This window comes from Hyla sarda, chromosome 6 (assembly GCF_029499605.1).
Source record: "Hyla sarda isolate aHylSar1 chromosome 6, aHylSar1.hap1, whole genome shotgun sequence".
NCBI classification, from domain to species: domain Eukaryota; kingdom Metazoa; phylum Chordata; class Amphibia; order Anura; family Hylidae; genus Hyla; species Hyla sarda.
The window spans coordinates 101480922-102634354 of NC_079194.1; the positions used below are offsets into that span (position 1 = coordinate 101480922).

A 1153433-nucleotide genomic window follows, 5' to 3' on the forward strand; every position below is an offset into this window, starting at 1 on the left:
CATAAAATGTTACCACTAAGTTAAAGTAGAATATGTCAGGAAAAAACAATCTCGTAATCAGAATGATAACTAAAAGCATTCCAGAGTTATTAATGTTTAAAGTGACAGTGGTCAGATGTTCAAAAAATGCTCTGGTCCTTAAGGTGAAAAAGGGCTCGGTCCTTAAGGGGTTAAATATATAGGGGGCACCGAAGGGAGGGGTATTTACAAATATATATGGGGCACCAAGGAGGTCATTAACAATATATGGGGAAAAATGGGGGGGTTATATATATATATATATATATAGGGGGCACAGAGCGGTGTACATATATATACAGGGGCAGAGAGAGGCACAAAGTGGGCACTATTAATGTGTGCATCCATACACATGAGGCCTTGAGCTGTGTAGGAAGCCCTGAAATTTCTGATGGCAGCCCTGGGTATAGGCAGAGTTACACCCCCCCCTCTTCCCCATAGGTATAGGCAGAGTTACCCCCTCTTCCCCATACGTATAGGTTGAGTTACCCCCTTCCCCATAGGTATGGGCAGAGGAGGCAGAGCGGCAAGGAGATGAGAAGAGACTTGGTGGCCACATGCGTTTGCATCGCGGCATGGGAACCGCTACAGCGCCGGAAGCAGAGAGAGGGATTCGCTAACTGTAACATAAATTAATTCTTCCAGTGTCTTCATATAGATCCTGACAAAGTTGGCTGCAACCTGTAGTCCTAAAGGGGTACACTGGTGGAAAACATTTCATTTATTTATTTATTTATTTATTTATTTATTTATTTAATCTTAATCCTTCCAGTATTTATCAGCTGCTCTGTGCACCACAGGAAGTTTTGTAGTTATTTTCAGTCTTACCACAGTGCTCTCTGCTGACACTCTTTTTTATTATAAAAGAACTAAACTTATACAAAAACACAAAACAAGCTTAACCAGCAATAACATAAATAAGAAATACACTGGTACCAAAACACAAAAACAAAACCCTGCCTAACCGGCCAGCCCAGCTTTACAAAAACTTAAAATATGCCAACTCACCTAACTGAACCAAACAACACACTCACACACATACCAAAAAATGAACATAAAAATAGCACAACTTGGCTTATCAAAATATGAAAATAAAATTTAGCACTACCTGGCTACAACTCAAAACCATCCATACTCGGGAAACACATACACTATACCAAATAAACTGAAATAACAAATATATAAACAAAATACATAAAAAATCACATGAACATAATAATATAGTATTTAAGTAAAAATAAATATATACACCACAGAAAACCTACAAAAACAATAGAACACCCTACCAAAATCCCTACACTAAAACTGTACCCTCTCCAACACCACCCCTCCTGCACATGGGTCGGAGTCCATTCCGTTCATACACAAAGTCCTGTCCCTAACTGACCCAGGTCAGGTCCCCAAAAGAAAAGCAAAACACCACCACCCACAAATACACCCTCCCCACCTAGCACTCCTCCCAACCAACTTACACACAAACTTATACATACTAACATATACACACTGAACCAAAACCATCAATTTTTTAAGGCCCAAGTTTGGTCGCCTGTAAGCCCTTCTTACCATATCAGCTTAAAACAAAACAAAAAGTTAGCGTGCACATGCATTAGCCCACCAGGAAGAAGGATGGCAGACTTGATACATGAAAAGAATTTAACCCCTTAAGGACATAGGGCGTATCCATATGTCCCCGTTTCCAAGCCCTTAAGGACCGAGGGCGTATGGATACGCCCTGAGCATTTCCGCCCCCCGCCGCTAGCCGGAGGGGAGCCGGGGCCGGATGCCTGCTGAAATCGTTCAGCAGGTATCCCGGCATATCGCCCAGGGGGGTCATTATGTCCCCCCATGTCGGCGATTGCCGCAGATCGCTGGACAATTCAGTCGAGCGATCTGCGGCGGATTCCGGGTCAATCGGGTCTTCATTGACCCGATGACCCGGAATTACTGGCTGATTGGGGCCGTCAGAGACGGCCCCGAACAGCCAGAGCCAGCAGGGGTGAGGTGGCACTGGTGCCACCTCACGATCGCCCTGATTCGTCGGCCGGTTTTCCGGCCGACCAATCAGGGCGCCTGCTGCGGGTGTCACTCCCGCAACCCGCTCCGCCCCTCTCCCAGTGGACGTGAGCTGGTGTGGGCAGAAGACCCCGGGTGCCGGGGACCCTGATCCCCGGCGTCCCTGTTGGGATCGGGGCCCCAGGAGCGATGGTGGCGGCGATGGACTGACATGTGCGGCGGCATCGTGGAGCAGCAGCAGGAGGTGAGTGACAGCCTCCTGCTTTTGCTTAGCAACAGTTGCTAGTTATGCAACAGCAGGAGGCAGACCACCACAACTCCCAGCATGCCCTTATGGGCATGCTGGGACTTGTAGTTTTGCAACAGCTGGAGGCATATTTTTCTATGGAAAAGTGTACCTTCAGCTGTTGTATAACTACAACTCCCAGCTTGCACAATCAGCTAAAGTGCATGCTGGGAGTTGTAGTAGTGCATCTGGTGGTTGCATAACTACAACTCCCAGCATGCCCGTTGGCTCTCGGTGACTGCTGAGAGTTGTAGTTTTGCAACAGCTGAAGGCGCACTGAGTTAAGTAGCAAACCAGTGTGTCTCCAGCTGTTGCATAACTACAATCCCCAGCATCCCCAGCCAAAGTAGTATGCCTCAAGCTGTTGCATAACTACAAGACCCAGCATGCCCTTCCGCTGTCCGTACATGCTGGGGGTTGTAGCTTTTGCAACAGCTGAAGGCACACTGGTTGAAAAACACTGAGTTTGTTACCAAACTCGGTGTTTCACAACCTGTGTGTCTCCAGCTGTTGCAAAACTACAACTCCCAGCATGCACTGATAGACCGTACATGCTGGGAGTTGTAGTTTTGCAACAGCTGGGTGTTTCCCCCCCCCCCCCCAATGTGAACGTACAGGGTAAACTCACATGGGCGAAGGATTACAGTAAGTATCCAGCTGCAAGTTTGAGCTGCGGCAAATTTTCTGCCGCAGCTCAAACTGCCAGCGAGAAACTAATGTGAACCCCCGCCCGTGCGACTGTACCCTAAAAACACTACACTACACTAGCACAAAATAAAAGAAAAAGAAAAAAAACACTACATATGCACATACCCCTATACAGCCCCCCTCCCCAATAAAAATGAAAAATGAAAAAAAATGTTCTGGCACCATAGGGGCTTCCTAAATGCGGCATGCCCCCAGAGCAAAATTTGCTTTCAAAAAGCCAAATGTGACTCCATCTGTTCTGAGACCTGTAGTGTGCCAGCAGAGCACTTTTCACCCCCATATGGGGTGTTTTCTGAATCGGGAGAAATTGGGCTTCAAATTTTGGGGGGTGTTTTCTGCAATTACCCTTTTTAAAAATGTAAAAATTTTGGGAAACCAAGCATTTTAGGTAAAAAAAAAATTTTTTTTTGACATATGCAAAAGTCGTGAAACACCTGTAGGGTATTAAGGTTCACATTACCCCTTGTTACGTTCCGGGGGGGGGGGGGGGGTCTAGTTTCCAAAATGGTATGCCATGTGGTTTTTTTTTTGCTGTTCTGGCACCATAGGGGCTTCCTAAATGCGGCATGCCCCCAGTGCAAAATTTGCTTTCAAAAAGCCAAATGTGACTCCTTCTCTTCTGAGACCTGTAGTGCGCCAGCAGAGCACTTTTCACCCCCATATGGGGTGTTTTCTGAATCGGGAGAAATTGGGCTTCAAATTTTGGGGGGTATTTTCTGCTATTACCCTTTTTAAAAATGTAAAAATTTTGGGAAACCAAGCATATTAGTTAAAAAAATTTTTTTTTCACATATGCAAAAGTCGTGAAACACGTGTAGGGTATTAAGGTTCACATTTCCCCTTGTTACGTTCCCCGAGGGGTCTAGTTTCCAAAATGGTATGCCATGTGTTTTTTTTTTTTTTTTTTGCTGTTCTGGCACCATAGGGGCTTCCTAAATGCGGCATGCCCCCAGAGCAAAATTTGCTTTCAAAAAGCCAAATGTGACTCCTTCTCTTCTGAGACCTGTAGTGCGCCAGCAGAGCAATTTTAACCCCCATATGGGGTGTTTTCTGAATTGGGAGAAATTGGGTTTCAAATTTTGGGGGGTATTTTCTGCTATTACTCTTTTTAAAAATGTGAAATTTTTGGGAAACCAAGCATTTTAGGTAAAAAAAAAAATATATGCCATGTTTTTTTTTTTTTGCTGTCCTGGCACCATAGGGGCTTCCTAAATGTGACATGCCCCCCAAAAACCATTTGTCTCTCCTTCCCTTCTGAGCCCTCTACTGCACCCACTGAACAATTAACATAGACATATGAGGTATGTGCTTACTCGAGAGAAATTGGTTTTCAAATACAAGTAAAAATTTTCTCCTTTTTACCCCTTTCAAAAATTCAAAAATTGGGTCTACAAGAACATGCGAGTGTAAAAAATAAAGATTGTGAATTTTCTCCTTCACTTTGATGCTATTCCTGTGAAACACCTAAAGGGTTAATACACTTACTGAATGTCATTTTGAATACTTTGGGGTGTGGTTTTTATAATGGGGTCTTTTATGGGGTATTTCTAATATGAAGACCCTTCAAATCCACTTCAAACCTGAACTGGTCCATGAAAAATAGAGAGTTTGAAAATGTTGTGAAAAATTTCAAAATTGCTGCTGAACTTTGAAGCCCTCTGGTGTCTTCCAAAAGTAAAAACTCATAAATTTTATGATGCAAACATAAAGTAGACATATTGTATATGTGAACCCAAAATTTTTTTTATTTTGAATATCCATTTTCCTTACAAGCAGAGAGCTTCAAAGTTAGAAAAATGCAAAATTTTCATTTTTTTCATCAAATTTGGGGATTTTTCACCAAGAAAGGATGCAAGTTACCATAAAATTTTACCACTAAGTTAAAGTAGAATATGTCAGGAAAAAACAATCTCGTAATCAGAATGATAACTAAAAGCATTCCAGAGTTATTAATGTTTAAAGTGACAGTGGTCAGATGTTCAAAAAATGCTCTGGTCCTTAAGGTGAAAAAGGGCTCGGTCCTTAAGGGGTTAAATATATAGGGGGCACCGAAGGGAGGGGGATTTACAAATATATATGGGGCAACAAGGAGGTCATTAACAATATATGGGGAAAAATGGGGGGGTTATATATATATATATATAGGGGGCACAGAGCGGTGTACATATATATACAGGGGCAGAGAGAGGCACAAAGTGGGCACTATTAATGTGTGCAGCCATACACATGAGGCCTTGAGCTGTGTAGGGAGCCCTGAAATTTCTGATGGCAGCCCTGGGTATAGGCAGAGTTACACCCCCCCCCTCTTCCCCATAGGTATAGGCAGAGTTACCCCCTCTTCCCCATACGTATAGGTTGAGTTACCCCCTTCCCCATAGGTATGGGCAGGGTTGCACCCCCCCCCCCCTCTTCCCCATAGGTATAGGCAGAGTAACCTCCCTTGCGTCCCCATAGAAATAGGCAGAGTTACACCCCCTCTTCCCCATAGGTATAGGCAGAGTTACACCCCCCCTCTTCCCCATAGGTATAGGCAGAGTTACCCCCCTCTTCCCCATAGGTATAGGCAGAGCTACCCCCCCCCCCCCTCTTTCCCATAGGTATAGACAGAGTTAAGAAATAAAATAAATGATGCTCACCTGATGTCCCACACAGCGATCTCCTCAGCAGCAGGGACCCGCGTCTTCTCCCCTCCACAGTACAGGCGCCGATGAGTGACGTCATCGGCACCTGTACTGCGTGTGCGTGGGGGCGGAGGTCACGTCTCCTCTGTGTAAGCTGCAGATGTGGCTCAGAGGGGACGCCTTCTCCTGTATGTGCGTGTATCACGCATACCGGAGCAGACAGCACTGTCCGATCGGACCAGCCAGTCAGTCCGCCCCTGGCTACCTACATATATTCCCCCCCCCCCCCCCGCTGTGCTAGCTATGTATATTGCCCCTCACTGCGCTAGCTATATATATTGACCCTGCCGCGCTAGCTATATATATTGCCCCTTGCAGCGCTTACATATGTCCTCCCCCTCGCAGCACTATCTGTAAATTATCATGTGCATCATGCTGTTGGCCAGGGAAGGCAGCTCAAAAAAATAAAGGGAACACTTTAAGATAACACATCCTGGATCTGAATGAATTAATTAATTAATTGTATGACATGCTTTCGTCTTTACATAGTTGAATGTGCTGACAACAAAATCACACAAAAATAATCAGTGGGAGTCAAATTTATCAGCCCATGGAGGTCTGTATATGGAGTCACACTCAAAATCAAAGTGGAAAACCACACTGCAGGCTGATCCAAGTTTGATGTAATGTCCTTAAAACAAGTCAAAATGAGGCTCAGTAGTGTGTGTGGCCTCCACATGCCCGTATGACCTCCCTACAACACCTGGTCATGCTCCTGATCAGATGGTGTACTGAGAGATGTCCTCCCAGACCTGGACTAAAACATCTGCCAACTCCTGGCCAGTCTGTGGTGCAATGTGGCATTGGTGGATAGATCGAGACATGATGTCTTAGATGTGCTCAATCGAATTCAGGTCTGGGGAACGGGCGGGTCAGTTCATAGCATCAATGCCTTCCTCTTGCAGGAACTGCTGACACACTCCAGCCACATGAGGTCTAGCAATGTCTTGTATTAGGAGGATCCCAGAGTCTCAGTGTGAACCTGCTGTTATCCAGTGGCAAATTTTACGATCTTGGTGTTCTCTGGCAAATGCCAAACTTCATGCACAGTGTTGGGCTGTAAGCTGTAAGCTCCTCCATGCTCTGGACACTCCAGACACGGCAAACCTTCTTGCCACAGCTTGCATTGATGTGCCATCCTGGATGGGCTGCACTACCTGAGCCACTTGTGTGGGTTGTAGACTCGGTCTCATGCTACCACTAGAGTGAAAGCACCGCCAGCATTCAAAACTGACCAAAACATCAGCCAGGAAGCATAGGAACTGAGAAGTGGTCTGCAGAACCACTCCTTCGTTGGGGGTGTCTTGCTAATTGTCTATAATTTCCACCTGTTGTCTGTTCCATTTGCACAACAGCATGTGAAATTGATTGTCAATCAGTATTGCTTCCTGAGTGGACAGTGTGATTTCACAGAAGTGTTATTGATTTGGAGTTACATTGTGTTGTTTAAGTGTTCCCTTTATTTTTTTTTGAGCAGTGTGTATCTGTCCCCTGCAGCGCTTCTATACACATATTTCCCTTGCAGCGCTATCTGTGAAGTATACTATCAGCAGCGCTTCTGCCAGCCAGGAAGTGGGTGGCATTGTGCTGCCTTCCCTGGCCAGCAACATGATGCGCTGTTGATAGTATAATTTACAGATAGTGCTGCGAGGGACATATGTATGCGCTTGCTGGGGGGACATATGTAAGCGCTGGGGGGGGCAATATATATAGCTAGCGCAGCGGGGGGCACTATACATAGCTGGCACAGAGGGGGCCAGACATATAGTGCTCTATGTCTGCCCCCCTCTGCGCTAACTATGTATATTGCCCCTCGCTGCGCTACCTATAGATCTTGCCCCCCTGCAGAACTTATATACATACGGTCCTTCAGGGCATCAGGGCAGCCGGAGGGAATGCAGCGCAATGTGCAACATTACAATTCTCACTAATGACTTTAATAACCCCGCCAGGAGTTCTGAATGGCTCCTCGGTATCGGCCATTCAGGGTTCCTGGCAGGGTATTTTAAAATGAAAGTAAAACACGCACAATCTACATCACAGGGGAGCAGAGCATGCCGTCTAATAACTTCTGATCGCATCGGGTCTCAGAAGTGAGTCATGGTGTAATCAATCCCTCAGCCCCTGTACTACTAGGCATGTGCAGTGGCAAAAATTTTTTAGTTATGTTTCATATAATTTCAGATTTAATTTTTTTCGTTTATAACGAATTTAGTTATGTTGTAGGTTCTGAATCGGGTTCGGAATCGGATTCACATTCGGATTCGGATTTCCGATTGTTCGTAATTTCCGATTGTTCGTAACTCCAACGTATTTCGCACAATTATTCATACGTAGCAGAATTTCCATTCTTAGGGTTAAGTAAGTAGTACTCTTATAAAAGTACATGCCTGTCACTTTTGAAAAAAAGTCCCTTATCCTGATGGTTTCGTTTTTGCAATGAAATCTTAAAAAGTGAAATAATATCCAAAATCTCCATTTGGGTTTTGAATACACCATGTGACCATAGAGTCTATTTTTTAACCAAGAGATCACCTTCTAAAAGAACCTTGAATACACTTTACTTTCAAGTAGCTCCTTCACAGAGAAATGCATTCTAATCTCTGTTTGAAAAACACTGCTAGAAGCCCTTATATCCTGTAGTGTTGCCCAACAGTGGCGTTTGAACCCTAGCAGTTGGTTGGGACTCGGGAGCAAATATTCTGATCTCTCTCAAGCACTGACATTATATCTTTCCTTATTTTTAACATGTAAAATGTAAATCCTTTCTACAGCTAAAACATAGATGCCGCCCATGTTATCCACCTTCTGAACATTCATCAAAATTAATTATAAAATGCCTGCCTGTGGCACAAAATTACTAAAATTTACTAAATTAGTACACCCCACTAGAAAAGAATACCTAGAATAACTAAACCCCAAAATAAGAAAATAAATGTGAAATGAAGGACACGGATGAGGGTGAAAAAAGCAAAAAGAACAAAAATCTAATCTCACAGCGCAAAAAAACTGAAAATAATAAACAAAATAAGATCCTCTCACTCACTACAACTAAGATAAGTGAAAAAAAAACACAAAATAAACTAAGGATGGCAAAGATAAATCTAAGTTTTTAGCACAGATCTCAACAACACTTCTCTCTCTATCCATTTCTCTAACCCACAAAGAGCAGTCACATGATAACCCACAATCCAACCACCAGCAGCTGAAAAATGCATGTGATTGATTAGAAAGTGCCAGTCACGTGTTTAATCGTGTCTTCGGTTGTTTGAACGAACGATCGTTTCTAAAATCGGTTCGCTTGCGATCATAAGTTTCGTACGTTTCAAAATCGTAAAAGTGTTCCGATTCCGAAATTTGCACCCCGAAGTTTCGGTTTCGTATGATTTTGGACACATTACAAGTCAGATTTTCGGAAGATTCGTCCGATTTTCGATTCGGAACTAAAAGAATCGCACATATCTATGTACTACTACCCCCAACATGGAACAGACTCTGTTCCATGATGGTGGTAGTAGTACAAGCACTAATGTAGTCTCCCCAGCCACCCGCAGACTCCTGCAGCTGGGGGAAGTACTACTCCCATCATGGAAACAAGTCTCTTCCATGATGGGAGTAGTAGTAATCTCACAACACTGCAGGAGTCTGCTGATTTCACCTCTTCTGAGCATGCTCAGAAGTAATAACGGATAGAATAAACCGGGGGCAAACGGATGACATTAGGCCATCTGTGGCCAAAAACAACTTATCCCCTATTCACAGGACAGCGGATAAGTGTTTAATCGCGTGGGTTCCAACTGCTGGGACCCCCTGCGATCTCCTGCACGGGGCCACGGCTCTGCCTAAAGAGGTCGACGGTACGCCCCCTCCCCATACAGTTCTATGAAAGAGGCGGGGAAGCATGAATGCTGCCTCCCCACCTCTCCCATACAACTACTTGGAGGAGGCGTGACAGCCACAACGTCATGCTTTGGTCAGCACGACTCCTCCGTGTAGTTTTATGGGAGAGGCAGGGAGGCAGCGTTCGGGCCTCCCCGCCTCTTCCATAGAACTATATGGGGAGGGGGGTGTACCGTCGACCTCTCTAGGGTGCTAATGCGGGGGCCCCATTCAGGAGATCACGTGGGGTCCCAATGGTCGGACCCCCCCACGATCAAACACTTATCCCCTATCCTATAACCCACACATTCACACAAACACTCTACTTTAGGATCTTACAAAAACAAAAATTAGCTAGCCCAGCAAACAGCTTACTGTTCGGGCACTGTGCAAGCCGCGGTGACATGATTGCTACTGGTAATAAAGGGTTGATAAAGAACTTCGGCTATTAACATAAGGAAAAACTTTTCTGCTCTAAAAAATGCTTTTTTAAGCAAGTTTGAGGTATTTACTTACGTGCGATTTATTTACCAAGGTCGTGTGAATATTTGATAAATAGGTCGCACGTAAGCAAAACTATGTAAAAAAAAAATTGTCATATAAAAGCCATACGTTTGAAAAGACTAAATCTCTATGAAGGTGATAAATCTCTTTCATAGTCACATGAATCACAAGTGAATGACTTTGCAGAGGTGACTGTCAGACTTTTTATCTCTACATCTTAAGAACGTCATTCGTCTACTGTTTGGTTTCAAAGGGTTTTTAGAATGTGTCAATTAATACGCAGGGACACGAGAGTTAATTCACTAAGTGATAGACATTGAGGTGGCTTTGATTCTGTATTGACAGCAAAATTAATAAATAGTGGAGCAAACTGTACCCTGCCTACTGTAGGGCCTTATCTGTTATACACATTGACAAATGTACAAGGGAGGGCTACCTATAGCAAAGAAAAGACTGCGCTCCCAATTATGGTAAGCAGTTTTACTATCCAATAAACAAAGGCTTGGTGTTTGTTTTACTCATCACATCCTTTCCATAGGGACCAATTATTATTGTTTGTTTGAAACTATGTAGTTTCTCTGCCCAGGAGAGCCCTACATGAGTTCTCATCTACCCAATTGGAAAGGGGGTAGACTAATTAGGATAAACTAAACACAAATAAACCCAGGTGAGTCTAGGACTATTTTAACAATTAATCACAATTGTCCCAAGGCTCTACCACCCCGGGAGACTAAGGTCCCAAATACAGGGAACTCCTGAAAAATGTAACTTTTATTGTATTGGAAGTAAAATAAACCCTGTGATTTAACACTGTTAAAATTCACGTCACTGTAGCCTATATATAAGGTGCAGATTGTATATAGTAATTCACTAATGTGGCTTGCATGTGCTACCACCATTTATATCAAACAATGCCCCTAATCTGTTAGGTGGGATAGGCGCTCTTCCACCCTGGGCACTAATTAGTTTAGCAGCATCAAAGACCGCATATATCTTTGGTGGAGCCACTGGCTTTTCCACCTATCTAAGTGGGGCCTATAGGCTCTTCCACCATGTACACAATCACTTGCTGTAGGTACTACTAGTGACGCAGTTAAAATGAAGAAATGTTGCCCCCTCCACATGTTTTGGTGACTCATCTCCATCTTCAAGAGGAAAACACAAGGCAAACAACCTACCATGTGCACATTGCTGGTATATAGAATCACCCCATCTGTTATCATCTGGCGTCTCAATTGATCCAATCTCCACCATGCATCCATCAATTGCCATGGAAACGTACAACCTGGTCACTGGCTCACCAATCATATCTTATACACGGACTTCCTCTTACGTACCTAATATCCTATTACATCATAATGCTGCGTCCTTACAAAGTATTGTGAGATTACCTCAAGTCCCATGCATGACCGCGGACTTGTGTTCTCTGTATCTCTATTACCCTGTCAGGAGCTGCATATCGGAGCACAGCCTTAACGCATGCGCTGTTGTTCCATGCTATCATTTGTTTATTTAAGTTTTTGCTCATGTCTGTGGACCTAAGCGTAGGAACCCTCAGGTTCTCACGCATGTCTGCGGATTTAGAGAATCTCATTGCTATTATTAATACCATATTCACTCTCAATAATGAGCAAAGGATTAATAAGCTAAATCAGGATAAAGGTATGTAATAATGTTATATAGTGAATAATATTTTAAGCTCAAGCATATTCAATAAATTGTCCCAACATTGTTAATTGGCAAACAAACATTCAATCTGAGTAATAAAGTATATATAAGTACACATTCTTCATAATATAGGATTCTTTCCAATAAAAAAATGATAATCTAATGGATGCATGGTTAGAAGTATTGACCTGTTCTTCTCTTAAGGTGTTATATCAATCCCAGATTAATGTGACAGATAATTGTAATACCTAGGAAAAATTTATGATAATGCTACAACTGGTAGATAGAGATCTGTTATAAACCAACAAATGACTACAAAATCTATTATGATGATAATAATAACACAATTAGCTGCAAATGAAAAACCCTCATTCAATCCTGAGGGAGCCATACATTATAATCTGTGGATCCAATGTGCTTCTTCTTTGAGTAGAAGAGCATCAATATTCCCTCTTCTTGGACCCAACTGTAAGTGGCATAAACCTATGAAGCATCTTCATATCACTGTTGTATATCAAATGTACATGATGTGATAACAGAGTGTTTTTTTTTGTCTGGATTGTGCTCAGATGTTGTGATATCCATCTTTTAAAGGATTGCATAGTTTTACCTACATATATCTTCTGGCAAATACATATTGCAATATATATGATGTTTTTACTGTTGCAAGTAATGAACTGTTGGATCTGATATTTTAAAGAGTCAATCGATTTAGTGAATATTTTCGTTTTGACAATGATGGAGCAAAAAGTACAATGACCAAACAGGAATGATCCCATGGGTTTACCGGATAGCCATGTTTCTTTTCTTTCTTCAGTTTCTAGATGACTATGGACCAAATGGTCTCCAAAACTAACTAGGACTGGGCCCCTTCTACCTATGAGCCCCATAGCAGCCACGTAGGTTGTACTGTACACTTGATTCTAGCTCATGTTGTTGCTTTGCACAATACTGTTATCATGCATTATACCTAGGGCTGCAGCAATTAATCAATATTATCAATAAAAATAAATAATGGAAATTGTTGTAAAATTACTATTACATGGGCTTTTACTACATCCCAATCTAAATCCATAGACATTCATTTAGAGTGGCTTCCTCTTTTCCAGATATAACAGATTCCACTCTTCTGGGAAGACTTTCTACAAGATTTTACCGTAAAGTGGTGGTGTGCTTTAGTCCACTCCATTTAGTACTTTGTAATTCTTGATGTAAAGCTGGCATGCATCTGCTTGGTCATGGAACCCCATGCCATGAAGCAGTTTTTGTGCTGATTTTAATACCAGATGAGGTTTGGACTCCATTCTGCAACCTTACTTGGTCTCCACTTCATGACTGGGTTGTTGTGGATCCTAAAGACATCTACTGGAAGATCTACATAGAAAACCTAGAAGGGAAGACATTTAATGAACTGACTTCTTGCACTGGTGGAATCCTATTATTGTACAATGCTGGAATTCAGAGAGCTCTTTAGAATGGGCCATTCTGTCACACTTGTTTGTAAAGACGATTGCATTGGTAGATGCTGGATTTTATTTCACTGTAGCAACAGGGCTGAATGAAACAACTATAACTAAATGATGAAGAGGAGGGGACCAATACTTTATTGAGAGCACCTGTGCCCCTAAGGCTGCCAAAACAGTTATGACCTGTCTATCTCAACAAAGACTTGTTTTTCCAGCACATCCTACAAAAACTCAATCAAACTGAGATCTGACAGATTTGGAGGCCAAGTCAACACCATGAACTTCTCACATTGTTCACCAAACCCTTTCTGAACAATTATTTGCCACTGTCATTAGGGAACTCCAGTAAGGGGGCACTTGGTCTGCAGCAATGTAGGTGGTACATGACAAAGTAATATTTCACCTTGCCCAGGGCATCACACAGCCCCCACCGACTTGTCTTCTTCACATGTGATATCTAGAAAACTTGAGATGGCAGTTTGTAAAGTCTTTTTGCTCTTACCCCTGGATTCTTTCATGCCTTTTTTTTCAGAATATCCTCCTGTGCTTTGTAGTGATCTAAGCAGGATAGCAAACATGAAGGGGAGGCCAGGGATCACAGTAAAAAGTCTTCAATTTATTTGGAACTTTAAAATCACAGCTTGACCATCAGGACAAATAAATAACTTGCAAAGAGAAGATAGAATTGATGTGTTTGCGCGTTTGCGTTCTGCGTTTGCTGTGAGCCCCAGGACGCACCCGCATCTGAGTCCCGTGCGTCCTTTCAACTCCTTGCTCCTCTGCTCTCTGTGTCCGCCAGCACTTGTGCCCCCGCCTCATAGGGAGCGCGTGTGCCGACTCTGTAAAATTTAAAGGGCCAGCGCACCATTAATTGGTGCTTGTGTAGTTTGATCCTATATAACCCTCACTTCCTTTAACCCTTGCCGGATCTTTGAGCTTAGTGCCCTAGAGAAAGTGTTCCTGTGATTGTGCCTTAATTGTGTTTCTGCAACAATTAAGTAAAGGGGGGCTCAACTATATATAAGAGTACAACCAGTGGCGTTGCTAGAGTTGGTGTCACCCGGTGCGGTAGAAAATGGTGTCACCCCCATACGTACCCCCTCCCCCCAGTAAGTTTTTAGCCTGTTGTGACAGACACCACTGTTGTAGTGCATTGTGAGAAATTCCAGTATAATAATCAGATATACCAGTTGCCACAGAATGGGAAAGTGTTAAAGAAGTTTTCACCATTGAAATATACAGCTCCCAGAATTACTTAAAGGGGTACTCCACTGGAAAACATTTACTTTTATATCAACTGGTGCCAGAAAGTTAAACAGATTTTTAAATTACTTCTATTTAAAATCTTAATACTTACAGTACTTATAAGCTGGTGTATGCTCCACAGGAAGTTGTGTAGTTCTTTCCAGTCTGACCACAGTGCTATTTGCTGACACCTCTGTCCATGTCAGGAACTGTCCAGAGGTGTCAGCACAGAGCACTGTGGTCAGACAGAAAATAAATTAAAAAAGAAAATAACTTCCTGTGAATCGCTTATACAGCAGCTAATAAGTACTGGAAGGATTAAGATTTTTAAATAGAAGTAATTTACAAATCTGTTTAACTTTGTAGCACCAGCTGATTAAAAAAAATGTTTTCCAGTAGAGTACCCCTTTGAGCAGTGGTGAGGTTATGCTGGGAGTTGTAGTTTCACTGACCTAACTGTAGAACTGACAAGTGACTACAGCTCTGATAGGACATAGAGAGGAGAATGTACAATGATATCAGTGACTACAGGTGATGTCTTCTCTATAGTGAGGAGAATACACAATGATATCAGTGACTACAGGTGACGTCTTCTCTATAGTGAGGAGAATACACAATGATATCAGTGACTACAGGTGACGTCTTCTCTATAGTGAGGAGAATACACAATGATATCAGTGACTACAGGTGATGTCTTCTCTATAGTGAGGAGAATACACAATGATATCAGTGACTACAGGTGACATCTTCTCTATAGTGAGGAGAATACACAACGATATCAGTGACTACAGGTGACGTCTTCTCTATAGTGAGGAGAATACACAATGATATCAGTGACTACAGGTGACGTCTTCTCTATAGTGAGGAGAATACACAATGATATCAGTGATTACAGGTGACGTCTTCTCTATAGTGAGGAGAATACACAATGATATCAGTGACTACAGGTGACATCTTCTCTATAGTGAGGAGAATACACAATGATATCAGTGACTACAGGTGACGTCTTCTCTATAGTGAGGAGAATACACAATGATATCAGTGACTACAGGTGACGTCTTCTCTATAGTGAGGGGAATACACAATGATATCAGTGATTACAGGTGACGTCTTCTCTATAGTCTTCCCTTATCTAATTCAGATGGTACATCCCGCCAGGACTTGTTCCAGCTAAAACTTCTCTCTGCAGAATGTGACGCCCAGACGTCTCCTCACTATGTCAGCGGATTCTCATCCTCTATATGAAAACAATTATTATTATAAACCTGACAGACACTGTATCCTCTAAATATAATACTACTATACACTACACTCTTTGATTATAAACCTTCAATACACCATACCCACTGAATATAATACTACCACACACTGTACATTCTGAATATAATACCAACACATACTGTACCCTCTGAATATAAATCTGCCACATACTGTACCCACTGAATATAATACTACCACATACTGTACCCTCTGAATATAATACTACCACAAACTGCGCCCTCTGAATATAATACTACCACAAACTGCGCCCTCTGAATATAAATCTGCCACATACTGTACCCTCTGAATATAAATCTGCCACATACTGTACCCTCTGAATATAAATCTGCCACATACTGTACCCTCTGAATATAAATCTGCCACATACTGTACCCCTGAATATAATACCGCCACATACTGTACCCTCTGAATATAAATCTGCCACATATTGTACCCTCTGAATATAAATCTGCCACATACTGTACCCTCTGAATATAAATCTGCCACATACTGTACCCCTGAATATAATACTGCCACATACTGTACCCTCTGAATATAATACTTAGAGATGAGCGAACTTACAGTAAATTCAACTCATCACAAACTTCTCTGCTCAGCAGTTGATGACTTTTCCTGCATAAATTAGTTCAGCTTTCAGGTGCTCCCGTGGGCTGGAAAAGGTGGATACATTCCTAGGAGACTCTTTCCTAGGACTGTATCCACCTTTTCCAGCCCACCGGAGCACCTGAAAGCTGATCTAATTTACGCAGGAAAAGTCATCAACTGCCAAGCCGAGAAGTTCGTGACTAATCGAATTTACTATAAGTTCGCTCATCTGTAATAATACTACCACAAACTGCGCCCTCTGAATATAATACTACCACAAACTGCGCCCTCTGAATATAACGTTGCCATACAGTGCACCCTCTGAATATAATACCACAACCGCAGTAACACCCCTCAACATCCGTTAGCTGATGCTATTACCACGGGAGGGGGGTATTGGTGGTGTTGCTAGTGGATGATGGGGGTGCTACTACTGGGGGGGGTGTTGCTGGAGGATGATGAGGGTGCTACTGGCCATCCCCCCTGGCAGTATCACCCCCATCATCCATCCGCAGGATCATCCTCCTGGCAGGAGCACCTCCATCATCCACCATCAGGATCTGCTGATGGAGGTGCTGCTGGGGGGGGGGGGTGTTGCTGGTGGATGATGAGGGTGCTACTGCCAGGGGGGGGAGCATTAGGTAGGCAGCAGTGCCCCCACATTAGGTCGGTCGCAGTTTCCCCACATTAGGCAGCATAGATTCCCCACATTTGGTACCAGTTCCCCCACATTAGGTATGTTCCAGTTACCCCACATTAGGTAGCAATTTCCCCACATTAGGTAGCACAGATTCCCCACATTAGGTAGCAATTTCCCCACATTAGGTAGCATAGACTCCCCACATAAGGTAGCATAGACTCCCCACATAAGGTAGCACAGATTCCCCATATTAGGTAGCATAGACTCCCCACATTAGGTAGCATAGACTCCGCACATCTGGTAGTAGTTTCCCCACATTAGGCCGCAGGTTCCCTTGCAGGTTCCCCACAATGCGTCAAAGTCTCCCCACAATAGATCGCTAGTTATACACACACAACCCCGCCCCCCCCCCCCCCCCCAACACACACACACACAAAAAAAAACACATACAACACAGAGACAAACACACAGTCAGAGAGACAGACATACGTACACAGAGTCACATACACACACACACAGTCACACACACAGTCTCACACACACACAGTCACACAAGCATAGATAGAGACAGACACACACACACAGTCACATACACACACACAGTCACATACACATACACACACACACACACACAGTCTCACACACACACAGTCTCACACACACACAGTCACACAAGCATAGATAGAGACAGACACACACACTCACCCATCCAGCGCAGCACTCCTTCTCACCGGGCGCCGTGGGAGTGACGTAACTCACGTCCTCCTGCGCGGCCATGCGGTGTGACGTCAGGCCGGCGCAGACGTGGGAGCGGAGGACGGGCACAGTGCTGGTGAAGGTGAGGGGGGGTGTGATGACGGACGGGCGCAGAGTGAAGGTGAAAGAGGGGGGGGTGATGACGGACGGGCGCACCGCACACACAGCGCAAGGGGGGGGGTGCTGACGGATGGGAGGCCGGTCGGGCACAGATGGGGGGGGGTTCTGCGGAGCGTCTTGGTGTCACCCCATTAGGTTGGTGTCACCCGGTGCGGGCCGCACCCCCCGCACCCGGGTCGCAACGCCACTGAGTACAACCAGGGGGTGCTGCTCCAGTGAAGCAACATAAGACAACCACTGTACCAGAATATTCACAGGAAAAAAGTGGCGCACACCACCAAACAATGATCAGAAATACAAAAGTCTTTATTAGAACATATATTTAGAACATCACATTTTCAGAGACATTATTACAAACAATTAAAACAGCTCAAAAAGAGCATAGCACAACCCTGGGGAAGGGCCATGAACCCCCTCCCACAGGTAAGTGACCCCGTCCTATAGTAAACAAACTATAAAGGGAATACAACACAGTGTATATAGAATAGCAGTATATCACAGCCACCTATCCTGCCCTACAGTAGCAAACAAATCACAGTTACAATTATTACTCAATGATACTTAGGCAAGGACAGAGATGGGTATCCAATAGACAAGGACGGGGTCACGCCAGAGCCCCACGCGTTCCTGAGGAAGTCGCTCTGCGACGGAACGCGTGGGCCTCTGACGTGACCCCGGCCTCGTCTTCAAAAAATCATACCTCTTTTATATTTTCATCCACTAGTACGAGGGCTTGTTTTTTGTGCGACCAGTTGTCCATTGTAATGCCATCACTCACTTTACCATAAAATGTATGGCGCAACAAAAAAAATACTATTTGTGTGGGAAAATTTAAAAAGAAAACCGCAATTTCACAAATTTTGCAAGGTTTTGTTTTCACGCCGTACAATTTACGATAGATATGCCATGTGTAATTTATTCTTATTCATTACGATTAAAATGATACCCATAATAACATACTTTTCTATTACTGTTGCGCTTAAAAAAAATCGCAAACTGTTTAACCAAATAGTACGTTTAAAATCCCCCTATTTTGAAGACCTATAACTTTTTCATTTTTCTGTATAAGCGGCGGTATGAGGGCTAATTTTTTGCACCGTGATCTGTACTTTTTGTTGATACCATATTTGCTTATCTAAAACTTTTAATACTTTTTTAATTAATTTTTTTTGGAATAAAATATTATCAAAAAGCAGCTATTTTGGACTTTTTTTTTTACGTTTACACTGTTCACCAAACGGTATCATTAACATTTCATTTTAATATTTTGGATATTTACGCACGTGGCAATACCAAATATGTATATAAAATATTTTTTTTTACACTTTTTGGGGGTGAAATAGGGAAAATGGGACAATTTACGTTTTTATTGGGGGAGGGTGTTTTTCAATTTTTTTTTTACTTTTTTTTTTTTTTTTTCCTGGTTTTGACTTTTATTTTTACACTTTAATAGTCCCATAGGGGACTATTTATAGCAATCATTCGATTGCTATTACTGTTCAGTGCTATGCATAGAACATAGCACTGATCAGTATTATAGGTCATCTTCTGCTCTGGTCTGCTCGATCGCAGACCAGAGCAGAAGACCCATGGAAGGCAGCGGAGGCAGGAACCAAACTTTCGATGCCTTTATTTATTGGGCAATACACCTGTAAAAACCCGTACAATTAGCTTTTGAAGATGTCATTAACATTGTGTTTCACTAAGGCTTGGTTTACATCACGATTTTACTATCTGATTAACAGACAGTAAAATCAGACAAAATCTGATTCCCTTAAATTGTATACAATTGTATTCTAAATATTTGTTTGGCATCCAATTTAAAATCGTATACAGAAAATGTCATCCCATTTTGACAAAAAATTCTACAGATAGAAGTTTCTATTTACATAGCCCATAATAATATAAAAATCGACATTTCAATCCGATTTTGAATATGGACAAAAAATCGTGGTCAACTACGATTTTACCCTCGACATAAAATCATGCAAAATCGGATGCGGATGAAAACTGATGCTTGTGTTGGATATTATTTCTCAATGGAATACAATGGATAATAATTGGCATACAGTTTTGCATGGTTTGAAGGTAAAAAATTGTGAGAAAGAGTAGGATGGTAAAATTGTGATGTGAACCCACCCTTAGTTTTTTCCCTTCATTGTGGATGTTTCTCAGTGTGCTCGATAAAATACATGAACAATAACAGTACAACTGTTTTCATGTTGTTACCTTAGTTAGATTGTGTTTGTCTATAATTATATAACACTACTCAAAAAAATAAAAATAAAACTTAAACAACACAATGTAACTCCAAGTCAATCACACTTCTGTGAAATCACACTGTCCACTCAGGAAGCAACACTGATTGACAATCAATTTCACATGATGTTGTTCAAATGGAACAGACAACAGGTGGAAATTATAGGCAATTAGCAAGACACCCCCAATAAAGGAGTGGTTCTGCAGGTGGTTACCACAGACCACTTCACAGTTCCTATGCTTCCTGGCTGATGTTTTGGTCAGTTTTGAATGCTGGCTGTGCTTTCACAATAGTGGTATCATGAGACAGAGTCTACAACCCACACAAGTGGCTCAGGTAGTGCAGCTCATCCAGGATGGCACATCAATGCGAGCTGTGGGAAGAAGGTTTGCTGTGTCTGTCAGCATAGTGTCCAGAGCATGGAGGCACTACCAGGAGACAGGCCAGTACATCAGAAGACGTGGAGGAGGCCGTAAAAAGGCAACAACCTAGCAGCAGGACCGCTACCTACACATTTGTGCAAGGAGGAGCGGGAGGAGCACTGCCAGAGACTTGCAAAATGACCTCCAGCAGGCCACAAATGTGCTTGTATCCACTTAAATGGTCAGGAACAGACTCCATGAGGGAGGTATGAGGGCCCGACATCCACAGGTGGGAGTTGTGCTTACAGACCAACACAGTGCAGGACGTTTGGCATTTGCCAGGGAACACCAAGATCATCAAATTCGCCACTGGCACCTTGTGCTCTTCACAGATGAAAGCAGGTTCACACTGCGCACATGTGACAGACGTGAGAGACTCTGGAGACGCTGTGGAGAATGTTCTTCTGCCTACAACATCCTTCAGCATGACCGGTTTGGAGGTGGGTCAGTAATGGTGTGGGGTGGCATTTCTTTGGGGGGGCCCCACAGCCCTCCATGTGCTTGACAGAGGTAGCCTGATTGCCATTAGGTACTGAGATGAGATCCTCAGACCCTCTGTGAGACCATATGCTGGTGTGGGCGGCCCTTGGTTCCTCCTAATGCAAGACAATGCAAGACCTCATGTGGCTTGAGTGTGTCAGCAGTTCCAGTAAGAGGAAGACATTGATGCTATGGACTGGTCCGCCCGTTCCCCAGACCTGAATCCGATTGAGTACATCTGGGACATCATGTTTCGCTCCATCCACCAATGCCACGTTGCACCGCAGACTGTCCAGGAGTTAGTGAATGCTTTAGTCCAGGTCTGGGAGGACATCCCTCAGGAGTTTATCCGCCACCTCATCAGGAGCATGCCCAGGCGTTGTAGGGAGGTCATACGGGCACATGGAGGCCACACACTCTACTGAGCCTCATTTTGACTTGTTTTAAGGACATTACATCAAAGTTGGATCAGCCTGTAGTGTGGTTTTCCACTTTGATTTTGAGTGTGACTCCATATCCAGACCTCCATGGTTTGATAAATTTGATTTCCATTGATAATTTTTGTGTGATTTTGTTGTCAGCACATTCAACTATGTAAAGACGAAAGTATATCAAATGATTATTTAATTCATTCAGATCTAGGATGTGTTATCTTGCAAATGCAACGTTTCAACTTGTTATAGTCTTTCTCAAGCAAGTTGAAAAGTTGCATCTGGTGGAATGAATAGAAGATTTTGCCATATATGGACAGCTGGGGTCTTCAGTGTGGTTGAGGAGTGCACTTTTGCCTATGGGTCATTTAAAAGTTAGATTCTGTGCAGCCGTAAACATAAAGGTTTAGATCAAAATCTAGTGAAATAATACTGTTATTAAGTATGACATGCAGATTAAAGGCATCACCATTAGAATCCCTGTTGCAAAGTGGCACAATGACAGAGCCTAAAGGTGGCATCAGTATGAGGAGACCATATAGTGGCTGAATGACATAGTGTGGAGGTGGCGGAAGCATGAGGAGACCATATAGTGGCTGAATGAATCAGCTTGAAGGTGGCAACAGCCTGACGAGACCATAGGACCTCACATTTGAAAAGATTAAAGATATGTTTTAACATTTAAATTGAAGATTTAAGGAACCTAAAAAAGTTTTAATTAATGTGCCAGCATTATGAGGAGAAGTCATAATGAGGAGACCACTTGGCGGCATAGTGACACAGCCTGGAGGTGGCGGCAGCATGAGGAGACCATAATCTGGCTGAATGACACAGCCTGGAGTTGGCTGCAGCCTGGAGTTGGCTGTTTTCATGTTGTTACCTTAGTTAGATTGTGTTTGTCTATAATTATATAACTTACACTGCTCAAAAAAATAAAAATAAAACTTAAACAACACAATGTAACTCCAAGTCAATCACACTTCTGTGAAATCACACTGTCCACTCAGGAAGCAACACTGATTGACAATCAATTTCACATGATGTTGTTCAAATGGAACAGACAACAGGTGGAAATTATAGGCAATTAGCAAGACACCCCCAATAAAGGAGTGGTTCTGCAGGTGGTTACCACAGACCACTTCACAGTTCCTATGCTTCCTGGCTGATGTTTTGGTCAGTTTTGAATGCTGGCTGTGCTTTCACAATAGTGGTATCATGAGACAGAGTCTACAACCCACACAAGTGGCTCAGGTAGTGCAGCTCATCCAGGATGGCACATCAATGCGAGCTGTGGGAAGAAGGTTTGCTGTGTCTGTCAGCATAGTGTCCAGAGCATGGAGGCACTACCAGGAGACAGGCCAGTACATCAGAAGACGTGGAGGAGGCCGTAAAAAGGCAACAACCTAGCAGCAGGACCGCTACCTCCACATTTGTGCAAGGAGGAGCGGGAGGAGCACTGCCAGAGACTTGCAAAATGACCTCCAGCAGGCCACAAATGTGCTTGTATCCACTTAAATGGTCAGGAACAGACTCCATGAGGGAGGTATGAGGGCCCGACATCCACAGGTGGGAGTTGTGCTTACAGACCAACACAGTGCAGGACGTTTGGCATTTGCCAGGGAACACCAAGATCATCAAATTCGCCACTGGCACCTTGTGCTCTTCACAGATGAAAGCAGGTTCACACTGCGCACATGTGACAGACGTGAGAGACTCTGGAGACGCTGTGGAGAATGTTCTTCTGCCTACAACATCCTCCAGCATGACCGGTTTGGAGGTGGGTCAGTAATGGTGTGGGGTGGCATTTCTTTGGGGGGGCCCCACAGCCCTCCATGTGCTTGACAGAGGTAGCCTGATTGCCATTAGGTACTGAGATGAGATCCTCAGACCCTCTGTGAGACCATATGCTGGTGTGGGCGGCCCTTGGTTCCTCCTAATGCAAGACAATGCAAGACCTCATGTGGCTTGAGTGTGTCAGCAGTTCCTGTAAGAGGAAGACATTGATGCTATGGACTGGTCCGCCCGTTCCCCAGACCTGAATCCGATTGAGTACATCTGGGACATCATGTTTCGCTCCATCCACCAATGCCACGTTGCATCGCAGACTGTCCAGGAGTTAGTGAATGCTTTAGTCCAGGTCTGGGAGGACATCCCTCAGGAGTTTATCCGCCACCTCATCAGGAGCATGCCCAGGCGTTGTAGGGAGGTCAAACGGGCACATGGAGGCCACACACTCTACTGAGCCTCATTTTGACTTGTTTTAAGGACATTACATCAAAGTTGGATCAGCCTGTAGTGTGGTTTTCCACTTTGATTTTGAGTGTGACTCCATATCCAGACCTCCATGGTTTGATAAATTTGATTTCCATTGATAATTTTTGTGTGATTTTGTTGTCAGCACATTCAACTATGTAAAGACGAAAGTATATCAAATGATTATTTAATTCATTCAGATCTAGGATGTGTTATCTTGCAAATGCAACGTTTCAACTTGTTATAGTCTTTCTCAAGCAAGTTGAAAAGTTGCATCTGGTGGAATGAATAGAAGATTTTGCCATATATGGACAGCTGGGGTCTTCAGTGTGGTTGAGGAGTGCACTTTTGCCTATGGGTCATTTAAAAGTTAGATTCTGTGCAGCCGTAAACATAAAGGTTTAGATCAAAATCTAGTGAAATAATACTGTTATTAAGTATGACATGCAGATTAAAGGCATCACCATTAGAATCCCTGTTGCAAAGTGGCACAATGACAGAGCCTAAAGGTGGCATCAGTATGAGGAGACCATATAGTGGCTGAATGACATAGTGTGGAGGTGGCGGAAGCATGAGGAGACCATATAGTGGCTGAATGAACCAGCTTGAAGGTGGCAACAGCCTGACGAGACCATAGGACCTCACATTTGAAAAGATTAAAGATATGTTTTAACATTTAAATTGAAGATTTAAGGAACCTAAAAAAGTTTTAATTAATGTGCCAGCATTATGAGGAGAAGTCATAATGAGGAGACCACTTGGCGGCATAGTGACACAGCCTGGAGGTGGCGGCAGCATGAGGAGACCATAATCTGGCTGAATGACATAGCCTGGAGTTGGCTGCAGCGAGAGGAGACCAAATAGTTTCTGAATGACACATCCTGGAGGTTGGGGCAGCATGAGGAGACCATGTAGTGGCTAAATGAAACCACCTGGAGTTGGCGGCAGTAAGAGGAGACCATATAGTGGCTAAATGACACAGCCTGGAGCTGGCATCAGCATGAGGAGAACATATGGTGGCAGAATGAGACAGCCTGGAGGTGACATCAGCATTAGGAGAACATATGGTGGCAGAATGAGACAGCCTGGAGGTGGCAGCAGCAGCATCAGGAGTCCTGAAAGTGACCGGGACAGAGTGGGGCGGTGGGTGGCAATACCAGTACCCGGTGACGAAGGTGGGTGAAAAAAGGAGAACTTGGCATCAGATGTGTGGCATCAGGCGGGTGACAGGATCAGAATAGTAGCTGAGGCAGGTAGGCAGAAGAAAACTGTCTCTTTTGTAAAAGTGTTAGTGTGCACAAGTAAGTATTGAGGAAATGCATTAGGTAAAACTTAACTTTTAGTAATATTCTTAGGATAAAATATATGTACCCCAAATTTTTATTTTTATTTAACAAAAGGAAAGGTGTGCAAAAAACACCATGTGCCACCTACACCACCAAGTATTGATGTGATGCAAAGACCTCTAAAAGGTGGAAGGGAACAAAGTATGGTCCATTGTAACCAGTGGGGGTAAAAACTTCCCCTGTAAGGCCCTAATCGCACTATTAATTCCCTTTTGGCAAGTGTTAATTGCCTTAAAAAGGGCAGCCCCACACAGGAACCTCTCCCTATTTCAACCTACAAACACTGCCATTTCCCAGGGTTTTTAGGTGGAAATAGGGAGAGGTTCCTGGGTGGGGCCACCCTTTTAAGATTAGTAACACTTTCCTTGAAAAGGTGGAAGGGAACGATGTATTGTCCATAGTAGCAGGTGGGGGTAAAAACTTCCCTTGTAAGGCCCTACTCTTGCCCTATTAATTCCCATCTTGGCAAGTACAAAATGGTACACAACGTAGATGTACGTACGTGGTGTGCACTTATGAGGTAATACAATATGCTCCAATACACTTAAAACAGTATTTGTCTAGAACAGCAGGTGTGTACTTTTGACTGGCCTTTCACAGTAACTAGACCCTTGGAACTATAACAGGAACAAAATGGTACACCACATAGATGTACGTATGGGGCATGCACTTATGAGGGGAGTACAATACGCTCCACAACACTTAAAACACTATTTGTCTACAACACCAGCAGGTGTGTACTTTTGCCTGGCCTTTCACAGTAAATAGGCCCTTAGGACTACAACAGGAACAAAATGGCACACCATGTAGATGTATGTACGTGGTATGGACTTATGAGGGGAGTACAATACGCTCCACTACACTTAAAACAGTATTTGTCTAGAACAGCAGCTGGTGTGCACTTTTGGCTGGCCTTTCACAGTAACTAGGCCCTTAAGACTTTAACAGGAACAAAATCGTACACCACCTATGTATACACAGGTTACACTTAATAGAGGACAATACGCTCCACTACGCAACCTGTATTAGGCACTAATAGCAGGTGATTATGGCTTTTAGTGCTCTGCTCACCCTAACTGGCTTGTTACTATTAGCTTTTCAGTTGCTGTAGCACATAGTCGCTGTGTAGTACATCCAAAATTGCACTCTCTCTCTCAACCTCTCTCCCTTCCCTATCAGTGCTTCTAGGCTGGATTTAGGCTTGAGGTGAATCACTGCTGTAAAAATTTTCTGTGCCGCACACACTGCTCTCTGTCCCTCTTTCTCTCTGATGTGACTGGCCGCAAGATGGCTGCCTATTATATAGGGCAGTGACATCACAGGGCTGGCTGGCTGCTGATAGGCTGCATGCTGCATGGGATTCAGGTGCGAGTATACACATCAAAGCGTATCTGCTCGTAGCGGAGGATTCCATTGTCGGGGAATCCGCAGCGTAAAATGTGCTGGGGATCCACCCCTGAATGTGCCCTTAGGGTACGTTCACACGTAGAGGATCTGCTGTATATTTTCTGCAGATTATTTTGCTACCTATTGAAGCTAATAGGTTGCAAAATCAGCTGCACAAAATATGCAGCAAAAATATGCAGCAGATCCTGTACATGTGAATGTACCCTTAAGGGGTTAATGATAAACTAGCAGTGTGTTCACATGTTGTCCTTCCAGAGGGGTCACTTTACCTCCTCCAGTGTCCACAGGTCTCCAACAGGTCACATTAGCAGAATAATTTATGGAAAAATCGCGGCAAAAATTGCGTGATTTTACGGCGATTTACAAAAAATTGCGGTAAACCCGCGCAATTTTGCCGCGATTTCCCCCCAAAAATTGTTCTGATAATGTGACCTGTGGACACTGAAGGAGGGAAAGTGACCCCTCTGGACTGCTACTATACACTGTTACGCCTAGCGCTCCGGGTCCCCGCTCCTCCCCGGAGCGCTCACGGCGTCTTTCTCCCTGCAGCGCCCCGGTCAGTCCCGCTGACCGGGAGCGCTGCACTGTTTTGGCCGTTGGGGATGCGATTCGCACAGCGGGACGCACCCGCTCGCGAGTCGCATCCCAGGTCACTTACCCGTCCCGGTCCCCTGCTGTCATGTGCTGGCGCGCGCGGCTCCGCTCTCTAGGGCGCGCGCGCGCCAGCTCTCTGAGACTTAAAGGGCCAGTGCACCAATGATTGGTGCCTGGCCCAATTAGCTTAATTGGCTCCCACCTGCTCCCTGCCTTTATCTAGTCTCCTCCCTTGCACTCCCTTGCCGGATCTTGTTGCCTTGTGCCAGTGAAAGCGTTTAGTGTGTCCAAAGCCTGTGTACCTGAACTTCTGCTACCCATCCTGACTACGAACCTTGCCGCCTGCCCCCGACCTTCTGCTACGTCTGACCTTGCTTCTGCCTACTCCCTTGTACCGCGCCCATCTTCAGCAGCCAGAGAGGTGAGCCGTTGCTAGTGGATACGACTTGGTCACTACCGCCGCAGCAAGACCATCCCGCTTTGCGGCGGGCTCTGGTGAAAACCAGTAGTGGCTTAGAACCGGTCCACTAGCACGGTCCACGCCAATCCCTCTCTGGCACAGAGGATCCACTACCTGGAAGCCGAATCGTGACAGTAGATCCGGCCCCCAGCCGGCATCGTGACAGTAGATCCGGCCATGGATCCCGCTGAGGTGCCGCTGCCAAGTCTCGCTGATCTTCCCACGGTGGTCGCTCAGCAATCGCAGCAGATTGCCCAACAAGGACAGCAGCTGTCGCAGTTGACCGCCATGTTACAGCAAATTCTGCCCCTGCTACAGCAGCAACCATCTCCTCCGCCAGCTCCTGCACCTCCTCCGCAGCGAGTGGCCGCTCCTAACCTCCGCTTGTCCCTGCCGGACAAATTTGATGGGGACTCCAGACTCTGCCGTGGATTTTTGTCTCAGTGTTCCCTGCATATGGAGATGTTGTCAGACTTGTTTCCTACAGAACGGTCTAAGGTGGCGTTCGTAGTAAGCCTTCTTTCAGGAAAGGCCTTGTCTTGGGCCACACCGCTCTGGGACCGCAATGATCCTGCCACAGCCACAGTCCAGTCCTTTTTTGCTGAAGTCCGAAGTGTCTTTGAGGAACCTGCCCGAGCCTCTTCTGCTGAGACTGCCCTGCTGAACCTGGTCCAGGGTAATTCTTCCGTTGGCGAGTACGCCATACAATTCCGTACTTTTGCATCTGAACTATCCTGGAATAATGAGGCTCTCTGCGCGACCTTTAAAAAAGGCCTATCCAGTCGCATCAAGGATGTGCTGGCCGCACGAGAGATTCCTGCCAACCTCCAAGAACTCATCCATTTGGCTACCCGCATTGACATGCGTTTTTCTGAGCGACACCAAGAGCTCCGCCAGGAAAAAGACTTAGATCTCTGGGCACCTCTCCCACAGCATCCTTTGCAGTCTATGCCTGGGCCTCCCGCCGAGGAGGCTATGCAAGTGGATCGGTCTCGCCTGACCCAGGAAGAGAGGAATCGCCGTAGAGAAGAAAATCTCTGTCTGTACTGTGCCAGTACCGAGCATTTCTTGGTGGATTGCCCTATCCGTCCTCCACGCCTGGGAAACGCACGCACGCACCCAGCTCACGTGGGTGTGGCATCTCTTGGTTCTAAATCTTCTTCTCCACGTCTCACGGTGCCCGTGCGGATTTCTCCTACAGCCAACTCCTCCCTCTCAGCCTTGGCCTGCTTGGACTCTGGTGCCTCCGGGAATTTTATTTTGGAGTCCTTTGTCAATAAATTCTGCATCCCGGTGACCCGTCTCGCCAAACCGCTCTACATTTCCGCGGTCAACGGAGCCAGATTGGACTGCACCGTGCGTTACCGCACAGAACCCCTCCTGATGTCTATCGGACCCCACCACGAAAGGATTCAGTTCTTCATTCTCCCCAGTTGTACCTCTGAGGTCCTCCTCGGTCTGCCATGGCTCCGGCTTCATTCCCCCACCCTTGATTGGACCACCGGGGAGATAAAGAACTGGGACTCTGCCTGCCATAGGAAGTGCCTCTCCCCCCCTCCCAGTCCCGTCAGGCAAACCTCTGTGCCTCCTCATGGCCCCCGTCCTGGTGTCACACTGCCCCGTGCCCGGCTTCGCCCTCTGCCCTCCCTCCCCATTCCCACTCCTGCTGTACTGCCTGCCGTTGAGGAAACCCTCCATTCTTTCCCGGGGTCCTCATCCCAGGGGAGGCAGTTGCCGGTCAAAGAAAAGGGGAGACCTAAGGGGGGGGGTACTGTTACGCCTAGCGCTCCGGGTCCCCGCTCCTCCCCGGAGCGCTCACGGCGTCTTTCTCCCTGCAGCGCCCCGGTCAGTCCCGCTGACCGGGAGCGCTGCACTGTTTTGGCCGTTGGGGATGCGATTCGCACAGCGGGACGCACCCGCTCGCGAGTCGCATCCCAGGTCACTTACCCGTCCCGGTCCCCTGCTGTCATGTGCTGGCGCGCGCGGCTCCGCTCTCTAGGGCGCGCGCGCGCCAGCTCTCTGAGACTTAAAGGGCCAGTGCACCAATGATTGGTGCCTGGCCCAATTAGCTTAATTGGCTCCCACCTGCTCCCTGCCTTTATCTAGTCTCCTCCCTTGCACTCCCTTGCCGGATCTTGTTGCCTTGTGCCAGTGAAAGCGTTTAGTGTGTCCAAAGCCTGTGTACCTGAACTTCTGCTACCCATCCTGACTACGAACCTTGCCGCCTGCCCCCGACCTTCTGCTACGTCTGACCTTGCTTCTGCCTACTCCCTTGTACCGCGCCCATCTTCAGCAGCCAGAGAGGTGAGCCGTTGCTAGTGGATACGACTTGGTCACTACCGCCGCAGCAAGACCATCCCGCTTTGCGGCGGGCTCTGGTGAAAACCAGTAGTGGCTTAGAACCGGTCCACTAGCACGGTCCACGCCAATCCCTCTCTGGCACAGAGGATCCACTACCTGGAAGCCGAATCGTGACATACACATGACCCAGCCCCAGGATAGACTGCTGATAAGGGGGGAGAGAGGGAGGACACGTGACATCACTCACCTCACATGAAGCTGCTCTGTGTTCTGGAGGCCTGTCAGCTCTCGGCCCCCATCCTCTCCTGTGCTGGGGGCGGAGCCATCATCAGGTACCTTCATCCCTGCTCTCCCTGTCTCTGCTAATGTTACGCAGACCAGGAGGAGCAGCGCAGGGATATCCCTATTTATTTTAAATTGGGGGGGGGGAAAGGGGGGGCACGGCCTGATCTAGGGGGGGCCATGGCCCCCTCTGGCCCCCCCTAGCGACGCCACTGATCACACCTGCCCGATCCTGAAGTGCGAGAGTCCGTTGTTACGCCGAGCGCTCCGGGTTCCCGCTCCTCCCCGGAGCGCTCGCTTCACCTCCTCCGCTGCAGCGCTCCGGTCACGTCCTCTGACCCGGGGCGCTGCGATCCTGCTGCTAGCCGGGATGCGATTCGCGATGCGGGTAGCGCCCGCTCGCGATGCGCACCCCGGCTCTCCTACCTGACTCGCTCCCCGTCTGTTCTGTCCCGGCGCGCGCGGCCCCGCTCCCTAGGGCGCGCGCGCGCCGGGTCTCTGCGATTTAAAGGGCCACTGCGCCGCTGATTGGCGCAGTGGTTCCAATTAGAGTTATCACCTGTGCACTCCCTATATTACCTCACTTCCCTTGCACTCCCTTGCCGGATCTTGTTGCCTTAGTGCCAGTGAAAGCGTTCCTTGTGTGTCCCTTGCCAGTGTTTCCAGACCTTCTGCCGTTGCCCTTGACTACGATCCTTGCTGCCTGCCCCGACCTTCTGCTACGTCCGACCTTGCTTCTGCCTACTCCCTTGTACCGCGCCTATCTTCAGCAGCCAGAGAGGTGAGCCGTTGCTAGTGGATACGACCTGGTCACTACCGCCGCAGCAAGACCATCCCGCTTTGCGGCGGGCTCTGGTGAAAACCAGTAGTGGCTTAGAACCGGTCCACTAGCACGGTCCACGCCAATCCCTCTCTGGCACAGAGGGTCCACTACCTGCCAGCCGGCATCGTGACAGTAGATCCGGCCATGGATCCCGCTGAAGTTCCTCTGCCAGTTGTCGCTGACCTCACCACGGTGGTCGCCCAGCAGTCACAACAGATTGCGCAACAAGGCCAACAGCTGTCTCAACTGACCGTTTTGCTACAACAGTTGCTACCACAGCTTCAGCAGTCATCTCCTCCGCCAGCTCCTGCACCTCCTCCGCAGCGAGTGGCCGCTCCTGGGATTCGCTTATCCTTGCCGGATAAGTTTGATGGGGACTCTAAGTTTTGCCGTGGCTTCCTTTCCCAATGTTCCCTGCATCTGGAGATGATGTCGGACCTGTTTCCCACTGAAAGGTCTAAGGTGGCTTTCGTAGTCAGTCTTCTGTCCGGAAAAGCCCTGTCATGGGCCACACCGCTCTGGGACCGCAATGACCCCGTCACTGCCTCTGTACACTCCTTCTTCTCGGAAATCCGAAGTGTCTTTGAGGAACCTGCCCGAGCCTCTTCTGCTGAGACTGCCCTGTTGAACCTGGTCCAGGGTAATTCTTCCGTTGGCGAGTATGCCGTACAATTCCGTACACTTGCTTCAGAATTGTCCTGGAATAATGAGGCCCTCTGCGCGACCTTCAAAAAAGGCCTATCCAGCAACATTAAAGATGTTCTGGCCGCACGAGAAATTCCTGCTAATCTACATGAACTTATTCACCTAGCCACTCGCATTGACATGCGTTTTTCTGAAAGTCGTCAGGAACTCCGCCAAGATATGGACTCTGTTCGCACGAGGCGTTTCGTCTCCTCGGCTCCTCTCTCCTCTGGTCCCCTGCAATCTGTTCCTGTGCCTCCCGCCGTGGAGGCTATGCAGGTCGACCGGTCTCGCCTGACACCTCAAGAGAGGACACGACGCCGTATGGAGAACCTCTGCCTGTACTGTGCTAGTACCGAACACTTCCTGAGGGATTGTCCTATCCGTCCTCCCCGCCTGGAAAGACGTACGCTGACTCCGCACAAAGGTGAGACAGTCCTTGATGTCTACTCTGCTTCTCCACGTCTTACTGTGCCTGTGCGGATGTCTGCTTCTGCCTTCTCCTTCTCTACAGTGGCCTTCTTGGACTCTGGTTCTGCAGGAAATTTTATTTTGGCCTCTCTCGTCAACAGGTTCAACATCCCAGTGACCAGTCTCGCCAGACCCCTCTACATCAATTGTGTAAATAATGAAAGATTGGACTGTACCATACGTTTCCGCACGGAGCCCCTTCTTATGAGCATCGGATCTCATCATGAGAGGATTGAACTTTTGGTCCTCCCCAATTGCACCTCGGAGATTCTCCTTGGACTTCCCTGGCTTCAACTTCATTCCCCAACCCTGGATTGGTCCACTGGGGAGATCAAGAGTTGGGGGTCCTCTTGTTCCAAGAACTGTCTAAAACCGGTTCCCAGTAACCCTTGCCGTAACTCTGTGGTTCCTCCAGTAACCGGTCTCCCTAAGGCCTATATGGACTTCGCGGATGTTTTCTGCAAAAAACAAGCTGAGACTCTACCTCCTCACAGGCCTTATGATTGCCCTATCGACCTCCTCCCGGGTACTACTCCACCCCGGGGCAGAATTTATCCTCTCTCTGCCCCAGAGACTCTTGCCATGTCCGAATACGTCCAGGAGAATCTAAAAAGGGGCTTTATCCGTAAATCCTCCTCTCCTGCCGGAGCCGGATTTTTCTTTGTCTCCAAAAAAGATGGCTCCCTACGTCCTTGCATTGACTACCGCGGTCTTAATAAAATCACGGTTAAGAACCGCTACCCCTTACCCCTCATCTCTGAACTCTTTGATCGCCTCCAAGGTGCCCACATCTTCACTAAATTGGACTTAAGAGGCGCCTATAACCTCATCCGCATCAGAGAGGGGGACGAGTGGAAAACGGCATTTAACACCAGAGATGGACACTTTGAGTATCTGGTCATGCCCTTTGGACTGTGCAATGCCCCTGCCGTCTTCCAAGACTTTGTCAATGAAATTTTTCGTGATTTATTATACTCCTGTGTTGTGGTATATCTGGACGATATCCTAATTTTTTCTGCCAATCTAGAGGAACACCGCCGGCATGTCCGTATGGTTCTTCAGAGACTTCGTGACAACCAACTCTATGCCAAAATTGAGAAATGTCTGTTTGAATGCCAATCTCTTCCTTTTCTAGGATATTTGGTCTCTGGCCAGGGACTACAGATGGATCCAGACAAACTCTCTGCCGTCTTAAATTGGCCACGCCCCTCCGGACTCCGTGCTATCCAACGCTTTTTGGGGTTCGCCAATTATTACAGGCAATTTATTCCACATTTTTCTACCATTGTGGCTCCTATCGTGGCTTTAACCAAGAAAAATGCTGATCCCAAGTCCTGGCCTCCTCAAGCAGAAGACTCCTTTAAACAACTCAAGTCTGCCTTTTCTTCGGCTCCCGTGCTCTCCAGACCTGACCCTTCCAAACCCTTCCTATTGGAGGTTGATGCCTCCTCAGTAGGAGCTGGAGCTGTTCTTCTACAAAAAAATCCTTCCGGGCATGCTGTCACTTGTGGTTTTTTCTCTAGGACCTTCTCTCCAGCGGAGAGGAACTACTCCATCGGGGATCGAGAGCTTCTAGCCATTAAATTAGCACTTGAGGAATGGAGGCATCTGCTGGAGGGATCAAGATTTCCTGTTATTATCTACACCGACCACAAGAACCTCTCCTACCTCCAGTCTGCCCAACGGCTGAATCCTCGCCAGGCCCGGTGGTCTCTGTTCTTTGCCCGATTTAATTTTGAGATTCACTTTCGTCCTGCCGATAAGAACATTAGAGCCGATGCTCTCTCTCGTTCCTCGGATGCCTCAGAAGTTGATCTCCCTCCGCAACACATCATTCCACCTGACTGCCTGATCTCCACTTCTCCTGCCTCCATCAGACAGACCCCTCCAGGAAAGACCTTTGTTTCTCCACGCCAACGCCTCGGAATCCTCAAATGGGGTCACTCCTCCCATCTCGCAGGTCATGCGGGCATCAAGAAATCTGTGCAACTCATCTCCCGCTTCTATTGGTGGCCGACTCTGGAGACGGATGTTGGGGACTTTGTGCGAGCCTGCACTATCTGTGCCCGGGATAAGACTCCTCGCCAGAAGCCCGCTGGTTTTCTTCATCCTCTGCCTGTCCCCGAACAGCCTTGGTCTCTGATTGGTATGGATTTTATTACTGATTTACCCCCTTCCCGTGGCAACACCGTTATTTGGGTGGTCGTTGATCGATTCTCCAAAATGGCACATTTCATTCCTCTTCCTGGTCTTCCTTCTGCGCCTCAGTTGGCTAAACAATTTTTTGTACACATTTTTCGTCTTCACGGGTTGCCTACGCAGATTGTCTCGGATAGAGGGGTCCAATTCGTGTCTAAATTCTGGAGAGCTCTCTGTAAACAACTCAAGATTAAATTAAATTTTTCCTCTGCATATCATCCCCAGTCCAATGGACAAGTAGAAAGAATTAACCAGATCCTGGGTGATTATTTGCGACATTTTGTTTCCTCCCGCCAGGATGACTGGGCAGATCTCCTTCCATGGGCCGAATTCTCGTATAACTTCAGGGTCTCTGAATCTTCCTCCAAATCCCCATTTTTCGTGGTGTACGGCCGTCACCCTCTTCCCCCCCTCCCTACCCCCTTGCCCTCTGGTCTGCCCGCTGTGGATGAAATTTCTCGTGACCTTTCCATTATATGGAGAGAGACCCAAAATTCTCTCTTACAGGCTTCTTCACGCATGAAGAGGTTCGCGGATAAGAAAAGAAGAGCTCCCCCCGTTTTTTCCCCTGGAGACAAGGTATGGCTCTCCGCTAAATATGTCCGCTTCCGTGTCCCTAGCTACAAGTTGGGACCACGCTATCTTGGTCCTTTCAAAATTCTGTGTCAAATTAATCCTGTCTCTTATAAACTTCTTCTTCCTCCTTCTCTTCGTATCCCTAATGCCTTTCACGTCTCTCTTCTCAAACCACTCATTCTCAACCGTTTTTCTCCCAAATCTGTTCCTCCCACTCCTGTTTCCGGCTCCTCGGACGTCTTCTCGGTCAAGGAGATTTTGGCTGCCAAAAAGGTCAGAGGAAAAAATTTTTTTTTAGTAGACTGGGAGGGTTGTGGTCCTGAAGAGAGATCCTGGGAACCTGAGGACAACATCCTTGACAAAAGTCTGCTCCTCAGGTTCTCAGGCTCCAAGAAGAGGGGGAGACCCAAGGGGGGGGGTACTGTTACGCCGAGCGCTCCGGGTTCCCGCTCCTCCCCGGAGCGCTCGCTTCACCTCCTCCGCTGCAGCGCTCCGGTCACGTCCTCTGACCCGGGGCGCTGCGATCCTGCTGCTAGCCGGGATGCGATTCGCGATGCGGGTAGCGCCCGCTCGCGATGCGCACCCCGGCTCTCCTACCTGACTCGCTCCCCGTCTGTTCTGTCCCGGCGCGCGCGGCCCCGCTCCCTAGGGCGCGCGCGCGCCGGGTCTCTGCGATTTAAAGGGCCACTGCGCCGCTGATTGGCGCAGTGGTTCCAATTAGAGTTATCACCTGTGCACTCCCTATATTACCTCACTTCCCTTGCACTCCCTTGCCGGATCTTGTTGCCTTAGTGCCAGTGAAAGCGTTCCTTGTGTGTCCCTTGCCAGTGTTTCCAGACCTTCTGCCGTTGCCCTTGACTACGATCCTTGCTGCCTGCCCCGACCTTCTGCTACGTCCGACCTTGCTTCTGCCTACTCCCTTGTACCGCGCCTATCTTCAGCAGCCAGAGAGGTGAGCCGTTGCTAGTGGATACGACCTGGTCACTACCGCCGCAGCAAGACCATCCCGCTTTGCGGCGGGCTCTGGTGAAAACCAGTAGTGGCTTAGAACCGGTCCACTAGCACGGTCCACGCCAATCCCTCTCTGGCACAGAGGGTCCACTACCTGCCAGCCGGCATCGTGACATCCGTACTGTTTGAGGGCTCGAACTTCCGGGTGCCCTCAAACAGGACGGACGCTCGCACTCCAGGATCGGGAAGGTGTGATACATTAATTAAGTATCTTACTGGCGTTACTATTGGCCCATTCACATATAAAAGCTATGTTTTTTTCTGGATGCGGACACCCCCGGACAAAGGTCTCCGGACTGAAACATGTCTTGGGGTGGTGGCATCCTGGGATGCACAGACTACAGTGTGGTTGGTATTAACATCTATGATATGGTGTTCTGCTTTTTTAGATGGCCAGTCTCAATATAGCAGCATAGTATTTTTTGCATTTGCACTTTCTTTGGCCTTTACCCTGAGTGTGCAATGTTTGCACATGGTTATAGTAATTAGTAATTAGACATTATCATGCCTTTACTACTTTCCATGCTTATAGACTGCATGGCCCCCTTTTTTTCTGGTATAGTCCTTTACTATTTTACCCAGATTGTCCACACTGCGTTTCATAATTGTTTAGCACTTGTAGGTATTTATTATACATGTCCCAGTCTGCCACCTTCTGTTGTTGTATTCCTCCTTGCTTTTAATATGATTTTTTACTGTTATAAACTATGTTTCAATAAAGATTGTCTATTTTTTGCATATCATTTCATGTAAATAGCTCCATTCTTTATTTGGGTATAGTTATAATACTGTAAGAATTAGTTCAAATTGTAGTATAATCATTGGAATTGTTCCCTTTCCATACAGCATGTTCTTTAGAGTAAGAAACCTGACTGCCAGCCTGTATTTAGGTCTACCAAAGATAAGTAAAAATATCTAAACCACTGTAGCCTTCAAGAATAATATTATATTGCTAACAAAAATAAAATCATCCCATGTAAAAATCTATGATGTAGAAAGACTGTAAAATATTGGGAAATGCATTGTCTCCATCATTGACACCAAAGTACTTGGTAAACACTGTTAAAAGTTCTGTTTAATGGAGCAAAACTACAATCTCAGGCACAATTTGAGCACAGGTATGGTTGTTTTTTCTTTTTTTTTTAAAGTAGACATGATTTTTAACCCCTTCAAACTTTAATGCATGTGACATCATAAGTGAGAGAGAGGGAGAGAGAGAGAGAGATGGAGAGAGAGATGGAGAGAGAGAGAGAGAGATGGAGAGAGAGAGATGGAGAGAGAGAGAGAGAGAGAGAGAGAGAGAGAGAAATATTTTTTTAAGGCAAACATTTACATACACTAGAATTACTATGGCTTTAAACAATTGGGGAAGCCCATATGATGATGTCCTGTCTTTGGAAGCTTCTGATTCTGGTTTATTGGCAACATCTTAGTTAATTAGACACACACCTGTGGATGTATTTTAATGCACACCAGAAACACACTGCTTCTATGTGTAACATCATGGGGAAGTCTAAAGAAATCAGCCAAGATATCGGGAAGAGAATTGTGGACTTGCACAAGTTTGGATCATCCTTGGGTGCAATTTACAGATACCTGCAGGTGCCTCGTTCATCTGTACAAACAATTCTATGCAAGTACAAACAACATAGGAATGTCCAGCCATCATATCGCTCAGGAAGGAGACTGGTTCTGTGTCTCGGAGATGAATGTGCTTAGGTCCGACATGTGCATATTAACCCGAGTACAAAAGCAAAAGACCTTGTGAAGATGCTGGCGGAAGCTGATAAGATTGTGTCATTATCCATAGTGAGACGTGTACTGTATCAACTTGGGCTGAAAGGCCACTCTGCCAGGAAGAAGCCATTACTCCAAAAGAAAAAAAGGAAGGCCAGATTAATGTTTGCGTATGCACACAGGAACAAAGACCTACATTTTTGGGGACATGTCCTGTGGTCTGACGGAACTAAAATTGAACTGTTTGGCCATAATGACCATCGTTACTTTTGGAAGAAAAAGGGAGAAGTTTGGAAGCCTAAGAACACCATCCCAACTGTGAAACAAGGGGGTGACAGCATCATGTTGTGGGGTTGTTTTGCTGCAGGAAGGACTGGTGCACTTCACAAAATATAACCCAAAGCATACTGCCAAACTGGTAACAAAGTGGCTTAAATGGGCACTGTCAGATACAAAAACTTTTGATATGTTGTAAAGCATGCAATAGGTTTTGCAATTGCTTTCATTAGAAACTTTTCAGTATTTCATACAGAAAAAGCCAGTCAAACAACTGCCCCCCTGCCTGCTTGGACACATACTAGTCCTGCTGTGTCCATGCATCATCACCTATGTCATGGACACACTCCCTTGATTGACAGCTGTGAGCACAGGGCTAGCAGCTGGAGGAAAAATCCTCCCACTGTCAGCTTGTGTCCCGCTACTATAAGGGAGGACAAGCTGGGAGTTGTAGTTTTGCTATTGCTAGGGGAGATGTGAGCAGACAGCATACTGAGGGAGGGGCGATGACCTGCACAGTGAGGCCACGCCCCCTCTCTTTGAGAGGAATTCAGAATAGTGAGCTAAATTAAAAGTGTAATAAAAAATAAAGGTGCTAGACACATAAAAATTACATGTACATGGTCAGGCTTAGGTACTTAGTCAATGTTTTGGAGTGGCAATCACAAAGCCCTTATCAAAGCCCTACAAACATGGCTCAGTTAAACCAATTCTGTCAGGAGAAATGGGCCAAAATTCCTACCAACTATTGGGAGAAGCTTGTGGAAGGATATCCAAAACGATTGACCTAAGTCATACAGTTTAAAGTGTACCTGTCATCAACAAAAAATGTTTTATATAATGTAGATAATACCATTATATGTATATTTGTAATATACATTGGTTAACATTTTTTATATATTTTTGGGTGAAAAAATGCAGTCTCTGCAGCTATTGCATGTGTGTCTCTATGAGGAGTCCAAATGCAGAAAGTGATTGCAGGACAAGTATGGCTCTGTGCAGGCTCCTGGCTTGTCAATCATCCTAATGTGTGAGCCAGGAGCATGTCATAGAGCCTCAGTGCATAGAGCCCTGCTTTTCCTGCCTACACTTCCTGTATTTGGTCTCCTAACAGAGACACACAGACAATAGCTGCAGGGACAAAAATATACATATTTTTTATCCAATGTACCATATTTATCGGTGTATAACACGCACTTTTAAAACTTAAATTTAAGGCAAAAAGCCGATAAATTTTCTGGTCACTGATTTAAAGCGGCCTCAGCAGCAGCTGCTTGTTAAGTATTAGCAGCACGGCCGCGGCCACTTTAAATCAGTGACCAGCGGCGTCTCCTCCCCGCTCTGGAAAACTGTCACTTGTTTTCTTCCGCACTATCCACAGGTACTGGTGGATAGTGCGGGAGACGCTGATTAAAATGAGCTCTACCTTTCCCGGATCTGCGCCGCCGTTCTCCCGCAATTGTAGTTTTATTATGTGTCGAAATTTTCCTGTAACTGGCATGGGTGGGGCTTCGGCGCTTAACTGGCACTGGCGTCAGCGGCGCTGACTTCAGTGCCAGTTAAGCGCCGAAGCCCCGCCTGTGCCAGTTACAGGAACATTTCCACAGATTATAAAACTACAATTGCGGGAGAACGGCGGCACAGATCCGGACAAGGTAGGGCTTATTTTAATCAGCATCTCCTGCACTATCCACCAGTACCTGGAGAAAATGAGTGACAGTTTTACTTTAAATTTTTCTTAAACCCCCCCCCCCCCTCCTTCATCATTTCCCCTTTTCCCTGCTTTTCATAGTTTTTCTTTATTTTCCTTACCTGGCTGCGCTTCGGCAGGCCAGGTTAGGTGGGGGGTCTTGCGGGCTGTGGTCAGTGAAGCAGATGAGTGACGTCCTCTCCAGGCTTCTCTGCACGGCATCAGTGATGTCACTTTTCATTTCCTGTAGTCGCCGCACTCCGAACTCTGACTAGCGAAGGTTACAGGAAATGAAAAGTGACGTCACTGATGCAACGCAGAGAAGCCGGGAGAGGACGTCACTCATCTACTTCACTGACCGCAGCCCGCAAGACAGCCGAAGTGCAGCCAGGTAAGGAAAATTTGAAAAAAAACTATGAAAAGGAGGGAAAAGGGGGAATGATGAGGGAGGGGAAGAATAGCATAGGAGGAACATGATGAGACGGGGAAATGATGAGGGAGGGGAAATGATGGGGGGATGATGAGACAGGTTGGGGTGATGATGAAACAGGGGGAAATGATGAGGGGGGGAATGATGGGGGCATGATGAGACAGGTTGGGTTGGTTGATGAGACAGGGTTGGGGGATGATGAAATGGGAATGATGGGGGACATGATGAGACAGGGTGGGGGGATGATGATGGGGGACATGATGAGACAGGGTGGGGGATGATGAGACAGGGGAAAATGATGAGGGGGGAATGATGGAGGGATGATGAGACAGGGTGGGAGGATGATGAGACAGGGGGAAATGATGAGGGGGGAATGATGGGGGGACATGATGAGACAGGGTGGGGGATGATGAGACAGGGGGAAATGATGAGGGGGGAGGAATGATGGGGGGACATGATGAGACAGGGTGGGGGATGATGAGACAGGGGGAATTGATGGGGGGGGAATGATGGGGGGACATGATGAGACAGGGTGGGGGATGATGATTGGGGGAGGCACTAAATGCTTAATGTCTGTATGGCTAGTGGTGGTCTATGACGGGGAAATGATGAGACATGGGGGGATGATGAAACATGGGGGTGGCGATGAGAGGGGTAAATGTGGCACAGGGACTGATAAAGGGGAAGGAATGATGTGGCAGTGGAGGGGACGGGATCAAACTGAGGTGCAGAAGAAAACGAAGTTGGGGGGATGATGTGGCATTAAGTCCAAGTCTTTTATTTTACATTTCATTTTTTTTACTTAAATTTCCCTGTTAAAATGGGGGTGCGTGTTATACGCCAGTGCGTGTTATACGCAGATAAATACGGTATATTAGAAATATACATAGAATGATACAATCTACATAATGTAAAAAGTTTTTGTTGACGACAGGTACACTTTAAGGGCAATGCTACCAAATATTGATGCATTTGGCAAATATAAATAATATTGGTAATCCTTATTGACCTGAAACTGGTAAGGTTTTTCTGATTTCATGTCAGATAGTGAGAAAAAACATTTATATGTGTCTTGTTATATAGTTTATGGAAACTTCTGGTTTCAACTGTATAAAAGCTTTCTAAAGAAAAGACTGCATGTTAAATCACTGTAGAAAAATGGTCTGTACATACTACCTGTTCTGCTCTGCTGCACATCTATAACACTAAAATCTAGTTATCTTTACAACAGGAAAACATTATTTTTCTTCAAGTGGACTGGAATTAATCCAGATAACTCAATAAAGTTGTAAACGGCATTGTAGCTTTTTAACCCAATTATAAAGCGGCCACTGAGGAAAACTCACTTTCACACCACGGAGCTTGCATGGTGAGGGCCACACCAAGAGTTAATTTTTTTCCTGATCTGGAAAATTTCCTCCCAAGATGTAGGACAGTCTTGTAGTTTAAACATTTAATCTCAGCAGTTATGTCCAAGGAAATGCTTCCTCAGTTGATAAACCACGACCTCTCCCAGCCAGAAACTGTCATTTGTATATTCATCACTGAAGAGTTCAGGAGGAAATATAGACCGCAGGGTCTCTTATGATAAGACCCCACTGTTTAACTTATCAATGTGCTGACTTGGGCTTCTTGGGAGCTTGCAAGATATGTTTCCAAATGCCTTTGTTTTTTTAATTCTAAATAAGGTAATATTTCATATTAAGGATATTTAACAGACTTATTAGTCATCTCACATAAGGCTTCCTGTCTAGTGTTCCAATTATCTAATTGATTGTACAGGCTTCTGCCGAATGGTGGCTTCGGGGGATATAACTTAAAGTTCCTGGGCTCCAATATAAAATATGTGGACCTTGTAAAATTTGCAATACTGGTAAGGCATGGTAAGTCAGGGCCAAAGTCAATTTCTACTTTTACAACCTCTACATGAGTGGCGGCTACTACCAGCAGCGCAAATTACACCATACTGGTTTAGACATAAGCAAAGCTGACTGGATAATGTTTGATGGGGGTCATAATTATTGGGCTTATTTGTGTGATGCAGAACTCTTTTGCCTTTTTTGTTGGGTTACAAAAAAAAAAAAAAACCTTAAAGGTGTACTCCGGTGGAAAGCAATTTTATTCATATCAACTGGCTCCAAAAAGTTAAACAGATTTGAATATTACTTTTATTAAAAAAAAGTCTTAATCCTTCCCGTACTTATCAGCTGCTGTATGTTCCAGAGGAAGTTGAGTTGTTCCTTTCTGTCTGACCACAGTGCTCTCTGCTGACACCTCGGTCTGTGTCAGGAACTGTCCAGAGTAGGTTCAAATTCCCATGACAAAACTATCCTGCTCCGGACAGTTACTGACATGAACAGAGGTGTCAGCAGAGAGCACTGTGGTCTGGTCAGACAGAAAAGAATTACTCAACTTTCTCTGTAGTATACAGTAGCTGATAAGTACTGGGAGGGTTAAGAATTTTTAACAGAAGTAATTTACAAATCTGTTTTACTTTCTGGTACCAGTTGATGAAAAAAAAAAATGTTTTCCACTGGGGTATTCATTTAACCACAAATGTAATCTTGCTATGGGTGTTACTACCTAGTTGTTATGACACCTTTAATGGGATGGGTACTACACCTATGAGTGCTGTGATTCCTCCTGAGCAACAGGCAACATGGGAGGGAAAGAGGGGAGCAGTTCTGAAACTCCCATTGACTTTAATGGAGCTTGAGCACAGATAATTGCAGAAAAGAAGTGGCCCATGACTTCTGTTTTCCCTGGTATCATTGAATTCAATGGGTTTGTGGCTTAGAGGGGGGGGGGGGGGCATGCTGTTCTTAGGCAGAGGTTGATGCATTTCCAAGTCAACAACAGCTTCTTTTGTCTATGTGAGCATACCCTAAGAGTTGGTGATTTCTGTGGATGATAAAGTTAGGGTAAAATCGTCTGGTGGAGGTGGCGGAAGCATGAGGAGACCATATAGTGGCTGAATGACACAGCGTGGAGTTGGTAGCAGCATGAGTAGACCATATAGTGGCTGAATGACCCAGCGTGGAGGTGGCGGCAGCATGAGGAGAACATATGGTGGCAGTATGAGACAGTTTGGAGCTGGCATCAGCATGAGGAGAACATATAGTGGCAGAATGAGACAGCCTGGGGCTGGCATCAGCATGAAGACAATGTATGGTGGCAGAATGAGACAGCCTTGAGGTGGCAGTAGCATCAGGAGTCCTGAAATTGACCCGGTGACAGAGTGGTGCAGTGGGTGGCAATACCAGTTCCCGGTGATGAAGGTGGGTGAAAAAAGGAAAACTTGGCATCAGATGTGTGGCATCAGGCGGGTGGCAGGGTCAGAATAGTAGCTGAGGCAGGTAGACAGAAGAAAATAATCTCTTTTGTAAAAGTGTTAGTGTGCACAAGTAAGTATTGAGAATATGCATTACTTCACTTTTAATAATATGCTTAGGATAAAATATATGGAACCAAATATTTTTTTTTTATTTAAACGAAAGGAAAGGTGTGCAAAAACACCATGTGCCACCTACACCACCAAGTATTGATGTGATGCAAAGACCTCTAAAAGGTGTAAGGGAACAACGTATGGTCCATTGTAACCGGTGGGGGTAAATCTTCCCCTGTAAGGCCCTACTCTTGCATTATTGATTCCCTTTTGCCAAGTGTCACTCGCCCTAAATAGGGCGTCCCCACACAGGAACCTCTCCCTATTTCCACATACAAACACTGCCATTGCCCAGGGTTTTTTAAGTGGAAATAGGGATTGGTTCCTGTGTGGGACCGCACTTTTTAAAACAAGTAACACTTTCCTCGAAAAGGTGGAATGGAACATTGTATTGTCCATTGTAGCAGGTGGGGGTAAAAACTTCCCCTGTAAGGCCCTACTCTTGCCCTATTAATTCCCTTCTTGACATTTGTTACTCACCCTAAAAAGGGCAGCCCCACACAGAAAACTCTCTTTTTCCACCTAAAAACCCTGGTAAATGGCAGTGTTTGTAGGGGGAAATAGGGAGAGGTTCCTGTGTGGGGCTGCCCTTATTAGATCGAGTAACACTTGCCAAGAAGGGAAATAATAATGCAAGAGTAGGGCCATACAGGGGAATTTTTTACCCCCACTGGTTACAATGGACCATACGTTGTTCCCTTCCACCTTTTAGAGGTCTTTGCATTACATCAATGTAGGTGGCACATGTTTCCTTTTGTTTGATTTCAAAAAAATTTTGGGAACATATATTTTATCCTAAGAATATTATTAAAAGTTACGTTTTATGTAATGCATATCCTCAATACTTACTTTTGGTCTGATGTGGAGGGATGTCTGTAACTGGGGAGCAGCGCCTTAAATATGTTTAGCACTATCCATATTTGCGAAGTGTTGGTGTGGCACCATGGTCAATCTACTCTGATGCATCAGGCATTGGTGGGTGGAAATCCTGGCTGATCCGTTCCTGATTCATCTTCACAAAGGTCAGTCTCTCCACATTTTTTGTGGAAAGATGAGTTCCTCTTGGGGTTACTATGGCCACCACCACACTAAACACCCGCTCTGATGGCACACTACTAGCCGGGCAGGACAGCTTTTCCGGGGAAAACTCTGCTAGTTGTGGCCATAAATCAAGTTTGGCTGCCCAGAAGTGTAGTGGATCTTCAAGGTATGTTGCCATGGTCATGTCAAGGTATGCCACCACCTGCTGGTTCAGGTCCTGCTCCAGGTTTACCTGCTGCTGATGAGTTGCTTCACTATGCGGGTGAAGAAAGCAACTCATCAACGTCTGTAGACTCAGGCTGCTGCTGATGGAGCTGGTACTGCTCCTGCCACTCCCTCCCATCCCAAGCAGCCATGGCAGTGGAAGGTGAGCGCAGAGGGCCCCCCCGAGTCAGGCCTGCAAGAGGATGGATGATGGCGCAGATAGGCATTGACCAACTGACTACGTAGGATGTCTCTGTAGTAGATCAGTTTGTCCTCCCTCTCAGTGGGTGTAAAAAAGGCCCCCATTTGTATGCCTGTAGCAAGGGTCCAATAAGGTGGAGAGCCAGAAGTAATCCCGCTGCTGAAGGGTGACAATTCCGTGGCCACTACGCAAGCAAGTTAATATGCATTGTGCTATTTGTGCAAGTGACTCGGAGAGACTCTCTGCCTACATCTCCACTGCATACTGCCATGGTGTGTCTGCGTCCTTTGTCTCGACTTCCTTATAACCCCCTAGCTCCTCTAGCAGCTCCTGCTCCTCCTCTCCTGTCAAATGACTAGAAAAACCACCCATCTTGTGAAACCTAAACTGCGGTCCACTGTGCCCCATCCCCTCCTTCTCCAGTTCAGCCCCCACAGGGCTCATGTGGCCGTGAGATGTAGGCATCACGTCTCCAGTGCCCTGACCAGCCATCGTTTCCAACATGTGTTGTAGTAGATGAAGCAGTGGAATGACGTTGTTCCTCCCATAATCCTGAAGACTGACTAATAATGTGGATTTCTCAAAGGGACTGAGCAAACGGCAGGTGTCATGTATGAGCTGACACTGATTCACTTTGAAGTTACACAGGGGAGTCCCCCTATCCGCTTGGATCATCAAGAAATCGGTGATGGCTTTTCTCTGTACATATAGTGGGTCTAACATATGGAGGGTGGAATTCCAACATGTGGAAATGTCGCAAATCAGACTATATTGGGGGATGCCGTTCTGACGCTGCAGCTCAAGGAGGGTGTGCTTTGCGGTGTACAAGTGGCTGAAGTACATGCAAAGTTTCCTTCCCATTGTTAGGATGTCTTGCAGATGGGGGGAACACTTCAGGAACTGCTTGACAACCAGATTGAACACATGTGCCATGCAGGGCGCATGGCTCAGGCTTCCTTGTTGCAGCACAGGCAAGATGTTCTTCCTGTTGTCGGTTACCATGGTTCCCATTTCCAGTTTTCGTGGAGTAAGCCACGATTCGATTTCTTTATGAATGACTTTTATCATTTCCTCCCCTGTGTGGCTCCGTTCGCCAAGACAAACCATGTGAGGAACAGCGTGACACTGCCATGCCCTGCACACATGGTATGCTTGAGGGGCACTGAGACTTGTCCCTGCAGTGGAGGCTAAGGACACGGTGGAGGATGAGGAGGCGGAGTCGCACACTGTCACAGGACCATCGCATCGCATCGCCATGGAAATTGGAGGCGGAAGTGGCGTGACCAGTCCAACTTGTTGCTGTGGCTGTGCAGGAATCCCATTCACCCAGTGGGCCGACATGTATTGTCCCTGACCATAGTTACAGCTCCAGACATCGGCACTGCCAGGCACACCGGCAGGCTCAAGGACTGCCCAACCTTCTGTTCCACAAAATTGTGCAGGGCTGGTACTGCTTTCTTCGCAAAGAAATGATGGCTTGGGATTTTCCACTTCGGCTCGGCACAAGCCATCAGTTCTCTGAAAGGTGCAGAGTCCACCACTTTAAAATGGAGGAACTGCAGCACCAGCAACTTGGACATGAGCACATTCAGCTTCTGCGCCGTTGGATTAGTGGGCACATACTATTGTCTCTTGGACATGGCTTCATCAATGCATTGCTGGCGGAATGACTGACTCGAAGTAGGAGGAGCAGGATCATCTGGAGTGACAGAAGATGGGTATGACACACAGCTCCATTCGGCTGAGGTGGTGGAGCCTTGGCTGGCTGAAACAGGGAGCGGCGTGCCACTGGTTGATGCAGCAGGCTGGACCACCACATTAGAGCCACAGTTCTCCCAGACCACTTTATGCTGATTTTGCATATGTTGACACAGGGCCATGGTGCCAACTTTGGGACCCTGGCCACCCTTCAACTTTTACCGACACATCTTGCATGTGGCCATGTTAACCTCCATCGGAAGCTTGATGAAAAACTGCCACACCACCGAGTAGCTGATTTTCCCACCAACAGTCCGCACTGATTGACTGCTACTGCTGCCAACTCCAGGAACCACTGTTTCACTACCTCCCGGGAAGGTAGGCTGCCACAAAGCAGGTGGTCTACCCTGGGTAGAGGGTCTACCCTGTGGGCGAACTACAATGTTCAGAAGAGAAGGAGCGCTATTGGGCTTTTGGAGATAAAATTTGTCTGGAATTGAAGGCCACATGTGTTTACAAAGCCCCCATAGTGCCAGAACAATGAACCCCCCCACACACATTTTACCCCATTTTGGAAACTACACCCCTCACTTAATGTAATCAGAGGTACAGTGAGCATTTACGCCCCACAGGTGTCTGACAAATTTTTGGAATAGTGGTCCGTGAAAATTTTATTTTTCATTTGCACAGCCCACTGTTACAAAGATCTGTCAAACGCCAGTGGGTGTAAATGCTCACTGCATCCCTTATTAAATTCCGTGAGGGGTTAAGTTTCCAAAATGAGGTCACATGTAGGGGGTCCACTGTTCTTGCACCACGGGGGCTTTGTAAATGCACAAGGCCCCCGACACCCCCAAATTCTCTCTCTAAAAGCTCAATGGCCCTTCTTCTCTTCTGAGCATTGTAGTGCGCCAGAAGAGCATTTGACATCCACACATGGGGTATTTTCATACTCAGAAGAAATGAGAGAAATGGATCCAGCGCAGACCTCGTGCAATAGAAAGCTTCTTTATTCAGGTACCAACAAGGACAGGATAGACTAGCCTAACTCATACTAAAAATTGCGTGGATACAATGAACTTAAGTAGGCGGACCATCACCCAAAAAACAGGTGCACCTGAACTCGTCAGGATCACATGTTCGGAGGACGATGCGCGCCCCTCAAGGCCAAGGTTACATAGGTGTTTAGATAGTTTGAACAGACTATGGCATTATATGCATATTTATGCAGACTTTATATTTTCTTATCCGCACAGTCTGTTCCCCACATGGTACACTAGTTTTCAATAGTTATTATAGTACATATGTACTTGTTTGTTCCCATGGGGGAATTTTTATTCTCCCATGGGGTTATTTAAATGAACATACTTGTATTTGCTTTTGTTTTAAAGTTTTTTTTTCCTTATACATTTTACTTGCATTTGTACTTTTTCATATTGCTGCATATTTTCAGTTATGTGTTTTTATATAACTGTATACTTTGATGTTGGAACAACTATGTAACCTTGGCCTTGAGGGGCGGGCATCGTCCTCCGAACATGTGACCCTGACGAGTTCAGGTGCACCTGTTTTTTGGGTGATTGTCCGCCTACTTAAGTTCATTGTATCCACACAGTTTTTAGTATGAGTAAGGGTAGTCTATCTGGCTGAAACGCGTCACTTTTATCCTATCCTTGTTGGTACCTGAATAAAGAAGTTTTCTATTGCACGAGGTCTGCGCTGGATCCATTTCTCTATTTTAGTTTTCCCCGGTGCTGGGCCGCACCTGTCCGGGTGCGGACACTGAGCGTGATCAGGGGTGAGCTGATGAACTCTATTTCTCTATCAGAAGAAATGGGGTTGCAAATTTTGGGGGGCATTTTCTTCTATTACCCCTTGTAAAAATGTAAAATTTTGGGAAAATCCAGCATTTTAGTGAATTTTTTTTATTTTATTTTTCATTTACACATCCGACTTTAACGAAAAGTCATCAAACACCTGTGGTGTGTTAATTCTCACTGTACCCCTCGTTACATTCCTTGAGGGGTGTAGTTTCCAAAATAGTATGCCATAGGGTTTTCTTTTTTTTTTTTTTTTTGCTGTTCTGGCACCTTGCTAAATGTGACATGTCCCCCAAAAACCATTTCAGCTAAATTTGCTTTCCAAAAGCCAAATGTGACTCCTTATCTTCTGAGCATTGTAGTACCCCTGCAGTGCACTTGACATCCACACATTGGGTATTTCCATACTCAGAAGAGATGGAGTTACACATTTTTGGGGACATTTTCTTCTATTACCTCTTGTAAAAATGTAAAATTTGGGGAAAAACCAGCATTTTAGTGAAAAAAAAAATCATTTACACATTCAACTTTAATGAAAAGTCATCAAACACCTGTGGGGTGTTAAAGGGGTTATCCACCATAAGGTGATTTTAGTACGTACCTGGCAGACAGTAGTGGACATGCTTAGGAAGGATCTGCGCTTGTTTTGGGGATAAATAGCTATGTTGTGAGATTACCATAACACTGTGGCTAGCTTTTTGTGAACTTGTATTTCCTGTTTGACTTTTCTTTTTTTGACTACAAATCCCACAATTCCATTTTCCTCCCTCCCACACATCAGCCACCCCACCCATTGAAACATGAGACCTGTGGTTTTCATCAAAAGACCTGTGGTTTTCAATCAGGGTGTCTACAGCTGTTGCATTAGTTACAGATTCATCTCTATCCCACCAAGCGATCCCTCCACCCATTGAAGCAGACAGGCTCCCTGTCATCAGCTGACTAGTGAGTCAGGTCTCGGCCGAATTGCAAGCTGGGTAAAATCTGAGACAACAGCAATTTTATACGTTGTTAAAAATAAATAGTGGGGTGAAAATCACAGAAGAAGTGTGAGAAAACCGTCACACACAGGTACAGACACTATATTATGAACTACACGAAATTTACAGCCCCTGTAGCATATTTGAATAAAGAAAAATCCTGGAATACCCCTATAAGGCTCAATGGACCCCTTGTTACGTTCCTTGAGGGGTGTAGTTTCCAAAATAGTAGGCCATGTGTTTTTTTTTTTTTTTTTTTTTGCTGTTCTTGCACTATTGGGGCTTCCTAAACGGGACATGCCCCCCCAAAAATCATTTCAGAAAAACTCACTCTACAAAATCCCATTGTCGCTTTTTCCCTATTGAGCCCTCTAGTGCACTTGACATACACATATGAGATATTTCCTTACTCGTGAGAAATTGGGTTCAACATTTTAGGGAGATTTCTCTCCTTTTACCCCTTGTAAAAAATTCAAAAACTGAGTCTACAAGAACATTCTTGAAAAAGTGGAGATTTTGAATTTTCTCCTTCACTTTGCTGCTATTCCTGTGAAACACCTAAAGGGTTAACACGCTTACTGGATGTCATTATGAATACTTTGATGGGGGCAGTTTTTATAATGGGGTAATTTATGGGGTATTTCTAATATGAAGGCCCCTCAAATCCACTTCAAAACAGGACTTGTGCCTGAAAAATTCTGAGTTTGAAAATTTTATGAAAAAATTGAAAATTGCTGCTGAACTTTGAAGCCCTCTGATGGCTTCCAAAAGCCAAAACATGTCATCTTTATGATGCCAACATAAATATATAATTTATTTGGGATGTCAATTTTCCTTATAAGCAGAGAGTTTTAAAGTTAAACAAAATGCAACATTTAAAAAATTTTCATCAAGAAATGATGCAAGTATCGACAAAAAGTTACCACTAACATAAAGTAAGATATGTCACGAAAAAACTTTCTCAGAATCAGAATGAAAAGTAAAAGCATCTCAGAGTTATTAATTCTTAAAGTGACAGTGGTCAGATTTGCACAAAAGGGCTGCATCCTTAAGATGAAAATGAGCTCCAGTAAGCTTTAAAAAGTATTTGTGTAAAACACCAGCAGTACACACCTGTGCTACAATACACAGTCGTCGTGTACTACACCCAAAATTGCACGTTCTCTCTCAATCTCACTCCCTTCCCTATCAGTGTTTCTAGGCAGGATTTGGGCTTGAGGTGAATCGCTGCTGTTCTGTGCAACACACTGCTCTCTGTCCTTCTCTCTGTGCAACAGAACGCTGATGTGACTGAAAGGTGAAACGCTGCTGGAAAAAAGCTTTTCTATGCAACACACAGCGATGTCTGTCCTTCTCTATCTCTTGGCAATAAAAGGCTGAAGTGACTTGCCACAAGATGGCTGCCGATTATATAGGGCTGTGACATCACAGGGGTGGCTGGCTGATGATAGGCTGCATGTGATTCAGGGTCATCCTGCCTACTCTTGTTCCCGCCTTCCCAGGATTCCTTGCCCAATGTCCTCAAATGTGGATCCGCCATTTTAGATGCCCTGGAGCCTGGACCGCACTAAATGGAGTTTAATGAAGCGATTCATCCGATCGAATTATGGCGATATTCGTATTCATTGCGAAACAAAATTTTCCGGAAAATCGTAACAAATTCCGATTCATTAGATTTTATTCGCTCATCCCTACTTCTATACATTGGGGATGTTTTGTATGCTGCATATAGAGTATAATTTATTGTTTTAATTACAAAGTGCAACCACTTCTAAGACCTGTGATGTGGAAAGCAAAATAATGAAAGCAGCCCCCTCAGCCCAGTGATCTTTACGGCACACAGCCTACTACATTTTCACAAAAGAAATGTATTATAAAAGTGGCCATGAAAGCAAGTTGTTTTATACTAATACAGAGTTTTTACAAAATATTGAGAAAAACTTCTTTTGTAGTGTTCTCTAAAGGTCACATCTATCTCTACTATTTGTTAAAGTGAAGAACTGTATATTTTGAACTGCAGACCTTAAAGTGCACCTGTCATTTGTGAAAAATCTTTTATATAATGAGGAGAATAATATTTATTTGTAATACACATTGGTTAAAATTATTTGTATAATTTGGGGTGAAAAAAATACTGTCCCTGCAGCTATTGCCTATGTGTCTCTGTGAGAAGTCCAAATACAGGAAGTGAGGGCAGGACAAGTATGAATCTGTGCAGGCTCCTGGCTTGTCAATCATCCTGCTGTGTGAGCCGGGAGCATATCACAGTGCCTCATACACAGATCCCTGCTTGTCCTCAGTGTACAGAGTCCTGCTTGTCCTCAGTGTACAGGGCCCTGCTTGCCCTCAGTGTACAGAGCCCTGCTTGTCCTCAGTGTACAGAGCCCTGCTTGTCCTCAGTGTACAGAGCCCTGCATGTCCTCACTGCACAGATCCCTGCTTGTCCTCAGTGTACAGAGTCCTGCTTGTCCTCAGTGTACAGAGCCCTGCTTGTCCTTAGTGTACAGAGCCCTACTTGTCCTCAGTGTACAGATTACTGCTTGTCCTCAGTGTACAGAGCCCTGCTTGTCCTCCGTGTACAGATCCCTGCTTGTCCTCAGTGTACAGAGCCCTGCTTGTCCTCAGTGTACAGAGCCCTGCTTTTCCTCAGTGTAAGGAGCCCTGCTTGTCCTCAGTGTACAGAGCCCTGCTTGTCCTCAGTACACAGATCCCTGCTTGTCCTCAGTGTACAGAGTCCTGCTTGTCCTTAGTGTACAGGGCCCTGCTTGCCCTCAGTGTACAGAGCCCTGCTTGTCCTCGGTGTACAGAGCCCTTCTTGTACTCAGTGTACAGAGCCCTGCTTGCCCTCAGTGTACAGAGCCCTGCTTGTCCTCGGTGTACAGAGTCCTGCTTGTCCTCGGTGTACAGAGCCCTGCTTGTCCTCAGTGTACAGAGTGGATAAAGTAAGCAGAGTCCAGCGCAGTATCAAAGCAATGCATGAAGTTTATTCAGACAAAGGCTACTTACCGTAGCAGAAGCGCGTTACCTGTTCTCCATGTTGGCTGATTGCTGAAGAAACTTCACGCATTGCTTTGATACCGCACTGGACTCTGCTTACTTTATCCATTTGATTTTTTCTCGATGTTTTATGTTTTAATGTTTTATGTTTGTAGATCAATAAAGAAGCTCCAAGTATAATTATGTTTATATTGACTATATTTTGGGTCTCATCTGGAGTCTGAATTTATATTAAGATCTCATCTGGGATCTGAATTTTGTTTCTTGTTTGGTCTTTTTGTTTTTTGCCCATATAATACACACACACCACCAGTATTCCTGTAGTTCCATCTGTTTCATCCCAGCTCCACTGCAGCTATACAATTTATTGTTGTAACTGGGTCATGTGGCTGTTATTCAGACAACCAGAAAATTATAGTGCCGAAAGTGTCACGAGAAGTGGTCTGTCCTGGTGTTACCTGACATCCTGTGAACTACATGAGTACATGTTATTACCTATTAGATCCTTCCTGGCAACTCTAATCCCTTTCCTTTCACTACCTCTCTATGGGCCTTTTATGCTACTGAAGCTCTTAGATCTGCCCTAAGAGACATGGGGGGACATGTATCATTATTTGTGTATGGTAGAAGCAGTATACCCCTTTTGCCAAATTCTAAATCATGCGCAGATGCGCTAAATTTATCAATCAAGCGCAATGAGCTTCATACATTGCGGGCAAATATAGTAATTTCCTTATACCTCCACTCTTTGAAAAATGAAATTGATGATTTAGAGCATCTTGCTACATGCAGTCCAAGATGGCTTATATTTGCGTTAAAAATATGGTCATTGCGCAAGATTTCTGCGGGTAAATGAAATGTACGCAGTTAATAAATTTGTGCATACTAAATATGTCACTCCAAGGTACACCGAAACCTACACATCTGGAGGAAATGCTCCACCAGAATGTACGCAAAAAAAAAAAAAAAAAAGACGCAAAAAAACCAGCTTGCGTAAAATTTTGTGCAAAAATGTAAACACAAAACAGGGGTAAAATCTTTGATTCATGTCCCCCAAGGTGAGTCCATACATTGAACACATGCAGAGTTAAACAACCAATCACACTGCCCTTGGCTCCTGGGTGCAGAATGTGTAGTGACCAGGGACATAACTATAGGTGATGCAGAAGGTGCGGTTGAACCTTGGCCCAAAAAAGGGACCATATAGTCTCCCCTTACTATGAGGAAATAGCCCCATAAATGAAGCATTATAGCTGTGGGTTCTGTTACAGATTTTGCATTGGGGCCCAGCATCTTTAAAGGATTACTGCAGCGATAGACAACTTTTTCCCTATTCGCAGATAGGGGATAAGTGTCTGCTCATGGGGACCCGGCACTGGGACCCGACACTGGGATCCGCCACTGCTTAATATTTTTAATAATTCCATATGCTGCACTACTTAAGTAAATAAAGAGTTCCTGGATTGTTTCTTTAATTTTGGGTTCTCATCTGGCGTTTAAAGGCATTTTGGGGGAGATTTATCAAAAACCTGTAGAGAGGAAAAGTTAACAAGTTGCCCATAGTGTTGAGCGGCATAGGCCATATTCGAATTCACGATATTTCACGAATATATGGACGAATATTTGTCATATATTCGCTAAATTTGCATATTCGTAATATTCGCGTTAATTTTCGCATATGCGAAAATTCGCATATGAGAAAATTAGCATATGTGAAAATTAGCATATGCGAAAATTAGCATATGATCACTGTGATGTGTACTGTGAAGAAAAAAAATGAATAAAAAATAAATGTATATTCATAATTGCGAATATATAGTGCTATATTCGCGAATATTCGCATATTTGCGAATATGTGATATTCGCGAATAAAATTCGAATTGCGAATATTTGCGAGCAACACTAGTTGCCCATAACAACCAATCAGATCGCTTCTCTTATTTTTTTAGAGGCCTTGTTAAAAATGAAAGAAGCGATCTGATTGGTTGCTATGGGCAACTGGTCAACTTTTCCCCTATCTCTCCATAAATTTTCTACTTATATGACTGCTGATGTGCGTGGTACCATTGTCCCAGCATTCTCAGTTTTTTGTCAGGTCATACCGGGAGTTGGTGTTTCAAAAGAGTTGATACCTGTTTTGTCAAACTACAATTCCCAACAGTCTGATGATAATCAGATGTCGGGCTACGCTGGAAACCCTCACAATTGTGCTCTTTACCATGACTCTGCCGGCAAGCGTGTCCTGTTCCTAACCTAACTAATTATGCCCCTAAATCAGTGGTCTCAAACTGTCGCCCTCCAGATGTTGCAAAACTTCAACTCCCAGCATGCCCGGACAGCCAATGGCTGTACGGGCATGCTGAGAGTTGAAGTTTTGCAACTTCTAAAGTATACCTCCCAACTTTTGCTAAGTGCAAGGAGGGACAAGCCACACATCTAACCACACCCTCAGCCATGCCCTAACCACGCCTGCAGCTTCAGAACGGGAATACGTCTTTAGGGTTTATTCACACGTACAAGTATTCTGCACAGGAGTTGAAGCTGTATTGACTCATTTAATTTACATGGAAATCTGTAGCAGAAAATCTTGTGCATCAAATTTGTGCAGAATACTGTTCGTGTGAATATACCATTAACAGCAATATAGACCTCCTATACTGACAACAAACCCCATCATTACCACTACAGACCATGCAAGCGATTACATACAGTTATATCAGGTGACTGACAACAACCCCCATCATTACCACTATAATTAACTATAATGCCCCAAACTATAATAATGCCCCCCCCCCCTAGTATAGTGGTTAGCAGCACATGTCCCCCACATTAGTTAGGCAGCAAAAGACCCCCATACTAGGTTGCCAGCAGAATCCACCCATAGTAGGTGGCAGATATCCCCCCCCCCCCATAGTAGGCAGCAGATTGCCCACAGTAGAGCAGCAGTGTCCCCCACAGTAGTGCAGCACTGTCCCCAAGTAGAGCAGCCCTGTCCCCCACAGTACAGCAGCACTGTCCCCCACAGTACAGCAGCAGTGTCCCCCACAGTAGAGCAGCAGTGTCCCCCACAGTACAGCAGCAGTGTCCCCCACAGTACAGCAGCAGTGTCTTCTTTCTGACGGCTCCCTCAGCATGGCTTCTTCTTTCATCTTCCTCTGCGCTCCAGTGTCTGATGATGTCACTCATACACCAGGGCACAGAGGAAGAGCTCTGCCCAGCTTCTTGTGTTTCCTGGCTAAATGTAGCCAGCGAGGACAAGAGTGATTGACAGGGTGAGGAGCCAATGGCTCTTCATCCTGTCAAACGTCGCACCGACATATACCTGTAGATGCCTCATAAGAGGCATTTACAGTTAAAAGTGGGACATGTGGGGCCATTTATGAAAGGCGGGACATCACCGCAAAAGCGGAAATGTCCTGCCGAATCCGGGACAGTTGGGGGGTATGTCTGGAGGGCCACAGTTTGAAACCACTGCCCTAGATGAAGCCCAAAAATGTCTGAATTGCTAAGGTTCACATAGGGGAACATATTGCAGTTTGGATATAGGCACTCAAATGGAAGGAAAATGAATCTGAGGATTATGGTTGAGTTTTTTTTTTTTTAACTAAAATTTTTTACTCAAAAAAAGTATTTTGTGGTAAATTTCTGTAATTATTTGACAATGGTGACTATCTAGAGTCCATGGAAATGATAGGGGAGGGGGGAGGGGTATTACCATGCAGAGGAAAAGTTGCTAAGTTGCCCATAACAACCAATCAGAACGCTTCTTTAATTTTTCAGCGGCCTTTTCAAAAATGAAAGAAGCAATCTGATTGGTTGCTATGGGCAACTCAGCAACTTTTCCTCTGTGCAGGTTTTGATAAATCTCCCCCATTGTAATTATGTAGGTATCTGCTTTGGCTTTCAATGATGAAAAAGTCAGAACAAATAGCAGCAAGGGATGTGTTTTGTTAAATTGATGGCTAACTTATTTCCTTGTTGTAAGCAAAGTTCACGCTCAATCTGATGATTGTATCATGTGGCTTAGAAAAGATTCATTATCGTGTGGCCTGTCAGCTCCAGCATTGTGGGTGGTCGCATCGTCTTCTCCGTATCTCTATTTCATGGTCAGAAAGTTTCCTTTTAAGTTACAGCTCGGTGTCTGCTAACCAGTCCAGTGTGGAGCTGCGGTTCTGCTTTCGTGCCCTAGGGAATTAATGATCTTTAAGATGTCTCTGCTATTCCCATATGAAACTGCTGTGCTGTATTTACAACAAACTTCCTGGAATTATTCGATAATAGCCACGGTATTGCATGTTGAGACGATCTTGTTGTGTAAACTAAGCTGAAGGATTTCTGTCTTGTAAAAAGTAAACAACATGTTGAACCAAAGTATTGACTTACCATAAAAAGGTAAGGGTGAGGGTATTACTTTTATTTGAGGGAAGCGGAATAATGATTTATATATATATATATATATATATATATATATATATATATATATATATATATATAATGATAGTTGTTATGATTAAATAGCGGCAATGCAACTGATGCTAAAAGGGTTGTCACAGCCTGATATATTAATAGATTCTTGTTCATGGTCCTGATGGCGCTATTGCTAACATGAACAATTATGTTATTTTATGTTTTAAAAATAAAATAACCCCTAGCTCTATACGGGTCAATATTTGGTATTGGTAAAGAATACCATAAAAGTATTGTTCCAAGTTCCGATCACCACTCCCCGTGTCTGGTGTGACTAAATATTCAGTGTAGTTGTAGATACAGTAAGATCTCCCTTAGCAGACACTTTGCAATAGGGGACACCTTTCAATAGCGGACAGTTTTTCATTCCCCTGCAGAGTCCCATCAGACTTAATGTATTTGACCCTCCTGATAGGGGACATTCCCAAAAGCGGACTTGGACTTACCCAATAGGGGGACAAAACACATCCAATAGGGGACAAAGCACTCCAAATAGGGGACAATACACATCCAATAGGGGACAACACGCTTCCAATAGGGGCAATCAGGCTTATGTGCTGGCCCTACCATGTACACAGGGTTGCTGTCAGGGGGGTACAGCGATACCCCCGTAAGGGACCCAGGCTCCCCAGCACAGAAGCAGAAGACTGCTGTTTAAACAATGGTCTCTTGCTTCTGTACATCCACCGGCCACATCATTTGCAAAGGGGGAATAAAGTGGAAGAGGGAGTAAATAGGGAATGAAATGGCACAGGGAGAAATAAATGGCACAGGGGTGTTAAAGAGGGGTTATGAATTTGTACAGAGGGAAATAAAGGGGGAATGAAATGGCACCAGGGGGAATAAAGGGTAAATGATATGGCACAGGGGTTAAGGGGGGGGGGGGTTATTTGGCACAGGGCACTGGGGGAATAAAGTGGCAAAGGTTTTACATGGCATCAAAGGATTCAAAGGAGGAAGAATGAAGTGGCATTGGAGAGATCAAGAGAAAGAATAAAATGGCACTGAGGGGGAGGGAAGTAATGGTACAGGGGTGATTAAATTCCTGACTTGTCAATCATTCTGTTGTATGAGTCGGGAGCATGTCCCAGAGCCTCAGTGTACTGAGCCCTGCTTGTCCTCAGGGCACAGACCCCTGCTTGTCCTCGGTGCACAGAGCCCTGCTTGTCCTCGGTGCACAAAGCCCTGCTTGTCCTTCGTGCATAGAGCCCTGCTTGTCCTTGGTGCACATATACCTGCTTATCCTCTGTGTACAGATACCTACTTGTCCTTGGTGTACGGATCCCTGCTTGTCCTCAGTGTACAGAGCCCTTCTAGTCTTCAGTGCACAGAACCCTGCTTGTCCTCAGTGTACAGAGCCCTACTTGTCCTCAGTGTACAGAGTCCTGCTTGTCCTCAGTGTACAGAGCCCTGCTTGTCCTCAGTGTACAGAGCCCTGCTTGTCTTTAGTGTACAGATCCTTGCTTGTCCTCAGTGTACAGAGCCCTTCTAGTCTTCAGTGCACAGAACCCTGCTTGTTCTCAGTGTACAGAGCCCTACTTGTCCTCAGTGTACAGAGCCCTGCTTGTCCTCAGTGTACAGAGCCCTGCATGTCCTCAGTGTACAGAGCCCTGCTTGTCCTCAGTGTACAGAGCCCTGCTTGTCCTCAGAGCACAGAACCCTGCTTGTCCTCAGAGCACAGAGCCCTGCTTGTCCTCAGTGCACAGAGCCCTGCTTGTCTCAGTGTACAGAGTCCTGCTTGTCCTCAGTGTACAGAGCCCTGCTTGTCCTCAGTGTACAGAGCCCTGCTTGTCTTTAGTGTACAGAGCCCTGCTTGTCCTCAGTGTACAGATCCCTGCTTGTCCTCAGTGTACAGAGCCCTGCTTGTCCTCAGTGTACAGAGCCCTGCTTGTCCTTGGTTTATGGATCCCTGCTTGTCCTCACTGCACAGAGCCCTGCTTGTCCTCAGAGCACAGAGCCCTGCTTGCCCTCAGTGCACAGAGCCCTGCTTGTCCTCAGTGTACAGAGTCCTGCTTGTCCTCAGTGTACAGAGCCCTGCTTGTCCTAAGTGTACAGAGCCCTGCTTGTCTTTAGTGTACAGAGCCCTGCTTGTCCTCAGTGTACAGATCCCTGCTTGTCCTCAGTGTACAGAGCCCTGCTTGTCCTCAGTGTACAGAGCCCTGCTTGTCCTTGGTGTACGGATCCCTGCTTGTCCTCACTGCACAGAGCCCTGCATGTCCTCAGTGCACAGAACCCTGCTTGTCCTCAGTGTACAGAGCCCTTCTTGTCTTCAGTGCACAGAACCCTGCTTGTCCTCAGTGTACAGAGCCCTACTTTTCCTCAGTGTACAGAGTCCTGCTTGTCTTTAGTGTACAGAGCCCTGCTTGCCCTCAGTGTACAGAGCCCTGCTTTTCCTCAGTGTACAGAGCCCTGCTTGTCCTCAGTGTACAGAGCCCTGCTTGTCCTCAGAGCACAGAGCCCTGCTTGTCCTCAGTGCACAGAGCCCTTCTTGTCTTCAGTGCACAGAACCCTGCTTGTCCTCAGTGTACAGAGCCCTACTTGTCCTCAGTGTACAGAGCCCTGCTTGTCTTTAGTGTACAGAGCCCTGCTTGTCCTCAGTGTACAGAGCCCTGCTTGTCCTCAGTGTACAGAGCCCTGCTTGTCCTCAGTGCGCAGAGCCCTGCTTGTCCTCAGTGCACAGAGCCCTGCTTGTTCTCACTGCACAGAGCCCTGCTTGTCCTCAGTGTACAGAACCCTGCTTGTCCTCAGCGCACAGAGTTCTGCTTGTCCTCACTGCCCTGCTTGTCCTCACTGCCCTGCTTGTCCACCCATACTTTCTGCATTCTGTCTATACACACAGGCAATAGCTACAAGGACAAGACAGCATTTTAACCAATGTATAATACAAATATACATTTAAATTTTATTATCTACATTATACAAAAGATTTTTTTTCAAATGACAGGTACACTTTAAAGTAAACGTTATAGTATATTAGAGAGATTATTTGACAAATGATTAGTTGGGTAATTCTACGTATTTTACAGATTTAGCCATTACCTTTAATTGTGGGTAATCTATGTGCACTGCAGATTTAGTCATCAATTTAAAATAGCCCTCTCTACCATGCCTACTGTTCAGATAAGGCACACCGGATAAGGTGCATCTTCTACCTCAGCAACCTGTAATGCTACACCCTTGCTTTGTATTGATGAAAGTCAATCCTATTTTTATTGTAACATAGACAAGAATAAATCCCTTTGTTAGTTCACTGACCTAATTTTCTCAATGTCAATATCCAAAATGTATTTTGGAAACTATCTGATTACATCAAATATTCATATTTAAGTAGATAAATTGTATTCTTAAGTTGTGCGATGAACAAGCACTGTAGATTTATGAATTACATGGTTTATTGTGAAGGTCATGCATTCAAAGTACACATGTAGCAGAGCTAAATTAGTCATTTCTTTGCTGTACAATTACAACACTCAACAGGACAGTATCTGACTGACAGCCAGGTCGGATGCCAACAGGGCCAGACTGGGACCAAAAATAGGCCCGGGCATTTTAGACTAAGCAGTCCATCTTAGTCATGGGTGTGGCTATGTGAAGGCGGAGGCACAAAAGGGAGGGACCAAATGTCAATCATATTTGGGTATAATAGAGCACATAGCGAAAAAAATGTATATATATCTGTATACTGAGACCAATATTACCAATAATACCAGTATACAAGGAGAAACATTGAGGGGAATTCAACAAGCTATTTAGAACCTTTTTCAGTCTTAAATTGTCGCACAAAAAATCTCAGATCACTTCCCATGCAACTTTTATGTGATTTTTGCTTTTGATCATATTTGAAAGTGAACCACCATTTGCAGTGTTTAAGACTAGTTTGATGCAGTGGGCACTGATTCATTATGTGCGACTTTTCTCGGAAAGGTGCAAAAAAGTTGCAGGGGCCTACACTCATTTTTTTTTAGCTCAGTAAAGCAGTCTAAATGGGTACCATGGGCGTATGAGCCGGTAAATTAAGTGGCGAGCGACTTTTGATGAATTTGGCGCAGGAAGGTAACATTAAACGCAACTTTTCTGCTCTAAAATAGTACACATACTAGACAACAATTGATCAATTCCCCTCATTATTACGATACACATTACCATCATACTGTTACTGATCAAATCCTCTATACTGAGACCAGTATTACCAATAATGCCAGTATACAAGGAGGAATATTATCACCATACAGATTACATCATACTGATCTAGTCAGTAGGGTTGTAAATAGTGCAGTCAGTGTATAGCAGCAATGTCCTGAGCGTCACACTATTCTACAACAAAGTTACACTTCTACCTAATAGTGGTAGCTCCAAATCTGTGCTCGTTGCAGGCTCTCTCACCCTCCTTGTGACTCCTCCAGCAAAATAGTGAATACAGCTCTGGAGTATAATACCGGACATAACACAGGATCAGTACAGGATAAGTAATGTAAGGTATGTACACAGTGATCCCACCAGCAGAATAGTGAGTACAGCTCTGGACTATAATGCAGGATATAACACAGGATCAGTAAAGGATAAGTAATGTAATGTATCGGAACAGTGATCCCACCAGCAGAATAGTGAGTACAGCTCTGGAGAATAATACCGGATCTAACTCAGGATCAGTACAGGATAAGTAATGTATGTACACAGTGACCCCACCAGCAGAATAGTGAGTACAGCTCTGTAGTATAATACAGGATATAACTCAGGATCAGTACAGGATACGTTATGTAATGTGTGTACACAGTGACTCCACCAGCAGAATAGTGAGTAGAGCTCTGGAGTATAATACAGGATATAACTCAGGATCAGTACAGGATACGTTATGTAATGTATGTATACATTGACCCCACCAGCAGAGTAGTGAGTACAGCTCTGGAGTCTGGCCACTAGAGGGAGCATCTTCCTGTGAGTCTGCTGAGTGTGGAGGAAGTTGTTTGCTGGATTGTTTGGTGTGTGTGCACTCTGAGCTCTGCCGTGTCATCTGTGCCGGAGAACGTTCTTCCTTCCCCAGAGGGAGGGCGTGTGTTCAGGCATGAGCGAGGAGAGGAGAACCCCAACACCTGCCCCCCGAATCAGGTCCGCGGGGGGCAGGGGGAGCCAGCGACCAGGTGTGGAGGGACCAGCGTCAGGAAGTGCATCAGAGGTCTCCGGGTTGAGGCGCTCTGCCAGGAGGTGCAGCGATGCATCTCCAGCCACCCCTTAACCCGTAGAGACAAAGAGCAGCCGCAAGGCTGGCCCTGCAAGTTGTGGGACTACAAGTGCAAGAAGTTCCGGAAGCACAGGTACTGTGACAACAAGGCCTGACAATGTGGACTGTGATACTCCTCCTGGAGAAAAGCTAAATGCCCACTGATGTGTGGAGAAGGATTGGGGGATGCCTAGGGCCCGGGAGTCTGGAGTCCCCCATAACTCTCGTGTGGCAGAACACATCCGTGGATATGAGGAAGCAAGGGGCAGCTTGTATAGGCTCCAGGAGGAGGTACGGGAAGCAAAAGCCCTGATGGAAACTGCGGCGAAACGACAGAAAGCTGAGCTGTCAGCCCGGATTAAACAGCTGAAAAATGAAATAAGGATACTGGAGAAGAAGAGAACTTTTATTTTAGAGAACAGCGGGCCATTTAGGGAAAAACTTTTAAATGAAGACCGCTTTCATACAATGGAGAGAGAGAAGCAGAGACGGCTGAGGGGGCTTCAGCCACGGGTGGAGGAGGAAGGAGACGCTGCGGAGGCCGATAATGTTGAGACAAATCCACCCGGGGGTCTGCAACATCTGACCCCATACAGTGGGCTCCCTGCAGGGCAAGTGGCGATGTCATCTGGCCGTGGCTCTGGCGGTTCGGGGGATGAGAGCAGCACCAGTCACCAGGGAGGGGCGCTGATGGCCCAGATCCAGCTCCTGGAGTCCCCAGGTCGCCTCCAGGACTTCACGTTTGGGGATGAGTTACCACCTGGGGGAAGGAAAAAGAAGCTAAAGAAGACCAAGCTCCAGGAGCAGGTAACATTTGTATATAACCCCCTCCCTTAGCCCCCCGGACTGGCCGCAGGGTCAGCTCACTGTGTGAACCCCATTTCTCAGCCCAGCCTGAGTTCTGCTGTGGACTCAGTGCAGGAGAGTGGGGAGAGTATGGAGTCTAGTGTGGCGGTGAGCTCCATCGCTATTTGTAGTAACAGTGGTGGAGCAGACAATGTATCGGCTGTGAGGTCGGACAGTGATATTTGCCCAGCGATGGGCATGGATGGCTCTGGCACATTGGGCTGCTCCCTAACGGGAGGGGGGGGCGGCTTTGTGCCAGAGTCAGCTGCGGGAGCTCTGAGCGTTGGCACTGCTGTTCCTTTGGAGCAGCGGTGTCATCGTGAAAGAGCTGCTGGGGCCAAGATGTCTTCGCCTCCCAGAATGACTGGACTAAAACCTTTATTTTGTATTGGCGCCACTTATCCAGAACAGCGGTGCCCAGGAGCAGAAAACTCCAGTACTGATGAGGCGGAGGGTACCAATAAAAACAGGGCTGGGGCCACTAATAAACAGGCTAGGCAGGCTTCCCGGTCCTTGTATAAAGGACCGGTGACCTGTCCTGTGGCGGTGGCTCCAGCTCTGGTACCCAGTGATGCTGATGGTAGACTATCTGCACCAGAACGCACCGGTCCAGCCAGTATGAATGAGGAGGTTAATGTTGGAGTGAATGGTAGTATGGGCTGTAGCACGGGTGGAGGTATGGGGGGCACATCAGCTAAAACAGGCAATAATGGTGTGAGTATGGATTATGTCGAGGAGGGTGGTGAAGGGGCACAGATTAGTGGTGGGGATGTAGGGCCTGGTCCAGTTGCACCCCCAGCGGTGGCAGCACCGGTATGCAGCTACGCAAATGTCACCGCTGGGGGGAGGGAGGCACCTTCCTCGTCTTCTGGCTCTGGGGGGGGGGGCAATTTGCAGCAGCATCTCCTGGGGGCCTTAAGGAGAGGGGAGAGATCAATCAATGTAGAGGGTAGGGAGGTTGATCTATCCTTTTGGTTAGAAAGACATGGTTTTTCAGCCTTCCGAGAGGAAAGAGGGGGGATACTGTGTGGTCCCTCCCAACAGCCGGGCCAGGTGGTCTCCGAAGGAATGTGGTCCGGCTGAGGTGGAGAGGCAGTGATACATGTCCTCCAAGATCTAAAGTTGTTGAGCTTCTGCTGAAGTTGGGCTTTAAGGCAGCTGACATCTATGCCTTGATACATCCTTATGGTACCCCTGAGTTCGATATCAGCTTTGTTCGGCCAGAGGGGCTTGAGCTCTTCTGGTCGAATTATGAGCTGGTAAAGAATGAGCCCGGCTGGCGAGACTTTGCCATTCAGGCGGTGTCTCGCCAAAACAATGTCAAGAAAGTGACCGTTTTAACCCGTAACGAATCACTTTCTTGTATTGACATCATGAAGTGGCTAGGTCGGTATGGAGAGGTGGTGGAGGTCCCAAAAAAGAACAGGGATGAATATGGCATCTGGTCAGGGGCCTGGACGTTTATGGTCAAGCTTAAGCTTTCAGGAAACACCGTTACCCATATACCATCTGCGACCTTCCTCGGAAGGGATCGTATCCAGATCTTCTACCAGGGTCAGCCGAAGCTCTGTCACAGATGTGGTGACCCCACACATTTTAGTGCCAATTGCACTGTGCAGAAGTGCACTCTGTATGGGGAAATAGGCCATCTCACTGCATCTTGTGCAGAGATTAGGTGTCACCTGTGTGGTGACTTAGGTCACCCATTCAGTCGCTGCCCTCGTTCCTTTGTCAACGCGGTTGTTGCCCCAGTGAGGGTAAGCCGTGAGGTGAACTCTGCTGGGGGGATGGCTGGCGGGGATGAAGGGGTGCAGGGGCCAGGGAAGAAAAGTAAGCAGAAGACGCCTGCCCAACTGAGGCGTCTCAAGAAGCGTCAAAGGGATAGGGAGATTCGGGAGTCACAGGAGCATCAACCAGCTGAGGTGGCTTCTGATCCTGTCCCTGCAACCAGTGTTACTGCTGAGGCCCTGGGGGATAGTGAACTGGATGAGGAGACTGGAAGGATCCACAAAGAGGAGGATGCTGTCTCCTCGCTGTCCTCCCATGGTGAGAGCGCGGATGAGGACAGAGGGAGATGGGCAGAAACAAAGCGGGGTACTCGGAGGAATAAGAAAAAGGGAGATTTAAAATCTTCTCCCACCCGCCAGATGCCAAAGGAAGGTACAACTGACCCCCCTCTGATTGGTCTCTCCAACCGGTTCCGAGGCCTCCGCGACATTTCCTCTTCGGAGGAGGAGGCTGGGGGTGAGGTTCCGGATGTTGCGGTGGGGCCCACAGGGGACCCTGAGTCCTCTCTCCCTGGGGAACCTATGTCTTCAGGGGGGGGCTGGCTCAGAGTCAGGGGACGAGGAAAATGTAAATAAAGGGAAAATGGACACATCCATCTCACTAAAAAGGGGTAAACCATCATCTGATGAGGAGGGTGGTGGGGTGGATGGGAAGGATGGTGGGAAAAAGAAAGCTGTCTAACTCAATCACCCTTGATGGCGGCACCCTCTCCGTTGACTCTGGCATCCATTAATGTTGCCAGCATAAAGTCAGATACGGCTCGATTTGCGGCCTATGATTTTTTTGCCCATATTAATGCTGATATTTTATTTTTGCAAGAGACCAGGCTAACAGATATGTCATCTACCTACAAGGCTAAAAGAGAGTGGAGGAATGGGCCCTCCTACTGGTCTCTTGGGACCGAGCCGTATAGCGGAGAGGCGGTCCTTTTTACCGCAGCGGTAGAATGCCGACGGGTTATCGAGTTAGAAATGGGGAGGTGCCTGATCTTAGATGTCCTCATGAAGGGACAAGAACTTCGCCTTATTAACATCTACGGCCCACAGTCTAAGTGGGAACGGAAGTGTCTCTTTATGGGGATCAAGCCCTATCTTTTTACAAGTCGGCAGGTGGTCTTTGGAGGGGACTTTAATGCTGTCACGAGGCCCCAAGACAGGGGAGGTGCCAGAGACAAGCTGACTTATGATAGCGTCGCCCTAAATAGCATAGCGAGTGAGGCTCGTCTGGTGGATGTCCACATCCGGCACACCCCAGGCCACGCAGGATTCACCTATCATAGGGGTAGTTGTAGGTCTAGGATAGATAGGTTTTATATAAAGGAGGAGGCCATCTCTTCAGCAGTGTCTGTTGTTGAGGTGGAGTTCTCCGATCACTGTTTAATTTTGTTTTCTCTGAATGTTACAGAGACCCCCCGGATGGGCAGAGGCTATTGGAAGCTGAATTTGTCTCTCTTGGAAGAAGCGGAGATAAGACAGTCCTTTGAGGATTTTCTTCAGAGCCAGGTACCATTGCTGGGCCTTTGTAGCAGTAAGTCAGAGTGGTGGGAGATCTTCAAAAAAAGGGTTGCGAGATTCTTCCGCCAGCTCTCAGGCCTCAGAAGCCTAAACAGGTACCGTTTGTACCAGGGCCTGAGGAAGAAACTTGAGCACCTTGTCTCGACTGGAGGTAGTCGTGATGATATCTCCAGAGTGAAATCCTTGCTGATGAGGTGTCAGTACGATAGGCACGCATCTTTGGTTTTTGAGAGGGATTACGGGAAGTACCGCTCGCCCGACCCTTACAGAAACTGCAAGATGTCAGTGAAAAGTAAGGTAGTCTCAGGACTGATTGATAGTACGGGATCCTTGAAAAGGTCCAGATCAGGGATCTTGGAGGTCGTCAGATCCTTTTACTCGCACCTCTTGGGAAGGAAGGATCTAGATCGAGATAAGGTGTCAGCTTTCTTGGCTGAAACCATCCCTGAACTAGGAGTAGACCCCTCTCTTGACGTTTTGACACAGATGATCCGGGAAGAGGAAGTCAGGATGGCTATTGATGGGCTTGCCCTCAACAAGTCACCCGGTCCAGATGGCTTAACATCTGAGTTCTATAAGACCTTTAAGGACACTTTGGTTCCCCTGTTGACCGAGGTATTTAATGAGTGTCTATCCTTGGGCACTCTGCCAAAGTCAATGAGGAGGTCAGCGCTGATCATCCTTTCAAAGGGAAAGACCCGTTCCACATTGAGAATTGGCGTCCCATAGCGCTTCTCAATGTGGACCGAAAGATTCTGGCAAAAGTGCTGTTTAACCGGCTGGTGGAGTTTGCACCCCGGCTCCTTTCGGGGGCTCAGCATTGCTCTGTTCCGGGCCGCAGTACATTTAGTGCTGTGCTCAGTGTCCGAGAGGCTGTGGAGCAGGGTAGGGCTGGCCACTGGAAGGGGTACTTGCTGTCCTTGGATCAGGCAAAAGCGTTTGATCGGGTTAACCATGAGTACCTCTGGTCTGTTCTTCTGAGATATGGCCTGCCGGGGGGGTTTGTTGATTGGCTTAAGACCTTGTACGCAGTGGCAGAGAGTTTCCCGCTTGTGAATGGTTGGATTGGCCGCTCTTTTGAGGTTGGGTCTGGCGTCCGTCAGGGTTGTCCTTTGAGCCCGTTGCTGTACGTGTTTGCAATTGATCCTTTCCTTAGGAGGATTGATTGTGGACCGTTGGCGGGGGTGAGAATGGACCTGGCGGTGCCGGATTTGGCTCTGAGGGCGGTAGCGTATGCTGATGATGTCACCGTGTTTGTCTTCTCACAAGAGGAAGACCAATGGGTGATGTCAGAGGTGGACCGCTACTCGGAGGCATCCGGGTCCAAGATCAACCGGGATAAGTGCGAGAGTCTCTGGCTGGGAGGGGGAGATCCTGGTTTTGATCTCCCGGACGCCCTTCCAGAGCCCCAGGAATCTGCAAAAGTTCTCGGCATCGAATTTGGCCAAGGAGATTACCCCAAACAAAACTGGGACAGCAGGCTTAAGATCGCCGCTCAGAAGGTGGATCAGTGGAAGGGTTGGTCTTTGACCCTCCGAGAAAGGGTTAACCTGATCAAAACATTCCTGCTCCCTTTACTGATATACCTGGGCAGTGTATGAATGTTGCCAGAATCTCTTTGGACCCGGGTCTACAGTGTGTTCTTCCAGATGTTATGGGGGAACAGACTGAACCTAGTGAAGAGGGAGGTTACTTACCGTACAAGGAGACTAGGGGGGTTGTGTATGGTCAACCCCGTGGTATTCCTAGTGAATACCTTCCTTAAGACCAATATAGCAAACCTCTGGTCAGAGAGGGCTCCTCCGTGGGTATCCTCCTGTAGGGGATGGTTTTGGCCTTTCTTCCAGGAATGGGAGACAGGAGGGCAAGTGAAGGATCTTCGCACACCACACGGGCATCTCCCGGCTTACGCTACCCCGGTTCTGAAGGTTATTCGTCGGTGGGGTCTGGGGATGTGGGAGATTAGGACTCTGTCGAGGAAATTCCTTGACAAGAGGGTCCTGTCTTCTCATTTCCAGAGGCCATTGGCGCTCAAGGTCTGCCCAATTCGGGATCTGGAGGTGGGTTTAGAGCTTTTGAATTCTATCAGGATCCCCTTGAAGTTTTGGGAATTGACTTGGCGCTGCTTCCATGGGAAACTGTGTGTGAGGGACAATCTGTGCAGGAGCTCTGATGACCGGGGATGTCCCCACGAAGAGTGTGGAGGCATGCTGGAAAGCATGGAGCATTTTCTGCTTCATTGTCCCTTTAACACAGAGGTTTACACCAGGGTGGGCGCTTCCATTGGTTGGCCTCGGCTGGCCAGTCTCTCCTATCAGGAATGGGCCTATGGGGCATTCAGAAACCTTGGAGGCTGGGACCGGTGCACTTTATTCCTAGTCATCTCCGTGGTTAGGTACTACACGTGGAACGCATGGTGTTTAGTGTCGACGCAGCGTAAAATCCTCCCTGTGGATGTGGTGGTTAGGAACATTCTCGGTGACCTGGTGAAGGTGCGTTCTCTGGAGTACGAGAGGCTGGGTGCTGGCAGGGCCTCTCGTCTATGGAGGGGCTCTGCCTTTAAAGTGCCTTAGCCTGTTGTCTCCCCCTGGTGGTGGGCTGATGCTGGCACATTAGTCTTTTTGTTTTGAGCAGTTGGTTTATGGTAATATAGTGCTTGCAGGCGCTGAACTTGAGCTTTAGGGGTTTGTTGTTTGGCTTATAGTGTTATATGTATTTGTTATTGTATTTATTCTTGTAGTCTATTTGTATACTTATGTATTGTACATATTGTTAGTCTGTGTATATTTTATGTAATGTATATATTGTATATATTGTGTGATGCCACCTGGGGTTTGGGTTTAGGTTAGGTGGTGGGTTAAAAAGGGGGGAGGGGGTTTGTATGGGACTTTTATATATACAGAAAATCCTGGACTGGTTCATGGACGTCTGGTAACATGTACTGGGGGCATGGGATGCGGGACCAGCTCAGGGCCGAAAAAAAAAAAAAAAAAAAAAAAAGTGGTGTTATTTTGTTTGTGTTGGTTTTTATTATTTTGTATATATTATTATTGTTGTTGTTGTTATTCTTTTTGGTATATTACTGGTATTGGGTTTTTGGTATTGCAACTGGACCAGGAAATTCACATTTAGTATTAGTGTATATTAGTGTATATAGTTTATTAGTATGGTATGGGTATTATGGGTATTATAGGAATATGTCTTTTGTAAATATTGTATATATTTGTTTGTGTGCAGGAATGAGTGTGGGGTGGACCGGTGTTGTATTTTATGCTATGGTGTTGGTTTTATGATCGTTATATTGATGTGTTCTGTCGGATATGATATGTTTATGTTTTGTAATTTTTTATTGTTATGTTTGAAATTTTAATAAAAGATCTACAGGATATAACTCAAGATCAGTACAGGATAAGTAATGAAATGAATGTACACAGTGACCTCACCAGCAGAATAGTGAGTGCAGCTCTGGGGTATAATCTATATATATATATAACTCAACGTGTGTGTGTATGTGTGTGTGTATGTGTGTGTGTATGTGTGTATGTTCCAGCAAACGGCTAAAGATATTAACATGAAACTTGGCACACATGTTACTTATATGTCAACAACAAACATAGAATAGGTGATTTAACCCTTACTCACCCCCATTTGCCAGGGGTGGGATTTATGTTTAAAGTCCCATACAAGTCAATGGGAAATATATATTACTGCATAACTTCCAAACGGCTTGAGATATTTCAATAATACTTGGTCACATGTTACTTATATGTCCACTTAAAATATAGGATAGTTAATTTAACCCTTAACTACCCCCATTTGTGAGGGTCGGGATTTTTGTTTAAAGTCCCATGCAAATCAATGGGAAATGTATGTTCCCACATAACTTCCGTACGGCTGCAGATATTTCAATAACTGGTACGCATATTACAGGTCGGGATAGGAGGTCGACATAGGAGGTCGTGATAGGAGGTCGGGATAAGAGGATGGGATAGGAGGTCGGGATAGGAGGTCGGGATAGGAGGTCGGGATAGGAGGATGGGATAGGACGACGGGATAGGAGGTCGGGATAGGAGGTCGGGATAGGAGGTCAGGATAGGAGGTCGGGATAGGACAACGGGGTAGGAGGTTGGGATAGGAGGTCGGGATAGGAGGTCGAGATAGGAGGACGGGATAGGAGGTCGTGATAGGAGGACGGGATAGGAGGTCGAGATATGAGGATGGGATAGGAGGTCGTGATAGGAGGACAGGATAGGAGGTTGAGATAGGAGGACGGGATAGGAGGTCATGATAGGAGGACGGGATAGGAGGACGGGATAGGAGGTCAGGATAGGAGGACGGGAAAGGAGGTCGAGATATACGGACAGGAAAGGAGGACGGGATAGGAGGACGGGAAAGGAGGTCGAGATATACGGACAGGAAAGGAGGACGGGATAGTAGGACGGGAAAGGAGGACGGGATAGGAGGACGGGATAGGAGGACGGGAAAGGAGGACGGGAAAGGAGGACTGGAAAGGAGGTCGAGATATACGGACGGGAAAGGAGGACAGGATAGGAGGAAGGGATAGGAGGATGGGATAGGAGGACGGGAAAGGAGGTCGAGATATACAGACAGGAAAGGAGGACGGGATAGGAGGACGGGATAGGAGGACGGGAAAGGAGGACGGGAAAGGAGGACGGGAAAGGAGGTCGAGATATACGGACGGGAAAGGAGGACGGGAAAGGAGGACGGGATAGGAGGACGGGATAGGAGGATGGGATAGGAGGATGGGATAGGAGGACAGGATAGGAGGGCGGGATAGGAGGACAGGATAGGAGGACAGGATAGATGGACAAGATAGGAGGACGGGATAGGAGGATGGGAAAGGAGGATGGGAAAGGAGGACGGGAAAGGAGGACGAGATAGGAGGACGGGAAAGGAGGTCGAGATAGGAGGACAGGAAAGGAGGTCGAGATAGGAGGAGGGGAAAGGAGGACGGGAAAGGAGATCGAGGTATGAGGATGGGAAAGGAGGACGGGATAGGAGGACAGGATAGGAGGACAGGATAGAAGGACGTGATAGGAGGACGGGATAGGAGGTCGGGATATGATGACGGGATAGGAGGTCGGTATATGACAACAATATATGAGGGCGGGATATGAAGTCAAAAGCTTCCTCCTTTGTTTATTTTCCTCCCCAACAAGGATTAGGAAGGAAAAACCGGGCAACGCTGAGTACTCAGCTAGTCTATATATATACAACTCAACGTGTGTGTGTGTGTGTGTGTATGTATGTTCCACAAAAACTTCCAAACGGCTAAAGATATTAACATGAAACTTGGCACACATGTTACTTATATGTCAACAACAAACGTAGGATAGGTGATTTAACCCTTACTCACCCCCATTTGCCAGGGGTGGGGTTTATGTTTAAAGTCTCATGCAATTCCATGGGAAATATATGTTACTGCATAACTTCCAAACGGCTTGAGATATTTTGATAATACTTGGTCACATGTTACTTATATGTCCACTTAAAATATAGAATAGTTAATTTAACCCTTAACTACCCCCATTTGTGAGGGTCGTGGTTTTTGTTTATAGTCCCATGCAAATCAATGGGAAATGTATGTTCCCACATAACTTCTGTACGGCTGGAGATATTTCAATACCTTGTACACATATTACGGGTCGGGATATGAGGACGGGATGGGAGGTCGTGATAGGAGGTCGAGATAGGAGGTAAGGGGTGGACAGAGGGGTCTGAAGAAGTACAGTAGGGTTTGTGGGTGTGTGGCTTGTCATGGGTAGGGTTTTTTTTCCAGAATTTTCCCTATATATTGTCCTTGCTGTAAGGACCTTACAGTGAAGACAATACAGATAGAGAAGACAAAACACAACTGCCATTAAAGTTTTTTATCAGCACGGATAGGCATTTAAATCCAGACCTGCATAATACAGACTGTAGTTTTACCCACTCTGCACAATTCAAACCCCAGTAAAACATACCATATCACCCCCCCCCCCCCCCCACATAATACAGACCCCATAAGACAGACCCCAGAATCACCCTCCCTAGTCATTCACTCTTCCTTTTTTTCTCCATCTGGCTTCGACCTCAATGAATAGTTCTCCCAGCTATGACTTGTATCTGCAGAATCTGATGGACACACATTTTAGGCTCCTTTCTCCAGCACCACCTCCACCTCTATACAAACTCTCCATCAATAATGCCCACTTTGTGCCCCCATACACACATATTGCCCCCTCACATGCGTGCACATATTCTTCATACCCCCTTAAGGACTCAGGTTTTTTTTTTTATTTTGCACGTTCCTTTTTTCCTCCTCCCCTTCTAAAAGCCATAAAACTTTCAATTTTTCACCTACAAACCCATCTGAGGCTTGTTTTTTGCGTCACCAGTTTTACTTTATAATGACATCAATCATTTCACTAACAAATCTACGGTGAAACAAAAAAATTTTGGGGGGTGAAATGGAAATTTTTTTTTTTGCAATTTTGGAGGCTTCTGTTTCTATGCAGAGCACTTTTTTGTAACAATGACACATTATCCTTATTCTGCAGGTCCGTACAATTAAAGTGATACCCAGTTCATGAAAGTTTTGTTTTAATTCACTTACCTTTACTTTTTTTTTTTTTTTTTTTTACAAAAATAATTTTTTTCCGCATCTGTAGTTATTATCAGTACAATTTTTGTTTTTGAGGGACTTTCTGATAAATTTTTTCTGGTATATGAAGTTACCAAAAATGCCCAATTCAGGAATTAGCTTTTCTTTTTTAACGTGTACGCCATTGACCATGCAGTTTAATTTAACATTATATATTAATAGTTTGGACATTTATGCAAGCGTTGATATAACATATGTTTATTTACATTGTTTTAACCTGTTAAAGGAAAACAGTTACACGTTCACCCACACTCAACCCAATACACCGGGTTATTGTGCGGGTGAACAGGAGACCGATGCGGGGTCTCTGACTTATGTACATACCTGGAGTCCGGCACCCGGTCCCTCTGAAGATCTTCTCCTGTGTTCTCTGATCTTCTCCTGTCTTCTCTGATCTTCTCCTGTCTTCTCCTACTGAGCACTCAAGTGACCAGCTATCATGAATATTCAAATCCAGCCAGTGGGCCCGCCTCAGTGCGCAATGTAGAGAAGACAGAAGAGAATCTTCAGAGGGACCAGGCCCCAGACTGCAGGTATGTATATAAGTATGAGACCCCACATTGGTCTTCTGTTCACCCGCACTATAACCCAGTGTATTGGGTGACCATAAGAAAGCAGGGCATACCTTTAAGGAAGCAGGGCATACCTGTACGCCCTGGTCCCATTACCAGGATTTGAAGCGTGCTCACGAGCTGAGCTCTGCAGCCAGGACCCAGGGTCAATGCCAGGCACTGCTGAATGGGCTGATGCCTGACATCAACCCTTTAGATGCTGCCACCAAAGTTGATTGCGGCATCTAAAATAAAAGTAAAATGATACCTGCAGCTCAGTGGAGCTGATCAGGACCATTGCGATAAAACCGCAATATTCCAATCAGCTGTGTGGACAACGGTAGGGCCCTTTCCTGCCCCGTTGCCGTCCGATCGGTCCCCTGATGCTCCAGCCAGGTTCCGCAGGCTGGAGTAGCAGAGCACTGATAACACTGATCAATGCTATGCTTATTTTTTAAATAAAATAATGTAATTAAAAATTAAAATAATCATGTGGAACTGCAGCATTCGTAAATGTCCAAACTAAGTCCCATCAAAATAAAAATGGTACTGATAAAAATTACAGATTATGGCACAAACAAATTAGCCCCCATATAGCCCTCTATGCGGAAAAATAAAAAAGTTATAGGGGGTTATAGGAAGATTATAATTTTAAACATACAAATTTTGGTGCATGTAGTTATAATTTTTTTAAAGTTGTAAAATAAAATAAAACCTACATAAATTGGGTACCCTTGTGACTGTATGGACCTACATAATAAATATCAGGTGTCATTTTTACCGAAAAGTGTATAAAGTATATAAGTGTATAAACCGAAGCCCCCAAAATGTACAAAATGGCGTTTGTTTTTTTGTTTGTTTTTTCATTTCACCCCACTAAAGTTTTTTTATTTTGCCACTGACTATGTTATAAAATAAGTGATGTCAATACAAAGTACAATTGTGACCCATAAAATAAGCCCTTATTTGGTCTGTAGGTACATAATTAAAAAGTGTTATTATTTTTAGAAGGGGAGAAGGAAAGGGGTTGAAGGAGAACTGTAGTGCAATATAACTTATCCCCACCTGAAGGATAGGGGATAAGTTATAGATCGTGGGAGATCCGACAGCTGCGGCCCCCTGTGATCTCCTGTACCGGGCCGTGGCGGTCTACAGGAAGCACCGCGTCATCCCCAGCAGGAAGCCATGGCAGACATAGACATGCCCCTTCCATGTATTTCGATGGGATACATGGAGGGGGTGTGTCGGACAATGCGTCATGCAGGGATGGACACGCCCCCGTGCAAGGGTGGGGGTGGGTTGGTTGAAAAGGGGGATAAGGTAATACACATACGCAGCCCCATATACACATACACAGCCCCTATACCAGTGTTTCCCAACCAGGGTTTACCATTTCCCAACCACCATTTATAAACAGAGATGGCGGCTGCAAGTCCTCCATTGCGGCGCTGAGCAGGGAGAGGGATGGACACGACAGCCAATGTCATTGGCCGGCGTCTTCTCACACTGGCTGCAATTTATTGACGTGCCACGCGCTGGCACATCTCATACTAGCAGCCAGTGCTGTAACACTGACTGCATCGCGGCCCCGGCCCAGCTCCCCATTCAAGGCCAGAGCAGCCCCAGTGATAACTAGTTTAAATGAAAAAATGTTACGGCAGCCGCCCCCTCTCTGCTTGGGCAGTGCTTGACTGCCTGAACAGTCTGTCCACTGCCCACAGACGGTCCGGCCCACCAGGCAAACACCTGGCGTGCCTGATGGCCAGTCCGTCCCTGGATGTCACCAACGGTGGGTTAGGCACCTGTGGGCAGGCTGGGTTTTTGCATACCACAGCCCTATCATGGTTTGTCAATGGTACAGGCATGAAAGATTCCCACAAGTGTGCTCTGTCCCTATGGTAGAATGTAGCAGGTCTGCTATGGTGTACACGAAATCTAACAGGTTTAAAAGTGGAGGACGACTGTAAAATAATGGCAGACATCATCCGATCAACAACAATAACAATTCCTACACAATACAGACATTAGCACTTCTAATTTTGAACATACAGTACACCAAAATACTTGAGCAAGGGTACTCCTAGTTATTAACTTATAGGGTATTTGGGGGTCTCACAATTTCTTTACTTAGCAAGGAACAGGTTACATTTGTATCACACATTTGTATAAGCCTCCTCCAAAGAAGCACAGGTTGCTTTGTCAGTTAGCTCCTGACATATAATCCTGTTACTTTTAGTCCCTCTGGACAAATATATTACCCAGCTATGTGGTGTAGATCCTTTGGAGCCTCACAAGCCACGCATAACTTGACCAGGCCTTGCTAAAAAAAAAAAAAAAAAAGTGGATCCGCTGTACCTGTGTGGAAGATGACGTGGGCCGTACCAGGGAGCGGAGTCTAAGGTGCCGCTGGTTTTCACAAGAGCCTGCCCCAAAGCGAGATGGACATGCTGCGGCAGGCGGCACCCAGGTCGCTACCCCTGATACGATTTGTCCACACAGGCGGCCGAGATGAAATGTGGTACTGGAAGGATAAGGCAACACGTAGTCAGGACAGGCAGAAGGTCAGGGCAGGCAGCACAGAAGCAAGGTCAGGTCACGTAGCAAGAGGTCAGAGGGCAGGCAGCACAGGAGGAAGGTCAAGATACGTAGCAATAGGGTCAGATACACAGAAAGGCAAGACACAAACTGAATGCTTTCTCTTAGGCTGATATGACACAAAGATCAAGCAAGGGTCAAAAGGAAGTGCTTGTACTTATAGGATCATGGGACAGCAAGAATCAATTATTTACATACTGTCTCTTTAAATTTCACAGAGTCGGCGCACGCATGCCCTAGGAGGCAAGGACGTGCGTGTTGACAAGCAGGAAGCACACGGGGATGAGGAGGAATGTGAGGAGTGGAGGGCTGAATGCGATTGCATGATGCGCATCGCAGCAGGGGCAGTACGGGCAGTGCTGGGCAGTGGAGGAGGAGTGTGTCCACGGCCAGCATGTCTGACCGCGGCGCGACTCCTAAGAACACCCCCCCTCCCCCCCCCCATTGTTCTCCCCCTCTTTTTAGGCTGGAGAAACCTGAGCAACAGATCCCTGTCTAGGATGTTCTCTTCAGGTTCCCAGGACCTTGCCTCAGTACCAAAACCCTTCCAATTAACCAAGAAATACCATTTCCAGCTGATGGTCTTGGTAGCGAGTATCTTGCGAACTTCAAACACATCAGAGGCCCCGGTAACAGGGGTAGGAGAGATATTCTTCTGAGATAAGTGGTTAAGGACCAACGGCTTGAGGAGGGAGAGGTGGAAGGAGTTTGAGACGCGCAGAGGGGGGAGATGTAACTTGTATGCAACTAGATTGATGCATAGGACTTTAAAAGAACCAAGAACCGCGCACCCAATTTGTAACTAAACGGACATACTTCGCAGGGAGCCAAACTCTCCGGGGGAAAAAACTGGTGGAGATCTGCTCTTCTTGTCAGCCTGGGACTTCATGCGGGAGTAGGCGGCAGCTAAAGAATGTCCCGAAGCAAAACATCAACTACTGGTACTCCAGAAGAAGCAGGTAGAGGAGGAGGAAGTTGATGACCATAAACAATGAAGAATGGAGAGGTACTTGTAGACTCGGAGTCATGAAGATTGTGAGAGTACTGAGCCCAGGGTAACAGATTGAACCAGTCTTCTTGCCAAACAGAAACAAAATGGCGAAGATACTCTCCAAGTTCTTGGTTCACCGGCTCCACCTGGCCGTTGGTTTGCAGATGGTACGCTGAGGAAAAGTCCAATTTGACTTTGAGGTGAGAGCAGAGGACCCGCTAAAAATTGGAAACAAACTGAACCCCTCTGTCAGAAACGATGTGAAGTGGAAGTCCATGCAGGCGGAAAATATGTCAGAAAAATGGCCAACTGTGGAGCAGTAGAGGCACAAAATGAGCCATCTTAGAGATACAATCAACTACCACCCAAATGACCATGCAACTGGAAGAGGACGGCAAATCAGTGATGAAATCTATGGCAATGTGGGTCCACGGAGACTCAAGAACGGGTAAAGGCTGTAAAAGACCTGCCGGTTTCCTGCGAGGTGTGTTATCTCGAGCACAGATTGAACAGGAATGTTACGTTAAGCGCTCCGGTCGCACACGCTGGCCGTGAGCGCATGGTCCCCTTACCTGCTGCTGCCATCGCGGGATGCGCCCGCATGCGAGCCCCAGTCCATCACTCACCTGGTGCTTCTCCGGCCCCGCCTCTGCTCCAGTGCGTGTGTCCCCGTCCCATAGGGCGCACACGTGCCGGAGCTTTAAGATTTAAAGGGCCAGTGTGCTCATTGATGCAATTCACCTGTGGCTCATTGATAAATTCCTCCACCCTCCTCACTTCCCTGATGGATCTTTGTTGCCATGTGCCTGGGAGAAAGCATTCCTGAGAGTTGCCTTGCTATGTATCTGATCCTTTGATCTGTGACTTGACCTTGCTCCTCTGCCACCTGTCTATTGACCTCCTGCTATGTCCTGATTACGCTACTGTGCCACCTGCCTTGACCTTCTGCTATCCTGACTATGAGCTGCCTTATCCCTCCTTTGCCTTGCATCTCCTCAGCCACCTGTGTAGTCAAGCCGTGCTAGCGGTAGCGACCTGGGTGCCGCCTGCCGCAGCAAGTCTATCCCGCTTTGCGGCTCCGGTGAAAACCAGCTGCACCTTAGACTCTGTTCCCTGGTACGATCTGAGTCATCTGCCACACAGGTCAAGCGGATCCACATCCACCGGAGTTCCTGTCTTCTGAAATGGGAGTGTTACAAGGAACAGACAAAGTCGGCAACATTGCGCTCCACTTTCAGCCACCAGTAATGACAGGTAAGATGACCGGCCAATAAGTTAGAATGTCCCCAGTAAAGCACCTTATTCCTAAGGTGAGTTGGTGCAAATGTCTTCCCAGGGGGAACTTGCTGAAGATTTACCGCTGCTGCTGAAACCAAATGATCTGGAATCACCCACTACGCGGGAAGCTCGAGAGAGCATCAGCTATGACGTTCTTGTGTGCAGGTCGAAAATGAATGAAAAAATTAAACCGGGAGAAGAAAAGTGACCACCTGGCCTGCCAGGGGTTCAGATGTTGAGCAGACTGTAGGTAAAGAAGATTTTTATGGTCCGTAAAGATATTGATAGGATGAGATGCTCCCTCTAACAAGTGACACCATTATTCCAGTGCAAGCTTAATGGCCAAGAGTTCCCGATCACCGATGGTGTAATTCCTCTCAGCAGGAGAAAATGTTTTGCCCTTGGAGGATTTATGAGTCAAGACTGCTCCAGCTCCTACAGAAGAGGCATCCACTTTGAGGCAGAACGGCTTATACAGGTCTGGTCTTGCCAGAACAGATACGTAGGCAGAAGCCAACTTCAAACGAGAAAAAGTTTCTTCCGCTGTAGACCGCCAGGACTTGGGATTGGTGCCTTTCTTAGTAAGAGCCACAATCGGGGCTACCAGGGTGGAGAAATGCAGAATGAACTGCCGATAATGGTTGGCAAAGCCTAGGAAGCGTTGAATAGCCCACAGACCAGTAGGTCACAGCTAAGTTAAGACTGAAGACAGCTTCTCAGGATCCATTTGAAGGCTTTGGTTAGAGACATTGTAGCCGAGGAATGGCAGAAATGACTTCTCGAAGAGACATTTCTCGAGCTTGGCATAGAGGCGGTTGCTCCGAAGGCGTCTCAGGACCAGACACACATGAGTGCGATGATCTTCAAAGTTGGGCGAGAAGATCAAGATGTCGTTGAGATACACCACAACACAAATGTAAAGGAGATCTTGGAAAATGTAATTGACAAATTCTTGAAAAACGGCCGGGGCGTTACAGAGACCAAACGGCATCACTAGGTACTCATAATGACCATCACAGTTATTAAAAGCCATCTTCCACTCGTCTCCTTCCCGAATTCTAATAAAGTTATACGCCCTTGCAAGTCGAACTTGGTGAAAATCTTGGCTCCCCGTAGGCGGTCAAATAGTTCAGAGATCAGTGAAAGGGGGTACCAGTTCTTGATGGTGATCTTAATAAGTCCCCAGTAATCAAAGCAGGGATGGAGAGAACCGTCCTTTTTCTTTACAAAGAAAAAAACAGCTCAGGCTGAAGAGGTAGACTTCCGAATGAAGTCCTTCTGTAGATTCTCACTGATGTATTCAGACATGGCCTGCGTCTCAGGAGCCGACAAAGGATAGATTCTTCCCCGAGGGGGCAAAGAACCTGGCAGAAGATCAATAGGATAATCGTAGGCGCGATGAGGAGGAAGACTCTCCGTTTGCTTCTAATAAAAAAACACATCAGCGAACATACGGGGTAGGCACAGCCGGCAGAGAGGGACAAGGAATAGGATGCTTCAGTTAAATTGTCACCAGACAGCGGTTTCGGCAATCCTGACCCCAATGGGAGACTTCTCCGGGTTGCCGATCAAGAACTGGTGCGTGGTGTTGCAGCCATGGCAGACCGAGGAGAACCGAGGTAGAACAGTAAGGAAGCACATGGAACTCGATCCACTCCTTGCACATAGCGCCCACTTGCATGTTCAGAGGTTCAGTGATAAACTTCACAGCAGAATTCAGGCACTCTCCATTAATATTAGAGATGTACCGAGGCCTTGCGAGCAGTGTGACTGGGAGATGATATTTATGGACCAGAGAGGTATCCACGAAGTTCCCTGCTGAACCAGAGTCCACAAAAGCAGAAATAAAGAATGAGGAACTGAACGAGGAGAAGAGTTGGACAGGCATGTATAAGCGAGGAGAGGAATTATTCACACCTAAGGACGCCTCTCCCACGTGCCCTAGGTGCGTGTGTTTCCCGGTCGCTGGGGCCGAAGAGGGCAGTTATTGCAAAAATGCTCCAGGCTGGCAGAGTACAGACACAGACTCTCTTCCCACGGAGTGACCTCTCTTGTGGAGACAGGTGAGCTCTATTCACTTGCATGGGCTCTTCTGAAGAAGGCAAAGAAGTAGGCAGAGGTGGTCGCTGAAACACTGGAGTCAAACGGGGAAGAAGATGTGGACGGGCAGGTTCATGTTCTTGACATAGCTCCTCTTGCCTCTCAGAAAAACGCACATCCATGCGGGTAGCCAGCAGAATCAATTCAGACAGGGAAGATGGTGGGTCCCGTGTGGCCAGGGCATCCTTTATTCTGCTAGAAAGTCCCTTTTTGAAGGTGGCACACAGGGCTGCATCATTCCAGTCCAATTCAGAAGCTAGAGTACGGAATTGGACCACATAGTGGCCAATGGAGGAATCACCTTGACAGAGATTCAGGAGCGCGGTTTCTGCCGAGAAAGAATGTGCTGGCTCCTTGAAAACACTGTGGAATGCCGACAGGAAAGCTTGCAAATTGGTTGTCACTGGATAATATTTGTCCCGGAGAGGAGTAGCCAAGCCAGAGCCTTACCGGAAAGAAGGCTCACCACAAAAACTACTTTAGCACGTTCAGATGGGAACTGATCAGACATAAGTTCCACATGCATAGATCACTGGGTAATGAAGCCTCTGCACGATTTAGGGTCCCCCTCATACTTGGTGGGCTTAGACAGGCGAAGCCTTGGACCAAGGGATGCCCTGGAAGTTGCTGTCCCCAAAGAAGCTGCTGGAGCAGGTTGCCGCTGTTGCTGCTGCTGTATGGTGAGGAGCTGCTGCATTATGGTGGACAGCTGATTCAGCTGCTGAGCCTGTTGAGCCAGCTGTTGCAACTGCTGAGCCACAATTGAGGAGATATCCTCGACACTGGGCAGTGGCACCATGGCGGGATCCATGGCCGGCTCTTACTGTTACGGCTGAGGTGAAGTGAATCCGCTGTACCTGTGTGGAAGATGACATGGGCCATACTAGGGAGCGGAGTCTAAGGTGCCGCTGGTTTTCACCAGAGCCCGCTGCAAAGCGTCGCTACCCCTGAACGACTCTTCCACACAGGCGGCCGAGGTGAAGCGTGGTACTGGAAGGATAAGGCATCACATAGTCAGGACAGGCAGGAGGTCAGGGCAGACGGCACAGTAGCAAGGTCAGGTCACGTAGCAAGAGGTCAGAGGGCAGGCGGCACATGAGCAAGGTCAGGATACATAGCAATAGGGTCAGATATCTGGCAAGGCAAGACACAAGCTGAATGCTTACTCTTAGAATGATAAGGCGCAAAGATCCGGCAAGGGTCAAAAGGAAAGCAAGCAAGACGCCGGCAAGCAAGAAGAGGAAGCTGAGGAGTGGAGGGCTGAATGCGATCTCATCGCATGATGCACATCGCAGCAGGGGTAGTATGCGCAGTGCTGAGCAGTGGAGGAGGAGTGCGTCCTTGGCCAGCATGTCTGACTGCGGCGTGACTCCTAACACTAAATAAAGGCTTTTGACCAAGTTAAGCTCCTCCCTAAACAAAAACAGTACATGACTATAGCATTTGCTTTGTCATTTCATTTTTTCTTTAGTAGTTATCACTAACGTTCAAGTAATTAAATTATGAAATGCTATTCACACAAAAAGTATAGATAGCCAATAGTTCAATATTAAAAAAAAGTGTAAGAACAGGATTACATTGACTCTTCAAATACATCTGTTGGAGTTACACAGCTCAGCTAGAACCCTGTCATTCATGTAGTGGGAACCTGCACAATGGAATTTTTTTCAATTAAGCTTTCGCACAAACTATATAACTCTATAACTTCCTGATGGCGGGACTTGTGAAGTACCTAAGAGATGATGAGCGCTACAGTGCAGGCTAGCTGGAAGTAGTGGCATTAATGATGTGTCACACGGCAGGGTGGTGAAGCTAACCTGGTCCAACAACCCTTTTGTCAATTGAGCTGATGACTTTATAGTCACCCAGCACTATCTTAGCTCACTGAAGAGATAAGTGTTACAGAGGGACCCTGGTAGAGCTTCTTTTTCCTCTAAGACAACACTTTTTTATGGAGCTGAAGACTTGAAATGTTTTATTCTGACTGCATGGACTGGAACAGGACAGCATCTTGCTTGTTCTCGGTTCTATGTTGAACAGGATTAAATTTATAAGTAACACTTTTTAGGTCTAGGTGTACGGATGCTCTAGCAAAAACAGAGCTGTGAGATGTTTCTCTGGGTCCACTCTTCTCCTGGAAGAGGAGGCTGGACTGTGCCCTTCTAGATGTTTCAGTGCAGTATGTATAAATTCTGGGTTTAATCAAACACATAGCATTTCTACCTGTGTTTAACATACATTCACATTAAAATGATTGAGAGTGAAAGGTGACTGACAGTTTCTCCACCACTTACCTAATAAGTGAGTACCAAATCACAGCAGAAATATAACAATACCCTCTAAACCTTTTTTAATTAATGGTTGGCAGAGGAAGGGATAGAGAAAAGAGCCCCACTGCCATGTCCTCTGCCAGTAAGCATGTTGGTGGCAGTAGAAGCTCTGTGGGCACCACCCATTTGCCCAGGCCCAGTAAAGGTAGCAGCAGCCCAGTGCCTGGTGGTAGAAGTAGCTGCAGCTGCAGCCTCAGCAAGAAAAAGTTGTCATGGTCTTTCAGAGGTTGTGTGGGTTTGAAGGATATTACAACCCTTGTAGACTAATTCTTGGTCATCTGTGGAGAAGCAAGATTCTGACAATATGACGTTGAGCCAGATGTCAGTGGATTCCTCATCATCTACAGTTACATAGGACCATGCAAGTGGCCTTTCTAGACAGTCTGTTTTATTATCTTTATCTTTGCTTCCCCCCAACTAGAGGTGAGCAGAAGAATAGGCACGAGGAGAAGGAGGAGTTTGAGTACAGTCAGCCTTTTGAATATGCTGCAGAGAAGGTGGAATCAGTGGGCGAGCATAACACTAGTGATCATTGTAGCCGTGGTGGGCATACTGTAAGGTATCATGGTGGATATACCGAGGGGGAGCAAGGAGCCCATGGTCACACATCAGAAGTTCATACTGAGAGGAGTGGTGGGGATCATGAGGAGGAGTTTGATGATGTCAGTGATGAAGAGTGGAGGCAAGGTAGGGCCAGAACATCTGTCAAACGTAGGCCTTCTGGTATGATCAGCTCAGGAGCAGGTGACAGTGATGCTGCTACTGCATGCTTTAGAATAAAGCCTTCTACAGTCGGGTGGGGGTGTTCCTATCTCTTGGTATTCTGCCACATAGAAATCCTTTTCACAGTGCCATCTCTGCAAAAAGAAAGTAAGGCTTAGCTACGGTCTGAGTTTAGGAATTACAGTTCTACATAAGCAAATGGAGCAGCACCACAAGGCCTAGCTACAAATAAAACTAGTCCACCACCCCTGCTGTGTGCTTACAACATCAACTACCACCAGTCCACCACTGCCAACTATCCACTGGGGCTACAGTTAAAACAAAAAAAGGGATAATTGTTTTTTATTGTTTTTATTTTGCTTTTAAAGTGTATCTGTCGTCAACAAAAACTTTTTATATAATGTAGATAATGCCATTGTATGTATATTTGTAATATACATTGGTTAAAAAATGCGTATATTTTTGTCCCTGCAGCTATTGCATGTGTGTCTTTATGAGGAGTCCAAATACAGGAAGTGAGGGGGGACAAGCAGGGCTCTGTGCACTAAGAAAAAGTAGGACAGTGTGTACAGAGGCTCCATGACATGCCCCTGGCTCATACATCAGGATGACAAGCCAGGAGTCTGCACAAATCCCTGCTTTTCCTACCCTCGCTTCCTGTTTTTGGACTCACCATAGAAACACACAGATAATACCTGCAGGGACAGCATTTTTTCACCCAAAAACATACACAATTTTTAACCAATGTATATTACAAATATAAATATAATGGTATTATCTACATTATATAAAAAAGTTTTGTTTACGACAAGTACACTTTAATATAAAAGCTATTTTGAGATACCAATCCTGTTGGTGTCCCAAAAAGTGAGACTTTTGATAATTTTTCCAACTATTTAATGTTTACAAAAGTTTTTTTGTAACTATTTTGAGACACCAATCCTGCTGTGAATTACAACTTTACATAACCACATGGCACGACATCACAAAGCTTAGCTACAACAATCACTAGAGCATCAATGTCTACTGTCCGCTGGCTACAATTACTACTAGTTCACCGCTACTCTACTCCCTTTGCCAGAAGTACCCCTGCAAGAGGTTGTAGCAGCAGCAGCATTTTCACATTAGAGTAAATTATGACACTGTTTTTTACATCCAGTATTCCAACCTGACATGAAGCTTCACCAAAGGGATGTACTGCTACTTGCCAGGCCTACAGACACACAACCATGATCCCAAATGGATCATGTCTCTACTTGAGACACTATTTTGTGTCACTAGCTGATTCTTTTCAGAATTTTTATGTTTACAAAAAAATATTTTTTTCTTCATTTTTTTGAGACACCAAACCTGTTGTTACTCCCAAAAATTTATAATTTTTCCAATGCTTGGAAAAAGACATTGCATATTCTGATACCTCTGTGTGCATTTTTAATACCGACAGGCATCTGCTGCTTTATTTAAGTGTTAAAGTATACAAAATTCACTAGCACATTGGGTTTTTAAACAAGTTGTAAGTTACCATGGGTCGCCAATACTTTGACTTTAACTTAGCCTTAAAACTAATTTTAAACTACTGTATTTTCTCATGTATAAGACGACTTTTCAACCCTAGAAATGTTCCCAAAAGTCGGGGGTCATCTTATATGCCGAGTGTCGTCTTATATGCCAGGTGCTGCAGTCTGCTGGGACTGCCGACTGCAGCCGCCGCCCTGTTGCAACCCCCCCCAAATGAATTTCCCCGTCACATTCAGGACATTCCTGTGTCCAGAAAGATCATTTCGGGACACAAGGATGTCCCGGTTACCTTTCTGCAGCCAGTGTTAACTTGAAAAACGCAGGGACCACCGGGAGGTAGCGCACGCAGGGATGTCACTGACATCCCGTGCATATGCCCATGGAATCAGCAGAGCGGAGTGGAGCAGCGAGGACGCGCACATGGTAAGTTACCTGCGGCACGTCCTCTTCGGTGCTCTGACCTCCGATCCTCAGGTCCCAGGACCTACTGCCGTGGCCTATAGGCCATATCAGTAGATCATGACCCCTTACCGGAGGAGCGGTGGTCGGAGCACTGAAGTGGGGCAGTACACAGACATACAGCCTCCAGCCATACTCTGTATATGGGTGAAGGCTGTATGTCTGTGGGGGCCTCTGCCTACCAAATGTGGGGGGGAACTATACTGCCAACCTAATGTGGCGGAACTATACTGCCAGCCTAATGTGGGGGAACTATACTGCCAGCCTAATGTGGGGAAACTATACTGCCAACCTAATGTGGGGGGAACTATAATGCCAAACTCATGTTGGGGAACTATGCTGCCAACCTACTGTGGGGGAACTATACTGCCAACCTAATGTGGGGTAACTATACTGCCACCCTAATGTGGGGGGAACTATACTGCCAACCTAATGTGGGGAGAACTATACTGCCAACCTAATGTGGGGGGACTATGCTGCCAACCTAATGTGTGGGGAACTATGCTGACAACCTAATGTGGGGCGAACTATGCTGACAACCTAATGTGGGGAAACTATGCTGACAGCCTAATGTGGGTAGTACCTAGAGGGGTAGTCTTATACGGTGGGTATATCCCAAACTCTATATTTTAACTGTAAAAGATAGGGGTCATCTTATACGCAGTAAAATACGGTACTTGAATATATTCTTAGCAGTATCATACATGTGTTTTGTCGCCTATTTCATTGTTTGCCACAATACAAGCTGTTAAAAAAAATGGTTAATTCTAGAATAGATCACTTTCAAATAAGGCAAGGTTACATGCACATTTTACATTCAAAAATGATTTTTACAGTGGCATACTTTATAACAATCAATGGCGAATAATGGTTTTATTCTTGATTTTGCTTACATTTATACCAGCAATTATTATCTTCACTCTTTTTTGCAAGCGTTTCCTACATTTCTATGAAGAGAACACCGATAACATAATGGAAAGTCTTGTGCCAGATGACAGACTCAGCTTTACAATGCGGAGGAACTCTTCCGTGCCATATCTGTATTTTCTTCTGCTAGAAAATAATAAAATGGGAAAGAATTTCTTACAATATCACAGCCAGAACAATCTTTGTTTTCCATTAGTGTAGTTTGTCTTTGTAAATGTTTAGTCATCACATTTTGGGTCTCTATGTTTGCTGAAACTGCTCTACACTGTTTATCTCCCCTAGTTATCTGTTTTCAGGCTGACAATGAGTTCTACTAGTTACAAGCTGGCAGTGCATCTGCAAATTGAATACTTATTTTGGCATGATAAGCATTTTTAGAGAAGAATTTAAATAATCATAATAAATGTGAGAATGATAAAAGTCACAATTATAGAAGAGTTACACAAGAAATATATCAGTCACAGGTAGCTACTAGTGTTGCTTGCGAATATTCGCAGTTCGAATTTTAATCGCGAATATCGCATATTTGTGAATTCACGAATATTGCGAATATAGCATTATATATTTGCAATTACGAATATTCCAGCTTGTGTGGTCTAAAGAAGGCTCTAATACTATATTCGCGAATATGGAGCCCTCCCTTCTTTAATGTTATAGGGAACTAATGGGCTAGTGTAGTGGTCTAACCTGCGGACCTCCAGATGTTGCAAAACTACAACTCTTAACATGCCCGGACAGCCATTGGCTGTTGTAGCCATTGGAGTTGTAGTTTTGCAACATCTGGAGGTCCGCAGGTTGGAAACCACTTCACTAGTGCATTAACTCTGTGATTTTGTTTGCCTATTGAAACCACTAGGCCCAATGTGGTCTATGGGGATCTCACAGTATGTAAAATTGTAAGATAAGCAGGAGGGTCTCAGCAGTACAGTGGATGGGAGACCGTGCAGTGTTTCACCCGTTATGGAGTGTTACAGTGTTGTGGTTCCACTTTTTTACTTGTGATTGACAAATGTAGGTCAAATGGTAATTAAGAAATCCTTTGAACCGTGGGAACTCGGTCAATTGGCAATTAACTGAGTATTTGAACCGTTGGAACTAGGTTTATGGGGTACCAAATATGGGTATTGGGGTTAATTGAAAATGGATGTAATGTGTAAGGCTGGGTATAAATGAATGAATGGGAGGTTAAGGAACATAATGGGATATTTATCAATACCTGTGCAGAGTAAAGGTTGCCCAGTTGCCCATAGGCCTTTTCAAAAATGAAAGAAGCAATCTGATTGGTTGCTATGGGCAACTCAGAAACTTTTCCTCTGGACAGGTTTTGATCAATATTCCCCATAGAGGGAGATTGATCAAAACCTATCCAGAGGTAAAGTTTCTGAGTTGCCCATAGCAACCAATCAGATCGCTTCTTTCATTTTGCAGAGGCCTTATGAAAAATGAAAGAAGCAATCTGATTGGTTGCTATTGGCAATTCAGCAGCTTTTCCAGGAAAGTAAAGTTTAACCACAACACTGTAACACTTTGTCCCGTGGCACTCAAACCACCAGCAGTCTCCCATCCACTGCACTGCCAAGACCCTCCTGCTTATCTTACAGTTTTACATACTGTGAGATCGCCATAGACCACAATGGGCCTAATGGCTTCAACAGGCAAAAAAATCACAGAGTTAATGCACTAGCCCATTAGTTCCCTATTAAGAAGGAGGGCTAAAAATTTGCGAATATGCGCATATGCGCATCGATTTACGCATATGCACATACATTTTCCTATATTTACAATTTACGCATATGCACATAAAAAAGCAAATATAACGAATATGCGTATTTCAGGAATATATGACGAATATTCGTAAATATATTTGCGAAATATCGCGAATTCGAATATGGCCTATACCGCTCATCACTAGTAGCTACGTATATAAATCTGTGTACTGAGCTTCATGACTGAAAAGAGGTAAGAATAAAGCATCCTGTGAAGAAAAAATGGCAGATAACATGGAACAATATATTATACAGAACTACACAGAACAGGTAGACTTTATTGCTAGGCTGGCAATACACAAATTAATGTCAACCAATCCCACCAATTTTAGCAAGAGATGCCAAACATCTTCTGACTCAATGGGGAGGAGAGAGGATTGGGCAGATGGACTTCAACATGCCTGATCCTTTTATTTTAAAGAGTGATCTGTACCAGAGGTGTACATATGTATTGGTGGGGACTGAAGATATAGCAATCTACCGAACAGTTATCTAATGTGTATTGCCTACCTTAGTGTCTCTTTGTACAGTAAAAGTAAGCTGAAGTAAAACCCCAGTATGGGCAAAAGGTAGGATTTATTCTGTATTGGTTCTAGCAATATTACTGTATGTTAATGCAGACTATTCCCAACATTTGTGTTTCTGTCAACACAACCGGGAAAATTAAAAACTGCCTACTAGAAGTGTAAAATACACTAGACTTACCTTCCAGTCTAGCGTTGGTGCTCTGGTTCACCTTGGAGCTACTGTTTACCTACCCTAATGATGTGCACTCCTTACTCTACTGCTGATGTTCTAAACATTCTGCAGTCAATAACAAAGGTTACAATTGGTTTGGGCAACAATGATTTAAAGGGCTGCACAAATGATCCAGTGATCGAACATATGGCTCGGCTGCACATCAATTGACCAATGTAATTTCTCTGCAAGCGTGTGCGATCGGCTCAGTCTGTGTAAAAGGGCCTATATTCTTAGGCCTTTATAAAACATGTACACATTCCAATTTTAATTGCATTACAGCTTTTAGTGGTTGTTTTGTTTAGTCTTATATTTAAACTGTGCACGCATCTTATTCACCTATAAGCACACTAGGCACACACACATTAAAGGGGTACTCTGGTACTCCAAAGGATAGGGGATCAGATGCCTAACCGCGGGAGTCCTGCTGCTGGGGACCTCCGTGATTTTGCACATGACACCCCATTTGTAATCAGTCCCCGGAGCACGTTCGCTCTGGGTCTGATTACGGGGGCGACCACAGGGCAGGCGGCGTGTGACAGCTATCACGCCCCCTCCCATAGGCTTGCATTGAGGGGCTGAGCGTGACGTCACACGGGGGCGCAGGAGTGACGTCACACGCCGCCCTCCCTATGGTCACCGGTAATCAGATTACGCCCGCACTAATCTACTGCGCATGCGTGCGCCATGAGACACTAGAGGCCAAACTGCCAGTGGTCTGCACTTTAATCACCTATGAAATGAAATATATGAACAGATGAGATGCGTTTGCAGGGAGACAAAGAGAAGGCAGAAGAAGAAGAAAAAAAAAGGAAGTGATGAAAAGGGGCCAATATGAGTGTATGAAGACATGATAAATAATTCTAAAAATAGAATAAAATATATTTACATATCAAGTGATCAACCATTTAATTCAGTGTCCTGTGTTTAAAATTTTTTATCCTTTTTCATTTTTACCCTTTCTAATTTCTACTTACCGTATTTATCGGCGTATAACACGCACTTTTTAGGCTAAAATTTTTAGCCTAAAGTCTGTGTGCGTGTTATACGCCGATACACCCCCAGGAAAGGCAGGGGGAGAGAGGCCGTCGGTGCCCGCTTCTCTCCCCCTGCCTTTCCTGGGGTCTAGTGCGCTGCTGTCTGCCCTTCTCACCCCCTGGTTATCGGCGCCAGGGGGAGAGAAGGGGCAGCGGCACCCATTGCCGGCGCCGCTGCCCCGTTGCCTCCCCCCATCCCCGGTGGCATAATTACCTGAGTCGGGTCCGCGCTGCTGCAGGCCTCCGGCGTGCGTCCCCGGCGTCGTTGCTATGCGCTGAACGGCGCGGCGCATGACGTCAGAGCGCCGCGCCGTGCATAGCAACGACGCTGGGGACGCACGACGGAGGCCTGCAGCAGCGCGGACCCGACTCAGGTAATTATGCCACCGGGGATGGGGGGAGGCAACGGGGCAGCGGCGCCGGCAATGGGTGCCGCTGCCCCTTCTCTCCCCCTGGCTGTCGGCGCCGCTTCTCTCCCCCTGGCTATCGGCGCCGGCACCGATAGTCAGGGGGACAGAACGGGCAGCGGCGCCGATAACCAGGGGGTGAAAAGGGCCGACAGCAGCGCTCTAGACCCCAGGAAAGGCAGGGGGAGAGAAGCGGGCAGCGACGGCCTCTCTCCCTCTGCCTTTCCTGGGGGTATATCGGGGTATACACGCGCACACACGCACCCTCATTTTACCATGGATATTTGGGTAAAAAACTTTTTTTACCCAAATATCCTTGGTAAAATGAGGGTGCGTGTTATAGGCCGGTGCGTGGTATACCCCGATAAATACGGTAATTTTCTAAAAATGTTTTAATGTCTAATGTTTTACTTTCTATTTTTGTTTCCCCATTTTTGAAAATGTTATTAAGATCTTATTATGATTTTTCAGATATATATTTTGTACACTTTGTTATAAATTTATATAGAGATGAGCGAATCAAAGCTGACAAACCCGAATTCATTACAAATTTCATGAAATATTCGATTTGTAACGAATGCAAATATCACTGCGATTCTATCACGCGAATCGCTACATTAAACTCCATTTAATGCGGTCCAGGCTCCAGGGCATCTAAAATGGCAGATCCACATGTCAGTACATGGGACAAGGAATGCTGGGAAGGTGGGAAGGCAAGGCAGAAAGGGAAGTAGGCAGGATGACCCTGAAACATATGCCTATCAGCAGCCAGTCACCCCTGTGATGTCACAGCCCTATATATTCAGCAGTCATTTTGCGGCTCGTTATATCATTCATTACACTGCAGAGAGATAGGATGGACATCGCTGTGTGGGTGTGAGTTACACAGAAAAGCTCATTCCAGCAGCGTTTCACATCCTAGTCACATCAGCATTCTGGTGGACAGAGAGCAGTGTTTTTTTTTCACTGAAAAGGATTTTTACTGCAGCCATTAACCTCCCAGTCACTTTCTTCAGCATTGTATAACAGAGAGGGGCAAATAGCTGTGTGCTGTATATATTTCAACAAGCTGCCTCAACTTCATAAACCTTAGCAGAGGAGTCAGGAATAATGTTTCAGCGCAATTCTGTGTCTTTGTTCCACAAAAAATCTGCTGGTTATACTAGTCTATAGAGGGTATAATACCCAACAGTCCATTCCTATTAGTCTCTGACAGGGTGCAATTTTTGGTTTAGTACACAGCTTTTTGTGCTGCAGCACTGTTGTGTACTGCTGGTGTTGTGCAAAAATAAGCTTTTTTTAAGCATACTGTACCGCATTTTCTGCCCCCATAAGTGCATACCACATACGTACATCTAAATAGTGTACTATTTTGTACCTGTTAATCTGTCAAGGGCCTAGATACTGTGAAAGTCCAGGCAAAAGAAATCGCCGGCTGGTGTTTTACTAAAATACATTTTTTTAAATGTACTGTACCTCATTTTTCTGCCCTCATAAATGCATACCACATACATACATCTAAGTAGTGTACTATTTTGTACCTGTTAATCTGTCATGAGCCTACATACGGTGAAAGTCCAGGCAAAAGTACTCACCGGTTGGTGTTGTACTCAGGTACTTTTTTAAGTGTACTGTAGCGCATTTTTCTGCCCTCATAATTGCATACCACATACCTACAACTAAGTAGTGTACTATTTTGTACCTGTTAATCTGTCAAGGGCCTATATACTGTGACAGATAGCCAATAGTGCACACCTGCTGCTGTTCTAGACAAATAATGTTTTAAGCGTTGTGAAGCGTATTGTACTCCCCTGATATACGCAATAAATATGTCAGGCAGAGTAGTGCCAGGACATGCACAGTGGAGAGGCAGAAGCCAAAATTCATCAGGCGCATGCAGAGGTCACAGCAGAGTAGGGGCATTTGGCATCCGGACTTGTAGCGAGAGGTCTGAGCTCCCGGTGTCAGCTAGCAGACCAGCAACCGAGCAGCCATGATTGATCGGTTCACTCGGTCACCCACTTCCCCCCAAGTGACATCCGACACCGCCAGTCAACAGTCGGTGGGTTCCTCAGACTCAACCCTCAGTTGGCATGGCCCTCATGCTGCTGCTGCCACCTCAAGGCTCTGTCATTATGCTGCTCTATGGTTTCCTCATGCTAATGCTACCATCTCAAGGCTCTGTTATTGTGCCGCCATATGGTCTCCTCATGCTGATGCTGCCACCTCCAGGCTCTCTAATTTTGCTGCTCTATGGTCTCTTCATGCTGATGCTGCCACCTCCATGCTCTCTAATTATGCTGCTATATGGTATCCTCATGCTGATGCTATCACCTCCAGGCTCTCTCTCATTGTGCTGCCATGGATACTGCAAAACATAATTAAGGTGCGGGTCCCCATTTTCAGAAATTCCTCATGCTTTAGCCAACTCCAGGCTGTGCAATTCAGCCACTATATGGTCTCCTCATGCCACAAACTCCACTATATGGTCTCTTCATGCTGCCACAAACTCCAGGCTGTGCCATTCAGCCACTATATGGTCTCCTCATGCTTCAGCCAACTCAAAGCTGTGCCATTCAGACACTATATGGTCTCCCCATGCTGCCACAAACACCAGACAGTCATTCAGTCACTACATGGTCTTCTCATACTGATGCCACCTCCAGGCTCTGTCATTGTGCTGCCATGTGACTCCTTGTTAAATTTGGTCCTTTGTACCCACACGCTGGGGCCCGGGACACTAAAACTTAAAGTTAGAGTTAAAATTTCAATTTCAAAATCTTAAATTTTAAAATCTTAAATTTCATTGGTCTCCTCATGCTTTAGCGCCCTTCAGGCTGTGCAATTCAGCCAATATATGGTCTCATGATTCATCCACCGCCAGGCTGTGTCATTCAGCCAATATATGTTTTACTGATGCTGCTGGGTCTGGGTCAAAAATTTTTATGGTAGGTAGCACTAGCTATCATAAATATTCTATTTAAATTTCAAAATTTATCTTTTCATCTTAGGGATTGTGAAGCCCTGGAGTCTATTCATGCTGCTGCCAGCTCCAGGCTGTGTCATTCAGCCACTATATGGTCTCCTCATGCTGCCAACACCTCGACGCTGTGTCATTCAGCTACTATATGGTCTCGTAATGCTTCAGCCAACTCTAGGCTATGTCATTCCGCCACTATATGGTCTCCTCATGCTTCAGCCACCTCCAGGCTGTGTCATTAAGCCAATATATTGTTTACTGATGCTGCTGGGCCGGGGCCTAAAAAAATTCTATGGTAGCACTAGCTACCATAAATCTTCAAATTAAATTTCACAATTCATCTTTTAATCTTAGGGATTGTGAAGCTCTAGTGTCTACTCATGCTGCTACCAACTCCAGGCTGTGCCATTCAGACACTTTATGGTCTCCCCATGCTGCCACAAACTCCAGGCAGTCATTCAACCACTATATGGTCTCTTCATATTGATGCCACCTCCAGGCTCTGTCATTGTGCTGCCATGTGACATGTGACTCCTTGTTATATTTGGTCCTTTGTACTCACACGCCAGGGACCAGGACACTAAAACTTGGGAGTTAAAATCTCAATTTCAATATCCTCAATTTCAATGTAAAAATCTTAAATTTCAATGGTCTCCTCATGCTTCTACCAACTCCAGGCTGTGCCATTCAGACACTATATGGTCTGCTCATGCTTCAGTCAACTCCAGGCTCTGTCATACAGCCAATATATGGGTTATTGATGCTGCTGGGCCTGGGCCTAAAAATGTTTATGGTTGTACCAGCTACCATAAATCTTCAATTTAAATTTCAAAATTAATCTTTTAATCTAAGGGATTGTGAAGCCCTAGTGTTTACTCATGCTGCTGCCAGCTCCAGGCTGTGCTATTCAGCAACTATATGGTCTCCTCATGCGGCCAACACCTCCACGCTGTGTCATTCAGCCACTATATGGTCTCCTCATGCTTCAGCCATATCCAAGCTGTGTCATTCAGCCACTATATGGTCTCCTCTTGCTGCCAACACCTCCATGCTGTCTCATTCAGCCACTATATGATCTTCTCATGCTGCTAACACCTCCACGCTGTGTCATTCAGCCCCTATATGGTCTCCTCATGCGTCAGCCACATCCAAGCTGTGTCATTCAGCCACTATATGGTCTCCTTATGCTGCCAACACCTCCACGCTGTGTCATTTAGCCACTAAATGGCTAAATAATTTTTATGTATACATGCATATGTGGTGTCCCGGTACCGCATTACATACGTTACCTTGTGGTGAGGTCCCCAAAGTCAGAGTCCCTAGGAACAGTGGGGTCCTCTTCCTTAGTTAACTCCTTGTCACCCCTCAGCTAGAATTTATGTAAATATAAATGTAAAGATGTATATTTAATATTCCTACCTTGTTCGCGTCGCGGGACCGACGGGTCATGTGACCGGGTTACAGAACTCTATGGTTTTGCTAAAGGACCTTTGTTGGTTCTAGTCAGGTGATCAGCCACAATCCATTGTAACGGTGAGTGACAGCTGACACTAAAACTTGGGAGTTAAAATCTCAATTTCAATATCCTCAATTTCAATTTAAAAATCTTAAATTTCAATGGTCTCCTCATGCTTCTACCAACTCCAGGCTGTGCCATTCAGACACTATATGGTCTGCTCATGCTTCAGTCAACTCCAGGCTCTGTCATACAGCCAATATATGGGTTACTGATGCTGCTGGGCCTGGGCCTAAAAATGTTTATGGTTGTACCAGCTACCATAAATCTTCAATTTAAATTTCAAAATTAATCTTTTAATCTAAGGGATTGTGAAGCCCTAGTGTTTACTCATGCTGCTGCCAGCTCCAGGCTGTGCTATTCAGCAACTATATGGTCTCCTCATGCGGCCAACACCTCCACGCTGTGTCATTCAGCCACTATATGGTCTCCTCATGCTTCAGCCATATCCAAGCTGTGTCATTCAGCCACTATATGGTCTCCTCTTGCTGCCAACACCTCCATGCTGTCTCATTCAGCCACTATATGATCTTCTCATGCTGCTAACACCTCCACGCTGTGTCATTCAGCCCCTATATGGTCTCCTCATGCGTCAGCCACATCCAAGCTGTGTCATTCAGCCACTATATGGTCTCCTCATGCTGCCAACACCTCCACGCTGTGTCATTTAGCCACTAAATGGCTAAATAATTTTTATGTATACATGCATATGTGGTGTCCCGGTACCGTATTACATACGTTACCTTGTGGTGAGGTCCCCAAAGTCAGAGTCCCTAGGAACAGTGGGGTCCTCTTCCTTAGTTAACTCCTTGTCACCCCTCAGCTAGAATTTATGTAAATATAAATGTAAAGATGTATATTTAATATTCCTACCTTGTTCGCGTCGCGGGACCGACGGGTCATGTGACCGGGTTACAGAACTCTATGGTTTTGTTAAAGGACCTTTGTTGGTTCTAGTCAGGTGATCAGCCACAATCCATTGTAACGGTGAGTGACAGCTGATATGGACCAATCCAAAATGGCCAGCCCCTGCCCATATAAGGGAGCTGCGCCATTTTGTCTCTCTATTGGGTTGCTGACTCTGGACGAGGTAGGACCTCCGCAGATTTCAATTTCTAGGCCAAAGCCTTGCGGCCTAGGCCTTCACTAGAGACGGATAGTTCTTACAAATCCCTGCTATCTCCGCAAGACCTCTGGACCTAATCTAACCCCTAAATCAAGTGAATCTATGCAAGTACAATCCTCCTTATCTTAAGAGAACTCTCTGGTCCTAAGCAACTGTCAGTCACTGCTGTGCTGTCTATATAGACTCTGTTATCTGGACTGTTACCTATACTGCATGTACAGAAAATCTTCAGTAAAGGTTCTGCAAGTTTTAAGTTCAGCACTGCTGTGAACAATCCATTTATTTTACACTCACCTATCGCTCTTGGGAAGGGTGGCAATAGGCCCAACATCACTACAGAGTTTTAACCCTCACCTTGGCATCACGAGTGACAAGGGTTAACAGCGCCCTTTATTATATTGAACAGCAACACCCCAACTACCCTACACCCCCACAAGGCTTTCCACATAGTGCTTCACCACAAAGCCTTTTTGGCGTCTGACGAACAGGATTCAGGTGTGTGCCTGCTGCTGTTGCCACTAGTGAAACTGTACTCCCCCAATATAACAGACTTTATTCATGTGCTACAAACCGCATTTCTGTGTACAAGAGCGGTGCGCGTGGTGTGCTATACCAGGGGGCCACGCGAAAAATAAGGGGGGAGGCGAAAATTTATTTGCAGCAAGAATGTGCAAACTGCAAAATGAATACATGCTACGATCCTCTGGTCCGGTCAGCACAGGAAGAGTTAACCTGCTGCCGGAGAAGCGCGCAAAAAAGTTCCGCGCTGCGCCACGTCCCGCCCCTGGGCGTGGCTGTCAAGTTGCTGTATCGCAGCCGAAAGGGAACTTGGAAACAGAGGAGTTGTTTCTGGGAGGACAGGGAGTCGGGGCTGCACTGATGACGTCCTTCCTGCCTGCCGCCATTTTGGGGAAGCCCAGTATAAAAGGACACCCTGCACAGTGACCTCTTCAGTCTGCACAAGGAGCCGTAGAGTACAGACATGGAGGTGAGCAGCGTTTCACGTGGTGAGAACAGCAAAATAACGCTGGAGCAACGGAAAGTTTTGGCGGTCGCAGCCCAACTATTCCAGGATATTGCTGATATTTTTGCCTATGCATATGGTGTTCTCTTCATGTATATATTCTTTGATGTACATATAATATAAATTCCATGTGCTCCCTCCCTGACATATCAATTGATTTATTTCTATCATTATTTTACTATTATTACTATTTTGCATGCACTTATCAATGTGATTTATTTATTTATTTATTTATAAACCTCAAAGGACAAGGGGGCACTCCGTTTGGAGAAGAAAGGGTTTAGTTTCAAGGGGCGACATGCCTTCTTTGCCATAAGAACTGTGAATTTATGGAACAGTCTACCTCAGGAACTAGTCACAGCAGGAACAATTAATAAATTTAAAACAGGGTTAGATACATTCCTGGAACAAAATAGCATTAATGCTTATGCAGAAATATAAAATCCCATCCCTTCCCCCAATATCCCACCACACCCCTACCCTTCAATTCCCTGGTTGAACTTGATGGACGTATGTCTTTTTTCGACCGTACTAACTATGTAACTATGTAACTATATTCAATCACCTACAGTCATGGCCATAAATGTTGGCACCCTTGAAATTTTTCTAGAAAATGAAGTATTTTCCCCAGAAAAGGATTGCAGTAACACATGTTTTGCTGTACACATGTTTTTTCCTTTGTGTGTATTGGGAATAAACCAAAAAAGGGAAGGAAAAAAAGCAAATTGGATTAAATGTCACACCAAACTCTGAAAATGGGCTGGACAAAATTATTGGCACCCTTAACTTATATAAATATATATATATATATATATATATATATATATATATATATATAAAATCAACTGGCTCCAGAAAGTAAAACAGATTTGTAAATTACTTCTATTAAAAAATCTTAATTCTTTCAGTACTTATGAGCTGCTGAAGTTGAGTTGTTCTGGTGCTCTCTGATGACAGGTGTAGGTGTTCTCTGATGACACCTGTCTCAGGAACTGTCCAGAGTAGAAGCAAATCCCCATAGCAAACCTCTTTTACTCTCTGCAGTTCCCTCGACATGCAGAGATGTCAGCAGAGAGCATTGAACTCAACGACTCAACTTCAGCAGCTGATAATTATTGCAAGGATTAAGATTTTTTAATAGAAGTAATTTACAAATCTTTTTAACTTTCTGGAGCCTGTTGAGATATATATATATATATATATATATATATATATATATATATATATATATATATAAAGTTTTTTTTCATGGAATACCCCTTTAACCCCTTAAGGACGCAGGACGTAAATGTACGTCCTGGTGAGGTGGTACTTAACGCACCAGGACGTACATTTACGTCCTGTGCATAACCGCGGGCATCGGAGCGATGCCCGTGTCATGCGAGGCTGATCCCGGCTGCTGATCGCAGCCATGGACCCGCCGGCAATGGCCGACGCCCGCGATCTCGCGGGCGTCCGCCATTAACCCCTCAGGTGCCGGGATCAATACAGATCCCGGCATCTGCGGCAGTGCGCGATTTGAATGAATGATCGGATCGCCCGCAGTGCTGCTGCGGGGATCCGATCATTCATAACGCCGCACGGAGGTCTCCTCTCCTTCCTCCGTCCAGCTCCCGGCGTCTCCTGCTCTGGTCTGTGATCGAGCAGACCAGAGCAGAAGATGACCGAAAACACTGATCTGTTCTATGTCCTATGCATAGAACAGATCAGTATTAGCAATCATGGTATTGCTATGAATAGTCCACTATGGGGACTATTCAAGTGTAAAAAAAATGTAAAAAAATGTAAAAGTAAAAGTAAAAAAAAAGTGAAAAATCCCCTCCCCCAATAAAAAAGTAAAACATCAGTTTTTTCCTATTTTACCCCCCAAAAATGTAAAAAAATGTAAAAGTAAAAGTAAAAAAAAAGTGAAAAATCCCCTCCCCCAATAAAAAAGTAAAACGTCAGTTTTTTCCTATTTTACCCCCAAAAAGCGTAAAAAAAAATTTTTATAGACATATTTGGTATCGCCGCGTGCGTAAATGTCCAAACTATTAAAATAAAATGTTAATGATCCCGTACGGTGAACGGCGTGAACGAAAAAAAAAAGTCCAAAATTCCTACTTTTTAAATACATTTTATTAAAAAAAAAATTATAAAAAATGTATTCAAAGTTTTTTATATGCAAATGTGGTATCAAAAAAAAGTTCAGATCATGGCGCAAAAAATTAGCCCCCATACCGCCGATACGGAAAAATAAAAAAGTTAGAGGTCATCAAAATAAAGGGATTATAAACGTACTAATTTGGTTAAAAAGTTTGTGATTTTTTTTAAGTGCAACAATAATATAAAAGTATGTAATAATGGGTATCATTTTAATTGTATTGACCCTCAGAATAAAGAACACATGTCATTTTTACCATAAATTGTACGGCGTGAAAACGAAACCTTCCAAAATTAGCAAAATTGCGTTTTTCGTTTTAATTTCCCCACAAAAATAGTGTTTTTTGGTTGCGCCATACATTTTATGATATAATGAGTTAAGTCATTACAAAGGACAACTGGTCGCGCAAAAAACAAGCCCTCATACTAGTCTGTGGATGAAAATATAAAAGAGTTATGATTTTTAGAAGGCGAGGAGGAAAAAATAAAAACGTAAAAATTAAATTGTCTGAGTCCTTAAGGCCAAAATGGGCTGAGTCCTTAAGGGGTTAAAGGGGCAGTCCAGTGGTGAAAAACTTATCCCCTATCCTAAGGATAGGGGATAAGTTTGAGATTGCGGGGGGGTCCGACCGCTGGGGCCCCCTGCGATCTCTATGTACGGGGCCCCGGCTCTCTGCCCAGATAGCGGGTGTCGACCCCCGCACGAAGCGGCGGCCGACACGCCCCCTCAATACATCTCAACGGCAGAGCCGGAGATTGCCGAAGGCCCCCTTCTCGCAGGCTGTCGGGGCTCCGTACAGGAGATCGCAGGGGGCCCCAGCGGTCGGACCCCCCGCTATCTGCAACTTATCCTCTATCCTTAGGATAGGGGATAAGTTGCTCACCACTGAGTCACCACTGGACTATTCCTTTAATATTTGGTTGCACACCCTTTGGAAAAAATAACCAAAATCTGTTGCTTCCTATAACCATCAAGAAGCTTCTTATACCTCACAGCCGGATTGTTGGACCATTTTTACTTTGCAAACTGCTATAGGTCTCTCTTACTGGAAGGGCGCCTTTTCCCAACAGCAATTTTAAGATCTCTCCACAGGTGTTCAATGGGATTTAGATCTGGTCTCATTGCTGGCCATTTCAGAACTCTCCAGCACTTTGTTGCCATCCATTTCTAGGTGCTTTTTGACGTATGTTTGGGGTCATTGTCCTACTGGAAGACCCAAGATCTCGGACACAAACCCAGCTTCCTGACACTCGGCTGTACAATGCAACCCAATATCTGTTGGTGATCTTCAGACTTCATGATGCCTTGCACCCATTCAACCACAAAACATCATTGAACATCTACCATATTTCACTGTAGGTACTGTGTTATTTTCTGTGTAGGGCTCATTAAATTTTCGGTAAACAGTAGCTTTCTCTTGGTCTCATCTGTCCATAAGCATAAGCGAAAAATAGCAAACATGGATCTTTGCAGGCGCATAGACAGCAGAAGATAAAAGTTCATGGAGTTTTCAATACATATAGATGTTTATTTTAAGCACATAAAAGCAACGCGTTTCCTGCCCGTAGCGGGCACTTCATCAGGTAAGTGGGAATGAATACAAGTATCAGAAAATTTTTTTTTTAAATAAACGGTCCCTAAGTACAATCAGAAGGTCAAATCAATTGGGCTATTCTGGACAGATTACGGAGTCCAGACAAGCACAGTTACGAAACAGAACATCATACAAATGTATAAAAAAAACTTATCACAGGTGAGAGTATCACAGTCTCTAGTAGATACAGGGACACAGAGGGTTATGCGATCAAAGAAAAAAGAATGTATAGTAGCCGCAGAGTCTCCAAGCGCTGGCTAAACAGACTTATCTGAGTTCCGGCTCTATAGCGCCGCTCATTCTTAAAACCAGACTACTCCAGCGCTTTTTATACATTTGTATGATGTTCTGTTTCGTAACTGTGCTTGTCTGGACTCCGTAATCTGTCCAGAATAGTCTAATTGATTTGACCTTCTAATTGTACGTAGGGACCGTCTATTTAAATGTCTTTTTTTCTGATACTTGTATACATGCATACTTGCCTGATGAAGTGCACGTTGCTTTTATGTGCTTTAAATAAATATCTATATGTATTGAAGACTCCATGAACTTTTATCTTCTGCTGTCTATGCGCCTGCAAAGATCCATGTTTGCTATTTTTCGCTTATGCTGTTTGGACCGGTGAACCAGAATAAACTGGAGGATCGTGGCTGCTGACAGACCTAACCTGATCAATACGCTGTATGGTGCTGTGCCCTTAGAGCAACACTCTGTGGTAAGTGTGACCTTTATTGCACTTATTCACTGTTTAAAACGTATCACACTAGGGGCGTTTTTTCCCTTTTGTCTCTGCATCATATGTCCATAAGACATTTTCCCAGAAGGATTTTAGCTCACTCATGTTCATTTTGACAAAATGTAGTCTTGCTTTTTATGTCTCTGTGTCAGCAGTGTGGTCCTCCTTGGTCTCCTGCCATAGCGTTTCCTTTCATTTAAATGTCGAAAAGTTCGAGCTGACACTGATGCTTTCTGAGCCTGCAAAACAGCTTGAATATCTTTGGAACTTGTTTGGGGCTGCTTATCAACCATCCAGACTATCCTGCATTGACACCTTTCATCAGTTTTTCTCTTTTGCCCATGCACAGGGAGATTAACTACAGTGCCATGGGTTGCAAACTTTTCTTGATAATGTTGTGCACTGTGGACATAGGCAAATCTAGATCTTTGGAGATGGACTTGTAACCTTGAGATTGTCGATATATTTCTACAATTTTGGTTCTCAAGTCCTCAGACAGTTCTCTTCTCCTCTTTCTGTTGTCCATGCTTAGTGTGGCACACACAGACACACAAGGCAAAGACTAAGTGAACTTCTCTCCTTTTTATCTGCTTTCAGGTGTGATTTTTATATTGCCCACACCTGTTCCTTGCCCCAGGTGAGTTTAAAGGAGCATCACATGCTTGAAAATCTAATTTTCCACAATTTTGAAAGGGTGCCAATAATTTTGTCCAGCCCATTTTTGGAGTTTGGTGTGACATTATGTCCAATTTGCTTTTTTTCCTCCCTTTTTTGGTTTAGTTCCAATACAAACAAAGGGATTAAACATGTGTATAGAAAAACATGTGTTGCTGCAATCCTTTTCTGTGAGAAATACTTCATTTTCTAAAGAAATTTCAGGGGTGCCAACATTTACGGCCATGACTGTATATGCACTGTCACTTTTTTCACTTATAATTGATTATTTTGTATTAAATTAATCATTTATCACGCACTTATTTTGGTCCCTTTTCATCACTTCCTTTTCTTTTCTTCTTCTTCTGCCTTTGCTTTGTCTTCCTGCAAACACATCTCATCCGTTTATATATTCCATTTCATAGGTGATTAAAGTGTAGACCACTGGCAGTTTGGCCTCTAGTGTCTCCTCATGGCGCAAGCATGCACAGTAGATTAGTGGGCAGCCATTTTATTGTGGTCCTGGTCCTGGCTTCTATAGAGGTCATATGATCGTTATGACGCATACATCATGTGCCCTACAACATGATGTGCGGGAGTCTGACGCAGCTTCCGCTGCAGGATTATAATTGGCAGATGTGGTGTTTTAGTTTCATATCACTCCTAGATAAAGCTTTCTTAGCAAAATGTGTCAGAGCGCTGGAAAGGTGCTGGGGATCCCTGTGTTGTATGTATTTGCTGCCACTTAACTTTTTGCACTAGATTTTGCACTGTCACTTTTTTACCAGTTTAATATGTTTTTGGCACTTACACACTTTATATTTTTATGACTAGTCAGCACACTGTTGCATTTCCCACTAATTAATGTTGTGTTTGTGTTGGCACATATTTATTTCTGTGGCTCTTTTTAGCGTGCAGCAGCCTGTGTATACACAGACTGACATACTAATACATACTTTTGTCATATCCAAGATTATTATCTATAATGGACTCCTTCACAGCCTCCATATACTTTTTTTTACATACAATATATATATATATATATATATATATATATATATATATGTATATATATACCTTTTAACTCAGCTGATTAATTCTATTCTGTCCTTGTGTGTGTATTGTATTTTTTTTTTAAATAACATTAATTGAAATCAAATATTTTTATACTATGTTTGTATTTATTCTTCACCTCTTGTTTGGGGTTAATGTGTGTGCGCCTAGTGTGCTTATAGGTGAATAATTTGTTATTTTCCTAACCCCCATTTGTAATTTATTCATGCGCTGAGCCGAATTTGGGAAGGGCAGTATAGGTTCAATTGTATTTTCCTTTCTGTTTATTAGTGTTGCTCGCGAATATTCGCAATTCGAATTTTATTCGCGAATATCGCATATTCGCGAATTCGCGAATATTCGCGAATATAGCGCTATATATTCGTAATTACGAATATTCTTTTTTTTTTTTTTTTTTTTTTTTTCACAGTACACATCACAGTGATCATCCCTTTCTGCTTCCAGCTTATGTGGTGTAAGAAGGCTCTAATACTACTGTGTGAGACTGGTGTGCGGATTTCCGCATATGCGAAGATTTGCATATGATAATTTACGCATATGCGAATTTTAGCATATGTTAATTTTTGTATATGCAAATTTTCGCATATGGAAATTTTCGCACACACGAATATTCGCATATGCGAAAATAAAACGAGAACATTACGAATATGCGAATATTCGCGAATATGGCGAATATTCGTCCATATATTCGCGAATATTCGCGAATTCGAATATGGCCTATGCCGCTCAACACTACTGTTTATACATATTGGCTTTGTTTGTTTCCCCTCCCTTGGCATTCTGTGATGGACTACAAGAGCAGAGATGCCCTTTGGCTTGAACAATCCCATAACATGTTTGATGTTGGAGCCACACAGGGAACAGATTTAGTACACAAGGCAACTTTAAAGAAGAATATAAGAAGTTTACTTCATAGACATACACATACATGGTGGAATCGCACCTTTTTACAAAAGTATTTGGCGGGTGACCTCCTACCTAGGGGCCTCCGCATTCAGGTATTTTCCTCCTTTTCAATAGAGGACAACCAATGTAAGACCAAATGGGAAGAAGCCTGCAATAAATGCTCTCAGACATTTTTAGAACTATTAATCACACATAATAACCATACTCTTGAGACACTGGAATGGGAATTGGAGGAAACACGTGAATCTCACTAGTGAATGCTCCAAGATAGAAGTGGAGACTTTTAACAAGATTACAGCCTTAATGCGTGGGAGAAAGAAATCCAAACCACTAAGAGTAAGAATTACCAACATGACTCAAATGATGCACAGACCGAAAGGATCAAACAAAATCAATAAACTCAAATGCACATGTTCTGTATCCTCAATAGCATTGACAGGTGCTGAATCCACAGCATCATCCACATACAGATGACAATTTGTAGGTAGGAAAATAAAAATGGACTATGACACTGGAAGGAATTTTCAAAAGAGACGCAACTACACCGAACGAGAGAATAACCAGGTAGGTACTAAAGTCATTAATCTAACTGATCATAAACTAACTGATGCTAAAAATGAGGTTTTAAGCCTAGGCATGACGTTTTGCCTCTTGGCTAAGTTTGACCTTTGACCGCTTGCCGAGGATTAAAGACTTACAACTTTTTGCCAGGAAATTGGCTTTTAACCCCTCGAGGACCAAGCCAATTTTGACCCTAAGGACCAGAGCATTTTTTGCAATTCTGACCACTGTCACTTTAAGCATTAATAACTCTGGGATGATTGTACTTATGAATTTGATTCAGAGAATGTTTTTTCGTGACATATTCTACTTTATGTAAGTAGTAAATTTTCATCGATACTTGCATCATTTCTTGGTGAAAAATTCCAAAATTTCATGAAATATTTGAAAATGTATCATTTTTATAATTTTATCATTTAACTTTGAAGCTCTCTGCTTGTAAGGAAAATGGACATTCCAAATTAATTTTATATTGATTCACATATACAATATGTCTAATTTATGTTGGCATCATAAAGATGACATGTTTTTACTTTTGGAAGACATCAGAGGGCTTCAAAGTTCAGCAGCAGTTTTCCAATTTTTCAAGTAAACGTCAAAATCTGAATTTTTCAGGGACCAGTTCAGTTTTGAAGTGAATTTGAGGGTCTTTATGTTAGAAATACCCCATAATGGACCCCATTATGAAAACTGCACCCATCAAAGTATTCAAAATGACATTCAGAAAGTTTGTTAACCCTTTAGGTGTTTTGCAGGAATAGCAGCAAAGTGGAGGCGAAAATCTCGATTTTTAACACTAACATGTTCTTGTATACCCATATATTTTATTTTTACAAGGGGTAAAAGAAGAAAAATCCCCCATAATTTATGTAACCAAATTTCTCTTGAGCAAGGAACTACCTCATATGTGGATGTAAAGTGGTCTGTGGGTGCACTAGAGGACTCAGAAGAGAAGGAGCGACAATGGGATTTTGGAGAGCGAATTTAGCTGAAATGGTTTTTGTGGGCATATTGCATTTAGGAAGCCCCTATGGTGCCAGAACAGTGAAAAACTGTTGGCATACTATTTTGGAAACTACACCCCTCAAGGAACGTAACAAGTGGTTCAGTGAGCCTTAACAACCCACAGGTGATTGACGGCTTTGCATTGAAGTTGGACATAAAAATAAAAACATTTATTTTTTCACTAAAATGCTGATGTTACCCCAAATTTTTCATTTTCACAAGGGGTAATAGGTGAAAATGTCTCCCAAAATTTTAATTTGTAATTTTAGAAAGGAAATACCTCATAGGTGAATGTAAAGTGATCTGCAGGTGCACTAGAGGGCTCAGAAGAGAAGGAGCGACATTGGGCTTTTGGAAAGCAAATTTTGCTGAAATGGTTTTTGGGGGGCATGTCTCATTTAGGAAGCCCCATGGTGCCAGAGCAGCAAAAAACATCCCACATGGCACATTATTTGAGAAACTACACCCCTCAAGGAACGTAACAAGAGGTGCAGTGAGCTTTTACAATTGTGTTAAAAATTTTGGGGATTTTTTTTCCCTTTTACCTCTTATGAAAATGAAAAGTATGGGGCAACACCAGCATGTTGGTGTAAAATATAAAAAAAATTTACACTAACATGCTGGTGTAGACCCCAACTTTACCTTTTCATAAGGGGTAAAAGGAGAAAAAGCCACCAAAAATATGTAGCACAATTTCTCCATAGCACAGAAATACCCCATGTGTGGCCCTAAACTGCTGCCTTGAAATACGACAGGGCTCATAAGTGAGAGCACCATGCATATTTGAGGTCTAAATTAGGGATTTTCATAGGGGTGTACCCGGATGCAAGCGTTACACTTGCCTCCTCCACCAAAAATACTGTTCTTCCCAAACAGGGTGCCTCCAGGCAACAGTGTAAGGGTGTAGTGTATATGTAGTGTTTTACTCTTTATTTAGGGTTAGTGTAGTGGAGTGTAGTGTTTTTAGGGTACATTCACACGGGCGGGGGTTTACAGCGAGGTTCCCGCTGCAGCAGAAAATTTTACTTGAAGCGGGAAACTTGTGTGAATGTACCCTGCATGCACTGACAGACCGTACATGCTGGGAGTTGTAGTTATGCAACAGCTGATGGCACACTGGTTGGGATTGGGAAACACTGAGTTAGGTAACAGACTATCGCAGTGTTTCCGCACTACTGTCTGTTTCCTAACTCAGTGTTTTCCAACCCATGTTCCTCCAGCTGTTGCAAAACTACAAGTCCCAGCATGCATGGTCTGTCAATGCATGCTGGGAGTTGTAGTTTTGCAACAGCAGGATGCACACAGGTTGGGAAACACTGAGTTAGAAATTAGACAATGTTTCCCAACCAGTTGTTGCAATACTACAACTCCCAGCATGCCCAGACAGCCGAAGGGCATGTTGGGAGTTGTAGTTATGCAACAACTGGAAGAAAACAGTTTGGACACCACTGTGTAGTGGTCTCCAAACTGTAGCCCTCCAGATGTTGCAAAACTTAAACTCCAAGCATGCCCAGACTGCCCAGACATGCTGGGAGTTGTAGTTCTGCAAAATCTAAAGGGCCAGATGTTTGCTAAACTACAACTCCCAGCATGCCTGGACAGTCTCGGCATGCTTTGAATTGACATATGGAGCGCTACAGTTTGAATACCACTGAATACTGGTCTCCAAACAGTGCCCTTCCAGATGTTGCAACACTACAACTCCCAGCATGTTGTGACTGTCCAGGCATGCTGGGAGTTGTATTTCTGCAACATCTGGAAGGGCACAGTTTGGAGACCACTGCACAGTGGGGGGGATTTGGGTTGGGACAGAGCATGGGAAATCAACTTTCACCATGCCCTGCGATTCGGTGGTCAGTCCTGATCGGCCAATCGCAGGGGTTAGGAGGAGGTGGCACCCTGCCACCTCTCTCCTATCCTTCAGGATGATCAGAGACGTCTCTGACAGCTCCGTTCATCCCTATTTTCCGGGCTATTGGGTCATCACAGACCCGATCAGCCCGGAATCGCTGCAAATAATCAATATGAATTGATCAGCGATTTGCGACCATTGCCGACATGGGGGGGGGGTTCAGGACCCCCCTCCAGGCATTTGCACGGGGAGCCTGAATGATTTCAGCAGGCATCCCGGTCCGATCTCCGTCTGGCTAGCTGTGGGGATCGAAATTCCCACTGGCGTACAGGTACGCCCTTGGTTCTTAAATACCAGGGCACAAGGGCGTACCCATACGCCCCTGATCCCCAACAGGTTCGAAAAATCATTAATCAACGTCCTGACAACATTTGTCCTGGTTTTTCCACTAGGACTTAAGATTGCTGTTGGGAAAAGGCACCCTTCCAATAAGAGAGACCTGGAGCAGTTTGCAAGGGAAGAGTGGTCCAACATTCCGGCTGAGAGGTGTAAGAAGCTTATTGATGGTTACAGGAATCAACTGATTTCAGTTATTTTTTCCAAAGATTGTGCAACCAAATATTAAGTTAAGGGTGCCAATAATTTTTTCCAGCCCGTTTCAGGAGTTTGGTGTGACATTATGTCCAATTAGCTTTTTTTTCCTCCCTTTTTTGGTTTAGTTCCAATACACAGAAAGGGAATAAACATGTGTATAGCAAAACATGTGTTACTGCAATCCTTTTCTGTGAGAAATGCTTCATTTTCTTGAAAAACGTCAGGGGTGCCAATATTTACGGCCATGACTGTATATGTACTATGTCACTTTTTCACTTATGAAATTAATTATTTATCATGTCTTCATGCACTTAACGTATTTTCCGGCATATACGAAGACTGGACGTATAAGATGACCCCCAACTTTTACAGTTAAAATATAGAGTTTGGCATATGCTCGCCATATAAGACTACCCCTCTACTGCGATGTACGGTACCTTACCAGTGATTGGCTGGTTGTTGTATACAAAGCCTGCTTGGATTGGTCAGCTCTCCCTGCCTGCCCAGCTCTCCCTTTCTCCAAGACTATCAGAGCCTCTCATCTGGACTGCCATTATATCCTATTACCGTACCTCCTTCTCTGCCTCTCAGATCCTGCACATGCGCCATTGTTCCCCCAACATTAGGTTGTCAGCATAGTTCCCCCACATTAGGTTGTTGGCATAGTTCCCCCACATTAGGTTTTCAGCATAGTTCCCTCTCATTAGGTTGACAGTATAGTTCCCCCGCATTAGTTTGGCAGCATAGTTCCCCCACATTAGGTTGGCAGTATAGTTCTCCCACATTAGGTTGGCAGTATAGTTCCCCTCACATTAGGTTGACAGTATAGTTCCCCTCACATTAGGTTGGCAGTATAGTTTCCCCCATATTAGGTTGTCCGCATAGTTCCCCCCACATTAGGTTGTCATCATAGTTTCCCCCACATTAGGCTGGCAGTATAGTTCCCCCCCCCCACATTAGGTTGTAGTTCCCCCACATTAGGTAGGAAGTGGCCCCCACAGACATACAGCCTTCAGCCATAAACAGTGTATGGCTTGAGGCTGTATGCCTGTGTACTGCCCCACTTCAGTGCCCTGGCCACCGCTCTTCTGGTAAGGGTTCATTATCTACTGCTATGGCCTATAAGACATAGCAGTAGGTCCCAGGACTGGAGGAGCAGTGGTTGGAGCACCGAAGATGACGTGCCGCTGGTAACTTACCATGCGCGCATCCTCCTCCAAGCTGCTCCACTCCGCTCTATTTCTAATGGTGCATGCACGGGTCATCAGTGATGTCCCGGCATGCGCTACCTCATGGCGGCCCCTGCATTTTTTAAGTTAAAGCGAAGCCGCAGAAAGGTAACCGGAACATCCTTGTGTCCCCAAAAAATCTTTCAGGACACAGGGATGTCCCGAATGTGTCGGGGGAAATTAATCTCGGCCAGGACGCCCGGGGTATGGTTAATCCATACCCTGGGTGTCCCGGCCAACTGCAGCACCTGCCCTAAAAGACGGCACCCAGCGTATAAGACGAACCCTGACTTTTGAGAACATTTTCCTGGGTTAAAAAGTCATCTTATACGCCGGAAAAAACGTTATATTGGCCCCTTTTAATCACTTCCTTTTCTTTTCTTCTTATTCTGCCTTCTCTTTGTCTTTCTGCAAATGCATCTCAGCCATTTATATATTCCATTTCATATGTCATTAAAGTATAGACCACTGGCAGTCTCATGGCGCACGCATGCCCAGTAGATTGGCGGGCGGCCATTTTATTGTGGTCCCGGCTTCTATAGAGATCATATGATCACTATGACGCACACATCATGTGCCCTACCACATGATGTGCGGGTGTCTAGCGTAGCACCGCTGCAGGATTATAGTCGGCAGGTGCGCACTCAGGTCCGAATTGGTTACCTGGTTTATTATTAGTGTGATGTTTTAGTTTGATATCACTCCTAGATAAAGCTTTCTTAGTGAAATGCATCAGAGTGCTGGAGAGGCGCTGGGGAGCCCTGTCTTGTATGTATCTGCTGCTGCCGCTTGATTTTTTGCACTGGATTTTTCCCTGTCACTTTTTTACCTGTTAAATATATGTTTTTGGCACTTACGCACTTTATATTTTTATGACTAGTCAGCACACTGTTGCATTTCCCACTAATTACTGTTGTGTTTGTGTTGGCACATATTTATTTCTGTGGCTCTTTTTAGCGTGCAGCAGCCTGTGCATACACAGACTGACATACTAATACATACTTTTGTCATATCCAAGATCATTATCTATTTTGGACGCCACTCCTGACGTGAGACAGAGATTTAAGTAGACCATTTGCACTCCGTGGGCACCTGGGTATAGTGGCTGGGTGAGAGGCCTCTGACTAGCTAAACAGGATCAGTATTTTCCTCGGGGAGAGGACGCCACTCCTGACGTGAGACGGACTGATCCCGTTTAGCTAGTCAGAGGCCTCTCACCCAGCCAAGCCAGATAACCCTGCTCTGTACTGACGAGGGGCAAGTACCCCGAAACAGCTGTCTGCAGATGCGTTCTCTTTCCTTCTGGAGAGAGTTCTGGCTTGGCATAAAATCCCAATCAGTTCTGAGACTTCTTAACTGGAGTCGGAGCTGGTTGCAGGACACACTACCTGTATAGGGGGTGTGGTGAGCTCATTTGAATATATATACATTTTAACTCAGCTGATTAATTCTATTTTGTCTTTGTGTGTATTGTATTTTTTTTTAAATAACAAATAATAAAAATATTTTTATACTATCTATGTATTTATTAATTCTTTACCTCTAGTTTGGGGTTAATGTGTGTGTGCCTAGTGCGCTTATAGGTGAATAATTTGGTTTTTGCTAACCCCCTTTTGTGATTTATTTTATGTGGTGAGCTGAATTTGCGCAGGGCTGTATAGGTTCAATTGTACACACATCTTATCAAAAAAAGTCTAATAGATTATTTGAGAATCATTTTTATAAGAAATAGACTCTAGTGGTAAGTGATTGTCTACAAAGTCAGCTCTTAATATTGTTGTCTTCTACTGGAACTTTGGGGCCCATTACTGTGTCAGATCCTGGGACTACTAGGGGTTCCTCAGATGGTCCAACCTGATCCTGCTCTTCAATATATTTTCACATCACAATGCCAATTCTAAAAGTTGTAATAAAAGTTATAACGCAACAGTAAAGGTTTTCCGAGCATATCTTGTATTAAAGATCTCAGTACAGTTGTTTTTCGAAAGCAGCAAGATAAATAATACTAATGTTTCCTTTTGTAGACATAAAAGTGTTCTTCCAAGATTTCCCATTAAAAAAAGTAAAAACACAACAAAATAGAACATAAAAGTGTTTCATCTTCAAAAGAGATGTGATTACAAAAACACTGCAGACAACTTCCATTTTCTACTTTTTTTTAGTCAGTTAAAGACCCTGATCTCAGTGCTCTGCAATTCTTTGAAGACAAAATTGCTGCCTAGAACCACATTTTACAATTGATTTACAGTGGGGCGTAAGATGTTAAATACTTTAATAAAAACCTGCCTCATACATAGGGCGCATGTAGATGGCACTTCATGAATTGTTATACTAAGCTATAGCTACTATATAAATATGTAAATTAAAGTGGTATCACCTTGTGATATGACATTCTGAATACTAGAAGATGAGGGAGGGGTAATGGTAAAAGTCTCAGGACTCCATAATATGCCAAGTTTAGGAAGTGCCATGGCATTCTAACAACATGAATCTTTAATACAATAGTGTGCATAAGCTCGTAATATAGAGAACACCCTAAATTTCTCACATATCATACTATTCTCCTCTGATCTTCTCCTGTATCAGATTGCATTGAATACTATAAGAGCTATATCAAGAATCAGGGTTTATTTATATGGCAGAATTTCCATTTGCAGAATTCCGCCTGAAAATAAAGCCTATAGACTTCTATGGGATTCCGCACTCCCATTCACACTTCTGAATTTCCGCTTGTGGAATTCCGCAAGCAGAAATTCAGAAGTGAAAATTGGAGTGAAGAATCTATGGGCTTTAATTTGAGGCAGAATTTCACAAGCGGAAATTCTGCCGTGTGAATAGACCCTTCTGCTATACTGCCTCCGTAGATCAATCATCTCCTATCCAACTCATTCTCTTAAATGGCCACTGTCACTTTAAAGAAATATTTTACCTGTTGTAGAGACATATCAAAAGTTTTGATTGGTTGGGGTCTAAATGTTTAAACCCTGATCGATTGCTAGAATGAGCCAGAAGAGTGCACTAAGGGAGACAAACTAACACTGTAAGTCTATGTGATTGTCTCAATTGTGTGGCTCAGCTGGGAACATCTCTCCTAGTGATCGATCGGTGTCTGAATACTCCGATCTCAACCAGTTGAAACTTTTAATATGTCTCTAGAGCTGCTGTTCATTGTCTGGCTCAGGGCTGATGTCTCATACAACCCCCCAGGGACCCAGTTACAGTCTTAATGCTGAAGACTCACACAGCCTTCACAGTCTCTCAGAGCTAGCCCACATGGGTAAAGTTTAATGACTGTCTCTCTGTGAACCAAGACTCAAGAAAATCTGGACCACCAGGAATCTTTTTAACCTTAAGAAGACCTCCCCCCCACCTTTCATGTGCTCCTCATTGTCACTTGCTCTACCCTCCATGAGGACAGGCTCAGCCCTGTTGCTTCTTCATGCACAGGTACACCATTCATCTAACCAGGTGAGCACCCTGCCTCAGGTACCACCTCTTGTGGACTGCAAAGGGTGGCAATTTATAGGAACCCTGCTAACCCTGCATTCAGCAGAAGCAGCACAGAAGAAGGCAGCTCTACTTCTGGTAAGAAGGTGAGGTGTGCAGGGGTACAGAGCTGTTAGAGACAGATAAATAGCAGATGAGAGATTGTACAAGAGGGCAGGTCTGTATGGAAGGTCTGTATGGAAGCTATAATGACATAATGTAGCTGCCCAGCTGTCCCATTCTGCTTCTGTGCAGGAATATCTCTCTGCTGCTGCTCAGCATTAGGCAGATGAAAGTACAAGCCTTATTAACCCCTCATGTCCTAGACCTGCAAAGTAAGTGCCTATTAACCTGTTCCCTTCCCCAAAACAGCAGAAATATTTCCTACAACCTTCCTAATTAATCTGGCCCATCAAGGATCTGCCCTTCCTAACTTAAAATCACCAGTGATCTTCCTATTAACCTTTTTTTTTTGCCCTAGACCAAGTTTTTCCCCATTAAGCCAACTCTGCTCTAAACCACCATATATCTGGCCATTAAAGGAGTTATTCAGTCTAAAAAAGTGTTGCCTATTCACAGGATAGAGGATAAGTATAAGATCACGGGAAATCCGTCCACAAAGACCCCCACGATCTCTAGTCCAGTGCTCCGGCTCTCCAAACGAATGAAGTGTGTAAACCATGGCACAAAGCAGATAGGAGATACGTTTTTTTTTTTTTTTTTAGACTGTACTACTCATTTAACTTCTTCCTTGTATTAGAAGTAAATGACATGTTTATGAACCCCTTCTCTGTACTGCCGTAGACTGCTAAGGATGTGCTCAGTAATCCCCTCATTGCCATGGTTGATATGACGATTAATCCCTTTGCTGTCCAGACCACCCAGCCAGTATTCACATTAAAAGCCAGGTGTCAGAAAATGTTTTATTTAAAGGTACTTTTTAGACACTGTAGAACTGGACCCTTTTAAACAGTCTTGCCAGCAAGAAAACAGACCCAAACAGGTAGGTTCACAGTTCAGTAGTTCTGGGTTTATTGTAAAAATTCACATACAGCAATAAGTTCCATTTGCAGCATAAAAGAAACTTAAATGTCCTTTACATCAGGTTCTTTACATAAACCTCTGGGCTACTCACCCAAAACTTGTCAGGTTCAGTTCCAAAGCCCACCTTTTTGGGGCAGTGTATCAGTATCCAAGATAAGCCAGACAAGCTGATCTTGCTTTAGACCATCTCCTCTCTGCTGCCCTCTGGCTGTGTTCACACACCTGTAAGATCAGATTCAGGACTCCAACAGCACCAGAAATGGAGTATGGGATTGGCTTTATCTCCAGAACCTTTAATTACTCGCAAAACACGGACCCAATCTCCAGTCTTATGTGACTGAAAAAGCCTATGATACATACCTCCCATCAACCATTTTACCACCATATTCAGATAAATGGAACTTATTTCTGCAGTGTGCATACACCCTAATGGGAACGCTTTTGACTTTCAGGTGAAGGCTTCTCTATTTAAAGTTTTTAGCTTTCTCTTTTCTTCTCTGTTTGTTCCAGACCTCCATGGGGGATTTCTTCTTGCAACCAAATAGTGAAAACAATACTGAGATGACCCAAACAGGATGTCTGTGTTCACACATTGAGGTACCATATCTACTGTGTGCGTGTTTGTCGAGAATTGGCAAAATCATTTTACTTATTTTTTTACTTTACTTATTCGTGGCAATAACTCACAGAGTAAATAGATGCAATACTGCAACAAGTGAAAACAGCCGAATAAGTGACCCAGATAGTAATAGAGATCCACTCACTAAAATCACCCTAGTTTGTGCTTCACATAACCATAATTCCAACTTCTCTTTAAGCCCCCCCTCCTGCACCCTGTGGAATTATGTACATTCATGTATATATTATGGAAAATAGTTTATAGGTGTTCATGTCAATCCTGTAGTAGACAAGTAAAACATTGGGGGTCATTTACTAATATTACCATTTATGTGATTTTCCATAGTGATTTTTTTCCATTTATCTCTTATGTTTATCAATGAGTTTTCACAAACGATCACGCATTTGAAATGCACCGATTTGCGCAAAACTCCACCAAAGTTTTTAAACTCCCCATTGAAAGTGAAATATCACAGCCAAAAAAGGTGATCAACTTGATAAATCACTGGGATTGTAAAAAAAATATCTACTTGACTATGAGAAAGCCTTGAGAGGCGGCCGTGTGGCAACTAGTTACAGTAACAGTAGTACGGTATATAAGCCTTTGGCCATCACAGAGAAAGTTTCAGCATCACACTAAAAAGCCCAATAATACAATGCTTTAATACTCTGTAGATAATAGCAGATGACATTACATTGTGCAGCACTGTTCCCTGCCTCTGTGTACTTCTATTATCTGTTAATAGCCTGTCTGCTAAGTATTGTTCTCTAGTGACAAGCTATTAATTATATAAAAATTTTCTTCAGATAAATGTCACTTTTTTGCATTTGAGAACAGCCACAAGAAACACTCAGATATACTGAGCTGCATGTGAAGCCAGGTTCATTTTAGGGTTCTCCTCAGATTATCTATGGTTATCAAATTTCTGCATGGGGTTATTTTTAAGAAGAAAAAAAAGAGCTCTTACAGGTTAATGAAAAAAAGCTGAAAGAAATGAATTGGCCGGAGCCGTTTCAGGTGCTGTGTACGTGGTGCTTTAAAGATAAAGAAAGGAGACTTTGTTTAACACCTGTCAACATGTCACATAAAGTTCATTCATAAGAGTAGGTGCAGGTATTATTGACTAATGCAATCAGGAAAAAAGAAATACAAGAACCTATGGACCATTTTCAAGCCTAGACGGACAGGACTTTATACGCACCTTTATTATTAAAGGGCACCAAAATGAAAATGAAAATCAAAGGACACATGGCTCATTTCCCTTGCTTAAGCCACTTACTAGTCTAAGGCCATTGTTCACACAATGGAATTTCCAAATGGAATCCAGCAGAGTAATTCCACTTGAAAAGTAGTGATAAGCGGCAGGGGCCATATTCGAATTTGCTATATTTTGGGAGTATTCATCCTATGTTCGCAAAATTCACATATTCACTATGTTCATTCTCTTTTTTTTTCATGAGGAAATTCGTAATGAAATTTGAATAATGCCGATCAATGTCCTCTGACTGGAAGTGCTGATATTCGCAAAAATTTGCATATTTGGCAATATTCGCATTCAAAAAAATGAAAATTCATCATTACAAATTCTAAATATTCGCAAAATTGTGAAGTGCCAATATTCACAGTAAAAATTAGCATTTCAAATATTCGCACTCAACACTATTGAAAAGTCTGTTGTGATTCAGATATTGTTTTCAATGGGATTCTGCTGCACCGTGGACACCGTGGCACTTCTAAAAGGTCCTAGCACAGCTAGGACAATGGCCAGATATTTTACAAAAATCCTGCCAAGTTAACATGGCCTAAAAGTGAACCAAAATATGTAGTTACTGTCTATCCTATTTTGGAGTGTCATTTAGTCACCCAGTCCCCTTCTGCACATGTGTATGCAAAGACATTTCTCTCCTTCTCTCACTCTCTCTTGTGTCTTCATGTCTGTGAGTTTTGTAAAAGCTTGTGCACAATAACTAAAACCTATACATAGGCCCTGTACTGGCACCTGTAGGCACTATCTATGCCATCATATGGCTGGCACTATGAAAAAGGCTAGGCAATTGCATAGGAGCCCATCCCCAAAGATCCTCCTGGAGAACCGGGCTGCAAGTATGTGCCTTTGAACTATAGTTGTGGCTTCAGGTAAGGCCATATTTACAGCTGGTGCTGCCCTAGACACTTTGGCTAAATACACCCCATTATGGTGAAAAATAAACGAAATGCAGATCTTGCTACGGATTCTCAGTGAGTCTCACCCCAGTACACAGAAAGTGGTGAGATCAATCACCAATCCAAAACATAATAAGGGAAAGTTATCGAAATCCGCATAGAGGAAGAGTGGTATAGTTTCCCCTAACAACAACTACAGCACTCTTCCTCTACACAGGTTTTCATAAATCTCCCCCAATGAGCGTCTGCAAATCTGCAGGGAAATTTCACAGTAGTACTAACCCATATGAATTCAACAAAAGGGGCAAAGTTAATCCAACCCCCACCCCGTCCCCCCAGAACACAGTATGGCGGCAGAAGTCATAAGTAGGCCCTCAGGTGGTCTCTGAAGAATGCTTGTACAACTGAGGTTTGTGCCTCATAGCTGGAAGTCACGGGACAAAAATACTCACAGCAGTTGTGGCCATGTTACTACTTCTATTGAACTCAATAGTAAAAACATCTGTTTCTTCATATACACTTTACTTTCACAGCTGTGATGTTAACATCTGTAAAACTATGTTTTGTGGCCTTTTTGGCACATATTTTGAGGTGTACCTGGCTTAAAATATATCCCAAATGGAAACAGACACTTTTTTTGGTGTTCCTATGGATGATGCAAAACTACAACCTCCAACATGTCTGGACAGCCAGTGGCTGTCCGGGCATGCTGGAGGTTGTAGTTTTGCAACCTCTAAAGGTCCACAAATTGGAGACCACTGGCCTATAGCATAAGCTATAGGCCAAAAGTATGGCTAAAAATAACAGTGGATTCTATTTGAAAAACGGGCCACCAAACATCCCAATAGCCAAAAAATGTAATTAAAGAAAAAATGATGGTTTAAAAATATGATGTGTGAACATAGCCTTATAAGGATCTGCAGTGTTCTACCATAGCACAAGCCAGATGGGATTTTTTTTTTTAAACCTCAAAAATTTGCAGCAAAAACGTATTTGGTTTTGATCTCTACTTTTGGCCACCCAGGAGGAACCAATAAGTGTATTAGCATTCTTAATTGCCTATTTTAATGATTAGTAATTAACCATTTTTGATTGGTTGTGAAGGCTTCTATGGCATTAGACGTAATTAACTGGTGTTGATTATTTGTACCCAATTAATAAAGTATAGGAGGCTCGGTTTACCAACGTCAGCTCATGTGATGCGTGTGGGAACAGAGCAAACTACTGACAGGGTGACATTAATAATTACCTCAGCTGAAAGCCATAGAGTCCCACTCATGAAAAGGATTCTTTTGTCAATGACAGGAAAGGAGAAAGGATAATGTTATCTTCAAAGCAAAAAAAAAAACCTCTAAGTATGAAGGGAGAGAAACTATTCTACACAATCTCTTAGTTTTTCATTGCATTGCTTGTTCTCAGGCACTTGACCAATCTTACTTAACTGGTTAATTATTAGTTGGACAAATCAAGTCTAATACATTGTGAACAGGGGCAGGATTACTACGTGGTCTGGAATATATGAGGACAGGGGAAGCCTGGACCTTCTGAGAATGATCATGAAGATACTGTACATAGGGAGAATTCTGGAGTGTGCAGTTGCCAAGACACCAGAATCTGAAGCATGGGTCTTATTCTACTTAAAGAAAAACCTGTGAGATCCCCCCCCCCCCCACCCACACACACACATACACACACACAAAAGAGTACCTAATCCTGACCATGTACATCTAATTGTATGCCTATGTCACCTTTAAAAAAAAAAAAAAACTCTTTTCATTAGCTCCCAGTGTTATAAATCCTCTCAGGGGAAGGGTGTGTGTCCCTCCTTTAGTGGTCGGAGGTGATTGGTGCATCTGCTCAAACAGCCTTGTCCATGAGTCATCTCTTGTCTATGACTCATAGACGATCCTGATGCTGCTGCAGGACTGGTTAGTGTCCCGGTAGGAATGGGGACCCCTAGTGGTGGGGTTTTCAGAAGTCATTTTCTTTATTAAATATTCCAAAAAAATTTAAACAGCCAGATTACAAAAGGTCTTTCATTTTCATCAGTAACAACATAAAAAGTTTTTGGATCTGACAGTGCCCATTTAATAGAAACCATGTACCGGACTAGGGCTGCAGCTAACAATTATTTGTAAAATCGTTTAGTTGGCCAATTATTGGTTAGATTAATCAAGTAATCAGATTTTTAAAAAGGGATTAGGGGACCAGGGAAGGGTTAAAGTCAGAAGGGAAGGAAGTGGGGACCGCATTGTTAAGAGTTAATAGAGGGGAAAGAGAGGGGACAGCACCTGAACGGTTAACAGAGGGTAAGAGCGAAGGGGCAGCAACTGAAGGGCTAACGGGAGAAAAAGAGGGGACAGCACCTGAAGGGTTAAACTATGAGCCTCGCTGTAGGGGAGAAGAAGCACTTCACAAACCTTAGTGATGGCTGTCTCCCTGCACCAGGAAGAACTGTCACTGCACAGAGGATGGAGAACGGAGCTTCTAGATAAGGGGGCTCCTGCAATGTCAGGACCGGAGGCTTCTTGTGACCAGAAGTGCCAAGGACAAGAAGGCAGCACTGGCTTCCGGGCTGCACTCAAGGCTGTCAGAGAGTAAGGGGAGACAGAGGGGAGCATTTAGGGGCAGACTGAAGGACTGAAGGGCAGGTAAAAGTAGCAAAAATAGTCGGTATATTATGTCATAAGGCCACGCCCCTAACAACCAAGACCATGTCACCTAACAATCGATTAATTGATAATTGAAATCGTCGACAACGATTTCCTTTATTGATTTTTATCAATGATATCAATTAATCATTGTAGCCCTACATCAGATTTGCTAAGTTGTGCTTCATCTCTATTTGCCACAATTTCACAGCACTTTGCATTAAACCAAGGAAATTTGTGGTGAACCAAGGGTTTGCTAGAGTTACTGCATATGATCAACACATATAGTAATTGTGGTTCATGTACAGGCACCCTGACACTCTGGGAGCTCATGAATCCACAATAAGAACAAATTGACTACAACTGGAGAAGATCTTTAAGGGGTTGTCCACTTTGGATAATCTCTAGTCTACAATAAAACTCAGCAGCACTACCTCAGGGGAAATTAAGCATTACACTTTTCACTTTAAAATCAATAAGCTATCCATGTAAAGCACATAATTGCTTGGTCCTCCAGAGAGAGAGAGACACTCTTTGTAGCTGTATCTGCTAATTGATGAAGGTGCTAAACACCCTCTTCCCTATTAAGTAGAAATTCATTAACAATAAACTTGACAATGTGGTTTATGAACCAGACAATCTCTTTAAACTTCACAATAGAGCGTGGACTGCCAAAGTTACTTAAAGGGCATGGCAACAATTCATCAGGAACAAAAAAGGGAACTGGGCAAAAATAACATAACAAAAACCTGGAAGACCAAGTGCAACATTAATAACCCTAGAACAAAAATATAAGGACAAATTAAATAATTTGGGAAAATGTTCGATGGAGCCATGAAGGGAATTCTTGTAACAAAGTAATTTTGCGTATATACAGGAATACATAACAATGAACATAATCATACTTATACTCCAAATGAAAATAGAACAGGGAAACTCCAGCCCTGTTCAAATAAGCAAAAGAGTGTAGTGTCCCACAATAATATACACCAAATAAGAAAACACTATCACCCGTATTATAAACAAAAATATCAAAGAAACTTTATTGAAAATAATATTTAAACAATAATAAAAAGTCATATAAAAGCAGAGGCACCAATAACTACCCCTGAAGTGCACATAGCATTGGAAAGCTGAGATATTAACATCATATGAGTAATACAATGAATTCACCAAGGATAAAGCATAATCTGTATACAATACAGCATATAAGTACTCAGTAGTAAAGCCAAGGTGGAGATGTTAGAGTTACAATAACAATCCCAATGTCTATAAAGCAAACAAGCCTTACCAACCATTGTGTAGACCTTGGCTTTACTACTAAGTACTTATACGCTGTATTGTATAATGATTATGCTATATCCTTGGTTGGTTCTTATGATGTTAAAATCTCAGCCTTCCAATGCTATGTGCACTTCAGTGGTAGTTATTGGTGCCTCTGCTTTTATATGACTTTTTATTATTGTTTATGAAGAAACCGTGGTTGGAAGAACTTCCCAAAAAAAAAAAGGGGGACATCAGACTAGTAATGTGGAATATATGGATATAAGGTGCAACGCTAAAACAGGGAGCATTTCTAGCCTGGACCGGGCTCTTCATCAGGCAATAAAACAATGTGGAAGACACAGTCAGATAAGACATTACAGTTTTTTGCTTCCGGGTGGATCCCCGGAGCCATCAACCAGAAGCACAACAGGTTAAAAGTAATCATAATAAATCCATAATAATGACCAAAAGAGTATAAAAATCGAACAAATAAGATAACAAGCAGTAATAAATAAAAAAAAGCACTAATAAAATCATTCAAATGCTCACCTTAATGAGATATGTATGGATACAGGGAGCATGCGCAATGAGTGTAAGACCGAAAGAGTGCGTGAAGGACATAAATGATGAAGAACTGTGACGCATGCGTATTGGCAGTGTAAGACAGATTTTATAAACGATAGCAACCAGGTACAGGAACAATGAACTCAATGAAACCGGATTCATACAATAACTTCTCGGACTTCGTTAAGGCCATGCGGGGACAATGTATGCATCTTGTAAATCCAAAACACTTCAAGCCTTTTGAGTTTTTCAAATCGGTTACTCACAGTCGCTGGAACTAAGTCTATCGGAGTAATAGAGATGGAATAATCGCTATCCGGATGAATAAGAGCCAGATGTTTAGACACCCCATGCAGTAAGTACTTCTTTTTCAATTTTTTTTTTTTTTTTTTTTACTGCATGGGGTGTCTAAACATCTGGCTCTTATTCATCCGGATAGTGATTGTTCCATCTCTATTACTCCGATAGACTTTGTTCCAGTGACTGTGAGTAACCAGTTCGGCACTTTATCTGATGTCCCCTTTTTTATTTTTGGAAGTTCTTCCAACCACTATTTCTTCATTACCGGCACCAGCCTCCTGCATCGGATCACCAGAGGGACTCAGAGGCTGCGTTCTCACCTACATGCTTCATTAGATGTTATGCGTTTAGCATAACATTTAAAGGTAAAGGGCCACTCATACGGCTCTCTTCTTTCAATTTTCATTTTTCTACTTGGGTAATTTGCACAAGGTGCGCACCATTTTTTCTTGTATTTCTTTATTATTGTTTAAATATTTATACTTTTATACATATAGTACTGGTGATAGTGTTTTCTTAGTTGGTGTATATAATCATACTTCTGTAAGAATAATGGCTGGTGTATGTTTCTGACTAGGAGCTGGCATAGAATTCAGTCAAAATGTATGCCTGTTTGCAGGCATAAGTTTTAGAAAATCCAGTGGTAGACCATACCTTTTTATGCTAAGCCCCACATACTGTCCAAAAAGCTCCACTCACTTGGTGAGCCCAAACCATTTTAAAGCCGAATGCACCTTAGCCTATGTTCACATTGTGGAAAATTTCTGTGTGGACATTCCACTGACAGCGGAGTGCCGACAGAACATGCCAGGGCAAGGATCGCTTGGAAATGCGATGTCTCTTAGGCGATAATACATTTCCGTGCAGGAAGAATGAACAGGACTATTCTTTCTGAGGAATCTGAATTTCCGAGCCAGAAACATCTGTCGCAGAAATTCTGCTATGTGAACCATGCAGCAAAATCCCATATAAATACATGGGACTCTGCTGATGCGGAATGTCTGTGCGGCATTCTTCTGTGGAAATCCGCACGGAAATTCCATTGTGTGAATATAGCCTTACTGTTACAGAATTAAACCACTCTACACAAACCAATATTCTTCCATTATAGTATCCACATAGTGGGTAGTTAAGTAGGTCCACTCATTAAATAGGCATATCCCCCACAGTGAACAGATAGTTTCCCCATTAAGTATGTATATTTCCCAAAGTATTTAGTTCCGTTACATAGGTGTGTGCCCCCAGTAGGCCGGTATATGATTAAGTAGCCCCCCTCAACACTAGGCAGGTATGACATTAGGTAGCCTCTCCCCCACAGTAGGCAAGTATGTGCTTAGGCAGCCCCCACCACCCCCACATAGATAGCGGGAAAATGTTTATATATATATATATATATATTACCTACTCTGCCCTGTAGAACCACCAGGCCGCATCCATACTCTTCTGCAATGTGGACCTAATGAACGACGTCATTGTACCTGCAATGGGGGTGGAGGTTACACTGAGCAGTTAGTGTGGGTCAGACATTGACATGCTACATATTACAAGCCAATCACAATGTAAGAAAGAAGAAAAGGAGGCACAGTTCAAACTGTTAGAATTAATGTGTCCAGCACCTGGGGACTGGTTCCATGTGACACAGCTCAATTCTGATGAGGTCGGATGGTGCTAGTGGTGCACGGATAAATAAAAAACATGAAAACTACAGCGATAAAATGAGAAATGTATCCCGCACTCACCGCGTCCACCACTGCAGGAACGGAGGCTTCATGGAGGGGTAAGACGATTGACGGGGCTCCATTTGGAGTCCCCGTCAATTGTCTTACCCCTCCATGAAGCCTCCGTTCCTGCAGCGGTGGACGCGGTGAGTGCAGGATCCATTTATCTTTTTATCGCTTTACATATTACAAGGTTAGCTACCTCCAATAGGTGGCACTAGAGAAACTACTTGCTTCTTTCTGGTAGATTAATTTGCATACTTATTTCTCAGGAGATACTGATTGGAATAAAAAAAGCCTCACGCCAGCTTGCAGTAGGGAGAAACACCACTATCCAAGATGTTTTTCTAGTCTAAAAATCAATATACAATTTTGATAATGAAAAAATATTCCTCCAATGGGATTTATATATAATATAAAATTTCACCTAGATAACAGTGATTATGCAGGGAATAAAATGTAATATACAGCACAATGAATTGGAATATGTTTGGAATATATATATGTACAATGTACATCCCTTATATTCTTTGGGGAATTTTTTTTATTTTTATTAAATGTCATTTGTTATCATCTACCTCTTGTCAAAGTAATATCAGAAATATTATATGATTATTGTTGTTGTTTTTTGTTGTTGTTTATGACGATTGTGTTTTATCAAAGTCATGGAAGTACGCATCGTCTAGAAAGTCTATGTAGCTGCTATGGAGATTAGCTACAAAGAGTGCCTCTCTCTCTCTACCTATATATTTCACTAGTCTTGGGGACCTGGCAAGTCCAAGCATTACCCAATGAATGTATAGATTTTTTTTATTTAAAAATTTATTTTGCAATACTTGATTTTACCTGCAGGGGCACCACAGGGCAGTTGTGATCAACTCATGATTGAAAAAATCCTCCTAACAAAAAAGAATGTCCCTCTTGAGCGCCTGGCAAGTCCATGTATTTCACAAGTACATCGATTTTTTTTTTTTAAAGAGAATTTTGTAATACATCTTTTTACCTGCGGGGGCACCACAAAACATTTGAAGGCTAAAGGTTTAAGCAGTGGGACACAATGTGATCAGCTCATTTTTGGAAAAATCTTTCTAACAAAAAGTAATTTTCTACAGCGGACGACTCCTTTAGGTAGAAGACCGGCGAAATGATTGCAATTTCTAACAATTACAGAAAGCCTGTAAAATATAGTAAATTATCCAGAGTGAAAACACTTCACGCAGAACTCTGTAATGCTTTGTGATTAATGAGTACATTTCTCAGCTCTGAAGAATCACCCATCCATATATATTTAGCTCGGGGAATAGAAATGTACACAAGTCTGTAATGTATGACTGTGTTTCCTAATTATTTGCCTCAAATCTCCAGATTATTACATTATTTCTCGTAATTTTTACAACATATGTTGAAGCATCCATCACGCTGCACTAAAGTACATCGTAACCTGTCACAATGAACGATGCTTATACGTCTGGCATATTTTCACTACAAACAATTTTTAACCACCATCTGCGTACCCAGAATTCCCTGGTACGTTTTGTTCTAGTCGCTTTCGTCAGTATTACTACTCTCTGTCCACTCTACGTCTGTCTCAGAACCCTAAGCCCTCGGCTTGTGTAAGGCTGCCTGGGAACATCCCATATGACGTCCAAAAATCTTGCTTGTTTAGTAACAGTGGCCTAGCTGGGTTAAGGAATTCACAGGGCCTGGCTAACTTGTCCAACCCTCCTTCTGCCTGATGTAACAATAAGGGTGTCAGTAGGTCATATTGTTCACTAGCTGCCAGTCTGCATTACTAAGCTGTACCTGGATGGGTATTAAACTTGCTTAACACCACGGTGCCCCGGAATGTTTCATATTCATTACCAGAAGTCAGTAGGGAAGGAGTTAAAGCTTTGATGTCAATGCATTCCTTTGCAGCAGATATAAATATTCAGTAACTGTGGATGGGATGGGGGAGATATATTTCTCACGGAGTAAAATAAACTGTCATCAGCAAAAGTTGTGTGACCGAAATGTAGTGAACAGAAATGTTTTGTTTACTATCATTACAAGGGAGGAAATGCAGGAGCAACAAAAGACTAGATAGTAGCAGACACTATTCACAGCCTATCGGTGAAGGCCCTTCAGGGCGAAAGCACGTGAATAGAATGCTTTAACCACAGTTAAGGCTGACACAAAAGTAAAAATGGAGGAGAGTAGGTGAAAATCCCTGTGCAACAATGCAGGGTCTGTGGAAAGCTGAGTCATAATCCACTGTAATAAATGATAGTAGAGATTGTTACCCAAGACTTGTTACCCATGTAGGAGACCAAGAACACTTAGAAGTAGCTGCATGGAATATTAAATGACTTCACACTAGAAGACAACCCTAGACACACAGGCAGACTGTCACCTGCTTGTGCCTACAGCTTACCGACGCACCCCTAATTGGACCAGCTCAGACCGACTTCTGGTTCCCTTTGCACCTCATGCAGTCTCATCACATACTCTCTTTCTGGTGAGAAATATTATCTCTATATAGACTTCTCACTAACCAACTAGAATTATGGTGCACCATTTTCCCTTATGTGATGTAGCTTCTATCACATTCCATTTATTTTCCTGTAGAGCAACTAGTGTAGCAGGCTATATCCATCTGTGAAGAGCAGCTCTTGTAGCAGGCTACCTCTGCGCAAAACTGCTCTTGTAGCAGGTTGTCTATAGCTATGCAAAGTGGATCCTGTAGCAGGTTGTCTACCTCTATACAAAGCAGCTCATGTAGCAGTACCTTAATGCAAAACAGCTTTTGTAACAGGCTGTCTACCTCTATGCAAAGTAGCTCTTTTAGCAGGTTGTCTACCTCTATGTAAAGCAGCTCTTGTAGCAGGCTGTCTACCTCTATGCAAAGTAGCTCTTTTAGCAAGCTGTGTACCTCTAAGCAAAGCAGCCCTTGTAGCAGGCTATCTATCTCTTTGCAAAGCAGCCCTTGTTGCATGCTGTCTACCTCTATACAAGGCAGCTTGTATAGCAGGTTGTCTATCTATATGCAAAGCAGCCCTTGTTGCATGCTGTCTACCCCTATACAAGGCAGCTTGTATAGCAGGTTGTCTATCTATATGCAAAGCAGCTCTTGTAGCAGGCTCTTTACCTATGTGCAAAGCAGCTTTGTTCCTGCGTCTTGAGGAAATGCACAGCTCAGATGTGTTACACGTTAATACTAGTCCACAAACAAAAGACACCTACCGTTCTTAGCTACACCTCCTTAAATACACAGTAATTCTTTATTAGGACAACCTTTCAATGACAAACAAAAGGTTAGACCATTAATACACTACACTTAAGTAAAATAAAACATATGGTTTCAACTTGCCAACTTGGCATGGTATATACAATATCTAGGAGATGAGCAGCATCTTATGTACTGCTACTGACAATTGTATAGTCATCAGGTTTGAACACCAGAATTTGATTCGTATACAAATATTATTTACAAACCTATCTATAGGAAATTTCCATTCACATGAATACTATACAGGATATTGCATTTAATGACATGGTTTAAAACACCGGACAGATGTGTCCTTGATACTGATTGTTAATTGGTAATCAGTGACCACCCAATTCCACCCCAAGACATTTACGATGACTGGTTAAGTGTTGTACATGTGACTTGACTCTACCAGGGGAATTGTTACTGGTAAGTTTATTTTGCCATACAATCAGACCTCCGTCCTGTTCCTCTCATTTGATCTTTTCCTCTTATAAATAATTTATAGGACATGTAGGTTATTGCCCTTGTGCTGGATATCTATGGCTACTGTTACATAAAGTGAGGCCCAATTAACAGGATGCAGCTGTGCTGTAATTTGTTAAACATTCTTCTGTATCTGATACCGAGATTCCAACATCTTGTAGCTCGGAGAGTCAAGGTTAAGTGTCGTGGGAGCCGTCCTCAGTGTCTGGAAGTTGTGATATTCAATACTAAGCCTTCACCTTATGACCTTCATCATCCTTTGTTACCTGTCAATGGGATTTACAGTAATGGTTAATGGTCCAGCTTCCTCAAATTCCAAGGTAGCCCATGGCATCACAATATGTTCACTTTTGTTATAGGCTGAGCTGAAATGCCAGCAAACCAGGAACAATCGACGATTTACAGCCTCCTATTCATGGAATCACTATAGGTGATAAAGGTCATCTACATTCACTTTAATTGGGTTGAACTACAACATCAGAAACATCTTATAATCAGATATGGCACTGTTTCTTTAAAAAAAAAAAAAAAAAAAGAAGATTCTATTTTCTAACATTTGACAAATCTCTTACAGAAGTTATCCACATTTTGAAAAAATAAAAAAGACCCACAAATGCAATAAAACAAGAAAACCTTTACTCCCTTTTTCAAACCTATGGTGATCTAGTTTAGCAGTATCTGTGGGAGCCCTGACCTTTCTTTACTAGTGGCTGGCATAAGACGAATGCAGCTTATCAATGGCCTCAGTGGTCGTATGTCATTGTACTGGCATCTGGGCTCCCATCATAGTAGTATAGCAGGGCACCTCTGATTGTCTGCAAGGGTTTATATGCTGGCTCCAAATACTGTAAGGAAAGAAAGTGTTATCCATTAGAGCTCATATGATACATTTTTCAAAATGTGGATAACCCCTTTAAGGAACTGCTAGGAGATACCCTGAGAGACAGGTGATGTCACATACTCTTGACAGCAGCTTCTCCCATGATCATGGTGTTTTGTGGCAGCTGGATATATACTGCTAGGTGGCTCTATATGGGTGATGCCAAGGTACTGTGAGGGTGATCAGGTGATCTCATGCAGGCATTTAGCACTCAGTACAGCAGTTCTTACTGACAACTACTTCTGCAGGAATAGCATCTAAGACTTTGGTTCCTTCCACTTACACAGAAGATGGCGGCACTACTTTTTATTTTTTTTTATTTTCTTTTATTGGTATTTAATATAATAACACATTTACAAAGGACGGGAATAATGCAAAAAAAAAGAACACAGAAAACATAAAGAAAAAAAAAAAAACAGAAACTTCCTCCATCCTAATAAAAGAAGGGGGTATGGGAGAAGAATAACATAGACAGAAATTCTGTCCCAACAGCCAAGCCTTAGCAACCATACCTACATTCTCATCTATTCTCATACTTTCCTTTCACTTCATTCTTACACTCCCCCGCTCCCCAAGTCTTTGCATCGGTGTTTATTAACCCTAGACAGCTCTCAATACTCCTATTTCCTTTATCCAGTGTTCCCATATTTTACATTTACTATCCTGTATAGGTGTACTATCCACTTTGTCCAATCTTAATCTCTCCATAACGCATGCATGGCTTAAGAGATTTAGGATTTCTATTGTCTTAGGAGTGTTGGGTGACTTCCAATTAGATGCTATTGCTGAGCGGACGACGGATAGTAAGTGAAAAGTTATAAGTCTGTCCTTATATGGGAGGCGTTCTAGCCCTATATTTAAAAGGGCTAGCTCAGGGCCCAATTCTATTTGTTTTGCTAAGATGTTATTTAACAGGGTATTTATCTCTTCCCAGACTTTCTGTATTAGTGGACATGTCCACCAAACATGTATAAGTGTGCCCTCTTCCTGTAAGCATCTCCTACACAATGACCCAGACTTGTCTTTATTATACATTTTGGACATACGTGTCGGTGTAAGGTACCAACGGTACATTAACTTTCGAGAACTTTCCAAATGGGAGACACAGTGCGACAGGTTTACAGGAACTATGTACATTTGGGACCAACATTCAGGGAGAATTTGTTTACCAAGATCTTTTTCCCATTTTAATTGAAAATTTAGGATGGGGTCCTGGGAAATAGCCTGACAAGCTTTGTACGCTTTTGATATACCCCCCCCTTACCTCCCTTGGATGTAAAGAAATACTTTTCAAACTTTGTTTTCGGTGTCTGTGTCTCTTCTCTATGTGGCCCTAATAAATGCCGTATTTGTAAATATTTTAAAAAGTCGCGCGGCTGTATTTTATATTTATAAGAGATATAATCAAAAGGTTGTATATGGTTTTTACCGTAAATATGTCCTATCTTGGTTATGCCATTTTTGACCCACAGGGAGAGGTCCGTGTCAGGTGATTGATCGTTAAGCATTATTTAAGGCATGCTGTCATAATTAATGTTGTTTATAAGGTGTTTAGATAGCACATAATGCCACACCTCCATGCTTGCTCTCGCTGTGGGGCTTCTTGTAGAACTTATTGATTTATTTAATGAAATTTGGCAAAGGGCTGCATCCAAACAGACTGAGCTAGTCAGGTAATCCTCTATTTCTCTCCATTTTGCAGAGTTGTCATTATGCCACCACCTCTGTAGCTGGGTTAAGTGGGCTGCACGATAATAATTTCTCAGATCAGGACACCCAAGTCCCCCCTGTTTAATACTCCTGTAAAGAATTTCTGATTAAACCCTAACTGTACTATTTTTCCATATGTATTTTGTTAAAATGGTTTGCAAATGTTTAATAGTAACAGCGGGGATCTTAAGTGGGAGATTGCGGAATAAATATAATATCTTGGGGAGTAGAACCATCTTTATTACTCCTATTCGTCCTGTCCAAGAAATTGGGAGTCTAGAGAAGTCTTTAATATGTAAATTTAGACTTAAGCGCAGCTGCTCTATGTTGATGCGTATTGTTTGTGTTGGGGAGGAGGTTAACTTTATACCTAGATAAGTAAGTGAATCTGACCATGCAATGGAAAACTGGGTAATCAACTCCATTTTGGTATCCGTGTCTATAGATAATGGGAGAACTGTCGATTTTTATACATTTAATTTGTAATAGCTTATTCTAGAGAATTGTTTAATTATGGCCATTAAATGGGATAATGAATTTCTTGGGTCTGAAATTGATAAAAGAACATCGTCCGCAAAGAGTCCTATCTTGTGCATGTGCGGACCTACTGATATCCCTTTGATTTCTTGAGACTCATGGATAGTCTGGGCTAACGGCTCTATTATTAAGGCAAAGAGAGAGGGCGATAGGGGGCACCCTTGCCTAGCACCATTTGTAATATCAAAAGGATTAGATTTAACCCCCCCATTGCTCACCCTAGCGAAGGGGCTTGAGTACAGGGCCATAATTGCAGTAACAAACCTATCTGGCACCCCAAACCTCTCTAATACCAGCCGCAGGTACCTCCAGTGTACCCGATCGAATGCCTTCTCTGTATTCAAGGATAGGAGCAGAGAAGGCACTCGATCGGACACAGCCTTTGCAATTAGATTCAAAAAGCATCTGTCACGATGCCGGCTGGCAGGTAGTGGATCCTCTGTGCCAGAGAGGGATGGGCGAGGACCGCGCTAGTGGACCGGTTCTAAGCCACTACAGGTTTTCACCAGAGCCCGCCGCAAAGCGGGATGGTCTTGCTGCGGCGGTAGTGACCAGGTCGTATCCACTAGCAACGGCTCACCTCTCTGACTGCTGAAGATAGGCGAGGTACAAGGGAGTAGGCAGAAGCAAGGTCGGACGTAGCAGAAGGTCGGGGCAGGCAGCAAGGATCGTAGTCAGGGGCAACGGCAGGAGGTCAGGAACACGGGCTAGGAACAGACAAGGGAACGCTTTCACTAGGCACTAAGGCAACAAGATCCGGCCAGGGAGTGCAGGGGAAGTGAGGTAATATAGGGAAGTGCACAGGTGATCACACTAATAGGTAATTGGGAAGATTGGGCCAGGCACCAACATTGGTGCACTGGCCCTTTAAATCGCAGAGACCCGGCGCGTGCGCGCCCTAGGGAGCGGAGCCGCGCGCGCCGGGACAGGACCGACGGAGAGCGAGTCAGGTACGGGGACCGGGGTGCGCATCGCGAGCGGGCGCCACCCGCATCGCGAATCGCATCCCGGCTGGAGGCGGTACCGCAGCGCACCCGGTCAGTGGATCTGACCGGGGCGCTGCAGCAACGAGGATGAGACGAGCGCTCCGGGGAGGAACGGGGACCCGGAGCGCTCGGCGTAACAGTACCCCCCCCCTTGGGTCTCCCCCTCTTCTTGGGGCCAAAGAACCTGAGGAAAAAAAACTCAATTTTTCCGTGATGAGGTCCGATGTACATTAGGAGGGGTTCTGTGCGGAAACGCACGAGACAGTCCAATCTTTTATTGTTAAAACAATAGATGTAGAGGGGTCTGGCGAGACTGGTCACAGGGACGTAGAACCTGTTGATAAGAGAGGCCAAAAAAAATTTTCCTGCAGATCCGGAATCCAAGAAGACCATAGTAGAGAAGGAGAAGGTAGAGGCAGATATCCGCACAGGCACAGTAAGGCGTGGAGAAGCAGAGTTGACATCAAGAACTGTGTCACCTTTGTGCGGAGTCAGCGTACGTCTTTCCAGGCGGGGAGGACGGATAGGACAATCCTTCAGGAAGTGTTCGGTACCGGCATAGTACAGGCAAAGATTCTCCATGCGGCGTCGTGTCCTCTCTTGAGGTGTCAAGCGAGACCGGTCAACTTGCATAGCCTCCGCGGCGGGAAGCACAGGAACGGATTGCAGAGGACCAGAGGAGAGAGGAGCCGGGGAGAAAAAACGCTTCATGCGAACAAAGTCCATATCCAGGCGGAGCTCCAGACGCCATCCGGAAGAACGCATGTCAATGCGAGTGGCAAGATGAATGAGTTCATGTAGGTCAGCAGGAGTCTCTCGTGCGGCCAGAACATCTTTAATGTTGCTGGATAGGCCTTTTTTAAAGGTCGCGCAGAGAACCTCACTATTCCAGGACAACTCGTAAGCAAGAGCACGGAACTGAATGGCGTACTCGCCAACGGAAGAAACACCCTGGGCCAGGTTCAGCAGGGCAATCTCGGCAGAAGAAGCTCGGGCAGGCTCCTCGAAGACACCACGGACCTCAGCGAAGAAGGACTGGACTGTGGCTGTGGCAGAATCATTGTGGTCCCCATCAAATTTGTCCGGCAGGGACAAGCAGGGGTTAAGAACGGCCGGTTGCTGCGGAGGAGTTGCAGGAGCCGGCGGAGGAGATGGTTGTTGCAGCTGTAGCTGTGACTGAAGTTGCTGTATCTGCGGCAGCAGCTGCTGTATCTGTGACTGAAGGCGCTGTGTCTCGGAGATCAAGTATGCCAGCTGTTGATCTCGTTGGGCGATCTTTTCGCCAAATTTGTCCGGCAGGGACAAGCAGGGGTTAGGAACGGCCGGTTGCTGCGGAGGAGTTGCAGGAGCCGGCGGAGGAGATGGTTGTTGCAGCTGTAGCTGTGATTGAAGTTGCTGTATCTGCGGCTGCAGCTGCTGTATCTGTGACTGAAGACGCAGTGCCTCGGAGGTCAAGTATGCCAGCTGTTGATCTCGTTGGGCGATCTTTAGGGCTAGCTGGGCGACCAGTGTAGGATCTTCAGCGGGATCCATGGCCGGATCTACTGTCACGATGCCGGCTGGCAGGAGGTGGATCCTCTGTGCCAGAGAGGGATTGGCGAGGACCGCGCTAGTGGACCGGTTCTAAGCCACTACAGGTTTTCACCAGAGCCCGCCGCAAAGCGGGATGGTCTTGCTGCGGCGGTAGAGACCAGGTCGTATCCACTAGCAACGGCTCACCTCTCTGACTGCTGAAGATAGGCGAGGTACAAGGGAGTAGGCAGAAGCAAGGTCGGACGTAGCAGAAGGTCGGGGCAGGCAGCAAGGATCGTAGTCAGGGGCAACGGCAGGAGGTCAGGAACACGGGCTAGGAACAGACAAGGGAACGCTTTCACTAGGCACTAAGGCAACAAGATCCGGCCAGGGAGTGCAGGGGAAGTGAGGTAATATAGGGAAGTGCACAGGTGATCACACTAATAGGTAATTGGGAAGATTGGGCCAGGCACCAACATTGGTGCACTGGCCCTTTAAATCGCAGAGACCCGGCGCGTGCGCGCCCTAGGGAGCGGAGCCGCGCGCGCCGGGACAGGACCGACGGAGAGCGAGTCAGGTACGGGGACCGGGGTGCGCATCGCGAGCGGGCGCCACCCGCATCGCGAATCGCATCCCGGCTGGAGGCGGTACCACAGCGCACCCGGTCAGTGGATCTGACCGGGGCGCTGCAGCAACGAGGATGAGACGAGCGCTCCGGGGAGGAACGGGGACCCGGAGCGCTCGGCGTAACAGCATCTAGTCACGTCCAATGACTGTCTCCCTTGAACAAACCCTACTCGGTCTGCGTTTATTAAAGCCGGGAGAAGTCTGTTTAACCTATTAGCCAGTAATTTAGAGAATATTTTAAAATCACTGTTTAGAAGAGATATTGGCCTATAGTGATTTGGTTCTGTTGATTGTTTCCCGGGTTTTGGTATTGTTATAATAGTTGCTTCTAACATTTCTTTATTTACCGTGCCGGTATTTAATATGTAGTTAAATAAGTCTGTTAAATATGGATGAAGTGCTTTTAGATGTGTTTTATAAAATTCATTAATTATACCACCCGGACCAGGGGCTTTGGAGGTCTTCAATTCCTTAATGCAGGATTCAACTTCTGCTACCCTAAAAGGGGAAGTTAGTGCCGTGCCCTCTGCCTCGGATAAGGCAGGCAAGGATATCTTATTCAAGAAGGAGTTTATTTCATTTATCGACGGCTGGATGGCGGCACTACTGATACAACAGTTCACCATCAAACTACACAGGGGATCTCATCCTGTAGAATGAAACAACAAAGTAAAACCCAAGCAATAATGGACATTTCTTAAAAGCCTCCACACTTTATATGGAGGCAAGTGATGGTTATTTAAGGTACATCCAGGGCTCAAGTCCTGCAGGAACACATGTGAATGGAGTTCTTGCACTTTCTCCAAAGCAGAAACACTGTATTATAGGCCAACCCTATGATACAAATATAAGAGTTGTCTGGGTCCCTAAGCTAGAATAATTATAAACACTCAGCGTTATATTGCATGACAGAAGAGTTAACCCAGCGCAGCTTGTATCTAATTTGATACAGTATATTAGGAATTGCTATGTATGCATTGTCCTATATGTTCAGTGGCGTCAACGCTAGGGGCTGGCATTTTGTCAAAATGTAACGTTATACAAAACATAATGATGATTCATTTACTAAATCGCTGATGTCCCTTTATGCCTTGGCAGATGATTAATGGAGAAATAGCGCATTGTGCTGTACACAGCCAAACCAGGCTGAACCGCCTAAAAACATGCTCAGCATGCTCTGCCGGGCAGATGTGCACTTAAACACTGAAATGCAGAACTGGTGGTCTTAATAGGCGGTAGACAAGTACCATGTGAGGTATGTATCCAGCTGTCTGTATGCGCAGAGAGTCCAATGGTCTGAACGCCAGTTATCCAGCAGCTGCGACAAAGTGAGATGTCAGGAAAGAACTGGAACTGATGCTTTGCATAATCACAGGAACACAACACTATTCACGGCTGTGACATAATTTGGCAGCAGCAGATAAAGATTTGCAGCTGTATATAAATGTACAGAGTCAAGCCAAGCCAGGCCAGCAAAGAAGACACAAATCTTGAAACCAAGAAACTTTTCTTAAAGTGAAAGTCAACTGAAATATATTACTATACCATAAAAATGCTGTAATGTAAGGGACACTGTATTTATAAAAATATTGTGGCACATAAAAAAAACAGCATAGGAAAGCATTAACATTGTATAATTATTATTATTATAGGCCATCAATAGCTCATGTGGTGGGGGAAGGGGGGGTTAAAGGAGAAGTCTCATGCTGAAAAACATACACCACACACAAAGCGGTGGCCGACACACCCCCTCCATATATCTCTAGTGAGAGCGAAAAATAGCCAAATGGCTCTTCCAAGAAATACATGGAGGGGGCATATTCACCGTAGCTTCATGCAGAGGTCATGACGCGACGCTCCTGGGGGGAGGCGGGGCCCCGTATAGGAGATCCCGGGGTTGCCAGTGGTCAGACCCCTCATGATCTAAAACTTTTCCCCATCCAAAGGATAGAGGAATGATACATTTCCTTTAACCTCTAGGAACACGGCACAACACACAAGTGAGCATCACACTCCTTAATTTGCATGGGCACATTAAAAAGAACATGTAGTCAGTTCAAAAAATATATTTTTTCTTGTAGCTTTGGGTGCCCTGATTCCTGAGTCCTGATGTGTTTTTACTTTTCTTGCTAAGCCCCCAGGTTCCCAAGATATAGAGATTTAAGTATTTTGTTGACTAATTGTGCTTTTCTTTTAATAGTCAGATGGGCAGGAATGTAATTTCCAAAACTTTTGTGAATGCAAGATTAAGTGGGTTTGATTAGCAGCTTTACAATAACACCCAAATGATTCATGCTCCCCGCAGCCTCCTAACCACACCCCCTGACCCTAGCATTCACATCCCTTTTTGAAATAAAGTCCCTGCCCTTTAACTATTCAGTGTAAAGCACAAATGAACAAGTAAATAGTAAAATTCTTATATCTTGGGAATTTGAGTTGTTGTAGCAAGAAAGTAAAAAAACACTATTGTCTACACAAGATGACCAACATTATTATTATTATTATTATTATTATTATTATTATTTTACACATCACAGGTGTTTAACTAGTCTATACAAACAGTCTATACCTAATACTGGTTAACAGTAGTTACAAAAAGGACCTATTTTGCTTAAGGGCCCTGGTCTTTGCAACTATTACACAGGCAGTTGACTCATTTTAATGTGGCTATGTAATGCTCCAGTTCCCCTGTGGGGGCACTGCAGAAAAATGTAGTACTTTTCTCACACATTATAACTGATTGTTGAGATTCTCACAGTGTTATATTCTGTTATATTTTTCTATCTGGAGACTTTTCAAATACAAAGGGACTGTCTAAAGTGGACAAACTCCTTAATAGATATGATTTTAAATGGTTTGCATATATTGGTTGCATTTAATTGACATAAAGGAACATGCATATATCAGAATTTTCTGCTGCTCTACATATTTTAAATTGTTCTTCTTTTAATCTCCTATTTCTAAAGACCCAATTACAGGTACATTCGGAGGTCTCATTACAATTTGTCAGACTCATGTCCAAGGAATGGCTGTGCTTATCATTTTCCGCTCACATAGAAGGTCCGCTTATAGTAGCAGAATCCTTACATTTTATCAAGAACAGTTGAAAGATCCCTTCAGGTTGTTCTGTAACATGTAATTAGAAAACTGACATAAAGTGACAACCCAGCTGAAAATCATCCCTCTGTATATAAAACAAGACATTGTTTGGAATGCTGACGGTTACCTTACAATTAAACCCTTGTGTTGGTGGGTGAATCACATTGCTTTGTGCCGTAACACCGATCCTCTCCGTCAGTGAGGAAATTAATAGAACCTTATACCCATCATCTCAATTTATTTTTATTTTTTTTTATGCTGGGGTTTGAATGGTCCAGATGTTGCTCCAGCTCTATGGCCATGTGTCTTTTATTAGCTGGTCTGCTGGATCAGTTTAGTTCCTAATTGCAAATTAATTTTGAGCATTTTTGTAACTGTAGCTTAGCATGAGCTAGACGTGTCTCCTGAGTACACTGTGGCCTATAAAAATGACCCCAGCTTGACTTAAATCTATATTTACTTCCCTATGGACCCCTATGGAAAATGAAGTACTACAATTAAGGGGCCCAGGGTTGATCGGTGATTACAAAGTGCTTTTTAATTAACAAAAGCAAAAGAACACCTGAAAATAAAGTCATAAAATATTTCCTTTGGCGATGTGAAACTTATGCAATTTGATGTGATCCAATATTACTAAATGCAAATAGTATAGAAATATCAGAGCCACATAAAGGATATAGGCACAGATTTATCAAACTTTGTGAGAGAAAAAATTGAGTGAGAACCCATCACAGCTCAGCTTTTACTTTACCAGAGCTTGTTAGCTGAGCTGTGATTGGTTGCTGTGGAAAGTTTACTCTATTTTTTCTCGCACACAGTTTGATAAATCTGGGCCATAGTCTAGCAATAGCCCTGTTGGTTGATCCCAGACAACCCTTTTGTATGTATATTGTAATGTACTAAAGTTGAAAAAGACCACAAGTACATCTAGTTCAGCACAATTTCCTTGGGTGGTAAACCAGAGGAGAGGAAAAAACAAACAAAAAAATTAAGCCATGGCATTAACCACTTGCAATTGAAGGTACATTAGAAATCTATGGATGCCTTACTATGGTGGTACGAGCCATACATTCACTTGCATGAACCCTGATGAAGTGCGATTGTGCAAGTGTAGTAATTTCTCAGCTGATCACAGAAGACTAGACCATGTCCTCAGGACTACTGGGAAGGGGGGGGGGGGGTCTTTTAACCCCTTAAGGACTTAGCCCTTTTTCAACTTAAGGACTCGGACGTTTTTTGCAATTCTGACCACTGTCACTTTAAACATTAATAAATCTGGAATGCTTTTACTTATCATTCTGATTCCAAGAAAGTTTTTTCCTGACATATTCTACTTTAACATAGTGGTAAATGTTTGTGGGAAATTGCATCCTTTCTTTGTGAAAAATCCCCAAATTTGATGAAAAAAATATTAAAATTTTGCATTTTTCTAACTTTGAAGCACTCTGCTTGTAAGGAAAATGGATATTCAAAATACTTTTTTTTTTTGGGTTCACATATACAATATGTCTACTTTATGTTTCATAAAATGTATGAGTTTTTACTTTTGGAAGACATCAGAGGGCTTCAAAGTTCAGCAGCAATTTTCAAATTTTTCACAAAATTGTCAAACTCACTCTTTTTCAGGGACCAGTTCAGTTTTGAAGTGGATTTGAAGGGTCTTCATATTAGAAATACCCCACAAATGACCCCATTATAAAACTGCACCCCCCAAAGTATTCAAAATGACATTCAGTAAGTGTTTTAACCCTTTAGGTGTTCCACAGGAATAGCAGCAAAGGGAAGGAGAAAATTCAAAATCTAAATTTTTTACACTCGCATGTTCTTGTAGACCCAATTTTAGAATTTTTGCAAGGGGTAAAAAGGAGAAAATTTTTACTTGTATTTGAAACCCAATTTTTCTCATATGTCTATGTTAATTGCTCGGTGGGCGCAGTAGAGGGCTCAGAAGGGAAGGAGCAACAAATGGTTTTTGGGGGCATGTCACCTTTAGGAAGCCCCTATGGTGCCAGAACAGCAAAAAAAAATAAATGGCATACCAATTTGGAAACTAGACCCCTCAGGGAACGTAACAAGGGGTAATGTGAAAATTTTTTTACCTAAAATTCTTGCTTTGCCAAAGATTTTACATTTCTAAAAAGGGTAATAGCAGAAAATAACTCCCAAAATTTGAAGCCCAATTTCTCCCGATTCAGAAAACACCCCATATGAGGGGGGGGGAAAAGTGCTCTGCTGGCGCACTACAGGTCACATTTGGTGTTTTGAAAGCAAATTTTGCTCTGGGGGTATGCCGCATTTAGGAAGCCCCTATGGTGCCAGAACAGCAAGAAAAAAACACATGGCATACCATTTTGGAAACTAGACCCCTCGGGGAACATAACAAGGGGTAATGTGAACTTTAATACCCCACAGGTGTTTCACGACTTTTGCATATGTAAAAAAAAACAAAAAATTACCTAAAATGCTTGGTTTCCCAAAAATTTAACATTTTTAAAATGGGTAATAGCAGAAAATACCCCCCAAAATTTGAAACACAATTTCTCCTGAGTACGGCGATACCCCATATGTGACCCTAAACTGTTGCCTTGAAATACGACAGGGCTCCAAAGTAAGAGCGCCATGCGCATTTGAGGCCTGAATTGGGGATTTGCATAGGGGTGGACATAGGGGTATTCTACGCCAGTGATTCCCAAACAGGGTGGCTCCAGCTGTTGTAAAACTCCCAGCATGCCTGGACAGTCAGTGGCTATCTGGCAATACTGGGAGTAGTTGTTTTGCAACAGCTGGAGGCTCCGTTTTGGAAACAGTGGCGTACCAGACGTTTTTCATTTTTATTGGGGAGGGGGCTGTGTAGGGGTATGTGTATATGTAGTGTTTTTTTACTTTTTATTTAATTGTGTGTTAGTGTAGTGTAGTGTTTTTAGGGTACAGTCACACGGGCGGGGGTTCACAGTAGTTTCTCGCTGGCAGTTTGAGCTGCGGCAGAAAATTTGCCGCACCTCAAACTTGCAGCCGGATACTTACTGTAATCCTCCGACCATGTGAGTGTACCCTGTACATTCACTTTGGGGGGGGAACATCCAGCTGTTGCAAAACTACAACTCCCTGCATGTACGGTCTATCAGTGCATGCTGGTAGTTGTAGTTTTGCAACAGCTGGAGGCACACTGGTTGTGAAACACCGAGTTTGGTAACAAACTCAGTGTTTTGCAACCAGTGTGCCTTCAGCTGTTGCAAAACTACAACTCCCAGCATGCACTGATAGACCATACATGCTGGGAGTTGTAGTTATGCAACAGCTGGAGGCATACTACTTTGGCTGGGGATGCTGGGGATTGTAGTTATGTAACAGCTGGAGACACACTGGTTTGCTATTTAACTCAGTGTTTCACAACCAGTGTGCCTTCAGCTGGTGCAAAACTACAACTCTCAGCAGTCCCCGACAGCCAACGGGCATGCTGGGAGTTCTAGTTATGCAACCAGCAGATGCACCACTACAACTCCCAGCATGCACTTTAGCTGTTTGTGCAAGCTGGGAGTTGTAGTTATACAACAGCTGAAGGTACACTTTTCTATTGAAAAAATGTGCCTCGAGCTGTTGCAAAACTATAAGTCCCAGCATGCCCATAAGGAAGCTGGGAGCAGTTGCTAAGCAACAGCAGGAGGCTGTCACTCACCACCTACTGCTGCTCCCGCACACATGTCGCTGCCGCCGCTCCTGGGGCCCCGATCCCAACATTGACGCCGGGGTCCCCAGCTCCCGGGGTCTTCTTCCCGCTCACGTGCTCCGGAAGAGGGGCGGAGTGGGTTGCGGGAGTGACACCCGCAGCAGGTGCCCTGATTGGTCGGCCGGTAAACCGGCCAACGAATCAGGGCGATCGTGAGGTGGCACCAGTGCCAACTCACCCCTGCTGGCTATGGCTGTTTGGGGCCATCAGAGACGGCCCCGAACAGCCTGTAATTCCGGGTCACCGGGTCACTAGAGACCCGATTGACCCGGAATCTGCCGCATATCGCTGGGCTGAATTGTCCAGCGATCTGTGGCCATCGCCGACATGGGGGGTCATCATGACCCCCCTGGGCGATATGCCGCGATGCCTTAAGGACTCGGAAAAGGGGCCGTTTGAGTACGTCCTGCGTCCTTAAGGGGTTAAGGTTTTCACCAAAGTCTTCTTTTGACTTTACTTAAAGGGGTACTCCACTGGAAAACTTTTGTTTTAATCAACTGGTGCTAGAAAGTTAAATAGATTTGTAAATTACTTCTATTAAAAAATATTAATCCTTCCAGTACTTATCAGCTGCTGTATGTATGCTGTATGAAGTTATTTTCTTTTTGAATTTCCTTTCTGTCTGACCACATTGCTCTCTGCTGACACCTCTGTCCATGTCAGGAACAGTCCAGAGCAGGAACAAATCCCCAAAGCAAACCTCCCCTGCTCTGGACAGTTCCTAAATGGACAGAGGTGTAAGCAGAGAGCACTGTGGTCAGACAGAAAGGGGAAAAAATCTTCCTGTGGAGCATACAGCAGCAGATAAGTACTGGAAGGATTACGATTTTTAAATAGAAGTAATTTATAAATCTGCTTAACCAGTTGATAAAAAAAAAATAAAGTTTTCCAGGGGAGTACCCATTTAAGGGGTGATGCTTCTCATCATGGACTGGCAATTGGAGTAGAATGTTTAAAAGGTCAGGCAATGCTCCCTGGGAAAAAAAAGTATACAAATTGTCTTTCCAGTCTCCACCATAAGAGAAAAAACTGTCTCTCTAATGTAACCTTTTCAAAGTAGCTGTGTGGTGGTTACTGAGAGGATGTTATGGGTGATGATGAGGATAGTAGTCCCTGAAATGCAATGTGCAACTGTTAATTGTCTGCCCAATGTAGAACTCAATATATGCCTGTTATACACACTTTATTGCCCAGCAAATCTTTTAATAGCTCAGCTACCTGACTAGTCTAGGTGTAGCAGTTGGTACAGCTTGTGCCGGGCCACCACAGTTATCCTCATCTGAATCAGGATTACAGTCCCCTAATAAGGGGTCCTTGCCCTCATTAGTACAGAGCAGGGTGCTAGTTGGCTGGGGAGAAGCCTTTATTGTGGGGCTGAGGGGGAGTTAATGTTCCCCCTTATAAAGAATACCCATAGGTAGCATTAAAGAGACAGAATTCTTCCTTATGTAGGAGAGCTAATTTTTTGTATAAGTAATTTTGTGTACAGAACAGTATTTCCCAGTCAATGTTACAAAGGAGACAAGAGTAACAGCAGAGATTTCCCTTTTATTGTAGGTATGGCAAAATATTTCAGCTTGCTAATGATGAAGAAAATGTGGCAGGCAAAGCAGTCAATATAGTAGGGTTGCCCTACAAAGCTATTCGCAGTGCAGATGTAGCAGAAATATCTGGGCCCATTTTAAGGGTGCAAGTGCCTCTCTGCCTCAAAAATCTCTATTACATATAATGTCATAGCTGGGGGACCTATTATATATTTTTTATAAGGGCACTGGAGCTACAGTATAAGTTACCCCCCTGGGCCTACCGGAGATCATAACACTGTAAATGTATGGGAGTTATGCCATGAGTGGCAGCTGCCGTGATGGAGGAAATAGCAAAAAGGAGCTGGGGTTCTTCTTATTGTTATTTATTATTTTATGAATATTATCTATATAAAATAGAGCTAACCAATCACAATGGAGATGGGAATCCTCTGTCTCATCCAGACAACTGACACAAAACATAAATTTGCTCTAGATCAGCCATTTTTTGTATGATTTCACTAAGGCTGAACTACACAGTGGTTAAATGGTTACTGTCATCGAGACATAAGTCAGTCGGAGTACTGGGGAGAATTCTTAACACTAATATGGAAGATTTGTAACCTAATCCTTCACTTACATTTTCTGGTGGTGTTTTTCAAGTCTGGGATTTTTCATGGTGAAATGATTACCTGCCTTTTATCAACAGATTCTCCTACTTTGTACTTGGTTGACCTTTGACCTAGTGTTATGCGAATATCACTCCCCCAAAGGATGTAAGAGCACAGCAAATGCAGGCAAGCATTTTATTAACGTAATCATATAGCACAAATGTCAAGGGTCATTGTAGACATTTTTAGCTTAGCTACATCAATTCTTTTAAATGTAGTTCTTTGCATTGTAATAAACTGGCTTAATGGGATTGTCCCATTTGAACAATCCTTTTTCTGAGGGTGTATAGGCAATCGCCTCTCCACCACATGACTAGCACCTGAAAAACCCATATTACCTGTGTCACTAGAGGGTACTGTGGGGTAATATATATTCATGCTGTATATAGTCACAAGCTTATAGAGGGGTCATGAGCGCACCTGACCAGTACCTTTGTGGCTGTGTTGCTGATTTTATATCACCATACACTCTTGTCTTGTGTCTGTGCACATGTCTGGCTTTTACCAGTGTTATGTCTATACTATAGTCGGTGTTTTCATGAACAGCTTTGTATCTATTTTGTAAACCTGTGTCTTGGTTGGTGTTCACACATCTTTCTGTAAATCCTGAATCTTTACCTGTGTTTAGATGTGTTTGTATTTTGCATATTCCTTCAAGGTTGAGTTCTGTCTCATATAGCAAACAATAATAGCAAAAATCCAGCTCCAAAATAAAAAAAAATATTTAAAAAAAAAATCCAACGTTTAATAGGTGATCTTAAAGTCCAAAAACTGAAAAACAAACAAACAAGTGAACATAAAAATCACAGAAACGCCGACGAGGAATGAATAAAAACGTACTTACTTATATACAATATCTGATGTCCAGATATCCCAGATGAGAATGCTATAACACAGGAAATTACTGTGATGTCATATCCTAGGTGGAGACCATGGTGAGTAGAGGTATAAACCCTTCATGTGACTATTGATATTCATGTGCGTCTGATCAATGACCAAAGTTGTATTGCAAGAAGTATAATAGTACCATCTCTATTGGGTTAGATCCACACATGCATTGTAACCCCAAATAATCTCCATATATATGAAAAAACACAGTTCAGACTATAATAGCTGAATACGCAAAATTCCCGATGCAAAAGTATCTATCACCTTACATATATCTGTTTCATATAGCTGGGTGCTCCTAACTTGGAGTCTATTTGGATCTAGAATTTTGTGTCCCTCCATGTTCGAAGTTTGGGTTTTGTAATTTATTCAGCTCTTATGGTTAGAGCCATTTCCTGAGCTTTGCTACCTAACATAGGAGTCAGCTTGGTTCTTGTTTTTAGTGCGAATTAGTTCTGTGTATCCTGATCTTGGTCTGTGTTCAGACCTGTGGGTCTTCGTGCGTTTTTGCGTTTTGTGTTTTGTGATTTGGTTCTTTTGCATCCCTGATGTATATAGTGCCTTACTTTTAGTTTAACCTGGTCATCCCCTGCATACCTGGTCTTGTCTTGCCGTGATATATTTCAAGTTATCCTGTTTTGTTCAAATTATCATACTTGCTGTTTATTTTGTTTTGGTTCCTAGGCTGTTGTCTGTACTCTATATATCTGCTGCCATGTTTCCCTGATATCTGCATGTACTACTTTGTATTCCTGCCATTTATCAGTATTCCAGTTTCCTGACTTGTGTACCCAAATTTGTACAGTTTGTGTTTATAGTTTTGACCATGGTGGCCCAGCACTTTAGTTAGTGAATAGACTATTGCTTAGCTGTAGAGTAACATTTTAGGGTGGCTATGTAAGTAGGCAGAGAAAAAGGTTCAAGGTCAGCTTAGGGCTCACTCTTCCAGTCCTACATGACCTGACATAATCATGACAGAGGGGCTTATAATGGAGTCAACCCTTTAATAACCCAAAATAAAATGCCCTAATTCAAAAAAACTACCTGCAATCTGAAATCTGGCTGCAAATTGTTCTGCTTTTCTGTTAAAAACTATGAGACACCATTGTTTGAATCAAATTGTATGTTAAAGTGTAACTGTCATCAACAAAACTTTTTATATAATGTAGATAATAACATTATATGTATATTTGTAATATACTTTGATTAAAAATGTGTCTCTGTGAGGAGTTCAAATACAGGAAGTGAGGGCAGGACAAGCAAGGATCTGTGCAGGCTCCTGTGAGGCTCCAGTATCAGGGCATTCCATCTATTGCCGAGGACACTTTGCTTCTTGGACCTGCAGTACATATTGTCATGACGAGCGCTCCGGTCTCTGCCTCTGCACCGGACCGCTCGCCTCCTGCTGCAGCCATGCGCGCCCCAGTTCTTCACCCTGACCGGGGGCGCAGTGTCCCTGTGGTCTCCGGCGGGGATGCGGGTTGCGTCGCGGCTCGTCCCCGCACGCGATCCGCATCCCAGTCTCACTTACCTCTCCCCGCTCCTGTGTACACCGGCCACGTGTCCCGGCGCGCACGTCCCTGCTCTCTGGAGCGCACGCGAGCTATGTTAAGTTTAAAGGGCCAGCACACCAATGATTGATGCCTGGTCCAAATGGTTAATTAAGGGCCAAATATAAAAGTACCCTGCCCCTTCCTGCCCTTGCCGGATCTTTGTGCCCTTTTGCCTCTGAGAAAGCGTTCCCTGTTGCCTAGTATTGCCTTGCCTGTTGCCGTACCCGTTGCTACCGTCTACTCGCCTCTTGCTGCCAGCCCTGACCTCTGCTACGTCCGACTACGCTTTTGCCTGCTCCCTGTGTACTACGCCATATCAGCTGCCAGAGGTCGAGTTGTTACTGGGGGACACGACTTGGCAGTTACCGCCACAGCAAGTTCATCCCGCTTTGCGGCGGGCTCTGGTGAAGACCAGTAACTGCTTAGATCCGATCCCTCAGTACGACCCGCACCATCGCCTCTCTGGTCTAGAGGATTCACTACCTGTCCTGTCGGTTCATGACACATATGATCTGCAGCTGATGTAGCTCACGGTGCCAACTTATCAATCACTGAAAGAGGTGGGGCACCGCTGTGGCAATGTGAGCTACATCAGCTGCAAATTATATGAACTTCAGCTCCGAAAAGAAAAGTGTCATCAGAGTCATTTCTGGAAAATGTCATTGATTGGACATGTCTATATAATTTTCTCACAGCTGACAATGCATACCAAAGCAAAAACCAAACCATGAGGTGGAAAGAACTGCATGTAAAGCTCAGAGAAAGGATCGTGTGGAGGTACAGATCTGGAGAAGGGTACAAAATGTTTTTGCTGCACCAAAAGTTCCCAAGATCACAGCAATCTCCATAATTCCTAAATGAAAGAAATTTGGAACAACCAGGATTCTTTCTAGAGCTGACCGCTTCACCAAACTAAGTAATTGAGGGAGAAGGGCCTTATTAAAAGAGATGACCAAGAACCCAATGGTTGAGCTCCAAATATGCTGTGTGCAGATAGGGGTAACTTCCAGCACAATCTGGGCTTTATACCAGAAATATGCTTCTCCTCAGTAAAAGACACATGAACGCCCACCTAAAGTTTTCAAAAATGCACCTAAAGGATTCTCAGACTGTGAGAAACAGGATTCTTTGGCCTTATAAAACCAAGATTGAAGTTTTTGGGCTTGATTCTAGGTGTTATGTCTGCAGGAAACCAGGCACTGCTTATCACCTGCCCGATACCAATCCTACAGTGAAGCCTGGTGGCATTATGGGTGGGGTTTTTTCAGCACCAGGAACAGGGAGACAAATCAGGGTTGAAGGAAAGTTGAATGGAGGAAAGTACGAGATATGATTTTAAAAAACCTTATCCAGTGTCCTCTTGACCTGGGTATAAGTTTCCCCTTCAATCAAGAAAATGATCCTAAGCACACAGCCAAGACAACACAGGAACGGCTAAGGGACAACTCTGAGAGCATCCTTGAGTGGCCAAGCCAGAGTCCTGACTTGAAAACATCTTCCACCAACATTATCCATCCAATCTGACAAAACTTGAGAGGATCTGCAGAGAAGAATGGCTGAAAGTCCCCAGAACCAGGTGTGTAACATAATCCTCAAGAAGACTGGAGGCTGTAATCTCTGTCAAATGGGCTTCAACTTTTTACTGAGTAAAGGGTCTGAATACTTTTGTTTTTTCTTCAATAAATTAGCAGAGAGCATAGATTTCTAACTTTCTTTATTAGTGGCTCTGAATCCTGAGCCTGGGATCATCCTTTCAAACATCCATGTGCCTTAAACATGAAAAGGGGTTGTCATGAAAACACCAAGATACACTGAGACATATGGCTTAATACATAATACATGAGGATTTCTCTCATATTCTAAATAATATGCAATATATGTTGATCTCTCTCTCTCTCTCTCTCTCTCTCTCTCTCTCTCTCTCTCTCTCTATATATATATACATATATATATATATATATATATATATATATATACACACACACACACACATTTTGACTAAATGACTGAAAATGATGGCAGATATACTTTCAATACTGTTAATAGTCTGTAGGTGTCATTGTATTCAGTGGTGTATAAAGAAACTGAGCCCAAAAAGTTTTCAACTGACCAAAACTGCAACAGTGACATCTATTGGTAGAATTTAGTTCCTGTAGTCAAGAAAAACATTTTGTAATACTGCAGTAATGAGATTATACATACTTCATACTATTTATACAACACTAACATTTTCTACAGCAGTTAACAGTTCAGTCATTGTTAAGCTGTCTGTGCCCATAAGAATTATGTTGACAGATCTCAAAAGCTTCAGTTTCATAAAAAAAAAAAAGTAATGTAAACTAAAAAAAATTATAGGATTCATAATTTTATGTTTTTTTTCTATTCAAAGTAATTTGGCCAATAGAGGAACATGGGTCAAAAGCTAACTTTTTAGGAGCAGTATGCGTTGTGGTTCTAGGACAGAAACTGAAGGGGTTCTGTACTTTTAAGGTACTTATGGGAACATTTATTGAAACCTGTGCAGAGAGAAAGTGGAGCAGTTGCCCAAAGCAACCAATCACATTGCTGCTTTCATTTTTAACCAGCCCATTTTCACCTTAAGGACCTGGGCATTTTTTGCACATCTGACCACTGTCACTTTAAGCATTAATAACTCTCTGATGCTTTTACTTTTCATTTTGATTCAAAGATTGTTTTTTCATGACATATTCTACTCTATGTTGGTGGTAAAATTTTGTCAATACTTGCATCTTTTCTTGGTGATTTTTTTTTTTTAACTTAGATCTCTGTTTGTAAGGAAAATGGAGATCCTAAATAAATTATATATTGATTCACATATACACTATGTCTACTTTATGTCTGCAACATAAAGTTGACATGTTTTTACTTTTGATGTTTTTACTTTTGGAAGACATCAGGGGGCTTCAAAGTTCAGCAGCAATTTTCCAATTTTTCACAAAATTTTCTAAATCTGAATTTTTCAGGGACCAGTTCAGTTTTGAAGGGGATTTGAGGGGCCTTCATATTAGAAATACCCCATAAATTACCCTATTATAAAAACTCCACCCCTCAAAGTATTCAAAATGACATTCAGTAAGTGTGCTAACCAGGGCTCAAGTCCTGCAGGAACTCATGAGAACGGAGTTCCTGCACTTTTTCCACAGCAGGAACGCAGTTCCCATTAGCAGGACTCCTGCAGGACTAGCCCTTAAAGGGTTACTCCGCCCCTAGACATGATAAGATGTCTGATCGCGGGGGTCTCGGCTGCGGCACCCCAGACATCCGGTGCACGGAGGGAACTTCGGATGACTGGTGATGCAGGGCAGAGCCTCGTGACGTCACAGTAATGCCCCCTCAATGCAAGTCTATGGGAGGGGGTGTGATGACCCCTCCCATAGACTTGCATTGAGGGGGCATTACTGTGACATCATGAGCCTTTGTCGCTGCACAAAATTAAAAGATCAATTTCAAAATGTAATCTAGTGCTACCATAACAAAAATTTTATTCCCAGGCTCAGCAGAATCAGTAATCCATATATTGCCTGAATGACACATCCTGGAGTTGGCTGAAGCATGAGGAGACCATAAAGTGTCTGAATGGCACAGCCAGGAGTTGGCAGCAGCATGAGTAGACACTAGGGCTTCACGATCCCTAAGATTAAAAGTTGAATTCTGAAATTTAAACCAAAGATTTTGGGTATCTAGTGTTACCATAACAATTTTTTTCTTCCCAGACCCAGGCCCAGCAGCATCAGCAAACCATATATTGTTGAAGTATGAGGAGACCATGTAGTGTCTGAATGGCACAGCCTGGAGTTGGCAGAAGCATGAGGAGACCATTGAAATTTATGATTTTTAAATTTAAATTTAAGATTTTTAAATTTAAATTGAGGGTTTTGAAATTGTACTTTTAACTCACAAGTTTTTGTGTCCCGGGCCCCGGCGTGTTGGTACAAAGAACCAAATCTAACAAGGAGTCACTTGGCAGCACAATGACAGAGCCTGGAGGTGACATCAGTAGGAGGAGACCATATAGTGGCTGACTGGCACAGCCTGGAGTTGCCTGAAGCATGAGAAGAGACCGTATAGTGGCTGAATGAGACAGCCTAGAGGTGGCATCAGTATGAGGAGACCATATGATGGCTGAATGACTGCCTGGAGTTTGTGGAAGCATGGGGAGACCATATAGTGTCTGAATGGCACAGCCTGGAGTTGGCAGCAGATGAGGAGACATTAGGGCCTCACAATCTCTAAGAATAAAAGATGAATTTTGAAATTTTCATTGAAGATGTATGGTACCTAGTGCTATCATAATCATATATAGGTAATGTCCTAGGCCCAGCACCATAACTAAGCCATGTAGTTGCTGAATGACACATGGCTGAAGCATCAGTAAACCATATATTGGATGAATGGCACAGCCTGGAGGTGGCTGAAGCATAAGGAGACCATATAGTGGCTGAATGACACAGCCTGGAGTTGGCTGAAACATGAGAAGAGACCATATAGTGGCTGAATGAGACAGCCTGGAGGTGGCAGCAGCAGCATCAGGAGTCCTGAAAGTGACCAGGTGAAAGGGTGGTGCGGTGGGAGGCAATACACAGTGACGAAGGTGGGTGAATAAAGGTCTGATGCGGAGGAATGTTTGTAACTGGGGAGCAGTGCCTTAAATCTGTTTGGCACTATCCAAATTTGTGAAGTGTTGGTGTAGCACCATGGTCAATCTACTCTCATGCATCAGGCATTGGTGGTTGGAAATCCTGGCTGATTCATGCCTGATTCATCTTCACAAAAGTCAGTCTCTCCACATTTTTTATGGACAGACAAGTTCCCCTTGGGGTGACTAAGGCCCCCGCCGCACTAAACACCCGCTCTGATGGCACACTACTGGCCGGGCAGGACAGCTTTTCCAGGAAAAAATTTGCTAGTTGGGGCCACAAATCAAGTTTGGCTGCCCAGAAGTCCAGCGGATCTTCAAGGTGTGTTGGCATGGGCATGTCAAGGTATGCCACCACCTGCAGGTTCAGGTCCTGCTCCAGGTGTACCTGCTGCTGATGAGTTGCTTCACTATGCGGGTGAAGAAAGCTAATCATCAACAATTGTAGACTTAATCTGCTGATGCTGGTACTGCTCCTGCCACCCCACCCCTCCCAAGCAGCCATGGCAGTGGAAGGTGAGCGCAGGGGTCCCCCCGATTCAGACCTGCGAGAGGATGGACAATGGCACCAATAGGCATCGGCAAACTGAATACATAGGATGCCTTTGTAGTACGTCATTTTGTCCTCCCTCTCAGTGGGTGTAAAAAAGGCCCCAATTTTGTGGTGGTAGCGAGGGTCCAATAAGATGGAGATACAGAAGTCATCCCGCTGCGGAATGGTGACAATGCGGCTGTCACTACGCAAGCAGGTGGGTATGCATTGTGCCATTTGTGCAAGTGACTCTGAGGGACTCCCTGCCTCCATCTCCACTGCATACTGCCACGGTGTGTCTGGGTCCTCTGTCTCGCCTTCCTCATAGCTCTCTAGCTCCTCTGGCTGCTCCTGCTCCTCTGTCAGATGACTAGAAAAAACGCCCATTTGGCGAAACCTAAACTGTGCTCCCCTGTGCCCCTCCCCCTCATCCTCCTCATCCTCCAGTTCAGCCCCCAAAGGTTCATGTGGCTGTGAGATGTAGGCGCCACATCTCCAGTGCCCTGACCAGCTATCGTTTCCAACACGTGTTGTAATAAATGAGTGGAATGACGTAGTTCATCCCGTAATCCTGGCAACATACTAATAATGTGGCTTCCTCAAAGGGCCTGAGCAAACGGCAGGTGTCAAATGTGAGGTGCCACTGGTTCACATTGAAGTTTCACAGGGGAGTACCCCTATCCGCTTGAATCATCAAGAAATTGGTGATGGCTTTTCTCTGTTCGTACAGTCGGTCCAACATATGGAGGGTGGAATTCGAACGTGTGGCAACATCACAAATCAGACTATGTTGTGGGATACCGTTCTGACACTGCAGCTCAAGGAGGGTGTGCTTTGCGCTGTACGAGTGGCTGAAGTGCATTCAAAGTTTCCTTCCCATTGTTAGGATGTCTTGCAAATGGGGGGAACACTTCAGGAACTGCTTCACAACCAGATTGAACACGTGTGCCATGCAGGGTGCATGGCTCAGCCTTCCCAGTCGCAGCGCATGCAAGATGTTCTTCCTGTTGTGGGTCACCATGGTTCCCATTTCCAGTTTTTGTGGAGTAAGCCATGCTCTGATTTCTTAACGAATGACTTTTAGCAGTTCCTCCCCTATGCGACTCTTTTCGCCAAGGCAATCCAGGTAAATAACAGCGTGACATCGCCGTGCCCTGCACACATGGTATGTTGAAGGGCCACTGAGACTTGTCTGGGCGGAGTCGCACACTGTCACAGGACCAACGGGCTGAGAGAGTGGTGGAGGAAGACGTGTGACCTGTCCAAGTTGGGGTTGTGGCTGTGCAGGAACCACATTCACCCAGTGAGCCGTAAAGGACATGTATTGTAATTGACCATAGTTATAGCTCCAGACGTCTGCACTGCCATGCACTTTGGTACACACCGACAGGCTAAAGGACTGGACAACCTTCTCTTCCACAAAATTGTGCAGGGATGGTACTGCAATATTCGGAAAGAAATTACAGCTTGGCACTCTCCGCCTCGGCTCGGCACAAGCCATCAGTTCTCTGAAAGCTGCAGAGTCCACCACTTGAAAAGGGAGGGACTGCCGCACCAGCAACTTAGACAGGAGCACATTCAGCTTCTGCACCGTTGGATGAGTGGGCGCATACTGTTGTCTTTTAGACATGGCTTCGCCGATGGATTGTTGGTGGAATGGCTGACTAAAAGTAGGAGTAGCAGGAGCATCTGGAGTGACAGAAGGAGGGTATGACACACAGCTCCCTTCGGCTGAGGTGGTGGAGCCTTGGCTGGGGGAAAGAGGGAGCGGTGTTCCACAGTGTGATGCAGCAGACTGGACCACTACATTGGAGCCATGGTTTTCCCAGGCCGCTTTATGGTGGCAAAACATATGTTGACGCAGGGCCGTGGTGCCAACATTGGGACTCTGGCCACGCTTCACCTTCTGCAGACATATCTTGCATGTGGCTATGTGAACCTCCTCCAGATGCTTGATGAAAAACTGCCACACCGCCGAGTAGCTGATTTTCCCACCAACAGTCCACACTAATTGACTGCTACTGCCGCTGTCTCCAGGATCCCCTGTTCCACTACCTCCCGGGAAGGTAGGCTGCCGCGAAGCAGGTGGTCTCCCCCGGGCATGTTTGGCTCCAGAATTTCCACTTCTGCCACCAGTTGACTGCCAACCATGCTACCACCTTGCTGGCTCAGCTGCTGCCTCATGGGCAACCTGCAACTCTCTTCTCCTGATGATGATGATGATGATGAAGCCCATCCTGCACCTGGCTCCCAATTGCGATTGGCTTCATCATCATCAACAAGTGTCTGCACGTCACTGATGTCCTCCTCAGGTTCCTCAACAGTGTCTGCTTCAGGGCCTTGAACCCTGGCAACACCACCTCCCACATCACTCTCCTCATCCCTACTTGCCCACCTAGCAGAGGAAGCGGCGGATGTCTCCTTCACTTCTTTGCTGGGCAGTAGATGCTGACTGTCCTTTATTAGATCATCCTCAGTGAATAGTGGAGCTGAACCCACAGCATAAGATACTTCTGTAGGGGAGGAAACAGCATAGGACAGAGGCAATTGGAGGACAGGGAATGCTCCTGGGCCATGGCAACTGAGGGTTGTGTCTGAGGAACCCACCGACTGTTGACTGGGGGTGTCAGATGTCACTTGTGATAAAGTGGATGACCGTGTTAACCAATTGATGACGGCAGATGGGTTGCTCGTCGAGACACGACCGGTAGCTGATAACTGGAGCTCAGGCATCTCGCTGTGACTCCGGCTGCCACTCGCCCCTAGTCTGCTGCGACCTCTGCCTGAAGGATTTAGGCCTCTGCCACTGCTATGTGCACATCCTGGCACTTCTCTATAACAGCAGCAGGTGTGCACTTTTGGCTGTCCTTTCACAGTATGTAGGCCTTTGACAGATTGACAGGTATAAAATAGTACATTACTTAGATGTAGGTATGTGGTATGCACTGATGAGGGCAGAAAAATGCTCTACAGTACACTTTAAAAAGTATCTGAGTACAACACCAGCCAGTGAGTACTTTCGCCTGGAATTTCACAGTATGTAGGACATATTAACAGGTAAAAAATTGTACACTACTCAGATGTACATATGCGGTATGCACTTATGAGGGCAGAAAAATGCACCACAGTACTCCTAAAAACTCTGTATTTTTGTAAAACACCAGTCGGTGATTACTTTTGGCTGTCCTTTCACAGTATGTAGGCCCTTGACAGATTAACAGGTACAAAATAGTTCACTACTTATATGTAGGTATGTGGTAAGCACTGATGAGGGCAGAAAAATACTCTACAGTGCACTTAAAAAAGTACTCACCAGCCGGGGAGTACTTTTGCCTTGAATTTCACATTAAGTAGGACCTTGACAGATTAACAGCTAAAAATGAGTACACTACTTAGATGTACATATGCGGTATGCACTTATGAGGGCAGAAAAATGCACCACAGTACTCCTAAAAGCTCTGTATTGTAAAACACCAGTCGGTGATTACTTTTGAATGTCCTTTCACAGTATGTAGGCCCTTGACAGATTAACATGTACAAAATAGTACAGCACTTAGATGTATGTATGTGGTATGCACTTAGAAGGGCAGAAAAATGCACTACAGTACCCTTTAAAAAAAAAAAAAAAACACCAGCAGTAAACAAAAGTGCTGCAGACAAAAGAAGCTGTGTACTAAACACAAAATTGCACTCTGTCAAAGACTATTAGGAATGGACTGCTGTGTATTATATCATCTACAGGCTAGTATAACCAGCAAAAGATTTCTTGTGGAAAAAAAACATTGAATTGTGCTGAAAAATTATTCCTGCCTCCTCTGCTAAGGTTTATGAAGTTGAGGCAGCTTGTTGAAATGTATGAGGCAACACATCGCTATCTGCCCCTCTCTGTAAAACTATGCCGAAGAAAGTGACTGGGAGGTTAAAGGGGTATTCCAGGCAAAACATTTTTTATATATATATCAACTGGCTTCGGAAAGTTAAGCAGACTTGTAAATTACTTCTATTAAAAAATCTTAATCCTTCCAATAGCTATTAGCTTCTGAAGTTTTCTGTCTAACTGCTCAATGATGTGTCACGTCCCGGGAGCTGTGCATGATGGGAGAATATCCCCGTAGGAACTGCACAGCTCCCGGGACGTGAGTCATCAGAGAGCAGTTAGACAGAAAACAACAACTCAACTTCAGAAGCTAATAACTATTGGAAGGATTAAGATTTTTTAATAGAAGTAATTTACAAATCTATTTAACTTTCCGGAGCCAGTTGATATATAAAAAAAAGTTTTGGCCTAGAATACACCTTTAATGCCTGCAGCTGCAGTAAAAATCCTTTTCAGTGAAAAACAATGCCCTCCGTTCACGAGAACGCTGATGTGACTAGGAGGATGTTAAACATTGCTGGACTGCACTTTTCTCTGCTGTAACACACACACAGGCTCTGCATTCTATGAACCTTCTGCAGGGTATTCTGATAAAATGACTGGCTGCAAGATGGCTGCCAATTATATAGGGCTGTGACATCACAGGGGTGACTGGCTGCTGATAGGCTGCATCCTGCATGTGATTCAGGGTCATACCACCAACTTCCCTTCCCATCTTGCCTTCCCAGCATCCCTTGCCCCATGTACTGACATGTGGATCCGCCATTTTAGATGCCCTGGAGTCTGCACCACAGTAAATGGAGTTTAATGAAGCGATTTGCGCAATAGAATCGCGGCGATATTCGCATTTGTTGCAAATCGAATATTTACAGAAATTAATAAAGAATTCGGGTTCGTCAGCTTCGATTCGCTCATCTCTACTTAACACCCCACAGGTGTTTGACGACTTTTTGTTAAAGTCGGATGTGTAAATGAAAATGCAGCTTTTTTCCCCAAATTTTACATTACAAGGGGTAATAGGAATTTGTAACCCCATTTCTTCTGAGTATGGAAATACCCTATGTGTGGACGTCAAGTGCTCTGCTGGTGCACTACAATGCTCAGAAGAGAACGAGCACCATTGAGCTTTTGGAGAGAGAATTTGGTTGGAATAGAAGTCAGGGGCCATGTGCATTTACAAAGCCCCCCCCCCCACACACATTTGACCCCATTTTGGAAACTACACCCCTCACAGAATTTAATAAGGGGTTCAGTGAGCATTTACACCCCACTGGCATTTGACAGGTCTTTGGAAAAGTGGGCTGTGCAAATGAAAAATGACATTATTACATTACAGGAGGGGTGTAGTTTCCAAAATGGGGTCACATGTGGGGGGGAGGGGGCATTGTTCTGGCACTATGGAGGCTTTGTAAACACAGGAGCCCATTGGCGCTCACTCTCTTCTGAGCATTGTAGTTCCCCGCAGAGCTCTTTACATCCACATATGGGGTATGTTCTTACTCAGAAGAAATGGGCTTACAAATTTTGGGAGGCTTTTTTTCCTATTTTCCCTTGTGAAAATGAAAAAATTAGGGTAACACCAGCTTTTTAGTTAAAACATTTTCTTTTCATTTTCTCACCCAACTTTAACAAAAATTTGTCAAACACCTGTGAGGTGTAAAAGCAGAGCCAAGAGTATAGCAGATTGCAAGGACCGCTCTAGTCTTGTGAGACCCAAAGAAAAGGTTGGGACCAACTCGCATAGAAAACACAACTCTGGAGAATTTGCTGGCAGACCAGTTTTGCCTAGCACAGTCCACAATTCAGAACCATAAAAAATATAATATATAAACATCTACACCTACTGAAGGATGATGAAAAACTATCCAAAATTCTGGCATCTGGATTGTCAGTGGTACCAAAAAGAGCTGCCACACTAAGGGATAAGTTATCCCCCAGTTTAATAACAACAGAAACGCCAAGTGTGAAGAGGTGGTTGGACTGTGTTGGTTTCTACAGATGTGGAGAGACACGGTGCAAAGCCTATGGAGTGGCACAGATATGTAAAGAATTCAAAAACTCAGCAGGCAGCAGTACACACAAAATTAAACAATATTTAAATTGTAATTCCACCAACGTGGTTTACATTATTGAGTGTGTTGCCTGCAATCTGAAATATATAGGATGCACAACCCATAAATTAAAGACCAGAATTCGGGAACACCTCAATGATGTAACAAGTGTGAATATTAATCGAAATAAATCTGGAGCTTCCATGCACTTTAGGGAAACACACAATGCCAGCGTTAGTAGTTTCAGAATGTATGCCATTGAAAAACTATTTCAAAAAAGGCGTGGTGGGGATCTGCAGTGCAGGTTTCTGAGCCGCGAAGCGTATTGGCAGTTTGCACTTCAGACGAGAGCACCACATGGATTGAACAAGAGAAAGGTACCATTCATGAACCATTATTGAACCATGTTCACATTGACTTCCATATGTGCATTTTGCTATAGTTTATAGTTGACAATTTTTAAGGCTGTCATTTTTTTATCTTAGCCACACGCAAGTGCAATACCATCTGTGCACACCATACATTCTGTCTTTCTCTACATGCCTCATCTACTGATACATGAGCACAATACCAATATCCACTCCAATGTCACAAGCATGCATTGCAATTTTCTTTTATATTTGTGGTTCATGTCTTGTTTTTTCTTTGTTTTAACTTTTGTACCTGTCTTCGTGAAGAAATAATTTTATACATTTGTTGACATGTCTTATCTTAAATGGGATCCTCCTCCCCTTTTTACTCCGCATAAAAGGAGGAGGTTGAGCACAGGTGTTATGGTGATCAAGAGCGCACATGCGCTCGAAAAGCGTCCATTTTGCTGTGAATCACTGGCCAGGTGGTGTGTGGTGAACTCTATCCATGTGGGATATTTTATGCTGCTGAATAACCAATAAATCAATGTTTTAGTGGAATTGCTGGATTGACTTTCCTCCTTCTTTGTAAAAGCTCACTATACCCCATGTTACGTTCCGTGGGGGGTGCAGTTTCCAAAATGGGGTCCCATGTGGGTATTTATTTTTTTGCGTTTATGTCAGAACCGCTGTAAAAACAGTCACCCCTGTGCAAATCACCACACCTGAGCCTTGTTGTGCGCCCGCAGAGCATGTTATGCCCACATTTGGGGTACTTCCGTACTCAGGAGAAATTGCATTACAATTTTTGGGAATCTTTTTTTCCTTTTACCTCTCGTGACAATAAAAAGTATGGGGCAACACCAGCTTGTTAGTGTAATATTTTTTTTATTTTCTTACACTAACAGGCTGGTGTAGACCCCATTTTTTCCTTTTCATAAAGTTAAAAGGAGAAATAGCCCCCCAAAATTTGTAACACAATTGCTCCTGAGTACAAAAATACCCAATATGTGGCCCTAAACTGTTTCCCTGAAATACGACAGGGCTCCGAAGTGAGAGAGCGCCATGTGCACTTGAGAACTAAATTAGGGATTGCATAGGGGTGGACCGAGGGGTATTCTACGCCAGTGATTCCCAAACAGGGTTCCTCCAGTTGTTGCTAAACTCCCAGCATGCCTGGATAGTCAGTGGCTGTCCGGAAATGTTAGGAGTTGTTGTTTTGCCACAGCTGGAGGCTCTGTTTTGGAAACACTGCCGTATGATACGTTTTTTTATTGAGGGGGACAGTGTAAGGGGTGTATATGTAGTTTATTTACCCTTTATTATGTGCTAGTGAAGTGTAGTGTTTTTAGAGTATATTCACAAAGGTGGGGGTTTATGGTGAGTTTCCCGCTAGGAGTTTGCGCTGTGGCGCAAAAATTTGCCACAGCTCAAACTTGAAGCAGGAAACTCACTGTATACCCATACCCTCTACATTCACATGGGGGGCAAACCTCCAGCTGTTGCAAAACTATAACTCCCAACATGCACTGACAGACCGTGCATGCTGGGAGTTGTGCTTTTGCAACAGCTGGAGGCGCACTGGTTGGAAAACCTTCAGTTAAGTTCTGTTATCTAACTCAGTATTTTCCAACCAGTGTGCCTCCAGCTGTTGAAAAACTACAACTCCCAGCATGTACTGACAGCCGAAGGGCATGTTGGGAGCTGTTGTTACACAACAGCTGGAGATACGCAACAACTCCCAGCATGGCAAGACAGCCGTTTGCTGTTCGAGCATGCTGGGAATTGTAGTTTTGAAAGATATAGAGGGCCACGGTTTAGAAACCACCGCACAGTGATCTCCAAACTGTGGCCCTCCAGATGTTGCAAAACTACAAATCCCAGCATGCCCAGACAGAAAACTGCTGTGTTAGCATGCTGGGAGTTGTAGTTTTGCAAGATCTAGGGGGCCACAGTTTAGAGACAGTAGTCTCTAAACTGTAGCCCTCCAGCTGTTGCAAAACTACAAATCCCAGCATGCCCAAACAGCTCCCGATCTGCTATTGGTAACAGAACCTAACTAAAGGTTTTCCAACCAGTGTGTCAGTGCATGTTGGGAGTTGTAGTTTTGCAACAGCTGGAGATTTACAGGGTACATTCACACAGGCAGGTTTACAGTGAGTTTCCTGAATCAAGTCTGAGCTGCGACAAATTTTCCGCCGCAGCGAAAACTCCTAGTGAGAAACTCACCATAAACCCCTGTCAGTGCGAATGTACCCTAAAAACCCTACACTAACACATAATAAAGGGTAAAAAACTACATATACACCCCCTTACACTATCCCCCTCCCCAATAAAAATGAAATAGTATCGTACGGCAGTGTTTCCAAAATGGAACCTCCAGCTGTTGCAAAACAGCAACTCCCAGCATTTCCAGACAGCCATCCATTGACTGTCCATGCTGGGAGTTTAGCCAAAGCTGGATGCACCCTGTTTGGGAATCACTGGCGTAGAATAGTTTGGATAGCAGAGCCAATTGTAATGCTTGCATCCGAGTCAACCCCTATGCAAATCCCTAATATAGTCCTCAAATGCGCATGGCGCTCTCTCACTTCGGAACCCTGTCCTATTTCAAGAAAACAGTTTAGGGCCACATATGGGGTATTTCTGTACTTGGGAGCAATTGCTTTACAAATTTTGGGGGACTTTTTCTCTTTTTACCCCATATGAAAAGGAAAAGTTGAGGTCTACACCAGCCTGTTAGGAGTAAAAAAATTTAAAATTTTACACCAACATGCTGGTGTTGCCCCATACTTTTCATTTTCACAAGAGCTAAATGGAAAGAAAGACCCCCAAAATTTGTAACGCAATTTCTCCTGAGTACGGAAATACCCAATATGTGGAGGTAAAATGCTCTGCGGGTGCACAACATGTCTCAGGAGTGAGAGCGCACTATGTACATTTGAGCCGTAAATTGGTGATTTGCACAGTGGTGGCTGACTTTACAGCGGTTCTGACATAAATGCAAAAAAAAAAAAAAAAAAACACATGTGACCCCATTTTATAAACTACACCCCTCACGTAACGTAACAAGGGGTATAGTGAGCCTTAACACCCCACAGTTGGAAGTTAGAAGGGAAAATGAAAAAAATGTATTTCACTAAAATGCTGGTGTTACCCTAAATGTTCCATTTTCATAAGGGAAAATAAGAAAATGTAAGAACATACCCAATATGTGGATATAAATTGCTCTGCTGGCACACTACAATGCTTAGAAGAGAATGAGCTCCATTGGGCTTTTGGGAAGAAAATTTGTCTGGAATTGAAGGCCGCATGTGTTTACAAAGCCCCCTGGTGCCAGAACAATGGACCCCCCCACATGTGACCCCGTTTTGGAAACTACACCCCTCCTGTAATGTAATAAGGGGTACAGTGAGCATTTACACCCCACAGTTGTCTGACAGATTTTTGGAACAGTGGTCCGTGAAAATGAAAAATTTAAGTTTTCCTTTGCGCAGCCCACTGTTCCAAAGATCTGTCAAATGCCAGTGGGGTGTAAATGCTCCAAAATGGGGTCAAATGTGTGTGGGGGGGGGGGGGGGTCCACTGTTCTGGCACCATGGGGGCTTTGTAAACGCACATGGCCCCCGACTTCCATTCCAAACAAATTCTCTCTCCAAGAAATTACAAAGGAGGTTACAAATTTTGGCGGATGCTTTCTCCTATTACCCCTTGCAAAAATGCTAAATTTGGGGGATAACCAGCATTTTAGTGAACATTTTTTTTTTTAATTACACATCCGACTTTAACAAAAAGTCATCAAACATCTGTGTGGTGTTAAGGCTCACTGTACCCCTTGTTACGTTTTTTTTTTTGTTGTTGTTTTTTTTGCTGTTCTGGCACCATACGGGCTTCCTAAATGTGACTCCCCCCAAAAAAAACTTTTTTTTTAAATACCAAAGCAAATGCATGTTACACATGTTCCCTGGGCATCACCTTTAATTTACAGATTTATTAACAGGAGGGGGATCACTTATCTTCTTTCTACTCCTAGTTCTGAAGGGCTGTCAAGTACTCATGAATTAGTACCTCCTGACACAGACAATCTGCACATCTCTAAAGAGCACTGGATGCTATCCAGGGTGGACAGACTGTTGACTCATAGCTTTTATCAGACTTTGAAATGTCTAGATACCATTAAATATGGCTACTACTTCTTAAGAGTAGTACTTTTTTATTATCTCTTATTTATATTGTGCTAATATGGAAACTAAAGAGGATGCAGCCAAACCTCTCAAAAGTGGAGCTCACCATCTGATTTCGATACACTGGGCACATGCAATACTGAAACAGAAGGGAGATTTCATAAGATGCCAACAGGATGAAATTCGTAATATGGGAAGTAATTCTTTTGTACTCTGCCTATGCTCCTCACCGTGGGGCAAACAAGGATGGACAATGGCCAATCAGTGAGGAACGCCAACAGCTTGAGCAATCATACACAGAACATAAAGCATCAAATATAAGGAATGTTTTAAATTGCAGCACTGCTGTATTTACTATATATAACAATTTGATGTTGTTGTTGGTGCACATATTAATAAAACTGTGTTAGCCCATCCACCCTAAGCAACCTCATCTCGATGGTTCCCTACCATAAATAAACTAACCACTTTTGGGCATAAGCCTCCAAAATGAACTGCCTTACTTAAAAGAAACCTATTATCACTTTCATACTGCCTTATCTACATGTCAACAGGGTGGTCCCCAGTAACCTCTGCCAGCCCTGCCAGCCATGGCTGATAGATCTATACCCAAACAACAAGAGATATATCAATCAAGGCTGGCAGGGCAAGCAGAAGCCACCAAGAGCTGCCTCAATGACTTATGGTTCAGGCAGCATGAAAATGATGACATGTTCCCTTTCACCCCTTTTCGCCCCAGAAATTTTAAAGCCATAGAAAAATTGAGTAAGGTAGTTTTACAAATTAAAAATCATTTTAATGCTGGATGTTGGTATCACCATTTTACTGAGAGGAAGGAAAGAAACAACAATTTACTAACCAGGTAGAAAATAAGAAAACATTATCAGTGATTGGGGAGAACATTATCTATGATGGGGAGAACATTATTTGTGATGGGGAGAGCATTAGCTGTGATGGGGAGAACATTATCTGTGATGGGGGAGAACATTATCTGTGATGGGGAGAACATTATCTGTGATGGGGGAGAACATTATCCCTGACGGAGGAGAACATTATCTATGATGGGGGAAAACATTATCTCTGATGGGGAGAACAGTATCTTTGATGGGGAGAACATAATTTGGGATGGGGAGAACATATCTGTGATGGGGAGAACATTATCTGTGATGGGGAGAACATCATCTCTGACAGGGAGAACATTATCTGTGATGGAGGAGAACATTATCTGTGATGGGGAGAACATTATCTCTGATGGGGGAGAACATTATCTCTGATGGGGGAGAACATTATCTGTGACAGGGAGAACATTATCTCTGATTGGACGAACATTATCTGTGATGGAGAGAACATTATCTGTGATGGGGAAAACATTATCTGTAATGAGGGAGAGCACTATCTGTGATTAGGGAGAACATTATCTGTGATGGGGAGAACTTTATCTATTATGTGGAAGATATTATCTGTAATGAGGGAGAACACTATCTGTGATTAGGGAGAACATTATCTGTGATGGGGAGAACGTTATCTATTATGGGAAGAACATTATCTGTGATGGGGAGAACATTGATAGGAATCAAATAATTAATCAATTAATGTGAAGTAAGGCCTGAGAGGACAGAAACAATCAACTACTGTTATACCAACAATCAGTTTATGTATATCAACAAGATGGAGCCCACCCACAACCAAACTAAACTGAAATCTTTCTTTCTGTAGCACCCTTATAGACAGAAATGCATATTTCTCTTCTTTAAAAATTGTATGCTCAGTATTTGAATTGTATTCCATAGTATTTGCTTGTCTTCAGGTGAGACTGTAGAACTTGCAAAGATTCTCAGATCTTTTATGAAGGTCTAAATGTTATGAATTATGAACACTATTATCATCATAAAAGAACATATTCTATACTCAATTTTTTCTCCAATATTCTAAGGAAAAATCTCTTCCCTTTGGAGCAGGATCCTGCCATGATCCTGTTGCTTATGCAACGGTCAACCAGCTGATGTCAGTAGCCAAAGACCACTGCAAATAGCCAAAATGCGTCAATCTATGCTGCTGACTATTAACCCTTTAAAGCACTGCTGGCAGCAGCATCTAAAGGGACATTTAAATGGACTTTGGTGGTGCAGTGACTTGGATCCATCGTCATGCCTTAACTGCTCCTCCCCCCTACTTTAAGGGGCATGCCTCTTAATTAAGTACATATTTACGCCAGCAAATTTATGTTTAGACTGGCATATGAAACACCAGTCTAAAGTTAATCTCCCTCAAAAAGTTTAGTAAGCAAAATTCTGCTCGTAACTTTTTGCTATATTTAAACATTTCTTTGTTTTTGTTCACAGTAAATGACATGATGAAAACCATGGCCGCTGGTGATTTACAGGACTTTTACAGTTCATCATTTGTGCCAGGTTTACGCTAAGCAGCTATTGTGAATGAATCGTATTTGTTATACTTGGCCAGAACTTATTGTTATCAGTACAATTAATGTTCCTGGCACGCTTACAAAGGCTTTAAATTGAATTAAGGCAAATGCTTTTAACAAACGATCTGATTTCCAAATGGTATACAATGGTAAATTAAATGTAAAAGATATTCAGGCTAGACATAGAAACTGACTTCAATGGAGAATATAATAAAATAAAAATGATTAAGGCTTAGAAATTAGTTGAGTAATTACTGTTGGTTTTAATGTAAAATGAGGAACATGTTTACTTAACTCATTACATGTTGTTGTTATATAAGATGGGTTCAGTATGTTCACACGAATGAGGATTGTCATTGTGAACATTTCAATTCATCACGGTAATATAATTTTACTATGAAAATGGGAAACCATGACCCCTACCCCTAAAAACACCTTGAACTATCAGTCTGTCTTTGTATATACTTCCCATAAGATAACAATTCTAAAGCTATTTATCCATTATTTCTCCTGGAATTGTATGAATACATTAACACACACAATTCACAGTTCATCAATTCTATAAATGGCCCTGACAGTGTCCTTGGACTAAATGTTAGCAACACAGTGTCAACTTGACTAAACTCTCAATTGGTTGATTCTACTAAGATGTGTTTCTGCATAGTCGGGAACTGTCATCATAGATTAGATAGAGTGATACTATAAAAGAACACACTTTACTGACAATGGAAATAATAAACAAATATTGTCAATTAAGTCATTAATTTCCAGGAGGAATAATAGAGTAATGTCAACACAGAGTATTAATAGAAGATGGTCTGACATTGTTACTTTATGAGAAACAACTTTGCCAAGACAGGTGACTGGTCCTCTCTACAGTGGTTGACACAATGATGAAACCTATTTTTACCTGTCTAACAAATTAACTACCTTCCTGTGGTCTTTTGTGCTTTCCTTCTCCATTTGGTACAAACTGTCTGCTCTGTAGTCTTCATTATTCCAGCTTCCTGTTTAGTGTACTTCCTGTAACTGACTTCCTCTTATTGTTGTACACCCTAGCAAGAATTTCAGCAAACCTTATCTCCATCTACACCTTCTTAACTTTATACCCTACCACTACGTGCACAGTAGCTTCCCACATAGTAGAAGGTTGATAAAGCTGGCTGAATTCCTGGCTAGAGTGTATATTAAGGAAGTTGGTCACAGAATGTACACTGGTCCGGAAATGGGTCGATGAAGATTACATAAAAAGCAGAAGAAAAGAATGAAATACCCCAGAAAGGTAGTAAAACATTTTCTTTTTTTACAAAGATATGTTTATTTATTAAACAGTTAAAATTGGACGTCATCATTAGAAAATCTCTTTATAGGGGTTGTCTCATAATGACAACAATTTTTATATGCCATTTATGGATATCATGGTGGTTCTAAGATGTACAAGTCAGAGTAGAGAGATACTACAAACATCAACTTCCATTTTGATGGGGACAATTGTTGTCTAGTACTTTAAACAGTAGCCTTCATACAGAAAGATGTATGTAGCATTCCTTGGTGATTATTTAATTGCACAAGAATTTATATGCATATGTTTATTCCCGGTAGAGAAGGAGCACTTTCAAGGCTGGTCTTTTCCCCATTTTAATGGGAACCATCCAAGGGATGCATTAGCACACAGTTTTAGTAAGAAAGGAAGTAGAACATGTACTTGAAACACAAAATTGAATTAGGTTTACCAGATCTTCCTGTCACAAGTGGCCAGGACTGTGGGGGCAGCAAGCACCTACTAAAAGGGGCCTTATAAGTAAACTGGTGGCTTCAAACCACCTCAGGCCCAACCAACTGGATCTTCAGGAGTAAATTAAGAGAAGATGAGCAGCCACATGTAGCTTTTGATATTACACAATCATATGCAGTTAGTCAAACTGAACTAGGAATATATCATAAATCTGCTTCCTATGCTGGGGCCATTTAAAGACAGAAAATGGTTCTGAGTTGACTATTAGTGTTTGGTCATGTGGAGTTCTTCTAGTCTCTATGTTATCTTTGGTTGCTTTATATCAGTTTATTATGTATCTTTATTGTTGAAGATTTTGTGCAAGTCGCAAGTAAAAACTAGTGAATGCTCACAGAATGTCCAGTCGCTGATACTTCTGCTCAAAGTTTAATTCTGCAACAGGACTCAAAGAGACCAACTGTTCCTGGTTTGGTATTGATCTATATGTTGAAGTTGATCTCCCTTCCTTCTTGTTATCATAATGCTCCGCCTGGATAAGTATCACAGTATTTTTGGTATTATATTCTTCAACCAGGAGCTTAGGATGAACAGTAAGTACTATTTGTAACCTCTATGTATTATTTTTTGTGTTGCTTGGATTTGTGGAATTACAAACTGACATTTGAGTAGTTGAATGAGATTGGAAAACATACTGCATTCTTTATGTGACAGCATCACTCTTCTCCTATGGTTATACCTGGTATTACAGCTCAGTCCATTTTTTTTTACACTGGCTTGTGCAGCATGATAAATTTAAAGTGTCTTTAGACAATTTTTTAGCAAATATTGGTTGGCTTATTTTGCATCAATATTATACATCAAAATTTTAAAGCAATTTGGCCATACTTTGTCCCATTTTATGCTGCATGCCCTTCTTGCTAAGCTTTGACCCATTGTGAGGCATGAAAAGTGTCTAAAAATAAATAATAAATATGGTAAAAACATGTCTAAAAATAGATACTCCAAAATCGAATAGATTTTAATGTACAGATGTAGCCATGGTTTTCTTGTACACATTAACAAACATCTGTGTTGGGATATCCCGATGCCCCTGAGAATATGATATTACTAGCAGAGTACTCGATGTTTCGCAGTCTTCCGACCTAAACCTTGTGGAAGAGGAAAAAATAACAATAACGTTATTGTCCTTTTATCCCTTGTGGGAGGGGCATGGCTTCCCATGGGACTTTAGACAAAACTCTGACCCTCGCAAATGGGGGTGGGTAAGGGTTAATTTAACTATCTTATATTTTTAGTTGACATATAAGCAGGGCTGGTGCAAGGATTTTTGCCACCCTAGGCAAAAGCTAATTTTGCCGCCCCTTCACTCCTTCCATTGACATGCCCCACCTTACTACTGGGGTGAAATACTGTAACAAACCTCCTCCTCATGTAATCTCTTTACTACTGGGGGGACACACTGTAACAAATGAACTCCTCAAGTAATCTCCTTACTACTGGGGTGACACTCTGTGACAAACCTCCTCCTCATGTAATCTCCTTACTTCTGGGATGACACACTGTAACAAACTCCTCCTCATGTTATCTCCTTACTACTGGGGTGACCAACTGTAACAAACTCTCTCCTCATGCAGTCTCCTTACTACTGAGGTGACACACTGTAACAAACCCCTTCTCATGTAATCACCTTACTAGTGGTAAGTGACAGTTTTGTGGCTTTAAGGACCTGCAGAAATAACTTTTTTTTGCAGAGGGCAGAACGGTGCCCCCATCAAGAGGGCGCTCTAGGTGGCTGCCTATTTTGCCTATAGGTGGAGCCAGCTCTGCATATAAGGCACATTTGTACCAAGTTTCATTGAAATATCTCCAGCCATTTAGAAGTTAAACTAGAACATACACACATACATATTCGCATATATATATATATATATATATATATATATATATATATATATATATATATATATACTTTTTTATTTTTAAAGCAACATTGGTTTGGATAATTATTGGGGTAATGTAAAAACAGGTTTTTGCAATGTTATAGGATAATTTATTTCCACTTCCTGAGTACAGTACATATCTTAAATGCACCAGGGATCAAGATGATATATACATAAGCAGCTTGCTTGCTTGGATGCATGGCTCGTTGAAATGGGAAATATGCTGCTATGTACCACCAACCACCACCCCCCTTTCCTCCAGGATAGGAAAACTACTCAGTAAGGATATCTTGATAAGATAAGCTATAGTAGATGTTATTTCTTCCCATATAGGATGACCGCAGAGATATCTCAAAAGAGGAAGGACAAGCACAGCAGAGTCGTCTCATTATCATTAGAAGGTGAGGGATTTTAATGACAGATTTCATCTCTATTGTCCTGCTGAGGTCTGGTTAAGGCAGAGGATAGCAATACTACACATAGATGTACTCTTTCTATACCCTGAGTTAAAGTAGAGCAAGCTTAGTCTATGGACACTTTCCTGTCCGTAAACTCCCATTGGAGCTTTAGAGGTCCCTGAGACTGACTGCACCCATTCACAGTCGGCTTGGGAGTGCTGCTCTTCAACCTATATATGGAACCTGGTCACCAGAGCGTTCACCACCAATCATGGATCCACCTTCAGCTACCGGTACGACCATTCCATTTAATACGTTTTCTTATTCTACTGGGGACATAGATAGAATTTTCTGTGACGTTGGAATTGACACAGCTGCCTTTCTACAAGTGCCATCCATTAGAAACCTGTCAAGACAATACGAATTTGAATCAAAAGGTCTCTTATCTCTGAAACTGCACCTTGCTACGTTATGTCAATACTACCGAACCCAGATTATATCTAGAGGTCTTAGATCACAACCACGGGATAATGTATACGGTTCGGATACGGATTATAGCTCTACGTTTGAATTAATTTCCAATAAATATGCCTTCGACTTAATTTTGTTGAATATTGAATTCCTTCAAAAGGACATTTCAGCAACATCCATACATCTTGCTATGGCAGAATAAACTTTATCTGCCTTTAATAAGGATAACTTTGACAAACTGGTGGAGAAACAATCTAAATTTCTGGATAAACTGATAGGCGAATTGGAACAAACCAAACGCCACAAGTGGCACAAGGACACTACGGACTATACAACGGGAAAAGTTTACACTTGGGGATCATCCAACGCAGTACAATCTAGACGACAGCGCAAACCAAGGGACACTTCATCAACTACTTCACCACGAGAGACTTTACCTAATGATACTAACAATATGGACAATGCTAATAACAATTCTTTTTTAGGATTGGGTCTACACAGAGACGCCGACCAACCCGTCGGGGCGGTCGACGCCATCGACGTTCCCGTACAAACCAGAGCTCAGAGGACAAACAAGTCAACACAACGGAAGCCAGACCCCAAACGGAGATGAACAAGCCGATTACGGTAAATATCTCTTCTACCATTCTTTCTGATCACCAACTAGATTTACTTGCCAAGGGACTTAGTTTTTGCCCACAATCCAACACAGACTGGTTCCAGCTGGAATTGGATTTTATCCAATTCATTCGCCGTTTAAAACTTAAAGTATGGTTTCACCAACATCCATATGAGGGCCAAAAATATGTACCATCTTCTGTACCTGATGTTGTTGGGGACAGTTTTCTTTTCTCAGACTATGAATTACATTCACCAAGTCATTTTAATCCTACCTTTACTAATAGTGCGTTAGACACTTATTGCAATTTAGTTAAGCAAGAAATTGCACACATACAAGAACATCCAAAATCTCGTACTTTTCATAATCTTACTATAAATCAAATGGAGGCCCTCAATTCCCTGATCCATGACCACAATTTAGTGGTGAAACCCGCTGACAAGGGTGGAGCCATCGTGGTCATGGATCGGGGAAAATACATCAAGGAGGCGGAACGCAAACTTGGTGATACAGCCACATACTTCAAGTTGAGTAGAGACCCAATACACGCAATAAGTCTGAGAATTAAGACCGTCCTCGACAATGCTTTGAGTGAGAACCTGATTGACAAAAAACTGTATGACTACCTACTTGTTACCCACCCTATTACACCTTTACTTTACTTGCTCCCAAAGATCCACAAGTTGATGGTGGACCCCCCTGGCAGACCGATTGTGTCTGGCCGGGGGTCCATCACCAGCCACTTGTCGATCTTTGTGAAGCAAATTCTACGCCCCTATGCCGTTAGGGCGAGGTCCTATTTACGTGACACATCTGACTTTTTGTTGAAAATTGCTGACATTGTACTAACACTGGGTGCCATTATTGCCACGCTGGACATCGTGAGCCTGTACACCTCCATCCCCCATGGTGGGGGTGTGCAGGCTGTGAGGTCCAGCGTGGAACAAGATTTTCCCACTCACAAGACTAATTTCATTATTTCCCTCCTGGAGTTGATTCTTAAAAACATCTACTTTATGTTTAATGATTCCTTTTATCTCCAGACCTCCGGCACAGCCATGGCGTCTATATATCCCACCCCTCCAGCAAATTGCTGGGGTAGTGGAGATACATCGATGATGTGTTTTTGGTTTGGGGGGGGGGGTGATATGGACCACCTACATTCTTTTCATGCTTATTTGAACACACTAAATCCTAACATTAAATTTACGTTACATGCATCCGAGACGGAAGTATCATTCCTGGACACATTGGTCAGGATTGATGCTGATCGTCTTGGTACAGAACTTTATGTGAAGGAAACTGACTGCAATTCAATTTTACATTTCTCCAGCTGTCACCCTCGCCTGAGGGTGCGATCCCTGCCCACCAGCCAGATGCTGCGGGCAAGACGCATCATCGGGGTGGAGGAGAAGCTTGAACCTGCATTGGATAAGATGATCCATAATTTTACACAACGAGGCTACCCTCAAAAACTATTACATGAGGGCAGATCTCGTGTTCTAGTCCTAAACAGACAGGACATATTACAAACTTCTAAGAACAAGCCTAAAAAAATCTAATCCTCGTATCCCGTTTGTGTCCACATATAGTGGCCATTCTAAAGAGATTGCTTCAATACTCAATAAACATTGGGGTATTTTACAAAAGAGCTTTCCAGATATCCCCGAATTCCAAATTCGCCTTCTATTATCATACAGACGAGGTACTAACCTCAGAGACAAGCTGGTAAAATCTGATGTGTCTCTGAAACCTAATCCACAAAGGTACCTTAGCGTTGCCGGCCGGGGTTCATACCCCTGACGACAATGCGTAAACTGCAAATATATGATTAAGGGCCCTAACTTTACACATCCAGATACAGGTAAAATCTACAGAATTAAACATTACTTAACCTGCAGCTCAGATTTTGTCGCGTATGTCCTGGTCTGTCCATGTGGTCTCCTCTATGTGGGGGAGACCACATGTGATTTCAAGACCAGGATAAGTCAACACAGATTTAGTATTCGGAAAAAACGTATGGACCTCCTTGTGGCTAAACATTTCGTGGATGCTAATCACAATGAGCAAGACCTCAAATGTATCCTAATTGACCATATCCCTCCTCTAAAACAGGGAGGTGACCGTATTAGTCTTTTAAAAAAGAGGGAACTCAAATGGATACATAAGCTTCAGTCTTTGCGACCAAAAGGTCTAAATGTTGAATTTACGGTCACACCGCAGATTTATACAGCCTAAATTATGGCACGTTATTCTGATTATTCTGTCCCCATTAGATTTGATTATCTGTTGTGATTTTGTTATTAATGATATTGTTTACTGATATTTTGTTCTTTTTAATATTTTTTTAGAATATTTATTGGAACAATGGCGGGCGCTATCTAACAGAGGAGAACATGCAGAATTTTTTGTGTCTAACACTAATGTATCATATATGTCTATTAGTCATTATTTTAGTATAACATTATTTTCATTTTTTTATATTTTCTTCTCATATACTTTTTTCCCCAAATAGAGTTGGTACACCGGGCAATCACAGACATATCTGCTGTTGTGCACCACTGTTTACACACTATGGTCCAATAAACTTTATAATACTTATTTTCATTTTTATTATTTCATTGATATGTGGCTGTCTTTCCCACTGAATGACTGTTATATAAGAGTGCAGCACTTTCCACACATAAATATGTGGCCCCGTGATGTTGCAGCATGACCATCTTGTCCCATTAGGTGATATTTTACTCCACCATGTGATAAGATTCTTCTGCCTCCCCACCCAGTCCTGGGAGATAGTGGCGAAGCATGCAAGTGATGGGGTAGGGAGATATTGTGCTGAGTTGCTTGAATGCGAGTGTCGTTGGTTCAAGACCAGGCATACAACGTTATTATTTATTCTTTTCTTATTTTTGTATTCCTTTATTTATTTCTGTTTTTTATTTTCACACCTATTGGATCATGTTATGTATGTGTATACTAAATAGACTACTTGTGCCCGGATGCTATAACTAGCACATAATACTATGCCTATGCCCTTTTCATATATGGGTGTACGGGACTCCCGATTCCCTGTCACGCATGCGCGAATTACGTGAGCTGCACGTCAGCTGATGCTGTGATTGGCCGGTGATACCATCCCGGAACTGGGAGCAGCGTGGACGCCGCTGCACTCCGCCATACATCACTGTATGGCGTTTATTGTTTACTGTAAACTCTCTATGCGGTAAACCCCGTCTTTATTTTTATTCATACCACCTGATTTTCTTGATTTCCATTACGTGATTATGTGTTTTTAATGCACTATGGTCATTTTTTATTGGCGATGCACTTTTATCACATGTGTATATTGTCTTTTTGGCATCTTATACTGTATCACTATTTACATTTTTATCATGTACACTGTTTATATGAGATTACTCACTGTTAATTATGTATGACGAGCCCTTTTATGTGCGTAACTATTTCAGGCTCCCTGAATCACTCAGTTGTCGCTTGAAAATGTTGGTATGAGGCCACAGAAATGTTGCCTGTATTAATCCTGGAATAAACCCTTTTGCACATTGATTTGGAGTGTTGCGGTCGCCTTCATCGTCTATATAGTCCTTTGGACCTAGGACCGAGGTCCCTGAGACTGACTGCACCCATTCACAGTCGGCTTGGGAGTGCTGCTCTTCAACATATATATATATATATATATATATATATATATATATATATATATATATATTATTTTTTTTATATTTTTTTTTACATTTAACCCCTTACATTCTACACCTTAGGACCAGAGCATTTTTGAACATCTGACCACTGTTACTTTAAGCATCAATAACTCTAAAACGCTTTTACCTATCATTCTGATTCCAAGATTGTTTTTTCGTGACATATTCTACTTTATGTTATTGGTAAAAGTTTGTCGATACTTGCATCGTTTCTTAGTGAAAAATTCCAAAATTTGATGAAAAAATTGAAAATTTTGCATTTTTCTAACTTTGAAGCTCTCTGCTTGTAAGGAAAATAAATATTCCAAATATTTTTTTTATTCACATATACAATATGTCCACTTTATGTTTGCATCATAAAATTTACGAGTTTTTACTTTTGGAAGACACCAGAGGGCTTCAAAGTTCAGCAGCAATTTTCCAATTTTTCACAAAATTTACAAAATCACTATTTTTCAGGGACCAGTTCAGGTTTGAAGTGGATTTGAAGGGTCTTCATCTTAGAAATACCCCATAAATGACCCCATTATAAAAACTGCACCCCCCAAAGTATTCAAAATGACATTCAGTCAGCATTTTAACCCTTTAGGTGTTTCACAGGAATAGCAGCAAAGTGAAGGAGAAAATTCACAATCTTCATTTTTTACACTTGCATGTTCTTGTAGACCCAATTTTTGAATTTTTACAAGGGGTAAAAGGAGAAAATGTATACTTATATTTGTAGCCCAATTTCTCTCGAGTAAGCACATACCTCATATGTGTATGTAAATTGTTCGGCGGGCGCAGTAGAGGGCTCAGAAGCGAAGGAGCAACGAGGGGATTTTGGAGAGTACGTTTTTCTGAAATGGTTTTTGGGGGGCATGTTGCATTTAGGAAGCCCCTATGGTGCCAGAACAGGAAAAATACCCATGGCATACCATTTTGGAAACTAGACCCCTTGAGGAACATAACAAGGAATAAAGTGAGCCTTAATACCCCACAGGTGTTTCACGACTTTTGCATATGTAAAAAAATGTTAAAAAATGTCACTAAAATGTGTGTTTCCACCCAAATTTCACATGTATGCAAGGCTTAATAGCAGAAAATACCCCCCAAAATGTGTAACCCCATCTCTTCTGAGTATGGAGGTACCCCATAAGTTAACCTGAAGTGCACTACGGGCGAACTACAATGCTCAGAAGAGAAGGAGTCATATTTGGCTTTTTGAGAGCAAATTTTGCTCGGGGGCATGTCGCATTTAGGAAGCCCCTATGGTGCCAGGACAGCAAAAAATACCCACATGGCATACCATTTTGGAAACTAGACCCCTTGAGGAACGTAACAATGGGTACAGTGAGCATTTACCCCCCACTGGTGTCTGTCAGATCTTTGGAACAGTGGGCTGTACAAAATTTTTAATTTGCACAGCCCACTGTTCCAAAGATCTGTCAGACACCAGTGGGGTGTAAATTCTCACTGCACCCCTCATTACATTCCGTGAGGGGTGTAGTTTCCGAAATGGGGTCACATGTGTTTTTTTTTTTTTTTTTTTGCGTTTGTCAAAACCGCTGTAACAATCAGCCACCCCTGTGCAAATCACCTCAAATGTACATGGCGCACTCTCCCTTCTGGGCCTTGTTGTGCGCCCCCAGAGCACTTTGCGCCCACATATGGGGTATCTCCGTAGTCGGGCGAAATTGCATTACAATTTTTGGGGGGCATTTTTCCCTTTTACCTCTTGTCAAAATGAAAAGTATGGGGCAACACCAGCATGTTGGTGTAAATTTTTTTTTTTTTACACTAACATGCTGGTGTAGACCCCCAACTTCACCTTTTTATAAGGGGTGAAAGGAGAAAAAGCCCCCCAAAATTTGTTAGGCAATTTCTCCCGAGTACGGCGATACCCCATATGTGGCCCTAACTGTTGCCTTGAAATACGACAGGGCTCCAAAGTGAGAGAGCGCCATGCGCATTTGAGGCCTGAATTAGGGATTTGCATAGGGGTGGACATAGGGGTATTCTAAGCCAGTGATTCCCAAACAGGGTGCCTCCAGCTGTTGCAAAACTCCCAGCATGCCTGGACAGTCAACGGCTGTCCGGCAATACTGGGAGTTGTTGTTTTGCAACAGCTGGAGGCTCCATTTTGGAAACAGTGGCGTACCAGATGCTTTCATTTTTATTGGGGAGGGGGGCTGTGTAGGGGTATGTGTATATGTAGTGTTTTTTTACTTTTTATTTTATTTTGTGTTAGTGTAGTGTAGTGTTTTTAGGGTACAGTCACACGGGCGGGGGGTTACAGCGAGTTTGAGCTGCCGCGCAAAATTTGCTGCATCGCTAACTTGCAGCCTGATACTCACTGTAAGCCCCTGCCCATGTGAATGTACCCTGTACATTCACTGGGGGGGGGGGGACCTCCAGCTGTTGCAAAACTGCTACTCCCAGCATGCACAGTCCATCAGTGCATGCTGGTAGTTGTAGTTTTGCAACAGCTGGAGGCACATGGGTTGGGAAACACTGAGTTAGGAAACAGACAATGTTTCCCAACCAGTGTGCCTCCTGTTGTTGCAAAACCACAACTCCCAGCATTCTCAGGCATGCTGGGAGTAGTAGTTCGGCAACATCTTTGGAGCCAGATGTTGCCGAACTACAACTCCCAGCATGCTTGGAGTTGTAGTTTTGCAACACCTGGAGGACTACAGTTTGCAGACCATTAATACAGTGGTTCCCAATCTGTGCCCCTCCAGATGTTGCAAAACTACAACTCCCAGTATGCCAAAACTGTCCAGGCATGCTGGGAGTTGTAGTTCTGCAACATCTGAAGGGCCAGATGTTACAGAACTACAACTCCCAGCATGCCTGGACAGTAAGGGCATGCTGAGGATGTGTAGTTTTGCAACATCTGGAAGGGCACAGTGGTCTCCAAACTGTGGACCTCCAGATGTTGCAAAACTGCAACTCCCAGCATGCCCAGACGCCAAGGGCTGTCTGGGCATGCTGGGAGTTGTAGTTTGCAGGGTCCCATTACAGCAATGCATGTCGCTTTACGACGACATGCATTGCTGTAAAGGGCCTGACCGCGGCTGAAGATCAACTCACCTGTCGCCGCTGCCGCCGTCTCTGCCGCCAGGATCCGGGTCTTCAGGGACGAGGTAAGTACCGGGGCCGGTCCCCAGCACTCCCCCGTCCCCCGCCGCGTCCTCTGGTCTTCCTCCCGTCCTCTCCGGACTTCAAGGGGCCGGGCAGGGCGGGAGGAAGTAACCGCCCCCCCCCTGCGATTGGTCGGTTAGTTAACCGACGGATCGCAGGGGATTGGAGGAGGTGGCAGGCTTGCCACCTCGCTCCTAGGCTCCAGCATGGTCCTGGCTGTCTGTGACAGCCGGGATCATGCGAAATTACCGGGCGGTCGGGTCCCAGAGACCCGATCAGCCCGGTATCGCCGCAGATCGCAAGGGCGATTTCCCTTGCGATTTGCGGCGATCGCCGACATGGGGGGCCTACGTGACCCCCCTCGGCATTTGCCCTGGATGCCTGCTGAAGGATTTCAGTAGGCACCCGGTTCCGATCTCTGCCCGGCGAGCGGCAGAGACCTGAAAACGCCATGACGTTGTGGAACGTCATTGGTCCTTAAAGCCCAGGGTGCCATGACGTTCCACAACGTCATTGGTCCTTAAGAGGTTAAAGCAACATTGGTTTGAATAATTATTGGGGTAATGTAAAAACAGGTTTTTGCAATGTTATAGGATAATTTATTTCCACTTCCTGAGTACAGTACATATCTTAAATGCACCAGGGATCAAGGTGATATATACATAAGCAGCTTGCTTGCTTGGATGCATGGCTCATTGAAATGGGAAATATGCTGCTATGTACCACCAACCACCACTCCCCTTTCCTCCAGGATAGGAAAACTACTCAGTAAGGACATCTTGATAAGATAAGCTATAGTAGATGTTATTTCTTCCCATATAGGATGACCGCAGAGATATCTCAAAAGAGGAAGGACAAGCACAGCAGAGTCATCTCATTATCATTAGAAGGTGAGGGATTTTAATGACAGATTTCATCTCTATTGTCCTGCTGAGGTCTGGTTAAGGCAGAAGATAGCAACACTACACATAGATGTACTCTTTCTATACCCTGAGCTAAAGTAGAGCAAGCTTAGTCTATGGACACTTTCCTGTCCGTAAACACCCATTGGAGCTTTAGACATAAAGATGGTAGGGATTACGATCATTTTATTTAAAAAAAATAAAATAAAATTTGTAACCAATTTATTATGTTAGTCTACTCCTAAGGCTAGGGCTACATGGTGACTTTGGCTCTGACTTGTCGTGATATCCATTGGGATCGGTCATAGTGTCTGTTTAAACTGAAAACATAGCACCACATGCTGAACTTCAATTTTATTTTTTTGGTGAAATGTGAACAGAGCCTCCAGGGCAGATCTAAACAGAGCCTAAAAGTTAGAAACAAAAGTTCTCAAGATGCTAATATATTCCTTCTTTTTGCTGGATAAACCCAAGCCTATAAGACTTTATACTGAACAAAGATTAATAGCAGAAATTCAAGAAAAACAAAATCAGAACAGAAAAAAACATCATTAAATGTAACAGAACAGATTGCAAACAGACTGGGGACCAAAATAACTATGATTTAAAATCAAATGAAAAACTTGCATCTTACAAGTACAGCTAATAAAAGTGTTTATCCGCACTAATTTACTAAAATGTGGAGGTTAGTTAAGAATACTATTCTAATTGTGTATTGGTGGTTTTATATTCCATATGGTAGACAGTGCAGCATTTATTTAATGTGTGATAGAGAGAGAGAGTTTTATAGTTAGATTATTGGTCAGCAATGAAGACACCTATATGTAATGCTATTCCATAAAAAAAAACTTGACATGCTTTAACACCCACTTGCAGTTCTGATGGTGGCCATTGCCGCTCTTCTGCCCACCATCAACATGTTTCCTCCTACCATCCCTGCATGGTGTCATGGTTGCCACTGCTGTCTTTTGGTTGCAAGTACTGCTCCTAGCCAAAAAGCTTTTTTTCTGTAGATCAATCACCCTAGGCTACTTAGGGATACTGGGGGAGATTTATCAAAACCTTTTCAGAGGAAAAGTTGCTGAGTTGTCCATAGCAACCAATCAGATTGCTTCTTTCATTTTGCAGAGACCTTGTTAAAAATGAAAGAAGCGATCTGATTGGTTGCTATGGGCAACTGGCCAAATTTCCCTCTGTACAGGTTTTGATAAATGTCCCGAAAGTTCCTGTTATTCATTACCAGAGAAATAAGGTTCCTAGGTCCCTGTGATGTGTAAGAGTGTTCCACTTTTCTCCCGACCCAGTTTCCTAATCTAAATCACCTTTCCTATGCTCCTATGGATATGTTCACAAGGCAGATTGTCCATGCGGAATTGTGCAGGAATATTCAAATGTGCGAAATGTCCACCTGTGTTCTCCGTGCGGACATTCCACACAAATTACGCCTTGTGAACATGGCCTTACTGTGTACTGTTACACGAGAGCTTCGTCAGACCTGACCTTCTGTCTGTCAACCTCAGCAAGGTGGTTACCATCAGGCCCTTTGCAACACTACCATCAGCCTGTAACGGTCATTCTATACATTGATGAGTTATAAGCCCAACATTCAAGTTGACCCATCTTACACTACTGATCTTAGTGCTAAAATTGCCTAAATGTTTACTATGTTGTTAACCTGTTGGGGACGAAGGGCGTATGCATACGCCCTTGCGTCCTGGTACTTAAGGACGAAGGACGTATCCATATGCCCATGGGAATTTCGGTCCCCGCCGCGCGCCGGGCGGGGACTGGACCGGGGTGACTGCTGATATCTATCAGCAGGCACCCCGTGCAAATGCCCAGGGGGGTCATTAGACCCCCCCATGTCGGCGATCGGCGCAAATCGCAAGTGAATTCACACTTGCGATTTGCGCCGATTCCGGGTCATTATGGGTCTATGGTGACCCTGTGACCTGGAATAGAAGGGGGATCGCGGTTGTCTAAGACAACTATGATCCACCTGAAGCGATAGGAATGATGTGGCAGGGGTGCCACCCCTCCTATCCCTGCTATTGGTGGTCTAGACGCAACCACCAATAGCAGATCGGGGATGGAGGGGTTTACTTTCGTTTTCCCCGTCCTGCCCACCCACAATAGGCGGGGTAGGACGGAGAAACAACGGGGACCGAACGCCGAAGGTCCACTTACCCCTCCGGAGGCTGCAGGCGATGGTGATCGGCGCGGGCAGCGTGCGGCAGAAGAAGACGGCTCCCTGGATCCTACGGAAGCCGGTAAGTTGCCTAGCAACATCTGGAGGGCTACAGTCTGAGACTGTAGCCCTCCAGATGTTGCAAAACTACAACTCCCAGCATGCCCAGACAGCTGTTTGGGCATGCTGGAATATGTAGTTTTGCAACAGCTGGAGGGCTGCAGTTTGAGACCACTATATAGTGGTCTCTAAACTGTATCCCTCCAGATCTTGCAAAACTACAACTCTTAGCATGCTCAAACAGCTCTTTGCTGTCTGGGCATGCTGGAATTTGTAGTTTTGCAACATCTGGAGGGTCACAGTTTGGAAATCACTGTGCAGTGGTCTATAAACTGTAGCCCTCCAGATGTTGCAAAACTGCAAATCCCAGCATGTTCAAACAGCAAACAGCTGTCTCACCATGCTGGGAGTTGTAGTTGCGTAACCTCCAGCTATTGCATAACTACATCTCCCAGCATGCTCTTCGGCGATTAGTACATGCTGGGAGTTGTAGTTTTGCAACAGCTGGAGGCACACTGGTTGGAAAATTCTGAGTTAGGTAATAGAACCTAACTGAAGGTTTTCCAGCCAGTGTGCCTCCAGCTGTTGCAAAAGTACAACTCCCAGCATGCACGGTATGTCAGTACATGCTGGGAGTTGTAGTTTTGCAACAGCTGGAGGCACACTGGTTGGAAAATACTGTTAGGTAACAGAACCTAACTGAAGGTTTTCCAACCAGTGTGCCCCCAGCTGTTGCAAAAGTACAACTCCCAGCATGCACGGTATGTCAGTACATGCTGGGAGTTGTAGTTTTGCAACAACTGGAGGTACACTGGTTGAAAAATATTGTTAGGTAACAGAACCTAACTGAAGGTTTTCCAACCAGTGTGCTTCCAGCTGTTGCAAAACTACAACTCCCAGCATGCACTTTCTCCCAGTGCATGCTGGGAGTTGTGGTTTTGAAACAGCTGGAGGTTTGTCCCCCCATGTGAACGTACAGGGTACATTCACACAGGCAGGTTTACAGTAAGTTTTCTGCTTCAAATTTGGTCTGCGGCAAATTTTTCGCCGCAGATGCAGATCAAACTCCTAGCGGGAAACTCACCGTAACACGCCAGTGCAAATGTACCCTAAAAACACTACACTACACTATCACATAATAAAGGGTAAAACACTACATATATACCTCTTTACACTGTCCCCCCCAACAAAAATGAAAAACGTATTGTACGGCAGTGTTTCCAAAATGGAGCCTCCAGCTGTTGCAAAACAACAACTCACAGCATTTCTGGACAGCCACTGACTTTCCAGGCATGCTAGGAGCTAAGCAACAGCTGGAGGCAACCTGTTTTGGAATCACTGGCGTAGAATACCCCTATGTACACCCCTATGCAATTCCTAATTTAGTCCTCAAATGCGCATGGCGCTCTTTCACTTCAGAGCCCTGTCATATTTCAAGGAAACAGTTTAGGGCCACATATGGGGTATTTCCGTAATCGGGAGAAATTGCACTACAAATTTTGGGGGCCTTTTTCTCCTTTTACCCCTTATGAAAAGGAAAAGTTGGGGGTTACACCAGCCTGTTCGTGTAAAAAAAAAAAAATGTTTACACTAACATGCTGGTGTTGCCCCATACTTTTTATTTTCACAAGCAGTAAAAGGAAAAAAAGCCCCCCAAAATTAGTAACGCAATTTCTCCTGAGTACGGAAATACCCCATATGTGGGCGTAAAACGCTCTGCGGATGCACAACAAGGCTCAGGAGTGAGAGCGCACCATGTACATTTGAGGCCTAAATTGGTGATTTGCACAGGGGTGGTTGATTTTACAGCGGTTCTGACATAAACGCAAAAACATAAATACCCACATGTGACCCCATTTTGGAAACTACACCCCCCATGGAACGTAACAAGGGGTATAGTGAGCCTGAACACCCCACAGGTGTTTGACGAATTTTCATTACATTTGGATGGGAAAATGAAAAACAAAAAATGTTTTCACTAAAATGCTGGTGTTACCCTAAATTTTTCATTTTCACAAGGGAAAATAGGAAAAAAGCCCCCCAAAATTTGTAACCCCATTTCCTCTGAGTAAGAACATACCCCATATGTGGATGTAAAGTGCTCGGCGGGCGCACTGCAATGCTCAGAAGAGAAGGAGCGCCATTGGGATTTTGAAGAGAAAATGTGTCCGTAATTGAAGGCCACATGAGTTTACAAAGCCCCCATAGTGCCAGAACAATGGACCCCCCCCCCCACATGTGACCCCATTTTGGAAACTACACCCCTCGTGTAATGTAATAAGGGGTAATTATTTTTCATTTGCACAGTCCACTGTTCCAAAGATCTGTCAAACGCCAGTGGTGTGTAAATACTCACTGCACCCTTTATTAAATTCTGTGAGGGGTGTAGTTTCCAAAATGGGGTGACACGTGGGGGGTCCACTGTTCTGGCACAACAGGGGGCTTTGTAAACGCACATGGCCCCTGACAACCATTCCAAACGAATTCTCTTTCCAAAAGCTCAATGGCGCTCCTCCTCTTCTGAGCATTGTATTTCGCCCGCAGAGCATTTTACGTCCTAACATGGGGTATTTCCATACTCAGAAGAGATGGGGTTACAAATTTTGGGGGGCATTCTCTCCCATAACCCTTTGTAAAAATGGTACAGTTGGGGAAGAAACTACACTTTAGTGAAAAAACATTTTTTTTTCATTTACACATCCGATTTTAACGAAAAGTCGGCAAACACCTGCGTGGTGTTAAGGCCCCTTGTTACGTGCCTTGAGGGGTGTAGTTTCCAAAATGGTATGCCATGTGGGGTTTTCTGCTGTTCTGGCACCATAGGGGCTTCCTAAATGTGACATTCCCCCCAAAAACCATTTCAGCAAAATTCTCCAAAATCCCATTGTTGCTCCTTCCCTTCTGAGCCCTCTACTGCGGCCGCCGAACACTTGACCTGCACATATGAGGTATTTCCTTACTCGAGAGAAATTGGGTTACAAATTTTGGGAGGCTTTTTCTCCTATTACAACATGCGAGTGTAAAAAATTCAGATTTTGAATTTTCTCCTTCACTTTGCTGCTATTTCTGTGAAACACCTAAACGGTTAACAAACTTACTGAATGACATTTTGGATACTTTTAGGGGTGCAGTTTTTATAATTGGGTCATTTGTGGAGTATTTCTAATAGGAAGGTCCTTCAAATCCACTTCAAACCTGAACTGGTCCCTGAAAAATTCTGATTTTGAAAATTTTGTGTTGTGAAAAATTGGAAAATTGACACTGAACTTTGAAGCCCTCTGATGTCTTCCAAAAGTAAAAACATGTCAACTTTATGATGCAAATATAAAGTAGACATATTGTATATGGTGAATCAATATCTAATTTATTTGGAATGTCTATTTTCCTTACAAGCAGAAAGCTTCAAAGTTAGAAAAATGCTACATTTTCAAATTTTTCATCAAATTTTGGAATTTTTCACCAAGAAATGATGCAAGTATCGACAAAAATTTACCACTACCATAAAGTAGAATATGTCATGAAAAAACAATCTCGGAATCAAATTTATAAGTATAAACATCCCAGAGTTATTAATGCTTAAAGTGACAGTGGTCAGATTTGCAAAAGATGCTCCCGTCCTTAGGGTTATAATGAGCTCTATCCCCAAGGGGTTAAACCATAAATTGGAACAACCATAGATTCTTTGCAATAGTGGATCACTTCTGTAAAAACTGCCTCGGCTGCACCTCTCTATCAACTGGGGAGGGGGTACCTCGTAATTTGGGAAACACTCAACTAATATGAGTTTGTCTCAATAGTTTTAACACTATCCTTACAAAACCAATATACTGGAGGAGTAATTGATATTGCAGATAGTAGGAATCTACATCTCCATTGCTTGGTTGAGCCTAGCTGTCAGTAAAACATCTCACTGTGTATGGTGAGATTTACAGCTGTCCATAAAATGGCCATTTGTCAAGGCCTTTCCTACATTGTAAATGGACAAGTTTTCCTTTAAGACCATTAAAGATAAAATAGCTATTCTTTTTTGTGTCCTGATCCAGGATTGAAAGTGATTTTCCACATATTGACTGCACCATCGACATACACATCAATGAGCGACAAGACAAATCCTCACAGATAGAGATCAGGGTAAGCCGTATTAGAAGAAAATATAATATTTTATATGATTTTATTTTACGGGAACAGATAACGTTTATTAACAAGTGATTCTGGATTCTTAAAAGGTTTGTTATACTCCGGGGAGATTTTAAGGCAGATTTTATTGTCAAACAGTACAAAGTGGAGTCATCTGCGGAGTCTACAAAAGCTCCATAAAAATGAATCTTGCAATAGAAAATGAACATTGGCCATTTCTAGCAACACTCATGATTTATAGATTGTATTATCTACAGTACATCAGATAGAGGTTTGCGGTTCATTAGAGTGTCGGAGGAGGGTTACTCTTCATATGGAAAATTTTATTACTATTTCAGTGTAACTTAAATGGGGATGTACAGGATGAAAAAACATGGCTGTTTAAAAAAGAAAAAAAACAGTGCTACACTTGTCCACAGGTTGTCTGCGATATAGCAGATCACAAGCCTTCACTTCAATGGAACAGAGCTGTCCTACCATAATCTATGGTAAAATGAACAACATGACAGAGAAAGAAGAACATACAGGCACTTATAGAAATGCTGCCAGTTACATATTTCTTTCTGCATTAGATGCCATCCTTGCCAGGAATTGTCTGATCAGAATTCTATAAAAACTGAAACAAGAAATTGAAAAATAGGAGGAAAAAGGGCACCTTCTTGGCATATTTACATGAGAACCTACAAGCTCAAGATGACCGCCATGGCTGAACTGCCCCTCTGGCAATTCCGACAAATGTCAGATGGGCAAGTGTTGGGAGTAGGCTGCCCAGTCACTTATTCCCCATCATCTCTTTACTCCTTCCCGGAAATGTTCTGCTTCTCTATCTATTTATTTAAGAATAGGCTTTCTGGCAATACATTCTGGGACTTGGTGACTGTTAGAAGAAATGAATGGAGTCGCTCTCACTCGAATGTATTGTCAGCAAAGCAAATAGGAAGAGATTTATCAAAGCCTGTTCAGAGGAAAAGTTGCTGAGTTGCCCATAGCAACCAATCAGATCACTTCTTTCATTTTTGAAAAGGTCTCTGAAAAATTAAAGAAGCTATCTGATTGGTTGCTATGGGCAACTCAGCAACTTTTCCTCTAGACAGGTTTTGATAAATGTGCCCGGAATCTTTATTTCTAAGACATAGCGGTGAAACAGATGAAACAATGTTACATAGCGGGGAGCGAGAGCCGGCAAGCTCTCGGACACGTGTCACACCAATGAGAGGCAACTAGTTTCACGTCACATGCGGATGCTTCTTCCAACCAAGGTGCACTATTCTGGGACTTGTACTACCTCTTTGCTCCAATATGTACTTTTTTGTCACCAGTTTGTAAGCAGGGCCAGCCATAAATAACTCCTTATGTGGAATTTCTGTTCTAATATTTCCAAATTACCAATCAGTAAAAACAGATACCTTAAAGGGGTACTCCGGTGGAAAAAAAAATTTTTTTTCAATTAACTGGTGCTAAAAAGTTAATCACATTTGTAAATGACTTCTCTTAAAAAATCTTAATCCTTCCAATACTTATCAGCTGCTGTTTGCTCCACAGGAAGTTGTATTTCTTTCTGGAGTTTTTTTTCAGTCTGACCACACTGCTCTCTGCTGACACCTCTTCTTTCCAGAGTAGGAGCAAATTCTCATAGCAAACCTCTCCTGCTCTGGACAGTTCCTGACATGGACAGAGGTGTCAGCAAAGAGCACTGTGGTCAGACTGAAAAGAAATTCAAAACGAAAAGAACTTCCTCTGTAGTATACAGGAGCTGATAAGTATTGGAAGAATTAAGATTTTTAAATAGAAGTAATTTACAAATCTGTTTAACTTTCTGGCACCAGTTGATTTGAGAAAAATAGTTTTACACCGGAGTACCCCTTTAATTTTACCACTCACCAACAATTATAATCATGCACCTATACACACACACACACCAAAAACTACACATATACTGGACACACACCACACATATAACATATGTTCACATATACTGCATACACTTTTACGCTGTGTTGAGCTATTTGAGTGATTTTACGCTGTGTTGAGCTATTTATTTATATTTATTTGGCATGTAGGAAAAGAGTCGGCAACTCACTATGGCTTCTTTCTCCTCACTTTATTAACATATGCACAATTACAGTAAAGGAGAGGGACATGTGCAAACGGGGGGGGGGGGGGGGGCGGGGGGGTCACAGCAAGGCAACAGCAGTCGTTTCGCTCCGTTCAGTGCTTCAGACTGTAATTGTATGTTAACCCTCTAAGGGCACAGGGTTTTTAAGTTTTTGCACTTTCGTTTAAAAATCATAATGATTTCAATTTTGCACAGACCCATATGAGGGATTTTTTTTTGCGCCACCAATTGTACTTTATAATGACATCAATCATTTCACCACAAAATTTATGGCAAAACCAGAAAAAAAATATTTGTGGGGCAAAATTGGAAAAAAAAACTGCCATTTTGTAACTTTTGGGGGCTTCCGATTCTATGCAGTGCACTTTTCAGTAAAAATTACACCATATCTTTATTCTGTAGGCCCATACAATTACAAGATACATACAGTCTTAAAAAAAAATTATAACTACATGCACCAAAATTAGTATGTGTAAAATTGTCATCTTCTGACCCCTATAATTATTTTATTTTTCCGTATACAGGGTGATCTGAAGTTTTTATCGGTACCATTTTTGTTTTGATGGGACTTTTTGATTGCTTTTTATACATTTTTTTTAGGGCATATAGTGTGTACACAATTTTGGACTTTGGAATTTTTTTTATGTGTACGCCATTGACCGTGTGGTTTAATTAACATTATATTTTTATAGTTTAGACATTTAAGCACGTGGCGTTACCACATATGTTTATTTTTATTATGTTTACATATTTATATATGGAATTTGGGAAAAGGGGGTGATTCAAACTTTTAATATGGAAGGGGTTAAGGGGTGTTTTTTTTTAAACTTTTTATTGAACTTTTTTTTTACACTTTTAGTCCCCTTAGTTGACATTTAGGTGGAATCATTAGATTCCTCATACAGATCAATGTGCTTCCATAGAACCACATTGATCTGTGTGCTCTGCACCTGATTGATAATGGTTCAGCCAGGCTCTGTCAATCACAGAGCCGGGACAGCCGCAGCAGGAGAGGTAAGCCCTCTGGCTACCTCCACAGTGCATCGCCCACCCGCGATCGCGCTGCGGGGAGTCGAACCACCCCACTGGACCACCAGCAATGGTTTAAATGTCCCTTCACACTCCGCTGTCAGCTTTTACAATGGTGATCTAAAGGGTTAATAGGATTAATTAGGAATCAGCTGGGGGCCAGCCGGTATGGTGCGGGCTTGAGTCAGGATCCCGCACCATACACTGCTTGCTGTCATAGGACGAGCTGGCTCATCCTTAGATGGCAACCGGTTAATAATGTAAGAAGAAAGAAGAATCCATGTTGAGTTGCCGACTACTTTCTTTTCCTACATGCCAGTATTGAACGGTTCTAATTAAGTCAGAGTACCGCCACTCAAAGTTTTTGAGCAGATTCCTCAATGTTCATATTGAAGTCTTTCCGAGGTGATGTTTATTGCAGAATGTATTCTGAATTGCCGTATTTATATTTATTTATACAGCATAAAAACCACAGCATCAAATCTGCAGAAGATACAGTATACAGCAGGGGTACTCAACTATTTTTAATGAGCATCCGCTTATTCATGTCTGCCATTCAGTAAAGGTCTTAGCTGAACGCTAAGGCCTGGTTCACACCTAGCTGCCTCAGTGCCATGAAAGAAATAGCAAACAAGCAACTGAAGTGTGAAGGATATATGACCTGAATACTGCCACACACTGCACCCCTGAATATAATACTGCCACACACTGTACCCTCTGAATCAGGGGCAGACATATCGCCTGTGCAGCCAGTTGAGCTGCACAGGGGCCCAGTGGGCATTAGTGAATCTGCAACCGGCCGACCCGGGTCTGAAAAGGGACGTCGCGCAAGTGACGTACCTCCGCAGACCTGTGCAGGAGGATGTCAGTGACATCACTGGTCAGGCCGCCGCCGGAGAGGAGAAGTGCTGCGCAGGCCAGGTAAGTATGTGTGTGTCTGTGTGTGTGTCTATGTGTGTGTCTGTGTGTCTGTCTGTGTGTTTGGGGGGTGGGGGGCTATGCTACCTAATGTGGGGAAACTGCTGCCTAATGTGGGGGATATATGCTTCCTAATGTGGGGAATCTATGCTACTTAATGTGGGGAAACTATGCTACCTAATGTGGGAAATCTATGCTACCTAATGTGGGAAAACTATGCTACCTAATGTGAGTTAACTGCTACCTAATTTGGGGAAACTATGCTAGGTAATGTGGGGGAACTACTGCCTACCTAATGCTGCAGATTATTGGAAGTTGCAGTACTATTTTTAGGCATAGTACATTCTTTGCTCAGGGGCCCTCTGCTGTCTTTGTCCGCCCCTGCTCTGAATATAATAATGCCACACACTGAGCCCCTGGTATATTACTCCCACACACTGGGCCCCTGGTATATTACTGCAACACACTGTATGCCCTGGATATACTGTAATTCTGACACACACTGTGCAACCTGAATATAATTCTGCCACACACTGCCCGCCTTGAATATATTACTGCCCCACACTGTGCCCCTTAATATAAAACTGCTACACACTGTGGCCCTGGTATATTACTGCCATACACTGTAGCCCTGAACATAACACTGTCACACACTGTGCCCCTGAAAATTATTCTGCCACACACAGTACCTCCTGTATATAATACTGCCACACACTGGGCCCCTGGTACATTACTGCCTCATACTATGCCCTAGTATATTACTGCCACACACTATTCCCTTGGAATGTTATTGGCACACGTTATTCCCCTGCAATATTACTGCCACACGCTGCCCCCACAGTGAATGATGCCACTGTGCCCCCAGAATTAATGATGCCACTGTGCCCCCAGACTTAATGATGCAACTGTTCCCCCAGACTTAGTTATGCCACTGTGCCCCAGAATTAATTATGCCACTGTGCCCCAGACTTAATTATGCCACTGTGCCCCAGACTTAATTATGCCACTGTGCCCCAGAATTAATTATGCCACTGTGCCGCAGACTTAATTATGCCACTGTGCCCCAGATTTAATTATGCCACTGTGCATAATTATGCCAAATATTTGGCTTTGAAAATCAGAACAATGTTTCATAATTTTTTCTATATTTGAGCCATAAGCCCGTGTAGATCAGGACAGCATGTGTAATAGGAGAGTATGAACTCTAGTAGTGATGTTTATTACTATTAATATTATTACCTTTGGTCTCCACTATAGGATTTTGGTTTTATTGTATCTATCTCTTGCAATTATGATTTCCTTGTTTGCCGTTTTTTGTCCATGTTTTCTGCATTACACAGATGCTTTCTGAGATCCATGCCATGTTTTCCAGTTTGTCCTACATCTAATTGATGAATGGTCATGTGACCATAACGTTTTATATATATGTATCTCCTTTTTACTGAATATGTATGCCATGACTAAGGACCGAGTGTAGGTCCGAAACACGTCGGCTTATTTGTCTTGTCGGAACTGACCCAATAAAAGAAGAAGCTGTTTTTTACCTGCAAACCTGTGCTGGACCGTTTTCTTTACTCTGTGCATACATCTGGTCAGGGACGCTGCTGATCAGGCCCGCGCACAGGTGCAGGGAGGAGGAGGTGAGCTGTCGTTCTGATTTACTCAGCATTTGCACAGCGTTGGACGTGCTCCCTCTACCAACGAGCAGCAACATAAAGCTCAAGTGGGATCTCCTTTTCCAAAATGGAGACAAGACATGTGGAGGCTGAAGTGGGTGCTAGCAACACTTTACCCAAAGAGGACTTGGATCGTGCCGCAAAAGCGAGTGAGGTCTTTGGCACCGAGCATGCAAGTACTGCCACCCATGCCTCCCAGGACTTTATCGATATGATGAGGAGCCTGGAAAATGTTAAAATCAAAGAAATGAAGCTATGGTGGGACTATAAGGCACTCTCTACCTATCTGGACAAAAATATGGTGCCTCGTGGACTCCGCTTGAAAAAAAGACCTACCCGAGTCTTCTCCTCCGCTTTCCAGAATAAATGGGATTTGGCCTTGCTGGACTGTTCCAAAAAAAATAATTGGATATATAGTGGAGGAGGAAGAAATGGAATTAAGTAGTCTTCAAGCCGAGATACAACAACTCCAGACAAGTTTGGAGCCATACCGGGACTCTGAGGACTATGAAAAAATGAATGAAAAAATTAATGAAAAGATCAAGACCCTGGAAAATAATATTATGGATACTAAAAAAGAAAAATTTAAAAGGGACTTGACAGATTACAAAGAGGATTCTGTTCTTTCCTGGACCAATCCCAGAAACCCGGTAACTCCTTCCACCCCACGCTCGATTTTGCGCTCCAGTGCCGAAAGCCGCAGCAATAAAATAAAAATAAAAATCGCAATCGAAAGCGCAGGAATGCAAAACGGCAAAGACAAGTAAGCTTTTCTGAGGTGGATACATCCCGAGATGCCTTATCGGATACAGAGGAAACTGCGGGCAGCCTGATAGCGGGGATAAAAAACCCGGGAGCCCCAAAGGACGCATCAGGAGAGCGGGACGAAAGCACAAGATATCCGCTGCGATCCCTAACACCTCGCAAGTAAGCCTGTCTGTCATTAACTTGTCTAGCTATATTGTTACCGACACACAAATTGCGGTTTTAAGTCGAGGTCTGAACTATGTCCCATCATGTGATTTCAGACTTTTCCATACAATACTGGACATTAACCGGTGGGCTCGCAAGGTCACGCTTAAAAGACATTTTGCTCTATGTGAGAAGAGTAACGAACTGTCGGTGCCACCAATACAAGTTCCCAATCGTAACTCACCTAGGAATTTGCCCCAACAGCATGAAATATGTTTAGATTTCTCTGATCAATGTAATACAATTTCTTTGCATGCACTTGAAATTGAGTCTCAGCCTGTTTGTGAAGGGGGTCTTGGTTTCACGGTATCCAATCCCGGTTTCTATCCGGTTGCTTCCAGACCTGGTGCGCTAGATAGATACCAGGAATTGGCAGAAAGGGATTTAGTGCAATTGAGCCATAATGTGAAGAAAAACGACCCACATTCTAACATATCTGAAGCTGAACGTAAAGCCTTGACAGCGCTACGGGATAACCCCGATTTGATAATTAGAAATGCGGATAAGGGGGGATCCGTGGTGCTGCTCAATGCTGGGTTATATAGGAAATTAAATGAAATTATTCTGAAAGATGAGACTACCTATGTCAAACTTGATGGAGACCCTACAGGTACATGTCAACGTGAACTGAGCAGGTTGCTGGATGTAGGGGTTAATATGGGTGTGCTTAACCAAAAAATCAGGGATTTTCTTTGTGTGGGTGAGCCTGTAACCCCAGTCTTCCACTCTCTCCCCAAGGTACATAAGGGGGAGTTTCCTCCCCCTATGCGTCCGATCGTGGCAGGGATCGGAGCCTTGGGGGAGAGACTGGGAGACTGGGTGGACAGCCACCTGCAACCCTTGGTGGGGGCAACCCCTACCTATTTAAGGGACACTAAACATGTATTGGAGATCATGCAACATATGGAGTGGCAGGAGGGATACGGTTGGGCCACATGTGATGTGGTCTCGCTGTATCCCTCTATTCCAAACCAAGTAGGTTTAAAAGCACTTACCAGACACCTAGAAATATACAGCAACTACTCCACGGACCTGAAGCGATTTATTATAATGGCTACAGAATTTCTCTTGAGCAATAATTTTTTTATGTTCAATTAACAATTTTTCCTTCAGGTCCGCGGAGCTCCAATGGGTGCGAAATACTCCCCGTCATATGCTAATATATATATGACATATTGGGAGGAAGTATATATTTTTGCCCCCAGCAATCCCTTCCATTCAGACATCAAATGGATAGGTCGATATATCGACGATCTGATTCTGATATGGAAGGGGGGTCCTAATAGGTTTGAAGATTTCATCCAGTATATTAATCAGAATGAAATAAATTTGAAGTTCACTACAGCTATTTCCTATGTTAAAATTCCCTTCTTGGATGTGGTCCTAGAGGGAAAAGGTGAAAAGGTGGTAGTCTCCCCATATCGTAAAGAGGTGGCTGGGAATACCATCCTACAGGCAAGTTCTTGTCACCCTCGCCATGTGGTACGTAATATTCCGTATGGCGAATGGGTACGCCTGAGGCGGAATTGTACTGACCAGTCCACTTTTGAGGAGGAATCTGACATTTTACATCAGAGGCTAAAAGAGAGGGTATGATGAGGGAACTTTACAGGAGGCCCACAGAAAAGCGAAAAATCTAGATAGAGGGAATTTAATTAAAACCAATAACAGGAGACAGTTTTCAGATGACCCCCAGAGAAACAAACAATACTTGCCTAGATTTATTACAGCCTACAGTAAACAATTCTATAAAATAAAGAACATTATGAAAAGATACCTGCCCATACTGGAACAGGACCCGGTCCTTCGTAATTTTGAGGTATGTTCCCTACAGGCTGTGGCGAAGCGAGGGCCATCTTTAGGCTCACAATTGTCTCCCAGCCTGTTTGTGGACCCCGAAAAAAACAAAAATAAAATCAAACCTACTTGGTTGAATTTTCCAGGAAGTTGGAAATGTGGACATAAAAAATGCATCACATGTGGCCATATGGAGGTAACCAATACTTTTGTTTCATCTAGTACTAATAGAAGTTACAAAATTAAAACTTATATCAATTGTAATACTACCCATGTAGTCTATATGGCCACATGTGCTGCATGTAATATACAATACGTAGGCTGTACCGTGAATGCCCTGAAGTGCCGGATTAGGAGACACATTTCAGATGCGAAAGGGACTGGTTTCAATGTGTCTTCTTTGTCCAGGCACTTCAGGGACTTTCACGGAGGGAACACAGATTCTCTGAAAATTATGGGCATAGAAAAAGTATTCAGGCACACCAGAGGAGGTGATCACCGGAGGACCCTGCTAAATAGGGAATCTTTCTGGATTTTCCAGTTGGATACCCGTCAACCGCAGGGCATGAATCTGAGGCAGGATTTGATCCTATCATGCTGAGGTGGCAATATGTGGCAAAAAATGCCACATATGGCTCTCTTGCAGATAGGTTTTTCCTCCTTTTTCCTCCTCTGTTTTGTTTATTTAATAAATGCAACAAATTAGTGGAGTATTTGCATGTCCCCGTACGGGCTGAAATATTTGGCTTTGAAAATCAGAACAATGTTTCATAATTTTTTCTATATTTGAGCCATAAGCCCGTGTAGATCAGGACAGCATTTGTAATAGGAGAGTATGAACTCTAGTAGTGATGTTTATTACTATTAATATTATTACCTTTGGTCTCCACTATAGGATTTTGGTTTTATTGTATCTATCTCTTGCAATTATGATTTCCTTGTTTGCCGTTTTTTGTCCATGTTTTCTGCATTACACATTTGCTTTCTGAGATCCATGCCATGTTTTCCAGTTTGTCCTACATCTAATTGATGAATGGTCATGTGACCATAACGTTTTATATATATGTATCTCCTTTTTACTGAATATGTATGCCATGACTAAGGACCGAGTGTAGGTCCGAAACGCGTCGGCTTATTTGTCTTGTCGGAACTGACCCAATAAAAGAAGAAGCTGTTTTCTACCTGCAAACCTGTGCTGGACCGTTTTCTTTACTCTGTGCATACATCTGGTCAGGGACGCTGCTGATCAGGCCCGCGCACAGGTGCAGGGAGGAGGAGGTGAGCTGTCGTTCTGATTTACACTGAATATATTACTGCCCCACACTGTGCCCCTTAATATAAAACTGCTACACACTGTGGCCCTGGTATATTACTGCCATACACTGTAGCCCTGAACATAACACTGTCACACACTGTGCCCCTGAAAATTATTCTGCCACACACAGTACCCCCTGTATGTAATACTGCCACACACTGGGCCCCTGGTACATTACTGCCTCATACTATGCCCTAGTATATTACTGCCACACACTATTCCCTTGGAATGTTATTGGCACACGTTATTCCCCTGCAATATTACTGCCACACGCTGCCCCAACAGTGAATGATGCCACTGTGCCCCCAGAATTAATGATGCCACTGTGCCCCCAGAATTAATGATGCCACTGTGCCCCCAGACTTAATGATGCAACTGTTCCCCCAGACTTAGTTATGCCACTGTGCCCCAGAATTAATTATGCCACTGTGCCCCAGAATTAATTATGCCACTGTGCCCCAGACTTAATTATGCCACTGTGCCCCAGAATTAATTATGCCACTGTGCCGCAGACTTAATTATGCCACTGTGCCCCAGATTTAATTATGCCACTGTGCGCCCAGAATTAATTATGCCACTGTGCCCCAGACTTAATTATGCCACTGTGCCCCAGAATTAATTATGCCACTGTGCCCCAGACTTATCTATGCCACTGTGCCCCAGAATTAATTATGCCACTGTGCCCCAGACTTAATTATGCCACTGTGCCCCAGATTTAATTATGCCACTGTGCCCCCAGAATTAATTATGCCACTGTGCCCCAGAATTAAGGATGCCACTCTGCCACACAGAAATAATGATACCATTGTGCGCCAGACTTAATTATGCCACTGTATCCTTGAATTAAGAATGCCACTGTGCCTCCAGACTTAATTATGCCACTGTGCCCCCAGACTTAGTTATGCCACTATGCCCCAGAATTAATGATGTCACTGTGCCCCAGAAATAATTATGCCACTGTGCTCCAGACTTAATTATGCCACTGTGCCCCAGAATTAATTATGCCACTGTGCCACACAGAATTAATGATACCACTGTGCGCCAGACTTTAAGGATGCCCTGTGCCCCCAGAATTAAGGATGCCACTGTGCCCTCCAGCTCTCCAGCTATTGCAAACTACAACGCCCAGCATGCACAGACAGAAGGTCATGATGGGAGCTGTAATTCTACAACAACTGGAGAGTCACAGGTGGGGGAACACAAATTTTTACCTGAGAGCTTGGCTCCCGTCCCAGGTCCTGCACTGCTCCGCTGCTCTTGCCTCTTCTTGTCAGGCCTGGCCAGAGCAGATGATGCAGGCAGCTCTATTTGAGCTGCCTGCATCACAGGAGAAGCGCGTCCAGGTACAGACAAAGCGTTCCCTTCCTTCAGCCGCAGCTATTCATTTGTTTCGGTGTCTTAAAGACACCTCTACAAATTAATAAGGGGAGAGGCAGCGGGCAGTACGGGTGACTGGCGGCCACAGTCTGGATCTGGACTGTGGTCCGCCAGTTGAGTACCCCTGGTATACAGTATGTGAAAAGTTCAATATTCCTCTTCTGCAGTGTTTGGGAGGTATGGACAGGTTTTACAGCAATGAAAAGTGCTGCAATCCACATTTCTCAGTCAGAGACAAAACTCAGATACATTCGGAAAATGACCCAAAACATAGTCCCTAGCTGACTATGCTGGGACTATTGAAATAAATGGAGCACATGCCTGTCTGACCATGGACACGTTGACAAGTCATTTTGACATTTTCCAGATGTATCTGTGCATCAAATGCTAAAATTATATTGGGAACGAGGCCTTAGTCTAAAACTAACTGAGTATATGTTAGGGTGGGTTCACACTATGATTTTACAGTAAGGGAACCGGACCGGGCCCATATCTAATTCATTTCAATGAACCGACTGGAGTCAAATGTTGACTCCGGTTGGCTCATTTTTGCCCCCGTATCCGGTTTTCTGACCGGACCTAAAACCGTGGTATGCCCGATTTTCACCCCCCCCCCCAGCAAGATCCGGTTCCACTACTGTAAAATTGTAGTGTGAACCCACCCTTAGCATACCTTTCTGCCAGTAATTTGACATATACCTCCAACATATTTCCTGAATGTAGCATAAAACCTGTCTTGGTTATACCCACCACGCAAATCATTACATGGACAAACAATAAATGAAATCCTTGACATCCATTATGCTATTATAAAAAAAAATAACATATGCACATAAATTAACTTTTAGTAAACTTTTAGTATTTGATTAATGAGATTCTGCTCCACTTACTAAATCTGGCAGGACGGATGGTACAAAGAATATGAGCTGGAGTCTTTTGGGATAATTTGTTTATCTCACCTAGCTCTTTAATATTATTTTCTCTGCTGGGACCCGGTTCTGTCTGCAAAGACATGTTGTATTTCTTTTTAAACCCTAAACCTATGGGAGAGCCCCCTAATTGTTTGCTGGTGCTGGTCTCCTCAGGAGGCGATTGTTCCTGGACTCAGAAAATTCTTCTATCAAAAGGATCTTTTTTCCTTGGTGTTTTGCTGCCAATTTTCTAAGTTTTTGGAATTGTCAGGTTAATTGACTTTCTATATTATTATCTAATTCTGCATACCTGGGAACTTATAATAGCGTTTCCTTTCAAAGCCTAGATCTAAGTCTATTATGTACTCTGCTTTTATTTTCAGACACCTTTCTGTTTACTTCACCTCTTGTTACTTCATCTTGGTTGGGGTGCATTCACACCATGTTTTGGGGATATGGCAGCCGTATCCGGCGAGATAATTAAAAAACCAGCAGCTGCCATATCCCCGCCAGACGTGCCCTGCACCCTATTGATTTGAATGAGACAGATGGAGTCACTATCTGCCTCATTCAAAATTTGTATTGTTTTGTTGTTGTTTTTTTTTTTTTTTTTTTTTCCTATTTTCACCTGAAACCATTGCTATATGGTGGCAAATCTTCATGGATTTCTTTATGTATTACTTGATTTGTCCAGGCATACTAGTAGTTGTAGTTTTGCAACAGCTGGAAGCAGGGACGTGCACACATAGGGGTAAAAGGGGTCTGGAGCCCCTGCCCTTTTCCTCACCTGCCCCTCTAGTGCCCTCACAAAAGGAGCTGCAAACTCAGGGTGATAGGTGAAGTAAAAAGGATCCATTGCTGGGGAGATTTGTATGTGGTTTAATGGAGGGTGCTGTGCCCTCCCTGCAGCAAGGGGGCGCCACTTTCCCTGTCATTATCTGCCATTTCTCTGCTTCTCTCCACACGGAGGAGACAGAAGCAGAGGAGGCAGAGAGAAGCCCCGCCCACAGCATGTCCGGCCACAAACTTCAGTCTATGCAGCCCTTACTGTAAGTAACTGTAAATTAAATATATGTGAGTGATTGTATGTCAGTGTGTGTGTGTATACATATGCGTGTGTGTGCGCGTGTGTGTTTATCTCTATGTATGTGCCTGTGTGTGTTTATCTCTATATATGTGCCTGTGCAGAGAGGGATGGCTGGGGCCTTGTGTAAGTGACTGTGTATATATTCTGTGATTGTATGTCAGTGTGAGGTGTATATATGTGTGTGTGTGTGTGTGTGTCTATCTATCTCTATGTATGTGCCTATATATGTGAGCAAGTGAATCTATGTATATGTGTGTGTGTATGTGTGTATGTATGTGTGTGTGTGTATATATATATAAATATATATATATATATATATATATATATATATATGAGCAAGTGAATCTATTTATATGTGTATATATATGAGCAAGTGAATCTATGTATCTGTGTATGTATGTATGTGTGCGTGTGTGTGTGTGTGTGTGTGTGTGTGTATATATATATATATATATATATGAGCAAGTGAATTTATGTATATGTGTATATATATGAGCAAGTGAATCTATGTATATGTGTATGTATGTATGTGTATATATATATATATATATATATATATATATATGAGCAAGTGAATCTATGTATGTGTGTATGTATGTGTGTGTATATATATATATATATATATATATATATATATATATATGAGCAAGCGAATCTATGTATGTGTGTGTATGTATGTGTGTGTGTGTGTGTGTGTGTATATATATATGAGCAAGTGAATCTATGTATATGTGTATATATATAAGCAAGTGAATCTATGTATGTGTGTGTATATATCTGTGAGTGATTGTATGTGTGTACCTGTATGTATGATGTGCTTATTGGCTATATCTTTTAGTATATATTCCATGTTATATGTGTGTCGGTGTATTTATGTTTCTTAATGTATATTTGTACTTGTATGTATGTGTCAGTGTCTCTATGTATGTGTGTATATTTCTTATGTACTGTATGTGCCTTTATGTTATGTGCTTGTATTTATTGTATGAAGCACATTATTAGGGAATTATTGGAGGAATGTAAGCACGTAAATGAAAGCACAGTATATAGGGAATTTATGGAAGCACAGTATATATTTCATTATATTGGAACATTATATTTTTTATGTATGCTAGCACTGTGTATAGATCCTTAGGGTGCGTTCACATGTGCCTATTTTTGCTGCAGATCTGCTGCAGATTTTGCTTCCCATTGACAATGGTAAGAGAAATCTGCTAAAGCAAATCTGCAGCAGATCTGCAGCAGAAAATACACACGTGTGAACGCACCCTTAGTGGTGGCACAATATAGTTAAATAATAGTGGCACAGTATATAGTTCATTAATGGTGGCACAGTATATAGGGAATTAATAGATGAATGGTGGCACAGTATATAGTTCATTAAGGGGGGTACGGTATATAATTAAAGGGAAACTGACAGGCTGTTTACTCGCACTAAACCCAATACACTAGGTTACAGTGCAGGAGAACAGGAGAAAGATAATGTTATACTTACTAAATGTGGACCAGCCGTTTTCTAGGTATTGCCCCACATTTCTAGTATGCGAAGTCAGTCTTGTGCGCAATGGAGGCGGAGCTTCCCTGCCTCCATCCTGTATGCTGTGCTATGCCTGGCCGTCTTTGTATATTTATAATTCTTCTTTCTCCAACTCTTGTATATTGTAGACTGTAAGCATATATTAGTGTGGTGTCCCTCTCTTCAGTGTAAGAACCAGAGCTGTGTGGAGATTCCTGTATAAAGTGGGTGCTGGGTGATGGGTGATTGGTGCTGGGTGATTGGGGATGGGTGCTGGGTGATTGGTGCTGGGTGATGGGTGATTGGTGCTGGGTGATTGGGGATGGGTGCTGGGTGATTGGTGATGGGTGCTGGGTGATTGGGGATGGGTGATTGGGGATGGGTGATTGGGGATGGGTGCTGGGTGATTGGTGCTGGGTGATTGATGCTGGGTGATTGGTGCTGGGTGATGGGTGCTCGGTGATGGGTGCTCGGTGATGGGTGCTGGGTGATGGGTGCTGGGTGATGGGTGCTGGGTGATGGGTGCTGGGTGATTGGTGCTGGGTGATTGGTGCTGGGTGCTGGGTGATTGGTGCTGGGTGATTGGGGATGGGTGCTGGGTGATTGGTGATGGGTGCTGGGTGATTGGGGATGGGTTCTGTCATATAGAGCTCAGGTGGGGCATATAGGGGGAGATTTATTAAAACATTTGCAGAGGAAAAGCCCTCTGCTAAACGATCTGATTGGTTGGTATGGGCGACTGCACCGCTCTTTCTCTGCACAGGTTTTGATGAATCTCCTCTATAATACAGTATATTATAGGGCAGCTGTCACATGTTTTCTGTAAATAAAACTGGTAGCACAGCCAAAGTGTATATACACATGGCAGACCTTCATAGAAACTGTTCTTGACTTTATTTTACAAAAACACCAACTTTTATGGGGGATAGGAATGTCGAAGAGGCCAGGCGGGAGTCCACTGTGTCCCTGGGCCGCAGCACATCTGCCCATTAAGTTTGGCAGATGTTTTTTAAATTATGAAATGTGCCCTCTTTTTTTACTTGAGCCCCTGCCCTTCAAAACGTCTGTGCACGTCCCTGGCTGGAGGCACACTGGTTGGGGAACACTGATCTAAGTATTGAATCCCTTATAGATAAAGAAGATCATTTACGCTGTGGGACACCTGAGAATTAGGAAAGGAAGAAGCCTTTTTCAAAGCGCCGTAACACACCAAACAGTTCTTCCATTCATCAGTACAAAAAATAAATAAAGATTATTGTATACATAAAAGACCAGATGTTCAGTTCCTGATCAAAATTTTTTGTTTAAATTGTTTATTTTTTATGCACGTGAATATGCATAGGTGACAAATATTAGTAGCCAACCACTTGGCTAATTTTCCTTAAAGGAGTAGTCCAGTGGTGACCCAGTGGTGAACAAATTATCCCCTATCCTTAGGATAGGGGATAAGTTTGAGATCGCGTGGGGTCTGACCGCTGGGGCCCCCTGCGATCTCCTGTGTGGAGCCCCGACAGCCCGCGGGAAGGGGGCGTGTCGACCTCCGCACGAAGCGGCGGCCGACACGCCACCTCAATACAACTCTATGGCAGAGCCGAAGCGCTGCCTTCGGCAATCTCCAGCTCTGCCATAGCGATGTATTGAGGGGGCGTGTCGGACGCCGCTTCGTGCGGAGTTCGACACCCGCTATCTGGCCGGAAAGCCTGTCCCCCGTACAGAGAGATCGCAGGGGGCCCCAGTGGTCGAACCCCCCGCAATCTCAAACTTATCCCCTATCCTTAGGATAGGGGATACGTTTTTCACCACTGGACTACCCCATTAAAGGGATTTTCAACAATTAACACATAAAGTGGAATTTTGGTGTTAGATATCTATATTTGGTGGTATGTCTGTGAGCATAACATACTGCTATTCATTATATGTCGAGGAGAAGTAGAAAGCAAGGAAGAGAATTTATCTATGTATGTTGTATTATTGTTTTATATGGCTGGCATTAAAGTCAAATGAAACTGTATAAATCTGTATTCAATGTAACCCACTGGAATTATTGTTATGCATTATCCTGCATGAAATGAACTGAGTAGTGACTAAAGCTTGGAAAGGAGCAGTTTTTGTGGACATGTGCTCATAGCCATCTTGAATTTTACAGTTACAAAAGAGCAATAAGAAGACACAGAGGGACAGCAGGGACAGCATGTGAGGGATCCTGGTTTAACACCTTAAGGACCAGGCCCATTTTGGCCTTAAGGACCAGGCCAATTTTATTTTAGCATTTCCATTTTTTCCTCCTTACCTTTTAAAAATCATAACTCTTTTATATTTCATAAACAGACTCTTATTAGGGCTTGTTTATTACATAATCAATTTTACTTTGTAATAACATCACTCATTTTACCATAAAATGTATAGCGCAACCAAAAAAATATTGTTTGTGTGGGAAAATTGAAAAGAAAACTGCAATTCATGAAATTTTGGAAGGTTTTATTTTTTTCACGCTGTAGAATTTATGGTAAAAATGACATTGTTTTCTTTATTCTGTTGGTCAGAATAAAATGATACCCATGTTATATGTTATTTTTTTTATAATTTTACTGCTTTGAAAAAAATCCCAAACGATTGTAACAAAATTTGTATGTTTATAATTTCCCTATTTTGAACACCTATAACTTTCTAATCTTTTCGTATACGGGGAGGTATGAGGGCTAATTTTTTGCTATAATCTGTAGTTTTTATTGGTACCACTTTTTATGTCCCCATAGGGGACTATTTATAACAATCATTTGATTGCTAATACTGTTCAGACCAGAGCAGAAGACCCCTGAAGATGGCCAGAGCAAGGTGAGGGGACCTCCGGCCACCATGCTGGATGATCGGATCCCCACGGCAGCGCTGCAGGCGATCCGATCATCCATTTTAAGTGCCACATATGCCGTGATCTGTATTGATCACGGCATCTGAGGGGTTAATGGTGGACATCAGCGCGATCGCTGATGTCTGCTGTTACCGGCAGGTCCCTGGCTGCTGACCGCAGCCGGGACCTGCCGTGCATGATGCCAGCTCGGTCCGGTACTCGCGTCATGTACATGGCGTAAATGTACGTCATGGTGCACTAAGTACCACCACACCATGATGTACATTTATGTCCATTGCCATTAAGAAGTTCAAGAGTGCCTACAGCTGCTGGGAGGCATCTGCTATCAGGTTGAATAAGATGTACTGTTGGTAGCAGGAAAGCCTCTATGAGCAGTGAAGAGAACTTGAAGCTGGACTGATCTGATTTACAGCCTGTGTAAGGGTGCATCCAAAACGTTCCTTCTCTGACCCACAACAGGGCATCCTGAACTCACATGCTGATAAAAAAAAAACCTTGAGATCTGTTTGCGGACATATTGAGAGTTTCAGCCTACTACTATCTTTTAAAGGATTACTATGGTGGAGTTTTTCATTATCCCTCTATGCCCAGGCTGCAAAACTAAACAAAACAAACTTTAACTCACCTTCCTACGTTCCCCCGTTGTTTGTTTTGTTTAATTTTGCAGCCCGGGCACAGAGGGATAATTAAAAACCCCACCATAGTACTCCTTTAAAGGTGCACCAACTGAAGGTACCCCCACAGCCACTAGGCTAAAGATTAGGGTGAGCTGCAGGTGTGCTTTTGGGTGGTTGGGACCTATATACACATTGCATTTGTCGGATTTTTTTGCTGTACCATACATATGTTATGCATGGTTGTTTTCCTTCATGCAATATAAAGTTAGTCTTATTGTGTTCTCAAAGATGTTCCCAATGGGACCCCACATCCATACTCCCGATGATCCGTTGGGCTGAGGCACTGTTGCAGAAATGTACCCCAGTTCCCAGGTACTGGAGTCTCAGGATTGGCCTGCCTAGTGCAGAGAGATACCACAGGACCACAGAGATATAAGTGGACACACCCAAAAGCCTGATAAATCAATATGCTCCCTTGCGTGATTCCAGCAGCTAGCCATTATAGCAGTCACATGCCCTGCATATATATATATATATATATATATATATATATATATATATATATTAGATGAATACCCGGCATTGCCCAATTTTTCCTTCCTAATCCTTGTTGGGGAGGAAAATAAACAAAGGAGGAAGCTTTTGACTTCATATCCCATCTTCATATATTGTTGTCATATGCCAACCCCATATCCCATCCCCATATCCTGTCCCCATATCCCATCCTCATATCCTGACCTCATATCCAAACCTCATATCCTGTCCTCAAATCCCATCCTCATATCCCAACCTCATATCCCGTCTTCATATCTTGACCTCAAATCCCAACCTCATATGCCATCCTCATATACTGTCCTCATATGCTGTCCTCATATCCTGTCCTTATGTCCCATCCTCATGTCCTATCCTCATATCCCGACCTCATATCCCATCCTCATATCCCGTCCCCATATCCTGTCCTCATATCCTGACCTCATATCCTGACCTCATATCCCATCCTCATATCCCGTCCTCATATCCCATCCTCATATCCCGACCTCATATCCCGTCCCCATATCCTGTCCTCATATCCTGACCTCATATCCTGACCTCATATCCCATCCTCACATCCCATCCTCATATCCTATCCCCTTATCCCTTTCTTATGTCGCATCCTCATATCCTGTCCTCAGGTGGGACTGATTTGTGATTAAGATATTGTAAGCTGAAAATGGAAGGGGATGTGGCTTTGTGGGACTGGGCGTGATTTGCAAGCCAGACCGATGCACAAATTGGGTAGAGAAGTAAAGGGGTCGGGCTTAAACAGTGGGCGTATCTTTGTGAGATGGGTGTGGTTTGCAAGCCGGACTAACATATTCACCAGGAGATGCAGAGCGAGTGTTACGTTATGCGCTCTGGCCACACATGCTGGCCATGAGCGCATGGTCCCCTTACCTTCTGCTGCCAAAGGGGCTGGGACTCGCATCACATGACACGCCCGCATGCGAGCCCCAGTCCGTCACTCTCAGGGTGTTTCTCCTGCCTCTGCCGTCCCCTAGGGGCGCACGCGCCGGAGCTTTAAGATTTAAAGGGCCAGTATAATCATTAGTGTAATCCCCCTGTGGCTCATTTACAAATTCCTCCACCCTCCTCAGTTTCATGCCGGATCTTTGTTGCCTTGTGCCTTTGAGAAAGCGTTCCTCTGTATTGCCTTGCCGTGTATCAGATCTCTTACTCTTGTGACGTGGCCTTGCTCCTCTGCCACCTGTCTACTTAACTCCTGCTTCACTTTGACGCTTCACTTTGACTACGCTACTGTGCCGCCTGCCCTGGCCTTCTGCTATTCAGACCACAAGTTGCCTTATCCCTCCTGTGCCTCACATCTCCTCAGCCACCTGTGTGGTCGAGCCGTGCCAGGGGTAGCGACCCGGGTGCCGCCTGCAGTAGCAAGACTATCCTGCTTGCGGCGGGCTCTGGTGAAAACCAGAGTCACCTTAGACTCTGCTCCCTGGTACTGTCCGAGTCTGCCCCACAGGTCCAGCGGATCCACATCCACCGGCGTTCCTGTCTTCAGAAACGTGAGTGTTACAGCGAGTTTGTGGAGTAAGGTACTCGAAGTCCCATATACTTGCATGGGACTTCAATCAAAAACCCATCTTTTATATAAGGGTGTAGGTAAGGGTTAATTTAACAATTATATATTTTTATTTGACATATAAGTAATATGTGTACCAGGTATTATTGAAATATCTCCAGCCGTACGGAAGTTATGTGGGAACACATTTTCCGTAGATTTGCATGGGACTTTAAACAAAAACCCAGACCCTCAAAAATGGGGGTAGTTAAGGGTTAAATTAACTATCCTATGTTTTTAGTGGACATATAAATAACATGGGACCAAGTATTACCGAAATATCTCCAGCCGTTTGGAAGTTATGCAGTAACATATATTTCCCATAGACTTGTGTGGGACTTTAAACAAAAACCCCGACCGTGGCAAATGGGGGTGAGTAAGGGTTAAATTACCTATCCTATGTTTGTTGTTGACATATAAGTAACATGTGTGCCAAGTTTCATGTTAATATCTTTAGCCGTTTGGACGTGATACTGGAACATACATAAATACATACAAACATTATAGAGTTTTATTTATGTACTAGCTGAGTACCCGGCATTGCCCGGTTTTTCCTTTCTAATCCTTGTTGTGGAGGAAAATCAACAGAGGAAGCTTTTGACTTCATATCCCGTCCTCATATATTGTTGTCATATCCCAACCCCATATCCCGTCCTCATACCCCGACCTCCTATCTTGACCTCCTATCCCATCCTCCTATCCAGTCCTCCTATCCCGTCCTCCTATCCCATCCTCCAATCCTGTTCTCCTATCTCGACCTCCTATTCCGTCCTCCTATCCTGTCCTCATATCCCGTCCTCATATCCCGTTCTCATATCCCGTTCTCCTATCTTGACCTCCTATCTCGGCCTCCTATCCCAACCTCCTATCCTATCCCGTCCACCTATCCCGTCCTCCTATCTCGACCTCCTATATTGACCTCCTATCTCGACCTCCTATCCCGACCTCCTATCCTGACCACATATCCCAACCTCCTATCCTGACCTCCTATCCCATCCTCCTATCCTGTCCTCCTATCCCATCCTCCTATCCTGTCCTACTATCTCGACCTCCTATCCCGACCTCCTATCCCAACCTCCTATCCCGACCTCCTATCCCGACCTCCTATCTCGACCACCTATCCCGGCCTCCTATCCCGTCCTCATATCTCAATCTCCTATCCCGATCTCCTATCCCGGCCTCCTATCCCGTCCTCCTATCTCGACCTCCTATCCTGACCGCCTATCCCATCCTCCTATCTGGACCATCCCGACCATCCCGTCCTCCTATCCCGACCTCCTATCCCGGCCTCCTATCCCGGCCTCCTATCCCGACCTCCTATCCCGACCTCATATCCCGACCTCGTATCCCGACCTCCTATCCCGTCCTCTTATCCCATCTTCCTATCCTGTCCTCCTATCTCGACCTCCTATCTCGACCACCTATCCCGTCCTCCTATCCTGAACTCCTAACTTGACCTCCTATCCTGACCTCCTATCCGGACCATCCTGACCATCCCGTCCTCCTATCTCGACCTCCTATCCCCACCTCCTATCTCGACCTCCCATTCCGACCTCCCATCCCGTCCTCATGTCCCGACCTGTAATATGTTTACCAGGTATTTAACCCCTTAACGACCATGGACGTGTATACACGTCCAATGGCCGTTACCGAGGTATGACGCGGGCTCCCGACTCGAGCCCGCGTCATACCGGCCGCCACCAGCTGATTCTTGCAGCTGGGGGCCGGTGTTAATAGCCGACATGCGGCGATCGCCACGGCTGGCTATTAACCCTTTAGATCGCCGCTGTCAAAGCTGACAGCGGCGTCTAAAGGTGCCTGTATTCAGTCCCTGGTGGTCCAGTGGGGTGGATCGCTCCCCCGCAGCGCGATCGCGGGGGAGCAATCCACTACTGAGGTAGCCTGAGGGCTTACCTCTCCTCCTGTGTCAGCTCCGGCTCTCTGAATGATACAGCCTGGCTGGACCAGGCTTTATCAATCGAGCACAGAGCACACAGATGAATGGGATTGTATGTAATCCCATTCATCTGTATGAGGAATCAAATGATTCCTCCTAAAAGTTCCCTAAGGGGACTAAAAGTGTAAAAGAAAAAAAGGTAAAAAAAAGTTTAACACACACACATTAACCCCTTCCTTATTAAAAGTTTAAATGACCCCCCTTTTCCCAAATTCCACATAAATAATATATAAACATAATAACAATAAACATATGTGGTATCGCTGTGTGCGTAAATGTCCGAACTATAAAAATATATTAATTAAACCGCACGGTTAATGGCGTACGCGCAAAAAAATTCCAAAGTCCAAAATAGCGTATTTTTGGTCACTTTTTATATCATGAAAAAGTGAATAAAAAGCGATCAAAAAGTCCGATCAATACAAATATGGTACAGATAAAAACTTCAGATCACGTCGCCAAAAATGAGCCCTCATACCGCCCCATATGCAGAAAAATTAAAAAGTTATAGGGATCAGAAAATGACAATTTTAAACGTATACATTTTCCTGCATGTAGTTATCATTTTTTCCAGAAGTACGACAAAATCAAACCTATATAAGTAGGGTATCATTTTAATCGTATGGACCTACAGAATAAAGAGAAGGTGTAATTTTTACCGAAAAATGTACTGCGTAGAAACGGAAGCCCCCAAAAGTTACAAAATGGCATGTTTTCTTCAATTTTGTCGCACAATGATTTTTTTTTTCCGTTTTTCCGTAGATTTTAGGGTAAAATGACTGATCTCACTGCAAATTAAAATTGGTGGCGCAAAAAATAAGCCCTCATATGGATTTTTAGGTGCAAAATTGAAAGGGTTATGATTTTTAAAAGGTGAGGAGGAAAAATGAAAGTGCAAAAATGGAAAAACCTGTGGTCCTTAAGGGGTTAAATATACATTTCCCATTGATTTGCATGGGACTTTAAACAAAACCCCCGACCCTCACAAATGGGTGTAGTTAAGGGTTAAATTAACTATCCTAGATTTTAAGTAGACATATAAATAACATGTGACCAAGTAATATCAAAATATCTTCAGTCGTTTGGAAGTTATGCAGTAACATATATTTCCCATATAAAACCCCGACCCTGGCAAATGGGGGTGAGTAAGGGTTACATTACCTATCCTATGTTTGTTGTTGACATATAAGTAACTTGTGTGCCAAGTTTCATGTTAATATCTTTAGCCATTTGGACGTGATACTGGAACATGCACACACATACATACATACATTATAGAGTTTTATTTATATACTAGCTGAGTACTAGCGTTGCCCGGTTTTTCCTTCCTAATCCTTGTTGTGGAGGAAAATCCACAGGGCAAGCAAACATATACACACACTTATTGAGTTTTATATATATAGATTAGCTACATTATTTCTTCCAGGTAAGGTATTGGTGCCTCTTTTGCCTGCAAATGGTTAGGGTTTCCAACTCATGGGCATACTCTAATGCCATGTTCTGACAAGTCTTGGTATAGTCCAGCAGATTATAAATATTTAGCAACATCACTAATAATATCACCTAATGTTAAGGTTTACCTTGAGCAGGGGTTTGTGCCTAAGAGTTGAGATGAGACCCATGTGACCAATGGGATAAGCACCACGAGGGGGAAGTCAACAAGCAACTCTTGCTGGCTAGGGCATTTAGCTGAATGTTTGCCCCTGGTGGGTATAGAATAATTCTAGAACAGTGTTTCCCAACCAGTTTGCCTCCATCTATTGCAAAACTACAACCTCCAGCATGCCCGGACAGCCGTGGGGGTTGTAGTTTTGCAATAGATGGAGGCATACTGGTTGGGAAACACTGCTCTATAGCGTCACTTTAAGGTAATGGGACAAGCATATGATTGATAATATCACATTCCTTTTAGAAACAAAAAATATTTTCTGTTTTGTTTCATACTTACACTTTAACAGTCTGTGCTGGGGAACGCACTTATTTTAGACTGCCAGAAAGAAGACTTCTATGTTGTTAACATTGCACTGCCCTCTAGTGTCCTTTGCCCTTGAACATTTATGGTGCATTCTATAAAGACTTATTCTCAAGGCTGGAATATCTGCTTTATCAAGATAACAAGATGATGTACAGAACTGGTAACCTTCTCAATAAAGGGATACTTAGAAATATAAAATTTTAGCCGATCTATACAAAAAAAAAAACCTTCATACTTATGTAACCAGGGTCAAAATCAACAAAATATAAATGCTACTCAGTAAAGTAGAGCCAAGTTTATTTTAACACAACTTACAGTATAGAAACATATATGTATCAATTTTTAAGAGATACTTCCTGCTAGGAATAATTTATGCCCCCACTCTCAAATATTGACCATGTCTTTCCAGGCAGCAGCATTGGCACCATGTCAATCAGATACTGCTAGTCCATCAATGCAAAATGTCTGAAAAACCCCATTAAAGTGCATAAGTTGTTATGCCGAGCGCTCCGGGTCCCTGCTCCTCCCCGGAGCGCTCGCGGCGTTTTCCTCTCTGCAGCGCCCCGGTCAGACCCGCTGACCGGGAGCGCTGCACTGACACTGCCGGCGGGAATGCGATCCGCATAGCGGGACGCACCCGCTCGCGGGTCGCATCCCAATCTACTCACCTGTCCCGTTCCCCGGCTGTCACGTCCTGGCGCGCACGGCTCCGCTCTCCAGGGCGCACGCGTGCCAGCTCTCTAAGATTTAACGGGCCAGTGCACCACTAATTGATGCCTGGCCCAATCAGTGTAATTAGCTCCCATCTGCTCCATGCCCATAAAACCCCACTTCCCCTTCCTGTCCTGGCCGGATCTTGTTGCCTTGTGCCAGTGAAAGCGTTTTGTGTATGTTCCTAGCCTGTGTTCCAGACCTTCTGCTGTTGCCCCTAACTATGACCCTTGCTGCCTGCCCTGACCTTCTGCTACGTCCGACCTTGCTCTTGCCTTGTCCATCTGTACCACGCCAGTCTCAGCAGTCAGTGAGGTTGAGCCGCTACCGGTGGACACGACCTGGTTGCTACCGCCGCAGCAAGACCATCCCGCTTTGCGGCGGGCTCTGGCGAATACCAGTAGCAACTTAGAACCGGTCAACCGGTACAGTCCACGCCAATCCCTCACTGACACAGAGGATCCACCACCAGCCTGCCGAATCCTAACATAAGTCACCTAAACTGACCCCTTTAATGTAGCCTCTAAGCTGAAAAGAAGCATAAAATGGACTTTGTAAGTATGTTACCAGTGTCCTGAAGGCAGGCCAACGGGTCCAAAGCTGTGCTGCTCCAGCATGTCTCTCTCCCAGATGTCATCAGCCTCTGATTGATACACAAGGCTACCTGGTCAATTTGCAGTCTGCCTATACTCCAGTACTGTGGTTTCTGGCGCACACACAGTAAAGCTTTCATCCCTGTCGGTCGGGTTTGAAGGCGGTTACAGTCATTATCTATGACGAGCTCTTTACATCTAGTCACTATGGTGAGTGGGCTAGTCAACAGGGGTCAAACAAGGGAAAACACAGTACTGAAGCACACACAGACTGCACATACAGGACTTCTGCCAGCTGGGTAGCTCTGTGTGTCAATCAATGGCCGGTGATGTCTGGGAGAGAGGAGTGTCTGATTGGTGCAGCTCCGTACCCACTAGCCCCACCTCCTAGACACTGATAGTGAACTTACAAAGTTCTTTTTTGCTTATTTATAAACAAAAAGGTATCTTAGGAGAAAGGAGTAGATGCTTATGGAGCTACAGTATAGGTGACATATACGCTTAAATAATGTCCACATGCAAAAAAATATATATAGACTCTTCTTTACAGGGATCTGTGACCGCGCATCACGTGACTCAACTCCGGAGTCCCTTATCCTGCGCAAGCGCTGTGGAGTATCACACTTTAAACATTATTAGGATGTGAATGAATATGGTGAGTGAGTGATCAAAGTGTCAACCGTGCTCAAAAATAGTGCAATATGGTGCAAAACTGTGAACATGCAAAGAAGTGATACTCAGCAGCCTATAAATATTGTATTGTGTAGAAAATTGTATAATTAATTCATATATCAGGACAGTACATAAAACCCACAACTAAATTCATAATAAACCATGTGTGGACTAATGATAAGTTGTGAAAAATTATATGTGAAAAAATGGTGTAAAAGAGTATAATAAATAAGGTATAGTTGTGTCAGTGTATGTAGAATTATAATGAAAAAAATTATATTGAATAAATACAAAAATAAATATAATATTCACATATGCAAATGGGAAAAAGCGAATATTCGAAATTTCAAATATATAGCGAATATTTGCAAATTTGCGATATTCGCAATAAAAATTCGAAATGCGAATATTCGCACCCAACACTAATCAGAAGCATATTATTTTACTGAAAGAGTAGAAGATGCTTGGAATAAACTTCAGATGTGGTTGGTAAAAATACCTCGGATAAACATATATATGTAAAATAACAGGTAAAAGTAAAAAGAAAATAATATGAGAATATTATATGATCATAAGCCTGAGAAAGCCATAAGGTGTGAAATTGCTGTAGCCCCATGTATGTTTGAACTTCTCATCTGACTACAATGACTCCACACAGGTCAATGCCTCTATTGCCATTTACATCTGCCATTCCAGGTACGGTTGTTGGAACTGTACAAGTTATGTGCCTTCCCTGTGGATGAAGTTGAGTAAAATTAACCCTGTTGAAGCGACACCTCGAGTCCAGGAGTCTTGGTTATTTACTACACATGTGCAACCCAGTGCCTTCCCCCTACCATTAGCCAGGAGGACATTAGCTAAGAAGTGCCCTAGGGGGACAAAGATTTTACGTCCATGGTGCCCACCCCTCTCCTTTTACATTTGTAGTGACTCCAAGAAAAACACACAGGATACAACTGGGACATCTCATCTATAATAGTTTGGGACTAAAAGTATCAGCTGCCCTACCATCATGTCTGCCTGGGAATCACCGCAAATGCACACAATAATATCTCACCATGGCATATAACAGAGATAATAATTACAGTGATGACACAACTAAAGGCTAGGGTACATACGAATATCAGAACACACAAAATAAACAGCTTTAAAATATAATGATAATAAATCTAGTGATGTCCTATTATAGAAATAATAAACACTGACATGTAGCAGAGTGGCTATTAAAGGGGTATTCCAAGTTAAAACACATCCTCTATTTCAAGAACAGAATCCAACACCTTAACAAGGATTGGCGAGTTGCACATACCTGCCGCTGCTTTATTCATTGTCTATAAGGCTTCAAGAAATAGCCGAGTAATGTAATCTCCAGCAGCTGATACTCCTTCGGAAAACGTATGAATAAACTGACACTTAGTTGTTACTCTCCCTCTTTTAAAAAGTACCTGTCATCAAACCATATTTTCTAAACTAACTCAGATTATATTCCCTAACTACTCATTCCCCCCTCCCTGCACTTAAAAACTTTTCTGAGCTTTAAAAAGCTGTGTATTATACCTTTTCCCTTGCAGACATACTGTGAGCTCCCAGTAGGAGAAAGTGGGCGTTCCCCAGCAGGCGCTATATCACTGAAGCCTGTGAGAGCTGTGCCTCACCAAGCCCCACACGCACTTCCTGAGTTTGGTCTCCTGCCAGGCCGGGAGGAGACCAAACTAACTGTTTGACTTGCTGCAGGGAACAAAACAGAGCCACCTAGTGGCTGTTTTTTCAATCACATTAAAAAGATATAAAGGTTGAGAATTTTAACCCCTTAAGAACCAGGTCAAGTTAATTTTTGCATTTTAGTTTTTACCTCCTCGCCTTCTAAAATCCATAACTCTTCTATATTTCCATCCATAGACCTATATGAGGGCTTGTTTTTTTGCGTGACCAATTGTACTTTGCAATGACAGTTCTCATTTTACCATAAAATGTAAGGTGAACCCTAAAACATTTTTTTTTTGTGAAGAAATTTAAATGAAAACCACAATTTTGCAAATTTTGAAGGTTTCGTTTTCATACTGTACACTTTACGGTACACATGACATGTTTTCTTTATTCTGTGGGTCAATATGATTAAAATTATACCTATGTTTACATACTTTTCTATTATTGTACTGCTTTTATAAAATATCTAACTTTTTGTACAAAATCTGTATGTTTAAAATCGCCCAATTTTGACCACCTACAACTTTGTAATTTTTCCGTAAATGGGCACTGTCAGATACAAAAACTTTTGGTATGTTGTAAATTATGCAAAACCAATAGGTTTTGCAGTTGCTTTCATTAGAAATTTTTCAGTATTTCATACTGAAAGAGCCAGTCAAACAACTGCCCCTCCTGCCTGCTTGGACACATATTAGTCCTGCTGTGTCCATGCGTCATCACCTACGTCATGGACACACTTCATTGATTGACAGCTGTGAGTGCAGGGCTCACAGCTGGAGGAAAAATCCTCCCACTGTCAGCTTGTGTCCCGCTACTGTCAGTGAGGACAAGCTGGGAGTTGTAGTTTTGCTAATGCTAGAGATGTGAGCAGACAGCATACGGAGGGAGGGGGTAGAGACCTGCACAGTGAGGCCACGCCCCCTCCCTTTGAGAGGAATTCAGACTAGTGAGCTAAATTAAAAGTGTAATAAAAAATTTATAAAGGTGCTAGACACATAAAAAGTTGATGTACATGGTCAGGATTAGGTACTGAGTGAAACCATTTTTTTTTTACACTTTTTATGTCCCCATAGGGGACTATCTGTAGCAATCATTTGATTGCTAATACTGTTCAGTGTTATGCATGAGCATAGCACTGATCAGTGTTATCGGCGATCTTCTTCTCTGGCCTGCTCGATCTCAGACCAGAGCAAAAGACCCCTGGAGACGGCCAGAGAAAGGTCAGGGGACCTCCGGCCGCCATTTTAGATGATCGGATCCCCGCAGCAGCGTCGCGGGTGATCCGATCATCCATTTAAACATGCTCATTGCTGCAGATGCTGTGATCTGTATTGCTCATGGCATCTGAGGGGTTAATGGCGGACATCAGCGCGATCACTGATGTCCGCCACTACCGGTAGGTCCCTGGCTGCTGATAGCAGTTGGGACCTGCAGTGCATGATGCCAAGAACCTCTACGATGCTCGCAGTCATGTACAAGACGTAAATGTATGTCCTAGTGCTTGAAGTACCTCCGCACCAGGACATACATTTACGTCCATGGTCATTAAGGGGTTAACATGCTGTAAAAGTGCATCCAAACCTGGAAAAAATTCCCCATGTGAAAACCCTTAGGAGAAGAGAATCCCAGTTATCAAAACATCATTGCTGATTCCTATCTCAGTGTGTCTCCTGCTCCTCTCAGGCCTCAGATGTCTGTTTACTTGTTTCCTTGCTGCTACCAGCTCACCTGCTTCCATCTGTACTTGTCAAATGTCACAATGTTTATTTGGCAGCGGATTATGGTATCTCTAACCATACATCTGAGCATCAGAGAAAGCCAGTATTGCAGATGTAGCTGGCAAATTTAATGCTCACAGCTTGGCTAGAATCAAAGATAACTAAATCTGACAAGCAGGTGAGCCACGTGATGAGACACAGGTTGCTTTCTGTTAAAGTATATTTAACAGATATTCGCTACACTTAGGGAATATAGTGCATAATGTTAAAAAAAGACCAGAGTCCATCAAGTTCAACCTACAGGGTGGGCCATTTATATGGATATACCTTAATAAAATGGGAATGGTTGGAGATATTAACTTCCTGTTTGTGGCACATTAGCATATGTGAGGGGGGAAACTTTTCAAGATGGGTGGTGACCATGGCGGCCATTTTGAAGTCGGACATTTTAAATCCAACTTTTGTTTTTTCAATAGGAAGAGTGTCATGTGACACATCAAACTTATTGGGAATTTCACAAGAAAAAACAATGATGTGCTTGGTTTTAACATAACTTTATTAGTTCATGAGTTATTTACAAGTTTCTGACCACTTATAAAATGTGTTCAATGTGCTGCCCATTGTGTTGGATTGTCAATGCAACCCTCTCCTCCCACTCTTCACACACTGATAGCAACACCGCAGGAGAAATGCTAGCACAGGCTTCCAGTATCCGTAGCTTCAGGTGCTGCACATCTCGTATCTTCACAGCATAGACAATTGCCTTCAGATGACCCCAAAGATAAAAGTCTAAGGGAGTCAGGTTGGGAGACCTTGGGGGCCATTCAACTGTCCCACGACGACCAATCCACTTTCCAGGAAACTGTTCATTTAGGAATGCTTGGACCTGACACTCATAATGTGGTTGTGCACCATCTTGCTGGAAAAACTCAGGGAACGTGCCAGTTTCAGTGCATAAAGAGGGAAACACATCATCATGTAGCAATTTCGCATATCCAGTGGCCTTGAGGTTTCCATTGATGAAAAATGGCAAAATTTGTTAACTTCACCATTCACATAAAAGTTTGCCTCATCACTTAACAAAATCTTCTGCGGAAACTTAGGGTCCTGTTCAATTTTTGTTTTGCCCATTCTGCAGCACCTGAAACTACGGATACTGGAAGTCTGTGCTAGCATTTCTCCTGCAGTGTTGCTATCAGTGTGTTAAGAGTGGGAGAAGAGGGTTGCATTGACAATCCAACACAATGGGCAGCACATTGAACACATTTTATAAGTGGTCAGAAACTTGTAAATAACTCATGAAAGAATAAAGTTACGTTAAAACCAAGCACATCATTGTTTTTCTTGTGAAATTCCCAACAAGTTTGATGTGTCACATGACCTTCTTCCTATTGAAAAAACAAAAGTTGGATTCAAAACGTCCGTCTTCAAAATGGCAGCCATGGTCACCACCCATCTTGAAAAGTTTCCCCCCTCACATATACTAATGTGACATAAACAGGAAGTTAATATCACCAACCATTCCCATTTTATTAAGGTCTATCCATATAAATGGCCCACCCTGTATATCCCTACTGTGTTGATCCAGAGGAAGGCAAAAAACCCTTATGAGGCTGATGCCAATTGCCCCATACCAGAGGAAACATTCCTTCCAGACTCCAAACATGGCAGTGAGAAGAAATCCCTGAATCAACGTTCTGTTTCTATAAATCTAGTATCCATAACCTGTAACATTATTACTCAACAGAAACACATCCAGGCCGCTCCTGATCTATTTTATTGTATTTACCATGACCACATCCAGGAGATCCAGAGTCTCACTGATCTTACAGTAAAGAATCCCCATCGGTACTGGTGTATAGAACTTATTTTCTTTAAGTGTAAAGAATGCCTCCTTGTTATAGATACAGTCCTGGAAATAAATAGATCATGGGAGAGATCTCTGTACTGTCCCTTAATATATTTATATATAGTTATTAGGTCGACCCTAAGCCTTCTTTTTTCTAAACTAAATAACCCCAATTTTGATCATCTTTCTGGATACCGTAGTCCTCCCATTCCCCCTATTACCCTGGTTGCCCATCTTTGAACCCTCTCCAGCTCCACTATATCTTTTAGGCTTGTGCAATTCGTTTCCGACGAAATTCGTTTTTGTCCGAATTGTTCATATTTCATACATTCGGATTGATCCAAATGTAAGAAATATTTAAATGAATCCGAATTCGTAACAAAATGAATTGTACATGCCTTCGAAATTGTGAAAAATGAATTTTATTTTTGTTAAAACTAAATTTGTTTTCATTTAGAAGCAATGACCATTTCATAAAGTGTGTGTGTTTCACTTTTTTTCCTCTATTTTTAAAATTTTTTAGGTAGTACTACTACTCCCAGCATTGAACAGACTGTTCCATGCTGGGAGTAGTAGTGCCTGTACTAATAGACATATCGCCCCGGGTATCAGTCTGACACCCGATGCGATAGTCCATAATATAGTAGATATGTGGAGCGGCTCTATACAGCGCTCGCATCTCTGCTCTGTACTCCAGTCAGTGATGTGAATAGAACATCACTCATTCATATTTTCTGCCCAGAGTTGGGATTGGCCAGATGGTTGCAGCCAATCACAGCTCTGAGGGAAATCTGAATGAGTGAGTGGCCGGCTGGAGTATAGAGCAGACATGCGAGCGCAGGAGAAAGCCACTCCATCTCAGCAATAGACAGGACGATCACATTGGGTTTCAGTAGTGATACCCGCTGTGATCTGTTCTTACCTGCAGGTACTACTACTCCCAACATGGAGCACACTCTTCGCCATGCTGGGAGCTGTAGTACCTGCATTAATAGACAGATCGCAGCAAGTGTAACTTCTGACACCTATTGCGATCTGTCTATTAATGCAGGTACTACAGCTCCCAGCATGGAGCAGAGTGTGGTCCATGTTTGGAGTAGTAGTACCTGCAGTTAAGGAAAGATCACAGCGGATGTCACTCCTGACACCCGCTGTGATCCTCCTGTATAATGCATAGATTCGGCTGGCGCTCTTCTATGGTCCCCTTCACTGACGTATATATACACATATTCATATATCCCACAGAGAGTTGTGATTGGCTGGAACCATCTGGCCAATCACAGCTTTCTGCGGGAAATATGAATAGGTGTATATATACGGCCGTGTAGGGGACCATAGAAGAGCAGCCGGCCGCATCTATTCGTTATACAGGAGGATCGCACTGAACCCCAGTGATCTGTCAATTATTACAGGCATTACTACTCCCATTATGGAACAGTGTGTTCCCTGCTGGGAGTAGTAGTACTACCTAAAAAAAAAAAGTGAAAAACACACACACACTACATTTTTATTATTGTTGGCTACATATTTAGTGCCCTGCCCTCTCACATAAATTGACCCCTGTTTAAAAATTTATAAAAAATTTGTTATAAAAAAGATAAATTTCATTATAGGACTGAAAAAAATATATATGAATGCATCCAAAAACAGAATAAAATGAATTACTGTATCCCGAAGGTTTAACAGAACCGAAAAAATTTTAGTCTGAAAAAAAAAAAAAAATAACGAAACTAAACAAAATTTTTGGTTGTGTGCATGTCAAATATCTTTCTTGTACACTGGTGCCCAGTACTGTACACAGTATTCTACGTATGGTCTGATTTGTACAGCGGTAGAATTATGTCCTTGCCGTGGACATCTGTGCCCATTTAGATGCTCCCCATGATTGTATTGGCCTTGGCAGCAGCTGCCCGACACTGGTCGCGACAGGTACATTTACTGTCCACTAAAAGTCCTTTTCCCTGTCAGTTGTCCTCAATGTTTTCCCATTTAATACATAATCCCAGCCTTAATTTTTCCTCCTAATGTGAATAATGTTACATTTATCAGTGTTGAACCTCATCTGCCACCTCTCAGCCCAAACCTCCAACCCATCCAGATCCATTTGTAACAGTGCACTGTCCTCTATTGTGTTAACCACTTTTCAGAGCTTAATATCATCTGCAAAGATTGATACTTTACTATGTAATCCCCCTACAATATCATTAATAAATAGAACAATATGTCCCAAAACTGACCCCTGTGGTACCCCACTAGTAACAGTCACCCAATCAGAGTATGTACCATTATACCTACCATGTGATTCCTATCTTTGAGCCAGTTACTTAAAAACTTACCCACATTTTCCCCAAGCCCAATATTCCCATTAGACATATGACATCCAGTGATTCTTCCTTGTCCAGTCTGGAGCTCACCTCCTCATGAAAGTTGATCAGGTTAGTTTGACAGTACTGATCCCTTGTAAACCCATGTGAAATGGAGTCACTTTTTTGTTTCATTTTAAGCCCGCATTTTGTGACGTTGGTCTTGCATTGCTGCGCTTAGGCCGGAGTTTATGTCAGGAAGGAAGACAGCGCAGCACCAACAGGCACATACCGTAAACAATAGTGAAGCCAGAAAAAAAAAAACATCTCAGTACGTTACCCACCCCAAAATGTGCATGAAGCTGTATTACTATGGATGTTTCTTTTTTTTAAGGAAAAATTTTAGTGGCACATGGGTTATTTACTTAGTCTGTAAAAATTCTTACACAATTATTTTGTGCCTTATTCTATTTTAACACAACAATAATTATAAAATGTAGTGGGGACGTCAGCATGAACGTGTTCTAAAATTAACAAGGTGTGCAGTGTATATTTTCAACCTTAAAATGAATAGAGTTAATAGTTATATAATAAATTTTTTTCTATAATTAACATTAACATTGATGTAGTAGCTTTGTTTCATGATGCAGAAAAAGAACAGTTGTTAAAGTAGGTGTTAATGTCCTTTTCTGCAGATATATGCACTTTCTGTAAGCCAGGTTGGACCTGGAATACATATGAGACTTTAAATACAGATGCAACTTTCTTTCTTAATAAATAGCTGGAAAGTAAAAAAAGAAATTACTATGTGAGCAGATTCCAGAAATGTGCTTTGGAATGAGCAAAAATCAAAAAGTCGCAGCATGTATAGAAAAGTCGCACATGCGCAGGTACGTGCAACTATTTTACGCAAAAAAATTCTACTATGGAGCTTGATAAATCTCCTTCATACCGACTGGAAATAGTGAAAATTCAGTTGCACACAGGATGCAGGACCATGCCAGTATGATTCTCTCTACTCTAAAAGGCCTATACAAGTTGGCTTACTGTGGTGCAGATACATTTCCTCCTCTGACTGGTAGATACTTCTTGGAGCGTGAACTTGCACAATGCCCACACAGCATGTACTGGAGATCCTCTAAACTCTGTACACTGCCATTCTCACTGCGGTTATGTTCACATGTATTATCTTTGCTGTTGATTTCCAGCTTCCTGCCTGACCTACATCCATGGACAACTAAACACCACCTGCCCTGATCCCAGCTTACGCAAATTTGTATCCTGTCTACACTGTTGTATGAGAGACTACCCCGAGGGTAGCAACCAAGGAATTTCCTCTGGAAAAGTCAATACCTTCCTGTAGGTGTTAAAGGTGAGGCTACACATAATCCCTTAGACTCTGCTCCCTGGTGTAGCCCTACGCCAATTTAGAAAATAACCCAGGTAATTCAACACAACTGCCAGGTAGGCTCTATGAGGTAGTGTAGGTTCTGTACTTCATCACTACCTGGAGACTTTAATTTTCTATTACTTTTATCTGTCAACTGCCCTTATTCATTGTTTGGTGGCTTAAAGGGGTACTCCGGTGGAAAACTTTTTATATATATATATATATATATATATATATATATATATATATTTTAATCAACTGGTGCCAGAAAGCTAAACAGATTTGTAAATTACTTCTATTAAAAAATCTTAATCCTTCCAGTACATATTAACTGCTGAATACTGCATAGGAAATTATTTTGTTTTTGGAACACAGTGCTCTCTGCTGACATCATGACTACAGTGCTCTCTGCTGACATCTCTGTCCATTTTTGGAACTGTCCAGAGCAGCATATGTTTTCTATGGGGATTTTCTACTACTCTGGACAACTCTTAAAATGGACAGAGGTGTCAGCAGAGAGCACTGTGGTCATGACGTCAGCACAGAGCTCTGTGTTCCAAAAAGAAAAGAATTTTCTCTGTAGTATTCAGCAGCTAATAAGTACAGGAAGGATTAAGATTTTTTTAATAGAAGTAATTTACAAATCTGTTTAACTTACTGGCACCAGTTGATTAGAAAAAAAAATTCCACCGGAGTGCCCCTTTAAGATTGTGTGTATGTAGACTTATGGGTGTTGTGAGTATGATAAGAGTTTGTGACACCAGGAGTGTTAACCACCACACTCCAAGGATGAAACGGTTACCGGTGCCAAGTGCTGGGTAAGGAATACCACAAATACAAGGTTAGGGAAACCACTTGTGAACTTTACTTCAGGAATTGCAACAGGATAATACACATAGGACAGGTCAATTTCAGTGCAATATTTGATGAAGGATGTTAAAGGGAACCACAATTGCTGTACTGGCACTCTGGGTCTTGTAGTCCTCCTCGACAAATATGTGACTTGACTTGTCTGAACTTGTCATGGACAGACTTGACTGAGCTAGCCTTGAGGTGACTAGGATTACTACTGACTAAGACTTGACTTTAATTGGCTTGACTATTACTTGAGAGCTGGCTATCACTGACTCTTGCTACTTCACTGTGTGGAATCCAATGTGGGTGCCTACCGCCAGGGTGGACTTCTACGGACAGGAGTGGCTAAAGGATCCTCACCCACTCAGGGCCAGATCATCATTGGCGCTCATGGAGCGCCTGCTCCGGGCCCTGTGTCCGCAGGGGGCCCCCATCACATTTGGGACATCCCTGTGTCCCGCAAAAATCTTTTCAGGGCACAAGGATGTTACATCTCTGCGGCCCCGCGTTAATTTTACAAACGCAGGGGCCTTTGAGAGGTAGCGCACGCAGAGACGTCACTGATGTCCCGTGTGTGCGCCCATGATAACAGCAGTAAGTAGCGGAGAAGAGAGGAGGACGTGCACGTGCATGGTAAGTATCCAGCACCAGATGGCAGCACGTCATTTTCAGTATTCCGACCTCCAGTCTTCTCCGGTCCCGGGACCTACTGCTATGGCCCATAGGCCATAGCAGTAGATCGTGACCCCAGACCGGAGGAGCGGTAGTTGGAACACTGAAGTGGGGCAGTACACAAACATACAGCCTCCAGCCATACACTGTATATGGCTGAAGGCTGTATGTCTTTGAGGGAACTGTACTGCACCTAATGTGGGGGAACTATCTGCACCTAATGTGGGGGAACTGTACAGCACCTAATGTGGGGGAATAAACTGCCCCTAATGTGGGGAACTATACTGCACCTAATGTGGGGAAACTGTACTGCACCTAATGTGGGGGACTATACTGCACCCAATGTGGGGAACTTCACTGCACCTAATGTGGGGGGAACTATACTGCACCTAATGTGGGGGGAACTATACTGTAGCTAATGTGGGGGAACTATACTGCACCTAATGTGGGGGAACTATACTGCACCTAATGTGGGGAACTATACTGCACCTAATGTGGGGAACTATACTGCACCTAATGTGGGGAACTATACTGCATCTAATGTGGGGAACTATACTGCACCTAATGTGGGGGAACTATACTGCACCAAATGTGGGGAACTGTACTGCACCTAATGTGGGGGAACTGTACTGCACCAAATGTGGGGAACTGTACTGCACCTAATGTGGGGGAACTGTACTAAACCTAATGTGGGGGTACTGTACTGCACCTAATATGTGGAACTGTACTGCACCTAATGTGAGGAACTATACTGCACCTAATGTGGGGGACTATACTGCACCTAATGTGGGGAACTATACTGCACCAAATGTGGGGAACTATACTGCACCAAATGTGGGGAACTATACTGCACCTAATGTGGGGAACTATACTGCACCTAATGTGGGGAACTATACTGCACCAAATGTGGGGAAACTGTACTACATATAATGTTGGGGAACTGTACTGCACCTAATGTGGGGTTACTGTACTGCACCTAATGTGGGGGGAACTGTACTGCACTTAATGTGGGGAACTATACTGCACCTAATGTGGGGAACTGTACTGCACCTAATGTGGGGGGACTATGCTACACCTAATGTGGGGAAACTGTTCTGCACCTAATGTGGGGGAACTGTACTGCATCTAATGTGGGGGGACTATACTACACCTAATGTGGGGAAACTGTTCTGCACCTAATGTGGGGGAACTGTACTTCACCTAATGTGGGGGAACTGTACTGCACCTAATGTGGGGAACTATTCTGCACCTAATGTGGGGGACTATAATGCACCTAATGTGGGGGGACTATGCTACACCTAATGTGGGGAAACTGTTCTGCACCTAATGTGGGGGAACTGTACTGCATCTAATGTGGGGGGACTATACTGCACCTAATGTGGGGGAACTGTACTGCACCTAATGTGGGGGAACTGTACTGCACCTAATGTGGGGGACTGTACTGCACCTAATGTGGGGGAACTGTACTGCACCTAATGTGGGGGAACTGTACTGCACCAAATGGGGGGGAACTGTACTGCACCTAACGTGGGGGAACTACAACCTAATATGGGGGAACTATACTGCCAACCTAATTAACTATACTGCACCTAATGAGGGGGAACTGTCGGGGGGGGGCATCATAATGAAGTGCTCCATCTTCAAGGCAGCCTTAATCTGGCCCTGCACCCACTTTATCCTATGCTTTGGCACTTGTCCTTAAAGTTGACATGAACTTGACTGGACTAACAATCTGGTTGGCAGAATCCTGTTGGAGGAACAAAAATGTCACTTAGGCCTGTACTCATATGGTGAGGTACAGGACCCACAATAGAGGTCTGGAAAGTAAAGTGACATCCACCTGATAGGACATAGTATGTTCCGCATCGGGACACCATGATTTCAGATGCCATAAAGTATACACACCCTACTGCACTGCCTATAGAGGAGGAAAGTGTGCGCCTCCAATATGGCTGCCCCCTAGGAAAAAAAACCACAACTACAACATGTAAAAACTGAATAAACACATCATATCTCCTCTCCAGACTCACATCTGTTAAAAAACGAAAGTTACATACTCGAGGCATTCTCCTTACGAAGTGCTCTGGTTTTAGAGGAATATAAAAGTTTTATGTCGGTAATGAAGAAATGAACATATAATATTTGGAGTGACGCTCAATTATTTAAGTACAGCGGGAGGCAACAGAAAAGAGGTCACTTCCAGCATTACCACTTCTGAGATGTTGATTTGTTTTTCTAGGGTTGAAACAACTTCTGGAAATGCGTAGGAAGGCGAAGAGGAACTTGAGGACAATGCACAGTTTTAAATAGATTTTCAGAGCAAAATGGAAAAAAGGTGATGAATAATGTAACTCGATAAATTAACAACAACAAAAACAATAGTTACAATCTGTATACAAACACCGATCTGTATGAAAATAATTATATGAATAAAGGTCTCAAAAGATCCTGGATTGCACCATATTGTTAACATATAAAAAAAAAATCCAGGCTGATATATTTATACCCTGTTTGCAAGCCCCATACTATCAGAAAAATATATGCCAATAATGCAACAATACTATTGTAATATTAGTAATTAGATATTAAAAACTTATCCCCTTATAAATTTAAAAACGTATCCCCTATCCTAAATATTGGACCCCCACCGGTCTCCTGTACGGGGCCCCGCCTCTGCTTCTAAATGAGGCGTGTCAACCACAGCATGAAGCAATGGCCGACACGCCCCCTCTATGCAGCTATATGGGAGAGCCAGATATTCCCAACTCCAGCTTTCCCATAGAAATTCATTGAGGGGGCGTGTTAGTAATCGCTTTGTGCGGTGGTCAACACCCCCCATTTAGGAAGAGAGTAGGGGTCCCGTAAAGGAGATCATGGGGGTCCCAACGGTCAGAGCCTCCGCAATCTGACACTTATCCCATATCCTTAGGGGATACGTTTTTATATCCCGGAGTACTCCTTTTAAGGTCAATTACCTGTGACCATGTGGGGAACTACATCGATACTTGTTTCGTGGAGTCCCAGCTATCATGGAACACTAAGGCTGTTTTTGCTGGGCACCACAGGTGTTTGCATGTGTTTATGGTCTCTTTGGATAAACTCTACTTGAGTAGCTGGACCAACGTTTTCCAACCATGCCCAAAATATTTGTATTTATTAATTTACTCGGGTGTGCTCTTCTTTACTGTTCCAATCCGTTTTGCTATTTGGAAAGCCTTTTGTCGTATACTAAGTAGCCGAATGTTAGGCCAGGTTCACACATCAGAATTTCCATCCAGAGTGCATTTCTATACCGAGTTCTGCTAGCGCTGACTGATTCAGGACCGCACTGACATTGTCGTCCCCATAGAGGGTAATGTTCTGGCTAAATTTTTCAAACAGATTTTCCGGCCAGAAAAGCTGCCTCGAAAACTCTGCAGTGTGTACTTTGCATCAGAATCCCATTCGCAACAAATGGACTCTGCTGCACCGGAATTTCCGAATGGAATTTCAAAATTTAATTCTGGTCAGAAATTCCATAGTGTGAACCCGGCCTTAATGTATCCAATTGAGCACTGAATCTTATGATCTCTTGCTGTGCTCGGGAATTATCCATTTTATATTCTTTAATATTGTATAACTGTTTTGTTTAATAACAAAACAGTTATACAGTTTTCCTCTATTTAAAAATAGCATTGCACTGGATGCCATGTTTTGTTGCATACAATATGGAGCACCTATAGCTTTATATTATAAAGCTCAGAGACTTTGGGGGATATTTATTAAAGGATTTTCCTGTCTAAATTTGTCGCACAGAAAGTTACAGTCTAAATATGTGCGACTTTTTTGCGACTTTTGCTGTAGAGGATCTTTAGAACATGATGCATGCTAGTCTCTTTTAGACAGAAATACATTGGAAAATGCATTGGTGCTGAATTTATCAAAAGCGACTTTTCAGCGACAAGTACGCCGAAATGTCAGACCATGTTGGAGCAGGTTTAAATACAGTCTAAAGTATAGATCACAAAGTCTGTGCACAGAATTTATCAAGAGCCGTACGCCTTTTGATAAATTAGGCGCACAATAGACCAGCCTAACCCTCTGTAGATTTATCTATATTGATACGTAACATAGACAGCTTTGATAAATCTCCCCCTTTGTGTGTTGAAACACAACTTTTTGCACTTTGGCTTGCCAAATGGATAGGCCCTAAATATCAATATCTCACCTACAGCCAGTGCTTGGCTGCAGTGTCACACATCTGTGCTGAGTAAGATCAAGATATATGTAAAGAAAAAAAATGGGAGCGACAGACTGGTGCGCTAAGTGCTGTTATTGCTGGTGGATGAGGCTATACAGGGGGTCAAGAAATGCACTCTGTTGATGGGGTTGTGTTAGAAGTTCCATCACCCATGATGTCATATCAGTATGATAGATGTGTTGTCAGTACGATTGTCTCATATAGAGGCATGATGTCCCAGCACGTATTCCTAATGGTATGTTGATGTAGAACCACAAGCTATAAGTTAGATGGGACAAATTTAAGATGGTGGCCACCCTACAATGGGGTCCATTACAGCTGTATTGGCTGTCTCTATGGTTCAAATACATTTGATGTTGTCTTTTTCTGAACATAAAACTCGAAGGCTGTATGTGAAATTAGGCATGATATCTAGGACTCATTTACAGAGCAACTAATGGAATTTACATACACTGCTCAAAAAAATAAAGGGAACACTTAAACAACACAATGTAACCCCAAGTCAATGACACTTCTGTGAAATCACACTGTCCACTCAGGAAGCAACACTGATTGACAATCAATTTCACATGATGTTGGGCAAATGGAACAGACAACAGGTGGAAATGATAGACAATTAGCAAGACACCCCCAATAAATGAGTGGTTCTGCAGGTGGTGATCACAGACCACTTCTCAACTCCTATGCTTCCTGGCTGATGTTTTGGTCACTTTTGAATGCTGTCAGTGCTTTCACTCTAGTGGTAGCATGAGACGGAGTCTACAACCCACACAAGTGACTCAGGTAGTGCAGCTCATCCAGGATGGCAAGAAGCTGTGGCAAGAAGGTTTGCTGTGTTTGTCAATGTAGTGTCCAGAGCATGGAGGCACTACCAGTAGACAGGCCAGTACATCAGGAGATGTGGAGAAGGCCGTAGGAGGCAACAACCCAAAAGCAGGTCTGCTACCTCCGTCTTTAGGCAAGGAGGAGAAGGAGGAGCACTGCCAGAGCCCTGCAAAATTACCTCCAGCAGGCCACAAATGTGCATGTGTCCACTCAAACGGTCAGAAACAGACTTCATGACTCCATGAGGGTGGTATGAGGACCCGATGTCCACAGGTGGGGTTGGGCTTACAGCCCAACACCATGCAGGCCATTTGCCATTTGCCAGAGAACACCAAGATTGGCTAATTTGCCACTGGCACCCTGTGCTCTTCACAGATGAAAGCAAGTTAACACTGAGCACATGTGACAGACATGACAGAGTCTGTAGACGCCGTGTAGAATGCTCTGCTGCCTACAACATCCTCCAGCATGACCGGTTTGGGGTATGTCAGTAATGGTGAGGGGTGGCATTTCTTTGCATAGCCCTCCATGTGCTTGCCAGAGGTAGCCTGACTGCCATTAAGTACCGAGATCCTCAGACCCCTTGCAAGACCATATGCTGGTGTGGTTGGCCCTGAGTTTCTCCTAATGCAAGACAATGCTAGACCTCATGTGGCTGGAGTGTGTAAGCAGTTCCTGCAAGAGGAAGGCATTGATGCTATGGACTGGCCCACCCGTTCCCCAGACCTGAATCTGAATGAGCACATCTGGGGCATCATGTCTCGCTCCATCCACCAACGCCACGTTGCACAGACTGTCCAGGAGTTGGCAGATGCTTTGGTCCAGGTCTGGGAGGACAGCCCTCATCCCGCCACCTCATCTGGAGCATGCCCAGGCATTGTAGCGAGGTCATACGGGCACGTGGAGGCCACATACACTACTGAGCCTCATTTTGACTTGTTTTAAGGACATTACATCAAAGTTGGATCAGCCTGTAGTTTAGTTTTCCACTTTGATTTTGAGTGTGACTCCACATCCAGACCTCCATGGGTTGATAAATTTGACTTCCATAGATAATTTTTGTGTGATTTTGTTGTAAGCACATTCAACTATGTGAAGACAAAAGAATTTCAGATTATGTCCTTCTTTGCAAACATTTTATTATTGTCCCAAAGTGTCTTGGTTTCTACAATGAAATAGAAAAAAAAGAGAAAAAGACCGAGGAACGGCGCCTCGTGTATTAATATCCAGACTACAGTCAACCATTCTGGCTATATACTGATGCCAGTTTTGAAGGTCTAGGAGCTGTCCTGTCCCAAGTTCAAGATGGACAAGAGAGAGTGATTGCCTACGCCAGTCGAAATCTGCGAGGGGCAGAGAAGAACAATGCCATTTGCAATTTGTTCAAACTGGAACTTCTTGCCCTGGTATGGGCCGTGACAGAAAAGTTCAAAGATTATTTGGCTGCATTGCCATTTACTGTCTTCTCGGATAATAATCCTTTGGCCCACCTGAACACTGCTAAATTGGGCGCCCATAAACAGCGATGGGCTTCCAGGTTAGCTAACTACAGCTTCACTATCAAATACAGAAGCGGCAAGTCGAATGTCAATGCCGATGTACTGTCTCGGATGACCCCCGGCGAGCCACCTGTCCAAGACGAGTGGAAAGACATGGAGAATGTTGTTACCGCCCTCATGGACGGGGAAACCATGTCTGAAAAGGTTAAAGCAGACCTGTACACCTGGAAGACTCTCCAAGATGAAAGTCGAGTCATGTGGGATCTGTTGGACTACCTTCTGGCGAAAAAGGTACAAACCCGTCTACGCCGGGCCCATAGTGATTACGAGATGAAGCGTCTGTGGCGACAGAGGAAGTGACTGTTTGTGCACAAAAGACTGTTGTACCGAAATTCTTTGGATCCGTTCTCTGGTGATCAACTTCATCAGATTCTAGTTACCCAAAGAGACATTGCGATGGTCCTCAACGCATATTATGACCAGTCGGGACACTTTAGAGTCCACAAGACCAAAGCCACTCTCCTGCAAAGATTCTACTGGATTGGAATGCGGAGTGACATTGAGAAATAATGCAGTGAATGCTCTGTCTGTAACTTCACCAAGAATGTGTGCAAGGACGCAAGAGCACCCCTCCACTCCATCTAGAGTGACAGACCCAACCAATTGGTTGTGCTAGACCATGTGAAACTGTCTCCTACCTGGTCCGGGTATACTTATGCTGTCACCATGGTGGATCCCTTCTCCAAGTGGGTTGTTGTTGTTGTTGTCCCCGTCAAGGATCTCACAACCAAGACGATGGCCCAGATGTTCTACTCTAAGTGGGTGCAAACCCTTGGATGTCCCGAGTCTATCCCTGGAATGGCCTTTGAGGCCCAACTCTTTTAAGAATTTTGTCAATTCCACGACTGCAAAAAACTCAGAACTACCTTCTATCACCCTCAAGGGAAAGGGCTCTGTGAGCAGATCAATTAAGTCTTCATTCATATGCTGCGAGCAGCCTCTGTGTCACAACAAGAAGAATGGCCTCGGTTACTACCTGAGCTGCTGGAGATTTACAACAATACTGTGCACTGTTCCACTGGATATACTCATTTCTACTTGATGATGGGACGCCATGGGCAGCTACCTAAAGATCGGACATTTGGGTTGCAAGCCCTGATTAACAATTCTCCTCAAGCATCCTATGAGTGGATTTCTGAACACCAACGACGGATTCAAGAGGCCAAAGAGATCCTCAGTAAGAAGATGGGCGAGGCCTGGCAAAGGCAGCAGGATGACCACAACTGCCATGCCACAGCCAAACTACAGGTGGGTGACAAAGTCTGGTTGAGAAAATTCCTGAGAACAGGCAAGTTGGATTTCATCTTGGAGACAGAGCCCTACAGAGTGACGGCTATCCCCTACCCTGAGTCCGATGTTTATGAAGTCCAGAAGCCTGGGTATGAGCCACAGGTTGTCCACAGAAACCATATCAAAATCTGTCAAAAAGATCTTCCAGTGGCCCCGTCACCCCCTCCTCCATGTGTCAGACCAGCAAGAGAGTATGTTCCTGGCGAAGGGATATATCTATCTATGGACATCCCTATGTTCTCACCGAGTCAGCCAGTGTTTATTTGTCTACCTCCAGCACTGGAGTTGGCCCCTCCAACTTTAGTCAGTGCACGGTTCCTGTTCTATCTCCCCTGGCTCCAGTGTATGTTCCAGCTCCCAGGATTCCAGAAGTATTTCCAACCTCTCCAGTGCATGCACCGGTAGTCCCTGTTCAGCTGATCCCTGATCAAGTTCAAGCTTCAGTGATTGTTGAAGAAGTACCTACGGAGTTTCCAGAGGTCCCATCAGTTCCTGATTCTCCAGAGGTTGTGCTGCGCAGGACCCAGCGGTCTACTCAAGGCCAACTGCCCACTAGATACCGTGAGCAAAGTACTCATGTACATAGAAGTCAGTAGTCAAAAAACTTACTATTGTCTAGTCACTAGAGAGTATCTAATTCTTGAGTAATTTCATGTACAAAAGTCATTGAAAATATGTACAATAGTCAGTACTGTACATAGTATATTTTGTGTACCTAAAATAGTTGTATGTCATATTCAGTTAGGACTGTAGCCATTTAGTTAATGTATATTCAGTCCACATTAGTCATTAAATGTCTAATGTTTATTATTTTCTGTTTACAGTGCACAGGGTTCTCTTGTGTCCAGAGAGATCACCTGATGGTCGTAATTAGCACATATAAAAGTGGCAGATCTATTATGTACATATGTAATATTGTCATGTGTTGTAAAAGGGTAATTAAGTGCTAACTAAATGTTATGGGGAGAAGTAGCTTAAGCCAATGGGCCCCATTGGCACAGGCATCAGGGTAGAGAGTAGAGATGAGCGAACTTTAAAAAGATTTGATTCGGCCGATTCGCCAAATTTTTGGAAAAAAAAAATGAGGTTAGATCCGAATTTATTTGCAGCCAATTCATATTAAAAATGGCTATTTCTGGACTACAGAGGGCTCCAATAGGGGTGTAGAACACTTTGCTTTGTTCTAACATGCAATAATACTGTTATTCAGTATAACATGCAGATTACAGGCATCGCTTTTAGAATCACTGCCGCAGAGCAGCACAATGACAATGCTGTGACAGCACACCTGATCTGAGGAAGAGGGGAGTCACCCTCGAAATGCGTAATCTGTCTGTTTGTTATTTTAAAATAAATATTCGTGTATACAATATCTTAAAGTATACATTGCATTATTCTGCGCACCATCTGATGACCACACCGGCAGCGCCTGGACGAAGGAGGTTTTTTTTCATTATCCTATTGATGTCTACAATGAAATGGCTTTACAAAAAGCATGCAGCATTGTGCATACTTATGTGTCTCTACGGTTAGGCTAGGATTCTACTTGGTTTTTTTTCCCGTGTTTTTTTCACAGAAAAAAACCCCCAGAAAAACGCCAGAAAAACACGCCAGTGCAATTTCCTGCGTCTGATGTTTTTTCTGGCATTTTTGCATTTGAGTGGAAAATGCATTTTTGGCCCCTTTGGCAAAAAAGATGCAGTAGGGATGGCAAAAAATGTATTTACCCAAATTTTTATTTTTATAACAAAATTTTTATTAATTTTTAATAAAGTGTGTGTGTTTTACTTTTTTTCTGTATTTTTCAAATTTTTTAGGTAGTACTACTACTCCCAGCATGGAACAGAATGTTCCATGATGGGAGTAGTAGTACCTGTACTAATAGACTTATCACCCCGGGTGTCATTCCTGACACCCGATGCGATCGTCCATAATTGAGCAGAGATGCGGAGCCGCTCTATACAGCGCTCGCATCTCTGCTCTGCTGCTCTGTACTCTGGCCGGCCAGTGATGTGAATAGAACATCGCTCATTTATATTCCCCCCCCCCCCCCCATAGTGGGGATTGGCCCGATGGTTGCAGCCAATCCTCTCTCTCTCAGAGGGAAATATGAATGAGTGATGTTCTATTCACATCACTGGCCGGCTGGGGTATAGTGCAGAGATGCGGAGCGCAGGAGAAAGCCACTATGCATCTCTGCAATACATAGGACGATTGCATCGGGTGTCAGGAGTGACACCTGCTGTGATCTGTCCTTAACTGCAGGTACTACTACTCCCAACATGGAGCACACTCTTCTCCATGCTGGAAGCTGTAGTACCTGCATTAATAGACAGATCACAGTGAATGTAACTTCTGACACCTGTTGAGATCTGTCTATTAATGCAGGTAATACAGCTCCCAGCGTGGAGCAGAGTGTGCTCCATGTGGGAGCCATAGTACCTGCAGTTAAGGAAAGATCACAGCGGATTTCTCTCCTGACACCCGCTGTGGTCCTCATGAATAGGTGTATATATAAGGCAGTGCAGGGGACCATAGAAGAGCGGCCAGCCGCATCTATAAATTATACAGAAGGATTGCAGCAGGCCCTGGACGATCTGTCATTTAGTACAGGTACTATTACTCCCATCATGGAACAGTGTGTTCCATGCTGGGAGTAGAAGTACTACCTAAAAATTTTAAAAAAGAAAGAATAAAAAGTGAAAAACACACACACTACATTTTTATTATTGTCGGCTACATTTTTAGTCCCCTGCCTGCCCATATAAATTGATCCCTGTTTAAAAATTAATAAAAATTTTGTTATAAAAAAGATACATTTCGATGAATATGTTTTTTTCCATCACTAATGTATCTTTTTTTTATTTCTTTTTAACGGTACCCTGCAAAATGTCATTAAAAAAGGTATCTTCATCACTTTTTTGGATTGCTAAAGTCCAAAAAAGAATAAAAATCGCCTGCAAAAACGCCAAAAGTTAAAACTCACATGGCCTTTTACACTTCTATGAGAGAAAACCGCCACAATTTCAGGGGGAAAAAAACGCCATAGGCTCAACAGGCTGCGATTTTTCAAACCGCCAAGGAGCTGAAGAAGAGTGAAAAGACACCAAAAAGATTTTAAAAAAGCCAAACTGAAACTTGGCGTTTTTGCTTGGTGTTTTTCCCCAAAAAAATAACTAATGGAATTCCAGCCTTATAGACTACAGGGACATTTTTGTAGTCGGAACTTGCAATTAAGTTTTATTTCACACCCTATTTCTGTTAACATAGACAGTATGAGGCTAGGTTTCCCTAGCCAGAAAAACTGCTGCTTTTTCCTGCGTTTTGGCAGTTTTTCTGGCAGTTTTTCTGGTGTATGGAAACAGCCAATTTTGTACCCTGTGGCAATTTTTTCACTGCCTTCAGGTTACCATTCTGTGGGTCCGATGAGCGCCCGCTCCACACAGTGTAGGGAGATGAGGAGTGATGTATAGCATCACTACTCACCTCTCCCAGCCGTATAGTATACAGGGGGCATAGTGTACCCGTGTATACTATACAGGAGCCGGGAATCCCATCACTATACTGACAGGACTCCCTGCTCCTATAGCTTCAGTGATTACGTCATTAGGGGCGGAGCTACAGCCATGGTGGTAAGTGTGAGGCTATGTTCACATTGTACATTTGTATAATGTGAACAGACAATTCTAGTAATGTCTTCCCAAACAGGGAGACTCTAGCTGTTGCTAAACTACAACTCCCAGCATGCCCAGGCAGCCAAAGGCTGTAAAGGCATGCTGGGAATTTTAGTTTTGTAACAATTGGAGGCTCCCTGCTTGGGAAGTGGAATTCCAACCTAAGGGAGGCAGCAGGATCAGATTACACACTGGGTATATTTGTAGTTCATAAAAAGACATGACGTACTTCACCTCTACTGGGCATTTTCAATAATCCTATTTAATCCTACCTGCCATAGAGTATTCAATATAAATATTCAAAAGGATTCTCCATTTATTAATCTCCTGTTTGGCATGGATTCTGGGATCACCTCAATAATGGCTAAACTAAGCACATCTGGAATGTTATCATGATGACTCAAACAGTGCCTAGGTATACTATGATTCACAAACCAGCACTTCATTTATGAGTTACGCTCTTTTACCTTTCTGACGCATTCTGCCTATTTAACATTAGATGTGAGCGCCTTGTACTCAAACATATTGGGAGAAAGACAGCTTGAAGCTACCGTTTATTATCAAACTTTGGATGAATATTTGAGACTGGAGTTTTCAGTGAACAGCATTAGATTTATCTTGAGACATAGAATCTTTGGGTTTAATGATATGATTTTGGGGCAGACTTGGGGCTGTGCAATGGGGACTTGTTTGGCAAATGTGTTCATTGGGTGATTTGAGTCTCTTTTTCTTGCACAGTCCCTGGAGAATTGCTAAGTAAATTGCTTATTATAAAAGGTTTATTGATGACCTTTTTATCAGATGGCTTGGCACAAATAATCAGGCCGTCCTTAGCAGATTATTTAAATGATAATGACTGGAGTCTTATATTTACAGAAAATTATTTAAATATTATTTAAAATGTACCTGTCGTTTGCAAAATTTTTTTGTATAATGTAGATAAAACCATTATAAGTATATGTGTAATGTACATTGGTTAAAAGATGTGTATACTTTTGGCTTATCAGTAAGCCTGCTGTGTTTCTTGTCCTCCTTGTCCACCCACACTTCCTGTATTTGGTCTCTGCACAGAGACACACAAGCAAAAGCTGCAGGGACAAGACAGTATTTTTTTTACCAAAACAACATACACATTTTTTTTAACTCAAATTAAATCAATTACAAATATACATATAGGCTCTGATTTACTATTGTAAACCCGACATAGTTTGTCGGGTTGTGCGCCAGATTCTGGCGCCTTGCACCAGAAATTCTGTCCGCAGCAGAATTTGCACCAAAATTAGCAAAAAACTGACTAACTCTCCAATTTACTTCGAAAACCTGAAAAGGGAAAGTGGGCTTGGGCCTTCCCGGCATTGTCACAAAAAACCAACATATTTTCTAAATGTTTCCACAAAATATGTAGAGGATTTGAGCTGAGGAAAACCCGACAGATCATCATGTATAAAAAAAAAAAAGCAAAATCTAGGGAAAAGTGTAAAATGTAGGGAAACCTTAGTAAATAACGTAGGGAAAAAATAGTAGGGAATTAAAACCCACAAAGAAAACTCCACAACACTATGTTATTATCCACCTTATATAAGCCATTTTTTTTTACAAATGACAGGAACACTTTAATATAAATTTTTCAATTTGTTGATGTGAACAGTTTTTTTTAAACAGAAAAGTTACCATTATCCAAAGAGACTTCAAAATGTCCCCTTCTGACAACATCAACGTACATGGAAAAACTGTAATAAACATTAAAACAGGTTTTTATTTATATTTTGCAAAATATTTTGCTATAACCCAGAACATGGGAAAAAGAAAAGGTATGAAAAAGAAAACAAGTAATAAATAAGAAAAAAAAAACACTCAAAGTTTAAATATGATTTTATTACCAGTTTTAATGCCTTAAGGACCAGGCCAATTTTCACTGTAGGACCAGAGCGTTTTTTGCACATCTGACCACTGTCAGTTCAAGCATTAATAACTCTGGGATGCTTTTACCTTTCATTCTGATTCTGAGATTGTTTTTTTGTGACATATTCTACTTTATGTTAGTGGTAAAATGTTGTCGATACTTGCATCATTTCTTGGTAAAAATTTTTTTTAAAATTAGGGAAAAAATTGAAAATGTTGCATTTTTCTAACTTTGAAGCTCTCTGCTTGTAAGGAAAATAGACATTCCAAATAAATTATATTTTGATTCACAAATACAATATGTCTACTTTATGTTTGCATCATAAAGTTGACATGTTTTTACTTTTGGAAGACATCAGAGGGCTTCAAAGTTCAGCAGCAATTTTCCAATTTTTCTAAAAATTTTCAAAATCAGAATATTTCATGGACCAGTTCAGGTTTTAAGTGAATTTGAAGGGCTTTCTTATTGGAAATGCCCCATAAATGACCCCATTATAAAAACTGCACCCCTCAAAGTATTCTAAAAGTATTCAGTAAGTGTGTTGACCCTTTAGGTGTTTCACAGGAATAGCAGCAAAGTGAAGGAGAAAATTTTTTACACTCTCATGTTCTTGTAGACCCAGTTTTTTATTTTTTACAAGGGGTAAAGGGAGAAAAATCCTCTCAAAATTTGTAACCTAATTTCTCTCGACTAAGGAAATACCTCATATGTGTATGTAAAGTGCTCTGTGGGTGCACTAGAGGGCTCAGAAAGGAAAGGAGCGACAATGGGATTTTGGAAGCCTCTATGGTGCCAAAACAGCAGAAAACCCCCACATGGCATACTAGTTTGGAAACTACACCCCTCAAGGCACGAAATAAGGGGTCCAGTGAGCCTTAAAGGGGTACTCCGGTGCTAAGACATCTTATCCCCTATCCAAAGGATAGGAGATAAGATGCCTGACCGCGGGTGTCGCGCCGCTGGGGACCCCCGTAATCTTCCATGCCGCACCCTGTTAGAATCAGCCCCCGGAGCGTGCTCGCTCACGATCATGGGATGGAGGGATGGAGCATAGTCACATCACGGCTCTGCCCCGTGTGACGTCACGCTCCGCCTCCTCAATGCAAGCCTATGGAGGGGGCGTGACAGCTGCCATGCCCCCTCCATAGGCTTGCATTGAGGGGGCGGAGCCATGACGTCACATGGGGCGGAGCCGTGACATCACTATGCTCCTTCCCTGTGATCGCTAGTAATCAGACCCGGAGCGAGCACGCTCCAGGGGCTGATTCTAACGGGGTGCGGCGTGGAAGATCACAGGGGTCCCCAGTGGCGGGACCCCCGCAGTCAGGCATCTTATACCCTATCCTTTGGATAGGGGATAAGATGTCTTAGCGCCGGAGTACCCCTTTAACACCCCACAGGTGTTTGACGACTTTTCGTTAAAGTCAGATGTGTAAATGAAAAAAAAATGTTGCCACTAAAGTGCAGTTTTTTCCCAAATTGTAACACCTCATCAATAATGAATGTACGAGTATCTGTTATGCCATGTCTTTTAAACTGTTTTTTTTCTTTTCTCTGAATAAAAGTAAATTGTTTTACAAAAAGAAAAAACACATGGCATACTATTTTGGAAACTACATCTCTCAAGGAACGTAACAATGTGTACAGTGAGCCTTAATACCTCACAGGTGTTTGACGACTTTTTGTTAAAGTTGGATGTGTAAAAGAAAAAAAAAATTCACAAAAATGCAGTTTTTTCCCCAAATGTTACATTTTTACAAGGGGTAATAGGAGAAAATGACCCACAAAATTTGTAACCCCATTTCTTTTGAGTATGGAAATGCCCCATATGTGGATGTAAAGTGCTCTGCTGGCGCACTACAATGCTCAGAGGAGGAGCGCCATTGAACTTTTGGAAAGAGAATTTGTTTGGATTGGAAGTCAGGGGCCATGTGCGTTTACAAAGCCCCCCGTGGTTCCAGAACAGTGGACCCCCACATGTGACCCCATTTTGGAAACTAAAGCCCTCACAGACTTTAATAAGGGGTGCAGTGAGTATTTACACTCCACTGGCATTTGACAGATATTTGGAACAGTGGGCTGTGAAAATGAAAAATTTTATTTTTCATTTTCACGGACCATTGTTCCAAAAATCTTTCAGACACCTGTGGGGCATAAATGCTCACTGTACCCCTTATTACATTACATGAGGGGGTGTAGTTTCTAAAATGGGGTCACATGTGGGGGGGGTCCATTGTTCTGGCACCAAGGGGGGCTTTGTAAACACACGTGGCCTTCAATTCCGGACAAATTTTCTCTCCAAAAGCCCAATGGCTCTCCTTCTCTTCTGAGCATTGTAGTGCTCCAGCAGAGCACTTTACATCCACATATGGAGTATGTTCCCACTCTAAATGGGGTTACAAATTTTGTTTTGGTTTTTTCCTATTTGCCCTTGTGAAAATGATAAATTTAGGGTAACACCAGCATTTTAGTGAAAAAAAGTTTTTTTTTTCATTTTCCCATCCAACTTTAATGAAAATTCCTCAAACAGATGTGGGGTGTTAAGGCGCACTATACCCCTTGTTACATTCCGTGAGGGGTGTAGTTTCCAAAATGGGGTCACATGTGGGTGTTTATTTTTTTGTGTTTATGTCAAAACCGCTGAAAAATCAGCCACCCCTGTGCAAATCACCAATTTAGGCCTCAAATGTACATAGTGCGCTCTCACTCCTGTGCCTTGTTGTGCGTCCGCATAGCATTTAACATCCGCATATGGGGTATTTCTGTACTCAGGAGAAATTGAGTTAAAAAATGTGGGGGTCCTTTTTTCCTTTTACCGCTTATGAAAGTAAAAAGTATGGGGCAACACCAGCCTGTTAGTGTAATTTTTTTTTATTTTTTACACTAACAGGCTGGTATAGCCCCCAACTTTTCCTTTTCATAAGGGGTAAAAGGAGAAAAAGCCCCCACCCCTAAATTTGTAGTGCAATTTCTCCCGAGTACAGAAATACCCTATATGTGGCCCTAAACTACTTCCTTGAAATACGACAGGGCTCCGAAGTGAGAGAGCACCATGCACATTTGAGGACTAAATTAGGGATTGCATAGGGGTGGAAATAAGGGCATTCTACGCCAGTGATTCCCAAACAGGGTGCCTCCAGCTGTTGCTAAACTCCCAGCATGCCTGGACAGTCAGTGGCTGTCCGGAAATGCTGGGAGTTGTTGTTTTGCAACAGCTGGAGGCTCCGTTTTGGAACCACTACTGTACAATACATTTTTTATTTTTATTGGGGGGGGGACAGTGTAAGGGGGTGTATATGTAGTGTTTTACCCTTTATTATGTGTTAGTGTAGTGTACTGTAGTGTTTTTAGGGTACATTTGCACTGGTGGAGGTTTACAGTTTGCCGCAGCTCAAACTGGCGAAGGTTTACAGTTTACCACAGCTCAAACTTCAAGCAGAAAACTCACTGCTAACCAGCCTGTGTGAATGTACCCTGTACATTCACATGGGGGGGGGCAAACCTCCAGCTGTTTCAAAACTACAACTCCCAGCATGTACTGACCGACCGTGCATGCTGGGAGTTGTACTTTTGCAACAGCTGGAGGCACACTGGTTGGAAAACCTTCAATTAGGTTCTATTACCTAACTCAGTGTCATCCAATCAGTGTACCTCCAGCTGTTGAAAAACTACAACTCCCAGCATGTACTGATTGCCAAAGGGCATGCTGGAAGATGTAGCTATGCAACAGCTGGAGGTACGCAACTACAACTCCCAGTATGCCGAGAAAGCTGTGTGGGCATGCTGGGATTTGCAGTTTTGCAACATCTCGAGGGCTACAGTTTAGAGACCACTGCACAGTGATCTCCAAACTGTGGCCCTGTAGATGTTGCAAAACTACAAATCCCAGCATGCCCAGACAGCGAACTGCTGTGTGGGCATGCTAGGAGTTGTAGTTTTGCAAGATCTAGAGGGCCACAGTTTAGAGACCACTGCACAGTGATCTCTAAACTGCAGCCCTCCAGCTGTTGCAAAACTACAAATCCCAGCATACCCACAAAGCAAACAGCTGTCTGGGCATGTTGGGAGTTGTAATTTTGCAACATCTGGAGGGCTACAGTTTAGAGACCACTGTATAGTTGTCTCAAACTGTAGCCCTCCAGATGTTGCTAGGCAACTCACCGGCTTCCGTGGGATCCAGGGAGGCGCCGATTGCCTCCTGCTGCCGCTGTTGATGGGTAAGTGGACTTCGGCGCCGGTCCCCTTCGGTTTCCCTATTCCCTATTTTGGGTGGGCAGAACGGGCCCCCGATCTGCTATTGGTCGTCGGTTCTAGAGGACCAATAGCAGGGATAGGAGGGGTGGCACCCCTGCCACCTCACTCCTATCCTTTCAGGGGGGGGGTGTCTTGGACAACCCTGATCCCCCTTATTTTCTGGGTCACCGGAGACCCGTTTGACCCGGAATCACGCAAATCGCTGGTGTGAATTTACAATGTATGATGACCCCCTGGGCATTTGCACAGGGTGACTGCTGATTGATATCAGCAGTCACCCCGGTCCGGTCCCCGTCCGGCATGCAGCAGGGACCGAAATTCCCACGTACGTACGGGTACGTCCTTGATCCTTAAGGGGTTAACTGTGCATCAGTAGAGATTAGAAGTTTAGGTACCAAACACTGGTCTATTTTCTTAAATGCGCACTGTCAGGTTCAAAAGCTTTTTATATGTTGTACATCTTTGCAAAACATTAACCTTTCTTATATATTTCACAAGAAAATGTAATTTCCTTTTTATAGAAATCATGGCTTATGAAAAGTGGTCCATAATCCTGTCCGGCTGCAGCATCATCTTTGTCCAAGCAGAAGCACAAGCATGGACAAAGTCTAGTAAGTGAGGGTTGGACTAGTACTCCTCTGTGCTCCCTCCTGTCTGTAAACAAATAAAAGGGGGTTATGGGGCAGCCTGCAGTGATTAGATGAAGATACCCAACATGGTAAATTGCCCAAGGTGTACATATAGGCCCTCATTTACTAAGAGTGGAGTGTCGGTTTCTTTGTGGGTTTTAATTCCCTACAATTTATTTTCCACAGTATTTACTAAGGTTTCCCTACATTTTTCTTTTTTTTTTACACATGCTCTGATCCGTAGGGTTTTCCTCAGCTCAAATCCACCACATTTTATGTGGAAACCTTAGTAAATATGTTGGGTTTTTGTGAAAATGTCAGGAACTCGCCCTTTTTCTGAAACCATGCCCCTTTTCCCAGCAGCCACGCCCCTTTTTCGGATTTTCTAAGCAAAATGGAGAGTTAGTCTGGGTTTTTTTTAAATTCTGGCGCAAATTCTGGCACAAAATCTGGCGCAGACAGAATTTTTGGCACAATGCGACAGAATCTGGCGCACAACCCGACAAAACATGCAATAGTAAATGAGGGCCATAGTGTTGTTTGATGAAGAGACGCAGGACAGCGGACTGAGGGAGCAAGATGAGTCACGCAGAGTGAGGACACGCCCCCTACAAAGGATGAAACGCAAGTAAGCAAGAAAAATAATTTATTTGTGGGAGAAATATGGGAGTTAGACACATTAAAATTATATTTACATGATCAGGATTTGGTGCATTTTTTTTTGTGGGATATGACGGGCTCTTAAAGCATATAGTACTTAAAAAAAATCCTCGTATAACATTTTGCAGTGCATGTAACTTTCAGCATCACCTAGTGACAAGTCATCTAAAAACTGGTTGCTGGCTATAGATTGGAGGAGTCAAGTGTCAATTTAGAGGGCTCTGCCCCTACCTCCTCTTACTCGTGTTTCCACTGTGGCTCGTTAAGGTGTCTCTGCTTTAACCCCTTAAGGACGCAGCCCTTTTTCACCTTAAGGACTGAGCCCTTTTTTGCAATTATGACCACCGTCACTTTACGAATTAATAACACAAAAACGCTTTTACCGAATATTCTGATTCTGAGATTGTTTTTTCGTGACATATTCTACTTTACTTTGGTGGTAAATTTTCGGTGTTAATTGCATCCTTTTTTGGTGAAAAATCCCCAAATTTCATGAAAATGTAGAAAATTTTGCATTTTTCTAACTTTGAAGCTCTCTAATTGTAAGGAAAATGGATATTCCAAATAAATTTTATTTTTCTTCACAAATACAATATGTCCACTTTATGTTGTCATCATAAAATGGACATACTTTTGCTTTTTGAAAAAAATTTGAGGGCTTCAAAGTAGAGCAGCAATTTTCAAAAATGTCATGAAAATTGCTAAATGTGAAGGGACAGATGTTACAGAACTACAACTCCCAGAATGCCTGGGCAGTCGAGGCATGCTGAGAGTTGTAGTTTGGCAACATCTGGAGGGCTACTGTTTGGGCACCACTGTAACAGTGGTCTCCAAACTGTGACCCTCCAGATGTTGCAAAACTACAACTCCTAGCATGCCCAGACAGCCTTTGTCTGTCTGGGCATGCTGGGAGTTGCAGTTTGGCCCCCCTAGTGGTTGCCACAGTAAAGATCGTTTTACTTTCCCCCCCCCCACTGTTGATTCCCTACCTGAGCAAAGATCCAGCAGGCTCCAGCGAAGATCCCAGGTCCCCAGGCATCTTCTCCTGCAGGTATGGACTCCATCTTCTTCCCAGATCCCCTCAACATCCAGGGGCGGGCAGAACGGGGGGTTGCCATGGCAACCCCCTGTCCTGCGCTGCCATTGGTCAGAACTCCGTTCTGAGTAATGGCAGGGGATAGGAGGAGATCGCAGCTTTGAGACCTTACTCCTATCCTTTAGGCTGATCGGGGCTGTTGCTGACAACTCCGATCAGCCCTATTTTCCAGGTGATCGGGTCACCAGAGACCAAATCAGCCCGGAATTGGAGAAAATCGCATGTCTGAATGGACATGCGATTTTCTCCGATCGCCGACATGGGGGGGGGGGGGGTCTCAGGACCCCCCTGGGCGATGTGCCGGGGTGCCTGTTGAATGATTTCAGCAGGCATCCGGCTCCGGTCCCCAACCGGCTAGCGGTGGGGACCGGATTTCCCACGGGCGTATGGATACGCCCTCGGTCCTTAAGGACTCGGAATGCAGGGCGTATCCATACGCCCTGTGTCCTGAAGAGGTTAAAAAAATCTCATCTGAATGTAAACCAATGTCAGGGTATGAGGTAGTTTTAAACTGAAGAAACAAGGATGATCCAGCATAGGCTGGGTTCACACTACGTTTTCTCCCATACGGGAGCGCATACGGCAGGGGGGAGCTAAAACCTCGCGCTCCCGTATGCCTTCGTATGCGTTCCCGTATGTCATTCATTTCAATGAGCCGGCCGGAGTGAAACGTTCGGTCCGGTCGGCTCATTTTTGCGCCGTATGCGCTTTTACAACCGGACCTCAAACCGTGGTTGACCACAGTTTTAGGTCCGGTTGTAAAAGCGCATACGGCGCAAAAATGAGCCGACCGGACCGAACGTTTCACTCCGGCCGGCTCATTGAAATGAATGACATACGGGAGCGCATACGAAGGCATATGGGAGCACGAGGTTTTAGCTCCCCCTTGCCGTATGCGCTCCCGTATGGGAGAAAACGTAGTGTGAACCCAGCCATACTGAGTTTTTCGGTCTGCTGGATCATCCTTGTTTCTTTAGTTTGTATCTACGCACTCAAGTCGGTGGGGATCCGGCCACAGGAATACTTTGGTGGGTGAGCTGGCCTCCAACACTTGTATATAGGAGGTACTTTTAACTGCTCATCAACATATTTGTTTGCTTGTGTTTGTGGTTTATAGTATGCGGTCCACACTGCTCAGAGAGTGCATGCTCCCAGTTCCCTCCAGTGTGACTGAGCACACATACAATGGGAGGAGGGAGAGACAGGCTACAAGCCCCACCCAAGTTGGCTGATATAGGTGCATGGCCTCACAGGTGCAACCTTAATGCTGCCTGGAAAATGTTCAATGCGCATTAACATATGGAGTTTACATACTTCCAAGTATAAATTTTTAAACAACAACAAAAAACGTGGTCTCAAATGGCTGGAGGTGCTCAACCCCAAATGCAGTTGTGCATTTAGACTGGGGGAGGAGATCCTGCCCGTGTAGTCCGTTGCTAGAGGCGATCCCCAGCATAAAAATGCATACAATGGAGGATGCCTGCAGCGAACTACAAGTGCCCCAATAGAATCCTACACCAGATAAACAGTGTGGATGTGTAACAATTAGAATACTACAATACAGAAATTTAGGTGCACTACTGTGGTAGATGTATACAATTACATTGGCTAACCCTCAACACTGATGTTAAAATTGAGACATTCGCCAGTGTATCCTTATATGAAGGACACACCAGAGCCCACACACCAACGCCAAGGTTTCTGAAATGGCGCGGGACCTAACGCTAACCTACCTGTGCGTAATAAGCAAAAACCAGGGGCCAGTGGGCAATTACAGTAGCACTAGGCCGACATGCAGCCTGCTCCCAGTTCCCTCCAGTGTGACTGAAGAGGAGGGAGGAGGAGGGAGAGACAGGCTACAAGCCCCACCCAAGTTGGCTGATATAGGTGCATGGCCTCACAGGTGCAACCTTAATGCAGCCTGGAAAATGTTCAAGGCACATCAACATATGGAGTTTACACACTCTGGTGGGCTCTGGTGTGTCCTTCATATAAGGATACACTGGCGAATGTCTCAATTTTAACATCAGTGTTGAGGGATAGCCAATGTCATTGCATACATCTACCACAGTAGTGCACCTAAATTTCTGTATTGTATTATTCTAATTGTTACACATCCACAATGTTTATCTGGTGTAGGATTCTATTGTGACACTTGTAGTCCGCTGCAGGCATCCTCCATTGTATGCATTTTTATACTGGGGATCGCCCCTAGCAACGGACTACAAGGGCAGGATCTGCTCCCAAAAGTCTAAATGCACAACTGCATTTGGGGTTGAGCACCTCCAGCCATTTGAGACCACGTTTTTTGTTGTTGTTTAAAAATTTATACTTGGAGGTGTGTAAACTCCATATGTTAATGCGCCTTGAACATTTTCCAGGCAGCATTAAGGTTGCACCTGTGAGGCCATGCACCTATATCAGCCAACTTGGGTGGGGCTTGTAGCCTGTCTCTCCCTCCTCCCATTGTATGTGTGCTCAGTCACACTGGAGGGAACTGGGAGCAGGCTGCATGTCGGCCTAGTGCTACTATAATTGCCCACTGGCCCCTAGTTTTTGCTTATTACGCACAGGTAGGTTAGCGTTAGGTCCCGCGCCATTTGAGAAACCTTGGCATTTGTGTGCAGGCTCTGGTGTGTCCTTCATATAAGGATACACTGGTGAATGTCTCAATTTTAACATCAGTGTTGAGGGAGAGCCAATGTCATTGTATACATCTACCACAGTAGTGCACCTAAATTTCTGTTTTGTATTATTCTAATTGTTACACATCCACACTGTTTATCTGGTGTAGGATTCTATTGGGGCACTTGTAGTCCGCTGCAGGCATCCACCATAGTATGCATTTTTATGCTGGGGCTCGCCCCTAGCGACGGACTACAAGGGCAGGATCTGCTCCCCCAGTATAAATGCACAACTGCATTTGGGGTTGAGCACCTCCAGCCATTTGAGACTACGTTTTTTGTTGTTGGGGGAAATTATCTATACAGAACAAGAAGTCTCAGCTTAGTTTTAGAGCTAGTGACCAAAATGGAAACTACAAGATTTTATGATTCATTTGTCATGAAAGGGGACAGCAGGGAGTTAGTGAGCCCTAACTGTTCTTAAAACTGCTGACCCTTCCTATTGCCCATCGACCCTAAACAATGGATCGACAACCAGGAGGACAGTGCCTATACTGCACTGTGAAAGTGAATGGGCATCAAGTCAAACAAAACAAACAGAATGGTACATGTCGGGGAACAAGTCAGGAACATAACAGGAATGCTACAAAGCAACAAACAGATAATACATGGCAGGACAAAGCAACAGATAATAGACTAGATATGAGGATAAGTATACAGCAGACAAAGCTATGAGATGCAGGGGGTGAACATGTTAACTGAATTTCAGAACACTAAACAGGTCAGGATAACAAGAGCACTAAACACACTAGACAAAAAGACACCCAGCTCCATAAAAGCAGTGGACAGCAATAATAACTCCAAATGGACTCCTTGCTAGCTGCACACTCAACAGTGGGGAATGGATGCAATGCAAGGAGGAAACATAATTAAAAGTACATGAAACATGGGCATAGACTCAAACATACTCATAGATAGACAGATTAGCACAAAGCTTAGAACAGAATTCTATCCTAGGAGATCCAGGAACCAACAAGGTCAAATAGGACTGATGCAAAGACATAATGTAAACAAGGACTAAGATTCACAAAACTCAGGCAAAACAAAATACAATCTGAACACGTGTGTAAATAGGGAACACTAAATATATGCAATGCAAGAATACTTAACCCGACAAGGTACTAAACAAAGCAGGAGATAATCCAGATATGAAAAACATAGACAGGACAGATAACCATGGTCAAGCTCAGGAAATGTGCTCAGACAGACAAAGGTGCATAAAGAGACAAGGTCAGAGTAACAAGTAAAATGACCAGCCAAGAGCAGCACCTGAAGAACCTTATATACACTCCCAGTGCTGAAGGGCTGGAAGTATTAACTCTTACATTACCAGAGAGAAGTTAACGCAGAAACTGTTCAGACATAAACTGCATGTCTGAACAGGACCTAAAACAGAAAATACCAAAATACAAATAAAAGGACATTACATAATTTTAATATTTATAGTAAATTGAAAATATAAAAGAAATATCACCAAAAAATTGGATCTAGCATTGTAAAGGGAACTCTACTTTGTGAAATGGAGGGGACACATCAGATGAGTGGACTAGATAGATAAGTAAATAGATATTAATTTTCTTCTTTTTTTTTGTTCTTTTTTTTTTTATTGGGAGGGAGTGTAGTGGGATTTAAAAAGGTGGTTGAAATGTATATGCGTATACACTTATATAATCTAAGTAAAGTGTAAAAAAATAGATAAGGAAGAGATGGAAAGATATAAAGATAGATAGATGATAGATAGATAGATAGATAGATAGATAGATAGAACTAGAATTCCTATCCGACAAATTTAATAGTTGAAAAGCCTCAGCGCATATGCAATGACAAGAAGACAGACCGATACATTTAAAAATATTTCGTTATTTTTGTTTTGCCAACCTATATTTTTAATTAACATCTAAAAATATGTGTTTTTTTCCCCTAAAATGGCAATTAAATGACAGTGCATCATTGCTCTGAACTGCAACCAGTGATATCATATTCTTGTTTCCATAACAACGACAGAATGCACATCAAGGTCACACAGCCCACTTCAGTTTGGCCTGTAGCAATATCTCTGATGCTCTATGAAGTTAAATTTTACTGTAGCTAAGGGAAGAACTTGTAAAGAAAAATAGTGGCTGTGCACAAGCGGGCCTTAGCTGCACACCTGTGGAAGGAATTGGTGGATTTGCAACCTACATCTTTTAAATACTGTCGCACCATCCTGGGGAAAATGGTCACTCATCAGCTGGCATACTCCTCTGTCTTCATTACCTTCCTGATACAGATTTGTCCCAGCAAATATTTAGTTATTCTGTCCTTGGATGAATTATTAGCTGTTTGCTTTCTAAAACTGAGATGAAGGTCACCACTGATCATAGGAAGTTCTCCGCAGACAGCAGAGACTGGTAAAGTTATCACCCGGCAAACGCAATGAACTCAATCTAATTAAATTCTGCCTAAGGTCACTACAGTTCCTACTCCATTTTCTGGTTGACTTTGATCAAAATCGTGTAAAGAAGTGATGGGCAGTAATGCCAATGTTGTTTCTATGGTGATGTTTCGAGATGCCTCTGAATGTTAAAAACAGTTTTCTTAAGGTCCATTTTCCAATGATAAATTTAGTAAACAAACCACAGGGAGTAAGCAATGAAAAGTTTTCACAGCAAAATTATTTTTAGCCCTTGCTTGACTCACTAATTTCAAGTCTCGATACATTTTGATGATAAATATGAAGACTGTATAAGAATATATTTTATATCTACATTTCTGCTTTTTTATCTGATGTCTATACTTACCTTTTGTCTCTAAAATTGGGTTACTATCCATCTATTAAAAACAATTATTTTAAATCTTAAATGCTTGAACAACAGTTGAACAACTGATCATATGACTAATAAATGTTTTACAGATGCCGTTATAAATATTTTAGTCCATATTGGCCATTAAAGTTCTTCAAATTGGCCATTCAAGGTCTATGACACCAGGCAACAGCCGTACAATCTTTCTAGGAATATTCTAAGAACGTTCTAGGAATTTTCTTTCACAAACAATTGTTTTTGAACAATCTGTTGTCTGAGTATCTTTTGAAAATTTCAAATTCAGCCAGTTTCTTTTTTTACAATATTGGTTGGTCATTGGTTGGCTAAAAACAATCTTTCATTGTTAAATTTCACCCAGTGAACAATCGTTTCAGTTGATATTTTTCACATAGATCAACTTTTATCTAAAATGTATGGACATCTTTGCACAGATTGTCATATAATCAGTAACCTCTTTCATATGGGAACTGCTGCAGCAGTAAGATAATCCTTTGGTTGGGGGAAGATGCAGCAATCCAATGTAGATAAACTGTAGAATAACATGATAGCTATTACAATGAATAATAATCCATATGAGACATAGACAACACAAGTCTGGCTTAGGCTCAGAAAAGGGAATCCCATTTCATAGTAATATAGTAACATAGTTCATAAGGTTGAAAAAAAGACCAAAGTCCATCAAGTTCAACCTATAACCCTAGTGAGTCCCTACTGAGTTGATCCAGTAGGTAAAAAAAAAAATCATACTAGAGGTAGAAATTCCTTCCCGACTCCAATATGGCACTCAGAATAAATCCCTGGATCAATGTTCTGTCCCTATAAATCTAGAATCCATAACCTGTAATGTTATTACTCTCCAAAAATGCATCCAGACCCCTTTTGAACTCTTTTACCAAGTTCACCATGACCACCTCCTCAGGCAGAGAATTCCACTCACTCCAGTCCAGTCTCACTGCTCTTACAGTAAATAACCCCCATCTGTTCTGGTGTAGAAACCTTTTTCCTCTAAATGTAGAGGATGCCCCCTTGTTATAGATACAGTTCTGGGTACAAATAGATCATGGGAGAGATCACTGTACTGTCCTCTGATATATATATATATATATATATATATATATATATATATATATATACAGAGTTATGAGGTCTCCCCTAAGTCTTCTTTCTTCTAAACTAAATAACCCCAATTCTGCTAATATTTCTGGGTACTGTAGTCCTCCCATTTCCTGTATTACTCTGGTTGCCCATCTTTGAACCCTGTCCAGCTCCACTATATCTTTCTTGTACACTGGTGCCCAGTACTGTACACAGTATTCCATTTGTGGTGTGACTAGTGATTTGTACAGCGGTAGAATGATTTCCTTGTCGTGGGCATCAATGCCTGTATTGATGCACATCCATGATTTTATTTGCCTTGGTAGTAGCTGCCCCACACTGGTCACTACTGCTTAGTTTACTGTTAACTAAGACCCCTAAGTCCTTTTCCATGTCAGTTGTCCCAAGTGTGTTCCCATTTAATACATAATTCCAGCCCGGATTTTTCTTCCCCATGTGCATTACCTTACATTTATCAGTGTTTAAACTCATCTGCCACTTCCCAGCCAACCCTCCAACCTATCCAGATGCATTTGTAGCAGTGCACTGTCCTCTATTGTGTTTACCGCTTTACAGAGTTTAGTATCATCTGCAAAGATTGCTACTTCACTATTCAACCCCTCTGCAAGGTCATTAATAAAAATATTAAATAGAACAGGACCCAAGACGGACCCCTGTGGTACCCCGCTAGTAACAGTCACCCAATCAGAATAAGAACCATTAATAACCACCCTCTGTTTCCTATCACTGAGCCAGTTACTTACCCACTTACACACATTCTTCCCCAGCCCCATCCTTCTCATTTTATGCACCAACCTTTTATGTGGGACCGTATCAAATGCTTTGGAAAAATCCAGATATACGACATCCAGCGATTGCCCCTGGTCCAGTCTGGAGCTCACCTCCTCATAAAAACTGATCAGGTTATTTTGACAGGACCGATCCCTCATATAGCCATGGTGATATGGAGTCATACATTTATTTTTATTAAGATACTTCAGAATTTCATCTCTTAGAAAACCCTCAAACAATTTTCATAAAACGGAGATTAAACTAACAGGGCTATAATTCCCGGGGTCACCTTTTGATCCCTTTTTAAATATTGGTAACCATATTGGTAACTGCCATGCTCCAGTTCTGGGGAACAGTACCTGTACTATAGAGTCCCTGAATATTAAAAATAGGGGTCTGTCTGTCACATTACTTAATTCCTTTAGAACACGGGGGGGTGAATGCCATCTGGACCTGGTGATTTGCCTATTTAGATTTTTTGTAGGCGGCATTATACTTCTTCCTGGGTTAGACAGGTGACCTGTACTGGGAAGTTTACCTTATCACACTGTATTTCACCTGGCATTTCATTTTCCTCAGTGAACACAGTGGAGAAGAATTTGTTTAACCCCTTAACGACGAGCGCCGTAAATGTACGTCCTGGTGAGGTGGTACTTGACGCACCAAGACGTACATTTATGTCCTAAGCATAACCGCGAGCATTGAAGCGACGTCCAGCAGGTCCCAGGTCCGTAATGGCGGACATCCGCAATCCCGCGGATGTCCACCATTAACCCCTCAAATGCCGTAATAAATACAGATCACGGCATCTGCAGCATCGCGGTCACTAAAATGGATGATCGGATCGCCCGCAGTGCTGCCGCGGCGATCCGATCATCCAGCATGGCAGACGGATGTCCCCTCACCAGGCTCCGCTGCCTTCCCGTTGTTTTCTGCTCTGATCTCCCTTCCCGCAGACCAGAGCAGATGACCGATAATACTGATAAGTGCTATGTCCTATACATAGCACTGAACAGTATTAGCATTCGAGTGATTGCTATAAATAGTCCCCTATGGGGACTATTAAAGTGTAAAAATAAAAGTAAAAAAGTTAAAAAATAAAGTTAAAAAAATGTGGAAAACCCACTCCCCCAATAAAAACGTAAATTGTCCTCCCATTTTCCCTATTTCACCCACAAAAAGTGTTAAAAAAATATTTTATATACATATTTGGTATCGCCGCGTGCGTAAATATCTAAACTATTAAAATAAAATGTTAATGATACCGTACGATGCACTGCGTGAACATAAAAATAAGAAAAAGTCAAAAATAGATGCTTTTTTTCTAACATTTTATTCCCAAAAATGTTTATTAAAAATGGATTAAAAGTTCTATATAAGCAAATATGGTATCAATAAAAAGTAAAGATCACGGTGCCAAAAATGAGCCCTCATACCGCCGCTTATACGGAAAAATGAAAAAGTTATAGGTCTTCAAAATAGGGGGATTTTAAACGTACTAATTTGGTTAAAAAGTTTTCGATTTTTTTTTAAGCGCAACAGTAATAGAAAAGTATGTTATCATGGGTATCATTTTAATTGTATTGACCCACAGAATAAGGATCACATGTAATTTTTACCGTAAATTGTACTGCGTGAAAACAAAACCTTTCAAAATTAGCAAAATTGCGGTTTTCTTTTTAATTTCACGACACAAATAGTATTTTTTTGGTTGCGCCATACATTTAATGGTAAAGTGAGTGATATCATTACAATGGACTACTGGTCGCACAAAAAACAAGCCCCCATACTAGTCTTTGGATGAAAATATAAAAGAGTTATGATTTTTTGAAGGCGAGGAGGAAAAAAGGAAAACATAAAAATTTAATTGTCTGCGTCCTTAAGGCCCAAATGGGCTGCATCCTTAAAGGGGTATTCCAGACAAAAACTTTTTTTTATATATCAACTGGCTCCGGAAAGTTAAACAGATTTGTAAATTACTTCTATTAAAAAATCTTAATCCTTCCAATAGTTATTAGCTTCTGAAGTTTTCTGTCTAACTGCTCAATGATGATGTCACGTCACGGGAGCTGTGCATGATGGGAGAATATCCCTTGCATGATGGGAGAATATCCCCATAGGAGCTGGACAGCTCCCAGGACGTGAGTCATCAGAAAGCAGTTAGACAGAAAACAGCAACTCAACTTCAGAAGCTGATAACTATTGGAAGGATTAAGATTTTTTAATAGAAGTAATTTACAAATCTGTTTAACTTTCCCGAGCCAGTTGATATATAAAAAAAAGTTTTTGCCTGGAATACCCCTTTAAGGGGTTAATATATTTGCCTTTTCCTGATCTCAGTTTATAATTTCTTCCTCATCATTTTTTAAAGGGCCCACACTTTCATTTTTTTATCTTTTTGCTATTTATATAGTTAAAGAACATTTTGGGGATAGTTTTACTCTCTTTGGCAATGAGTCTTTCTGTCTCTATTTTTGCGGTTTTTATCTGTTTTTTTTTTTACATATTTTACTTTCTTCTCTATAGCTTTTTAATGCTTCCTCACTGCCTGTTTTAGTAGTTTAAATGCTTTATAGTTGTCATTTATTGCCCTCTTAATATTTTTGTTAATCCATATTGGTTTTCTTTTATTTCTGACCCTTTTATTCCCATAAGCTATTTTTAAAAGTCTCCCATTTAGTGTCAGTATTCTTGTTTTTGAGGACATTATCCCATTTTATATTGTTAAGGGCTTTTCTGAGTTGATCGAACTTAGCTTTCCTAAAGTTCAGCAAAGACAGGGACTTCTGTCTATGCTGTCCATGTTCTAATAAGGCATAGGGACAGGCGTCCCTATCCCTATGCCACATACAAAACAGTGATGTGTCACTGCCCATCCAACAGTTAATATCACTCAGTGTAAATGTTGATTAGCTGATCGCCTCATTAAAACCTGCTAAAAAATCTTTCACTGTATAATAGGAAATGTGCGGCTAACAAATAATGGAAGTTAATGGCCGCAAAAATCCAGTGATCCAGTGATTGCTCATGTGGTCCTCTCCACTCAAGAGTTGAGCCTTGAAAGAGGCTCAGTAAAGTCTGAGTGCTGATCAACAAGACTGGTTTCCATTGTGCATTGGTGCATGTAATAGGGCCCTAAGCCATGTCCTTTTATATAAACCACTTAGCTGCAGACTGCTTCTCAGGTATCGCCCTGTGAAGCAGTACATGTATAGAACTTTATTTTTTATTGTCTTTGCAGTTAGCTTTCCTTTAAACACATTCCCCCCCATATGTTTATTTAGCTTAAAAACTAAATGTTTTGAATGTTAGTTTAATTTATTTACCACCATTAGCTACTTCATTTGTGAAAACATGGACAACAGTAACAGTGAAGAAGGTTATATCCCATCTGGATACACACCAGCCACTTGTAAAGGAGTTAATAGCCTATATGGGATGATATCAGCATAAATGATATCAGTTAAACATAAAGGAAGCATCTGACAGATTTACTACAAATTACACCAGAAAAGTACAGTATATTGTAGTTGAATTCTGCGCTACAGATAGCCATGAATGTGACTAATGTATTTTAACCTTTTATATATTAAAAGTGGTGTGTAAAAGACTTGCATTAGAGATGAGCGGATTTTTAAAAAATTTTATTCGGACAATTCGACAAATTTACCCCCCAAAATTTTTTCGGTCCAAATTTATTTGCAGCGAATTGCTATTAAAAATGTCTATTTCTGGACTATAGAGATTCTTACTAGGGGTGTAGAACACTTTGCCTTGCTGTAACACGCATAGGGTGTGTGCTGGGTTAGTGTAATAAGACTGTTATTCAGTATGTCATGCAGATCAGAAGCGTCTCTATTAGAATCACTGTCGCAGAGCAGCACAATGACAGAGCCCGAGGTAGCATCAGTATGAGGAGACCATATAGTGGCTGAATGACACAGCTTGGAGTTGGCGGCAGCATGAGGAGACCATATTGTGGCTGAAAAACAAAGCCTGGAGTTGGCGGCAGCATGAGGAGACGATATGGTGGCTGAATGACACAGCGTTGAGGTGGCGGCAGCATGTGGAGACCACATAGTGCCTGAATGACAAAGCATGGAGGTTGCGGCAGCATGAGGAGACCATATAGTGGCTGTATGACTCAGCATGGAGGTATTGGCAGCATGAGGAGACCATATAGCGGATGAATGACACAGCGTGGAGTTGTCGGCAGCATGAGTAGACCATATAGTGCCTGAATGACACAACGTGGAGGTGGTGGTAGCATGAGGAGACTATATAGAGGCTGAATGACACAGCGTGGAGGTAGGGGCTGCATGAGGAGAACATATAGTGACTGAATGACACAGCCTGGAGTTGGCGGCAGCATGAAGAGACCATACAGTGGCTGAATGACACAGCGTGGAGGTAGCGGCAGCATGAGGAGACCATATAATGCCTGAATGACACAGCGTGGAGGTGGCGGCCACATGAGGAGACCAAATAGTGGCTAAATGACACAGCGTGGAGGTGGCAGCAGCTTGAGGAGAACATATAGTGACTGAATGACACAGCCTGGAGTTTTTTCGGCAGCTTGAGGAGACCTCATGGTGGCTGAATGACACCGCCTGGATTTGGCGGCAACATAAAGTGGCTGAATGACACAGCCTGGAGTTTGCGGCAGCATGAGGATAACATATAGTGGCTGAATGACCTAGCATGGAGGTGGCGGCAGCATGAGGAGACCATATAGTGGCTGTATGACACAGTGTGGAGTTTGCGGCAGCATGAGGAGACCATATAGTGGCTGAATGACACAGTGTGGAGGTGGCTGCAGCATGAGGAGACCATATAATGGCTGAATGACACAGCGTGGAGGTGGCGGCAGCAATAGGAGACCATATAGTGCCTGAATAACACAGCGTGGAGGTGGCAGCAGCATGAGGAGAACATATAGTGGCTGAATGACACAGCCTGTAGTTGGCGGTAACATGAGGAGACCATATGGAGGCTGAATGACAAAGCGTGGAGGTGGGGGCAGCAGGAGGAGAACATATAGTGGCTGAATGAAACAGCCTGGAGTTGGCAGCAGCATGAGGATAACATATAGTGGCTGAATGACCCAGCCTGGAGTTGGCAGCAGCATGAGGAGACCATATAGTGCCTGAATGACACAGCGTGGAGGTGGCGGTAGCATGAGGAGACCATATTGAGGCTGAATGACACAGCGTGAAGGTGGGGGCAGCATGAGGAGAACATATAGTGGCTGAATGACACAGCCTGGAGTTGGTGGCAGCATGAGGAGACCATAGAGTGGCTGAATAACACAGCGTGGAGGTGGCGTCAGCATGAGGAGACCATATAATGGCTGAATGACACAGCGTGGAGGTGGCGGCAGCATGAAGAGACCATATAGTGCCTGAATTACACAGCATGGAGGTGGCTTCAGCAATAGTGTTGCTCGCGAATATTCGCAATTCGAATATTATTCGCGAATATCGCATATTCGCGAATTCGCGAATTTCGCGAATATAGCGCTATATATTCGTAATTACGAATTTTCATTTTTTTTTTTTTTTTTCTTCACAGTACACATCACAGTGATCATCCCTCTCTGCTTCCAGCTTGTGTGGTGTAAAGAAGACTCTAATACTACTGTGTGAGACTGGCGTGCGAAAATTCGCATATGCGAAAATTAGTGTATGCTAATTTTCACATATGCGAATTTTCGAGTATGCGAATTTCCTATATGCAAATTTTCACATATGATAATTTTCGCATACGCGAAATTTCGCATATGCGAAAATAAAACGGAAATATAACGAATATGCGAATATTCGCGAATATATGACGAATATTCGTCCATATATTCGCGAATATTCGCGAATTCGAATATGGCCTATGCCGCTCAACACTATTCAGCAATAGAAGACCATATTGGGGATAGGCTTCTTTGACGCAGCGCGTCCAAGATGTTCTTCCCATTGTTGGTCACCATGGTTCTCATTTCCAGTTTTCGTATAGTAAGCCATGATTTGATTTCTTGATGAAAGACTTTTAGCAGGTCCTCCCCTTGTGACTCCGTTCAACCAAGGCAAACCATGTGAAGAATAGCGTGAAATTGCCGTGCCCTAAACACATGGTATGGTGGAGGAGCAATGAGACTTGTCCATGCAGTGGAGGCTGAGGACACAGTGAAGAATGAGGAGGCAGAGTTGCACACTTTCACAGGACCAACGGCCTGAGAGCGTGGAGGAGGTAGCGGTGTGGCGAAGTTGCTGTTGTGGCTGTGCAGGAACCACATTCACCCAGTGGGCCATAAAGGACATATATTGTCCCTGTCCGTAGTTACAGCTCCACATGTCGGTGCTGCCGTGCACTTTGGTACACACCAATAGGCTCAAGGACTGGCCCAGCTTCTGTTCCACTAAATTGGGCAGGGCTGATACTGCCTTCTTCGCAAAGAAATTATGGCTTGGGACTCTCCACCTCGGCTCGGCACAAGCCATCAAGTCTCTGAAAGGTGCAGAGTCCACCACTTGAAAAGGGAGGGACTGCAGCACCAGCAACTTGGACAGGAGCACATTTCTTGGACATGGCTTTGCCGATGGATGGCTGGCGGAATGACTGACAAGAAGTAGGCAGAGTAAGAGCGTCTGGAGCGACAGAAGATGGGTTCCTTCGGCTGAGGGGGTGGAGCCTTTGTTGGCTGAAACAGGGAGTGGCTTGCCACTGGGTGATGTTGACGCTGGGCCGTGGTGCCAACATTGGGACCCTGGCCACGCTTCCCCTTCTGCCGACACATCTTGCATGTGGCCAGGTTAACATCCTCCGGACGATTGATGAAAAACTGCCACACCGACGAGTAGCTGATTTTCCCACCAACAGTCTTCACTGATTGACTGCTACTGCCACCGACTCCAGGAACTGTTCCACTACCTCCCGGGAAGGTAGGTAGCCGCGAATCAGGTGGTCTACCCTGGGCACGTTTGGCTCCAGTCTTTCCACTTCTGCCACCATGCTGACTGCCAACCATGCTACCACCTTGCTGGCTCAGCTGCTTCCTCACGGGCAACCTGCAACCCTTTTCTCCTGATGATGATGAAGCCCCTTCTGCACCCGGCTCCCAAGTGCGATTGGCTTCATCATCATTGAGTTGTGTTTGCACATCACTGATTTCCTCCTCAACAATGTCTGCTTCAGGAGCCTGAACGCTCACAACACTACCTCCCATGCCACTCTCCTCATCACTACTTGCCCGCCTAGCAGAGGAAGCGGTGGATGTCTCCTCCAATTCTTGGCTGGGCAGTAGCTGCTGACTGTCCTCTAGTTGATCGTCCTCGGTGTATAGTGGATCTAAGCCCACAGCATGCAATACTTCTCTGCGTGAGGGAACTGCATAGGACAGAGGCAATGGGAGGACAGGGAGGACCGACTGTTGACTGGGGGTGTCAGATATCACTTGTGATGAAGTGGATGACCGTGTTAACCAATCGATGACTAGTGTTGCTCACGAATATTCGCATTTCGAATATTCGCAGCGAATATCGTATATTCGCAAATTTGAGAATATTACGAACTTCACGCAAAAAAATTTCTATTACGAATATTTGTCTTTTTTTCAAACTGTTTTAAAAATTGAGCACATTGTAGGGATCTCCTTCGACTGATAAATGCAATGCTTGTATCATTAAAGACCCAGGGATGAGACTGGGAGGCGAAAGGTTTATACAATGCGAATATTCTTTGAAATTCCGCCCTACTTATGCCTGTGAGCCAATGAGAGTTCTGCAAGCACAGTTGTCAAAGCTTAGCAACATCCCTAGCAACCAATATAGATAACACAGTGATAACTCTCACAGTGAGTACAGATAATGTAGTAGATGTGACCTGCAGTCCTATGTAACACCACAGATAACACAGTGATAACTCTCGGAGTACAGATAATGTAGTGGATGTGACCTGCAGTCCTATGTAACACCACATATAACACAGTGATAACTCTATGAGTACAGATAATGTAGTAGATGTGACCTGCAGTCCTATGTAATACCACAGATAACACAGTGCTTCAAAGTGAGAGCGCCATGTGCATTTGAGGACTAAATTAGGGAATTGCATAGGGGTGGACATAGGGGTATTGTACGTTAGTGATTCCCAAACAGGGTGCCTCCAGCTGTTGCTAAACTCCCAGCATGCCTGGACAGTCAATGGCTGTCCGGTAATACTGGGGAGTTGTTTTGCAACAGCTGGAGGCTCCGTTTAGGAAACAGTGCCGTACCAGACGTTTTTTAATTTTTATTGAGGAGGGGAGGGGGGCTGTGTAGGGGTATGTGTATATGTAGTGTTTTTTACTTTTTATTTTGTGTTAGTGTAGTGTAATGTAGGGTTTTTAGGGTACAGTCACATGGGCGGGGGTTCACAGTAGTTTCCCGCTGAGAGTTTGAGCTGCAGCGCAAAATTTTCTTCAGCTACAAACACACTGTAAGCCCCTGCCCATGTGCATGTACCCTGTACATTCACATTGGGGGAGAGGATGCAGCGAGTTGCATGCAGGGAGTCCTAGTTTAGCAACAGCTGGAGGCACAATGGTTGCGAAACACAGAATTTGCTACCTAACTCAGTGTTTCATAACCAGGGTTCCTCCAGCTGTTGCAAAACTACAACTCCCAGCAGGCAGGGTCTGTCAGTGCATGCTGGGAGTTGTAGTTTTGCAACAGCTGGAAACACACTGTTTGGGAAACACTGCTATCTGATCTTATATCATAACTTTTAAACTAGTCTAAAATGCAGTTAAATATAATGAAATAACAGTGGTGACATTACTTACCCAAATCAGCAGTTTTTCCTCACTTGGTGAAAAGTTACTCCCCACCATCTTCACTTCGCAGGGCAGCAGAAAATCGCAATGCGAAAAGCAACTGGCAAAGATCCAGGAAATGATCTCCGTTCTCGCATGATGTCATAGCGCACATGCACAGACGAGCGAAATTTTCGCAATAGCAAAATTTCGCAATGGCGAAATTTCACAATGGAAAAAAAACCTCACGAATATCACGAATATTCGAATTTCACAAATATGGGACGAATATTCATCCTCATATTCGCGAAATATCACAAATTTGAATATGGCATATGCCGCTCATCACTATCGATGACGGCAGATGGGTTGCTGGTCGAGACACGACCGCTAGCTGATATCGGGAGCTCAGGCTTCGACTCCTGCTGCCACCCGTCCCCTAGTCTGCTGCGACCTCTGCCTGATGAATTTAGGCCTCTGCCTCTCCTCTGTGCACATCCTGGCACTTCTCTGCCTTACATACTTAGTGTGTATATGAGGGGAGTACAATACACTCCACTATGCTTGAAACAGTATTTGTGTACAACACCCGCAGGTGTGTACTTTTGCCTGGCCTTTTACAGTATCTAGGCCCTTAAGACTTTAACAGGAACAAAATAGTATACCACTTTGATGTAGGCACAGGTTACACTTAATAGAGGAAATATGCATTTCACTCCCTTCCCCACCAGTGCTTCTAGGCTGGATTTGGGCTTGAAGCGAATCACTGTTGTAAAAAAGCTTTTCTGTGCAACACACTGCTCTCTGTCCCTCTCTTTCTGTAATAGAACGCTAATGTGACTGAGAGGTGAACCGCTGCTGTAAAAATGCTTTTCTGTGCAACACACACTGCTGTCTGTCCTCCTCTCTCTGTAATAAAATGCTGATGTGACTGGACGCAAGATGGCTGCCAATTATATAGGGCTGTGACATCACAGGGGTGACTGGCTGCTGATAGGCTGCATGCTGCATGTGATTCAGGGTCATCCTGCCGACCCTTGTTCCTGCCTTCCCAGGATTCCTTGCCCCATGTCCTAAATATGATTCCCCCTACATAGACACAGAGATGAATGATACAGCTCATGCTGCTTAAAGCAACTACTAGGACAGATTTTGAAGTTTACCGCATACTGTTAACTTATGGAGAGATGTATTTGCCATTTGGCACACAGGGGCCTGTGCCTAGGGAAGCAGTGTTGAGGAGGGCAGCTCTTAAAGGGGTACTCTGGCACTGAAACATCTTATCCCCTATCCAGCGGCGGGACCCCCACAATCTTGTGTTCGCTACCAACCTGTTTGAGCTGCATGTCGCAGCGTGCAGCTCAAACAGGTGGGTGGCAAATACAAGATTGCAGAGGTCCCCAGCAGCGGGACCCCCGCGGTGAGACATCTTATCCCCCATCCTTTGGATGTCTCAGGGCCAGAGTACCCGTTTAATTAAGAAGAAAAAAAAGGATACATACATAATGTTCCCCGTGAATCCATATAGGTCAGAACTGTAAAATTTTACCTGCATTTTGCAGCCACAGCATTCATTAGATTGTGGATTTGAGATTAATTTGACCACGTTTTATGTTTAGAGATGAGAACCATGGTAAATCTGAAACAAAATCTTCTTTGTGACAGATTTGCCTGAAACAAATTCAGGGGCATGTGGAATTACCCTCATGGGTAAATATAGCCCTGGTAGCAGATGATCGGTTGGCATTTTATTTTGGGCTGTTTTCTTAAAGATTCTTTTAAAAGAGAGTTATAGCAAATGTCGAAGAAAAAAGAAACAGAGCACTCACACTGCTGCTGGAAGTCTTCAGTTCAGGCTGTGTTCACGAAGGTCCAGAGATAGGTGATCATTGCAGGGAGAGACAGATGGAATCAGGGGGAAGCTTTGCCGCCGTCTGAGCTTCCCCCTGATTCCATCTGTCTCTCCCTGCAATGGTCACCTATCTCGGGACCTTCGTGAACGCAGCCTGAATTGAAGACTTCCAGCAGCAGTGTGAGTGCTCCGTTTCTTTTTTCTTTGATATTTGCTATATCTGTTTTGAGCTTTTGTATGTGAAGCACCACCAGTCTTACACGCCGGGTCAGTTACCTCCTCCCCTTCCACCTGGATAGAGTTGTGTACATATCTTTTTGCACCAGTGCCAATGTTTTCACTGCTTCCTTTTTTCTGTGCTTTTTTCTGGTAGTCAGAGTTAAAAGAGAGTTATATACTTGTTTCATTACCATCCAGAATATCTTTTGATCAGGCTACCAAGGTGGTCATTTGATTCTCATTCAAAGAAATGTAACAGTAGGTATGTTGAATCAAGTTGTATACCGATTTAATCCTACTCCTGAATGCTTTATTTCTCTACAAAAGTATAATCCATGTAAAACATATTACACAGCCCTGGCTCACTGTTATGTACATTTTTGTATTAAAACCCATTTTTGTTACTATGCCTCATGCAGACATTCCTTGTGATTTACAGGCATTGTTATCCACTAAAAATAGATGGCAGCCTATCAAATGGCTGACAGCCCCTGTCCAGGAACAATGGGGGAAACTGCATAAAACTGTAATCTGGTTTGTATACTGTCTGTGCAGAATAAGATGAGCTGTGTTATTCTATTGAGCAGTTCCAATGATGTATCACAATAGAAATACAGCGTGTCTCATTTCAACATTTCTCTCATCAGGCTAAAAAAATTAGAGAAACATAGTAATAAACTAATCATAGGAAATGGTACTATATTATTGCAGGTAAAAATAAAAAAAAACTTTTACAACCTGTGTAAATGTGTATGGGAACATGGTCACATGACCTACACATAGCACACAGGATACTAGGGTCTTCTAGAGAGTTCTGTTGAAGGAGTCCCCTAGTCTAATCCTCTCTCCCCCAGGGGGCTGGAACCAGTCCAACCTAGACAGCTTTAGCCTGGCTCAGGCCAGTGAAGGAACTCCATAGCAAGCTTCTTGCCAGCAAGCCTGATGTGTAAAAGATCAACTAGCCCTAGCTTTGCCAGAGAATCCTAATCCTATTCAGGTTGCTTTCCAACTTAAGTCAGCTCTGGGTCAATCACAGTGAACCACGATATAATGTGGAGTTAATGTACACCTAAGAACTGTCCCCAGTACACGCTGAAGACCTATTTACTAAATCTGTATTCCTATTCTGAGAAGAAGATTCACTTTAAGTCAGAAGAAAGACTGAACAAGTGATCTTCTACCACCACTGGACCCTTCATGGGTCTCCATCCAGAATATTTGAAAAGTGACTTTTCCACCTTACATTCTGTGATAGGGTATTGTAACACAACTGTGATTAACAAAAGTATTCATTACCATGGGCCAAGCTGTAAGGACCCTTCTCAGTAGTTTATCTAAATGGAGTATCTACTACTCTCATCCTCCCTTTGGTCTTCACAGTAGTTCCTTGTTTTCCCTAGCAAACACATATACAGTGTCACCTTCACCCATCCATGTCTAAGGGAGAAGGCATGACGGCCATATGTGCCCCAGGCTTCCGTGTTCGTGAACGCAGCAGTGGCGGCCCAGAGATCAGACATGTTATCCCCTATCTTTTGTATATGGAATACCATGTCTATGGGCTGAGTACCCCTTTTAATGTTGCACTGTCGCAGGTCAAAGTTAAAACATCAAGAGTAAGGAAAAACAAGGTAAGTGAGGAGTAGAATGCAACAGGTAACCATACTTTATTCAGCAATAAATCATCCACATACATGGAGGCACAGTTCTTAAAGTACACTTCCAACTCAAAGAAGGCAACACCAGACGGTACAGGTGGAAAATAGTTAAGTTGTGTGTGTGACTTCAGCTAATTTCGAGATGCTGATGTCCCTTAGGTGACAGGGAGATATCACACTGGTTGGCTCACATGGTGAAATTGATCCCAACTCGGCTGAAGAACCACTAAGGTTCCGGACTGCTAAGTGTTCCTTGAAATTGATACCCTTTCTAGACAACTCTTTACAAACATTTTTTTGAAAAAAACTCTGGATGCTTTTGGTTAGCATAGGATCCTGTTTCACAATCAAATGCAATGTCTCTGAAATTCAGAAGCGTAATTTGTCTATCTTTGTCAAATTCTTACAAGCAGGTTCTTAATCAATGTCCGGCCTAGTAAAATGGCTCTTTATTAGACTTAGGCTGGGTTCACAATACGTTTGTAGCTGGATCCGGTTGGGTGGCGTATCCCAGCCGGATCCGGCCAGAACCTCATTCATTTCAATGAGCCGATCGGAGTCAAACACTAACTCCGGTGGGCTAATTTTTTCCCTGTATACTGTTCTCTAACCAGACCTAAAACCATGGTATACCACGGTTTGAAGTCCGATGAAATCTGCATATGGGACAAAAATGAGCCGGCCGGATCCAGCTGGCATACGAGAGTGGACGGTTTTCTCTTCTCCCAACTGGATCCGACACCGTACACCACAAACGTAGTGTGAACTGGCCCTTACAATCTCTTCACATTATCAGTTACACATCGAATGCCCTGTTTTTGAGTATACAGTCAATGCATCTCTTCTTATTGCTCATAAATCATTATACTCTATTTGAAGGGGTTCTCCGGTGCTTACACATCTGATTACAAACGGGGTGCCGCGTGCATGATCACGGGCATCCCCAGCTGCGGGACTCCCGCGATCAGGCATCTTATCCCCTATACTTTGGATAGGGGATAAGATGTTTAAGTACCGGAGAACCCCTTTAAATGCAGATATTACCATTTTTCTGTTCTGATACAGCAGCCATTTTTGTGAAGAAACTGACTACAAGAATTACAGTCATTTTAGTTTTCACCTTGAAATGCCTTCTCTTTGTGATCAATAAACAACACAGCAACAATTTTACCATCCATTATTGAGAAGACAACATGGATTGACTTTTTGTCACACAAAAATGGCTGCCACAACTGCACACGACATAGCTCCAAAAAAGGTCACTAAATGTTAATTTTCATTTAGGGCCAAAACTCTTTTTTGACTATCATTTTTAAAGGGGTTTAAAATATATAAAAATAGGTTCATACTGTAAATAGTTTAACAGCGATAGAAGTCCATAAAATTTCATTAACTGTTGGTCAAGTGTTAGTCTGACACCTCTCACCTGATTTCCCCATACACATTAATGTTTTCTCTGTGGGAATGGCCATGGGAATGGGTAAGCCACAGCTGTTTTTATTTTTTATTTTTTATTTTAAAGCATTAGGGACCAGCATTAAAAAACCAACATACCTAATTTTTTACTCCATTGAAATCATCTATCGGTGTAGAGTTTGGAGGCCACCATACATTTTAGACAGGTGGCAGAACCTCCTAAAGTTAGTGGGTTCACTGACTTTAGTCAAAGGTGTATGGACACCTTTAGATATAGTAAGATCAGTCTCTTGGCAATGTCCCTAGTTTTTCTGACTTATTTATGGTCTATTCACACGTACAGTATTCTGCGTAGATTTGATGCGCAGGATTTTCTGCTGCAAATTTCAATGTAAACCCAGATTGAAATCCTGCGCATCCTGCATCAAATCTGTGCATCAAATCTGCACAGAATACTATACGTGTGAATAGACCCTTAACGTTCAGAACACAGGACGGAGGATATGCCTATTATCTTCACTATTTTATGAACTTTTATTTTTTTTATTTATCTTTACATATAAAAAGCTTGTTTTTGTGCAACAAGTTGATATTTCCTTGCCATTATTTAGGAGTGCAAATGTACATAAAATCTTGTTTTTAACTCTTTCTGAGGGAAAAAACTATTTTTTTTTACTATGTTTACAGTGCAGTATAGTAGACATGTTAACTTCATTCTGTGAGTAGCCCTGCAGCTGATTATTGTATATACTCATCCACTATATCACTGCTCGCCTGTTCCCTTAGATAGGGAAGTCAGTAGCGCAGTACTGACTGACCTCATGTCTTCAAATTGTCACTGTCATTGTCTATGTTCTCAGATGGCATCACAGTTACAGTAATAAAATGTATGAATTTAGCTGAGCTCACAGTGCTTTGTTAAAGAAAAAAACTTTTTTTTTAACAATTTCCTTTCCATATGTTTTCAAGCAATTAGATTGTCGGTTATATAAGAAGTCACTGGTATAAGACATGAAGCCATACATACACATTATTTCATTTATAAAGAGTAAATGAATACATTTACAGTAAATCACAGTACTGAGCTTGTGAAGCCCAACATTAGTGTTTATGTACCCCAAAATGTGTTATGCAATTGCTCCTTAGTATAGCACTGCCCCATATCTGACCATAAACTGCTGAGTACACAGGAGGGCTCAGAGGGAAGATTTTACAGGAATAATTATAGGACACATTGTTGCTAGAGATGAGCGAATCGAATCGTACGAATTCGTTATGAATTTCCTGAAAAATTAGATTCATAACAAATCCAAATATTGCCACGATTTGGTAAAACGAATGGCTTCTATAAACTCTGTGGTGTCCCAGTACCGTATTTCATACCGTACCTTGTGGTGAGGTCCCCAAAGTCAGAGTCCCTAGGAACAGTGGGGGTCCTCATCTTTAGTTAACCCCTCGTCACCCCTCAATTAGCTAAAATTCGTGTAAATGAAAGTGTAAATATGTATATTTAAAATGCATCCCTTGTTAGCGTCGCAGGACTTGCGGGTCATGTGACTTGGTTCACAGAACTCTATGGTTTGCTAAAGGACCTTTGGTGGTTCTAGTCCGGTGATTACCCACAATCCTGTGTAACGGTGAGTGACAGCTGTATGGACCAATCCAAAACAGCTCAGCCCCTGCCCATATAAGGCAGCTGCAGCCATTGATCTCTCTCTTGGGTTGCTGACACTGGATGAGGTAGGACATCTGCAACTTCCAAAGACAAGTACTAGGCCTAAGCCTTGCGGCCTCAGCCTCTGTGAGACTGTGAGTTCTTATAATTTCCCCGCTATCTCCGCAAGATCACTGGACCTAAACTTACCCCTAAATCCAGCGGATCTATGCTACAAAATTCCTCCTAAACTAAAAAGAACTTACAAGGTCCCAACCACCTGTCAGTCATTGCTGTGCTCTATATGGACTCTTATCTGGACTGTTACCGTTACTGCATGTACAGAAAATCTTCAGTAAAGTTTCTACAAGTTTTCAGTTCAGAACCGGTAGTGGACAATCCATTATTCGAAAATCACCTGTCGCTCTTGGGAAGGGTGGTGATAAGCCCAGCATTACCTCAGAGTTTTAACCCTCACCCTGGCATCACAAGTGACAAGGGTTAAATTAACCCCTCATATACTACAGCAACACCCCAACTACCCTACACCCCACCAAGGCACCACAACTCCATTTAGTGCGGTCCAGGTCAGGGGATCTAAAATGGCGGCTACACATGTGAGGACATGGGGCAAGGAACTCTGGAAAGGCGGGTAGGCGTGATCACCCTGAATCACATATGGCATGCAGCCTATCAGCAGCCAGCCCTGTGATGTCACAGCCCTATATATTTGGCAGCCATCGCTGCAGAAAGAGAGGACAGTGTCTGTCTGTCTGTGGTACTGAGAAAGAAGATCTTTACAGAAGAGAATCAATTCACCTGAAGATCATTGCAGGCATGCAGATAGACAGGGACAGTAGAGAGAGAGAGAGAGAGAGAGAGAGAGAGAGAGAGAGAGAGAGAGAGTACACTTTATGTTGCAACTGTAATGGGGTGCATTACTCTAAAGCTAAAAAGGGAAAGTTAGTGTGAGCACTAAAAGACCTAGTCACCTGCTTTTAATGCCTAATTCAGATGTAGCCGAACTGGGGCAAATATTGCTATCCTAAGTGTAGCATATACGCACTCAGCGCTTTTACGTTTTTTTTTTGTTAAACTCATAGGGGCCAGTTATTTTTTAAGGCTAGAAATACCTACATACCTGCTTTTAACGCTTAATTCAGGTGTAACCGTACTGGGGCTTATTTTCCTATAGTAGATGTAATATATATGCACTCAGCTGTTGTACAAGTATGTTAGGCAGAGAAGTGCCAGGACGTGCAGAGAGGAGTGGCAGAGGCCTACATTTATCAGGCGCAGGCAGAGGTAGCAGCAGAGTAGGGGCGTGTGGCAGCAGGCGTTGCCTTGAGAGGTCTGAGCTCCCCGTGTCAGCTAGCGGTCATGTCTTGACCAGCAACCCAGCAGCCGTCATTAATTGGTTAACTCGGTCATCCACTTCATCCCAAGTGACATCTAACACCACCAGTCAACAGTCAGTGGGTTCCTCAGACTCAACCCTCAGTTGGCATGGCCTGGGAGCAGTCCCTGTCCTCCAATTGCCTCTGTCCTATGCAGTTCCCTCACACAGAGAAGCATTGCATGCTGTGGGCTTAGATCCACTATACAGCGAGGATGATAAACAAGAGGACAGTCAGCAGCTACTGCCCAGCCAAGAATTGGAGGAGACATCGGCCGCTTCCTCTGCTAGGCGGAGAAGTGATGAGGAGAGTGGCATGAGAGGTGGTGCTGAGAGCATTTAGGCTCCTGAAACAGGCACCATTCATTAACTTGAGGATGATATCAGTGACGTGCAGACACAACTCAATAATGATGAAGCTGATCGCACTTGGGAGCCGGGGGCAGAAGAGGCTTCATTCTCATCAGGAGAAGAGGGTGGCAGGTTGTTCGTGAGGCAGCAGCTGAGCCAGCAAGGTGGTAGCATGGTTGGGAGTCCGCATGATGGCAGCAGTGGAGGTCTGGAACCAAACGTGCCCAGGGTAGACCACCTGCTTTGCAGCAGCCTACCTGGCCGGGAGGTAGTGGAGCAGGGGTTCCCGAAGTCGGCAGCAGTAGCAGTCTGTGCAGACTGTTGGTGGGAAAATCAGCTACTTGGCGGTGTGGCAGTTTTTATCAAGCATCTGGAGGATGTTAACATGGCCACATGCAAGATGTGTCAAGAGAAGGTGAAGCGTGGCCAGGTTCCCAATAATGGGACCACGGCCCTGTGTCAACATATGCAGCGTCACCATCAAGCGGCCTGGGAGAACCGTGGCTCCGATGCAGTGGTCCAGCCTGCTGCAACAACCGCTGCATCACCCAGTGGCATGCCGCTCCCTGTTTCAGCCAGCCATGGCTCCACCACTTCAGCCGAAGGGAGCTGTCTATCATCTCTATCCTCTTTTGGTCCAGAGGCTCCTGCTCCTCCTACTTCTCGTCAGTCATTCCGCCAGCAATCCATCATAGAAGCGATGTCCAAGAGTCAGCAGTATGCACCCACCCATCCAATGGTGCAGAAGCTGAATGATCTCATGTCCAAGTTGCTGGTGCTGCATTCCCTCCCTTTTGTAGTGGTGGACTCTGCACCTTTCAGAGAACTGATGGCTTGTGCCGAACCGAGGTGGAGAGTTCCAAGCAATCACTTCTTTTCTAAAAAGGCAGTTCCAGCCTTCAACAAACATGTAGAACAGAAGGTGGGCCAGTCCTTGAGCCTGTCCGTGTGTGAGAAAGTGCACGGCAGCACCGACATGTGGAGCTGTAACTACCTCTGTAACTAACTCTCCCTCCTCATCCTCTGCCAAGCCCTCAGTATCCACTGCACGGACAAGTCTCTGTGCCCCTCCAGCATGCCATGTGTGCAGGGCACAGCGGTATTACGCTGCTCTTCACATGGTTTGCCTTGGAGAATGGAGACACACAGGGGAGGAACTGCTGAAAATGATTCATCATGAAATCAAATCATTCTCTGCGACAACTGGAAATGGGAACCATGGTGACCGACAACGGGAAGATTATCTTGTCTGCGCTACGTCAAGGAAGGCTGAGCCATGCGCCCTGCATTGCACATGTTTTCAATCTGGTTGTCAAGTTTCACCCAATTGCAACACATTCTAACAATGGCAAGGAAACTTTGCATCCACTTCAGCCACTCGTAAACCACAAAGTACACCCTCCTTGAGCTGCAGTGACAACAATAAAGTCTGATATGCAGCGTTTGCATCCACTGGAATTCCACCCTCCATATTTTGAACAGGCTATACGAACAGAGAAAGAGCATCAATAATTTCTTGATGATCAAAGCAGATAGGGGTACTCCTTTGTGTAACTTCGATGTCAACCAGTGGCAGCTCATACGTGACATGTGGCGTTTGCTCAGGCCCTTTGAGGAAGCCACATTATTAGTCAGTCGCCAGGATTACGGGATGAACAACGTCATTCCACTGCTTCATTTCATACAACAGATGGTGGAAATGATGGCTGGTCAGGGCGCTGGAGACATAGTGCCTACATCTCACAGCCACATGAGTCCTGTGGGGACTGAACTGGAAGAGGAGGAGGGGGACAGTGGAACACTGGCAATGTGTAGCTAAATGGGTGGTTTTTCTAGTTATCTGACAGGAGAGTAGGAGCAGGAGCAGCCAGAGGAGCTACAGGGTGATGAGGAAGACAAGACAGAGGACCCAGACACACTGTGGCAGTATGCAGTGGAGATGGAGGCAGGGCGTCCCTCCGAGTCACTTGCACAAATGTAACAATGCATGCTCAGTTGCTTGCATAGTGACTGTCGAATTATCACCATTCGGCAGTGGGATGACTTCTGGCTCTCCACCTTGTTGGACCCTCGCTACTGGCACAAAATGGGGCAATCTTTACACCCACTGAGAGGGAGGACAACTGACCTACTACAGAGACATCCTACGTAGTCAGTTGACATTTGCCTATCTGTGCCATCTTCCATCCTCTCGCAGGTCTGACTCGGTGGGCCCTCTGCGATCAAAACTTGGTGTAGGTGGCACATTGTGTTTTTTGCGTACCTTTCCTTTTGTTTGATTTAAAAAAAAAATTGGGTCAATATATTTTATCCTAAGAATATTATTAAAAGTTAAGTTTTAGCTAATGCATATCCTCAATACTTACTTGTGCACCCCAAAACTTTGACAAAAGAGACCGATTCCTTCTGCCTACCTGCCTCAGCTACTATTCTGATCCTGCCACCCACCTGATGCCACACATCTGATGTCAAATGCTCCTTCTTTCACCCACTTTTGCCAGCGGGAACTGGTATTGCCACCCACTGCCCCACTCTGTCACCGGGTCACTTTCAGGACTCCTGATGCTCCTGCCATCTCCCAGCTGTGTCATTCTGCCACCATATGGTCTCCTCATGCTGATGCCACCTCCAGGCTGTGTCATTCTGCCACTATATGGTCTCCTCAGGCTGCTGCCACCTCCAAGCTGTGTCATTCTGCAACTATATGATTTCCTCATGCTGCTGCCGCCTCCAGCCTGTGTCATTCTTCCACTATATGGTCTCCACATGCTGCCGCCACCTCCAGGCTCTGTTATTGTGCCTCCATATGGTCTCCTCATGCTGCCGCCACCTCCAAGCACTGTCATTGTGCCACTCTATGGTCTTGTCATGCTGCTGCCACCTTCAGGCTCTGTCATTGTGGCGCTCTGCTGCCTACATAGGCTGCCGCCACCTCCAGACTGTGTCATTGTGCCACCCTGTGACCTCATACTGCTGGAGTAAAAATCCTTTTAATCTCTTCATTTGGGACACCATATGGTCTCCCGATCCTGCTGTCACATCCATACTCATTGTGCCACTGTGCGGCACTGATTCTAATAGCGACACCTGTAATCTGCATGTCATACTGAATAACAGTATTATTATTTTACTACTCCAGCACACGCCCTATGCTTGTGACGCCAAGACAAAGAGTTCTACATCCTTACTGAGGCTCTTTGCAGGCCGGAAATAGCCATTTTTAATAGAGATACGCCGCAAATAAATTTGGATCGATCCAAATTTTTTCCAAAAATTCGGCAAATCGGCTGAATTAAAATTTTCAAAAATTTGCTCATCTCTAATTATTACATAAACACAACTCATGAGAGTCTTGATAAGTGTACTATTTTAGAAACTGCATCCCCAAAGGAGTTAATTTAGGGGTGTAGTGGGCATATTGACCCCACACTTAATGCACATCAAATTTAGCAAAATGAAATTTGCAAATAATAACAGCAGTCCAGTATACATATTGCTGCTCAATGCATGAGGGAGCACCAATGATCCTCATTTTTGAGATGGGTCTGGGTCACAGTGAAAGAACCACCACCAATTCCTTATTATTTATCCTCTGGGCGTGTCATAAATTGTAATTTTGGCACAACCCTGAAAAATATTCTTTGTTTTTCTATATTGCAACAGCCATAACTTTTTTTTCTTCCGTAAACAGATATGTATTAGGGCTTCTTTTATGCAGGAAGAGCTTTAGTTTTTAATGGTGCTATTTTGGGTACATATGACATTTAGATCAGTTTTTTACTATATCTTTTTGGGGGGAGGCAAGATAAAAAAAACATTTATGACATTGCCTGTGCAAAACATTTATACAAAATTCACCGTATGGGAAAAAATACACTGCTCAAAAAAATAAAGGGAACACTAAGAGAACACATCCAAGATCTGAAGGAATTAAATATGAAATTTACTTTCGTCTTTACATAGTTCAATGTGCTGACAACAAAATCACACAAAAATTATCAATGGAAATCAAATTTATCAGCCCATGGAGGTCTAGATATGGAGTCACACTCAAAATCAAAGTGGAAAACCACACTACAGGCTGATCCAACTTTGATTTAACCCCTTAAGGACCAGGCCATTTTACACCTTAAGGACCGGAGCGTTTTTTGCAATTATGACCACTGTCACTTTAAACATTAATAACTCTGGGATGCTTTTAGTTATCATTCTGATTCCGAGATTGTTTTTTCATGACATATTCTACTTTAACTTAGTGGTAAAATTTTATGGTAACTTGCATCCTTTCTTGGTGAAAAATCCCAAAATTTGATGAAAAAAAGGAAAATTTTGCATTTTTCTAACTTTGAAGCTCTCTGCTTGTAACGAAAATGGATATTCAAAATATATTTTTTTGGGGTTCACATATAGAATATGTCTACTTTATGTTTGCATCATAAAATTTATGAGTTTTTACTTTTGGAAGACACCAGAGGGCTTCAAAGTTCAGCAGCAATTTTGAAATTTTTCACAAAATTTTCAAACTCACTATTTTTCAGGGACGAGTTCAGTTTTCAAGTGGATTTGAAGGGTCTTCATATTAGAAATACCCCATAAAAGACCCCATTATAAAAACTACACCCCCAAAGTATTCAAAATTACATTCAGTAAGTGTATTAACCCTTTAGGTGTTTCACAGGAATAGCAGCAAAGTGAAGGAGAAAATTCAAAATCTTCATTTTTTACACTCGCATGTTCTTGTAGACCCAATTTTTGAATTTTTGCAAGGGGTAAAAAGGAGAAAATTTTTACTTGTATTTGAAACCCAATTTCTCTCGAGTAAGCACATACCTCATATGTCTATGTTAATTGTTCGGCGGGCGCAGTAGAGGGCTCAGAAGGGAAGGAGCGGCAAATGGTTTTTGGGGGGCATGCCGCATTTAGGAAGCCCCTATGGTGCCAGGACAGCAAAAAAAAACACATGGCATACCATTTTGGAAACTAGACCCCTCGGGGAACGTAACAAGGGGTAAAGTGAACCATAATACCCTACAGGTGATTCACGACTTTTGCATATGTAAAAAATATATATATATTTTTTACCTAAAATGCTTGGTTTCCCAAAAATTTTACATTTTTAAAAAGGGTAATAGCAGAAAATACCCCCCAAAATTTGAACCCCAATTTATCCCGATACAGAAAACACCTCGCATGGGGGTGAAAAGTGCTCTGCTGGCGCACTACAGGTCTCAGAAGAGAAGGAGTCACATTTGGCATTTTTGAAGGAAATTTTGCTCTGGGGCATGCCGCATTTAGGAAGCCCCTATGGTGCCAGAACAGCAAAAAAAAAACACATGGCATACTATTTTGGAAACTAGACCCCTCGGGGAACGTAACAAGGGGTAATGTGAACCTTAATGCCCTACAGGTGTTTCACGACTTTTGCATATGTAAAAAAAAATTAATTTTTTTTCCTAAAATGCTTGTTTTCCCCAAATGTTTACATTTTTAAAAAGGGTAATAGCGGAAAATACCCCCCCAAAAAAATTTTAAGCCCAATTTCTCCCGATTCAGAAAACACCCCATATGGGGGTGAAAAGTGCTCTGCTGGCGCACTACAGGTCTCAGAAGAGAAGGAGTCACATTTGGCTTTTTGAAAGCAAATTTTGCTCTGGGGGCATGCCGCATTTAGGAAGCCCCTATGGTGCCAGAACAGCAAAAAAAACACATGGCATACCATTTTGGAAACTAGACCCCTCGGGGAACGTAACAAGGGGTAATGTGAACCTTAATACCCTACAGGTGTTTCACGACTTTTGCATATGTAAAAAAATATATATATTTTTTTACCTAAAATGCTTGGTTTCCCAAAATTTTTACAATTTTAAAAAGGGTAATAGCATAAAATACCCCCCAAAATTTGAAGCGCAATTTCTCCCGATTCAGAAAACACCCCATATGGGGGTGAAAAGTGCTCTGCTGGCGCACTACAGGTCTCAGAAGAGAAGGAGTCACATTTGGCTTTTTGAAAGCAAATTTTGCTCTGGGGGCATGCCGCATTTAGGAAGCCCCTATGGTGCCAGAACAGCAAAAAAAAAAACACATGGCATACCATTTTGGAAACTAGACCCCTCGGGGAACGTAACAAGGGGTAATTTGAACCTTAATACCCTACAGGTGTTTCACGACTTTTGCATATGTAAAAAAATATATATATTTTTTTACCTAAAATGCTTGTTTTCCCAAAAATTTTACATTTTTAAAAAGGGTAGTAGCAGAAAATACCCCCCAAACTTTGTTAGACAATTTCTCCCGAGTACGGCGATACCCCATATGTGACCCTAAACTGTTGCCTTGAAATACGACAGGGCTCTAAAGTGAGAGCGCCATGCGCATTTGAGGCCTAAATTAGGGACTTGCATAGGGGTGGACATAGGGGTATTCTACGCCAGTGATTCCCAAACCGGGTGCCTCCAGCTGTTGTAAAACTCCCAGCATGCCTAGACAGTCAACCGCTATCTGACAATACTGGGAGTAGTTGTTTTGCAACAGCTGGAGGCTCCATTTTGGAAACAGTGGCGTACCAGACGTTTTTCATTTTTATTGGGGAGGGGAGGGGGGTTGTATAGGGGTATGTGTTTATGTAGTGTTTTTTAATTTTTATTTTATTTTGTGTGCTACGGTAGAAAATTTGACGCAGCTCAAACTTGCAGCCGGATACTTACTGTAATCCTCCGCCCATGTGAGTGTACCCTGTACGTTCACATTGGGGGGGGGGGGACATCCAGCTGTTGCAAAACTACAACTCCCAGCATGTACGGTCTATCAGTGCATGCTGGGAGTTGTAGTTTTGCAACCGCTGGAGGCTCCGTTTTGGAAACAGTGGCGTACCAGACGTTTTTCATTTTTATTGGGGAGGGGGGCTGTGTAGGGGTATGTGTATACGTAGTGTTTTTTACTTTTTATTTTATTGTGTGTTAGTGTAGTGTAGTGTTTTTAGGGTACAGTCGCACGGGCGGGGGTTCACAGTAGTTTCTCGCTGGCAGTTTGAGCTGCGGCAGAAATTTTGCCGCACCTCAAACTTGCAGCCGGATACTTACTGTAATCCTCCGCCCATGTGAGTGTACCCTGTACATTCACATTGGGGGGGGGGGAGAACATCCAGCTGTTGCAAAACTACAACTCCCAGCATGCACGGTCTATCAGTGCATGCAGGGAGTTGTAGTTTTGCAACAGCTGGAGGCACACTGGTTGTGAAACACCGAGTTTGGTAACAAACTCAGTGTTTTGCAACCAGTGTGCCTTCAGCTGTTGCAAAAGCTACAACCCCCAGCATGTACGGACAGCGGAAGGGCATGCTGGGTCTTGTAGTTATGCAACAGCTGGAGGCATACTACTTTGGCTGTGGATGCTGGGGATTGTAGTTATGCAACAGCTGGAGACACACTGGTTTGCTACTTAACTCAGTGTGCCTCCAGCTGTTGCAAAACTACAACTCACAGCAGTCACCGACAGCCAACGGGCATGCTGGGAGTTGTAGTTATGCAACCACCAGATGCACCACTACAACTCCCAGCATGCACTTTAGCTGATTGTGCAAGCTGGGAGTTGTAGTTATACAACAGCTGAAGGTACACTTTTCCATAGAAAGAATGTGCCTCCAGCTGTTGCAAAACTACAAGTCCCAGCATGCCCATAAGGGAATGCTGGGAGTTGTGGTGGTCTGCCTCCTGCTGTTGCATAACTACAGCTCCCAGCATGCCCTTTTTGCATGCTGGGAGCTGTTGCTAAGCAACAGCAGGAGGCTGTCACTCACCTCCAACGATCCTCGCCGCACAGGTCAGTCCCTCGTCGTCGCCGCCGCTGCCGCTGCTCCTGGGGCCCCGATCCCAACAAGGGCGCCGGGGATCGGGGTCCCCAGCACCCAGGGTGCACGTCCCGCACCCGCTCACGTCCTCCGGAAGAGGGGCGGAGCGGGTTGCGGGAGTGACACCCGCAGCAGGCGCCCTGATTGGTCGGCCGGGAATCCGGCCGACGAATCAGGGCGATCGTGAGGTGGCACCAGTGCCACCTCACCCCTGCTGGCTCTGGCAGTTCAGCCAATAATTCCGGGTCACCGGGTCACTGGAGACCCGATTGACCCGGAATCCGCCTCAGATCGCTGGACTGAATTGTCCAGCGATCTGCGGCCATCGCTGACATGAGGGGTCATCATGACCCCCCTGGGCGATATGCCCCGATGCCTGCTGAACGATTTCAGCAGGCATCGGGCACCGGCTCCGCTCCAGATGGTTGCGGGGGGGCGGTAAAACACATGACGTTCTCATACGTCATGTGTCCTTAAGGACTCGGAAATGGAGAGAACGTCATGTGTCCTTAAGGGGTTATTGTCCTTAAAACAAGTCAAAATGAGGCTCAGTAGTGTGTATGGCCTCCATGTGCCCGTATGACCTCCCTACAGTGCCTGGGCATGCTCCTGCTGAGGTGGCGGTTTCCTGAGGGATGTCCTCCCAGACCTGGGCTAAAGCATCCGCCAACTCCTGGACAGTCTGGGGTGCAATGTGGCATTGGTAGATGGAACAAGACCAGGTGTCCCAGATGTGCTCATTCGGGATCAGGTCTGGGGAATGGGCGGGCCAGTTCATAGCATCAATGCCTTCCACTTGCAGGAACTGCTGACACACTCCAGCCACATGAGGTCTAGCATTGTCTTGCATTAGGAGGAACCCTGGGCCAACCACACTAGCATATTGTCTCACAAGGGGTCTGAGAATCTCACCTCAGTACCTAATGGCAGTCAGGCTGCCTCTGACAAGCACATGGAGGCCACCCCACACCATTACTGACCCAATGCCAAACCAGTCATGCTGGAGGATGTTGCAGGCAGCAGAACGTTCTCCACAGCGTCTCTAGACTCTGTCACGTCTGTCAAATGTGCTCAGTGTGAACCTGCTTTCATCTGTGAAGAGCACAGGGCGCCAGTGACAAATTATCCAATCTTGGTGTTCTTTGGCAAATGCCAAACATCCTGCAAGGTGTTAAGCTGTAAGCACAACCCCCACTTGTGGACGTCGGGCCCTCATACCACCCTCATGAAGTCTATTTCGGACCGTTTGAGTTGACACATGCACATTTGTGGCCTGCTGGAGGTCATTTTGCAGGGCTCTGGCAGTGCACCTCCTTGCACAAAGGCAGAGGTAGCGGTCCTGCTGCTTGGTTGTTGCCCTCCTACGGCCTCCTCCACATCTCTTGATGTACTGGCCTGTCTCCTGGTAGCCCCTACATGCTCTGGACACTATGCTGACAGACAAAGCAAACCTTCTTGCCACAGCTCGCATTGATGTGTCATCCTGGATGAGCTGCACTACCTGAGCCACTTGTGTGGGTGGTAGACATATATTGGGGGTGTCTTGGTAATTGCCTATAATTTCCACCTGTTGTCTGTTCCATTTGCACAACAGCATGTGAAATTGTTGTTTCCTGAGTGGGCAGAGTGATTTCACAGAAGTGTGATTGACTTAGTTACATTGTGTTGTTTAAGTGTTCCCTTAATTTTTTTTGAGCAGTATACATTATAGTTTTATAGGGTAGGTCATTACAAAAGCTGCAATACCAATAAAATATGGATTTTTAATTATTCTTTTATTTTTATTTTATTTATTTTTTTAAATAACAAAGGACTTTATAGACAAAGGGGTGTGTGTTTATTATTATATTTTTATTTAATTAATTATTTATTTATTTTTGCCTTAGGTCGACCTGAAGCGAACATCATCCACATCTGACTAATCATTCTTCCACAAAGAATAATAGTGGTGCTCACAATTTCTTTTCCAATCTTTATTTTTACAGCATCGGATTAAAGCATAGCTTCCATGGGGCTAAGTGCAACTGAATTAGCGACAGCTATTTTGCTTACCCAGATGCTCACTCCTGGCCATGCGTATGTGATGATGGAGGTGTACTACACTGCAGTACTGTCATTCTTCAGCGTAGTAGTTAAAGGAGCACTCCACCCCTAGACATCTTATCCCCTATCCAAAGGAGGTCACGGCCACGCCCCTCCAATGCAAGTCTATGGGAGGGGGCATGACGGCCTTCACGCCCCCTTCCATTGACTTGCATTGAGGGACGTGGCCATGATGTCACGAGCGGGGCATGACTATGACATCACAAGCCTCTTTCCCGCATCACTAGTCATCCGTCACGGAGAAAAGTTCGCTCCATGCACCGAATGTCTGGGGAGCGAACTTTGCTCAGTGACGGATGACTAGCGATGCAGGAAAGAGGCCCAGGCTGTCCAGGCATGCTGGGAATTGTAGTATTGCAACAGTAAGGCACCCTGGTTGGGAATCACTGTCTCACAGGCTTCCGTAGCTGGCCTTAGGCTGACATGGCTTTTTTATCAGTCACAACTAGGCCATGGTGTCCTCTGCCCCCATATTATAGTTGTGTCCCAGCCTGACCATAGGCTTAACCACCCTACTGCATTATATATGACCTAAACTCGCATTCTTTTAGATCCCTAATTTAAGGTCATTAACCCCTTAAGGACCCTTGACGTACGCGTACGTCATGACAACCTGGTACTTAAGGACCCATGACGTACGCGTACGTCATGGAGAGTTCCAGTCCCCGCCGGGCGGGAATCGGACTGGGATGCCTGCTGAAATCATTGCTCAATCTAATGGTGGAGCAGACAAATCTGTTCGCCAGGCAGTTCATCGCCCACCACCCTGATTTTTTTTTGGCCAGGTCCAATGAATGGTGCGCCATTGATGCAGCAGAGATGAGGACACTTTGGGGCCTCTTGCTGCATATGGGCCTGAACAAAAAGCCTAGTGTCAGGCACTACTGGAGCGGGACATCCTATACAAGACCCCGCTTTACAATATGGCCATTACACGGAAGCGGTTCGAGGTCATTCGGAAATGCCTGCATTATGCAGATAATGCGGAATCCCACCTGTGACCGGCTTTACAAAGTGAGGCCAGTCATCGATCACTTTGGGGCCAAATTTTTGGAGGCCTACGTACCGCTCAGGGAGCTCTCGGTCGATGAGTCTCTTATCAGTTTTAAGGGGAGACTCATCTTCCGCCAGTATATTCCCTCAAAGCGGGCGTGATATGGCATGAACTCTATAAACTTTGTAAGAGTACTTCCGGATACACTTAAAAGTTTTAGAGTGTATGAGGGACAAGATTCCCGTATTGAACCCCCAGATTGTTCCCCCACTCTGGGTGTTAGCGGGAAACTCGTTTGGGAGCTTGTGCACCCATTGCTGGATAAGGGTTACCACGTGAACGATGACAACTTTTATACCAGCATCCCTCTCTTCACATCCCTTGCCGCCAGATCGACGTCCGCTTGTGGGACCATGCGGAAAAGCCAGAGAGGCCTCCCTCTAGATTTGATCCAGACACCTATTCCCAAGGGTGAGTCCCGTGCCCTTGCCCATGAAAACCTGTTGTTGGTCAAGTATAAGGGTAAGAGGGATGTCCTTATGCTGACCACTATTCATGGCAACGGCAGCTCACCTGTCCCTGTGCGAGGTACCACAACACCGGTCCTCAAGCCTGATTGTTTTCTGGACTACAATAGGTATATGGGGGGAGTTGATCTTTCTGATCAAGTCCTCAAGCCATATATGGCCATGCGCAAAACACGGGTATGGTACAAAAAAGTTGCGGTCTACTTCGTACAGGTTGCCATGTACAACTCTTTTGTACTGTCCCAGCACGCTGGCAACACAGGGACATTCCTCCAGTTCCAAGAAGAAGTCCTAAAGGTCCTGATCTTTGGCAACCGGGAAAGAGCAGGCCAGAGTTCCCAAGGAACTGAAGTAATAGGTGCCAGGATCGTCCCAGGCCAACACTTTCCAGGTGAAGTCCACCACACTGGAAAGAAGGGACCAACCCAGAAAAGATGCAGAGTGTGTTACAAGAGGGGGATACGGAAGGATACAACCTATCAATGTGACACTTGCCCCGATCATCCGGGCCTCTGCATTAAAGATTGCTTCAGGGAGTATCACACTTCCATGGAGTACAAAATTTTCCCTTCTCATTTTAATTTTCCATAATTTGACCCCAATGTACCAAGTCCAGAGTACATTCCAAGTTTTAACCCCATAAACGACTAAAAAAATGATAAGACCTCTGGGGGTATTTAAAAATAAATGGGTCATGGGTCACTGAGTCACTATCATCGGGGACTTTTTATGTTGCCTCAAATGCGCAGCGCTCTCTCTCCACCTGAGCGGGGTGCACATTTGAGGCAACAGGTTAGGGGCAACAGGTTAGGGACGGCCACACACATCACATTCCCAGAATGATGATTCAGAGCATAGGGTTTGGGGTGGGCATATTTTTTAGTTTTGGCTATGCTCTGGGTCATCATTCTGGGAACATAATTTATAATTTCATGTCCCACTGTACCCCATTTTAGTTATTTAGTGTACCCCAGTTATTTACCCCATGTAATGCCCCTTGAGGGGGGGTCCCACTATTCTGGCTCCATAGGAGAAAGCCAAAGCTCAAGGACCCTGACTGATCTCCGGCACCTCTGAGACCGGTGTGCATGCTGTTTACGCCAAGATATGAGGTATGTCCTTACTCCAAATAAACGTATTTACAAATTTACAATGACATTTCTCCTTTTACCACTTGTGAAAATGAAAATTTTGGAGTAACCCCAGCATTTTAGTGTAAAAAAAAATTGACAACCCACATGAATATTTATCAAACACCTGTGGGGTGTTAAGGCTCACTGTACCCCTTGTTACGTTCCTTGAGGGGTGTAGTTTCTAAAATAGTACGTCATGTGTTTTTTTTTTGTTTTTTTTTTTGCTGTCCTGGCACCACAGGGGCTTCCTAGATGCGATATGCCCCCCCCCCCCCATTTGCAAATGTGACTCCTTCTTTTCTGAGCATTGTAGTGCGCCCGCAGTGCACCTGACATCCACACATGGGGTATTTCCATACTCAGAAAAGATGGGGTTACACATTTTGGGGGGCATTTCTCTTATTAACCCTTGTAAAAATGTAAAATTTTGGGGAAAAAACAGCATTTTAGTGGAAAATAAGAATAAAAAATCGTTTACACATCCAAAGTCGTCAAACACCTGGGGGGTGTTAAGGCTCACTGTACCCCTTGTTACGTTCCTTGAGAGGTGTAGTTTCCAAAATAGTATGCCATGTTTTTTTTTGCTTTTTTTTGCTGTCCTGGCACCAAAGGGGCTTCCTAAATGCGATATGCCCCCCTCCCCCATTTCAGAAAAATTTGCAAATGTGACTCTTCTGAGCATTGTAGTGCACCAGCAGAGCACTTGACGTCCATACATGGGGTATTTCCATACTCAGAAGAGATGGGGTTACAAATTTGGGGGGGCATTTTCTCTAATTACCCCATTTAAAAATGTAAAATTTGGGGGAAAACCAGTGTTTTTGTGAAAAAAAAAATATCATTTACACATCCAACTTTAACGAAAAGTCGTCAAACACCTGAGGGGTGTTAAGGCTCACTGTACCCCTTGTTACATTCCTTGAGGGGTGTAGTTTCCAAAATAGTATGCCATGTGGTTTTTTTTGCTGTCCTGGCACCATAGGGACTTCCTAAATGGGACATGCCCCCCAAAAAACATTTCAGCAAAATTCACTTTGCAAAAGCCAAATGTGACTGCTTCTCTTCTGAGCACTGTAGTGTGCCAGCAGAGCACTTGACGTCCACATATGAGGTATTTCCATACTCAGAAGAGATGGGGTTACAAATTTTGGGGGTCTTTTTCTCCATTTATCCCTTGTAAAAATGTAAAATTTGGGGGAAAACCAGCATTTTAGTGAAAAAAAAATCATTTACACATCCAACTTTAACGAAAAGTCGTCAAACACCTGTGGGGTGTTAAGGCTCACTGTACCCCTTGTTACATTCTGTTCTGGCACCATGGGGGCTTCCTAAATGGGACATGCCCCCCAAAAACAATTTCAGAGAAACTCACTCTCCAAAATCCCACTGTTGCTCATTCCCTTCTGTGCCCTCTACTGCGCCCGCCGAACAATTGACATACACATATGAGGTATTTCCTTACTCGAGAGAAATTGTGTTACACATTTTAGGAAGATTTCTCTCCTTTTACCCCTTGTAAAAATTCAAAAACTGGGTCTACAAGAACATCCCAGTTTAAAAAATGAAGATTTTGAATTTTCTCCTTCACTTTGCTGCTATTCCTGTGAAACACCTAAAGGGTTAACAAACCTTTTGAATATCATTTTGAATACTTTGAGGGGTGCAGTTTTATAAAATGCTAAATTTTAAATTTTTCATAAAATTTGGGAATTTTCCACCAGGAAATGATGCTAGTATCAACAAAATTTTACCAAAGAAACATAAAGTAGAATATGTCACGAAAAAACATAATCTCGGAATCTGAATGAAAGGTAAAAGCATCCCAGAGTTATTAATGTTTAAAGTGACAGTGGTCAGATGTGCAAAAAATGGCCGGGTCCTACAGTGAAAATTGGCTGGGTCCTTAAGGGGTTAAACCTACTGTCGGACCAGGACTCTCAACCATAAGAGAGGCACATAAATATGCTAATAATACACAGGTGTGAGACTGGCCTATTGTATGTTTAATCAAGTAAGTCAATTTCGCAGTTACCCTCTAGGTCGGCGCCTTAATGCATAAGCTTCTGTTTAATCACCAATACAGTATTGAATGCATATATTAGCACAGGGAACATGGCGGGTTATGGGTTAATGAAAAGTCAAAAATTTATTTAAAAAGGCTGTGATTAATTTAAAGAATTACGATAAAAGCCATTATATCAGCATTTCACCAAGTAGAGAAGCAGTGGAGCATTCACTGCCAGATATGTATTCAGGATGAAAAGTAAAAAAAATCCCAACTGATTTAGCTTATTCTTCTTACAAGAAGCACATTCAAATAATCATTCTGTAAAAGGAGCAAATGGTGCCCACTGATAAATACTTGTCTTCTCAAGGCCTCCTATATGCACTTTGTGGGGCTTTACAAAAATGCATCTAAAAACAGCAATGATTTATTTGTGTGTTATGAATATTTTTTCAAAATGTTCCGATTTACTACATGTAATTTTGGTTGTAGTTTGTAGCATTTTTACCTTTGCAAATCATGTGATTCAATGACTTTTCTGAATCACATAAATAGGTATGTGTAAAACACACAAAAAAACATAACATAAAGCACGTTGAAATTCTAGTTCACTTAACTGAAGATACTCCTAAGAGCTACTTGAAAAGAGAAAAAAGAGGGAGGGGGGTAGTAGAAAACTAAACTTTTATTAAATATGATCTATAAAAATGTGTAGCAACAAAAAAAGAAATTATAAAAACAGCTCCAAAAGAACTGTACCAAAAACAAGAGTACCAGTTAAAGGGCTTCATTACAAATCCAGTATTGGCATTTCCATTATTGCATGTTATAAAATAGTAATTAATGGCAGTATAGGGTTATCTAAGACCTTCCCTCACAGTCTCACACTAGTATGCCCTACTTGGCAAATAAGATTAGGGTGGCCTAACACAGGACCTGTGTGTAGAATACCCTCTCTGTCCCTTGCCTCCCTACGCATTTCCTATTACAACATTTGCAAGATTCCTCAGGGGAGAAAAAATGGGGATAAAAATCACTAAGTTTAATCAATAATCATCTGAATATGCACAAATAGCATTAAAACCCGTAAGGGTACAGGACTGTTTCTTAGAAAACCAACTACTTCCCAAACAAGGGATACAAGAGGTTCCAAATATAGAGATTACTCTGTACAGATCATCCAACAGTAGTCACTCCAAGAGATAGCATTGAGAATAAACTTGTTCTACCCCACAAACACAATAAAGGCAGTGGCCATATATGTAAGAATAAGTAAATACATTAATCACCCCTACCAACAAAACACCCCTACCAACTTTTTCAAAATACATGTATACTGAACATTGGCCATAACTGTATAGAAAACACATATCTGTGGAGATATATTTGAATTGACTAAAAAATACTTGAAAGTACACCCATATGTAAACCTGTTGAGTTGAGCTATAGAGGTGATGAGGGCAGGAGCTGTAAGTGCAGTGGCCGGGATCACTGCCTGGCTATCTATTTATGTGTAATAGCTGATCCTGCACAGGGTTTGCTGTACAGCAATGTCCAGATCACACACAGGGGAAGGAGCTAAAAGACAGTCCTATTCAATTAAACGGAAATAAGCCATGAGAAAAGTATATGGGATGCTTTCTGAGCACTCCACTGGGCAGCCTGAAGCATTGATAGCACTGGACTGGAAGCCAATGGAGGGGTAATTCATTTAAAGAGGGTTGTCTAGTTTAAAGCCCCTAAAGTATTAATGGGGTTTTTCGGTGAAAATGATCTTATCCCCTATGCACAGAACAGGGAATAAGTATCTGATGCCGGAGATGCTAAAGTACAACACTTGTGTGCTCCTATTCCTGAGATCCCAGGGGGTCCCAGTGGTTGGACCCCCGTGATCAGATACATATCCCCTAGACAACCCCTTTAAATTAGTCTCAAAGGAGGCAGATAATGAGAAGCTAAAGTTTTGTTTAAAAAGTGTTGAAAAAAATAGTTTTTATGGTTATGATTTTTGTTCATAAAAGTGTGGAAAAACACTATTCCTTTGTTTTAATGACTTCCCTTCTTTAATACAACACTCTAAGGGAAATACACAAATTTAAAGAGCACTGAGTAGACAGCAGCATAATATAATTTTGCGCGTTTATGTAATTTGTAATGCAGTTAAAATTTAATACTGCCGTGCCAAGTTCCATGCAAATAATATTTTACAATATGTAGTCCTTGGCAGAGTTTATAAAGCCTGGACAGGAATATTACTAGTTTTCCTTAGAATAGGTAGTTATATAAATATCATTACACAAGTAACAGCCATTTTTACTGCTTACTTAAATTATGCCAGACACTCGTCTAAGTATGAGCTAGAAGTCTTAGTCGTGATGAAGGAAAGAGATGGTGAAAACCGCAGGATGTCTTTTGGTTAATGGCAAAATTGGTTATATGGCTGTGTTGTGCATCAGGCACATAAAAGGGAACCTGTTGAGATGTTCTATGCCTCTAAATGACCACCATGGCATTATAGTATAATACTATTTCCAAAGATGTCCCTGTGGTGTCCCGGTACTGTATTGTCCTGGTACTGTATTGCCTTGTATGGCGGTCCCCAAAGTCAGAGTTACTACGTTCAGGTAGGGTCCCCCAGGTGGGACAGCCCCTAGTCGCCTCCTCCTTCTCTAATTTTATAATGTTTATGTGTACATATTTAATAATGTATATATTTAATATAATGCATATTAGTGTACTTACCTTTATAGCGTCACAGGACTTTCAGTCATGTGACTATGTTAATTCCTCTATGGTATGTTGGAGGACCTTTGGAGGTCCTTGGGTCACATGTTTACCCATAACCCTTTGTAAAGAGGATTGATAGAAATATTGAACCAATCAGCTTATGTCCAGCCCCTGCCCATATAAGGGAGCTGTAGCCAATGATCGCTCTCTTGGGTTGCTGTTCTTATGGATGCCGGACTAGCAGGACGGATCTGCGCAACTTTCAAAGACAAGCTAGGCCTGAAACCTGCTGGCCTCAGCCTCAATTAAACCGTGAGTCCTAAACTACATCCCCGCTAAAGCTAGCATGACTGCTGGACCTGAACTAAATCCCCCAAATCCAGCGGAACAGTGCATATCAGTCTACGGACTCTAAAACGCTTAAGGTCCCAACCACTGTCAATCTCTAAGAGACTTTGCATGTATAGAGACTGTTCCGGTTATGAAGCTTGCAAAAAATCTTCAGTAAAAGTTCCAACTGTTTTCAGCAAACTCTCAGGTTGTGGACATTCAATTATTCCATACCTCCCTATCGCTCTTGGGAAGGGAGGCGGTAGGACAAGCATTGCAGAGGAGCCCTCACCCTGGCATCACAAATAGAAAGGGTTAATCAGACACCCTTTAGTAACTGCACAGCTACACTCCATATACCCTACACCCCCCAGGCTATCACATAGCTTTTTGGCGTCCCACGAACAGGATACGGGTGTGTGTCTACATCTGTTGCCACCAGTTAAAGTGTACCCCCCCCCCTATATAAAGGACTTTACTTATGTACTGTGAATCTCATTCAAGCTACAGAACTGTGTTTCTGGTGCTATGTGCAAAAAGTGCGCACGAAAAGTAAGGGGGGGGGAGGCGAAAAGTACAGCGGAGCCGCAATTCGCAGCTCAAGGGGTTAAAGGCAGTGCTGGGCCTTCCCGCACGCGCGATCCTGAAACTACGCCCACTGAGGTCTCCGGAGCCGCGGTGGCTATCTTGGCGCAGCCTCAAACAGAAGACCTACAGAAAAGCACAGTCAGAAAAGCAAAGAAACGCAGAGTGTTGCAGATGACTGAAAGCTTTACAGAGCCAGTACAGTATAAAACCCTGAAGTACCAGATCGCTAAGTTAAGATCTTGTCTGGACTCACTCCAACTCCAAATCGTTGCACTCAAGTTCCAGCTCAACGCACTCAATTTCCAGATCAGCGCTCTCAAGTTCGAGATCTACGCACTCAAGTTCCAGATTAGAGAACAGCTGTGTCTCTTAAGGGGACCGACGTTCCAGAGCTTCATTTAAAGGGCCAACTCTGTTTGCCAAAATGTCGGATCTGGCAGCACCAATACCGCTTTCAGGACCTGCTCCACCTCCAGAACCTGCTCTGATGCCTGTTCCATCACCTGCGGCACCTGCACCCCCTATTCAGCAAGATGGTGGTGCTCCAGTGCTTTCATCAGCAGGACCAGCACAGTCAGCAGGGCAAGTTCAACCTGATTCACCTCCAGCTTCTGCACTAATCTCAGGAACCCCTGCTGCCTCACCTGTCTTCCTGGGAAATCCCATCCTTCCAAACTACAACGGTGACCCTTTTACATTTTTACGCTTTCCCCCCTCATCAACAGGTGCAGTTACTTACAAGGCAGTTGCAATGGCCTGCATTAGAGGAGATACGCACCTGGCCACCGGCCGACAAAGCTACAGTACAGAAACTCTTTGAGGGGCTCTATCAAGTGTTCAAGTCTCACCCCCCCCCCCCCCTCTGAGGTACGTCTGAGACTGTTTGAGCAACGTCAGAAGCCAGGTGAGACTCTTCAGGCTTATGCCGTAGCCCTGCAGAACGCTTTAGAAGCAGTACAAAAGCAAGATGGTATTACACCCGATCAGTGTAACAGGGTGCTGATGGACCGGTTCATAGATGGGGCACAGAATAAATGGGATAAGGCCCAACTTAGGATGCTGGCAGCACAGAACCCCAATATGGCTTTCCCAGCCTTCAAGAGTTTAGCCATTAAAAGTCATTGAGTCAGGGCCCGAGGCGGAAGAAGTTAGGCCCCCCTCTGCAGACTCACTGGGGGCCTCGGCCCCGATCACAACCACCTCCTCCGCCTGCGACTGTCTTGACTCCCTCTAGTCCCTGGGCTACTAACCTAACCTATCCCAAACCGCTACCAGACTAACCAAGTATACTTCTATAGCCCAGTTACATCACCTGGACTCTCGAGATGTGATGTCAAAGCCGCAAGTTGCTAGACAGTGGACTGCTCAGGCTGCCCAGGGGGCCGACAAGGGCCCTGTGGAACCCTGGTGGACTCAGTTGCAGATAGGAGACGAAGATACCCCCCAGGACCAAGTTGGAGTCATCCAAGTGGCTAAACAATTCCAGGAAGCCTTTGGCTGGACCACGATGATCCAACATCGGATTCTAACTGGGGATAGCCCTCCCATCAAAGAGAGGCATCGGCCAGTCGTGCCTGGGATGTACCAGACAATGAAGAAAATGCTGCAGGAAATGAAGGAGGCTGATGTCATTTGGGAGAGCCAGAGCCCCTGGGCTGCTCCCTTGGTTCTTGTTAAAAAGAAGGACGGAACCATTCGATTTTGCGTGGACTACAGAAAGTTAAATGATGTAACCCATAAAGATGCCTACCCTCTTCCTAGGATAGAAGAGTCCCTCACTGCTTTGGGATCCGTGGCCTATTTTTCTACACTAGACCTGACCAGTGGATACTGGCAGGTACCCATGGCCGAGGAAGATCTGGAGAAGATGGCGTTTGCAACCCCAATGGGGCTCTTTGAATTTAAAAGCATGCCCTTTGGACTTTGCAACACACGGGCCACCTTTCAACGTTTAATGGAGAGATGCCTTGGACACCTGAATTTCCAAAGTGTTCTTCTTTACCTGGATGATGTCATTGTCTACTCTCGAACATACCAGGAACACCTGGACCCTCTCAGAGAAGTCTTTCAAGTGCTCATACAACATGGACTGAAAGTCTAGCCCTCCAAATGCCATTTATTGAAACCGAGAGTCCACTATCTTGGACATGTCGTCAGTACCAATGGCGTGCAACCTGATCCTGATAAAGTGAGTGCTGTAAAAGATTGGCCTACGCCTAGGACTGTACGTGACATACAGAGTTTCTTGGGATTTGCTGGTTACTACAGGCGGTTCATTCCTCACTTCGCTCAAATTGCTGGGCCTCTGACTGCTCTGTTGCGGGGAGTTGCGAAGGAAAACTACAATGGAAGACTCCTGATACAGTAAGCTGAAGACCAGGAAATAGCGTTCCAGGCCTTGAAGTGCCTCCTTACTGAACCCTCTATCCTAGCGTATCCTGACTACAGCCAGCCATTCCGACTGTACATTGATGCCAACTGTCACGCTGAGCGCTCCGGATACCGCGGCCTCCCCGGAGCGCTCGCAGTGTGCCTCTGCATGCAGCGCTCCGGTCAGCACCGCTGACCGCGAGCGCTGCTCCCGTGTCACCGGAGGGGACGCGATTCAAGGCACGTGACCTGCCCGCTCTCGGATCGCGCCCCATGTCACTCACCTGCCCCGTCCTCCTTCTGTCCCGTCCTGGCGCGGGCGGCCCCGCTCTTTAGGGCGCGCGCCGGCTCTCTGAAATTTAAAGGGCCAGTGCACCACTAATTGGTGCCTGGTCCAATCAGTGCAATCACCTCCCTACACTATATTAACCCACTTCCCCTTCCTGTCCCTGGCGATTCTTGTTGCCTTGTGCCAGTGAAAGCGTTCCTGTGTGTCCTTTGCCTGTGTATCCAGACCCTTGCCGTTGCCCTTGACTATGAACCGTTGCTGCCTGCCCTGCCCTTCTGCCACGTCTGACCTTGCCTTTTGCCTAGTCCTTCTGTACCGTGCCTGACTCAGCAGTCAGTGAGGTTGAGTCGCTATTGGGTGGAACAACCTGGTCGTTACCTTCCGCAGCAAGTCCATCCCGCTTTGCGGCGGGCTCTGGTGAAAACCAGTAACCCCTTAGACTCCGTTCCCCTGGTACGGCCCACGCCATCACCTCACTGACATAGAGGATCCACTACCTGTGTCTATCCGGCATACCACTCCGGATCCTGATAGTAGATCCGGCCATGGATCCCTCTGAGGTCCCGCTGCCCAGTGTCGCCTACCTAACCTCCGTGGTCGCCCAGCAATCACAGCAGATCGCGCTACAAGGACAACAGCTGACTCAGTTGACCGCTATGCTGCAACAGCTTCTGCCTCAACAACAGCAACCATCTCCTCCTCCAGCTCCTGCATCACCTCCGCAGCGAGTGGCCGCTCCCAGATTCCGCTTGTCTCTACCAGACAAGTTTGATGGGAACTCTAAACTGTGCCATGGATTCCTGTCCCAGTGTTCCCTACACCTAGAGATGATGTCAGACCAATTTCCTACAGAACGGTCTAAGGTGGCGTTCGTGGTCAGCCTGCGGTCTGGAAAGGCCTTGTCCTGGGCCACACAGCTTTGGGACCGCAACGATCCTGCCACTGCTACTGTCCAGTCCTTCTTCTCAGAAGTACGCAGTGTCTTTGAGGAGCCAGCCCGGGCTTCCTCAGCCGAGACAGCCGTATTGAATCGAGTCCAAGGGAGTTCTTCAGTGGGCGAATACGCCATACAGTTCCGCACCCTTGCCTCTGAGCTATCCTGGAATAATGAGGCCCTCTGCGCGACCTTCAAAAAAGGCTTATCCAGTCACATCAAAGATGTTCTGGCCGCACAAGAAATTCATGCTACCCTGTCTAAATTCATCCATTTGGCCACCCGCATCGACATGCGTTTCACTGAAAGATGCCAGGAGCTTCGTCAGGAAAAGGATCTTGTTCGCACCAGGCGGTTTCTTCCCCTGGCACCTCTCTTCCAGCGTCCTTTGCAATCTGTTCCTGTGCCTTCTGCTGAGGAGGCTATGCAAGTGGATCGGTCTCGCCTGACCCAACAAGAGAGGACTCGCCGTAGGAACGAAAACCTGTGTCTGTACTGTGCTAGTACTGAACATTTCTTAAAGGACTGTCCCATTCGTCCTCCGTGTCAGGGAAACGCTCGCACCTAGTTAACGTAGGAGAGGCGTTGCTAGGTGTGAATTCTTCCCCTCCACGACTGACTATACCTGTGCGGATTGCCATACCCGCTAATACTAATATTTCCTTCCCCGCTGTGGCCTTCTTGGACTCGGGTTCAGCAGGAAGTTTCATTGAAGCCTCCCTAATCATCAGATTCTATATTCCAGTTACCTGTCTTGTCAAACCTCTCTTCATTTCATCCGTCAATGGAGAGAGACTGGTCTGCACCGTGCGTTACCGCACTCAACCGCTACTCATGAGTGTTGGAGTTCACCATCATGAACATATTGAATTTTTTGTGCTACCAAACTGCACTTCTGAAATTCTTCTGGGCTTGCCCTGGCTCCAACGTCATTCGCCTAGCCTCGACTGGGTCACCGGGGACATTAAGAGTTGGGGAACTTCTTGCCACAAGTGATGTCTCCACCCAGTTTCTTCCTGCCAGGTCTCCATGGCTACTCCATTGCCAGGTCTTCCTAAGGCCTATCAGGACTTTTCGGACGTCTTTTGTAAAAAGCAAGCAGAGGTCTTACCTCCGCATAGACCCTATGACTGCCCTATCGACCTGCTCCCTGGTACCACACCGCCCCGTGGTAGGATTTACCCACTTTCTGCCCCGGAAACACAAGCTATGTCAGAGTACATACAGGAAAACCTCAAAAGAGGTTTTATCCGGAAATCTTCTTCTCCAGCTGGAGCTGGATTTTTCTTCGTTGCTAAAAAAGATGGATCTCTACGCTCCTGTATTGATTACCGCGGTCTTAATAAAATTACTGTAAAAAATTGCTATCCTCTGCCTCTCATCTCCGAACTCTTCGACCGACTGCGTGGAGCTAAGATTTTCACCAAACTTGATCTAAGGGGCGCCTATAACCTCATCCGTAATCGAGCAGGTGATGAATGGAAAACCGCCTTCAATACCAGAGATGGTCACTTTGAATACCTAGTCATGCCCTTTGGTCTATGCAACGCCCCAGCAGTCTTCCAGGACTTTGTTAATGAGATTTTTCGGGACATTCTGTAATCCTGTGTGGTAGTCTATCTTGATGACATCCACATTTTTTCCTCCAACCTTGAGGAACATTGCCTTCATGTCTGTCAAGTGCTCCAGCGACTATGTCAAAATCAACTTCACGCCAAAATTGAGAAATGTCTATTCGAACACAGCAGTCTTCTCTTCCTGGGACACGTTGTGTCCAGTCAAGGTCTTCAAATGGACCCTGATAAACTATCTGCGGTAATGGATTGGCCTCGTCCCACTGGCCTACGAGCTATCCAACAATTTCTCGGATTTGCAAATTTGCAAATAGTCAATTTATTCCCCACTTCTCCACCATTGTTGCTCCTATTGTAGCACTGACTAAAAAAAAAGAGGGGGAGACCCAAGTGGGGGATACTGTCACGCCGAGCGCTCCGGGTCCTGCTGCCTCCCCGGAGCGCTTGCGGCGTGCCTATGCATGCAGCACTCCAGTCAGCACCGCTGACTGCGAGCACTGCTCCCGTGTCCCCCGTCCCGGCGCGCGGCCCCGCTCTCTAGGGCACGCACGCGCCGGCTCTCTGAAATTTAAAGGGCCAGTGTACCACTAATTGGTGCCTGGCCCAATCAGTGCAATCACCTCCCTACACTATATTAACCCACTTCCCCTTCCTGTCCCTGCCGGATCTTGTTGCCTTGTGCCAGTGAAAGCGTTCCCATGTGTCCTTTGCCTGTGTATCCAGACCCTTGCCGTTGCCCTTGACTACGAACCGTTGCTGCCTGCCCTGACCTTCTGCTACGTCTGACCTTGCCTTTTGCCTTGTCCTTCTGTACCGCACCTGACTCAGCAGTCAGTGAGGTTGAGTTGCTATTGGGTGGAACGACCTGGGGGTTACCTGCCGCAGCAAGTCCATCCCGCTTTGCGGCGGGCTCTGATGAAAACCAGTAACCCCTTAGACTCCGTTCCCCTGGTACGGCCCACGCCATCACCTCAGTGACATAGAGGATCCACTACCTGTGTCTATCCTGCATACCACTCTGGATCCTGACACCAGCTTTGAAGGTTTGGGGGCCGTTATGTCGCAGATAAAGGATGGTAAGGAGAGAGTTATAGCCTATGCCAGTAGGCACCTAGGGGGCGCAGAAAGAAATTATGCTTACTATAGCTCTTTCAAGCTTGAACTCCTTGCTCTGGTCTGGGCGGTCACTGAAAAATTCAAGGACTATCTGGCAGCCACCCCCCTTTATGGTCTACACCGATAACAATCCATTGGCCCACTTGAATACTGCAAAGCTGGGAGCCATTGAACAACGCTGGGCCTCTAGATTGGCCAACTACGACTTCAACATCAAGTATCGGAGTGGCAAGACCAATGTCAACGTGGATGTGCTCTCCTGTATGGCTCCTGGTGAGGAACCACCCATGGAAGATGCGTGGGAAGATGTGGAGATGCAGCCTTTTATCAGAGGTTAGTGAGTCAGAGTACACTGACAACTCAAGAAGGTGACGAACCTGGGCCTCCTAAGGTTCCTGAAGATCTGAATACCTGGAAGACCTTGCAAGATGAGAGTAGGGTCATGGGAGATCTCTTGGACTACCTACTGCAGAGGAAGGTACCGACTAGGCTCTGCAAGGCACAAGGAGACTTTGAGTTGAAGCGGTTGTGGCAACAGAGAAATCGCCTTTTCCTCCACAAAGGACTGCTATATAGAAACTCCTTGGATCCGGTCTCCGGAGAATGCCTGCATCAGATCTTAGTCCCTCGAAGGGACACAGCCATGTTTCTTAATGCCTATCACGACCAGTCAGGACACTTTGGGGTCCACAAGACCGAGGCCACCATCAGAAGAAGGTTCTATTGGGTGGGGATGCGTGGAGATATTGAGAAGTGGTGTGCCGAGTGCACCATCTGCAGTGTCACCAAGAATCCTTGCAAGGACGCAAGAGCACCTCTACACCCCATCCATACCGAGAGGCCTAATCAACTGGTTGCCCTGGACCACGTGAAGTTATCCCCTACCCGTTGTACCCGTCAAGGATCTTACCGCCAGAATGGCTGCTCAAGTCTTCTACAACCAGTGGGTCCAACCCTTGGGATGTCCTGAATCGGTCCTCACTGATCGAGGGACTGTGTTCGAGGCTCAGCTATTTCAAGAACTCTGCCAGTTCCATGATTGCAAGAAGCTTTGGACCACTGCATATCACCCTCAGGGGAATGGGTTTTGCGAGAGGATTAATAAGGTGTTCATCCACATGCTAAGGGCAGCATCTGTTTCAAAACACAAAGAGTGGCCCCGACTCCTACCTGAACTGTTGGAGATCTACAACAATACGATCCACTGTTTCACAGGGTACACTCCTTTCTTTCTTATGATGGGCCGACATGGCCAACTGCCCAAAGATAGAGCCTTCGGGTTACAAGCAACTTTCAACAACTCCCCTCAAACCTCTCAAGATTGGGTTTCTGAGCATCGGAGGATCGAAGAAGCTATAGACATTGTGGAAAAGAAAATGGGCGAGGCTCAGTACAGGCAGCAAAAGGATTACAATCAGCATGCCTCAGCTCAGCCACTGCAACTTGAAGACAGAGTGTGGCTCAGAAAATTTCCACATAAGTTGGATTCTCTATGGGAGACGGAGCCTTACACTATTACGGCAATGCCATATCCCATCACGGATGTTTACGAAATACAGAAGGAAGGGTTTCAACCACAAGTGGTCCACCAAAACAGGATAAAATGATTTGCCAGAACCGCCTCCTCTTGCTTCCCTAGAAGCAAGGCCAATGAGAGAATATGTTCCAGGAGAGGGAATCCTTCACTATTCTCCTCTCATCAGCCTGCAATGTTCTATGGCGTACCTTGTCCAGCTACCGCCCAATTGTCCTTGGTCTCCTCGCCCAGCACCAGTTGCACTCCAGAGACAGCTCCAAGTACTCCAGTGACAGCTCCAAGTACTTCAAGACTCTCCTCACCAAGTCTTCTGGGTCCCTCCAGTCCTGTAGAAGATGTGCCTCCTGTTTCCAACCCTCAAGCTGGTCCCTCCGAGATTGAAGTTTCTAGAGAAATGTCCTTTGATGAGGTTCCTGAGAGTCAAGAAGTGGTGTTGTGTCAGTCACAAAGGTCTACACAGGGGAAACCACCCCTAAGTTACCAAGACTGACTTTTAATATAGTACTGTGCACATAGTACCTCAAACTCATCACTCAAGTGTACTTACCTCACTTAACTTAGTACACCAAACAACAAAAATATCTCACAATCAAGTGAACGCTTTAGGAATTGTAGCCTATGTCATTTTCCAATTCCTGCCACTGTTATGTACACTAACTGTTCTCTTCTCTCCCTTACGTGTGCGAGATGCCCTGCCTGGCCAGTAGGTGCTCTTGCGAGCTAAAAATAATACACGTAATCAAAAAGGTAACCTAGGTAAGGTTTATCTGTTGTGTTCTAGGTATAAGAGCGTGTAGCCAATGGACCCTAGTAGCTAGTTTATTGGTAGATAGCCTCAGGCAAGCCGGTAAAACCCTCAATGTACTAAACAGGTAACAATTGTTGCAAAATATGTCTAGTGAGATTCAAAAAATGTCAAGTAGGATGTATCTCATGTATAATAATATCATCCTGTTACTAAATTAATGAACCAAGTAATCTTGTTCATGAGTTTACCCGTGCCTATGTTTATACCTTAAAAAGTTAAATAACCTTGTAGTGTTTATACAGCCTGACTAATGGACATTTGGAAAGTTATGCCCAGGACTGTTATAAAGCAACCTTCACTTCATCCGTTGAGGCCGACTTATCTTTAGTTAGGGGGTTTGTGGTGTCCCGGTACCGTATTGCATACCGTACCTTGTATGGTGGTCCCCAAAGTCAGAGTTACTACGTTCAGGTAGGGTCACCCAGGTCTGACAGCCCCTAGTTGCCTCCTTCTTTTATAATATTTATATGTACATATTTAATAATTTATATATTTAATGTAATGCATATTAGTGTACTTACCTTTGTAGCGTTGCAGGACCTTCAGTCATGTGACTATGTTAATTCCTCTATGGAATGTTGGAGGACCTTTGGAGGTCCTTGGGTCACATGTTTACCCATAACCCTTTGCAAAGATGATTGACAGAAGTATTGGACCAATCAGCTTAAGTCTAACCCCTGCCCATATAAGGGAGCTGTAGCCAATGATCACTCTCTTGGGTTGCTGCTCTCGTGGATGCCGGACTAGCAGGACAGATCTGTGCAACTTTCAAAGACAAGCTAGGCCTGAAGCCTGCCGGCCTCAGCCTCAATTAAACCGTGAGTCCTAAACTATATCCCCGCTAAAGCTAGCGTGACTGCTGGACCTCTAAATCCCCTAAATCCAGCAGAACAGCGCATATCAGTCTACGGACTCTAAAACACTTAAGGTCCCAACCACGGTCAATCTCTAAGAGACTTTGCATGTATAGAGACTGTTCCGGTTATGAAGCTTGCATAAAATCTTCAGTAAAAGTTCCAACTGTTTTCAGCAAACTCTCCGCTCTTGGGAAGGGTTGCGGTAGCACAAGCATTGCAGAGGAGCCCTCACCCTGGTGTCACGAATAGAAAGGGTTAATCAGACACCCTTTAGTTACCGCACAGCTACACCCCATATACCCTACACCCCCAGGCTATCACATCCCGTTATAATCTGCAGATGCTGCATAATGTAAAAACTTACATAGCGTGTATACCAGTGAAGAGTAATCTGGGAATAGATTCATCCAGCTCATCCCTAAACATGACCTTCCTGTCTTAATTGATGTCTCAAAGGCCATACTGGATCTGGCTTATAAGGCACAAAATCCAACGAAAAGTTAAATTAATCCAAAGAAGCCATAAAAATATGTTTATTTACTACCCTTACTCTTCCCTTTTCTTTCCTTTAGTTCCCCCACCCCCCCTTTCTTTTCTTTGTTCTTCTTTTCATCATTTTGTTCCTGTCCCATCTACTGTATATAGGTGCTACATTTAGGTTTTTTCTGTTACTCATTGGGTTGTGTTGTGTTGCTCTTCGGGGACATTTCAGTTATCACTTTTGGTTACTGGGGGAGGAGTTAGTTAGGAGGGTTACCGAGACATATGAGGACGGTTATAGGTCCTCTGCACCGTCGGAAGCTGTTATGACATGTTTTCTCAGTTTCACTCTGATGTTGTTGGGACCTGCTTTTTGGCCGTGACAGTTTTCCCGCTACTATTGTTTCTAATTGACCAGGCCACTATGTTTATGTTTATGGATGACTTTTCAGCTTTGTAATTTCCTAATTACTTGCAATTTTTCCAAATGTAGGGATGGAGGATATTTTCTTTAATCTATTGTGCTGTATTTTCTTATCTTGTTTTATGTCAATAAAACATTGTTTAAAAAAAATTACTTTATTGATGGGAAAAAATAAAAAAATAAAAAAAGGAAGATTTATACAGTATAACATAAAATAGGTATAATAAAAAAAATTCTACACATGTAAGAAGGTAGCAATACACCACATGAGAAGCAGGGTAAAATTCCTAATTGGAGAATGCTTAAAACAATCATAAGTGTGCAATTTTAACCATATGTCAACTTTTTTTTTACTTGGGTTGTTACAATTGTGGCAATACCATGTGTGTGAGGTTAGTTTTGTACACTTTTTCAAAATAAAACTACTTTTTATGGAACAAATATTATTTATGATTCTTTTTTACACATATATATATATATATATATATATATATATATATATATATATTTTTTTTTTAACCATAGAGGAGATATCAGTGATATCCCCTCTATGCGACCATCACAATGCAATCATCTGATGATTTGTAAAAAGCTTTAGCATACTTGACATACCTAAGTATTATTATTATCAGTGTCCAGCTGACAGGGAGTCTATTATTTTGTGTCTCTGGCATACAGTCGTAGCAGGCCTGGACTGGATTGCTTCACTAATACACTGCATTACCTATGTATTGTAGTTAAGTATGAATGTCAGTTCATAACAGGCAGTCTATTAGGCCATGTCTATGTTAGAGGGAAATATGTATAAACTGATAGCAGTTCTTTCAGCCTACTTCAGACCTCTGGCTGCCATGGAAACCCATTGACATCCTGCACTTGGTTGTGGGTATAATGCTGTAGTTGTCCACACCAGCCAGCGCACTGCTCTTCTAGGTAGGCATACCTGTCACTTTTCTTCTCGGCATGTTGCCCGTTCCATGATCCCTCCTGTTGTTGTGCCCATCTTCCTGCCACTGCTCTGCCTGTAGGACACTTGTGCACTCCCTCTCTGCCTCATAGCATGGACTCAATATTGTTCCCCAGCCAATCACCACAGGAAATATGAGCAGTTTCTCCCATTGTATTTTGACTGAGCAATAGGATTTTAGCTCAACTGTGTCCTATAAAGGGGTTTGCATAATCCATGATTCCTCTGTGCTTGGTGATATATATGGCATTCTCTCTCATGTATCTGACCATGGCCTGTTTACGATATACAAACCTGTGTTATCTGCTCTTACCTGCTTCCTTATTCGTTTATCTGCAAACAAATTCTACCAATCTACAACTTGGCTATTGCCCAGAATCCTCTCCTATCTGATTCCTCAGTGTCTCACAGTGGTGTATCTAGACCTAAAAGACATCACCTACACAGACTCCTCTCCTAGAGATAGCAATCTGGTGGTCTCCAGCAGCAAAGTCCAAATCCCTGTACAGGATTTTAAACTAGGGGACTTAGACAATGCCCTCAAAAGGGGTCAGAAGCCAATTCAGTAGGATGGTATAGTAGGTCAGTTGTGTCAGTTGTAAAATGCATGTGAACCCACTGTGTATGATGCTAAACTAAAGTATGGTGGATGTCACCTAGGTTTTTATTGTTTCAGGAACCCAGATCCCTCTGTCTGCTCTTGCTCAAGAAAACCAAAGTGGATAAAGCCAACACCAATACAGGAAGAACAATAAAAACGATCTTCCACCACCTGTAAGTTTCTAACATGTGAGTCAAGGTCTGACTTTTTAAAAGACTTGAGGTGCAACTGGGTTCTCAGTCAAACCACAGACACTTATCCATAGGTAGTACTGTTTTGGACCTGCTTCTCTGTTTGGCTGTGTGAGATTCCTGTGTATTGCCTCTTGGAGGATGATATCCTTTCCTGTTGGTTCAAAACCTTTGGTCTAATGTCTTGATAGATGTAACACATCTTGTAGTTTGGCCACAGGACAACATTTAGCGCGCAGTTTATCTGTACCATAATTTATACAAGTACTATAAACGTCTGAAGGAATACACAACCCAATTAATCACCGGTTGTATTTCATACAAGTAATCGTAGATGGTCTATTAGTCTGAGGAAAAAAGCAAGCAATTTACAGTACTTCATCTCTCCTCAGAGAAATATGACTTCTATACAAGACGCTTCCCTTTGTGTTTTTTTTCTGCTGTTATCAGTGTGAAACAACACCAGAGAAATCAATAAGAGGACAAAAATTGGAATTTAAAAAGTAATTTTCCTCAGAGCATACATATTGCCAGCAAACAAACTGTAATCCTTCTTAAACGGAGCTCTCCATCACTTCCATTCAGAACAAAAGACGCTTTTGGGTCTGTTCAACAAAACCTTCAACAGCCTAAGAGTGACCAATTCTAGGTTTGAAATGGCCCAAAGTATATATTCCATTTGATAAATGACCAGAGACGTGATCAATATATCCTGGCGCTAAAACGCCTAGCAGAAAACCAAAGTGGACAAACTTAGGGAAGTTTACAGTAATATATGATATCAAAGGAGCTAATGGCAAAAGCTTTTTTACTATCAGTCTAAGGAAATAAATGGTAGTTAAAGGAATTTCTAGGAGGAAAAATCATTGTTACTTAAATGCATTCTCACCTGTTATCATGATGCTCGATTTTTTTGCAGTCTCTTATAAGTTTCTGTTGCACAGTGCATAATACTGGGTAACAACTACAATCCTCCTCACCTCTATGATCCGTATGTAATCTACTGTTGCTACTAATTCTCCTTCAAACTGCTTCCTCTTTCCTCTAGATCAGTTTTTCCCAACCAGGGTGCCTCTGTGATGAGCCAGACTAAAATGGCATGCTGGGGTGTAAAAATAAATAGACAGTCATTCGTGACACCAGGGTAGCGTAACTCACCAAGCTCGAAGGTGTAGCAGTCCTCCTGGGCCAAGCACTGAGGTAAAGAATACTCCAGACGCAGGGTTACAGAAAACTGCCTTTACTAAGGTTCAGGACAGATGTAGTAATCATTCACAATGCAGAGCATGGAAGGAAATTCAGAGTAACCCAATGAATCATTTTGCCTTGCTGGTACATGTAGTAGACTTCCTATTACACTTGACTAACTTAGTTGCTAGAGAAGGACTGGTGACTTGAGACAACCTATGCTGACTTGAACTCTCTGCAGAGGTATCCTATTAAAAACTTCCATGGTTTGCCAGGATTTGGACTTTAGATTTATGGACCAAGAGTTGCCTGAGGCTTTCTGTCTCCTAGACTTTCAGACAGGTCCTGTGCAGCAGGACACTTGTAGGTGCGTGGCTGCTGACTTTTAGACTTCTCCTCAGGACTCCTTCAGGTTACCACAGACTTTTCCTTACTCAACTCTACACTGTTACTTCAGCTCTAACTCTCCTAGAACTCACTAGCTCCTCCCCCATACTACTTAAGGCATCCAAATGGGTATAAGGATTACATGGTTTCCTCTGCATTATAACCCCTTAAAGGCACATGCACATTTATTAAGGGCAACATAACATATACATTAGAAATCATGGTACAGTAAATCTGAACACCATACAATATAGCACTTTGAGCAGAGAAACCCAGAACAGGCTGTTAGGCTAGCATCTGAAGCAGCATGTACCTGACAGGGCACATCCCGCACTGGGACACCACACCTCTAGCTGTTGCAAAACTATAACTCCCAGTATGTCCAGACAGCCATAGGCTGTCCGGACATGCTGCAAGTTGTAGTTTTGCAACAGTTGAAGACACCCTGATTGCGAAACACTGCTTCAGATTAAAGGGTTATTCTGGCATTAAAAATAAAATCATAAAGTGCTGGGGTCTCCTGCAGGTCCCACTGCAGCTCCCGTTTAATTCACTTCCAGTCCTTCACCGCTTCTGTCTTCTCCCTGCTTACGAAACTAGACTTTGCAGCAGGGCCTGCCGAATCAGCTCATAACTGGGCAAAACAGGAGAACAGTGTGCCAACATATGCTGCAATGGGTTTATACAGGGAGATATATTAAAACCTGGGTAGATGATAAGTGGAGTAGTTGCTCATACAACTCATCAGATCACTTTCATTTTTAAATAGGCCACTGAAAATTAAAAGAAGCAATCTGGTTGGTTGCTATGGGCAACTGCTCCACTAATCTTCCGCACAGGCTTAACAAATCTCCATTATTGATTTTGATGGCTCAATTGTGGTCTACAAGTGAAAAATATTGAGGGCATTTTTGAGCAAATAGAGGGAAATATATTGAGCAGTGTATGCTGCCACTTGATATAAAAAAAAAGTTGAAGTGTTTTGTGCAATTGTCTTTCAGCACAATAAATAGCATTTTAATGTGTAACTCATTTACTATAATTAACACCAGTAACCAGCGTAAATTATAAAGAAAACTTATTTCTAAGGCTGCTACTTGGGCAACCAAAAAAGAACTGGATTTATTGGGAGATGTGCACCTTTCAATAAATCCAGTTTATTGAATGAGGAGGCTTAAATATAAGAGGGGGAAATACAATGTAGGTCTTTGGAGTAATACAAAATCCCAGTGGGCTTTTCAAAGCTCAGGTAGACACACTTTTTGAGTCCCATAAAATGACAGTATGCACTTAGAAATTGACTGAACATAGGTTTTAGACTCCGTTTAGTTTATTGATCTCAACGGATCCATCTCGAGTACATCACTTTAAACATCGGCAATCAATTGTTAATTAACACAAATAGCTAATTAGCCAATCACATTGGAGCAATTAAATGAATTTAGGCATGTAGACATGAACAAAACAACTTGCTGAACTTCGAACGGAACATCAGAATGGGAAAGAAAGGGGATTTAAGTGACTTGGTTGTTGGTGTCAGACAGGTTGGTCAGAATATTCCAGAAACTGCCAATCTACTAGGATTTTCACACACAACCATCTCTAGGGTTTAAAGAGAACAGTCTGGAAAAGAGAAAATATCAAGTGAACTGCAGTTGTTTGGATGAAAATGCCTTGTTGATGAAAGAGGTCAGAGAAGAATAGGCAAGCTGGTTCAAGATGACAGAAAAGTAACAGTAATTTAAATAATCACTCAACTAAGGTATGCATAATACTAGAGATGAACAAAGTTACAATGATTTGATTCGTCACGAACTTCTCAGCTTGGCAGTTGCTGACTTTAGCCTGCATAAATGAGTTCAGCTTTCAGGTGCTCCGGTGGGCTGGAGACTCTGTCCTAGGACTGTATCCACCTTTTCCAGTCCACCGGAGCACCTGAAAGCTGAACTCATTTATGCAGGCTAAAGTCAGCAACTGCCGAGCCGAGAAGTTTGTGATGAATCAAATTACTGTAACTTTGCTCATCTCTACATAATACCATCTAACCTTGAAGCAGATGGGTTAAAGCAGAAGACTATGTCAGGTGCCACTTCTGCAACTAGGAACAGGGAACTGAGGCTACAATCTGCACAGATCAGCGGCAGTGTTGGTGCTGTGTGCAGAGTAGTAGCTGGACTGTTGCCCTTGGGCTCTAAAACGAAGAGGTATACAATGTGCAATGCTCTGCACATAGACCCATGTCTACTGTATATCAGTGTACAATGTTAGTGATAGTAGGCAGGATTGGAAAAAAGTTAGCAGGAGCAGGTGGGATTGCACACACATGTTGCGGAAGCGGAACAAACCCCCTGCGATCTTTTAAATTTTCATTTATCCTTAGCAGGAGGTCATGGATTAGTAGTGTGTATCCAGGGATTATAATCTTCATAGGGGAGGAAAGAACCGGAGAATAGGACGACATCTTGATGTGGAGTTAAATGTTATCGAGGCAAATAAAATTTAGCTTCCAGTGAAATTGTGACTTTCAGACTGAATCATCAGCTGCCTACGGTGATCACCTGTAAAATAGCTGGCATAAGGGTTTAATAGAACATAACCTTATCGCAAGCTGTGTTTGTTCTCTGTGAAAAAGTCACATTAGCATTAAATGAAATTACCTGCTTCTCCATGTTTTTGAATCAAGATAGAGAAGGATCGTGAAGGTTTAATACTGTAGCCTGAGTGATACCGGCACAGACTGTCATATACATATTCATACCTTTGACACTGCTAGGAATTGTAGGGCAAAAATGGGATGCCGCCTGGCATCTAGGGGGAGATTTATGAAAACCTGTGCAGAGGAAAAGTTAACATAGCAATCAATCAGATTGCTTCTTTTATTTTAAAAAGACCTCTTAAAGGGGTACTCCACTGGCCAGTGTTCCGGCTGCGTTCACAACATTTTGTTCTAAACGCTGTGTGCGCTGCAGGGGTCAGCCACGCCCCCTCGTGACCATTCCATGCCCCTCAATGTAAGTCTATAGGAGGGGGCGGCCACGCCCCGCAGCACGCGCACAGCATTCGGAACTAAATGTTCCAAACGCAGCCGGGACACTGGCCAGTGGAGTACCCCTTTAAGGATAAAAGAGGCAATCTGATTGGTGTCAACTTTTACTTGGCACAAGTTTTCATAAATCTCCCCCTTTGTCCTTAAAGGGGTACCTTGCCCCTAGACATCTTATCCCCTATCTAAAGGATAGGGGATAAAATGTCTGATCTTGGGGGGGTCTGGCCACTGGGACTGCTGAGATCTCCAGGCCGGCACCCTGGAGTTCTGAACATTAATGTTCAGGGGGCATGATGGCTGTGTTCGCTCGTCACGTCCCTTGAACATAAATGTCCAAAACCCCTATAGACATAAATGGAGGGGACTACCCAAACCCCGGGTGCTGGCCCAGAAATCACAGGGGGTCCCAGAGGCCAGACCCCCCTCGATCAGACATCGTATACCTTATCCTTTGGATAGGGTATAAGATGTTTAGGGGTGGAGTACCCCTCTAATGACTCAGGAGCCAGCTCACTTTGTTAAAATATGTCAATTAAGAGTTAATTGTTCTTTTTCAGCATTAAACTCTATATGAAATATATTTCTTGTGACTTGATCACTGTAATTCATCTTTAATGGCTATATAACATCCTGACTACTTTCCAGTCGAATGCACAGTATAAGTTAGAAATGTGCAATGGTTAAGATAATGCTAAATCTCAAAGGGTTACTCCGCTCCCCAGCATCCGGAACATTGTGTTCCAAACGCTGTGTGAGGGATTCCATGTTCAGGCTCGCCCCCTTGTGACATCACGGCCTGCCCCCTCAATGAAAGTGTATGGGAAGGGGGTACGACGGCCATTATGCCCCTCCCATAGACTTGCATTGAGGGGGCTGGAAGTGATGTCACAAGGGGGCGGGCCTGAACATGGAAGCCCGCACACAGCATTCGGAACTCAATGTTCCGGACGCTGGAGAGCGGAGTAACCCTTTAAAATCGTATGTTCTCACTACTGCTACCTTGTTACAGCTCACTGATGACATACTGCAATGGGAGACAATATGTGTGTGAACATTATAACCCCCTTCCTTTAATCCTTATTAGCCACCCATCTCCATATTTAATCTTTCAATAATTCCTTTACTGTTACCAGGAACACAAGGATACTGTATTTGGAGACTAACATAATTCAGAGAACAGATGATCAACAGTAGACATTTGAGTGTCACTCTGAGCCAAAACTCAGATACAGATGTATCCACCCCTACTTTTCCTCAAATTTTGTTAAGACTCCAATTTTTCATGACACAAACTAAAACACAAAATTGGGACATGCTAGCAGAACCCACATGTAATATATATATATATATATATATATATATATATATATATATATATATATATATCCTATTGCAAAATTATGTTTTCTGAGGTGTTTTGCATTAATCATTTCAGGATACGTAGATTGAAACAGAGTGAGTGCTGCAGAAGGTACACGCTCCTTTCACTTCTATGGGAGTGCAAAAGATAACCGAGTATAGCACTCGGGCATCTCCGGCGCTCTCATACAAATGAATAGTATGCCATATCATCTGCAGTACACTCTCACTCTGAAAGTCAGGGCTCTGTTCTGGAGATTATGATTATGGTGGTTCAACTGCTGGGACCCTGTGGATAGGAAATAAGATATTTTTCACCGGAAAACATCTATAGACAAAGACCATGCCTGCTTGCACTTGTCTAGCTTGGATGACAAACATGTAGAGTAATTTCCAAGGACTATTTATCTTCTCTAGCTTGGTGTGATTATCTGGTAATCTAACTGCTGCAAGCAACTCTGCCCTGTTCACTCCACTTGACCACGATGAGTAGAATAGGAGACTCAAGAACACCATTCTGTTGAATTACAGAGCAAACTTTTCTTACATATCCTGTGGATAATATGAACATATGAATAGTGCAGGATCCAGCATCTATGGGACTCCCAGAGAGCGAGAGAGAGGAATCCGTTAGAGGACCTGTGATCAACCCGCCAAAATACGTGATTGAATTATCATTAAATATCTTAATCACACTTTTTTTTTACATTTTGATAATACACCTTCCTGTACCTGAGATATGAGGGTTTATTGTTTGTCTGACAACTTAGGGAATCAGTCAGATGGGAGTGAACTTAATTTTAATAATGGGAGTAAATATGTAACTATGAGGTTAATAAGTAAATATCGGTGGGGTGTATCAGGACTACATGTTCCTCAATGTAAAATTTACAATCTGTACCTTCCTGTAGAGATTGCTTGTAAAAAATGTTTATTGTACTTTCTAGTTATCTAGCTGTTCACAACAGAAACAAAAAATGGCCTTTTCTAAGAAAAGTTTAGGTCTGTTCATTGCTTGGTGCAAGACGCTATACGTTTTCACATAAATTCACGTATGAATTGAGGTTAGTAAATGGGCCCGAGCTGCAATATCCCATGGGCAAGAGTGGTTCCTGGAGTAAGGTCAGATCATTTTTTATTTGTTTTATAGAACCTCTTTAAATAATAAAGACCTTGCACTTAAATTTCACCCACACAATACAACCTTGTCAATTATGCAGACCAGGTAGTCAGCTCACGGACTCCATCGCACAGCTGTTTCTCCAAGCAGTAATAGAAAGCTGACTATAGCCAGCGGCAACTGTGACATCACTTTATTCAGCGATAAAACGTGTATACGAAAGAAGGATTTTAAAAACAATGATCATTGGACATCCAGAAGAACCAGAAGAACAATGAATGCTACCATGCATGATGCGTTTCTGGTCACATGAACCTTTTTCCAATGCACTAGGTAAGCGGAGTGGGATATATGTGGGCAAAAGAGGTGAGGTAAATTATCAAGGGAACAGCTCCACCTATGAAACCTCTAATGTTAGGCTATGACACACAAAGTGACAACATACATTCATCAGCCCTGAACAATAGTGTATAGAGACCAAACATAAATACTAGAGATGAGCAAATTTAAAAAAAAATGGATTCGGCTATGGAGGTGGCGGAGCATGAGGAGAACATATAGTGGCTGAATGACACAGCCTGGAGTTGGCGGCAGCATGAGGAGACAATATAGTGCCTTAATGACACAGCGTGGAGGTGGCGGCAGCATGAGGAGACCACATAGTGGCTCAATGACACAGCGTGGAGTTTGCGGCAGCATGAGGAGACCATAGAATGGCTGAATGACACAGCCTGGAGTTGGAGGCAGCCTGAAGAGAACATATAATGGCTGAATGACCCAGCGTGGAGGTGGTGGCAGCATGAGGACCATTTAGTGGCAGAATGAGACAGCCTGGAGGTGGCAGCAGCAGCATCAGGAGCCCTGAAAGTTACCCAGTATTGCCACCCACCATACGACAGAGTGGTGCGGTGGGTGGCAATACCAGTACCCGGTGATGATGGTGGGTGAAAAAAGGTGAACCTGGCATCAGATGTGCGGTGGGTGGCAGGATCAGAATTGTAGCTGAGGCAGGTAGGCAGAAGAAACGGTCTCTTTTGTAGAAGTGTTAGTGTGCACAAGTAAGTATTGAGGATATGCATTCAGTAAAACTTTACTTTTAATAATATGCTTAGGATAAAATATATGGCCCTATATTTTATTTAAATCAAACAAAAGGAAAGGTGTGCAAAAAACACCATGTGCCACCTACACCACCAAATATTGATGTGATACAAAGACCTCTAAAAGGTGGAAGGGAACAACGTATGGTCAGTTGTAACCGGTGGGTGTAAAAAGTTCCCGTGTAAGGCCCTACTCTCGCATTATTATTTCCCTTCTTGGTAAGTGTTACTCGCCCTTAAAAGGGCAGCCCCACACCGGAACCTCTCCCTATTTCCACCGTCAAACACTGCCATTTCCCAGGGTTTTTAGGTGGAAATATGGATTGGTGTGTGGGGCCACCTTTTATAAGGCCCCATTCACACTACGGAATTCTCGCGGCTGAATTCCGCGAGCGGAGATTCCGCCTGGCGGCCGCCGCTGTGGATGCTTCGGCGCTAGGGCCGCGGGGTACTGAGCCGTCACCATTGACGGCTATGCAGTGCTCGCAGAATCCGCGCAAAGAATGAACATGTTCTTTCTTTGTGCAGAACACTTTCAGCGGCGGAAATGTCCGCCGCTGAAATTCCGCAGTGTGAACGGGTCTCGCGGAAAAGTTCACACCGCGGAATTGCGCCCGCGGAATTGCGCCCGGAAATTCCACAACAACTCCGTAATGTGAACAGGGCCTTAGTGAGTAACACTTTCCTTGAAAAGTGGAAGGGAACAATGTATTGTCCATTGTAGCAGGTTAGGGTAAAAACTTCCCCTGTAAGTCCATACTCTCATCCTATTAATTCCCTTCTTGGCAAGTGTTCCTCACCCTAAAAAAGGGCAGCGCCACACAGGAAACTATTTCCACCTAAAAACCCTGTGAAATGGCAGTGTTTGTAGGGGGGAATAGGGAGAGGTTCCTGTGTGGGGCTGCCCTTTTTAGGGTGAGTAACACTTGCCAAGAAGGGAATTAATAATGCAGGAGTTGGGCCTTACAGGGGAAGTTTTTACCCCCACCGGTTACAATGGACCATACGTTGTTCCCTTCCATCTTTTAGACGTCTTTGCATCACATCAATACTTGGTGGTGTAGGGGGCACATGGTGTTTTTTGCACACCTTTCCTTTTGTTTGATTTAAAAAAAAATTGGGTACATATATTTTATACGAATGTTATTAAAAGTTAAGTTTTATGTAATCCATATTCTCAATATTTACTTGTGGTCTGATGGGGAGGAATGTCTGTAACTGGGGAGCAGCGCCTTATATATATTTAGCTCTATCCATATTTGTGAAGTGTTGGTGTGGCACCATGGTCAATCTACTCTGATGCATTTGGCACTGGTGGGTGGAAATTCTGGCTGATCCATGCCCGATTCATCTTTACAAAGATCAGTCTCTCCACATTTTTTGTGGACAGACAAGTTCTCCTTGGGCTTACTATGGCTTACTATGGCCCCCGCCGCACTAAATTCCCTCTCTGATGGCACACTACTGGCCGGGCAGGACAGCTTTTCCAGGGCAAACTCTGCTAGTTGCGGCCACAAATTAAGTTTGGCTGCCCAGAAGTCCAGCGGATATTCAAGGTGTGTTGGCATGGTCATGTCAAGGTATGCCACCACCTGCTGGTTCAGGTCCTGCTCCAGGTCTACCTGCTGATGAGGAGTTTCTTCACTATGCGGGTGAAGAAAGCTACTCATCAGCAACTGTAGACTCCTGCTGATGGAGCTGGTACTGCTCCTGCAACCCCACCCCTCTCCAGCAGCCATGGCAGTGGAAGGTGAGTGCAGAGGGCCCCCTGATTCAGACTTCGAGAGGATGGACGATGGTGCAGATAGGCATCGGCCAACTGACTACGTAGGATGTCTCTGTAGTAGGTCAGTTTGTCCTCCCTCTTAGTGGGTGTAATAAAGGCCACCATTTTGTGCTGGTAGCGAGGGTCCAATAAAGTGGAGAGCCAGAAGTCATCCCGCTGCCAATTGGTGACAATTCGGTGGTCACTTCGCAACCAAGGGAGGATGCATTGTGCCATTTATGCAAGTGACTTGGAGGGACTCCCTGCCTCCATCTCCACTGCATACTACCACGGTGTGTATGGGTCCTCGGTCTTGCCTTCCTCTTAACCCTCTAGCTCCTCTAGCTGCTCTTGCTCCTCCTCTCCTGTCTGATGACTTTAAAAACCACCCATCTCATGAAACCTAAACTGTGCTCAACTTCGCCCCTCCCCCTCATCTTCCAGTTCAGCCCCCAGATGTAGGTGTCACGCCTCCAATGCATCGTTTCCAACACGTGTTGTAGTAGATTAAGCAGTGGAATTACGTTCTTCTTCCCGTAATCCTGCTGACTCACTAATAATGTGGCTTCCTCAAAGGGCCTGAGCAAACAGCAGGTTTCACGTATGAGCTGCCACTGGTTGACATTGAAATTACACAGGGATGATCAAGAAATCAGTGATGGCTTTTCTCTAATCGGTCCAACATATGGGCGGCTGGGTGATGCAGCAGGCTGGACCACCATATCTGAGCCACCGTTCTCCCAGGCCGCTTTATGGTGATGCTTCATATGTTGACGCAGGACCGTGGTGCCAACAGTGGGACCCTGGCAACGCTTCACCTTCTGCCGACACATCTTCCATGTGGCCAGGTTAACATCATCCAGATGCTTGAGGAAAAACTGCCGACTCCAGGAACCCCTGTTCCACTCCCTCCCGGGAAGGTGGGTTGCCTCGAAGCAAGTGGTCTACCCCGGGCATATTTGGCTCCAGACTTTCCACGTCTGCCACCATGCTGACTGCCAACCATGCTACCAACTTGCTGGCTCAGCGGCTGCTTCCCGGGCAACTTGTAACCCTCCTCTCCTGATAATGATGAAACCCCTTCTGCACCCGACTCTCAAGTGCGATAAGCTTCATCATCACCGAGTTGTGTCTGCACATCACTGATGTCCTTCACAGGTTCCTTAACAGAATCTGCTTCAGGAACCTAAACGCTCACAACACCACCTCCCACACCACTCTCCTCATCACTACTTGCCCACCTAGCAGAGGAAGCGGCGAATGTCTCCTCCACTTCTTGGTTGGGCAGTAGCTGCTGACTGTCCTCTAGTAGATCATCCTGACTAAATAGTGGAGCTGAACCCACAGCATAAGATATTTATGTGGGAACAGCATAGGACAGAGGCAATGGGAGGACAGGGACTGCTCCTGGGCAATGTCAACTGAGGGTTGTGTCAGATGTCACTTGTGATGAAATGGATGACCGTGTTAACCAATCGATGACGGCAGATGGGTTCCTGATCAAGACACGACGGCTAGCACATACCGGGAGCTCAGGCCTCTCACTGCGACTCCTGCTTCCACTTGCCCCTAGTCTGCTGTGACCTCTTCCTGATGAATTTAGGCCTCTGCCACTCCTCTGTGCACGTCCTGACACTTCTCTGACATACTTAGTGCGTATATGAGGGGAGTGCAATACGCTCCGCTAAGCTTAAAACAGTATTTGTCTACAACACCAGCAGGTGTGTACTTTTGCCTGGCCTTTCACAGTGTCTAGGCCCTTATTACTTTAACAAGAACAAAATGGTACACCACTTAGATGTACGTATGTGGTATGTACTTATGAGGGGAGGACAATGCGCCCCAGAATGCTTAAAACAGTATTTGTTTATAACTCCCGCAGGTGTGTACTTTTGGCCTGCCTTTCACAGTTTCTAGGCCTTTTAGACTTTTACAGGAACCAAATGGTACACCACTTAGATGTACGCACAGGTTATACTTAACCCCTTAAGGACCAGGCCATTTTACACCTCAGGACCAGAGCGTTTTTTGCACATCTGACCACTGTCACTTTAAACATTAATAACTCTGGAATGCTTTTAGTTATCATTCTGATTCAGAGACTGTTTTTTCGTGACATATTCTACTTTAACATAGTTATAAAATTTTATGGTAACTTGCATCCTTTCTTGGTGAAAAATCCCCAAATTTGATGAAAAAATTGAAAATTTTGTATTTTTCTAACTTTGAAGCTCTCTGCTTGTAAGGTAAATGGATATTCCAAATAAAAAAAAATTTTATTCACATTTCCAATATGTCTACTTTATGTTTGCATCATAAAATTGGCATGTTTTTACTTTTGGAAGACACGAGAGGGCTTCAAAGTTCAGCAGCAATTTTCCAATTTTTCACAAAATTTTTAAAACTCACTATTTTTCAGGGACCAGTTCAGGTTTGAAGTGGATTTGAAGGGTCTTCATATTAGAAATACCCCACAAATTACCCCATTATAAAAACTGCACCTGTCACAATTCGGCTGGCTGGAGGTGGATCCTCTGTGCCAGAGAGGGATTGGCGTGGACCGTGTCGGTGGACCGGTTCTAAGTTGCTACTGGTATTCACCAGAGCCCGCCGCAAAGCGGGATGGTCTTGCAGTGGCAGTAGCAACCAGGTCGTATCCACCGGCAACGGCTCAACCTCTCTGACTGCTGAGATAAGCGCGGTACAAGGGAGTAGACAAGAGCAAGGTCGGACGTAGCAGAAGGTCAGGGCAGGCAGCAAGGATCGTAGTCAGGGGCAACGGCAGGAGGTCTGGAACACAGGCTAGGAACACACAAGGAAACGCTTTCACTGGCACAATGGCAACAAGATCCGGCGAGGGAGTGCAGGGGAAGTGAGGTATAAATAGGGAGTGCACAGGTGAGGATACTGATTAGGCCTACTGAGCCAATCAGTGGCGCAGTGGCCCTTTAAATCGCAGAGACCCGGCGCGATCGCCCTAAGGAGCGGGGCCGCGCGCGCCGGGACAATACAGACGGGGAACGGGTCAGGTACGGGAGCCGAGATGCGCATCGCGAGTGGGCGCGTCCCGCATCGCGAATCGCATCCCGGCTGGGAGCAATATCGCAGCGCACCCGGTCAGCAGGTCTGACCGGGGCGCTGTGAATAAGAGAACGCTGCGCTCCGGGGAGGAACGGGGACCCGGAGCGCTCGGCGTAACAGTACCCCCCCCCCCCTTGGGTCTCCCCCTCTTCTTGGAGCCTGAGAACCTGAGGATAAGACTTTTGTCCAGGATGTAGTCCTCAGGTTCCCAAGATCTCTCCTCTGGGCCGCAGTTCTCCCAGTCAACCAAAAAGAATCTTTTACCTCTGACCGTCTTGGATGCTAGAATTTCCTTCACCGAAAAAAAGTCAGATGACCCGGAAACTGGAGTGGGAGAAACAACTTTGGGAGAGAAGCGGTTAAGGATGAGGGGTTTAAGGAGAGAGACATGGAAGGCATTGGGAATACGGAGAGAAGGAGGAAGAAGGAGTTTGTAAGAGACAGGGTTGATCTGGCACTTGATTTTGAAAGGACCAAGATAACGTGGTCCCAGTTTATAACTGGGGACACGAAAGCGGACATACTTAGCGGAGAGCCATACCTTGTCTCCGGGAGCAAAAATGGGGGGAATTCTTCTTTTCTTATCAGCAAATTTTTTCATCCGGGATGAAGCCTGTAAAAGAGAATTTTGGGTTTCTTTCCATATGGTGGAAAGGTCTCGAGTCACTTCATCAACAGTGGGCAAACCAGAGGGCATGGGAGTGAGGAGGGGAGGAAGAGGGTGACGGCCGTACACCACGAAGAATGGGGATTTAGCAGAGGATTCGGAGACTCTGAAATTGTACAAGAATTCGGCCCATGGTAGAAGATCTGCCCAGTCATCCTGGCGAGAGGAAACAAAATGTTGCAAATAGTCACCCAGGACCTGATTAATTCTTTCTACTTGCCCATTGGATTGGGGATGATAAGAAGAAGAGAAGTTTAATTTGATCTTGAGCTGCTTACAGAGGGCCCTCCAGAATTTAGACACAAATTGAACGCCTCTATCCGAGACGATATGCGTGGGCAACCCGTGAAGGCGAAAAATGTGTATAAAAAATTGCTTCGCCAACTGAGGCGCCGAAGGAAGGCCTGGAAGAGGGATAAAATGTGCCATCTTGGAGAATCGATCAATGACCACCCAAACAACTGTGTTGCCATGGGATAAAGGCAAGTCAGTAATAAAGTCCATACCAATCTGTGACCAAGGTTGTTAAGGAACAGGCAGAGGATGAAGGAGACCAGCAGGCTTCTGGCCAGGGGTCTTATCCCGGGCACAGACAGTACAAGCCCGCACGAAATCAACAACATCAGTCTCCAGAGTAGGCCACCTATAAAATCGAGAGATGAGTTGGATGGATTTTTTCATGCCAGCATGGCCTGCCAGGTGGGAGGAGTGTCCCCACTTGAGAATCCCGAGACGCTGGCATGGAGAAACGAAGGTCTTCCCTGGAGGAGTTTGTCTGATGGAAGCTGGAGAAGTGGAGATCAGACAGTCCGGAGGAATGATGTGTTGCGGGGAGGCTTCCACTTCAGAGGCATCTGAAGAACGAGAGAGGGCATCGGCCCTAATGTTCTTGTCAGCAGGGCGAAAATGAATTTCAAAGTTAAAACGGGCAAAGAACAACGACCACCTAGCCTGGCGAGGGTTCAGCCGTTGGGCAGACTGGAGATAAAAGAGATTCTTGTGGTCAGTGTATATAATAACTGGATATTTGGATCCCTCCAGCAGATGCCTCCATTCCTCAAGCGACAATTTTATGGCCAGTAATTCTCGATCACCAATGGAGTAGTTTTTCTCCGCCGGAGAGAAGGTCCTAGAAAAAAAAACACAAGTAACAGCATGCCCGGAAGAATTTTTTTGTAGAAGAACTGCTCCAGCTCCCACTGAGGAGGCGTCTACCTCCAATAAGAAGGGTTTAGATGGGTCAGATCTGGAGAGTACGGGAGCAGAAGAAAAGGCAGACTTGAGATGTTTAAATGCGTCTTCCGCTTGAGGAGACCAGGACTTAGGATTGGCGTTTTTCTTGGTTAGAGCCACGATAGGAGCCACAATAGTGGAAAAGTGTGGAATAAATTGTCTGTAATAATTGGCGAACCCCAAAAAACTTTGGATAGCACGGAGTCCGGAGGGGCGTGGCCAATACGGCAGATAGTTTATCTGGGTCCATTTGTAGTCCCTGGCCAGAGACTAAGTAACCTAGGAAAGGAAGAGACTGACATTCAAAGAGACATTTTTCCATTTTGGCATATAATTGATTGTCCCGAAGTCTCTGAAGAACCATGCGGACATGCTGGCGGTGTTCTTCTAGGTTAGCAGAAAAAATCTGAATATCGTCCAGGTAAACCACAACACAGGTATATAGAAGATCACGAAAAATTTAATTTACAAAGTCTTGGAAGACGGCAGGGGCGTTGCAAAGGCCAAAGGGCATAACCAGATATTCAAAGTGTCCATCTCTGGTGTTAAATGCAGTTTTCCATTCGTCCCCCTCCCTGATGCGGATGAGATTATAAGCACCTCTTAAGTCCAGCTTGGTAAAGATGTGGGCGCCTCATAGGCGGTGAAAGAGTTCCGAAATAAGAGGTAGGGGGTAGCGTTTTTTTTACAGTGATTTTATTAAGTCCGCGGTAATCAATGCAAGGGCGTAGGGAGCCGTCTTTTTTTGAAACAAAAAATCCAGCTCCGGCAGGAGAGGAGGACTTGCGGATAAACCCCTTTTTTAAGTTCTCCTGGATGTACTCCGACATGGCTTGAGTTTCCGGAGCAGACAGAGGATAGATTCTGCCCCGGGGTGGAGTAGTACCCGGCAGGAGGTCAATAGGACAGTCATAAGGCCTGTGAGGAGGCAAAGTCTCTGCTTGTTTTTTGCAAAAAATATTAGCATAATCCAGATAGGCCTTGGGAAGACCAGATACCGGGGGAACCACAGGGTCTTGACTGTGAGTACTGGGAGCCGGTTTAAGACAGTCCTTGTGGCAAGAAGTACCCCAGTTCTTGATTTCCCCTGTGGTCCAATCAAGGGTTGGGGAATGGCGATGAAGCCACGGTAATCCAAGAAGAATTTCTGAAGTGCAGTTAGAGAGGACCAAAAATTCAATTTTTTCGTGATGGGGTCCGATGCACATTAAGAGAGGTTCCGTGCGGTAACGCACGGTACAGTCCAATCTTTCATTATTAACAGAGTTGATGTAGAGGGGTCTGGCAAGACTGGTCACCGGGATGTTGAACTTGTTGATGAGAGAGGCCAAAATAAAATTTCCTGCAGATCCGGAATCCAAGAAGGCCATAGCAGAGAAGGAGAAGGTAGAAGAAGACATCCGCACAGGCACAGTAAGACGTGGAGAAGCAGAGTTCACATCAAGAGCTGTCCTTTGTACGGAGTCAGCGTGCGTCTTTCCTGGCGAGGAGGACGGATAGGACAATCCTTCAAGAAATGTTCGGTACCGGCACAGTACAGGCAAAGGTTCTCCATGCGGCGTCGTGTCCTCTCTTGAGGTGTCAAGCGAGACCGGTCAACTTGCATAGCCTCCACGGCGGAAGGCACAGGAACGGATTGCAGAGGACCAGAGGAGAGAGGAGTCGGGGAGAGAAACCGCCTCGTGCGAACAAAGTCCATATCCTGGCGGAGCTCCTGACGCCTTTCGGAAAAACGCATGTCAATGCGGGTGGCAAGATGAATAAGTTCATGCAGGTTAGCAGGAATTTCTCGTGCGGCCAGCACATCTTTAATGTTACTGGATAGGCCTTTTTTAAAGGTCGCGCAAAGGGCCTCGTTATTCCAGGATAATTCGGAGGCAAGAGTACGGAATTGGATGGCGTACTCGCCAACAGAAGAATTACCCTGGACCAGGTTCAGTAGGGCAGTCTCGGCAGAAGAGGCTCGGGCAGGTTCCTCAAAGACACTTCGAATCTCCGTGAAGAAGGAGTGTACAGAGGCAGTGACAGGATCATTGCGGTCCCAGAGCGGTGTGGCCCATGACAGGGCTTTCCCAGACAGAAGGCTGACTACGAAAGCCACCTTTGACCTTTCAGTTGGAAACTGGTCCGACATCTCCAAATGCAGGGAACATTGCGAAAGAAAACCACGGCAAAACTTAGAGTCCCCATCAAATTTATCCGGCAAAGATAATCGGAGGCTGGATGCGGCCACTCGCTGCGGAGGAGGTGCAGGAGCTGGCGGAGGAGATGATTGCTGAAGCTGTGGTAGTAGCTGCTGTAGCATCACGGTCAGTTGAGACAGCTGGTGGCCTTGTTGCGCTATCTGTTGCGACTGCTGGGCGACAACTGTGGTGAGGTCGGCGACAACTGGCAGCGGGACCTCAGCGGGATCCATGGCCGGATCTACTGTCACGATTCGGCTGGCTGGAGGTGGATCCTCTGTGCCAGAGAGGGATTGGCGTGGACCGTGTCGGTGGACCGGTTCTAAGTTGCTACTGGTATTCACCAGAGCCCGCCGCAAAGCGGGATGGTCTTGCAGCGGCGGTAGCAACCAGGTCGTATCCACCGGCAACGGCTCAATCTCTCTGACTGCTGAGATAAGCGCGGTACAAGGGAGTAGACAAGAGCAAGGTCGGACGTAGCAGAAGGTCAGGGCAGGCAGCAAGGATCGTAGTCAGGGGCAACGGCAGGAGGTCTGGAGCACAGGCTAGGAACACACAAGGAAACGCTTTCACTGGCACAATGGCAACAAGATCCGGCGAGGGAGTGCAGGGGAAGTGAGGTATAAATAGGGAGTGCACAGGTGAGGATACTGATTAGGCCTGCTGCGCCAATCAGTGGCGCAGTGGCCCTTTAAATCGCAGAGACCCGGCGCGATCGCCCTAAGGAGCGGGGCCGCGCACGCCGGGACAACACAGACGGGGAACGGGTCAGGTACGGGAGCCGAGATGCGCATCACGAGCGGGCGCGTCCCGCATCGCAAATCGCATCCCGGCTGGGAGCAATATCGCAGCGCACCCGGTCAGCAGGTCTGACCGGGGCGCTGTGAATAAGAGAACGCTGCGAGCGCTCCGGGGAGGAGCGGGGACCCGGAGCGCTCGGAGTAACAGCACCCCCCAAAGTATTCAAAATGACATTCAGTCAGCGTTTTAACCCTTTAGGTGTTTCACAGGAATAGCAGCAAAGTGAAGGAGAAAATTCACAATCTTCATTTTTTACACTCGCATGTTCTTGTAGACCCAATTTTTGAATTTTTACAAGGGGTAAAAGGAGAAAATGTATACTTATATTTGTAGCCCAATTTCTCTTTTGTAAGCACATACCTCATATGTCTATGTAAAGTGTTCGGCGGGCGCAGTAGAGGGCTCAGAAGCGAAGGAGCGACAAGGGGATTTTGGAGAGTACGTTTTTCTGAAATGGTTTTTGGGGGGCATGTCGCATTTAGGAAGCCCCTATGGGGCCAGAACAGCAAAAAAAAAAAACACATGGCATACCATTTTGGAAACTAGACCCCTTGAGGAACGTAACAAGGAATAAAGTGAGCCTTAATACCCCACAGGGGTTTCACGACTTTTGCATATGTAAAAAAAATAAAAAAAATGTCACTAAAATGTGTGTATCCCCCCAAATTTCACATTTTTGTAAGGGTTAATAGCAGAAAATACCCCCCAAAATGTATAACCCCATCTCTTCTGAGTATGGAAGTACCCCATAAGTGGACGTCAAATGCACTACGTGAGCGCTACAATGCTCAGAAGAGAAGGAGTCACATTTGCAAATATTGCTGAAATGGGGGGGACATGTCGCATTTAGGAAGCCCCTATGGTGCCAGGACAGCAAAAAATAAACACATGGCATACTATTTTGGAAACTGCACCCCTCAAGGAACATAACAAGGGGTACAGAGAGCCTTAACACCCACAGGTGTTTGATAAATATTCATGAAGTGGGATGTGAAAATGAAAAATTTTATTTTTTTTACACTAAAATGCTGGGGTTACCCCAAATTTTTCATTTTCACAAGTGGTAAAAGGAGAAAATGTAATTGTAAATGTGTAAATACATTTCTTTGGAGTAAGTACATACCTCAAGTCTGGGCGTAAACAGCGTGCACACCGGTCCCAGAGGTGCCGGAGATCAGTCAGGGTTGTTGAGCTTTGGCTTTCTCCTATGGTGCCAGAACAGTGGGGTAAATAACTGGGGTACACTAAGTAACTAAAATGGGGTACAGTGGGACATAAAATTATAAAACATATTATGTTCCCAGAATGATGACCCAGAGCACAGCCAAAACAAAAAAATATGCCTGCCCCAAACCCTATACTCTGAATCATCATTCTGGAATGTGATATGTGTGGCCGTCCCTAATTTGTTGCCTCAAATGCGCACCCCGCTCAGGTGGAGAGAGCGCTGCGCATTTGAGGCAACATAAAAAGTCCCCGATGATAGTGACTCAGTGACCCATGACCCATTTTTTATAAAAAATACCCCCAGAGGTCCTATCAGTTTTTGTTTTTTTTGGATTAAATATTTTTTTGGCCAATTTAGTGGTTTTATGGGATTAAAACTTGGAATGTACTCTGGACTTGGTACATTTGGGTCAAATTGTGGAAAATTAAAATGAAGAGGGAAAATTTAGAACTCCATGGAAGTGTGATACTCCCTGAAGCAATCCTTAATGAAGAGGCCCGGATTATCTGGTTAAGTGTCATATTGAGTGGTGGTGTCCTTCCGTATCCCCCTCTTGTAACACACTCTGCATCTTTTCTGGGCTCGTCCCTTCTTTCCAGTGTGGGGGACCTCACCTGGAAAGTGTTGGCCTGGGACGATCCTGGCACCTATTACTTCAGTTCCTTGGGAAGTCCGGCCTGCTCTTTCCCGGTCGCCAAAGATCAGGACCTTTAGGACTTCTTCCTGGAACTGGAGGAATGTCCCTGTGTTGCCAGCGTACTGGGACAGTACAAAAGAGTTGTACATGGCAACCTGTACCATGTAGACCGCAACTTTCTTGTACCATACCCGTGTTTTCCACATGGCGTTATATGGCTTGAGGACTTGATCAGAAAAATCAACTCCCCCCATATACCGATTGTAGTCCAGAATACAATCGGGCTTGAGGACCGGTGTTGTGGTACCTCGCACAGGGACAGGTGAGCTGCCGTTGCCATGAATAGTGGTCAGCATAAGGACATCCCTCTTATCCTTATACTTGACCAGCAACAGGTTTTCATGGGCAAGGGCACGGGACTCACCCTTGGGAATAGGTGTCTTAACAAAATTTAAAGGGAGGCCTCTCTGGTTTTTCCGCACGGTCCCACAAGCGGACGTGGATCTGGCGGCAAGGGATGTGAAGAGAGGGATGCTGGTATAAAAGTTGTCCACGTACACGTGGTAACCCTTATCCAGCAATGGGTGCACAAGCTCCCAAACGATTTTCCCGCTAACACCCAGAGTGGGGGAACAATCTGGGGGTTCAATACGGGAATCTGTAAAGCGGGGTCTGGTAGAGGACGTCCCCGCTCCAGTACTGTCTGACACTTGGCTTTTTGATCAGGCCCATATGCAGCAAGAGGCCCCAAAATGTCCTCATTTCTGCTGCATCAATGGCGCACCATTCATTGGACCTGGCCAAAATAGAATCAGGGTGGTGGGCGATGAACTGCCTGGCGTACAGATTCGTCTGCTCCACCATGTGATTGACAAAACTGTCACTGAAAAAATAACTGAAATAGTCAATTTCAGTGAATCCAGAATTGTCAATCCGGATTCTGGAGTCGCCAACAAACTTCGGAACCCGTGGCTGATAACCCTCTGGGGGTCTCCAGACAGGTTCACCGGAAGGGGGCTCCGGTAAACTTGTCTAGGGGGTCGGACTCCTAGTACGAGCGGCATCACCACTCGCACTAGTGCCGGCCACTGGGCCACTATCATGGGGGGTGTGTGGCCTCGCCTAGCGGCGTCTCCGCCGCCGTGCAGGGGGCTCATCATCAGTACTAGATGATAAGGAGGACGATGAAGAACACAGAAATGTTGGATCTTCATCGTCCTCACTGACAGAATCGGAGTCGGAGGCAAGAAAAGCGTATGCCTCCGCTACCGAAAATGCCCGGCGAGCCATCGCCTTTTTTCTACGTGGTGGTGGGGGGGGGGGCGGTGGCGGGGGGGGGAGGGTAGTGTGTGTGTGTGGGGGGTTATGTACTGTGTGTGTGCTTGGTGTATACTATATATAACGGTGTGTGATTAGAAATCACACACCGTTATATGGGGGGGGGGGGGGGGGGAAGCTGCAGCCCAAAAAAAAATGGGGAGGCGCTAATGCAGCGCCCTGAACCCCTAATAGGGCCCGGGTCACACTGAAAAACTGCAGAAGACCCTTGGGGACCTATTAGGGGGTCAGGGGGGGGGGGAATTTTTTTAAAACTTTTTTTAACTTTATTTTTTACTATTTACCCTACCTTTCCCTGGGCTGTATGCTTTCCCTGATCTATGGGGGGCTTCTTTTCTTCTCTGGGGGCTCCGATCTTGGCAGAGGGGGGGGGTCCCGGTCTTCCTCCAGCAGCTCTGACCGCTGACTGAACTCAGCCAGCGGCGGGAGCTGCGGGAAGATGCTGTTAACCCCTCCCCTGCCGGCTGCTATTGGCTGGACGATCGTCCAGCCAATAGCAGCGATCCTGGGGGGGGTGGCGAAATCGCCACCTCCCCATAGATACAGTGGTGATAGTGGGTGTATCATACACCCCCGATCACCTTGTATCTCCGGGTCAGCGGGTCGCACGTGACCCGCATCGCCGGAATAGCCGCAAATCGCATGTGTGAATTCACATGGGATTTGCGGCGATCGCCGACATGGGGGGGTCTAATGACCCCCCTGGGCATTTGCACGGAATGCCTGCAGAATGATTCCAGCAGGCATCCCGGTCTGATCCCTGCCCGGCGCACGGCGGGGACCAGAACTGCCCATGACGTAAATGTACGTCCTTGGTCCTTAAGACCCAGGGTGTCGGGACGTACCGTTACGTCATGGGTCCTGTAGGGGTTAAAGGGGTATTCCAGGCCAAAACTTTTTATATATATATATATATATGTATATATATATCAACTGGCTCCGGAAAGTTAAACAGATTTGTAAATTACTTCTATTAAAAAATCTTAATCCTTCCAAAAGTTATTAGCTTCTGAAGTTGAGTTGTTGTTTTCTGTCTAACTGCTCTCTGATGACTCACGTCCCGGGAGCTGTGCAGTTCCTATGGGGATATTCTCCTATCAAGCACAGCTCCTGGGACGTGACATCATCATTGCGCAATTAGACAGAAAACTTCAGAAGCTAATAACTATTGGAAGGATTAAGATTTTCTAATAGAAGTAATTTACAAATCTGTTTAACTTTCCGGAGCCAGTTGCTATGTATATATAAAAAAATAAAAAAAAGGTTTTGCCTGGAATACCCCTTTAATAGAGGACAATATACTTTTAGTGCTCTGCTCACCCTAACTGGCTGGCTACTATTAGCTTTTTTGTTGTTGTACACACCAGTGCTGCAGCACCCAGTCACTGTGTACTACACCCAAAATTGCACTCTCTCTCTCTCTCTCTCTCTCTCTCTCTCTCTCTCTCTCTCTCTCTCTCTCAATCTCACTCCCTTCCCTATCAGTGCTTCTAGGCTGGATTTGGGCTTGAGGTGAATTGTTGCTGTAAAAAAGCTTTTCTGTGCAACATCCTGCTCTCTGTCCCTCTATGCAATAGAATGCTGATGTGACTGGGAGGTGAATCACTGCTGTAAAAATGCTTTTCTGTGGAACACACACTGCTGTCTGTCCCTGTCCCTCTCTCTCTCTCTCTCTCTCTCTCTCTCTCTCTCTCTCTCTCTCTCTCTGCAATAAAAGGCTGAAGTGACTGGCTGCAAGATGGCTGCTGATTATATAGGGCTGTGACATCACAGGGGTGACTGGCTGGCTGCTTGCTGCATGTGATTCAGGGTCTTCCTGCTGACCCTTGTTCCACCTTCCCAGGAACTTGCTACATGTCCTCACATGTGGATCTGCCATTTTAGATGCCCTGGAGCATGGACTGCACTAAATGGAGTTTAATGAAGCAAGTCACGCAATCGAATTGCGAATTCGCATTTGCTCATCCCTAATAAATACAAAGAAAGAAAAATGTGCAAAGCAAAATATATACATACAGATTACATAAAATGTTCAGCGTAATGATACTACAATGTGAACAAACAGCTAGTAATGCAGGATTAAATCAGACCTCAGGTTCAGACCATGCAGTTGAGAAGTACGTGTTACGGCGAGCGCTCCGGGGAGGAGCAGGGCGTTCTTCAGCGTGCAGCCCCCTGGTCAGACCCGCTGACCGGGAGTGCTGCTCTGTTATCACCGGCGGGGATGCGATCCGCATAGCGGGACGCGCCCGCCCGCGGGTCGCATCCCAATCTTCTCACCTGCCCCATCCTCCTGCTGTCCTGTACCGGCATGCGCGGCCCCGCTCTCTAGGGCGCGCGTGCGCCGGCTCTCTGAAATTTAACCGGGGGTTTTTCCGTTTTTGCATTTTCGTTTTTTGCTCCTTGCCTTTAAAAAATCATAACTCTTTCAATTTTGCATCTAAAAATCCATATGATGGCTTATTTTTTGCGCCACCAATTCTACTTTGTAATGACGTCAGTCATTTTGCCCAAAAATCTACGGTGAAACGGAGAAAAAAATCATTGTGCGACAAAATTGAAAAAAAAAACGCAGTTTTTTGGGGGCTTCCGTTTCTACGGAGTACATTTTTCGGTAAAAATTACACCTTATCTTTATTCTGTAGGTCCATACGATTAAAATAATACCCTACTTATATAGGTTTGATTTTGTCGGACTTCTGGAAAAAATCATAACTACATGCAGGAAAATTAATACGTTTAAAATTGTCATCTTCTGACCCCTATAACTTTTTTATTTTTCCGTGTATGGGGCTCATTTTTTGCGCTGTGATCTGAAGTTTTTAACGGTACCATTTTTGCATTGATAGGACTTATTGATCGCTTTTTATTCATTTTTAAATGATATAAAAAGTGACCAAAAATGCACTATTTTGGACTTTGGAATTTTTTTGCGCGCACGCCATTGACCGAGCGGTTTAATTAATGATATATTTTTATAATTCTGACATTTCCGCACACGGTGATACCATATATGTTTATTTTTATTTTTATTTACACTGTGTTGTTGTTTTTTTTGGGAAAAGGGGGTTGATTCAAACTTTTAATAGGGGAGGAGTTAAATGATCTTTATTTACTTTTTTTTTTCACTTTTTTTTTTGCAGTGTTATAGGTCCCATAGGGACCTATAACACTGCACACACTGATCTTCCTCATTGATCACTGGTTTCTCATAGGAAACCAGTGATCGACGATTCTGCCGCATGACTGCTCATGCCTGGATCTCAGGCACTGAGCAGTTATTCGGCGATCGGACAGTGAGGAGGCAGGTAGGGGCCCTCCCGCTGTCCTGTCAGCTGTTCGGGATGCCGCGATTAGCCGCGGCTATCCCGAACAGCCCGACTGAGCTAGACGGCAACTTTCACTTTTAGCAGCGGCTAAAGGGTTAATAGCGCGCAGCGCCACGATTGGCGCTGCACGCTATTAGAAGCGGGTCCCGGCTTCACTATGACGCCGGGCCCACCGTGATATGACGCGGGGTTACTGTGTAACCCCGCGTTATATCAAGAGAGCAGGACCAAGGACGTACCGATACGTCCTTGGTCCTTAAGGGGTTAAAGGGCCAGTGCACTATTAATTGGTGCCTGGCCCAATCAGTACCAATCACTTCCCACATTATAAAAACCCACTTCCCCTTCCTGTCCTTGCCGGATCTTGTTGCCTTGTGCCAGTGAAAGCGTTCCCATGTGTCCATTGCCTGTGTATCCAGACCTTTGCTGTTGCCCTTGACTACGAACCGTTGACACCTGCCCTGACCTTCTGCTACGTCTGACCTTGCCTTTTGCCTAGTCCTTGTGTATCGCGCCTGACTCAGCAGTCAGTGAGGTTGAGTCGCTATTGGGTGGAACGACCTGGGGGTTACCTGCCACAGCAAATCCATCCCGCCTTGCGGCGGCTCTGGTGAAAACCAGTAACCCCTTAGATTCCGTTCCCCTGGTACGGCCCACACCATCACCTCACTGACATAGAGGATCCACTACCTGTGTCATCCCTGCATACCACTCTGGACCCTGACAGTACATAACAGGTAAATCGAATATACCTCTCTGTTGTGGAGGGCCCTATTACGGTCACCTCCTCTATCTGAGTTGATGACAATTTCAATACCTTGAAATGGAAAACTGGTAGTAACTCCTTGATGTACATCTCGGAAGTGTTTTGAAGCTCTTCCGACATATGTATTTCAGATGCCCCATGTGCTCCTCTGAGATGTTCTTGAATTTTTTTCTTCAGGGATCATAGTACTTCCAATGTATGATAAATTACACGTATCACACCAAATTCGGTATACTACAAAAGTCGACTGACAATTTATGAACTGCCTGATATTGAAGATTTTGCCCTCCGCTCCTGTGACAGATGCAGACTTAAATGCATGTTTGCATGTCACACAGCGGGATAGGCCACACTTGTAAAACCCCTTTCAAGATCTAGCCAAGTGGAATCAGACGTGTTACCACCACGTAAAGGTATAACACTTGGAGACAACATATTTGCTAGGTTAGGGGCACGGCGAGTAGCGAAATTACAGCCCACTTGTAAATACTTATTGAGAGAAGGGTCTTGTTGTAACACGGGAAGGTATTTGGTGATGATTTTTTTATGTTTTTGTATTCAGCACTAAATGTGGTGACAAAAGAGATTTTTTGTACAAAAGAAATGGAAGTCACATTTTGAGGGACTAGGTTTTTGTCTTTCAATAACTCAGAGCGAGACTTCTTGAACACGCATTTTTTGGCCCTATTCAGAGACCAAATGGGATAACAACGACTACTTAGTCTATTACATATATTTCCGTCTCAAGGGAAAACGCATGTTCAGACGAACGGTTCCTTCTTGCCCGAGTTAATTCACCTACAGGTACTGCCAAGATGGTATGTTTGGGAAGACATGATTCCGCTCGTAAAATAGTATTGCCTGATGTAGGTTTTCTATAAGTGGTAGTGTGAACCTTGCCCTCTCTAGCACTCAAGAAGATATCAAGAAACGGAGTGTCACTTTTGTGCCATAACTGTGTGAAAAATAAAGTGTAACAATTGTTATTGATATAGTTCAAAAAATTGTCTGCCTCCAATTGAGTGGATGACCAAATGATAACTACATCATCCACATAACGGCCAAACCATATAATGTTAGTGTAAAAAGGATTGTTCTCACAAAATATATACTGTAACTCAAACAAAAAAACAAAAAGATTTGAAACTGAAGGAGAGGATTTATGCTCCCATTGAAGCTCCAGTCATTTGTACAAAACCTCATTTTGAGAAGAATGAGACAGTATTTAATAGTGAAATTCTGCAAATCAAAACTGTATGTGGAAAATTGTGTCATGTTGTCAGAAATAGCCTGTAGTGAAAGAGAATGGGAAATAGAACAGAAAGTGATTCAATGTCCGAAGTGAGCAAAGAATAGGAATCTAACCAGTTAATGCTGTCCATAATGGAAAGTAAATGTTGTGAATGTTTAATGTGGCTGGGACAAAGAGACACCAGTGGCTGAAGAATCAAATCTACCCATTGGCATAACCTCTCATTCAAAGAACCGATTCCCAACACGATGGGTCGAATGGGTGGCGGGAATCGGTTCTTATGAATTTTGGGTAGGAAATGAAATGCCGGAATAATAGGTCCATTGACTAATATGTCATCAAACTATGGCTGGGAGATAATATTTATAGCCAAACCGTGTCTCAAAAAGCACTCCAAATCCCTCTTGAAACGGGCTGTAGGGTCAGAGGGAATTTTGCAGTATGTCATGGGGTCACTGAGAATTTTTTTGCTCAACATACAGTATAGATCAATATCATGACAAATGACTGCACCCCCTTTATTTGCTGCCCTAATGGTCTAATTCCCATTTTCTCTTAATTCACATAAGGCTAACCTTTCTGATGAGGATAAGTTGTCATGACCTTTGCCCGTGGATCTACATTTCAGATCAACCAAATCCTGCATAACAAAATCTTGAAACATATCCATAGCTTGACTCCTGGAACTAATCAGGTAAAACCCAGGATTATTTGTTTTGAAGGAAGGAGACAATGAAATAACCTAATTCTGACATCATGACACAATTTTCCACATACAGTTTTGATTTGCAGAATTTCACTTTAGATGCTCTCTCATATAAACTGTCTCACAACTATTTTTCTTCTCAAAATGAGTTTTTTGTACAAAAGACTGGAGCTTCCATGGGAGCGAAAGCCTCTCCTTCAGTTGCAAATCTTCTTGTTTTTTGGTTTGAGTTACAGTATATATTTTGTGAGAACAATTCTTTTTCCACTAACATTAGTAGTATAAAGTAGTCATGGTTTTCCCACTTGGTCTTTGAATAGGGCCAAAAAACGCATGTTCAAGAAATCTCGCTCTGAGACAAAAACCTAGTCCCTCAAAATGTGACTTTTAATTCTTTTGTGCAAAAAAAATCTTTAGTCATCACTCACCATATTTAGTGCTGAATACAATTACACAAAAAAATCCTCACCAAATACCTTCCCGTGTTACAACAAGAATCTTCCCTCAATAAGTATTTACAAATGGATTGTAATTTCTCTACTCGCCGTGCCCCTAAACTAGCAAATATGTTGTTTCCAAGTGTTATACCTTTGTGTGGTGGCAACACGTCTGATTCTACTTGGCTATCTTTAAAGGGGTTTTACAAGTGTGGCCTTTCCCGCTGTGTGACATGCAAACATGCATTTAAGTCTGCATCTGTCACAGGAGCGGAGGGCAAAATCTTTAATATCAGGCAGTTCATAAATTGTCAGTCGACTTTTGTAGTATACCGAATTTGGTGTGATATGTGTAATTTATCATACATTGGTAGTACCATTAGATCCCTGAAGAAAAGAATTCAAGAACATCTCAGAGGAGCACATGGGGCGTCTGACATACATATGTGGGGAGCCTCAAAGCACTTCCGACATGTACATCAAGGAGTTACTACCAGTTTTCTGTTTCAAGGTAATGGCATTTTAAACACCTCAGATAGAGGAGGTGACCGTACCTGTTACGTACTTCTCAACTGCATGGTCTGAACCTGAGGTGTGATTTTATCCTGCATTACTAGCTGTTTGTTCACATTTTAGCATCATTTCTATGTACATTTTACTTGATCTGTATTTATATATTTTTCTTTGTATTTATGTTTGGTCTCTATACACTATTGTTCACGGGTGGTGAATATATGTTGTCTCTTTGTGTGTCATGGCTTAACATTGGAGGTTTCATAGGTGGAGCTGTTCCTCCCCTTGGTAATTTACCTCACCTGTTTTGCCCACATATATTCCACTCCCCTTACCTCGTGACATTTCATGGGAAAAAGGGTCATGTGACCAGAAACTCGTCATGCATGGTAGCGTTCATTGTTCTAATCTGGATGTCAGATGATCATCGCTTTTAAAGTCATTATTTTGTGTACAGGTTTTATCGCTGAATAAAGTGAAGTCACAGTTGCCGCTGGCTATAGTCTGCTTTCTATTCATGTCAATGATGGGCTGGTTTACAAGAAAGATAATGGTGAGCGCGAGTGTAAATTTCTAGTTAAGTTGGAAGAAGGTGCTTTGTAAAGGTCAAGGTATAATGCAATGGCCAGCCCCACTAGGCATCAGAAAATGGTTTTGTAACTTTTGTTCCTTTTTGATCCACTCTAGAGCCCTGTGCAAGACTGATTTCTTATTCCCACTCTCACTGAATTTTATGACCATTACCCCCGTTCCCACAATCTGTGTTACAGTCCCAACGGCTCCAACATGTGTGCCCAATACTGCTTGCTCCCACATTGTGTGGTGAACATTTTGTCACAGCTTTTAGAGATAGCCTCTGTGCCATTTCATCACCCCCTGCGCCATTTCATCACCCCTTTATGCCATTGCATCACACACCTGAGCCCAGAACCTCAGTGGGCTATGTCAGTGATGCTTTTCTTTCTCTAAATTTCAGCCTTTCCTGTATGGCTGTCATGGGCTGCGGAGTGCTTGGAGAAAGTCATAGGATGTGATAATCACTTCCTCCCAGCGCTCTGTTATACAAGACACTGCTGGCCTGGGAGAAAGCATCATCACACCACTGCACAGAGATTTACAGTACCCGCTGTATGTTCTGTGATTGCCCCATCCCATCCGTTCAAGACTAAAAACCGCTTGTGCCCACAAGTTTTATACCAGGTCCTGTGGGATCCCAATCCCATTGTAGTCCTCTAGTTCACTCATCTTTATCCCCTGCCTATAGTGGTTCATCACTTTATAGTAGATGTTTTACAGGGTCCAGAAAGTATACTTTAACCCCTTAAGGACCAAGCCCATTTTGGCCTTAAGGACCAGAGCGTTTTTTGCACATCTGACCACTGTCACTTTAAACATTACTAACTCTGGAATGCTTTTAGTTATCATTCTGATTCCGAGATCGTTTTTTCGTGATATATTCTACTTTAACTTAGTAGTAAATTTTTGTAGTAACTTGCATCCTTTCTTGGTGAAAAATCCCAAAATTTTATGAAAAATTAGAAAATTTAGCATTTTTCTAACTTTGAAGCTTTCTGCTTGTAAGGAAAATGCATATTACAAATAATTTTTTTTTATTCACATATACAATATGTCTACTTTATGTTTGCATCATAAAATTGATGAGTTTTTACTTTTGGAAGACATCAGAGGGCTTCAAAGTTCAGCAGCAATTTTCCAATTTTTCACAAAATGTTCAAACTCGATATTTTTCAGGGACCAGTTCAGTTTTGAAGTGGATTTGAAGGGTCTTCATATTAGAAATACCACATAAATGACCCTATTATAAAAACTATACCCCCCAAAGTATTCAAAATGACATTCAGTCAGTGTTTTAACCCTTTAGGTGTTTCACAGGAATAGCAGCAAAGTGAAGGAGAAAATTCAAAATCTTCATTTTTTTACACTCACATGTTCTTGTAGACCCAATTTTTTAATTTTTGCAAGTAAAAGGAGAAAATTTTTACTTGTATGTGTAGCCCAATTTCTCTCGAGTAAGCACATACCTCATATGTCTATGTAAAGTGTTCGGCGGGCGCAGTAGAGGACTCAGAAGGGAAGGAGCGACAAGGGGATTTTGGAGAGAACATTTTTCTGAAATGGTTTTTGGGGGGCATGTCACCTTTAGGAACCCCCTAGGGTGTCAAAACAGCAAAAAAAAAAAAACACATGGCATACCATTTTGGAAACTAGACCCCTCGGGGAATGTAACATGGGATAAAGTGAGCCTTAATACCCCACAGGTGTGTATGCAGATGTATTGTGTGAACATGTGTGTGTAAGGTGTATGCAGATGTATTGTGTGTGTAATGTGTATGCAGATGTATTGTGTGAACATGTCTGTGTAATGTGTATGCAGATGTATTGTGTGAACATGTGTGTGTAATGTGTATGCAGATGTATTGTGTGAACATGTGTGTGTAAGGTGTATGCAGATGTATTGTGTGTGTAATGTGTATGCAGATGTATTGTGTGAACATGTCTGTGTAATGTGTATGCAGATGTATTGTGTGAACATGTGTGTGTAATGTGTATGCAGATGTATTGTGTGAACATGTGTGTGTAAGGTGTATGCAGATGTATTGTCTGTGTAATGTGTATTCAGATGTATTGTGTGTGTAATGTGTATGCAGCTGTATTGTGTGTGTAATGTGTATGCAGATGTATTGTGTGTGTAATGTGTATGCAGATGTATTGTGTGAACATATGTGTGTAATGTGTATGCAGATGTATTGTGTGAACATGTGTGTAATGTGTATGCAGATGTATTGTGTGAACATGGGTGTGTAATGTGTATGCAGATGTATTGTGCGAACATGTCTGTGTAACGTGTATGCAGATGTATTGTGTGAACATGTGTGTGTAAGGTGTATGCAGATGTATTGTGTGTGTAATGTGTATGCAGATGTATTGTATGAACATGTGTGTGTAATGTGTATGCGGATGTATTGTGTGAACATGTGTGTAATGTGTATGCAGATGTATTGTGTGAACATGTGTGTGTAATGTGTATGCAGATGTATTGTGTGAACATGTCTGTGTAATGTGTATGCAGATGTATTGTGTGTGTATGCAGATGTATGCAGATGTATTGTGTGTGTAATGTGTATGCAGATGTAGTGTGAACATGTCTGTGTAATGTGTATGCAGATGTATTGTGTGAACATGTCTGTGTAATGTGTATGCAGATGTATTGTGTGAACATGTGTGTGTAATGTGTATGCAGATGTATTGTGTGAACATGTCTGTGTAATGTGTATGCAGATGTATTGTGTGAACATGTCTGTGTAATGTGTATGCAGATGTATTGTGTGAACATGTGTGTGTAATGTGTATGCAGATGTATTGTGTGAATATGTGTGTGTAATGTGTATGCAGCTGTATTGTGTGTGTAATGTGTATGCAGATGTATTGTGTGAACATGTCTGTGTAATGTGTATGCAGATGTATTGTGTGAACATGTCTGTGTAATGTGTAGGCAGATGTATTGTGTGAACGTGTGTGTAATGTGTATGCAGATGTATTGTGTGAACATGTGTGTGTAATGTGTATGCAGATGTATTGTGTGAACATGTCTGTGTAATGTGTATGCAGATGTATTGTGTGAACATGTGTGTGTAATGTGTATGCAGATGTATTGTGTGAACATGTCTGTGTAATGTGTATGCAGATGTATTGTGTGAACATGTCTGTGTAATGTGTATGCAGATGTATTGTGTGAACATGTGTGTGTAATGTGTATGCAGATGTATTGTGTGAACATGTCTGTGTAATGTGTATGCAGATGTATTGTGTGTGTAATTTGTATTAGTGTTGAGCGGCATAGGCCATATTCGAATTCGCGAATATTCGCGAATATATGGACGAATATTCGTCATATATTCACGAATATTCGCATATTCGTAATATTCTCGTTTTATTTTCGCATATGCGAAAATGCGCATATGCAATACTTTTCATATGCGAAAATTAGCATATACAAAAATTAGTATAAACAGAAATTTGCATATGCGAAAATTAGCATATGCAAATTTTCGCATATACGAAAATTCGCACACCAGTCTCATACAGTAGTATTAGAGCCTTCTTTACACCACAAGCTGGAAGCAGAGAGGGGTGATCACTGTGATGTGTATTGTGAAAAAAAAAAAAAAAATATTCGTAATTACGAATATATAGCGCTATATTCGCGAATAAAATTCGTATTGCGAATATTCGCGAGCAACACTAATGTGTATGCAGATGTATTGTGTGAACATGTCTGTATAATGTGTATGCAGATGTATTGTGTGAACATGTCTGTGTAATGTGTATGCAGATGTATTGTGTGTGTAATGTATATGCAGATGTAGTGTGAACATGTCTGTGTAATGTGTATGCAGATGTATTGTGTGAACATGTCTGTGTAATGTGTATGCAGATGTATTGTGTGAACATGTGTGTGTAATGTGTATGCAGATGTATTGTGTGAACATGTCTGTGTAATGTGTATGCAGATGTATTGTGTGAACATGTCTGTGTAATGTGTATGCAGATGTATTGTGTGAACATGTCTGTGTAATGTGTATGCAGATGTATTGTGTGAACATGTGTGTGTAATGTGTATGCAGATGTATTGTGTGTGTAATGTGTATGCAGATGTATTGTGTGTGTAATGTGTATGCAGATGTATTGTGTGTGTAATGTGTATGCAGATGTATTGTGTGTGTAATGTGTAGGCAGATGTATGCAGATGTATTGTGTGTGTAATGTGTATGCAGATGTATTGTGTGAACATGTCTGTGTAATGTGTATGCAGATGTATTGTGTGAACATGTCTGTGTAATGTGTATGCAGATGTATTGTGTGAACATGTGTGTGTAATGTGTATGCAGATGTATTGTGTGTGTAATGTGTATGCAGATGTATTGTGTGTGTAATGTGTATGCAGATGTATTGTGTGTGTAATGTGTATGCAGATGTATTGTGTGTGTAATGTGTAGGCAGATGTATGCAGATGTATTGTGTGTGTAATGTGTATGCAGATGTATTGTGTGAACATGTCTGTGTAATGTGTATGCAGATGTATTGTGTGAACATGTGTGTGTAATGTGTATGCAGATGTATTGTGTGAACATGTCTGTGTAATGTGTATGCAGATGTATTGTGTGTGTAATGTGTATTAGTGTTGAGCGGCATAGGCCATATTCGAATTCGCGAATATTCGCGAATATATGGACGAATATTCGTCATATATTCACGAATATTCGCATATTCGTAATATTCTCGTTTTATTTTCGCATATGCGAAAATACGCATATGCAATACTTTTCATATGCGAAAATTAGCATATACAAAAATTAGTATAAACAGAAATTTGCATATGCGAAAATTAGCATATGCAAATTTTCGCATATACGAAAATTCGCACACCAGTCTCATACAGTAGTATTAGAGCCTTCTTTACACCACAAGCTGGAAGCAGAGAGGGGTGATCACTGTGATGTGTATTGTGAAAAAATTAAAATATTCGTAATTACGAATATATAGCGCTATATTCGCGAATAAAATTTGTATTGCGAATATTCGCGAGCAACACTAATGTGTATGCAGATGTATTGTGTGAACATGTCTGTGTAATGTGTATGCAGATGTATTGTGTGAACATGTCTGTGTAATGTGTATGCAGATGTTTTGTGTGAACATGTCTGTGTAATGTCTGTTACTTACTAGCCTTTGTGTATATTGTGGTGTGTATGTACTGCATGTATATACACATGTATGGTATATGTGTGAGTATGTGTATGTAAGTGTGTATATGTATAGTATTTTATGTATGTTATATGCAGTGCTGTATCTGTCACTAGGCCAACAAGGCCGAGGATTGATACAGCCATACAAAGACCAATATATGGCGGATTAATGCTCAATATCAATTCCTATAGATCACCTGGGTGATCCAAAAAAAAATATTCCCATATATCCCAAAGCTTTATTATTAATTATTAACACACATAATATTAATAATAAAGCTTTGGGATATATGGGCATTTTTTTTTTTGGATCACCCAGGTGATCTATAGGAATTGATATTCAGGATTGATACAGCACTTATCGCAGTGGTGGTTGCAAATCACATGGCGCCCCTGAAGTACACTTATGTTTGTATATAAGTTTTTATATTTGTCTGTAATCAGTGTTTCCCAACAAGGGTGCGGTCAGCTGTATAGGCTGTCCGGGCATGCTGGGAGTTGTAGTTTTGCAACAGCTAGAGTCACCCTGGTTGTGAAACACTGATTTATGCATGTATGTGTATTTATCATTGTCTCACAACCAGAGTGCCTCCAGCTGTTGCAACTGCTGAAAGCACTCTGGTTGGGAAACACACACACACATACACATACATATTTATATTCAGGGATGTGGGACTCCTATCACCCGACACCCGGGACATACTACTGGTGGTTGTAGTAGAGCTATGTTCCTTTACATACTGGTGGTTGTAGTAGAGCTATGTTCCTTTACATACTGGTGGTTGTAGTACTTCTATGTTCCTTTACATACTGGTGGTTGTAGTAGTGCTATGTTCCTTTACATACTGGTGGTTGTAGTAGAGCTATGCTCCTTTACATACTGGTGGTTGTAGTTGTTCTATCTTCCTTTACATACTGGTGGTTGTAGTAGAGTTATGGTCCTTTACATACTGGTGGTTGTAGTAGAGCTATGTTCCTTTATATACTGGTGGTTGTAGTAGAGCTATGCTCCTTTACATACTGGTGGTTATAGTAGTTCTATGTTCCTTTACATACTGGTGGTTGTAGTAGAGTTATGTTCCTTTAACCCCTTAAGGACCAAGGACGTACCGGTACGTCCTTGGTCCTGCTCTTCTGATATAACGCGGGGTTACACAGTAACCCCGCGTCATATCATGGCGGCCCGGCATCATAGTGAAGCCGGGACCCGTCTCTAATAGTGCGCAGCGCCGCACGCTATTAACCCTTTAGCCGCGCGCTCAGAGCTGAGCCGCGCGGCTAAAAGTGAAAGTGAAAGTTCCCGGCTAGCTCAGTCGGGCTGTTCGGGATAGCCGCGGCTAATCGCGGCATCCCGAACAGCTGACAGGACAGCGGGAGGGCCCCTTCCTGCCTCCTCGCTGTCCGATCGCCGAATGACTGCTCAGTGCCTGAGATCCAGGCATGAGCAGTCATGCGGCAGAATCGTTGATCACTGGTTTCTTATGAGAAACCAGTGATCAACATAGAAGATCAGTGTGTGCAGTGTTATAGGTCCCTATGGGACCTATAACACTGCAAAAAAAAAGTGAAAAAAAAAGTGAATAAAGATCATTTAACTCCTCCCCTATTAAAAGTTTGAATCACCCCCCTTTTCCAATAAAAAAAAAAAACAGTGTAAATAAAAATAAAAATAAACATATATGGTATCACCGCGTGCGGAAATGTCCGAATTATAAAAATATATCATTAATTAAACCGCTCGGTCAATGGCGTGCGCGCAAAAAAATTCCAAAGTCCAAAATAGTGCATTTTTGGTCACTTTTTATATCATTTAAAAATGAATAAAAAGCGATCAATAAGTCCTATCAATGCATAAATGGTACCGTTAAAAACTTCAGATCACGGCGCAAAAAATGAGCCCTCCTACCGCCCCATACACGGAAAAATAAAAAAGTTATAGGGGTCAGAAGATGACAATTTTAAACGTATTAATTTTCCTGCATGTAGTTATGATTTTTTCCAGAAGTCCGACAAAATCAAACCTATATTAGTAGGGTATCATTTTAATTGTATGGACCTACAGAATACATATCAGGTCTCATTTTTACCGAAAAATTTACTACGTAGAAACGGAAGCCCCCAAAAGTTACAAAACAGCGTTTTTTTTTTCAATTTTGTCGCACAATTATTTTTTTTCCCGCTTCACCGTAGATTTTTGGGCAAAATGACTGATGTCATTACAAATTAGAATTGGTGGCGCAAAAAATAAGCCATCATATGGATTTTTAGGTGCAAATTTGAAAGAGTTGTGATTTTTTAAAGGCAAGGAGCAAAAGGTCCTTAAGGGGTTAAATACTGGTGGTTGTAGTAGAGCTATGTTCCTTTACATACTGGTGGTTGTAGTAGAGTTATGTTCCTTTACATACTGGTGGTTGTAGTAGAGCTATGTTAATTTACATACTGGTGGTTGTAGTAGAGCTATGTTCCTTTACATACTGGTGGTTGTAGTACTTATATGTTCCTTTACATGCTGGTGGTTGTAGTAGAGCTATGTTCCTTTACATACTGGAGGTTGTAGTAGTGCTATGTTCCTTTACATACTGGTGGTTGTAGTAGAGCTATGTTCCTTTACATACTGTTGGTTGTAGTAGAGCTATGTTCCTTTACATACGGGTGGTTGTAGTAGTGCTATGTTCCTTTACATACTGGTGGTTGTAGTAGAGCTATGTTCCTTCACATACTGGTGGTTGTAGTAGAGCTATGTTCCTTTACATACTGGTGGTTGTAGTAGTTCTATGTTCCTTTCCATACCGGTGGTTGTAGTAGAGTTATGGTCCTTTACATACTGGTGGTTGTAGTAGAGTTATGTTCCTTTACATACTGGTGGTTGTAGTAGAGCTATGTGTCCTTTACATACTGGTGGTTGTAGTAGTGCTATGTTGCTTTACATACTGGTGGTTGTAGTAGAGCTATGTTTCTTTACGTACTGGTAGTTGTAGTAGAGCTATGTTCCTTTACATACTGGTGGTTGTAGTACTTCTATGTTCCTTTCCATACTGGTGGTTGTAATAGAGCTATGTTCCTTTACATACGGGTGGTTGTAGTAGTGCTATGTTCCTTTACATACTGGTGGTTGTAGTAGAGCTATGTTCCTTCACATACTGGTGGTTGTAGTAGAGCTATGTTCCTTTACATACTGGTGGTTGTAGTAGAGCTATGTTCCTTTACATACTGGTGGTTGTAGTAGTGCTATGTTCCTTTACATACTGGTGGTTGTAGTAGAGCTATGTTCCTTTACATACTGGTGGTTGTAGTAGAGCTATGTTCCTTTACATACTGGTGGTTGTAGTAGTTCTATGTTCCTTTACATACTGTTGGTTGTAGTAGAGCTATGTTCCTTTACATACTGGTGGTTGTAGTAGAGCTATGTTCCTTTGCATACTGGTGGTTGTAGTAGTGCTATGTTCCTTTACATACTGGTGGTTGTAGTTGAGCTATATTTGGGTGGAGCCGGGGAGGGAGGGGGTTGATTTTGAGGAGATAAAGCATATAATGGCCTATAACCAAACCAGTGTTTCCCAACCAGGGTGTCTCCAGCTGTTGCAAAACTACAACTCCCAGCATGCCCAGACAACCATTGGCTGTTCGGGCATGCTGGGAGTTTTGCAACAGCTGAAGGCACCCTGGTTGGGAAACTCTGAATCAAACATTCCCAGAAGAAGAATAAAAGAATAGAACTACAGAAATTAATTTCTCACGTTCGTGTTTAACTCCTCACATTCTAAAAATCACCTTTATACCCATATAAGGGCTTGTTTTTTGCATCAGAAATCGTACTTTGTAATGACTTCAATTATTTCACCACAAACTCTATGGCAAAACCAGAAAAATATTTGTGGGGCAAAATTGAAACAACAAAACAGCTTTTGTAACTTTTGGGGGCTTCTGATTCTGCACTTTTCAGTAAAAATGACGGTTACAAGGATACCTAATTTATATAGGTTTTATTTTATTTTTCTACTTTGAAAAAATTATATCTACATGCACCAAAATTTGTGTTTAAAATTGACATCTTCTGACCCCTATAGCTTTTTTATTTTTCTGCATATGAGGGCTAATTTTTTGCTCTGTGATCTGAAGTTTTTATCGGTACCATTTTTGTTTTGATGGCTTTTTATAAAAAATTGTGACCCTAAACTGTTGCCTTGAAGTGCGACAGGGCTCCAAGTGAGAGCGCCATGCCCATTTGAGGCCTAAATTAGGGATTTGCATAGGGGTGGACATAGGGGTATTCTACGCTAGTGATTTCCAAACAGGGTGTCTCCAGCTGTTGTTAAACTCCCAGTATGCCTGGATAGTCAGTGGCTGTCTGGTAATACTGGGAGTAGTTGTTTTGCAACAGCTGGAGGCTCCGTTTTGGAAACAGTGGCGTACCAGACGTTTTTTATTTTTATTGGGGAGGAGAGGGGGGCTGTGTAGGGGTATGTGTATATGTAGTGTTTTTTTACTTTTTATTTTATTTTGTGTTAGTGTAGTGTAGTGTTTTTAGGGTACAGTCACACGGGCGCAGATCACACTTGCAGCCGGATACTTACTGTAAACCTCCGCCCATGTGAGTGTACCCTGTACATTCACATTGGGGGGGAGGGGGGGAACATCCAGCTGCTGCAAAACTACAACTCCCAGCATGCGCTGACAGATAGTACATGCTGAGAGTTTTAGTTTTGCAACAGCTGTAGGCACACTGGTTATGTATCACTGAGTGTGTGACCTAACTCAGTGTTTCACAACCAGTGTGCCTCCAGCTGTTGCAAAACTACAACTCCCAGCATGTACGGTGCATGCTGGGAGTTGTAGTTTGCAACAGCTGGAGGCACACCGGTCGTGAAACACTGAGTTAGGTAAAAAAAAAAAAACTCTGAGTTTCACAACCAGTGTGCCTTCAGCTGTTTCAAAACTACAACTCTCAGCAGTCACCGACAGCCAACGGGCATGCTGGGAGTTGTATTAATGCAACCAGCAGATGCACCACTATAACTCCCAGCATGCACTTTAGCTGTTTGTTCAAGCTGGGAGTTGTAGTTATACAACAGCTGAAGGTACACTTTTCCATAGAAAAAATGTGCCTCCAGCTGTTGCAAAACTATAAGTCCCAGCATGCCCATAAGGGAATGCTGGGATTTGTGGTGGTCTGCCTCCTGCTGTTGCATAACTACAGCTCCCAGCATGCCCTTTTTGCATGCTGGGAGCTGATGCTAAGCAACAGCAGGAGGCTGTCACTCAACTCCAACTGCTGATCCACGCCGCCGCTGCAGGTCAGTCCCTCGCCGCCACCGCCGCAACAGGGACGCTGGGGATTGGGGTCCCCAGCTGCCGGGGTCCTCTACCCGCACCCGATCACATCCTCCTGAAGAGGGGCGGAGCGGGTTGCGGGAGTGACACCCGCAGCAGGTGCCCTGATTGGTCGGCCGGTAAACCGGACGACGAATCAGGGTGATTGTGAGGTGGCACCAGTGCCACCTCACCCCTGCTAGCTATGGCTGTTCGGGGCCGTCAGAGACCCGGAATCCGCCACAGATCGCTGGGCTGAATTGTCCAACGATCTGCGGCCATCGCCGACATGGGGGGACATAATGACCCCCCTGGGCGATATGCCCCGATGCCTGCTGAATGATATCAGCAGGCATCCGGCTCCGGTCCCCAACCGGCTAGCGGTGGGGTCCGTATTTCCATGGGCGTATGGATACGCCCTGTGTCCTTAAGAACTCGGAATGCAGGGCGTATCCATATGCCCTGTGTCCTGAAGAGGTTAAGATGTACTTGTAAAGTAGAGTGAAGAGAAGATGCTGCTTGTCCATCTTGAATACACCTTCATGTTCTTTATGTACCTAGCACACAAAATAATGCAAATTGGAGTGTACAAAACCATGACTTTAAGACTTACAATATGTTCTTATATATCTGAGGTAAAGTAAAGATGTTCCATACTGATAATGTCCTGTTTTCAAGTCGAACCATAATGGAAACTGACATAAAAAAGCAAATATCTCATTCCAATACTTTTTATACAACTTTAAAAATATTTTTTAATCCTGCTATAGTAGCTGTTGGCAAAAGTCAGAAAGATATGAGATGAGATGATTCGAAATGTTGAATCACTACAAAGCAGTTGCCTGGAAAACAATACAAGAACGTAAAGAATTTGAAAGGTTAGCTTTGGTTTTGCTTTGTGTCGTAGAAACAAAAAGAAAACCGCCAAGTCAAGAAACCAATAATAGCATCTCAACCATTTAATTATATCCTCCTAGATGAAAAAAATTACTTGTGGAGCTTCATCTTTTATAATACAATGATCATTTTGTATTGAAAACTTTATTTATAATAAAAATAGCATTCACAGACTTGCTTGTCTAGCTACATACATTGTGTTCTGTCCCAGGTTAGGAAGCCTGTACTGGCAAAGTCCACAATCAGCTTGAATCAAATCAAAGTCATTTATCAACTCCCAAATGTTAAATAAAGCAATGGCATGGACAGCATTGAATCAACCTATGCATAGTATTTAAACAAAGATTGGCCCACAAACCTCTTTTTATCAAGACATAGAAGAACGCCATGGATCAGGTACAAGATATGATGATTGAAGGGTGTATACAAGTGCTTTATCATGGTGGTCCACAATGCTGTAGCCTAATCCTAGTCTAAAAAAATGGGGGGGAAATAGATATAACAAAAAAAAACTAAATTTTTTATTTTGATTTTGGAAAAGAAAATACACCTTTACATACCTGATTTAGTTTACATCAAAATATATCCCCGATAATTTTTTTCTCCATTCTCAGAAATATAAACACTTATCACATTCCTTGCATGATTTTTTTTTATCATCATAAAGTATCTTTTATACATGGAAAAAGGCATTTTGTTATTTTAACAAGCTTGAATAATTACAATTTCAACTCTGTACACACAATGATTGGCCATTTTTTTGTACAGTACCATAGCAACAACAGTGATAGACTCGCAATGCTTATTCATGTCAGTATGAAAATATGTATTTTTTTTTACACCAATGCACTGTAAAAGCAGCAGATTCAGAGCGATGGCAGACATTTCGGCTCAGCTAGGCAGTAACGCAATATTATCTTGGACCAAGAATACACAGCAGACGTGACAACAGCTGCTGTAGAAAACTTACAGTGAAAAAGTAAAAAAAAATTGATACTTGATTTTAGGTCATGCATTGGGACCTATACAACTCAACATTCCCACCGGAACACAGTCGTTCCCCATTGTTCATAAAAATGCAAAAATGTAAAAACAAAACATAGTTGGGTATTTAAGGATAGGAGCCAAAGGAATATCTTAGCACAATAAACGATTGGCTACTATAAGACCCTATGATCATGTAGAAGTATGCTATGATTTTGTTTAAGCACTCAGTGTTCTCAATAACTATGGCAAGTAGGTTTTGGCAGGTATAATTCATAAGTTTCAACCCCACCACCACACGTCCACCTAACAACCAAAACCATATGAGTATCCTTGTGCGAAGTGTGCTTGTATATGTCCTTCATTACAATAGTAGTCACCGGTATCTTTTCATAGTTACCTCCCTGTTTTACGATCGAGTCTTCTGCATTTCAATAGCTCCCACCACCAGCCAATGGAATTATGATCCATAGTTCAGTTAATCATAATTAAGTCAATGAAATCATTAATTGCATGTAAGTAATTAACAGTCAAAAAATGTGTTAATGAAGCCTAGGCAAAAAAAAAAAAAAAAAATAATAATAATACACAAGAAAAAACTTGCGACTTGCCTTCCAGTGCCATGAACATGTTCGACAGAAGAAATGTCTGGAAATTAAAGTCCATAAATGAACATTGTCAATAATATAGCTTCTCGAAGAACATGTTATTTCTCTTAGGGGTTTACATTTGGCAAATAAATAAAAAAAAGATACATCAAAAATACTTTCTTTAATATACATCAGGCACAACACTCTGTAGTAAGGTTTCTTCTGCATAAAACATTTCATGAAACTCTGGGATCATTAGGTGTTGTGTGTTTTAGTAAGACACTATTAAGAATTTCTTGTTCTTAAAGCCTCCTCAAATAATGGAATGTGACATCAGATGTATCAGATACTGAGATCTGTGCTACATTCCTTATAGGGTTTCCTCCGCTGTGCTGACGAATGTTTAGAACTTCTCATGGTGTCATATTTCACACTGTTATCATCCCGATCTCTGTTGCCAGATTTTGGATCTCGACTTCTTCTGTCTGGGGATCTCTCCCTTCTCCTCTCAGGTGTGCGGTCTCTTCTTCTTTCAGGAGATCTCTCTCTTCTTCTGTCAGACGATTTTGCTCTTCTCCTTTCAGGAGAAATTTCTCTCTTTCGGTCAGGTGATCTTCTTGGGTCCATAAACCGATCTAGTGACTTTCTTCTTCGGTTAGGTGACCCATCCCTCTTTCGCACAGGTGATCTTTCTCTTGTTCTTCGAGGAGAATCATCTCTCCTTCGTTCATACCTCTCTCTCTCTTTCTTTTCCATAGTATTTTCAGTGCTCCTCATCGCTTCAGTTCTCTTCTCGGGAGACATTTTTTTCTGTCCATTCACCACCATTTTTTCCCCTTGCCTTGGATGCCGTGCCTCAGGGGACCTGTCCCTGCGGCTAATTTGTACAGAATAATTTTTAGAGGACCCATTCCAAGTGTGATGGTCATTGTGTTGTCTGTTGTAGTCCCTGTTGCTTTTAGGGTCTTTGACATAAGTCCGCTTTTCCTCATGCTGTAATGATTTGTGAGTATTAGGTGGGTAACTGAACTCCAATGGCATGGGATGTCTTTCAGATGGTAGTGTGTTCATTTTCGAAAGATTTTGTGAGCTGGCTGTGGGGCTGTCACTGCTGGGTTCTGGAGAGGAAAAATAAAATTAGTTTTGTTTGTAGATATGCAAATGAAAGATCTCCTCACCTAGGTTAGTGTCTACAATGCACATTAGTTATGGTGCACGTGGTCAGTACACGTATAACTGAAGCCTGTTAATCTAATATATTTTTGCAAGGATTTTTATTTAGTGCATAAATTAGTTATGTAAAGTTTGTTTCAACCTACCGTTGGATTTTTTCTTAAATGTTATTTCTTTCTTACAAGCTAATAATATGACCAAAAATCCCCCAAAATAATGCATTTGCCTTAAATATAAAACATTCGGAAGAATAACCTTACTGGAGTAGATGATCCTGGTGTGACATGAAGCATATGATAGCTTTTGGTAACTAGAGTCTACACTATTGACAATTTTTGGTAAACTGCTATACTTAGGCTCTTAAAAGTTGGGCCTGTACAAATGTCCAACCATCAATGGTGTAGACTAACGTTTTGCAAGACCGGCTCTTAAGAACCCCCGACATATCAGGTTATCAGGATTTTAGTAGTATTGCACAAGTGATTTAGTTCTTATCAGTGCATAGGGAATCATTATTGATGTTTACTCTATGGGACATTTTCAAACCATGACCTGTTGGAGGTGCTTAAAAATTGTTGTTGAAAAAACACTGGTGTAGACCCTTTCATATCTTGTTGGAAATCCTATGAGGTAAGCCGCCACCCACCCTTTCCAATAGTGTTCAGTAGTAGATAGTAGATATTGTGGTATGGAAGTGATCGAATCTGATACACAGCTTGACCAACACATGACTGTAATGTTTTTATGTTTTTTGGGATACTAGCTGAGTGTCTATTTCATAATGGAACTATATGATGTTTTAGAAAAAACACATACAAACCTGACACCACAAAACCAGCATTGTTAATGTGTTGCTGATTGACGAGCACAAGAGGACTTTTTTTTTTGTTTGTTTGTTTTTTTGTTTTTGTAAAAAAACGTATCACTTAAGCTTGCAAGCATAATTCTGCAATGTGGTTGCAATGGAATAACAAGGCTTGCATGTTTAACATCCAGTAGTGTACTTATAGATACAGTTCAGGGAAATGCAAGGTGTTTATGAGTTGCTGTACACTTAGATTATTTAGCAAAGCACAAGCAATGGGTAATAATTAGGCCACAGCACAGAAACACCTAATAGTGATTTAGCTACAAACCGTAGTTTGATTTTGGCCCATAAGGTAGATGCAAGGCTCGCCGAGCTTTTCATTTCTCATACATGCAGCGATATTAGGAGGTATCATCGCTGAAGAAGGTATAGCCCCCGCACCAAGAGAAGAAGTGAAAAACAGAGAGAAAGAAAGAGAAAAAGCAGAAGATTTAGAAACCCTACATATTGAAAGAGGAAAGGAGAAAAAAATTATTCAATCTTCATATTTCAGGATGGTTTATTTTGAATTCCGACCAGGTTGGCTAGATGACATCCAAATAAGGCTGTGAAATCTGCAGTTTCTATAGTGACATTAGGCATCTAGGAAGTGAATTTTTGCTTTTTAACAGACAAGACTAGAATAACTATTTTTTTTATCCAAAAACGGGAAACAGACAAGAAAAAAAAAAACATTTACATTCAACAAAAAAAAATATATATAGATATATATATATATATATTATATATACAAGTCCACAGCAGACCACAACAGTAAAATTAAATTACAAAAACTCATTACAAAATGATACAGCCTCACTGTGAAGCATGTTCCATTTAAGAGGTAATATGCTGGAACTTCACATTTGTAATAAATAGGGACCAAGGAACAAGTGACCCCGTGACCTTTTACACCTGTACTTTTTAGCAGCACAACTTTCAAAGTCTCTGACTTTTCTTTTAAAACAGGAAAAATAATAATAAAAAAATAAAATAAACACAGTTTTTTCACTTAATTGGCTTCCTATCTGTTTTGTCAGTGCAACAGCCATGTCGTATAGAGGCAAAAAACCTCACAACAGGACAAGTCATACAACGGGTAATTTACAATACAGTGCATCTCAATGGGAAACCAATAAGTAATCAATAGTAAAAATATATACAGAAAACAGATGCCAACAGCATTGCAATCTTATACAGTTCATTCTGAGGCTATTTTTTGCTTTTCCCCTCGTATAGTTATAACTGGCTAAAGGTGATATGTTGTGTCTGTTAGATGCTGTGGACCTTGTTCACTTTCCATCATTATTTCTGCTCTTGCTTTTTTCATGATTTTATATAAAAAAAAAATAATAATAATAATACATTGCAGCACAGTTGCTAAGAAACATTTAATCTCATCAGAATTTTTCAAAAATCTTTATATTTGGCAACCATTCATTAAAGGGGAAGCATCGCTTTCCTAACTAACACTTTTATGACACCTAAAGCTAGAGTTACACAAACCAATATGAAAGTAAGGCTATCTGTGGACATAAAAGAAGTTGGCCAAGTTCACTACATTTTTGTTTTTACCTTGTACCCAGCCTTATGTAAAAAAAAAAAACCTAAGTGATACCAACCTACCCCAGTATCCTGAAGCACTCATTCTGAGCAGGCAGTTCCTGCTAAGATGAAGAAGGAATGAGTTAGAAGAGCAGGCAATGTAAGGCAATGGAATAGAAGCTGCAGGTGGTTGGGAAAAGTGAGTATCAATTTTTTTTATATGCACCCAGCTATATATATATAAAGAAAAAAAAAATTGTGAACTCATATAACCCCTTTATTGTTGGAGCCCAACAATCTGATGCACCTGGGGAAAAGGGACTGCTGACTGTCAAAGACGTTGGGGAAAGTGAGGATCAGAAAAGAGTCTCCGTCTCTAAGGCCTTAGGTTTATGGCAAGAGCAAGGCCAAAAGCTTTAAGCAAAAGGAGAAATACTGTAACACACATTTACAAAGTGTGTAAAATGTTTCAGCATGATGAAAGATCTTGCTATGAAAACAAGCTTTCCTGTATGGAAGAACAGAATACTGGGGTTTAAGGGATTTAGTGATGGGCTTGATTTTGCTTGTCTATGGTGCCCCAAAAGGTAAAATGTTCAACTGTATAACTTTTGTTGGACACATTATATGTTTAACATCATTTTTTTATTCAGTCCATATATGTTTATGAAGCTAAAGGTGGAGTAAATGGGCCAAACCGTTAGCTGCATAGTAAGCTGCCAATGCAATACTTCAGGCTCCAGTCTTAACCAAGATTGTATTAAAGGGATTATTTTATTTAAGACCTAAATATAAAAAATTATATAAACTTGCCTGCTGCCTCCATTGTTATAGAGCTCCCAGTCTCAATGCACAGCACTTCTGGGCTTGAGGTTGTCATATGCGGTTGTTCAGACAATCAATGGCCTCTGTGGTGTCCAGCCTCAGCATCTGATTGTCTGAACAGGTAACAGCATTTATTGATCCCAGAGAGCTCTATGAGAATGTTGGTGGCAGGAGAACAGGTGAGGTGAGTAAATGTTATTTTCTATTCAACACCTGCCTAGGCATAGTTCCAAAAATAACCAGAATACTCCTTTAAAGCGGTTACCGATGGCCCCTTTCCCAAAAGAAAGATAATTTCCGTATGCACTTCTGCTGTAAAGGGACCACTTACTATTTCTATTTCACAAAGATTGACATGGTGCCCTTTAAAGTCATTGGTCATCTGAGTGATACATGGATGTGTCAGATTCTCTAGAACTTTGCTCCGGCTAATAGAAGAGACCCAAGGAAAGGGTTTATATAAAACTTATTATAGTTGCCCATACACATCAAATAATTATGACTGAAAATTATTTCCTCCCATACTCTTACTGACATGCTGGGCTAAACAAGCATGATATGTCAAAAAAGGGCTGATAAGCTGCCAGACCCCTTTATCTACACTCATCCCCAGGAAGAACTGATGAGCAGAAAACATCTGACATCACTGATCCCCTCTGGTCCCATAAGAACAAACAGCTGATGAGGTCTTCCTATTGCCATATACATTAAATTGTTGGCAGATTTTGCACCATCGATTAAGTTTGAACATTTTAGATTGGACAGATAGAGAAGAAAATGCTGCACCCATGATCACCATTCTACCTCACATACTGTACTTTCAGTTTCGAAAACCTCAAAAAACATTTAAAGAGAAAATGACATATAAGGTTACAGAAGACGTTCAGAATTAGAAAATAGGTCTGAAAAAATACCAGAAAAAACACCCCTCTCGTTCGTGGACTAAGTCAAGTGTTGCAGCTTAGACCATTTTACTTACATAGGCAAAGCTACAACACTATGGACACCGTTTCTGAAAAAAGTAACTTTTTGTTTTTATGATTACTATTCCTTTAAACTGTACATTTACAATAAACTGTATTACTATTTACTAAATATACTGTGATTTTTTGTTGTTGTTTCCTGCCAATTGCAGTCAGAAGATAAATTTGATGCTTCCCCTTTAAATATATATATATATATATATATATACATATATATATATATATACGATATATATATATATATATATATATATATATATATATATGTACATATGATATATTGTTAGTCACATGTCTATGCTGCTAAAATTTCCACCTGCAATGCAGCCTGTATTGGCATTCATGCTGTACGGCTTTTTTCACTCAAAGTGAAGATGGCATCTATCTAGGATCTATGCAGAGAAGAATCTACTAGATCCCAGCCTCACTTAATAAAATCTATCCATCAGCAATTGTAACAAGCAGATCATGACGGTTTGTAACAGGTCCTATGGGCTTATGGTGGCATAAATTAAAATTGAAATGAATTCATATCAGCTTTCATAGAAACCTCAAAGACCTTTGGTTGGGAAAAGCCTATATATAAATATATATATGGCCCTATCAGCAATTCTCTTAAATAGGAATATTTTACAATATAAGTTTTTTTAATACAGTCTTCACTAGAACATCCTCTCACGTAAAATAGAATTACGTTCTGAATATCCAGTTCCCTGATAGCATATAGTTTTCTTTTAAATAAAATTTCCTTTTTTTTTTTCATTTAAGCTTTTGACAAATAAAATCTGTATGTTATCTGGTTAAACACTGCTTGAAAAAGCAGAAAATTGACAATTCACAAACTTTATGCAACAGCGCAGGCAAATTAAGAAGGAGTCAACGTGTGAAATTTTCCAGTAAGATTTACAATTTTTTTTTTCTGGTTTTGTGTGGATTTTTGTTTGTTTTTGAAATGATGGGTTCCTTATTGGTTAAAAAAGGATGAAAACAGTTTGGCACAGTTCAACACAGTTGAGTTTTAACAAATAGACAAGGTTTGTTTTAAGTTTCTCCTTCACCAAAGATGCTACGTTGATTTTTTTTTTTAATTTTTCCTCCTACTGAGCCCCAAGTCCACAGAAGCAAGAAGAGGTTGAGGAGAGCGGAAAAAAATCAGTACAAGCGAAGCAATTAACCATATTTCGCAAAAGTTGGTAAGACACTGGTGATTAAAAGAAAAAAAGAAAAAAGGTATTTCCTGCTCCAGATTCTTGACAGAGAGAGAGATCATTCAGGGAGTGATGGTAGGGAGCAAAGGAATGTTTTCAGAGTTTGACCCACCATATTCTGGCACTGAACCGTCCCCGCGTTTCAGACTCAGACGCACTCGCCGGCCGCCATTTTTAATAAGTTCAATTGCCCGAGCATGCTTCATGTTCTTTGTGCTCTCCCCATTGATTTCCAGAATTTCGTCACCAACCTAGAAGTGAAGACAATTTTATTTTAGAAAATGTATACAAGGCAAAAATTTTCAGCTCATCTGGGCTTTGCTATGCATGGCAATCCTCTCACAGATAGGTGGGTCAGCACATAGCAACAAAAAAAAACAAAAGCTTTGGCAACATGGTAGCTTTATGCAGGACATACGAAAAAAAAATATCAGTAAAAAGCAGAGTAGAACAAGGTTGTTCGTGAGTGGATTCCATAAGTGCTCTGAATCTCGGAACACGGTATGCAAATATGCGGAGCAATGCATGGAGAGTATTGTTACTGTTGACTCAAAAACACATTGGATACATGGGTTCATAAATTGAAACACAAAATTTGTTATATACTGTATTTTTTGGTTAGCATGTTCTTTGACATATACAGGTCGCACTAAATGTGCACAAAAAAAAGAATATAGGAACATGTCTGACAATTGTCAGTGGTCTTTTATCTAAGAGCATGTTCTAAGTATTTATTTTCTGCCCTACGATTTTCAGGCATTGAACGTGTTAATAAAAGCAGTAGGGGTGGTGACCGAATCCGTAACAGAGAACCTATGTGGATCCATCTTTTGGACTGCAGTTAACCCGGGGGGCCAAATAACAGAATGGATTTCCTCTTACATTACTAATTGTCTGGTGGTGGATATAAACTGTGCTTTCAGTTGGATCTGGCCAGGCTTTGAGGATGAACTCTGAAGGTATGAAACCACTCAGTTTACACTAGGTGCGTTTCTCCAAGCAATTTTGCAATTGTCCAGTAGGAAGCTACCTTATCCCTGAAGTTTATAACATTTTTGGGGGGTATTCAGAGAATTTAGCGACACTTTTTTTTGCTTTAGCTGTGCACACTATTAGTGCCGGTTATTCAGATATTTAGCAACCGATTTTGCACTCTGTTAGACAATTTTTCTAAAAGTGTCTTGGTTAGGGCGTGGTCAGTAAATAGTGATAGTAAATGATGTGCTATTTGTGCAATTTTCCCCAAATTTTCAAAAGACCAAATACACTTCTGAAAATGAGGGGAAGTTAACACTCTTTAAGGTGCAAATTAAAGAGCCCTAAATGCACAAGTCTTTGAATATTCCCAACTTTGTTTTAAATTTTTTTCTACTACTGGAAAGAAAGTAAAAAAAAAAAAAATTATAGATGTCATTACCTCTTAACCACTAACAGCTTCCAGTCAGCTTACCATTTCAAGTGATAAACAACGACTGATGTGAAAATAGACTTGTCTTTAACAGATTTTACTTACTTTTGAAATATATAATTTATTATTAAATAAATTTGAAAAAAAATTAAAAAGCCCTGCAGTAATACACATGACTATTCTAACTCTATTCATGCAAAACCTTATACTATTCGCTGTCATTATCATCCTTTTTAGCTTATTTTCTTACTTCTCTGGTCTCTTCACTTTCCGTGGGCAGGCACCAGTATTAACATGGAAGCAGCTGTATTTTCCCAGCATCACAATCTGGCTCTTAGTAACTACAGTTACAAGTGCTCAGTTCAAATGTCTCCCTCCACTGACCTATATAGAAAGTAGTCCCTCCCACTCAGCTCCAGACATGTCACTAATACATAGTGCTATGGGATCAAATGTATTTATTATTTGTTCTTCATATACTTCCTATATGCACTTCCATAAGTCTGTATATGTAAAAAGAGAAAACAAGACTACTACAGCAATGCATTTTCCCTCTTCTATGTATTTCTATGGATGTCTATGTACTCCTAATCCTCTCTCTTAACATACTGTACCGGCGTATGGAAGTGCATAGAGAAAATATATTATGTACACATTTCTTTACAGGTACCAATCTACTTGGTGAAAAGGCCAGGAAAGTAACACTTGTGTTTATCCAGTAGAAATCAGTTTACAAACGAATCAATGTTTAAAGCAGCTCCCCTTGGGGTTTGGGGGTCCAGCCACTTTAACATATGTATAAATCAATTGGCAACCATGATATAAATGGTCATCTTAACTTCTCCAGATCAAAAGCCATTAAAATAGTGGAGAGAAAGAGAGGGACTCCTGATCTCCGTGTGGCTCAATATGTGAGAAACTGTAAATAAAATGTAACAGTAAGATGAGGAAGAACAGTGAAACCATTCCTAACAACTAAATCCTTTAAAATAGGATTCTCATGCTACCAGACTGTTAAACTTGAAAGGTTATGATGAAGTGCAACCAACCAATGCCTATCCCAAGGTTGTCTAGGAGCCCTATTTGTTTCAACAATTCTTTGTTTAAATGGAACATTTGAACATAAAATAGGTGTAAATGGATACATACCCTCATCTTCCCACACCTTTCAGCTGGTCCATCCTCTGCAAGGCGCAGAACATAAAGGTCCATATTATACTCCCGACCTCCTCGTAGACTGAAACCAAATCCTTTAGCACCTCTATCAAGTTCTACTGTGTAAAAGTCTTGTTCTGACTGCAAACAATAAAAAAGGAAATAAATGGTCACTATGTTAAGTTATACAGTCTTAACTATGTTCCAAGTAACTTAGATGGAGAAAACTAACTGAACAGAAATGAAAATCATGTGCACAGAAACACAGCCCACCCCCTTTAAAGTCAATGGGGGAGATTTATCAAAGGATTTCTTGTCTAAATTTGTCTAAATATGTGCGACTTTTCTGCGATTTTGCTCTAGAGGATTTTTAGAACATGATGCATGCTAGTCTATTTTAGACTGAAATGCATTGAAAAATGCATTGGTGCTGAATTTATCAAAAGTGACTTTTTAGCGACAAGTCGCATCGTCTGAAAGTACGCTGAAATGTCAGACCATGTTGGAGAAGGTTTAAATATAGACTAAAGCATAGATGAGGGGTCGGCAACCCTCGGCTACGGAGCCGTATGCGGCTCTTTTAGTCCTTTGCCGCGGCTCCTCGAGTCTGTCCCGGTTCCGGTTCCCGGCCACCCTCATTCCGGGACAATGCAGTGTCCCGGAATGATCTGAGCCCGTGAGCCGCCGTCGGTTTACTTACCTGCCCTGGTGCCATCAGAGCAGAGTCTCTTCTTCCGGGGCCACGTGGATCCTCACTGTCATGTGACAATGTAATGTCACATGACAGTGACATCGCCGGCCTGCGCCTCAGTCGAGGAGCGCCGCCAGGAGAGGAAGATGCCATGCGAGGAGCTGGTGAGTATGCAAAATACATTACTCTCTTGACAGCGTGGCGTTAACCCCAGGCCTGGGCCCCAAAAAAGCCCACCCCAGGCCTGGGCCCCAAAAAAGCCCACCCCAGGCCTGGGCCCAAAAAAAGCCCACCCCAGGCCTGGGTCCAAAAAAAGCCCACCCCAAAAGTATATTTTACATTGTTAAGTGAAAGTCCTTTTTTTCTTCAGATTGACAGCTGACTGCACGATCCTGTATAAATAGCATTAAGGTAAGAAACAATATATGCAGGGTTATATTTGTTTTAAATGTCGCAATGGTTTTGCGGCTCCCAGTTTTGTTTTTTTTCCCTTTGGAAATGGGTCCAAGTGGCTCTTTTTGTCATAAAGGTTGCAGACCCCTGGCATGGATCATGAAGTCTGTGCACAGAATTTATCAAGAGCCGTGCGCCATTTGATAAATTAGGCGCACAATAGACCAGCCAAACACTCTGAAGTTTGGTCTATATATGCGGGACATAGACAACTTTGATAAATATCCCCCAATGTGTCTTAAAGAAATGTTTTATTGTTTAAATCAAGTTTTTATGTTAACCCTGTTTTTTTTTTTCTTTTTTAAAGAATATTTGGTGATTGTTTTTTTTTTTTTTCTAATTTTCTGTTCTACTTTTTATATTTTTAAACAATCAGGAAATGTTGCAGCTTTCATTCTGGCCACTAGGCCTGAAACTTTCTGTTCTGTACAGATCTTTTCTCAGTAATGCTTTTCTTCTCATCTTAGACAGGATTACAGTAAAAGGTGACACCAGTAGATAGACAATTCACAATAGCTCAAGCTCAGCAACCCCCTCCCTATAGAATGAATCTTGAAAAGGTCACAGAAAGTGTCCAGTAACATTTCCAATTCATGTGAATGAGACAGCTCCTGTCTATTGTGGTCTATAGTCCATGGGTCCTGCAATAAAGAATATCACTAAATGCTTTTAAAACAGCTCAGGCAAGATGGCTGCCCCCATAAGTATGTCCAAAAATGAAATAAAAAAAATAACTATCAGAAAGTAAAAAATTAGAAATTAGTATCTGGATCTAATCAGAAAAAATAATCTAGGTGATACAATTCCTTTAAAACAAGGAAAGCTATCGTCCTGTGTTGATATGGGGTAGGAACACAAAAACCAGGAACCAGTTAGTAAAATTATGTACATTTAACATGTTGTAGACAGCAGATGATAACATATGAAGGTTTTTAAGTTGGTTAAGCAAAATAAATAAAATAGGCACAATTTTCCGTATTTTACTGTGGACAGATTCAGACGACTTTATAGTATCATGTCATTAATTACAAGGAATTCTGTGCAGATTAATTTTATATTTTTAAAGGCAGTCAGAACTTCATGTTCTGGATCCAGAGCTCGCAATTCCCTGCTTACCCTGAACACAACCATAGAGTTAAATAATAAAGCTCTAGTGGTGGCTACAGGAAATCAGAGCTAAATTATATAACTCTATGACTGCATGAAGGAAAGGAATAACAGTAGTTAAAGGGAATGTGTTATCAGAAAATGACCTATTGTTTAAATAAAGTTTTTACTTATTTTTTAAGCATTTTAAAACGTTTTTTCAATTTCCATTTTATTGTCTACTGTATATTATAAAATAATACAAAAATCTTGCATTTTCCATTTGTCTGGCCACGAAGTCTAATAATAAGCCTAAGTCTAATAAATACTTCCTGTTCAACAGTTTTCATATTATCATCACACATAGGATAACAATGAAATATGACACTATTATCTGGAGAACAGAGGATCCTTTATTCATTATTATCCTTTATTCATCAGTGTTTGGTATTAATTAGAAAAATAAATACATTTAGTTAATAAATATTAGTTAATAAATACCCTATATAAGCCAAACTCCCTCTTATCATCGCCCAATAGCAGTAGAGTGGTCTGCCTATATGGTAGGCTCCTAAGGACTATTTATAATGTAAGCCAGACCCCCTCTCATCATGGCACCCATAACAATGGAGTGATCTGCCTTTATAATGGGATCCCAATGACTATTTATAAAGTAAACATATGGTGTTTAATAAATATTTTACTGTATTTTCCGGCATATAAGACGACTGGGCATATAAGACGACCCCCAACTTTTACAGTTAAAATATGAAGTTTTGGGATATACTCACCGTATAAGACTACCCCTCTACTGCGATACGGTACCTTACCATTGTTCCCCCACACTAGGTTGTCAGCATAGTTCCCCCACATTAGGTTGTAGTTCCCCCACATTAGGTTGGCAGTATAGTTCCCCCACATTAGGTTGGCAGTACAGTATAGTTCCCTCACATTAGGTTGTAGTTCCCCCACATTAGGTTGGCAGTATTGTTCCCCCACATAAGGTTGGCTGTACTGTATAGTTCCCCCACATTAGGTTGTAGTTCCCCCACATTAGGTTGGCAGTATAGTTTCCCCCACATTAGGTTGTAGTTCCCCCACAGTAGGTTGTAGTTCCCCCACATTAGGTTGGCAGTATAGTTCCCCCACAGACATACAGCCTTCAGCCATATACAGTGTATGGCTGGAGGCTGAATGTCTGTGTACTCCCCCATTTCAGTGCTCTGACCACCGCTCCCCTGGTCCGGGGTCATGATCTACTGCTGTGGCCTAGAGGCCGGAGGAGCGGTGGTCGGAGCAACGAAGATGACATGCTGGTAACTTACGATGCCTGCGTGTCCTCGCTGCTCCGCTCTGCTGTTGCTATGGGCAAACACACAGGACGTCAGTGATGTCCCTGCATGCGCTACCTCCTGGCGGTCCCTGTGTTTTTTAAGTTAACATGGGGCCTGCTGAAAGGTAACCGGGACATCCTTGCATCCCTAAAAGATCTTTCTGGACACAGGGATGTCCCGAATGTGACGGGGGATGTTAATCTCTACCGGGATGCCCGGGGTATGGATAATCCATACCCGAGTGTCCCGGCCAACTGCAGCACCCCGCGTATAAGACAAAACCCGGTGTATAAGACGACCCCTGACTTTTGAGAGCATTTTACGGGGTTAAAAAGTCATCTTATACGCCGGAAAATACGGGTAGTTTGATTTCAATGTGGCCTACACTAACCCCTTTAAAGTATCAGATACATTATTAAATACATGCAGTATTAAAACAACCTTAATATTTTCTTGGGGTAACTAAAATGTCTGCATGATACAAAAATGCTTTCCCTTTACATAGCACTATTGTTTCATATCACCAGTAAGAATATTTCCAGCCACGATACAAGTATAATATCTGTCATCTTCTGTTTTGTTCGATGCTCGTTGAAGTGAGTTACGACCCCTTATCTGCTAGCTTGAAAGGCTGCTTGGATTAAGTGAGCATTGCATCAACACAATATCTGTCTCCCAAAACTGATAAATGTGCTATAAAAAATTCCATAACCATACCGTTTTCGGAAAAATATACTCTATGCCCAATGTATTGCAAGTTACTGAAACACATTTCCAATTATTTTGTTTGTTGCTAAAGGGTAAGGCTTATCAGGACACTGCAAAACATACTGCGAGCATACAGAAGAATTCAAAAGGTCTCTCAACATTCCTGCAGCTCATCTTATACAATTACAGAGGGACTCATATTATTTCTACTTCTTTCTATAAATTCACAAAATACCTGAACGCTACTACACTTTTTAATGTAAATTGATTCTGACGGCTGGTTGGGCCCTTTTGTATTGATGAAAATGTACCACCACATAGTGGTAGTATGTGGTATTGCATGTAACAAAAATAACAATAGTTTTCCTAATTCTTTAACAATATGATCACCAGTTAAAATTGTATTAAAACCCCCACAAAAAAATGCTACCATACTTACCCGTATAGCCCAACCCACACACACCCCTGGTTTTATTTACATGTCCATATAACTAAATACTCTCATCACCACTGCTGCCAAACAATGGCCTTAACTGCCTTGTATAACACTTTGGCTAGTGGACATAGGGGCACATCATCATTGCAGGTTGCATTAGTTTGCACCACCAATAGCACTACTGTTGTCAATGAGCTGTTTCTGGTACTGTAGTTCAGTTCCATGAAAGTGAATAGAGCTAACCTGCAAAACCAAACACAGCCCGTTGAGAATATTGGCACTGTTATTTTGTTTTTTTTTTAAAGGTCATACAATCCCTTTAAAGGGTATCTCCAGTCACGCTTCAGGCAGCAGAGTATCTGTTTAAATATTGGTGGCACCTTTGTAGCTCGGGATACAGATTTGGTTAAGGGACTCGGGCCAAATCCGTATCCTGATCGCTGTAATCTCAGGCAAGTCAAAGGCTACAAAGGTGCTGCAAAAGTTTTAAGACAAAGTGTTCTTGTTAAATATCTATATCAATCAATGACCCCAATGCTGTAACATTTCAGTGCTAAATATTGAACTACTATCTAATATGCAACCACTGAATTAATGTATTATTGGAGATGGCACACCAACCCTAAAACAGTAATGCAAACAAAAGACATTTAGGGCCTATATCAAATACAAGGGAGGAATGGGTATGCACCTCCCCAGCCTTGAATGGTTACTAAAAAAAAAGAACACAATCTTAAATTGTAAGAATTCCTTTACACAAAATACAATCTAACATAAAACTGATGCTAAAACTACTATAGCTATATTCTTACCTGTGTAGCGGATGGAGTTTTAAATTCAAACTGTGGCTCTTGCTTTGGTTTTGCATTGTTCCTAGATTTAAAGAAAGAATAAATAAACAAACAATGTAACCAAACAACAAATAAGCACAACAACATGTACGGAGAACATCCCTTCGATGGCATCTTACTTTGTCTCCTGGGCTATTGTCTGAGGTGTGTGCGTGGTCGTAATTGTGGCAATCTTTTCGGCGTTGGTCAATAATGAAGCGTTAGAAGATTCTGCAAGAATTAAAGATTTTCTTCAGTCAACATAAAGCAGGCAGGGACTTTCCACTGATCTATTTAATAACATTCAGTAACTGCAGTAATTACGCTGTTTACTTTGCATAATGTGCCTATTAGTTATCTGTAAAAGTGGAAATCTCACTAAACAAATGATTCTTTTGCTGTAATGAAAGCAGCCGTGGAAAAGGAGAACACCTGTCTTGTTACGGGAGTTGTCTGCGTTTAATCTAATGTTGTAACAAATTCATTACCCATGTTGAAGTGTACTTGTAAGCTATGCAGGGAGCTCCTGTCCTCTCACTTAATATTTTGTGTATTTTGGTGTATTAACTGGTCTTATTGGGATAACCCTGTCCATATTTCTGGATCTAGTGCTCTCTTTCTTAGAGTAACTGCCCTTTGGAAGACTCAGCCCAACACCCATTCATTTCAATGGGCATTGTGTAACACCACAGTTGTCGCTGCAAAATGTGTGGGCCCTCGACAAAATATGTGGGCCCTCTTGTTTTGGTAAAAATATCTGGCATTGCAGAAATTATATAGGGGAAATGTACAATATTTGGCATACCAGAATTTATAGTTAGTAAGTTTGCACAAGATGTATCAGCACTAAGATTTGGGATTTTTCAGTGTCTTAGCACCGCTTTGTAAATTTCTTAAAAATAAAAAAAACAGGGAGTATGGCCTCTGGCAGACCCAATGATTATAATTTACGCCTGAAACTGAAATCTGTAGACTTTAGTTCAATGATACACGGATAGCCAAAGATGCATAATATAAATTAAAAGGACTGTCCTAGTTTGTCATCTGCTGCCTGTTTGCGGTGGCCTGAGGTGGTCATAAAAACAGGAAACAGCCTAAGTAGGAAGTTACACAATTTGCATAACTCCTATAGACTTTAGTGGGAACTATGCAAACAATGTAGACCAGTGGGCTACTCTGTCTATGTAACTTGAGGAGTTATGTAAACAGCATAGCCTGCAGAGTTACACCATTTGCAAATCTTTTATTTAAACCAATGGGAGTTATGCAAATTGCATAAATTCAGCTTTTTCCGGTTTTACAAACCCCTCTTTGCACCGCAAACAGGCAGGAAATGGGTGTAAAAAAGCAAGATGACAAGCTGGGACTACCACTTTAAGAGTTGGGCACCTCTTTTTATATCTGTTGCATCATACTTAAGTGTTCTTTTATGTAAGAGCAGCTTGTAAAATGCCAGTCTACATAACCCCTCTACCCCCATCCACCTCCGCCCCTTACAATGGGTTCAGGATTCGTTGTAGTTTATAAAATACTGGTAGCAACCACTTGACAGTACATAGTACATTTTCTCTTAAACACAAAAAAATCTTGATTCCACCGAAGCTTATTATTATATTATGCATTTCATATTTTCTGCAGACTTTTTACCACACGCATCAACAATTTAGTAGCAGAAATGTACAAAAAAGAAAGTGCATTAGACATATTTTGTAATTTGCATGATAAGCCGAGAAAAGGCCTGAAGGTATTTTATCTATTAAACAAGATCAGGGTCATTACACAGAACCATCAACTGCATCATATTTAAAGCATTACAGGAGTAAGCACTTCATAGACATAGGATATGTTCTTAACAAATACACCTTTTTCCTATAACTCTGCTGCGTTACATCATTTTAACACAGAATCATGCCGAATACCAATACAAATATGACCTGTGTCTTCAGTTTCTATATACACCTAGGAGTCTTTTTCCTTGATTTGGGGCCATAAATGCATTTATTACATAGATTTCAACTGTAAAAATATTTCTTTAAGAGGTCTTAGCAGAGACGATTCCGGAGGCAGAGATCCACTTACAGATGTCTTATATAGGAGGTTCAGAGACGTGGAGCCTTCTGCAGCGTGAGGTCCATATATCCCAAAAGGAAATACAGGAAGGAGGTGTCTTTATAAGACTATCCCTTCATGGGAATTATATTACAAAGCAGCTTTTTATAACAGAAGGGCATATGTTTTCAGAATTTAATATGTATAGAAACTCCTGTTAGGGCATTTTCAGTTCCTGTAGAGAAGTTGAAGCAGACAGAGGCTTCAAAGAGTTTCTGTCTCTCTGAAGGACCTAGCAAGCTCATGCATTAAGCAGGGTGCACTGATTTCAATGGTCACAATGTAGTGCTCAATTTCAACTGCGGTGGCACTGCAGGGTAACGATACACTGGTTGTCAGACTGTCCAGCTGTTTGTTAAAGATAACATGTCATCACTTTCATGCTGCCTTAACCACATGTCATTGAGGTGGCTTCTGCCTGCCCCGCTGGCCATGATTAATCAATCGATTTGCATACCCAAACAAGGAAAAACCAATCAATTAAAATTGATGGGATGGACCCCAGGACCCACCCTGATGACGTGTGACATAATGAAAGTGATGACATTTTCCTTTTAGAAGGGTTTTCCAGGATTTTAAAATTGATTACCTAACCACAGAATAGACCATCAATTGCTGATAAGCAGGGTGCCAACAACAAATACCCCTGCAAAACAGCCATTTAGCATCCTACACTGCACACTGCAAAAGGTTAGAATCCCTGTGCTGTTCATTGTATAGTGGCAGCACTGGTAACTGCAGGTTAGTTGCAGAAAACATTAATCTTTTTCACTATGCACTGCTGGAAACCGCAGAGCTAATCGGCAGCTGGAGGGTATGCGGGGTGTTGACTGATCGCCTATACTGTATAAAAAAAAAGTCTCAGAAAACCCATTTAAGGGTTTCAGTAGTGGGAAAACCAGTTTATTTTCAGTCTTCTAATATATTGGAATTGGACAGAGAGTCATCCTTTTTGGGTATAAGCTGCCTGTAATTTTTTTTCCTCTTTGGCTTTAAAATAACGGCACTACCCTTGTCTTTTCTATTCCACTTCCACATAGATTTTTAGAAACTACCCCAAACAAAAACCCATACTGGCACTAAAACAACAAACAAAACAGAGTGACAATCAATCCACTTCTGCATGGACATAGTCTTGTCTATGGCAGCTCCTCTATATAAAACTTCTCTTCAACAAAAACTAACAGCCATTAACCAACAGCCATGAACGTTTAAGCAATTCTCTTCCAGCTGCAGATTTCTATAGATTTTAAAATAACGAACAGGAAAAAAATATATTTGCCATATAAAGAAAAAAATAAAAATGAAAAGCTCTTGAAGTGGATTTGCAGAACCATTCTGAACATAGCGTGTTGCTAGGAAGTGGTGAAGGTTACTTAATAATTGTGCACCACAAATAATATAATTTGGCCTAGATTTCCTCCCAGCTGCAGTAAATGAACGGTAATGCAGTCCTTTCACCATCCCCTACTTCAGAATTGACACTTGTGTCTAATATTAAAAGTAATATCACAGTTAATTAACTATTAACCCTGATTATATACGCTCTAATGAACATCTCTAAGAGAACGGCCGGCAAGTCAGATGGAAGCAGTCTCCTCTCCATTCCCAGCTTCAAATATCTCCCTAGTGCTACTTTTTACATGGCCCAGTAATAACAGACACTAATGATATTAAATGTAATTCTCTCTACTAGGATCATGAAACCAGATGTCCATGTAGTGTGGAGAGGACTGCAAAACTAATTTTAAAAAGTATTTTTTATAGATGGATTAAAAAATAACTCATTAGGATTCAAACTTTTTGTATTTTGATAAGCAGTGAGGCCGTATTCACGGCATCTTACATACACTTGGCCCTGCACCCAGCCAAGCCACTGTGTAGGAGCAGGGACTGTGTTTCAAAGAATCTCTGCTCTGCAAGAACATACTTTGCATGGGCAACTGTGGGATAATCAGATGCACTTCTGAATCTTAAACAGATCTGAATCAGAACCAAAAGGAATCTTAGGAAATTTGCTCATCTCTAGCCATAGACATTTTTAGCATGTAATATTTTTTATTTATTTTTGGTGAAGGAAAGTTTTGAAGCTCTCACTGTAGCAAATAGGTTAAGTCTTTTAATAGAGATTTTGGGGTAATGCAGACTGTAGACTGTGGAGTAAGACAGGTGATACCAAAGTTTTTTTTCATGACAATCACATTCTCATATAAATAGACAATGTAAGTATGTAACTATAGAATGAAATGCATTCTAAGATCAGACTACTTTCCTCATGCACCTTCTACTGGGGTCTAATAACATGAACGGATAACACTACTGGATTTACATTTCAGGATTCTGTACGCACAAAACCCTCCAAACAGTCAGAGTAACAAAGACAAGGCCAGTATAATATCCAATGAACAATTTATACCAAGGATGGTCCAGTAGTGTGCAACTTACTATCTATTAGCACCTACAATATATAGCAAATTCACATGCATGTCAGTATTTAAAGGGGTTATCCAGGAATAAACTTTTTTAATATATATCAACTGGCTCCAGAAAGTTAAAGAGATTTGTAAATGACTTCTATTAAAAAATCGTAATCCTTTCAGTACTTTTGAGCTTCTGAAGTTAAGGTTGTTCTTTTCCGTCTAAGTTCTCTCTGATGACACGTGTCTCGGGAAACGCCCAGTTTAGAAGAGGTTTGCTATGGGAATTTGCTTCTAAACTGGGTGGTTCCCGAGACACGTGTCATCAGAGATCACTTAGACAGAAAAGAACAACCTTAACTTCAGAAGCTCATAAGTAGTGAAAGGATTAAGATTTTTTAATAGAAGTAATTTACAAATCTGTTTAACTTTCTGGAGCCAGTTGATATATATAAAAAAGTTTTTTCCTGGATAACCCCTTTAATGAAGATTACTGAACCAAATTCTATTGCAGGGACTACAAACTTTCTGTTTGGGAGAACTCAGAAACCCTTTTGTGCAGGGTCACTGAAAGAAATAAGTCTAGTTTCCCTATTAGGCCCAATATTAAAGTTACCACTGATAAGTCCACTCAAAAATTATTCTACATATTTTATTATTATTATCATTATTATCTTTCACAATCCTTTTTTTACTGCATAAAAATAAAATTAAAAATTAAAATTAAGAGCATTTAACATGCAAATATATATACATAAAAAAATATATATATATATATATCTTACCATCCCCAGGAATGATGCGTAGAGTTACAGTGTTTCCAGCTTCTTTGATTAAGTTCACAATGTCCGAATGTGACTTGTTGGTGATGGAACATCCGTTTACAGCAAGTATCCGGTCTCCCACTTTCAGCTTGCCACATCGGTCAGCTGGGCTTCCTTCGATTATCCGACCTATTTTATGAGGCATGGCCACACATGCATTTCCGGCTTTTTATGTCACAATTTTTATTAAAAGTGACAAGACATCGAAGGGGACAGAAGAGAAGGATTGAGAAAGGAAACAGAAGGTTGAGGGTTAATAATGCGTTAAGCAAACGTTATTAGATGAACTGTGCTGCTCATATGAACAAAAACATTGGCAAGACAACCAGTCAGGACAAGATGGCAAGGCTGCTGACTCTTGCATATTCGCTAAATGCAGCTAAGAGCAAATGTATGCTTGTAGGCTGCAGAAGCGGATCCACTGTCAGTATTTTTCAGCATTACTACACTAAACTGCTAAAGGCCAGTTGGTACTCGCTACAGGATATTATCTAACATATTGCTCTTTGCACCATGGGTATAAATAAATCCCTTAAAGTTTAATCTACTTTTATTTAAGGTAGACATTTTATGGTTATCTAGCATTTGTATGAGTCCCTGAGGTCTACCAGTTTCAATAAAATGTTACAAGAACCTCATGGAAAACATTTAACAGAACCAGCCTCCAGTGAAGGTCTTTTGTCTGGAAGACCAATTTGTCTAAATCTAAAATAATAGAAAGACAAAAACATTGGGGCAGCGAGCCATACACATAAGATGCAAGCAGGTCAAAATGAAAGATTTTGACTATTTCAGCTAATCATTTTTGTAAAATTATAAATGATCATATCCAAACTACTGTCCCCCCCCCCCTCCAAAGAAAAGAAAGAAAAGAAAAAAATGGCCTGCGATGCTAGACTTTTTCTTGTGTTGACTGAACTGATTTGCCTGAACTGATGGCCAATCATTCACAAATCATTTTACAGATTATTAGTAGGAACACTCCTATATATAACTGACTGGCCTCACTGTGCCCAATCCTAACCATCTTGAAGGCTACATGAATAAAGGAGAACAGTTGGTTGGTTGCATCATAAAATCATTGGCCCAAAACCATTAGGACAAAGCTGCAACAGATAAATTATTGTAAGATAATGTTCTTCTTATCTAAGGCAAACATATGAGGTGACAGCGAAATCCATTGGACATGCATTGCAGTCAATGGAGACACCACAAATGTGAGTGATTCTGGTGCAGACTAATTGAGTTGGTGCCTGCTGTGCATGGTATATCCACCCAGAACATTTTAAGCGGATTCTGCTGTCTGAATGGGCCCTAGAAGGGTACTTCAACACGGAACATTTATAGTATATCCCTGGCATACTGGTAATCCAGCTTGTTTTAAATGGGCACCATCAGAATCAAAAACTTTTTATATTTTGTACTTCTTGGCAAAACATCAACCTTTCTAATATACTTCATACAGAAATGTATCTCCTTTTTATAGAGATCATGGTTTATAAAAAAAAAAAAAAAAAAAAAAAAAAAAAGACCACTAGGGGTCCCTATACCACCCAGATCATAATCCTGTCCAGCTGCCGCAGCATCTTTGTCCCCGCTTAAGCACAAGCAGGGACAAAGTTTAGTAAGTGAGGGTGGGACTAACACTCCTCTGTGCTTACTCCTGTCCTATCAAACTGCAGCATAAAAACTGAGAGGAGCGGGTAACAGTGCAGCCTGCAGTGATCCAGCACAGCACAGAAAACTTGGGGAAGAAGTGAATGCATGGTTAGTGAGGGAGGGCTCATTGCTTGCCTCGGAAATGCCCCTTCCTGAGCATTGGATGTCAGAATGAGTGAGCAGCAGGAAAAAGGCATTTGTGAGCCAAATACAGAAGCTAGACACATGAAAAATACATGAAAAGCATCTGTATGACCTTGTAAGTAACATACATAACCATTATTTTTTATATGATATGACACATATGCTTTAAAGTTGGCAGAACAAAATATATAGGTGAGTCAGCCGGCGTTTGTGCTGTACGCTCCATGAACCATAAATGGATTATTTATTATAATAAAATTTGATAATCCAATGCAAGCATTCTATGATATGAGCTAACAAGGAGCACAGACAGTAAAAGTTCCTATAAAGCAGTGTTTCACAACCAGGGTGCCTCTATAAAAATACATGTTATATACACTGAAAGCCATATCTAGAAGAAATACAAGGACCTTATAGAATTGTTAACTTTAATACATTGTGCTTTTAACAATTGTGGAAGATTATTTCTAGGGTTTGTTAATAGGTCCCTACACCACTTCCCCCTCTCTGTATTAGTCACAGTACATCCCACTATACTGCAGGACATTTGACCCCACTATACTGCAGGACATATGAGCCCACTATACTGCAGGACATTTGACCCCACTATACTGCAGGACATATGAGCCCACTATACTGCAGGACATATGAGCCCACTATACTGCATGACATTTGATCCCACTATACTGCAGGACATATGAGCCCACTATACTGCAGGACATTTGACCCCACTATACTGCAGGACATATGAGCCCACTATACTGCAGGACATATGAGCCCACTATACTGCAGGACATATGAGCCCACTTGTACTTGCCAATGTTCTGTTCACTGTTAGATGTGAATGAAAATTATTAAATGAATGTAAAAAGCATTCCCCTTTCCCACACCTTCCACCTTGGACACGAAGCCAAAAAGCGGGTGGAAATAGTTTTATCAGGCAAAAGCAACCAGCGCCCTCACAGAGGAACACAATGCAAGATGACAAGCGAAAGGAAGAAAGTGAATTGTGCACAAATAAAAATGCACAGACCAAAGGTGAGAAGATATCCTGGTCTATGTTTCAGTATTAGTTTTCATTTAGGATAGGTGGTAGATATACAAAGATGAAATAAGCATACAACCAATACATTGCACAGACAGACATTTTGTTACAGAAATTTTAAACATTTTGGACAAAGGGGGTGGTATTTTCCCAAAGAAAAAAAAAAGAGCAGACCCTTTTTTTTTTCCCTATCGTCATAAATGCACCAAGCAAACTCTTAGAGGGTGCACAGGGTACATCATGAAAATAAAGACATTATGAAATGTAATCTATTATGATAGTAAAATCTCCTTTAGGATTGGTAGGACACCATTAGACTACCACTCTGGTTTATTGAGCATCCTGGCATTAGTGTTGTATAGAAGGAGGCTGTGTAAGGAAGCACTGTACAAGGTTATAGTAGATGTGATACTTTAGTGGGACAGCGCGTTTTGATATGAAGAAAAACTACCACAAGAGGACATAGTTTTAAATTAGAGGGACAAAGGTTTATGCAGTAATATCAGGAAGTATTACTTTACTGAGAGAGTAGTGGATGCATGGAATAGCCTTCCTGCAGAAGTGGTCGCTGCAAATCCAGTGAAGGAGTTTAAACATGCATGGGATAGGCATAATGCTATCCTTCATATAAGATAGGGCCAGGGACTATTGATAGGATTCAGATTATTGGGCAGACTAGATGGGCCAAATGGTTCTTATCTGCCGACACATTCTATGCAAATGATCTCTCTTTCTCAGGTCCATCTAGGCCTGAAGAAGAGATCATTTGCATCCCAAAATGTGTTGTACCAATAAAGAATCACATCTACGGGAACTATGTTCATTGCTTACTTACACCACACATCCTCCTGCCAGACATGATTTCTATATGCCACAATGCTAGCCAAGGGCAGAGGAAGCAGCAGCCACCTTATGTCTCACAGATCATGGAGGGCTAGGTCTGTAAGCAATTGACTAGTGTTGTGTCTGGCATCTGTTTAACATCTCTAGGTAAGTAGGTTTCAACATTCTAATTCTGAGTAAGGTGTATAAACTATGGTGGTTGTTGCAGGGGCCCCCGACTATCATTGCTAGAGGGTCAAAACAACTCTTAGTCCTCCCCAGCTACTATTAATGGCCGTCAACTGCGGGCAATTTGCATTCTTTACTAGCTTCTTGTAGCAGTTGCAACTCACTTTATTACAGAATTGTAGATCAATTCTGTAATAAAGTAATTTCCTAATATTTTAGGGTACCACAAATTAGATGGAGATTTTAACTCAAAATCTCACCAAATTGTAGATAGAAATATATGTATTTGAATATGATATTATAGGTGTACTTTTTTATGGAGATTTTGTGTTATTCAATGTAAGATATTTATATTCCCAATCCATGTACCTGTATTAAAAAGTCACTTTGATTTTGTGTTTTGAGACAAAGCCAACAACATGTTACACTAAGAACGTATATATTTCATTCAGGACTGAAGCCAGTGTGTTGATTAAGGCTTCTATCTGCCTCTTATGTAGAATAGAAGTGATTTTACAGCTCCCTAAACACTAGGACTGAGCTATAAACCTAGAGAATCGCACTTAAGATTTCCTAATAATTACAAATTTTACTGTCTTCAGGTGACTGTTGTATTTTTTAATGGAATAAAACAAGAAGCAATGTAAATCCTGAAAGCATAATCTGTAAATTAAGATTTAAAGCAACAGTAGAATCCACTACAGGCTAAGCTTGTACATACCATAGAGGTAGTATGTATGGCTGCTATGGGGGTACTCGTAGAGGAGCACTAGACTTGATTGCTCCCATCACCTTTCATAATGGGATACGAGACTTTGTTAAGGCCTCCCTTCTCCTAAAGAAGTGAACTGTTATCAAACAAAGGTTGGGGTATTCACTAAATGGTGATGCAAAGGGTGTTAAGGGTTAAACAAGTCTCCTGTGTTCCGTATGCAAAAGACCAAGACAACAATAGGACTTACCAAACGTAGTTCCAGCTTCTGGCCTGCTGACAGATGACACGATGACAAATCCAAAGCCCTCATTTTCACCACGACGAATCTCTACATCATATGGCTGAATGACTGTGCTGACTAATCCACTGCCACCACCACCTCCACCACTACCAATTCCACTGGTGGAGCCACTGCCAGAACTGACTGTATTTAGCGAGTTTTGGCTGCCTTGTGGTGTGCGTTTCTCTTCTGTTAAAGAGGCAGGTTGGTTACTGCTATGGTGGGAAGATGCTGGTGAAGCAGGGACATCATTTTCTGTTTTGGGGACTGGAAGGTAAAAAAAAGGGTTGGTTTGTTATGAGTAAACTAAATATTCCAACAATAAAGATAAAATACCAAAGCAAGTAAATGCAAAACTTGCATATAATATTAAGACATAGAGGGAGATTTATCAAAACCAGTGCAAAGGAAAAGTTGCCCAGTTGCCCATTGCAACCAATTAGATTGCTTCTTTTATTTTACAGAGGCCTTGTTATAAATGAATCAAGCAAGCTGATTGGTTGCTATGGGCAACTGGGCAACTTTTCTTCTGAACAGGTTTTGAAAAATCCCCCCCAGAGTGTAAACCAGTGGTCTCCAAACTGTAAATCTCTAGGTGTGTCTAAAACTTCCAACTGAGAATTAACAATTATGTCTGGGTGAGCTCTTAGTACACATACTTAATAAACTGGTCCCCTTAAACAGTAGTCAACCCATAGAACACGGAACATAAAGCAAAACAATGGACTGTTAAGCAGAATCATCTAGCAGTTTGCCTACTTCAATGTGTTCATCTCTAGTAGAGATCTTTTTTTTGTATGAGAAGTTCTGCTAAGTAAAAACCAACTAAATTATTTTATTCAGGACCCATCACGATATTGGAGATATTGTTAGGTAAGATAGATATTGGTTAGATATGAAAATGTCAACGTACCTGGATAAACTACTTTGCGCCTAATGGTTAAATTGACGTGACCTTGTTTGGCCGCCTGCTGCATTAGCTGAACTACAAGTTGATGTGACTTCCCAACCACAGCCGTTCCATCCACACATATAAGTTCATCTCCTGACCTCAGCCGGCCATCTGCATCAGCTGATCCCAGAGGTACAATATGACCTATGAATATCTAAGAAAAGAAAGAACATGTTAGGCAATAAATAACTTTTACTATAATTTATAACTGACTATACTTTGGGGTGTCTTGGTTTGTGGTATGTACGGATCAACTGCACCAGACACAGTAGTGCTGAAGACTAATGTGCTATTACTTATAGAACAGTCGCTGATGCAAAGATCTATCTCCATGTCCATTTCATGCAATTGAGATTAAAAAAGTTTTTTTCTAAGGGACAAACTTTGATAACATATGTCATTACTCTATTTCTTTTCCATCTGCACTATTCTTTCCGGTAGATGAGCTCTCAGGAAGTTCTGATACATGCAGTAAACTAGTAGGTGGGTCTTTAGGAAAATGCATATGTGGAATAGCTCTCTCCTCCAGAAGAACCAAAACTGTCTCCCTAGTGCCACCTATAGGCAGAAATCCTGTGAATCAACATTTGAGCCTTGGAACATGACTAATCAACCAAACTGGAGTTTTTTCTCGTCAGTAGAGAGTAGGGTAGTGAGGTGCATAGACATCTTGGCACACATCTTATTTATATATAGGATCTGTTAGGAAGTATTTCAAACATCTTTGCTCCAAACATTCCAATTCACTTTAGGCACTGTTAAAATGTAAGCTATAATGCCAGTCTGGATAGAGTCATGACTGAATACTTTGGCTATGATATCAGTTTTTATTTGCTCTTATGTCTATAAGGATCCACAAAGATATATGAAAGAGGTAAAAGTGCCAAGAAGTTCAGTAATGCTGCCAGATGATTTCTCCAGAGTCACCGTTTTATATGTCACCGTGCAAATTTTAAGTGACAATACTATCCACAGCTGTACGTCTAAATTATTAACCTTATTTTTATAAACAACTATTACAAAGCTTTACTATTATAACCATGTACATTTCACATCATCAGCTGTTCTACAGTACTTACTGGTTCCCCTGGCTCATTTCCTCCAAGAATTCTGAAGCCAAAGCCAGTCTCTTTCCTCCATAAAAAGATATCATGCTCTTGGAAATCTGGAACTAATGGAGGGAAGGAAAGTAAAATAAACACATTGCTATTCTATTATATGTACAAAATGTCTTAATTTATTTATTATCTTCCATTCTTAATTAAAAAAAAAATTGAACTAAGATGACAGGTATTGGGATGTTAGTATGGGAAAAAAAATTATGCTTTCAGTATATAAAAGATTGGTTTTACTTAGGGAGAGAGAACGCCCCAAAACAATTATGAAAGTCTATCAGCTGTTGTAGAAATGAAGTGTTGCCTACCCCCTCTTTCTTCTTTGTTTAGCTCTAGGTCCTGTGGCTTCTGACTCCCAAAATGAAGTGGTAATACCAAGAGAGCATGTACATGAAAAGGGTGCCCTATTGCATTGATCAAATTCTTTCCTTATTTATGGTACATGGTAATGCAAACCAGAATAATGAAAGAGTTATTCTAGGCTAAAGCATTTATCACCTACTAGATCAATGGGAAGCCAACCATTGGAAAGCTTTACCAATCCCCAGCTGTAAGACTCCTGCCAGAAGAAGTTTGCATAGCCATAAATAGTCTTAAAAAATTAAATAAAATTGAAGATCCGGTTCCCCTGTACTCGGTGGGGGTCCCAGGAATCAGTTCTCTATCTAGTATTTATCAGCGAATCAAAGTATTGGTGATGAGGTCTTCAGGCTTGCATACCCCTTTAACTCTAACTGTAAACTGCCTAAACTGTAAAATGTAACACGCTTAGCTTCAAGACAGTCAAATTTATTGGGCCCAAAACGAAAATGTCTCCTTTGGCCTACAATTCAAAACGCCAGTTCTTTTCAGAGAATTCCTGGTAATTTGTTTGCCAGATGACTTGGATGCTGCCAAGTATGAAATTTGATCTGATTTATCACTATGAAATAATAACAGAGTTTCCCCATTTGAGTAGTGAACAGCTTTGTGTGTCGTAACTTTCATGTTGGCATCCTCTCATCCCTTCTATTGTATGATGACAATCCCCAAACAATTATGTTAGCTGATATTATAAATCATCTGGTGGAACACAAAAGAAAAATTCGACACCCTGAGCCGTCTATTCAGTAGCCGAATATAGTAGATTAATTTTTTTCCCAAACAATATTAGACCTGGCCAGAATGGAAATGCATTTTTTTTTAGAACTCACATTAACCCAATAACTCTGAATGGAATGAAACCTTCAATTCCATACACATAAATTCTTCAACTATAAATTCCCATTAAACAGATCTTCCATGAAACAATTTTGTTAAGCTACATACTAAGCACCTTGACAATAATTAAAGAAAAAGTGAGAAAATAAGCCAGGTGAAGAATTTGCTATTTGTAATCTGGCCCATGAGAATTTGTAAAAAAAAATATATGCTACATTCGATATCCTATATTACTTACACAAACAAGGTTTGGCTCGGTAGGTGATGGGACCACCCAAGGTTCCAACTTGTAGAACAAACAATTAATGACACAATTACATGTAATGTTATGCAATATCTATTCTTTTCTGCTTCGGAACCCCGAAAAATATAGAATATATTATTATGGAGAAAAAACTTAATGATAGAGACCCCCAAGAGATGATAAACACCTGCAGTCAGTAATGGTTTTAGACAAAAATAACCTTCCTCTATGGCTATTACATATGTATAGAAGGAGAGTCCTACAAGCTTGAATTACTCAGCTGGTCTCATATTTGGCCAGAAGGACCTAAGCTAAGTCTTGCCCTAGGAATACATCTTTTATAAACAAATTTTATGCACTAACTTTTTATATTTGTTCATCTAATTTTTTTCCCCTGGCATCTAAATACTTTACTAGGGCCCACAGATGTATTGTAAATATATTAAAAAAAATAGCTGACCTCGGAGAAATAAATTAATAATAATGTATAAAATATTTATTAGAGTAAAAAGAATATACAATAATTGTACCATACAATTAGAGACTGAATATGTGTAGGGCCCTTACAGTCCAGCCTCTATATTACAAACTTACAGCATACTGATATAGAAATAATTTATGCGAGTGACGGCACAGTTTCATTCAAAATATTATGCAAGTAACGGCACTGTATTAAAAGCCAAGAAAGTTCAATTCTCATTAAAGTGTTTATAAATAGGCAGTCTTTGTATAATGAAATAATCTCACCATTGGTCTTCAAATGCTGTACTGGGCAGTTACACCCCACTCAACACTATTGTTGAAGGACTGCAAGTCCAAGAATTCCCGTAGTGGTATCGGGTCCTACAGGAGGTGTAAGGAGCACTAGATGGTTATCAAACCTGTAGCTGGGGTGCACCCCGATACTTGGATGGACCATGGGTCAGGATTAGCAGACTCCGGTATGGTCAGCGCAGCCTCTGTGGCGGTGCAGCGTCTGTGGCAGCAGACGTCGGGAGCTTGGATGGTGACCACAGCGTCCACGGCGGCAGACGCCAGGAACTTGGATGGTAATCACAGCATCTGTGGCAGCAGACGTCGGGAGCTGGAATGTTGAATTCAGCGTATATGAAGCCGGGAGCTTGTGTGCAGCGTCCTCATGTCTCCAACGCAAGTAGGTACAATAGTAACTACCTAATCAATTTGCTGCTGAAGAAAGGGCTGCCACACCCTGAAACGCATCCAGCCTGTATTGTCATACATATTTTAATTCATTATATTGTACCATTATCAGTATACCTGATTTAATCAGCTGACTGAATCAGCTGTACCTACTTGCTTTGGAGACATGAGGACACTTCACACAAGCTCCCGGCATTCAGCTTCATATACGCTGAACTGAACATCCAAGATCCCGACGTCTGCTGCCACAGACGCTGTGATTACCATCCAAGTTCCTTGCGTCTGCCGCCGTGGACACTGCGGTCACTATCCAAGCTCCCGATGTCTGCTGCCACAGACGATGCACCGCCACAGAGGCTGCGCTGACAATACCGGAGTCTCCTTACACCTCCTGTAGGACCCGATACCACTACGGGAATTCTTGGACTTGCAGTCCTTCAACAATAGTGGTGAGTGGGGTGTAACTGTCCAGTACAGCATTTGAAGACAAACGGTGAGGTTATTTCATTATACAAAGACTGCTTATTTATAAATACTTTAATGAGAATTGAACTTTGGCATTTAATACAGTGCTGTTACGCGAATAATAATTTGAATGAAACAGTGCCGTCACTAGCATAAATTATTTCTATATCATTATACTGTAAGTTTGTAATATAGAGACTGGACTGTAAGGGCCCTACAGATATTCAGTCTCTAATTGTATGACACAATTATTGTATATTATTTTTACTCTAATAAATATTTTATACATTGATTCATTTATTACTTAGAGGTCCGCTATTTTGTGTTTTAGTAGTTTCCTTTTTTTTCCCATTGGGTAGTAGACAGCTGATACCTCAGTAATAAATCGGTGAAGAGAGCTGCACCCCCATTTTTGGGTATCTTTATTATTTAATGCTGCATAACCTTCTTGGTCAATTGTGCATACAAAATACCAAATTTGATAACAGACAAGAAACAATGTTTCAGCCACCAAAGACGTTATCATCCCTTACATAGTAGATTTGTATCGACATAACGGGATAGGAAAGCTGAAAAGGCAATCTGAATAAAAAGGCTACAACAACTTAATGTCATTTTGGTGCCTGGTAAAGTATTACCGGAAAACAGTTTCTGATCCTTAGCGGATCTTCACTCCTATTGATTTAAGTGGTGGTCTCCACAAGTCAATACCATTAAGTGAGTCAAGGAGATAAGGTAATGTAAGGACTTTTCTTGAAAAAATGGATCAATATAATTAGGGAAAGACACTACCTGTGGTTAAGTCAGGGGTTTGTTTGGGGGTAAAGTGACTGGTTGGGATGGAAGCCAGATTTTTGTATTGGATACTTCTTATGCTGTGCATTAATATAGATTGATGGTTGCCCTGGAATAAGTAATTAAAGGAAGATGTGACGTGTTCCTCACATGCACCACTAGAGAAGTGTTTCAAATGGAAGTCTGATAGGCTGGTGAGCTTATCTTCCTATTATTATACTCAGCAAAGAATACCTGATGTCTAGTGCAACACTCGTTGAAGAAATGCCACTCTTTGTTATGGAATAAAACACATCACAGGACAAGTAAGAAAACGCTGAAAGCAGAGGTACCACAAAAGCGGCCCAGTTAGGCAATAGAGTAGATATAAGTAAACTAATACAAAGGCCTAAAACAGGCCCACAATACCCTTTCTTTGATTCCCTAATCCAGTGGTCTCCAACCTGTGGACCTCCAGATGTTGCAAAACTACAATTCCCATCATGCCCGGACAGCCAACGGCTGTCCGGGCATGCTAAGAGTTGTAGTTTTGCAACATCTGGAGGTCCGCAGGTTGGAGACCACTGCCCTAATCTATAAAATGTAACTTTTATTTTATCCAGATAAAAGAAAAAATAATAAAATAAAAAGAAGAAAGAATAAATATTTAATCCTGTATTAAGTGATGTGTGAGTCAAAATGTTAAGGGAACTCCATATTCAATAAATTAGGTAGCAGCAGTGCTTCATATCATGCTTCTAATATCCACCCTGTAGCCTTCTTAAAGATGTTGTAGTGCACTGTATGCAACAAGCAATCACTGTCTAAATATAGTGAGTCACTGTCTGCAGTACAGTGACATTAAAGCTGGTGATCCTTGGTTAAAGGATATAGCCCCCCTGACATGTTTCACTCCATAGAGCTTCTTCAAGGGTCCCAGTGCATATGGATAGGTTGCACACTATTAAAGAGTACCTGTCATCAAATCATTTTTTCTAAACTAAATCAGATTATAATCGCTAACTACTCCCAACAACCCTTATGCCCTTAAAAAAATATTCTGAGCTTTAAAAATGTTTGTATCATACCTTTCCCCTTGCTCACATTGTGTGAGCTCCCGGCAGGAGAAATTGGGTGTTCCCCAGCAGGAGCGACATCACTGAAGCCTGTGAGAGCTGTGCCACGCCATGCCCCACACACACTTCCTGAGTTTGATCTCCTGCCAGGCCAGGAGGAGACAAAACTAACTGTTTGACTTGCGCAGGGAACAGAACAGAGCCATCTAGTGGATGTTTTTTCAATCACATTAAAAACATATAAAGGTTGAGAATTTTAACAGCAATTAAATAGCAAAGTGTCTTTTAATATATATTTCCTTATGTAATTCTAAGTTTAGTTTGGTGACAGGTACTCTAACACTGGTCCTGAATGCAGTCATCTTCTGATGTTATGGTTATTCTCAAAACCTGGGCAAAGGGCATTCTACCTATAACCAGCCTGTCCACTTTAGCCCCAACCACAGTGGAAACATAAGCTATATCATAATTTTGGAACAGTTACAAATAAATCATATACAGTAGTTCATTTGTCCATAGTTAAATAATATTTTAATATTTATTCATGGGATTTCTTCTGAAGTTGTGAAGTAAAATGGATTTCTACATTTTAAAATGCCAACAATTTGGACAAAAGAAACAAACAAAAAAAACTAATAAACACTTCAATACTTGACTGTTACAGAAGCTCCTCGGCAGAAGCTAAAGCTAAAATTTTCATTTAATGTTTTTGAGTCAATAATGCAATTAGTGGAGTTTTTGCTTTCTTTCCAGCTCTATAGCCTGAGTGGTAATTTACCTTAATAAAGATTAAATACCCTTAAAAAAAACTAAACAAAATGTCAATAGCCATCCAATGCATGTTATCCTTGCATCGATCCGCGTCACACTGCACTACTATAAAACTTTGTTATTTCTCTTTTACAGTCAGGACTGGGAGACTCGATGTCAGCTGTAGCTAAACCCAAAATCAACCAGTAATGAAGATTACAGGTTGGCTAAATGTCTCCTGGGTCTGTACACCAGGTCTTATGTTTACAGCTTATGTTTACATCAGGACTAGACAACCTTTTTAAGGCATAACATGATGTTTCTGCTGATTTGGTGTCACTGATAAAGTTAAGAAGATTTTTATCTTGAGATTTCAGCACGGTACAGAGCTTTACTGAGTGAGGTGAGTGTGTTAAAGGGAAAAGTATGAGATTCGAAAAGGTTTGCTTTTTTTCTAAAAACAGCAACACCAATGGGCAGTGTCTGGTATTCACTAAAATGGGACTAGAAAATCACACAACCCATGGGTGAAAGTTTGACTGCATAAGAAAAACACAACCTATCTAAATCCAATTAACCCCTTGAAAAGTGAATTTAGATATAGCAAAGGCCATACTGACCTACAGTGTGTGCTTGTGCAGGTCCAAATCCCTATTGCCCAAACCAGGTTTACAGCCAGCCTGGGGAGGTCCTCTGAGCAGGAAAGTGAAGCATAGATTCATTAAAAGGGTACACCGCTGCCACAGCGGTCGGAACATTTTGTTCCAAACGGTTGGAGCAAGCGGTGGGGGTCGTGTTGTCACACCCCCGTCCCATAGACTTGCATTGAGGGGGTGTGGTGTGATGTCACGAGGGGGCATGGCCAAGACGCCACGACCACCCGCACCTAGCATTCAAAACGAATGCCGGGTGCTGCACAGAGATCGCGGGGGTCCCACGATCAGACATATTATTCCCTATCCTTTGGATAGGGGATAAGATGTCTAGGGGCAGAGAACCCTTTTAAAGTCAATAGGGTTGACTTCCATTCACTACACAGCCTGGTGACCATGACTGTTGCTGTGCAGGGAAAGGGACACAGCACTATATCAGCCCTTCATTCTCACAAGCCAGCTGCCCATCTATATATAATGCGATAAAACGTATAGCTTATACTAGTGAGATACCAGCCAATCCCGGATTTGACCCTCCTAAGTCAGTTGGCAGAGCAGGTATTTCCTGTATCTTGAGAGGATATTAGGAGGTGGAAATCAGCAGCAGGGAGAGAGTGGGGGACAAGGTTATCTAGCAGAATGAAAGCATAACCCCACCCTCCACTTTCTCCCAGCTGCTGATTTCCATCTCCTTATCTCCTCTTGAGATACAGGAAATATCTGCTCAGCCAATTGTCTGAGGAGGGTCATATCAGGGATTGGCTGGGAATCTCCTTTCATTTGCAGAAGTGGAGATAAGTAGCAAAATTATTCTGCCAGACAATGCTCTAAGACCTTCCACCATTTTTAGCCCATCTTTGGACCCATTCTGTTTTATCAATGACTTTTTGTAGGTTCAAAACTGGTCACTGTATTCCAGATGTAGGTTTACTAGAGCTTTATACAGCAGGGTCATGATTTCCCTCTTCCTACTAGCTATACCTCTGTCTAGGCATCCAAGAATTCATCTTGCTTGCCTTAGGGCCTGGCAGCGCTGTTAACTACCCCCAAATCCTTCTCTTCTGAAGTCCTTGGTAACACTCAACTGTCAATACAATACTCGTTCTCGTGGTCTTCTGCAGTGGTGTTGTATTGATCATTGCTTGTACATGTGGTCCTGTGGTCCTCTACTGTATGAACTTGCACTTTTAATAGTTTACAGGGATGCAATGTACATTACTGTTACGCCGAGCGCTCCGGGTCCCCGCTCCTCCCCGGAGCGCTCGCTACACTCTCCTCACTGCAGCGCTCCGGTCAGATCCACTGACCCGGGGCGCTGCGATACCGCCTCCAGCCGGGATGCGATTCGCGATGCGGGTAGCGCCCGCTCGCGATGCGCACCCCGGCTCCCGTACCTTACTCGCTCTCCGTCAGTCCTGTCCCGGCGCGCGCGGCCCCGCTCCCTAGGGCGCGCGCGCGCCGGGTCTTTGCGATTTAAAGGGCCACTGCGCCGCTGATTGGCGCAGTGGTTCCAATTAGTGTTATCACCTGTGCACTTCCCTATATCACCTCACTTCCCCTGCACTTCCTTGCCGGATCTTGTTGCCATCGTGCCAGTGAAAGCGTTTCCTTGTGTGTTCCTAGCCTGTGTTCCAGACCTCCTGCCGTTGCCCCTGACTACGATCCTTGCTGCCTGCCCCGACCTTCTGCTACGTCCGACCTTGCTTCTGTCTACTCCCTTGTACCGCGCCTATCTTCGGCAGCCAGAGAGGTTGAGCCGTTGCTAGTGGATACGACCTGGTCACTACCGCCGCAGCAAGACCATCCCGCTTTGCGGCGGGCTCTGGTGAAAACCAGTAGTGACTTAGAACCGATCCACTAGCACGGTCCACGCCAATCCCTCTCTGGCACAGAGGATCCACTACCTGCCAGCCGGCATCGTGACAGTAGATCCGGCCATGGATCCCGCTGAAGTTCCTCTGCCAGTTGTCGCTGACCTCACCACGGTGGTCGCCCAGCAGTCACAACAGATAGCGCAACAAGGCCAACAGCTGTCTCAACTGACCGTTATGCTACAGCAGTTACTACCACAGCTTCAGCAATCATCTCCTCCGCCAGCTCCTGCACCTCCTCCGCAGCGAGTGGCCGCTTCTGGACTACGACTATCCTTGCCGGATAAATTTGATGGGGACTCTAAGTTTTGCCGTGGCTTTCTTTCCCAATGTTCATTGCACTTGGAGATGATGTCGGACCAGTTTCCCACTGAAAGGTCTAAGGTGGCTTTCGTAGTCAGCCTTCTGTCTGGAAAAGCCCTGTCTTGGGCCACACCGCTCTGGGACCGCAATGACCCCGTCACTGCCTCTGTACACTCCTTCTTCTCGGAAATTCGAAGTGTCTTTGAGGAACCTGCCCGAGCCTCTTCTGCTGAGACTGCCCTGTTGAACCTGGTCCAGGGTAATTCTTCCGTTGGCGAGTATGCCGTACAATTCCGTACTCTTGCTTCAGAATTATCCTGGAATAATGAGGCCCTCTGCGCGACCTTTAAAAAAGGCCTATCCAGCAACATTAAAGATGTTCTGGCCGCACGAGAAATCCCTGCTAATCTACATGAACTCATTCACCTAGCCACTCGCATTGACATGCGTTTTTCCGAAAGGCGTCAGGAGCTCCGCCAGGATATGGACTCTGTTCGCACGAGGCGTTTCTTCTCCCCGGCTCCTCTCTCCTCTGGTCCCCTGCAATCTGTTCCTGTGCCTCCCGCCGTGGAGGCTATGCAGGTCGACCGGTCTCGCCTGACACCTCAAGAGAGGACACGACGCCGCATGGAGAATCTCTGCCTGTACTGTGCTAGTACCGAACACTTCCTGAAGGATTGTCCTATCCGTCCTCCCCGCCTGGAAAGACGTACGCTGACTCCGCACAAAGGTGAGACAGTCCTTGATGTCTACTCTGCTTCTCCACGTCTTACTGTGCCTGTGCGGATATCTGCCTCTGCCTTCTCCTTCTCTACTATGGCCTTCTTGGACTCCGGATCTGCAGGAAATTTTATTTTGGCCTCTCTCGTCAACAGGTTCAACATCCCGGTGACCAGTCTCGCCAGACCCCTCTACATCAATTGTGTAAACAATGAAAGATTGGACTGTACCATACGTTTCCGCACGGAGCCCCTTCTAATGTGCATCGGATCTCATCACGAGAGGATTGAACTTTTGGTCCTCCCCAATTGCACTTCTGAAATTCTCCTTGGACTTCCCTGGCTTCAACTTCATTCCCCAACCCTGGATTGGTCCACTGGGGAGATCAAGAGTTGGGGGCCCTCTTGTTCCAAGGACTGCCTAAAACCGGTTCCCAGTAACCCTTGCCGTGACTCTGTGGTTCCTCCTGTAACCGGCCTCCCTAAGGCCTATATGGACTTTGCGGATGTTTTTTGCAAAAAACAAGCTGAGACTCTACCTCCTCACAGGCCTTATGATTGTCCTATCGACCTCCTCCCGGGCACTACTCCACCCCGGGGCAGAATCTATCCTCTGTCCGTTCCAGAGACTCTTGCCATGTCTGAATACGTCCAGGAAAATTTAAAAAAGGGCTTTATCCGTAAATCCTCCTCTCCTGCCGGAGCCGGATTTTTCTTTGTGTCCAAAAAAGATGGCTCTCTACGTCCTTGCATTGACTACCGCGGTCTTAATAAAATCACGGTTAAGAACCGCTACCCCCTACCCCTCATCTCTGAACTCTTTGATCGCCTCCAAGGTGCCCACATCTTTACCAAACTGGACTTAAGAGGTGCTTATAATCTCATCCGCATCAGAGAGGGGGATGAATGGAAAACGGCATTTAACACCAGAGATGGACACTTTGAGTATCTGGTCATGCCCTTTGGCCTGTGCAACGCCCCTGCCGTCTTCCAAGACTTTGTTAATGAAATTTTTCGTGATCTCCTATACTCCTGTGTTGTTGTATATCTGGACGATATCCTGATTTTTTCTGCCAATCTAGAAGAACACCGCCAGCATGTCCGTATGGTTCTTCAGAGACTTCGTGACAATCAACTCTATGCCAAAATAGAGAAATGTCTGTTTGAATGCCAATCTCTTCCTTTCCTAGGATACTTGGTCTCTGGCCAGGGACTACAAATGGATCCAGACAAACTCTCTGCCGTCTTAGATTGGCCACGCCCCTCCGGACTCCGTGCCATCCAACGTTTTTTGGGGTTCGCCAATTATTACAGGCAATTTATTCCACATTTTTCTACCGTTGTGGCTCCTATCGTGGCTTTAACCAAAAAAAATGCCGATCCCAAGTCTTGGCCTCCTCAAGCGGAAGACGCCTTTAAACGGCTCAAGTCTGCCTTTTCTTCGGCTCCCGTGCTCTCCAGACCTGACCCATCTAAACCCTTCCTATTGGAGGTTGATGCCTCCTCAGTGGGAGCTGGAGCTGTCCTTCTACAAAAAAATTCTTCCGGGCATGCTGTTACTTGTGGTTTTTTTTCTAGGACCTTCTCTCCGGCGGAGAGGAACTACTCCATCGGGGATCGAGAGCTTCTAGCCATTAAATTAGCACTTGAGGAATGGAGGCATCTGCTGGAGGGATCAAGATTTCCAGTTATTATTTACACCGATCACAAGAACCTCTCCTACCTCCAGTCTGCCCAACGGCTGAATCCTCGCCAGGCCAGGTGGTCTCTGTTCTTTGCCCGATTTAATTTTGAAATTCACTTTCGGCCTGCCGATAAGAACATTAGGGCCGATGCTCTCTCTCGTTCCTCAGATGCTTCTGAAGTTGAACTCTCTCCTCAACACATCATTCCTCCTGACTGCCTGATTTCCACTTCTCCAGCCTCCATCAGGCAAACTCCTCCAGGAAAGACCTTTGTTTCTCCACGCCAACGCCTCGGAATCCTCAAATGGGGTCACTCCTCCCATCTCGCAGGTCATGCAGGCATCAAGAAATCTGTGCAACTCATCTCTCGCTTCTATTGGTGGCCGACTCTAGAGACAGATGTGGTGGACTTTGTGCGAGCCTGCACTATCTGTGCCCGGGATAAGACTCCTCGCCAGAAGCCCGCTGGTTTTCTTCATCCTCTGCCTGTCCCCGAACAGCCTTGGTCTCTGATTGGTATGGATTTTATTACTGACTTACCCCCATCCCGTGGCAACACTGTTATTTGGGTGGTCGTTGATCGATCTCCAAAATGGCACATTTCATCCCTCTTCCTGGTCTTCCTTCAGCGCCTCAGTTGGCTAAACAATTTTTTGTACACATTTTTCGTCTTCACGGGTTGCCTACGCAGATCGTCTCGGATAGAGGCGTCCAATTCGTGTCTAAATTCTGGAGGGCTCTCTGTAAACAACTCAAGATTAAATTAAATTTTTCTTCTGCATATCATCCTCAATCCAATGGACAAGTAGAAAGAATTAACCAGGTCTTGGGTGATTATTTACGACATTTTGTTTCCTCCCGCCAGGATGACTGGGCAGATCTTCTACCTTGGGCCGAATTCTCGTATAATTTCAGAGTCTCTGAATCTTCCTCCAAATCCCCATTTTTCGTGGTGTACGGCCGTCACCCTCTTCCCCCCCTCCCTACCCCCTTGCCCTCTGGTCTGCCCGCTGTGGATGAAATTTCTCGTGATCTTTCCATCATATGGAGAGAGACCCAAAATTCTCTCTTACAGGCTTCATCACGCGGATAAGAAAAGAAGAGCTCCTCCCATTTTTTCCCCTGGAGACAAGGTATGGCTCTCCGCTAAATATGTCCGCTTCCGTGTCCCTAGCTATAAGTTGGGACCACGCTATCTTGGTCCTTTCAAAATTTTGTGCCAGATTAATCCTGTCTCTTACAAACTTCTTCTTCCTCCTTCTCTTCGTATTCCTAATGCCTTTCACGTTTCTCTTCTTAAACCACTTATCATTAATCGTTTCTCTCCCAAATCTGTTCCTCCCACTCCTGTTTCCGGCTCCTCGGACATCTTCTCCGTCAAAGAGATTTTGGCATCCAAAAAGGTCAGAGGGAAAACCTTTTTTTTAGTGGATTGGGAGGGTTGTGGTTCAGAAGAGAGATCCTGGGAACCTGAGGACAATATCCTAGACAAAAGTCTGCTCCTCAGGTTCTCAGGCTCTAAGAAGAGGGGGAGACCCAAGGGGGGGGGTACTGTTACGCCGAGCGCTCCGGGTCCCCGCTCCTCCCCGGAGCGCTCGCTACACTCTCCTCACTGCAGCGCTCCGGTCAGATCCACTGACCCGGGGCGCTGCGATACCGCCTCCAGCCGGGATGCGATTCGCGATGCGGGTAGCGCCCGCTCGCGATGCGCACCCCGGCTCCCGTACCTTACTCGCTCTCCGTCAGTCCTGTCCCGGCGCGCGCGGCCCCGCTCCCTAGGGCGCGCGCGCGCCGGGTCTTTGCGATTTAAAGGGCCACTGCGCCGCTGATTGGCGCAGTGGTTCCAATTAGTGTTATCACCTGTGCACTTCCCTATATCACCTCACTTCCCCTGCACTTCCTTGCCGGATCTTGTTGCCATCGTGCCAGTGAAAGCGTTTCCTTGTGTGTTCCTAGCCTGTGTTCCAGACCTCCTGCCGTTGCCCCTGACTACGATCCTTGCTGCCTGCCCCGACCTTCTGCTACGTCCGACCTTGCTTCTGTCTACTCCCTTGTACCGCGCCTATCTTCAGCAGCCAGAGAGGTTGAGCCGTTGCTAGTGGATACGACCTGGTCACTACCGCCGCAGCAAGACCATCCCGCTTTGCGGCGGGCTCTGGTGAAAACCAGTAGTGACTTAGAACCGATCCACTAGCACGGTCCACGCCAATCCCTCTCTGGCACAGAGGATCCACTACCTGCCAGCCGGCATCGTGACAATTACCCCTTGCAATATCATTGATGCTGTTTGCACATAGCATGGGATTATATCTGTTCTTGTCTATAGTATTGAACCTAGACATCCGAGTACGTTCAGTTGCTGCCTCTTTTATTGCCACTTGGAGGGGGGTTATTTTTGGGAATTTTTTGTGCGTAAATTATTTAACTTTGCTGCAATTATTGTCCTCTGCATGTTGTATTTATATTGTTGTGTATAGCATGGTGTACACCATGTAACACATCAGAGTATGCATTTGCCCCTCCTATTACTGTGTAGTCAGCAGTTCCCACTGTGATTTTGTTTTTTGTTTTCTATAGTAACATACACAGCGACCCACATGCAATTAGCTGGTATTGTTTATGTATAGCTTATTTCCAGAACTTCTCTGTATATCATTCGGTAGCCACAGACAGCTTTATTTAGATACTTATACACTAGATCTTCCTACTGATATAGTCTAGTCGCTGACAATATAATGTATACTCTGCTGCAGGACATACTACTGTGCATCTGCCAAAGCCAAGAAGCCAATGAATTTATAGGAGTACACATCCTGCACTTGGTTACACACTGAATAAACCCGACAATGTGCGTGGTCCATTTACTTCCCATCTATAAAAACGTATTAGGCCGTTAACAGCTATGCCAAGGTTACATACATGCTGATCTGTGCAGTCATATTGGCAAGAAATCTGCCTCAATCGGTCTGATGTTCCGGGATTCCTCTGCTTATTGCTTATTGAGGGGGGAAAACAACTGCTTCCAGGGAAATTTACATTCTCACAGCATGCTACCTAAGCTGGCCATGCTGTGAGACCTTGGTATAATATAATAACGTAACAATGATTTTATGTAAAACTATAATTCTACTGAAAATGCTTTAGGCTCATGTGCTGTAGATAAAGAAAATTAGATTTATTTGTAGCGGGAATGGCCAGTACCTCGCCTATTTCATAATCTCTAATTTGCATACTGTGCACAGAGGCATGCCAGTTGGTGGTGTGGTTGGTGGTCTGACCTCTGTCTCAATAATAAATAGGGGATGCATGGTCACTCTCCATTTGGATGAAATATAGATGCAGAATAAGTAATTGAGGCTGTATTTGTGACTCCCAAAGAAGAGAATGGCGTGACCAGTTACCTCTCTATTGACTCTTCACCTAGATGCCTGTGATGAAGGCCTGAACAGAGCAGATGTAAACCTAGCCTTAATACATTAAACTAATTGAGGAGTCATTTTGCATGCTGGAGGACCCAACAATCCATGCATTACACAGACAGACCACTGATTTTCACAGGAAAGATAAACAATTGCTGTCTGCTATCTGTAAAAATTACTGATGATCACTTGGGTCATGGAAAATGGAGAAATTGAAATCAGGTTTTGGTGGTTGGATCTAATAACAAAGGACTATACAAAGCACACAGCCCCTTTAAGCTTTCATGTTTTATATGTTTTCTGGCACCAGTCAACATGTATCTTGTAACAAACTAGATTAGAATAGATACTTACGTCTGCTTTCATACATGCTCCTGGACTGAGCCCAGATTTTAAATGGATCAGGCTTTTTCTGTCCTGAGCCGTCAACTTGGTCCACAGATGGTGCCTCGTTGGTTGGATAGTCGGGAATAATAGGGGCACTACGAAGAGGTGAGGCGGTGTGCCCACTGTGATGACTGGATACACTGTGCTGGGAACTGTTTTGGCTGTCTTTCCTTTCAAGTTGTGGTTGCTATTTAGAAAGAAAAGAAATGTTACTTTATTTGATGCGTTATCTTCATTTTATCATCACTTGCAGACTTTACCATAATATCATTATCATTTCCTTCATACCCAAAGACCAAATATTGCTGGCATGCAATTTGATTCTCCTTACAGGTCTTAGACAAAGCCTCCCAAATTTCTTGGTTACATGCTTTAAGACTCATAGCTTGCCCTTCACCACTGCTGTCTACATTGGAGACTGGGCTAAAGTCTTATCTTAAACTTAGACTTTTATGGAGAGACCAAGAGATCTTACTAGTTAATTTTCAGTAAACAGAGTAGGGTCACCCCTCTGTTAAATACATTAGAGGATCTTGTTCAGGAGAATCCACTGCATCCATGTAATGCTTCATTTCACCTGTGAAGGTGCTACAGGGGAATTGAAGACTTGCTGCTGGATTTCCCCAGGACTACAGCTGACTGCTTGTGATTCTACTATCGTGACAACCTATCAAAGGTATCCATAAAGTATCTGCCAAAGTGGTTAAGCCCACTTAGGTTTACTGTTCCCTTTAAGATTAGCCATCATAATTCATAAACAAAAGTAATAAACACATAAAAATAGAAAAAAATATATTCACATAACTTTTTACCATCAGTAGCTGATAACTATGCTTCAACCATTATATGTCAATTACAAAGATGTGAGATAGATCGAGTATGTAATAAGATTTGTGACTAATGGTTTTGAGCAAACTAATGGCTTTATGAATAATGGCCATCAGCAAGGTTTTTATCCGATGCAGTGGATAAAACAATATACAAAGATTTATACAAATCAAAAATTAGCATTTTCTACCACTCATGCCAGAGGGGGCTTTCACCACATCCTCTGGAAACAGATGAGTTAAATGATCAGAAGAAATTAAAGAACAGGCAGTAAGGTTCACCCCAGAGATGAAGAGGTACCAATTTCCCGCTCGAGTGCTCTTCGCTTCCCTAAAGGAGAATTGGAGCCGTGTGTTTCAGTAATAATCTGTAAAGAATCATCTTGTTAACAATGTAGATAGGGAGACCATTCTTTCCCCCTTTTTTCAACTGTTAAGTCCTTCATCCGAAAAACAGCTTTTATTACAGCCCCTGGCAGGAATTATGGAATTGCTGCACAGAAGATATTCACCCAGATTTTTTTTTATTTGTAAACCTTGTATGTTTGTAAACATATATGTTATGTTTATTTAATCCCTTAACAGCCAGGTTTGTTTGGGCCTTAAAGTGGTACTCCAAATTACCTGGTGCTAGAAAATGATACAGATTTCTATTTAAGCCTTTTAGTACTGAAACATTACAGAGAAAGTTGTGTAGTTTTTTTGGGTCTTACCACAGTGCTCTCTGCTGCCACCGTGTCAGGAACTGTCCAGAGCATACCTTTCCTGTCCTGGACAGTTCCTAACATGGACAGAGGCTTTCTGACAAAGCTTTCTGACAGGGGTTTTCTAGGCACTATTTTTTTCAGTGTAAAAATAAAAAAAGAACGTCATACTCCCCTGCTCTGAGTCCTCACGGCTGTCTTCTGAAGGTGCCTAGTCTCTGCTGCTTTCCACTTGTTCCTGCTTCCAATGATATTTTGTTAGTGCAGGAAATCCACTCTGCCAATCACTGGGAACAGCGCTGAGATTTCCTGTGAGTCAATCAAATGCCATGGAAAGCAGGAAGAATTGGAGATCAGCGGGAACAGGAAACCTTTGAAAAAGCAGCACCGGGAGGGGGGGGGGCAGGGGGGGTGGTATCAGGATTAGGGAGTATTTCTTCTTTTTTTCATTATTACAGTACCGGTCACAGTCAAATTGAAAAAAAAAGGTTAAAAATAAAAGGTGTGTGTGCCTGGAAAACCCCTATAAGTCAATGGCCAGTCCATGGGATAAGCAGACATGCCAGGTCCTTCAGGCCCCTCATAGCCACTCTTCACGTTAGCTAATTGAAGGAGGCCAGGATAAAAGGACCCCTTCCATAAAAAAAAAAAATCACTTAGGGGTAGATACCATTTACTTTAGGTGGATCCCATCTGTCAATAAGAACTGTTGGGGTCAAATGTTCCTCTACCCAAGAAGTCTAGATTTTAATGATCCTTGTAGTCCATCTGAAAAATAGTGTGCAATCCATTCCATGCTCCTAATTATGTTGCTCGCCATTAGTACTGCCCATCAAAAAAACATGTTCCCACTGCCATTTCTGCAATGCCCAATGATGTGTGAATATGTTATAAAAGCTATGTACATGTATGAAATCCCCCAGAATTGGATCTACTTCATAAATAGAAAATAATACGAATTTCTGGACATTTCTGAACCATCATGCAGCTTGAACAGGTCATATAGAGTCTTGTGCAGTCTGTCATGCAAAGAGTATGTTGACTATCGAACCACAGCAGTAGGAAACGAGAAAGAAAAGCGAGTGCTGAAGAATTAGAGATGCAGTGAGAATAACAAGGAGAGGAGGGTGCAGAGCCCAAGGCCTCGCTATTGGGAATAGATTTCCATAAATTATTGAGCGTTGTCATGACAAGGTGTACTTATGTTGCATAACAACTTTCCTAACTTCTTGACCCCACACATGCTGTCACTCCATTATAAAGTAATGTATTATACAACTACTATGTAGAATAGCATTGAATGGGCTTTTATGCTTCGTGATGAATCTAATGCTGTCTCTATGCTTTGCTATGCTTTCCTGCCATTTTTACTAAATGCCATACATTTTCTTCCAAGTTTCACTCAGAGAATTTCTGTTTTGCTATTATATTAACTTAAGTTGTGTATATTTATTGCCCTTGGATAGGATGTGACTCTTGTTGCTAAATAGGGTATTACAGATTCCAAAATATGCGTTCATCTGAAGGGGAAAAAGCAGAGGAAAAAAACAAAAAACCTCACTTCATGATCTAAATACTTGTCTGAAAAAGCACAAAAGGAAATTATAATGGTTCCAGGGGACTCAGGCGAGCTAATAAATTAAACATAGCTAAATATGTAAAAGCCCTTTAAGGAAGTATTAGTCGATTTTATGCTGTAAATCAATTCGTTGGCCACATCTAATGAACGTTTTATGATTATCCACAGATTTTTCACTTACAATCCATTGCTCGGCGATCCCATTATGTGTCTTTTTTTTTTTTTCTTCGAATGATCTAACACTTTTTACAGTTATAACTTGCTGTGTACAGATGTAGCAGGGCTTAATGTGTTATTTTAGTGTTTCCTTTGTGACAGCTTATTGCAATAAGAAAACCCCAAATGACAAAGTGTTATATATGATTAAGTGTGCCATGGAAAGTTACTCTGCTTTATCCATCATACAGTATGATGTGTACCATCAACTAGGACCCTCCATGTAAGACAAATACAAATTCATTTCCTAACACATGTATTGGGGTTGTAGTCCAGTTTTTAAAATACAGAACTCCAAATTTCCTACTTCTATACGCACAGTATTTTAAACAATAACATCCTTCCTGCCTGCAGAAACCACTAGGGGGAGCTTACTGAAGACTGCTCCAATATACTAAATAATTAATCATTCTCTGTTAAGATTTTAAAGGACATCTGCAGCAAAAGACAACTTATCCTTTATCCACAGGATAAGGGATAAGTGTCTGATTGCGGGGGGGTCTGACGGCTGGGACCCCTTGCAATCTGATGTCCTTTAAAGGGGTACTCCGGCCGTAAGACATCTTATCCTTTGGATAGGGGATAAGATGACTGATTGCGGGGGTCCCACCGCTGGGGACCCCCGCAATCTTTCATGAAGCACCCCGCTATCATCAGCCTCCAGAGCAAACATCGCTTTGGATCTGATGAATCACGATCACGGGGTCGGAGTATCGTGACATCACAGCTCCACCCTTGTGTGATGTCACACTCCGCCCCCTCAATGCAAGCCTATGGGAGGGGGCGCATTGAGGGGGCAGAGCATGATGTTACATGGGGCGGAGCCGTGATGTCACGATACTCTAGCCCCGTTTTCGTGATTCATCAGACCCGGAGCGATGTTTGAACCAGAGGCTGATGATAGCGGGGTGCTGCATGAAAAATTGCTGGGGTCCCCAGCAGTAGGACCCCCGCGACCAAGCATCTTATCCTCTATCCTTTGGATAGGGGATAAAATGTCTAAGGGCCAGAGTACCCCTTTAAGCTCCACTGCCTAGTGGCAGCTCCAGGCTCCTAAAATAATGCTATAGTAATGAAAAGAGAAGAAGGAGATTTAGTGCTTAGAAACAATAAAATTAAACTTTGACCCCTATAAGGATATATTGTAATGTCTGTTTATCTCTCTTTTCTGCTGTGGGTCCTGTTCAAACATTAGATTGTGTCTGAACAGTTTCTGCGTTCATTTTCCCTGGGATGGGAAGAGTTAACCTTCTTGACTTCAGCTCTGGGAGGATAAAAGACCCCTTCAAGTGTTGTTCTGTTCTAGTGAGTAGACCTGTATTCTCGCCATGTTGGCTTGATGTTCACTATGTCTGTCTGTGCACATATCCTGAGTTTTAAACATGGTTATCTGTCATGTTTGAGATATATATATATATATATATATATATATATATATATATATATAATTCAGCCTGCTTTGTTTTAGTACATTTGTCGAGTTTCTTGCATTCATTCTGCATGTGCTTTGTGTTGCCTTAGTCTGTATTCACACTGTGTGTTATGTCAGTCCTGTTTATGACCTTGTTTGATCCTGAAACTCCAAGGATAGAATCCTGTTCTGTGCCTTGAGCTAATCTGTCTATCTAGGAGTGAGTGAGTCTTGTGCCTGTTCCTGTGTTTGCTTGTATTTAGGATTTTTGTTTCCTCCTAGGCCGATATGCTGATCGCTCTGTGGAGAGTGCGCTGGCTAGGAAACTATTTGGCATTGTTATTGATGTCCCTCCATGCTTGGAGTGGGGCATCTAGTGTGTTCCTTGTTCAGTGTGAACAATGCTCTTGATTTCCTGACCCGTTTAGTGTTCTGGCATTCATTTAACCAGTTCATCCCCTGTATCTCCTGGTTTTGTCTGCTGTAAACTCATCCCTAATCTAGTCTTGTTCATATTATCATATCTGCTGTTAATCTTGATTCCGGTTTCCGAACTCTATGTTAGTATGCTATATCCTGCCTTGTTTGTATTTATATATCTGTTTGTTGATTCCTTTATGTTCCTGACTTGTTCCCCGACAGGTACAGTTCTGTTTGTTTTGTTGACTTGTACGCCCATGCACATTAGCGCAGGAAGGGACCGGCACCCAGTTGTTGATTAATCATTTAGGGTGGATGGGCAAGTAATCAGGGAGAGTGGTCTTAGGGACAGCTTTAGGGCTAACTTCTCCCTGCTCCTGACCCTGTTCATGACATATATTATGAAAAACGATAACAGAATTTTGGACTTACTTTAAGAATAGAACAAAGAATGTTGATAAATAGGCATACACTATAGGCATAAGTTACACTAGGCACCATGTAAAACTTTCTCTCTCCTGTGACTGGTCATCACTGGTCAAGACTAATATATCTAAGAAGGTTAGGGCCAGTGTGCTCAGTGAGGAGAAAGGGCCCAGTTCTGGAGATTGTGGGGTCAAAGAGGGCAGATCCCCCTGCAAAATATGACACTTATCCCCTATCCTGTGCATGGGGGATACATTTTATTAGCTGGATAACCCCTTTAACAAAAATAGACTGTTAAAAGTTGACCACCCTATTTAATCTTATCTTAGTTTTCTTTATGTTTACTTTTCCTTTAAATCATTTATTTCTTAAATCTGTCCTTAAATTTTACCTTTCAGATACATTGTACAGGCAAAATTTTAAGACTGATGCTTATTTAACTAAATTTTGGGAAAGCCCAAATAATTACTTCAATATATTCAATAATATGACAATCCGGGACAGCCATTAAGTACCATTAATACGGGATTAAATTACTGCTACTAAATGTACATAATTAAACATAAAATATTGGGATTTTATCATGATTATTATTATTACACATGGGACTTTTTCAAGCTCTCTATGTACATGTTTTGCTTTCTATTCATCCTGCATACATCACTGACAAGCAGAAAGCACAGTCAAGTGAAAGAATGCATTTCCTCTATTACTGAGTCACCATATGACCTCACATGTATTGATCCAGTAATGGTGAGTGCACTCTATAGTGGCTGCATAGGATTTTTATCATTAGCTATTTTATATATGCTAAGGAGATATTCCGGGATATGTCGTAGTAAGTGTGCATTAAAGAATTTAGTGGAGTGCAAGCTTCCCCCATCATTATGGAGGCTTACACAATGGTACAGAGAAGATTGCCAAACACTCTCTGCTTATTTCGACAAATAATGATGACCTTACCCGTTGCCAAGCAACAACACAAATGCTTATCACATAAGCTTTAACATATAGTCCAATGGGAAAAGAGAACACGGGCATGATGACTTTCAGCTTGAATCCATACTGTAATAAAAAACTAAAGGAGTTTACAGTAACACATCTTTGCAATATAAGACATTTTCAAAAGGCCTGTTAGCAATAATCCAGGGTCTTTATGATTTTAAAGATGTTACATAATAATAGAATTATAGATTTTTTTCTAAGAAACTGCACCACTCTTGTTCATAGGCAGGGTGTGGTATTGCAGCTAAGCCTCATTTAAAGGGGATGTGCGCTGCCCTGCCTTTTGGAGCTCCGCTCACAGCGTCCGGAAGTTCATTACTCCGAACGCTGTGTGCGGGCTTCCGTGTTCGCGGGCGCCCCCTCGTGACGTCACGCCCACCCCCTCAACGAAAGTCTATGGGAAGGGGGCGCGACCGATGTCACGCCCCCTTCCCATAGACTTTCATTGAGGGGGCGGGCGTGACGTCACGAGGGGCCGGGCGTGACGTCACGAGGGGGCGCCCGCGAACACGGAAGCCCGCACACAGTGTTCGGAGTAATGAACTTCCGGACGCTGTGAGCGGAGCTCCGAAAGGCAGGGCAGCGCACAACCCCTTTAAGTGACATGCCCATGTTTCTGGTACAAATTAATTATGTTTATTCTAATTGCATACAAATAATGTTAATAAATCAAGATAAAAAGAGTCTCCAATCTTCCCCATGGTTGGTCACACCAGTAATCTAGGCCCTAATTTCTTCAAAGATTTAGGATAGGAGGTCTTCACTAGTACAATAGGAAATCGAACATTTACAATGCCTGGCTATACTAATGGTAGAAAATGTATTAAATTAAAATGTGTGTGCATAACCAAGCAAATCACTATGAACTATTACTCTCAGAGAAGGCAGTGTAATGCATGGCAGGACTGGTCCACCATGCCACTAGAAGATGCAGGGCCTCAATACAAAAACAGTTTAAGGGCCCACAGCTACAATTCCTCATTTATAGAACTGGTTTATTTCTATAGCAGTGGTCTCCAAATTGTGGACCTCAGGCTTTTGCAAAACTACAACTCAAAGCATGCCTGGGCAGTAACAGACCCTATTCCCCCCCCTTAAACTGTGAGCTACACCCCTATAGTTAAGCCCCTGCATCTACCCCTGCCTTTTAGTGTTCAGGTAGTTGCTAGGAGAGGGGCTTGGTTTTTGCAGGTGCATGAAAGGATTTTGTTGTGCCTGATTTTACGTGATGCCCTATATTTATTTTAAGGTCCTAGCTACTGGTTGTTGGACAACTGCTAATAGTTCTCACTATTCTGCCCTACCATAAGTCCTAGGGGTATCAGAGTACTGGGACCAATTGTTAGGACCCAAGAAAGTCAACTTCTAAAGTTGAAACCTGGTTCTGCAGTTTACTCAACCATCAGCATAACTACAGGCAGCCATTTTGAAAAAAGGCCCATAGTTCCTATAAAATGTTGTGACACCACTGTGGTACTTTGTTCCTTTTTTGTTTTTTATGAAAGGATTCAACCCAAAACATGTCTTTCTTTGCATGTAGGCCAAAGGTTTTAGAAGCTATACATAGGGCAGCATCCCAAACAGAATGAGAGTAAATATCGTTAGACCATACTATTGACTATGCTCCCTCTTATTGTTAATTGTGCACCATTCTTAACGGTCTATGAAAACTTTCTTGAAATTGGTTTCTGATGTTTGAAAAGTGTATGCATACAAGGAACATGTGATTTACAAATGTGTTGCTCGTACAGGATGAGATGTTCATAATAATATCATTTATTTGCATAACAGCAACATAGTAACATAGTTTGTAAGGTTCAAAAAAGACAAGAGTCCATCAAGTTCAAACTAAATGAGGCTATTGCCAACAGAGGAAAAATTCCTTCCCGACTCTAATATGGCAATATGAATAAATCCCTGGATCAATAATCTACAATCACAATAAATTCCTACAATAGATAATTATTTATATGATGTAACAGTAGTAATAATAAATGCGATGATACTACTACTAAAAATAATAATAATGCTAATATGAACAATAGTACATCAATAAAACTATGTATTAAAATATTATAATAAAATATAATACAGCTATAATACTAAACTAATAACAATATTTAATAAAATAATAACACTAACACAAAAAGACACACACAAAAAATACTTACAAATGACAAAATAATAAATAATAATATTATTAATAAAAATATGATCTATCACCTTTCCTTAGATTTATACTATAACCTGTAGATGTCACCATTAAGCTACTGACACTGATAGCTTATGTTCACTCGCTGCAGACAGTAAAGTTTCAGTGAGAATAGGATGAACGGAGGACCACAAATCACAGCTTCTTACAGTCTACTGATTAGTAAATCTAAGCTTTGTACTTTCCAACAGTTACAAAAGACAATCCATAAGAATCAATTTGTTTGTTGAAGGCATTAAAAAAATCAGTGTCTGGCTTGGTAGGCCAATGGCTTTCATACATCCAACCAGAAAGCCACATTGTTATTAGTACCTTTAGTAAGCTAACTAGGTTGTATAAAAAAAATACTAGGTGGGACTTATCAAAATGGTTGCCATCACCAGGCCCACAGCCTAGAAAAAAAATAATTGTCCTTTTCTACCTTAATATTGATATAATTTTTATTTATTTTTTTTATTTTTTTTAAGAGTTGGGCATCTAAATTAAAATAATTGCCAGTTTGGGAGGTGCACACATTGAGTACCTTATATATTTCAGCTAGAGGTATCACTGAGGACATGTGAGGAGTTAAATAGAGGACATGTGAGGAGTTAAATATTCTCTTAAAAATTTTAATATATGAAATGCACACAGCTATGAAACAGAATACCTAATCACACGTTGAAAAAAAAAAACTAAAAATCTAAATATTTAAAGGTATGTGAAATAATTAGTGGTCGTGAAGAGAGACTGGTGTTTAAATTAGCATGAAAAATGTTTTTCACAAAAATAAGCAAATTTTACACAGTTGTAAACTTAAAGATGTGATAATTTCATTTAATCACAATAAATATGAAAACATTATTACTGGCTTAATTTTGATTCAGGATCAAACGACTAGACTGTAGCTTTAATAAAAAAAAAAAAATAATTATAATAATAATTAAGAAGGAAGTTTGTTTGATATGTAACCATGAGTTCCTTTTCGTCTCTATCTAATGATACAGAAAGGACAAAAAAAAATTAAGTTCTGATGTGCCTTCTGTCATGTTATATTACATAATCTTAATTAATTGGGCATCAAAAATGTTAACTTTATGTTTTCCATTCTTCATTGCATGGATGTTCAACAACAATTTGCCAGACAGGAAGGGAAAAGAATGATAATTCCAGCCTAAAAATCATTAATTACACATTGCACTAAGCACCTTAGAACAGTTCTTGTAAAGGAGCTTAAAAATAATGCCACAGGATTTATCTTGCCTTGCAAATCTCAAATTAAAACTCCTTTTTTTCTAAACGGACATTTACTAGTAATGATTCTGTCTGTACAGAATGTCCATGTTAAAATAAAGTTTTTTAAAACGTAAAAATGCATTTAAATAAAAAATAATAAAAAAAAAAGTCAAAAACCAGTGACAATAAAATGTGATTAACACTGTATAAGAACAAGGTTACATTCATTTCAGAAGTGATTTTTGAGCTCTTGTCACCAAAGGCTAAATTATTCCTGACGATGGTGCAGAACTATAAGCATATACTTTGACATTTTTGTGATTGGGCTGTGAGCACAAACGAAGACTCTCTCCCATTGCATTAATAGAAACTGACAATGGTTCAGGCCTAAGGTCACGTGACTACCCAGAAATGCCTTAAGCCATCAGAATCAGATCATTTATTTTAGTGATTTAACTAAATTCACTTTTTATATATATATATATTTTTTTTTTGCTCGACAGACCCAGACCCAGTGTTATCGAGGCAGGAAGCTTCATAGCTGATTTAAATGCAAAGGAATATTTGTGCAATTTATCTTGATAAAAAGTAGTATGTATTTTCATGAAAAAAAATATATATATAAATAAAATAAAAAAAATCTATAACATAAATCTATAATGTTGTAGTTGTCCATTATTTTAAGGTTTTTAGGTTTTGTGCAAAAACATTACATAAACAAGCAATGTCAACAGAAATAAAGATCTTAAAAAATAAATATACCGAAAAATAAAGATACCGAAGCACAGACTGGGTAAGAAAATCAGAGGATCCAGACCATCAATTAGCTCAAGCTGGTGAATTATTTATACGTCCTCTGAAATAATGTGCAAGCTATTTTTACAGAAACCACTTTGTGGGCTCTTGAAGAAAGACACTGAATAGTGCTGCATCTGGGAGGAAAAAAAAATAATGATGTGTACAGGGGGGGTAGAGGGGGGGGGGGGGGAATCCCAAACCTGCAGGTTCCTGCAGTCTGTAATTTGAGTGACAGGTCAAAGAAAAAAAATGTTCACCACCTGAGCACATTTACTATAAGAATCTAATATAATTACAGGAAAGAAAAAAATATATATATATATTTATATATATATATATATATATATATATATATATATATATATATATAAATGATAAAAAAAATACAATAAAAAAGTACAATAAAGTATGGAAGGCATTATACAATAGAAAATAGAAGGTGGAGTTTCAGTTTTTCCCCCCCAACTATGAAATGGATAGTGCCCCTATCTCAACCCCCTCCCCTGCCCTCCTGAATTAAACTACCATACAAAAAAAGTCACCTACCACCTAAGGAGCAGCCTGGTCATTTGGTTGAGCAGGGGGCTGCAAGGTTGTCTGCATACGGCTCTTTAATCATGCAGTGCCAGAGCGAGCACCATATCAATATACAGTACACCCTTCATGATGCATAAAACAGTGCTAACAACCTCTCCGATAGAATATCTAGCAGCCACAGAAAAAAAATCAGCAACAAAAAAAATAGCATGCTAAAACACAATAAAGAAAAAAAAAAGGTATAAATAAAATAAGGACTCACCGACTTTGGGCTCTTCTTTGGGACTGGCAGTCCTGCAAAACGGCAACAAGGGAGAGATCAACATTAGCATACAAATGTTTTGATCATCTAAGATAAATCCCAAGGTATATCATTCTAATGTAGCCATCTGCACGGTAAAACCAGGATTCTCTCCAGCACCGGAGTTATCAGTCTGTTTATAACGAATCAAAGCGGAGTGCGAGAGAGAGCAAAAAAAAAAAAAGGAGAAGGAGAGGAGGAGAAAGAGAGCGAGAAAAAAAAGGGGGGAATGAGAAAGAGAGAGGGACAGAAATCTATCTGCATTAGCGATGCTGCAGCAGCCTGGAGGCTGGGGAGAACAGACCTCAGCGGCCTGGGAAAACTAAGCACTTGGACAGAATCTCAAATGCTTCCCCTGGATTAAGAGGGACTTGGCGAACAATTAAACCTAGATATTTCCTTTTGATGCAAGCTGCTTGTCAATTGTATTGGACCAATGGAAACTGAACAACAGATACAAGCTGCTGTTAAAAGGGTTTCTATAAAGCAAGTGAGAAGATAAGGATTTTTGTATGGAGGGTGTGTGTGTAGTGGGAGGTGGGGGGTGTTATTCCATCAAGGTTAATAAACATATGGCAGGCAGCTCCATTAGAGCAAGGCTGGTGGATCACCAGGTTTTACTAGTGCAGATGAATAGTGAGCAGAGCAGAATTCTGACTCACTATAAAAACACTTATTTTTTTTACAACCCATCACATAAGATGTACATTTAAATAATAGATACAAAAGAGACAAATAAATAAATAAAATGAAATATAGGTACAAAGAGACAATGGAAAAGAAAGAAGGAAGGAAACACAGATAACTGTGAAGAAAATAGATAGATAGATTAAGATTGATATGAGAAAGATAGACAGATAAATACAGTATGAGAAAGATAGAGAGATAGATTTGAGATAGATAGATATGTGATATATAGTTAGATAGATGTTATATGTGCCTTTAAAGTTCATCTAGCATATAAAATAGAAAGATATAAATAAAAGAGAGAAAAATAGATATGAAACAGATAAATAATCTCTACCTACCATTTTCCACTAAGATATAATAATAAGATGGATAGCAATATATGAATTAGATACATACGGTAAATAGATATAAGATAGATAAATATGATGCAGATAAATATGAGATAGATAGATAGATAAAATCTGGTTGAGGTTATACTGTACATATACACAAGCAAATTCTCAGTATACCCGATATGAAGCATCATTAATGTTTATTAATTTTATGGTATAAACATCACCAGAAAGTAAATAAGACATTTGCACACCAGCATGTGGAGATAGCAGCCAAGTACATTTTTGCACACTTTCCAATATACACAATACATTTGCACGCCATGTACAGTGAGGTGGTCATAAGCACATATATCCAGCCAATGGGTATGCTTTGTTAGTATAGAATTTCCTGGCAGGTATCTGAATCAGTTTGGGCAGCATCCAAGCAACCAGCCAACCACAATGAATCGGTATGGATATGTGTACTATAAATTCTATATGGTCACCCTCATAAAGTAGTAAATATTGAAGCCCATTGAACAGACTTCCATAGGTCTAAATGCTTAGTCACCACATGTGACCATTGTAAAATGCTCTGCGGGCGCAAAAAGGGCGCAACAAGGCTCAGAAGTGAGAGCGCCATATACATTTGAGGTGATTTGTACAGGGGTGGCTGATTGTTACAGCGGTTCTAACATAAACACACAAAACAAAAAAACGACTTTCATTTTCACAAGGGGTAATGGGAAAAAAGCCCCCCAAAATTTGTAACTCCATTTCTTCTGAGTATTTAAATACCCCAAATGTGGATGTAAAGTTCTCTGCACGCAAACTACAATGCTCAGAAGAGAAGGAGTGCAATTGGGAGAATGTGTCTGGAATTGAAGGCCATGTGCGTTTACAAAGCCCCCAGTGCCAGAACAGTGGACCCCCTTCACATGTGACCCCATTTTGGAAACTACAGCCCTCACGGAATGTAATAAGGGATGCAGTGAGCATTTACACCCCACAGATGTCTGACAGATTTTTTGAACAATCGTCCGTAAAAATGAAAATTTTTATTTTTCATTTGCACAGCCCACTGTTCCAAAGATCTGTCAAAAGCCATTGGGCTGTAAATTCTCACTGCACCCCTTATTACATTCCATGAGGGGTGAAGTTTCCAAAATGGGGTCACATGTGGGGGCGTCCACTGTTCTGGCACCATGGGGGCTTTGTAAACGCACATGGCCCCCGACTTCCATTCCAAACAAATTATCTCTCCAAAAGCCCAATGGCGCTCCTTCTCTTCTGAGCATTGTAGTTCGCCAGCAGAGCACTTTACATCCACATATGGGGTATTTCCAACGGGGTTATAATTGTTGGGTTATAATTGTGGGAGGCTTTTTCTCCTATTACCGCTTGTGAAAATGAAAAACTTGGGGTAATACCAGCATTTTAGTGAAAAAAAATCTAATTTTTCATTTTCACATCCAAATTTTGCAGAAATTTGTCAAGCACCTGTGGGGTGTAAAGGCTCATTGTACCCCTTGTTACATTCCTTGAGGGGAAGCGTGCCATGTGGGGCTTTATTGCTGTTCTGGCGCCATAGAGGTTTCCTAAATGCGAAATGCCCCCCAAAAACCATTTCAGCAAAATTTGCTTTCCAAAAGCCAAATATGACTCCTTCTCTTCTGAGCATTGTAGTGCGCCCGCAGTGCACTTGACGTCCACACATGGGGTATTTCCATACTCAGAAGAAATGGGGTCACAAAGTTTGGGGGGCATTTTTGCCTATTACCTCTTGTAAAAATTGTAAATTTGGGGGGAAAAATGCATTTTAGTGAAAAAAAAATGTTTTACTTACACATCCGACTTGACCGAAAAGTCATCAAACACCTGTGAGCTGTAAAGGCTCAGTGTACCCTTTGTTGCATGGCAGAAGGAGTGTCATTTCCAAAATAGTATGCCACGTGTTTTTTTTTTTTTTGCTGTTATTTTACCATGGGGGCTTCCTAAATGCGACATGCCCCCAAAAACCATCTCAGCAAATTTCACTTTCCAAAATCCCATTGTCTCTCCATATATGAGGTATTTCCTTACTCAAGAGAAATTGGGTTACACATTTTGGGGTCTTTTTCTCATTTTACCCCTTGTAAAAATTTAAAAACTGGGTCTACAAGAACACGTTAGTGTAAAAAATTTAGATTTTGAATTTTCTCCTTCACTTTGCTGCTATTCCTGTGAAACTCTCTGAATTCCATTTTGAATACTTTGAGGGGTGCAGTTTTATAATGGGGTCGTTTTTGGGTTATTGCTAATAAGAAGGCCCCTCAAATCCACTTCAAAACTGAACTGGTCCCTGAAAAATTCTGATTTTGAAAATGTTGTGAAAAATTGGAAAATTGCTGCTGAACATTGAAGCCCTCTGATGTCTTCCAAAAGTAAAAACATGTCAACTTTATGATACAATCATAAAGTAGACATACTGTATATGCGAATCAATATATAATGTATTTGATATGTCTATTTTCCTTCCAAGCAGAGAGCTTCAAAGTTAGAAAAATTCTAAATTTTCTATTTATTTTTTTAATTTTGGAATTTTTTCAATAAGAAATGATGCAAGTATTGATAAAAATTTACCATTATGTTAAAGTATAATATGTCACAAAAAAACAATCTCGGAATCATATTCATAAGTAAAAGCATCCCAGAGTTATTAATGCTTAAAGTGACAGTGGTCAGATGTGCAAAAAATGCTCTGGTCCTTAAAGGGGTAGTCCAGTGGTGAAAAACTTATCTCCTATCCTAAGGATAGGGGATAAGTTTGAGATCGCGGGGGGGGGGGTGTCCGACCGCTGGGGCCCCCTGCGATCTCTCTGTACGGGGGCCAGGCTCTCCGGCCAGATAGCGGGTGTCGACCTCCGCACGAAGCGGCGGCCAACACGCCCTCTCAATACATCGCTATGGCAGAGCCGGAGATTGCCGAAGACAGCTCTTCGGCTCTGCCATAGAGTTGTATTGAGGGGGCGTGTCAGCCGCCGTTTCGTGCGGAGGGTCGACACGCCCCCTTCCCGCGGGCTGTCGGGGCTCCGTACAGGAGATCGCAAGGAGGCCCCAGCAGTCGGACCCCCCACGATCTCAAACTTATCCCCTATCCTTAGGATAGGGGATAAGTTGTTCACCACTGGGTCACCACTGGACTATTCCTTTAAGGCGAAAATGGGCTTGGTCCTTAAGGCGTTAAGGTAGCTGGGACAGTATGCCTCAAGATTTATCAAGAGTAGAAAAGTATACCACATGACCACTGTTACCCCAAAATTAAAAGGCAAACTGAAGAGTTAGAACTAGAGCTATATTCCAATCCTCTACTACAAAAATGAAAGTCTTCAGAGCAGTGTTTTCACACTGTGGACCTCCAGCTGTTGCAAAACTACAACTTCCATCATGCACAGACAGCTGTTGTAGTAGTTTTGCAACAGCTGGAGGTCTACAGTTTGTAGGAAATTGCTATAGAGCAGTGGTCTCCAACCTGCGGACCTCCAGATGTTGCAAAACTACAACTCCCAGCATGCCCGGACAGCCAATGGCTGTCCGGGCATGCTGGGAGTTGTACTTTTGTAACATCTGGAGGTCTGCAGGTTGAAGACCACTGCTATAGAGGGAGGTCTGTGTTCAAGACCCTCATCTAATAAACAGTGGAGAGAAGCTACAAAGAGCATTTCTTCTTCCATGCATCACAGAAGCAGCCCATTGATTGCCATATATGCAGTGTACTTTTTGATGTTTTAAGCGTTTCCTACCAAATTATAGTTTATTACAGGAGAATCCTAAATCCCCTTTCAGACAACCACTCTAAACTGCAAAAAAGAAGTGGTCTTCTAGGGGGTAATCTTCTCAAAGATGCCAGACCAGTATGCATAATACCGTGTTTCCAGGAAAGTAAGACACTGTCTTATATTTATTTTTCCTCAAGAAGACACACTATGGCTTATTTTCAGGGGATGTCTTATTTTTAGGGTAGGGTAAGTAGGGTACAACAATTCAACAATATACATTTATTCAAATAAAGTCGTCTTCTTCTGGAAACATTTATTCAATGATTTCTCTGGGCTCAGTAACAGACTGCTCGCTGATGCTTTTTCCCTATCCCCTGGTGTTTGTGGGGGGCTAAGAAAGACCCACAGACCCACATATAGCAGCTGTCACGATGGGGCAGCCCGTCTTCTTTACCGCCCCGTGCCAGTTCGCTTAGCCACGCCTACCACTATGTCTTATTTTTTGGGTATGGCTTATATTACACCAATGCTTAGAAATTCTGCTACGGCTTATTTTATGGGTCTGTCTTATTTTCGGGGAAATAGGGTATATAGTAGAATCAAAAATCATTCACAGGAAATCTGGTCTGGACAAGGGATGGCCTTCTTAAATAGGTGGCCTTTTTATGAGGATTTACTGTATTTTTTTTTATTTATTTTTTAGTTTAAAGTAAAATAAAAATACAATGATCTTTTAATGATGTATTTTCTTTGTCCTCAACCAATTTAAGACTTTTTTTCCTGTTCATTTTTCCTTTAGTGTGTTCATATTATATTTACATTGATGCAAAAAAAGTACTCAAATTAGATGTCCAGTATGACATTTTTTGTTCTCCTTAAAGGGGTACTCCCACCCTAGACATCTTATCCCCGATCGCGGGGGTCCCACCGCTGGGGACCCCCGCATTATTGCATGCGGCACCCACCTGGTTTTTCACCGGAACCGCTGGAGGGTCTGAGTCTCTGCCCTCACGCCCCCTCCCATAAACTTGCATTGAGGGGACGAGCGTGGCATCACACAGGGGCGGAGTCCTGACGTCACGGACTTCCGTTCCCGGAGTCGCGACTCAGACCCTCCAGCGGTTCCGGTGAAAAAACAGGGGGGTTCCGCATGCAATAATGCCCCATCGGCGGGACCCCCGCTATCAGACATCTTATCCCCTATGCTTTGGATAGGGGATAAGATGTCTAGGGTGGGAGTACCCCTTTAAATATGTTTTACATAAACAATATAATAGTACAAATTTAAGAAGTTAAAGCTAAACACTCTTTGAGTTAACTCCTCTTTAAATTAAAAGGAGGCTTTACTTAAATTCTTTATTATTTTGCCAAATCCCAGTCTCTGAACAGTGTCAGCAATATTACTAAGTGAGAAGACAAAACATCTATCTTCAGCTAATAATTAGCAGCTCCTTAAGAGAGGTTTCCTTTTATCAAGGAAAAATAAAAGACTCCTTTGTTTTAACACCAGCATTTACCATCTACATCATTAGAATATAAGTTCCATTGATTGTCATAGCTGGATAATCACTTCTAATTGGTCTTGTTGATGCAATACTCTATGAATGACAAATATGGGTCACTGATCATCTAAATAAAGGATGAGATGGTCTCAGAATACAAACTATGCAAAAAAAATAAAAAATAATAACACAAACACATAACTAAACTTACCAAAATAAAACTAAAACAAACAAGTCTTACCACAATATATAAATATATAATAATTAGGGATGAGTGAATTGAATCTGACGAATCCAAATTCGTTCCAAATTTAACGAAAAATTTGATTCGCAATTAATGTGAATATTGCCACGATTTGATCGCACAAATCGTTTAATTAAACTCTATTTAGTGCAGTCCAGGCTCCAGGGCATCTAAAATGGCAGATCCACATGTGAGGACATGGGGCAAGAAACTCTGGGAAGGTGGAAAGGCAAGGCGGAAAGGCGGGTAGGTGGGATAACCCTGAGCCACATTCAGCATGCAGCCTATCAGCGGACAGCCACCCCTGAGAGGTCACAGCCCTATATAATCAGCAGCCATCTTGCAGTCAGTCACATCAGCATTCTATTGCAGAGAGAGAGGGACAGAGAGTAGTGTGTTGCACAAAAAAGCATTTTTACAGCAGCGATTCACCTCAAGCCCAAATCCAGCCTAGAAGCACTGCTAGGGAAGGGAGAGAGATTGAGAGAGAAGGTGCAATTGTGGGTGTATTACACAGCGACTGTGTGCTGAAGCACTGGTGTGTACAACAACTGAAAGTCTAATAGTAGCCAGCCAGTTAGGGTGAGCAGAGCACTAAAAGCATATTGTCCTCTATTAAGTGTAACCTGTGCATACATCTAAGGAGTGTACCATTTTTTTCCTGTTAAAGTCTCAAGGGCCTAGTTACTGTAAAAGGCCAGCCAAAAGTACACACCTACTGGTTTTGTACACAAATACTGTTTTAAGCATACTGGAGCACATTGTCCTCCCCTCATAAGGGCATACCACATACGTACATCTACGTGGTGTACTATTTTGTTCCTGTTAAAGTCTTAAGGGCCTAGATACTGTGAAAGGCCAGCCAAAAGTACACACCTGTACACAAATACTGTTTTAAAGGGGTTATCCAGGAAAAACTTATATATCAACTGGCTCCAGAAAGTTAAACAGATTTGTAACTTACTTCTTTAAAAAAATCTTAATCCTTTCAGCACTTATGAGCTACTGAAGTTGAGTTGTTCTTTTCTGTCTAAGTGCTCTCTGATGACCCGTGTCTCGGGAACCGCACAGTTTAGAAGCAAATCCCCTTCTACTCTGTGCAGTTCCCGAGACAAGCAGAGATGTCAGCAGAGAGCACTGTTGCCAGATAGAAAACAACAACTCAACTTCAGCAGCTGATAATTATTGAAAGGATTAAGATTTTTTAATAGAAGTAATTTACAAATCTATTTAACTTTCTGGAGCCAGTTGATATAAAAAAAAAAGTTTTTTTTCCTGGAATACCCCTTTAAGCGTAGTGGAGTGTATTGTCTTTTCCTCGTATACGCACTAAGTATGTCGGACAGAGAAGTGCCAGGACATGCACAGAAGAGTGGCAGACACCTAAATTCATCAGGCGCAGGCAGAGTTCGCAGTAGACTAGGGGCGAGTGGCAGCAGCAGTCGCAGCGAGAGGCCTGAGTTCATTCTGCCACTACAGTCATGGCCGTAAATGTTGGCACCCGTGAAATTTTTTAAGAAAATGAAGTATTTCTCACAGAAAAGGATTGCAGTAACATATGTTTTGTTATACACATGTTTATTTCCTTTGTGTGTATTGGAACTAAACCAAAAAAAAGGTAGGAAAAAAGCAAATTGGACATAATGTCACACAGCAAAATAGGCTGGACAAAATTACTGGCACCCTTTTAAAATTGTGGCTAAATAAGATTGTTTCAAGCATGTGATGCTCCTTTAATCTCACCTGGGGCAAGTAACAGGTGTGGGCAATATAAAAATCACACCTGAAAGCAGATAAAAAGGAGAGGAGAAGTTCAATAAGTCTTTGCACTGTGTCTACACAAGGACAACAGAAAGAGAAGAGAACTGTCTGAGGACTTGAGAACCAAAATTGTGGAAAATATCAACAATCTCAATGTTAAAAGGCCATCTCCAGAGATCTAGATTTGCCTTTGTCCACAGTGCACAAAATTATCAAGATATTTGCAACCCATGGAACTGTAGCTATGGAAAGGAAAAATGTATCAAAGGTGTCAACATAGGATAAACCGGATGGTGGAATAAGCAGCCCCAAACAAGTTCCAACGATATTCAAGCTGTCCTGCAGGCTCAGGGAGCATCAGTGTAAGCACAAACTAACCATCAACATTTAAATGAAATGAAACGCTATGGCAGGAGACCCAGGAGGACCCCACTGCTGACAAAGAGACATAAAAAAAGCAAGACTTAATTTTGCCAAAATGAACTTGAGTAAGCCAAAATCCTTCTGGGAAAACATCTTGTGGACAAGCACATCATTCTACTGTTTCTACTGTTTACCATAAACGGAATGAGGCCTACAAAAGAAAAGAACACAGAACCTACAGTGAAATATGGTGGAGGTTCAATTATGTTTTGGGGTTGTTTTGCTGCCTCTGGTACTGGGTGCCTTGAATGTGCACAAGGCATCATGAAATCTGAAGATTACCAATGGATTTTGGATCGCACTGTACAGCCCAGTGTCAGAAAGCTGTGTTTGCGTCCGAGATCTTGGGTCTTCCAGCAGGACAATGACCCCAAACATGCATCAAAAAGCACCCAGAAATGGATGTCAACAAAGCACTGGAGAGTTCTGAAGTGGGCAACAATGAGTCCACATCTAAATCCCATTAAACACCTGTGGAGAGATCTTAAAATTGCTCATGGGAAAAGGCGGCCTTCCAATAAGAGAGACCTGGAGCAGTTTGCAAAGGAAGAGTGGTCCAACATTCCGGCTGAGAGGTGTAAGAAGCTTATTGATGGTTATAGGAAGCGACTGATTTCAGTTATTTTTTCCAAAGGGTGTGCAACAAAATATTAAGTTAAGGGTGGCAAGAATTTTGTCCAGACCATTTTTGGAGTTTGGTGTGACATTATGTCCAATTTGCTTTACATCCTCCCTTTTTTGGTTTAGTTCCAATACACACACAAAGGGAATAAACATCTGTATAGCAAAACATGTGTTACTGCAATCCTTTTCTGTGAGAAATACTTCATTTTCTTGGAATGTGTATATCAAAATATAAGACTTAACAAAATATAACAAAAATTATAAAACTATATAAAACAAAAGTATAATAAAAGAATTAAAAAAAAGTGCTAAGTGACCAAAGATCACAAGTTTTATTAGCCATCCATTATATGTCGGGCAATAAATATTTGTCAGTTTCTCTACAAGTACCATGAATCATAAACTGTCATTTGATTGAGACCAATGTTTATTGCAAAACCTGCAGTAATTGACTTAAGAAACAAGGTTGTATGGGGCCTGTACAAAATGTCAACTGCTCTTGAGGGAACAATGAAGAACGGGGAGGAATTTTTAGATGTTATGTTTCACAAAATTAAATTGAATTGATACAGTGGTAATTTAGATGTTTGTAAGGATCGGAGACTTGTAGGTTTATTACATGGATATCCGTCAGCAGCGGCACACCCACCACAGCAACAGCGGTTTAGGACTAGCATAGCTATGGTGCCCTGCCAAGCACTACTTCCATTGCTTGATGTGACTCTATCATACTAACTATAACCTAATACAGATTTATACATCTCCAACTGAGTTCTATATTAACTACAGTTTATAAATTGATATGCATTTGGCTCCCCTAGTGGTAACTTCATGCAGCCATAATTAGATTATTTATCAAGCACCTAATAGTACATAGCTGTATTTCTTTTATGTGAAAAATGCTTTCTTTAACCCTCGGCATCTTGGCATATCAAGTTTCTATATATTTGTTTACCAATGGTGGGTACATGGTCCATACATGAGGCAATGCTATGTGCCTAAGACTTTTACTCTAAATTCAATGGGTAAAAAGTGTAAGCTTGGCATATTTAAGGGGCAGCAGTATTGAAGCTTGCATTTATTTTAAGAGCAAAATACATAATTCCGCCAGTTTTAAGCAAGAGACTAAGAGGGGCATTTACTAAGGGGTTTAGTCATTTTTTTCTGACTATTTTTGGCGGTAAATTGTCGCAATTGCGCCTACCCTATTTTTCGTGCGACTTTCTCTAGCAAGAGCTAGAAAGTCAATTTTTTTCCAGCTTGATTTACGCTAGTTTGCATTTTTGACTTGCAGTGGTCAGGTATTTATTAACTGCGACAATCGCAGCTGCGCAATAAACAGTCGCAACGGCCGTAAAAATTGACTAAATTTACTCCAGCTCCAACATGGAGCAGGAAAAGCTACTGCCGCCCAGGATCCGACATACTTTCTCCCCGCTACCCTCACTTCGCTACAGGGACACTGCAGTGATTTACATCCCCCCCCTCTCACCTGCCAGCGCCACACAACTCCCATCTGTCTGCTAACTGTTGCAAGACTACAAGTCCCAGCATGCCCTTACAGTGAGGACACGCTGGGAGTTGTAGTCTTGTAGCAGTGGGAGCTGAGCGGCGTGGACGGGAGACAAGGGGGGGGATGTATATCAGTGTCCCCATAAGTGAGGGTAGCAGGGAGGCAGTATGAGGAGTCCGAGCGGCTGCACTGTAATCTCAGCCCAGGCTCCTGCCCTGACAGCCAAAGGCTTTGGCTGTCAGGGCCTGCTGGGTGTTGTAGTTTTGCAACAGCTGGAGGGCCACAGTTTGCAGACCACTGGTTTGTGGTCTGTAAACTGTAGTCCTCCAGCTGTTGCAAAACTAAACATCTGAAGGGGACCAGCAAAGACGTTCACTTACCCTTCCAAGGCTCCAGCGACGATCGGTGATGGAGATCGTCGGACGGCACTGTCGCGCGGCAATGTCGTGCGGCGCTGAATCCTACGGAAGTCGGTAAGTTGCCCAAGCCCTAAAACAGTGTTTCCCAACCAGGGTGCCTCCAGATGTTGCAAGACTACAACTCCCAGCATGCTTGGACAGCCTTTGGCCTACAAGTCCCAGCCTACAACTCCCAGCATGTCCTTACTGTAAGGGCATGCTGGCAGTTGTAGTCATGCGGGGCGGGAGATGTGTGAGCAGGTGATAATAAATGTACTAACCCATTTTTTTTTCTTCTCATTTCAGATCCGTATATCCTGTGGACTCCTTCGGATTCGGTGGACTACTTCGATGACCAGTGTTTTTCTTTGTTTGCTTTTAATAAAAAGGTTAACGAGGGCTTGTGGGGGAGTGTTTTTTGTAATAAAAAATGTTTAAAACCTGTTGTGTTTTTTTCTTACTTTACTTGACAGGCTTAGTAGTGGAAGCTGTCTTATAGACGGAGTCCATTACTAAGCTGGGCTTAGCGTTAGCCACAAAAACAGCTAACGCTAACCCCCAATTATTACCCCGGTACCCAACGCAACAGGGGTGCCGGGAAGAGCCGGTACCAACAGGCCCGGAGCATCAAAAATGGCGCTCCTGGGCCTAGGCGGTAACAGGCTGGCGTTATTTAGGCTGGGGAGGGCCAGTAACAATGGTCCTCGCCCACCCTGGTAACGCCAGGCTGTTATTGTTTGGTTGGTATTTGGCTGAGAATAAAAATAGGGGGGATCCTATGCATTTTTTTTTAAATAAATAATTCAATATTTAAAAAAAAACACAATAGGGTCCACCCTATTTTTATTCTCAGCCAAATACCAACCAAACAGTAACAGCCTGACGTTACCAGGGTGAGCGAGGACCATTGTTACTGGCCCTACCCAGCCTAAATAACGCCAGCCTGTTACCGCCTAGGCCCGGGAGCGCCATCTTTGACGCTCCGGGCCTGTTGGCACCGGCTCTTCCCGCCACCCCTGTTGCGTTGGGTACCGGGGTAATAATTGGGGGTTAGTGCTAGCTGTTTTTGTGGCTAACGCTAAGCCCGGCTTAGTAATGGACTCCATCTGTAAGACAGCTTCCACTACTAAGCCTGTCCAGTAAAGTAAATTTAAAAAAAAACACAACAGGTTTAAAAAAAAATTTATTACAAAAAAACATTCCCCCACAAGCCATCGTTAACCATTTTATTAACATTAAGCAAAGAAAAACGCTGGTCGTCGAAGTAGTCCACCGAATCCGAAGGAGTCCACAGGATACACGGATCTGTAGAAGTAGTAACAAAAAAAACAAAAAAAAGAGTAAGTACATTTAGGGAGAAAAAACATTGTTAAAAAAAATGTAATAAACACACACCCACACACTAAATGCCGTTTACCACTATTCTGAGCCATGACTACAATTTAGTTATTGAATTAGTTAGATGTGGTGAAAAAGCTAAAAAAAAAAACACAAAAACAAAAGATCCAGAAGGAAACCTAGCAGCCAAACCTATTCAGACAGCAGGAAAAAGGAACAGACTATTTTTTCTACTACATGAAGTAAATTTCCCCCTTTTGCCTACGTGTGCCAAATTTATTAAAGGGGTTATCCAGGAAAAAAACTTTTTTTTATATATCAACTGGCTACAGAAAGTTAAACAGATTTGTAAATTACTTCTATTAAAAAATCTTAATCCTTTCAGTACTTATGAGCTTCTGAAGTTTAGGTTGTTCTTTTCTGTCTAAGTAATCTCTGATGACACGTGTCTCGGGAAACGCCCAGTTTAGAAGAGGTTTGCTATGGGAATTTGCTTCTAAACTGGGCGTTTCCCAAGACACGTGTCATCAGAGATTACTTAGACAGAAAAGAACAACCTTTACTTCAGAAGCTCATAAGTACTGAAAGGATTAAGATTTTTTTTAATAGAAGTAATTTACAAATCTGTTTAACTTTCTGGAACCAGTTGATATATATAAAAAAAAGTTTTTTCCTGGAATACCCCTTTAATGCCGTGCAACAATTTAGTAAATTTGTCGCACATAATCAAAAATGAAGTAGAAAAAAACTGGGTAAAAACAAGACTACATAGTAAAAGATTAGTAAATGCCCCTCTAAGTGCTTGTCCTACAGGAATGGTGTAATCTTCTAAGCAGATCCACATTTGGTGTCTCTGGATAGGCCATGCTATTTGTTGAGTGCGCCCAGACTTCCTACAGCCCCCTCCCCTTCTTTATTCAGTCAGACTTGGGACTTGTAAGCCTGGTTCATTTAAAAAGGAACAACTCTAATGTCTTAGAAAATATGGTTGTATTGGAACAAAAAACATATACAGAGCAGAGCTCCTCATTGGGTAAATACCGTTGGGTGTGTACATAGAGCGTGAGAGTTTTTAGCAAAAAACTACTCAGCTCGGGTACTTGTATTGGAGAGGTCCTCCGTAATTATTGGATGGATCTCTTGTAGTGGTGGTGCATCCATCTGGTGACCGGTGTCCTAGGGCCAGTGTAGACACGGTGTATAAATCTTTTGGATGAGATAACTGTAAATACATAGGTTCTAGTCGCGCTCCCACTCAGAAATACACTCAGGCAGATGCAGGAAGTTGTATAAAAGAATGTCTTTTTATTGCCATATGCCCAGATGCGTTTCAGGACATGCAAGTCCCTTTTTCAATGAGGGTATGGGTTTCATCAAGAAAATATGGTAAAAGTGATGTGAAAATGGGAATGGGAAAATGTGAGGATTAAAAAATGGGAAAATGTGAGGATTAAAGAAAAATAAGTAGATAATTAATATAGATAAAGTAAGTCCTTACATATAAAAGTAATAAAGATCTGCTGGAAGCTGTAATCACTGTCTATGTAGAGGACAGGAGCTTTTTCAGGGTCCTATACAGTACACACAGGGTCCTAAAAAAGTAAGATGGAGCTGCCCTCACCTGCTGTCCAAAGGAGCAGCTAACTTCAGTACAGGTAAAGAGTAATACAGAACATGTAATACATCCCTGTACTGTAGGAGGCACTACCAGACACCAGTCAGTGCATGCACTTCAGTAATACAGGGATTATACCAGTGAATGTCCATTCTGATTGGTCGGTTCTTCCATCCATTGACATGTTTCACAGATCTGGACTGTCTGTACATTGCATGTTGAGTCTGGTTTCAAGTTACGATGGTCCAGAAAAGACCATTGTATGTTGAAACTATTGTATGGTGAGGCCATTGTAAGATGAGGGATCACTGTACTTGACTACAGATTGAAATAAAACCATTTTCAAAAACTTCTAAACAGCTATGTACAGAATTGGCAGATTTTGGTTTGACTGATATTCCCTAGTCAGGGTTCAAAGCTTTTTATTAGGTTGGACATTGACTTATATGTTAGCTACCAATAGGTGGCAAGAGACAGTTTTCTTTCCCCAGCTTGCATACTTTTTCTGCACTGCCTGTCAGGCTCCCTACACCAGCTGGATCTCTGTATGGAGAACAAAGGCCCCTCAAGACCAGTGTCACAGGAATCTTACCCAGCCACCACATACACCACATGTGTTCTGTACTAAATAGATGCAAAAGGTCAGAAGCAGCATCTATAGATGGGAGCAGTAGTTACTTATTAATGTAGTTATTTAAAAGCACTTTATGTATTCCTTATACCAAGACAATTCCACACGTTCAACTGAATAAATATACTGTACAGAAAACATACAGACACCATTGCCTCTAGTGGACACATGGGCTACTTCATTCTGTGAGAGGTTTCATACGAACATTAAACTTTTGCAGGATACTGATTATTTCTAAAAGGAAAGCAGAACTGTGTTCTGAAGCTCCTGGGAATTATACTTCCCAAGGCATTGTTTTATGCTGAGTCTTTTCTTCAAAGTTCAAAGGGAATCTGTCACAACTGTGCATGCAGTTCATAGATTAGGAGGAGCTGAGCAGAATGAGAATATATATATATATATATATATATATATATATATATATATATATATATATATAGATAGACAGACAGACAGACAGATAGATATATACATATACACACATGCATATTTTATATATATATATATATTAAAAACTTGTTATTTACATATAAATAAAACTAAGTTGACAAGTGGGTGGAGCTACTCTGACAGTGCTTCCTACATGCACAGTTATACAAAGATATCTGTCAGTCACTGGATAGGACCGCCCCATATCAATATTTAGCCAAGAATGAGCAGAGATTTATCCTGAGCTTTGGGCAGAAAACTATACATTAATTTGCTTCTCCTGCTCTGTAAGGCTCTATTAGGGTACGTTCCCACCTGGCATATATGCAGCACATTTCACGCTGCACAAAATCTGCGGGAAATACGCTGCATATCCCTCGCTCACCATACACACAAGGCTTTCTGGCGGCAGCCCTATGTGTGCAGTGAGTTTTGGAGGCGGGGCCGTGTGCCGGTGTGAGGTGGTTTTTTTGCGCCCCCGTAGATCCATGCATCCGCTCCTCCCCCAGCTCTCTGAACATTTCCGAAGCTAGAACTGGAGAGGGGAGGGCAGAGCAAGGGGAGGGAGGAGGTTCACGCCCCCTCCCTCATCTCCCCTCCCTGAGCCCGGCTGGATGCAGATCTCTACGGCACGCCCCCTCCCTGAGGACATAGATCTCCACGGCGGGTCCCCTCCCTCATCTCCATGAGCTGAGGACGTAGAGCAGTGCTCCCAATGAGCTCTATGTGTAAAGGGGGACATACTGTACGGGCTAAAGGGGGACATACTGCACGGGCTAAAGGGGGACATACTGTTCAGGCTAAATGTCCCCCTTTAGCCCGTACAGTATGTCCCCCTTTACACATAGAGCTCATTGGGAGCACTGCTCTACGTCCTCAGCTCGGGGAGATGAGGGAGGGGACCTGCCGTGGAGATCTATGTCCTCAGCTCGGGGAGATGAGGGAGGGGACCTGCCGTGGAGATCTATGTCCTCAGCTCGGGGAGATGAGGGAGGGGACCTGCCGTGGCGATCTATGTCCTCAGGGAGGGGGCGTGCCGTAGAGATTTGCGTCCAGCCGAGATGAGGGAGGGGGCCTGAACCTCCTCCCTCCCTTTGCTCTGCCCTCCCCCAGTTCTAGCTTCGGAAATGTTCGGAGAGCTGGGGGAGGAGCGGACGCATGGATCTACGGGGGTGCAAAAAACCACCTCACAGCGGCATGACTTTGACATGCAGTTCCGCCTCCAAAACTCACTACACACATAGGGCTGCCGCTGGAAATCCTTGTGTGTATGGTGAGCGTGGGAAACACAGCGTATTTCCCGCTGCTGCTGCAGATTTTGCACAGCGTGAAATATGCTGCATATACGCCAGGTGGGAACGTACCCTTAGAATGTTCCACGCTGGCATTAGCACCGCTCAGAAATGCTTCATCTCACAGACGACAATGCATTTGCCAATGGAATCGACAGAAAGAATAAACGCGTCCAAGGAATTCAATTAAAATCGATGGGACTCTGCTGCAGCGGAATTTCCGAGCAGAATATTCCAGTTAGAATTCCGCTGTGTGACCATAGCCTAAAACGATGTCTGCAGATCTTGGACTGCATGTACAACGTGATAGGTTTCCTTTAAGAAATGTTGCCTTTTACGACTATATAATTACATACAAAATGAAATGCAAAAGTGATCATGCTGCATTCCCTCTCCATCAATTACACAGCCGGCGTCTGGTCAGCACCATCTAAATCAGATACTAATCAGTCTAAACCCACCATATCCACTCCCATGTCTGTCTCCTTATTAAGAATTTCTTCACTATACAGAGAAGAAAAAAAAAAAAAAAAAAGGTCAAGTACTTATTCAAGTTAATATGCAGCCATCTACGCAAATGAAGATCAATGAGATGCCACCAATAATTTATTAAGCATTGATTAAACAGCAACGTCTCCAAAGAGTTGAATATCATTTGAATGAAAGCATCAGATGCCTGGAAGATCGGAGGGGCCAATAATAGCCAAGGAAGTTAATGCTCTATAAATATTTCATACAATATCTGTAGGAAATCCAAGGAACAAGACATAACAGCCAGAACCTCAGACAGTCGCTACTCTCTTAGGCAGGATGTACTGAATCAGAAAGACAGTCCCAATATTATTGCAAGACACTTTGATACAAGACTAACCTGGAGTCTAAATGCGTAGATCAGTGTTTCCCAACCATGGTGCCTCCAGCTGTTGAAAAACTAAAACTCCCAGCATGCCCAGACAGCCAACGGCTGTCTGGGCATGCTGGGAATTTTAGTTTTGCAACAGCTGGAGGCACCCTGGTTGGGAAAAACCTGTGTAGATAAAGGTGGCTGTTGACACATGCACTTGCTTGCCAAGACATGTGTTGGCTGAACCCACCAATTTTGTCGGGACCAGCTGACCCCCTAATGTAAATGGTGACCTCCTGACTTTCTCCTGAGGCCAGAGGTCAGGGGCGAGAAGGATCATGCATGTTGCATTTCAGTTCCCTGATCCTTTGTTTTTTGTTTTTTTTTAGGAAGAAAAGCTGCCATCACCGGAGTCTGCACAATGATTTCCCTGTCCTATCCTAATTCAGAACACATGCATGCTCGGCCGAGCTGAGTGTTCATATGTATTAGGGGAAAGGGGGGGGGGGGGGGAGAAGCCACACATAGCCTGGTAAAACTTATTTAGAAACATCTTTGTTTCAACATAAGTGGGAATATCAACAATGGTACAGATAGTATTATTAATTGGGTGCTTTAATGTAAGAGTTATTTGGCAGCATTATATGATGTTTAGTATTGAACAGTGGTATTTCTTATGCAAAAATAGCAATATTATTTAGAAGGAAGGGGTACTCTGGTGGAAAAAAAATGTTTTCAAATCAACTGGTGCCAAAAAACTATACAGATTTGTAAATTACTTCTATTCAATAAACTTAAAGGGGTACTCCGGTGAAAAACTTTTTTTTTTAATCAACTGGTGCCAGAAAGTTAAACAAATTTGTAAATTACTTCTATTAAAAAATCTTAATCCTTCCTGTACTTATTAGCTGCTGAATACTACAGCGGAAATTATTTTCTTTTTGAAACACAGAACTGTCTGCTGACATCACGAGCACAGTGCTCTCTGCTGACATCTCTGTCAATTTTATGAACTGTCAAGAACAGCATATGTTTGCTATGGGGATTTCCTTTTACCCTGGACAGTTCCTAAAATGAACAGAGATGTCAGCAGAGAGCACTGTGCTCATGATGTCAGCAGACAGCTCTGTGTTTCAAACGGAAAAGAATTTCCACTGTAGTATTCAGCAGCTAATAAGTACAGGAACGATTAAGATTTTTTAATAGAAGTCATTTACAAACCTGTTTAACTTTCTGGTACCAGTTGATTAAAAAAAAAAAAAAAGTTTTTCACCGGAGTACCCCTTTAACCCCTTAAGGACGCAGGACGTAAATGTACATCCTGGTGAGGTGGTACTTAACGCACCAGGACGTACATTTACGCCCTAAGCATAACCGCGGGCATCGGAGCGATGCCCGTGTCATGCGCGGCTGATCCCGGCTGCTGATCGCAGCCAGGGACCCGCCGGCAATGGCCGACGCCCGCGATCTCGCGGGCGTCCGCCATTAACCCCTCAGGTGCCGGGATCAATACAGATCCCGGCATCTGCGGCAGTTCGCGATTTAAATGAACGATCGGATCGCCCGCAGCGCTGCTGCGGGGATCCGATCATTCATAACGCCGCACGGAGGTCCCCTCTCCTTCCTCCGTGCGGCTCCCGGCGTCTCCTGCTCCGGTCTGTGATCGAGCAGACCAGAGCAGGAGATGACCGATAATGCTGATCTGTTCTATGTCCTATACATCTAGAGAAAGGAAGGAAGGCGCCTCATGTGCGGGATCAGTAGATCTTGCAGGTGGGGGTAGGGGAAGGTGATTCCCAAGCCGCTTACCGAAGTTGGTTGTGCGCCCACACACAACAAGGTTAAGAGCAGAAGAGATATGAAAGCAGGTCCACTGCAGCCCTCCTGGGTAAGTGTAGAATCAAAAGCGAATGACCAGGGAGTCAGGAGTTTGTCTGGCGCAGAGAGGAACCATCAGACAGCCAAGTAAAATCAATGGATTTATTAGATGCAACGCGTTTCGCTGCGCATTCGCAGCTTCATCAGGCATGACAAGGGAAGGCTGGTAACAGGTATATATACCTCCAGGAATTAACCATTAGAGTGCTTTTTTAAAAAGAGTTGTTACATAGAATTACATATCTATATGACAATGTATGAAAAAAAAATATATAAATAAATATAAATAAATATATAAACAGAAATCACAAAAATAGTAATAAGACAGCAATATGAAAGCACAATGCAATCCTATAAACATATGTATATAAATATATATAATATAATATAATTATAATTATCGCATGTGGTGTGAATGTAACACCACAAGCGGCTCAAAAAGTCCCACCGCTAAATCGCCGGTGCGGCATTCAACAACACAAGTTGGATATTATTTCAAAAAATGTATATGATATAAAGAGTTATGTCTATTGATTCAAGAGATAGAAAAATTATATATTTAATTGTATATCGCTGCCTTATTAAAAATAAAAAATAAAAAATAAATGACAGTGCGATAAACCAAATCGCAACTGACCAGAAGGAAATGTATGAACACTACTTAGAAAATAAGATGAATTCAATTAACTAGTGCGGTATTGAATACAGCATCCGGCGAAAACGCAGGGTGTGAATATTCGTACAAAAATCCAAATTAACAAACAATAAATAAATTAAGAATACAAAAGTATTTATATGTAGAAAAGAAAGAAAAATAAACAGAACTTAGATAATAAAACAAAAGGAATAAATAAATACACAATGGAGCGCTCCAGGATGAACAGTACAGAAGGAACGAAGAAAAAATCAAGGTATAATATTTTCTAAATTAATCCATATGAAAAAATGGGAAATTTTTAAACCCCAAATTATCAAATTATTTAACTGTATCGATACACCCTCAAGGTTTTAATGAATGTATCGATACAGTTAAATAATTTGATAATTTAGGGTTTAAAAATTTCCCATTTTTTCATATGGATTAATTTCGAAAATATTATACCTTGATTTTTTCTTCGTTCCTTCTGTACTGTTCATCCTGGAGCGCTCCATTGTGTATTTATTTATTCCTTTTGTTTTGTTATCTAAGTTCTGTTTATTTTTCTTTCTTTTCTACATATAAATACTTTTGTATTCTTAATTTATTTATTGTTTGTTAATTTGGATTTTTGTACGAATATTCACACCCTGCGTTTTCGCCGGATGCTGTATTCAATACCGCACTAGTTAATTGAATTCATCTTATTTTCTAAGTAGTGTTCATACATTTCCTTCTGGTCAGTTGCGATTTGGTTTATCGCACTGTCATTTATTTTTTATTTTTTATTTTTAATAAGGCAGCGATATACAATTAAATATATAATTTTTCTATCTCTTGAATCAATAGACATAACTCTTTATATCATATACATTTTTTGAAATAATATCCAACTTGTGTTGTTGAATGCCGCACCGGCGATTTAGCGGTGGGACTTTTTGAGCCGCTTGTGGTGTTACATTCACACCACATGCGATAATTATATTATATTATATATATTTGTATACATATGTTTATAGGATTGCATTGTGCTTTCATATTGCTGTCTTATTACTATTTTTGTGATTTCTGTTTATATATTTATTTATATTTATTTATATATATTTTTTTCATACATTGTCATATAGATATGTAATTCTATGTAACAACTCTTTTTAAAAAAGCACTCTAATGGTTAATTCCTGGAGGTATATATACCTGTTACCAGCCTTCCCTTGTCATGCCTGATGAAGCTGCGCATGCGCAGCGAAACGCGTTGCATCTAATAAATCCATTGATTTTACTTGGCTGTCTGATGGTTCCTCTCTGCGCCAGACAAACTCCTGACTCCCTGGTCATTCGCTTTTCATGTCCTATACATAGAACAGATCAGTATTAGCAATCATGGTATTGCTATGAATAGTCCCCTATGGGGACTATTCAAGTGTAAAAAAAAAATGTTAAAAAATGTAAAAGTAAAAGTAAAAAAAAAGTGAAAAATCCCCTCCCCCAATAAAAAAGTAAAACGTCCGTTTTTTCCTATTTTACCCCCAAAAAGCGTAAAAAACATTTTTTATAGACATATTTGGTATCGCCGTGTGCGTAAATGTCCGAACTATTAAAATAAAATGTTAATGATCCCGTACGGTGAACGGCGTGAACGAAAAAAAAATAAAAAAAGTCCAAAATTCCTACTTTTTTAATACATTTTATTAAAAAAAATTATAAAAAATGTATTAAAAGTTTTTTATATGCAAATGTGGTATAAAAAAAAAGTACAGATCATGGCGCAAAAAATGAGCCCCCATACCGCCACTTATACGGAAAAATAAAAAAGTTAGAGGTTCCTCTCTTCGCCAGACAAACTCCTGACTCCCTGGTCATTCGCTTTTCATGTCCTATACATAGAACAGATCAGTATTAGCAATCATGGTATTGCTATGAATAGTCCCCTATGGGGACTATTCAAGTGTAAAAAAAAATGTAAAAAAATGTAAAAGTAAAAGTAAAAAAAAGTGAAAAATCCCCTCCCCCAATAAAAAAGTAAAACGTCCGTTTTTTCCTATTTTACCCCCAAAAAGCGTAAAAAACATTTTTTATAGACATATTTGGTATCGCCATGTGCGTAAATGTCCGAACTATTAAAATAAAATGTTAATGATCCCGTACGGTGAACGGCGTGAACGAAAAAAAATAAAAAAAAGTCCAAAATTCCTACTTTTTTAATACATTTTATTAAAAAAAATTATAAAAAATGTATTAAAAGTTTTTTATATGCAAATGTGGTATAAAAAAAAAGTACAGATCATGGCGCAAAAAATGAGCCCCCATACCGCCACTTATACGGAAAAATAAAAAAGTTAGAGGTCAAAATAAAGGGATTATAAACGTACTAATTTGGTTAAAAAGTTTGTGATTTTTTTTAAGCGCAACAATAATATAAAAGTATATAATAATGGGTATCATTTTAATCGAATTGACCCTCAGAATAAAGAACACATGTCATTTTTACCATAAATTGTACGGCGTGAAAACAAAACCTTCCAAAATTAGCAAAATTGCGTTTTTCGTTTTAATTTCCCCACAAAAATAGTGTTTTTTGGTTGCGCCATACATTTTATTATATTATGAGTGATGTCATTACAAAGGACAACTGGTCGCGCAAAAAACAAGCCCTCATACTAGTCTGTGGATGAAAATATAAAAGAGTTATGATTTTTAGAAGGCGAGGAGGAAAAAATGAAAACGTAAAAATTAAATTGTCTGAGCCCTTAAGGCCAAATTGGGCTGAGTCCTTAAGGGGTTAAGCCTTCCATTACTTCTCAGCTGCTGTATACTACAGAGGAAGTTGTGTAGTTCTTTCCAGTCTGACCACAGTGCTCTCTGCTGCCACCTCTGTCTCTGTATCAAACTGTTTAGAGTAGGAGTTGTTTGCTATGGGAATTTTTTCTTTCTCTTTACAGTATCTGACAAGGACATAGGTGGCAGTAGAGAGCACTGTGGTCAGATGGAAAGAACTACACAACTTCCTCTGGAGCATACAGCAGCTGATAAGTACTGGAAGGCTTATTTTTAAATAGAAGTAATTTACAAATCTGTATAATATTTTGGCACCAAGTGAGTGAGATAAAAAAACATTTTTTTTCCTTCAGAGTACCCCTTTATGCTATAGAATCTGGATTTCTGGAGGCGAGATGTGGATCCAGGGAAGGATTTTGTTTACTAGTATGAGTCAATTGGTATTTGCCTTATTCCCTTACTTTGGATCAACACCGTAGGGTTGTAGAGTGAACTCGATGGACTCTTTTTTCCAACCTTATCAACTATAAAAACTGTAATAGGGCAGTATGTGCTCACTCTTAAGAAAATGGAAAGATCATCCAAATGTTTTCACAGTAGGTCTTCACATACCATGATCCAGGCCTTGTGTTTACTAGTAGAGATGAGCGAACTTACAGTAAATTCGATTCATCACAAACTTCTCGGCTCGGCAGTTGATGACTTATCTTGCGTAAATTAGTTCAACCTTCAGGTGCTCTGGTGGGCTGGAAAGGTGGATACAGTCCTAGGAAAGAGTCTCCTAGGACTCTATCCACCTTTTCCAGCCCACGGGAGCACCTGAAAGCTGAACTAATTTATGCAGGAAAATTCATCAACTGCTGAGCCGAGAAGTTAGTGACGAATCGAATTTACTGTAAGTTCGCTCATCTCTATTTACTAGATAAATCTTCACTACAATTATAGATATTACTATATCTGTTATAGTCACCAGACAAGGCCACAAACTAGAATTGCACTAGCTGTAGGTAACATACAATGCTCCAGTCCAATAAGACAGCTGTTACAAAGCTGTTAGCAGTGGTTTGCTTTGCTGGGAAATAATTGAATCTCAGAACCTTATGTTACATTCACCGATCAATGCCAGATATGCTAAATGTTTTGGCAAATATGAAGAATTTGTAGATTAATGCCTATTAAATGGCAGTAAAAATGCACAGAAATATCCATCCCTAGCTGCTATTTATCTGCAGGCAATAGATGCCATTACTTACAACTTATACAGGCAGTTGACATGTAGTTATAAGGCCGGGTTCACACTACAGAATTTCCACTTTGAAATTCTGATCGGAAATTCCAATGCAGCACAGTCCCATTGCTTTTGATATGATTCGGCGACACAGTGCACACTATGAAATGTCAGAGGCAGAAATTTCCAGCACTGAAATTCCTCTGCCATAAGAATGATCTTTTTTGCCGTGTAATGGGACAGGCAAAGCCTGTACGGATCAGAACCGCACAGAATCAGCGCTTATTTTGCACAGAATTTTCCAAATGAAATAAAAGTACCATTTACTAATGGAGTTTTCCAAGGGAATCGGGATCCGCATCAGAACTAATATGGAACATCTGATGTGTGAATAGAGCAGCAGAATCCTACTGAAAACAATGGTGCGCTGCTGCAAACCTGTCCTCAGGTTGTGTGTGGTATTATAAGGGGTGGCACTTTTTTTTTTTAAGAAATAAGCACTGCTTTCTGCTTTTCTAATCCTTAAGAGGGTAACCCCTTTAATAGAGTGTGGGCCCTCATTCAGGACCCCCGCCTATTAGCCAGAGAGAACAGAATTTATTAAAAAAGTGTTCTTTTTGGCAAGTACCCTGCATGTCTATACTTTACGTGGACGAACTATTGACAACCCATCACTAATTTTCAGATAGTCTGTTAAGGATTTGTGAGTAAAAAAAAGAAAAGTCCCACTTTAGGGCCCTCATCTATCAGAGAGGAGAACTGCTACAAAGAACATCTGTGCGTTCCATTGACAGCCCATTGATTTTAGTGTAAACCGTGTAATGCAGGAAAAATGATTATTTGTTACCAGCCCCTCCCTCCCCAGATCACAGCTGATCTCTGGGGCTCCCAACAACAAGACCTATTATCAAAGGACCACTCTTTGAAAAAAAAAGGACAACCCCTTTAAATATCATCCATCATTAATAAACAGTAGACACGTCAATTTTGATAAACAGAATAAGGCTTGGCCCCTCAATAGCAGCGTCTCATAACTATCCAGCCATGATGTATAAAGCCTGACTGCAGCCCTGACTGTGTACATTCTCTACAGAGAAAATAGGGCAATATATGCAGATAAATAACTACATCAAACTCATCACTGTTGACAAATATTTCTACATCTTTGTTCTCACTGTCTGGAAAAAAAAGAAAAATAAATAAATAAAAATGAAAGAGAAAAATCAGTTGCCTTTTTCTTTTTTCCAGTACACTGCACTGCAATACCCATTGTGAATGATTTCTTCGTGAATAATTTTGCATCTAAATCATCTATCTGTCAAAGAGAATGGGGCAAGGTCTGTTTAGAGATCGGGTTTTTATGATGAGTGCAAAAATAAAAATAAAAAAACTTTTAAAAAGACAAGTACAGAAATTTCAGGATGGAAAATTACAGAACATGTCAAAAATGATTCAGATCCATCTTTGATACTTCTCCTTTGTATGGGAGAAAATTGCTCATTTCCGGAGTGTCTCCTTAATTAATTTCATATGGGGAGTGAAGAGTTTTACACTTTTTTTTGCAATGAACTTTTGGAAAACTAATCTCATCTTGATACTGTGTAAAAATATGAGTTGTCAGAGTGAATATGGGTGAGGTAGTAAGGGCACTTCTGGTTTTTGGCCCAGTACTTTAAAGAAGCACTCCAGGTTTTTGTGTGTTTTTGTGCCCATATCCTATAATCCACCCTCACTAGTCATACAGTGTAATTTGGTTCATTCCAGCTCTGATGCATCTATGCATTTCATTACTATAACTTGGCCATGTAATCACCAGTCTGACTCAAAAAAGTTACTGTGCATAAAGGGGTACTCCGCTGCTCAGCGTTTGGAACAAACTGTTACCGACACCGGGAGCTCGTGACATCATAGCCCCGCCACCTCCCATAGACTTGCATTGAGGGTGCAGGGCATGATGTCATGAGAGGGCAGAGCTATGATGTCACGAGCTCCCGGCACCAGCTCCAGCATTCAAAAGTTTGTTCCAAATGCTGAGCAGCGGAGTACCCCTTTAATGTGAGTCACAGAATGTCAGACTTAGTTTCTGAATTCCTGAGGACTACAGGATGACGTTATCACCTACCAGATCCCCTCCTACAACTCCAAGACCCCTCCCAGCTCCATATGCTAACTCTATGGGATCTATGGGATATATAGTAGTTATACACCTGTTTTTGCTGTGTTTTCCCACAAATCATGGCAAAAATTTTGATACTGTACCACAATTGAACAAAATATGGTTAAAAAAACTGTAATTTTACCATGATCTTCGCACATTGCTGCAAAAACAGCTAAAATGCAATAAAAATCTGTGAAAAAGGCAGCAAAAACTCTACTTGTAAACACAGCCTAAAAATGTCAATTCTTCATTAAAAAAATCCCAAAACTAATTTGGGATTATAGGTCTAATCACTTTTACCTAATGGCAATATTTCTTTGAAAAAGCCACTTTCAGTAAGAAAACTTATGAAAACTGCCCAGTGTGAATTGACACCAACCCACTTATAAGTCCAATAATTTCACCTGGGTATTAGCACTAGCAGCCTGATGATATAAGCAGCTGGAATGATCAACCACATGATTCACAACAAGAGGATTCATTGGAAATGTAGGCTGCATTATAGAACCCACATCATTGTGCATTTGTAAACCAAAATAGAGCCTATCTAATGCATGCCACATCAGCAAAAATAGGTAAGCAAAAGGCATACACAAAAACCTCCACATTATTCTCCAAAATAATATACTATGGTGCACTATATAAGAAAAAATAAAAGCTTAAAAAATGATTATTTACGGTACGGTCCCACGTACCACTTACGCAGAGTATTTCACGCGGAGCAAAATCAGCTGCTGCAGTGGGGGAAAAGCTGCATAACCCCTGATCACCATACACACAGAGCTTTCCGGCAACAGCCCTGTGAGTGCAGTGAGTTATGGAGGGGGGGCAGCGCCGACGTGACTGTGACACGTGGCCCTGCCTCCAAAACTCACTGCACACACAGGGCTGTTGCCGGAAAGCCCTGTGTGTATGGTGATCAGGGGTTATGCAGCTTTTCCCCCACTGCAGCAGCAGATTTTGCACAGCGCGAATAACTGTACATAGACTGTACGTAGGACCGTACCCTTAAATCTCAGGAAAGTGCTAGTTTATACTGTGCCCGTATTCTAAAGACTCATTGTGTCCTGTCATTTCCTCACATAGGCAGCAAGCCGCATTAGAGCTGTAGCCCATGAGATGTCATGACCATGCCTAACCCAATGAAATCAATGCACTGCACCACCGTCACCCACTCGCTCACAGCACAGACTGGCACCATCTCATTGTGGAAATTGATTAGAGTAATCACATTTCGTGGGGGTGGGCCACAAAAATAGACATTACTAATGTTTAGGAAGCATAAAAGGGGGGAATTACTACTATGTGGGGATGCAAAGGGGGACATTACTACTATGTGGGGATGCAAAGGGGGAGATTACTACTGCATGGGGATGCAAAGGTGGGAAATTATGTGTTGGGACATTATTACTGTGTAAGGGCACAAAGGTACAAAACTTTTATTGTGTGGGGCACTATAAGCAGGACTACTGTTGTGTACAGCAGAGAAACCCCACTAGGGACATTCCAACTGTGATATTACCAGATTTTATGCTAACATTTTATGCAAAACCTTTGTTATACAGTCTTGTATAGCCATGCAATAATCCTGAATATTTGATCATCTAGACCAGTGGTCTTCCAAACTGTGGACCTCTACAGTTTGCAAGGTCCCATTGATGCAAGATCAAGAAATTTGACTGTATATTAAGTAAAATCCTGCACGAACAATAAAACACAAAACATATATTTGATCAGATGTAGGTGCCCTATACCCTAGATTCTTAGCATGAAATGTGTGGTTATTTTCCTGGGGGGGGGGGGGGGTACTGTGATGTAAGGCTAGAGGTACAGAGAATCACTGCTGCATTACCCCATGTGAGATGATGATACAGATCAGTGTACGTGAATATAATTCCTGGCACAGGCTCGTGTATCTTCTAGACCAATCCCACCAGCTACATCCGGTCTCCTGGTCGGAGTTTCCTACGGGTATCTCTCCTTTCCTGGAATCCCTTCAGCGAGCACTTACACTCTTCCTGGAATGAATTCTAATGGTGTTTTAGTAATATGATAACTGAATGATCTGCCAATTTGAGAACTGCTGGAAACAAGAGCACTTACCAGCCTGAGTGTTTATTTGGTGCTTACAGCATTTTCCTGAACTCAACACATGGGGCTACAGACATAGAGGAGATGAATTTCACTAAAAAAAGAAATTGCTGGTGGAAAATTGCGATCACGGCTTTCGAGAGCGAGCACCGGGCAAACTTTATCTTCTTTGTGCAGAAGCCAGATAAGAATTTTGCAATGAGGAGAACAGGTAGATAGACTTATCACTGAAGAAATTCTCTGGGGGAAACAGACGAATACTCCGCGCTGTGAAAGGCTTTACAACCTTTCCTAAAATCTGATTTTGAGCCATTTACGGGGGGGAGTGCTCTCTGATGAGGTGACAGACTGGATCCTCTAGGCACTGGGCTGTATAGGGAGCACACACACTGAGAACTGGCTGCCTGGACAGGCATGAGATGTGCTGATGTGGAGCTCTTCAGCTGGAACGGGAGCACGCCTTCATTTGTGTGAAGTTATGCAGCTAAAGGGGTACTCCGGAGGGAAAAAATTGTTTCACCTCAACAGGTGCTAGGAAGTTAAACAGATTAGTAAATTACTTTTATTTTTAAAAAATGTAATCCTTTCAGTACTTATCAGCTGCTGTATGCTCGAGAGGAAGTTGTGTAGTTCTTTTCAGTCTGACCCCAGTGCTCTCTGTCCAGAGCAGGAGCAAATCCTAATAGCAAACCTGACATGGACAGAGGTGTACTTGAATTCTGGAGGAACTCTGCATCAAGTGTTTCTCTTTTGTTCCGATGGAAAGTATTTACTAACACAGACATGCTAAGAGAGATATCAAATTCTGTTTTAAAAGAGAACGGTGGCATAACTCACCTTCCTATTTTCCCCCGTTGCGGAGATATCAACATCCCATTCCTCCAATTCTGCTGCTTTCTTAGGCTCGAAACGTCACAGCGTAGGCAGCGTATCGCCAGCTGCATCAATGTCCCGTCTCGGCCAGTGATAGGCGGAGCACACTGTCATGTAAGCCAGCAGCACCAGAGTTACGGGGCACAACGGGGGAATGTAGGAAGGTGAGTTAAAGTTTGTTTTTTTATGTTTTTGCACCCCGGGCACAGGCCACAGTTCTCCTTTAAAGGTGAAAAATGTTAAAACTATTACCTATGTCCTATTAAAGGGGTATTTTGAGATTTGTTTTTTATTTATTTGACTATGCTATAGGGGCTGTGAAGTTAATGTAGTTCATATTATAGTGTCTGTACCTGTATGTGTACATGGTCTCGCAATTCTTCTGTGATTTTTGCCTCAATGTTTATTTTCTACAGCATACAAAATTTGTGTGAGATACTGACAATAATCATATCAAGGAATTATACTGGGAGGATGGTCCCATGTTGTAGGTATACCACTCCTAAAAGAAAACTTAGAATGGCTGTAGACACGTGGACATCTCAACAACACAAGAGTTGATGCAGCATCTGTCTGTATTAAATCCCCTAATACAGGAAGACCATCTTTCTTTTTCTTGTTTTTTTTTTTATATAAAAATAAACAGATGATGTCCATCATCATAATTTATTGCAGACTCTCCTGTGATGTTGAGGTCCTACAGCCTTTATCTCCCCCTTCTTTGCCACATGAGGACCATACATTTTAGCCATACATGACCAGCATTACAAGTATAGCAAGTTTTTTTAAATGGTGAAATCAACAAATTATTTAAAAATATAATCTGAAATCATAGCGTATTCACTTGGAGACAAAAATTCATCCTAAAATGTAATTCTTCTCGTTTAGATTACTAGAACATTTCCAGCTCATGTTCATAAATGTTAATCTGATGAGCAGCTCTGTTAAATGTGAAATATTTAAATGGGGTCTGGTTAATAAAACACTCGGGGAATTCTAAGTCAAAATTGTGTGGTCTCCTATTCAAGGCCATGATCTATTAGCCAGAGCTAAAGGTATGAACAGCTTTCTCTGTAGAGGACTCAACATGTCTATACTTTATATGGGCAGCCCACTGATAGCTGGGGCTCCTACTTCAGAACCCCATCTATCAGAAAGAATGAAGAAGGGCTACAAAGAGTACTCCACTCTGGAGGACTCCGAGTCAGCCCATCAATTTCAATAAAAATGTTTGCCTGTGGTGGTACATGAGGAAAAATTATCAACAGGTCGATTAGGTTATTGTTAGGGGACCCTTGGAACAAAAAGAACTGTACTAAGCGGACTACCCCTTTGAAGGCCTATTACTCATAAACAGTGGATTCAGTCATTTTGATTGAGAGAATGAGGACCGGTCCCTAAGAAACATCATCTCATGAATATCTGGCCATGTTTAAAGCCTGACTGCAGCACCGACTCTAACAAGGGTAGGCATTCCTTCCAGTAAAAGTAGGGCAATATATGCAGAGTACAGAGCAGGTTTAAAAAGTATTTTTCTCTGGAGGACCTATGCCATACTACAAAGACAACCTATGGATATAAATGGGCACTGCGTCATGCTTAAATAGGCACTGTCATTTCAAACAACAGATCACATTTGATAGCCTCTGCGAACTGCAACATAGCATTTATCAAAAATAACTGTTTATCCCCACCCCCCCCCCAAAAAAAAAAAAAAAAAGAAGAAAAGCTCTTAAGCCTTGGTCGCTTGGTCTCTGCAAACTGCTGTCCACTGCATCTTATTAGCGTTGAACAAATCCCAACAATATAAAGACCAGGGTGGGACACGGGAAGTGAGGGTGAGGATTAGCTACTTGTTGTGCAGGAGAGAGGAAGAGCTGTGTACCTTCACTGTGAGACTGTCTGACATATGAAGAGTAAATCAACCCTCTCATCTATGTTGCACCATTAGCTCAGTGTTCGGAGTAACCCCTTCCTTACTGTATTGCTGCCTTTTCTTAAATTTTTCTCATATAGAACCTTGCAAATCTTATGCGCCAGTAACCCCTTCTTTTTCCACATGCCACCTACACTAGTGTATGGTAAGTCCTCCCCCAGCACAATTCCAGCCTGTTCATTACAGTGTACTATGTCATGGCATTGTAGTAAAGAGTAAGTGCTGTTCTGTGATTGGCCAAAGAAGTAATGGGAAGGAAGAACAAGTGTGTGTGTACTACTGGCAAACAACCAAGTTCTGGTCCTGCCTCCTGAAACAGAAACTTAGAAATAGCTTTGCACCACGGAGGAGGCACTTAGGGGCTTTATAAACAGGGAGCTTGCTGAAGTCACCTAATTATCACTCTGCTAGGTTTTCCACACATTAAAACTAATTCGCTGGGGAACACCATGTGATCAGGTAATTGTCAAGGGAACTTTTTAACATTTGTGGACCATCCAAAGCTGTCAAATTCTTAAAGGGGGTTGACTAAATCCATTTTCAAAACACTATTAGGAAATTTTGAGTTCATAAGAGGGTCGCTATTTAGAATCATCCTCTTTTAGATTCAGGGGTAACTCCAAACTCTCATGCTCTGGAGAACCTCACATGTCCATGTAATTACACGGACAGCTATTTGATGCTATTGGGCCCTGTGTAATGCTTTAATTCCCCTGTGGTGGGCATTATAGTAAAATAGAATCCTCAATGTTTGATTCCCCCAGCTAAATAACAACAGTCCCAGCAGAGACTCTTTGATCAATATATTATCATGGGACCCTAATAACAAAAAGGAAATGTCCTAAATGAACATTTATGATGTCTCCTTAAAAACAAGGTATGTGTTATCTATACAAAATGCCCAGTCAGAGGCATGGATAAACTTCACATACCAGCAAGACATTTCTTCTATGAAATAAATATAAAGCCAACTTAAAGCTAATTTAATAAACCTAAGCTTGTAGTACTTGTGTAAAATCTGCTATTTAACAATGTAAAGTCTATGGCTGACTTTTGATTAGAGCAGGTATGGGGTATCTGTTTCACTACTGCTTGGTACAACATGCTGCTTAAGTAAAAGGAGTCTGCTCAGCTGGACGGATCCAGCAGACAGTGTCACTCTTTCATGTCGAGGATGTGCTGCGGCACAGGGATAAATCACTGAAGAATTAAGATGGGAAGAAAGCAGCATGTGCCACAATAATTTGCACACTTAGTACCCATTGCAAAATACATCAAATAGGAAAATACTTCCTTTTATGAAGAATTTGCCAACTATATTTATTTTAAACAGTGGTATTACACTATGCATTCGTTATACAACAGAATTTGCTGAAAATCTCCCAATATGGTAAGCAAAGCTCTTACAATGTCTGGGCATAGATGATCATCGCGACCATAAATATACAGATCAATAGTAACAACATGTGCCAGTCAGCCAAACCATCAAAGCCCCTATAAGCTTCAGGCTGGAACACACAGATCTTATCAGCCACATATAAATGATGGACACCAACATTTCAAATTTTCCTCCACCCAGAAATGTCTTAGCGCCGCAGAACCACTAGTCTGAGATAAGCACCTTCATTGTCAGAATTAGTCAAGATTTTCCTATACATCAGCTAAGGTATAGGGCAAAGCTAAAGGGGTGTTGGCAGGGCTGTATTTGTCATTAGTCACCCGGAGGTCTGTGCCTAGGGAAGCAGTGCTGAGAGGGGAAGCATTTCAGTGAGAAAAAAAATGCCCTCATGCTGTGGCCTGAACATAAAAAATGAATTTCCCACTTTGGTTGAATCCACATGGATCAAAACAGCTGCAAATTTTACTTGCAAATTTGCAGTTGCAGCTGCTCATTGTGTAATGGTTTGTGATTGATTTTACCACAATCTGTGTATAAGGGTGAGATCCACTAAATCTGCAACAAAATCCGCACATAATACATGTGATCTGCGTGGGGAAAAAAATGAAAATGTTTGTGGATTCACCTTATTGGGGTATATTTAATCAGAGTGCCTAGGGTAGCACAAGCTGTAAATATGGTACAGCATGTGCCTTTGGTAACACTCTGAGTGGACCAGGGTATTTAGAGACAGTTCTAGGTAAGAAGCTGAATCTGGTCAAGCAAGAATCAGCCAGCGTTACTATAAACATTCGCCATCTGAATTTTAAAGAGGTTATCCATGGATGAGTATTTTTTTTTAAAGAAAGTACCCTGGGTATGCATTAAAATCAGTAAGCAATATTAACTATAATTTGTGACATAATAGTGACAAATATCAAACCAAAGAGACATAGGTCCACAATTTAGTGGAGGGCACCTTGGGATAAAATATATCTTGCCACACTGAATAATCCCTGTGGCTATACCAGTGTCAAAAATAAGCTATTATCCACTAGTAATGCATTCTCCATGGTACCATACACATATAGATATTCAGCACCTATCCCGGAGACATAGGAGCACGCTTATCGTGGCGCGCGGTATCCATTGTAGGTACTAGGCGGGCATGAGACAGCATTTCGTCTATGGGGATGCAGCACAGTATATTGTCCATAGCATATCATGAGAGTGGTGTCAATCAAGTAATGGCATCCGCGGTACCAGAGACAATCTAAATATTTTTATCTCTTCTATGATGATTGTATCCGATTAAGTTCCTTGAGAAACCCCATAAGCTGGGGGGGGAAACGCGTCGGAATATTTTACCTTATCACCTTTCTCACGTGGTGTGGGGATAGGTCCTGAATATCTATATGTGTATGGTACCATGGAGAATGCATTACTAGTGGATAATAGCTTATTTTTGACACTGGTATAGCCACAGGGATTATTCAGTGTGGCAAGATAAATTTTCTCCCAAGGTGCCCTCCAATAAATTGTGGACATATGTCTCTTTGGTTTGATATTTGTCACTATTATTTCACAAATTATAGTTAATATTGCTTACTGATTTTAATGCATATCATTAAAGTTTATCATTTTAAGAAAAGGTTTTTTGAGTTGCTGTGATCTGCTAGAGAGTGGAACCTTGTTTTGATTTTGTTTTTGCTGTGAAAAAGTACCCTGGGTACTACAAAATAAAACTAAAGCATACTCACCCGCACTGATTCCCCACCACTGCCACTCCTATTCCAAAGGCTAACAGCACCATGGCGCTCTCTCGCTCTCTTCTTCCAATGATGTGCAAGCCCGTTCAGTCAATTAGTGGCTGAGGCGGGTTACTGCTGTGGGATATGCTTGGCTAAGCGGACATTTTCTGCAGGGTCAACACATCATTGGAGGCATGAAGAAGAGGAAGGCACAAGGTATCAGGACCAGCATGGGGGGGGGGGGGGTAGTTGGGGTGATACAGGCAGGCGAGTATGTATTATGGTGTTGTCTATATTATCTTCAGTCAATTTTAGCTTTTTGGTATGTAGGTGGAATGGTGTAATTTTTATTATTTTATAAATAAAAGTGAATACCTTTATGTCATTATTTTAAAGATTTAACAGGTTTGATAAATTTCTTAGCAGGGAATGGAAAGAGACCACAGTAAAGGCCAGGTCATGATGCACCCATGTAAGTGGCAGCGGGGAATTGGTAAGGAAACAGTAAAGTAAGTACATACACAAAATGAGGTCATTTATTGGGCTTCCTAGCAAGTGTTAACTTCTATATTTACCCTAGACATTTTCTATCCCATCATTCTCAGTGCTGAAAAACAATTCTCAGCTTTGCTACCATTTACACTAATCCAATTAACTACTAATGTTTCATTTCCATTCAGTCAATATTCAAAAGACCAGCATTTAAGTGAAACATTTTTCAATAAACCTGCCAAATAACAGAATGGCCTAGAAAACTGAAAGCTTGCATTTATTCATATACTTTAATTAAACTCTGTGTCTGAGGTTATAAGCAAACTTCTAAAGCAGAACAGACCATAGAAAGATTTAAAGGGGGTTGTCCAGGATTGGGAAAATATCAGTCTTTTATATACAAACACTGCCACTCGTATCCATGGGCTGTGCCTAGCAATGTAGAGAAGTGCCATTCAATAAATGGTGGTTAGCTACAATACTAGACATAGCGAGGGACATGAGTGGCACTCTGTCTAGAGTAAAAGCAGAACTTTACCTAATCCCTTATGCAGGAATAATCTCCAAGAGGTTCTCCAAGACATTGACATTGGTGGCTTATACTTAGCACTTAGGTCTCTTCATTGTGCTAAACAGAAGAGGTCCCAAGAGTCAGAGACCCATGAAACAGTGTTATAGTCCCAACAAGCCCCTTTTATGTTCAAAGGCAGCCAGTTATGCAAATTAAGAAATTAATTTCTTCATACAGTAGCAACATCTATAACACTTCTCCCTGCATATAGTCACCATAAGAAAACTTAAATGGATGTAAATCTAAATTGATGTACTTCACAGAACAGATTAATCTATATGGAGTGCAGTAATGCTCAACATGATCAATTAGCTCAACTTGATATACGTATACAAGACTTACCTCCTCTTTGCACCAATAAGGTAACTTCACTCCCCTTTGGACATTCGATTAGTAAATCCACAACTTGATTATGTGTAAGCGTCTGCACATTCTTCTTATTTACTTCCACAATGAGATCTCCTTCTTTGAGGCCACGGCAGCGAGGGCTGTCTACAATCTGTTTCACTCTCTGGCCACCTCCACCAGGACTATCTGCTATAGTGAAGCCAAATCCCATTGGCCCTTTAACTATATGGACTGTAATGAGTTCAGGTTGTGTTGCTATAGAGGAAGCCAAAGAGACAGTGTCATTAGGGTAACCATTGGAACCATTTGAAGATACATCTGCAGGGCTGCTTGGCCTTGGCTCCTTCAAATTATTAACTTTTCTAGTTTTACTGCTGTTGCTGGACGGAGAGTCATAAGTTTCTTGTCCATTTACAATGATAGGGTCTTTATCCAGTATGGCCACAGATGTCACCAGACTTGTGTTCGGATCATCAGGGTCAAATGGAAGAGGATACCCTCTGCAAAGTTCAAGGTCAACACTTTCACCGATGGGTATAGACTGGAAGATCTTTACAACTTGAGCGTGAGTATATCCAAGTACGCAGATTTCATTTACACTAACAATAACATCACCTGTGAGAGGGAAACAAAGAGGAGACAAAAACTTTAATTCTCTTCATTATTACTCAAAAAGAGAAAGACACAAATAGTTAAATAATAATAAAAAGTATACCCGTTTCCATCTTGCCATCCAGAGCAGCAGGACCATCAAGAACCAAGCTCTTTATCTGCAGAAACTCATCGGGTTCATCTCCACCAACCACAGTGAAACCAAAACCTCGGGTGCTTTTCCTCAGTTTTGTGTTAATAAACTTTCCTTTTAATTCGGATGGGTTTCTTGTAAAAAATGGCTTAACTGAAATAAAAAAATATCACTAAATGAAGATAAGATTGTAAAGAATGCCAGCATTATCAGCCCCAGAGGGGTAAGACTGCTTTGTGTTACACAGTGTACAGGTAATTCTGTTTTTAAGGCAAACACCGGGACAGGTCCTGGGGCTTTTGTTAAATAGATGCATTAAGCCCTATATAAACAATATAGGCATAAAGTGTATTTAGGATGTATGCGATGAGGTTCGCTGGATCAAGTAAAAAAAAATATATACTTATTGTTTTACTATGAGACCCTATGTATGATAAATGCCATTTAGTAGCATCTGTAATAAGTATACTGACAGTGCCAAAGCAATGTGAAATCCCCCTAACTTGAATTTCTAATGCAAAGTCCAGAACTAGGTCCCTACCCAACAGGCACCATTTATAATAGTGGTGTCTTCTTATGTAACAGGGGCTTTTGGTCCTCATCAGGCACCATGGCTACCTCTGTTACTAGCCCCCGCCTCCCTATACTTACGCCCCTGCTCTACCCGGATATAAAGTATGATTCAAGCGTTTTGTAGAATTTTAGAATTACCATGGGTGGAAGGGTCTCTTGCTGGTTCCTTCTTTTTTGGTGTGAAGTTGTTAGGAAGAGTAAGAGGTGGAGGCGCAATAGGTGGGTGTTCTCCTGTCCACTCTGGTACTATAAAAAAAAAAATAATAAGAAGACAAAAATGTTATCCCTGTACAGCAGAGAAAAGTTAGAGAACACAATAGGTAACACCTATACACTGTATTATGCCTAGAGTAAGGCCTGATGGGCACAACGCTGTGATGTGATGTCATGCACTCAGACCCTGTTGAAGGTATGACAATGTCAGGTGAAACTTTCAAGATTTTTCCATCTGGTAAAAATGCATTAATGCTACGAATATTATCTAAGCATTCTTAAAAGGGTTCTACAACAAATAGCAATAGTGGCCTTTAAACACCTAATCTGATGGTCCTGTGGATCTCCGTTGATCTTCATTTACTAGGCTGCAGGAATGATATGGCGTACTCAACCAGTAACCATGGTAACCAATCACGGGCCCTAAGCAGTGACGTCAATATGGACTGCAGTCATGTGTTGAGCGTGACATATCATCCATTAGGCCTAATAAAGATCTGCAAGGGACCATGAAGGCATTTGGCTAAAAATTAAAAAAAATTTTTTACTTTTGCATAAACCCGAATGAATGGGAACACAAAATGACTAAAATATGACGTCCCTACAGCATTTTTGTCTCTGTTGGTGAGATTTATTTAATTTTTTTTACTTTTTACTATTATACTTTTTATTATAAACAGAGATATTGCTCTATTCACCATATTACAAGTGCTTCCTTAGAAACATGAGGGTTTTATGTATTATTGTTTATTAACTCATGCTGGGAGTAGTAGTTACATAGCGACCTCCTGTTTTCAGACGAGTACCAGTGCTCAGCATTTGCAAATGTATGAACAGAACAAGATCACGGTACATGTGCAACAGCAAATTATGCCTATCAATGGCGGCGTCAGGGGATTTTATTCTGTATTTCCAGTTCTCGCTCAAGACGTGCAATTCCTTCCCTCTCTGCTGTAGATTGTTTGTCTCAGGGTGCCCCCCTGTGGATCTTGTACTCAGGGTGACCTTAGAAAGGATCGCTTAGTAGTCTCCAGCTCAAATACACTACAATTACACCTTCCTTACACAGCAGCCTGCATCTAAAATCACTCTCCTCGCTGATCTCAGAGCACAAGTCCTGCTGTTTCTGCCAAAACATCTTTAAATACAGCCAAAGACTTCCAGACTGCAGTATCTCTCATTGATCTATGACAGCAGCAAAACGGCATAGATAAGACTGCAACTGATCAGTAAACCATGAAATATAAAGCATTTGAATTTGTAAAAGTACAAAATATTTATCATCTGAATGGTATTTAGATTTATTAATTTAATCACTTAGGTTTTTTTTCTTCCTCTTTTTACATAAATTGAGAACATAATGTAGCAATACCTGCATACTCGTCATTTGGAGGGTATTTATTTTTATTTAATTACTTTTTCTTTCCTTTTTAAATAAATATAGAACATAATATCATAATACCTGTTTATTTGTCAGCTGAAGAGTATTCATATTTACTTGTTTGTTTGTTTATGTCAGTGTTTCCCAACCAGAGTGCCTCCAGCTGTTGCGAAACTACAACTCCCAGCTTGCTCGGCTGTCCGGGCATGCTGGGAGTTGTAGTTTCACAACAGCTGAAGGCACCCTGGTTGGGAAACACTAGTTTATTTATTTTTATTAATTTAAAATTTTCCTTTTTAAATAAATTGAGAACATAATGTTTAAAAAATAAATAAATATATATATATATATATATATATATATATATATATAAGAAAATATAGCAATATGTTTACCGTTATAAAAGGAAGGTATATGTACCAATATAGATTTCTATTCTAGAAGAGGATAGACAGACAGATAGATTGATAGATAGATAGATAGATAGATAGATTAAGCACAACCAATTCAATGGAGAAAAGTGCCTGGTGCAAAGCAGCTTCTGGAGTCTTGGCCAAGTATCTCCACATTTACTATAGCAAAAAGGATCTCACTGCAGCACAAGGGCCAATATAAAGTGCAAAAAGTGTATTTATTCCATGATAATAAAAACAAGAAAAAAGCAGCAACGTTACAATCGGCTCAACTGGTCATTATCAAGCAGATGATAGATTAATAAATAAAGATATAAGTATTAAAGGGGTACTCTGCCCCTAGACCTCTTATCCCCTATCCAAAGGATAGGGGATAAGATGTCAGATTGCCGGGGTCCCGCTACTGGGGACCCCCGGGATCGCCGCTGCGGTGCCGCGCTATCATTACTGCGCAGAGTGAGTTCGCTCTGTGCGTAATGACTGGCGATACAGGGGACGGAGCAGCGTGATGTCATGGCTCCGCACCTTGTGACATCACGGCCCGCCCCCTTAACCCCTTAACGATGCAGGGTTTTTCCGTTTTTGCATTTTAATTTTTTCCTCATCACCTTCAAAAAATCATAACGCTTTCAATTTTGCACATAAAATTCCACATTATGGCTTATTTTTTGCACCACCAATTCTACTTTGCAGTGACATTAGCCATTTTATCCAAAAATCCACAGCGAAACAGAAAAAAAAACTTGTGCGACAAAATTGAAGAAAAAATAAAATTTTGTAAATTTTGGGGGCTTCCGTTTCTACACAGTGCATTTTTTGGTAAAAATAACACCTTATCTTTATTCTATAGGTCTATAGGGTTAAAATGATACCCTACTGATAACCTACCATATAGGTTGGATATCGTCGTACTTTGGAAGAAAATCATAACTACATGCAGGAAAATTTATATGTAAAAAATTCTCATCTTCTAACCCCTATAACTTTTTTTTATTTTTCCGCATACAGGCCGGTATGAGGACTCATTTTTTGCACCGTGTTCTGAAGTTTTTATCGGTACCATTTTTGTATTGATCGGACTTTTTGATCGCTTTTATTAATTTTTTTCATGATATAAAAAGTGACCAAAAATACACTATTTTGGACTTTTGAATTTTTTTGCGCGTACGCCATTGACCGTGCGATTTAATTAATGATATATTTTTATAGTTCGGACATTTCCACATGCGGCGATACCACATATGTTTATTTTTATTTACACAGTTTTTTTGTTTTTTATGGGAAAAGGGGGGTGATTCAAACTTTTAATAGGGAAGGGGTTAAATGACCTTTGTTAACTTTTTTTTTTTACTTTATGTTGCAATGCTATAGCTCCCATAGGGACCTATAACACTGCACACACTGATCTCTTATGCTGATCCCTGCAGAGCCATAGCTTTGCATGGATCAGCGAGATAGGGGCTCGATTGCTCAAGCCTGTAGCTCAGGCTTGGAGCAATCAAACCCAGATCGGACGCGGCAGAGACAGGTAAGGGGACCTCCGCTCGCGTCCTAGCTGATCAGGACATCGCGATTTTATCGCGATGTCCCGATCAGCCTGACTGAGCTGCCGGAAAGTGTTTACTTTCATTTTCAGACGTGGCGGTCAACATAGTGTTGGTGCTGTGCAGGCGTTCTTAGTGTTGGTGCAGGTGCAGGCAGACATGGCATTTGTGCTGTACTCTATACACGCTAATTCGGACTTATGTTTATAGCATATTTAAATAAGTGGGACTTACGCTCTTAGCATGTATACTGGACTAGCGCTCAGTACACATGGTTCATAGCATTTATACAGTACATGCACTCTTAGCGTTTATTCTGCGCACATGTGGTCAGCATCTATTCTGCATTTACGCTCTTGGAGTTTATATGGCACATACGCTTCCTGTGTTTGGCATCCTTTTTATTGCGTTTTTTCTGGCGTTTTTTGCCTTTGAGGGGAAATTGCATTTTTGGCCCCTTTGACGTTTTTTTTTTTTTTAATTTGTTGGGTACAAAAAAAAGAAAGAAAGAAGGATGCAGTAGTGATGGAAAAAAATTATTTAATGAAACTTATATTTTTTATAACAAAAATGTATAGATTTCTAAACAGGGATCAATTTATGTGGGCAGGCAAGATGATTGCCCCTCTTGCCTCTTGGTAACGCTGTGGAGACGGTGAAACATGTAGAGGCGGGCAATTGAGTGTGTGTTTTAACATTACAGAACGGATATAGGCATAAGGGCACTGCAGGGCCATTATACATGGATACATGGAGTATTAACTCCGTTCATGAATACAGCTTATATATAGTATCCGTTCTGTATTATTTTAATCCTTGTTAGGGGTTTACATTTTAACAAGATATAATAAAGGTTATTTTTTTAAGGGTTGGCTCTAAAAGGTTTTTTTTTACCCCAGGCTTTTGCCTTGGGATTTGGTCATTCATGTGTGTGTATGTGCTTTTCCCTTTTTTTTTTATATATATATTTTTTAGGTAGTACTACTACTCCCAGCATGGAACACACTGTTCCATGATGGGAGTAGTAGTTCCTGTACTAATAGACAGATTGCCCTATATATATGGATGCGATCGTCCATAATATACCAGAGATGTGGAGCAGCTCTATACAGAGCTCGCATCTCTGCACTATACTCCGGCCGGCTAGTGATGTGAATAGAAATTCACCATTCATATTTTCCGCCCAGAGCAGGGATTGGCTGAATGGTGGCAGCCAATCCCCCTCTCAGCGGGAAATATGAATGAATGAGTGATGTGAATTCTAGTCACATTACTGGCCGGCCGGAGTACAGAGCAGGGATGTGAGCGCAGGAGAAAGCTGCTCCGCATCTCAGGAATGAAGGATGAAGGACGATAACAGCAGGTGTCAGGAGTGACACCCACTGTGATCTGTACTTAACTGCAGGTACTACTGCTCTCAACATAGAGCACAGTCTGCTCCATGCTGGTAGCTGTAGTACCTGCATTAATAGACAGATTGCAGTGAGTGTCACTTCTGACACCTGTTGCGATCTGTCTATTAATGTAGATAATACAGCTCCCAGCATGGAGTGTGCTCCATGTTGGTAGCAGTAGTACCTACAGTTAAGGAAAGATCACAACGGAAGTCATTCCTGACACCCGTTGCAATCCTCCTGTATAAAGTATACGTGTGGCCGGCCACTCTTCTATGGTCCCATGCACTGACGTATATATACACCTATTCATATTTCCCACAGAGAGTTGTGATTGGCCGGATGGTTCCAGCCAATCACAGCTCTCTGCCGGAAATATGAATAGGTGTATATATACGGCAGTGCAGGGGACCATAGAAGAGCAGCGGCCGCATCTATACACTATACAGGAGGATCGCAAGGGTGTCAAAAGTGACACCCGCGGGGGATCTGTCAATTAGTACAGGTACTACTACTCCCATCATGAAACAATGTGTTTCATGCTGGGAGGAGTAGTACTACCTAAAAAATTTAAATAAAATTTTTTTTTTTAAAAAGTGAAAAACACACACACATAAACACTACATTTTTATTATTGTCGGCTACATTTTTAATGCCCTGCCCGCTCCCACATAAATTGATCCCGGTTTTAAAAATGAATACAAATTTTGTTATAAAAAAAGATACATTTCATTAGATACAATTTTTTTCCATCACTACTGTATCTTTTTTTTTTTAATGGTACCCTACGGAATTTTATTAAAAAAGGTATCTCCATCACTTTTTTGGCTCGCTAGAGTCCAAAAAAGAATAAAAACCGCTTGCAAAAACACCAAAGTTAAAACCCACATATAGTTTTCTTGGCTTTTTTTTTACTCCCATTGACTTCTATGGGAGAAAAATGCCATGATTTCAGGGAAAAAAACGCCTTTGGCTCAACATGCTGTGACTTTGCAAAACTGCCAAGAAGCTGAAAAACGCCAAAAAAAAAGAGTGAAAAAACTCCAAAAGGATTAAATAAAAAAACGCCAAACTGAAAAACGCAAAGTGAAAAAATTATTTTACAATTTCTCATTGATTTACAGCTACCATCTGGCCGCAGTGTTTTTTTCAAGAAAAAAACTCCATGGGGGCTGTTTTGGCGTTTTTTTGGGAAAAACGCACACACAAAAAAAATAAACAAGTGGAAATTTAGCCTAAATTGGGTTCTGTGTTAGGGTTATGGTATTGGTTCATGATTATAAATTCTGTTATTTTTCCTATTAGATTGACTTTCCGCGCGCTAAAGGCATGCCCTCCGTCGCAGTTATGGGAACAAATCTGACCACTTTGTTAAGTTTAATGTCTTTCATACAGGATTGTATGTATCGTTGTAATCACAAGCACGAGTGAGAAGCCCCGAGCACAAGTATTAAGCCTATAAGGCTGTATTTGTGTGAGGGGCGTGAGTATTTTCTGCCCCTTGAACTTCTAGGCGTGGCGTTAAGGAGTTGTGGGTAGGGTTGGGGGTATATACTTACTGGCGGGGCGTACGGGACATTTTGTGGACCCTCCCAAATTTTTTCTATTCAACCATTATAGGGTAGTTTCGCTAAAGGCGTGCCCTCTGTCGCGGTTATGGGCACACATCTGACCGCTTTGTTAAGTTTAATATCTTACAGGTATCACGGGCACGAGTGTGAAGCACGAGCACAAATATAAATAACTTATAGAAGCAGTGAGTTTGTGGAGTAACAATACTAATCCTATAAACCTTGTAAAAATAAATATGACCAAGATAACCCTACACATATCACCCACTAAAATTGTAATATAATTTATTAAAATACAGTCTTCTATACAGCTGATATATCCTGTTGCTGTGTCCCTCAGCAATCAGCAAGGGGAATTGGCAGCAAGTGCTGAATTTATCTGCAGTGCCTCCACAGGAGAAACTGATCATTACACAGTTGCCATGTAAATTATACAATGTGCAGGACCCAGCTCATCAATACAATTTACATGGTCAACCCCTCTGTAGCTAACAAATAAGAGTCCTACACAGTGCATGACACCTTTATAATCTCTGAATCCCTGAACAGGGTGTTTTTCCTAAATCACAGAACCTTTTGAATATACATTGCATTACTCCTATACAGGTAATATACAGGTAGTCAAATATAAAACATATTCCATTTATGAAAGAATCCTAATATATGAAAGCAGAGATGGACCTACCTTCTGTCTGCTGTTGTCCAAGCTGCTTCTTGCGTTTGGCTTCAAGGACAGGATTTTCATACTGTGTTTTCCTGTTTATGTGACTGCAAAGGAAGACAATGATGTCACTAATAGCCTCTATTGAGGGACAGGAATGAAGTCCATTATAGCTGCTACACTTAGATGACGTAGACTGACAGGATGTTTATCCAGCCATAAAAAGGGGAAAACTATTTCAAGGTACCAAAAATAACCATCGGGTAAATAATGCTCTCTGCCTCAATATGATTCCTTTGCAGTGCAGAGTTATAATACAGATGTACTTTGTTACACAATGGAAGTTTCCATACTACCGCATGACGCATGTATATGTATGAGGGTGTTTTTTTTATCTGTTTTTATATCATGTGATATCATGGGAAGCAAATTGCACCATGCTCTGTGGGATGCGGTATGGATAACAAAGAAGTTAGCAAAAATGGAAAAACTGCATCCAAGCAACCTAGGTTTCTCCTGACCTAGAACCATGTTTGCCCAGGGACTGCATCCACTTCAGCCTGATTCACTTAAAGGGGTATTCCGGCTTTATACATCTTATCCCCAATCCAAAGGATAGGGGATAAGATGAATGATCGCAGGGGTCCCGTCGCTGGGGACTCCTGCAATCTCTGTGCAGCCCCCGGCATTGTGTGTCTAGCGCTGCCTCTGAGACGGGGACGTGACATCACGCCCCCTCCCATAGACATTAATGGAGGGGGCGTCACACCCTCGTCTCAGGGGCAGCAACCAACACAGAATGCCGGGGGCTGCACAGAGATTGCAGGAGTCCCCAGCGGCGGGACCCCTGCGATCATACATCTTATCCCCTATCCTTTGGATAGGGTATAAGATATATAAAGCCGGAATACCCCTTTATCAGAGTCTGAGCTGTATTACTATATACGGCCGATAGACATAAACGGTGCTTTGCCTTCATCTCAGACAAGGCCTAACCGGATGGAAATGCTTTAGATTTGTCTCAAGTAAATCCACAGTGGCAAATCCATACAAAATCATATAGGTGTTGGTGTGGATTTGTTACAGATTTGTAGCTCAGAATCTTAGAGCGGAATATGTTCATGTCAGATCAATGTAACTACAATTTTACTACATATTTACAGTCTTTCCACAGCAAAATCTGCAACGTCATCAGAAGTAAATCCGAGTTCTGAAAACTGCATAAAACAGGCAGCTTGGCTGTTTATGGATTCCTGACCACCTCCAGCAGCAGCAATAAAACTGGAAGTGACAATTGAGGTGTGACTTGCATCTATTATATGGATATTATATATATTTCCCAGATGGGATTACCCCTTTAAAGTCTCCTCCCATTATTATTTATGGATGCCAGGCTATCAGGGGTTATCAGGATCAGAAACAAAGAGACAATTTTCTTCAAAGATAGCACCACACCTGTCCTTTGGTTGTGTGCATTGAAGTAAATGGAGACAAGTTGTAACACCACACACAGTCTGAGGACAGGTGTGGTGCTGCTTTTTGAAAGAAAAAAAAAATTACCCTTTTTTTTTCTTCTTGATAATCCCTTTAATGAGGAACACTGGTGGACTTTTTTTTTTTTTTTTTTTCAAATCAACTGGTGCCAAAAAGTTATGCAAATTTGTAAATTACTTCTATTTAATTATCTTAATCCTTCCAGCTACTGTATACTACAGAGGAAATTGTGCAGTTCTTTCCAGTCTTACCACAGTGCTCTCTGCTGACACCTTTGTCCATGTCAGGAACTGTCCAGAGAAGGAGCAAATCCCCATACAAAAGCTATCCTGCTCTGAACAGTTCCTGACACAGACAGAGGTGACAACAGAGAGCACTGTGGTCAGACAGAAAATAACTATAAAACTTCCTCCATTGGAAAGCAGCTGATAAATACTGGAAGGATTAAGATTTTTAAATAGAAGTAATTTACAAATCTGTTTAAAGGGGTACTCCAGCCCTAAGACATCTTATCCCCTATCCAAAGGATAGGGGATAAGATGTCTGACGCGAGGGTCCCGCCGCTGGGGACCCCCGCAATATTGCATTCTGCACCCACCTCTTTAAGCTACACGCCGCGCTGCCAGCTCACAAACTGTCGGTGCCGACCACGGGGCCAGAGTATCGTGATGTCATGACTCCGCCCCTGTGTGCCTTCATGCCCCCGCTATGCAAGTCTATGGGAGGGGGCGTGAAGGCACTGGGGGGGCGGCGGAGTTGTGACATCACGATACTCTGGCCCAGTGGTCGACACCCGGCAGTTTGTGAGCTGGCAGCGCGGCGTGCAGCTCAAAGAGGTGGGTGCCGAATGCAAGATTGCAAGGGTCCCCAGTGGCCGGACCCCCGCGATCAAACATCTTATCCCCTATCCTTTGGATAGGGGATAAGATGTCTTAGGGCCGGAGTACCCCTTTAACTTTCTGGAGCCAGTTGAGTTGAAAAATTTATTTTTCCACTGGAGTACCCCTTTAAGATTTCAATTTTCAGCCATGGATTGATGGAATTTTATATACTCAACACTTGAATCTCATCCCTTAAACTAGGGTTTCCCTAAACAGGGTGCCTCCAGCTGTTACAAAACTACAACTCCCAGCTTTCTGAGCATGCTGGTAGTTGTAGTTTTGCAACAGCTGGAGGCACCTTGTTTGGGAAACTTTGCCCCATACATATAAGGTCACTTTATACAAGTTGCAGTTTATGTATATTAGAGAGAATTACTTACTCTACATAGTAGACACCATAAACAGGATCTTCAATCTTCTCCCACCCAGCAGGCAATTCTAAAAAAAAAAAATAATGAAATAAATAAATAAATATTTTAAACAAATACAACAATAGGTGCTCACTACATCAATATCAACCCTATGGTCATAGATGTAAATGTGGTTGACAGTCACATGTTTATGTAACATCATGTAGACAGAGAGCGGACATTACGGGGGAGATTTATCAAAACCCGTCCAGAGGAAAAGTTGCCCAGCTGCCCATAGCAACCAATCAGATTGCTTCTTTAATTTCTCATAGGCCTTGTTAAAAATGAAAGAAGCGATCTGATTGGCTGCTATGGGCAACTGGGCAACTTTTCCTCTGAACAAGTTTTGATATATCTCCCTGTACATCTTTACCTACCTGATTATATTTGGCATAAAAGATAAGCGTCATTGGATAACGTATTTGACGCTGATCCCCCATGCTTTATAGTAAAAACAAGCCAATTCAAGTAAGTCTAGTGGTACATATATAATATATTCATATATATATATATATATATATATATATATATATATATATAGATAGATAGATAGATATAAAATTCAATGTGTGTATGTTCCAGCATCACGTCTAAACGGCTAAAGATATTAACATGAAACTTGGCACACATGTTACTTATATGTCAACAACAAACATAGGATAGGTAATTTAAAGGGGTATTCCAGGAAAAAACTTTTTTATATATATATATATATATATATATATATATATATATATATATCTCAACTGGCTCCGTAAAGTTAAACAGATTTGGAAATTACTTCTATTAAAAAATCTTAATCCTTCCAATAGTTATTAGCTTCTGAAGTTTTCTGTCTAACTGCTCAATGAAGATGTCGCGTCCCGGGAGCTGTGCATGATGGGAGAATATCCCCATAGGAACTGCACAGCTCCCGGGACGTGAGCCATCAGAGAGCAGTTAGACAGAAAACAACAACTCAACTTCAGAAGCTAATAATTATTGGAAGGATTAAGGTTTTTTAATAGAAGTCATTTACAAATCTGTTTAACTTTCCGGAGCCAGTTGATATATAAAAAAAAGTTTTGGCCTGGAATACCCCTTTAACCCTTACTCACCCCCATGTGCCAGGAGTGGGGTTTTTGTTTAAAGTCCCACACAAGTCTATGGGAAATATATGTTACTGCATAACTTCCAAATGGCTGGAGATATTTCGATAATACTTGGTCAAATGTTACTTATATGTCCACTTAAAATATAGGATAGTTAAATTAACCCTTAACTACCCCCATTTGTGAGGGTCAGGGTTTTTGTTTAAAGTCCCATGCAAATCAATGGGAAATGTATGTTCCCTCATAACTTCCGTACAGCTGGAGATATTTCAATACCTGGTACACATATTACGGGTTGGGATAGGAGGTCGAGACAGGAGGTCGGGATAGGAGGTCGGGATAGGAGGAGTGGATATGAGGACGAGATAGGAGGATGGGATAGGAGGTTGGGATAGGAGGTCGGGATAGGAGGAGGGGATAGGAGGTCGGGATAGGAGGTCGGGATAGGAGGTCGGGATAGGAGGTCGGGATAGGAGGTCGGGATAGGAGGTCGGGATATGGGGTTGGGATATGACAACAATATATGGGGATGGGACATGAAGTCAAAAGCTTCCTCCTTTGTTGATTTTCCTCCCCAACAAGGATTAGGAAGGAAAAAACAGGCAACCCCGGGTACTCAGCTAGTCTATATATATATAGAAAAAATGCAGGCAGCACACCACAGCTTGTATCAAAAAGGAAGGTGAGTTTATTCCATGATGTGATAGAGACTACGTTTCTCCAGCCTCGCGCTGGCTTTCTCAAGTGCTCAGCACTTGAGAAAGCCAGCGCGAGGCTGGAGAAACGTAGTCTCTATCACATCATGGAATAAACTCACCTTCCTTTTTGATACAAGCTGTGGTGTGCTGCCTGCATTTTTTCTGTGGATTGAAGAACCAGTGGGCCGAGGTTCAGAACATGCGTGCACCCCTTTTCTCTTTTTGCCATATATTTTTGGATGTGCTGTTTCTATTGCAATTATATATATATATATATATATATATATATATATATATATATATGGCCAGCTTGATCCTCATTCCTAAACTGGATATGTATTGTAGACACAAGCATGACCTCCTATAAAAACATTTACAGGAATGGTGTATTCTTATCAACACTAGCGTAAATAAACATGCACTAGACCATCAGTCTGAAAATTGTGGCCCTCCAGATGTTGCAAAACTACAACTCCCAGCATGCCTGGACAGCCAACGGCTGTCCAGGCATGCTTGGAGTTGTAGTTTTACAACATCTGGAGGGTCGCAGATTGGAGAGCACTGTACTAGAACTAGGTGGATATGAATTCTGCAACTAAAGTGTCTAAATCATCAAGTGGATTGTATAAAAAAATGTTTTTTAAAATAATAATCTAATTAAATTTGTTTTCTTATTTTATGTCACTTCATTTAATATTTTTTCATCTTATGAAAATAATGCCTAGGAAATAATAGCCATAACACATAATCCAAGAAGATGTATTATGTTGGAAAACATAAAAACCTGTTAACCAAAATTTTTTGTGGAATGTAGTACCTTGTATTACCCTGTAGGTGGCACCAGTCTATACAAACAAAAATGTTAGAAACAAAGATTCTGCTGCATAGCTTTTCAAGATTCATTTAGATTGCACACACGCATAACCTAAATAAGGCCGCATGGGGCATTTTTTGTTCTGTATCTTTGTACTGTATCTTCTTTTCGCATATATCTCAAATCTATCATGTTTTCTTATATCGTCTCCAGCTATTAATATATCATAATATTCTGAAATCTCCTGAAATTCATTTTAGTCTGCTCATGCTACCCGTGGGTGCTGTTTTTTTTAATGTTTTACCTCGTTTCGTCTGGAATACATTGTCGTCTATGGGGGCGCTAACGTACACGTAAAAATCTCCATCCGTAAAAATTCTGTACGCACTCCGAATTTCTGTCCAGAATTTTTCTGGTCAGATTCCGCAGTGTGAACCTAACCTTACAATGATAGCCAACGTGGTGCTGTGATGCGATAGTTCACGAGTGCTGCATTATATTCAAGTTGCACCAATTAATGAATAATAGCGCAACTATTAGACGAGACCTTGCATTGCACAGGGCCATATAATGGCCTCAGGGATTCTGCATGCCGCCATATGGTGCAGCAGTTAGCAACCCTATTCTTCTGTATTCAATTATTAAAAGAAATATTAAATTAATTATTGATTTTGCTAAATTTTTTGGACATGTTTTAAATGGTTTTGTGGCTCGGAAGGCTGTGCACCATATATATTGTTGTTTTTGTGCTCACTTCCTTTATCTTTATATTTTTTTGCACATTGAGAGAGCGCGGTTTAGTGTGCATTGATGGATGTGTTGCCTCTATCATCTGTATTAAAAAAATAAGTGAAAGTATACAGGTGGTGTAGGATGTGAGAAGTTTGATGGTTTTCCCCATTTTGTGTCTTTTTCCTGTTGCACGTAATTTCCTCGCTGCATACCCTGTTGCATGTCTTATTCCCGTTTCCCATCCCTCATTGTGTGTCTTTTTCCTTCCCCCACTGCACATCCCCCATTGTGTGTCTTTTCCCCATTTCGCATGCCTCGTTGCGTGCATTTTCCCTATTTCCCATCCCCAATTGCACATCCTACTTGTGTGTCTTTTCCCCGTTTCACCCCGCCCTGCTACGCATCCTTTTAAAAATTAACACAACGTAACATGTTGGGTGCACAATTTCTAAAAATAGATATAGAAACCCTGACAGAAAAACAGCACTAAATAAGAAATGTGCACGTTTTAGGCAAATGTCAACTCCACCCAACCCCCCCCCCCCCCCCCCCATGTGCAATAAATATATAATAGGATACATATGGAGATACAATATGGGCCTACAGCAAGCTATGGACACTAAATTACTAATACATAACCATAATACGGCGGAATCCATGAGCACTATCAGGCGGTATTAGTTCGGCCGTAATTAACATCAAGCTATTATGTCAGCAAGGATTCCTAATCAAAACACATAGACCTCTACAATATTGCTGTGTGTGATTAAAACTCAAGAACCATATTGTACATAGGAGGAAAGTACAGAACACACATTTACACAGCAATATTAGCAGATTTCGTTGATTCTGCCATAAGGGTAGGAAATTGCGTAGTCTAAACTCCGACACAACACAAAACACACACGGACTAATTAGAAGATATTTTCATTTGGCTGCAGACCAGAGGCAAAACCCACTGACATATTTCCATAATCTGTTATTTAACAAGGCGGGGGACTGAATACATTATTAGAGGCAAATGGGGAAGATATAGGTGAACATTACAAGAGATTATTATACTTGGGATTATTCATATTCAAATAGTGTAAACATAAAAATTATATAAAAATAAAAGTATGTTAAGGCCCTCTCACTTTTCACTTGTCTGTTTTTGTAAAGTTGACAACATTAAATTGTGCCTCTGTTATTGCCCCTGGAAATGCATGAATTGTCTGACATCTGGGTGTTACCATTTTCGGACCCGACAGTGTAAGAGTACATAGGAACACATCTATGGGTGCAAGGGAAATTATAACTTCTATTGGTAATTTATTTCTACAGTGAGGGTATGTTCACACGGCAGAATGTCCGTGCTGAAGTCCACATGAATATTCGGCAGAATTTCCATGCCAGATGTTTGTGGTGTTTAAATTCAGATTTCAGCATCCGCAGAAAGAACACTCAAGTCTATTCTTTCTGTTAAGTCTGCAAGGAAATGCACTTTAGTCTATGAGACTGCACATTTCCCGCCGGTTAGTAAAATAACCGCATGTTGTTTCTCGTGCGGACATTACGCACATTTTTCGCCCATGTGAACCCAGCCTTTTTCTTTTGTTGTTAAAATATTTTTTACATTTTTACTTACAGAACTAAGGAACAGGAGCCCAAATGGTCTCCATTTACTATAGGGGGACATCAAAACTATAAACAATGCTTGACAGTTTAGGAAGAAGCAGACCTGTTAAATATGATGAATTAGGGCTTATGATTTTCAAGGGAAGATAGAGGAAGAGGGTAGCATTAGTCCCGAAATGCGTTGTCCGTATGTATGAATATATGTACGATCCCTAACAAATTATTTTAATAAGGAGAACACTGCTCCTGAAACGACTAATTCCTCGCTTGGACATTGAGGTGAACATCAATCTGATGGCATCCTTTTCCCCCTGATGCATTGTATAAAGGGAATTGGTAATGTTAAAACGGTAGCCCAAACTGTGAAAAGCATGTTTCAGAGGAGAGGACATGAGGAGATTGAAATATAGTTTTATAGGAAAAGATTTCGTAAAACTTGTAATTTATTTAATTAAACCTCTAATTTTACTAGGGTTTATAGTTCAATGGGCAGTCCCACACAGGAGGAAATGCTGTTGGTTGTCAAGTACCACCACCCACTCAACCTAAGCCTGAAATCAGTAGATGTTTAAAAAGTACCTGTAATTTTCATAATACATGTTTTTAAATCCTCCCAATTCACTCCCCCCATCATGATAAACCAGCCCTGCCTTTATTTTTATTAGTTTTTAGTTTTCTACCTTGATATTATTGTGTATCTTCTGCTCAATCTCACTGAGCTCCACAGACTGTGAAGGGGTGTCCTCCAGCAGGTGTAACATTATCTAAAGCCCTGCTGGGTAAAACTTTCTACATACAACTGATAGCAGTTCAGTGTAAGATGGGCTGTGATTGTCTGACACCGCATATACCTCCCTCAGCTCTTGTCATTGAACTCTACTGTGTGCTCAGCTCTGCCTAGCAACTGCAAAAGGCCACAGAAATATTCAGCACTATGCACTGAAGGCATCATGACTCCACAGTCTATCTCAGCTCAAAGGGAAAAGAAGCTGAAATATTTAGCTCTATATATTATGCTGAGCTAAAGTCCCTCTTGCATTTCCTGACTTTTGTCTTTTGCCAGGCTGCTGCAGGAGACAATCTGCAAGCAGGACTAAAAGGAGGACTCCTGGTGACCAAACTTTTAGGGGTCAACTTAACACATGAAGTTGCAAAATGTTATGTGTGTTTTTATTAATAAGGTAATTCAAATAGGCTAATCTATAACATATTAATTTTATTACTAATGACAGGCATCACTTAAATACATAAATTACTAGTTCTACTAAATCTTTTCTTACCGATAAGTATAGCCATTTGCACCGCTCCTCCTACTGTATAACATGCTGCCTGCAGATTTGACTGCATTTTTTCAACATGATGTGTTCCCTTTAAAGGGGTTATCCACCATAAGGTGATTTTAGTACCTATCTGCCAGAAATGGGTATGGATTTTGTTCTCTATACTACACATCCCATAGTTCCATGCTTGCAAGTATGAGGTCACTTTCCTTCCTCCCACACATCAGGCACCCACCCATTGAAACACAATGATTTCTAACCAGGTATGGGGGCCTACAGCTGTTGCAAAATTGAAGCAGGATAGACTCCCTCTGATCACCTGACTAGTGATGTCAGGTCTCGATGCACTGCAACCTGGGAAATCCCGAGACATGAGTCATTTTGTATGCTGTTAAAAATAAATATTGGGCCAATAATCACAGAAGATTTGTGAGAAAATCGTCACACACAGGTGCAGACACTATATTATGAACTACACTAACTTTACAGCCCCTGTAGCATAGTCAAATAAAAAAAATTCCTGGAATACCCCTTTAAAGTTACCTCTCTGTACCCAAGAATAATAACTAATGTAGAATATAATTTCTGGGCTGGTGTGAAGTCTAATAAAATTAGCATTTACATCAATTATAAAATCTGCAGTCACGTATTCTAGTCATGGTGTATAATCAATTACAATATCAGGGTATAGTTATCGCTTGTCACAGTCAAGGAGGAAATATAGCAAGAACACTGAAGATTAATTTGGTTGAGTTTTTTTTTTTCCTTCCTTCCTGCAACATTGCCACAGATGTATGTAATGCTCAAGCTGAACACACTAGGGGAGATCTATCACTGAGTTGTTTTTTATAATTTTCCAAGTCACTTTTGTTGCAGGTTTTTTGGCGGACATGCGGATAATTTATCATATAGTCTCTTGATGTGTGATAAATAATATGCACGGCTAGAGATGAGCGAATCAAATCGGGTGAAGTCGAATTCACTGAATCCGGACTTTATCTCGATTCGAAATAACAAATTTCTTCATTAGCGACACTCCTGCGATCGTCCTGTATAATGTATAGATGTGAGCGGCTTTCTCCTGCGCTCACATCTCTGCAATAGATAGGACGATCGCAGCGGATGTCAGGAGTGACACCCGCTGTAATCTGTCCTTAACTACAGGTACTATTGCTCCCAACATGGAGTACACTCTGCACCATGCTCGGAGCTGTAGTACCTGCATTAATAGACAGATCGCAGTGGGTGTCACTTCTGACACCCGATGCGATCGTCCTGTATAATGTATAGATGTGGGCGGCCAGCCGCTCTTCTCTGTAGTATGAATATCTCTGTAGTATGAACTAGGGATCGACCGATATCGTTTTTTTAGGGCCGATACCGATAATCGGTGCAGGTTAGGGCCGATAGCCGATAACTTATATCGATATTCCGGTATAAGTTATCGGCTATTTAACCCCCTGCGACACCGCTGCAGATCATTGATTTAAAGCGGGCGCTTTAAATCAATGATCTGCAGTGGCTTTTGCGGGGCCATAGGCCGCCGCCGCCACCACCCGCTTCTCTCCCCTTACCTGCCAGGGTGCTCCGGGCCACCCATCCATCGTTCCTGTAGCGTCCGGTGGCGTTCCGGGTGGAGGGTGGTCCGGTCCGGGCTGTCCTTCTTCTCCGGCGGTCATCTTCTCCACTCCGGGCAGGCTCCGGCCTAGTACGCTGCATAGACGTCGCTGCGCAGTGACGCCCGTGCGCAGCGACGCACCTGACGTCACGGCGTAGCGGCGTCTATGCAGCGTACTAGGCCAGAGCCTGCCCGGAGTGGAGAAGAAGACCGTGGGAGAAGAAGGAAAGCCCGGACCGGACCACCCTCCACCCGGAACGCCCCCGGACGCTACAGGAACGATGGATGGATGGCCCGGACCACCCCCATTACGGGTAAGTTTAATTTTTTTATTGACTCGGAGGGTGGGGGAGGGGCCCGACCGGTATAGCGGTATGGGAAAAAATCCATACCGGTATACGGCCTAGCATCACGGTGGGGGGTGCGGTGGGTCGGCGGTGCGGTGCGGCGGGTCGAGGGGGTGGCGGTCGCGGTGCGGTGGGGGCGGTGCGGGGGCGGGGCATTATCGGCTTATCGGCAAGATAATTGCCGATACCGATAATGCCCAAAATCGTGATTATCGGCCGATAATATCGGCCATACCGATAATCGGTCGATCCCTAGTATGAACACTGTAGTATGAATATATGCCGTATATATACCTATTATTCATATTTCCCGCAGAGAGCTGTGAGTGGCTGGAACCATCTGGCCAATCACAGCTCTCTGCGGGAAATATGAATAAGTGATGTGAATTCTATTCACATAACTGGCCAGCTGTAGTATGGGGCAGTGATGCGAGCGCAGGAGAAAGCCGCTCTCTCTCTGCAATAGATAGGACAATCGCATCGGGTGTCAGGAGTGACACCCAGGGCGATCTGTCTATTAGTACAGGTACTACAGCTCCCATCATGGAACAGAGTAGTAGTACTACCTTAAAAAAAAATTTAAATAGAGAAAAAAAAAGTGAAACACACACACTTTATTAGACACAATATTAAAATACATTACTAATAAAAAAAATGTTGAAAGGTTAATTATAAATAAATATATTTTTACATTTAATATGGGGCAATGATATTACTAGATAGGTAAATGAAGGACAGCAATCTGATGGCGACCTAATTTGAATATTTTTTTATGTTTTTTGCAATTTTTTCTTGCTTTTTGACACATTATTGTTATTTTTATACTAGCCTAATAAAAGCTAAGTTTTAAGGTTCCCTGTAAAGTCACAACTTTCCCTGTAAAGACCTAATTTACCTATCTATTCTTTTTTGTCTTTCAATTTTCAGAAGTGGGCAGGTACCAGAAAATTCAGCGCTCAATATTAAAAACTAATGAGGAGTGCATTTCATAATTTTTCTTTCTAGTTTTAATTCTAAATCATAATTTTTTTTAATTTTCACTCTACTTTTTTAGCCCCATTTTTTATATTGAGCGCTGAATTTTCTGGTCCCTGCCCGCTTCCGAAAATTGAAAGACAAAAATGTTAATGTTAATTTTTAAACAGGGATCAATTTATGTGGGCGGGCATCGACCTAAAAATGTAGCCAAAAATGTAGAAAGGGGCCATTTAAATGTAAAAATAATATATTTTTTATAATAAATAAATAAAAAAGTTTTATTAGTAATGTATTTTAATATTGTGTTTAATAAAGTGTGTGTGTGTGTGTTTAACTTTTTTTTCCTCAATTAAATTTTTTTTTTTTAGGTAGTAGTACTACTCCCAGCATGGAACAGACTGTTCCATGATGGGAGCTGTAGTACCTGTACTAATAGACAGATGGCCCGGGTGTCACTCCTGACACCCGATGCAATTTTCCTTTTCTATTGCAGAGATGGAGCATCTTTCTCCTGTGCTAGCATCTCTGCACTATACTCCAGGTGGCCAGTGATGTGAATAGAATTCATATTTCCCACAGAGAGCTGTGATTGGCCAGATGGTTCCAGCCGCTCACAGCTCTCTGCGGGAAATATGAATAATAGGTATATATATACTGCATATACTCATACTACAGTGGGACCAGAGAAGAACAGCCGGCCGCCCGTATCTATACATTATACAGGACGATCGCATTGGGTGTCAGAAGTGATCTATTAATGCAGGTACTACAGCTCCCAGCATGGAGCAGAGTGTGCTCCATGTTGGGAGCAGTAGTACCTGCAGTTGAGGACAGATCACAGCGGGTGTCACTCCTGACACCCGCTGCGATCATCCTTCATCCCTGACATGCCATTTTCCTATCTAGATGCAAGAAAGCCTCCTGCATCTATATATTATACAGGAAGATCGCAGCGGGTGTCAGGAGTGACACCTGAGGCGATCAGTTTATTAGCACAGGTACTACTGCTCCCATCATGGAACAGTCTGTTCCATGCTGGGAGTTGTAGTACTACCTAAGAAATGTAAATAAAATAGAGAAAAAAAGTGAAACACACACACTTTATTAAACACATTATTAAAATACATTAATAAAAATTTGCCGAAAATGTATTCAGATCAAATCGATTTTTTAATTTAAATTCAGCGAATTGGCCGAATCAAATTTTTCAAAAAGTCGCTCATCTCTATGCACGGCCACCAAAACTAACAAAATGACTTCACAAGACCATTTCTCAAGTATGAGTAACATTTTTTAAATTGTCTTAAGATGTTTGAAAGTTTGCACCTTCTTTTAGTTGAAACAGTTGCATTTTCTGACACCTCTAAGTCCCGCTTCCTTTCAGTGAGGCCACTCTTACTCCCTTTAAGCCACACCCCCTTGCCAAGTGGGGCAGAAAAGTGTTTAAAAAGGGTCTAAGGGCTCGTTCACATTAATGTCAGTCCCCGTTAATTCATACCCATTCTCAAATCCAGCCAAATTAAGCCTTTTGCAAATGGCTGTAAATAGATACCATTGATGTCAATTGGATTTTTTTTTACAGTCCTTTGTCACCCGATTGCACATATTTGGTTCCTATTCCGTTATTTTTAGCGGTCAAAAGAGTTTGCATGCAGTATGTTTTTCTCGTCAAAAATAACGGATTAGAAACAGATATATAAAATTTACCATTGAAGACTATGGCAAATGGATGAGCATTTAATCAATCTGTTTTTGATCAGTTATTACTTCTGAGCATGCTCAGAAGAGGTGTAAATAACCAATAAAGGATACAAACGAATTAAAAACTGATGCAACAGGACGCCACTTAATGGCAGCCCTTTACATCCATTTGTTAGTTTGGTACATTTAACAGCAATGACAGGAGAATAACGGGACGGGAGAGAACGGCCATGTGAACTTATGTTTTTTAGCCATTTTGATTATATCCCCCAGAGCTTCCACGTTAGTTTATGAGTAACAGAAAGACTACTACATGTAACAATACAAACTAAAATGTGTGGTGTTTTCTTGAAAATTTTAGAAAGGGCCTGTTAGCTCCCAGATATGTTTGTTTTAGCAAATACTAGTATTTCCCAATAAAATACCAATTGTAGGGCATTTTTTCTTAGCAATTTATGTTGTGTTGTCCCTCTTTTATTCCTCTTGGAAATGATTAAATACACTGAAAATGGGGTGTTTCTATTCCCCTTGTCAATTCATAAATTTCCAGGGAGAAAAAAACTGGCACAATGAAGAGTTAAAAAAAGGCTACTAGATTGTTATTTTATGCAGAATTCAAGTATCTACTAAAACAGACATATGAGAGCTATCAGATTCTCCTTATGTTTTCCTAAATAAACATTTGGAAACCTAATAGCAAGAGACACAAAATTAGCAAAAACAATGGCAAATATAAGTAATGTTAGTTTTGAAAGTGAAAAAAATAGATGCATGGTCACATGATGCTTTTGACCAATCACATTTAATGCTTTCATAAACTGCACAGGCCGGCCACCCATCAAATAGACAATTTAATTTATTCACGTTTTTAATTGAGCACTAAATGTTCATCTCCTCCGATAATTCTTTGAAGATCGTAAACAGTAGAATGTCATGTTTGCAGCTATGCAAGATAATAAAAATTAAGAGGGACAAATTACCTAGTTCACTGTCCAGTTCCTCGGTGTGGACCCCTTCTTCTCCAAGGCAAGAGCAGTAAATGAGACAGAGAGATCAAAAGAAAATAAATTCAGATACCGACACCAAGTTGGAAATCCCCTTTAGAAAAAAAACCTTTACACCAATATTATAGGTTGATACCATCTCATTTGGGATAGTAATACAAGGAAAGGGGGATTAAATGTGTATGTTTGATTCAGAAATGTATTTAAATAATTCTGTTTAAAGTTATTTAATTTACCAAATGTAATAACTCGGGCTCGGAAATATAGAAAATAAAGTACAAATTTTAAAGTTTACCAGTAATTTATATACACTAATTTATATTTACATTTAGTATAAGGATGGGCAATTAGGAGTAAGTAAAAAAAATACTGTCAAATACTGCAAAATTGTTAAATCTTTCAAAATTTGGAAACAAATTAAGTTTAGGCTTTATCTGGTACTTGGAGTAAACAAAATGTCCCAAATTAGAGAGTATCAACCTTTAAATAGAACAGTCCTCAATAGACACTCAGTAGAGCATAACCATAACCTACAGCTGTGGTCTCCAATCTGGGGCTCTCCACCTAGAGTCTTAGGTTGGAGACCACTGGTCTACAGCATTATGTGACCTTGCATTTTGCTCTAAAAGAAATGGAACTGCAACAAAATAAAGTAAATATAAATCTCCTCCCATATTTGTAATTGGTCTTCCTATTATGGTTTTAATACCTGTATAAAATGCATTTGGAAAGTCTTTAGACCCCACAACTTTTTCATAATTTGTTATTTTGCAGCCTTGCGCTAAAATAAAAAAAATTTTAATAAACTTTTGGTGACTGTATTATTCTGTGGGGGTGTTTTAGCAGCTGGGACAGGGAGATTGGTGAGGGTTGAGGAAAAGCTGAATGGAGCAAAGTACAGTGATATTTTTAATAAAAACCTCATCCAGATCGCTCTGAACCTTAAACTGGGCTGAAGATTGACCTTCCAGCAGGACAATGACCCTAAACACTCAGCCAAGACAACACAGTAGCGGCCTAGGGACAACTCTGTGAATGTCCTTTAGTGGCCCAGCCAGAGCCCTGACTTGAACCCAATGTCACATCTCGGGAGAGGCCTGAAAATGGCTTCTACCAATGGTTCCCAGTCAGCCTGACAGAGCTTGAGAGGATCTGCATAGAAGAATGAAAGAAAATCCCAATATCCAGGTGTGCAAACCTTGTGGCATCATCCCCACGAAGCCTGGAGGCTAAGTATAGAGTAAAGAATTTTGTTTTTTAATAAATTAGCAAAGAGTGCAGAATGAAAGACTTGCATTTCTTTATTATTTTTTATTATTATTGTAGCCCAATGCCACAACATAATGTATAGGGTCTGAAGAGATTCCAAATGCATTGTACTTCCTCATCTAACTTCTCTATTATAATAATTCGGACAAATGAATTGTTAGTAAGAATGAAAAACAATGAAGAAGAAAATCTTCTATTTTAGTTGCAGCACTAAAATTGTGCTGTGAAGTCATTCTCTGTATTCATGAACTGCACGCTCCTCCCACCCTCCAGATGCAGACTGACAGACGTCTCCCTACTACTGTGCACAGGATAAAAATTGGGCATGAATACAGATGACTCCTAAATTCAAGCAATAAGGACTCCTTCCTCATCTCTCTATGCGAATGTTGCAAATAAGTGTAAATTTCTCAAAAACTACATGTGGCCATCCATGTAGTGCATATCTGGACTGGTTGCTTTAGAATTGGAGATGCTCATATAAGGGAATTCCCTGCGGCTGACATCCCTCTATAATATCCATGTGCTCTAATCGGGCTGATGGAAAGAGTATGTTTTTATGAGAAAAACCCTATTAAATGTGTGTGTTGAAAACAGTCCGAGCAGGTTGATTATGCATAGAAATTCTAAACTGTGTGGGTTTCATTTCATATTTTTATGATACTAATCAGTCCTCTATTGTAACAGGGGGAGTAGTCTGAGACGGAGTAATGAATACAGAACAACTTTTCTTTTTTCACTTCATACATGGGATTATATGTGAATAATAGACAAAATAACATTATGTTCTTGGGGATGTTAGCAAAAAAGACTCCAGGACTACTTTCTTCAAAGGGATTGTTTGCTTTAGTCCTCTGTATAGGCTAAAGTCAAGAGCTCCATCCACCACAACTCCCAGCTTTGGAGAGATATAAAAATCATGGATGTTACAGATTACTCATTGACGGCAAATAACATTTTCATTTTAGTAGAGCTGAAAACTTCTCATAGGGGCAACCACCAGTAATAAAAAGGTGTTATGTGTGCCAAACAAGAAGTTTTAGCCAAAGAGAATTGGGAAGTAGACACAAAACTCTTAGGCTTTAGTTGTCACTGGTTTTTGACAGATAGTCTTTTGAAATCACTTAGATGAGAGTTTAAACATCTTGACTTGACCACTACTTAACATAACCAGGGAATATAGAAAACAGGCATTTTTTTTTGTTTGTTTTTGTTTCGGATAGCTTTCATACACAAGGGCCTATGTGCTCATTATATAAAATTATTTTAGGCTTAGTGTACAACTTGCTGATAACATTAGCAGATATTATCCATGAGTTGCCAAGTGATTGACCTCTCTTTTTCCAATATATGACCAAACAAAAATGACACTACCAGTATGTAGACCTAGACATAAGTATGTATACCATTATACAAGTCTATTGATGTTTTTATATAAAATTTTGGAACCTCTTCAAACAGAAATTACTTGAGGACTTGTCCCAACATGGTGTCCATACACAGGAATTCTTTTGAAGGGTCTATCTTAGGTCTCTTGTACAGGGCAACCATGTTTGAGAACACTACAGGATGTTATAAAGAGTCCTATCAGGTCCATGTTATAGCCCAGTGGGTATTGTATTGTGTCATGTGGTGCCTCTGTGAGCTACCTTATTCTTGTCTATATACAAGAATAGCTCTTTTATATATATATTTTCCCTTATCACAGACAGGATCCCAACTGTGGACCATTAAACTTAGGAACCTAGTGTGGTTATAGCTTCTGATAAATAAAAGGATATCAAGTAACCACCTAACAGAGAACAAGTCTTTCTAACAGAGCCAAAAGTATCTAAATTGTCATCAAGCTGGTGGATCTTTTATTCCCATTAAGTAATGCACATATCAAGTATTTGTATAATAATCAGAATATTTTGCTGCCGATGTGTCAGCAGAATTAGAGACCCATATGTTAATGAGATTAGCTTTCCTTGGTATCGTATGTATTGCAATACTCAAAATAAAGTTTTTTTATAGGGTCTGACAACAGCAGTGAACTTGATTGTTGAGAAGATCCAAGTAAAATATTTTCAATACTAGATGTTGAAAAAAAAAACTGAAAAGTACCTTTTTGTCCATTGATTTGACAAATTACCTAAATCTTGGAAAGTCTTGTTGTGTAAAGACCCAGTATCATGGTAATTTTGACTAATTTCACATTTACGTATCTACTTACCATCATCTTCACATTCTTCCAGAGGCTTCTGCTGTTTGTTCAGGCACCGTGGGTCTAACCAAGAAGTTGTTTTAGTGTTATGGCTAAAAGAAAAACAAAACATTATTTTAATTACATTTTAAATGAAAACTTTACCCAAAGACAACCCTTAGGCTAAGTTTCCACTTGTTTTTTTTTTGGCAGTTTTTGGATCTGCCACTGCAGTTTTTGAGCCAAAGCCAGAAGTGTATTCAAAAGGAATAGGACATATAAAGAAGGAATTATACTTATCTTCCCTTATGGATCCACTTCTGACTTTGGCTCAAAAACTGCAGTGGCAGTTTTCCAAAAACTGCCAGAAAAAAATCCAAGTGGAAACTTAGCCTAAGCGCCATAGGGCCTACCAAACCTTTAGACAACTGGCTGGATGCAGCAATTAATATGTAATTTGTATGGATGACTTCATAATGGTTTAATGATGTGTAGATACATGCAAAAAACAAACCAACAAACAAAACAACTTACAAAAATGTATAAATGCATTACAATAGAGTTATAATCACTAAGGCTGGGTTTACACTGAGTTTTCACCTACATATAGCAAGTTCCTGACATACAAGTTAAAGCTCAAGTCCAGCATTGCTCCCCTGTCCATTCTGCAAAGTTCAGTATGGGGAGATGCTGGACGAGCGCGATGGTGCAGTTACCAAGACAACGTATCAATGCTCAGTGAGTGCTGTGCAATAGTCCTATTAATTAGAAAAAGGCTTGTGCAGGGAGCTTGCTGGGCATTGGTTAGGTTGCCTTAGCAAATGTACCACCCAGAGTGTCCAGTGTCTCTCCATGCCAAACTTTTTAGAGAAAACAGGAGAACAGTGTTTAAAGGCTGGTCATACACACAAGAAAGCTTTCAGCCAAATGTTTATGCAGCCAACAACTGATGATGCCATACACATTAGTCTCCAGCAAATGCTCCATGTAGAGAGAGGGGTGGTAAGCTGATGCTAGACTCCTCTGGCAGTAGCTTATCTCACTAAAACAAAAGGGCTGAACTGCCCTCATCTTCCCTAATATCTGTTAATGGGGATGAGGAAGGAGAGGCCTACCGTAAACGTTTTGTTGGTTCCACTGAAATTAGTGGGTTCAGCTTAAAGGGAATGAACAGAGTCTCATCTAGTCTATTGAGCTTGTATCTATAAGGCTTGCTGTTAAGCATACCTCTAAATGCTGTGCACAAAGCTCAGGCAATATGTCTGCCCCCATAATAATGCACAATAAAAGAAAAAAGAAAATAAATAAATAACTATTAGAAAAAAAGAAAGATTAGATGAAAAAAAAACAGATTTCAGCATCTGACTCCTATCAGGAAAAAATAATAAAGTGGCACACTCCTATGAACATCTCAACTGGGGTCCAGTAGTCAGACTAAGTGTCTTTTTGGCCTCCATCTGGCCAGTATACATCAATATGATGCAAAAAATGAAGGATGGAATGGTGTAGTAGACTACACTTTTTCCATAAATACAGAATACTTTTAAATAAATTATATAAATAAATAAATGTTTAACAGGCACTATACATTGGCCTATGGGTGATGGATGCCACGGTAAGACATTCATCACACAGTCTTCCGTTTAATGTAGACGTCATTAGCTTTTCATAATTATCATGACATATTTATTGAACAGATCTTATTATAACCAATAGTTGATGGAGCCATTTACTGGAGGCCCAACATCTGTCACCCAAAGGTTATAACAGTGTTTCTCAACCAGAGGGGCTCCATCTGTTGTAAAACTACAACTCCCAGCATGCCGGGACAGTCTAAGGACATATGACATAAAAAAAACCCTCTTACTGAATGGATCCCTAACTAGTCTGCCACTGTTGGGCATCTGTGACATCCTCCATTTAATGTATACATTAGGAGAACCCAGCCTAAGTAAGGACAGATAAACAATAGTGATTAGCGCGCGTTGCAGTACAACAAAAAAGCTGACAGAGGGCGCTGGTTGTCACAAATCTACACATTAACACCATAAACACAGTATTCCCAATCCCACCATCCCCCACTCCATGCAGTTGTTAAGGGATTTGCTCAGCTTTCTGCTTCACCAAGCACTATGTGAACTGCACAGATGACTGGTTTGTTCTGTGTGAGGAATTAATATCTCCTTCTGAGACGCCATATATTGTGAGATGGCCAGTTTGAATACCACTCATGTACTAGCCGGCTCTGCAGATCTTCAGATTTTCACTGACGTGGATGGAGGAGGAAAACAATGCAGGGTGAAGCCTGCTATCGGAGAGCAAATCACGTCCTGAAATATTAACACTGGAAGCTTTCAAGTAGATTTAGAATGCATGTCCATCAGGAAAGCACAGTAACAGGCTGCGGAGCTAACAGAGCAGGGAAGAAGTCATGCTGAAACATATGCAGAATCTGTAGGATTTTTTGCAGTGAGGGGGTTAAAGGGATGGTATTAGGGCAGGTGGAAAGTTTTCTGGGCCACTGAGCATTACAAGGGGTTATCCAGAGATATTTTATTCCAAAAGCAGCATCACACCTGTCCTCTTGTCACGATGCCGGCTGGCAGGTAGTGGATCCTCTGTGCCAGAGAGGGATTGGCGAGGACCGCGCTAGTGGACCGGTTCTAAGTCACTACTGGTTTTCACCAGAGCCCGCCGCAAAGCGGGATGGTCTTGCTGCGGCGGTAGTGACCAGGTCGTATCCACTAGCAACGGCTCACCTCTCTGACTGCTGATGATAGGCGAGGTACAAGGGAGTAGACAGAAGCAAGGTCGGACGTAGCAGAAGGTCGGGGGCAGGCGGCAAGGTTCGTAGTCAGGGTGGATAGCAGAAGTTCTGGTACACAGGCTTTAGACACACAAAACGCTTTCACTAGGCACAAGGGCAACAAGATCCGGCAAGGGAGTGCATGGGAGGAGGTCAGATATAGTCAGGGACCAGGTGGAAGCCAATTAAGCTAATTGGGCCAGGCACCAATCATTGGTGCACTGGCCCTTTAAGTCTCAGGGAGCTGGCGCGCGCGCGCCCTAGAGAGCGGAGCCGCGCGCGCCAGCACATGACAGCAGGGGACGGGAACGGGTAAGTGACCTGGGATGCGATTCGCGAGCGGGCGCGTCCCGCTGTGCGAATCGCATCCCCAACGGCCGTGACAGTGCAGCGCTCCCGGTCAGCGGGACTGACCGGGGAGCTGCAGGGAAAAAGACGCCGTGAGCGCTCCGGGGAGGAGCGGGGACCCGGAGCGCTAGGCGTAACACCTCTGGTTGTGTGTGGTATTACAACTTGGCTTCTCTTACTTTAATTGAAATAAGCTGCAATACAACACACAACCTTTTTTTTTTTTTTTTTTCAAAGAATTCAGCTCTGTCTTTCTAATCCTGGATAATCCCTTTAAAGGGGTACTGCAGCCAAAATAATTTCTTACCCAATGCACAGGATAAGGGATAAGTAGCTGATCGCGAGGGTCCTAGCAGTCAGACCCTGTCTCGCTCAGTGAGGAGCGCGTGTCGTCTACTGCTATACTATACATACTCCATTCATTCTATGGAAGCATCGATGATGTCCAAGTGCTAGACTCAGGTTTCTTCGGAGCTCCTGTAGAGATCAATGGAGCACGTGCCGTCTTCGACACACATTCCTCACTCAGATACGGGTCCCGCTCCGGAGATCGTGGAGGATCACAGTGGTCAGACCCCCCGCGATCAGCTACTTATCCCCTATCCTTTGGATTCTTATCCCCTATCTTGTACCCCTTTAACAGTCGTGTGCTGTTTATCCGTTACTACAGCCACGATACACTTTTGGTGTGGTAACATGTCACAGACATCAGGCTCAATGATAATATAGAGGCTGTATGTAATAATATCACAAATGGAAGAAATAGTATTACTAAAAATTAACTTTTAATTACCAATAATAAAAAGCTGATAATCGCTAACCAGTGGTGAGATGAAAGAAAAAACCCTAAGGTTAGAAGCGCATGCAGATCCATGTACAAGCAAGAAAAAAACCACAAGATTGACGAAGTTGCCCCTATTACGTCTTAGCACATAAATGTCATGGCAGGAACCTATTGTGATAGCAGTTAGGTAAATGCCAATGGATAAATGACAAGAGCAAACCTTAAAATAATAGCGATTCAACAACCCAATGCATTTCCCCCCAACAATATACAGGGTTAATCAGGGGTGTATAAATAATAGAGATAGCCATATCCCAGCAATTCTTGCTCTAGATAGAAAGTGGATACATAGAACAGAACACGGTCCGCTGGAGGACCACTGACTCAGATAACCATGGGCCCGTGCTGCTATTATAGTGATGAGATGAAGCAACAGGATACTCTTGTGCAGGAACATTCACAGCCGGTCATAGTGTAGATGCAAGTCCCCAGTAGCCGCTGCCACTTTTGGTGTGGACTAATACATTGCATTTGAGGATCATTCATAACTTCTAGGCAAGGATCAATCTCTGTCAAAACCATGCACGAGGCCAAAGACCACAATTTTGTCAGTAAAACTGCACTATTACTGACAAAATGGTGTGGCCCTTGGTCTCCATCCCGATGTGGCTGCTGCAGCATAGCCACGCCCCCTGAAGACCATGCGACTTATGACCTTTTGTCTCCGGTCACGTGGAATGCTGGGAAAGTTCATAGTCAACAGGAAAATAAAAAGACTTGCACTACAGCACTTCCCGGTGTGGGTCTCAAGCATGAAAGTGGGACAAAGTGCTACATGGAGGTAATAGAGGCATATTACACCTTAGTATCATGGGCTCAAAGGCTAAAGAAGAAAAATCCTGGTGTACTCCTTGAATATGACCATACACATTAGATAAATGTCAGCTGAACACAGCAAATTTGGTAGGACTCGACGATCATCTAATGTTGTTTGTTGGTCTACCAACTCCTCAGATGGCAGATGCTAGGGAAGGAAGGATTGAGCATGTTAGCGGTGAACTGCCTGGTCCTTTTATTTTTGGGGAAATAAGCCATTATCAGAGGAGTATTGCAGAAAACACACACAAAGACTAGATTGTATAGGAGGAAATGGAGAGACAGCAGTCTCTCAATAAATAGAGAGGGCGTGTTTCAACCAGTGTCAGTGCTGGGTGAGGAACTTCACTTCCAGAAGCAGAACCAGGGCCCCATACAGGAGATTGCGGCGGGGGGGGCCTATCCTGTGGATAGGGATAAGTTGTCTACCACTGGATTTCTTCTTTAACCCCTTAAGGACTCAGCCCATTTTGGCCTTAAGGACTCAGACAATTAAATTTTTACGTTTTCATTTTTTCCTCCTCGCCTTCTAAAAATCATAACTCTTTAATATTTTCATCCACAGACTAGTATGAGGGCTTGTTTTTTGCGCCACCAGTTCTCCTTTGTAATGATATAACTCATTATATCATAAAATGTATGGCGCAACCAAAAAACACTAATTTTGTGGGGAAATTAAACCGAAAAACACAATTTTGCTAATTTTGGAAGGTTTTGTTTTCACGCCGTACAATTTCTGGTAAAAATGACGTGTGTTCTTTATTCTGAGGGTCAATACGATTAAAATGATACCCATTATTACATACTTTTCTATTATTGTTGCGCTTAAAAAAAATCACAAACTTTTTAACCAAATTAGTACGTTTATAATCCCTTTATTTTGATGACCTCTAACTTTTTTATTTTTCCGTATAAGCGGCGGTATGGGGGCTCATTTTTTGCGCCATGATCTGTACTTTTTTTTGATACCACATTTGCATATAAAAAACTTTTAATACATTTTTAATAATTTTTTTTTAAATAAAATGTATTAAAAAAGTAGGAATTTTGGACTTTTTTTTTCTCGTTCACGCCGTTAACCGTATGGGTTCATTAACATTTTATTTTAATAGTTCGGACATTTACGCACGCGGCGATACCAAATATGTCTATAAAAACATTTTTTTACGCTTTTTGGGGGTAAAATAGGAAAAAACGGACGTTTTACTTTTTTATTGGGGGAGGGGATTTTTCACTTTTTTTTTACTTTTACTTTTACATTTTTTTACATTTTTTTTTACACTTGAATAGTCCCCATAGGGGACTATTCATAACAATACCATGATTGCTAATACTGATCTGTTCTATGTATAGGACATAGAACAGATCAGTGTTTTCGGTCATCTTCTGCTCTGGTCTGCTCGATCTCAGACCAGAGCAGGAGACGCCGGGAGCCGGACGGAGGAAGGAGAGGGGACCTCCGTGAGGCGTTCTGAATGATCAGATCCCCGCAGCAGCGCTGCGGGCGATCCGATCATTCATTCAAATCGCGCACTGCCGCAGATGCCGGGATCTGTATTGATCCCGGCACCTGAGGGGTTAATGGCGGACGCCAGCGAGATCGCGGGCGTCGGCCATTGCCGGCGGGTCCCTGGCTGCGATCAGCAGCCGGGATCAGCCGCGCATGACACTGGCATCGCTCCGATGCCCGCGGTTATGCACAGGACGTAAATGTACGTCCTGGTGCGTTAAGTACCACCTCACCAGGACGTACATTTACGTCCTGCGTCCTTAAGGGGTTAAAGAGGTTGTCCAGTATTTTAAAAAAAAAAAAAATTTTTTTTGCAAAAACAGCACCACTCCTGTCCACAGGTTTTGTGTGGTTTTGCAGCTCAGCTCCACTTTAGTGAACAGGACGGATCTGTCGAACTTCACGCAGGGGTAGACAACCCCTTTAACATATGGGGCGGTTATCGTCTGAATGGGCTGATTATTGCCTCGCATTAAAGCCCCATTGATCAGCCGACACATGAACAAATGCTCAGTCATTGGCTGTTCAGCTCTACAAATCATGGTTAGTCATCCCAAAAACCCCTATGTAAACAAACAATGTGCGGCCAACAATGATACAGGACAGTCACTGTGTGAAAAAGGCTTCTACCAGATTTGCACTTGTATTAGGCAGCAATCGTCTCATCTTAAAGACTTTTACTGATCTATAATGTGCATGCAATGATCATAAAGGTCACATAGTGATGGTGGACATGTACATGTTCTGTTTAGATGGAGAACAGGCCTCAGAAGCATCACCTGCAGATATGATAAAGTAAGTAGTATGATAAAAATAAAATACATAAATAGGACAAGAAATATTACACTTACTCTATAAAATAGACTTCACCATTCTCTGTGTATGCCATTTCCCAATTCTGAGGCAGAGGTCCAAGGCTTCCCTCGTCAGCAGGAGGTAGGTATTGAGGCAACTTCTGAGATGCTTCCGTGATGGTGGGAAAACTAGGAAGGATCCGAGTGAGCGGTGCTGCTGGTTCTTGTGTATTGTTGGATGTGTTTTCGTCTTGTTCACTAGAGTCTGCTGCCATTATAAGGGGAAAAATAGGGATTCAGCATAATCCATGAAGAGCGTACACGAAAAAGGCACAAAACATGAGGTCATCCTAGCACTGAGGTTTCCATTGAGATAAGCTTTTTTGCAGACAGACAGGCAGGACACTTGCACGTGAACTACTACTACAGAGAAGTAAAGGACCTACTACACTGTACATCATCATTTCCCGACATCTACCACCTCCAACCCTTATTTTGTTTGTATGAGAAAGAAACCCCTGAAACTAGAACAAGTGGATTCCATTGGATTAACAATCTCAATATGAAACCTATTCAGATGGAGTGAGCACACTGTGCTATACAGGTGCACAAAAGCCTCCATTTAAATGTCGACATGGGGAAATTTACAAAAAAATAAATCAAAGGAGTCACGTGACCACATATTAACTCTGCTCCCGAACGTCTACTCTTGTGCCAGCTCAGTCTTGCTGAACATTAGCTTTACCCAAAACAAATGCCAGGATTATTGGTAGTGCAAACTCAATGAACCTAGGAATCATCGTGTGAATGTTCCCACACCTAGACACAACAGGAGAGATTTCACAACATGTAAAAAAGTTGTGATTTGTATTAACAGTCATTAGAAAATAGGGGAAGGGGAACTGGAGTTTACAAGTAAAGAGATCAATGTGGTGAAAAATATTTCTCTTACATATATACATATATATATACATGTATATATATTTACATTTTTTTTTTTTTTTTTTTGGGGGGGGGGGGGGGAGGTTTGGGTCTTAAAAGGGTTTGTCCAACAAAATGTGTTTGTTTTTTTGTACTTTCGTCCCTCAGTCCACCTCCCGATGCCTGGTATCTGCCATGCTGGAATTTCTAGTGCTTTGGTCAACACCTCAAATTACAACTCAGCCAATCATTGGCCACAGCAGTGTGCCACCTCAGACAGTGGCCGAACAGCAATGTGATGTATTGACCACAGCTTCAGGAAGTGCAATGGATATCAGGTGCCGTTATAACAAAGGGAGCAAGCAAGGTAAGTACAGTTTTTTTTTGTTGTTTTAGCAGGAAACCTGGGCATATTCGTTGGACAACCACTTAAAGTGTACATTAACACATTGATAACTCTCAGAAGGTTTCCCGCTGCAGGAGATCTGCTGCGAGTTCTACTACCATTCACTTCAATAGGTCCGCCAGCAATCTGAAAATCTGATATTCCGCCACATAAAACATCCCCTCTTATATCCATGTTCTCAAGATTACAGGTCCCAGATGTTTGACTTTTTAGTGATTAAACATTTACCCTATCCTAGTAGAAAGAAAGTCCTGTGTAGACTTCTAAGCAATTCCCCAGTGCAAATCCTTGTAAGTAAGACCATGAGCTGTGCATCATAAACTTTTTACAAAATATTTAGACACTCACTGTTAGATGCTTTGCAATAGTTTTTTCTTTATTCGGTCATTTTCGTAAAATTCAAAGCTGTAACATTCAAAGCTTGCAGGTGTTATGTTCGGCATACAACCGTCTCTGCAGAGATGATATTCACTAGTCGGGAGCCATCAGGGTCATGAGTGACGCATAAGTAAGGGGGCGTTCCCCCGAAACGTCGCGTCAGACCCTGATGGCTCCAAACTAGTGAATATCATCTCTGCTGGTACGGTTTTATGACGAACATAACACCTGCAAGCTTTGAATGTTACAGCTTTGAATTTTATGAAAATGACCGAATAAAGAAAAAACTATAGTAAAGCATCTAACAGTGAGTGTCAAAATATTTTGTAAAAAGTTTATGCTGCACAGCTCATGGTCTTACTTACAAGGATTTGCTCTATCCTGTGGATAGGAGATATGTTTTGTGTTGCTGGAATACCCCTTTAAAGAAACTGCATTTTTGCATCACTGCATTCCAAAAGCAGTGATTTTTATTGGCACTAATTACGGGTACACAGAATGTTTTTAGAAACTTTTATTATTTTTAGAGACAGAATATTTTTAATACTAATTAATACTAAATAGGCAGGTTAGGCAGCCGCCTAAGGCCTCCCTCTTGAGTTGCCGCCTAATAATTTACACTGAATGGCGTACAATATGTAATTAGCGCTTGTATATATTTTTTAGTTATGAGTGTTAATGAGGGCCTCATGTTCGAGTTTAGCCTAAGGCCTCAAAGTTTACAGCCACCTCTGCTTTGTTGTCAGCAGTAAACTACATGAAAAATAAACAGGATGGACCAGGCCCTCCAGAGCAAGAAATGCCACTGTCCGCTCTGAGATGGGGGTGCTGGCTCCCTTTCTATTTACTGTCATGTATTCTGGATTACAGCATATGGCTATAAATCATTACATCTTATATTATGTTACTTTTTATCTGGGGAGGGGGAGGGGGTTTCTTCTTAAAGGGCAAGGCCACTTGGCTCTCCGCCCACATTTTTCACAATGTTCTCTCGGGCAGAGTCTCGCTTCATAGTTTCTGAGGAACAATAAGACGACTGTCGTTCTATTGTTTGTTATAAATAATAGTTGCGTTGTCCAACAGCCTATTGCTGCTCTCCGCAGAAGTCTTACAATGGCTTATATGCTTCTTCCTTTTCTTAGGACTCATGAAGGTTTGTGAGGCCTCGTAGCTTTAAGATTTTCTTCCACTTACCTTGATTAGTTACTATGTGTTACTAAAGTGCTAATGTGCCACTATGTGGTGACATCCTTATTACTATGCACTGTTTTGAACAGCGCAAGAAACACATGAGAAAAAGTAATTAGGCTGGGTTCACACTACGTTTTGTAACTATGGTTCCCGTATACGGCTTCATTTTCGGCCGTATGCGGTTTCCCGACCGCAGGCAAAAACGTGGTCAACCGCGTTTTTGCCTACAACCGGGAAACCGCATACGGCCGAAAAAGCAGCCGACCGGAGGCTGCGGTCCACTCTGGTCGGCTCATAGACATGCATTAAATACGGTTCCCCTATACGGCTGAGTGCGGGCGCGGTTTTAAGCCCCCCCCTCCTCCCAGCCGTATACGGGAACCGTAATTACAAAACGTAGTGTGAACCCAGCCTTACCCAGAAATTAGTCACTGTTCAAACTTTGTATGTGTTACAGAAGAAGACGGCTGCAAAACTACAACTACTGCATGCGCTGGCAGTCAGGTCATGCTGGGAGTTGTAGTTTGGTAACAGCTGGAAAACTGTTTTACAGCAACATACACTTCCAAACTGTATGGAGTCGCATGCAGAACAACCCCTGAAATTTCTAATTGTCAGAACATAGAATAGTATTGTTCATCTCCGCCTGCTGTAATCCAAAAGAGGACTTTGATGTTTATGTGTCCTTAAATTGAATGTCCACCACTGAATACTCTTTTGTTTATGTCATCTTAAAAGGTTCAATATTCTGTTTTTAATGTATCTTTTTAGCAGTTGGAGCTCAGTTTTTCAGTTTCAGCACAGATGTTGGGCCCCCTAAGGCTGCATTCACACCACGTTTTGTACATACGGGTGCCGGATCCGGCGGAGGGAGGGGCAAACCGGGCACTCCCGTACCCCAGCCGTAGCAGCCTGCGACTCCATTTTCTTTAATGAGCCAACCGGAGTCAAACGGTGACTCCGGTCAGCTCAGTTTTGACCCGTATGCGGTTTCCTGACTATACTACAGTTTTAGGTCTGGTCCAAAATCGCATAGGGGTCAAAACTGAGCTGACAGGAGTCACCGCTTGACTCCGGTCGGCTCATTAAAGTAAATGGGGTACGGGAGCGCCTGGTTTGCCCCTCCCCCAGCCGGATCCGGTGCCCGTATGTAAAAAACGAGATGTGAATACAGCCTAAGTCACTGACTGCTGCGTTCCAGTAGTTTAAGCGCTTTATCAAATGTTTGTTATGTTTCCTATATTCACTATGTTATATGTTATTTATCTGCATTGAACCTTTAAGAGTGAGGAGCAGTGTGAACCCATGTGACCCTGTATGCCCTATGGGAACCCCTAAGTTGTTAGCCATATAGTGTAGTGGGGGAAGAGTTACCCCAGTCTAGTCCAGTCTAACCCTAGTGCTACTGCTGAGGTCAAGTGTGGTAAAGGTGTGAGATGTATGCGGAGAAGCTCTAAAGGGAAGTCCAGAACAAATCTCTTCTCAAGTCTCAACCAGCCATTCTGCAAGGGATCCCCAGTGGAAATTCAAGCTCTGACGAAGAAAGTCACAGGACCTTGTCAGAACCCTAGCGGGCTGAAAAATCTTCAGTCTCATATGAAGTCAGTATTAATTCAGTGGGTGAAAAGCACCATAAGTCCCAGCAAGGCAACAAGGCTCCCAAGGCTTTACAATGCATTCTCTCCACTCTGTGCCATACTGTTTGTGTGTAATACCATCTGCACCAGCTCAGTAAAGACAGTTATCCGTAACCCAACGTCGTTGCGTTTCTTTACTCCCCGTGTCTGGCCCAGGAGAAGCTGTCTCCATCCTAGGACCGTTTATAGGCTAATGGTGCCCCAGCTTCACAAAGTGATCAGGTATTCCTTGCACCCCCCGTGGCACCACAGGGCCTATGGCTAACCCCCCAAAATTTTCATTATTTAGATGCTGTAACTAAATAGGTTGGGGTGCCCTGATGACACAATTTGTTACAGTTTCTTGATATGAGGGTATATAGTTTGTCTGACAATTCAGGGAATAAGTCAGATGGGCGTGAACTTAATTTAAATATTAAGAGTAAATATCAGGTGATGGGCGGTATTTTACAGTCAGGATGGCTGAAGGTTTTTCATTGAGGGACATATATGCCTTATACACACCCCTGACTGAATAATCCCATCCATCATCTGATATTTACTCTAATTATTGAAATTAAGTTCACGCCAATTTGACTGATTCCCTGAATTCTCAGATAAACCCTCATATCTCCGGAAGAAGTAACCACTAAAAGGTGTGTGATCAGGGCACCTTAACCTATTAAATGATAATGCAATCTCATTTTTGGATGGGGTTGGCCGCAGACCTCTTTGAAGAGGACTTCTCATCTATAAAACATTTAGTTATTTATATGATTTTAAAGGAGCTGCAGATGCACTAATTCCAACACAACTTTTACTTCTTTGCTATGCCAACAGTATAGGGGCTTTTACTATTGGGTTGACTATCTGCACTTTCTATTGAAAAGTCAGATGAGCAGGAACTTTATTTCAAAATAGGGTGTGAAAGATAGACTCACAAGAGTTATTAGGTGGTTCATGATTATATCCTAGGAACAGGATTTACATCTCTAAGGGGGAGATTCAGGGCCGCCATCAGGGGGGTACAACCCATACACCTGTATGGGGCCCGGAGCTTCAGGGGGCCCAGACATCCCTGGACCTTTTTTTTTCTTTCTTTTTTACTGGCTTGTCAGTGAGTGACTGCGACTGTCACTCACTGACCGCTGGCGCTGTGTGCCCGCAAGGACTATGACAGGGCCTCATAGTCCAAGGGGCCCGCACATTTCTATTAATTTACCTATTTCTAGGGCACAGACCCCTTAAGAATTATTGCAGGGCTGGACAGGCCAGGGGCTGATGGGAGTAGAGACGTCATGTGCCCCGCGCAGGCACACACGTCTACTTAAATCACCTGACCTGTCCCTGCCTACTTCCAGCAGCAGCCTCACGCAGTTGCACCGATCCCCGGCAGGGTAGGTGAACTTGCGGGGGGGCAGGGGGGGGGGGGGTTGGGTGTTATGGAGGTCATAAGAGGTGCAGGGGAGGTGATGAGAGTTGCAGGGGGGTGATGAGAGGTGCAGGGGGGTTATGAGAGGTGCAGGGGGGGTGATGAGAGGTGCAGGGGGGTTATGGGGGTGATAAGAGGTGCAGGGGGGTGATGAGAGGTGCAGTGGGGGTTATGGTGGTGATGAGGAGTGATGAGGACACAGAGGATAAGAGGGGTGTGTGTGTATATATGATGTGTACGCATGTATGGCAGAATTATATTCAGGGTACAGTGTGTGGCAGGATTATATTTAGTGGGTACAGTGTATGGCAGTATTATATTCAGGGTACGGTGTGTGGCAGGATTATATTTAGTGGGTACAGTGTATGGCAGTATTATATTCAGGTACGGGGTGTGGCAGTATTATATTTAGTGGGTACAGTGTATGGCAGTATTATATTCAGGTTACAGTGTGTGGCAGGATTATATTTAGTGGGTACAGTGTATGGCAGCATTATATTCAGGGTACAGTGTGTGGCAGTATTATATTTAGTGGGTACAGTGTATGGCAGCATTATATTCAGGGTACAGTGTGTGGCAGTATTATATTTAGTGGGTACAGTGTATGGCAGTATTATATTCAGGGTACAGCGTGTGGCAGGATTATATTTAGTGGGTACAATTTATAGCAGGATTATATTTAGTGGGTACAGTGTATGGCAATATTATATTTAGGGTACAGTGTGTGGCAGGATTATATTTAGTGGGTACAGTGTATGGCAGTATTATATTCAGGTACGGTGTGTGGCAGTATTATATTTAGTGGGTACAGTGTATGGCAGTATTATATTCAAGTTACAGTGTGTGGCAGGATTATATTTAGTGGGTACAGTGTATGGCAGTATTATATTCAGGGTACGGTGTGTGGCAGGATTATGTTTAGTGGGTACAGTGTATGGCAGTATTATATTCAGGTACGGTGTGTGGCAGTATTATATTTAGTAGGTACAGTGTATGGCAGTATTATATTCAGGTTTCAGTGTGTGGCAGGATTATATTTAGTAGGTACAGTGTATGGCAGTATTATATTCAGGTTTCAGTGTGTGGCAGGATTATATTTAGTGGGTACAGTGTATGGCAGTATTATATTCAGGTACGGTGTGTGGCAGTATTATATTTAGTGGGTACAGTGTATGGCAGTATTATATTCAGTGTACAGTGTGGGGCAGTATTTTATTTAGGTTACACTTTCTGGCAAGGTTATAATGATTACTGTCTTCATGCAGAGGATGAGGATCTGCTGACAATGTGAGGAGCCAAAGATGTCTGGATGTCAGACTCTGTGCTCCAGGCCTTGAGCTGTGTGAGGGGCCCCAAAATTTCTAATGGCAGCCATGGGGAGATTTATCAAAACCAAAGAAAAAATTGCCCAGTTGCCCATAACTTCTGTTTATTTTGCAGAGTCCTTGTTAAAAATGAAAGAAGCGATCTGATTGGTTGCTATGGGCAACTGTGCAACATTTCCTGTGGACAGGTTTTGATAAATCTCCCCCTAAGGGCCCATTCACACTAAAGATTTTTGGTGTTGAATTCCACTCCAGAATTTTGCTTGGAAAATATGATGCAGTAGCCTCCTATTGTTCTCAATGGGATTCCGCTGCACGGTTCACACTGCAGAATTTTGGTGCTGGAACCCCAGACTCTGCTGGAAGAATGTTCATTCTTTTGGTGGAATCCGCTCCAAAAGGCATTGCTGTCTATTCAGACAGCGCATTTCCAAGCTGTCCCAGTGCTGGCTTCTGCTCTACACAGAATCTCTGTGCGGAATATCTTTAGGCGGAGATCTTGAGTGTGAGTGAGCCCTTAGTCTCATAATAAAACCACAGTCAACAAAATGATAAAACCCCTATATCCTGGGAATAATAATGATGGCAACCAGGTCTATAAAATTATATTTAAAAAAACGTACTTTGTTAGACTAATCGCAGATCCTCTTAACTACTGTTCAATGCATACGTAGTGGCAGAACATTTGATGATTATATCATTTATATGATCTCGGACCAATCATAACTTGAAGAAAGGAGCCCTATTGGTGCTTATATATCCTCAGGAACTTCTGGTTCTTGAAATCTGACCATTTCTTTTTTTTTTTTTACAAATTGCCTTTGATTTATAAAAGATTTCACCAATGGATCACCAATATTCATTCACTGGCAGAAGATAATTTTTATGGGAAGTCTAAAAAAAAAGCCTATGACCTTTAAGATCATTGTAACCCTACTTCCCCTTTAATTTGATACTATTACAATATGCAATGAAAAGTGAGATACTTAAGCAAAAACACTTTTTTTTTTTCATTTTGTAAAAAGAACCTGGAGTTATAATAAAAATAATCTCCACTTTTTTTGGTATTTCATTTCTGCCTTTCATACATGCCTTGATGAACATGTGACCGTATATGATTTTACCCGTAAAACTACTGTTCATTTCAGGAGCCTCATCTTCGTATTCGTAATTTTCGGTATGCACTATGCCAGCATTTTGCATATCATTGTAAGACTTTGTCCGTTTAGGGGTCGACTGCTGCACACCGGAGAAAGGGTTTTGCAATGCATTACCGGAAGTCACTTTCCCATCGACGGGCTGGATCGGAGGTTTCGGTGTCCCATAATAGTTACCTAGGCAACAAGAAACATATTGTTAAAATAAACTACAACCTACACTTATTTCTATACCCTCTCCTTTTCAGTGGAAGACCCTGCAATTTCTTAGTCCTAACAGTATGGGGGGGAAAAGTACTACTACATTTCTAGGCATGGCCAAGGGAGATTCTTTGTTCTTCTGGGTTACTTGAGTTGCATTTACTGGGAGAATTGAGGAGTGCATTGTTGAAGATCATTCATTGCAGAGATTTAAAACAAAAGGCAGCTGGGCTGAATAGCAAAACTTCATCTCGCTGCGAATTTCAATTAGCAATCCTGGGCCAAGAGAGCTTTTGTACAATGTCATGTCAGATTTAGTGTGTACCCGACAGAAAATATAAAATTCATTACCCCCTTCACCCGGTGAAGGGAAGAAAGGAAGAAATGACCCACATCATCAAGCTGCTCTCATTTCTTTTTACTATTGAAGGAGGTTTTTTTTCTTTCCTCCTGTTCGCAAACATACAAAAAAGGACCCTGTAGGCCCAGGATGACTCTTTGGGCAGAGGGAGGCAGACTCCATTCTTAACATCACTTCATCAAACTTTTTTTTTACTTAACCTATTACGATTTTATTCAATTCATTAAAAATATTGTGGGAAAAAAAACTGTTCCAGATACTATTTGGATGTTGTGGCCATGCTGTAATGATAAAGTACTACATACAGTGGTCCCTCAACATACGATGGTAATCCGTTCCAAACGGACCATCGTTTGTTGAAACCATCGCATGTTGAGGGATCCGTGCAATGTAAAGTATAGGACAGTGGTCTGCAACCTGCGGACCTCCAGATGTTGCAAAGCTACAACACCCAGCATGCCCGGACAGCCATCGGCTGTCCGGGCATGCTGGGTGTTGTAGTTTTGCAACACCTGGAGGTCCGCACAGGTTGTAGACCACTGTTAGACCAAGTTGTACTCTAACCTGTCCCCGCCGCTCTGGACCGTCACCGCTCGTCACCGCTGCCCGAGATGTCACCGTCCATCGCTGTCGCCACGTCCCCGAGGTGTCCTTGACGCTCCGGTAAGGCCTCTGCTTCCCCGGCATCCACGCTCTCCGTCGCCGCCATCACGTCGCTACGCACGCCGCTCCTATTGGATGACGGGACGGCGTGCGCAGCGATGCGATGACGTTGATGGAGAGCGCCGCCGATGCAGGGGATCCCGAAGAGGACGTGCCGGAGCCCCAAGGACAGGTAAGAGACCTCACCGGAGCTCACGGGCACCGTAAACGGCTATCCGGCGGCGGCTGAAGCAGTCAGCGCTGCCGGATAGCCGTTTATGCGATGGCCCCGACATAAAAAAAGCATCGTATGTTGATGCTGCCTTCAACATGCGATGGCCTCTGAGAGGCCATCGCATGTTGAAATTATCGTATGTCGGGGCCATCGTAGGTCATCGTAGGTCGGGGGTCACTGTATATGATTTTAAACTTTAGGTTATTTTATGCAATTCTAATCTGAGTAAACGCTCTCATCCTCTCACATCCCATCCTTATATCTCGTCCTCATATCCCGTCCTCATATTTCAACCTCATTATTCCGACCTCATATCACCTCCTCACAACCTGACCTCACATCCCAACCTCACATTCAGTCCTTCTATTCCGACCTCATATCCCGATCCCCACACTAACAATTCTCTGCACCTGCCTTTCGGGCAGTTGACAAGACATTAAAAAGTCCAGGGCAATCTCTGCAGCTTAAGAGTAATGCGATCCGGAAGTCTCATAGACTTACATCGGAGAAAAAACCCCACCCTCACATAAGGACGTGGGATAGGCTTAGGGTTTATATATACCGCTGATTGTTCCAAACCAAAATAGCAGGATTTATTACTAAGGGGTATAAAATCCCCAATAACCATCCACCCTACCGCCCCACTCATGGAGCCAAGAGGCCCAGACCATCTCAGGGCTTGTATGTGGTGCAGGAGGGAAGTGATAATATAATACTGTATATACACTGCAGATGTTTATTGTCAGAGGATTGTTCTGCAAGAAGCCAGCACACAGGAGCAGAGAGATCTGTCTGCAGACATCACAAACTTGCAAACGTTCGCTATTCAGAAGCTGCCTTGAGGAAACTCTGGTAACCAGGCAACCAGATCCGAGACCCAAGAGGTGGCAGCTGGAGCAGACAAAAGTGTATGGAAGGGGAGGGGGCCGCGTTTACTTTCTCCCACAATCAATACTAACTTCCTTATTCGGAAAAGGAAATTCAAAATCTCTCTATTTTGTTATTTATTTTTTAAATAGTTTTAATAGTTACATTTGTTCATTCTCCTAATAATTTACATGAAACATAAAAGAAACAGGTCGGGGCATTAAAAAAAAAAAAAAAATTCAATACATTAACCCCAAACTTTGCACGGAGGGGGGGTACATGAATATAGATACACTAATCTATACAGACTGCTGGAATGCCTAAGTTTTAAGACCATGTTTTGACCCTATACAGTGGGGCAAAAAAATATTTAGTCAGCCACCAATTGTGCAAGTTATCTTATCTGAAAAAGATGAGAGAGGCCTGTAATTTTCATCATAGGTATACCTCAACTATGAGAGACATAATGAGAAAAAAATATCCAAAAAATCACATTGTCTGATTTGTAAAGAATTTATTTGCAAATTACTGTGGAAAATAAGTGTTTGGTCAATAACAGAAGTTAATCTCAAAACTTTGTTATATACTCTTTGTTTGCAATGACAGAGGTCAAAAGTTTTCTGTAAGTCTTCACAAGGTTTTCACACGCTGTTGCTGGTATTTTGGCCTATTCCTCCATGCAGATCTCCTCTAGAGGTGTGATGTTTTGGGACTGTTGCTGGGCAACACGGACTTTCAATTCCCTCCAAAGGTTTTCTATGGGGTTTGAGATCTGGAGACTGGCTAGGCCACTCCAGGACCCTGAAATGCTTCTTACGAAGACCCTCTTTCATTGCCCGGACGGTGTGTTTGGGATCATTGTCATGCTGAAAGACCCAGCCACGTTTCATCTTCAATGCCCTTGCTGATGGAAGGATGTTTTCACTCAAAATCTCACGATACATGGCCCTATTCATTCTTTCCTTTACACGGATCAGTCTTCCTTAACACTTAGCATAAAAACAGCCCCAATGCATGATGTTTCCACCCCAAGCTTCACAGTAGGTATGGTGTTCTTTGGATGCAACTCAGCATTCTTTCTCCTCCAAACACGACGAGGTGAGTTTTTACCAAAACGTTCTACTTTGGTTTCATCTGACCATATGACATTCTCCCAATCCTCTTCTGGATCATCCAAATTCTCTCTAGCAAATTTAAGACGGGCCCAGACATGTACTGGCTTAAGAAGGGGGACATGTCTGGCACTGCATGATTTGAGTCCCTGGCGGCATAGTGTGTTACTGATGGCAGCCTTTGTTACTTTGGTCCAAGCTCTCTGCAGGTCATTCTCTAGGTCCCCCTCTGGGATTTTTGCTCACTGTTCTTGTGATCATTTTCACACCACTGGGTGAGATCTTGCGTGGAGCCCCAGATGGAGCGAGATTATCAGTGGTCTTGTATGTCTTCCATTTTCTAATAATTGCTCCCACAGTATTTCTTCAAACCAAGCTGCTTGCCTACTGTAGATTTAGTCTTCCCAGCCTGGAGCAGGTCTACATTTTTGTTTCTGGTGTCCTTCAACAGCTCTTTGGTGTTGGCCATAGTGGAGTTGGAGTGTGACTGTTGAGGTTGTGGACAGGGGTCTTTTATACTGATAACAAGTTCAAACAGGTGCCATTAATAGAGGTAACGAGTGGAGGACAGAGGAGACTCTTAAAGAAGAAGTTACAGGTCTGTGAGAGCCAGATATCTTGCTTGTTTGTAGGTGACCAAATGCTTATTTCCCACCATCATTTTCAAATACATTCTTTAAAAATCATCAGACAATGTGATTTTATGGATATTTTTTTCTCATTATGTCTCTCATAGTTGAGGTATACCTATAATGAAAATTACAGGCCTCTCTTATCTTTTTAAGTGGGAGAACTTGCACAATTGGTGGTTACCCTACTGTATGTGTGATACTATAGCTCTGTAGAACTAGGTGTAAAAGCTGTAATACAGCATTTGTAGAAATCTATAGGCACATACTGCACCTCTGTAAAGCAGACTATAGGTTTAGGATGTGGACCCCAAAACAAAACAGGCATGTTGGAAATTGAATTTTTGGCAACATCTGGAGGTAAACAGTTTGAAGACCATTGCCCTACTGAGTCTTTCCCTTCAAAGCAGCACCTACAGCCACCAGGTTACACAGAGAACTGCAGACAGCCCCCAGTTGAATGGGGCCATACCGCAAATCCCTGTCAAATTAATGGTACCAATACTGTGTATGGGGGTTTCCTGACTTTTCCCTGACAGAAGACATTGCGGGAAATAAGAGTCTGGCATATTGGATTTCAGAAAGTGGTCAGGCAGCAGCTTACCCTACCTCTCTCCATTGAGAACACATGATTATTTTGCTAAGCCAAATGGTTATGGCAGGATCGGAAGTGATCGCTGTTGCCCAATATCTATTGAAGGTGAAAGGCCACTTTACGTCTCCAGGCCGCACTGTGCATCCAAAAAGTGAAGCTTCAAAGCTGCACTTCAATGGAACTGAGCTGCATTACCACACACGAACTGAGGACAGGGGTGATGCTGTTTTTGGAGAAAATTAGCTCTGTTTTCTATTCCTGGATAACCCCTTTAAGCTCACATCACAGTCACCATCCATGAGGAAATTCTATCTATCTATATATATATATATATATATATAAAACTCAACGTGTGTGTGTTTGTATGCATGTGTGTATGTATGTATGTATGTATGTATGTTCCTCAAAAACGTCAAAACGGCTAAAGATATTAACATGAAACTTGGCCACATGTTACTTATATGTCAACAACAAACATAGGATAGGTAATTTAACCCTTACTCACCCCCCATTTGCCAGGGGCGGGGTTTATGTTTAAAGTCCCATACAACTCTATAGGGAATATATGTTACTGCATAACTTCCAAACGGCTGGAGATATTTCGATAATACTTGGTCATATGTTACTTATATGTCCACTTAAAATATAGGATAGTTAATTTAACCCTTAACCACCCCCATTTGTGAGTGTCAGGGTTTCTGTTTAAAGTCCCATGAAAATCAATGGGAACTGTATGTTCTCACATAACTTCTGTATGGCTGGAGATATTTAAATACCTGGTGCACATATTACGGGTCGGGATAGGAGGTCGAGTTAGGAGGTCAGGATTTAAGGACGGGATTTGAGAATGGGATGGGAGGTCGGGGTATGAGGACGGGATAGGAAGACGGGATAGGAAGACGGGATAGGAGGTCTGGATAGGAGGTCGGGAGAGGAGGTCGAGATAGGAGGACGGGATAGGAGGATGGGAATGGAGGTCGGGATAGGAGGTCGAAATAGGAGGTCGAGATAGGAGGACGATATAGGAGGTCGGGATAGGAGGACGAGATAGGAGGTCGAGATAGGAGGTCGGGATAGGAGGTCGGGATAGGAGGTCGGGATAGGAGGTCGGGATAGGAGGTCGGGATAGGAGGTCGGGATAGGAGGTTGGGATAGGAGGTCGGGATAGGAGGACGGGATAGGAGGACGGGATAGGAGAACGGGATAGGAGAACGGGATAGGAGGACGGGATATGAGGTCGGGATAGGAGGTCGGGATAGGAGGACGGGATAGGAGGACGGGATAGGAGGACGGGATAGGAGGACGGGATAGGAGGACGGGATAGGAGGGTGGGATAGGAGGGTGGGATAGGAGGTCGAGTTAGGAGGTCAGGATATGAAGGGGAGATAGGAGGTTGAGATAGGCGGACGGGATAGGCGGACGGGATAGGAGGTCGGGATAGGAGGTCGGGATAGGAGGTCGGGATAGGAAGACAGGATATGGGGTTGGGATATGACAACAATATATGGGGATTGGATATGAAGTCAAACGCTTTCTCCTCTGTTGATTTTCCTCCCCAACAAGGATGAGGAAGGAAAAAACGGGCAACGCCGGGTTCTCAGCTAGTGTTATATATAAATAAACAATGTCTCTTCCTTCAGCTTACAAATTACTTCTTAAAAATAAAGAAAATGATAACTTTACATTCGTAGATAACAAGTCACATAGAGCCATCTAAAGTATTTGCCTGATTTATTCTATGTATACATCTTTTGTCACCACATAAGGGATGTTTACAGCCCCTGTCCATATGTTCTATTAGACTTGAGCATATGGATTTCACAGAGGGGGCCCGGCCCGCTCAAGATTTCCAATCTATGAACAGAGAGGAGAACTGACTCGACCAGTTCTGGTGGACCAGGCCAATCCATGGTTGGTCATTCCTTTAAAGGTGTAGCATGTACTCTGTTATTATAGAGCTGGCTTAAAAAGATCATTATTCCTAATGAATAAAAAAAAAATTCTGTTAATTGTATCCACTTATTTTTATGCCATGGATGCAAGAACTCTTTTTATAAAGCTTACCATAGGTTGTCCAATCCAAGTTATAGATTGGATATTGAAGTGTCACATAAACATCAACACAGATTTACAGGAAGAACGTATAAGAAAAGAAGGTAGTCCAACATGCCATTCATATATGAAAAAGAGCAGTAACGTTTTGCCCCATATACACTGTGTGAGTCTTTACCAACCTTGACTAAGACTCACATGGTGTAAAGGGTGAAAACATTACTGCTTTTTCATGTATACACTTATTTAATAAATCCTGTGAAACACTGAATGGCATGTTGGACATTTTTTTCTTAAATGTCACAGAGATATGTCAAATGATTTTATTGGTTGGGGTCTCAGTACTGAAACCCCCACCAATCAGAAGAACGAGTGGGAATAAACATGTGATAACACACTTTATCCCTCAGTTCTCAGCGATTTATGTCTTGTTGTACCATAGACTTATAATAGAGCAGCGAGACAAAGACTTCTGAGAGACTAGGAGTAAAGCTCACTACCACATGCTTATTTCTGCTCATTCTCTTGATCGGTGGGGGTGTCAGTACTGAGACCCTGACCAATAAAACATTTTCACATGTCTCTGTGACATGTCAAAAGTTTTTTTTTTTTTTTTAAATAATAGGTACGCTTTAAAATCAGATATAGGGAAGTCAAAATCCTCAGCAATCGATTTAAAGAATGTTGTTATAAAGATACATAGTGTACAGGTACACAATGGCTAATGTTAGTCTGGTAGGTTTGTCACCCACAGCTTAAATAAGCTGTTGTAAAATATGAATATCTGGACATTATAAAAAGCCCAGGATACACTGCAATACTAACAGCATTGCCTATCACTACTATACTGTTGCAATCTTCTACAGTCCAAAAGATTCCTCTATCTAGACCATTGTTTCCCAAGTGCAATTCTCAAGTTCCCCCAACAGGCCATGTTTTCAGGATTATCTTAGGCTGGGTTCACATTACGTTTTGGCCATACGGGTACCGGATTTGGCTGAGGGATGGGAAAACCGCGTGCTCTTGTATCCCAGCTGGACCCAGTCCCATCTCATTCATTTGAATGAGCCGACCGGACTCATAATGACTCTGGCCGGCTAACTTTTGCCCCGTATCCAAAAATGAGCCAACCGGAGTCCCTATCTGACTCCAGTCGGCTCATTTAAATGAATGAGATGGAGGACGGGTCCGGCTGGGATATGGGAGCGCCAGATTTTCCCATCCCCCAGCCGGATCTGGTCCCTGTATGGCCAAAACTTAATTTGAACCCAGCCTTAGTCTTTTACGGGTGATATAATTGTGGCCAGGTAGCACCCCAAGTGTTGTATGGGATATCTTCAAATCATGACTTGCTGGGGGCTCTTAAAACACTGCTCTAGATAAACATTTTATCCCATATTATGAATTTGGTTTGTATAGATTGGTAGTACGATGCCTACATCCTGCAATGGCCCATACTGTGGATTTGTGTAGCAAAGCTTCTAGGGGAGAATACAATATCTCAAGTAGGCACCACATGTTGGCCCAGAGAGTGGCTACAGGACTTCATACATGATAGAGTACATAAAATACATAAAATAATAATTAGCCAAAATGGACAATGTTGGCCTTTTCATTGAATTATTTTCTGCAAATTACATGAAAATAACTGTTTGTGGTGGCAAACAGTAGAATTATGTCTGCCGGTAAGCGTTGCTGGATTTTATTCTTTTTTTTTGTTTTTAGTCGTCTTAAAAAATGCGTATATGTTTGAAAAAAAAATAACAGTGATCTGCTAGTTCAGTCTGGTATGTTGCTGGCATGATCGTTCATACGAATTGTCCCATAAAACTTTGACTGGCCATGTTGTATAGCCAGCTTCACTGTCACCGTGACTTCACTCCCATCTGTATTTAGCAGATATATTTCCTATATTTACCTCTGAATGCTTTCTCTCATAAAAATGTATGACACAAACAGCCATATCGATTTCAACACACTGGTGGGAGTTGAAAAAACCATTGAAAATTCTGTAGGTATCCATACAAATCATCCAAGTGCAACTGCAACCCCATATACAAGCTACAATGGATAACACACAACCCTAAAAATAAACTCCGTCAGCTGTATATGTTGGTCCTCAGACAATGCTAGTCAATTAAATTCTAAAGAAGTAGGAATTTTTAAGAAGTTGGTTTGAGAGGTGCAGGATTCTTCTCATTGCTATTTTGACATATACATTTATACTCCAGTGATATGAATGAACATATCTACGGTAATGTAAATACTAACTAAGGAGGCAATGGAGACAGTCTTATACAGTGATCCCTCAACTTACAATGGCCTCAACATACAATAGTTTCAACATACAATGGTCTATTGTGGCCCCTTGTAACTTGAAATCAGACTCAATATACAATGCTCCAGACAGTCCAGATTTGTGAAACGCGTCAATGGCTGGAAGAACCGACCAACCAGAATGGACATTCACTGGTAAAACACCTGTATTCCTGAAGGGCATGCACTGACTGGCTGTCTGGTAGCGCCCCCTACAGTACAGGGAGGTATTACATGTTCTGTACTCATCTTAACCTGTGCCAAAGTTAGCTGCTCCTTTGGACACCAGGACCAGGCTCCATTTTACTATTTGGGACACTGTGTGTACTGTACAGGACCCTGAAGAAGCTCCTATCCTCTACATAGATAGTGATTTACAGCTCCCAGCAGCTCTTTCTTACTTTTATATGATAGGATTTGCTTTATCTATATTAGTTATCTTCTTATTTTTCTTTAACCCTCACATTTTCCTATTTTTGGATGACATTTTGGGGCTTCAGAACCAATTACCAGGTTTCCATAGAGTTATGGTCTCAACATACAATGGTTTCAACATACAATGGTCGTCCTGGAACCAATTAATATTGTAACTTGAGGGACTGCTGTATATCATGTACTGGAAGCTCTAGAAGCTTCTAAACCTGCAACACAGGCTTCACTAAAGGCCAGGGTTTCCCAACAAATGTGCCTCCAGCTTTTGCAGAACTACAACTCCCAGCATGCCCGGACAGCCGAAGGCTGTCCGGGCATGCTGGGAGTTGTAGTTTTGCATCAGGTGTAGCACCCTGGTTGGGAAATATTGCTATAGGCGGTGAAATAGGCTAAGTAGAAGAAAATACCATCTAGACCAGTGGTCTTTAAGCTGTGGACCACCAGATGTTGGAAAACTACTGCTCCTGGCATGTTGGGACAGCCATTAGCATACTGGGAGTTGTAGTTTTGCAACAGCTAGAGGTCCACAGTTTGGAGACCACTGATCTAGACACCACAGGAAAATGCTTGGGCATGTTGATGATTTTAGTCTGAAGATGAGCTAAATTGCACACAATTCTAGGGTTGCACTCATCACCCCTTTTACTCTAGCTGCAGAAATAAGGTGCAATGGAGCAAATGCGGCTTATAGTAATAAACCTTACATTTCTTATTTGAGCTGGCAATGCATGTAATAGCCAAAGTAGATTTCTATTCTGGACCTGGCTTTATATAAAAACCTTGACAAATCTAGACTCCGAGGTACAACAAGAATAACATTAAGACACATCAAATAACCATATTAACATGCCAGTACACAGCATGATACTCTAACATATTCAGAGGCAGTGATGACAGCAGAACAGACAGATCATTGAAAATTGTAGGTGTTGTAATGCAGAACCCCTAGCAACATGGTAATAAAATGCTAGTATTGCAAAGACTCTTTTAGAATGGCCAGGTGCCTATTTGACAATACTTAATAGTAATAACTCCGCTCACAGTATCGAAACGGACTCTCATTTTCTGCTCCTGCTGACAGGGAATCAGTAATATGGAAAGCATGCAATAGAAATATATCTAAAGACAAAGACTAGAGTTATAAACCAATCAGAACCAATGCTACAGTGCCAGGATCACCTACGGGCAAAGAGATGCCCAGCTATGAGGAAAATGCATTCATGAAACTACAACCTATTAAATCACCAGGGATTAAGCATATAACTGAGCCTCCAGGGACTACGTTCCCAGATCTTAATACAATACTAGGCCGCAGATAATAAATAAAAGGTTCTAGAGTTTAACTTATCAGATAAAATTTGGAGAATGCACAAACACATCCAGAATGAGATCCACATGGGATCTAAGAACACGCCAACCACCACCACTGTGCCACACCAAAGCAGAGAGAATGAACATTCCCCTTACTCAACAGAGAGACATTAAATCATTCAATCATTTTCATAAGAAAAATATATTTAAAGTATTTATTAGCATGTTCTTAATTCATGACCGTAAACTGCTAGACCCCCAGCTTGCAGGAGAATCATTTAAAAAAGTTATCATACAGACTTAAAGGGGTACTCCAGCCCTAATACATCTTATCCCCTATCCAAATAAGATGTCTGATCGCGGGGATCCATTCGGTGGGGACCCCGAATGGAACTGGAGGCTCCGAGTGTGCAACGTGATGACCACGAGGCCGGAGTATCGTGACATCTTGACTCTGCCCCCCCCCCCCCCGTGTGACGTCATGGCCCACCCCCTCAATGCAAGTGTATGGGAGGGGCCATGGCGGTCGCCACGCCCCCTCCCATAGACTTACATTAAGGGGGCGGTCTGTGACATCACGAGGGGGCGAAGCCGTGACATCACGATGCTTCGGCCCCTTTATTGCCCATCATTACGCACAGAGCGAGTTTGCTCTGTGCAGTGATGGCAGCAGGGTGCCGCAGCCGAGATCCTGAGGGTCCCCAGTGGCAGGACCCCTGTGATCAGATATCTTATCCCCTATCCTTTGGATAGGGGATAAGATGTCTAGGGGCCGAGTACCCCTTTAAAGTTTCAATTGGACCAGAGGACTAGTGTGTATTGGGTGTCCCAACTCTCCCCGTTGGTAGAAGTCACAGGGAAGAACCATCAGCTTCTTGCATTTCAACAAGACCTATCCTTTCCTAGAGTAAGTCGCTGCCAGAGCTATCTGGCTTGTTCTATTCTTACCACTTAAAACATATGTGTGATGTCCCAGAACAAGTACACGGTCCTGTACTACCTATAGGCCCTGTCAGGTTGAGTCCCCTGCAGGGTCTCCCCTTGTTCTCCTATTGGTTTAATAAATGGGGTGTATGTTCCTTTAAGCCCTTAAGGACGCAGGGTTTTTCAGTTTTTGCACTTTCGTTTTTTCCTCGTTACCTTTTAAAAATCATAACCCTTTCAATTTTCCACCTAAAAATCCATATTATGGCTTATTTTTGCATCACCAATTCTAATTTGCAGTGACATTAGTCATTTTACCCAAAAATTCACGGCAAAACAGGAAAAAAAAATAATTGTGTGACAAAATCGAAGAAAAAATTAAATTTTGTAACTTTTGGGGGCTTCCGTCTGTACGCAGTTCATATTTCAGTAAAAATGACACCTTATCATTTATTCTGTAGGTCCATGCGGTTAAAATGATACCCTACTTATATAGGTTTGATTTTGTAGTACTTCTGGAAAAAAATCATAACTACATGCAGGAAAATGTATACGTTTAAAAATGTCCTCTTCTGACCCCTATAACGTTTTTATTTTTCCACATACAGGGTGGTATGGGGCTCATTTTTTGCGCCGTGATCTGAAGTTTTTATCGGTACCATTTTTGTATTGATCTGACTTTTTGATCACTTTTTATTCATTTTTTAATGGTATATAAAGTGACCAAAAATATGCTTTTTTGGAATTTGGAATTTTTTTTACGTGTACGCCATTGACCGTGTGGGTTAATTAACTATATATTTTTATAGTTCGGACATTTACGCACGCGGCAATACCAAATATGTTTATTTTTATTTACACAGTTTTATTTTTTTTATGGGAAAAGGGGGGTGATTCAAACTTTTATTATGGAAGGGGTTAAATGACCTTTATTAACACTTTTTTTTTCAGTGTTATAGTTCCCATAGGAACCTATAACACTGCATACACTGATCTTTTACACAGATCACTGGCGTATATTAACACGCCTGTGATCAGTGTTATCGGCGCTTGAGTGCTCCTGCCTGGATCTCAGGCACGGAGCAGTCATTTGCCGATCGGACACCGAGAAGGCAGGTAAGGGCCCTCCCGGTGTCATGTAAGCTGTTCGGGATGCCGCGATTTCACCGCGGCTGTCCCGAACAGCCCGACTGAGCAGCCAGGATACTTTCACTTTCACTTCAGACGCGGCGGTCAGCTTTGATTGCCGCGTCTGAAGGGTTAATACAGGGCATCACCGTGATCGGTGATGTCCTGTACTAGCCGCGGGTCCCCGCGGCATATAGCGGGAGCCGGCGGAGGACGTAAATATACGTCCTTCGTCATTAAGGGGTTAATGCTTAGACAGGATCCCTATGTCTAGATAGTATAAAGGACCTGTGGGAGGTCTCAAGCACCTGTGAGTAAGTCTGTCACATGTTATATTATGCAGTTACATGATTTGTTGTCACATGTACTCGCAGAGAGCACCAGCCTTAACCTATGACCCTCAGCTTGATCAATGGGCTATAGTCCAGCCCCCCCCCACTATATAAAGGGGTGGCCATTTTTAAAGCAAGCAAGCACCAGAGGCCTTGGAGACAAGTGAACAGCATCTGGAGTACCCCACAAACTACAATTTCCAGTAAGTCTATGTCTGCTGTCACTGAATCAAGTCAAGTCCTGCACATAGTCAAGTCAAGTCTAATTACAAGTCAAGTTAATTACAAGTATTGGTCCAGCAAGTTGTGAGGTCCTCTGGGTCCTGGCCACCTCTCTGGGAATTTTGGCCTTAGCTGTGAAGATAATTACACCTGTCCTCTACTCAGTAAAGCCTCTGTTTGACCATAACTGGTTGTGGACTCTTTATTAACTACTAGCCCGTGGGATAGCGGAGAATCTGGGCGTGTGGTGTTCCGGAACCCGAAAACCACACTGGCGTCACGAACACATAGGGGTTAATACCATCCGACCCCCGGGGTTAAAAACATCAGATCCCACCACTCACACCACAACACCCGTGGTCCCGCCATTCACCGCAGTGGCATACCACATATGCACATCAAAGTGACAGATATTGAAGGTGTATGAGGGTTTAACAAATGACCATGGAGTTTTACAGCCCCATGGTCACACCAACTTCTTTATCCAGAGCCATCACTAGTTAGGCACAGAAGACAGTGGCCAGGCAAACAATCATACATTTACTTTCTAAGTGTGGCCAACAAAATACAAAAAGCCTATTGTTGGGTATGGCGGCTTACCTGTATTTGCTACTGTGCATGACAAAGGGCTGGTCACCATTTGCACACATGGGTTTCCTGCCTCTTAGGTGATAAGATCAGAGCCCTTCCCTTTATCAAAGAAACAACTGACTACCTCCTTACCTTGTGTACACAAGAGTTAGACAGCTATCTCCCTTGATCCCCCCCACCCCCACCCCCCAAATACTCATACACATGTACACTTGGCTCAGTCAAGTGTTCATATGTTCTCAATAGAGAGAGGGGGAAAAAATGAACACCAAACAGACACCCTTCTTTCAGAGAATAGGATCGGGCATGTTGTAATTACACCTACAAAAATGCTTGCCTCTGATATCTGCTGCTGGAGGAGAGTCAGGAGGCCATCATACAACTAGTTTGTCAAACAACCCCACCGAAATCTGTGGGTTCGGTCTACTTTAATTAAATGCGTATGGCCAGCTTTAGCACGCAATTGTAGTGTTAGTAAAGGTGGTCATATACAAATAACAGTTGGCCAACATTGGGTTGCCAGTTATTTTTCCAGATTCCTTCATAGCCATGAAGACTTAGCTCAGCTGTTTATTTCAATGGGAGAATGAGAATAAGCTACTGCCAGACACCTTTAAATGTGCCTTGTCTCCCATGGAAATCTTCTTTGCCTTTACATCAGCTGTTAGGGGAGAGTTGGGAAACTTTCATAAACTTTCACCAAATATTTGCACCTAAATACCATGTTTAATATAAGACCCCATTACTCCCCAGGCGATCCAGCACAGAAGCTCCAGTGGTCACAGTCTCTGTCAGTCAGACACATGACTGCTGCAGCCAATCAGTAACATAGTAACATAGTTCATAAGGCTGAAAAAAGACCAGAGTTCATCAAGTTCAACTTATAACCCTAATAAGTCCCTACTGAGTTGATCAAGATGAAGGCAAAAAAAACTCATATTAGAAGTAAAAATTCCTTCCTGACTCCAAATATGGCATCAGAATAAATCCCTGGATCAACGTTCTGTCCCAATAAATCTAGTATCTACAACTAGTGTTGCTCGCGAATATTCGCAATTCGAATATTATTCGCGAATTCGCGAATTTCGCGAATATAGCGCTATATATATTCGTAATTACGAATATTCGTTTTTTTTTTGTTTGTTTGTTTGTTTTTTTCTTCACAGTACACATCACAGTGATCACCCCTCTCTGCTTCCAGCTTATGTGGTGTAAAGAAGGCTCTAATACTACTGTGTGAGACTGGCGTGCAAAAATTCGCATATGCGAAAATTAGCATGTGCTAATTTGCGCATATGCGGATTTTTCGCTTATGTTGATTTTGTGTATGCTAATTTCCTCATATATTAATTTTCGCATACGCGAATATTCGCATATGCGAAAATAAAACGAGAATATAACGAATATGCGAATATTCGCGAATATATGACGAATAATCGTCCATATATTCGCGAATGTTCACGAATTCGAATATAGCCTATGCCGCTCAACACTATCTACAACTTTTAATGTTAATACTCTCCAAAAATGCATTCAGACCCCCTTTGAACTCCTTTACAGAGTTCACCATGACCACCTCCTCAGGCAGAGAATTCCAGTCTCACTGCTCTTACAGTAAAGAACCCCCGTCTGTGGTGGTGTAGAAACCTTCTTTCCTCTAGAAGTAGAGGATGCCCCTTTGTTATAGATACAGTCCTGGGTAGAAATAGATCATGGGAGAGATCTCTGTACTGTCCGCTGATATATTTATACATAGTTATTAGGTCTCCCCTAAGTCTTCTTTTTTCTAAACTAAATAACCCTTATTCTGATAATCTTTCTGGGTACTGTAGTCCTCCCTTTCCCTGTATTACCCTGTGTCACGGTGCCGGCTGGCAGGAGGTGGATCCTCTGTGCCAGAGAGGGATGGCGAGGACCGTGCTAGTGGACCGGTTCTAAGTCACTACTGGTTTTCACCAGAGCCCGCCGCAAAGCGGGATGGTCTTGCTGCGGCGGTAGTGACCAGGTCGTATCCACTAGCAACGGCTCACCTCTCTGACTGCTGAAGATAGGCGAGGTACAAGGGAGTAGGCAGAAGCAAGGTCGGACGTAGCAGAAGGTCGGGGGCAGGCGGCAAGGATCGTAGTCAGGGGCAACGGCAGGAGGTCAGGAACACGGGCTAGGAACAAACAAGGGAACGCTTTCACTAGGCACAAGTGCAACAAGATCCGGCAAGGGAGTGCAGGGGAAGTGAGGTGATATAGGGAAGTGCACAGGTGGAAACTAATTAAGCTAATTGGAAGATTGGGCCAGGCACCATCATAGGTGCACTGGCCCTTTAAATCGCAGAGACCCGGCGCGCGCGCGCCCTAGGGAGCGGGGCCGCGCGCGCCGGGACAGGACCGACGGAGAGCGAGTCAGGTACGGGGACCGGGGTGCGTATCGCGAGCGGGCGCCACCCGCATCGCGAATCGCATCCCGGCTGGAGGCGGGACCGCAGCGCACCCGGTCAGTGGATCTGACCGGGGCGCTGCAGCAACGAGGATGAGGCGAGCGCTCCGGGGAGGAACGGGGACCCGGAGCGCTCGGCGTAACAGTACCCCCCCCCCTTGGGTCTCCCCCTCTTCTTGGGGCCAAAGAACCTGAGGAAAAAAAAGTCAATCTTTCCGTGATGAGGTCCGATGCACATTAGGAGGGGTTCTGTGCGGAAACGCATGAGACAGTCCAATCTTTTATTGTTAATACAATAGATGTAGAGGGGTCTGGCGAGACTGGTCACAGGGACGTAGAACCTGTTGATAAGAGAGGCCAAAAAATTTTTTCCTGCAGATCCGGAATCCAAGAAGACCATAGTAGAGAAGGAGAAGGTAGAGGCAGATATCCGCACAGGCACAGTAAGGCGTGGAGAAGCAGAGTTGACATCAAGAACTGTGTCACCTTTGTGCGGAGTCAGCGTACGTCTTTCCAGGCGGGGAGGACGGATAGGACAATCCTTCAGGAAGTGTTCGGTACCGGCATAGTACAGGCAAAGATTCTCCATGCGGCGTCGTGTCCTCTCTTGAGGTGTCAAGCGAGACCGGTCAACTTGCATAGCCTCCGCGGCGAGAAGCACAGGAACGGATTGCAGAGGACCAGAGGAGAGAGGAGCCGGGGAGAAAAAACGCCTCGTGCGAACAAAGTCCATATCCAGGCGGAGCTCCAGACGCCATCCGGAAGAACGCATGTCAATGCGAGTGGCAAGATGAATGAGTTCATGCAGGTTAGCAGGAGTTTCTCGTGCGGCCAGAACATCTTTAATGTTGCTGGATAGGCCTTTTTTAAAGGTCGCGCAGAGAATCTCACTATTGCAGGACAACTCGGAAGCAAGAGCACGGAACTGAATGGCGTACTCGCCAACGGAAGAAACACCCTGGACCAGGTTCAGCAGGGCAGTCTTGGCAGAAGAGGCTCGGGCAGGCTCCTCGAAGACACCACGGACCTCAGCGAAGTAGGACTGGACTGTGGCTGTGGCAGGATCATTGCGGACCCCATCAAATTTGTCCGGCAGGGACAAGCAGGAGTTAGGAGCGGCCGGTTGCTGCGGAGGAGTTGCAGGAGCCGGCGGAGGAGATGGTTGTTGTAGCTGCTGTGTCTGTGGCAGCAGCTGCTGTATCTGTGACTGAAGTTGCAGTGTCACGGTGGTCAAGTATGCCAGCTGGTGATTTCGCTGGGCAATCCGTTGGGCTTGCTGGGCAATCTGTTGGGCTTGCTGGGCAATCACCGTGGTGAGGTCGGCGACAACTGGCAGAGGAACTTCAGCGGGATCCATGGCCGGATCTACTGTCACGGTGCCGGCTGGCAGGAGGTGGATCCTCTGTGCCAGAGAGGGATGGCGAGGACCGTGCTAGTGGACCGGTTCTAAGTCACTACTGGTTTTCACCAGAGCCCGCCGCAAAGCGGGATGGTCTTGCTGCGGCGGTAGTGACCAGGTCGTATCCACTAGCAACGGCTCACCTCTCTGACTGCTGAAGATAGGCGAGGTACAAGGGAGTAGGCAGAAGCAAGGTCGGACGTAGCAGAAGGTCGGGGGCAGGCGGCAAGGATCGTAGTCAGGGGCAACGGCAGGAGGTCAGGAACACGGGCTAGGAACAAACAAGGGAACGCTTTCACTAGGCACAAGTGCAACAAGATCCGGCAAGGGAGTGCAGGGGAAGTGAGGTGATATAGGGAAGTGCACAGGTGGAAACTAATTAAGCTAATTGGAAGATTGGGCCAGGCACCATCATAGGTGCACTGGCCCTTTAAATCGCAGAGACCCGGCGCGCGCGCGCCCTAGGGAGCGGGGCCGCGCGCGCCGGGACAGGACCGACGGAGAGCGAGTCAGGTACGGGGACCGGGGTGCGTATCGCGAGCGGGCGCCACCCGCATCGCGAATCGCATCCCGGCTGGAGGCGGGACCGCAGCGCACCCGGTCAGTGGATCTGACCGGGGCGCTGCAGCAACGAGGATGAGGCGAGCGCTCCGGGGAGGAACGGGGACCCGGAGCGCTCGGCGTAACACCCTGGTTGCCCATCTTTGAACCCTCTCCAGCTCCACTATATCTTTCTTGTACACTGGTGCCCAGTACTGTACATGGTATTCTATGTGTGGTCTGACTAATGATTTGTACAGCGGTAGAATGATTTCCTTGTCGTGGGCATCTATGCCCCTATTGATGCACCCCATGATTTTATTTGCCTTAGCAGCAGCGGCCCGACACTGGTCACTACAGTTAAATTTACTGTTAACTAAGACTCCTAAGTCCTTTTCCAAGTCAGTCGCCCCAAGTGTTCTCCCATTTAATACTGAATCCCAGCCTGGATTTTTATTCCCTAACCTTATATTTATCAGTGTTGAACCTCATCTGCCACTTCCCAGCCCAAACCTCCAACCTATCAAGATCCATTTGTAACAGTGCACTGTCCTCTACAGTGTTTACCCGTTTACAGAGTTTAGTATAATTCGCAAAGTTTGCTACTTTACTATTCAACCCCTCTACAAGTCATTAATGAATATATTAAATAGAACAGGACCCAAGACGGACCCCTGTGGCACCTCACTAGTAACAGTCACCCAATCAGAATAAGTACCATTAATAACCACCCTCTGTTTACTATCGCTGAACCAGTTACTTACCCACTTACACACATTTTTCACCAGACCAATCCTAAAAATATAAATATACAACATCCAGCGATTCCCCCTGGTCCAGTCTAGAGCTCACCTCCTCATAAAAGCTGATCAGGTTAGTTTGACAGGACTGATCCCTCATAAACCCATGCTGATATGGGTTCATACATTTATTTTTAGCAAGATACTTGAAAATAGCATCCCTTAGTTTAACCTATGTTGTATGTAAATTGTTTGAGGGTTTTCTAACAGGCCTATAATTCCCGGGGTCACCTCTTGACCCCTTTTTAAATATTAGCACCACATTTGCCATGCGCCAGTCCTGGGGAACAGTCCCTGTCACTATAAAGTTCCTGAATATTAAAAATAGGGGTTTGTCTATCACTTTAATTCCATTAGAACACGAGAGTGAATGTCATCTGGACATAGTGATTTGTCTATTTAGATTTTTTGTAGGTGGCACTGTACTTCTTCCTGGGTTAGACAGGTGACCTGTTCTGGGAAGTTTACCTTATCTTGCTGTATTTCACCTGGCATTTCATTTTCCTCCATATTTCCTCTATGAATACAGTGGAGAAGAATGTGTTTAATATATTTTCCTGATCCCGATCTATAATTTCTTCCTCATCATTTTTTAACCTGTTGGGGAGAAGGGCACACAGGTACACACTTGCTCCCTGGAACTTAAGGACCAAGGGCGTACCGGTACGGCCATGGGAATTTCCGGTCACTGCCACACATGGGGCGGTGATCGGAACGGGATAGCTATCAGCAGCCATCCCAGCAAAATCGCCTGGGGGGGGGGGGGTACTAAGACCCCCATTGTCGGCGATTGGTGTGATTTCTTGGTCAGTTCTGAATGGCGAATCGTGGCTTTTGTGATTTTGTAACGGCTGTTTAACGACAATTTTTAAGGATTTTCTTAACGGTACATGTTAACGGGTCTTTAGAACGGAGCAACTTATAGTGTGAAAGCAGCCTTATATGTATTATATTATGATCACTATTCCCTAGTAGTCCTTCTACCTGCACAATAGTTACTCTGTCAGGTATGTTGGTTAATATTAATTCCAGTAGGGCGACCCTGTATTCGGGCCCTGTACCATTTGGGACAGATAATTGTCTTTAGCTATAGTCAGAATAATTAAAGGCCTCCATTATAATCATCTCATTTTAATTTGCTGCCTTGTTTATTTGCCTCACTAATTGATCTTCTGGCTTTTCCATTATATTTGGTGGCTTATAGCAAACCCCCCATTTTTTTAATTTTTATCTCCATATATTTCTACCCATAATTACTCCACATAATGGTTTCCCTCCCGTATATCCTCCCAGAGTGCCACCTTCAGACTGGACTTTACATAAAGACAAACTCCTCCCCCTTTCTGTTTTGACCGATCCTTCCTGAATAGACTATAACCCTGTATGTTAACTGCCCAGTCATAGCTATCATCCAAACATGTCTCTATTATACCCACTATGACATTATCAATTCGTCAGTTTTATTGGTCAGTTTTATTGGTCAGACTTCTGGCATTAGTCAACATGCAATTCAAAGGTGTATGTTTTTTTTTGCTATGAAGCCTATCCCTATTAACTATTCTAACCCCTCCTTCCACTCCACCCCCAAGTACATTAACAATTCCCACCTCTCTGTCTACACTATCTGTCTCTGTCTACACTAAGTTCCCTCCCCCCCAGCCCCTAGTTTAAACACTCCTCCACCCTTCTGGACATTTTCTCCCTGACCACAGCCGCACCCTCCCCATTGAGGTTAGCCCGTCCCTAAGGTTGAGCCGGTATCCGACAGAGAAGTTGGCCCAGTTCTCAATGAACCCAAACCCCTCCTTTCTACACCAGCTTCTGAGCCACTTGTTTACCTCCCTAATCTCCCGCTGCCTCTCTCGTGTGGCTCGTAGTATGGGTAATATTTCAGAAAATATTACCTTGGAGGTCCTTGCCTTAAAGGATAAGTCTCATGCTCAAAAACTTATGTTTTAGATCGGGGCAGGAGATCGCAGGGGTCCCCTGCACTCGGACCCCTGCGATCTAAAACGTATCCCCTATCCTTCAGATAGGGGATACGTTTTTGAGCATGAGACTTGTGTTTTATGCTTGCGGCCTAAGTCCCTGAAAGTCACCTACCTCTTACTTTGTCATTGGTGCCAAAATGTACCATGACTGCTGAGTCTTCTCTAGCCCCACCCAGCAACATGTCAACCCGATCCATGATGTGCAGAACTCACCCTGTCTGTCCCCCTAATAATAGAGTCCCCCCCCTACCAGTACTGTCTGGCCTGCCCTGCACTCCCCCTTCCCTCCTTACTGGAGCAGACACCCCTCTTGGCGGTCAGAGGCAGAGTCCTGCTGCAGTACTGCTAGCTCTGAAATGGGATCCCCCTCATCTGCCAATAGGGCAAACTTGTTGGGGTGTGCCAGTTCAGTGATCTTAGTGGTCAAGTGTAGTAATATTGGCATCACCGCTCAGCGATGGGAGTCATGATGCCAGTAGTACAGCACTTGTCTGCTGAGATGACTGACTGCAGCTATCACGTGTTGGCTGAAAGTATACAGAGATCAGGATACCCACTTCTTCACTGAATTACCATGGGGGTGGACAGGTGAATAAAGATTTTAATGCTATTTTATGACATTTAGGCCTCTTATTAAAGAGAAGATTACAGAAGCTTTCTCACCTATACTGGTGCTTGGCATACATGCCTGGGGCTACACTGACCTTAATTAACTGAACATTTATTGACCCTAAAAAATTGAACATGTATGTTGACTACAGGGAGCATTGCCAACAAGTTGTTCCTTTCAGTGCTACCGAGTAGTGATGAGCGGCATATGCCATATTCAAATTTGCGATATTTCGCGAATATGAGAACGAATATTCGTCCCATATTCGTGAAATTCGAATATTCGCGATATTCGTGAGGTTTTTTTTCCATTGCGAAATTTCACCATTGCGAAATTTTGCTCATCTGCGCATGCGCGCTATGACATCATGCAAGAACGGAGATCATTTCCTGGATCTTTGCCAGTTGCTTTTCGCATCGCGATTTTCTGCTGCCCTGCGAAGTGAAGATGGTGGGGAGTAACTTTTCACCAAGTGAGGAAAAACTGCTGATTTGTGTAAGTAATGTCACCACTGTTATTTCATTATATTTCACTGCATTTTAGACTATTTTAAAAGTTATCATATAAGATCAGATAGCAGTGTTTCCCAAACAGTGTGTCTCCAGCTGTTGCAAAACTACAACTCCCAGCATGCACTGACAGACCATGCCTGCTGGGAGTTGTAGTTTTGCAACAGCTGGAGGCACCCTGGTTGTGAAACACTGAGTTAGGTAGCAAACTCTCAGTGTTTCACAACCATTGTGCTTCCAGCTGTTGCTAAACTACAACTCCCTGCATGCAACTCGCTGCATCCCTCCCCCCCCCCCCCCCTCTCCCCCAATGTGAATGTACAGGGTACATTCACATGGGCAGGGGCTTACAGTGTGTTTGTAGCTGAAGCAAAATTTGCGCTGCAGCTCAAACTCTTAGCGGGAAACTACTGTGAACCCCCGCCCGTGTGACTGTACCCTAAAAACACTACATTACACTACACTAACACAAAATAAAAAGTAAAACACACTACATATACACATACCCCTACACAGCCCCCCTCCCCTCCCCAATAAAAATTAAAAACGTCTGGTACGGCACTGTTTCTTAAACGGAGCCTCCAGCTGTTGCAAAACAACTCCCCAGTATTACCGGACAGCCATTGACTATCCAGGCATGCTGGGAGTTTAGCAACAGCTGGAGGCACCTTGTTTGGGAATCACTAGCGTACAATACCCCTATGTCCACCCCTATGCAATTCTCTAACTTAGTCCTCAAATGCGCATGGCGCTCTCACTTTGGAGCACTGTGTTATCTGTGGTATTACATAGGACTGCAGGTCACATCTACTACATTATCTGTACTCAGAGAGTTATCACGGTGTTATCTGTAGTGTTACATAGGACTGCAGGTCACATCTACTACATTATCTATACTCAGAGAGTTATCACTGTGTTATATGTGGTGTTACATAGGACTGCAGGTCACATATACTACATTATCTGTACTCAGAGTTATCACTGTGTTATATGTGGTGTTACATAGGACTGCAGGTCACATCTACTACATTATCTGTACTCAGAGAGTTATCACTGTGTTATCTGTGGTGTTACATAGGACTGCAGTTCACATCTATACATTATCTGTACTCAGGGAGTTATCACTGTGTTATCTGTGGTGTTACATAGGACTGCAGGTCACATCTATACATTATCTGTACTCAGAGAGTTATCACTGTTATCTGTGGTGTTACATAGGACTGCAGGTCACATCTACTACATTATCTGTACTCAGAGAGTTATCACTGTGTTATCTGTGGTGTTACATAGAACTGCAGGTCACATCTATACATTATCTGTACTCAGAGAGTTATCACTGTTATCTGTGATGTTACATAGGACTGCAGGTCACATCTACTACATTATCTGTACTGTAGTTATTGTGTTATCAGTTGTGCTTCTTCTATTTTTAAAAAAACTATTGGGTTCTCTTCTGCTTTAAAAAAAGCAATTGGTTGTCACAGGATACAAGGCACAAAGGACGGAAGCAAAAGCACAGAAACACTCTCCTCTCTAAACCACCATGTGAATCTGCAAAGGAATGCTGCTGGGGAGTGATGTTATATACTGGTCGTGCCCGCAAGTTTCTATTGGTTGCTAGGGACGTTGCTAAGCTCTGACAACTGTGCTTGCAGAACTCTCATTGGCTCACAGGCATAAGTAGGGCGGAATTTCATAGAATATTCGCATTGTATAAACATTTCGCCTCACAGTCTCATCCCTGGGTCTTTAATGATACAAGCATTGCATTTATCAGTCGAAGGAGATCCCTACAATGTGCTCAGTTTTTAAAACAGTTTGAAAAAAAGACGAATATTCGTAATAGTGAATTTTTAGCGCGAAATTCGTAATATTCGCAAATTCGCGAATATACGATATTCGCTGCGAATATTCGTGAGCAACACTACTACTGAGCACCAAATATCAACCCCCATATTGTCCAACTCAACCATGATCAACATATCAGGCAGCAGAATACTGAGGAATATACTAGCTTGGTCATTGTGAAGCTCCAACGGCAGGAAGTCCGCAATGTTGATTTGTTTCTCAGCACTGCTTCATTGCTTTCCATAGCAGACTGGGAGAATTCATGTTTGGCCGGGACAATTAGGCAAGGTTTTACGAGGACACAGCGTTCAGAATTCCATTTCCGAAATTTCAGCCTGCAATTTTGCAATCACACTAACAAGAGTTTGCAAATGGTTTAATTATCTTGTAGGCAGGTCTGCGGAGAGACACTCTCCAATAAATGATTCTATAAGAAAATTGTAAAATGGATAGTTTATATTGCTATGGTCTCGACCCAGCTAATGTAAACTGCAAACAGATGGAAGCTGGGGAACATAAAGGAGAACTACCTTTACCATAAGTTATGGGAATCCTCTTCCCTTGTCCTTATATCTAGGACAGCCTTAACATTTTCAATCCTCAAGGATTTATTCCTTTGCATCAGTCCATGATAAACATCATCAAAGAACTGATAAGACAGTTTTACAGAGCAATTTCGAGACAATGTACAGTGATCCCTCAACTTACAATGGCCTCAACATACAATAGTTTCACCATACGATGGTCTTTTCTGGACCATTGTAAGTTGAAACCAGACTCAACATACAATGCAACAGACAGTCCAGATCTGTGAAACGCGTCAATGGCTGGAAGATCTGACCAATCAGAATGGGCAATTTACCGCTAAAACCCCTGTATTACTGAAATATATGCACTGACTGATGTCTGGTAGCGCCCCCTACAGTACAGGGAGGTATTACATGTTCTGTACTCTTAACCTGTACCAGGGTTACCTGCTCCTCTGGACACCAGGTGAGGGCGACTCCATGTAAATTTTTTAACACATTGCGTGTACTGTACAGGACCCTGAAGAAGCTCCTGTCCTCTACATAGACCAGTGTTTCCCAAGCAGGGTGCCCCCAGCTGTTGCAAAACTAGAACTCCCAGCATGCCCGGACAGCCTTTGGCTGTCCGGGCATGCTGGGAGTTGTAGTTTTGCAACAGCTGGAGGCTCCCTGCTTGGGAAACACTGACATAGACAGTGATTACAGCTCCCAGCAGATCTTTCTTACTTTTATATGTAAGGACTTGTTTTATCTATATTAGTTATCTACTTATTTTTCTTTAATCCTCACTTTTTCCTATTTTTGGATGACATTTTGGTGCCTTTAGAAGCAATTACCAGTTTTCCATAGAGTTCTGGTCTCAACATACAATGGTTTCAACATACAATGGCCGTCCCGGAACCAATTAATATTGTAACTTGAGGGACCACTGTACAGTACATGTGTACATGTGTCAAAACCCCATCCATTCAATGAAAAATATCTGCACATAAAACACGAGCATGCTGTGGATGTTAAAACACACATTCTTGTGCTAAAAATTTAGCTTTTGGAATCATTGTGGATAAATGGCAAAATCCATGGCAGAAATAGTCTTCTATGTACAGACGTAGCCTGGAAAAACTTGAAGGGGTTTCCAGGATTAGAAAAAATGGTTTATAAACTAGATCTACACGACCCAATTGCTAAGTAACCAGATACACTTATTAGAAAGCATGATGGCTTGTCCATACCATATATCATCTCAACATAAAAAGATGGATATGTGAAGGCTTTTTGTCTTTACTGTATAAAAAGTTTAGAACATAATCCACTACAAATGTATAATGTTCATATAGTCACTCAGAGTGCATAAGTCCCAGTATTCTTCTCCACAGGTAAGTAGCATGTTTTGACGCTGCACCTCCCATGTGACAACTCTGCCTTTAGAACCAGACTCCTGGCTAGCCAATGTCATGGCTTGAGGGAGAGCATACTAGGACTTGTGCATCAGAGTCACTATGGGGAGACTTATTGTGGTATGGGGTGTGATGCTGGGCAGATGGAATTACCCTACGGGCAGATAACCCCTTGTATTTGTGACGCCAGGGTGTGGTTTATCCTCAATACTACCCGAAAGTATACCGCTGGATCCTGGGCTAGGCACGGGGGCAACGGTAGCTTTACTGAATGCAGATGGTACAGTCTATAAAGTGTAGCCGGGCCCACGGAGGTGACCAGTGACTTCAGAGACCTTAAAGGGGTACTCCGGTGAAAACCTTTTTTCTTTCAAATCAACTGGTGCCAGAAAGTTAAACATATTTGTAAATTACTTCTATTAAAAAAAATCTTAATCCTTCCAGTACTTATTAGCTGCTGAATGCTACAGAGGAAATTCCTTTCTTTTTGGAACACTGATGACATCACGAGCACAGTGCTCTCTGCTGACATCTCTGTCCATTTTAGCAACCATGCATAGCAGATGTATGCTAAGGGAAGCATGGTGGCTCAGTGGTTAGCACTGCTGCCTTGCAGTGCTGGGGCCTTGGGTTCAAATCCCACTAAGGACAACAATAAATAAAGAGTTATTATTATTATTATTATGACATCAGCAAAGAGCACTGTGCTCGTGATGTCATCAGAGAGAATTACAAAAAGAAAAGAATTCCCTCTGTAGTATTCAGCAGCTAATAAGTACAGGAAGGATTAAGATTTTTTTAAAGAAGTAATTTACAAATCTGTTTAACTTTCTGGCACCAGTTGATTTAAAAGAAAAAGGTTTTCACCGGAGTACCCCTTTAAGGACTTGCTGGGACTTGCAGTGGTTTTGGACAATTTACCTATGAAGGGAGGCTGCCTGACAGGGTAGCAAGGGTAGGGAGTAGCAACTCCCGTACTTGGCCAACACATTATCAAAACCTGTACAGAGGAAAAGTTGCCCATAGCAACCAATCAGATCACTTCTTTCATTTTTGAAAAGGCCTGTGAAAAATGAAAGAAGCAATCTGATTGGTTGCTATGGGCAGCTCAGTAAATTTTCCTCTAAACAGGTTTTGATAACCCCCCCACATTAAGAATTTGTTGTGGACTATCTTCTAAAGTTCATGCACATTAACAGCCTTTTCATGACCCTCCTTTCGATCATAAGATAATAGAAACAAAGCTCCTCTAGCCCAGTGGTCTCCAAACTGCGGCTCTCTAGATGTTGAAAGCTACAACTCCCAGCATGCTGGCTAGACCACTACTTTAGGCCATAGGAGGTTTCTCGTATGCAACTCTTGAATGGGGATTCGTTGCAATATTAAAAACAGTCCATTGACAAACATGGAGCTGTTTCTGTGGGGGGAAAAAAAGCAGCAGGGCCTTCTGAAAAATTGTAGCCAAACCCATCAATACTGGTGCATATTCTTCTTTAAGATCATACCTTCATATGTCCCAACTTCAAGTAGAGTTCCACTCTGTTCTAGTGCCAAAAACTCCTGTACGGTCAGAAATCTGTAGTCCACACCCGGGACTTCTCCTTCTCTAGGTGGACGTGTTGTGCCTATAGCAGAATAAAATCAATGTTAAAACAAAATTGTATCTAAATTCATTTAAAGTAAACTATAAACATATACAAAACAATATTAGGACATGTAGAGATAAACAATGGGTTTCCATCTGTCGTGTAACTGAGATGTTGCCTATCGGCACCTGAAGTTTCATAAGAACTAGACACAATTCCTCTCCCCTAACAAAGACCGTATAATGGATACCATAGACTGTACTAGAGGATTCTTTGGCCAATATTACTACAAAAATGGTCAGATTGTAAAAAAAAAAAACTTTATAATATCCACAGAATCAATTCTTCTCATGTATGACTTTATAACGATAGATCCAGTCTGCCAACATCATGTCAAGCACAGAACAGCGTTACCCCTGAATCCCTGATACTTGTCTTTGTTTGTACCCCATAATTGTAAGCGCTGCGGAAGCTGTAGGCGCTATATAAATAAATAAATAAATAAACCAACCCTCACTAGAGCACGTCCTGCTACACTGTGAGACGGAGGGCTCAGATGATCTAACATCTGGTCTATGACACAACCACAGGGAGGGGACAATGACACCAGCTGTCAGCGTCAGACAACACTCAGTAGCTAGATTGCCCTCAGCAAGAGAAAACCAACTCCGGCCCTTTGACACACAATATTTGGATTTAAGAGTGAATGATCACAAATGTAACACCCTCCGACAGTTGTCAAGGACATTCCAAAGGCTTCTTATTAAAGTATCTAATATAAGTTCAGTGCGGCAGCGACACCATCCATGGTGCTGGGCCTGAAGTGTAAACTACTTCACAGATAGGAAATCTTCCTTTCCTTCTTGCATTTGTAAGCCAAACAGCAGAAAAGGAGCTGCCGGAGTCCTTCCTGCACTACTTACTCAGTGTTTCTCAACCAGGGTACCTCCAGCTGTTGCAAAACTACAACTTCTAGCAAAACTACAACTCCTAGCATGCCCGGACAGCCGAAGGCTGTCCGGGCATGTTGGGACTTGTAGTTTTACAAAAGCTGGAGACACCCTGGTTGTGAAACACTGACTTAGGCCCCTTTCACGCTGCCGGTATGCTCTGGGAAATTCGTCCGTCAAACTTCCTCTTTTTATAAATTTTTAGCATTTTGCCAGCGGTCATTTTGGACCCCATTGTATTCAATAGCAGCCTTATTTTGGGAGAGAAAAGCCAGAGAAAAAGGGGCCTAAGTCAGTGAAAGGGGCCTAAGTCAGTGTTTCCCAACCAGGGTACCTCCAGCTGTGAAAGGGGCCTAAGTTCGCGTTTCCCAACCAGGGTACCTCCAGCAGTTGCAAAACTACAACTCCCAGCATGCCCGGACAGCCTTCGGCTGTCCGGGCATGTTGGGACTTGTAGTTTTGCAACAGCTGGAGACACCCTGGTTGGGAAACACTGACTTAGGCCCCTTTCACAGCTGGAGGTACCCTGGTTGGGAAACACTGACTTAGGCCCCTTTCACGCTGCCGGTATGCTCCGGGAAATTCGTCCGTCAAACTCCCTCTTTTTATTTACTTTTTGCATTTTGCCGGCGGTAATTTTGCCGGAGCATACCGGCAAATAACGGGTCTCGATGGACCCCATTGTATTCAATAGCAGCCTTATTTTGGGAGAGAAAAGACTGAGAAAAAGACGGTGCAAGCACTATTTTTTCTCCGGCTTTTCTTGATCCTAAAATAACGGACTTAACACTGCCAGAGACAGCCGGTAGTGTGAACATAGCCTTAACTATTAACAATGACTGGGAAGTATTACCGACAATTAATACAGAAGGAAGCCTATACATGGTCGAAGTATAATTTGGTGGTATTGTACTATTGAAAATCAAACAGCATGACAGCTCAAACTAAAGCATGATACTTGGAACTACAGAACAATAGAGAGATAGATAGATAGATAGATAGATAGACAGAATTACAGATAGATGATTGCTAGAGATATAGACAAATAAAATGATAGTTCAACTACAGAACGACACCTAGAACTATAGAATAAGAGCAAAAAAACTAATGAGTGGTTCTATAGACTATTAAAGGGGTATATATTCCAGGGTATATATCAACTGTCTCCTTCCAATAATTATCAGCTGCTGAAGTTGAGTAGTTTTTTTCTATCTGGTAACAGTGCTCTCTGCTGACATCTCTGCTTGTCTCGGGAACTGCACAGAGTAGAACAGGTTTGCCATGGAGATTTGCTTCTACTCTGGACAGTTCTCGAGACACGTGTCATCAGAGAGCACTTACATAGAAAAAGATTTAATAGAAGTAATTTACAAATCTTAGGCAATACTAGAAGGAGAGAGCACACCACGTAGCTGAGCAGATAAATGCAAACATACAATAACGCGAGGTAGTCACTGGGAGCGTCCGGACCCGATACAATCAATAGGCAGCACCTGCGGGGTGCACACACTTGGTAAAGTATCAATATATACAACAAAAGAGAAAAGCGTGCACTCACCGCCGGTAAACTGCTGCAGGCCCAAGGTCCGGGATCACCACGGCATAGACAGAGACGGTAAGGGGCGCTCAGAGGCTACGCCGGTTGATTCGGACGTGGGAATGTCCTTCTTCCGGCCCCTTACCGTCTCCGTCTATGCTGTGGTGATCCCGGACCTTGGGCCTGCAGCAGTTTACCGGCGGTGAGTGCACGCTTTTCTCTTTTGTTGTATAATTTACAAATCTATTTAACTTTCTGGAGCCGAGTTTTTTCCTGGATAACCCCTTTAATTCTATAGACTATTGTGTCTGCACAGGTTTGAGGCAGGTTAAACTCGAGGGACAGGTTTTCCAACTATTACAACTAAGTATTTTGATATTACGTTACATATATAGGTAACATGCAGCAAGAAATAATGGATAATAAGTCACAATAATGCTGAGACAAGGGTAGATGAATTCCTCCTGCAGAAATTGGGTGTAATAAAGGGTAGCGACCAACACACAATTCCTTCGGGCAAAAAATACATCAAAAACTAAATAGTGCACACAGATCTCCAGCCACCCACAATCCTGACGGTGATGTTTAAATATTTACTCTCTGGTAGGAGGATGCAAATTCTTTAATTAAAATAATAGTATTAATAGTCACAAGTCTTCAGCTTCATAACATATAATTATGGAGGTGGCAAACAGAGCAATATGCTGGGAAAATGTTTTCAAGATTATGAAAAATAGAGATATGCAGATGCAGCAGAGTTGAATTTGTTACTTAACACTTTCTTTTGGACACTATGAAAGCGTTTACCTGCAACCCTATGGAAACCCACAGATAACCCACTATGATATCTGAGTTGGGCATTAACCATGTAAATCCTAAAGATTGTTGATTGGTTTGTCACATGAAAACAATCCTTTAAATATGTCCTAATAGCTCATAGATGTAATAGAAAGGCATCCCCTATTCAGAACCCCTTTTATAGCTCAGAGTGAAGTAGTAAGAGTCTGCTGTATAACACAGAATCTATTGTATGGGACAGAGCATGCAAGGCCTATATCTATGAGACAGAGACTAAAGGACCTATTTTATGAGACAGAGCCTGAAAGGCCTATATATATAATCCAGAGCATGCAAGGCCTACACTATGACACAGAGCATGCAAGGCCTACACTATGACATAGAGCATGCAAGGCCTACACTATAACACAGAGCATGCAAGGCCTACACTATGACATAGAGCATACAAGGCCTACACTATGACATAGAGCATGCAAGGCCTACACTATAACACAGAGCATGCAAGGCCTACACTATGACATAGAGCATGCAAGGCCTACACTATGACACAGAGCATGCAAGGCCTACACTATGACATAGAGCATGCAAGGCCTACACTATGACACAGAGCATGCAAGGCCTACACTATGACATAGAGCATGCAAGGCCTACACTATGACACAGAGCATGCAAGGCCTATATCTATGACACAGAGCATGCAAGGCCTACACTATGACATAGAGCATGCAAGGCCTACACTATGACATAGAGCATGCAAGGCCTACACTATGACATAGAGCATGCAAGGCCTATATCTATGACACAGAGCATGCAAGGCCTACACTATGACATAGAGCATGCAAGGCCTACACTATGACATAGAGCATGCAAGGCCTACACTATGACACAGAGCATGCAAGGCCTACACTATGACACAAAGCATGCAAAGCCTATACTATGACACAGAGCATGCAAGGCCTACACTATGACAGAGCATGCAAGGCCTACACTATGACACAGAGCATGCAAGGCCTACACTATGACACAGAGCATGCAATGCCTACACTATGACATAGAGCATACAAGGCCTACACTATGACACAGAGCATGCAAGGCCTACACTATGACACAGAGCATGCAAAGCCTACACTGTGACATAGAGCATGCAAGGCCTACACTATGACACAGAGCATGCAAGGCCTACACTATGACATAGAGCATGCAAGGCCTGCACTATGACACAGAGCATGCAAGGCCTATATCTATGACACAGAGCATGCAAGGCCTACACTATGACATAGAGCATGCAAGGCCTACACTATGACACAGAGCATGCAAGGCCTACACTATGACACAGAGCATGCAAGGCCTACACTATGACATAGAGCATGCAAGGCCTACACTATGACATAGAGCATGCAAGGCCTATATCTATGACACAGAGCATGCAAGGCCTACACTATGACATAGAGCATGCAAGGCCTACACTATGACACAGAGCATGCAAGGCCTACACTATGACATAGAGCATGCAAGGCCTACACTATGACACAGAGCATGCAAGGCCTACACTATGACACAGAGCATGCAAAGCCTACACTATGACACAGAGCATGCAAGGCCTACACTATGACATAGAGCATGCAAGGCCTACACTATGACATAGAGCATGCAAGGCCTACACTATGACACAGAGCATGCAAGGCCTACACTATGACACAGAGCATGCAAGGCCTACACTATGACATAGAGCATGCAAGGCCTACACTATGACACAGAGCATGCAAGGCCTACACTATGACATAGAGCATGCAAGGCCTACACTATGACATAGAGCATGCAAGGCCTACACTATGACACAGAGCATGCAAGGCCTACACTATGACACAGAGCATGCAAGGCCTACACTATGACAGAGCATGCAAGGCCTACACTATGACACAGAGCATGCAAGGCCTATATCTATGACACAGAGCATGCAAGGCCTACACTATGACATAGAGCATGCAAGGCCTAATCTAGGAGGCATGGCCTACAAGGTGTACTCTATGAGACAGAGCCTACACAGCATACTTTAAGATATAGGCCGGCATTTATCATTGTAGATGTAAGTGAAGTATTTATCATTGTAGGTGTAAGTGAAGCATTTATCATTGTAGGTGTAAGTGAAGCATTTATCATTGTAGGTGTAAGTGAAGCATTTATCATTGTTGGTGTAAGTGAAGCATCTATCATTGTAGGTGTAAGGGAAGCATTTATCATTGTAGATGTAAGTGAAGTATTTATCATTGTAGGTGTAAGTGAAGCATTTATCATTGTAGGTGTAAGTGAAGCATTTATCATTGTAGGTGTAAGTGAAGCATTTATTATTGTAGGTGTAAGTGAAGCATCTATCATTGTAGGTGTAAGGGAAGCATTTTTCTACACCTTTTTTTGTGAGCTGTAATGTGTAGGAGCACCAGATTTATTAAATGGTCACAGAGGATTTGATAAATTTTGTGCAGGTAAACATTTTCTGAAATTTCTCTCTTGACATACGCAAGCTAAGTCTGGGCGTGTGTAGTTATAGAGACTTTTCAGTGGCTTTGCACCTTTTTTGCGCCTTTTCACAATAAGGCGCAGTTCATAAAACCCTTCCATATCATGTGTATTGCCTAAATCAGTGGATTGCAACTCAAAATCAGCAAAAATGTGTAAACCAAAAGGCGCAAAAAAGGTACAAATAAACCCTGCTTGCGCCTTTTGTAGACACAAAAAACTGTCTAAAGACAATGATAAATGTCGGCCATAGACCCTATAAGTCAGAGTGAACAAGAACTACTCGATGAAAGCAAGCAGACAAAGCCACTCACATTAATGGCTGGCATGTAATACTACACTTAAAGGGGTATTCGGCAAAAACATTTTGTCCCCTATCCAAACGACTGCTGAGACCCCCCGTGATCTCCCTGTAGCACCCGCATTCTATGCAGGGACTGCGTCTCTAGTTTCGGAAACCTCTGAATTTCTAGGACTGGGGATGTGACGTCACGCCACGCCCCCTCCATTCATGTCTAAGGGAAGGGGCGTGACGGCCGGAGGTTTCCGAAACTGGAGATTCAGCACCCGCATAGAATGCGAGTGCTGCAGGGAGATCGCGGGGGGTCTCAGCAGCGGGCCCCCCGCGATCAGACATCTTACCCCCTATCCTTTGGATAGGGGATAAAATGGTTTTGCCCGGAATACCCCTTTAACTCCAGTGGCTGCTGCAGTGATACTGTATGGCTAGGCATGTGCCAATCAGCTGATTGACCAGACTGGAAAGGGATTCAGTGGCGACCCTAAACATCACAATTCCACTGTAGGGTTATGGCTACATACAAGGGTCTAGTATCAGTGCCCTATCATTACAATGCAGCCATCTTATCTCCTCCTTTGTACACGTTATCTGATAAAATGTCAGGACTGGCATTCTCTAGATAATTGCTTTGGATTTGAGCAAATATTTAAAGCAGCATTGGAAAGAGACAGAAGAGACAGGGTGGGTAGGGAGGTGTGAAGCCAACCTTCCCCCACTGTCTCCTGAATAAAGTTACAAGCTGTTTGCTGGACACACGCTCGGCAGATGGCAAAATCAAAGGGTTTTTCTAAGCCGTCTGGATGTGTACAATGATTATAAACCTCACTTGAAACAAACCCACAATGTTTGCTTTCTAAAAGGAGCAAAGCAAATACGCTTTGCATAAAAAAGTGTTCTAGTTGTTTCAACACTGATTCATATATTCACAGCTAAAGCGATTATTACAGATTGTATTTGAAGTTTGAAAAGGCAAAAAGTCATAAAAAATGTAAATGGCCATATTGAGCCTAAGGAATGTTCCTTATCAGATTATTATCTCTTTAATAGAAATGTACTTGCGGAATAAACACTCAGTACAGCAATGTTCCACAGAAGTTTATACTCTAGCTACCAAAGCCATGTGAACTTTATGGGGGATATTCACACACAGCAGATTTGTTGCCGAATTTTCTGTAACTAGGAGCAAACGCATGAATTTCTACATAACCCTTTCAGATGAACAAAATAATTGCAGAATGCCAAATTTACTTTAAAGTATACCTAAAGGTAAAAAGCAAAACAAAAACTTTAGACATTTTGTTGATCGGTGTTGGTGTCGGTGCTGAGACCCCCAGCCGTCCCCCCAAAAAAAGGGGCAGAAGTGCTCTGCTGAGTGCCATGCACCTTCTCTTCTTCTTGGCTCTCTTGGAATGCCAACAAGTGATTTACTAATTCAATAAAACTAAATGAGAGACTAAACAAGACAAAACAACACCCTATCAGGAGTGTTCCAAGTGAATATCAGAGATTGTGGAGAATGGCTACAGAGAGCCTCTCTCTCCCCCTGGAATAACTAATATGTCCATATCTCACATGGATGGCCTACTGATTCCAAAAGATACATTTGTAGATACATTTGGTAGGTTGACAAAATGTAGAGGACTGTCAGGAGGGAACAGGACTACAGAACCAGACTACACATGGTTTGTTTGTAGTCTGTTACCATGGAAACATGCAAGTGTACATAGGCTCTGTAGACACAAAATAACAGGATATTTTTTTAAAGGGTTGCCCCGTTTAGAAAAGCCATTTTCACATACCCTATTTAAGGATTAGCATCTCTTGATCAGTGTGGAAAACAGTTACAAAGATCCTTTCTCTCTATTTGAAGGACCTGTTCAGTCCTGCATTACAGTAAACCCATTGATCTGGACAGGCAAAGGTATTATTTGCTTTTCCAGTGGTGGCACAGGAGGAAAGCTGAGAACGTACTGACAGGTCTCCCCACAAATTACAGCTGATCACTAGGGGGGACATTTATCAAAGCATTTAGTAGTTTTTTTTTTTCTGCTTAAAACTGTCGCAAAATTGTCGCACGTGCGCCTGCGCTATTTTTTCTGCGACTTTTTGCTTGTTCAGTGTCCTAAGCAAAAAACAAAAATCTTGCTTACCAAAGCAAAAAGTAATTTTTGACTTGCAGTGGTCAGAGATTTACCAAGTGCGACAGTCGCAAAACAGTCGCATCGCATGAAAAAAGCTACAAAATTTACTCCAGCTCAGACATGGAGCAGAAAAAGCCACTACCAAAGCAAAAAAAAGAAAAATTGCTTATGTGAAAGAAATTTATCAACAGGCTGAAACCAGTTGATAAATAAGTCGCACATAAGCAAAAAAAATAACTAAAAAAAGGAATACATAAGCAAACATTGATAAATGTCCCCCTAGGTGTCTTAGCAGGGCAATACTTTGCATAGTTTTTCACTAACAACAATAAGCACAATGGGGGAGATTTATCAAAACCTGTGCAGAGGAAGAGTGGTGCAGTTGCCCATAGCAACCAATCAGATCACTTCTTTCATTTTTCACAGGCCTCTTTAAAAATGAAAGAAGCGATTTGATTGGTTGCTATGGGCAACTGCACCACTCTTCCTCTGCACAGGTTTTGATAAATCTCCCCCATTAAGCATACTTTTCACCCACAACAATTGTTGCTCTCCTACTCCTGCACAACAGTAAAATATAACCTACTTGATATAATCCACGTAGACCACTTTGCCAGTCAAGGGAAAACCCCAAATAACATCATGGTCCAACAAAGGCAATATGGGGAGTTTTTGTAGAAGTGTCCTTATGGACTATATGTTGATACCATTGTACTTTGAGTACCATTGCTCCTTAAAAAATGTCACGTGATGACAGTCTGTACCAATCAGCGGTTCACTCTTGTATAAAGATCATGGTAGACTAGAGAAGAACACTGGTCAAGTTCCCAGTTTTTAATTAAATTATGTTTACTGTTCCAATTGAAATTCCCATGGGGTTGCTGATCTCCTCACACCATCTACAGTGATCTCTACATGCTATAAATATATATATATATATATATATATATATATATATAAAACTCAACGTGTGTGTGTGTGTGTGTGTGTATGTATGTGTGAATGTGTGTATGTATGTATGTGTATATGTTCCAGCATCACGTCCAAACGGCTAAAGATATTAACATGAAACTTGGCACACGTTACTTATATGTCAACAACAAACATAGGATAGGTGATTTAACCCTTACTCACCCTCATTTGCCAGGGGCAGGGTTTATGTTTAAAGTCCCATACAAGTCAATGGGAAATATATGTTACTGCATAACTTCCAAACGGCTTGAGATATTTTGATAATACTTGGTCACATGTTACTTATATGTCCACTTAAAATATAGGCTAGTTAATTTAACCCTTAACTACCCCCATTTGTGAGGGTCGGGGTTTTTGTTTAAAGTCCCATGCAAATCAATGGGAAATGTATGTTCCCACATAACTTCCGTACGGCTGGAGATATTTCAATAACTGGTACACATATTACGGGTCGGGATAGGAGGTCGGGATAGGAGGACGGGATAGGAGGACCGGATAGGAGGTAGGGATAGGAGGTAGGGATAGGAGGTCGAGATCGGAGGATGTGATCGGAGGACAGGATAGGAGGTCGGGATAGGAGGACGGGATAGGAGGACGGGATAGGAGCTCGTGATAGGAGGATGGGATAGGAGGTCAAGATATGAGGATGGGATAGGAGGTCGTGATAGGAGGACGGGATAGGAGGTCGATATAGGAGGACAGGATAGGAGGTCGTGATAGGAGGACGGGATAGAAGGACGGGATAGATGGACTGGATAGGAGGATGGGATAGGAGGACAGGATAGGAGGACGGAAAAGGAGGACGGGATAGGAGGACGGAAAAGGAGGATGGGAAAGGAAGTCGAAATATGAGGACGGGAAAGGAGGATGGGATAGGAGGATGGGATAGGAGGATGGGAAAGAAGGACGGCATAGGAGGACGGGAAAGGAGGTCGAGATAGAAGGACGGGAAAGGAAGTCGAGATAGGAGGACGGGATAGAAGGTTGTGATAGGAGGACGGGATAGGAGGTCGTGATAGGAGGACAGGATAGGAGGACGGGATAGATGGACTGGATAGGAGGACGGGAAAGGAGGTCGGGAAAGGAGGTCGGAATATGACAACAATATATGAAGACGGGATATGAAGTCAAAAGCTTCCTCCTTTGTTTATTTTCCTCCCCAACAAGGATTAGGAAGAAAAAAACCGGGCAACGCCGGGTACTCAGCTAGTATATATTTATATATATATATATATATATATATATATATACACACTTAAGAAAAGGTGAACTTGCACTCACCGTCCATGTAGTACATTTTCTTACGGGATCTCCGTGCGGCAGGGAGACATGAGATGAGAGTGCTCAGAGGCTAACAGCTGTTTTCGCACACAGCTGTGTGCGAATACGGCTGTTAGCCTCTGAGCACTCTCATCTCATGTCTCCATGCCGCACGGAGATCCCGTAAGAAAATGTACTACATGGACGGTGAGTGCAAGTTCACTTTTTTAAGTATTGGTTCTGCCTTCTATCTTTTCGTAACTTAGTACCCTGACAGTTTCCTCATTCACTGAATGCATATTAGACTGTGCTTTATTAGACTTGGCAGGTGTGCTAATTTATGACTGCGCCCTCTGATCTACAATATATATACAGTACAGACCAAAAGTTAGGACACACTTTCTCATTCAGAGTTTTCTTTATTTTCATGACTATGAAATTTGTAGATTCACATTGAAGGAATCAAAACTATGAATTAACACATGTGGAATTATAAACATAACAAAAAAGTGTGGAACAACTGAAAATATGTCATATTCTAGGTTCTTCAAAGTAGCCGCCTTTTGCTTTGATTACTGCTTTGCACACTCTTAGCATTCTCTTGTTGAGATTCAAGAGGTAGTCACCTGAAATGGTTTTCACTTCACAGGTGTGCTGGTGTGGAGGAGGAGGTGTGATGGTGTGGGGGTGCTTTGCTGGTGACACTGTTGGGTATTCATTCAAAACAGAAGGCATACTGAACCAGCATGGCTACAACAGCATCTTGCAGCGGGATGCTATTCCATCCGGTTTGCGTTTAGTTGGACCATCATTTATTTTTCAACAGGACAATGACCCCAAACACACCTCCAGGCTGTGTAAGGGCTATTTGACCAAGAAGGAGAGTGATGGGGTGCTGCACCAGATGACCTGGCCTCCACAGTCACCGGACCTGAACCCAATCGAGATGGTTTGGGGTGAGCTGGACCGCAGAGTGAAGGCAAAAGGGCCAACAAGTGCTAAGCATCTCTGGGAACTCCTTCATGACTGTTGGAAGACCATTTCAGGTGACTACCTCTTGAAGCTCATCAAGAGAATGCCAAGAGTGTGCAAAGCAGTAATCAAAGCAAAAAGGTGGCTAGAACCGAGAATATGACATATTTTCACATTTTTTTGTTATGTATATAATTACACGTGTTAATTCATAGTTTTGATGCATTCTGTGTGAATCTACAATTTTCATAGTCATGAAAATAAAGAAAACTTTGAATGAGAAGGTGCGTCCAAACTTTTGGTCTGTACTGTATATATATTCAGGTATTATTTACCGCTCTTCCACGGAGATTGAGGAGCATCAATTCATCGTGCACTGTCAGGCTGGTGTATGATTTTTTATTAATAAGCAGATTCTCGATTTTGGCAGTACTCTGGCACATTCTAACTTGTCAGCATACTGTATATAACCTAAAACATTGTGATTGAGTGCCCTCATGTTCTATTTCCTAGTCAACGGACAAATTACTTTATGTTGCTGGAATTGATCAGACACCTCCAAGTTTGATATCTTCATGAGATTTCCAGATGCAATGACAACTAGGTCTACTGGATTTGTTCTGCCCTGTTGTAGAATTTTTCTGTGATTTCTGTGTCAGATTGAGATGGATTGGGTTTAATAGAGGACATTTATCAAAGTGTCCACCCTCAATATTAGAGCCAATAATATTCAGAATATGGGTCTACTGGAGAGTCCTATACAGTAGTACTATTGTGCGCGAGTATGGCCATGATCAAATTGGACATCTGCCTTCACCGTGATCTCTTTGTGCATGGAAGACATCCATCCACTAAGATAAATAATCTTCTAGGTTACAGTGTAAGAGTTATAGTAAGTTTTGTGCCAAAAACACAAACACAACTTGCAATAGGCAACAACCACCAACTACATGTGTAATGCATGGACTGATATGTAGTTACACTTCACAGACTAAAAGTTATTGTATTTGTTCATACAATTAATGGCACTCAATCTTGAATAATGGACCAGATCTCGGCACCTACATATAGTGTTTGTGCAACTAGGATAGGCAACCACCAGAGCACCACACTCTATGTTCCAAATCTATATACAGAAAACATGGAAGGATATGGTTTTCATTTAGAGCAATATGTTAGCCTGAGGTCGATACGATGTTAGGTCAATACGATGTACGGTCAATACGATGTTAGGCTAGGCCATTAGATATATACTAATATATTCTAAACACAAGCCGCACACTTCTATGAAGTGATCCTGGCACCTGCTATGTTCTGTCTCTCAGCGTCAATAACAACAATTTAAAATGAGTCATAGGAAACAAAGCAGCAAAGTCAGATTATTGAGGTTACACAACAGACAAATCCATCAAGTGATGTTCATATGTGCGGCTTCAGGTTTAGCTTGGGCAATGCGCAGTGAATAAATTATTTCTTGTTGCACTGAAAAAAAAGCACTTTAATGTAAGTCTGAAAAGAAAACCTGCACTGTTTATGAGTGATGAGACCCACATATGTATCACGATAGCACACTTCTATCAAGGAAAGCACTCGCTAAATCAGTGCCACTCTCCTAAGTGTGGGGGAAGGATTATTGGGGGGGGGGGGGGGGGGGGAGTCTCTACTGACTTATTACTCTCTAGAAAATGATTTGGTCAAACTAGGAAGTTATAAACTCAACAACATTTCTAACAGCTATAGACCTTAAATGGGCAGATGTCTTGTTAATATCAATGATCTGCAGCATACCTGCCTTAAAGCTGCTCACACACAAAACAAGTCAAAATGGCTCAAAGTCTGCCAAAAAGGTGATTTGATGTTTTTTTTACCAGTTTGTGGACTGAAAGTGTATGATCAGATCATTGTTCATATACTTTTTCAAACCTCTATTCCTGATCTTCTAGTTTAGCCTGGCCTGTTCAATGTAATCCAAAATTAATTATGGCTTCTGATGTTAATCTAATGCGTATGGTCAGCTTTGGGTGAGTTTGGTTTTAGTGCATGGATTTTGCAACCAATCCAAGATCTTTCAACCATACATGTCCTTCATATATAGCCCTATGTTCACCTAATGATTCAACTTGCATATTGAAGGAGTTCTCCACCATAAGGTGATTTTAGTACGTGGGAATGCAGATATGTGTAGCTCAACCACAAAAAATGAGCGAGGTTAACTAAAAGCTCTCCCCCACAGAGAGATATAGAAAAATGATAAAAAATAGGATATTAGTCCTCAGCTCAATATCAAAAAAGATTAATGGGGGATGTCTGGTATCAATAATAGAGAAAAAACAAAATTGGTATATAAATGATATTTAATAGATATTAAATAGTGCGTTCCCGCAGGGCCCTACGGTGGCGCACAATTGGTTAAAAAGTAATAAATCTAAAAAATGCAACAAGTTATTACACTACAGAGCGAAAGATACTCCTAATAACAAATGTATCTATTATGGCTAACAGCCGTATAATGATACACTGGGTGATGATGTGACATACAGTGTTCCTGTAGCTATAGCTATACACTACTGAGGAAGGGGCACTACTAATCTTCTTTGAACCCCGAAACGCGTTTGGTGACTGTGATTGAGCCTTTTTATATTGGTCTAGTTCACACTACAGCTGCGGTTATACCAGCACTGATCGGATAGTTCCTCTCTGGAGAGATCTCATTTACTATTCATCTATTGCATGGTCCTGTATTCAAATCCATCTGCTGAACCGGTGCAGAGCCCTCCATCATTGGATTAATATCTCTATCTGCATGCATCATTGATATCCAACGTCATCTAGTATCAACTAACCTCCCGCACAAGGTCAGCTGACCTGCCATCAGCTGACCTGCTACGTCAGACGCCAAGAGTCAACTCGCCGGTGAGAGCAGCTGGATATTCTGCGACCAACACTCCGCCCCGGCTAGAGTACACCTGACGCCAAGGGACAGCTCGCCGGTGAGAACGGCTGTATATCCTGTGTCCATTACGCCGCCCCGGCTAGAGCGCATTTGTCCATCGTCCATCTGTCCACCAGCGGTGCGGTGAGTGGCACAATCGTGCCAGCGACTATATTTCTATTTGCAGGCCATTTGGCTGTGGAGTGGAGAAACCGGCAACAGCGATCCAATTCTAATACCCACTATACAAATTAATTCATATGTTATAATCATATACAGCATACGATTTTTTCGCAGGACATTGTTTCAGGCCAATTGTAGGATCCACCCTACAGGACACAACTCCATCATCTATAGGACTGTCACTTTTTATTTACAGGACTTTTTGCATTTTTTATTATTTTTTCTATCAAGCCATTTCCTTTCCAGGAGGAACGTTTTTATATTTATTTTTATTTTTATTTTTTGTGCACACTGAATTTACTACCATTCTGATCAGAGTAACACTGTATGTCACATCATCACCCAGTGTATCATTATACGGCTGTTAGCCATAATAGATACATTTGTTATTAGGAGAATCTTTCGCTCTGTAGTGTAATAACTTGTAGCATTTTTTATATTTATTACTTTTTAACCAATTGTGCGCCACCGTAGGGCCCTGCGGGAACGCACTATTTAATATCTATTAAATATCATTTATATACCAATTTTGTTTTTTCTCTATTATTGATACCAGACATCCCCCATTAATCTTTTTTGATATTGAGCTGAGGACTAATATCCTATTTTTATGATTTTAGTACGTACCTGGCAGACAGTAATGGACATGCTTAGGAAGGATCTGCGCTTGTCTTGGGGCTAAATGGCTATGTTGTGAGATTACCATAACACTGTGGCTAGCTTCTTGTGCACTGGTGTTTCCTTTTTAAGTTTTCTTCTTTTGCCTACAAATCCCATAATTCAATTTTCCTCCCTCCCACACATCAGCCACTCCCACCCATTGATACATAAATGAGCTGCATCCATTCAAAGACCTGTGGTTTTCAATCAGGGTGCCTGCAGCTGTTGCATTAGTTGCAGATTGATCTCTCTCCCACCAAGCGATCGCTCCACCCATTGAAGCAGACAGGCTCCCTGTCATCAGCTGACTAGTGAGTCAGTTCTCGGCCACATTACAACCTGGGAAAAATCTGAGACAACAGTCATTTTGTATGCTGTTAAAAATAAATATTGGGGTGAAAATCACAGAAGAATTGTGAGAAAACCGTCACACACAGGAACAGACACTATATTATGAACTACACTAACTTTACAGCCCCTGTAGCATAGTCAAATAAAATCCTGGAGTATCCCTTTAAGCTAATCGGTGCCAATAAAATAAGTGTGAATAAGCAAATTAAAAATATATCAAAAATAGCTAAAACTAGGATTGGGACACTTAGTAGTAAGAACTAAAAACTTTTGGATAAAAACAGACCTTGGTCCTAGTCTCCTTCCACTTTCGCCTGTTGACAACATGCTGAACTTTGACACCTTTTTTTAGGTTGGCTTCTAAGGAAAGAATCGTTTTTATAAATAATTTTCTTTCCCTTTCATCAACCACAACAGAACACCAGACACATGTTACAGAGTAAACGTCAGCTTTTTACCCTGTTGACATCAAGGAAGCTAGAAATGGCCTAATGGAACTGTGGGTGGTCAATTTCAGAAGAAAAAATAAATAAAAAGAAAACACACTTTGCTTTTATGTCAACAAATTGGACAGTGCACTTCCCTCAACGCTATCTGATTTGCAGTGGGTGATCTGATCTACAAAATAGATGTTTAAAATGTTTTCCGTCATATAGGTAACAGACAAGATGACCTGACCTGCATCTCTGTAGGGCAATTCTGGCAGAAAAAGCAACCTGAAACTGTGCAAAGACAATGGTGATCCAACAAGGCAAACGACGTTAGAGAACAGAGTAAGTGAATATCATCTGGAGACAAACAGAAATTCAAATAAGAAATAACTAAACAAATTAAAAGACAGCCGGAGGTAGAAGAGCTGACTCCAGGTTGTTTTGGGTGACAGAGTCAAATTGGCCTCTAGGTACCTCACCTAGAGTTTAACTAATATAAAGCATCTTTATCCAGATCACCTTGGGCCTCAAAGCCTAGTAGGCCCTGAGCATTGTCTGATCTGCTTGTTGTCTGTTTGGTCCTGACAAGGATAAATCTGTAAGGCCATGCATATATTAAAGGAGCCCATTTCATATAAAGTAGAATATGCAGAAACTAGTAATATAACTAAAGTTTGATAGCAAAGTTATTAATATTGACATATTTAGCACATTTTAAAACAGTGATGAAGGTTCAGCCACCAGGATCCCTACTGATCTCCAGAATGGGCTTTTTTAGCCTATGCCACTATTGGAGAGTAGACTATACATGGAAAATCATATTAGAGTACAGTGAATGCAAGTTAAAGGGGTATTCCAAAGAAATATTTTTAACTTTAAAACTGCTCAGGGGATCATGGGGAGATTAAAATAAATAGTTAACACAACAAGTACTCTTCCGCTGATCTACCTACCAGCCCTTACAGTCAGCAATTTTTGTTTTGCATCCTGATACACAGTAAGTGCCCACATAGTCAACCAATGGCTGCAGCAAAGACTCGCCTCAATCAGTCATTGGCTGAGCAGGCACTTTATATGTGTCAGGATTGAGAACAGGAAGCATTGACAGCTGGGATCGGCACTGTCAAAACATCCCCAGCAGGGAATTGGTGGAAGGTACGGGTTTTCTTTATTTTTTTTCTACCCAATATATTTCTCTAAATTAACTTAGCTAGTGAAAAGCCAAAAATTAGTCAATCTGTCAGCAGGTTGAAGGCTGAGATGCAATACATCCACAGTGTGAAAAGAAAGGGAGGCTGCTGCACTTGAATTTGCAAGCGTTATTTCTGAACAGAATTCAGCTTAAAAATTCTATAGTGCGAATGTACACTTTACAAAAAAAAATGCTGTGTGTGATGACAGCCCTATGCTGAAAAACCTTAAATGAACCTTTTAACATATTGTTCCTTATGTAATCATAAGACACTTTACTATTAACTTGCTGTTAAAATTCTCAACCTTTATATGTTTTTAATGTGAATGAATAAACAGCCACTAGGTGGCTCTGTTCTGTTCCCTGCCAAGTCAAACAGTTATTTTGGTCTTCTCCTGGTCTGGAAGGAGACCAAACTCAGGAAGTTCATGCGGAGCATGGGGAGGCACAATTCTCGCAGGCTTCAGTGATGTTGTGCCTGCTGGGAATACCCACTTTCTCCTACCAGGAGGTCACACAATGTGAGCAAGGGGAAAGGTATGATACAGAGCTTTTTAAAGCTTGGAAGGGGTGTTCAGAGTAGTTAGGGAAGACAATCTGGGTTAGTTTAGAAAATATGGTTTGATGAAAGATACACTTTAACCACTTAAGGAGGCAGGGCATACAGGTACGCCCCCGTTCCTGAGTCCTTAAGTACTCAGGGCATACCTGAACGTCCCGAGTCCCACTAGAAGGGTTTAAACTGTTCTCACGAACGGGGAACAGGTTAAACCCTGTGGGTCCAGGTTGCTACGGACAGCCAGGCCCCACGGCTAATGCGGGGCACCACCGATCAGGCCGATGCCTGGAATTAACCCTTTAAACGCCACGATCAAAGTTGATCGCGGCGTCTAAAGTGAAAGTAAAACTATCCCGGCAGCTCAGCGGAGCTGATTGGGAGTATCGCAACATCGTGAGGTCCCAATCAGCTTACTGGATTACAGGAGGGTCCTCACCTGCCTCCTCATTGTCCAATCTGCGATCTACTACTCCATGCCTGCTCATCAGACTGGAGCAGCAGAGCACCAATAACACAGTTCAATGCTATGCTATGGTATAGACCCCTAAGCCCCTCCCAATAAGTTTGAATCACCCCTTTTCCTTTTTTTTTTTCAAATAAAATAATGTAATAAAAAATAATCATATGTGATGCCGCCGCGTGCGTAAATGTCCAAACTATTAAAATATAAGGTTGGCTAGACTGCACGGTCAATGGCGTACACGTAAAAAAAGTACCAAAGTCAAACATTTTTGGTCACTTCATGTACCCTAAAAATATTAATAAAAAGCGACCAAAAAGTCCCATCAAAACAAAAATGGTACCAGTAAAAACTACAGACCACGGTGCAAAAAATAAGCCCTCATATAGTCCCATACGCGGAAAAATAATAGCGGTCAGAAGATGACAATTTTAATCATACTAATTTTGGTGCATGTAGTTATAAATTTTAGTAGAAATAAACCTCCAGAAATTGGGTATCCCTGTAACCGTATATATACCAACAGAATAAAGATAAGGTGTCATTTTTACCGAAAAGTGCACTGCGTAGAAACGGAAGCCCTTTAGCAAAATGGCGTTTTTTTTCTTTTTCATTTCACCCCAACAAATATTCAGTTGTGTCATAAAATAAGTAATGTCATTACAAAGTACAATTTGTGATGCAAAAAACAAGCCCTTATATGGGTCTGTAGGTGCAAACTGAACGCATTATGATTTTTAGAGGATGAGGAGGAAAAAATGGCCATCTGTGGCCGAAAAAAACGTATTTCCTATCGTCAGGATAGGGGATAAGTGTTTGATCGCGGGGGGTCCGAACACTGGGATCTTTTGCACTGGGCCACGGCTCTGCTGCAGCTTTCCCGTGCAGGAGGTGTGGCGGCTGCAGTATGACGCCGCAGCCGTCACTCCTTCTCCATGTAGTTCTATGGGAGAGGCAGCGTTCGACCTCACTAGATTGACGCTACGCACATTAGCGCTCTCACTGAGAACTAAAACGGGGCCCATTCAGGAGATCGCGGGGGTCCCAGAGGTCAGACCCCCCGCGATCAAACACTTATCCCCTATCCTGTGGATAGGGAATAAGTGTAATAACGCTGCAGTTGTCCTTTAAGGGGAAAATTTCCTTAAGGGGTTAAGGGGCAAAACCAGCTTAATATTGGTCATCAATAAACTACACGGCACAATGTAATCCATAGACTGTATATGTAAAGCCTATGATCAGTCGTGCTGATTATTACACATGTTCATCTTTACTATTACATTGTTGCCATTCAGTTTGCTGCCATGTATCATCTTTTGTATTGCAATATAATCACCTTTTACCAATCATCTTTAAGAAAGAAGGTCCTGAAAAGTGAGAATGAGATTTACCCATTCATAGACAATTTCCAATTACGTTATCCCAGCCGTCATGTGTAATAAGGATTTCTTCATATTACTGACTGTACATACGGAGCAATGTTTTTGCACCTGGGACATGCATGAAATCTTATTAGCTGTGCAAACAGGGGCATCATGATAGAACAAGAGAACTGTGGAATCATCATTCTTTCTTTACATGTGAGTATTGCACAACTGTCAAACATAAAGCATATGTGTACCTACAATAATATAATGGAGCTGACTGACATAGGAACACAAGAAGCAGGACGGAGAACACATGCTTTACAGGGAACTGAGCCATACCAGAGAAAGCCTTGGAGATACCAGCAAAAACTGATGGGCAACGATCAAATATTATATTAGATGCTTAGACACATACCGTATATACTCGAGTATAAGCCGACCCGAATATAAGCCGAGGCCCCTAATTTCACCCCAAAAACCCGGGAAAAGTTATTGACTCGACTATAAGCCTAGGGTGGGAAATACTTCATCCCCCCCCATGTCATCATCCAGACCCCCTTCATCAATCCCCCCCTTCATCATCACCGCCTGTCAATCCCTTCTCAGTGGTCTTCAACCTGCGGACCTTCAGATGTTGCAAAACTACAACTCCCAGCATGCCCGGACAGCCATTGGCTGTCCGGGCATGCTGGGAGTTGTAGTTTTGAAACCTCTGGAGGTCCGCAGGTTGAAGACCACTGCAGCCTTCGTCATCATCCAGCTCCCCCTTCCTTTTGTTTTGTACTCGCCTCCCCTCGGCGGGAAGGAAGGGTGAGCTGGTCCGGGCCATTTATGCTGCAGGGAGGATAAGTCGTTGCAGGCTGTCCATTTTCACCAGGGAGGGGGGGGGCCTCTTATCTGCACTTTGGGCCTGCTCCGGACGAGTGACGTTGCCTTGACGACGAAGCACAGGGACGGTGCACATGAACGTCCCTCTGCGTCGTCGTCAAGGCAACATCACTAGTCCAGGGCCGGGCCCGGAGCGGAGAAGAGGCCCCCCGGGTGAAGATAGACAGCCCATAATGACTAACCCTCCCCACCGAAGGGTCCCTGCAGCATAAATGGCCCGGACCAGCTAACCTTTCCTTCCTGCCGAGGGGAGGTGATACAAAACAAAAGGAGGGGGGGGGCTGGATGATAACAAAGGCCGCAGTGGTCTTCAACCTGCGGACCTCCAGATGTTTCAAAACTACAACACCCAGCATGCCCGGGCATGCTGGGAGTTGTAGTTTTGCAACATCTGGAGGTCCGCAGGTTGGAGACCACTGAGAAGGGATTGACAGGCGGAGAGTTCACTCGAGTATAAGCCAAGGGGGGCGTTTTCAGTACGAAAAATCATGCTGAAAACTCGGCTTTTACTCGAGTATATACGGTAATACAATGTAACAGCCCAAAAAAGTGTAAAATAATTTAGAGGAGTTGTAAAATACAGGATAATTGAAAAGAAAAATTATTCCCGTCACAATTCCACAGCTTTCCACAAAATGCATCTACTGTAGTATTGCAACTCAGCTCCATTGTTTAGAATGGCAGAAAGTGTCAACTCTAAAAAACACAACCTGCAGACTGTTGTACTGATTCTAGAAGAAAGCGGCTATGTTTTACAGACATTCATGCTTCAGATAAAGGCTTCTCTAAAGGGAACCTTAAGGGGGATTGATGCATTCCGAAAAATATTAAGGTACATTGACATGAAGTACTGCCCTACAGTTTTCTCAAAGCTCTGGTCAGCTCAGGGGAGAGGACAAGTCTTGTGGTTCCCACTGATTTCAATGGGTGCTCCAGAGCATAACTGTGTAGATAAGAAGTGTTATGTATTTTTTTTTGCGTAGAACCCCGAGTGGGGTTTTGACTTGCAAATCTTAGCAGTTTTAGCCACATGAACATAGCGTAAGACTGAACAGAAGGCATTTACATCACCCACTGTAAAGACTCATCATGGAGGCTGCAGGAATGGAATTATAATCCTCTGCCCTAAAGTAGACCTGTCAGCAGGAAAACAGGGGTTTAAAGGGGAGCTCCGGTGGAAACAAGTAGAAAAACAAATTTTTTCAAATCCACTGGTGCCAGAAAGTTAAAGAGATTTGTAAATTACTTCTATTTCAAAATCTTATTCCTTCCAGTACTTATTAGCTGCTGAATACTACAGAGGAAATTATTTTCTTTTTGGAACACAGAGCTCTCTGCTGTATACTACATAGAAAATTGTGCAGCTCTTTCCAGTCTGACAACAGTGCTCTCTGCTGACATCTCTGTCTGTGTCAGGAACTGTCCAACTTAGAAGCATAAAACCTCTCCTGCTCTGGACAGTTCCTGACATAGACAGCAGAGAGCACTGTGGTCAGACTGGAAAGAACTTAAATGGTGCCAGAAAGTTAAGCAGATTTCTAAATTACTTATATTAAAAATCTTTATCCTTCCAGTACTTATTAGCTGCTGAAGACTACAGAGGAAATTCTTTTCTTTTTGGAACACAGAGCTGTCTGCTGACATCATGGCCACAATGCTCTCTGCAGAGCAGCATATGTTTTCTATGGGGGTTTTCTCCTACTCTGGACAGTTCTTAAAATGGACAGAGAGCACTGTGGTCATGATGTCAGCAGAGAGCTCTGTGTTCCAAAAAGAAAATAATTTCCTCTGTAGTATTCAGCAGCTAATAAGTACTGGAAGGATTAAGATTAATTTACAAATCTGTGTAACTTTCTGGCACCAGTTGATAAAAAAATAAAAATAAAAATAAAATTCCACCGCAGTACCCCTTTAACAAATTTCTTTGTAGTATATCTGTAGTATACAGCAGTTGATAAGTATTGGAAGGGTTAAGATTTGTAAGTGTTTTAAGAGTTCCCCTTTAAATAAGCTACTCACTGGGATTTTAGGCATATATTTTTTTATTTCAATAGCGCTCTGCTTCTGTGAGGATATAGGCTGGACTTACCTGGGCTCTTGTTGGGGTTACCCACTGGGCACTTAAACCTCATTTGGATAATAACAAAAAGGCCTATATCTTAAGATGGAGAGGAATACTGAAATAAAACAGATATGCCTGGAATTACAAAGAGTTGCCCTATGTAGCTATGGGCGTACTTATACTTAATGTGGACATGTCAGCAGGAACACATTTGTATAAATACACATATAGTCATAACTCTTTAGAGAATTACTTGCCAGGGCCTTCAGATTACAGAAAAAGCACTTTCTCTCCCTGCTCTGTTTCGCATAACCAGGAAGGCCTCACACTGGCCTCCCAGACACAGAGCAAGGAGAGAAGCACGTGGCAGGGCACTTCTCTCCCCGCTCATTCTTGTAATTGGATCTGACCACTCAGACCCTGACCGATAAACAATTTTGACAAGTCAAGTTTTCTTTGTTTTTCTTTATTGACAAATACATTTTAATATATCCAAATAAAACAATAAAACAATGTTAAAAGCAGTTAAAAGCATTTACAAGGTACATCTCAAGTAAAACATATACAGTGGTCCCTATAGTTACAAAATGAATTGGTTCCAGGCTGACCAATCTATGTTATAACCATTGTACGTTAAGATCATAAATCTATGGAAACCTGGTAATTGGTTCTGAACCCCTCCACAATGTCATCAAAAAATAGGAAAAAGTGAGAATTAAAGGTGTATTCCAGGAAAAAAACTTTTTATATATCAACTGGCTCCAGAAAGTTAAACAGATTTGTAAATTACTTGTATAAAAAAATCTTACTCCTTCCAATAATTATCAGCTGCTGAAGTTGAGTTGTTCTTTTCTGTCTAGCAACAGTGCTCTCTGCTGACATCTCTGCTTGTCTCGGGAACTGCACAGAGTAGAAGAGATTTGCTATGGGGATTTGCTTCTACTATGGACAGTTCCTGAGACACGTGTCATCAGAGAGCACTTAGACAGAAAGGAACAACTCAACTTCAGCAGCTCAAAAATACTGAAAGGGTTAAGATTTCTTAATAGAAGTAATTTACAAATCTGTTTAACTCTCTGGAGCCAGTTGATACATAAACAAAAGTTTTTTCCTGGATAACCCCTTTAAAGAAAACTAAGTAGATAACTAACACAGATAAAGCAAGTCCTAACAGGCTCAGAGGAAAGTACAATGTATGAGATGGGGTTCAAAGACCACCATAGAGATTTTTTGTGTTATTCTCCCGCCCTGCACTAAGTATGACCAAGTTTTTCTATCCCATTTTTCTTCTGCAGATAATTCTACTTGGTTTAAGTTCAGTGTCTAGTGAATGGTGAGTGCACGACAGCTCCCGCCTGATGACAATGACATCAAGTCAGCAAAATCTGAACACTGCTCTGCTGCGCCTCCCCCCTCCCCTCCTCCTGCTTGACACATTTTTAGCTTCATCTTATATATCTCATTCAAAACACTTCCCTCCTGCCAGTGCTGCAAAGGGCCCGGCATGCCACCTGTCATTCCGACAGATGTGTGTAACAATGCTCTTTTCACACAGCCCAGCCACCAACTCCAATGCACGGCCCCTCCAACTATCCAATAAGGGTTTGGGATTTTTTTTAAGTACTTCTCCTATATAAAGTGTAGGTTTACACACTTATGAAGCGAATGGAGGCAGACGTGATACAATATCTTCTAAAACTAACAATAACAGATTTGGCCAAGATCAGGAAAACAATTGCATGCAAAGATTATTTTGCCACTTATTAGGATAAGGGGAATATCTAGGCCAGTGTTTCCCAACAGGGTGCCTCCAGCAGTTGCAAAAATACAACTACCAGCATGCCTGGACAGTCTTTGGCCACTGATTGGTTGAATACAAATATAAAGACCAGTGTTTACCAATCAGGGTGCCTCAAGGGGTTTTGCAAACTACAACTCCCAGCATACCCGGACAGCCTTTGGCCACTGATTGGAAAAGACCAGTATTTCACAACCAGGGTGTCTCTAGCGGTTGCAAAACCACAACACCCAGCATGCCTGGACAGCCTTTGGCCAATGATTAGCATAATGGGAATAAGGGATCGACCGATATCGATTTTTTAGGGCTGATACTGATAATCTGTGGAGGTTAGGGCCGATAGCCGATAACTTATACCGATATTCCGGTATAAGTTATCAGCTATTTATACCCCACCCCATACACCGCTGCAGATCATTGATTTAAAGGGGGCACTTTAAATGAATGAATTGCAGTGGCTTTTGCGCTGCAATAGGCCGCCGCCACCCACTTTTCTCCCCCTGCCTGTCCGAGGGTCCTCCTGAGTCCTATCACCGCCACCGCGACCGCACCCCCCACCGCACCTCGTCGCACCCCCCACCGCCCCGCCCCGGCCCCATTGCCTCCCCCATCCCCGGTTTCATAATTACCTGTTCCCGGGGCCCGGGGTCCACTCTACATCTGGCTCCTGCGGCGTCCTCCTGAGCTGTCACTGTGCGCACTGACGGTGACATCGAATTGAGGACATCACTCGTCATTGCGCATAGCGTAACGCAGGACGCAGCAGGAGCCAGAAGTAGCGTGGACCCCGGCCCCCCGGAACAGGTAATTATAAAACCGGGGATGGGGGTGGCAATGGTTGCGGTGGGTGGGTCGGTGGTTGGTGCGGTCACGGTGAGGTGGGTGGTGCGGTGCGGTGGGGGCGGTACGCGGGGCGGGGCATTATCGGATTATCGGCAAGGTAATTGCCGATACCGATAACGCCCAAAATCGTGAATATCAGCCGATAATATCAGCCAAACCGATAATCGGTCGATCACTAATGGGAATATCTAGAGCAGTGTTTCCCAACCATGGTGTCTCCAGCAGTTGCAAAACTACAACTCCCAGCATGTCCAGACAGCCTTTGGCCTTGATTGTAATAATGGAAATATCTAGGCCAGTGTTTCCCAACAAGGGTGCCTCCAGCAGTTGCACAACTACAACTCCCAGCATGTCCAGACAGCCTTTGGCCATTGATTGTAATAATGGAAATATCTAGGCCAATGTTTCCCAACAAGGGTGCCTCCAGCTTTTGCAAAATTACAACTCCCAGCATGCTGGGAGTTGTAGTTTTGCAAGCGCTGGAGGCGCCCTGGTTGGGAAACATTGATCTAGACAGACAGATTCAGACAGCTCTCACTTTTTCAATAGCTGAGTACAAAATGACAGCATTAAAACAATGGCCAGTAAAAGTATTAACAGAGATGAAGACGATAATGGAGAGATCTGCAGAATCCATCACTATTCTGGTACGAGCACTGCATCAGATGCCATTAAGCATGACGGTGTGAATACATATTCCTGTAATGTTCCAAAGGTTAAGAGATGAAGCAGTAATCATAAAATCAGCGGCTGTTTGCTCCCAGCCCTGACATCAATCACAGGCTGCAGCCGACAAGCTCCTCAATGCTACCGAAAGATTGGTTACAAGGAACGAAGGAGAAGCTGGCACAGTAATGAACAGAAGCAACTCTAGACTGGCAGTTCTCCAACACACACACCCCCCCCCCCCCCCCCCATTACCCACTGTAGGAAGGCCCATACTGCCATTTACTGACATGCATTTAATTATTTTGGAGCAGTTTTTGAAGTTTTTGAAATAAAATAAAACAAAAGAGCCCTGCGCATCGAAAACTTGCATCGAAAAGATCCCAGTATCAAAAACTACCATCAAAAAGAAGCACAGTGACCAAACGGAAGAAGTCCGGAACTACAAAAGTATTTTTGCTACTATTCCTAAAGCCGGCCCCCCACCACACTAAGCAATCAGAGGAAAAGGGCCTCGGTAAGAGATGAACAAGAACCCAGTGGTAACTCTGGCTGAGCTCCAAATATCCTATGTGCAGATGGGAGAAACTTCCAGAAGGTCAATTATCACTGCAGCACTCTACAATCCGGGCTTTATGTAGCAGGAAAGGAGTCTCTGCTAAGTAAGGCTGCATTTACACCTAATTTTTTTACATACGGGTGCCAGATCCGGCTGGGGGAGGGGAAAAACGGGCGCCCCCGTACCCCAGACGGATCAGCCCGTGACTCCATTTACTTTAATGAGCCGACCGGAGTCAAACCCCTGTCGGCTCAGTTTTGACCCGTATCCGGTTTTGGACTGGACCTAAAACCGTAGTATACTACGGTTTTAGGTCCGGTCAGGAAACCGCATACGGGTCAAAACTGAACTTATCCCTTATCCACAGGATAGGGTATGAGCAGCTGATCGTGGGGGGTTTGACAGCTGGGTCCCCGCAATCTGTGGCATGGGACCTGGCAGTCAGTGAGGAGCACATGCTGAAGCTGGCACATTCTTTTTTCATTTATATGGGTTTTAGGAACTGTCCAGAACAGCATATGTTTTCTATGGGGATTTTCTCTGGACAGTTCTTGAAATGGACAGAGGTGTTAGCAGAGAGCACTGTGGTCATGATGCCAGCAGAGAGCTCTGTGTTTAAAAAAGAAAAGAATTTCCTCTGTAGTATTCAGCAGCTAATAAGTACTGGAAGGATTGAGATTTTTTTTAAATAGAAGTAACTTAGAAATCTGTTTAACTTTCTGGCACCAGTTGATAAAAAAAAAAAAAAATGGGAATACCCCTTTAAGAAGACTGGAGGCTATAATCGCTGCCATAGGGGCAGCTGAGAAAAGGGTCTGAATACTTATGTCACTGTTTTTCCTTTTCTATAAATTATCAAAGATTTCTAACGTTCCGCCTTTACTTTGTCATTATGGAGTATTGGCTGCAGAATTAGGAGGGAAAACTTGAACTATTTTTTTTTTCTATTTTAGCACAATGTCACAACATAACATAATGTAATAAAAAAAATATAAGTGAAAGGGTGTTAAAGGGGTACTCCAATGAAAAACTTTATTTTTTTTTTTTTTTAAATCAACTGGTGGCAGAAAGTTAAACAGATTTGTAAATTACTTCTATTAAAAAATCTTAATCCTTCCTGTACTTCTTAGCTACTGAATGTGGAAATTCTTTTCCGTTTGAAACACAGAGCTGTCTACTGACATCATGAGCACAGTGCTCTCTGCTGACATCTCTGTCCATTTTAGGAACTGTCCAGAGTAAAAGGAAATCCCCATAGCAAACATATGCTGTTCTGGACCGTTTCTAAAATGGACAGAGATGTCAGCAGAGAGCACTGTGCTCATGATGTCAGCAGACAGCTCTGTGTTTTAAACGGAAAAGAATTTCCACATTCAGTAGCTAATAAGTACAGGAAGGATTAAGATTTTTTAATAGATTTAATTTACAAATCTGTTTAACTTTCTGGCACCAGTTGATTTAATTTTCACCGGGGTACCCCTTTAACACTTTCCAAATGCACTGTAGATGGTTGGCCAATCCTGACAAATTGGGATGACTTCCTTGTAGTAGATACAGGGGTAGGCATTGCCAAACAAATGGAAATAATCAACTAGTCAGGGGTAAAGGATTTTGCCCGAGAAACTCCCTTTATATTTTCCCTATCAGGGTATGTGGATGCCACTGATCGTATCAACTAGAGATGAGCGAACTTACAGTAAATTCAATTCGTCACGAACTTCTCGGTTCGACAGTTGATGACTTTTCCTGCATAAATTAGTTCAGCTTTCAGGTGCTCCCGTGGGCTGGAAAAGGTGGATACAGTCCTAGGAGACTCTTTCCTAGGAATGTATCCACCTTTTCCAGCCCACCGGAGCACCGGAAGGCTGAACTAATTTACGCAGGATAAGTCATCAACTACCGAGCCGAGAAGTTTGTGACGAATCGAATTTACTGTAAGTTCGCTCATCTCTAGTATCAACAACTTGCGAGGCTCCTATTATCCAAAGAAGGTTACTTCTAAAAAGAAAATTCTATAACGAAATTCTATGTACATCTCAAAAGACATCCATATTGTTCCAACCTCTCCCCCCCTGCTGTGATTGCTAATGTATGGGAAAAAAAAATGAGAATGCATGAAAGAGGGTTGAGCTTAGGCCACTTATTAGACCAGTCAAGCTAAACCAGTGGTCTCTTAACTGTGGTCCTCCAGCTGTTGCAAAACAACAACTCCCAGCATGCCCGGACAGCCGTTGGCTGTCCGGGCATGCTGGGAGTTGTTGTTTTGCAACAGCTGGAGGTCAACAGTTTGGCGCTATAAAGAAGACCACAGAATGTCTTCTCTCATATTTCTACAAAATTATTATGCAAACTAGCTCTGCTCCAGAAGGAAGAAAACCATCTGTATAGGTAGCGACCCATAAAAAGAGCCTTGAAGCATGATCCAGCATATTAGCTAAATGAGACGCAAACCCACAAACAGCTGTCTATGAGAATACTTTAATATAAGCAGAGAAATTAAATCTCCTGGGACCCAATACAAAACCAGTAACTGATCCCTTATGTGCCATTTACAATAATGGTGTCTTCTTACATGGCAGAGGGGCTATTTGCCCTTCAAGCAACATGGCCTGGATGGGACTGCTACCTATCTGCCCCAGAATATACAGATATGTGCTTTAGGGACCTTATTAAGCCTAAGGCTGGGTTCCCACAACGTTTTCTCCCATACGGGAGCGCATACGGCAGGGGAGAGCTAAAACCTCGCGTATGTAATTCATTTCAATGAGCCGGCCGGAGTGAAACGTTCGGACCGGTCGGCTCATTTTTGCGCCGTATGCGCTTTTACAACCGGACCTCAAACCGTGGTTGACCACAGTTTTCACTGTTTTCTCACTCCGGCCGGCTCATTGAAATTAATTACATATGGGAGCGCATACGAAGGCATACGGGAGCGCGAGGTTTTAGCTCCCCCTTGCCGTATGCGCTCCTGGATGGGAGAAAACGTAGTGGGAACCCAGCCTTAGGCTGCCAGGTCTGCCATGACTGCACTCCAACTACACCTCCCAGAGATAGGTATTGTCACAGAGTGTACGAACTACTAAAATTAAAACACCAAAAATGAGAAAAAAATTCTAAATGCTAGAACTATTGGTCACCTCATCTCCCCAAAAACATGGAATAAAAAGTGACTAAAAAGATTTATGTAAACCAAAATGGCATAAATAAAAATATAGTATACCCCTTAAAAAACGAGCCGACGCAAACATACACACACCTGGTGGCCCAGTACAGGATGGTGTTTCCCCGTGCCTTCCTGCCCTGTTAGGCAGTGTCCCCGGCAGTCGTTTCCCCCATGTACATATGTTGTGTAATATAAAGTGTGTTGTGTCTTTAATAAATTTGCCATGTGATTGTTACTCAGGAGGTACTAGTGACCAGCGGAACTCAAAGGTGACCTATGGGCTCCCTGTTAGTCTCCCCCATATAAACCCTGGGTGGGGCTAGCCTCAATCTTTTTCTCTTTCAGCTTTGCTCTTGTTCCTGAGGTCCAGTTCAGTCAAGACATCTCATAGTGTGTGTCCAGAGAGTGGAGGCCTCCAGTCCAGTCCTGCAGCCACAAGTTAAGTCCTGCAAACAGTCAAATTTGCAAGTAAGCTAAAGTCACAGTCCTGTCAGTCAAATCAAGTCATCTGTCTATCTAGCGTGGCCTGCACTAAGTTCTGCTGTCTACTACAAGTCCCAGCAATCCTGCGAGGTCTCTGTCACTGGTCACTTCCTTGGGCCCTGGCTATACTGCATAGACGGTAACAACTGTCTACCCTCAGTAAAGCTACTGTTGTCCGTAACTTGGCGTCAGTGTCTTCATTGCCTCCGTGCCTAGCCCAGGATCCAGCGGTATACCTTCGAGTGGTTAAGGCTAAACCACACCCTGACATCACAAACACAAGGGGTTAATATCATCTGCCCCTAGGGTAACAACATCTGCCCTGCAACTCATCACACCCCCCACGCCACACAACACACACACAAACAGCTCCATATATAGAAACAAAAAAAGGCATAAATCTTTGGTATCGCTGAAATCGTTCTGACCCACAGGATAAAGATAAAGGGTACTCCCAAGGTAAGGTGTCCCTAATAAAATAGAAACCTTTACTCAACTCTCGTGCACCTCAGTGCCTCTGGTATCGCTGCTTCAGTCCCTGATGCGATCCTCTTCCTGGTGTTAAGAACTGTCCAGAGTAGGAGAAAATCCCCATAGCAAACATATGCTGCTCTGGACCGTTCCTAAAATGGACAGATATGTCAGCAGAGAGCACTGTGGTCGTGATTCAGCAAAGAGCACTGTGTTCCAAAAAGAAAAGAATTTCCTCTGTAGTATTCAGTTGCTAATAAGTACTGGAAGGATTAAGATTTTTTATTAGAAGTTATTCACAAATCTGTTTAACTTTCTGGCACCAGTTGATTCAAAAAAAATATATAAGTTTTCCACCGGAGAACCCCTTTAAAATTCATGTAGCTCTGCCAACAGGAAAATTAAAAAAGCTACGGCTCTTAGAAGGTGCGGAAGAGGAAACAAACAAAAAAAAAAAAGAAAAACAAAAGGCTGTGACTCCAAGACAAATAGATACTTTTTGTTTTGCTCATCAAATATTTTTCTGTATGGTTTAGATGTATTTGTATATATGGCAGACAATTTTTCAAGCTTAAAGGCCAGTTTTTTTTTAAATAGAATTTAAATATGATTTAGTAAATCGCATAGGATGGATGACTCTGGGATACAGTTGGATATTGCTGATCCTACACAAAGAGGTTTATTGTATTTGCCAAGCAAACATCAATTCTTGACACAAACCTAATAGATACATTGTAGTATTAATCATCAGCAGTTACTGGATATCGGACACAGAGCTCCAGGACTCTCAGTAATGGCCAATTGTTGACTGCAGACTTTAATCTAGATGTTATGTCATCCCCATCTATCACCTCCTTAAATGAGCGGCCAGAACACTACAGCAAATGATCCCATTTTTTATACTTTATAGCACCAATGGTGTCTACGGAGATACAGAAGCTATTGCTCATTAAGCTTTGCATCAAGTAAAAGCAACATATCCATTGAACAAATTATCCTCCCCTGCTATGTTAAATGGCGAGATTACAGACATTAAATAAACAAAACAAAAAACTAAGTTAACTGCATCTTTTTTCTTATAAATTTTAACTTACAAGAAAGAGATCAATGTATGAGTGCATCATATATGGGTGCATGTATACAATTCCGTCTAGTCATGATTTATTGCTGCAGTTGCCACAGAACTGCATTGGGACGCCAGGGTTTTGTTGTGATCTATTGGGAGATGCAGTAATGTGGTACCACTCTACAAGTGTACCCTAAAAAGTAAAAGTGTCCTTTTTTTCGATAATTTGCCATTTTTGTCCTAGGATCAGCAGAAGACAGCATATGGAGTTATATTTGCTATACCTTATCGCTCTAGGCCTGAGACAATGAAACCTTCATATGGTATAGGGTGGTCAGCCAAGGTTTGGCCATATTTTATTATGATGACATAATTTAAAAATCACTTCTACCTAGCTATAACTTATTTTAGACAACATGAACACCAGGGGTATACCTAGAGGTGAGAGTTGGCATGTGTCCTTGGTATAAAAGTGGGTGCCAACCAGCCTCTCTGCCCTAGATACAAAGCTAGGTTAGTAGACTGAATCCTACATACCAGATAAAGCAAAGTCTAAAGTCAATACTGCTGCAAAACATCTACTTTAGGAGGACTTTGCAACTTTTAGCAAAATATTAAAATCATTAAGTATCGCACATTTCTTATTACATTTTAATTAACTATAGAACAAAGATGTCCAGCGCAGGTAAGAGGTACCTGAATTCTTCATTGCGGAAACTTAGCACATGGATGACAAAGACACAAGTGACACATTTCGGCCCTAGAGTCGGGTCTTAGTCATACTAAGGCCCAACTCTAGGGCCGAAACACATCACTCGTGTCTTTGTTATCCATGTGCTGAAGTTTCCGCAATAAAGAATTCCGTTACCGCTTACCTGCGCTGGACATCTCTTTGTTCTATATTCTATATTGAAGGCGCTGCCCACGCCAGTCCAAGCTCTACAGGTTTGGGGAGCGAGCTGGACATTCTCTCTGCTTGCTAATTTTAATTAACTCAATTTATTTTAGAGGTTTAGCATAGAGCAGTGACTCTCTCAGACTGATCAACCGATCAACAGTCCCTTATCTTAGGTTATTTCATCCCTTACTGACCTTGGGTTCACTAGAAAAGAAGCTGGATATATCATGTACTTTTTCAGCAGAGTCTTTAGCGTTTCAGGCCCCATTCACACTACAGATATTCCATGCTGATACCACCTTGCAGCAGCCTCCCATTCATTTTAATGGGAATTCCACTGCTCATTTCACAAGTTCTGCAACAAAACTTCTGACCAGGAACATGTTCAATCTTCCCACGGAATCTGCCAGAGAAGTGCCAATTGTCAATGGGATGGCGGCAAACTCAGCAAGGAAATTCTTGGTGAATTTCCTCAGTGGGAAGGTACATTTGATGAAATATTTGTGCTTTCTTTGAAAGAGATTTAAAGTAGTTGTCTGGAAGAGGGAAGGGTGGACATCAACGTGTATGGTCCTCTATAAGGGGGCGTTCACACGCTAGTAACTAGCAGCGGGTTTCCGCTGCGGGAAACCCACTGCAAGTTACGCTACCATTCATTTGAATGGGTCCACGGACAGTCCACAAATCTGACACTATTGCGGACTGTCTGTGGACCCATTTAAATCAATGGTAGCGTAACTCGCAGCAGGATTCCCGCAGTGGGAAACCCACTGCTAGTAATAGTGTGTGAACGCACCCTAAGAAACCATCTGTATAGCCAGAGCAGATAGTCTTTAACAAAGCACAGTTCTTGCTCCAATGGGTTTGGCCTATTCATGCATCATATGGTCAGCTATTCATCTGAAGGTCTAGCATATACAGTGATCCCTCAACTTACAATGGCCTCAACATACAATAGTTTCAACATACGATGGTCTTTTCTGGACCATTGTAAGTTGAAATCAGATTCAACATACAATGTACAGACAGTCCAGATCTGTGAAACGTGTCAATGGCTGGAAGAACTGACCAATCAGAGTGGGCATTTTACTGGTAAAACCCCTGTATTACTGAAGCGCATGCACTGACTGATATCTGGTAGCGCCCCCTACAGTACAGGGAGGTATTACATGTTCTGTACTCTTTACCTGTACCAGGGTTAGCTGCTCCTTTGGACATCAGGTGAGGGCGGCTCCATGTTACTCTTTTAGGACATTGCATATACTGTACAGGACCCCGAAGAAGCTTCTGTCCTCATCATAGACCAGTGTTTCCCAAGCAGGGTGCCCCCAGCTGTTGCAAAACTACAACTCCCAGCATGCCCGGATAGCCTTTGGCTGTCCGGGCATGCTGGGAAATGTAGTTTTGCAACAGCTGGAGGCTCCCTGCTTGGGAAACACTGACATAGACAGTGATTTACAGCTCCCAGCAGATCTTTCTTACTTTTCTATGTAAGGATTTGCTTTATCTATATTAGTTATCTACTTATTTTTCTTTAATCTTCACCTTTTCCTATTTTTGGATGTCATTTTGGTGGCTTTAGAACCAATTACCAAGTTTCCATAGAGTTCTGGTCTCAACAAACAATGGTCGTCCTGGAACCAATTAATATTGTAACTTGAGGGACCACTGTAATACTTCAAATATAGGCCAGTAAGGTTTTTCCCCTGTCAAAATATCCAAATTCGGGATGGATGAGGCTATACATTTCTAAAAATATTGTTTTATAACACAGATTGTCAGAGATACAAATGTGACGTAACAGGACTTGTAAAGTCTGAAGAGTCATAAGGCTGCATCCCCATCCACATTGAGCTGTTCAGCATTAGAAAAAAATCGGGACCCCATAGAGTTGTCCAGTGCAATGGTCCTTTTTTCATTTTACCCATTACATCATATTTGTCTTCTCTTATTCTCCTGGAGAACCTGTCCAGGGAACAGAGACAGTACAACAATCTTTGTGTGACAGTCCACCTCACTGTCAAGAACGTATCGCTAAAGTGTGAAGTTTCTGTAATCAAATCAAATTCCACAATGGGAAACATAGCAATTTTATCTAATGGGACTGAAATAACTCACATCGCCGTCGCCATGCCGATAGCACAGGCTTGACAGCTTTCATTTTTATTCAAGTGAAATTACTTAGAGGCTGAATTCAGCTGGGTGGCTGAAGGAGGAGAATACATTGACAATGACTTATTTTTCTACCCTGTCCATAGAGAAGGGGAAAAGAAGTAATATGCCTGGGCTGTCACACACAATTACCGAGTCCCGAATAGCATTCCCTCACAATGGAGGAGGTTAGAAAAGATCAATTTAAAGGGGTACTCCGCCCCTGGCATCTTATCCCCTATCCAAAGGATAGGGGATAAGATGTTACATCGCCGTGGTCCCGCTGCTGGGGACCCCGGGGATCGTTGCTGCGGCACCCCGCCATCATTACTGCACAGAGCGAGTTCGCTCTGTGCGTAATGACGGGCGATACAGGGGCCGGAGCAGTGGGACGTCGTGGCTCCGCCCCTCATGACATCACGGCCCGTCCCCTTAATGCAAGTCTATGGCAGGGGGCGTGAGGACCGCCACGCCCCCTCCCATAGACTTGTATTGACGGGGGCGGGCCGTGATGTCACGAGGGGCGGACCTGTGACGTAACGATGCTCCGGCCCCTGTATTGCCCGTCATTACGTGCAGAGCGATCATCTCACTCTGCGCAGTAATGATAGCGGGGTGCCGCAGCAGCGATCCCCGGGGTCCCCAGCAGCGGGACCGCAGCCATCTAACATCTTATCCCCTATCCTTTGGATAGGGGATAAGATGTCTAGGGGCGGAGTACCCCTTTAAAGCTTAGGCCATCATGGGGAGAGTTCTATGTATCGCCTAGACAGGACCACAAAAAGAGAAATTTCTGAACATTAAAGGGGTACTCCGCTACTCAGCATTTGGAACAAACTGTTCAGAACGCTGGAGTCTGCGCCGGGAGCTCGAGACGTCATAGCCCCGCCCCATCAGGATGTCACCCCCCTGCCCCCTCAATGCAAGTCTATGGGAGGGGGAGTGACGGATGTCACGCCCCCTCCCATAGACTCGCATTGAGGGGTGGGGCATGACATCACACCCCATCCCATAGGCTTGCATTGAGGGGGCAGGGCATGATGTCGTGAGGGGGTGGGGCTATGACATCACGATCTCCCAGCGCCGGCTCCAGCGTTCGGAACAGTTTCTTCCAAACGCTGAGCAGCGGAGTACCCCTTTAACCTTTGTCAATTCATACAATGCATGCAAATGTTACACCCAGAAAATTCCCAGAATGTTTCCTGGGAACTATGAGTATAATCAGAAAGGCAAATGTGTATAGATAAAATCTCTTAATAGATATCTATATCTATTCACCTGTCTACATTAATCCATCTTTCAATCTCAACTTAGAATTTTTCTAGAACAATTTTATAATTTCTTCCCCTTTAGATCTGTTTATACCCCTCTCTTTATCTAGATCTTTCTATCAGGATAGTCACACAAATACTATACACAACAACCATAGTGTTTGCTGATGCCACAAAGGCTCGATCAGCTTTTTGTTTCCTCCATGCCCTGCTCTGGCTATGAATGTTTGACAGCTATTTACTGCAATGGAAACCTTATGTTTTATCTAATGTTTGAATAGATATAATAGTTTATCAATTCTTGTGTGGTCTGCTGCAGCTACTTTTGTAGGTTTAAAGGGGTACTCCGGTAGAAAACTTTTTTTTTTCTCAACTGGTGCCAGAAAGTTTAACAGATTTGTAAATTACTTCTATTAAAAAAATCTTAATCCTTCCAGTACTTATGAGCTGCTGAATACTTTTTGGAACACAGAGCTCTCTGCTGACATCATGACCACAGTGCTCTCTGCTGACATCTCTGTCCATTTTAAGAACTGTCCAGAGTAGGAGAAAATCTGCATTGAAAACATATGCTGCTCTGGACAGTTCCTAAAAATGGACAGAGATGTCCAGAGAGAGCACTGTGGTCATGATGTCAGCAGAGAGCACTGTGGTCATGATGTCAGCAGAGAGCACTGTGTTCCAAGAAGAAAATAATTTCCTCTGTAGTATTCAGCAGCCAATAAGTACTGGAAGGATTAAGATTTTTTTTAATAGAAATAATTTACAAATCTGTTTAACTTTCTGGCACCAGTTGATTTAAAAAAAAAATGTTTTCCACCGGAGTACTCCTTTAATACATCCTGTCTATTGGTGGCCGCATATACTAAACATGCTTCATTCTGTACACCTACGGTTACTAGTGGTGCATACACCCCCAATATAGGCAAAAAAAGTAAAAGAAACTAGGTTGCACTCACCGGATAGTAGGTAAAAAATGTTAAGCTTTATTAGTTTGTTTATAATCTGCCCAGGAGGCAGTGAGGATAGTCCGGGATCAGCCGAAACTGACAGACTGGCGGAGAGGCTAGCCTGATACCAGACTCTCTCCACCGCCCCCTGGGCAAATTATAAACAAACTAATAGGGGGAGATTTATCAAAACCTGTGCAAAGGAAAAGTTGCCCATAGCAACCAATCAGATTGCTTGTTTCATTTTGCAGAGACCTTGTTAAAAATGAAAGAAGCGAGCTGATTGGTTGCTATGGGCAACTGAGCAACTTTTTCCTTTGGACAGGTTTTGAAAAATCTCCCCCATAAAGCCTAACAGTTTTTACTAGAGATGAGCGAACTTACAGTAAATTCGATTCGTCACAAACTTCTCGGCTCGGCAGTTGATGACTTATCCTGCATAAATGAGTTCAGCTTTCAAGTGCTCTGGTGGGCTGGAAAAGGTGGATACAGTCCTAGGAAAGAGTCTCCTAGGACTGTATCCACCTTTTCCAGCCCACGGGAGCACCTGAAAGCTGAACTAATTTATGCAGGAAAAGTCATCAACTGCCGAGCCGAGAAGTTCGTGACGAATCAAATTTACTGTAAGTTCGCTCATCTCTAGTTTTTACCTAGTATCAGGTGAGTACAACCTACTTTCATATACGTGCTTTGTTTACCTGGATGCACTTTAATAGGTTTGCACTCCTGCAAGGTCCATGTTTGCCCTGTATACCCCGGACCCCGTGCTAAATATTGGCTAATAGTTTTTTGTAATCGTGCCTGCCCAAGCTTCTCCTAGCCTAGTACCCCCAATAGAGGCTTTTAGTTCTTACAGTGTACAGTAGGTTTTGTAATGTTTACATAAGTATACATTTGAGGAATTCCTCGTATTGCTTTACAAGGTAGAGTTACCCCAAAATGCAGCAAATGCAGCCATACCATGAGCCGAAAACATTTTACAGCAGGCTGTAGGTATGTAAGGAATATGCTTAGATAATAGGAGCTTGTAAGGAAATTCATATTTATGCATAATGTTTAGTTTATCCAAATACCCTCCAGACCTGAAAATGTATTAACTGTTTATAGAGCTAAATTAAGATGATAGGTTTTAGGATCATATGTCTTATAGGAGATCTTTAAAGGGGTATTCTGAAAAACCTTTTTTTAAATATCAACTGGCTCCAGAAGGTTAAACAGATTTGTAAATTACTTCTATTAAAAAAAATCTTAATCCTTTCAATGATTATCAGCTGCTGAAGTTGAGTTGTTGTTTTCTGTCTGGCAACAGTGCTCACTGCTGACATCTCTGCTTGTCCCGGGAACTGCACAGAGTAGAAGAGGTTTGCTATGGGGATTTGCTTCTAAACTGGGCGGTTCCCGAGACAGGTGTCATCAGAGAGCACTTAGACAGAAAAGAACAACTCAACTTCAGCAGCTCATGAGTACTGAAAGGATTAAGATTTTTTTAATAGAATTCATTTACAAATCTGTTTAACTTTCTGGAGCCAGTTGATATATATAAAAAAAAGGTTTTTCCTGGATAACCCCTTTAAGACAATCTTGTAGTAGATGGGGTAGGTATGGGGGGGGGGGGGTGGCAGTGTGGGCAGTCAAGGAATGAAAACCCAAGAGCAAATATAAACCACACAATAGTATAGACAATATTCCATATTATGTGGACTCTTTAAAGGAAATGAATAACTATTTTTTTTTTTTTTTAAATACTTAGAGATACTGTTTTTTTTTTTTTTTTTTTCTGTTTCTTTAATTTTCCAATTGTAGGTTGTCTGTCATTTATTTTCTTGTACCCAATCATTGGGGCAGCCATCTTGGCTGTCAATAGCATTTAGACATATACCTTACCGGAGGCACATTGACCATAGGAACCTGCAGCCTGCAGGCCCCTTGACTTCTATGGAAGAGTGTTCTAGGCATTCTCTGTGCTGTTCAGTGGTCACTTCTTTGCAGGGAGGGGGATGGGGCGAGCTGTTGGATCCTGTGTTATCTGTCTCTAGCTTTATAATAATAGAAGTCATACCTATTATTGTAATCCTGTCTTCTCCACAGAACAGGAAGTTTCTGTCTATTATATGCGGCTTGAGGGTAACAGTAAAAACTGCAATATTTTGAAGCCCCCTGAGGAAGGAACGAAACAGTGGCTGTAGGGGTTCAGTGACGTACTGGCAAATAACCATGGGTGAGTGCACATAGCATCCCAGATTGCTGGGCTTGGTGTAGCTAGACGTGTATGCTATTCCAGGCACGTGATGCTATAGACCAGTGGTCTTCAACCTGCGGACCTCCAGATATTGCAAAACTACAACTCCCAGCATGCCCAGACTGCCTAAGCATGCTGGAAGTTGTAGTTCGGCAACATCTGATCCTTCAGATATTGCCGAACTACAACTTCCAGCATGCCTGGGCAGTCTGGGCATGCTGGGAGTTGTAGTGTTGCAACAACTGGAGGCACACTAGTTGGGAAACATTGTCCGTTTCCTACCTCAGTGCCTCCAGCTGTTGCAATTGTTGCAAAACTATAACTCCCAGCATGCATGCTGGGAGTTGTAGTTTTGCAACAGCTGGAGGCACACTGGTTTGGAAACACTAAGTTTGGTTGCAAAACACTTGAAAGTTTATTACTTAACTTAGTGTTTCCAAACCAGTGTGCCTCCAGCTGTTGCAAAACTACAACTCCCAGCATGCACGGACAGCCAAAGGGCATGCTCGGAGTTTGCAACAGCTGGATGTTTGCCCCCTCCCCCCAATGTGAATGTACAGGGTACACTCACATGGGCGGAGGTTTACAGTGAGTGCTGCAAGTTTGAGATGGTGCAAATTTTGCGCTGCAGCTCAAACTCCCAGCGGCAAACTTGCTGTGAACCTCTGCCCATGTGACTGTACCCTAAAAACACTACACTACACTAACACTAACCTAAAATAAAAAGTAAAAAACACTACATATACACATACCCCTACACAGCCCCCCCCCTCCCCCCAAAAAAATGAAAAACGTCTGGTACGCTACTGTTTCCAAAACGGAGCTTCCAGCTGTTGCAAAATAATAACTCCCAGTATTGCCGGACAGCCATTGACTGTCCAGGCATGCTGGGAGTTTTGCAACAGCTGGAGGCACCCTGTTTGGGAATCATTGGCATAGAATACCCCTATGTCCACCCCTATGCAAATCCCTAATTCAGGCCTCAAATGCGCATGGCGCTCTCTCACTTTGGAGCCCTGTCGTATTTCAGGGCAACAGTTTTGGGACACATATGGGGTATCGCCGTACTCGGGAGAAATTGCCTTACAAATTTTGGGGGGCTTTTTCTTCTTTAACCCCTTATGAAAAGGTGAAGTTGGGGTCTACACCAGCATGTTAGTGTAAAAAAAAAATTTTTTTACACTGACATGCTGGTGTTGCCCTATACTTTTCATTTTCACAAGAGGTAAAAGGGAAAAAAGACCCTCTAAATTTGTAATGCAATTTCTCCTGAGTACGGAGATACCCCACACGTGGGCGCATAGTGCTCTGGGGGCGCACAACAAGGCCCAGAAGGGAGAGTGCACCATGTACATTTGAGGCGATTTGCACAGGGGTGGCTGATTGTTACAGCAGTTCTGACAAACGAAAAACAATAAATATCCATATGTGACCCCATTTTGGAAACTACACCCCTCACGGAATGTAATAAGGGGTGCAGTGAGCATTTACACCCCACTGGTGTATGACAGATTTTTGGAACAGTGGTCTGTGAAAATGAAAAATAAAATTTTTGATTTGCACAGTCCACCGTTTCAAATATCTGTCAAACGCCAGTGGGGTGTAAATGCTCACTGCACCCCTTATTAAATTCCATGAGGGGTATAGTTTCCAAAATGGGGTCACATGTGGGGGGGGGGTCCACTGTTCTGGCACCATAGGGGCTTCCTAAATGGGACATGCCCCCCAAAAACCCTTTCAGAAAAACTCACTCTCCAAAATCCCATTGTCGCTCCTTATCTTCTGAGCCCTCTACTGCGCCCGCCGAACACTTTACATATGCATATGAGGTATTTCCTTACTCGAGAGAAATTGGGTTACAAATTTTAGGGTGATTTCTCTCCTTTTACCCCTTGTAAAAATTCAAAAATTGGGTCTACAAGAATATGCGAGTGTAAAAAATGAAGATTTTGAATTTTCTCCTTCACTTTGCTGCTATTCCTGTGAAACACCTAAAGGGTTAAAACACTTACTGAATGTCATTTTGAATACTTTGGGGGGTGCAGTTTTTATAATGGGGTCATTTATGGTGTATTTCTAATATGAAGACCCTTAAAATCCACTTCCAACCTGAACTGGGCCCTAAAAAATTACGATTTTGAAAATCTTGAGAAAAATTGGAAAATTGCTGCGGAACTTTGAAGCCCTCTGGTGTCTTCCAAAAGTAAAAACTTGTCAATTTTTTTATGCAAACACAAAGTAGACATATTGTATATGTGAATCAATATGTAATTTATTTGGAATATCCATTTTCCTTTCAAGCAAAGACTTTCAAAGTTAGAAAAATGCTACATTTTCAAAATTTTCATGACATTTTTTGATTTTTTACCAAGAAAGGATGCAAATATCAGTGACATTTTACCAATAACATAAAGTTGAATATGTCACGAAAAAACTATCTCGGAATCAGAAAGATAAGTGAAAGCATTCCAGAGTTATTAATGTTTAAAGTGACAGTGGTCAGATTTTCAAAAAATGCTCAGGTCCTGAAGGTGAAAATGGGCTGGGTCATGAAGGGGTTAAGGGGTATTCCTGGCAAAAACTTTTTTTATATATCAACTGGCTCCAGAAAGTTAAACAGATTTGTAAATTACTTCTATTAAAAAATCTTAATCCTTCCAATAGTTATTAGCTTCTGAAGTTTTCTGTCTAACTGCTCAATGATGATGTCACGTCCCGGGAGCTGTGCATGATGGGAGAATATCCCTTGCATGATGGGAAAATATCCCCATAGAAACTGCACAGCTCCCGGGACGTGATTCATCAGAAAGCAGTTAGACAGAAAACAGCAACTCAACTTCAGAACCTAATAACTATTGGAAGGATTAAGATTTTTTAATAGAAGTAATTTACAAATCTGTTTAACTTTCCGGAGCCAGTTGATATATAAAAAAAAGTTTTTGCCTGGAATACCCCTTTAACAATGTTCTTAACTATGGAAGGCTATTGAGCATAGGCATTCTTACAAAATTCCCAGACCCCATAATTAAATATTTAAAGGTGTAAAATGCTTTGCTTATTTATTTGGCCAGAAACACAAATCATATACAGTAAGTAATTGTTCCACCACAACCTTCCTGTCTTGAGGCTTTTATCAGCATTTACAATTCAATATGCAAAGTCTAAGTCACTGAACCACAGGTTATTAGAAGCCACTTTTCACCTCGGCTTGAAGTCTTGGAGAGAAGTGGAACAGTCCTGTTAAGTGTACATGCTAATTTTATGCTTATTAATTTGGCTCTTGAGTAAAAAGCCTTCCAGAGGTAATCTCTAAAATGTAATAGCAGAAAACAGTGTAAGTGTTCCATGCATTACATTACTAATTGTACAAGTGGCCATAATGAAACTTTCTGCACCTTATGCCTCTAAAGTGTCTAGTAACTCTTAATGCCCCTTTTAAAAGGACATATATATAATGTCTACTGCCATAGCCATACAAGATAAGACCCCAGTAAGAAATAATGGTGGCCTAGAGAACATTAAACTGGGTATTATAAATTAAAACCAGGCAACAATGGAATTTAAAATGCAAAATTCACATTTAAAAACGGGAAGTCTACTTTTAGTTATTAGCTCATGGAAAACTTCAATATGCTGGGAGGTCAGTAAGCTATAACTATATACATACCATAGAGGTCGCTCATGTTGCTACTATGAGGCTTTTAAGAAGAGGAGACCTAGTTCTGCTTTCGTTTGATTTCCTCTTTTTGTAGTAATAGGGAAAATAGTAGAAAAATGAACCGATCCTGGCGCTGGTACTCTGGATATAAGAAGGACTTGAAATCCAATGGTGTTCCTTTAAATGGTTTTTATTTTACAAACACATATGCAACACATTTCTGGTCCGAAATGGACCCTTCGTCAGGCAAGGTGTGTCCTGACACACCTTGCCTGACGAAGGGTCCGTTTTGGACCAGAAACACATTGCGTATGTGTTTGTAAAATAAAAACCATTTAAAGGAACACCATTGGATTTCAAGTCCTTCTTATATCCAGAGTACCAGCGCCAGGATCGGTTCATCTTTCTACTATTTTCCCTATTGCCTTGAACTGGAACAGCAAGGCTTCTACCAGAGGACCGAGGCTGCCGGTCTGGAGACATATTGATTAAAGAACGCTATCTGAGGTGTTGCGCTCTGAGTGGAACTGAACTCGGTGAGTTTAACTTTAATTCTACTTTAAACTGAACTGTAACGTCCTTCACTAGGGGCGCAAATTCCCCTTCTCTCCTTTTTTCCATTTTTCTTTTTGTAGTAAGACTCCCCTCTTCATAAGAACTGCATTGTTTACAAAAAGGAGGTAAAAATCTGGTACAAAGATTGTTATGGATAAAAAAAAAATCTGGAGCAAAAATAAGGGGACCCATTTTGATAATTTTTGAGGTTCCTCTCTTTATGTTTAACACTGCTGTCCTCCAATCAGTGCTCACTGTAAATGAGTCCCACTAATATCCCCCTCAACCAGACTGCTGAAGCGCTGAACATAACCTTGGTCTCCACCTTTCCCGGCCATAGGAATCTGGTGGATACTTGTATGAAATTGCTACTGTTTCACTTTTAAGGAGGGCATTAAGCAATCAACTACTGTCAGGTCATGACTAATGGTTGGATTGGTGGGAATCCAAGCTTATTTGCGTTTCAACACCAATCTACAAGGTCTTTAAATCTCCAAGCTTATGTTGGCAACAATGCCAAAGACTGGATAGGGCTTGCCATGGCCAGATTCTACTTTTGTACTATTTTACAGTCAGTTTGCAGTAGCACGTAAACATTTAATCTTTAGGGACTATGAAGAATATGCAAGTTTATAAATAGTGGAAGAACCTTTTCTGGGTCACAATCACTTCACAACAACAAGGTTAACTCCCAACCAGTGAACACTATGGTAACATGGCTCAAAGTAAATTATCATCAAAGACCCCCAAATATTTCATTAGTCCAAAATTACCATCAACAATTCAATTCGTTAACCATCACTTTGGACAGTTTAAGACTAAGTTACAGCTATTCAAAGGTTGAAAAAACTACTGTAGGCAAATATTTTGCTCTCTTCTATTAAAAAAGGTATATTCCACTTATAACTAGGTTCTGATGGGAAGAAAGAAAAGGGCTTTGATGGGATTCTGAAACAAAGGGGCCTTAGCAGAGGGCCTAAACCTCCTTGTGCACTGTTGGAAATGTCTACCACCAAAAACTTCAGACATTATGTACAATTTAAATTTAGGGTTGGGGGTGCTACAGATCAATGAGGCTGTTTATTTCTAAGCACTAACACAAATCTGCACTAACAAACCCAAAACAGAAGCCATGAAAAACTAAGAATATAAAAGTAATAGAAATACACAGTCTTTACAAGGATCATGAAAAGTATTTTCATCACTTTCTGGCTTTATTTACAGGACAAGACCTATAAAATACCCTCCTACAGGTCTACTAATGAATCCATTGGTGTAAAAGAGCCTGAGGCAACAAAGGGGGATGAGGCTCCCCAACAAGAGCTAAACAGAAACTTAATAGACAGCGTGCTATTTGCATAGATTTATTGCAATGGGAAGGAACATACACAACATGTCTCTTGGCAAACATGCTTTACATCTCAAATTAGCAAGTCAAAAGATCTGCTTCTGTGCGAGCACCATATAATGACAAATAAACGCTGGCACCCGATCAATAAGTCAATGCTGCAATCTGTAATAGGATTAAAATAGAAGTGCAGTATCAAACATTACAATGTGATATTTTTTAAGAATGCAAAAAAAAAAACCTTCAAACAGATTTATTGTTTCCAGGATTATTAGTTAGTTGGTGGCCTCTCGACTGTTCATATTCAGTTTGTCTAAACAAACCAAGACAGGACTCAGTATTCTGAAATGTGTCTGTCTAATGATATAGTGTTACTTATTGTCTAGAAAGCACAGGTTAATGTGAAGAAAACCAATTTGTAGGATGGATCAATAGGTAGGAAAATAGTGATTAAGAGTTTAATAAAACTAGTATGGTTACGGTGGTAAAAAAAAAAAATAGGCACAGTAAGCATGCAGTTACATAAACAAGTTACCCTTTACACCATTTATTATGTGTTTTAGACACTTTTGCTTGGCACTCCATAAGGAGGTGTGGCCTAGGAGGAAGTAGATAGAAAGGGCATGGCTTTTAAAAAGGGGCTTGGTCTTAGAGCAACTTTAGGGCAGATTTTTGGTGCAGATTTTTAGGCCAACTAATAACTGGTCTAAACTTAGACTAGACTGTTTATGGGGGAGATTTATCTAAGCCTGTGTAGAGAAAGAGTGGTGCAGTTGTCCATAACAACCAATTTGAAAAATTAAATAAGCACTCTCATTGGTTGCTATGGGCAACTGCACCACCCTTTCTCTACACAAGTTTTGATAGATCTCCCCCTATGTGTCTAAGAACAGCATGCAAAACATAGATAACCCAGTATTTGTAGATTGTCTAAGTTTACAATACCTAAGAATTACAAAGCTTTTACAGAAATTTAGAAAACCTGGGCCATTATTTATTTATTTATTTATTTTCCCTACTTCTATTCCTGAGATACATCAATTTTTCCTTTTGGATGCAAATATGGAAACCTAGTCCCAAATAGCCAACTGGGTGGGTACTATCATAGATTTACAAGGAGATGTGAATCTGAGGCTCTTTAACACTATTCAATGAGCATAAGCATTCTTTACAGTGGCCATTTGGGCATTATCTCCTAAGACTTATGTCATCTCATGGGATCACGCTCTGATAATAACAGACTTATTCTAGAAGCAGAGGAAGCACAAATATGTTCGTAGAGAAAGGAAGAAGCACCCACTGGTTTCCAGAAGAGAAGAAAGTCACAGATAGGGGAGGAGAGGAAAAGGATCCACTGTCAATACTCTCAGTCATACTGGTAATCTTGGGATTGGGTGTGTGCATAGGGGCAGCTTCTCTCTTTCTGCCTCTATTCTCAAAGCATCATCTCATGAGATCACACTAGAAGAGCCCACTTTGACCCAATCACTGGACAGTGTCATAGAGCCTTACATTCACATTCCCAGTAAGTTGAGGATACTTACTGCCCAATTGCATATTTGGGGCCAAAAGGTAAAATGGCTATATCTGAACCAGGGCCTGTTCAGTTTACTCAACAGGCCACAGGTCCTTTCTATGCTGGATTCTATAGTTATACCCATGGTTTTAAAGGTAATCATGGCAGTAAACCATGATTTGACTGCTACATCTGATAATGCCTCAACAGCTACAATATGTCCGCTTTAATATGAATTAAATGTAGAGCAGCACTGCATGATAATATTTCTAGCAAAGTGTTTCATTATACTCACAATGTTTAAAATCAGTACTGGCACATCAGAACCATATTGTCTGCAGCAAATCAAGTGTCTTGGCGAATGTTTCATCGTTCTGGCTTCTTCTACAGTAGGAATTCATTTTAAACATTGTGAGTGTAATAAAACACTTTTGCCGGAAATGTTATCCCACAGTGATGCTCTCTAGTTTATTTATCTTGAAGGTGGACATAGTCAGGCTGTTATTGTAAACTCATGGATGGATTTGTTGCATTCACATACTGCAAAAGTTTAAATGGGCACTGTCAAAGAATCAAAAACATTTGTTGTAAAATTTGTCAAAACATTAAAGGAGTGCTCCAGGATATGAAAACGTATAAGTTTCAGATCGCAGGGGGTCCAACCGACCCCCCCCCCCTGCAATCTCTATTACGGGGCCCTTGGCTCCTTGCCATAATAGCGCATTTTGACTACTGCATGATGCGGCGGCCGACACACCCCCTCAAAACATTTTTACGGCAGAGGCGGAGACTGCCAAAAGCAGAGCTCCAGCTCTCCCATAGAGATGTACTGAGAGGGCGTGTCGGCTACCGCGTCATGGGGTGGTAGGACACGCCCCCTTGCCGCTGACCGCCAGGGCCGTGTACGGGAAATCGCGGGGGCCCCAGCAGTCGGACCTCAGGATAGGGGATAAGTTTTCTTATCCTGGAGTACTCCTTTAAAGGGGTACTCCGCTGGAAAACATTTTCTTTTAAATCAACTGGTGCCAGAAAGTTAAACAGATTTATAAGTTTCTTCTATTAAAAAATCTTAATCCTTCCATTACTTATCAGCTGCTGTATACTACAGAGGAAGTTCTTTTCTTTTTGAACTTCCTTTCTGCCTGACCACAGTGCTCTCTGCTGACACCCCTGTCCATTTTAGGAACTGTCCAGAGCAAGAGAGGTTTGCTATGGGGGATTTGCTCCTACTCTGGACAGTTCCTAAAATGGACAGAGGTGTCAGCAGAGACCACAGGGTCAGGCAGAAAGGAAGTTCAAAGAGAAAAGAACTTCCTCTGTAGTATACAGCAGCTGATTAATACTGGAAGGATAAAGATTTTTTCAATAGAAGTAATTTACAAATCTGTTTAACTTTCTGGCACCACTTGATTAGAAAAAAAAAATGTTTTCCAGCGGAGTACCCCTTTAATCTTTCTAATATACTTAATTTAAAAAAAAGTTAGCTCCTTTTTATAGAACTTATTGCTTATAAAAAAACAAAAACAAAGTAAGTGAGGGTAGGACTAGCACTCCTCGCTGCTCACTCCTGACCTATCAGACCTATCTATCTGTGTGAAAACAGAGAGAAGGGGTTACAGAGCAGCCATCAGTGATTGGATCAAGAGACCCAACACAGCACAGCAAACTCTGGGAGGAAGTGAATGCATGGTGAGTGAGGGTGGGCTCAGTGCTTGCCTCGATCGCTAGGCGATCACTAAAACCCTATATTTATCATCCAATGTTAAAACACAACTTTTCTTGAGCCACGGTATTAAAACTTAAGTTAGTGAGTATAGATTATAATCAATAACACATCCCCCGCCTGATGTTTCGCCACAAGCTGTGGCTTTCTCAAGGGCTACGAGGAAAATGTCCATTTGCCTCGTAGCCCTTGAGAAAGCCAGAGTTTGTGACAAAATGTTGGGCGGGCAATGTGTTATTGATTATAATCTATACTCACTAACTGAGTGTTGTGGACTGCAGCCACAACATCTTGACAATAGGAATCGCACTAGCATGCAGTAGCATGCAATTAGACATATAGGACCAATCATAACAGTGAGTTAAGTTTTAATACCGTGGCTCAATATAAGTTATGTTTTAACATTGGATGGGAAATATAGGGTTCTAGTGATTGCCTAGAGATCAGTATTAAATAGTATTGATTACAATACTCCATCCATAGGTCCCCATTTTTCTCTTTTGGTCAGTGCTTACCTCGGACACAACCCTTCCTGAGCAGTGGATGTCAGAATGACTGAGCAGCAGAACGGAGGGATTTGTGAGCCAAATATAGAAGCTAGATCCATTAAAAAGACACACAGGCCCAGATTTATCAAAGAATGTCTACAGTAGAGCTATTTTCCCACATTTATTTGGGTGGTGGGTTTGACTAGCGGGCTTCTTATCAAGAAGCTGCAGCAGGATGATGAATTTTGCGCAGCTCTGCTGTGGTGGGAAAAGCTCTACCACATACACTTTTTCTAGACGCTTGTGAGGGAGGAAAGTAGATACTTTCCCGGGTCCTGAATTTGGCAGCTTAGATGTTGTTATTTGCTTTCACAGAGCTGCCGGGACATTTTTACTTGCATTTTAGACGCTACAATCAAATATGATTGTGGTGTCTAAGGGGTTAAAGCCAGGCATCACCGTGATCGGTGATGTCTGGCATTGAAGATGGATCCTGGTGGCAGATAGCCGCCAGGACCACCCAGATATGACCCGCGCTCAGCTCCTGAGCACATATCATAGAAGGGGAGTGAGACGCTGTCACCCACAAGAGGTTAAAGGTTGAATTGTGGAAGGTAGATGTGATTCTCATGCCTACTGGTAGGTGGTGTAGCTTTGCGCCTAAAAAAGTAGCTTTGATCACAAAATAGCGACTTTTGACAAAAGTCGCAAATGATAAATACGTGACCACTGCATGGTCAAAAATAAAAAAGTTCTACAGGTAGGCAAAAAGAGTGAAACTGTCTATATCAAAAGGCGCATAAAAGTATCAAAATATGCTGCTTGCACCTGAACTGCGCCAAAACATAGACAAAAAAATGCTCTAAAAGCAATGATAAATCTCCCCCATAAAGAGTTTACTTGAGCTTGTGAGTAACATATATAAGCATAATTTTTTTCTGTGATATGACCGGTAGGCTTTAAGTGTGGAAACAGGCCACAGTATGCACATTTGCCCTGTTGAGTTTAACGAGAAAGTAAAAATGTGGAACAAATGTATGGATGCAGATTTTGATGCAGATTACTTAAATATCCACAGCAAAATAAACAGGTTAAAAAAAATCATGGAAAAACTAAACAAAAACAGCATACCAACCTTACAAATCCATTGCTGAACCCATGATGATGCTTCACCAGTCCTCACTGGTCTCCGATTTTGTTATCAATGGACCCGGGTGAACAGACAGCAGGGTAGAATCCAGGAACACATCGTAAATGGAGCGTCAGACTATTAGTAGGGTGGGTATGCTGCTTTTTTATTTTACACAATTGGCAATCTTCAACAAAATTCACACATTTTGGTGTGGATATATTTTGCAGATTTCCAACACATGTGGGAATTTGCCACAAATTCAACCTGTGTGAACTTCCCCTAGAGTAAGGGTCTTAAATGGATTAAGTATTGGCCATACAGGTGACTATCACCCTGTATAATGGGAGCAAGGGATCAGCTGATAAAAGGGCAAACATTAGTTTGCTTAGTTTTAACCTCTGTATGTCAGTGTTTTCCAACCAATGTGCCTCCAGCAGTTGCAAAACTGCAACTCCCAGCATGCTGGGAGTTGTAGTTTTGCAACAGCTGAAGGCACACTGGTTGGGAAACACTGCACCATGCAATGTGCAGCCAACAAACGATGGAAGCAGAGGTAGGTCCGCACATGTGGTAAAATTTTTTAATAGGTTCTTTAAACACTGACAATCTATGAGATCAGTTCTCGTTTACACCAGGTGCCTGACTATGTAAAAAGGCCCTAACTTTGTGAAAACCCGAATAGGTAGGGGATAAGGGGATAAGATGTCTGACCGCAGGGGTCCCGCTGCTGGGGACCCCCGCAATGTTGCATGCGGCACCTACCTGTTTCTTGTCCGGAAGCGCTGGAGGGTCTCGGACGCGACCACGGGAACGGAAGTCCGTGACGTCACAACTCCGCCCCGTGTGATGTCACGGCCCGTCCCCTCAATGCAAGTCTATGGGAGGGGGCGTCACGCCCCCTCCCATAGACTTGCATTGAGGGAACGGGGCGTGACGTCACACGGGGCGGAGTCCTGATGTCACAGACAGGTGGGTGCCGCATGCAACATTGTGGGGGTCCCCAGCGGCGGGACCCCGTGGTCAGACATCTTATCCCCTATCCTTTGGATAGGGGATACGATGTCTAGGGTGGGAGTACCCCTTTAAGAAGTAGATGCCAATTTTTAGCATTAAAATATTCACCAAGCTACATATTGCCTTGGCTTAAAGGGGTACTCTGCCCCTAGACATCTTATCCCCTATCATTTGGTAGCTTTTCTTAGCATTGTGTGTTTTTATAACATGTCTTCTAAGGTATTTTTAAAGTTGTTTGCTTTCTTGAGAAAAATAGTATTGTCAGTGATCAGCCTTTGTTTGTCTATATTTAAAGGGCAAAGCACCATTGAAACATGAAAAAATCCAGTCAAACAACTGCCCCCCCCCCCCTTCTGGAATGCATGCAGTCCTTCTCTGTACACTGCTCCGTCCTGGACGTTGGAGGGGGGAGGGGCTGTAAACACTGCAGACTCATGTGAAGAGAAGGGGAGGGGGAGGGGCAGGAAGACTGCTGCCGGGCTCTCACTGATGTCTGCTGTGTGAGAGAGGCAGAAACACATTGCATTGCAGATGAGAAAGTAAGTGTCCCTGCATGTATGTGTGTGTGTGGATATATGTGTATGTGTGTATATCAGTGTATCTATCTAATGTGTATGCGTAAGAATATATGAAGCCAGTGTGTGTGTGCGTGTGTACAATAAAGCAGCCGGACCCCACGCAATCAGACATCTTATCCCCTATCCTTTGGATGGGAGATAAGATGTTTCGACTTAGGCAGAATACCCTTTATACTAGGGCACATGGTAGGACCCAGCCTCAACAAGTGACCATGATGGATCTTAATGTTCTTCTGGTTATCGGCATAACCCCCTCCAATACTAAAGAAGATCTAGAGGTGCACAATACTGATCCACCACTTGTGTTTCTACAGCCTGAATTGTTAGGGACCGATATCAGTTTTGTATAAAAATTTGTGGTTGCCAATTCCCAACGTTTTGCTTGACTATTTTCCTTTGACCCAATTAAACTGACCATACACACTTGTCTCTACATATTTGCCAAAAAATATAAACCAAATCATTTTCTGTCCAATCACTTTCTGCAAAATCAAAGCTTAATAATTGGGCTGGTATCAAAAATGAAGTGCCATGGTGCCAATAATCTTAGCTGAACTAATCTCGACAGATCAGTAAAATCTGCAAAAACAATGGACAGGTCTATTCTTTTTGCAGACGCCAGGGATTTCCTCAGCATAAACATCTTCGGCGGAAATTTTACCGTGTAAACCAGGGGCTAAAACTTGCGGCCTGAGGGCCATTTGCAGCCCACTGCACAGAGGTGTAGCAAGGAGGGGGTGCCCATAGCATGGTGGAGTTTGAGACCCCTGGTGTAAACAGTACAGCAGAATCCCATTTAAATCAATGAACTCGGCTGTAGCAGAATGTCTCTGCGGAATATTCCTGTGGAAATCCACACAATTCCACCGTGTGAACATACCCTAAGTCACAGACAAACAAAGTATAGTAATAACACACAAAAAACATACTCATTCGGATATTTAAGGCTAGGGCTACACTGCAATTTTTTGTGGCAGTATTGATTTATAGTAACTATTGAAGTCCAGCTGCAGTCCACAAGATTGTATGCAATTCAATGTAGGCCAGTGCTACACTGCAGCTTTTTGTAGCGCTACAAGATTGATTTTAACCATTGAGTGACAGCTGTAGTCCACAAGATTGCATAAAAAAGAGTGTATCGCTCAACTGTTAAAGGTATTTTCCAGAAAAAAGAAAACTATTAATAGTCTATCCAGAGGGTGGGCTATAGAAAGTTGACCAGTGGGGTGTTGACATCCGACACCCCAGCCAATCATCTGTTTGTTGCCCGCACAGTCAGAGAACTGAGTAGTTGGCTTTATACTTTGTATAGCAGTAGAACTAGGGTACTGCTGCCTCAGCTCCTATTCATCTCAATAGGAGCTGAGGCTGCAGTACCCTGGTGCCACTGCTACGTAGAGTATGGAGCCAACTGCTTCTGGGTGTCAGCAACTATGGATAACCTATCCTGGAAAACCTCTTTCAAATCATTTAAAAGCAAAACAAAAAGTAGTAGTCCTTCCTAAAAAGTGTTGCCCTAGCCTTATTGAGCACATTGTGCAAGCAAACATCCACAGTGCATGGAGAAAAAAGTAAGTAAACCTTTGCCTGAATTACTTCACCACGAGCCAGTTGGAAACGGCAAAAACGCAGAGTGTGAACACAAGCTTAAGGAGAGGAGAGTGCATATGGCAACGGTGTTTTGCACTTTAAATAAAGACACACAAAGGCTGATCACTGACAATACTATTTTTCTCAAGAAAGCAAAGGCACAACACTATGTTAAACGACAAAGAACAGTGGACCATAATCTCATCTCAACTGAGCATCAAAATTTGGGGCTGCTTTGCTGCCTCAGGGCCTGAACAATTAGGGAACAATGAATGCAGAAGGTGTAACAAAACATTTTACAGGAGAATGTAAAAAGCAGAAGTTCATGGCCTCAAGAGATGTTAAATGATGAAACAAGAAAACAACCCAAAGTCCATAAGAAAAGAACTAAAGAATGGTTGAAAAAGAAGTTGTGTTTTACAACTGGAACGTCAACACAAAGACCTAAATCCTTCTAAAATGCTGTGGCTAACCTGAAGACGACTATGCATCCAAGGCACCTCAGTACTAAAAATGGCTTAAAATTCCTCTTCAACATTGTGCAAATCATATTTACAGCTACAAGAAACATTTGGTGGATGTAACTGTTGCTAAAGGGGGGGTCCATAGGTTCTTAAAGGGTTAGTCCAGTGGTGAAAAACTTATCCCCTATCCTAAGGATAGGGGATAAGTTTGAGATCGCGGGGGGTCCGACCGCTGGGGCCCCCTGCGATCTCTCTGTACGGGGCCCCGGCTCTCCGCCGGGATAGTGGGTGTCGACCCCCGCACGAGGCGGCGGCCGACACGCCCCCTCAATACATCTCTATGGCAGAGCCGGAGATTGCCGAAGGCAGCGCTTCGGCTCTGCCATAGAGTTGTATTGAGGGGGCGTGTCGGCCGCCGCCTCGTGCGGAGGTCGACACGCCCCCTTCCCGCGGGCTGTCGGGGCTCCGTACAGGAGATCGCAGGGGGCCCCAGCGGTCGGACCCCCCGCGATCTGCAACTTATCCCCTATCCTTAGGATAGGGGATAAGTTGCTCACCACTGAATCACCACTGGACTACTCCTTTAACTTCATGGGTTCACTTTTACTCAATGCACTATGAATGTACATTTCATGTGCTCAATAAACGACATGAGTAGTACAATTGTTCGTGTGTTATTAGTTTTGATAGTGTTTGTATATGAATATGACTGATATAACAACCAGACCACATTTTATTATTAACGCATAAAGTTAAGGAATTCAAAGGGGTTCACTTACTTTTTCCTGCAACTGTATGTGTTAAGTCATATATCTGTCCTGTACATCAAGGCCATACCAAATACACTAAAAGTGCTGACTAGTTCAGGTACATCTATTTACTTTGAAGATCCCTCTTTCGTAAACTGATCATTGGGGTTTTAATTTTTTTGGGAATTGATCAGCTGTTTGAACAGGCAAATCCTAATATATCATATAGAACCTAAACATGGACCTAATCTATAATTATTACAGACAAAGAAGAAACCCTGTAAAGAGGGAGAGAAAAAATAGTTGTCTATAAGCAGAAAATCCCTTTAAGGCCTTGTCCACACTGTGGACATTCCGCCGGCAGAATTCCGCATGCATTGTTTTCAATGGGATTCTGCTGCTCTCTTTATACTGCAGAATTGCCGCAGTGGAATTTCGGCAGTGGAAAGTACGTCGGCACACAGAATGAATAAGTTCAGTGGAATTCTGCCGGAACTACATTGCCGTCAGCAGCGCCGGCTACATGCTGACATTCAATCAGCGGAATTCAGCTGGATAATTGTACATAGTGTGGAAGGGGCCAGTCACCTGTTTCATGCTGTCCAAACCATGGGCAGCATGAAACAGATATAGGCAGCAGGATGTTGGGGTACTAACATTTACTCTGAAATGTATAGTTTAAAACAGTTGGAGGGACCCAGGTCAGTAGTCATTGGGTAGTTTCCGGTGGCTGTTCTTCACCCCATTGGCTTTGTGTGAGGCATCTCTCCCTATTCACTCCTAGTCAGAAAAATCACTCAATACTAGAGATGAGCGAACTTACAGTAAATTTGATTTGTCACAAACTTCTCGGCTCAGCAGTTGATGACTTTTCCTGCGTAAATTAGTTCAGCCTTCAGGTGCTCCGGTTGGCTGGAAAAGGTGGATAGAGTCCTAGGAAAGAGTCTCCTAGGACTGCATCACCTTTTCCAGCCCACGGGGGCACCTGAAAGCTGAACTAATTTATGCAGGAAAAGTAATCAACTGCCGAGCCAAGAAGTTCGTGACGAATCGAATTTACTGTAAGTTCGTTCATCTCTACTCAATACCTATAGAATGTGAAGCAGCTGTGGGGACCCCTATGACTACTTAACAGGGAAAATCATAGTGCCCCGGAATCCCACTGCCTTTTTGTGCTTCATGCTGCAATGCTTCGTAAAATCCTCAACAGTTAAACCTTCAGCAGAAAACTCATAGAAGATTTCGCTCCTGTAAACGTACCCTAATATGATATAGATTAGGAGTCTGTGTCTTGATGTTGACAATTGTACGTTATTTATGCAATGATTTTTAAGACTTTGGCCCTGATTTACTATTGTATGACAGATTTTGGTGCATTGCGCCAGAAATTCTGTCTGCGACAGAATTTGCGCCAGAATTGAAAACACCCGACAAACTCTCCATTTTACAAAAAATAAAAAATAAATGAAAAAGGGGCGTGGTTGTTGGGGAAAGGGGGTGTGGCCCTGACATTTTCACAAAAACACAACATATTTACTCAGGCTTCCACAGAAAATGTGGTGGATTTGAGCTGAGGAAAACCCTACAGATCAGAGCATGTGTAAAAAAAAAAAGCAAAATGTAGGGAAAGTGCAAAATGTAGGGAAACCTTAGTAAATACCATGGAAAAAAATTGTAGGAAATTAAAACCCATGAAGAAAAGTACACTATGAGGGAGATTTATCAAAACCTGTTCAGAGAAAAAGTTGCCCAGTTGCTCATAGCTCAGATCGCTTCTTTCATTTTTAACAAGGCCTCTGCAAGATGAAAGTAGTAATCTGATTGGTTGCTATGGGCAACTGGGCAACTTTTCCTTTGCACAGGTTTTGATAAATCTCCCCCTATACTCTTAGTAAATCAGGGCCATTGTATTGGTATTTTTCAACACTTTTTTCCACTAATTTACAACAGCATTTTACCCCACAAGTAGTGGGGTAGACTAAACTTTGATCATTATCTCCAAACATAAAAAGACTTAAAGGGATATTCCAGGCCAAAACTTTTTTTTATATATCAACTGGCTCCAGAAAGTTAAACAGATTTGTAAATGACTTCTATTAAAAAAATCTTAATCCTTCCAATAGTTATTAGCTTCTGAAGTTGAGTTGCTGTTTTCTATCTAACTGCTTTCTGATGACTCACGTCCCAGGAGCTGTGCAGCTCCTATGGGGATATTTTCCTATCATACACAGCTCCCGGGACGTGACATCATCATTGAGCAGTTAGACAGAAAACTTCAGAAGCTAATAACTATTGGAAGGACTAAGATTTTTTAGTAGAAGTAATTTACAAATCTGTTTAACTTTCCAGAGCCAGTTGATATATAAAAAAAAGTTTTTGCCTGGAATACCCCTTTAATAAAAAAATAAAAAAAAATTTTTGTTATGAAATTCTATTTTAAAATAGTCTGTGACTCATGGCAACCAATCATAGCACATATTTCACATTCTGCTCTTGAAATAAGTAAATATGGTCAGGAATTGGTTGCTATGAGCAACAAAGTTATATATTTTTAAAAAGGGAACCAGTCATTGCTTTAATGTTGCCTGAACCACAAGTCATCAGGGTGGTCTCTGGGTCTTCTCCCCACACCACCAACCTTAATCGATTGATCTCCCCCTATTCCCAAACAGGGAGAGGCCTATCGATCAAGACGGTGTGGTGGGGAGAAGACCCAGGGATCCACCCAAAATACCTATGGTTTAGGATATATGGAAGTGATGGCAGTATTTTATAAATCTGCCCCAAAGTCAAAAAAACAGGAAGCAACAAGTAGTAGTTTCACACTACACAACTATTACCGGGCTATGATAAATATAATTAAACAGACCAATGACCATTCTCAATAAACTGTTCCAGAAATTACCGCTACCAACTAAACAACAGTATACCCAAGAACTACCATTATACAGTATGGATATTAATATAACATAGGCAATATAGAATCATTCATTGGTCATATATTAGAGTACATTAGAAATTTAGAGTTTGCAGAAATTATAATTCGACAATGAACCGTGTCAATAACATATGTTCTTATGAAGTGAGTGAAGGAAGCCAAATGAGAACATTGCGGCCTACCTACAGCAACACAGCCCTTAATACTGTGTATGTAAAACCCAATAAAATAAGTCTGGAAAATGAATTTCCTCGACTGTCTTCCAGGTTAAGTCTCACTATGAGGATGTGTCAGGCATGTTGCTGTGTGACGGTACACTGCCGCTAGTCTAGAGAGGAACCACCAATTAGATATTGCCGTATTATTAGTCATTGTTTGGACAGGGAGAAGATAATGAACCTTCTGCTACAGAATGTGACTCAGAAATGAACATAAAAATAAACGTCAATATTGAGCCTAGGAGGGTATTTTCTCCATTTGGGCTGGCCCATATTTTTGTGGGAATATTTTTAGCTCACGCTCCAAAATGGCGTAATACAAAACAGCATCATGTGGGGGGAATGTGTTGACAGCTTTAAAATTAAAAAGTAAAAATATAGCACAATTGTTTGAAAAAATAGTCATGAAGCCGAATCAGATGGTTGTGTGGATTGGGTTAAGTTTACTGTCTACTAGGCTGCTTGGCAGAATGTCAACATGTTTCTATAGCAATGCATGTTGGGTAAGTTTCCTCAGCACCTGACATTATACTGCTTCCTTTGGATGAAACCACGTTGAATATTTTTCGCTTTGTTATTTTTAAGATTTCATGTTGGACATAAACCTCTGATAGATAAGAGCTAGCAGCTTACAAGGTCTACAATGCTTTTACCTTACATACATGAAGTGTTCTGGATGTATAGGAATCTATAAGGACCAAATGGATTAAAATGAAACAAAAACAAAACAGATGCCTTTACATTTTTGGAAACATTCTATATAGGGGATCTCAGTCTACCCCAAATTACAACGAGATACTACTACAATAAAACAAATACCTATGAGCAAGATATTCCCATAACCAAGGCAAATTAACCATTTAACTAAAAGTGCATAGGCATAAAGGTTGACTTGTCATCACCATGGAATATGCAAAAAAGCAATAATGAACAAAACAATAAATAGGTCATTTTAAAAATAAATATTTTTGATTTTGTAATACAATAGGGATATTAAGCTAATCAGAGCACAGGGGACACTGATACATTGTACCAGGCCTTTATGTCATGCTAATATTTAGTCTGCACCATCTCGAAGCATTCCTTTCTACATCACATCTTTTCATTTCTAACAATAGAGAAAATTCCAAAGAAATTACGCCATAGAAGGTGCAGAAGGGAAGGGTGAGCTTGCTACAAAGAAGCACAAGGATTTAGCACCACAAAGGCATCGTTTTCAAGGCTTGTGGTGAGTCAGGGGTTAATAGCTTTCCTCTACTCGGTATACTTCCTTACTGAGACCAAGAATCTGTCAAGTGTCTTTATGCATACGGAGACTGTTATAAAGGGTTAACTTTCCTGCAGCTAAAAAATGCACAGACACAAAACAATGGTGCATATAATAATAATAAAAAACCATAAACGCTCTTTATTTCCAGTTGGGGTATTTTGAATCGCTGTAATCCAGGGAAAGCGTTGGGAGACATTATACTACAGTATCCAGTGAACCTGTTTCTGCAGGCGATGGTTTAACTAAAGGCTGCTTGTGTTCTGTTGCGAAGTGGTGGGGGTAAGTCATCACAAAAGAACCCTGCACAAGAGGCCATCCTTTGCATCTCTTTCTATATCTCCATTTTCTCCAGCTGAGCTGCTGCTTCATACAACACAGAATTTACCCCCCACACGTCCTCAAAAATGCATATAAAAAGACAATAAAAAATGACAACTAATTTAATTAAATAAATCAATAAATAAACCCTGTAGGGTCTTAAGCAGAAGGCCGATCTTCAAATCCCCAGATCTCAATGGTCTAGACTACAAGCAAATCTTCCTGAAATTTTTTTCTTTTATTTATTTTTTTGCTGCAAAGGCCCCTGCCAGACAAAAGCTAAGGAGCATCAGAGCATTTCTACATTCAGCTATTACACTGTGTATAATCTATGAAAAACATGGCTGGCTCAACGACAGATGTAGAACTACTAGACTAAGCTGCTCTGTGGTTCAACACAAAATGACTTGTGCTCTTTATTTCCCACCCCCCTACCCCCACCTCCTTCCCCAACAACTTAGCACTGTATAGAAACAGATTAAAATATACATATATATATATATTTATATATATACGGTAGCAATTGTCTTGCAAGGCTGACAAGAATATCCTTGCGTATAGTAGTACAATACGATCATTAAGTCATTCATTCAGTCAGGCGTTCATTCATTGTAAATAGGAGAGACACAAGGAAAGGAGGAATCAGTGTTTACCTTATGCAGCCAAACTTGATGTGTTTCGGAGCCTCCGGTTGTTTAGAAAATATCCAGTGTTTTCAGATAATCCTTCCATAGGCTGTCGAATACTATCTCGAACATGCAACTGAGCAAGCACTTCCCAACAGCTGCCTCTATTATGAAGCCTACAGGCACAGTGAATTAGTCCCCCTGCCCATTTACACAGCTCAGTCAATGTGTGCTATTCACAATGTGGCTTGTTGAGAGAGAAGCTAGCAGCTCCTGTCCTCTGTCCCCTGGTGTGTGTGTGCATCCGCCCACCTCCACATGGTCTTAGGATAAACAAGGAAAAAATCACCCCGGCAAATCACATGATCCTGACACTCAACAACCACCACCCCCCCCCCCCCCCTCTTCTCCATTCACCACCCCTGACCAAAAAAAAAAAAAAAAGGCCTAAGGGCCTTTGCTTAAGACAGACCAGTTTGTTGGAGTAGAAGCAAAAAGAGACACAAAGCAATAATTGTATTTGAAGCTTTTAAGTGGTTGCAAATTTATATGCAATTATATATGGCTGAGGTCATCAAATCTGCAAACCATGATGGGGGAGGTGCAAGAAATGCACATAGAACCTTATACATCCGGATGACAAATGTTAGAGTTAAGTAAATATTAAAGTAAAGTACCTCCTGTCCAGGTTGGTAAATCTGACACTGCAATAAAAAAAGGGTCTTTTATGTGGTACTTGAGAATGAACATCTGTTAGTAAGACCCAACGGGCAGGTGAAGTAGGTTTACAATGAAGGCCTTTCGGTTAACCCTTCCAATAGAAGTAAAGGATGCATGAATGTATAGAATTAAAATAAGAGTTATGGGTAATGTCATACATTTCCACTTGTTTCCATACATGTTTTTAATAAGTCTGGCACATCAGAGAAAGGGTTTGCCGATCTATGTCTCAAGCGAACCACAATCTCTGAAAGAACTTCCCCTAAATATGAAACATAGCCATGGATGGTCAAAAAGTCCAATTGGAACAATAATCATTTTTCACGTGATGAATGGAGGTGCCCAGAGACAAGGCTGAATTATTTCAAATAATTGTGCCCAATTTTATTCAACCACAAGGAGCACCTGCAAATTTTCATAGATACAGATACAATTGGGGGTTCCAGGGTTACTTGTCCTTTATGTCACTCTCGGTGCAAGTATTATGAGAAGCCAATACCATGATATTTCCATTCTTACAAGACTACACTTCCATTGCAGTTTTTAAACCAAATCCAGAAATGGATCCAGCAGGAAGAAGTATAAGTCCTTCCTTTATATTTCCCTTTTTTTTTTTTTGATCCAATTCTGGATTTGGCTCAAAAACTTCATTGGCAGTTTTCCCAAAAATAAACAGTAAAAACAGTGGAATCACAGCCTAATACTTATGTTCTTGATATCAGGATACTCTGTCTAACGTCAAGTACCAGGCCTAGGGTGTGACTGCAAACTCTGTACCACCTTTATCTACCACTGACCTCCTTCTGGTCATAGACATAAGATTTTATTTTTGTAGATGCTGTTGATTTTGACATCTTAAGAGTAGGGTCATACGTAACGTATTTTGCTTCTGTGTATTTCCCTACTCATTGAAGTTAATTGGTAGCAAAATACAGAGCTGATTTTCCTACCCATTGACTTTAATGGGTAGTAAAATATGAAGCTGCAAATATGCAGCAAAATACGTTATGTGTGACCCTATTTATTTATTTATATATTTTTTATGTCCTTGTAGACCCTACCCTAGGTCTACAAGGACACGGGCATCTTCTGAAGTCAGCTATCATTGGTTGGATTTCAATTAGTCCAATTTTTTTTGTTTTCCCTGAAATCCCCTACCCTTTTGGCCTAGCTAAAGCTAAATGAGCGTGTCTCTGGAGGTGTGATGATAGCTTTTGGTTGCAGAAATTTTCCTTGGCGTTTGTCAAATGTAACATTTTCTAAGTGTGAAAGTTTGTTTTTGTACTACAGAACATCTTAGAAACACACTCAATCAAGCCTTATCAATGGTCCCTCAAGAAGCTAGCCTCATCTCATGCGTGAACGTACATCACAGAAATAAAAGCAGTGTGAATGGTGTGCTATAAACTAAAAAGTTGTATTTTCTTGTGCCTTCTTTAGGTATAAACTGTAAGAATACCAGATAAAAACCTAATCCTCATGTAGATGTCAACGAGCCTTTTGGATCAACTGACACCTTTGTGTTTTGGTGCATCAGTGTGAACACATCAAGGGTGCATCAAAACACAAACACGCATTGTAAATGTGCTTCTCACACATAAAATTGCACTCTCTTGAATAAATAAGGAAATTGTGAGCATCGTCAAAAGAAAAAAAAAAGGTTCAAAACCAAGCCTAAGTGTATAACTATGTTGCTTCAAACAATACATATAAGGTAAATACAACAACAATTCCTACATAAAGAGAGAACCAGAACTACTGAATGGGTCAAAATGGAGAAATGGAGACTGCTGTATACAAAAAGAAAATCTGCTCTTAAGTAGAAATCTATATATATATATATATATATATATATATATATATATATATATATATATACACACAACAAAGAGGATAGCAGCACTCCACTAAGTAGGGTGTATGGGTGCCTCCCGTTGTTGATCCGGGTCAGGGATCCAAGTTAGATAATGGCAGCGTGAGGCTGCCGAAACGTAGCTCACTATGGAGTGAATAAAGACATCACTTTTTTCACCTACTTGGAGTGCCACTGCTCTTATTTGGATAAATATATATACTGTGATCCCTCAACTTACAATGGCCTCAACATACAATAGTTTCAACATGCAATGTTCTTTTCTGGACCATTGTAACTTGAAACCAGACTCAACAAACAATGTACGTACAGTCCAGATCTGTGATATATGTCAATGGCTGGAATAACCGACCAATCAGAATGGGCATTTGACTGGTAAACCCCTGTATTACTGAAGTGTATGCACTGACTGGTGTCTGGTAGCGCCCAGTAAAGGGAGGTATTACATGTTCTGTACACTTTACCTGTACCAGGGTTAGCTGCTCCTTTGGACACCAGGTGAGGGAGGCTCCATATTACTTTTTTAGGACATTGCCTGTACTGTGCAGGACCCTGAAGAAGCTTCTGTCCTCTACATAGACCAGTGTTTCCCAACGACTGTGCCTCCAGCTGTTGCAAAACTACAACTCCCAGCATGCCCAGACAGCCAAAGGCTGTCTGGGCATGCTGGGAGTTGTAGCTTTGCAACAGCTGGAGGCACCCTGGTTGGAAAACACTGAAATAGACAGTGATTACAGCTCCCAGCAGGTCTTTTTTTACTTTTATATGTAAGGACTTGCTTTATTTATTTTAGTAATCTACTTATTTTTCTTCAATCCTCATTTTTTTTCCCTATTTTTGGATGACATTTTGGTGCCTTTAGAACCAATTACCAGGTTTCCATAGACTTATGGTCTCAACATACATTGTTTTCAACATACAAAGGTCGTCCTGGAACCAATTAATATTGTAACTTGAGGGAACACTGTATATATATATATATATATATATATATATATATAATCCCAAAATAAAGCAGCACTACTTATCCAGTCCAACCAAAAAATTGGTGCCAGCGTCCCAAAGGACTTGATCAGAGTCCATCCAAGATAAGAACCAGATACAGGCGCAGCACTCCAACAAAATAAGTGATTTAATATCTCATGTCAGCATTACAACGTTTCAGCTCCTCCTGGAGCCTTTTTCAAGCATGCTTGAAAAAGGCTCCAGGAGGAGCTGAAACGTTGTAATGCTGACATGAGATATTAAATCACTTATTTTGTGCGAGTGCTGCGCCTGTATCTGGTTTATATATATATATATATATATATATATATATATATATATATATATATCACTATTTATATAATTGACAAGATAATGACTATATACATTGGATGTGCACTAAATTAGAGAGTGAATGAGCATGTATGACTATCTCTATGATATGAATAGATGGTACAAAAGCCTATTGAGGCTTTTCAAAAACTCAGTGTGTTATAGTTGAATCAACCAAAAATAATAACATGATAGCTATACTTCTTCATAGACTTAGAGGAAGGTGGTCTTCTGTGTGGTAGGAATGGACTCGGGCCATAAGTGCTTTTTTGGAACAGGTCCTATAGAAGCTACCAAGCTGCTACCTTGTGAAAGAAACAGAAGTCCCTGTAGTCAAAAAGATAAAGGGAATGGCTGACCTGAGGAGGAGAGGAGTGTGAACATATTGTGGTAGGCAGTGACCTGGCTATTCATTTGATAATTTTAATGGGGTCAGGACAACATTTGGCTTGGTCCGTTTCATGGTGTGAGCAAAGGGAAAAGGTCAAAACTAACAGATTACATTTTTTTTTTTTGAAGAAAACAGAGGGCAACAACATTAGGCACATTACATATACTGTACAAGATCCAACATAAACTGCTCGCTGGTGGGATTCCTAAGTGAGACCGGGTTTGTGTGTAGGATCACTTACCTTTGTGTGTAGGATCACTTACTTTATCCACAAAGCAGACTACAGATTACATAGTCTTCATATATTTCTGGAGGACACTTAAGTCTTAGGCTACAAAGGACATTTTGTTTAGACAAAAGGCAACTGCCGATTGTGGACAACTTAAGTCGGTTTCACACCAGCATGTTACATGCGTATTTCAATCTTCGTATTACAGACGCATGTCCTGCCTGCCCACATTTTTGATGATATGAACTAGAGCTGGGCGGTATGACCAAATATGTGTATCACAGTATTTTTTTAACTTACGGCGGTTCCACGGTATATAACGGTATTTTCACCCCCCCCCAATCATGTGACCCGTGCGCGGTGTCCGGCGACCCCCCCCCCCCCCCCAAATCATGTGAGCCGCCAGCAATGTTCTGCTCCCCGCAATTAATGATCAGCCCAGCGGGGTACTACTCACAGATGTCACCTTCAAGCACTGCCCTCCCCCTCTTTGTTGGGGGCCGCTGGTGCTGGAACTCCCTGTACGCCAGTGGTCTCCAACCTGCGGACCTCCAGTTGTTGCAAAACTACAACTCCCAGCATGCCCGGACAGCCAACGGCTGTCCGGACATGCTGGGAGTTGTAGGTTTGCAACAGCTGGAGGTCTGCAGGTTGGAGACCACTGCTGTACGCTGTATCCCTATGCCCGGGCTGCAAAAGATAAAGAAAATAAACTTTAAACTCGCCTACGTCGGCCACACGCTAGGGACTGGAATGCCGGACAGCCGTCAGCCTATCACCGGCCGGAGCGAAGTCCCGCCCTGGCCAGTGATAGGCTGAGCCCACTGTCATGTAAGAAGCCAGCCAGAGCTGGCTAATTTGAACTGGCATTCATTTTTATGCAGGATTCCCTGACGAAGGAAGCCGATATTGCTTCTGAAACGCGTTGGAAGGAACTTTGAGTCTTTTCACACTCCGTAGTGACGTCACTAACAGGATACGATCTGATACCTTAGCAACCATCAAGCTAACCGCGAAGCAGGGTGAGTACGGTTGAGACGCCACCGGCCGGGGAGTACTCCCATTATACCCAACTGGACTTTTCAAAAGAAGCATTCAGGAACGAACGAAAAAAACGCTGCAAGAACACATCAAAACCACAAGTACAAACAATACAAGAAGCAACCTATAGGCAACACTGTGCAGGTTAAGGGCCGTTGCCGCTACCGTTAATCACATAGCACTCTACCAATAGTGCCAAGATCCAATTAGTCCTCACTGCAGGCCAACACAGTGCCGCCCCTTCAACTCTACATATAGGACAAGCAACCAAATACCACTATTGGGCATCTACAAGGATCATCTACTCTCCATTACCATCATATATAGCTGAATTTACCCTGCATATATCCTAACACTGCATCTACCATATCAATTCCGATTAATGTAGGTATGTGTTATCTCATATATCATTAATTAAGCGCGTACTGGTATATATGTGTATTTTACACATGTATATATTATTCATTTAGATTTGTAAATTACTTCTATAAAAAAAATCTTTATCCTTCCAGTACTTCTTAGCAGCTGTTACTACAGAGGAAATTATTTGCTTTTTGAATTTCTTTTTTGTCTTGTCCACAGTGCTCTCTGCTGACACCTCTGTGCGTGTCAGGAACTGTCCAGATTAGCATAGGTTTGCTATGAGGATTTTCTCCTGCTCTGGAAAGTTCCTGTTACGGGCACCAGGTGTCAGCAGAGAGCACTGTGGACGAGACAAAAAAGAAATTCAAAAAGAAAAGAATTTCCTCTGTAGCATACAGCTGCTAAAAAGTACTGGAAGGATAGAGATAGAGATAAAGGGGTACTCCCGTGGAAAACAATTATTATTATTTTTTTTTTTTTAAATCAACTGGTGCCAGACAGTTAAACAGGTTTGTAAATTTCCCAGTGCCAGCAATCACTCAAATTGTTTGTGATTATACCTTTTGCACTTTAGATATATATAGGGGGTATTTATCAATTTTGCCTGTTGACAGTTTCTTTTTACCCTTTTTTTTTCACTTTGGTTTTCATGGACATGCACCAAATTTATCATTTGGTGCAAGTTGTTAGTAATTTTGGCTCAAATGTTGAAATCAGCTGTTCCCAGCGCCTTTTACACAGAACTTACCACCACAAAGGACACGTATTTTACCCTGTAGAACAGCCATTTCGGAGTCCCTCCTGCAGTATATCAGCAAGCGATGGGAGTTATTTTCTTTTGTGGGGTTTATAGCCACCATGTGAAATGGATTTTATTTTCAACTTGAGTATTTTTTTATTTATTTTTTGGTTACTTTAGTGCAGTGGTCTTCAACCTGCGGACCTCTAGATGTTGCAAAACTACAATTCCCAGCATGCCCGGACAGCCAACGGCTGTTCGGGCATGCTGGGAGTTGTAGTTTTGCAACATCTGGAGGTCCGCAGGTTGGAGACCACTGCTTTAGTGCTTACCTTTCCTGAACCTGTGTGGCCATGTCCAGTGCTGACTCAATGGAGGGTGAAGGTTCCTCAGAGACCACTATGTCGCAGGATAGTATTGAGCAGCCCTGGAGGCGTCGCTGCTTTCACCCCAAAAAAAAATTTTAATGTATTTTGACGCCTTTACATTTTCTGACATTGCTAAGTGTGTTTTCCATGTGCAACATTTATTGACGGGGATTTGCGACAAAATTGCGCCAAAGATCGATTGGCGCAAATGATGAGTTACTAATTAAAGTTAAAATCACACATTTTGAGAAAGTTGTAAAAATGACAGTGGAGAAGATGTGCCAAACTTTGGCGCAAAAAGACACTGCACCAAGTATTGCGCCAAAGTTACGTGAAAAAAAACTCACATAAATCCTTTGATAAATACCCCCCATAGTGTATTTATTCAGACACCTTGGCCCTGATTTACTAAGAGTGTTGTGTAGGTTTCTTTGTGGGGTTTAATTCCCTACAATTAATTTTCCACGGTATTTACTAAGGTTTCCCTACATTTTCCACTTTCCCTACATTTTGCTTTTCTTACACCTGCTCTGACCTGTCGGGTTTTTCCTCAGCTCAAATCCACCACATTTTCTGTGGAAACCTTAGTAAATATGTTGGGTTTTTGTGAAATTGTCGGTAACAACACCCCCTTTTACTGGTGACCACGCCCCCTTTTCGGGTTTTCTTAGCAAAATGGAGAGTTAGTCGGGTTTTTTTTAAATTCTGGCGCAAAATCTGACAGAAATTCTGTCAGAATCTGGTGCACAACCCGACAAAACATGTCGGATTTGCAATAGTAAATGAGGGCCCTTGTGTGTATCATATACTGGTAGCCTTATAGGACTGCACTGTTACTATATACACTTTATCTTGTTGTAATCTACCTCATAGTCATCAGTTTTTCCGACTGTCATTGTCCTTTTTAAAGGGTTTTTATATGATTTTTCAATAAAGATGTATTCAGTTTTCTCATACCTTGTGCCTGGTGTGGATTGTAGGTATTGTCGTTAGGTATTATCCAATAATAGACCACCATATTTGCAACATATATCACACTGTTACTTGTTTAAATATTGAACCACAAATTGTAGATATCTCTCTTCAACAGATGAATTGTAGGGTCTACAATGTGTATTTGAACGGGGGCCGTACCCTATTTCTGTCCCCACCATTAAGATGGCCATACATATTATATAGAAGAAGGTCGATTGTTGAACTACCATTGAATGAACGGTCGTTTGGTGAATGATCATTTTGCAGACATATTAAAAACCTTCTAGTCCATATTGACTGTTACAGTGGTCCAAACTGGGCGTACATGATCAACACCGCCAGGCGAAGAACAATCTTTCTTGGAATGTTGTGAGAACATTCTTTTCAGAAAGATCATTTCTCTCATCCGACTATCGGCCAAAAAGTTCAAACACAGGTGACTTATTTCCAGAATATTTTCATCTCCACCCCATAACGATTGTCTTGGTTGAAACCGTCCATCTTCTACTTTGATGTCATGGGCACTTTCACTTGCAGGATCATTACTTAAATACTATATCCCCAATAACAAAGAGACACAAGGGGACATGTATCAAAGATTTTACCCCTGTTTTGTGTGTATTTTTTTTGCGCAAAATTTTGCGCAAGCCCTTTTTTTGCGCATTTTTTTGCGCACGTTTTGGTAGAGCATGTCCTCCAGAAGTGGCTGAATCGGGGTACCTTGGAGTGACATCTATAGTTCGCATGGATTTATTAACTGCATACTTTTCCTTTACACCAAAAATTTTGCTGCAAGAGCTGTTTTTTTGCGCAAATATAAGCCATCTTGGACTTAACGTAGCAAGATGCTCTAAATCATCAATTCTATTTTCCAAAGAGTGAATTGAGGAGATTAATATATTTACCCACAATTTATGAAGCTCATTGCACTTGATTGATAAATTTAGCGCTTCTGCACATAATTTAGAATTTGGGAAAAGGGGTAAACTGCTTCTACCATACACAAATAATGATACATGTCCCCCACAGAGTATGAGGTCTGAGTTATGGGCCTGGTCTGGGGCCAACTTAGAAATGTAATTGGGAGTCTGAATTAATTTAGATATGTGGTCTGTGTTTTGATGTTTCCCATGCCCCATCCTGCATTTTCTACTTTACTTGCTGGTAGTGTGCATGGTAGCATTGTCCCAGCATGTTTATTTATTTATTTATTTGTTTGTTTGTTTCCTTGTTTGTTTATGAAGTAATGCTGAAAGTTTTTTGCAATTTTTTTTTTTTTTTTTAATGCAACATGGCAGAAACGATATCCTCCCCCTAACTTGTACATACAGCAAAGGAAAGGGAGACCTTCAAGGGTTTGATACAAGTCCAAACACTTTATAATGTCGTTGGTAAACTTCCTTAATATTATTTTATAGGGGATAAGATGTCAGGCCGCTGGGGACCCCTGGGATCTCGGCTGCAGCACCCAACTGTTGCAGCTTCCGGCAGCGCTGGAGGCTCTCATCCTAACGCCTCACGACCACATTGACGGGAGATAGTGACGTCACAACTCTGCCCCCGTGTGACGTCACGTGCCGCCCCCTCAATGGAAGTCTATGGGAGCCGTCACACCCCCTCCCATAGACTTGCATTGATGGGGCAGGGCGTGACATCACACGGGGCGTAGTCATGACATCACGATCTCACGTCACCGTGGTCGGGAGCCGAAGCCTCCAGCGTTTCCGGAAGTTGCAACAGGCGGGTGCTGCAAGCAGGACCCCCTCGATCTGACATCTTATCCCCTATGCTTTGGATAGGGGATAAGATGTCTAGGGGTGGAGTACCTCTTTAAGTACAGTATGGCAGGATTATAGCATCTAGCTTTATTTTGGCCTTCCTTTCCATTCCTCTAATCTGTGACTGTTTTAATATTTCACGTCTCCTGATATTGTCACATGTCATTTTCGTTTGTAAAGTAAAGTCGACGATTTGACAGCTGTGACATATTTTAACAAATGATTTCATACCTGGCAGAAGCACAAATTCACTTTTCTTTCAGTACTATAGTAAATTCCAGGCTGCAGTGAAGCAGAATACTAAACTTCCCCCCATTATTTCAGAGTACACTGAATATAGTTCCCCTTGTAGATAGAGCATCATGTCACTTTAAGCCGACACAAAACATTTTTTAATGATTTTTTTCCCAGATTTCATAGTTTGAGCATTAGAATCTGTCACCGCAATTCAGAGACCGCTGATACATTTTATATTTAAAATTTAATTTTGTTTGGTCAATTTATGTATGAGATAAATAAGAGTATATCAGGAAGGATTATTTATCAATTTGATTTTTGGATCTGGTTTTACAGGAACCAACTGGATCCTAAAAAACATAAAATCAACCCTGTTTGAAATAAACACATATTGGGTTCCGCCTATATTACACTTTTTTTTCCTTTACTTATTGAAAATTGAAAATAAAAAAAATCTAAAGGGTGGAGCTTGTATGTTTGTTTATAACAGGCGATGCAGATGTCACATGACTGGCCAGTCCACTATTAGCATGTAAAGGAAGCTTCTAAATTAAGAATTCTAAAGGTATTTTTCTAAAGGTTTATTTTGTGCATTTTCATGTGCAATAGAAGCTGCATAAGAAATTCAAACCTGGTCTTTTTTATTTGTGCTGTGACTTTGATAAGCTGTAAACCCCCATATGGGTAAACCTCATACCATGGTGCTAATCCATGTGTGGCTGTCTAGCTCATGTTCCACATCAAAAAGTGATTATTTTTTTTTTTTCTTTTGGAATTCTTGTTGAATCTTATTCAAATCAAAATTGGGGGGGGGGGGGGGGGGGCAGATTTCACATAGATTTTAGTGCTGAATATGTATCAGAATGAACTTGCTGAAAAATGCTCTGTGTAAAGGGTTAAAACCAGAGGCTCATGACTATAATGTTTTTCACAAACACCAGACAGACATCAGGGTCCTATATCACAAAGACGGGGACACAACCGATTTTAAAGCCAAGTTTTGCCACCAAACATAGAAAAAGAAGATGTTTGTCTTCCCACCCAACTCCTTTCCATAACCCTCAAGGGGACCGGTCATGTTAACCATAAGTAATTGGGGCAGTCCCTGGTAGCTGTTCCCTGATCCAATGGCATAAACTAATACATCTTTCCCTTTTTGGATATAGGAAGAGCTCAACTAATGAAGGCCGACAGGGCAAGCAAAAGCCGCTAGGGACCACCCAAATGACTTATTTTAAGCAGCATGAAAAAGATGACAGGTTCCTTTTAAAGGGGTATTCCGGGGGGAAATATTTTCCGTCCAATAAATTGTTATTAATGTTTTCAAACAAAGTAACAGACACTGCATGCAATTTATGCAATGATTGTCGCAGCTGTCAAAATGAGAGGCAAGTATATTTAATAAACAACAAGGGGAGAGCAAATTCCCAGCGGGGAAAAATATTTTATCCCCTATCCAAAGATAGGGGATAAGATGTCTGATTGCGGGGGGCCCGCTGCTGAGATTCCCCATCCGGGACTGGGGACGTGATGTCATGCCATGCCCCCTCCATTCATGTCTAAGGGAGGGGGCTTGACAGCCGTCACGCCCCCTCCAATAGACATAAATGGAGGGGGCATGGTGTGACGTCAAGTCCACAGTTCAAGAAACTCAGAGGTATCCGAGACTGGAGATTCAGCACCTGCATAGAATGAGAGTGCTGCAGGGAGATCGCGGGGGGTCTCAGCAGCGGGCCCCCATGCGATCAGACATCTTATCCCCTATCTTTTGGATTGGGGATAAAATGTTTTTCCCCGGAATACCCCTTTAAAGCCTTTTTCCATTCCTATTAGCTAACAAAGCAGTTACTCAGTATTATTGAGTCCTCCTCAGGTTGTCAACAACTTAGTGCACATTCTATCAGCCTAACCAGGACTAGGCCCTATCCGAGCGTCTCACATCAACCATATCTGTAATGATGATAAACATAACACTTGGCCAATTGAGTCAACAGTAAACTCTTGGGGGGAGATTTATCAAAACCTGTGCAGAGGAAGAGTGGTGCAGTTGCCCATAGCAACCAATCAGATCGCTTCTTTCATTTTCCACAGGCCTCTAAAGAGGCCTGTGGAAAATGAAAGAAGCAATCTGATTGGTTGCTATGGGCAACTACACCACTCTTCCTCTGCACAGGTTTTGATAAATCTCCCCATTGGATACTACAGTATATATCATATTATCTGATAGAAGAATCCGAATGTAGAAAAATATTAGCTACAACACACTTTCAGGTTAAAGTGAGAATTCTACATTGGTGTAAGCTGATAGAAATGACTATGGGGGAGATTTATCAAAACCTGGGCAGAGGAAGAGTGGTGCAGTTGCCCATAGCAACCAATCAGATTGCTTCTTTCCTTTTCCACAGGCCTCTAAAGAGGCCTGTGGAAAAGGAAAGAAGCAATCTGATTGGTTGCTATGGGCAACTGCACCACTCTTCCTCTGCACAGGTTTTGATAAATCTCCCCCAATGTAGATAGAAGTATAGTAACAAACATGCCTGATTTCACCTTCTAATTGTCTTCAGTGAGTAACACTTGGCTAACCGTAACAGCGGCTGGTAAACACCTTTCTTTCACATTATGTCATATACTTTAAGAATTGACAAATACGCCTTGGCAATGTAAATAAAGGAAGTGGCTCATTCACAGAATGAATAATGCTGCAAACAAGTTTCAGACATGTCCACACATCACTGTACTGAGAACGCATCTCACGATTATAGTGCCAACAATTTAACACAACTTGCCATATACTTTTGGGTGAGTACCAGAGATGAGCGAACTTACAGTAAATTCGATTTGTCACGAACTTATCGGCTCGGCAGTTGATGACTTATCCTGCGTAAATTAGTTCAGCCTTCAGGTGCTCCGGTGGGTTGGAAAAGGTGGATAGATTCCTAGGAAAGAGTCTACCAGGACTGTGTCCACCATTTCCAGCCCACCGGAGCACCGGAAAGCTGAACTAATTTATGCAGGAAAAGTTATCAACTGCCGAGAAGTTCGTGACGAATCGAATTTACTGTAAGTTCGCTCATCTCTAGTGAGTACTCATCTAAGGCCTCAATGCTTGAGGGAGAGATAAGTATTGCTCAAGTAGAATAGAATGCATCCATAGGGATTCTTTGTATTTCTCCCCATGACCATGGATAACCATACATAAATACTTCCACATCCACCCACAGCAAAGCTAGAAAATGTCTATTATTCTGGTATTTACTCCCACTTCTACAATCCTGAAGAACTTCTTTAATTGGCTTCTAAGCATTATAGAGTACATACAGGAATAGCAAGTTGTGCGTAATTTGAACAGATCATCCTGTTGTAGGAAATGACTTAGGGGATTGGTGCAATGTCTCCTACAACACTGACATCATTTTCATTCTGGCTAAACAACGAGCCATCTGGGGGGCTCCCTGCAGCTTCTCTTCACCCCACTAGTCAATAATGTCTGATGGGATGGAGAGAAGCTGCGGGGGGCCACTCAGATGGCTTGTGGTTCAATCAGCATAAAAGTGATGGCAGGTTCCCTTATGTTCACTTTAAGCAGGGCTTAGATGTACAGTAGGTTTTTATTGGAAACCAACATTTTAAAGTGTTTTTTGATAAATATTTTTTTTTTAGATTACTCCATTAAAGTTCACCAAAAAGGGGATCATCTGAATTCAGAGGCTCTGGCACTCCTGGAGGATCCCAACTACTTTACTGTTTACACAGTCATATAGCCACACCTACAATTAAAGGGGTGCTCCACTGGAAAACATTTGTTTTTTTTAAATCAACTGGTGCCAGAAAGATTTGTAAATGACTTCTATAAAAAAAAAATCTTAATCCTTCCAGTACTTATCAGCTACTATATGCTCCACAGGAAGTTCTTTTCTTTTTGAATTTCCTTTCTGTCTGACCACACTGCTCTCTGCTGACACCTCTGTCTATTTTAGGAACTGTCCACAGCAGGATAGGTTTGATATGGGGATTTACTCCTACTCTGAACAGTACCTAAAACTGACAGAGGTGTCAGCAGAGAGCACTATGGTCAGACAGAAAGGAAATTCAAAAAAAAAAAGAACTTCCTGTGGAGAAAATAGTAGCTGATAAGTACTGGAAGGATTAAGAATTTTTTAGTAAAAGTAATTTACAAATATGATTAACTTTCTGGCACCAGTTGATTTAAAAAAAATTTTTTTTTTTCCAGTGGAGTATCCCTTTAAGTCTGTGCCTTCAACAGCAGCTCCTTTCAATTCACTTGAATATGACTGAGCAAAGTGAGCTGAAATACTAGGCAGGGGTGCTTCCTTTCATTATGTTGATCAGCAGGGGTGCTGGAAGTTGGGCCACCATTGATCGAATATTAATAGCCTAACCTAAGGATATACTGTTAATACAGTGCAAGAAAGCCCTCTAAAACCATCTCAAGTCCAAGAACCGACAAATATTTAATTTACTTTTAAAGGGGTTATTAGACAAAAAGTATTTCTTTAAAAATATGTCTAGGCTATCAGTATTGCTGCTCCCAGCCCCCAGCTCGGTCCACTTCATGGTGCTGTGGGTCGATGCCTCAAAGTGCAGCTCAGCAAATCGTTGGCCACAGTGGTGTCGGTCACAGCCAGTGATTGGTTGAGCAGCAATGTGGGGTATTGGGCCTTAGCACCAGGAAGAAAACCAGGGCTGGGGCTCAATACATGACATTGCCATTTAGCCAATCACTGGCTGAAGTGGGACATCGATGAGCTACACTGTGACGCATAGACCTGCAGCACCAAGAAGAGGACTGCATCAGAGGTCGGGATCATTTTTAAACTTGCATAGAAAAAGTGGTATAGACACTAAACTCAAGCTCTCTATCTGGCACATACAACTCTGGCATTGAATTTGTATCCACTAGCTTTAAAGGGGTACTCCCCTGGAAAAAAAAATAATAAACTGGTACCAGAAAGATTTGTAAATTACCTCTATTTAAAAACCTTAATCCTTCCAGTATTTATCAGCTGCTGTATGCTCCACAGGAACTTCTTTTATTTTTGAATTTCCTTTCTGTTTGACCACAGTGCTCTCTGCTGACACCTCTGTCCATTTTAGGAACTGTCCAGAGCAGGATAGGTTTGCTCCTACTCTGGACAGTTCCTAAAATGGACAGAGGTGTCAGCAGAGAGCACTGTGGTCAGACAGAAAGGAAATTCAAAAAGAAAAGAACTTCCTCTGGAACATGCAGCAGCTGATAAGTACTGGAAGGGTTAAAGCGGTACTCAGTGGAAAACTTTTTTTTTTTTTAATCAACTGGTGCCAGGAAGTTAAACAGATTTGTAAATTACTTCTATTAAAAATAAAAAATCTTAATCCTTCAAGTACTTATTAGCTGCTGAATACTACAGAGGAAATTATTTTCTTTTTGGAACACAGAGCTCTCTGCTGACATCAAAAGCACAGTGCTCTCTGCTGACATCTCTGTCCATTTTAAAACCGAGTAGGAAAAAATCCCCATAGCAAATATGTGCTGCTCTGGACAATTCCTAAAATGGACAGAGATGTCAGCAGAGAGCACTGTGCTTGTGATGTCAGCAGAGAGCACTGTGTTCAAAAAAGAAAATCATTTCCTCTGAAGTATTCAGCAGCTAATAAGTACTGGAAGGATTAAGATTTTTTAATAGAAAATCTGTTTAACTTTCTGGCACCAGTTGTTTAAAAAAAAAAAAAAAAAAGTTTTCCATTGAGTACCGCTTTAACCCTTCCAGTACTTATCAGCTGCTGCATGTTAAAGAGGAAGTTCAGTAGATGTTCAGTTCAGTTCAGTAGAAGTTCAGTAGATGTACAGTAGGTTTTTATTGGAAACCAACATTTGTAATCTAAAGTTTTAAAGTGTTTTTTGATCTTTTTTTTTTTTTTTAGATTACGCCATTAAAGTTCACTTAAAAGGGGATCATTTGAGTTAAGAGGCTCCGGCACTCCTGGAGGATTACAACTACTTTACTGTTTACTCAGTCATATAACCACACCTACAGTTAAAGGGGTACTCCACTGGAACACATTTTTTTTTTTAAATCAACTGGTGCCAGAAAGTTAAACAGATATGTTAATGACTTCTATTAAAAAATCTTAATCCTCCCAGTACTTATCAGCTACTATATTCTCCACAGGAAGTTCTTTTCTTTTTGAATTTCCTTTCTGTCTGACCACAGTGCTCTCTGCTGACACCTCTGTCCATTTTAGGAACTGTCCAGAGTAGGAGCAAATCCCCATAGCAAACCTATCCTGCTCCGGGCAGTTCCTAAAATGGACAGAGAAGTCAGCAGAGAGCACTGTGCTTGTGATGTCAGCAGAGAGCACTGTGTTCCAAAAAGAAAATAATTTCCTCTGTAGTATTCAGCAGCTAATAAGTACTGGATTTTTTTTTTTTTTTTATATAGAAGTCATTTGCAAAATATTTTTTTTTATATAGAAGTAATTTGCAAAATGTTTTCCACTGGAGTACCCCTTTTATAATGTTTTTTCCTATAGTGATTTATAAAAAAGAAACAACAAAGATTCATATTGCAGCCACCCATAGAAAGGCCTTTTTTCAAACAGAACCCACAGAAAGTGCAGTAACATAATGCACATTTAACTATGATAGTTCTACAAGAGGCTTCAATAGCTCCATTTTCTTCACTGATTTCCATTAGCCTCAGTCAATTGTACAATAAGTCATTGTAATAGAAAAAAAAATTTTTCACTGATATTTAACGGAAGCCATATATTCAAAAGAAAAGAAAAAAGTAAGTAATTACATGACTTTTGATGTAAGTCTATTATGTTCCTAGATACAACAGCATGTAGCCGAAATAAGTTCAATGAGAAACTTTCATAAAGAAAAAATTCAGCCATTAAATATGATTTACACGACCGGCTTCTTGTGCAACTAACATAAACAATTATTTTCCTTATTTTGCCAATTCAATTTCTACCGTTGGAATGTGCCAAGTTTAGAGCGCAGGCAACAGAAACCATCCATGTATGCCCAGAATAGGCCCAGCATGGGCAGTGATTATACACGCCGTCCTCCAATGTCCAGACAAAACGCTTTAACACCTCTTCTGGACAAGTCAGTGTGTGTTAAAAAGTAAAGGATTAAGATTTTGTAGTGGAGGGAAACCCCGAGGATTTCGACTTAACATATTGGGTAGACTTAAATGTCTACCTTGACAAGCATTTGCTACAATGTATTGTTCCAAAAATTGTTAAAAGAAAAATGAAGAAACTTTGCTTCGAGAAAAAATATCATATATCATTTATGTCTTCTATGCAGTCCTATGTGTTTCCATAGTAACAGACTACAGACGAACCATGAGTAGTCAGATCCTTTAGTCATAATCCCAGTCATCTGCCCTCTATTTCTACAAAATTTACATCAGGTCAGTTACAAGAAGTAAAGACATATGGGAGAGAGTGTAATCGACTAATTTAATTAAAAAAAAAATGGTAAAAAACATAAACAAAAACAGTAAATATGGTTATCTAAGATGTGTAGTGTACAACCAGCTTCAACCAGAGATGACTGCTCACAGGAAACAAAAGAGTAGCTAGTGATGAAGATATAGTTTTGCCAAGTTTGAAATTTGGTGCTAAATCTGAAAGCTCAAGAGGTTTGGCTGACTGCAAGCCAAGCTACAGATATATAGATGTAACTTAATACAGGTGTAGGTTGTCTTAATGGGGTACTCCGGCCCTAAGACATCTTATCCCCTATCCAAAGGATTGGGGATAAGATGTCTGACCACAGGGGTCCCGCCGCTGTGTACCCCCGCAATCTTGCATTAGGCACCCACCTCTTTGAGCTGCATGCCATGCTGATAACTCACAAACTGGTGCCGACCACGGTGCCGGAGTATCGTGATGTCACAACTCCGCCCCTGTGTGACATCACACCCTGCCCCTGCTATGCAAGTCTATGGGAGGGGGCGTGGTTGGCACCCGGCAGTTTGTGAGCTGGCAGCGTGGCGTGCAGCTCAAAGAGCTGGGTGCTGAATGCAAAATTGTGGGGGTCCCCAGCGGCCGGACCCCAGCGGTCAGACATCTTATCCCCTATCCAAAGGATAGGGGATAAGATGTCTTAGGGCTGGAGTACCCCTTTAAGTGTGTTAATCCGACACAAGGATGTGTAGTGTAGGAATATTCTAATCCACTAGGGTTCAGAATAAGGCTAGTAAATGAGGACTATTGTTAAACTTAGGTTTGTGTAATGTGTTAGGATAACTTATCTTAACTTCAGGCATACAGTACAATATCTTAATGGGCCAGGAATCAAGAAGAGTAGTTAATAGAAGACGATCACCTTTTTTCTTTCACAGAATGTGATGCATGATACCGAAGGACAATATGATCAATTACTGAGGCAAATAAACAAGGCAGCAAATCAGAATGAGGAGATAATAATGGGGGATTTTAACTATACTGATATAAACTGGGAGACTGAGACCTGTGAATCTCATAAAGGAAACAGGTTTCTAACTATAGCTGATGACAATTATCTGTCCCAAATGGTACAGGGCCCGACCAGAGGGGGCGTCCTACTGGGCTTAAAGGGGTTATCCAGGAAAAAACTTTTTTTTTATATATATATATCAACTAGCTCCAGAAAGTTAAACAGATTTGTAAATTACTTTTATTAAAAAATCTTAATCCTTTCAGTATTTATGAGCTTCTGAAGTTAAATGGGCACTGTCACCAACTTTATTTTTTGATATGTTGTAGTACTTATGTACTACAACATATCTCTAATATACTTTTATTATTATTTTTTTTCATTAAAAAGGTTTAATTTACATTTAAAAAACGGTTACTGAAAAAGGACTGATTTTGGAGTGGCAATCAGTCCTTTTTCAGTTAGGCTGCACTCGCTCCCTTCCTGTCAATCAGACAGGCGGGAGCGAGCGCATTGGCTCCCCGGCCACTGGCTGGGAGGCCACTCCTCCCGCACATCACTGCCGTCGCCTCGTTGCCGCCGCTGTCCCTGCAAGCCCGCTGCCGGACTCTGCAGTGACTGCAAGTGTAATGAGGGAACGGGGTATGCGGGACGGGGGGGGGAGGAGGGAACGGGCTAGTGCCATAGCGGGGGCGGGGGACAGGCTAGCAAAAAAATATATAGGATGGTGGGAGCTACAATTTAAGGTTGTTCTTTTCTGTCTAAGTAATCTCTGATGACACCTGTCTTGGGAAACGCCCAGTTTAGAAGCAAATCCCCATAGCAAACCTCTTCTAAACTGGGCGTTTCCCGAGACAGGTGTCATCAGAGAGCACTTAGACAGAAAAGAACAACCTTAACATCAGAAGGTCATAAATACTGAAAGGATTAAGATATTTTAATAGAAGTAATTTACAAATCTGTTTAACTTTCTGGAGCCAGTTGATATATAAAAAAAAAGTTTTTTCCTGGAATACCCCTTTAATATTAACCAACAGACCTGACAGAGTAACTGATGTGCAAGTAGAAGGACACCTAGGAAATAGTGATCATAATATAATACATTATAAATTGTTCTTCAATAAGGGAATCTCTCTAGGGGCCACAAAAACAATGAACTTTAGGAAAGCAAAGTTTGATCAACTCAGAGATGCCCTAAACAATATAAAATGGGATAATGTCCTCAAAAACAAGAATACTGACACTAAATGGGAGAATTTTAGGAACATTTTAAATTTTCACAGTAAGAAGTATATACCCTATGGGAATAAAAGGGATAGAAATAAAAGAAAACCAATATGGACGAATCAAAATATTAAGGGGAAAATAAATGACAAAAATAAAGCATTTAAACTACTAAAACAGCACAACAGTGAAGAAAAATTAAAAAGCTATAGAGAAAAATGTTAAATATGTAAAAAAAAAACATTTAAAAGCCACAAAAATAGAGACAGAAAGACCCTTGCCAAAGAGAGTAAAGCTAACCCCAAAATGTTATTTAACTATGTAAATAGCAAAAAGGTAAAAAATGAAAGTGTTGGCCCTTTAAAAAATGATGAGGAAGAAATTATAGACAGGGATGAGGAAAAAGCAAATATATTAACCCCTTAATGACGCAGGACGTAAATGTACGTCCTGGTGAGCTGGTACTTAACGCATCAGGACATACATTTACGTCCTATGCATAACCGCGAGCATCGAAGCGATGCTCGCATCATGAGCGGCAGGTCCCGGCTGCTGATAGCAGCCAGGGACCCGCCTGTAATCAATACAGATCACGGCATCTGCAGCGCTGCAGTCACTGAAATGGATGATCGGATCGCACGCAGCGCTGCCGCGGCGATCCGATCATCCAGCATGGCAGCCAGAGGTCCCCTCACCTGCCTCCGCTGCCTTCCACGGGTCTTCTGCTCTGGTCTGCGATCGAGCAGACCAGAGCAGAAGATGACCGATAATACTGATCAGTGCTATGTCCTATGCATAGCACTGAACAGTATTAGCAATCAAATGATTGCTATAAATAGTCCCCTATGGGGACTATTAAAGTGTAAAAATAAAAGTAAAAAAAGTAAAAAATAAAATTAAAAAAAATGTGAAAAACCCCCTCCCCCCAAAAAAACGTAAATTGTCCCATTTTCCCTATTTCACCCCTAAAAAGTGGCAAAAAATATTTTATGTACATATTTGGTATCGCCGCGTGCGTAAATATCCCAACTATTAAAATAAAATGTTAATGATACCATACGGTGAACGGTGTGAACGTAAAAATTTTTTTTTTCCAAAATAGCTGCTTTTTTATAACATTTTATTCCAGAAAAAATTAATAAAAAAAAGTATTAAAAGTTTTATATACGCAAATATGGTATCAATAAAAAGTACAGATCACGGCGCAAAAAATGAGCCCTCATACTGCTGCTTATACAGAAAAATGAAAAAGTTATAGATCTTCAAAATAGGGGGATTTTAAACATACTAATTTGGTTAAACAGTTTGCAATTTTTTTTAAGCGCAACAGTAATAGAAAAGTATGTTATCATGGGTATCATTTTAATCGTATTGACCCAAAGAATAAAGAACACATATCATTTTTACCGTAAACTGTACGGTGTGAAAACGAAACCTTCCAAAATTTGCTAAATTGCAGTTTTCTTTTTAATTTCCCCACACAAATAGTATTTTTTTGGTTGTGCCATACATTTTATGGTAAAGTAAGTGATGTCAATACAACGGAAAATTGGTCACGCAAAAAACAAGCCCTCATACTAGTCTGTGGATGAAAATATAAAAGAGTTATAATTTTTTGAAACGTAAAAATAAAATTGTCTGAGTCCTTAAGGCCCAAATGGGCTGAGTCCTTAAGGGGTTAAACAAATTCTTCTCCACTGTATTCACCAAGGAAATTGAAATGCCAGGTGAAATACAGCGAGATAAGGTAAACTCCCCAGTACAGGTGCCCTGTCTAACCTTAGGAAGAAGTACAGTGCCGCCTACAAAAAAAATCTAAATAGACAAATCACCAGGTCCAGATGGCATTCACCCCCATGTATTAGACAGACCCCTATTTTTAAAATTCAGGGACTCTATAGTGACAGGGACTGTTCCCCAGGACTGTTGCATGGCAAATGTGGTGCCAATATTTAAAAAGGAATTATAGACCGGTTAACCTTTGTTGTATGTAAATTGTTTGAGGGTTTCCTAAGGGATGCTATTTTGGAGTATCTTAATAAAAATAAATGTATGACCCCGTATCAGCAAGGCTTTATGAGGGATCGGTCTTGTCAAACTAACCTGATCAGCTTTTATGAGGAGGTGAGCTCCAGACTGGACCAGGGGGAATCCCTGGATGTCATATATCTGGATTTTTTCAAAGCATTTGATACGGTGCCACATAAAAGATTGGTGCATAAAATGAGAAGGATGGGGCTGGGAGAGAATGTGTGCAAGTGGGTAAATAACTGGCTTAGTGATAGGGAACAGAGGGTGATTATAAATGGTACTTATTCTGATTGGGTGACTGTTACTAGTGGGGTACCACAATGGTCAGTCATGGGTCCTGTTCTATTTAATATATTCATTAATGACCTTGTAGAGGGGTTGAATAGTAAAGTAGCAATCTTTTCAGATGATTAAACTAAACTCTATAAAGCGGTAAGCACAATAGAGGACCGGGCACTGTTACAAATGGATCTGGATAGGATGGAGGTTTGGGCTGGGAAGTGGCAGATGAGGTTCCACACTGATAAATGTAAGGTAATGCACATGGGGAAGAAAAATCCAGGTTGGGATTATGTATTAAATGGGATCACACTTGGGACGACTGACATGGAAAAGGACTTAGGAGTCTTAGTTTACAGTAAATTTAGCTGTAGTGACCAGTGTCGGGCAGCTGCTGCTAAGGCAAATAAAATCATGGGGTGCATCAATAGGGGCCTAGATGTCCACGACAAGGAAATAATCCTACCACTGTACAAATCACTAGTCACACCACACATGGAATACTGTGTACAGTACTGGGCACCAGTGTACAAGAAAGATATAGTGGAGCTGGAGAGGGTACAAAGACAGGCAACCAGGGTAATACGGGGAATGGGAGGACTACAGTACCCAGAAAGATTGTCAGAATTGGGGTTATTTAGTTTAGAAAAAAGAAGGCTTAGGGAAGACCAAATAACTATGTATAAATATATTAGGGGGCCATACAGAGATCTCTACATAATCTAATTATACCCAGGACTGTATCTATAACGAGGGGGCATCCTCTACATCTAGAGGAAAGAAGGTTTCTACACAAGCACAGATGGGGCTCTTTACTGTAAGAGCAGTGAGACTATGGAATTCTCTGCCTGAGGAGTTGGTCATGGTGAACTCTGTAAAAGAGTTCAAAAAGGGTCTAGATGCATTTTTGGAGAGTAATAACATCGCTGGTTATGTATATTAGATTTATAGGGACAGAACGCTGATCCAGGGATTCATTCTGACTGATATATTTGGAGTCGGGAAGAAATTTTTACCTCTAGTATGAGGGTTTTTTGCCTTCCTCTGGATCAACTCAGTAGGGACTCAGTAGGGATATAGGTTGAACTTGATGGACTCTGGTCTTTTTTCAACCTTATGAACTATGTAACTATAAGATGCTAAGCTCTATTTCCAACCAGGAATGAGTGCAGTTAAAGGGGTACTCCACTGGAACACATTTTTTTTTAATCAACTGGTGCCAGAAAGTTAAACAGATTTGTAAATTACTTCTATCAAAAAAATCTTAATCCTTCCAGTACTTATTAGCGGCTGTATTATCCACAGGGAGTTATTTTCTTTTTGAATTTCCTTTCTGTCTGACCACAGTGCTCTCTGCGGACATCGCTAGGAGCAAATCCCCATAGCAAACCTATTCTGCTCTGGACAGTTCCTAAAATGGATAGAGGTGTCAGCAGAGAGCACTGTGGTCAGAACAGAAAGGAAATTCAAAAAGAAAATAACTTACTGTGGATCACAACAGCAGATGATAAGTACTGGAAGGATTTAGTTTTTTTTTTATAGAAGTAATTTACAAATCTGTTTAACTTTCTGGCACCAGTTGATAAAAAAAAAAATGTTTTCCAGTGGAGTACCCCTTTAACATCTGTGTTTGTCAGCCAGTTTCCTGTGCATAGGTGCCAACAGTCCCACAAACAGACCTACAAATTGAGTGGATTGTAAAAAAAGATCTCTAATGATGCTCCTGTCCTAATATCCCATCCCCTGCTCTAACTCTTCTCTGCACCTGCCTACCGGACAGTCAAATCTTAATTTACCATCACGTTGATCAGGCGGCAGGATGTTTAAAAGTCCCGGGAAATCTCTGTAGGGTGTACCTGAAGTCCCATAAATTTGCATGGGATTTTAGAGGAAATACCCCACCCTCACTTAAGGGGGTGGGTTAAGGTTGACTTTGCTCTGCTATATTTAATATATTAGTAACATGTGTACCAAGTTTTATCAAAATATCTCCAGCCATTTGGAAGTGATACTGGAACATACATACATACATACATACACACTTCCATGTTGAGTTGTATATATATATATATATATATATATATATATATATATATATATATATACACACTCTATGTTTGTACCGTGTAAAACAGAACCCGAAAAATGCATGTGCATTTAAAGGTAAAAACTCTTCTAAAATATGTGTTTAGAATTTTATAATTGCAAGCTTTTTTGTGCAGATTTTTTTTTTAATGCAGTCCTATACAACAGCAATACACACAGAAATAGTAACATGTCACTTTCTGCCTATTAAAATAAAATGCATATTGTGCAGCATTTTCCCAATATGCAATTGCAATTAATAGGTGTATTTTAAAATGTAATTTGTGGGTTTTAAATTTTAAAATATAAATACAAATACACTGTGTGTACTTAGCCACCACCACTGTATACTCTGTGTACCTGCAAACGTTTGGAACAGTGGTCATCAACCTGCGGACCTCCAGATGTTGCAAAACTACAACACCCAGCATGCCCGGACAGCCAACGGCTGTCCGGGCATGCTGGGAGTTGTAGTTTTGCAACATCTGGAGGTCCGCAGGTTGAAGACCACTGGACTTTGGAAGATAAGACACCTACATGTTTAGTATTTATTTTGTTGTATTTGGCTGAGAAAGGGTTCCCCCCCCCCCCTCTTCATCTTTTATCATGAGTCACATTACCAGTGCTGAGGTCAGGTAGATTCTCACAGTAATCTTAGCTTTTCACCACCTGAATGGAAGCCCTTATCTCTAGTCTTCACTCTTATCATTTAGTCAATTAGTGAACTGGCAGAATTTCTGGTTTTTCCCGAAACTGACTTAAAACAATCCTTCACCTGGTAAAAACAAACAAAAAGTCTTCTCATGATGATATGTCTGAGGCATTTTATCTTTCCACCCATATTAAATATTATTTAGATCCTTAGAGGAGGAGGATTATTTCTGTATACACTGCTGATAGGAAAGGAAAATGCTTGCAAAATACAAATAAAAATCTTCTACCAGATATATAATTTTGCTTATACAGTGCTGACAACTCATCTGCATTTTAAAAGTGGGAGTAAGTAGATGACAAGGTGACAATTCCCTTCCCAACACAGAGGCCGGCATGTATTATTGTAGGTGTAAGCGAAGCATTTATCATTGTAGTTGTAAGTTAAGCATTTATCATTGTAGGTGTAAATGAAGCATTTATCATTGTAGGTGTAAGTGAAGCATTTATCATTGTAGGTGTAAGTGAAGCATTTATTTTACACCTTTTTTTTGTGTGCTGTAATGTGTAGGAGAACCAAAATTATTAAATGGTCACAGAGCATTTGATAAATTTTGTGCAGGTCACATTTTCTGAAATTTCTCTCTTCATAAAAAAGCTAAGCTAAGACTGGGCTGGTGTAGTTTGAGAGACTTTTCAGTGGCTTTGGGCCTTTTTTGCACATTTTCACAAAAAGGCGCAGTTCATAAAACCCTTCCATATCATGCGTATTGCCAAAATCAGTGGATTACACTCAAAATCAGCAGAAATGTGTAAACTAAAAGGCACAAAAAAGGAGCAAATAAAACCCTGCTTGCGCCTTTTTTGCACCTTTTCTAGACACAAAATACAGTCTAAAGACAATAATAAATGTCGTCCAGAAAGTTTCTCAGAGTTGTTGTCACTTCCCTTCACAAACTCCTTATATCTTATCATGAGAACATTATAAGAAGCATATCCCATTGAAGAAAAACAATCTGTCACAAAACATGATGGAACTGATTTAAAGGGGTACTCCGCTGATCAGCATTTGGAAAAAACTATTTCAAATGCTGGAGCCAGCGCCGGGCTGCTTGTGACATCATAGTCCCGCGCTCTCATGACGTCACGCACCTCCCCGTCAATGCAAGTCTGTGGGAGGGGGCGTGACAGCCATCACGCCCCCTCCCATAGACTTGCATGGAGGAGGCGGGGTGTGACATCACGAGAGGGTGGGGCTATGATGTCACAAGCTCCCGGCGTCAGCATTTGGAACAGTTTGTTCCAAATGCTGAGCAGCGGTGTACCCCCTAAGAATTATAAAATTTTATTTAGCTTAATTTATATTCCATTTAGACTTGTCCTTTTGGTTTGTAGAGTATAATACATTTAACATATAGAATGTGGGCATTAAATGTGATGCAGATGCTAGTCTGTGGTGTTAAAACAGTACATGGAGTTCCTATAGGCAGTGCCAACACTTAGTTTTTCATTTTTTTGTTGTTGTCTTTTAGTGTTGGTTGATTTTAAGAATATCGCTAATAGGGCAAATAATCCATAGAGATTGACGAGCCCAAACAAAAGAAAAGAAATTTAAATGATAAGTGCATCTCATGCAAAAAAAAGGGCAGGCAATTTATTATCTATTGTTTGCTAAAAATTCATTTAGCCTGTGATGTGGTGGATCAGCCAAAAATGGTGTTTTCGTCCTTTAGCCTAAACGAGAAAAAAGTAGAAAACAGAAGGGGTGTGGCTTGTGGGAGGACGTACCTTGTGCGTGGAGCATGGCTAGCAAACTAGAGAAACACACTCAGCAGGAGATGCAGAGCGGAGCTTGCGGAGTAAGGTACCAGAAGTCCAATTGGGGTGGGTTAGGGTTAATTTAACTATCCATAGGGGGTAAATTAGGGTTAATTTAACTATCCTGCATTTTTACTTTACATATATTGCAGTAACACATGTTGCTATACACATGTTTATTCCCTTTGTGTGTATTGGAACTAAACCAAAAAAGGCAGGAAAAAAAGTTGGACATAATGTCACACCAAACTCCAAAAATGGTCTGGACAAAATTATTGGCACCTTTAACTGAATATTTGGTTGCACACCCTTTGGAAAAAATAACTGAAATCAGTTGCTTCCTATAACAATCAATAAGCTTCTTACACCTCTCAGCCGGAATGTTGGACCACTCTTCCTTTGCAAACTGCTCCAGGTCTCTCTTATTCGAAGGGCGCCTTTTACCAACAGCAATTTTAAGATCTCTCCAAAGGTGTTCAATGGGATTTAGATCTGGACTCATTGCAGGCCACTTCAGAACTCTCCAGCGCTTTGTTGCCACCATATTTCACTGTAGGTACTGTGTTCTTTTCTTTGTATGCCTCATTCTTTTTTCAGTAAACAGTAGAATGATGTGCTTTACCAAAAAGCTCTATCTTGGTCTCATCTGTCCACAAGATGTTTTCCCAGAAGGATTTTGGCTTACTCAAGTTCATTTTGGCAAAACGTAGTCTTGCTTTTTTATGTCTCTGTGTCAGCAGTGGGGTCCTCCTGGGTCTCCTCCATAGCGTTTCATTTCATTTAAATATCAATGGATAGTTCGCGCTGACACTGATGATCCCTGAGCCTGCAGGACAGCTTGAATATCTTTTGGAACTTGTTTGAGGCTGCTTATCCACCATTTGGACTATCCTGCATTGACACGTTTCATCAATTTTTCTCTTCCATCCACACCCAGGAATATTAGCTACAGTATCATGGGTTGCAAACTTCTTGATAATGTTGCGCACTGTGGACAAAGGAAAATCTAGATCTCTGGAGATGGACTTGTAACCTTGAGATTGTTGATATTTTTTCACAGTTTTGGTTCTCAAGTCCTCAGACAGTTCTCTTCTCCTCTTTCTGTTGTCCATGCTTAGTGTGGCACACACAGACACACAATGCAAAGACTAAGTGAACTTCTCTCCTTTTTTATCTGCTTTCAGGTGTGATTTTTATATTGCCCACACCAGTTACTTGCCCCAGGTGACTTTAAAGGAGCATCACATGCTTGAAACAATCTTATTTTTCCACAATTTTGAAAGGGTGCCAATAATTTTGTCCAGACCATTTTTGGAGTTTGGTGAGACATTATGTCCAATTTGCTTTTTTTACTCATTTTTTTTTTTTGTTTAGTTCCAATACACACAAAGGGATTAAACATGTGTATAGCAAAACATGTTACTGCAATCATTTTCTGTGAGAAATACTTCATTTTCTTGAAAAATTTAAGGGGTGCTAACATTTACAGCCATGACTATATATATATATATATATATATATATATATATATATATATATATATATATATCTGTGTGTGTGTATGGATTAACTGAAATGGTGGAATATAAACAACTACAAAGTACAATACTAACACATTCTGTATTGAGTACCTGAAAGGTTTAGCTTTAATGTGGTTGCAAACCATTTCTTTAGAGAGAGAGAGAAAAGGCCTCGATATAAGGGCATATCAATACAGGCAGCTGTTCTGGACATAAAATACAAATCCCTTAAGAAATTCTATATTCAGACAACTGATCAGAGCAGACACTTCCCTTGAAAAGCCTTAAAAAGTATACAGAGCCACACATAAGAATCATAAAAGAAAGAAGTGTGTATGATACACGGATTGATGAGAAACAGGAAAAACTAAAAGAAAACTAAAAAAAAAAGAGAATTTTTGAAGTTGACGTTTACCAAGAATCTTTTCAAGAGACTGGATGAAGGGAGATCTGTGATTGTGCTGGTCATAGTGGTGGAAGTATTGTCGACAGCAATCAGATACTTAAAGGGGTATTCCTGGCAAAAATATTTTATCCCCTATCCAAAGAATAGGGGATAAGATGTCTGATCGCGGGGGGCCTGCTGCTGAGACCCCCCGCGATCTCCCTGTAGCACCCGCATTCTATACAGGTGCTGAATCTCCAGATTCAGAAACCTCCTGTTTCTGGGACTGGAGACGTCACGCCCCCTCCATTCAGGTCTATGGGAGGGGGCGAGACGGCCGTCACGCCCCCTCCCATAGACATGAATGGAGGGGGCGTAGCTTGACGTCACGTCCCCAGTCCCAGAAACCCGGAGGTTTCCGAAACTAGAGACGCAGTCCCCGCATAGAATGCAGGTGCTGCAGGGAGATCACGGGGTTCTCAGCAGCGGGCCCCCCCGCTATCAGTCATCTTATCCCCTATTCTTTGGATAGGGGATACAATGTTTTTGCCCGGAATACACCTTTAACTTATTTGTAAAAAAAAAAAAAATGCCTAAACCTGACTTGTTGCTATGGACGTCTACAGTGTTCTATTATCCAGACGGTATCAACAAGACAGTTCAAAAGAAACTTTGAAACTCGAAAAGCACAGTGCAATGTGATTGGCTGGGAGAGCATTTTGGCTCAGTGGTTGGCATTGTTTTTTGCGATGCTAGATAGTGAGCCCCACTGGAAACCAGAAGTGATGTGTACAACTGTGTACATCACCACTTAATATCATGGCAATATATAAGTAATGGGCAATACATTTTGTAAATTACAAGGCTTTCTTGTACACATGATAATTTAAAAGGATGTCCACTTAAGAAACTCCCTTTTTTAGCCATTAAAATTAATGGGGCAGATTTAATATTGCAAAAGAGTTATTGCATAATTTGTGTTAAAAAAAAGTCTGCCTTAAAGTTATTGCCATGGACTGGACATGACAGGTCCCATCTTTATTGTCCAAAGCCGGCTATTAGCAAAGGACGCTAATACAACGAGGTATCACCTACCCGGGTCTGTGGTCTCCAGAACCAGACCACAAACCCGGGTAGGCGATACCTCGTTGTAATCCGGTTTACCCAAAATTTGGGGGAGTTTTATCAAAACCCGTGCAGAGGAAAAGTGGACTGGTTGCCCAAAGAAACCAATCAAAAAGGGCCTATGGAAAATAAAATAAAAAGTTATCTGATTGGTTACTATGGTCAACTGGTCAACTTTTCCTCTACATAGGTTTTGAAAAAAAATCTCCCCCTATAACCCTGTGTGTTGGGTCTAGTGGGAGTGAACCGGCTGTCAGTTTCCCATTAAAGGGGTACACCGCCCCTGGACATCTTATCCCCTATCCAAAGGATAGGGGATAAGATGTCAGATTGCTGGGGTCCCGCCACTGGGGACCCCCGCAATATAGCAAGCTGCACCCACCTGTAACTGCTTCCGGAAACGCTGGAGGCTCTCAGGCTAATTCCCCCCGACCATGGGGACGGAATTTTGAGACGGTCATCACGCCCCCTCCCATAGACTTTCATTGAGGGGGTGGGGCATGGCGTCACACGGGGGTGGAGCCGTGACGTCACGATCTTCCATCCCCATGGTCGGGGGGAATTTGCCTGAGAGCCTCCAGCGTTTCCGGAAGCAGTTACAGGTGGATGCAGCTTGCTATATTGCGGGGGTCTCCAGCGGAGGGACCCCGGCGATCTGACATCTTATCCCCTATCCTTTGGATAGGGCATAAGATGTCTAGGGGCGGAGTACCCCTTTAAGCCCAGATGACTTTGCTTATTTTTCACTCACTTTTCCCTATTATTCACAGTAATTTTCTGTGTCTATGAAATATTGTTGGAAAGCAATAAATGTACTTGGCATTATACAACATAATCAACACCTAGAAATATTTTTCCTTGTCTATTCCAGCCAAACAAGAAAGAATTCAAAACAACATTTAGCTAAATCGGTCATAATGCCAGACATTCTTAATATACTGGGAAATGTCCAAAAGACAAATATCCTTAAAGGGAACGAGTCTCAGAACTAAAAATATTCCAGTGCACCCAATCTTCTTATGACATCACTATTCTCCAGGTACAATCACATACAAACTACAGTTTTTGAGAGATAAAAAGCCAACAAACTTAAAAAATTCTAGTTACTTCTTAGGTCTTTGCTTGTATGTTACATTCTTAATATCTAGTCATGCAGAGATAATGAAAGCTTGTCTCCTACATAAAGAAACGCATCTTTGGAAACACTATTACTTCCAGTCAGTTAAGTTTATCTAAAGACTGGACACTACAGAGTTTTTTTTGCTTATCTGAAGCATTCATGAAAAATACAAAAGGAAAAAGTCACGGAATCTAGAGCTTTCTAGGGAAATCGTGTTTTGTATGCATTACATGGTAGTTCATTAAAGGGGGTGTCCAGTCTTAGGTAAATAAAGCTTAAGCATTGTAAATGGCTCTGTTTACATCTATGACATGTGTAAACATAAGCCATGATGCAGTTGGGAATCCCCTGTAAGGTAGATACTGTAGTGATCTATCGCAGTGTCCGTCATTTTGAGGCTATGTTTACATAGCGGAATTTTCAAGCAGAATTTTGAAGAAATATTCCACTCGGAAATTCTGCTGCAGCAGAGTCCCATTGATTCCCTTTGTTATCAATATAGTCTTGAGTATACATGTACACATGGATCATAAGAGACTTCTCCATTATTAACCCCTGATATACACATGCTGCCGCCCCAAAAATACAAAATATGTGAGCAATACCTGGGTCACACTGTGAACTAGATATGCTGGATAGCAAATCGACCTTGGCGATCTATACTTGATAGAAAAATACCTGCTACGCAGAAGGATAATAGGTGTTACTAACACCTATCATCCTACCGTATTACTGTTCTTGATAAAGTCCACAAAGGCAGCACCTAAAAAATGGATCTGTGCTAGAATTAACACATTTGTTGCCAAGTACAGTCACATACATGCTATTATACATACAATATGTTAGCAGCTTTAAATGTGCATTCTTCTTTCCTACATCCTATTCTATTTGCTTTCCACATACACTACAGCTTATCAATATCAGTGCAGATAATCTGGCTCTGAACATATCATTATTAAACACCCTCCATGAAACATCACTCAGCAAGTAAAAGGTCACCACCACCCCAATCTGGAAAGACACAACCAATCCATCATGTTCAGCAGCACTTGACCCCACAGCAGTTGTTGCCACCATTTTGCTAGATACATGTGGAGGTACTATGGTCTTGGAACAAATCCAGTCAGGTATTAAGTATCTGCCATATGTTCAGAGCTATTTTCTTGTCCATAGGGGGCAGTATTATCATAGTTAATACTAGTAAATATGTCCTACTTAGTTTAAGAAAACCAATGAATGTACTTCTCCTATCATCTCCTATGATCTGTACTTCTTCTGACCTCAGTATCTGAGGAGAGGGATTTAGGGGTCATTATTTCAGAAGACTTAAAGATAAGAAGACAATGTAATAGAGCAGCAGGAAATGCTAGCAGAATGCTTGGGTGTATAGGGAGATGTATAAGCAGTAGAAAGAGAGAAGTGCTCATGCTGCTGTACAGAACACTGATGAGACCTCACTTGGAGTATTGTGCGTAGTACTGGAGGCCGTATCTCCAAAAGGATATAGATATTCTAGAGAGAGTTCAGAGAAGATACTAAACTAGTACATAGGAAAGGGTAAAGGACCTTAACATGTATAGAAGAAAGAAGAGACAGAGGGGATATGATAGAGACTTTTAAATACATAAAGGGAATCAACACGGTAAAGGAGGAGAGCATATTTAAAAGAAGAAAAACTACCACAAGAGGACATAGTTTTATATTAGAGGGAAAAGGTTTCTGCAGTAATATCAGGAAGTATTACTTTACTGAGAGAGTAGTGGATGCATGGAATAGCCTTCCTGTAGAAGTGGTCGCTGCAAATACAGTGAAGGAGTTTAAACATGCATGGGATAGGCATAAGGCTATCCTTCATATAAGATAGGGCCAGGGACTATTGATAGGATTCAGATTATTGGGCGGACTGGATGGGCCAAATGGTTCTTATCTGCCGACGCATTCTATGTTTCTATATTTCTACCTAAAGCACTTCTCGGCATAAGTCTTGGCAACCTCTACAAAAAAGCATTACTCAGAACAGGTAGCAATACTGTGCACGCTCCTACCAGATGAAATGATACAGAAATAAGCAACACTGTTTATCTCACCATTTAAATAGGACCTGTCAACTCTCCTGACAAGAGTGGTTAAGTAAAATCTTGTATTTTCCAGACATAATTCTGGAGTATATTTTTATCTGAACTCACCTATTCTATGGGCCCCATAATATTAATGGGGCCTTATCTGTTGGAGAAGGGGGGGGGGGGGGGGATGGACATGTTGGATTTCAAACGATTGATTTTTTATCCTCGGAGAGATAAAGCACCACTAGAGGACTCTAGCCAGTGGTTTAACCCTCCTTTCTCAATTGACAATACATGAATGCTTGGCTGATCCAAACAATCACATAGGGGGAGGAAAGTGATGAAAATTGGCTACATAAAAATTTGGTGATGGCTATTGCATAACTATTGGTACTTTCAGACCACTTTGTAGTGTCCCTCCTTAGTTGTTGCACCTTTAAATGTATACATTTATATACATACACAGTAACAATGGCAGCACTGATTAGACCGTGTAATATTGTGTAGGACACACCCCTTTAACATGGAAAAAGGTGACACCCTATTGACAATTTATTCTTTTGTAGGAGAACGGACAGAGGAAAAGCACAAAAAATTCCTAAAATGAGATACTAGGAATGCAGAGATGCCCATTTTAATGTAGGATGTTTTATGGTGCTACAGATGATACTGTATTAGTGATGACAACTATATTTCCATCATGGGGCTTAGGATCTCTTAGACATCATTTGGTAGACTCACACATTAAGAGCACAGCAGACATTTACCAAACCTATTCTGCTTTCCATTTTAATAATCTTAGTCGCATCAGCATCCTTGGGTTCATTGACTGTTACATAGATTTTTCCATCTGATGCAGAGGAAACACTCAATAACGCTTACGGTAACTTGTAGTATATAGAGTATAAGGTAAATCATGGGAGGTCTAAACATTTATATGTAAAGAACTAAACAACTGCAACCTTCCAGTATTATATTGATCCATTTGTCCTATTTTGCTTGCTGTTCAACCCTGTTCAACCCTGTAGTCTGATCTGCAGGTTCAGACTACATACAGGGTTTGTTTGTAGTCTGTAACCATGGAGATCTGTGTAGGATTTGTATGCTTAAAGGGGTTGTGCGCTGCCCTGACTTTCGGAGCTCCACTCACAGCGTCCGGAAGTTCATTACTCCGAACGCTGTGTGCGGGCTTCCGTGATGTCACACCCGGCCTCTCGCGACGTCTCGCCTGCCCCCTCGTGACGTCTCGCCCGCCCCCTCAACCAAAGTCTATGGGACTTTGGTAGAGGGGGCGGACATGATGTCCCGAGGGGGCGGGCGAGACGTCACGAGGGGACAGGCGAGGGGCCGGGCATGACATCACACCTGGCGGCCGTGAACACGGAAGCCCGCACACAGCGTTCGGAGCAATGAACTTCCGGGCACTGTGAGCGGAGCTTCGAAAATTAGGGCAGCGCACAACCCTTTTAAAATGTGAAAACAGAAGTTCAAAGTTGTAGGTTGCTTTATTTCTATTTTGGAAGCAATGAGGTGATTAAAATATTGATGTGGTGACTGAAATATTCTTCCTTTGTTTAATAAACAAGCAAACCCCCGAAAAGCAGAAGATGCCCAGGGGCAGAGAGGCAAGAAATTGGAGAAAACTAAGGAAAATTCTGCAATTGATGGTGTAATTTAGTGTTCCTTACCAGCATGCCTCCAGCTGTTGCAAAACTACAACTTCCAGCATGCCCAGACATGTCCGGGCATGCTGGAAGTTGTAGTTTTGCAACAGCTGGTGGCACACTAGTTGGGCAACACTGGTTTACTCCAAAAAGAAAAAAACAAATAAACTTATAAACTAAGAAAATAAATAAAAACCAACACAACAAATACTTTAAAGGCACCATCCACACATCCTATTTTTTTTGGCATTGTTTACATTTTTGGCATTGTTTACATAAACCAAAATCCTTTTGCAACCTGGGACTGTCGGTAAATATACACAACTACTGAAAGATAATGAAAATAATCAAAGAAATATCAGTAAGATGTGTTTTTAGCTTATCTATAATACATTATCTAAAAGAGATTCATAGGGATCTGCAAGCCTGTAGTTAGAATATAACCAACAGAAAAATAAGGCAATAAATAACAGCCACAATTCCAATTACAGACATGTCTAAACATATATTTTAATAATTCTGCATAAACCGAGGTTCCTTCCCAGCTCTGCGTGAAAACAAGAGTTTGATTAAAGGCTGCAATGAGCATTTAAAGTTTATTAAATTAAAAATGGCTTTGTGTTACGTCTTAATGGTGTATAGCATGTCTACTGCAAAGACTAATAAATATCTTTTAGTATAAATGTAAAAAAGATTCATGGTGGAACAAGGCTCAAGGCAAACATGGGTGTTACATTATGCGCTCCGGCCGCACACATTGGCCATGAGCGCATGGTCTCGTTACCTGCTGCTGCCGGCAGGGCTGGGATTCGCATCGTGGGACGTGCGAGTCCCAGCCTGTCACTCACCTTGTGCTTCTCCTACCCTCGCCTCTGCCTCTCAGCTCCGGCGTGCACGTCCCTGCCCTCTAGGGCGCGCGCACCGGAGCTTTAAGAGTTAAAGGGCCCATTAGAAAAGTAACACCTGGGGCTCATTAATAAGTTCCTCCATCTCCCACACTTCCCTGCCAGATCTTTTTTGCCCTAGAGACCTAGAGAAAGCATTCTTGTGTATTGCCTTGCCGTGTATCATACCCTTGCTCCGTGACCTGACCTTGCTCCTTTGCCGCCGGCCTACTATTTGCTATGTTCCTGACTACGCTACTGTGCCGCCTGCCCTGACCTCCTGCTATCCAGACCACAAGTTGCCTTATCCCACCTGTGCCTTGAATCTCCTCCTCAAGCCATGCCAGGGGTAGCGACCTGGGTGCCGCCTGCCGCAGCAAGTCCATCCCGCATTGCGGCGGGCTCTGGTGAAAATCAGAAGCACCTTAGACTCCGCTCCCTGGTACGGTCCGAGTCATCTACCACACAGGTCCAGCGGATCCAGTATCATCCAGTCTACAGAAACGTGAGCGTTACAATGGGTACGAAAGTCGCCAAGACTAAAGGGCATAAAACAATGTGACATAAACTCATTACAAACACAAATGTGCTACATATTGGCCATTAAAGGAGCACTGCACAACATAGAGCGGAGTCAGCCATTTTATGGTCCTGAGTCAATGTCTGCCAAAGAAGAAGTCATTATGTGACCAACAAATCTAGTTTTAATGTGTTTTACATGGATTTTTTGGGAGGGATAGAAGGTCTTAAAATAGTTAGGATTCATTAACTTGCTCAACAATGTCAATGCTTGTCAAGCGGATTGATGAATATTTGGTCTGCTCAAGTATTCTAAAAAACCTTGTAATATTGGTTTATTAAATACAGACCAAAGGCACTTGTAAATCTATACAATAAAACAGCGACATATAGGGCCCCACAGACACTAGAACATCAAAAGAAAGGAGAGCACCTTCTGTGTAGTAATTGACAAACTCAAATAGGACATGCATAGATAAAATGCACTTACCTATATGTATTGTGCTCAAGTTTATGTGACAGCCAATGCTCATGCATTTACTTGATGAAGAATCCAGTTCGGATTGAAAACGCGTTAGTTACCTGGTTATTTAAACTTGCATTGAGCGAGTATGCAGTTAAAGGGTTGTTTTTTTTTCTGTGGAAAGAATATTTTTGAAGTCTCCTTTGCTTCAATATGGGAACACATAGCAGAGATTAAATTTGGCCCCCATTTGGATCATACCCGGGGCAGAAAGGCACCATAATTGATTAAATTGACCTTTGAGCCAATTTCTCACAGTCTTGGTTGCCAACCTTGTAAATCCTCGGGGAATCCACACAGGTTCTCACCATACAATGGAAAATGGGGTAAAATGGGCAGAGATGCTCCCTTTCCTATTATGGCCCATATATGTCATATGATCTGCCTTACTGCTCTATATGATCTAGCAATATAAAAAATAAATAAAACACAAAAAATTGTAGAATATGCAATTTATTATCAATAATATAACTTGAAACTGTTGTAGCTCCCTTTACAATTCATTTGGTATGAACCAGGATTCCTGTCTCGACTGGATGGCAGACACTGTAGACAGAGGGTTAAACAAACTCAATAAAGTAAACCCCCGCACATGACCTCCACTTTCTATCACATTAAAAAAATCAATGGCAAAACGAACAAATTCGTGCATGGTTGCCTCCCCATTATTTCTAATTAAAAACAATGGAGCTGTAATGAGAGAATAGAAAAAATAGACAAAGACTACTTATCATATATTTTCTTTTGTCTCGGAGATGCTAAATTATCAGTGCTAGCCAATCCACCAAAAAAGGCAAGTCTATAGTCATTTCCTCCCTTATTGGGATTAACCGTGTTGGCTGCTAAATTACCTCAACAATCTACAAAAAAGAATATCTTCGGCTGCTGATCCTGTAAAGGTTATTTTTAAATCCAGTGACGACAGCCGACCATGTACATCCAGAATTTATTGATCCATACAAGGGTTGAGCGGCAGCATCAATGTCTCAAGTAGGTTGTCATAGGATATCTATTGCCGCATGTATATGTTTATTGGTGTACAAAGAATGATGTCACCATCTAACAAGTATGTACAAGACAGTGAGAGACATGAAAGACGTCTGACGCTGACTATGGCCTCTTCCCTGCCTAATCTTGGTACCTATCTCATCCGTATATCTATGGCTTTTCATTACAGAATCAAACAGGATATCAGTAGGTGACCAATTGGAACTCTATTTTCAATGACAGAATTTAAACTGTGCAATGGACATTTAGTAGGACATTTCAATTGCTGAAAGATCTTTCCATAAATAAATATGAACTTATGTTCGAGCATGCATACTTCCATGAGTACAGACAGACAGATGATTTTTACTGATTCAAATTCATTAATATTTATTTATGTTTAAACTATTTTAACAACAATTATTTGTCACCTGACATGATAATTTTAATAAATACTTGTATCATAAAGAATGAATCCCTGCATTGTTCCTCTGTTATTCTTGATTGAAATGTAAGAATAATTTGAAGACTGACTGTTCCCTTTCCTCATTTCACAAGAGTGTCCCCTAACACATAGTGACACTATTAGGCTGGGTTCACATTACGGAATGTCTGGACCGAAATTCTGAGGGCGACAAAGGTCAGTAGGCTGTAGGTATTCCAAAAAAAAAAAAAAAAGAATGACCGAGTTCATTCTTTAAGCAGATGAATTTCTGCAGCACCAAAATCTGCAAGCAGAATTCTGTATGGAAATTCCATAGTGTGATCCCAGCCTTAGAACTGACTGAAGTGTCAGAATAGCCCAGATTTATCAAACTGTGTGAGAGAAAAAATTTAGTGATTTTTCCCCAGCAACCAATCACAGCTCAGCTAAAGAGCTCTGGTAAAGTGAAAGCTAAGCTGTGATTGGTTGTTGTGGGAAAATGACTCTTTTTTCTCTCACACAGTTTGATAAATCTGGGCCATTGTGTAGAGGCAGTCCTTATGGTAGAGTAATGAGAACATCCTGGTTTCAATTTATTTCTAAATTTCCTGGAGTACGGTAATAACAAATAACACATAGCTAAAAATATATATATAAATGCTGTCAGTTTATGTGGTATTTACTAAAACAGATGTGTGCAGGAAGTTGTTGCATCTTTTTAACAGTGTCAAGTAACTGCTTTTATGGAATTCCCTAACAGGAGTTTTAGTTTCCACATTAGTGAATTTACATTATTAACAAATTAGGGTGAAATATCAAAGAGTTCGGCAAACAGATTTCAGGCAGTTTCCTTAAAGGGGTGCTCCACTGAAAAACATATATATATATATAATTTTTTTATTTTATCAACTAGTGCTAGAAAGTTAAACAGATTTTTAAATTACTTCAATTAAAAAATCTTAATCCTTCCAGTAGTTATCAGCTGCTGTTTTGATCCACATGACATTTTTTTCTTTTTGAATTTTTTTTCTGTCTGACCACAGTGCTCTCTGCCGACACCTCTGTCCGTTTTAGGATTTGTCCAGAGTAAGAGCAAATCGCCATAGCAAACCTATCCTGCACTGGACAGTTCCTGACATGGACAGAGGTGTCAGCAGAGAGCACTGTGGTCAGACAGAAAGGATAATTCAAAAAGAACTTCCTGTAGATCATAACAGCAGCTAATAAGTACTGGAAGGATTAAGATTTTTTAATAGAAGTAATTTACAAATCTGTTTAACTTTCTGGCACCAGTTAATATAAAAATTTTTTTTCCAGTGGAGTACCCCTTTAATGTGGATAGAAAAAAAAAAACACTTTTGATAAAGTAAGACAGAAGACTTTGTGGTACTCTTCATTTCGATGAAGGTACTTATTTATTTAGGTGCCTTAAAACATTAGAATTAAATTTGATGTACATGCACAAGAGATGTTTGTACCTTTTAAAAAAAAAAAAGAGTGACATGCAAATAGGTGACACATTGAGGGGCTAGCATGAAACCATACATTCTGGATTGGGAGGGGGAAAAAAGGAACATACATAAGACAAATCATGCATACAGCAACACTGTCTTCACCTAGCAGACCATCAACTTTCCAGACTCATCTCTTGGCTCTGTGTGCCATGGTGCATGCCAGTATAAATGGTGTCAACAGTGAAATATGACTGGCGGCCAGATCATGCCAGCTTAAACGGATGCGGCACAAAGAATCAGCAGGAGCGTTTAAAATGCCAGCTTTGCTTTCAATCAAGTCAAAGAATCATTTCTAAAACCCTCAGTGTTATCTTGGAGATCCAAAACTATATCTTATGGTACGATTGTTTTTCCACGTGAAAGGGCTGAATGAGTGATTGTTTTAGATTGGGCATGATTGGGCATTTCCAAAGGTAAAAAAAAAAAAAAAAAAATCAGGAAACAAAACGAAACTAAAATCGATTTTTTTTTTGCCTCCATAGTCCTTTCCAGTGCCGATTTATAAGCCTTTTTGGTAATATGTAAATGAAATTCAAGTGTCCTGAGGGTGTTCCCAAACACCGTAAGAGCCCAAGAATAGCAAGCCCATTTCCTCTCATTTACCACCTCCAAGCCTGCTGTCAATCTAAGAGGGGTTGGCAAGTGGGCAAGAAACTAGTAAATAAGAGGAGATGGCTGGCTAACGCTCAGCTCTTGATGTGCAGGGGAATGCATGGGCACTTGAGCCTCATTTACATATTATATAAAAAAAAAGGTATGCCCGAAACCCTGATAAGTGGCCCCAATCTAACCAGGGCTTATTTTTATTCCTGTTTAGCTGCGGACAGATCTGCTTCTAGTGGGTAAAGCTGTAAAAAAATGAATAAAATAAAAAGCAAGCAGGCATTGCTCAAAAATCTGTTCTATAAAAGAATACGGTGAAACACAGTCCCTACTGTATTGCAATATGGTACCCCATACAGGGTCCATGGATGAGGCTTTATTGTAAGCATGGTAATGGAAAGAGGATGTGTCAGCAGTCGTGGTGCTCGAAGAAGGAGGAGGTCCCATGGCAAGATCAGCAGAAAAGTTCCCAGCAGTCAATAGTAGTACAGTACTGTACATTTATTTCAAATGGTAGCAGTATTTAGGTTAAGTAAGGCTAAACATTGAAATGTGCCCTGATTTGATATAAACACTGCTACTATGTAACACAAGGCTACTATGTGTTTGCACCATGAGTCCCAGGAGCTTTTCCGCTGGTCTTAAAGGGGCATTTCAGGCAAAAACTTTTTTTATATATATCAACTAGCTCCGGAAAGTTAAACAGATTTGTAAATTACTTCTATTAAAAAATCTTAATCCTTCCAATAGTTATTAGCTTCTGAGTTTTCTGTCTAACTGCTCAATGATGATGTCACGTCACGGGAGCTGTGCATGATGGGAGAATATCCCTTGCATGATGGGACAATATCCCCATAGGAGCTGGACAGCTCCCGGGACACGAGTCATCAGAAAGCAGTTAGACAGAAAACAGCAACTCAACTTCAGAAGCTAATAACTATTGGAAGGATTAAGATTTTTTAATAGAAGTAATTTACAAATCTGTTTAACTTTCCGGAGCCAGTTGATATATAAAAAAATGTTTTTGCCTGAAATACCCCTTTAACGTTATTACGGACTCAGTGTTAACAGCAGATAAGCAGGAGCCATCCAATTCAAAAAGGGTGACAATGATCACTCAGTTTAGCAAACCCACCAACAGCTGCCCTTACAGCAAGTCCATCCAATTTCAAAAATGACAGATACTATTCAAAAACAGTCAAAAAGCCTTGAAACCTGAGATTGCATCTAAAAAAAGACTAACCATTGCATGATGGTTTGCAAGTTTAGTGACTTTTTGTTATTGTTTGCCAGGCCTACCAGTAATTTCGGTTACCTTGCTTTCCCATCTAGCCAGCTGACATCTGACCTCTGTGCATTGTCATTATCGGCTTTGTTACCTTCACCTTCACTTTATCGGCTGCTTGTATTAAGTTTTCTCGTTTGGCTGACAGATTTGTCTCCTGTACCCAGAGGTTAAAATGACTTTCTCTTGTCTGTTTGGAGACTGGCTGCAGTTACACATACACTATTGTTATAAATGTTCTTGTATGAGTGACACGTTAAGTACCCTGATGTTATAGTTCAACAAAGGCAACAAAATACCGGCTTTTACTTGACTGTGATGATCTTCTTCAACACCATTTTATGTCATTTCTGGTTTACGCCTAAACTGCACTAACAATAAATTATTTTTGCATTACTTTTCTACATTGATAAATCCAAGATACACACAGACATCAGCTGGGGGGGAGGGGATGGTGAGTAGGAAATTCGAGGGGTGTTTTACAACAACCAGAAAACTGCTCCTCATTTTTTGTTCAGAGTTGTCCTACATTCAATATGTGTGTGTTCTTACCACTTTGGTGCTCATGTTACAAAACATGTCTGTGTTGTATATAATTATGTCGTGGCAATACAGATGAAGCATGAGAAAGATGACTGGCTGGTACGTCACATGACATCATTCCAAATGGTATTATATCTAGCTGTAGTTTTAACAGAAGGCAGCAAAAACTTTAAAAAAAAGGGAGTTTGCTATTTATTTTTCTAGAAGTGCCACTCCTGGGCTGTTTCTGGCATTGCACCTCAGCCCAATTCACTTTAAAGGGGACATGTCATCACCTTAATCGGTTAAACCCACAAGTCATTGGGGCGTCCCCGGTGGCTTCTCCTCACCCCACCAGCCTTGGTTGATAGATTTCTCGCTCTATCAAACAGGGATCTATCAATCATGGCAGGTGGAGCCACCAGATACCACTCCCATGACTTGTGGTGCATGCAGCATGAAAATGATTAAAGGTTTCCATTTATACAATAAAGTCTATGGGCAAATTGTGGGGGTATTTTTTAAAGAAAAGGAAGGTTTGGTTGATGTTATTAGTTGTTATTGAGTCTCTAAGAGTCCCTTCCATGAGGCACAGCTATTTCCCATTTTCTAGATTTCAGGGGGCAATAACAGAGCTGGGCTGTCTGCCAGCAGTACACATAGAGACACTTTCTTACCCCTACTTGTCTGGCCAACTGCAATACAGCACTCCTCTCTGCTATGCTATAGTATTGATGAAAGTGAACTAGACTGAACAGGCTGGCATTGTGCTGGGGGATGATTTACAATACACTACTATAGATAGGATGTGGGTGGGATTTATTTATTTTCAGGGTGCAGAAAACAAGTAACAGCATGCACAAAGCAAAAAAAAAAAAAAGGTTACACTAAACAATTAACTGCTAGGGATTCAATGACAAGCCTGCAGCCTAAAAGGGGAGAAGAGGAGGCAGAACTGTGCACATACAGTAGTTTAGGGTAACCATACACATTAGATGAACGTGAAACTAACCCCCCAATGACTTCAGCGAGGCGAGACGACCATATAAATGTATATGAGGGTGTTCAGACTGTGCCCTATCAGCAGAAGTTGAGGAAAACAGGGATTGGGCACATGCATTTCATCACACCTGGTCATTTAGAACACATGCCCGCTCATCTTAACCATTCTGGCCGATTTAGCTCATTGTTCAAAGCTAAGGCGTTTGGCTACCTTTACTCCATATCTCCTAGACTGATCTACTGCACATCCCCCACATAACAGCTTAAGCAGACAAATATCTTAGCCCTTTCGAGCTGCCAATATTATTGGCAAATTTCTGACTGAAAACAGATTTGGCAAGTACCAAGCAGATGGCAGTGATGACTAAATGAGTGTTTCCTAAATCAAATGGCGTAGTATTTAACACAATAATGCTTCATCCTGGATGCCACACCGCAGTGTGTCAGACTTATGGATTTTCTCAGATTTACTGGGATACATTTGTGCACTCCGGAAATCTGAACATCAACAGGATAGGAAAGAACAACCTTGTATAGAAATCTAGGAAGAATTTGCTTCAAGCCTCTAATGGAAAACCCTGGGAGATGCATCTATAGTTGGACCTCCTGGTGAGTTAACATGGAGTGTCAAAATGTTCCTACATAAGCAACCTATTATTGCGAAACTGCCTTTTCTATCAGACCACAACTTTTCACAGCAGCTCCTCACTCTGAAATAGAGAGTTGGCTCAGGACACAAAGAATTGGAACGACTTCTAAATTTCAGTCCAAACCAGACTTCAGCAGGTGCTGTCTATCACCCAGATGCTGTTCAGACTAGACTTGTGTTAGCCTTTTTCCTTGTCTTTACCACAATCCCTTGTTTTACATGACTCTTCAAGGCCTATTTTAAATTTTGAGTGTATTTTGCAATTTGGCAAAATGAAGGTATGCATACATGTGGCTGGGGTAGGTTATTCACATAACTTCCTGTGTATTGGATTATCTAACATTCAAGATGTCCAGGAAGACCTTAGAAAAATACATTGGAATGTAACATACATGAACAGGGAGCACTTGTGAGATGGAACTTAAAGGAGTAGTCCAGTATAGAAAAACGTATCCCCTATCCTAAGGATAGGGGATACGTTTCAGATAGCGGTGGGTCTGACTGCTGGGACCCCCATGATCTCCTGTACGGGTGAACTGGCCAGATAGCGTGTGTCGACCACCGCACAAAGTGGTGGCCAAAATGCCCCCTTAATACAGGGCTATGGCAGAGCCGGAGATTGCCGAAGGCAGCGATCCGGCTCTCCCATAGAGTTGTATTGAGGGTGTGTGTCGGACGTTGCTTCGTGAGGTGGTCGACATGCCCCCTTCTCGCGGACTGCCGGGGCTCTGTACGGGAGATTGCAGGGGGTCCCAGTTGTCGGTCTCCCCCATGATCTGAAACTTATCCCCTATCCTTAGGTTAAGGGATATTTTTTTCTATACTGGAGATCTCCTTTAAAGCCCCTGGGCCACAATGGAAATTCTGTATACCACCCATCTTTGCTAAGCAGGTGCCATTTACAATACAGGTGTCTGCATATGAGGTAGAGGAGTGTTACAGCCATCTCAGACACCAGGCTCCAAGTGTCACTGCTACCTCTGCTCAGCCTATAGTGCCCCCTGCTGTCGCTGCAGTTTTTCTTTTCAAACTTTAAGGGTTTACATTATGGAACCAATCACAAATCAAAGCAATTAAAAGTGCAGAAGTTGAATTGTGCTGAATATCGAGCAGTTCAACCTTTGTACCACAAATAATGCCTGGATCTAGAGACTTCGATTCTGCCCTACTCTGTCCTGTTCTCTTTCAGGAGATGTATCGCCTTTCAATCTTTCTCCAGCAGTGAGGAAGAATGTGCGTTTAATGACCATGAAAATGACAAAGCAAGAAGTAAAGGCAACACAGAACTTCATATTAAATTACCTCGTCTCTTTAAACTTTCTTACTCCGGAAAGTGGCACTTTCAAGCTCTGTTGCTTTTATTTGACTTAACATTGCAGGAACATTTTATGTTTTATTACACACAATGTATTGCTTGGGGATCATCCCAGCAACATACCTTGGTCTATTAGTCTCCAAAGTAAACACAAGCACCTTGCAGAGAAAGGATGTGCTTATACTTACTTCAAATGTAACAAAAAGTTGTCACAACAAAAACAGCCCATTGGCTAAAGGCTCTTTTACACAGGCCTATTATTGGCTGAATGAGTCTAAAGCAGCCGAAGCAGGGAAGATACACAATTTGCGTAACTATCATTGACTTTAACGGGAGTTGCGCAAATGTCCAAAGTTACACTGTTTACGTAACTCTCAAAGTAACTTTCCTGCTTCCGGCTCTTTCAACCACTTCTAATGGCCACAAAAAGGCTAGAGGTGGTTGGTAAAGGGAAAAGATGAGATTGGAGAATCTCTTTAAGTTCCTTTCTATCAACTGTGCAATTTTCTATGGTGGATTGTAAATGTTGCTATAACCTAAATCAATAACCAGTGAGGATTTACAAGGATGTTTTATCAGGTTATTGTCAAGGCCATGGAAGATCATAAAATTACTTTAAAACCTAATTTGACTTTGATTGGTCCTATTTTATTTGCCATTTGGTTGTGACAACCCATAAATGACTTAGTTCTGTATAGGAACTGTATTATAACCTAAACAGAAGCTTGCCCATATACATAAAATAATGGTTCAAAATGGCTTATTTAGGCCATTTCAGCCAACCATCATCCAAAAAGTGAATTATAACCATCATGAAGGCTCAGCCATCGACGCTCATTCAATGCTCATACAAATGGGATTTTGATTGGTCGTGTGTGTGTGTGTGTGTGTGTGTGTGTGGGGGGGGGGGGGGGGGGAGAATCACCTAGCACAAATAAAGGGGGCCCATTCTCAATTAGTATATGGTTTTCCTTTCTTTCTGTGTATTTTACTGCTGACAGTTTTATTTATTTTGTTAACATGAAGTTTCCGTCTAGTTCTACAAAATATTCCATTATATGCCAACATCTTAAAGAGAAACACGTTCCTCACACTTGAAAGCGGTTGGAATAATGTGCTGGAATCCTACAACTAAAGAAGATAAGAGATTACAAATTGTTAGAAGATTGTATTTTATTTTCCCCTGACTCTGGTGTGTATTACACAAACAGATGAACCGTGATACCGAATTGTCAGAGCGTGTCGAATGTTTTCTAAAACGTCTGCATAAAATTACCCGTCCCTGATTAACTTTTATATTTATATTTTCAACTGGCGAACAGAATAAAATAAATCATTATCTTTTTACATCACTTTGTATCTTTTCGACTACTGCCTGGAATTACAGATCAATTCGGCTTAAGGTCATTCGATATTTTTCTCTAATTATTTATAAAACGCCAGCCACTGGAATAATTATGTCACAGATTATGAAGCAAGATGTTCCCATAAAGATGCTTGCCGGACTGAGTGATTTTATTTTTGAGTTTTATGAGCTTATGTGGCAAGTTTGAGCCATCATGTTGGCAGGCATCCTGGAGAGAGGTTGGAGGTTGATAAGTAGTCCACCTCATAAAAAAAAGCAAATGGTTGTAATGTCGGAACACAAATTATGACCTGGAACGCTTGATCGGATTCAATTAATTTTGCAGGTTGCTGTGATGAATTAGAGTAAAAGTCACAACAAGTTTTGGGTCATCAATATTTAATGTATTAAAAGGCAATGGAATGGAGGGGCATTTAATTGGCCTGTGATAAAACTTCTAAATTTAATTTATATGACTTTGTGTGTGTCACAAATAACCCCGGGTGAACTGTTGGTGTCCCAGCTCAGCTGCAAATTGCTAAAAATGCCTTGAAAAAAGTATTTATTAAAGAAAATTTGGCTAAAGTGTGTTTCCACAATTTCACACTAAATATACAGATATAATTCACATAAAACACAGATGAAGTTTGAAAATACTGATCCCGAGTAACTCCCTATAGTACTTTCCAGGGCTGCATTCACAATTCTGCTGGCTGTCATTGGAAAGACTTGACAAGCTTGTTGACAAATATGCCCTCTATGTCAAAAATTGTAAGGAAAACATGGACGGTCATCATGTAAATAGAGGTGCTGGCTGGAACATACCAGTTGTCAGGATCCGGATAGGTATGCGGTGAGGATACTGGTGGTGGATCCTCTGTGTCAGTGGGGTGATGACGTGGGCCGTACCAGGGGAACGGAGTCTAAGGGGTTACTGGTTTTCACCAGAGCCCGCCGCAAAGCGGGATGGACTTGCAGCGGCAGGTAACCCCCAGGTCGTTCCACCCGATAGCGACTCAACCCAAGCTGACGGCTGAGACAGGCGCGGTACAAGGGACAAGGCAAGAACAAGGTCGGACGTAGCAGAAGGTCAGGGCAGGCAGCAAGGATCGTAGTCAGGGGCAACAGCAGAGGGTCTGGAACACTGGCTTGGAACATACACAAGAACGCTTTCACTGGCCCTGAGGCAACAAGATCCGGCGATACCAGGAAGGGGAAGTGGGTTTTTATAATGAGGACACAGGTGAATGTACTGATTGGGCCAGGCGCCAATCAATGGCGCACTGGCCCTTTAAATCTCAGAGAGCCGGCGCGCCCTAGGGAGTGAGCAGACGGAGGATGGGACAGGTGAGGGGATTGGGATGCGAGCCGCGGGCGGGTCGCATCCCCGCCGGTGACACTAATGCAGCGCTCCCGGTCAGTGGGTCTGATCGGGGCACTGCATGGAGGTGAACGCCGCGAGCGCTCCGGGGAGGAGCAGGGACCCGGAGCGCTCGGCGTAACACCAGTGCTATGACCACTCGGAAATTGACATGTCAATTCTTTCGGCAGAGCCCAGGATGAGAATTTGTGCAGCAAATATTTAAGCGACGGAAATTTCACTGCTTGCATAGTACAGCACAATCCCAATCCCACAATTAACGCAATTTCCTAAGGATTTTTTTCAGTCAGAATCAGCTCAATAAATTCTGTTGTGTAAACATGGTGTAATAGCTTACAAGAGACCATACAATGCTGTGTAACAATTATGTTCTGTGTGAGGTTTTTTTCTGTTTTACATTAGAAAATAAACATACAGTGCCTAGTGTAAAGACTTTAGTAACCAGAATGCGCTGATACAGCACCTCTAACGGGGCGTTACGGGCACTAGGCATGCTTCTGGATATAGGAGATGGGCATATGACAGCACAGAGAGCTTTCTGTTCTGTTCTTGGCACAACCCTTGGTAACCAGTCTACGGTTTCCCCTATGGAACCGTATATATGTGTGTTTCTCATTGACCAGTATACGGTTTCCCGTATGGAACCATATACATGTGCATTTCCCATTGACATCCATGTTAAAAAAAAACGTATGCGGTTGCAGTACGGTTTTTAAACTGGAGTCAAAACCGTGGTTGACCATGTTTTTGTCTCCGGTTTAAAAACCGTACTGCAACCGCATACGTTTTTTTTAACATGGACGTCAATGGGAAACGCACATGTATACAGTTCCATATGGGAAACCATATACGGTTTTTCCTTTGCACATGTGCATTTGCATCCTAAAATCCACAACCAACACCCCTCCCATTAAAAATGGACATTTTCAAAAACGTATGTTTTTTTTTTTTTTTTATAAAAACGGACGAAACTGTATGCACTTTTAAAAACAGTATACAATTTAAAAACGCATACAGTTTACTTTTTCCAGTACTGTTCCATCCGTTTTTTTGCCATACGGTTTTCTTTAGAAAAACGGATTGAAAACAGTATGGCAAAAACGTGATGTGAACCCAGCCTTAGACACGTGCTGCCATCCTCAGCCTGTTCTGCACAGATCTGAAAGGTACTTTCTTCCTCCCCCAAAAATTGATGCCTGACAATGAGAATTTTCACTGGAAGTAGTGAAAAGGCTTGAAAAAAAATATATAAACAAGCTTGTGGCTTTTTAGGAACCAGTGCCGCCCCCTGTAAAGTACCGACCTAGGCATTGGACCTGCCAAAACAAAAAATACATAATGGACCTTTCTAGCTGGATACCTTTGTATAGAAAAGCACAGTGTAACATGCTTATAGATATGTTAAAGGATACCTGCTCAGTGTATGCAAAATGGATATACAAATAGTAATACAGTCTACGTTGTACAAACTCTCTGGATGTTGTGGAATATTAAAGCTGTGAAACATACAGAAATATGAAAGCAGTACCAGACTATATATACACACACACATATATATTTATATATGTGTACGTATTGTATATACACACACACACACACACATATATATATATATATGCTAATTTTATTTATTGTATTTGCTACATAGTGGCCTGTGTCTTGAAGAGGTTAACTATCATAGCGTCCTCATATATACAGTAACAGTGGATGATATGTACCACACACCGTGGTGCCAGAGCTTAATACCAGAAAACATGCTTGCAAACATCAGACGCACACACTCTGGGGTAGGAAATGTTTGAGGATTAGCTGGAGCCTGCAAGGCCAGGACGGATTAGCACAGAGAACTCGTTATCCTGGTTACCAGAATATATTAACAAATTAAAACATCAGAGGATTTCAGAGCTGGCTGCATGAGCTCAGCAATAAAAGGGCACAAGAAAGTGGGCCAGTGCTGCAGTGATAACTGTACGAAAGGGCTCGGCTTCCGAACACACAACACTGAGGAACACTTACAATAGTGTCCAGTAAGCTGCTGAAGACCAAAACAACACTGACTAGGCTTCCCATATGAGGAAGAAACCAAAAATGGTGTCAGCTGGCAGTTACCACCCATGACCCCTCATTCATTGTGTACACCCAAGGGTATCTGGCAGACCCCTTGCACATAAAACAAGCCGACAAGACAGCCCGCAAGAACCCTGGCCGGGACTACACAGACTTGTTTGTGATTGTGGACCTGAGGAAGGCGCAAGTGAGCGCCGAAACGCGTCGTCCTGTTTTACCTTTTTGACTTCTTTTTCAATAAAAGTTAGTCCTGCGTAAGTGCTGGCTCATACCTCTGGTTTATTTGACCCCCGTCGCTACACAGTAGCACTCTCAAAACATACCCCATTTTTTTACTCTTTCCACTTGCACATAAAAGGAATTGTACTGGAATAGAATAATGTGTACATTTTCTTTGGGAAAGAGTTCCACGCCTGTCCCTTGGTTGTGTGTGGGATTAAAGTTGAGACACATTAACGTCAATTGAATTAAGCAGAAGTCTCTTACATAACCTGTGGACAAGTGTTGCACTGTTTCTAGTAGAAGCTAGTCACAGTTTTCTAATCCCGTACAACATTTTTAAAGGGGTACTCTGCTGCTCAGCGTTTGGAACAAACTGTTCCGAATGCTGGAGCCGGCGCCGGGAGCTCGTGACGTCATAGCACCACCCCCTCATGACATCACGTCCCACCCCCTCAATGCAAGTCTATGGGAGGGGGGGCGTGACGTCACAAGCTCTCGGCGCAGTTTGTTCCAAACGCTGAGCCATGAAGTACCCCTTTAACCCCTTAAGGACGCAGGACGTAAATGTACGTCCTGGTGAGGTGGTACTTAACGCACCAGGACGTACATTTACGTCCTAAGCATAACCGCGGGCATCGGAGCGATGCCCGTGTCATGCGCGGCTGATCCCGGCTGCTAATCGCAGCCAGGGACCCGCCGGCAATGGCCGACGCCCGCGATCTCGCGGACGTCCGCCATTAACCCCTCAGGTGCCGGGATCAATACAGATCCCGGCATCTGCGGCGGTTCGCGATTTAAATGAACGATCGGATCGCCCGCAGCGCTGCTGCGGGGATCCGATCATTCAGAACGCCGCACGGAGGTTCCCTCTCCTTCCTCTGTGCGGCTCCCGGCATCTCCTGCTCTGGTCTGTGATCGAGCAGACCAGAGCAGGAGATGACCGATAATACTGATCTGTTCTATGTCCTATACATAGAACAGATCAGTATTAGCAATCATGGTATTGCTATGAATAGTCCCCTATGGGGACTATTCAAGTGTAAAAAAAAATGTAAAAAAATGTAAAAGTAAAAGTAAAAAAAAAAGTGAAAAATCCCCTCCCCCAATAAAAAAGTAAAACGTCCGTTTTTTCCTATTTTACCCCCAAAAAGCGTAAAAAACATTTTTTATAGACATATTTGGTATCGCCGCGTGCGTAAATGTCCGAACTATTAAAATAAAATGTTAATGATCCCGTACGGTGAACGGCGTGAACGAAAAAAAATAAAAAAGTCCAAAATTCCTACTTTTTTAATACATTTTATTAAAAAAAAATTATAAAAAATGTATTAAAAGTTTTTTATATGCAAATGTGGTATCAAAAAAAAGTACAGATCATGGCGCAAAAAATGAGCCCCCATACCGCCACTTATACGGAAAAATTAAAAAGTTAGAGGTCATCAAAATAAAGGGATTATAAACGTACTAATTTGGTTAAAAAGTTTGTGATTTTTTTTAAGCGCAACAATAATATAAAAGTATATAATAATGGGTATAATTTTAATCGTATTGATCCTCAGAATAAAGAACACACGTCACTTTTACCATAAATTGTACAGCGTGAAAACAAAACCTTCCAAAATTAGCAAAATTGCGTTTTTCGTTTTAATTTCCCCACAAAAATAGTGTTTTTTGGTTGCGCCATACATTTTATGATATAATGAGTTATGTCATTACAAAGGACAACTGGTCGCGCAAAAAACAAGCCCTCATACTAGTCTGTGGATGAAAATATAAAAGAGTTATGATTTTTAGAAGGCGAGGAGGAAAAAATGAAAACGTAAAAATTAAATTGTCTGAGTCCTTAAGGCCAAAATGGGCTGAGTCCTTAAGGGGTTAAGGGTATGTTCACATGTACAGGATCTGCTGCATATAACGAGTAACAAAGTCAGCTGCAGAAAATATGCAGCAAAAATATTCAGCAGATCCTGAACTTGTAAACGCACCCTAAGACTAAGTTTCCACTTGGCTTTTTCTTGTGTTTTTTTTTCAAGAAATAAAATGCCACAAAAAAACTGCCCTGTCATTTTGCACTTCCAAAATGCAGTTTTTGCTGTGTTTTCTTTCTTTCTTTTGTTTTTCTTTTAAACAATGGGTGTTAGTCTTGGTGGGGCTTTTTGTACAATTTTTTCCTCTGCAAAAAGTCATGTAATTTTTTTATCATGTTACTCATTGATTTCTTTTGAAAAAAAAGGGGGGGGAGCGGGGGGGGGGGGGGGTTTAAAGGACAAAAAAAAAATCAATGCTAAACCCACATGGCGTTTTTTTCTCCCATAGACTTCTATGGGAGGGAGAGGCCAAGATTTGGTCCACAAAAAGCCATAGTCTTATCATGCTGCGATTTTGGAAAACTGATGCTCAGCCCAAAACGGCAGGAAAATGCCAATGGTGAATAAAACAAATGGCAAAGGCAAAAAACCCAAAGTGGGTTTGGCGTTTTATAAATTGATATTGACTTTCAGTTAACATGTGGCCGCAGCATTTTGTTTACCAGAAAAAGGAAGTGCTGGATTTGTGATGTCTTTTGGTGAATTTTTGCAAAATATAAATAAAAATAAAATAATAAATATACCGTAAGTGGAAACCTAGCCTCAGGCTGGGGCTACACACCAGCATGTGTTGTGTGACAACAAATCACATCTAAGTTGCATGACCAATATCTGTGCGACTTGCTGTTCCACAACATTATTATAGTTGCAATTTTGCAAAGAAACTGCAATCGTGTTATAGTTGTATGAACACTAGTAAAGTCATGAGCGACCAAAAATTCATCAATGTTGGATTTTGCACAATTGTCATGATGAAGTTTCATTCCACTTTGACAATCATTAGATGTGATGCCGCAATGCTGCGTGTTACCAAAGACACCATGGAGCCCTAGCCTAAAGCTTTGAGGACTGGACCAGAACAAGTCACCAACATCAAATGAATCTGTATAGCCAGCTTTACACCCTCCACAGATGGAGAGATAATAGGAATAGTAATAAAGCATTTATGCTAAAAAAATATTTATACCTAATTTTGTCTACCTGACAAATTCTAGAATGAGAATAAACACAACAAAAACTTAAAAATGTAGAAATACTTCTCCCCAGTTATCAGCATAATGAATGATTGTAGGAAAATGTTTCATATACCATGAACTTTTTAAATGGCCACAGTAAGAAACAAAACTTTTTATATGTTGAACATCTTGGTATAACACCAATCTCTCTAATATACTTCATAAGAAAATGTTATTTCCTTTGTTAAGAAATCAAAAGACCACTAGGAGAACCTGTCCTATCAGACTGCAAAATGAAAACACAAAGGGGGGGAGGGGTTACAGAGCCACCTGCAGTAATTGGATGAAGAGACACAGCACTGCACAGCAGACTCAGGGAGCAAGTGAATGCATGGTGAGTGAGGGCGGGCTCAGTGCTTGCCTAGGACACACCCTTCATGAGCAGTAGCTATAAGAATGAGTGAGCAGCAGAACAGAGAGATTTGTGAGCTAAATTCAGAAGCTAGACACATAAAAAGACATGTAAAGCACCTTCATGATCTAATGAGTAACATATACAAGCGTTATTTTTTCTGTGATATGACAGGTACGCTATAGGGAAGTGTTTTCCAACCAGCGTGCCTCCAGCTGTTGCAAAGCTACAACTCCCTTCATTTGGCTGTCTGGACATGCTGGGAGTTGTAGTTTTGCACAGCTGGAAGCACCCTGGTTGGAAAACACTGCTTAAAGGACTTAATAAGCTGACCACAGGGAATCCTGCTTCTTTGACACACAGTGACCGACTGTAATCTATAGAAGAACCTTTTAGCAAGTACTTTATTTTCCTATAGCTCCCCCTACAGGAGGGGTGCCTATTGAAATTATTGAGCTGTCCATGAAACATATATACAAATATGCTGTGTTCTTCTGAGTAAAGACATACTTTAAAGCCTTTCTCTAGCCTATTAATTGAGATACCCCATCTAGGATCCCCTTAACCAATCTATTGGCCAGCAATGCCCTTACAGGGGAACTGAGAAATCAAACAGCCCCTTTAAAGTCTTATGACACTGACATACTATGGTGGCTAAGAATCAGTCTTGGAGATAAGAAAAGATCAGGTTCATTGGTGGCATTCCCATCGGAGATCTCCAAGCTGTCAGCAAGATATTTCAGAAGACTGTGAGCAGATCGTTGTGGTTTGTGGGTAAATGTACCCTTTAATGGACATTTCCCGCTGGAAAGCAATCTCTTCCTGCTTCGTTCCACAGCTCAGTTTTTATGTTTCCCTACAGCTGTATTTCTGTTGTAACATTAGACCTCTTTATTTATAGTAATGAATGAATAAGGCGACCTGGATTAATTCCCAGATCAATGTCGTTCGGCAGCTGACACTCACCTCCTTGTACAAGAAGTAGAAACTTTGATACAATCACATTTCTAGGCAGTAGGATTTCAACATTCACAGCAGATACAATATCGCTATGTAAACAGTGAAAGGATATATGAATAGGTATAGGTATAATGCTGTCACTGAAAATATGGTCATATGTCATTGATAAAGTCAATTACTTGCAGTAGGATATATTAAAGCATGGCCATCCTTAAAAAGGAGTTTTGGGACTTTAATATTGACGGCCTATCAACATCGGATCGTGAGGTCATCTCTGCCAATCAGTAGGCAGAGCATGGTGCCATACAATTGATAGTGGCTGCTCCTGCTATTGCAGTTTAGTTACATTCATGTAGAATTGACAGAACTGCAAGGAGCTGAAGTACCAATCACTGATATATAGATCAATATTAGCTAGCGCTAAACTATCAAATCAAGAATAACAATAGCTAAATTATAAACCTTTTATTACAAAAAAACCCTATTACAGAATAACGTACACAAATCCCCATAAAAACAGTAGATATCAATTAGTTCACAAGGTGCAATAGTAATAGGGACAATCCCCCGTAATACATGCCTCACCCGACGCGTCGGGTGAGGCATGTATTACGGGGGATTGTCCCTATTACTATTGCACCTTGTGAACTAATTGATATCTACTGTTTTCATGGGGATTTGTGTATGTTATTCTGTAATAGGGTTTTTTGTAATAAAAGGTTTATAATTTAGCTATTGTTATTCTTGATTTGGTAGTAAGGAGCTGAAGTACCAAGCACAACTAGTACAAAATGTATACAGCTGTATCTAGTTAACAATGCACTTCATCTGCCAAGAGTTAGAACCCCACCAAACTAATATTTTGTTTTTGTTTTTTCGTGACATATTCTACTTTATGTTAGTGGTAAAATTTCATTGATATTTGCATAATTTCTTGGTGAAAAATTCCAAATTTTGATGGAAAAATTCTAAAATTTAGCATTTTTTTTATTTATTTGAAACTCTCTGCTTATAAGGAAAATGGATATTCCAAATAAGTTATATATTGATTCACATATACAATATGTCTACTTTATGTTGGCATCATAAAGTTGACATGTTTTTACTTTTAAAAAAGACATCAGAGGGCTTCAAAGTTCAGCTTCACAGGAATAGCAGCAAATTGAAGGAGAAAATTCGAAATCTTCATTTTTTTACACTGGCATGTTCTTGTAGACCTAGTGTTTAAATTTTACAAGGGGTAAAAGGAGAGAAATCTTCCTAAAATTTGTAACCCAATTTTTCTCGAATGAGGAAATACCTCATATGTGTATGTCAAGTGCTCTGTGGGTGCAATAGAGGGCTCAGAAGGGAAGGAGCGACAGTGGGATTTTTTCTGAAAAGGTTTTTGGGGGGCATGTCCCATTTAAGAAGCCCCTATGGTGCAAGAACAGCAAAAAAAAAATTAAAAAAAACACATGGCATACTATTTTGGAAACTACACCCCTCAAGGAACGTAACAAGGGGTACAGTGAGCCTTAAAAGGGTACTCCACCCCTAGACAGCTTATCCCCTATCCAGAGGAAGCCGCTGGGGACCCCCGCAATATAGCATGCAGCACCCACCTGTATCTGCTTCCGGCAGCGCTGGAGGTTCTGGCTCACGACCACGGGAACGGAAGATTGTGATGTCATGACTCTGCCCCTGTATGACATCAAGCCCCGCCCCCTCGATGTCAAACACCCCACAGGTGTTTGACAAATTTGATGGACATGAAAATGAAAAATTTTATTTTTTTCACTAAAATGCTGGTGTTACCCCAAAGGGGTAATAGGAGAAAAAGCCTCCCAAAATGTGTAACCCCATTTCTTCTGAGTATGGAAATGCCCCATATGTGGATGTAAAGTGCTCTGGGGGTGCACTACAATGCTTAGAACAAAAGGAGCGCCATTGAGCTTTTGGAGAGATAATTTGGTTGGAAAAGAATTCGGGGGGCTTGTGCGTTTACAAAGCCACCCGTGGTGCCAGAACAGTGGACCCCCCCACATGTGACCACATTTTGGAAACTACACCCCTTGCAGAATTTAATAAGGGGTGCAGTGAGCATTTACACCCCACTGGTGTTTGACAGATCTTTGTAACATTGGGCTGTGCAAATGAAAAATTGTTTTAAATTTTTTCATTTTCACGCACCACTGTTCCTAAAATCTGTCAGACACCTGTGTGGTGTTAAGGCGCACTGTACCACTTATAAAATTCTGTGAGGGGTGTAGTTTCCAAATTGGGTCACATGTGGGGGGGGGGCACTGTTCTGGCACTATGGGGGCTTTGTAAACACTCATGGCCTTCAATTTCTGACACATTCTCTCTCCAAAATCCCAATGGCGCTCCTTCTCTTCTGAGCATTGTAGTGTGCCTGCAGAGCACTTTACATCCACATATGGGGTATGTTCTTACTCAGAAGAAATGGGGTTACAAATATTGGGTTGCTTTTTTCCTATTCTCCCATGTGAAAATAAATGATATATTGAATCACATATACAATATGTCTACTTTATGACTGCATCATAAAGTTGACATGTTTTTACTTTTGGAAGACACCAGAGGGCTTCAAAGTTCAGCAGCAATTTTCAAATTTTTCACTAAATATTTAAAATTGGAATTTTTCAGGGACCAGTTCAGTTTTTAAGTGGATTTGAGGGGCCTTCATATTAGAAATACCCCATAAATGACCCGATTATAGAAACTGCACCCCTCAAAGTGAAGGAGAAAATTCTAAATTTTAATTATTTACACTCACATGTTCTTGTAGACACAGTTCTTGAATTTTTACAAGGGGTAATAGGAGAAAAAGCCCCCCAAAATTTGTATTGAGTCTCGAGTTAGGAAATTTCTCATATGTGTATGTGAAGCGTTCGGTAGATGCAGTAGAGGGCTCAAAAGGGAAGGAGCGACAATGGGATTTTGGAGAGTGAATTTTGCTGAAATGGTTTTTGGGGGGCATGTCACATTTAGGAAGCCCCTATTGTGCCATAACAGCAAATAACAAACAAACAAACAAAAAAAACAACCTACATGGCATACTATTTTGGAAACTACACCCCACAAGGCACGTAACAAGGGGTCCAGTGAGCCTTAACACCCCGCAGGTGTTTGACGACTTTTCGTTAATGTCGGATGTGTAAATGAAAAAAAAAATTTTCACTAAAGTGCAGTTTTTTCCCCAAATTTACCATTTTTACAAAGGGTAATAGGAGAAAATGCCCCACAAAATTTGTAACCCCATCTCTTCTGAGTATGGAAATACCCCAGGTTAGGACGTAAAATGCTCTGCGGGCGAACCACAATGCACAGAAGAGAAGGAGTCACATTTGGCTTTTGGAAAGCAAATTTTGCTGAAATGATTTTTGGGGGGCATGTCACATTTAGGAAGCCCTTATGGTGCCAGAACAGAAAATAAAAAATAAAAAAACACATGGCATACTATTTTGGAAACTACACCCCTCAAGGAACTTAACAAGGGGGACAGTGAGCCTTAACACCCCACAGGTGTTTGGCATCATTTCATTAAAGTCAGATGTGTAAATAAAAAATTCACTAAAATGCATTTTTTCCCCAAATTGTACATTTTTTACAAGGGGTAATAGGAGAAAATGCCCCCCAGAATTTGTAAGACCATTTCTTCCGAGTATAGAAATACCCCATGTGTGGACGTCAATTGCTCTGCTGGCGCACTACAATCCTATTTTCCTGTGTGAAAATGAAAAATTTAGGGTAACACCAGCATTTTAGTGAAAAAATTTTTTTTTCATTTTCCCATCCAACTTTAATGAAAATTCGTCAAACACCTGTGGGGTATTTAGGCTCAATATACCCTTTATTATGTTTCGTGAGGGGTGTTGTTTCCAAAATGGGGTCTCAAGAGGGTATTTATTTTTTTGCGTTTATGTCAGAACCGCTGTAAAATTAGCCACCCCTGTGCAAATCACCAATTTAGGCCTCAAATGTACATAGTGCGCTCTCACTCCTGAGCCTTGTTGTGCGTCCGAAGAGCATTTTACGCCCACATATGGTGTATTTCAGTACTCAGGAGAAATTGCGTTACAAATTTGGGGGTCTTTTTTACTTTTTACCTCTTGTGAAAATAAAAAGTATGAGGCAACACCAGCATGTAAGTGTACAAATTTAAATTTTTTTACACTAACAGGCTGGTGTAGACCCCAACTTTTCCTTTTCATAAGGGGTAAAAGGAGAAAAAGCCCCCCAAAATGTGTAGTGCAATTGCTCCCGAAATAGATGTGGCCCTAAACTATTTCCTTGAAATACGACAGGGCTCTGAAGTGAAAGAGCGCCATGCGCATTTGAGGACTACATATGGATTGCATAGGGGTGGACATAGGGGTATTCTACACCAGTGATTCCCAAACAGGGTGCCTCCAGCTGTTGCTTGACTCCCAGCATGCCTGGACAGTCAGTGGCTGTCCGGAAATGCTGGGAGTTTTTGTTTTGCAACAGCTGGAGGCTCTGTTTTGGAAACACTGCCGTACGATATGTTTTTAATTTTTATTGGGGGGGGCAGTGTAAGGGGGTATATATGTAGTGTTTTACCCTTTATTATGTATTAGTGTAGTGTTTTTAGGGTACAATTGCACTGGCAAGGGTTTACGGTGAGTTTCCCGCTAGCAATTTGCCGCAGCCCAAACTTGAAGCAGGAAACTCCCTGTAAACCCCCGGCCATGGGGGGGGAACCTCCAGCTGTTGCAAAACTACAATTCCCAGCATGCACTGACAGACCGTGCATGCAGGGAGTTGTACTTTTGCAACAGCTGGAGGCACACTGGTTGGAAAACCTTCAGTTAGGTTCTGTTACCTAACTCAGTATTATCCAATCAGTGTACCTCCAGCTGTTGCAAAACTACAACTCCCAGCTTGTACTGATCACCAAAGGGCATGCTGGGAGAAGTAGTTATGCAACAGCTGGAGGTACGCAACTACAACTCCCAGCATACCAAGACAGATGTTTGCTGTTTGTATAGTGGTCTCCAAACTGTAGCCCTCCAGATGTTGCTAGGCAACAACTCACTAGCTTCCGTAGGTTCGCCGCACCAGGGAGCCGCATCGACGTTCTCTACCGCTCACCATGGATCGCAAGTGGACTTCCGGTGACGGTCACCACCGGTTCCCCTGCTCTGCCTGGACTACAGTGGGTGGGCAGAGCGGGGGAACTGAACTTTAACCCCCCCGCCCCCGATCTGCTATTGGTCATTGCTTCTGATTGACCAATAGCAGGGATAGGAGGGGTGGCACCACTGCCAACTCACTCCTATCCCTTCAGGGGGATTGTGGGTATCTTGGACAACCCTGATCCCCCTTATTTTCCAGGCCACCGGAGACCCGCATGACCCGGAATCGCTGCAAATCGCCGGTGTATTCCCCGGAGATTTGCAGAGATCTCCGACATGGGGGGGGGGGGGGCTGGTAATTGTCATGGGACCGCGGCGGGGACCAAAATTCCCATGGGCGTACAGGTATGCACTTGGTCCTTATGTACCAGGTCGTCAGGGCATATCTGTACGCCTGTGGGCCCCAAGTGGTTAAAGGGGTACTCCGGTGCTTACACATCTTATCCCCTATCCAAACCGTGTTCGCTCCGGGTCTGATTATGGTCGACCGAAGGGCCGGCGGCGTGTGACGTCACGCCTCCGCCCCCGTGTGACTTCACGCTCCGCCCCTCAATGCAAGCCTACGGGAGGGGGCGTGATAGCTATCATTGCATTGGCTTGCATTGAGGGGCGGAGCGTGAAGTCACACGGGGGCGGAGGCGTGACGTCACATGCCGCCGGCCCTGCGGTCGAGTGTAATCAGACGAACACGCTCCGAGGACTGATTACAAACGGGGTGCCTCGTGCATGATCACGGGCGTCCCCAGCTGCAGGACTCCCGCGATCAGGCATCTTATCACCTATCCTTTGGATAGGGATAAGATGTGTAAGCACCGGAGTACCCCTTTAAGGACGCAGGGTTTTTCCGTTTTTGCACTTCTGTTTTTTCCTCCTTACCTTTTAAAAATCATAACCCTTTCAATTTTGCACCTAAAAATCCATATGATGGCAAATTTTTTTGCACCACCAATTCTACTTTGTAATGACATCAGTCATTTTACCCAAAAATCTATGGCGAAACCACAAAAAAATCATTGTGCGACAAAATTGAAGAAAAAACACCATTTTGTAAATTTGGGGGGCTTTCTACGCAGTACATTTTTCGGTAAAAATGACACCTAATCTTTACTCTGTAGGTCCATATGATTAAAATGATACCCTACTTTTATAGGATTGATTTTTTCATACTTCTGGAAAAAATCATAACTACATGCAGGAAAATTAATACGTTTAAAATTGTCATCTTCTGACCACTATAACTTTATTTTTACATGTACAGGGCGGTTTGAGCCATTTTTTGTGCCGTGATCTCTCGTTTTTAGCTGTACCATTTTTGTATTGATTGGACTTTTTGTTCGCTGTTTATTCATTTTTTTTTCATGATATAAAAAGGGATCAAAATATGCTGGAACCCATGGTGCTGATTGTTGGGGCAAGGTCAGATGAGTCTGGGCATTTAAAACCTTTGAGATTGACATCACCTGGTCTTCCCAGATGATGATTGAGAACAATCCATGACACTGGCAGGTCTCAGCTTTGCAAAAGGGGGCAGTGCATGCTATAAATTCTGCAGGGTGCCCAAACTTTTGCAGATGCCATTTTTTTGTTTTCTGTTATTTTGAAAGTGTAAATGATGGAAATAAAATCTAACTTTTGTTGACATATTATAAAAATGTCTAATCTGTAATTCGATGCCTTTTGGAGATTTTTTTTCCATCTTTGCTTGGCTTGTTTATGCACATCAATACAAATTTTTACCTGGGGTGCCCAAACTTTTGATCCCCACTGTATTTTGGACTTTTGAATTTTTTTGCGTGTATGCCATTGACCGTTTGGACATTTACGCACGCGGCAATACCAAATATGTTTATTTTTATTATCGTTACATATTGTTTATATGGAATTTGGGAAAAGGGGGGGTGATTTAAACTTTTAATAAGGAAGGGGTTAATGGGTGTTTTTTTTTACTTTTTATTCAAATTTTATTTTTTTTACACTTTTATTAGATTAGATTCCTCATACAGATCAATGTGGTCTCATAGAACCACATTGATCTGTGTGCTCTGGCCTCGATTGATAAAGGCTTTATCATTCTCTGTGCAGGAGCCGGCATAGGACAAGAGGTAAGCCCCTCCGGCTATATCAGAAGTGGACCCCCCCACGCGCGCGCGAAAGTGCTGCGGGGGGGGGGGGGGGGCAATCCACAGCACTGGACCACCAGGGAGCATTTAAGTGTCCCTTTATACACCACTGTCAAATTTGACAGTGGCGATCTAAAGGGTTAATAGCCGCCCGTGTCGATTGCCGCATGTCAGCTATTAACGCCGGCCCCCAGCTACAGGAATTAGCTGGTGGCTGGCCGGCATGGCACGGGCTCGAGTCGGGAGCCAGTTAAAGGTAACCTGATGGTTCTTTATGCTGAGATCATTAGTGTGCTGGTGTGAGTGGACCTCTGGCATTACAGTACCTAATCCTACACACCCAAAGCAATAACGCTATACAGTGCTCAAATAACATACAGTGACCAAATAACAGTATAAAACGAATTACTATTTGATGCCTTAAAATACTTTTATTCAATAAATATTAAGGTTTGTGGTAGCCACAACCTTCATGCGCCTGGTAATCTATGGTGCTGGCGTCCAATGGGCCCTTTGTGACCACACAAATCACATACCTCTAAGGCCCTGAATAATGTAAGGTCTTTAAATAAATAAACAATATACTTTTAAATACAAATATCTTAAGCTTACTTAAAATATCAATAGTGTATAAGATGTGGTTTTAATCTCTCTATTTATAGCACATGTGAATTAATTGAAATGTGCAGCTAATGGGCCCCAGGTCAGGTGGTAAATCCCAGATGGTCTCTTCTCCTGACAGATCCAAATATACATTGATACTTATATTCATTATTACTTATACACTTCTAGATGACTCCGTCTGGGCCGAACACTGACGCTCAAAGACAACATACAAGCTTTTAACACGTGTGCCGGTAACTATAAAAATCTGTCCACCTTAAAGCCATTGGACAAATGGAAAACCCATTATAATGCTTAGAATAATGGATTCTAATCTGTGGCTCTCCAGATGTTGCATAACAACATTTTCCATTTTTTCTATGCACTCTGGGAGTTTTGATTTTATAGCTTTTGGGCAGCCACAAGTTGAGGGGACACTATTCTACAGCACTATGACAGTGCTTTTTTTATTTATATACCTTATGTATGACTTTAAAGAAATTATATAAATATAGATGCTTACTTAACAAAAACAGTGCCACACCTGTCATCAGGTTGTGTGTGATATTACATCTCAGCTCTATTCAATTCACTATTTCTCCCGTTACTATCTTCCGTCACAAAATAACGGCCGTTATTAATAACGGGCTATTACGGGTTAAAACGGTTATTAGAAAAATCCCATAGACTATAATGGGATTTTCTAACGGCCGTATAGGAATTTGTAACTGCCGTTTCACTGACGATTTTCTGACGGAACTTTGAAAACGGAGTAATTATGTAGCGTGAAAGGGGCCTAAAATATTCAAGAAAAAAAGCAACTATGTTTTTTCTAATCTTGCGGAACCTTAAGGTAGACAGATAGTTGGGCTAATTTTATTTCTCATAAAGGGGTTGTCTGATGATAAAACCTATTTCAAATGGTCTAATAAATTAGCATATATTGGTAAATAAGTAATTAATACTACCATTCTGTGGGCTTTTATGCTTTCCTCCTGCTTTTAATGCAAACTGTCTGTTCTTTTCTCTTCATTAGCCCAACTTCCAGTCTTTTGTACATCCTGTAACAGACTTATTGTTCTTGTGTATACTCTAGCCAGGAATTCAGCCAGCTCTCACTTACGTAGAGGCTGGAGCAAACTTTCTGGGAAATATTATGGGAAGTAGCTCTCTCCTAGAGAGAAAAGAGCTTGCTTTCTAGGTAAACCTAGTGATATGCTTTTAACTTCTTAAAGGGGTACTCTGGTGCTTAAACATCTTATCCCCTATCCAAAGGATAGGGGATAAGATGCCTGATCGCAGGAGTACCGTCGCTGGGGACCCCCGTGATCTTGCACACGGCACCCCGTTTGTAATCAGTCCCCGGAGCGTGTTCGCTCCGTGTCTGATTAGCGCCGACCACAGGGCCGACGGCGTGTGACGTCACACTGGGACGGAGGAATGACGTCACACCCCCTCCCATAGACTTGCATTGAGGGGCAGAGCATGAGGTCACACGGGGGCGGAGGCGTGATGTCACACGCCGCCGGCCCCATGATCGACAGTAATCAGACCCGGAGCGAACACGCTCCGGGGACTGATTACAAACGGGGTGCCGTGTGCAAGATCACGGGGGTCCCCAGCGGCGGGACTCCGGCGATCAGGCATCTTATCCCCTTTGGATAGGGGATAAGAGGTTTAAGCACCGGAGTACCCCTTTAAGGACACAGCCCATTCTGGCCTTGAGGCCAATTGCATTTTATTTTTTTCATCTTTTATTTTTCCATCCACAGATCCTGAAAGCTTGTTTTTGTGCAACCAATTGTACTTTGTAATGACACTGATTATTTTCTTTTTAATTTGGGGGGAAATTAATAATCAAAACTGCAATTTTGACACTGACTTTTCATTTTTACGCAATGCCCTTTACGGTAAATCTTACAATTTCTCTTTAATCTGTAATGCAATATGATTAAAATAATATCCATGTTTACATGCTTTTCTATTATTGCACTGCTTTAAAAAAAAAAAATAACTTTTTTAACAAAATAAGTATGTGTAAAATTGCTTATTCTCACCCCCTATAACAGTTTGAGGGTAATTTTTTTTTTTGCACTGTGTTCTGTAGTTTTTATTGGTACTACTTATGCATATATGTGACTTTTTGATCACATTTTATTCTTTTTTTTTTGTAGGATGCAATATGACAAAAAATTAGCAATTTTGGGCTCTGTTTTTTTTTACGTTTATGCCATTGACCGTACAGGATCTTTCATATTTTATTTTAATAGTCTGGACATTTCCACATGTGGTGATACCAGATATGTTTATTTTATTTTTCTTTACTTTTTTTTATTTGTAAAATGGGAAAAGGCAGTTTAATTTTCTTGGGGGGGGGATGGGCTTATTCACATTTATTAAAATGGGGCTGTAAAGTTAGTGTAGTTCATAATATAGTGTCTTTACCTGTGTGTGACGGTTTTCTCACAATTCTTCTCTGATTTTCACCTCACTATTTATTTTTATCAGCATACAAAATGACTGTTGTCTCGGATTTTTCCCAGCTTGCAATGCGGTCGAGACCTGACTCACTAGTCAGCTGATGACAGGGAGCCTGTCTGCTTCAATGGGTGGAGAGAGTAATCTGCAAGTAATGCAACAGCTGGAGGCACCCTGATTGAAAACCACAGGTCTGCAGCTCATTTATGTTTCAATGGGTGGGGTGGCTGATGTGTGGGAAGGAGGAAAATGGTATCATGGGATTTGTAGGCAAACAAGAAAACTGAAAACAGGAAATACAAGTTCACAGAAAGCTAGCCACAGTGTTCTGGTAATCTCACAGCATAGCCAATTAGCCCCAAGACAAGCGCAGATCCTTCCAAAGCATGTCTATTACTGTCTGCCAGGTACGTACTAAAATCCCCTTATGCTGGATAACCCCTTTAAATGGGTACTCTGGTGCTTAGACATCTTATCCCCTATCCAAAGGATAGGGGATAAGATGCCTGATCGTGGGAGTCCTACTGCTGGGGACCCCCGTGATCTTGCACGCGGCACCCCATTTGTAATCAGTCCCCGGAGCGTGTTCGCTCCGGGTCTGATTACCGGCGACTACAGGGCGGGCGGCATGTGACGTCACGCTCCGCCCCTCAATGCAAGCCTACGGGAGGGGGCGTGATAGCTGATTACAAACGGGCTGCCGCGTGCAAGATCACAGGGGTCCCCAGCGGCTGGACTCCCGCGATCAGGCATCTTATCCCCTATCCTTTGGATAGGGGATAAGATGTCTAAGCACCGGAGTACCCCTTTAAGTCCCCATAGGAGACTATTTATAGCAATATAAATTGTTTCATAGAGGACTATTTAAAGCAATCTAATGATTGCTATTACTGTTAATGCTATGCATAGACATAGCACTGATCAGTGATATCAGCAAACCACTTGTATAGTCTGCCAGAAGGCAGGCCATACAAGCTGATCCCCTGAGCGGCTGTGGAGCTGGTAAGCTAGCTTTGGCCGTCATCTTGATTCATTGGACCCCTGCAATTGCGGTGCGGGTGGTCCGATGAGTCTCTGTAAGCCACTCTAACGCTTCAGATGTCGTGAACAGTATTGATTACTGCATCTTAATGGTTAACCGTGGGAATCAGCATGATCAATGTTGTCCGCCATTAGTGGTGGGACCTGTGGTCTATGAAGTGAGCGCTGCTCCTGCCCTTGCTAGATAGTCTGGGTGTCTCTCATGACATACATATACGTCCTGGTGCGCCAAGTACCAGGCAGCAAGGGAATACAGGTACGTCCTTAGTCCTCTAGGGGGTTAAAGAGGTTTTTCAAAAATAAAAACTAATTTCAACTGTCTTAATAAATAAACATATATTGGTAAATGATGTTATTTAACTAAAATTCTGTGGTCTTTCCTTCTGCTTTTAAGGCAGACTGTCTGCACTATTGTCTTTATCAGCCCAATTTCCTGTTCTTGTGTACACTCTGTCCCTCCCACTACATCTTCCTGACTATAACCCCCACACATAGAGGGTGTGAGGGATTTCTCCTTTAAACTATCATTCATTTATTAAACCAGTGGCAAACCTCTTTAAAAATGTGTGCCTAGGTGGCACTAGAGAGCAAGCTCTATTCTTTCTAGAGGAGAGATATATGCATACTTCTTTCCCAGGAATCACTCACTGCACCAGGCTATAAGACTTCCTACAGTCTCCCCAAATAGACACATACTCCCTTCCACCAAATTTTATCTATACCTGGATAATACCTTTTCCAACATAATATGAAGGTATTACAATATGAATGTGTATGAGTATCTTAGAAAAATTTAGTTTAGATAAAAAAAAATATTGTATATATAAATACAAGAGATGTGTGGAATTCTCAGCTCACCCGCCCCGAGGCGCATGGACTGTGCGAGGCAGCACCACTTAGCAAAATAAAAAACTGGATGTCCAGCGCCAGGATACGTGCAAAACAGGTTCTTTATTGCTTTAAAACGCCATAACAGGGGTCAGAATGTGACGCGTTTCAGGCTACATTTTTCAAAAAAAATTATAAATAAATAAATAAACAATGGCAGCCTCACTATTCATTTTGTATATTCTTAGGCCATGTTTACACAGCATGTCTGTCCGGAAGACTTCTGGTGGACATTCCGCAGACATTGGGCGCCTGCAGAACATCCATTAAAAGAATGGACACATCAATTCTTTCTGCGGAGGCCGGAATTTCCGCACCAGCTGTTTCTAGCACAGAAATTCTGCAGTGTTCTCGCTGCAGCAGAGTCCCACTGAAAGCAATGGGACCGCACCAGAATTTTTGAGCGGAATCTTTCTGCCAGATTCCGCTTCGAAATTTCGCCATGTGAACACGGGCAAATAGCGTTAAATAAAGAGTTGCAGAGAAATGTATAGAAAAAGTGTTTCCCAACCAGTATGCCTCCAGCTGTTGCAAAACTACAACTCCCAGCATGCCCGGACAGCCGTAGGCTGTCCGGGCATGCTGGAAGTTGTAGTTTTGCAACAGCTGGAGGCATACAGGTTAAGAAACTCTGCTATAGAAGTTACGATATTTTCTGCATCATCTTTTTTAACCGACCCACTATTTTCTTTTATAATAATAAACCTTTATAGTCAATTGATCTCATGTACATTTTTCAGTCCTACGATTCCCTCCCCCGTCCATGCATTATTCCCAAAGACAAAAGCAGGATGCATGACTGCGCCGTCCCTTTAAGAGCAGCCCGTGATCTAGTCAGATATTCCAGTCAGACATGCAGTGTGTGCTAGCAGACAGCTATGCAGATCAGCAACACCAGCATCTTCCTGTACCACCCAGCTGCCAGTTATCATCAGACCTATCCTTAACCCCTTGCGAAGCGGGCAGGCCTAGAACGCAGAATGCACCGGTTATATACCCATAAATGATACATTCAAATTAAGGGAAAAAATATATATATATATTTTTAAAAAATTTATATTATAAATATCACAAATTACTCTACTGTATCTCATCACAATACAATTCCTCTGAGCTTTCCAATTTTTTTCTTTTTTTTGAAGACCACAGTAAGGAATATATATATATATATATATATATATATATATATATATATATATATTCATTAACACTCCAGCAATCCAAACCCTAAACCTGCAATGCAGAGGCAATACAAAAGGGCTGACACACTTCCTGCTAACATTTCTTTGAAAAGTCCTATTGTGCTGCCGGCATCTGGACCTGATCTCAGCCTATTTGTGTCCATTGACCCTTTCTTTCCAAAGAACACCCATTCACGAATGGGCCTCACGTAAAAGCCTGGTGGATGAATTAAATAGGCAGCTCCAGCCATCTGTCCTTTATCGCTGGGTATCGGCTGCTCTGCTTCTATTTCTATGCATCTAATACAACTACCCCCCCCCCCCCCCCCTCCTCCTTTACAAGCATTTGGCACCGATCCATACACAATCCACTGCACCTTAACCCTTCACGCGCTGCCAGAGGGGACCAAGCCTAGGTCGGCATTCTGTGACACTGACGAAAATATATTATAAGAAAGACAAAAAAAATAGGTTAAGCACTTGCCTGCGCCCGCTCTGATATTCAGCCAGAGAGATTAATCCGACCTATGGGTGACTGCAAGCGTTTTCTGCAGCCCAGGATGGAGAATTGGATTGCATGGGGGGGGGGGTCTACAGCCCTTACAACCCTAGGTAAGGAGGAATAGGCGGTGGAGCTTAGCTGCAGCTGGCAGCTCACAGGAAGAATGCAGAAGCCTTTTATATTATTGGCGACACTTCCAACACATGACAATACCCATCTGTATGGAAGAGGGGAGCATTACATCACAGCTCCTCCGGCCCAGCTGACTGCACGCACTATAGGCCAGCGCTACTACAAGAATCGCTCAGCCCTGCTGAAGGCTCATTACGTGATAACATGGTGCGGACAGCGCCGATGTGCAGCAACCCATAGTAACCAATCAGATGCCTGGGATCAGCCTATCGTCAGCCGGGAAGCAGACATGTGGCCTGTTGCTATGTAATACGGCACCTTAAATCACAACTGGAAAATTATAGGAGTCGACGCGGCCGTAAAAATAAATAAAAGATGCAGGGTTAAAAATAGAAATTGTTACTAGCGGATGGCTATTTACAGCGCCTCAGTGATAAACATAACTACGGATGGGTGAATGGTATTACTCTAAATCAGTGTTTCCCAAACAGCATGCCTCCAGCTGCTGCAAAACTACAACAGTATTGCAACAGCTGGAGGCATGCTGGTTGGGAAACACAATCCAAAATGATTGGATCATGGGGGCCTATATACAAAAAAATATATATAATTGCCTATTGTTTACATTATGCTAATGTATTGCCCCAATGGGTGTGGACATGCTGTGTCACTTACCAGTTTGGCTTTAGACCAGCGGAGTCAAACGCTAAGTGCACACAGTGGAATTTCCGCAATTCCACATCAATTCTGTACAGCAAAGCGGAATTCCAGCATTTTTCTGTGTTAACTAAACATGAGATTCTGCCTGCAATTCCACAACATTTAAAGACAGGTCTTTAAATTTTGCATAATTTCCGCATCATGTCCGCGGTGGAAATTCCGCTGTGTAAATCGGACAGCAGAATCCCATTAAACATAAAGCGCTTCATATTTTGGCAGTATTTCTGGTGGAAATACATGAAATTCCGCAAGGAAATTCTGCCATGTGAACATAGCCTAAGAGAGACACCAGGTTGCTCCCTCAAGAGTGGTCCCAGATAAGTGATAGCTACCAAAGCAGGGCAGAGCACCCAGTGCCAAGCACCAGGGATACAGGCAGGTGGGGCTAGCTGATGCTATAGATGGCGCTGATGCGGACAGGTAGGTGGGCGAGCTGATGTTATAGATAGAATACAGATGGAGCAGAGCTGACTAGGTGTATAGTAGAGGTGGTGCTGTTAGAACAGCAGAGGTGAGAAACTCAGATGAAGCCAGATGGAACAGGCTTGAACAGTAGACAGAGGCTTGGTGGTGAATTTGGGTCATGCACAGGAGAAGCAGACAGGTACTGAAGGATCAGGCTAAGATTATGTTCATATGGTGGACAACATTTCTGGGCAGACATTCTGCAGACAGGGCTCCTGGCGTCCAGCTTCATGAAGTGCCTGTACCGCAACACCCAAGAATGAAGATACCACCTGCAATTTCATCCCAATCAGGTCCCTCTGTTCTCTTCCTTCGTATATTCTACAGACAGCATTTGCTGGCAGAACTTGTCCTCGTTAGGACCGCTCAGAAATGCATCCATAGCCAGCAACCAATTTCCAAGCAAATTCTGCAGAAAGAATTGACATGTCCCTCTACCCCCATTGTATTTACTGCTCATAGGCATCTGTATTAAGAAGGACACAGGCACATTAATCCAGGATAAGAAAGGCATAGCTGCTTTCATCCAGAAACAGCCCCACTCTTGACCTCAGTTTGTGTCTGGTACTTCAGCTCAGTTACATTAAACCAAATTTAGTCAAATTGCAATACCACAACCAACCTGAGAGAGGTGTGGTGCTGTTTTTAAAGAAAGCAGCTATGACCTTCTAAGGCTGTGTTCACACATTGTTTTAGCTTAGATTTTTTGTGACAAAAACAATGGTATTTTACCACAACTATGCAAATTGCAGTAAAATAAAAAAAAATTCTATGATAATTGGCATAATCACTATAAAATAGCGCCTTTTTTTTTATGAAAATGTGACGAAACTGCAACATGTGACCACAGTCTCTACATCCTGAACAACCACTAAGTGGTGCTACTGAGAGAGGGTTCTCAAGGATTAGAAAAACATAGCCGCTTTCTTCCAGAAACAGAGCCACTCTTGTCTTCAGGTTTTATGTGGTATTGCAGCTCCGTTCCATTAAAGTGAATGGTGCAGAGTTGAAATAACACATAAAACCTGAGGACACATGTAGTGCTGTTTTTGAAAGAAACTAGGTATTTTTTGCTAACACTGGATGACCATTTTAGAAAAATTTTACAGAGAAGTTTCTAGAATGCAGCATTTAATAATCCAGAAAGTTCGACAATTCATCAGTTTTTGTATAGAATGGCTATATTACATGGGAAGTAAAATTAACAAAGAAAGCAATAAATAATTCCTCCTTATTTTTATTTATGTAAGGTCTTTGCTCCTTATGACAGCCCAATCCTGTGGTACTTGCAGCTATTTCCAGAATCACTGTACTCCGTCCTATCAGCTGGACAGTACATAGAGGCGCAGCACAGCACATACACGACTAGTTCATTCACTTCTATGCTCCTAAACAGCATGACGGGTCTGAATCCCCCCAGGGGGGAATTGGAGATTTACTGTATTTACAGAGTTCATAAATAACACAATAACTTTATTGGCTAGGTCAGCACAGTCATGGCGATACTAAATTTATATGTTGTTTTTTCTTAAATGGGCACTGTCAGAATCAAAAACTTTTGTTGTAGATCTTGGCAAAACTTTAACCTTTCTAATATATATCATAAAATAGGTTATCACCTTTTTATAGAACTCATTTCTTATAAAAAAAATAAAATAGAAAAAAACACTAGGGCACTCCTTACCATCCGGAACATAATCCTGCCCAGCTGCAGCATCATCTTTGTCCAAGCTGAAGGAAAGTGAGGGCGGGACTGGAATCTGTGTCCTATCAGACTGCAGCATCAAAACAGAGTTACAGAGCAGCCGGCAGTGATTGCATGAAGAGACCCGACACTGCACAGCAGACTCACAAAGGAAGTGAATGCATGGTGAGTGATGGCGGGCTCAGTGCCTTCCTGAGTAGTGGATGTCAGAAAGAGTGAGCAGCAGAACAGAGGGATTTATGAGCCAAACACAGAAGTTAAACACATAATAACATGTAAAGCATCTGCATAATCTAGTGAATAAGCATTCCTTTTTTTCTGTGATATGACAGGTACACTTTAAGTTTTTATGCTTTTTCACTATAAATTTATTTTAGATTTATTGTTTTCGCGTCGCCACATTCTATGTAAATTTTTCCAAAAGAGCTACATGAGGGCTTTTTTTGTGTGGAACAAGTGCCAGATTGTATTCGCACTGTTTTGTGCAGAATAAATAACATAAAAATGTTATAGTCTGGGTCATAAATCATGTTGCAATACCAAGTATATATATATATATATATATATATATATATATATATATATATATATTATACTTCATTGAATTTTTGGGTACAGCATCTATTAGTATGAAAAGGGAACTTGAATACACAGTTTAATTCTTCATACCATATCAGTTACTTCATTAGGAAAAGCCATTGCATTGAAGGGGGACCATGGGCATAGGAGTGGAACCTCAATGGAATATTGCAGACACTTTTTTTGAACGCAAACAAGAGTAAATTTCATTTTTGGCTCACAAAGAGGCACAGAAGTTTGAGGTTTATATTCTCTTGTTTACACTGCCTAGGATAGGCCATCAAATTTAGATTGGCAAAATGCGACTCCTGGCAATCCCGCTGTTCAGTTGGTTGATGCAACCTCGGGACACATGTGGGTGCAGCAGTCTCCGCTATGTTTACATCGCCTGCAAGACAAGCCCTTTTCATATTTGCAAATGCTGTACCATGTTTAGCCATAGTGCAAGGCACTGCAGCATTACCCCATTCAAGTAAACAGGACAGATCAGAACTACAATGCACTGCTGATACAAATAGTAATGCGAGCATAAAAAGTCTTGCAGGTGATGTTAATATAGGTGCAGCGCTCACACGAATGCTGCGCCATCTACTGATTGATGAGCGTGCAGGAAGTCGAGCACCCTCCAATCTGGCCAATTCTGAGGACAGTCCCTCAATTTTTAAAGGCTCAGGACAGTCATCCCCAAAAAGCATTGCCAGATAATTTAGGGTAACATGCAGGATACCCAAAATGCAACCAAATCAATCTCTTGATGTATATAAGACTTACTGTGTGGACCCCTTATTCATTTGGTGACAAACTAATATTTTTATGGGTCCATCTAAGCTCCACCTATCAAAGCTGCAACTATAGTCTCTTGTGGCACAATGCTCGCTCTATACTAGCTCCTAACCAACACTAAGAAGCTACCCAGACTTGTGGGGTATAGCACAAAAATATAACATACCACACAAAAAAAATCACAAAAATTACTTAAAGGGGTATTCCAGGATTTTTTTTTATTTGACTATGCTACAGTTCATAATATAGTGTCTGTACCTGTGTGTGTTTTCTCACAATTCTTATATGATTTTCACTCCAATATTTATTTTTACCAGCATACAAAATAACTGTTGTCTCAGATTTTTCCCAGGTTGCAATGCGGTCGAGACCTGACTCACTAGTCAGCTGATGACAGGGAGCCTGTCTGCTTCAATGGGTGGAGGGATCGCTTGGTGGGAGAGCGATCAACTGCAACTAATGCAACAGCTGTAGACACCCTGATTGAAAACCACAGGTCTTTTGAATGGATGCTGCTCATTTATGTTGCAATGGGTGGGGTGGCTGATGTGTGGGAGGGAGGAAAATTTAATTGTGGGATTTGTAGTAAAAAAAAAAGAAAAGTCAAACAGGAAATACCAGTTCACAAAAAGCTAGCAACAGTGTTATAGTAATCTCAGTAATCTCAATACAGGAAGTGAGGGCAGGATAAGTATGGCTCTCTCTCTTGATGAGTGAGTCATGGATGTGTCACAGAGGCTCACTGCACATTGCCCTGCTTGTCCTCAGTGTACAGAGCCCTGCTTGTCCTGAGTGTACAGAGCCCTGCTTGTCCTCAGTGTAAAGAGCCCTGCTTGTCTTCAGTGCACAGAGCCCTGCTTGTCTTCAGTGTACAGAACCCTACTTGCCCTCAGTGCACAGAGCCCTGCTTGTCTTCAGTGTACAGAACCCTACTTGCCCTCAGTGTACAGAGCCTTGCTTGTATTCAGTGTACAGAGCCTTGCTTGTCCTCAGTGTACAGAGCCCTGCTTGGCCTCAGTGTAGAGAGCCCTACTTGTCCTCAGTGTACAGAGCCCCCCCTTGTCCTCAGTGTACAGAGCCCTGCTTGTCCTCAGTGTACAGAGCCCTGCTTGTCCTCAGTGTACAGAGCCCTGCTTGTCCTCAGTGTACAGAGCCCTTCTTGTTCTCAGTGTACAGAGCCCTGCTTGTCCCCAGTGTACAGAGCCCTGCTTGTCCCCAGTGTACAGAGCCCTGCTTGTCCCCAGTGTACAGAGCCCTGCTTGTCCTCAGAGTACAGGGCCCTGCTTATCCTCTCTGTAAAGAGCCCTGCTTGTCCCCAGTGTACAGAGCCATGCTTGTCCCCAGTGTACAGAGCCATGCTTGTCCCCAGTGTACAGAGCCATGCTTGTCCCCAGTGCACAGAGCCCCCCTTGTCCTCAGTGTACAGAGAGCCCTGCTTGTCCCCAGTGTACAGAGCCCTGCTTGTCCACAGTGTACAGAGCCCTGCTTGTCCCCAGTGTACAGAGCCCTGATTGTCCTCAGTGTACTGAGCCCTGTTTGTCCTCAGTGTACAGGGCCCTGCTTGTCCTCAGTGAACAGAGCCCTGCTTGTCCTCAGTGAACAGAGCCCTGCTTGTCCTCAGTGCACAGAGCCCTGTTTGTCCTCAGTGTACAGAGCCCTGCTTGTCCTCAGTGTACAGTTCCCTGCTTGTCCTCACTGCACAGAGCCCTGCTTGTCCTCAGTGTAAAGAGCCCTGCTTGTCCTCAGTGTAAAGAGCCCTGCTTGTCCTCAGTGTAAAGAGTCCTGCTTGTCCTCAGTGTAGAGAGAACTGCTTAGCCTTAGTGTAGAGAGCCCTGCTTGCCCACACTCCACACTTCCTGTATTTGGTCTCCTCACAGAGACACACAATAGCTGCATGTACAAAAATATACACCCTTTTTAACCAAGGAATATTATAAATATACATAGAATTTTAAGTTCTACATAATATAAAACATTTGTGCTAATGACAGGTAAACTTTAAATGGCCAGGGTCAGATGTTGTCTATTCAAGGCATAGGGCACCTTTGTAGGGCTTAGAGCAATGCAAACTGTATGCATTCAATTCAGCTGTTGCAAAACTACAACTCCCAGCATGCCCAGACAGCCATTAGCTGAGAGTTGTAGTTTCGCAACAGCTGGAGCCACACAGTTTACAAAAGGCTGGCTTAGACTACTCCGCAAAGGGTGACCACTTTGCCTAAGGTGTCTTAGTGACTGGTGAATTCAAAAAGCAGAGCTGAGCTTCTTCCAAAAACAGCACCACCTCTGTCTGTAGGTGGTGTATGGTACTGCAGCTCAGTTCAACTGAAATGAATAAAGCAAAGTTGTAATACCACACACAACCTGAGGTAAGGTGTGGTGCAGTTTTGAGAAGAAATTAGCTGTGGGTTTCTTTTCCTAGATAACCAATTTAAGTATGAACTCTCTAAGTAAAGTACATTTTAAGGTCTTTTACTTACTGTTCTCCTGTGCATGGAAAGAATAGTCGTGTATTGATGACCAGCTGGCATATCAGTTGCCTTTTACAAGTCATAAATTCTGACCTTAGTGTGAACTTGACCCATTGCATGCTACAGAGATAGGGCTCAAAGGTCAGAAGAGATGAGTGTGTGTTTTTGTGTGTGGCTCTTTACAGGTTACTCATTAGACATAATAAATCCTAGGCAGCTGAACCTTGGGTAATAGGGTAATAACTGCTTTAAATGTTCTGCCTTCAGATACTAAGATTAAGCTAACTATGGAAAGCAATGTACTAAACATGACCCATCCAAATGTTTAAACTGAATTTTTAATTTTTAAATTACAATTGGGGAGGAGATCCACAGAAAAGAGGAGGGCCCGATAAGTCAAAGTCCCCAATTATTAGCATGTATTTTGGTAAGATCACTAAATATAACATTCTTCATTTCAAAATATATACAGAACAAACACTACATGTCCTTGTATGACCGCACCTTGAGATAATAATACAGCTCTAATGTTACAAATATTACTCTATGTATGAGAGAAAAACATAATACTAAACAATTGTGCATATAGAGAAACACGCCAGACACGACTTGGCTGGTCAATATATTAGTGCGTGTTCTGTGCTCAAGGAGAGCTGGTCGATACAGGGTTAATGTCTGCTTGCTTATGGCCTGTGGTTCTCAACGTCCTATATAGAATTCAGTCTGTAGCATATATGGCTTGAGAAAAGAAAGGATGTATCACTCACCAAGATGCTGTATCAAAAAGACTTCTTTGTTCTTGAATCTTTAAAACATCTCGTAGAAACAAGGGGGTGCAGACAGGTGGGGAGTGGTATGTAGAGACGCGGCTTACTGGAGGCAACGTCTGTTTCGTTCCAGCATGGAACTTCTTCCGGTCATTCTTCAACATTGGTGAGTGTTATGATGCCTCCCCCATAAATAGCTCCAGGTGTCCCCCCTCCTCATCACTCCCAGACAAAGCGGGGCAAAACACGTTGGAGTGTGAGGTGGGGGAACACTGGAGTAGGCTACGCTACGTATCACTGGTCAGCATTACGCTGCTATGATGCAGCACTAGTGCATTTGTGTTACTTTATTGTGCAATTGGGCAGTGTTTTGCTAAACATAGTTTATGAAATGATTGATATTTGCTGTGCACCTTTTATATAGTGATTGGATATGCATATGATACATTATTACTAATACGTCTGTATGGGTGCTAGCTATATAGTATATTATTATTTAAATCTATTGCTACCAGCCTTGCCATATACATTTAATTCTATTTGCACTGATATATGTATTTATTTTCTACTCCGTGTTCCCCCACTGTGTTATTTTTTTTAATCTTGTCTGACTGTTATATGTTTTTTTATGGGGGGGGCTCATTTGTTGTCATCATCATGTTTTTCATTATTTAATAAATATATTTTTTTATACCATTTGTGTATTTAAACTCTTTTTGAGGATTTATTGGGGATATACAAGGTGGAGACCATTTGTAGGTTATACATAAAAAAGCAAGACTACATTTTGCCAAAATAAACTTGAGTAAGCCAAAATGGGGCAGGAGAAGCACCAGGTGAGCGACGGATTGGGGCTTGCATGCGAGTCCCAGCCCTGCCAGCAACAGCAGGTAACGGGACTATGCGCTCACGGACGGCGTGTGCGGCCGGATTGCATAATGTAACAAATATTAAGTTAAGGGTGCCAATAATTTTGTCCAGCCCAGTTTTGGAGTTTGATGTGACATTATGTCCAAATTGCTTTTTCCCCTCCCTTTTTTGGTTTAGTTCCAATACACCCAAAGGGAATAAACATGTGTATAACAAAACATGTGTTACTGCAATCCTTTTCTGTGAGAAATACTTCATTTTCTACAAAAATTTCAGAGGTGCCAACATTTACAGCCTTGACTGTAGGTTGTTACAAATTGGCCCATGTTCTGATATTAAGACACCACACATGCGGAGTGGAGTTACAGGGGTACTCTGCCGGAAAACATCTTATGCACTATTCAAAGGATAGGGGATAAGATGTCTGATCACAAGGGTCCCACCGCTGGGGACCCCAGCGATCTCCGGGTCGGCAACGGCGGCATCCAGAACATGCAAGCTTGGAGCTTTCATTTTCATGACGTCACGCCATGCCCCCTCCATTCATGTCTATTGGTGGGGGCGTAGCCGTGAAGCCTCCTCCCATAGACATGAATGGGGGGTGTGATGGCTGCAGTCGCTAGTCAACAGGCACGGAGCGGAGTTCGCGATTAGACATCTTATCCCATATTCTTTGGATAGGGGGAAAATATGTTTTTTTGGCAGAGTACCCCTTTAAGCCTCGTGCCTCGTACAAGATAAATGCAAGTCAGTTTAAGAATAAGGTGTAAGTAAATCAGGAAGGTTTCACAACCTATGGAAGCCATTAGGCAAGAATGAAAGGAGCTTTTGCCAATTTGAAATAGACAACAATGCTAGCTTTATGTTTTTACAACAACAAATGCCACCATGCAGTGCAAAATAGTACAACAGAGCAATACACTGCCTATATTATAGTGCCAAAATAAAAGGTGCTAAAATAATTACAGTATACTGAGCGTTCAGTAGTACTACTGCAGGTGTCATGATGAATATTCAGGCTATAGTGGGAACAAGGTAAGGAATCGGATTATGGAGCCCTAATACCACTGCTTTACCTCTACTATAATCCATTTTGGAAGCAAACTAGTAATCTCTTCCTTAGATCAGCAGATATGAAACTGTATCAGAGACTATATTAGGAAAATAGAACACATCTAGTGCTCAGAGTGTCTCTATTTATGTACTCCCAGAGGACCCCTTTAAGTGTCCAAACACTACACATTAAAAGTAAAAAAATATATATTAATAATAATAATGAGGAGTAGACCCTGATGAATCTTCATTACTATTCTATAGAACACGTCTGTCAATCACTCTCAGTAAATAACATTACCAACTACATCCTCTGAGGCTTTGAAGTTGCTTATGGTAATGCAGTTACCACATAATATGTCTATGCAAGTGGAGATTCTTTATTTCTTTTCTGGATGTGTGATCTCCAAAACACCAGAGCCCGGAGGGCTCATTAAGTGGCCTTTTTTCATTATGCTGCGGATTAAACAGGCAGGAGTATACTCCATGATACTTACTTCTGAGCTTAGACTGATACATTCTTGTTTGGAGATATTAATATTTAATTTCCACCACAACAATATATCTGCCAGAGGTGCTGTGTAAATAATGGGGATGTATCTGTTGCTGCCAAGAATATTAATATCCTTATCGAGGTAAGAGCCAAGGATACAGCAGTAGGTTCACTAAGAAGCTTCCCATCCATTCCTTGCACAGACAATGCTATATTAAGTTCCCTATTTCTTATAATGGCAATTACCTATAGTCTGATTGGATGCATTTATATTAATATTGTAATGGTTAGAATAACCCAAGTGCTGAGATGTATTACATGAACATAACTTGTCTTCCAGGTACAACAAGTGAAACAACGGTGGTTCAATAGTGAACAAGTCATTGGACTGTAAACCACCATAGCAAGGGCTCAGCTGTGCTGGCAATACTTTCATGATCATAATATTGTCTCATTTTAACATGCATATTATGGCCCCACTTTCACAGTTCCAATGAACTTAGCTTAGATCACCATATAATTTTATGACCCTCTAAGGATGTGGTCACACAAGCATTATATGTCCATGCAAAATGTATATTCTGTCTTGCATTGAATTTCATGTACAGCTGATTGGTTGATTTGGTTACATGTAAACTCATGGCCAATAGATGCAAGAGTCAGTACTAACTCTACAGTAGTTCCAGTCTGGCAATGTGCTGTGCTAAGGATTTACACACTACTATAGATGGCATGTGGAGGAAGAAGGTTAACTGATGCACTGGCTTTGCTATGTGAACAGAAAGAAAAGAATAGCACAGAATGGAAGAGGTTTACACTAAGAACTGAAACAACTGCTGCTGAGATGGGAAGGAATTCTTGATTTGCTTTGCAGGGACAATGCAGCTAAGATCCCCTGGAGAAGGCCCTGCTTCCACTTCCTGTGTCCTGTCCTACTGTGAGACGGACTTCCTCCAACAACTGGCAGCAGACAGCAGATTGTAGGGAAGAGAGACACCTAGTGGCCAATACTAGAGCTATTTCCTGGGATAAGAATCACATGACTATTAAATGGAGGACAGTTGTTTGATATGAAGTGACCACTTAAGTCAATCTCCCCTCTTCCCATATGTCTGATTATTTATTTTTAACTTTCAGACAAGTTAATGACCTAATAAAATGAACACACCAAATGTACATTAAATATAAATGTATTAGGTGGAGTATTTTTTAAATTAAAAATATTTCTAGTGGCAATGATAATATTATACTAAAAAATTTAATAAATCTAAAAATATCCAATTACATAGATGAGGCTTAATTAAAAATAAAACTCAAAAGTAAGAGGGAAGCGTGTATTTTTCTGGAGAAGGGATGACGGCTGCATGAGGACTGGGATTACCTGACATCTGATTTGGCCTCTATAATTTATGACAGAGATGCTGGTGCCAGATACCAATTATCTTTCCCTCTACCTAATGCAAATACCCTGAACATTCTGACTTGTGGGTCCCTGGAGCTAAAACAACCACTGTAAAAGGCAGAAGGTCATTTAAATGTCAGCAGTATTACTCCAATTATGCCGGATTGTCACACTAACAGATCACCCATGCGTAAAGCCAAACATTACACATTTTTAAAAAGACGTTCAGATAATCCCCAAATAGGTGCGTGTCCGTGTGTTTCAAGGACCTGACTATTAACTATGTTACATCAGGTTTATAACCGGAATACTGGGCAAAAAATGTGTATATTTCAGAAGGGTCCATGGAATCTTCTAGAAACAAACTGACACTACAAAATGTGTGCACAATTAAGAAGACCTTAGAAATAATATGAAAAAATATATAGATTTATGAATGTTACAATACAGAGTGGTTGTAATAATTCCATTTAATTGAATATTGTATTGTCTAATCGATTTCCCAAAACATTATTCCATACGAATTACGAGAGAGAAGCTTTCCATGAATCCAATATGATCCTCTTCTTGTTAATGAGGTATTATGCTCCATAACGATAATGTGGCCCCACCAGAAGAAATTATATTGAGGACCATCCCCTATCTATACAGAACATGGCAACATATTATTGCGTTGTAACCTTTGTTATCATTGCGCACACAGGAGCTAAGAACAGTCTTTTGTAAATTGTCCCATAAGATATAGACCCTAGAGGTAAACGCTTAGAAGTCTGCTCTAAATGGGGCCAGCTACTGCTGGAGCTTTAGGTCCCATAATCAGATTATGGGTCAGAGTCTACTTCTTGATAATTCTCTTATAATTTGGTGGGCCAGTCTCAGGTGTCCATGCCCACCCATTAAAGACGACCTGTGGCCTATTTGAAAGAACAGATTTATTTAGGTGTGAAAATCTTTGGGTCCTTTTAGACAGGACAATGGGCTGAAATTAACAAGCACCAAACTTAGTAATCGGCAATCATTTGCTGAGCCTGAACAAGGCTCAACCAATCGCACATTTGCTGGATCGTTTGTGTGGCCTTTTAAATTCATCCCATCAGCCACACATCCCCTGTGTACACAGGGTGATGTGTAGCCGATAATAATGCTTTCATTGGCCACACAAAGGATGCGATCAGCCAGTGGCCCATTTTAATAGGTTGATTATTAGGAGAAAGTCTTGCTATAAATTCTTATTTATCTGATACTCGGCCCATGTAAAAAGTCCTTTAGGCTGAGGCTTAAAGGGGTATTCCAAATTTATACATCTTATCCCCTATCCAAAGGATAGGGCAGTGTTTACCAACCAGGGTGCCTCCAGGTGTTGCAAAACTACAACTCCCAGCATGCCTGGACAGCCAAAGCTACCAAAGGCTGTCCAGGCATGCTGAGAGTTGTAGTTTTGCAACATCTGGAGGCACCCTGGTTGGGGACCCCTGCGATCTCTGTGCAGCCCCCGATATTCTGTGCCAGGCACTGCCTCCGAGATGGGGATGTGACATCACGGCCACGCCCCCTAGTGACATCACGCCACATCCCTCCATTCATGTCTATGGGAGGGGGCGTGATGGCCATCACACCCCCTCCCAAGGACATGAATGGAGGATCGTGGCATCACTAGTGGGTGTTGCCATGATGTCACGTACCTGTCTCGGAGGCAGCGTCTGGCACAGAATGCCGGGGACTGCACCGAGATTGCGGGGGTCCCCAGCGGCGGGACCCCTGTGATCATACATCTTATCCCCTATCCTTTGGATACAGCATAACATGTATTAAGCTGGAATACCCCTTTAAACCCCCATCCCCAATCTTAAAAAAAAAAAAAAATGTAGGAGTACATGGTGGTTATTAAAATACATGAATGGGCCAAACATAAGCTGGAGCTACTCTTTATATGGTATGTTCATATATATATATATATATATATATATATATATATATATATATATATATATACATATATATATATATATATATATATATATATACACACATATATATATATATATATATATATATATATATACACACACACACACATATATATATATATATATATATATATATATATATATATATATAAAACCTGTGGCAGAAATTTCTATTGACCTTGATGGGTCTGCATCAGATTTGTATGTATTGTACAAGAATATGCTGTGGCTAATAAAGGGGCGTTTCAAGTGGGTGACCTTTCCCTTTAATGCTAACTTGCCCCACAAGGGTCTGTATCGGAGGTAATATTGATTCTCATCCAACGCACCAAAAGAAGACGACTCAGATTCCTGATACATATTTTCTACTGATATTTTTGATTCTAGGGAGAAAGACTCCTTAAGTGTAATGAAATTATATGGGAAAGATGCTTGATCACTGGAACTGAATAACCTAATTCAGACTAATGCTTTATATACAGGATTACAGCGGCAGTCAAATATTTCTGTATCCGATCGGCTTTTTCTCTTGACATTTGAATGCTGAGCAATATTAATCAATTGTCTGGTAGGTCAAAGCTTCACATTTGGAGACAGGTCCCTAGGCAGAGTCTCAGGAGAGACTTGGGATGATAGATATGGAGTAGAATGTGTAAGGAGTTCTGGATGGATGGGGATGTGTAAACATTATAAAATGTCAAAAAATAAGTAATGGGGCAAAGTCGTGAAAAATGATGATAAGGAAAGTGTCAGTGTCATGTACATGTCTACACTCCTGGTATATCCTGGAGACTGCTAGATAAAAAAGGGAATCTGCAACAAAATCTGCATGTAATTCCTACGTTTTTTGCTGCATATTGGTGACAGATCTGCATGAAAAACTTCTGGTGCTTGTGGAATTATCATAATGGGGTGTATAGAGTCTGAGTGCCTAGGGTAACACAAGCCTACCTCACTATCATCCAACATTACACGTGTCAATGCATTTGAATGTTTCCACCAGACTTAGCTTTCTCCTGCTCACACTCGCCAAGAATTGTCTCTTACACTGGGAGCCACTTCCTTCCTAGAAAGCTCAACCCTGTGTTCAAGAGCTCTCAAAGGTGCTTTACACTGAGCCAACTCCGCTCCAGGCCATAGTGGAGTACAAGGAGTATGAGCCGTCTCTTACGGCACTGCTCCATATTTTCTACTCTAGTGGCAACGCAGCTTCCTCATGAACCACAATATCACAAAATGTAAATACTTGCCAGCTACTGAGGGGACAAGAGAGACACACTGCCCTGTCTGAACCACCAGTGGGGTCATGATGACCATCCTATGTAAGAAAAGAGGCACAGTGGTTGTCTGTTTTAAGAGCATTTTAAGCAGGCATGGGAGGGGAATAAGAAGGTAGGTGTATCCCTCACTTTGCACCAGAGAATAAAAGCATTTTGTTACGTAAGCATAGGCAGATAAAAGAAAAGTATAATATTTTTCCTTATCCTAACAGTTATCCAAAAGTGTGAGCAATTTAAAATGTGAATTGCAGCTGACATTTTCCCCTTATAGGTGTATTCCCCTCTCAAGAAGTTATACTTTATTCACAGGATAGGGGATAATAAGCTGAAAGGTGGGGAGAGTGCACTACGCATTTATGTAACCAGCAATCCACTTATTATAGGGCTTTTGAACATTGTCAAGCACGAGCTTGGGAATGCTCGGAAGCCCCATAGAGAATGAATGGAGAGCTGGCTGCACTCTTTTCATTCCAGAGACTGTGTTTTCCTTGGGATCAGCCAGGGTCTCACTGATTGGACTCCCACCAATCCAAAGTGTTACCCACTTTTCTGTAGATACAGGATAACTTCCTGAGATAAGAACAAGCTATGTATTTTTCACAACAAACTGAGTAGCCATCTAGACAGATCCATGACACTTGTAGGTTATATTTGACTATAGTAAGCCAATAGAGTCTCCTCTTATTTAAATCACTATAAATGTGTTACTATAGAACCATAGGGCAATTTTTTTCTCTCACAGAGGTCAGTCATAGATCACTGAAACTAAATCAGGAAGGGTGTATTTCATTAAATTCCTACTGTGCGATATACTATGCTTAACATAGCCAGCAACTCAAATAAGCATAAAACTCTGAAGGAATCTATCCGTTATTTATCATGTTTTATACAGAATTAAGTACGCCAAGGTCAATTTCTTCCCCGTGAGAGGAAAATTGGATGAAAGACTAAATTTAAAGTCAGGCCCATGACACGGGGTCACCTCCCTAGGAGCTGTAAACAAATTAGTATCTATTGCACATATCTATCATAAAACAACTTACAAAGTAAAAGAATGGAGAAGAATGGAAACCACAGCTCCCGTAATCCAAGAGAGCGGGTGTTGATATTACTATTACTGTACATTAACATAATTTTATATTCAGATATGAATTATTAACTACATAAGAAAAGCGGCTATTAATTACATTTAGCTTTATTAATAAAAAAGGCTTATAGCCAACATTTTATGAAATAGAATTTATATAGTGCCATTGGATTCTACAGCACTTTATAATTCTGAGGTATTAGACAATACAATATTACACACTAAATATTCAAACAAAAGTAGTGTGGGCCCTGCTCACGAAAGCTTACAGACTATGAGGAATGAGGTTGAGACAAAAGAAAAAGTGCTTTATTAAAGGGGTACTCCGGTGAAAAACCAAATCAACTGGTGACAGAAAGTTATACAGATTTGTGAATTACTTCTAGCTAAAAATCTTAATCCTTCCAGTGTTTATCAGCTGCTGTATACTCCAGAGGAAGTTGTGTAGTTCTTTCCAGTCTGACCACAGTGCTCTCTGCTGACACCTCTGTCCGTGTCAGGAACTGTCCAGAGTAGAAGCAAATCCCCATGGCAAATCTCTCCTGATCTGGACACTTCCTGATATGGACAGAGGTGGCAGCAAAGAGCACTGTGGTCAGACTGGAAAGAACTACACAACTTTCTCTGGAGTATACAGCAGATGGTAGGTACTGGAAGATTAATCTTAAGATGTTTAAAAGGAAGTAATTCACAAATCTGTATAACTTAATGGCACCAGTTAATTTGAAAACATTTATTTTCCACCGAAGTACTCCTTTAATACAATAGTACAACCATGTTTTATAAATAGGGGAGGTTACATCAAAGCAATGTGAACCAGTCACCAACTAAGCTTTGAATTTATAAAAAGCATAGAGAGTAGGGGGGAGACTGCCGAATATGGCACTTATGATGTCTCCTAGAGCCAGAGGTCTCCTAAGGGGGCAACGTGATAGTGGGGGAGAACAAACAGGGAATGTAAAGAGAAATGGATGGACAGGAAAAATCTGTGGAAATGGAAAAATAAAAGGCACAAAAGAAAAAAACGGCATGGAAAAGGAATGATAAAAAAAGGAGGAGGAATAAAAGAGGAAAAGGATATCCCTTTCTGCCAAAAAAACACCTCAATAACACCAACACAGACACCATCTCTTTTCAGTTACGGGGCACAGGTTGACCACAGCTTTGTTACAGTTATACGATTAATGCCGGTTCAGCATTCATATGATTAGTATTTTAAGAATATTTTGTCAAAACTAGGAGTGGAACAAAAAAACTGAGGAAAACTATAATGGTCCAGAAGAAGAAGCACCTTTTTCTGGACCCTGTTTTGGTTAAAAATACTTGCAAAAATACTATGTGTGGATCTAGCCTAAAGGGGTTGTGTCTGGCAATGTTTTTATTTTATTATTTTACTAAGGGGGCAAACTAGTTGAAAAAATAAAAATTAAAAAACACTAAAACCCCAGACAAACTCTGCAACTCTGTCCCTGCTGATTTCCTGGTACCTGGTCTTAACACTTAAGAAATGACTGGGAATACCCGCTCAGCCAATCACTAGCCAAGGCAGGTCACTACTGTTGTGGACATCAGCAGGGACCCAGTGTCAGAACAATGGTGGAGCAGTGATGAAATTAAGATTTGTTTGACCCTTTTAACTATAAAAGAAACTCTGGACGATTCTTATCCATAACCATCTCCAGCATTACTTGCCCAGAACCCAATAGCACAATGAAACAAATAATTGCTCTAACCTTAATTATCCAAAACTGTGACCAAAACATTAAGGAAAAAAAGTCCAAATTTAATTTATAATTTGGACTTTTGCTGACCCACTGGGAAGGGATATTTGTACCTACCCCAGCCACTGCACATCGCTATGGTGGACCTGGCTTATACATTTACCACACACACTGCCATTTATATTACTGGCCCACAGCCAACTCTTCAGGGTAGATGTATGGCCAGCCATAGGGTTCCCAGAACACCAAGTACAAGTGGATGCACTGACTGGCTGTCTGACTACAGTACAGGGAGATACTACATGTTCTGTACTAACTTTTAGGTAGACTGTGATTTAAAGCTTCCAGAAGCTCTTTCTTACTTTTATATGTAAGGACTTGTTTTATGTATATTAGTTATCTACTTATCTTTCTTTAATCCTCACCTTTTCCTATTTTTGGATGACATTTTTGGGGCTTCAGAACTAATTACGAGGTTCCCATAGAGTCATGGTCTCAACTTACAATGGTCATCCTGGAACCAAATAATATAGTAACTTGAGGGACCACTGTACTACCGGGAAAAGCCAACACCGTGACAATCGGCTTCAGTATTATAAACTGGATGTGATGATTCTCCAGCACGATCCCTATACAAACCAGTGCTGCTCAGATCAGACTGTAAACTGCACATGCATGCCGGTCCCTAGATTGTAGTCATTCTTTCTGCTGGCTTTATTGGCTATTACCCATTGACAGGAAGCACGAGCTGCCTCCTTCATTTGACTAATCAGTATATGAGCCGTATGTAATTTCCCCTATATATTTTTCAGATGGATCACATGAGTATGTGTAATACCCCATAAAACCGCTCTCTGAACACTGCCAAAAGACTACGATATTGGATCCAGGATTTAATACTTTATCTTCCCAATACAGCGCTGGTTAAACATTCAACAGGTTTCTGCACATATGCTTTACTGCCCAATAAAAAGGAAAATAAGTCTCCCCTTTAAATAGGATATCGTTTTCCTTTAAGATTCATTTGTTTTATAGTTTTTCAGGCTGTGCACTTTATACGATCGGTGCTTTATTGCCGTCCGGCATGTATTTTTAATGTTTGCAATTAGGAAGCCGAGAACGTCGACCAATCTGCCACCCTCATGCTATTCCCACTAAAATCACTGATGTGCATTAGCTGCTGCTGCATTATGGTTGATACAGCCTAATAATATGGTCTAGCACCCTGTACTTGTCTCGAAATTTTTAGATCTTCTGTCTGGGAGACAACATAAGGCTTATTAAGAAAGTGAGATTTCTTTTGGCCTACTTTCAATTATGAAATCTTTTTTTTTTTTACATTCTCTCCATAATATGGTGAAATATACTGTTTCCCAACCAGGGTGCATCCGGTTTTTGCAAAACTACAACTCCCAGCATGCCTGGACAGCCTTTGGCTGTCCGGGCATGTTGGGAGTTGTAGTTTTGCAACAGCTGAAGACACCCTGATTAGGAAACACTGTAATATCACAGATCACAGAGACCATTAGCTCAGACCTCTGATGAAGCTCTGAGGTGCGAAACATGTAAGGGGGCTATTGGTCTGAGTTTTTAATAAGCCACTGGTGTCACTGGTTATATTTTTATTATACTTGTTGTTAGGACTGCAGCCATTTACAGTATATATGATGTGATACTCCCAGTGTTATACGATTATGGAAGAATGCCCTCATGTCACAATCATGTATACCTATTATGGCTAGACTGGTGACATTGGGGTTTTTAAACATTTTTTGGGGTTATGCTTTTTAGTAAACTAGTTAATAAAATTGATGTTTTAGGGTGGGGTAATAATAAGGGTATATTTGATCCCAGGAATGAGATTTGTTGGTTCAAGTTGTAACTTACCCTTGTCCTTGCTGAGGCATTATTTTGGAGTGGTATCACAGAGACAACCACCATTATAGCACCATAGAATATAGATGAATCCAGCAGAGGGTCCCAATAAAAGATTCAAGTTTATTTGGAGACAAATCCATTCTGCTTGCAGAAACACAGATCTAACACATTTGAGCTTTTGAGCTTTACCTGAAGCCCTTAGTCATAAAAGAAGGGCTTAATCTTAAACTTGTGTTTCTGCTTTTGGAATGGATTTAAATATGTTCAAATAAACATGAATCTTTTATTGGGACCCTCTGCCCTGGATTAAAGGGGTACTCTGGTAGTAATGGAATTGAAATCAGTATGGCTGAAAACTCATACATGCTGCATCTGCTAAAACCGGTAAGCACAAGGCATACACAAGAATATTTACATTATTCTATAATAACAGCCTATACTGCACTATACATGCAAAAATAGAAAATTACTCTTTTAGGTGCATCCAGTACAATTTGGTAGTGTCAAAAAAGGTATTATAATTCATTGTAAATAAGCTTTACCTTCTATTCAGTGTAGATAACACTTTAAGGCTATTGAATAAAGTAAGGCTATGCCAGACTTCGAATATGTAGATCACTACAAGTTGTGACACTACTAAATTAACACCCATTATACACACATTAAATACACACTGCATATTAAAAAAAAAAAAAAAGGGGAGTAGGCTGATCTGTAGACTATAAAACTGACTGTTTCTACGCTGGCGCCCATTGCAACATCACATTCCATCAGCATCAGTTGGTCACGGTTCATGGATCATGTATTACATGTGAGATTTTTAGCTATCATTTAATGTGTGAAATTGACTAAAAATGGCACCTAATTATACAGTTATTGGTATGGATATGCAAAGACTATATCGTAATCCTCCAAAAATGTACCCCATTCACCTTGACCGTAGAACGCCCCATACATGCTAGTATCTATCCCAGATTGGCATGTCAGCTTGCTAAAGAAGTCAAAAAACTATTGGTTAGAATTTAGCATTCTAAAAATTCCTTACTTAACTCTAAGGCATAGGAACGCATGTTGGGTATTGTTTCCTAGTAGTAAAAGTAATAAGGCAGGGAATATATGAATAAGATAATAGAGGTATGCCAATACATAACAATGGTAGGACTCTCTCTAGATAAGGTCATTAGTTAGTTGTACCCTATGGGGTACTCTTGTAAGGAAAGAAAGGTATGATAGAGATCCAGACACAAAATTCTCTACCTCATATACAGATGTTTGACTCAAGTTCATGACAAATAAATAAATGTATGTAGGTATGACTATGGCTAAAAAGTCCCACATGTCAAGTATAGCCTGGGCTACTCTACATAAATGGCTACAAAGACTGCGGTAGGTATGGACATCCAGGCTAGACCCATGGGAAAGGGTAACCAAGAAAGGCTTGTCAATGCCTTAGGTTTATTTCAGAGGACACAACAGGAATAGCTTTTCTCTAAAGACCCCTGTGACTCCTCTTTTATTTACAAAATCCAAATAGAATATAAAGAAAGAGATAACATTTGTTCAGAGTACTTAAAAATGATGACTGAATTATTATGTTCCATATCTCTTCAAATATCTTCTTGCAAATCATCTTTAGCAGGTTATACCAAGACCAAGATAAGTTTTCACATTCTATCAATATGGACTCTTGCTATGAGGCCAATAAATTTTCTATATTGTACATCACTTCCACAGATAGGCCTTAAATAACCAGTTCTATAATAATTCTCCATTCTATTTTCCGGAAAGGTTCTTCATAAATCTCCACAATAAATTCAAAGTGGCTTCCACCATTTGAAATTTGTTTAGAATATGGTGAGTGAAGAAAACTAGAGTTGCCTTATTTGTGTGCATATGTAAGACCGGTCGTCCGCCATAGCACATGATGAATACACTATAAGCCTCCATTTGGCAGGCAGTTTAATGGAATATCAATGACACAGTTCTGTAGACTTATAAAGCTTTTAAATAAAAGGACAGTAAATCAAACCTTTGTTGTCCTTGTTTAGAGCAGAACAATGTGTGACACTTCCATCATTTTATATCTCGACTAAGTCTACTCTCAATGGACAAGTGTATGATATATGGCACTAAACAGCATAAGTAACTGCATTGATTCAAAACGTGATCGGAAACCATCATTGTTTCAGACCTTTACCAAATGACCACAAGTTTAGCCAGGGATATAGCTACAGCGGGGTAGAGATAGCAGTTGCATTTAGATCTGGTACTTAAAAGGGCCCCAAAGACCCATCTGCCATATAACACACCAGTAATGTAAAAGTTTCACAAAAGTTATTAACTGAAAGGCTATATTCAGTCCACATTTTTAGGTCTAAGTCAAGCTATCTGTCAGCAAAATGTTAAAGAAGAATGCCACCATACAGTTCTAACAGGCATATTAAAAGGGTATTCTGACAATGGGTAAAGAAAAGCTGTAAAAGCATAAAGCAACTCAGAACTGGTAAGCAATAACCAAAAATCTGTTTGGGGGGTCTTACAATTGTAATTCCTGGTTGAAAAGTTGCTCAGTACTACAATTCACTCATAGCCATTAGTGAGGTTGCAGCACCTGCTCATTCATTCCCTGTCTGCTCTTTCGGTGTCATCATATCACAAGGCAGCATGCTGTAAACACACCCTCATAAAAGTCTCAGTTAAGATATGTATGTGTATATAACAGGGGTGGTAATGTAGAATATAGGGTCTGTTCAGAGGTGGTGAAATCACTCAGGGGGGTAGTGAGCTCAGAGACACCATCCAGCAAAGCCTCCTGAGACAGCAGATGATCTTAGGAAGGAAGGAGGAGCCAGGGAGCTACTGAGACAATACCATATTGAAAATGAAAAGACTACACAAATTCCTATTGGGGTTGAATCACAAAAAACATGCTGAAGCCAGTACAATTTGTGGTAGCACTACAATAACAATTTGTATATGTTGGGCAGAGAGATTTATTATTTTGTTGCCATACAAAGTTACCAAATATATACAATTTATCTTCATACACAAGGTGGTGGACCATAACTTGCACACAAAGTGCACATGTTCATGGAATTTAAAGGAAAACTGTCACTAAACACCCCCGCACTAACCAGAGGTGCTGGCTGGTAGTGCGGGAGACGCTGATCAATATGATGCCTACCATGCCCGGATCTGTCCAGCCGTTCACCCGTTATCTTCATTTTTCAAGATATGCAAATCATCTTCTAACTGGTATGGGCGGGGTTACTGCCTTCATCTGGCACTGTGATGTCAGCGCCGCTGGTCCACAGCACTGCCCGGCTTATGAATATTCATGCCCTCCCTCCGCATCTCCCTCTCCTCCCCGCTCTGTATGTGACTCCACTGCGCATGTGCCGGCTTCCTATGTACACCCGGAAGAGGCTGCAGGGCAGCTTCATTCCAGTGGAGCGGAGCTGCAGTTAGGGTGTAGTAGATAAAGGTGCAGTAAGCCGGAACATGCGCAGTGGAGTCACATACAGAGCGGGAGGAGGGGGAGGAGTCACATGCAGAGGCAGGGCATGAATATGCATAAGCCGGGCAGTGCTGCGGACCAGCGGCGCTGACGTCACAGTACCAGATGAAGGCAGTATCCTTACTCGTGCAAGTTAGATTTGCATATATTGAAAAATGAAGATAACGGGCGAATGGCTGGACGGATCCAGGCATGGTAGGCATTTAGTGACAGTTTTCCTAGGAGTATTACAGAATTAGACAATTTTAGGTGCATATACTATGACAATGGCATTAAAGTATTACACAACTGTATGCTCCCCCATTCCACCATTCACACAAAAATTATTAATAACTACACTGTCCATACAGTTCCAAATGCTAAATAAATATGGTATATAGGAAGCGAAGACAAACAATAGTTCATAGATTACTATACCACTCCAACCTCCACAGAGGATAATAGGCGCTGCCAGTAGGGTGATCCAGAAGTGATAATAAAACTTATTTTATTAAAACATGCTGTACGGAACTCTTGAAATCATACAATGACCCAAGGAACAAAACTATACCAATCCCTTAGGTTCCTTAGGAATATACATTAAATCCTGTCAAGTTTAGTGTTCAGTAAAGTTTCAGGACTGCACCGCATGTGCATAAAACTACGAGAATATCAATAGTGTATCCAAAAACATGCAGCAGTATGAATATAAATTCTTTTTTTACTCACAAGGCACTGCATGGCGATAAAGATTATTTCGTATTATTTGCTGCAGTTCATGATCAGGGGATGCTTTCTGGAACCTCTGGTTTAGATAATGCCTCAGGTCCTTGTTCAGTCGGCTACCTAAAAAGAAACAAAAATAATGGAGGAGTTATTGACAGAATGCACATATAAATGTTTATATTTATGTTTATATATTTAGAGTTTGTATGTAAGAAAAAAAAAATTCTTTAAAAAAAAAGTACAGGCCATGGACCCAAAATGACCGCTAGAATTTCAATAAAGGACAGTAGGATAGTTTGCTTTATTTGCAATAAGATTCCTTCTGCCGTGACTATGCAACATCCCGTGGTTCAAGTATAATACTTCATTTAAATAGTCTCTCCAAAAACCTTAAGAGGAGGAAAATTGGAGCAAATGGACCCTTTAATTGCAATATAGCAGTCTGAAAGAATCTCCTAAATGCAATGGGAACATTAGAGTTCACTGAGAAAGAAATAAACTTGCTGTGGAGAATAAAAGTTGCACATTTCAATTCTGCAAGTTCAGCAAATTAAACCATAAAATATAAGTGTAAGGTAATGTGCCTGCTATGTATAGACATTTATAATAGGAAGCTGCTGATGACACTGTTTTAGTGTATGCAATTTGGAGAATATTAGTTTATCTACTTAACAATGATTTGTTTAACAAAATAAAAAGGCAGCTATAGTACAGTATATTCCATTGTATTAATACCTTTCTACCCTATTTTCATCTTCAGGAATAGACACTTTAGATTTTAATAGGTTGTCTCCTCTTTACAATACCTATGAAAATAAACTATGTTTTCCACTACTGACGTGGTCAGTGATCATCTGTTATCTGTATTAGGGTAGGGTCACATAGAGCGCATACGTAGCGTAAAATGCATCGACGGCAGTCTCAAGAGCGAGCTCCCTGTTGCGGCCGGGTAGCTCTATGCGTCCGCTCGCAGTAGCGAATTTCCTGTTTGGACACGGTGTCTGCTCATAGCAGATGCACAACGATCAATCTGTGGATAGGGGATAAGATGTTATGTACCGGAGTTTCCTTTTAAAGGGGTACTCCACTGGCCAGCGTTCGGAACTAAATGTTTTTGCACTGCGGGGGTCGACCATGCTCCGTCATGATGTCATGGCCACGCCCCATCAATGCAAGTCTATGGGAGGGGGCGTGACAGTAGTCACGCCCCCTCCCATAGACTTGCATTGAGGGGTCGTGCCGTGAAATCACGAGGAGCGTGGCCGACCCCGCAGTGCGAAAACAGCGTTCAGAACATTTATCTCCAAATGCTGGCCAGTGGAGTACCCCTTTAACCCCTTAAGGACTCAGCCCATTTTGGCCTTAAGGACTCAGACAATTTAATTTTTACGTTTTCATTTTTTCCTCCTCGCCTTCTAAAAATCATAACTCTTTTATATTTTCATCCACAGACTAGTATGAGGGCTTGTTTTTTGCGCGGCCAGTTGTCCTTTGTAATGACATCACTCATTATATCATAAAATGTATGGCGCAACCAAAAAACACTATTTTTGTGGGGAAATTAAAACGAAAAACGCAATTTTGCTAATTTTGGAAGGTTTCGTTTTCACGCCGTACAATTTCTGGTAAAAATGACATGTGTTCTTTATTCTGAGGGTCAATACGATTAAAATGATACCCATTATTACGTACTTTTATATTATTGTTGCGCTTAAAAAAAATCACAAACTTTTTAACCAAATTAGTACGTTTATAATCCCTTTGTTTTGATGACCTATAACTTTTTTATTTTTCCGTATAAGCGGCGGTATGGGGGCTCATTTTTTGCGCCGTGATTTGTACTTTTTTTTGATACCACATTTGCATATAAAAAACTTTTAATACATTTTTTATAATTTTTTTTTAATAAAATGTATTAAAAAAGTAGGAATTTTGTACTTTTTAAATTTTTTTTCGTTCACGCCGTTCACCGTACGGGATCATTAACATTTTATTTTAATAATTCGGACATTTACGCACGCGGCGATACCAAATATGTCTATAAAAAATGTTTTTTACGCTTTTTGGGGGTAAAATAGGAAAAAACTGACGTTTTACTTTTTTATTGGGGGAGGGGATTTTTCACTTTTTTTTTACTTTTACTTTTACATTTTTTTACATTTTTTTTTACACTTGAATAGTCCCCATAGGGGACTATTCATAGCAATACCATGATTGCTAATACTGATCTGTTCTATGTATAGGACATAGAACAGATCAGTATTATCGGTCATCTCCTGCTCTGGTCTGCTCGATCACAGACCAGAGCAGGAGACGCCGGGAGCCGCACGGAGGAAGGAGAGGGGACCTCCGTGCGGCGTTATGAATGATCGGATCCCCGCAGCAGCGCTGCGGGCGATCCGATCGTTCATTTTAATCGCGAACTGCCGCAGATGCCGGGATCTGTATTGATCCCGGCACCTGAGGGGTTAATGGCGGACGCCCGCGAGATCGCGGGCGTCGGCCATTGCCGGCTGGTCCCTGGCTGCGATCAGCAGCCGGGATCAGCCGCGCATGACACGGGCATCGCTCCGATGCCCGCGGTTATGCTTAGGACGTAAATGTACGTCCTGGTGCGTTAAGTACCACCTCACCAGGACGTACATTTACGTCCTGCGTCCTTAAGGGGTTAAAGGGGTATTCCAGGAATTTTTTTTTGACTATGCTACAGGGGCTGTAAAGTTGGTGTAGTTCATAATATAGCGTCTGTACCCGTGTGTGAGGGTTTTCTCACAATTCTTCTGTGATTTTCACTCCAATATTTATTTTTACCAGCATACAAAATGTCTGTTGTCTCGGATTTTTCCCAGCTTGCAATGCGGCTGAGACCTGACCTCACTTGTCAGCTGATGACAGGGAGCCTGTCTGCTTCAATGGGTGGAGTGATCGCCTGGTGGGAGAGAGATCAACAGCAACTAAGGCAAAAGCTGTAGGCACCCTGATTGAAAACCCACAGGTCTTTTCATGGATGCAGGTCATTTATGTTTCAATGGGTGGGGTGGCTGATGTGTGGGAAGGAGGAAAATTTAATTGTGGGATTTGTAGTCAAAAAAAGAAAAGTCAAACAGGAAATACAAGTTCACAAAAAGCTAGCCACAGTGTTATGGTAATCTCACAACATAGCCATTTAGCCAGAAGACAGAAGCAGATCCTTCCTAAGCATGTCCATTACTGTCTGCCAGGTACATACTAAAGTCCCCTTATGGTGGATAACCCCTTTAAGTCCCCCTAAGAATCCAGAGGCAACCTATTTCAGGCAGAATTTCTTTTGCAGAAACCAATGTGCACCATGCTTCAGAAAGCTTTAATAATACTCTTCTTTTATGTGGATTGAAGATCTTTTTTTATTAATAGAGCCTGCCTCTCCTTGCAGTAACCTTTATTCAGCCTTCGTCTACATCTCTTATACAATGCTGCATTAACGGGGAAAAAGATGTATCTGTTCTTCCACAATTTATCTGCAACCTCATTAAAGTTCAGAAAATATCACAGAAGGACTGAGGGTAATGCATGATCATTGGAAATAGGCCGGAATCCTAAGCGAGGAGCCATATACCAGATAATGGTTTGATTACATACATAGCAGAGCAACGTAATATCATTAGGGAAATATTATTTGTGACCTTAATGGCATTCATGGAAACGGTTTGTGAAACTGACCTAAGATTGTACAACTCGTGTCAAATTATGGAAATGTGTTCTGCTGGGTGTAATTGAGTGAAACTGATGTCTCACGGGAACAAGCCAATGTTGTTTAGGGAGAGAAGAATAGACATTTTTTTTTGTGTTCTTTTAAAGCTATAGCTACCATTGCAAATATAGTCACCTGAGAAATTTAAAGCGGAACAGTAACCAAGAATATGCTTGTGAAGCTGCACACACATTCCACTTGGTCTTCACAAGTATATTCTCGGCATAGAGTTAAAAATAAGTTATGCTGTATTATACTTACCAAAAAACTGCTTTATAAAACCTTTGTGAGCCGGGCTAACATGCGGAGAGGTAGTGCCCTGGGTCTGCTCTGTTCCAGCACTGCACCTCCTCCCTCCAGTTATGTCATGCAGTTGCTTGACAGCTGGCGCACCACAGCAGAGCCGCGGACCCCATGTGTCAGTCAACTGTGTTACGTAGCCGGAGAGAGGCAGTGCAGACCCAGGGCTCCGCCTCTCTGACTGTTGGCCTGACTCCCAAAGAAATTATAAAGCTGTTTTTCTAAGTATAAAAGAAGCTTTAAAGAGTAGCTGCCTCCCATGCTTTTTTTTTCCTGTCCCTGCCTATTGCCCATCTATCCCTAACCCTCACCCTGCCTTTAAATTTATTTTTTACTATCTTAGAAATGGCTTTTTGTCTACCTGGTAGTGTGCTCTCTTACCAGGCAGATGTATAGATGAGCTAAGGGAGGAAGTCGGCCCCCAGCAGGCATCAGTGATATCGCGCCTGCTGGGGGCCGTCTTCCGCCCTTAGCTCATCTATACACCCTTAGCTTATCTATACAGGCCATGATTGTTTTCCTAACAATGTACCTACAGCTTTTTCACAATTCCGACTCCCAGCATGCCCTTACATCTATTGGCTGTCAGGGCATACTAGGAGTTGTAGTGGTGAAACAACAGGAGGCACCCTATGTTGAAAACAATCTATCTTTGTTACTGCATTGACTGTTTAAAACCATACAAACTAAACAGTCCTATGGATTACATGGCACTAACCTGGCATTGTAACATTTGTTGGGACTGTGGTTGTTGGAACCAATTGCCAATTAGTGGGACCATTGACATCTTGCAGATATCTCTAAAAATCTTCCAAGATAAAGAAGAGGCACTATTTAAAGTGGACATGTAGTTTAAGGAAATTTTTTAGGGTAAGTTGTCCGCTTTGTGTATATAAGAAATAGCACTATTTTTGGCCAATATATAACTTGTTATGACATTTTTCACTAGATGTCTGCACTGTGATGGCACCAACTATTGTGGTAGGACAAATTAGGACACATATTTTGACATAATAGCATGTCACATGCCATACTGATGATATCATAGTCTTGGCAGTTTGTTCAAGTTTGGTATGGTTTAAACCCAATATTAAAAGGGTACAGGAAAGTGAAGGACAAGCTGACTAGTTAGGGTCCGACAACAGGGACCCTTACTGATCCCGAGTACAGGGAGAAAATAGTCCCTGGAGTAAATGGAAAGCACCACACATGCACGACCAATGCTCCATTCATTCTATATGAGGCTTCCAAGTAGCACTGAGCTCAGTGCTCAGCAATGTTTGGAAGCCTCATGAAGAATAAATGGAGCATTGGCCCCCCTTTAGCGGGGAGCCCTGTACATTCCAGGGGACATTTTTACCTCTGCTCTCCTGATCGGTGGGAGTCCCCGTGGTGGATTCCTAACCAATCAGCGTGATATACCCTATTTTATAGATAGGGGATAACTTTGTGAGATTGGAATACTCCATTAAAGAGGACTGTAATATCCATGGCCTATTCTTGGGACAAGCCATCTAACCAGTTGGGGTCTAAATTCTGGAACTCTAAGCCCCCATAATGCATGACACCAAGAACAGAAATAAGGCATTGTCTCCTCTCTAAATATGTATAGAGAGTATTACTCTTTAGAGAAGCTGGATTCACATAAACTCCTTCAGCCCAACCCAATAGTCTGCATACCCGATAAATCAATCATACACAATTCCCATTATCACACCTCATCCCCTCTGTTCTTTGAAAAAAGCACAAAGAGCATATTTATTGTAGTAATTTATTTCTAAGCAGCAACAACACATTGCATTCCAAATCGGGATTGACGGTAATCCTGCAATAAACCCCCACACAACAATCTACATTATAAGCAGAACCCTAATCCTATTGTTTACAGTTACCTCTGGGGAAATAACCTATTTTGTTTCCTTGCATGATAACTCACATCATAAATGGTATTTTTTAGGGCTACATTAGCTGACACTCATTTGAGTCAGTTTCACTCAATAAATCTCATAGTACGTGTGCAGTCTTGGCTCGGAATTAATTTGTCTGATATATACCAGTGATTCTCAGCACGGATGCTGCCGTCTGTCCAAGTAGAGTACTCAAGACAAACATTAAGGGACGTATATCACTGAAGAGCTGGTGGTAGAATGCAGATAGTCTACAGAACACTCCTTGAATGTGGAAAAAGAGGATACTTTCTGTCCATGAGACAGTACACGTGGACAGTTTTCAGAAGACCTGACAACTCTCTTGCCCCAAGCACCAGGAGAGTTGCCAACTTCACTTCAAAGGCTACTTCAAGTGCTGGAGTTACTGGAATTTAAAAGTGTAAATCATCACCTGACATACTGTAGGTTTTATAGGGCTTTGTGCATGTGTAAACAATTTTCTACCACTTCATCTCAGGTTTGTGTGTGGTTTTAAGGATTGTATTCTAAGAAGTTTCTTATTTTGGTTTCATAAGAGACAAGAATAAGCAACATTTATAAGGGAACTAAAAAGGTATACATGCCATAGGGACTGGCAATGAATAGGCAAAAGAAGGATGATAGCAGTGCAGTACTGGTCCTAGTAGGTCTTTGGGTAACCCAACTGGTCATGGCATTAGCTTCAATGCCATGCAAGAGAGGTAAGACCAGGACCCTATATACCTCTGAGAGTCATTGGTTTACATGGAATTGTGAAGGTATAACAGTCTCTAAATAGTCAGAGATTGCATACAAGGTCTACAGTGCACCTTGAGACACATATTTCCAACAAAACAGCAGGGAATCCATTTACTTCATCTAAATTACCATAAGGAAGAACATATTAAATTTTTATCAACCTAAAGGGGTATTCCAGCTGTTTTCATTTTAATTCATACATTGGTTCGGCCATGTTAAACAGAAAAAAAAAAGTATCTAAAAAACTTACTTACCCCCATTCCCCCACCATTTGGTCCCCCAATCTTTTTCCTGCTTCAGAAAGCACTTGGTGCAGGACCTGCCTTATTAGCCAATCACTGGAAGCAGCCAGTGATACAGCATGTCTTTGACTGAGCCCACCATAATGGAAGCAGAAAGAGAAAGGAGATTAAGGAACTGAATAGAACCAAACAAGAGCTTCAGGGGATCAAAGGGGGATCAGGAGTATACAAGTATAGGGTTTTTGGCTCTATACATGAAAAAATAAATGTTCCAAAACTTTTTGAAGGTGAGGAGAAAAAAGAAAAACTTTCTTGTTTCCTGTTGCTGGTCCCAGTAACATATAAATTAAAAATTAAAAAAAAAATGCCAGAATACCCTTTTAAAGGGTATTCTGTTATACTGTTATCTGATACGGTATGTGCACAGTATGCAAGATGCCCTGGCATACTGTGTGTGGTAGGTGCTACTGAATGAATCAGTGATATGACCATGTGGACCTTCTCTAAGTAGATATTCCATGTAGAGCAGATGCCACTGAATGAATTGGCACTATGACCTGGTGGATCTGGAATGTCCACATTAACAGCAATGCAGTCCACCTGGTATTCTGACGAAAGAATGAACATGTTCATTCTTTTGGCGCAGTCCGGAATTTAAATTTCACTGTGCAATTCAGCAGTGGTGCAGCGGAATCTTCCTGAAGACAATGGAAGGCTGTTGCATTGGAATTTCTGTAGTGTGTATGGGCCCTTGGGTTAAAGGGGTATTCCAGGAATTTATTTGACTATGGTACAGGGGCTGTAAAGTTAGTGTCGTTCATAATATAGTGTCTGTACTTGTGTGTGATGGTTTTTTCACAATTCTTCTTTGATTTTCACCCCACTATTTATTTTTAACAGCATACAAAATGACTGTTGTCTCAGATTTTTCCCAGCTTGCAATGCGGCAGAAACCTGATTCACTAGTCAGCTGATGACAGGGAGCCTGTCTGCTTCAATGGGTGGAGGGATCGCTTGGTGGGAGAGAGCTCAATCTGCAACTAATGCTACAGCTGTAGGCATCCTGATTGAAAACCACAGGTCTTTTGATGGATGCAGCTCATTTATGTTTCAATGGGTGGGGTGGCTGATGTGTGGGAGGGAGGAAAATTCTATTGTGGGATTTGTAGTCAAAAAAAGAAAAGTCAAACAGGAAATACCAGTTCACAAAAAGCTAGCCACAGTGTTCTGGTAATCTCACAACATAGCCATTTAGCCCCAAACAAGTGCAAATCCTTCCTAAGCATGTCCATTACTGTCTGCCAGGTACATACTAAAATCACCTTATGGTGGATAACCCCTTTAACTGCTGTTATAAGTGCTGTCTGCAATAGAAGACCCATTATGAATGACCTTTTTAAGAAATTTTTTGTGAAAACTATGTAGTGTGTCCATGGAGTCCCTAGCAGGCGCGACGTCACTGAAGCCCGCGAGAGCTGTTTCTCGCCATGCCCCGCACACACTTCCTGAGTTTGGTCTTCTGTCAGGTTGGGAGGAGACCAAACTAACTGTTTGACTTGCAGCAGGGAACAGAACAGAGCCACCTAGTGGCCGATTTTTCAATCACATTTAAAACATATAAGAGGTTAAGAATTTTAACAGCAAGTAAATAGCAAAGTGTCTTATAATTACATAAAGAACAATATATTAAAAGTTTAGTTTGGTGACAGATACTCTTTAAATAGACATCATGTAATGCTTAATTTTCTCTCTGGTGGCACTACAGAAAAAATATTTTTTTCTAGATAACCCCTTTTAAGTCCATCTAGGGACACATCGGCCTAATTTGAAGAATTTCCTATAAATTTTGTCTCTCAAAAAAAGGTTTTATGTTTTTTTCAGAACTGACAAGCAGAGCAGCTACTTGTACATCGTCCCAGCAATAATTTTATTATCATATCAATATCATGACACTAAATCAGCAGGAATGATATGGTCCTTCTGCCAACTTGAATGTTGGCACATACACCTTTTCATATAATGCTGCCATGAAATATGTGCTGCAAGACGACGACATCTGAAAGATAAAGTTATTCCAATAACAGATGTACACATCTGTTACCATGGCAGCAGCTGCTAAATTTACAGTGTGCCTGCTACCTTTTCCTAAATTAACATAATGAAACCGCCAAAGGGCAGGAATCCAGCTGTTAAAAAATTAAAAATATGAATATAAGGATAATGGGTTAATTACTAAGTAGGCAATGGAGAAAATAACAAACCCCAATCGGAGATGCCTGTGAGTAATACTGCACTCCTGATGGAGCAGATCGCGGTGCACGCGTTTAATTGCTGCGTTGCATCTGTTCTTGGCAACATTTGGAGGAGAGGGAAAAAGATGCAAATTGAATGCATTGTCAGCTGTTAAAGCACCATTCAAGTTACTAGGCCAAAATCTGCTACATATGTCCATTGTGTACCTCTAAAATGACTCCGACTTAACTAAGACACCCCCACCCTACTATCATTGTGTCACATTTCTTGTTCCCTTTAAAGAAAATGTTTCAAAACCAAATTCCCCTACAGATCTGTATAAAAACTCCCTTCTTGGCCTTTTCGCTAACATCAAGCGTATCATCTGTTCTTATCAGTGGCTAGGCCTGGGCGACTGAGACAGAATGGGTGTTATACAGATGGGGGGAGATTTATCAAAACCTGTGCAAAGGAAAAGTTGCCCAGTTGCCCATAGCAACCAATCAGATTGCTTCTTTCATTTTTAACAAAGCCTCTGTAAAGTGAAAGTAGAAATCTGATTGGTTGCTATGGGCAACTGGGCAACTTTTCCTTTGCACAGGTTTTGTTAAATCTCCCCCCGAGTAGAAGCTTTGGGTTACAGGGACTGGTCCAACTGCGACTCGGAGGTCAAACCAACTCTCTGGATCTGACCACTAGGTTCGAGTAGGCAGAGAGCCCAGGTGGATGCCACGTCTATGGAGGGGGGAGGAGGGAAATGGAAGGGATGTGTGTGTGAACATGCACAGGCTGCAAAAAGACAGAGAGAAGAGACAAGTTTGCAAATAAGAGATCACACCCGCGCTTTATACACGGCCTAGTCTGCTCACTACTGCTTTGTCATGCCTTACAGGCTACAGCTGCAGTTTAGGATGTGCACAGAGACAGAGACGTGCAGGATCTGTGTGTGTGCAGTGTGTGACAGACACCATAGACATTAGGCTCTGACCACCAGCTCTAGGAGAACTGAAAATTACATATTTATTATATATTTCTGCAAAGCAGAAATTTGATGAAAATACCATATACAAGTTATATAACTGGCAAAAAACAAACAGTCCTGCTCTCATGTAAACACATACAACGCAGCTTATCCTAAAAAGTCACCAGAAACAACAAGTACACAAAGGCCCTTATTTACTAAGAGTGTTGTGTAGGTTTCTTTGTGGCTTTTAATTCCCTACAATTTATTTTCCAGGGTATTTATTAAGGTTTCCCTACATTTTCCACTTTCCCTACATTTTTGCTTTTTTTTTTTACACATGCTCTGATCTGTCGGGTTTTCCTCAGTTCAAATCCACCACATTTTATGTGGAAACCTTTGTAAATATGTTGGGTTCTTGTGAAAATGTCGGGAACACGCCCCTTTTTGGAGACCACACCCCCTTTTCCTGGTGGCCATGCCCCTTTTTCGGGTTTTCTTAGCAAAATGGAGAGTTGGTCGGGTCCTTTCAATTCTGGCGCAGAATCAGGCGCAGACACAATTTCTGGCGCAATGTGACAGAATCTGGTGCACAACCCGACAAAACATGTCGGGTTTGCAATAGTAAATGAGGGCCAAAGTATACAAATATATATATATATATATATATATATATATATATATATATATTTTTTTTTTTTTTTTTTGCCTTTGCTAGATTTGGTAGTTATAAAGTCTAATCTGCTACCAGATGATAACATAATATATAGGAGGCATCCTCATGTTCTTTTAGTGAGTCCCAACAGTGAAAAATATTGAAAGAAAGAGGAGACCTTCCATCCTACGGATACCTTTCCACAAAACTATTGAGCAATCAATCTTAAAGATTTCTACCGTGATGAAAAAAAAATGTATATCACAGCCCATAGATAAGCATGGCAAGTAGCAGAATTTTTTCTAATCTTAAACAGCTTTTTAACAGATTTAATAATAGGAATAACATAGTAAATAAAAAGCTTCAGATTCAAGTACGTGGCGGTCATACAGTAATAGAATACAAGTAAAGCAATGTAAATACACAATAGTCTTTAAACACAATGCAAAGTGCTCATTCTAAATGCCTCATCTAACACCCACATACTGCATATTGCAATACAGAATACTCCCTTTCCATTACATGCAATAGCTATGAAACAAAGAATTGTTCAGACAAGAACAGACACTCCAGCCCTACTGTATTATAAATGCCATTTCACTAGCACATCCACTTTACAATGCTTTAGATCCGATATAAACAAGTTTTGAAGAACAAATCCATTCACATCTGAAATTTTTTTTATTGTTGCTTTACCATGATGCCTAAGTATATGCCTAACTGGGCATTTATGGCATAGAAACAAGATATGCCATGCATGTGTAAGGCTGCATTCACACCACGTTTTTGCGATACAGTTCCCGTATCAGGTTTGTGATGAAAAACGGATTCCTCAAAACCTGACTAAACTATATCAAAACGTGTGTACAAATTTCAACCCATATACAGTTAAAAACCGTATACGGTTGCAACCGTATGTCCGGTTGCATCCGTTTTTTTAAGAAAAAAAGTACACTGTATATGTTTTTAACTTTTCACTCCATTTTCAATAAAGTTTCACTTGTTTGATTGACATTCCAAGAAAAATAAACTGTGCAAAGTCCAAAAATGTATGGTGAAAACCAGATGGAACCGTACGCACATACGGTTCTGTACGGTTCCCATTGACTCCCATGTTTTAAAAAAACGTATACGGTTTAATACAGTTTTTCACCCGGACCAAAAAACGTGGTAGACTATGGTTTTGGGTACGGGAAAAAGAACTGACAAAACCGTACAAGACGCAAAACGGACACAACCTGATGCATCTTTTGGCATACGGTTTTCAGTACGGTTCCATACGGTTTTCAATGGAGAGTCAATGCATACGGTTTTCAATAAGGTTCCGTACGGTTTTCACATTGAAAACGTATACGGGAACTGTATTGCAAAAACGTGGTGTGAATGCACCCTAAGAGATGCACGTCCCACCTCTGGATATGAGCATAGCCTAAGGGTCTATTCACCCGGCAGAATTTCCGCTTGTGGAATTCCGCCTCAAATTAAAGCCCATAGACTTCTATGGGATTCTGTACTCCCATTCACACTTCTGAATTTCCGCTTGCGGAAATTCAGAAGTGTGAATGGGAGTGCGGAATCCCATAGAAGTCTATGGGCTTTAACTTGAGGAAGAATTACGCAAGCGGAATATTCTGCCGTGTGAATAGACCCTAAGACTAGATTCCCACTATGGAATTTCCGAGCAGGATTTCGCTCAAAGTCCAGTGCTGCAGTCTCCTATTGTTTTCATAGAATTCTGTCACGGAAATTCAAATTCCAGACTCCGCCAGCAGATCCACATGGATATGCATTGCCGTCATATATGTATGGTGACGGCGCATATCCGAGCAGTTGACGCTGCTTTGCCCACAAACCATAGTGTGAACCCAGCCTGAAGGTGTCTGCTGTTTCACTCTCTGCACTTTCCCCTTCTCCCATCTGGAAGTTATAGTTTTTAGCTACGTTGGGAGAGTACTGGTATTTAGAGCCCCAATGTCTATGCTTTTTTTAAAGAAATATAGATTACACGTACCCTTCAATATATGAAAAAGGAAAAGTGGTAAATCATGCCCTGTCAGATCTAGTTATAACTCTTTTGTGTCACAAAGCAGAGGTAATGTGCACATGTCTCAATACATGGAGAGATCACCTATTGATGTCACAAAACATTGCAGGGTAATGCACACAATGATGTCACGGTAAAAGGATAATGCACAGTGACTTTACAATACAGAGTAATGCACACAGATGTCTCAGTAAAAGATAAATGCACAAAGTTTCATCATAATGAATGCAGTATCGTAAAAATTCAGGGTTAAAGGGGTACTCCGGTGGAATATATTTATATTTTTTTTTTATCAACTGGTGCCATAAAGTTAAACAGATTTGTATATTATTTCTATTTAAAAAAAAATCTTAATCCTTCCAGTGCTTATTAGCTTCTGAATACTACAGAGGAAATTATTTTCTTCTTGGAACACAGTGCTCTCTGCTGACATCTCTGTCCATTTTAGGAACTGTCCAGAGCAGCATATGTCTGCTATGGGGATGTTCTTATAATGGACAGAGATGTCAGCAGATAGCACTGTGCTCATGATGTCAGCAGACAGCTCTGTGTTCCAAAAAGAAAAGAATTTCCTCTGTAGTATTCAGCAGCTAATAAGTACTGGAAGGATTAAGATTTTTTAATAGAAGTCATTTACAAATCTGTTTAACTTTCTGGCACCAGTTGATTGAAAAAAAAAAAAAAAAAAGTTTTCCACCGGAGTACCCCTTTAATGCACACCATGTCAAAGTAAAGGGATAATGCTTGAGGTGATGTTACAATACAGGACTAGGCACGCCATGATGATGTCACAGAAAAGGAATAATGCATAAAGTGATGTCACAATACAGGGCTTAGCATGCAGTGGTGATGTCACAGTACAGGGATAATGCACACAATAACATCACAGTAATTTGATAATGCAAAGAGTGATGTCAAAAATACAATAATAATGCACAAAGTGATGTCACAATACAGTACAAGGATAATGCATAGCACTACAAAAATAAAGCACACAAATGTCACCTGTACATCTTCACAGCACAGTAAGAGAACACAATGATAGTGGAGTAATAAGGCACAAAGTAATATTGGGGAAGAGTGATAATGCAAACAGCAGAATAAATACCAAGCAACTATAGGGGCTCCCCAGTAAGGTGTGAAATACTCACCTTTTTACTTTCTTTTCACCAATTTATATATAAGGAACTTCCTGCTTTTATTTTTTATGCTCGCAAGAATGCATGAGAAAGACTGCAGCACATTTTTCACACAGGTGGTATACCTGCCTAAGCCAGATTTTTGGCAGAAGAAGAACTGGTTCCCAGAAGGGACGGTGACCACCAGGTTACACTAAGGCTAGGATCAGACTACGGAAATTCCGATTGCTAAAATGTATAGTGTAGTGAATGGGTTTCTGTTCACAAATTCACACTTCGGAATTTGTGGAACGGAATTTGTGAACGGAAAATCTGCTTGGAAATTTCCGCCTCCACACGGAACACATTGCATTCTATTGGAGACTGCAGTGTCCGCGCGGTCCTAGCGCCGACTGATTCAGTCAGCACTGGCCGCACTCGGAATCTCCGGTCGGACATTTTCTGCCCGGAGATTCCGTAGTCTGAACCTAGCCTAAGACCAAAGCACAGAGATGGTCGCCTTCTGTAACATGGGCTGTTATACAGCATCTCAAGTTATGGGAAGTGTATATCCTTAAAAGAAAAGTACAAATGGGAAAAAATCTAAAGTAAATATGTACTTATTAATGTGTATGGTTTCCGATACACAATGCTCACAGGAAAATGTGTTTTTGCACATATATTATATTATGGGGGAGATTTATCAAAACCTGTGTAGAGGAAGCGTGGTGCAGTTGCCCATAACAACCAATCCACTTGCTTCTTTCATTTTTAAAGAAACTTGTAAAAAATGAAAGAAGCAGCCTGATTGGTTGCCAAGGGAAACTGAACCACTCTACACCCTACGGTTTTGATAAATCTCCCCCTATGTGTCCATATTTGTTGCTAAAGGGGTATTCCCATGTGCCTACTCATTATGACCTGTGAAGCTGCAATGTATATGTGGTGACGCCAAAGTTGTGGGGTGACCACGGGGCGTAAAGGGTGTAGGTGGATGAGGCAGATGGTATTAACCCCAGGGGCAAGGTGTTATTAACCCCTAATGTTCGTGGAGCCAGAGTGATTTTTGAGTATCGGGAACCACCCAAATGATATCTCCTCTATTCTAATGGCTAGGCAGTGAAATGAGAGTCCACGGTCAGGTAATGGTTTAACGGAGGCTTTACTGAGGTCAGATAGTTGTTATAGTCTCTACAGCTTGGCCAGAATCCCAGAGAGGTGGCCAGGAACACAGAAGGACCTTGCAGCTTGCTGGGACCAATTATACTTGTAATAGACTTTAGATAATTGACTTTAGGCTTGACTAGACTGTAGGCAGTGACAGCAGACATAGACTTGACTTACTGGAAGTGACTGTAGATTTGAGGCCTTCCAGGTAGCTGGACACTAGCACTGAGATCTCTGGTCTCTCTGTTTCTCAACAGCAAAAGAGGCAGATTGCAGCACTTCCCTTCCTTATAAAGGGGGGGCTGTACAAGAAGCCCATAGGTCAAGCTGCGGGCCATGTGCTAAGCTGGTGCCCTCTGGGTAACATGTGATAACATCATGTGAACATATCATGTGACATCCACAGGTCCTTAACACCTTATATACAAAATACATAACTACAACCTTGCGCCTAAACTCCCTCTAGTGGTAGCTGAAGGCAGCCAAAATTTTATAATTTGCCTATATATCTATGTATGGCATTCAAAACTTTATGTAAAAAAAAAAAAAAAAAAAAAAAAAAAAACAACTCTAACCACTATGGTTTTAAGGCCTACAAGAGGGAGATTTGGCTAAACTTCATGTGGATAGTAAAGAAGCTATCATTACGATTGAACGCCCTCTGCAAAATGTCTTGTGTAAGTTACAATCTTCCGTACTAAATAGACGGTAATATAAAGAGAAGTACTCAATCAAGTCACTAAACAGCCAGCAATACGCCATCTAACATCCGACTAAGACTGTAATTATACAATAATATTTAATAACAAAGAGTAAATCTTCTTACCATTACAGACTTGCAATCACGCAGGCCTTGTATCAATGGAAGGAGGTTTTTTGTAGTGAGACTTCCTACTAGACGGTGATTGTATGTGTGTCGGCAGCACAGGGCTCTGACAAGTAAAGACAGTAAGTATCTGTACAAGTCAGGGAAAGTTCAACGCCTTTACAGTGTCTTTAATATACACGCCTCTCACAAAAACCTGTCATTATGAAAAGAACGCCGGAGCAGAAACAAGGAAGCTCTGTGCCAACAGATACAAGTCACTGTGCAGGAAATATTGGAGATGTAGGTGTGGGCTGATATCTGGCGTTCCTTCCCAGTGAACCTGCGTGAGACTATATAACACAGTGACAATAGATAAAGAAAGACTGTGGACCTGGCAAGTGATATTTTTAAAGGGGTATTACACTGCTCAGCGTTTGGAACAAACTGTTCTGAACACTGGAGCCAGCGCGGGAGCTCGGTGACGTCAGAGCCCCGCCAACTCATGACGTCACACCCCACCCCCTCAATGAAAGTCTATGGGAGTGGGTGTGATGGCTGCCACGCCCCTTCCCATAGACTAGCATTGAGGGGGTGGGGCGTGATGTCATGAAGGGGCGGGGTTGTGACATCACAAGCTCCCAGCGCCGGCTCCAGCATTCGGAAAAGATTGTTCCAAACGCTGAGCAGCAGAGTACCCCTTTAAAGCTGGAGTACATGGCCATATTACAGATCTATGTTGTGAGGATCCCTAATACGATGCCCATACAATTTTATGAGGCCATACTGTATCCTTTTTTTTTGCTTCCGGGCACATGGAGGTATTTTGTTTCTGTACACATTTTTTAAAAAGAAAAATTTATGAAGGCAAATTTTTTGCTCATGATCTGTAGTTTTAATTGGTGCCATATTTGTTTAGATTTTTTTTTCTGGTACAGGTGACAAAAAAAAAATCAGCAATTCTGGACTTTCATATTTTTTTTATTACTTTTACACAATTCACTGTACAGTTTTAATAAGGTTATATTTTAATAATTTGCACATTTATTCAGGCGGTGATACCATACAGTTGGAGCACTGATCAGACGGCAGGAAACATGGTAAGAGACCTCTGTCTGTCATCTGATCGGGACCCCGCAATTTCGCCACAGTGGTCTGAATAGCTTCCAATCAACTTGTCGCAATTAATTTTGATTGTGGCTTCTAAAGGGTTAGTGCCAGACATCAGCCTGATCCCTGATGTCTGGCATTAGCCATGGGTCCCGGCTGCTCCGAGTATGAAGGGCACTCTGCTCCTATGGGGGCTTCATACACTGGGAGCGCCATGCGTCCTTAAGGAGTTAATTGCAATTTGTTAAATACAAAGCCAGGAATTCATTTAAAAGCAAGAGAAGTCTGAGTTTTTCCTATATACCTGTCCTCTATTTATGATCTGTTTCTGACGTTGTAATCAATAATTTCAATTAAAAACCTAAAGGTGTGAACACAGACTAAACAGCCTACCTCTTGCGGCCACTTAAAAGGGAACTTAAATGGACAAAAAAAAATGTTTTCAAATTAACTGTTGCCAGACAGTTAAACAAATTTGTAAATTATTTCTATTTAAAGATCTTAATCCTTCCAGTACTTATCAGCTGCTGTCTGCTCCAGAGGAAGTTGAGTTGTTCTTTTCTGTCTGACAACAGTGCTCTCTGCTGACACTTCTGTCCGTGTCAGGAACTGTCCAGAGCAGGAGAGGTTTTCTATGGGGATATACTTCTACTCTGGACAGTTCCTGACACGGACAGAGGTGTCAGCAGAGAGCACTGTGGTCATACTGGAAAGAACTACACAATTTTCTCTGTAATATACAGCAGCTGATAAGTACTGGAAAAATTACAGTTTTTAAATAGAAGTCATTTACAAATATGTTTAACTTTCTGGCACCAGTTGATTTGAAAACATTTGTTTTCCACTTGTTTACACAGGAGTACCCCTTTAAGTTTTCCCTGTTGGCTACAACTCTCATAGTCCCTCATACAAAATGACTGTTGTCTCGGATTTTTCCCAGCTTGCAATGCGGCCGAGACTTGACTCCATAGTCAGCTGATGACAGGGAGCCTGTCTGCTTCAATGGGTGGAGCGATCGCTTGGTGGGAGAGAGATCAATCTGCAACTAATGGAACAGCTGTAGGCATCCTGATTGAAAACCACAGGTCTTTTGAATGGATGTAGCTCATTTATGTTTCAATGGTTGGGTGGCTGATGTGTGGGAGGGAGGAAGATGGAAATGTGGGATTTGTAGTCAAAATAAGAAAAGTCAAACAGGAAATACCAGTTCACAAACAGCTAGCCACAGTGTTATGGTAATCTCACAGCATAGCCATTTAGCCCCAAGATAAGCGCAGATCCTTCCTAAGCATGTCCATTACTGTCTGCCAGGTACGTACTAAAATCACCTTATGGTGGATAACCCCTTTAACTTCTACTAAAAAAAACACCACGTTTGTGTCTGCACATTTGAAATGTGAATACATACATATATAAATAGAACAGATCCTTCTTTATGTCATAAATCCCTGACTGGAGAAACCTCATAAGAAAACGAATTTAGTTTAAAATAAAATAAAATTGCATATTTTCTGCTGGATTCTTTTCTCCATTTTGAGTTGATACAAGTGCAAGACTTGAAAGCTGTTTACAACAAAGGCGTGAGAATTCGGCTTGTGTAAGGCTGCAGGCCATGAGAAGCAGCCAGCTACAGAGGAATCTCTTATCTGTTAAGTAGTAGCATTCCTTAAGGCTCTTAAAGGCATGACTAATAAAAAAAGAAATGTGCACTTTGATATACAAAAACCAAGCTGTATGCACAATTACGGTCTTAACACGATCCTATATGTACACGAAAAATATGTGATTATGAAAAAAAAAATCTGTAGGACGATCCAAATCTAGTATGATGATCTGGGAAGCTTTCCTTCTGCTGAGTTGCCATATGATCAATTAAAGGGGTACTCCGAACATTGCTCTGTGCAGCTGCCACAGCTGGGTGTCTGCATGAGAGATTACGGGGGTCCCCAGCTATGAGACATCATATCCCCTAGGGCAGTGATCTTCAACCTGCGGACCTCCAGATGTTGCAAAACTACAACTCCCGGCATTAATTCCCATTAATAGCATGACAGTAGATAACCCTCTATAGCCGTCTATATCTTTTAAATGGGGCCCAACTATTAATGTGTAGTCAGTCAAAAAGTTTTGGTGAGCCCCAATTTTTCCCCCATTTTTCCACCATGGATTTTGAGGTGTGTTTAGGATCATTTTCCATTTGTAGAAGCCATCCTTTCTTTAACTTCAGCTTTTTCAGAGATGGCATCAAGTTAGCATCCAAAATTTGCTGAAATTTTATTGAATCCAATTTTCCTTCTACTCGTGAGATGTTCCCTGTACCACTGGCTGCAATACAACCCCAAAGCATGATTGATCCACCCCCATGCTTAACAGCTGGACAGAGGTTCTTTTCATTAAATTCTGTTCCCCTTCTTCTCCAAAAGTATCTTTGCTCATTCCGGCCAAAAAGTTCTATTTTAACCTCATCGATCCACAGAACTTGTTTCCAAAATGCATCAGGCTTGTCTATATGTTCATTTGCAAAGTTCAATCGCAGATTTTTGTGGTGAGGACGTAGAAGAGGTTTTCTTCTGATGACTCTTCCATGAAGACCATATTTGTACAAGTATCTCTTTATAGTGGAATAGTGTACCACAACTCCAGTGTCTGCCAGATCTTTCTGGAGGGATTGTGCAGTCAAATGTGGGTTTGGAATTGTTTTTCTCACAATCCTACAAGCTGTTCATTCTGATATTTTTCTTGGTCTTACCGATCTTGCTTTAACTTCCGCTGTTCCTGGTGACTGCCATTTCTTAATTACATTCCGAACAGAGGATATTGACATCTGAAAACGTTTTGCTATCTTCTTATAGCCTTCTCCAACTTTGTGAGCGTCAACTATTTTCAGTTTCAGATTTCTAGACAACTGCTTAGAAGAACCCATGGTGCTGATTGTTGGGGCAAGGTCAGATGAGTCTGGGCATTTAAAACCTTTGAGATTGACATCACCTGGACTTCCCAGATAATGATTGAGAATAATCCATGACACTGGCAGGTCTCAGCTTTGCAAAGGGGGCAGTACATACTAATAATTATTTTGAAAGTGTAAATGAAGGAAATAAAATCTAACTTTTGTTAACATATTATAAGAATGTCTAATCTGTAATTTGATGCCTTTTGGAGATTTTTCCATCTTTATGCACATTAATACAAATTTTTACCTGGGGTGCCCAAACTTTTGATCCCCACTGTATGATACTGTTGTCTCTGACCTTTTCCAGCAATCCATGTGGCCAGAGACAATATGTCATAAGTCACATGGTTTCCAGGGAGGGGGGGCTATGCTGCATAGGGTGGGTGCATAGCATTACTTCAGTAAATCTCTTCCATCCTGCTATACATCCACCCACCCACTGCAGCAAAGCCACACCCCCTAGAGGCCAATATTATCAGTGGGGGGACTCAGCACCCGGACTCCCAATAAATTAAATGCCAGACACATCCCTTTGACATGTTAAAACAGTGTTTTTTCCAGTGTTTTTAAGAAACTTGTAACACAGTGTTTTCCAAACAGTGTGTCGCCAACTGTTGCAAACCTACAACTCCCAGCATGCCCAGAAAAATTATAGTTACTGCACTCACTACATGAGCTTATTGCATACTGTTTTATTACTAAAGGGGTACTCCTGTGGAAAACTTTTTTATTTTTTTAAATCAACTAGAACCAGAAAGTGAAACAGATTTGTAAATTACTTCTATTAAAAAAATCTTAATCTTTCCAGTACTTATTAGCTGCTGAATACTACAGAGGAAATGTTTTTCTTTTTGGAACACAGAGCTCTCTGCTTACATCATGACCACAGTGCTCTCTGTTGACATCTCTGTCCATTTCAGGAACTGTCCAGAGCAGCATATGTTTCCTATGGGGATTTTCTCCTACTCTGGACAGTTCTTAAACTGGAGAGAGATGTCAGCACAGAGCACTGTGGTCATGATGTCAGCAGAAAGCTCTATGTTCCAAAAAGAAAACCATTTCCTCTGTAGTATTCAGCAGCTAATAAGTACTGGAAGGATTAAGATTTTTTTTTAATAGAAGTATTTTACAAATCTGAAGAAAGAAGGTAGATGCCAGCGATTAAGAAACTTCACCTTTATTGGAACCATGTAAAACCATCGACACGGAGAGACTTCAATATGACAAACATTTAAAATTCCAGGAGTCAGCGCCAAGCATGACGCGTTTCAGGTCATGTGACCTTTCATCAGATGCATGATCTGAAGTTTCTTAATCGCTGGCATCTACCTGCTTTCTTCATATCTTTGGAGGATTATATTGCCGTGCGGTGGCCGGGTGAGCTGACTACTTTTCTACTTTGCTAATTCACAAATCCGTTTAACTTTCTGGCAACAGTTGATTAAAAAAAAAAAAAGGGTTTCCACGGTAGTACCCCTTTAAGATCTATGTATAAATAGTATTATTATAGCTCTGTATAAGCTTTTTATTAGAAAAAATGCACTCTGAGTGCTGTAAAAATATATGAAATTAAGCAGCACAAAATCATGAAAGATTTTAGATAAAAAGAAAAAAAAATGAAGTTCAAGAGTAGACATGTATAGTCACAGAAAAGAAAGTTGGCTTATGCACTTGGCATCTCACCAGGAATGCCTGTACCACACAGCTTACAATCATTCATGGAGAAAATAGTCATGATTTTGATTGGCATGTCCTGTTCTTGTCAAAACAAATGTATCTTCCAGACAGCAGTGTATGACATGTAACAGGACACCCGGAGAGTTCCTGCACGCTTCACACCTGCATTTCTTACACAGACACACAGTAACCAGCTTCACTCATGGCACGGCACTTCGTGTAAGCCTTGGGTTGGATGGCACACCCACTGTTGACTGATGACTTTAGCAATAGTGGGGTAGCACATAGTAACTCTCCATGTTTGGAATAATAAATACAGTGGTCCCTCAAGTTACAATATTAATTCGTTCTGGGACGACCATTGTATGTTGAAACCATTGTATGTTGAGACCAGAACTCTATGGAAACCTGGTAATTGGTTCTGAAGCCCCCAAAATGTCATCCAAAAATAGGAAAAAGTGAGGATTAAAGATAAATAAGTAGATAACTAATATAGATAAAGCAAATCCTTACATATAAAAGAAAGAAAGAGCTGCTGGAAGCTGTAATTACAGTCTATGTCAGTGTTTCCCAACCAGGGTGCCTCCAGCTGTTGCAAAACTACAACTCCCAGCATGCCCGGACAGCCAACGGCTGTCAGGGCATGCTGGGAGTTGTAGTTTTGCAACAGCTGGGGCCACCCTGCCTGGGAAACACTGGTCTATGTAGAGGACAGGATCTTCTTCAGGGTCCTGTACAGTACACAGTGTCCTAAAATGTAATGGACTCACCCTCATCTGGTGTCCAAAGGAGCAGCTAACCCTGGTACAGGTAAAGGGTACAGAACATGTAATACCTCCCTGTGCTATAGGAGGCGCTACTAGACACTCTCAGTGCATACACTTCAGTAATACAGGGGTTTTACCAGTGAATGCCCATTCTGATTGGTCGGTTCTTCCGGCCATTGACAGGTATCACAGATCTGGACTGTCTGTACATTGTATGTTGAGTCTGGTTTCAACTTAGGATGGTCCAGAAAAGACCATTGTATGTTGAAACTATTGTATGTTGAGACCATTGTAAGTTGAGGGATCACTGTACTTCCCTGGGTATTCAAAAGGACAGCTGACGAGTCTCAAAATTATCTGCCCTCCAAGTCTAGCCAGTAACTTGTAGACCGTTTCATAAATGCTGCAGTAGAGCCCTGCATCTGGATTGGGATCCCGTGGGACCCAATAAAAAAATTATGGGTGGTAATGAGGTTGCTGCAGGCAGAAGCAAGCGATCACAGAACATACCACGGGTTCTGCAAAATCCTGTGGAGTCCCGAAAACCTCTGGAATGCCACAAGAGGGGCTGATGAAATGACGCAAGAGAGTGATGCGATGGTACAAGGTGGTGATAAAATGGCACAAGGTGGTGATAAAATGGCACAAGCAGGGAAATAAAATAGCACAAGCATAGAAATAAAGTGGTATGGGGGAAATGGAATAGCAGTAAATGGATAGGGTACTATCTCTAAAAGCTGTGACATAATGTTTGCTGGAAAGGGCGGGATTGAACACATACCATGCGTGAGCGGGCGGATGAGGAATTAAAGGGGTACTCCGGTGGAAAACTTTTTTTTTTTAATCAACTGGTGCCAGAAAGTTAAACAGAGTTGTAAATTACTTTTATTAAAAAAAATCTTAATCCTTCCAGTACTTATTAGCTGCTGAATACTGCAGAGGAAATTATTTTCTTTTTGGAACACAGAACTCTCTGCTGAATCATAAGCACAGTGCTTTCTGCTGACATCTCTCTCCATTTTAAGAACTGCGAAGAGTAGGAGAAAATCCCCATAGTAAACATATGCTGCTCTGGACAGTTCCTAAAATGGACAGAGATGTCAGCAGAGAGCACTGTGCTTGTGATATCAGAAGAGAGCTCTGTGTTCCAAAAAGAAAAAAAAATATTCTGTAGTATTCAGCAGCTAATAAGTACTGGAAGGATTAAAACATTTTTTATAGAAGTAATTTACAAATCTGTTTAAGTTTCTGGCACCAGATGATTTAAAAAAAAAAAAAAGTTTTCCACCGGAGTACCCCTTTAAGAAAATAGTCCGACACAGGGCTCTAGTGCAGAGCTGTGTTTCTCAACTTTTCTAAGACTAGTACCCTCTAATCTAAAATAAATTTTATTGCCCCAATAACTTTTTTCTTTTGCAATCTTAACCCAGTAAGGACACAATAATTTTTTATTTTGGCCTCCTCTCTTGCCTTCTTATAACCAGAACTCTTTCAATTCTCCACCTACAGATCCTTATGAGTGCCTGTTTTTTGCGCCACAAATTATGCAGTCAATAATCAATAAATAGTTTTGGGCGCCCCGATCACACACTTTTTTACAGAGTCGTTATATGCCGATCCGTTCCTGAGATTTGAGAGTTTATATTTTGTCTGACAATTTAGGGAATTAGTCAAATGGGCGTGAACTTAATTTTAATAATGGGTATAATCATCAAAAGTTGGAAGGGATTATACAGTCAGGGGTGTAAATGTTGTACATTGAGGAGAGTGTATGCCTAATTCACAACCCCCTGACTGTACATTGAGGAGAGTGTATGCCTAATACACAACCCCCTGACTGTATAATCCCCCCCATTACCTGATATTCACTCCCATTATTAAAATTTAATTCACGGCCATCTGACTGTTTTACCAGACAAACTATTAACCCATATATCTCAGAAATGTAAGGGCGTATAAAGAAACCGTAAAAAAAGTGTGTGATCAGGACAATGAGCTGCAGTATTTAATGACAGTATAATCTCATTTTGGGGGGTTGGCCACAGGCAATTTTTAGAGATATCACCACAAGATTAATGCTGCCACATACAATCAAATTAATGCCACTATTGAACCTTAGTAGTAATTAATGTTGTCCCCTCCTAATTAAGTGTTTGAGCACTAGGGTTCTGACTGCTGGACCAGAATGACTGGGATCTACTGCCTTTTTTTTTGCCATGCAAGCACATGGCTGTTTCTCCATTGGCTGCTCAGCAGCACTAATTAACTCCTACCTTGCAGGGCTGCCACATAGTGCTCAGCCCAGCAAAAGGTTACAGTAAATCAGCGGATTCGCTGGTTTACTGTGACAAAAGAGTTAAGTTGCACTGCGCTGCAGTGCAACTTAACTCTTTTGTCACAGAAAACCAGTGAATCTACCGGTTTACTGTAACATCTTGCTGGGATGAGAGGTATGCAAAAGTTTGACAAGCCAAACTTTCGGAAAACTCACTTAGCTCTACACATCGCTGATATATGTGACAAAGATAATGGGCCCTTTATTCCTTTTTATCAGGGTCTTTGCTCACCTTGCTACAAGAAATAATTGCCATAGCTATGTTAAATACTCAGTCTGTCTCTATGTTTATATGAGTATGGGATCACTTTAAACATTCTACTATTAACCAGAGACTCTACAAAGCTCATACCGAAGATCCATCAGTAATTGATGCCTCAAACATATGCACAAAGATATCACAGGACGTGTGACAAGTGTCACCGCAGCAGCACATCCACTTATACTCGACCCAAAATCAATATACTGAAGATAAGCAGAAATTATGGGTCTTGTTTGCTCCACCGACTGTAGATTAATCTAGGCATAAATATATTGCACAGCTGCTATTCTAAGCCTCATAAACCCCCAACCCATGCCACAACTGACAGCAAAGATTTCCCACCTCATCGCTAGGTTTAAGCCAAGTAGGTAAAGTGTAGAGATTACTAGAGTAAAAGAGCTATAGCTGGGGGCAATTGTACAAATACAAAATAAGCATCCTTAAAGGGGTATTCCTCCCCTAGACATCTTATCTAGATGTCTGATGGCAGGGGTCCCGCCGCTGGGGATCCCCACAATCTTGGCTATGGCACCACAGACATCCTGTGCACGGAGCGAACTTCGCTCCATGCTGAATGACCGGCGATGTGGGGCAGAGAATTGTTAATTCACGGTCCACCTGTGATGTTATGGCCATGCCCCCTCAATGCAAGCCTATGGGAGGGGGCGTGACAGCAGTCACACCCCCTCCCATAGACTTGCATTGAGGGGACTTGGTTGTGACATCACGAGCGGGGGCTGCCGTGACATCACAAGCCTCCGGCGCTGCACCCAACGCTCTAAACAAATGCCGGGTGCAGCAGGGAGATTGCATGGGTCCCCAGCGGTGAGATTCCCACAATAAAACATCTTATCCCCTATCCTTTGGATAGGAGATAAGATGTCTAGGGGCAGAGTACCCCTTTAAAGAGTACCTGTCACCAAACAAAACTTTTAATATATTGTTCCTTATGTAATTATAAGATACTTTGCTCTTTACATGCTGTTAAAAATCTCTACCTTTATATGATTTGAATGTGATTGAAAAAATGGCCACAAGGTGGCTCTGTTCTGTTCCCTGAACAAATCAAACATTAAGCTTGGTCTCCTCCCGGCCTGGAGGGTGACCAAACTCAGTAAGTGCGTGCGGGTCATGGCGAGACACAGCTCTCGCAAGCTTCAGTGACGTCACGCCTGCTGGGGAAAGCCCTCTTTCTCCTGCTGGGAGCTCACACAAAGTGAGCAAGGGGAAAGGTATGATAAAGATCTTTTTAAAGCTCGGAAATTTTTTTAAGGGAAGGAGGGGTGTTAGGAGTGGTTAGGGAATATAATCTGAGTTAGTTTAGAAAATAAGATTTGATGACAGGTACTCTTTAAAGATTACTAAATAAAAATAAAAATACTCCCAACATTCCATAGTTTAAAAAATATTGAGTAAATGATGTATTTTGTAAATGATTTACTTATCAGATATATATTGCTAAAGGGAACCTGTCAGCTGTAATTGCTGCAAAGAGCTACACCGTTTAATGGCTGTTGTGGTATAAAAGTAAACTAACTTTCTGGAGCTGATGGTGGTTCCCAAAGTTCTAAAAACACTTTTTTTTATTTCTCAGCCGAGTGTCAAGAAGGTAGAGCCAAGCTGCTCAAGTGCCATCACCTTGGCACATCACCTCGTTCAGCCTCACATCCCAGCACCTCCTAGGTGATGAATAAAGTGCAGTATGTCAAACAAAAAAAAATGGACTAGGAGGTAAGGGGAACAATGAGGCGTACCAGGTAGTAGCACTTGAGTATCTTTGCTTCGACACTTCAGGAAAGGTTAATTTTGCATTCATACCCTAACAGCTAGATCCCCTTTAACTACGCAAGCTTTTTATTCTTCATTCAGCTAGAATATTAAATTTAGGCTGTGTGATTTTTTTTGTTTAATTTAATGGTGCAAATACATTTTTTTTCTTTATCAAATGTTTGAAAATGTCAGAATGTATTTTTAGATTCTTTTTTTTTGCATTTGCCCCATTTTTTGGCTTTTTTAACAAAAAAAATTCAGGCAAGTTTTGCTATTTATTTACAGCAATTTTTTGACTTGGGTCACGCTGCCAAATATTGCTGTGCTGCATCTGAACTGTGCTACAGCACAGATAAGGTAAGTAAAGGGGTTGCTTTGTGATTGTGACCACTTAGGGTCTGCAGTGCATCCCTACTCACTTACATTAGGTGCAAACCAGCACAATTCAGGAAGAAAGATACATCAATCGTTGGCCAAGTGACTTGTGTCATGGCCAAAGCCACCATATAGCCTTAGCTGAACAGTCCCCTCCATCTACTGTGTGCCATTTTGTGTCTTATGTGGCAGAGGGGTTTTTGGACTTATCAAGCATCATGGTCAATAAGTAGCTACACACCAGTATGCTGCTATATTTTTTTAGGGGTAGAAGCCTTTGAGAAATGTTTAAAGGGGTATTCCGGGCAAAAACATTTTATCCCCTATCCAAAGGATAGAGGATAAGATGTCTGATTGCAGGGGCCTGCTGCTGAGACCTCCCGTGATCTCGCTGCAGCACCCACATTGTATGCAAGTGCTGAATTTCCAGTTTCCGAAACCTCTGGGCTTCCGTGACTGGGGACATGACGGCCGTCATGCCCCCTCCAATAGACATGAATGGAGGGGGCGTGGTGTGACTTCACATCCCCAGTCCCAGAAACCTGAGGTTTCCGAAACTGGAGATTCAGCACCCGCATAGAATGCGGGTGCTGCAGGGAGATCATGGGGGGTCTCAGCAGCAGGCTCCCCGCGATCAGACATCTTATCCCCTATCCTTTGGATAGGGGATAAAATGTTTTTGCCTGGAATACCCCTTTAACTTGTAAGGGGGTCCAGTTCATGATGAGCTTGGACCATCGAATACTGAAATACACACACACACTATTGCAGTCATCAAGACACTTAATACCCTTCATTTCCCCTTCACGTTCTCCTGTCTGGGATGTGTGTATGAATCTCTCACTGAACATTATGTTGTGCCTCATCACTCTTTATGGCCGCCTTCTTAATTGCCTGTAAAAGGACTGACACATAACGCTCTCATCAGACACCATTTATATTTCTGGAGACGTGCTCAACAAGAATCACTTCTGTCCAGTAAAGTCATAAATACAAAGTGGAGCAAAAGCAAAACACCATAAATCCAGGGTTAAGATTTGTAGTATAAAAGTACAGATCCCATATAGACAGCTGTTAGGATGATATCTGGACACATTGACATTGTTTTTTTATTTTAAAATATATAAACAGTACAAAGTTCCAAAAGTTCCCATATATGATACAGCAGTAAAAACATATTAATAACATAATGAAGCAACTCTTTTACACTATTTTGTGTATACAGCCCTTTTCAGACCTATGCATCTCCATGGTGACAGACTACAAACAAACTTAAGTGCAGTCTGACCCTTTTTATCTGATTGTCACTGAACAAACACAATTGGCTAACAGGCAATTGCGTAAACTGGATCCTATCATAACCTAACTACACGCCCCCTGACGAAGCCCATACGCGAAACGCGCGTTGGGGTACAGGTAGTGATCTCCCCTATTGGTGTATGGCAGGTATTTGATACTTTATGCTGTCTTTCATGCTCTCTTTTTTTCCACTATGTAATGCTGCTGACTGACCTCTGAGCAGGGCTAGGTGCAATACAATTAGTCATTTGCACTTTACTTATAGCCCTATCGAGGACATATACCAGCCTTATACATTTACTATATGTATGTTTCATTATTTATTTTCATTATTTATGGGCATGTTGCAATTTGATATCTGTGTACTGTATCCCTGCCGTCCTTATTGTTTACCATTGTGGATTCAGTATCACTACCTTTTTTCTGTAGCTTTCATCTGTATAGTACCCTGTATTTTATGTATGATTTTATAATGCACTTGAATAAAGTTTACTCACTATTTTTGTATTCAATCAGTATACTGGTATCCCTTTTTATCTGATCCCTAATTTAGTAGATGAGCCGGCAGATTTAAAAAAATAAATAAAATCACATCTGAGTTCAAGATCAGACTACACACGAGTTTATATGAATTCTGCAACCATGGAGTCACGCTGATGCCTGCTAAGGGAATGCTTTACAATATTGTTTAGAAATGTCACACAGTACTATCCTCACCTCCTGCAATATGTCAGGGTATCATTATGTTAAGATTTGATATAGTTGGTCCACTGGTGATCAGAAATGAAAAACTATTAAACCCCACCAAGTTTATACAGTCTGGAGCTCCATGTTACTCAGCTCCTTTTGAGGCCTATTTTCCTAGTAGGTCACATGGATGTAATTCCTTTGCTTCAGGAACTCAAGTCTAGGATGAACACCATTATCAGACCAAAGAGGGGTGTATATTTGAAATGTAAATGTATTAAAAAGTGTGAGACGATTTGGGGGTGGTGGTTAGATACACCACATCTATCCAGTGCTATACTCGAAGGCTGGGTTCCCACTTCCAAATTTCTGTCTGGAGATTCCGGGTGCTGCCAGCACGACTGAATCAGTCGGCACTAGGACTGCACGGACATTGCCGCCCCTATAGACAGCAGTGCCTTCGGAGTTGATTCCACCTGAAGAATAAAAAAGTTCATTCTTTGGGTGGCTGAATTTCACTGCACTGTGCAGCAGAAGCCCCATTGCCTGCAATTCTGTTGCATTGGAATTTCCAACCAAAAATGCCTAAGCACAATTCATTCCAGTCGGAAATTCCATACGGTGAACCTAGCCTTCTAGGTCTAAAGGAATACTCTCTAGATGATATCAATACCTGCAATAAACCCAACGATGGTCACATTGAATGTCAATGTGTTGCTTTATAAAATACACACTTTTCTCTTTGTGGTCCTCTCTCTAGGCTGTACCATTTCCTCCCCCATAAAAATGGCTTAGCTGTTGATATACTGTATCCCCCTTTCTGTGAGTGCACGGCTCAATTTTATTTTATTTTATTTTTTTTAAATCACACGGCGACTGGTATTGTTGTTTTTTTTTTTTTTGGTACCTTGAACACTGTACGCTCATCCTTGCACCCTTGTCCTGATACTAAATGTTTATTGTTGGTTTTGTCTAAACGAAAAAAAATGTTTCAATAAAAAAGATTTGATTCAAAAAAGAAAGAACATGGTGGCCTAATAAATGTAGCAGCAGTTCTACAATCCTGAGGCAGAGAATGGGAATATAAAATATGACTTCGACCACAAATTAGTGGTTTACGGAGTCAGTCTAGACTGTGGGAGGAATTTATCAAATCTGTGCAGAGGAAAAGAAGAATTGTTCTGCCTACTACTGTACTTCTATATTGGGCAAATTTTTGGAGGGACAGTTTTGCAATGGTGGGTGTGATTATGTAACTTTCATGTTTTTAATGATATTTTCAAAGGGGCTAGAGTCCATTTTACATAAAAAAAAAAATTCACACCAGCTGTTTGCTAGTGTAGAAATCACAGAAATGGTTGTAGTATTTTTATAATTTTTTTTTTTTTTTTACTTGGGAAAAAAAAGTGTTGTTTAATCAATTATTGAAAAACAAATTGTTGGAAAATGTTAATAAAAACATTTTATTTTATTTCTTTTAATGGTCACTGCACCTGCACTCACATTTAACCCCAGGACATGTTTTATTTATACAGTTACACTTATCTGGGCACTAGTAATCATGGAATATTATGTGAGATGCTTCCGCTAGAATCTTCTGTGAATCAAAATTTGGTGCCAAAATTGCAAAAAAACAAAAACAAACCAAAAGTGGCACGAAATTGAACTTTCACATATTTTCAAAGCAGCCCAAGAAACCTTTCAAAATGTGTGAAGGAAAAAAAAAGGTTTTTCTTTTTGTTTATTATTATTATTTGATAATAAATAATATTTATATTTCAATAATTATTAACTAAAAAACATTTGTGTGATTTCTGTAACGGATGTGGATCCTCTAACCTGTGGACTGTATCAGGGAGCGGAGTCTAAGGTGCCGCTGGTCTTCACCAGAGCCAGTAGGAAGGCAGGATGGGCTTGCTGCAGCAGGCGACACCCAGGTCGCTACCCCTGACACGGCTTTACCACACAGGTAGCTGGGCAAGGCGAGGTAATGAAGGAAAAGGCAGTAGTGTAGTCAAACGTAACAGAAGGTCAAAGCAGGTGGCAAAGGTCTGGAAACACAGGTAAGGCTAACAGGCTATAAGGGTCGCTTAGTCTCAGGCTAGGGGCACTGAAGATCCAGCAGCGAAGTGTGGGAGGTGCAGGGACTTTATAATGTAGTGTCAGGTGCAAACAGTAATTATGGGCATACTGGCTCTTTAAATTTAAGAGTTCCGGCGAGTGCGCGCCCTAGGAGCTGAGACACAGGAGAGGAGGCAACAGCGGAACATGGTGAGTGACGAGCCGGGATTCGCATGCGGGCGCATCCCGCAATGCGAATCTCGGCCCCGCCGGCAGACAGGGACACAGGAACTCTGCGTTCACGGCCGGTGCTTGTGGCCAGAGCGCAGAGTGTAACATTTTCTACACTAGCAAAGAGCGGGTGTGAAATTTTTGACGTAAAATGGACTCTCACCCCTTGCAAAACCGTTGTGACTAGTGTAAACCTTGGATCATTCTTATGTAAAACACTTTAAATATCTGATGAAAACTTTTTGGTGCGAAATTGTGGCGCAAAGAGTTTTGAATATGTCCCCCACTGTTTGGAAAACACTGCATTAAGTCATTGAACCCTTTTCAATCACATCTGCATCATGTCCTGGGAAAGTATGTACATGGCAAGTAGGTTACAGTGAACTAAAAGGACTAGCAGAATCCTTACATGGAGCACCCCAGTTCTACAAGGACTGACACAAAGCTTATTTATGAAACCTACTTGCAACCAGTTTTCCATTCCCTGTTTTTTATTTTGTTTTATTTGGCTATGGCTGCTCTCTGATATGACAAGAAGAACAAAGAGGATCCGAATTCTCTCTCTAAGCAGAGAAATACTGGCCCGGTTCACAAATCCTAGAAACTGTGGATATGGGCATTGACTGAGCAGCAGCGGGAGCAAAGTGCCATGACATCTGTGTATGGAACTAGTACCACTCAACAGAGCCAAGCAATGAACATTGTTCTTCAAGAAATAGTTTCTCCTGAGTATACTTAGCACCAATTCCCAAGAGCACATGGGGGGGATTATTTATCAAGGGTAGCGTGGGTGAACAATTTTTCTACACCTTTAGGGTAGGGTCAAACGTGATGCATTTTGCTGTGTATTCTAACCCATTGGCTTCTATAGGTAGGAAAATACAGCACGTGTGACCCTACCCTTGATTTGTGTAATGGTAATCTGTACGTGTGCTAAATTTATTAAATGATGAAATGTTATGTGATAAATATAATGCTAGTACACATTTTTTTTATTTATTTTTTTGTCACACCACTTTGTTTGGTTCCATTTTTTCTGCAACTTTTTACCCCATTGTGCCAAAATGTGCAATTTTCTTTGCACAGTCAGTTTTGTAAGCCAGGTGGTGGCTGGTGTAGGTTCGCCACAAATCAAGGGCTTTGCCACAAGTCGCATGTGATAAATTCATTACCACTGCAAAAAGTTAACCAAACTATGGCATAGTTGCACAATTCTAAGAAAAACATTAAAGCAAAAGAAGCAAAAGTTGCAATAAAAAGTCCCTAAACAGCGACAGATCAACACCACAAAAAAACAGTGTAAAAACCAATGATAAATCCCCCCCATGGACTTTTCACATGACCCAACAACAGAGGGGTGCCTGTGACCCTAGTATGAGCCTCCATCTCATCTTACTGTATCATCAGGCTGCGTCTACAAGTGAAATTTCCATCAATTTAAAGGAGTAACAATCCCCTGCAACCCCAAAGATTTCTGCAGGGGTATATTTATATAATAACAATAAATAAACACCATCTACCAAGCCTTGGACGTTTTTGCTAACCTTCCACCTGAGCAAGATGTAGATCTATGAAACTATGTGCACTGCAAATTGTTCTAGACCATCTGATGTAAAATATAAGGACCTGGAGGATCGCCCCCAATCCCTTGCCCTCCAGGCATATTCTAAAAAGCTGTGTATGTTGTGTTGGGGACTTCCCTGGGGAATCCACAGTGCAATCTGCAGAACGTTTTACATAGTTAAAGGGGTTATAAAGGGAAAAACTTTTCTATATTTTATATATATATATATATATATATATATATATATATATCTATCTATCTATCTATCTTTATCTATATATATTTGTATATATATATATATATATATATATATATATATATATATATATATATAAACAACTGGCTCCAGAAAGTTAAACAGATTTGTAAATTACTGCTATTCCAGTACTTATGAGCTGCTGAAGTTGAGTTGTTCTTTTCTGTCTAAGTGCTCTCTGATGACACCTGTCTCAGGAACTGTCCAGAGTAGAAGCAAATGCCCATAGCAAACCTCTTCTACTCTGTGCAGTTCCCGAGACAAGCAGATATGTCAGCAGAGAGCACTGTTGCCAGACAGAAAAGAACAACTCAACTTCAGCAGCTGATAATTATTGGAAGGATTAAGATTTTTTTAATAGAAGTCATTAACAAATCTGTTTAACTTTCGGGAGCCGGTTGATATAGAATTTTTTTTTATTTTCTTGGAATACCCCTTTAAGGTAAGGTCACTTGAGCCGTATTTTGCTGTATATTTGCTGCTGCATCTTTTCCTACCCATCAAAGTCAATAGGTAGTAAAATCAGTGCGCAGCAAAACATGCTACGTGTTACCCTACCCTTACCATAATATTCAAGGTACAATTTTTCTGCTGTGTATGGCCTATAATGGACCCCACAGCGAATATCGCCCTGCCACCACCAATCATAAAATGGTATGTTAGCAAAATGCCATGAATAAGACGATAGCAAATACAACACAATGCTACAATACTGGTGCCAAGGAAAAATGGGTTTTTGTAACCCACTGACCAGACCGGAGCAGAGTTCACGCAAACAAGCGGTTTCTTTCCAGCATGATTACTCATACCAAGGGCATCGGATGAATGTGAATACTGTTTTTATTTTGCTTCACTGCCGTCCAACAAACTTTCTATTCTCAAGCGCCATCTGTCTCCATGATTGAAATGATTCATTAGAATATCTGTCGACTGCAGGTATTGTCATTTTCTGTGCACTACACTGTAATCAAAGGGAGGAGGCTTTATAACAGCGCACGGCGGAGATAGACAGGTTCTGAGTACAGGCTGGAACATGCAGAATTATGTAATCCTACCAGGGAACAAAGAGCAGAACTCATTTCTAGGTTGTTGCGTTCTTTGTCATTCTATCTTGGACACATTTGGATTTTCCATAGATTTCAGCATTTATTTATTTGCATATTATCATAAAGCATCCACTCCCAGAAAAAGGGATGTCCTCTTGGAAGTGTGCTGGAAAAATACTGTGGAAAAAATAAATACCGGTAAATAAATAAGAAGATAAGGAAGTAAATAATCTGTTTGGCATGTTGGGAAGACACACATACTAAGCCATAAGGGTCTGTTCTTCCTGTCTGAAAATGCATCAACATCTTCTGTAGAGTCTTGGACCTGGTGAAACAGGGAGAATTATCGGGAATTGTTTCTTACTGTATAGATAGCACTCGATTTCACTCTCGGAATATCTGGAAAATCCTTGAAGCGGGTCAAATTATGCAACAATTTTCTAAGAATTTCACTTATGGGGAATTGCTCGATAAGTGGAAAAATTTGAAACACAAAAGAAAAGCGCAACAATGTGCCGTAAATGTATTCAAATGAAAAAAGAAAACAAGGTGAAAGAAACTTGCTCACCATCTGGTGTTGTGCAATGAGCACAACACCCTATCGCACTTGTATCCCGTTTCAAAGGGAGTAGTTGGATCAGGGGGTGCAGCTCGATTCCTGGACGTCTGGAAGATGCAAGTGATGAAGATCCCCGGGGCTCCGGTTCACGTGGTAAAAATGGTGTGTTAGAGCGCTCACTCCTGTGGATTAGCTTGGCTGGGATCGTGGCGGTATAGAGGTAGCTGGACACGGTCAGGTTTAAGAGTAATAACCGGATTTTATTTAGGTAGATCACAGATAACGCGTTTCAAGGGGTGGGACCCCCTCTTCGTCAGATCCAATGATCCTTGGAGATCATTGGATCTGACGAAGAGGGGACCCACCCCTCGAAACGCGTTATCTGTGATCTACCTACGGTAAATAAAATCCGGTTATTACTCTTAAACCTGACCGTGTCCAGCTACCTCTATACCACCACGATCCCAGCCAAGCTAATCCACAGGAGTGAGCACTCTAACACACCATTTTTACCACGTGAACCAAAGCCCCGGGGATCTTCATCACTTGCACTTATGGGGAATTGGTAGTTAAAACCTGGAAATGGTTAAAAAGATTTGTGGGGTGGAAGGTAGTTTAAGAATTAAGCCAATTTCGCACAATATGAATTTAAGGGCTTTTGAAGACATGGGGCAAGCAGGGTTTTAGATAAAAACGGGGGTCAGAATTAATAGACCACTTCTATCACAATGGGGGTTTACTTAGTTTTGAGGAACCACAAAAGAAGATAGATTTAAGAGAACAACATACATTTTGGTATATACAAAGTAAGTTAATAGATAAGCACATAGAATCACGTCATTTTTTGAAAGTTAGTGATTGTCAATTAATAGTTTGCTTATATAATGAAATAAGAGTTAAGGGGACTATGGTTAGGGTATATAAAGTGCATGTGAATCAATTGGGTTCTGAGAGTTTAAATGGGATAAGGATAGCATCCAGATTGACGCTGGAGACTGGGAAAAAATTTTCAAAGTTATAAATACCTGGCGTGTAATGCTAACTTCAAAATTACACAATTTTAAATAATACATAAATTATAGTACTCATTTAAAAATTTGGCAAAATTTAAGTATAGGGAGGATGCTAAATGTCCTCGTTGCGATATGGAGGAGGCAGACTTTTTCCATGTTATAAGGGATTGTAGGCCTATTCAGGTCTTTTGGGCAAATATCTTCCAGAAATTATGGGGAAAAAAGATCCTGGACACTAAAAAGGCCCCTAATTTTCTAAACACTTTTTAGGAGATTGGCCAGAAAAGGGGAGTGATATGAAGCTCTTATTAAAATTGTTTATGTGTGCCAAGATCCTAATCCTCAGGGTTTGGTTATCAAGCAAAACTCCAGATATAACAGCCTGGTATAATTTTGGGGAAAAAAAAATCAGAAGCTTTGAACTATATAGTGCACAAAATATGGAGAATCAGGGTAAAGTGATATTACAATATAAGAGAATCTGGAGTTTATGGGATTAGTGAATTATTATTTTTTTCTCTCGGAGCACCGGCGGGGTGGAGTGGGAGGAGGGGGATGTTCTTAATTTGTTTTTTTTCTTTGTTATCACTTGTGAATTTTTTATGTTTGAAAAAGATAAAATTCTAAAAAAAAAAAAAATCTTTTGTAACATGCTGATGAGATTTAAAATAAATTTAAAAAACATAAAAACAATTTTACACAATGCAAATTTTTTTTTTTTTACGACAATATTATGGAAGTATCTGAGACTTGGAATCCATCAAGCTGTATTTATGATTTAAAGGGGTATTCCACACTTTAGAAGGCTGCAGGGACATTACACAAAAAGGTATAGTGTAAAGGTATGTATGAGAAGGTCCATCCTGGACAAATTCTGGCAGAGATCCTTGGTTCAGCAGGTGCCACTGGCACTAGGACTGTGTGAGTATGTTCATTCTTCTAGACAAAATTCTGCAGAAGAAATTCTGCACAGAATCCTATTGACAAAAATAGGAGGCTGCTGCAAAGTGGATTCAGACGGAATTTCCAGGCAGAAATTCTTGGCAAAACTTTTCAGTGGGAACTGGCCCTAAGGGTACCTTCACACATAAATAATCTGTTTGTGGATTTGGTGCAGACCCATTGAAGTCAATGGATAGCAACATAACCCAGCATACAAAATGCACAAGTGTCTGTCTCTTAACACTAATCTCAAAATGTAAACATGTATCTTTACTCCTTCCCAGCACAGCAAGAGTGGGTGGAGCTCCAGCAGCTGTTTATATGGGTAGCAGACTATAGTTCCCATCATGCATTGCAGACATCTACTTGAGGCTGTTCCCAGTGGCGGATCCGGGGGGGGGGGGGGGGGTAGAATGGGTAAATTGCCCCCCTGAGATTGCGCCGTATTCTAGCATGGTGGAGCGATCAGCTCCCGCTCCACCATTCACTCATTTGCTTACCTTTCTCGCCACGGGGACGTGATCAACGGCAGGCAGGCGCGATGATGTCACATTATCGTACCGGCACCCGAGGATCCCGTCCCCACGGCTCACCGTTCGCCTGTCTGCACACTGCACTGTGCATGTAAGGAGAAGAGAGCTGCTCAGAATGGGAAGATAGTATAAGTCTATATTGTTTTAACTGTTGGGCACAACAATATGGCACTGGGGTGAGGGGGGCAATTTAAAAACTTAAGGGGCAAAGAAAAGGATACATTTAATGTGAGGGGCCCATGACAGGGGGGCATTATATGTGAAGAGCACATGACAGGGGGTCCCCTGTCATGTGCCTCTCACATATAATGCCCCATGTGCTGTGCCCCTCACATATAATGCCCCCATCATGTGCCCTTCAGATATAATGCCCCTGTCATGTGCCTCTCACATATGATGCCCCCTATGGGGCAGGACAAAGGGCATTATATGTGAGGGGCACGTCACAGGGGGCATTACATGTTAGGGGAACAGGCCATGGGGCATTATATGTGAGGGGAACATGATGAGAGCATTATATGAGGGGCACAGCACAGGGGGCATTATATGTTAGGGGAAAATGACGGGGGCATTATATGTGAGGGGCACAGCACAGGGGGCATTATATGTGAGGGGCATAGGACAAGGGCATTATTATTATGTGGGGGAAACAGGACAGACATAATTATTATTTGGTAAACACACAGGACGGGTTATAATTATTACTATATGTGAGGGACTCAGAGTGTTTTCCATTTAAGAGGTATAGTGTATATTATGAGGAATTTCTGGGGTGGAAAGGTTTTTATGGGCCACAATACATTACAGTATTGTATTCAGAGGGTGCACTGTACAGCAAGTTATATTCAGAGAGTGCAGTGTGTGGTAGTATTAAATTGAGAGGGCACAGTGTGTGGCAGTATTATATTCAGAGAGTATAGTGTGTGGTAGTATTATATTCAGAGGGTGCAATATATATTACTATTATATTCAGAGAGCGCAGTGTGTGGTAGTATTATATTCAGAAGGTGCAGTGTGTGGTAGTATTATATTCAGAGGGCCAGAGGGCACAGTGTTAGGTAGTATTATATTCAGAGGGCGCAGTGTGTGGTAGTATTATATTCAGTGGGGGCAGTTTGTAGTAGTATTATATTCAGAGGGTACAGTGTGTCATAGTATTATATTCAGAGGACGCAATGTGTGGTAGTATTATATTCAGAGGGCGCAGTGTGTGGTAGTATCATATTCATCGGGTACAGTGTGTCATAGTATTATATTCAGAGGGCGTAGTGTTTGGTAGTATCATATTCAGAGAGTGCAGTGTGTGGTAGTATTGTATTCAGAGGGCGCAGAGTGTGGTAATATTATAAACAGAGGGTGCAGTGTGTGGCAGTATTATACTCAGTGGGCGCAGTGTGTGGTAGAATTTTATTCAGAGCCTATAGTGTGTGACAGTATTATATTCAGAGGGTATGGTGTGTAGTGGTATTATATTCAGAGGGTTCAGTGTGTTGTAGTATATTCAGAGGGTACAGTGTGTCAGAATTATATTCAGAGAGTGTGTGCCAGTATTATATTCAAAGAATACGGTGTTTGGCAGTATTATAATAATTATTGTTTTCATATAGAGGATCAGAATCACCTGACATAGTGAGGAGCCATCTGGTCATCAAGTTCTGCAGAGAGAAGATTTAGCTGGAACAAGTCATGGCGGTATGTTCCATCTAAATTATATAAGGAAAGACTATAGAGAAGATGTCACCTGTAGTCACTGATATCATTGTGTATTCTCCTCACTATAGAGAAGACGTCACCTGTAGTCACTGATATCATTGTGTATTCTCCTCACTATAGAGAAGACGTCACCTGTAATCACTGATATCATTGTGTATTCTCACTATAGAGAAGACGTCACCTGTAATCACTGATTTCATTGTGTATTCCCCTCACTATAGAGAAGACGTCACCTGTAGTGACTGATATCATTGTGTATTCTCCTCACTATAGAGAAGACATTACCTGTAGTCACTGATATCATTGTGTATTCTCCTCACTATAGAGAAGACGTCACCTGTAGTCACTGATACCTTTGTGTATTCTCACTATAGAGAAGACGTCACCTGTAATCACTGATCTAATTGTGTATTCTCCTCACTATATAGAAGATGTCACCTGTACTCACTGATATCATTGTGTATTCTCCTCACTATAGAGAAGACGTCACCTGTAGTCACTGATACCATTGTGTATTCTCCTCACTATGGAGAACACGTTACCTGTAGTCACTGATATTATTGTCCTATCAGAGCTGTAGTCACTTCTAAGTTCTGCAGTTAAAATATGTGAAACAACAACAACTCCCAGCATAACCTTACCGCTGCTAGGGTCATACTGAGGGCTGTAGTTTTAAATGGTAAAAACTTATTTTGCACTTTCCCACACTGTGATAATTGGTATATTTGATTATTATTCTGACGTGTGAGCATGGCCTATGAGTCTTGAGCGAGGTTAGGACTGCATGATACATTTAATAATATTGTAAGTTCCATAAGCAACACCTTATTTTCTATCTGCCTACACAAAATACTCTAATAGTGCCCCTCCCGAGACTAGATTCTGGATCCGCCCCTGGCTGTTCTCCTCTTGTATTCCCCCTGAAAATTCTTAATCCACTTTATACTGTGCACCTTTACTGCTGAGCCTCTCACATTAGTTCCTGTTCTCATTCTCTGCTGTTTCGCAAACAAATAGCTCACCCTCCTATAACTCCAAGTGCTGCAACTGAGCATGTGCGAACAGCAAGCTGAAACAATTACTGGCCATAACTCTCGATGACCAGCTCATTACATTTTAGGCCAGTGAATACGTGGAAAACTGAAAACATTATATATATATATATATATATATATATATATATATATATATGGCGCAGTGAGTTAGATCGGCTCTCTAGGATCACGGCAGTCCGAGGCCTTCGCTATGCCTCTGTGGCTGCCAGGACTCTTATCGCAGGCTCTTCCAATACAGCACAGATCAAATGCATCAATGCAGTACATATGTGTTAAGAAATGTTTTCAAAATTAAAAGTGTAAAAAAATACCAAACACCAGAATTGCATTTTTATTACATACAGAAAAAATAGAATAAAGAGAGATTAAAAAGTCCAACCTACCCCAAAATTGTAAAGACAAAAATTTCAGATCAAGAACAACAAAAGGAGCCCTAACAGAGCTCCATGACAGGGACAGTAATAAGTTGCTTCTCATGGTGGTCAGGGATCTGAGGCAGATGTTAAGATGTAAAGATTATAGGATCAAATTTCATTCTGAATCCATCAGATCAGGCAATTGAATACTTACCTGAGGCCTCTGGTGTGATGATAAATACGCCATTTTATGCCAGTGTTTAATCAATACATAATGACCACTGTGCCCAACATACTGAGCCCCCCTGAACAGTCTCTGCACAGACCATCTTCTGCATTAAAGGGGTACTCCACTGGAAAACATTTCTTTTTAAATCAACCGGTGCCAGAAAGTTAAACAGATTTGTAAATCACTTCTATTTAAAAACCTTAATCTTTCCAGGAATTATTAGCTGCTGTATACTACAGAGGAAGTTCTTTTCATTTTTTATTTCTTTTCAGTCTGACCACAGTGCTTTCTGCTGATCCCCACAGCAAACCTCTCCTGCTCTGGAAAGTTCCTAAAATGGACAAGAGGTGTCAGCAGAGAGCACTCTGGTCAGACAAAAGGGAAATTCAAAAAGAAAAGAACTTTCTGTGGAGCATATAGCGGCTGATAAGTACTGGAAGTATTAAGATTTTTAAATAGAAGTAATTTGCAAATCAGTTTAACTTTCTGGCACCAGTTGATAAAATTATTATTTTTTTTTTCCAGTGGAGTACCCCTTTAAACACAGCACTAATATATATACTTGTCTCTAGAATCTAGAAGAACAAGAAGCACAGCTGTCAGCATAGCAATCTTACCCACAACCAATAATGACGAGTATCATTTACGCCTTATTTACAATATACATCTCCCTTCTGTAAGTCAACAGATGTTCCCTGACATTTATCCATGAATCAATATAGGAAAGCTAAATGGGGTTGTTCAGTAGTTCAAGAAAAGGAAAACATTAAAGCAAACGTCTTAAAAATAAATAAATAAAATATATATATATATATATATATATATATATATATATATATATATACATACACACACACACACGGATATAAATATATATATATATGTGGGGAATTTGAGAAGAAAACCGCAATTTTGCTAATTTTGGAAGGTTACCGTATGTGTACACTTTACGGTAAAAATAACATTTTTTTTTTACTCTGTGGGTTAATACAATTAAAATACTACCCTTGTTTATATGGATACTTTTCTATTATTGTACTTCTTTTAAAAAAGATAAGTATGTTTAAAATTGTCCTATTTTAACCACATATAACTTTCTTATTTCTCCGTAGACGCTGTATGAGAGCAAAATTGTTTGCGCCGTAATCTGTAGTTTTTATCGATACCACTTTTGCGTATGTGATTTTTTCAATACATTTTTTAGGAATATGACGTGACAAAAAAGCAGCAATTTTGGACTGTCTTTTTTTTTTCACGTTTACAACGTTCTCCATATGGGATCATTATCATTACATTTTGATCGGACATTTACGCACGCAGCGATACCAAATATGTTTATTAATTATTTTTTTATGCTTTTTGAGATAAAATGGGAAGAAGGGGCCATTTATTCTTCATTCAGCGAGGGGCTTTTTTTTTTTTTTTTTTACACTTTTTATGTTCCCACTGGGGACTATTTTTTTGCAATTTTTAGATTGCAGATACTGATCAGTGCTATGCATTACACTGATCAGTGTTATCGCCGATCTACTTCTCTGGATGCCAGGAGGATGGACGGAGGCAGGTGAGGGGACCTGAGTCAGTCATCTTGGATGATCAGATCCCCGCGGCAGTGCTGCGGGCGATCCGATCATCCATTCAAAGTGACGCACTGCCACAGATGTTGTGATCAATATTGATCAAGGCAACTGAGGAGTTAATGGTAGACATCAGATCCCTGATGTCCACCATTACCAGCGGGTCCTTGGCTGCTGATATCAGCCGGGACCTAACGTTGCGGTGCTCTCATCATGAATAGGACATACATTTACGTCCTATGTCGTTAAAGGGTTGAAAGAAAAAAGTTATGCCAGTAAGTGCAGCACATGAGTGCTAAGGTCAGTGACTTGCTGCAATGGTCTACTTAGGGGCTTTTCATATAACAATTCAGTTGTGCGCTGGGGGAATGTGTCACGATAATATAAAAAAGATATTATACTGACGCATATCCGCAGAACAGCTATGGTGAACAGGCTACTTCTGACTACATTTGGTCCATTTTATGATAGTTTAGGTGTTATTTGCCAAAAAAACAAAAGCATAGTGCACCACACTATTTGCATACGGATGTAAAAAAAAAAATATATACAATTTACAGATGTGCTGCGGCATATGTCTAAATACCTTTTTTGATAGTATCCCAATCTTTATTTGAGACGCATAACTAAAACGTGATGGCCCTTAAAGGGGTACTCCTGATGGAAAACAAATGTTTTCTAATCAACTGGTGCCAGAAAGTTATACAGATTTGTAAATTACTTCTATTCAAAAATCTTAATCCTTCTAGTACTTATTAGCTGCTGTATACTACAGAGGAGGTTGTGTAGTTCTTTCCACTCTGACCACCTCTGTCTGTGTCAGGAACTGTATAGAGGTTTGCTATGGGTATTTGCTCCTGTTCAGTGGACAGTTCTGGACACAGACAGGGGTGGCAGCAGAGAGCACTGTGGTCAGACGGGAAAGAACTACATAACTTACTCTGGAGCATACAGCAGCTGATAAGTACTAGAAGTCTTTGTCTGTCCGAGCATGCTCGGACTTGTAGTTTTGCATCAGCTGGAGGCACCTTGGTTGGAAAACACTGGTTTAGAGATTAGGTAAGGGGCACCTAACTTACAAAGTCAAATGATTTAAAGGGGTACTCCGCTGTTAGACATCTTATCCCCTATCCAAAGGATAGGGAATGAGATGTCTGATCGTGGAGGGGGCCCGCTGCTGGGGACCCCCATGATCCCCCCTGCAGCAGCCCGGTACCTCAGCAGCTTGGAGCTAGGTTTTCGCAGAGGCTGATGACGAGCGGTGCAGGGGATGGGGTATCGTGACATCATGGCGTGCCCCCTCATGACGTCATGCCCCACCCCCTCAATACTAGTCTATGGGGGAGGCTAAACGCCCCTTCCATCGACATACATTGAGGGGGGCGGACATGATGTCACAAGGGGGCGGGTCTGTGATGTCACAATGCCCCGTCCTCTGCACCGCCCATCATCAGCCTTGTAGAAAACGTCAGCTCCGGGCTGCTGCTGTCCCTTAGGATAGGGGATAAGATGTCTAACAGCGGAGTACCCCTTTAAAAGTTATACCACTGAATGATATATTTAAAACAGCAAACACTAGCTAAAAATTGTTCACTCAATATTTACAGACAGGTTCAATAATAACAAATAAATATTTCATATCTGGTTCACTCTTTGTTGTATTCTAAACTGCAGTGAAATTCGCTGCTTCTCCTCATCTCCAAACACTTCTTTTAAATTTCCTTTCTGCCAATTATTTGGATTTCTTATAACATCTAAAGAAAACTAAAAATCTCATCAAAAGGGAAAACTATTGAAACAAATTTTATGTTTGAGAAAAAAAAAGAGGAATCTAATATACAGTGATTATCAGCACAATGGACAGAGCAGAGCGAAAGTAGTACGCCCTATGCCTGGCATCCCAGCTGGCCCCAGCAGGAGGCCACATGTCATCAGTCTATGGCAATAATGAGAGATTGTGAACTAAAGTCACCTTACATATGAAAAAAAGTCAAACACAATGGCATTTCTTATCCCTTGTTAGGGCCAATTGTTCCAAAAATATGTTTTTATCGTAATTTTTTCATTTCCTTTTTTTCTATATTATTATGGGGGCTGTCATCTTGTCTGAGCTGTTAACAGCATTTAATGATATCCTTTACAGCAGGACCCATGGATATAGACAACTATAGATAGGAGGTCATTCTACATGTGCTCTTTGCAGTGAATGGTGATGAATCCAGTGTTATCTTTCTACTGTCACCTTTCATTGTATTTCTGCCTGTGCTTACAGCGTACCTGTCAGATCCCACTCTGCAACCCTTTCCTCTCTGGTTTTATGCTGTACACACATACACACACACACCTGTACTCTACCACCAAAGGCATGACAATATGGTGAATGTATAACTTACATCTTCCTAAATTAGTGCAAAGGTTTAGTGCTAAAAGTATAGTGTTTTTTTATGCATACATTTTCTATATGTTTCTATGTCATTCATGTGTATCATCCTTTGCGAGTCCTGTAATGCTGGGTCTTGTAGTTTTGGAATAGTTGGAGGGACAGTGTTTTGATAACTCTTTTTTGCAGCAGTGTTACCTTCAGCTGTGTGCCTACAGCTTTTGCAAAACTACAACTCCCAGCATGGCCAGACATCCTTTGACTGTCCCGGCATGCTTGGAGTTGTAGTTTTGCAACAGTTCTAGGCTCATGTTTGGTAAAACTCTGTGTTACAGCAGTGTTGCTGTAGGCTGTGTTCCTCCTGCAGCCTTGTCAATCAGCCATCTTGTGTCCATGATCCTTCGACAAGCTGATGCTGCTGTGGGACTCATCAGTGTCCCAGGAGGTATGGGGACCCCTAGTGGTCGGATTTTCAAAGGCAGTTTTCTTTAATAAAATGTGATTTTTTTTTTTTTTTTTTAAAGAATTCTATTTGAAAAACTACTGTTTTGCCAAGATGTACAACATATAAAATGTTTTTATATCTGACAGTGCCCATTTAAAAGAAAGGCATTACTGGGAAATGATGTGTACAGAAAAGGAAGTTTCAGCTTAGTTTTAGCCCTAGTGGCCAGAATGAAAACTGCATAATTTCATGATTATTTAAAAACAAATTGTAGTACTCTCAAAATTATAAGTCCCCTTATAATATGCACTTTTATAGTTTTTACCCAAGGTGGGTGCCACATGGATTAGTTTTTACCTTTATCATCAATCGCCTCTGTTGCGGAGTTCCACTCTCAGATGTATTATCATAACAACAATTACAGTTTTACACAAGGTAGTGATTTCTTGTCATTTAAACCATTATGGTTTTCTATAGTTTACTGCTTATGCTGTAGAGTGAGGGACCTGTTATCACAGAGGCGCCCGTCTGATGGTTAATGGGCACCTGGACGCAGTCCCTCTTTTCTCATACACCTAACTAGTCACATGATACCTGTTACTATATACTTACCTTAAATTAACCCCCTTTATATAACACTAGTGAATCCTCAGTGCTCCCTATCAGAACCTCTGACACTCAGAGTTTAATAATAAAAAAAACTTTATTACTGTAGCACAAAGCATTAACTAATAGACGTAATCACTAGGTTTGTTTATATCCCGCCGGCACTAGTGTCCGCAGCATGGACTTTCCTCCCACCCCACTGTGACATCATAGTGGGGCGGGGTTTGATGTGCGTACCAAGCAGGCAGATATGACATCAGATGCCGGAATCTCCGGCACGGAAGCGTAGTGAAGCTGGCGTTACTGCACGGCTCCCCGCCACTGCGGGTTAGCGCTCAGTCCTTGAGATCCTGACCGGGCAAGGAACTGTGAGTAGCTGCAGATGCGGGTGGCCTTCTTCTTGCAGGTACCTGGGCTATGTGATATTCTTATAGGGCGTATGTTTTCTCTAGGTCGACGCTGGACTATATATGGATCTGTGAGTAGAGGACCACATCTACAACTAAGCCGTATACAATTGGCATATATTCTGGAGCTCTAACAGTGAGCCCTTTGTCTCTCTGTGCTTGTTTTACAGGTCACCCGGAGCAACAGTTCCTGCCTCATCCATATATAGATATTACTCTATTTCTTTTCATGTGTGGTGCTCATATCCACTAACCCATGTTATGTTGCATTAGTTTGGACAACTAAATCCGGTTTCCTAGAAATTTAAGGGACTGGTTTCCATAACAAAATTGCTTGGTCTCTGTGGAATGGCATAGTGGCTTAGTGGATTTTCATGGTCCTGCCTGAGGATGCCATGTTATTGTGGCAGAAACATGTTGGGAGCCATACATAGAGTTATTATTGGTGACTACACTGTTTACACCAATAAACAGTTACCCAGTCTTTTATAATTTTTCTATATGATTTGGGTTTTCTGAGCACTTTTTGTGGTGAAGATTTTAAAATACTAAATAAATGTTGTTAAGTTTTAGGCACCTCCCCAGGGTACATATAATTTTGAGAGTATTACAATTTGTTCTAGTTTAAGCTGGGAGTTATTATCGGAAGTCTTGCGGGTCAATATATTATCAACTAGCAAGCGTCATAGATTATTTAAAAACATAGATAGTAAAATGCTAAATTAGAAAAAACATCACCAAAATTCTTAAACAATGGGTACTATATGATGGCATATTCCCTTATAAGAAATATATGGCATGCTAATGGGCTCTCTTTTAACCCCGATGCATTTTAGTGGTTGTATAAGTGCATCACAGTCTATATTTTATGTATAGATCTGGATAAAACAAACAAATAAAAAAATGTGCTCATTACATTCAACTGGAAGTGGAGCAGTCTAAGGTAGCAATGTACATATGCTGTAGACCCAGGTCACTTCTGCAAAAGAGAAGAACACGGGGGTGCGGACCTCATGTAGCAATGCAGGCAAAGAACTCCGGCGTCTCCAGAAGATAAAAACTAATTTTTTTTAACAGTAATGGTCACAGCAAAATGGTACAGAGGACACACAAAATACTTAACTTATTCAGACACGTTTTGGAATCTAAATCAGTTAATCATGGTTATGACTAAGGTAGGAAGTGCCCGAATGGTGTTGGCATCGGTTAAGTGTCATGTGTGGCCTCTGTACCAGTTTGTTGTGATCACAAATTTTAAATAAAACCAAGTTTTATCTTCTGGAGACGCTGTTAATCTCAGTCTGCCAGTCTGTGTCTATGATTTTATTGTGTCAGGTTAACAACCCCATTCCATATGTCCTATGGTACTGTCACGATGCCGGCTGGCAGGTAGTGGATCCTCTGTGCCAGAGAGGGATTGGCGTGGACCGTGCTAGTGGATCGGTTCTAAGTCACTACTGGTTTTCACCAGAGCCCGCCGCAAAGCGGGATGGTCTTGCTGCGGCGGTAGTGACCAGGTCGTATCCACTAGCAACGGCTCAACCTCTCTGACTGCTGAAGATAGGCGCGGTACAAGGGAGTAGACAGAAGCAAGGTCGGACGTAGCAGAAGGTCGGGGCAGGCAGCAAGGATCGTAGTCGGGGGCAACGGCAGGAGGTCTGGAACACAGGCTAGGAACACACAAGGAAACGCTTTCACTGGCACAATGGCAACAAGATCCGGCGAGGGAGTGAAGGGGAAGTGAGGTATAAATAGGGAGTGCACAGGTGAACACACTAATTGGAACCACTGCGCCAATCAGCGGCGCAGTGGCCCTTTAAATCGCAGAGACCCGGCGCGCGCGCGCCCTAGGGAGCGGGGCCGCGCGCGCCGGGACAGGACAGACGGAGAGCGAGTCAGGTACGGGAGCCGGGATGCGCATCGCGAGCGGGCGCTACCCGCATCGCGAATCGCATCCCGGCTGGAGACGGTATCGCAGCGCACCGGGTCAGTGGAGCTGCCCGGAGCGCTGCGGTAGCGAGAGAGAAGCGAGCGCTCCGGGGAGGAGCGGGGACCCGGAGCGCTCGGCGTAACAGGTACTAGTACTTAGTGAACCAATACATCTGCTGCTGGTGCCTAAAGCTCACCACACACATAAGGTAAGTGCTGGATGAACCCGTTGGTTTTGGGTAGACTGGCCGACCATTTAATGTGTATGCTGCCTTTCAATTCTCCCCCAATAGCAGATTTCGGGGAAGTGAAGAATTGAGCAGGTTTTAACTGCTGATCTTTTCATTTTTGGGGAGACAAGACTTGTCTGGCAGCAGGTCACCCATTCTCACAAGTGTGCCGACTGGGTATGTGTATGGGGAGATCAGGACATTCATAACTTCTATGAATATCAACAGACGGTATTATTGTGTGGTTACTAAAATTGCCAAAATGGCTCCCAAAATTTGATTATTTTGTCCATCCCTGAATCAGCAGGCCCTGCTCAGAACCACTTCTGCCAGCCAAGAGAGTAGATCCTTCCATGGTCGACTTGGCCAACCATGTATCCCATTCTCACTCAATTATTTGAATGAGGCTGTTCAAGTTACCACTCCCCATCCTGATGCGGTGACTGTACACTATAATACTGTGAGGGGATGTACAATCTGAAAAGTGCTTACACCTACTGTTCAAACCCAGAGGGCTGACAGATATAGCAATCACGATTAATAGATGAAACAAGCCCACATGCAGAGAATATAGGAGTCTGAGGTCAATTTAAAAATTATGGCCAAAAAATTTATAAAAATTGCGGTAAGCAAATGGTTACTACATTTGCCGCAGTTTATTTCTCTGCTAAAAAAAAAATTCAAGTTGCCATCTGTTTTTTACTTCCATCCAGATAAGAAGGGGTTGCTTACCAGCTGCAGAGGAAACACTATATACTGGGAGGGTGACCTTAGCATCCATAGGTTACTAGCTGACAAGATTTATACATTAATCGCTTCTCCTGGTCAATAAGTTGGGCCTGGCATCAGGACTGGACAACTGATTGATCACTTTTCAACATGGCTGTTAATGGGAAGTGCAATTTACTTAATCACTATGCATGGGCTAGAAACATTCACAGAACACAATACATAGTACCGTATATACTCGAGTATAAGCCAACCCGAATATAAGCCGAGTCCCCTAATTTCACCCCAAAAACCCAGGAAAAGTTATTGACTCAACTATAAGCCTAGGGTGGGAAATAAATCATCCCCCATGTCATCATCCAGTCATCCAGACCCCCGTCATCATCACCGCCTGTCAATCCCTTCATCAGTGGTCTTCAACCTGCGGACCTCCAGATGTTGCAAAACTACAACTCCCAGCATGCCCAGACAGCCATTGGCTGTCCGGGCATGCTAGGAGTTGTAGTTTTGAAACCTCTGGAGGTCTGCCGGTTAAAGACCACTGCGGCCTTCATCATCATCCAGACACCCCCTTTAGTTTTCTACTCACCTCCCCTCGGTGGGAAGGAAAGGTGAGCTGACCCGGGCCATTTATGCTGCAGGGACCGTTCGGTGGGGAGGGTTAGTCGTTCCGGGCTGTCCATTTTCACCGGGGGGGCCCTCTTCTCTTCGTTTCGGGCCCGACCCGGACTAGTGACGTTGCCTTGATGACGACGCACAGGGACGTGCATGAACGTCCCTGTGCGTCGTCGTCAAGACAACGTCACTAGTCCGGGCCCGGAGTGCGGAGAAGAGGCCCCCCCCGGTGAAAATGGACAGCCCGGAACGACTAACCCTCCCCACCGAACGGTCCCTGCAGCATAGATGGCCCGGACTAGCTCACACTTCCTTCCCACCGAGGAGAGGTGAGTAGAAAAGTAAAGGGGGGGGCCGGATGATGACCAAGGCCGCGGTGGTCTTCAACCTGCGGACCTCCAGAGGTTTCAAAACTATAACTCCCAGCATGCTGGGAGTTGTATTTTTGCAACATCTGGAGGTCCGCAGGTTGAAGACAACTGAGAAGGGATTGACAGGCGCAGAGTTCACTCGAGTATAAGCCGAGGGGGGCGTTTTCAGCACGAAGAATCGTGCTGAAAAACTCGGCTTATACTCAAGTATATGCGGTGCATTATACACCCTGTTCCACATTATTATGCAAATTATATTTAAAAAGAAAGGAGAAGCAGGATGGCTCTCTGATCCTGATAAAACAATGTGAAGACCGAGCAGCTAGTGAGACACTAAACCGTAAGTGTAAAAGTAAAATGGTAAGAAACACAAAAGAACTAGCGCTCAAGGTCTATAAATATAAGGCACATGTAATATTGAAACAAGATGACATTTATAAGTAGTTAACATAGAGGCACTCGGCACCACTCAATGAACGTTCAGTTTTTCTAATGGGTGTGAGCAGTGAGAAATATACATAAAATGAACAATTTTTAGGTTAAACAAGAGCAAGTTACCACCTCACCCCACCCCAAAAAAAAAAAAAAAAAGAAAGAAAGAAAGAAAAAATTATGCAACATTGACTTATCTACCTAAACATTTTAGTAACTTCCAAAATTGAGAAAAGCAATATAGAAATGTGTTGAGAACTGCCCTATAAAAGGAAATTGACCACTGTCATCAATAATGCCACCCATTTAATAACAAGAGAGCATGCGACCAGGGTTTTGCATAAATGAACTATGAGCTGAAACAGAACAGTTGGTGGGAGAATAAACACACAAGAAAAATGCTCTATTCACATATAGTGTAAATATTACGGTATAAAAATAGATTTTTATGGAATCAAAGACATCTTTCTCATTTCAATGAGTTTTTACAATACGATTTTAATAAATGTCCTCTATACATTGGTCCTCAACCCAGTTCTCAAGGCCCACCCATATTTTGTTTTTTACAGCTACTCCATTGGAATAGAATAGGGAAAGTTTCAAATACTGAACTGTTGGTGGGTCTTGAGGACCGGGTTGAGGACCTCTGATCTATTGAGTCTATAAAACACGTCCTTCATTAATGTCCTAAAACAAAGAGTCTCTGCAGCCAGATTAACATTTTTTAACTGAGCACATGACCCAATGAATGAAAAGGCTTATGAGATCTATCAGAGCATAAGGGGTTTGTCCTGGACAGAAGGAAAGGACCTTTTTAGAGTGAACATCGGTGGATTTCCAGCTCTTGGACCATCACATGAAAACATCACAGAAATACAAATAGAGAACACCCTTTATTTCTAAAGGAAGTCATCTGTACAAATTGAGGGCACATTACTGAAACTGTGTATCTTTGCACTAGGTATCTTTTGTGTCTATGTTTATGCATGGATTTATAGTTGTGGTGCATGGTCTGCTGGACATGTGCCACTACAGTGTCTAACTCTAAGGCTGAGTTCACATTGCAGAATTTCTGAGCTGAATTTCGCTTCAAAACTCCCCTCCAAAATACCAATGCAACAGAGTCTCACTGCTGTCAATAAGCTTCCGTTGCACAATGCACATGACAGCATTTCAGTGGTGGAGCTTTCCATCGCTAAAATTCACCTGCTAAAAGAATGTTCTTGGTCCTTCTTTGGGCGGAATACAGCAAGGAATATATTGCTGTCTATGGGGGCAATGTCCGCATTGTCCTAGCACTGACCGCCCTCGGAATCTTCGGACAGAAAAATTCCATAGTCTGAACCCAGCCTAAAAGTGTCTAAAAATTGTTTTATGAATTCTACACTAGCTTATAATATGCCATCTTTCTGCACTAAAAAATGTAAAAAAAATTGTCATGCCCTTTCTGTGTGTAAAAATGAATGGTGTTAAGTTAGGTGTACTTTAATATTTTTTCTGGTGCAAATATAATGATAAATGTCGACTCAAGAAGCACAATTTTGGTACGTGTAGTGCCAAAATTCAGCCGCAGCACACATAGTTAATGTGACCCATTGTAGTTAGTGTTTTCCATTAACCTTTTACTACCTTTAAATTCTAATCTTAATTCCCTTTGTACTTTCTACCATTGGGCCTTTCTTCTATTCACAGTGAATACACAGATGTCCTTAAAGTAGTTCTTTTAACATGGTTGCATCATAGTTTTTTTTTTTTGCTCTACTATGCCCAAACCACACTGGATACATACGACTTGGTGACTGCTTCAATGTAAAATCACCCTCTTGCTCTTCTCCTTGCTCTGACACAAGCCTCATCATCAAATCCACAGTCATCACCATGGAAACTGGAATAAAATCAACATTTTCTCGACAAAGTCTTGCACACTGCCACCCACCGGCCACTGAGGAGAAAGGACCGGATACTTGTTATGCCGACAGCCCGTATGACAAGACGGACACTAATTATTCTAACATTATGCCACATTCCAAAGCACAACATGAAAACAAAATATCACCTCTCTATAATGGATTTAGTCTCTTTTAATCCACTGGAGGCTTTTTATTAATGCTCTGCGGGTTACTCAAGAGTTTGTGGTCAGCTGCTGGGTTATTAATAACAACAAAAGGGCTGGAAGCTAATGGATTAGTCAGAAATATTCACAAGTGGAAAACTGTGGATAATATCAGTATGATCCAGAATCCTCCAGATTGATTGAAATGGGTGATCACCCTTAAGCTTATATAAAGCATCGCCATCAATTCCTAAACAGATCATGGCAGCGCATTATCTTTACCGACTTCACGATAGACATGCATGCTTACATGGATCAAACATGCATGTTTATTTACCTTGGTGTTTGCCATTAAGCAACTGATGGACTGACCCCCATACACGCTATATCAATCATCCATTGGTTTCAACTGAAAGCTATCAAAGATGTATATTAAAGGACATCTGCACCAAAAGACAACTTATCCCGTGCGGCTCTCCCGTGCAGGAGGCGTGCCGGCCTCTCCCGTAGAACTGTATGGGGAGGGGGCGTACCGTTGACCCCCCTGAGGTTTATGCTACGTGCATTAGCCGCTCACATAGAGCAGCAATGCTATTGAATAGGGAATAAATTGTATTTTGTTGAAGATGTCCTTTAAGCTGAAATGGAAATGATCACATTGCAAATGCAGTCAAGTCTTCAGATATCCGGTTATAGACCAGGTGAAGTTGAGCAGATTGATATATAGTTTTATGGGAAAAGTTTTTAAAGGGGTACTACAATGATAAAGTAACTTATCCCCTATCCACTGGGAATGAGATAAGACTGAATTTTAAACTCGACAGATGCCCTTTAAGTTCAAATGTAGTTTTTTTCCCCTATTTTATCTGAGCCCCAGCAATAAATATATATATATATATATATATATATATATATATATATATATATATATATACACACACACAGTGGGGATCAAAAGTTTTGGCACTCCAGGTAAAAATGTGTATTAAAGTGCATAAAGAAGCCAAGGAAAGATGGAAAAATCTCCAAAAGGCATACAATTACAGATTAGACATTCTTATAATATGTCAACAAAAGTTAGATTTTATTTCCATCATTTACACTTTCAAAATAACAGAAAACAAAAAAATGGCATCTACAAAAGTTTGGGCACCCTGCAGAGTTAATATCTTGTACTGCCCTCTTTGACAAGTATCACAGCTTGTAAATGCTTTTTGTAGCCAGCCAAGAGTCTTTAAATTCTTGTTTGAGGTATTTTTGCCCATTCTTCCTTACAAAAGTCTTCCAGTTCTTTGAGATTTCTGGGCTGTCTGTCACACACTGCTCTTTTAAGGTCTATCCATAGATTTTCAATTATGTTGAGGTCAGGAGATTGTGAAGGCCATGACAAAACCTCCAGTTTATGCCTCTTGATGTAATCCCCCGTGGATTTCGAGGTTGTTTAGAATCATTATCCATTTGTAGAAGCCATCCTCTCTTTAACTTCAGCTTTTTCTCAGATGGCATCAAGTTAGCATCCAAAATTTGCTGAAATTTTATTGAATCCATTTTTCCTTCTACTCATGAGATGTTCCATATGCCACTGGCTGCAATACAACCCCAAAGCATGATTGATCTACCCCCATGCTTAACAGTTGGACAGAGGTTCTTTTCATTAAATTCTGTTCCCCTTATTCTCCAAACATACCTTTGCTCATTCCGGCCAAAAAGTTCAATTTTAACCTCATCAGCCCGCAGAACTTGTTTCCAAAATGCATCAGGCTTGTCTATATGTTCATTTGCAAAGTTCAAATGCTGATTTTTGTGGTGAGGACATAGAAGAGGTTTTCTTCTGATGACTCTTCCATGAAGACCATATTTGTACAAGTATCTCTTTATAGTGGAATAGTGTACCACAACTCCAGTGTCTGTCAGAGGGATTGTGCAGTCAAACATGGGTTTTGAATTGTTTTTCTCACAATCCTGCGAGCTGTTCTGTCTGATATTTGTCTTTGTCTTCCAGATCTTGCTTTAACTTCCACTGATGACTGCCATTTCTTAATTACATTCCGAACAGAGGATATTGACATCTGAAAACGTTTTGCTATCTTCTTATAGCTTCTTCAGATTTGTGAGGGTCAACTATTTTCAGTTTCAGATTTCTAGACAACTGCTTAGAAGAACCCATGGTGCTGATTGTTGGGGCAAGGTCAGATGAGTCTGGGCATTTAAAACCCTGAGATTGACATCACCTGGTCTTCCCAGAGGATGACTGAGAACAATCCATGACACTGGCAGGTCTCAGCTTTGTAAAGGGGGCAGTGCATGCTATAAATTCTGCAGGGTGTTTTCTGTTATTTTGAAAGTGTAAATGATGGAAATAAAATCTAACTTTTGTTGACATATTATAAGAATGTCTAATCTGTAATTTGATGCCTTTTGGAGATTTTTCAATTTTTCCTTGGCTTCTTTATGGACATTAATACAAATTTTTACCTGGGGTGCCCAAACTTTTGATCACCACTGTACATATATTTCAACAATGCCAGAATACTCCTTTAACTGTTATGGCTGATAAGTAAATATCATCGATATAATTGTGGATACACGCTGGTTAATGTATTGAATGCAATTCCCACAGGCTGAAGCCTACTGTGTATATAAAAGATGCCCGGTTACTTGTATGTCAATTAATTTGTTCACACTTGCATCTTTGGTTTTTACAGGATCCATTGTGAAAAGACAGAGACCAGAGGGTAAGCTGAACCCCATATAAAGCTACTTTATAAGGCAAGCACCAGAGTTCTAATCCTTTGTTCCCAATTATAATGCAATATGTATATTTAATCAATACAGCTACAGTGGGATGAGAAGCTGCATCTATCAACATCTGTCACTGTTAACACACAAAAAAGTGAAAAATAATGGCTGCTTCTTTACATGAACCATAGCCCCCGCCTCCCTGTACATCCCGGAGACCTCTCCTGTCACTGGGGAAATGACTTCCATTCAACATTTCTATCAGCCAGAGACACATGGAAGAATCATTCAGTACAGCAGGTAATTGCATTACTAAAATATTTATGTCGGCTCATTAGAATGGGATAACTAATTCTATCAAAGGATTGCATAGATATTAGTGCAAAGTAAAAGTACATGATGTGTCTATGGTAATGGATGACACCAAGTCACCATGAATTTTCATGTTATTACCTCGGAAAGAATATGTGACGCTAAACATCACTCATTTATAGGATCCAATTATTTACAGGCATTTTAAAGGGAAAGTAGAGGTCATTACTGTACATACATGATGTAATAATGCATAGTATACTGCAATTGTGTATCCGAATTTATAAGCACTTGTGTAGCCCTTCATCTTAGGTTTTTATTCAGTCCTCAGGAAATAAAACTAAAGACTGTATTACGTCACACAGGTTTAATAGCCAATAAAACTTTTACTAAATTCCAAGTAATGAATTTCTTTTTCTCCTGTTTCAGGACCTGCTCTACAAAGCTGTATTTCTCTTATCTAAGAACCTGCTTTAAAGAGTCCAAACTCTTTTGTACTCCAGCCCTTCTTTCAAGGGACTCCCCTACTCAACACCAATTCCTTCATTTAAGAGGCATATTCACAACATTGCTCATCTGGAACACCCAACAGTGCAACCAACTATATTACAACTCAGGTCTCCAGCCATAAATGGAACCAACTTTAGCATTCCACAGTTTTGTACTGAGCACCACTCACACCCACCTGTGGGTCTAGGCTGGCAATAACTTCACAGCAAACTCCTAAGATCTACCTCACACACACACAGACCGTACACTCAGCCTATAACGCTTTAGTTGTGGCCTAAACGGCACACTGTAAACCACCCTCCATCACAGCCAGCCTTCAGATCCCTTCTCACAAGTAGCCTCATGATAGCCCACCATCCACACCCATGAAACTAAGCCCCACTTAGCAGGGTGGCAACCTTTCTAATATATGTGTCTATCTGCTCATTTCTAATGAATGATATATCTTACATATCCATGCTCTGTGTGACCACAAGGAAGCCTGTGAATTTCCCTGATGGCTCCCAGCAACCCAAAGGGGGCACAGGTACCTTTCAGCATTTTGCAGCTTGTCATGATTTGTGTAAAATCTTATTTTCCCCATTCTTCCCAAACAAATGAATAAAGTAAATCAATAACTACTGAATGTACTGTAACATCTGTCTGCCTCTATCAATTTCACATCTGTCTGGTACTGATCTAATATCTATCCATCTATTATTTGTTAGTTTATCTAATATTTATCAGTCTAATATTAATCTCAAATTTACCTTATGTGTGCGATCGACTGATAGGAAATAGATATGGGATTGACAGATATTTCATAAAGATAATGAACCAGATTTGTGTTTCCACAGTCATACATAAACAGGTAGTTAGAAGACACTATAAAACACTATAAATCCCCCTTCCTCTTTTTCCATGCACAAAACAATAATGTTTGTTTAAACCTGGCAGAGGGTAACACGGGGCAGCAAGTGATCAGGGCACTGTAAGTTATTTAATGATAATGCAAGATCATTTTTTGCTTAGCCATAATAGTGGTTTTATGGGATCCAATAGTAAAAAATAAAAAAACAGCCATATTTTGGGCAATTTTAGATTTAAAAAAAACTGCCTTTAATGTACATGTAATGTTCCAGTATAGGACATGGTCCTGTACTACCCTTAGGCCCTGTCAGGTTGAGACCCTCAGTGGCCTGGGGGCTCCCCTGCAGGGTCTCCCCCTGTTATTTCCAGAATGTTGTGTACACTGCTTTAATGTATAGACAGGATCCTAATGTATAGATAGAGCAGAGGACCTGTGGGAGCTCTCAAGGACCTGTAAGTCTGTAACATGTTATGTTATGCAGTCACATGATTTGTTGTCACATGTTCTCCCAGAGAGCACCAGCTTAACCTATGATCCGCCGCTTGGGCCTTAGTCCAGCCTCCCACTATATAAAGGGGTGGCCATTACAATTCACTCTCTTATGATCTCTGCTGAAGAACAGTTAACACCAGATACCTCAGTGCTAGTGACCAGCTACCTGGAAGGCCACAAAGCTAGAGTCATTCCAGTAAGTCAAAAGTCTACTGTCACTACTAATAGTCAAGTCCTGCATATAGTCAAGCCTCAAGATAATTGTCTCATGTCTATTACAAGTATAATTGGTCCCAGCAAGCTGTGAGGTCTTTTAAGTTCCTGGCCGCCTCTCTAGGAATCTGGCCTAGCTTTGAAGATAATAACACCTGTCTTAAACTAGGTAAAGCCTCTGTTAAATCATAACTGGTTGTGGACTCTCCTTTCCTTAACTAGCCATTGGAATAGCGGAGATACTGTTCGTGTGGTTCCGGTACCAAAAACCACTCTGGCATCACGAACACTAGGGGTTAATAACATCTTGCCCCCAGGGTTAATACCATCTGACCCCACCACCTACACAGCTACACCCTTGGTCCCGCCATTCACCGGTGGTCCACCACATACATAGTGAACATCCAAGCATCAAAACATGTGGTGGCATCATACAACACTACCAAGCTATCAAAAACAATGAAGAAAACATTTCAGCAGGTTTTTAGGGTATAAAGTATGGTCATGGGTGTATAGGGCTTTAAAATCTATATATATATATATATATCTGTTCATGATTACTTGACCCCTCCAGTACCAAGATATCAGAGTCTAAAAAGATATGCAAATTAGGTTTGGGAGCCCTTTGCTGCTAGAGCCCAGCACAGTTCAGCCCCTTCACAAGTTAGTCACTCCCCTATGTGTGCTAATCACCTCCTCTAGTCCTCTGATTGACAGCCACCAGGTGTTACTGTAATCCCCATCTCTCCCATGTAATCTAGCTACCGGGGAGGATACCCAGATGGCTCCAAAGCCTAACTTGAATACGTTTTTAAAATCATATTTTGGTGCTGGAGGGATCAATTAACTAATTGGAGGTATGTACGGATTCAGGGTCAAAAGCTGTATACAACCATGTCTTTACTTTATACCCTAGGAACCTGCTCACAGGTCTACTTTAACATACATATCCCTGATACAAAAGTTTTTATAATAATTGTCTAGATAGACTAGACCATATATTAAAAGACTGTTTAGACAGATATAAATTTGTAACCATGTTCTTCCTTGTCATACCTTTTCCCTAAATTGACTTCTCAGAACTCCTCAATCTATCTACATTAGTGCTGCGGTAAACTTTGTGGGATATTGTAAGTGCGATCCTGGTAAAATCTGACAGCTTTTAAAGAGCGCCCACACCAGACCTGGAATGATTTGGATGACTTAAAAAAAAAAAAAGATGGGAAGTTGTGTTGTTAATTTAATCTAGTGCTCAGTACTATCAATCAGAATGTAATCTCCTCCGAGCTGACACATTAGTACAGCAGAACAGTAATCAGTTCGCAATGGCAAATAAAACTTTTCTGCCTATTAAGTAATGTATAAAGTTTCATGCAGTAATTTACAGCTGCAAATACGGAGGATACCAAGAGCCCTTAAAAGAAGAACATAATCCTACACAAAAATGACCTAGTTAAAGCCATTTAATGATGTCCACCGTTCTTTAAGACCTAGATTCATGAGTAAGAAAAACGTACACTGCAAATCCGTGGCCTTTGAAAGTGGTATACATCTGGGTTAGGACAGATACAAAAAAAGAAACATTTACAAAAAAAGAAATGGAAAAAGTAAGGAACAAAATCTAAAAATTCCATTAATTCAGCGATTGAAAAATTGAGTATGGAAGCTCCTGATATACTGTTGACAACCACCAATAGGGGGGCTAAGCACATGTATTTATTTAGCTCCCATCATTTATAACCCCATCCCACAAAATGTCACTATATGTTACATTTTATGTAGAGTCACATTGTGAGTATGGTGCAGGCTCAGGAGCTGTATTCTGCAGCAGGTCCCAGCCTGACCTCAGATCTGATGATGCAAACTGACAGCTGTCACTTTAAGTCCTCAGCCACGTGGTCAAGACAGAATTTTTGTGGCCATTATATGGATATAAAAGTGCATCCGTGCTACACATGTGAAATCGGCCTAGCTTGTACCATCCACAGTAATAAGTGTACCCTAAAAATCTCTCGCCTCTCTCCATTCCTTTTATACCCCTTTTTTCATTCACCAGTATCACTCATTGAATATGGTCATTTCTTCTTCTGTGCAATGGATGGGAAATGCTGCAACATGAGCAATGTTTTCTCCCATCCACTCTGGCCCATTATACCCCCCCCCCCCCCCATCATGAATGGAACTTTGCATATTCTTTTCCCATGGAGCATTGCACAGCTTGTAAGACTCCATAGGCCAGTTTGAGGATTGCCTCAAGGAGACACTCTACTCCCCTAGTCCTATATTAAAGTAAAAAGATTTTTTGCCTTTTGCCCTTAAGAACCCTAAGCATCTTCATAGAATTGAAGGGTGAGATTTATCAAAACTTGTGCTGAAGAAAAGTTGACCAGTTACCCATAGCAACCAATCCGATGGCTTCTTTCATTTTTTAATAAACCTCTGAAGAATAAAAGACACGATCTGATTGGTTGCTATGGGCAACTAGTAAACTTTTCTTCAGTACCGGTCTTAATGAATCTCTCCCTAAGTTCTGACTTGCCAGTCTTACCTGTTGACTGCTAGAGTGCATGTGATACCAGCCAGTATGCGGTGTGTGTTGTTGGGACTTGGTAGCCGCATTGGTGTTCTAAAGTGCTGCGGAATCTGTAGGCGCTATATAAATAAATAAATAAGAGTGTGAATTGAACTGGAGTAAATGGAAGTGAGGAGCAAGTGTAAGATTAGGCCTATGGAATAATGTTTGTGCCTTATGGTTAATCCCAGATCATTGTGTAAGAAAGGGCATTCTGTGATAGCAGTATTTTATCATGAGACAAAATATTGGACTATAAATGCAGTGAAAAAAAATAAGAAAAACAAGACAGATCTACATTAACATTTGCCAGCCTGGCTTTGAAGAGTAATCAGATTTGGCCTGATGTCTGTCATCTCCAAACATCTGTCAGTAAATGAATTGGAGTCAAGAATATTCTTTACTTGCAACATAAGGTGACAGAAAACTATAAAGGGTGATATTGGGTGAGGAAAAATGGCTGCGTAAAAGACAATCGCCCTTGTTACCTTTTTCCCAACTAGACTGGGAGCTAAGCTGGATTTGTCACCTTGATTTGCAGTCAGAAATTGGTCTGAAACCTCAGCAGCTTTTTTGCTGGAAAGGTGAGCAGAGAGCAAGCCTCCGACTGACCTCCGATAGGATTAGGCCATAAATTCTCCAAGGATGCTGAGGAAACACATCTGTTACATCTCCACCATCAATTCAACCCAGACATTAACACCTCAGATTTATGTCAAAGAAGCAGGACTGTCAAGGTTTCAAGAGTCAAGGCGCTGAGATTTCCAAAGATTGGTGATAAATGATCTCTACAGATAACACTTAAATCCTGCAAACTCTGAATTAACAAGCACTTACCTGTCTCTAATCTCAAGAGCATAAATCCATTTCTATCAGGTCACGGTCTCCAAAGGCCTTTACAGATATAACTTTACTGAAGAAGTGCAAAGAACGCCAGCCATACAAAAAGATGGCCTACATGTTGGGTTAGCAGGTGAGGAACTAGATTTGTCGTTTTATGTATACAGAAATTGTTACCCCTTTTTGATCAACACATACAGACAAGTTCCCCTTTTTAGAGTACAGTAACATTCCAAAAGATCTGGTATCTCCTAGTCAAGGCCAGGCATGCACTAAACATGCAACACATCTATGCACTATTACACCCATAAGCACAACCATAATTGTAGGAGTGGTTAGGATGTAAGTCTATAGGGCATATGTTAGAGGTGTGAAACGTGTCACTACTGAAGGGGGTTCTACTGGCCCTGGTAACCTGGGCACTCTGAGCCTAAACCTTCACTAAGGTTCAGCAGTGTTATTTAGACAATATTATTTAATCACTATAATGAGAATCTGGATTGGAATAGTTGTACACAATCACTGTGTTATTTGGTGGCTATATGGTCCACCACAAGTGGAGGCGGGGTTCATAGAAGGTACGGCACCATTCATCATCCGACCTAAAGTTAGGATCACTTAATATGTTTTTTAAGCATATTTTTTGTGATTACCAAAATTTACACACATTGTTTTTAATGGGAATACGTACAATAGTTCACTACAGTGGTCCCTCAAGTTACAATATTAATAGGTTCCAGGACGACCATTGTATATTGAAACCATTGTATGTGGAGCCCATATCTCTATGGAAACCTGGTAATTGGTTCTAACGGCACCAAAATGTCATCCAAAAATAGGAAAAAGTGAGCATTAAAGATAAATAAGCAGATAACTAATATAGATAAAGAAAATCCTTACATTTAATAGTAAGGCTGGGTTCACACTACGTTTTGTCCCATACGGGAGCGCATACGGCAGGGGGGAGCTAAAAGCTCGCGCTCCCGTATGTGACCGTATGCGCTCCCGTATGTCATTCATTTCAATGAGCCGACCGGAGTGAAACGTTCGGTCCGGTCGGCTCATTTTTGCGCCGTATGCGCTTTTACAACCGGACCTAAAACTGTGGTCAACCACGGTTTTAGGTCCGGTTGTAAAAGCGCATACGGCGCAAAAATGAGCCGACCGGACCGAACGTTTCACTCCGGTCGGCTCATTGAAATGAATGACATACGGGAGCGCATACGGTCACATACGGGAGCGCGAGCTTTTAGCTCCCCCCTGCCGTATGCGCTCCCGTATGGGACAAAACGTAGTGTGAACCCAGCCTAAGAAAGATCTGCTGGGAGCTGTAAATCACAGTCTATGTCAGTGTTTCCCAACTAGGGTGCCTCCAGCTGTTGCAAAACTACAACTCCCAGCATGCCCGGACAGCCTTCGGCTCTCCGGGCATGCTGGGAGTTTTAGTTTTGCAACAGCTGGAGGCACCCTAGTTTTGAAAAGCTGGTCTATGTAGAGGACAGGAGCTTCTCCAGGGTCCTGTACAGTACACGCAATGTCCTAAAAAAGTAACATGGAGTCGCCCTCACCTGGTGCCCAAAGGAGCAGATAACCCTGGTACAAGTAAAGAGTACAGAACATGTAATACCTCCCTGTACTGTAGGGGGCGCTACCAGACACCAGTCAATGCATACGCTTCAGTAATACAGGGGTTTTACCAGTGAATGCCCATTCTGATTGGTCAGTTCTTCCAGCCATTGACACGTTTCACAGATCTGGACTGTCTGTAGTACATTGTATGTTGAGTTTGGTTTCAACTTACAATGGTCCAGAAAAGACCATTGTATGTTGAAACTATTGTATGTTGAGGCCATTGTAAGTTGAGGGATCACTGTATTAGTAAACCCCATTGTGGAAAATGAAGAAGTTCACTTGAAGTGTTTTCTGTTCATATTCCACACCGAAAATGCATTGGTTACCCACTAAATGGAGCTACTTCCATGTCCCAATCACAGAAATCTCAGAAATTAATTCAAAATCTGAGACAACAGTGTGAAAGATGTGGCAGAATACGAAGAGTATGGTTTCGTATTTTTGCCATGTATACTGCAGTGGATTTTTTTACTGGCATAGGAACATATCCTAAAGTTGGCCTTATGAGCCTAAATTGTAGCCCATTAGAGTCAGCTGATCACCCCTGCGAGAACGGAATAGATAACCTTTGTATAATAGATGTTGAGAACTATTGTAAATAAAAAGCAGCAAGAATCCACTTCAGATCTATAAGAGTTATCCAAACACTATCATGGCAACCGAAACTCTAGAACGATAAATTACAATTACAGAGATACGATAAACGGGGGACAATTATACACAGATGTTATTTAAAGTCTATGCTCAAATGGCAAGGGAAGCGCATGATTCCAGAAAGTAATATATATATCACCATCTCTAGTACTGCCATGTTATTACCATTGCTGCAGATTCAATATGATTTGCAATTAACCCAGCTAACTTAATCAGTGTTGCCTAATATGTATTTCAATATACAGACATTATATTGATAGCAGAAATAGTTACACAATTATTTAATTACGGGCAAAGTGCAAATCGTCTGCCACGCGTTTCAGCAGAGAGATGCTTAGCACATGAATTTTCACACATAAATTACGGAATCTGACTTATTGAGGCCAATGATGATTGAGGAAGGATTTGTAAAAATATAGGAAATCATAGACTTTACCAAAGTAATGCTCATCTGAGAAGGCTTCTTATCTGTTTAATATGAAAAAAGTTCTGTCTTCTACATACTTTGGAGGCTGCCATCATAGGAACATAACCAATATTTAGCTTCCATTCAATCAAAAAGTCAATCTATTATGGAGAAAGCCAGAAATAAGGTCAACATGGATGAATGAGGTGAAGAACACTTTCAAGAAGCTTAATATTAGTGGTGGGAATAGGAAGGGAGAGGAGAATGGAAAAACAATTCTACAACGTCACTTGTTCCTAAAAAGTAGGAAAAAAGTTTTTTATATGAAAATAGTGAAGTAACGTAGCTAAGACATGTATCATGTTGCTTAGGGAACAGTGTAGCCCTGCGGTCACCCCAACCACTGTCCCTATTTACATGGATAATCTGTCCTAAGCAGCAGCCCGAACTAGGCAACAGACCCTATACTGAATAAGTACACATGGCTAACACTCTATAGAAAAGTCAGACAGACCGGGTCAGAACCAGAGAGGCATTTTAGAGGAAGAATCAGCAACCAGAATGAATGGTAAGGAAACATCAGAAAATTAGAACCAGGAGGACAGAGACAGAGCCAAATCAAGGGGAGATACCAAGTGCTAGCAGAGTCAAACCAGGAGGGTACATAGAATTAGACTAAAGCAGAAGTCAAAAGTCACAGCAAATGGTCAAGTCCAGGCAGCAAACAGAACAAGAAGAGGAGCTCTAGTAAGGGGTATAAACTCCAATAACAGGCATCTGTCACCAGTAGACCACTGCCTGAACACATGTAACATTGTTGCCGCACAGAATTGGCTCAGTGTCTTACTCACTGATTGGGTGGTCTGCCCCTACTCCTCAGCTATAATCACTATGGCAGGGGCACAGTCAATTTTCTATTTTTTGTTAGTTTTTTTTTCTGAACTGGAGAAAAGTTAAATTGGAGGCAACTAACCCTTTAATGACATTGGGCTTTAAAGTGGATGTATCATGTAGAAACTAAAAATCCCCTAATGCCAGGGCTGTCTACAAATAAAATAAATAGGACTCCCCTGTGGCCGATTCTCCGATGTCTCGGTATCTCACTCTGCTCATCCACCGCTGTATCACAATGTTGGTCAGCAAATTGCCGGCCGCAGCGATGTCCCGCCTTGTCTGCTAATAGGCTGAGCAGCAGTGTGATGCCGTGGCTCAGTGCATCACACTGCTGCTCAGTTTATTCCTGGCCAAGGACAATTTATTTACATACATACATACATTATATTATTATGTTTTTTTTCTATAATTGCTTATTATTTATTTTATAGCTCAGAACATTTCGACAATGCAGAGATACAAACTATGTATGGCTTTTTATTTTATTTATTTATATTTACAATAAGGAAACAAATGTGATTTATTTGGTTTAAATTAAAATTAGTCTCTAGACATGTTCTTTCTAGAAGCAGGAAAGAATCTCAGTCAGGACCTACCATTGACATCAATGGGTTTTGATTTAACAAGAATTACAGGCTTCTTGAATCTGCTTCAGTCATGATTTTTGCATTGAGAAATAGAGAAAATTTAGTGTGGAAATTCTGCCATATGACTGTGCCCTAAAGGCTAGACTGAGGTGGAAATGTATACATTTTTTTGCACCTGCTTTCTGCCTCATCTTGCACAATTTAAAAACAAGAATTGCTAACTTATCATACATTAAACGACAGTATGACAAATTTTGCTCAATTGAAATTGGGATGAAGTAGAAAGGGCAAGATGTAAAAATGGGTGAAAGTCCCAGATGATAAATTGCCCTCTGAGACTTTTCATTGATCTATCTGATAAGGTACTTCTACCGTCTATGGCTAAGTTCCTACTCGTTTTTTTGGGGGGAGTGAAAAAAGCCAAGAAAAACGTCAATTCTGCTGCATGGTGTTTTTTCGTCCTTTTTCAGCTCCTTGGCGGTTTTGCTAAATCGCAGCATGTTGAGCCACTGGTGTTTTTTTTCCCTGAAATCGTGGCAGTCTATGGGAGTAAAAAAAATGCCAAGAAAAACGCCAAGATACAGTAGTTATGGAAAAATTGTATTTAACAAAATTAGTCTTTTTTATAACAACATTTTTATACATTTTTAAACAGGGATCAATTTATGTGTGCGGGCAGGGCACTAAAAATATAGCCGACAATAATAAAAATGTAGTGTGTGTGTTTTTGACTTTTTCTTCTTTATTTTTTAGGTGGTACTACAACTCCCAGCATGGAACACACACTGTTCCATGATGGGAGTAGTAGTACCTGTACTAATTGACAGATCGCCCGGGGTCCGTTGTGATCCTCCTGTATAAATTATAGATGCGGGTGGCCGCTCTTCTATGGTTCCCTGCACTGCCGTATATATACACCTGTTCATATTTTCCGCAGAGATCTGTGATTGGCCAGATGGTTCCAGCCAATCACAACTCTGCGGGAAATATGAATAGGTGTATATATATATATATATATATATATATATATATATATATATATATATGTCAGTGCAGGGGACCATAGAAGAGTGGCCAGCCGCATCTATACATTATAGGATCACAGCGGGTATCAGGAGTGACATCCGCTGTGATCTTTCCTTAACTGCAGGTACTACTGCTCCCAACATGGAGCAGAGCGTGCTCCATGATGGGAGTAGTAGTACCTGCAGTTAAGGAAAGATCACAGTGTGTATCACTCCTGACATCGCTGTGATCGTCCTTTCTATCGCAGAGATATGGAGCGGCTTTCTCCTGCGCTCCACATCACTGCACTATACTCCGGCCATTGATGTTCTATTCACATCACTCATTCATATTTCCCGATGAGAGCTGTGATTGGCTGCAACAATCCGGCCAATCACCACTCTGGGCGGGAAAATATGAATGTTCTATTCACATCACTGGCCGGAGTATAGTGCAGAGATGCGAGCGCTGTATAGAGCCGCTCCGCATCTCTGCTATATTATGGACGATCACATCGGGCGATATGTCTATTAGTACAGGTACTATTACTCCCATCATGGAACATTGTGTTCCATGCTGGGAGTAGTAGTACTACCTAAAAAATGTCAAAAAAGAGAAGACAAATTTTGGGTACCGAAAAAAAAAAAAATGCCAAAGGGGCCAAAAATGCAATTTCCACACAAATGAAAAAACGCCAGAAAAAACACCAGATGCAGGAAATTGCACTGGCATTTTTTCAGGCTTTTTTCTTGCGTTTTTTTTCTCAAACTGAAAAACGCAGGACAAAAAAAAAAGTAGAAACAGCCTAAAGGAATACATTGAGTTGTATACAATCTTGTTGGCTCCATAGTTAAAATAATCAATAGTGCTGCAAAAAGTCCTCTTGGCTCAGGTCTATCAATGACCATCTCCATTACCAAGCCTGCTGGGCATGTTAAAGGGGTACTCCGGTGGAATACAATTTTTTTTTTTTTAATCACTTAGTGCCAGAAAGTTAAAATTTGTAAATTACTTCTATTAAAAAATCTTAATCCTTTCCGTACTAATCAGCTGTTGTATGCTACACAGGAAGTTCTTTTATTTTTCAATTTCTTTTCAGTCTGACCACAGTGCTCTCTGCTGACACCTCTGTCGGTCTCAGGAACTGTCCAAAGTAGGAGCTAATCCCCATGGACAGAGGTGTCAGCAGAGAGCACTGTGGACAGACAGAAAAGAAATTAAGAAAGAAAATAACTTCCTCTGTAGTATACAGCAGCTGATAAGTACTGGAAGGATTAAGATTATTAAATAGAAGTAATATACAAATCTGTTTAACTTTCTGGCACCAGTTGATTTAAAAAAAAAAATGTTTTCACTGGAGTACCCCTTTAAACGATTACTATAAATTAAAAAACCTTTGACAACATAGAGATACTTGGAATGATGGGGTCTGGGTGCTTAGACCCCCAACTGATTGCTAGAACAAGCCAGAAGAAGTACTTTGCTTCTGGCAATCTAGACAGATATAACAGCTTCTGCACTAGCTTAACGTCCATATTACAGGAACTACTGGACAAGGTTCTAACAGGAGGTTACCATACCAAAGTGCAGAAATGCAGACTGTACAATTCCACATACTTTTGTGGCTGTGACAAGATATTCAGAGAAGTGTATGCAGGTGAAGTTTCCCTAACTGGTCTGACCAGAGGCTTAAGTAAAAAAAAAATCCAGCAGGGCCCTTGGGCCACTTATCCTTGCAAACCTCTTTATGAAATGCTAAAGAGCAAAAATATCATTGCAGCAGGATTTGGGCTACGCTCAGGAATAACTTGCTTGAAGACAGGACTAGAGACAATACTTAGGAGGTATGCCGGATATTAGCTATACCTAGACAATGACTTTAGTCTCTTCAGGAAGAGAAAAATGTGACAGGAGCTGAGGGATTGACATTTACTTCCAGCTATGGCCAAGGCAGAAGTAAATTTACTAGAAAAGATGCATCTCTGTTTCCAGGGAGAAAGTTAGGACTGTTTCTGCATTCATTGGCTAGGAGACCGACATTTGACTAGATTTCGTTTCAGCTGTACAAAAAAAATACAGTGCATTTTGCAAACAAATAAACCCTTTGCATGCTGTAGAACATGAAATTATGGACAATGCAATATAGTAGAGATTGTTACTTTGGGCTTTAGCACCTGAAATACACAAGACACAATTCCAGCAAATCTTTTACATTTTAGCCACCCACCTACCCTGGGTGGAATCTGGAGATGCTGTACTGGGCCATCACAATAGTTACACTTTAATAATTATAGGTATAAATATGGAGAGCAGTTGTAAAATATCTACAGCACTGCTATACTTCAAATTGCAGGGACAAGTCCACCCAACCAGTTCTTTCTTAGAGAATGGACCTTGAGTGTCTGATAAAATAGACTGTTGGTGGAGAAAAATGCCTAAGGGTAGTTTTAGGAAGTAATTCTGACCATTGCTGTAATATTCTCAGGTACACTAGCCCGCTCTTCTGGTAAATGATAGAACTGCAAGCTGACGGCAAAGTGAGTCTAGAGTATCTAGATTATCCAGTCTAGATTATTTGCAATTTACCTAAATAGACCGGAAACATGTAAATAACAAACATAAATAAGAGGGAAATAAAGGGTTAAAAGATAAAAAATAAGTGAAGAAAATGCATGGTGTTTGTACACAGTGTTTACATAGTATGTCCATATTTTATGGCACACTATAGTAGTATATTCTCTGGCATGAAAATGGTTACAGAATCCCTGCATTCAGAAAACGTACAGACAAAGGATTTTGTTGTCATGGCGACAAGCGCATATTGTAACACGGCCTATGTATTTTTTCCCCTCGTTCTCCTTTACACCCTGATACAAACAACGATAGTGCTCAGGAATCTGCGGCTTCGTGTAACCAGACCTCACTTAACACACAACATTTGACCCCCTCCATGCAACTGCTTTATTTGCAAAGTGCCACATTTTGTGCCAGGAACGTGCTAAATGTGCCAGGTCTGCCAATTAGAAGAGCATTACCTCACACAAGGAAAATTAAAGCAATACTTCAGCTGATCTGTCAGCGATACGCGCCAATACTGGCAGAGAACGCCAGGTTGTTACTTCTCAGGTGTTCCTTGCTGCATTTTACAGCTGATTAAAATCTCTTCAGGGCTCTAGAGAGGCAAGATCCCCATCAAGTCATTCTGCAGCCATTAATCCCATAGGAAGGGAAATCACATTAATAAAAAATAATATTTTAGCCAAAAAATTATATTTAAAAAGGAACACCGAATACACAAATGTAAAGAAAAAATAAATACTTTTCTTAATCTCTACCATTCTTTCACCCATATCCTGTCCCATATAACAATCATGACGGGGGAAGTGCAGGAGTTCATAACATCCAAAACAAACAAAAAAATAATAGCCCTCTTCCCCCTTAAAGGGTACCTCTCATTAAAAAAAAACCATTTGATATATTATAGATTAATGTACGGTATGCAGAATAACTTTACAATTGTATGTTATTAAAAAATATGCTTCTTTCTATTTCATTTTCCACTTTAAAGAAATGACCACTAGGGGTCTCCCTACCAGTCCTGGCAGCAAGCATTTCAGACTCATGCTGGAGTCCTAAACACTACGAGCTGCCAGTCTGCTTTGTTCACAAAGGAGAACGCTCAGAGCTGCCAGTCTGCTTTGTTCACAAAGGAGAACACTCAGAGCTGCCAGCCTGCTTTGTTCACAGCCTGTTTGGCTGTGAACAAAGCAGGCTGGCAGCTCTGAGTGTTTAGTACTCCAGCATGAGTCAGAAATGCTTGCTGACAGGACTGATCGGGAAAAATACAATAGAAAGAAGCATATTTTTCATTAACATGCTATTGGAAAGTTATTCAACATTCATTAATCTAAAATATATCAAAAGTTTATTTGATGAGAGGTACCCTTTAAGCCTGCTGTTTACATGAGAGGTTGCCTCACTATTGTTTATTTATGCAGTATATGTACAGTACTTTCAATATCTGCAATTCCCACTGCATTTTCTTCTATATGTTTAGTCCAGTGCCATGATATTTTCTTATGCTTTTTTAATAAAATAATTTTACATATTTTGTGTGCCAATAAAATTTGATTATATTTTGATATAACTTTTGTTGATGGGTCTCTTTTGTTTTGATGCTTATAACTATTACTGCTGTAACAGGTATAATTATAGGTAAAAATGTATGTAACTGAACAGCATGTCATGTAGTTGTATTCTATACAGTATAAGCCATTAGAGTATGAATTGCCATACCTTTAGGGTTTATTTGTGTTACTTGCTCACATGATGAACAAAGGTGTTCATTCTGTTAAGAAGTGTCCTGTGGGGCTTTGTGTTAAAGGGGTTATCCAACATAGCATGACATTAGAACTTACATGCCAGACAGTAATGGACATGCTTAGCAAGAATTTGTGCTTGTGTCGTTGGTAGATGTCAGTGTCCTGAGTCCCCCATAAAAGTGTTGGCTTGTTTGTGTGAGCTGTCTATTTCCTGTTTGTGTTCACTGCCTCCATCTATAATTCCCAGGATCCCTTGTTTCTAGGTGGGAGGCAATTTATCTTCCTCCCACATATCAGTGGTTGCTCCACCCACTGAAGCACCGCCATGCTCCCTTTCAACATCTGACTAGTGATGCAATGTCTCAGGCAACAATGCAACCTGGGAAAAGCGTTGCCAGGGGCTGCGGACCACAACGGGTGACACTCTCAAATGGGGTGAAACCGCCAAGTAGGAAGCTATCCCACAATGGTATCACCCCATTCATCCTTCACTGCCCCCATACAGCAGAGTTTCCCAAGCAGTGTGCATCCAGCTGTTGAAAATCAGCTCCCAGCATGCCCAGACAGCCAAAAGCTAACCGGATATGCTGGGAGTTGTAGTTTTTCTTCATCTCTATGCACCCTGCTTGGGAAATACTGCATACACACAGCGATCTCAGCCTCCAGCCTGGCTCCTCCCCCTGCTGGTCATGTGATCACAGACTCATACGGGGGCCTCCTGGGGTCAGAGGAAGAACCAGAGTGCAGGAGAACAGTGGATGATGGCATGGCTGGCAGGTTACACAGGTAACACTATAAATACTGTGCCATGACCACTGCCAGTCCTCACTCCCCCCCATTGTGAATTATATCCCTGTACTATTCTGTGAATGCATATTAACCCTGTACTGTGTATTATTCCTGTACTGTGACATCATTGGCTGTATTACCCCTGTATTGTGACATCACTGTGTATTATCATGTACTGTGAAGTCACTGCATATTATCCCTGTACTGTGACATCATTGCATATTATCTCTGTACTGTGACATCACTGTATTATCATGTACTGTGGCATCACTGTGTATTATCCCTGTACTGTGAAATAACTGCGTATTATCCATGTACTGTGACATCACTGTGTATATTATCCCTGTACTGTGACATCACTGTGGGTATTATCATGTACTGTGGCATCACTGTGTATTATCCCTGTACTGTGAAATAACTGCGTATTATCCATGTACTGTGAAATCACTGCATATTATCCCTGTACCGTGACATCACTGCATAATATCTCTGCACTATGACATTACTGAATATCATCTCTGTACTGTGACATCACTGTGTGTATTATCATATACTATGGCATCACTGTGTATTATCCCTGTACTGTGAAATCACTGCATATTATCCCTGTACTCTGAAATCACTGTGCATTATCCTTGTACTGTGAAGTCACTGCATATGATCCCTGTACTGTGACATCACTGCATATTATCTCTGTACTGCGACATTACTGTGTGTATTATCATGTACTGTGGCATCACTGTGCATTATCCCTGTACTGGGAAATCACTGCATACTATCCCTGTACTGGGAAATCACTGCATATTATGCCTGTACTATTACATTACTGCATATTATCTCTGTACTGTGGCATCACTGTGTGTATTATCATATACTGTGAAATCACTCTGTATTATCCCTGTACTGTGAAATCACTGCATACTATCCCTGTACTGTGAAATCACTGCATACTATCCCTGTACTGTGACATCACTGCATATTATCCCTGTACTGTGAAATCATTGGGTGTATTATCCCTGTACTGTGACATCACTGTGTGTATTATCCCTGTACAGTTACATCACTGCATATTATTCCTGTAGTGACATCACTGTGTGTATTATCCCTGTACAGTTACATCACTGCATATTATTCCTGTAGTGACATCACTGTGTGTATTATCCCTGTACTATGACATCACTGTGTGTATTATCCCTGTACTGTGATATCACTGCATATTATTCCTGTACTGTGACATCACTGGGTGTATTATCCCTGTACAGTGACATAATTCGGTGTATTATCCTTGTACTGTGACATCATTCGGTGTATTATCCCTGTACTGTGACATCACTGGCTGTATTATCCCTGTACTGTGACATCACTGGGCTGTGTTATATTTATGTAAGGAGCACAGGACAGGGGACATTATTACTATATGTGAGGGGCACTGAGCATTTTGCATTTCGGAGGCATGATGTATATTATAAAGGAATTTCTGGCGTGGTACAGTTTTTATGCGCAACAATATGTTGCGCTGTTGTATTCAGAGGGTGCAATGTATAGCAAAGTTATATTCAGAGGCACAGTGTGGAATAGTATTATATTCAGAGAGCACAGTGTGTGGTGGTATTTTATTCAGAGAGTGCAGTGTGTGGTAGTATTATATACAGAGGATACAATGTGTGGCATTCTTCTCACTATAGAGAAGACGTCACCTGTAATCACTGATATTATTGAGTATTCTCCTCACTATAGAGAAGATGTCACCTGCAATCACTGATATCATTGTATATTTTTCTCACTATAGAGAAGATGTCACCTGTAGTCACTGATATCATTATGTATTCTCCTCACTATAGAGAAGACGTCACCTGTAGTCACTGATATCATTGTGTATTCTCCTCACTATAGAGAAGACATCACCTGTAATTACTGATATCATTGTGTATTCTCCCTCGCTATAGAGAAGACGTCACCTGTAATCACTGATATCATTGTGTATTCTCCTCACTATAGAGAAGACGTCACCTGTAATCACTGATATCATTGTGTATTCTCCTCACTATAGAGAAGACGTCACCTGTAATCACTGATATCATTGTGTATTCTCCTCACTATAGAGAAGACGTCACCTGTAGTCACTGATATCATTGTGTATTCTCCTCACTATAGAGAAGACGTCACCTGTAGTCACTGATATCATTGTGTATTCTCCTCACTATAGAGAAGACGTCACCTGTAGTCACTGATATCATTGTGTATTCTCCTCACTATAGAGAAGACGTCACCTGTAGTCACTGTTATTATTGAGTATTCTCCTCACAATGTCCTATCAGAGCTGGAGTCACTTCTAAATTCTGCAGTAATGATGGATGAAACAACAACTCCCAGCAAAAACTTATCGCTGTTTAGGTCATACTGGGAGCTGTAGTTTTACATGGTAAAAACATATTTAGCACTTTTCCATTATGTGGCAATTGACATATTTGATTATTATTCTAGAAATAAATTTCTGCAGCACACTACACCGCTGGCATCGATCACAAAAGGCTATAAGATTACTTGGTGGGGTTGTAAGGGGTGACACCATTTTCTACCACTCCAGGTGACACCAAGCCTAGCAACACCACTGGAAAAGCCAGAGACAACATTCCTTTTGTATGCTGCTAAATATGAATATCGGGGCAAAGATCACATAAGAATTGTAAGACCAGCTGTCAAACACAGGTACAGACATTAAAGGGGTACTCCGCCCCGAGACATCTTATCCCCTATCCAAAGGATAGGGCATAAGATGTCAGAACGCCGGGGTCCCGTTGCTGGTAACCCCCGGGATCGCCACTGTGGCACCACGCTATCATTGCTGCCAAGAGCGAGTTCGCTCTGTGCGTAATGATGGGCGATACAGCGGACGGAGCAGCGTGATGTCATGGCTCCGCCCCTCGTGACATCACAGTCTGCCCCCTTCTTGCAAGTCTATGGCAGGGGGCGTGACAACCGCCACGCCCCCTCCCATTAGACTTGTATTGAGGGTGCGGGCAGTGACGTCACGAGGGGCGGAGCCATGACGTCACGCTGCTCCGGCCCCTGTATTGCCAGTCATTACGCGCAGAGCGAACTCTCTCTGTGCAGTAATATGGTTGGAAGAACATGTAATGCATATACTGGCCATTCAGTGTTCAGGGGAGGATCCCAAATAGGGGACCTCTTTCTGTAAAGTTGCTATATAACGATATATGGACATGAACTATTATTTTCAGACAGCCCTTTTTTTATTTGCTGCATTTCCTCCTTTTCCACTTCCACCGGCTGAGTGATAAGCATGAAATTGTGACAGCAATTATTATGATCCTGGCTACAAACTACAAATACAGGTTGTCAAATATAATCTTGTTATAAACCCACCAGACACTTTTCTTAGTCAGTCTCTAAGGCTGAACATTAAGAGAGTGAATTCTTAGATAAAGAAAAGAAGTGCTAATAAAATCTATCACCATACTTGACAGGTTGGGTTCATCTCCTTATGTCTGTATTGTTAAATTCTCTTCAAATGGGAAATAATTTCACTGTATCGAATCCTCACTAATGATTAGAGCTCAAAGCTGTGTGCTGCCACCTATTGGAGACATGCAGGAAGTATCATATTCTCAATAGAGCAAGTGGTAAGAATATGTAATAAACTTCACACCATAATAACCTCTGGTTTAGTGTTTTCCAAGCAGGGTGCCTCCAGCTGTTGCAAAACTACAACTCCCGGCATGCAAAAAGGGCTGTCCGGGCATGCTGGGAGTTGTAGATTCTCACCGGCCAGAGACAAGCTGGTTGGCAAACACTGCTCTAGTCCAGCGTTTCCCTACCAGGGTGCCTCTAGGGGTGTTGTTGCAAAAAAAAAAAAAAAACACAGCATGCCCGGACCGCCAAAGGCTTTATCTATAAGTGGGAGCCATGAATGGAGCCTGTATCACAGAGGCCAACACACTTTACACATATATAAATCAGAAAGCACAAACATACCTCCTCTATAATAAATTATTTTCCCCATATGAAAATCTCTTTTTCTTCTTATCCAAGTCTTGCTGAGTCGGTGAGGCACATCCTCCATTTTCCTCATTACCACAAAGATTCACTTCAGCCCCCATGGTTGCCTCTGTTGTTATGGCTGCGGAATTGCACCATATACTTAACCTGTTCAGGATGCCGGGCGTATGCATATGCCCTGCATCCCGAGTCCTTAAGGACGTGGGGCGTATGCATACGCCCGTGGGAATTCCTGTCCCCGCTGCTAGCCAGTTGGGGACCGGACTGGGATGCCTGCTGAAATCATTCAGCAGGCACCACGGCACATCGCCCAGCAGGGTCCTGAGACCCCCCCATGTCGGCGGTCGCAGAAAATCGCATGTCAATTCAGACATGCGATTTTCTGCTATTCCGGGCTGATCGGGTCTCTGGTGACCCGATCACCTGGAAAATAGGGATGATCGGAGCTGTAATAGACAGCCCCGATCATCCTGAGGGCTAGGAGTGAGGTCGCAGAGCTGCGATCTCCTTCTATCCCCTGCCATTGGTCAGAACGGATTCTGACCAATGGAAGAGCAGGACAGTGGGTTGCCATGGCAACCCCCCGTTCACCCCACCCCTGGATGTCGAGGGGAACATGGACAGAAGATGGAGGCCGGTACCTGCAAAGAAGATGCCTGGGGACCCCCCGATCTTTGCTGGAGACTGCTGGATCCTGGCTCAGGTAGGGAATCGAAGGGGGGAATTGAAAGTGAAAGTAAAGTGATCTTTACTGTGGCAACCACTAGGAAGGCCAAACTGCAACTCCCAGCATGCCCAGACAGCCTTTGGCTGTCTGGGCATGCTGGGAGTTGTAGTTTTGCAACATCTGGAGGGTCACAGTTTGGAGACCACTGTTACAGTGGTGCCCAAACGGTAGCACTTCAGATGTTGCCAAACTACAACTCTCAGCATGCCTGGACTGCCCAGGCATGCTGGGAGTTGTAGTTCTGTAACATCTGTCCCTTCAGATTTAGCAATTTTCATGACATTTTTGAAAATTGCTGCTCTACTTTGAAGCCCTCTAATTTTTTAAAAAAGCTAAAATATGTCCATTTTATGATACCAACATAAAGTGGACATATTGTATTTGTGAATAAAAATTAAATGTATTGTGAATATCCATTTTCCTTACAAGTAGAAAGCTTCAAAGTTAGAAAAATGCTAAATTTTCAAAATTTTCATGAAATTTGGGGATTTTTCACCAAAAAAGGATGCAAGTAACGGCGAAAATTTACCACCAAAATAAAGTAGAATATGTCACGAAAAAACTATCTCAGAATCAGAATATTCGGTAAAAGCGTTTTCACGTTATTAATTCGTAAAGCGACGGTGGTCAGAATTGCGAAAAAGGGCTCAGTCCTTAAGGTGAAAAAGGGCTGCGTCCTTAAGGGGTTAATGCTGTTTTGTGCCTCCACAGGTCCTAGTGGTCACGAGTGTTCAGGGATGCCTGACTACCTATTGCTGTGAAGGTGCAGGCCGCACATGAACAATATGCCTATCTCCATATGCCATTAAAGTGTTCCAGTCATTTGTAAAAACCTTTACCATGTCACAGAGACATATAAAAAGTATTGATAAGTCAGGGCCTGGGTGTTCTGACCCCCACATTCTTTAGAACAACTTTAAAGAAAAAGCCCCCCACTCCCTGGCAGAGGTGATCTCAGTCTCGCCGCAGGAGACAGACTTTAAAGGAAAACGGTCGCCAGTTCACGCGCACTATAACCCGGTACACCGTGTTATAGTGCAGGTTAACAGGAGACCGATGCGGGGTCTCAGACTGCTATACCTACCCAGAAGGTCCCACTCTTCCAGCGCTGACTTGCGCTTTGAGGCGGGCCCGCCGGCTAGATTTAAATATTCATAAGCGGCAGTCACGTGAGCACTCAGTAGGCACGAGTGCTCACGTGACCAGCGCTTATGAATATTTAAATTTAGCCAGTGGGCCCACCTCAGTATGTAAGTCAGTACTGAAAGAGGGGTACCTTCTGGGATTGGGGCTCCGGACTGCAAGTAGATATAGCAGTCCGGAGCCCGCATCGGTCTCCTGTTCACCCGCACTATAACCCGGTGTATCGGGTTATAGTGCGGGTGAACTTGTGACCGTTTTCCTCTAAAGCCTTACAATGGAGTTTTCTCCTGCAGCAAGACTGAGACAGCAGTGACCAGGGAGGGAAGAATAAAACAGCACTCTTCTCCTGGCTCGTTCTAGTGATTGGAGGGGTCTAAACACCCAGACCCCGACTGATGAAAACAGGTCAACATTTTTTGTAAATGACAGGGACGCTTTATTTCTTTTTTCTTATATAATGAATTACATTTTTCACTACAGCCTCATCCTCCTCCTTTTTAAAACCTTACATTTTGCTGAATTATCCTGTCACGGCAGTATAAATGGCTTTTAATAGTCATCGACCTGCCTGAGCAAATAATTAATAGGTGTTAAATGGGTTTATCATTGACCCGGCTCCTGCCCGTCACATGAGCAGATACTATACTATGAACATTTAACATCTGCATTCACCTGGAACCAATAGCAATGCATCAGCATAATATATACAATTAGAGGGCAGTAGATTATAATCTAATAGATTTACCTATTATTATATTAACTGTACATAGGCTTTGATATTCTTAGCAGCACTAGTGATAGATGGATATATAGACAGTTCTGGAAAGAATATAATAAACAGCATAACTCGTTCATGAGCTGGGTCTCGTATTGCAGGTCATCCCTATTTATTTGAATGTGGCAAAGCTACAACACCAGGCATAGCCCATAAATAAGGTTGGTGCTGATCCTGAATTTACAAAAAACAATGGAGCCCCTAATCTCCTCTTTTCATTTTTGGTCAACTGTGTCTGAGGATTGGCATGCCAACCATAAGAACTCAATCCCTTCCACATTTGTACAAGCCATCAATGAATGACTGTGGCCCCATCCGCAGATCCCCATTGAGCAGTAGAAGGGACTGTAGTGGCTCTTATAATGTAGTATGATGTTCACACAAGCATAGTTGTCCTTAGTAACATGGCTGCTCAGAAGACATTTTTTTTTCATACATTTTAAAGGGGGAATAAAAGAGGAACACCCCATGCAAAGTTCAAAGATGCTCCAATTTTGTGTCTTCATAAACTATTTATTTAACAAACCTCTCCGGAAAGCCAGAGTCAGCATACACAGTGAAGTGCCAGAAGTAACCTTCTTCATACATTGTGTTATGGCTGTTACTGCAGCCAATTCCTGTTGAAATAAACAAGAGCTGAGCTGCAGTACCCCAGCTCGACCACTACAGCTTGTATGGAGCTGTATGCTTCTGGCTTTGTTCCATTGTGTATGTAACGGCGCTGCATCTTAGGCAAACAGCTGATTGGCAGGGGTTCCGGGTTTCGGCACCCTATCGCAAATCCCCTTAAAGTGAATGGATGTGGCTGGGAATTGCAACAAGAAGTCAAGCTCACCTCTGCCTACTGTCAGTGCAAGGATCTGCCCGATGCAATGCAGAATACAGAAAAACAAAAGGATGATCCAGCACTTCAAAACAGAATTTAGCTCGGTGCCGGGTTTCGGCACCCCATCGCAAATTCCCTTAAAGTGAATGAATGTGGCTGGGAATTGCAACAAGAAGTCAAGCTCACCTCTGCCCACTGTCAGTGCAAGGATCTGCCTGATGCAATACAGAATACATAAAAACAAAAGGATGATCCAGCACTTCAAAACAGAATTCAGCTTTATTGGAACGGCAAGCGATAAAACACACAGGTATGGCACACCTTACAGACCCATCAGACACGTTTCAGGCGCATGCGCCTGAAACGCGTCTGATGAGTCTGTAAGGTGTGCCATACCTGTGTGTTTTATCGCTTGCCGTTCCAATGAAGCTGAATTAAGCTTCGAAGAGCAGGAGAATCCTTTCGTTCTTATGTATGCGTCTATTGGTAGATGTTATAGAGATAAAGAATGAACAGAAAATGTCAGAAAAACTCACCAATTGGCTATAGTAAAAAATATATAGAAAAGTTTTTCTTGCTTCAATAATGGCTGCCTAGCTGTAAGACGACTGTGTCATGACAGTGAAGATACAGAAGGATAAATCTATAGAGAGGAAGAGGGAGTGCAGATTACATGCAGATAAGACACAAAGCATATTCGGATGGCCTTCTGAAGTCCATCAATCAGATGGAGCAGGAGCATTTCAATGTGCGCACAAATCGATAAATAACACATTCCTCTAGTGTGTATCCTGGAGTCCCAGCTGCCAAGAAAAAGCCTAATAAATGACTGAGGGAGACGTCAGGCCACAAGGATGTGCCTGATATTACACGTCACCTCTTGTGACATGTCAGTCCCCCTGAGGCTACCATGCATCTGCGGTATATTATTTCACAACATGCTCCCAGGAGAAGCAGGTCACGTTCCTGACCTTCAATATCTGTACTGTGTAATGAATGACAGAGCCATGTAAATTGCTCTCCTTTAATTCGGTTTTATTGATTCCAGTTCACAGGTCTCCTAAGAATAGCCGGATTCATACATTGTTCAGGCAGCTACTCTACACGGCCACTGTGTACAAGAGCAAAATGTTAAATCACGGGTGCGTGCTCAGGAATACTCAATAAGGCACACAATTAGCCGGGACCTTGTGTTTACACTATGTTATAAATCACAGGATGCAGAGATTCAAAAATATTCAAAAACAAAAAGAATGCAGTACTACGGTGCAGGAATTTTATTCGGTTCTATTCAGTGTCAGATTTCAGTTCTTGGGGACCACTAGGGAAAATAATTCTGAGGGACCAATTTATTTTATTTTTTTTATAACTTTTTAGTTTTTTCCTTAAAGGGGTTCTCCTGTGCTTATACATCTTATCCCCTATCCAAAGGATATGGGATAGGATGCCTGATCGTGGGAGTCCCGCCACTGGGGACTCCCGTCATCTTGCACGCGGCACCCTGTTTGTAATCAGTCCCCGAAGCGTGTTCGCTCTGGGTCTGATTACTGTCGATCACGGGGCCGGAGGGTTGTGACGTCATGCCTCCGCCCCGTGTGACATCACGCTCCGCCCCTCAATGCAAGTCTATGGGAGGGGGCGTGACAGCTATCACGGGGGGCGGAGGCGTGACGTCACACGCCGTCGGCCCTGTGGTCGCCGGTAATCAGACCCGGAGCGAACACGCTCCGGGGACTGATTACAAACGGGGTGCCGCGTGCAAGATCCCGGGGTCCCCAGCGTCGGGACTCCCGCGATCAGGCATCTTATCCCCTATCCTTTGGATAGGGGATAAGATGTCTAAGCACCGGAGTACCCCTTTAAATACACATAAAAATACAATAAACATTCAGCTCGAGCACAGAGCTCCCCAACCTCCACTGATAACATAAGAAAAGGTAGAAGAATAAGGCGCCACAGCAATAGACAATCAGGGAGATCTGCGCCTGGAAAACCCTGCGAGACCAATCTTTATCTACTTCTGTGTAGCATGTGCACTTCTGTATTTTTATCTGAATTATTAATGTTAGTCAGTACAAATAATCTCATAAAGATAGTTCTTTGTCACAAGGATCTGACTCCAGTCCAACCCTGGGTAATTCCAGAATTGTAAACTAACCACGATATGATCCATGCGCTAAAGAGAATCGGTCGTCACTTTCATGTTGTGTGAACCACGAGTCATCTGGGCAGTTCCCGATGGCTTCTCCCCACCCAACAGCCTTGATTGATAGATCTCACCGTTTTTGGTTATAAAGGAAAGATTTATCAATGGAGGCCAATAGGGCAAGGAGAAATCGCAGGGGACTACCCTGATGACTTGTGTTTCAGGCACCATGAAAGTGATGACTGGTTCCCTTTAAGCACCAATATAACTCCATCCATCCTTAAAATAATCCATGGCAACCTATCTGCTATTTGTACAAAGGGTGGTTTGGAGTGGTGTAAAGCACACCTATGGCTCATAAGTACCTTAGACAACTGCTTTATCCCTCCCTTAATTATTTTCCTGTAGCTCTGCTTGTCCAGATTGGCTTCTGTATATAAGCACAAGCCCAGCATAATTTAGTGAAAGTATATGCATCATTTTGCATCATTTTTGATACAATACACAGCACATTGTGAAACTTTTGAAAGCCTATGTTATGTTTTCATGATGCACTTCCTATAATGACTTTATAAACAACCATATATTCTTCATTCTTACTGCAGCCTGGATCCACCAGCAATGCCTAATTACATTATAAAGGCAAATGCTATTTCCTAAACAGATCAATTTCAAATCAGTGGCTCAGCAGATACTGGGATCTGATTCTTTTCTTCACAGCTTTTTATTTACAGAAAATTATTTGTAACTCTTTAGCGATACCTTACTGCATGCAATTTTTTTACCCTGTCAAAAAAAAAAAAAAAAAAGGAACAGGAAGGAAACGGGTGCAAACGGGTGATAAAGGATTGCCCCTGTAAATTTATGCCCGTTCTACAATCTGTTTGATATTTTTTAAATGGGTTGCAAACGGCTATAAAATAATTCCATTGATGTCAATGGGATTTTTTTACAATCCTTTCTCACTCGTTTGCACCCGTTTCTTTCCTGTTAAGCGATACAATGTGGTCCTTTCCACATTTTGTTGTGTTGAGTTGTGGCTCTTGCTCTTAATAGATTAGTACGAAGATTAGATAGATATAGATAGGCAGCTATTCATTTTAACTCCCTTAAACACTTACAAATCCAACAATAACCAATCAGATGTTTCCACTGCCAAACCTGATAAAGGCATGATTGTTTTTGCAAACTACAGTATCACTTCATTCTAAAGGATATTCTGGTAGACTAATAATCACAGTCTACCATTTGTAATCCAAAGATACTAATGGGGCTGAACATTGACTTGCAGGGACACTATCTCCAATAGGTGGCACCAGAGTGCAAACGCTCTTTCTTCTGGAGGAGAGCTACTTTTTTCAGCAATTGTTTTCCCAAGGAGAGAATTGCACGGCCTATAAGATTCATTACATTTTTTGGTGCTTATATCAATGAGCCCCATTATAGCCAGCACCCCTTAACTGGCAAAGAGCAAGAACCCAGGAGCAGTTTTTCACTGATGGGCAAGTCTTCCTTCTTGATATAATTTTGGTTTGGTTAATAATCCCCAGTAATTTTGAAGGCTTTAAAGGGGTTATCAAGGAAAAAAACTTTTTTTTATATATATCAACTGGCTCCAGAAAGTTAAACAGATTTGTAAATTATCAATACAGTAGAGAGTTTAGAAAAACATCGGCACTCACCGGTCTTCTCTTAAAAAGCTTCTTTATTGATACATACTCACAACATGAAATGCAGTCAGGGAGAGGGATCTGTGCATTTCATGTTGTGAGTATGTATCAATAAATAAGCTTTTTAAGAGAAGACCGGTGAGTGCTGATGTTTTTCTAAACTCTCTACTGTATTGAAGATTTGAACTTTGCCACTATGTCAGAGCACTACCACATCTCTTCAGGTTTTTCCTAGTTGTACGCCCGTCTCATAGTCCAGCTTAGCCAGTAGCAGCAGTGCCGAATATCCCATCTTCACTTTAGATTTGTAAATTACTTCTATTAAAGTGTTTTAATCCTTTCAGTACTTATGAGCTTCTGAAGTTAAGGTTGTTCTTTTCTGTCTAAGTGCTCTCTGATGGCACGTGTCTCAGGAACCGCCCAGTATAGAAGCAAATCCCCATAGCAAACCTCTTCTAAACTGGGTGGTTCCCGAGACACGTGTCATCAGACAGCACTTAGACAGTAAAGAACAACCTTAACTTCAGAAGCTCATAAGTACTGAAAGGATTAAAATTTTGTAATAGAAGTAATTTACAAATCTGTTTAACTTTCTGGAGCCAGTTGATATATATATATAAAAGGTTTTTCCCTGGATAACCCCTTTAAAAGGAGATCAACAGGAATTGCAGGGCTACTGCCTTCAACAGGTGGCACCAGAGCTAAAGCTTTCTTCCTTCTGGAGGATGGTTGCTTTGCATATTTTTTTTTCCAATTGAAAAACTGCATTACCTGTAAAACTCCACACACCTTCTAGAACTCTTATCAAGGAGAAACTTTATGCCAACATTTTCAATGTCACTCCTATCATGAAGGATTTCAGATGATCTAGCATTTACTGCTGACCCTGCTCACTGATGCAATGATTTTCCCAGATGGAGTGTGGGAAACAAAATGACCTGTGTGGTTGACACCAATGGTGAGGGAGTCTACAATAACTTTGTCAGAATCTAAAGGATTCGCCATTGATTAGTTAAAGCTGCCAAAGTAGTTCCACTTTCAAAGTAAAGTCCTAGGAGACCTTAGACTGTCATACTGGATTTTGAGAGCAGAATTAATTTGGTCAGACTAAACCAATCAATGGCCAATGTGTTATATTAGAACATGGGCTAAGGTTCATTCACCTTTAGATGTCACTTTTCAAGGCCACTTTTTTTTTTTTTTACTAAGCTACAGTCATGGCCGTAAATGTTGGCACCCCTGAAATGTTTAAAGAAAGTGAAGTATTTCTCACAGAAAAGGATTGCAGTAACACATGTTTTGCTATACGCATGTTTATTCCCTTTGTGTGTATTGGAACTAAACAAAAAAGGGAGTAAAAAAAGCAAATTGGACATAATGTCACACCAAACTCCAAAAATGGTCTGGACAAAATTATTGGCACCCTTTCAGAATTGTGGAAAAATAAGATTGTTTCCAGCATGTGATGCTCCTTTAAACTCACCTGGGGCAAGTAACAGGTGTGGGCAACATAAAAATCACACCTGAAAGCAGATAAAAAGGAGAGAAGTTCACTTAGTCTTTGCATTGTGTGTCTGTGTGCCACACTAAGCATGGACAAAAGAAAGAGGAGAAGAGAACTGTCTGTGGACTTGAGAACCAAAATTGTGGAAAAAAGAAAAACAATCTCAAGGTTACAACTCCATCTCCAGAGAAGTTCCATTCCATACTGCCAATTTATTAGGCTTAAAAGGATAAATAATAATGAAGACAACTTTGATAAACAAGCAAATGAACTAATGATGAGACTTACAGATAGAGGTTATCCACCATCACCAGAACAGAAAGCGTATAAAAAAAGCAAAAACATTTAATAGTAATGATTATTAGACTATTAAAAAGGAAAAGAACAAAAAAGGTGAAATTAGTTTTCTCCTTGAGAAATTCAGATATGGATAAGACAATACAGAATATAATGCGAAAATATTGGAATATTATAGAAAGTGACTCAGAATTGGTGGAAATTGCCAAAAGAGGCCCTCTATTCTCCTATAGAAGAAAAAAAACATTAGGCAGCAAAATAAGTTCTAACCAATATAGAGAAAAAACTTCAAGGAATTGGTTAAGTAGGGCAACTCCCCAAGGAAACTATCGGTGCGGACAATGCACACACTGTAAGTGTAATATGCAGGCAAAACACCAGCAATTAGGAGGTATAGAATGCAAGATTAGAAATTGTATCACTTGTAAAAGTAAATTTGATGTCTATGTAATCCGGTGCCCATGTGGATTTTTTTTATATCGGTAAAAGGATACGATATTTATACATTAGGATTAGAGAACATTTTAAATCAATCCAGACGGGCAATGGATCTCCTCGGCTTATTGAACTTGTTAAAGGGGTATTCCAGGGAAAAACTTTTTTTTTAGATCAACTGGCTCCAGAAAGTTAAACAGTTTTGTAAATTACTTCTATTAAAAAATCTTAATCCTTCCAATAATTATCAGCTGCTAAATTGAGTTGTTCTTATCTGTCTGGAAACAGTGCTCTCTGCTGACATCTCTGCTTGTCTCGGGAACTGCACAGAGTAGTATAGGTTTGCTATGGGGATTTGCTTCTACTCTGAACAGCTCTCGAGACACGTGTCATCAGAGAGCACTTAGACAGAAAAGAACAACTCAACTTCAGAAGCTCATAAGTACTGAAAGGATGAAGATTTTTAATAGAAGTAATTTACAAATCTGTTTAAATTTCTGGAGCCAGTTGATATATAATATATATATATTTTTTTTTTTGGATAACCCCTTTAAGCAATGCGCAAATAGTGATCCAACTGTTTTACAGTTTGCAGGTTTAGAATTGGTAGCTGTCCCATATAATGGAAGAGATAGACAAACATTTTTTGTTGCAATGTGAGGCAGGATGGATAATGCGTACGGGGGCAGAGGGCCCGTAAGGACTAAATGATAAGACAGATATGTCGGTTTTTTTGTGAAAAATGCATATGTATAGATTTTCTATATTATGTAAGTTGCACTTTCTCCTGTTCTTTTATCTCTGCTTAGAAAACACGATAAGTTACGGCTTTTTTTTACATAACCATCTTATTCATATCTCTCTGATGGTAATATAATAGAAGATTGCTTTCTCAAAATAAATGTTTGCCTTTGTCATTTATGCCAGGCTCCATAAATGTTGTTGTTGTATGCACAGGTTCCGGTCTCCTCCTATGCAACCCAGTCATGTGTTCAGCACTTTAGTGATGCCGGCACAGCTGACCCAGTGACGGAGTTTCTACGCCCTGGATGGGCGTGTTAGCTGTCACGTGAGTCAGATCACGTAACGTCTGAGGAAGCGGCTGTACGAATATCGCCCGGGATCCTAGGGAAGACAGGGGACCTGCGCAGAAGAAACACAATGGACCGGCATGTAATTATAAATCAGGTGAGATTAGAAGGTGGATACTTAAGGAGAGATATGGAGTAGCGTGAAACACGTGTCGCTCCTTCCTGCGCCCGCTTCTATGTACCCCCCCATTCCAACTGAATTAAAGCACATCAAAGAAGACTGGTGAGTGCGACCTTATTCTTTTCTTGAAGATTTATCAAGGAGTTTGCAACCCATGGCACTGTAGATAATATCCCTGGGCGTGGATAGAGAAAAATTGATGAAAGGTGTCAACGCAGGATCGTCCGGATGGTGGATAAGCAGCCCCAAACAAGTTCCAAAGATATTCAAGATGTCCTGCAGGCTCAGAGAGCATCAGTGTCAGCGCGAACTATCCATCAACATTTAAATGAAAATAAATTCTATGGCAGGAGACCCAGGAGGAACCCACTGTTGACACAGAGACATAAAAAACAAGACTATATTTTGCCAAAATGAACTTGAGTAAGCCAAAATCCTTCTGGGAAAACATCTTGTGGATAGATGAGACCAAGATAGAGCTTTTTGGTAAAGCACATTATTCTACTGTTTACCGAGAACAGAAAGAGTCCTACAAAGAAAAGAACACCGTACCTACAGTGAAATATGGTGGAGATTCAACAATGTTTTGGGTTTGCTTTGCTGCATCTAGCACTGGGTGCCTTGAATATGTGCAAGGCACCATGAAAAGGATTACCAATGGATTTTGGGTCGCACTGTACAGCACAGTGTCAGGAAGCTGGGTTTGCATCCGAGATCTTGGGTCTTCCAGCAGGACAATGGCCCCAAATATATGTCAAAAAGCACCCAGAAATGGATTCCAACAAAGCGCTGGAGAGTTCTGAAGTGACCAGCAATGGGTGCAGATCTAAATCCCATTGAACACTTGTGGAGAGATCTTAAAATTGCTGTTGGGAAAAGGCGCCCTTCCAATAAGAGACTGGAAATCGGAGGGAGCAGGTTGGAAATGGAAGCTGGATCGCGCTGACACAGAGGAGGCGAGTCAAAGCTTTTAAGATAAGGTGCTTTATTCTTCAAACATGCAACGCGTTTCAAAACCATCCGGTTTTTTCATCAGATGCCTGATGAAAAAAATGGATGGTTTTGAAACGCGTTGCATGTTTGAAGAATAAAGCACCTTATCCTAAAAGCTTTGACTCATCTACTCTGTGTCAGCGCGATCCAGCTTCCATTTCCAACCTGCTCCCTCCGATTTCCAGTTACTTCACGTCTGCTTGTCAGCGTGGGAAGCCGCTGCAGTCTCCTTCTACTCCCGCTCTTCCAAGTGTTGTGCCTTTTCTGCACAACCACTACAGGTGAGCAAGTTTCCTATGAGTTCACACCATGTTTGCACCGCCACCGATACCGCACAGGGAGCGCTCCTTCTCTTTTCTATTCCAATAAGAGAGACCTGGAGCAGTTTGAAAAGGAAGAATGGTCCAACATTCTGGCTGAGAAGTGTAAGAAGCTTATTGATTGTTATAGAAAGCGACTGATTTCAGTTATTTTTTCCAAAGGGTGTGCAACCAAATATTAAGTTAAGGGTGCCAATACATTTTGTCCAGCCCATTTTTGGAGTTTGATGTGACATTATGTCCAATTTGCTTTTTTTCCTCCCTTTTTTGGTTTAGTTCCAATACACACAAAGGGAATAAAAAGGTGTATAGCAAAACGTGTTACTACAATCCTTTTCTGTGAGAAATACTTCCTTTCCTTTAAAAATGTCAGGGGTGCCAACATTTACGGCCATGACTGTAAGTACTGTATTGAAAGCATTGTACTACTGCTCCCTATGGAAAAGAATAGGGATCTAAAGAAGTAAGGAATTTTAAATGAAGCAGCTTTTCAGAATAGAAAAATCAAAGCCACAGAATAAGCCGTGTTATAATGTATTCATATCACAATTAAAAGAAAACTACTGATTTGAGACAAATATGACCATAACCAAGATGCTATTGTTTCAAAGAGCCACTATTTATTGAACCGCCAGGCGCTCGGCATGGAGGCTGTTGTTCTACAGTGGAGTTTAAGACATTCGGCTTCTTTGTGTAATTAAGACTGGCCACCTCTGAAGAAAGCCGCCCATGAGGTCTGCAGAATGTCATCTACGGATAATTTTTATGTTGATTGTAATCATCACAGGGAAGGCTATAATTCCTTCTTTCACAAGATCCCCCGCACGCTCATCTACTACTGCCCTGCAGGGAGAGGACAGGAAGTGGCTGACGTCTCTTCGTTTGTATCAAGCTGTTAGATGAAGTACCATCTCTGTAGGATCTACTCATCTCTGACGCTGAATCACCTGCTAAAACAACATTGATTCTGCTATGGTACGAGCGAGTCTAATTAGAGAATGCAGAGTAGGAGTCTCTATTCAGCCTGCAGTTCTGGGGTAATAGGCGCCTAATAGGTTTGTCACCAAATTATAGGTTTGTGTAACCACCCGAGGCACAACATAAATTTGCCTGATTTGCTTATGTGTTCAGCTGAATTTGCAGAATACGTGGGTGTACAGCGTGGTCTCATTGCAGTCATATTGATTTTTTTTAGCAGCAGCAGTACTTGAGATGTGTATATCAAACACTATCCAGAGAGTCAGAATCCTATAATACAAGACCTCACAGACATCTACAGCATCATTTGGAATAAGCCAATATACTGGAGCACTGATTCACAATCTTAATATGGAAGAAACCTTGTCTACAATCTGATATCTACTTGCCAAGCTTCTAGAAGACTGAAATCAGGTTCCTTATTCTACTATAAAAGTAAAAGCTCCTGCTGTTGCTTTATTCTGGGAAACCGCTAAATTGTATGAGCCCTACCTGAGAATTATTACAATATTGTTATATTATGCTACAATGTATTCCACATGGTAGTTTCCAGATGTGATATAGTCTTAAACAATCTTTCTAAATAATTAGAACCATGTCTCTTGAGATTCTTGTAGCCGACCAATTATCAGTTAGTTAAAGGGGTATTCCGGGATTTTTTTTTAATTTGACTATCCTACAGGGGCTGTAAAGTTAGTGTAGTTCATAATATAGCGTCTGTACCTGTGTGTGATGGTTTTCTCACAATTCTTCTGTGATTTTCACCTCGATATTTATTTTTAACAGCTTTTCAGATTTTTCCCAGGTTGTTGATGACAGGGAGCTGATGACAGGGAGCCTGTCTGCTTCAATGGGTGGAGGGATCGCTTGGTGGGAGAGAGTGCAACTATTTGAAAACCACAGGTCTGCAGATCATTTATGTTTCAATGGGTGGGGTGGCTGATGTGTGGGAGGGAGGAAAATGGAATTGTGGGATTTGTAGTAAAAAAAAGAAAAGTCAAACAGGAAATACCAGTTCACAAAAAGCTAGCCACAGTATTATGGTAATCTCACTACATTTGGCCCCAAGACAAGCGCAGATCCTTCCTAAGCATGTCCATTGCTGTCTGACAGGTACATACTAAAATCAACTTATGGTGGATAACTCCTTTAAGGAAACTTGTAATCACTTTATGCTGCCTGAACCACAAGTCATTGGGGCGGTGTTTGGTGGCTTCTTCCCATCCCACTGGCTTCAAACAGGAAGTGCTCTATCAAACCAAGTATTATAGCCTAGTATTGACTGCCGTTATGGTATAGATCCTGATGCCAGGATATTATAATGCAGTCGATGTAATTATGGAGCCACATGGAGTGGGACCCAATAGCCACAAACACCAAGTATCATAGCCTAGTATTGATTGCTGTTTTGGCATAGATCCTGATGCCAAGATATTATAATGCAGTCGCTGTAATTATGGAACCTCATGGAGTGGGACCCAAGAGCCACATTTGGCTCCTGAACCACTGCAAGGGGGAACCCTGTTTTCATATCTCCAAATGATAACAACCTGAAAGGTGTGGGGCTTGTTAAAATTTTTATAAAGGTAGCATACCAATTTCTTTATTAGGGTGTAAATTATCCTGGATTTGGGATCCCATTTTGGGAGATAAGCTGCTCTAGGTGCTGGTAGTTTACTGCATGGTTTTAAAAAAATAATCTGGTACTTAGTAGACACTTTTATTTGACCATTTCTACAGCATGCATTCACATATAAGACACAAAGTAAAAATTCAAGCGGCTGATCCAAGCACAGAATAAAAAGAGAAGACTGTTGCATAACACTCACAGTAAACCCAGTCTGGTAAAACAGCCAGCCTCTGATGAATGAATGTGGTCCGAGCATCTGACATCTACGTCACTAATAGAAAAACCTTTTAAGAACAGCCTTGGCTAGATGAATAACGCCTGTAGAAGATCTGTGTGTGAGCATACAATCCCTGTAAGCACTGGTTACAGCTCTTATAATAGTAGATACAGACACAATACAATGGATGTAATAAAATCTACTTAAAAATGTGGGTGCAAAACTGTAAATGTCCAGACTCAAAAGTTGGCAGTCCAACAACAATAGAAAAGAATAAAGCAGCATTTAAGTGGTTTACAGACAAGTGGGGGATTTATGGATCTTGTTAAAGGGGTATTCCAAAGGATAGGGGATAAGATGTCTGACCGCGGGGGGCCCGCCGCTGGGACACCCCGCGATCTTCCTGCAGACCCGCATTCTATGCGGGAGCTGCATCTCCAGTGACGTCACGCCACACCCCCTCCATTCATGTCTATAGGAGGTGGCGTGACGGCCATCACGCCATCTCCCATAGACATGAATGGAGGCGGTATGATGTGACGTCACATCCCAAGTCACGGAAACCCAGAGGTTTCTGAAACTGGAGACGCAGCTCATGCATAGAATGCGGGTGCTGCAGAGAGATCGTGGGGTGTCCCAGCGGCGTGCCCCCCGCGATCAGACATCTTATCCCCTATCCTTTGCATAGGGGATAAAATGTTTTTGCCCGGAATACCCCTTTAATGCAAAGTTTCCAAAAATGGCTCCATGGAGAAGCTGAAATGTTGCACGATTTGGGGAAATAAATTCTATACTTTGCTGGAAGTTCTGGAGTGCTGCATTATTCCTTTCTATTATAGTCACTAAGTCCATGTATAGTGGAATATATCCTTACATATATATAGACCAGTGAAAAAGTATCAGCCCCTCCGAGATGTCACCATTATCCGTGATATAAACATTAATCTACAATTTTTTATGAAAAAAGGTCAGTGATTTATTGATCACTGAGAATGCCGGCCATGGGCCCCCATTCAGTCATTAAAGATCCAAGGAGTGTCTTTTTGCCATCTGCTAAGCTATTTCAGCTGTACAGAATACAGAGGCATCCGGGAAAGTGCTGGGCGGTATACATTTTTGAGGGGTTGTCTGAGTTTAAAACTTTTATCTTATTTTTTAAATATATATGACTGGGTGTGCGCTGTGCGGTAAAAAAAAACAAACTGTAATACTCACCGGTACCCCAGTGCCTTCTGATCCCTACCCTTCACCACTTGTTCTTGTTTCAAGTTCATTAGTATCAGTATAATCTGCCTTCTTATCTAATCACCAGCTACAGCAGTATCCCCTCTCAGTCAATAACTAGCTGAGCAGGCAGATCCTGCTAAGACATCTTGACATGGTGAAAAGTTGGCCTTTGGGCAATGCATGACATTGTATGGCATTTGTTAGAGTTACACAAAGGAAAATCTTCCAGAAGCACAGTGTGAACAAGCTCTTAATTTAGTATTTCCTATTATAATCTTTAATAAGAAACGGTCACTAAAAAACCATGTTCACATGGTAGGGACTCTGTTTACATGTATAAATATAAACAGAATCTGCTGCAATTCCACTGAAATGTTCTGGGAAACTAATCCAGTAGAATTTCCGTCTGATAATCCTTCATGTCCAGAAGAAAATATTTTGTGGTTTTTGTGGCATGTCATATAAGCCATCATGGCATCCCTGAAAAGGGTTATGTCTCAAACACTCCATAAAGCTGCTGATTAGATGCAAGGGATCAGGTGGTATAAAAGAAGGACATTTCTTTTAACCATGATGCAAAAGTGGCAGAGGTTATGAAAACTCAGCCTTAAAGAGGACATTATAGGAGCATTTCGGTCAATATGGGGGGCAGAGAGTTGTTTGGTGGAATTTTTTCTTAATCTACTGTGCCCAGGATGCCTATAAAAACAATAAAAACTTTAACTCACTTTTGTATCAGGGTGCTATGTCTCCGGTCAGTCTGTTTCCCAGAGCCAGCCAGAGATGCAGATGTAACATCACAGCGCCACTTAGTGGTGTCCCCGCCCTGGCCAGTGATTGGTGAGCATTGTCAGTTCCCTCAGCTGCAGATGCTACACTCTGCAGCTCAAGGAAGAACATAGACACCGGCCGCAGACAGCGCCCTGGTACCAGAGACTACAAGGAAGCGGAGGAAAGTAACTTAAAGTTTTTATAGTTTTAATGGGCAACCTGGGCACAAAAGAGTAAACAAAATTCCACTGGACATCCCCTTTAAGTTTCCAGATTGGGCAACTATTATCAGTTAGTGCTCTTTTTTTTCAATCAGCCTTACTGAAAAAAAAGGGGGGGGGGGGAAGAGTTTGAGATGCGATTCTCCCTCTAATACAAATATGGATAGAGTGCTGCCACAATTTTCTTTTTGAAACCTATGCCAGTTGCTCGTCTTGGAAGGAGGAAGAAGAGAGAAGACCGAACTGGGGATGCAAAGGATCTACCTAGCACCATATTATTATTTTTTTTTTTTTTTTTCAGTGGATAAACCCTTGTTCAAACATTGACATCAAAGTTTCATCTTTCAAGAAGGATGTATACCACATCTTTGGCCTATGCACCATGCATTATTAAACCATCATTACATTCTACTACACTATTTATTACACTGACCTGTGGGCATCATCAGGAGACGCCAATCACACAACAATAAATTGTCTCATTATAAAAATAGATCAATGATGTCCCTTTCTCTTCATCACTGTGTCAATCATTAGGGGAATTTATATCAAGAAGGATGGATGGAGGTCCAAGTAATGAATAAGGGTGGGGGGGGGGGGTCTAGAAGGAGTTTCCCAACTCCAATACACAACTACCCCTAACAGATTAAACGGTTTTATTAATATTACAGTGGATATCCATTGGAGGTATCCCTCAGAGATATATATTTTTCCCACAGGAGCCGGCTATAGGTTATCTCATACCCCTAAACTCAGGATATGTTGGGAAAAACAAAGAGAGAACACATCTGTATACTACTAGACCAGTGATGCCGACCCACTAGGTTTATATTACCACATACAAGACCTATGTGCAAGACAATAGCTTTTCAATAAGTGAAACAAAACAAACACGCACGGTGCTCAAGGTTCAAAACACGTCCAAGGTAATTCAATCTGGAATCAAATTTTCCGCCATCCTCCACGTTTAAATGATTTTTTAATAAAAACCGAACACAGTTTTATACTTACAGAAAACAAGAGAATTTCACACTTGTAGAAAATTGTATTTTCTTACCTGCAAAATAATGAAAAAAGAAAAATGTTACAAAAGATGATAGAAAAGACCATTTATTGCCACCTTTTGTTATAGTAGGTAATTTACTGGATCAGCAATCGGGGCATCTATCTAATAACTAATAGACACATAAGGGGAGATTCATCAAGCATTCTGCACCAGTTTTCTGGAACATTTGTACTAGTTCTTTTGTCTGACTTTTTAGACACATTTATCAAGTATTAACATCATTTTTTTTGCAACTTTTTGCAATTTTCTTGCAACTTTTTGTCATGCTGGTCATCATTAGATTTTGGCTCAAAGAGGGGGCATGGTTTAAGTGTTGTAACATTTTAAAACTCTTTTTTGATGCAACTCCACTAAATAGGTGATGAACAGGCCAACGACAAAAAAGTGCATTTTGAAAAAGTGTGAATATTCATCACACAACGCAGATTTTTTATAGATTTGCAAAGTTTAAACTGAAAGAAAGAACACGCTTAAAAAAAGGTGTGAAAAACTTGTAAATGAAAAATTATCTCCTCAAAGTCTATTGTAGCTGCTAGAGATGAGCGAAGTTACAGTAATTTGATTGGTCCTGAACCTCGCGGATCGGCGGTTGCTGACTTTAGCCTACATAAATTAGTTCAGCTTTCAGGTGCTCCGGTGGGCTGGAAACTCTCTCCTAGGACTGTATCCACCTTTTCCAGCCCACCGGAGCACCTGAAAGCTGAACTAATTTATGCAGCAACCGCCGATCCGCAAGGTTCGTGACGAATCAAAATCACTGTAACTCTGCTCATCTCTAGTCGCTGCCAATATGATCTATCAGATAACATAGAGGGTTTGCCTCAAACTGGTACTGGCTAGGGATCACCCCATGTAAAATTGTCTTCTACTGCCTTCAGTTGGCACTGTGTGAGCCCACAAAATCTTCAGCTACAGCGTGGGGAGGCAACCATACCAGGCTCATCAAAGGTCCATGCACGAGTCCTATTCATCAGAAAAGGGCTTGTGCATGGAACTTCGCTGAGGTCCAGCGTGGCCTGCATCTTCCAATGCAGAAGCTTCAAGATCATGCAGGATGTGAACTATGGACTTAAACTATGTTCACGTTGGAAATTCTGCTGCAGCAGCGTCCCGCTGAATTCAATGGGATTCTGCTGCTCTATGCACACGGAGGATTTTCCATGTCAGATGTTTCTGGCATGGAAATTCCATTTTCCGTGTTCACACAAAAAATTTACACGTTCATTCTTTGTGAAGAGATGGCACAGAATGCACATCCGTCTATGAGATGGCACATTTCCGTGCGTTCCTAGTGCTAGCAGATTATGCCGGCGCCCGCACTCTATGTAATGTCCATATGGGAGAATTCCAGCGTGTGAATATACCTTTTGAGTTTAAAAAACATGAACCCCACAAGCCCTTAATCCTTTTTAATATAGTCCACTTGGCACGTCTATGATAAAGTCCACACAAATAAGCTGTTGGTTATTGATTGTTTAGCCATGTATTAGAAATAGTCACTTCAAAAGGTTTTTGGGGGGGGGCAAAAATGAAATTTTTATTTAACAGAAATTGCCCGCTTAGCCAGTTACTGACCTAAGCCTGCAGACACTGTCCACACAAAACATTATTAAAAATAGGAAGGAGAGGAACGCAGTGGGACTGGAAGACCTCAGAACAGCAGCCAAAAGGGATCAGTGGTGGGAAGAATACAAGCTTTTTTCTTTTCAGTCCACAGGCATATTAGAATGTATTTTTGCCAGAAAACCCCTTTAAGAAGGCTACAAGTTTATTTAGTAAAGCTTGGAGGATTGTCTTCTGCTGGTACTTTAAAGCGTACCTGTCATAGTGCAAAAAAAAAGAAAAAAAGTGATATGTTACTCAGGACCCAATCCTGATTTTGTACATATAATTTTTATGTGTCTCAGACCTATATATCCAGAGATATTAGCATTTATCTGCTGGTGAGTTACTTTTTCATTGTGCAGGATGGAGGGGGCGTGTCAGTCTGTCTCCCTCACAGGAGCAAGCCTGTGCACTCAACCAATCAGTACTCTCTACTCTGTAACCCTTTCCTCTCTGGTTTTATCCTGTGTCATGTGTCAGAGGAAGATACTTGGAGCTTGGCTGCAGTAATCAGAAGACATTGGGGTTTATTTACTATCGTGATCCCGACTCTTTTTTGTCGGGATTTGCGCCCAAATTGTGTCGCACGTCCCTTCCAAAAAAAACAAAACCCTCCATTTTACATGAAAACCCTGAAAAGGGGGCGTGGAAATGGGGTAAAGTGGGCGTGGCCCCCAACAAAAGGGGCGTGGTCCCGACCGTTTTGAAAAATCCCAACATATTTACTAAGGTTTCCACAGAAAAGTGTTGTATTTGAGCTGAGGAAAACCCGACAGATCAGAACAGTTGTAATAAAAGCAAAATGTAGGGAAAAGTGCAAAATGTAGGGAAACCTTAGTAAATACCTTGGGAAAATACCAGTGGGAAATCAAAACCCACAAAGAAACCTACACTCCACTCTTAGTAAATAAACCCCATTATGGTGAATTCATAACAGGATAAAATGTATAAATATAAGAATAGATCTTTATAAAATACCGTAAGTGCAAGGATTTTTTAGATAAAAGTACAGCATTTTTATGAATACATGTTCTATCTGTTTTATCTTCTCCTAGTAAAGCTGGATGCTAATCAGCACAGCTGTCACTGTGTTACCATAATTCCCATAATGTTACCATAATTCCCAAGAATCCATAAAAGTATCATCATTCATCTTTCACAGACTCCTGAATGTCTGATCAACTTCTTTGTCATTCAGGAGTCCGAGAAAGCTTTGACTATTTCAGCATGCTGGGAGTTGTAGTTTAGAAACAACTGAAGCTGCAATGTTTGTAAATAACTGTGTTAGAGCAGTGTTGCCTCCAGCTGTTTTAAAACTTCAGCTCGCAGCATGTCCACACATCCTTTATCTGTAGTTTTGCATACACAATAGAAATCTCCTATACTGGATACCGGTATGATTTACGGCCGGTATCCAGTATGCTGTAAAATCTAGACTAGTCTGTCTGGCTAAAAGACAGGCGACCCCTAGTGGTGGCTATTTTGAGCTTGAATTTCAGGTGAAAATGTAATTTTTTTTTAACAGGTGCATATTGTGAAAGGTCATATTATAATGAGTCCTGCAATATATGAAAAGTTTTTAACAATGACAGTGCCTCTTTAAGGCCCACTGTTATTCAGACCCATAGGATCTCAAGCTATTCCATACCACGTTCTACAGGTCTGGTTGCCTTCTCCTGTGAGCCCTGGGCTGAGCAGCTTTTCCACAGAATTGTATACCCCATTATTAAGGGTGATAGGTCCATTTTTTCATGTACAAGGTGAGCGGCCATCTTACACAGGCTTCTATCTATATGGACCCTTGAGCAGGGTCATTGAACACTGAGGTAATACACGAGGGGCTGTCCTCCAGTATTTCTTTTTTCAATTCTCATACAAGCTACTCTGGTGGCCTTCTGAACCATTTCTAGTGCCCTTCAACCATAAAATTGGCATCTGGCATAAGATGGTAACTATAGGCACTAGCTAGTTTCTCCAAGGGGCATTAGTAAAGCTTAAATTTACCATAATTACCAAGAATCCATAAAAGTATCATTATTTATAAATGTTCAACAAGGTAGAAAACATTCACCACGTATATAGGATATCCTTTAGATCTCCACTAAGGCTAGGTTTACATACCGGAAATTCCGCTGCAGGGGAGTCCAGTTGAATTCAACAAGATTCTGCTGCTCTGTGCCCACGGCAGAATTTCCTTGCCAGATGTTTCCGGCACAGAAATTCCAATTTCCGTGTCTGCACAAAGAAGAAATGTGTTCCATTCTTTGTGCGGGGACTGCACGGAATGCATAGTCGTCAATGAGACGGCGCATTTCCGGTCCTAGCGCTTGCAGATTATGCCAGCACCCACACGAAGATTTTCTGTGCGGACATTCCAGTGTGAACATAGCCTAACCGTTTTCAGTGTCTACAATGGCTGCTCCAGGTCCCATCCAATTGGGTCACCTACATGTATAACACAATGTGAGGTATTATCCTGTTGTTACTGCTGACTTTTGTTAAAGACATTACAGTCTCTTAAATTTCTTTCCTACAGACAGATGCACATAATGAGAGATGATCATGATGGAAATGGTGGTTTTGGAGTTCTTTATAGTGTGGTATTGTCATAATCTGCAAGCTAGTTAGACAAGCCTTTATTGTTCTCCCCAAGGCATTCTTCTCTCTGTACATGATCTCTGCGCTTCTCATAGTGGGTGGCTTCTTTTATTAGTTTCAGAACCCTTTGTTATATGGCGAGACTCCGAACAAAACAGTAGTTGAAGAATTCTGTGATTTATCCACCCTTTCCAACCTCTCTGTATAATAATATTTAATAACCTACGGAATATATGTTCATATATAAATCTTTGTTTCTGTAGTACAACACAATATGCCTTGGGAAGGAAAAAAAAAAAAAATCGACTTTGCTATCTTTTATTTATACGTGACATTTCAAACAGTGGAACGCGGCAGAGAACTCACAATATAGAGGTAGCATTTCTTTCAGCAAGTAAAATCTTCACAATCCTTCCTGTCTAGATCAAGAGATAACCTGAATATACCCTTATAATTGTTATACATTACAGAGTAGGGCTGGGCGGTATGACCAAATACGTGTATCGCGGTATTTTTGTAACTTATGGCGGTTCCACGGTATATAACGGTATTCCCCCCCCCCAAATTAATTATTAGCCCAGCGCTGCGCTGTCCCCATCGGGGTAAATACTCACGTCACCCGCAAGCGCTGCCCTCCTACGGTTTGTTGCGGCCGCTGGCGCTGACTCTCTATACTGTGCGGTATTCCTATGCCTGGGCTGCAAAAGGTAAACAAAAATAAACTTTGACGCATGTTCTGATGTTGGCCTTACGCTCCTCCTGGGGACATGAACGTCGGACAGCCGTCAGCCTATCACCGCCCATAGCGATGTTCCGCCTCAGCCGGTGATAGGCTGAGCCCACTGTCATGTAAGAAGCCCGCTTTTTACATGACAGGACGCTCAACCTATCAACGGCTGAGGAGGAACGTCGCTGCAGCCGGTGATAGGCTGACTGCTGTCCGACGTTCCATTCACTAGGAAGCTGGTCCGGACCGACGAGAAAGGTGAGTTAAAGTTTATTTTGTTTACCTTTTGCAGCCCGGGCATAGGGATACAGTATAGAGCAGTGGTCTTCAACCTGCGGACCTCCAGATGTTGCAAAACTACAACTCCCAGCATGCCCGGACAGCCAACGGCTGTCCGGGCATGCTGGGAGTTGTAGTTTTGCAACATCTGGAGGTTGAAGACCACTGGTATAGAGTGTCAGCGCCGGTAGCCGCAATAAACAGGAGGACGAGGAGGGCAGCGCTTGCGGGTGATATGTGAGTAGTACCCCGATGAGGACAGCGCATTCGCAGGGATGATAATTAATTGGGGGGGGGGGGGGGGCAGAACAGCGCTCGCGGGTCACATATGATTAGTTCCCCAATGTGGGGACAGCGCGCTGTGGCTGATAATTCATTCATTCCCGAGGGGGAGGGGCCAAACCGGTATGGGTTAAAATTGATATCGTACAGGAAAAAAATAATTGGTATTCGGTATGAACCGGTATACCGCCCAGCCCTATTACAGTCTCGCTTAGACTTTCTAATGCAGGGGTCTCAACCTCTTGCTATTTCAAAACTACTACTCCTAGCATGTCGTGGTATGCTTTAAGTAGTAGTTTTGAAATAGCTAGAGAGCAACAGGTTGGGGGCCAGTATGCTCATCTATAATATATATTACAAGACGTCCAATGGGGAAGGTCATGGCGAGTCCTGCAGCTCTTGTACATCCCGAAATGGCAACTTTACAATATTACACGTGTTGCGAACGCACTGTTTATGTGCTACCACAACTTCCGTCCCCTTGACTATAAATATGACACATGGAACATAGAACAGCAGTTTTAGACAGTCATTCGGGCTGTATAAAATTATAGCGATACAATATTTCAAAAAAATACTTGGACCAGCAGTCTGCATAAAAAACTGCTTTCATCTGATAAAAAAAAAGTTAAAAACCAATTAAATATCTAGGCAACATGAAGGTCATTAAACATAATGAAAAATGTAAGAATGACACCTCTGAAGACTTGACGTGTTTTGAATCAGGGATTCTTAATCATAGTGTTAGACATTTTGTAAACATTTTCTATGTAATAAAAGCAAAGTTTTTTTTATGGGTTTTTAGTGAAATATTTTATAGTAATATTACACATTTGGTGGGGTGAAAAAACTTCTATAGCGCTCTGTCTCTAAACACATCAATATATATCTTGTACCTTAAATTCTATAAGGAAGTAAGAAAAAAAATTTTTTGTAAACTGTAAAAAAAAAGTAATTTAAATAAAATAAAAACAGTACTTTGTGCACTTGGCTTCGTCTCTAGTGCACTCCCAGTCAGTGCAAACGGTAAGATTTTTATTTTTTTTCCCCCTACACCTTCCCTTCCCCAGTAACCATGTTGTGCAAACCTGGCTTTGCAAATTGATATAGTGATTATAAATTCTTTATAAAACTGACAAATTGACTCCTGGTCTACCGCCTGTTCCCCTGTGTAACCCCCGACATGTGACCACGACACCTCTATAGCCACACAGCCATCCTAAAATATTTATAAAATCTCCAGCTGGCCAATAAAAGGCCGACAAATATCAACAAATGATATCAAAAGATAAAGTCAACGGCGCAATAGAATGTGGCATTTTTACTGCATAATAGAAAGGGAAATATCCGCTAATGAGACGATGTTCTGTATTTTTTTGTACCCGCAGCCTATTAAAATGACTGACATGGATTTATCGTTATTATAATTACAAGAAATTCGAAATGACCATGTGCTGCCCCTTTATTGCCTGGTTCTAAAGATAATGCAGAAACGTTTCCTGTGATGCCCCAACTTACTGTCCAATTAAGAGTAGAAGCTGCAGCTTTTCCAGCAGATTTTATCTGTACCCTATAGACCAGGGTTTCCCACCAAGGTGCCTCTTACTGTTGCAAAACTACAACTCTCAGCATGGCCGGACAGCCTTTGGCTGTCCGGCCATGCTGAGAATTGTAGTTTTGCAATAACTGCTATAACTGCTAAGGTATAACGTGCATTTTCTTCTGTACCACTTAAGAGAATGATCGTGAAGGTATATTGTAAATATATATATATATGTATATATATATATATATATATATATATATATATTTACAGTCATGGCCGTAAACCCCTGAAATTTTTCTGAAAATGAAGAATTTCTCACAGAAAAGGATTGCAGTAACACATGTTTTCTTACACCTCTCAGCCGGAATGTTGGACCTCTCTTCCTTTGCAAACTGCTCCAGGTCTCTCTTATTGGAAGGGCACCTTTTCCCAACAACAATTTTAAGATCTCTCCACAGGTGTTCAATGGGATTTAGATCTGGACTCATTGCTGGCCACTTCAGAACTCTCCAGCGCTTTGTTGGCATCCATTTCTGAGTGCTTTTTGATGTATGTTTGGGGTCATTGTCCTGCTGGAAGACCCAAGATCTCGGACGCAAACCCAGCTTTTTGACACTGGGCTGTACAGTGTGACCCAAAATCCATTGGTAATCCTCAGATTTCATGATGCCTTGTACACATCCAATGCACCCAGTGCCAGAGGCAGCAAAACAACCCCAAAACATCATTGAACCTCCCCCATATTTCACTGTAGGTACTGTGTTCTTTTCTTTGTAGGCCTCATTTTGTTTTCGGTAAACAGTAGAATGACGTGCTTTACCAAAAAAGCTCTATCTTGGTCCCATCTGTCCACAAGACATTTTCCCAGAAGGATTTTGGCTTACTCAAGTTCATTTTGGTAAAATGTGGTCTTGCTTTTTTATGTCTTTGTTTTTATAGTCCACAGTCAGTTCTTTCACCATTTTTATGTATGTGTGTGTATATATATATATATATATATATATATATATATATATCCAATTTTAGTATTTTTCAGCCCTGGGTCTGATGCTATACCAATCCTGTATATTCCTTTACTAATAGCGATTTGCGGCCATTTTTCGTTAGCCTAATTTACCCCTAAATAATTTTCTGCGCACGCATGCGCAATATGAATGATCACGGCCATGTTTTTGGGGCCACACACTCCCTATAATATTAGTGCGCTTTGCGCACTCTTCCACACGGGTCGTGCGGCGTTCAACGTCACTTCCGTTATTCTTGTTATTCTTAGCGGCTATGTATTTGTCTATGTCAGATCTATTCCCTCACCTGTTGGCTATATATATATATATATATATATATATATATATATATATTATTCCATCTATTATGTACATTTTTTAGAGATATGTCTTTTTAATTACAATAAAAATTATATATTTTTATACATTGACTTGCATTTTATTTGGTGTTGGGGTTACAACGTGTTACGCCTTTGGCGTTTGTAGGTATATATTTTTTATGTCTCTGTGTCAGCAGTGTTGTCCTCCAGAGTCTCCTGACATAACATTTCATTTTAAGGTCAACGGATAGTTCACGCTGACACTGATGCTCTCTGAGCCTTTGGAACTTGTTTGGGGCTGCTTATCAACCATCCGAACTATCCTGCATTGACACCTTTCATCAATTTTTCTCTTGTGTCCATGACCAAAAAAAAAAAAAAAGGTTTTCAAACAACACATGTCAGAAAGTTAGACAGACTTCTATTAAAAAATAGCAAGTCTTCCAGTACTTATCAGCTGCTGTAAGCTCCACAGAAAGTTGTGAAGTTCTTTCCAGTCTGAGCACAGTGCTCTCTGCTGACACCTCTGTCTGTGTCAGGAATTGTCCTGACATGAACAGAGGTGGCAGCAGAGAGTACTATGGTCAGGCTGGAAAGAACTAAACAACGTCCTCTGGAGCATACACCAGCTGATAAGTACTGAAAGTATTACAATTTTTAAATAGCAGTAATTTACGAATCTGTTTAACATTCCGGCACCAGTTTATTTTAAAAAAATGTTTTCCCATGGAGTACCCCTTTAAATAGAAGTAATTTACAAATTTATTTAACTTTCTATCACCAGTTGGTTTTAAAACGTTTTGGTTTACCTCCAGAGTAGCCCTTTAAAGACAAAATGCCAAGAAGTGATCTGACTAAATTATCAGAATATAAATCTATTATATGTTTCTGGAACCAGAGTTGTATATGAATGAAAACGCATTGTTTAGTAGCACCGCAAACCTATATCTTTATTTGTCGTAAAATGTAACCAACTGTAAAGTCTTTGTTTAGGAAAATCAGCCGACTGCAACAGGCGCATTTGCTTCTCTACAATGTTAATAATGATTTATTGTCCAGCTATTTCTTTTTCAAAACCGAAGCCACATCTGCCAAGGGAAGAGAAGACTATTAGGAGGAGTATATTAGCATTGGCAGGGGCGCCCGGTGCACAGTCAGTACACACATTCCCTCCCGTCTGAAACACAATAACAACCAATCCGATGGGAGAGTCCGCACCGGCATCGTTCAATGCAATATTAATCAAATCAGGGGGCTTGTGGCCATTTAAATAAGGAGCTTCCTTCAGAATACAACAAGAATGACTTGTCTAGGTCTAGATCTCCCAAACACAAGTCGACATCACTTGGCTGCCAGTTTATCTGCATCTGGTTCCAAGGCTCATGCCAAAATGTTTTGGCAAGCGGGCTGTGAAAAGAGAAATTGGTGAGAAGACATTTAAAGCATCAGGATAATACAGTGATCCCTCAACTTACAATGGCCTCAACATACAATAGTTTCAACATACAATGGTCTTTTCTGGACCACTGTAAGTTGAAACCAGACTCAACAATGCTACAGACAGTCCAGATCTGCGAAACATGTCAATGGCCGGAAGAACTGATCAATCAGAATGGGCAATTTACTGGTAAAACACCTGTATTACTGAAGCGTATGCACTGACTGGTGTCTGGTAGCGCCCTCTACAGTACAGGGAGGTATTACATGTTCTGTACACTTTACCTGTACCAGGGTTACCTGCTCCTTTGGAAACCAGGTGAGGGCGACTCCATGTTACTTTTTTAGGACACTGTGTACTGTATAGGACCCCGAAGAAGCTCCTGTCCTCTACATAGACCAGTTTTTCCCAAGCAGGGTGTCCCCAGCTGTTGCAAAACTACCACTCCCAGCATGCCTGGACAGCCTTTGGCTGTCTGGGCATGCTGGGAGTTGTAGTTTTGCAACAGCTGGAGGCTCCCAGCTTGGGAAACACTACATAGACAGTGATTTACAGCTCCCAGCAGATCTTTCTTACTTTTATATATAAGGACTTGCTTTATCTATATTAATTATCTACTTATTTTTCTTTAATCTCCACCTTTTCCTATTTTTGGATGACATTTTGGGGAACCAATTAATATTGTAACTTGAGGGACCACTGTTTCCCGGCTTTAAAGGGTACCTCTCATCAAATAAACTTTTGATATATTTTAGATTAATGAATGTTGAATAACTTTCCAATAGCATGTTAATGAAAAATATGCTTCTTTCTATTGTATTTTTCCCGATCAGTCCTGTCAGCAAGCATTTCTGACTCATGCTGGAGTCCTAAACACTCAGAGCTGCCAGCCTGCTTTGTTCACAGCCAAACAGGCTGTGAACAAAGCAGGCTGGCAGCTCTGAGTGTTCTCCTTTGTGAACAAAGCAGACTGCCAGCTCGTAGTGTTTAGGACTCCAGCATGAGTCTGAAATGCTTGCTGCCTGGACTGGTAGGGAGACCCCTAGTGGTCATTTCTTCAAAGTGGAAAATTAAATAGAAAGAGGCATATTTTTTAATAACATGCAATTGTAAAGTTATTCTGCATACATTAATCTATAATATATCAAAAGTTTTTTTTGATGAGAGGTACCCTTTAAGCCCAATTGAAACCCATCTGGTCACCCGTCTGCAACCAATTTTTTTTTAATAAATATTGGTCAATTAAAGAGACACAAAATAAACAAGATACAAGATACTGAACCCCTGCTGTAGGTAACAAGAACATTAGGAGACACTAAGGGGTTAAGTGACCAGATTAAAGTGTGAGGGCACAGGCTAGGAGCATTTATACACTGCACTGCAAAGTTATATAAGGGCATACAGTATTGCTTATAACGTACCTCAGCTGCTGCAGAACAGCTTTTTGCAAAATAAGAGATTGTTGTCCACTACTGATTGACCAAAACAAAACTAATTTCTTCCTTTTCATAAAGGTCTGCAGTATGTGAAGTGTGTGTAATGTCCTGTGGCATCTGAGGTATGTATTCTGTTCTGAAGCAGCTGTGGTGCATTATGATGTTCTGCAGGATCTGAGGTGTGTATTATTTTCTGGGCCCTCTGACTGGGCAGCATTCAGGTTCACAGATTGTTGGCCCTGTATCCCTATGTCATGGCTTCCCTCCTCTCCTCATCTCCTCTCTCAACCCTTCCCCCCTGCAATGCCCCCTCCCATAGACATTAATGGAGGGGGCGTGGTATGACATCACGTCCCCGTCTTGGAAGCCAGGAGGTTTCCGAAACTTCAGACACAGCTACGCGGGCTGCTGCAGGGAGATCGTGGGGGTCCCAGCGATCCCCCCACCCACGATCAGACATCTTATCTCCTATCCTTTTGATTTTTTGCCCGGAATACCCCTTTAAAAAAGCTGTCATTATTTGGGAAGGGGTACAAGGGGCATTCGGTTTTAGGTTAGGTCAGGTCTGGCCAGTCTGAGGTGTGTATTGTGTTCTGCAGCAGCTGAGTTTTTTTTTTTTTTTTTTTTATGATGTTCTGAAGGATCTCAGGTTTGTTCTGCAGCAGCTGAGGTATGTATTCTGTTTTGCAGCAGCTGAGGTGTGCATTATGTTCTGCAGCAGCTGAGGTATGTATTATTATGGTGCTCTGCAGAAGCTTAGGTGTATTATGAGGCTCTGCAGAATCTGAGTGTGTATAGTTATATTTTTCAGCTGATGACTGTTCTATAATATTCTGTAGCAACAGAGGCGCATATTATGTTCTGCAGCAGATGTAGTGTGTATTATGATGTTCTGCTGAATTGTGTTTTTATGCTGTTCTGCAGCATCTGATTGGTGTAATTAAGCTGTTCTGCAGCATCTGAGGTATACCTAATGTTCTGCAGCTTAGGTGTATGATGATGTTCTGCAGCAGCTAAAGTTTATTATTTTGATGTTCTGCAGGATCTAAGGGGTGCAATATGATGTTCTGCAGCATCTTAGGTATATATTATGTTCTGCAGCAACTAAAGTGTGTAATTATGATGTTCTGCAGGATCAGAGTTAGGTATTGTGCTATTTTGCTGAATCTGAGTGCTGTGTCACAATGTTGGGCAAAAGAGATTTGTGGCTCCTCTCCAGAGAACAAGTAGTGATTAAGTAATGATATTTATCTCTATATATTTGTCTTTTTTTATGGAATCAGAATGTTGATATTTATACAAAGCTTTATAGACATTCTTATAGATATATCTTTGAAAAATTGGAAAATCAGCTATATGGATATAGGGCATGCTTATAAGATTTTGTTACTGATTTGGTTTCTGCTTATAGTGTATATATTTTTATAGGTGTAAAATCTACCGTCAGATAAAGGGGCATCCTGCCTCAAAAAAAGGAGGGCCCATAGCAAGGAGAAAATGGGGTCCCACCTGGTTCATGGCTCTGTGCTACCCCAGTAATGTTTCTATGAAATACGGTGCTTGTTAACCTTGGCAGCTTCTGTCCCCCGACTCACTTGTAGAAGTTATTAGGGACCAAATGGCGGCCTACACACCCGGCCTCACACTATTTACTGGAGAAAATGAGAGAACTCCACATAACATAAACTGCCCCAACCATAGAGTCCCCACGAGCTCTCCATTACATGCTAATTCTTGCTGCTTTAGGTTCAACCGGCAAACATCCATACAGAACAAATGATAAAAGTCGCCTTAATATCTATATGACTAAAATAGGATTACTACCGCATAACAATGACAGGCATTGTGCCATAAATCAGAAAGAATCCTTACACCGCCTACATTGTTTACCCTGCACAACACACAACATACGGAGGAAGCTCAGACACATGACAACTGTTTATATACAAATATTTACTGGGAAAACTAGTAGTAAAAGTGATACAATAAAACCTCTAGAAAACACTGCCCCAAAAGACTAATATTCAGTGCAATGTAAGTGGTCATCTCAAACAGTGTGCCTCCAGCTGTTGCAAAACTACAACTGTCCGAGCATTCTGGGAGTTGTAGTTTTGCAACAACTGGAGACATACTGGTTGGAAAGCACTGTTTTAGGGGAATGGTCTTCGTTAGAGATGAGCGAATTTTTGAAATATTTGATTCGGCTGATTCGCCAATTTTTTTTAAAATCTATATAATAACGTGTGTGTTTTAACTTTTTTTTTAATTTAATTTATTTTTATTTTTTAGGTAGTACAGACTGTTCCATGCTGGGAGTAGTAGTACCTGAACTAATAGACAGATCGCGAAATATATATATATATATATATATATATATATATATATATATATATATATACACACACACACACACACACACACACACACACATATACACATACGGCAGTGCAGGGGACCAGAGAAGAGCGGCATCTATAGATTATACAGGACGATCACAGAGGGTGTCAGCAATGACACCCGCTGTGATCTTTCCTTTACTGCAGGTACTACTACTCCCAACATGGTGCACACTTTGCTCCATGCTGGGAGCTGTAGTACCTGCATTAATAGACAGACACTTCTGACACCTGTTGCGATCTGTCTATAAATGCAGGTACTACAGTTCCCAGCATGGAGCCGAGTGTGCTCCTTGTAGCAGTATGTGGGGAGCCACGCGGGAGCGATGTGAGGTGTATGGGGCAGATGTTGTTAACCCCTTCGTGTTCACCCAAACGGTAGCACCGCTAGTCCAAGGCCAGATTAGAGTTAACGGTAGCTTTACTGAGGTAGACAGATGGTACAGTCTTTACAGCTAAACCAGGAGCCCAGAGAGGTGGCCAGTAACACGGAGGGGATCTCGCAGCTTGCTGGGACTTGCAGTGACTTGACAGACTTTAGCGCAGCCATGCTGACTATAACTGACTTGACTTGACTGAAGATAGTGACAGCAGACAGAGATGACTTGACTTACTGACATGTGGCTGTAGGTTAGGCTTGAGGCCTCCATATGTGCTGGACACTGGCTCTGAGATGTCTGGACTGGATTTGACCTCAGCAGAAAGTGTGGTGGAAGAGATAAGAGATTGCAGCTCCTCCCTTCCTTCCTTATGAAGGGGGGGGGGGGGGCTGAGAAAGGAGCCCATAGGCTAGCTGCGGGTCATCTGGTCACCCGGTGCTCTCTTCTACGGTCCCCTGCACTGATGTATTTATACACCTGTTCATATTTCCCGCAGTGAGCTGTGATTGGCCGGATGTTCCAGCCAATCACAATTGTCTGTGGGAAATAGGAATAGGTGTGCATATATATATATATATATATATATATATATATAGTGGCAGTGTGGCAAGGAAAGGGTGTATTTTCCTTGCTAACTCTGGAGAATGCTCCACCTGTGGCCTTATTAATGAGGTATCAGGAAGGGGAAGTGTGTTTAAAATGAAAGGAAACAGAATAGTTGGGGCTCTCCCTGGGAAACAGCACATCGCTGTAGGGGGAGACACTCGGACCCTGTTGAGGAAGCACACAGCTGGAATCTGTGAGTGGTCTAAGAAGTGGTGTGAACTGTGAGTAGCAGGTTGCAGGAGACACATGTTTAACTGGCTGAGGAAAGCTCACCAGATAGTAGTCAGGGAATGCTGATATGTGTAGTCAGTGACCAGATGGTCTAGGACTTTATTTTGTTCCTGTTTATGTTTTGTTTTACCTGCAACCTGTGGAAATAAAGCTGGCGAGGAGCCAGACTTGTATGCGGAACTGTGGTCTGCGGTGTTGTTGTGAGGAACATGTCCCGTGGCAAGTGACCAGGACGATCCCAGAGCTAATCCCCAAGATGGAAGGTCACATTATATATTATATATATATATATACACACGTAAGTGCAGGGGACCATAGAAGAGCGGCCAGGGGACCAGTGGTGATGCGAGCGGCCAGCTCATTCCGCTACTGCATTATGCCGCCCATGGGGAGCGAGCGCTTGCTGTGAGAGCTGGCTGCCGCATCGCTTCACCGCCGTGCACAGGAGAAAGGACACTGTTTATTCTTTTACAGTAGAAAACTCATCACCCACATACAACAATAAGGGGTCTATGTGCTGGGACCTGTGTGTCACACAGCAGTCCCAGCGCTGACATACAGGGGATATCCGACTTTTGCTGACTTTCATAAAAAGCATTTTTTAGCCTGATTAAAGCAGCTAGAAAGCAGCAAAAGGTATGCTTGAACTGTGATTTCTAACAACTTTGTCATCCTGGGGCTAGTTTATGGGGGTTAAAATCCGTGACAGTTGCATTTTAACTGCAGGTACTACTGCTCCCAACATGAAGCACACTCAGCTCCATGCTGGGAGCTGTAGTACCTGCATTAATAGACAGCTTGCAACAGGTGTCAGAAGTGACACTTGCTGCGATCTGTCTTTTAATGAAGGTACTACAGCTCCCAGCATGGAGGTGAGTGTGCTTCATGTTGGGAGCAGTAGTACCTGCAGTTAAGGACAGATCACAGCGGGTGTCACTCCTGACACCCGCTATGATCGTCCTGTATAATGTATAGATGCGGGTCACGGCCCACTATTCTCTGGTCCCCTGCACTGCCGTATATATACCTATTATTCATATTTCCCAAAGAGAGTTGTGATTGGCTGGAACCATTGGCCAATCATAGCTCTCTGCGGGAAATATGAATAAGTGATGTGAAGAACTTTACATCACAGAACATAGTGCAGGATCGTGCAGAAGAGCGTCCGGCCACCCACTTCTATACATTATATAGGAGGATCCCAACGGGTGTCAGACCCCGGGGCGATCTGTCTATTAATACAGGTACTACTACTCCCATCATGGAACAGTCTGTTCCATGTTGGGAGTAGTAGTACTACCTAAAAATAAAAAGTGAAAACACACACTTTATTAAACACATTAATAAAATACATCAATAATAAAAAGTTTAACAAAATGAATTCTAAAAAATATATTTTTTCATTTATTATTGTCTGCTACATTTTCAGGTCCCTGCCGCCCACATAAATTGGTCCCTGTTTAAAAATGTATTAAAATTTTGTAATAGAAAATAAAACTTTTGTTGAATATTCATTATTTTGAATCGAGTGGAAATTCGGATTCGGTCAGAATCACATTTTTCATGAAATTCGGAATGAATTTGGATTCGTCCGATTCGATTCGCTCATCTATAGTCTTCGCAAAGAAAATGCCTGGTCACAGGGACCACAAGTGTTTGATCATAGGGGAATTAGGCCACGATCATCAGAATGCAGCCACAACTCTCAGGCTATGTACACACGAGGGGGGGATGTCCTCACGGTAAACCTCCATGTGGACATTCCCCTGACAGCGGAGCGCCGGCAAAACATGCTGGCACTAGGACTGCTCGGAAATGCACTGTCTTACAGACGGCAATGCATTTCCGTGTGGAGTCTGCAGAAATAGACAGATCTATTCTTACTGCGGACATCGGAATTTGAATTTCCGTGCCAGATGTTTCCGATACTGTCAGATTCTGCTATGTCAACAGCGCAACAGAATCCCATTGAAATCACTGCTGCGGAATCTCTGTGCGGAATTCCAATGCCAAATTCCACACGGAAATTCCAACGTGTGAACATAGCCTCAGAGGGTCTTCCCCGGATACTCACAGAGCCGACCTGAAATTATCTGGACTTTACAACCGGATCTATGTTATCATATTGTAACCTGGTCTTTTTAATATGTAATGACTCTGTTTATTATTCTATGTACTTTTATTTTCTTATTCTCAAATATCTGTTTTAAAGAAAAATTCTTTAATAAAAAAAACAGTTATATAAAAAGAGAACATAGCGAGTGCGTGCAGCAGATGACCTGTGCTCCATTCATTTCTATGGGAGCTCCCATAGAAATGAACGTGTGTGTCGTCTGCAGCACGTACTCTTTAGGGCTCCATTCGCAAGTCTGGAGATATACAGTTATTGGAATACAGTTTCAGATGATAGGAGAATGAAGATTTGGCCATTGTGCCTTTTATTTAGTGCAAAGGAATCAATGTGCACAGGTGAGGTCTAGTGTGGACACATAGGCAGATGTTAAAGGGGTACTCCTGCAAAAGCAAATGATCTTTCTTTCACTGCAGCTTGCTAAATAATATAAGTGTGCCAGTTGAAAGTATCTTGTCTGCTGAATGAATATTGGAGAAATTCTAAAATGTCTGGAAATCATTTCATTTTCCCACATTTGTCTATCCCGGCTGCATCAGCCATTTTGGGCCCGGAACGTCACAATTCCATGTCACCGGAATCTTCTCCCCACCTCCCTCTGCTTAGTCAGCACCTCCAGTTACTGAATATGCATATTCATTGTGTGTTCTCACTAATGATTTGCTGAGCATCGCTCACTGCCTTACTACTACGTTCCTCTATCATAGTAGTCTCCAACCTGCGGACCTCCAGATGTTGCAAAACTACAACTCCCAGCATGCCCGGACAGCCGTTGGCTGTCCGGGCATGCTGGAAGTTGTAGTTTTGCAACATCTGGAGGTCCGCAGGTTGAAGACCACTGCTCTATCAGATGTGCACATGTGCCATAACCTTGGCATGATGGGAAATGTGGTCTTAGGTTGTGTGGTAGCCTGGGGGTGTAGGGTATATGGAGTGTAGCTGTGCAGTAACTAAAGGGTGCTTGTTTAACCCTTATCACTCGTGACGCCAGGGTGAGGGCTCCTCTGTATCTGCTTGTCCTATCGCCACCCGTCCCAAGAGCGATAGGGAGGTATTAAATAAACGATTGTCCACAACCGGAGATTTTGTAGAAAACTGTCGAAACTTTTACTGCAGCTTTTATGCAGGATTAAACAGTCCATGTAACAAAGTCTATTTGGAGCTTGACAGTTGGTTGGGACCTCGCAAGTTTTACAGAGCTTAGGAGGTTAATAGGCGCTGTTCCACTGGATTTAGGGGATTGATATTAGATCCAGTAGTCACGCTAGCTTTAGCGGGGATTGATATTTAAACTCACGGTTTCGCAAGTTGCGGAATTTTCAGACTTCTGGCCTGGTCTTGTCTTTGTAAGTAACACGGAACTCCTCTCTCAATGCTAGTCCGGCACCCAAGAGAGCAATCATTGGCTGCAGCTCCCTTATATGGGCAGGGGCTGACCTTAAGTTCATTGGTCCATACCATATGTCTATTCTCCTTACAAAGGATTATGGTCTGACATGTGACTATACCATGTGACTTTGGAAGGTCCTTAAGCATAACCTAAGAAGTAACATTAGTCATGTGACTTACGGTCTAGCGACACTATATAGACAATTAAATATATAATGACTTTACACTTTACAGTTCCTGAGACAGACAGAGGTGTCAGCAGAGAGCACTGTGGTCAGACATAAAAGACATTTAAAAAGAAAAGAACTTTCTCTGTAGTATACAGCAGGGTTAAGATTTTTAAATAGAAGTCATTTACAAATCTGTTTAATGTTCTGACAACAGTTGATTTAAAAAAATAGTTTTTCACCGGAGTACCCCTTTAAGCTTGCTCATTTATCCGGTTTCCAACAAAACAACTTTAAAGCAGTATTCAGAGATTTCAGTTTATATATGTTGCTGGGGGGCTGCTAAAGATAAAAAAAATAATTGAAACTTACTGCTGTTTCTGAGATGACGCATCAGACCACAGGACCTGTTCACTATCCAATCACAGGCCAGGACGGGACCGTCTTCACCTGTCATTGGCTTTATATGTTATGGGTGATCGGTGTAGGCTGACAAAGTTATTGACGGAATGTCTATCTTCTAACACTACTAGCTGCCAAATGCTATTCAGACATGTTGATCCTAATTTTTGTTTCTCTCTAAGAATGAGCATTGGTTCATTGCGTTTCACCAGGAGACAGATACCATTCATTTCAGCCATCTGCTCAGAATAAATTGTGTGTACTTAATGATTTGTCTGTAGCCAAACTAATATACATGAGCAACTGGAATGCTGCGGATATGAGAATACGGAGACAGTACACGGATGCTGACTCTAGAGGGAGCCACTTACCTTCCAATAATAACACGCAATAGCAACTAGAAGGTTTTCTACAGAGCCGTGAATTGTCTTCTGTGTTCATTCTTTTACTTCCATTATATTGGAGATAAAGCAATGAACTGTAAGAGTATTCCCAAAGTAGAAAGAGAATTATAAGAGCACTGAGAAATAACAATGTCCTGGATATTTCTCAATTTATCTGGGGGGGATGAGTCCCTTGCAGCTAGACCCCCAAAAATAATGACAGGAATATCAGCAAAACCACAATTTTGCATTCAACAAGAATGGAATGCAGATAAGCCACATACAATTGGGCTAATCCATGTCCTGGCTACCAATGAAGTTTGTGTGTGAAATCTGGGTGGAAATGCATCAAAAAGGATATGCCACTTTTTCACACGCAAACTTTCAAATCCATGTTTGAAAAATAAAAGATAATGGGATATTTTGATAGGTATGTTTACAGCATGCTGCCTTGTGCTGATCAATGCCACAAGCAGACAGGGAATGAGTGCAGCAGGCGCTGCAACCCCACTGTGGGATAGTCTGCTGTGAAAGGAGATGTTCTGCAACAGCTCTGGGGGTTGGAGGGACTGTCAGGAGTGCTGTGTGAGGTAAGTGGGCATGATGCTATATGCGTCTGTAGCATTTCTATTATTTTTTATTTATTTTTTTAACCTTACGTCGGAATACCACTTTAAGGATATGCTCATAAGGTGTACAAAAAGGCTGAAGATATATATGTGTATTTTGGCCTGTGCTTCTCATGGAATCAGTGGTAAAAAAAAAATTGTGTCTATTTTACAGGCTTTCTTGAATTTTGGACACATTTTCTATGTATTTGACTTGTATTTCGAAGCATTGGTTTTCAGCGCATTTTTTCATAAAATACAATATACATAGGATAAGCAAGATGCAATTTCATTGTTATTCATTTTCTAAATCAGATGTGTAAAATGAATGATGGCACGTATTTCTTATTGAAGTCAATGGGGATTGTATTGGGGGTGCTATTGTACTATGTACTATTTCTGTTGTAAGTATGAACAATATATCTTGATAGAAAGCTTAAAAAGGTTGCCCCTTTGATAAAATGTATCCCCTGTCCAAAATATAGAGGTCGACCCCCCAGATCTCCACAATAGGGACATCTTTCACATCTGAGTGCACTGACCCCCACCTTCCAAGACGTACTGGACTTGGGAGTGATGGTCTGCCTAGCCAATCGCCGGTCGAGGTGGGACATTGCTGCGACCTGTGATTGGCTGAGAAGATTGTCATTCCTGAGACCAGTGCGCTCAGAGGTATGAGACTAACCACATTCTGGGGATTGCGGGGGGCGGGGGGGGGTGGCGGTGTACTGGTCGAACCCCCTGGGATCAGAAACATATCCCCTCTCCTGTGCATAGGGCATAAGTTTTTCATAACAGGACAACCCCTTTAAAATACCATATTAACCAAACTCATTTGTTCACAGTTTATTCAGCAATGTTACATACCTAAACTTACTGCTACACTTCTACTAGAGGGCCAGAAAAGAAAACGTTTACATAGTTTTATGGATTAGATATAAAAACCAGCAATTAAAGGGGTACTCCTGTGGAAAACTTTTTTTTTTAAATCAACTGATGCCAGAAATTTAAACAGATTTGTAAATTACTTCTATTAAAAAATCTTAATCCTTCCAGAACTTATTAGCGGCTGTATACTACAGAGGAACCGTCCAGAGCAGGATAAAAATCCCCATAGCAAACATATGCTGCTCTGAACAGTTCCTAAAATGGACAGCAGAGGTCAGCAGAGAGCACTGTGGTCGTGACAGAAGAGAAATCCAAAAAGAAAAGCATTTCCTCTGTAGTATACAGCCCCTAAAAAGTACTGGAAGGATTAAGATTTTTTCAATAGAAGTAATGTACAAATCTGTTTAACTTTCTGGCACCAGTCGATTTAAGAAAAAAAAGTCTTCCACGGGAGTATCCCTTTAAGGGGTCAAAGTGTGGAAACGGAGACTTGTTATCAAATTACAGCAATAAAAGAGCAACTTGTAATGGTAAAAACAACAAGGCCCATTGTCTCTTGCGTGAACAGATATTTACTCAGAAAAGATTTGCTTGTGGAATACTGACTGCGGAAATAAGAGTATATAGCACGGTTAAGTGATTTCTTTACAGCAGTGTTCTCCAAACCCTGTGCCTCCAGCTGTTGCAAAACTACAACTCCAGGCACGCTGGAAGTTGTAGTTTTGCAACAGCTGGAGGCACACGGTTTGGAGAACATGGCTTCACAGGAGTATTATTTGGATAAAGTATGTTATTTGGGCACTAACTTGTTCTATTATGTGGCCTGTGTATAGCAGTATTTTTTTTGCACTATGGTGTTATTCTGTAAATTTGCATGAAACTCAACCACATAGCAGAGACCACGTAAAGTTACAGAGCATGGTTGCAGAGTACCGAGGCGCGTAGTGCATGAAAGTTTCAATGCTTTGCAATAACTGCAGAGTTTCAAACCTCAACTGGCATTAAATTAAGCACAAACTATTTGGTTCATGGCACGGGTTTCCTTGGTTGCTTATATTACTAAGCACAACGACAAATGTCAGATGTGTTGGTGTGAAGCGCTACCAATGGACTCTGGAGAAGGGGGAACATTTTCTGTAAAGTGATGAATCACACTTCTCTACCTGGTGTCTGATGGAGGAATCCGGTTTTGGCGTATGCCAGGAGAACGTTACATGCCTGACTGCTTTGTGCCAACTGTAAAGTTCGGTGAAGGACGGATAATGCAGTGGGGTTGTTGAGAGGCTGGCCTAGGTAACTTAGTTCCATTGAAGGGAAGGGCACCTGTATGCCTCCAACTTTGTAGAAATAGTTTATGTTTGGACCTTTTCTGTACCAGCAGGACTGTACCCAATTCACAAAGCCAAGGGGACGGCTGGGTGAAATTGTACAGGCCAGTCAATTTTTTTCAGGTCAGAGCAGGGACCCCAACCCCAAAAACCTTCGACATGAACTAAAATGGAGATTGTAATTTCACATTACTCCGTCCCGTTAAGGGCCTGTTTGGCTATTTTTTTGTGCCGAATGGCCACAAAAAGAGGTTGGAGCACAACAGACTCCACCGGGTTCCGACAGATCCTATTGACTTTACTAGGGTCCGTCAAGGATCCAGCAATTTACTGGAGTTAAGTGGAGAAAAAAAATGAGTGCATCAACTATTTCTTTCTCCACTAAACTCCTGTCATTCCGTAAAACTGAGCCAGACAATGTGAACAAGCGCTAATCCAGGCATCTCACCCAACATCAGTGCCTGACCTCATGTTCTTCTGGGTAAATTTGCAAATGTTACCCCAGACACCTCCAAAATCTTGTAGAAAGTCTTCCCAGAAGAGTACCGGCTGTTATACCTGCAAAGGCCATATCATGGTGTGATGTCCCAGTATGGTGTGGCCCCGTACTGTCCTGCCCTGTCAGGCAGAGTCCCTGCATGTCCCCAGGGCTCCCCTGCAGCATATCCCCATTATGTATATAGGTTTGCCTCATTTAATGTACTGTTGCTTTAATGTTTGTACCACATGATTGTTACCCAGAGGGCTCCAGTGACCAGGTGACCCCCCCAAGTGACCTATGGGCTCCTTGCACAGCCCCCCTATATAACAAGGGGAGGTTTTGCAATCACTCTCTTAGTTCCTGAGGTCAAGTCCAGTCACGTTGTTCCAGTGTCTGTGTCCAGCCATTGGAGGCCTCAAGTCTAAATTACTGCAGCCACCAATCATCTTATCATCTCAGGTCATCTTTGTCAGTCACCATCTCAAGTCAAGTCAACCTTAACCTGACCTTGGACTCTTTGTTGCTCCTGCTTAACCTAGGATTAGCGGTACTACCTTCAGGTGGTTATAAGGCCAAACCACACCCTGGCGTCATGACAAGATCTGCCCCCTTACACCTCACATCACACCCCGTGGCGCACCACAATTGCATATGGCAGTGTTTCCCAACCAGGGTGCATTCAGCTGTTTCAAAACTACAACTCCCAACCTGGTTGGGAAACACTTACCTATAGCTATAGAGTGGCATGCCCTAAAAGCTCCTGTAGGTGTAACGTGTTTTGTCCATATAGTCTAGGTCTAATCCCTACCTATTGTGGTATTATTCTAGACTCGTTTTTAGTAATCCCATAGCCAGACTTACTAACAGATGCCTATCTAACCCCATACCGTTTTTTTTTTATGCGATTAAACTTGTTGTTTAGATACACCTGTCTATCCACAGCCCATAATAAAGCATCCGTCACGGCTTTTAGCTTCCCTGTTGATGGTTTCCATATATGAGTCAGAATCAGTCGTGTTGAGAAGATTAGGTAGACTACAGGATTTATGGATGATACAAGAATGCAGCAGAATTACTGAAGAGATGGAATTGGGAAATGCACAACGTCTAATCTAACTAAAGGCTATTTTTGTCTCTCTTCAGTCAGGAAGCAAAGGCAAAATATTCAAATATTAGTTTTAGCTGAAGCTCTGGCTGCAGAAAGCTGTTCAGACCAATCGCTCCGAAAAGTTCAGGAGTTGGAGAGCTGGAGGGAGGAATTCTGCATTATTTTAAGGACAGTCGACTGTATTTAATGGCCGAGGATTCTAATAGGATTATCTAAAGGACACTTGGAAGGTTAGCTGTTTACCGTTCATATGACTGATAGTCATATCATAGGAATGTGGAGCAAAACATTTTTCTCTATTTAGTGGATTTAATAAACAGTTTACAGTCAATATTTCATTATTCTATATACCTGGTGCTCTCCTTTACAACCCTACTGCCGTGGTTAGCCAAATTCCCTGTTTATATACATGGAGAAATTACATAGAATGGGTAAAACCATGGCAGAAAAGTCAATGGAAGGTACCAGATATGTTAGATACACATTTTGCATGTATATACTGACATTTTTACTGTGAACTGGATGATCACTTTAAAGGGACACTGACAGCAGGATAACGTGCACTAACCTGAATATACAGGTATATAGTGTGGAGGATGCCCTTTAAAATGCTCTTCACCTGGTTCCAATATGTTCAAGGAGTCTCTCAATATCTTCCTTGTGACTAGTGTAATGTATAGCCCTGCACAATGAAGGGCATGAACACACACACACACCCCCGCCCGGCCGACGTGAGAGTGATGATCTCATACATATTCATGATGGGGGTAAGAGTGGGACCCAGGGGATGGGAAATAGCTTGCTGAGGGCATCCATTGCGCAGAACTAAAAATTAGCATACCAGCAACAAGGAAGATTTCTTAAGACTGCCTGAACATATATCGGAACCAGGTAAAGAGTGTTTTAAAGGGAATCACCTGTACTGTATTCCTGTATATTTAGGTTAGTGCGGGTGATACGGCTGTCAGTTTCCCTTTAAATGAATTGAAATGGAGAAAACAGACATGGTCGCACATCCACAACATGCACAATGATCTAATTCTTCTCAGCAACATTTATTACACTAACAGGTAGTTAGTGTACATTATGATCATGAAGTGTAAGCCCACTAGCCACGACAAAGCCACCTGTAAGTAGTGGGTCCCTAACGTTCCTAACATAAAATGGCATAGTGGTGTTGTGCTGTGCGGCATCCATTGCTGTCTATGGGGAGGCACGGCCCTGGGACTGGTTTGAGTGGCATTGTGGCTGCTCTGCCAGTGGGTTGTTCCCCCTGTGAACACTGGTGTTGTGGCGGTGGTGGTCGCCGCCCAGTGCTACGCCATTTTATGCTAGGGACGTTAGGGACCCACTACTTACAGGTGGCCATGACGTGGCTAGTGGGCTTGCACTTCATGATCATAAAGTACTCTAACGACCTGTTAGTTTAATAAATGTTGCTGAGAAGCATTAGATCATTGTGCATGTTGTGGATGTGCGACCATGTCCGTTTTCTCCATTTGAATTCCCTTTAAATGAGTTATCCAGAAAGAAAAGATAGAGCTAAATTCTTCCAAAACAGCACCAAACCTGTCCTCAGGTTCTGTATGATATTACAACCTTGCAGAATCAAAAAGAAAAGGGAACACTACATATGGTGCACAATATAAATATAAATATATATATATATATATATATATATATATATATATATATATATATATACAGAGAGAGAGAGAGACTTTATGATTACCAAAACATCACAGATAACTCCTTAGAACAATAGAACAATAAAAAAAATAGCCTAGCAATCCTGAGCTGACGCCACAACCTAACAAGGGGGGGGGCCCATCGACCCCTCTCTAGTTGCGCACACCCACAGATTACTCAATTAAACACACCTCTGGTCCTGAGCATACATGGGATGTATAGCCAAAGCCAGACAATATTAATCAGCCCATATGTGTACTATCAAGTATTCCCACGCCATACACAAGTGAAGTACAGTCAGCCTGGAATAAATGCAGTTTCTCAAAGTCTACTATGTGTATTAGGTTTTCCCTTTGAGAACTTGAAACAAATCCCATTAACAGCAACCGAAATATATTTCCCTACTCACTTTATAAAAGATTTGAATATTGAGGTTTGAATATTGCCTCAAAATATACACATTTGTTTACACCACAACAACAACAGCTTTAACTAGATGATTTAAAGGAGTACTCTGGTTATGTAAAATGTATACCCTATCTTATTTTTTTTTGCGCTCTGGCCCCCATCTTCCGAAATGAACTGGTCTGGTCCATGATCAGACACTTCTCCCCTATACTGTGGATAGGGGAAAGGATTCACATAAACACACAACCCCTTTAAAGGGGTAATCCAGTGGGGAAATTTTTTTTTTCAAATCAATTGATGCCAAAAAGTTAAACAGATTTGTAAATTACATCTATTTAAAAATCTTAATCCTTCCAGTACTTATCAGCTCCTGTATACTATAGATATACTACAGAGAAATTTGTGAAGTTCTTTACAGTCTGACCACAGTGCTCTCTGCTGATCCCTCTGTCCGTGTCAGGAACTGTCCAGAGCAGGATTTCTGTGGGGATATGCTTCTGAGCTGGACAGTTCCTGATACGAACAGAGGTGTCAGCAGAGAGCAATGTTAGACTGGAAATAAAAACACAATTTTCTCTGTAGTATACAGCAGCTGGTAAGTACTGGAAGGATTAAGATTTTGAAATAGAAGTAATTTACAGATCTGTTTAACTTTCTGACACCAGTTGATTTGAAAACATTTGTTTTCCATTTGTTTCCACCGGAGTTCCCCTTTAAGGAAAAGTAGTATAAGAACAACTACAATCTACAATTAAAGGGGTTATCCAGCGGCTGGGTGGATTGTTCAAAGGTATGACTATTGTATGGGACACAAACCAATAAACCTGTACTCCTCTCCAGTGCTCCCATGGTGCCTCCAGTGTCCTGCTCCGGTCCCCGATGTGATCTTCCTGAGCTGCTGCGTGTCGGGCCTGGGTGCTTCAATGTGTCCCATTGCCACTCAGCTGGACGAGGCAGGATGTTGCTGAGCTATTAGAGCCTTTCCTTATGTGTATTATATCAATGGGAGTTCTGCAAATTATGTAACTTCCTCGCTTCAACTGCTTTCAGCTTTTCTGACCTATGGCCGCAGACAGACAGGAGCTGGCCAGAAAACTGAAACAGGGAGGTGGGACAACCCATTTAAAGGGGTACTCCGACATTTTATCCCCTGCCACGCCTGCTGCCATAGACTTTCATTGAGGGGGTGTGGTTGTGATGTCACGAGCCCCTGGCGCATCACCCAGAACGCTAGGTGCTGCACAGAGATCCCAGCTGTAGGACCCCCACGATCAGACATCTTATCCTATAGGGGATAAGATGTCTAGGGGCGGAGCACCCTTTTAAAGTCTTTGGTCCTAGTACTCTTGCTCCTTGGTCTTGGTGCACTGGAGCTTGTTTTCCTTTAGATGCCTTGTTTTTTATGTTGTTCCTTACTGTCCCTGTCTATTGCACTCCATTTGATCCATCCTGCAGATTACTACTAGCAATGGTTACTGCCAATTTTTATGGCTTCTGGCATTGATATATGCTTGTAGTATATACATATATTATATAATATATCACTCTTCTGCTCTACAATAAGTCCTGGTTGTATAAGAACTATTGTTAGGACCCAGGAAAAGTGACTGCTAGAGATGAACGAAGTTAGTGATTTGATTCGTCACAAACTTCTTGGCTCGGCGGTTGCTGACTTTATCCTGCATAAATAAGTTCAGCTTTCAGGTGCTCCGGTGGGCTGGAGAGACTCTTTCCTAGGAATGTATCCACCTTTTCCAGCCCACCGGAGCACCTGAAAGCTGAACTAATTCATGCAGGATAAGTCATCAACTGCCGAGGAGAGAAGTTTGTGATGAATCGAATCACTGTAACTTCACTCATCTCTAGTGACTGCTAGTGGTGAAGCCTGGTTCTGCAGGCTAGCGACCCATCAGTGCTGTAACAAACTGTAGCAAACAGTTCTGCATATCAGCTAAAGACAGGAAACTAAGGTTTTTTTAAGCAATGCTCCATTTTAATTTCAATGTATTTGAGTAACAAATAACTTTTTACTTCAATGCTATAAGTGCAGCTTCCTGCAGCACCATACATATTTACATACATGTCAAGGGGCAATAAACACCAAGTGCTATAAACTCAGGTGATAATAAACCTAATGTAAAAATACACAAAATGGAACAAAAATGTAATTAAATATTCTTATAAAACAGGCTCCAGAAAGCCAAAATGTTATAGGCTGTGTCTGGTATTGCAGAAAAGTGCCATTCATTTGAAGTTGCAATACCACACACTGCCTGTGCATACGAGAAGCACTGTTTCTGGTAACAAAAAACAAAAACAAAAACAAAAAATCAATAAAAAGACAAGTAAAAAAAAAATAATAATAATTATAATAATTTGAAGGGAACAAGACGACAAACAATCCCACACTACAACTCTGATGAATAGAGCTAGAGCCGACCTACACAGTGTCAGTCTTCTCCTACCACCTCAAGCCATATTAATAACATACAGATGTTTTCTTTTTTTTCAAGCTTGTTAAAACAAAGGGAGCGAGTGCATTCACTCCACCCTTACAGGCAGCTTATGAAAGCCAGATCCGTGCAAACCGCAGACTCCATTCTGAATTGTGTACATATCTGCCGTCTGGAATTCTCCAGTCCCTCTTATTAATATCACCAGATTAACATGGAGTTTGCATTTGGGCATGAAAGACAAGCAACATGTTACGTACCACATATATTGTGTTAAGGATTTAAGGCAAACTCAGACCATATGTTTTTTAATTTCAAATAATCTTTTATAAGTATAAGAAGATATAAAATAAAAAAGTATATTATAAACCCAGGTATTGGGGATCAGAGTCCCAAGGTCTTTCATAGTCGACCAAACACAACAGTCAGTATAACATTTCACATCTCCCAGGCTCATAAAATGTGAGGGGTTCTTAGACGATAAACGTATTCATGTCTGTAACACTTCAGAAAACATTAGTGCCATAAAAATAAAATGAAGCTGGGGGGGCTACTTCTGCCAGAAATGTGTATCTGCCACCTCTCCGGGAGTACATTATGTAAATGAAGTTTAGCGATTAGACGGGTCGATTTCTTTGCCAGGTTCTGCCATTGTGGTCAAAGTAAAAACCTAAAATAACATAAAAACATCCATAAGGTGGTGGAACTTCTGAAATGACCCCCTCCAGTACTGTTAGGGCAGGATTTAGATATATTTATCTCTACAATATCACACCTCTAATTTAGGTAAGGGGTTAGGAGGCCTGAATTCACTTGGGAGGCCTTAACAGCAAATAGGCTTAAAGGGGTACTCCGGTGGACATTTAAATATTTTTTTTATGAACTGGTGCCAGAAAGTTAAACAGATTTGTAAATTACTTCTATTAAAAAATCTTAATCCTTTTGGTACTTTTTAGCAGCTGTATGCTACAGAGGAAATTCTTTACTTTTTGAATTTCTTTTTTGTGTTGTCCACAGTGCTCTCTGCTGACACCTCTGTCCGTGTCAGGAACTGTCCAGAGCAGCATAAGTTCGCTATGGGGATTTTCTCCAGGTCTGGACAGTTCCTGATACGAGCATCAGGTCTCAGCAGAGAGCACTGTGGACAAGACAAAATAATATTCAAAATTAATAGAATTTCTTCTGTAGCATATAGTTGCTAATAAGTACTGGAAGGATTAAAGGGGTTATCCAGGAAAAACTTTTTTATATATCAACTGGCTCCAGAAAGTTAAACAGATTTGTAAATTACTTCTATTAAAAAATCTTAATCCTTTCAGTACTTATGAGCTTCTGAAGTTAAGGTTGTTCTTTTCTGTCTAAGTGCTCTCTGATGACACGTGTCTCGGGAACCGCCAAGTTTAGAAGAGGTTTGCTATGGGGATTTGCTTCTAAACTGGGTGGTTCCTGAGATACGTGTCATCAGAGAGCACTTAGACAGAAAAGAACAACCTTAACTTCAGAAGCTCATAAGTACTGAAAGGACTAAGATTTTTTAATAGAAGTAATTTACAAATCTGTTTAACTTTCTGGAGCCAGTTGATATATAAAACTAAGTTTTTTTCCTGGATAATAGTGTTGAGCGGCATAGGCCATATTCGAATTCGCGAATATTCGCGAATATATGGACGAATATTCGTCATATATTCGCGAATATTCGTTATATTCTCGGTTTATTTTCGTATATGCGAAAATTCGCGTATGCGGAAATTAGCATATACGAAAATTAACATACCCGAAAATTCGCATATGCGAACGTTTGCATATATTAATTTTCGCATATGCGAATTTTCGCACATGCGAATTTTCGCACGCCAGTCTCACACAGTAGTATTAGAGCCTTATTTACACCACACAAGCTGGAAGCAGAGAGGGGTGATCACTGTGATGTGTACTGTGAAGAAAAAAAATAAATAAATAAAAAAAAAACGAATATTCGTAATTACGAATATATAGCGCTATATTCGCGAAATTCGCGAATATGCGATATTCGCGAATAATATTCGAATTGCGAATATTCGCGAGCAACACTACTGGATAACCCCTTTAAGATTTTTTAATAGAAGTAATTTACAAATCTGTTTAACCTTCTGGCACCAGTTGATTTAAAAAAAAAAAAAAATATATATATATATATATATATGTGTTTTCCACCGGAGTACCCCTTTGAGGGTTCTCCTGTCTAGGCTGCCTACATGTGACCACATATTTCATATTCTCCCCTCTAAGAGGACCTGTGGCCAACCCAATCTTGATACAACCTTCTGTTCCTGAAATATGAGGGTTTATAATTTGTCTGACAATTCAAGAAATCAGTCAGATGGGTGTGAACTTAAAGGGGTTATCCAGGAAAAAACTTTTTTTATATATCAACTGGCTCCAGAAAGTTAAACAGATTTGTAAATTACTTCTATTAAAAAATATTAATCCTTTGAGTACTTATGAGCTTCTGAATGTAAGGTTGTTCTCTTCTGTCTAAGTGCTCTCTGATGACACGTGTCTCGAGAACCGCCCAGCTTAGAATCAAATCCCCATAGCAAACCTCTTCTAAACTGGGCAGTTCCCGAGACGTGTCATCTGAGAGCACTTAGACAGAAAAGAACAACCTTAACTTCAGAAGCTCATAAGTACTGAAAGGACTAAGTTTTTTTAATAGAAGTAATTTACAAATCTGTTTAACTTTTTGGAGCCAGTTGATATATAAAAAAGTTTTTTCCTGGATAACCCCTTTAATTTTAATAATGGAAGTAATGGGCGGGATTACACAGTCAAGGGTTTTGGAGGATTTACATTGAGAGGCATGTATGTGTAATACACCCCCCTTGACTGTATAACCACACCCATTATTACAATAAGTTCACACCAGGTTGGCCACAGGTACTCTTTGAACAAAACTCTGTGTATAACAATAAAATAAAATAAAAAAAGTTACATTTTTGTTGCTATACTGTTTTATGTGCGACATAATGGTGTTTCCATTTTGTGCACCTTTTAGTCCCTGGATATGAAGAGATGTGGGCCCTGTTAGAGTTGCTGGGCATCAGGAAAGTTTATTGGCCTGCAAGAGGTATGCCAGTATCAGCCTGCAGAGCTTATTGTAATAGCATGAATTATGGTACCAAGGGCTGCACTGCAATGCCAGTAGGGTCCATAAAACAGCAGTGTAGAGCGAGTGTGGTGTTGCTCAAGATGTGTAAGCAAAGAAGACCTGGATCCAACCAAAGCATGAATTTCATCCTATTCCATGTTCACGTAGAGAGGCTTGTACTCTAAAGGACCTTTTACATGGCCCGATTATTAGGCAAATGAGTGTTCCTCGGATAATGGGTCCACATAAAAGCTGATGAATGAGTCAAGCTTGTTCATAGGCAGATTTAATCTTTTGTGGCCATTTAAAATTATCGCTGCCAGCAGAACATCACCCTGTAAATTTAATGGCCACACAAACGTCTACTTCCCATTTAACCCTAACAGGGCTTATGGACATCACAGAACAGTCCATACAAAGAGTAGTAGGACGAGCACAGTGTGGGACAACAAAGAAAAACATTATTTTATTCCAATGGTGCTCCAGGACATGACCTTCTGTACACTGGTAATCAACAAATCCAAAGAGGTATCGGTACTCCACAAGTCCAAATTAGAAATCAAAGAATGTGCATTTATTTATCCATGTACTGGATGGATGAATAAACACACATTATTTTATTTCTAATCTGGACTTGCGGAATGCCACTTCTTTGGAGTGCCGCTTTTTCTTTGGAGTGCCACTTCTTATTTGGGGTGCCGCTTCGTCTTTAGAGTGCCGCTTTGTCTTTGGAGTGCCGCTTCTTCATTGGCTATAATTGAACATCACAGAAGGTATAAACCAACTTAGGAACTCCTCATTGAAAACATCTTTTGCTCGTAGCCTACCTCCCTAGCTATAGCAGCTGATTCCCCAGGGTTACAGCAGGCCAACAGCACAACCCTTTTAACATGAATTCAGAAGAAATTAGAATATAGCTTTATAGCTAAAGAAACGATCAAGCAATAAAACATCAGTATAAGACAAGTCAAGTATTCACAAAGTCAATATTTTATGTAGAATGAAGTTTTGAAATAATTTTCAGAACTAGTTTTCCCTTTAAGTCACATGATACCAGAAGTAACATTGTGAAGAAATTCTGAACATCACATGGAAGAACAAGATGCCTCCAGCAAATATTTGAGAAGGTTCTTTTGTGATCATACATGCTTTATAATCATCACTATATAAAAAAATATCTAAGATCAGTAGCGGAAGAAAAGGCTGAGAAAAAAAGATGGTACTCATAAGGAGTAGGACTATAACCCAGACATGACTCTCAGATAATAAGAATTTCTACATTTTTTTATTATGGTAATTCCTACAGATAATAACAATATCTGAGAGAGAAGTCTAAAAAAAAAAATTATAATAAGTCTCCCCCAGCGACAGGCTTATAATTCCTCAGTTCGGAGACCACAGCTCTAGATGCCGACTGCTGATTCTTCACATTGATTTCAATGGGGAATAAGAAATCCTCAACCAACTTCTAGTGTTGCGGATTCTGTAGCACAACTGCAGCAAAATTCGCAGGTTCAAACAAATTCTGCAGATTTCAGGTGGGGATTCCCCTGTGTGATCACCAAAATAAAGAAAAACCTGAATATTCCATGTACTTTACCAATTCACTAACACTTCACCGGTTCCTATCACTGGTGGCTGGTTGACCAGTGAAAGATCAGGGAAGTGATGCTTAACTATTTTTGGATAGAAGTCTGCAAAAAAAAAAAAAAAGTACATACTAAAATCCATGCAAGTTGGTGCGGATAAGTCATGTGCATTTCCCTTTGGACACTGGTTGCAATTTCTGCATTTACCCTAAAACTACAGCAGATTAAAGATGATCTTTAAGATCCCAAAAGCTAAATATGTAACAGGGCCCCTACCTACCATGTCAATTTCAAATATCCACTGCAAGTATATTTCATAAGGTTTTATAAAATACTGTATCACCTGACTTGATTGTACTCAATGTAAAATGCACTAAGTAAAAGCGTAGTTATAAGGTTTTAATGTTACTACGTAATGGCAGATGTTAATACAAAGTTAAGCCCATTCACATACATTCACGTTCAGCTCTCTGCTGCCACCTCTGGTGGACAGCATTACTGTAAGTCGAACCTTCTGTTATTCTCTAGGATTCACAAAAATCTCATAGTGTATAGGTGGTGTTATTATAATAGGCTCCCTATATAAGTCTCAATTTCTTTAAGTCTCAAGGGTTAGTTGGAGGTTCAATTTTTAAGGAGTAGTTGCTTTTTTTAAGTCTGGAGTTTGAGCATAGTTGTTGAAGATTTACCATGTAAAGACTTCACTATGACACGAAGAACTTATTTCTTAATTCTCAAAGAGACTGAGTAGATAATTATTTCAGGGGTCCATAGTCATTTGCGCCAGACCAGATGAGCGTGTCTTGTTGGGAACCAACCAAGGGTTTTCCAAAAGTCTTTAGTGTTCTACCATCTCAGGAACTGCTCAAGTGAATATCTACACTTCAAACAGTTTACACCTTCAGTGCCATCAACAATCTGCCATCTACAGTACTACCTCAGATTGTTTTAACAAGGTCTGTGTCATCACTATGTCAGAGAAGTTTAGTAAAAGTTACCTGTTACACCCGGTGTCTTGATTTACACTGCACCGTAACATCTTGAGCCTTCCACACCCCACCATCCAAGACATCATCCCTAGGGACGTGCTCCAGGGGATACAGACATTAAATTTACAGTGCAGCCCCTCTCATTTGACAATTTATAGTGACACTTGTTTTTATTTGCCACTTATGACATATGCGGCAATGGATATTTGGCTTCGGGAGAATCCGGCTCACGGCGCTGATCGACTAGACAGGTAGGTTGACTAAAAGAGGATTTATTGACCAAAATGCAACGGGTTTCGCTGCGCATGCGCAGCGAAACCCGTTGCATTTAGGTCAATGAATCCTCTTTTAGTCAACCTACCTGTCTAGTCGATCAGCGCCGTGAAACGGATTCTCCCGAAGCCAAATATCCATTGCCACACATGTTCAGGAGTGCAACAGACCTATTTCATACACCATTTCCATTGTTGTGTATGTGACCACACAACCACCCAGGGTGAGCAGTTAATTTTTATGCCAATCTCACTCTTTGGGTTCAAAACAATATTATTATATGGAGCGCTTACTTCCTTATGTCTACACTTATGTCATGTGACTTTTCCCTGCAATGGGATGAGTGGGACTACATGTGTCAGTGAACCGTGTTCTGTAACCATGTCCTCCCTGGGTCACCACATTCTTATGTGGCAAAAGACCCTTTACTGTGGCCACATGCACCAGGTACGAACAAAACTTCTGCGCCCCCTATGTCCATGAATCTGAGCAAACGATATTAGCATACAACTATTGTCTTTAACATGTGGTTTCCTGCTCTTGCCAAACTACAATATTCAGCATAAACTCGACAATCATCACAACTTTATCATGAACTGACAGAGTTGGCATCTCCATTGCATTTTTGGGATTAAACTAGGAATAGTTATGTTCAGGAATCCTCTTCCCTGCCCTATATCTGCTTTTATACACTGAATGAAATCCAATCTGCCAGAGATGATTACATCAGAATATTTTCAGATGTAGCTAATGAAGAAGTAAAGCAAACTCCCTCCACCGCCTATGAATCATTTTCATGGCACCAGGGTGGGAAAGACATCAGAATGTGAATGTGTGCAAAGACCTTACGAAAATGGAAAACTGAGCAAAACTTTTGCTGGCCAGGAAACAGCTGCCAGACAAAATTAAACCCACCTGGGTGAACCGGGCCCATCTCTTCAGGTTCATGAGCAGAATGCTGCACAGCAACATTTACCATATCCCGATACAAATGGAGCTTTACGAATATAATCTGGTTGGATAACAGCTCATTGGGTTCAGCAGAGAAAAAAAAACAGTTCACTTTCCAAATATGTGCAAAAGGGATTAACTTCTTCTGGTGCTAAGGGACCATGAGGATCCATTGGTGGGCCAGACTGACCCTGAAAATAGCTTAGATAGCAACACTACACAAAATTACTCCTTACCCCCATTGCGTCTACCCTGTTTTTGTGGTGTTGATTTGTCGCAGTTGTTGTTTAGAGATTTTTCACTGAGACATTTGCTTTAAATACTTTTTCTAAAGTTGTGTAGCTGTGCCATAGGCTGGTTAACTTTTTGCAGTAGTCATAGATTTCTCATATGTGATCAGCTGGCTTCTTTCATTTTTAAGAAGGCCTGTGAAAAACGAAATAACCGAATCTGATTGGTTGCTAGGGGCAACTGTAAAGTTTGTTTCTGCACAGATTTGATAAATCTCCACTTATGTGTCTACATCTGAGTGTCCAGGGATCAGCACTGTCCAAGCAAGGTAAATCAATGCTTCCCTCCCATTCCGGCAGCAGCACTAAGTGTAACCCTTTCCTTGCTTTGCTGCTGCTGTTTATTACATTTTTGCTTATAGCACATAGCAAAGTTAGTGCATCAAAAAACCCATGTTTCATCCAAATGCTGTCTATAGTAGTCTACTGTCTAAATCATTTCACAGCAGTGCCAGTCTATTCAGTGCTTAGAGTAACCCTTTCCATTTTACAAAAACCTAGTGCATCAGTAATTCCTTCTCCTTTCACATACCATCTGTAGCAGTGTACTGTATATATCATCATCCCAGCACAGTGTAAGCCTTATCAGTGCAAAGGAGTTTGTGTTATGCTCTGATTGGTTAGAGAAGTAAGGGAGGAAGTACCTATGTGTGTACTTCTGGCAAACAGCCTAGCTCTTGTCACACCCCCTGTGAAGCTATGAAGCGAATAATAAAGATTCTGAACTATGGAGGGGCTCCCAGGGTTGTATACTTGCAATTTATTGCCCTGTATTATAGGCAGATTTCTCCAATGTGAAAGATTTGCAGCTTTTAGCTGGAATTGAGGGTAATAAATTCTATACTAATAAATAACAGATGAACAAGCAACACAAAAAAATCCTGGCTGCTTAACAAAGGTGTTAATAATGTAAACCAATAGGGAAAAGGGAAATGACTTACAAATCTGGTGCAGGTGTGGAGATGAGCCAGTCACATTAACAGAAATGACCTGATCAGTAGACATTGTGATAACTCCGAGCTATCAATTAACAGTCCGTCAAATGGCGAGGAGCTCCATGAAGCAGAACATTTGGATGAGAATTACTCATGGATGGGAATTAAAATATAAGAAGCAATGGCAGACAAAGTTAGAACAAGACTGTCTACAGAGCACCTCACATACTGGAGCAGTGGTAACACAGAAAGCTAATATTCCTCAAGATAGAATAGCTATGAATTATGGAAAAGCATTAGTTACCATTTAATGCACTGTTACTCCAGATTGGAGTAAAACAAGTTCATTTAAAGGGGTCTAATTTCATGTGAATAAGGCTTAATAGTCTTTCTTGCTTCCTGGACTGGAGTATTAGAGAGGTCACTGGTGCCTTCTGCCTGCCCTGCCCGCCTTGACTGACTGAGCTGTCCCTATATTCAAACAGGGAGCCACTGGTGACCGCTCTATTGCTCTGGTTTGGGCAGCATGAAAGGGATGACAGGTTTTCTTTAAGAAGGCCTCAGTATGTGATCGGTAGACGTTTGAGTCTAGGTAACCCTACGATAGCATACAGGAAAGGCTATGCTGCTTGTTGATGCCAGGCGCATGTACAGCAGCAACAAAGTGTCAAATGTAAAATTAAAAAGGCTGTGATGAAAGTGGCACAATCTCTCCATTCTTATCAATTGGTTTCCTAACAAGTGCATGGATTTCCTCAATCCACATTCAGATAAATGGGACCGTTGCTGGAACTTCTCCAACATATCTGCCATGTGTAAAGTAACCTTAAAGGGGTAGTCCAGTGAACTGAACTTATCAGACACTTATCCCCTATTCCCCCCCCCCCCCCCCCCCCCCCACACACACACCACCATCTCTGATACAAGGCTCCAGTTACTTACTTGCCCTTGGCGCACTTTGGCCCTCACCTTCCTGGACAGTAGCAAGTGATGGCCCGCTCAGCTTATCACCATCTGAGGCAGGACATAGCTGTGGCTGGACTATCCCTTTAAAGCTATTTAAGTGGATATTCAGCCGATCCGGTCCTGAGAAAAAAAAGTAAAGGAACTGTCCCAAGATTTGCACTCAAGGGCTGGTCCTTCAGGACTTCTGCTAACAGTGTTACTGCTGTGGAAAAAGTGCAGGAACTCAATTCCCACGCATTCCTGCAGGACTTGAGCCCTGTCAAAAGGGTTATACAGTATTAGAAAAACATGTTTTTTGCTTCAATAAACAGCACCACACCTTTCCAAAGGTTGTGTTAAGTATTGCAGCTCAGTCATTCATTATTTTAATAACCCTAAGCTGCAATACTAGACAAAAGCAAAGACAAGTGTGTCACTGTATCTAAAGGAAAGACACAGATTTACAACAGAATTAGACTTAAATGGAGTCTATTGCCTCTTTAACCTGTTGCCGTCTAAGGACGAGCCGGCTCATCCTGAAACGGCAACAGTTGTATGGCAAGGGCTCTCAACTCGAGCCCGCGTCATACCGGCTGGCCCCCAGCTGATCCCTGAAGCTGGAGGCCGACGTTAACAGCAGACATACGGTGATTGCCGCAGCCAGCTATTAAAGGGGTACTCCGGTGGAAAACCTTTTATTAATCAACTGGTGCCAGAAAGTTAAACAGTTTTGTAAATTACTTCTATTAAAAAAATCTTAATCCTTCCAGTACTTAGTACTTATTAGCTGCTGAATACTACAGAGGAAATTCTTTTCTTTTTGGAACACAGTGCTCTCTGCTGACATCATGACCACAGTGGCGATCTACTGCGGAGGTAGCTGGAGGGCTTACCTCATGTCCTGTGGCTGCTGCGGCTCTGACAATGATACAGTCTGGCAGGACCAGGCTTTATCAATCGAGCGCAGAGCACACAGATCAATGTGGTTTCATAGAACACCATTGATCTGTATGAGGAATCAAAAGATTCCTCCTAAAAGTCCCCTAAGGGGGCTAAAAGTGTAAAAAAAAAAAGTTGAATAAAAAAAAAAACACCCATTAACCCCTTCCTTATTAAAAGTTTCAATCACCCCTATTTCCCAAATTCCATATAAAAAATATGAAACCATAATAAAAATAAACGTGTGGTATCACGGCTTGTGTAAATGTCCGACCTATAAAAATATATAATTAATTAAACTGCACGGTTAATGGCGTACGTGCAAAAAAATTCAAACGTCCAAAAAAGCATATTTTTGGTCACTTTCTATATATCATGAAAAAATGAATAAAAAGTGATCAAAAAGTCCGATCAATACAAAAATTGTACTGCTAAAAACTTCAGATCATGGCGCTAAAAAAATGATCCCTCATACCACCCCATAGGAGGAAAAAGAAAAAAGTTATAGGGGTCAGAAGATGACAATTTTAAACGTATTAATTTTCGTGCATGTAGTTATAATTTACAAAGTACAACAAAATCACCGTATTTATCGGGGTATACCATGCACCGGCCTATAACACGCACCCTCATTTTACCAAGGATATTTGGGTAAAAAAAGTTTTTTACCCAAATATCTATGGTAAAATGAGGGTGCGTGTGTGCGCGTGTATACCCCGATACACCCCCAGGAAAGGCAGGGGGAGAGAGGCCGTCGCTGCCCGCTTCTCTCCCCCTGCCTTTCCTGGGGTCTAGAGCCCTGCTGCCGGCCCTTCTCTTCCCCTGGTTATCGGCGCCGCTGCCCGTTCTGTCCCCCTGACTATCGGTGCCGGCGTCCCATTGCCGGCGCCGATAGCCAGGGGGAGAGAAGCGGCGCCGACAGCCAGGGGGAGAGAAGGGGCAGCGGCACCCATTTCCGGCGCCACTGCCCCGTTGCCTCCCCCCATCCCCGGTGGCATAATTACCTGTTGCCGGGGTCAGGTCCTCGCTGCTGCAGGCCTCCGGCGTGCGTCCCCTTCGTCGTTGCTATGCACGACGCGGCACATGACGTCATGCGCCGTGCCGTGCAGCGCATAGCAACGACGCAGGGGACGCACGGCGGAGGCCTGCAGCAGCGCGGACCCGACCCCGGCATCAGGTAATTATGCCACCGGGGATGGGGGGAGGCAACGGGGCAGCGGCGCCGGCAATGGGTGCCACTGCCCCTTCTCTCCCCCTGGCTGTCGGCGCCGCTTCTCTCCCCCTGGCTATCGGCGCCGGCAATGGGGCGCCGACACCTATAGTCAGGGGGACAGAACGGGCAGTGGCGCCGATAACCAGGGGGAGAGAAGGGCCGGCAGCAGGGCTCTAGACCCCAGGAAAGGCAGGGGGAGAGAAGCGGGCAGAGACGGCCTCTCTGCCCCTGCCTTTCCTGGGAGTGTATCGGCGTTTAACACGCACATAGACTTTAGGCTAAAAATTTTAGCCTAAAAAGTGCGTGTTATACGCCGATAAATACGGTATATAAGTAGCGTATCATTTTAATCATATGGACCTAGAGAATAAAGAGAAGGTGTAATTTTAACTGAAAAATGTACTGTGTAGAAACGGAAGCCCCCAAAAGTTACAAAATGGTGTTTTTTCTTCAATATTGGTTGCACAATGATTTTTTCTTCTTGTTTCGCCGTAGATTTTTGGGTAAAATGACTGATGTCATTACAAAGTAGAATTGGTGGCTCAAAGAATAAGCCATCATATGGCTTTTTAGGTGCAAAATTGAAAGGGTTATGATTTTTAAAAGGTAAGGAGAAAAAAACGAAAGTGCAAAAAAACTGAAAAACGCTCTGTCCTTAAATTTTTTATGAGAAAGTAATGGTATACGTTATTGTCCCAAACTCACTGCAGACTAACCCGCTACCCACATTTCATGAAATGTCACTGCTGGTATAAGTCAATTAGGAATGTGAGTTAGACGCAGCTGTTCTGCACAATGGTGACCTTATGTTTAGGGTTGTAACATACAGTTTATAGATTTCCTGCTCCCTTTGCAGATACTACATACTGCAACTAATAATGCAGAACATACAGTTCAATAATGATTTACGATGCCGGCAAGACGACAATTAAGAACTGAAGGGGCAAGGCTTAGTGGATAAAAAGAAAAACTGCACGATACATTTAACATTAAGTCATTTTTAATATATGCATTTGTATTTTACTTGGACTACTTTTCCATTTTTTAAATGCCACTGAAATAGGTCATTTCCTCTTTTACCAGCATTTATAGCGATATGAGCCATAGGGGAAAAGGGTTTTTTCATGCTTCTTTAGTACTGGGGTTCATGTGCAAAGCCACTTTATGCTCTACTAGGGGAGAATACTGTTATTTACCTCCATAATATCACATGCTAAGTTTTTGTCCATGAGAATTTGCATATAATTGAGGCACAGTGAAATACCGAATATGATAAGACTGCCCATTGACTTCTGAAAGAAATGGATTGGCCAACAGTCTCCAAGTCTAACAGAAAACCGCACTGACTGATCTAAGAAATCTAGCAAGTGGTTCGTGTAAAGAAAGGGTAACTGAAGCCACCAAAATCAGCTCTTCTCTTCTTCTCTAAACAGCAGATGTTGGGAAAGGAGGAATCAAGGGTGTTTGATTATACCACTCCAATGGGGAGAGGTGTCAGGATGTAACTTCTTTCTCTCTCCCCATTGAAGTAACCATGTAATTTTGCATGTATGTTTACAGTGGAGTTATCTTATGTACAGAAGGCTGTAGAGGTAAGAGCGCCATTGTTATAGTACTCCAAATATGGATGCATTTCAATAGCGTACACAACAAAAAATAGGAATGAAATGATGTACGGCCATAGATCTTTGCTCTTAGCTTCATCCATCAATGCAATTGCGCTGTTTGCTCAAACACTGACCTATAACTTTCATTCTATCACTTTTCTGCTGCAGGAATTCTATTGAAGTGAATGGGCTATAAATTAATTCAGAATTTTCATGCAGAATTTAGTGCAGAAATTCTGCCATGTGAATCTGACCTTCTCCTGTGCTGCACCTATTCTGTGAAACACACTGCCTGGAATTTGCTCCTAGTATTCCCAGTTGTGAGTATGCCTTGAAAACTATTTTTTTTTAAGAGGTTTAAAGGGTTACTCCGGCGCTAAGACATCTTATCCCCTATCCAAAGGATAGGGGATAAGATGCCTGATCGCGGGGGTCCCGCCGCTGGGGACCCCCGTGATCTTGCACACAGCACATGTTTGCTCCGGGTCTGATTACTGGCGATCACGGGGGCCAGAGCAATGTGATGTCACGGCCCCACCCCCGTGTGACTTCACGCTCCGCCCCCTCAATGCAAGCCTATGGGAGGGGGCGTGACAGCTGTATAGGCTTGCATTGAGGGGGTGGAGCGTGATGTCACATAGGGCGGGGCCATGACATCACAATGCTCCGACCCCCATGATCGCCAGTAATCAGACCCGGAGCGAACATGCTCTGGGAACTGATTATAACGGGGTGCTGCGTGCAAGAACATGGGGGTCTCCAGCAGCGGGACCCCTGCAATCAGGCATATTATCCCCTATCCTTTGAATAGGGGATAAGATGTCTTAGCACCAGAGTACCCCTTTAAGTTACAGAACCGTAGTCCAAGGTCCATACGCAGTCTGACCTGGTCAAAGATATCTCCCCTCCAATCTATCCTCAACTAGCTAGCCTTGTTGCATCTTTTTTTTTTATAACTCAGTTGGCTCAGATACTAGCTAGGTTATGGGCTCCTACAGCTATATTATATTCCCTATCTCAATGCTGTTTCCCCAACCAGAATTAGCTGTATGTATCTATTGCACATCTCTTTCCACCTATACTTTCAAGCTGTCTATACATACAAGACAGGGTGACTCCCTGTGTGGAGTTCACCCCAATGGACGCGACTGCCAGATTGCCTTTGTGCCATGTGCTGTGGTCCGTGCTCCTTCCAATTCTTATTGCAGTCTGTTGCCTTCTGTTCTTGGCTCTGACCAAACCTGTCTGTGATCAATTACTAGTTTTAAGAAACTGTCCCCCTTGCCTGAGTAATAAGGTCCCTAGGTGCCTAGTGTTCTGTTCATGTGTTTCATTACAGTATGACTCCTGCTGCCTTCTAACAGAGTTTTCCTATGACTTTGGCCTGTGTGCAACTATGATCCTGTGCTGGCCACCCTGACCTGTTTGCCTATCCATGACCACAATAGAATTCTGCCTGTCCTGACCTTGGCTTGAAGACTATTCTCCTGCCTGACACACTGCTGTCTCACTGAGCCTATGGGCAGCTGCCATCTATACAAAGTAGCAAACTGGTGGACTGCTGGAGCAAAGTCTGGGGAGCGTAAAAGGGTAAAAGCTAGAGGGCCGTTAAAACAAGGCCTTCAGGACTGGCCCAAAGTCAAACCAGTTGGGCTACACAGTGGGACCATACCCAAGGGTTATCAGCTTTCTTTTTTGATTTCTTCCATACACATGCATGCTCCATTTGTGAGAAGAGGTGGCTGGCAGTGGCTCATTTTTTTTAAAGAACTGGGCAGCTGAAATTCATTAAAGGGATATTCCAGGAATGTTTTTTATTTGACTATGCTACAGGGGATGTAAAGTTAGTGTAGTCCATAATATAGTGTCTGTACCTGTCTGACGGTTTTCTCACAATTCTTCTGTGATTTTCACCTCAATATTTATTTTAACAGCATACAAAATTACTGTTGTCTCAGATATTTCCCAGCTTGCAATGCGGCCGAGACCTGACTCACTAGTCAGCTGATGACAGGGAGCCTGTCTGCTTCAATGGGTGGAGGGATCACTTGGTGGGAGAGAGATCAATCTGCAACTAAAGCAACAGATGTAGGCACCCTGATTGAAAACCACAGGACTTTGAATGGATGCAGCTCATTTATATTTCAATGGGTGTGGTGGCTGATATGTGGGAGGGAGGAAAATGGAATTGTGGGATTTGTAGTCAAAAAAAGAAAAATCAAACAGGAAATACTGGTTCACAAAAAGCTAGCCACAGTGTTATGGTAATCTCTCAACATAGCCATTTAGCCCCAAGACAAGCGCAGATCCTTCCTAAGCATGTCCATTACTGTCTGGCAGGTACGTACTAAAATCACCTTATAGTGGATAACCCCTTTAAGTTTGATCCTTCTCTTCACAGACATTTGTAATCAGGGGAGAGTGGAAAGGCCATCATACACGTAAAAATTGGCAGGTTCGGGCATCTCTTATCTTACTGCCCAAGTGCCACAGAAAACATTGGGACTAAAAAAGGTAAAGCAGACTATTACCGTACTGAAGTATAATAAAACTTTGAGTAACATTTTTAATTTTGGTGTTACCATTACCTTGTATTTTAGTATATAGAAATTAATCCAAAGTCTTTTATAATTTAAAGCTACAAAAATGTCATTATTTAAAGATTTATGTCGTTTACACTGATTCAATGGTGGACTGGTTATATGGGGAATAGTAATTACAGTTAAAGACTTTGGATTAATTTAAGTGAGATTTTTATTCTTCTTCTTCTTTCAGTGTACATTATAAAAGTGTGGGCCTCTGAAATATAATAACTCTGATAAATTCACTAAAAGGAACACTGGCATTAGGATGATGGGTGTTGTCATTTCATTGCACTATTATCAAAGGGGGAACTTAATCTGAAGACGTCTCTGTAGTGTGTGCCAGGAATCCCGATAGCCAGGAAAACCGGACTGAGTAATCCAGAAGGTGAACATCTTTACAGCCTGGGTCAAAATGTTATAATGCTGAGAAAATATAGAACAGACATTGCTCCCAATGCACTTCTTTCCAGATGAACCTGATACATATGATGCAATAAAGCTAATATATCACAGGATTTAGAAGACCGCGCAAGAGGAAAGGAAATTTACTACACGCAATAGGGAGAGACCTTTTTAGACTGTTCCAATAATCATTAAATGTGTCCCAAACCTTACAGCATTTCTTAACCCCAGCCATTTTACACCTTAGGACCTGGCCATTTTTTGCACATCTGACCACTGTCACTTTAAACATTAATAACTCTGGAATGCTTTTAGTTACCATTCTGATTCCGAGATAGTTTTTTCGTGACATATTCTACTTTAACTTAGTGGTAAAAATTTTTGGTAACTTGCATCCTTTCTTGGTGAAAAATCCCCAAATTTGATGAAAAATTTGAAAATTTTGCATTTTTCTAACTTTGAAGCTCTCTGCTTGTAATGAAAATAGATATTCCAAATATAATTTTTTTTATTCACATATACAATATGTCTACTTTATATTTGCATCATAAAATTGACGAGTTTTTACTTTTGGAAGAAACCAGAGGGCTTCAAAGTTCAGCAGTAATTTTCCAATTTTTCACAAAATTTCCAAAATCACAATTTTTCAGGGACCAGTTCAGGTTTGAAGTGAATTTGAAGGGTCTTCATCTTAGAAATACCCCACAAATGACCCCATTATAAAAACTGCACCTCCCAAAGTATTCAAAATGACATTCAGTCAGCATTTTAACTCTTTAGGTGTTTCACAGGAATAGCAGCAAAGTGAAGGAGAAAATTCACAATCTTCATTTTTTACACTCGTATGTTCTTGTAGACCCAATTTTTGAATTTTTACAAGGGGTAAAAGGAGAAAATGTATACTTATATTTGTAGCCCAATTGCTCTTGAGTAAGCACATACCACATATGTCTATGTTAAGTGTTCGGCGGGCGCAGTAGAGGGCTCAGAAGGGAAGGAGCGACAAGGGGATTTTGGAGCGTACATTTTTCTGAAATGGTTTTTGGGGGGCATGTTGCATTTAGCAAGCCCCTATGGTGCCAGAACAGGAAAAAAAGCCCACCTCTCCGCCGGGTGAGCAGCGGAGACCAGGAAAAGACCATGATGTATGCATACGTCATGGGTCCTTAAGACCCAGGGTGTGATGACGTATGCATACGTCATGGGTCCTTAAGAGGTTAAAGGGGTTATCCAGGAAAAAAAACTTTTTTTATACATCAACTGGCTGCAGAAAGTTAAACAGATTCGTAAATTACTTCTATTAAAAAATCTTAATCCTTTCAGTACTTATGAGCTTCTGAAGTTAAGGTTGTTCTTTTCTGTCTAAGTGCTCTCTGATGACATGTGTCTCGGGAACCAACCAGTTTAGAAGCAAATCCCCATAGCAAACCTTTTCTAAACTGGGCAGTTCCCGAAACACGTGTCATCAGAGAGCACTTAGACAGAAAAGAACAACCTTAACTTCAGAAGCTCATAAGTACTGAAAGGATTAAGATTTTTTAATAGAAGTAATTTACAAATCTGTTTAACTTTCTGGAGCCAGTTGAGAGATATATTATATTATATTATATTATAATATATATATATATATATATATATATATATATATATATATATATATAGATATATAAAGTTTTTTCCTGGATAACCCCTTTAAGTAAAAATTCTCCCTCGTTGGATGCTGGATAATAATAACTCTACCTCAGTCTTCTGTGATACAGAGGTAAAGTTATTTTCTCTATGAAGCTCCTTCAGACTGTTAGGGACATCCAGAAAAAAAAGGTGAGCACCACCATGAGTCCTGTGCCATGCCAACAGTAAAGCCTCCTGAGACCATTCATGTGTAGGTTGTTTTTTATTCCAGGTAGTGGGTTCCCTCACAATTTCTTTCATGAACAGTGCCATGAATAAAGAATGGTATCTAAACATCCTACTAGAGCATCTCAACTATTCATGCACCATGTAACAAGGCAAAAGTGATAACTAAGTGGCTCGGTAGACAATACATTGAAATTATGGGTCGATGGCCAGGAAACTCCTCCACCTCTCAATTCCATTGAGAACCTGTGATCGACACTCAAAAAGCAGGTGGAAAAACAAAAGCACAAAAATTTTGATAAACTCCAAGTCCAGATAAGAAGCAGAAATCCACCATGCCAGAGCAAAGCCTTGAAAAAGAAGAAGGGTCAGCACTGTAAATATTGAGTTTTCACATAAATTTGATGCATTTCTCATTAAAAGTTTAAAATGTAAATTAATATAATTGTACTTATATATACCATAGAAACATTTGACTAAAAAGATCAAAAACACGGATACAAATTTTGGCACATTTTTCACAGAGTTTGCCTAAGTCTCAAAACTTCGACTGCATAGACAAATGTCACTACCAAGAAGCAATAAAGTAGGTTAGATGTTGATGGATCCAAGTACTGAATAATTTGAGGTAAGCTGAAGCTGGTTGTATCTAATACAAAATTGATTTGCAGCGCTTTTTTTTTAAAGGGGTTGTTGTCACAATCACACCCTATCGGTCCAGCCAAGACATTAGAGAGAGTGTGATGGTGCAAGGGTTAAGGCCACCAGACCTCTGGGTATCCACTACTAGTCCCAGCAAGTCACCAAATTAACCCTTAGATAAATGTGTTTCCACCAGAGCTGCCTTCAGAAAGGTGAGCTCATATATTTAGAGATCAAAGACCAGAGCTGATTAATTAAACATTTAATCTGATAAAAGGTATCACAGTGCTAAATATATAAAAATACAGAAACAAATGACATGCAGTTACAAAAATATATAAAAGAGTTTAGCAAGACAAGTTCAGAAAACAAAAGATGAAGTTCTTACAGCATGATGATATAGCCGTCCTTGTCAGTGACACACAGTCTGAATGACCCTCACCCCCAGGTCTTAGTTTATACACAGATACAATTATAAAACACATGTATGTTTCCATAAACAGGCCTTGGGCCTGGCAGTTGTATAAAATAAAAAAGTGGGGGTTATTATTTGAAAAACAGCGCCACTCTTGTCCAGGGTTTACATCTGGTATTGCAGTTTAGTCTTTTTGGCCTAAGTTGGAATACCAGACAACATCAAGGACAAAGTTTGTGCGGTTAAAATAAAATTATTCTAATAAAGAAATTAAAAATGAATAAATAAATTATTAAATAAAGAATACTAATTCTGATAGTCTCTCATTTATCTTTGTGCAACAGGTTTATTATCCTTATCTCTTAAATATAAAAAATGTCACATCTACAGCACTTTATCCATTCATATGACAGAACATTGTCAATATCATTTATAATAAGCCCGGCAGCCTGATTTCTGCTGCCTCCATTCACCCTCCTACACAAGGCTCCCATAAAAAATACATTTCTATGTATGAAATTCAAGTCGGTGCACTTAGAACAACAAGCCTTCGCCAAACACAAAAATCTAATCAAATTCAATTATTTCTGCCAGTTCTTCCCGCAGCAGTGCACAAAATGGCAGCGGAAAATATCCCACAACTGACCTAAAACATCGCCCTGGATGAACTGGCATTCTTCGTACTCTTCCTGATTTGATTGTTCTCCAGAAGCTTTTAGATGGAATTGATCCTGTAATTTTAAAGCTGCCGAAAAAGCTAATTTCAGGAGACACATTTTTTTTTTCATTTGGATAAGTTTAGTCTAGTTTGAGATAAAAGCACCTGACATTTGGGCAAACATGGAAAATGTCATGAAAAATTAGCTCAAGATTAAGAGTCACCAATATATATGAACATTTGCACCAGCAGGTTGTCTATAGACAAGGTTCATTTGGGCCCTCGTGCTGCCTAAAGAAAAAGGTGACATTTCATTGATTCATTGATTTTACTCACAAAAATGTAAAAAAAAAAATTAAAACTTCCCAGCACCCCCTTTTATGTTCATAGGGCAAGTTGGGAGATCAAAGGGCCCATGCACACTACAGAAAGGAATGTCCATCAGTGGATCTCTGCCGCCCGAATATAGGGGTACATTTTGCCGTAGGAAATTAGCCCCTGTCATTTAAAGTCCCATTGACTAATGAGCTTTCCCAGACAAGCAAGATCTTTCTTTTAGCAGAATCTGAATCCATGTTAAAAGTTCCACTACAGAAATTTCATAGTGCGCACTCAGCAGCAGACTCCCAATGGTATCAATAGGATTCTGGTGTCTCTCCCCTAGATGATGTTGCAGGGGAGAGAGGTCGAGCATGTTGGATTTGAACTGCCTGACCCAATTTTTCAGAGAGATTAGTTGCTGCCAGAGCTATCTGGCAGTGGCTTACATCTAACCTCTTAATAGAGAACACATAATTGGTCAGCTTTGCCAAACATTTATGTGCATGGGTAGCTTGGGAGAAATAACTGTTGGCTAAACATCCATTTAAAGTATGGTCACCTTAATTCTTCATGGTAAGACAACTCCTTAAAGGGGTACTCTGCCCCTAGACATCTTATCCCCTATCCAAAGGATAGGGGATAAGAGGTCAGATCGCCACCATCCCACTACTGGGGACCCCGGGAGTTCGCTCTGTGCATAATGACGGTCGATACAGGGAACGGAGTAGTATGACATCATGGCCCCGCCCCTCGTGACATCACAGCCCGCCCCCTTAATGCAAGTCTATGGCATGGGCGTGACGACCACCACGCCCCCTCCCATAGACTTGTATTGAGGGGGCGGGATGTGATGGCACGAGGGCGGAGCCATGACATAACGATGCTCCAGCCCCTGTATTGCCCATCATAACGAACTCGCTCTGTGCAGTTATGATAGCCAAGTGGAAACTTAGCCTTAAAGGGGTACTCCGGTGGAAAAAAAAAAAATTTTTTCTTTTTAAATCAACTGGTGCCAGAAAGTTAAGCATATTTGTAAATTACTTGTATTAAAAAATTTTTAATCCTTACTGTATTTATTAGCTGCTGAATACTACAGAGGAAATTCTTTTCTTTTTGGAATGCTCTCTGATGACATCACGAACACACTGCTCTCTGCTGACGTTATTATAATAATAATAATAAGTCTTTATTTATTGTTGTCCTTAGTGGGATTTGAACCCAAGGCCCCAGCACTGCAAGGCAGCAGTGCTAACCACTAAGCCACCATGCTGCCCTTAGCATACATCTGCTATGTACGGTTGCTAAAATGGACAGAGATGTCAGCAGAGAGCACTGTGGTCATGATGTCATCAGTGTTCCAAAAAGAAAGGCTCCGGACAGTTCCTGACATGTCAGCAAAGAGCACTGTGGTCGTGACAGAACAGAAATCCAAAAAGAAAAGAATTTCCTCTGTAGGATTCAGCAGCTAATAAGTACTGGAAGGATTAAGATTTTTTAATAGAAGTAATTTCCAATATGTTTAACTTTCTGGCACCAGTTGATTTAAAAAAGAAAAAAAAAATGTTTTTCCAACGGAGTACCCCTTTAAAGAGGTCTTCTAGGATTATACACTGATGGCCTCTCTGTATCCTACTCTGTGTATGCCACTGATAATCACCCTATTCTAATAGAGAGCCTGAGCAACAGTACCAGACATGCCCACAATAGCAGCAAAGCAGAATGTTGGGCAATGGTGATTACTAGAGGATCTATAGTGTACAGCCAGCTTCTAGGATCTTGATCTCAAGACATGAACTGGTTAAAATACAGCTCATTTATTTTGGATGACTTCCCCTTATGTCCTATTGTACTGTATATCATAATAGGAGACAACCACAGATTGCCGGCTGTGACTCCAGATATCTGAAGATCTTTTCAATAAAATATGGAGCACCTGTCAGCATCAATATACATGTAAATGGGGAGAAGAATAGAAGGGTGGCGCTCTGCTTATTTACTAAACAACCTTGGTAAAGGGCGGCCATTATTAGCCATTATTAGCACAAACATACAAATAAAAGCTGCCAATGAAAAAGCAAAACAGGTGGAGTATTTCATACACTGTATTATAGCACACATCTGATGCCAAAACAAAGAGTAAAATCGGCAATGTTGTGGCGTTAACAGGTTAATCATATGCCCAAAAATGACTGCTTGATCCTCACACTCAGAGACCACAGTTATAGGCTCAGAGAAAGAAAACCACTAACATTTCTTCTCTCCCTACATTGTTCTACCCTGTTCTATAAATGCCATAATAAGGTAGAACAGGCCGGTCTGTACTTCTGATATTACTAGACTAGTGATCTCCAAACTTTGACTTTTCAGCTGTTTAAAGGCGTTGCCTAGGGGACAAACTTTTTGTTATAAATGCCCCCGGGGGCTAAGAGGGAGTGAGGTGACCCAGTACAGAATCTCGTGCTCTTCTGTACTCCTGCCCATCCTGTGTAGCAGATTCTGCTTCAATGACCATCTTGGGCCCACTCTCCTCAAGACTCTCTATAATTCAATGTTATACAATGGTTAATGTACCTGTTACTTAAAAGATCCTGTTGTCATGAACCTTGTTGTTAGGGGAGTATGCAGTGGTGAACCATGTGACTTATCTGCCCAATGGGACTTCTCAAAACCTGATCCATATATAGTGAGGTCAGAGTTCAGTTCGGTCAGCTCTGAGGTACAGTTGAGAGAAGTGTGGTGTCTGTCTGTGAGGTGATTCTGAAGGAGGCTTGAGGCCTAGTCCAGCAACCATGAATTTACTACCAGTTAACCCCTGAGAATGGGTGAAAGTCAAAGCCTGGCAGTAAGCACTACAATCTGGGGAATTTAATTCAAGTCAAGTCCAGCAAACCAGTCAAGTTAGTCAATTCCAAGTAACTACAGTCTAGCATAGGTTGCATACAAGTCAGTAACAGCACAATCAACTATAAGTCCAAGCAAGTCGATAAGCTTCCCAAAGTTCACCCCGCATCTCCTTCATGCTAATCTGAGCTGTAACGGATTGTACCATCTTTCCAACCTCAGTAAAGCCAGTTATCCGTAACCTTGTGTTGGAGTGATTATTTGCCCCGTGCCTGGCACAGGAGAAGCTGGTCTACCTCGGGTGGTGTATAGGTCAACCATGCCCTGGTATCATGAAAAGGTTGATTACACATATTACCCTCACCCAACACCACAGGAGTAGAGAGGACCAGGAACAGATTGGAACAACTGCATCGGACAGATCAGGAAAGGAGAGTAAGGCTTAGTTTACACGACAGAATTTCCGAGATGAAACATGGAAATTCCGATGCAGCAGTCCCCCATTGTTTTCAGTGAGATTGAACTGCACACTTCGGAATCTGAAATAAATTGAATTAAATTCGGAAATTCAAAATTCAATTCTGCCAAAAGAATGGAAATATTAATTATTTCTGCGGAATCCACAGATTGGCGCATGTCCGAGTTGTTCCAGCTCTGACTTAATCAGTGGGCAAGGAATTGAACGTCTGCCAGAAATTTCTCCCAATAGACATTCTATAATGTGAATGCACCATAAAGATTATTTTTTTCTTTTAGTTTGGCAGGGTTCCAATAGTGACTGCATTGCATCTTCAATTGACTTAAAGGGGTTATCCACCATAAGGTGATTTTATGAAGGATCTGTGCTTGTCTTTGGGTTAAATGGTTAAATGTTGTGAGATTACCATAAAGCTGTGGCTTTTTTTTGTTGTGAACTGGCTTTTTCCTGTTGGAGTTCTCTTTTACTACAAATCCCATAATTCCACTTTTCTCCCTCCCACACATCAGCCACCCTACCCATTGAACCACAAACAAGCGAAATGCAATGCAAAAGACCAGTGCTTTCAAAACAGGGTGCCTTCAGGTGTTGTAAATTCTTTGTGGTCACTCCACCAATTGAAGCAGAACAGGCTCCCTGTCATCACCTGACTAGTGAGATAGTGTCTCGGCCACACTGCTGTTAAAAACGAACATCCAGAGCAAAGGTCACATAAGAATGGGAGACCAGCCATCAGAGACAGGTACAGGCACTATATCACTATATTATGAACTACACTCACTTTACAGCCCCTGTAGCATAGTCAAATAAAAAAAATCCTGGAATACCCCTTTAATAACTACCTTCAAAAGACAATATCTAACCTTAGATTTAAAAATTTGTGGTGACTTAATCCTTCTTTCTGCATGGTGGTGGGAGCTTTTCTTTTCGTACACAGCACTCCAAATACTGTTGAGAGTCATCCAGTAGATAAAGGAGATAACATATTGGCTGCCAACAGTTATCACTAGAGGGAGCTTATAAGCTGACAGCATCCTGTTGTACATTGAAGGCAACTATAACACAGTATGCAGAATGCTCTCTAGTTGTGGTTTCCAAGAATGTGGCTTCTTCTTAGGACACGTTCACACGGTGGAAATTTTGTTGAATGTCCACCTGGAAAACAAGAGCAGACATTCCACAAATAGCGGGTGCTGGCTGGAACATGCAGGTACTCTGACTACTCAGAAATGCCCCGTCTACATAGAAGGCAATATATTTGCCAAAAGAATTGATGGGATTTCTGCAGCTGAAACATCTGCAACATGCAGGGTGCAGCAGAATCCCATTAAAAGCAACAGGATTCTGCAGCAGTGGAATTTCCGAGCAGAATTTTTCCACCGGATTCTATTCGGAAATTCTATCTTTTGAACATGACCTCACTGCCCAGAACTCTGCACTAAACACCTGCCCAGCCCTCTCTCTGTGCAATACCTGTAGCATTTTATCAGTAAATGCAAGAGCCAGCACTCAGAACAGAGAGCAAGGGCAAGGAAGTGTTCTTGGCAGTGCATATGAAGTGATTAGCGGCATTGGGGCAGGGGTGGGGGGGTGTTTGGATGTCAAAATTAGGATTTCTCAGTCAATCAATCTGCATAACAATCACCCCCAAGTATATTTGCACCACTCCCCCCATCCTCTTTATTGCCTTTTCAACTGTTTTAAGAGGTCAAAACTGCTGACAGACTTACTTCAAACCCATTAAAACATTCAACCAAAATTTTTACGCTTCACTAGACCAAAAGACTAAGAGCTTTTGAGCTTTTGTGGATTTAAACATAATTTCTAACAAAACTCTCAGAGCAGGCCATTGTTCCTTAAAATACTGTATACACCTACATGTACAAGCCTTCAGCTATTCAAGTAAAACAGGACTTTATAGAGCTGGAAAGACATTACGGCCATACAATGACATACAGGGGATAGCTGTTGTGTTTTATTTTTTGAGCTTCTCATGTTAAAAAAAGGAAATAAAAATGTCATCCTTTCATATGACAAGATTTCATTGCTTCCCTTAAGAGATGAACAGTCGTGTTCATTGGGAAACATCAATCAGCTAATTAGTTTTCATAGAGAAATGTGAGCTGGGTCGGCTCCACTTAGAAAGATTATCAAAGCGTGTCATAGTGGAAGCTTTAGAACCATTACTGGAGCTAAAAAAAAAAAAAAAAAAACATGTGAAAAAAATGGATTTTCGGACTGTTCTCAAATGTTTTTAAAATGTTCTGACTAAAGAAAATACTACTTACAGACGACCTGTAGTCAATATTAAAAAATAAATAAATAAAGACACTGGATCTGGAGATTTTACTATTTGGTTGACCATCTTCAATTCCCTTAAAGGGGTTCTCCCTTGTTTATACAGTTTTTTGTTATTATGTTTGTGTGTTATGTGTGTATAAGTATGTGTTTTTTTATGTGTGTTGTGATTATGTATATATGTATTTTCTTACCTTTTGTGAAGATCCGGAAGCTGGCCCCTTTTTCTTCCAGTGGCTTGCTGTGTAACCTCGGCCTCTGCCATGTTGTGTTCGGTATGTGGGATGTCGGGGGGGTGTTCTTGCTTCTGTCCTTCCTATCTTCTGACGTCCGAGGCAAATCTTTTCTTCCTGTTTCTTCCGTGGCTCAGCGACGAATCTGCGGCCTCTTCCAGCGCATGCGCAGGTAGTTTTTTTTTTTTTTTACCAATAAAGTTTTTTTTTGTCTAATTGACAAACTGTCTGCGCTTACGCGAAGCTACGCTATTAGCATAGAGCTAACGTACTCTACGCTGTTAGCGCAGCACTTGCGTACTCGCACATGCGCAGACAGTTTGTCAATTAGACAAAAAAAACTTTATTGGTAAAAAAATAAAAATAAACTACCTGCGCATGCTCTGGAAGAGGCCGCAGATTCGTCGCTGAGCCACGGAAGAAACAGGAAGAAAAGATTCGCCTCAGACGTCAGAAGATAGGAAGGACAGAAGCAAGAACACACACCCCCCCCCCCCCCCCGACATCCCACTTACCGAACACAACATGGCAGAGGCCGAGGTTACCCAGCAAGCCGCTGGAAGAAAAAGGGGCCAGCTTCCGGATCTTCACAAAAGGTAAGAAAATACATATATACATAATCACAACACACATAAAAAAACACATACTTATACACACATAACAGTATAACAAACATAATAACAATAATAACAAAAAAAAAGTATAAACAAGGGAGAACCCGTTTAAAGAGGTACTCCACCCCTAGACATCTTATCCCCTATCCAAAGGATAGGGGATAAGATGTCTGATCGCGGGGGTCCTGCCGCTGGGGACCCCCGCTATATAGCATGCGACACCCACAGTGGTCGCGATCCAGACCCTCCAGCACTTCTGAACAAGAAACAGGTGGGTGCCGCATGCTATATTGCGGGGGTCCCCAGCGGCCGGACCCCTGCGATCAGACATCTTATCCCCTATCCTTTGGATAGGGGATAAGATGTCTAGGGGTGGAGTAGCCCTTTAAAGGGGTACTCCGCCCCTAGACATCTTATCCCCTATCTCTCCTGCAGCACCCCCGTTCATGAGCTGCACAGAGCGACGAACAGGGGTGCTGCAGGAGAAATCGTGGTGGTCCCCAGCGGCAGGACCCCCACAGTCAGACATCTTATCCCCTATCCTTTAGATAGGGGATAAGATGTCTAGGGGAGTAGCCCTTTAATTAAATAGTAAAATCCCTATATTTTAGGAATGGGAGGCAAAAAAAAAAACTGTGTTGGAATTAGGGCACCAAATGCTATAAAATAGTACACAAACAAACAATGTTTTTATACTGACCAAAAGGTACTCTTTAAAAGGTTTTTTTTTTTTTTTTTTTTTTTATCCACAGGTACCAGAAAGTTAAACAGATTTGTAAATACTTCTATTTAAAAATCTTAATCCTTCTAATACTTATCAGCTGCAGTATGTTCCAGAGGAAGTTGTTTTATTTTTGAATTTCTTTTCTGTTTTACCACAGTGCTCTCAAATCGCAAATCCCCATAGCTAACCTATCCTGCTCAGACAGTTCCTAAAATGGATAGAGGTGTCAGCAGAGAGCACTGTAGTCAGACAGAAAGGAAATTCAAAAAAGAAAAGAACTTTCTCTGGAGCATACAACAGCTGATAAGTACAGAAAGGATTAAAAAAAAAAAATTTACATTTTTTTGAAGTAATTTACAAATTTGTTTAACTTTCTGGCACCAGTTGATTTAAAAAATAAAAAAAATAAAAGGGTTTTCCAGAGGAGTTCCCCTTTAAATGTATTAGTTCATTCTGGGCAGTAAAGGGATCCTGAATTATGCTGCTTATTACTGGAAACATATGACATCCTTGTTGAAAGACACTTCCCCAACATCTTAATATAATGCCTTAATGGGTTATGTTACCTTACTGGTTTGACTTAAGGGCAAATTGAGGATAACAGTTTGCTGCCCCATGAGTGGTCCCGGTATAGATAACATCTGGCCAGGCAGACAAGCAGCTCCAATAGATGGTGTCAATGAGCAGCAGAAGATGGAGATGTAACAAAAATGCAAATGTTCTAGTAGCAGCATGATACTGGCTAGACAAATGCACAGGTTCAGTGTCAACAATCCAAGTCATGCACAGGAGTGTCAACGAGGTACACAAGGGTAAGGCAAAGACAACATCTGGTAAAAAGACACAGGTCAGGAACATTATAGCAGTTCTGAAACACACACAATTTCACTATGGCAAAACCCAATTTTGCTCTCACACAGGTGAGCGGGTGGAGCAACATTAAATAGGTAATGCCAGACAGTGATCGGTAGAGGACACATTAGAGACTCAATAAAGCCAGTGCACAGATGCAGTCCTTATAAACTAGACCAGGAACTGCAGCCTTGGAAGAGTAAGCGGCAGGAGAGATGTAAGAGAAGGAATCCCAGTGTTACGTTATGCGCTCCAGCTGCTCACGCTGGCCGTGAGTGCATGGTCCCGTGTTATGGACATGAAAAATGACATACATTTTATTTGCTTTATTTTGTGATTCTAGTCCTAGAAGGCCGCATGGAGTTTAGACAAAAGAAAAGATGGAGGATCATCTTTATAGTAGGGGGTCTCCAAGGCATGCTTACAGGGGCTTTTGTAACATTAGACAGACCACCTGGGGGCTGGCTGGGGGGCGGAGAACATCTAATAAAAGGCCATTCAAAGGGGGCAAAGGGCTCTCTTTCTATTGCGGGGCTGGATACCAACACACCTGGCCATTCAACTTCCTGTTTGGGCCTGAATCCTGAAACAAAGGACTGCAGCCTACTCCCATGCCTGTCTTTGTTCATCATACTTGCTGTAAAGGGTCCCCGAAGCTAAGTATTTCAGTATTATATTCTCTGTGTGTTTCATTTAGTATAGTTGTATCTTTTAAGGAAAATCCACCCATATAGCCAATTATAGGATTTCTACTATAAATGTAGTATATGTGTTTCCTTACATTGCGGATTTAAACTTCTAGGTATTAGCAATATCTTTTCTCTTCTCTCTCTCTTTTAGTTAGAGTGTGTTTAGTTTACAACTGTGGATTAAACATCTTTATTTCTTGCAGTGTTTGGATGTGTAGTGTTAATTTGTGCATTGGATATTAGGATATAACTCTTCCAAAATTCCTAAATAGGTTGGTCTGTGGGGTGTTTATGAATGCATTTGGTCTCCGGTGATGCAGCTAGTTAAATATCTGCGGTCTGTGTGAATATATATTGTATTCACTAGTCCGCATGGTCTCAGCCATTTTGTGTCTCGGACATTTTGTGTCCCAGATGCATGGTCTGCAGATTTTAACTGGTCGTGACACCGTTGGAGCCAGATACAATTCAACCCCAGAGCCACGAACCACAACATCCCGTTACCTGCTGCTGCCGGCAGGGCTGGGACTCACATCACGGGACACGCCCGCATGCGAGCCCCAGTCCATCACTCACCTGGTGCTTCTCCTGCCCCCGCCTCTGCCTCTCTTTTCCGGCGCGCATGTCCCTGTCCCCTAACTCACGTGCGAACTGGAGCTTTTAGATTTAAAGGGCCAGTGCGCTCATTAGTGTAATTCACCTGTGGCTCATTGATAAATTCCTCCACCCTCCTCACTTCCCTGCCGGATCTTTGTTGCTTTGTGCCTGAGAGAAAGCATCTCTGAATATTGTCTTGCCATGTATCTGATCCTTTGCTCTGTGATTTGACCTTGCTCCTCTGCCACCTGCCCACTCCCCTCCTGCTATGTCCTGACTACACTACTGTGCCACCTGCCTTGACCTTCTGCTATCCTGACTACGAGCTGCCTTATCCCTCCTGTGCCTCGCATCTCCTCAGCCGCCTGTGTGGTCGAGCCGTGCCAGGGGTAGCGACCTGGGTGCCGCCTGCCGCAGCAGGTCCATCCCACTTTGCGGTGGGCTCTGGTGAAAACCAGCAGCACCTTAGACTTCGCTCCCTGGTACGGTCCGAGTCATCTGCCACACAGGTCCAGCAGATCCACATTTACCGGAGTTCCTGTCTTCTGAAACGTGAGTGTTACACCCAGACCAGCTGGCATGGCAATATAGCAGAGAACTTCACACAGTGATGCATATCAACTGATGGTGTTACACTTATCTTAGCTCCTAAAATATAGCTGCACAGCTAGATTTTCCGTTCAGGTGATTTTACAGTACCTGGTGTACGGGGAGAGTTAGGAGGCCCTTTAATCAGGACTGGCTGACCACATAGTCAGGTACAGCAGACACTTATCCAATGCATATGCCAGGCTTGACAACTAAGGCCCCTTTCACATTACAGGTAATCATCCTGTAAAAAACCTCCGTTATTACTCCCAGCAAACTGCTGTCCAAAAATCCCATTCATGTCAATGGGATTTTTTGAACATCCTTTTGCATTAGGCATGTCCAGTTATTTTTGCCGGCACAAAAGACGATGCATGCACAAATTTTTGGTCCGGCAAAAAAAATTGTGAAAAACCGAACATTAAAATTTAATCCGTTATCAGTTATGGTCAGATTTTATAACATCAATTTTTTTGTACTGAGCATGCTCAGAACAGCTTTACAAAAAAAAAAAAAAAAAGAAAGAAAGATGTAACTGGTAATAACGGATGATAATAGATGAACAACATCAGGTTTTTAAAGAAAAAAATAAATAAATAATGGATGATGGTCATCAGTTATCATCCGTTATGACCAGTTATTGCATCCATTTTTTTTTTCATCCGTTATTGTAAAATAATGGCAGTAAACAAGCAGGATGATACCTGTAGTGTGAAAGGGGCCTAAACTTTCCAGAATGCAAATCAGCAGAGCAAGCATATTATACATGTAATTATCGCTCTGTTACTTCACATAGCCTCAAGTGTTTGAACAGCTCAGTCTGTGTTAAATGTTCACTTCAACATCCAAGAAAACAAAGTCACTCAGCGGTTATTTCCAGCAACAATTCACCTGTTCACGCATGGCCGAATACGGTCTACACAATAAAAAATGCAAAATATATCCCAGAATCCAGTGCTGCCAAACTCTAAAACATAAATCTGCATTGCGAAACAGCAACCAAAAAAATCTTCAGGAAGGATTAGGAGGTTCCCCATCTAAATATAGAGGGATTGTCTGGTTTGTACAAAAACATTTTGTTAATATACTATATCCTATACCAGTAATGGTGAACCTATGGCACGCATGTCACAGGTGGCACGCCAAGCCCCCTCTGTGGAAACGTGTCCACAGTGGCGTACCAAGGGGGGGGGGGCCCACCCGGGGGGGGCCCACCCGGGGGGGGCCCACCCAGGGTGCAACTCACCAGGGGGGTGCCATGACTGAGTCACCCAGGGCCGGACTGGCCATCGCGCACACCGGACATTTGCCTGGCGGGCCGGGACATTCTCCTGCCCTGTACAGTAACACTGGCTGGCTCACCTGTAATTGCTCCGCCCCCAAATAGGAGCCAGCACAGCTACGCGCGTCCGCCGCTTAATGATGCTCACTCATATCACGCTCCCAGAATTCAAGCGCTGGCGTCACTACGTCCTGACACCGGCCCTAGTTATTCTGAGAGTGTGACGTGACCGAGAATCATTACTCGCGGCCGGCCGACACACGTAGCTGTGCTGGCTCTTATCTGGTGGAAAGTACTGCCCTGAATCCCCGGCAACTACAAAAGGTACCAGGCGGGGGTGGGGGGTTGTCTAATCTGGGGGTATTACCTACCTACTGATGGGTCTAATCTGGGGGTACTACCTGCCTATTGGGGGGGGGGTTAATCTGGGGCTCCTACCTGCCTACTGGGGGGGTAATCTGGGGCTCCTACCTGCCTACTGGGGGGGGGGTTAATCTGGGAGTACTACCTGCCTACTGGGGGTCTAATCTGGGGGTACTACCTGCCGACTGGGGGGGGTTAATCTGGGAGTACTACCTGCCTACTGGGGGGGGGTAAGTCTGGGCTGGGGGTACTACCTGCCTACAGGGGGGGTCTAATCTGGGGGTACTACCTGTCTACTGGGGAGGGTCTAATTCTGATTTAATTGCTGTGCTGGCACTTTGAGGGGAAAAAAAGGTGGCGTGCCTTTGGCACTCTGGCTCAAAAAGGTCCGCCATCACTATACATACTGTGGATAGTCACAAATGTGGAATCTAAAAGCTCCTGGCCTCCAATTTAAAGTCTGAATTTGCGCCCTCATCTATTATGTGGCATTTACAATAAAGATGTTTCTTATGTCGCAGCAACCCTACAGCTACACCACTGCCGATGTTCACGATTTAAGACCATAACATTAGTATAATTTCTTCCATCCCTTCCAGATGAACAATACATTATCACAAATTGTAACAGAAACCTAGAACATTAAACTATTACCCATATTATCACTACATATTTAATGCCTGGAGCATGGCAAAAATTGCAGTGAAAAAATGAATACTGACTGCTGTTCATCCAAATCATTCGGTATCCCAGTAAAAAAAAAGGTATTAGTCCTCAAGAACTCCCAAAAACCCTCAAAACTTTTACAACTCATATCTGAAAATTGTGTAATCAACAGGATAAAAATTGATAGTACTGGATGATAGTGTGTAAAATCCCACTAGAATCCTACCCTGCATCGGCTGCATCTAGGGTTCACGTCCAACCAGACTACTACTGACTGACTGGCTGTATTAACAATTTTAGGAATCGGAGTGGTATTCTTTTTTTTAGAGAACCATTTTCAGAGACTTTATAAGGGAATTCTAAGTTAAAAGAATACAGTCCCTCATTTAGGACCCATTTTATTATTCTGAGCAGCTACAGAAGGTTGACTTTTACTTTAGCATATCTTTATGATTTACAGGAGTGCCTCATAAGGGGATAAGCCAAGATTTAAATGGAAACTGTAATAAAAAAAAATAAAAAAAATTATAATTTTTAACATGTTGTGGAGACGAACTCCCTTAAAGGGGTATTCCTCCCAAAGGCATCTTATCCTTTGGATAGGGGATAAGATGTCTGATCGCAGGACGTCACCGCTGGGAACAACCCCCCCCCCCCCCCCACAATCTCCGCCATGACCCCCAGACTGATCACCGCTCCATGTCGGATGACCACACCCCCTCCATTCATATCTATGGTAGGAGGCGTGCCTTCTTTGTACTACCCATCACGCCCCCTCCCATAGACATGAATAGAGAGGGTGTGGCATGACGTCACAAACACAGAATCTCCAAGCTTTCATGTTCACGAACGCCACGGTGCCAGCCTGGAGATCGGATCCCAGCGATCAGATATTTTATCCACTATCCTTTGGATGGGGATAAGATGTTTGGCATCGGAGTACCCTTTTAATAAATTTATGGGACCTTCTTGGTCAGGCGCACGGAGAGTGAGAAGAAAGGCACTCAGCATGCTTTTATCCCCACTCGTTCTAGTGATCAGTCTGGGTCTGGACACTCATCTCAACGGCATGTCAAACATTATTTTAAAGCAAGCACTTTAAACTTATCACCTATTCACAGGATAGGTGATAATTATCTGATCACTGTGGGTCCAACTACTGGGGCCACTACCATTAATAAGAAAGGAGATCCCTTGTAAATGGAGTGGCAGTGCAGCCCTCAACTATGCTTGAAAGTCCTATAGCGTGTGAAAGTGGCTGCGACCGAGCAGGAATTCTGCCACTCCATTCACAGAGAGGACAAGATACCTCCATAGTTGTGAACGGTGGGGGTCCCCAATAGAAAAGTTTAAATATAGGGATGAGCACTTTTAATTGCAAGGGACACCATGTAATGCTGCATTTCCCCTGCGGTGGTGCTATAGGTTAAACACTTGTTATCAGGTTCCCCCACACATTATCTGATCACAGTTTGGTATTCTAGGTCGAAATTCTCTTAAATACACTATGACATTTTCTGATCACCACTCCCTGTGTACATGGGTAAATCCACAGCCACATATGGTATGATAAACAAAGGGAGCGGGCAGAAGATAATGAGCACCACTCACAATCCAGACAGTCAAACCCGGTAGCCACAGTAACACATATAAAGCACTTTGAAGATGATCTCCGAACAATCCTATCAGCGGTGCTCGCAGAGAAAGTCACTAACATGCAATATATGAAGAAAGGATAGCAACGGCAACTCACTGTACTGTGCAGGATAAGTTTTAATGGACGATCATAAACAGACAGCTGGAGCGGTCCAGAGGGTGGAGCGACACAGTGTTTCACCGGCGGCTTCTTCCCGCTCCATCAGGAGCCGGAAGAAGCCGCTGGCAAAACACTGTGTCGCTCCACCCTCTGGACCGCTCCAGCTGTCTGTTTATGATCGTCCATTAAAACTTATCCTGCACAGTACAGTGACTTGCCGCTACTATCCTTTCTTCATATATTGCACATATGGTATGATAACTTTTACATGGATACCTGCATGGTGAAGCATGACTGGATTTCCAGTGGCTAAAATCCAGAAGAAGAACTCATTGTATGCACTTGGCACATGAGAATGACAGAGCCAACAGTCAAGGTCCACTGCTTCCTCTCCAGGCCTCCTGTGTGTTTACATCTCGTGTTTAGTTCTTGTCTGTATGTGTTTCCTGTATTCAAGGTACTCAAATAACTTATGTCCTGTTTTCAGCTCCATGTGTTCTGAACAATGTTCCTCCTCAGTTTAAATTTTGTTAGACAAAAAATTAATTCTATATTTCTATTTTCTACCCTAAGAAGAAAAAACAATAACCAGTCTCTTGAACAAAAAAGATGGATCCACACTGTATGAAGTGAAGTAGTGAATTCAAGGCCAACTGCAAGATTCCTGCAATGTAGAGTACTAGATAATAAAATTATTATTATTTTGTCTACAGTTTTGCTGTTCTTTTAAATGTAAAAAGAAAAATTTTCATGCTTTTATATTAAAGTTTGTCTTCAACGTAAATGGCCACTGTCATTAAAATACATTTTTATATTGCATTCCTTTATTAAAAAATAAAAAAAAATTTTGATATACTTGCTTTATAATGTTTTACTTTTTATACATTTTTGTTGACTTTGAAAATCCAGCCACTAAAGGTCTCCCTCCAAGTGGTTGCCACCGTCAATGTCTTCAGCAGACCTGAGTTTGGTCTCATGCTGGCTGGGTATGAGACCAAAGTCAGGAAATGCGGGCAGGACACTGCGTTCACTCTCTGCCCTGTCAATCAGGCAGGGCAGAGCATACGCTGTGGGCAGCCAATCACTGCAGGTCTGCTCTCATCCTCCCTCCACTCTGTGATACAAGTGCAGAGAGTAGGGGAGAGAGAGAACAGCCTGCGGCGATTGGCTGTCCATTTTATGCTTCGCTCCTAATGCGAGCGCAGCATAAAAGAGTTAGGGCGGATGTTCTCCCAGACACTGCTTCAGATGATATGGCCCCTCTCGACCGCCAAAGCGCACTAACAGTGAGCTGACACCGAGGGAGGGGGGGGGGGGGGGACAATACAGAGGTAAGAGAATAGGTAAGGACACAAAGGGTTAAGCAAAGAGGCAGTTTTCAAAATTACAAAAAATAATAAAGATAGCAACAATGTACAGACAAGACAGGCAGATAATAGTAAGGTTACAAGCAAAAGGAGTTAATGCAGATATACGGGAGATCAAAAATCTAAAGCCAGAAACCAGGTAGAAACCAATATCGCAGGCAAGTAGCACAGGCCAGACCAAGCTGTTACAGATCACAGGAGGAAGGCATGGACAGCCAAACAGATTAAAGTTGGCTACTTAAGTGCAGGATGGGAGGGGTTTAGGCTGCTTCTAGACAATAAGTAGAAGTAGACAATAGACCAGCCTTATCCACACTGCATTTGTGCATCTGTTTAACATACATGTTTGGAAATACCCCCCAATGTATACATTTGAAAAATGTAACCAATGAATACAACTGTATGCAATAATAGACTATTTCACTTTTTAGTGTCTTATTTAGATCTATAACTTGAAGCTTTTGGGCCCCTACCTATTATGTGCCATTTACAAAACTGGTGTCATTCTATAGGTCAGTTGGGCATTAAATCCCCTCAGGCATAATGGCCCAATAATGTCCACTAACGCAGCATCCACTATAGCTACAATCTTGGCCTAGAATAGCTTTGGGCAGCACTTTCATATACCATGAGGAAAAACAGAAATGTCCACATATACCAGAATGATGTACTGCAAAAGAGCACTATTTTGTTATCTGTTGGGCCAATTGGGGTGTATAAAGGTATGAACATATCCTTATAGACATTGCTATTTAGTATCATTACACTTTCCAATTCTTTCTATGCCCTTATTGCAGTTCTTGTTATCGTTGAGTTAAAGATCTGATTAATGTTGCTGTAAGCCAAGCATAGGATACCCATGATTTCTTTGCATCCATATTCCCAATCCAAGTTCTTATGGCTCTAGTGAAACAAGTGTGGTGTCCCGGTACAGGACCTGGTCCTGTCCCTGTCTAAAGTCCTCTCAGCCAGAGTCCCTTCATTCCCATAGGGCTCTCCTGCAGGGCTTGCCCCTAGTCACCTCATATAAGTTATGTATATAGGAAAGGTGTATAAGAAATATATATGTATAGGACCTTTCACGTGATATACAATTGTAACGTATAATTGCTTAAGGACCTTCCAGGGTCATGTGATGTACCCAGAGTTCACTGGGTTCAGGACCTACAGGTTTGCTGACCAATGAGCTTAGTCCAGCCCCTTATTATATAAAGGGCTGTAGCCACTAAATTCACTCTTAGTTCCGGACTATCAAGCAAGTACAAACATCTCAGCAGAAATCACAATTCATCTAGGCCAAAGCCTAAGAACCTGCAGCCACTAAACCGTGAGTTACAAAGCTCATTCTATCAAATCCTGTGTGACTACTACCAGCTAAAATATTATAATTTGTAGCACAGTGGCCTGCATCAAAGCTCATTGCTTCAAAGTCCCAGCAAAACCTGTGAGGGACATGCATTCCAGTTACCTCTTAAGAGACTGTTATGTATAGAGACTGTTGCATAAAATCTTCAAGTAAAGTTCTTCCGTTTATTCATAAAGTCTGCTGTGGACATTCCATAATTTTTCCTACCGTTTCTGGGACGGTTGGTGGAAGGACCATTAACACTAAGGAAACCTCACCCTGGCGTCACGACATCTAAGGGTTAATACCACCAGACCCTGCACTTACATCTCTGCAACACTCTCCTGGTTCACCACACAAGCATATAGCACCTTACATTATTTTATGGCTGTCCATTTCATAAGGCCTATGAGATACAAACATATCAGCTCAGTTCAAAGCTGGATTGGCATTGGCCCCAGCCTGCATAAATCAGATTACTCTAAAAATAAACTGAGGAGAGAATTATTGTTATATGGATCTTGCTGACAGCAATTAACATAGTTAGGTTATATTTGAATGTTATGTCTGAAATTTATGGTTGGGGGGAATTTAATGGCTTTGCACCAGTTTTAGGGCGTAAAAAAAAAAATTCAAAAATTTTTGCTACAAGTGATGGGGAATGTCGTAAAATACCAAAACAGCCCCTTTACACCTTTCCTATGCAATTTAATAAAGAAGCTGTTTAGCAATAATAAACTTATCCCCTACGTGTTTGATTGCAGGAGTCCGACTGCTCTCGCTGTCTCTGTCTCCACCATAGAGATGAAGGGAGGGGGAGTGTTTGGCCCAGCTGACGTGCTAGGTATGAAACGCGCTGTAACAGAGCAGAGCCGGGCCCCATATGGGAGATCACGGGGGAGTCCCAGCGGTTGGACCCTCTGCGATCAGACACCTATCCCTTATCATGTGGAAAGTGGATACATTTATTAACGCTAGACATCTTCTTTAAACTAGGGATAGATGATAGTATTGAAGATGAAAGATTACAAACATCTAGAAAAATGTAGAGTTCGAAATATATCAAATCAGCTTTCATTTTATTCACCTGTAAATGAAGTAATTCACACATGATCAGCCACATCCCAGTTTCACCATGAAATATCTGACAAAATGGCTCACCACAATTTATGAATATTGTTTAATGTGACTGCTCACTTACAGCGTGGATGATGGATTGTTCACAATTTATTACAAGACTGTTAAGTGGTTCCAATTGTGTTGTGGTGCAGTAACTTCTAAACAGGCTGCAGATGTTCCGTTCGAGTGGATGACAAGTATGCGTCACAGGCAGGATTCAGAGCACTGGAGCAAAACGCCATACGTAGAGACATACTGGCATTACTATTGAGAAACAGCTATACGGAGGAGTGATAGAATAGAGTCGATAAAACACAAGACAGATAGATAAATAGATACCATGTAGAGAAACAGCAGCACTCCAATGTGGGTGAAGAAAATGAGTGGCTTTATTCAACCAAACATGAAGGATAGCGACATTTCAGCCGTCTCACACGGCCTTGACAATGGCCGTGTGAGACGGCTGAAACGTCGCTATCCTTGATGTTTGGTTGAATAAAGCCACTCACTTTCTTCACCGACATTGGAGTGCTGCTGTTTCTCTACATGGAATTTATTGGACTTTTGACCAAGTCCTCCAGCTTGCACCATTAACACCTTTTGTTTGTGCTGCCCATTTTCTTCTACTTAGATAAATAGATAGATATCCACAAGAAAAAAATGGTTGGCTGCAGCACACAAAAAGTACATTGTCAAGTGGTTTTATTCCATTCCAAAGCTACGTTTCAGCCGCCAGGGCGGCTGAAACGTAGCTTTGGAATGAAATAAAACCACTTGACACTTTACTTTTTGTGTGCTGCAGCCAACCATTTTATCTTGTGGATAGCTGTGGGCCCTTGACCTTGGCTTTTTTTTGCTGCTTTGCACCAACCTACAAGCATATACTGAGGTGCTGCTCAACCTGGACTTTTTTCTATTGTAGATAGATAGAGATGAGATAGTATAGCTGCGGATTAGACGATTTTCCCATGGCAATGACTTCAGACAATTTGCATCTTTAGTTTTATTCATTTTGTCCTTGTCTGTGACTTCTGCTCTCTATTAGCTATTCACATTTGCTTTATTCGTGGCTTATACCACAGGCATGTAAATCAAAGTGAAATGCAGCCCAGCACTCAACGTGATGTAAGATATATTACTTTACTGCATAAATCAGTTTCATGACTTTGTAAATTATTGGTGGTGAGAGTCATTACACTTGTGCCTCATTTTAGATACTCCTCTACTATGTTTTACATTCGAAAAATCTTATTTTTAGCACCATAGGTGAAAAAGGAAATTAAAATTTTCACCAGGTTTTAGTAGCATTGCCAGCAGGGATCCTCGGGGGCATGTTTTTTGCTTAATGCCCCAGATCGCCATCACATTAAACTGCACCTAAACCTCATATCAGCCCCCCACCTGTGGTCCCTGTATACCCTGGTATCTTTAGAATCAACACCCCACAGGGTTTATATAGACAAAGCATTAAATACTGATCTCTATATATATGCTGTTTTGACTTAATATGCAATGAACACTATTCAACATTTGACCAAACCTTCCTCACACTAGCAGGGTCCCAAGGTGCTACATAAGTCTAAGGCCATGTTCACATTCACATTAGCCATTAATTGGCACTTTTATGGATCTTTCTTAATAATAATGTGTTAGATTGTTGTCAATGAAAAAGCAGTTATTAGAGCACACACAAAAAATTCCCTGTAAATTAAACAGCTGTCTCATTTTTGACTGATTCGGGGAAAAGATCAGCTGACATAACAAAATGTTAAAATGGTTATTTTTAACCAATTTGAGTACAAATTACATTTTGCCAAAAAAAAGATTTTTTTTATAGCTACAGAAATTGTATTAAAAAAAGTGAGTAAACATGACATGAAAAACACTTCAAGAGCTCTGTTTAATGCTTTTTTATATATCAGAAAATCCTTTAACCAAAAATCTAGATTTTCTAATTTGATAATTAAAGAGGTTATTTAGAGCTAAATTCTTCCAAAAGAGCACCACCCTTTTCCATAGGATGTGTGTGGTATTTACACTTGGCTCCATTCACTGGAACTGAGTTTCAACACCACCAGTGCCGGATCATTGGTGCTCATGTCCCGTCACATTCGGGACATCCCTGTGTCCTGAAAAACCTTTTCAGGACACAAGGATGTCCCTGTTACCTCTCTGCGGCCCCCCATTAACTTTAAAAATGCAGGGGCCACTGGGAAGTAGCACACACAGGGACGTCACTGACGTCCCCTGTGTGCACCCATAGAAGAGCAGAGCGGAGCAGTGAGGAGGATGTGCGCGCATGGTAAGTTACTACTCACCAGCACGTCACCTTCAGTGTTCCGACCACCGCTCCTCTCTGATCCCGGGACCTACTACTATGGCCCATAGGCCATAGCAGTAGATCGTGATCCCAGAGCGGAGGAGCGGTGGTCGGAACACTGAAGTGGGGCAGTAAACAGGCATACAGCCTCCAGCCATACACTGTATATGGATGAAGGCTGTATGTCTGTGTGGGAACCTGCACCTAATGTGGGGAACTATACTGCACCTAATGTGGGGAACTGTACTGCACCTAATGTGGGGAACTGTACTGCACCTAATGTGGGGAACTGTACAGCACCTAATGTGGGGAATCTATACTGCACCTAATGGGGGGGATCTATACTGCACCTAATGGGGGGGACTATACTGCACCTAAGGTGGGGAACTGTACTGCACCTAATGTGGGGAAACTGTACTGCACCCCTAATGTGGGGGAATTGTACTGCACCCCAAATGTGGGGGAACTGTACTGCACCCCAAATGTGGGGGAACTGTACTGCCAACCTAATGTGCAGGAACTGTACTGCCAACCTAATGTGCGGGGACATATACTGCATCTAATGTGGGGGAACTATACTGCACCTAATGTGGGGGAACTGTCGGGGGGGGGGGGGCATCATAATGAAGTGCTTCGTTTTTCAGGCAGCCTTAATCTGGCCCTGAATACCACCCACAACCTGAAGACAGAAGTGGTGCTGTTTCTTGGAATAAATTAGCTCTCTGTTTCTATCTTAGGATAACACCTTTAAAGGGGTACTCCAGTGGAAAACTTTTTATTTTATTCTATTTTTTGAACTCCGGAATAGGAAAATGATCATCCCTACTGCCGGCAGTAAAAAAAATAAACAGGTACATACCTTCTTTTCGCTCCCCCGATGCCTCCAGTAACCCGCTACGGCCTCCGCCGCGATCCTCTTCCTGGTTGCCGGTGGTCGGCGAGTCATACTGCACTCAGCCAATCACCGACTCGGCCGGCGATAGGCCGAGCGGCAGTGTGATGTTTTCGGCCCATGTGCCAATGGGAAAGTGTCCCGATCTCCACATGTGGCTCGGAGAACGCGGCTTCTCCAAGCCACACGTGGAGATCGGGACACTTTGCCGCTCCTCCTGCCATTGCAGGACTTATGCTAGGCTTACACAAACGGCATTTACTGGCTCCCATATGTAAAACTGGGCTGACTATTTGCCTGGATAACATGAAATCATGCTGTGGGTAACCTAGATCCATCTGTATTGCACTTTAAAGTTTGTCACATGTTCTGTATCTCTTACATTATATGAATTGGTTCCCCTGAGGACGTCCTTGTGCGTCTCTATTGGCACATGGACAGTAACGCATTGGGAACAGCTGACAAACATTGATAGAATATCCCAATGGGCGTGCAGTAATTATTGTGACATGCATGTAACCTTTGGTATGTATATTACAGTACTAGGGAGGAGTACGATATCCTCAGAATTTTGATTGAGTCCAGTTTGATTATTCCCGCATATCTATCAGGGATATATCTGGACTTTATACATTTTTATTCCTACCTGTTCTTTTTTCCTGGGTTTAACTTTTCTTCTTGGTGAATTTTATAGGAAAATAATAAATGTTATGTTTTATACGACACTCCTACTATATAATTGGTTTTTCTAGTACATAGTCTGTGGGGTTACTTTACCTGGTTAGTGTGGACCAATTGATACAATTCTACACATCTTATATAGGTAAAGGTCCAAAAAGGCATACAAAACGGAAATTCAGTAGTGTAAATGGGAATGCTGAATCCCATAAAAGTCAATGGGCTTTAATTTCAGGCGGAATTCTGCTAGCGGAAATTCTGCAATGTGAATAGACCGTAAACCTGAGCTACAATACCCCACACAACCTGATCTGTAGCACTAATCAGTTATCAACCCATTCAAGGTGTTCATTAAAAGAAAAAACAAACAAACAAACAATGGGGACCTATAAAATAGCAACTCATGCCATATTATATAGCAAAAGACAATATGACTGAATGGATTTCACCATTAAAAGGCCATTCTGTTAGTTAGATTGTTCAGCTCATTAAGGAACTCATTATGTTGGAAGCACAATGGCTTGTCTATCTTCTCAGGCCTCTTGGTAATGAAAGGTTTGCCTTTCATTAAACATTTACAATGGCGGACCTCTTTATACAGCTCCGTAATTACTAGGGATCCAAAAAAAGAACATGGTTCCAGTGCACGATCAGGGAACATCATTTTGTTACCCAGAACATGTACTTAGTCATTGTGTAATTGTCTCAATGTTTTTAACAAAAAGGAAAAGTTTGTATGAATTATTGAAACGTCCTGGCTTACCTTTAAGTGTTCTCTCTAATTACAATGTTACGATGGAAAGTATTAGAGCTCTCGATAGATACTATGAAAATAGTTCAAGCAGAACCAGAGACATTCCCCACAAATTGATGTTTCTTGCTACCTTTCTGCAGGCAACATGGGTTGGATTTATGGTAGTCGGTGACCTGTGCAGAACCTTTAATGGATGCTCCACTATAAGATATGCTATAAAATAACTAAATACTATAGTCATACAGGGGGGTATTTATCAAAGGATTTATGTGGGTTTGTTTTTAACGTAACTTTGGCGCAATGCTTTGGCGCAGTGTCTTTTTGCGCCAAAGTTTGGCGCATTTTCTCCACTGTCATTTTTACAACTATCAAAATCACATGGTCCTGTGTGTGATTTTAACTTTTGCGCCGATCTTTGGCGCAATTTTGCGTCTTTAGGTTTTTTTTGGGGCGCAAATCACCGCCAAGAAATCTTGCACATGGAAAACACACTTAGCAATGTCAGAAAATGTAAAGGCATCAAAATACATTAAAACATTTTTGTTGTGAAAGCAGCGACGCCTCCAGGGCTGCTCAATACTATCCTGCGACATAGTTGTCTCTGAGGCACCTTCACCCTCCGTTGAGCCAGCATTGGACATGGCCACACAGGTTCAGGAAAGGTAAGCACTAAAGCAGTGGTCTCCAACCTGCGGACCTCCAGATGTTGCAAAACTACAACTCCCAGCATGCCCGGACAGCCGTTGGCTGTCCGGGCATGCTGGGAATTGTAGTGTTGCAACATCTGGAGGTCCGCAGGTTGAAGACCACTGCACTAAAGTAAAAAAAAAAAAAATACCCAAGTTGAAAATAAAATCCATTTCACATGGTGGCTATAAACCCCACAAAAGAAAATAACTCATGTCGCTTGCTGATATACTGCAGGAGGGACCCCGAAATGGCTGCTCTACAGGGTAAAATACGCGTCCTTTGTGGTGGTAAGTTCTGTGTAAAAGGCGCTGTGAACAGCTGATTTCAACATTTGAGCCAAAATTACTAACAACTCGCACCAAATGATACATTTGGTGCATGTCCACGAAAACCAAAGTGAAAAAAAAAGGGTAAAAAGAAACTGTCAACAGGCAAAATTGATAAATTCCCCCCCCCCCCCCAGTGCCCAAATATGAGTGTCGTAACATACCTAACGAACTAACCCCAATCAATAAATAAGACAATGTAGCTATATCTTGTGCCGCTGTAGTTCTGGACACCAAAATGTGGGATTGGGTTGTGCAAGCTTCGTGTGCTCAGGTCACCAAGGCCAGTGGACCCCCCTTTGGTAGTAAAATGTAATGTTCCCTATTCCGTCATAACGGTCAAACAAACATAAGGTCAGCCTTTTCCCCAAGCTACCCAACTCTATGATGGCAGCTGAAGATTACAGGAATCATGTAATCATTTTCATGCTGCCTGAACCATTAGTCATTGGGGGCTTCTACCTACCCTACTGTCCTTGACTGATCTCTCCCTATATCCAATCCTATTAGAGGCTGTGGTGTGCTTTTGGACCTCTTCAATATTTAGATGTGCTCTCTACCTGCCATTGCAATGCTATGGCCTAGATTTTCCAAAATTTCTGGTTTTGTCCATGGCAACCAATCAGTATTTGGTTGCCATGGTCATATCAGATCTGACTGAAAAATCTGGGCCTATGTTTAGTGGTAGTACAAGGTACTAGTGTTGTTCACTTTAACAGGACAACATCGAAGTATCAAAAACTTGAGTTAGGTTTAGACCTCATTTTAACCGTACTTCTGGTTTATTGCTTCCACATACTGGAAACTACTTGCGAGGGAAAACATGTACGTCTGTAGACTTTTATTATGCAGCATATACAAGGTGGACAGTGATGTTCTGACATTGCCGTCTTTATGATGTGTACTAACTTTGGATATTTTCACCTATTTGCATAATACAAATGTGACTTTATACAATGAGAACGTGAAACATGTACACAAGCTTCCAGCTTCCACTGCTTTATTTTACTAAAATTATACAGTAGGTAACTTTATTAAAATTCTTCCTTATCACTTTTTGAAAAAATTTGGAGTAATTTTGGAAACAGGCAGAGGTTTAGCCCCACTGATCCAGAGCTTAAGTGTCTATTCACATGTACAGTATCCTGCCCAGATCTGATGCGCAGGAAATGAAGCTGCATTCTTTCATTTGGTTTACACCGAAACCTGCAGCAAAAAAATCCTGTGCATTAAATCTACGTGTGAATAGACCATTAGGGGTATTACAGTGTTTAAACGAAGATAAATATGTTGCTGGGGCTGGATAAAAAAAAAAAAAGCACACATACTTACCCCCCAGCCCCGCCCCCCCCTCGCTGTTTAGGTTCGGTCCTTTCTGTCATACAATCTTCTGTTTTCTTTCTGCTTCTCAAATGAGCATTTGGAGCAGGATCTGCCAGCCAGGACCTCAGTCAATTACTGGCCGTAGCAGTGTCCCATCTCGGCCAATGTTGGCTGAGGGGGCAGGTCCTGTACTAAGTGCTTGTCCGGAAAGCAAAAAAAAACAAAAAGAGAAGATGGACCAGACAGGGGGAGGTGAAATAGGAAGCTTAGGTTGTTTTTTTTGTTTTTTGTTTTTACTTCTTGTATTTTAATTCGGCCTGAGCTACATAAAAAAAAAAATACCCTTTAGGGTACGTTCACATGAGCAGATCCCCGGCGCGTATTACGCTGCATTTTCGCCGCTGAAGGACCGCTGTATGCTGCCTTTACAGGTGCCTGCTCGGAGTGGCAATCCGCCGCTACGAGCAGACACACTGCGATGTGCGAGTTGCCGTGCGCATGCGCAGTATACTCGCACATCGTGGCAGCTCTCGGCTCAGAACAGGGGGAACGGCCGTCATGTGTGCGAATACACCGCACATGCGCAGCGACTCACACATCGCTTCAGTGTGTCTGCGTGTAGCGGCATATTGCCGCACCGAGCAGGCACCTGTAAAGGCAGCATACAGCGGTCCTTTAGCGGCGGATCCGCAGCGTAATACTCACTGGGGATCCGCTCATGTGAACGTACCCTTAAAGTCACTTACATTTACAGACCTAAACTAATAAAAATCTGGATTAAAAAATTATGCTACACAGAAATTGGACCTAAAACCAAAAATGTAAAAGCAAGTTGTTCCCAAGAAATAGTGTAGCTCTCGTCCATGGACTGTCCTCAAAGCAATTAAAGGGAATGGGGCTGAGCTGTGATACCAGTCAGTCAAATGCATAAGAGTTATGTGGTTTCCAGAAAGAAAAAAACCTGGATAATGTCCTTAACCATGTAATGAACAAACCAGCTCCAGCAATGCACTGCTTCCCGCACCTCGATTCTATCATAGTTACATACATAGCATAACATGGTTTAGGAACAATAAATACAACCCAACTGGCGCCTTTTTGTAACACTTGGTTAGAATGCTCATTCTTCTCGTAGAAGTAATTTGTTGATATGAAACCTACGACTCATGGTGCCTACTGTTTTCTTTTACAAACAAGTCATCTTTTCTCTTGGGTAGGTCCGCCGCATGCTAAAAGCAGGAAGAGGAAGTGAGGACCATCTCAAAAACAAGTGATTAAAAGAATTCCTTACAGTCCCTTCCTTATTTTCCTTTACATCAAGTGTTAATACACCCGAAAAAAAAACTGTGTGGATTCGGGCCGCATACTTCTACCATTGGATTTTGCCACAGATTACACCGTTTGCATCCCATAGTGAATTAGACATCAAAATATCCATGCGACACATTAAAAGGAATTCTCCAGGAATAAAAAAAAAGACATTTTCATTCAAAAACAGCACCACTTCTGGTCTTAGGTAGTGTGTGGTATTACAACTTTCACTTTAATAGAATTGTGCTGTAATACCACACACAACCTAGGACAGGATTAGTGCTGTTTTTGGAAGAAATCAGCTCTGTTTTTCTATTCCTTTATAACCCCTTTAACTGTATAGCAGGATTTCGAACTCATGGCTCTAACAAATGTTGCAACTAGAGCTGGAATAGATTCCATTAATTTACACTTGCTGTCTACGCCCCCCCGGCAGTAAGCCCCACCCACCTGACAAGCATGGTGGAGATCCGTAAAAATTCACAAAATCTGGAGGCTTAACTGATATGCAGAGTATTATAAATGCCCCCCAAAGTGTTACAGTAGTAGCATCCATCAAACACATTGGCAGTGTGCTACTATGCTTCTCTGGTGCTCTTCACTGAAAAGTATGCACAGGAGCAGGGACTTCTGTCAGGCTCCCTGCTCCTGCAGGTACAGTACTCTGTGCATTGGTGAGTGAAGTTAGTGGTGATACACACAATAAAAGTGTATTCATCGCTACTCATGCCTGGCACTGAGATGTGCTGGGTGGGTGCGAGGGTCACAGAGCGGTAGCATGCTCAGGTACATCTGGGCCATTTACTAGACCAGTAGTCTCCAAATTGAAGCCCTCCAGATGTTGAAAAACTACAACTTTCAGCATGCCTGGACTGCCACGGCTAAGAGTTGTAGTTTTAGAACATCTGGAGAACCATAGTTTAAAGACCACTAACAATGGAAACATCATACAGAGGGTATTAAGGGTGAGTAGACTAAAACCACAGCCAGCATCTTCCATTAACAGAAGTCATTGGGTGTCAGGAATCTGGGAGCCAGGAGTTATTGAACTTCCCAAAACCGCCTTCAGTTTTCACATTCTTTGTGCATTGTACAGATAATACAGACACTTTGTTTCATTACGAAACACAAAACCCATCAAACCTGTCTATTGCGGGTACAGCTGTGTGTGTAAAACTAGACCATGCTGTCAGTTAACCTACTGGGAAACAGGTTTTCCAACATGTTCCTGATTTTTTTTTTTTTATAGAATTTCGGTGTATTAAAGTAGGCATGATTCATTACCAAGCAAAAATCTGAATTGTATGGGTCCGTAAGTCTCATCACCAGAACAGTGAAGGAAAAAGGGGTCATTTTTGTCAACAGAGAAGGACATGGATCCCCCCCACCCCCCAAAAAAAAATTAAAAATTATATATACAGTATATATATATATATATATATATATATATATATATATGTATAATTTGGCACCCCTGCCATTACTGTGGTCCCTCAACATACAATGGTAATTCGTTCCAAATGGACCATCGTTTGTTGAAACCATCGTATGTTGAGGGATCCGTGCAATGTAAAGTATAGGACAGTGGTCTCCAACCTGCGGACCTCCAGATGTTGCAAAACTACCACTCCCAGCATGCCCTGACAGCTGTTTCCGGGCATGCTGGTAGTTGTAGTTTTGTAACATCTGGAGGTCCGCAGGTTGAAGACCACTGGTAGAGGAAGTTGTACTCACTTGTCCCCGCCGCTCCGGACCGTAACCGCTCGTCCCCGCTGCCCTGGATGTTGCCCTCCATCGCTGTCGCCGCGTCCCCGGGGTGTCCCGACACTCCGGCATGGCCTCTGCTTCCCCGGCATCCTCACTCTCCGTCGCCGTCATCACGTCGTTACGCACCTGCTCCTATTGGATGATGGGACGGCGTGCACAGCAACGTGATGACAACGATGAAGAGGATCCCGTAGAGGACGCTCCGGAGCCCCGAGGACAGGTAGGTGATCGTCAGCGGACCACACGGGGCACCGTAAACGGCTATCCTGTGGCAGCTGAAGCAGTCTGCGCTGCTGGATAGCCATTTATGCGATGGCCTCGACATACAAAAGCATCGTATGTTGATGCTGCCTTTAACATGCGATGGCCTCTGAGAGGCCATCGTATGTTGAAATGATCGTATGTCGGGGCCATCGTAGGTCGGGGGGTCACTGTACAGCTATCTATATCCTCAATGACAACACAATGTGGCAGTTATCTGGTTCAGTAACAGTGAAAAACTATATTACGGTACACAGAAAATCCCAAAATTAAAGCATCGGTGGTCGATTCATTCAGTCTAGAAGAAATAGTTACAATTTCTGAGGCAACATTCACACCACAGAATACCTGCTCTGAGAAATTTTGGGCCGACATTCCGAGCATAGCAGATAGTCAGCGCCGTAATCATTGACGGCAACGTTCTTACCAAGTGGATTCTGCCAATGGCGGAGTCGGGAATTTAAATCGCTGAGTGGGCATGAATTAGCAAAAAGGGGGTGGGGATATTTTTTAGTCCAGCATGGTTTTGGTAAATGCACCCCTAAGTGTTTTTCCAAGTGCTCTGAATTCCTGCAAAAGCCTAGTACGGCAACAAGCAGAGCTTCAATTTCTGTATGTATGGGGCAACTGGGCAATTGGCATCAGCCTCATAAGGATTATTTTGCCTGGATCAACACAGTAAGGACACAGTAGGGATATAGGTTGAACTTGATGGACTCTGGACTTTTTTCAACCTTATGAACTATGAATGTAATGTATCACCTATCGGTGCTTCAGTTTTGGTTTTGTTGATTTATACTGTAGATTCGCTCATTTGGGTTTGGAAACAACATTTCAATTTGAAAAAAAATATAGAAATCACTTAGGTCTGGGTTTCCTTTAACCTTTGAAGCCATTGGAAAATAATTTTCAATTTGTAATATCCCTTAAGACTATGAAGACTTCCAGACCACTGGACTGATTAAGCATCATTTATCAATACACTTATGCCATAAGCGTGAAACGTGATGGGAACAATGCCAAGCGAGACCTCCCATTGTTTAATAGAGCGGGTCATATCCTCCAGCACAACACACTCTATACTCCTTCCAAAAATCCTGCATCCATGCACAGTACATTGGGCTCAACCTGTTCTACTCGTTCCTCAAGGTCAAACTGCAAAAGATTTATGAAGCGTCAAGTGAAATTTTTCAGACATTTGCGCATACAGCCCTTTTTTGTCAACACTGTAACCAAGCGAATGTGTCGTATGTGACCTGTGTCACACGTGGGAATAATACCGATGTATACAGTTGGTAGGATGCAGTATACAAGCTACCGATATAGCACACGTGACCCCATGTGGTTATCATTTCCAACTTATTTTCTGCTTTCCTGCACTTTCTTCAGCTTTTATTTACATAGTCTGGGAGGACACCTTTAACTTTTCATCTACAGTTTATGTGTTTAACAGGCATTTGAGCTTGCACAGTATTCCTTTGTAATCCTGAATATTCATAGTATACAGAGCCAAAATGCTGTCAGTGTGAGCCCCGGTACAATGATGCAGACATTCTGCAGCTTTGCACGTACGTACCCCGGTGACTGAGAGCAGAGCAGCCTGAAAAGACAGACACATCCTTTCCTGCCATAACCCTTAAAATACTGCTGTTTATTTGACTACTCCGAAATAAAAATTGTTAATAAAATATATATATATATATATATATATATATATATATATATATATATTATTATTTTTTTTTTTTTTTTTTCTAGAAGTATAGGGAGTGCAGAAGTAACACCAGGTTCAGAAGAAAGTCCGCTGCTTGAAGGTAACATGCAGGTGAATGGGTTTTTCGTTAACCCATTCACACTGCAGAATTTTCAGGGTGGAATTTTCGACAGAAAATTCTGATTAAAAAAATTGCGCCACAGACACTGCCATCTATCGGGACGGCAATGTCCGTGTGGTCCTAGAGCCGACCGATTCAGACCACGGAATTCAGTCAAATCCGGCCATGACTGAGCAAGGCAAAGAGTCCCTTGATACATAAGTTACCAGCGTTATCAATGATACATTGTAGGTAGAGCGGCCTACAGCAGTGTTTTCCAAACAGTGCCTCTCCAGCTGTTGCAAAACTACAACTCCCAGCATGCCCAGACAGCCAAAGGCTGTCTGGGCATGCTGGGATTTGTAGTTTTGCAACTGCTGGAGACCCACTGTTTGGAAAACACTGGCCTTGAGAAGTATGCATTGGGGGCCATTTGATCTAAATATTACATTGTATAATAAATAAATAAAATAAAAAATAAATAAAAATAATATATAAATATATATAAATTAAGTTAATTTTTTTTTTTTTATCTTCCAAAGTATTGTCTTATGTTTTGCATATCATGGCATATTCTATTCCTTTACCTACTTTATAACCAATATTCCTTTACCTACGTTATACCTAGGGATGTCCCGATACCGATACTAGTATCGGTATTGGGGCCGATACTAGCCATTTACATGGTATCGGGGAATCGTTTAATGTCCCCGATACCATGTCCGATACCTGCTGCCGCTCCACTGCCCCGTTCTCCGGTCCTCCCGTCCGCTTCATAGTGTTCCATGGAGGAGCATGTGACACACACACGTCACTCCGCCTCCTCCCCTGCGCCCAGCGTAATGCTACGGAGGAAGCGGAGTGACGTGTATGTCACATGCTCCTCCATAGGACCCCATGATGCGGACCAGGAGGACGGAAGAATGGGGCAGTGGAGCGGTAGCACCCGACGGAGGACAGCCGCAGGTGAGCTGTGTGCTGCTGCTGCTGTCTAAATGGGGGCCCTGCTGCTGCTGTCTAAATGGGGGGGGGCCCTGCCGCTGTCTAAATGGGGGGGGGGCCCTGCCGCTGTCTAAACTGGGGGGGGGGGGCTGCTGATGTCTAAATGGGGGGGCTGCTGATGTCTAAATGGGGGGGGAGGGGCCTGCTGCTGTCTAAACGGGGGGGCTGCAGTCTATAGGGGGGGCTGCAGTCTACAGGGGGCCTGCAGTCTATAGGGGGGGCTGCTGTCTACAAGGGGGGCTGCTACTAATGTCTGCAAGGGGATACTACCTACTATTATAGACAATCTTACAGCAGAGTCACCTGCACTAGCTTGAATTTATAGGTAGATAGTGCAGGTGACCTGGTTTCTATCGCTGCTCACCATGTGAACATCAGCGCAATAGCTAATCGCCGCCAATGCAAATTACCTGTTCTGCCCAATGGAGAAGAGAGAAATCTTGGCTCATACTACAGCAGCCGCCTCCATTGTACACAACAAGGAACCTACATATCATATGGTAAACAGCGCCAGAAACCGCGTCACCCTGCTGTCAGATTCCCTTTAAAATATAAGTACTCGTACTTGGTATTGGCGAGTACTAGAATTAAAGTATCGGTACTCGTACTCGGTCTTAAAAAAATGGTATCGGGACATCCCTAGTTATAACCAATCAGCATATGGAACACCGAAATAGATATGTTAGAGATATCTCTCTCTCACTCTAATCTATATCTATATCTATATATATAGTGACGCTAGGGTACCATTATCCTATACATGGTCCGAGGTTGGAGACAGCTTCTCCTGGGCCAGACACGGGGAGTAAAGGAACACACCAACGTCAAATAAAGGATAACTGTCTTTACTGGGCTGGGTGCAGATGGTATTACATGGACAGTCTGTTTCAGAGTGAGAGGATGCAGCTTAACCCCTTGGGAGCCCTGTTGCTTTGCTGGGACTTGTGGTGCTTTCACCAAATAAATTGATACTGACTTAAAAAACGGGTAGATGAATCCTGGCAGGTAGGGTTCTGTCAAGGTCTTGTAGCCTCCTCCGTCAGGGCATGACCTTCCACCGTGCGGGTGATCCTTGCAGAATGTTCGGATTGACTACATTTGATCTGGGCCTTCCCTTGAGGCTTCTCCACACAACACACCTTAACCACACTTACTCAGACTTAGCACTAGGCTCAACTTGACTGGGGAAACTCCTCCTCCCACTATACTATATGGGGAAGAATTTAGGGGTTCCCATTGGCAGGCAGGGTCACATGAGGTTTACACTGCGCCTCTCTTAAGGGTACAGTAACATAGAAACAACATCCATAAGGAGAACAACAAAATACTTATACAAATATATTAATTTGGGGTAAAGTGCAAAACACAATTAATGTAACGATAAGTCTTTCAGTGGGCCCAACAGTTGTGCTGCAAGGCTGCCACAGGAAATCCTTTGGTGCTGGGACACCACATATATAGAATAGTTATGTAGTTTACAAAAATTAATTAAATTAAACAGCAGTTCTGAGACAATGGCAGTCTTCCTATTTCCCCCATTATTATAAAAAAAATGTTTTTTTATACAAAAAGGTGTGTTATATGAAGGACCTGCAGTAGTCTACTTCCAAATTGTTCTCATTGAAAGATGAAGGTTCAGGCTGTGTTCACACGTTCAGGTTCTTTAATTGCAATTACTGAATACAAAGCCAGAAATAGATCATAACCAGAGAACAGGTATACATGGATGATTAAAACACCTTTTCTTTTCAAATGCCTTCTGGCTTTGTAGTCTATAAATGCAATAAAAAACCTGAAAGTGTGAACATCCCCTTAGGGTGGAAATACATAAGCTGTCAGCTACATGTAGCCAAAATATAGAATCCAAATGCCGCACAAGTTTGCTGGCAGCAGATAGTGTATTTTTGTCTTCACTACAATTGAGCATGTATATATTATATCTGAGTAATCGGAAAACCAGTCCTATTTTAAACAATATCATATGAATGAAAAACAATAAGTATTGATAAAATCTTGTTTAATGTCCAGTCTTTAACACTATTACTTGCGCCCGAAAATAGCGCCCATTTGTGCAGTAGTGTCACATCAACTGGGAAAAAAATAGTGTTTCTATATATGTCTGTAAAAATTTGTATTAAAGGGGTATTCCAGGCAAAAACATTTTATCCCCTATCCAAAGGATAGAGGATAAGATGTCTGATCGTGGGGGGCCCGCTGCTGAGACCCCCCGCGATCTCCCTGAAGCACCCGAATTCTGTGCGGGTGCTGAATCTCCAGTTTTGGAAACCTCCGGGTTTCCGGGACTGGGGATGTGACGTCATGCCACGCCCCCTCCCATAGATATGAATGGAGGGGGCGTTGCGTGACGTCATGTCCTCAGTCCCAGATACCCGGAGGTTTCTGAAACTGGAGATTCAGCACCCGCATTCTATGCAGGTGCTGCAGGGAGATTGCGGGGGGGGTCTCAGCAGCAGGCCCCCCATGATCAGACATCTTATCCCCCATCCTTTGGATAGGGGATAAAATGTTTTTGCCTGGAATACCCCTTTAAAGCTAGGGCTACATAGCTATTTTGGCCAGAACACAGGTCATGTGGCCAAAGATCACATTAGAAGCGATGGTGCAGCATTATAGTTTAGGTAAGTAATAGGGTCATGTTGTGACCCACAAGTGGCCACAACCCGACATTCAGCAGAAATCTATCAGAGACAGTTTTCTCGGGTTACAGCAGGTCCTAGCTACTTACCTAAGCTGTGGTACAGCACGATCACTGCAGTGCAGTATGGGCCATGTGGGGCGTTACTCACAGGTCTACAAGGGTCTCACAATTCATAATTTAAAAAGCATATAATTATGCACTATTTATATATGTATTATGCTATGTATATATATGTTAAATTATTATAGTTATGTGCAGTTGTCTCCATTAAAATAATTTAAAAAATGCCTTATCAAAAGATTAAAAAGGGTTGTCCAGGAATAGAAAACCAGAGCTAATTTCTTTCAAAAACAGTGCCACTCCAGTCACCTTGCTGTGTGTGGTATTACAACTTGTCGCCATTCACTTTCATGGAACTGAGCTGTACACACACAACTCGGGGGGGGGGGGGGGGGTAGCTCTGTTTTTGGAAGAAATTAGCTCTTGTTTTCTATTCCTGGACAACCCCTTGAAGGGCCCATTGGCCACCACATGGGCATGGTTTTGTCTGTATGCAGCAACTGTACAATGGGAACGCAGCCTAAGGCTCAGCTCACATTTGCACTGGAGAACACAAAGCTAAAAGGAATGGTAATGACAATACGTAGCATAACACCACACATGGCCAAAAGTAAAATAAAGCAGTCTAATCCCTCACAGATCACAGCCATGGATGGAAAACAAACAGTTTCTAATGAGGAATGTGTAATGGAGGCTGATGCGGAGTCTGCCTTATGAGAGGAGCAGTCTCTAATCTCTGAGGGATGGTTGATACTTAGGCTCTTATCTTCTCAGCAGTTTCTGTTATTTCTCCAAGCATTGTCTCCCAGCAACAGCTGTGAAGCCATGATTAGTTGCTGCACCATGTATGATGTCATTGTGGAGGCCAGAAGGCCGTCCCTGAAGAGCAGGTGAATCCTCTATTGACCTCTGCTGAGCGTGCAGTAAGCTATAGTCTCATCTTCAGCAGCGGTGTACATGTATGAGAGCACTGAGCTTCAAACTGATCATAAATGGTGGAAACTTGTAATCTTGTCACACAATAAAGTTATCAATGGTATATCCTTTAAAGGGGTACTCCACCGCTAGACATTGTAACACTTACGTTTCAGTAGACAGGACACAGGGGGTAGTGGATCCGCTGGACCTGTGTGGTAGATGACACGGACCATACCAGGGAGCAGAGTCTAAGGTGCCATTGGTTTTCATCAGAGCCCGCCACAAAGCAGGATGGACTTGATGTGGCAGGCGGCACCCAGGTCACTACCCCTGGCACGGCTCCACCACACAGGCGGCTGAGGAAACTCAAGGCACAGGTAGGATGAGGCAACTCGTGGTCAGGAAAGCAGGAGGTCAGGGCAAGCAGCACAGAAGTGAAGTCAGGGGCGAAGCAGGTGGTCAGTAGGCATGCGGCAAAGGAGCAAGGTCAGGTCACAGAACAAGAGTACGATACAAGGCAAGGTAATACTCTGGAACACTTTCACTCAGGCATTAGGGCAACAAAGATCCAGCAGGAAAGTGTGGGAGTGGAGGAATTTATTAAGTGAGCACAGGTGTTAATTAATGGGCATACTGGCCCTTTAAATTTCAGGGTTGTTGCCCTCCTACGGCCTCTCCTCCTGTACTGGCCTGTCTCCTGGTAGCGCCTCCATGCTCTGGACACTACGCTGACAGACACAGCAAACCTTCTTGCCACAGCTCGCATTGATGTACCATCCTGGATGAGCTGCACTACCTGAGCCACTTGTGTGGGTTGTAGACTCCGTCTCATGCTACCACTAGAGTAAAAGCACCACCAGTATTCATAAGTCACCGAAACATCAGCCAGGAAGCATAGGAACTGAGAAGTGGTCTGTGGTCACCACATGCAGAACCACTCCTTTATTGGGGGTGTCTTGCTAATTGCCTATAATTTCCACCTGTTGTCTGTTCCATTTGCACAACAGCATGTGAAATTGATTGTCAGTGTAGATTCCTGAGTGGACAGTGTGATTTCACAGAAGTGTGATTGACTTGGCGTTTCATTGTGTTGTTTAAGTGTTCCCTTTATTTTTTTGAGCAGTATATATTGGGTGGTCTCTCTTGGACTACAACTGGTCAAAAAATACAAAGAACACCATGACACGTTCTATAACCTATAAATGCTGACATGCACATATTTTTGCACACTGTTTCAAGATGAAAAATGTATAAAAGTGAAAATAACATTGAAATCAAGAAAATAAGTAACAATATCTGTAGGTACGGTCTTTCTTGACCCTTTCTAAAAGACATGCAATATATAAATAGGCTCATAAAGTCAGACCCAGCATCCATACAAGGGTTAACCAAGACAATAAGTGATGCTTAATTGATAGCTGGAGAATGAAAAGAGTCCCAGGAGGGGAATAACAGCTGTTTCCCGGCAATGGTTACTAAGATTCCACCAATGGTGGTGCAGGAAATGACAGCATCCTCTCTGAATATAGTCACACAATGACAGCTATAGATTGATTTAGATGGGATATGTATTAGGATGCATCGAATGATCCAGAATACTTCAAATTCATGCCAATGTCTTAAAAGCCCACTAGTTCATGATAAGACCACACAAGCATAATGAATATATACAGTCATGGCCGTAAGTGTTGGCACCCCTGAAATGTTTATAGAAAATGAAGTATTTCTCACAGAAAAGGATTGCAGTAACACATGTTTTGCTATACACACGTTTATTTCCTTTGTGTGTATTGGAACTAAACCAAAAAAAGGAAGGGAAAAAAAGCAAATTGGACATAATGTCACCAAACTCCAAAAATGGGCTGGACAAAATAATAGGCACACTTTCAAAATTGTGGACAAATAATATTGTCTCAAAAATTCCGGGTCAATCAGGTCTCCAGTGACCCGGTGACCCGGAATTACTGACGGCCCCGAACAGCCATAGCCAGCAGGGGTGCTGCCACCTCACGATCGCCCTGATTCGTCAATCAGGGCACCTGCTGCGGGTGTCACTCCCGCAACCCGATCCACCCCTCTTCCGGAGGACGTGATCGGGTGCGGGAAGAGGACCCCGGCAGCTGGGGACCCCGATCCCCGGCGTCAATGTCGGGATCAGGGCCCCAGGAGCGGCGGCGGCGACGAGGGACTGACCTGCAGCGTGGATCAGCAGTTTGGTGAGTGACAGCCTCCTGCTGTTGCTTAGCAACAGCAGGAGGCATGCAAAAAGGGCATGCTGGGAGCTGTAGTTATGCAACAGCAGGAGGCAGACCACCACAACTCCCAGCATTCCCTTTTGGGCATGCTGGGACTTATAGTTTTGCAACAGCTGGAGGCACATTTTTTCTATGGAAAAGTGCACCTTCAGCTGTTGTATAACTACAACTCCCAGCTTGCACAATCAGCTAAAGTGCATGCTGGGAGTTGTAGTGGTGCATCTGCTGGTTGCATATCTACAACTCCCAGCATGCCCGTTGGCTGTCGGTGACTGCTGAGAGTTGTAGTTTTGCAACAGCTGAAGGCACTGGTTGTGAAACACTGAGTTAAGTAGCAAGCCAGTGTGTCTCCAGCTGTTGCATAACTACAATCCCCAGCCAAAGTAGTATGCCTCCAGCTGTTGCATAACTACAAGTCCCAGCATGCCCTTCCACTGTCTGTACATGCTGGGGGTTGTAGCTTGAAAGGCACACTGGTTGAAAAACACTGAGTTTGTTACCAAACTCGGTGTTTCACAACCAGTGTGCCTCCAGCTGTTGCAAAACTACAACTCCCATCATACACTGATAGACCGTACATGCTGGGAGTTGTAGTTTTGCAACAGCTGGATGTCCCCCCCCCCCAATGTGAACGTACAGGGTACACTCACTGTAAACCTCCGCCCATGTAAGTATCCGGCTGCAAGTTTGAGCTGCGGCAAATTTTCTGACGCAGCTCAAACTGCCTGGGAGAAACTGCTGTGAACCCCCGCCCGTGTGACTGTACCCTAAAAACACTACACTACACTAGCACACAATAAAATAAAAAGTAAAAAACACTACATATACACATACCCCTGCACAGCCCCCCTCCGCTCCCCAATAAAAATGAAAAACGTCTGGTACGCCACTGTTTCCAAAACGGAGCCTCCAGCTGTTGCAAAACAACTACTCCCAGTATTGCCAGATAGCCACTGACTGTCCAGGCATGCTGGGAGTTTTGCAACAGCTGGAGGCACCCTGTTTGGGAATCACTGGCGTAGCATTCCCCTATGTCCACCCCTATGCAAGTCCCTAATTTAGGCCTCAAATGGGCATGGCGCTCTTTTGCTTTGGAGCCCTATCGTATTTCAAGACAACAGTTTAGGGTCACATATGGGGTATCGCCGTACTCGGGAGAAATTGTGTTACAAATTTTGGAGGGTATTTCTGCTATTACCCTTTTTAAAAATGTAAAATTTTTGGGAAACCAAGCATTTTAGGTAAAAAATGTTTTATTTTTTACATATGCAAAAGTCGTGAAACACCTGTGGGGTATTAAGGTTCATATTACCCCTTGTTACATTCCCCGAGGGGTCTAGTTTCCAAAATGGTGCCACCTGTTTTTTTTTTTTTGCTGTTCTGGCACCATATGGGCTTCCTAAATGCGGCATGCCCCCAGAGCAGAATTTGCTTTCAAAAAGCCAAATGTGACTCCTTCTCTTCTGAGACCTGTAGTGCACCAGCAGAGCACTTTTCACCCCATATGGGGTGTTTTCTGAATCGCGAGAAATTGGGCTTAAAATTTTGGGGGGTATTTTCTGCTATTCTGCTTTTTAAAAATGTTAAACTTTGGGGAAACCAAGCATTTTAGGTAAAACTTTATTTTTTATTTTTTTTTACATATGCAAAAGTCGTGAATCACCTGTGGGGTATTAAGGTTCACTTTACCTCTTATTATGTTCCCCGAGGGGTCTAGTTTCCAAAATGGTATGCCATGTGGGTTTTTTGTGCTGTTCTGGCACCATAGGGGCTTCCTAAAGGTAACATGCCCCCCAAAAACCATTTGTTGCTCCTTCCCTTCTGAGCCCTCTACTGCGCCTGCCGAACAATTTACATAGACATATGAGGTATGTGCTTACTCGAGAGAAATTGGGTTTCAAATACAAGTAAAAATTTCTCCTTTTTACCCCTTGTAAAAATTCAAAAATTGGGTCTACAAGAACATGCGAGTGTAAAAAAATTAAGATTTTGAATTTTCTCCTTCACTTCAATTTTCTCAAATTCACTTCAAAACTGAACTGGTCACTGAAAAATAGTGAGTTTGGAAATTTTGTGAAAAATTTTAAAATTGCTGCTGAACTTTGAAGCCCTCTGGTGTCTTCCAAAAGTAAAAACTCATCAATTTTACGATGCAAACATAAAGTAGACATATTTGTGAACCAAAAATTTTTTTATTTTGAATATCCATTTTCCTTACAAGCAGAGTGCTTCAAATTTAGAAAAATGCAAAATTTAAATTTTTTTCATCAAATTTGGGGATTTTTCACCAAGAAAGGATTCAAGTTACCACTAAAATTTACCACTATGTTAAAGTAGAATATGTCATGAAAAAAAATCTCATAATCAGAATGATAAGTAAAAGCATTCCAGAGTTATTAATGTTTAAAGTGACAGTGGTCAGAATTGCAAAAAATGCTCTGGTCCTTAAGGTGTAAAATGGCCTGGTCCTTAAGGGGATAAACTCACCTGGGGAAAGTAACAGGTGTGGGCAATATAAAAATCACACCTGAAAGCAGATAAAAAGGAGAGAAGTTCACTTAGTCTTTGCATTGTGTGTCTTTGTGTGCCACACTAAGCATGGATAACAGAAAGAGGAGAAGAGAATTGTCTGAGGACTTCAGAACCAAAATTGTGAGAAAATATCAACAATCTCAAGGTTTCAAGTCCATCTCCAGAGATCTAGATTTGCCTTTGTCCACAATGCACAACATTATCAAGAAGTTTACAACCCATGGCACTGTAGCTAATCTCTTTGGGCGTGGACGAAAGAGAAAAATTGATAAAAAAGGTGTCAATGCAGGACAGTCCGGATGGTGGATAAGCAGCCCCAAACAAGTTCCAAAAATTTTCAAGCTGTCCTGCAGGCTCAGGGAGCATCAGTGTCAGACATTTGGACATCCATCGACATTTAAATGAAAGTAAATGCTATGGCAGGGACCCAGGAGGACCCCACTGCTGACACAGAGACATAAAAAGCAAGAATACATTTTGCCAAAATGAACTTGAGTAAGCCAAAATCCTTCTGGGAAAACGTCTTGTGAACAGGTGAGACCAAGATAGAGCTTTTTGGTAAAGCACATAATTCTACTGTTTAACAAAAACAGAATGAGGCCTACAAAGAAAGGAACACAGTGAAATATGGTGGAGGTTCAATGATGTGTGTTTTGCTGCCTCTTGCACTGGGTGCCTTGTATGTGTGAAAGGCATCATGAAATATGAGGATTACCAATGGACTGTACAGCCCAGTGTCAGAAAGCTGGGTTTACGTCCGAGATCTTTGGTCTTCCATCAGAACAATGACACCAAACATACATCAAAAAGCACCCAGAAATGGATGGCAACAAAGCGCTGGAGAGTTCTGAAATGGCCAGTAATGAGACCACATCTAAACCCCATTGAACACCTGTGGAGAGATCTTAAAATTGCTGTTGGGAAAAGGTGCCCTTCCAATAAGAGAGACCTGGAGCAGTTTGCAAAGGAAGAGAGGTCCAACATTCCGGAGCTTATTGATGGTTATAGGAAGTGACTGATTTCAGTTATTTTTTTCCAAAGGGTGTACAACCAAATATTAAGTTAAGGGTGCCTATAATTTTGTCCAGCCCATTTTTGGAGTTTGGTGTGATATTATGTCCAATTTGCTTTTTTTCCCTCCCTTTTTTGGTTTAGTTCCAATACACACAAAGGGAATAAACATGTGTATAGCAAAACATGCATTACTGCAATCCTTTTCTGTGAGAAATACTTCATTTTCTTGAAAAATTTCAGGGGGGGCCAACATTTACGGCCATGACTGTATGCTAATAAGGGAGTCTGTTTATGTAAAAGGGGACTTATGTGCATGGCTACCTTACATGCCAATTTAAGACATCTGACATAGTAATAAGGGGTGCAGAAGTACGGGCTGCACTACCCAAACTCTTTTTGGATATTCAATCATGCAACATTTATGTGAACTTTGTTTCCTCTTGTGTTCTTGATGGTTTTCTTTTCGCAGTTTCTATTGATTCAAAATGGGGTCTGTTTTGTTCTTTTTTTATGGTAAAAATAGCACTGCAGGCAGCATTACTCCTCCTGTCAAGCCTGACAATTTGTGATTGAGCCTGTTCCCAAGGTGTGAACACAGCCTTGTAGAAAAGCTCCAATATTATAACTCCTCACAAGGATAAATGTGATGTCCCAGTACAGGACATGGTCCTGCACTACACTGAGGCCCTGTCGGGTTGAGTCCCTCGGTGACCTAGGGGCTCTCCTGCAGTGTCTCCTCTGCTGTTATTATAGTGTTATTTAATATAATAGGATTATACTCAGTATGTCAATGTATAGTCAGTATAAAGGACCTTTGGAGGACTCCAGTAAATGTTTAAAGGACCTGTGAAATGTCACATGTTATGTTTATGTTATCACATGTTACCCAGAGGGCACCAGTTTAACACATGACCCATAGCTTGACCAATGGGCTTTGGCTCAGCCCCCCTCTATAAGGGGGTGGCCATTACAATTCTCTCTATTGTACCATCATAACTTTACTGAGACCAGCAAACACCAGAGATCTCAGTGCTAGTGTCCAGTACCTGGAAGGCCTCAAATCTACAGTCACTTCCAGTAAGTCAAGTCTATGTCTGCTGTCACTTTCTACAGTCTAGTCAAGCGTAAAGTCAATTATCTAAAGTCTATTACAAGTATAATTGGTTCCAGCAAGCTGCGAGGTCCTTCTGTGTTCCTGGCCATCTCTCTGGGATTCTGGCCTAGCTGTGAAGATAATAACACCTATCTGACCTCAGTAAAGCCTCTATTAAACCATAACCTGGTTGTGGACTCTCATTTTTACTGCCTAGCTGTTGGAATAGTGGAGATACCATTTGGGTGGTTCCGGTACCCAAAAACCACTCTGGCGTCACGAACATTAGGGGTTAATAACACCTTGTCTCTGGGGTTAATACCATCTTACCCCATCCACCTCCACGGCTACACCCCTTGGTCCCGCCATCACCGGGGTCACCACATAAAAGGCAATAAAAAATATATATACAAAAACACGAAAAGATTTTGAGAAGAAAAAACAAACATAGAATTGCTTTGCTGCAAGAAGAAGTGATGTCTTCATTTATATTAACACAGCATGTGGATGTAGGTGGAAAGCGGATAAATCTATTGATTTAGGAATGTAGTGTATGTCAAGGTATTTGTGCCTCATTGCATTCCTGGAAGATCTTCCATGTAGAACGGTTAAATATAATGCTTTCTCCAGCTGGAGCTGTATTCTAATAGTCATGGATTCTTATCTTTCTGAGAAGCATTTTCTCTCAACACCTCATTACATTCTAATAATGGCAGCGAAGCTGTTGAATAAAAATCAAGAATCCCACAGTAAAAGGCCAGGTTAGTGAATGGTCCCTGTGCATATTGAGAAAGGCCTGATATTCCTGCTTTATAAAAGACAGATTCAGATTTAGGGCATAAACCACAGATAATATTGTATTATAGATCTTGAGGCACCAGTCCTTTGTCTGGATGAAATGCCACTGCAGATGGTTGTTTCTTTTCGGGAATCCTTCCAACTGAAACAAATTTAAAGGGGTACTCCGGCGCTTAGACATCTTAACCCCTATCCAAAGGATAGGGGATAAGATGCCTGATCGCGTGGGTCCCGCAGCTGGGGACCACCATGATCCTGCACGCCGCACCCAGTTTAAAATCAGTCCCCGGAGCGTGTTTGCTCCGGGTCTGATTACTGTCGATCACAGGGCCGGAGCGTTGTGACGTCAAGGCTCCGCCCTGTGAGACGTCACGCTCCGCCCCCCTCAATGCAAGCCTATGGGAGGGGGCGTACCAGCTGTTTCGATGCTTAACGCAGCTTTGTAGCGGGCCTGCTACCTCTGGACAAAGCTGCGTTAAGCAGCGAAACATGTCGAGGGGGGCTGAGTGATTGATTTTAATCACAGTGATCACTCCAATACCCCTGATTGTATGCTGCAGATACACGGGGGCACTAAATGAACAATCAATGAAAGTGGCCAGTTTGGAACTCATATATAACTATAAATTATATGGAGTGAGTTTCACTGGAATTTTAATCCTTTTGTTTAAGTGTGTTTAGGAAACAATAAAGATAAGTTGTTTATATATGGGAAAAGGGGTATTTTTGGGTCACCCTAGTGACCTATAGGTTGTTATTAGTTAATCTACCCGCCATATATTGGTCTCAAGCGGATTGCACATTAAATGAACTGCACATTTTGTCAAATCTAATAATGTCTTCTGCCACGTCTATGGGTAAGGCGGAGTGAATTACTGCATCCTCATTGTGGTCAGTTTCATTACGTACATGTATTGTACATACTTCTTTCTTGAGGATCTTACCTTTTATATACACGAGTCCCCAGGTTACATAGGTTATAGCTGCGGCTGAGCAGAGCATATCCCAACCCATGTGATGTGTAAACAGCCAGCCATCTGTTGCGACTCTCAACTTCATACCCAGAAAGAAGGTCAACCCATATCTGAGGAGGGTCAGCCGCACCAGGGCCTCAAACAATTACTTAACTGTCCTTTAATTAACTGCTGGTCTCACTTAAGATTCCATGATGAACCTGAGCCGAGCAAGAAAAATAACAGCTCAGAAAGGAACAGTATATAAAGCAGAACCATATTGTGCACATGTACAATTGCCAATCCCCTTCCTATTGTTAAAAGGCTCAAGGACAACCAGGAACTGAAACATCCTGCAGTGAGTAATTTTATATACATAGAGTATCAGGCACATGGCAATGCCATGTAGAGAACCCACAGCTGGCATGGTGCCACACAAAGAAGCTTTAAACATGGAGAAAGTATAGAAGGGCAAACGGATGCAACAGCACCAAGGCCCTTTGGCTTATGCCACATACTAGTGGTATTTGAATGTGTTGCACTTGTTGATTATGCTTCCTTTACTGAAACGTAACTGTATGTAGTATGTTTTAGATTTGTCACAGTGTTTTCCTTTGTACTTTGACATCACCGTGGGCATTATTCTTTAATTTTATGAGTCTTGTTCTAGGGCATTATTGTGCACATTATTACCATATTCTGACATCAATGTGGATTATCCCGGTACTGTGACATTATAGTGTTTGCTCTGCGATAACATTTTGTGCATTATTCCTGTAGAGTGATATTACTGTGTGCATTGACATCACAGTGACTACTGATCCTGTGTAGTCAATTCATTCTGGTTACTAACCCTGTGCTAGGACATAGTTTCATTACCCTTGTGCCAGGACTTTGTCAATTACTACCCCTTTACTGTGCACATTATGCCTGACTCAAGACATCATTGTGTTAAAGGGTTCATCCAGGAATATAAAAACAGAGCTAATTTCATTTAAAAAAAAAAACCTGCTCCCTGTCTGTCTCCAGGTTGGGTGTGGTATTACAACTTGGCTCCATTCAGTTCAATGAAACTGAGCTGCAGAACACCCCCCTAACCTGGAGACAGATGGGAAGTGGTTTTTGAAAGAAATTAGCTCTGTTTTTTATTCCTGGATAACCCCTTTAATTTATCCATCTATAATGGAGTGATGTCCAGTGTATATTTTGGGTGCTCCAGACAATCTGGTTCGTCAGAAAGTCCAACTCAAATAGGACTGCTGGCTAGTTTGTCTTTGCCTCCACATTTTAGGGTCTCTTCTGCACTCTACTTGGGAAATATATGTGAGAAAACATCAGCAGAACTCAGAAAATTGCTATGGAACAAAACAGAATCTGGAACAAAACAAGTTCCATACTCAGTTCTTCACAGTAGTTCATGGGGTCTATGGATGGAAACAGAACAGAGTCTTCTGCAAGTCAACTGCTGGAGGAGTTGACCCCAGAGATCAATGATCCTTTGGTGAACCAGGTTTGTTTACATAACCCGTGTGCCTACAAAATGCTTCATTGAAAATAATAGGTAAATAAAAAGAAAGAAGTAGATGTCAATAGTAAAATGGAAGTAAACAGAGTGTTCTTATTAGAGCGATGTACGCCACTCTTGACACAGTATCTTGTTCAATAATTCAAACCATCCCAGCGGAAGGCTTTGGCTTTCTATTCATGATTTTCTAGCAATATTTCAAAGTACTAGAGAGGAAACTGTGGACAGTGAAAATGTCTAGACTTCGATTCTCAGATTACATTGGCCTTTACATGACTGAACAATACAGCGAGAGGCCAGGAATGACCTGAAGACTTAAATGATGGCGGTATGAAGAAGCCCACGCCCAGCCCATTACTCTCAGTATTCCTGGTATGGCTTGTCCTTCAATGAACTTGAATCCAAGAGAAAAAAAAAGTTATTATTGGCAAGCAATAAAGCTAAAAACATGAAGTGCTATATATGTATCAGGCCAGTTCAAAGCCAAGCATCAGAGTGAGAAAGTAAGGGGATTTAAGTGACTGTGAACGTGGCATAGAAGCTGATGCCAGACAGGCTGGTCTAGTGTTTACAGGGAATGGTCCAAAAAATAAAAAATTCAGTGAGCGGCAATTGTCTGGACAAAAATGCCTTGTTGAGGTCAGAGGAGAATGAGCAGGCTGGATTGAGATGACAGAAAGTCAACAGTAACTAAAATAAACACTAGTTACAACCTAGTTGCACAGGTTCACCAAAAATGGATAACAGAAGACTGGAAGAACATTGCCTGGTCTACTGAATCTCGATTCCAGCTGTGACATGAAAGCATGGACATATGCTGCCTTGTATCAACAGTTCAGGGTGGTGGTGGTGGTGGTGTAATGGTGTGAGGGACATTTGCTTGATATGCTTTGAGCCCCTTAGTACCAATTGAGCATTGTTTAAATACGACAGCCTACCTGAGCATTGCTGCTGACCGTGTCCATCCCTTTATGATTACAGTGGACACATCTTCTGATGGCTACTGCCAGCAGGATAATCCACTATGTCACAAAGCTCACATAATTTCATACATGACAATAAGGACCTTTGGGTGTTCTCTGTAGATCATCAGGTCTCTTCATTCCCCATTGGCTCCATTCAGGAGAGAGTTTGTTCTCGCAATCTAGAACTGCCAGTTTCAGAGCCCAAATCACCCCCACAACTACGGTCTATAGAATCGGTTTATGTACCGTTGACAATTCTTTGTACACTTCTACTGTACACTCACCTCATTCCGCCATAATAAAGAGCTATCGGTTAGGATTAAATTCCAGCAGTCAGATCCTCATAGATCTAACATTAATCACAATGGAAAGGAAATGAAGAGTAATGACTAGGATACCCTTTAAAGAGATTTCTATGACTTTGATGGCCTACCTTAAGAATGTAAATAACATGTTTAATAATACAAGTTATATGCAATTTGCACTGTAATAGAGGATGTATTGCCGAAGCAGGAGACACACTCACAATGCACTACTGTTCTATGTAGTCCAAGCAGATACAGCATTACCTACAGTCTCATGACAGTCAGGCACCGCCTGCCGGGTAATTGCATTTAATCATCAAAAATTTTGTTTTAATCTTATTTACTAATTCAACTTTCATCAATGTTATTCATTACCAAATGTTTTATTGGAGTTATTTAATCTAAGTCCTGTGTGCTGCAAATCACCACAACAAGACATCATTATCAGCTTGTAACCAATCTAAAAACTTCGCTATAAAACACCTCTTATCCTGCATTTAAGCAGCTGTAAAACATTCTTTATTTTATCTCACATTTTAATGTTCAAATCTTAGCTCAACCACGGTCTAATGACTTAAAATAGTGTTGAGCGGCATAGGCCATATTCGAATTCGCGAATATTCGCGAATATATGGACGAATATTCGTCATATATTCGCGCATATTTGCATATTCGTTATATTCTCGTTTTATTTTCGCATACGCGAAATTTCGCGTATGCGAAAATTAACATATGTGAAAATTAGCATATGCGAAATTAGCATACGCGAAAATTCGCATATGCGAAAATTAGCATATGCGAATTTTCGCGCGCCAGTCTCACACAGTAGTATTAGAGCCTTCTTTACACCACACAAGCTGGAAGCAGAGAGGGGTGATCACTGTGATATGTATTGTGAAGAAAAAAACAAAAAAAAAACGAATATTCGTAATTACGAATATATAGCGCTATATTCGCGAAATTCGCGAATTCGCGAATATGCGATATTCGCGAATAATATTCGAATTGCGAATATTCGCGAGCAACACTAACTTAAAATAACATCACCAAATGCTCATCTGGTCCACAGCTTATCCTTACAGAAAAAAGTGGGATTTTTTTGGGTCAGTTCACATTATGTGCAGTTTTGATGAGTTTATAAAAATGTTGGCATGAGGCAAAAAAAAATAAAAAATAGTAATTTGACCTACAATCCTAATTGAAGGGTTTGTGCTAAAACAAAGCCCTTAGGTGAGGTGTATAACTATTACATATAAATGGTTCCCATAGAGATAGCAGCAGCATACAGATCTGGGCAGGAGGGGGAGGGGGTCTGTGAGCAGCCAGCAAGGATCTGATAGGTGATGATGTCATCCTTTAATTCACAGGAAGTCAGTCATTTAACACTGTGATCTTCTGTGGGTTAGGCTGGTGATCACATGACCCGGTTAATAAAACGTATGGGTTCTGCTGTGCTGGAAGGAAACAGATGGTGCTGTAGGACTAGTGATTGTGAGTTTTCAGGATACGGGCAAGCAAAAAAAAAAATAATAATAATAAAATAAATCCTGGAGTGCTTCTTCATTCGTGTAGCCAGACTTTCTGGATTGTTTGTATGCCCCTTTAACACATCATCCATTTGCACAGGGCAACATGAGACTGATAAAAATTATTGGAAAAGATGCGATCAGCCAACAAACAAATGATTTCTTGTTCGTCACCGACTTTTACACTGGGCAATGATTGTGAACAAATATTCCTGCAGATGTTTTCTACCCTGATAACCGACCAGTGTAAAATGGCCTTTACCAACCTTACAAGTCCCTCTGAGAATACAGGCTTCTGGCTGTGACACAGCAACATTTATACCCCAGAGCTGGAATCACAGGAGCCCTGTGGGGTTTTATCCATCATCCTTTCATTCCATTCAGGCAGTTATCCCACACCATAAACTTTTATACCATGAATGTTATGCCAGCCGTATATACAACAACTGAACAAGAAATAAATTGAGCAGATCTATGGGAGTGGAATGAATTATGATACCATATTCTAGATATGCAGAGAGACTATTTCACAGTATTTATCAGATCCGGAGAGTTTTAAAAGGCCAAGATAGTAGTTTTGTGACTGGTTCTGTACATGGGCTCTGTGATTGGTGTTGTTTCTGGGCCTGTTATGAAGAAAGGGGGTTTAATACTGTGGGGCACCTTGTTTTGCACAGATATGGTAGCACTATAGATTATTACAAGTTACTGACTAACAGTTTTAGAGTACAAGAATGCTGCTGATATCCCACAGCACAAAATCGCAGCCTTTCTACACAAAAAACATGCACCAAATATTGCACATTGTGTAGGACTTTATTTGCATATTGCAAGATTGTGTTACATCTTGGGAACTCCTGATTGGATTGGGTTAAGGAATACATTGTTTTACTCAGGATCACCCCCAGTTACTACCTGTATAAACAGGTTAATGTGGTTGATCCATCTGTCAGTTTCCCTCTGGTAAAATAAAAATCTAAGCTGTGATTGGTTGGTATGGACAAAAAAGATAGTTCTATAACTCACAAGTGTGGACCTCATGTATCAGACTTGTTTTTCCAGCATATCCCACAAATGCTCTATTAGATTGCTATCTGGGAAACCTGAAGGTGAACCTAATCTGCAAAAAGTAGGTTTAGGCAGGTGACTGGTCAGTAACTTCCACATGAAGGCCAAGACCCACAGATTCCCAGAAGAAAACTGCTTAGAACATCAAACTATCACAGTACCTCACCAGCTTGCTTCTTCCCATATACTGTACATCATGGTGCCACCTTTTTCCCATGCAAGTAACACAGCCATCCATATGATGTAGAAGAGAAAGTGATTAATATGACATGGCCACTTTCTTCCATTGCTCTATGGTCCTATACTGCTACTCACATGCAAACTGTAAGGAATGTCAGCTGTAGATAGAAGCAGTATGGATACTCCGCGTGGACCCATATATAGCAAGCTGTGATGTCCTGTGTGTTCTGATCAATTCTTTCATAGCCAGCATTGACCCTTTTAGCAATTTATGCTACAGTAGCTCTTTTTTTGTATTGGACCAGCCATCACTTCCCACCCATGATCCTTTTGCTATTTCACCAGCTGTAAGGTACTAACCTTTGCATAGCAGGATTACCCAAAAGACCTGCCGTTTTGGAGATGCTCTGACCCCAATGTTTAGGCATCCAAATTTGGCCTTTGTCAAAACCACCTAGTTCCTTACAATTGTTCATTTTTCCTTCTATAAAGGAGTATTCCGGGCAAAAACATCTTATCCCCAATCGAAAGGATAGGGGATAAGATGTCTGATCGCGGGGGGCCTGCCGCTGGGACCCCCCGCGATCTCCCTGCAGCAGCCCAAATTCTATGCGTAGCTGCGTCTGAGGTTTCGGAAACCTCCGGGCTTCCGAGACGGGGACGTGACGTCACACCACGCCCCCTCAATTAATTTCTATGGGAGGGGGCATAACGGCCGCAACACCCCCTTCCACAGACATGAATGAGGTGGTGTGACGTGACGTCATGTCCCCGTCTCGGAAGCCCGGAGGTTTCCGAAACTTCAGACACAGCTACGCATAGAATGCGGGCTGCTGCAGGGAGATCGCGGGGGGTCCCAGCGGCGGCTCCCCATGATCAGACATCCTATCCCCTATCCTTTCAATAGGGGATAAGATGTTTTTGCCCGGAATACCCCTTTAATACATCAACTTCAACAACTAACTTCTCACTGGAACTCTAGTATATCCCACCCAATGACAACTGCCCTGGTCCCCAGTCAATGTTTTCACTTTGTCTATCAGAGGGTTTTAATGTTATGGCTGAACAGTGTATCAACAAAGTTACAAAAATCAAGTAGAACAAGACTGACATTTACTTTACGTGAACTAAAAGTCTACATGGCAAAATTGCTGCTCCACATAAGTCCTGAAAGCTTTTCAGATCCGAGAGGTAAAGACTCGGTGGAACACTTAGAAATCAAGTGACGGGTAAAACTAAATTGCATCAACTCGTAACGCTACAAGTCTGAGCCTTAGGACAGACAGCAAGTCAAGTGCACAAATGCTTCCCATGTGTTTGAGGTTAAGAGAAAAAACATCTTTGAAAGCTTAACACAGAGATGGCTCAGAGCGATCTGTCACATTTAGTAATGTCGGTGGAATGAAAGAACAGCTCAGAACAACGAAAACTGTTAAGAAAACATGTGCCACCCTCTACCAGCTACTCCTGCATCAGGGTTACACAATAGCATTCTGCTGTTACCAGTCTCCAATGTTTAACCACACAATTATGGCCCACATTGTAAGACAGTTGTACTGGGTAGAAATAGTCCTCCAAGGACAATACCACTTCATTACTCAATCAAGTTATGTACTTTATATGAAACACTATGCAGTCCATACCTTTATACTCCTATATACAGAATATACATTTACTCATTTCTATGTGAATCCATTGGATTCCCTATAAGAGGAAGCAAGGCTAGGATGGGTTGATAAGCTGCACTAAAGTTAGCTGGCAGACCCTTATATGGATGCCAAGAGAACGCACAAAAGAGGATAATGATGTAGCCGTGGCAGCAGGTTTATGGTGCACAAAGGCATAAAGAAATACAATGCACGACTATGGTACATTCCTGCACTGCGGTCTATGTAGCTCTGTGTAGTACCAGAGAAGCCCTTGGTCAGCTATTTTTCTTCCTTATGGATTCTCATGGAATCAGTATTCTACACACAAGAATCCCTATGACTATAGGTTCAGCATTTGGGTTGCCACCTTTCTTACAAAAAAAATTCCGGACATGCTAATTTGCATAATTGATTATATATGCATGACATCACAAGAAGTGATAAAAGAGATACAAAACATATGCAGGGGGGAAATTTTTTAATTTTTTCCTCCTCGCCTTTTAAAATTCATAACTCTTAACTTTCCATCTACAGGCCCATATAAGGCTTGTTCTTTGCAGGACTAATTGTACTTTGTAATGACATCACTCATCTTATCACAAAATCTACAGCGACGTATCCCAAGCAAGTACGGCAAAGTATCCTTACCATCCCTACAATAGACAGGGGGAATTAGAGGGGGGAGGGTTGAAATGGCACATGGGGGAACGAGGGGGGGGGCAGACAAATGGCACAGGGTGAGGGATCAGAGGGGAAGAGGACTAAAATGGCACAAGTGGGGGGGGGGGACGATTAAAATGGGTATGGCAGGGGGATCAGAGTTGGTAACTGGGGGGGGAGAGAATCAACTGAAATGGGTATGGCAGGGGGACTGGGGGGAGGGGGACTGAAACTGCAAGGGGGGGAGAAATCAGAGGAAGGGGACTGAAATGTGCCATTTCAATCCCCCTCTAATGGCCCTGTGCCATTTTACCCCCTCTAACCCCCCTGTGCCATTTCAACCCCCTCTGATCCAATATACCACATACCCATTCCAATTGATTACCCCTCACCCACTGATCCCCCCCCCTGCCATACCCATTCCAACTGATCCCCCCCCCTCCCCCTCTTTCCTCTGATCCTCCTGTCCCCCCTTTCCTCTCCTTTTCTCTAATCCCCCGCTGGCAGCCTGGCGCTGCCTGTACCTACTTGCCTGGCCTGTATGTCTTCAGCAGGCTCAGGTGAGGGCATCTTATCTTGGTGCTGGTGGAACTTAGAATAGTGAGCTGCGGCGGCTGCTGCAGACAGGGCTGGGACAGCAGGCCTACACATCTAACTTCCACAGTGGTCAGGTGCTTTTCCCTGTAAAATACCATTGCCTACCATTCTATACAATATGGATACCAAATATGCTATGCCCATGTATATTAGGCTTTATGCTCTGTTCACACATCAGACTCAACCAACTGGCTCCAGAAAGTTAAAACAGATTTGTAAATTACTTCTACTAAAAAATCTTAATCCTTTCAGTACTTATGAGCTGCTGAAGTTGAGTTGTTCTTTTCTGTCTAAGTGCTCTCTGATGACACGTGTCTCGGGAACCGCCCAGTTTAGAAGCAAATCCCCATACAAACCTCTTCTACTCTGTGCAGTTCTCGAGACAAGCAGAGATGTCAGCAGAGAGCACTGTTGCCAGACAGAAAACAACAACTCAACTTCAGCAGCTGATAATTATGGAAAGGATTAAGATTTTTTAATAGAAATAATTTACAAATCTGTTAAACTTTCTGGAGCCAGTTGATATATATAAAAATTAAAAAAGTTTTTTCCTGGAATACCCCTTTAAGGACAAGTTATCATGAATCCAGGACCTCATGCTCTATAACATAATTCTCACAGATTGGATTATCATTATTATTGTGATATGTTCCCATTAAATTGTATGCACAATGGAAGGGCAACCATGGCCAATTCATTATTTATCCAGACATGACGTCATAACTTGTGACTTTGACTTGTACCGCAGGTTAACATATTGAAGTGTACAGTAAAGATGGAGCACCGCATCCCCCTTGTTCTGCTGATTATGGGTCCAGAGAGGTTGGATCCCCGCACATCATATATCAATGACACTATTCTGCCTTTTATTCCCTTTACATTCTCCACTTTAGAATTATCCTTCAGAGAAAAAAAGTTTTCCAAACCAGCTGATTAAACATAGACAAAGAAAATTAGATTCTCATCCTCTATGACACTTCATTTACTTTACTTGTTCGTGCGGACAGGCACACACATTGGTGTAATGGTGACTGTGCAGAGGAACAGAAGGACTCTCCAGCAATTACTACCATATGAGATCATTTTGTGGTCAAGTTTATTTTTCTATAATCAGGACTGACTAGGCTTCACCGTCAGGCATGGTCTCCATCCAGGCCGGAATACTGGAATAGTTGAGAATTGTTTAAGAGGCTAGGCTGGTGGCAGCTCTAATATCTATGATTGATGACTCTGCTGATGGTCTGCATAAGGTCTATATATAAAATACAGCTACATCAAAGCATGCCAGCACTCAAAGATCAGTCTCATGATTATATCATCAAATATTTAGTCACAAATATATCACGATTGGGAATCATCTGAGGTCTCAGTGAAAAAACATATAGAAAAACGCTGTTAATAAACTAGTCTGCATTTTAACAGGAGAGTGAGGTTTGAGTGTTATCCTAATGCAGTGGTCTTCAATCTGCGGACCTCCAGATGTTGCAAAACTACAACTCCCAGCATGCGCGGACAGCCAACGGCTGTCCGGCCATGCTGGGAGTAGTAGTTTTGCAACATCTGGAGGTCCACAGGTTGAAGACCACTGTCCTAATGTATAGTCCTATAATAAAGTCTAAGGCCCCTTAGCTATATCCTGAACTACACGGGAATAGAACTTTAGATAACAGATACCTGCAAGAGTGCAGACAGTCTGGGAAGTAAATATTAAAAGGCTGAAGTTATAAGGCCTAAAGCCACTTCATTTTATTGCCTATTCGCTTGTTCTACCTGTTTTTAAGACAAGACATTAGAGCAGAACCTGCTCTAATATATCTCTAAGGGAGAGCTGTTTGGCTATCTTGGGTTCTCCCATAGAACTATATAGAGGCGGTGTGGTGGCTCCTGCTATATGCAGGGGTCACAACGCGCCACTCTGGGGGAGAGTTAGGGCTCCATAAAGGAGATTGCAGAGGCCCCAACCGTCAGATCTCCAGTGATCTAAAACTTATCCCCTAGCCTGCAAATAGGGGATACATTTTTCACCATGTGACTTCTCCTTTAAAACATTGGGTCATTTTTTTGAGGACACATTCCCTAAACATAGGATCCAAACAATAGTTGTCACAGCTTATCTTTGCCCCACTCCTGCACAATGATCTCTGCACAGGTCACAGACAACGCCTGGAACGCTCTCCCAAGGAAGTCAAAGAACGTCTCCAGTCTATTGTTTCCTATGGTGCATGTGGCTGTTGTACAGCATAATTCTAAACCTTTGTTAACAACAGCTAAGGCAAAATGGCCACCCCTATAATCAAGTAAAAAAAAAATATAAAGGAAATAAAGAAAGATCTACAATCGTTTAAAAAAAAAAAAAAACACACACACACACACACACAAACACAAACACACACACACAGAAGCCCAGACTACAATTAATCTGTCCCTAAGTTAGCAAAAAAAAATAAAAAAATATATAGATGATACATTCACTTTAAATTTAACACTATAATACAATACAATACAATACAATACAATACAGGGGTTTATAGTTATGCAGCATGAAAAACATGGATAACAGTATAACAAGGATGACATATAAAATAAAGCTGAGCTTTGTGCAATAGTAGAGGGCTTGAAGAAAGGATAAAAAGTCTTGTTGATTCTAAATCCGCCTCTCTTCATTCCAGACAGATAAAAGATGACAGTCAAAGGAGAGTGGAGTACAGATTCCGGTAACACTCCTACTAATCTCCGTTGTTTGCAGCAGTTATAACATTCATTGTACCCGTGAAAAAAAATTTGGAAGTTTTCAGTCTGTCAAACAAATGTAATAAATACAAATTTAAACTTCAAACATGCAATTACTGCTATATTTACTGTGCATACTGTATAACAGCCTTGCCCTCATCCTTAGCCCCTCCTTCTCTTATGTACAGGGATCTGTAGATAAATCAAGAAGGGTCTGGGAGGTGAGGATAAGCAAGGAGGTGTGTCAGGCTGTGGCACTTGAGCTGCTCAGCCCCGCCTCCTTGACGCTGAGAAAACAACAACAACAGATTTTATAAGTTTAAGTTTGACAACCACCATCAGCTCCAGAAAAAGTGCAGTTTGCTTTTATACCCTCAGCTATCCAAGGGTGTCTACAGTTCTTAGTAGCAAATACAGATAACAGGTTCTTGACTTAAAAGCTACAATGAGCCCTATAAAGCCAGGTACACGTGTAGTATTTGGGTCAGTATTTCTAGGCAAAACCAGGAGTGGAACTAACACAGAAAAAAAACTATAATAGAAACTTAAACAACTGACCAGTTACCATGTGTGAACATAACCTAACAAGCATATAGGGTAGAGTAAGGAGAAGGCTTCCAGTGAAAGGCTTCCAAAGTGGGACGATACGCTTTATTACTAGGGGGCCAGGGTCCTATGCAGGAGATCGCAGGGAGTCTGACCGCTGGGACCAACGCAATCTCCTGAATGGGACCCCACATCTCCCCGGGAACAGAGGGTGAGACCCCCCACATGAAACGGCCGCCAACACACCCCCTCCATGTGTCTCTATGGGGTCGAGTACGCCCAATTTCCGGGCAGAGCTGAGGTCCCGTGCAGAAGATCATGCAGGAGATCAGACCCCTGACGATCAGACACTTGTACCCTATCCTTTGGATAGGGGATAAATTTGCTTCATGATAGTTCTCCTTCAAGCTATGCAATGTTTATCATTTAGATTTTTTTTTATTTTATTTTGTTATTGCCCTTCCACAACTTCGATGCTCTGTAACATAGTATCAAGCACATTTCTATTTGGTAAGAACTGATCCATCCTGAGCCTAATAATTTATGAATAGAACATAATAAACTACAGTAAAGAAACAAATACACAGGCAGTTCAGTAACAGAGCACAGGGGAGGGTGGAGGTGTAGTCACATAATCCTTTTTTCGGTTTGGTCAGGAGGGAAAATAAGGGCCAACATTTTGCATCCAATTTATTATTGTCTTATTGTAGCTTATATTTTAGGATTCACAGAACATTCCTCAGTTTCCCCATTTGGATGACCCTGCCCCCCTCTTTTTAGGCTAATCTGGATATTTCCTCTATAGCAGAGGAATGAAACAGCCCAAAAATTCCAGGGTGTAACTTTACATTCCATCTGAATCTAAAGCTACTGTGACCCTGCATTTTCCACATCAGAGATGTAGGCTGGTCATTTCACAAGCTCAGAATGTGGAAGCAGAAAAAAAAAATGGATGACATGACGGTTAAGTAATCCATCACAGGGCGGAGTTTAGTTTAACAAAATCAGACTCATCATCGCATCCCAAAAAGGAAGCAAAAGCGCAAGACTGGCTGGAGAATCAAAGACGAGGACAGAATTAGGTTGTTGTGAGGAGGATAAGCACAAATGACTCAAGTGCATGTGGTCTGCTCTGCTTAGCAGAAGAGATAAAGTAATGAAATCCTTCTTTGGAACACATCAGGAGATGAAGTCAAGAGTTTATACACTGCTCAAAAAAATAAAGGGAACACAACCTATATCTGAATGAATGAACTAATCATATGAAATACTTTCGTCTTTACAGAGTTGAATGTGCCGACAACACCACACAACAAAATCACACAAAGATTATCAATGGAAATCACATTTATTAACCCATGGAGGTCTGGATATGGAGTCACACTCAAAATCAAAGTGGAAAACCACACTACAGGCTGATCCAACTTTGATGTAATGTCCTTAAAACAAGTCAAAATGAGGCTCAGAAGTGTGTGTGGCCTCCACGTGCCCATATGACCTCCCTACAATGCCTGGGCATGCTCCTGATGAGGTGGCGGATGGTCTCCTGAGGGATGTCCTCCCAGACCTGGACTAAAGCATCCGCCAACTCCTGAACAGTCTGTGGTGCAATGTGGCACTGGTGGATGGAGCGAGACATGATGTCCCAGATGTGCTCAATCGGATTCAGGTCTGGGGAACGGGCGGCCAGTCCATAGCATCAATGCCACACACTCCGGCCACATGAGGTCTAGCATTGTCTTGCATTAGGAGGAACCCAGGGCCAACCGAACCAGCATATGGTCTCACAAGGGGTCTGAGGATCTCATCTCGGTACCTCATGGCAGTTAGGCTACCTATAGTAAGCACATGGAGGACTGTGCAGCCCCCCAAAGAAATGCCATCCCACACCATTACTAACCCACCACCAAACTGGTCATAATGGAGGATGTTGCAGGCAGCAGAATGTTCTCCACTGCGTCTCCAGACTGTCACATCTGTCACACGTGCTCAGTATGAACCTGCTTTCATCTATGAAGAGCACAGGGCGCCAGTGGCAAATTTGTCAATCTTGGTGTTCTCTGGCAAATGCCAAACATTCTGCACGGTGTTGGGCTGTAAGCACAACCCCCACCTGTGGACGTCGGTCTCTCATACCACCCTCATGGAGTCTGTTTCTGACCGTTTGAGTGGACACATGCACATTTTGTGGCCTGCTGGAGGTCATTTTGCAAGGCTCTGGCCGTGCTCCTCCTACTTCTCCTTGCATAAAGACGGAGGTAGCGGTCCTGCTGCTGGGTTGTTGCCCTCCTACGGCCTCCTCCACATCTCCTGATATACTGCTCTGTCTCCTGGTAGCGCCTCCATGCTCTGGACACTACGCTGACAGATACAGAAAACCTTCTTGCCACAGCTCGCATTGATGTGCCATCCTAGATGAGCTGCACTACTTGAGCCACTTGTGTGGGTTGTAGACTCTGTCTCATGCTACCACTAGAGTGAAAGCACCGCCAGCATTCAAAAGTGACAAACACCATCAGCCAGGAAGCATATGAACTGTGGCCACCACCTGCAGAACCACTCCTTTATTGGGGGTGTCTTGCTAATTGCCTATAATTTCCACCTGCTGTCTGTTCCATTTTCACAACAGCATGTGAAAATGATTGTCAATCATTTTTGCTTCCTGAGTAGACAGTGTGATTTCACAGAAGTGTCATTGACTTGGAGCAGTGTACATGGCTATAAGCCTGGTTTTCTAGGAGATTTTATTAATTCAAAATAATACACAACAATAGATAATACAATTACAAATTTACCATGTGTACTAATTAAAATACTTCTAAGAAACAGCACCACGCTAGTCTGCAGGCTATGTCTGGTATTGCAGCTTAGTTCTATTTACTTAAAGAAAAACAGTCATCCTGTTCACACACTAAACCCAATACACTGGGTTATATTGTGGGTGAGTCCCATGAAGGTTTACTGACTAAAATCCATACCCTAGGTCTGAAGAGATGTCCCACCGAAGATCAGTTTCTATCTTCTGTGAATTGCGCTCTGGAGGCGGGCCCCCTCAATATTCATTGTCGCTGGTCACGTGAGCGCCTAGTCGGTGCATGCATCACGGGACCAGAGACTCCACGCCACTAGGAGGTGGAGTCAAAATGAACATGCTCCGCTCCTAATCGGTCTTCACTGCATACTTCGAAAATTCTGTAAGAATAGAGCAGTGGTCTCCAAACTGTGTCCCTCCAGATGTTGCAAAACTACAACTCCCAGCATGTTCCGATAGCCATTGGCTAGAGAGCACTCGAATAGAGGGGCACTCCAAGGCTTGTTCCAAAAATAAAAAGAATGAGGCCTAAATAGACTGGATGGTCATCATTAAAATGGGGTGTCTGTCCGGGCATGCTGGGAGTTGTAGTTTTGCAACATCTCGAGGGCCACAGTTTGGGAACCACTCAAATAGAGGCACACTCCAAGGATTGTTCCAAAAATAAAAATGAGGCCTAAATAGTCAGGGGGTCACCTTTAAAATGGGTCAGCAGGAAAAAGAAAAACAGTGCCACACTTGTCTACAGGTTGTCAGCTGTACTGCAGCCCAGACCCATTTGTTTTAACTAGCTAAGCTGTAATACCAGGGCAGATATGGCACTGTTTGTGGAGAGAAAGCGGCCATGCTTTTCTAATCCCCCCTTTAAAGCCGTATGTATGCGACTTTGTGAAGAAATGTAAACTATACTTGTAAAATTGCAACTTTAAGTACAGTATGAGTTCCAAAATGCTTCCGGATGGCTGACCAGGCCTCAATGCTTGTAATTTGGGGAACAAAAGTGGAAGCCACACAGAGATTTTTGCATAGATCCGCACAAATAGAAGCTACTTTTTTTTTATTGCACATTGACTTATATAGTGGATAACCGGTGACCATACAGCATCAGATAAAGCAGGATAGAATTTCTTTCCATGTTGCAGCAAAGTACATAGAAACCAACGTCATGCTGACGTCCGGAAACTGCCGTAGAATTACATTACCACCATTATTGTTCTGTACTACTTGATACTGGATTGGATCCATAATACAGTTAAGTCAAATATTAGATAACCAAATGATGAGGGAAAAAATAGATTCTCCCCAGTCCATTACATTATGCTTTTGGCAGGAACAGGTTAAAATAGTTTAGAAAACGCATCAAGACACAGAAATTAAGATGTCAGCATGCTTTAATGGTCAGGTGCTAAATTCTCGCTCAATTTGCATCTTGTATCTCGGTAGATATTTATAATACAAATTAGCATCATGATTGAAATTCATCTGTATTTTCCTGACTGTATAAATACATGAATATATCATTAGAATGATGGATCTCAAGATGCTAAACACTCAGCTTCCTGTAAGGTAACAGAATTTAAGGTCTGGCACCGCTTCCTACCGTTTCTAATCCAAACTTTCCATTTTTTTGACGTCCAAAATGTAATTTCTAGGGAAACAGTGGATAAAAATTCAGTATCCAAGACTAAACTCCTTGAAATCAGTCACAGTTATATCTAATCGGCCCATGTGACTGCTACCGTGTTTCTACGAAAATAAGACCGGGTCTTATACTAATTTTAGTCCCAAAAAAAACACACTAATTTAGTTATGGGGGACTGTAGCAGTGTGGAGGATGGGGGGCTGTAGAAGTGTGGAGGATGGGGGGCTGTGGGAGGATGGGGGGCTGTAGAAGTGTGGAGGATGCCGCACCCCATCCCCATCTTCCACACTGCTACAGCCCCCCATCCTCCCACAGCCCCCCATCCTCCACACTACTACAGCCCCCCATCCTCCACACTGCTACAGCGCCCCCCCCCCACCCCTCTGCCATAATAATAAACTACAGTACCTTACACCTTCATACCGTACGGAAGCTGCAGCTCTCGGCAGCGGTGGGACCTCCTTCTGTTGCTTAGCAGCCGGGGGCAGGGACACGTCCGTGACGTCGGCCGTTCATACGCGCCGACGTTTTAAAGTGACAGCGTCCCTGCCCCGGCTCAATTAAGGTAACTTGCCGCGGGACCAGCCAAAGGGGGTGGCCAGGGGCGGGGGGGTCGGATCTGCGGGCATTACTGGCGGCCACGGTCCGGATCTGGACCGCGGTCCACCAGTTGATTACCCCTGACCTAGGTCTTCTTTTCGGGGTAGGGCTTATATTGCAGCCCACCCCATAATCCTGCTAGGGCTTACTTTCGGGGTAGGGTTTATTTTCGGGGAGTAGTCCTGGGGATACGGAAAATTAGGGGTGGAAGATAGGTATTGGCCTGGATCAGAAATTCAGAAATGCATGAATTTCGACATCTCTTGTCAGACAACCCCATTAGGCTATGTTTCCATGCACACATATATTTATTTTTTCACAAGATACCCCCAAACCCCCCCAAGATAGGTGAAAAAGAGCCAAAGCTAAATCCACATTACATTTTTCTTGGCATTTTTTTTATAACTGCTACTGAGCCAAAAAGCACCAGTGAATAGTAAAAAAAAAAAAAAGTCAAAAGCAAAAATGCCAAGTGGGTTTGGCGTTAAAGATATCCCAACAAAGCCATGCGACAAAGTTGGCATTGTTTTTTGTTTTGTTGCTTTTATTTTATTTATTTTTTTCCTTTTTTTTTGTCCAAAAAGATAAGTTGATACACAGCCTTACAGGGGTACTCTGCCCCTAGACATCTTATCCCCTATCCAAAGTATAGGGGATAAGATGTCTAGAGGCGGAGTACCCCTTTATAGGAGAACTCCAGCAAATATTAACGTATCCCCTATTCACAGGATAGGGGATAAGTAGTTAATCGTGGGGGGGTTCAACTGCTGGGACCTCCACGATCTCCAGGACGAGGCCCCGACTCTCTCAGTGGGGAGTGTGTGTCATCTACCAGTAGACGGCACGTGCTCCATTCATTTCTATGGGAGCGCCAATGATGCCTGAGTACTATACTTGGGTCTTTTCGTGCCGTCTGCAGCATACGCTCACTGACCCCCGGGTCCTGTTCCGGAGATCGTGGAGGGTCCCAGCGGTCAAACCCATGCAATCAGCTACTTATCCCCTATCCTGTGGATAAGTTATTGTTTGCTGGATTTCTCCTTTAATAGTTATATATTGTAATGTAGTTACATACAGTTTATATATTGTGCTAATTTTGCGTTTAGGGATGAAGAAACAGTTAAAAGGGCAAAGGATCAGTGGCGCAGTTGCCCATAACAACCAATCAGATTCCAGCTTTCATTTTTCAGAAGCCTTCTTTTTTTTAGAAATTAAAGAAACAATCTGATTGGTTGCAACTGCACCACTGTTCATTTGCAGAAGGTTTCATAAATTTCCCCACAAATGTTTTTTCAATTAGTTCAAAGAGAAAGTAAAAGGTGTTTCCTATAAGAACTGCCACTGTAGTTTTTGGGCCAAAACGAAGAGCGTATTCAAAAGGAATGAGAAATATAGGAAGGACTTCTTTGGCTTTGGCTTAAAAACTGCAGTGGCAGTCTCCCAAAAACACTGCTGTGTGTATTTTATTTTTTTTTTCCTTTAGAAAAAAAACGCACAAAAAATGGTGAAGAAATGGTGAAGGCAGATGTTAGCTGAAAGTCAATAGAAACTTATGATACACCAAACCCACTGGTTTTTATTTATTTATTTTTTTTTGGCGTTTTTTTCACTCACCTTTGTTTTTTCTTTTTTTTTTTTTTTTGCAAAACTGCATCTTGGGAGTGAAAAATTTCAGGGCATTTTTTGTGATGTTTTGTTCAGGAAAAAATAAAAAATTGTCCATTCACCATAAAATTATATTAAAAGGGTTGTGCAGCAAAAAGTAACTTATCCCCTATCCATGTGATCAGAACCCCTGCGATCTCCTGGACAGGTCCCAAGTCTCTCAGAGAAGTATGTGCAGGGGACGGCACACGCTCCTTTTGTGGTAACGGGGTGTGATGCACGGCAGATGGAATTACCCTGGGGGCAGATGGCATTAACCCCTTGTATTCGTGACGCCAGGGCATGGTTTATCGCTGAATCCTGGGCTAGGCACGGGGGTAATAATGACTCTGACGCCAAGTTATGGACAACGGTAGCTTTACTGAGGGTAGACAGATGGTAAAGTCTATACAGTTCATCCAGGGTCCACGGAGATGACCAGTGATGCAGAGACCTTAAGGGCTTGCTGGGACTTGTAGTAGGACTGGACAATTTAATGCAGGCCACGCTGACTTGACAGTTGCTGACAGGGACTGACTTGATTGACGACTGACAAAGCTATGACTGTAGATTACTTGCAATTGACTGTGGCTGCAGACTTGACTTGAGGCCTCCAATGACTCTGGACACACACCTAGACTCTACTTGACTGCACTGGAACTCCGCAACAAGAGCCCTAAGCTCCAAGAGAGTGAGGCTAGCTCCACCCAGGGCTTAGATGGGGAGACTAGCAGGGAGCCCATAGGTCACCCTGGGGATCACCTGGTCACCAGTACCTCCTGGGTAACAAACACATTTCTTAAAGTAACAACACATTATATATTATAATACAAAGCAAAACATATATACAGGGGGAAACAAGCACAAGGGGCCAAGGGGACACTGAAGGGAGGCTGCCGGACAGGGCAGCAAGGGTATGGGGTAACACCTCCTGTACTGGACCATCACACATTCATTCTCTATGGGAGCGCCAAAGAGACTGAAGTGCTGTGCTTGGGCAGCATGGAGCATGTGCCGTTTCCAGAATGAGCCCCTCTAAGAGAACTGGGGCCCGATCAGGAGATTGCAGGGAGGTCCCAGTGGTCAGACCCCCAGTGATCAGACACTTATCCCCTATCCTATATATAGGGGAAAAGTTACTTTTCACTGCACAATCCCTTTAAAAATCAATGAATCAAAATAATATTCTGTGGTCCGTGTCTGAGTCTTTAGTATTGCATAGCAGCAGTGTCCCAGAATTCACCAACTTGTGGTATAAGTGCTGTCTTTTTCCATTATACTCAAGAAACGGTTAATAAGACCCAATCAGGTTTGTGTAATAGCAGAAGATTATAGTGTGGACGGGGCAGCCGGATGGTGTGGGAATGTTAGGAGTATAGTGGTAAGCCTGCTGAGGTATAAGATTGTAGGATGTGGCAGGAAATATGATTTGTGGTAAACACTGAGGATATGGCAGTGATACAAGTGAGAATAAATGGTGTGGATAGAGTAAATGGATACCACTATGTTGACTATGGCTTTGATACAGACAGATGGGAATCCTGCATTCTTTCTTAACCCCTAATGAAAATAATGGTGAATGGATCACGTATAAAATATTTTTTTTTGAGAGAACGTTCTTATGGAAATGTATAAGAATAGCGCAATTATGTGAATTATGCATAATTTCCAACATTCAAAACTAAAGCCGTTTTCAGTTCTAAAAATTCAGAGATGATAAAAAGAGGTTGTCCAGCTTTGCTAAAAAAAATTTTTTTCTTCAGAATGAAATCAAACAAACAAACAAATTATACCTTTAAAATACCACCACTCCCTCCCACTACATCCGTCCCAACAATGCCCATTCCCAGTGTAACAGCACCTAGTTTTCATTTCTATGCGCAGAATTGCCAGCTCGGCCAATCACTACAGGTAATGAATGGCTGAGAGGGCACCTCCTGCATAGCAAAATCAAATAAGAAAGTGCTGCTCGTCTGGGACTGGTCACTATTGGGATGTTGTTGTTTTTTTTCCTTCATTTTTATGCCAATTTAAACCTAGATAGAATGTTTATTTATTTATTTTTTACCAAAATTTGTTTTGCAAAATAACACAAAAATGCCATACCAAGAGCATGCTCTCATTTAGGAAGACTGTTACTGAGCCTAAAGACGCCACTAAAGAGTGAAAAAAAACACCATCAAAAAGAGAAAAAAAAAATACCACGTGGGTTTGGCATTTCATAATTTGTTACTGACTTCCTGCTAACCTCTACCTGCTAATTTTGCGACTTTATTCTTTATTATAAACCTAACCAAATACTTCTGAAACAATGCAATGGTTGTTTGGGAATGCTTAGCCTAGAATAATTTCCTCATAACTTCTGATATTCCTGGCACTGAAGAGGTTATTCTGCTTGGAAGGAACACAGTAGAGTAACAAACCACATATGCAAATCCTTGTGCATGGCACCGCTGTTTACATTGGAGTGGAATATAATGCTGGCCTCTGGTTAAGGAAACTATAGTCCCCGAGCTGGTATGTCTAGTATCAGTAAGAGTGTGAGACCTGTGACAGATATAAACAATGTCACTAAGCCAGTTTCAGTGACGCTATAACACTCAAGGCATAGAGATCTCGGAATGTTCTTTTTTTTGTTGTTTTTCTTGGCCAAGAATGTAAAAGGTTCTTATTGTATATTATTCAAGATATTTGCCCAGTGTTCGCACACACGAAGCTTCCACCTACTTTACAAAAGGATCAAAATACAGAATAAACTATCCAGCCAAACTCTGTTCATGACCAGAACATCTATGTTCATTGTCGTGGTCAAGCATCATAGGCTCTCCAGTAAACTAGGTCTAAAAATGTGGCCAAACCCTTGACCACTGTAGACTACCTGGTTCTATTAATCTTGTGTACACAGCATTTCTATCTAATATACACTGCTCAGAAAAATAAAGGGAACACTAAGATAACCCATCCTAGATCTGAATGAATGAACTAATCGTATGAAATACTTTCGTCTTTACATAGTTGAATGTGCTGACAACAAAATCACACAGAAATTGTCAATGGAAATCAAATGTATCAACCCATGGAGGTCTGGATATGGAGTCACACTCAAAATCAAAGTGGAAAACCACACTACAGGCTGATCCAACTTTGATATAATGTCCTTAAAACAAGTCAAAATGAGGCTCAGTAGTGTGTGTGGCCTCCACGTACCCGTATGACCTTCCTACAATGCCTGGGTATGCTCCTGAGGAGGTGACCTCCCAGACCTGGACTAAAGCATCCGCCAACTCCTGGACAGTCTGTGGCGCAACGTGGCGTTGGTGGATGGAGCGAGACATGGTGTCCCAGATGTGCACGGTGTTGGGCTGGAAGCACAACCCCCACCTGTGGATGTCGGGCCCTCTTCCCACCCTCATTGAGTCTGTTTCTGACCGTTTGAGTGGACACATGTACATTTGTGGCCTGCTGGAGGTCATTTTGCAAGGCTCTAGCAGTGCTCCTCCTGCTCCTCCTTGCACAAATTCAGAAAGCAAAAAAAGAAACTCCAAAATTGGCGCTGTTCCAATGAGGGCAATGTTCAGTTCTTATTCAAGTAAAACCATATTTATTAGTCAAAGACAGTTTTACAGGCACATCAGAGGCAAGACGCGTTTCGGGTCACTGCGTACCCTTTCTCAATTGCAGATGTAACATGTTATAACAATAGCGGTCATTTTATACCTGAAAAAAGACCACCAAATGAGGGGGGCGGGACTATCCCCTTTCTGTGCGAATAAGTTTAAAATATCATAAAAATGCAGTACATAAAAAGCGAAGTGCAAATACACAATTTAAAAAACACAAAAAGGGTTAAAAGTAATGATAATATATTAAACATCTGCCATAAAAGTATTATTGCACTTTTGACCCGGATGTGAAATGGTTAATTAACCTAAGCACAAAGGCGGAGGTAGCGGTCCTGCTGCTGGGTTGTTGCCCTCCTACAGCCTCCTCCACATCTCCTAATGTACTGGCCCGTCTCCTGGTAGCGCCTCCATGCTCTGGACGTGGTATGGCTAAATTGCCGATGCACAACGTGGTCCTATAAAGCACGTCATAGGGATATAGGGGGCGGGTATATGGCAGCTAGAATCTAGCGAGTAACGTGAACCACTAGCATAGGTCTGGGTAGCCGGGATAGTATATATATATATATGTGTAGTGCCAGTGTGACAGATTGCTCCGGTAACATATGTAGAGGTGTATCAGAAGTTTCAGGATAAAACATAAATAGTATAAGAATAATGAAAAAGATATTGGTAAAAGGAATATATATGTGTATTAAAAATAACAGTATATAGAAAACGGGATAAAATGTAAAAAGCATAATAATAGGGATTCCCTGTAATCATTTCACTGGCCCATATGGTTTTATTTGGGCATTATATATATTATATATAATTTTTATTACTATTATACTTTTTACATTTTATCCCATTTTCTATATACTAAGTTGTTTTTATATACTATTTATCTATATAATGTATACATATCTTTATACAACACTCTCTACCTGGGTAATATTGAGGAGACTGAGGATGGGGTGCAGGGGGGGGGGGGGTCTTTTACTACACATAATGCCTTCCTATTGGTACCCCAATTTCATCGTGGGTTATATGCACACTTACTATCATTCTAAGGTGAGCAGCCATCTATAAGCTCCGCCCGGTTGCCCCCTAATCCCAACTGATTGCCTTAGGGTAATACACGAGGCGCCGTCCGTCGGTCCTTTCTTTTTTATTTCCACAGAGTCTGAGACAGACAATGGTGTCAGCAGAGAGCACTGAAGTCAGACAGAAAATAAATTTATAAAGAAAAGAACTTCCTGTGGAACATACAGCAGCTGATAAGTACTGGAAGGGTTAAGATTTTTAAATAGAAGTAATTTACAAATCTGTTTAACTTTCTGGCACCAGTTGATAAAAAAAAAAATTCTCAGAACATATCTTTCATATACGGCTAGGGGCACCATTAAAATAAAAAAGTAGTGCTACTTACCTCCCCTGATTCACCTGCAGCTGCCGTTCCACCTTCACCCGATCCCCGTTCATAGCTTCTTCCTAGTTCTGTGTTGAGACATCTCTGCAAGAAGTGCCTGATTAGCCAACTACTTACTGAGAAGAAAGACCACTGTGGCCAGTGATTGGCTGAGTGGGCACTTCTTGATGATACTGCTCTAAACTAGAAAGAGACTGCAGTGAGTGGTGACCAGCAGAACAGCAGCAGTGGGGGACACAGGTGGCAAGTATCACTTCTTTTTTTTATATTTATTGTGCCATTGTGCCTTCAGCCATAAAATAAAATCATCATGTGTCTAGACAACCCCTTTAAAAGGGGGTGATCCAATTTGGAGAGCCACATTTTGTAAATAGAGTTCTTCTAGCAGCTGATGGCAGGGTTCTTATTAAGAAGACAACATCCCCATAGCACATGACATTCATAGCACTACAAACATAATTATCTTATCTAATATATGGCCTTGCAGTCCTCTAGTTACAGTGCCTAGCTAAAAGTAGGGGGTCCAGACAGGTGACCTTCTCTAGTACACTTGACGACATTTGTCATTGTGTACTACTATTAAACTTGTTAAGCATTTACTGAATTGTAGTTTTAAATGCTTTGGGTAGTCCTCCTTATGAAAAGACTACTGCTAAGCTCTTTCTGTAACCTCGCCAAAGAATATGAATGAAGTGACAGCCCGAAGAAGTGATCCTTGAACAAATCGGCTACTACATACATGGGTCTATAATACACTAGTCTATGTAGTTTTGTTATACAGGGTCTGCTTCTAGGAACCATGAGGTTGTTTAAAATTAGAAATAAAAAAAAGGATCTGCTTTTCTTTCCCCAAATGCACTATTCTACTCAATGGGATGTGTCTGATATTGCCAAATCAGATTATAAAATTTCAGAGTTACATATGTGGTGTCCCTGTACCGTATTGTATACGTTACCTTTATAGAGGTCCCCATAGTCAGAGTCCCTAGGACGTCGGGGTCCCTCTTCTGTAGTTATCCACTTGTCACCCCTCAGTTAGTCCATAACTGTATGGAAGTTCTTATCAATATAAGTATAAGTATATAAAAATGTATATATTTAATTGCCTACCTATTCAGCGTAGCAGGACCTGCGGGTCACGTGATTAGGTTAGAACTCTATGGTTTTGCTACTGGACCTTTGGAGGTCCCCGTGACGTGTTCACCCACAATGCACTTTAACAGTGAGTGACAGTTGTTATGGACCAATCCAAAACGGCCAGCCCCTGCCCATATAAGGGACTTGCGCCATCTTGATCCCTCTCTTGGGTTGCTGACTCTGGAAGAGGTAGGACCTCCGCAGCTTATAAGATGATTTACTAGGCCAAAGCCTTGCAGCCTAGGCCTCTAACATAGCGGATAGACTAAGCAATTCCCCGCTACTCACCGTAAGATCACTGGACCTAAATGCACCCTTAAATCCAGCGGATCTCTGCTATACAATCCCTGAGAAGCTAAATTGAGCTTATCTGATCCCAACCAACTGTCAATCGCTGCTCAGCTATATCTGTAGAGACTCTTATCTGGACTGTTACAATGGCTGCATGTACAGAAATTCTTCAGTAAAAGTTCCTGCAAGTTTTCAGTTAACAGCGGTTGTGGACAATCCTTTATTTCTGCATCACCTATTGCTCTTGGGAAAGGTGGCAATAGGCCTATCAAGAATACAGCATTTAACCCTCACCCTGGTGTCACGAGTGACAAGGGTTAACAGCGCCCTTAACCATCCTGAACAGCAACACCCTAACTACCCTACACCCCACAAGGCTTCATCCCAATTCCGCCACCACACATAAATATGATCTATAGCGCAGCCTGTGACCAGAAGCCTGAAATGGGTTAAAGTCTGCAGAGAAAGAGAGAGAGGAGGGAGAGGGAGAGATAGGGTTTCTATAGTGCCTGACAAATGTAATCTTGTCAAGTTAATATTTAAAAGATCCTTTTTACATTCCGGCAGATGGCAAACAACATTCTCTGCCATCTGAGCTTTAACCCATTGCCAGGCTGACGAGCTGCTATAGGATCACCATCACAGGCTGGGAATGTGTGTTATTGATCTATCCAGCTGATCTATTAAGGTATTGTTTAATGGAAATAAGAGTCAATGATGGAATCAGACTCACCAAGCTTCTGCTGTCATTCCTGCTTAAAGTTATATCTCCTGTCTTACAGTTTTCACAACATTGATCCCTCAACTTGGCCTCAACATACAATGGCCTCAACATACAATGGTCTTTTCTGGACCATTGTAACTTGAAATCAGACTCAACATACAATGCTATGGAATCTGCGAAACGTGTCAATGGCTGGAAGAACTGGCCAATCAGAATGGGCATTTCACTGGTAAAACCCCGTATTCCTAAAGTGCATGCACTGACTGGTGTCTGGTAGCGCCCCCCTACAGTACAGGGGGTATTACATGTTCTGTACTCTTTACCTGGGCCAGGGTTAACTGCAGCTTTGGACACCAGGTGAGGGCGGCTCCATTTTACTATTTTTAGGACATTGCGTGTTCTGTACAGGACCCTGAAGAAGCTTCTGTCCTCTACAGTGTTTCCCAAAGAGAGTGCCTCCAGCTGTTGCAAATCTAAAACTCCCAGCATGCCTGGACAGCCTTCGGCTGTCCGGGCATGCTGGTAGTTGTAGTTTTGCAACAGCTGGAGGCACCCTCTTTGGGAAACACTAACATAGACAGTGATTACAGCTCCCAGCAGATCTTTCTTACTTTTATATGTAAGGATTTGCTTTATCTATATTAGTTATCTACTTATTTATCTTTAATCCTCACTTTTTCCTATTTTTGGATGACATTTTGGTGGCTTCAGAACCAATTATCAGGTTTCCAGAGTTATGGTCTCAACATACGATGGTTTCAACATACAATGGTCGTCCCAGAACCAATTAATATTGTAACTTGAGGGACCCCTGTATTTCAAATCACAATACAGTTTTCCCAACATTAGAATCTAGGGGAACACAGTCATTGGGTGAGTCTCTAAAGAGCTTGACACGGTCAGGGCTGAATGGACAGTGTCAGAGTATGTAGGGACACATCCTAATAACAAGGAGAATGGTAAAACCTACTTGTCAATTTACACATGCATTTCCAGGAAGAATAACAGAGTAACACTACAATGCAGAGTTCTAAGAAAAGATACTCCAGACTAGATACTCCAGACTAAGATTTCTGCCACTTTTTGTTATGGTACAAACAATATTAGTATATGGAGATCAATGGTTTTCAGTCTGTTACTCTCAAGCAGTGGTAAAACTACAAATTCTTGAATGTCTCCACAAACATAGGGCCTGCTAAGGGTCATAGTGTAGCCTTCTCAGTACATCACCAAATGCAGTGTCCCAGTACAATCTCCCAGCTCCTGTGGTTCATGTGGCTGTAGGGGTGTCTTCCCAGGTATCTAAAGCTTTCTCCTGGGATTCTCACATGTATAACTTGCTATTTTTTTCTGCCACACTGCCATCTCTAGATACACTGTATTTGGGAAGTGTAAGGGTTAAAGGGGTATTCCAGGCAAAACCTTTTTTTATATTATATATATATATATATATATATATATATATATATATATCTCAACTGGCTCCGGAAAGTTAAACAGATTTGTAAATTACTTCTATTAAAAAATCTTAATCCTTCCAATAGTTATTAGCTTCTGAAGTTTTCTGTCTAACTGCTCAATGATGATGTCACGTCCCGGGAGCTGTGCATGATGGGAGAATATCCCCATAGGAACTGCACAGCTCCCGGGACGTGAGTCATCAGAGAGCAGTTAGACAGAAAACAACAACTCAACTTCAGAAACTAATAACTATTGGAAGGATTAAGATTTTTTAATAGAAGTAATTTACAAATCTGTTTAACTTTCCGGAGCCAGTTGATATATAAAAAAAAAAGTTTTGGCCTGGAATACCCCTTTAATATTTTATTACTGTTGGATTATGTATAGTGGATGCATGGAGTTTTGGTCATATGACCTTCCCTCAGACTAGATTCAAATAGAAGCAGTAGGAATGAACTAAGGGAGGAATCTACCAACCCTGCTTCCCCTGAGGAGTAAAATCAGTTAAAGCTAGTGTGGCAAGAGAAGTATAAGCATCTAGTCAGACTTTATCCTGCTAGGCCATGTGAGGAGAGGTTTAGGCCTAGTTCAGTTTCTTCATCTAGCAAAGCCTGCTATGAAACAATTCAGCTAAGCCCTGGCTCTGCCGAGCTACATCCAGTTCTAGTTGCTAAAGCCCAACCTGAGTCCGTTTTGGGTTGTCATGGTAATCGCAGCACTGTCTGGCGTCTAGAGGGTTTACTCACAAACCGTCTCAAGTCTTTGGCTGCTTTTGCACTATAAAATTCTTCCATTTTAAAGATCCTTTTGATGTTCCGTTATGAAATCTATGAAAATCGGCCGTTAAAAAACCCCATTATAGGAAGATAGTAACGGGATGCATGCACTATTTCTTCCGTTCATTCTCCCATCACAAAATAACGTCTGTTATTAATAACGTGCTATAACAGGTTAAAGGGATATTCTGGGCATTAAAATGGGGATAAAATGTTTTTGCCCGGAATACCCCTTTAAAACGGATAATGTAAAAATCCCATAGACTATAATGGGATTTTCTAATGGCCGTTTGATGGACAATTTTCAGAGTTTTCATAACAGAACATCAAACAGATCTTTAAAACGGATGAATTTTATAGTGTGGAAGCAGCCTTAGTTAAGCGGGCATTCATCTACTATCCTGACAATCCTTTGTTGCTTACACATCACAATCATTTATACCTTACACCCTACTTTGAGGAATCGTAATACCAGTAACCAGGAGTACAAGTATATATTCACCACATACAGCCAATCAGTGTAGGCTTTCCTCAGCATCCATCTCCAGTACCAACACTAAAAAAACTAAAAGCATAGTCAGAGACTTTGTTAGTATTACTGCTAATAAAGCAACCAAAAAGTAAACTGTGACCAAATTCCAAACATCCATCTAAAAAAACGTCACTGCCCTGTGCTGTAAAGGAGTATATGTTGTCTGGCTGTACACAGTGGACTTTCAGTAAAGATAACTCCTGTTTCGCAAGTCATCTACATGTCTGTATTGAATCTATTGCACACCATCACTAGTACACACCACCCTGCCCCGACACCTTACCAAAGTATATCCCGGAGGAAAAGACTACCTATACTTGTGATGGACCCCTATTTGTAAAGGTTACAGGGGTCTATGGGGGACATACAAGGTTAGCCAGCCACAAAGCAATCTGTAACCAGACTAAAGACTTTGCCTGAGGGACTGCTCCACCCATTCTCCTCATAGGCACTACATAAGGGCACAAGGGGAATGAACTGGGGAAGGCATTAGGGAGAGCTTTTACCAATATAATATTGTCAAATATGAAAACCTAAATATTAAAAGTATATTAGAGTTTGAGAGACACTGGGTTTCCTGGCACTGAACTAGATCTGCATGGTCCTTGCAACATTTCACTTCTGAAACTCAGAGAAAAACCTTCAGTTTGGCAGGATGGGCGAAGAAATGATTTGTGGCTGTCAAGACTCTGCTGACAAGGACACTCGTACACTCCTGTAACACTAAGGGAACTGCAGAAGAATTTACTAAAAAAAAGTCATTATAACTCTTAAACAGCCATAAGATTTATAGCTATATGCAAAGCTTTACAACTATCTCATCCATAATTATGTATAATCGCAGGAGAGGAATAGTTGGAGGGGGATGGGCGCTAATAGATCTGCTAGGAGATTCAACCTGTGTGGTGGAGGTTTATACGGACACACCAGACTTTATAGTCCGCCTCTTCCTATATCTTTTATATTTCTTCTAACATTCAGTTATAAAGAAAATATCTATCTGTCTATCTATCTATCTATCTATCTATCTATCTACTGTATTCAACCCACTGCGAATACATGAAGACAAAGATAAGAGAGAAGAATGGGTCAGTCATGGTTAACACAACCTTCTACATTATCTACTAAAAACAATGGAGGTGGTCACTTTGATATGGACCATCAATAACAAAATTGTAAAGAGTACCCCTACTAGTGCTCCCGGCAGCAGGATATGTCAGAAAATATCGGGGCCGCTTCTGATCCCATGGCTTCCTTGCAGACTATCGTAATCTGGAGATAGAGGTGCTGGAAGTCCCATACAAGTCTATGTGACTTCTGGCAACTCCATCTCCAGATCGAGATAGTCTGCACGCAAGTCAGAAGCGGCCCTGATATTTTTGGACATATCCTGCTGCCAGAAACATGAATAGAGGTGCTCTTTAAATGGCTGCACTAGTAAGTGTAGATGCTTTTCAAACCACATGACAACATTGAGTAAGACTTGGGTCACATCTGTGGTGGAGGATCCAATAGGTACCTTCATCACAGGTTCCATCTAAAATATCAGAAAAATATAGCGCAGCATGCAGTATTATTTTGTCCAATAAAATGGACACCATGCCAAAAACCAGATGTAACCCATTAACATCAATCTCCGCTGTGCAGCTGATCATTTCCGCTTTTTTACATTCTTCTTCTCCAATAATGAAGCAGATAAAAAAAAAGCTATGCAATCTAATCTAACCCTTACTGAAGGGTTGTCCTGTTCCATGAGGCAACCCATATGCATATGTCCTATTTAGTGAGGCTTCTTTCCCAAGGCAAAATTCCCCTCCCTGTGGAATGACCTCTCTAAAAGGTCACAGCACATGCCCAGAAACCTTTTCCATTCATGTCCATGGGACAGTTCCTATCTACTGTTAATGGGGCTTGCTGTAATGGATATTAGTAAGTGCTGTTGAATACAGCTCATACAAGGCCACTTGATGTCCCCTGATCATTCATTTTCAATTTTAATTTTAATAAAGCCCCACCCAAAATTTGCATAACTCCTTTCTTTATAGTTTCCTATTCCATATTTATAAATGAATGGAAGAGCGCTCCATAGTGTATTACCACCGGCGAGCGATCCACACAAAGGAAATATGTGGGTCCTTACTGCAGGTGGTCTTGTGGACTCACAACAATGGTATGCGTGGATGAGGTGAGCGGGTGCCGACTGCAGCCCTACTGACAACGCGAACACTTCAAGGGAAACTTTTGTAAAGGTCATAATTCCCTTAGGATGGTTTCAAACAAAGCATTGTATGGAAACATGCCAGTGTAGTTTTTTTGTCAGCTAAATCCAAGAATGGTTAAATATGGAATAGTTCAAGGGAAAGACTTCTCGGGATGAGGCAGGATTGAATCGGTGCTGACCAGGTCAAGTACGAGCGATGAGGTAAAAATAGGAAGTGGCTTATGGGGACAAAATGCATCTTGCCTGATGAAACCGTTAAAGCGCGATGAAACGCATCACATTTTATCCCAATAAACCACTTCCTATTTTTACCTCTTCGCTCGTACTTGACCTGGTCAGCGCCGATTCAATGCTGCCTCATCCTGAGAAGTCTTTCCCTTGAACTATTCCATATTTAACCATTCTTGGATTTAGCTGACAAAAAAACTACACTGGCATGTTTCCAAACAATGCTTTGTATGAAACCATCCTAAGGGAATTATGACCTTTACAAAAGTTTCATTTTAAAACTTGATTGAGCCCCTTTCCATGTATCAGATTGAGATGTTAACTTTTGCTATTAACCCAAAAGGACAACCTTTTAGGCCACAATGACATGATAGATGAAGTCTCCTGCTTAGGGTGGGTTCACACCACAATTTTCTATACAGTTTTTGGATAAGGTTTAAATAAAAACAAACAAAAAAAAAAAAACGTATGCAACTGTACAGAAAACCGTGCCCATAGACTTTCCATTCAAAGCCGTATGCACCATATTGCATACGGTTGTCTCCGTTTTTCACACCACACAGTTTTTTACTTTTTTTTTTCTGGACAGAAAACCGTGGCCTACCACGGTTTTTGGTCCAGGTGAAAAAACGTATTGACCCGTATATATGTTTTTTTTTTATGGGAACCGTACAGAACTGTATGTGTGTACGGTTCCATCCAGTTTTTACCATACGGTTTTTGACTTTGCACAGTTTTTTTTCTTGGAATTTCAATCAAACAAGTGAAACTTTATTCATAATGGAGTGAAAAGTTCAAAACATATGCGTTTTTTTTCTTAAAAAACGGATGCAACCGGACATCACTTTTCAAACCGTATACAGATAAAACTTTGTACACCTGTTTTGATACAGTTTAGTCAGGTTTTGAGGAAGCCGTTTTTTTTTTTATCAAAAACCTGAAAAAAAAACTGTATTGCAAAAACGTGGTGTGAACCCAGCCTTAGGAATCCCCTGGTCAGCCAGAGTTGACATCCCTTGCTCAGAGGGACAAAACAAGACCATGTATTCATACAGTACACTGTATACGTACAGTATGTGTCAGCAGCTTCCTTAGGGTGGATTCACATCACGAATTTCAATCAAACAAGTGAAACTTTATTCATAATGGAGTGAAAAGTTCAAAACGTATACATTTTTTTCCTTAAAAAAACTGATGCAACCGGGCATCACTTTTCAAACTGTATACGGTTTTCAACCGTATACAGATAAAACTTTGTACACACGTTTTGATACAGTTTAGTCAGGTTTTGAGGAAGCCGTTTTTTTTCCTTTTTTTTATATCAAAAACCGGATAAAAAACTCTATTGCAAAAACGTGGTGTGAACCTACCCTTACTGATATCAGCTGATGGATGGGGGGCTCCACTTGAAAAAAAATGCACTCCTGATAGGAAAATCCCTTTTTAAAACAGATTTTCTTTAATCTTTTCAGGCAAATATTGCTAAAGGTTTTATAAACAATTGTGTCTATTGGTGAATACAATTAATTGTGATACATGTAAAAATGGGATTGCTCATTTAATGCTTTCAAATAAGAACACAAACATAAAAACAAGCATAACCATGAGCCGTCTACAAGGCAAAAATCCTCTTTTAGATACGGATAGTAAACAAAGCATAAAGAACTCTGCTAAAGAAATGTCCCAATGTGATAGGATCATTTGACTAAACTATGTCTCAGCGTAATTGAATGAGAATGTCTGTGAGCGGAGAGAAGCGCTCCAGGGAAGGTCCCCTCGTGAGCCCACTGTGCCCTGAAATGCCGCATTTCTGCTCATTAGCCCGTGCCCTGTGTTACTTCTCTTATTAGTCTTGGCTTCCCTGGAATCTTCCTTTAGTCCAGTCTGATTTCCTCTACGTCTCACATGCTAAAGTTTGTCCCTTGACATTCTCCATCTGCAAGAAATATTATTCCTACATGTACACACAGATGGTTACTCAAAATATCATTTTATCCTTTACAGTGGTCCCTCAAGTTACAATATTAATCGGTTCCAGGATGACCATTGTATGTTGAAACCATTGTATGTTGAGACCAGAACTCTATGGAAACCTGGTAATTGGTTCTAAAGGCCCAAAATGTCATCCAAAAATAGGAAATAAGAAAAATAAGTAGATAACTAATATAGATAAAGCAATTCCTTACATATAAAAGTAAGAAAGATCTGCTGGGAGCTGTAAATCACTGTCTAGGTCAGTGTTTCCCAAGCAGGGAGCCTCCAGCTGTTGCAAAACTACAACTCCCAGCATGCCCGGACAGCCAAAGGCTGTCCGGGCATGCTGGGAGTTGTAGTTTTGCAACAGCTGGGGGCACCCTGCTTGGGAAACAATGGTCTATGTAGAGGACAGGAGCTTCTTCGGGGTCCTGTACAGTACACAGTGTCCTAAAAAAGTAACATGGAGCCTGGTGTCCTGGTACAGGTAAAGTATACAGAACAGGTAAAGTGTACAGAACAGGTAAAGTGTACAGAACAGGTAAAGTGTACAGAACAGGTAAAGTACAGGTAAAGCATACAGAACCTCTCTGTACTGTAAGGGGCGCTACCAGACATCAGTCAGTGCATACGCTTCAGTAATACAGGTGTTTTACCAGTGAAATGTCTATTCTGATTGGTTGGTTCTTCCGGCCATTGACATGTTTTGCAGATCTGGACTGTCTGTACATTGTATGTTGAGTCTGGTTTCAACTTACAATGGTCCAGAAAAGACCATTGTATGTTGAAACTATTGTAAGTTGAGGCCATTGTAAGTTGAGGGATCACTGAATCTTGTAATTAAAAACCCTCGATACTGAGTTAAAACATTTTACTCCGGGTGTATAAATATTTATAAATTTTATGCCATTATTTTGAAAAGATGGGTAACAACCTATAAGGTCGCCATTATCGCTCCCACAGACACTGCCAGGCTCTCTTAGTGCCCAAGGCCGAGTTTTCATAAAGTTATGCATGACAGCTGTCAGATGGACAGTCATTCATTACATTAACCCCTGATGCACTAATGGGAACCTGCAGCAATAGAAGCAACTTGGTGACAGTGTCCCATTGGTTGTACAAGAAGAATATTTTGTTAACCCACAAATTGCAATCCCTGCCCTAATGGTGCCCAAGGCCACTCTATCTACCTCTTGTTCCAGCTCTGCCCTATTAATAACCTGCAGGTCTGCAAAAGGATATCAGCTTCTCTCCAACCATCCCTGTAATATCATTCATTATATCAAGGATTTGCTGTTTCTTAACATTTATAGAGGCTTTCCACCCCTCTATAAATACACATCCTCCAGCTCTGTATAGCACAGACAATGTAAAGTTCAGCGTACACACACATTGCTCTATGCAGTCATTAATCAGACCTGGCATTTGAAGAAGAGAAAAGGTTTTTACAATGTATAGAGCTCAGACACAGCCATAAATATGTTAGTATATTGTATAGATGGAGCTGATCTCAGTGGGTGGGCATTACAGCTGAGAAGTGGCTGATCGCAACGCACCCAAACAATGGGGCTGGCAAGAATGACTTCAATTCTATTTCCCCAATCTCCCCGTAATTACATGTTATACTCCCTAGTTACTGTACAGCTAGCTAAGGAATGAATGGCACAGATGCCTTTGATCAGATCAATACTGTCAGTCAGTAGCTCTGATATAACAGTAGAGAATTTTGGGTAGCCTCCATGAACATGGCTTTGTTGAAGCACAAGGCGCGCCTAGGGCAACCATCTAATGCAGCGTTTTATACCCAGTGTGTCTCCAGCTGTTACAAATCTACAACTCCCAGCATGCTCAGACAGCCAAAGGTTGAGACTAGAGATGAGCGAACTTACAGTAAATTCGATTTGTCACGAACTTCTCGGCGCGGTAATTGATGACTTATCCTGCATTAATGAGTTCAGCTTTCAGGTGCTCCGGTGGGCTGGAAAAGGTGGATACAGTCCTAGGAGACTCTTTCCTAGGACTGTATCCATCTTTTCCAGCCCACCGGAGCACCTGAAAGCTGAACTCATTTATGCAGGATAAGTCATCAACTGCCGAGCCGAGAAGTTCGTGACGAATCGAATTTACTGTAAGTTCGCTCATCTCTAGTTGAGACCAAGACTATGGTCAATTCACCATTCATTACACTGCCACTCACTGGCCAAGGCCAGTCACTGCTGCAGACAATATGACATACTGACCCACAGCACTAGGAGTTGGAGCAAAGTGGAGACCGGGAGCAGCGATAATGGAGGCAACTAGGGGCTGAGGGAGGTGTATACAGTTTTGTTTTGTTTAAAGGGGGTACTCCACTGGCCAGCATTCAGAACATTTAGTTCTGAATGCTGTGCGTGTGTGCTGCGGGGGTCAGCCACCATGCCCCCTCCTATAGACTTGCAGTGAGGGGGGCGGGGTGTGACGTCACGAGGGGGCGTGACCGACCCCGCAGCGTGCACACAGCGTTCGAAACTAAATGTCCCAAACACTGGCCAGAAAGCCTGGGCTTTTAAATATATATTTATTTTTTTTGCCGGAGTATCTCTGTTTGATTGTGGAATAAGAGGTTATTCCACAATCAAACTTTGTCCCCTGGTAAAGGGCTACTCCCGTGGAAAACTTTTTTTTTTTTTGTTGTTATTTTTTTTTTTTTTTATCAACTGGTGCCAGAAAGTTAAACAGATTTGTAAATCACTTCTATAAAAAAAAATCGTAATCCTTCCAGTACTTTTTAGGAGCTGTATACTGAAGAGAAATCCAAACAGAAATGCATTTCCTCTAACGTCATGACCACAGTGCTCTCTGCTGTCCATTTTAGGAACTGTCCAGAGCAGGAGAAAATCCCCATAGCAAACATATGCTGCTCTGGACAGCAGAGGACAGCAGGAGGTCAGCAGAGAGCACTGTGGTCATGACATCAGAGGAAATGCATTACTTTTTTGGATTTCTCTTTAGTATACAGCCCCTAAAAAGTACTGGAAGGATTACGTTTTTTTAATAGTAGTGATTTACAAATCTGTTTAACTTTCTGGCACCAGTTGATTTAAAAAAATAAATAAATAAAAAAGTTTTCCTCATGGGTACCCCTTTAATAAGTTCACCTTGGTTCCCCCCTATCAGTGGGGGTAGCACAACAGACAGACCCCCATGGATTAGATACTATTTATAACCTTAGATGGTGGGATAAACCCTTTTAAAGGGGTACTCCGCCCCTAGACATCTTATCCCCTATCCAAAGGATAGGGGATAAGATGTCAGATCGCCAGGGTCCCGCTGCTGTGGACCCCGGGGATCGCTGCTGCAGCACCCCGCTATCATTACTGCGCAGAGCGAGTTCGCTCTGCACGTAATGACGGGCAATACAGGGGCCGGAGCATCGTTACGTCACAGCTCCGCCCCTCGTGACGTCACGGCCCGCCCCTGTCGATACAAGTCTATGGACTTGCATTAAGGGGACGGGCCGTGATGTCATGAGGGGCGGAGCCATGACGTCACGCTGCTCCGACCTCTGTATCGCCCGTCATTACGCACAGCGCGAACTCGCTCTGTGCAGTAATGATGGCGCGGTGCCGCAGCGGCGATCCCCGGGGTCCCCAGCAGCGGGACCCCGGCAATCTGACATCTTATCCCCTATCCAAAGGATGGAGTACCCCTTTAAGAGATATGCCATTAAAAAAATCTTTGAAAAAAAAACAAACAAATAACATTGTAGAGCAGTGGTCTTCAACCTGCAGACCTCCAGATGTTTCAAAACTACAACTCCCAGCATGCCCGGACAGCCGATGGCTGTCCGGGCATGCTGGGAGTTGTAGTTTTGCAACATCTGGAGGTCCGCAGGTTGAAGACCACTGTTGTAGAGAATAAAATGTTGTTTTTTCTCCACCTAAAGTTCTTAAAATAGAAAAAGAAAAAAATATGTTACTCAGCAACACTGTATAATAGACATGAATGAAAATGTAGTGTTTTAACAAGGGCCAAGCAGTAAGGCTGTATCGATCTCAGGCGAGAACATACGATGCTTATCATCCATACAAGCACAGGCCATGGACATTGGGGACGTCTACTGAGAGGGTTGTTAGAAAACAAGCATTACTCCAACCTGCCTGGAAGAGCAATGATGTCTCCAGTACGAGCACCATACAGTCATTACTGTGTCCTCCCAATATATCTCCTTAATGCAATCTTCGCTTTCTACACCCCCTCTTCATAAAATGACATGGGGGGGAGGGACAAGTTGCTAAGCAACCTTATCCATGTCTGCTAGTCTCTATGTTCATTGACTGTCCAGGGTGCATAATGTTGGGGGGGGTTTGTTAAAAGGGGTACTCCGGTGAAAACCTTTTTTCTTTTAAATCAACTGGTGGCAGAAAGTTAAACATATTTGTAAATTACTTCTATTAAAAAATCTTAATCCTTCCCGTACTTATTAGCTGCTGAATACTACAGAGGAAATTCTTTTCTTTTTGGAATGCTCTCTGATGACATCACGAGCACAGTTCTCTCTGCTGACGTTATTATAATAATAATGCTTTATTTATTGTTGTTCTTAGTGGGATTTGAACCCAAGTCCCCAGCACTGCAAGGCAGCAGTGCTAACCACTGAGCCACCATGCTGCCCTTAGCATGCATCTGCTATGCATGGTTGCTAAAATGGACAGAGATGTCAGCAGAGAGCACTGTGCTCGTGATGCCATCAGTGTTCCAAAAAGAAAGGGATTTCCTCTGTAGCATTCAGCAGCTAATAAGTACTGGAAGGATTAAGATTTACAAATATGTTTAACTTTCTGCCACCAGTTGATTTAAAAGAAAAAAGCTTTTCACCGGAGTACCCCTTTAATGCGCCTTTCAAGAAAGATACCGGAAACATAATGGTATTGAACTGTTTTTGCTATTTTTGATAGTTTTCGATATCGCATTCCCTGTGTTATTCATGTATGGGGCTAAGTGTGGTGAAGAAGGATTTGGTGCAATAAAGAAGCATTAAACCCAATACAAAAAGTGGAAATATATATATATTAAAATCACCTGTATAAACAAGACAACTCGTGTTACGGAAATATGAACCTGATCTCACTTCTGCTATTCAAGATTGTGTTACAGAGAAGTTTCGGTGGAGTTTTTTGGGAGTGGTCTGCTCTACAATGGTGAAGAGGTTACATTGTTTCATAAAAGCAAATGATAACATTTGGAATGTTCTCATTACAGGTCAATGGGGTCCATCAGACATAGTTGGTGTCCATCAGGTGCTGGACATGGCACACTGTCATTTTCATATTTTTGCGCAAGTGGTGAAACAGAAAAGCGGAATTGAAGACCCAAATGTGAACTCAACCGATGAAACTTAAAGGGGTACTCTGGTGGCAAACGTTTTATTTTATTTTTTTCATGTCAACTCATTCCGGAAAGTTACACAGATTTGTAAATTACTTTTATTAAAAAATGTTAACCCTTCCACTACTCATCAGCTGCTGTATGCTCCAGAGGAAGTTGTGTAGTTATTTTCAGTCTGACCATAGTGCTCTCTGCTGACACCTCTGTCCATGTCAGGAACTGTCCATAGCAGGAGAGGTTTGCAATGGGGATTTGCTCCTTCTCTGGACAATGCCCAACAGGCTCAGATGTGTCAGCAGAGAGCACTGTGCTCAGACTTATAAGAACAACTCAACTTCCTCGGGAGCATACAGCCGCTAATAAGTACTGGAAGGATTAAGATTTTTTTTTTAATAGAAGTAATTTACAAATCTGTTTAACTTTCTGGCAATAGTTGATTTGAAAAAATAAAATAAATAAAATAGTTTTCCACTGGAGTACCCCTTTAAGGGGTTATCCAGGCTCTTAAATCCATAGCCTATTCTTGGCGGAGGTCTTGAATATTAGATTATTGGGGGTATGAATTTGGGAACTGTTTGAAGGAGCCACACCACTCCGGCTAGTGCTGCAGTCTCTTCATGGCTTATATTAGGTTCTGCACTCGTTCGTACTTGCAGAAGTCATGCTTTTTATAGTGATTTACTTTGCTATTACAGCAGAGTACGAGTCAACTTAAAGGGGTATTCCAGGATTTTTTTTTTCTTTAGCCTTTGAGCCCATGATGCCAAGTTATAGTAAAGTGAAATATGCTTCTATTACCTCACCCAAAACCCACACCCAGAAGTACTATAGTGAAAGTCTTTTTATTATACTGTTGTCTCTGACCTTTCCCAGCATTCCATATGGCAAGAGACAATATGTCATGAGTCACATGGTCTCCAGGGGGCGTGGTTATGCTGCAGTGGGTGGGTGAATAGCATGATTTCATTGCTTTCTACCCACCCACAGCAGTATAGTCACACAACGCTGGAGACCATGTGACTAATGACATTTTGTCCCTGGTCATACAGAATGCTGGGAAAGGTCAGAGACAACAGTAAAAAAATAAATAAATACAAATAATAAATAAAATAAAAGGGTTTGGCTCTAGAGCACTTCTGGGAGTGGATCTCGTGCAGGGAAACGGGACAAGAAAGAGCATGAAGGTAATAGAAGCATATTACACAGTATTATAACTTGGGTTCAAAGGCTGAAAAAAAAATTGGGATATCCCTTTAAAGGACAGCGTGTAAAAATACAACGTAAGTTACACAAGTAGGGACTCAGCACTACATAAACAAGGACAAGTGCCAAAAACAATGGCAAGCTGTATACAGTGGTTTTTAAAGGGGTACTCCAGTAGAAAACGTTTTTTCTTTAAAGGGGTATTCCGGGATTTTTTTTTATTTGACTATGCTACAGGGGCTGTAAAGTTAGTGTAGTTCATAATATAGTGTCTGTACCTGTAAGTGACGGTTTTCTCACAAATCTTCTGTGATTTTCACCCCAATATTTATTTTTAACACCATACAAAATGACTGCTGTCTTGGATTTTTCCCAGCTCGCAATGTGGTCAAGACCTGAATCACTAGTCAGCTGATGACAGGGAGCCTGTCTGCTTCAGTGGGTGGAGCGATTGCTTGGTGGGAGAGAGATCAATCTGCAACTAATGCAACAGCTGTAGGAACCCAGATTGAAAACCACAGGTCTGCAGCTCATTTATGTTTCAATGGGTGGAGTAGCTGATGTGTGGGAAGGAGGAAAATGGTATCATGGGATTTGTAGGCAAACAAGAAAACTGAAAACAGGAAATACAAGTTCACAGAAAGCTAGCCACAGTGTTATGGCAATCTCACAGCATAGCCATTTAGCCCAAGACAAGCGCAGAACCTTCCTAAGCATGTCCATTACTGTCTGCCAGGTTACGTACTAAAATCACCTTATGCTGGATAACCCCTTTAATCAACTGGTGCCAGAAAGTAAAACAGATTTGTAAATTACTTCTATTAAAAAATCTTAATCCTTCCAGTACTTATTAGCTGCTGAATACTACAGAGGAGTTTTTTTTTTCTTTTTGGAACACAGAGCTCTCTGCTGACATCATGACCACAGTGCTCTCTGCTGACATCTCTGTCCATTTTAAGAACTGTCCTGAGTAGGAGAAAATCCCCATAGCAAACATATGCTGCTCTGGACAGTTCCTAAAATGGACAGAGATGTCAGCAGAGAGCACATTGGTCATGATGTCAGCAGAGAGCACTGTGTTCTAGAGAGGAGCGAACTTACAGTAAATTCGATTCGTCACAAACTTCTCGGCTCGGCAGTTGATGACTTATCCTGCATAAATTAGTTCAGCTTTCAGGTGCTCCCGTGGGCTGGAAAAGGTGGATACATTCCTAGGAGACTCTTTCCTAGGAATGTATCCACCTTTTCCAGCCCACCGGAGCACCTAAAAGCTGAACTAATTTATGCAGGATAAGTCATCAAGTGATGAATCGAATTTACTGTAAGTTCGCTCATCTCTATTGGCTATACAAAAAGAAAATAATTTCCTCTGTAGTATTCAGCAGCTAATAAGTACTGGAAGGATTAAGATTTTTTTAATCGAAGTAATTTACAAATCTGTTTAACTTTCTGGCACCAGTTGATTGAAAAAAAAAAAAAAAAAAAAAAAAAGTTTTCCACCGGAGTACCCCTTTAAACTGTGAACCTCTAGATTTTGCAAAACTACAACTCCCGGCATGCCCGGACAGCCGTTGGCTGTCCGGGCATGCCGAGAGTTGTAGTTTTGCAACATCTGGATCCACAGTTTGGAGACCACTGTAATAGGAGGTTCACTGTGATTATTTATTTTTTTTTGTTTACCCAGAGACGTGCACAGACATTTTCGGGGGGCAGGGGCACTTCTTGTAATTATTTATATAAACGCCCACATAAAGATGCCAAACTGCCCAGGGCACTTATAGGAAAAACATGATAAGGGCAGGGGCTCAAGTCCCCTTTCTAGTCAACCTGTGTTACCCAAGGACCACGACCATGATCCACATCTTCCCCCCTCCATTTTCGTTTTTTTTGCCCAAGGGCTTCCACTATTCGCGAACAGGCCCTGTCCTGACAACGCGATATCCTTCCTGTCCTCGGCTTACAGTTTAATAGTAATTTTCTCGGTTCCTGTACAAAGTCTACTCAGTGAACAGCGATACAGAGCGCCCTTTTCACCTGTCGAGGGGTGTGCTTTACCCAATATCACATTCCAGCTGTAGAAATCCCTCTCATTTCTGTTCACACAGAGAAATCCGAGGACATACAAAGATGAGCGCAATCTACACTAATTACCGCAGAGTTTTAGTAGCCGAATGTAACAATAAAGACATAGCGCCGAATAGGACGGTTAACCAAAACTGACACCGGGAAAATAATGATATCCAATTATGGTGCCAAGGACACAATTATCACTGGGGACTCTTGTTTCCTTCTCCGTCAGTAACATCGATATATTTTTCTTCTTCATAAAATAGTTTCATGAAGTGACGGAGACCAGCACAGAGCTGCCATTGTTAGCGCTACCGTCCCGGGAGAGGCCTGCGAGATGAGAAGACGTGAATTTGTTTTGAACTCCGATGAATTCAATAGTGACCACATCAAAAGCATCAACTACTGGCCCGGGCTGTTAAACCACAAGAACGGCTTCCAAAAACACAACCCAGTATCTGCACATATATCGTGAAACTGCCTACAATATCACAGCTGAGAAACCTTTATAGTGCGGGGGCTCAGGTTCCTGGTTTTTTTTATACAATATGAATTTTGTTACTTTTTTTTTTCCTTGTGCCCCATGGCGTCACTTTTGCGTCTTCCAATCATTGAAAAGACTGTTTACTTAAAAAGGGGTACTCCGGTGAAAAACTTTTTTTTTATTTATTTTTTTTAAATCAACTGGTGGCAGAAAGTTAAACAAGTTTGTAAATGACTTCTATTAAAAAAATCTTAATCCTTCCTGTACTTATTAGCTGCTGAATACTACAGAGGAAATTCTTTTCCGTTTGACACACAGAGCTGTCTGCTGAATCACGAGCACAGTGCTCTCTGCTGACATCACTGTCCATTTTAGGAACTGTCCAGGGTAAAAGGAAATCCCCATAGCAAACATATGCTGTTCTGGACAGTTCATAAAATGGACAGAGATGTCAGCAGAGAGCACTGTGCTCGTGATGTCAGCAGACAGTTCTGTGTTTCAAAAAGAAAATAATTTCCGCTGTAGTATTCAGCAGCTAATGAGTACAGGAAGGATTAAGATTTTTAATAGAAGTAATTTACAAATCTGTTTAACTTTCTGGCACCAGTTGATTTAAAAAAAAAAAAAAAAAAAAAAAAGTTTTTCACCGAAGTACTCCTTTAAATGGCCTTTGTAAAAACCTTTGACAAGTCCTAGCGACATATCAAAAGTTTTGATTGGGCGGGGGTCTGAGTGTTCAGACCTTCACCGATCAAAAGAAGAGTCAGGAAAAGTTCGGCTCTGTGGCACTTAAAAGGGGTACTCTGCCCAGAAAACATCTTATCCCCTATCCAGTCACTCCAGAAAGTTATACAGATTTGTAAATTACTTCTATTTAAAAATCTTAACCGTTCCAGTACTTATCAGCTGCTGTATACTACAGAGGAAGTTGTGTAGTTCTTTTGTGTCTGACCACACTGCTCTCTGCTGACACCTCTATGCATATCAGGAACTGTCCAGAGCAGGAGAGGTTTGCAATGGGGATTTGCTCCTTCTCTGGACAGTTCCTGAAGCGGACATAGGGGTCAGCAGAGAGCACTGTGGTCAGACTGATCAGAACAACTCAACTTCCTCTGGAACATACAGCAGCTGATAAGTACTGGAAGGATTAAGATTTTTTTAACAGAACTCATTTACAAATATGTTTAACTTTCTGGCATAGGGGATAAGATGTCTGATCACGGGGCTCCCGCCGATGGGGAAACCCCTCCATTCATGTCTATGGGAGGGGGCATGATGGCTAGTATCAGTATGTAGCAGTCATGCCTCCTCCCTATAGAGCTGAATGGAGGGGGTGTGGCGGCAGTAGTCGCTCCGTGCACCAGATGACTGAGGTGCCAGCAGCGGGACCCCGTGATTAGACATCTTATCCCCTATGCTTTGGATAGGGATAAGGTGTTTTCTGGCAGAGTACCCCTTTAAATCGAGACAAACTAGTAAGTCTATGAGCGAGTCTCGGTCTCGTGACACAGGGCAGGGAGAGGAACGCATGGCAGTGTAGACTTCTCCTGGTTCGATCTCCTGATCAGCGGAGGTTTGAATACTCAGAACCCTGCGGAACAAAAAACTTTTTTTGGGGGTTTCCTCTGTTGAGATCTCCAACAAACTGGCCTATAGGACTCCACAAAGCTACATTGCTTTAATTTTCCCAGTGGAGCATTGCATGGCCAGTAACCCTTTACATGCCATTTTTGAGATATGTTACCCCTTAGTACAACAATCTGCAGTAATCTTTAGGGAAACCAGGAAGCCAGAGTGCCTTGCAGCACCCCCACTGGAAAACTGAAGAATTACATAATTCTCTAGAAAATCTTTGTTGGTATAAAGTACAGGTGTGCTGTATGAACAGACTCTGCCTAATAAACAAAGGCTCCTGAATGGTGCTCCTCATTTTTGACTTTCTATAAGTCTCATACCTAAGGTTGGCTATTAGAGATGAGCGAACTTAAAGTAAATTCGATTCGTCACAAACTTCTTGGCTCGGCAGTTGATGACTTTTCCAGCCCACGGGAGCACCTGAAAGCTGAACTAATTTATGCAGGAAAAGGTGGATACAGTCCTAGGAGACTCTTTCCTAGGACTGTATCCACCTTTTCCAGCCCACCGAAAGCTGAACTAATTTATGCAGGAAAAGTCAGCAACCGCCGAGCCGAGAAGTTCGTGACTAATCAATTTTACTGTAAGTTTGCTCATCTCTATTGGCTATACAACAAAGAGAACTGTTAGCTGGACACTTGTTCAACCAAAAGTTGTCTTCCCCAAAAACATGAATGTTTGGATAGGCTGAGCACATGCATTTCTTATTCAAGAAGGACATAAGCAGCTCTTTAGTAAATCAACCTTAGGGCAGGGTCACACGGCGTTCATCCGCAGCGTATTTCACGCTGCGGATGCACCAGCGGCAGTCATATAGGGACTGCAGATCGAGCTCCCGGCGGCAGCCGGGAGCTCGCTCTGCAGTCCCTATATGACTGCCATTGGCACATCCGCAGCGTGAAATATGCTGCGGATGTGCCCCGTATAACCCTGCCCTTACAGATTATTGTGAGCGAACTACACATCATATACCAGCCTTTGCCAAACAATATAGTGTTGGTATGTCAAAGATAAGGGGAAACGTCAAAAATTGATTTTTAGAGGATTTTAGACTGTCAAATCTGTTACTGGAGGCATCGGATGGGACATATGTTGACTGCACAAGCCTTAAGCGACATTTATCTCAAGTTTATGTAGATCTATGGTCCCACAGACTATAACTGTGGAAAAAATCGGACTTGCACAGATGCAGCAAACGTTGATAAATGATAAAATTAATTAAACTGCATACAAAATCCTAGTAAACCAGCCAAAGTTATTGTTCCCTGCATACTGCGATGAGCGCTCAAAGCTACACTAAACCTGAAAAACAAGTTAATAAAACATGAAATGGTATGTGAGACCTGATGTATATATATATATGTGCTAAAGTTCCCTGAGCAGGGCAGTATTTATAGGGGATTTTGTAGTATAATTGACTATAATCATCAAAGCTGATAAATTACATAACCAGATAATAAGCTACTACATCTAACGAAACAGGAACTAAATAAAGCTTAATACCATAGAATGAGACGTTATTTAACCTTCTGTTCAATCATTATACATAGACCTAGCTGTGAAGAGACTGAGCATGTGTGTCCACCAGCACGTAGATCATTGGGTGGATGTGCACATTGCTAGGCATTCTGAACACCAGGTGGCGCCATATTTTATAAGTAAAATGTCAAAACTCTTCACTGGATTTTTTTTTTTTTTTTTATTCAAATAGGCTGTAGAAAACATTAATGGGGTAATCCAGCAGAAGGCTGGGGGTGGGGGGCGATGGAGCATTGGGTTTAGTGGATTGGGTGCAGTGGGGGCCCAGGTTTCCATTTGTAAAACTTGTCACTCAACCATTAGCTAGCAATCAATTTCCTGGTCTGGAAAAGGGTTTCATGTAAAAAATAAATAAATAAATAAATAAATAAAAAAACAAAAAAAACACAATGCTTGTTGTTTAGAGGTGTCGTAATAGTCTTACATGGGGGCGGAGGCGTGACGTCACACGCCGCCAGCTCTGCGGTCGAGCGTAATCAGACTCGGAGCGAACACGCTCCGGGCACTGATTACAAACGGGGTGCTGCGTGCATGATCGCGGGCGTCCCCAGCTGCGGGACTCCCGCGATCAGGCATCTTATCCCCTATCCTTTGGATAGGGGATAAGATGGGTAAGCACCGGAGAACCCCTTTAACTTTCTGGCACCAGTTGATTTAAAAATTAAATAAAAAAATGTATTTCCCAGCGGAGTACCCTTTTAAGCAGTTGAATTTCAACATGTGACAGCAGCTTATTTCCCTCTCTCTTTTGAGATCATGTGCACGCTCAACTGAGTGAGGTGTGCATTTATATGGTAGGGTTAGAAAGAACAACTGTTGCCTGAATAGGCAAATATAGAGCAGTAAAAAGGTTATTATGACAAATTTGGGCTTCTCGTAGAGGTCCTGTCATTGGGGGCCCATGCAATTTCCCAGTTTGACACCTCCTAATACCAACATTGAGTAGGAACCTATTTGCAACTACCTCTGGATCACTGATTCGCATCATATATGTATTCACTATTGATTCCCGTTGTATTGTAGCAGAAAATATTGATAAGACAAATCAATTGGTCATTTATTACAAATAGTTTCTATTGCCTTCTGATCAGCCTGCAGAATAGAACATGTACATGGTATGTATAGATTACAGGGGACGAGATCTATTTTAAAGAACAAAAAGGTGACAACACACTGCCACAAGGCATTCCTCTATAGATCAAGGATATCCATGGTGAAGATTACAAGTAACATATTGGGGGATGGGAAGGTAGGTATACAATGGGACAGTGCCTAGCACTGCTAACCTGCAGGAAAGTATCATAGTCAGGCTGGGACCTTATTCAGGGCCATGAAAAAGAAAGATTTAAAGTGGTTATTTTTTTATATATATCAACTGGCTCCAGAAAGGTAAACAGATTTGTAAATTACTTCTATTAAAAAAATTGTAATCCTTTCAGTACTTATGAGCTGCTGGAGTTGAGTTGTTCTTTTCTGTCTAAGTGCTCTCTGATGACACCTGTCTCGGGAACCGCCCAGTTTAGAAGCAAATCCCCATAGCAAACCTCTTCTACTCTGTGCAGTTCCCGAGACAAGCAGAGATGTCAGCAGAGAGCACTGTTGAAAGACAGAAAAGAACAACTCAACTTCAGCGGCTGATAATTATTGAAAGGATTAAGATTTTTTAATAGAAGTAATTTACAAATCTGTTTAATGTTCTGGAGCCAGTTGATATATATATAAGTTTTTTCCTGGAATACCCCTTTAAAGGGGTACTCCACTGGCAAGCATTCGGAACATTTAGTTCAAAACGTTGTGTGCATGCTGCGGGGGGTCGGCTGACCCCCGCAGCGCCCACAAAGCATTCGGAACTAAATGTTCCGAACGCTGGCCAGTGGAGTACCCCTTTAAGTGCAATTTACCCTTTCTATAGTTACAGTAAGGTGGAACAGCAGGTTATTTAGTTATACAGCACCAAAGTAGAATATAGGATCAGACAATTGCACTACATAGCAACACAAGTGTTTCAGAACCCTACTGAGGCCTTACAGCAGTGGTCTTCAAACTGTGGCCCTCCAGATGTTGCAAAACTACAATTCCCAGCATGCCCGGACAGCCGTTGGCTGTCCGGGCATGCTGGGAGTTGTAGTTTTGCAACATCTGGAGCGCCTCAGTTTGAAGACCGCTGCCTTAGAGGCTTTGTCACTTTCTGCACAAAACCAATGCCCTGCTTTAACCCCAAAAAGGCAAATATTTATACATTTTGTTATTACTACAATTGTGATTCCCTTTGTACTTTTACATATTCGGGAAAAAATTTCGGGAAAAAAAAATTATTTAGTATTTAAACAATGTTTAACTTGATTTTACTGTTGATAAATCCAAAATATTATTGAACCACTAATGATAGTGACCTGAGGGTTTCTTGCACACCTTGCATAATGAATCAGGTTGGAGAGCGTGCCTTTAGGTGTTAATGAGGACTGAGATAATGGGATTGACACCTGGGGCGTGGAAAGTGCTGATCTGTTCTGGAGCAGTCGCATTAGGCTGGGTTCACACTACAGAATTTCTGGTCAGAATTTCTGCTGGAGATCAAGACGGCGACGCTAGGACCGAGCAGACTGCATTGCTGCCCGCATAGACTGCAATACATTTCTGGGTGGATCATTTGAGAGATCTGCTCAGAAATGCATTGCCATCTATGGGGACGGCAATGTAGTCAGTGCGGTCCTAGTGCCGCCGGCTCGATCTCCGGCAGAAATTCTGCCCAGAAATTCCACAGTGTGAACCCAGCCTAACAAATACACTGGGAAATATCTGTCTATTGCAGGGTTTGTTTTTTTTAACCAGGGTGCCTCCAGCTGTTACAAAACTACAACCCTTAAAATGCCCGGACAGAAAAAGTCTGGGAGTTGTAGCTCTTGGAACCAGTATTCTCCATTTTTTTTATTTGCTCCATCTTGTAAACCAGTGGTCTCCAAACTGTGAACCTCCAGCTGTTCAAAATTGCAACTCACAGTATGTTGATACTGGCTGTCTGGGCATTCTGAGAATTGTAGTTTTGCAACAGCTGGAGGTCCACCATTTGAGGACCTTGGTTGTAAACCATGTGGACTAAACCAGAATGGCCGTTGTTTTGACATCATGAAGGGGTGGAGCTATTTTACTGGTGACACATAACCCTTATCTGGATGTCCCCAAGGCTGACAACTTATTTAGCGTGACTCATGTGCTATGGGTGGAGGTTACAGGTGAACTCCTTCTAAAAACGTGCAGGGAACAAATATTGACACAAAAAACATTACCGCTGTGTCAAGGTAGAGGATCACATGGTACAGTGTTAAAGGTCACAGGCATTAGGCCCGGGTTAGAGTTCTGGAGTATTGTACTGTGTATAAAAGGTGTGTTCTCACAGGCAGTCTTTTTAAAAAGGTACTCCAAAAAGGGAAAAAATAAATAAATTTGTAAATTGCTTTTAAATATCTTAAAAGGGGTACTCTGGTGGAAAATAGTTTTATTTTTATTTTTTTCTTCAAATCAACTGGTTCCAGAAAGTTAAACAGGTTATAAAATCTTAATTCTTCCAGTACTTATGAGCTGCTGTATACTATAGAGAAAGTTGTATAGTTATTTCCAGTCTGACCACAGTGCTCTCTGCTGACACCTCTGTCCATGTCAGGAACTGTCCAGAGTAGGAGCAAATCCCCATAGCATACCTCTCTTGATCCGAACAGTTCCTGACATGGACAGAGGTTTCAGCAGAGAGCACAGTGGTCAGACTGGAAAGAACAACTCAACTTCCTGTGGGGCATACAGCAGCTGATAACTACTGGAAGGATTAAGATGTTTTAACAGAAGTAGTTTACAAATATGTTTAACTTTCTGGCACCAGTTGATTTGGATAAAAATAGTTTTCCACTGGAGTACCCCTTTAAGCCTTCCAGTATGACCCCAATGCTCTCTGCTGCCTCCTCAGTCCGTGTCAGGAACTGTTCAAAGAATTAACAAATCCCTGTAGTTCCTGACAGATAGAGGTGGCAGCAAGGAGGGGGCGGTGATACAAAACCTACTTAAAGGGGTATTCCAGGAAAATAAATTCTTATATATCAACTGGCTATATAAAGTTAAACAGATTTGTAAATTACTTTTATTAAAAAATCTTAATCCTTTCAATAATTATCAGCTGCTGAAGTTGAGTTGTTCTTTTCTGTCTGGCAACAGTGCTCTCTGCTGACATATCTGCTTGTCTCGGGAACTGCACAGAGTAGAAGAGGTTTGCTATGGGGATTTGCTTCTAAACTGGGGGGTTCCCGAGACACGTGTCATCAGAGAGCACTTAGACAGAAAAGAAAAACTCAACTTCAGCAGCTCATAAGTACTGAAAGGATTAAGATTTTTTAATAGAAGTAATTTACAAATCTGTTTAACTTTCTGGAGCCAGTTGATATATATAAAAAAAGTTTTTTCCTGGATAACCCCTTTAAGGGGCACTAAGTACGCCGTGTTGTCAGTAGAAAGAAACAAGATACCTCCAATGATTGGCAGCATTGAAACAGAGCCGATTTTATAAGGTTAGTATATTAGAAAAATATTTTTGATCATTTTACACTATTTAGTTTAAACATTTATGATAACTAGTTACAGTATCGTAAACCACATCATTCACATGAACATCCGACCATGTTGGGCTGGGTTCACATCACGATTTTCCAATCCGGTTCCCAGATACGGTTTCTTAGTAAAAACCGTATGGGACCGTATTAAAAAACGTATACATTGACAAATCATTGAAAACCGTATGCATCAGAATGCATACGGGTAGAAACGGTTTGCTGCCAACACGTTTCTTTTACCGTAATGAAAACCGTGTCCGACCACGGTTTTTGGTCTTGTTCGAAAACCGTATTGCAACTGTATGCGTTTTTTTTTAACATGGAGGTCAATGAGAACGGCTCAATACGGTTAACCGTACGCGTTTTTTTGCATTGCGCATGCACTTTGGACTTCAAAGTCAATTAAACTATGAAATCTTTATTTAAAAATGTACAAAATTGCTTGACAAAATCGGATTTTCACAGCCAAAAACGTATGGAACAGTACGGAAACTGATACATTTTTTCAAACCGTATACAGTTAAAAAAACGCATACTGCTTGCTTTTTCTCATACTGTTCAGTCCGGTTCAGTCCGTTTTTAGACCCATACGGTTTTGGGAAAAAAACCTGATTTAAAACAGCATTGCAAAATCGTGATGTGAACCCAGCCTTATACTGTTCCGCCAGAATGGGCCCTGATCTGTAGGAACACCTCTACGCTTAGGCTAGCCCTTCTATGGATATGAATAGCATTAAAAAATGTTGTTCTCCTGTTTTGTAGCATATATGTTTGGTGACAACTAACATAACAAGGAAGGACACCCAGCTATCCTATTTTGTGCGCCATTCTTTTTGAATCCCCCTATACAGCAGTGTTTCCCAACCAGGGTGCCTCCAGCTGTTGCAAAACGACAACTCCCAGCATGCCTGGACAGCCTCCGGCTGTCCAGGCATGCTGGGTGTTGTCGTTTTGCAACAGCTGGAGGCACCCTGGTTGGGAAACACTGCTGTTCGGAGTAGGACATATCAATTATTCCCTACGAGGAGGCGCAGTCGCGTAACCATCCATCATGCCGACGCAGCTTCTTGCTCAGGTTCTTGTCACATCTCACCCAACATGAGTATATCTCACCTGAAAGTGTTATCTGTTTAGCAATGTGTGGAATGTACGGCGGGAAAGATATATTTTTATCGCCGCACAGTACTGAGCACACTGCTATAATCCACCGGCATAAAAGACAATAAAACCCAATGACTACCTCTGGATTTACACCACATCAAGAATCCCAAGCACTCCAATAAAAGTATCATGGGAGAAGAACCAAATGACGGCGCAAGCTGCTTATAATTTGTACAGTGCATTGGACACATAATTACATAATATAAGGATATGCAGCAGAGCCGAGTTTGTTCTTTTAAGGGAAAGTCCTATGCAGACATCCAGTCTAGTCATATGGCCTAAAAGTTATTAGTGGGGGCTCATTAGCTAGGATTTCGCTCAATTAAAGTAGAGGACCCCCACTGGGGACCCATGTATGTGTTCGGGTGGGGGATAATTCATGCCTTCTTGGGCTAACGCTACATTTCTATAGCCAAACAAGACCTTTTATGTATGCAAATGTTGTACAATGACAGTTCCAGCTTAAAAAGTTGTCAATTCTATCATCTCATTTTTTCAAAATGTCCCCAAGTACATAGGACTGTAAACATATGGCATTAAAGTTAGAGCAGAAAGGAAACAGTAAGACTCTGTTCACACAGCAGCATTTAAATCTGTGTGTTTCTGCGGCAAAAAAAATTAGACGCTGGCAGATTTCTGCTGCGCGTGCGCGGGAGGTGTCCGTCTTGTGATTCAATGGGGCCTAAGGGTAGGAACACACTACGTTTTGGCCCCCGTTAATCGTATCCGTCGGCATCCCGCCAAAAACAGGACGTTGATTTATACTGTTAAGGGGTGCAGCGGACCCAATTCAATTCTATGGCAGAATGGAGTCACCCAGTCACTCCTTTCGGAACGTGTGCCCTATTTCAAAAGCAATTGGAATAAAATAAGAAAAAAAAACGGTTCGGCGAAGCGCTGCTCAGTGTTCGGTCAATAAAGAAGGACTCGAGTGGCACAGGACAATAAATACTTTATTGATGTAGCCGGGACAACGCGTTTCGGCATCCACTGATGCTTTCCTCAGGTCCACTTACAGTTCCCAGTTCTAGTGCTTGCTATGTGCTGGGTTGCTGGAGAGGAGTCCTGTTAGGTATCCATGCTGTCTCGGTCCGGACCGAGTCCTTCTTTATCGACCGAACACTGAGGAGCGCCTCACAGAACCGTTTTTTTCGTATTTTATTCCAATTGTCCTATATCGGACACCACCTGGTAGTCCGCTACCGGTAAGTGTGCAGCAGCCCGTAATCCCAAGTATCTCCCCCCTCTCATGCCGTTCGCAAAACCACATTTAGGCCTCTGTTCACACATGCTGGATTTGACCGAAATGTTACATGGCCATTTGTTCTCACTTTGGATGGAAAGATTGAGGATAAGAGTAGGAACACGCTGGGGGAGATTTATCAAAACCTTTGCAGAGGAAAAGTTGTCCAGGTGCCCATAGCAACCAATCAGATTGCATCTTTCAGTTTGCAGAGGCCTTGTTAAGTAGTGACTCCGTTAGGCAGCAGAAGTGAATGGGGTGCGCTGCTCCCGTTAACCATATAAGTCAGCATCCCGTTTTTGGCCAGAACGTAGTGGGGGAGATATATCAAACCTGTGCAGAGGAAAAGTTGGTGAGTTGCCCATAGCAACCAATCACATTGCTTCTTTCATTTTTAACAAGGCCTCTGCAAACTGAAAGATGCAATCTGATTGGTTGCTATGGGCAACTCAGCAACTTTTCCTCTGCACAGATTTTGATAAATCTCCCCCAGCGTGTTCCTACTCTTATCCTCAATCTTTCTATCCAAAATAAGTGAGGACAAAAGGCCATGTAACATTTCGGTCAAATCCAGCATGTGTGAACAGAGGCCTAAATGTGGTTTTGCGAACGGCATGAATTTTCCGTTATGGATTTAGCCAATCCAATTCTGAATCCAAGTAGAGAGTTTGGTGAGCATCTGGATGTGGATTTTACCATAGACTCAAAGTGGAAATGACCTTTTATTGCAACGCACACATTTATTATCAGCGCAGGTGCATGGTTTTCCCAGATGCTGCGCAAAATTTATTATGTGGCGCACGTCACTTCACAAGTTTGCAAAAATGACAAAAAGCCCCTGAATAATGTGGGGGGGGGGGGGGAAACGGTGAAATTATAAATAAATCAAGCGCCAACCTGAAGGCGCGCAACAAGAAAAATAACAAAACCCAAAGCGGACAACATGAAAATCGTGCAAAATTAAACAACAATTTCAACACAAGTCGGTGCGCAAAATAATAACAAACCACGCACGCAATTTTGCAGGTGCACACCAGTTGTTAAATCCCCCCCCCCCCCCCATAATGAATTCCTTGTTAACTCTGTAGCTCAAATTGATGTACAGTTGCTACTCCTTTGCAGAGAGAAACATGGCGGATAGATTTTGACAGATATGAATTTTTAAAGGAGTTCCCCAACCCCCATGTAACACTTTTATGGAGTAAGGGTGGGTTCACACCACATTTTTCAAGTACGTTTCCCGTATACGTTTTCATTATTGAAAACGTATGGAACCGTATTGAAAACCGTATACATAGACAAATAATTGAAAATCGGATGCATCCGGTTTGCTTGCAACACGGTTTTCTCCCGTACTCAAAACCATGATTGACCATGGTTTTGTCTCCGGTTTAAAAACCGTACTGCAACCGCATACGTTTTTTTTTTTTACATGGACGTCAATGGGAAACGCACATGTATACGGTTCTATACGGAAAACCATATACGGTTTTTACTTTGCACATGCGCATTTGCATCCTAAAGTCCCCACCCAAGACCCCTCCCATGAAAAATGGACAAAATGTTCTAAAACGTATGTTTAAAAAAAAAAAAAAAATTCAACGGATGGAACTGTATGCACTTTTAAAAACAGTATACGGTTTAAAAACGCATACGGTTTACTTTTTCCCATACGGTTCCATCTGTTTTTTTGCCATACGGTTTTCTTTAGAAAAACGGATTGAAAACAGTATGGCAAAAACGTGTTGATGTGAACCCAGCCTAACTCAGTGTTTCCCAACTAGGGTGCCTCCAGCTGTTGCAAAACTACAACCCCAAGCATGCCCGGACAGCCTTTGGCTGTCCGGGCATGCTGGGAGTTGTAGTTTTGCAACAGCTGGAGGCACCCTTGTTGGGAAAACACTGGAATAACTAATGCCAACAAAAGTCAAATGATATGGGATGCCCACTGACTGACCATACAGGTGCAACAACCACTTATACTTACTCCGCACACCTCCATTCTCAGGGTCGGTGAGGGTCCCAGCAGTCAGACCCTTACGGTCTTATTATCAAAGCCTATGTCTACTCTTTAGTTCAGTGGTCTCCAAACTGAGGACCCCATCTCCCACCCCCCAAATTTTTTTTTATTTTTTTTTTGCAAAACTACAACTCCCAGCCGTGGGATACTGGAACTTGTAGTTCTGGCCACATCTGGAGGTCTGTGGTTTGGAAACCACTGCTTTAGCTGGACCACACCATGACAAACTCATCTCTGCTACACTTACATATGGAGACTTACCCTCATAATACAACACAATACACCTTTCTATGGAGTTGCATAGTTGAAGGTTAACCCCCCCAAGTGTTTAGAGACCACTCCTTTTTAGTTTGGACTGCACCTTTAAATGGCAAACTCAGCTCTGCTACACTTGTCCATTGGGAATTCCCTTGACACTTAACCCTTCTATGCATCACACAACACAATACTTGGTTGAGGGTTAACCCCTCCTGTCCCACCTACCTTGCCTGACAGCTGTGATGGGGACGTGCTCCCCGCAGCTCCTCACCATGTCCAGCACGTCGTATCTGGGCAGCCCCGACACCGGCACCCCGACTACCTCCAGCAGCAGCTCCCCACCCTGGAGTTTCCCCTCTCCAGAGCAGGAGATCAGGGAGTCCTCCACCTCCCCCAGATAGAGGAACTCTCCATACTCCGCTCCCCCCAGCACCGGCAGCTGGAGCGCCCCCCCGGAGCCCCTGGTGACCGTGCACTGGTGCACCCTGCTGGTCCAGTGGTTCTTCTTCTGGATCACCTTGGCCATAGTGATCAGCAGCTGGCGATTAGAAGAGTAGAATAGCACACATAGAGAAAACAAGTGTCAGCTGCAGATGACAGATCACATTCAGGTCATCCCTCCTGCAACTTTGTATCCAGATCCTTGTTGGAAACTTTGTATCCAGATCCTTGTTGGGGGAAACTTTTGTATCCAGATCCTTTATCCAGCGATCCCCCTCCAGGTCCAGGCCATCCTGTTATTCCATCCACACAAATATCCACCAAACTTCCCCAGATCCTGCAGGTCGGAAGAGACTTTGCCGCAGCTATTTCCTCACTCGCTGCTGCGGCTCCTTTAAAGAGATACAAAAGGTTCGTTCCATCCTGTCCCAATGATCCGTATACACAGCAAAGGGAACTCGCACGCATGCGCACTGGCTATCACCTCTCCCTCCCCATTTACACACACACTATATACACAGCAGCAGCACTCTCCTCTCCAGGACAGAGCACAGAATAGCTGCTAGGTCCTGCAGCACAGGAGTGCACAGAGTGGGGGAGGAGGAGAGTTTATATTGACCTTTTTCCTGGACTGATAGGGTCATTGATCAAAGTTATCCATGTGTTTCCCAACCAGAGTCTCTCCAGCTGTTGCAAAACTACAACTCCCAGCATGCCCGGACAGCCTCCGGCTGTCCGGGCATGCTGGGAGTTGTAGTTTTGCAACAGCTGGAGGCGCACTGGCTGGGAAACACTGCTGTACAGGGTGATTCAAAAAGGATTTACATGAACGGTTATAATATTTATCCAAGTTTTATCTATACGTTATTAATGTTCAGAGTGGAAGCTGTCAGGGCATGCTGGGAGTTGTAGTTTTGTAACAGCTGGAGGCACCCTGGTTGGGAAACACTGCTGTACAGGGTGATTCAAAAAGGATTTACATAGAAAAGTCATAATATTTATCCAGGTTTTATCTATACGCTACTAATGTTCAGAGTAGAGGCTGTCTGGGCATGCTGGGAGTTGTAGTTTTGTAACAGCTGGAGGCACCCTGGTTGGGAAACACTGCTGTACAGGGTGATTCAAAAAGGATTTACATAGAAAGTCATAATATTTATCCAGGTTTTATCTATACGCTACAAATGTTTAGAGTGGAAGCTGTCAGGGCACGCTGGGAGTTGTAGTTTTGTAACAGCTGGAGGCACCCTGGTTGGGAAACATTACTGTACAGGGTGATTCAAAAAGGATTAACATGGAAAGTCATAATATTTATCTAGATTTTATCTATACGCTACTAATGTTCAGAGTGGAAGCTGTCAGGGCATGCTGGGAGTTGTAGTTTTGCAACATCTGGGGGTCCAAATGTCTAAAATCACACTTTCTATCCGGGTTTTATCTGTACACTTCATAAGGTCAGAGTGGAGGCTCTTGAGGCATGCTGGGAGTTGTAGTTTACTGTACAGAGTGATTCAAAAAGGATTAACACGGAAAGTCACACAATCCAAGTTTTATCTATACGCTACAAATGTTCAGAGTGGAGGCTGTCGGGGCATGATGGGAGTTGTAGTTTTGCAACAGCTGGAGGCGCCCTGGCTGGGAAACACTGCTGTACAGGGTGATTCCAAAAGACTTTACTATCTGTCTACCCTCAGTAAAGCTACCATTGTCCGTAACTTGGCGTCTGAGTCTTTATTGCCCCCGTGAGGGCCCACAGAGGTGACCAGTGACTCAGAGACCTTGCAGGCTTGCTGGGACTTGTAGTAGGACTGAATATTTTAGTGCAGGCCACATTGACTAGACAGACGGCTTGACTTGACTGATGACTAACAATTATTGAAGGTTTAGCTTACTTGCACTTGACTTGTGGCTGCAGACTGGGCTTGAGGTCTCCAATGCTCTGGACACACAGAGACAGCTTGACTGCACTGAACCTCAGCAACAAGAGAGAGGCTATATCCACCCAGGGCTCATATGGGGAGACTAGCAGGGAGCCCAAAGGTCACCCCTGTGGTCAGCTGGTCAATGATACCTCCTGGGTAACAATCACATGGTACATTTTATTAAAGGTTTAACACATCTTATAATACAAAACATATGTATAAATGAGGAAACAACCACAGGGGGCCCTGGGGACACTGAGGGACACTGCCCGACAGAGCAGGAAAGGTACAGGGCAACACCATCCTGTACTGGGCCACCACAGATGCACTACAAATTAATAAGAAGATCGTAAGGGTCTGACTGCTGGGACCCTCCCCGACCCTGAGAATGAAGGTGTGCGGAGAAAGTAGAAGTGGTTGCATGTGTTTGGTCAGTCAGTGAGCATTCCATATATTGTGACTATTATTGGCCATTAGTTAGTCCAGTGTTTCCATACTAGGGTGCCTCCAGCTGTTGCAAAACTACAACTATCTGTACACTACAAATGTTAATAGTAGAAGCTGTACAGGCATGCTGGGATCTGTAGTTTTGGGAAGCACTGTACTAAGCAGAGGTTAAAAGATTTCCCCCTCCTCAGATAAATAACTGCAGGCTGATTGATGTTTATTCATTTTAAGTGTAAAAAGTAAAGAATAATGGCTGCTGTGGAAGGTGAAAGTCATATGTAAAGCCATAGAGGAAGCTAATAATGATATATGGAGCAGGAATGTTTGTTTATAAATATGTTTTCAAAATAAACATGACTAGTATTATTTATACTAACGTGTATCAATATTATTAGTGTCATAACAACTATATGATCTATCCCATCTATCCCAGTTTTTACATAGAGATATAACCTGAGCAGGTTCGGAGGATCGCCATGTAACCTCATTCGATTTTTTTTTGTTCGCCATTAAAAGGTATCCTAACTGAAAACTGCTTTTTTCTTTCTCTCTCGGAGGGTACGATCACACTGCGTTCCTATCCCTCCAAAGGATAGGGGATAAGATGTCTGATCGCGGGGGTCCCGCCGCTGGTGACCCCGCGATCTCTCCTGCAGCCCCCCCAGTCATTAGCTGCACAGAGCGAAGCTTTCCTCCATTGCTGATGACTCACGATACAAGGGCCGGAGTATGGTGACCCCCGCAATCAGACATCTTATCCTCTTAATCCTTCCAGTACTTATTAACAGCTGTATACTACAGAGGAAGTTCTTTTCTTTTTAAATTTATTTTCTTTCACGACCACAGTGCTCTCTGCAGACAGAGGTGTCTGCAGAGAGCACTGTGGTCCATTTTAGGAACTGTCCAGAGCAGGAGAGGTTTGCTATGGGGATTTTCTCCTGCTCTGGACAGTTTCTAACATGAACAGAGGTGTCAACAGAGAGCACTGTGGACAGACAGAAAAGAAATTAAAAAAAAAAAAAGAATTTCCTCTGTAGTAAACAGCCGCTAATAAGTACTAGAAGGATTAAGATTTTTTTTAATAGAAGTAATTTACAAATCTGTTTAACTTTCTGGCATTCGTTGATTTAAAAAAAAGAAATAAAGGTTTGCTTAAGTGTACCCCTTTAACCCCTTAACGACGCAAGATGTAAACGCACCAGGACATACATTTACGTCCTATACATAACTGCGAGCATTGGAGCGATGCTCGGGTCATGGGCAGCAGGTCCGCAGATCACGGCATCTGTAGTGCTGCGGTCACTAAAATGGATGATCGGATCGCCTGCAGCGCTGCCGTGGCGATCCAATCATCCAGAACGGCAGACTGAGGTCCCCTCACCTGCCTCCGCTGCCTTCCACGCGTCTTCTGCTCTGGTCTGCGATTGAGCAGACCAGAGCAGAAGATGTCCGATAACACTGATCAGTGCTATGCCCTATGCATAGCACTGAACAGTATTAGCAATTGAATGATTGCTATAAGTAGTCCCCTATGGGGACTATTAAAGTGTAAAAGTAAAACATTTAAGTAAAAAAAAAATTAGAAAAATCCCCTCCCCCCCAATAAAAATGTTTTTCCCCATTTCTGTTTTTCCCCATTTCCCCCCTCCAAAAAGTGTAAAAACATTTTTCATAAATATATCTGGTATTGCCACATGTGTAAATATCTGAACTATTAAAATATAATGTTAACTATTCCGTATGGTGAACGGCGTGAACATTAAAAAAAAAAGTCCAAAATTGCTGCTTTTTTATAACATTCTATTCCAAATAAAATTGATAAAAAATGTATTAAAAGATATATGCAAATGTGGCATTAAAAAAAGTACAGATTATGGTGCAAAAAATTAGCCCTCATACCGCCGCTTATAGGGAAAAATGAAAAAGTTATAGGCCAACAAAATAGAGGGGTTTTAAATGCACTCATTTGGTTAAAAAGTTTGCGATTTTTTTTAAGCTGTATAATAATAGAAATGTATGTAAACATGGGTATCATTTTAATCATATTGACCCACAGAATAAAGAAAACATTTACCGTAAAGTGTACAGTATGAAAACGAAACCTTCCAAAATGTGTAAATTGCGGTTTTCTTTTCCCCACACAAATAATATTTTTTTTGTTGTGCCATACATTTTATGGTAAAATGAGTGACGTCATTACAAAGGACAACTGGTCACGCAAAAAACAAGCCCTCATACTAGTCTATGGATGAAAATATAAGAGAGTTATGATTTTTAAAAGGCAAGGAGGAAAAAACGAAAATGTGTGTGTCCTTGGTGGTGCCAGAAAGTTTAACAGATTTGTAAATTACTTCTATTAAAAAATCTTAATCCTTCCAGTACTTATTAGCTGCTGAATACTACAGAGGAAATTATTTTCTTTTTGGAACACAGTGCTCTCTGCTGACATCATGACCACAGTGCTCTCTGCTGACATCTCTGTCTATTTTAGGAACTGTCCAGAGCAGCATATGTTTTCTATAGGGATTTTTTCCTACTCTGGACAGTTCTTAAAATGGACAGAGGTGTCAGCAGAGAGCACTGTGGTCATGATGTCAGCAGAGAGCTCTGTGTTCCAAAAAGAAAAGAATTTCCTCTGTACCAGTAACTTTCTGGCACCAGTTGATTAAAAAAAAAAAAAAAAAGTTTTCCACCAGAGTACCCCTTTAAGGCCCAAATGGGCTGAGTCCTTAAGGGGTTAAGGACCAAGATCGTACCTGAGCGAAGCTGAGCATGCTTCATACCTGGTTGGTCCCAGTTGCTATCAGCAGCCAGGACCCACAGTTAATGCGGGACACCGCCGATCAGGCTGAGCCCAGCATTAACCCTTTAGACGCCAAGATCAAAATTGATGCAAGAGTTTATGGTGCCGGTAGCTCAGCGGAGCTGATCCGGACATCTGCAGCAAAATTGTGGGTCCCAATAAACTGAGTGGATGGTGGGAGGTCCCTCACCTGCCTCCTCGCCATCCTATCGGTGCTCTGATGTCTCAGCCAAGCTCTGCAGGCTGGAGCAGCAGAGCACCAATAACATTGATCAATGTTAACAGTGAACAGTGTATATAATTGCAAGGTTGCATGTTATAGCCCCCCTCATGGGGACTAAAAAAATAAAAGTAAAAGTTTAAATCACCCCCTTTTCCCACTCTTTAAAATAATGTAATCAAAAATAAATATAATGATATGTGGTACCGCCGTGTGCGTAAATGTCCAAACTATTAAAATATAAGGTTAATTAAATCACACGGTCGATGGCGTACAGGTAAAAAAATACCAAAGTCCACATTTGGTCATTTATGGTCACTTCATATACCATAAAAAAATTATTTAAGGCCAAAATGGGCTTAGTCCTTAAGGACCAAGCCCATTTTGATATTAAGGACCAGGCAAATTTTATTTTTGCCTTTTTGTTTTTTCCTCCTCGCCTTCTAAAATCCATATCTCTGTTATATTTCCATCCACACACCTATGTGAGGGCTTATTTTTGCGTGACCAATCGTACTTTGTAATGACTCCTTGCATTTTACTATAAAATGTATGGCAAACCAAAAATAACTTTTCTTTTGTGAGGCTTAAATTTAAATGAAAACCACAATTTAGCAAATTTTGGAGGGTTTCATTTTCACACAATACACTTTACGGTAAAAATTACATGTACGAGAGCTCATTTTTTGCACTGTGGTCTGTCATTTTTATTGATACCACATTTGCATATATGAAACTTTTAAATCACTTTTTATTTAAAAAAATTTGGAATAAAATGTGACAAAAAAGCAGCAATTTTGGACTTTTTTAAAAATAAAATTACATTTACGCTGTTCACCATACAGAATCATTAACATTATATTTTCATAGTTCGGACATTTACACACGCGGCGATACCAAATATGTATTTTTTTTAATGCTTTTGGGGGTAAAATGGGAAAAATGGACAATTTACATTTTTATTGGGGGGGGGATTTTTCTAATTGTTTTTTGTTTTTGTTTTTTTTAACTTTTTTTTCTTATACTTTTTATGTTCCCATAGGGGAACAATCATTAGATTGCATATACTGAACAGTGCTATGCATAGGCATAGCGCTGATCAGTATTATCAGTGCTCTTCTGCTCGGGTCTGCTTGATCTCAGACCAGAGCAGAAGACCCCAGGAGATGGATGGAGGCAGGTGAGGGGAACTCTGTCCGCCATTTTAGATTATTGGATCCCCGCAGCAGCACCGCAGGCGATCCGAACATCCATTTAAACATGCGCAGTGCCGCAGATGCTGTGATCTGTGTTGATCACGGCATCTGAGGGGTTAATGGCGGACATCAGCGTGATCGCTGTGCAATGCCAAATTCTGCACAGAAATTCCATTGTGTGAACATACCCTTACTGGCTAACACAGTTCTAAATCCTTGTCTTTTCAATAACATCAGTAGGGCATATACAATATTTATGGCACGTGTTGTTCCAACATTGTTTTATGTGAGCAGGATATCAGCCCTGGCCATCATAATAAGGGAGTGTTCACATGTTCTGGTTTTTAATTGCAATTATTGAATACAAAATAAGGAACAGATCAAACATGTGTAAAGTAAATACTGGCACATTCGAATCCATTCTTGGCTTTGCAATTAAAAACCTGAACGTGTGAACACAGCCTAAGGAATTCTAGTAAAAGAAGTAGTAATGATAATCCTAATAACAAATATTGACAATAGTAATAGATATTGGTGATAATAAACATAACTAATGTACCTAATTATATTTATTTTATTATTTATAACTCTGGCATATAACTGCAGGCAGTACCTGTCATAATGCTGGAGCTTGCTATCTAGTTGTAGGATTTCTCATTTACCCTCATGGTTAGATTGGCTTTATGCTGTGTTAGCATTGTCTGTATCGATATGTCAGGGGAACTCACCGATGCATACCTCTGATGTATACCTATGATGGATCCCACTTAGCAGCATCTATAACATGTAGGGGGAGAGTTATCAAAACATGTGTAGAGGATGAGTGGTGCAGTTGCCCATAGCAACCAATCAGATAGCTTCTTTCATTTTTAAAGAGGCCTGTGAAAAAAAGGAATCTGTTTGGTTGCTATGGGAAACTGCACCACTCTTCCTCTTCACAGGTTTTCATAAATCTCCCCCATGGGGTCCCCCCCAAAAACACATGTGGTGTCCCGGTACCGCATCCTATACGGTACCTGTATATAGGTCCCCATAGCCAGAGTCCCTAGGATGTCGGGGTCCTTCTTATCTAGTCCACCCCTTGTCACCTCTCATCTAGGAATTAGTAGATCTAGCAGTTTATTCAGGATTTATATAAACATAATTATACAAATGTATATAATTGGTTAATTACCTGAATGGAGCGTAGCAGGACCTGCGGGTCACGTGATCAGGTAAACTCTATCATTTTTGCTTAAGGACCTTTGGAGGTCCCTATGACATATTGCACCCATCATTCCTTGTAACGGTGAGTGACAGATATTCGGACCAATAGAAACGGCCCTGCCCCAGCCCATATAAGGGAGCGGCGGCCAATGCTCACTCTCTTTCCTCGTGGGCTGTTGTGAGAGAAGGATCTGCTCTGCTGTCATCAGTGAGTTAGCCCTGAGCCTTGCGGCGACAGCTGACCATTACGAAACCGTGAGTGTATCAATCCCTAAGCACTCTGCAAGATCGAGGACCTTATCTATCCCCTAAATCCGGATGGATCTTCGCAAATAACCCTAAATTCAGAGACTTATAGCAAAAGTCAAGGTCTGCAACAACTGTTAGTCACTGAAGTGTATAGAGACTGTATTGATGAGACTGTTACTGTTCATTGGATGCAAGCCTTTGAGTAAAGTTTATCCAAGTCCAAGTTGAGCTACCTTGTGGACCTTCATGTTATTATTTGCATGCACCTATCGTTACTGGGAAGGTCGGCGATAGGCCGGAGAATTACCTCAGCATCCTAGCCCTCAGCCTGGTGTCATGAACTATAGGGTTAACCTTAACCCCTGATATACTAAAGCAAAACCCTGACTACACTACCCCTACCCCAGAGGCCTACCACACACATATTCTGCTAGATCCAGCTTTGTGGAATAGTGTGAATGTCTGCACTATTTCACCCAGCAAACCCAATCGATACCACCCAAGCGGAGGCCAAAATTACACACTTCTGGCCTCCATTAGGTAATGAGGGGTGTATGGATTTGTTTAACATATACAACGGGACCTATCCCAAACTTTATGGTAAACAGGCACAACAACAACACAAAATTTACCTTATAGAACTAGCTTTAAAGGGGTACTCCGGCGCTAAGACATCTTATCCCCTATCCAAAGGGCGCTGCACCCCGTTATAATCAGTCCCCGGAGCGTGTTCGCTCCGGGTCTGATTACTGTCGATCACGGGGCCGGAGCATTGTGACGTCACGGCTCCGCCCCGTGTGATGTCACGCTCTGCCCCCTCAATGCAAGCCTATGGGAGGGGGGGACAGCTGTCATGCCCCCTCCCATAGGCTTGCATTGAGGGGACAGAGCGTGACATCACACGGGGCGGAGCCGTGACGTCACAATGCTCCGGCCCCGTGATTGACAGTAATCAGACCCGGAGCCAACACGCTCCGGGGACTGATTATAACGGGGTGCGGCGTGCAAGATCAAGGGGGTCCCCAGTGGCAGGACCCTGGCGATTGGGCATCTTATCCCCTATCCTTTGGATAGGGGATAAGATATCTAAGTGCTGAAGTGCCCCTGTAAGGGTAGGGTCACATAGTTTTACATATTTTAAGCTGCAAATTCCCAGATGACTCGACTCTATACTGTGCCTCCAGCTGTTCCCAAGTGTCTTGCTCGCATCGGCAAAGCAACACTTCGAGCAGCCAGATGGGCATGTAAGTCGACATGCTTAATCGCAGTGTACTCACTCAGAGCGGCCGCAATGTCTTAGTACACTGTGTATGTGCGCAGTGACACACAATTCCCTGTGTGGCTTTGCTGCTGCAAGCAGGACATGGGGGAACAGCTGGAGGCGCGATATAGGGTCGGGTCATCAGCGGATCTGCAGCGGAAAATACACTGCGGGAACATTACGTGTGACCCTACCCTAAAACTGCAAAAAAAATCTGCATATTACATGTGGATTGTGTCACAGATTTCTATTCTAAGTGTAGGCAGAGAATATAAGGAATCTGTCAGCTCTATTTGTTTTGAGCTGCAGATAAGGTATAGGGCTTATAGGGTATAAAAAGCAAACTGTACACTTCACCTCCTGGGGCTGATGGTGGTTGCCAAATCTATAAAATCATCTTTTCATCTCTCAGCCAAGTGTCAAGTAGATGGAGCTGCTTAAGTGTCAGGACATGACTCTTTGCCTCCCCTCACCTCCTGGCACAGTTTTAGTAAATCCGGCATGTGGAGGTGGCCACACCCCTTTTACTCTAAGCCCTACCTTCCATTTTTAAAAATAGGGCTTCACAAAACCACAAAAAGTCACATATTTATGTGCAAAACAGAGGCTTGCTCAAACCTTTGTGATATTTTAACGCCAGAGAAATATTGGATAAATTCTTTCCACGGTGTCCCCTTACCGATCATAAACTGCTTGTTTTTTGCAAGTACAAATGCAGTTTGGATACTGTTCCAGAGGCCACAACATTTAGGATGTATTCACACTGTGGTCATCATCATTTTTCCACCACATTTTTGTTGTGTCAGGTGGGAAGAATCCCCAACAGATACCACCACTGTCTGTCTATGATGAATTCCATTTAATCAATCATACATAGACTGCCAAAAACATGTCTACAGATTGGTATATGTGCTATGGGAATCTACCCGATTTTATCCAGCAGCAAAAGGGTAACCACCTGAACTGAGGCCAAAATGAAAATTTTTGGCCTCCATTCGGTGATTTGGGTCCATGAATACATTTGCCAAATGTAGTGTGAACAGAGCTTTAGGCTGGGTGTACAGTGCCTTTGTGTTTAGGATTAAAAGGGTTCTCTGGTGCTTACACATCTTTTCCCCTATCCAAAGGATAGGGGATAAGATGCCTGATTGCGGGAGTCCTGCTGCTGGGGACCCCCGTGATCTTGCATGCTGCACCCCTTTTGTAATCAGTCCCCGGAGCGTGTTCGCTCCGGGTTTGATTACGGGCGACTACAGGGCCGGCGGCGTGTGAGGTAACGCCTCCGCCCTCGTGTGACGTCACGCTCCGCCCCTCAATGCAAGCCGACGGCTTGCATTGAGGGGCGGAGCGTGACGTCACACGCCGTCGGCCCTGTAGTCGCCCGCAATCAGACCCGGAGCGAACACGCTCCGGGGACTGATTACAAACGGGGTGCCGCGTGCAAGATCCCGGGCGTCCCCAGCAGCGGACTCCCGCGATCAGGCATCTTATCCCCTATCCTTTGGATAGGGGATAAGATGTGTAAGCACCGGAGAACCCCTTTAACATATAGTGATCCCTCAACTTACAATGGCCTCAACATACAATAGTTTCAACATACAATGGTCTTTTCTGGACCATTGTAACTTGAAACCAGACTTAACATACAATGTTACGGACAGTCCAGATCTGTGAAAAATGTCAACGGCTGGAAGAACTGACCAATCAGAATGGGCAATTTACTGGTAAAACCCCTGTATTACTGAAGTATATGCACTGACTGATATCTGGTAGCGCCCCCTACAGTACAGGGAGGTACAACATGTTCTGAACACTTTACCTGTACCAGGGTTACCTGCGCCTTTGGACACCAGGTAAGGGCAACTCCATGTTACTTTTTTAGGACATTGCATGTACTGTACAGGACCCTGAAGAAGCTCCTGTCCTCTACAAAAACCAGTGTTTCCCAAGCAGGGTGCCCCCAGCTGTTGCATAACTACAACTCCCGGTATGCCAAAGGCTGTCCGGGCATGCTGGGAGTTGTAGTTTTGCAACAGCTGGAGGCTCCCTGCTTGGAAAACACTGACATAGACAGTGATTACAGCTCCCAGCAGATCTTTCTTACTTTTATATGTAAGGACTTGTTTTATCTATATTAGTTATCTACTTATTTTTCTTTAATCCTCACTTTTTCCTATTTTTTGATGACATTTTGGTGGCTTCAGAATCAATTACCAGGTTTCCATAGAGTTCTGGTCTCAACATACAATGGTTTCAACATACAATGGTCGTCCTGGAACCGAATAATATTGTAACTTGAGGGACCACTGTATAGGATAAAAAATGTATACAGTAAAATTGGAAAGGCTGTTGACTGTCTAGGTATATTGTTATACACTGTATAAATAATGGGATAAACAAGTGCTCTCTGCAGTTTCTAATGTTTTAGAATAAATGATACATAGTCCTCAACATTATTTAAAAGGCTAATCACGAGGGCATAATAATTAGAGTAAATATTATTCCTTATAATGTTGACATGTTATGTAAGTGCATCAACAAGATGTCTCTGAGGGGTAAGGCTATGTTCACACGTCAGAATATGTCTCCATGCGGACAGTCTACAAACTACAGATGCCAGCATGACATGCCGGCGCTAAGACCGCACGGAAATTCGGCGTCTCAATAGAGGGCAATGCATTTCCATGCAGAGTCCGCAGAGACATTGAACATTTTTAATGTTTTTATGGAAGCTGGAGTCTGGATTTCTGCCATCTGCACAGTCGAGCAGAATCTCATTGCGATCAATGGGACTTTATCAATGGGACTAGAATTTCTGTGCGGAATTTTTATGCGGAATTCCGCACGGAAATTCTGCCGTGTGAACATAGCCTAATACTGCAGAGCTCCATGTCTAGCTATAACGCTGTGTAAACAAATAATTCATAAAAATTCCTTTTTTACTCCAGTGATGTTTTTCAATATTACAGAATATTTAATATGCATGACATGTCCTCGCTAGTGTTGCTCGCGAATATTCGCAATTCGAATATTATTCGCGAATATCGCATATTCGCGAATTCGCGAATTTCGCGAATATAGCGCTATATATTCGTAATTACGAATATTCGTTTTTTTTTTTTTTTTTTTCTTCACAGTACACATCACAGTGATCACCCCTCTCTGCTTCCAGCTTGTGTGGTGTAAAGAAGGCTGTAATACTACAGTGTGAGACTGGCGCGCGAAAATTCGCATATACGAAAATTAGTGCATGCAAATGTTCGCATATGCGAATTTCCACATATGCGAATTTTCGCATGCGCATATTTTCGCATGCGCGAAAATAAAACGAGAATATAACGAATATGCGAATATTCGCGAATATATGACGAATATTCGTCCATATATTCGCGAATATTCGCGAATTCGAATATGGCCTATGCCGCTCAACACTAGTCCTCGCATATACCCCCCAAAAAAACTGTATTCTCTCCAATACAAAAGTTAGGTGGTATGTGTGGATATGTAGGGGATTTACTTAAAGGAGATCTCCGGCAAAAATTAAAGGGGTTATCCAGCATAAGGTGATTTTAGTCCCTGGCAGACAGTAATGGACATGCTTATGAAGGATCTGCGCTTGTCTTGGGGCTAATTGGCTATGCTGTGAGATTACCAGAACACTGTGGCTAGCTTTCTGTGAACTGGTATTTCCTGTTTTCAGTTTTCTTGTTTGCCTACAAATCCCATGACACCATTTTCCTCCTTCCCACACATCAGCCACCCCACCCATTGAAACATAAATGAGCTGCAGACCTGTGGTCTTCAATCAGGGTGCCTACAGCTGTTGCATTAGTTGCAGATTGATCCCTCCACCCATTGAAGCAGACAGGCTTCCTGTCATCAGCTGACTAGTGAGTCAGGTCTCGACCGCATTGCAAGCTGAGAAAAATCCGAGACAGCAATAATTTTGTATGCTGATAAAAATAAATATTGGGGTTAAAATCACAGAAGAATTGTGAGAAAACCGTCACACACAGGTAAAGACACTATATTATGACTTACACTAACTATACAGCCCCTGTAGCATAGTCAAATAAAAAAAATTCCAGGAATACCCCTTTAACTAGTAGTAGCAGCTGAACACAGGGGGGGAGGGGGGCGACCGATAGATTGCCTGCCCCCCCCATACCTCCCCCCCCGCAATCACTGGGATGGGACTCGGGACTCAGCTACATTCATATCTATGGGAGCGCCAAAAAGACCCTAGTACAATCCTTGGGCATCATCGGCAATATCTCCCATAGAAATGAATGGAGCGTGCACGACACACGCTCCTCACTGAGAGCACTGGGGTGCTGTCCTGGAGATCGAGGGGGGACCCCAGCAGTTGGACCCCCCGCGATCAGCTACTTATCCCCTATCCTGTGGGGGATAGATAAGCACATTTTTGCCGGAGTACTCCTTTAATGATGTTATACAGAAATAGAAAGACAGAGCTAATTTCTTCCAAAAACAGCACAGAACCCTGTCCTCAGGTTGTGTGTGGTATTACAATTGGCTCCATTCACTTCACTGCAATACCACACACCACCTGAGGACATGGGTGGCACTGTTTTTGGAAAAAAAATGTGTTCTGTTTTTTCTAATCTCAGACTACCCCTACATTCTTTACAATGCAGTGACACCAGACGTGGCATCAGTGGGGTGCCCCAAAGTTTGTTGCTAAATTGTTATCTTATTTTAAGTAATAAAAGTATGATAAGAAGCCCTCCAGGATGACCCCCCTAGAACTTGTCAGAGGTGATTTCTATTTTTCACAATGAAAGGGTTAAGAGAAAGTATGCCTGCCCCTTGTAGACACCCATTACCTAGGCAAGAATGTTGTTGTCGCTCTGAAACCCGAATTGTTGCTAGGCTGTATTTGGTCTATTCACAGTTTTGTTTATTGTCTCCATCTTAGATGCCGAAGTACGGAGCAGTGTACGATAAAGTGCTGCGCAATATATTTATCCTGTAAAGAGGACACAATGGCTGACGCTTGGGGTTATGTTTACACTGGCATGTGCATGGTTGCCGGGCAACCAACCCTGACTCCAGCCACATGACACGACGTAACCAGCACCTGACCGCAGATGTTGACTAATACTTCACTCCCTGTTACCTTATCCCAGCGTTTCCCAACCAGGGTGCCTCCAGCTGTTGCAAAACTACAACTCCCAGCATGCCCGGACAGCCATTGGCTGTCCGGACATGCTGGGGGTTGTAGTTTTGCAACAGCTGGAGGCACCCTGGTTTGGAAACACTGCCTTATCCTCTACATGTAATGGCAATGCCATTATTGAATCCAGAGGGAACAACAAAGAAGCAAGGGATGTTTAGCTTAAAGGGGTACTCTACTGGAAAACATGTTTTTTATTTTTTAAATCAACTGATGACAGAACGTTAAACAGATTTGTAGATTACTTCTATTAAAAAATCTTAAAGGGGTATTCCAGGAATATACTTTTTTTTTTATATCAACTGGCAGAGGTAAGGCTATAGCTGGAATGTGTTGTAGGCTGGCAGCCAGGTAGCTGCGTCAGGTAAAGGCAAAGCAGTTGTGGCAGGCGGCACAGGTTCGGTGACAGGTTCTAAGAGATGAGTCATGATAGGCAGCACAGGTTCAAGCTCAGCAGTCCAGGTCATACACAAGGGTCAGCAGTCCAGGTGGTACACAAGGGTCAGAGATAATGGCAGATACAGAATAGCAGATCAGGAATAACACACCTTCGGAATGGCGAAACCACACTATTGCTTCGGCACAGGTGAATGGGCAAAGCAACCATACAGCGGGGCAAAAAAGTATTTATTCAGCCACCAATTGTGCAAGTTCTCCCACTTAAAAAGATGAGAGAGGCCTGTCATTTTTATAATAAGTATACCTCAACTATGAGAGACATAATGAGAAAAAAAATCCATAAAATCACACAGTCTGATTTTTAAAGAATTTGCTAATTATGGTGGAAAATAAGTATTTGGTCATTAACAAAATTTCATCTCAATACTTTGTTATATACCCTTTGTTGGCAATGACAGAGATAAAACATTTTCTGTAAGTCTTCACAAGGATTTCACACACTGTTGCTGGTATTTTTGGCCCATTCCTCCATGCAGATCTCCTCTAGAGCAGTGATGTTTTGGTGCTGTCGCTGGGCAACACAGACTTTCAACTCCCTCCAAAGGTTTTCTATGGGGTATAGATCTGGAGACTGGCTAGGCCACTCCAGGACCTTGAAATGCTTCTTATGAAACCACTCCTTCGTTGCCCGGGCAGTGTGTGTTGGGATCATTGTCATGCTGAAAGACCCAGCCACGTTTCATCTTCAATTCCCTTGCTGATGGAAGGAGGTTTTCACTCAAAATCTCACAATACATGTCCCCATTCATTCTTTCCTTTACATGGATTAGTCATCCTGGTCCATTAGCAGCAAAACAAATCCACAGCATGATGTTTCCTCATATGTATGGTGTTTTTTGGATGCAACTCAGTATTCTTTCTCCTCCAAACACAACGAGTTGAGATTTTACAAAAAAGTTCTACTTTGGTTTCATCTGACAATATGACATTCTCCCAATCCTCTTCTGGATCATCCAAATGCTCTCTAGCAAACTTCAGATGGGCCCAGACATGTACTGGCTTAAGCAGGGGGACACGTCTGGAACTGCATGATTTGAGTCCTTGGGGGTTTAGTGTGTTACTGATGGTAGCCTTTGTTACTTTGGTCCCAGCTCTCTGCAGGTCATTCACTAGGTCCTCCCATGTGGTTCTGGGATTTTTCATCACCGATCTTGTGAACATTTTGACACCACGGGGTGAGATCTTGCGTGGAGCCCCAGATCGAGGGAGATTATCAGTGGTCTTGTATGTCTTCAATTTTCTAATAATTGCTCCCACAGTGGATTTCTTCACATGCTTGCTTATTGCAGATTCAGTCTTCCCAGCCTGGTGCAGGTCTACAATTTTGTTTCTGGTGTCCTTTGACTGCTCTTTGGTCTTGGCCATAGTGGAGTTTGGAGTGTGACTGTTTGAGGTTGTGGACAGGTGTCTTTTATAATGATAACAAGTTCAAACAGGTGCCATTAATACAGGTAACAAGTGGAGGACAGATGAGACTCTTAAAAAAGAAGTTACAGGTCTGTGAGAGACAGAAATCTTGCTTGTTTGTAGGTGACCAAATGCTTATTTTCTGCCATAATTTGCAAAAAAAATAAATCTTTAAAAATCAGACAATGGGATTTTATGGATTTTTTTTCTCATTATGTTTCTCATAGTTGAGGTATACCTATGATGAAAATTACAGGCCTCTCATCTTATTAAGTGGGAGAACTTGCACAATTGGTGGCTGACTAAATACTTTTTTGCCCCACTGTAGGTAGTGCCAGGCAGGGATAGGCAGAGGACACATTTTGAGTGTAGCCCAGGCCTGGTGGAAGGGAGCAGAAGGCACAGCAGCTAAGACCTGGTGATTGTGAGTGCCGGGGTAGACAGATTGCCGGTTGGTATTGACAGCTAGGGTTACAACTTGACACCTCTGTGAATTAAATGGCTGCATTGATTTTAATGGGCCCCATGTAATGCTGCAGGAGAAGATTTATTGTCAGGATTCACAAGAGTTTAAAGTTGATGGATCCTATCTGTGGGACATCACGTGTAGTTTCAGGGACTACTTCCAACAAACAGGTTAGAATGTTCAGCAGTAGGGTTTACTTGTACCATTAAGGATAGGCTCACACACAGCGCATATGCAATGTTTGTCACTCTGTGTATGCGCTGCTGGCAGTCGAGAGCGGACACACAAAACTACTCAGCTGCAGCAGGGAGCTCCTTCTGTCGTCGCTCTGTGACTGCCAACGGCTCATCCGTAGCGTGAAATACGCACTCCATGTGCTGCCATATCATGTCTTTGTGATGTTTATAGAAAAGAATATAGTAGTTCCTGGTTGCACTGGAACACACTAATGTGAATCCATGAAAGAAAACCTTACTTTGCCTCCTTGGAAAATCTAAGGCACACAGAGATATATAGCGGAGCATAGGAGCCATTCTGGAAGACAGTAAATAGGACCATGTACATAAGGTCTTGTTGCTCGTATAAGCAGTCAGATCACACATGCTTCAATCTGATTGACTGTTATTGGTCAGTCACAACTATTGGGAAACAAAGGTTACAAAGTATCATTTGTTCACAGGATTTATTAAAGGGGAACTCCGGCGCTTAGACATCTTATCCCCTATCCAAAGGATAGGGGATAAGATGCCTGATCACGGGGGTCTCGCCGCTGGGGACCCCCGTGATCTTGCAAGCAGCACCTCAGTTAAAATCAGTCCCCAGTTAAAATCAGTTCGCTCCGGGTCTGATTACCAGCGACCACGGGGCCAGCGGTGTGTGACGTCACGCCTCCGCCCCCGTGTGACGTCACGCTCCGCCCCTCAATGCAAGCCTATGGGAGGGGGCGTGGCAGTTGTCACGCCCCCTCCCATAGGCTTGCATTGAGGGGCTGAGCGTGATGTCACATGGGGGCGGAGGCGTGACGTCACACGCCGCCGGCCCCATGGTTGCCGGTAATCAGACCCGGAGCGAACACGCTCCGGTGACTGATTTTAACTGGGGTGCTGCGTGCAAGATCATGGGGGTCCCCAGCGGCGGGACCCCCGCGATTAGGCATCTTATCCCCTATCCTTTGGATAGGGGATAAGATGTCTTAGCGCCGGAGTACCCCTTTAAGCTTTGCAACACCCCAATAATTGATAAGCTGGAAATAGATTGTCACCAAATAGATGACAGACAACTATTATGGATCCTTAGGGCCCTATTACATTCTGTTTTATTTCTGCGGCTCTTTGTTTTAATTTGTTTGATGACCACACATCCCCTATGTAACAAGGAGATTTGCGGCCGTTTAACAATGTTTTTCTTACAAGTTACAATGAAACAATTGGTTAACAAACAAGCGTTTGCTTTATTCATTGGCTGATCACTGGCCCTATTACACAGGGTGATATCAGCCTGACAACAGTGGGATCCTCCATTAGATTCACCATACACATTATCCGAAAACAAATACAGCAATAAACCTGAATAAAGCCAAAAATACACAAATAACCATCTGCTCTGATAGAGACACAGTGTTGCTGCATTTCCATGTTTCAGCTTATTTTTCCAGTCTTTATTAAGACACATGGTAAATTTTGCACAGTCATAACTCATAACATTACTCATAATATCATGCCTGCTGGGTCAGACTATTACAGATAGCGAAACTTCACTGACAAGTTTTATGTCGTAATTCATTCCAGATATGATCCTGTATGTCGGTGTATTACTTTACCCATTTCCTGAATTTAGCACAGATTATGTATACAGTAAACCGCTTTTATTCATGTACAGTGGTTCCTCAACATACGATGGTAATCCGTTCCAAATGGACCATCATTTGCTGAAACCATTGTATGTTGAGGGATCCGTGCAATGTAAAGTATAGGACAGTGGTCTACAACCTGCGGACCTCCAGATGTTGCAAAACTACAACACCCAGCATGCCCGGACAGCCGTTGGCTGTCCGGGCATGCTGGGAGTTGTAGTTTTGCAACATCTGGAGGTCCGCAGGTTGAAGACCACTGGTATAGGAAGTTGTACTCACCTGTCCCCGCCACTCCGGACCGTCACCGCTCGTCACCGCTGCCCTGGATGTCGCCTTCCATCACTGTCGCCGCGTCCCCGGGTGTCCCCGACGTTCCGGCAAGGCCTCTGCTTCCCCGGCATCCTCCCTCTCCATCGCTGCCATCACGTCGCTACGCACGCCGCTCCTATTTGACGACGGGACGGCGTGCGCAGCGACATGACGACGATGGAGAGCGCCGGCGAAGCAGGGGATCCCGAAGAGGACGCGCCGGAGCCCCGAGGACAGGTAAGTGATCGTCAGCGGACCACACTGGGCACCGTAAACGGCTATCCAGTGGCAGCTGAAGCAGTCTGCGCTGCCGGATAGCCGTTTATGCGATGGCCCGACATAAAAAAGCATCGTATGTTGATGCTGCCTTCAACATGCGATGGCCTCTGAGTGGCCATCATATGTTGAAATGATCATATGTCGGGGCCATCGTAGGTCGGGGGTCACTGTACAGTGTAGATGTATGATAGTTTAGATTTTGCTCTGCTCTGATGTGAGAGCTACTCTTTGGCCTTTCATCTCATGATGTCACATGTCAACTTATCTAATCATGAGAGCACCATACTGGCATTATAACATGTTACATATAAGTACTTATACATTATAAATTAATACATACACCAAGGACAGGAAAGCTAGAGATATAAGAACTCCTCCTCATATATTTTATCTTACATAAGTGAGTTCTCCCTTCACATTGCTGTAAATATTGTATCGCATCTTTTCATGTGACAGCACTGAAGAAAGAGTGCAAAGTCTGTAAGTGTTTAATGTGCCCCCTCAAAATAACGCAACACACAGCTATTAAAGGGTTACTCCAGTGGAAAACATTTTTTTTTTAATTAACTGGTGCCAGAAAATTAAACAGATTTGTAAATTACTTCTATTTAAAAATCTTAATCCTTCCAGTACTTATCATCTGCTGTATACTACAGAGGAAGTTCTTTTCTTTTTGAATTCCTTTCCAGTCTGACCACAGTGCTCCTTGCTGACACCTATGTCCATGTCAGGAACTGTCCAGAGCAGGATAGGTTTGTTCCTGCTCTGGACAGTTCCTGATAAGGACAGAGGTGTCAGCACTGTGGTCAGACAGAAAAGAAATTAAAAAAGAAAATAACTTTCTCTGTAGTAAACAGCAGCTGATAAGTACTGGAAGGATTAAGATTTTTTTAATTGACGTAATTTACAAATCTGTTTAACTTTCTGGCACCAGTTGATTTAAAAAAAAAAAATTTCCACCATAGAGCCCTCTTCCCCAAGGGTCGAACTTGCAAGGACAATAGTAGTTAAGGGATTCACCATAGCTGTTATTGGAGCTGAGTGAGTCACAGTAACCAAGAAGGGCCCTGGGCATTCAGAATGTTGCATGGTCAGTTTCATCTCACGCCCTATCATTTCTCTTAAGATAAGAAAGAAACAGGCCTTCTTGCATTATTATTTTCTCTATGCCCGCAGAACAGATGAGCATTTTGTACTTGGTGCAAGCTTTCACATTCCTTAATGTAAGATTTTTTTTGTAGCCTTCTTGGGATACATCCTTCTCCTAAACAAGTGAAAACCTAGCATAATAGCTAAATGTAACATCTAAAAAGACACCCATCCTGACAGCCTGAAAACCCAACTAGGTACCGAGCTTGGGGCACCTTTAGTTGAGTCCTGGTTGCATCCATCACGGTGAGTGCTCATGGTGTCAAGTGGACTTGATGGACAGCCTAAGAAAATAGGAAAGAAGATTTCTCTAGCATTGCAACAATGCGGGTGAATAGCTGTATAAAATAGGGTTTAATCATATATTGAGCTGAAGTTTCTCCTGAATTATGCCTGTTTAAAAATCCATTGCCATTGCTCCCCTGTGCTCGCTGAGCTCCTCTGACTCATCTGTATTGCTGGGAGTTGTAGTTTTGCAACAGCTGGAGGACATTGGTTGGGAAACACTGCTGTAGGGTACTGTAGGAGTGTGGAGGACGACAGGGGAAGGGGAGGATGGGGGGCTGAAGGAGTAAGGGGGGCTGCAGGAGTGTGGAGGATGCCCCCCATCCTCCACACTCCTGCAGCCCCCCATCCTCCACACTCCTGCAGCCCCCATCCTCCACACTCCTGCAGCCTCCCATCCTCCACACTCCTGCAGCCTCCCATCCTCCACACTGCTGCAGCCCCCCATCCTTCACACTCCTGCAACCCCCCATCCTTCACACTCCTGCAGCCTCCCATCCTCCCACTCCTGCAGCCCCCCATCCTTCTCACTCCTGCAGCCCCCCATCCTTCCCACTCCTGCAGCCCCCCAAACTGTAAATAAATAAGCCCTACCCTGAAAATAAGCCCTAGTGTGTTTTTTGTGACTAAAATTAATATAAGACCCGGTCTTATTTTCGGAGAAACGCTGTAACTCATGCCCCCTCCCCCCAGGAAGGGGGTGGGCCAAGAGGGGAATATGATCAGGCAAGGGAGCTGGTCTCCCCGTCTCCATTGCGCACAGCTGCACAATGGTAATGGATTTTGAAATGAGCACGCCTCAGGAAATACTTCACCTAAATATCTGAGGAAACCCTCTTTATTTTTCAGTATACTGGGTTTAGTGCGGGTAAACTAGCTGTCAGTTTCTCTTAAAATCTCCTTCCTCTGTTCCTTCGCTTCTCTCCTGGATATTGTGCCCCACTTCTGGAACCAGGTGGTGAAAATATCAGGCAGATCATCCAAACCAAGCCCTGTAATGTCCGGCCAGCCCCTGCCAGAGCTGGAACACTGCCTGTTCCATCTAAGCCCTGGAAAGCGTTGCCTGCTGAAAGGTACTATGGTTCTGTTATCTCTAGGCTTCCTGTACCTGGGAGAGGGGTTGTTTTTTCATAGTGCTGCCAGGGTGAGGGAGAAATATATCATTCTGTATAGTAAAGGATCTATCATGAATACTGTCCAATGAATTGTCCTAAGATCTGTGGTGTCAATACTAAACTCCACATGGGATCAGAGTCATGAACAGAATCTGATCCTATGAGAACAAGGCAGAGAAACCTTTCAAAAGATTTTGGGAGAGATTTAGAGTGGTGCAGTTGCCCATAGAAACATATCAGATTGCTTCTTTAATTTTTAAATAGGCCTCTGAAAAATGAAAGAAGCGATCTGATTGGTTGCTATGGGCTACTGCACCACACTTCCTCTACATAGATTTTGATAAATCTTCCCCCCTTTGTGTGATACCCCAGCCTTGTGCATGGAGGATGTGCCAACGGCAGCCACAGGGGGACTGCAGAACTAGCTTCCGGCTACGGAAAGGTTGCTCTCTGTGTCTACTCGTAGTGGTGGATTGCAATGTAGAAATACACCGCAACGAGAGGACACACAGACCTACCCAGCCGCAGCCAGGAGCTCGCTCTACAGTGACTGCCATCAGCGCATCCGTAGAGTCAAATACGTTGCGGATGTGCCCCGTGTGACCCTGCCTTTATGGTAAAACACATGATGTGGTTGTGTTGATCTGTAGGCCATATGCAGTATGTACTAAATTGCTGCTGTTAATCTGCATTTTCTTTATACTTACTAGTTTTTGCTTGGAGCTCCATCCGGACGAATCCCATTGACTTAAATGGGATCTGACTGGTTTTCGTCTAGTCTCCATTGTTTTGCTGGATTTAAGTTACCTCTTACAGCATTTTTTACATGTGCTATTTCAACACACCCAGCAAACAGAGCTGAGTGATTTGATACAGTTGCCATCTATCAGACAGGAAAAGCCCTAGGCAGCTGCCTACTCTGCCTTCCTTTGGTCTAGGTAGTTGGTATGTATCTATTGCAACATTGACTTCCCTGCTAAAAAATTATCAGGAAAAACTAAAAGCTGTAAATCATGACTTGTAGGTGTTTATAACCGAAATAAAATGATTTATAGTTCCTATAAATTCCTATGTGTACAATCATCTCATTTGTGGTGGCAAACCAATGCAAGATATACATCAGCAAACAGGAGGGATTTGCATTACTGCTGTATTTAGTATACAGTACATATAAATATGAGGTTCTTAGTGCACATTTTGATAAGTTGTATAAGCCCACCTGTCTTGACACAGGCACCTCATACAAACTAACCAAATATTAGGCCTAGTAAAAATTTAACTCAGGGTAAATAGGAACCAGGTACACACTGCCCTAAATAAAATAAAAAACAGCCCTGGACTGGTACAGTCACCTCCCCCAAATGTACAATACAAAAACAACAGGTTAGTCAGCATATCATAAGAAAATGACAAAAATGTGCAGGTGTATGTCTGTTCTTCATACAATGCAAAAGCAAAACAAATACAAAAGATACTCTGAGCACTAAAATATACACATCGTTTGCATATCTTAGTGCTGCTATAACTTGTGTTAGTTTTGTATCACAGTCACATGCAGACGTGAACCTGCACAATAATTTCACTTTGTTATGATTTTCTGACTAAGCACAAGTTAATATTAAATTTATTTTTTATTAACATTCAGCATGTATGCTGGGAAATTGCCTGATGCTAAATATGTCCATGCGCTGTTTTCCAGAACGGACACATATACAGTGGAGCTGGGAGCAGAGAGCTCCGTACATTGTGTTAGTGGCCATGTTGGGTTACTGCAGCTTCACTCCTGCTAAAATAGATGGGGGCTGAGCTGTGGTAACCGAGTGCGACCACTACACTATGGCCCTGATTTACTAAGAGTCGAGTGTAGTTTTCTTTGTGGGCTTTAATTCCCTACAATTTATTTCCACAGTATTTACTAAGGTTTCCCACATTTTGCACTTTTCCCTACTTTTTTTTTTTTTTTCTTCTTTTACACATGCTCTGATCTGTGGGGTTTTCCTCAGCTCAAATCCACCACATTTTCTGTGGAAACCTTAGTTTATATGTTGTTCTTTTGTTAAAATGTCAGGGACACGCCCCTTTTCAGTGGTCATGCCCACTTTTCTTGGCAGCCTTTTTCGGGTTTTCTCAGTAAAATGGAGAGTTAGTCTGTTGGGTTTACAATAGTAATGGGGGCCACTGTATGGGGTTGAATAGGCCTGTTCATTGTGTACACAGGTGCTGCAGCTCTGCCAAAAAGCTGACTGGTAGGGGTTTTAAACCTCCAATTACATATTGATATCCTATCAATAAAATATCAATAAAAAAGAAAATATATGTTTAGAGCTTTTACAGGCATATATGGCTACATTTACACAAAAAACAACTTGCTGCAGATGTCTGATTGTTGGGGATCCTGCACGGAGCCACGGCTCTCCCTTGCAGAAGGCGCACAGGCCGCAGCGTGATGTTGCTGCCAACACGCCTCCTTCATGTAGTTCTATGGGAGAGGCAGGGAGGCTGCCTCCCCGCCTCTTCCATAGAACTGTATGGGGAGGGGGCATAACTGTCGACCTCTATAGGTCGACGCTACGCGCATTAGCGCTCTCACTGAACGCTAATGCGGGTGCCCCGTTTAGGAGATCACGGGGGTCCCAGCGATTGGACCCCCCACAATCAAACACTTATCCCCTATCCTGTGGATAGGGGATAAGTTGTGTTTTATTTGTTTATTTGTGTTGCTTATAAAGTACTGTGCAGATGTGTTAGGCAGGTGAAAAGTAAGAAAAGAAATCTAAATTAAGTCTATATTTGGTCTATAAAGCGTGGTCAGGAACTGAGCGTGCTTTATAGCCAGCTGGTCATGGCTGCTAACAGCCAGGACCTATGGCTCATGCTGAGCATCACCGATCAGAGTGATATCTGGCATGGGAGGACAGGCGGAGGGTCCCTACCTGCAGGGACGTGCACAGACATTTTGGAGGGCAGGGGCTCAATTTAAAAAAATGTTGATTCTCTGTATTGTGACATCCCTGTACTGTGATGTCACTGTGTGTATTATCTCTGTACAGGGATAATATACATAGTGATGTCACAGTACAGAGATAATATACACAGTGAAGTCACAGTACAGGAATAATGCACATAGTGATGTCACAGTACAGGGATAATGCACACAGTGATGTCACACTACAGGGATAATGCACACAGTGATGTCACCGTGCAGGGATAGTGCGCACAGTGATGTCACAGTAAAGGGATAATGCACACAGTGATGTCACAGTACATGGATCACAGTGATGTCACAGTACAGGGATTATTCACACAGTGATGTCACAGTACAGGGATAATAAATCCAGTGATGTCACAGTACAGGGATAATATACACAGTGATGTCATAGTACAGGGATAATACACACAGTGATGTCATAGTACAGGGTAATACACACAGTGATGTCACATTACAGGGTTAATATGCAGAGTGATGTCACAGTACAGGGATAATATACAGTGATGACACAGTACAGGGATAATACACACAGTGATGTCAGAGTACAGGGATAATATACACAGCAATGTGACAATATAGGAATAATACACAGTGATGTCACAGTACAGGGATAATACACCCAGTGATGTCACAGTACAGGGATAATACACCCAGTGATGTCACAGTACAGGGATAATATACCCAGTGATGTCACAGTACAGGGATAATACACAGTGATGTCACAGTACAGGTTAATACACAGTGATGTCACAGTACAGGAATAATACACACAGTTATGTCACAATACAGGTTAATACACAAAGTGATGCCACAGTACAGGTTAATACACACAGTGATGTCACAGTACAGAGATAATGCGTACAGTGATGTCACATCATATGTCAAAAGAAATTAATAAAAAGTGGTACAAAACTAAAATGGTACAGATAAAAACTACAGATTATGGAGCAAAAAAAATTGCCTTATACAGTATACGGGGAAATTAGAAAGTTATAGGGGTCAGAATAGGGAGATTTTAAACATATTTATTTTGTCTGAAAAGTTTTGAGTTTTGTTTTGTTTGGAAAGCAGCACAGTAAAAGAAAAGCATATAAACATGGATATCATCATAATCAGACTGACCCACCGAACGAAGAGAACATGTCAGTTATACCGTAAAGTGCACTGTGTATAAACTAAACTTAGGGACACCCATCAAGCCAGGGGATAGGGGATAAGGATAGGGAATAAGATGTCTGATCACGGGGGTCCCATCGCTGGGGTTCCCCACAATCTCTGGGCTGGCAGCGGCGGTGTACAGAACACGGAAGCTTGGAGCTTCCGTGTTCGTAACATCACACCACACCCCTTCCATTCATGCCTCATCACATAGACATGAATGGAGGGAGTGTGGCCACTGTAGTCACCAGTCATCCGGCAAGGAGCAGAGTTCCCAGCATAGGAACATTAGACATCTTATCCCCTATCCTTTGGAGTACCCCTTTAATGCTGATGTGGTGAGGGTGTGATGAGGGCAGATGTTATTACCCTAGGAGCAAATGGCATTAACCCCTTGTATTCGTGACACCAGGGCATGGTCAACCTCTGCACCACCTGAAGTATGGCTGCTGGATCCTGGGCTAGGCTCCGATGCCAAGTTACGGAACAACAGCAGCTTTACTAAGGCAGACAAATGGAATAGTCTTTACAGCTAAGTTAGACCGAAGGAGATGACCAGTGACTTAGGAGACTTGAGGGCTCGCTGGGACTTGTAGTGGACTTGGATAGAGTGCTGCAGATCCACTCTGAATTTAGACATACTTGACTGACTTGACTAGGACTGACTAGACTTCACCCATTGTGTAGCTTACCAGGCTTTGACGTTCACCTGTAGGGCACTTGGTGATGGAAGCATGGTTAGGCCTCAGGACACCAGACACTCTCATGTCTTGACTGTTCCTCAGCATGTACTCAAGAAGACTGAACTAGCTCCTCCCTGGATTTATAAGGGAACAATTTGGAGGGGTTCTATAGGTCACCACACAAGTCACCTGGTCACTGACAACTTCCCTGGTTACATGACTTGGTAACAACATTTAAAGGCATATGAACATTATAAAGACACTCTCATACATAGCATAAGGCAATTATTAACCATGTAAGATACATACAATAAGGGTGGACTCAGGGGACACTGAGATAGAGTCCGCCACACAGGACAGAAAGGGTACAGGGGTGCAACTTGATAAAAATAAACTATGAACACTTCTATTTTTTTAAAGCATTTTGTTCTACACCTGCCTAAAACTTTTCACAACACTGTATACGGTGGAGCGTGTGCTCCTATTCAGTATACAAAGAGATAAGATCTGAAGGATTGAAGGGGGTTACAGGCATTGTAAAAGGGACTAATGAGGAAATACACTAATTTCCAGGCCAGGTTCATAGAACAGGTCAGGGGTCTGACCGGGCCTTCTCTAACACCAGTTTTTCAAGGCCAGATTCCTGGATGAAGTAATCGTAGTTTATCACAGAGGATCTATGACGATGCCTGATACAGAATTTAACCTTTGTATATATAATACACTATACCAGTAAGTGTTGTTTTAAATAGTCAGAGATGCTAGTTATGTATACATAGCTTATTCCTTGTACTCCTGTATCTGTTGCATAGAGAATTTATAGAGTGTGTGCCGACTTCACAGTCCATGCTGTGGGAAAATTTGGGGTCCTGATCTGGATAATGTGGGGCTCCTAATGGTTAGGATAGGTGATAAGTTTTCAAACGTGATTTTAAAGAGGAACAGGTGCACAGGCTGTGTGACATAAGTATTGAATCTCTCTTCTCGGTCAGTTGCGGCGGCGGGATATTTAACTATAAACCGGGGACGGGGAGGGAATTGTGCATGGCGGCTGCGGGATATTTAACTATAAAACCGGTGACGGGGAGGGAATAGAGCAGCGGTACTCTGGCCCCACAGAAGCCACTGCACGTCAATGATTTAAAGCGCTTGCTTTAAATCATTGAACTGCAGAAGCCGCCAGAAACAGTTTATCGAGGTACACCTGCACACACGCACCCTAATTTTTCCAAGGATATTTTGGTAAAAAAAACTTTTTTAACCAAAATTTCCTTGGAAAAATGAGGGTGCGTGTTATAGGCCGGTGCATGTTATACCCCAATAAATACAGTAATTAAATTGATGTATTCTAATGCTACAGGTAAGATAAATATAGAAGGTATGAGCTCGAAAGGATTTGGGCTGACCAGGGGCACCAGGCAGGGTTGTCCCCTCTCCCCCTGCTATTTGTGATGGTGATAGAACCATTGGCAAGTAGTGTAAGAAAGGATGAAACAATAGAAGGATTTGGAGCAGGGGGAAGAGGGGACAAAATTACAATGTATGCAGATGACATTCTGATGTTTCTTGAGGACCTCAAAAAATTGTTGTCAAGAGTAATAGAGACAATACATAACTATGGTAGATTTTCTGGATTAGCAATAAACTGGGTAAAATGGGTTCTTATGCCAATAGGTGATGGAAATATAGGTCAGACATATGGATTAAGGGTAATAAATAATGGAGAAAATTGTAATATTTAGGTATATATATATATATATATATATATATATATATATATATATATCAAGTGAGATAGGAAAATACCATCAGTTAAATACTTTAAAAGTAATAAAAGATATAGAAAGAAAGATGAATATATGGAATGATTTAAATTTGTCAAAAGCGGAAAAAATTACATTAATTAAGTCAGTTTTGATGCCAAGGATCCTGTATGTATTTGGGTCTGCACCAATTTGGTGTGAGATGAAGTTGTTTAAAAAAATAATTTCAATCCTTAATTTATTGATTTGGGGTAGAAAGAGAATGAGAATTAAATTGGAATATTTCTGTCAAATTAAAGAGTATTTTTTGGTAGAACAAATACATTTTTTGACTAATTGGAAAGAATTTGCCTTTTTTGATTTTTTATTATCCGGTAGTAATATGTTATTTACAGATATCTTCCAGTTGTTGAAATGGGGGAAATTAGAAGAAGGTGATTGGAGGAAGGTGTTGATTGTTAAAAGTCTGGTTAAAACATGGAGGGTATTCAGGAGAGAGACAGATATAAAATGAATAATGGAGGCACCACTGCTGGATAATCTAAATATATCTGAAGTGAGAAAGTTGAGAAGGATACATTTATTTAGGAATAAGGGATGTGTCAGGATAAAGGATGTATGGGGGAGAGGCAAATTCAGAGATTGGATAGAATTGAAAGAAGAATTTAATCTAAAGGAGGGTGGGATATATCGGTCTAAAAAAAGCCTTTCTTGAGTTTATTGATAAAGGAGGTCAGATACATTCAGTATATCCCGAGATTATAAATAAAATAACGGGTGGTTGTATTAGGAAAAAACATATCTCATATGTGTATACGGCCTTGTTAAGCTTAATTAAAAAAAAAAACATTTCATAAGAGTTTTCAGCAATAACAGGAGGAGATTGAGGAGATTGGACCCAGTAAAATAATAAAATGGGATATTGTACGGAAAAACATTAATTTGGTATCCCCAAATGTGAATTATAGACTAACACTAATACTGTGTATAGACTTTAATATTCACCTTGCTTTCTGGAAAGGATAGGTATTAGAAGAGGTATGGAGTTTTCCCCCTTGCTGGCTGTTCTGGGTGATGATTCGGGCGTAAAAGCCAAACAAAAGGAAAAACAAAGATGTTTGAGAATGTTATTCTATGCTCGTTTGTTGTTTGTCAGAAATTGGATTTCCTCTAGATGTCCTAGTCGCGTGGAATGGTATAATAACATGAGGAGGATGGAAGGATATATTGTAAGGGAGGAGGGAGAAGAGAGATAGAGAGTTTATTTTTTTTATAATGCTGTTTTGTTTGTGAATCTGAGAGATGTGAGGGGGTACGGGGGGTACAGGGGGGTGGGGGTGGATTGAATAGGAAAGAAGGAATTGAAAGGGAGTTATTGAGAGATAAGATATTGAGAGGTAATAATTAAATGGTCGGATTTGTATGGAAAGGGGGAATTGAATACTACTCGGTGACTTCTGTCCTCCTGATTCCCTGCCCTCATGGTGGGTAGTGTATGTGGGACTGGGAGTTGGCAGGTCGGGGGGGGGGGGGGGGGGAGGGTTCTTTTCTATGTATAACATGTTTAATGATGATGTTGGATGGGAAAATATATCCATCATTTCTTGTAAGGTAATTAATATTTATAAAAAAATAATAGTAATAATTAAAAAAAATCCTAACCAAAGGTTAATGCCAGCACCGCATCTTGAGTCTAAGGCTAGGTTCACACTATGGAATTTCAGTTGGAAATTTTGGTGCTGCAGAATCCCGTTGCTGACAATAGGATTCTGCTGTACAGTGCACACTACAGCCGATAGCTGCCCCTAAAATTCCACTGCCAAAAGAATGATCTTGCTCATTCTTTAGGTGTATTCTGCCCAGAAAACATTGCCCTTTATGGGGACGGTAATGTCCACGAGGTTCTGTCCGGAGCTTCCTTAGCGTGAACCTAGCCTAACAGGGTCATCCTGATGCTGTTCCTAATACTGTGTTGTCTGGTGCCCCCAAATAGTGTACTGCAGAAACATAGGCATAAGCTTGGATTCAGCATGGGGGTAAAACACATTTGAGGTCTACAGAGTTTTCCCCCAGACTTTTTGGCTCCTCTGCCTTTCAAGCACCCCCAGCTATGCTTCACTCTCTACAGAAACCTCAGATATTGTCATCCCTTTAACATTACCTTCCTGCCAATACTTTGCCTGTTTCCAGATCCAGTGCCCTAATAACTTTAGATATCCCCAATAAATAGTGCCAGACAGTGTCCCAAATGGTTATAGCTCCCCCTTTGTGCCCTGCACAGTAGTAGTGTTCTCTTTGTGCTTTCCCCAATGTAACAGTGCCTCCTTTGTGTCAGCGCACAGCAATAGTGACACCTTTCCTTCCTCCTTATAGTATTTGTGCCTCCTTACTGCACCTACACAGTAATAGTGCTCTTTAGTGCCTTCCTCCGTAATAGTGCCCCTATTGCACCTACACAGTAATAGTGCTCATGTAGTGCCCTTTTACAGAAGTGCCTCCTTAGTGTCCTTGTGATGATAACAGTATCACCTTATTGCAGTCCTGACAGTAATAGTGTCCTCTTAATGCCCCTAAACATCAATAGTGCCCTCCTCAAATTAATGATCCTCCCATAGAGGTGCCACACAGAAACATTGCCCCATTAGTGCCCTCCTCAAAGTAATAGTGATCTAACTAAGAAAAAATTGCCTCCTTAGTGCCTTTAACACATTAACAGTTTCTCCTTACTACATCTACATATACATAGTGCCCCCCTCATCTGCTCCCTTGATTATTCATACACAAAATGGGATCTTGCTATACTTTATCTCTATATAACACCCCTAGAAGCAGAAGCACGAAAAGGACAGGGCAGAATTGAGTAATACTTAGTAGTGTAAGCTGTGAGTTAAAGGGTACCTTTCATCCAAAAAACTTTTGATATATACAATAGATTAATGTATGCAGAATAACTTTCCAATAGCATGTTATAAAAAAAAAATGCTTCTTCCTATTTAATTTTCCACTTTGAAAAAATGACTACTAGGGGTATCCCTACCAGTCCTGGCCGCAAGCCCTTTTTATAGATTTCAGACTTATGCTGGAGTCCTAAATCTCAGACTGCAGCCGGGACACAGACAAGCTCAGCACTGCTCCCTGCCCCCTCCCTTCTGTCTGACCACAGTGCTCTCTGCTGACACCTCTGTCCATCTCAGGAGCTCTGTCCATCTCAGGAACTGTCCAGAGCTGGATAGGTTTGTTATGGGGATTTGCTCTTGCTCTGGACAGTTCCTGACATGGGGATTTGCTCCTTGCTCTGGACAGTTCCTAACAGGTGTCAGCAAAGAGCACTGTGGTCAGACAGAAAAGAAAATCAAAAAGAAAAGAACTTCCTCTGTAGTATACAGCAGCTGATAAGTACTGGAAGGATTAAGATTTTTAAATAGAAGTAATTTACAAATCTGTTTAATTTATCTGGCACCAGGTGATTTAAAAAAAAATAGTTTTTTTTACTGGAATACCACTATAAGGTCTATCTTAGAACTGGAGAATGTACATAAAAACATATTTTATAGACCACATAGCAGTGGCCGTCAACCTGTGGCTCTCCATGTGTTGTCAAACTACAATCACAAGCATGTTCTGACAGAGCCTGCTGAGAGTTGAAGTTTTCCTAGAACTGCAGATGCACAGGGTGGAGGAGATTTACATGTAGTATGGTGAATTTTAATAGTTACTATACCCTTACCTCCAGTTATGTAACCTGCTGTGGATACAGAACTAAACACAGGAAATGTGAAGGATGTCCAGTGATGTCACAGGAATTTCTGCGTATTCATTAACCTTTCAGTAAGACTCCTCCCTGCTCATACAGAGAAGAACGATTACATGGGAGAGGCCTGCCAGCTCAGTGCTGCTTCCTCAAGTGCAGGGACATAGCTGACAGCACAGGAATGGGATTTCCAATAGTCGGCAGGTGGATGTCAGCGCAACGCATGCTGCAGATCATATGGAACTCAATCTAAACAACACTGTGATTGCCTGTGATGGGCAGTAACATTGGGGGAGATTTATCAAAAGCTGTCCAGAGGAAAAGTTGCTTAGTTGCCCATAGCAACCAATCAGATCGCTTCTTTTATTTCTCAGAGGCCTTTTCAAAAATGAAAGAAGCGATCTGATTGGTTGCTATGGGCAACTCAGCAACTTTTCCTCTGGACAGGTTTTGATAAATTTCCTCCATTGTTGTTTAGATTGAGCTCCATATGATCTTTAGCATGCGTTGCGCTGACATCCACCTGCCGACATACGTGTCGCTTGTTAACGCAAAGTAATTTGCCGATATTACCTGCATAAAAGGTAGTTAAAGAGAATAAATCTAAATGGACCCCCAAGTGTAATATCTATGAACAGCGTCATATCACAACACTACTTGGACCCACGCTCTAAACTTTTTAAGCTCTAAGCTTCCTAATATACTGTCATTACATATTCCGGCAGTCACCACCAGGGGGGAGCGCAATGCCAAAGAGAGGTTTTACAGCTCCTTTGAGATAAATTGTAGAGTAAAAAAATTCCCATGCACTGTGCTCCCCCTAGTGGTGGCTGTAAGCACACAGTTTTTATTATCCAGAGCAGCATTCCTTAATAGTGTTGAGCGCGAATATTCACAATTACAGATATTCGTAATTTTTCCCCCCACAGAACACATAACAGTGATCTCATCCCTCCCTGCTTCCAGCTTGTGGTCTAAAGAAGGCTCCTATACTATTTACTGTATTAGACTGGAGAGCTAATGTTTGCAAATATGAGAATATGCGAATATGCAAATTCCTCATATTCGTGAATATCATCACTAAAGAATATTAGGAGATAGATGGATAGATAATATAGACAGATAGATAGATCATATAGATAGATAGGTAGATAGTTATCTGCATGCGATAATAACCGCAAATATATCGAATATGCGAATTTCGCCAATATATATTGAAGGGGTTCTCCACCCCTAGACATCTTATTCCCTTTCCAAAGGATAGATAATAAGATGTCTGATCGTGGTGGTCCAGTCGCTGGGGACACCCGTGATCTCCCTGCTGCACCCGGCGTTCGTTAAGAGAGTCAGGTGCAGCGCCGTAAGCTTGTGACGTCACGGCCACGCCCCCTCAATGCAAGTCAATGGGAGGGGGTTTAACAGCATCTCCCATAGATTTGCATTGAGAGGGCATGGCCGTGACATCACGAGCGAGGCGTGACTGTGACATCAGGAGCCTCCGCCCCCCATCGCCAGTCATCTGGCACGCAGCAAGTTCGCTCCATGCATCGGATGTTTGGGGTGCAACTGCTGAGATCGCAGGGTCCCCAACGGTGGGACCAACGCGATCAGACATCTTATCCACTATCCAAAGATGTCTAGGGGGGGGAGTACCCCTTTAAGGTTGGTGAGACTTTAGTGTGGTACAGAGAGCAACTTAGAGAGCAAAAAAAAAAAAAAAAAAAAAATCTGCTTTTCTTCTTAGAACAGTGTGGGGAAAGGTCCCACCTGGTATTTTTAACCTAGTTTATCAATTGTGCATGTATCCTGTGGATAGACCTGTTACAAGCTTCCCTGGGAAGAGATACTGGCACACTGTATTGTGCATCAGTATTAGCTTAGCTCTCCCCCTATAAGGATTTATTATATAATTACAGGGAAATGACAGTGTCAATTTGTATATTATAATGTATACAGTACCAAAAATAGATAAGGACAGGCGTCCTGCACTCACCGCAGTAGATCAGGTCACACGGCTCCTCTCACGGGCTCTCCACCGGGTGGACTGACAAGTCTGGCCTGGGGCGCTCCAAGGCGGCTGCTGGTGGTTTCGAGCACAGACTTCGCAGTCTTGTCAGTCCGCCCGGTGGAGAGCCCATGAGAGGATCCGTGTTACCTGATCTACTGCAGTGAGTGCAGGACGCCTGTCTTTATATATTTTTGCTACTATTGATTTCTACTTTACATTGTCCTAGCGCCATCGCTGGTGGTTTTACCTGGATACCTACAGTGTTGCCCCATGGTAAGTTGTTAAGAGCTGTGTTTGGAGGGTATCGGTGCCGCTTGCCTGTTTAGCACATATAGGGGGAGATTTATCAAGGGATTTAGACTGCTTTTTCCTGTCTAAAATTGTCGCACAGAAAGTCGCAGTCTAAATATGTTCGACTTTTTTGCGACTTTTGCTTTAGAGGATTTTTAGAACATGATGCATTCTAGTCTATTTTAGATGGAAAAATGCATTGGTGCAGAATTTATCAAAAGCGACTTTTCAGCAACAAGTCGCATCGGCTGAAAGTACGCCGAAATGTCAGACCATGTTGAAGCAGGTTTAAATACAGTCTAAACCATAGATCCCGAAGTTCATGCGCCTTTTGATAAATTAGGCACATAATAGACCGGCCTAACCCTCTGTAGTTTTGTCTATATTGATGCGGGACATAGACAGCTCTACCTACTGAGATACAGTTGTATACCTCTCCAGAACCATGCAGCCGACCATTATGCCCCATTACCACCTAGCAGAAAAACTATATTTGGTGAATATACTCCTTTTGGAGGTATGCCTTTATTACTATTACTATGTCTCATTGAAGGTTATTGAGTAGTGTGAGAGATCAGCTCCATAGAACCAGTTCAGTCTGGCACATAATAGTCATTTAATCAGGGCTTCTCCTGTTTTTATTTTTCAGTACCAAAACAAACACAACCTTTATCTTTATGCACAAATACAAAATAAATCCTCAACAAAAATTGAGAAACACAGCCACACATCCAAAATTTCAATTTTGATCTACTTGCTTCTCAGCATAATTTCAAAAACTAACAGGTTGTTAGCATACATTTTGATCAAAAAGTACAAGCCCAAGGCCACCTAGTCAGAGTGGGTCCCTAACCTGACACTGGCGTAGCGCTGGGCGGTGACCACTGCCTCCGAGACACCAAGCTCACCGGGGGAACGACCCAGTGGCCATGCAGCCCCACTGCTGCCCGACCAAGCCCCTGGCTTTGGGCTGCACCACCCCACAGACAAAGCATCACAGAAACAATGGCCGCCACAGAGGACCACTACCATGTGCTCCCTACCAGAGGGCTGGGAGAATGTATGGAGGAAACCCTCATGCAGTCTCCTGCTTTATCAGGCAGCAGTGGGGCTGCCTGGCCACTGGGTCGCTCCCCCTGTGGGCATGGTGTTTGTGTGGTAGTGGCCGCCACCCAGCGCTACGCCAATGTTTAGTTAGGGACCCACTCTAAATAGGTGGCCATGACGTGGCGAGTGGGCTTGCACTTTTTGATCAAAATATATACTAACAACCTGTTAGTGTTTGAATTTATGCTGAGAAGCAAGTAGATCAAAATACAAATAGTGGATGTGCAGCTGTGTTTCTTTTTTTTAATTTTTGTTTTACAAAACAAATCCTGCTTGTCCAGTGCTAACAAATCATCACTCTCTGTACAGGTGGCTTACTACCAGCCATTCAACAAAACAGTCACCAAAAATGGGTTACTCACGCAAGATAAATGTCTCTTTTTGAATCTGCCTAGCTCAGGACTCCAACTCTCATCAGAGGTCACAGCCTTTCAGTGCAGACTTGGTTAAACCCTTTGTTAGCCCAGTATTAATGGGCCTCAGCACTGATACTGACTTGGGGCCAATCTGAAAATCTGGACTGGCCTAAAAAGGTCCCACTACCAAGCCTGCCTTTCATTCCATGAATCCATAAATCCAAGCCCAATAACAGGATTTAACAAATTCGAGAACAAGCTATGTCTTTCCAAGGATTTTAACTATTTCCTGGATTCCTCATATTTCATTCAGTTTTCCTTGGATGAGATATGTGCTTCCTGAAACCTAGTACAACAGGTACCTTAGGAAATATAGGGATCCTTGTTGACTATACCTGCCACTTTCTAACAGTAGGTACGGGTTTTGCTTTTGCAACACATGCCATGTAGATAAAGGGAAACTGTCACCAGATAAACTTAAAGGAGAACTCCAGAACATAAAAATTGTCCCCCATAGTGCCGGCAGTAAAAAAAATAAAGATGTACATACCTTCCTCCACTCCCCCAGGGCCTCCGGCTCTGGTCTCCGCCGCGATCCACTTCCTGGATGCCGGTGGTCGGATGAATCAGCCAATCACCAGCCGCAGCTCAGTCCGACTCGGCCGGCGATAGGCTGAGCGGCAGTGTGACGTTTTCGGCCCCGGCCGCAGGTGCCGGTGTAGTGAAGAATTTTATGTCCTGAAGCATTTTCATACTGGCGCTCAGCCTATCGCCGGCCGAGTCAGACTGCGCTGTGGCTGGTGATTGGCTGATTCATCCGACCACTGGCAACCAGGAAGTGGATCGCGGTGGAGACCGGAGCCGGTTACCGGAGGCCCCGGGGGAGCGGAGGAAGGTATGTACATCTTTATTTTTTTTACTGCCGGCAGTATGGGTGACAATTTTTATATTCCGGAGTTCTCCTTTAAAGAGTACCTGGCACTAAACTAAACTTTTACTATATCGTTCCTTATGTAATTATAAGACACTTTGCAATTTACTTGCTGTTAAACTTTTCAACCCTTACATGTTTTTAAACCCTTACATGTTTAAAAACAGTTGGTTTGGTCTCCTCCCGGCCTGGCAGGAGACCAAACTCGGGAAGTGCATGCGGTGCATGGTGAGGCACAGCTCTCGCAGGCTTCAGTGATGTCGCGCCTGCTAGGGAACGCCCACTTTCTCCTGCCGGGAGCTCACACAATCTGAGCAAGGGGAAAGGAGGGGTGTTAGGAGTAGTTAGGGAATATAATCTGAGATAGTTTAGAAAATATGGTTTGATGACAGGTATTCTTTAAAGCCAAACTTTTATAATGGCTGGATAGGTAAAATGATGGATAAGTATTTTTTTATCTCTTGTGTTGCCCCATGGTAATCCCATAAATAGTTCCAGCACTCAGATACATTAACAGCATTGACCCTTTTTTCTAAAAATGAAGACCATGATATATCCATACTTTATTCTTATAGCAGTGCCATGTGCCCCGAGCCTTTGCAGCAGTACACACAGGCTGTATACCCCCTTAAGGAGAGTAAAACATGCAAGCACCAGTGCAGTCCAGAGCAGCATGCTATGATTTTTTTGTGTTGCAATCATAGAAATAATAACTCCATACACCAATGTATAATATTAGAGGCATACAGAGTTTCAGTAGAGAGCACCTACACCTCTTCTAGAGTCATTCCACAAGGTGGAGGCATATTTCCTCTATGTGCCTGAGGCATTATTGGCAGGATATGCATTGTAATGTATTGTATTATTGAGCAGGGAGCTGCAGTGAGCCCCAAACATAGCAACACCCTGACTTACAACTATCACTTCTCACCAGTTTTGGAATGTTTATGGTATATTTAATGTTGCATTGCATCCGTGTCTGTATTTAATTTTTTATTAATACAATATGATTTCTTTATCATTTGTACCTAGATGTTTGCTAAAGAAATGCTCCAGGCAAAAGTGATACACTGTGCTATGCCTATGGCTAGGGGCGAAGCATGATACAAGAAATAAAAGAGCAATAAGACATGGCTCCCACAGGTCCTGCAGTAGGATTAACACTATGTATGACTTACAGTTGCCTGAAGTGATACTTTAATGCATTAAAGTGTCAGACTAATCATGGTGGTGGATTCGCTGCTCAAATCCCCATGAAAATGCTTTGCAAGCAATGTAAGGGGCCTGCTGAAATGAATGGGCTTCCATTGGTGTTACTACACTCTTGTGATCTTTTGTGATAAGAGATGTCAACTCACAGACATCGCTTTTCTGAGTGCAGCCCCCAAGGTCGTCAGCAGAAGACCCCAATAGTAAGCAGATCATTTTACTTAGGCTGCATTCACATCTCGTTTTTGCCATACGTTTCCCGTATCAGGTTTTTTGCAAAAAAACATTTGTCTCAAAACCGGACTGAACCGTATACAACCGTGTACAACCGTATATACCTCTGTATGGCTTTAAACCGTATACAATTTGAAAACAGATGTCCAGTTGCATATGGTTTAATGCATTTTTTTTTTTTAAACGGATACGGTTTTAAGTTTGCTCTTAATTAAATAAAGTTCTTCTTGTTCTATTTGTGGGAAGAACTTTCGGCATGCACTGCGCATGTGCAAACTGCAAAACGGTATTGTGCAAACCGGTTCTGTACGGTCCCCATTGACCACCATTTAAAAAAAAAAAAAAAAATGTATACAGGTTGTATCTGGTTTTTCACCCGGACATAAAACCGTAGTAGTACGGTTTTGTGTACGGCAAAAAAACTGATAAAACTGTAGATGGTGCAAAACGTACACAACCAGATGCTACGTTTGGCATACGGTTTTCAATGATATGTCTATACATACAGTTTGCAATACGGTTCCATACGGTTTATACACTGAAACTGGATACTGGAACCGTATTGCAAAAACGAGATGTGACTTCAGCCTTAGAGAAGCTGTGGTTAGTCATGCAGGAGGAACGCACCAGGAAAGTTGTCAAATTTCAGTACCCTATCGTCAGCCTAGTTGTTCCTGTCCACTTAGATAGTGTTCTCAATCTGTGGCCCTCCAGATGTTGCAAAACTTCAACTCCCAGCATGCCCGGACAGCCAACGGCTGACGTTGGGGTGGCGTCACTCCAGCAAGCAGACCAGCGCATATTGTTCTTGTACTTTTTTTGGTATGTATGTACTCTCTGTTTGCTCTATCTTGGATATAATGGGCGAATGTCTTTGCCTATAACCACATATAGTGCATGTATATGGGGAATACTTACCTAGTAACTTTTTCTCAATTATGATGTGGGTCTGATCTGGAGTGGCGCAAATTTTTTCTCAACCAGTGGAATTTCTTCTTCCCTTGTTATGTATTTTATGCTTATTTGTATGTTTTTAATGTATACCAATAACATATGTATATTTTTATATTAAAAGAAGTCACTCTGTCCCTCCCATTGTGAAAAAGATATTGTGTACGAGTGGTTTATGCACATGCTGATATAAATTGACAGTAGATAATATACAAAGGCAATTGTTGCTAACATCTGGAGGGCCATAGTTTGAGAACACTGCCCTAAGAGGACTAAGGGTACTGTCACGATGCCGGCTGGCAGGTAGTGGACCCTCTGTGCCAGAGAGGGATTGGCGTGGACCGTGCTAGTGGACCGGTTCTAAGCCACTACTGGTATTCACCAGAGCCCGCCGCAAAGCGGGATGGTCTTGCTGCGGCGGTAGTGACCAGGTCGTATCCACTAGCAACGGCTCACCTCTCTGGCTGCTGAAGATAGGCGCGGTACAAGGGAGTAGGCAGAAGCAAGGTCGGACGTAGCAGAAGGTCGGGGCAGGCAGCAAGGATCGTAGTCAGGGGCAACGGCAGAAGGTCTGGAAACACTGGCAAGGGACACACAAGGAACGCTTTCACTGGCACTAAGGCAACAAGATCCGGCAAGGGAGTGCAAGGGAAGTGAGGTAATATAGGGAAGTGCACAGGTGATAACCCTAATTGGAACCACTGCGCCAATCAGCGGCGCAGTGGCCCTTTAAATCGCAGAGACCCGGCGCGCGCGCGCCCTAGGGAGCGGGGCCGCGCGCACCGGGACAGAACAGACGGGGAGCGAGTCAGGTAGGGGAGCCGGGGTGCGCATCGCGAGCGGGCGCTACCCGCATCGCGAATCGCATCCCGGCTGGCAGCAGGATCGCAGCGCCCCGGGTCAGAGGACGTGACCGGAGCGCTGCAGCGGAGGGGGAGAAGCGAGCGCTCCGGGGAGGAGCGGGAACCCGGAGCGCTCGGCGTAACAGTACCCCCCCCCTTGGGTCTCCCCCTCTTCTTGGAGCCTGAGAACCTGAGGAGCAGACTTTTGTCAAGGATGTTGTCCTCAGGTTCCCAGGATCTCTCTTCAGGACCACAACCCTCCCAGTCTACTAAAAAAAAATTTTTCCCTCTGACCTTTTTGGCAGCCAAAATCTCCTTGACCGAGAAGACGTCCGAGGAGCCGGAAACAGGAGTGGGAGGAACAGATTTGGGAGAAAAACGGTTGAGGATGAGTGGTTTGAGAAGAGAGACGTGAAAGGCATTAGGGATACGAAGAGAAGGAGGAAGAAGAAGTTTATAAGAGACAGGATTAATTTGACACAAAATTTTGAAAGGACCAAGATAGCGTGGTCCCAACTTGTAGCTAGGGACACGGAAGCGGACATATTTAGCGGAGAGCCATACCTTGTCTCCAGGGGAAAAAACGGGGGGAGCTCTTCTTTTCTTATCCGCGAATCTCTTCATGCGTGAAGAAGTCTGTAAGAGAGAATTTTGGGTCTCTCTCCATATAATGGAAAGGTCACGAGAAATTTCATCCACAGCGGGCAGACCAGAGGGCAAGGGGGTAGGGAGGGGGGGAAGAGGGTGACGGCCGTACACCACGAAAAATGGGGATTTGGAGGAAGATTCAGAGACCCTGAAGTTATACGAGAATTCGGCCCATGGAAGGAGATCTGCCCAGTCATCCTGGCGGGAGGAAACAAAATGTCGCAAATAATCACCCAGGATCTGGTTAATTCTTTCTACTTGTCCATTGGACTGGGGATGATATGCAGAGGAAAAATTTAATTTAATCTTGAGTTGTTTACAGAGAGCTCTCCAGAATTTAGACACGAATTGGACCCCTCTATCCGAGACAATCTGCGTAGGCAACCCGTGAAGACGAAAAATGTGTACAAAAAATTGTTTAGCCAACTGAGGCGCAGAAGGAAGACCAGGAAGAGGGATGAAATGTGCCATTTTGGAGAATCGATCAACGACCACCCAAATAACGGTGTTACCACGGGAAGGGGGTAAATCAGTAATAAAATCCATACCAATCAGAGACCAAGGCTGTTCGGGGACAGGCAGAGGATGAAGAAAACCAGCGGGCTTCTGGCGAGGAGTCTTATCCCGGGCACAGATAGTGCAGGCTCGCACAAAGTCCCCAACATCCGTCTCCAGAGTCGGCCACCAATAGAAGCGGGAGATGAGTTGCACAGATTTCTTGATGCCCGCATGACCTGCGAGATGGGAGGAGTGACCCCATTTGAGGATTCCGAGGCGTTGGCGTGGAGAAACAAAGGTCTTTCCTGGAGGAGTCTGCCTGATGGAGGCAGGAGAAGTGGAGATCAGGCAGTCAGGTGGAATGATGTGTTGCGGAGGGAGATCAACTTCTGAGGCATCCGAGGAACGAGAGAGAGCATCGGCCCTAATGTTCTTATCGGCAGGACGAAAGTGAATCTCAAAATTAAATCGGGCAAAGAACAGAGACCACCGGGCCTGGCGAGGATTCAGCCGTTGGGCCGACTGGAGGTAGGAGAGGTTCTTGTGGTCGGTGTAGATAATGACAGGAAATCTTGATCCCTCCAGCAGATGCCTCCATTCCTCAAGTGCTAATTTAATGGCTAGAAGCTCTCGATCCCCGATGGAGTAGTTCCTCTCCGCTGGAGAGAAGGTCCTAGAGAAAAAACCACAAGTGACAGCATGCCCGGAAGAATTTTTTTGTAGAAGAACAGCTCCAGCTCCTACTGAGGAGGCATCAACCTCCAATAGGAAGGGTTTGGAAGGGTCAGGTCTGGAGAGCACGGGAGCCGAAGAAAAGGCAGACTTGAGTCGTTTAAAGGAGTCCTCTGCTTGAGGAGGCCAAGACTTGGGATCAGCATTTTTCTTGGTTAAAGCCACGATAGGAGCCACAATGGTAGAAAAATGTGGAATAAATTGCCTGTAATAATTGGCGAACCCCAAAAAGCGTTGGATAGCATGGAGTCCGGAGGGGCGTGGCCAATTTAAGACGGCAGAGAGTTTGTCTGGATCCATCTGTAGTCCCTGGCCAGAGACCAAATATCCTAGAAAAGGAAGAGATTGGCATTCAAACAGACATTTCTCAATTTTGGCATAGAGTTGGTTGTCACGAAGTCTCTGAAGAACCATACGGACATGCTGGCGGTGTTCTTCTAGATTGGCAGAAAAAATTAGGATATCGTCCAGATATACCACAACACAGGAGTATAACAGATCACGAAAAATTTCATTGACAAAGTCTTGGAAGACGGCAGGGGCATTGCACAGTCCAAAGGGCATGACCAGATACTCAAAGTGTCCATCTCTGGTGTTAAATGCCGTTTTCCACTCGTCCCCCTCTCTGATGCGGATGAGGTTATAGGCGCCTCTTAAGTCCAATTTAGTGAAGATGTGGGCACCTTGGAGGCGATCAAAGAGTTCAGAGATGAGGGGTAAGGGGTAGCGGTTCTTAACCGTGATTTTATTAAGACCGCGGTAGTCAATGCAAGGACGTAGGGAGCCATCTTTTTTGGACACAAAGAAAAATCCGGCTCCGGCAGGAGAGGAGGATTTACGGATAAAGCCCTTTTTTAGATTCTCCAGGACGTATTCGGACATGGCAAGAGTCTCTGGGGCAGAGAGAGGATAAATTCTGCCCCGGGGTGGAGTAGTACCCGGGAGGAGGTCGATAGGGCAATCATAAGGCCTGTGAGGAGGTAGAGTCTCAGCTTGTTTTTTGCAGAAAACATCCGCGAAGTCCATATAGGCCTTAGGGAGACCGGTTACTGGAGGAACCACAGAGTTACGGCAAGGGTTATTGGGAACCGGTTTTAGACAGTTCTTGGAACAAGAGGACCCCCAACTCTTGATCTCCCCAGTGGACCAATCCAGGGTTGGGGAATGAAGTTGAAGCCAGGGAAGTCCAAGGAGAATCTCCGAGGTGCAATTGGGGAGGACCAAAAGTTCAATCCTCTCATGATGAGATCCGATGCTCATAAGAAGGGGCTCCGTGCGGAAACGTATGGCACAGTCCAATCTTTCATTATTTACACAATTGATGTAGAGGGGTCTGGCGAGACTGGTCACTGGGATGTTGAACCTGTTGACGAGAGAGGCCAAAATAAAATTTCCTGCAGATCCAGAGTCCAAGAAGGCCACTGTAGAGAAGGAGAAGGCAGAGGCAGACATCCGCACAGGCACAGTAAGACGTGGAGAAGCAGAGTAGACATCAAGGACTGTCTCACCTTTGTGCGGAGTCAGCGTACGTCTTTCCAGGCGGGGAGGACGGATAGGACAATCCCTCAGGAAGTGTTCGGTACTAGCACAGTACAGGCAGAGGTTCTCCATACGGCGTCGTGTCCTCTCTTGAGGTGTCAGGCGAGACCGGTCGACCTGCATAGCCTCCACGGCGGGAGGCACAGGAACAGATTGCAGGGTACCAGAGGAGAGAGGAGCCGAGGAGACGAAACGCCTCGTGCGAACAGAGTCCATATCTTGACGGAGTTCCTGACGCCTTTCAGAAAAACGCATGTCAATGCGAGTGGCTAGGTGAATAAGTTCATGTAGATTAGCAGGAATTTCTCGTGCGGCCAGAACATCTTTAATGTTGCTGGATAGGCCTTTTTTGAAGGTCGCGCAGAGGGCCTCATTATTCCAGGACAATTCTGAAGCAAGTGTACGGAATTGTACGGCATACTCGCCAACGGAAGAATTACCCTGGACCAGGTTCAACAGGGCAGTCTCAGCAGAAGAGGCTCGGGCAGGTTCCTCAAAGACACTTCGGATTTCCGAGAAGAAGGAGTGTACAGAGGCAGTGACGGGGTCATTGCGGTCCCAGAGCGGTGTGGCCCATGACAGGGCTTTTCCGGACAGAAGACTGACTACGAAAGCCACCTTAGACCTTTCAGTGGGAAACAGGTCCGACATCATCTCCAGATGCAGGGAACATTGGGAAAGGAAGCCACGGCAAAACTTAGAGTCCCCATCAAATTTATCCGGCAAGGATAAGCGTATCCCAGGAGCGGCCACTCGCTGCGGAGGAGGTGCAGGAGCTGGCGGAGGAGATGACTGCTGAAGCTGTGGTAGCAACTGTTGTAGCATAACGGTCAGTTGAGACAGCTGTTGGCCTTGTTGCGCAATCTGTTGTGACTGCTGGGCGACCACCGTGGTGAGGTCAGCGACAACTGGCAGAGGAACTTCAGCGGGATCCATGGCCGGATCTACTGTCACGATGCCGGCTGGCAGGTAGTGGACCCTCTGTGCCAGAGAGGGATTGGCGTGGACCGTGCTAGTGGACCGGTTCTAAGCCACTACTGGTATTCACCAGAGCCCGCCGCAAAGCGGGATGGTCTTGCTGCGGCGGTAGTGACCAGGTCGTATCCACTAGCAACGGCTCACCTCTCTGGCTGCTGAAGATAGGCGCGGTACAAGGGAGTAGGCAGAAGCAAGGTCGGACGTAGCAGAAGGTCGGGGCAGGCAGCAAGGATCGTAGTCAGGGGCAACGGCAGAAGGTCTGGAAACACTGGCAAGGGACACACAAGGAACGCTTTCACTGGCACTAAGGCAACAAGATCCGGCAAGGGAGTGCAAGGGAAGTGAGGTAATATAGGGAAGTGCACAGGTGATAACCCTAATTGGAACCACTGCGCCAATCAGCGGCGCAGTGGCCCTTTAAATCGCAGAGACCCGGCGCGCGCGCGCCCTAGGGAGCGGGGCCGCGCGCACCGGGACAGAACAGACGGGGAGCGAGTCAGGTAGGGGAGCCGGGGTGCGCATCGCGAGCGGGCGCTACCCGCATCGCGAATCGCATCCCGGCTGGCAGCAGGATCGCAGCGCCCCGGGTCAGAGGACGTGACCGGAGCGCTGCAGCGGAGGGGGAGAAGCGAGCGCTCCGGGGAGGAGCGGGAACCCGGAGCGCTCGGCGTAACAGGTACGTTAACACGGATGGATCCAAAGCGTATTTTACACTGCGAATCCGTTGACAATGAACCCCTACATTGTGCTTCAAGCTGTGCCTACTCATAGCAGCGATCCGCTGCTTCGGGCAGACACACTGCAACGTGCGAGTCCCGCGCTCATGTGCAGTGTACTTACACACATCACGGCCGCTCCCCCTGCTCACTGAGCTAGGCCGAGAGCAGCCACGATGTGTACGAGTATAATGTGCGCGCGGCGAATCGCACATCGCAGCATTTCTACTCGTAACAGCAGATTGCCACTATGAGCAGGCACAGATGGAGGCACAATGCAGGGGTCCATCATCGGTGGATCCGTCCATGTGAGTGTACCCTAAAAGTGTAAGTTAAAAAATTCAAAAATAATATATATATATATATATATATATATATATATATATAAATATCTTAACAGTCATCATACAAATAAAATATATTTGCTGCATATGGAACAGGCACCATAGCGGTTGATGGCTGCCTATTATAGTGGACACCCAACTGCTGGGATGGAACAGTTTAAAGGGGGTCCTCTGCCTCTAGAAAACTTATCCCCTATCCAAAGGATAGGGGATATGATGTCTGATGGCATGGGTCCCCCCGCTGGGAACCCCAGCGTTCTCTCCTGCAGCACCCCTGTCATCTGGATCCTCCCATAGACTTGCATTAAGAGGCCGGGGCGTGATGTCACGATGGAAAGACATCACGATCCTCCAGCCCCTGCATCAACACTCATCAGGCATGGAGCGAAGATCGTTCCGTGCACCAGATGACAGGGAGAGATTAAGGGGGTTCTCAGTGGCGGGACCCCCACGATCAGACATCTTATCCTCTTTCCTTTGGATAGGGGATATGATTTCTAGGGGCAGAGTACCCCTTTAAGGGTGTATTCACACATTCCGGTTTTAATTGCAATTATTAAATACAGATATGAAATCTCAATCTTTTTTCATGTCTCCTTCATTCATGATCTATTCCTGGCTTTGGATCCGGTAACTGCAATTAAAAACCTGAATGTGCAAACACAGCCTTTCTATCCAGATGCCACCATCAAAAGCGATTTCTGCATATAGAGGTTGACTTGACAGGTGCCGCACCTGTCAATTCTCAACTTGGCACCCCTGCCAGACAGTTGTAGGCATGGGGCAATTGGTTGCTATGGCAGCTGGAAGCCTCATTTCTCATTGACCCTGGGCAGCTGCATAGGATTTCCCATTGGTTGGTTATAGATGGGAAAGAGGCAGAGAATTCAAAAACTTAAAAAGATCCCTTTCTCCAATATATAACTACGCACGGCAGAAATATGTTGCTGTGAATCTTGATGCAAATATGCAGAATCTGTTTGTTAGATACAGATTTTAGTTTGGATTTTGCTCTGGTTTGATCACAAATTTTGTCTCTGCTGCACTGACAGTGATAAAATCCTCAGTAAAAATCCCTCAAAAATTAAAAATCCACAGCTTGCTCATATTTCTGCTCACTTGCCTAGTACTGTTATCTGATGCGGACTTGTTTAAATCTGCAAGTAAATTTACTCTTAAAGCGTTAGTCAGATCAGAAAAACAATAATTTGTCAGAAGATAAGAAACATTTGGTCCATCTAGTGTGCCTAATATTCTGAATACTATAAATAGTCACTGGCCCTATCTTATATGAAGGATATGTGGTGAGGGTGTGATGAGGGCAGATGTTATTAAACTAGGGGCAGATGGCATTAACCCGTTGTATTCATGACGCCAGGGCGTGGTTAACCTCTGCACCGCCCGAGGTATGGCCGCTGGATCCTGGGCTAGGCACGGGACAAATAATGACTCTGACGCCAAGTTACGAGACAACGGCAGCTTTACTGAGGCAGACAGATGTAGCTTACCAGGCTTTGACGTTCACCTGTGGGGCACTTGGTGATGGAAGCGTGGTTAGGCCTTGGATCTCCTCAGGACACCAGACACTCTCAGGTCTTTACTTCACTGCACTCAGCACAGAACAGCCATAGCTAGCTCCTCCTAGGGTTTTTATGGGGGAGACATTGAAGGTGTCCTATAGGTCTTAAAGGGGTATTCCAGGCAAAAACTTTTTTTTTATATATATATCAACTGGCTCCGGAAAGTTAAACAGATTTGTAAATTACTTCTATTAAAAAATCTTAATCCTTCCAATAGTTATTAGCTTCTGAAGTAGAGTTGCTGTTTTCTGTCTAACTGCTCAATGATGATGTCACGTCCCGGGAGCTGTGCAATATGGGAAAATATCCCCATAGGAACTGCACAGCTCCCGGGACGTGAGTCATCAGAAAGCAGTTAGACAGAAAACAGCAACTCAACTTCAGTAGCTAATAACTATTGGAAGGATTAAGATTTTTTAATAGAAGTAATTTACAAATCTGTTTAACTTTCCGGAGCCAGTTGATATATATAAAAAAGTTTTTGCCTGGAATACCCCTTTAACCCCTTAAGGACACATGACGTTCTCATACGTCTCCATTTCCGAGTCCTTAAGGACACATGACGTATGAGAACGTCATGTGTTTTACCGGCCCCCCGCAACCATCTGGAGCGGAGCCGGTCCCCGATGCCTGCTGAAATCGTTCAGCAGACATCAGGGCATATCGCCCAGGGGGGTCATTATGACCCCCCATGTCGGCGATGGCCGCAGATCGCTGGACAATTCAGTCCAGCGATCTGCGGCGGATTCCGGGTCAATCGGGTCTCCAGTGACCCGGTGACCCGGAATTATTGGATGATCGGGGCCGTCAGAGACGGCCCCGAACAGCCAGAGCCAGCAGGGGTGAGGTGGCACTGGTGCCACCTCACGATCGCCCTGATTCGTCGGCCGGATTACCGGCCGACCAATCAGGGCGCCTGCTGCGGGTGTCACTCCCGCAACCCGCTCTGCCCCTCTTCCGGAGGACGTGAGCGGGTGCGGGACATGCACCCCGGGTGCTGGGGACCCCGATCCCCGGCGCCCCTGTTGGGATCGGGGCCCCAGGAGCAGCGGCGGCGGCGGAGACGACGAGGGACTGACCTGGTGCAGCGAGGATCGTTGGAGGTGAGTGACAGCCTCCTGCTGTTGCTTAGCAACAGCTCCCAGCATGCAAAAAGGGCATGCTGGGAGCTGTAGTTATGCAACAGCAGGAGGCAGACCACCACAACTCCCAGCATGCCCTTATGGGCATGCTGGGACTTGTAGTTTTGCAACAGCTGGAGGCACATTCTTTCTATGGAAAAGTGTACCTTCAGCTGTTGTGTAACTACAACTCCCAGCTTGCACAATCAGCTAAAGTGCATGCTGGGAGTTGTAGTGGTGCATCTGGTGGTTGCATAACTACAACTCCCAGCATGCCCGTTGGCTGTCGGTGACTGCTGAGAGTTGTAGTTTTGCAACAGCTGAAGGCACACTGAGTTAAGTAGCAAACCAGTGTGTCTCCAGCTGTTGCATAACTACAATCCCCAGCATCCCCAGCCAAAGTAGTATGCCTCCAGCTGTTGCATAACTACAACACCCAGCATGCCCTTCCGCTGTCCGTACATGCTGGGGGTTGTAGCTTTTGCAACAGCTGAAGGCACACTGGTTGCAAAACACTGAGTTTGTTACCAAACTCGGTGTTTCACAACCAGTGTGCCTCCAGCTGTTGCAAAACTACAACTCCCAGCATGCATTGATAGACCGTACATGCTGGGAGTTGTAGTTTTGCAACAGCTGGATGTTCCCCCCCCCCCCCCAATGTGAACGTACAGGGTACACTCACATGGGCGGAGGATTACAGTAAGTATCCGGCTGCAAGTTTGAGGTGCGGCAAAATTTCTGCCGCAGCTCAAACTGCCAGCGAGAAACTACTGTGAACCCCCCCGCCCGTGTGACTGTACCCTAAAAACACTACACTACACTAACACACAATAAAATAAAAAGTAAAAAACACTACATATACACATACCCCTACACAGCCCCCCTCCCCTCCCCAATAAAAATGAAAAACGTCTGGTACGCCACTGTTTCCAAAACGGAGCCTCCAGCGGTTGCAAAACTACAACTCCCAGCATGCACTGATAGACCGTACATGCTGGGAGTTGTAGTTTTGCAACAGCTGGATTCCCCCCCCCCCCCCCCAATGTGAACGTACAGGGTACACTCACATGGGCGGAGGATTACAGTAAGTATCCGGCTGCAAGTTTGAGCTGCGTCAAATTTTCTGCCGTAGCTCAAACTGCAAGCGAGAAACTACTGTGAACCCCCGCCCGTGCGACTGTACCCTAAAAACACTACACTACACTAACACAAAATAAAATAAAAAGTAAAAAACACTACATATACACATACCCCTATACAACCCCCCTCCCCAATAAAAATGAAAAATGTCTGGTACGCCACTGTTTCCAAAACGGAGCCTCCAGCTGTTGCAAAACAACTACTCCCAGTATTGCCAGATAGCCGTTGACTGTCCAGGCATGCTGGGAGTTTTACAACAGCTGGAGGCACCCTGTTTGGGAATCACTGGCGTAGAATACCCCTATGTCCACCCCTATGCAAGTCCCTAATTTAGGCCTCAAATGCGCATGGCGCTCTCACTTTGGAGCCCTGTCGTATTTCAAGGCAACAGTTTAGGGCCACATATGGGGTATCGCCGTACTCGGGAGAAATTGGGCTTCAAATTTTGGGGGGTATTTTCTGCTATTACCCTTTTAAAAAATGTAAAATTTTTGGGAAAACAAGCATTTTAGGTAAAAAAAATATATATTTTTTTACATATGCAAAAGTCGTGAAACACCTGTAGGGTATTAAGGTTCAAATTACCCCTTGTTACGTTCCCCGAGGGATATAGTTTCCAAAATGGTATGCCATGTGTTTTTTTTTTGCTGTCCTGGCACCATAGGGGCGTCCTAAATGCGGAATGCCCCCAGAGCAAAATTCGCTTTCAAAAAGCCAAATGTGACTCCTTCTCTTCTGAGACCTGTAGTGCGCCAGCAGAGCACTTTTCACACCCATATGGGGTGTTTTCTGAATCGGGAGAAATTGGGCTTCAAATTTTGGGGGGTATTTTCTGCTATTACCCTTTTTAAAATTGTAAAAATTTTGGGAAACCAAGCATTTTAGGTAAAAAATATATATATTTTTTTACATATGCAAAAGTCGCGAAACACCTGTAGGGTATTAAGGTTCACATTACCCCTTGTTACGTTCCCCGAGGGGTCTAGTTTCCAAAATGGTATGCCATGTGTTTTTTTTTGCTGGTTTGGCACCATAGGGGCTTCCTAAATGCGGCATGCCCCCAGAGCAAAATTTGCTTTCAAAAAGCCAAATGTGACTCCTTCTCTTCTGAGACCTGTAGTGCACCAGCAGAGCACTTTTCACCCCCATGCGAGGTGTTTTCTGTATCGGGAGAAATTGGGCTTCAAATTTTGGGGGGTATTTTCTGTTATTACACTTTTTAAAAATGTAAAATTTTTGAGAAACCAAGCATTTTAGGTAAAAAAAATATATATTTTTTTTACATATGCAAAAGTCGTGAATCACCTGTGGGGTATTAAGGTTCACTTTACCCCTTGTTACGTTCCCTGAGGGGTCAAGTTTCCAAAATGGTATGCCATGTGTTTTTTTTTGCTGTCCTGGCACCATAGGGGCTTCCTAAATGCGGCATGCCCCCCAAAAACCATTTGTCGCTCCTTCCCTTCTGAGCCCTCTACTGCGCCCGCCGAACAATTAACATAGACATATGAGGTATGTGCTTACTCGAGAGAAATTGGGTTTCAAATACAAGTAAAAATGTTCTCCTTTTTATCCCTTGCAAAAATTCAAAAATTGGGTCTACAAGCACATGCGAGTGTAAAAAATGAAGATTTTGAATTTTCTCCTTCACTTTGCTGCTATTCCTGTGAAACACCTAAAGGGTTAATACACTTACTGAATATCATTTTGAATACTTTGGGGGGTGTAGTTTTTATAATGGGGTCTTTTATGGGGTATTTCTAATATGAAGACCCTTCAAATCCACTTCAAAACTGAACTGGTCCCTGAAAAATAGTGAGTTTGAAAATTTTGTGAAAAATTTCAAAATTGCTGCTGAACTTTGAAGCCCTATGGTGTCTTCCAAAAGTAAAAACTCATAAATTTTATGATGCAAACATAAAGTAGACATATTGTATATGTGAACCCAAAAAAAATATATTTTGAATATCCATTTTCCTTACAAGCAGAGAGCTTCAAAGTTAGAAAAATGCTAAATTTTCATTTTTTTCATCAAATTTTGGGATTTTTCACCAAGAAAGGATGCAAGTTACCATAAAATTTTACCACTAAGTTAAAGTAGAATATGTCACGAAAAAACAGTCTCGGAATCAGAATGATAACTAAAAGCATTCCAGAGTTATTAATGTTTAAAGTGACAGTGGTCAGAATTGCAAAAAACGCTCCGGTCCTTAAGGTATAAAATGGCCTGGTCCTTAAGGGGTTAAGCCTTTCAGGAGAACTCTCTGGGCACAAGAGAACCCTGTGCACAGTGGAGAGTAAACAATAGACACAGTGGTCTGAATATATTGACTATTTAGCTACAGTCCTGACTAACTATGTGACTATTTTAGGTACACAAAATATGCTATGTACATTACTGACTATCTGTACATGAAATTATATTAGAATTAGTTACTCTAGAATGACTGGACATTTATATGATATGGACCGGTAACTTTTATATACATAGGTACTTTATTCTCTATAGCTAGCATGCATGGCAATAAGGTGACTGGATACGCTTCTCCTGACAGGGTCAGGACACCTCCTATACAAATGCCTCGGATAAAAGAACATTAGGCACTATAAACATTTTGTGTAAACATTCTATATACACTTTATTACAAGGTGACCCACATACAGTGACCCCTCGACCTATGATGGCCCCGACATACGATAATTTCAACATGCGATGGCCTCTCAGAGGAACGGCGGGAACAGGTGAGTACAACTTCGTCTAACAGTGGTCTACAACCTGCGGACCTCCAGATGTTGCAAAACTACAACACCCAGCATGCCCGGACAGATCCCTCAACATACGATGGTTTCAACAAACGATGGTCCGTTTGGAACGGATTACCATCGTATGTTGAGGGACCACTGTAATAAATTCTTACAAAAATTATAATCGCATTCACTTGTGCAAGGCATTAAACAATGTACTACTCTTTAAGTAATTTTAATACCGCTCCAAAGGTCTGGTACAGAAAGATCCGTAGTAAAGGATCACGGGTGTAAGCTGGGGACATAAACTTACACAAAATGGTTACGAAGAGTTCTTGGTAAGTCCACCAGGCACTTTTATTGAACGTTGCAGAAAACCTAGGAAACAACAGTGGTATCTCCACATAACAATGTGAGTCTCACGACTAAGTACCAGGAAACAAAATGATCACATTTAAGCTTTAGCCTGGAAACTTCCCATCCCAGCGTCGTCTGTCAGACTGCTTCCTAGGCTGGGACATGTAACGGGGACCACGAGACTGTACCCCTCTCAAGGACTAACATGAGTGTTCCAATTCACTTGGGATAACTTGGAATCTGTTATGGTAGGACTCACGGTGACTACCATTTGTACAGCAGCAGCTTGCGCCACTGGGGGACAATGTGTTGGTGCCTGTTGGGTGGGCCAAACCTCCTCCTCAGCAGGAGCAGGCCGAGGCCCTTTGGTTGGTGCCCGGTAAGTAGGCCAAACCTCCTCAATGCCAGGAGTAGGCCTGGGCACATCTGTAAATGACTTGGTCTGATATTTTGGTGCCATGATGGGCGCCCCGGGAAGGTAATCTACCACTTCTTGACAGGTGCCCCTGGCTTTAGGGGTCAGCAAAGGGGGCTATAACACTGTAAAAAAAAAAAAAAAAAAGTGGGAAAAAAAAGTTAATAAAGATTATTTAACACCTTCCCTAATAAAAATAAGAATCACCCCCCTTTTCCCATAAAAAAAAATAAACTTTGTAAATAAAAATAAACATATGTGATATCACCATGTGTGGAAATGTCCGAACTATAAAAATATATCGTTAATTAAACCACACGGTCAATGGGGTACGCACCAAAAAATTCCAAAGTCCAAAAATGCATATTTTTGGTCACTTTTTACATCATGAAAAATGAATAAAAAGCGAACAAAAAGTATGATCAATACAAAAATGGTACTGTTAAAAACTTCAGATCACTGTGCAAAAAATGAGCCCTGATACCGGTCTGTACGCAGAAAAGGGGTCAGAACATGACAATTTTAAACGTATACATTTTCCTGCACGTAGTTATGATTTTTTTCAGAAGTACGACAAAATCAAACCTATATAAGTAGGGCATCATTTTAACCGCATGGACCTACAGAATAAAGATAAGATGTCATTTTTACTGAAAAATGCACTGCATAGAAACGGAGGCCCTCACAACTTACAAAATTACATTTTTTCTTCAATTTTGTCCCATGATTAATTTTTTTTTTCTGCTTCACCATGGATATTTTAGTAAAATGACTAATGTCACTGCAAAGACAAATTGGTGGCGCAAAAAAATAAGCCATCATATGGAATTTTATGTGCAAAAGTGAAAGCGTTATGATTTTTAGAAGGTGATGAGGAAAAAATGAAAATGCAAAAACGGAAAAACCCTGCATCCTTAAGGGGTTAAACAAAATGGGTCATAGTACCGATCCCTGAGGTACCCCACTGGTAACAAGTCCTTGCTCTGAATATTCTCCATTGACTATAACCCTCTGTTGTCTGTCCCTAAGCCACTGCCTAATCCATTCAACAATATTGGAGTCCAAGCTCAATGACTGTAGTTTATTGATAAGTCTTCTATGTGGGACAGTGTCAAAAGCCTTACTAAAATCTAGATAACCAATGTCTACTGCACCTCTGCCATCTATTATTTTGGTCACCCAATCAAACAAATCAATAAAATTAGTTTGACATGATCTCCCTGAATCAAACCCATCTTGTAATCCATGGGATTTTAGATGTTTTACAATCCTATCCTTTAGTATGATTTCTATTAATTTCCCTACTATTGATGTCATGCTTACTGGCCTATAGTTGCCCAATTCCTCCCTACTACCTTTTTTGTGAATGGGCACAAGATTTGCTCATTTTAAATGTTCTGGTACGACTCCTGTTACCAGTAATTGGTTGAATAGATGTTTGCTATTACACCACTAAGCTCTTTGAATAAATTTATGTGTATCTTATCAGGCCTCTGTGATGTATTTGTCTTTACTTTAGATGGTTGGCGTAGAACTTTTTCCTCTGTAAAGACACATGCATCAGATGATTCTTTCTCACTTTTCCTTCATTAATATAAACTTTTGACATGTTGCTCAGACACAACAAAACTTTAGATCACACTGGGTCTAGTCACTACTAAGAAGTGCTGCGATCATTATAGCCAGATGAAGTCTGTGCTTCACTCACCTGACTGTCACTTAAACCCAACTCTTTCACTGCATTAGTCTATGGAGTCAGATCTGGCGGCTGGCTGTGGAGTGAAGTGCGCTGCTGTGCACTTCACCAGTTATTATTCATGATTGCAGCAGGTCTTCACTACTTCCCACATGCTATCCCTGCAGGAAATGTCTGCTCAATGGCTGCAATGGGGACCCACCTTAGTCCTGTACAGATTCATTCCCCCCAAGTTGGTCACACCACAGAAGACATTCTTCAAAAATGGTGCATGAATGAGGTTGTGAGGACCAGCTCCACCTTAAAGGGGTAATCCAATGGAAGAAAACACTTTTCACTGGTGCCAGAAAGTTATACAGATTTGTAAATTACTTCTATTTCAAAATTTTGATTCTTTCAGTACTTACTGCTGTGTACTACAGGGGAAGTTGTGTAGTTCTTTGCAGTCTGACCACAGTGCTCTCTGCTGACACCTCTGTCTGTGTCAGGAACTGTCCAGAGCAGGATAGGTTTGCTATGGGAATTTGCTTCTACTCTGGACAGTTCCTGACACATACAGAGTTTGAAGCAGAGAGCACTGTGGTCAGTCTGGAAAGAACTATACAACTTCCTCTGTAGTATACAGCAGCTGATAAGTACTGGAAGGATTAAGATTTTTAAATAGAAGTAATGTACAAATCTGTTTAACTTTCTGGCACCAGTTGATTTCAAAACAGTTATTTTCCACTGAAGTGCCCCTTTAAAGTGGAGCTTCACTGATAGTGATATTGATCTCACGTATCCATGTATTCCTCCTTCTCCTGGCCGATGAATGGGGGCCAACCTAAAGTAGATTACTTTTTCCATGGGTAACTTCAAAAGTCAGTCCTCACTCATGTAACCTTCCATAGTTTAAAGGGGTATTTCAGGCAAAAACTTTTTTCTATATATCAACTGGCTCCGGAAAGTTAAACAGATTTGTAAATTACTTCTATTAAAAAATCTTAATCCTTCCAATAGTTATTAGCTTCTGAAGTTGAGGTGCTGTTTTCTGTCTAACTGCTTTCTGATGACTTACATCCCGGGAGCTGTCCAGCTCCTATGGGGATATTCTCCCATCATGCACAGCTCCCGGGACATGACATCATCATTGAGCAGTTAGACAGAAAACTTCAGAAGCTAATAACTATTGGAAGGATTAAGATTTTTTAATAGAAGTAATTTACAAATCTGTTTAAAGGGGTAGTCCAGTGGTGAAAAACTTATCCCCTATCCTAAGGATAGGGGATAAGTTTGAGATGGGGGGGGGGTCCGACCTCTGGGGCCCCCTGCGATCTCTCTGTACGGGGCCCCGGCTCTCTGCTCAGATAGCGGGTGTCGACCCCCGCACGAAGCGGCGGCCGACACTCCCCCTCAATTCATCTCTATGGCAGAGCCGGAGATTGCTGAAGGCAGCGCTTCGGCTCTGCCATAGAGTTGTATTGAGGGGGCGTGTTGGCCGCCTCCTCGTGCGGAGGTCGACACGCCCCCTTCCCGGGCTGTCGGGGCTCCGTACAGGAGATCGTAGGGGGCCCCAGCGGTCGGACCCCCCGCGATCTGCAACTTATCCCCTATCCTTAGGATAGGGGATAAGTTGCTCAGCACTAAGTCACCACTGGACTACTCCTTTAACTTTCCAGAGCCAGTTGACATATAAAAAAAAGTTTTTGCCTGGAATACCCCTTTAAGTATTTTCTGACAAGTCAATGCCACCTGATAACTAATAACTTTAAAGTCAATTAATTGTCCATGACTTGTTATCAGTGTCTCAAGCTCTACCCGCCATCATGGCTATTGAACTCATCAACCCAAGGGCAAGCTCTGCTACACAACCTTCTGACAATAACACGCCTGTATGTCTAAGTCACAGAAGCACATTGTATTTTCAGGTGGTCAACAATGAGTCCATTCTCCTTTCCATTATATCTGATTTGTTGGTGCATTGTTTAAGTAATGAAACAGCAGGTGGTCGACACCGTTCATTTCATGACCTAAGTGATTACCTGGCATTTTGCCCTGTCATTTACTGAATTACTTTGTTTCTTGCATATTGGAGAACCACTTTACTGTAGAGCAGTCTATTGGATGGAACGCTTACTGACTGCAATACTGAGGCTTGAGCTGGTTGCTCTACATATTATATCATCAAACCTTATATTATTTGTTATTATTGTATTTGTCCATAGCTGAACATATATTGTATATATAGGATGAGTGACAAGCTAACAACCTTTTTTGAGAAATGTGGACGAACATGAAAGTGACATAGCACAAACAGCAGTGCCATCTCTGTAGTAAGATTGACACATAACTGCCCAAATATTTCAGAGAGGATCACTTAATATTGTGCCAGGCGCATGGCAGTATTCAGTACATAGCAGTATTCAGTATATAGCACCTATCACATGACAGTGTTCACAGAACACAACTGGTTGCAGTCACTCTAGTTTCTCATGAAATTGGTGGCATATACTCTTATACAGTGGTCCCTCAACATACCATGGTAATCCGTTCCAAATGGACCATCATTTGTTGAAACCATCGTATGTTGAGGGATCCGTGCAATGTAAAGTATAGGACAGTGGTCTACAACCTGCGGACCTCTAGATGTTGCAAAACTACAACACCCAGCATGCCCGGACAGCCAATGGCTGACTACCGCTGTGCTATTTTGCCGAGTGTTGATGTAAGCAAATTCACACCAAACCAGGTTGGTATGAATTCCCTCCTCGGACTGACTCCACCTTGAGTCAGTCCCTGGAGTCAGTCCGAGGAGGGAATTCATACCAACCTGGTTTGGTGTGAATTTGCTTACATCAACACTCGGCAAAATAGCACAGCGGTAGTCACTCACAGTTTAAGGCCACACATTAACCCATCCTTAACAACCCCTTTACCTTTTTGGTAACATCTGTTTTGCAACATCTGGAGGTCCGCAGGTTGAAGACCACTGGTATTGGAGGTGATACTCACATGTCCCCGCCACTCTGGACCATCACCGCTCGTCACCGCTGCCCTGGATGTCACCTTCCATCGCTGTCGCTGCGTCCCTGGGGAGTCCCCGGGGCTCTGGCAAGGCCTCTGCTTCCCCGGCATCCTCGCTCTCCATCGCCGCCATCACGTCGCTACGCACGCCGCTCCTATTGGATGACGGGACGGCGTGCGCAGCGACGTGATGACGATCGAGAGCGCCGACGATGCAGGGGACCCCGAAGAGGATGCGACGGAGCCCCGAGGACAGGTAAGTGATCGTCAGCGGACCACACGGGGCACCGTAAACGGCTATCCGGTGGCAGCTGAAGCAGTCTGCGCTGCCGGATAGCCGTTTATGGGATGGCCCCGACATACAAAAGCATTGTATGTTGATGCTGCCTTCAACATGCGATGGCCTCTGAGAGGCCATCGTATGTTGAAATGATCGTATGTCGGGGCCATCGTACGTCGGGGGGTCACTGTACTAATGAAGAGTGGAGGAGTTGCACAACTGTAGGAAAGCCCTCACTGGGACTTGTAGTATCATGTGTGGTAACCAGGAGCTGCAAGTCCCAGGGACCGGAAGGTGATGCTGTTGGTTCCCTTGTAGATGTTTGGCTCAACACATGTTCCTTGTCATGTAGGGCTTCAGGAAACAGACCTCCCATTACATATAAAATTAGATATAGGGCACGCCCTTCTGTACTTTGATGTAATGTGATGGTATGATGATATGAATACATTCTGCAAGGGGTTCTAAGTAAATCATTTGGCAGCTGTTACTTGTGCAGATTCTTGACAATTACAACTTCTGTATACACAGAACATGAGTCTTCTGAATAGGTTCAACAGCAGAACATTGCCTTATGGTTTTTTACAGCAGGTGATGTTACCTAGGCTGTAGCCCCCTTCTACCTGCTGGCTTAAGCAGATCATTTACTATGGTCTCAGGTAAACATCTGCTACCTCTGTAAAAGAGTGCCTGTCATTTGAAGAAAAATGTTGACACATCGCAATATGGCAGCCATGGTTAGCCTTTCTGGAATCACCATTTTATAGGATGAGTTAGACTCTCATAGTGTAGGGGACTTCTTCTCTTTCCTAGATCGTTCCTGAACATCAAGATGGAGAGCGGAGGACTGCAGTTGGCATTTTTCTGGTGGTGACCGGTAGAGCGCGGATTCTGCGTTAAATTTCTTTCCCTGTTTCCCTCACCCTCCCCTCTTTAGTGCCTTTCCTTCCTTTCTTCGTTTCCCTTCCCCCCTCCCCTCCCCCCCCCTTTTCTTTTCTTTCTTTTTTCTTCTTGTTTTTTTCCCACCTTCCCGTACCTCCCTCTGACCACTGGCTGTCACATTGGAAGATATGTTTATGTTCTCTGGATTTTATTTTCAGCCACCAGTAGGTGTTGATTGTGCCGTGCTAAGATTTGATTGACACGATTGTAACCATATTATTCCCCTGCTGTGCACAGGCAAGATCTACATCCTTTCTATGCTTAGACATTTGTTACGGATATTTTCTGTCTCTTACCCTTTTGGACTGTTTTTCCTTGTTTTTCTTTTTTTGATTAATAAATCTTTCTTTGAATGTTAAAAAAAAAAAAATTACACATCGAAGAGTAATGCCATGTGGTGGTAGCTCACCATTAGAAATGTTGCTGTTCGTGACTCCTTGGTTGTGGTGTGACATCGGGGGTGCAAGATATACCAGTCAAATTGTGATGCTAGGGCACCGTTAGCATGTACATGGTCCAAGGTAGAGACAGCTTTTCCTGGGCCAGGAAAAGTTATGATTGTTTGGGTTCTGAGGGACCAGACCTCCATTCATTGCTAAAATGAGCCAGAAGGAGCACGTCACTGAGCACTTCTCTTCCAGGCTTCAAAACTTTTGGCATTTCTCTGTGACATGTCAAAAGTTTTTTTAAATGACAGAGTGATGTTAACACCCACCAACTTTTAATGGCAAGGCCTTTAAATAACCTCAGCCCCAGTGTTATGCACTGTACACCCCTCAGACCTCGCACTAGGCCTATGTGTACATACATTCAGGTGGGTTTACATCAAGTTTCCTGCTGTGAGTTTGAGCTGCTGTGAGTTTTCCTCAGCAGATTAAGGTGACTTTAACGGGATCTGCCGAAGGCTCAAATTTGCAATGGAAAACCGTTCCTGGTCTGCATCTTGGCATTCAGGAAATTCCTGCTTTGAATTTTTTATTTTTTTTTTCTGCCCCATCCTTTTTTTTTTCCCACCAGACTTTTTTTTAAAGTTCACCTGTCTTATGACATTGATAAGTCCTTTTCATTGTCTCTCTTACAAGCAAGTATTTTATTCTTTAGGAAATCTATTTTGCTAAAGCTGTGCAATTTCTTACTAAATAATTGAATTTGGTGCTTTGTGAGAGTATAAAGTGCTTTGGACAAAATTAATGTCCACGTATAAAATCTCTAAACTGCTAAATCCATTACGTTTTACAGCTGCAGGCAACACTGGCATAAAGAAGAGCCAAATGTTGCTTCAATTTATGTTTAAGATTGTAAAATTGGTGCTTAATTTGTTGTGGAAAAAAAAAATAGATTTTTTTTATTACAGAACTGCCTATAAGCAAAATCAAGTTTTCAGTGGAGTATAATTATATGTTATGATATTAATGTAGCATATATATAGATTTTTAGTAGTGAACATCTCCAGATTATATCCTGATCTAATAATTGTGAGTGTATTACTCCTTATGTGAACCAAACTTCTTACAATGTGATTACTTCACCGACACCTTTGTGTATTTTTTTTGTCATTTATATACTTTCTGATTGATATTTCATTTTTCTCTTTTACTGTAAAAATGGTGAAAAACCTATTCAAACAAACAGTTATAAAAAAAATGTTTATCTTTTTTATTTTTGTACTGATTGATTTATTTTATTTTATTTTTAATACAATTTTTTTTAACACATCCCCAAATGGCTTTAATAGCCATAAAGCTAAATAATACAATTAAGCCACAATTGGCTCAACCCCCTCACACATTATCATGTACCGTATTTTTCGCCCTATAGGACGTACCGACGTATAAGACGCACCCAATTTATAGGTGCAAAATCTAAAAAAATAAAGATTTTGAACCCAATAGTGGTCCACTGCATAGGAGGTAATACTCACGTGTCCCCTCCGGACCCGTAACCGCTGCCCTGGATGTCGCTCCATCGCTGTCGCCGCGTCCCCGTCGCTCCGGAACGTCTCTGCTACCGGCCAGGTATCCTCGCTCTCCGTCGCCGCCATCACGTCGTTACGCACGCCGACGCACGGACGCGCCGACGAGGAAGGAGAGCACCGGCCATACAGGGATCCCTGAACAGAGAAGACACCGAGGAGGCAGGTAAGGTCCCTCCCGGTGTCCTGTAAGCACTAACCCTGCTTTTCAGTCGGGCTGTTCGGGACCGCCACGGTGAAATCGCGGCGGTCCCGAACAGCCCGACTGAGCAGCCAGGTTAGTGTTACTTTCCCTTCAGACGTGGTGGTCAGCTTTGATCGCCGCGTCTGAAGGGTTAATACAGGGCATCACCGCGATAGGTGATGTCCTGTATTAGCCGCGGGTCCCGACCGTTGATGGCCGCAGGGATCGCCGCGATAGGGGTGTATTCGCCGGATAAGACGCACCGACTTTTCCCCCCAAAACGAAAAAGTGCGTCTTATACGGTGAAAAATACGGTATGTGATTCATGGGATGGATGGGGTCATATGGGCAGGTTCTGGCTACAGTATATATTACAGGCCTCCTTCTCTGGCAGCTGCTCATATCAGCCTGCAGTGAGATCCTGGTAACTATCTCTCTAGATGCTGTGGTCACAGCAACTAAATGGTTATTTGACCATTGATCACACTATCAGGCATCCAATCCGCAACCCTGCAGTGCGGTCAGTTGTCATAGTCAGAGGTCTTCTGAAGACCTCCGTTGCTGCCATGATAAATCTGCTCTTACAGCCTGTATTAATTTAACAGTACATTGTTATACAATAGTATCACAGTTAACTGTATAACCAATTGAATTATATCATATAAAAGTCCCCTAGGGGAACTAAAAAAAGGATTTAAAAAAAAAGTAAAAACAAAAGGTTTTTGAAACTATAAAAGCACTAATAAAAATTTTAATCACTTACTTTTTCTCATTTTTCAAATAAAAGTGTATATGGAAAAGAAAATAGGGTAAAATGGTAATGTGGGAGGGTAGGTGGAAATGTTTTAATTATTAAAATATAATGTTATTGATCTTGCACAGTAAGTGCCATAAACAGAAAAATATGTACAATGCAAATTTTTGGTCATATCACATTCCAGATAAAATCAGAAAAAAAGCAATCGAAAAGCCCTATCTTCCACAGTAATTCACAGTAGATAAAAAATGACTTATACAGCTCCATAGAGGGGAACATAAAGAATGTATTGGGGTCAATATATGGTGAAAGCAAACTTTTAAAGCAAATTGGGCATCTCTGTAATCATAATGATGCTTAGCATAACATTTCAGTTATACTGCACAATAAACTCAGTAGAAATAAAAAAATGTTTTGGAGGTAAGCATCTCCTTCCTCAGATCAGTATCATCCTGATCTGAGGAAGGAGGTGCTTATCTCCAAAACGCGTCAGCCCATTCCCATACCTTGTTTTGCTATTTTATTCGATTTTATCTATCCAATAAACTTATCCAGTGCTTTTACTATACACCTTTGGATTGGAGTACATTTATTCGGAAACTAGCAGCATCATGGTCACATTTTCTGGATATCCACCTCCTGGGACATTATGCCAGCAGCCGCTTACTGAATACTAATAACCCTATTTAGTCGATTGATATGCAGGTTTTTTACTTGCTCAAGGTGAGCAGCCATTACCTATGGACAACTACTGCCTTCTGTTGTTTTTTGTCCTAAAGGTCATTGTGATGACACACAAAGGCGCTTCTTGCCAGTCTCTATTTTTTTCTTGCTTAACCAGGTTTATCTATATGGATAGCTTACTACCAGCCAAGCAAAAATACATCAAATGTGTTACACAAGTATCAAGTCTCCCACAAGAGGCTGGTGAATCTCAGTCTTTCCAACTCTCAGTAGAGATCAGGTTGCTTCACAGCCTCATTCTGTAGACTATGTTACACCTTTTTCTAAGCCAAGTATAGGCTGCATCCAGCACCTGTGCGAATCTTGGCCCAACTGAAAACCTGGACTGGCCTGGAAGAGGATGACTGGCCCCAATACTAACCTGCCTGTCTAACCTTTAAAATCCAGGCGCGAAAACCCTTAGCAACTATGGTCTGATTAAGGTTTCAAAGTTACTTCTTGATTTCCCATATCTCGCCCAACTTTCTCTTCTAGAAACCTGTATTATTTGATCCATTGCTGATTTTGTATGTTGACCACTGACAAAGAAATGATTAGTCTATAAGTTTAACAGTAGGTTTATTTAAACAGTAACAGACAGAAAACCAACATAAAATCCAGAAAAACACATATGTTTTGAATTGCTTTGTATTTTACCCCCTCAATCAACAAGATTTCTGGCTACCAGGTGCCATTTATACAGGTAACAAGCTGAGATTAGAATCACTCTCTTAAAGAGAGTGCTCTTAATCTCAGTTTGTCTGTATAAAACACACCTGTCTACAGAAGCAATCAATAAATTTCTGCGATCTCTGACCATCATTCATGTCTGAATGGAGCTCTAATACAGTCTCCTATATACCCAGAACCTCCTACATAGTGTCACGATGCCGGCTGGCAGGTAGTGGATCCTCTGTGCCAGAGAGGGATTGGCGTGGACCGTGCTAGTGGACCGGTTCTAAGCCACTACTGGTTTTCACCAGAGCCCGCCGCAAAGCGGGATGGTCTTGCTGCGGCGGTAGTGACCAGGTCGTATCCACTAGCAACGGCTCACCTCTCTGGCTGCTGAAGATAGGCGCGGTACAAGGGAGTAGGCAAAAGCAAGGTCGGACGTAGCAGAAGGTCGGGGCAGGCAGCAAGGATCGTAGTCAGGGGCAACGGCAGAAGGTCTGGAAACACAGGCAAGGAACACACAAGGAACGCTTTCACTGGCACTAAGGCAACAAGATCCGGCAAGGGAGTGCAGGGGAAGTGAGGTGATATAGGGAAGTGCACAGGTGAACACACTAATTGGGACCACTGCGCCAATCAGCGGCGCAGTGGCCCTTTAAATCGCAGAGACCCGGCGCGCGCGCGCCCTAGGGAGCGGGGCCGCGCGCGCCGGGACAGAACAGACGGAGAGCGAGTCAGGTAGGGGAGCCGGGGTGCGCATCGCGAGCGGGCGCTACCCGCATCGCGAATCGCATCCCGGCTGGCAGCGGAATCGCAGCGCCCCGGGTCAGAGGACGTGACCGGAGCGCTGCCGCGGGGAGAGTGAAGCGAGCGCTCCGGGGAGGAGCGGGGACCCGGAGCGCTCGGCGTAACAGTACCCCCCCCCTTGGGTCTCCCCCTCTTCTTAGAGCCTGAGAACCTGAGGAGCAGACTTTTGTCTAGGATGTTGTCCTCAGGTTCCCAGGATCTCTCTTCAGGACCACAACCCTCCCAGTCCACTAAAAAAAAATTTTTCCCTCTGACCTTTTTGGCAGCTAAAATTTCTTTGACCGAGAAGATGTCCGAGGAGCCAGAAACAGGAGTGGGAGGAACAGATTTGGGAGAAAAACGGTTGAGGATGAGTGGTTTGAGAAGAGAGACGTGAAAGGCATTAGGGATACGAAGAGAGGGAGGAAGAAGAAGTTTATAAGAGACAGGATTAATTTGACACAAAATTTTGAAAGGACCAAGATAGCGTGGTCCCAACTTGTAGCTAGGGACACGGAAGCGGACATATTTAGCGGAGAGCCATACCTTGTCTCCAGGGGAAAAAACGGGGGGAGCTCTTCTTTTCTTATCCGCGAACTTCTTCATGCGTGATGAAGCCTGTAAGAGAGAATTCTGGGTCTCTCTCCATATGATGGAAAGGTCACGAGAAATTTCATCCACAGCGGGCAGACCAGAGGGCAAGGGAGTAGGGAGGGGGGGAAGAGGGTGACGGCCGTACACCACGAAAAATGGGGATTTGGAGGAAGACTCAGAGACCCTGAAGTTATACGAGAATTCGGCCCATGGGAGGAGATCTGCCCAGTCATCCTGGCGGGAGGAAACAAAATGTCGCAAATAATCACCCAAGATCTGGTTAATCCTTTCTACTTGTCCATTGGACTGGGGATGATATGCAGAAGAAAAATTTAATTTAATCTTGAGTTGTTTACAGAGAGCCCTCCAGAATTTAGACACGAATTGGACGCCTCTATCCGAGACAATCTGCGTAGGCAACCCGTGAAGACGAAAAATGTGTACAAAAAATTGTTTAGCCAACTGAGGCGCAGAAGGAAGACCAGGAAGAGGGATGAAATGTGCCATTTTGGAGAATCGATCAACGACCACCCAAATAACAGTGTTGCCACGGGAAGGGGGTAAATCAGTAATAAAATCCATACCAATCAGAGACCAAGGCTGTTCGGGGACAGGCAGAGGATGAAGAAAACCAGCGGGCTTCTGGCGAGGAGTCTTATCCCGGGCACAGATAGTGCAGGCTCGCACAAAGTCCACAACATCCGTCTCCAGAGTCGGCCACCAATAGAAGCGGGAGATGAGTTGCACAGATTTCTTGATACCCGCATGACCTGCGAGATGGGAGGAGTGACCCCATTTGAGGATTCCGAGGCGTTGGCGAGGAGAAACAAAGGTCTTTCCTGGAGGAGTCTGCCTGATGGAGGCAGGAGAAGTGGAGATCAGGCAGTCAGGTGGAATGATGTGTTGCGGAGAGAGTTCAACTTCTGAGGCATCCGAGGAACGAGAGAGAGCATCGGCCCTAATGTTCTTATCGGCAGGCCGAAAGTGAATTTCAAAATTAAATCGGGCAAAGAACAGAGACCACCGGGCCTGGCGAGGATTCAGCCGTTGGGCAGACTGGAGGTAGGAGAGGTTCTTGTGGTCGGTGTAGATAATAACAGGAGAACTTGATCCCTCCAGCAGATGCCTCCATTCCTCAAGTGCTAATTTAATGGCTAGAAGCTCTCGATCCCCGATGGAGTAGTTCCTCTCCGCTGGAGAGAAGGTCCTAGAGAAAAAACCACAAGTGACAGCATGCCCGGAAGAATTTTTTTGTAGAAGAACAGCTCCAGCTCCCACTGAGGAGGCATCAACCTCCAATAGGAAGGGTTTGGAAGGGTCAGGTCTGGAGAGGACGGGAGCCGAAGAAAAGGCAGACTTGAGTCGTTTAAAGGCGTCTTCTGCTTGAGGAGGCCAGGACTTGGGATCAGCATTTTTTTTGGTTAAAGCCACGATAGGAGCCACAATGGTAGAAAAATGTGGAATAAATTGCCTGTAATAATTGGCGAACCCCAAAAAGCGTTGGATAGCACGGAGTCCGGAGGGGCGTGGCCAATCTAAGACGGCAGAGAGTTTGTCTGGATCCATCTGTAGTCCCTGGCCAGAGACCAAATATCCTAGAAAAGGAAGAGATTGGCATTCAAACAGACATTTCTCAATTTTGGCATAGAGTTGGTTGTCACGAAGTCTCTGAAGAACCATACGGACATGCTGGCGGTGTTCTTCTAGATTGGCAGAAAAAATTAGGATATCGTCCAGATATACAACAACACAGGAGTATAACAGATCACGAAAAATTTCATTGACAAAGTCTTGGAAGACGGCAGGGGCGTTGCACAGTCCAAAGGGCATGACCAGATACTCAAAGTGTCCATCTCTGGTGTTAAATGCCGTTTTCCACTCGTCCCCCTCTCTGATGCGGATGAGGTTATAGGCGCCTCTTAAGTCCAATTTAGTGAAGATGTGGGCACCTTGGAGGCGATCAAAGAGTTCAGAGATGAGGGGTAAGGGGTAGCGGTTCTTAACCGTGATTTTATTAAGACCGCGGTAGTCAATGCAAGGACGTAGGGAGCCATCTTTTTTGGACACAAAGAAAAATCCGGCTCCGGCAGGAGAGGAGGATTTACGGATAAAGCCCTTTTTTAGATTCTCCTGGACGTATTCGGACATGGCAAGAGTCTCTGGGGCAGAGAGAGGATAAATTCTGCCCCGGGGTGGAGTAGTGCCCGGGAGGAGGTCGATAGGGCAATCATAAGGCCTGTGAGGAGGTAGAGTCTCAGCTTGTTTTTTGCAGAAAACATCCGCAAAGTCCATATAGGCCTTAGGGAGACCGGTTACTGGAGGAACCACAGAGTTACGGCAAGGGTTACTGGGAACCGGTTTTAGACAGTTCTTGGAACAAGAGGACCCCCAACTCTTGATCTCCCCAGTGGACCAATCCAGGGTAGGGGAATGAAGTTGAAGCCAGGGAAGTCCAAGGAGAATTTCCGAGGTGCAATTGGGGAGGACCAAAAGTTCAATCCTCTCATGATGAGATCCGATGCTCATAAGAAGGGGCTCCGTGCGGAAACGTATGGTACAGTCCAATCTTTCATTATTTACACAATTGATGTAGAGGGGTCTGGCGAGACTGGTCACCGGGATGTTGAACCTGTTGACGAGAGAGGCCAAAATAAAATTTCCTGCAGATCCTGAGTCCAAGAAGGCCACTGTAGAGAAGGAGAAGGCAGAGGCAGACATCCGCACAGGCACAGTAAGACGTGGAGAAGCAGAGTAGACATCAAGGACTGTTTCACCTTTGTGCGGAGTCAGCGTACGTCTTTCCAGGCGGGGAGGACGGATAGGACAATCTCTTAGGAAGTGTTCGGTACTAGCACAGTACAGGCAGAGGTTCTCCATACGGCGTCGTGTCCTCTCTTGAGGTGTCAGGCGAGACCGGTCGACCTGCATAGCCTCCACGGCGGGAGGCACAGGAACAGATTGCAGGGGACCAGAGGAGAGAGGAGCCGAGGAGGAGAAACGCCTCGTGCGAACAGAGTCCATATCTTGGCGGAGTTCCTGACGCCTTTCGGAAAAACGCATGTCAATGCGAGTGGCTAGGTGAATAAGTTCATGTAGATTAGCAGGAATTTCTCGTGCGGCCAGAACATCTTTAATGTTGCTGGATAGGCCTTTTTTGAAGGTCGCGCAGAGGGCCTCATTATTCCAGGACAATTCTGAAGCAAGAGTACGGAATTGTACGGCATACTCGCCAACGGAAGAATTACCCTGGACCAGGTTCAACAGGGCAGTCTCAGCAGAAGAGGCTCGGGCAGGTTCCTCAAAGACACTTCGGATTTCCGAGAAGAAGGAGTGTACAGAGGCAGTGACGGGGTCATTGCGGTCCCAGAGCGGTGTGGCCCATGACAGGGCTTTTCCGGACAGAAGGCTGACTACGAAAGCCACCTTAGACCTTTCAGTGGGAAACAGGTCCGACATCATCTCCAGATGCAGGGAACATTGGGAAAGAAAGCCACGGCAAAACTTAGAGTCCCCATCAAATTTATCCGGCAAGGATAAGCGTATCCCAGGAGCGGCCACTCGCTGCGGAGGAGGTGCAGGAGCTGGCGGAGGAGATGACTGCTGAAGCTGTGGTAGTAACTGTTGTAGCATATCGGTCAGTTGAGACAGCTGTTGGCCTTGTTGCGCTATCTGTTGTGACTGCTGGGCGACCACCGTGGTGAGGTCAGCGACAACTGGCAGAGGAACTTCAGCGGGATCCATGGCCGGATCTACTGTCACGATGCCGGCTGGCAGGTAGTGGATCCTCTGTGCCAGAGAGGGATTGGCGTGGACCGTGCTAGTGGACCGGTTCTAAGCCACTACTGGTTTTCACCAGAGCCCGCCGCAAAGCGGGATGGTCTTGCTGCGGCGGTAGTGACCAGGTCGTATCCACTAGCAACGGCTCACCTCTCTGGCTGCTGAAGATAGGCGCGGTACAAGGGAGTAGGCAAAAGCAAGGTCGGACGTAGCAGAAGGTCGGGGCAGGCAGCAAGGATCGTAGTCAGGGGCAACGGCAGAAGGTCTGGAAACACAGGCAAGGAACACACAAGGAACGCTTTCACTGGCACTAAGGCAACAAGATCCGGCAAGGGAGTGCAGGGGAAGTGAGGTGATATAGGGAAGTGCACAGGTGAACACACTAATTGGGACCACTGCGCCAATCAGCGGCGCAGTGGCCCTTTAAATCGCAGAGACCCGGCGCGCGCGCGCCCTAGGGAGCGGGGCCGCGCGCGCCGGGACAGAACAGACGGAGAGCGAGTCAGGTAGGGGAGCCGGGGTGCGCATCGCGAGCGGGCGCTACCCGCATCGCGAATCGCATCCCGGCTGGCAGCGGAATCGCAGCGCCCCGGGTCAGAGGACGTGACCGGAGCGCTGCCGCGGGGAGAGTGAAGCGAGCGCTCCGGGGAGGAGCGGGGACCCGGAGCGCTCGGCGTAACACATAGCCAAACTATGAAAAAGATGAAGTAAATGAATCAACATAAAATTTTTAGCCTTTAAAGCGTACCCGTCAGATCCAACAAAAACATTTTTTAATATATGACTCAGTATCTAATCCTGACAATGTACATCAAATTTTTATGTCTAGCACCTTTATTTATTTTTTATTGCACTTTCAATTTAGCTCACTGGTCTGAATTCTTCTCAAAGGGAGGGGGCGTGGCCTCACTGTGCAGGTCTCCGCCCCCTCCCCCAGTATGCTGTCTGCTCACATCTCCCCTAGCATTAGAAAAACTACAACTCCCAGCTTGTCCTCACTGACAGTAGTGGGACACAAGCTGACAGTGGGAGGATTTTTCCTCTAGCTGTGAGCCCTGCACTCACAGCTGTCAATCAAGGAAGTGTGTCCATGACATAGGTGATGATGCATGGACACAGCAGGACTAGTATGTATTCAAGCAGGCAGGGGGGGCAGTTGTTTGACTGAATTTTTCAATATAAAATACTGAAAATTTTCTAATGAAAGCAATTGCAAAACCTATTGGTTTTGCATGCTTTACAACATATCAAAGGTTTTTGTATCTGACAGTGCCCATTTAAGATAAAAAATGACAAGGAGTGCATGAATTGCTGATATAAAGAGTCATCACTCGGTCATATACTAACCTATACAACGAAAAAAGAAGAATGGAGCAATCACTGAAAAATGTTTCTTCAATCTTTAATCCAATAGGACATTATGGATATACAGCAGGGTGCATTTGTGCAGGGGAGCGGCCTGACAGGTCAGAGAATTTGTTGTCCTGTTAATCGTCCCCCCACCTTTGCGCCATCCCGTTACCCTGCCCAAACACACCCTGCTGTATATCCATGTTCTCCTATTGGATTAAATATTGAAGAAAAATGTAGCAGTAAATGCTCCATTCTTCTCTTTTCATTGTGGATTTTATATCTTACCTGCTATGCCTTTCATATGAGAAACACAGTCGAATTAGACTCAGGGGTTGTAGTTTGCTTACCCAGCCTGATTGGAATGTTGGAGTGAGTTCACACCATATATGCTGTGCCAAAACACTTTTCTTTTTGTTGCTGGACATATCCTAACCTTTACTGGAAAAATGATATCAAGAATCTGTCTGCTGTTGGCAACTACTCAGTTTCTACCTCTGCAAGTTTTCTACCTAAGGCCTTATGTGACAGTACTCAGCCTTCACCTACAATGACTATTTAAGTGTTATGTATTACCGTATTTTTCGCCGTAGAAGACACACTTTTTCTTCCCCAAAACTGGGGAAGAAAAGTTGGTGCATCTTATACGGCGAATACACGCCTATCGCGGCGGTCCCTACGGTCATCAACGGCTGGGACCCGCGGCTAATACAGGACATCACCGATCGCGGTGATGCCCTGTATTAACCCTTCAGACGCGGCAATCAAAGCTGACCGCCGCGCTTGAAGGGAAAGTGACACTAGCCCGGCTGCTCAGTCGGGCTGTTCGGGACCGCAGCGATTTCACCGCTTACAGGACCTTACCTGCCTCCTCGGTGTCTGCTCCGTGCCGGGATCCTCTGCTTGGCCGGCGCTCTCCTTCGACATCATCACGTCGTCGCGCACGCCGTCCTGTCATCCAATAGGAGCAGCGTGCGGAGCGGCGTGCAGAGCGACGTGATGACGGCGACGGAGAGTGTGGATCCCAGGGAAGAAGACGTCCGGAGAGTCTGGGACACCACGCGACAGCGATGGAGCGACATCCAGGGCAGCGGTGACGGGTCCGGAGCGGCGGGGACACATGAGTATTATCTCCTAGCCAGTGGTCTTCAACCTGCGGACCTCCAGATGTTGCAAAACTACAACTCCCAGCATGCCCGGACAGCCAACGGCTGTCCGGACATGCTGGTAGTTGTAGTTTTGCAACATCTGGAGGTCCGCAGGTTGAAGACCACTGTTGGGTTCAGAATCTTTATTTTTTTTAGATTTTGCACCTATAAATTGGGTGCGTCTTATACGCCGGTGTGTCCTATAGGGCAAAAAATACGGTAGCTGTAGATAAATAATTTATTTCCATAAAAATTTATCTACAGAAAATTCAGAGAAGAACATTCCTAATTATCTATTAGACATAAATCCCTAATGGGTGGAAGAGTTGGCTTCTGCCATGTTTTTATAAGGTCACATCTGCATAGCATTTAAAATTCCAATTTTTCATTAAATGCCGACAAATATTGGACGTGATTTTCTGGCTGTGGCTTCTATCAATGTATAGGTAGAAATGAAAGTGCTATAATACAGGCTGCAATCATTAATCACTTCTCTTTAATATGGGAGAGCTGCAAAATAGAGATGGATTTATGCAAATCAATGAAGGTCTGCATATTATTACTGGGGAAGAATAAGTCATCACCAAATATAATTTGTAGTGGTAATGAATTATTTATTTGCATACTGGCAGCATAAAAGAGGTGCGCACTACTCTCCATCTGATATTACTGATACACTGACACATATTATAAGGCTATGTTTACACAGCAAAATTCCGCTGTGGAATTGCAGTGGAATTCTGTGTTCCCTAAACACAGAGTTCAATGGGATTCCTCCGGCAATTCCACAAATTTTAACCCCTTAAGGACCAGGGGTTTTTGCACTTTAGTTTTTTCCTCCTTACCTTTAAAAAATCATAACTCTTTAAATTTTGCACCTAAAAATCCATATGATGGCTTGTTTTTTTGCGCCACCAATTCTACGAAAGATCTACGGCAAAATGGGAAAAAAAATCATTGTGAGACAAAATTGGGAAAAAAAAACACGCCATTTTGTAACTTTTGGGGGCTTCTGTTTCTACACCGTAATTTTTTGGTAGAAATGATACCTTATCTTTATTCTGTAGGTCCATACAATTAAAATGATACCCTACTTATATAGGCTTGATTTTGTCGTACTTCTGAAAAAAATCATAACTACATGCAGGAAAATTTATACGTTTAAAATTGTCATCTTCTGACCCCTATAACTTTTAATTTTTCCGCATATGGGGCAGTATGAGGGCTCATTTTTTGCACCGTGATCTAAAGTTTTTAGCGGTATCATTTTTGTATTGATTGGATTTTTTGATCGCTTTTTATTCATTTTTTCATGATATAAAAAGAGACCAAAAATACGCTGTCTTTGTAATGTTTTTTGCACGTGCGCCATTGACTGTGCGGTTTAATTAACAATATATTTTTTATAATTGGGACGATACCACATATGTTTATTTTTATTTTTATTTACACAGCTTTTTTTTTTTTTATGGGAAAAGGGGCGTGATTCAAACTTTTATTAGGGAAGGGGTTAAATGATCTTTATTCACTTTTTTTTTCACTTTTTTTTTGCAATGTTATAGCTCCCATAGGGGGCTATAACACTGCACACACTGATCTTTTACATTGTTCAATGGTTTCTCATAGGAAACCATTGATCAATGATTCTGCTGCTTGACTGCTCATGCCTGGATCTGAGCAGTCATTCCGCGATCGGACACCAGGAGGCAAGGTAAGGGACCCTCCTGCTGTGTCACAGCTGTTCGGGATGCCGCGATTTCGCCGCGGCGATCCCGAACCGTCCCCTGAGCTAGCCGGCAAAGTTTTAGTTTCACTTTAGACGCAGCGTTCAACTTTGAACGCCGCATCTAAAGGGTTAATATCGCGCTGCGCAGTGATCAGTGCCGCACGCTATTAGCCACGGGTCCCGGCCTCTAACAACCAAATGTGGCCGGGTAGGGCACTAAAAATGTAGCCGACAATAATAAAAAGGTAGTGTTTGTGTGTTTTTCACTTTTTTTTAAACATATTTTAGGTAGTACTACTAGTACTACTGATGGGAGTAGCAGTACCTGTACCTGCATATCTACTGCCCAGCAAGAATTTACAGTGAGCCTGCAATGTGTATACAGTATACACATTGCTGGCTCACTTAACCCGTTGCTGAGCTGTGCGCTATGCCAGTCCGGTAAGGAAAGAGTTAACTTACACTGCTGGACAGTGTAGGTTAACCCTTTGGGCAGTATACAATATATACAACTATCTATAGATAGCTGTATATAGTGAATACAGAAGATGAAGAAGTCCCCTTACCTCCCTCTAGTCTTGGCTGGGTCAGTGTAGCTCCGCCCTCTAGTGATGACTAAGTCGGGGCTTAGCGTTAGCCCCAAAAACAGCTAGCGCTAAACCCCAATTATTACCTCGATATTAAGAGCCAGGCCCAATAACAGAAGCTCAGTGGGTAAGGATAAATAGAAATGCGGACCGAATCCCCATAAACAACAATCATAAAATAATACAATTTAATATCAATCATAGGATTTATTATTCTCCTAAATTTTTGTATAGGATCGGGAGGGCCAGCTCCAGTGCATGCTTGAGATGCAGGCAGGAGGAAGCTGATCTACTCCATATATTTTGAAAATGCACGGTGGTGCATCAATTCTGGACAGAAGTAGTTAATATGATAAACGAAAAATGGAAGATTAATATAGAATTAACAGCAGTGGCGACCATATTGGGGGCTGACCTGGAGCCGACTCTGGATGGATCTTACCAAAGGAGGGTATTAATAGGCTTATTCTACGCCAGATTGACTATAGTAAGGAATTGGGCATCAACGAATCAGTACAATATGAATGAATGGTGGAATGGGATGAGGAGGGAGTATAGGATATCTTGAATAGAGGGGGGAGGAGGGAGGAGGGAAAAATTATAAAAAAAAAATAAAAAAATGTATGTCTGGGTTATTTTTTTTTTCTTCCCGAGGGAGAAGGGGAGGGGGGTGGGGAAATGGGAGGGAAAAGTATATTTTGTATGTTCACGGATAAATGATTGTTTAACTAACATTACCATAAAAAAAAGAAAATGAAAGAGCAAGTACCAACTGGTCTGGAGCGTCAAAAATGGTGCTCCTGGGCTAGTTCAGACAAAGGAGTGTAGGTTTCTGTGACTTTTGATACATTTGCTAAGAGTAACAAGGATTGCACCAGCACCGTTAAGATGTCTCTACCTACCCATCTATACCACTCAACATCCTGCTTAGGGCATGAAGAAATTTCATTTATTAGCGGAATATGAAATCATGCAAACCATAAAACAGATGCGTTTTCAAAAAAACTTTTTTTTTTTGGTTTCAATTTAACTATTAGGCTAAGTTTTGGCAGTTTTTCTGGCATTTTTCCTGGTATGTGGAAACAGCTAGTGTTGTCGCCTGCGGCAGTTTTCTCACTGCCTTCAGGTTACCACTCTGTGGGTCGGATGTTGAGTGCCTGGTCCACAGAGTGTAAGGAGATGAGGAGTGATGTATAACATCACTACTCACCTCCCCTGGCCATATAGTATACAGGGGTGCATAGTGTACCCGTGTATACTATACAAGAGCCGGGAATCCCGTCACCAGACTGACAGGACTCCCTGCTCCTACAGATTTAGATAGCTGTATATAGTGTATACAGAAGCCGACATCCACTTACCTCCCTTGCTCCAGTCCCGGCTGGGTCTGTGTAGCTCCACCTCAGCGATGATGTCATTAGGGGGCAGAGCTACATATGTGAGCCAGGCTGGTAAGTGTGAGGCTCTGTTCACATTGTCCGTTTTGTATAATATGAACAGGCCCTCTCAGACAGGGAGACTCTAGCTGTTGCTAAACTACAACTCCCAGCATGCCCAGACAACCAAAGGCTATCTGGGCATGCTGGGAGTTGTAGTTTTGCAACAATTGTAGGCTCTCTGTTTGGGAAGACATTGCACTATGGGTGCTCTCCCCAGCAGAGAGCGCCAAAAATGTCCTAACTAATTTTTTGTGTTTCTTTTTTCAGATCCGTGTATGCAGAGGATTACGGCGGATTCAGAAGACTACTGCGGATTAACTGTTTTCTTTTTTTTTTTTAAATAAAATGGCTAAAGAGGGGGAATGTTTTTTAAAATAAAATAAAATTTCCTTTGTGTCGTCTTTTTTTTAAATTGAATTTTCAGGCTTAGTAGTGGAAGCTGTCTAATAGATGGAATACATTACTAAGCTGGGCTTAGTGTTAGCCCCAAAAACAGCTAGTGCTAACCCCCAATTATTACCCCAGTACCCACCACCACAGGGGTGCGGGGAAGAGCTGGTACCAACAGGCCCGGAGCATCAAAAATGGCTCTCCTGGGCCTAGGCTGTAACAGGCTGGTGTTATTTAGGCTGGAGAGGCCCAGTAACAATAGTCCTAGCCTACCCTCGCAACATCAGGCTGTTGCTGCTTGATTGGTATCTGGCTGAGAATAAAAATATGGGGAACCCTGTCTTTTTATTCTCAGCCAGATACCAACCAAGCAGCAACAGCCGGACGTTACCAGGGTGGGCGAGGACCATTGTTACTATTTTTTACGCTCCGAGCCTGTTGGTACCGGCTCTTCCCAGGACCCCTGTGGGTTTGGGTACCGGGGTAATAATTGGGGGTTAACGCTAGCTGTTTTTGGGGCTAAAGCTAAGCCCAGCTTAGTAATGGATTCAGTCTATTAGACGGCTTCCACTACAAGCTTGTAAACTAAATTAAAAAAGAAGACGACACATTGGAAAAATTATTTTATTTTAAAAAACACTCACCCCACAGCCTTTGTTAACCGTTTTAATAATACACATTGCAGACTCACTGTAAGTTCTTGCTGGGCAGTAGATATAGGACATATATCTACTGCTCAGCATCAGCTATTCTCCTGGCTCTGTAGCCGTGGGCACAGCTGAGTTCCGAAATTCACATCAGGAGGATCACAACAGGTGTCAGGAGGAGTGACATCCGCTGTGATCTGTCCCTTACTGCAGGTACTACTGCTCCCAACTCTCCATGTTGGGAGATGTAGTACCTACATTAATAGACAGATCACAGCTAGTGTCACTCCTGACACCTGATGCAATCGTCCTGTATATTGTATAGATGCGGCCACCTCTCTTCTATGGTCCCCTGCACTGTTGTATATATACACCTATTCATATTTCCCACAGAGAGTTGTGATTAGCTGGAACCATCTGGCCAATCACAGCTCTCTGCGGGAAATATGAATAGGTGTATATATACGGCAGTGCAGGGGATCATAGAAGAGCAGCCAGCTGCATCTATAAATTATACAGAAGGATCCCAATGGACCCAGTGCGATCTGTCAATTATTACAGGCACTACTACTCCCATCATGGAACAGTGTGTAGTAGTACTACATAAAAATGTTTTAAAAAAAAGTCAAAAACAGATACATTTAGTTAAATACTATTTTTTCCCATCACTTTTGTATCTTTTTTGTTATTTTTTTTAATTGTACCCTACGAAATTTTAATAAAAAAAGGTATCTCCATCACTTTTTTGGACCGCTAAAGTCCAAAAAAGAATAAAAAACGCCTGCTAAAACGCCAGAGTTACAACCCACATGGTGTTTTTCTTGGCGTTTTTTCACTACCGAAAAAACGCCAAAGTCTCAACAAGAGGTCGTTTTTGAAAAACTGCCAAGGAGCCCAAAATAGCAGAAAAACACCAAAAGGATAAAAAAAAAAATAAATAACACCAAACTGAAAAATACCAAGTGGATATGGCATTTTGCAGTTCCCTATTGACTTGCACTAATATCTGGCCGCATCGTTTTTTCACACAAAAAAACGCCATGCGGCGGAATGGGCATTTTTATTGGCGTTTTTGCCCCCCCAAAAAAAGGAAGTGGAAACCTAGCCTCACAGTCAACTTTAGACATTGGTAACATTAAAAACAAAACAGATCCACAGCGCAGAAAGTTTTTAGTGCAGTCTGTTCATGATCTCCGATCCAGTCATTTTCACTTCCTCCGGAGCATGCCGATGCCAGGGTCCTTCACCAAGGAGACAAGGTATGACACAACACACGATGTTTCATAGGTCACACCTCACATCTATTAGCTATTGTCTATTAAGGAACGGGGTTTTTGCCGTTTTTGCATTTTCGTTTTTTGCTCCTTGCCTTTAAAAAATCATAACTCTTTCAATTTTGCACCTAAAAATCCATATGATTGCTTATTTTTTGCGCCACCAATTCTACTTTGTAATGACATCAGTCATTTTTCCCAAAAATCGACGGTGAAACGGAAAAAAAAATTATTGTGCGACAAAATTGAAAAAAAAAAACGCCGTTTTGTAACTTTTGGGGGCTTCCGTTTCTACGTAGTACATTTTTTGGTAAAAATGACACCTTATCTTTATTCTGTAGGTCCATACGATTAAAATGATACCCTACTTATATAGGTTTGATTTTTTCGTACTTCTGGAAAAAATCATAAATACATGCAGGAAAATTAATACGTTTAAAATTGTCATCTTCTGACCCCGATAACTTTTTTATTTTTCCATGTATGGGGCGGTTTGAGGGCTCATTTTTTGCGCCGTGATCTGAAGTTTTTAACAGTTCCATTTTTGCATTGATAGGACTTATTATATCACGGGAGCAGGACCAAGGACGTACCGGTACGTCTTTGGTCCTTAAGGGGTTAAGCACATAACACTTATCCCTATCCACAGGGGATCACCCTCAGAACGCAGTGATGTCCCGCCTTGGCCGGTGAAAGGCTGAGCGCAGTGTGATGATCCGTGCACACAGAAGAAGGAAGAAGACCAGACCGGAGGACCGAACAGCTGTAGCGGCACTTTCAAGTATTGGAGGAAGGTGAATTAAAGTTTCTTTCCTTTTTTTTTTTTTTTTGCAGCCCGGGCACAACGGAGTGGAAATACTTTGCAGTATACTACTCCTTTAAAGGTGGTACTCCGATAAAAAGGTTTTATTTTAAAATATGCTAAGGCTGCCTACTTAAACAATAAAAATACTGTACTTCTCTCACTTCCCCGTAGTCTCCAATATTGTTGCACTGGTCTCTGCCACTCTTAACAGTGCTGGGGGTCAATACGTCACATTGCCGCTCAGCCAATTACTTACCGTAGCAGTGTCCCACCTCAAACATGTGTCCCACCTCAACCTCAAAAGTGATTGGCTGAGCGCCAATGTGACGTATGGACCCCCTACACTAGAAAGTGTAGCACAGCGGAGACTGGGTGGCGTGATACCAGAGAAAACTGGGGGAGCGAAGGAAGCAAGTACAGTTTATGTTTTTTTGTTTAAACTTTTTGCTGGAGTACCCCTTTAATTTTAGAATGGAAAACTGATTTTATTTGCATCAATTATAGGCATACACAAGTGGAAAATTAAGTGCAAATGTCTCCATGATCTCGAACATAAACTAAGCAGTAACAGCAGTCAGTGCTACAGTATGAGGCATTTTACACAGTATTTACATCCAGTACTAAATTCTGTAACAATCAATCTGAACTACATAAAATATTATAGGAAAATGACCCTAATTTGAGGTGATCTTTTGTTGAGCAGTAAAATGAAGCTTACTTCAGACTCTTTAATGTCATATGGAAACTATTAAAGTTTCAAAGTTCCAGAATGTTAAACCTCAATTAAGTAAACTCCCCAACACTCCAATTATAAGCAATTATTGAACTAAGAGAATGCATTGTACTAAAAGCAACCCTGTTCGGGGTATACTGTTTCCAGGCGTCACAATCACTGCAAAAATTTAAAATGACTTTTAGATCATTTAAATCTTCATAGCGGAAGAATGGTTTCAGGACACGTACTGACATTGCCAGGGATGGATTTAGTCCGCATATTTAGCATACTTTGTACCAAAAATAATATTATAAAACTGTGTTTTGAATAATTGTATGGCTTCTAAAGGGGCTTTGTATCGTATATATCATTGACACATATACCTTAAAGGAGTACTCGACTATTGGAAAACTTATCCCCTGTCCTAAGGAAAAGTTTCAGATCGTGAGGGGTCCATTCGCTGGAAAACCCCGTGACCTCCCAAAGCGGCGGCCAACACGCCCCTCAATACAACGCTATGGCAGAGCCAAAGGCAGCGCTCCGGCTCTCCCATAGAGTTTTACTGAGGGGGTGTGTCAGCCACCGCTTTGTGCTGGGGTTGACACTCCTCTTCCTGCAGAATGCCGGGGGGCCCGTGCGGGAGATCGCGGGGGGTCCCAGCGATAGGACCCCCCGCAATCTGAAACTGAAAGCTTTCCAGTGTTGGAATTCTCCTTTAAACTTATCCGAGGTCTCAAGTTAAAGCGCTTAGCTTCTGTCTAGGCCTTGACTGGATAATTCAAAGATTTTCTTTCTGCTACGCCACTGGTCTCAAACTGTCGTACCCCAGATGTTGCAAAACTTCAACTCCCAGCATGCCTGGACAGCCGTTGCCTGTCCGGGCATGCTGCGAGTTAAAGTTTTGCAACATCAGAAAGGCCCAGTTTGAGACTACTGTGCTACACCCTTCCCTGTCTACACTGACAATAACCCTATGGTGCACCATGATACAGCTCACCTAGGCCCTCTAGAGCAAATATGGGCCTATAGACTGGCAAAGTACCAAATCAAGTACTGGAGTGGCATGTCCAATGTCAATGCTAACTCATTATCTAGCAGTTAGAGAAGAAAAGCCTCAGAATGGCATCTGGGAAGAGATAGACATTCCTCCATTCTGCAATAGGATTGCGCAGCAGACTGTCATCACTGCTGCCACTGACAGTAATGAATCTCCTAAGAAGACATCTATCCCTCTCCAAGATGCTCCAATCTGGAAGACCATACAGAGCGAGAGTCGTGTGCTTGGAAAAATGTATAACTTCCTTACTGCTGAAGGAGTGGCTACACCAATCCCATCTTACCTGCCTACGGAGATGCCAAAAACACTTTTTCGTCCATAACAACTTTGTCTGATGAAAGACTTCATGAAATTTTCGGCCCAAGACGACATAAGAAAATTGCCTTTGATGCCTATCACGACAAATCCAGCTATTTCAGGGTAGACAATAATGAAGTTTATATTATGTGAGGCTACATCATGAGTTTATGTCATGAATGTCAAACTTGTAATATCACCAACGTTGGTGAAAGGATGAAAATGTTTCACTAGATCCTATTATCACACACAAACCTAACAAAGTTGTAGGTCTAGGTTGTATAAACCTTTGCACTCACCCACAAAGAGGCTTCAGGCATGCCTGTAAGAGATGTCACAGTTCATACCACCACTATTTTGTTCTACCATGAGTGTGTGAAACACCACGGATGTCCTGAAGGTGTTCTCACTGTTCATGGGCCAGCTATGGAGCCTCAACTGGTTCAAGGACTCTCCAATACCATCAGTGCAAGAAGCTGCAAACATCCACATACTATTCACAGGGAAATGACTTATGCGAAAAGGTAAACCAAACCTTCAACAACTTTTTAAGAATAACCACTGTTGCTAAACAAGCTAAATGGCCTGAAATTTTGGATGAACTTTGGATCATACTACTTACTGTTCAACTGGCTATACGCTGTTCTATCTCATGTTTCGATGACAAGGTCAGCTACCTAAAGAACGTGCTTTTAGCATCAAGTGCCGGATTCCATCAACCTTCTACCAAAGATCAATTGGGGTTTATGACATCAAAGAAGAATGGCTAAAGCGCAAGAAATAGTTGACTAGCACATGAAGAAAGCCCTTCACAAACAACAATAGGACTACACACAGCGTGGCCATGCTAAGCTACTCCAAATAAGAAGTAAAGTCTGGCAGCATAAAAACATGGAAAATTGTCTGGCAGCATGGAAAATTGAACCCTACATCATAATGGCTGTACCACATCCTGAGTCAGTTATCCTGCCTACCCACTACATGGAATAAAAGACTGGTGTTCTTTGCAAAGTATCTTAAATTATATGCAAGAAAAGTTATAAAACAGTTAACATATTTATCGGGGTATACACACAGCGGCCTATAACACGCACCCTCATTTTTCCAAGGAAATTTGGGTAAAAAAGGTTTTTCACCCAAATATCCTTGAGGGTGCGTGTAAATGTGGGTTGTACTCCGATAAATCTTTCTGGCTCCACAGAAGCCGCTGTGATTCAATGATTTAAAGTGGCCGCTTTAAATCATGTAACTGCAGTGGCTTCTGCGGGGCCAGAGTCCTGCCGCTGCCCGATTCCCATGTCCCTCCCCATCCATGGCTTTCATATTTACCTAGCAGGGCGCTCCTGCAGGACTCTGGCCCCGCAGAAGCCGCTGCAGTTACATGATTTAAAGCGGCCACTTTAAATCATTGAACCGCAGCGGCTTCTGTGGGGCCAGAAAGAGTTTTTCTGTGTATAACACACAGATAGACTTAAAGGGGCTATTCAGGAAAAAACTTTTTTTTTCATATATCAACTGGCTCCAGAAAGTTAAACAGATTTGTAAATTACTTCTATTAAAAAATCTTAATCCTTTCAGTACTTATGAGCTTCTGAAGTTAAGATTGTTCTTTTCTGTCTAAATCTTCTCTGATGACACCTGTCTCGGGAAACACCCAGTTTAGAAGCAAATCCCCATAGCAAACCTCTTCTAAACTGGGCGCTTCCTGAGACAGGTGTCATCAGAGCAGATTTAGACAGAAAAGAACAACCTTAACTTCAGAAGCTCATAAGTACTGAAAGGATTAAGATTTTTTAATAGAAGTAATATACAAATCTATTTAACTTTCTGGAGCCAGTTGATAAATATAAAAAAGTTTTTTCCTGGAATACCCCTTTAAAGATGTGTGTTATACGCTGATAAATACAGTAATTCATAATGATATGTTCCAGTTTAAGCCATGCCTTACCACAATTTATAATGGGACTTTTGTTTAAAAAAAATTGCACTAATTTGCACTAATGTTTTCCTGCTAGGAAATGGACATTTCATATAATGCCACCTAGTAGTGTAAGGACTCACTACCAGTTGTTGTCTCTTTTTGCGCTATACACACTTAAAGGGCTACTCCACTGGAAAATATTTTCTTTTAAACCCTTCAGGACGGAGCCCATTTTGGCCTTAAGGACCGGAGCGTTTTTTGCACATCTGACCACTGTCACTTTAAACATTAATAACTCTGGAATGCTTTTAGTTATCATTCTGATTCCGAGATTGTTTTTTCGTAACATATTCTACTTTAACATAGTGGTAAATTTTTGTCGATGCTTGCATCCTTTCTTGGTTTCACACGAATAGCAGCAAAGTGAAGGAGAAAATTCACAATTTTCATTTTTTACAATCACATGTTCTTGTAGACCCAATTTTTGTATTTTTACAAGGGGTAAAAGGACAAAATTTTTACTTGTATTTGTAGCCCAATTTCTCTCGAGTAAGGACATACCTCATATGTCTATGTAAAGTGTTCGGCGGGCGCAGTAGAGGGCTCAGAAGGGAAGGAGCGACAAGGGGATTTTGGAGAGTACGTTTTTCTGAAATGGTTTTTGGGGGGCATGTTACCTTTAGGAAGCCCCTATGGTGCCAGAACAGCAAAAAAAAAACACATGGCATACCATTTTGGAAACTAGACCCCTCGGGGAATGTAACATGGGATAAAGTGAACCTTAATACCCCACAGGTGTTTCACGACTTTTGCAAATGTAAAAAAAAAAATAATAATTTTACCTAAAATGCTTGTTTTCCCAAAAATGTTTTATTTTTAAAAAGGGTAATAGCAGAAAATACCCCAAAAAATTTGAAGCCCAATTTCTCCCGATTCAGAAAACACCCCATATGGGGGTGAAAAGTGCTCTGCTGGCGCACTACAGGTCTCGGAAGAGAAGGAGTCACATTTGGCTTTTTGAACGCAAATTTTTCTCTGTGGGCATGCCGCATTTAGGAAGCCCCTATGGTGCCAGGACAGCAAAAAAAAAAACCCACATGGCATACCATTTTGGAAACTAGACCCCTCGGGGAATGTAACAAGGGGTTAAGTGAACCTTTATACCCCACAGGTGTTTCACGACTTTTGCATATGTAAAAAAAAATTTTTTTTTTTTACCTAAAATGCTTGTTTTCCCAAAAATTTTACATTTTTAAAAAGGGTAAAAGCAGAAAATACCCCCCAAAATTTGTAACACAATTTCTCCCGAGTACGGCGATACCCCATATGTGACCCTAAACTGTTGCCTTGAAATACGACAGGGCTCCAAAGTGAGAGCGCCATGCGCATTTGAGGCCTAAATTAGGAATTGCATAGGGGTGGACATAGGGGTATTCTACGCCAGTGATTCCCAAACAGGGTGCCTCCAGCTGTTGCAAAACTCCCAGCATGCCTGGACAGTCAATGGCTGTCCGACAATACTGGGAGTTGTTTTGCAACAGCTGGAGGCTCCTTTCTGGAAACAGTGGCGTACCAGACGTTTTTCATTTTTATTGGGGAGGGGAGGGGGGCTGTGTAGGGGTATGTGTATATGTAGTGTTTTTTACTTTTTATTTTATTTTTTGTGTTAGTGTAGTGTAGTGTTTTTAGGGTACAGTCGCACGGGTGGGCGGGGGTTCACAGTAGTTTCTCGCTGGCAATTTGAGCTGCAGCAGAAAGTTTGCGGCAGCTCAAATTTGCAGCCAGATACTTACTGTAATCCTCCGCCCATGTGAGTGTACCCTGTACGTTCACATTGGGGGGGACATCCAGCTGTTGCATAACTACAACTCCCAGCATGCCCGTTGGCTGTCGGTGACTGCTGAGAGTTGCAGTTTTGCAACAACTGTAGGCACACTGGTTATGTATCACTGAGTTTGTGACCTAACTCAGTGTTTCACAACCAGTGTGCCTCCAGCTGTTGCAAAACTACAACTCCCAGCATGTACGGTGCATGGTGTACGGTGACTGCTGAGAGTTGTAGTTTGCAACAGCTGGAGGCACACCGGTCGTGAAACACTGAGTTAGGTAAAAAAACTCTGAGTTTCACAACCAGTGTGCCTTCAGCTGTTGCAAAACTACAACTCTCAGCAGTCACCGACAGCCAACGGGCATGCTGGGAGTTGTAGTTATGCAACCAGCAGATGCACCACTACAACTCCCAGCATGCACTTTAGCTGTTTGTGCAAGCTGGGAGTTGTAGTTATACAACAGCTGAAGGTACACTTTTCCATAGAAAGAATGTGCCTCCAGCTGTTGCAAAACCATAAGTCCCAGCATGCCCATAAGGGAATGCTGGGAGTTGTGGTGGTCTGCCTCCTGCTGTTGCATAACTACAGCTCCCAGCATGCCCTTTTTGCATGCTGGGAGCTGTTGCTAAGCAACAGCAGGAGGCTGTCACTCACCTCCAACGATCCAGACGCTGCAGGTCAGTCCCGCCGCCGCAGCTGCTCCTGGGGCCCCGATCCCAACAGGGGCACCGGGGATCGGGGTCCCCAGCACCCGGGGTGCGCGTCCCGCACCCGCTCACGTCCTCCAGAAGAGGGGCGGAGCGGGTGCGGGAGTGACACCCGCAGCAGGCGCCCTGATTGGTCGGCCGGTAATTCGGCCGACGAATCAGGGCGATCGTGAGGTGGCACCAGTGCCACCTCACCCCTGCAGGCTCTGGCTGTTCGGGGCCGTCAGAGACGGCCCCGAACAGCCAGTAATTCCGGGTCATCGGGTCACTGGAGACCCGATTAACCCGGAATCGCCGCAGATCGCTGGACTGAATTGTCCAGCGATCTGCGGCGATCGCCGACATGGGGGGGGCATAATGACCCCCCTGGGCGATATGCCGGGATGCCTGCTGAACGATTTCAGCAGGCATCCGGCTCCGGTCCCCAACCAGCTAGCGGTGGGGACCGGAATTCCCACGGGCGTATGGATACGCCCTCGGTCCTTAAGGACTCGGGATGCAGGGCGTATCCATACGCCCTATGTCCTGAAGAGGTTAAATCAACTGGTGCCAGAAAGTTAAACAGATTTGTGAATTACTTCTATTAAAAAATCTTAATCCTTCCAGTACTTACCAGCTGCTCTATGCTCCACAGGAAGTTCTTTTCTTTTTGAATTTCCTTTCTGTCTGACCACAAGTGCACTCTGCTGACACCTTTGTTCATGTCAGGAACTGTCCAGAGCAGAATAGGACAGTTCCTAAAATGGACAGAGGTGTCAGCAGTAGAGATGAGCGAATAGAAGCTGACGAACCCGTATTCCTTACGAATTTCATGAAATATTCGATTTGCAACGAATGCGAATATCGCCGCTATTCTATCGCGCGAATCGCTTCATTAAACTCCATTTACTGGCTCCAGGGCATCTAAAATGGTGGATCCACATGTCAGTACATGGGGTAAGGAAAGCTGGGAAGGCAAGGTGGGAAGGGAAGTAGGCAGGATGACCCTGAATCACATGCAGGATGCAGCCTATCAGCAGCCAGTCACCCCTGTGATGTCACAGCCTATATATTCGGCAGCTATTTTGCAACTAGTCATATCATTCATTACACAGCATAGAGATAGGACGGACATCTCTGTGTGTGTTACACAGAAAAGCTTTTTGCAGCAGTATTTCACCTCTTAGTCACCTCAGCCCTCTGTAGGACACAGAGCACGTATTTGCGTATTTGCACATAAATTAATTCTTACTGCAATGATTAACCCCTCAGACACTGTGAACAGCATTGTATTACAGAGAAAGGTAGAGAGCTGTGTGCTGCAGAAACGTTTTCACAGGAGGGAGAAATAATTTTTTAGGACAAAACTGTGTCTTTGTTCCACAACAACTGGTCTGTGGGTTATACTAGTCTGTAGATGGTATAATCCATACCCAGCAGTCCATTCCTAATAGTATTTGAGAGAGAGTCATTTTGCAATTTTGGGTTTAGTACACAGTGACTGTGTGCTCCAGCATTGTTGTGTACTGCTGGTGCTATGGGCATTTTTTTTGTTTTTAGCATAATGTAGCGCATTTGTCTGCCCTCATAAGTGCATAAGTTAATCTGCCAATGGCCAACATACTGTGAAAGGACAGCCAAAAGTAATCACCAGCTGGTGTTTTACTCCAATACTTTATTTAGCGTATTGTAGCGCATTTTTCTGCCCTCATAAGTGCATACCCCATACCTACATCCAGTGGCGTTGTGGCGGGGGTGCGGACCGCACCGGGTGACACCAGGCTGATGGGGTGACACCACTCTGCCAGCACTCTGACAGCACCCGAGCCCCCCCCCCCCCCTCCCCGGTCCCTCAGCACTGACAGCACCCCCCCCCCACCCTAGCTCCGGCACACGTTCAGGCTCGTGACGGGACGTCAGCGGGCGGAGCTAGATGGACGGCGCTAACATGACGCGCCGCCGCCCACACTAGTGAGCCCGGGGACAGTTGGAGCAGCCGTGCCAGCAACCAGTCTGCCAGGTACAGAGAAAAAGGGGCGCTGTGGGAGTTCTGGGGGGAGGTGTTGCTAGTGGATTATGAGGCTGCACCCCCATCATCCACCAGCACCCCCCAGCAGTAGCACCACCACCATCCAGCAGGGGGGGGGTGCTGGTGGATGATGGGGGTGCTATTTCTGGGGGGAAGTGTTGCTGGTGGATGATGAGGCTGCACCCCATCATCCACCAGCACCCCCCCAGCAGTAGCACCACCATCATGCGCCCGCCCCCCCCCCCAGGAGTAGCACTCCTATCATCAACTAGCACCCCCCGAGCAGTAGCACTCCCCAGAAGTAACACCCCCATCATCCACCAGCACCCTCCCCCAGCAGTAGCACCCCCATAATCCAGCAGCTGATTCTATTACCATGGGGGGGGGATGCTGGTGGATGATGGGGGTGCTATTGCTGGTGGATGATGAGGCTGCACCCCATCATCCACCAGCACCCCCCAGCAGTAACACCACCATCAACCAGAAGGGGGGGGGGTGCTGGTGGATGATGGGGGTGCTATTGCTGGTGGATGATGAGGCTGCACCCCATCATCCACCAGCACCCCCCAGCAGTAACAACACCATCATCCAGCAAGGGGGGGGGGGGGTGCTGGTGGATAATGGGGGTGCTATTTCTGGGGGGAGGTGTTGCTGGTCACGGTGGATGATGGGGGTGCTATTTCTGGGGGGAGGTGTTGCTGGTGGATGATAAGGCTGCACCCCATCATCCACCAGCACCCCCCAGCAGTAGCACCACCATCATGCACCCGGCCCCCCCCAAGGAGTAGCACTCCTATCATCAACCAGCACCCCCCGAGCAGTAGCACCCCCCAGAAGTAACACCACCATCATCCAGCAGGGGGGGGGGGTGCTGGTGGATGATGGGGGTGCTATTTCTGGGGGGAGGTGTTGCTGGTCACGGTGGATGATGGGGGTGCTATTTCTGGGGGGAGGTGTTGTTGGTGGATGATGAGGCTGCACCCCATCATCCACCACCACCCCCCCCCCCCCCCAGCAGTAGCACCACCATCATGCACCCGGCCCCCCCCCCAGGAGTAGCACTCCTATCATCAACCAGCACCCCCCGAGCAGTAGCACCCCCCAGAAGTAACACCACCATCATCCAGCAGGGGGGGGGGTGCTGGTGGATGATGGGGGTGCTATTTCTGGGGGGAGGTGTTGCTGGTCACGGTGGATGATGGGGGTGCTATTTCTGGGGGGAGGTGTTGTTGGTGGATGATGAGGCTGCACCCCATCATCCACCACCACCCCCCCCCCCCCCAGCAGTAGCACCACCATCATGCACCCGGCCCCCCCCCAGGAGTAGCACTCCTATCATCAACCAGCACCCCCCGAGCAGTAGCACCCCCCAGAAGTAACACCACCATCATCCAGCAGGGGGGGGGGTGCTGGTGGATGATGGGGGTGCTATTTCTGGGGGGAGGTGTTGCTGATCATGGTGGATGATGGGGGTGCTATTTCTGGGGGGGAGGTGTTGCTGGTGGATGATGAGGCTGCACCCCATCATCCACCAGCACCCCCCCCCATCAGTAGCACCACAATCATGCACCAGCACCCGCCCCCCTCCCAGCAGTAGCACTCCTATCATCAACCAGCACCACCCAGCAGTAACACCCCCATCATCCACCTACACCCTCCCCCAGCAGTAGCACCCCCATAAGCTGATTCTATTACCATAGGGGGAATGGGGGGGTGTTGGTGGATGATGGGGTGCTACTGCTGGGGGGGGTTGCCAGGGCACCCCCATTCCCCCTACCCCCCTGTTCTGTGGTAAGAGCATCAGCTGGTGGATGATGGGGGTGCTACTGCTGGGGGCACGGTGTGTGAGGTTTATATTCATAGAGTGTAGTGTATACTAGGGCTGCACGATATGGGAAAAATGTACGATTGCGATTATGGGCCTAAATATTGTGATTTCGATATGTGATACAATGTAATAAATAAATAGTGAAATCCCCTTATTTCATGTCCAATCTCCTCAATTTTACAACTTTTCACCCATTTTATGCCCACCGCCCATTTCACATCTCCCCCCCTCTTGTCACATTCTGCCCCTCCCGCTCTTGTCATATTCCCCCCTCTTGGCACATTCTGCTCCCCCTTGTTACATATTCCCCCTCCCCCCCCCCTTGTCACATATTCCCCCTCCCCCCCGTTACATATTGCCCCCCCTTGTTACATATTGCCCCCCCTTGTTGCCCCCCCCTTGTTACATATCCCCCCCTTGTTACAAATTTCCCCCCCCCATCACATTCTGCTCCCCCTGTCACATATTCCCCCCTATTGTCACATTCTGCCCCCGTCACAATCTGTCCCCCTGTCACATTCCCCCTTTCCCCCCCTTTAACATTCTGCCCCCTCCACCCCTTGTCACATATTCCCGTCACATTCCTCCTCCCCGGCAGCACACACGCTAGGTTTGTGTGTGTTTGCAGACCTTTGAGGACTTTTACCTTTCAGCCAATCACTGGCTTGACATGTGACACCACTGCGGCCAGTGATTGGCTGAAGGTAAAGGTCCTACAGCTTGTATAGAGACACCGGGACCGCACGGAGGTGTACAGATGCAGGGACCGGTAAGAGGTGAGCATAATGTTTTTATTATTTTTTATCCGTTCGCCCTTTACTTAGATCAGTGTTTCTCTACCAGGGTGCCTCCAGCTGTTGTTAAACTACAACTCCCAGCATGCCCAGACAGCTTTTGGCTCTCCGGGCATGCTGGGAGTTGTAGTTTCATAACAGCTGGAGGCACCCTGGTTGGGAAACACAGACTTTTAATATTTAAATTTGTTTTTATCTGCCCTGGCCGGCCCGCACTGCAGCCACACACGGGATCTGCCCGGGCAGATAATCGCAAATTTTCCCGGGGGCCATATCGATATATGGCAAAAAAGCAAAAATCGTGATTCGATTGTTTTTGCGATATATCGTGCAGCCCTAGTGTATACTAGTTTATTATATTTAGAGGATACAGTGTCTGGCAGGTTTATAATAATAATTATTATTTTCATATAGAGGATCAGAATGCGCCGACATAGTGAGGAGCCGTCTGGGCGTCACATTCTGCAGAGAGAACATTTAGCTGGACCCGGTGGTATGTACCGTCTGAATTAGATAAGGAAAGACTATAGAGAAGATGTCATCTGTAGTCACTGATATCATTTTGTATTCTCACTATAGAGAAGACGTCACCTGTAGTCACTGATATCATTGTTTTTTCTCACTATAGAGAAGACGTCACCTGTAGTCACTGATATCATTGTATATTCTCACTATAGAGAAGACGTCACCTGTAATCACTGATATCATTGTATATTCTCACTATAGAGAAGACGTCACCTGTAATCACTGATATCATTGTGTATTCTCCTCACTATAGAGAAGACGTCACCTGTAGTCACTGATATCATTGTGTATTCTCCTCACTATAGAGTAGACGTCACCTGTAGTCACTTCTATCATTGTGTATTCTCCTCACTATAGAGAAGATGTCACCTGTAGTCACTGATATCATTCTGTATTCTCACTACAGAGAAGACGTCACCTGTAATCACTGATATCATTGTGTATTCTCCTCACTATAGAGAAGACGTCACCTGTAGTCACTGATATCATTGTGTATTCTCCTCACTATAGAGAAGACGTCACCTGTAGTCACTGATATCATTGTGTATTCTCCTCACTATAGAGTAGACGTCACCTGTAGTCACTGATATCATTGTGTATTCTCCTCACTATAGAGAAGATGTCACCTGTAGTCACTGATATCATTCTGTATTCTCCTCACTATGTCCTATCAGAGCTATAGTCACTTGTAAGTTCTGCAGTTAAGATGAGTGAAACTTAACTCCCAGCATAACCTCACCACTGCTTAAAGGGGTACTCAGCTGCAAAACATTTTCTTTTGAATCAACTGGTGCCAGAAAGTTAAACAGGTTTTTAAATTACTTACTTGAAGGATTCAGATTTTAACTTCCTGGCACCAGTTGATTCAAAAGAAAATCATTTCCAGTGGAGTACCCATTTAAGTAATTCTGGGAGTTGTAGTTTTAAATGGTGAAAACCTCTTTAGCGCTTTTCCATTCTGTGGCAATTGGTATATTTAATTATTATACTGGAATTTTTCACAATGCGCTACACTAGTGGTATCCGTCACAACAGGCTAAAAACTTTATTATGTGGAGGGGGGGGGGTAGGTATGGGGTGACACCATTTTCTACCGCACCGGGTGACACCAACCCTAGCAACGCCACTGCCTACATCTAAGTAGTGTACTATTTTGTACCTGTTAATTTGTCAAGGGCCTAGATACTGTGAGAGTCCAGGTAAAAGTAATCACTGGCTGGTGTTTTACTCCAATACGTTTTTTAAGCATACTGTAGTGCATTTTTCTGCCCTCTCTGTTCTACAACAAATGGTCTGCTGGTTATACTAGTCTGTAGACTGTATAATACATACCCAGCAGTCCATTCTTAATAGTCATGAGAGAGTGCAATTTTGGGTTTATTAGACAGCGACTGTATGCGGCAGCACTGTTGTGTACTGCTGGTGTTGTGCAAAAATACATATTTTTACCCCCCCCCCCCCTTTGTTGGGGAACACCTAACCCCTCAAACTTTTTCAAAGGGCATGTTTTTTTTAACCCCTTAAGGACTCAGCCCTTTTTCACCTTAAAGGGGTACTCCGCCCCTAGACATCTTATTCCCTATCCAAAGTATAGGGGATGAGATGTCAGATCGCCGGGGTCCTGCTGCTGGGGTCCCCGGGATCTCGGCTGCGGCACCCCGCTATCATTACTGCACAGAGCATGCTCGCAGAGCATTGTGATGTCCTGCCCCCTCCCATAGACTTGTATTGAGGGGGCAGGCCGTCCCATCACAAGGGGGCGGAGCCGTTACATCATGATGCTCCAGCCCCTGTATTGCCCGTCATTACGCACAGAGCAAGTTTGCTCTGTGCAGTAATGATAGTGGGGTGCCGCAACTGAGAACCCGTGGGGTCCCCAGCAGCGGGACCCAGATGATCTAACATCTTATCCCCTATCCTTTAGACAGTGGCGGATCCAGGGGGGGGGCAATGGGGCAATTGCCCCCCCCCCCCCGAGATTGCTGCCCCCCGCCCCCTAGAATGGTGGAGCCGAAGCTGTAAGCTTCCGCTCCACCATTCACTAACCCTGGCTGTCACACGCTGTGAGTACACAGCGTGTGAGCTGCGGGGACGCGATCCTCTGCAGGCCGGCGCAATGACATCACATCATCGCGCCGGCGCCCGGAAATCCCGTCCCCGCGGCCTGCATACTGTAAGTACTTAGAGTATGCTCAGGGCCCAGGGGATTTGGGGGACCGAATATGTGCCACTGTTAAGGGCACTGTATCGGAGGGGGAGGGGGATTTAAAAACTTAGGGGGGGGGGGAAGAGAAAGGGGAATTCTTAATGTGAGGTGCTGCAGGGCAAAGCACTGGGGGCACTATATGTTAAGAGCACATGACAGGGGGGCCCCCTGTGCTGTGCCCCTCACATATAATGCCCCCTGTGCTGTGCCCACACATATAAATTATATGTGTGGGGCACAGCACAGGGGGCATTATATGTGTGGGGCACAGCACAGGGGGTATTATATGTGTGGGGAACAGCACCGGGGGCATTATATGATATAATGCCCCCTGTGCTGTGCCCCACACATAATTCCCCCTGTGCTGTTCCCCTCACATATAAATTATATGTGTGGGGGGCACAGCACAGGGGGTATTATATGTGTGGGGCACAGCACAGGGGGTATTATATGTATGGGGCACAGCACAGGGGGTATTATATGTGTGGGGCACAGCACAGGGGGCATTATATGATATAATTCCCCCTGTGCTGTGCCCCACACATATAATGCCCCCTGTGCTGTGCCCCACACATATAATGCCCCCTGTGCTGTGCCCCACACATAATGTCCCCTGTGCTGTTCCCCTCACATATAATGCCTGTGCTGTGCCCCACACATATAATGCCCCTTGTTCTGTGCCCATCACATATAATGCCCCCTGTGATGTGCCCCACACATATAATGCCCCCTGTGCTCCTCACAATTAATGCCCCCATCATGCGCCCCTCATATATAATGCCCACATCCTGTGCCCCTCTTATATAATGCGCCATCATGCGCCCCTCACATATAATGCCCCCTGTCCTGTGCCCCTCACATATAACGCTCCTGTCATGTGCCCCAAACATATAATGCCCCCTGTGCTGTGCCCCTCACATATAATGCCCCCTGACTGGACAGGACAGGGGGCATTATATGTGAGGGGCGCATGATGGGGGCATTATATGTGAGGGGCAAAGAACGGGGGCATTATATGTGAAGGGCACAGCACGGGGCATTATATGTGAGGGGTGCATGATGGGGGCATTATATGTGAGGGGCAAAGAACGGGGGCATTATATGTGAAGAGCACAGCACAGGGGGCATTATATGTGTGGGGCATATGACAGGAGCATTATATGTGAGGGGCACAGCATGGGGGGCATTATATGTGAGGGGCACAGCACAGGGGGCATTATATGTGAGGGGAACAGCACAGGGGACATTATATGTGAGGGGCACAGCACGGGGGCATTATATGTGAGGGGCACAGCACAGGGGCATTATATGTGAGGGACGCATGATGGGGGCATTATATGTGAGGGGCAAAGAACGGGGAATTATATGTGAAGGACACAGCACAGGGGGCAATATATGTTAGGGGCACAGGGCATTATTATGTGGGGGGAACAGGACGGGTCATAATTATTACATGTAGGGGCACAAGATGGGGCATTATTACTATATGTGAAGGCACAGAGTGTTCTGCATTTCAGAAGTATATTGTAGATTATGAGGAATTTCTGGGGTGGTACGTTTTTTTATGGGCCACAATACATTTGGGTATTTTATTCAGAGGGTGCACTGCACAGCAAGTTATATTCAGAGAGTGCAGTGTGTGGTAGTATTAAATTTAGAGGGTACAGTGTGTGGTAGTATTATATTCAGAGAATGCAGTGTGTGGTAGTATTATATACAGAGGGTACAGTGTGTGGTAGTATTCTATTCAGAGAGTGCAGTGTGTGGTAGTGTTAAATTTAGAGGGCACAGTGTGTGGTAGTATTATATTCAGAGAGTGCAGTGTGTGGTAGTATTATATTCAGAGAGTGCAGTGTTTGGTAGTATTATATACAGAGGGTACAGTGTGTGGTAGTATTCTATTCAGAGAGTGCAGTGTGTGATAGTATTAAATTTAGAGGGCACGGTGTGTGGTAGTTTTATATTCAGAGAGTGCAGTGTGTGGTAGTATTCTATTCAGAGAGTGCAGTGTGTGGTAGTATTAAATTTAGAGGGCACAGTGTGGTAGTATTATATTCAGAGAGTGCAGTGTGTGGTAGTATTATATTCAGAGAGTGCAGTGTTTGCTAGTATTAAATTTAGAGGGCACAGTGTGTGGTAGTGTTACATTCAGAGGGCACAGTGTGTGGTAGTATTATATTTAGATGGCGCAGTGTGTGGTAGTATTATATTCAGAGGGTACTGTGTGTGATAGTATTATATTCAGAGGGTACGGTGTGTGGCGGTATTATATTCAGAGGGTACAGTGTGTTGTATATTCAGGAGGTACATTGTGTCAGAATTATATTCGAAGAATACAGTGTTTGGCAGTATTATAATAATTATTGTTTTCATATAGAGGATCAGAATCCGCTGACATAGTGAGGAGACGTCTGGGCATCAAGTTCTGCAGAGAGAGCATTTAGCTGAAACAAGTCCCGTGGTCTGTACATCTGAATTAGATAAGGAAAGACTATAGAGAAGACGTCACCTGTAGTCACTGATGTCATTCTGTATCCTCCTGTGTGTGTCCCATCAGAGCTGTAGTCACTGAAGAAGTTCTGCAGTAATGATGGGTGAAACAACAACTCCCAGCATCCCCTTACCACTACTTAGGTCATACTGGGAGCTGTAGTTTTAAATGGTAAAAACTTCTTTAGCACTTTCCCATTCTGTGGCAATTGTTATATTTGATAATTATTCTGACATGTGAACATGGCCTAAGAGTCTTAAACAAGGTTAGGACTGTATGATACATTTAATAATATTGTAAGTTCCGTAAGCAACATCTTATTTTCTGTCCGCCAACACAAAATACTCTAATAGTGCCCCTCCCGAGACTCGACTCTGGATCCGCCCCTGCCTTTAGATAGGGGATAAGATGCTAGGGGCGGAGCACCCCTTTTAGAAGTCAGCCCTTTTTTTGCAATTCTGACCACTGTCACTTTATGCATTAATAACTCTGAGATGCTTTTACCGATTATTCTGATTCCGAGATTGTTTGTTTTTTCGTGACATATTCTACTTTATGTTAGTAGTAAATGTTTGTCGATACTTGCATCACATGAAAAATTCCCAAATTTGATGAAAAAATAGAAAATTTAGCATTTATCTAACTTTGAAACACTCTGCTTATAAGGAAAATGGATATTCCAAATAAATGTTATATTGATTCACAAATACAATATGTCTACTTTGTGTTGACATCATAAAGTTGACATGTTTTTACTTTTTGAAGACATTGGAGGGTTTTAAACTATAGCAACAATTTTAAAAATTTTCACTAAAATTTCTAAATCTGAATTTTTTAGGGACCAGTTAAGTTTGAAGTGGATTTGAGGGGCCTTGCTGTGAGAAATACCCCATAAATGACCCCATTAGAGAATCTACACCACTCAAAAACACATTCAGAAAGTTTGTTAACCCATTACAAGAATAGCAGCAAAGTGGAGGAGAAAAATCTAAATCTGTATTTTTTACACTAACATGTTCTTGTAGCCCCATTTTTTTCATTTTTAAAAGCAGTATTAGGTGAAAAAGCCCCCCAAAATGTATATCCCAATTTCTCTTGAGTATGTAAATACCTCATATGTTGACATAAAATGCTCTGTGGGCTCACAACATGGCACAAGAGGGAAAGAGCAACTGTAGGATTTTTTAAAACAAATGTTGCTGTCATGGTTTTTGGGGGCAATGTTGCATTTAGGAAGTCCCCATGGTGCCAGAACAGCAAAAAAATAAAATAAATAAATAAAACACATGGCATACTATTTTGGAAACTACACCCCTCAAGGAACATAACAAGGGGTATAGTGAGCCTTAACACCTTACAGGTATTTGACGACTTTGCGTTGAAGTTGGATGTGAAAATGGAAAATTAGATTTTTAACACTAAAATGATGGTGTTACCCCAAATTTTTCTTTTTCACAAGCGGTCATTGGAAAAAATGGACCCCAAAATTTGAAGCCCAATTTCTTCCGATTAAGAAAATGCTCAATTTGTGGATGTTAAGTGTTCTACTGGCACACTACAGGTCTCAGAACAGAAGGAGTGGCATTAGTATTTTTGAGAGAGAACTTTGCTGAAATGGTTTTTTGGGGGTATGTTGCATTTAGAAAGTCCCCAGGGTGCCAGAAAAGCAAAAAAAAAAAAAAAAAACACATGGCAAACTATTTTGGAAACTACACCCCTCAAGGAACATAACAAGGGGTATAGTGAACCTTAACACCTCACAGGTGTTTGACGACTTTGCGTTGAAGTTGGATGTGAAAATGGAAAATTTGATTTTTAACACTAAAATGATGGTGTTACCCCAAATTTTTCTTTTTCACAAGGGGTAATTGGAAAAACTGGACCCCAAAATTTGAAGCCCAATTTCTCCCGATTAAGAAAATGCCCCATATGTGGATGTTAAGTGCTCTGCTGGTGCACTACAGGTCTCAGAACAGAAGGAGCGCCATTAGTCTTTTGAAGAGAGAATTTTGCTGAAATTTAAGTGCATGTGCATTTTCAAACCTCCCATAGTGCCAGAACAGCAGAAACCCCCCACATGTGACACCACTTTGGAAACTAGACACCTCCAGGAATGTAACAAGGGTTACAATGAGTACTTACACTTCACAGGTTTTTTGAACAGTGGGCCGTAAAAGTGAAAAATTAGATTTTTAATACTAAATTGCTGGTATTAACCCAAAAAATTTTAGTTTCACAAGTAGTAAGAAAAAAAAAAAGCTCCACAAAATTTGTAGCCCAATTTCTCAAGAATAAGGATATACCCCATATATGGCGGTAAAGCACTATGCAGGTGCAAAACAGGGCTTAGGAGTGAGACAGCACCAAAGAGATTTAAGGCCTAAAGTGGTGCTTTGCACTGCAATGATTGAGGTTCTGATGTAAAATCTAAAAAATAAAAACCCGGCAAGTGACCACAATTTTGAAACTACACCCCTCATGGAAGGTAACAAGGGGTACAGTGAGTACTTATACCTCACAGGTTTTTTGAACAGTGGGCCGTAAAAAGAAAAATTAGATTTTTTACACAAAAATGCTGGGGTTACCCAATTTTTTACATTTTCACAAGGGGTAATTGGAGAAATTGGGTTACAAATTTTTGAGGGCTTTTTCTACTGACTATGAAAACACATCCACATATGGGGTAATGTGTTGGGCGGGCACACAACAAGGCTCAGAAGTCATAGAGGTCTGTTTGCATTTGATGCCTATGGCATATCAGTATCTGACGGTTACATACATTCAGAGGAAAATACAAACAAGAAACATCAACATGTGACACCATTACAGAAAGTACCCCCCCCTGAGGAATGGGTATAGGGCTAAAGAGGACATTTTGAACGCACATGTGTTTCCTAAATTTATTTTCCAGGAATGGATGATGGGTAGCTTTTGAAAATTGCAATTTTCAACCTTAGCTCTGTTTGATCTTTCTGGGAACAACTAACATGTGACTCCGAATTGTCGCCTGGAAATACAACAGAACTCATGAGCGAGAACTCTTCGCATTTGAGGCCGATGTGTGATACAGACCTAACAGTTACATACATTCAGAGGGAAATACATGAAAGGAACACCCACATGTGAGCCTATTACAAACAGTACACCCCCTAGGGAAGGCGTATAGGGGTGAAGTGGAGATTTGGAACAGACGGGTGTTCCCTAAATTTATTTTCCAGGAATGGATGAAGTGTACTATGGGGGGGGGGGGGAATGAAAATTGCAATTTTAATACTGATATGCCAATTCCCAGAATGATGACTCAGAGTATAGCCGAAAGTAAAAATGATGCCCACCCCAAACCCTATGCTCTGAATCATCATTCTGGGAATGTGATGTGTTTGGCCGTTCCTATTCTGTTACCTCAAATGCGCACCCCGCTCAGGTGGGGAGAGAGCGCTGCCCATTTAAGGCAACTGCAAACCCCCAATGCTGTTGACTCTGTGTCCCATGACCATTTTTATCAGGGGTATTGGGGTATAGGTTTTTTGTTTTTTTAGGGGGAGGGGGTGTTTGGTTTTAAAATTTGGACTGGTACATTGGAGTATAATTCAGGGGAATTAAAATCAGGGAAAAGGATAAAAAATTTAGTGCTCCATGGAAGTGTGATACTCCCTGAAGCAGTTTTTAATGCAGAGGCCCGGATGATCGGGGCAAGTGTCCTTACGAATCCCCCTCCTGTGACACACTCTGCATTTTTTCTGGGATCGTCCCTTCTTTCCAGTGTGGGGGACCTCACCTGGAAAGTGTTGGCCGGGGCACTGAAGTTCCAGAGGTGCTCTGACCCGCTCCTTGCCGGTCACCAAAGATGAGGGCCTTTAGAACTACATCTTCAAACTGCAGGAATGTCCCTGTGTTGCCAGCATACTGGGACAGTACAAAAGAGCTATACATGGCAACCTGTACCAAGTAGACTGTAACTTTTGTGTGCCATGTCCGTGTTTTCCGCATGGCATCATATGGCTTGAGAACCTGATCAGAAAGATCAACTCCCCCCATATACCGATTGTAGTCCAGAATACAATCAGGCTTAGGACTGGTCCCGCGGTACCTCGCACAGGGACAGGGGTTCTACCGTTCCCATCAATTGTGGTGAGCTTAAGGACATCCCTGTTGTCCTTATACCTGACCAGCAACAGGTTTTCATGGGAAAAGGCACGGGACTCGCCCCGGGGGATAGGAGCTTGTAGGGGATGGGGCGGAAGGCCTCTTTGATTGTTCCCGACTGTTCCACAAGCGACCGTGGATCTGGCGGCGAGGGATGTGAAGAGAGGGATACTAGTATGAAAGTTATCCACGTAAAGGTGGTAACCTTTATCTAGCAATGGGTGCAAAAGACCCCAAACGATTTCCCGGTAATACCCAGAGTGGGGGGACATTCTGGGGGTTCAAAACGGGAATCTCATCCCTCATACACTATAAACTTGCAAGTGTACCCTTAGCTACTCTCGCAAAGTTTCTACATCTTCACCCCATACCACGCTCGCTTGGTAGGGATGTATTGCCGGAAGCTGAGTCTCCCCTTGAAGCTGATGAGAGACTCATCAATAGCGACCTCCCGCCCCGAGACATAGGCCTCCCAAAATTTGGCCCCAAAGTGGTTGATGACCGGCCTGATTTTATACAGGCGGTCATACGCGGGATCAGTTCGGGGGGGACATGCCGCATTATCAGCATAATACAAACATTTCCGAATGGCCTCGAACCGGGGACGTGTCATGACCATACCGTAAAGCGGGGTCTGGTAAAGGACGTCCCCACTCCAATATTGCCGGACACTGGGTTTTTTAACTAGACCTATATGCAGCACGAGGCCCCAAAAGGTCCTCATTTCGGCTGTATTGATGGCATAACATCCATTGGGTATAGCTAAAAATTAGCCCAGGTTTGCGGCGGCGAACTGTTGGGCGTACAGGTTTGTCTGGTCAACCATCAGATTGACAAAGTCATCACTGAAAAAAAAACTGATATAGTCCAAGTCAGTGAACCCGACAATGTCAATCTTGATTCCTGAGTTGCCAACAAACTCAGGAATCACGGGCTCGTGGTCCGCTGGCTGAGTCCAGACAAGTTCTCCGGTACGGGGCACCAGTGAACTTGGCTGAGGGGCTTGACTAGTATGAGCACCAGGGGGACTCATACTAGCATGGGGCAAAGAGTCAGGAGCAGAGGAGGTTTGCGGCCTCGCTTGCGGCCTCGTTTGCGTCTCCGCCGCCTTGGTGGCTCATCATTAGAAGATGATGAGGAAGATGAGGAAATAAGGAAGGTGGGGTCTTCCTTGTCCTCTGAGACGCTTTCAGAGTCAAAGGCAAGTATGGCATATGCCTCTTCCGCTGAAAACACCCTGCAGGCCATTTCCCTACTCTAATGGAGGGATGAAATGTATAACTGTGAGGGGGAAACTTTATTGGTGTGTATGCTGCGTGTGGTGTGGTGCGATACTACCGCCCTAACCCGCCCTAACCTAACCTAACTAACTAACCTGCCCTAAGAGCAGAAATATAAAAAATATAAAATAAAACTAAACTAAAAGAAAAAAAAAAAAAAAGATTTCTAGCGCAAAAACCCCTGCGCCAAAAAAAAGAGTTTACCTAATCAGTGGTGTGCACACAGATTAGCGCTTGATGGCGGCAGGGGGCACAGAAGTCAGTGGGGGGTACTGCCACTCAGCCCAGAACAGTGGCTGGTGTCAAGTACACAGACCCCCACACAAAATACCCAAAAAAATTAAATAATAAAACGCTTAACCCCGAAAAAATGCACCCGCCTGAACCCCAAAAAAAAAATGCTGATCAGTGATAAATCAATGACAGCGGTGGGGCAGGCCGAACACAGAGGTACGGTCCGTTCACACAGCACAGGCCTGCTACTGGTGGCACGGACCGACTATAGGTGCAAAAAAAAGCTGCTATAACCCGAAAAAGTGCCTGCACCTAAAAAAAAAACACTGATCAGTACTGCGGGACTAAGAGGGCCCGGCCACACGTTTAGCAAAAATAAAAAAAAAGGGCCGGATCACGCAGCTAAAGGTGCTACAGACCCACGGACACCTACAGACGGTACGCCCAAAAAAAAAAAACGTTTTTTAACCCCTAACTGTCCCTATCTAATCTACTGTTTTCCCTGACTGCTTTCTCTGCCAAGAGGCCACAGAAAGGGGGCACTTTTGAACACTTTTTTTGTTATGAGGGGGGATATGGCAACACAGGGCTCCGTCCTGCACACCAGATCTCTGTAAAATGGTGGGCAGAACGGAGCAGCGTGCTCCAGCACCCAACTCCCCCCTCCCATACTGCAGTGATTGGTGCGGTCACTGCGGCCACCCAATCACTGCTGTACTGGGGGGTGGCAACAGTGCCGCCGCTCAGTACTGTATGGATGATGATGATAATTTTTGGTGTATATTACGCCACCGATCATCATCATTATCCGGGTCATCGGGTCACACGTGACCCAGATGACCCGGGAACCGCAGAAGACTGCCGGTTAGTATTTACCGGCGATCTGCGGTGCTCGCCGACATGGGGGATCCTCGGGAACCCTCTCGGCACACTGCTGGGATGCCTGCTGAATGATTTCAGCAGGCATACGGCTCCGATTCCCGCCCGGCAAGCGGTGGAGAACGGAATCGCAGCAAATCGCCGGTCTGATCGCTGATATGGTGGAACCTCAGGACCCCCCTGGGTGATATGCCAGGATGCCTGCTGAACGACATCAGCAGGCATCCCGGTCCGGTCCCTGCCCGGCGAGCGGCAGGGGCCGGAGGAACCCGGGGGTGTACCCATACGCCATGAGTCCTTAAGGTCTTGGAAATGGGGGCGTATGGATACGCCCTGCGTCCTTAAGGGGTTAAACTATTTCACTTTTTAATTGCTGCTCAACAGATTATAAGGGTGCTGACTTAATTTTTCACTGAGCTGAAACATGTCATTTCAGTTTTCTAATACAAAACAGCAAACACATAAGAATTATTTAAATCACAAAATCTTTCAAATGTAAATACCAATTACAAAACAACACAATCATATATTGTGACTCCTAACAAACAAATATATAAAATAGTTATAGACACTTTAAGCAAGTGCCCTGAGGAAAACTCTATAAAAAATGGAAAAAAATATAAAAATAAGGATTCTGCTTATGAAAATTAAATACTGGCGAGACATGTTAACTTTAGATAATATAATGCAAAAACATACAAAAAAGTTAGCACAGTTAAAAAATGTGCCAAAAACTACAAATGTCATTGGTATAAATAGTACTACCTCAAGTAGTCAATTGCAAATTGTTCGCAATTAAAAATTCAGATATTGAATCCAGAGATCATTGTCTTGTTTCATCTTTTTATCTTGTTTCATCTTTCATCGTGTTTTCTTCATTATTGCTAAGAACTCCATGGCCAGCCTGTATTTCCAGTAGAACTATAAGAGTATGGATTTAGCACTGGATTCTAATTTAAAGAAGAGGAAGGATCTGAATAATTGTATGGTAAATTGGCACCAAAGAGGCCAGAAATAAATCTGTGCTTGAATCTGTCCATTGAAATCAGAGTAAGGCTGGTTTGTATTATAGGAATTTGGCACTGCAAATGCAGAAGGCTGATTATAAGGATTGGTTGACAGTGTATTGTAGGAAACATGTGGGTATCCTTGAGTTACTCTTCCAGCATTATTGCCATTTGATACCAGTAATAAAAGGAATATTACCAAGGACTAGCAGAAACTAGCATTATTGTAACCACTAATAATGCCACCTCCTATGCGAAATACAGCTTTGCCCAGTCAGTCCCTGCACTGTACGGCACACGTTTGTAGCTGCATGATACTAACCCCCAATCAGCTAACATGCTATTTATCATGCACAGCTAATATTATCACCTCCACATATACCATTGCATTCTCAATCTGTTTCCTTACTCCACTATGTATTCCCGTACGCGATATCAAGTTTTCCACATCATATAACAGCCTGCTCGTACTGCCTGACACTGTCAGCATGTCCATGTCCACGAAAGCTGTATGATCCGTCCGCGCGCATGCGCGAGTCTCAGCGTCCTTAGGTACACCGCTCCACGGCTGCGCTACAAGCTATGCGATTACAGCTCAGAGCTGACAGCGCACTCCGTGCATGACACGGAACATATCATCTCCTCTCCTTGACACCCCTCTGCACAGCGATAGCTACAGGCTGTGCAGGGGACCCAGTGGCACACTAGATTATTCTAATATAAGTTTTATATAGATGTCTCTTTACAAATCCCTTATGTTTAACATCTGACTTTGTTTACATTGTACATCACTCTCCTGCGTTTCTGGCAGGAGAGCCGACGTCAGACACCCGGCATCAACTTGATTTTAGCGCCCTTTATACTTGTATAAAGCACACTGTTTGCTCACTGTTTGTATGAGCTATTTGTAACATTGAAGAAGAGGCTGCTTTAGGCCTCGAAACGCGTCTGTTTGTTTGGCATTGCAATAAATTGACTTTCTATTGATACATTACGCATTGTGACTTTCTGAATGGATTGCGCCAAGACCTCCTGGATTTTTATACCTACCTACTTGATGTCTCTACAATCGGCCAAGGCTTCTTGACTGCCGACACCAGGGTGGCTGCACTGTCATTATAGGCTATCACAGGTGGTTGTGTCTGGCACACAACCCCAAAAGTTGAGCGAGATTGCCCCTACTGCCTTACCTGCACTTACCTTACCTGCACTTCAAGAACATATACACTTCTTAAGGGCTACTGTACTTTCCCATGAGAAGCTCTGCCGTTTTTCTCTCTACATAGATATATCTTTTAATCTTAGGGATTGTGAAGCCCTAGTGTCTACTCATGCTGCTGCCAGCCCCAGGCTGTGTCATTCAGCAACTATACAGTCTCCTCATGCTGCCAACACCTCCATGCTGTGTCATTTAGCCACTATGGGGTCTCCTCATGCGTCAGCCACCTCCAGGCTGTGCCATTCAGACACTATATGGTCTCCTCATGCTTCAGCCACTTTCAGGCTGTGCCATTCAGACACTATACGGCCTCCTCATGCTTCAGCTACCTCCAGGCTGTGCCATTCAGACACTATATGGTCTCCTCATGCTGCCAACACCACCACGCTGTGTAATTCAGCCACTATATGGTCTCCTCATGCTGCCAACACCTCCACGCTGTGTCATTCAACCACTATATGGTCTCCTCATGCTGCCAACACCTCCACGCTGTGTCATTTAGCCAGTATATGATCTCCTCGTGATGCCATCACCTCCACGCTGTCATTCAGCCACTATATGGTCTCCTCATGCTTCAGCCACATCCAAGCTGTGTCATTCAGCCACTATATGGTCTCCTCATGCTGACAACACCTCCACGCTGTGTCATTTAGCCACTATATGGTCTCCTCATGCTGCCAACACCTCCACGCTGTGTCAATCAGCCACTATATGGTCTCCTTATGCTGCCAACACCTCCACGCTGTTTCATTCAGCCACTATATGGTCTCCTCATACTGATGCCACCTCCAGGCTTTGTCATTGTGCCTGTAATCTGCATGTCATACTGAATAACAGTATTATTTCACTACCCCAGGACACTCCATGTGCATGTTAGAACAAAGCAAAGTGTTCTACACCCCTATTGAGGCCCTCTGTAGGCCAGAAATAGCCATTATTACCGTATATACTCGAGTATAAGCCGAGTTTTTCAGCACGATTTTTCGTGCTGAAAACACCCCTCTCAGCTTATACTCGAGTGAACTCCCCCACCCGCAGTGGTCTTCAACCTGCGGACTTCCAGAGGTTTCAAAACTACATCTCCCAGCAAGCCCGGGCAGCCATCGGCTGTCCGGGCTTGCTGGGAGTTGTAGTTTTGAAACCTCCGGAGGTCCGCAGGTTGAAGACCACTGCGGCCTTCAACATCATCCAGCCCCCTCTCACCCCCTTTAGTTCTGTATAGTACTCACCTCCGCTCGGCGCTGGTCCGGTCCTGCAGGGCTGTCCGGAGAGGAGGTGGTCCGGTGGCATAGTGGTTCCGGGCTGCTATCTTCACCGGGAGGCCTCTTCTAAGCGCTTCGGGCCCGGCCTCAGAATAGTCACGTTGCCGTGACAACGACGCAGAGGTGCGTTCATTGCCAACGTACTTCTGCGTCGTTGTCAAGGCAACGCCTCTATTCCGGGCCGGAAGCGCGGAGAAGAGGCGCCCCCGGTGAAGATAGCAGCCCGGACCACCTCCTCACCGGACCACCTCCTCTCCGGACCACCTCCTCTCCGGACAGCCCTGCAGGACCGGACCAGCGCCGAGCGGAGGTGAGTACTCAGAACTAAAGGGGGTGAGAGGGGGCTGGATGATGTTGAAGGCCGCAGTGGTCTTCAACCTGCGGACCTCCGGAGGTTTCAAAACTACAACTCCCAGCAAGCCCGGACAGCCGATGGCTGCCCGGGCTTGCTGGGAGTTGTAGTTTTGAAACCTCTGGAGGTCCGCAGGTTGAAGACCACTGAGGGCGAATGATGAGAAGAGGATGATGAAGGGGGGGGTGTGGGGATGATGAAGGGGGGTGGGGATGATGAAGGGGGGGTGTGTGGGATGATTACAAGGGGATGATGAAGGGGGATGTGTGGGATGATAAGGGGATGATGAAGGGGGGGTGTGGGATGATTACAAGGGGATGATGAAGGGGGGATGTGCGGGATGATAAGGGGATGATGAAGGGGGATGTGTGGGATGATGACAAGGGGATGATGAAGGGGGGATGTGTGGGATGATGACAAGGGGATGATGAAGGGGGGATGTGTGGGATGATGACAAGGGGATGATGAAGGGGGGATGTGTGGGATGATGACAAGGGGATGATGAAGGGGGGATGTGTGGGATGATAAGGGAATGATGAAGGGGGGATGTGTGGGATGATAAGGGGATGATGAAGGGGGGATGTGTGGGATGATTACAAGGGGATGATGAAGGGGGGATGTGCGGGATGATAAGGGGATGATGAAGGGGGGATGTGTGGGATGATGACAAGGGGATGATGAAGGGGGGATGTGTGGGATGATAAGGGGATGATGAAGGGGGGATGTGTGGGATGATGACAGGTGATGATGATGAGGGTCTGGATGATGACAGGCGGTGATGATGATGAGGATGTTAATGACGGGTCTGGATGATGACAGGGGGGGATGAGGTATTTCCCACCCTAGGCTTATACTCGAGTCAATAACTTTTCCTGGGATTTTGGGTTGAAATTAGGGGTCTCGGCTTATACTCGGGTCGGCTTATACTCGAGTATATACGGTAATATAGATTTGCCGCAAATAAATTCGACCCGAAACAGATTTTTCCGGAAAATTCGGCCAATCGGATTTTTCAAAAGTTTGCTCATCTCTAGTCAGCAGAGAGCACTGTGGTCAGCCAGAAAGGAAATTCAAAAAGAAACGAACTTCCTGTGGAGAATATAGCAGCTGATAAGTACTGGAAGGATTAAGATTTTTTAATAGAAGTAATTTACAAATCTGTTTAACTTTCTGGCACCAGTTGATATAAAAAAAAATGTTTTCCAGTGGAGTACCCCTTTAAGAAAAGTTGACCAGTTGCCCATAGCAACCAATTAGATTGTTCCTTTTATTTTTCAGAGGTCTTTTCAAAAAAGTAAGAAGTGACCTGATTGGTTGCTATGAGCAACTGGTCAACTTTTCCTGTGCATAAGTAGTATAAAAATCAGTAGTCCTATAAAAAATTGTATTAAAATGTTTCTTTCCAGTATATATATATATATATATATATATATATATATATATATATATAAATATAAGCACTTATAAATGCACTTTATTTCTTCTTTATTGCCTTTAGTCTTGGTGCCATCCTTCAACCTGATGCCAAAGATGGCTTTTCTTTAGAGGGGGAGCTTGCAGTGTCTCATACCTATCTACTAGATTCTGTAAACAAATGTTATTGTGTGGCTGTAGAGTGTATCCTGATAGCTAAATACTGTTTGGGTAAGGTAAACTTGAGACTATATTGTGTTGTTTTACACTGTTACACATCTGCATACCCTAAGGAGTTAGGATTTTTATGGGTTAATGTCTCTCTGTTTTGAAACCACCAATGAAAACTATGTATGGGGTTCAGCCTGGTGTGGATTTTAGCCCAATGATCAGCCATAACTGAGGTGGTGTTGTAAGAGACATTAGCCCTAAGTAAAAGGGATGATAATCGGCAGGAGAGGAAATATTGGTTGCCCAGTGGCCTATTTGATCCATTTCTGTTGGACTAGTGGAAATTGGAAGGACAGGTTAGCCCAAAGGGATCTTGAAAATTAGCCAAGCAACTGAGAATTGTCCCTCTAACTAAACAGGGAAGTTTATTCCAATGAAGTTCATAGCCCCCCTCTCCCCCATGCGTTTTGAAGCCTGCTTGGCTTCTTTTTCAATAGAGATAGCATGGCTTCTTTTTCAATAGAAGCAGGCTTGGAAACGCGTTTGGCATATTTTAACCAATTTTAATGCCTCCCAAAGACTTATAGAAGCAAGCGATGTTGTTTCCATCCTGCTCTTAACGTCCTATATGGACCAACACATCAATCACTGTATTATTCTGCTCTTCTGGGGCGCAGTGGGCACAAGGAAGACGCCATTCAGATACTGACCAACAGCATCAAAGATCTCTTCCTCCCCAGGCTCGCTTACAGAGGAGACCTGCTAACTTGGTCCCACGATCCGGCTGGAGCCATAAGCATTAAAGTGCCATGAGACCCATACCATCAAACTGGTGAGAGGTGTACAACACCATTTACTTATACTCCACAGGAACCGTGGAACCAACTGAGATATCGGTATATAATGCCTATCCATAAACTTTTCATCCATACAGGAATTTCCACATATAACAAACAGTGTTTGGGCAATACCACTGCCAAATTCTTTTACAGGACTATACAGGACCTATTCTATCCTTAGTCAAGCGCTTACATTATTCATATTGTATTGCTATTTGTATTTTTTATTTCCAATGGTATTAGTTTTTATTCCATTAACATTTCAAGTGGCACAATCGTTTTTATATTTATAAATGTTACAAGTTTTAAAACTTCTGCAGGGGCCCTGCAGTTTGCTCTTATCTACCAACAATGATTAAGTGAAATATATATATGTATATATATATATAAATATATACTTTGTATTAATATCATTTCTAGTGAACTGATTGGTTACATTGCACAATATAACATTATATTGCACACTCATTCATCAGACCTCACTGGAGGACAGTAATGTTTTCCCCTTTTTTAACATTTATTGTAATCATGCTGATAAAAATAGTAAAGCAGTTGCTAAAAAGTTTTTTTTTTACATAACAGGATGAATTAGCTTAATATTAAAGGGGTACTCTGGTGGAAAACTTTTTTTTATCAACTGGTGCCAGAAAGTTAAACAGATTTGTAAATTACTTCTATAAAAAAAAATCCTAATCCTTCCAGTACTTATCAGCTGCTGTATAATACAGAGGAAGTTCTTTTCTTTTTTAATGTATTTTATGTCAGAGCAGGAACAATTCCTCATAGCAAACCTCTCCTGCTCTTGACAGTTCCTGACATGGACAGAGGTGTCAGCAGAGAGCACGAATGACAGATAGAAAATAAATTTAAAAAGAAATGAACTTCCTCTGTATTATACAGCAGCTGATAAATACTGGATGAATTTCCAAATCTGTTTAACTTTCTGGCACCAGTTGATGTAAAAAGAAATGTTTTCCACCCATTTTCACCTTAAGGACCAGCGCGTTTTTTGCACATCTGACCACTGTCACTTTAAGCATTAATAACTCTGGGATGCTTTTACTTTTCATTCTGATTCTGAGACAGTTTTTTCGTGACATATTCTACTTTATGTTAGTGGGAAATTTTCTTCAATACTTGCATCATTTCTTTCATCAATACTTGCATCACATGTAAACTATGTCTTCTTTTTGATTGCATCATAAAGTTGACATGTTTTTACTTTTGGAAAACATCAGAGGGCTTCAAATTCAGGAGTCATTTTCCAATTTTTCCCTGAATTTTTCAGGGACCAGTTCAGTTTTGAAGTGGATTTGAAGGGCCTTCATATTAGAAATACCCCACAAATAACCTAAATTCTAAATCTTCATTTTTTACACTGGCATGTTCTTGTAGACCCAGTTCTTGAATTTTTACAAGGGGTAAAAGGAGCGAAATATTCCTAAAATTGTAACCCAATTTCTTTTGATTAAGGAAATATCTCATATGTGTATGTCAAGTGCTCTGTGGGTGCACTACAAGGCTCAGAAGGGAAGGAGCGACAATGGGATTTTGGAGAGTGAGTTTTTCTGAAATGGTTTTTGGGGGGCATGTCACATTAAGAAAGCCTCTATGGTGCCAGAACAGCAAAAAAAGAAGAAAAAAAAAACCCATGGCCTACTATTTTGGAAACTACACCCCTCAAGGAATGTAACAAGGGGTACAGTGAGCCTAAACACCCCACAGATGTTTGACGAATTTTCGTTAAAGTTGGATGTGTAAATAAAAAAAAAAATTTCACTAAAATGCTGATTTTCTCCCAAATTTTACATTTTCACAAGGGGTAATAGGAGAAAATGCCCCCCAAAATTTGTAACCCCATCTCTTCTGATTATGGTAATATCCCATGTGTGGACGTCAAGTGCACTGCGGGCGCACTACAATGCTCAGAAGAGAAGGAACCACATTTGGCTTTTGGAAAGCAAATTTTGCTGAAATGTTTTTTGGGAGGCATGTTGCATTTAGGAAGCCCCTATGGTGCCAGGACAGCAAAAAAAATAAATAAAAATAAATAAAAAACACAAGGCATTCTAATTTGGAAACTATACCCCTCAAGGACTGTAACAAGGGGTGCAGTGAGCTTTTACACCCCACAGGTGTTTGACGAATTTTCGTTAAAGTTGGATGTGTAAATAAAAAAAAAAATTCACTAAAATGCTGATTTTCTCCCAAATTTTACATTTTCACAAGGGGTAATAGGAGAAAATGCCCCCCAAAATTTGTAACCCCATCTCTTCTGATTATGGTAATATCCCATGTGTGGACGTCAAGTGCACTGCGGGCGCACTACAATGCTCAGAAGAGAAGGAACCACATTTGGCTTTTGGAAAGCAAATTTTGCTGAAATGGTTTTTGGGAGGCATGTCGCATTTAGGAAGCCCCTATGGTGCCAGGACAGCAAAAAAATAAATAAAAATAAATAAAAAACACAAGGCATTCTAATTTGGAAACTATACCCCTCAAGGACTGTAACAAGGGGTGCAGTGAGCTTTTACACCACACAGGTGTTTGACGACTTTTCGCTAAAGTTGGATGTGTAAATGAATTTTTTTTTACTAAAATGCTGGCTTTCCCTCAAATTTTACATTTTTACAAGCGGTAATAGGAGAAAATGCCCCCCAAAATTTGTAACCCCATCTCTTCTGAATATGATAATACCCCATGTGTGGACATCAAGTGCATTGTGGGCGCACTACAATGCTCAGAAGAGAAGGAGTCACATTTAGCTTTTGGAAAGCAAATTTAGCTGAAATGGTTTTTGGGGGGCAGTTCCATTTAGGAAGCCCCTATGGTGTCAGGACAGCAAAAAAAAACTTCAACCCTCAAGGAATGTAACAAAGGGTACATTGAGCCTTAACACCCCACAGGTGTTTGCCGTTGGATGTGTAAATTATTTTTTTTACTAAAATGCGCGACCCCCCTCAAGGAGTGTTACATGGGGTAAATTTCTAAAATAGGGTACAGTGGGACGTAAAATGATAAAACAGGTTATGTTCCCAGAATGATAACCAAAAGCATAACCAAAACTAAAAAATATGCCCACCCCAAACCCTATGCTCTGAATCATCATTATGGGAATGTGATGTGTGTGGCAGTCTCTAACCTGTTGTCTGCGCACGCCGCTCAGGTGGAGAGAGAGCGCTGTGCATTTGAGGCAACATAAAAATGTCCCCCGATGATAGTGACTCAGTGACCCATGACCCATTTTTGGAATAAATACCCCCACAGGTCTTATCAGGTTTTTTTTTATTTTTTTTTAATAAAAGAGTTTTTTGGGCAATTTTGCGGCTTTATGGGGTTAAAATTTGGAACGTGTCAAATTATGGAAAATTTTAAATTTAACCCCTTAACGACGCAGGACGTATATTTACGTCCTGCGCCGACTCCCGCGATATGAAGCGGGATCGCGCCGCGATCCCGCATCATATCGCGTCGGTCCCGGCGCTAATCAACGGCCGGGACCCGCGGCTAATACCACACATCGCCGATCGCGGCGATGTGCGGTATTAACCCTTTAGAAGCGGCGGTCAAAGCTGACCGCCGCTTCTAAAATGAAAGTGAAAGTGACCCGGCTGCTCAGTCGGGCTGTTCGGGACCGCCGCGGTGAAATCGCGGCGTCCCGAACAGCTGATCGGACACCGGGAGGGCTCTTACCTGCCTCCCCGGTGTCCGATCGACGAATGACTGCTCCGTGCCTGAGATCCAGGCAGGAGCAGTCAAGCGCCGATAATGCTGATCACAGGCGTGTTAATGCACGCCAGTGATCAGCATTAGAGATCAGTGTGTGCAGTGTTATAGGTCCCTATGGGACCTATAACACTGCAAAAAAAATGTAAAAAAAAAGTGTTAATAAAGGTCATTTAACCCCTTCCCTAATAAAAGTTTGAATCACCCCCCTTTTCCCATAAAAAAAATAAAACAGTGTAAAAAAAATAAAAAATAAACATATGTGGTATCGCCGCGTGTGTAAATGTCCGAACTATAAAAATATATCATTAATTAAGCCGTACGGTCAATGGCGTACGCGCAAAAAAATTCCAAAGTCCAAAAAAGCGTATTTTGGTCACTTTTTATATCATTAAAAAATGAATAAAAAGTGATCAAAAAGTTCGATCAAAATCATACCGATAAAAACTTCAGATCACGGCGCAAAAAATGAGTCCTCATACCGCCCTGTATGTGGAAAAATAAAAAAGTTATAGGGGTCAGAAGATGACTTTTTTAAACGTATAAATTTTCCTGCATGTAGTTATGATTTTTTCCAGAAGTGCGACAAAATCAAACCTATATAAGTAGGGTATCATTTTAACCGTATGGACCTACAGAATAATGATAAGGTGTAATTTTTACCGAAATATGCACTGCGTAGAAACGAAAGCCCCCAAAAGTTACAAAATGGCGTTTTTTTTTTCGATTTTGTCGCACAATGATTTTTTTTTCCGTTTCGCTGTGCATTTTTGGGTAAAATGACTAATGTCACTGCAAAGTAGAATTGGCGACGCAAAAAATAAGCCATAATATGGATTTTTAGGTGGAAAATTGAAAGGGTTATGATTTTTAAAAGGTAAGGAGGAAAAAACGAAAGTGCAAAAACGGAAAAACCCTGAGTCCTTAAGGGGTTAAATGAATAGGGAAAATGTTGTACTGCGTGGAAGTGTGATACTCCCTGAAGCAGTGTGTGTGTGTGTGTGGGGGGGGGGGGGTTGAAGTATGTATTGTGTGTGCTTAGTGTAACTTTTGTATATAACGGTGTGGGTCACACAGAAAAATCTGCGGTGGACCCTTGAGGACCTATTAGGGGGTCAGGGGGGAGGACTTTTCTTTTTAACTTTTTTTAACTTTTTTTTTTTACTCCTAACTGTCCCTGCAGATACAACTCACCCTGCACTAAAGGACACAGGAGGACAGTTCTTCAGCCCTGAGGGGCACAGATCTTGGCAGAGAGGGGGTCCCTGGCTCCTTCTCACAGCTCTGCCCGCTGACTGAACTCGGTGGGCGAGCAGAGCTGCGAGAAGGGGACATTAACCCCTTCTCTGCTCTGCTTCCTCTTCCCTGGCGATTTGCGGTGATCGCTGACATGGGGGTTCTCAGGACCCCCCTGGGCATTGGCACAGAATGCCTGCTGATAGATATTAGCAGTCATCTCGGTCTGGTCCCCACCCTGCGCACCGCGGGGACCTAAATTCCCACGGGCGTACAGGTACGCTCTTGGTCCTTAAGTACAAGGGCATCAGGGCATACCTGTATGCCCATGGTCCCTAAGTGGTTAAGCTTAATGATCAAAATGCCAGGTTTGAAAATGTTTTTCATACTATTTTCTGCAATTTTTTTAATACTTTTTAAAACAATATTGCCAGATTTTTCTGCATAGTATTTAGAGATATGCTTGACACAAGCCACATGGACATAAAAAAAGAAAAGACTGGAGCTGACACAATTTACTTTTTTAGGAAAGTTTTCTAGGCATACTCTGTGACCTGTAATGAGGTAATTGTGCAAAGTGGGGGAGAGGGGGGCTATGGTAATCACTTGTTCTAAATGGCCCGAACCTACCTTATCTATGTTTATGGGTGTTACATTTTATTGTAATCCTGCTAATAAAAAATAGTAAAGTGGTCCATATAAGGGTGCATTCACACCATGATTCTTACATATGGGGACTGGATCCGTCTGGGAGATGTGAAAACCGGGCGCTCCCGTATCCCAGCTGGACCCGGACCTCATCTCATTCATTTGAATGAGCAGACCAGAGTCAGACAGTGACTCCGATTGGCTCATCTCCCAGCTGGATCCCGTCCCCGTATGTAAGAATTGTGGTGTGAATGCACCCTTGTATGGACTTCTGATATCCACAAGCTAAGTAGAATATTTTTTTATACATTTGATTACTTACACATGTTGGGCATGGTGCCACATCTGTGGGCCAGAGGGTTAGTGGGCACACATAGCTTTTGCACTGGGGCCCAGAAGTATCAAGCAACACCACTGAGTGCATGGTAGATTTTCCTATATTGCTTTGAGGCTGAATGTTGTGCTCCTACCAGCATTTTCTATTCCTCTGAGCTAAATTTCTTTTTCTAACGCTCTACCAGACTGGCTCCACATGAGTTAATCACCATTACCATCTACCTACAAGCAGGAAAAGGATTTTTGATAAATGAGAACTTGCTGGTAGAATGTATTCTCTGTTCTGTTCAATGCTCTTTATATGAAACAGATGCACAGAACATAAATCAGACATTTGTATTGTGCAGGCTGCAGGTTTCTGTATATATTACTGTTCAGCCAGGAACTAGATTTATAGTGTGTTGAGCTAGCAAAAAGTAAAATTATTTTTGTCTTGTTTTGTTGCTTTTTGCTGTTTTCCTCTGATAAAATAGTATGCAGACTCGACAATTTGGTTGTTACAGTGAGTGTCAATACAATGCATTTTGAATGTTTTCAGACCCGTTCTCTTTTTTCACATTCTGTTATGTTGCGGCCTTATGCTAGAATGAAACTATAAAAAAAATCACATTTTTCTTTATTATTCTGCACTTAATAGCCCATAATGGCAAAGTGAACACAGAATGAGAACAAATCCTTGAAAATTTTCTTAAAAGAAAAAAACTGAATCTTGCAGTGACGTAAGTATTCAGACCCTTTACTCAGTACTTAGTTGAAGCCCCTTTGGCAGAGATTGCAGCCTTCAGTTTTCTTGAGGATAATACCACAAGGTTCACACACCTGGATTTGGGGAATTTTTGACAGGCTGGAAAGGGACCATTAGTGGAAGCCATTTTCAGGTCTTTCCAGAGATTTTCGATTGGGTTCAAGTCAGAACTCTGCCTGGGCCACTCAAGGACCTTCACAGAGTTGTCCCTGAGCCTCTCCGGTGTTGTCTTGGCAGTGTGCTGGTTCTTGTCTTGTTGGAAAGTGAATCTTCGGCTCAGTCTGTGGTACAGAGCACTGTGAATCACGTTTTTACTAAGAATATCTCTGTACTTTGTTCCATTAAGCTTTCCCCCAACTCTGACCAGTCTTCCTGTCCCAGCCTCTATAAAACTCCCTGACAGCATGATTCTGCCACCACTATGTGTGACTGTAGGGATGTATTGGTCAGGTGATGAGCAGTACCTGGTTTCCTCCAAACATGATGCTAAGAACTGAGGCTAAAAGATCAACCTTGGTTTAATTAGACCAGAAAATGTTGTAACTCAAAGTCTGAGAGTACTTTATGTGCTTTTTTGAACACTCCAGATAGGCTTTCATGTGTCTTGAGGAGAGTTTTTTCTGGCCAGCCCCAGATCAATGGAGTGCTGCAGTGATGGTTGACCTTCTGGAAGTTTCTCCCAGCTGTAGAAAGAAGATAAACAAACAAATTCCTCTGAGAACACGTGCTTTACATGGTTCTTCAATGGACTCTCACAAGGTGAGTAATCAAAAAAAAATTAGTTTATTTCCCAACCTACAGTGTATTTCACAATGCTTAATGACTGCTTCATCAGGAGAAGCATTAACTCCCAGAGGAACTAGCAGAAGTAGCTGCAGGGGGACATTACATTCTATTTATGCTATCTTCAGTGTTGTGCCTAGACAGCACGACGATTTATGGTAAATTCTTTATTACACTCAGTATTTATCTATCTTGAGATCTGTGTCCTGTATCTTTTGTAAATCCAGGAGGATTCCTGATTATTCCAACCTTCTTCTATTTATGAACTATGGAGACCACTGTGTTCTTGAGAACTTTTAGCAGCAACATTTTTGGTATCCTTCTCCCGATCTGTGCCTTCACACAATCCTGTCTCTGAGCCCTACAGGCAGTTCTTTTCTTCTCATGGCTTGAATTTTGCTCTAATACGCATTGTCAGCCTTGAGTCATATTGAGTCACTCAAAGGAGCTATCCAGCTTTATAAAAACATTTTTACTTTAAACAGAATAGGGGATTAGTATCTGATCACAGGAATCCAACCCTTGGGGCCCGAGTTTTCCTCCTGAGTGCTCTGGCTCCCACCTATTCATTTCAGAAGTGAAGGGGGGCTCAGTCTATCACCAGCCACAGTGGTTTCCTGCCTCATAGGTGATTGGCTTAAAGGCCGTCTCTGCCGAGACCAGTTTGGCTCAGAAGCTGGGGGTCAGAGTGTTCAGCTGGAAAAGTAGGGCCCCATTCATGAAATAGATAGCGAATTATCCTATGAACTCAAAATAATAGCAAGATAGGTTTATGGAATATTACACCTAATGTTGCTGAAAGTATGGTCAATAATTTAATGTGTGAAGGGAGTGGGCTGGGTGAAAGAATAGAATTTTTATTGAACAATTTTCCTGCAATGACAAATCATAGCCTTTCAGTCTGGTGGACAGGATAGTAACAGCATATTCTGTCCGACCAGGAACTAAAGGTCCGTCATTTAAGTTCCCCCCTGCTATTTGCAGTACTATGTCATTCAGGCTTTAAACACTCTGCTGCCATCTACTGGCAATTTAGTAGAATTGCAATTGATTTAACTTTCCTATTATGACAGCTGAAGATGTAATAAATATGTATTAGTTTAGTTTTAGGGGGTTCCTGTTTTTACATACCTTACACTAACAACTTTACAATGTAAGTCTTTAAAGGGGTTATCCACCATGAGGTGAATTTAGTACTTACCTGCCAGACAGTACTGAACATGCTTAGGAAGGAGCTGTTACGCCGAGTGCTCCGGGTCCCCGCTCCTCCCCGGAGCGCTCGCAGCATCCTCTCATTCGCAGCGCCCCGGTCAGACCTGCTGACCGGGTGCGCTGCAATATCACTCTCAGCCGGGATGCGATTCGCGATGCGGGAGGCACCCGCTCGCGATGCGCATCCCGGCTCCCGTACCTGACTCGTTCCCCGTCTGTCTTGTCCCGGCGCACGCAGCCCCGCTCCTTAGGGCGCGCGCGCGCCGGGTCTCTGCAATTTAAAGGGCCGCTGCGCCACTGATTGGCGCAGCAGGCTTAATCAGTGTGTTCACCTGTGCACTCCCTACTTATACCTCACTTCCCCTGCACTCCCTCGCCGGATCTTGTTGCCATTGTGCCAGTGAAAGCGTTTCCTTGTGTGTTCCTAGCCTGTGTTCCAGACCTCCTGCCGTTGCCCCTGACTACGATCCTTGCTGCCTGCCCTGACCTTCTGCTACGTCCGACCTTGCTCTTGTCTACTCCCTTGTACCGCGCTTATCTTCAGCAGTCAGAGAGGTTGAGCCGTTGCTGGTGGATACGACCTGGTTGCTACCGCCGCTGCAAGACCATCCCGCTTTGCGGCGGGCTCTGGTGAATTCCAGTAGCAACTTAGAACCGGTCCACCAACACGGTCCACGCCAATCCCTCTCTGGCACAGAGGATCCACCTCCAGCCAGCCGAATCGTGACAGGAGCCCTGCTTTTCTTGGAGCTAAACGGCTATGTTGTGAGTCCATCATAACACTGTGGCTATCTTTTTTGTGAAATGGCTATTTCCTGTTGGAGTTCCCCCCTTCAATTTCAAGTCCCATGATTCCTTGTTTGTAAGTGTAAGGTCACTTATATCCCTCCCATACATCTGCTACCCCATCCGTTGAAACGCACCTGAACTCCCTTCCATACAATAGCCAAGCGTTTTCTAACCATGGTGCTTCCAGCTGTTGCAAAATTACAATTTACTACAGAATGATCTCCTTCTCACCCTGCGGCCAATCCACCCACTGAAGCAAAAACAGGCTCTCTTTCATTACCTGACTAGTGATGTAATGTCTCAGGCCACACTGCAACCTGGGAAAATCTGAGACGACAGTAATTTTGTATCCTGTTAGAAATAAACATTGGGGCAAAAATCACATAAGAATTGCGAGACCACCATGAAACACAGGTAAAGATATTATGAACTACACTAACTTTACAGCCCTTATACTATAGTCAAATAAAAAAAATCCCAAAATACCCCTTTAAGGAGCTAACCCATAAAAATGCTTTATGAGTGATTGGGCCCTAGTGAATCAGTGCTTTATAATATTTCCTACCCAAAGGATGGACAGGTCTTAGCCCCACTTGACACATTCCACCAGTGTCTGGGACTAAAAATGTGTCAATCATGAGATTGATGGTGATCATTACTGAACCCCAATGGATTCAAATTTTATGACATACTCTACTGACATATTATAACACACTTATCTTACAATAAAATCTAGATTTGTCCAATAGAAATATCTCATGTTATAAAGAGGTCATTATTGGTAGCCAGCTACATGTAGTTCTAATTTATACTATATTTTTCTGTAGCCTATGCAGGCTACTATCCTCTGGTGCCAGCTTTCACTTTGTTTTTCTAGATAATTTAGGTGTATTTATGTTCCTTTTGTGAACTTTTTGTGCCATCAATATGTTAACCCTTACTAGAGCATCAGCTCTAGATTGCACTTTGTAGACTAGACTACACTTTGTAGTCTTCAAAATGGGCAACAAGACCACCCAGCGGGTTACAATTTTTAAATAAAATAAACATATAATTGGATTGTAGTTTTAAAGGGTACTCTGGCCCTGAGACATCTTATCCCCTATCCAAAGGATAGGGGATAAGATGTCTCACTGCGGGGGTCCCGCCGCTGGGGACCCCCGCAATCTTGTATTCGCCACCCACCTGTTTGAGCTGCATGCCGCGGTGCCAGCTCACAAACAGCCGGGTGGTGACCACGGGGCCGGAGTATCGTGACATCACAACTCCACCCCCGTGTGATGTCAGCCCCCCGCGCCCGCTATGCAAGTCTATGGGAGGGGGCATGACGCCCCCTCCCATAAACTTGCATAGCGGGGGCAGAGTCGTGACGTCATGATACACCCGCCCCGTGGTCGCCACCCGGCTGTTTGTGAGCTGGCACCGCAGCGTGCAGCTCAAACAGGTGGGTGGCGAATGCAAGATTGTGGGGGTCCCCAGTGGCGGGACCTCCGCGGTGAGACATCTTATCCCCGATCCTTTGTATAGGGGATAAGATGTCTCAGGGCCGGAGTACCCCTTTAAGCTTGACAGTAATTACAGGGGGTGTTTGTGTGTTTTTCAATTGCTTACTTTTTTACCGTGTGGTATTTGCAATTGAGCTGGTTATCTTTTTTCGTAGCTTTTCTGATGATTTTTCAACACATTTCATATTGAAAACCTGCTAAATTAATTCTGCATAACATGGAAAGATAATATGTGCAGTTTTTAGTTTTCAGGTAGCATATTCACAAGATAAATTATTGTTTATAATATAATTTTTATTACATTGTTTTATTCCATTATGGGATTGCTGTTTTACTTTATTTTTAAGCTTGGGGTGTTTAAACACAGGCTTTTGTTAGGGCAATATTTATTGTGCCTTACTCTTGTGTAAAAAAAAAAAAAAAATATATATATATATATATATATATGTTATGTGACTAGTGTTGCCATGAACAAAATGAAATACTTACCTACTCTGGTCCCCCACAGATCCTGTTGCAGCTTCTTCTGCCCCTGCTTATCTCTTCTTCATGTTTCCAGGCGAAGAAGATGAAACAGGACCTGCCTGCTTATCCAGTCCTTGTCTAAAGTAAACCTCTGCTGCCAGTCATTGGTACTGCAAGGGAGCAGGCTAGGTAAATATTTTGTCACACAAGCCCCAGCGGGAATCTCTTCACATAAATCTCTGGAAATTGCTGGGAGCCCGGGAGTGACGTGTACCACCATAAGCTTCTACCCTGACTGATAAATACTTGAAATGTCTTAGTTTACAGATTTTAAGATTTTTTTCTCTCACAGGATTAGCAAAGCTCTATTTCAAGGGACAGTGCTGTATATACTCGAGTATAAGCCGAGTTTTTCAGCACGATTTTTCGTGCTGAAAACGCCCCCCCTCGGCTTATACTCGAGTGAACAAAAACACTTTTCTGGCTTTAGCTGTGAGGGGATGGTCCCGGCCGTTCATCTCCGCCTGTCAATCCCTTCTCAGTGGTCTTCAACCTGCGGGCCTCCAGATGTTGCAAAACTACAACTGAAACATCTGGAGGTCCGCAGGTTGAAGACCACTGCGGCCTTCATCATCATCCAGACCCCCCTTTTGTTTTTTACTCACCTCCCCTCGGTGGGAAGGAAGGGTGAGCTGGTCCGGGCCATCCATCTTTGGCCATCTATGCTGCAGGGACCATCCAGTGGGGAGGGTTAGTCGTTCCGGGCTGTCCATCTTCACCGGGAGGCCCTCTTCTCCGCACTCCGGGCCTGTCCCGGACTAGTGACGTTGCCTTGACGACGACGCGCAGGGACGTCCGTGCGTGATGTCCCTGCGCGGTGGCATCAAGGCAGCGTCACTAGTCTGGGGCCGGCCCGGAGCGGAGAAGAGGGCCTCCCAGTGAAGATGGACAGCCCGGAACGACTAACCATCCCCACTGGATGGTCCCTGCAGCATAGATGGCCAAAGATGGATGGCCCAGACCAGCTCACCCTTCCTTCCCACCAAGGGGAGGTGAGTAGAAAACAAAATGGGGGTCTGGATGATGACGAAGGCCGCAGTGGTCTTCAACTTGCGTACCTCCAGATGTTTCAAGACTACAACTCCCAGCATGCCTGGACAGCCGATGGCTGTCCGGGCATGCTGGGAGTTGTAGTTTTGCAACATCTGGAGGTCCGCAGGTTGAAGACCACTGATAAGGGATTGACAAGCGGTGATGGTGAAGGGGGGGGGGATGATGACGAGGGGGGATGATGACATGGTCCCCACATGTATTTCCCCCCTAGGCTTATAGTCAAGTCAATAACTTTTCCTGGGTTTTTGGGGCGAAATTAGGGGCCTCGGCTTATATTCGGGACGGCTTATACTCGAGTATATACGGTAACCAAATCTGCATTCTCCTGACTTCTAAGCTGTACTATTTAAAGCTGTATTCTAGAGACAGTTTTTTCTGGAATTGCAAAAGAAGTTCTTTGAAAAAAGTTGTTTTACAGAATTCTAAATTCAAAGGTCTCATTTTTGGGCTTTGCAAGTCGGAACATCTTTATTTAAAAAAAGGACATTTGTGGAGTTCATATTAGATAAACACCATTAAGCGATGTGTCATCTACAGTACATGAGAGACTGCCACCCTCATCATGTCTCTCATTAACTGTTCCCGTAGCTACCAGAAAATAATTATATGAAATAAAACAGACATAAACAGTATTCTGTATGTAGCATTTTTAGTATTTGGGCAGTGTAACTCTATACATAATTGATCAGTTTTTTATCATTTACTGGGAGAAATGTTTACTTTATAGGAATTTCCAATTCATTATCCATGGAAAATCTGTTTTAAGCCACCAGGAGAACCGTATCATGCTGCTGCACCCACCACCTGCTGTATTCTTCCCAAAACTGTTAATACCCTCATTAGATGCAGGGACACACTCTACGTGTTTATAATGTAATATAGGTCCCTGGGATAGGAAACATTTCTCTAGAGTTCACCTGGGTCTGGAAACAGTGACTAGTTCACCCAACATTATGTTCTCAGCCATGGAAAAATTGACACAGTCATTAGATATTATTGTGAGATTTTTCAGGCTATAGAGGAATAATGGAAAATTCCAACCTTACAGATACAGGATCTGCTGCTATATGACGTTCAGCCTGTACCCCCACCCAAATTACATAACTTACTTATTCATGTAAGGGTAGATTTACACATCTCGTATCTGTCAGGCTGGGGAATCTGACATTGGGGTATTAAGTCATATTTCCCCAATGCCAGAGGAGCAGCAGTTTCATCCAGTATGAACTTAGACTAGGGCTTCACTGCAATTTTGGCCACAAAGATTGCAATATCAGACCACTTTAAAGGGGTACTCCGGTGCTTACACATCTTTTCACCTATCCAAAGGATAGGGGATAAGATGCCTGATTGTGGGAGTCCCGTAGCTGGGGACCCCCGGGATCTTGCACACGGCACCCCGTTTGTAATCAGTCCCCGGAGCGTGTTCGCTCCGGGTCTGATTACAGGCGACCATTTCATTGAGGGGCGGAGCGTGATGTCACACGGGGGCGGAGGCGTGACGTCACACGCCGCCGGCCGTGTGGTCGCCGGTAATCAGTCCCGGAGCGAACACGCTCCGGGGACTGATTACAAACGAGGTGCCGCGTGCAAGATTCCGGGGGTCCCCAGCGGCGGGACCCCCGTGATCAGGCATCTTATCCCCTATCCTACCCCTTTAATTGCTACTAATAATAGTAAATTTGGTTGCAATAAAATGAGGCAGGCTTGGATTTTTGCCCATTGTTGTGGTTGCATTATCTTGCAGGTTGCAGCTCAACCACATACATTCACTATGACTAGTTGCGATATAGAAGTGTAACATTGCAATTTTATTATTGCATGGCTAACTACAAAGTCGCTGTATAACCCTAACCTTGATTTTTCTACCAGCCAAAAATCTGCAGCAGATTACTTTAAAGAGATACTCCCGTGGAAACTTTTTTTTTTTTTAACTCCTTAAGGACCAGGGGTTTTTCCGTTTTTGCGTTTTCGTTTTTTCCTCCTTACCTTAAAAAAATCATAACCCTTTTAATTTTGCACCTAAAAATCCATATGATGGCTTATTTTTTGTGCCACCAATTCTACTTTGTAATGACATCAGTCATTTTACCCAAAAATCTACGGCGAAATGGGAAAAAAAATCATTGTGAGACAAAATTGAAAAAAAAAATGCCATTTTGTAACTTTTGGGGCTTCTGTTTCTACGTAGTAAATTTTTCGGTAAAAAATTACACATTCTCTTTATTCTGTAGGTCCATACAGTTAAAATGATACTCCACTTATATAGGTTTGATTTTGTCGTACGTCTGAAAAAAATCATAACTACATGCAGGAAAATTTATACGTTTAAAATTGTCATCTTCTGACCCCTATAACTTTTTTATTTTTCCGTGTATGGGTCGGTATGAGGGCTTATTTTTTTGCGCCGTGATCTTAAGTTTTTAGCGGTATCCTTTTTGTATTGATCGGACTTGTTGATCACTTTTTATTCATTTTTACATGATATAAAAAGTGACCAAAAATACACTATTTTGGACTTTGGAATTTTTTTGCGCGCACGCCATTGACCATGCGGTTTAATTAATGATATATTTTTATAATTCGGACATTTCCGCACACGGTGATACCACATTTGTTTATTTTTATTTACACTGTTTTATTTTGTTACTAGGAAATGCCGGGTGATTTAAACTTTTAATTCAGAAGGGAATACCTGAAAGGGTTAACTTTTTTTTTTACCTTTTTTTTTTTTTTGCAAGCTCATAGCTCCTATAGGGACCTATGAGCTTGCAATGGCTGATTGCATACACAGATTGTTGCTTTGCCGTTGCATGGCAACAAGCTGTTTAATCGGCGGTTGATTGCTCCAGCCTGTAACTCAGGCATGGAGCAATCAATCAGAGCCGGGAAACCGTCGGAAGAAGGTAGGGACCTTCTTCTCTCCGGGTAGCTGATCGAGGCATCGCGATTTTTTCGCGATGACCCTGATCAGCCCGACTGAGCAGCCGGGAAGCATTTACTTTCACTTTCGATGCGGCGCTCAGCTTTGATCGCCGCATCAGAAGGGTTAATAGCGCGTGGCCGAACGATCGCGGCCACACGCTATTAGCCACGGGGCCCGGCTGTGACCATCCCGCCGGGACCCCGCGTTATAGACAGGGACCGGACTTAGGACGTACTCATACGTCCTATGTCCTTAACCCCTTTAGGACCGGGGTTTTTTTCGTTTTTGCATTTTTGTTTTTTGCTCCTTGCCTTTAAAAAATCATAACTCTTTCAATTTTGCACCTAAAAATCTATGTGATTGCTTATTTTTTGCGCCACCAATTCTACTTTGTAATAACGTTAGTCATTTTGCCCAAAAATCTACGGTGAAATTGGAAAAAAAATCATTGTGCGACAAAATTGAAAAAAAAACGCCGTTTTGTAACTTTTGGGGGCTTCCGTTTCTACGCAGTGCATATTTCGGTAAAAATGACACCTTATCATTATTCTGTAGGTCCATACGATTAAAATGATACCCTACTTATATAGGATTGAAAAAGGGTTAAAAAACTGTGTAGCTCACTTAGCATTAATAAATATACCCAAGGTGAACTGGCGTTACCTTCACCCAAAGGTCTAACAAATAATAAATAATGAAGTTGAAAATCAACTAGGAACCAGTCCTCAGGGTATATTAGATAGACAGAAAAGAGATGGAAAACAGAGTGATCCTGATATACAAAATATTTATTTTATGTTACTAAAACACTGATACTCTTTGTCCCTGCTGGGCCCTAGCATGGGACACAGAAGTCAGTGAAAATGGAATTAAAAAATTTAAAATTACATGATAGAACTTGCAACAAAATAGGTGCTGTATGGAATATTCAATAATGCGCTAAAAATAGCAAAGTGCTGTATTGTTCAATAACTGGAAAGTTCAACAGTCTTTGTGCTTCCAATAGTTAGATAGTAACACAGTTCAACAAAGTTCCGATGTATCAATCTCAGTAATAGTCATCGGTGATACAATGTAGCAAGTTGTCACTTCAGAACACTTAATATACTGAGTTGATACGAGGTCTGGTGCACAGCACTACTCACCGCTCCTGACGCCGTCTATGGTAGCTGGCTGGACGGGCTGATGTGGAGTTGTCAACCTTCGGCGATGCCCGGTGTCTGTGCGGATCTCCTTCTCCTTTGGTCCTCGGCTGGCACGGATGGCACCGGCCTTTCAGGTGTGCCGTGGATCGAGAGTTGGTCCGGGGAGACAGCGGTGGTGGCAGAAAATAGAAGTGGAGCAGTAGCGGTGGCGATGCGGTGGAAGCGGTGAGGGTAAGTGCGGCGTGCCTCGTGTGAACTGAGCGCTGTGCGCGCGTAGTATAGCGTGGTCCCGAAACTAGGGACTTACAGCAGTTGCAAGAAAATTATTCAATAGCGCTATATTTTCCTCAGTAGAAATATAGTTGATACCCTACTTATATAGGATTGATTTTGTCGTACTTCTGGAAAAAATCATAACTACATGCAGGAAAATTAATACGTTTAAAATTGTCATCTTCTGACCCCTATAACTTTTTTATTTTTCCGTGTATGGGGCGGTATGAGGGCTCATTTTTTGCGCCGTGATCTGAAGTTTTTAACGGTACTATTTTTGCATTGATAGGACTTATTGATCGCTTTTTATTCATTTTTAAATGCACTATTTTGGACTTTTTGGAATTTTTTTGCGCGTACGCCATTGACCGTGTGGTTTAACCCCTTAAGGACTCAAGGTTTTTCCGTTTTTGCACCTTAGTTTTTTCCTCCTTACCTTTTAAAAATCATAACCCTTTCAATTTTCCACCTAAAAATCCATATTATGGCTTATTTTTTGCGTCGCCAATTCTACTTTGCAATGACATTAGTCATTTTACCCAAAAATGCACGGCCAAACGGAAAAAATAATAATTGTGCGACAAAATCGAAGAAAAAACGCCATTTTGGGGGCTTCCATTTCTACGCAGTGCATATTTCGGTAAAAATTAAGCCTTATCATTATTCTGTAGGTCCATACGATTAAAATGATACCCTACTTATATAGGTTTGATTTTGTCGCACTTCTGGAAAAAATCATAACTACATGCAGGAAAATTTATACGTTTAAAAATGTCATCTTCTGACCCCTATAACTTTTTTATTTTTCCACGTACAGGGCGGTATGAGGACTAATTTTTTGCGCCGTGATCTGAAGTTTTTATCGGTATGATTTTTGTTTTGATCAGACTTTTTGATCACTTTTTATTCCTTTTTTAATGGTATAAAAAGTGACCAAAATACGCTTTTTTGGACTTTTGAATTTTTTTGCGCGTACGCCATTGACCGTGCGGTTTAATTAATGATGTATTTTTATAGTTTGGACATTTACGCACACGGCGATACCACATATGTTTATTTTTTTATTTTTTTTACACTGTTTTATTTTTTTTATGGGAAAAGGGGGGTGATTCAAACTTTTATTAGGGAAGGGGTTAAATGACCTTTATTAACACTTTTTTTTGACCTATAACACTGCACACACTGATCTTTTACACAGATCACAGGCATGTATTAACACGCCTGTGATCAGTGTTATCGGCGCTTGACTGCTCTTGCCTGGATCTCAGGCATGGAGCAGTCATTCGCCGATCGGACACCAAGGAGGCAGGTAAGGGCCCTCCCGGTGTCCGGTCAGCTGTTCGGGACGCCGCGATTTCACCGCGGCGGTCCGGAACAGCCCGACTGAGCAGTCGGGTCACTTTCATTTTCGCTTTAGAAGCGGCCGCTTTGACCACCGCTTCTAAAGGGTTAATACCGCACATCGCCACGATCGGCGATGTGTGGTATTAGCCGCGGGTCCCGGCCGTTGATGAGCGCCGGGACCGACGCAATATGAAGCGGGAGCCGGCGCAGGACGTAAATATACGTCCTGCGTCGTTAAGGGGTTAATTAACAATATATTTTTATAATTTGGACATTTCCGCACGCGGTGATACCATATATGTTTATTTTTATTTACACAGTTTTTTTTTTATGGGAAAAGGGGGGTGATTCAAACTTTTAATAGGGAAGGGGTTAAATGATATTCATTCACTTTTTTTTCACTTTTTTTTGCAGTGTTATAGCTCCCATAGGGACCTATAACACTGCACACACTGATCTTCATCATTGATCACTGGTTTCTCATAGGAAACCAGTGATCGATGATTCTGCCGCTTGACTGCTCATGTCTGGATCTCAGGCACTGAGCAGTCATTCGGCGATCGGACAGCGAGGAGGCAGGTAGGGGCCCTCCCGCTGTCCTGTAGGCTGTTTGGGATGCCGCAATTTCACCGCGGCTATCCCGAACAGCCCACTAATCTAGCCGGCAGTTTTTACTTTCAGCCACGTGGCTCAGCTCTGAGCGCGCGGCTAAGGGGTTAATAGCGCGCGGCGCCGTGATCGGCGCTGCGCGCTATTAGCGGCGGGTCCCGGCTTCACTATGACGCCGGGCCTGGCGGGATATGATGCGGGGTTACCATGTAACCCCACGTTATATCACGGGAGCAGGACCAAGGACGTACCGGTACGTCCTTGGTCCTTAAGAGGTTAAGGGGTTAAATCAACTGGTGCCAGAAAGTTAAACAGATTTGTAAATTAAATACAAATGTGAAGAAGGGGGCATTTTGAGCACCCTGAAATGCGTCTAAGCTTTGACTCTGTCTGAACAGAGCAATACAGAGACGCACTGCTTTTACAGAAGCCGGCACACTAATTAGAACAAGCCGTCTACACACCTGCTGCCCTAGCCGGGGACCTCACCTACCTGCCGCATTGATTTACTTTTGCATGCTGCCATCTCCATAAGTGCTCCGCTATGACGAATTCAGCAGAGGTCCGACATCATCGCAGCCACACGCCGCTGCTGCGGACCTCCGACGTGGGAGTCTCATGCCAGAGCCCCGCTTCCAGACGGACTCCAACTAACGGACAGCAGCCAAGTTTTCAGTTACAATATACCAACTGTAACTTACATTATCTTTGGCCCGTCGCAGTACGGGGACCAGCGGGCAGGGTGAGAAATATTTAACCCCTTAAATGACTATGAACAGCTCAGTCTGTTAATTTCAAAGACTGTTCCACTATTTCAAACATCTAATTGCCGGATTAATAGTCTGTTCCGGATAGCCGGCCAATATCACCAGTGCTATATCCATATATATACTATTAGGGCACAATGGTAAAATATTATATATATTTTATTGCTCTGTCAGTTATGTATTTTATTTGGTAGTAAAATTACCTTTTTTTTTACCTTTTATCTATTGTGTTTTAATAAAAATCTTTTGCATTTTTCAAACTTACTGTTTCCTAAACCATTCATTTACAGTTTACCCAGCAGGGTGGTATTCTTGAGGGGTGGTTGAAATTTTTTCTTTAAATAGATTTGTAAATTACTTATATTAAAAAATCTTAATCCTTCCAGTACTTATTAGCTGTTGAATACTACAGAGGAAATGGTTTTCTTTTTGGAACACAGTGCTCTCTGGTGACATCATGACCACAGTGCTCTCTGCTGACATCTCTGACCATTTTAAGAACTGTCCAGAGTAGGAGATCCCCATAGCAAACATATGCGGCTCTGGACAGTTCCTAAAATGGACAGAGATGTCAGCAGAGAGCACTGTGGTCATGATGTCAGCAGAGAGCTTTGTGTTCCAAAAAGAAAAACATTTTCTCTGTAGTATTCAGCAGCTAATAAGTGCTGGAAGGATTACGATTTTTTATAGAAGTAATTTACAAATCTGTTTAACTTTCTGGCACCAGTTGATTAAGAAAAAAGTTTTCCACGGGAGTACCCCTTTAATGAGTTCTGCTGTGGATTTTCCGCTGCAGAAATGACTCTGCGGGAAACTGGTGGGTAACCTGCTCATACCCTTATGCTGCAGTAGAGTGTCTGAGAGGCCTAGCCAGGGATCTGAAGGGCATGACAGATTCATGTTAAAGTCTGAGATACATACAGACCTACATGTACATTTAAATCATACCTGTCATTTCAAGTGTACAGTGTAGCATTATTTCTACCCATTATACTGTATATCTTATATATGGTATTTCCCCCAGTTTTTTTTCTTTGCATGCTTTTTTTTTTTTTATCCCTATAGGACCCCCTCACCTCACTCTAGGTGTTTAGGCAGACCCCCCTCACTTCAAGAAAAGAGATGTGCAGCTCAACGCAATTGACCACGTAATGGATGGGACTGAGGTTAATGGTATAGCACATAATATCCAAAGTGATGTACGTTCCTCCTGGAAAAAGAAATTTCTAACAAACTATCACATGTGATAGCTGCTATGCAGTACAATGTCCTGTGGGGAGGAAGTAGTGGGACTATGTCCTGTGGGGAGGAAGTACTGGGACTATGTCCTGTGGGGAGGAAGTAGTGGGACTATGTCCTGTGGGGAGCAAGTAGTGGGACTATGTCCTGTGGGGAGGAAGTAGTGGGACTATGTCCTGTGGGGAGCAAGTAGTGGGACTATGTCCTGTGGGGAGGAAGTAGTGGGACTATGTCCTGTGGGGAGGAAGTACTGGGACTATGTCCTGTGGGGAGGAAGTAGTGGCACTATGTCCTGTGGGGAGGAAGTAGTGGGACTATGTCCTGTGGGGAGGAAGTAGTGGGACTATGTCCTGTGGGGAGGAAGTAGTGGGACTATGTCCTGTGGGGAGGAAGTAGTGGGACTATGTCCTGTGGGGAGGAAGTAGTGGGACTATGTCCTGTGGGGAGGAAGTAGTGGGACTATGTCCTGTGGGGAGGAAGTAGTGGGACTATGTCCTGTGGGGAGGAAGTAGTGGGACTATGTCCTGTGGGGAGGAAGTACTGGGACTATGTCCTGTGGGGAGGAAGTAGTGGGACTATGTCCTGTGGGGAGGAAGTAGTGGCACTATATCCCGCTCACCTGGTCCTGGTATGATGTTGTTTTGTGTGATCCTCTGCCGGCTTCTCTGCCCCCGACACTTCTAGCTGTATGAGGCGGCTGCTAGTAAAGCAGACCATGTCCCCATGGGTATATGGAGACCCCCTCTCTCACATCACCCCCTATAAATAGGCAGACACCCCCTCATGTCACCCCATGTGTATAGGCAGACCCCTTTCTTACCTTATCCCATATGTGTAGGCAGAACTTCCCTTACCTCACCTCATGGATATATACAGACCCCCTCTCCTCACACCATTTGTATAGGCAGACCCCCTTCACGTCCCCCCCATGTATATAGTCAGATCCTCCTCACCTTACCTCATGTGTATAAGCAGATCCCCCTCACCCTATGTGTATAGGCAGATCCCCTCCACCTAACACCATTTGTATAGGCAGACCCCCCTCACCTTACCCAATGGCCCTGATTTACTAACATGATCCCGACTCTTTTTATCGGGTTATGAGACACAATTTGTGTCGCACGTCCTCTGCGACACTTTGTGCAACACATTTTACTGGTAAAAACCTGACAGTTTTCTAATTACTCAGAGTATTTTTCCTGAAAACCCGACAGTTGTATTTAAAAACCCACCAGAAAAATAGTGAAATACTGAACTTGAAAACCCGACTGCCTTGAGGTGTGGGGAATCTGTTAAAAAGTGTGTGTGTGTTTTTTTTTTTTTTTTTTTTTTTTAAATCCTGTTAATTTGTCCCCTTAGTAGCTTTTTATATTAAATTTTTTATTTATTTATTTAGATTTCATTTCCTTTTTTTATTTATTTTTTTTAAATATTTTTCTTTTTTACTTTTTGTTTGCTAACCCATTAACGACTATGGCCCTCATTTACTAAGAAAATCGGGTTGTAAGTCTATCTTGCTTTCTTACCCGATTGCTTTTTTCCCCTGATATTCATTATTATGTCGCATCCTGTTTGTCGCACGTGGGTTTTGTTGGTTTTGGTTTCCAACTCCTCTGAGTTGTCGGGAAAAAATCCACAACAATTCAACAAATTCGAGTTGGAAACCTTTATAAATATGTGGTAAAGCTCAGAAATGTCGGGTTATGTCCCTTTTTCGGGTTTGGGAGAATCCACATCGGGTCCGTCGGGAAAAAATTTTGCATCCTGGCGCAGACTGGCGCACGATGTCTGCGACATGTCGCAGACAAAGATGCGACAAAAAGCCCGACAAAACAAGTCAGGTTTAGAATATTAAATGAGGGCCTATGAATGTAAAGTTACGTCCTGGTGCAGAAGTTACTTTGCTTTATTTATTTGCTTTTAATTTGCCTGTGCAACACTTTTTTTCCCCGTGCGACAGAATTTTCCCGACATGTGTGAAACATTGATAAAATAGTCGGGGGGAAAAAAACACTATAAAAATATCCCGACACTCTTAGTAAACCAGGGCCAATGTGTATAGGCAGATCCCCCTCACCTTACCTCATGTGTTTGGGCAGATACCCCTCACCTCAGCCTACGTGTATAGGCAGATATCCCTCACCTCATGTGTATAGGCAGATCTCCCTCACCTCACCCCATGTGTATAGGCAGAACCCCCCTCCGCTAATCTCATGTGTATAGGCAGACCCCCTTCACCTCATCCCATGTATATAGACAGACTCCCGATCACCTCACCCCATGTGTATAGGCAGAACCCCCTATAATCTCATGTGTATAGGCAGACCCCCTTCACCTTATGCCATGTATATAGACAGACTCCCGATCACCTCACCTCATGTGTAGAGGCAGACCCCCCTCCCCTTACCTCATGTATATAGGCAAACCTCCCTCACCACACCCCATCACTCCTTGTGTATAGGCAGACACCCCCTCCCCCTCTCTTATACTCACCTCATTGTAGAGTTGTTTGTTTTTCAGCTTCTTCCTCAGGCCCAGGCGCAGCATTGTGATGAAGTCCCAGGGTGAGGAACTGACTGAATAAGATGGAAATGCGGCGCAACTCCACCTTCATGCTTCAAGGCAACACTACATACAGTCGGAGCCAGGGCTCAGTGCATGCTACTTTTACCTGCCTGTCTACAGCCATTTAAAGTTACAGTACCCATATTTAAAAATTACTAAAGAGCAGCAGCAAGTGCCACGTGGAAGTTCCTGCATTGGTTCAAGCAGGTGAACCAGAGTGCAGAATGTGCTCCTCCAGGTTTAGGAAACCGGCTGTCATTCTAACAACCAGTTCCCACGAACGGGGCAGAATGGGCTGAATCCCACTCCTGGCTGCTCCCTCTTTACAGTGCCGGCAGCTGAGCCTAATGCAAGTGCCTCAGTGGCCTCATGGAAGCTACGGCCCTGTTTGCAGGTAATATTGACATTCACCCCTTCACTGACTTGAATTGACATTAATCTTTTTCTGTGCTACAGATCACCAGGATTGCTGACATTAACATCTTTACTATTTATAAAACATAGCTGTACCATTGCACTAATAAAGACTGGAAGGTAAGAAATAATACCGGATGCAAGGCGCGATCCACTGCAATAAGCTTCCAAACGGGTATTGGTAAAAGTTTCTTTATTAGCTGAAGTACACAGACGCGTTTCGATTTGACAACCTCTTTCTCAATGTGAATATGGCTTTACACAAGATACAAATGATTACAGGTTAAAAGCAAAAAACGGCGCCAACTCCTGGTGACGTCAGTGGGCAGGAGTATTTGACGTAACAGGTTGCTATGTATATTGCACCCCACTTGTAACAAATGGAAGAGGAACCTTGAACCTCTAAAATCCAACTGACCCAATACATCTAAGGACGTGCTGGGACCACTGGTATTCCTGACACTTAGGACATATTTGCATCAGGTTGGCCAGTGTGTACTTGCGTTCTGCTTTTCCCCCCGAACCTGGTTCTAATAGTAATAAAACTCAGATTGTCACCGGACAACTCCCAGAGCCCGCAATTACAATACAGGACAACATATCAATGTTTTCCAAAAAGTATAAAAAGTTTACTGCTCCACAGCCGTTTGCCATCTCACAAGCATCCTTATATCACGACTTTCATTAAGTCCCGATTACCGAACCTTGATGGTGCTGCGTCCTCTTTGCCAACCCACAAGCCTCTATATACTTACAAGTATGCTGCGGTAACTAATATTATCTGGCTACTGCACCCCGCCATTAATAAATGGACAGGAAATGTGAACATCCTAAGCGTAATCTCATCTATTGCGTTCCAGGACATGCTGGGACTTCTAGTATGCATCTACAAGCATACATGTCTGATACTTAGGACCCAACGACAACACAGTGCACACACTATATTGCGCACCATCCACAAAAACAAGCACCACCAACCATTCTTTTAATGTGCTAACTTAAAATATCAAAGTTTTTTTTATTTATCATACATTTTAAACATATACGTTATATGTTTAGCATAAATCGTTTAAAGTGAAACTGACTATGTTTTACCCAAAAATGATTTTTTTATGATTATGCAACCTGTTACATCAGGTACTCCTGCCCTCTGACGTTAACAAGGGTTTGGCGCTGTTTTTTGCTTTTAACCTGTAATCATTTGTATCTTGTATAAAGCCATATTCACATTGAGAAAGAAGTTGTTACCTCAGAATGCGTCTGTGTACTTTGGCTAATAAAGAAACTTTTACCAATAACCGTTTGGAACAAACTTATTGCAGTGGATCTGGTAATATTTCTTACCTTCCAGTCTCTCTTGCATCCATCGGTCCGGAGAACCCGTGATGCCGGGAGGCAGCACCACTATCAAGGATAATCCTCTATGTTTTTACAAGTTGTTGTGTCTTGGAGAACACAACAACAGGAGGTGAGCAAACTCATTCATTGTATTTTTGTCTCATCTTACAATACTACTCTATGGGAAGCTCTGCTCTCTTCTGTTTCCTCTCTGCATAGTCTTCATTGCATTAATAAAACACTTTTTTGCCTTTAGTCTCAACCCCATCCCTCATAGACTGTAAACTCTCGCAAGCAGGGCCCTCACTCCTCCTATCTGAATATTTAGTGTGTAATACTAAATACTGATACTTGTCTTTATTTGTACTCCTAAAATTATAAAGTGCTGCAGAATCTGTTGGCACTATATAAAAAATAATATAAATTTTATTACTGCTATAGACTATTAGGTCACTTCCCAGGATGACAGCATTAGCTCCTTCCTTGTCCCAGGCCACCATGGATATAGGCAGAAATCTTCACTGTGCTTGATCTACATTCTATGTAATACTATTTTCCATTAATTACATGGCCCTGTATCTGGCTGTTTGTTAATATTTATGTGATGTGGTTCTGTATTGCCCGGCTTAGAGAAAACGGATCCCACACTGGCCTGCTTACTAGCTACAAAAGGGGAAACTGCCAATGTTCCAGCAGAAAGATATGGACAGGAATACTGGGTGTAAAGGAGAACTGCTGAAAAAATGGGGAAAGGGTCAAACTAATCTTCTCCACCAGTCCCATTAGCTATTAGTTATGCTTTGGATACACCCTTTATGCAGGATAGCCATATTCTTCCAATGTACCCGGTTCCTATATGTTCTTTATCTTTATTTTCTCTTTTTTTCTTTCTATGGTTAGCGTCCCTTTAAAAAAGATAACCTGCCGCAACTTATCATGTGAATGGCTCCCAGGTAATAGACCATAGAAATGGATGTGGCCTTATTTTAGAGAGCTGGATGAAGATATTCCCTTTCTGTGGGTGATGAATGTGCAATAGTCTGTGAAAGAGAATCACCAAATGAGTAAAACCATCAGCTTCTCTGCCTCTGGCGACGGCTGAGCATTAACATTACATTACACAATGAGTTATAGCAGTTAACTTCACCTGCTGCCAAATTAAAAATGTAGTCCAAATGTATCTTGTCTGTCCTTGGTCTATTTACAGTCCTCATACTGTCCAAGAAGTAAGTTTTTATGTATTATAATGATCTTCCACATCCTGAAATGCAACCGAGGGTAGAAGTTCAACATCATCTGAGCCGATGCCATATGCAGTGTCAATGGGATTTCTGCTATGTTTCTTCTGATTTTATCTTATCACATTTATCGGATCACTTACTAAGGCACAAAAGTTTTTTTTAGATGTTAAATGTAGGTTCAAGATGTAGAAAATGCCTGTCCGCACATTTCCTGTGACATTTCCATTAAAGTGATTCTCCATCTTTTATCATTTTGTCATTGTTCGGTCCAAAATTCTGAAATGATTTCTTTCTTCATATAACTTAATATTGTTCAGAGATCTTTTTTTATATAGAGCTAAAATGTCATGAAAACCAATGAGTTTAAAGGACACTGATCTGTAGTCACATTTAGAGAGAGTTAAGTAGATTGTTGCATACTGTTTTATTATTTAGTTTAATGTAAAACAGTATGCGGTAAACTACTGCTCCCTCTAGTGGTGACTGCAGGCAGTCTGAATACTATCTTTTGTCTATGGCTATGAAGGAGACTTGGAACTCTGTATCAGAAAATTAAAGCTCTGGCCTTTATAAAAATAAATTTTGAAATTTAAATATGAAATGTATCTTTTTATTTTGTATGTACAATAGATATTCTAAAGCTGCAATGAAAGTTGACTGAATTGGCCAATTTGGAATGGCCATAATTTAAAAATGACATGAGAAGAATTGTTTACAATGGTTGACAGCAGACTAATGTCTTCCTAAAGCATGATAAGCCAGGCTGGATTTTGTGTATGGCTTGAGTACTTGAAGTTGGCCGATCATTTTCTAGAAGAAGTTTAACTTTTTAGGTTCCTGCCAGGTTTTTGTTGTGTTTTGGTGGTAATTCCTCAGTCTATATAATGGATCCATTTGCTGTTTCTCAAGGCTGGTCATACTGCTTGATTGACTGGTTGGTTGTATGTTCAATGGATTGCTGCTATGAGCTTTCTGGTGTATACTGCTTATACAGTCTGTTTTAGTCTAGTTATATTGTTTTATTGTTTATATTGATTCATATTGTTTGGTCTATATGGTTGCCATGTGCTGTCCTCTGCAGTCTGGCTTATGCTGTACTTATTTATATTGTAAGTGCTTTGCTGCTATGTGTGGTCTCTGTCATATTCCATTGGTCTCATGTTGGTTTTAACATTTCTTTTAGAACGATTCTGTGGTGTAATGCAAAGTTCTGCTTAGTGAATTTTCTGGAGATGTTGCTGTCAGATATTTCTGTCAGTCTGTATAGTTTGTATCTTATCCTTCTTCTCCCTGCATGAATATTATTACTTCTATTGGCCACAAACATGTATGTTTTTTTTTTTGTTTTGCTTTCTAACATCTGATATGAGCGTGTATGATTTTTCTGTGTGATCGCTGACTGGTTACTTTTTTAAGCCCTACCATAAATCCTAGGGGTATCTGATTACTGGAAGCAATCTTTAGGACCCAGGAAAGGAGACTGTTACAGATGCAGCCTGGTTCTAAAATTTAGAGACCCATCACCTTTGTAGCAAAGCCAAAAACAAACTACTCTCCCAAGAAAGTGTCAAAAGAGATTTTATATTCACTTAAGAAATATATGGCCACTGTTATCATGAATAATTCAGACTATACCTAGAGAATGGAAAATTCCCCGAATAGACAGATTTTTTTTTGTTAATTCTATCCATCTGACCAATGATCTCTAGTCCCGAAAAGGGAGAGGTTCTCTATGACTATGGCCTACAGAAAAGCCCACCGACACTTTAAATACACACACTTGCCAGGAAACACTTGATCCCAAAGATGCCTGAAGAGAAAGATTAGAGAATATAACATAAGTAAAGTGAGGCAATAGGAATGCTTTATGGTTCCAGATGTTAAAATGAATTAAAGGAACATGTGAAGGTAATGTAAAGGAGTAATGTCTGGTTAACTCCCAGAGATATCCTAAACAAAGACATTTATTCCCAACATATCTAACAACTCTTTAGTAATCCCCTCCTTCAGTTTCTCCCCTTATGTTTATCATTAAGTTCTCATCATATTAATATTATCTGAAATTTCCAATATACCACCAAGATACAAAACCCTGACAGGAATTTTCCATTCATAAGCAAGGTGAACGTTAGTTCTGACCAGTGTAGTAATACTGCCCACTTGTATCCACTAAATTAATTGATAGGTCGTCTAAAAAGTGCGGAAACCATTTTGTAATACCCCGAGAACAAAAGAATCATGCAGTTTAAATCCAACATGCCAATTTCTTTTCTCCCCCGACATAGGGGGAGAAAGCAAGTAGAGTTGATAATCTTTAAAAAAAAGTAAAGATCAATTTAAATAATCAGAGAATGTATAAGGGTGCGGTCACACAAGCAGATTTTTTTTCAATCTCGCAGTGTGTTTCCCGCTGTTTTTCCACTGTTTAAAATTTGGAGCACACCCTATTGAGTTAAATGGGTTCTGTGGTTGATTTTCCACAGCAAAGACTTCACTGCTAAAAATTAGCATTGAACAGCCTGCGGAGAGCCTGCCCCCTATCAAACTTGCAGTGGCAAACACTAAAATAAAATCAGTTTATGTGAACGAACCCTTGAAGTAAAGGATATAAGACTTACATACAATTTACATACAATTCTGGACTTCCCATTGATTAAAGTATTGAACACCGTTGCTCATACAGTTTATGGACGACTTTTAATTATTACTTCAAGATAAATCAATGGCAGAAGAAAGAAAAATGAATCTGGTTTGGGAGCTTGAGACACAGCTGGGGGAAAACACAGTTATTGACCCGTTGTAATATTTAAATCATACAGCTGACAATATTGTTAATTTAATGCAATCACATCTCATATGTTGAGGTTGTACCATTGACCCATTCTGACGTTGTTCCATGGGGCTTCCTAGTCATTTCATTGACTGAGTCAGCACTGACCATGAAAGGCTCTGTGTTCTTGGTCTGGTCCAGTTTTTTTGCATGGAAATACATACAGTCTGTATTTAGTACAAACTGGAAAATCTAAGCTTAAATTTGAGGAGGCAATTTTGTTTTTAATTTTGGGCTCACTGTGCACATCATACAGAACATGTCTATTGCACATTCTAGCTTTACTGAATTATTAGTACTTTAATTCTATATAACTTTGTTTGAGTGAAGTTTATGTTGTAGAATGACATTGTTACCTCTAATAAGTTTATATCTGTGTAAAGCATTACTTAAATGTGCACTGTCAGATCCAAAAACCTTTTACATGTTGTTACTGATGAAAATTAAATACCTTTTGTAATATGGTTGTTTAAAAATATTGCACATTGAATAAAGAAAATGGCTCCTGAAAATCCCACCACCAGGGGTCCCCATACCTACTGGGACATTAATCAGTCCTGCAGCAGTATCACCTTGTCCATGAGTCATGGACAAGAGATTTATTCACTATAACCCAGGGCACAAAGCCCGGGGCACTAAATCCCCTTCTTAAACCTTCCCTATGAAAGTTAACTTTTATTACCTATCTATGGTGACCAACAAAAATGTTAAAAGAATAGTGCTGTCACTGCACTTTGTTATGTTTCACTTTCAGAGATTGGGATCATTTCCATATCAATATGTATGATCTATCACTATAGAGTCTGCAGCACTCAAAGTAATATTATAGCACAGTTCCAGCAATCTTAAAAACCAAAGATTTGCCCCCTCTACATGTTGCAATTAATCGTAATTAGAATCTCTGCCTCCCCTTCATTTTGGGGGGTTTGTGATGGTATGGACAAGAGATGACTCATGGACAAGGCTGTATGAACAGACACACCACTCACCTTCTACCACCACAAGGAGGGACACGCCCCCTTCCCCTGAGAGGATTTCTAACACTGTGAGCAAATGAAAAGAGGTATTTTATTATAAATATAGGTGACAGAGGCATTATTAGTACATGGCAATTATAAGGTACTGAGTAACAAATTATTATATTTTGGTGGGATCTGACAGGTATGCTTTAACCTCTTATGGATGCAGTTCTCAAAAATCAATTATTAGACATTGCTTAAAAGGAGTGGTCCAGTGAAAAACAACTTATCCACTATCCACAGGGTCTGATCTCCTGAACGGGACCCAGCTCTCTGAGAAAAGCATGTGCTGCAGACGGCACAGACTCCATTTATTTCTATGGGAGTGCCGGAGATGCCCAAGTACTGCACTCGGGGCTCTCCAGCACTCTCATTGACAATGATTTCAGCTCAGCTTGTCTCCAGCATGAGCTCCTCTCAGAGACCAGGCCAGTTCAGGAGATTCCAGGGTGTACCAGCAATTGTATTTCACCAGACCACCCCTTTAACAGGGTGCACCAACATACTATAGCTGTTGCTCTCAGTGGTGCTCAGCTGTTGTGCCATCAAGTCATTGTCAACTTTTTCATGACTGGTTGGATAGCTTCCATATAGTCTGTTCTCAGCCAGAAAACAATAGAAAGAGGGATTTATTTAGGCACACAAAGCAACGCGTTTCCTGCCCATAGCGGGCACTTCATCAGGTAAATGTGCATGTAAAAACAGGAGACCTGTCTGTCTCCTGTTTTTACATGCACATTTGCCTGATGAAGTGCTCGCTATGGGCAGGAAACGCGTTGCTTTGTGTGCCTAAATAAAATGCTATATGATCTTTGAACATTTCATCCTTAATTCATGCTGTTAAAGCGCCTGCTGGAGATCCATTTTTCTATTCTATTCTGGCTGATATTGGACCGGTGGTCGAGGACTTGACCAGATGATCAGGGCTGCTGACAGCTAACCATTGTTTTACACGCTGCATGGTGTTGTTCCCAGAGCGCAACGCTACTTGGTAAGTGTGTTTTTTACTACCACTGCCATATATAAATACAGTATTACACTAGGGGCGCGTGTGCCTTTTTTCCTCTTTTGTCTCTGCACATAGTCTGTTCTGTCTTAGACCAGATGACATTGAGTTCATGACTTCATATCTGCAGTGGCTGTTATGGTGTCAAACAAAGCATGAAAGGTCTTTTGAGTCTACCTGGACAAATCATGATTAACAGAAAAATTTCTTACCTGTTCTGCTCCCCGATGCTCACTTCCATCCTCTCCCCATCTTAGAAGTTTATCTTCCAGACAAGAAGGGAAGGGTACCTGTTGCAATCATCGTATACGGACAAAACCATGCCCATTTGTGATGTCCAATAGCTGCAGGATATAGCCGCAATGATCATGCCTGGCACCCACCCCCTCACGTCTCAGAAGGTATACTTCTGAAACGTGGAGAGAGCAGAAGTGAGCCCAGGGGAGCAGAACAGATGAGACGTTTTCTGCTCCCTAGACAACCCTTATAATAGTGTAGTGGCACTAAGGGAGATTTATCAAAACTTTTCCAGAGGAAATGTTGCCCAGTTGCCCATAGCAACCAATCAGATCACTTCTTCATTTTTCAGAGGCCTTGTTAAAAAATCTGATTGGTTGCTATGGGCAACTCAGCAACTTTTCCTTTGGACAGGTTTTGATAAATCTCCCCCACTGTGTTTGTGTGTTTATGTACAGAATGCGCCTGTACAATTTTTCCAGCTCTCCCACCTCATGAACTAGGCTTTAGAGTTCATAGTTTGATAACTTTTGCAGATTTCATTCATGCTTACTTTACAGAATATATGTTTGATTTAACACACCTCATCGGCTTCATAAAATCTGCTTGGGCTGTTTCCTATTTATATAACAGGCATTGCACTTCTGATAATGCCATTTATAAGACTGCAAAAATTGCCTTCATCTTGTGTGGTCCTTATATTAAGGCCTTTAATGATGTGATTTATGACGAAAAGAAATACGTATCAAATTGGGTAAAGAATTGGAAGGAATTTTTACACAACGTCCGCTTCTTTATATAGAAACCTCAATATCTGTTTCACGACAGTGTGCAGGAATTGATACCTTCTAGAAATAAAAGGCATATACAGGATATAGAGATGAGGAGGGGGTTTCACAATCATTAGACCATTCTCACATATAAGAGACCTAATACTTCTCACAGCTGAAGGTTTCTTTTAACCTGTCAAGGCATCTGTGAGCAGGATAGAAAGGCTGATGGAGACAAGTGAAAAGTGGAGAGAGTAGAGGAGACTCAACTCAAATGGGGGGGGGGGGGGGGGGATCAGCCTGGCATTAAAGGAGTGTAAGGGAGAGGGAGAGGGAGAGTTAACAGTTTTGAGAAAGAAAATGATCTATAGGTAGGGTTTATTGACAAGGAAGATAAGATTTTTTTTGTTGTTGGAATGTTAGAGGTATAGAGGAGAATATTAAGAGAGTCGCTATTTTTGATAGGATTAATAATTATCTACCTGCCATTATTTGTTTGGTGGAAACACCATACAAATGATGCTCTGAATTTAGTGAGGAAAAGATGGGTGAAATGGGAATTTCTCTCTACCATCTCTGCGTACTCCTCTGGGGTTTCCGTGTTGATACATGGTAGGATTAACATCGATATATGCTGTTTAGAATGTGATGATAGGGGCAGATATGTTTTTCTGTTTGCAAAATGGGAAGAAACGGAAGTTGTGTTAGCTTTCATCTATACCCCGCCACCATTCAGGTTAGAGGTCTTGAATAGATTGGCCATCTTTATTAAGGACTAGCTGAGTACCCGGCGTTGCCCGGTTTTTCCTTCCTAATCCTTGTTGGGGAGGAAAATAAACATAGGAGGAAGCTTTTGACTTCATATCCCGTCCTCATATATTGTTGTCATATCCCGAACTCCTATCCCGTCATCTTATATCGACCTCCTATCCCGTCCTCCTATCCCATCCTCCTATCCCGTCCTCCTATCACGTCTTCCTATCCCGTCCTCCTTTCCCGTCCTCATATCTCGACCTCCTTTCCTGTCCTCCTTTCCCGTCCTCCAATCTCGACCTCCTTTCCCGTCCTTCTATCTCGACCTCCTTTCCCATCCTCCTTTCCCGTCCTCCTTTCCCGTCCTCCTTTCCCGTCCTCCTATCCCGTCCTCCTTTCCCTTCCTCCTATCCTGTCCTCCTTTCATGACCTCCTATCCCGTCCTCCTATCCTGACCTCCTATCCCGTCCTCATATCTCGACCTCCTATCCCGTCCTCCTATCTCGACCTCCTATCCCGTCCTCCTATCCTGACCTCCTATCCCGACCTCCTATCCTGACCTCCTATCCTGACCTCCTATCCCGTCCTCCTATCCCGACCTCCTATCCTGACCTCCTATCCCGACCTCCTATCCCGACCTCCTATCTCGACCTCCTATCCCGTCCTCCTATCCCGTCCTCCTATCGCGTCCTCCTATCTCAACATCCTATCCCGACCTCCTATCCCGCTCCTCCTATTCCGCTCCTCCTAACCCGGTCCTCCTATCGCTTCCTCCTATCCCGTCCTCCTTTCCCGTCCTCCTATCCCGACCTCCTATGTCGACCTCCTATGTCGACCTCCTATCCCGACCCGTAATATGTGTACCAGTTATTGAAATATCTCCAGCCGTACGGAAGTTATGTGGGAACATACATTTCCCATTGATTTGCATGGGACTTTAAACAAAAACCCCAACCCTCACAAATGGGGGTAGTTAAGGGTTAAATTAACTATCCTATATCTTAAGTGGACATATAAGTAACATGTGACCAAGTATTATCGAAATATCTCAAGCCGTTTGTAAGTTATGCAGTAACATATATTTCCCATAGACTTGTATGGGACTTTAAACATAAACCCCGCCCCTGGCAAATGGGGGTGAGTAAGGGTTAAATCACCTATCCTATGTTTGTTGTTGACATATAAGTAACATGTGTGCCAAGTTTCATGTTAATATCTTTAGCCGTTTGGACGTGATGCTGGAACATGCACACATACATACACACATACATACATACACACACACATTGAGTTTTATATCTATAGATAAGAACTTTCAGGACCTGTATATTACAGGAGATTTTAACTGCGTGATGGAAAATGTAAGAGATAGAAAAGGGGCGCAGAGAAGTAGCAGTTCAACGGGGTTAGCTAATTTTTGTGGAGAGCTTGGACTGAATGATGTGTGTAGATATATTTATCCAGAAAGTGTAACCTTTTGGGTTTTAGTAAGACACATACCACAGCGTCTAGAATAGACATGGTGCTTACAAATGATAGTGCACTTGCTAAAATTAATAAAATTCAGTATATCCCTGGGGTAGTATCAAATCATTCAATTGTATGCTTCAGGGTTCAGCATAGTGGAATAAAAAATAACCAAGGGAGGGAATTTAATATTCACTCTCACTGGCTGGAGATAGACGAGGTGACAGAGGGAATAAAAGAGGAATTATTGGAATTTTGGCAAACTAATAAAAATACAGCCAGTTTGTTTACTGTATGGGACACTCTAAAAGCTTTTCTAAGGGGTTGCCTGTACAGAAACATAAGTAGAGTTAGGAAAAAAGCAAAGGAAAAAGAGAGGACCCTGATCAAGTTAGTGGAGGAGGCCGAACAAGGATACAGTAAAGCAAGAGATCCTAGTGGAAGAGAAAAGTTAGAGGAAACCAGGTAAAAAGTGCAGCATAGACTCCTATTTTGGGGTCAAAAAGAATTTATGGAAAAGGGTAAATTGAGTAAATGGTTAGCTGGGATTGTGAGCAATCAAAGGGAGAGAAGGAATATTAACCCCTTAAGGACCAGGCTCATTTTGGCCTTAAGGACCAGATCAATTTTATTTTTGCATTTTCGTTTTTTCCTCCTCGCCTTCTAAAAATCATATTTCTTTTATATTTCCATCCACAGACCCATATGAGAGCTGTTTTTTTTGCATCATCAATTGTACTTTGTAGTTGCATGACTTATTTTACAACACAATGTACGGCGCAACCAAACAAATATTTATGTGGGAAGATTGAAAAGAAAAACACAATTTAGCAAATTCTGGAAGGTTTTGTTTTCACGCTGTACACTTCCGGTAAAAATTACATGTTTTCTTTATTCTGTGGGTCAATACGATTAAAATGATACCCATGTTATCTGTTTTTCTATAATTGTACCGCTTAAAAAAATCTCAAACCATTTTAACAAAATTAGTATGTTTGAAATTGCCCTATTTTGACCACCTATAACTTTCTAATTTTTCCGTATATGGGGCAGTATGAGGGCTTTTTTTTTGCGCCATTTGATCTGCAGTTTTTATCAATACCACTTTTGCATAGGTTTTACTTTTCATAACTTTTTTGGAATAAAATAAGACAAAAAAGCAATTTTGGACTTTTTTTTATTTGTTTACGTTTATAATTATAACGGGATAATAACGGGATAATTAACAATATATTTTAATAGTTCAGACTTTTATGCATGCGGCGATACAAAATATGTGTATTAATTATTTTTTTTACACTTTTTGGGGGGTAAAATGGGAAAAACAGATGTTTTACTTTTTTATTGGGGTTTTTAAATTTTTTTTTTACTTTTTTATTTTAAATTTTTTTACTTTTTTTTTACACTTTAATAGTCCCCATAGCGGACTATTTATAATAATCATTTGATTGCTAACACTGTTCAGTGCTATGCATAGGACATAGCACTGATCAGTATTATCGGTGATCTTCTGCTCTGGTCTGCTCGATCTCGGACCAGAGCAGAAGACCCCAGGAGACAGCCAGAAGCAGGTGAGGGGACCTCCGGCTGACATTCTGGATGATCGGATCCCCGCGGCAGCGCTACGGGCAATCTGATTATCCATTCAAAGTACCGCACTGCCGCAGATGCCGCGATCTGTATTGATCACGGCATCTGAGGGGTTAATGGTGGACATCCGCACAATTGCGGATGTCCGCCATTACCGGCGGGTCCCTCGCTGCTGATAGCAGCCTGGACCTTCCGCGCATGACACGAGCACCGGTACGGTGCTCACTGTCATAGCGGCACGTAAATGTAAGTCATGGTGCGTTAGGTACCACAGCACCATGACGTACATTTACGTCCATTGTCCTTAAGAGGTTAAAGGAATATTAGATGATCAGGGTAGTATGGAATTTGGGAAACAGGAGATTGAGGAAGTAGCAATAAAATATTATAAAAAACTTTATCAGAGTGAAGAAATAAAGGACAATACTAAAATTGAGGAGTTTTTGAAAAAATTTGAAATTCCTAAGGTAGGGAGTGAAGGTCTGAAAGGACTGAATGAAGAAATCACAATAACGGAAATTCAAGAAGCACTTAAGAAAATTTAACACCAGCCAGGGTCAGATGGCTTTGTTTTTGAAGTGTACAGGAGATTAGGAGATCCATTGTTGGGTTTTCTCTTAGAGGTATTTCATGAATCCTTGAAAGTGGGGAAGTTGCCCCCATCTATGCTTGGTGCTGTAATTATTTTAATACTGAAGAGAGGAAAGGACAGCGGGGAGATGGATGCCTTTCGGCCGATCTCGTTACTCAATACGGATAGTACGATTTTTTCAAAAATGTGGACTATGAGACTGGCCAAGGTATTCAATCAGATTGTGGGGGAAGAACAGAAGGGATTTGTCCCAGGTAGTTGTATGTTTGGGAATATCAGGAGATTGTTTTGGAATATGCAAAAGGAGTGTGGAAAGCCATGTTCCATCCTGTCTCTGGATGCCAATAAGGCTTTTGACAGGGTGGAATGGGGCTTCCTGATTAAGGTATTGGGGGAGTTTGGTTTGGGAGAAAATTTCATAAGGGCAGTGTGGACAATTTATAGTGAACCCACTAGGATTCAGATTAACGGGGAACTGTCTTCCAGTTATAAAGGGGTTCTCCCGTGTCAGAAAGTTAAACAGATTTGTAAATTACTTCTATTAAAAAATCTTAATCTTTACAGTACTTTTTAGGGTCTGTATACTACAGAGGAAATGGTTTTCTTTTTGGAATACAGAGCTCTCTGCTGACATCATGACCATCGTGCTCTCTGCTGACATCTCTGTCCCTTTTAGGAACTGTCCAGAGAAGCATATGTTTGCTATGGGGATTTTCTCCTACTCTGAACAGTTCTTAAAATGGACAGATATGTCAGCAGAAAGCACTGTGGTCATGATGACAGCAGAGAGCTCTGTGTTCCAAAAAGAAAAACATTTCCTCTGTAATATTCAACAGCTAATAAGTACTGGAAGGATTAGGATTTTTTAATAGAAGTAATTTACAAATCTACAAAAAAAGAAGATTGCAGCAGCACACTTGGTAAAAAAAATGGAGGCTCTTAGCGCACTTTTTGATCAAAAGGTTTCGATCAAAAAGTGCGCTAAGAGCCTCCATTTTTTTTACCAAGTGTGCTGCTGCAATCTTCTTTTTCTATATACTCTGTATTTGCCCCAGCAGCGTGCACCCGTGTAGTAGGTAGTTGTGCTGGCTATTTTTCATTTTGTTAATTTACAAATGTGAGCCCATTGTCACACCTGCTTTTTGCCTTGTTTGTGGAGCCGTTGGCTTTAAAAATACATAGCACCGCTAGTTTTGAAGGGTTCGTTGTTAAGGGGGGGGGGGGTGAGGAAAAAATCCTCCTATACACAGATGATGAGGTTTTGTTTGTACGCAACCCAGAAAGTAATATTACAGCAGTAATGGGGGAAGTAGAAGAATTGGGAAAGAAATCTGGGTTGCGAATTAATTGGAAGAAATCAGCACTTCTTCCATTAGATAAATCGATAGAAGAACCAATTGGTAATATTAAAATATTGAATTTGAATGAGAATTTTGAATATCTTGGAGTGTTGGTTTCAAAAAAATTTCAAGAATTTGAAAATTTTAACATTTCCCCATTAAAGGGAAAAAACGTAAATAAGTGTCAGATATGGAGTAAATTGGACCTATATATGGCGGATAAGATTGCCTTGGCAAAAAGGGTACTTTTTCCAATGGTGGTGCATTATTTTAGGGGGACCCTAATCCGGATCAGAAATAAATTCTTTGAGGAGATAAATAGGAATATACGGTAAGTGAATTCACATAATTTTATTATTATTATGTTATAACACAATTAACTTACATTGCACAAGAAGGTGAATTTTTGATGGAGATTGTTCAAGAAAAAGGAATAAAAGGGAAATAATTTGGACAGTGTTAGAGAGTGGGAGATTGAGGGAAAAGAGTTGAGAAAAGAGTTGACCATACAAGCACTGGATATTTGGAGAAAAAGATTTAAAATAATTTTGGAGGTACAAGGGAGTTCTGAGTTTACACCTATATGGGGTAACACACATGAAAATTCATACATTGGAGAGAGAAGGGTATTGATAAAGTAATTCACTTATTTGAAGAGGGGAAGTTGAAAGAGTGGGCACAAATAGGTAGTGAGTTTGGGTTAGAGAAAGAGAATAAATTTGGCTATAATGAAGTTAAAGAAGCAGAGGGTGGAGGGATAAGGAGAATCAAAGGTGGAAAATTGAAACACAGGAAATAATAGAGTTTTTGATATGGGGAAAGGGACAAAAGGTAAAGAATTTGTTAGGGATAGTATATAGAAAGATTGTGAATAGTATTGGGAACACACAGAAATTAAAATGAAAATCACTAAATAACTATACATCTAAATATATACCAAAGGGGAACAAATATAAACGATTAAAACTAAATCCTACATGACACATGATGTTAAAAGAGCAATAAACAAAAAAAAAAATAGCCTTCAAAAAATACAAATCTGATGGGTCAGCTATAACATTTAAACAGTACAAGGAGCTTAATAAAATCTGTAAAAATGTAATAAAAACAGCAAAAATTCAAAATGAGAGACAGGTGGCCAAAGAAAGCAAAACTAATCCTAAACATTTTTTTAGATATAGAAATGCAAAAAAACCAAGGACAGAGCATGTAGGACCCCTTAATAATGATAATGGGGAGGTTGTCACAGGCGATCAAGAGAAGGCGGAGCTACTGAATGGGTTCTTTAGTTCTGTATACACTATGGAAGAAGGAGCTGACATTGGCCAGGTCAGTGCTGGTAACACATCATGTAATGTACTGAACTGGCTTAATGTAGAGATGGTACAAGGTAAGTTAAGTAATATAAATGTAAGCAAATCCCCAGGGCCGGATGGACTACACCCAAGAGTTCTTAGAGAGGTAAGTTCAGTAATATCTGTACCCTTGTTTATGATATTTAGAGATTCTCTGGTGTCTGGTATTGTGCCAAGGGACTGGCGCAAGGCGAATGTAGTGCCAATCTTCAAAAAGGGCTCTAGGTCTTCCCCAGGAAACTATAGACCGGTAAGTTTAACGTGCATTGTGGGTAAATTGTTTGAAGGACTTATAAGGGATTACATACAGGAATACATAGGGGATAATTGTATTATAAGTGATAGCCAGCATGGGTTTACTAAGGATGGAAGTTGTCAAACCAATCTAATTTGCTTTTATGAAGAGGTGAGTAGAAGCCTTGACAGAGGAATGGCTGTGGATATAGTGTTTCTGGATTTTGCTAAAGCGTTTGATACTGTCCCTCACAGACGTCTGACAGGTAAGTTAAGGTCTTTGGGTTTGGATATTTTAGTTTGTAACTGGATTGAACACTGACTCATGGATCGTACCCAGAGAGTGGTGGTCAATGATTCGTACTCTGATTGGTCCCCGGTTATTAGTGGTGTACCCCAAGGTTTAGTACTGGGCCCGCTGTTGTTTAATTTATTTATCAATGATATAGAGGATGGTATTAACAGCTCTGTTTCTATCTTTGCAGATGACACCAAGCTTTGTAGCACGGTACAGTCTATAGAGGATGTGCATAAGTTACAAGATGACTTGGATAGACTAAGTGTCTGGGCATCCACTTGGCAAATGAGGTTCAATGTGGATAAATGTAAAGTTATGCATCTGGGTACTAATAACCTGCATGCATCGTATGTCTTAGGGGGGATTAAACTGGCAGAGTCGCTGGTAGAGAAGGATCTGGGTGTACTTGTAGATCACAGACTACAGAATAGCATGCAATGTCTGGCTGCTGCTTCCAAAGCCGGCAGGATATTGTCATGTATCAAAAGAGGCATGGACTCAAGGGACAGGGACATAATACTCCCCCTTTATAAAGCATTGGTACGGCCTCACCTGGAATATGCTGTTCAGTTTTGGGCACCTGTCCATAAAAGGGACACTGCGGAGTTGGAAAGGGTGCAGAGACGCGCGACTAAACTAATATGGGGCATGGAACATCTTAGCTATGAGGAGAGATTAAAGGAGTTACAATTGTTTAGTCTTGAGAAGAGACGTTTAAGGGGGGATATGATAAACGTATATAAGTATATTAATGGCCCATACAAAAAATATGGAGAAAAACTGTTCCAGGTTAAACCCCCCCAAAGGACGAGGGGGCACTCCCTCCGTCTGGAGAAGAAAACGTTTAGTCTCAAAGGGCGACACGCCTTCTTTACCATGAGGACTGTGAATTTATGGAACGGTCTACCTCAGGAACTGGTCACAGCAGGAACAATTAACAGCTTTAAAACAGGATTAGATAAATTCATGGAACAAAATAACATTAATTCTTATGAAGAAATATAAAATCCCATCCCTTCCCCACACCCCTACCCCTTAATTCCCTGGTTGAACTTGATGGACATATATCTTTTTTCGACCGTACTAACTATGTAACTATGTAACTAAGTGGGAGCAGAACATAGGGGTAATAAAGGAGGAGGAATGGGAGGAAATTTGTAAGAATGTTAAGAGGTTCTCAGTTAATATGAATCACTGTGTTTCTTTTTGGAAACTGAATCATAGGATTTTTTACATGCCAAAGCTCCTTGAGAAAATGGGTATAAGAAAAGACGCCCTTTGCCCCAAATGCAATAAGGAAGAGGTGGATCTACTGCCCTTAATGTTGGATTCTTGGAGAGTTAAAGGGGTTCTCCCGTGGAAAACTTTATTTTTTTTTAAATCAACTGGTGCCAGAAAGTTAAACAGATTTGTAAATTACTTCTATTAAAAAAAATCTTAATCCTTCCAGTACTTTTTAGGGGCTGTATACTAAATAGAAATCAGAGGAAATGCATTTCTTTTTTTGATGTCATGACCACAGTGCTCTCTGCTGTCCATTTTAGGAACTGTCCAGAGCAGCATATGTTTGCTATGGGGATTTTTTCCTGCTCTGGACAGTTCCTAAAATGGACAGCAGAGGTCAGCAGAGAGCACTGTGGTCAAGACATCAGAGGAAATGCATTTCTTTTTTGGATTTTTCTTTAGTATACAGCACCTAAAAAGTACTGGAAGGATTAAGATTTTTTAATAGGAGTGATTTACAAATCTGTTTAACTTTCTGGCACCAGTTGATTTAAAAAAAAAAGTTTTCCACGGGAGTACCCCTTTAAAGAATTTTCGGAAAGTGTGTATAGGAAAATTGTGAAGGATTTCAAAGTTGAGGTGCCGTTTGAGGCTAGAAGTGTAGTTCTGGGGATAGAATTGAACATAAAGGTTTTGGAAATGTGATTCGGAGAATTATTGGACTAGCAAAGATGGTGATACTTAGAAGGTGGATGGGCCCGGATGCGCCAATGGAAAAAGAATGGATAGGGTTAGTGAATAAGGTAAAAAAAATATGAATATGAAATCCTATATAAGGATAGGAAAATAGGAATAAAGGAAAAGGAAAAGTGGTCATTATGGAAAAATTAGGCTGTCTCCTTGTTAGAGGGTTTGCTAGGTTGTTGTCCTTCAGGATCAGATAGTAATTCCATGCTGAGGGGTGGATAGGTGCGGGGTGGGTCAGGGGGTATTATATTTTGTTTTTGTGGATTTTCATGTATGGAAATGTATATGACAATAAAGATATATTTAAAAACAAAAAAGAATGATATGGTGCCCCCTTCTGGTGTTAGTTAACTCTGCAACACTTCTAACTACCAAATGGTCTTGTGCTTATTTGTATCCACTTAATTACAATGAAGAAGAGATCCTTTCACGGGTTCTCACCATCCATTAAAAGTACAGGTGAGGTCAAACTGGTCTGGGCCCTCTCTGTGTAGGGGATTGAAAGGAGTCACATGGTCTATCTTCATAGTACCTGTGCCCTTGAGGTTGATACATTTTACTAATACTGATTTCTACTGCTTTTAATGTGTTTAGCTTAGTTTTTGAGTATTATAGCGATTGCAATAATAGAAAAAAAAAAAAAAACATCAGCTAGGTGAGCAGGACTAGAACATCAGTTGTGTGAACAGAAACACCCAACACCCTCATATACATTAGTAGTCAGCCAGTCCCATCTAAGTTGATGGGTTCTGACAACATTTATCTCATGTAATTCTATGGATATCAAAAAACAAAGACCTAGCAGCACAACCCCAGATGCCTGTATTATACTGCAGAGCTGTACTCACTATTCTGCTGGTGGGGTCACTGTGTACATACATTACATTACTTATCCTGATCCTGAGTTATGTCCTGTATTATACCCCAGAGCTGTACTCACTATTCTGCTGGTGAGGTCAATGTGTACATAATTACATTACTTTTTCTGTACTGATCTTGAGTTAAATCCTGTAGATCTTTTATTAAAAAATATAAAACATTACAAAAAGAACGAACATCACCATAACAATAATACAAACAACATACACCTGTATAATATATACAAAAATGAGTCCATATTAGTCCAAAAATGTCCAACCAAGTATCTTCTGGTCCAGCCTCATTCTCACCAAACACACCGCTATAATAACAACAACTACTAAACACTCTACAATAATAATAATACTTACAGTAATAATAATAACAACAATAATAACTAAAAACTGGTCCGGTTGCATTTCCCCACCCAAAATAATAAATATAATAAATATGTGTCAAACCACCAACAAACACCGCAAACAGAAAAACAGAATATACAATGTTTTTTTTTTTTTTTTTTTGGCCCTGAGCTGGTCCCGCATCCCATGCCCCCAGTACATGATAACAGACGTCCATGAACCAGTCCAGGATTTATTTATTTTTTAATAAAAGGTCCCACACAGAAACCCCCCTCCCCCCATCTACCCACCACCCAACCTAACACTAAACCCCAACACAACACCACCCCTAGAAAAAAATACAATATATATACATATATACACATATACATAAATGTACAAACAAAACAAATATATACAAAATAATACAAACTATACAAACCAAACAACAAACAACAATAAGGCTTTTCAATCACACAAACCCCTAAAGCTCAAGTTCAGTGCCTGCAAGCCCTATATCACCATATATCTACAGCACAAAACAAAAAGACTAATGTGCCAGCATCAGCCCACCACCATGGGGAGACAACAGGCTAAGGCACTTTAAAGGCAGAGCCCCTCCACAGACGAGAGGCCCTGCCAGCACCCAGCCTCTCGTACTCCAGAGAACGCACCTTCACCAGGTCACCAAGAATGTTCCTAACCACCTCACCCACAGGGAGGATTTTACGCTGCGTCGACACTAAACACCGTGCGTTCCACGTGTAATACCTGACCACTGAGCTGACTAGGAATAAAGTGCACTGGTCCCAGCCTCCAAGGTTTCTGAATGCCCCATAGGCCCATTCCGCATAGGAGAGACTGGCCAGCCGAGGCCAACCAATGGAAGCGCCCACCCTGTTGTAAACCTCTGTGTTAAAGGGACAATGAAGCAGAAAATGCTCCATGCTTTCCAGCATGCCTCCACACTCTTCGCGGGGACATCCCCGGTCTTCAGAGCTCCTGCACTTCAGATTGTCCCTCACACACAGTTTCCCATGGAAGCAGCGCCAAGTCAAGTCCCAAAACTTCAAGGGGATCCTGATAGAATTCAAAAGCTCTAAACCCACCTCCAGATCCCGACTTGGGCAGTCCTTGAGCGCCAATGGCCTCTGGAAATGAGAAGACAGGACCCTCTTGTCAAGGAATTTCCTCGACAGAGTCCTAATCTCCCACATCCCCAGACCCCACCGACGTAACCTTCAGAACCAGGGTAGCATAAGCCGGGAGATGTCCGTGTGGTGTGCGAAGATCCTTCACTTGCCCTCCTGTCTCCCATTCCTGGAAGAAAGGCCGAAACCATCCCCTACAGGAGGATACCCACAGAGGAGCCCTCTCTGACCAGAGGTTTGCTATATTGGTCTTAAGAAAGGTATTCACTAGGAACACCACAGGGTTGACCATACACAACCCCCCTAGTCTCCTCGTACGGTAAGTAACCTCCCTCTTCACTAGGTTCAGTCTATTCCCCCATAACATTTGGAAGAACACACTGTAGACCCGGGTCCAAAGAGGTTCTGGCAACATGCATACACTGCCCAGATATATCAGCAAAGGGAGCAGGAAAGTTTTCATCAGGTTAACCCTTTCCCGGAGGGTCAAAGACCAACCCTTCCACTGATCCACCTTCTGAGCGGCGATCTTAAGCCTGCTGTCCCAGTTTTGTTTGGGGTAATCCCCTTGACCAAATTCGATGCCGAGGACTTTTGCGGATTCCTGGGGCTCTGGAAGGGCGTCCGGGAGATTAAAATCAGGATCTCCCCCTCCCAGCCAGAGACTCTCACACTTATCCTCATTGATCTTGGACCCGGATACCTCCGAGTAGCGGTCCACCTCTGACATCACCCATCTGCCCTCCTCTTGTGAGGAGACAAACACAGTGATATCATCAGCGTACGCTACCACCCTCAGAGCCGAATCCGGCACCGCCAGGTCCATTCTCACCCCCGCCAACGGTCCACAACCAATCCTTCTAAGGAAAGGATCGATTGCAAACACGTACAGCAAAGGGCTCAAAGGACAACCCTGACGGACACCAGACCCAACCTCAAAAGAGCGGCCAATCCAACCATTCACAAGCGGGAAACTCTCTGCCCCTACATATAAGGTCTTAAGCCAATCAACAAAACCCCCTGGCAGGCCATATCTCAGAAGGACAGACCAGAGGTACTCATGGTTAACCCGATCAAACGCTTTTGCCTGATCCAAGGACAGCAAGTACCCCTTCCAGTGGCCAGCCCTACCCTGCTCCACAGCCTCTCGGACACTGAGCACAGCACTGAATGTACTGCGGCCCAGAACAGAGCAATGCTGAGCCCCCGAAAGGAGCCGGGGTGCAAACTCCACCAGCCGGTTAAACAGCACTTTTGCCAGAATCTTTCTGTCCGCATTGAGAAGTGCTATGGGACGCCAATTCTCAATGTGGGACGGGTCTTTACCCTTTGACAGGATGATCAGCGCTGACCTCCTCATTGACTTTGGCAGAGTGCCCGAGGATAGACACTCATTAAAAACCGCAGTCAAGAGGGGAACCAAAGTGTCCTTAAAGGTCTTATAGAACTCAGATGTTAAGCCATCCGGACCGGGTGACTTCTTGAGGGCAAGCCCATCAATAGCCATCCTGACTTCCTCTTCCCGGATCATCTCTGTCAAAACGTCAAGAGAGGGGTCTACTCCTGGTTCAGGGATGGTTTCAGCCAAGAAAGCTGATACCTTATCTCGATCTAGATCCTTCCTTCCCAAGGGGTGCGAGTATAAGGATCTGACGACCTCCAGGATCCCTGATCTGGACCTTTTCAAGGATCCAGTACTATCAATCAGTCCTGAGACTATTTTACTATTCACTGACATCTTGCAGTTTCTGTAAGGGTCGGGCGAGCGGTACTTCCCGTAATCCCTCTCAAAAACCAAAGATGCGTGCCTATCGTACTGGCACTTCATCAGCAAGGACTTCACTCTGGAGATATCATCACGACTACCTCCAGTCGAGACAAGGTTCTCAAGTTTCTTCCTCAGGCCCTGGTACAAGCGGTACCTATTTAGGCTTCTGAGGCCCGAGAGCTGGCGGAAGAATCTCGCAACCCTTTCCTTGAAGATCTCCCACCACTCTGACTTACTGTTACAAAGGCCCAGCAATGGTACCTGGCTCTGAAGAAAATCCTCAAAGGACTGTCTTATCTCCGCTTCTTCCAAGAGAGACGAATTCAGCTTCCAATAGCCTCTGCCCATCCGGGGGGTCTCTGTGACATTCAGAGAAAACTAAATTAAACAGTGATCGGAGAACTCCACCTCAACAACAGACACTGCTGAAGAGACGGCTTCCACCTTTAAATAAAACCTGTCTATCCTAGACCTACAACTACCCCTATGATAGGTGAATCCCGCGTGGCCTGGGGTGTGCCGGATGTGGACATCCACCAAGCGAGCCTCACTCGCTATGCTATTAAGGGCGACGCTATCATAAGTCAGCTTGTCTCTGGCACCTCCCCTGTCTTGGGGCCTCGTGACAGCATTAAAGTCCCCTCCAAAGACCACCTGCCGACTTGTAAAAAGATAGGGCTTGATCCTCATAAAGAGGCACTTCCGGTCCCACTTAGACTGTGGGCCGTAGATGTTAATAAGGCGAAGTTCTTGTCCCCTCATGAGGACATCTAAGATCAGGCACCTCCCCATTTCTAACTCGATAACCCGTCGGCATTCTACCGCTGTGGTATAAAGGACCGCCACTCCGCTATACGGCTCGGCCCCAAGAGACCAGTAGGAGGGCCCATTCCTCCACTCTCTTTTAGCCTTGTAGATAGATGACATATCTGTTAGCCTGGTCTCCTGCAAAAATAAAATATCAGCATTAATATGGGCAAAAAAATCATAGGCCGCAAATCGAGCTGTATCTGACTTAATGCTGGCAACATTAATGGATGCCAGAGTCAACGGAGAGGGTGCCGCCATCAAGGGTGATTGAGTTAGACAGCTTTCTTTTTCCCACTCCCCTTCTCACCCTCCACATCAGAAGAACTCTTCACCCTCTTTAGAGAAATAGAAGTGTCCATCTCACCAGACGTCGTTTTACTTTCCTCGTCTCCGGATTCTAGGCCAGTCCCTTCCCCTGAGGACATAACCTCCCCAGGGGAAGAGGACTCGGCGCCCCCTGGAAGCCCCTCTGCCACCTCCCCCTCATCCTCCCCTTCCGAAGAAGAGGAGGAGATGTCCCTGAGGGGTCGGAATCGATTGGAAAGGCCAACCAGAGGGGAGTCAGTTTTGCCTTCCTTTGGCACCTGGACCAGGGTGGGAGAAGATCTCAAATCTCCCTTTTTTTTTTTACTTGTACCCCGCTTTCGTGTCTCCTTCTGCCATCCCACATCATCCTCCTCCACGCTATCTGAGGAGATGGCACCTTCCTCATTCTGGATCCTCCTGACCTCCTCATTCAGCTCGCCATCCCTCAGGGTCTCAGCAGCAAGGTTGGCCTCTGGGACAGAATGAGAGGTCGTCCCAGTAACCCGGGCTTTCCCCATCACCCTATCCCTTTGGCGTTTATCAAGACGTCTTAGTTGGGCTGGTGTCTTTCTCTTGCTGTTCCTCACTGACCCCTCAGTTCCTCCACCCCTGCTAGTCCCCTCCCCAGCAGATTCCGGCTCGTGATCTTCACCCACTGGGGACAAGACTGCATTAGCGAAAGAACGAGGGCAACGACTGAATGGGTGACCTAAGTCACCACACAGGTGACACCTAATCTCTGCACAAGATGCGGCAAGATGGCCTACACCCCCACACAAATCACATTTCTGCACCGTACAGTTTGCACTGAAGTGTGTGGGGTCACCACATCTGTGACAGAGCTTCGGCTGACCCCGGTAGAAAATCTGGATACGATCCCTGCCGAGAAAGGCAGAGGATGGAATATGGGTAACTGTATTTCCTGAACGTTTAAGTTTTACCAAAAACGTCCAGGCTCCTGACCAGATGCCAAACTCGTCCCTGTTCTTCTGTGGGACCCCCATTACCTCGCCATACCGTCCTAACCAGGTGATGATGTCAACACAAGAGAGTGATTCGTTACGGGTCAAAACGGTCACTCTCTTGATTTCGTTTTGACGAGACAATGCCTGTACGGCAAAGTCTCGCCAGCCGGGCTCATTCTTTACCAATTCATAATTCGACCAGAAAAGCTCAAGCCCCTCTGGCCGAACAAAACTGATATCGAATTCAGGAGCACCATAGGGATGTATCAAGGCAAAGATATCAACTGCCTTGAAGCCCATCTTTAGCAAGAGCTCAACCACTTTGGTCCTTGAAGGACACATATCTTCGCCCTGCCACCGAAGACGGACCACATTCCTACGGTTACTACCTGCCCCGGCTGTTGGGAGGGACCACACAGTATCGCCCCCTCTTTCCTCTCGGAAGGCAGAGAGACCGTGTCTCTCTATCCAGAAGGACAGATCAACTGCTCTACCCTCTACATTAATCGACCTTTCCCCCTTTTTCAGAACTTCCAGGAGACGTCGCTGCAACAAACCGTCCCTAGAGTCAGGAGACGAGGAAAGCATTCTACTTCCCCCAGCAGTGACATTGGCATAACTCATATGATCTGTCACCACTGGGGGGGCAACCGGACCAGACCCTACACCTACACCACTTCTAATGACAACATCCCCACCACCCTCAATAACAACATTAGCACTTCCCCCAACAACATTGTTTCCAATAACATCATCTGTAGTCCCATCACCACCCCTAATTTCAGCAACAGCAAAATCACCTTCTCCAATAACATTAACCTCCATCCGCTCCCCAGTCATACACCCCGTACCCCCATTTACCTTCTCATTCACACTGGCTGGACCAGAAACAGATAATCCGGCAAACGATGACGATGATGACATTTTTTCCCGTTTTGCCTCAGCATCACGGGGCACTAGGGCTGGGACAACCTCCGCTGGCCCTTTAAGGGACCGGGCAGCATGCTTGCCCGGTCTAGAGGAGGCCCCAGCCCTGTTCTTATTAGTGCCCTCCGCCTCATCAGCATCATCTCCAGTCTTTTCATGGCACCGCTGATCAATGGGATCAGCGGCACCAATACAAAACAAACGTTTTTCTTCACTTTTGGGAGTGTCCGTTATGCCCTTTACTACCTCCGGCACTGAGTCACCCCCTCTCCCACAGGGGAGCGAACTACAGCACCGGAGTCTGCCTCTCTGCCCACCGCTGGGCCGCCCTCACTGTACGGCCCTTTCGGCCGATGCCTTCTCTGCTCCATCACTGCTACTGCAAACAGGCATGGAGCTCTGCGCCCTTTTAGTATCTGTACTCTCCCCGCACCTTTGCACCGAGTCCACCACAGAACACGGGCTGGGCTGGGTAACGGGGCTTGCACAATGAGCTGACCCTGCGGCCGACTCAGGATTTACAGGGAGGGGGGTGTAGATGTAACTCACCACTTCTTGCTGCTTTGGCTTGGTCTTCTTTTTCTTCTTACCCCCAGGTGCCTCATTTGGGAGCTCATCTCCAAACACCAGGTTCTGAGGACACACTGGGGATTCCAGCATGCGGATCTGGGCCATTAGCGCCCCTCCCTGGTAGCTGCTGTCACTGTCCTCCCCTGAGTCGGCAGGTGATACTGCTGGTTGCTGTGCAGGGGGCCCACTGTACGGGGCCTGCTGCTGTTGCCGCAAGCCACCAGGTGGATCTGGCTGTTGTTCTTCCTCCATCTCCTTCACATCATCCACCTGGCTCTCAGGTTGCAGCCCCATCAACCTTTTATTTTTATCTTCTTCTTTCACCCTGAAGCGCTCCTCATTTTTCAGTTTCTCTTTAAATGGACCACTCTTCTCCAATAATTCGGCTCTCCTCTCCTCCAAAACTTGTATTTCAGACATTAGTGTCTTTATCTGCCCCTGGATCTCTGTCTTTTTCCTTTTTGGAGTAATCTTGGCCTTGGCACGGGCACACCGCTGTTCCTCTCGGAGCCTCCTGATGGCCTTACAGGCGTCTTCATACTCACGGAGGTGACTTTTTACCCGGGAGGTATAGGTGGAAATAGACTCCCGGGTCCTCAGCACTCCCCAGCCTTCCTCACTGAGGTCGGCTTCACCTCCGTGAGCACTCTGCCTTCTTCCAGACAAACCCAGCTTTCCGCTGGCTGCACCCAGCTTTTCCGAGGAGGATCCAGCCTTGCAGCTTCTCACCTCTGTGGGGGGAGTTGGAGCAGCATTGCTGCGACTCCTAGTAGAACGCCTCACCCCCAAATCCTCCGATGTACAGGCCGCTTGCTGGCCTCTACTGCTCCCCTGCGGCCTATTCCGAGGAGCAGAAGCCTGGGCCTCGCCTCCCTCACTCATGCCTGGAAACCCACTCCCTCCCTGGGGAGGAGGAAGCAGGCCCCAGGTGGAACAGATGGTAATTCCCTGGAGCTCAGGAGGCACAGCAGACACACACAGCACAGCTGAAGCACGACCACACCCGCAACTAATTGGTCAGCACTCCAGAGCTGTACTCACTATTCTGCTGGTGAGGTCACTGTGTACATACATTACATTACTTATCCTGTACTGATCCTGAGTTATATCCTGTATTATACCCCAGAGCTGTACTCACTATTCTGCTGGTGAGGTCATAGTGTACATAAGTACATTACTTTTTCTGTACTGATCCTGAGTTAAATCCTGTGTTATATACTCCAGAGCTTTATTCACTATTCTGCTAGTGAGGTCACTGTGTACATACATTACATTACTTATCCTGTACTGATCCTGAGTTATATCCTGTATTATACTCCAGAGCTGTACTCACTATTCTGCTGGTGGAGTCACTGTGTACATACATTACTTATCCTGTACTGATCCTGAGTTATATCCTGTATTATACCCCAGAGCTATACTCACTATTCTTCTGGTGAGGTCACTGTGTACATACATTATATTGTCAGTGGGTGAAGTCACAGGGTGATGTCAGGAGGTGATGTCAGTGAACACTCAAAGGTGATATTAGGAGACAACAGTTAATGGCTTAAAGTCTAAACTTTCTGATTTTTGGTCACGTCATACATCATAAAAAAAATTATTAAAATTGATTAAAAAGTCCCATCTTAACAAATATGGCACCAATAAAAACTATAGATTACGGTGCAAAAAATAACCTCATACATCCCCATGTAAGGAAAAATAAAAGGGATACAGGTAAAGATGAGCGAATCGATTCTAATGAACACAAATTCATTACGAATTTCATGAAAAATTTGTTTCACAACGAATGCGAATATCGCCACAATTGTATCACATGAATCGCTTCATTAAACTCCATTTAGTGCGGTCCAGGCTTCAGGGCATCTAAAATAGCGGATCAACATGTGAGGACATGGGGCAAGGAACAAGGGTAGGCGGGATGATCCATTTTTCACTGATTTTTTTTTTTACTGCACCCATTAACATCCCAGTCACTTTCTACAGCATTGTATTACAGAGAGGGGCAGAGAGCTGTGTGTTGCCTCATACATTTGAACAAGCTGGCTCAGCTTGAGAAACCTTAGCAGAAGATGGTTGATGGAATAATTTTTCAGCACATTTCTCCCCTCTTTGTTCCACAAAAAATAGTCTGCTGGTTATACTAGTCTGTAGACAGTATAATACACACCCAGCAGTCCATTCTTAATAGTCTGTGAGAGAGTGCAATTTTGGGTTTAGTACACAGCGACACAGTATGTCCACATACCTACATCTAAGTAGTGTACTATTTTGTACCTGTTAATCTGTCAAGGGCCTAGATACTGTGAAAGTCAGGGCAAAGGTAATCACCGGCTGGTGTAGATACTTGATTAATGAGCACTGGCCCTTTAAGTGGAAGAGCTCCGGCGTGCGCGCCCTAGGAGGCGGGGGCACACGCGCCGGGGCAGCATGGTCACGGAGAGGCAGAAGATAAGAGAGGTGAGTGATAGGCTGGGATTCACATGCGGGCACGTCCCGCAATGCGAATCCCAGCCCCGCTGGCAGCATGGACTCCCCCCCCCCCTTAGGTTTCCCCCTCTTCGTTGGAATTCAGAGAGTTCCCCACTACATGAGACCAGGGGGTTTCTGGAATGGGCAAAGGCTGTAAGGAACGTGCAGGCTTCTGTCGGGGAGTCTTCCGTCTTCTAAGGTGACCAACTGGCAAGGAAGAATGTCTCCAATCCAAGACTTTACATCTGAGCTTAACAGGCACAGAAGATATCAAAGGGGGAACAAGACAGTGATCTTGGCAATATTGTCCCCAACAAATGATTTCACCAGATTACCAGTCAAGTTGTGAAGAATGATACTGAAGCCAAGCAAGACCAAGAAGAAGATCCAAAGTACAATGTGGTAGCACATAGGACTAAATTTTTTCCTTATGCAAACCCACTACTTGTATGACGAGGGGTTCCGTGCGAAATTGCACCTTAAAATTCAGATTTTGTCCATCAACAGAAGGGCTTGGCAAGACGAGTCACTGTAAGATGATGTTTATGGACCTGGGAGACACCAATGAATTTGCCAGCGGAACCGGAGTCCAAAAAAGCAGAAGCGATGAAAGACGACTTGGCAGAGGAAAATACTTGAACCGGGGTGGTCAAGCGAGGAGTGGTAATAGTAACATCTAGGGAAGCCAGTCCTATTTGTCCAAGTTCTCCCGGACACGGGGGACGTATAGAACAGTCTTTGAGAAAGTTCTCCGGACTGGCACAATATAGGCACAAATTCTCTTTGTGTCGACGGAATTTTTCCTTTTGCGTTAAGTGAAAACGGTCCACTTCCATAGCCTCTTCGGCAGGAGGCAAAGTAGACAGTAGAGGTGGATGTTGGAACACGGGTGCCAGACGAGGTAAACGCAGTGTTCAGGCAGGTTCTTTTTCCAGAGGAAGTTCTTCCTGCCTCTTGGCAAAATGAACATCAATTTGTGTGGTTAAATGGATAAGTTCGCTCAAGTTAGCCGGAGAATCTCGTGCAGCGAGAGCATCCTTGATTCTAGAGAAAAGTTCTTTTTTAAAGGTAGCACACAAGGCCTCGTGGTTCCAAGAAAGTTCAGAGGCAAGAGTGCGGAACTGAACCGCATAGTTGCCAATGGAGGAGTTCCCTTGGCAGAGGTTCAGTAGTGCCATCTCGGCAGAGGAGGCTCACGCGGGTACTTCAAATGCATTGCGGAATTCTGCAAGGAAGGCCGACAGGTTCTCTATGATCCCAGAGAGGAGTAGCCCAGGCTAAAGCTTTTCCAGACAGTAGACTGAACACAAATGCTACTTTAGCACGCTCCGTCAGGAACAGATCCACCATGAATTCAAGATGGATAGAACACTGTGTCACAGCTTGGGATCTCTGTCATACTTTTAAGGCAAGGACAAACGAAGCTTGGTCCTGGGACAAGCTGCCGACACAGGAGGAGGCTCAGGAACAGGTGGCTACTGCTGTTGATGTTGTTGCTGCTGAGCAGCAAGAAGCTGTTGCACCATGGCTGAAAGTTGATTCAGTTGTTGTGCCTGACGTGCTATCTGCCGCCAACTCCAGGCTGTGCCATTCAGCCATTATATGTTCTACTCATGCTGCCACCAACTCCAGGCTGTGCCATTCAGCTACTATATGTTCTACTCATGCTGCCACCAACTCCAGGCTGTGCCATTCAGCCACTATATGGTTTACTGATGCTACCATACATCTTCAATTTAAATTAGAAAATTCATCTTTTAATCTTAGGGATTGTGAAGCCCTATTGTCTCCTCGTGCTGCCGCCAGCTCCAGGCTGTGTCGTTAAGCCACTATATGGTTTACTGATGCTGCTGGGCCTGGGACGTTACCTAAAAAATTTTATAGTACCACTAGCTATCATAAATCTCCAATTTAAATTAGAAAATTAATCTTTGAATCTTAGGGATTGTGAAGCCCTATTGTCTCCACACGCTGCCACCAGCTCCAGGCTGTGTCGTTTAACCACTATATGGTTTACTGATGCTGGGACATTACCTAAAAAATGTTATGGTACCACTAGCTACCATAAATCTTCCATTTAAATTTGAAAATTCATCTTTTAATTTTAGGGATTGTTAAACCCTATTGTCTCCTCATGCTGTCACCAGCTCCAGGCTGTGTCATTCAGCCACTATATGGTTTACTGATGCTGCTGGGCGTGAGACATTTTTAATTTTTTTTTATGGTACCACAAGCTACCATAAATCTTCAATTTAAATTTGAAAATCCATCAATCCCTGCTGTCTCCTCATGCTGCCACCAGCTCCAGGCTGGGTCGTTCAGCCACTATATTGTTTACTGATGCTGCTGGGCTTGAGACATTACCTAAAAAATTTTATGGTACCACTAGCTACCATAAATCTTCAATTTAAATTAGTAAATTAATCTTTTAATCTGAGGGATCGTGAAGCCCTATTGTCTCCTCATGCTGCCGCCAGCTCCAGGCTGTGTCATTCAGCCACTATATGCTGCCACCAACTCCAGGCTGTGTCATTCAGCCACTATATGGTCTCCCCATGCTGCTGGGACATTACCTAAAAAAATTATGGTAGCACTAGCTAACATAAATCTTCAATTTAAATTTGAAAATCCATCAATCCCTGCTGTCTCCTCATGCTGCCACCAGCTCCAGGCTGGGTCGTTCAGCCACTATATTGTTTACTGATGCTGCTGGGCTTGAGACATTACCTAAAAAATTTTATGGTACCACTAGCTACCAAAAATCTTCAATTTAAATTTGTAAATTAATCTTTTAATCTGAGGGATCGTGAAGCCCTATTGTCTCCTCATGCTGCCGCCAGCTCCAGGCTGTGTCATTCAGCCACTATATGCTGCCACCAACTCCAGGCTGTGTCATTCAGCCACTATATGGTCTCCCCATGCTGCTGGGACATTACCTAAAAAAATTATGGTAGCACTAGCTAACATAAATCTTAAATTTAAAAATGTATCCTTTAATCTTAAGGATTGTGAGGCCCTATGGTCTCCTCATGCTGCTGGGACATTACCTAAAAATTTTTATGGTAGCACTAGCTACCATAAATCTTCAATTTAAATTTGAAAATCCATCAATCCCTACTGTCTCCTCATGCTGCCACCAGCTCCAGGCTGTGTCGTTCAGCCACTATATGGTTTACTGATGCTGCTGGGCTTGAGACATTACCTAAAATGTTTATGGTACCACTAGCTACCATAAATCTTCAATTTAAATTAGTAAATTAATCTTTTAATCTGAGGGATTGTGAAGCCCTATTGTCTCCTCATGCTGCCACCAGCTCCAGGCTGTGTCATTCAGCCACTATATGCTGCCACCAACTCCAGGCTGTGTCATTCAGCCACTATATGGTCTCCTCATGCTGCTGGGACATTACCTAAAAAAAATTATGGTAGCACTAGCTAACATAAATCTTCAATTTAAATTTGAAAATTCATCTTTTTATCTTAGGGATGGTGAGGCCCTATGGTCTCCTCATGCTGCCACAAACTCCAGGCTGTGCCATTAACATTTTATGCATGTTAATTTTCTTACAAAAAGTTTTACATTTTAGTAGTAAAGTAAAACAAAGCCTATATAAATTGGGTATCGTTGTAATCATGTTGACCCACAGAATAAAGATAATGTGTCATTTAAAGGGGTACTCCGCCCCTAGACGTCTTATCCCCTATCTAAAGCATAGGGGATAAGATGTCAGTACGCCGTGGTCCCGCTGCTGGGGAGCCCTGGGATCCCCGCTGCGGCACTGCGCTATCATTACAGCACAGAGCGAACTCGCTCTGTGCGTAATGACGGGCGATACAGGGGACGGAGCCGCATGATGTCATGGCTCCGCCACTCGTGACATCCCGGCCCGTCCCCTTAATGCAAGTCTATGGCAGGGGGCGGGATGACTGCCACGCCCCCTCCCATAGACTTGTATTGAAAGGGGCGGGTCGTGACATCACGAGGGGCGGAGCCGTGAGGTAACGATGCTCCAGCCCCTGTATTGCGCGTCATTACGTGCAGAGCGAACTCGCTCTGTGCTGTAATGATAGCGCAGTGCCGCAGTGGGGATCCTGGGGATCCCCAGCAGTGGCACCGCGGCGATCTGATATCTTATCCCCTATCCTTTGGATAGGGGATAAGATGTCTAAGGGTGGAGTACCCCTTTAAACCATAAAATATACTGCGTAGATAAAAACCCACCAAAAAAATTGCTAAATTGTGTTGTTTCTTTTCTATTTTACAAATACTTTTTCTATATTTTCTTTAGGTATTGATAAATATTTTTTTTATTGTATGTGGGCAGGGCATCTATATGGTTGTGGCTTACACATGGGTGGGTGTATGGGGGGCCCCATGAGTTGTCAGTCCACCACGTAGTATTGCTTTTTATCATGTTTTATAGGTAATTACACTGTGGAGTAAATACAGTACAGTATTCAAACATTTAGAAAGGTTTTGGAGCCTTTTCTCTCAATAGGGGACATCTCTCAATAGCGGACACTTTTTTATTCCCCCTGAGTGTCCACTATTGGGAGATTCTACTGTAATGCCAAGTGTGCAGTTTTGTGCACCAAACCACAATGTATTGTTCCACTTTACAATTAGCTGGAATTTATGACAAGGTGTAAATTCTGGCCACTGACTGAAAATTGCACAGAATATGTGCAGCATGTTGCACAAAAACACAGCGGATGATAAATCTTCCACAAAATATATTAAAATGTTCCAGAGCTTTTCATTCTGCAATAACTAAAATGTATTAACCTAAAACCAGGGAAGCCATTTAAATACTGTACATAAATACAGAGGGAGCTTAACTAGTAAAAAAAAAAAACAGCACAGGTTATTAGAGGAAGCAGAGCTTTTATGTGTCAGTGACAAATGTCCCTTAAAATGTTTCCAAGACAGAATTTAGGTAAACGTTCAAGCAATAGTCACAATAAAAAAGAACATAAAATAAAAAACCAAGATACACTTGCACTTTTTTTTGTCATAAATTATACTCATTTGGGCGCCCCATCAACACACTAGAATTACTCTAAGGACAAATTTAGTTTAATCGCCGTTTTTAGAGACACTAAATTTTCTCCACTAGTCAGCTTGACTTTTGCCCTAAACAAGAAAAAAATAGCTGAATGCTAAAAAAAATTAAGCAGATGACTGTCTCACTCCCATAAACAATTCTTCTTGTCAGGATATATTGTACACAAAGTAACCGACTGCATAAATGAATGCCCTCTCATGGCTTGTATCTGCTCCACACACCAAGGACTTTGGCGCCGACATCTTTATATGCTATTGAAAAGGAATTAACACTTTTGATTAAAATGTCCCACTGTTTTGTGTCTATTGCTCCTGGGCAGCCCTATGTGTCTCTACGGTTACAGACTACAAACAAACTAGGGCTGTCCCAATGCCATACCAATACCAATTACAAATCCTTTTTTATGTCATGTGACAGCAGAGGTGGCTCTAGACTTTCTGAAGCCTAAGGCGAAAGTTGAACATAAGGCCCTCACTCATACTCATAATTAAGATATGCCCCCGGTAGTTAGGTAGGCAATCTCCCTATTAGGTAGAAGCCTCCAGAAAGTAGGTAGGGAATTCCTTTCAATTTTGGACAATCTCCCAGTAGGTAGGAAATCCCACCTATTAGATAGAATCCCCGAGTAGTTTGGTAGGGAATCCCCCTGTTAACTAAAAGCCCCTAGTAGGTAAGTAGGGAATACACCATATAAGGTAGAAGCCACCAGAAGATAGGTAGGGAACAACCCTATTAGCTAACATCCTCCAGAAAATAGGTAGGTAGGCAAATTCTCTATTAGGTAGAAAACCCTGGTAGGTAGGGAATATCCTCCCAGTAGGAAGAAACACTTGGTAGGTAGAGAGTCCTTCCAATTAGCAAGAAGCCCCCAGTAGGTATGTAGGGAATGCTCCCTTTATAGGTAGAAGCCCCCAGAAGATAGGCAAATAGGGAATCTCGCTGTTAAGTTGAATCCCCCAGCAGGTAGATAGGGAACCCTCCCCTTTTAGGTAGAATCCCCTAGTAGTTAGGTATTCAGGTTGGTAGGGAACCTCCCATTTGGTAGATGCCATAAGAAAAATCCCACTCACCTTCCCATTACTCCCACGCTAAGCCTCTGCATTCTCCACTTTGTCACACAATGCAAGTCGCACAATGATGTAATTTCCTTACCCTACAGGTCCTTTTTTTAAATTTTATGAAGGGAACCTATTGGGGGGGAACTACGTCTCTGTCTCCTGATCACGTTATGTCAACGCAATTTGCAGGTATCAGGATGAGTGTCTGGGACTTTGGAAAGTACTCGAGCAAACGCCCAGTATTAGTGCTGATACTGATACCAGTATTGGGACATCCCAAAAACGAACCCTTTGTGTATTACACAGGCCAACTTTGAACAATCTAGAACAATCTTCTAGATTTTTGTTTGTTTACTGAGCCTATTACATAGCTTGGTATTAGGCAGGCTGGATACTTTACTTCTGTTAATTGTTGTCTGCACATGCCCTTTTATACAGGGTGATACATAGCTAATCTGGGTTGGAAAACCTATTTAAAATATTCCATTCGGTAAATCTGTGTTAACAGAGGGCATCTGGTCTCCCAAATCTGGGTACCGTCAATTGGCCAGAGCAGAGAGAAACGCTCTGCAAGTGCACTCTGCTCTGGTTAATAGATAATGGTCTCCTGAGGACCCCAAATATTTCTGCATTTGGGCTCATTCACATCACATTTTGGGCATACGGCAGCCGAATCAGGATGCTGGAATGAAAACTCTGCCACAGTTTTTAGTCCGGCAACAAAACTGATACAGTTCAAAAATTAGCCGGCCGGAGTCAGTATCTGACTCCATCCAGCATATTGAGGTGAATGGGAGATACAGCAGTGGATGGTTTTTAAATTCTCCCGCCGGATCTGGCTGCCATATTCCAAAAATGTGGTGTGAATGCACCCTAACAAAGACAGCCTACTGTGCCAAACATGTAATTTTTCATTTTCCCCGCTGGTGGCGCTGCAGTAAAACTGAATACTTGCTGCTTAGTTAGAGGACAGATTTTAGCTGATCACAGGGGGTCTTAGAGGCAAGACACCCTTGTCTTCAGAGGTTTAAAAAAGCAAACAACCCTTCTAAGGTATTAAAATTGTACCATATAAAAAACATTCTTGGAACCAATATAGCAGCTTCTGCTATGTATCCAAACTCTTTTTGTGCAGGGGCTTTTACATTCTCAGAATCCAGTGTTGGAATCAAAAACAAAGATAGATCAATTTCTGAGGTCATCGAACTGAAAGCCGCTTTCCAACCCCAGAGATATGACTGGAATCACAGCAGAATAACAATGGCTGCTTACGATTTGATGCGGATGTTTCATCTCTCTGACCTGTTACTGCTTTTTGCTGTCAGGAATATTTTATAGATAGCACCAACATTGTTCTTTTGAGCTCTTGAAATAATACAACTCGTCCTGGAAGAACAATGAAGAATTGAAGATGAGCTGGGAGGAGATATACTTGCCTCCTCCGCAAAGAGAAATCACAGTTATAGACAAATGAATCCTGGGTACAATAGAAAAATATGTCAAAATATTTTCTTTACCTCTGCAAAAAATATCTTTCAAATCAGCTAAGGACAAATGTGAATCAGGCCTAAGAACAGGAACATGCTCAGAATTTTCCTTTAATGTTCAAAGCAAAATGAGAATTCTGCTTTTTATTCCAGTAAATAACAATTGTCTTATCCACATATTGGTCCAGATTTATCAAACTGTGTGAGAGAAAAAGTGGAGGGATTTTCCCACAGCAACCAATCACAGCTCAGCTTTCACTTTACCAGAGCTCGTTAGCTGAACTGTGATTGGTTGCTCTGGGAAAATCACTCAATTTTTTCTCTCACACAGTTTGATAAATTTAAGCCATTGTTATTAAATGGGTACTCTGACCCTAAGACATCTTATCCCCTATCCAAAGGATGTCTGACCGCGGGGGTCCCGCCAATGGGGACACCCGCAATCTTGCATTCGGCACCCACCTCTTTGAGCTGCAAACTGCGCTGCCAGCTCACAAACTGCCGGGTACCGACCATGGGGCTGAAGTATCTTGACGTCACGACTCTGCCCCCGTGTGACGTCACGCCCCACCCCCCCTATGCAAGTCTATGGGAGGGGGCGTGCCTTTAAGACAACTCTTCTGCATTGCCCTTTACCATGGTCACAAATATTTATAGTGTGCAAAATAAATCTTCTCCAAGAGTAAAAAAAGGTAGATCCAGTGCCCATAGGTTTCTACATTGTATGTCAATATCTGACCATATAGGCCAAACAGCTACTTTACATACTTTCCCAAAAGATGCATTAGGGTGGACATTGAGGCTCATTGGTATATGCAGTGCCAATATAGGGGGAATGTACAATAACTGGGAAATAGGGCAACAAATGAAATAGAGCAGTGGCATTGGCGTGAGTATAAATGGAAGGATGGTGAGTGGGTTGTAATGCTTGGCTGCTGATTTCCATACAAAAGTCTTTTGTATCAGATCTCCCAACTTCTGAATTCTAAACAGTTTGAGCCCCAACCTATTGCGGTACATTCAAACAAAAGGACAAAGTGACAGCTCCCATCTCCACTCACTCACACCTGAGCATGAACAGGCCAGTAGCATCTCCATAAAGTCTATGCCATGACTAAGGGTCATACCGTCCCGAAACGTGTCAGCTTACCCCTTGCTCCTGCTGTCCTGTCAGGCAGCCTTCTTCAGTGTCCCCAAGGCCCCCTGCACTTGTTTCCCCATTGTAAATATGCTTTACCATGTAAAGTGTTATAAAATATGATGTATGCTTTAAGAGTTATATCATGGGATGTCATGTGATTGTTACCCAGGAGGTATCAGTGACCAGGTGATCCCAAGAGTGACCTATGGGCTCCCTGCTAGTCTCCCCCATATAAGCCCTGCATGGAGCTAGCCTCTCTCTCTCTTTGAGCTCTGCTCTTCTGCTAAGCTGAGGTCCAATGCAGTAGTGCCTAGTGTGTGTGTGTCCAGAGTGTTGGAGACCTCAAAGTCAAGTCCTGCAGCCACCATCAAGTCAAGTTACAGCTTTATGAGTCAAGTCAAGTGAGTCCCTGTTATCTGTCAAGTCAGCGTGGTCTGCATTCAATTGTCCAGTCCTACTACAAGTCCCAGCAAGCCCTTATGGTCTCTGCGTCACTGGTCACCTCCTTGGGCCCTGGCTGAACTGTAAAGACTATACCAACTGTCTACCCTCAGTAAAGCTACCATTGTCCGTAACTTGGCGTCGGAGTCTTTATTGCCCTTATGCCTTCCCCAGGATCCAGAGGTATACCTTCGGGTGGTTATAGGCTAAACCACACCCTGGCGTAATGAATACAAGGGGTTAATGCCATCTGCCCCTAGAGTAACAGCATCTGCCCTGCATGACACACCCCGCCACCACATTTTTTTGTCATGAATGTGTCTGTGTATCCGTTATGCATAAATAAGGAGTTGCTTTTTTAACACCACCATAAGAGCTGGATCCTTTCTTCCTCAACCTATTCCGGTGATTCAGGGGTTAAGTATACAGTAACTACAGTTCCACCATATAGCTATGAAGATGAAAGGATATTAGTGCTGGAAGGCACCAATTTAGATGTCACAGTGACAGGAGTGGTTTTACTGGTCCTTTCACACATCTTCAGGTCAGTAAAGGGGGCAATAATAAGGTAATAGTAGTGCTGGTCTTTCCTTATGTAGTAGGCCTGGTAGCAAGAAAAAGGGTTAGCAGTAGCTGGTATGAGCAGAAAATGTATAGTAAATGCATCTGTTGGGCTCTGTAAATGCATCTTTTACTCTTTCCACACCAGCCGAGTGGGTGGGTTCTGGTGTGTTATAAGAGCTGTGTTGCGTAATTTGAGTTCATCAGATGTCTCCCCCCTACTACTCCCAACGCACACTCCCAACATCAGGAACCACAAAATTAGATGGAGACCATAGTGCAATACAAATCACACATTATTAAAATAATAAATAAAAAATACAAAATTATGCTGCAATATGACCACAACCTGGCGCTAAAAGAAAGCACTTAACCAGGATAACCCCTCTGAAGGTAATGTGTTGCCTAGGTTTTTTTTTCCCTGATTAAAACTAGATACTTAAAGGGGTACTCTGCCCCTAGACATCCTATCCCCTATCCAAAGGATAGGGGATAAAGACGTCTGATTGTGGGGGTTCACGAGCAGGGTGCGGCCGTGACATCACGAGCCTCCGGAGCTGCACCCGATGCCCTAAATGAATGTCAAATGCAGCAGGGAGATCCCGGGGGTCCCCAGCGGCGGGACCTCCGCGATCAGACATCTTATCTCCCATGCTTTGGATAGGGGATAAGATGACTAGGGGCGGAGTACCTCATTAAATATGTTATTTTTTCTAATATTTTTTTTTTCTTCTAATTGTAAAATCTCGCCTCAGCTGTTTTTAACAGCACTTGGTGATATTCTTTAAGGCAGGACCCATGGACCATAGACAACAATACACAGGCCCTGTCCCATTCAGATGAATTAAAGACTTTACTGGGTATTCCCTGTGACCTTTTTCAGTGGCCAATCTACAGGAAGGGTGTACTGAGCTCTATTGTAAATAGTGGTAGATCCGGTGTTATCTATATGCTGCTGTTACCTTTTACTGTACCCCTGAACATAAAGACATTACTGTACAGAACAGGAAGTTTTAGCTTAGTTATAGACCTAGTGACCAGAATTGAAACTGCAAGATTTCAGGATTGTTATAAGATATAGATAGTAAAATGTAAAATTATAAAAATAAATATAAATACATTTATCTTGTTAAAGGGGTATTCCGCCCCTAGACATCTTATCCCCTATCCAAAGGATAGAGGATAAGATGTCAGATCACCGGGGTCCCGCTGCTGGGAACCCCCGGGATCGCCGCTGCGGCACCCTGCTATCATTGCTGCACAAAGCGAGTTTGCTCTGTGCGTAATGACGGGCGATACAGGAGCCGGAGCAGCGTGACGTCATGACTCCGCCCCTCATGACATCACGGCCCCGCCCCTCGTGACATCATGGCCCGCCCCCTTAATGCAAGTCTTTAGCAGGGGGCGTGATGACCGCCATGCTCCCTCCCATAGACTTGTATTGGGTGGGCGGGCTGTGATGTCACGAGGGGCGGAGCCGTGATGTCACGATGCTCCGGCCCCTGTATTGCCCGTCATTACGCGAAGAGCGAACTTGCTCTGTGCAATAATTCGTGATCAATAATTCTCAATCTGACATCTTATCCCCTATCCTTTGGATAGGGGATAAGATGTCTAGGGGCGGAGTACCCCTTTAAGGTCAAAGAAAGTTTTGAACAATAGGTCATTTTCTGATGACATATTGCCTTTAAGATACATTGCAACTTTAATGCATTATTATATATAAGGTTTTTAAAAATAGGCAAAGAGTTATATGTCGCCAGTGAATGGGGTTCCAGTCCAGGGACAAGATTGGTACTCTTTCTGGAAAAATGGTCTGAACAATCTAAAGGGGCTGAAGAAATAAAAAAAATTAAAATAAAAAGTTTATGCCTTCTGTGAAAGACTTCCATACCTCATGGTCCACTTACTCCTGTGGATATATGGCGGTATATGTAATAAAATAGCTATTCAATTCATAATTTTGTCGCATTATGTAAATTCCTTTTAAATAATAAAAATAGTGTTTCAGATTCAAGGACAGTGATTGTAAGCACTAATGTCACCTTGGGCTCATTACACTCCCAAACTATTAAAACCAAGCTAATTTATATCGCTATAATCACGCCTAATACAATCTATAGCGGTTGAATGTAATACTGTTACAGCGGCTAGCTTATCTTAATTTGCGCACGACACAGGAGAGTCATTTGTATTAATACAGTTCTAATTGCAGAATAGGTTTATTAGTTTTAGAGCGGATTAAGAACAGATATCTTAATGATGGAGGCTGTTCACATTACTTCAGAAAACCATTTAATGGATTAGGGAACAAGTGATCCCCTAAGGGAGGTGATAGAGCTAATTTTCCTAGGAAAAACAACAGTAGTTAATAAAATGGTCCAGCCACCAATTAGTTTTAGCCTTTACAAAATAAGCCCCCTTATGGTAGCCACATTATGCATTTTCAGATGATGGTCTGTCTAACGTCTTCTCTTCATGAGTGTGAAATTAGTTTATCTTGGTCCTGCAGTACACCAGAGATCTCATTCAATCATTAAAGGGGTATTCCAGGATTTGTTTTTATTTGACTATGCTACAGAGGCTGTAAAGTTAGTGTGGTTCATAATATATCAATATGAAGAGATAATAGTCGCTTGCACTCATCGTCATTCGTGTTCTTTTTATCTTTAAAACATTGATACAGCTGGGACCATGTCAGAACGTTGCAGGGGCGCTCAGGGGCTAGCAACTGCTTTCGTACACTGCTGTGTACTTCTTCCGGCCTTAGTTCTGATATGTAGTTCATAATATAGTGTCTGTATCTGTGCTGTGCTTGATGATGGTCTCACCATTCTTATGTGATCTTTGCCCCGTTTATGTTTATTTTTAACAGCATACAGTTTCGTCTCATGTTTTCCCAGGTTGTAGTGTGGCCTAAAACATTAAATCACTAATCATGTGTTCAAAGGGAGCCTGTTTGATTCAATCGGTGGAGCGATGGGGGTGGTGGGAGATCATTCTCCACCGGACTGCAGGGAATTGTCCCTGGTGTGCTTCATTGGTTCGGGTGTCTGGTGTGGGAGGGAGAAAAGTGACCTCCACTTACAAAAAAGGGATCCTGGGACCTGTAGATGGAGGGAGGAAACTCCAACAGGAAATTGCCATTTCACAGTAAAGAAATCAGCAGAATTATGGTGGCTTCAACACAGCCATTTAGCCCCAAGACAAGCATGGATCCTTTCTAAGCATGTCCATTACTGTCTGGCAGGTAAGCACTAAAATCACTTTATGGTGGATAACTCCTTTAACTCTCCTCAAATAACTATGAGATAACAAGATTCAGTTGTTAGCTAGTGAGTAGTATTTCTGTTTGTCAACTCCTAAAAACATTTCAGATATTTATAAAAATGCATGTTGGCCTGTCAGCTATGAACAGTTTTGCTTTTGCTCTTGCCAGTGTTAAAGCTGCTTATCTTGATCCAGCGGTACAACAGAGATGTTATTCTGTCATTGAACCTCCTACTACTGATAATCATGGGAAGATTTAATGTCCCTCTAAACTTTAAAATAAGGCATTTTTCTATAAGTGTTAAAGTGGTAGTCAACCATGGCTTGCTATAACTTTAAAATTTTTCTGTCTACAGGGCTTTTTTTGTTTCATTTTTCTTTTTTTCAAGAAGAACTTTTTTATATAAAAAATATATGTGTTTGTATGTGTATATATATATATATATATATATATATATATATATATATTACACTGTACAAGCAGATCCACAATGGCAAGGCCTTCATCGGCTTTCATGGTGCCAATTGGATACCTGACAGGCGTGGCTTTGTGTCTTCGAGCCTTATAAATGCTGCAATTGCTGATGTTATTCATTGACAGTAATGAGTGTCGGCTGCTGCCGGAACCTACCCTCTAAGAGGCGAGCAGTACAGCAAATGGTGGAAAGAGGTTAAGAGTAGAGAAGCATGTCTTAAATGGGCACTGTCACCAACCTTTTTCTTTTTTTATATGTTGTGGTACTTATGTACTACAACATATCTCTAATATACATCCATTATTTATTTTTTGTTTAAAATATCGTATTTTACATTTGAAAACCAGCCACTAGGGGTTTCCCTCCTAGTGGCCGGCTGCAGCCTGACGTGACGTCACAACTGAATTAGGACCGATGCTGGCTGGGCAACCAGCCCTAATTCAGTCAGCCTGCACTTGCTCCCTGCCTGTCAATCACAGGTGGTAGCGAGCGATGTGAACACTAGGGATGCGCGCATTGGCTGGATTCGCGTGCAGCCCGTCCCTGCCCCCGGCATGTACAGTATAGAGACAGCGTGCACACAGAAGATCAGTGCGCGCTGATGCTCCATCAGTACTGTACATGTCTTTTATGGAGTAAGTCTGATCTGAGGTCTTATGTTACTTTTGGAAAATGAGGTGAGGGCGGAAGTCGGCACCCAGCAGGCGTCAGTGACATCGTGCCTGCTGGGGAAGTCTGCTTCCGGCAGAGCAAGAGCTGAGCACCAGAAAATTAGACCTTTATAAGGTAGGAAACAATTTTTTAAAAAGGCAGCGAGGGGGATCGGGATAGATTAGCAATAGATAGGGACAGAAAAAAAAATTCAGATGGTCGGAGCTACTCTTTAAAGAATTATTAAACCATTAGTTATTAAACTTAAATGTCTTATTGTACCACTTAATTGTATTTGAATATGTGTTATACTTAACCTTCTTATCCTAAAGTTTACTCTTAATAAAAAATATTGAACCAGAGACTCAAATGTCATCTTAAAAGGAAGTATGTTTGCCCAGCAAAGTGGTGCCCAACAGTCATCATGTATGTTAAGAACTACTGGACTTCCTGCCTGGATAAAAAGAAGAGAGAAAACAGGGAATGTGCTCAGCAAAGATTACATTTGTACATTACAAAGTTATATAATTTCAACATGTGCAGCAATATAAAGGTAATTTCCTTTGGCTGGAGTTCACCTTTAAGTCAACAAGAAAGCCTTTAGGGAATATTTATCAATGCTTGACATCCTAAAATGAAGGAGAAAAAGCCACAAATTTGTGTGCAATGCTCTTAATTGTACAAAACAGAGGAATAGGTGACAATCTTTGTGCAAATATGCCATTGCTTCACAATATGCGGCAATTCTTTGCCAAAACCGACACAAAAACCATTGATAAATTCTCCCCTTTGTGCTTATTTTAAAAAGCCCTTGTCATTGACTAGAACCATTCGAATGAATTGAAAAGTTGGAAAAACATATTTTCTGGTTTCTAACAAAGACTTCTAAGAGATTTATTATTTCAGAAACTCGTCAGAAGATGTATAAATAATTCAGGGGCCTTGGCCTATTGCAGCTTTCAAAGTTTTACATAAAATCTAAATCAAAATTTCTATGTGGTGTTTTTTTCATATCAGCAACATTTATATCCTGAAATATAGTTTCACACTGCTAGCTGAGCCCACAGAAGGTTTATTATATTCTGCTCTAAAGATGTTAAATTTCAGCTTGTCACTGTACCGCCTCTAATAAAACATATGGAGGAGATTTATCAAAACTTGTGCAGAGGAAAAATTGACCAGTTTCCCATAGCAACCAATTGCTTCTTTAATTTTTAAAAAGGCCTCTAAAAAAGGCCTCCACTTTTTTGTAATAGAGAAAAAGGAAATGCTAGCAGAATGCTTGGGTGTATAGGGAGAGGTATTAGCAGTAGAAAGAGGGAAGTGCTCATGCCACTGTACAGAGGACTGGTTAGACCTCACTTGGAGTATTGTGCTCAGAACTGGAGACCGTGGAGGTTTATCAAAACCTGTGTTGAGAAAGAGTGGTGCAGTTTCCCATAGCAACCAATTAGATTGCTTCTTACATTTTTCCAAGGCCTTTTTAAAAATATAATAAGCGATCTGATTGGTTGCTGTCTGCAACTGCACTACTCTTCCTTTACATAGGTTTTCATAAATCTCCCCTTGCATCTCCTATTCAGAGAAGAGCTACCAAACTAGTCCATGGGTTGCAGGGTAAAAATGACCAGGAAAGGTCAAAGGACCTTAACATGTATAGCTTAGAAAAAAGATGTAACAGAGGGGATATGATAGAAACTTTTATATACATAAAGGGGATAGCTTTATATTAGAGGGACAAAGGTTTATGTAGTAATATCAGGACATATTACTTTACTGATGGAATAACTTTCCTCTAGAAGTGGTAGCTGCAAATACAGTGAAGGAGTTTAACCCCTTAAGGACCAAGGACGTACCGGTACGTCCTTGGTCCTGCTCTCCTGATATAACGCGGGGTTACACAGTAACCCCGCGTCATATCATGGCGGGCCCTGCGTCATAGTGAAGCCAGGACTCGCCTCTAATAGCACGCAGCGCCGATCGCGGCGCCGCGTGCTATTAACCCTTTAGCCGCGCGCTCAGAGCTGAGCCGCGCGGCTAAAAGCGAAAGAGAAAGTTGCCGGCTAGCTCAGTGGGCTGTTCGGGATAGCCACAGTGAAATCGCGGCATCCCGAACAGCTTACAGGACAGCGGGAGGGCCCCTACCTGCCTCCTCGCTGTCCGATCGCCGAATGACTGCTCAGTGCCTGAGATCCAGGCATGAGCAGTCATGCGGCAGAATCGTCGATCACTGGTTTCCTATGAGAAACCAGTGATCAATGATGAAGATCAGTGTGTGCAGTGTTATAGGTCCCTATGGGACCTATAACACTGCAAAAAAAAAGTGAAAAAAAAAGTGAATGAAGATCATTTAACTCCTCCCCTATTAAAAGTTTGAATCACCCCCCTTTTCCAATAAAAAAAAACACAGTGTAAATAAAAATAAACATATATGGTATCACCGCGTGCGGAAATGTCCGAATTATAAAAATATATCATTAATTAAACCGCTCGGTCAATGGCGTGCGCGCAAAAAAATTCCAAAGTCCAAAATAGTGCATTTTTGGTCACTTTTTATATAATTTAAAAATGAATAAAAAGCGATCAATAAGTCCTATCAATGCAAAAATGGTACCATTAAAAACTTCACATCACGGCGCAAAAAATGAGCCCTCATACCGCCCCATACACGGAAAAATAAAAAAGTTATAGGGGTCAGAAGATGACAATTTTAAACGTATTAATTTTCCTGCATATAGTTATGATTTTTTCCAGAAGTCCGACAAAATCAAACCTATATAAGTAGGGTATAATTTTAATCATATGGACCTACAGAATAAAGATAAGGTGTCATTTTTACCGAAAAATGTACTGTGTAGAAACGGAAGCCCCCAAAAATTATAAAACAGCATTTAAAAAAAATTTTTTTATCGCACAATGATTTTTTTTCCGTTTCACCGTAGATTTTTGGACAAAATGACTGATGTCATTACAAAGTAGAATTGGTGGCGCAAAAAATAAGCCACATATGGATTTTTAGGTGCAAAATTGAAAGAGTTATGATTTTTTAAAGGCAAGGAGCAAAAAACGAAAATGCAAAAACGGAAAAAACCCCAGTCCTTAAGGGTTTAAGCATGTATGGAATAGGCATAAGGCTATCCTTTATATAAGATAGGGCCAGGGACAATTGATAGTATTTAAAATAGTTGGCAGACTAGTTGGATTAAATGGTTATTATCTGCCAACATATTATGTTTCTATAAATATTTTAATTGGGCACTGCCAGATTAAAAAACATTTTATATGTTGTACATCTTAGCAAAACATTAACCTTTCTAATGTACTTCATATACAAGAAAATTTTGTTTCCTTTTTATAGAAATCATGGCTTATAAAAACACCACGAGGGGTCCCAATACCATCCATGTAAGGCTGCAGCATCATCTTTGTTTCAGCTGATGCACAGGCTGGGACAAAGTCCAGTAAGTGAGGGTGGGAGAGGTACTACTATGTGCTCACTTCAGTCCTATCACACTGCAGCATGAAAACAGAGTGGATAGGGTTACAGAGCAGCCTGCAGTGATTGAATGAAGAAACCCAGCACATCACAGCAGACTCAGGGAGGTAGATAAGTCATGCAGAGTGAGGATGCATTTTCTCCAGAGCACAGGATGACAAAGCAAGTAAGCAACAGATAATATAGGTGCTAGATACGTAAAAATTATATGTACATATAATTGCAGGATTAGGTACCAAATAACTTATTTTTTGTGGGATTTGACAGGTACTCTTTAACATTTTAATGTTTAAAACTCAATATACTGATATAAAATTATTACCAGCATTTACTCATGTACACATGTATTTTTTCACGGGCAAATTTTTGACTGTACTGGAATTTCTATAAGGTTCTCTGCCATGATCACAATAATGCCAAGGACAGCTCCTTCTCCCTTTCCCATTAAGGGTGTGTTCACACATACAGGATCCTGCGCAAATTTGATAACTGCCGATTAGAAGCTGTGCTCAGTCATTTAGTTTACATTAAAATCTGCCGCAGAAAATCCTGTGCATCAAATCTGTGTACGTGTGAACGTACCCTAAAGGGGTATTCCAGGATTATTTTTTTATTTGACTATGCTACAGGGGCTGTAAAGTTAGTGTAGTTCATAATATAGTATCTGTACCTGTGTGTGACGGTTTTCTCACAATTCTTCTCTAATTATAGCACCAATATTTATTTTTAACAGCATACAAAATCGCTCAGGTCTCGGGATTTCCCAGGTTGCAGTGTGTCGAGATGTGAAATCACCAGTCAGGTGATCAGAGGGAGTCTGTCCTGCTTCAATGGGTGGAGCGACCGCTGGGTGGGAGAGAGCAACAGCTTTAGGCACCCTGATTAGGAAACACTGGTGTATTGCATTGAAGAGATCACAGGTGTGTTATAATGGGTGGGGTGGCTGATGTGTGGGAGGGAGGAAAGAGGCCTCACACTTAAAACTATGGAACTATGGGATGTGTAGTTTAGAGAATGAACTCGAACTCCGAACTGCAGGTCAGCGCACAACCCCTTTAAGTCAGTAGGTAATTTTCTTATGCCCTGGTTCCTGTGGTAAAGTAAATCACTATGGCTCATGTTCACAGCTGATGTTGGCTGTATTAAAATGCAATATGAGACAAATGTTGAAATAATTAACTCTCTGCATGCTGTAAGACATATGAAATGTAGCAAACACAATTATATAAACCATCAGCATCTGAAACATACATTATACTGTTCAGCATACCTCATAATACCTAAGCCACGTGACCATTCGATGTAGCAACTGGTACAGCTCACTCTGGACCACCACAGAGTGATGACCAGAAATACATATTTCAGGAAACTACAGTATAGGTCCATGACCCCCTCCCCCTTATATCAAGTTTTGTGACCTTTATATTTTTACGTACTACAATACTTTTGCTAAATGGATTATAGAACATTCTAACTTTTTATAAGACCACCCAGAAGTAAAGCAAACAATCGAGGGGAAATTACCTATGTATTGTAACTTATACTACTTACAACAAACAGAAGCTGTAATTCATATTATTAAAATATCAGAGACTCGTTTTATGGCTTTTGTGGGTTGGAAGTAAATGTGATCTTTCTAGAAAGCATTGTTTTAACCTTTCCATTTACTCATGCAGACATCATTTTTTACAAATAAGTAGAATAAATGTGGTGGCCCAGTACAGAAGTGGCCCTTCTGTGCAATCTATGGTCCTTTTCAGGTGGGTTCAGTCCTAGCCTCTGGCCCCAAACTCCTCAGGACTGGTTATGTGATTGTTCCTACAAATGGTTAATGTATTTTATTAAGATATATATGCCTTTAAGTCCTGTTGTTAAGATATGTAACCAATGAAGGTGCCAGTTACCAGGTGACTTGGAGGTGACCTATAGGACCTCTCCAAAAGTCCTCCTATATAAATTAAGGGAGGAGTTAGCTAGCTCTCTTGAGTTACAGTCTTTGCTGAGTACAGAACCGTCAAGACCTGAGAGTGTCTGGTGTCCTGAAGAGACCCAAAGCCCAACCACACAGCCACTCTTCCACCACCAAGTGCCCCGCAGGTGAAAGTCAAAGCCTGGTAAGCAACCACAGGGGTGAAGTCTCAGTCTCAGCGAGCCCTCAAGTCTCCAAAGTCACTGGTCATCTCATTGGGCCTAACTGAGCTGTAAAGACTATAACACCCATCTACCTCAGTAAAGCTGCCATTGTTCTGTAACTTGGCATCAAAGTCATTATTTGCCCCATGCCTAGCCCAGGATTCAGTGGCCATACTTCGGGTGGGGCAAAGGTTAACCACGCTCTTGCATCACGAATACTAGAGGTTAATGCCATCTGCCCCTAGAGTAATAACATCTGCCTTTTCATCGCACCCTCACCACATGAACAGTTCATAACATTTCATAGTTAAACATTTTCATAAAATCTTTCTTTTAGGCTGGGTTCACATATAGTACACTTATTGAGAAAAGAATAACGCACCCAGATGAAATTTTGGATTGTTGCAAAACCCAACATGCAGTTATGTCTCAGGTAGATATGTACATAATTACAGGTGTAGTCATTGGTAGACATTGGTTCTTGCCATAAGAGGGTGTAAAAATGCTGTCCTATAAAAATGCTCGCGTAGGCTACTTTTAGATAGTGTATCTCTTGATGAAGGTTTGTTGCCATTGGAGACATGCCTTTTTTACACACTCAAAGACATTTTGCCCAGTTGAAAGAATTTGTTAGGGGGCACGTCAGTGGACTGGGAGAAACAGGATGGTCCTTTTGACCAATTCCCCACTACCACTATCTAGGCCACACTGACCAAGCTGTTAGGAGGTGTTGGGAGTAGTGGTTATATGAGGGCATGCACACACAGGATCATTTGATCTTCCAGTAAGCACTAGTAGTCATGTTTCCTTGTCCACCACCCAGACACAAGTGGCACCATCATTGCCTTTCTTTAAAGTAGCATCGTGAACAAGAAACCTGGGCTATTACAGGCTGGAACCATATTGTCTTTAACAACAAATTCAGGTTCTGTGTGAGATCTGACAAATGTTCAAGTGTAGAGGCCTCGATGTTAGTGCTTCAATTCTGCATTTGCTCTGCTATGCTGTGAAACACTGCTCCACCTGCTGATCTGGGTACTCATCATATATGACAATCTGTCACCACTAGTAGTGATACGAGGGACACAGAGATATGTGCAAGACATCCAGTGGCCATATGTGTTGCTCTCATGGCAGGGCTTTCAAATGACACTTTTAAGCAGAATAATGCTTACCTACACACAAGGGATTCCTAGGAATGTCTCTCGCAACACTTCTTTGGTCTGCACGGTGACCAGATTTATTGCCAATAGAGCATTTATGGGACCAATTGGGGGATCCTAAGGCCCAGCTGCAACATCTGTAGGAAAATATATGCCTCCATGCCCAACCATGTCTCATCTTGTATCTCCAGGATAGATGCAGCCCAATAGGGTACTAGAGCTTTCCTTCAATAGTACAGTTTTCCCTGTTAAATGTATCCTTTTGCTCTAAAATTGTAATCACATTTAATAGCATTACATTCACTCATATAAACTCAATTGGATCAACTCAACTCAATAGGGACTTATTAGGGTTATAGGTTGAACTTGATGGACTCTGGTCTTTTTTCAACCTTATGAACTATGTTACTATGTTACTATAAAGATTAATTTGATACCATTAATTCCCTTTTTGTGCATTATTTGTTTATTTAGTTTTTTTTTTTTTTTCAATGAGTGTATTTTGTTCAGTATATAATATTTTAAGGCAAAACCTAGAGAGGAACTGAAAGAGAAAAAAAACTATAATGGAAAGATTTTACATTTTCTTTGTTTTGGACCTGCTCCATGGCTAAAATTCTAACCAAATACTCAATGTTATGTAGGAAACCAATTTTAGAGATATATGATATTTTTTCTCATGTCCAAAGATACATATAAACTGTTGCCTAATAACAGGCACAGAGAGGACATTAGTGCCAACATTTAGGGCTGTACTAGATCTGCCAAGTGGGTCCCAATAACAAACCTCAATCTCATAGATTGGCGCTTATTTTATCAGCCTTTTCACAGCTCAATGATTATGTAGACTGGGCCACATGTACAATCGCTGGTTGGTTTGTGATTGCTATTTCCTTTCATCATTCATAAGCTGCACATCCCCTTTTACACTGGAAGATGTACAGTCAAAGAACAAGGATTTATTTTGCACATTAAGTGTCCCATTACACATGCTGATTATTGGCCAAACAAACTCATTTTGCCCTGTGTATTAGAGCAAATGATCATCTGACAAGTGGGCAAAGCTTGTCCGTCTGCAGATCGCATTGTTTTAGTATGTTAAAATGGGAATTTGGGATTGTTTATGCAGTCCAGCCTGCACGATGGTTGAGCCATGTAAAGGCTGATCTATGAGATTATGTCATTATCAGGACCTGCTTGGCATTTAATGACTATTTTTATGTTCCCAATTTTAAGTTGATATGTTTATCATCCTCATCTATAAGTCCAAGTGGAAAGTGGCTACTAGGAGGGTCTCTATAGGACTCAATACATTGACCAATCAATTGATTTCACAGGGAACTTTGTAACGCTTCATTAGTGCTATAATTGTGCAGGGAAATGTAATACTTGTAGATGGTTCACCCACCCTATCATGCATTACAGCTGATCACTGGGGGAAGGACTGCATTGGTAGCCCAAGCTATAGTGCTTACGCTCAGTTACAGCATAATTCCCTGTGGGTTGCAAAGATAGGTAAAGAGTCTTCTATATATTAATGCAGAGAAATATAGAAATTGGTTCCATTTGGATCTATAAGTCATGTTATCTTGCTCATCATGCAGTCAAACCAAGATTAAAGGGGTATTCTGGATTTTTTTATTTATTTGACTGTGCTACAGGGACCGTGTCTTTGCTTTAATGGGTGAAGTGACCATTGGGTGGAAGAGAGATCATTCTCCAAAGGGCTGTAGGAAATTGTAGTTTTAAGCACAGCATGCATGGAAGGGAGCCTAGCTGTGCTGCAATGGGTGGGGGGGGGGGTGTTGATGTGTGGGAGGGAGAATAATCACTTCCCACCTAGGAACAAGGGATCCTGGGGATTGTAGTTGAAGGGTGGGCACAGAAGCATGAAATAGCCAGTTCACACAAACAAGCCAGCAGCATTATGGGGGACTCAGGACATGGCCATTTACCACCAAGGCAAACACGAATCCTTGGTAAGCATGTCCATTACTGTCTGGCAGGTAAGTACTAAAGTCACCATATGCTGGATAACCAAGTTAAGGACTCTTGTGGGATCTTAGAGGTTGGGACCCCACCATTTTTATATATGTATAACTGTCATAAAAGTAAAAAAAAGAGGTTGTTGTGGGAAAACCCATCTAGTGGTTCCACTGCCCAAAAGGCTGTTTCTGCTACTAGGAGGCATGATTTATTGACCAAAGGGAATATTATAAAGAACAAGAAAATATCATCTCAGTGTGTGCAGGCAATGGTCCTCTCTGTGCGCTTAATATTAAAAATGAATTTTGGCGTTTCTGTTTTGTGAACACCTGGACACACAATAGCCGGCCCTCTAAGTAGGGCAGAGAGAAATTTTGGAATGCGTGGGTGAGTTACTCACTCTTCTGGATACAGAATCGGGATAATAAGAGGATAATCAGAGCATATATAATGAGTTTGCTGTTCATGACCATTTTACTTGTAGTTCCATCAGAAACAGCTTAGTGAAACCTGCGGGTTCTTATTAAAGGTGTACTTTCAAGGTTTTTGAAAATTTTTATTTCGAGGTTCATAAAACAATATAACTTCATCAGCCAATATCCTGTCTTTTTGGTTGTTTTTGTGTCACTATGAAATGTTCTGCCACTGCCACTGGATTTCAGATTATCTTTAGCCTCAGAGGATCTTTTTTTCTGTACTCATCATTGGTCCTAGAAATAGCATAAGCTGCCAAGAGGGGTAGAGGGAAGTAAATTACAACTGTTCTGTTATATATCTGACTGTGGATGTGAACAGCATTGTCTACAATAACACTGTACAAGAGTATAGATTTCAGCAGGTAGCAGTAGGTTCTTTTCTTGCTGGCATTGCTCTTTCTATAACAATTGAAACATATGTTACCAAATATAACTTCCAAAGGATGTCTTTATAGGGTGACATTCATGATGTTATTAAAGACATAGCAAAAAATATATATATATGTATATATATATATATATATATATACATATAGAGTATACAAAAAAGAAGATTGCAGCAGCACACATTGGTCAAAAAATTTGAGGCTCTTAGCGCACTTTTTTGATCCAAAACGTGTCCCCCATCCACCACGGGGAGGTGGCCTCATTTAGGATGGGATCCTAACACACATTCTGAGCCTAACACTCAGATACCAACTCACCTCTGCTGGGCATATAGCCTCTGACTGGGTGACATGCTGGATCCATATACAATTTAAAACACCACCTGGGAGAAAGGGGGAGGGGTGCACAGCTAAAGAGGGTGCCATTCCCCCGGTGTAGTAAATACAAGCAAAAAGAAAATTAGCTAGCACAATAACCTAATACACGGGTGCACACTGCTGTGGCAGATACAGAGTATACAAAAAAGAAGATTGCAGCAGCACACATTGGTCAAAAAATTTGAGGCTCTTAGCGCACTTTTTTTTATCAAATATATATATATATATATATATATATATATATATATATATATATCTATATGAAAAGTTCTAGGTTGAGCAGCACTTCAGTATCCCCAGGTAGTTAGGTGCAGAGCAGCAGAAACAGCCCAGGGCCCATAGTCACCACTACAAGAAAAGAAGGTTGCAGAAAACTGGAGTCAGTATTCAAGTGGTTTATTCCATTCCAAAGAGCTACGTTTCAGCCACCCATGGTGGGTGGCTGAAACGTAGCACTTTGGAATGGAATAAACCACTTGAATACTGACTCCAGTGTGCTACAGCAACACCAACCTTCTTTTCTTGTGTGTGTGTGTATACATATATATGTATATATATATATATATATATATATATATATATATACTGTATATTCAATGGCATGTTTTGGACTAAATCTTGGCCTTTCACTCCCATAGAAGTCCATGTGGGTTTAGCATTGCCCTTTTCTCCCCCCCGCCATTTCTTCAACAGAAATCATTGAGTCAAATGATGAAAGAATCACATGACTTGTCACAATAAAAATGCAAGGGAAAAGAATGACAAGACCAAAAAAACTTTTTGAATTTTTTTTTAAAAAAATCCACACAAACCGCATGCAGAATAACTGGGCAGTGGGTTTGATGTTTCATATCTCCCTATAAAACGACAAGGATAAGAGATTCCGATCCTTCTGATGTGGTTTCAGAAATTCCATTGTACTCTTCCTGCATACTAAAAACAAGGAATCGACAAGTAAAAGAATTCTCATTCCCTCATGTGCTTAGTGTCCAGCTGCTTAGAGAGTAAAATTGATGCTGCAATATCTATCCTAAAGAGCAGGACCTTATTTAGACTTAATGCTGCCCTTGGTACTTTTTGTGAGTCACTTTAGGGTGGTTTCCCACAGGTAGATGTGGTAAACTTGGGGAATAAAGCCTTGTGGGGGTGTAGGGTAATTGGGGTGTTGCGATTCTGTATAATAAAGGGCACTGTTAACCCTTGTCACTCGTGACGCCAGGGTGTGGGTTAAAACTCTGTAGTAATGCTGGGCCTATCGCCACCCTTCCATTGTCCAGTGCTGAACTTAAAACTTGCAGGAACTTTACCAAAGATTTTCTGTACATGCAGTATCGGTAACATTCCAGATAACAGAGTCTATATAGACAGCACAGCAGTGACTGACAGTTGCTTAGGACTAGAATGTTCTCTTAAAATTAGGAGGATTAGATTGGCAGATATCCACTGGATTTAGGGGTTGGATTAGGTCCAGAGATCTTGCGGAGATAGCGGGGAATTGGCTAAGGCCGCAAGGCTTTGGCCTAGTAATTGTCTTGTAAGATGCGGAGGTCCTACCTCGTCCAGAATCAGCAACCCAAGAGCAATGATGCTGCTTGCTTGGCAGCGCAGGAATAAGAGAGAGACAAAATGGCCCTTATATGGGCAGGGGTAGGCCGTTTTGGATTGGTCCATATCATCTGTCACTTACCTTTACAATGGATTGTGGGTGATCACCTGACTAGAACCACCAAAGGTCCTTTAGCAAAATCATAGAGTTCTGTAACCTGGTCACATGACTCACAGGTCCTGCGACGTGAACAAGGTAAGAATATTAAATATACATCTTTACATTTATATCTACATTAATTCTAGCTAACTGAGGGGTGACGAGGGGTTAACTAAGGAAGAGGACCCCCACGGTTCCTAGGGACTCTGACTTTGGGGACCTCACCACAAGATAACGTATGCAATATGGTACCGGGACACCACATAGAATATGCTGTGGACTTTCTGCAGCAGATTTGTACATAGAAAATCCTCAGTTAATTAGAGTACCAGTAATGTGAATGAGATTTAAAAAAATAAATAAAAAAATGTCCTGTGGTGTGGATTTAAAAAAAAAAATTGGTGAAAAATTTAGCATTGTTTAATTAAAGGGGTATTCCGGGCAAAAACGTCTTATCGTCTTAACGTCTTATTCTGGGCAAAAAGACGTCACACCCCCTTGTGACATCACACTACACCCTCACCATTCTTGTCTATGGGAGGGGGCTTGACAGCCATTATGTCACAAGGGGGCATGGCGTAACTTCACGTCTCCAGTCCCGGAGGTTTCCGAAACTGGAGACGCAGCCCCGCATAGAATGCGGGTGCTGCAGGGGGATCGCGGGGGGTCTCAGCAGCGGGCCCCCCACGATCAGACATCTTATCCCTTATCCAAAGATGTTTTTGCCCGGAATAACCCTTTAAACAAAAAAATTTGCACAATTTGATGTTGCTGATTTACCAATTTTGAAAAGAGCCTCGGTACACGTACATCGATGAAATAACTGAGAATCATCTAAGGAATTAAAGATGGGCAGTCCATTGTAGCAGGGTTGGAGACTGCACTGACAGTGTCCTAATCCATGTTTTTATATGGATCCAAGCCTCGCTCTAGTTCTTTAAAGATGTCTTCCTCCATAAAGTGATTTTAGTACGTACCTTCCAGACAGTAATGCTTATTAAAGATCTGCGCTTGTCTTGGGGCTAAATGGCTATGTTGTGAGATTACCATAACGCTGTAGCTCTTTTTGTGAATTGGCTGTTTCCTGCTTGAATTTTTTCTCTCAAACTACTAATCCCATAGTTCCTTGTTTGTAAATGTGAGGTCATTTTTCTTCCCACACATTAGCCACCCCACCCAATGAAACACACCTGTGCTGCCTTCAATCCAAGAGACCAGTGTTTTCTGACCAGGGTGCCTCTAGCCGTTGCAAATTCTTGCAAAATGATCTCCCACCCAGCAGTCACTCCATCCATTGAAGCAAAGATAGGGTCCCTCTAAATACCTGAGATGACTTTTTTTATGCTGTTAAAAATAAATGTAGGGGCAAAAATCACAGAAAAATTGCAAGACCACTATGAAACATAGGTACAGAAACTATATTATGAACTACACTAACTTTGCAGCCCCTGTAGTATAGTCAAATAAATAAAATAAACCTTTAAGTGTTTTATGTTAATATGAATTCTCTTCATTTGAGCTTTATGTATAGGAGGTGAAGTCAGTGCCATATTAAAGTAGTACTTCACTGGCTAGCGTTTGGAACATTTGCGTGCTGCGGGGGTCGGCCACACTCCCCCATGACATCAGGCCATGCCCCCTCAATGCAAGTCTATAGGAGGAGCATGGCTGCCATCATGCCCCCTCCCATAGACTTGCAATAAGGGGGTGTGGCCTGACCTCAGCAGCGCACACAGCATTCGGTACTTAATGTTCAGAACGCTGGTCAGTGGAGTACAGCTTTAAGTTCTGTTTTTTCTCTTTACGCTCCAACCTGTTCACATCACATTTTTCCCTAATGTTCATTTTGTGGAACTTAATAGCCTGTTTTTTTGTGCTTCTGATACCTGCAAAATGAAAATATACACTATGCGGGGAAAATGGTTTGAACTTATTCACTGTTGACTACGTTTGGGTCATTAAAGTGAATGGGATTGCTGTCAGTACGCTGCAGTATATGTCGGCATCCCTGACAGGATGATGACATATTCATGAAATGTAAGGAGAAAATGTGATGTGAACAGCCCCTATTACAGGGCACATTACTATAGCTTTACTAATTCCCTCTCCACCTGCTCAGTTCCCCTTTTTAAGGACTTTTATTTATTGCAGCAACCAAGTCAGTAGATTTAACCTTTACACTGCCTTCCTGAAGAGACAACTGTCACATTAGCTGCCTAGCTGCAGTGTAAAGGTTAAATGTGCTGAAATAATATAATGGGACCTAAGCAGCCTGAGAAGTGAAGCTATAGTGAGAATGAGATGACTATTCCCCACACACCAACACACACACAAGCATCCTGTACCCCTTTATAAGAAGAGAGATTACATTGGACAAAAGAAAATATAGCCCTGCTGAGGGGTAACCAACGGGACTACAAAACATGAACAACCAATGCAAGAAGCAAACTACGGTAAGTCTCATTATCTCATCCCCCAGTGGCTGTAAGGGACACATTACTGTTATAACCTGAACTGAACATTTGTCTAACCTAGAAGTTTACAGGTGATGCCAAGACATATAGCATCATGGCCGTGAATCTGTAGACCATAAAGTCAAGATTTAGAGATTTATGAATCATCTTGGTCAAACAGGGGCTGTTGTTTTGCAATGCATTTTATCTAAGCCATCCTACAAGACAACTTCTCTCTGCAAGACTACCATTGCAATAGGCCACTAACATCTAATGGTGAGTTTTTATTTTTTTTCTTCTGACATTTGATTGTATGATAGCTTGTATGAATTTCATATGTGCCAATTGGCCCCACTATTCTTCCCTACCATACGTCCCTGGGGCATCAGAGTACTGGAAACCATTGTTAAAGATGAAGCCTAGTCCTGCAGTCTAGCAACCAATTAACATTATTGCAGCTGGATTTCTAAAAGTGATGACCAGAGTAGAAGACAAGATTTCCATAGGCCTGAAATGTCATACAACTTTACATAGCTGATATATGTGCCCCTAAGTCTGTTTTCACACTACTGTAAAATGGATGCTTCTTTACATCTCTATTATGGCCGCAAGGCCATGGATATGATGACCCAAACTGACAGTGGTCAGTTCGGGCCATCAGGCAGGCCATGTGTGGTAGCCACAGGGTGTTAGGAGAAATACCTTATCACTTTATGATGCCAGGGCACAGTTAGCCTATACATGGTGCGAGGTTGGAGACAGCTTCTTCTGGGCCAGACACAGGGAGTAAATGAACACACCAAGGTCAGGTTATGGATAACTGTCTTTACTGAGCTGGTGTAGATGGTATTACATGGACAGTCTGGTGCTGAGTTAAAGGATGCAACGTAACCCCTTGGGAGGCCTGTTGCCTTACTGGGACTTGTGGTGCTTTCACCAAATGGATTAATACTGACTTGTAAGACTGGTAGACAAATCCTTGTAGGTAGTGTTCTGTCAAGGTATTGAAGCCTGCTCCACCAGGGCATAAACTTCCACCGTGCGGGTGATCCTTGCAGAATGATAGCACTAGGCTCTACTGGACTAGACTGGGGCATTTTTTCCCCAACTACACTATAAGGGTGAGAGTAATGGGATTCTCATTGGGAGGCAGGGTCACATGGGGTTTACACAGCTCCACTCTAAAGGGCACAGTAACACATGAATAACATATATACTTATAACAACAGTGGAATTAATTTGAAAAATATATTACTTCTCAATAAAGTGCAAGCATAATTGCTAGAACAATAAGTCATTTGGTGAGCCCAACAACTTGTGCTGCAAAGCTGCCTAAAGCAGTTTGAAGCCACAGGATAGCCATTGGTGCTGGGACATTACACATGGTCGGGTCAGGATGGTGGTGATCACCCAACATCAGTGAACTAGACAAAGAAAATTCCGACATGGTTGATCATGTTGACATATTAGTGCATACTTATTGTTACAAGAGGCAAATACAATAACTTCTTAGGCACCTGTACTGCCAGCGTGCAGCAGTTGTAGTGCAGAACATACTTTTTATCCATGGTTCTGGGTGGGCTCATCCTTGTCTAATGAAACGGTGTATTCTCTGACCTACCACACACATTTTTACACATAGTCTGAGACAGAGAGACTGCCACCCCTCTCATCCTTCTCTACTCTCACAGCCTACAGTCCTACTACTGCAGCTACATCAACCTCTTTCCCTGCTCTTTATCTTTACTGTTTTACACCAAATAGATATCTTTTTGCATTTTTTGAATGCCTATAGAGAGCCAACTAGTCTGAAGAGGGGAGTAATAGGCTGCAAGAATGTTTTAGTAATAAGATATATTGCAAAGTTTCATGTATGGTTTTGAATTGTGTGTAATGATTTGACCCTTGTTATGAATTATGTGTGATTGTTTGCCCACCTTCCCCCTCACAAACAGAAATAGGTTCTCTTGTCCTCAAAAAGCCATTTTTCAAAGGAAATAATGTAATTCACAGATACATATGGCAACCCAATGCTCTCTGCTCACCTGAAGAGAGGACAACGAAAATGCATATGACCCCATACTCACACATGCCACCAATATGACTACATGATCAAGAAAAATATATACCGTATTTTTCGCCATATAAGACGCACTTTTTCTTCCCCAAAACTGGGGGGGGGAAAGTTGGTGCATCTTATACGGCGAATACACACTTATCGGGTCGGTCCCTGCGGTCATCTACGGCCAGGACCCGCGGCTACTACAGGACATCACCGATCGCGGTGATGCCCTGTATTAACCCTTCAGACGAGGCGATGAAAGCTGACCGGCGCATCTGAAGTGAAAGTCGGGCTGTTTGGGACCGCTGCGGTGAAATCGCGGCATCCCGAACAGCTTACAGGACACCGGGAGGGACCTTACCTGCCTCCTCGGTGTCTGCTCCGTGCCGGGATCCCCTGCATGGCGGCGCTCTCCTTCGACGTCATGACGGAGAGCATGGATCCAGTAGAAGAAGACATCTGGAGCGTCGGGGACACCTCGGGGACGCAGCGACAGCGATGGAGCGACATCCAGGGCAGCTGTGACGGGTCCAGAGCGGCGGGGACACGTGAGAATTACCTCCTATCCAGTGGTCTTCAACCTGCGGACCTCCAGATGTTGCAAAACTACAACTCCCAGCATGCCCGGACAGCCAACGGCTGTCCGGGCATGCTGGGAGTTGTAGTTTTGCAACATCTGCAGGTCCGCAGGTTGAAGATCACTGTAGGGTGCAGAATCTTTTTTTTCTAGATTTTGCACCTTTAAAATTGGGTGCGTCTTTAATGCTGGTGCGTCCTATAGGGCGAAAAATACGGTACTTAAAAGCCATCCCTGTGATGATCAATGTTTTAAAATCTGCTTACATCATTTTGTTCCATGATCACAGTCGCTTCCGTTGCCTCAAGTATCAAGGTGTAAAGCCTCAGTAAATATCTGTACCAATTATTAATGTTAAAGACCTTATTGAGAAGGTTGAAACATTGCACTTTGTATTAATCGATGTGTGAATAAAAGTCACATATCCATTAATGCCACTTTTTGCCCTATTTTGTAAAAATGTAATTAATTATATTTAATATTTAGATTTTTAAAAGGTCCGCAGGTTGAAGATCACTGTAGGGTGCAGAATCTTTTTTTTCTAGATTTTGCACCTTTAAAATTGGGTGCGTCTTTAATGCTGGTGCGTCCTATAGGGCGAAAAATACGGTACTTAAAAGCCATCCCTGTGATGATCAATGTTTTAAAATCTGCTTACATCATTTTGTTCCATGATCACAGTCGCTTCTGTTGCCTCAAGTATCAAGGTGTAAAGCCTCAGTAAATATCTGTACCAATTATTAATGTTAAAGACCTTATTGAGAAGGTTGAAACATTGCACTTTGTATTAATCGATGTGTGAATAAAAGTCACATATCCATTAATGCCACTTTTTGCCCTATTTTGTAAAAATGTAATTAATAATATTTAATATTTAGATTTTTAAAATATGATCTAAAACTTAAAGACAAATCATCCTTATTTACAAGCATCCTTGTATGGCACAAATATGAATAAGGCCATGGAACAGTCTGACATGATCCTACGACACGGGCTGATGGACTGGTTAAACAAGCACTGATCTAGTAGATTATATATTGCAAGACTCGACTACCATGCAGAAGCCACATGAGCAATCACTGGATCGATTGTACTACCCTTGGCTTCATTCATTCGTTGGCCACACATCCCATATTATAAAGGACAAGAGCAAGACAAAACTAAACTATCAGCAAACTATTTGCTTGTTCATTGGCTGATTGCTGGTCCTATTACAAAGGGCGATATTGGGCAATTTGGCTGATAATCTCTGTGTAGTAGCACTCCCACTTGGTCAGACTCAGAAGGTGAAATTTAATTTTCAGGGCTATCCAGAATTTCAACAGTTCTCCTAATTGGATCTTATGTCAATTCAATAAGTAAGAGGCCTTCTTTATTTCATATTTACTGTTTTAAGTAAGTTTATAGGCACTGTATTCTACAATAAATCTTAAAATTAGTAAGTTGTTCATGACTCTAAACATGCCCACAACTTTGAAGAAAAAAGTCTAGGTCCGATAGAGAACAGTGCACACTAGTGCTCTCACCTCAACCACTATCCTTACCTATTTGGATGATCTGCAGTAAACAGTGGCCCCAAACTAGGCGACATTCCCTACAATCTCTAAATGCACAGGGCATCAGGGAAGTCAGACAGGCCTGGTCATAAACACAAGGGAAGATAAAGTAAAAAATCAGCAGACAAAAAGGGTAAACCATGCTCAAGCCAGAGTCAAAACCTAGAGGGGACTACAGAACAAAATCAGAACCAGCAAAATAGTCAGTACAGGCAATGGTCATACAAGGAGGGCTCTGTAGCAGAAAGTCAGCAGGCAAAAGAAGAGTCAGGTCACAAGCATACGCCAGATCATAGCAGGTCAGGTATGCAGGGAAAAAAGGGAAAAGGGAATGCTCATGACGGAAACCTCGACTGTGAATGACTCCATTAAGTGTGCCGCCCATTTGGCTCTCTCACCGCAGGGACCTATGAGTGCATGTACTGCAGCTGATTGGTCTGCACTCCCACATCCTGATAAGCTGCATCATCCATTGACAAACAGACAACAAGGAATACTATTGAGCAATGGAGAGAGAACCGGAGACGGCATTGAAACTGGGCAAGGTAAGTTCATTACAGAAAGTATTGTTTTGCAATTTTAGCCCTTGAATACCAGCATGCAAGAGGTTACCTGTTAAATGATAGAGAGTACAAAGTGTGCCTTTGACAACTTGTGTATTCAAAACCATGGCATTCCATCTGGTGTAGTGAAGGGCGATGGCAGCGTTAGTGTGTGGATGGATGACCAGGTTTTGGGGTGCACATGATTTTTGTGGGATACCAGGTCAGTAGTGTGGCCTTTACATACCTTGTGTTCCAGACTCATGTACTATAGATTAATAAAATAAAAAATGAGAACAATAGATACACTTTAATGTAAGAGAGCATTTCTGGACAGTTTTTAAGGGGAATCCGTAATCTGGATAAAGCCTGATGTACTAATCTGAACTCATAAAACCAGATGAGATATTGATGTCCATTCTACAGCCTGCACTAAAAGATACAATCTGATTGTTTGCATTGGGTGCAACTCGTAAACTCTTCCTGGAATTGCTCAATAAGAAGGGAATCATCTTGTACTTATCCAATAAAACTGGCTGCCATATGGAGATAATTTCAAAGAAAAATACACATTCAGAAATCAATGTTAACTATGGAGTTGTTAACCAAGACATGACCAATATATTTATCGCACTGATTTCTCGCTTTTCGCTAACACCTGAATTCGGTTCCTGCTTTACTGCACACATGAATAAGAACATTTCTGAGAACGCCGTTTTTGGAACAATTAGCATCTTAATTCCAAACGCACCATATGATCTTCTGGTATAAAAATTACCTCTGAGCCTGTAATCTGGAGAAAACATCAGGATCACAAATGTGGATATGTTTATTTATGCATATTATATCTCTGTCAGAACAATTTAAATGAATTATTACAACTCCAAAGCATTATCCATTCCCCTGCCAAATTACCAGGCATCTGTTAGCAGATTTCACTAGTCGGCGAACAATATTCTTCAGCCTACAGATATCTTTCATAGCAATGTTGAGATCAACACATCATTTCTTGTAGTATGTAGGTTATTGTTATGGTGGTGCCCACGCGTCAAAATGCAAACGAAATTATTAAATGAAAAAAGACAACTTACGACCATAATGTCAGATTTTTTTTTGTACTTGCAAATATGAACTTCTGGTAATACAGATCCATAGGAACTTCTAAAATTTTCATACACAGCCTTGTTGTGAGAAAGAGCCTTAAAGGGGTAATGTGAAATAAAGAAACTCGATTTTCAATGTTCAGCTCTTTCAGGTTTTCTTGATGTTAGGTCTCATGGCCGTTCACCCAATAGCTTGTCATTATGTCACCAAACCCAGAAGCGCTGGACACCGGGAACCAAGCTCTGTTATTCTGGCAGCAGTGCAGGAGTGAGAAAGGTAAGGGAGGGTTTACTGTGCCCTCCCCGGGAAACTAATACATAGCATTAATTCACTGGAGTACCCCTTTAAAGCAGGGGAAGGAAAAAAAATCATTTTTCTAATTAACTGGTGGCAGAAGGTTATACAGATTTGTAAATTACTTCTATTTAAAAATCATAATCCACCCGTTTAAATAGAAGTAATTTATAAATCTGTATAACTTTTGGGCACCAGTTGATTTGAAAAATATTTGACCCTTTAAGACTAGGTTCACATGTGATTTCCTGCATGTATTTTGCAACATATGCCCCAAATGTGTGCAAAGTCTGTCTAATAGTTTTCATTTGCATTCAATGCAAATACACTTCATGGTTTACACTGGTTACACTCTTTTTGCACCTATATCAAATATACTGGATTAAGCCACAGGTCTGTGTGTATTCTATGATGAAAGGACATTGGAGATGCAGGATGAAACTAATCTTCATCCAAAACACATGAATATACGCAGTCAAAAGCAAAATACACAACAGGAGTCTGAAGCTCTCAAGCTAGGAAAAATACACCATGTGCAAATAACCTAAAGCTGTGTTCACACAATATTAGGCTAATGGTATCAGCCAATGGTGCATTTTGTCTTAATTTGCCAGTGGACCCTTCAAACGCAGCTTCAGTATTAATATATGGATTTTCGTAATTAAACTGTCTTAAGAGAAAATGAAAGCTGTCAATGTAGGGAAGGACAGAGCAAACACAATAAGGAGAAATAATAATATTCTTATACATTATGCAGGTATAATACGTATGGTAATCAATTGACCTAAATAATGAAACAATTCAAGCACTGCCCACTGGGGAACTATTTACGCAGATGCCAATGACCTGACAAGTAATTTTCTACCTTGTTATTAATAGTATTTTATATTGTGATTGAATATTGTAATTACATAAACATTATAACCTACAGAAAGGATTTTCCTCTTGTGTAATGTCTTTTAATATTTTATACTGCCGTCATCTTGCCTTCTGCACTTAGATGGGTCATAGGGTTTTGTTTACCTATCCTTCCACAGACCATAGACATACTAGCGCATTGTCTAAAGAAAAGTCTGACTTTTTTTTTTTGTAATCCCGAACAAGCCCCCCCCTCCCACAACTCTCCCCGCAATCCCCCCAAGTTATTCGGGATATTAATAACCTGTTTGACTTTTTCTAGACAATGCAACAGTATGTTAAAGGAAAACTGTCAGCCAGTTCACGCACACTAAATCCAAAACACTGGGCTATAGTGCGGGTGTACATACTTAAAGGGGTAGTCCAGTGGTGAAAAACTTATCCCCTATCCTAAGGATAGGGGATAAGTTTGAGATCGCGGGGGGTCCGACCGCTGGGGCCCCCTGCGATCTCTCTGTACGGGGCCCCGGCTCTCCGCCGAGATAGCGGGTGTCGACCCCCGCACGAGGCGGCGGCCGACACGCCCCCTCAATACATCTCTATGGCAGAGCCGGAGATTGCCGAAGGCAGCGCTTCGGCTCTGCCATAGAGTTGTATTGAGGGGGCGTGTCGGCCGCCGCCTCGTGCGGAGGTCGACACGCCCCCTTCCAGCGGGCTGTCGGGGCTCCGTACAGGAGATCGCGGGGGCCCCAGGGGTCGGACCCCCCGCGATCTGCAACTTATCCCCTATCCTTAGGATAGGGGATAAGTTGCTCACCACTGAATCACCACTGGACTACTCCTTTAATTATGTCCAGTAGGTCCTGAGATATGTCCCCCAAAAGATCCTCTGTTAAATTCAGTGAATCCCGCACAGGGGGCAGGGCTCCACCCACTCAATTTACATGTTCATTGTCTGTGACCTCACTTCACTAGGATGTGGTATCACACACAATGAATATGTAATCTGAGTGGGCATAGCCCTGTATGGGATTCACTGAATTTAACAGAGGATCTTTTGGGGGACATATCTCAGTACCTACAGGATATATGTAAGTGACCCTGCATCGGTCTCCTCTTCACCCACACTATAACCCTGTGTATTGGGTTTAAAGGGGTACTCCGGTGCTTAGACATCTTAGGATGCCTGATCGCCGGAGTCCCGCCGCTGGGGACCCCCGTGATCTTGCATGCCGCACCCCGTTAAAATCAGTCCCCGGAGCGTGTTCCCTCCGAGTCTGATTACTGTCGATCACGGGGCGAAGCGTTGTGGCATCAAGACTCCGCCCCATGTGACGTCACACTCCGCCCCCTCAATGCAAGCCCATGGGAGGGGGCGTGACAGGGGCGGAGCCTTGATGTCACAACACTCCGGCCCCGTGATCGACAGTAATCAGACTCGGAGCAAACACGCTCTGGGGACTGATTTTAACGGGGTGCGGCATGCAAGATCACGGGGGTCCCCAGCACCGGGACCCCCGCGAGCAGGCATCTAATCCCCTATTCTTTGGATAGGGGATAAGATGTCTAAGCGCCGGAGTACCCCTTTAATGGTCTGTGCCTTGTATTGCAGCTGATCCTTATTTCAGTGAATGGGGCAAAGTTGCAGCACCATACCGAGCTCATAGATACCAGTGACAGTATTTATGGAATAATACTGCAGAACCCCTTTAAGTAATATATATATATATATGCAAATATAAGTGCCCCATTCACATCACCTTTCAAGGGTATATCACGCAGGTTTCTAGTATAATTCTTTCAATTCATCAATGTCTTAGGGCCCATGCAGAATACAGAAATTCTGCACTGGGTTATTTTGAGCAGAATTTAACTTGCAGCAGCCTTCTATTGTTTTTAATGTTTTTATGGGATTCTGCTGCTCTGTGCACACTATGACAGTTCCATAACTGAACTTCCGATGCAAATCCAGTTCTGAAAAAGGAATAAACATGCCAATGAAGTGCCATTTGTCAATGGGCCGTCACTTATTTCCGTAGTAAAATTCTGTGCAAAAAAGCGCCATTATCGGACAGAGCCAATTTTATAAACGTGCAAGCGTAATTCCGCAAGGAATAACTCACAGTGGAATTTCTGTAGTGTGCATGGGCTCTCATAGATCTATGCTTGTTGTCAGTGAACGCAAAGTGTGGCAGCCTCCTTCAGTGTCCCCAGGGCCCCTTGCACCTGTTTCCCCGCTGTACATATGTTCTGCAGTGTATTGTATTATAAAATGTGTTGTATCTTTAAGAGTTATGTCATGTGCTTGTTACCCAGGAGGTACCAGTGACCAGCTCATCCCAAGAGTGACCTATGGGCTTCCTGCTAGTCTCCCCCATATAAGCCCTGGGTGGAGCTTCTCTCTCTTGGAGCTTAGAGCTCTTGCTTCCTGCTGAGGTCCAGTGCAGTCGTGCCTAGTGTGTGTGTCCAGAGTGTTCGAGGCCTCAAAGTCAAGTCCTGCGGCCACCATCAAGTCAAGTGAGCTAAAGTCACAGCTTTATGAGTCAAGTCAGTCCCTGTCATCTGTCAAGTCAGCGTGGTCTGCATTCAATTGTCCAGTCCTACTGGACAAGTCCCAGCAAGCCCCTTTAGGTCTCTGCATTACTGGTCACCTCCTTGGGCCCTTGCTGAACTGTATAGACTTTACCAACTGTCTACCCTCAGTAAAGCTACCGTTGTCCGTAACTTGGTGTCGGAGTCTTTATTGCCCCCTTGCCTAGCCCAGGATCCAGTGGTATACCTTCTGGTGGTTGTAGGCTAAACCACGCCCTGGCATCACAAATACAAGGGGTTAATGCCATCTGCCCTCATCACACCCCGCTCCCACAAGTGTGTATATTAAGAGACTGAAAAGAAGTTATGATCATCTTGATCCAGGGCTGTTCACACAGCTGATGGATTATCCCTTCAGTAAGTGCTGAGCTGCAGTAACCCAGTATGGCCACTACACAATGTATGAAGCTCTCTGCTTCTAGCTCAATTCATTGTGTATGTGGGTGCTGCATATATATAGTTATATATATATATAGACAAAGAATAAGTCAGCCAGCACTTTAGTTGATACCAAACTATTATATGGACCTGGCTACAGGGGAGTGGCTACCTCCATGTTGGCCTTGCACCCCACCCACCTCTATCAGGTGTGTATATAAGGTGGCTTGGATGTTCCAGATCCTGCCATGCTTACTGAACTGTTCACACAGAGGCATATTCACAGTGTAGGGTCCGTCCCAGGAGGCTACCTTATCGCGGTGGGACGGTCCAAGCTATTTGACCGCCGGCGGAGACAAATTTGCGAGCTAAGTGCCTCACTATTTCATAGTTTCACATTTGCATCTATTACACCATAGCTGTATAGCTCTCCATGTTTTAACTGCATATTCATGTTGCACCTATATCCTTGTGCTGGCAGTGTGCTGCTGCATTCTTCTGTTGCTATATATATATATATATATATATATAATATTATATTATATATTGTAATTACTAATGATGAGCGGCAGGGGCCATATTCGAATTTGCTATATTTTGCTAATATATTGATGATTATTTGTCCTATGTTTGGGAAATTTGCTATTTGCTATGTACATTCACTTTTTTTTCCATGTGAAAATTTGCATGTAAAATTCACATAAAAATTTACAAAAAACAACAAAAAATGAATATTCATCATTACAAATATATAGCACTACATTCTAAATATTCGCAAAATCGCGAAGTGCCGATATTTGCAATAAAAATTTGCATTACGAATATTTGTGCTCAACACTAGTAATGACCTTGTATAGGGCTTGTACAGTAAAATATTGAATTTTTGCAGATGATGCTGAACAGTTTAGTGTGGTTAGCACAATAGAGTACAGTGCACTGTTAAAGATATGTCTAGATAGGTTGTGTCACGATTCGGCTACAGGTAGTGGATCCTCTGTGTCAGCGAGGGATTGGCGTGGACCGTGCTGGTGGACCGGTTCTAAGAGGCTACTGGTGTTCACCAGAGCCCGCCGCAAAGCGGGATGGTTTTGCTGCGGCAGTAGCAACCAGGTCGTATCCACTAGCAACGGCTCAACCTCGCTGACTGCTGAGAAGGCGTGGGATAGAAGGACTAGGCAGAGGCAAGGTCAGACGTAGCAGAAGGTCGGGGCAGGCGGCAAGGTTCGTAGTCAAGATGGATAGCAGGAGTTCAGGTAACACAGGCTTTGGACAACACTAAACGCTTTCACTGGCACAAGGCAACAAGATCCGGCAAGGGAGTGCAGGGGCAGTGAGCAGATATAGCCAGGGAGCAGGTGGAAGCCAATTAAGCTAATTGGGCCAGGCACCAATCATTGGTGCACTGGCCCTTTAAGTCTCAGAGAGCTGGCGCACGCGCGCCCTAGAGAGCGGAGCCGCGCGCGCCAGCACATGACAGCAGGGGACCGGGACGGGTAAGTGACTTGGGATGCGATTCGCGAGCGGGCGCGTCCCGCTGTGCGAATCGCATCCCCGACGGCCAAATCAGTGCAGCGCTCCCGGTCAGCGGGACCGACCGGGGCGCTGCAGGGAGAGAGACGCCGTGAGCGCTCCGGGGAGGAGCAGGGACCCGGAGCGCTCGGCGTAACAGGTTGGAGGCTTGGGCCGAGAGGTCATAGAATATTTTTACACTAATACATGTGATAAATGTAAGGGAAAGGGAAAGTTCATGGCATGGCATGACAAGATTATGTAATGTTTGGGAAAACACTGGGTAGGCACTATAGCGAGCAATATCAGGCAGCTGCTGCAGAGGCAAATATGATCATATGATCATGGAGTGCACAACAAAGACAAGTTATAGGAAAAATGAGGTCATTTAATTTAGGGAAAATACGGTTAAAGTGTTACCTTATACATTATTGTATACTAATGGGTGGGCATACTCAGGAGTGTTCCCTCCCTCATGCAGGTCCAATATATATATAGAACCCCCCCCCCCCCTCAAGCGGAGCCAATATAAATATATAACACCTCCCCCAAGGCCCCTGAAAGAGGAGGCATCAAAAGAGGAGAGGCTCAAGCCCACGTCTACACAATGTGTGCACGGCCCTGCCAGGTCTGTATATATAACAAGGGGGCATCCTTTACATCCAGAGGAAAGAGGGTTCTTTACTGTAAGAGAAGTAAGACTATGGACTCCTCTGCCAATCCTCTGAAGTGGTCATGATGAATTAAAAATATAACAAGCTATAGTTAGTTTCTGGAGAAGGATTTCTCTGATTTCCATAATTTTTCTCCCCATGATGAGGAAAATCATCTTCTACCCCAGGAAGTTTTTTTTTTGTCTTCCTCTGAATCAACATTGCAAGATAAATGGAATAAAAAACTGGATGGACATTTGTTTTTTTTCAGCCTTACAAAGTTACTTTATTATCTAATAACTATCATGCATAGTATATGTAGTATAATGTGCATTATATAAAATACATTTATCTTTGTAGAGATGTGTTAGTTACTTGTCATTTTCCAGTCTTGTAAAATGTCTAGTTCCACTCCAAATTTACGGAAACCCTCCCTCGAATTCCACATTTTCCATGGATGAGAGCAGCGGCCTATTAGAGTGATGATAAGTTCAGACTTCTTTTGATTCCCTTAGTAGTTGTTCTGCATGGCAAATCAAAGATATAGAAGCTGGTTCATACTGCATACTTCTGTAATGTCAAGTGACCACATACCTTCATGGTATAATGAACCCATTATTAGAGTCCTCTGGACTGTTCTGCTATTTATTATCCCCCTATCATTTAAGATATTAAAGGTTTTTTTCTATCTTAAAACTACCTTCTGATTTACTATACAAATTATACATTAGGTACTTATTATTCATTTAAAATACCTAGTTTCCTCCTTTCTTCTAAGGGCAATGCTCGGTGACCTGAGAGCTTGTTTTTAGTACCATGATCCTTTTTGTTATCATAGTAGGTCTGGGGACTGGGAATCATGACTGGGGCCCCTTTCTTCGGTGTCCATCTTTAAATACCATTACATTTCTTCAGCATACGTACAGAATAGAATTACATAAATTATCAAGTAACTTTGTAAATACATTATATTACTTATAAACCGTAGAAGAATACTAGGGGAGAGCACACCTATGAAAAATCTAATACTCCAGGACCACCAGTGGGAGATACACCGGTCTTCACAATCTGAGATCCAGCAGAACTGCAGCTGACACCTGCGGGGTGCACGAAATCCAGATATAGGATCAGCAAGTACAATAACAAAAGAACGATAGCATGCACTCACCGCTAGGACTGTGTCTAAAGGTTCGAAGGTCCGGGGTCACGGAACAGCATACCAGGATGAGCCGAAGCACTCCTTGGAAAAATCCTCATAGAAGGAAAAATAATTCCGGCCTCCTTAGAGAAATCATCATAGAAGGAAAAATACCCAAAAAAGTGTAGTTTAGACTCAGCATAAGAAAGAGCAGCCAACACAGGACTTTTTGATAGTAACTTGTCTAAAAGTTGTCCTTGTGATTAAACCTATTCATGTATCAGGCATTTTATGTCCACTGTTATAGATATCATTTACAATCACATAAGAGCTGGACTGCGGTTCATCCTATAAGGTCAGCCCTGAGAAGTATTTATAATATGCGCATTTAATGACTAAAATAACACAAACAACCTTATCATCAGTGATGAAGGTTAAACATATGAGCCTACCACCCTTATATACAAAAATATCACCAATACACTTAGTTACATTGCAGGCCGCCATTGAGGCAGCACAGAAGATAATGCTAATAGGCTCCCAGGTTATTAATACATTAAAAAATAAATGTATAGCTGTTGGCAGATGCCACTATAGAGGAAGTTCTTTTCATTTTGAATTTCCTTTCTGTATGACCACACTGCTCTCTGCTGACAGCTCTGTCCATGTAAGGAACTGTCCAGAGTACAAGCAAATCTCCATACAATTACTGATATGGACTGAGGTGTCAGCAGAGAGCACTGTGGTCAGACTGAAAAGAAATTCAACAAGAAAAGAACTTCCTCTGTAGTATGCAGCAGCTGATTGAGATTTTTAAATAGAAGTAATGTAATGTCCATTCATGTGTTTTTGTATTTTTATGTTTGTATTTTAACCCCTTAAGGACCGGGGGTTTTTCCGTTTTAGCATTTTCGTTTTTTGCTCCTTGCCTTTAAAAAATCATAACTCTTTCAATTTTGCACCTAAAAATCCATATGCTGGCTTATTTTTTGCGCCACCAATTCTACTTTGTAATGACATCAGTCATTTTGCCCAAAAATCTACGGTGAAACAGAATAAAAAATCATTTTGCGACAAAATTGAAAAAAAAAACGCAGTTTTTTAAAATTTTGGGGGCTTACGTTTCTACGTAGTACATTTTTCGGTAAAAATGACACCTTATCTTTATTCTGTACATCCATACGATTAAATTGATACCCTACTTATATAGGTTTGATTTTGTCGGACTTCTGGAAAAAATCATAACTACATGCAGGAAAATTAATACGTTTAAAATTGTCATCTTCTGACCCCTATAACTTTTTTATTTTTCCGTGTATGGGGCGGTATGAGGGCTCATTTTTTGCGCCGTGATCTGAAGTTTTTAATGGTACCATTTTTGCATTGATAGGACTTATTAAAGTGACCAAAAATGCACTATTTTGGACTTTGGAATTTTTTTACGCGCACGCCATTGACCGAGCGGTTTAATTAATGATATATTTTTATAATTTGGACATTTCCGCACGCGGTGATACCATATATGTTTATTTTTATTTTTATTTACACTGTGTTTTTTTTATTGGAAAAGGGGGTTGATTCAAACTTTTAATGGGGGAGGAGTTAAATGATCTTTATTCACTTTTTTTTTCACTTTTTTTTTGCAGTGTTAAAGCTCCCATAGGGACCTATAACACTGCACACACTGATCTTCATCATTGATCACTGGTTTCTCATAAGAAACCAGTGATCAACGATTCTGCCGCATGACTGCTCATGCCTGGATCTCAGGCACTGAGCAGTCATTCGGCGATCGGACAGCGAGGAGGCCGGTAGGGGCCCTCCCGCTGTCCTGTCAGCTGTTTGGGATGCCGCGATTAGCCGCAGCTATCCCGAACAGCCCGACTGAGCTAGCCGGCCACTTTCGGTTTCGCTTTTAGCCGCGCGGCTCAGCTCTGAGCGTGCGGGTAAAGGGTTAATAGCCCGCGGCGCCGCGATCGGCGCTGCGCGCTATTAGAGGCGGGTCCCGGCTTCACTATGGCGCTGGGCCCGCCATGATATGATGCGGGGTTACTGTGTAACCCCGCGTTATATCAGGAGAGCAGGACCAAGGGCGTACCTGTACGCCCTTGGTCCTTAAGGGGTTAATGTACATCTATGTTTTAGCAATGGTTAATATGCCTGTTTTATGATAGATTTTAGTCTTAAGTACATGTGTTGGTTTTTAGGATTATGCCTGTCCGTTCTGCTTTAACCTTGTGATCTCAGTCTGTGTTCACACTGTGAGCCTTGCTTGTGTCTGTTCTCTCTGTTTGGTATCCAGATCTGTATTCCTCCATGTTTGGTTTTGTATTATTTCTGTTTGCTATCCTGATCTGTATTCCTCCATGTTTAGGAATTTGGCTATTGTGGAGTCTCAGACTCATTCTGTTCTCAGTCTAGTGTTCTGTGTATTATATTTCTGTTTCCTTCTAGTCCAGTATCTTGATCACACATTGGAGTGTGCCCACTGGCTAGAAGTCTATTTGGGGTTAGTATTTATGTCCCTCCATGTTTGGAGTGGGGAGTTGAGTTAAGTGTTTAGTGTCAAGTGTGAACAGTGTTCTATGTTCCTTACCTGTTTAGTGTTTAAACATTCTGTTCATCTGTTTATCCCCTGCATTTCCTGGTTTCTGCTTTATACTGATTCCATATCTAGTCTTGTTCATTTATTCATATCTGCCGTTTATCTTGATTCCGGTTTCTGGACTGTATGTTAGTACACTATATCCTGTTTTGTTTGTATATTATAATACTTAATCTTCTGCCAAGTGAGAAAAATAATACATAATCTCCTGTCAAATCCTAAGTACCATTTCCAAAATACAATCACCTTACGAAAAAAAATAGAGTAATTTATGGAAAAATATAAATATTTATTAATGTCCAAAGTCACAATATGACAATAAAACAGAGTCACGCAACTGATAAAAAAAATCTCCAAGACACACCATGTAAGTACCTTATGACCGCATATAGCATGTGAAGACATTACATGTGGTGCCCTATTAATACAAATAAATTAAATATATCCAAAGTTCCCCAGAAATATTTCCTACCCCAATGTTAACCTGTGGGGGAAACTTTTCAGTACTACCAATAATATAGATATGTCTAATCTATGAGTGAAAACACATTCAAAGAGCTAAAGTACATGCATCATAATAAACAGTAGGGGGCTTCATAATACAAAGGGAATTAAACATAAACACAGATACCGTATTTTTCGGCAAATAAGACGACTGGGCGTATAAGACGACCCCCCAACTTTTACAGTTAAAAAATAGAGTTTGGGATATACTCGCCGTATAAGACTACCCCTCTACCACGATACGGTACTTTACCATTGTTCCCCCACACTATGTTGTCAGCATAGTTCCCCCCACATTAGGTAGGCAGCATAGTTCCCCCCACATTAGGTTGTCAGCATAGTTCCCCCATATTAGGTTGTCAGCATAGTTCCCCCACATTAGGTTGTCAGCATAGTTCCCTTCACATTAGGTTGGAAGTATAGTTCCCTCCACATTAGCTAGGCAGCATAGTTCCCCCCACATTAGGTTGTCAGCATAGTTCCCCCATATTAGGTTGTCAGCATAGTTCCCCCACATTAGGTTGTCAGCATAGTTCCCTTCACATTAGGTTGGCAGTATAGTTCCCTCCACATTAGGTTGTCAGCATAGTTCCCCCATATTAGGTTGGCAGTATAGTTCCCCCACATTAGTTTGTAGTTCCCCCACATTAGGTTGGCAGTATAGTTCCCCCACATTAGGTTGTAGTTCCCCCACATTAGGTTGGCAGTATTGTTCCCCCACATTAGGTTGGCAGTATTGTTCCCCCCACATTAGGTTGTTAGCATAGTTCCCCCAAATTAGGTTGGCAGTATAGTTCCCCCACATTAGGTTGTAGTTCCCCCACATTAGGTTGGCAGTATAGTTCCCCCCACATTAGGTTGTAGTTCCCCCACATTAGGTTGGCAGTATAGTTCCCCCCACATTAGGTTGTAGTTCCCCCACACTAGGTTGTAGTTTCCCCACATTAGGATGGCAGTATAGTTCCCCCCCCCCCCAATTAGGTTGGCAGTGTAGTTCCCCCCCATTAATTTTTAGCCCCCCACATTAGGTTGTAGTTCCCCCACATTAGGTCGGCAGTATTGTTCCCCCCTACATTAGGTAGGCAGTGGACCCCACAGACATACAGCCTTCAGCCATATACAGTGTATGGCTGGAGGCTGTATGTCTGTGTACTGCCCCACTTCAGTGCTCACACCACCGCTTCTCCGGTCCGGGGTCACGATCTACTGCTATGGCCTATAGGTCCCGGGCCCGGAGGAGCAGTGGTCGGTGCACCGAAGATGACGTACTGGTAACTTACCATGAACGTACATCCTCACTGCTCTGCTCCGCTCTGCTCTGCTGATGCTATGGGCGCATGCATGGGATGTCAGTGACGTCCCTGCATGCGCTACCTCCCGGCAGCCCCTGCGTTTTAATACGGGGCCGCAGAAAGGTAAATGGGACGAAAGATCTTTCGGGACACAGAGATATCCCAAATGTGACGGGGGAAGTTAATCTCGGCCAGGACGTCCGGGGTATGGACAATCCCTACCCCAGGCATCCTGCCCGACAGCAGCACCCGGAATATAAGACGACACCTTGCGTATATTACGAGGTTAAAAAGTCGTCTTATACACCGGAAAATACGGTATAGTTCCCCCCACATAAGGTTGGCAGTATAGTTCCCCCCAAATTAGGTTGTAGTTCCCCCACACTAGGTCGTAGTTCCCCCACATTAGGTTGGCAGTATAGTTCCCCCACATTAGGTTGTAGTTCCCCCACATTAGGTTGTAGTTCCCCCACATTAGGTTGGAAGTATAGTTCCCCCACATTAGGTTGTAGTTTCCCCACATTAGGTTGGCAGTACAGTTCCCCACATTAGGTTGTAGTTCCCCCACATTAGGTTGTAGTCCCCCACATTAGGTTGGCAGTATAGTTCCCCACATTAGGTTGTAGTTCCCCCACATTAGGTTGCAGTTCCCCCACATTAGGTTGTAGTTCCCCATCATAAGGTTGTAGTTCCCCCACATTAGGTATACTAGTGTACTTTGAATGATGCCACCCCAATGCAAGTTTCAGTGCAGCTTTCCATTGTGGGTGTCTTCTGGTATTTTTTCTCTTTTGATATGCATTGCTGCATTACACAAGATATCGTGGGACTAAACACCATGTATGAACAACATTGTAGATACAATGTAAAAACCACAAATGAAAAAGATAACAAGGAAAAAGCTATGTGAAAACCTAGCTTTAATATGTTATATGTTTGATCACAGCAAAGAATTTAAAACAAATGAAATATTTATAAGACTTAGATGCAACATGAACTCAGATCACAAACCTTTTTTGCTGAATGACCTGAGGCTGGTTGTCATGCAACGAAAATTACAGAGAAGTCCCAGGCTACATCCCTTCCATCCTGTTTGACAGCAGCAGCAATATTTGGTAGATTATTATACAAGGTTGATAAACCGATAACAGCTCATGGGGCTCTGTGTATACCATTCAAATGAGTGTCATATACTACGAAGACAATCCTTCTCTGTGACCCTTTAACATGAGGTTTATAGGAATTGGTGTCAATAGATCTCATGTGTAAGATACTGTCTTGGAATGTTTGCAGCATGAAATCTCATTGAGGGTAGATGTAATTTCTACAAATAATCATGAAAGGATCTACATGAGTAAAGCAGCAAAGAGCGAGGAGCACCCTGTCAAATGTTAACATTTTACAATGGTAACCACTGTCCATATGCTCTATTAGGGTGTGATAGAGGGTGGTCCCTCTTGTCAGACCTCCACTCTATGAGCCAAAAAGGATAGCCACTTTGGAAAACTCCCTGTGTCCTTTCAAGTAATTGGCCACCAGGTAATGAACCACTCAAAACACTGACAGTCTCTTGCCCGTCTCCTAGATTATACTTTAGCCCGGTGTGTTCCACATTCCTGACAGTGAACCATAGATAGGTAGAGCTACATTATAAGAGAAAACAGCTTGGCAATCAGATAACCAATATCGGTGTGGGCTTCTCTTACTCTGACTGACTATACAGCAGTGGACGCAGGGGAAATGTAACATTACCTGGTGGCCATTACTTGAATTGATACACTGTGAATGGCCGCACTGCTTCAGACTAGTGTTGAGCGGCATAGGCCATATTCGAATTCGCGAATATATGGACGAATATTCGTCATATATTTGCGAATATTCACATAGTCGTAATATTCTCGTTTTATTTTCGCACATGCGAAAATTCGCTTATGCGAAAATTAACATATGCGAAAATGTACATATACAAAAATCAACATAAGCAAAAATTCGCATATGCGAAAATTAGCATATACATATTTTCGTATATGCGAAAATTCGCACGCCAGTCTCACACAGTAGTATTGGAGCCTTCTTTACACCACACAAGCTGGAAGCAGAGAGGGATGATCACTGTGATGTGTACTGTGGAAAAAAAAAAGAATATTCTTAATTACGAATATATAGTGCTATATTCGCGAATATTCGCGAATTCGCGAATATGCGATATTCGAGAATAAAATTTGCATTGCGAATATTCGCGAGCAACACTACTTCAGACACCTGTATAGCCAATCAGAAGCTTTTATCAGTTATCATACAAATTTAGAGGAACATTTACATAAGTCTTTCAAAAAATTATTATATTACCTACAAGCCCAAAAGGCTAATTATAATCACTACAAAAACCTACAAGAATTAGCCCGAAAGTAACAAAAATTCAATCTTTATTAAGCTATACAATCAGGTAGAACAACACCCATAAAATTACCCACCCTTAAAATTCCCCCCAACAAAAGCCAAACAGGATAAACCCGGGATATATGACAAAGATCACAATATTTCCAATAGTACAAATATACAGTACAAGTCAAGTCAGCACACTAATAAAAAAAAATCTTAAGTCAGTACTTTACCTGATTGTGAGATAATGACAAATCCCACCTGGGGATTTATCAGCATGTCACAATCAGGTAAAGTACTGACTTAAGATTTTTTTTATTAGTGTGCTGACTTGACTTGTACTGTATATTTGTACTATTGGAAATATTGTGATCTTTGTCATATATCCCGGGTTTATCCTGTTTGGCTTTTGTTGGGGGGAATTTTAAAGGTGGGTTATTTTATGGGTGTTGTTCTACCTGATTGTATAGCTTAATAAAGATTGAATTTTTGTTACTTTTGGGCTAATTCTTGTAGGTTTTTGTTTTTCTTTAAAAAAAATGAGGCTCATCTTTTGATTGTTTTTGTACCAGAAAAAAAACGAAGATTTGTGGCATAAATCTGTGTAAATCTGTCAGTCCATTTGGAGAGCAGAGAAAAATTTTGGCAAATGTGACCTGAAAACTGGCGATAATGAGTTAATAAATTCCCTCCTTAGTGTCTAATGTCCTCAATAACATGTGGTGTTGGACAACATCCTGGTAATTAGTCCCTCATTATTATCGAGCAGACATTATCCTGGATATCTGCTCTGTACTGTCGCGTTCAGTCTGTTCGCTCTGCTGTTCTCCGTGCACTTACTGCCATTAATGAGGCAACAAGAACGCTATTAAAGGGAACTCATTAATTTTTATTAGAGCTGGAAAATAACTTGCAGCCACAGCTGATCTTCAGATCTCCCCATGAAGAAAGAGTCAGGATGGTATGGGGTCACTTATTTATTACCATATCACTTCCAAATAGTCAGTCTGTGTATGAGGGACCTGGCAAAATGCATAAGATGTCACCCAAGTATTAAAAGGACAAATCATCAGTATGATCTAAGAGGTCATTATTTCAGAAGACATAAAGGTAGGCAGACACTGTAATAGAGCAGCAGGAAATGCTAGCAGAATGCTTGGATGTATAGGGAGAGGTATAAGCAGTAAAAAGAGAGAAGTGCTCATACCGCTGTACAGAACACTGGTGAGACCTCATTTGGAGTATTGTGCGCAGTACTGGATGCCGTATCTCCAGAGGGATATAGATACTCTAGAGAGAGTTCAGAGAAGATACTAAACTAGTACATGGATTGCAGGATAAAACTTATCAGGAAAGGTTAAAGGACCTTAACATGTATAGAAGAAAGAAGAGACAGAGGGGATATGATAGAGACTTTTAAATACATAAAGGGTATGAACACGGTAAAAGAGGAGAGGAAAAGAAGAAAAACTACTACAAGAGGACATAGTTGTAAGTTAGAGGGGCAAAGGTTTATGCAGTAATATCAGGAAGCATTACTTTACTGACAGGGTAGTCAGTGGTCGCTGCAAATACAGTGAAGGAGTTTAAATGGGCACTGTCAGATCCAAAAACTTTTATATGTTGTTACTGATGAGAATGAAAGACCTTTTGTAATATAGATTTTTAAAAATGTTTGAAAATTTAATAAAGAAAATGGCTTCTGAAAATTCTACCAGTTGGGGTCCCCACACCTACTGGGATACCAACCAGTCCTGCAGCAGCATCAGGATTGTCCATGAGTCATGGACAAGAGATGAGTCATGGATAAGGCTGCATGAGCAGACACACCAATCACATTACACCATCACAAGGAGGGACACGCCCCCTTCACCTGAAAAGATTTCTAACACTGTGAGCTAATGAAAAGAGGGATTTTTAAAATAAAAATAGGTGATAGAGGCATAAAAAATAGATGACGTGAGAAAAAGCAATGGTTCCAGCTCCCATAATATAATTTGATCTTTAACCCCTTAAGGACGCAGGACGTAAATGTACGTCCTGGTGAGGTGGTACTTAACGCACCAGGACGTACATTTACGTCCTAAGCATAACCGCGGGCATCGGAGCGATGCCCGTGTCATGCGCGGCTGATCCCGGCTGCTGATCGCAGCCAGGGACCCGCCGGCAATGGCCGACACCCGCGATCTCGCGGGCGTCCGCCATTAACCCCTCAGGTGCCGGGATCAATACAGATCCCGGCATCTGCGGCAGTTCGCGATTAAAATGAACGATCGGATCGCCCGCATCGCTGCTGCGGGGATCCGATCATTCATAACGCCGCACGGAGGTCCCCTCACCTTCCTCCGTGCGGCTCCCGGCGTCTCCTGCTCTGGTCTGTGATCGAGCAGACCAGAGCAGGAGATGACCGATAATACTGATCTGTTCTATGTCCTATACATAGAACAGATCAGTATTAGCAATCATGGTATTGCTATGAATAGTCCCCTATGGGGACTATTCAAGTGTAAAAAAAAATGTAAAAAAATGTAAAAGTTAAAGTAAAAAAAAGTGAAAAATCCCCTCCCCCAATAAAAAAGTAAAACGTCCGTTTTTTCCTATTTTACCCCCAAAAAGCGTAAAAAAATTTTTTTATAGACATATTTGGTATCGCCGCGTGCGTAAATGTCCGAACTATTAAAATAAAATGTTAATGATCCCGTACGGTGAACGGCGTGAACGAAAAAAAATTAAAAAAGTCCAAAATTCCTACTTTTTTAATACATTTTATTAAAAAAAAAATTATAAAAAATGTATTAAAAGTTTTTTATATGCAAATGTGGTATAAAAAAAAAGTACAGATCATGGCGCAAAAAATGAGCCCCCATACCGCCGCTTATACGGAAAAATAAAAAAGTTATAGGTCATCAAAATAAAGGGATTATAAACGTACTAATTTGGTTAAAAAGTTTGTGATTTTTTTTAAGCGCAACAATAATATAAAAGTATGTAATAATGGGTATCATTTTAATCGTATTGACCCTCAGAATAAAGAACACATGTCATTTTTACCATAAATTGTACGGCGTGAAAACAAAACCTTCCAAAATTAGCAAAATTGCGTTTTTCTTTTAATTTCCCCACAAAAATAGTGTTTTTTGGTTGCGCCATACATTTTATGATATAATGAGTGATGTCATTACAAAGGACAACTGGTCGCGCAAAAAACAAGCCCTCATACTAGTCTGTGGATGAAAATATAAAAGAGTTATGATTTTTAGAAGGCGAGGAGGAAAAAATGAAAACGTAAAAATTAAATTGTCTGAGTCCTTAAGGCCAAAATGGGCTGAGTCCTTAAGGGGTTAAAGGGGTACTCCGGTGGAAAAACTATTTTTTTTTTTTTTTTTTTTAATCAACTGGTGCCAGAAAGTTAAACATATTTGTAAATTACTTCTATCAAAAAATCTTAATCCTTCCTGTACTTATTAGCTGCTGAATACTACAGAGGAAATTATTTTCCTTTTGGAATTCTCTCTGATGACATCACGACCACAGTGCTCTTTGCTGATGTCATTATAATAATAACTCTTTATTTATTGTTGTCCTTAGTGGGATTTGAACCCAGGGCCCCAGCACTGCAAGGCAGCAGTGCTAGCCACCATGCTGCCCTTAGCATACATCTGCTATGCATGGTTGCTAAAATGGACTTTCCTCTGTAGCATTCAGCAGCTAATAAGTACTGGAAGGATTAAGATTTTTTAATAGAAGTAATTTACAAATATGTTTAACTTTCTGGCACCAGTTGATTTAAAAGAAAAAAGGTTTTCACCAGAGTACCCCTTTAACTTTGTTAAATTTGGAGGAGCATGCCTACAGAGATACAGAGAGGCGTGGTAACATACGCAAGAGGTACGCAAGAGGTACGCAAGAGTCTCAACACCTGACCGAGTATATAGTATAAACATGTCAAGACAAGAAAGAATCAGTGTACAAAGAAATAGATACATTAACAAGTGGTTAGATATATAATAAACCTGAAACAGTTCAACATATATAGGAGAGATTATTTCCATAGTTGAGGCCATGGGGGTATCTCATGTTTAAACGGAGGATCCAAAATGTGTCCCATTTACATTTTCTGGTTGTACATCCCATGTATTTGTGGTGTCCCGGTACCGTACCTTGTACCATACCTTGTGTGCTAAGTCCCCAAAGTCAGAGTTCCTATGTACCGGTAGGATCCTCCTGGTGGGATAACCCCTTGTCACCTCGTCCTTCTTTAATTTTATTATGTTTGATGTGTATAAAGTGTATATATTTTATTATGTGTATAGTACTTCTAGGACCTTAGGTCACATGATCATTAAGTCTAATGTTAAGTTAAGCTTAAATGGGTACTCCGGTGGAAAAACTATTTTTTTTTTCTTTTTTAAATCAACTGGTGCCAGAAAGTTAAACATATTTGTAAATTACTTCTATCAAAAAAATCTTAATACTTCCAGTACTTATTAGCTGCTGAATGCTACAGAGGAAATTCCTTTCTTTTTGGAACACTGATGACATCACGAGCACAGTGCTCTCTGCTGACATCTCTGTCCATTTTAGCAACCATGCATAGCAGATGTATGCTAAGGGCAGCATGGTGGCTTAGTGGTTAGCAGTGCTGGGGCCTTGGGTTCAAATCCCACTAAGGACAACAATCAATAAATAAAGACGTATTATTATTATAATAACGTCAGCAGAGAACAGTGTGTTCGTGATGTCATCAGAGAGCATTCCAAAAAGAAAAGAATTTCCTCTGTAGTATTCAGCAGCTAATAAATACAGGAAGGATTAAGATTTTTTAATAGAAGTAATTTACAAATATGTTTAACTTTCTGGCACCAGTTTATTTAAAACAGAAAAAAAAATAGTTTTTCCACCGGAGTACCCCTTTAACCCCTTAAGGACCGGAGGTTTTTCCGTTTTTGCATTTTCGTTTTTTGCTCCTTGCCTTTAAAAAATCATAACTCTTTCAAATTTACACCTAAAAATCCATATGATGGCTTATTTTTTGCGCAACCAATTCTACTTTGTAATGACGTCAGTCATTTTGCCCAAAAATCTATGGTGAAGCGGGAAAAAAAATCATTGTGCGACAAAATTGAAAAAAAAACGCTGTTTTGTAACTTTTGGGGGCTTCCGTTTCTACGTAGTACATTTTTCGGTAAAAATGACACCTGATATGTATTCTGTAGGTCCATACGATTAAAATGATACCCTACTTATATAGGTTTGATTTTGTCGGACTTCTGGAAAAAATCATAACTACATGCAGGAAAATTAATACGTTTAAAATTGTCATCTTCTGACCCCTATAACTTTTTTATTTTTCCGTGTATGGGGCGGTATGAGCGCTCATTTTTTGCGCCGTGATCTGAAGTTTTTAACGGTACCATTTTTGCATTGATAGGACTTATTGATCACTTTTTATTCATTTTTAAATGATATAAAAAGTGACCAAAAATGCACTATTTTGGACTTTGGAATTTTTTTGCGCGCACGCCATTGACCGAGCGGTTTAATTAATGATATATTTTTATAATTCGGACATTTCCACACGCGGTGATACCCCATATGTTTATTTTTATTTTTATTTACACTGTGTTTTTTTTTTTATTGGAAAAGGGGGGTGATTCAAACTTTTAATAGGGGAGGAGTTAAATGATCTTTATTCACTTTTTTTTTTTCACTTTTTTTTTGCAGTGTTATAGGTCCCATAGGGTCCTATAACACTGCACACACTGATCTTCTATGTTGATCACTGGTTTCTCATAAGAAACCAGTGATCAACGATTCTGCCGGATGACTGCTCATGCCTGGATCTCAGGCACTGAGCAGTCATTCGGCGATCGGACAGCGAGGAGGCAGGAAGGGGCCCTCCCGCTGTCCTGTCAGCTGTTCAGGATGCCGCGATTAGCCGCGGCTATCCCGAACAGCCCGACTGAGCTAGCCGGGAACTTTCACTTTCACTTTTAGCCGCGCGGCTCAGCTTTGAGCGCGCGGCTAAAGGGTTAATAGCGCGCGGCGCCGCGATCGGCGCTGCGCGCTATTAGAGGCGGGTCCCGGCTTCACTATGACGCCGGGCCCGCCATGATATGACGCGGGGTTACTGTGTAACCCCGCGTTATATCAGAAGAGCAGGACCAAGGACGTACCGGTACGTCCTTGGTCCTTAAGGGGTTAAGGACCTTACAGGGCACGTGAAGTGGTCACATGTTGAACCATAATGCGCTCCAATAAGCTCTAAGCCTGCCCCTCTCCATATAGGGGCGCAGTAACCAATCTCTCGCCCTCTTTTCCCCGGGATATGACAGTGAATGGAGCTCAGCACAAATCTAAAGACAGGACTAGGCCTGAAGCCTATAACTGCTGCAACTTACTAAACGTGAGTCTACCAAATCTGAATCCCGTTAATCCTGCGTGACTGCTGGACCTAAACAATTCCCCTAAATCCACCGGAACAGTGTAATTACAGACTCAGAGCTTATAAACAACAAGGTCCCAACCAACTGTGAGGAACTTACAGACTACTCTTCTGTATAGTCTGTAGTGTTTGCCATTATCAACCTGCATAAGAGCTGCAGTAAAGTTATCTACAGCTTACTAAACCTCCAGTTGTGGACAATCCTTTATTCCTCCCTATCATTCCTGGGACAGGTGGCGGTAGGACATATATATAGAGGAAGAACCCTCACCCTGGCGTCACGACAGTTAAGGGTTAATCCAACACCCTTTCATCACTGTACAGCTACAACACCTACACCCCCAAGCTACCACATAGCGAAGTCTGCAAGTTGTACATATCGATGATTCACAGTTAGTCCACTAAGGGATGTGTGACAGTACCAGAGAGAAAATAGAAATCACAGGGGGGTACACACTTAAAATATAACTTTTAATCAGACACGTTCTAAAAGCATAGGCCCCACAACAAAATTAAGCCAGTATGGTAATTGGACACCAGATCTGTGATATGCAATACAGACCATATATAGATGAGGTGTGTATTGTATAGAGGGATAGGGTCTAGAAGAGCAGGGTACATAAATAATTGTTCACCCTAGTAATCCCTGTCGGGGAGATGTGGTGAGGACTACCCCTGCTCCCACAGGGACCGTCGGAGCACTCGCCCTAGAAAGGGCGACCCCTGCCCCGATCTACCCCTTGGACTACACCCTAGAAATCCCTAGTAGTAAAAAATAGCCCTTGTTCCGGTGTACCCGACGCGTTTCAACCACATTGGTGGGTTCATCAGGGGTTAACCAGGCAAGATACAGTACAAAGATAAATATTATCAATAATTAAACTAATTACAAAAATAGAAAGATGTAAATAGTAGGGAAAAAGCGGAACCGTGAGCGCACATGTAGCTGGAGCACCTATGCGGTTTATGCAATAATGGTGCTAACACTTATGCTTATATTAACCTGGTGACAATGTTGCCCTCAGGTGGCTACTCACGGTTACTAACGCTGCCGCAGTGGCGGTATCCCTAGGTGCACTGCCACAGTGGTGGGCAGTGCCTTCAGCCGATCGGTGTCCTGGCTTACCTGCCGCGGACACCCATGCTGTATTTATGTGTGTCTGAAGCGAAAATCGCACACGCACACTAGCCGCCGCGCGTCACTTCCGGTCATGACGTCTAACTTCCGGTGACGCGTCTCTCGGCGCTGAGCGTCGCTCGTTGCTAGGCAGCGCTCAGGATGAGAGCGCAGCGCTGTCAGCAACTAGTAGAAACAAGGTATTAAGTCGGGAATAACAGACAAGTGGACCTTATATACAAGGTGCGGAGTAACGGATAACTGATATCGCGAATAGAATCGTGAATAAGTAACTAAGTTAGAGGACCTCAGTACCTCCATATGTATGTGCAGAGTGTCAATGGGACAACCGCATAAATAGGAGCTACCACATAGCGAAGTCTGCAAGTTGTACATATCGCTGAGTAAATGTCATGTGTGGTTGGACAGTTAATAAATGATTTAAAGGGGTATTTCACTGCTAGATATTTTATCCCGTATTCCAAAGGATAGGGGATAAGATGTCTGATTGCGGGGGTCTGACTGTTGGGACCCCCCGCAATCTCTGTGCAGAGGCTAAGTAGGCCGTGGTTGTGACTTCACACCACATCCCTTTGTGGCGTCACGTCACGCCAACTCCATTCATGTCTATGGGAGGGGGCGTGACAGCGTGACGTGATGTCACGTGGGGTTCTATACAAATGATTCTATAAGAAATAAAGTGCCATTATTAAACACGTTTGTTTTTTAATTGTTTGCAAATGAAGATTAAGTTTTTAACGAAACCCACTGCATCTGGATATTGGGTGCACCATTACTCTTTTCTTCCAAAGTTCAGGGCCTAAGTCCACTAGAAGACCTTCCGCTTGGCTTGTCTGATTCTGTCTCCACAACCAAAATTTCAGCCCTAAAGGTATACTCCTTTTTTTTTTTTTTTTTTTTTGTTTTTTGCTCCTGGAAAAGTATCCAACCTTATTTTTATAGAGAAAAAATATGGAAAGGATCCCAAATCCAGCTGTGTAAATAAGTCCATATGAACACTGAACACACATTGGAATTCGGTATCCCAGTCCATATAATGCAGAGCTCAGTTCCTGCAGAACCGTTTGAGAAGAATGCACATGGACGTTTTTTTTTTAGATTTGTGTGATTCTTGCTGTACTTTTTTTGTATGGGGTAGATAAGGGGAATATTTAATTCCACTATTGGCTGGGTGGTTTTTTAAGAAGTTCTGCAAAAGCCGAGGTGTATTACAATGTTCTGCAGCAGCTGTGGTGTATATTACAATGTTCCGCAGCAGAGGTGTGAATTACAATGTTCTGCAGCAGCTGTGGTGTATATTACAATGTTCCGCAGCAGAGGTGTGAATTACAATGTTCTGCAGCAGCAGAGGTGTATATTACAATGTTCTGCAGCAGCAGAGGTGTATATTACAATGTTCTGCAGCAGCAGAGGTGTATATTACAATGTTCTGCAGCAGCTGTGGTGTATATTACAATGTTCCGCAGCAGAGGTGTGAATTACAATGTTCTGCAGCAGCAGAGGTGTATATTACAATGTTCTGCAGCAGCAGAGGTGTATATTACAATGTTCTGCAGCAGCAGAGGTGTATATTACAATGTTCTGCAGCAGCTGTGGTGTATATTACAATGTTCCGCAGCAGAGGTGTGAATTACAATGTTCTGCAGCAGCAGAGGTGTATATTACAATGTTCTGCAGCAGCTGTGGTGTATATTACAATGTTCTGCAGCAGAGGTGTGAATTACAATGTTCTGCAGCAGCAGAGGTGTGTATTATGACACTCTTAAGAAGCTGATGTGTGTATTATGATGTTCTCCATCAGATGAAGTGTGTATTACAATGTTCTGCAGCAGCCGAGGTGTGTTACGATATTCTGCAGTAGCAGAGGTGTGCATTATGATGATGTTCTGAAGATACTTGGGTGTCTATTATGATGCTTCGCAGCAGCTGATATGTGGATTATGACATTCAGAAGAAGATGAGGTGTGTATATTAATGTTTAGATTCAGATATGATGCATATAATAATGCTCTGCAGCAACTAAAGTGTGTATTATGATGTTCTTCAGAAGCTGGGGTGTGTATTAGGATGTTCTGCAGCAGCTTAGGTTTAAATGTCGTTATCCTTAAAAGGGTATTCTGGTGCTCCAGCATTCTTTAATGCTCGGACCTAGAGGCCATGATCGTGACCTCACAGCCACGTCCCTTGTGACGTTACACCAAGTCCCCTCCAGTCATGTTTATTGGAGGGGGCGTGTCGGCCGACGCCCCCCCCCCCCTCCCATAGACATGGATGGAGCGGGTGTGTTGGCCCGGGGGGGGGGGGGGGTTGCGGTCGTGGCCATGACGTCACAACTGCTGGAGATTCCAGTGGGTGGGGGCAGCAGTGGGGCTCACGCGATCAGATATCTTATCCCCTTTAAGAGGCTGAGGTGTGTACTGTGATCTTCTACAACAGCTGGGACAGCGAACTATATAATACACACTACAGCTGCTGAAGAACCTCATTTTTAACAAGAGAGAAAGATAGAAAACACTTAGTAGAACCTGGTCAGCGACACTCCGTATATCTGTCATTAGAACGTGATGATTATAAGACACTAATACTTACAGACATGTATATTGACATTTATTATATCATATATTATTATAGTACAGTGACCCCTCGACCTACGATGGCCCCAACATACGATCATTTCAACATACGATGGCCTCTCAGAGCCCATCGCATGTTGAAGGCAGCATCAACATACGATGCTTTTGTATGTCGGGGCCATCGCATAAACGGCTATTTGGCAGCGCAGACTGCTTCAGCTGCCACCGGATAGCCGTTTACGGTGCCCTGTGTGGTCCGCTGACAATCACTTACCTGTCCTCGGGGCTCTGGCGCGTCCTCTTCGGGATCCCCTGCATCGTCGGCCCTCTCCATCGTCGTCATCATGTCGTTGCGCATGCCGTCCCGTCATCCAATAGGAGCGGCGTGCGTAGCGACGTGATGGCGGCGACGGAGAGCGAAGATGCCGGGGAAGCAGAGAACTTCCCGGAGCGTCGGGGACACCCCGGGGACGCGGCGACAGCGATGGAAGGCGACATCCAGGGCAGCGCTGACGAGTGGTGACGGTCCGGAGTGGCGGGGACACGCGAGTATAACCTCCAATACCAGTGGTCTTCAACCTGCGGACCTCCAGATGCTGCAAAACTACAACTCCCAGCATGCCCGGGCATGCTGGGTGTTGTAGTTTTGCAACATCCGGAGGTCCGCAGGTTGTAGACCACTGTCCTATACTTTACATTGCACGGATCCCTCAACATACGATGGTTGCAACAAACGATGGTCCATTTGGAACGGATTACCATCGTATGTTGAGGGACCACTGTATATCCTTTTTATGTGTTGGTGCTTCACATCATTGCCATACACCCATGCCAGCTAGTGTTTCCAGCGTGGGGTTCAATAAACCGTATGTTAAACCCGCTGGCTATCATCACTTATCAGCATGCTTTCTTACCTGGCTCCAGTCCTTTCTTGAAGCCATGGTATAAACTGTGAGAGAAGCATGGACTGCAAACGCTGGCAGGACTTGATAGAAAAGAGGGATCACAGATCCCGAGACTGTACAGAGCGTGACATTTCTAATGACAGAGCAGAAAATCACAACACTTTCTTCCATTTCACAGACTGTAATTTACCCCAGAAGCCCAAGGCGCTGTGTGTTTTATATTACACAGATCTCAGAGCGCTCAGGAAATTCCTATAAATGTGTAGTATGCACAGAGATTTTTAATGTCTATGATATTAAGGGGTGAAAGAATTTACATATATTGTCCTCTGGGCATGTTCTTCCACGGCTATTCCTTAGTGAGAGATTACCGACTTGTTCAGAGCTAAACAGATTTTTTATTTATCTGTTCTGTAGGGAAATGTAATAACGTACTGTGTCCCTCTATTCCATGTCAGGAGATGCAATGTTAACACGTGATAAAAAAAAAACTGAATTCAAAAGTTAAAAAAGCATACATATTTATTTAAATTTCATTTTTTTCTAAAACCAGCATCTAAATAATATGGAATTTCCAATAATCCGACACCAAATAGCTGATTTTACCAGGTGGAGCTGCCATTCGCCGCTCATTCTCTCTGCAGTGGCCACTACAGGTAAAATATAGTATTGCACTCAAATGAAATGCCGATCAAATGAATTATAGTGTCCAAAGGAATCAGAGCTGCTGCTGGTTAAAGAAAATCTGTCATCAGATTTTACCCTATACAGTGACCCCCCCCGACTTACAATGGCCCCGACATATGATCATTTCAAGATATGATGGCCTCTCAGAGGCCATCGCATGTTGAAGGCAGCATCAACATACGATGCTTTTGTATGTCGGGGCCAACGCATAAACGGCTATCCGGCGGCGCAGACTGCTTCAGCTGCCACTGGATAGCCGTTTACTAGAGATGAGCAAACTTACAGTAAATTTGATTCGTCACAAACTTCTCGGCTCGGCAGTTGATGACTTTTCCTGCGTAAATTAGTTCAGTCTTCAGGTGCTCCGGTGGGCTGGAAAAGGTGGATACATTCCTAGGAAAGAGTCTCCTAGGACTGTATCCACCTTTTCCAGACCACTGGAGCACCGGAAAGCTGAACTAATTTATGCAGGAAAAGGCATCAACTGCCGAGCCGAGAAGTTCGTGACGAATCGAATTTACTGTAAGTTCACTCATCTCTACCGTTTACGGTGCCCCGTGTGGTCCGCTGATGATCACTTACCTGTCCTCGGGGCTCCGGCGCGTCCTCTTCGGGATCCCCTGCATTGTCGGCGCTCTCCTCCAACGTCATCACGTCACTGCGCACGCCGCCCCATCATCCAATAGGAGCGGCGTGCTTAATGAAGTGATGGCGGCGACGGAGAGCGAGGATGCCAGGGAAGCAGAGGCCTTGCTGGAGCGTTGGGGACACCCCGGGGACGCGGCGACAGCGATGGACGGCGACATCCAGGGCAGCGGTGACGAGCGGTGACGGTCCGGAGCGGCGGGGACAGGTGAGTACAACCTTTAATACCAGTGGCCTTCAACCTGCGGACCTCCAGATGTTGCAAAACTACAACTCCCAGCATGCCCGGACAGCCGTTGGCTGTCCGGGCGTGCTAGGTGTTGTAGTTTTGCAACATCTGGAGGTCCGCAGGTTGTAGACCACTGTCCTATACTTTACATTGCATGGATCCCTCAACATACGATGGTTTCAACAAACGATGGTCCATTTGGAACGGATTACCATCGTATGTTGAGGAACCACTGTATATAAAAATGGTGGCAACATATTATATAGGATAAAATCTTCATTTTTACCGTGTCCTGTCTTCCAGGCCGTCAGCGATAGTGAAAATAATCACTTTTCAAATGGTTTTGCGCTATATGTAATGCCTCGTAAGCAATACCAGGGCATGCGGCATCTTCATGCAGTCACTGAGGCTTCAGTTGTAACCACATCTACTAGATCTGATTATTAGCCCGGGAACCACTGATGTCTGCGGAATGTCTGCACAGAGATTTTCTGTGCAGACATTTTGTGGTGTGAACGTAGCCTAAGAGGAAAAGAATGGATGATGCACACCATTGCCCACATTTCCGGCTGTGCATTCTCCTCCAGTCTCCATCGGCATCCTGGAGCTTCCCCCAGCTGTCAAGCCAGAAAGGAGGGGGACCACGCAGCACCAGGAAGCTGTGTCTACAGATGTGCCTGTGCTGTGGGGGCCCTGTCCCTTAAATTGTTTCCTTGTCTGTGTCCCTGACAGCCGTCTGTCCCAGCATGAAGACCTGCCAAGCAGGGGCGGACTGACAACATTTAGGGCCCCGGGCCCAAACAAAGTAAGGGCCCCCTGTGAGCGCCCACCCATCACCTCTGCCCCGTCCCTTCTCATGTCAAGAGGGAAGTGGCATAATATGGGTGTGTTTTATTTTGGAAATTATAAAATGTACGTGTGTGTTGTTAGGTCTCACGTATACCTAAATAATGTCCCTTTCTGGATTAGAGTATAGAAAAAAAGACGTCCCGACAGACAAAGGTGCCGTAAAACGTAACTTTTACTAGTAAATTCTTAATAAAATCCATCAAATAAACATAGTGAATCTCCCCGTGCAGCAATCACCAAAAAACAAAAAAAAAAATAAAAAATAAATCCTGTCAGGATTCAATACATCCATCTTAGAAAATGTGAATAATCTTACAGGAGTCCTCCCATAATAGGGGAAACTACACATTGATCCCTATAAAACATATCACATTAAAAGATATATTACTGGAAGAGCATACATAAGTGATTAATAGCACCACAAGTATGTAAATAAAAAAAACATACCGTATATACAATTTTATAAGCCCAACATGTTTCTATCCAAACTGGAGATTAAAGAAGATGAACGGATGACCTTAGGGGGGTAATTATCGGTATAGCGCTATAATCATATGCTCAAAATACTGTGGGATCAAGGATTATGTTGCAGCAAAATTTGGGAACAGAAAACATGGGAAAACCAATTCCTGGGAACCACATGGATTGTGCTAATAATAATTGTTTTCACACAAAGAGGCCATCATAGTAAGATGGCGGAGGACCCAGGTAATAAAACATGTCCTGTATGGCATTAAGGCAAGTAAGAGGTTCCCCACTCATAATAGGTACAGTCCAGTGTCAGTCAGCAGTAGAAGAACCAGTGCCTATGAATGCTACAGATAAGTAGTTCAGTGTACAGCACAATCCGGATTTTTTTGATCCTCAATTTGGATAGAAACATGTTGGGCTTATAAAATTGTTTGTACGCTGTTTTTTTTTTTTTTTACATATCTGTGGTGCTACTAATCAGTTGTGTATGCTCTTCCAGCAATATATCCTTTACTTGAGGGCTTATAAAATTGTATATACGCTGTGGGTTATTTTACATACCTGTGGTGCTATTAACCAAGCGCATATGCTCTTCCATGGATCTATACTTTATGCGATTTGTTTTATAGGGATAAATGTGTAGGTCCCCTATTATGGGAGGACTCCTGTAAGATTATTTACATTTTCTAAGATGGATCTATTAAATCCTGACAGGATTTTGTTGTTCTTTGGTGATGTTTGCACGGGAAGATTCACTATGTTTATTTAGTGGATTTTATTAAGACCTGACTAGTAAAAGTTTCGTTTTACGGCACCTTTGTCTGAAGGCTCGTGTTTTTTCTGTTGCCTATCTGGGTAAGGTCTGTGGGGTGTGGGAGGGGATTGCACAGCCATGAATAACCATTTTATATCAAACCAAAACTGAAGAATACAGACCCCAATATGAGACCCTAGTACTAAGCCCCCATCATTACCCGGAATCAGATTAGATTCCAGCATACACCCCCCCCCCCCCTGAATATTACAGACCGCAGTACAACACCTCTGCATAATATAGACCCCAGAATCAGGCCCAGTATACTACTATAATGCTAGGTTCAGACTACAGAATTTCCGACTGTCTGCCTGCAAAATTTTCCGCGACTATTTTCCGCCTCCAAAGGCGTTTGTCAGTTTCATGCGTAATTTTGTCCTTTCCGCGAGTAATCTGCCGCTATTCCGCATGCAAATGACGCCACCAAATTTCCGCTTCAATTACAAGCAGAAAACAGTGGGAGTGCTAAGAGCCAAGTTCAGCCCCTTTTGGACCATGTGATCACATGACCCAAACCAGGTCAGTCAATTTTTTCAATGTGGGCTAATCCAAGAACCTGTGGGCTGATCAAATTTAAATTTCTGACTCAAATCCGTATGGATTTTCCGCATGTAATCTGCTTTCAATCTGCCTACATTCCGCGTTTGAAAAAAAATCCACCGGGAAATGAGAGTCCCATTGAAGTCAATGGGATTCTGCTGCGGAAATCTGTCTGAAGAAAGAGCCCCTCCTTTCTTCATGCTGAAATTTTCTAGCGGAAATTAGACACGCAAATTCCGAGTGAAAAAATCTGAAGTATGAACAGGTGCACGGTAATCCCATTGACTCGCATGTACTTTTTAGCAAGCGGAATTTCGGACGGAAATTTTAAAACGGAATTTCTCTCGGAAATTCCGTAGTCTGAACCTAGCCTAACTCTCATAGTTGACGACTTCTTTAAACGGAGGAGTTTATGGCTGACATTTATCATTGTCTTTAGACAGTTTTTTGTGTCTAGAAAAGGTGCAAGAAAGGTGCAAGCAGGGTTTATTTACACCTTTTGGTTCACAGATTTCTGTTGATTTTGAGTGGCAATCCACTGATTTTGGCAATACAAATTATATGGAAGGGTTTTATGAACTGCGCCTTTTTGTGAAAAGGTGCAAAAAAGGCGCAAAGCCACTGAAAAGTCTCTAAACTACACCAGCCCAGACTTAGCTTAGCTTTTTGGTGTGTGTGAAGAAATAAATTTCAGAAAATGTGACCTGCACAAAATTTATCAAATACTTTGTGACCATTTAATAAATTTGGTGCTCCTACACACAGCACACAAAAAAAGGTGTAGAAAAATGCTTCACTTACACCTACAATGATTAATACCTGCCTGTGTTTCATTTTACTCTCTATCTGATCTAGAGCATCATGATGGCCAGGGCCGAATCCTCATTGGCAGGCATACAGCCTCCAGCCATACACTGTATATGGCTGAAGGCTGTATGTCGGTGGGGAAATTGTACTGCACCTAATGTGGGGAGCTATACTGCACCTAATGTGGGGTAACTGTACTGCACCTAATGTGGGGAACTATACTGCCAACCTAATGTGGGGGAACTATACTGCCAACCTAATGTGGGGGAACTATACTGCACCTAATGTGGGGGAACTATACTGCACCAAATGTGGGGGAACTATACTGCACCTAATGTGGAGAACTATACTGCTCCTAACGTTGGGAACTATACTGCACCTAATGTGGGGAACTAGACTGCACCTAATGTGGAGGAACTGTACTGCACCTAATGTGGGGGAACTGTACTGCATCTAATGTGGGGGAACTGTACTGCACCTAATGCGGAGGAACTGTACTGCCAACCTAATGTGGGGGAACTGTACTGCCAACCTAATGTGGGGGAACTGTACTTCCAAACCTAATGTGGGGGAACTGTACTGCCAACCTAAAGTGGGGGAACTGTACTACCAACCTAATGTGGGGGACCTGTACTGCCAACCTAATGTGGGGGAACTGTACTGCACCTAATGTGGGGAACTATACTGCCAACCTAATGTGGGGGAACTATACTGCCAACCTAATGTTGGGAACTATACTGCACCTAATGTGGGGGAACTATACTGCACCAAATGTGGGGGAACTATACTGCACCTAATGTGGGGGAACTGTAGTGCACCTAATGTGGAGAACTATACTGCTCCTAATGTGGGGAACTATACTGCACCTAATGTGGGGAACTAGACTGCACCTAATGTGGGGGAACTATACTGCACCTAATGTGGGGGAACTGTACTGCACCTAATGTGGGGGAACTGTACTGCCAATCTAATGTGGGGGAACTGTACTGCCAACCTAATGCGGGGGAACTGTACTGCCAAACCTAATGTGGGGGAACTGTACTGCCAACCTAATGTGGGGGAACTGTATTGCCAACCTAATGTGGGGGAACTGTACTGCCAACCTAATGTGCGCGGACTTATACTGCCAACCTAATGTGCGGGGACTTATACTCCCAACCTAATGTGCGGGGACTTATACTGCCAACCTAATGTGCGGGGACTTATACTGCCAACCTAATGTGCGGGGACTTATACTGCCAACGTAATGTGGGGGAACTACAACACCAACCTAATGCGGGGGAACCATACTGTCAACCTAATGCGGGGGAACTATATTGCACCTAATGCGGGGGAACTATATTGCACCTAATGTGGGGGAACTGTCGGGGGGGGGGGGGGATCATAATGAAGTGCTCCATCTTCCAGGCAGCCTTAATCTGGCCCTGATGATGGCATCTGCCCATGACTGTATATAGGCAGCCCCCCATTACATATACAGACAGACCCCGCCCCATGTATATAGGTAGAACGCCCCTCCCCGACACCCCACCCCATCTATTTAGGCAGAACCCACCACCTCCTGACCCCATTGAGTAATCCACACACAGTAAGAATTGAGTAATCCACACACAGATACTGGAGTACTTTTTTAATATGCAAACAAAAATGTAATTACTGTAATAAAAAAGCAGCACATTTCAATCTTGTATAGGGATCTTCACCAGGCATAATACAACTATAACCAGGAACATCATTAATATATATGAGCATAAATTAATACTGACTGGATCATGAATCAGATCATGCATAAAACACATAAAGAATACACACACTTATACTCTTTAGCAACTAGGTGCTCTTAAAGAGTATCTTTATTATCTCCATATCTTTATTATATACATGTTAAGGACACAATTTATCACAGGCAATTTAAAACACTTAAAAATGCATTGTGGATGCGGTAGGGCAATACCAATTGTATTAGGGGCAGTCATGTATAAAAAAAAATCTCTACAAATAAGGTAGGGTCTCACAGAGCAGAAGCTGGGCGGTCATGTGACCACAATGCAGTAGAAAACCACACAGACCTGCTGATCCGCACAGTTTTCTATTGATTGTTAATTAGCTGCACAGCTTTACAAGCTGATTTCATGCAAAATTGTGCAGCCATTAATAAAAACACTGTATGGCGGCACAATTTTGCAAGTAAACAGCTTGAGAATAAGAATAATCAACAGCACAACAGTGTACATTAGCAATGAGAAATTCAAATTGTTAGTCCATCTCTACCAATATAGCATAAAAGGATGAAGAAAACCCATGTGGCATAGGACATACAATGTACAGAAGTTATAGGCCAGTGGAGCAAAACAAGTGGAGCCCCTGGAATTGTTAACTTTTTTATCCTGCCTTATCTGAAGTGCCAACTAGATGGTGGCTGTACCAACAAATGAGCTGATTGAGCTAAAATGAGGACTGATTAGCTGGGAGGTGGAGATGTGTTAATGTGCTGCTGGTCACTTTGAGAGATTAAAGTCCAGCAGAGAGCCAGCAAACAGAGAGGAATGAGAAAAAGGAGATTACAAGGATCTGCCCCAAGAGTGCTGCAGCAGCTGAGAGAGTCCTGCTGGCAAGTTGGAGAGATCCAGAACTGATTCCACTGCAGCCTCTATCAGCAGTAAGAAAAACTGCAACTAGAATCAACTGATTACTGTCAGTTTAAGGATAAGCTCTTATTCCCTGTCCCACAACAGGGCACCCTGTATTTATACAAAGAGTAAATGCCTTGAGGTCTGGTTGAGGTCATTTTAAAGGGGTTATCCATGAATTGAAAAACAGAGGTCATTTCTTTCAATGACCACTCCCTGTCTGTCTCCAAGCTGGGTGTGGTTCTGCAGCTCAGTTCCATTGAAGCGAATGGAGGCAAGTTGTAATACCACACCCAAAGTGGAGACAGACAGGGCTCGGTCTTTGAAGGAAATTAAGTCTTTTTTTTTTTTTCATTCCTGGATAACCCCTTTAAGAGTTCAGCATAAACTGCATGGGTGAAGAGCAGGGTGGACCACATGTGTGCTGAAAGGGGTACTCCGGTGGAAAACTTTTTTTTTTTTTTTTTTAAACCAACTGGTGCCAGAAAGTTAAACATATTTGTAAATTACTTCTATTAAAAAATCTTAATCCTTCCAGTACCTATTAGCTGCTGAATACTACAGAGGAAATTCTTTTCTTTTTGGAACACAGAGCTCTCTGCTGACATCAGGAGCACAGTGCTCTCTGCTAACATCTCTGTCCATTTTAGGAAATGTCCAGAGCAGCATGTTTGCTATGGGGATTTTCTCCTACCCTAGATATTTTCTCCACCGGAGTACCCCTTTAACCCCTTAACGACAATGGACGTAAATGTATGTCATGGTGACGTGGTACTTAACGCACCATGACATACATTTATGCGCCGTCATGATCGCGTGGATGTCCATCATTAACCCCTCAGATGCCGTGATCAATACGGATCATGGCATCTGCGGCAGTGCGGTACTTTGAATGGATGATCGGATCACCCGCAGCGCTGTCGCGGGGATCCGATCATCCGGCATGGCAGCCAGAGGTCCCCTCACCTGGCCCCGGCTGTCTCCCGGGGTCTTCTGCCCTGGTCTGAGATCGAGCAGACCAGAGCAGAAGATCACCGATAATTCTGATCAGTTCTATGTCCTATACATAGCACTGAACAGTATTAGCAATCAAATGATTGCTATGAATAGTCCCCACATAAATAATATTTGTTTGAATAGTTACCACATAAATAATATTTGTTTGGTTGTGCTGTACATTTTATGGTAAAATAAGTGAAGTAATTACAAAGTACAATTGGTGACGCAAAAAACAAGCCCTCATATGGGTCTGTGGATGGAAATATAAGAGAGTTATGATTTTTAGAAGACGAGGAGGAAAAAACGAAAATGCAAAAATAAAATTGGTCTGGTCCTTAAGGTCAAAATGGGCCTGGTCCTTAACGACCACGGATGTAAATGTACGTCCTGGTTTGGCGGGACTTCCCGCACCAGGACGTACATTTATGTCCTGTGTATGACCGCGAGCATCGGAATGGTGCTCGTGTCATACACGGCAGGTTCCGGCTAATAGCAGGGACCCGCCCGTAATGGCCGATATCCGTGATCGCGCGGATGTCCGCCATTAACCCCTCAGATGCCGTGATCAATACAGATCACGGCATCTGCAGCAGTGCGGTACTTTGAATGGATGATCAGATCGCCCGCAGCGCTGCCGCGGCAATCCGATCATCCAGCATGGCAGCCAGAGGTCCCCTCACCTGGCCCCGACTGTCTCCCGGGGTTTTCTGCCCTGGTCTGAGATCGAGCAGACCAGAGCAGAAGATCACCGATAATACTGATCAGTGCTATGTCCTATACATAGCACTGAACAGTATTAGCAATCAAAGCTTGCTATAGATAGTCCCCTATAGGGACATAAAAAGTGTAAAATAAAAGTTGAAAAATGTAAAAATAAAAAGTAAAAAAAAGTGAAAAATCCCCTCCCCCAATAAAAATGAAAATTGTCAGTTTTTCACATTTTACCCCCAAAATGCGTAATTTTTTTTAAATAAACATATTTGGTATTTCCGGGTGCGTAAATGTCCGTACTATCAAAATATAATGTTAATTATCCCGTACGGTGAATGGCATAAACATAAAAAAATAAAAAAAAGTCTCAAAATGCTGCTTTTTTGTCACATTTTATTTAAAAAAAATTATAAAAAATTATCTAAAAGTTTTATATATGCAAATGTGGTATCGATAAAAAGTGATAAAAATTATGGCGCAAAAAATGAGCCCTCATACCGCCCTATATATGGGAAAATGAAAAAGTCATAAGTGGTCAAAATAGGGCGATTTTAGATTACTGATTTTGTACAAAAAGTTTTAGTTTTTTTTTAAGCGGCACAAAAATATAAAAGTATCTAGCCATGGGTATAATTTTCTACCCTCAAAATATAACCCTACTATATGCTGAACATGACATAAGTCTTCCTCCCAGTTACTTTGTTCAACCCCTCTTCCCCCTAGACTTGTTTAGTCCTCTTCATGCTCCCCCCCCGACCCCTGAGTGTATGTGTGACACATCTGTCATTAATACACACATCTGTCATATATACATACACAAATCTATTATGCATTATACATACACACATCTATCATACATACATACATACACATCTATCAGACACATACACACACATCCCCCCCAATCCTCGGTTTTCTCATTACCGCATACCCTTCACCCCATCCACTGTCTCCTCAACATCTCAATGTCATGCTCAGCACCCCAATGCCCAACCCCTCCCACCCCATCCTTGGTCTTCTCATCACCCCATACAACCAGGGGTTAAGTCCTGGGGGAAAAAAGTGTGGGTACTCACTTAAGATTTCCACTAAATTGTTGGTCCTGCTAATATGAACAGTGTACCAGCTGTGGAAAAAGTGCAGGAACTCCGTTCCCATGCATTTCTGCAGGACTTGAGCCCTGCTCACAACCCTTAACACCCCCCACACCCATCCTTGGTCACTTAACCCCCACACTCCATATAAGCCCCATGCCCACGGTCTCCTCAGCATTGCAAACCCCCCCTTCCAGTTCATATCCCCCCATCCTTGGTCTCCTCATCACCATCATTGCACCCCATACTCTGTCTTCTCATCATTGCAACCTTCCCCCCTCATCATCATCATTGCAACCCCCTCACCCCCCCCCCCATAATCGGTTGGTCTCATCATCATTATAATTGCGCACCCATCACCAACCTTCTCCCCCCCCTAATGCACCCCTTCTTCGCTCTCACATTGTACCCTCCCTCACAGCACCAGCGCCCCACAATCCCACCCGGACACCATCCTCGTTCTCCTCCTTATCATTACAGCACCCATTCCTTAGTCTCCTCACCTTCCTGGAGATCAGCGGTGCTGCGATGTAAGGCAGGGGAGGCGGCAGCTCGTGTAACTCCCACCGTGTCGCGGGGTCAGAGGCTGTAAAACATCAGGGGCTTGGAGGAGACGTGCATGCCTACGCTCCCATCAGACCCTGGCCTGTCAGCCTGACTCTGCAATGTTTTTTAAAGGGCCCACGCCATTTAAGGTAATTTTTTTTTTTTTTTTAAGTGCCGGCAGCGACGGGCCAGGGCCCTCGGGTCGCCTCCGAGGGCCCAACCTGTTACTGCCCGGATGTCCTATAAGTGCACAGGGGTTGCACAATGTTTTTTTTAGGCGCAGTTTTTAACTCCTGACACAATGACAAATTAGCTCCGGCATGTTACAAACAAGATAAGAACTACCTTTGTGTTACTGTATATCCCAGACCTTTCTATTGTGTTGGGCATATGGAAATGATAAATGGGCTGCCTTATATTCATTGCCGCTTCTTTTTCTTCCAGCAAAGAAATCATGAATAAATACAGCAAGGAAATGGCAGCAAGCTATTTCTTAATTTCCTAAGGATTGACTTGAGAATTCCTCAGGACCTTAGAAAGCTGTGCCACTGTCACATTATTACAAAGCATTACACAGGCCCCGGGCCTAATAGCGAGATTGGTGTGGCAAGAATCCCTATAAGGGATCTAATGAGGTAGGGGACATATCGAATACCACAGGTATGGATCAAACAGAGAATACAAAAAAGGACAACAAAAAAAAAAGAATGAGCAAATGTAGCAAGAGCTACATCTTGTGGTGCGATGGGGTAATACAGCACCCCCGGATAATTATATGCTGTCGTGTGAAGCAAACTGTAGTTTTTTTTTGTTCGTTTGCTTTTTTTTTTTTTTTTTGCATTTTTTATTGCAGATATAATGATCCGGACAACTATTTTACACTGCAATGCATTACACAATTTTGGGGGTATTTGGACTAAAGAAAGCAATTTAAAGTGGTTCTCCAGTGGAAAACTTTTTTTTTTTATGAACGGTGCCAGAAAGTTAAACAGATTTGTAAATTACTTCTATTAAAAAATCTTTAACCTTCCAGTACTTCTTAGTAACTGTAGCGTCCAAGACAATGATCACAGTCCACAAATTTAAAAGGTAAAATGGTGCAACAATCCATTATAGTAAAAAATGGCAGCAATGTTTGAAAAAGGTTCTGTGTGAAAATCCAGTATACTGAGTCCAATAATACCAGTTTACAAGGAGGAATATTTTCACCATCATAGTGTTACTGACCAAATCTGAGATCAATATTACCAATAATACCAGCATACAAGGAGGAATATTATCACCATACATATTACTATTGTACTGTTACTGAGCAAATCCTGTATACTGAGACCAATATTACCAATAATACCAGTATACAAGGAGGAATATTATCACCATACATGTTACTATTATACTGTTACTGAGCAAATCCTGTGTACTGAGATATTATCAATAGTACACAAGGCACATAATACTGCCACACCATGACTAATACCCCCACACTGCTAATGAAAAAAATCCACTATGCAAAGACCAAGGTTTACCCCATACAGTGATCATATACAAGTAGGTACCAACACTACACAGGATCTGCAGACTATATAAGTGCTTACAGTACCATCAGGTGAATGACAGGTGATGTCTTTTCTAAGTGAATCACAGGTGACGTCTTCTTTGTTCAGAGTCGTTTACTTTTATGTTTCTTCTCCATCTGTTCTGAGCATCATGAAGACTTCTCCCAGCCAAGACTTGTCACCGCAGAATCTGCCAGACATACATTTTAGGCTCCTTACTTCAGCAACATCCTCACTTCTATACAAACTTATCAATATTGCCTGACGTAGTAATAGTGCCCCCATATAGCAGTTAGGCCCTCTCTGTGCCCCTATATAATGGTTTGGCCCCCACCGTGCCCCCATACAGTAGGTAGGCCCCCTTTGGGCCCCTATATCATTGTTTGGCCCTCTCTGTGCCCCCATACAGTAGTTAGGTCCCCTTTGGGCCCCTGTATAATAGTTATCCCCCCCCCCCTCTGTGCCCCATACACTAGTTAGGCCTCATTTGTGCCCCCATATAGCACTTAGGTCCCCATTCTGTGCTCCCATATAGCAGTTTTAGCAGGTAGATCTATCCCCCTTTTATATTAGGTAAGCAGGCCTCTTCCAGCCCCTCCATAATTGCCTCTTCCAGCCCCTCCATAATTGCTAAGATTTCTCTCCACCCTCATGTTAGGTAGGTAGGTAAGCAAGCTGCTCCCCCTCCCCTCCCTCCATATTAACTAGGTAGATACCCACTTTATACTAGGTAGGCTAGCAGGGTTTCCCTTCCCTTCCACCATCTTAGCTAGGTACATTTTTACACCTCTTTATAGTAGGTAGAATTATTTCCCCCACCCTCATTCCACATTAGCTAGGTATATATCCTCCCCCCCCCCTTCATATTTGGTAGGTAGACAGGTTCCCCCATTTTCACACTCAATAATAACTAGGTAGATCCCCCCTCTTTAGGCAGGCAGGTTTCCTTTCTTTTTTTTTTTTGGTAGGGTGGCCCTTGCCATGGCCACACTCGCCATATATACAGCCTTACACAGTGCCACAGTACCAGGTGTAAAGGGAGATATCCAGCAGGGGCATTGAAGCTTTATACCAGTGTTTCCCGACCAGTGTACCTCCAACTGTTGCAAAACTACAACTCCCAGCATGCCTGGACAGCAAAAGGTTTTCCGGGCTTGCTGGGATTTGTAGTTTTGCAATAGCCAGGGGCCACTGGTTGGCCTTTGCAAGGGCCACCCTACCAAAAATCGCTATCTTAAAGAAAAAAAACAACAACTTACCTTCCATCACACCCACGCAGAGCTGTTCCGTTCAAAACAGTAACACAGCCCTATATGCACACATACACAGCCCTATATACACATACACAGCACTATATACACAGCCCTATATATACACATACACAGCCCTATATACACACATACACAGCCCTATATGCACACACATACACAGCCCTATATACACACATACACAGCCCTATATACACATACACAGCACTATATACACAGCCCTATATATACACATACACAGCCCTATATACACACACATACACAGCCCTATATACACACACATACACAGCCCTATATAAACACACATACACAGCCCTATATACACATACACAGCACTATATACACAGCCCTATATATACACACACATATATAAACACACATACACAGCCCTATATACACATACGCAGCACTATATACACAGCCCTATATATACACATACACAGCCCTATATACACACATACACAGCCCTATATAAACACACATACACAGCCCTATATACACATACACAGCACTATATACACAGCCCTATATATACACATACACAGCCCTATATACACACATACACAGCCCTATATACACACACACACAGCCCTATATAAACACACATACACAGCCCTATATACACATACACAGCCATCACACCCACACAGAGCTGTTCCGTCCAAAACAGTAACACAGCCCTATATGCACACACATACACAGCCCTATATACACATACACAGTACTATATACACAGCCCTATATATACACATACACAGCCCTATATACACACACATACACAGCCCTATATAAACACACATACACAGCCCTATATACACATACACAGCACTATATACACAGCCCTATATATACACATACACAGCCCTATATACACACATACACAGCCCTATTTAAACACACATACACAGCCCTATATACACATACACAGCACTATATACACAGCCCTATATACACAGCCCTATATATACACATACACAGCCCTATATACACACATACACAGCCCTATACACACACACATACACAGCCCTATATAAACACACATACACAGCCCTATATACACATACACAGCACTATATACACAGCCCTATATATACACATACACAGCCCTATATACACACATACACAGCCCTATATAAACACACATACACAGCCCTATATACACACATACACAGCACTATATACACAGCCCTATATACACAGCCCTATATATACACATACACAGCCCTATATACACACATACACAGCCCTATATACACAGCCCTATATATACACATACACAGCCCTATATACACACATACACAGCCCTATACACACACACATACACAGCCCTATATAAACACACATACACAGCCCTATATACACATACACAGCACTATATACACAGCCCTATATATACACATACACAGCCCTATATACACACATACACAGCCCTATATAAACACACATACACAGCCCTATATACACACATACACAGCACTATATACACAGCCCTATATACACAGCCCTATATATACACATACACAGCCCTATATACACAGCCCTATATATACACATACACAGCCCTATATACACACATACACAGCACTATATACACAGCCCTATATATACACATACACAGCCCCATATAAACACACATACACAGCCCTATATACACATACACAGCACTATATACACAGCCCTATATGTACACATACACAGCCCTATATACACACATACACAGCCCTATATACACATACACAGCCCTATATACACATACACAGCACTATATACACAGCCCTATATATACACATACACAGCCCTATATAAACACATATACACAGCCCTATATACACATACACAGCACTATATACACAGCCCTATATATACACATACACAGCCCTATATACACACATACACAGCCCTATATACACAGCCCTATATATACACATACACAGCCCTATATACACACATACACAGCCCTATATACACAGCCCTATATATACACATACACATGTCTATATACACAGTGCTATATACACACATACACAGCCCTATATACACAGCCCTATATACACACATACACAGGTCTATATACACAGCGCTATACACACACATACACAGCGATATATTCACAGCCCTATATACACACAAACACAGCCCTATATACACACAAACACAGCCCTATATACACACATACACAGCCCTATATACACAGCCCTATATATACACATACACAGCCCTATATACACACATACATAGCCCTGTATACACAGCCCTATATACACACATACACAGCCCTATATACACACATACACAGCCCCATACATACACACACATACACAGCCCTATATACACAGCCCTATATATACACATACACAGGTCTATATACACAGCCCTATATATACACATACACAGGTCTATATACACACATACACAGCCCCATACACGCACATACACAGCCCTATATACACAGCCCTATTTATACACATACACAGGTCTATATACACAGCGCTATATACACACATACCCAGCCCTATATTCACAGCCCTATATACACACAAACACAACCCTATATACACACATACACAGCCCTATATACACAACCCTAGATACACAGCCCTATATATACACATACACAGCCCTATATACACACATACACAGCCCTGTATACACAGCCCTATATACACACATACACAGCCCTATATACACATACACAGCCCTATATACACACATATACAGCTCTATATACACAGCCATATACACACATACACAGCCCTATATACACAGCCCTATATACACACATACACAGCCCTATATACACACATACACAGTCCTATATACACAGCCCTATATACACACATACACAGCCCTATATACACAGCCCTATATACACACATACACAGCCCTATATACACACATACACAGTCCTATATACACAGCCCTATATACACACATACACAGCCCTATATACACAGCCCTATATACACACATACACAGCCCTATATACATACACACATACACAGCCCTATATACACAGCCCTAGATACACAGCCCTATATACACACATACACAGCCCTATATACACACATACACAGCCCTGTATACACAGCCCTATAAACATACATACACAGCCCTATATACACACATACACAGCCCCATACACGCACATACACAGCCCTTTATACACAGCCCTATATACACACATACACAGCCCTATATACACACATACACAGCCCTATATACACACATACACAGCCCTATATACACAGCCATATATACACACATACACAGCCCTATATACACATACACAGCCCTATATACACACATACGCAGCTCTATATACACAGCCCTATATACACACATACACAGCCCTATATACACAGCCCTATATACACACATACACAGCCCTATATACACATATACACAGTCCTATATACACAGCCCTATATACACACATACACAGCCCAATATACACACATACACAGCCCCATATACACCCTCCTATACACACCCCATATACATACATACGCAGCAACCATACACACACTGCCCCATAGAAGTAAGTACCACTACCTCATCAGTAATTAGGGATGCCGGCTGCTGCTCCTCTATTGCAGGTGCCGGGCAGGGAGAGGGAGGGACACGTCGGTCGACCACGTTTTTGCCTGCAGTCGGGAAACCGCATACAGCTGAAAAAGCAGCCAACCGGAGGCTGCGGTTCACTCCGTTCGGCTCATAGACATGCATTAAATACAGTTCCCCTATACAGCTGAGTGTACGGGCACCGCGATCAAGCCCCCCCCCCCCCTCCTCCCAGCCGTATAGGGGAACCGTAGTTACAAATCGTAGTGTGAACCCAGCCTTACCCTGCTCCGTCGCGTCCGATCGGCGTTTGATTGCTCCAAGCCTGAGCTACAGGCTTGAGCAATCGAGCCCCCAGAACGCTGATCCATGCAAAGCTATGGCTTTGCAGGGATCAGGGTAAAAGATCAGTGTGTGCAGTGTTATAGCCCCCTATGGGGAAAAAAAAGTGAAAAAAAAAGTTAATAAAGGTCATTTAACCCCTTCCCTAATAAAAGTTTGAATCACCCCCCTTTTCCCATAAAAAAAAACTGTATAAATAAAAATAAACATATGTGGTATCGCCGAGTGTGTAAATGTCCGAATTATAAGAATATATTGTTAATTAAACCGCATGGTCAATGGCATATGCGCAAAAAATTCCAAAGTCCAAAATAGCGTATTTTTGGTCACTTTTTATATCATGAAAAAATTAATAAAAAGCGATCAAAAAGTCTGATCAATACAAAAATGGTACCAATAAAAACTTCAGATTACGGCGCAAAAAATGAGACCTCATACCGGCCCGTATATGTAAAAATAAAAAAGTTATAGGGGTCAGAAGATGAGAATTTTTTAAAAATTGTAGCACAATGAATTTCTTTTCCATTTCTCCGTAGATTTTTTGGTAAAATGACTAATTTCACTGCAAAGAAGAATTGGTGGCGCAAAAAATGAGCCATAATATGGATTTTTAGATGCAAAATTGAAAGCGTTATGATTTTTAGAAGGTGATGAAGAAAAAATGAAAATGCAAAAACAGAAAAACGCTGAGTCCTTAAGGGGTTAATAATAAACACAACATTTATAAGGGCAGTGACCAAATATTCATAAAAAGCTGTAACACTCCAAGATGTATCAAAGCAACTTGATGTACATTCAGACGGCTTATTTATTTATTTTTAGCTTGAAAAGGGGCGGGGTCTCCATGCGCTACCCGCAGCAGTGGAGGTTCTGCTGGTGAAAATCTGCTGCGGGTAGCACACAGAGACTCCACCCCTTTTCAAACTCGCAGCGGGAAATCTGCTGCGAGTATGAAAAGAAATATGCCGGTCTGAATGTACCCTTATACTGTATCTTGCTAGAACTGTGTTAGAAGTTTCAGAAAAGGGAGTCCGAAGGCCTGATTCTTGCACTTTGCATACAGGAACAGCTTCCTTGACAAAATGTTGTGGCTGGGTCACAGAGAACACCGGGTTAGCTACACTACCCTGCCATGAGACATATCAGCTAAAGAACTACAACTCTCTGCAAGCCTGCATCACAATTGTCCCTAGTTTTCCTGACATCTCACATTATCACTTAACTATATGGTTATATAGGGAATTTTAATTATTAAGATAAATTAAGAAATTAATTGGAGTAGAATGTTGGAACCAAAGTACCAAAATAATGTTGTACAGAAAGTGAAGATGCCCCTTCCCCACACTGCTTTTGGATATTGTCTCCTTGCACATAGACAGCTGGTACCGACTCATTCTGTCCCTTCTGATAGTTTTGGAAGTTAAAAAAGTATTACACCGCAGGTGAGAGAGATGATGAGTCAGTCGTCACCATAAGGGATGAGCAAAAGGACACAAATAATATCAGACTGTAGCTGGAGATAAATAGACAAGTCTTCAAGACATAGCTGGATAGTAACAGACAGTATTATGAAGAGATGAAATGGAAACAATGGGAAATGGCTCCAACTGGGTCACACACAAGATGTGATTCACATCCATCTTGTTAAGGTTTCCTGTGATACCTGTCCTAAAAGTTGTTCTTTTCAGCCTCTGTCCTTGGAAGATCCAGATGTGGTAAGATGATGCTGTGATGATATGATACCTGCAATACCCAAAAAAAGAATTAGGGTATGTTCACATGGAGGAAAATGTGCAGAATGGCCGTCCGGAAAACATGAGCAGACATTCCTTACATTTGCTTGTTCCAACAGTGCTAGGACCAATTGGAAATGTGCCGCCTCCATAGACAGCAATGCATTTCTGAGCAGAATCATCAGAAACAATGAACATGTTTAGTCCTTCTGTGGACGCCAAAATTGGGATTTCCGTGCAAGGTTGTCTTTATTTTTGATTGGACCCTGGGCAAGCTATTTTTTTGGGCCCCCCAGGTAGATAGCATAGTCCCCCCCACATGAGGTAGACAGCATAGTTCCCCCACATTAGGTAGAAAGCATAGTTTCACCACATTAGGTAGACAGCATAGTTTCCCCACATTAGGTAGACAGCATAGTTTCCCCACATTAGGTATGCAGCAGTGTTCCCCCACATTATGTAAATAGAATAGTTTCCCCACATTAGGTAGACAGCATAGTTTCCCCACATTAGGTAGAAAGCATAGTTTCACCACATTAGGTAGACAGCATAGTTTCCCCACATTAGGTAGACAGCATAGTTCCCACACATTAGGTAGACGGCAGTGTTCCCCCACATTAGGTAGACAGCATAGTTTCCCCACATTAGGTAGACAGCATAGTTTCCCCACATTAGATATGCAGCAGTGTTCCCCCACATTATGTAAACAGAATAGTTTCCCCACATTAGGTAGAAAGCATAGTTTCACCACATTAGGTAGACAGCATAGTTTCCCCACATTAGGTAGACAGCATAGTTCCCACACATTAGGTAGACGGCAGTGTTCCCCTACATTAGGTAGACGGCATAGTTTCCCCACATTAGGTATGCAGCAGTGTTCCCCCACATTATGTAAACAGAATAGTTTCCCCACATTAGGTAGACAGGATAGTTTCCCCACATTAGGTAGAAAGCATAGTTTCACCACATTAGGTAGACAGCATAGTTTCCCCACATTAGGTCGACAGCATAGTTACCACACATTAGGTAGACGGCAGTGTTGCCCCACATTAGATAGACAGCATAGTTTCCCCACATTAGGTAGACAGCATAGTTCTCCCACATTAGGTAGACAGCAGTGTTCCCCCACATTAGGTAGACAGCATAGTTACCACACATTAGGTGTTGCCCCACATTAGGTAGACAGCATAGTTTCCCCACATTAGGTAGACAGCGTAGTTCTCCCACATTAGGTAGACAGCAGTGTTCCCCCACATTAGGTAGACAGCATAGTTTCCCCACATTAGGTAGACAGTATAGATCTCCCACATTAGGTAGACAGCAGTGTTCCCCCACATTAGTTAGACAGCATAGTTTCCCCACATTAGGTATGCAGTAGTTTTCCCCATATTAGGTAGACAGCATAGTTTCCCCACATTAGATATACAGCATAGTTTTCCCACATTAGGTATGTAGCATAGTTCCCCCACATTAGGTAGACAGCATAGTTCCCCCACATTAGGTAGACAGCATAGTTTCCCCATATTAGGTAGACAGCATTAGACATGTGGAGAACCAGAAATTTAATTTTTTTTTCGTTTTGTTCATTTTCGTTTTTAACATTTTTTTGGTTCTGTGAATATTCGGAATGCTGTGCATTCATCATATTCGGCTTTCGGATGCATCCGCAAATTTTTTTTTTTCGTTTTCGGATGCATTCGTTTAAAAAACGGATGCATTCGTTAAAAACAACGAATGCATTCGTTAATTCTGATTTTTGCTTCTGCACATGTCTAGTGATCCCTCAACATACGATGGTAATTCGTATGTTGAGGGATTCGTGCAATGTAAAAAAGTAAAGTCCTACTCACCTGTCCCGCTGCTCCCCATGGTGTCCCCGGGCCTCCGCTGGGCTCTCCTAGTCCTCTTCGGTACTCTGCTGGGCTCTCCTGGTCTTCTTTGGTCCTCCGCTGTCTGCCGCAAGGCCTTACTGGGCCACCATAGCGACATCATCACGTCACTGTGCACGCCGTTCCTATTGGATGACGGGACGGCGTGCACGACGGTGTCATAACGACGTCAGAGGGAGACCCGTATGAAGGTGAGTGAACCTGCCCGGACTGCTTCAACTGCTATCCGGCAGCAGCTTAAGCATTATGCGCTGCCGGATAGCAGTTGATGCATGGCCACAACATTCGGTATACTGATAACGAATGCATTCTTTGTTCGTTAACATACATATTTGTTATGCGTTAGTTAACAAATGCATTCATTAACTGTATATTCGTATTCGTATGCTTTTTCGGGATTTTGTGATTTTTTTTTTTGTGCATTCTTTTCGTAACGAACATCCGAAACGGGAAAATTTGTTTCTTTCCGTGTTCGTTACGAAACGAATTGCACATGTCTAGACAGCATAGTTCCCCCACATTAGGTAGACAGCATAGTTCCCCCACATTAGGTAGATAGCAGTGTTCCCCCACATTAGGTAGACAGCAGTGTTCCCCCACATTAGGTAGACAGCATAGTTTCCCCACATTAGGTAGACAGAAGTGATTCCCCCCATTAGGTAGACAGCCTAGTTTCCCCCCATTAGGTAGACAGCATAGTTTCTCCACATTAGGTAGACAGCATAGTTTCCTCACATTAGGTAGACAGCATAGTTTCCCCACATTAGGTAGACAGCATAGTTTCCCCACATTAGGTAGACAGCATAGTTTCCCCACATTAGGTATGCAGCAGGGTTCCCTCACATTAAGTAGACAGCATAGTTTCCCAACATTGGGTAGACAGCATAGTTCCCCCACATTAGGTAGACAGCAGTGTTCCCCCACATTAGGTAGACAGCAGTGTTCCCCCACATTAGGTAGACAGCATAGTTTCCCCACATTGGGTAGACAGCATAGTTCCCCCACATTAGGTATGCAGCAGGGTTCCCTCACATTAAGTAGACACCAGTGTTCCCTCACGTTAGGTAGACAGCATAGTTTCCCCACATTGGGTAGACAGCATAGTTCCCCCACATTAGGTAGACAGCAGTGTTCCCCCACATTAGGTAGACAGCATAGTTTCCCAACATTAGGTAGACAGCATAGTTTCCCCACATTAGGTATGCAGCAGTGTTCCCCCAAATTAGGTAGACAGCAATGTTCTCTCACATTAGGTAGACACCAAGTGAACAAATGCATTTATGCGCATCAAACAAATTCATATTTTATTTATGCAAAGTTAGACATGAAATCAACATGACACAATAAGTACAATTAAATTCATGGCATAATTCCAAAAATAGTGGTCCAGTGGACAAGAACTGATGGGCGGTGGCTAGATCAAAGACAATATAATTACAAGTAGTAAATGGATCAAACAATGATCTCCATCTGAGTCACAAAGAAGCAGCAAAGTAAGTAAAGTGCAGTCTTCAAAAGTGCATACTATAAATAATCTCCACCTGGATCACCAGGAAGAAGCAGTAAAGTAAGTAAAGTGCAGTAATTATCAATGCATGCTATAGAGGACATATACAGTCAGGTCCATAAATATTGGGACATTGACAGAATTTTTACAATTTTGGCTCTATATACCACCACAATGGGTTTGAAATGAAACGAACAAGACGTGCTTTGACTGCAGATTGTCAGCTTTAATTTAAGGGTATTTACATCCAAATCGGGTGAACATTGTAGGAATTACAACAGTTTGCATATGTGCCTCCCACTTGCTAAGGGGCCAAAAGTAATGCGACAGAATAATAATCATAAATCAAACTTTCACTTTTTATTATTTGGTTGCAAATCCTTTGCAGTCAATTACATCCTGAAGTCTGGAACGCATAGACATCAGCAGACATTGCTGGGTTTCATCCCTGGTGATGCTCTGCCAGGTCTCTACTGCAACTGTCTTCAGTTCCTTCTCATTCTTGGGGCATTTTCCCTTCAGTTTTGTCTTCAGAAAGTGAAATGCTTCTCAATCGGATTCAGGTCAGGTGATTGACTTGGCCATTGCATAACATTCCGCTTATTTCCCTTAAAAAACTTTGGTTGCTTTTGCAGTATGCTTTTGGCCATTGTCCATCTGCACTGTGAAGCATTGTCCAATGAGTTCTGAAACATTTTGCTGAATATGAGTAGATAATATTGCCCGAAACACTTCAGAATTCATTCTGCTGCTTTTGTCAGCAGTCACATCATCAATAAATACAAGAGAAGCCGTTCCATTGGCAGCCATACATTCCCACGCCATGACACTACCACCACCATGCTTCACTGATGAGGTGGTATGCTTAGGATCATGAGCAGTTCTTTTCTTTCTCAATACTCTTCTCTTCCCATCACTCTGGTACAAGTTGATCTTGGTCTCATCTGTCCATAGGATGTTGTTCCAAAACTGTGAAGGATTTTTTTAGATGTTGTTTGGCAAACTCTAATCTGGCCTTCCTGTTTTTGTGGTTCACCAATGGTTTACATCTTGTGGTGAACCCTCTGTATTCACTCTGGTGAAGTCTTCCCTTGATTGTTGACTTTGACACACATACACCTACCTCCTGGAGAGTGTTCTTGATCTGACCAAATGTTGTGAAGGGGGTTTTCTTCAACAGGGAAAGAATTCTCCGCTCATCCTCCACAGTAGTTTTCCTTGGTCTTTCAGGTCTTTTGGTGTTGCTGAGCGCACCAGTGCGTTCCTTCTTTTTAAGAATGTTCCAAACTGTTGTTTTGGCCACACCTAATGTTTTGGCTATCTCTCTGATGTTTTTTTTTTTTTTCAGCCTAATGATGGCTTGCTTCACTAATAGTGACAGCTCTTTGGATCTCATCTGGAGAGTTGACAGCAACAGATTCCAAATGCAAGTAGCACACTTGTAATGAACTATGGACCTTTTATCTGCTCATTGTAATTGGGATAATGGGGGAATAACACACCTGGACATGGAAGAGCTGAGAAGCCAATTGCCCCGTTACTTTTGGTCCCTTAGCAAGTGGGAGGCACATCTGCAAAGTGTTGTACTTGCAACACCTTTCACCTGATTTGGCTGTAAATACCCTCAAATTAAAGCGGACAATCTGCAGTTAAAGCACATCTTGTTCGTTTCATTTCAAATCCATTGTGGTGGTGTATAGAGCCAAAAATATTAGAATTGTGTTGATGTCTCAATATTTATGGACCTGGCTGTACCTGCATGGTAATATAATAAGACCTAGTGAGACAGATACACACTACAGACTTGCACACTTACAGACACACACTACAGACAAATACACTTACAGACACACTCACCTGGCTGCCCGTGGTTTCTTCTTTCCTGCGGAGTCCGGGACTGAAGTGTGACGTCACTGACTTCCTCCTGCGCGGGTCTGTGGAGGAACGTCACTTGCGCAACATCCCCCTTCAGTCCTGGCCGCAGGCTCACTGTTTTAAAGGCAGCGGCGCCGCTTTAGAACAGTGAGCCGCATGGCCGGACCTGCTTGGACCGGCTAGCTGTCCAGGAATGACAGGGCCAGGGGCAGCTGCCCCTTTTTCCCCATGTTAAAGTCGGCCCTGTTTCTGTGGAAAATGTTGCTGCAGCAATGCAACAGAATCCCATTGATATCAGCAGTATTTCCGAGATTTTTTTTCCAGCAGATTACACTCAGAAATTCCACTGTGTGAGCATAGCCTTAACCTGACTGCACAATATGTCTGTGTCCTGGTGGTGTAAGGCTATGAAGGAGTTAAAGTGAATGCACGCCCTTTAATTTTTTTTAAAACATTATTATGAAGGTTACCAGCATTTAGTGATATGCTTTACAGCAGCACCAATATAAAGAACCATTAACATAATTCGTAAACATTACTGTCAGTGACTTTTCAAAGGTCAATCTACAGGTAGGAGGATTCTGACAGCTATTATGTATACCTCTATTATCTATATACTAGTGTCCCCTTTCATTGTACTTCTGTCTGTGATGACAAGAAGGGCACTGCTGGGAAATACTCTGTACAGAACAAGAAGTCTCAGCTAGTCTCAGTCTAGTCATAAGCCTAGTGGCCAGAGTTGAAACTGCAAAATCTCAGGATTATTTTAAAATATAGATTGTAAAATTGAAAATGATTTCTGTATACCTAGTTATCTAGGGCTGTGAAGTGGTTAATGTAAGCATAGATACCCATGTACCCATGACCAAGGACCAAGAAAACGTGTCAAAATTACCGGCTGCCTCCTACCGTTTACCCTTCAGGGTGAGTTCACACATACACAGATTTGATTTGCAGGATTTGATGCGCAGGATTTTCTGCTGCAGATTTCAATGTAAACTAAATGACTGAGCACAGCTTCTAATCGGCAGTTACAAATCCTGCGCATCAAATCTGTGCAGGATCCTGTACGTGTGAACGTACTCTAAGGGTACATTCACACTGCGGAATTATCAAATTACAGATTAGACATTCTTATAATATGTCAACAAAAGTTAGATTTTATTTCCATCATTTACACTTTCAGAATAACAGAAAACAAAAAAATGGTGTCTGCAAAAGTTTGGGCACCCTGCAGAATTTGTAGTATGCACTGCCCCCTTTGCAAAGCTGAGACCAGACAGTGTCATGGATTGTTCTCAATCATCATCTGGGAAGACCAGATGATGTCAATCTCAAAGGTTTTAAATGCCCAGACTCATCTGACCTTGCCCCAACAATCAGCACCATGGGTTCTTCTAAGCAGTTGTCTAGAAATCTGAAACTGAAAATAGTTGACGCTCACAAAGCTGGAGAAGGCTATAAGAAGATAGCAAAATGTTTTCAGATGTCTATATCCTCTGTTCGGAATGTAATTAAGAAATGGCAGTCATCAGGAACAGTGGAAGTTAAAGCAAGATCTGGAAGACCAAGAAAAATATCAGACAGAACAGCTCGCAGGATTGTGAGAAAAACAATTCAAAACCCGCGGTTGACTGCACAATCCCTCTAGAAAGATCTGGCAGACACTGGAGTTGTGGTACACTATTCCACTATAAAGAGATACTTGTACAAATATGGTCTTCATGGAAGAGTCATCAGAAGAAAACCTCTTCTACCTCCTCACCACAAAAATCAGTGTTTAAACATTGCAAATGAACATATAGACAAGCCTGATGCATTTTGGAATCAAGTTCTGTGGACCAATGAGGTTAAAATTGAACTTTTTGGCCGGAATGAGCAAAGGTACGCTTGGAGAAGGGGAACATAATTTAATGAAAAGAACCTCTGTCCAACTGTTAAGCATGGGGGTGGATCAATCATGCTTTGGAGTTGTATTGCAGCCAGTGGCACAGAGAATATCTCACGAGTAGAAGGAAAAATGGATTCAATAAAATTTCAGCAAATTTTGGATGTTAACTTGATGCCATATGTGAAAATGCTTAAGTTAAAGAGAGGATGGCTTCTACAAATGGATAATGATCCTAAACACCCCTCGAAATCCACGGGGGATTACATCAAGAGGCGTAAACTGAAGGTTTTGCAGTGGTCTTCACAATCTCCTGACCTCAACATAATTGAAAATCTATGGATAGACCTTAAAAGAGCAGTGCGTTACAGAGCCCAGAAATCTCAAAGAACTGGAAGACTTTTGTAAGGAAGAATGGGCAAAGATACCTCAAACAAGAATTGAAAGACTCTTGGCTGGCTACAAAAAGCGCTTACAAGCTCTGACACTTGCCAAAGGGGGCAGTACAAAATATTAACTCTGCAGGGTGCCCAAACTTTTGCAGACACCATTTTTTTGTTTTCTATTACTTTGAAAGTGTAAATGATGGAAATAAAATCTAACTTTTGTTGACATATTATAAGAATGTCTAATCTGTAATTTGATGCCTTTTGGAGATTTTTCCATCTTTCCTTGGCTTCTTTATGCACATTAATACATATTTTTACCTGGGGTGCCCAAACTTTTGATCCCCACTGAAAGTCTTATAAATACCTGGAAAGCAACAGCCATTATGCATTTCTACCATGTATGTAGCATATTTCTGGATAACAATCTGTAAAGGTGAGATAGTAGAGCTATTCAGGTTCTATGCATGATTTTAATTGAACGATCTGCCATAGAGATCAGGTCTGTGCCCTTTGTTACTGTTTATCATCACTCTAAGGCTATGTTTCCACAGCTTAAAATATGTAGAAAGTCCACCTGGAAAACACAGGTGGACATTCTGCACATTTGCTTGTATCAGCAGCACTAGGACCGTTCGGAAATACACTGTCTTCATAGACTGCAATGCATTTCTGAGTAGAATCCGCAGAGATATTGAAAATGCTTAATGGTTGTGCGGACACCAGAATCGGTATTTCTGTGGCAGGAATATCTGCCGAATAAATTCCACCATGTGCACAGTGCAGCAGAATCCCGATAAAATCAATGGGACTCTGCTTCAGTGGAATTCTGAGTGGAATATTCCCTGTGGAATTCTGCTCTGAAAATCTGCCTCAGGTTACATTTACACAGCATATTTTTCCCAAAGGACGAAATGCACTATGCACTTCTTGACAGAAATTTCAAGAGTAGTTATGAAATTTGCATAGCACTTTGGAAACTAGTGCTAGCCTTTTCAATCCAGTACACTTTCACCAGGACTATATCCTGACATAGCAAAGGGGAGTAGGTGCTGTTCTATGATTGGCCAGAGAAATAAAGAAAGTCCAAGTGTGAGTTCTGCTAGCAAACAGCCACGCTCTGGTCCCGCTCCCTGATATGGATAGAATGAACAAAAATTGTGCACTATAGGAAGTTCTACAACTGTCTTAAATGTTGTGTTTGAATTCCACACCAATTTCAAAATCTCAGTTTCGTGTCAACACTTTAATTTCCAATGACTGGCTACAAAACTGTACATACTTTTCCTGCTTTCCCTCTAAGAAGTGAATACAGTTGTATCTGCAGTGTCCCGGTACCCATATTTTAAGTACAATATCTTTGAAATTGTCGTGTGGCTATGAGAAACCCCTTTTTGTCTGTATAAGACTGCATGTGGGGTGCTGTGAATTAAATGGGTTATCTAGCACAAGGGCGTTCAGAACTTTAGCAGTTAACAGCATTTAAAAAAAAAAAAAACTTTTAGCTACCTCCTGCACTCCAGTGAACCACTCCATTTCCCGGCTGCAATCCTCTGGCTTCCGTAAATCGTGATGCTTAGGCCTAGGTGTGACGTCGGGACCCAGAGTGTCACTCTGCCCCTCAGTCAATTACTGGTTGCAGTGATGTCTCACCTTGGCAGTGTGCCACTCGTGGTCTGACATTACTCCGGGTGCAAGCGTCACAACTTGCGGGAAGGCAGAGGATCCGGAGGCACCGCTGGAGTACTGGAGGTAAGTAAAAGGTTGTTTTTTTTTAACTGTCAGAATTCTGAAATCACTCCCCTGCTGGATAACCCCTTTAACGTGTAAAACTGCTTTTGTACATCGCATGAGGGTTAAAATTTCTGTCACGATGCCGGCTGGCAGGTAGTGGATCCTCTGTGCCAGAGAGGGAATGGCGTGGACCGTGCTAGTGGATCGGTTCTAAGTCACTACTGGTTTTCACCAGAGCCCGCCGCAAAGCGGGATGGTCTTGCTGCGGCGGTAGTGACCAGGTCGTATCCACTAGCAACGGCTCAACCTCTCTGGCTGCTGAAGATAGGCGCGGTACAAGGGAGTAGACAGAAGCAAGGTCGGACGTAGCAGAAGGTCGGGGCAGGCAGCATGGATCGTAGTCAGGGGCAACGGCAGGAGGTCTGGAACACAGGCTAGGAACACACAAGGAAACGCTTTCACTGGCACGATGGCAACAAGATCCGGCAAGGAAGTGCAGGGGAAGTGAGGTGATATAGGGAAGTGCACAGGTGATCAGACTAATTGGAACCACTGCGCCAATCAGCGGCGCAGTGGCCCTTTAAATCGCAAAGACCCGGCGCGCGCGCGCCCTAGGGAGCGGGGCCGCGCGCGCCGGGACAGGACCGACGGAGAGCGAGTCAGGTACGGGAGCCGGGGTGCGCATCGCGAGCGGGCGCTACCCGCATCGCGAATCGCATCCCGGCTGGAGGCGGTATCGCAGCGCCCCGGGTCAGTGGACCTGACCAGAGCGCTGCAGTGAGGAGAGTGTAGCGAGCGCTCCGGGGAGGAGCGGGGACCCGGAGCGCTCGGCGTAACAGTACCCCCCCCCCTTGGGTCTCCCCCTCTTCTTAGAGCCTGAGAACCTGAGGAGCAGACTTTTGTCTAGGATATTGTCCTCAGGTTCCCAGGATCTCTCTTCTGGACCACAACCCTCCCAATCCACTAAAAAAAAGGTTTTCCCTCTGACCTTTTTGGATGCCAGAATCTCTTTGACGGAGAAGATGTCCGAGGAGCCGGAAACAGGAGTGGGAGGAACAGATTTGGGAGAGAAACGGTTGATGATAAGTGGTTTAAGAAGAGAAACGTGAAAGGCATTAGGAATACGAAGAGAAGGAGGAAGAAGAAGTTTGTAAGAGACAGGATTAATCTGGCACAAAATTTTGAAAGGACCAAGATAGCGTGGTCCCAACTTGTAGCTAGGGACACGGAAGCGGACATATTTAGCGGAGAGCCATACCTTGTCTCCAGGGGAAAAAATGGGAGGAGCTCTTCTTTTCTTATCCGCGAACTTCTTCATGCGTGATGAAGCCTGTAAGAGAGAATTTTGAGTCTCTCTCCATATGATGGAAAGGTCACGAGAAATTTCATCCACAGCGGGCAGACCAGAGGGCAAGGGGGTAGGGAGGGGGGGAAGAGGGTGACGGCCGTACACCACGAAAAATGGGGATTTGGACGAGGATTCAGAGACTCTGAAGTTATACGAGAATTCGGCCCATGGTAGAAGATCTGCCCAGTCATCCTGGCGGGAGGAAACAAAATGTCGTAAATAATCACCCAAGACCTGGTTAATTCTTTCTACTTGTCCATTGGATTGAGGATGATATGCAGAAGAAAAATTTAATTTAATCTTGAGTTGTTTACAGAGAGCCCTCCAGAATTTAGACACGAATTGGACGCCTCTATCCGAGACGATCTGCGTAGGCAACCCGTGAAGACGAAAAATGTGTACAAAAAATTGTTTAGCCAACTGAGGCGCTGAAGGAAGACCAGGAAGAGGAATGAAATGTGCCATTTTGGAGAATCGATCAACGACCACCCAAATAACAGTGTTGCCACGGGAAGGGGGTAAGTCAGTAATAAAATCCATACCAATCAGAGACCAAGGCTGTTCGGGGACAGGCAGAGGATGAAGAAAACCAGCGGGCTTCTGGCGAGGAGTCTTATCCCGGGCACAGATAGTGCAGGCTCGTACAAAGTCCACAACATCTGTCTCCAGAGTCGGCCACCAATAGAAGCGAGAGATGAGTTGCACAGATTTCTTGATGCCCGCATGACCTGCGAGATGGGAGGAGTGACCCCATTTGAGGATTCCGAGGCGTTGGCGTGGAGAAACAAAGGTCTTTCCTGGAGGAGTTTGCCTGATGGAGGCTGGAGAAGTGGAAATCAGGCAGTCAGGAGGAATGATGTGTTGCGGAGAGAGTTCAACTTCAGAAGCATCCGAGGAACGAGAGAGAGCATCGGCCCTAATGTTCTTATCGGCAGGCCGAAAGTGAATTTCAAAATTAAATCGGGCAAAGAACAGAGACCACCTGGCCTGGCGAGGATTCAGCCGTTGGGCAGACTGGAGGTAGGAGAGGTTCTTATGATCGGTGTAAATAATAACTGGAAATCTTGATCCCTCCAGCAGATGCCTCCATTCCTCAAGTGCTAATTTAATGGCTAGAAGCTCTCGATCCCCGATGGAGTAGTTCCTCTCCGCCGGAGAGAAGGTCCTAGAAAAAAAACCACAAGTAACAGCATGCCCGGAAGAATTTTTTTGTAGAAGGACAGCTCCAGCTCCCACTGAGGAGGCATCAACCTCCAATAGGAAGGGTTTAGATGGGTCAGGTCTGGAGAGCACGGGAGCCGAAGAAAAGGCAGACTTGAGCCGTTTAAAGGCGTCTTCCGCTTGAGGAGGCCAAGACTTGGGATCGGCATTTTTTTTGGTTAAAGCCACGATAGGAGCCACAACGGTAGAAAAATGTGGAATAAATTGCCTGTAATAATTGGCGAACCCCAAAAAACGTTGGATAGCACGGAGTCCGGAGTGGCGTGGCCAATCTAAGACGGCAGAGAGTTTGTCTGGATCCATTTGTAGTCCCTGGCCAGAGACCAAGTATCCTAGGAAAGGAAGAGATTGGCATTCAAACAGACATTTCTCTATTTTGGCATAGAGTTGATTGTCACGAAGTCTCTGAAGAACCATACGGACATGCTGGCGGTGTTCTTCTAGATTGGCAGAAAAAATCAGGATATCGTCCAGATATACAACAACACAGGAGTATAAGAGATCACGAAAAATTTCATTAACAAAGTCTTGGAAGACGGCAGGGGCGTTGCACAGGCCAAAGGGCATGACCAGATACTCAAAGTGTCCATCTCTGGTGTTAAATGCCGTTTTCCATTCATCCCCCTCTCTGATGCGGATGAGATTATAAGCACCTCTTAAGTCCAGTTTGGTAAAGATGTGGGCACCTTGGAGGCGATCAAAGAGTTCAGAGATGAGGGGTAGGGGGTAGCGGTTCTTAACCGTGATTTTATTAAGACCGCGGTAGTCAATGCAAGGACGTAGGGAGCCATCTTTTTTGGACACAAAGAAAAATCCGGCTCCGGCAGGAGAGGAGGATTTACGGATAAAGCCCTTTTTTAAATTTTCCTGGACGTATTCAGACATGGCAAGAGTCTCTGGGGCGGACAGAGGATAAATTCTGCCCCGGGTGGAGTAGTGCCCGGGAGGAGGTCGATAGGACAATCATAAGGCCTGTGAGGAGGTAGAGTCTCAGCTTGTTTTTTGCAAAAAACATCCGCAAAGTCCATATAGGCCTTAGGGAGACCGGTTACAGGAGGAACCACAGAGTCACGGCAAGGGTTACTGGGAACCGGTTTTAGGCAGTCCTTGGAACAAGAGGGCCCCCAACTCTTGATCTCCCCAGTGGACCAATCCAGGGTTGGGGAATGAAGTTGAAGCCAGGGAAGTCCAAGGAGAATTTCAGAAGTGCAATTGGGGAGGACCAAAAGTTCAATCCTCTCGTGATGAGATCCGATGCACATTAGAAAGGGCTCCGTGCGGAAACGTATGGTACAGTCCAATCTTTCATTGTTTACACAATTGATGTAGAGGGGTCTGGCGAGACTGGTCACCGGGATGTTGAACCTGTTGACGAGAGAGGCCAAAATAAAATTTCCTGCAGATCCGGAGTCCAAGAAGGCCATAGTAGAGAAGGAGAAGGCAGAGGCAGATATCCGCACAGGCACAGTAAGACGTGGAGAAGCAGAGTAGACATCAAGGACTGTCTCACCTTTGTGCGGAGTCAGCGTACGTCTTTCCAGGCGGGGAGGACGGATAGGACAATCCTTCAGGAAGTGTTCGGTACTAGCACAGTACAGGCAGAGATTCTCCATGCGGCGTCGTGTCCTCTCTTGAGGTGTCAGGCGAGACCGGTCGACCTGCATAACCTCCACGGCGGGAGGCACAGGAACAGATTGCAGGGGACCAGAGGAGAGAGGAGCCGGGGAGAAGAAACGCCTCGTGCGAACAGAGTCCATATCCTGGCGGAGCTCCTGACGCCTTTCGGAAAAACGCATGTCAATGCGAGTGGCTAGGTGAATGAGTTCATGTAGATTAGCAGGGATTTCTCGTGCGGCCAGAACATCTTTAATGTTGCTGGATAGGCCTTTTTTAAAGGTCGCGCAGAGGGCCTCATTATTCCAGGATAATTCTGAAGCAAGAGTACGGAATTGTACGGCATACTCGCCAACGGAAGAATTACCCTGGACCAGGTTCAACAGGGCAGTCTCAGCAGAAGAGGCTCGGGCAGGTTCCTCAAAGACACTTCGGATTTCCGAGAAGAAGGAGTGTACAGAGGCAGTGACGGGGTCATTGCGGTCCCAGAGCGGAGTGGCCCAAGACAGGGCTTTTCCAGACAGAAGGCTGACTACGAAAGTCACCTTAGACCTTTCAGTGGGAAACTGGTCCGACATCATCTCCAAGTGCAGGGAACATTGGGAAAGAAAGCCACGGCAAAACTTAGAGTCCCCATCAAATTTATCCGGCAAGGATAGGCGTAGACCAGAAGCGGCCACTCGCTGCGGAGGAGGTGCAGGAGCTGGCGGAGGAGATGATTGCTGAAGCTGTGGTAGTAACTGCTGTAGCATAACGGTCAGTTGAGACAGCTGTTGGCCTTGTTGCGCTATCTGTTGTGACTGCTGGGCGACCACCGTGGTGAGGTCAGCGACAACTGGCAGAGGAACTTCAACGGGATCCATGGCCGGATCTACTGTCACGATGCCGGCTGGCAGGTAGTGGATCCTCTGTGCCAGAGAGGGAATGGCGTGGACCGTGCTAGTGGATCGGTTCTAAGTCACTACTGGTTTTCACCAGAGCCCGCCGCAAAGCGGGATGGTCTTGCTGCGGCGGTAGTGACCAGGTCGTATCCACTAGCAACGGCTCAACCTCTCTGGCTGCTGAAGATAGGCGCGGTACAAGGGAGTAGACAGAAGCAAGGTCGGACGTAGCAGAAGGTCGGGGCAGGCAGCAAGGATCGTAGTCAGGGGCAACGGCAGGAGGTCTGGAACACAGGCTAGGAACACACAAGGAAACGCTTTCACTGGCACGATGGCAACAAGATCCGGCAAGGAAGTGCAGGGGAAGTGAGGTGATATAGGGAAGTGCACAGGTGATCAGACTAATTGGAACCACTGCGCCAATCAGCGGCGCAGTGGCCCTTTAAATCGCAAAGACCCGGCGCGCGCGCGCCCTAGGGAGCGGGGCCGCGCGCGCCGGGACAGGACCGACGGAGAGCGAGTCAGGTACGGGAGCCGGGGTGCGCATCGCGAGCGGGCGCTACCCGCATCGCGAATCGCATCCCGGCTGGAGGCGGTATCGCAGCGCCCCGGGTCAGTGGACCTGACCGGAGCGCTGCAGTGAGGAGAGTGTAGCGAGCGCTCCGGGGAGGAGCGGAGACCCGGAGCGCTCGGCGTAACAATTTCCATATTGTGTAAAGATGAGTGATGCATTGGTTACATGACATTACCCAGCCAGCCTTCTATACAGAAGTTTCTGGAAAGCTGTGGAAATAGTTCCTAGTCAAGCCCCCTTTCCCCAGAGGGCTGACCCAACAACAGTTAGTTCTAGTCTGGCTTTTGCCAGAGCAACATCTCTGATAGTTCTGCTCCTGCTAGGCATACAGACATATGGTCTAGACTGTTTTTCCTGGGTCCAGTTAAGTTCAGTCCAGAAGAGAGTGAAAGAGAACCCCAAGTTCTGTATACCTCCTGGAAAATTTTCAAAAAAGTTCTGTGACCTATATCCTATTCAAGTTAAAGCCTGCTACAAGCAAATCACTGACTTGTACCAGCTGCAAAGATCTGGACCACATGTGCGATGATCATGGCACTGTACAGAATTTAGAGGATTTTGCCCAAAAGGTCATCTCCAGTCCATGCTGTCAAGGCATCATGCTAAAGTTTCCAGCTCCAAAAAGAAGTATCATGAGTAAAAAATGATGAGAAAAGGTTCTTGTATTTGCTACCCAAGTAAGCTAACCTGTGTAGGCCTTTACAGTAAAGTGCATCTAATTGGACACATTCAATAAGCACACCAGGGACTTTCTAGCCAGTTTTTCTGTTAAAAAAAACAACCCCTAAGGATACAGGGACCAACTACTTACTCTGTGCCTAAAAAGACTGTATTTTTGCAGTGATCTGCAAAGAACATTCTGTAAACTTATTTTTTTACTTTATGCAAGTGTCCAGAGTTGTCATGGTTGCACTTTACACTACTGGAACAACCATTTGACAAAAACATTGTTGTGCTTACAGGGGACCTTCAGGTTATACCACATGACATCATTACCATCTACAGTACATTCCTATGCGACTATTATTCTCATCTTGCTTGCATTACAGCACCTCTCAGTTGAGTACCACATATTCATTTCAGACAATGCACTGTGAGCTAAACACACCTAGAGAAGCTGCACAAATATCTGTACAAATATTTGTATCAGTCTAGAGGAGGAGTTGGAAGCCCCTGTCATGTGTGCCACTCGTGGCATGCAAGGTGCATTTGAGTGGAATGTAAGGGCTGTCAACATTTTTACTTGCAGAGCTGCAGCGATGAGGGGGTGCGGTGACCACCAACTCTCTCCCTGCCCTGTGCCCACCAAAGAAGAGCAGAGCATCCACAGGACAGGAGAAGAATGTGCCACCGCTGTAGATGGAATGTATAGTGGTGACTAATTTACTGCTGTAATGTCCCAGTACAGGACATAGTCCTGCACTACCCTTAGGCCCTGTCAAGTTGAGACCCTCAGTGACCTGGGGGCTCCCCTGCAAGGTCTCCCCCTGTTGTTTCCAGAATGTTGTGCATATCACTTTAATGCCTAGACAGTATCCTTATGTATGGGTAGTACAAAGGACCTGTGTAAGTCTGTCACATGTTCTGTTATGCAGTCACATGATTTGTTATCGCATGTTCTCCCAGAGAGCACCAGCTTAACCTATGACTCGCAGCTTGACCAATGGGCTTTAGTCCAGCCCCCCCCCCCCCCCCCCCACTATATAAAGGGGCGGTCATTACAATTTACTCTCTTAACTCTTCTCTTCCTTTACTGAGAACCAGCAAACACCAGAGATCTCAGTGCAAGTGATCAGCATCTGGAAGACCCCAAAAGCTACAGTCATACCAGTAAGTCTCAAGTCTATGTCTGCTGTCACTGAAACTAGTCAAGTCCTGCCTATAGTCAAGTCCAATCTCGAGTCAAGTTAATTACAATTATATTGGTCCAGCAAGCTGCGAGGTCCTTCTGGGTCCTGGCCACCTCTCTGAGAAATCTGGCCTCAGCTGTGAAGATAATTCCATCTGTCTTATACTCAGTAAAGCCTCCGTTTGACCATAACTGGTTGTGGACTCTCATTTCACTACCAGTAACTGGGATAGCGGAGGAACAAGGAGTGTGGTGTTCCAGAGCCCTAAAATCACACTGGCGTCACGAACACTAGGGGTTATTACCATCTTACCCCTGGGGTTAATACCATCTGATCCTGCTACCTACACCTCTACACCTATGGTCCCACCATACACCAGTGGTCCACAACACTGCTATATGGTGACTGTATCTGTATGGGGGCTACTGCTATTTAGGGACAGTATGTGTGTAGGGGACTGCTGCTTTACAGGAACTGCATCTGTATAGGGGGGCTATTGCTATATGGGGACTGCATCTTTATGAGGGCTATATCTATGGTTATAGAAGGGCTGTATCTATTTGAGAGCTGTATTTGTATGGGGGCACAGAGAGGGCACTATTACTGTTTGAGGCAATATTGATGAAAAGTTTATATAAGAATGGGGATGTTGCTGGAGGAAGGAACCTAAAATGTGTGTATGTCAGATTCCAAGTTGGAAAGGAAAAGTGAACAACAAAGAAGACATCACCTGAGTTGTCTATATCTGGTCTGGAGTCTAAAACCATGTGCTCGGCCTGATGTCTGAACCTCTGAAGTCTAGGGTTGAATTCTGTTTGGAGTTAATTTTAGGACTCATGAATTATTTTAGGGTCCTCATGCAGACAGCGGATCTGCATGGTAAGGCAGGATTCACACTATGGAATTTCCAAACAGAATTTAATTTTGAAATTCCTCTTGGAAATTCCATTGCAAAAGAATCTCATCACCATGAATGGGATTCTACTGCGCAGTACACATGACAGAATTTCAAAGGCGGAACTTCCGTTGCTGAAATGACACTGCTGAAAGAATGATCTTGCTTATGCTTTTGGTGGAATCTGTGCAGTATACATTGCCGTCAATGGGGAAGGCAATGTCTGCGTGATCCTAGCGTCCACTAAATCAGGCAGTGCACGCTGATCTCTTAATCTCTAGCCAGAGATTCCTCAGTATAAACTTGTTTAACAGGCATGACCTCAACTTCACGACCCCAGCCGCCCGCACCCTGCGTTCTAAACAAACATCGGGTGATGCACAGAGATTGCGGGGATACCAGCTGCTGGACCCCCTGCGATCAGACATCTTATCCAGGGGTGGAGAACTTTAAATCCACTGTAGTGTAATTCTGCAGTTGTAGTCTAGGTTCCCACTTGGGTTTTTTTCTGCCAGTTTTTGGAAACTGCCACTGTAGTTTTTGAGCCAAAGCCATAAGTGTATTCAAAAGGAATAGGACATACAATGGGGCAAAAAAGTATTTAGTTAGCCACCAATTGTGCAAGTTCTCCCACTTAAAAAGATTAGAGAGGCCTGTAATTTTCATCATAGGTATACCTCAACTATGAGAGACATAATGAGAAAAAAAATCCATAAAATCACATTGTCTGATTTTTTAAGAATTTATTTGCAAATTATGGTGGAAAACAAGTATTTGGTCACCTACAAGCAAGATTTATGGCTCTCACAGACCAGTAACTTCTTCTTTAACCTCTTAAGGACCCAGTCCATTTTCACCTTAAGGACCCGCCATTTTTTGCACATCTGACCACTGTCACTTTAAAGGAGAACTACGGGATTAAAAATTTTATCCCCTATCCTAAGGATAGGGGATAAGTTTCAGATCGTGGGGGGTCCGACCGCTGGGGCCCCCAACGATCTCCCATACGGGACCGCGGCTCTCTGCATAAAGAGCATGTGTCGACCACCGTACAAGGCGGCGGCTGACACGTGCCCTCCATTTACTGCTATGGGAGAGCCGAAGCGCTGCCTTCTGCATTTTCTGGCTTTCCCATAGCAGTGTATGGAGGGGGCGAGTCAGCCGCTGCTTCGTGCGGTGGTCAACACGCCCTCTCTAACCAGAGAGCCGGGGCCCCGTACGGGAGATCACGGGGGGCCCCAGCGGTCGGACCCCCGCGATCTGAAACTTATCCCCTATCCTTAGGATAGGGGATACATTTTTCAATCCCGTAGTTCTCCTTTAAACATTAATAACTCTGGGATGCTTTTACTTTTCATTCTGATTCCGAGATTGTTTTTTCGTGACATATTCTACTTTATGTTAGTGGTAAAATTTCGTCGATACTTGCATCATTTCTTGGTAAAAAATTAAAACATTTTCTTAAATTTTCTTTTCTTAAATTTTTTTTTACTTTGAAACTCTCTGCTTATAAGGAAAGTGGACATCCCAAATAAATTATATATTGATTCACATATACAATTTTCAATATATACATATACAATATGTCTACTTTATGTTTGCATCATAAAATTTATGAGTTTTTACTTTTGGAAGACATCAGAGGGCTTCAAAGTTCAGCAGCAATTTTCCAATTTTTCACAAAATTTTCAAAATCGGAATTTTTCAGGGACCAGTTCTGTTTTGAAATGGATTTCAGGGGCCTTGATATTAGAAATACCCCATAAATGTCCCCATTATAAAAACTGCACCCCTCAAAGTATTCAAAATGACAATCAGAAAGTTTGTTAACCTTTTAGGTGTTTCACAGGAATAGCAGCAAATTGAAGGACAAAATTCAAAATCTTCATTTTTTTTCACTCGCATGTTCTTGTAGACCCAGTTTTAGAATTTTAGAATTTAAGGAGAGAAATTGCCCTAAAATTTGTAACTGAATTTCTCTCAAGTAAGTAAATACCTCAAATGTGGATGTAAAGTGCTCTGTGGGTGCACTAGAGGGCTCAGAAGGGAAAGAGCAACAATGGGATTTTGGAGAGGGAGTTTTTCTGAAATGGTTTTTGGGGGCATGTCACATTTAGGAAGCCCCTATGGTGCCAGAATAGCAAAAAAAATAAAAATAAAATACCCACATGGCATACTATTCTGGAAACTACACCCCTCATGGAATGTAACAAGGGGTCCAGTGAGCTTTAACACCCCAGAGGTGTTTGATGACTTTTTGTTAACGTTGGATGTGTAATTGACTTTTTTTTTTCACAAAAATGAAAATGCCCCCCAAAATTTGTAACTCCATCTCTTGTATGGAAATACCCCATGTGTGGACATCAAGTGCTCTGCTGGCATACTACAATGCTCAGAAGAGAAGAAGTCACATTTGGCTTTTGGAAAACAAATTTTGCTGAAATGGTTTTTGGGGTGCATGTCACATTTAGGAAGCCCCTATGGTGTTAGAACAGCAAAAAAAAAAAACACACATGGGATACTATTTTGGAAACTACACCCCTCAAGAAACATAACAAGGGGTACAGTGAACCTTAACACCCCACAGGTGTTTGACAACTTTAGGTTAAAATTGGATGTGTAAATGGGAAAAAAAAATTCACAAAAATTCAGTTTTTTCCCCAAATTTGACATTTTTACAAGGGGGGATAGGAGAAAATGCCCCCCAAAATTTGTAACTTCTTCTGAGTATGGAAATACCCCATGTGTGGACATCAAGGGCTCTGCGGGCGAACTACAATATTCAGAAGAGAAGGAGCGCCATTGGGCTTTTGGAGAGAAAATTTGTCCGGAATTGAAGGCCACGTGCATTTACAAAGCCTCCGTGGTTCCAAAACAGTTTTTGCAAACTACCTCACAGAATTTAATAAGGGGTGCAGTGAGCATTTACACCTGACTGGCGTTTGACAGATATTTGGAACAGTGGGATGAGAAAATGAAAAATTACATTTTACACCACTGTTCCAAAAATCTGTCAGACACTTGTGGGGCGTAAATGCTCACTCTACCCCTTATTACATTACATTAGGGGTGTAGTTTCCAAAATGAGGTCACATGTGGGGGGGGGTCCATTGTTATGGCACCATGGGGGCTTTGTAAACACACGTGGTCTTCAATTTTGCCGGAGCTCGAACTTGAAGCAGGAAACTCACTGTAAACCCACTCGTGTGAATGTACTCTGTACATTCACATGGGGGGGGGGAACCTCCAGCTGTTGCAGACCATGCATGGAGGCACACTGGTTGGAAAACCTTCATTTAGGTTCTGTTATCTAACTCAGTATTTTCTAACCAGTGTGCCTCCAGCTGTTGCTAAACTACAACTCCCAGTATGTACTGATTGCCGAAGGGCATGCTGGGAGATGTAGTTATACAACAGCAGGAGATACGCAACTACAACTCCCAGCATGGCGAGACAGCCGTTTGCTGTTCATGCATGCTGGGAGTTGTAGTTTCGCAAGATTTAGAGGGCCACGGTTAAGAAACCACTGCACAGTGATCTCCAAACTGTGGCCCTCCAGATGTTGCAAAATTACAAATCTCAGCATGCCCAGAAAGCAAACTGCTGTGTGGGCATGCTGGGAGTTGTAGTTTTGCAAGATCTAGAGGGCCACAGTTTAGAGACCAAACAGTAGCCCTCCAGATGTTGTTAGGCAACTCACTGGCTTCCGTAGTCTGCACCAGGGAGCCAGCCGCATGTCATCGCCGCCTGCTGCCACCACAGATCGCTGCCCGCTGCTGCCGCCAACGCTAGTGAGTGACCTCCGGTGCCGGTCACCAAAGGTTGCCCTGCTCTGCCCGGACTACAGTGGGTGGGCAGAGAGGAGGGGAACCGAACTTTAATCCCCCCGCCCCGATCTGCTACAGTTCGATCACTTTTGACCGACCAATAGCAGGGATAGGAGGGGTGGCACCACTGCCACCTAACTCCTATCCCTTCAGGGGGACCGGGGATGTCTTGGACACCCCCATCCCCCATATTTTCCAGGTCACCAGGTCACTGGAGACCCGTATGACCCGGAATCGCCGCAGATTGCCGACATGGGGGGTCTCAGGACCCCCCAGGAGTTAGCACAGGGTTCCTGCTGATAGATATCAGCAGTCATCCCGGTCCGGTCCCCGCCCGGCATGCGGCGGGGACCGAAATTCATACAAGGGAGTTTCGGATGAGGGAATTGTGGGTGATGGAAGATGGCGATTGGTGTGAGGGAGGAGGTGGGACGCTGTTTTGCCTGACAGGGGATGGAGTTACGGCTGACGACGGACAATGTCCTAAAATGGACACCGTACTATACAGAGGTATCTGTCTCTTGCCATGAAGATACATATGGGTGGTTTACTAAGGCCAGTGTTTCATACACCTGTCTTATATTAACCCCTTAACAACATAGGATGTAAATGTACGTCCTTGTGCCCTGGTACTTAACGCACAAGGACGTACATTTACGTCTTGTACATGACCGCGAGCGCCGGAGTGGTGCTCTTGTCAAGCGCAGCAGGTCCAAGGCTGCTATCAGCAGCCACCAGTGCTGATGTGTGCCATTAACCCCTCAGATGCCGTGATCGATACAGATCGCGGCATCTGCGGCAGTGCGGTCACTAAAATGGATGATCGGAATGCCCATGTCGCTGCCGCAGGGATCCGATCCTCATCCATAATGGTGGACGGAGGTCTTCGTCCGTCTCCTGGGATCTTTAGCTCTAGTCTGAGATCGAGCAGACCAGAGCAGAAGATAGCCGATAACACTAATCTGTGCTATGCCCTATGCATAGCACGGAACAGTATAAGCAATCAAGTGGTTGCTATAAATAGTCCCCAATGAGGACTATTAAAGTATTAAAAAAAAGTTAAAAAATAAAGTAAAATAAAAAGTAAAAAAATTAGAAAAATCCCCTGCCCCAATAAAAATGTAAATCGTCACTTTTTCCCATTTTACCCCCAGAAAGTGTAAAAAAAAAAAACTTATATGGTATTGCTGCATGCGTAAGTGTCTGAACTATCAAAATATAATGTCAATGACCTCGTGCGGTGAACAGCGTAAACGTTTTAAAAAAATCGCAGATTATTTTTATCACATAATATTCCGAAAAAAATAAAAATGTATTAAAAGTTTAATATATGCAAATGTGGTATCAAAAAAAGGTACAGTTCACGTCGTAAAAAATGAGCCCTCATACCACCGCTTATATGGAAAAAGTTTAAAGTTATAGGTCGTCAAAATAGAGGGATTTTAAATGCACTAATTTGATTAACCCCTTAACGACACAGGATGTATATTTACGTCCTGCGCCGCGATCCTGCATCATATCGCGTTGGTCCCGGCGCTCATCAACGGCCGGGACCCGCGGCTGATACCACACATCGCCGATCACGGCGATGTGCGGTATTAACCCTTTAGAAGCGGCGGTCAAAGCTGACCGCTGCTTCTAAAGTGAAAGTGAAAGTGACCCAGCTGCTCAATCGGGCTGTTCGGGACCGCCGCGGTGAAATCGCGGCGTCCCGAACAGCTGACAGGACACCGGGAGGGCCCTTACCTGCCTCCTCGGTGTCCGATCGGCGAATGACTGCTCCGTGCCTGAGATCCAGGCAGGAGCAGTCAAGCGCCGATTACACTGATCACAGGCGTGTTAATACATGCCTGTGATCTGTGTAAAAGATCAGTGTGTGCAGTGTTATAGGTCCCTATGGGATCTATAACACTGCAAAAAAATGTAAAAAAAAGTGTTAATAAAGGTCATTTAACCCCTTCCCTAATAAAAGTTTGAATCACCCCCCTTTTCCCATAAAAAAAATAAAACAGTGTAAAAAAAATAATAAATAAACATATGTGGTATCGCCGCGTGCGTAAATGTCCGAACTATAAAAATATATCATTAATTAAACCGCACGGTCAATGGCGTACGCGCAACAAAATTCCAAAGTCCAAAAAAGCGTATTTTGGTCACTTTTTATACCATTAAAAAATAAATAAAAAGTGATCAAAAATCCGATCAAAACAAAAATCATACCGATAAAAATTTCAGATCACGGCGCAAAAAATGAGTCCTCATACCGCCCTGTACGTGGAAAAATAAAAAAGTTATAGGGGTCAGAAGATGACATTTTTAAACGTATAAATTTTCCTGCATGTAGTTATGATTTTTTCCAGAAGTGCGACAAAATCAAACCTATATAAGTAGGGTACCATTTTAAACGTATGGACCTACAGAATAATGATAAGGTGTAATTTTTACCGAAATATGCACTGCGTAGAAACGGAAGCCCCCAAAAGTTAAAAAAAATGGCGTTTTTTCTTCGATTTTGTCGCACAATGATTTTTTTTTCCGTTTCGCCGTGCATTTTTGGGTAAAATGACTAATGTCACTGCAAAGTAGAATTGGCGACGCAAAAAATAAGCCATAATATGGATTTTTAGGTGGAAAATTTAAAGGGTTATGATTTTTAAAAGGTAAGGAGGAAAAAACGAAAGTGCAAAAACGGAAAAACCCTGAGTCCTTAAGGGGTTAAAAGGTTTGAGGTTTTTTTTAAGCGGTACAATAATAGATTAGTATGTAATCATGGGTATCATTTTAATTGTATTGACCCACAGAATAAAAAAACATGTCATTTTTACCATAAATTGTACAGTGTGAAAACGAAACCTTCCAAATTTTGCTAAATTTTGTTTTTCTTTTTAAATTTCCTTACACAAATAGTATTTTTTTTTATTTCGCCATACATTTTATGGTAAAATGCGTGATGTCATTACAATGGAACACTGGTCGCGCAAAAAAACAAGCCCTCATAATAGTCTGTAGATGAAAATATAAAAGAGTTATGATTTTTAGAAGGCGAGGAGGAAAAAACGAAAATGCAAAAATAAAATTGGCTGCGTTCTTAAAGGGGTACTTGAGTGGAAAATATTTTTTTTTTAATCAACTGGTGCCAGAAAGTTAAACAGATTTGTAAATGAATTCTATTAAAAAATCTTTATCCTTCCAATACGTATTAGCGGCTGTATATTACAGTTATATTAGTTCTTTTGATTTTGGATTTCTTTTTTTTTCTGTCCACAGTGCTCTCTGCTGACACCCCTGTCTGTATTAGGAACTGTCCAGAGCAGCATATGTTTTCTATGGGGATTTGCTCCTGTTCTGGATAGAGTATGGGGTATTTCCATACTCAGAAAAAATGGGGTTACAAATTTGGGGGGGCATTTTCTCCTATAACCTCTTGTACAAATCCTAAATTTGCACACACAAAAAAACAGCATTTTAGTGAAAATGTTTTTTTTATTTACACATCTGACTTTAACGAAAAGTCGTCAAACACCTGTGGGGTGTTAAGGTTCACTATACCCCTTGTTACATTCCTTGAGGGGTGTAGTTTCCAATATAGTATGCCATGTATTGTTGTTTTTTTTTCTGTTATGGCACCATAGGGGCTTCCTAAATGTGACATGCCCTCCAAAAACCTTTTCAGCTAAATTTGCTTTCAAAAAGCCAAATGTGACTTCATCTCTTCTGAGTGTAACACTCACATTCCAGGTCTGCTGGACCTGTGTGGCAGATGACTCAGACCGTACCGGGGAGCGGAGTCTAAGGTGCCGCTGGTTTTCACCAGAGCCCGAAACAAAGTGGGATGGACTTGCTGTGGCAGGCGGCACCCAGGTCGCTACCCCTGGCACGGCTCGACCACACAGGTAGCTGAGGAGATGCGAGGCAGAGGAGAGATAAGGCAGCTCATAGTCAGGATAGCAGTAGGTCAAGGCAGGCGGCACAGTAGCGAAGTCAGGACGTAGCAGGACGTCAGTAGGCAGGCGGCAGAGGAGCAAGGTCAGGTCACAGAGAAAAGGATCAGATACTCTCAGGAATGCTTTCTCTCAGGCACAAGGCAACAAAGATCTGGCAGGGAAGTGAGGAGGGTGGAGGAATTTATCAATGAGCCACAGGTGAATTACACTAATGAGCACACTGGCCCTTTAAATCTTAAAGCTCCGGCACGTGCGCGCCCTAGGGGATAGGGACACACGCGCTGAAGCAGAGAGACAGAGGCGGGGGCAGGAGAAGCACCAGGTGAGTGACAAACTGGGGCTCGCATGTGGGCGCGTCCCGCGATGCAAGTCCCAGCCCCACCAGCAGCAGGAAACAGGACCATGCGCTCACAGCCAGCGTGTGCGGTCGGAGCGCATAACGTAACACTGAGCATTGTAGTGCGCCAGCAGAGCACGTCATCCACAAATGTGGTATTTCCATACTCAGAAGAGATGGATATTTTCTCCTATTACCCCTTATAAAAAATGGTAAATATGGGGGGAAAAACTGCATTTTAGTGAAACAAAATAATTTTCATTTACACATCCGACTTTAATGAAAAGTCGTCAAACACCTGTGGAGTGTTAAGGCTCACTGCACTCCTTGATATGTACCTTGAGAGGTGTAGTTTCCAAAATAGTGTGCCATGTGTTTGTTTTTTTCTGTTCTGGCACCATTGTGGCTTCCTAAATGTGACATGCCCCCAAAAAAACATTTCAGAAAAACTCACTCTCCAAAATCCCATTGTCGCTCCTTCCCTTCTGAGCCCTCTACTGCACCAACAGAACACTTTACATCCACATATGAGGTATTTTCTTACTCGAGAGAAATTGGCTCACAAATTTTAGGGGGATTTCTCTCCTTTTACCCCTTGTAAAAATAAAAAAACTGGGTCTACAAGAACATGCGAGTGTAACAAATGAAGATTTTGAATCTTCTCCATCACTTTGCTGCTATTCCTGTTAAACACTTAAAGGGTTAACACACTTACTGAATGTCATTTTGAATACTTTGAGGGATACAGTCTTTATAATGGGGTCATTTATGAGGTATTTCTAATATGAAAGCCCCTTAAATCCACTTCAAAACTGAACTGGACCCTGAAAAATTCAGATTTAGAAAATTTTTTTAAAAATTTGAAAATTGCTGCTGAACTTTGAAGCCCTCTGATGTCTTCCAAAAGTAAAAATATGTCAACTTTATGATGCCAACATAAAGTAGACATATTGTATATGTGAATCAATATATAATTTATTTGGGATGTCCATTTTCCTTATAAGCAGAGAGTTTCAAAGTTAACATTTTTTGGAATTAATTAATGCTTATAGTGACAGTGGTCAGATGTGCAAAAAATTCTCTGGTCCTTAAGGGGTTAAAGCTGCCTATGTCTCTATCTAAATTTACTGATTTACCTCTTAATAAATGCAGTTGCAAATTTTGGCACAAGGTGGGCCTGGCGTAAAAATGTAAGATGTTTTGATGCCCAAGACTAGACATCTGTATATATATATATATATATATATATATATATATATATATATATATATATCCAAAAAGCAAGGGAGCAACAGCACTCTAAAATCCGAAAGATATAAAAGAGAAGGTGCAGGCAACCTGTAAAAGGATCAAGTCCAACGATCCATCCAAATATAAAAAAGGAAGATCAGGGCAGCACTCCAATAACGTGAAAAAAGGTAAAATTTATTCCATCAAAATAATGTGCAAAACAGCAGCGACGTTTTGATCCTCTCCAGGATCTTTTTCAAGCTGTTTTGATGGAATAAATTTTACCTTTTTTCACGTTATTGGAGTGCTGCCCTGATCTTCCTTTTTATATATATATATATATATATATATATATATATATATATATATATATATAACTCAATGGCCCTCATTTACTAAAGTCCAACCGACTCTTTTTCTTGATTATTGCGCCTAAATTTTAGTCTCAACGTCTGTGCGACTAATTATGTGACCAAATTTTAGACACACAACCGACATTTTAGAAAACACTCGGAGTGTTTTTTTTTCACTCTGAAATGAGCGTGTTTTATGCAAAAATGGGCGTTTTACCGACAAAAAACAAAAATACTCGGAGTACTTCCAAAATCCCTCGAGAAAAAGTATGAGTTTGCCTCACACATTGGCCCTCATTTACAAAGACTGGAGTGTCGGTTAGGTTTTTTTTTTCAGTGTACTTGTCTTTTTTTTCCTTGTGATTTATTAATCTGTCGCCCAATTTCCCTTTCTTTCTGTCGCAGGTTTTTTTTCTGTCTCACAAAATGTATTCTGTGCGACAGAAAAAAGTCTCTGCAAGTTCTGACTACATTAGTGCTTGTACTACTACCCCCATCATGGAACAGAGTCTGTTCCATGTTGGGGGTAGTAGTAGAGGGGCTGAGGGATTGATCGCACCGGGTCTCACTTCTGAGACCCGATCCCATCAGATGTTATTAAGCAGGGGAGCGGGCGGCATGTTTCGATCCTCTGCAATGTACAGTAAACTTTCATTTTTTAATTTCCCACCAGAAGCCCTGAATGGCCGGGACCGAAGAGCCAATCAGGGCTCCTGGCAGGGTTTTAATATAGAAGCGCTGTCGTGGGCAAAGATGTATAGTATCGCTGGGGGGTATATATCTGGCCCCTCCAGCGTTTCTATATATCTTTCCCCTGCTGCGCTATATCAAACTTAGTGCCCGCTGCGCTTGAATAAATGTACTGCCCCCCCCAGCGCTATAATACATTTATACTGACCCCCGCTGCGCATATACTGACCCCCGTTGCGCATATTTATATATATACACTGACCGCCCCAGCTGCGCATATTATTATTCATATTTTCTCCCTCCCCTGGCAATGAATGAAAACTCTATTAGCGGCGGAGTGGAAGGCTGCATATCATGCTGTGGGGGTCAGACATATGGATATATGTCTGCCCCTCACATCATACATTTACAAATGCCGGCTCACCGCTATGAATGACAAGTAAAGCAGTGCAGGGAGCGGAGGCTCGCGTTGCTGCTCCTAATAGCTTATTTGTCATTCATAGCGGTGAGCCGGCATTTGTATATGTATGATGTGAGGGTCAGACATATATCCATATGTCTGACCCCCACAGCATGATATGCAGCTGCCTTCCGCTCCGCCGCTAATAGAGTTTTCATTCATTGGCAGCCAGGGGAGGGAGAAAATATGAATATTAATATGCGTAGCTGGGGGGGGGGGGCAGTGTATATATAAATATGCGCAGCGGGGGTCAGTATACGTGCAGCGGGGGTCAGTATAGATATATAATAGCGCTGGGGGGGCAGTACATTTATTCAAGCGTAGCGGGCACTAAGTTTGATACTATATTAAAACCCTGCCAGGAGCCCTGATTGGCTCCTCGGTCCCGGCCATTCAGGGCTTCTGGTGGGAAATTTAAAAATGAAAGTTTACTGTACATTGCAGGGGATCGGAACATGCCGCCCGCTCCCCTGCTTAATAACATCTGACCGGATCGGGTCTCAGAAGTGAGACCCGGTGCGATCAATCCCTCAGCCCCTCTACTACTACCCCCAACATGGAACAGACCCTGTTCCATGCTGGGGGTTGCAGGATTCACTCCGTTTTGAGGAATTTACCGACAGCTCTGAGCTGTCGGCTTCCTGTGAAGCAAAACTCACAGGTTTTCCTGTGAGTTTTCTTCACACTCGGAGTGTTTTTTCTGTTTTTGTCGGGTTCACGCCCCTTTTCGAGTAAAACACGCCCATTTTGTAGGTTAAAAAAAATCTCGGAGTGTTTAAGAAAATGCAGGTTGTGCGCCTAAATTTAAGTCGCAGATTTGGTCGCAAGCGGGATGCGACCAAATTTTAGGCGCAATAACCGAGAAAAAGCGTCAGTTATCCTTTAGTAAATGAGGGCCAATAACCGGCAGCCAAGAGGCCGAGTGAAATTCCAAAAATGGAGTGATTTGTAACAAGGGACTGTTTACCATTGTGTTTTGTGTGAAAGTAACTTGGTTTATAACAGGAAAACATTTTGTACAGTTAAACACTTTTATGAATAAAGTATTTAATGTTTGGGTGATAATTTTTTTATTTATTTTTTTACATTATAACACCTGAATAATTTTAATTAATGAAACTGTTTATAAACAAACTAGTCCAAAACCTTTTCACTCACACAAATACATTTTTATTTATAAATGGTCTTTAAGGTCCAAAAAAAGTTTGTTTTACGTGTTTGAAGTTTGTGCGACACAATTGACTAGTGCGACACAAAAAAAAACGTGAGACAGGAAAATAACAGACAAGTGCGACAGAATAGTAAATAATCCTGGAAAAAATGGAGTGATTTAGAAAACACTCCACAGTAAACACTCCACGTTTAGTAAATGAGGGCCTATGTGTGTGTATGTGTGTATGTGTGTGTGTGTGTGTGTGTGTATGTATGTGTGTGTATGTGTGTGTATGTGTGTATGTGTGTGTATGTATGTGTGTGTGTGTGTGTATGTGTGTGTATGTATGTGTGTGTATGTATGTGTGTGTATGTGTGTGTATGTATGTGTGTGTATGTGTGTGTGTTCCAGAATCACGTCCAAACCGCTAAAGATATTAACATGAAACTTGGCACACATGTTACTTATATGTCAACAACAAACATAGGATGGGTAATGTCTGATTAACCCCTTAAGGACTCAGCGTTTTTCCGTTTTTGCATTTTCGTTTTTCCCTCCTTACCCTTAAAAAATCATAACTCTTTCAATTTTGCACCTAAAAATCTATATGGTGGCTTATTTTTTGCGCCACCAATTCTACTTTGTAATTACATCAGTCATTTTACCCAAAAAACTATGGCGAAACGGAAAAAAAATCATTGTAAGACAAAATTTTTAAAAAAACGCCATTTTGTAATTTTTGGGGGCTTCCGTTTCTACACAGTACATTTTTCGGTAAAAATGACACATTATCTTTATTCTGTAGGTCCATACGATTAAAATGATACCCTACCTATATAGATTTGATTTTGTCGTACTTCTGGAAAAAATCATAACTACATGCAGGAAAAAGTATACGTTTAAAATTGTCCTCTTCTGACCCCTATAACTTTTTTTTATTTTTCTGCTTATGGGGCGGTATTAGGGCTTATTTTTTGCGCCATGATCTGAAGTTTTTAGTGGTACCATTTTTGCATTGATCGGACGTTTTGATCACTTTTCATTCATTTTTTCTTGATGTAAAAAGTGACCACAAATGCACTATTTTGGACTTCGGAATTTTTTTGCGCGCACGCCATTGACCGTGCGGTTTAATTAATGATATATTTTTATAATTCGGACATTTCCACACGCGGCGATACCACATATGTTTATTTTCATTTTTATTTACACAGTTTTTTTTTTTTATGGGAAAAGGGGGGTGATTCAAACTTTTAATAGGGAAGGGGTTAAATGATCTTTATTCACTTTTTTATTTTTTACTTTTTTTTTGCAGTGTTATAGGTGCCATAGGGACCTATAACACTGCACACACTGATCTTTTACATTGATCACTG

General features: G+C 42.6%; 1 protein-coding gene and 3 long non-coding RNA genes across 11 annotated transcripts; 3 read left to right on the forward strand and 1 right to left on the reverse strand.

Moving 5' to 3' along the window:
- Positions 1-334603: 334603 nt before the first annotated feature.
- On the reverse strand, positions 334604-885036 carry MAGI1 (membrane associated guanylate kinase, WW and PDZ domain containing 1). Of its 7 annotated transcripts, XM_056524559.1 has the most exons (24): positions 884383-885034; positions 645031-645143; positions 494014-494133; positions 466475-466684; positions 458139-458349; positions 450994-451076; positions 447486-447524; positions 435600-435657; positions 432869-432951; positions 425806-425913; positions 425065-425247; positions 424344-424964; positions 388816-388847; positions 377171-377390; positions 362461-362552; positions 361343-361535; positions 360397-360696; positions 355537-355740; positions 350366-350456; positions 350208-350268; positions 344682-344828; positions 342237-342375; positions 337853-337941; positions 336479-336661 (listed from the first exon to the last, which is right to left on the reverse strand). In XM_056524559.1, exons 1-24 carry the CDS (start codon positions 884685-884687, stop codon positions 336611-336613), a joined length of 3753 nt encoding a protein of 1250 aa, XP_056380534.1. In that variant the 5' UTR covers positions 884688-885034; the 3' UTR covers positions 336479-336610. The 7 variants fall into 7 exon arrangements, with proteins under 7 accessions (XP_056380530.1, XP_056380531.1, XP_056380528.1 ...); XM_056524555.1 differs by lacking the exon at positions 337853-337941 and having other exon boundaries at positions 334604-336661; positions 458139-458346; positions 884383-885036; XM_056524556.1 differs by lacking the exon at positions 337853-337941 and having other exon boundaries at positions 334604-336661; positions 447486-447521; positions 645031-645147; positions 884387-885035.
- Positions 528230-538992, forward strand: LOC130275916 (uncharacterized). Of its 2 annotated transcripts, none has more exons than XR_008844952.1 (3): positions 528230-528266; positions 533035-533164; positions 538623-538992. It is a non-coding gene; the product is annotated as an uncharacterized LOC130275916 (long non-coding RNA). The 2 variants fall into 2 exon arrangements; XR_008844953.1 differs by lacking the exon at positions 528230-528266 and adding an exon at positions 528751-528847.
- A 32176-nt stretch (positions 885037-917212) lies between the features above and the next one.
- Positions 917213-922844, forward strand: LOC130275917 (uncharacterized). Its single transcript, XR_008844954.1, has 3 exons — positions 917213-917349; positions 919000-919046; positions 922491-922844. It is a non-coding gene; the product is annotated as an uncharacterized LOC130275917 (long non-coding RNA).
- An 88037-nt stretch (positions 922845-1010881) lies between these two features.
- Positions 1010882-1018019, forward strand: LOC130275915 (uncharacterized). Its single transcript, XR_008844951.1, has 3 exons — positions 1010882-1011033; positions 1014818-1015256; positions 1017515-1018019. It is a non-coding gene; the product is annotated as an uncharacterized LOC130275915 (long non-coding RNA).
- The last annotated feature ends 135414 nt before the right edge of the window (positions 1018020-1153433 follow it).

Coding starts and splice junctions, on each gene's coding strand:
- MAGI1 (XM_056524553.1), bottom strand. CDS start 884,687: ATGGCCAAGGTGATCCAGAAGAAGAACCACTGGACCAGCAGGGTGCAC. Junction 451,077..458,138: donor GGTGAAGTCTATTTTATAGA/GTAAGTGTAATA, acceptor TTTTTCTTTTAG/CCATAACACTAAAACAACTT. Junction 342,376..344,681: donor AAAGGTGTGGGAAGATGAGG/GTATGTATCCAT, acceptor CTTCACTTCTAG/GTTGGTGACGAAATTCTGGA.